Source organism: Cnephaeus nilssonii, assembly GCF_951640355.1.
Source record: "Cnephaeus nilssonii genome assembly, chromosome: 16".
Classification (NCBI taxonomy): Eukaryota; Metazoa; Chordata; class Mammalia; order Chiroptera; family Vespertilionidae; genus Cnephaeus; species Cnephaeus nilssonii.
The window spans coordinates 46,733,589-47,726,124 of NC_137087.1; the positions used below are offsets into that span (position 1 = coordinate 46,733,589).

General features: G+C 42.9%; 6 protein-coding genes across 10 annotated transcripts; 4 read left to right on the forward strand and 2 right to left on the reverse strand.

Annotated features, from left to right (window-relative positions):
• The first annotated feature begins 30,544 nt into the window (after nucleotides 1–30,544).
• Nucleotides 30,545–34,333, forward strand: SFR1 (SWI5 dependent homologous recombination repair protein 1). 4 transcript variants are annotated; one of them, XM_079793419.1, is made up of 4 exons: nucleotides 30,545–30,646; nucleotides 31,435–31,556; nucleotides 32,138–32,545; nucleotides 33,547–34,333. In XM_079793419.1, exons 1-4 carry the CDS (start codon nucleotides 30,634–30,636, stop codon nucleotides 33,736–33,738), a joined length of 735 nt encoding a protein of 244 aa, XP_079649545.1. In that variant the 5' UTR covers nucleotides 30,545–30,633; the 3' UTR covers nucleotides 33,739–34,333. The 4 variants fall into 4 exon arrangements, with proteins under 4 accessions (XP_079649545.1, XP_079649547.1, XP_079649546.1 ...); XM_079793421.1 differs by having other exon boundaries at nucleotides 30,607–31,352; XM_079793420.1 differs by having other exon boundaries at nucleotides 30,631–30,732.
• A 4,125-nt stretch (nucleotides 34,334–38,458) lies between these two features.
• Nucleotides 38,459–126,930, reverse strand: CFAP43 (cilia and flagella associated protein 43; the record flags this gene model as incomplete). Its single annotated transcript, XM_079794031.1, has 38 exons — nucleotides 126,710–126,930; nucleotides 124,472–124,725; nucleotides 119,914–120,010; nucleotides 116,982–117,149; nucleotides 115,534–115,684; nucleotides 108,349–108,508; nucleotides 103,586–103,653; nucleotides 101,317–101,448; nucleotides 96,826–96,942; nucleotides 93,786–93,866; nucleotides 89,212–89,360; nucleotides 86,979–87,082; nucleotides 83,249–83,389; nucleotides 82,287–82,459; nucleotides 81,314–81,463; nucleotides 79,091–79,221; nucleotides 75,725–75,866; nucleotides 73,261–73,362; nucleotides 72,369–72,446; nucleotides 68,442–68,567; nucleotides 64,826–64,930; nucleotides 63,694–63,810; nucleotides 62,121–62,351; nucleotides 60,380–60,586; nucleotides 58,546–58,635; nucleotides 58,170–58,250; nucleotides 57,436–57,561; nucleotides 55,912–56,031; nucleotides 52,572–52,679; nucleotides 50,556–50,642; nucleotides 49,632–49,720; nucleotides 47,771–47,984; nucleotides 46,109–46,221; nucleotides 44,296–44,455; nucleotides 43,238–43,402; nucleotides 40,057–40,137; nucleotides 38,821–38,974; nucleotides 38,459–38,625 (listed from the first exon to the last, which is right to left on the reverse strand). The coding sequence occupies exons 1-38, from the start codon at nucleotides 126,769–126,771 to the stop codon at nucleotides 38,459–38,461; spliced, it is 5,001 nt and encodes a 1,666-aa protein (XP_079650157.1). The 5' UTR covers nucleotides 126,772–126,930.
• Nucleotides 126,931–131,015: 4,085 nt separating this feature from the next.
• Nucleotides 131,016–140,875, forward strand: LOC307112446 (glutathione S-transferase omega-1). The gene is made up of 6 exons (XM_079793168.1): nucleotides 131,016–131,592; nucleotides 131,786–131,894; nucleotides 134,830–135,052; nucleotides 137,539–137,637; nucleotides 139,414–139,520; nucleotides 140,641–140,875. The coding sequence occupies exons 1-6, from the start codon at nucleotides 131,559–131,561 to the stop codon at nucleotides 140,792–140,794; spliced, it is 726 nt and encodes a 241-aa protein (XP_079649294.1). The 5' UTR covers nucleotides 131,016–131,558; the 3' UTR covers nucleotides 140,795–140,875.
• Nucleotides 140,876–145,483: 4,608 nt separating this feature from the next.
• On the forward strand, nucleotides 145,484–288,018 carry CFAP58 (cilia and flagella associated protein 58). Of its 2 annotated transcripts, XM_079793710.1 has the most exons (20): nucleotides 145,484–145,843; nucleotides 145,989–146,211; nucleotides 147,154–147,255; nucleotides 206,458–206,739; nucleotides 209,973–210,121; nucleotides 213,413–213,569; nucleotides 214,762–214,956; nucleotides 217,621–217,758; nucleotides 219,686–219,845; nucleotides 223,903–223,985; nucleotides 225,255–225,446; nucleotides 237,110–237,271; nucleotides 238,226–238,372; nucleotides 244,111–244,251; nucleotides 245,246–245,469; nucleotides 248,596–248,707; nucleotides 251,278–251,382; nucleotides 281,617–281,736; nucleotides 284,022–284,155; nucleotides 287,896–288,018. In XM_079793710.1, exons 1-20 carry the CDS (start codon nucleotides 145,518–145,520, stop codon nucleotides 288,005–288,007), a joined length of 3,264 nt encoding a protein of 1,087 aa, XP_079649836.1. In that variant the 5' UTR covers nucleotides 145,484–145,517; the 3' UTR covers nucleotides 288,008–288,018. The 2 variants fall into 2 exon arrangements, with proteins under 2 accessions (XP_079649836.1, XP_079649837.1); XM_079793711.1 differs by lacking the exons at nucleotides 206,458–206,739; nucleotides 209,973–210,121; nucleotides 213,413–213,569; ... (12 more) ...; nucleotides 284,022–284,155; nucleotides 287,896–288,018 and adding exons at nucleotides 154,471–154,577; nucleotides 156,026–156,654.
• ITPRIP (inositol 1,4,5-trisphosphate receptor interacting protein) lies at nucleotides 158,687–186,843 on the reverse strand. The gene is made up of 2 exons (XM_079793813.1): nucleotides 186,523–186,843; nucleotides 158,687–166,820 (listed from the first exon to the last, which is right to left on the reverse strand). Exon 2 carries the CDS (start codon nucleotides 166,805–166,807, stop codon nucleotides 165,149–165,151), a length of 1,659 nt encoding a protein of 552 aa, XP_079649939.1. The 5' UTR covers nucleotides 166,808–166,820; nucleotides 186,523–186,843; the 3' UTR covers nucleotides 158,687–165,148.
• A 127,599-nt stretch (nucleotides 288,019–415,617) lies between the features above and the next one.
• On the forward strand, nucleotides 415,618–936,749 carry SORCS3 (sortilin related VPS10 domain containing receptor 3; the record flags this gene model as incomplete). The annotated part of the gene is made up of 27 exons (XM_079794297.1): nucleotides 415,618–416,244; nucleotides 583,137–583,204; nucleotides 646,524–646,623; nucleotides 695,437–695,595; nucleotides 753,253–753,326; nucleotides 790,796–790,860; nucleotides 796,876–796,994; nucleotides 828,119–828,208; nucleotides 837,248–837,427; nucleotides 847,081–847,227; nucleotides 848,787–848,889; nucleotides 854,316–854,392; nucleotides 857,571–857,662; nucleotides 866,517–866,624; nucleotides 887,029–887,146; nucleotides 888,111–888,244; nucleotides 900,770–900,883; nucleotides 902,296–902,467; nucleotides 904,963–905,149; nucleotides 911,802–911,935; nucleotides 921,299–921,422; nucleotides 922,780–922,892; nucleotides 927,418–927,549; nucleotides 929,204–929,303; nucleotides 930,268–930,373; nucleotides 935,767–935,927; nucleotides 936,660–936,749. The coding sequence occupies 27 exons, from the start codon at nucleotides 415,618–415,620 to the stop codon at nucleotides 936,722–936,724; spliced, it is 3,669 nt and encodes a 1,222-aa protein (XP_079650423.1). The 3' UTR covers nucleotides 936,725–936,749.
• Between the last annotated feature and the right edge of the window lie 55,787 nt (nucleotides 936,750–992,536).

Consider the following 992,536-nt stretch of genomic DNA (forward strand, 5'->3'; position numbering starts at 1 on the left):
CAGACAGCATGAAATTGGCACAACCCTGCATCATTCATTCACTTATTTATTAATTCATAAATTGAACAAAAATATATTCAATCATGCTTGGAACCAGACATTGAAGTATATGCTGAGAGTTCAGTGGTGAAACATAGACATGTCCTCTGTCATTAGGGATTTCACAGCCTAGTGGAGTAAGATCGGCCTTAAACAATGGAATACTCTATAGGACTGCCATAACAAAAATACTGGTGGCTTAAACAACAGAAATTATTTTTTTTCTCCCAGTTCTGGAGGTGGGAAGTCCAAGATCAAAATGTCAGTGGGTTTGGTTTCTCCTGAGGCCTCTCTCCTTGGCTTGCCGATGGCAATCTTCTTGCTGGGTCCTCACATGGCCTTTTCTCTGTGTGTGTGCACCCCTGGTGTCTCTCTTTATAGATCCTAATAATCTCCTCTTCTTATAAGGACACCAGCCAGATTGGTTAAGGCCCATCTTCACAGCCTCAGTTTAACTCAATTACTTCTTTAAGGGCCATGTCCCCAAACACTGTCACATTCTAAGGTACTGGCGGTTGGGCTTTGATATTTGAATCTGGGGGGACATAATTTACAACAAATTATGTACACAACACATAATTATGTACCAATATACATTCAGAATGTGATAGCTATTATGAAGAAAGCATTATGAATACTATGAGAGAGCAAAAGAGGAGACATAATCTTGAGGAGGGATGTAAGAAAAAGCCCTGCTAAGAAAGTGACATTACTAGTAAACAGATAGATGAAGGTGGAATAGAGATTACACAGGTGAAAGGAGGGATTCTAGAACCTAGACAGGGAAAGGAGTATTTGGGAAGGTTCTGAAGTGGAAGAAGCCTGGTCAGTTTGAGGAACAGTGATGACAATACATTTAAGTGCACCAAGTGAAGGGAGAGTGCTATTGGAAGAGAAGCTGGAGAGAGGCAGGAGCTAGATCACACAGTCTCAAAGGCCATGGTAGGAAGGTGGTTTTGGTATTTGGCAAATGTTCTTAAATTGGCATTTGGGAACAACTCTATATAGGCACTGTATGAATGTTTGGATGATTAAGAAAGAAGAGAGCCTGACCAGTGTGGCTCAGTGGTTGAGCATCAACCTATGAACCAGGAGGTCATGATTCCATTCCCCATCAGGGCACATGCCTTGGTTGCAGGTTTGATCCCCAGTGGGGGCATGCAGGAGGCAGCCAATCAAAGATTCTCTCTCATCATTGATGTTTCTACCTCTCTCCCTTCCTCTCTTAAATCAATAAAAACATATTAAAAAAAAAAAGAAGAGAGATCGGAACTAATGTTTTCTAAAGTCTATTACGTGTCAGACATTTTACATACATTATCTTATTTAATCTCTACAGCGATCCTAAGAGGTATGTATTATTTTTATTTTATAGGTGAGAAAAGTGAAATTCAGAGAAACTGAGTAACCGGGCCAAAGATCTTACATCTAATAAGTGGCTCCAGAGAGGGAAGAGGGACTGGAAAAGGAGCTAAATGATTGATCATGCCTACATGATGAAGCCGCCATAAAAATCCCAACAGTGTGAGGTTCAGAGAACTCCCAGGTTGGTGAATACGTCCACAGACTGGGAGGGTGACACACCCCAACTCCATGAGGCATGAAGCTCCTGTGCTCAGCACCCTTCCAGATCTCACCCTATGTACCTCTTCATCTGGCTGTTCATCTGTATCTTTTATTTTATCCTCTAATAAAGTGGTAAATGTAAGTAAGAGTTCCCCTGAGTTCTGTGAACTGTTTAAGCAAATAATTGAATCCAAGGGGGAGCGGGTTATGGGAACCTCCAACATATAGCCCAATAAGACAGAAGTTGTGGGTAACCTGGGGACCTACCACTTGTGATTGGCATCTAAAGTCTCATGGGACTGAGCCTTTAACCAGAGGGATCTGACACTATTACCACGTAGATAGTGTCTGAAAAGTTAAATGTAGTACACCTAGCTAGTGTCATGGAGAATTGCTTGGTGTCACATTGTGGGAACCCCCAACCCATCATGTCTGGTGTCAGAAGTATTGTGAGTTTGGTAGTAGTGTGAGAGTAAAGAAAGACACAGGAGGAGGACTAGGAGATGTTTTTCTATACAGTGCAGAGACTATATTCCACTTAACCTTTGAACCCTCATTTCCCACTGCCTGTGTATTATTAAGACTTAAGTTTGCCCCCAGCTTGAACTGAAAGGAGACAGGCAATATCAAAACAGAACTGGCTGAGGGCAAATGATAACTTAAATAAGAACTAAAACCATCTGAACAATGGAGATATTTTCAATCAACAGCATTATGGTGTTAGTATACTTTATAGATGATTTTAGATAAAAATCTGTATTAGATGCTGGCAACCATAAACCGATCAATTATTCAATTCATATAACTACTACATAAAACCAACCATTGGAATCAGCATGGCTGTTTTTCTCCTCCTGTTGGATTCCTGTAATAACTAATATTCTAGTATATACTATATGTACTGATTACATTCTATACATATCATATTCTAGTTACTCAAGTTTCATAGTTTATTGTGCTTGGCAAAATTATTTCCAATAAGACATATCTTGGTACATGTGGTGAAAGAAACCTTATGTTCATTCGACATTCATATGTTAAGTTTCTGCCATATCCTGGTACTAGGGAATTGTCTTTTAAATGTTTCAAATTAGCCAGAAAGCAACAAAATTCTTATTAAAATTAAGGAACAGAGTCAGATTTAGGAGAAAGCAATGACTAAGACACCGGAAAGGTGTTTCTTGCTCCATTTGGACCTATGTTTAATGAGTCACATTTGATCAATTTTTGATGGAGCAGCAAGAAAATTTCCTTAAGAGGCAACCAGAAAAATACTCATCCTCCCAAAATTATCTACTGACTTTTAAGTTGGGGAGAAAAGATGTCTGTTTACGTGTAGCCCAGACTGACACCTGGTACCAGACTCTCATTGCTTGCTGAGCACTGTGAGTACAGGTATACCCCATTTCCTGTGGCTGATGAGTTTCTGAAAAACTGGATGTGTAAATCTGGTTTTTGGTGACTAGGGTGGATGTTTTTGTCAAATGACTATTCATTAACCTTTGTGAACACAGAATTTTCTGTATTTGTTTGGTTTAAAGGAATGTACCCTGTAGATGGATTTCTCCCTATTCCGTGACCATCTACTATAAGATTATTATGATAGTGATTTGTTTTTAATCAAATGTTCATCAAAGGATCCTAGAGCTTTGAGACACATTTGCCTTGCACTCCTAAGAGACAATAAGAAGCGAAGTTCACTAAAGGAGAAAATAGTGCTTGCTTTGGCAGGACATACACTAAAATTGGAATAATACAGAAAAGATAAGCATGACCCCTGCATAAGGAAAACATTCAAATTCATAAGCATTTCATTTAAAAAAGGAGGAAACGATTTTATAATTAGTGAGATAATTCCACTATCTACAATAGTTGATTCAGCTTTTTTTGTTGGACAAAAAAAAATAAAATAAAATAAAAAATAAATAAAAAATAAAAAATCACTGATTTTTTTAAAAAAGTTGAATTCCTGTATATTAAAATAAAGAGAATATGATTATTTGTTGCAGGTTGCTACAACATTTCTAAGGCTAGAAGCCCGTATTTCCTCCTAGCTTTCTCTTTGGTTAGCATGTGCTCCTAGATAATAAGCAATTATAACAATAACATATGTCACAGTTATGGAGCATTTGGCTTTTGGAAGGCTGCAGCTGAGAAATAGTACCAAGTCCTGCCCTTCATACATGGGTATAAGGTCTTCATCAGCTTTTCTTGTTTATAATGGTTCTTAAATTGTTTCTGCTGCCTTTATGATAATAACAATGCACTCTGGTTTCCTTTCTTCCATTTCCAATTTCAAATCTATTCATTTATTTATCCATTCAAAACTCATACATATTTGTTGAATGAGTAAACAAATATCCATTGAGGTCTACCATGAACATGACACTGTGTGTATAGATACAATTGAGGATGAAATGTAAAACCTGCCTTCAAGGAATTTTAGGCTTCCTTCCCCCCCCCCCCCCCCCCCCACAAGGAGCCCTTGTCAATACCGCGAGGCCACTCTTTGGCTAAAATCTTCTTTCAAGTGTACTTTTGCTTTGCTAAACTTTCTTTTATAGTTTGAGTCTTGGATCTGAATTCTTTCTTAGCCAGAACTCAAGCACCAAGGTTGCTGAACTGAGATGCAGTCTGACTCCACTGGTCTAACGCCTGCTGCTGTTTCGCTGCCAACATTCCCCACTCCCATTTTGTCCTGTGTTCATTACCTAACGTATTACAAATGTGAGGTTTAAAAAAAAATGGTTTATTTTATGTCTTGAAGAATTTGGATATGAAAACAATAGGATATTAGAATATGTCATCTGTAGGTGATACATTTATTAGTTTAAAACCGCTGTGTGTTTTTTTAACATGCCCTACTAAATTATCTATAATTTGTTTCTAGCAATTTAACATTTATAGTTTAGTTTTGTCATAAGACAGCAAAGAGCCAAAGAAAAATATGTGAAGTGTTAGTCTTACTAGTTGTTACTCTTTTGTAATCAGATAAAAGAAATAATAGTTCTGAGGTAAATCACCCTATCTTGTATGTGCATCTTTCCTAGAGGACAAATCTCAAATATTGCAACAAGTAAAACATGTAATGATTTCTTAATATTCAGTAAAGATGCTGCTGAAGAAAAACAAATCTGTATACTGAACTAGTCTCAAATGAGTTCACAGAGATTACTACTAATATCATCACCATCCATCATTTATGCCACAGGGGTGGTAATAAAAAGGAGTCAGAATAGTTTAAAAAACAACAACTGTCACATGAGGGCATGCAAAACCCACTGCACCTGCTGTCAATCAAAAAGTGGGTATTCCAGCCCAGCTGGTGTGGCTCAGTGGTTGAACATCAAACCATGCACCAGGAAGTCACGGTTGTATTTCTGATCAGGGCACATGCCCGGGTTGCAGGTTTGACCCCCAATGAAAGGTGTGCAGGAGGCAGCTGATCCATGATTCTCTCTCATCATTGATGTTCCTATCTCTCTTTCCCTCTTCCTTCCTCTCTGAAATCAATAAAAACATATTAAAAATCTTTTAAAAGTGGGTATTCCAGAACAGTGAGGTCAAAAAAGAAGAAACATATCTAGCAGAGGGATAAAACACATATGAGGCAACCCCCCCCCCCAAAAAAAAAAAAAAAGAATACAAATCACTAATAATGTGGTTAGTGATAATGGACCTTGGTCTTATAGAAAGGAATTGACCAAGGATTTCCAGAAGTGGGCAGCACATGTTGCTATTGCTGTGGCTCTGTGCACAGCATTCTGTGTAGACTAAGAATGTATTATGTGTTATAGTGGTCATGGTGGTTGCCTTCCAATTCTTCCCTTGGATTCCAAAAGATTCTCTATTGATAGAAGAAATGAAAATCCGTCTGTCTAGCGGGGAAGTCATTTCTAGCCTTATGTTTGGCAATGTTAACCTGCCCACCCAAGCAGTGTTAAGCCTCTCTAAGAACTGGGGCAAACCAAGCTATTTGCCCTTTATTTGCTCAGAAATGACATGGGAAGAATGTCAGAAGCATCAAGAGATGAAAAGTTCAATACTGCTCATAGAAAAAGATGTGCTCTCAAAAGTGAACTATTTAATATAAATAGACAAGTTGTTTAAAATATGTGTAAAGCTTGATCCCTACTCAGGAGCAAGAAAAAACTATTCAACTAAACAGCAGGAAGCCACATGACAGATGGGATTATTACTGGATTTTAATGGTATTTAGCCTAAAGATCTAAAAAGTCTGTCAGGTGATGAGCATTCTCTTGTACTATAGGCCATGATTCAGAAGACAGGTCTGATTCTCACAAAACATGTCAACACAAGGACTATCTTTATTAAGATAAAGACCACACCCTATTATCTGGTTTATGGTTACCATTATTTTCCTCATGGGTATATTGCTAATACATACACTCATGCTGAAAATCCGGTCTTGTGGCCTGACATGTTCATTGACTCAATGTTCCATTAATGATAACTCATCCAAGCATTTCTGAACTATGCTATTCCAGGGATTCCCAGCTTATGTTTTGGAGACCCTGGTGTTTTAGCCATTTGCCAGAATCACATGTAAATCAAATAACTTAAATTCAGTAAAACTTGCCCTTTTTAGTATCCTATGAGTTTTGGCAAATGCATTTAGTCAAATCACCACCACCACTTGCAAGACCTAGAACAGTTTCATCACATCCCCAAATTCCTTTGTCTACCCCCATCTCCAGCCCCTGGCTGTTTTTTATCCCTATAGTTTTGTCTTTTTCTGAATGTCATATAATGGAATTATACAGTAGATAGCCTTTGGAATTTGACTTCTTTGACTTAGCATTTGAGATTCATCCATGTCATTGAGAAATTACCAAAAATTTGCAGACCAAATCTATTCCACTAAAATTCTGTGCACATTTTAGCCATTTTCAATGAAACACGATGGTGATGATGAACTTAAACAGAATAACTCTACTCTTGATGATTTCTACCATCCACTCATTTCTCTTGGGAATAAGAAGTAGGCTCAGCCATTCTACATACTTACAAGGTGATTGAAAGGATAGGATAGTTAGTGTGGCATAATATCAAATGTTTTATAAAGTAATTTTTTGCCACATACATATATGTTATATTTACCAGATTGGGCTCATTTCATATATATTGGGCTCATTTCATATATAGGACAGTCATAGCAGGGAGAGTACCTGAAATGAGATACTGAAATTTAAAAGAAAATATTATCATTTCCAATGACCTCAAATCTTCCACCTCTTTGGCCTATAGCTAGAGACTTAATTAAATTTTTAATGGGCAAAAAATTAGAGTCAATAGGCAGTCCTTCCCTTTTCCCAAAATGAACAAGAAGCAGTTTTATCTCCAATGTAAGTTTTTCATAATAACCCCTTGTAACTTGCAAGAGTATCATAAATAAGTTTCAAGGAGTGATTAATTAATAACATATTACCATAATCTAAAAAACACTTTAATAGGTAATTTTGGAAGAAAGTCAACAATTTGAATTGAAATTAACCCAGACATCACTGAGAAAAAATATCCAAGTTGATGGCAGCCATATTGATTTACTATATATAGAAGCCCACACCAATGTTCAAGGCTTCCTGTTTTCTTAGCGATAACTTGTGGCTAGACAGCAATGTTCTTGGCCCAGGAAAAGCACAAAGGGAGACTTTTCCTTTAAAGGGATTAAAATGTAGCAGGTATGTGACCTTTGGGTTTCCATTTTTGGTTTGTCTGGGTTAACTCAGGTATCTGCGAAAAGACGGGGAGAGTTAAGTTGTGTATGTAAACCTTATTTATTTAATCAGCCTAGGAAGATTTTTTTTTAGGTTAGGAGAGATAGACACTATGGGTGACTGATGGAAGAGTAGAGAGTTTTCTCTGTTGGTCTAACTAATGGGGTTGGGGATAGGGTAGGGATAGAGAGGGAAGGAATTGCCTTTAGTTCTAAGATCTGATAAGTTGATAGTCGAAGAGGATTTCATCACAACAGCTGGGAAGGGTTTCTGAAATAGAAAGCCAGTTTAGTCAGATCTCACAAGGACAGAGATTTACCTGTGTTGCCAGGAAGTTCTTGCAGCCCATCAGGCTGGCAGCTTTATTAAAGCCTGCACGTTCATCCCAGAATACCCCCGGGCTTGTTCTAGGGCCCAGGAAGTGCATGGGCAGGAATGTGAGAGATCACTGGCGATATTTTGCAAATTCACCATAGTGTTAAGACTGACAATAAAGCTAAAAAGTTCAGGCTTCTTGTAACAACTTGGGAAGGAGCCCTTCCAGGTAGTCATGGATTTCCCCTCTCTATCTAGAGATGAAGACTGTTCTGGTTCTGGGAGATCAGCATCCAGTTAGCGAAAGAAGGATACAAATCAGAAAAGCTTACATCCCATGGGTAAGACTGGCTGAAACAATTTGGTATCAATAGAGCTTCAAGAGCCACCCCCAAATTTAATGCCTACAGAGATCACCTTGGCTGATCCACTTAATGAAATTGAGATGCTCACTTCACCCCTTCCCCCTATCTGGGGTACATCTGACCACTTGTTCTTTGTATCTCTTCAGCACATGCCCATTCTTTTACCTCTGCACCTTTAACACATGAGTACACTTGTTTGTTTTCTTAAAGCCCTTGGAGAAATGGGCTGGGTTTTAATCTTTTCATCATATGCCCAACACCATAGTGCCTAGAGTATAGCAGGCATTTAGTGAAACTTCCTCTCTCCCAAGCTCTTGATTCATATTCCCAACTATTACTGTTTACCTCCATCGGCATCCCACTGGCACTTTAAACTCAACATGTTCAAAACCAGACTTGTTTCTCTCCCCACTGTCTCCTCCCCTCAGCCATGCCTCTGGTGCTGTGTTTATCTGTGTGTCTGCAGGGCCTGGGCTGTATCAGGCTCACTGTAAGTATTCAGAAAATATTCAAAGTGGGATGAGAAGAGAAATGAGGAAAAAGAGAACAGAAAAGAAGCATAAGAAAAAAACAGTAAAATGAAGAGGGGAATTATGAAGGCAACAAAGAGAAAAGAGGGAAGAGGAGAGGAGGAAGGTGAGAAAGATATTTTAAATCTCCCCCACCCCCCGAAATCAGGAGGCATGGAATTCACCAAGCGCCCTTGAAAGAAGAGCTAGATCCAGTCAGCAGATGTGCGTCACTGCAGATTTCCCAGGACCAAACCAGAGAGGGTCGGACCTGCATTACCACCATTTGTCCACCATCCAGAACTGAGATATCATGGCTGTTATGTACACATAAAGAACTGTTGGACATACAAATTGGGACTCAAAAGAACTGTTGGCCCAGAAAGAAACTCACTATAGACTGATTCATTTGCCTCTCAGCATAACCATTATTGCTTGTCTCATTTTCGGTTCCTATAAGTGTATTCCTAGTATCACATGAGCTCACTCATCTAGAGGAAAAGATGAACAACATAGACTGAAGAACAATAACAGTATCAATCAGACTGTCAGACCTCAGAGGAAGGTAGGGGAGGGTGGAGATAAGGGAGATAGATCAACCAAAGGACTTGTGTGCTTGCATATGAGCCTAACCAGTGATCACGGACAACAGGGGGGTGGGGGCATGCGTGTGGAGGGGTTTGGGATGGGAATGGGGGGGGGTTTGAGGACAAATATGTGATACCTTAATCAATAAAGTAATTAAAAAAAAAAAAAGAAAGAAGAGCTAGATCACTTTCCCATCTTCTCCACTTCCCTTTAGTGTTGTCTTCACTGCTTCCAGTTTGGGTTGCACTTTCAGTATTTATGTGATGAGAGAAGGGACTTTGCAGCCATTCCCACACATGCAGCTATCAGCATCTGGGCTATTTTCCACTATGAAGCATGTTTCTCTATGACAGTTGGCAAAAATTAGGATTAGACTCCTAATTTTTAAACCTTATAGTTCTGGAGATGAGGTTCTGAAATGCAAATGTAGGGTTGAGGTTCATTTGTTTTTCCCATGGGGAATGAGTCCCAATTTTGCCTTAGGTAGGTAAGGGGACAAGATCTTGCTTGCTCTCCCGGTGCTGGAGTTTTTACAGTCTTGTAACGTATTGTATGTTTTCTTTTTGGGTTCTGTTGCTAGATTATTTTAAGTCAGATGCTCTAATCTCTTTGAGTGATGACATGTCATAACTGTAACCCCAAGACATTTTCAAGTAAAGACAAGATACAGGCACACCTTGATTTTATTTGTGGGAGGTACATTATAGCCCACAGGGAAATGTGTAATGAATATTCCGTCATTTTAAGGGACTTGCTAAAGTCATGCTGCCATCTGGTAGTTTTCAAGGGTGCTTAGATCTATGAAAAGAGTCTTTTCCAGAGAAATTATTTTTTTCAACACTTATTCTAAAAAAGAGGCTTAAAGGACTCCTGTGATTTTTTAAAAAAAATCAGTGAAAGTACCTGCTATTCCTAAGGCAGCTGTCTCACATGCTGTGTATATAAAATCTATGCACCCCAGATGTCTGGCATCCCTGGAAGAGGGTTTTCTATTGGAATGGAAAATTTTACTAAAATATAAATAGGCAAGAGTTTGTGAATAAAGTAGGAGGCAGGTAGTGAAAACTAACAACAGGAGGTCCCTTCCTGCTGAAACCCCTGGCCTAGAGACTTGAAGCATATTCTTTTTTGCAGTCTAGCTTTCTAATATAAATGAATATTGAAAACATAAGGCAGCTTGTCTTCAGGCATGGTACTCACAAGGAAATTAGGCAACAGGATAGGACTCAGTAACCCCCATACAAGTCAAAGGATTATCCTAAAAAATTGGAGTTCACAGGCAAGAGTAATTTTCATGAAAGAAGAACAACACATTCGTTCCTAATAAAACAAATGACATCCACCACACAGCAAATGAAATGAGCACATAGCTCATTTTCAGATAAGTCCCAATTTTCCACAAATTACTAACACCATGGATGAACTCTACACTCTACTACCAGTGTTTATATTTGTGCAGGTGTATTTATCTAAACACATCTGAGAACCTTGCACTTCAAAAAGCAGTTAATGGCATTTGTCAGAGGACAGACTTGGCCTCAGAATGGGGAAGCCTATTGGTATCTTAGAGACCTAAAGGTCACCATGTTTCAGTGATAAGAATGTTATCAGAAAAAAAGAATGTCTATATATTTGCTAATTTTAAAAAAAGATTTATGATCTGGTGGATGAAAATATCTAAATAAGAATAAAGTTGGGTGATAGAGAAAGAAAATATAATTCAGGCTAGTTTGAGAACTCCCATGATCTGAGGAGAAAACATGAATTAGTGAATGTAATGAATTTGCTTCTTCTGTTATAATAACTCAAAGTCAGGTAACATACTACTTTATTGTAGCTGTTGAAGGCACTGTTTCATTGAGTAAGTAATTATTGTCATGATTATAGGTGTTAAAGTTTTAACAATAGGTTTATTTTCTTAGAGCTCTAAATAATTCCCCTCAATATTATTAATATTTTTCCATGAAGAGAAAGTTCATTAAGCCTAGGGTCATTAGATGTCAATTTAATCCTTCTGTTTTGATTTAGTAAAATTAGTATTATAATGAGGATGTTTTCCCATTGATTTTTAGAGAGCGTGGAAGGGTTGTATTTATGTGACAAGTTTTTTTTTGTTGTTTCTAAACACATTTGAGTGTATCTGCTTTTTCTTCTTCCAATATATAATCATTACTCCCAGTATGTTGTTCTTTCCAATGACTAAAAAGTGGCTTTATCTTTAATTCAGTGCTCATAATTACAAATCCAACAAAGTTCATTCTAAGGCTAAAATGCAGTCATTAGATTTCCCCTGTTAGTCCTGAGTGCTTACTAGAAGCCACCACTACCTGCTTCTTCTTTGTGAACTAAGGCAGGTGAGAATAGTTATCTTCCTACCCAGTCATAATATTAGTCATTTCTGAAGGGCTAGCCTGAGGAATGCAGAAGGAGGAGCAGAGAAGAATTCTGCTGTCCAGACCCTCTCCAGGTTGAGTGTGGTCCATATTCACATTTTAGACTGTACTGGGCCTTTTAAGGATGACTGGGCCAAGAGGAAGTACTTGCGCATCCTGTCCTGAACCGTGTGTTGATTCAGAGCGTGACTCAGTGATCCTCAGTGTTGGGGATGAGGGTGAATGGCCCATGGCAAGTTCTTTCTGAAACGCTATAATAGAGTCTTTTACCAGAATGTTGACACATCTAACTACCAAAGACAAGTGAAAGGTAGGCTAACTCTGAAATTTTAGGCCTGGGAAGCCAATTATTTTGCCCAAACACTTGGCCCTAAATCATTTACTTGATGATATTTAACTTAAACCATTGGCTAGTGGCACAAAAAAGAAATTTACATCCTCTCTGGGAAATATCTGCAGTTATAAAGAAGACAAAATCCATCAGCAATGGGAAATAATAATCTTTATGGAAACTGAACTTAAACTAAAAATGAATTTAAGAATCCCATTCAACCTTAATGGTGTATACATGTCTTTATGCATTTGTCAAAACTCATAGACTATACATTACAAAGAATGAACCTTAATGTAAACTATAGACTTTAGTTAATAATAATGTATCAATATTGGCGCACCAATTTTAACACATGAACCACACTAATGATGCAAAATGCTAGTAATATAGGAAACTATGGTTTGTGGGGAGAAGGTGAGAGGGTATATGGGAACTCTTTGTACTTTCTGCTCAATTTTTCTGTAAACCTAAAAGTGCCCTAAAAAATAAAGTCTATTAATAAAATATATTTTAAAATTCAATAATGTAGCCAAAACCGGTTTGGCTCAGTGGATAGAGCGTCGGCCTGCGGACTGAAAGGTCCCAGGTTCGATTCCGGTCAAGGCCATGTACCTTGGTTGCGGGCACATCCCCAGTAGGGGTTGTGCAAGAGGCAGCTGATCGATGTTTCTCTATCATCGATGTTTCTAACTCTCTATCCCTCTCTCTTCCTCTCTGTGAAAAATCAATAAAATATATTTAAAAAAAAATTCAATAATGTAGCTAATCTACATTGCTGCCTCAAAACTCCTGAATTAAAAAAGGAAGCATGCCCAGCCAGTGTGGCTCAGTGGTTTACAGTGATCTAGCATCAGCCTGTGAACCAAGAGGTCACTGGTTAGGTTCCATGACCTAGTTGTGGGCTCAATCCCCAGTGGGGACATGTAGGAGGCAGCCAATTGATGTTTCTATGCCTCTATCCCTCTCCCTCTCTCGAAAAGCAATAAAAACATATTTTTAAAAAAAATGGAGCAAAACTTAAAACATGGAAGAGAAAGTTCTTCATTCATTGGCTGCTTATCTTTTGTTTTTATTGCTTTGTTAGTTAAAAAATACACATACAGAAAGGTATACAGATCATAAATATACAGCTTAATAAATAATCACTAAGTGAATATGTCCATATAACCAACAACTAGGGCAAGAAATAGAACATCACCAGCCCCTCAGAAACAGTACTCAGCAGGAACTTTTAGTAGCATAAATTAATTTTTTTCTGTTTTTTGAAATTTAAAAAAATGGAATTTTAAAGTAATCTTTTGTGTCTGGCTTCTTTTGCTCAACATTGTGTTTATGACATTCATCCTTACTGTTGTGTGTAATTCATTTTTATTGCTGTACAGTTTTCCATTGTGTGACTATATTATGTTTTTTATATATCGTCTGTTGATGGCATTTCAATATTTTTAGACTTTGACTATTATGAAAAAGGCTGCTACAAACATTCTTGTACGTGTTGTTTGTTGAACATGTGCAGAAAATTCCTGTTGGATCTATACCTAGGAATGTACTTTCTGGATAACAGGTATATACATGTTTAGTAACTAATGCCAGATATTCCACAGGAGTTACAACAATTTACATTCCCATTAGCATTGTATAAGAATTTCAGTTGCTCTATATCCACATGAACATTTGGTATGGTCAGTCTTTTTCACTTTTACCGATTTGGTAGCTCTATATTGGTATCTCATTGCAGCTTTAATTTGAATCTCCCTTATCTAATGAGGTTTCCTACCTTTTCATATATTAACTAGAGGCCCAGTGCAAAAAAATCATGTGTGGGTAGGGTCCGTAGGCCTAGCCTGCAATCAGGGCCATCTTCTGCCCGTTAACAAGTCCCCAGTCCTGCCCCGCCACCGCCACCCACCCCGGTTCCCCGTTTGCCATCTGGTGATCTTTCAGAACCTGCAGGCCGGGGGGAGGGGCCAAGAGGTCTGCCTTCCATCCGCTCGCCAGTCCCCAATCCCACCCCGCCACCACCCACCTCGGTTCCCCGTGGTTCCCCATTGGCCATCCAGCGATTGGAGACTGTGGGCTGGGGGGTGGGACCAAGAGGTGGTCAATGCACCTCATAGCGACTGGTCAATCGGTCATTCTGGTCGTTATGGTTGCTGGCCTTTTATTATATAGGATGGCCATTTGGATGCACCCTTTTGTAAAATATTTGTTCAAGTTTCATGACCATTTTAAAATTAGGATTGTTTGTCTTTTTCTTATTCATTTCCTTTATCAGTTGTATGTTGTAAATACCTTCTCTCAGTCTGTGGCACCCATTTCAATGCTCTTAAATTTTATTTTATTTTTTATAAACAGAACATTTAATTGTTTCCTCAATGGTCAGTGTGTTTTATGTCTCATCTAAGAAACCTTCCAAGGTCATGAAGACATTCTCTCCTATAAGTCTCCTAAAGTGTCATTTTTAACCTTTCACATTTGGATCTTCACCTTTTTCAAACTGATTTAATATATATATATATATATTTAGAGAGGAAAGAAGAGGGAGAGAGAGATAGAAACATCAATGATGAGAGAGAATTATCAATTGGCTGCCTCCTGCACACCCCCACACTTGGGATTGAGCTGGTAACCCGGGCATGTGCCCTGACCAGTAATCGAACAGTGACCTCCTGGTTCATAGGTTGACGCTTAACCACTAAACCATGCCTGCCGGGCTCAAATTGATTTTGGTGGATGGTGTGAGTTAGGGGTCATTTCATTTTCCCCATTTGGCTATCCAATTAATCTAGCACCATTTATTAAAAAGATAATTCTTTCCACCATTTCTCTGTATTGACATCTTATCATAAATCAAGTCTCTACCTCTGCATGGGTATGTTTTTTAACTCTGTTCCACTGCATTCATCTATCCTTTTTCCAATTCCATACTATCTAGATATCAAGTTATTTAGTAGACAATGTTGTTCCTTTTTGTTCCTCTTTTTCCACATCTTGGCTGTTCTTGGGCCTTTACATTTCAGTTAAAATTCAGAATCAGCCTGTCACACACACACACACACACACACACACACACACACACTCTCTCTCTCTCTCTCTCTCTCTCTCTCTCTCTCTCTCTCTCTCTCTCTCAAACATCTACTAAGAAAATTTAAAATTGAAATTGCACAAAATCTACATACCAAACTGAGGGAAAGCAACATCTTTAAAATGTAGTTTTCCAATTCATGAGCCCTGTCCATGCCTCCATTTATTTAGATCTATGCTTTCTTGAAATGTTTTATAGTTGTATGTATTTTATAGTTTATATGCTTTACAAATATACAATTTTTATGTTTTAATGTTTATGCTTTATATGCTTTTATGTTTTATGAACACATAGTTTATATGGCCCATATTTTTATAGTTTTCATAGGTTTCTGTATAGAGGTTTTATGTCTCTCATAGGTATTTGATTTTTTTCATTCTATTTAAAATGTCTTTTAAAATTTCATTTTCTATTGGAAGTTTATTTATATATTGACCTTATATGTAGTTATCTTGCTATATTCACATATTATTTTGAGTAATTTATTTATAGATTCTTTTGTATTATCTGTATACTCAATTATGTCATCTGCAGATAGTTTTATTTTTTCTCTCCAGTTCTTATACATTTTTTCTTTTTTTCCTTATTACATTTTGTAATAAGAATTACATCATCATTCAGTACAATAATGATTAGAATTGTTAATAGCAAGCATACATTTTAAAGATAAAGTTTTCAACATTTCACCATTGTATTTATCATAGTTTTTAAAATTAAATCCTCTATTAGATAAAGAAGTTCCTTTTAATTACTAATTTGCTTTTTTACCATAAATTAATGTTGAACTTTATCAAATGCTTTTATCAGTATAGAGAAGAGTTTATGGATGTAAGGATTTGTTTAGGTATATTTAGCAAATATCAGGGCTCACATAGCTATAATAAGAAAGAGTTTCCCAGGAAATTTGCCCCAGAGGGTTGTAAATTCTCCTTTTTTAAAACAAAAGCTAACCATCAAGCTTTCCTTTTAAAGCCAACTGTGGTTGGGTACAGAATCCTTAAGAAGAAAGAGTGCTACTCCTAATTTTTAAAAATTTATTTTTTATTCTTCACCCAAAGATATTTCTCCATTGATTTTTAGAGAGAGTGGAAGAGAGAGGGAAAGACAGAGAAATATCGACGTGAGAGAAACACATCGATTGGTTGCCTCCTGCACGCGCCCTGACCAGGGCCCGGGCCGAGGAGGAGCCTGCAACCAAGGTATGTGCCCTTGACCGGAATCAAACCCTGAACCCTTCGGTCCACAGGCCGATGCTCTATCCACTGAACCTAACCGGTTAGGGCACTATTCCTAATTTTTGTTTGCATGTCAGATTCACTTCACAGCAATAAAGCTAACACTTGAGATAAGCAATTAACAAAAATACAAATAATCACATTTATGATTATAACAGGTCTTTGAATGTGAAACTATATTTGCAAAAATCACACTTGACACATACAGAAGTGTTCATCCAGCCCTCAGCAATAGGGACTACCTGGAAAAAGCTAGACTTGAATCTTCACATTCATGCTATGTTCTTTGAACCAGTTTATTTGTGTCTGGATAATGAGATTTCCAGATCCTTTTCTCCCATGCCTCTGACTAAACATAGAAGACTTACTAGAATAAACATGGATGAAGTAACACTGAGCCACAACATGAGAGGAGGGCTGTCTAAGGTTATTCAGCAGGTTGGCCTCTTGCAATCCTCAGGAATCAGTCATGCCAGTCAACACCTAGAAATATGCTAGACTCAGCTACTTATCAAGAACAAGCAATAGACAAGTTGTTCTGAGCCTGTGAGGATTTCCGAGAAGACGAATCATGATTTAATCATTTGTGTTTTCCAAAATTGAGCAGCTGCCTTGTTAAATTCTTAGCTGTGAACAGCATAGTTCTCTTTTCTTGAGGATGACTGGTATTGAGCATGGGCTAAAGCAGGACATATTTCCTCTACATTTTCTATTTATTCTAACTCCCACTCTTCGGGATATTCCATAGAAAGTAACTCTAGTAGGTATAGATGCACTCACTTATTCAGAGTATATAAAATATGTAACAAGTGTGTAGCAACCAAGGTTTTTTAAATTTTTATTCTGTATTTGTAAGGCAGTCCTCCTCTACTATAAAAGTAGATTAGGAGATGAAGAGTTGGGCATTTTAGTAAAGCCTTAAGCGTGCCCTAATAACTAGGACTCTGATGCTTCAGACAATGGGATACTGACAAAAACAGAACATGTGCTTCTGCAAGTAGTTGAGCGTGAGTATGACCTGATGCTTTTTACAGAACAGCATGAAATAAAGCAATATTTAATTCTGTCATATGAACTAGGAACAATAATATTAGCAAGAAGAGACCAAGCTACATGCTTACAAGTCTTTATAAAAGAAAATCCCTTTTAATAAAACAACTTTTGTTGAGTATTGAATAAATATTTAAAATAAATCAGTTTACTAATGCTTCCTCTTAATATTCATTTGCTACCTATTCATTATGTCATTCATTTGCAGACACTAAACTTTTAAAAAGAGTATATAGAAAAAAATTATAATAGAAAGCATTCTACTTATTTTATTTTTCTTATGAATTTAAAAATTGGTGACTGGCATGACTGACATCTCTGATTGGACCCCCTGAAAAGCCTTTTGTGCAATCGCTGGGAATACAAAGATCAAAGACACAGTCCCTGCTCTCAAATAGCTCCTGGTGATACCTACAGGGTGCTGTGAAAAAGGACAGGCATCTAACTCCAGCTGGAAGACCTGGGAGAGAGAGAGAGAGAGAGAGAGAGAGAGAGAGAGAGAGAGAGAGAGAGAGAGAGAGAGAGAGAGAGAGAGAGAGAGAAAGGAGTATATGGGCTACTAGGTGAGGGAGTGGGAATTTTGACTCTTGATCCTAGTCTGAAGATGGGAGTAGGAATTAGGCAGATGGAGAAGGAGTGTATGTGTTGCACATGCACTTGTGTATCTGTGTTTTCTAGGCAGAAGAAAAGGACAAGATGATAAGGAGAGGAACCTGAATGATGGGAACTGCAAGAACATAATTTGAGAAGGCTTGTATGCGGGGTGTGGGCTGGGAAATGGCACAAGATGAAGTTGGAAAGGTATGTATGAGTGATTTGGTAAAGAATTTGGATTTTATCTTGAAAGTATTGGGTGTCACTGAACAATCTTTAAATCTTTAGAAAAATCATCCTGGCAGCCATGTAGAGAACAGATGGGCGGGGAAATGAGATGGCATAGGGAAAGTGGTGTGCAAGCCTAGAAGCCAGGAGACCAGTCAGGAGGCTCTTGCAGGCAGGCATCCAGCCAGACCTGAGTTCAGGCAGCAGCAGTGATGTTGAAGTGAGAGACAAGACTTATTTAGGCAAATAAAATGAATAAATTGGGCAAAATAAAACACTAATCTTAGCTTTTCAGATAAATAAAACTTATTTACATTTTTATATTCCCTGAAATGATTCAGGTTTCTCTACCTTTTCCAGAGGTTGTACTAATGGTTTATAGCACAGTTAGCATAATTAATGGAATTAGTGTTCTTTTCATGAAGCCCAACATATATTTACTTCTTGATGCACTCATCTGACTTGTTTTCCTGAAGCTGAAGTTAGAGGTTGGTTTCCATGAACCTGCCTTATTTTTACTCCATTCCCTGGCTACACAGACTACAAATTATGCTGTCTCTCACAAGAGGATTGAGTAAGGGGTAGAAAAGATAAACCTGTTAAAACCCATCCCATTGTAAACAAAGCAACTCAAAAGGCACACTTCCAAGAGAGCTGGTCTTTAGTGAATATTTCTGTGATTCTTTGATCCAATGACAGAAGCATCAATAAGATAAGACATGCAGCTCAAAGGTTTAGATTAGATTTGAGGAACAGTTTCTCCCTCAGAAAAGCTGTTCAGTATTGATAGCAGTTATGCCAAAGAATATTCTTCACTAGAGATTTTTTTTTGGGGGGAATGGTGGTAAAATATATAAAAAATTGACCATTTTAACCATTTTAAGTACAATTCTGTAGTATTAAGTACATTCACACTGTTGTACAACCATCACCATACCACCATTCAACTCCAAAACCTTTTTATCATCCCAAACTGAAACTCTGTACCCATTAAGCAAAAACTCTCTTGTCTCCTCTCCCTCCAGTACCTGATAACCACTATTCTACTTTCTATTTCTATGAATTTAACTACTCTACGTACCTCATATAAGTGGATTCAGACAATATTTGTCCTTTTGTGCCTAGCTTATTTCACTAACCATGATGTTGTCAAGGTTCATCCATATTGCAAAATGTATCAGAATTTATACCTTTTTAAGTCTGAATAACATTCCATTTTATTTAAACTAGTGCCCCGGTGCACAGATTCGTGCACATTGAAAGGAAATTAATTAGAAGGTGGCTGTCGGGGTGGGACTGGGTGAGACACGCCCTGGAGCCAACCTCCCACAGTCCCTCCCCAGCTTGCCACACCTGAGGTGGCGCTGTGGCTTGAAGGGCATCTGCAGAGTGAGCAGGGTCCCTCTGGCAGGTAGGGTCCCTTGGCCTGGCCTGCAGGGATAGGGCCGAAACTGGCTCTCCGACATCCCCCGAGGGGTCACGAAGTGAGAGAGGGCACTCTGCAAAGTTGCTGTTGTACAGAGTGTGGAATGCAAACGCAAGTTTGCAATAAGCCAGATACAGGGCCGACAGTGCCCCAGCAACAACATAACCCACGGCCGAAGGTGGAATCATGCGGCCCCACAAGGAATCAGGCTCCCTCCTCTCTGGTTTCGGGGTGAGTCACCCGAGAACCACCGCTGCCAAGTCACTGCTGCTCGGCAGCTCCTGCATTGACCGTCTGCCCCCTGTGGTCAGTGAGCATCATAGCTACCAGTCGGACAGACACTTAGCATATTAGCCTTTTATATATATATAGACAGATACTACATTTTGTTTATCCATGAATCTTTTGATGGATAGTTGGGTTGTTTCCACATTTTGGTTATTGTGAATAATTTAGCTATGAGCATTGGTGTACAAATATCTGTTTGAGTCTCTGATTTCAATTCTTTTGGGTATATATTAAAAAGTGGAATTGCTGGATCATGTGTATTAGGAAAATACCCAGTTTTTCCCCCTGTGTGTCTTTCCTTTACTTTCACACTACTTCTGACATTTCTGTCACCAAATGTGTGGGTTTTCCCCCCTCCCACATCAAGCAATTCTTTGTGACATCAGCTGGGTGGCCTATAATTTAACTCAATTCTGATACTATCTACCTATGTAGCATCAGATCCCACAGGTTAAGGACTCAGTCCCATTAGACTGCCCCACCCCCTATTTTAGACACCAATCACAAGTAGTAGGCCCCCAGGTTACCCACAACTTTTATCCAATTTGGCTTCAAATTGGAGGTTCCCATGACCAGTCTCCCCCCTTGCATTTTATTATGTCCTAGAACAGCTCACAAAACTCCAGGAAACATGTTTACCCGTTTATCAAAGGATATGATAAAGGATAAAGATGAACAGCCAGATGAGGGGATACAGAGGGCATTGAGGTGAATCACCCTCCTAGTACGTGCATGTGTTCACCAACCTGGAAGCTGTCCAATTCCCATACTATTGGGATTTTATGGAGGTTTCCTCAGGTAGGCATGATCAATTATTGACTGTATTTTCAGCCCCTCTCCAGAAAAGGGGTAGGAGAGGGACTCAACATTCCAAGCTTCCAATCATGGCTTGGTCTTCCTGCTAACCAGCTAACATCCAGGAGCCAGAGTCACCTCATTAGAAGCAAAGACACTCTTATCACCCAGAAAATTCCAAGGGATTTAGGAGCTGTGTCAGAAACTGAAGTCAAAGACCAAAATTTGAAATAAGGATGGTCCTAGTGCTTTTATTACCTAGGATTTTACAAGAATTTCAGGAGCACTGTACCAGGAACTGCCCTGGGGTGTCGGGGAGGTAGAGAGGGAATATCCTCTTTATAATAAAAGCCTAGTATGCTAAGTGTCCTACTGTTCAACCATTCAACCAGTTGCTATGATGCGCACTGACCACCAGGGGGCAGACGCTCTGACCAGCAGGTTAGCTTGCTGCTGGGGTCCGGCTGATCGGGGACTGGGCAAGATGGGCCAGATACGCCCTAGAACCCTCCCCGGCTCTGATCATGCAACGGTGGGGTCCCTTGGCCTGGCCTGCACCCTCTTGCAATCTGAGACTCCTCAGGGGATGTCAGAGAGCCGGTTTCAGCTCGATCCTTGCAGGCCAGGCTGAGGGACCCCACTGGTGCATGAATCCGTGCACTGGGCCTCTAGTATATATATCAACACAGGAGCTGCCCCCTGGTGCTCAGTGCACTCCCACAGGGGAAGCGCCGCTCAGCCAGAAGTCAGACGCACAGCTGGCCAGTGCAGTGGCAGTGGCAGGAGCCTCTCCCGCCTCTGTGGCAGCGCTAAGGAGCAGCGAGCTGAGTGGTAAGGAGTAGTGTGCAGGTGGGCGGTAAGGAGCGAGGGATTGTGCACTGGGACGTGGGGATCCCTCAGCCCAGCCTGCGCCCTCTCACAGTCCAGGAGCCCTCGGGGAGTGGGCCTAAGCCGGCAGTCAGACATCCCTCTCATAGTCCGGGACCCCTCACTCCTTACCACCTGCCTGCTCACTGCTCCTTACTGCTCGGCTCACTGCTCCTTAGCATCAAATGTTAATCAAGGCAAGGGCATGGGTTCCAGAAAATGACAGAAAAGTAACCAGAGTAACCAGGGGTGTTTTCTGCAATGGCAAGTGGTGGGAAATAGGACTTAGCCTGAAGTCCTGGGCTCGGGATACTGGGACTCAGGTGATGTGGGAGGGCTGTTACCAGTAAGAGGAAGGGAAAGATCACTGAAGAAAAAAGTCCTCTATGTAACAATCAACGCCCCCCCCCTCCCCCAGGGATGGTGTTAATTGGATCTCTGTTACAATTACCAATGTATCCAATTTGTCTTTGTAAACTCCTAAAAAATATACTTTTATATACTTTTTCCATTTTCAGCACCTAGCACATCTTCCATGGTATCATCATAATGGTTATTTCTATAGGGACTTTTATCTGTAACTCCAACTCTCTGTGAACTAAGTAATGTTGGAAACTGGTAATTTCAGGTGTACCAAAACGTACCAAAACTAAAATCAGAGAAACTCAGAGCTGGAAAAGATTACCTTTCTCTCTACAATTCATAGGTGAGAAAACTGGGACCATAGAACTTAACTGAATCTTCCAAAGGCTAGTTAGCTGTTAGTGGCAGGGTCAGTAAAGAACTCAGTTGCTCTGATTCACTCCTAACCCCTGATGCGGCCACAGTTCCATCAGAATGAATGAATCAGAGAAAAAGAGTTGTAAACATCAATTGTGTCATTTGTATTCACCTAAACTTGTATTCAAACAAAAATCCCAAATAACTTCCCCTATTTAAGCTGACAACCCATGATTATATCATATTTAGTACAGATTTAAGTAACCTCACCTTCACAGTTTGTGACCACAGCCCATTTCATGCCCAATTCACTGCATAGAGCAACGAAAATCAACAAAGAAAATGTTTGGACTGCTAAAGAAAATGTAAGTAAGTAAGGTCTGTGGCTTTACAGCCTTACTCATTTAAAATTTCACCTGCTGTAAATTGTGGCTTCTCTAATTTACAAGATATAATCTGGCTTCACCTGACTATTATAATATTCTGTCCGTCCTATGGAAATACACATGTACCTATAATGCATGTTTACATCTTTATTAATCACTTTACAACTTTATTGCGCACGAATCTGTGTGCCAGTAGCTCTCTGCGGGGCCTGGCCACTCCATCCCCGCTGCCCAGAGGCTGTCCGCGGCCCAGAGGCACATCCGAGGCTGGGTGCGGAACGCTTGCCTCGTCACCATGGCGACGAAGCAAGCATTCCACCAGGCCGCTCACGCTGCCCGCTCTCAGCGGCCGCCCCCCTGGGACTGGGGGACTCTGGCGGTGCTGAGGGGACTGGGCACTGCCATCTTGTGGCTATGGGCGCCACCATCTTTGTGACGGAGTGATGGTTAATTTACATATTACCCTTCTATTAGATAATTTTTGCATTTTCAATCTTTTTTATTCAATTGTATCAAAAGACCTTGATAACATTGAAGTATGCATTTCTCATTAAGGGAAGAAATTATTTTTTCAGAATTTGGCCCCATTAAATATGTTCAGGTTTTGTGGTGTTTGATCTACTATTTGGATATTAAAACCCAGATTAAATCTATAGAATAACTTATAGTATGAAGTAAACAAGCCTAGTAATCAGTAGTCTGTTTTAACAAATAGTGTTTTAAAACACGAGAGTTTTGTTCTGGTTAAGGGCAAGAAATCCTATATAATAAAAGGGTAATATGCAAATTGACCCCAACGATGGAACGACCAGAACGACCGCTCGACCAATCATTATGAGGCACACTGACCACCTCTTGGTCTCTTTCCCCGGCCGGCAGGCTCCCCTCGCCCAATGGTGAATGGGGAACCGGGAATGGGTGGTGGGGGACGCCGATGGCACCAGGCCAAGACCCCTACCCCACAGGTCGTCCCACACACAGAGAGCGACTGTGGCGGGGGCAGGGCCGGCGAGTGGGCAGGAATGGCCGACCTCTTGGTCCCTCCCCCTGGCTGGCAGGCTCCGATTGCCCGATGGTGAACGGGGAACCAGGAGTGGGTGGTGGCAGGGGGCGGGGCCGGCTGTGGGCAGCCAGGGTAGATGGCCCTGATTGCAGGCCAGGCCTAGGAACCGTACCTGCACACGAATTTCATGTGCTGGACCTCTAGTATGTAATAAAGGTGTCACCCTCCCCTACTTCTCCCTCCTCTCTTTCTCTTTCTACCCCACTTTCCTCTCCTCCCCTTCTTCCTCCTCCCCTCATTTCCCTTCCTCCCTCTCCCCCAACAACATTCTTGGCATTGAATTTCAACTCTTGAGGACAGCTTCAGTTATGAATGTGATGGTCCAGGAAAACTTCCTGTAGTCTGCGCTTAAGCAATTACTGATTGGAAGGCGATAGGTTTGCTAATTAGTATTCAAATGTTCAATTTCAGCCTCCTGAGTACTCTCATTAGTCCACATAATTCTTACCTGTGGTCTTTCAAACCTGTGATAACATGCTATTTTCATTGCTCAAAATCAAGTCACTTCAGATAGTGACTCATTGCATCTACTGTTTGATATCCATGAATTTCTTTTTCTTAAATGAATTTTCTTCCTAGAGCTTAACCCGTTCTGAGAATGGAAGAATTCTACGTTGAAGGAAGCAGTTAGTCTGTTTCTGTCAAACTATAAAAATAGAAAGTGTTCATAGCAGACAGGGTTGTATTGGTGGGTAGAAGTGGTTGATTGATTCATCCTGAAAATTAGTGACTGAAAATAAATCGCGATCTCCGTAGGCAATTATTGGAATGAAACAAAGTCAGCTTTAAATACCTTCCAAAGTTGAGGAAAACAGCTCTGAGTGAAAATAATATGTACAGACAAAACTGCTTTTTGAAAAAGGGGAACATCTTGCCAAAGATTCAAACTCATTCCTTTTGGGGCAGTTCAATTGCACAAGCTTTATGCTAATTATTGTTATATTTAAGATTTGGCAGCTTCACAAAAATCTTAAACTTGTACAAACAGGTTCAAAACACCCTAGTTCAGTGGCTCAGAATTAGGCTAGGAAAGCATTTCAGATAATGCCAACCTGTAGTAATGCTTTTGTTTCTTTTTTAAAAACCCATGGGCAGCTTATAATGTATAGTTTCACAAGAATTTGCTTAACAAGTCGTGATTAGTTACCTGCCCTCCAAAACCCAAACCTGTGTACTTTAGTATCATGGGATACTATCTGCCAAATGACAGGCTTTCAAAAGTCTGAGAAGACCATCTTTGAAGGTGAGTGTTATTCCTGCATTTGGTATGAATTCCACTCACAGCAGATCTTCAGCAACATAAAAGCTGAGTTTTCAATATCCAGCATTCATAGAAGGGCATAGATTCACAAGTTATACCAGAGTTTAAGGAAAAGAGTAAACAGTTCAATGGAGATAGACTAAGCCATCATTCCCACGTACTGTGAGTATTGGAAAACAATTAACCTTTTCTTGATTAAAAGATGATAAAAGTAAGCTTAATAAGTGGCTATAAAATAAGGATAATTTGACTCAGAGCCACTTACATCAAATAAAAAATAACTGAGATGATATAGGTACTTGACAGCTGCTATACTAATAATCTGAGTGGCACACAGTGGAAATTTGGGGAGATGGGAGGGTTGGGAAGAATCTGAGATAAAGGTGTATGTACACTGTTGAAAGAAAAGTATTATGTCTTAATCTTGTGTTAACAAAGTCTAAATAGCTGGGTAATCTTGGAAGACTATGTCAGGGTGAATGTAGCTGTGTTCTATGCTTCTTCCTAAGAACCTATTTATGGGAAAGATGTATTTTCACTATAAAAAACAGTGATATCATTTGCCATTATTAAACTTCACACATTATTATTATTATTATTGGTTGCTACAAAAGTGGAGAGCTGGGTAATGTTGATCTCACTGACAAGCTGTGTGATTTAAACACGACAAGGGGGACATGAGCACTAGGCAAAATCTTGAAGGTGGAAGGGAGAGGATCAAGTAAGAGATGCCTTTGCCCAAGCCACCTCCCCCATCTTTGATCATGCCTTTCCATGGATACTACCTGGTGATTCAGATCTGGTGGTCAGGGGCTCTGCATTCAGTGGGTTTGATATAGCTCATAAAGTTCCATGATGAAAATCTAAGACATTTTATGTTACCTTTGGGAGTGGTGGAAAAGGGATTAAGTTTCTATCTAGCTCTCAGATCCTGAACAGGGCCATAAAATTCCTGGTTCTGAACAATTCAGATTTTCTCTACTACTATCTTTCTCTATCATCAAAGTTTGCTAAGTGGTAGAAGAGCAGAAGCAAAAAGATCAAAAGGGTCCTAGCTCATGATAGAATGGTCTCTTAACTCCTTATTTCCTGGTTCCATTGATACCCTTGCTCCCCATCTAAAAAACATCACTGAGAAGAAACCTTTTATACTCTTAAGACTGAAACAAAAGTGAAAGCTCAGGGTAGAAAACTGAGTTGATTTCTTTTTTCTTTTTTTGCTGGCACTTCAAACAGATTTAAATACTGTGAAATTATCTTGGGAATTATCTCTCAAACTTCAGGTAGTTAAAAGTGATTATAAGACATGTTCTGTTGCTTAAGGATTTGCTGACATCTAATGCCTTTTTTCTCCAAATAAATGCACTGATGACATTTCTGAGTTAATAAAGGATCTGAGAAAGACGTGGCCCTGAGCAATACTTTTATTACCATTACTTTTCCACAATCTAACTCATCTGCCATGACCCTCCCACCCACATACACCCTTACCCCCTTCCTCACTGTTATTAATCTAACCTGAATCACTCTATTCTTCTCCAAGAGAACACACCCCAGTAATAGCAGTGAGTCATAGACACTCTACTTCTTTGGTCTCTAATGGACTTGATAAAATGCCAGATGTGAGAGAATAAAAGGAAAGGAACTTTAGGTGAAAAGAGCTCTTTGGGATCTTGTTCAGTATATTACCCTCAGTATTAGTTACCAGACCAATTTTCTAGTTGCCTGGGGGTGGACGGGTTTGTTATCATACTAATACTGTTGACCATTCCCGTATTTCCATGCTCTCAGTAACATCCTACTACTCAGTGTGGCAACCTTTCAGGCATGCCTATAGCTAAGTCAAGGGCTTTTTCATCTTGAGGTTGAAAATAAAATCTTTTCCTTCCTAACTGAGCTAAAGCATACTAGTATTAAACAGTTCACCCCTTTGATAACAGTGTGTTCAATAGTCTCTGCAAGTGAATCATTACACATTATAAATGTTTATATGAGGTCTTTAGGTAATAGAGAAAAGAAAAAGTTTGTCAATTATTCTCAAAGGGAAACTTATGAGAAGACAGAGGACTAAATAAAATGTATCTTCTTTACCAATAGATAGGTCTTTAAGATGATATTTGAATTCATGGCAAGAGAAACCTAGAGGGGAGTTTTTAAAGGCAATTATATACAAATGTCATAAGAAATACTGAAAGTCGATTAAGAGAATTTATATTTTCTTTTGAGTGTTATAAATCTGTATTAGTTTAATTTGTCTTAATAAATACTATAAATCAACTTAATCATGTGCATTCTGCATAATTCCTCACCTAAGTGGATTTAAATCTGGTCTTAAAAATGTATACTTACATTTTTAATTGTTTAAAAAATACCTATACTAGCTATGTCTACATAATACAATTTTCTTTTTCTTTTTGGTCAAACACAGAAAAGTTAATGGAATGGAACTTAGGTCACCCTGAAATTACTGTTAAAAATTTAAAAATAATGCTAAAGCCAAGAATTAAAAAAATTAAATACATCTTCCTAAACAAAATTTTGAATTGTGGCTTAAAAGTGTGTGTGTGTGTGTGTGTGTGTGTGTGTGCGCGTGTGTGTATGGAGAAAGAGAAAGGGGTGGTGGAGAGGGAGACAGCATTCACTATGTTCTTCTTGCTATTAAAAAAGAATAAAAAGCCTCAGAAAAATTTTTTAGGTCTTTGTCATCATCCTACCAACAATAATCACAGAGAAGAATGGAAGGTACATTTTAGCACTCCTTAATGAATAACAAAGTGACTAACGGTAGCCCTGGGTATTGAAGAAATTTAAAAACACAATGAGAAAACCTGCCTTAGGTTGACATTAATTACTATTATCATTGAATTCCATTGCTCAAATTGTTCTCCATGGAAGGGTAAGGAGTCATTGCCTTCTGGCAATATTTTTTCCTGCCTGAAAAGTTTCATAGGAAAATACAGTGTCCCGTGTCAGCACCACCAAACTCCTTAAAGGTCAAAAAATTTGGGGCTCCTAAGGACATGAAAATGTTTGCTAGGCTTTATCTAAAGGTACAGTGAAAACTATAGAGGCTATATCCCAGATCCCCTACACTAAACTGAGAGTGGAATGTATGTTTCCATTTTGGTATGTGATGGGAGTAGGTAAAACACAAACATATATGGGAATATATTTTTATTGATTTCAGAGACGAAGGGAGAGGGAGAGATAGAAACATCAATGATGAGAGAGAACCACTGCCTTCTTCTTACCCCCCGCCCCCACTGGGAATGGAGCTCACAACCCAGCATGGGCCCCGGCCAGAATGGAACCTGGGACCCTCCAGTCTGCAGGCCAACGCTCTAGCCACTGAGCCAAATCAGCAAGGGCTGAAAATAAGTCTTTCTGAGTGCTTACTCTGAAGTTCTTTAAAAATCTGGCCAAAACAATCTCATTTTAATATACCAGTTCACATAATAAGCAAGTCAGAACATTTGCAAGGCAAGATGTTGTTTTCCTTTATGCAGCCAGCAAAAACAGCTCTGAGCTTAGGTTGTAATGATAAAAGGATTTTGGAGCAGCTGACTTGAGGGAATCATAAAAAGGACCCAACCTTATGCCCCAAGGTGTAAAGAATATGCAGAGTCTGCATTGTGCTTCTAGTGTCAGGACAAATCATTCTGCTTTTTTCAGTGTGAGTAACTGATGCCAATGGATGAGTAAAGGGAGAAATAAAAGTGCAGACTGAGACCTGTGGCTTGGTTAGGTGAATAACACCCCTATCACAAAATCATGAGTCCTCACGTTCATTTTCTAAATTCCTTGAGATTAATTTATATCATTTTTGAAAAATTTAGGCGTGGAATACATATTAATTACTGTGGAGGCTCCAAATTTCCTGCTATTTGTGGTTTAAATTGTGAGAGATATCACGGATCACAGCCCCCATTAAAAAAATCTGTGGCCTTTTTTGGAAAGGTAAGTGCAGGGATGAAATACGTGGTGCATTCCTTTAAGTCAATTAGGGAATGATGAATATAGTTGCTATCCTATATAATAAAAGCCTAATATGCAAATTGCACCCCCTCCCCAGGTCCTTCAACTGCTTGCTATGACATGCACTGACCACCAGGGGCCCCACGGAACATGGTGGGGGTCGGTGAGAAGTGGCACTGGCAGCAGTGGAGGGGCTGCCGGCCCCATGGACCCTGACAAGAGCGGGACTGTAGCAGGATGGTGGAGCAGATGAGTGGGCAGCGCCAGGTCCAGGCCTACACTGCACCCTGGCCCGCAGCCGTGCTCACCATATCTCTGCGTGGGGACTCCAGCGCTGTTGACTCAGGCAGAGGGGGCTGCGGGGGGCCCAGGTGCTGCCCAGGGCCCAGAGGTCAGCTGGGACCTACCCTTCCACGCCAGGCGCTGGCGCTTGGATGGCCTGCCAGGCGTAGGGACCACACCCATTCAATGTTTTCCTATAAAGTAACAAACAGACTGCTTCTTAGATACTAGCACTGTTCTCAGGGTCTGTAATGAATTCTCATTTACTCCTCTAATCTAGGTCGATATTATAATCCCATTTTACCCACGAGGAAACCGAGGCACAGAGACACCGCATTACAAAGCACATAAAACAATGGCGCCGCAATTTGAACCCCGGCCATTTGACTCCCACATTTGTCTTGAACCACTGCGGCTGCTTAGGTCTCAGTGAAATCCTCCTGGGTCCTGACCACTTCTAAGCCCGTCGGAAAGGTGTCAGCACGCAGACAGTGTCAGCGCTTAAAAGGGCCATTCCTTCACTAGGGCTGAGAACCGTGGCCCCTGAAAACTCCCACCTTCCTGTGACTGGGAAATGACTCAGCTGTCTTTCCCTACACGCAGTACTCCACCCGCTTTAGTTCACTGGGTTGTTGCCCAGCCACAGGCCATCGCCACACAGGAGACCGCGAGGGTATTCCAGACTAAGGAGGTCGCTGCCCAGGACTCAGCAAGGGCCAGGTCTGCTTCCAACGTGTGCATGAGGCAACAGCATCATCTCATTTAGGGACGCGTTCTGCTTCCTCGGCTGTGCCGCAACAAACGTCCTTGGACGGCCTTTTCCTCTCAGATTTGAAGCCAAACTGAGGAAACCTAAATTTCGAGGTAGATACACCAGAACCTCTGTGACTGGACCGCAAAGGCTAGAAACGCGCTCAGCTGGGTGGATTCTCAACAGGCCGTGAACCCAGCGCTGCTCTTTCGTGGTCTCGGCCTTTGCAGAGTTTACAAGCTGTACATTCCACACACAGACCTCCCTGAGGCTCTCGGTCAAGTCCGAGGAAAGGTCTTTGCTGTGGTGAGCAAGGAGCCCAAACACAAACACAACGAAGCAGGAAGGAAGGTTCTGCACGAAAAGAAGAGGGAGGGAAAGCCGCGAATAAAAGCGCGCTCCGTCGGAATCCGGCCGTGAGCTCCGACGCTCAGCCCGGCCTACCTGACGCCGGCAGAGGCTCGAAGCTGCGCGCGCAGTCCCGCTGCTCCAGGGCGCTGGGCGGAGCAGGACCGCGCGCGCCTGTCAATTTGGCCAATCACGCGTCTCTGCCGCCTCTCCCTTGGCCTCGCCCCGCCCCTCCCCGCCCCGCCCCGCCCCCCTGGTGGAGACTCCTGGCCGCGCGCGCGCAGTGCCGCCGCTCTCGCGAGCTGGGTGAAGCCGAGCTGCGCGGGTCAGTCAATCTGGCCAATCGCGCGCTGTTTCCGCCTCCCGCGAGGCCCTGCCCCTGGAACGCGAGCGCCCCTGGCCGGGGCTGGGCGGGTTTCCATCGCTGTGGGGATGGCGGAGGGAGGTAGCGTCCGCGGCCGCGGGTAGCTGTGTGAAAGCTGAACTGCCTTGGGGGTCCGCTGTGCAGTCGAAAAGCGCTGCCTTTCCGCGGTCAGGGGCCCTCTCTACCGCACCTCGGGCCTGGGGCCTCCAGGGCTCGTGTGGTTCTCTGCAATGGTGGGAGGGAAGGGAGGACTCCTCTGTCACACCCCCCCCCCCCCCCCCCCAGTAAAGTTGATGCCTTTGTTTCGGGAAACAAACAAAGTGGACTCTGCTTTGCAGGGTCTTTTCGCTACTTAAACGGAAATGGTGCAGACAGGCGTAAATTTATTTGCGGTTGTTTTCCTTATCCCTAGGTCCTGGAGGGTCACTGGTTCTAATCGCACAGCCTTTAAGGTTCAGGGTGGTGGGACAGGTCTGATCATGTTCTTTGGGGGCAAGATTTCAGTTATATTTCCTCTCCTTATGAAGCTGTCAGAACGAAATTAAAAGAATTCTTAACTATCCAACGTTGTTCTCCCCATATGGCAGGTTTTGAATATGAAAACAAATGGAGAGTCTTGTTTATTATGAGACGCTAGTTAGTTAATTTGTCATGAAAAAACTAGTAGTCACCATGTGAACCCACACAACCTTATTGAGGAGGGTAAATGGAAAACAACAGCAAAAAGCAGTAATGAATCACAGCTAAGTGCAAGAGGAAGACGCTGGCTTACTTGCTGATGTTACCTGTAATAAACAATTCTTTGATAAAGACAGGATTTATGTGGGGGTTAATTTGATTTCCGTTTTGTGATGATTTTTGTTTTTTAGAAGTAAACCAAGATAACATTTTCAAGATGGAAAGTCCTTCGGACTCAGCTGTGATTTTACCTAGCACACCCCAGGGCTGTGCCAGTCTACCATCTCCCCATACAAGTAGTTCAAGAAAGCAAGTATGAAAATTTAGTTCTTTCCGTGGGCCAGTTCTATGTTTCTAGTGATTGTGGCAGTGGTGGTTTTAAGTCTACTGAAGGTTGTTAATTAACATCATGTGTAGCATTAATAAGTGAATTAAATAATTTTAGATTTTCTAAGATAATGTATTTGACTTTTCTCCACCCCCAAAATTTCATTTTGAGTCAATTATTTAGTTTCAGATCAGGTTATTACAAATTGAAGAAGTTTGAATCTGCAGTGGCATGAAGGTCTTTGGTGGCAGGATCTAGGACTATTCCAAAATTTGTAACTGAAGCACCTAGAGCAGGGTCAGGCATGTGCTAAGTTGCTGAACAAATGTTTGTGATTACTGGAATAAGTGTCTCAACACTGTTGTAGATGAGTGATGACTTTGCTAAAATAAAACTAATGGAGCTTCCAGGAATTAAAGACATTTTGTGATGGTTACTTAAGATATATGGAGACAGAAAGCCATCTAGATAGTGGTGTGTGCCATAGAAATGTACGGTCTTTATTTCTAGTAGATTTATTTACATCAAGAATATTTTTAACATTAATGCTTTTCTGCCTTTTACAGCCTATGAGTGCAACACTTAGAGAACGACTGAGGAAAACTAGATTTTCATTTAATTCCTGTTACAGTGTGGTAAAACGTCTTAAAGTAGAGAATGATGAAAATGATCAGACCTTTCCAGAGGAACCATCATGTTCAACAGAAGAAAACTGTTTGGAATTTCAAGATAATTTTAAGCACATAGACAGTGAATTTGAAGAAAGTTCATATTTGAAAAATACCATCAAGAATATCAATGCATGTGAGTCTAAACCACTTGATACTGGCTCTTGCAGTGATCTCCAAAATGACTTTGATGAGAATCTTCCCCAAAAAGGATTAAATGAAGAAAAGGCAAAATTGGTGAAACAGATTCAGGAGAAAGAAGACCTTCTTAGGAGGCTAAAACTAGTCAAAATGTATAGATCAAAGGTGAGGATAATTTCAGAGTCATTGCATAATTTCTTTTTAAATTGTTAAATTTATTTTTAGGTAAATAGTAGGAAAGTCATTTCAAAAAGAGAAAATTATTTTTAGCGTAAGTATTCAGAAACCTGGTTTCCAACAACTTTTTTTTTTTCAACTTTTAACTCAAATATGTCAGATTTACTAGTAGAGTAGAAGAGGCCTCTAAACACCAGGTTCAACTTTTTAAAAGTCCCACCCTCTGTTTAATAGCAGTTGAAGTTTTTCTAGCATGTAGTAATATTAGAAGTATCAAATGTTATATGTAAGTACAATGAGAATAGAAGTGACAGCTGATAGTGGATGATTTAAAATGTTAAACATGGGCCACAGAGTATAATAAAAAGCATTTTTAGTAGTGATCTTTTATTCCTCCAAATTATTAAAAGTTCCACGCATTTTGTTTGTAAAACAACAACAAATATACTTTAGATTCATCCCAGATAGATTGAATTAAATAGGACTTGGGCACTTGGAAGAGGATAACCTTTATTTACCTGGATCATTCAAATTTCTGCAATTTCTCCTTCCCTAGCAATGTGGAATAAATGATGGAATAGTATATCTTATTTGCTGTCTTGAATTTTTAGGATTTTTCTAAATATAGCTATGAGTTTTATGAGATAATGAATGCTGAAAAATAATTTGAATATTTCATTTTTAAAAGTACAGCTGTAATAGAAACCTATTGTTGCTTTTCTACATAGTTTTGCCCTACTTAATGCTTTGATTTTTCCCTGAGGGTAAAGGGAGGCCCAGAGGTCCCACCAAACAAAATACCCTAGAACTCAAAATTGGAGTGTCATTGTAAAAATAACCCAATTTTTCCCTGGGTAGAAGGCTCATTCATGACCAAATATGTTGGTACCCTTTAAACCTACTCCACTGATTTAACAACTTAAGTAAGTTAAAATATGCCTATCTAGTTATTGCCATACATTTATATGTGTGTTTTTTTCCTGTTTCAGAATGACCTGTCTCAGTTACAGTTGTTAATAAAGAAGTGGAGAAGCTGTAGCCAATTGTTGCTTCATGAGTTGCAGTCAGCTATGTCTGAGGAGAACAAGAAACTCAGCCTTACTCAGTTGATAGATTACTACGGGTTAGATGATAAATTATTACACTACAACAGAAATGAAGAAGAATTTATAGGTGTTTAATTCCTAATTTTTTCTCCAGAATATCTTTGAGGATGACAACTTAAAAAATACTTACACACTTTATTTTATTGATTTTTTTACAGAGAGGAAGAGAGAGGGATAGAGAGTCAGAAACATTGATGAGAGAGAGACATTGATCAGCTGCCTCCTGCACAACCCCCACTGGGGATGTGCCCGCAACCAACGTACGTGCCCTTGACCGGAATCAAACCTGGGACCTTTCAGTCCGCAGGCCGACGCTCTATCCACTGAGCCAAACCGGCCTCAGCTACTTACACATTTTAAAGGGAAGATGTAAACCATTAGGGCTTAAAAGAAGGTATCTTGATTAACATCAATTTAGGGTACTCTGTTAGATAAATATGTAAGTTCTAAAATGAAAATTTAGTATTTTGGATAATCTGTGAAAAAAATTGACATTTAAAGATGTGTGAAAAAATTTAAATCATGTTTTAAAACATAATTTGGGCAGTTTTGCAAGTCAGTTATAATACATTTTTTTGTTTATTATCAAAAGATGTTTTATTTTAAATGTTAAAAAATAGTTCATTCTGGTGAATGATTAAACCTAAACTGGTCTAAAATGCCTGCCTGTCTCCTAAGTTTATGAACCTTGTTTCCATCAATTTACCACATATTCCCATCTGTATGCTCTATTAGGTAATTAAACTCATATGTCCAAAATTATATTCCCATTTCTACAAATTTGTTCCTTGTATTCCTCATCTCATTTAGTGACATGACCATCTATCTCTAACAAAACCACATATCATCTTCTCCTACTTCCAGACATTATGGCCTACAAGGTCTTTTGCATTCATCTCCCTTTCTAGCTTCAGCTGTGAAATAGATGGGAGTGTCTACTTAGTTCACAGTTACGGTACTTCTCAGCCAGAAACCCATCTTCATAGGATTGTGTTTCTGGCTGCCCTGTTGTACAGTGTCATCCTGGCCATGTACAATAACCCAAGCTGGCCCATTCTTGGAGAATTTAGAACTGTGCTCAGGAGAAAGCTCATTTCTTTGTGGCTGAAGCTATTGTATGTAAACTTGGAAGCTGGTGCACTTTCAGTCCTTCCTGGGAGCTTTCTGGATTTCTGCTTTTGGGTCCTTTTAAGGGCAAAAACAGCTTTACTTTTAAAAAACCCAACGAACTTATAAAAAAGTATTTCCCTACTTATAGACGCCCCCCTCCTCTAGGTGCACCCCATTTTCAGCCCAGTTCCTCCCAATGATCTAACAAACGTAATATTTGGCATAGCAGGAGACCCAAGGACTGCTCTTGCATCCATCCTAATTGTTAGTGCTCATGACAGTAAACTCGGTCACCTTCCTCCTACCTATCTTCCCCCCCCCCCCCAATACATAAATTCTCCCATCTTGAAACTGCCATTGTCATTGGCTTCTGAACCAAGAGGACTGGGCTAGGCCTCACATGTGCTTCCCTGGCCCTGGGGAACTGTGCTGTTTTGTGCCAACCAGCCTCCATCAATTGCTGCTCAACCAGAGGGCCTAAATGTAGCAGGGAAAGCGGTTTAGCTGCTGATGGTGCTGGCACTTGACAGCCGCTGCACTGCTAACTTAGCACATCCCCTGGAGTCACTTACGTGTTCATGTTCACTTGGGAGCACTACAGCATCAGTGGGAGTCTGGTCCTAGGAGAATTGGAGAGAGTAGATGGCACAGTAAGGGGCATTTCCAAGGCACTGGCTGGAGGCTGAGGGCTCTAACAGCATAGTGGGTTCTCTAGTAAGAGGGAGTAGGTTATGGAATATGGATCAGACTTATGGGAGAGTTTGGGGCATAGGGATGCCCATGAGGTGGTCCCTTTTTACAAAATCTTTTCTGTTGAATTTCACCTCCATTTAATGTATACATTACAGGCATACCTCAGAGGTATTATAAACGACTCATTTCCAGACCACTGCAATAAAGTGAGTCATGAATTTTTTGGTTTCCCAGTGCAACTTGGCTAACTGGTACAAGTCTAGTTTTTGGCCCATCTCAGCTTTCAATATGTCTTCCTCAATAAGCTTATTCATTTCTAGCTTTATTAGGGTTATTAGTTGACCTAATTTAAATATTCTTGTGTCTCGTCTCAGGGAATAGGGAGGCCCAAGGAAAGGACCAACCAGGCAGTGGAACAGTTAGAACACAGACATTTACCCATTAAATTCACCATCTTATATGGGCATGGTTTGAGGCGCCCCAAAATAATTACAATCGTAACATCAAAGATCACTGGCCACAGTAATGAAAAAAATTTGAAATGTGATACAGAGTCATGAAGTGAGCAAATGCTATTCGAAACATGGCGCCAACAGACTTGCTTGAAGCAGTATTGCCCTAAACCTTAATTTTGTTAATACTCAACCAAGAATATTTTTTCCATTGATTTTTAGACAGTAGAAGGGAGGGGGAGAGACAGAAGAAACATTGACATGAGAGAGACACATCAATTGGTTGCCTCCTGCACATGCCTCAACCAGGGCGGGGCCAGGGATGGAGCTTGCAACTGTGCCCTTGACTGGAATCAAACCCAGTACCCTTCAGTCCCCCGGCTGACGCTCTATTCACTGAGCTAAACCAGCTAGAGCCTGAATAACATTTTTATTCAGAAAAATGAAAGTGAACACTTAGCACTTGCTTTGCGTCAGCTTAAAAAGTATGTTAACTCATTCTAGTATTACAATGATCAACATCACAATTTTTAAGACAAGGAAATTTAAGATCAAGTAGTTATTTAAAAACTAGTTATTTAAAATTAGTGCCTGAGCCAGGATCTGAAACCAGGCAAATCAGTACCAGAGTGCTATGCTTAAAGCCATGCTATGTTTGACCCAGTTCATTACATTGCTTTTAAATAATATAGATAATATTTTAAAGGGCTATAAAATATGAATATAATTGCTGTTAGTTCAGCAGAAGCTGAAAAGAATCAGTACCATGGACAGTATCAAAAGTAGGTTGGGGTGCATGACCCATGTACCCTTCCACAGCCAATCCCCCAAACTGGAGGATACTTCCTCTTGAAAAGTTCTGCTATTAGAATATAGTCGGGGGGGGGGGGGTGGTACGAGGTTCCTGCTAACTTCCACTCTATACATATCTCAAAGCTGTGGCATTCAAGTCAAAAAGCATTGCCAGTCACCCAGGGTGGCTACTAAGAAATAGAAACCACACAGCCTGTTTGGTTTGTTAAGACCTTGGAATTCACAGAGCATTATCCAGTGAAATTTATGGCATTGACTATTAGCAAATGGAGCCTGCAGGCAGTTAATTTAGGTGACATGGAATTTGTATCACCAGTGGGGGGAGGGGGGAGACTAGTACCATATTTTCCAGCGTATAAGATGACTTTTTAACCCAGGAAAATCTTCTATACTCCCAGATGTCTTATACGCCGGAAAATACTGTATATCCATGATTGATTCCAACTGACAGGACAGAGAACTGTCAATCCTATCTTATGTACAAGGTATTTGTATTCTTCACACACTTACCCACACTTGGGTCCATGTTCCCATGCCCCTCCCCACAATCCCCTTGTCAGATAATTTTGAAGGACTTTAGATATAGGAAATGTTACCAATGGCACTTCCCCGATGAATCAGAAAAAAAATGGACTACTTCAGGAGTAATTCTACTACTAAGGGAATTCATAAAAATGTTGGTCATATTATTTCTCTTACCATTCCCATCTAGTATTGATCAGTGTGTGGGTGATCAATTATAGTATTATTCTGGCAATTTCTAAATAAATTTTAAATCTCCTAAATACTTTTTTCTAAATAGGCTTTATAGTAGCTCTCTTGCTTTACCTACACCAGTATACATTGGACATGGCGTAGCAGATTAAAATTAGCAATTAATTCACAAATTGCAGAACAATGAGACATTGACATCACTTGAAGATTGTGGTCAGTGTTCCATATGGTATCATCTTAGAATGCAGCACTCCACTGGCTATAGAAGAGCAAAGCAGTTTCTGACCAATTAATCTCATTATCTCATTCTCATCTGCAGGAACATAGCAATAAACTTTTCATGGAAATAAAATTTTTTTTTCTGTTTGCTAAACAATTGGGTAGGACACAAAATTGAATTCTGTTACAATGAACATAACATGTAGAAGATTACTAGTATGTTATTTACAAAAATATGTCATAATTTATGAATAATTTAGGACTTGATAAAAGTAAATAGTTTACCATGTTCTCATTGCTAGAACAAAGAATAATCTTAAATGTTCTGGCAATTTTTTTTTCTGACTATAGAAGAAATGCTTATTGAGGAAAACTTAGGAAACATAGAAAAGTATAAAAATCACCCATAGTTTCATCATAACTTCAGGTAATTCATAAAATTAGAAATGTCACTTGTGGCTAAAAATAACTTCCTGTTGTATTTAGGACTTTCTATGCTATCACTGTGAAAATAATTTTTGATAAATTTGAAATGAAATAAAATAGCTCTTGAATACTGAGTAAAAATCTTGTTCATTCTTGAAAACAATAATTCATAATATTCTATATATTTATGTATGCATGACAAACATTTTTATAATTATTAAGGCTAAAATTAAATAATTTGCTATTAAACTATGCAACTGAGAAGAGGCTCCACTTAAATTTCCTGATATGAAAGAACAAAAAATCATTTAATCAAATTAAATTATTTTTAAATGATTGATTTGGTCTTGTGTTTCCCACCAGTATTTTTACATTTGAATAAGAGCAGGATATGTTTTCAGCCTTAATCTTTCAACTTCAGCTTGCAGTACTAAAATCTGTTCAGCTTGTTCTTTTGAAATATGTGTTAACTTTTGTTGTTCCATCATGTTTTCATATTGTCCTTTGGCAATTTTTTCAAAAGTCAGTTGAGACCCTATCCCAAAAATGAAGAAGAAAAAAAATTAGTTGGGTTATTTTCTATACTTTCAAATATAATAATAGCATACAGAATCAATTAAAAACGTAGAAGGAATGCTGGTAGCTTTATAACAACTGTACAGATTTCAGGAACACTGGTTACTTTTAAAAAATAAAACCTACAGTTGAGTAAAGACATAAAAAAGCTTACCCATGGCATTAGAGATGTCTTTTCTCTCTGAGACAGCCACCAATTCTTCTTGTAAATTGCAGCTTAGACTATAATTTGCTACATCTTTTTGATTGCTGACCTTTCCCAGTTTCTTTAGTAGTTTTTTACGGTTTTCCACGTTCTTTTTATGGGTCTGAAATTTTTGTTCCCATGAAGATCCACAAAAATAATTTTGAAAAAATATATTTTATAAAGACATTATTCTTAAAATTTATTAGCATCATTAAGATATCATCTGGTCACCATATATTTAGTGCTTAAAATAATGCCTGAACATAGTAGGTACTTAAATTATTTGTTGAAAGAAGGAATTGTACACTACCACATTTTAGAAGATCTTGTATATTCTTAAGAATGAGATAAGATTAAAACATGTAGACTTGAGATTACTTTGTTTTCATTTTCTACTAGAGGCCTGGTGCAAGAAATTTGTGCACAGGAGTGGGGAGTCCCTCAGCCCGGCCTGCACCCTCTTACAATCCGGGACCTCTTGGGGGATGTCCAACTGCTGGTTTAGGCCCAATTTCACAGGGATAGGGCCTAAACCGGCAGTCAGACATCCCTCTTGCAATCCGGGACTGCTGGCTCCTAACTGCTCGCCTGCCTGTCTGCCTGATTGCCCCTAACCCCTCTGTCTGCCTGCCTGATCGCCCCCAACCCCTCTGCCTGCCTGCCTGATTGCCTCCAACTGCTCGCCTGCCTGCCTGCCTCATTGTCCTTAACCACCTCTGCCTGCCTGCCTCATTGCCCCTAACCCCTCTGCCTCAGCCCCTGCCACTGTGGCTTCCTCCGGAAGGACGTCCAGAAGGTCATTCGGCTGTCCAGTCTAATTAGCTTATTATACTTTTATTATTATAGATGTGCTGCACAATCAAAACAGCATTTGTTAGGCAGTTATGAAAAGTACCTTTATAATGCCAAGAAAAGTCTATCAACATTTCTATTATACAAATCATAAACTAATGTGAAACAGAAAATTCATGTACACTCAGATATGTCCCAACGGGTTAATTCTAATATTAAAAGAAGTGCTTCGTTTATCAGACTTGTTATGGTTGCAAAGACACTATTCAAGGACCTCTACTAACATTCTGATATCAGTAAGGGACCTCAATTCTGTTAGGTTTTGTTTGAATTCATGATTTGGAACACTATTACTTTGTTCAAATGATCACGACTGTTGGCATTATAATGATCAATATCTTTGAGACTTACCTTATCTATAACAGCAATAGTTTGCTCCATTATTCCAATCTGAATGGCAACCAGAGTCTCATAGTTTGGTTCACTTAGGTACTTTGAGAGAAGAAAAAAAAACCTCACAATAAACATAAGAACATTTTCCCCTATTTCTTTCAATAGATAACTTTAAGAAGATTATCTTAGTTTTAGAAGTTATTATTTTCATAAAAATTATACATCTAAGTTAAGTCACTCAACTTTTGTGCTATAATATTTACTTGTATTTAGTCACTGAAATGCTCACCTATACACTAATGATTACAAATGCCTAGAGTTGTTTTCTCATTCATTCTTCAAGTCACTAAATATTATCTTATTTGAGTCCCACATTAACTGTGTTCTCGTTATAAACACCGAGGGAAATACAAAGATAAATAACATGACCTACCATTGAGATAAAGAGAACATGCAGACTTGATTAGTTGCCAAGAAATATATAAAATTACTGCAAATTCAAAGATTGAGTTGGGATGTGGTTTCGCTGGACTTGGGGAAATCAAAAGGCTTCATGGAAGATGTGGCATTTAAGCTAGACTTTGAAAAATAGACTTGGAATGTGAAAATAATGAGGAAAGATATTCTAGGGAGAAGAACTGGTAATAAGCAAAGGCACAGAGATAGAATCCTAGATAACAGTAATCAGTTTGGTTTGAGAATACTGACCTATGATAGGATCTTGGAATGAATTTGAAAAGTAAGGTTGAATGATACTGAACATCACCTAAGGATTTCATAATTCATTTGCCAGGTAAGAAGTGGCAGTTGAAATATGTTTGAGCAGAATATGAATATCAACCTGACAGTAGTATATAGTATAGATTAGATAAGAGAAAGAGTCAAGGTCAAGAGACCAGTTAGGAGATTATTATAAAATACCTAGTCTAAATCATTGAAAAGGAAGTTGTGAGCTAGGGTAAAGGCAGTGGGGATAGATAATGAAGGAATACATAAATAAACTAGGCAATACATGGAAGGCAAGGCAAAGAGGGTAATCAAAGATGACTACAACTTTAAGCCTGAGTGAGTGACTAAAAACACACCACAGAAGCAATTTAAGAAGAGTTGCTATTGGGAGGTGTGAAATAAAGAAATAGAGTTTGAGGGAGGTCAGGGCCAGAGAGCTTGGATTGGAATTGGAATTGAACTGGAAACCAGAGAGCTTGGATTAGTCTTTTAAAAGTAATAAATGAACCGGGTCCGGGCGAGGCCCTGGGCCCCTGGATCCGGGTGAGCCTGGCCCCGGGTCCGGGCGAGGCCCTGGGCCCCTGGATCCGGGTGAGCCTGGGTCCCGGGTCCGGGCGAGGCCCTGGGCCCCTGGATCCGGGTGAGCCTGGGTCCCGGGTCCGGGCGAGGCCCTGGGCCCCTGGATCCGGGTGAGCCTGGGTCCCGGGTCCGGGGGAGGCCCTGGGCCCCTGGATCCGGGTGAGCCTGGGTCCCGGGTCCGGGCGAGGCCCTGGGCCCTTGTATCCGGGTGAGCCTGGGTCCCGGGTTCGGGCGAGGCCCTGGGCCCCTGGATCCGGGTGAGCCTGGCCCCGGGTCCGGGGGATGCCCTGGGCCCCTGGATCCGGGTGAGCCTGGGTCCCGGGTCCGGGCGAGGCCCTGGGCCCCTGGATCCGGGTGAGCCTGGCCCTGGGTCCGGGCGAGGCCCTGGGCCCCTGGATCCGAGTGAGCCTGGGTCCCGGGTCCGGGCGAGGCCCTGGGCCCCTGGATCCGGGTGAGCCTGGGCCCCGGGTCCGGGCGAGGCCCTGGGCCCCTGGATCCGGGTGAGCCTGGGCCCCGGGTCCGGGTGAGGCCGTGGGCCCCTGGATCCGGGTGAGCCTGGCCCCGGGTCCGGGTGAGGCCGTGGGCCCCTGGATCCGGGTGAGACTGGGTCCCTGGTCCGGGTGAGGCCGTGGGCCCCTGGATCCGGGTGAGGCCACGCGACCCTGGGTCTGGGAGAGGCCACGCGCCCCTGGGTCCGGGTGAGGCCATGCGCCCCTGGGTCCGGATGAAGCTGAATCCTGGGTCTGGGCGAGGCTGTGTGCCCCTAGATCCGAGTGAGACTGGATCCCGGGTCCGGGTGAGGCCGTGGGCCCCTGGATCCGGGTGAAGCCGTGCCCCTGGATCCGGCCGAGACCAAACCAGAGGGAGTCGGTCCTGCATTACCACCATTTGTCCACCATCCAGAGCTGAGGGGTCAGTGCCGACATGTACTCATAAGGAACTGGTGGACATTGATATTGGGTCTCAAAAGAACTGTTGGACCAGAAAGAAACTCACTACAGACTGATTCGTTTGCCTGTCAGCATAACTATTATTGCTCGTCGCACATTCAATTCTTATAAGTATATCTCTAGTGACACATGATTTCACTCATCTAGGGGAAATGATGAACAACATAGACTGATGAACAAGAACAGAACCAGAAACAAGGAGGCATCGATCGGACTATCGGGCCTCAGAGGGAGGATAGGGGAGGGTGGGGGGAGGGGGGAGAGATCAACCAAAGGTCTTGTGTGCATGCATATGAGCCTAACCAATGCTTAAGTTCAACAGAGGGTTGGGGCATCCATGGGGAGGGGGGTGGGATGGGAATGGGGGGATGAGGACAAATATATGACACCTTAATCAATAAAGAAATTTAAAAAAAAAAAAAAAAAAAAAAAAAAAAAAAATAAAAGTAATAAATGAAGTTAGAAAAACAGAGTCCATCAAAGGAGAGGGCATGGAAAGAAACACAAGCAGAGCTAAGGGCAGAGTCTTAAAAAAATAGGTATATTCAAGAGTTAGAAGCAAAAGAGAAATCAGTAAAAGGGGCAAAGTGGTTTGACATGTTGAAAGCAAAGAAGGAGAAAACGGGGATGATAAAAGCTACAGAAATGGGCAATCAAGAGAGTCAAATGCTATAGAGAGTTGAAGGATGTTGATGACTGGGAAAGTGACCACTGGATTTGACAAGTAGGAAATCCTCAGTGAACTACAAGATAGAGCTGTACAACAGAATGGATCACAAAGAACCCAAGGCAGTAAATGTAAATTACTGGAAGGAAAGACAGATTTTGTAGACACACTATGAAATACTTCTGGCTTCGAATATGCTTTATATCACTGAGGCTTTTTATTAAGAACTGGTTGAATGAAATTAAAATTATATAGTGGGGCAGGGAGAGCTTACCTTTTGACGTTCTCTTGAAAAAAACAGCATCTGAATATCCCAAGCCCTCTGATTTAGATCCTCCATTTCCATCTCCATTTTCTTATGTTCCCACTCAATCTGAAATATTCCTTTGTGGATATCTTTACTTTCCATCATGCTAGCAACTTTCTTATGCCCTTGAGTCTTAAAAAAAAGGTATATTCCGATATTCATATAATATGATTTTGCACAAATAGAGAGTATTTGAAGCTGTATTCTATAATTGGAAAACATGGATCACAGAAATAATTGTGTCTGTTTAAAAATATAGAAAATATTAAAAAATTACTTCTTGGGCAAAATCTGATCCCTATAAAGCATGGTAGTTACTAAACAGAAGGAATTATAGGATAAATTTGAATGATATAGCCGATTTATATGCCAATGCTTAGATAGGCCAATCACCAATCTCCCAATCTGTATGCATTTGTAGCCTGGTTCTCTGACCTGCTTCCTGATGCAATAGATAAATTGTTGAAAACCAAGATTAAGAAAAAGTCTCAAAGGCAGACACATTACATTGAGGGGAACAAATATATTTTTTTTAATGTAGTATGTAACATGTCAAAAACTTTGTAAGCTAGAGAAAATAAACACCTTTGTCATAAAAACGGAAGAATAAAAAGTATCCTATATAATAAAAAGCTAATATGCAAATTGACTGAATAGCGGAATGACCGGTCGCTATGATGTGCACTGACCACCAGGGGGGCAGACGCTCAGTGCACTCCCACAGGGGGAGCTCCACTCAGCCAGAAGCCAGGCTTACGGCTGGCGAGCACAGCAGTGGTGGCAGGAGCCTCTCCCGCATCCACAGCAGCGCTAAGGATGTCCACCAGCCAGCGTAGGCCTGCTCCCCGCAGAGAGCGTGCCTAAGCCATCAGTCGGACATTCCCTGAGGGACTGCAAGAGGGCACAGGCTGGGCTGAGGGACTCTGAGTGCATGAATTTCGTGCACTGGGCCTCTAGTTTAATATAAAATACTAAAAAATAAAAATAGGTAATATGTTGTTTTCTCTTTTAAAAATAATAATTACCCGAATCACGGCATTCAGGTCTTCAATGATGGTCTTGTTGATGAGAATGGCGTCAGCATACTCCAGCAATAACTGGAAATTCTCCAGTTCTACTTGTCCTTGTTTAAGGAGAATTTGGATGGTCAAATTCAACTGGAATTTCACTTTCTCTTCCTGTAATCTAAATTGAAAAAGACTTCAAAGTAAGTAGTTATAATGTATTTATATTTCAAATTTCACCTATTATCTGAGAATATCCAAACTTAAATGTCCTTCAGCTGAAGGAAAACATGCTGGAAATTAATGTGGAAAATATATTCCCAATAATGAGCTTTCCCAGAGGTCTCCATGATACCTCTTCTTATTAATATGGATCACACTTGGGCTGCTCAAAGAATGGTAGGGACAGAAATATATTCATTAAGTTTCACTTTATGATTATAAAAGATTAATATAATTGTGATCATAAGTTGAAGAAAATAGAAATGCTACCAAATAATAAATCTATTGATGTTTTGACTATATATTGACTTCTGATGATATATTAACATGTTTAATCTATCTGCTACTTATCAAATCCATTTCTAGGTAACTCATATTTCTCCTTATAACCTAGATCTTAAAATGACATGTCAATATGGCTGTAAATATAGCCAAAAGTAAAGCAAGGACAAAGCTCTATCCCCACACTCAGCAAAATACAACAAGTTCCCCTAATGAAAAAGATATTAGCTGATTAGGTGACTAAATGGAAAATTCTTAAATATCTGCTTAATTTTCCACACAGTTGTTTGTGTGGCTTGAGCCCAAAATTAGTGATCAGCAAAAACTAATTCTTTGTGTTTTTTTTGTGGAAGGAGATGAAAAAATACTAAAATTTTTCCAAAAGTTACCTATCCTATCTAATAAAAGAGTAATATGCAAATTGACCATCACTCCAACACACAAGATAGCTGCCCCCATGTGGTTAAAGATGGCTATCCCCATGTGGACACAAGATGGCCAGCAGGGGAGGACAGTTGGAAGGGACCAGGCCTGCAAAGGAGGGCAGTTGGGGGCGATCAAGCCTGCAGGGGAGGGCAGTTAGGGGTGACCAGGCCAGCAGAGGAGGGAAGATGGGGGCGACCAGGCCTGAAGGGAAGGGCAGTTGCAGGGGACCCAGGCCTGCAGGGGAGAGCAGTTGGGAGGAACCAGGCCTGCAGGGGAGGGCAGTTAGGGGTGACCAGGCCTGCATGGGAGGGCAATTAGGGGTGACCAGGCCTGCAGGGGAGGGCAGTTAGGGGTGACCAGGCCTGCAGGGGAGGGCAGTTAGGGGCAATCAGGCTGGCAGGGGAGCAGTTAGGCATCAATCAGGCTGGCAGGGGAGTGGTTAGGGGGTGATCAGGCTGGCAGGCAGAAGCGGTTAGGGGCAATCAGGAAGGCAAGCAGCTGGGAGCCAGCAGTCCTGGATTGTGAGAGGGATGTCCGATTGCCTGTTTAGACCCGATCCTATCAGTATTAGGCCTAAATGGGCAGTCGGACATCCCTCGAGGGGTCCCAGATTGGAGAGGGTGCAGGCTGGGCTGAGGGACACACCACCCCATGCATGAATTTCATGCACTGGGCCTCTAGTTTGTTATAAAGCAATGGAACATGTTGGCAAGTTCCATTCTGAAATAAGGTGTGATGTAACAAAATGCACTTTTTCAGAGAAATTATGAAACTCAAGGAGATAGATAAGTCTCTGCCAGCTGTAAGCCAATGAGCAAGGCATTCTTCCCCCAGGATAACAGAAGCTAACTTAGCCCTAGCTTAGACTTTGAATAAATGAACATGAATGAAAGGTTGGATTTACAGAATGAGTTCATGGGACACTTTTTCAATTTCCTCTTGCACCTTCTCATCCTCATCAACTCTCTTCCGGAGGAAAGCCATCATTTCCACTAAACCAGCTGCTTTCTGCTTTACCTGAAGAAACCAAGCCACAAACATCTTAGAACATATGGAGCTTTAGAAACAAAAGCAAACAAAAATTTAAAGAATTGTAGAAAACAGACATCTTTTAACTTTGTTACAAAACCATAACAAACCCATCTTTCTAAGAGATTAATAAAAAATTAAATCCCTGTAATAAGTAATAATACAAGACTTCTAAAACTGCCCTAACTTGTTTGGCTCAGTGGATAGAGCATCGGGCTGCGGACCCAAGGGTCCAGGGTTCGATTCCGGTCAAGGGCATGTACCTTGGTTGCGGGCACATACCCAGTAGGGAGTGTGCAGGAGGCAGCTGATCGATGTTTCTCTCTCATCGATGTTTCTAACTCTCTGACCCTCTCCCTTCCTCTCTGTAAAAAATCAGTAAAATATATTTTAAAAAATATTTCTAAAACTTATATGGTATACCCCATGAATAATTTGAAAAGTATCAAATATTACTCTTGCTGAAAATCAAATATGCAAGCAATAGAATTTTTCTTATATCTTATTTTAACATTTGTTCTCATCACCTTAGGTAAAATGATAAAATCATAGATACTTTATAAAAATAGGCCAACCTGTGGCACTGAATTTAGGGAATTTGGGGGAGGGGAGGAAGGAGGTGGTCAAGAAGCAACAAGAGGAAGGATTCTCTTTCCAATTAAACACACTCTCAACTTTTTACCCTTTGCTACATTTTATATTTTATTGACTTCAGAGAGGAAGGGAGAGGGAGAGAGAGAAACATCAATGATGAGAGACAATCATTGATAGGCTGCTTCCTGCATGCTCCAAACTGGGGATTGAGCCCATAACCCAGGCATATGCCCTGACTGGGAATGGAACTGTGACCTCCTGGTTAATAGGTCAGCGCTCAATCACTGAGCACACTGGCTGGGTTACATTTAAAAAAATATTCTAGCAAAACTATAAAGTTGTTTCTGGTGAAATATAATTCTAATCTATGCAAAAAGAGGTAAGGACTACTCAAGATCAAGGCAGAGAGGAGAAGGGAAGTTATGTTTATAACTGTGGTATCCAAGAGAAATATAATATGAGCCATAAATGCAAGCCACATATGTAATTTTAAATTTTGTAGTAGCCACATTATAAAAAGTGCAATTAAACAGGTAAAATTAATTTTACTAATATATTTTATTTAACACAATATATCCAAAATATTAACATTTCAACCTGTAATAAATATAAAAATATTGAGACATTTACTATTATTTTTTCATTATTTTAAGTTTTCTAAATCTGTCTGTATTTTTCACCTACAGCATGTCTCAATTAGGACTAGCCATATTTATTTCAAGTAAACAATAACTACATGCAGTGTGGGTCTACACAGGTACCTATACTTAGCCCTCAGTAACTATGGTTAATATTTTATTTCATTATTATTCTTATTAATATTACTATACTACCCTAGCAAGAAAACCTAAACAATTAGATTTTTCTGGGAGTACTGACCACCATAACCTATATATTTTATATTAGTGCACTAAATGAAAGGAAATAAAATGTTGTTATATACTTTTTGTTCGTTTTCCACTTTCATTCGTCTGGTCACACAGAAATGATTCCAGACCAAGGGGTCCACGCCTTCTGGCATGTTATTAATATTGTCCAAGTCATCCATGGCTTTCATTAACTGAGCAAGGGCATCTTTATTCAATTTCCCAGATCCTGGTCGTTCTCCAAAAGGCACAAGAGTGGCCGATTCTGAGTGCGTTTTCGGTTTGTGAATCCTGGTATTATCAATAAAAGCCCATCAACCTTTCACATTCTCACACATACAAAAAAAAAAATCAATGTTAAATAATATGATCCTTAGCATAGGTATGACACTGCATGACACTTTCCTTTGGCACTTAAAGTCAGATTATTCCAAAGAGAAAAGCACCCTCTTTGACCTGTTTCCATATTCTCTGGATCCCAGACATGACCTTGGCTAAACTATAGATGTTCCCTAACTGTTGTCAGCACTGGCAAATTTACCTGGATCACAGAATGTCTCCCTTCTTGAAGCAGAGATAAAGAGTGGCCGGGACAAGCAAAATCCATAGGAGTTCATTACCAATGAACCAACTTTACAAGAAATGTTAAATGGTCTTCTTTAAGCAGTAAAGGAAAGGTCATAACCAGAAATAAGAAAATATGAGAATTGAAAAAATACACCCTTCTTGGTATTTTAAGCTGGCAGGTGAAGGCCCAGGAGAAGGGTGGGTGTTCCCTTGTCCTGTGCCATGTCCTCTGCAGGTATCCTTTTTGCAGGTGAGTAGCTTAGACTATGTTTCGATACGTACACAACTCGAGAAGAGCCTCTTTTATCGACATTAATAGATTAGTTTTGTTCCCCTGGGCTGTGGCTGGGAAGGGAGTTCACTATCAAATGCTTTACAACACACCATGACGTGAATATTGTTATTCTGTTTCTCTAGATGAGGGAAGCGAGGCTCTATTGGTTCCAGGTCACAGGACAGATCTGATGGTCAAGTTAGGATTTAAGGCTAATTCTGTTTGGCAATAAAACTTATACTATTCCCACTGCTGCCTCCCAATATATGAGAGCTTTCGCTACTTTCTTCACAAGGCTCATTATAACGCATTACTTTAAAAATAGGGAAATCAAGATATGAAGCATGTTCTAAATTGAGGTCTTCAGGTTGCATGTAACCCATCAAAGGTGAGAGAATGAGTTTGTATCTCAGACACAAATGAGCCTATACCTTTGTGACAAACTCCTGATTTCTAGATTACATTAGAAAATTATGGAAATATGAATTTGTAAAAATTTGGAAATATGCAGGAATGTAATTCTAATGATACTCTCAGTATAAAAATCAAATATTTTAAAACTCTTCTGATAATGGTTATAGTCAAGAATTTGTACTGGCATTTTTTGAACTTTGTCTTAAACACAATCACATGAGATGTTCTGAGAAAAAGTGATTTGTGGTCAAATAAGTTTGGAACACACTGCTTACTCCATTTTTTGTATTTGGAGATCCAAAGGCCAAAAACAAGTCTTGAGAAGTTCTTGTAAAGAAAACTGTTTAACGTTTTTGTTTTTTTAAACCAGTGTTTTCCCCAAACTTATTTTGTCCTGGAAGCCTTTTACATGTAGTTCCAATTAATACCACAAGGGACTCTATGTTTACCTAGGTAACTATTTTTACATAACAAAAAGAAATGATTATTCTTCATTACTAACCTTAAGATATAAGAATAATCTTTTAAAAAACAGAATTATATTAAGACACTTGAACATTTTCACATAAAAGATGTTAGACTGAATATTTCCATCTAATTGTGAGGAAAAGTTGAAATCTGATAACATTCCTATTTATTTAGAGACTTTTCCTCAGAAACATGATAGCAAAGGAGATACAAACCTGGGTCGGCGTTTAAAAAGTTTGTAGAGCATATCCACCTGATGACTGGGGGCTTCAGAAAATTCCTTTTTAAAGCTGCGATCCATAACCTAAGCACAAACAGATCATTGCAGGATTGCAATTGTTTTAGAAACATTTTATTTGTTGGCAATAGAGGGTTATCATCACTTTGATTTTTAAATCCATGAAAACTTAGTTTATAAAGTAGACTTGTTAGGGAGTGACCACTTACTGTACAAGGATTTCTCCAAGATTTATTTTTAATACGAAGCACATCAGTGAATTAAAAATATTATTTCATATAAGAGGTCCTAGAACTGAAGTTTTACAAAAATATTTACCTGTAAAACATGCAAAATCTATTCCATTCCATTCCATTCCATTCCATTCCATTCCATTCCATTCCATCCCATTCCTATTCCATTCTTCTTCTTTTTTCTTTAATTGACTGACTGCCTCCCACATGTGCCCCAACCAGGGCCAGCAGCGAACCCACTACCCTTCAGTCCTTGGGCCTACGCTCTAACAGTTGAGGAACACTGGAAAGGGCTATTTCATCCTTCTTTATATACTTTTCTATCCCATTATTTTCGATTAAAAAACTGCTGACCATAATCTACCAAATTGATATCATAACCAACTAATGGGGCCTGCAACCTGAAGTTTGAAAAGCTCCAAAGTCTAGATGACCTCTCTCATTTTTGTGCAAGAGAAAGCTTAAACCAGAGATGTTTACACACATTTATTTTACACAGTGATTTTCAGAAATATACAAAGGTATAGAATGGAATTAACTCATAACTGGGAATTTTAGTAGGAGAAGGATCTATGAGGAAATTAAATTGTATTCCTTTTAATCTTCTCTTAAGTCCAGGCATCAGCAACTCTACTGCATTGGTAAGTGGGTAAGACTATGGCTCTCACCTTGTCTTCTGCCAGTAAGTTGTCATAGTGCTCCTTGTACAAATCAAGGTCATCTTTAGCTTTCTGGATGGCCTCTGTAGTCTGGCTCTATAATAACATTAGGAATAGCCAGTTGTAACTGAATATTCTTCAGAATAAACAAAAATATTTGAGGTACTAAAAAGAACAAGGAATTTCTAGTACAAGATAAATGTGCCAGTGACATATCCATTGCAGATAACATTTAAAAAATTGTTTTTATTGATTTCAGAGAGAGGAAGGGAGAGGGAGAGAGAGGTAGAAACATCAATGATAAGAGAAAATAATTGATTGGCTGCCTCCTACTGGGGATTGAGCCTGCAACCCAGGCATGTGTCCTGACTGAGAATCTAACCTCAACCTCCTGGTTCATAGGTCAATACTCAACCACTAAGCCACACCAGCTGGGCTGCAGATAACATTTATAGAAAAAGTAAACCAACTGGAGACTTTAAAGAAACAAACATCTAATCACCTGTTTCTGAGGATAGCTAGCTCTGTATGTGCGTGTGGAAGAGACTACAGAGCATGCTACATTCTCGGCAGGGCAGTATGGATGATAAAATCTCACAGGCTTGGGAGTCTCCTAGAGCTGGGTTCTGAGAGACTGAATATACACAGTAAAAGGACAACGGCCAGACGAAATATAAAAATAGAACTCTTACTCTTAACCTCTATAGCAATTGGCCGCAAACTGTCAAGACTTGAAAAATAACTTTTTTAATATTTGTCACCATCTCTAACTTAGGACCAACCAGAGAAAGCCAATATACTCCCCAAACCAATCACATAGGCTGCCGAATTTCTAAATAACTTCCTCTCCCCAACCCCCACCCCATTTCCTCATGCCAATAACATCAGAGTAGAGGGCACCTGAAGCCCTCTCTGTTTTTCATTATAAAACTTTCCCATCCCTCTGCCTGCCTTTGAATGTCTGCCAAACACAAATGATGGTGGCTGGTTCCCTCACTATATCAAGCTCTGAATAAATAGTCTGCTTATTCTCATTTAGATGGTCTTCACTTATTTCCATAGTTCCAGTTCCTGCCATATTATGTACTAGTGGGTGACTTAGGCATGTTACCAGTCTCTCTGAGATGCTCTCCACATCTGTGAGGAACGCCAATACCCTGCAGGGTTGCTATGAGTAGGGTTCTATGTAGAAGGTGCTTTGCATATGCTGCTTAACAGACTCTTAGCAAAGAGTAAGTACATATGTCATATATGATACTTTAAATCATCCATATTCATAACTTATCTTTTATTAATATTACCAATAAAGGCTGACATATTTAGAAAATTATGTGACAAGCATTTTTCTTTCATTGTCTCTTTAATGAAACATATCTATCCATGCTCCTATTTATTAGATAAAGTTTTATAGAATATGACAGCTTTTTAATTCTATAATCTAACCCAATGCTTATATTAGTAAAACGTAGGGTGCCATATGGTCCAGAGAGAACAACATTCCCTAGTGAAGAGCTTGCAAATAGCTTAAAAGGCTGTATGTCTTATCCAAGGCCCCATAGCCAGTCAGTGATTAAAATCAGGTCTTTTCAACCATGAAGCTATATGGCCTCATTTTATAAACCATTCTAGAGGCCCAATGCATGAAATTCATGCAAGAGTAGGCCTTTCTTCCCACAGCTGCCAGCACGGCTTCCCTCTGGCACCTGGGACCCGGGCTTCCCTCGCAGCCCTGCCTTCATCCTGAAGGCTGTCTGGAAGGACGTCCGGTCTAATTAGAATATTATACTTTTATTATTATAGATGTCACATGAAAGGTAAATGGTTCTTTTGACTAAATGACTGCAAATGAAGAATCACGTAACTTTCACCTGACCCTGGAGCAAAGTCCCAGACAGGGCGCCATGGAATGCACACAGCTGAGTAGGAATATGGGAGGAAGGAAGGGTCTAGGCATGTGTGCTCTTGTTACAAAAGGAGCATGTCTATCCAAAAATGCTGTACTCAGGTATCAGATACTATACTTACTTTCTCCTCCTGCTTCTTTAAAAGATAGTTGTTTAGAAATGTTTCTCTGGTGCTTAATTCTTCATCCAACAGCAAAGAAAAGAGAAGGTTACTTATTTTCAATTCCTCCTGTGGAAATATTTAAAAAGGGGAGGGGAGAATGATCAATAGTACTATTTAAGAAAGAATTTTTTATCTGTAATACTTTCAACAATAAAGATTTTAAAGTAATAATAATAAAGGATTATTCTACTTAGGGCCAAAGACTTGGCACTCATCAATCAAGTTTTTGACATAGAAGAAAGATAAATCTTTTCTAAGAAAATGGGGATATAAACTGTTACAATAACTACTCAGTTGTTTTACACTTTTCATCTTTTCAATATAAGGTAAAACATATATACAGAAAAAAATATATCAAACAAACATGGAGTTTAATGTATTATTATTAAGGCAGATACCCTTGTAGTCACTGTCCACTTCAAGAACCAGAACTTTGCCCTTCCATGTGTCCCAGCATAGCCTCCACCCCAATGATAACCACTGTCAGGACTCAGAGTAATCACTTTCTTGTGTTTCCTTAGAGTTTTATTACCCAAGTATGTTTGTCCAAGTACAATAGTATAACTTGTGTATTAAAAAAGGTCACATTTTTAAAGTTTTTTAATACTCCACAGATTCCTTTCCATCCCTTTCTTTTCCTTACATATATCTGTAGTTATCACCTAGTCTACATTTTACCAGTTGTATATTTATGGTGACTTTATCAGGGTCCTTCATCCCATGTATTTCCTGAAAATTGGCAGCTGGATCAGAGGTCTGATGAGACCCATATTTTATCCCTTTGGCAAGACCTGTGGTTGGCAAACTGCGGCTCGCAAGCCACATGCGGCTCTTTGGCCCCTTGAGTGTGGCTCTTCCACAAAATACCACGGCCTGGGCGAGTCTATTTTGAAGAAGTGGCATTAGAAGAAGTTTACGTTTAAAAAATTTGGCTCTCAAAAGAAATTTCAATCGTTGTACTGTTGATATTTGGCTCTGTTGACTAATGAGTTTGCTGACCACTGGGCAAGACTGTAGGAGATACTGTGTTCTTTTAAAAGGAGACATCTAATACCAGTTGTCTTTCTTTTTGTGATGTTATCAGCTATCAATGCTCAATGCTCAGGTCCATTAATCCGTTGAGAGTTGCAAAATGGTAATATTCTATTTCTATTATTCCTTTTTTTAACTTACTAATTGAAATCTATAGTAATAAAAGGGTAACATGCTAATTAGATCGGACATCCTTCTAGACGTCATGCCGGATATCCTTCCTGACAAAGCCGAAGCTGGGGCCGGAGGGAAGCCGGTGCCGGTGCCGGGAGCCGGGGGAAGGAAGGCCTACTCTTGCACGAATTTTCATGCATTGGGCCTTTAGTTATTTTATAAAGAGAGGTTTCTCCTTCTCTGCTTTTTTGTTACAGTACATATAGAAAGGTAGAATAAATACTTGATGCTTTCTCTTTACCAGTTTATTTATATAATGAATTGGTTGTTATCTTCTGAAAGTGAACCATTAGCATTTTTTACTTTTTAAAATATCACAAATTTATAAATTTAAACAAATTTGATGGGTTTCAGTTTGTTGCAATTATTATCATTGTTGAATCTTAAATTGTTCCCTTTAGGAGAGCTTTTAAAGTTGGTTCCTGAGTCCTTTTGATATTACTTAGTAGTCTGTGATAGTTTTCTCATTATCTTGTACGAAAGATATTAAAGCATATCTTTTTAAAATAACAGCTTTAGCCGAAACCGGTTTGGCTCAGTGGATAGAGCGTCGGCCTGCGGACTCAAGGGTCCCAGGTTCGATTCCAGTCAAGGGCATGTACCTTGGTTGCGGGCACATCCCCAGTATGGGGTGTGCATTTCCCATTTCTCTCCACCTCCCCCACCCTGCCTACCTCCCAGAGGCCTCCCTGCCTCACCCCCAAGGCAACTACTAATTAACTTTCTGTCTCTATGGATTTGCCTATTCTGGACATTTCATATAAATGGGATTATTCACTATGTGGTCTTGGGTATATGGTTTCTTTCACTTAGCACGTTTTCAAGGTTCATCCATGTCATAGCATGCACTAACATTCTATTATATGGATAAACCATATTTTATTTACCCATTACAATTGTTGGACATTTGGATTATTTTTACTTTTTGGCCATTATGACTAATGCTGCTCTTATGACTAATGCTGGGATATTCATTTCCAGTCTTCCCCCACCCAACTACCATATAATACACTTCCTTCCTGCCAGGCCAGTCATTGTGTTCTATCTATGGCCATGTCTGCTGAGGAGTGACGCCTCTCCCATGGCTACAGGTCTTGCTGGGCCCTGGTTCCAGCTTCCTTCCCTTGCCTCTTTAGCTGTAGGGATGATACTGGTTTCCCATTGTTTCTAGTCCCTGTGTGTTTCACCATTCCTTGCTGTTTCCCTTGCCTATACCTCAGTAAAGAGTCCATGCATTAAACTCTCTTAAATAAAACCTTTTTTGGTATATTATTCCTGTTGGGCTGCTAAGGATACAGATTGCTTCCTCAAGGTTCCTTTAACTACCCTCATCTTTTTTGGTTGGTCCCCTTGCTTTGGTGAGAAACATCTTCCAGCAGCTCCCTGAAAATGGGTGCATGTAAACTTTTGAGACTTTGCATTTCTCAAAATATTCTTCTTCTTCTCTTACACTCAGTTGATAGCTTGGCAAGGCATAAAATCCAATGTTAGGAATAATTTTCCCTCAGAATTTAAAGGCTCCACTTCTTGGTCTTCTTGCTTCTCTAGTCAATGCATGCTTCATTTATATTCTTACTGCTGAATCAAATTAAGCCAGATTTTTCATTTGATCTTGTGTGCATGTAGATTATTCATTTATTTAACATATACTAGATAAACCCAGCCCTTTGCTAGTTGTTGGAGATACAGGGATGAACAGGACGGACTCATGGAGACAGTGTTGGGAGCATTAAAACGTAACCTCACAAAAACTAAAATTTAGTTGTAATAAATGATTCAAAGCAAAAGAACAAAGTATATAATAGGAAGATCTAATGTAGTTTGAGAAATTGGCTTTTAAGCTGGAACCTGACAGTTAAATAGATATAGGCCAGGATGCAAAGAAGTTGGCAGAGAATATTACTAGTAGAGTTGGGAGGAAGGACAAAAGGCACCACAGGAGGCAGGTGGCACAGATGAGGCTAGAGTGGGAGCCAGGGCCAGAGCCCCCAGGACCTTGGTGCCAGAAGGGATGTTGGTCAATATCCCAGGAACACTGAAAGGACCTGGAAACCCATTTTTTAAAAAGGAATATAAGGAATCTTTTATTTACCTGGTTGACAACCATTTCTGCCTTCACTCTCCTTTCAAAGAGTCTTTTCAAATATTCATCAAAATTCTGTGTGCTTTCTTGAATTGAGTTTTGAAGTTTCTTCAATTCTGCTTCTAAGGACTGAAAGAAAGGAAGTCAACAGCAAAATTAACGTTTAGGGACTTCAAATGCCCTAGGAGGTGGTGTTCACATTTTGCCACAGGGAGAGGCAGGTGGCAGGCAAGTCTTGAGAGGTGTTCTGGGCCCTCCGCCCCCCTTCACTCAGAGGTGTTGTACCTGGATTTGTAGGTTAAATTGTGAGCCTGAGATTTTTGCTTAAAAATATTTTATTGAAAAAAAGAAAGCTAAGAATCACTGATCATTACTAATGATGCAGGTGGCAGTAAGCCTAGTAAAACAGATCACAGCAAATCTTTCCAGAAAGTTCTGACTCTATATAGACTAGAAATTTCCAGGCACACATTCAGCCTGGAAAAAGAAATCTTGATTTTTGTAAAAGACATGAATACATCTTCATAGAATTGTTTATATTTTAAGGAAATAAGAAGTGAATATATATCCTCTCTTATTTTTTGGTATGTTTTATTTTTCTAAGCAGTTCTATATCAGGGAAAAATAGTCCCACCCCCTTTTATTTTTTTAAAATATGTTTTTATTGATTTTTAGAGTACACTATCATACAGTGCAGGACCATGGAGTAAATACCACACTTTATATATATTCCCCAACTCCTTGCAATCTTTACTGCATTCAAAACTACTCATTTTGGCTTTCAGGAAAGCACTATCTTAAGATAAAATGCCAGGGCACTCTTAGAGGACTGCAGTGAATAAAAACAGGACAGGTTAACAATAGGTTCAAAGAAACTGTTCATGAGATACAGCCACTGTAAAGCTGACAAACTGTCCTGCCTCGAATGACGGTATGATTTAATTTCTTCACAGAGGAATACATGTTATTTATCTGGCTGTATACCATCAGCTTTTATATCTCCATTGTAATTGTAAGCAATTTTGACGTGGGAATGTTTCTTCGCAATGGAAGGAGATAAAAGTAGAACTGCATTGCAAAAATCTCAAATTAGAACTGTAAAGTGTGTGCCGCGCTGATGGTGTCCTTCTTCCCTCAGGTCCTTTCCTTGAGATTGAGAGTAAATCAAGCAGGAGGAATACTGAACTCAAATAGCTGTCGACAATACAGAGCAGTGCCTTGAATATACTGTAGTAGCTGTTCATGAAACATTTGAAGAATGATTGGAGAACCAAATGAATTGTAATGACGTGGGAAATGTTGAAATCAGTAAGGACTTAAAAATTTTTTTTAAATACATTCTTTTTGTTTTAAATTGTTCTAACGCTTTAACTTTATATCCACCCACTTCCCTAAATTACCTTCAAAATTGCAGTCGAAACACTATCCTTAAACTACTGACGACAATGAGAAAATCAAGAACACTTAATTTGAAAATATATTAAAACAAAATCCTGGATATGGTAGGATATATGAATTATTTGTACTTCTGACCTTTCTATACTTATCTCTTTCTTCATTTAACTCCTTGACTTTTTTCTCATAGTCTTTGAATTGTTTTCTTTCCTCTTCAGTCCATATAGCATCAGGTTTTGCCATGAAAGCAGGCTGAGGAATCACCTGAAGATAGAAAGGAAAGCATGTACTGGAGCACAAATATACATGTAGCAATACAATACAAGTTCGGGGTTATCGTTCTGTTAAAAGCAAGAGCCCTTTAACACGGTATAGTTCTTTACAGTAGCAAGATAATCACCTGACACTTTGACCGAAATGTAAGAAAAAAAAAAAAGTAACAACTGTTTTTCTGTAACTGAAATGAGGTTGGACAGTTTGTGATGTACCCAGACTCTTAGGTGACAGGTTTGGAGGTGTGTGTTGATATCTTCATAGCTAGAACTACACCTGAGCTCCAGGGACACCTATGTCAGATGTCAAAGGGAATGATCCTCAGGAGGATAACAGGTGCAGCATTATCCCTGCTTTCAGTGAGACCAAAACACTATGGTTGCTTGTTTTTGTTTGTTTGCCCTTTTTGTCAGATTGAAAGGCAAGTCTGTGGTTCCCAATATCTTGTTTGCCTGATGTGGTGTGTTTATAAGGTACTGGAGGTTGTTTACTCGTTGCTGTAGAACTTTAAAGCTCAGGTTCATATAGACAAAATTGGTCAACTGTAAATAGTCCTCATCACCCAATTCCACTTTTGATAAGGATGTCGGAAATCTCACCATTCTCAGAATGTCTTCCTTCTTGACTTCCAGAACTCCTCCCATCATGTCCATCAGGGCTCGATGTCTGGTGCTATTGGCCTGGGAAAGAGCCAGGGTCAGCGAGGGCAGGTAGGTGACCCAGAGATTGGACACTCTGGTGGGACCTCAGGCAGCCTCCCACTCAATGTTAGAATGAAGGCAGTTAGGAAGGGGAGGGTGAACAGTGGCATGGAGGGGAGAGGAGAAGGGGGCCACTGAGATTCCAGTGACTCTGACCATGACAAGTGTGTTATATGTTTCTATAGTAGAGTTCAAGAACAACACTGTTAAACCAAATTAGGAACAGGAATCCATAAAGGAGTGAGGGTCTTAGGTACTGTGCAAAACTGCATACCTGTGACTGAAGCCATTGCTCCATTTTTTGGGCTGCAATCAATTCTGTTTTGGCTTTTTGCCAAGGAGGAATATGTTTTTGAGCTGTAATCTGAAAGAAAAAAATGTATTTTTCTGCTGTTCTTTTTACAAAATTCAACCAAACTTTCTTTCCACACACTAAGAAGAGTTTAGAAGGTATCAAGGGGATAAAGGGTATATCCAGATTTTACAACCAATTTCCTATATTTGGAATGAAGTGAAGGTCTAAAATGAGAGGACTGAAAAAAATAGTTGTTTCTCTATTAGCTCTCTAAATCCATCTCTGTCACTAAAGAAATTAAACAGGGGACCTGATTTAGATGGGAAGCGAAGGGGGTCCAAAGAAGTGCCATCTAAGCCAAATCCTTCAGGATGGAGGTTCTGAAAGGTCAAAGCTTGGGACATTCAAGGAATTGTGAGAATGCAAGTGTGGCCAGAACAGAGCTAGGCAGGGAGAGCAGCTGGAGTGAAGGAGGCCCAGGGTGAGCCATCAGAAAGACTGTGGGTGTTATCCAGAGTGAAATGAGCAGCTACTGCAGGGGTTAAGCAGGGAAGGACAGAATGGTTTTTGTAAGATCACTCTCCTAAATGCAGAAGGGATTAGCATAGGAGAGGAAGCAGTGGGCAGGGTTAATTATGTGCATACAAAGTGAGCCCAGAGCAGCAGTTTTGACGTGGGAATGTTTCTTCGCAATGGAAGGAAATAAAAGTAGAATTGCATTGCAAAAATCTCAAATTTTATATCTCCATTATAATTGTAAGCAATTTTGACGTGAGAGAAGCAGGTTGGGGGTCCTTGTGACTTAAGTCTTGTAGCTAGAGTCTGGCTCTGGAAGAACCGACTCCCTTAAACAAGTACTATAGAGTGTAGAGGGTAAGAGGAAGTACTTGGAAGTATAATGATTGAGTTCAAACCCCAACTCTGTTGCTTACTACCTTTGTAACTGTGAAGTAACTTGTCAAGCTACTTTGCCTCTCTGTGCCTGTTTCCTTTTCTGTAAAATGGAGGTAATATTGGTACCTATTTTATAAGATCTTATAATGATAACTTAGTCTAAATCTATCTAGGGCACTTTGAACAGTGACAGTGTAAGTGTTTGCTGTTACTTCTAAGTGACACTGTTACCTTTTGTCCCAAAGCAATTTAGATCGTTTCATGTGAACAAGGGGTTTTCTTTGAGCATTCTTTAGCATTTTTTACTTTTTAGAAATGAAATGTGGTTGTACTTTGTTGTTGTTGTTTTTTTAAGCCTTTCTTGTTAATCGCCTCTGTGCCACACACCTTTTAAGAAGGCTGTCCAGGAAGCCCCTTTCTTTGGGACCCATGCTGCCCTAACGGCCTACAGAATTCCTGGAGCGCTGTCAGCCTCCCTCCCACAATGGAGCCCAAACTCCTGCTGCACAGGCACTGGACACAAGGTGCACCAAGGAGCCCCCTCCCAGGTAAATCTGGAATTGGGACTAAGAGATTCAGGCTCAGATCAGCTGCTCTCTTCAGTGAGGGAGATACAAAGCAGAAACTTCTGGAAGCTGAAATGCAGAGAGAAGAGGACCAAGAGATGAAGACAGACTCCCAAACTCCCCACCAGACTCCAGTCTGAGGTTCCTGCTTCCTTCTAGACTTGGTGTCCAAATCTCTGAACAACTTGGGACTCATAAAAGAAATCTTCATTATTGCTGAGGCTATGTCAACTTTTTTTGTTACTTATAACTGGGAATGCTGTCACTTCTAGTAGTACAAACAAAATGAGTAAATAAGAGCTTGAGAAACAGTCACGAGAAACAAAAGAAGAGATAATGCAGCTTGCCAATACCTCACTACTTTCCACAACAAGGGTTCTCTCCGGCTTCTCAGAGTCATCAAATTCTGGTAGCCAGACTGATTCTTCCAATTCCAGATCTAAAATAATTTCTTGAATTCTTATATTTCTTTCCTTCACACGTACAATTTCAAACTCTTTTTGTTTATATGCAGCATCAAACTCATTATTGAAAACAGTTTTTACCTTGTAAATGATATCCTGAAATATCAATATGTTACTGAAAACACATCACATTATATCTTTACTGGTAACATAATCCTACAGCTTTACTTTTCCCACAAAATTATTTTAAGTTTCAGCAAATTAATCTTTCTAAAACACTGTTTATATTAAGTCATTTCTTGGTTCATTAACCCACAGTGGTATCCCATATATAGGATGAAGGCAACAACTTATACCACAACCTTCTTCCCAAAATGTAAGTTATAACTCAATATGCTGAAGTGGGGGGTGAATAGTTGGAAGCTCTTTTGTATATATTCTTTAAAAATTATCATAAAACATGCAAAAAGCAGTGTGTATGTGCTTAAATTGGGAAATGTCTTTTCTTTGGAACTGTGTTTGGGGGAGATGTAGTGAGGAAGAGATGGCCTATAGAGGTTATTTGGAATCTACTAGACAAGCACAACCACACACAATATTGATCCCATGTACAGTCAGGTTATTCTCAGGTAAGAAGGGGATGCAAGCTGGCTAGGTGGATCAGCCAATTACTAAGGTGGCAGGTGGGTTCCAATGAATTATTCCCATCTCTGGTAGGGACAATGGATCAATTCAAAGTAGCCTTTATTTTACCATCAGAGTTTATTCTCTATATCTATCCTGTTGAAGATGAAACCATTAAAGCAGGGTGGGAAAATGATCTTAGCAGCTGGCACCAGAATTTATCTTGGGCTAAAAGAACCTTTTTGTAGGAAAATGGTTTAATAAAGCAGCAGAAAAGTGAGACCTTAAATGCATAGTTCAACAGAAACTGGGCAGCAAAAAGAGATAACTAAACAGTTCTTATTATAAATGCACAGGAATTTCAGGGGTTGAAGGAGAAGAGAAATAGGAAAAGAGAGCAGAGTAACATGGCAGGAGGCTAGAACTCAAAGTGTAGACATGGCTGAAGGACTTCCAGGATCAGGAATGGCCAACATTAAATTTCAGACTATTTGCATTGGTGTAATCTCCGTCACTGAATTATCAAAATCCTTCCTGTAGGCATGTACAGATGTGTCCTGAGACTGACTTTTGTTTGGTGGAAAGTAAGCAGTAGGAGCTTAGAGCCTGAGGGATGCTGCACCTTATTCCTGAGCCCCAGAAGTTACGCAAATCTTAGGGAGGAAATTATATTTCCAAGGTTAAGGGGATAGACAAGCAATCACACCTTGATCATACAAGGAGGTCCTAATTGACATCAAGGTTTCCTTGAAGATGGCATTCAAAGATTTCTTTTATTTTTGAACTTATTGAAGATCTAAGTAGAAGAATGATTTGTTTGTGGTGTCAGCCAGTGTAGGTGTTTTTTAGAAAATCTGTTATCACAGAACCCAATCCAAATGGATGAAAGACACGCTTGTACACAGCTTTGCTTAAAGAACGTGGATATTTAAAGAACATCTAAATATTTATCTGTGTATATAAAGACATCACTTGATTGGCATGAGATTTCCATTTTTGAGCCTTTATAAGATACCTCATGAGAATTTTTAGAGATTTTCAGGGATAAAGAAAAAAATTCACCCACTTTTAATAATATAATTTGGTTGATTTTCTCCTCTCTGGAATGAAGTTCCAATTGGCTTGACAACAAAGAGGCATGTATCCCAAAATCAGTACACAGACTGCCAAGCAGGTAATTGGGCAACCTGGTATCTTTTATTGCTATGTCTTCGTCCTCCTCTTCATCCTCCTCTTCATGATGAGGCTTTTTAACCATGGTAATAGCAGACTGAACCTCTATAATTTCCTTCCGTAGCTAAATATAGAAAAAGGTGACATGGAAGTTAATAAGAATTCCCTAAAGGGCAATTTTGTGACAACTTAATTGCTTCAACAATCACTTTAAGATGTTAAATTGTCCCGGCTGATGTAGCTCAGTGATTAAGCGTTGACCTATGAACCAAGTAATCACAATTCAATTTTTAGTCAGAGCATATGTCTAGGTTGTGGGCTGGATCTCTAGAAGGAGGTGTGCAGGAGTCTGCTGATCAGTGGTTCTCTCTCATTTTTTATGTTTCTCTCTCTCCCTCTCCCTACCTCTCTGAAATCAATAAAAATATGTGTTGTTGTGTGTTTTTTTCCAAAGAAGTTAAATTGTCCTGTCAACAACTGAATTTAAAGTGATGGATAGACTTAAAACTGCTGCAGAAGAGGTGAAAGCTTTGGAAACTGATAAACTGTGGGTAAATCAAAAGAGTAGAAATTGTCCTTGCTAGTATGTAATACTTATATTTTGCTGTCAGAATGATAGCTGTTTGTAAATATTCTGAGTCTTTGTTAGAACTTAAGCATTAAAAAATACACCCTTTCTTCATGTTTTACAAAGGAACTTGTTCACATAAAACTGGTGGGTGTAGGTTAAGAAGAATTAAATATACCTTCATTTTATGTTTCAGAAAAATAATGGATGCAAGGTTTTTGCCAAAACAAAATTGCACTAGTGGGGCAAGTGTTTTTGTAGTGGTTTGATAGATTGCTGCTTTGTAAAAAGCTGGAATTGCTTTAGGAAAAAGCATAATTTCATCAAAACAGACACTACTTCATCTTTGATCAATTATCCTAAAATGCAATCCCTAGAGAGATGAGAAGATAAAAAGAGTAGGGCATTTCATTCCCAAATCTCATTTTTTAAAGTATATCCTCACATTTGCTTTTTTATTTTTAAAATATACTTTGATTGATTTCAGAGAGGAAAAGAAAGGGAGAGAGAAACATCAATGATGAGAGAGAATCATTGATGGGCTGTCTCCTGCATGCCCCACACTGGGGATCCAGCCTGTAACCCGGGCATGTGCCCTGACCGGAAATAGAGCTGTGACCTCCTGGTTCATAGGTTGATGCTCAACCACTAAGCCACACTGGCTGGGCTATATCCTCACATTTAAAGGCTAGCCAGTGTTGTGTAGGATGCAGGCTTCTTGATTCTGTAGATTTGATTCCTATATTCATTAGGATACATTCTACAAATTAACAAGGAATGAAAATATAAATACTGACAATACCTATTTATTTTAAATTGTATCCCAACTCAAATCTGTGTGAAGGTTTTGAAATAAAACCTATCACTTATATAAACACACATATATTTAAAATTGTACTTTCAAACACTCTGTTTCAATCTTCTTTAGCTGCAAAACCCTCTTCACTTCTTTCAGCTCTTCTTCCGTGCGTTCTTTCATTGGGAAGTTCTCAACCACATAGGGGATATGAAAGCACTTGTTGGAAAAACACACAAAAGAAATCCATTTTTAGTGTAAGTGTGTGTATCTGGGATGGAGTAGGGGATGTTTCCCCTGACAAAAATTAATTCATAGGTTATCATGCATGAGTGAAATTGAAAATGGAAGCTTCCTTGAAAATAAAGCAATATATTCCATTAGTACTGGCGTAAACTTTGTTTAAAAATACTGTGTTTTGTGAAGGATTTACTTCTGGAGCAGTAGTTCTCAACTAGGAGTGATGTTGCTTGCCCTTTCCCCTCCTCTCCAGCCCCTCAGGGACAACTGGCAATATCTTGAGGCATTTTTGATTTTTACTAATGGGAGTATTGGGGGTCTAGCAGATAGAGGCCAGGGATGTTGCAAAACATCCTACATTCAATCCACAATAAAGAATTATCTAGTCCAAAACTCTGTTTTTGAGGAATATGCAATCACATAAACGTAGTCTGACCATATACTTTATTAACCAAATGGGGTTCGGGGCATAATTAAAAGTGAAGAGGGTGCTGTTAATAGTTACTCTAGGATCACAGGTAGAAACTGGGACTTTGGGTCACCCTACACAAAGAGGGAAATGGGAATCTCAACGAAAAAGCATGAAAAACAGTCCTTTAAAAAATGTGAAGGCAGGCACAGGTAGAAAGGTGAAAAATAGTGTTTTTAATTTTCAGTCTGTGTGGATGGTGAGTGACATTTTGAAACAGACAGATATGAAGACTTGGATGCAGGTAGTGTCATAGAGGAAAGAGATGCTAAGACAAACCTTAAGAGGTGCTAGCTTGGAAGTACACAGGGACTGAGCAGAGAGGGAAGAACGAGACAAGAAAAAGTGACACATCTAGGTAAAATTCAGCACAGAAAGGGCAAGGTATGCTTTGAATGCTTTTTTTATGTATAGATTTTCTTAATGTTCTTTTTTAAAAAAAATTTTCTGCCATGAGACTTTCAATGAAACTTCTCGCTGGCTAAGTTAAGGTGGGCACCTTACAGCTGCAGTTACATCTGTTACCTTCAGAGCCCGACCTTTCACAGCCATTGAATTCCAGCATTCTTCTTTAATAATTTCAGCCAAATAGCTCTTGGCTAGGTTATGCATCTCCACATCTTTTCTTATCTTGAAGAACATAGATGAAGAGAAAGATAAAAATGAAAATGTGGCCTCTTAAAAAATATATATCAGTTGTAAATTCACTAAATGTCAGGGCTGCATATTTAGTAGTGGTGGAGTTGGGTCTTCTTTCCCCAACACAGTGCTGCTGTGCCCCCAGATGCACTGGGTAGACAGCGTGTATTTGGAGACAGAATCAATGCTAGAGTGAGGATGGGAACAGGCACCTAACCCACACTCCCTGCAGAGCAGTCTAGCAGAATGGTCTGGGAGAACCCTGTACCCGAATAGAAAGGGACATTCCAGGCCCGAGTGAAGGCAGGGCCAAGGAGGAAGGGCCTGAAGCCTGGTGGGCAGACTGGCACTTCCTTACTCAGATCCTAGTCATGGGATCTTAGCCAAGTGGCGCTAGCCCTGAAGTCTCAGTTTCTGCAAGTGGGGAAAACAAAAACCTATATTTTTGGATTGTTGCAAAACCAAATAACATTCAGAAAGCCCCTAAATTGGTGCTTATTTGTTATAATAAAAATGGGATCATTTTCAACAGCTTCCTATTGCATTTTTAATTTAAAAAGCGAAATTCTTTACCATGATATACAAGGAATCGATATCTCTCCCACATTCAATGAGGCTCTCTCCCGCCCACTGTGCTACAGCCTGTCTGCCTTTCTCTTCCTGGAATACTCTAAGCCACTTTTGCCTCAGGGCCTTTGTTCTTGCTGCTACCATTGCCCGATATTCTCTCCCCAGAACTTTGCATAGCCAGCTCCCTCTCTTTTTTTAATTCCCAACTGAAATGTCACCCCTTTAAAGTGATCTTCTTTGACTACAGAAGTGGATCTCCCACATCTATCACAGCATCCAGTTTGTTTTAATCACACAATATAGAGAGGTTTGTTTATTTATGGTCTCTCTTCTCCACTAGATTAGCCCCATGTAGGGCGGGACCTGTTTTATTTACTGTACTAGAGGCCCAGTGGGGTCCGTTGGCCTAGCCTGCAGGGATCGGGCCAAAACCGGCTCTCTAACATCCCCCGAGGGGTCCTGGATAGCGAGAGGGCGGTTCTCGGGTGACGCACCCTGGAATGGGGCTCCCTCCTCTATGGTTCTGGGTGTGTCACCTGAGAACCACAGTTGCCAAATCACTGCAGGTTGGCAGCTCCTGTGTTGAGCATCTGCCCCTTGGTGGTCAGTGTGCATCATAGCTACTGGCCAGTCGGCCGGTTGTTTAGGCTTTTATATAGACTAGAGGCCCAGTGCACAAAATTCTTGCACTCAGGGGCGGGGTGGAGATTCCTCAGCCCGGCCTGCACCCTCTCACAATCCAGGACCCCTTGCTCCTTACTGCCTACCTGCTCACTGCTCCTTACCATTTGGCTCACTGCTCTTTAGTGCTGCCGTGGAAGCGGGAGAGGCTCCTGCCACTGCCGCTGCACTCGCCAGCTGTGAGCCTGGCTCTGGCTGAGTGGCGCTCCCTCTGTGGAAGCTCACTGACCACCAGGGGGCAGCTCCTGCATTGAGCATCTGCCCCCTGGTGGTCAGTGCGCGTCATAGCGACCGGTCGTTCTGCCATTTGGTCTATTTGCATATTAGGCTTTTATTATATAGGATTTCCAGCACTTACAATAGTGTTTGGCACAAAATAGGTATTCAATAAGCATTGTGGAATGAATTGATAGATAAACGATAATTCAGGTACATTTTATCTCCTCGAGTCAGTCTGTTGAGGTCCTTTTGATCTTGATTCTGTTATCCAAATAAATTTTCACTTATTCTCAGCATCATGTCCCCCATTTGACAAATCTGCCTCATTTCTACATATTCACCCCAATCCTATATAATAAAGAGGTGATATGCAAATTGACCCTCATGCCCTCGCACAAGATGGGCGCCCCCATGGGGTCAAAGATGACTGCCACAAGATGGCTGGCAAGGGAGGGTAGTTGTGGGCAATCAGGCCAGCGGGGAGGGCAGTTGGGGGCGACCAGGCTGGCAGGGGAGGGCAGTTGGGGGTAACCAAGCTGGCAGGGGAAGGCAGTTAGAGGTGTCTGGGCCTGCAGGGGAGGGCAGTTAGGGGTGACCGGGCTGGCAGGGGAGGGTAGTTAGGGGCAACCGGGTCAGCAGGGGAGGGCAGTTAGGGGCGACTGGGCCGGCAGGGGAAGGCAGTTGGGGGCAATTGGGCCAGCAGGGGAGCAGTTAGGAGTCGATCAGGCTGGCAGGGGAGTGGTTAGGGGGTGATCAGACAGGCAGGTAGGCGAGCGGTTGGGAGCCAGCAGTCTCAGATTGTGAAAGGGATGTCCAACTGCCAGTTTAGGCCTGTACCCTGTGGGATTGGGCCTAAACTGGAAGTTGGACATCCCCCGAGGGGTCCCAGATTGGAGAGGGTGCAGGCTGGGCTGAAGGACATCCCCGCCCCCCCAGTGCATGAATTTCGTGCACCGGGCCTCTAGTCATTAATAAACATGTTTAACCTTTTGCACTCGGATGTCTAGTGTGACTCGACGTGGTTAGCATTAGAATAAAGGAATCGAGAAAAAAGCAAGTGAGTGCAAAGGGTTAATAGGACAGAGTCCTGATACATATCATTGGAAACCTCTCTCTTAGAGACATCAGTCTCTGTTTATGTAATTGTTTAACCAACTATATAATTCACTTGCACGTCCTTGAATCCAGCTATATTTCATTCTCTTGTTAAGAGGGGGAAATGTGTTTACACATGTACACTTAAAAAATCAAATATACCATGAATGTTGAGAAAGAGGTAACTTAAGAACATCCTGTATAAAACACAATTAGGGATTTTACCTAAAATAAAATCAATATGAGTAAACAATGTGATGTGACTGCCACAAAAAGATGCAAAGGCTGAATTAATAGAAGTACAGAATTTTGTAATGTAGAGGTTTCAGTTTATGCTTTTCTCTAAACTGGACAGATAATAATTGGAATTCTTTTGTGAGTGCCAGCCTCAAAAATAATGAAATCAGAGAAAAACTGTGTGATGATGATGAAGCTATTCAAACTACATTATATGATGGTCATAGGAGCTGGGATAATTAGCTGAGACAATAGAAGATACCATGGTAATTACCAATCTTCTCTAACCATTTTCAGAGTGGCCATAGAGTTGATGGTACACAAAGAATAGAAGAATCAGTGAGTATAGGGAGAAAGATTTCAACTCTAATTAAGGGGTTACTCCACAGCGTCCAAAGTTGACATGAAGCAGCTGAGGGGATGTCTAAAAATGTTCAAACTCATGGTGGAAGATGTTTGGTATGGATGTCATAGAAGAGAGACAGACATCAGATGTCTGGCTGGCCTGGATGATCTTATTTCCCCTAACCCCAAAATTCAAAAATTATCTGACTCGTTTCACCCATACACACTAGGTGTGCTTTATTCACATTGTGTGCTGGAAAAGTTTTTGTTTTATTTGCATAATTCTAGAAAAGTTTTCCTTCCTATTTTCTCTCTGCTTCCTTCACTGTAGTGCTTAAATCAGATTTTTCCATACCTCTGCCACTTCTCTCTCACTTTCTTTCTGAAGCCGGTCCAGTTCGTCCAGATCGAGGCCAAATTCCCGTTGCTCTAATTTTGCAACATTATTTTCTGCTTCATTTTCTTCCATCATGTTCAGAACCTGAATTTTAAAATAGGAAAGGATGGTGACAAGTGAATAATTAAATTTTAAAGACACAGTTTTCCAATCCTTAGATAAAAAATTAATGTTCTGTTTATTTAAGTGTAACTACTGGATAAAGAAGTAGGTTATGTGCTTATTGTGATAATTTAAGTTTTAAAGTTCACAATAAAAATTCACAATAAAAACTCTTAGGTAGTAAGGGACAGAAGCTACAGCAAGCATCACACTTAAAAGCTAGTAGCATTCCTGTTAAGGTTAGGAAGAAGACATGCATGTTTCTGATCATGACCACTATTATATTAGAAGACCTTGCCATATGACAAGAAAAAGAAATGAAGTATAAAGATTGATAAAGAAGAGACATGTGATTTTCAGAAGATCTGATAGTATACCTACACAATCCAAGAAAATCAACTGATAAAATAGTAGAACTAAAAAGAGAATTTAGCCCTGACTGGTTTGGCTCAGTAGATAGAGCACTGGCCTGCGAACTGATCAGTTCCAGGTTCAATTCTGATCAAGGGCACATGCCTAGGTTGCAGGAGGTTGCGGGCTCAATCCCCAGTGGGGGCATGTGGGAGGCAGCCAATCAATGATTCTCTCTCACCATTGATGTTTCTATTTCTCCCTCTCTCACTTCCTCTCTGAAATCAATAAAAAAAATATTTTTAAAAAGAGAGAATTCAGCAAGGTTATCAGATGTAAAATTGTAGCATTCATAGATAGCAGTAGTAACCAATTAGAAAATGTAATATAAAAATATTCCATTCACAAAAGCAAAACACACTATAAGATACTTAAAATATAACCTTAATAAGAAAATTATAGTCACTTTTAGACTATAAAACTTCACTAAAGAATATTTTAAAAAATTAAATAGATATATGCTTATATACATTACATTTATATAATGCATATTACATATAAGATTTATATTATAAATGTATATATTATATATATAATTTTACATAACAAATAAATTCCTCCCCAAATCATACTGTGAGCAATATGTTCTTGATCAAAATCAAATCAGAGTTTTTCATGGAACTTGACAAGCTGACTTTAAAATTCAAATGAAAAAGTATGCATAGAATGGAACTCCAAGGACATGTCCCTCTACATACAGAGCAAATAAGTTGCAAAAAAACAAAAGTGTGCATAAAGAAGTCAACATTTTTTTTGTAAAAGAAGAGCAAAGGGAGAATTACTTTCAAGATATAAAAATATTTTATAAAGTTATAACAATCAGAATAGTTTGGAATTAGCTCAGGAAAAGATCAATATTCAATTTCGGAATGGAGAGTCCAGAAACAATCTCATATACCTGGGACTCCAGGGATTAATAGAGGAGGAGTTGCAAATCAGTGGAGAAAGGAGGGTCTATTCAATAAAAAGCACTGATGAAATGGGCTATTTATTTGAAAAAATATGAGGTTAGCTCCACACCTTATACCATTCATGAAAATAAATTACAGGTGAAATGAAGGGTATTAGAAGAAAATATGTGAGACTTTGGAAGCTCTCTTAAAATCAGACACCAAAAACAAAAGCTATAAATAAAATGATCAATACACGTGGGTCATAATTTTTAAATCGTGCATTTAAAAAGGCACATTATAAAAGTTGAAAGAAGACAAAATACTTGTAGTATATTAGGCTGAACCATATAAAACAGCAATTTCATGTGGTTCAATCAAATAATAAGGGCCATCTCTAGATTTCCCCCATGCACACCTCATGCTCTTTTCCTCTTCCTGGGATGAGATCAGGCAAGACAACCTTAGAAGCCCTGTGAGGAAGCTAGCAGGGTCTCCACCAGCCTAGTCTTTGAATGAATGCCTGGAACAGAGCAGCTGCTGACTTGAACACCTACCCAGAACTGGTGTTTGAGAAAGAAACTCTGATCTCCTGCTGATACCACTCAGTGGCTAAACCTAAACAGAAGCTGGAGACAAAGGCCAGCCTCTTGGGGCCCAGAACAGGGTGGAAAAATGTGGAGAGCAAATCTGTACCAGCAAACCAAGAACATCCACCAAACATGTAACTGTGAATTTTCCAAACAGCGGGGATAAAGACAGGATCCTATAAGTCTCCAGAGAGAAAAATCTGGTTACCTACAAAGAACTGGGAATCAGAAAAGTATTGAATTCTCTAAAGCAAAAACTGAAAGCTAGAAAACAATGCAGCAAGTCAAAATTCTGAGGGGGAAATTATTGTACACTTACGCAAATATGAGTGTGAGAGTGGGATAAAGACATTTTAAGAAAAACCAAGTCTCAAAAAATGTAGCTCCCATGTGCCCTTTATCAAGAGCCAACTCTAAGGGGGCGGGTGCCGTCCACATTGCTATTACATTTGAATGGTATGCCAGAAGCACAGCCACATGATAAATCATGTCCACAAGCATGGGACAACACAGCAGTCCTGCATAGGAAGCTATTGGAAGGTGCACAGCAAGAAAACAAAGAGAAATGCATGGGACCCCCAAAACAGGGGCTCCAAATCAGGAGGCAGGTGAGAGGGTTTCCAGGATGATGGACAAGAGAAGTCCCTAGGACAGCAACTGTGTGCCTGATCTAGAGAGCAAGGCGCTTCGACTGGATCTAGAAGATGGAAAGCTCTGCAAGGGAGGCCTCACACACATGCACACAGAGCTCTGACAGCTTGATTTCCTCGGGTACTTTTATTGAGAAGAGGTTCTTTTTCTTAATGTAGCATTTTAAGATAGTTTGAATAGGCATGGCGATCCAAAACAAAGGCAATTATTAATTCCAGGAAAAATAAAGTTGTAAAAAGGGAAATGTAATTATGATATACCATGTGGCTCAACTCTGAAGAATCTATATATATAAAAGCCCACCTACCAGAACGGTGGGACAACCAGAATGACCGGAACGACCGGTAGCTATGACACGCACTGCAGCAGCCAACCAGACTGATCCAGGCTCTGATTGCCCTCAACATCCCAATTGGGGGAGGGCTGGCCGGCCAACCACCTTCGGCCCCTCCCCCGGGCCGGCTCCACTCCTGATTATCCTCCAACACCACGGTTGGGGGTGGGGCTGGCCAGCCAACTGCCTAAAGCCCCTCACCCCTGCTGGCCTGGCCTATGGGCCCCATCGGGGCGGGCCGGCCAGACCCCACCCATGCATGAATTCAGGCACCGGGACTCTAGTATTTACATAATGATAATAGTGTGCACAGTAAGTATGGATTTATATATATGCTGTAGTGATGGGGGTGGAGGGTATAAAAGAACCTAAATATTCATCTACCATACCAGTAAGCACATAGTTATTGTCAAAATAGAAATATTAAGAGATAGCAGTATCAAGAAAACTATTTAGAAAGATGGAGGTAAATATCCAAACAGAAAAATTGAACAACTGAAAACAGCCTTCAGAGTGTAGGAGTCATAGTGAAAAAAAGTAGGGCAGGTGCATTTAACTCATTAATTATTGAAGTAATGAGTTAAATAATTAAAAATAATTAATCTTATTTTTAATTATTTAACTCATTCCTTACTTTGTAAAATTGTAAACTCACAACTTTGATTAAAATAATTATTAAAAAATAAGATAAAATATTTGGAGAAGACAGAGAAGAAAACCACTGTTTATACGTAGTACGGTATGGTAAAATTTCTACCCTGTTGAAGTACTCCAGAAAACTGAGCTTACATACAGGCAAAAAAGAAAATGGGTATAGCTCCTCATGCTGTATTGAACAAAATAAACTTCAAAAAGTGATTTTAGAATGAGGGTCAAATGTATTAGTATATGAAACCACAACACTTACAGTTTTAGCAAGTGCTTTGATTTCTCTTTTTATCTCTTTCCTTTTGTTGGAAAACAGTTTAACCTCCTTTTCGATGGCCTGAAATGGGACAAGTTTATCACTTAAATAGGCAAGCGAAATTATAGAGAGGCATATGATATATATATATACACATACACACACACACACACACACACACACACACACACACACATATATATATATATATATATATATATATATATATATATATATATATTCACACACACAAATACAGATATATACACAGGTACATAGACAGATATGTAATAAATAGCACTTCTCTAGAAACAAAATTTTTAAAGACTAATAATATAAAAGTGTACCCAAAGTAACACTACTGCAATACCTTGCTTAAGTCAACTGCTATTATGTTGACTGAAGCAACATGGTAGTTTCCAGTCAATTATAAGGCCAATGGAAAGAAAGTAATTAAGGAGTAAAAAATTAGAGAATAGCTGGCAAAGGAAAATCAGTGAGACGAGATAAGCGGGCTAAACCCAGACACGAGCTACTACTACCTTTGTCACCATCCCGCACATCTGAAGCCAGGATGTCCCTTTTCCTGTTCTTGGCTCACCCTTCTCTTTCATCACCTGTGCAGCTCCTCTAAACTTCCCTCCATCATAAGGTATCACACTTCATCCTTTGCTTTGGGTTACCTGGGCAGCTTTGTTGGCTTTCATATTAGCGTAAGTATAGTTCTTAAAGCTCATATATCATCTAAAATATCGGGCTGTTTTGGGGGGTGTTTGTTTGCTTTCAGGAAGGTTATAGTATCTCGTTCTACTTGCCAGCAGGTTCTCATAAGAAATAAATCTATTTGGCATACCTACAAAGCATTCTTTCAAACTCTCCCATATTTTATAAATACCTCTTGGCTTTTTCGTTCTAACCAGGAAATTTCCTTCTTAGCAACTTGTTGGATTAATTCATCTTGTGATGAGTGAATGCTTAACTTGACATCCTCATATACCTTAGAAAAAGACAGACATTTCTTAAATTTAAAATTCATCAAGTTCTCTTCCTCCCACCCTACTTAATATAATTATTTTGAATCCCTTTGCACTTGTTGCATTAAAAAAATGCCACAATTTTTGCCTTCCCAACATGCAATGTTTTATTAATTTAATTCCACCAGTCTGTCCTCACATCAGCTACACTTTGCACCAAGAAAGAAGGATCACATGTTCACCAAAACACTCTCTGCTTCTTCATGTTACCGTAGGCCAAATGCTCCTGCCATTCAAGGCCTGCTTCACAATTTGGATTTAGGATCTTAATCTTTTCCTCCTTCTTGAGGCCTTTATATTAAAAAAAAAAATCCCATTGCCCTTCTGCATCATCCATTTCTTTCTTCTACAGAATCTTTCCCAAATGCGCACTGGTATCTCCTGTCCTGGGAAAGCCACTCTCCATTGACCATCACATCCCCCTTCAGCTACCACCCCCCTTCTAGTCTCTTTTTTTGCAGCAAAATGTCTTGAAAGAGTTTGGGATGTGCACTCTCCTGACCCTTCTGTAACCTCACTGTCTGCTCCTTCTCATTCTCCTTTGCCTCCCTAAATTCTTTTCCTGGATCTCTAGAAGATGCTCTGTCCTGGTTCCGTCTGTTTCTTACCATTCACTTTTCCATGACTTTGCCTGTTTTTTTTGTTTTGTTTTGTTTTTGCTTTAAATTCCATCCACATGCCCTTGACTCTCAAATCAACATCTTCAGTGCTGGCCTATTCTCAGAACTCAAGGTTCATCTATCCAATGGCTTACTTGGTATCTCAAGGTTGGCATTAGTAACTGATTTCAGATTCCCTTCTTTCTCCCAGAGAAGCTCCCTGCCCCACAGTCGTCCCCATGTTCACGAATAATATCATCACATGCATAGTTTTTCAAGTAAAAACTACTTCCTCTCGACAACAATCCTCCACGTCCATCCTTGTTACTTGGATCTCTGGCATAGCCTCCTAACTAATCTACTAATTCCACTCTTGTCCCCTACAGAAAACATTCTCCACACAGTGGAAGTAATTATTTCAAAAAAATAAGATCTTGCAAATCCTCTCCTCAGAACACTTCAATAGGTTCTTATTAAATGTCAAATTAAATCTAAACTCTATCTGGTTTACAAAGCCTTTGTTACCAGGCCTTTTCCCAGCTTGAGGACCTCATTTCCTACATTTCTCTCTCTTGTTCCCTTTAGCTGCTCAGGCCTATTTTAGGTCCTCAGACACGTCCAACTCTTCTTCCCCTCGGCCCTGAGGACTTCTGCCCCATCCATGTTGCATGTGGGCACCCTCTTTTTAATTCAGGTCTCAGCTTAAATTCTTCATGGAGAGGCTATTCCAGCCCAACACTATCACACCAAGCCATTTTTATTCACCAAATAGATCTTGTTACTATCTACTTTTCTTATGTATGTGCTTATTTACCCTCTCTGCTCACTCCCAACCCTCAATTAGAATGTAAGCTTCATGAAAGCAGAAACTTTTTCTATGTTGTTCATGCCTATACTCCCCACAGCCCTAGCACATTGAGCATATTGTGCTCAATAAATATTTGTTAAATGATTGAATGAATGAATGTAGTTCTCTGGCCAGATACTTCCTAAATACTGTATGTGACATAAAAGTATAGCAGCGAGACCACTTTGACTAAGCACCAGAATTGGTAGTAAGAATTTTTTTTTCTAGGCAAGCCTGATCTTATACTATGGTTTGAATAAGTTCTGAGGTATATATTTGCCATTGCTTTGAGAAAGGCTGAATATTGTCTCTCAGTCACATTTAGCTCACGCACTTTTTGAGAATCATGGTATACCTGGATAAAAAGGAAATTTACTAAATATCTGCTTAAAGAAAACTATAACTGCAAACTGATAGCTGATTTAAAAAGAAAGTAAGTGTGGATGAAAAGGGATTCTATGAAAAGTAACCTCACAGAGTGCTCTGATCATAAATCCCTAACTGGGCAGATCATGATGGGCAGTTTCCAAAGTCCCCAGGCATATAACTTCTTTAGTAAAAGGTTTATCTTTGCCTTAAGCAAGCCTGGTCCATGGTTTTTGTTATGTCCCAACAGAGGACATAGTCTTGTCTTGTTAACTATCCTATAATCCAATCCCTGCCTTGCTTTTTTTTGCTTTCATATAATCTTCGTTAGCTCCCTCCCTAATTTGTGATGCATAAAAGAAACTGTGAAACTGTCGATTTCTGGAGCATTTGAGATATTGCTTCCTGACAATTGTCAATTTGGCTCCAATAAATCCTACAAAAATTCTTTACAGGTTTGGACATTTCTTAGGTTGACAGAAAGAGAAAAAAAAAACTATACTGTTACTCAACTGTTGGTTCAGATTCTATATCCGTGGACTCCCTTTGTTTCATACTTAAATAAATATTCTCATCATCCATGGTGCTGCTCAGAGAAGTTAAAAGAAGCTGGCAGTATTGAATAATGTCACCTGCTAAGCTTCCTCCAAACCGCCTGTATTAATAAAAAAGAAAACACACAGCCTATAAAACCACAAAAGTCACATTTAGCAGTATTATTTCCAGACACACAACCATTTCCACACAAAGAAATATGTGGACAATTCTCTGAAGTGCCCTGTAGATATCAGGACTCTACTTCTTAGAGGAGAGCCCATTCACAGGCTCTAGGACATGACAAGCCCCTGGACTTATTTGGGTGACCTCTTCACATGCTATCTGCATAGCCTTGCCCTACACGTACTCTGTACTTGCCTTGGTCATGACACAGAAGAGCCACTACTCTGGTTGATCCCTTGGAATGTACTAGGTGCTGCACTGCTTCACATACATAATCACATTCAGTCCTCATAGTCCCCATCCCCGCTGAGGGAAATCTTACTTCCACTCAGTACACAAGCATATCTCAAGACTTTGGAAACAGCAGCATCACCTGGATGATTTATTAAAAGAAATTTCTGGACCTCACCCACAAAGATTCTGATGCCAAAAGTTTGGGTGGGGCCCAAGAACATCTATATGTAAAAGACTAAGCGACCATTATGACCGGAATGATCGGAACGACCAGAACAACTGGAATGACCGGTTGACCAACCACTATGATGCACACTGACCACCAGGGGGCAAATGCTTAACACAGGAACTGCTTCCTGGTGGTCGGTGCACTCCCACAGCGGGAGCGCCACTCAGCCAGAAGCCAGGCTCATGGCTGGCGAGTGCAGTTGCAGGGGCGGGAGCCTCTCCAGCCTCTGCAGCAGCGCTACCGAGCGGCAGGAATCAGGCCAAAACTGGCAGTCCGACATCCCCTGAGGGGTCCCGGATTGTGAGAGGGCATAGGCCAGGCTGAGGGATCCCACTGTGCATGATTCCGTGCACCGGGCCTCTAGTGCATTTATAACAAGCTCACAGGTCCTGCAGGCCCCACCTTGAATAACATCGTTATAGAAGGGCTGTCACCTGTTTGAGGTTACAAGCTAATAAGTCCTGGACTAAGATTTCAAAGTCAACTTTGTTTTGAGTCAAAAGTAATTAACTATGATAGGTGGAAATGTCTTTACTTCCATAAATAGGGCTTAAAGAAAGCTATATTGTTTGCTGTTACCTGAGATGCTATTTGTTCACTGACTATAAAGGATATGTTAGGACATATATAAAATACAAGTTAATTAAGAGTCTAAGTATAAAATGAGCATGATGCTGCAGTATTCAAATTAGTCTTTGAACTAAGTGGCTAACAAAATTGTTATGATATAAAATCTCCACAATATTTAACGTTTTCAAATGTCTCTGTGAAAGGCCATGTTTTATTATTGCTTTGTTCACATGAGGCACTATGAGATATTATTTCTAAGGAAATGAACTGCACACTGACTAGTGATGTCCACTGGAAGATCAAACAAAACAACATTTAAAGTCCAGGCTATCACCTTCTTGCTCTCTGTCCCTGGTCATCATCTGCACGCTTCAGTAGTATTTGTTTATTTAGAATTCTAGGACATCAGAGAAATGGTGGCATGAGAGATCCCCTTGGTCTCTCCCCCTGAAATTACAAGTTAGCCAACTATAATTCAATAAAGAATTCCCTGCTCAATAGAGAGGCATTCCTGAGATACATGTGCATTGAAACATCTAAAGGTAGGCAACCTGGAATAAACAGGGAGATGAGAGGGAGGAAAGCGCAGACAGCCTGCAGAAGTAGCGATGGCTTAGCCTGGGAAGGGGACGAAGCCAGTGGTAGCAGGTGCTTCCTTTGGTCTGGAGGAACAGAATGCTGGTGGTGGTGGTGGGGGGGACAGCCCAGCAGGGTGAAGAATGTGTGAGTTAGCAGATGCTTGATAGAGCCCGGGATTCTACCATGATGCTCTCCACTGTGGGGCCAATGATGGTGTTTCAGACAAACAAATGGAACCACAGAGTCTTGCCCCTTGGACTCCCAAAACTCTCCTCCCATTGCCCTCAAGTCCAGATGAGGAGCATACTATTGCAGTAGAACTATTGCAGTAGAACCCCTATTTCCCTCTGTAAGTGATCCCCAGGTTGGGTACTTGGGGCAGGACCCCACAGAGGTCAGGGGTCACTATTACAGTGAGAGCAAAACAAACCCTACCTGCAAGCAGCATGCCTATACTATCCTAAGGAAGCTGTGGAAGTTCACTAGATCACAGAGCTAAAAAGTCTTGTGAATCAGCGCCATCTATTGGAAAATAGTAGAAAGACCTCTTCAGAGGAGGCTGTTATGGGTCATTAAAATAGACAGATATAAATGTCTAAAGTCTAGAGTCTAGACAAAGAAGAATAGCAAATGCCATGAATAACCACGGTTACAAGGATGACCAGAAAGAAAATTAAAAATCCCCAGAAAGCAAGCTGGAACACATGGAAATACATGATATAAATGACAGAGATTTTAAGAGTGCAGTTCTAGAATTTTAATTTTAGTCTAATCAAAGTCTACTAGTAAATGAATTCATATTGTTTAAGCAAAGTATAATTTGGAAAGTCAGCCTCTTTGTGTGTACACTTACATACATATCTATGTAAGTATTTTTAGGGATAAACAGGAGTTTTTAAAGTATGTATTCTTCAAAATTGTCCTCAATTCTTGTACTCTTCCAACAGGTGTCCTGAAAGAGGACTGATAATCTCATACATATTAACCATGTCTTTTCTTGTCTTTTGATGTTTTGACATTTTGGGCCATGCTTACCCAGAAGGGACTACCCTCCCAGGGCTAGCCAATTCCTGGAGATAGTCAACAACTCACACAGCAGCCCACCTTTCAAATCCAAACCAACTAATCCAGAACCCCACACCCCAACCATCACCTCCACTGGGATTCCACACAGGGCCACTGTTTCCCGGTCCTAATAATCTCAGGGCGAAGTATCAGACAACTAGGAGTCCCTATGCTCCAGAATCCACTGAAATTATCCAAACTAGTCAATCCTAAATCTGTCTGCTCCTTCCCATGGAAACCATAATAAAGGCTCTTGTCCATAGTTTTCCTGCTTCCTCTGCCTCATTACCTACCCTGGTGGTACCCCATGTGGGCCCCCAATAGCATGGCATATTCCCCCACCACCACCCTTGGATTCTGTGAGTATAACTATCTTTTCAATGGCAGTTGTCTCCAGTTATGTTGGTTTTGCTATACCTAAATAAAAACAAAGTCTATTTTAAAACATACCGTGTGAGGTTGCTTACATTTACTGTACGTACCTCCATCTTAGGCAAACAAGGGTGCCATCATCTCTCCCATTCACCAGAATGGTTTGTCCATCCAATGAAATTCTCACTGACTGAATTCCATGCCCCTGGTGAGAATGACTCCGACACCGAACAAGTGTTTCCTTAATAGTTTTAGGAACAAAGTGCAAAAATTACTAACAATTCTATCACATGGTTTTTCTAAGGGGGGGTTACGTGTACTTTGCTTGTTGATAAATATTTTTCTATTGGTTAACAGCGTTTCAGTTGGTATGGAAGTAGCCTCTGGGTAATACAGAGCACTGAAAATCCCCAGTCCAAACACCTTCACCAATACTGAGTCACTCTCCCATTTGTAGTAGTATGGAAGGAGAGGGATTATCATCATCAATTTGTAATAGGAAAATCATACACAGAGAAGTAAATGACTTGCTGAAAGCTATGAAGTTAAGGAAGGGGCCTTGAGCAAGCAGAGGGGCGAATTCACATGGCTTCAAGAATCAGGCAGGTTCCATTTATGTGCAAAGAGGCTGAGTGTGATAAGAGAGGGTGATGGGCACAGTGAAAAAAGTATTACATGCCTGCCCAGCTGGTGTGGCTTAGTGGTTGAGCATCAACACAGGAACCAAGAGGTCGCCAGTTTGATTCCCAGTCAGGGCACATGCTCGGGTTGCAGACTCGATCCCCAGTCGGAGGTATACAGGAGGCAGCTGATCAATGAGTCTTTCTCATCATCATGATGTTTCTATCTCTCCCTCTCCCTGCCTCTCCAAAATCAATTAAAAAAAAGGTTTTTTTTAAAAGAAGGATAACATGCCCCACATGGAGGACGTTAATCAAACCAGTTTAATTAGAACCCAAACACATCACTAATTTGGTACACAGGAGAACAGTTTAAGCCCCTGGACTAAAAACTGGGATTTCTGTGTTATACTGGTTTTCTCAACACTTGATACCTTAAAATTTTTTTTAACTTTTTGAATAGGTACTACATATGGTTCAAAATTTAAAAGACTATAAAATTGCATGCAGTGAACTTTTCATGTCACCATTCCCCAATCACCTCCCAAAGGCAATACCTTCAACAATTCAGACATTTTATGCAAATAAATGTTTATACACTTTTTAAAACATAAATTGTAGTATAATACCTATATTATGCACCTTGCTTTTCCTCCCTAACAGTGTTCCTGGGGTTCTTTCCATATTGTTGCATAAAGCTTTTCTCATTCTGTATTACAGCTGTGTAATATTCCACAATTTACTTATGCATTGTTTATGTACCACCTTTTATTTATCCAGCCCTCTGTTGATGGGCATTAGATTGTTTCACAAGCAATGCTGCCATGGATAATAACCTCATATATTAGGTACTTTACATAAAATAACCCCCCAAACCTTTGACATCTTGCCACATCATGCCACTATCACTTGTCTTGTACATTACAAATCATTTGAATAAGACACAGTGTAACAGAGTTTGCAAATTGTTCATTTAAAAATAATCTCTAAGGGATTTAAGGTTTTTCCTGTATAATAATAACACTTTTGCCCCACTGTGTTCCAAATACGCTTTCTTGCACATGTGAGCAAGAAGAACTGGATGGGCACAACCAGGGCCCAGTTGATCTGGACAAGCAGGCCTGTGTCGTGTGGGTCTCTGCGAAGCTTCAGGTGTGTGGGGTGGAATCACTGACTGCATTACATTATACTGATGACCAGTACAACTTGGTTCCAGCATCACGGAAGAGTCAGGTGGGGGCAGCAGCAACCAGCCCAGAGGCCCTTCAGGACAGGCAGATGGCAACAATAATCCCTAGGTTTGCACAGCAATAATCCCTAGGTTTGCACTGTTGCCAAAACAGTTTTGCATACATCCTCCCACTGGCTCTTGCCAGAATTCGGCTGGTGAGAGCAAGCAAGCCTTCCCTAATATTACAGAGGAGCATCTGAAGCTCAGCGTGTTTCCAAGACACACAACCACGTGGTGGAAGAGCTGGCCTGGCAGTCCTGCCCTGGGCTTTTTCTTTGCAGTTCTTAGTCCCTGGTTGATGTTTCCTCCCTCAGAAACTTAAACCTCGGCACATAAATACACCTAATGTTAAAGTCAATAATACCTTCAGTGGTAACAAGTTAGGCCTCAGTTTAAGAAAGAATTCCAATTCCTTTCCTAAGGGTTTTTGCTCCTTATATGAGATCAAGATATACATCCCATAATTTTTTAAAAGAGATTACCAAAGTGTGAACGTCTCGGATATGCATAGTTCCACATTTAGCTCTTGTTATGAGCCACAATCCATGCCCAGACAGAGAGAGCATTCCAGGTCCATATTGTTTGCTCTGCACTTTTTGGTATGGCTTAAGAATGTAAACACCACGATGTTCCTGCCAATCAAAGAAAATGGTTGCATTATAGGAAAGATCAGGGGAGCAGCATCTTAGGGTTTGCAGTTGTGCATACACAGTCAGATTCAAATGTGCAAACTCGGTCATTGGAAATAAACTGATACAAAGTAGGCATCTGTATTTATATCACATTTTTCATCTTTGTTTGCAAATAAAAGTTCATTTTGACCAACTAAGTCTTTATATGTTAGTTACCAATAAAGATCCCACACTACACTGAGAATATTTCTCATGAATTATATTCATATAACCCCATGCTCAAGTCAAAATAAATTAGTGTTTCACGTACTCCCATCTTCAAGCCTCTGAACACGCTGTGACTTTTGTCTGGAATGCTCTGCTCCTCCACCAATCCTACTTCCTCCCAATCTCAGCAATCCCATTCCCCCAACCCCCAGAAAGATGGTCCACAATATTTTCCCATGTCTCTATTTTGTACAATTTTGCTTAGGATTTAAGTACAAATTTCCACTGAAAATCATCAATTCTGTAGCCCTGGACACCTGTGGGATATATTTTCTAATATTAGATTGTCTTTTTCAAGGCACTAAACTAATAATATGTCATCTGCATATTTATCTGACAAGTATGATATATGTAGCACAAGTGTGAGGTTGCTGCAACATATTTTGATGGATTAACAAGTCGTGCTAATATATGTCTAATTCAAGGAAATTATGTACTATAATTAAGCCATTTGTTAACTGGACTATAATGTGAAAGCATGGGTCAAGTCTAAGTAATACCATGTGTCAATCTTGATTGCTGAGATAAATGATGGCAAGCTTAAGTTTTGGCCTACTTGTTTAGGAAGTTGATAGCAGCAGATGTACGGCACTTCACTACAGAAACCGTATATTATGTGACTTTGGAAGTCCAACACTGCAGAGGACAGGGAGTGCTCTACCTCGTACAGGAACTTATGAATGAATTCATCTCTCATCCTCCCTCTTTCATCAGCAAAGGTTGCAAAAACTGTAAGATTTAAGGAAGAAGAGAGATCACTTGCACCATATATTGATTTTATTTTTTAATTGTTGTGAAAAACTATGAAAAGTGAAATAAAAAAATATAAATGCTCAATTAATAATACAGAGGCTAGTAGGTGGTAAAAATGATTTAAAAACAAATTGGCTCCATTAGAAATACTTGAGTATTAAATAATTAATAGTGAATAAAGTATCTTTTATAAGGCCTTAGTTTCATCAATTAAACAGATATATCAGTCAAAGAAACTCATGATGATCTTTAATTAAAACATGGCTTAATTAAAATATCAACATACTTCGAGGTTTTTAGCTCTCTTATGTTTGCAAAATAGCTACCTAGATATTTGTTACCTAAAACAGAAAGAGTGTCTATTTTATCAGACCTCTGGCCAGAAAGCTTTCTTTAGAATTTCATCAGTGAAAGTAACTCCACAGCACCCTATATGAATTTGATTATGTATATTTAAAATTACAGAAAAAGAGACACCACAAAATGGCAAACCAACTTGACAAAAGTGCCAGTTGATCCTGTTTCTTTTCTCTGGTGATTGGATAGATTCATATGAATGACAAGGCCTAGAAGAAAGTCCACATTTCATATTGATTAGTAGCCTCATTAATTTCACTTTGTAAGATACACAAAAGATGGCCATTGTACTCTTCACGTGTTAAAGGGGGCGGGGTGTAGGGCAGGATGCTAGCAAAAGAAAAGAAAAAAAAAAAGCTATAGCAGGGTCCAGAACAGGACAGACTTGGTTGCTTGGTTTTTCTTTACCTAGTGGTAGTATTTTAGGCAGAGTAAATATTTCCAGCTTGCTTCGTCCTGTCTCTGGAATTGGAGAAAGCACCATCACTTCCACTATATCTGTTTCCAAAAGAGACACTGTGGCTATCTGTAAAATGCCTTTGTCCACCTCTGAAAGAAAAGAGACCAACACCACAAGTGCTCATCGATAAGCTTAAGGAATCTTTTATCTTTCCAAGTAAGATACCACATTATAGAATTGCCTTCACTAAATCTTTAGATCCAAATTTACTAGATATTTAAAATGACCTTTCAACATAGTAGGTGATGAACAGATAATGGAGTCTCCTGATAAGGGGCTCAGCATCTTTCCCAGGCAGGGAGGCCTCCGAGGAATCCTCCAGGCCTACCAAACTCAGAACACCTGCATGCCCTGGCCCCTGGAATGTCCATTCTAGCTGGTATGCCCACTCCCAATATTGGACAAATGCAGCCTTTAGTGTTCTTTGCATCTTAGTCAAGGTATTGAGGGTGCGGTGGAAATATACAGGACTAGTTGTCCTCCAGAAACCTAGATAATCGGACCTCTGCAAGGTTCATGCCTGGGGCCCACCGTGAGTTCTCTCCAGGTCACTCTATGAGGGCTGTTCTGCATGTTCCACCTTCTCAGGTCCCCAATATCAGCCCCTCCCCTCAGGTGTTCAGTGGATGAACTTTCCTCTTAGCAAGGAAGGCTGAGAACATCTGACACAAACATGACCTCAGCTTTCTTATCCAAATCTCACACTGTTCCCATCCTCCCCCTGCATTTCCTGACATTTTTTTGTAGGAACAAAATGTAACCCTTTCCATCTGTGATTTTGAGCTCAGGCCTCTAATAATGTCCTGTTAGACCATGAGCTATCAATTACCTCTCTTTATTTTCTTGTGGTTTTTTTTTATGGTTTCTTCTATTTAGCCCTCAAGACTTCCCTATGCTCAAATCAGGACCTTCCTTCAACCCTATTTCCCCACCAAAATTACCATCCTATTCTCTTTTCAACTGCAAAGTTCTTAAAACAGGAGTTGCCACTTACTGACTTTATTTTCTGATCACCACTCTCTTCCTAACCTCTTTGTCTCTCTACTCTAAAGAAATATCTCTCCCAGGGGTTACCATGACTGGCAGATATATGAGGGTCTCTTCCCAGTCTTCACCCCATGTCTGCCACAGTATGTATATACCCTCACCCAGCCTTCTTCCTTCAAGCTTTGTCTGGAGTGGGTAACTCCCAGTTTTCTTATTACTCTGGCCTGTCCTCAGTTTTCTTCACTGCGTCTTTATCTGTCCACAACTTCAATGGAAACAGTTTTTCCCATCCCATATTCTTTTTGACCAGATTTATTTAAAAATGGAATATTGCCCTAGCTGATTTGGCTCAACATGGGCCTGCGGACTGAAGGGTCCTGGGTTCGATTCCGGTCAAGGGCAGGTACCTAGGTTGCAGGCTCAATCACTAGCCCTGGTCAGGGCACATGTGGGAGGCAACCAATTGATGTGTCTCTCTCTCATTGATGTTTCTCTCTCTCTCCCTCTATCTCCCTCTCTCTCCCCCCTCCCTTCCACTCTCTCTAAAAATCAATAGAAAAATATCCTCGTGTGAGGATTATCAACAACAATAAGAACGGACTATTTAGGCAGAACTTGCATCCACTCTGAGGTCAGCCATAGGTCCTACCACACTCTGTGTCACCTAATTTACATATTAAGGTTACCTGTCTAGCCTTATTAAGCAACTGGGTTTGTTTCTAATCTGTCCTCTTAAGCCATCTCAACAGCTTCTATGATTTCAAGATTAGAATTCTACCATTAACTGAACTAAAAATCTCCATCTCCAAACTTATGTTAAAGATCCCTGAATAAAGAGCTTATTGGTTTCAAATCTACAGAGTTCTTCAGCTCACTCTATTCCTCAACCTCAATAATTTGCTTTTTTCTTGGCTTTTTAGTTCATTTGATAACATCACTAACTTTCACCATGCAGACTAGAAAATTTAGAGTCATTGTTGCTCTTGCCCTTTCTCATATAGTCAAATACCAAGTCTTACCAATCCCATCACCCATAGCTGTTCCCTCCTTTTTTTTTCTTTTAATATGTATTTTTTTATTTCAGAGAGGAAAGGAGAGGGAGAGAGATAGAAACATCAATGATGAGAGGGAACCATTGATCAGCTGCCTCCTGCACACCCCCTACTGGGGATCGAGCCCGCAACCCAGGCATGCGCCCCTGACTGGAATTGAACTCGGGACCCTTCAGTCCGCAGGCCAACGCTCTATCCACTGAGCCAAACCAGCCAGGGCTGTTCCCTCCTTTTTTCTTTCTGTGATTGCTGCCTGGGTATGTATGTGCACGGTGGATAACAGCAGGAGCCCTGAAGCCAGACTTCCTGAGTTTGAGTCCTGACTCCACCACTACTTAGTTGCATGTCTTGGAACAGCACTTACTCTCTCTCTTCTTCAAATGCCTCATCTGTAAATTAGTACTATAATAATAGTCCCTACCTCATAAAAATTGTAAGAATTACATAAACTAACAAGTGCTTAGAACACAGAAATCCCTCAATAAAAGTTGGCTATTGTTATGATTAATATCACTTTATGTCTGGCTACCAGAATAATTGCCTAACATCTTTTTTATTACATTCTCTTGCCTTTCTGTTCTATCCTTCACATTTGTGCCCGAGTCATCCTCTAAAAACTAAGTCAAATCACGCAAGTTCCATCTTGAAAACCTCTGATGATATCGCTTTAACCACAGCAAAATCCAGACTCCTTGGAATGATACTCAAGACCCTTAGTCTTCTTTCAGACTTTATCGCCATAATTATCACCTAGTAAACTTTTCTGCTTACCTATTTATTACACCAGACTTACCACTCCAAGGGCTTTTGCTCCAACTTTCATCTTGAGATGAAATACTAATATGGCCCATCCTCCACACTTTAACCCCTTGGAAAACTGTTCCCCATCCTCTGCACTAACCCCCACTGTTCCCCCCTTTACCTCCACTCATTTCCTCACACCTGGCAGAATTAATTCCTTCTTCCTCTGTGCCTACACAGCACTCTGCTTATTCCTCCTCCACTAAATTGTCTCCTTGGCCTTTCCGTGCCCCACAGGGCCTAGTTCAGCATTTTATACCTTGTAGGTGAATGGATCTTAAAAATATATTCAGGTGAAATAGATATATGTACTTAGTACATAAAGCCAGAGAGAATATAGATTAGTTCTTACTGTTTATCATATAAATGCCATCTTGCCTCTAAATGTGGTTTACTTGGGCATTTAAATAAACATTATTGAAAAAAGCTGGATATCATTTTGCTTAAAGAGGTAACATTAAAGACTCATGTCATAAAACTTTCTTTAAATATATTTATTAAATAGAGGTCAAATATTATTTTTAAAAAATATTTCAGGGATAAACAATCAAACTTCTCTTTGTAATAACATTAGGAATATTTAGCCATTTCATTAATTAATTCATTGATTGATTCAAGAAAATTTCTTTAGTATCAACTATGTACCAAGCAGATACACCAAATACCTCTAAATATGATATAGGAATTCTCCTAAGTAACTTTTAACAGTTATTTAAATGTTTCTCTTTTAGAAAATAAGCCACAAATAATTATTTCACTATAGCCTCATTTTCACCACCTTTAGTTCTTTGGAATAAAGTGACCAATATTTTAAATTAATAAGCATTTGATGTAGTACCTACGAATCCAAAAATCTGAAATGAGCTTGAGGGTTTGGCATTGATAACAAAGATGTGTCCTTCTAATGTCCCAGCTAATAGATACATTCCTCGCTGGTCATAACTGGAAAAGAAGAAATCTGATTTTACTTGTTTCACTAATAAGATGGTAAATATTTATTGGACAACAGCACAGAGATCCATTCAAACCCAGTCATTCTAATGGTCTGTGATTTTCAATATTATCTGACCTTATAAAAGCCAAGCGAGTACGTATAAATGTAATCATTGCATTCTAGGTTAATGCTATTTCCAAATTTCAACACAGTCAGAAAGATTCACTTAAAGGTGGGCAATTATTTCATCACTAGAGGCCCGGTGCACGACATTCGTGCACTGCGGGGGAGGGGGGGTCCCCTCAGCTTGGCCTGCGCCCTCTTGCAATCCGAGACTCCTCAGGGGATGTCGGACTGCCGGCTTGGGTGAGCCTGGCTTCTGGCTGAGCCGTGCTCCCGCTATGGGAATGCACTGACCACTAGGGGGCACCTCCTGCATTGAGCGTCTACCCCCTGGTGATCAGTGCGCTTCATAGTGACAGGTCGTTCTGCCATTCAGTTGATTTGCATATTAGGGTTTTATTATATAGGATAAGTGAATGAAATACAACAACAGAGCTTTCTAGATATTTCAAGTGGAAATAAGCAACTCTGAAATTAGTGATGAGTACATGTCAGTACCCTTCAGAACTAGTACCTGGAAGGAGGAGGAAGGATGTAGTGAAATGGTTCTCCACCTTCATCAAGTTAGAAAAAGTGGGGAAATTACAAATTAGTGTAAGAGAGAAGGTATCTGAGAAAGAAGATGCAACAAAAACATGGCACTGAAGAAAGGGTGTAACTGGAGGGTGGTTACTGAACCTAAATTCCCTCATTTGTGGAATAGGCACAGCATAATACCTTCCTGATTGGTGGGGCGAGGATCACATTCAATAAGCTACAATGTGTGACAGGACACAAATGTCAGTTCTTATTAAAACTACTATTATAAGTTAACAAAATAAATAAATAAGTAATAATAATAGTACATGAGTCCAAACCCAATGTCTCTATGCTGTCTTCTTAAATCTTTCTTCAAAAGTTTTAAAATCATCTAAATGCTCACCAATATATTGTCTTTTAAAAATTATAGTATATTTGTATAATGAAATACTACATAACCGTAAAAAAGAACAAGGAGGGTCTTTTTGTATGGGTAGAGAACATTCTACAAGATACACTATTAAGTGAAGAAGAAGAAGAAGAAGAAGAAGAAGAAGAAGAAGAAGAAGAAGAAGAAGAAGAAGGAGGAGGAGGAGGAGGAGGAGGAGGAGGAGGAGGAGGAGGAGGAGGAAGAGGAGGAGTGGGAGAAGGAGGAGTGGGAGAAGGAGGAGTGGGAGAAGGAGGGGGGGGAGTGGGAGGAGGAGGAGGAGATGGAGAACACTGTATATGGTTTTGCTCCCATTTAGAGAGAGGCAATGACTGGAGCCCCACTGCCTGGGCTCCAATCCCAACATTTGCCATTTACACCTGTGTAATATTAAGCAAGTTATTTAAACTCTTTGTGCTCATCTTCCTCTGCTGTAAAGGGGAGACAATACGAGTAACTCATAAAGTTAACATAATAGAAGTGTCTTGCCATAACCAGTTTGGCTCAGTGGATAGAGCATCAGCCTATGGACTCAAGGGTCCCAGGTTCGATTCCGGTCAAGGTCATGTACCTTGGTTGCAGGCACATTCCCAGTAGGGAGTGTGCAGGAGGCAGCTGATCGATGTTTCTCTCTCATCGATGTTTCTAACTCATCGATGTTTCTAACTCTCTATCCCTCTCCCTTCCTCTCTGTAAAAAATCAATAAAATATATTTTAAAAATAAAAGAAGTGTCTGGCACACTCTAAGTGCTTGATAATTACTTGTGTAAAAAAGAAAGTTTGCATCTTTTTGCTTGCTTATGGATAAAATATCTCTGGAAAGAAGACAAGAGAAATTGAGAAATTGGGAACAGGCTGCCTCCAGAGAGGAGAACTGGGATTCAGGGACAAGGGTAGGACACTTTTCACTACACATCCCTCTGTACTTTTTTAACACTGAACAGGGTCAATATATTAATTTCCAAAACAAAACACTTAAAATTTAAAATGTAAAGGAATTATGGCTCCACTGGAATTCTCAACAGACAGGTCTAACAACGTTGCTTCCAGAAGCAGGAAGTACTTACAGGAGGTGATGAATTTCACTGTCACAAAGATGGACCATGTGAATTTCCTCAGGGGATTCGGTCTCCAGGACATCAATGAAGTGGACAGAGCCATTTACAGTCCCCACTGCCGCAGAGAAGGAGGAGGGAGAACAAGCCAGAACTGTTGTCTGTTTAAATAAACCCCAGATCTTAACTTCATGGTGCAAAAACAAAAAACAAAACAAAACAAAACCCACAAACAAGCACACACACAAAAAAATAAAACAAAAAAACGAACCAGATCTCCTACACATCAGAATTCTACAGTTTATTGGAAAAGCCTGCAGAATTAGAGAAGAGTGACTTGTGTTGTGTGGTATGACAAATTATCTATTCAACATTTCTGAACTAACCAATTGTATAAGTCACAGGAATCTGTACATCTTATTCTTTTATCCTAAACTTAGAATGATAAAAATATAAAGACATTTCTTAAACTTTAAGCAATGGCTTCATTTTCATCCCTAAATGATTATAAAATTACACCAATAATAATTTAAAATAAAATAAGAAATTAAAAATAAATTCCTAGCACCTTTTTGACATTTTTATAGAATGTTAAAGTTTTTTTTTTAATATGTTTTTATGGGAGAGAAACCAAGATGGCGGCATAGGTAAACAGCTGAACTTGCTGCCTCACATAACCACTTCAAAACTACAACTAAAAGACAAAACTGATAACATCCAGAACCACAGGAAGACTGGCTGAGTGGAAATTATACAACTAGAAGGAAAGAGAAAAGCACACTGACACTGGGAGGAGGTGCAGAGGTGTGGAAGTGAAGTGCAGAGGTACGGAGGCACGCACGGAAAGGGGCTGGCAACTGAGTACGCTGTTGTCTTTTTCCATCGGGAGGAAGACACAAGCACCTGACTTCTTGGAACTCCAGTTCTGGGTGAGACTCTGGGGACCCAGACTCACACAGAGAGAAACTGGACTGTCTGGCATCGGGCTGGAACACGAGGGTGGCTTTCTCTCAGAGGTGCTTGCAGTGATCATTGTTCCTGCATAGTGCCGCGGGACACAGAGACCCGGGGGCCTCTTGAGGGCAGGGCTGACAGTCAGCCATTGCTGTTTTCTCTGCCCTGGTGATTCCCTGAGACCCCCACCCACCCAATTACAACCCCACCCAAGCTGTGCACAGAGGCTTTTGCATATGGCCTGGCCTTTGGCAATCTAAAACCTAACATACTGCAACTGGGTCAGAGAGCACCAGAGCCTCCAAAAGAAGGCCCAAGGCTGGACAGCAGCTTGCATTGCTTCACAGGTGGGCCTCATCTGGGCACCTCCAAACCCCAAACAAAGAGGAGGAATCTGCAGATCTCTCAGTAGCTCCTGCTGGGTGTCCTCAGGCAGTGGCTGACTTTGCATCTCCTTGGAGATCCAAGAGCCAGTGTACACAGTGGTCAGAGTGAGACCATCCAGATTACAACTCTTCACATCCATAAGAGACACACTCACTGGGCAGACTCAGTGAGCGCCAAAGCCCCACTGAAACAAGTCTTGCCCCATAAGGGTGTCTCCAGCACAGAAGTTCTCCCATCGTAGACACAGCTGATTCTCACAGCCAATTGGCCTGGAGGTCAATTCCTCCCAGGGATATCAACAACAATCAAGGCTTAACTACAACAAGACTGTGCACACAGCCCACAAAGGGGTGCACCAAGAGTGTCCACCTCAGGTAACTGGGGAGGCTGAGCCACTGGGCCCTATAGGACACCTAGCACACAAAGCCACTCTATCAACACAGGGAAGCAACCAAAATGCGGAGACAAAGAAACAGGTCACAAATGAAAGAAATGGAGGAAAGCAAACTACTGGATATAGAGTTCAAAACCACGGTTATAAGGTTACTCAAGAATCTTCTAGAAACCTCTGAGAAATATAGTGAGACCCTCAAGGATATGAAAAAGGACCAACTAGAAATTAAGCATATACTGACTGAAATAAAGAATAATATACAGAGATCCAACAGCAGACTAGAGTATCTCAAGAATCAAGTCAAAGATTTGAAATACAAAGAAGCAAAAAACACCCAACTGGAAAAGCAAAAAGAGAAAAGAATCCAAAAATATGAAGATAGTGTAAGGAGCCTCTGGGACAACTTTGAGCGTACCAACATTCAATTATTGGGGCGCCAGAAGAAGAGATAGAGCAAGGTACTGAAAATCTATTTGAAGAATTAATGACAGAAAACCTCCCCTACCTGGTGAAAAAAATAGACTTACAAGTCCAGGAAGCACAGAGAACCCCAAACAAAAGGAATCCAGAGGACCACACCAAGACACATCATAATTAAAATGCCAAGAGCAAAAACAAAGAGAGAATATTAAAAGCAGCAAGAGAAAAACAGTTAATTACCTACAAGGAAGTACCCATATGATTGTTAGCTGATTTCTCAGCAGAAACTATGCAGGCCAGAAGGGAGTGGTAAGACATATTCAAAGTGATGAATAGCAAGAACTTACAACCAAGATTACTCTACCCAGCAAAGCTATCATTCAGAATGGAAGGTCAGATAAAGAGCTTCACAGATAAGAAAAAGCTAAAGGAGTTCATCACCACCAAACCAGTATTATATGAAATGCTGAAGGGTATTCTTTAAGAAGAGGAGGAAGAAGAAAAAGGTAAAGGTAAAAATGATGAACAACAAAGTGACAACAAATACATATCTATCAACAAGTGAATCTAAAAATCAAGTGAATAAAAAAATCTGATGAACAGAATAAACTGGTGAATATAATAGAATCAGGGGCATAGAAAGGGAGTGGACTGACAATTCTTGGGGGTAGCGGGTGTGGGGGGTGCGGCAAGAGACTGAACAAAAACCGTACACCTATGGATGAGGACTTGGGGGGGGGGTGTTAGGGCAGGGGTTGGGGTGGGAACTGGGTGGAGGGGAGCTATGGGGGGGGAAGGAACAACTTGAATAATCTGAACAATAAAGATTTATAATAAAAAATATTTTTTAAATATGTATTTTATTGATTTTTTTACAGAGAGGAAGGGAGAGGGATAAAGAGTTAGAAACATCTATGAGAGAGAAACATCGACCAGCTGCCTCCTGCACACCCCCTACTGGGGATGTGCCCGCAACCAAGTTACATGCCCTTGACCGGAATCGATCCTGGGACCCTTGAGTCCGCAGGCCGACGCTCTACCCACTGAGCCAAACCAGTTAGGGCTATAATAAAAAATATTTTAATGGATTTTTTAGATAGTGAGGGAGACAGAGATAGAAATGTCAATGAGAGAGAAACATAGATAGTTGTCTCCTGCACATCCCCCACTAGGGATCAGCCCGCAACCTGAACATGCACCCTGACCGGGAATTGAACCAGCACCTCTTAGTTCATAGGCTGATGCTCAACCACTGATCCACACCAGCCAGGCTAATTTTATTTTTTAATTACAGTTTCCAGTCAACATTATTTTGTATTAGTTTCAGATGTACAGCATAGTGATTGGACAATCATAATTTACAAAGTGGTCCCCCCAATATTTCAAGTATCTACCTTGTACCATATATAGTTATATATATTATTGAATATATTCACTATGCTGTACTTTATTTCCCCGTAACTACTAGACAATTTTGTGATTATCCATTGAGAAACGCTCTCCTATTTTCAGGGTTGAGTGGAATAGATCTGACTCTCATTTCATGGCTGAGCTTAAGCCAATGAGCATTTCGCATCCCCTTGTCCACAGTGATTAGTTCAGGGATATTTAAGATATTAGAAGACATTTACTAAGCCTTCTAAAAAGGGGAAGCTTTAAAAATAAAAAATAAATAAAAAGGAGAAAGTTCTTTTCTCTTCCTCCTCCTACTGTAGTAGGCTCTCTTTCCTGATAGTCTGATGTGGGCTTGGCACCTGTGGCATTTAGGTACCACTAAATGAAGCCTAAGTTAAAACTAAACACATAGTACTCAGACAGAAAAGAAGATTCTTGGTAATACCATTTGAGTTGCTGGATTGAGCCTCAGCTGAGGCCAGACAAGTTCTATATTTTATAGCCTTTTAAACCAAAACCCCTACTTTTTAATTTTTGGTTCAAGCTGCTTACAATGGCAATTTTCTTTCATTTCTAACTTCAATCCCCTTGAGTTTAGATGGGGCCATTTAACTAGTTATGGCCAAGAGGATATTTTATTTCTGAGTAAAAGCACTTAACTGCGAATTCAAGACCCTCTAGCACTCTCTTGCCATGCTATTCGTTGGTGGAGCCTCCATCGGCCTGTCTCCCTGAGAGCCTGTGTGGAGCAGAGACCCTGTCAATCCACAATGAAATTATACCATGAATGAGAGAGAAACCATTAGAATTTCAGAAATAACTGCAATCACAGAAAAACTTTTCCTTTCCTATACACCAATGTAGTACCTCAAGTTCCAACCTTATATACACAAGAATTACTCTAAATATATAAGGTAAAAATGCAATAAGGCATCTTAAACTGTATTGCCACAGACTATTGACAGGTGAATATGCAAAAGTAGATTGGGTTAGAATGCAATATATTTTTAAAAGTCCATTTATAAGGTATACTTACATGGGTGTTTAGAGAAAGCCTGCTGACACAAGTACCATCCTCTATCCACCAAATACAAACTTCCCCTGAATACGTGACTGTCTGCAAAAAAAAATTAAAAATAAAACTCTAAGTGGAAAACAAGACTCTGTTTTGGAAGCATGTTCTAAATGCTTCTCTAGTATGTCTATCACTCTGATTATTTAGTATAAAATTTTATTTTACTTATGTGGATTATAATTACTTCACAATCTCAACATCAATACTTCTGATTTTAACAAACATTAACTACCATTTTTAATATGACTTAACTAACATAATTACTAATTAGGATTAGAAAAGTAAAATACTTTTTATGTGTGACATAATTGAGATAAAATTAAAATTCAGTGGGATTATTGTCTAATGAATAAACCTAGAAATAGAAAATCATACATTATTGATTTAACTAATAGACTTTGTTTTTAAGAGCAATTTTAGGATGACAGAAAATTTGAGCAGAAAGCACAGAGACTTTCCTTCTCCCCCATATACACAATTCCCCTATTGTATTATTGTGTATTAATGTGGTGCATTTGTTACAATTGATGAGCCAATATTGATACATTATTATTGACTAAAGCCCATAGTTTACATTATGGTTCACTATTTGTGTTACACATTCTATGGGTTTTGACAAATGTATAATGACATGTAGCCACCATCACAGGATCATACAGAATAGTTTCACTGCCCTAAAAATCCTCTGCTTCACCTCTTCATCCTTTCCTCCCTCCCTCCCCACTGGACCCCTGGAAACCAATGATCTTTTTCTCTCCATAGTTTTGCTGTTTCCAGAATGTCATATAGAGGGAATCATTCAGCCTTATCAAATTGGCTTCTTTCACTTAGCAATATGCATTTAAGTTTCCTCTATGTTTTTCATAGCTTAATAGCTCATTTCTTTTGAGTGATGAATAATATTCTATTGTATAGATGTACCACAATTTGTATATCCATTCTCCTATTGAAGGACATCTTGGTTGCTTCCTTTGGTATTCTTATTTTTTGTTTCCCCCTGTTGTTTTTGGATTTCCCATGAGATTTCTTAAATAAGGTCTGAGATGTGCATATTTTTCCATTGCAATCGCCCTGGTACTGGCTCCAGCATGGTTTCTACTTCTGGGCATCAGCTCCATAAGCTGTGATTCTCTGTATTTGTCTGTCTGTCTATCTGTCTCTATAATTTTGGGGGCAGAGCTCTTCCCTATGACCTCAATCTGATGGATCTAAGAAGAATTACTGATTTTAAATTCATTCAGCTTTTTTCTTGTTGTGAGGCTCCTTACATGCTGGACTGGAATCCTGGAGTTCATATTGTTCATTTTTACAAATAACTTTTACTTTTTCACAAGATCAAGACTGAAAGCAGCTTAAAGTAACTGCAATGTGGTATGATTTCTGTTTTTTTTATTACTATGGAGTAGGTAACATGAAAATGTGGATCAAGTATCTAAACCCTAAATGTGAAAATCCTGTATGGAATTTTTAATTGAGTTGAAACAAACATATGAATATACATAATGCTTATCAGAGACCACCTGGAGGAAAAATCATATAATCAGAACCTCAAGATTGGAAGAAAATTTAAATGTTAACTATTCCATAATCTATGTATTTTTTACTTGTTAGAACTCCCCAAATCTTAATGGATTTGTTGATAAATCATATGAAAAGTAAAATATGTTTCTTGAGATCAGCAATAGGTAAATAGTTAAAAACCTTGAAAAAAAGTTTCTTTTCTAAATGTAGAGGTTTCTTTTCTAAATGTAGAGGGTGGGCTTTTTCCTAAGTAGATGAAATTTATGTTTTGTGCATGGCAGCTCTTTCATTTTCATCTTCAGATGGTACTGCATCACTTTGAAAGAGGGTAAATACTAATAATTAAACCAGTGTTGATGACTCATTAGTGATAAATCTGTTTCAAGGTCTGGCTTGGAAAGTTTGTATGGTGAATGCAAACAGAATGGCTCCTAAAATTTCTGTTGCTTTGGCAATATAAATTAACTAGTAGCCCGTTTGCACGAAGATTCGTGCAATAGACCTTCATTCACCTGGCTGCCTGCACCAGTTTTCTGCCGGCACCAGGGACCCAGGCCTTGGCTGTGGCCACCGCCTTCTGCCTTTTTCAGGGTCAGGGCTTGGCCCCGGGCGGTGGCCTTGGGCTCAGCGGCACCCAACATCCTTGCTAAGGATCGCAGGAGCCGACCCCCAGTGGTTTCCTGCGATCGGTGCAGGCTGCCCACTGGTGCCCAAGGCCCGGAAAGCCTCGGCCCCTGGGACCCCCGGGAGCGGCGGGAGGGGCCGGGCCACGCCCCCCCAGGTGGCCGATCGACCCCCGGAACCCCCGGGAGGGGCGGGAGGGGCCGGGCCACGCCCCACCTGGTGGCCGATCGGCTCCAGGACCCCCGGGAGGGTCGGGAGGGGCGGGAGGGGCTGGCCACGCCCCCCCGGGTGGCCGATCACCCCCCGGGACCCCCGGGAGGGGCGGGAGAGGCAGGGCCACGCCCCCCCAGGTGGCCGATCAACCCCGGAAGGGGCGGGAGGGGCCCGGACACGCCCCCCGGGGTGCCGATGGGCCCGGCCACGCCCCCCCGGGGTGCCGATGGCCCCAGGCACCCCCGGGAGCGGCGGCATGGGCCCGGCCACGCCCCCCCGGGGTGCCGATCGCCCCAGGCACCCCCGAGTGGCGGCATGGGCCCGGCCACTGAGCACCGCCATCTTGATCTTCTCAACGGCAGATATGCCACCCGGAGTCCCGCCCCCAGCCTCCTGCTAGCCCAATCGTGGGCATAGCGGAGGTGCGGTCAATTTGCATGTTTCTCTATTATAAGGTAAGATATGCTGGAGTCCCAACATGATGATGTCATTCTAACTTGGGAATACATTTGATGATGAAAGTGGTTGGCATTTCTACCACATCTTCAAGAACAATCTCTACCTCCTATTTGCATCAGTTTGCACATAAACTTCCAAAATCTCATCTTAAAATCCTACCGTGATACAATAAAATATTCCTTACCATGCAATATTCATTTCCAGGTGTGATCAAGTCAATTGCTTGAAATTTCCCATCACAAGCCTCTAGGATTTTATCCAAGGTTGGCTCCTCGCCAAAAGTGTAAATATAAATAGATCCCTTTAAATATACCAAAAGAAAAAAAAAAAAGAAAGGCAATTAATGGAATTGTTGTGTGAGCAGTTCAACAAATACGTATTAAATGCCTCCTGTGAGTAAAGCACTAAATGGGACTAGGTGATGGAATATTAGAGATCAACTCCTTAAGGCACTGACCTTGAGAATCTTGAAATCTAGATGCATAATATCTTTATTGATTCACTCATCATAATCAATAAGTGCGACTTTATTCTTTTTTTCAATTCCAGGCATTAGTTTTTTAAGTTATAAAACATAACAAAAAAACATTTTTTCTGACTTAAAAATAATGTCTGTTGTGCACAGGGAGACCTGTACAAAGCCATTTGTGTAAATAATATATTTATCTTAAAGATATATATTTTTAATAGTAAAGGTATATGTAATAAAGTACATAATAACGGTAAAAAAATAAAAATAATGTCTGTTGATGTAGAAAATTTGAGAAATGTGGAAAACTAGAAAAATTGTTATGATGAACTAAATCCTGTCACATACTAGATCATGGTGGACACCAATGAACACTTTTAATAAGCCTTTGTGGAAATTGTGAAGATGTGGCTGAAGCTGTCACTTTATGACTTGTTTACCATTCCCAGCTTCCAAATTCACTTCTAAAAAAAAAAAATCTATCCTGTAAGTTATGCATCTCTGCCAAGTAACTGTAATATGGTATGGTCACTTAACTAGCAATAAGAAGTCTGTTTTCTACTAATCACAAGTTCTTCAAGTTTGAGTTAAACATGAATATTTTTGTTCTTCTTTATATAAAAAAAACAATTCTTTTTTGAGTAGAGTCTAAAATCTGGTAGATATTTACTGATTTTATGTGTCATTAATATTTCAACAAATATTAAATGGGTACACTGTGCCAGACATTGCTCTGCATGCTAGGGCTACATCAGAGGACCACATAGATATAAAGCCTCTGTCCTCAAGCAGCTTACATTCTACTGGGGGATCTGGCCACAGTGTGCTGATCATCACATGGAAGATATAGTCACTATTTCTTACTTATATTATTGCCACATAGACGCCAGCAGTTAGTGTAATTGAAATTCCTTTGAAATAACCTGCTTTTCTCTCTGACTTCTTTTAAGATTTTCTCTTTGCCTTGGTTTTCAACAATTTCACTTTGTTAAGTCTAAGGTGGATATCTTTTTATGTCTCCTGCTTAGGATTCACTGGGCCTCTTGAATCTGTAAATTCATGTCTTTAATCAGTTCTGTAAAATATCTTTTTAAGTATTGCCTCTGTCCCATTCTCTCCTCTCTGGGATTTTAATCAAACATATGTTAGATCTTTTTACTGTATCTTTCATATCTCATACCCTTCCTTCCATATTTCCTACCCTTTTGTGGCTCTGGACTATATTCTGAATAACTTCTGTTTTCCAGTTTATTAATTCTCTCTTTGGCTATGTCCAATTTCTATCAGACATATTCATTTAATTTTTACTTTGTCAGTATATTTTTCTTTTTTTAGAAGTTCTATTTGGGGCTTTCTCCTTTCTGTTATGTTACATTTAAAAAAAATAATTTCATGTTCTAAATATTTTAAGTTTGCCATTTAATTGCTATTTATTAAAACACTAGTGTCCTGATGCATGGATTCATGCACATTGAAAGGAAATTAATTAGAAGAAATATTTTAATATTGCTATTTGCATCTTGCTAATGAAAAGAATATAGGATTCTACAGAGTCTCCTATCTACCTACGCCAGAACTTCTGTGAGGATCAAATGAGATGAGGCACAGGAAAATGCTTCACAAACATTTGGTTAAGTTGTAAAATGTTTGCACCTGGCTATAAAGCAAGTTGGGTTCCTGGGCTGAAGAAACTTGAAGGAGGCTAGTTGCTAGGAAGAGGAAGCCAGGTATTGCTACATGTCATCATTACCCAGCACCCACAGCAACCATTTCCAGGCTGGGCTGGGCTGTGGGCCGCATTTTGCGCCATGGGGTCGTGGCAGTGTTGGCTGCAATTTGGTGGGGTGTCTCTCTGGGGTGGTGGCAGGGCCTGTGTTCTACTTGGGGGAAGCCGAGTGTTGGTTTGTAGGTGCCAGGTCTGTGGTCTAGTTTTTAAACTAGAGTCCCGGTGCACGAAATTTGTGCACTTGGGGGCAGTGGGTCCCTCAGCCTGACCTGAGCCCTCTCGCAGTCTGGGAGCCCTTGGAGGATGTCTGACTGCCAGCTTAGGCCCTTTCCTATGGGGAGCAGGCCTAAGCTGATAGTCGAACATCCTTAGCGCTGCCACGGAGGCAGGAGAGGCTCCTGCCACAGCCACTGCACTTGCCAGCTGTGAACCTGGCTCTGGCTGAGCAGCGCTCCCCCTGTGGGAGTGCACTGACCACCAGGGGGCAGCTCCTGCATTGAGCGTCTGCCCCCTGATGGTCAGTGCGCATAATAGCAACTGGTCATTCCACCATTCAGTCGATTTGCATATTAGCCTTTTATTATATAGGATTATATAGGATGGCCAGTGCACGTCATGGCAGCTCTTGCATTGAGCATCTGCCCCCTGGTGGTCAGTGTGCATCATAGCTACCGGTTGGACAAATGGACACTTACCCTTTTATATATATAGATAGTGAGTACAGTTGTTTTAACTTCTGGTAATTATCAGAAACTGAAGTCTTTCCATATTTAAATTCAAAAAAATTTTTAGGCAGAAAATCATTGCACTACTATGCTTGTAATTCATCTAAAATTGTTGCCTAACAATATAAACTGCTGCTAATCTTGACCTTTGAAGGTCATTCCATTAATTAGGAGTCTTTCTAACAGTATAATTGGACATTTGGTTTTATCCTGCATTTATTCCCCTCTCTTCTCTTATAGAACCCATATTTTCCTTAGAGAACCACTCATGACCCCAATCTCAGTCCATGTTTGGGTGGGTTAACTCTATCCAGGGTCCAAGAGTAGGCCTAGCCAATCAGAGCCTAGAATCCATATGGACATAGTAATTGATACATGGTGAGAGAGGTGACCCAAATTAGTACCAAGAGTCTAGATTCATTTTTTCCATTTGGTATCTTTCCATCAAGGTCAACAAAAAGAACTATAAACTACAGTCATGGACACCACAGGGGTGACTCTGCATGGGAAGGGGACAGCCAAGAGGAAACAGCCAAGAGATGGCAGAGAAACAGGCCAGTGGCTTTATGGGAGCTCCTGGATTCAGGTGAACTTGCCCTTTCAGTTACATGCACAAAAACAAAGTTCCCTTTGCTAGTAAAGCCTTTTCAATTCTTCCTTTTTTATTGGCAACTTAAATGAGTCCTGACTCTGGAGAGTATCATTATGCAGCATACTCTGCCCTTCATTCCTGTCATGCAATCTATAATAATAAAAGCGTAATATACTAATTAGACTGGATGTCCTTCCGGGCAACCTTCCGGACAAAGCCGGGACTGTGAGGGAAGCCCGGGTCCCAGGTGCCTGCCGGTGGCTGGACGGAAGCCTGGGTTCCAGGTGCCAGAGGGAAGCCAGTGCCAGCAGCCAGGGGAAGGAAGGCCTACTCTTGCATGATTTTTGTGCATCGGGCCTCTAGTCCTATATAATAAAAGGGTAATATGCAAATTGACCAGACAGCAGAACAACTGGTTGCTATGACATGCACTGACCACCAGGGGGCAGATGCTCAATGCAGGAGCTGCCCCCTGGTGGTCAGTGCGCTCCCACAGGGGGAGCACCACTCAGCCACAAGCCAGGCTCATGGCTGGCAAGTGCAGTGGTGGTGGCAGAAGCCTCTCTTGCCTCCGCGGCAGGCAGCGCCAAGGATGTCGGACTGACGGCAGGACTAAGCCATCAGTCAGACATCCCCCGAGGGCTCTCGGACTGCGAGAGGGCACAGGCTGGGTTGAGGGACCCCCCCACACCAGTGCACAAATCTTGTGCACTGGCCTCTAGTGATCTACACTAATAAAAGAGAAACATGCAAATTAACTATCACTCTGCTACGCCCACCAGCCAATCAGGAGGGAATATGCAAATTAGAAAGAGAAAGATGGCGGCTGCCCAGCTGCTCCAGGCAGGGCAGGACGCCTGCTATGAGAGGGATGGCGGGGGGTGAAGGGATCTCCAGGAGTGGCACTCTGGCCACAGCGAAGTGAAGACTGCAGACTGTGGCTGGAGCCTGTAGCAAAGACGAAGAAGGCAGACTCTGGCCAGAGTCTGCAGCAAAGGCGGCAGACTCCGGCCGGCGCAAAGGCCTGGGTCCCAGGTGCCAGAGGAAAACTGGTGCTAGAAGCCAAGGGAAGGAAGGCCTATTGCATGAATCTCTTCATGCAACGGGCCTCTAGTATAACAATATCTGAAAACTGCATACTAAGAAATGGCCATCTAGTATACCTTCCCTGTTTGAATCAGCAACATTTTGTAACTGGGAGAAAACATCAGATGCTCCACAGGCTCTTCAACCTGAAGAAAATCTTCTACTTTGTAATTTGCATCTTTAATAGTAAAAGAATAAACAAAGCCATCCTACAGATAAAAAACAATGAGATAAATGAAGAAAAATCAGTTTCAGTCATTGCATAGTATACTTTCATTATCAGACAAGCTAAGACTTATTACCAACTAATGTTTATTTTTGGAATAATCTGTGTTTACATTATCTAGAATGCCCTATCTTCTTACCTTTATTTAAGTAACTTTTTTTGAGTAACATATTTTGTTCAACAGCTTTTATTTTATTTATTTATTTTTATATATTTTTATTGATTTCAGAGAGGGAGGGAGAGGGAGAGATAGAAACATCAATGATGAGAGAGAATCATTGATTGGCTGCCTCCTGCACGCCCCTTACTGAGGATGGAGCCTGCAACCCAGGCATGTGCCCTTAACTGGAATCGAATCTGGGACCCTTCAGTCCACAGGCCGATGCGCTCTATCCACTGAACAAAACCAGCTAGGGCTATCAAGACAACTTTTAACCATGGTTCCTGATCAAGTTTCAATTTTATCTCTTTGGTGATAAATTTTTCAATTACCTAAAATTTTACTGACCTCTCCTTTCTTTGAACTTTTCTAGCATCTATCTTCTTATCATCTCCTTTATTATACAGAAGGCGGGGCAAATGAGGCACAGTTTATTGTGTGGATTGTATATATAACAATCTCCTTACCTCAAAGGACACTAGTCTCAGTGTTCTTTAATCATTGTTATATGTAATTTCTTATCTCCCTAAATGGCCCAAGGATAGGGAGTGTGCTGTTTGTTTCCTTTATATTCTTCCAGTATGCAATAAAAAAGAGTTAGTTGCTTGGTTGATCATGAACAGATTTAGGTAAATTTTACCACTCAAGAGGAATTTGAGTTACTTCTACAATAGTGAAGAGGCTGTCGGCAAATGCATCCATAATTTCTAGATTAGACCCCATTACAATTAAGAATAAGCATTTGTGAGACTGCTGGGTTCATACACTGGGGGAATAGGGGGGAACATACCAGGTGCTTTCATCATTCTCTATCCCTCACCAGAGCAGATGCTCAAATCATTCCTTTAAATTAGTTTTAAGAAAACACTCAATGCAGACTAAATGTAGGAGTGGGGGTAGTCCATTGCAAGTTTGGGGGGAGGGTATTATGAACTGAGTGTAGGTTTATGAGCTTCAGATTGTTTCTCATTGATAGAGCTACATCTCTTACCTTGACAACACTGACTAGCTGCCCTTGGCGTCCTAAAGATGTGATTTGTGGCAGTAGTAGTCTCAGGACCAATAGACCTGAGATTTTAGTGTAGGTCAGCTCCAAACCTGAGCACTGATTACTACAGCATGGAAAAGTAACATGGTCTGACCTTTGTCATATGTACTGAGGCTGAGTGAACTCAGTAAGACATGGTTTCTTCATCAATAATTTCTACTTTATGGGGTTATTGTGAGGAACAATAAGCTAATACAAGCAAGCACTTAGCATGGTGCCTGGCACCAAATAAATGGTGGCTATTAATACTAATTCTACCATGGACAATCCTATATAATAAGAGAGGAATATGCTAATTATCCGTTATGCCCTGAGGTGTAATGACCGAATCACGGATCTGCAGGAGGGTGGGACAGTGAACTATAAGCAGGTGGTGGAGAGGAATAGGAGGGGGCAGGACAGCAAGCTATAAGCGGGGGCAGGGGGAGCTACAGGAGGGTGGGGCAGTGGGTGGAGAGCTACAGGAGGGCGGCAGTGACCTACTGGTGCACGGATTCATGCACAGGGCTACTAGTAATATATAATACAGGTAAACGAAATGGGCACACAGAGGAGGCTAAGCTGAAGCTTTGACAAAAGGTTCCAGCTGTATCTGAAAACATACTTTAAGTGCACAAACAGGAATGGAATTGGGTGATGGATATTAAGTGTTTGGGGGAGGCATGGTTTTTAAAAATTTTATTTTTGCCTATTTGCAATGAGTAGTTCATTATACTGTGATCACTAGTTTTATATATATTTGAAATTCTTCAAAGCAAAAAGTTATATAATAACACCCAAAACGGAAACAACTTCAATTAATAATCACACAGAACCTGCCATCCCAAATTATGGCTCATAATAGTAAATGGCAACAAATGGAAATTATATATTTTCTTGAAAGCAATTAATTTTTAAGAAAAAATACATTACAATTCCAGAAGCAAGCACACCTCCCTTCTGATATGCTATGGTGATTGGACTGATAAGATTTCTTCCTCCTTTTAGAAAAGAAAAACAAGGAAAACAGGTGACACAATTAAAAGTACAATACAGAGTAATGCATCTCATTTGATTTCTTTGGACTATTTATTTCTTTGTAATCCTTTTTTTTTCGGAAAATCAACTTCATATTAGAATATGTACTATGATGTCTCCCAAACTGTGAATAAAAGCTGCTTAGCAATGATTACTGATATAAATCACACAAGTTTTTTTAAGGTCAGTATCATCAGATCTATGTAACTAACATTGTAGAATCATTATTATTACATTATTATATTATTATCACCAAGATGTATACTTAAGATTTATACATTTTATGGTATGTAAACTTATATACTTCAGTAAATAAAGAAGATAAAAAAGGTAAAATGTTCTATAAGAGCATTTGTTATTAATAAGATATTGTCCTTGGATGCTATATACCTAAAATTAATATAATAGTATATTACCGGGTGTTTCTCAGCATCTAAAAGGTTTCAGGAATCTGGAGAAGGGCTGCGAGTAAATTAATAAAGAGACTAGATATGAAATATAAATTTGGAAGGCATTTTGGGGAGCCAGAGGAGACCTAGCTTCAGTAACCAAGTTCTCCGAATCTCTGCACCCAGGGCTCTTTTTTTTCACACATTTTTCCCTATAGCAAAGCAGATATACATATCAAAGGTAAGGTTTGGTAAATAGTAAGATTATCAGGTTGGGGGAACTGCCCTCAGCTGTCTGGCAGCAGGCAATAATATATGCAAATCTTCAGGTTTGGGGAAGTGCTTTTAGCTATTCCAGCAGCAGGTAATATGATTCAGCCCTGCTGAAGCCTCAAGGTTCACTAACCTTTTGATGAACTTCTTGCATTTATGACCTGCTGGAATTTAGCCCCCAGCAGTATGTATTAATTAGACTTCAAAAAATGATATATTGTCCTTGAGGGGAAATAGCAAAAGCATATTACTTGTTATTTAGATAAAACATGAGAACCACAAGATTAAAAATTCAGATGGCATGCATGAAATTATTTGTTTACTGCATACTAGGTACGTGGCCTTATGCCAGATGCTAAAAGGACAATGTCCTTTCCTTCAAGCACTAGTCACCTCCCAGTAGTCTCTTTTTTTCCAATCCAACTGCCACTAGAGTCCTGCTTCTTATGTCTCCTTCCCTGGTCTAGGTGCCTGCTTCTTATAGCCACCTGCTACTAGGATCTTCCTTTCTTGAATGATGGCTAAATTAATCTCCCAAGCACAATTACAGTTGGGGTACCTCCCCATTCAGAAATTTTTTATGTCTGCCTGCCAGCTGACTCCTCCTACCTAATAAAAGAGTAATATGCAAATTGACCCTAAGTCTGCTACACCCTCCAGCCATGCCCACCAGCCACGCCCACCAGCCACGCTCACCAGCCAATCAGGAGTGAATATGCAAATAAACCCCAACCAAGATGGCTGCCGCCACAGAGAGCAGGAGGGAGGCTTGGGTTTCCCCAGCAATAGAGGAAGCCAAGCTTTCCACACACCCTGGGGGGCCCAGGCCTCCACTCAAGAATACAAAGTTTCAATTATAGAAGATAAATCCCAAGAAAAATGGTGGTAGCCACAGAGCTGGAGAGAGCAGGCTAGGGTTGTCCCCGGCAACTGAGGAAGCCAAGCTTTCAACCTGCCCTGGCCGGCCCAGGCCTCCACTTAAGGCTACAAAGTTTCAATTATAGAAGATAAATATATCCCAGATACCAGGGCCTCCGCTTGGGTCGCCAGGGAGCATGGCTGGCCTGCAAACCACCACAGGCCCCTCGCCCAGGCCGCCCCACGCCCCAAGGGAACTCCCACCCTGATCCGGGACACCCTTCAGGGCAAACCAGCTGGCCCCCACCCATGCACCAGGCCTCTATCCTATCTAATAAAAGAGTAATATGCAGATTGACCATGACTCCAACACATAAGATCAAGATAGCTGCCCCCATGTGGTCAAAGATCCTGCCCCCATGTGGACACAAGATGGCCACCACAAGATAGCCAGCAAGGGAGGGCATTTGGGAGGGACCAGGCCTACAAGAGAGGGCAGTTGGGGGCAATCAAGCCTGCAGGGGAGAGCAGTTAGGGGTGACAAGGCCAGCAGAGGAGGGAAGTTGGGGGCAAACAGGCTGGCAGGGGAGCAGTTAGACAGCAATCAGGCTGGCAGGGCAGTGGTTAGGGGGTGATCAGGCTGGCAGGCAGGTGAGCAGTTGGGAGCCAGCAGTCCTGGATTGTGAGAGGGATCCCAGATTGGAGAGGGTGGAAGCTGGAGGCTGGGCTGAGGGACACCCCTCCCCCTGTGCACAAATTTCGTGCACTGGGCCTCTAGTTAAGTATAAACATCTTAGCCTTATGTTCAAGGTCAGATATGGTATATCAGATGACCCACTACCTCTGTGTAAAACTTGATGCTCCAGACAAACTGGACCACTTCTTGTGTCTCCACTACTCCAGGTTTTTGTCTACATAGATACCATTGCCAAAAAGTCCACCTACCCTTTTCTCTGCCTGTGAACCCATCCTTCAAGGGCCATTTCAAGTGCTGCTTTCAAAATAACTTACCTTGGCCTGTTTCCCTGCTCTGAATCCCCACAGCACTTGGTGAAGTTCTCCCTTAGTGAAATCATCCTCATCTACCAGACTGTAATTAACTGACTACTTGTCTTATTCTCTTTACTAAAATAGAAATCACTTGAAAGTAGAGATTATAAGATTATATATTTGCCATCTCTGTCAACTCTGAAGCACCTTGCATAGTATCTTACACATTATAGAGGTTAGATAAATATCTATTTTGAAAGCATTATATTATCCCATGGAAAGTATTAGAAATAGTATACAGGAAGAAAGTATACAATGTACAACTACCATGATTAAGTTCTAAATTGGGTATAACATATTACAAGTGTTTTAGGAGTTTGGAAATGAAAAACCTTTTTTTATAATTGAATTTACAAACACATACAGGTGCTAATTTACTCTGTAGAAATCTCTGGGATTAACTTTTGGAGCCAAAGGATGTTTAAAACACAGTTCCTAACTTCAAAGAGTTGATGACTAGTGGGAAAGACATGCACATGGAACATTGTAATAGCTCACGATGAGGCTCTAAGAAAGCAGTGAATCTGAAGGAAACCCAGACAGGGGCACCTAATTATGCCTGAAGGTTGGGGTGAGGACAGGGAGAGCTCCACAGAGGACAATTTCACCAGGTAGACAAGGAGGAGAAAGACATACTAGACAAGGGTAATGGCAAATAGCAGAAGGCAGAATTTGGGGAGAGCAGAGGAATAATGAGAACTTCTAAAAGTGTCAAGTGGAAATAGGTGATATTGGAAATATAGGCCACAAAAGAGGTTTGCTTTTCAAAGAGCTGTGGGATGGCATTGTGGCTGCGATATTAGAGAGCCAACCAAGCTCGGAGGCCACAGGTGAGAGTAAAAGGAAGAAAGAGGGTCTAGGATAGGAAAGTCAAATCTAATAGTCTCAGTTTTATCAATGACGTGAGTGTCAGAGAGTGGGAGAGGGCGTAGCTGAGGGTCACTGCAGTTGGGGGAAACTTGCTGTAGGAGGTGACGTTTGAGCTGGGAATTGGAGGGTTCAGAGAGTAAAGTGGGAAGGGAATGAGTAGGAGGCATGTCTGCGAAATGATGGGAAGAACTGACTGTTTAGACAGAAGACTTGTACTGGGGAGTAGTGGGAACTAATACTAATGGGGCAGGTAAGATGAGATTGGAGAGAGCGTGAAAGCAAGGTGGAGCAATCCTTGAATTACATGTTAAAAAACAGTCTTTAAGAAAAGCAGTTTGGCAGGGATGAGCTGCCTGGTTTGAGTCAGTTGTTGATTAAAGTCAATTAAGTCAGTCCTAAGGTTGTTGCAAAAATCAAGGTGTGAAATAATAAGAGCAAAAGGAATGGAGAGTGCAATGGACACGTTTGCACTCTACATTCCTTTTGCTCTTATTATTTTATCCCATGGAAAGTATTAGAGAAGCTTGCCCTGGAAAGGTTCCCTTTTCAAAGCGCCTATACCTAGCTACTTCTGTGACCCAGGCCCAAGTCTGGACTGAGCTGACAGGACCAGGAATGGACACCCGATCTAAAGAGAGTAGATCAGGTTCTCTTAGAAATTCTAACCACTTAACAAAGGTAATTTTCAAGATGGTAGTTGAACTAAGCAGACTATTATGGAGAAAGGGTTGAGAGGGTAAAGGTCAGAAAAGAACACATTAGCTTATTAAGCAGAATAGGCATATTATGGAAAAGGATATAGCAAAGTAGCTAACAACCTGGACTCTGAAGTCTTATAGCCTGGGTTTAGGTTTCAGCTCTACAGTTTACTAGTTATGTGAGTTCAGGCATATTTGCTAACCTCTCAATGCCTCCATTTCCTCATCTATATCACGGAGATTAAAATGTATCTCCCTTGTAAAACTGTTCTGAGGATTACATGAATCTGCATTATAGAGTGATAGCAGAATGACTAGAACATGTAACATTTAAGAAACAGTAGCTAGCTAGAAGTTATAGGACTTGGTAACGTAACTAACTACAGGATAAAGGAGGAGAAGGAGTCAAAGATGACTCCAAGAAAGAGAAAAATAGGAAAAAACACACATTCATCTTTAAGTGCAAAAACCATCACCAATGGCTACGCTTCTGGGAATACGAAGCAAAGCAGTTTCTCACCCATTGGTGATATGTCTTCTATCTTCTCAAGCACAGTCACCTTCAGGTTTTCTCCATTAATCACTAAAAGATGACCCTCTTCACTGCCAACGTACAGCTCACTCTGTGGAGTCCAGCAGTGCATAGTTGGGTGAAGCAAAGGATAGAGATCATCTTTGGGCTTCGAAGAAAGATTAGAAACCTTGTGTTAAAACAACAATTATGGCCTAAGAGGCAGAGAAATACCCATCAAATCAATTTCCAAGAGGGAAAAAATGAATATGTACATTCACACCTCCACTGGCCCCACCACTTGCCAAGAGTGAACTCAACTTCCCTTTCTTTCTCTACTTCTCTACATTTTAATTCACTAGGTAATAAAAAGGCATTCTTGTCACCTTCATTTTTCTAGTGGCACTCAAGAGATCTAGTGTCACAGATTTTCGTGCGTTTTGAGTAATAACTTATACACTGTTCCTTGGTAGACTTTTTTGTATCTTGAATCTAAGAGAGTCATGGTCTAACTACAATCACCATTTCTGAGGAAGACTTTCGTCAACTTTTCCTGGAGTGGCTATGGAGAGGTCTCCCTAGATCCTCTGGTTAGTTAGCTTTCATGAGGAATGAAAAGAGTACTCCTTGTCTGATTCTGGTGGCCTCTCAAATGCGGTTCATGAAACATCCTGTGACTTTGCACGGAAAACTCAAAGAAAAATGCACAAAATCTATAAGATGTACCTAGAAAAAAAGCTGGCTTTGGAGACTAAAAATAATATGGGCCAAGGATCTAAGGCAAATTTTTCCTATAAAGGACTACGTAGCGAATATTTTAAGCTTTGTGGACCACATAGTTTTCTGTCACATACACCCCCAGTCCTTTTTTTTTTTTTTTTTTTTTTTTTAGCAACCCTTAAAAAAGTGTAAAAGACATTCTTAGGTTGGGGCCATACGAAAGCACATTACAGTCTGTTGGTTGCTGTCTTAACTAGTAATACCACAGTATTATGCCTCCTGCAGTGTTAAACGCTTGTGTCCAGCAGAGCAGAGGCCACTCCCCCTTTCTGTAAGGGCAGAGCAGGTCTCATTGTAAGCCTGGGACCACCTGCTCTCTTCCTGGAGGTCAAGGTAGTTGTAACAGCTATTTTGGGCATGTCTCTCCCTCCGCCCCAGATTGATTTAAGATTGTGAACTCAGGACAAAATAATATGGCACTCCCTTCTTTTTATTTAAACCAGTCAAATATATGGAGCTTACATTTGTTTGTTTGTTTATTTAATTTGTATTGGGAACATAATGTTAAGTACTATCTGAGCTCTTGGTTATGCTATACTATTTTTAGAATTGCATTAGCTACAACATAATGTCTTTGTTTTCTTGAGGCGTCCGTACACCCATTGGAACAGAAAACATTAATATGCCACTAGCCAAATTATCAGAACTGCTAAATTCCTTGGATGTTACATGCTTATTTCATCCACTTATTCATTCATCTAACAAATATTTATTGGATACTTATTATATTCCAGGCTCTATTCTAGGCACAGGAATGTAGCAGTGAACAAAACATACAATAATTCCTGCCTCCTCATACATCCTGGTGAGGGGAAATAGAGTAAAAATAAGTTAAGGAGATAAATATATAGAATGTTATGTGTTGAACAGTACTTAGAGAAAAATAAAGCAGGGTAAATTGGAATTGGTTCTACAGTTGGGGAATACTTCAAACCATATCGACAGTGATTTTTCTACTCAATATTTTCCAATGTATGCAAGTCACCTTCCTAATACTCAGTTAATTTAATAAAATATTATATACCACTCTTTTAATTTAGTAAAGGTTTGTCGTTTCAAGGTAAAGTACATGTGACACTATTAAAGTAACTATATCTAGTAGATTCTCAACTTATATGTTTGTTGCATAATTGGACAAAGGCATTATGCCAAGTTCTAAGGAATTCTTCTTCTCAATAGGATAATCAACTATTAAAAGAACTAGTATCAACAAATATCAGAATTAGAAAACTGGGCAGGGTATAGTAGAGGGGTGTGTTTAAATATCACAGGTGTATCTATGAGAAAGCAATTGGTTCTTCTTGGTGGACTGAGAGAAGTGTAGAGAGAGAGAATTATCATTTGGGATGGACCTTGAAACATGACTAAGGTAGAAACCACATATAGGAACAATCATCATAATAATTTTGAAAAGGATAGACTGACTTTGATTATATAATTGGTCTTTTTCATGTCCTCATACCCTTAGATTGTTAGAAAATAAAACTTGAATAACAATTTGGCCAACCGGTAGGCCAAACAAAGGGACAAAACCACCCTGGATTAAACTGCTACTAATTAATGACATTTTTTGTGGTGTCTGAGATTTGACTAATTGAAAAGAATTACTCACTGAATCCCATAATGTAATCACCATTATTTAAAAGTTTATTGGGTTGCCGAAACCGGTTTGGCTCAATGGATACATCGTCGGCCTGCGGACTCAAGGGTCCCAGGTTCGATTCCGGTCAAGGGCATGTACCTTGGTTGCGGGCACATCCCCAGTAGGGGGTGTGCAAGAGGCAGCTGATCGATGTTTCTCTCTCATCGATGTTTCTAATTCTCTATCCCTCTCTCTTCCTTTCTGTAAAAAATCAATAAAATATATATATTTTAAAAAGTTTATTGGGTTGACTTAATGACATATAACCTTAGACTATAAATCACAAAAAGACAGACTCTTCCTGGTATTGCAATGGGCCTAAAATCTTAAGAACACATATGTCTGGTTCTCACAACACCAGTGAGTCTGTGCATATGCAACAAAAGGTGAGGACTGAAACTGAATTTTCTGGCCTTGGCATGTTAAACTAATATTATATGTGGCTTTTCTTACTTGAAGATAATCCTGGGCTTGTCTTCCTAATACTTCCTTTCATCAATAAATATGTTCTGTGCCACATAAAAATAAATGTGATATTATATGGATTATGTGAGTAGAAACAATTTTTAATTCTGAAAATTTTGAGAATTGTAAAAGAAAAGGTGCTGATAGTATTTTAAAATATTTGTTGATAACACCAACTCCTTGTGTAGTCTTCTGGAATCATAACTCAAACATTTTGGTCACTTGAAGACCAAACATGAAAATTTTGAGTCCAAGTTAATACTGTTTCAGAAAACGTAACACCTGAATCTGTTTCAGAAAACTTGAGTTTATAAAAGAGATTCCTATTTAGCACCTTTTTAAAAAAGGTAGATGGAAAAAGGAAAGTGGATACTTGCGATTAAACTGACTATTTTGGATCCAATTTCTAGCCAGATAACATCTGCTTTTGATTTCCACCATGCTACTCCTAGGCACCTTTCTAATGCCCTAAATAAGTTGTGTAATGTGACACAGGCCTATTTAAGGGCCTATAATGTGCTTAAGACTCTTATGTAGATCAAGTCATCACTGTATCTTTGCCATTGGTACCCAGGTCACAAGAAATGCCATTCAAAGGAAGGAATAGAATCAAGACATTTGAGATCTATTTTATGCTTTCACTCACTGATTAGAAATTAATGTTTTAGCCATTTTGCTTTATCTATAAAATGAAGAAACATTGAAAAAGTTAATTTCTTAATTAAATACAAAGTATATGGCTTTATTAATATTCCCTGTATGATTTAGAGATGTCAAACTTAAACATTAAATTTCTGTCTTCAGAAAAAGGTTAAAATGCACTGAGTACAAAAGTCCTAGGAAATAAAGATGTCTCTTTAATTTTTTAAAATGGTAACTCCACTTTTAAATATTTAAGGAAGGCATTCCCATAGCATTTTTCAAATGACAAGGACAATTGCCTGAATTTTAAATGTTGTATGTAGTGTTAATCTTGTTGGTGCAAAATATGAAAGACTGAGGGCTCCTGCAGAAAAACAAAAAAAGAAAATATTTGAGAGAGTTGAATATTTGGAGTCCTGGGTATCAAATACTAAACATATCAACATTTTTTTTTAAGTTGTAAACCCTGATGGCTGATTTATTTGTGTTTACTTTGCTGCCCCACTGTGGCTGAGTGTGGTTGTATTTCCAAGGCTAAGATCTGTGCTATTAAAAGGAATTAGTCACTCTCAGTAATGTAAATGAGTGAATAATTGCCGTTCTTTAGAAAAAACACAAAGAGCATACAACGCTTTCTCTTGCTTGTCAGAAATTTTTAAATAAACTACCACATTGAATTATTTTTAACATCCATAGCTTAATTCTCTGCAGTGGTAAAACATTTGGGAACCTCTCTTTTATCCTTGACCTGGAGCTTTAACGCAAGCATTAGCATAATGTAGACCAGAGAGGCTTAGTTTCAAGCTCCTTACCTTCACCTCAAAGACCCTGCCTGTGCTACTCTGCTCCCTGCCTCCCTCCTGAACATCACCTGCACCTCACTCCCCCTCGTGCAAGGGGCTCAGCCCTTGCAGCTGCAGGGGCTACCTTGGCCCTCGCAGCCTCGGCTTCATCTGGAAGGTCGTCCAGAAGTACGTCCAGAAGTTTGTTCGGCTGTCCAGTCTAATTAGCATGTTACGCTTTTATTATTATAGATGCTCCAGCTACTAGTACATTGTCTTTTCTCTGCTCTCCAGACATAATCAATTCTTTTCTTCCCCTAGGACCTTTGTCCATATAGTTCCCTCTTCCTAAACACTCTACCCTGCTTGTAGCATGAGTAATGCCTCCTGGTCCTTAAAGTCTCAGTTTAACTGTCATCTCCCCAAAGGCCTCCCTTGACCAGCATATGTTAATCTTGTCCTCACCTCCATTCTCCATTTTTCCCAAAATAATTAGCACATTTTTCAGTGATTTAATGTCTCTCTTTACTTTTGGTGTTGTTACTCTGTCTTCCTGATAAAATGTAAGCTCCAAGCGGCAGGGATTATTATGCCTGGTTGGTCATCATGTGACCCCATTGCCTAAAACAGTTCCTGCTACATAAGAGGAGCTTGATAAATTTGTTGAATGAATGAATGAGTGTGCAACTGCTGACAAACTCCCTTTTGAAACTTTCTTCCACTGTTTTCCACAGTCTTGCTCTTTCCTGGATTTGCTCCTATTCTGTGGCTTTTCCTTCTCAGACTCACCTTCCTCCTTCCAAATTTTGGCAGTCAGCTTCCTCTCTGGCTCTCTTCCCTGACACCCTCTGTCTCCTTCTTATCACATCCCACCCCTCAGTGCTTCTACTCTGTGAGAATGACTCTGACATCTTACGTCTGCAGCCCTGACTTCTCCCTAACAGTAAGTCACTTTGCTGACTTCTGCCTGGCATCTCTAGCTAGAGTCATTCCCAGCACCCCAAGTTGGTACGTCCAAAATTGAAATCACATCTGGACTCCCAGTGTCAGTTAGCTGTGCCATTATCTTCACCCAGTCTTCATGTCTCATGGGATGATCATCCTACCTTATAATAGAGAAACATGCAAATTGACCGCACCTCCGCTACGCCCACAGCCAATCAGAGCGAACAAGATGGCGGTTAATTTGCATATGCGGGCGCTGAGCGGCCTGGGTCCAGGAAACATCCTCCAGACCCAGGCTGCTCCTAGCCTGTAGGCCCGTGCTTAGGTCCTGAGCGGCAGGGGTCCCAGAACGCCCCCTGGCCACTCAGAGCCTATGGGTGTAGGCGTCAAGCAACCTGGTGGTAGAGCCTATGGGTGTAGGCGCCAAGCAACCCCAGCGGCTTGCAAAGGCTCCTGCCCAAAGCGGCGGTTTGGGGCCACGCCCCCAGCCAGGCGCCCAGGACTGGGGGCTGCCGCTGGCCTCTGGGGTGTGCTGAGACCCTGGCGGCCACTGCTGTGTGCTGCCCGGGGTCCCTGCAAGTCCCGAGCCTGAGACCCATGGTCAGGCTGGCTGCTGGCCTCCCCAAGCCACTTGCAAAGGCTCCTGCACAAAGCGGCGGTTTGGGGCCACGCCCCCAGCCAGGCGCCCAGGACCAGGGGCAGCTGCTGGCCTCCTGGGTTTGCCAAGACCCTGGCGACCACCGCTGCATGCTGCCCAGGGTCCCTGCAAGCCTTGAGCCTGGGGCCCATGGTGGGGCTGGCTGCTGGCCTTGGGGCGTTTGGAGATGGGGATGTTCCCGCCCCGCCCCAGAGGCTTTCCAAGCTCCAGAACCAAGTGGCAGATTGTGTCCATGCCCCAAGCCTAGCGCCCTCCACAGGGGGATGGCTGCTGGCCTCTGGGGTGTGCGGAGACCCCGGCAGCCACCACCGGGTGGCAGGGACACGCCCCTAGCCCAGTGGACACAACCCAGGGGCTGCATGAGCTGCAGAGGATACACCTTTTTAAAAAAAAATTTTATTGATTTTTTTTTTTTTTTTTTTTTACAGAGAAGAGGGGAGAGGGATAGACAGTCAGAAATATCAATGAGAGAGAAACATCCATTAGCTGCCTCCTGCACACTCCCCACTGGGGATATGCCTCCAACGAAGGTACATGCCCTTAACAGGAATCAAACCTGGGACCCTTCAGTCTGCAGGCCCACGGTCTATCCACTGAGCCAAACCATTTTGAGAGTAAATACCTTTTCTGACCACTCATTGGCTAAGCTCCCTGTAGGCCACCAATTGCAGTGTTCTTGGTAATTTGGGTTATAAGAATCCAAGAAGGTAATCTAGGGTTTTTCCACCACACTCTTGAAGGAAAAAATGAAGGTCCCTTGAGGGGTCCCAGATTGGAGAGACTGCAGGCTGGGCTGAGGGACAACACCCCCCCGCTACCCACCCTCCCCACCGTGCACGAATTTCGTGCACCGGGCCTCTAGTCCTATATAATAAAAGGCTAATAAGCAAATAGACCAAACGGCAGAATGACCAGTTGCTATGACGTGCACTGATCACCAGGGGGCAGATGCTCAATGCAGGAACTTCCCCCTGGTGGTCAGTGCACTCCCACGGGGGCAGCGCTGCTCAGCCAGAAGCTGGGCTCACAGCTGGCGAGCCCAGCAGCGTGGCAGGAGCCTCTCCCACCTCCGCGGCAGCACTAAGGACCCCTCGGGGGATGTCCAACTGCTGGCGTAGGCCCAGGGGAAGCGGGCCTAAGCCAGCAGTCGGACATCCCCAAAGGGGTCCTGGACAGTGAGAGGGAGCATGCCGGGTGAGCCCCCCCCCCCCAAAGTGCATGAATGTCATGCATCAGGCCTCTAGTGTGAAGATAAATAGGAAGACATGCCAGGTCATTACCCTGAAAGTTTCAGCCTCTTCGCCTACTAGCCCGGCAATGGCTGATAGTGGGAGGACAGGTCCATAGATAAGATCCTTGGGCAACGATTCAGGGAAAATTATGTCTTTTTCATTAAAATATGACCCGTCTTCCATAGGTAATTTTACCGACCTATGGAAAAAAGAAACATCAGAATAACTTTATTTACTATATTTACATTTCTCTTAAGAAGGCAGTTTTCAAATACTGCAGTTTCAAGGATGTATATGGCCAACATCTCCTTAGTCTTTATTTGGGGGAGTATGGTCAGCTCAGGGGCATCTTGAATCTTTGAACTCTTTTCAACAAAGACACCATTATCATCAACTATCACCAGGACATGAGTCATAGAATTTCTCTCTCTCTTTTTTAATCCTCACCTGAGGATAATTGATTTTAGGAACAGAAGAATGGAGAGTGAGAGAAGCATTGATGAGAGAGAGAAACATTGATTGGTTGCCTCCCATATGCATCCCAAACCAGGGATCAAACCCACAATGTAGGTGTGTCTTGACTGGGAATTGAATTTGCAAACTTTTGGTATATGGGACAACACTCCAACCAACGGAGCCACCTGGCCAGGGCTAGAATTTCTCTTTGACCCAGTTTTATTTAAATAGGTCACTCCCATGATCCACTATATGCAACTACCCTTTTGTTTATAGATAATGTGGCTAAAGATATGATCTATATATAAAATTTCCATATCTAAAAGTTTCTTATTTTTGATATTTCAGTTGGGCATCAAAGTAATAGGAGCAAAAATTCAGAATTGTTCTTTTTATATAATAGGCATGTTTTGAAATAGTAATAGCAAATAAAATTTTGGAAAATTAAACCATGCTGTTTTTAAAAGCTCTAAGAGGACTTGTTATTTAAAAGAAATTGATTGGAAATCAAGTCATAGAGAATCTTTTTGGAATGCAAACAACCACTCCAATGTCATTATATTTGTAGAAAGATGTGATAACTTAAGATGTATGGATAAAGACATTTAATTCATCAAATTGATCCAATCAACATTACATGCATACAAAGTCCACCACTGTATCTATATAATAAAAGCCCAGCGACCTTTACGGTGGAATGACCAGAATGACTGGTTGCTTTGATGCACACTGACCACCAGGAGGCAGCCGCTCAATACAGGAGCTGCCCCCTGGTGGGCAGTGCACTCCCACAGTGGGAGCACTGCTCAGCCAGAAGCCGGACTCAGGTCTGGCGAGCGCAGTGGTGGTGGCGGGAGCCTCTCCTGCCTCTGTGGCAGTGCTAAGGAGCACTGAGCCAAGTGGTAAGGAATGAGCAGGCAGGTGGTTAGGAGTGAGGGGTCCTGAATTGCGAGAGGGTGCAGGCTGGGCTGAGGGACCCCCCTTCCCCGCACAAATTTCATGCATCAGGCCTCTAGTTGTATTACAATGAAGTCTCTCACTTTGCTTTGAGATAATGCTCCTGGTTACTTCTTTCAATGGTCCACACAGTCACTGAACTTGGACTTGACAAGCACAGCTGGCGCCAGTTCATGGGGTTAAAGGTCATCTGGCTCACATCTACACCAGGTTGTGATTTCTTGCACAAAATGACACCTAATTCCCAGTTCCTTAGAGAAAAATTGCGTTTGGTAAAAAAATAATTAATTTGAATTTCATATATTGAGAATATTTATCTAATTATATGAAAACAATTTACATAAATTATGACTTAATTTATTATATAATTTATATAATCTATGGCATTAATATCACATTCATAAAATAATTATAATTATCATTATACTGTACCTGTTAAAGAAAGCAAAATAACTATTTTAAAAAAATATTACTCATATGCAACCAAGTCTATTTCATCTTATTTAATTTGTATTTAACTCATCCAAATCTAGAAAATGGAATATAAATGTAGGTATCTAAATAAATGTAGGTATCTAAATAAGTGTAGGTACCTAAATCTCTATAGTATATACAAATACTGTATGATACTGGGTTTACTGTATACATTGACGCCAATTGATCATTTATTGAGTTTTTTCAATCACAGTACCAGTACTTTAAAATGTATTAATTGGTTTATTCACTTGAGAGGATGTCATAAATGCCTACTGTGAGCAAGGTCCTTTGCTAGATGAAATAAAAAGAAAAAAATTAATGTAAGCTATCCCCCCACATACAGGCAGCCAGCACTCCATTCAGAGTTGTGACTGTGAAACTGGAACTAATATTTATTAAGCTCGATTGGTCTTTTGGCTTCCTCTGCTTTCACCTTCTTCCATCCTCATCCCTAATGTCCTGTCCATCATGTCAACCATTCTATTGCTAGTATTGCTGCTTCCTTGATCTTTAGACTTTCTGCCTCAGATGCCTGGCAAAAAATTGTCAAGCCTGGATGGATACAACTGAAAGCCTGGGGTAGGGAGACATAGGAAGATCATAGGACTATGTGTGTCAGTGACATCATCAATTCCTGGTTACTGCATTCACTGAAGCCTCAATACAACCTTTGATCCTACTATTTCTCTGGTGAGTGCTCTCTCCTATTCTCTAAAGTGGTCGTTTTTAATGTTCTCCATTTTCCTCATAGCCCTCACACCTGGATCTCAGACTTGTAGTGTCCACAATCATGAGACAATAAACTCTGCTGTTTAAGTCACTCAGTTTGTGGTACTTGGTTAATGGCAGCCCCAGCAAACTAATACATCCATCGACAGGTGAGTAGATAAACAAACTGTGGTATACCTATACCATGAAATAGAAAGGAATAAACTATTGATACACATAGCATAAGAGTTTAAAAATAAGACAATTCAAAATAATTATGTTGCATAGAAGATGCCAGACCCCCCGAAAAAGGGTATATAATGTATGACTTTCTGTATATGAAATTCTAGAAAACACAAATGAATCCAGAGTGACAGAAGACATATCAGTGGTGGACTGGGGCCAGGGGGCAGGGCAGTGATGGGGTAAGAGTATATGTGGCAAGGGCCAATAAGGAAGGATCTGAGGGGCACAAAGAAACTTTTGGGGGTGATGGATATACTTATTATCTTGATTATGGTGATGGTTTCATGGGTTTATTCATAAATAAAAACTTATCAAATTGTACGTCTGTATATATACTTTATTATAAGTCAATTATATCTCAATAAAGCTTTTTTTTTTTAAAAAAAAAGAAACTGCAAAACCTAAAATGGCTCACTGAACCTAGATTATTACATCTATACTAGTAGCCCATTTGCAGGAAGAATCCTGCAAGTGGCCCCTGTGGCCGTGTGTGCTGCCGTTGCTACTGCCTTTGTGGCAGCCGCGCCTGCACCCGCGCGCCACTGCTGTCCGCCCTGCTCTGCCCCGCTCTGCCCCGCTCTGCCCCGCTCTGCCCTGCATGGGCTTTCCCTCTGGCAGCCACCTTGCTTTCCGCTTTTCCTCCCTCTTCCTTCTAAGTTGTCTTCAGTCTTCACTCCTCCCTCCCTCAGCGTATGCAAATTAACCGCCATCTTTGTTGGGTAATTTGCATATTCGCCCTGATTGGCTTGTGGGCGTGGCTTTGACTGGTGGGCGTGGCTTGGGTGTAGCAAAGGTGCGGTCAATTTGCATATTACTATTTTATTAGGTAGGATTATAAAAGGCCAGTGGCCATAATGCCGTAACGCCATAACGACCAAACGACCATTCACCAGGAGGTGCACTGATAGGTCCCGTGGCGGTGCGGCAGGTCTGAGTGTCACGCGATTTTGCACACTGGGCCTCTAGTTTTTATATAAGAAATACTAATATGTAAGGAGCATCCTCAATCATTCCTGGAACATTTTGCACTTTCCCTTAATTAGACTCCCCTGAAGGATTTTTTATTAAGGATGGAAGAGTGCCTGCAGTTTTGAATCTGGCCACATGGAACAACCCAGCAAAGACCAGATATATCTTATCCACAGGTAGTCCTGTACAGCAAAACAACCACTTCAAACTGAGCTCTAATATAGAGACCATCTTACTAAGTTCAACATTAGTGGGAAGCAGGCTATTTATTTGTAGAAAAGATGAAAGTTTATGTATTTATAAATGCATTCTTTTTTTGACAAAGGAAATATTATAGCACACTAATAAAAAGAGAACTAGGGTAATTAATTTAACTCTCATTTAGCTTTTGCCCTACCAAATTTCATGCCTAAAAGTAGTAACTAAAATTAAATGTCATGATTAGGACTTTTACTTCTTCTGTTTTTCGTTGTTTCAGATTTTTCATGTATCTGTCCTTTGATAAAATCCAGAAAGATTTTTATAAGTAACCTAATGTAAAAGCATTCGGTAAATTCCTTTAACTAGTCAAATTGAACTCAAATGAAAGGAATTTGGCAGGATGCTGAAACTTACCAGAGAGCCAATTCAAATTCTGGGAGAGAGGAGTAACTAGCCAGGTAGGTGCCACAATAACTGAATGAAAGTAGAGTATAGTCCAGAAGAACATTGCCTAAAATATAAAAAACATTACAGGGACTTAATTATCATATTCTGAGATTAACTACAGTCTATAGTTTATTTCCCTTTTCTAATATATTTCACATATTTCAAACACATTTAGCTTTTGGAATAAGAGATCTCCTGGCTGATTTGTAACATAATGAACAGAAAGTTAAGAGTCAAGTTAAGATCTATTTTTAAAATATATATATTAGCATAAATTAAGACTATTAAATTCACTGTCTCTAGACTTTAATGCACAGCTGAGTATCCTACACCATGTATGACCAAGTGTGATTTGAAATGATTCAAGAACCATAAAATATTCCATAAATATATCAAATATTATCATTAGAAGTTATTCAAGCAACTTTAAATACTTCAGGGAGGTGTAATAATTCTAGCTTACTTTTATATCTCCATACTTTGGGCCATATCCGTAGGCCATATCCTTAGCTTAATATTGTCCAGTTCTTAGAACTACTATATAGACATTTCTTCATATAACTAAAGATTAATTTTATATTCTTTACATTTATTTTAAACTTTTAAAGATGCATTTTTTAAAGAAATACCACTCCAAGCCCCCCCCCCCCCCCCCCCAAAAAAAAGCATGAACAAATACCCTTTGTAATTCTACTGCCAAATTTGGTATATTTCTTTTTGGTATTTTCTTATGTGTTTACTTGTAAAAATCCAGATTTTTCTTTAAATATAACTTTCCTTCTTATAGCTATAAAAATGGGCTAAATATTATACATAGTAATTCATTTTTTAAATTACGATATATAGTGTCACCCCTACTGGCTTATTGTTGTTTACCTTTTATTGAGCTTTTTATAATTAATAATTCTGTAAACATGTGAATTTTAATGTTCACATTAACCAGCCTGTTGCTACGACAGTACTCTTAACTCCTCTGCCCACAAATTTTTGACCATATTTCTGATTATTTTCTTAATAGTGAATTCTACTTCTTGAAGTGGGTTTAACTGAATCAGATAAATTTTTATTTCCCGGAAAGATTGTATCCATTTTTACTCCTACCTTCAACTAAAAGAGTGCTACCAATTTCACTGCACTCTGCCTAGCAGTTATCAGATTGAAAAAAAAAAAAAATGTGGCCCTTACCGGTTTGGCTCAGTGGATAGAGCATCGGCCTGCGGACTGAAGGGTCCCAGGTTCGATTCTGGCCAAGGGCATGTACCTTGGTTGCGGGCACATCCCCAGTAGGGGGTGTGCAGGAGGCAGGTGATTGATGTTTCTAACTCTCTATCCCTCTCTCCCTTCCTCTCTGTAAAAATCAATAAGTTTTTTTTTAAAGTGACCTTGATAAGCAGAAAAATCTCATCTTGAGATGGAACAATTTTTAATGTTTTTGTTTATTTATAGTTTCGTGGTGTAGGCAAATTCCTTTTCCATTATTCTAATGGAATATTTGTCTTTTTTCTTATTGTTTCCTAATGCTATATTTGAAAATTTCATGTATTTCCTAAATATATGAAAATATTTGATCATATTTATTCCTAATATTTCCCTCAGATTATTATTTGCCTTTTGACTTTCCATGGTATTTTATATGTTCCTAAGTTTTAAATTTGCATGTAATTATATATGTCAATCTTTCTATTTTTCCTTAGTGTGGAATGTTCTTTCTCACCCTGGAATCATTTCAATTTTCTACCATATTTTCTTCTACTTTTCAATGGGTTTGTTGTTTCTATTGAACTCTTATTTTCATCTGATACATATTTTGATGTACAATATGAGTACCTAACTTGATACTTCTGTTTAAATAGTTCTTGAAAAACAACTAGTTCCTTAATTCCATTGTTGGATAATCCATACCATTTATTTTTTGTATATGTGGGAGTGTCTTTTATCATATGCTTAGCTTTATATATTCTAGAATCTGTCCCCAGACTTCAGCTCTTTCACTGATCTGGTGATCTCTGCACCAATATCACATCCTTAATTACTGTAGCACCATAATGATTAAGGGCCCTCTGCTTTCCCATCGTTCTCTTTTAAATTATTTCCATTCTGTACTTTTCTTCCAGATGAACTTAGGAACCATTTCATTTAAGTATTCCTGTCTCTTGAAAACATAGGATTAACCTACGAATTACTTTCTGTGAAAATATCAGAAATATCTGTATAATAACCAGGCTTTCCATCCAGAAATGTCTCTATATACTTAAATATTTTAAATCAGTGATTTTTGTAGCTTTCTGTGCTGAGGGCAATCACATTTCTTATTTGAATTATTCCTAAGTATTTAAATCTTCTAATTGCATGGATGTTTATTTTGAAACCAGCATTTTATTGAGCACTTCTTTGTTGGTCTCATTATCTCCTTTCCCATAGCTATAATTTTTCTGTTTTGTGTTTTGTTGCATTGGCTAGAGCAGTGGTCGGCAAACTCATTAGTCAACTGAGCCAAATATCAACAGTACAACGATTGAAATTTCTTTTGAGAGCCAAATTTTTTAAACTTAAACTACATAGGTAGGTACATTGTTATTAACTTAACTAGAGGCCCGTTGTACGAAGATTTGTGCAATAGACCTTTCTTCACCTGGCTGCCGGCACCAGTTTTCCTCCTGCATCGGGGACCCAGGCCTTGGCTCTGGCCACCGCCTTCCACCTTCTTCCAGGGTCGGGGCTTGGACCCTGGCGCTGCCATCCGCGATGGGGACAGCGCCGCCGCCCGGGTCCCTCAGCAATGGGGGGTGGGGCAGCACGTGGGGGCCGCCATCTTTGTTGGGTTAATTTGCATATCGCCCTGATTGGCTGTGGGCGTAGCGAAGGTATGGTCAATTAGCATATTACTCTTTTATTAGGTAGGATTAGGGTACTCCTAAGCTGGCTTTTGCTAAAAACTCAAGGGCCCAAAGAGCCACGGTTTGCCAACCACTGGGCTAGAGCTTCCAGGTTGTTTTAGGCCCTGGCCGGGTAGTCAGTTGGTTAGAGCATCACCCGGATATGTGAAGGTTGTGAGTTTGATCTCCAGTCAGGACATATACAAGAAGCAACCAATGAATGCATAAATAAGTGAAACAACAAACAGATGTCTCAATGTGTGTGTGTGTGTGTGTGTGTGTGTGTGTGAAATTAAAAAAAAAAGTCGTTTTAATCTGTGGGAACACAAATAAAATGTTAAATTATAATGCAGTTCACTGGCTTGACTCAACACTTATTTGACCCAAAAGGCTGCAGATTTAAGACCAGCCGTAAGCTCTCCTGAGATTTCTGTCCATGATGTCCTTCCTAATTGAGGGACTTGTGAAGATGGGCTCCAATAGCTGTGCAGCAGTCTGGTCTGGGTCAGCTATTTCTAAGAATGAGTGAATAATAATTTAAATGGTCCCAGCTGATGTGCTAAGTGGTTAGAGCACACCGCAGGGTGGTGGGTTCAATTCCTGGTCAAGGGCACATACCTGGACACCTGAGTTATAGGGTTGATTCCTGGCCTGGAGGCAACCAATAGATGTGACTCTCACATTGATATTCTCTCTCTCTCCCCTTCCCTTCCTTCCTTCCACTCTCTCTAAAATTCAATGTAAAAAATATCCTCAGGTGAGGATTAAGAACAACAACAACAAATAATAATAATAATAATAATTTAAATGGTAGATAACATTGATTGATATATATATATATGACACATGTCATATATTATATAATGACATATTATATACATACTAGAGGCCCAATGCACAAAAATTTGTGCAAGAGTAGGCCTTCCTTCCCCCAGCTGCCGGCACCGGCTTCCCTCCGGCACCCAGGACCCAGACTTCCCTCCTCCGGCCACTGGCAGGCACCCAGGACCCCAGCCGGCTTCCCCCGGGCCCCAGCTTTGTCAGAAAGGATGTCCGGAAGGTCATTCAGCTGTCTGGTCTAATTACCATACTACCCTTTTATTATTATAGATATAATTTCATTTATTATCACCAGAGTCTTAATAATACTACCATTATCCCCATTTCACAGAAAAGAAAATTGAGGCTCAGAGACTTATCTTTAATACAACATCAATTCACCTGGATTTTCAAAAAACTACCAGAAAAGAAGAAAAAAATGTTCTGAAAAAGGTTTTTGCAAAATGTATTTAGTGCTGTAAATGAGTCTTAGCTCAGTGCTTCTCAAGCATAATGTGCATATGAATCACCTGGGGAATGTTGTTAAAATGCAGATTCTAATTCAGTAAGTCTGGGATGGGAGCAGAGTTTCTGCATTTACAAGTACCCTAGGTGATGACAATGTCGAAGGTAAGCAGACTGTGAGTAGCAAGGCTCTAGCCCAATTAATTAAGTCCTTTGTGATCAGCCTGATTCCTTCTTTAAAAAATGTGTATTATAACAACACCAAAAAAACCTTCCAAAACATGCTTCACTTATCAGAACTAGGTTTGGTTACATCTTATGACAAGGTCCTTCAGTTATGGCAGAGGGAGGGTCTTTCGGGGTACCTTTCAATTTGGTCCTTCTGGCCAATCCAGGAAAGTTGTATATGTAGATGAGAGGTCTTAGCTTCCGGTCAGAAAAAGCCACAACTTCATAAGGAATGTTAGTTGCCACGACGCCCACAATGCCATTCATACACTGGAGTACAGTTTTTTTCTTGGTTTCGATATTAATAAATATTACGAAATTGCCACTGGCGTAGCAAATGGTGCTGTCGTTGACAAAATGAACATTCTGCTTAGGGAATCCTTGCACCCATCTTTAGGGAAAAGATATATCACCATCAGTATAACACATTCCAAACACTTTGTTTTTGACAAAGCAAACAAAAGGTCATCAAAATCTTTGAAACACAGCTACACTCTTTTCACCCCCTTTCTGCCTAAAACAGTATCTAACACGAAAGAACACTTATGCTGGCTGCGAGGCCAGTGTGAGTCCAAGTAGGAGAGAAGTTTAAATGTAGACTTAAAGTTCCATGGGTTCCAAGAGCCTTCTTCAGAGAACTTTTTCAGTGAAGCAAATCCTCTGATCAAACCTGAGGACGTCTCAGAAGGATTTCTGGGGCCTTGTGTACTTGAGAAAAAGAAAAGAAAAGTGAAAACAGCGAGAAAGAGAAACACACACCCCCTTGATTCTAATAGAAAACAGGTTGTATCCTGGGCCTTTCTTTTATAATTAGCTTTGATTTTTAAAAACAATCTTTAAAGAACAACTTGGAATAGGGCAGCCTGCTTTGTGATTGTGAGTGGAGTAGGAAACTTTTTTCTTTACAAAGATGAAGCATGTGTAGCCATATTATAGATCTAAAAATACGGATATAGAAAATAAAGGAATTAAGCCAACATGAATGAAAGGTTAGAACACAAAAGGAACATACTTTTAAAGGAAGGAATGTGTGGTGGGTATATGCTAGAAGTAAGGAGAGTCTGAGATGAGGGGAGATTCCAGTTTTATTTAAATACTAGTAGCCCTGCACACGAATCCGTGCACCTGTAGCTCCCTGCTGCCCTCCAGTAGCTCTCCTGTAGCTCCCCCGCACCCCCCTCATAGTTTGCTGCCCTGCCCCCTCCTGTAGCTCTCTGCCGCCTGCTTGTAGCTCGCTGCCCCACCCTCCTGCTGATCCAAGATCCAATAGTTACCTGGTCGGTTGTTACACTTCACTGCACAATGATCATTTGCATATTACATCTTTATTATATAGGAAGGATTAAGAATATACTTAAAGATAGATGGTGGAGGAGGTAAGAGAAGGACACTAGGTTGGTAAGAAACTTCCAGAGATTGGAGAGAAGAGCCAGGACCAGGGGAGTATGCTGTGTGGAACAGACTGCAAGTAACACTCCAGAATAGTGATTTGCAACTACTGTGCCACAGTGGAAACATGCAATACCTTGGTGAATACACAGTACAGCGTACAGATGATGTGTTGTGAATTCACCTAAAACCTGCTTAATTTTAACCAGTGCCACCCCAATAAATTCGAGAAAACAAAAACCATGCGATCAATACCTGATTATTTAGTCAGGGGCATTAACCTCTTTTCCCTTAGATTGTCAAATTTTTAAAAATGACAACAGCCAACACAATAGCTGTCCCGTGTGAGTGAATCAAAATGAACCCCCCCTTTTTTTTGTCAAATCAGCAAAAGATATAGTTTTTTGGTGTGTCACAGAATTTTAGTAATTAGTTTGTATGCCACGAGATGATAAAGGTTGAAAATCGCTGCTCTAGAATGTGGAAGGAAAGAAATGCCCCCTTTTATCTGTGCAGTGCTTTATGCTTTTCAAAGCCTACTATAAATGCAAATAAATCCAGATAGTGGTTAGGAGTTAGGAGGAAGAGATTGAACGGCCCTAAATTTGGGGAGAAATCGCCAAAGACTACAGGGATAAAATAGGCGCTGTCATTGGGATGGGGAGGTATTTGCGAAGAAAAGTCAGGAGAAAAAGGACCACTGAAGGCAATACTGAGCCAGGAAAGGGTAAACCATCGAGAGGTGGGGAAAATGGATCGGGGTGGGGCAGGGAAAGATAGAAGGAGGTGTGGCCACTGAATACGGGATGGAGAGAAGAGGTCATCCAGGGAGGGGGTCTGCTGGAAGGTGTTGGGGTTCAAGAGAAGAGGTCAAAGTTTCCGGGACAGAGGGTCTAAAGAATGGAAGAAGAGCGTAGGCAAGGGATGTAAGTCAGAGGAAGAGTTTCCGCGAGACCGAAGTCAGTCGGCTGACGGCGATGCCGCACCTCACGGACAGGGACGCGCTGCTGGCGGAGGAGAAGGAGCCCTCCTCTCGGCCTTGCGCCATGGACCGTGTTTCTCAAAGCCAGGCTCGGGGCAGCTAACGCTGGACTCCGGCTCTGGTCTGCAACGGAAACGCTGGACCCCGGCTCTGCTCTGCAACGGAAACGCTGGACCCCGGCTCTGGTCTGCAACGGAAACGCTGGGCCCCGGCTCTGGTCTGCAACGGTTGCTCCGCGGCTCCTGGCTGCCCCGCCGGCGCAGCCTCCACTGTTTGCATCGTCGCCAGGAGACCGTAACCCCTGCGCCCATTGGCTCTGCCCCTTCGGCCTTCTCCTTCTAGAGCCGATCGCATTGGTGAAAGCTCTGCAGTGTATCAGCCAATAGGCGAACGGCAAGCTAAACGAGGGGCGGGACTCTCGGAGTGAGTGCTGGAGTGCCCCCACCAGCCAGGACAAATAATTACAATATTAATAAATATCTATAGCAGAAATTAATATTGAGTGCTGCCGAGCCAGACGTTCCAAGCTCCACGCAGGCATTATTTTATTTAATCCTCAACTCCCCGTCACCCCCATTTTACAGATAAGGAAAGAGAGGATAAGAAAAGTAACTTGCCTGAGGCTACAAAGCGGAGTGGGTTTTAAAGCAAGGTCTAGTGTAAATCTAGAGCTCCAAGCCTTTCATCGCTATGTTACACTTTCAAATGTACCCTCCGCTACTTAAAATAGGCAGAGAGCTTCTGAAAGTAATCTGATCAAAAGGTCTGCAGCTTGTCCTTGCTTCGTCCCTTCCCTTTCAGATAGCCATCTCTCCGGTTCTTTCTCCTTCCTCCCCTCCACTCCTCTCCTTTACCCTGCCCTCTCCTTCTTTAAGTCCCTCCTTCCGGTCTTGCCACCGTCTCTCCAACATTTCATTCATATAGAATGCTTAGCAGATGTGCAATTTGCATTCACCAGTGAAATTATCTCCTCTATGCTGTTTCACCACATTTTCATATCTTGGACCTGTTTCTGCATCAGTATATATAGATCTACTTCATTCCTTTTAACAGTAGTTAGGGTTTTTGTTGTTTTTCTTTTCGAAATCTGTTCCATAAATCACCTCCTGCCCTCCATATAGTATATAGTAAAAACTTAAATTCCACAGGAAGGTTTTCAAATGACAACATTTTTTCTCACCTCATTCTTTCCTACCTGAATTCCATTGTCTAGAGGCCACCTTCCAGCTTAAGAAATGTAATGGAATTAATATCAGGGAAGCGCTTCCCCATACCATTCCCCCTCCCTTTTTCTTTCTTTTTCTTCCCCCAGAGGTAACAACTTTTCTGAATTCTGTTTATTGCTTCTTGCTTTTCAACTCTACCACATATGTATGTGCCATAACCAATATGCTGTTTCATTTTGCATGTTTTTAAAGTTAATATATGCAGTCATATATATTGTTTTTATTACTCAATCTTAGGTTTTTGAGATACATTTATTTTGATAGCTGTAGCTGTAGTTTATTAGTTTTTCATTGTTGGATAGTTGTTCATTATATGAATGTACCACAATTTATTTATCCATTCTACTCTCAATGCACTTTTAATATTCCCCTATATATTTTTTGCTATTCAAGCTCTTTTCTTTATGGACTATTTATACCTGTATAGCTTCTTATTGTGAGGATTATAATAGTTTTTTTTTTTCATTTTATTTCACTCTAGGCCCCATAATACTTTCACTCAATCATTCAGCCAGGATCTTTCCATGGAATCTCTTTTATGAAAGCTATTTCTCCCTACTATGGACTGTCATGGAATGTTAATTTTTAAAGTAACATTCATATTCACAAGGTAAGTGCCCCTAATTTTTAAAAAGATATTTAAAATATAATTAATTAAAATAATAACAGTGAAACACTTCATGTGACTTTCAATATTCCTAACTTACTCTATAAAATACTTTATATATATAAATTATTATATACTAGAGGCCCGATGCACGAAGTTCGTGCAAGGGGCTTGGCCCTCAAAGCCCCGGCTTCATCTGGAAGGTCCTCTGGAAGGTCGTCCGGAAGGTCATCTGGACAGTTGTTCCACTGTTCGGCTGTTTGGTCGATTTGTATATTATGCTTTTATTATTATTGATTAAAGAGAATAAAATTATTCAAGTAATATTCCTGAAAAGTCAAAGAATGTTGTATCAAGTGGGTGTATATTGTCAGGAAAGAGAGATGGTACTTAGAAGGTAGAAAACTATTTCTTATCACTAGGACCTCTAATTCTTTTTTTAAAAAATATTTTTTTATTGATTTCAGAGAGGAAGGGAGAGGGAGAGAGAGATAGAAACATCAATGATGAGAGAATCATTGATCAGCTGCCCCCTGCACGCCTCCTGGATGCCCCCTACTGGGCATGTGCCCTGACTAGGAATCAAACCGTGACTTCCTGGTCATAGATTCATGTTCATCCACTGAGCCACACTGGCCAGCAGGACCTCTAACTCTTAATCTTTAACCAGCAGAATCGGTTGAGATTAGCCCACTCAGGTTAATTATTGACAATTACAGATGCAAAAATATGAAATACTATGTTTTTCCCTGTGGCTAACAGCAATGTGTATCCAGATGTTCACATATTATGCACATAACCACCAAGGACTTGGAGATGATTCTCTAATGCAGAGTGGTGCTAACAGTACAGTTGCTTCCTGGGATGTATATTTCCTTTTCAGTTTATTTATTTGAGGAATTAACATTTTACTTTATTGATGAATTGGATGTTTCAAATCATTAAAATAAAACATTATACACTGTTCATACTAATTAGGGGTCAGGCCATTTCAAGTAAAAGTTCTCAAGATATACCTTGACCTGAAATTTTTAGTTTGGCCAATTAGAGGTGTTAGTCTGACCAAGTTTAAATTTACAGGGTTAATTTGCATAATGCATCAATATGCTAAAAGACCTTCTAAAAAGTTACTTTTCTGGAAAAGAGTTAAGCCACATCCATGCTTTAGCAAAAATGTGGCCAACTTGTTTTCACTGAGTATCAGCAATAATAGCAAGCATTTATTTATTTAACACTTATTCTGTGCCAAGAACTGCTTAAAGTGCTTTCTAATATTCACTAATTTAATCATTCTTCAACTTCTATAAAGGAGCTATTAGGTGTTTGCCACCTTATTTTACAGGTGAGGGAAGTGAAACACAGAAGGAACTTGCCCGTAGTCACACGGTGGTTAATAAGGGGTTACTACAATTACTATGGCTTCATAAAAAATTCATATGTTGAATTACAAACTCATAAATTCTTGTGTTGAAGCTCTAATTCCCAGGACCTCAGAATGTGATCTTATTTGGAAATAGGTTCGTTGCAGTTGTAATTAGTTCAGTTAAGATGAGGTCACATTGGGGTGGGATGGACCCCTAACCCAATATTAAGAGGGGAAATTGGGATACAGGCATGCACACAAGGAGGGTGCCATGTGAAGATGAAGGCATTGATGGGGTGATGCCCTACATTCGGAGAAATGCCAAAGGTTGCCAGCAAACCACCAGAAGCTAGGAGAGGGGCATGGAACACATCGTCTCTCAGAATCTTTAGAAGGAACCCACCCTGCCTTCGCCTTGATACTTCTAGCTTCCACAACTGAGAGAATACATTTCCGTTGTTTAAGCCACTCAGAGTGTGGTACTTTGTTACCCTAACCCTGGCAAACGAATAAATACAGGTCTAGAGTAAGGATCAAACCCCAGCAGGAAGGCTCTGAGATAGGTGTGCTTATCACCTACTCTCTGCTTCTCCCATAATAGAGCTAATCAACATAAAAGCAGACACCACCACCACCCCTTTCGCTTTGCAAATCAATGGCACAGGAGTCACCAGCTCTCAAATCTAGGCAGACAAGTCAAACATTGACTACCCTTTTCCGTGTGCCCTCGACTGGAATCCCTTTTTCCTAAACCCTAAACTAAGAGGGGCTGTTTGAGCAGACGTTCTGACCAGATATTTTTCACAGACCAGTGGGACTGAATTTACTCCACCCACCTGCATGACTCTGAGCCCCACGAGAGCTCCAAAATTCAAATGTTTAATAGATTTTTTGAAAACAGCACCATCTGAGGTTAGTAAGATCCAGATTTGGGCTGTTTCTTTTGGGTTAAAATTAAAAGGCTGTGCCCTGTAGTTACAGGAGGGACAGGGGCCACCCTAGGAGTCGTAGGAAGCTAGTGCTGACAGGAAAAGGAAAAGGCTGTCCAGGCGGCTGGGCGACCTGTCACTGTGCCGTGGAGGGAACCTTTGGTGAGCGAGCCCTGGGCCCAGGCCACAGGCCCTGAAGCTGGGGACGCCTTGGAGCAGCGGGGGAGCTATGACCAGGCCCGTGACATGGAGGAGGAGGGCTTCCCAGCAGGGGCGAGGATGTGTGTGTGTGTGTGTGTGTGTGTGTGTGTGTGTGTGAGCGCGCGCGCGCGCGCGCGCGCGCATCTCAACGTGGGCGCATCCCGTCCCTGGGCCAACACAGTACAGTTAGCACAACCTCCAGGCGCAGGGTTTAAGCACGATCCCCACAAATCCCGGAAGGCCGGCCCTGGGTGGGGCGCCAAGGGTGGGCGTCTGGGCGGCGATTCCCCTGAAGGCGCGGGGCAGCGGCGCGGTCCCCCTGGCAGAGGGTGGGAAGGGGCCCGGCGCGCTCGCTGCGCGTGGGTTCGCTCCGGGCGCCCCGGAAGCGCCGCGCCGGCGGAGCTGGCAGCCCGCCCCCAGTTCGCACTTAGCGGAGAGAGCAAGGGAGACAAGGAGGGCGGGAGCGGCCTGTACTTCCTGAATCGCCTGCAAACCCAGGGCTCGAGCTCAGCCTGCGCTGCGCCACGATGTCCGGAGGGTCAGCCAAGAGCCTGGAGAAGGGTGAGGCCTGGACGCCGCGAGAGGCGGTGATCTTGGCGACCCCCGATGCGGGTCCCGGTGCGGCTGATCCGGAGCCGAACTCTCCCGCAGGGTCTCCACCAGGAGGGGATGGGTCGGGCCCCAGGGGCGGCGGGGGGCTGGGGGTCCCGGCAGCTTTCCAAGCCGTGTAACTGCCTCCGCTTGTCCCCGGCAGGGAGCGCGCCCCCAGGGCCGGTCCCCGAGGGCCTGATCCGCGTCTATAGCATGAGGTTCTGCCCGTTCGCCCAGAGGACGCGCCTCGTCCTGAAGGCCAAGGGAATCCGGTGAGAACCCAGCGGGGGCTGCGGGCTGCGGGAGGCGGGGGTGGGAATCTCGGATAGGGCCCCTGGGGCTTCCTTTACTGCAAATGAAATGAGTATTCTCAGCCTTTTGGGGAGGGCATGGCAAGGTATGGGCCCTCTCCCTGGGGAGGCGGAAATGCCATAGATCCAGCTGTCTAGGACACTCCATTCAGATGAACCTAACCACTTTATGGATTAGAAAGATGGGCTCCGGTTAAGGGAGTGACAGGCGGCGGCTCTTTTAGTTCCGGTAGATCCCCGATTCCTGGTCAGTTGCCCTTGCACTTTCACCAGACTTCTCCATTCATGTCCAGCTTATCTGATACTGTTGGCTGTTATTCTGAGTATATCGTTCCTTACTAAATAGTCGATAGTGAGCCCCAGTACAGAGTTCAGACCTTCACTCTCCTGGCAGGGTGCACAGTTAACTGTACTGTACATATTCCTGTAGGTTGGGTCTTTTGCGAAGCCTCATTGGAACTGACCTGGTTCCTGACATAGGAGTTAGCCACAGGAATTACGCAGATTCGTTTTACTTTTCTCTATCAACACCAGATATCCATTGGCACTACCCCCTTCCAATGGCCTTTGGAATCTGTGGAACCGACAATAGGTACCTATGATGTGGAAGTTTAAAACGTAGCCCCCATTCTTAAGAAATTTTCCATGTATGTGCTTAAGATTTATTAATGAACTAGAGGCCCGATGCATGAAATTCGTGCAAGAGTAGGCCTTCCTTCCCCCGGCTGCCAGCACCGGCTTCCCTCTGGCACCCGGACCTGGGCTTCCCTCACAGCCCTGGCTTCCTCCGGAAGGTCGTCTAGTCTAATTAGCACATTACACTTTTATTATTATAGATTTTAGTCTTGTAGGGGGGAGGATTAGGCAGCAATTCCTTTCCCTAAAAGAAATATAAGATGCATTCTAAATATAAGATGCACCAAAACTATTTATGGATTAGCCCTCACTTCACTAAGATTGGCATCTTATTTGAATGAAATTGATTCTGAACACATAGCAAAATATTCAACATTTAGTAACATTTATCCAAAACACTGTATTTTATCAAAATACTATAATATTTTCTGTATTAGTCAGAATTATTTTATTGCAAGTAAGAGAACTCTAATTCAAATTGGATGGAAAAAGGCATATATCGTACTTATATAATTGAAAAGTCCAAGAGCAAGATGCAGCTGCATTCGGAGCACCAAATCCTTGGTTATGTGCCCTTCTGTAACTCCAGGTTGAAAACAACCCTACCTTACTTACTGGGCATTTTCCAAAGGAAAATTGAAATGATTTTAGTGTAATAGTGTGTGTATGGTGGGGGCGGTGTGTGTGTGAAGATTGGTGACAGCTGCCAGATAGTGCAAACAACAGAGGCCTGCTACATTCATGGGTCAGTTTTGAGTCCCAGGAGACTCATCAGAGAGGTACTAGATTTTTTACCACATGGTATAACCTAACAAAGCATGGTTTTCTTTAAAAGGTGCATCTCCCAACTTGTGACTTGTTGATTCATGATGCCAGGTTACCACCTAATCCGTGTGTTCTGAGAACCTTCTTTATTACAAAAGCCTAGGATCTACCTTCTGTTTTTATAGTATACAGTTTCAGAAGTGTTGATAATTCCTTGGCAAAGGGCTTTATTTTTCTTGCAGTGGCTCATATCTGAGTGTCCAATGTTATCTCAGCACATGAACCTTTTAATGCACACACAGACGTGTTTCATCTGGATATTCCTTTGTTTCCATGGGTGATTACATATTTAAACCCTTAAACTGAGTGCTGTTCTACAAAGGTGTTGGTGTAACCCTAGTTGGTTTGGCTTAGAAGATAGAGCCAAACCAACTAGGGTTACACCAAGGACTGAAGGGTCCCAGGTTCAATGCTGGTCAAGGGTACATACCTCGGGTTGCAGGCTTGATCCTGGCCCTGTTTGGGGCACATGCAGGGGACAACCAATCAATAAGTCTCTTTCACATCGATGTTTCTCTCTCTGTCTCTCCACCTCTCTTCAACTTTCTCTAAAAAAAAAAAAATCAATGGAAAAATATCCTCAGGTGAGGATTAACAACAACAAAATGATGTTGGTGTATGTATATATTAATATGAACAAGACATATAAGATCCTTGCTTTCATGGAGCTTACATTCTAGCTAACTGGCATAATGGGTAAATAAATGACCAAAGTAATTTCAGATACATATCAGTTTAATAAAGAAAGTAAAACAAGATGATCATGTAATGGAGGCTCTCAGCAGCTTCAGAATGGGTGGTCAGGGAGGGCCTCTCTGCACATTTGGTGTTTGACTGGGAAGACAGGCAGAGAAGGCAGAGGGTCAGTAAGTGCAAACGCTCTAAGATGGGAACATGTTTGGCAAATTCAAGGAATATAAGAAAGGCCGATGGGGCCAGATCAAAATGACCAAGGGAAAGTCATGGGAAACAGGTGTGACAAGTAAGCAGGGACCAGATCAAATGTGCCCTGCATGTCATAGAAAGCATTTAGGGTTTATCCTCTTTGTACTGAGTAGCAGTCGGAAGGTTGTAAGCAGGAGAGTGACCTGATCTAGTTTTGTCAACGCTTCACCTGGCCATGTGTGCAGAATGGAGAGTAGGGAGGCCACCGTGGAAGCTTAGAGGCTGGTGGGGGACTGTTGTAGAGGTCCAGGTGGCAGATGATGTTTTGGAAGACATAGCAGAGGTAAAGCTATGATTGAATAAATTCAATATGATTTGGAGGTCTAGCTGACCATTTGACTTGAGGAAGGGGGGCAAGAGGAAAGGAATCAAGGCTGAGTGGACTCCTAAATTTGGGGTCTGATCAGCTAAGTGGATGGTAGGACCAGTGAGGATTTTCAGAAGTACAAACATGTTTCGTTCTCTTCATGGTCTTCTATGTGTCTTTCAGGCACGAAGTCATCAACATCAACCTGAAAAATAAGCCTGAGTGGTTCTTTAAGAAGAATCCCGCTGGTCTGGTGCCAGTTCTGGAAAACAACCAGGGTCAACTGATCTGCGAATCTGCCATCACTTGTGAGTACTTGGATGAAGCATATCCAGAGAAGAAGTTGTTGCCAGCTGACCCCTATGAGAAAGCGTGCCAAAAGATGGTCTTTGAGTTATTTTCTAAGGTGTGTATATAAGAAATTTCAGTTCCTATTTGAAAAACCTTTGTTTTTTAAGCTACATCAGTGGTCATGTATGGTTCAGTAATTTGGAAAAGGAAAACGAAACAGGATTATACTCTTTGCAAGCCCTTTCTTGATCGGTTCCTGTTTACCTCTACAAAGTTATCCCTCTTCTGACACACTATATTCCAGCCATACTGAATGTTTCCGTTTCCCAAACTCACCACCTTATCAACTCTTGCTGGAAGACCCTTCCCCCTTCTCACTTTGCCTGATTTTCTCCAAATCCTCTTTCATGCATCTGCTCAGATACCGCTGCCTTCCAGAAGCTTGTCCAGACCGTGTGAGTGCCCAGTTCTCTGTTCCCACAAGTACTAACATTTCCCTGTTGCTGACTGCCTGCCTTAAAGCCTGTGAGTTGTACCAGGGTGTGAGCTCCTTGAGGGTGAGGGCAGTGTTCCCGTTACTGTTGACTCACTGCAGGTTTGTGATCAGTTCTGCCCCTTCCAAGTTGTTGAACTTGCTAAGTTACTTATTGCTTTACCTCTGTGTCTCAGGTCATTATTTGTTGAATGAGTGTAATTATGTCCTCCTTATAGATAAAATCAGTTAATCTAAAACATGGAGAGCAGAGTCCGACACATGGTAAATCTCAGTGTTAGTTCTTGTTCTAGCCAGTGTCTAGCAGTGAGCTTGTGCTGGCAGTAACTCTCAGCTGACTGAGTAAATGGCAGTCCTGTAGAAGAACTGTATCTTAATTACTATCAATGTTGTAGATTAGTTCAAGCAGTTAGTATTCACAAAGACATGACCGATAGTAGACAACAAGAATAGCAACATCAGGTTATGTCTCTATAATCCTGTTACCTTGTCAATGTATATCAGCATGCACAGAAATATCTTCTCTAGAGAATGAAATGGTTAAAGAAATACTGTGAAAATGGGATGTATAGGGAAGACATATTGCTTAAGGACACAGTGCAAAGGGAAGCCAATGGAGATGGGAGAGGGAGTTGTCTGGCTTAGCAGGATGAGGGGGAAAGAATAGTAGAGATGGCTGCTGTCAAAGATGATGGACAGGGAATAGGGCATTTGCAAGAAAGATGTTGCAGAATAAAAACAACAACAGTAACAAGAGAATCATCATACTGTTTAGAAAGAAAATGAGCTAAAAGCTGGAGATGCCCACTATTACTTTCCTACTCACATCCAGGAAAGAGGTGATCCGAGGTACCATATGACCCCACCATCCTGGCCACACCTCAGCAAACCAGAAATGGCCCCACCTGTACCCCCAGCCCAATCATTTTCTCTCTTAGAAAATTGGAACTGAGACAGACAGTCAAAGTGGGGAAGCTGAGAGAGAGATAGAGATAGAGAGAGAGAGAGAGAGAGAGAGAGACTTGACAAACCAAGACCACATAAAAAATACATTTTGGGGGAAGTGGAAATTAAAAACACTGCAAAGGGAACTGTATGAGGAAAATAATGTGGAACAGATATTTAAGGATAAGAGGAAAGAACAGGCAGGAAATGTGGGTGGAAGGGCTGCCTGCAAACCTTCAGCTCCAATGAGGGCAAGTTGTACTGACGTGGATGGGATTTCAGGGGAGTCTCCTGTGTTTTTATGAGTGCCTGTTTACTTCAACTGGGATGAGTAGACTTCTGTCTTTTGCAATGAGATGATACCAAAGACTGAAGGACTAAAACACACAAACACCTCCACCACAAGCCTTAAAGCGTGTGACACTGCACCTGTCAGGTCTTCAGGTGGTCAGTCCCCTTTGAACAGTCTTCTCATGTCCTCCCCAAGGTAGAAATCAGAAAGGTTCTCTTTCTCAAGTTCCCTTTGCAGCTGGGGACAAGGCCTGGGACGAAGGCTCTCCCTGTCAGATACACACATGGTGGAGTTCAATTCAGAAATGATCAGTGTGAGGAAATGGGTTGGGGTGAGGCACTGGTGCTGCTGGTGAGAGTGACTGGTAGCAGAGCTTCTGGATTTCAGGAGCCATGCTGGTTGCGAGATTACATTCCAGAGCAGAAACGGCTTTGGTGCTAGTGGCATTGGCTAGCTCAGAGTCGCTGCTGGCAGCGGCACAAACTGTAACCTCTAGTTTCAGCTCACAGGTCACAGTGGGTGCTTTCCGCAGGCCAGTTTGGGCATGATTTTGGAATGTTCCAGCTGAGTTCCGAGCCTGTTTGTTCAGCCTCCCAGCAATTCAGTGAGACACTCAGTGTCCGTTACAGATGTTTTTGGCTCAAACTTGCCAAAGTGCGTTCTGTTATTTGCAACTTACAAAATCCTGTTTAATATAGCATCTCTGGCCACAAAACTGTTTTTAAGATCAGTATATGACCTCTGTGAACACAGGAATGGGTGTACCCTTGAAGTTTCTAGAATACTCTGACACTGGGTTCTATCGTGTTTTTATGTGAGGCTGGTATACTTAGTCTCCCACCAATAAACTAGGCCATTATTCTCTGTCTAGGTGCCACCTTTGGTAGGAAGGTTTACGAGAAGCAAAGATAAGGAAGACTGCTCTGGCCTGAAAGAAGAATTTCGCCAAGAATTCAGCAAGCTTGAGGAGGTAATCAATCGTGTCTCTTGGCTTTTATCAGAGTAAATGATACAATACACCTACCCACTTCTTTCTACTCTCTTTTCTTCATATCCTCATTCCCCAGATCACTTTATAGCAATTAGTAATAATACCAAATAAGAAATTTTAATTGATAACAGATTGACATAAGCTGTGTATTTAAGATATAAACCAAAACACCTAAAAATATTTTGTCATGGGCTTTTAAAATGTTTTGTTGCACCGATGTTGAAATAACATAGAAAAAATAAAATTCACTAATATTTTTATAATGTGTCACCTGTTTTCTTTTTTCCCCCATGCTGCTTCCAGTCCCTGTCCATAGATTAAAAAAGAAAAAAAGATTAACATAAATGTAATCTGAGCATAGATACCATTCTGTGTTGTTTTATAATAAACATTTCCCACCACAAAGAGTTTGCCATGAATCATACAGACACTTGGCAAAGCCAGATGTGTTTTACCTCCTTTGGGGGAGAGCTGCCATTTTGGGCCTTTACATTGAGTCTTCCTCTTGGCTTTCAGACATTCCAAATACTTCAGGGAGATTTAAACCATCAGTTTACAATGCAGACTGTTATACAGGCCCTGAAAAAAACTGTAGAAGTTTTATAAAGGGTTAAGTTGATTTGATGTTGATTTATCAAATAATATTCTGAATTCCCCCCTTTGACAAAACCATACTATCAATTCACCTTCTTGAATTTCGAATACATAGCTTATGCTTGGTTTTCAAATAATTTTATTTAATAGTTAATTGTTAAACTAGTTATTCCCAGCATATTTTAAGTAAATTGTCTTATTGAAGATTTATATGCAGAGAAGTACCCAAAACATAAGAGTCCAGCTTGATGAATTTTTACATAGGGAACATAGCCATAGAACCAGCACCCATAGCAAAATACAGAATATTCATTTTCGCTATTTTTTGTTATATAAATGGACTCATATAATATGCACTTTTTTGGGGTCTGGCTTATTTCATACAGTATTAGGTTTGTGAAATTCATCTATGTTGTGTGTAGGTCATTCCTATTTTTTGTAGTTCCAGCATATGGCTGTTTTTTAAAAGATCCTTTTTACTCCTTGTGAGCAGAAAACATTTCCATTTTGGGGCTATTACAATTAGTGCTGCAGTGAACATTCTTTGGTAAATATATGTTCACATTTCCAAGTAGAATGACTGGGTTAAAAGTATGCATGCACTCAGCTTTAGTAGATACTATTAAAACATGGTTGTACCAATTTACATTCCTACACCTTAGCTAACTTTGTCTTGTTCATTTTAGCCATTCTGATGGATGTATAGTGGTATTACATTTTGGTTCTAATTTGCATTTCCCTGATAACTAATGTAGTTGACTACCATTTCAAATGGTTATTGGCCATTTGGACATCCTTTCATTGTGAAGTGTACTAAGTTTTTCCCAAATTTTTTAATAGGTGGTTTGCCTTTTTTCTTGATTCCCAAGAGTTCTTTCTATATTCTGAATACCAGTCCTATGTTGTATTATGAAGATCTTGCACTCTGTTGCTTATTTTGTTTTTCTCCACTTTCCAGTTTATTTTGTTGATCGTTTTGTTTAATCTCAAACTAACAAATAGTAAAGCTTAAACTGATCAAATAGACAAAAAGTGAACTTGGATATGCCAGGGTAAAAGCTGCTGGTCTCACCACTCTACTTAACTCACCTGCATCATCTCTGATGATGAATCTTACTAGATATCCAAATAAGAAGTACTCTTATGCTGTTTAATGTTCAGGTTCTGACCAATAAGAAGACAACCTTCTTTGGTGGCAATTCACTTTCTATGATTGATTACCTCATCTGGCCCTGGTTTGAACGGCTGGAAGCACTGGAATTAAATGAGTAAGACATTTGAATATTTTGTGCATAATTTAGGATAATGATAATTTGAATAGTATATGTTGACTTTTTTCTGAACAAAAATATTTTATACAACTTTTATGAATGGGAAAAGGCAGACAGGAGGTTTGTGGTCATATACCTACATGCACCACTGCTTCTCATCAGGGGGAGTAGGAAGGGGTTCTGTGACATGTGGTAAAATGTCTTAAAAATAATTTACTCCTTCTCTCCTTAATAAAAATCCATAAGGAAGGTTTGGGGAGGAGGAGCTAAGTAAAAAAGGTGAAGGTATTAAGGAGTACAATTGGCAGTTACAAAATAGTCACAGGGATGTAAAATACAGCATAGGAAATATAGTCAGAAATGTTGTAATACCTAGGTATGATGTAAGATGGGTACTAGGCTTATTGGGGGATCACTTTGTATGTTATATAAATGTCTAACCATTATACTATACATCTGAAACTAATATAATATTGAATGTCAACTGTAATTGAAAATTTTTTTTAAATCCATAAGGATGTACATTTTTATAAGGCTGTCATGCAGGATTATATGACTAATGCTACCTCCCAGTTACCAGTAAGATTCCATACTAGTTTGCAAGCTCCATATTTTGAAGTTTGGCAGCCACTTTAGCTTACTCCCTCTTAGAGCTTAGAGTTATTCAGGGTTACTCTCTATATATGTGTATAGTGGAGGGTCTTGCCCTAGTAACATCAAAGATCAGTGATCACAGATCTCCACAACAAATATAAAAATAATGGCAAAAGTTTTAAATATTCTAAGAATTACCAAAATGTGGCATAGAGACACGGAGTCGGACAAATGCTCTTGGGAGAATTGCGCCAATAGACTTGCTCAATGCAGACTTGCTTAATGCAGGTTTGTTGCCACTAACCTTCAGTTTGTAAAAAACACAACATCTGAGAAGCTCAAAAAAAGGAGGCATGCCTTATTCTGTGATTATGTACATCTTAAAGAACTCTTCTTAAAGAACTACTTTAAAAGGTGAGAGGAGAACAAAGTGAAACTGCAGAGTGCTAATGATGACATGTAGACTTTGCAATGCCTTCTTCTTTCATCTAGCTCACACCTTCATTCTTTCCATCTCCCACAGGTGTATAGACCACACTCCAAAACTTAAGCTCTGGATGGCAGCCATGCGGAAAGATCCCACAGTGTCAGCCCTCCTCACTGACGTGAAGACCTTTCAAGGTTTCTTAAATCTCTACCTGCAGAACAGCTTGGAGGCCTGTGACTACGGGCTCTGATGGGGGCAGGAGTCAACAATGAAAATATATCTGATACTTTCATGCACTAATAGGAATAAAAACGTGCTTTTATCTTGACAAGTGCTCTCATGTTTCTTTGGATCGCCTTCTTTGAGTTGACATCATGGCCCAGGGGTGGGGTTTCCTTAAGGCCTTCCTACAGAAATGTAAACACGTTTCCTGCTCCGGATGCTCAAATGACACTAAGGTTTCTATTAGTCTATGCTGAAAAACTCTAAGTCATCCTCTCTACTGAGATCTAGACTTCAATCTAGGTTTCTAACCGCCCATAGAACAGTTCCACTTGGATACCCCGTTGCCATTTCAAGAGATGCCCTTTCAATTTTGTCTTCGAGGTTCTGAATTGAGAATTTTCAATTCCTCATTTTTTTTCCATCATCAACTGAATTTCACTTGCCATTGTCACCCATGAAGACCAGACCTGCTTCACCTCAAAGTCAGGTGACTAGGTGGCCTCCTATTTGATCTCCAATATCCAATCTCTATCCTCTTCAACTCCTTCCTACCAAATCCCAGTTCAGGTGTCCAACATAGAGATAATGTTGTACAACCCATTCAATATGTAAAATCCCTTAATGCGGTATGGAAGGCTGAATGAGTAATAGGTAATATCTCCATTCAGAAATAGTAATGCCATCTTCCATACGCTTCCATAGTCCCATTGGTCTTCTCACTAATGTTTATCATCACATCACCTCCAGGAGAAGAAGGTAGGTTGGAGAGCATCACTTCACTCTATAGATCATTCAACTAGGGTCCCGAGGTTAAAGGAGACCTTAAGATGCTGGCAGAAGTATCTGGAGGACACACCCAGCACCCTGTTCTTACTGTCAGGATTAAGGGGCTGTTGACGGGCAGTCCCCATACAGTCTGGTTTCCTGTACTTAAACGGAAGAGAACTTAGCAGTCTTCGAGGGCTCACTGCTGGGGGTGGGCCGGGTGGGCCACATTTGAAATGAGCGCCCCCCTCCCACCCTATTGTGATGCAAGCGATCTGGGGGCCCCCGCACCCTGCGAGGCAGCTGACAAAGGTTGACTTCACAAAGGGCCTTCGGCCGCCAACGCCCAAGCTCGGGGAGACCCATCTCTGTCCCCATCCGCCTGCCCCACACGCTGGGCCCTGGTCGGCTGCAGGCGGACTTCCGTCGGATGCAGACCCGGGCACTGAAGTGCCACAGAGAGCCACGACCCGGTCACAGACACCCGTGGGCAATCAGGACTTCGGTTCCCGGGAGCCCGTGGCGCAGCCTCCCATTGGCTCGGCTCGGCGCTGCCGGGCTGCAGCGCTTCTGCAGGACTCGAGGGTTTGGCTGGAGCTCTGGGCGCCGGGGCCAGTAGGCGGGTAGGATCTCACTCCGGGGGGCGGGCCCCACCGTCTTACTTCCGGTTCCCTTCCCCACGGGCGGGCAGGTTTCTGGCGGCGTCTCTCCTGTCACCTCCAACCGGGTGGGTGCGTGGGTCTGGCCAGGGTTGCATTGGAAGGGATAAGGGGTTTGTGGTCAATTCTGGAAACAAGTCCTGATTCTATTTCAAACAAGTCTATTTGAAAATAGAGCTGGTTTTCCCCCCCCTCCCTAATCTCATTCTTCAAGCTCGGTGAACAATATCTGAACACCCGGTAATCTTTCATGTAAATTAGGCTTCTGAAGTATTAAGAGGAATGCCAATATCCGAGATAGGTATGAGAAAAAACATTTTTTTTTGAAAACCTGAAAGATGCAAACTCCACTTCTATTCTCAAAACAGAGATTCAATTAAATAGAGTAAATTATGTCTGTGGTGGCATTCTTTTCCTAGAAGGCTTAAGTTACTATTACCCATGACTGAAGATCCCCACATTTTCAAATAGGCCCGATTATATTTCAGGGACCTGGAAACCAATTTGGAGTAGGTTTAATATGGCCTTGTTACCATTTGTTTCTTGCTTGAACGAGTCCGTATAATAGAGGTGTAAACATGATATAATTACATAGAAGGACAGTTTGCAAAGAGGATTTCAAAGAAGTGCCTATTGGGTTTTTAAAGGGAAGTAGGGATAAGCTCAAAGGTCATAATTAAACTCTTTCCAGGGAAACCATAGTGTTCAGTGGTAAGATTAAAAACCACATTACTGAAATGTAGCCTGCAGCATTCAACCATTCAACTGCCATTTAACTGGTAACTGGTGAAATAAATATTCAGTGTTGAGTTCTAATTCTAATATGCTTGGCAAAGCTGAATAGCAGTGCATTTCATATTTATGGATACAAAATTGGAATGCTCTATGCTCTTAAAAATGTGTTCTTATTCACTACTATTAGTCATTAATTTTGAGCTCTTACTATATTGAGGATCACCTATATGATTTCAGTCAATATTCAAAACCCTTCAAGAAGGTACTTTTTCTTTCTCATTTCTCAGATGAGAAGGATGAAGGTCAAAGGGGAAAGAGAGCTTGTCTAAGTGCCAAAGCCAGGGTTTGAGTATAAGTGCCAACGGAGAACCTTGACATAATTTTCCTTCCCTTCCAAGGAAGAATTGTTTTCATTGCTTTGTCTGTTCTCCTCTAACTACACCAAATAGACTTGCATTTTAGAATGTGACTTCCCATACACAGATGTACTTTGAAGAAACAGCATTTACCAACTCTCAGAGTTGGTTTCCTTTAAAAGGTGGCAACAAGGGTAGGGGGATCTTGGAAATAGGTTCTCTCTAGCATAGTGGAAAAGTGGAACCTTTTACTTTGCAAATGGAATCCCCAGTTTGGCCCTTAAAAATTAATTCATTGCCAGTTTCCTCCGGGATGGGCAAACTCAGACCAGAGAGCCAAATCCAGCCCACTGCTGGGTCTTATACAGCATAAGAACTAAGGATGGTTTTTACATTTTTAAATGGTTGAAAAAAATCAAGAGAAGAATCATAATTTATGACATGTGAAAATGATATGAAATTCACCAAGAGTAAACCCTAATGTAAACTATTCACCACTCCGTTTGTCTTTATTGATTAAATTAGTTATAGAATAGTAGTTTTCCTATTACTTTATCTTCCAAAATGCAAAATTGTCAGCATGGCAAGTGAACCAATATCTTTTCCAAAACCAGACTTCTTACTGACACATATGCAATTTCTTTTAAGAGAAAATGTATTAGGACATTTTTGCCATTCCCCAAACTTATAAATCCACAGCAACTTGTCATGTCTCACATGAAATCACTCTGCATGACCCAACAAAAAAATGTTGTTGAGTCACTATTCCAAAGACTTTCAAAGATTCCTATTTAGTAGGGGAAAATGTTAACACTATTAACCAAGAATTTCTGGATAGATTGGAATTCCAAAGGACAAAAGGTGTCCAATCATGAGCTACATAATTAGGTTCTGTCATTTTAATAAAGGATATTTAGATTCAGCTAACAATTGTTGAGCAGCAATTACGTGTTAGATCTTTTCCAGGACTTCCTAGTATATCCTTTCCTCTCCACGCTGTTAGCAGCTTTAGAGGCCAAGACAATGAGTCAGGCTCTGGACTTTTAAAGTTCTTCAACTCTACTAGCTGGTCACTTTGGACAAATAATTTCATTTTCCTGAGGATATTTTCTATTTTGTAAAATAGGAATCATAATCGTTGCCTAACTGAGTAGCTGTGGGAATCAAATAAGGTAATCCATGGAAACCATTTAATCAGAATGAGTGAGGCATAGAATGCCCTTCTTTCCTTCTTTACTTGTCAGCCCTCCAAAATGCATTGGTGAGTAATTCCTATTTCAGCTCAATCCTGTACAATCAAATAAGTTGTCTTTCCATCTGCTGAATTTCAGGATCACCAAGCTTCTTAGGGTCAGAGCAAAGGCCAGCTACCTCCTTGATTTCATGTAGATGGAAGAGCGATCCGAGTGACCCCTATATTGCTGGGCTGTTGACAATGTGTCCTTAGCCATTATAAAGGGTCTTCTCTAAGATTTATGCTGGGGGATGGGGAGAGCTCACCAATTTTTCTTTGCCCCTAGGCACCTTGTTTCGAATTCATTACCAGTTTTTTTCATAGCTTGGGTACAATCTCACAGATAGGGTGGGAACTAGAGCGAGGCCGGTGAGGACACAAAATTTAAGGAGATACTCTCAGGGGCGTGCAAGAGCTCCATACTAACAAGTTTTTCTTCTCATCTGCTATATTATGAAAAAGCTTGCCTTTATTTTTTGTGCTCCTACAGAGAATGTGGCCTATTGTCTTAGAGATGCAGGAGGGAGGGCTTAGAATGGGAAGAAAACCTTAGTGTTACCCGGGTTGATGTTTGTTAAACTCCCTTGAAATACATGCTGGCGTTTAAATGCTCATTCTTGACAGATTCTCAGTGTGGAGAAGGGACCCCACCGAATGCTGTGCCCACGTGTTCAAAGCAGGGGGTCCTTTTCAGGGTTTTCGTTTGTTTTGTTTTGCCCACACTCCTGCTTGGGCTTCCAAGTCTCGGGCGAAGTCTCTCCAGGTTGTTATCCTTCCTAGCTGTGTCCCAGATCGCGTCCCCGCTGCCCCACCAGAGCCCCGTCCCTTAAACCTTGACTTTGGGCAGCAGGGGCGGCGCGCCGAAGCCTGCGGCTGCGGCGGCGGCGGCGAGCCCCAAAGCCGAAGCTTGGAGCGTTGGGGGCTGAGCAGACGCACGATAACCATGGGTGAGGATGCGAGCAGGAGCTTGGGGAAAGGTGAGTCCTCTGGGTCCGCGGGATGGAGACGCTGGGCCTTGGCCCCCAGACAGACCAGCGCGGCGGGGAGGGCCTGGACGGGTTCCTCTGCACAAAAGCCACGTGCAAAAGTGTCCAGTCTGGGGGACTCCGGAGGAGGAGGAGAGTGTGCACAGCCCTCTTGAGGTCACGGGGAGGAGACCGAGCCCCTCTCCCCAGTGGCCTAATCCACCTCTTGGCCCCCCTCACCCGCCCCGCAGGAAGTGTCCCCCCAGGGCCGGTCCCAGAGGGCCTGATCCGAATCTACAGCATGAGGTTCTGTCCCTTTGCGCACAGGACGCGCTTGGTCCTCCTGGCCAAAGGCATCAGGTGAGAGATGGAAGGTCAGTGCCCTGCAGGCACCGGGGGCTGTTGCAAATCTGGAGCTCCCGGGCTTTCCTTCTGCTTTGGAGATGAGTGTCTGCCTGTGTGAGCCTCTCATTTTTGTTGTCTTGTTTTCCCTTTGCTTTTTAAGCCATGAAGTTATCAACATTAACCTGAGAAACAAGCCTGACTGGTACTATACAAAGCACCCTTTTGGCCAAATTCCTGTCCTGGAAAATAGCAGATGTCAGCTGATCTACGAATCTGTGATCGCTTGTGAGTACCTGGATGATGCTTATCCGGGAAGGAAGCTGTATCCCTATGACCCTTACGAGCGAGCTCGCCAAAAGATGCTATTGGAGCTATTCTATAAGGTGTGTTGAATTTTTTAAAAAGCCACTGGCACTCTCTTTTACTTTGTATGTCTTTCCCAAACTTCAATTCATGTTTAAAGCCCAGTCATCGGTGAAATGGTTCTGTTTTGAGACTGCGTGTGCCTTAGGAGAATAACTGGTATGCGATTATAGTAGAGCTATCGCCTCTGATGTTAAAGGTTAAAGGCTTCACTGATAGGTGCTTTCCATGGGAACTAGCAGTCTCCAGAGGTATGATTATGGCAAAGTTTTGACTGTGTGACTTAAGATAGGACTATTGAAAGAGCTGAAAAACTGGTGATGCTTTACAGGGAATATTATTAAGGTTTCAGGTTAAACAATATTGGGGAATAAAGACATTAATGCACGGAAGGGAACTGCTCTTTTTTCAGAGCAAGAGTGCCAGTCCAGAAATGTGGAGATAAAAGGGGGTACCTGCTGATAACAGGGCCGGGGCGGGGGGCAGTGGAGAAACTTTAAGATGGTTCTCTTTGAAATGCAATAAAAACAACTGACATATATTGAGCATGTATGACGTGCCAAGCACTATTCTAACTCCCTTTATAAAGGTTAACTCATGCAACCCTTACAACTGCCCTTGTACCAGGTGGGTACTATTATTGTACCCATTTTTTAGATGAGAACACTGAGGCTTAGAGAGGTTAAGGGCCTGCCTAAGATTGTACAGCATGGAAATAGCCGATCAAGTAAGAAGCACTTGAGAACACTTTTTCAAAGCACCTTGTTTTACCAGGGAGCCATGACAAATGGGATTGCTGGAACCACAGACACCCCTCAGAGTGATACTCCCATTGAGGAGCTGGGATGTGGGCGTTGGCCTGTGAAGCTGGAGGGACAAAGCTTTGGCTGCGCTTTTAGGCAGAGCAGAAGCGTGGAGTTCCCTCCGATTTCTCCACTAAGAAACCTGTGTCCTCTGATTAGGTCCCACATTTGACCAAGGAGTGTCTGGTAGCATTGAGATGCGGGAAAGAATGCTGTGATCTGAAGCTAGCCCTTCGTGAGGAATTCTGCAACCTTGAAGAGGTACAAAAAAGGGGCCCCTCTCCTGGTTAGATCCAATGGAGGAAGCGATGTAGGGTCGTTAACCTGGTCACCCTGACACCTTCTGCTTTCATAGACTTAGTCTTCCTGCCTGACTTTGATAAGTTCAGCTACTCGTCATCTTAACCTGTGCTTTCTCTATTTTAGAATATGTGCTTAGGTCGGATTTCCAGGAATGGCATTACCAGATCAAAGGGCATGAACACTTTACAGGCTGGAGCTATAGGATGCTACATCCTCCCCAAAGAGCAGTATAAGAAAATGCCTTTTGCTCTATCCCCTTTTCACTATTGGGAAACTTCATGTAAAAAGATATGTGCCTGTTTTGAAGAGAAAGAGCCGTTTCTTACTGTTGATATAATGAGTATTTCTTTGATTGCTAGCGAAGTGAGATATTTCCCCCAAAGCATGCCATCTCTTAGTGTTCTTTTTGTGTGAAAATGGTCTGTTAGCCAGCTTGTCTATCAAGGGCTTACTGGTTTTCCTTGCTGATTTGTGAAAGTTCCTTTTAAAGAGTTTCTCATAGGTAAAAGATATTTGCTTGTTTTGAAGACATTTTTGTTTTCTTTTGTTATAACTTTTAATTTGGCTTATCTTTTTCTGTATGCATAGAAATATAACATTAAAAAATATTGTGCCATAATCTTTTCTGTTGTGATTTCTTCCACTGTTTTCATACACAGGAGGTTCTTCTCCCCCCTCGCTGCAGAGTTTCGATCAATATTCATTTATCTTTTCATCCACCATCCATCACTTTAAAGATGTTTGACTTGCCAAGCATTGCTTTGCTAGCTCCAACCCCCTTATTATCTTACAAATAAATTTTGGCAAAAGAATTAAGCCCATTCAAAAAGGATTCCAGAATAGAATTTTCAGGGTGGTCCTTTAATCCCCAAATGTTGGCAAGATGCCTTCTGAATCTTCATAGTGATGAGCAGCAAGATGGGGCATGTTCTACCAGACACTACTTCTAAGGTTTCTTTGTAGAGGACATGTGATTTTAAATATACTCTGTTCTGCACCCTTGGTTTGGGGAATTTACAGGGAATTGGTTCATTGTCATTAGTTCAACTTCAGCTGTATATCGAAATCTTGAGAATCTCCCCTTATCTTTTATGAACTCAAAAGACTTCTGCTCTGGAGTTGAGTACTTTACCTCTGGTTGCTTTCGGATAAGGGTCTGAATTGCTGGTTTGTTGGCAAGCAGCTTTGTGCCTTTTGGGTGTGTGTGTAGGGGGGAGGGAAGGAGCAGAGGTTCTGCTTCTGAAGAACTATTTCCAGCCCTGGCTAGTTTGGCTCAGTGGATAGAGCGTCAGCCTGCGGGCTGAAGGGTCCTGGGTTCGATTCTGGTCAAGGGCACATGCCCAGGTTGTGGGCTCCATCCCCAGTAGGGGTGTGCAAGAGGCAGCTGATCAATGATTCTCTCTCATCATTGATGTTTCTATATCTTTCTCCCTCTCTCTCCCTCCCTCTATGAAATCAATAAAAATATTTTTAAAAAACTATTTCCACCAAGAAAAACTCCTTTTTCCTCCTCCAGCAAGGACATCAGCACCCCCACTGTGAGCCACCACGCTGTACCTGGACCCACTTAGCCATGGTCATATTAATATCCAACGTCATCCTCATTAGAGGCTGGGGGTGCAGGGCAGCAATTACGGAAGCTGAATCCAGGAGTCAAGGGCTGTAGACTGAAGCTTTTTAGAATGCCTGGTTTGAGGAAGTCTCGGATTCTCTTCTCTTTGTGACCTTGTTTGTACACAAAAACCTCACAGAGAAGATTTCTTCCTGTGAACCTCCTGCTGGTGCCAGTCAGTGCGCCTCACCATCGATGGCCACAAGGGGGAGCCCCGCGCGCTTCTTCCTTCCACTTGTGCTCCAGCGCTAACCGCCTTTCCATCCCCCTGGGGGAGCCCGAGAGGTCCTCGATGAGGGGACCTTCCTTCCAGGCTTTTCACCTTCAGGGAGTGGAAATAGTGTTCCCTCGTCAAACTAAATGGTCCCTCGCTCTTCATTTGCATGCCCACTCTTTATCTCTTACCACATCCTTCAAAAGCAAGGGGACCACCCTCTTAGCCATTTTTCAGTGAACTGGAGAACAGAAAGTTTAAAAAATAGATTTTCTATTGTTTCAGAACATCAAATGGTTATCCCCAAAATATCTCATTTCTTAAGCCTGAATTGAAGATGTGTTCGAAGGGCTAGAAGCCAGAGCCTCAGTTTCCTCCCCAGTGTGGCCTCGTGAGGGATGCCTGGGGCCTTGGAAGAACAATGTCTCCTCTAAGCAGGCCATTTTGCCTTGCTTGGTGATGCCAAGGACAATAGCTCTGAAAGTGAGGGATTCCACTGTGAGAGAAGCGATTCAATATTAAGAATGGCCAACATCATTCGATGTGGCAGGCGGGAAACAGAAAGAACTCAAAATAGAGTTTTTAAAAATGACGCTGGATGATTTGGAATACTAAGAGGCAAAGGACATGCCTCCAGAAAAGCAAGAAGAGAAGAGAATTCAGAAAGTAGAAGATAGTGTAAGAAGCCTCTGGGACAACTTCAAGCCTACCAGCATCCGAATTTTTGGGATGCCAGAAGAAGAGAGAGAGCAAGACGCTGAAAACCTATTTGAAGAAATAATGACCGAAAACTTCCCCCACCTGGTGAAAGAAATAGACTTACAAGTCCAGGAAGCGCACAGAACCCCAAACAAAAGGAATCCAAAGAGGACCACACCAAGACACATCATAATTAAAATGCCAAGGGCAAAAGACAAAGAGAGAATCTTACAAGCAGCAAGAGAAAAACAGTTAGTTACTTACAAGGGAACACCCATACAATTATCAGCTGATTTCTCAACAGAAACTAGGCAGGCCAGACGGGAATGGCAAGAAATATTCAAAGTGATGAATAGCAAGAACCTACAACCAAGACTACTCTACCCAGCAAAGTTATCATTCAGAATTGAAGGGCAGATAAAGAGCTTCACAGATAAGAAAAAGCTAAAGGAATTCATCACCACCAAACCAGTATTACATGAAATGCTGAAAGGTATTATTTAAAAGGAAGAAAAAAGTAAAGATAAAAATTATGAACAACAAATACATACCTATCAACAAGTGAATCTAAAAGTCAAGTGAATTAAAAATCTGAAGAACAGAATAGACTGATGAACATAATAGAATCAGGGGCATAGAATGGGAGTGGATTGATAATTCTCAGGGGAAGGGGGTGTCTGTGTGGGGGGTACGGGAAGAGACTGGACAATATCATACACCTATGGATAAGGATAGCGAGGGGGGGAGGTAAGGGCAGAGGGAAGGATGGGAACTGGGAGGCGGGGAGATACGGGGGGGGGGGAGGGGAGGAGAAACAATTGTAATAATCTGAACAATAAAGATTTATTTTAAAAAAAAATGATGCTGGATATTAACATGACCACGGCTAAGTGGGTCCAGGTAGAGCAGCAGCAGCTTCCTATTCTGTTTCTGATGACAAAACACTTAGGAAAGATAAGACACTGGAAATTAAGACTTCCGGTTAGTTTTGCCGCTGACAATCCTAAAAATTGTCGGAGGAGTTCATTGGCTGTAAGCAAGGCACTAGTTTAAACTGAGAACACAGAAGAACTATTTGAGTGAAGTTGCCTGAAGACCTTATCAATGGACTGAAACAGGAAGGAGAGAATTCTGGTAAGCTCTGCAACCATGATGAGTATGTTGGTTGTGTCCCCTCCCTGCAGAGCCCCTGACTCAGAGTGGGGAGAAAGAGCAGGATTGAGAGGGAAGTTCTCCTGGGAAGCGGAGCTGGTCCAATCTGTGGCTGCAGAGCAGGAGAGGCTTTCAGAATATGCTGATTCTAAGCTTTTTGCTGATTCTTAAAGAACAAGCAAAGAGTTCACAAAAGACTGGAAGCTTCTGTGAGTAGAGTCCTCCTGCATTTGAAGTAGAATGATACAAGGATCGACTCTAGTCTGGGAATTAGGAGAATGGTGTTTCTGTCTTAGCTCTGGCACTAACCAGAGGGTCCCTTTACCTCCCTGGGTCTGTTTCCTACCCTGACAGTGAGAGTCTCTTGTGCTTCCACGTGAGAGACAAGACTCAGCTTGCCAGTATGTTTTCCTCTCCATTTCTGTTGCCAGGAAACCCAAGTCCAATTCAAAGCTTTAAGGATCTCTGCAGGACTCCTGGCTTGATATCTTGATACCACTTTCCTTCCTTGTTTTGACCTTCTGTTCTTTTATTTTCCCAGATCTTAGCCTCTTATTATTTTTCATAGTTAGTATTTTATTGCCCACTTCTTTTACACTGCAGCTCTAATCTTGTATGTAATGAGCCTGGTCTAAAAAAATGGCAAAATGATGGTGGGGGGAGGGGAGTCATACCAGATGACTTCCAGTGGCCCTTCCGGTGCCGATGTTCTGTGATTCTAAGGGGAAAAGTTATTTCACATGTTTGAAAATGATCAGGTTTGCATAGAAGGGAGCTCTCCTATTGAGGGTCCTAAGACTTCAATAAATCTCTGAGGAGGGCTGCCCAGTATATTCTCCTACATCACTGGGATGTATCTGTAAAGGAGCTGGCATGTTGTGCAAGTTTACAGGAAGCCAGATATTCTGTTGGGGTTTTTAGATTTGCCCTGTGAGAAATCTGGTGGAGAAATGTCTGTCTGAGGCAGCTGAGGCAAGAACTCTAAGGATCTTGATGTGAGTGGTCCCAAGTCACGCTTGGATTTAAGAAAAGTGCAAAGGAATGTGCATATGTATTTTGGGAATGGGGTAGAAGCTGCCAGAAGATAGTTGATGCCTCACCCATTTCATCTGTATGCTCATTTTGACTTTACTATACAAAGTACCTCGTTAAGACTTGAATTACTTTGTGAGAGCTTATGTACAGGTTGATCATAGCTATAAGATCATAAATATTTAATGGCATATACTCCTACTTTGAGTAAATGAAAAGCTTCAGAAACATATACTAAATAAATATCAATTACTAAGCAGTTATTCATTTTCAAAATATCTTGTTACTTTACCAAAGGACCCATCATGGGTTCCATTAAATGTCTGCATATGATTTCTTCTGACAAGGACTTTCCCAAAAGCACCTCTGCTCTGTAAAGCACAGGAGTTACACAGAAATTCCAGAGTCGATCTGCTTAGATTGGGTTCTTACTTGTGCCATGAAAGCTAGTAATAAGCTGGAGGGATATGTTTCAAAATCAGTGATACAAATTTGGGTAATTATTATTATTATTTTTATTCTTGAACATAAAGAAATCTTGTGACTTTCTGGAATCCATAAAAACAGAACAATTTGTTCCTCTACTCTGTACGTCAGAGCTTATTTATACATGACTGAAAATAGTCTCTGTTTTGAGTTTTTATTGGCCAGATGCTGCTGTTTTAGTACTATCCTGTTAGTGGTTTCTTTGAACAAAGTGACGCCATCTCACATTTTTTTCAGATTTTCAGGACACCAGGAAGGGGGCTTCTCTATGCCATATTGGGAGAGAATGAAGACTTAGACTTAGGGCCACAAGATTTGCTTTCTGCTCTGAGAAGGATGTGGGGACCCCATTGATCCTTTCTGTGAGGGGAGGATTTGCTTTGTGTAGATGTAACCTTCTGAGGTCTCTGTGCTTTGTCATCACAAGAGCTCACTAGCATTGCTGCCATTTTACAGATGAGAAAATTGAGGCTTGGAAGAAGAGGTACATTAAGTTGCCCTGGGTTTCATGTTGAATCAGAGGTGGAGCCCAGCACAGGACCAGGAGGGAGGAGGAAGGAGGAGGAGGAGGAGAGAGAAAGAGAAACATCAATGTGAGAGAGACACATTGATTGTCTGCCTCCCACAAGGGTCCCTATGGAGCTGGAGAATCTGTAACAGAGGTACATGCCTTTGACCGGGAATTGAACCCATGACCCTTCCGTCTGCAGGCTGACACTCTAACCACCGGGCAAAACCAGCTAGAGCAGAACTTATCTTATTAACTACAACCCTACACTACATCATAGAGTCAATAGCTGGTTTAGAATATAAAAAATCAAGCCTGATTGATAAAGATAGGAGTGTGGAAACCTCGATAAAGGGCACAGGAATCTAGATCTATAACTACAGAGGAGAATTTAATTGATTATGAGTTAAACGGGTCAAAGTCATCTGATTAGCTAAGTAATTGACACCATACCTTTCTCTCTGGGAAAACCTGGCCCAACAATAATCTCTGCTAAGTACTTTTGCTTTTTAAATTTTCAAGTGCTTTTATTTGTTTATTTATTTTGACTCTGGCTGTCTGTTAAGAGTTTATCTGCTTTCTATCTGGATTTATTTGTCCCATTTGGGAAAGAGAAATTTTATTTTAATGTAAAAAATTGATAATGTTGAGTGGCCAACAAGTGTGAAGTTCAAAGAACTGAAATAAAAAAGAAAATATGATAAAAAGACAATGGTGGGATTAGAGGGAGTCCATTAAGTAGCACTGCTCTTTCTTGCCCAGCTCAGTGGTTGAGCGTCGACCTATGAACCAGGAGGTCATGATTCAATTCCTGGTCAGGGCACATGCTCGGGTTTCAGGCTTGATCCCCAATAGGGGGCGTGCACGAGGCATATGATCAATGATTTTCTCTCATCATTGATGTTCCTATTTCTCCCTCTCCCTTCCTCTCTGAAATCAATAATTTCTTTTTTTTTTTTTTAAAGAAAGAAAGCAAAAGAGGAAGGCACATGGAGACACAGTATCCCCTTTGTTACAGATAAAGTGAATCCTGGAGAGTGGGAGGTCACAACTGGAACAAATGGGGTTCCGATGTGGCCCTCCTCCATCCCAGTATTGGGCTGCACTGGCCTGACTCAGGGCCTCCCCTCTCTAGGGGCACAGCACCGGGAGGAGCCTGCTCCAGGCTAAGGGAGAGGGGCTGGGCTCCCTCTGCCTGGGTTGTCCTTCCACATTCTCCAATCAGAGGAGCCACACCCTCCCTCCAGGGTTCAAAGGAGGGAGGGGACTGAGTGTGGCCAGGAGTGTTACCCTAAATATGGTGGAGGAAACCTCAGAAAAAGGGAGGAAGCACTTACCTAACAAATCAGAAGGAGAATCAAAGCCTAGGTTCTCCCTCTGTGGGAACTAATTTGATATTTGTATTTAGTGTCTATAACTATGCCAGCAGATCAGCAAATTAACTTGCTTTTGTTCTGTTTAAACTTTTAGATTCTTAGCTATCAGAACACCGTCTTCTTTGGTGGAGACTGTATATCCATGATTGATTACCTCTTTTGGCCCTGGTTTGAGCGGCTGGATGTATATGGAATAGCTGAGTAAGACATTTGACCACGTGGTCATGAATTCCTGGGGTCGGACTGGGCAACAGTGGTTGAAATGGTGTGTGTGCCATTTATCCTCCTTCGGACGAGTTTCACGATGCGTGTGAAATGAAATCAGGTTTTAAACTGTTTCCTTGTTTAAAATGCATCTGTGTTCTTCTGCCACTCTCTGTGGACACAAACTTCCCCCATATTTCTGCTGATAAGACCCTGTGGTACCTCAGAGCTACTGTCCTCACCAGCCCATCCGAACTCAGGCCAGTGGTGCAAGCCGTTGGTGAGTCTTAGTCACCGGGTTTTGGTGACGTGTCTGCTGCTCCCTCAGTGGCCCTGCTCCTGGACCTGCTGAGATAATCCTCCTAAGGATTGTCTAGAAATCCAGTGCCCACCATACACTTTACTCACATCTAGTTCTCTGAGGAATCTTCCCCAGATAAGAATATTTAAACAAACAAACAAACAAACACTGATTTTAAAAGCAATAGATAATTGATGTTAAAACAAACAAATGAAATGGCCACCATGGAAGTGTAGGGATGTTCAAAGTAGAAGAAATTGCCCGGGGTGGGGAGGGGGGGGGCGGGGGAAGGACAGTGTAGGGGCCTTGGGCAGAACATGTGCTTTGTTGTCACAATGCTCGGAGGAGAAGTGCCGGCACCTGCTCTAATCCCAGCCAGTCTCATGGCGGGTGCTGGACAGCATTTGGGAATCCGGTCCTGCCCCGCCAGAGCTGCGTGGGTGCCCCCGTAATGCGTGGGCTTGACTCTACCCAGGAGTCATCTGCACTTCCCCCTTTGGCCGTCTCTGAGCGAAGATCAGATAGAACATACTCAGATATTTTAAACTCTGTCTCAACACAAACATCATGAAAAACCTGTCTCCTCTGGGGACAGAGTATTGAACCACAGATTCCCCACTAACAGGTTGTACTATCATGAACGAGTCACTGGAGATATTCTAGACCTAAACTTCTGATCTTTGAAATAATGGAGCCCAATCAGCTCCATTATTTCAAAGTTTGATGATTGTTTTTACTCTTATTTTTTTTAAAAGTATTTTGGAAACTACTTGTTTTTATTTTTTTCAAACCCACCACTGTAAGATCTGAGAATGACAGAAAAATGTCTCTTTCAGAGAGAGGGTTGTCTTCCTGTTGGTAACCAGCGAGGCATAGGCACCTTATTTCCCCAGAGCGATCAGCCCACAAGTATTTTAACTGTATTGTTAAAATCAGTAGCAACTTACACAATTCAAAAGCGCACACAGGTATTCCAAAAGCAAGGTTTTCCTTCAGTAAGTGACCAAGCTCAGTTGATCATAGGTAACTAAGATGACTCCATTGCCCAAAGAAACCCATATTTTGGTATCTAAAGAGTGACACGTGCCATTTTCCCTGATGCCTTCCTCTTCCGGTGAGCTAACACTTCTTTCCTGTCCTGCAGCTGTGTGAACCACACCCCAGCTCTTCGGCTCTGGATAGAGGCCATGAAGCAGGACCCCACGGTGTGTGCTCTTCTCATAGATAAGAACATTTTCCTGGGCTTCTTGAATCTCTATTTTCAGAACCACCCCGATGCCTTTGACTATGGGCTGAATTGCTGAGCCCCATGGTCCACCCCTTCACCACCCAGAATTCCCAAGCATGTCGTGACACTGTACCAGGAGTTGTTTGGGTGGGTCAATCAATCTCTGTTGTGTTTTTTTTTTCCTTTGAGGTTCCTAATAAACATGGAGACAGAAAAGGTATTCTTTCTGGTAATCACTGTCTGACTCCTCGAGGCCATAGCTTCTCAGGATTGTCTAGAAATCCAGTGCCCCGTGCACATTTTAGGAGCCCGTGTGCGTCCTGGCTCCTTGGCCTTTGGCCCCAGTTTGACCTCCAGATTATTGATGCTGATGTTGATGTTTAAAGCCTACCCATCACTGACATTTGTCACTATAGACTGGCATCCTCCACAACCTCCCTGGTGGGAGGAAAGGTAGAGAGGAAAAGGAAGACGAAAACACTCCAAATCCAAATATTCTCCACTTGGCAAACGAAAGCTGCAGCCCACGTGGGTGAGCATGCGTATCATTGTCATTCACATTTTGGCTGTGGGCCTGGGAGACACCGGGGGTCCCATGACTGAAAGAATTCCAAAGCAGGAAATGAAACACCCGTTATCACCCTGGACTAAAGACGTCAGAATTTTACCAGGGCTGTCGGGGCTCGTGATGGCTCACAGAATGTTCTATAGCCAACATCCTGTCTTAAAAAAATACACACACCCCAAACCCAGTCCCAGGCAAAGGTCACTCGGTTGGATCTGCGTCACACACTCTTTCAATTCATTGCAACAAACACCTCCCGTTGCCTGTTGTGTACCAAACCCTGGGACATGTGCGTGATAAGATGACAAAGGTGACAAAGACATGGGAGCCCCGGATCCCGCCACTCATTTTGGTTGGGGTGTTAGACCTTGTGTTTTGGAGCTGCTAGTCTTGCTGTGGGAATGCTGGTCTCAGTCATATGCTGGCTCAGACCGCTGAAGGTGACAAAGAGAGCAGAAGAATGGCCTGGTGTGCCGGCAGGTGTCTTAGGCGTGGGACAGGCCTGTCCAATGTCATCTTGTCTCAGGGTCTGGGGATCAGCCTGTGATCCTTTTAGCCTAACTTTTCCCCAGCCTCCAGCCAGGCTAAGAGACCAGGCAGCAACGGGAGTGATGTGAATTGTCGATGCCCACAGAGGAACTGTCTGCGGCCCTTGCCTCTGACTCAGCCCAAACCAGCCTCATTTCTCCCCACGTCTCAGCCTGGCCTGGCCATCTGCTGCCTCTGGGTGTATTTTGACTCATGTAAATAGTTACCAGTGTGACTCCGTGCCAGTTGGACAGAAGCAATCCTGCTCAGTGAGGTGGCCTGGTCTGCCATTGCAGGCGCCACATGACAGGGGCCATCTGCTGCACCGTCTTCTCAGGATGGGATGCCCTGTTGCCATGGCACCCAAGCCAATGCAGAGTGACGTCTGTGAGTCACATTTTCCTGGGATCTTTGCTTGGCTTCTGTGGCCTCTCCAAGGACGTGGGGACTGATCGGTCCTTGCAGGTATTAATGCTGTGTGCTGGTGAGTGTTTAGCATGGGACCAAAATTACTGTCAGCGCAACAGATAATGGCATGTCTCTGATGGCCAAAACCAAAGATGTTCTCTGTTGGGGCTCCACATACTCATTTAGGAGGCTCGAAGCACCACGAAATAAAGCATGGAGGAGTGCTTGTGGGAAAGGCTGCAGGCCGGCAGCCCACAGCCCAGTTTGGGATTTGAATGCCTTTCTGCCAGCTGTGCTCTCTGCATTTTGCCAGGGTCACCTACACTGCCTTCCACCTCTCTCTCTCTCTCTCTCTCTCTCTCTCTCTCTCTCTCTCTCTAATGCCACCCATCTGACCCACAAAAGGATCTGAGTTGTTAACCTCTGGATGAAACTAGGATTTAGCCCAGAGAAAAGAGGAAATTAATGTTCCATGAAGAGCTTTTAAAAATAATTTTTTTATTGATTTCTGAGAAGTGATGAGGAGAGAGAGACATCAATGATGGGAGAGAATCATTGATAGGCTGCCTCCTGCATGCCCCTCATGGGGGATCGAGCCCATAACCCGGGCATGTGCCCTGACAGGGAATTGAGCTGTGACCACCTGGTTCATAGATCAACACTCAACCACTGAGCTACACCGGCCGGGCATGAGGAGCTTTTTAAAATACCACTTACTTTACTGGGAGAGGGGCAGAAATGCATCAGGGTAATAAAAATACAATGAAAAGGAATAGGAGGTATTGCTTCTCCTGCCTCAGAGATAACCACTTTTAATAATTGGTATATATCTTATAAAAGCATGTTAAATTTAAGGAATGCAGACGGAAGCTGTACTCTATATCTTGTAGATTGGAAAAAAATATATAGTTTCAACCACAGACAGCATTTGAAAGAGCCTCATTGTCATCTGATCCATGACCAGAGGAGAGTTCTGCACTGGAGCCATCTGGACCGAGCCCAGTTACATCCTGACATGGTGGGGGTAGGACGGAGGTGGCCCGGACAGGTGGCAGTGGTGGTAGGAGAGGGGGGAGGAGATGGTACTAAATGTTACTTGAAATTCCTTCTAAATTTCTCTAATCTCAGACAACAAAGTGTTAGAGTGGATTAACTGAATTACCAGGTATACTAGTAAACCATGAATATCAAGAGGAATGACCACCACCAACCTCCATGGCCCTGAATCTGGCTCTACCTAAGCCTTCTGCTGTCATCTCTCTGGGGTTGGGGGAATATATGAGCTGACTCATATCCTTCACTGGGAGACCTTGGGGCTGACCTGCAGGTTCAAATCCTGGGGGGCTGGTTCAGCACTAACCATAACTTTTGGGAGAGACCCAAGGTCACTGTCAGCCTTTTGGGGTCCAACCACTGTCCCAAGAGACCTTTGGTCTAACATAGCTAGTCCACTCTCCAGGAATAGGTGAGCAATGAGGTGGGGGGCGGAGGGGCTGGGTGAGTCATCTTTGGCCAGCTGGGAAGAGAGGCCCAGGGTTGGCTTGTGATAAGTGGCAGGAAGTGGGTCTTTGCTTTCTATTTTTAGTTTAAATAGTTTCCCTAAAAGAAACCTAAAATATCACTGATTGGCAGGGTTTAAAGAAACAGATGGGATCAAATTTTCCCCATCCTCCTATCCCACCCCTGCCCTGCCAATCTTACCTTGCACTCTGAAGACCTAGCTTTTCCCGTCAAGAAGAGTAGAAATATCTCTGAACCTTTTTGAGTGTTATGTGGTTGCATTTTGTTGGGAGATAATTTGTTGTTGACAGTTTTATTTCCTGGTTTCTTTGTGGGGCTTAGAGGAACACCAAAGCAATGGAAAAATGCATTTCACCTGTAGAGCAGGGGCCCCACATTGCGCAGGAGGCAATAAGCCAGCCCTGGGCTCAGATGAATGGAACACAAGCGTTTGGGGACAGAATGACAATTGTGTTGGACTTTCTTTGTGGGGGTTCTTCACATTTTCCCATGTATAAGGGAGCAAAAGCTATTACAACTCCCTCATGCCATCCGGGGCTCAGAGCCACATCCTTTCACATTCAGTTACCAACACCCTTCATGTTCTCTGACTTATTTTGTGACCATTGGCCTTGTCTTCCCAATAGATCCAGTTTCTTGGGGCCACGGCTCTTGCCGTAAACTTCTGTTCCCCACATGGGGCATGACCCAGGGTAGAACACAAGCTGTATTTGGTTAAAAATGCCTTTTATTCACTCTGGCGTCATGATGATTGAATAAATCCCAGGCAATTGTTTATTTTTATGGTCAAATGCTTGGTGGTGAATCCATACACAGTATGTAGTTGAGTACAGAATACGTATAAAAATTACCAGGAGATGAAGAATCCCTTAAAGCCAGCTTTATGCGCAGTGTTCACTGCAGTGTTGTTTACAATAGAAAAAAAAAAAAAAGGCAGGGGGCACTTAAGTGTTCCTCAGTAGAGGAAGTTGGGTAAATTAGGGACCATCCATATCTACAAGGAGATAGTAAGCAGCTATTTTAAGAAAATGGTAGAGTCAAATGTTCATAAAAGATATCCAAGAAAAGTTAGATGGTATGATGCAATTTATGTAAACAAGAACAAAAGGGATGTATCCATGCACATGATACACACATAGAAAAAAAATTGGAAGTATATACAAGAAGCCTCATCCTGGTTATTGCTGAGGAATGGACTGGAGTCAGGAGTGGGAGCTTTTATGTGTTACATTTTCTGTCAGTGGTTGAAAATTTTTTATCATGACTGCATTGTTTTTTTGTGTTTTTTTAAAAGTTATAAAAACAAGCTATCTTTGGATGGCAATGAGAAAAGTTAACTCTAAAAAGTGCCCCTCCAGGGTGGTAGAGTGGGTCCAGGCAGAGGAAGGTGACGTGGGTGGGGATGAGGCGAGTTGAAGGAGTTGAAGGCACACATTTCCTTTACTGTGTGGTTCTTGGCTCTCTCTGATTGCGGTCTGCTGGCCAAACCAAACAACCTTCCGGCTCCATCCCGGGAGTTGGAGAAGGGACGGAGCTTGAGAATGTTCTGAACCACAGCCTTCAGTGACTGAAGTGAGGACCTCTGGGACTTTCACCGACTGCTGCCACAGCTACCACCAACCCCACTCTGGAAGCCAGCCACGAACCCCCACGGCACTGAACAGCGAGGATCACATAGTTCAGGGCTTCAGTTGCTGTCTCATTCAAAGATCCCCAATAGCTCGCCATTGTATTAAGTCTAAATCTTATTATGAAATGACTTCGTGTATCAAGTTCAAATTTACCTTAGCTTAGCGTTCATGGCTTTCTATGGTCAACCCTACTCAACATTTTAAAACTTACTTGCTATGATTTCTCAGTACATATCAGCACAGATTCCAGCATTGCCTGGGTTCCAATCCTAACTTTGCTTACCACTGTGTGACTTGGACAAGTCACTTAACCCTTCTGTGCCTGTTTCCTCATCTAGGAAAAACAGCACCCACATCATAGGGTTGACATAGGAATTAAATGACTACATGAAGGTACATGGAAGTGTGCCTGGCACACAGTAGCTGCTACTTAAATGTTGCCTAAATCTATTTTGCGTTCCCCGCCTCACTCATGCTCCTGGCTGGTTAGAATGCTTTTCGTGGCCAGTGCTGTCCGTCTTTCAGCAGCTGTATCAGGCAGCACCCTACCATGAGACCTGCCCTAATCCCTCCAGGTTATCAATGGTTCTTGAACTTTCACAATCACCTGGGAACTTGGCAAATGCAAATTCCTGAGTCCGACTCCTAGAGATTCCTCTGAAGTCTGTGGCATGGCCCAGACACCTGCACAGGGGCGATCACCAGGTGGGTAGGGCGGGGCCACCCGGGGGAGGCAGGCCCTACCTGGGCTTGCCCTTCGACTCCACCAGCAGCAGCACCCTGCCATGTTTCTTATGGCGCTTTCACAGGTGAGGATTTGAGCGGCCACCTTACTGTCCTCCCCAGGGCACAGGCTTGGTCCTATTTATTTTTCTCATTCACAATGCCTCATATATCAGGCTCCCAATAAATGCTTGTAGACTATTAATGACCTGCTAGAAAGAAGTGCTCACCAACTTTCCCCCACCATCTCTGCTGCTCTTATTACTGGTGTGAGTGTGGGGCGCTCGTGGGAAGCTGTGGTGTAGCTGATCCCAAGCAGGCCGGTTGGCTTCTCCCAACAGCTCTGTAGGGCAAGCAGGCCACGAGTTTTAACTTTCCATCTGGAAAGGATGTAAAAAGCCATCCTCAACTCGGGATGCATCAGTCATCACTGGAGGGAGCTTTAGAGATAAAGCCTTACATGGATACCATGTAGGTTCAAGGTGGGGTGTGGGCATACGACAAAGCTCTGCAGGTGTTTCTGGTGACCTTGATTATGAACCGAAGAGCTGGTTCCAGGTTCTCAAGCTGGGCTGTGCCTCAGCAAGGCAGAAGCCGGGGCTGAGGTTTTTGCGGATATAGGGCCCTCCCCAACCTAACTAACCTCTGGGCCTTGGGCTGACCCTACTCACTTCAGCCTTATCAAGAGGCTCAGCAAGCCCTAACCGGTTTGGCTCAGTGGATAGAGCCTCGGCCTGTGGACTGAAGGGTCCCAGGTTCGATTCCGGTCAAGGGCATGTACCTTGGTTGTGGGCACATCCCCAGTAGGGGGTGTGCAGGAGGCAGCTGATCCATGTTTCTCTCTCATCGATGTTTCTAACTCTCTATCCCTCTCCCGTCCTCTCTGTAAAAATCAATAAAATATATTTTTCTTTTTAAAAAAAAGAGGCTCGGCAAAATGCAGCCCCGGGGCATTCTGGCCAGCAAGCGAGCAGATGCTGGGTAAAGCCACGAATCCTGGGGAAGGAAAAAGATTCCTCGGCAAGACAGCAGAGCGGTCCTCGTGGGAAGGCCTAAGTGTCCTAAAAGGCTAAAACTCGTCCATCTAAGACAATCTGTCCTTGAAACCCAAAAGCTTCCCATTCCCACATTTTTTTGTACACGTCAAGCTGTGTCAATTAAGGTGTTGGGCTACACTCCACCCTGCAGCCGGCTCCCAAGGCCCTTTCTGGAACTCTGCAGGCTGCCTCAAAGATGGGCTACAAATGTTCTATTTTGCTATTTTTTTCTTTATATATTTTTATTGATTTCAGAAAGGGAGAGGGATAGAGAGATAGAAACATCAGTGATAAGAATCATTAATCAGCTGCCTCCTGTACTACTCTGGATTGAGCTTGCAATGGGGCTTGTGCCCTGACCAGGAATCAAACTGTGACCTTCGGGTTCATAGGTGATGCTCAATCACTGAGCACATGGGCCAGGCTATTTTGCTATTTTTTAAACGTTTCCTGAAAGCACAAGAATTAAAAAAAGAGTGAAAGCTTCTGTTTGTCAATAGGAAATCCACCAAATTCACCCCCTTTTCCAACTCTGCCCTGGGAACCTCACAGATTTCCCGAAGTAAAAAACAAACACTGTGACCAGTTTCTACTCCTTGCAAGAATTTAATTCTTCCATTAATATAAATAAGGCAGCAAGAAACACCAAGAGCCTTGCTGCTTTCTGCTTCAGAAGCTGCTTTGGTGGATAAAAGATCCCCATTTCCCCGCTGAGTTCTGTCTTCTTTGTATAAACAAGGTATTTTTTCTTCTTCAGTGAATTTTCTCTTGGAAGCCAAGGGGAAGCCAAGGGAGTGTCTGGCTTGGCCTTGGCCTCTGGGGGCTGGTTCTTGGTTGGTGGGGTCTCCTCCAAGCACAACAAGATAAAGATGAAGGGGGCGGGGGGAGGCACAGGGTATAATAAATAAGGAAATTCACCCTGATTCTGGAAATGAATCCCAGTAGAATGAGGGGTGTGGGCTATTGTTGGAGACCACGTGGGTAGGTTTGGTCCCAGCCACGGTGGGCCTGGGGAGGGCAGATGCAAGCACTGCTCTGTCTAACTCCAGCTCACGTGGAAGGCTTCCCACAGACTTCAATGCTCCATTGTGGCTGAGCCTCCCCCGCCCCCGCTCAATTAACCCTGTCAGGCAAACTGTCCATCAGGAGCACCCTGAGGCCAGGTGAGAGCGCTCCTGGGGTAGGGACAATATCCTTTCCTCAGTTCGTGGTGAACCCCATACCCCATGGGACTGGGTATGCTGTCTGGGAGGCATAGCCAGCTTTCACCCTGGAGGGAGAACCAGGTGCTGGTGAAGGCACACACATTCTTGCCTCCTCCTTCGCTCCCTGCAAGGGTTAATGAGGCGATGCCAAGAGAGGAAATCCCAAAGGACCAGTGAAGCCACAAGTGGAGGAGGAACGGTGTCCCAACCCTCCTGAACCAGGCCTGCAGACAGAGGCCAGCTCCAACCGCAGGCTCTGGAGCCCGCCACGTGACCGCAGCCCCCAGCAGTGCCGAGGTGGCGTCTCTGAGGCCTGGGGCTGTGCCCGCAGTGCTCTCTGCGTATTTCCCGTCAGCCGAGCCCCTGTTGGATTCTTAGGGTGTCAGTCGTCTGTGCAGCCAGCAAGTCCCACCCAGAAAGGATAATGAGGGGGTCTTGGGCCTGGGAGCTGGGTTTCCACAGCAGCTCCTGCTCCCAGGAGGACTCAGGGCTACGGCATCCTCACCTCTCAGCTCTGCAACTTTCCCTGGACTGGGCATCAGAAGCCAGACTGCAAGCCAGCTCCCAGCACCCCGGGTGCCAGGCTGGCCTTCACGCCAGTCATCCTGTGCCCCTCTTTCTCTAGCAACTTCTACCTTTAGCGCCTGTCCTCCTCCAGCAGCTGTGGGGAGAACGAAGAGGGGTGAGGGACCACTGAACTGGTACCTAGCATGGTTACGCGGTGCCCATGGTGCTTGGGGCACAGCATGCTGGGGAAAGGGGCAGAGAGAAGGGTGTGTACCCTGGATAAGACATGTAGCTGAAAAGTAGCAAAATGAACTTCTTTCTGCCCCCAAGTACCCACTTCTGTGCAACAGAGACATTAGCCACTCGGGGCCTTGCATCTCTACTAGGTCTTTTCGCCAAATAATATAAAAAATGGCAGCCACAGGCCGTACAGGCCGTGGATGGAAGGTGGTGAATTCTCCTATCTGCCCCTACTAGATGCCTGGGGCCAAGGGTTCCTGGAAATAGGGGTGTACAGTCTTAACACAAACCCCATCAGCATATCCTCTGTTGATACTTAAGTAAAGGCTGGATCTGGGATAAAAGAATTACACCCGAAGTGATGCTGCATTATCTCTAACTCCATGTCCATAGAGTGTTCCGTCATCATCTTGGCCATTGGCGATGACCCAAAAGGAAGCTGCAAAGGCTCAGTCCCCAAACCCAGATACCGGCTTCACCAGCAGGCCCCGATGGCATGAAAGCAAACTGGCCTCCAGCTTGGAATTCTATTTCTTCCACAGCACAGGGCCTGTCAGGCGGAGCCATGGCTCCCAACGAAGCCCGCCGTTTTCCCAGGACAGGGCCTGCAGATGCCCCTGGGAGCGTGGACAAGTGGGATGCCCTGCATCTTGGTCCTCGAGGTTCCGGCTGCTCTACAAGACGACAGCCTTTGGGGGCAGGTTAGCGTGGTCTGAGGGGATGTGTAGGGAGTACTCGCTAATGAGCGCTGGGGCGTTCTTGAGCATCTCATAGAAGGAGTCCACAGTCTCCCGGTAGAGGCTTCGCTGCAGGACGAAGGGCCGGAAGAGGTTGAGGGGCTCGGCCCTGCGCACGGCCTCAGGGAGTCCCAGGGTCTCGGGCACCTTGCGGTTGCCGATGAAGAAGTGATGGAGCTTCTTCTCGAGCAGGCTCTTCTCCAGGAAGCAGAGCAGCTCACGGAGACGAGCGTCGAGCTGCCCGGCCTTCCAGTCGGCGGACCGCCGGGAGAGCAGGAGGTGCAGCAGGGCCGTCTTCAGGTGGTAGTTGCCCAGGCCGCTGGGGCCGGTCAGGCGGCGCTGCTTGGACAGCAGGAAGGAGGCGATCTGCAAGCAGCTGAGGTGGCAGGCACCCTCGGGCAGTGCCTTCGATGTCATCCGGAGGAAGTGCCGCTCATAGACAGCAAAGGACAGGAGCCAGTCAGTGCTGGATGCCGGGGTCCCCCCAGAGGGCTCCCTGGGAAGGTGGGAGACAAAGTACAGGTCCGAGTCATCGCACTGGATCACAGGAATCAGGTTGAAGGGCATGAACTTCCCTGAGCGGAACCTGATCTTGAGGGACCCCGGGGTGTCCAGCTGGCCAAAGGCCAGGTCGAACTCATACTTGTGGGCGATGCGGTGCCAGGCTCTGGTGAGGGCCTCCTGGAACCACTTCATGACCTGCATCGTGTCCAGGTATGGGGAACCTCTGGCACACAGTGGGTCTTCCACCTCGCTGATGGGCTGCGCCAAGTTGTTCTTGCCATGGAGGAGACACAGCAGATCTTCCCCAAGCTTTGTCTTGCCACAGATACAGCCCAACGTATCCTCGTCAGCCCGGACCACCTTGATCTGGCCGTAGCCCTGGCGATTTAAGGGCACCGAGTGGCTGGAGCACCAGAGCTCTGGGCGGAAGTGGTAGGGCTCAGGGGGTATGAAGGGCACAAAAAGGTGGCACAGCAGCGGCTTGTCCACCTGCCAGTTCTCGTACATGCTGTCCACGCCAATGAAGTCCTCCACCTCCATGTCCCTGTCCCGGTTGCACAGGCTCCTCAGGGCTTCCAGCAAGTCATCCACAAAGCCTTCCACAAACTCCCGGGTGCGGGCTGCGTCAGCCGTGGCCCCCCGGATGCAGCGCTCATAAAAGTGGTCCAGAGTGGCCTTGTTGGGCAGGATGAGGCCTCGGAGGGGGGCACCATCCAGGCCAGGCAGCTCGTCCTCGTCCCCGCCCAGGCACTCGGGCGAGGGCCCATCCTGGTGGTCCTGCCGCCACACCTCGATCACTAGGAAGAGGATCATGCAGAGGGTGCTCCACAGGTCCCAGGCCGTGCGGCTCTCATTCTGCTGCTGGGCCTCCTCGGCCACCCGCTCCAGGGCCTCCTTCTCGGCTGCCAGCTGCGCCACCTCCTCCTCCAGGCGCAGCTGCTCTAGATGTAGCTTTTCCTCAAGCACCTGCATCTTGCGGATGATCTCCTCCTCGTTCTCGGGGACCGTGGCGTTCTCCCGCGGGAACAGCAGCGGGTGGTTGATGATGGCTGTGACCACCACTAGGCACACCCGGAAGAGCCCCAGCGCCATGGTGGTAGCGTTCCTGGAAACAGAAGGAGACCGACCATCACACCAAGCTTCCCTCCACACCACTTCTTCCCTGGACCCTCCCACCAACCCCTGCCCTGTTGATCGGAGAATGTCCTACAGTCCTCCCTGCACCCCACCCACCAGCTCCTCAGTGTTTCAGTCCAACCTGGAGAACAACCACCCCAGCGTCCCACACCAGCAATCCTGACTGAATAACCCACTGTGATGGACTTCTGTTTGCCCAGACAGCCCTCTTTCTGGTAGCAGCACCCCACTTTCCCTGGGAACCAATTATTTACAACTCAGTCCTTATGACTTGGGTGGGGATAAACACCCCCAGCTCCAGGGGAGCATATAACCAGGCCCAACACTAGCCCCACCCCCACCACGTGATTAGTTCAGGACTGAACATGACTCCATCCGGGTCAATGGGAGACGGAGGTAGGGGGAACAGGATTATGCATGCTGTTGGCTCCTAGCTACCTCAAAGCAAGGTCTGCCTAAAATGCCAACATAGAGGAAAGTGGGCCCCTGGATCCAGCTATGCCTGAAGCCATTGCCTCTGGCTTATAAATCATATAAATCCATAAACTCCCCTTTATGATGAAGTTGGTTTGAGCTGTTTTTCTATCACTTGAAACTCAAATAGTCTTAAATAAGATATCCCCTTCTTCCCCAAATGAATGCTGTGTGGCAATGCATCTTTCCTCAATGCAGTGAAGCCCAGTGCAGTGGTCGGCAAACTCATTAGTCAACAGAGCCAAATATCCACAGAACAACGATTGAAATTTCTTTTGAGAGCCGAAAACCGACTTCCGTGCACGGGCCACGAAGTTTCAATCGCACTGTACGTGCGCGCCCGCACGTGGTATTTTGTGGAAGAGCCACCCACACTCAAGGGGCCAAAGAGCCACATGTGGCTTGCGAGCCGCAGTTTGCCGACCACTGGCCCAGTGGATAAGAGGGCTGGGTTCCAAAGCCAGCCCTGTCATTGATTAGCTGTGTGGTATTGGGCATGTTAACCCACATCTCTGAGCCCGTTTCCTTATTGTACACCAGGGAAGCATAGCACCCAGAGTCATTGCATTGATGGATGTGGTGATCCGTGCAAACGGCACACACAGCACAGTGAATGGTGCACACCATGTTTTCATTGAACAGCTATGCTTCTGAAGCAGTTTTGAGCCCTTATCGTTCCCTACTGCAAACCCTTCTGATCTGGAAGACCCACCCCAAATTTGGGTTTTCCCCAGGACAATCTTGGAGACACACCAGTCATTGGTTTTCCTGCCATGAGTCATCTGAACGTGAAATGGGACGTCTTACTTGAGAAAGGGGATACTCTGTTCCTCCAGGATAAATGAATTTTTAGGTCTCAAGGGACTTTTGGGGAAGGGCTAACCCTTTACCATCATTGCCATTCACACTCTGCAGCTGCAATATCTCCTGGGAGTTTGTGACAAGTGCAAATCTCAGCCACACCCCAGACCTATTGAACCACAATCTGCATTTTAATCCCCGTCCACATTAAAGCCTGAGAAGCATTGTCTTACAGTGTAGGCCTTACATAAGGCCTTCTTTTCTCTCAGCAGAAACCTTGGGAAGTGACAATGGGCCTTTTCCACACTTGCCTGGCCGTCCTTCCTGCCTGAGACCCCAGCTAGGGGAGCAAATGGCCAAATGAGATCCTTGTTGAACAACAGAGAGAATGCAGAGAGCGCCTCCCACCACACCCCTGGTGCCTGCCAACACATGCTGATAGGAGCTTCTTCGCGGTGCCTGAGTCCATTCTCTGATCTTGAATTTGCACCCCGAAAACCACCTGTTTTGGTTCTTACCCTAATGATGCCAAGCAGCAGGTATCTGTCACCAAGTTAAGATCCCTCTGCAATTTCTACTGGCAGTGTCAGGATGTAAATGACCTGAGTTGCTGCCCAGATGTGACTCCACGCTGTACACAGCTGGATGTGTCAGCAGGAAGCAAACGGGTTGTTTCCACTTGAGGAGGAAGTAGAGGACCGGAGAAAGTGGAGGAAGTCACAGTGGAAGGGGGTAGGGGGGCAGTTAGCCAGCTTTTCTTAACCCAGACAAGGAGCAGCTTGTTAGGTAATTGAGATCAGCCCTGGTTTCTACATTAGAGAAACATCAATGGAAGGTTTTGCCAGGTGGTCCAAAGCAAAGCCACGAGACTGACGGATTAGTGTGAATCGAGTTTTAAGGTAAAGAAGTATTAATACTAGAATACCAGGCAGCAGCCAGTTAGGAGATAATCTGAATTCCCCTTTAGTCATACACCTTTGGGCACAGCAGGTCCTGACAAGTCACAGTAATAGCCCTTGGCAACTCCCAACCCAGGAGGTTGGTTTCCAGGTCAACTCAGGGTAGGATGCCACCAACTGGTGAGTGGTGCCATCGCCAAGCCCTGACTAGGAAGTCCTCTCTACCTGAAGCTTCCACAGGGCTCCCTGTGTTGGTGTCTGCAGGAGGATAAAGGGCTATAAGGGTCACCTTGTCCTGGGGCAAGCAAGGTTCAAATCTCCAAACCCACTGGAGCAACTGACTCTGTGTATGAGGGGGTAACAGGAAGGACTCCGGAGGAGACAGACTAGGTTAGCACCCAGCACGTGCACCTACTACATATGTGACCTTGTACAAATCATTCAACTTCCCAGAAACTCAGTCTCTTCATCTATAAAATGGGATATGACGTCTATGGTACAGCCTGATTGAGAGAATTCATATAAAGCACTTAGCAAAATGCTTGGCCCTGAGCAAGTTTTCTTGTGAGAGGGGAGTTGGGATGGGATGGGAAGAGCAGATGAACCTTCCTGCAGGGGTTCACGATGGGAGGATGGGACGGGCCATACAGATGCCCCTCAGGCAGCCCACAATAACACTGTTAAGAGTAGGGATACAAACAAGACCTGGACAGGAGCCTGAGGGCAACAGTGGGAGGAGCCCGGGCGGTAGAAGCAGACAGGCCTGGGCTTGAACCTTGACTCTGCTCGTGGCTGAGTGGTCTTGGGAAGTCACGTGGTTTCTCCGGGGCTCCACTGCAGCAGTCCCTCCTTCACAGGGAGATTGAGTTAATAAGCGAGATAATGCATCTCAAGCGCTTAGCAGATGCCTCGCCAAGGGGAGGCACCTGACAGCATCGTCTCCTCCCCATCTCGGCCTCCATAGGCCTATTTTGTCACTTGTTAAGCGCACCGGCCCTGCCCAAGACCCAGGGCGTGGAGGAATACACGCTCAAAAGTGCTCTGAAAGCACAAACACTGCCTGGGGATTGCTGTTCCTTGGCACACCATTCAGTCCACCCTGCCCCCCAGCAAAGGGGAGAAGCCTTTTGAGCCTTGGATCCTCCGGGAGGTAGAGTTCCCGCTGACTCACTGCTTACTTAAAACATCAACGCCCTCCCAGGGATCAGAGGGGATCCCAGTAGTCATTCTGTTCCTGGTTAACCTCTGCACGGGCTGGCTCTGCCTGCTCAGTGCCTACTAGAGGGGGCTGAGTTTGAAGCCTTTGCTACTTGCCCTCCCCAAACCCAGTCACAGGGAACACTGCCCTGGGGGCCGTGGGGACAAAAATATGAGTGGAGGGAATCTGGGCAGTTAGAATTTTGGAGACTATGGGGACAGGACAAGTAGCTGGGAGCTTCTCACAAAACCACACACACCCACACACACACACACACACCCACTCTCTTCTTCCCAAAGGACCCCTTTCCTCCAATTCAAGGATGTCCACCTCCGCCTTGGCCCAAAGCTCTAACCTTTACTAGTATGAGGCTGCCCCACACATGTGATCTGAGATATCCAGTTGGTGGGTTTGGCTTTGAAAATAAACCTGGGTCACTCGGAGGGCTGGGCCTATCGCTTGCCAGGAAGCCGGCAGGAAGCCTGCTGAGTTCCTCTCCACCCCGGCCCCTGCCCACAGAGCATGGCAGCCCATGCAGGTCACAGCTAAACTTAGCTTGGCAAAGGGCCAGGGTCACGGGGCCGCAGGGGCTGGGGCAGAGGTTTGCAGGTGGTTGGCCAGAACCAGTGATTTACTCAGACTGTTATTCTGAGCCTGGCCAGACCCTGGGGGAGAAATCCAAGGTGGCTTCTCCCTTCCCTGGGGTCCCTCACTCCTCTGTTCCCCCCCAGAGCCCTACAGCACCTCCACCGTAGTTTGATACAGTGAATGCCACTAAGAGTTGTCAGTGACACGCTTCCGTTCATCAAGCCCTTGCTGGGATGAGCTGGGCACTGTACACAGTGACCCTGTAGCTTTCCAAGCAGTGGGTTACCCCTATTCACAGATGAGTTAACCAAAGCCTGAGACGAGGTGCTTTTCCAGCCATACAGCTAGAAAAGGCACAGCTGGCCGAGATCCAGCTGTTGTCTTCCTCTACCTGCACAGCCCAAGCTCTTTCCACGGTGCTAGGTTTACAGAGCACCTACTGTGTGCCAAGGAACACACTGTGTGCTGAGGCTGCAGCATGATCCTTGCCAGTAAAAACACTACAGCCCACATGGGGAAGCAGACAGCCACCCAATGAGTCACAGGACAGAATGAGCAGTGGGGCATAAATGGTGTGTGAGCAATAGGCTACGAAAAGGCAGAAGAAGACAGTTTTATTCCTGTTCATCCGGGACCCTTCCTTGTCTGTAGATCTTCCCTGTGCCCACCTCCTGGGGAGATGTGGGTGTGAAACCCCTCAGCTCCACATCCACTTCCCTGCCTTCTTCCAGATGGAATTCCTACGACAAACTGGGAACAGTGGGAGCTTGTGTCCGACCCCATGATGTGTTCAATATGCCTTCTACCCTAATACGCCCACCTACCCCGACCCAGGGCTGACTGACTCTAGCCTCAACAGTAGGGGTGCCCAGGACCCCTTTCTCAGCGACCCAGCAGTCCCGCTGGACCAGTGGCTCTCAAAATGTGGTTCCCAGCATCACCTGGGAACTTGTTAGAAATGCGAATTGTCCGGTGCAGTCCTAGACTTGCTGATCAGAAATGACAGGGCTGCGCCCAGCACCTGTGTTTGCAAGCCCTCCACGTGGTTTTAATGCCACTCAGGTCTGAGTTCATCCCCTGCCCGAGCAGGGAAGGCCTCCGGGGAGGAGGTGGGCGGGGCTCCGGAGTGTCACTGAAGCCCAGGTTTTGGAGCTCTCTGAGGCTCTGCCCCAGGCCCAGCCTGTCAGATGCCATTAGCTCTGCTAATCACAACAGCAAAGGCAGCCCTGGCCCTGGCCTCACCCTCTGAGCCCAAAGGAGCAGCGGATGCGCTTTCTTACAAAATGGAATAAAGGAGGTGGGTTGAGGGCAGGAGAGCACTTTCCACCCCAGGGGGGTGACTTGGGTCCCTTTCTCACTGCTTAGGTTCTGGGCCCTTGGAGAAAGAAGGGGCCAAGGGCAACCCAAACTGTTGATAAGTTTGGGCTGAAGTCCTACTGTGCGCCTGGCCTTGTGCTGGAGTTTTGCAGTTTGGGGTCAATAAAGCCACAAATTCAAGTGCCAGAAATTAGTTATACTAACCTAAGCCCTATTTCACAGATGAGAAAGCCGAGGCCTAAAGAGGAGATGCATTTGACTCTGAGGGCAGGTGGGTGGAGGGAGAGGTGGTCTAGGGCAGGCTGGACATCACCTGTCAACCTCACAGGGATTCCCACAGACAGAAGTTGTGGAAGTGATGATGTTTTTCATTAACAGCCCACATTTAGGAAGCGAAGTGCTTTGCATGTTTTGTCATTTAATTTTCAGAAGATCAGGTAGTTGCAACATCCTTATCTCATGAAGAGACTGATGGTCAGGGAGGTCCATTGGGTGGCTTCTAAGATTCCCTGTCGGTGGTTTGTCCCCTATCTCCCTGCTCCCCTAGGGCATGTGTGAGCCCTGCCACTGCGCCCCCTCTACCCCCCCCCTCCCCCCCGCCTGATGGCACCGCCCAGTGGCAACCACACAGATCACCCAAGCCAGCTGTCCTCCAAACTCCCCCGGACTTGGAGAAATCGGACTGTGAGAAAGGACAGGTTGAATGCACAGCCCCAGTTTAACCCCGAGTCTGGGTTTGGAGTTTGGGTCCTAGCAGCAGTCCGTCTGAAGCCCTGGTGAGGCTCTCCTGTGGTCTGGCCTATCTGCCTCATCCCCATTCCAAGCTTCTCTCTAGCACAGCCAGGCCCCAGGCTGGGGTAAGGCCAACTTCCCCACTGAGTCCAAGGGCACCATCGTTTGTCACCCTCCTGCTCTTTCCTTGTGTCAGTTCACCCACCAGTGGGTCCCTGCCTCCCACCTACAGCTCCAGGAAGGCCCAGAAGCTGCTGTGCCCTTGTCTCCCCCAGGGCAGCAGGCTCAGGGCTGGGCACAATGCAGGCGCCCAATATGTCAGTGGAAGTTGACTTATCATGAATTTGGGAAGAGACGGTCGGATGTAGGAGTGAGATGTCTCCACAAACTCCTCCCTCTTCGCCTAACTCAGGGCCAGTGGACAGACAGACTCTGCACAGACGAGTTGACAAGAGTAGCTCTGAATACACTGCTGCTCACCATGACTGGCTCCCACCCTTCTAGGGCGGGGGTCCCTGCGGGAGGAGAAAGGCCTGGCAGATTGGCCCACGCCCCAGCAAGGACAAGGCCATAGAGCCACCATTGGAGCATCTCTGGCTGAGGTCTCCTTTCACCTGCACCCCAAATAGGGATGGAGGAGGGAGTTCGGGGTGGCAGAGAGGGGCTGAGCAGCATTGGGAGTGGGGGTGGGGTCCTGGAAGGCCGTAGTAGGCCCTGAGAGGGAGGGGGCAGGCAAAAAAAAGGAAGTGAGGAAATAGGAAGGAAGAGGCCCAGCACAAAATAATTGAGAAAGTGGGTAGAAAGGGTGCAGTTCTGGGCCCCTAGCACCTCCCCTTCTCAGCATCTTTGCAACCCTCCCTGCATCCCTGCAATCACCTTCCACCTCTCCTACTAGGCAGGACCTTAGGCTTGGCCTCCAGCCAGGCTCAACTTCCTCTGACCCGCCACCCTCCTGGCCGGTGCCTACCCGTTGGCCCCAGCAGCCACCCTCAGAATAATCATAACTAGCATTTATAAGGGCTGACTACGTGCCAGGCCTGTGCACAGGGCTTACGGAACTGTCTTCCCCATGGTCTTCCCAGAGACTAGAAACAAAGAGAAAGACACCTTGCCTTAGGGAGCACTTGATAGTACAGACTGTGGTCAGTGGTCCCCAGGACCCGAGAACCAGAGCCCCACTGCCCCTCCCTAACCCAGGGGAGGTCCCAGGCAGACTGAGCAGAGACCTGGGCTCAGGAGGCCCCAGGGGTCAAGACTGGGCCTTGGTGATGGTGGGGGAACAGAATAAGAGAGCAGAGAGGAGAGATGCCCACCCCCGTGCCCAGTCGAGGTGGGCCCACCGGTGAGGCCATGGGAAGGTAGACACTGTGAGGGGAGCGGCCTTCTCACTAAGGCGGGCTCTGCTGGCGCCGCACCTGGCCACACTGGCCAGACTCGCAGAGGGTGCCTGGTCCCCCCGACCAAAGCACTGAGGTTCCTCAAGGCCCACTCTCAGAAGAGGAAGGGGTTTCCAAAAAGTCACCAGGATGGCAATCCCATCCTCTGGACTGGGGTCATGCAGCTGGCCAGTCCAGGCACAGGAAGGACAGCAGCCTGGACTTCCCCGACGTGGGTGGGAGAGCCCACATCCTTCCTGTTCCAAAGGAGGTAGAAGGCAGGGAAGCCATCAATCTCCCAGGAAGGACATGGTGTCCTCCTGTCCAGCCATGCTGACTCCCCACGGCAGAGGCCCTGACCCACGGGACGTCACGGAAAATCAGTGTCTTGGAGCAGAAAGACAGACTGACTGACTAGGCTGGGTTGTGGAAGGGGAAGAGGCTAAGGGATGACAGGGAGGTCTGCAGGTCAAGAGACAAGGCAGGGGCTCCCCGGAGCCCAGTCCCACATCCCCCTTTCTCCTTAGGGCACCTCGAATCCAAGTCACTGTAGTAGGTGGCATGGTGGGCCTCAAAAAGATAAATCTAAAAGCTAATACCCAGACCCTGTGAATTTGATTTTATTTGGAGGAAGGGTCTTTACAGATGTAATTAAATCGAGGATCTTGAGCTGAACTCAGTCTGGATTACCCGGGTAGGCCCTAAATCCAATGACAAGTGTCCTTATAAAGAGACTGAGGAAAAAGACCAAGAGGAAAAGGCAATGGAAGACGGAGGCAGAGGCTGGACGAGGCAAGGAAGGCTTCTTCCTTGTAGCATTTGCAGAGTGTGGTGTAGCAGGTGGCTTGACCTCAGACATCTGGCCTCCAGAACTGTGAGAGGAAACATTTCCGTTGTTTAAAGCCACCTTGTTTGTGGTATTTTATCACAGCAGACCCAGGAGACTAACTCGGTTTCAAAGCTCCATGCACCCCGCTCTCTCCACCTCCAGAACCCAGCCTGGGATGCCACATGAACGGGGCTCCCGGGCCTGGCTAGCATGGACCTGTGGAATCAGCTTCTCTGAGCTGCCCCTTATCCCAGTCACCACATGCAGACTCCCCGGCTCTGGGGGGCTTCCTTCCCCACTTCAGAGGGTCCCTATTTCATCCCAACAGGACTGAGCTTTGAGCCTGATGTTCATGGCCTGACTCCAACCAGCTTCAGGGGACCCCTCAGCTCCTTTCAGCCTGCCCCGGCCACTTCAGATTATCGACTGTCCCCAAACACCTCCCATCCTTCCCCACCATTCCCTGCACCACGCCCACACCTCATGTCTGTGTGCTCAAAACCCTACCCAACGTCCTCACAGCAAGCCTATCTCAGAAACCATTTCCAGGAGCCTTCCTGATCTGCCCCCCACCCCTCACCCACTCCTGAGACAAATCCTTTCTTGAAAGTGACAGAGTGGTGGAGGGAGATGAAGTATTTGTGAAGCCCCCCTGAGTGCAGGCAGCGCCCGGCCACTTGTGTAGGTGTATCTCATCCTTAGCAGCTCTCTCACCTGAGCCGTGTTTCCCAGGCAGGAGCCCCAGGCTCTGAGAGGTTGAGCAACCCCTCGAGGCCACACAAGCAGGAACAGAGCAGAGGAGCTGGAGGCCAGGCCAGGCCTGAGGCTCCAGAAGCAAGGCAGTCTCCTCTTTCGTGACCCCATCCTGCCCTTTCATCAGATGAGCTCCTGAGTTCTGGTCTCATACCTCTGCTGCCTTCCCCGGGCAGGGCCAGGCAGGGCTTGTTTGTCTTGCCATTCCCCAGAGTGCCTGGCAGAGACCAAATGCAGGGCTGCCTGCTCACAGCACGCAGGGCATTTGCAATCCTGGGAACCCTGCAGAAGCTGGGAACGCACCAGTATGCTCACACCCTGCATGCTGGACACACCCACTTTCGAAAGAAAGCCTGCTTCCAGGCTCCATTCTAGGAAGGAGCGTTCCCTACAGCAAGTGTGCTCCGAAGGGCCTCCCTGGACCCCCGATTCCCATCTGAGACTTCTAGACCTGAAATCACAGGGGCGTGCTAACAACTGAACACGGTGCTACGTGGTGAAGCAGCCCTCAGACGTGTCTGGCTTCAGCTTGTATTTCTCAGTTTCCCTGTCGGTGGGCCCCATCTCACCCACAAGAGCACCTGCACATTGGAGGAGGGAACATTAACACCCACCTCAGGGCAGGCATGCCAAGGCACCCCAAACTTGCCCTCTTTCTCCACCCCCACCCACGCCCCCGAGCAGAGCAGCGAATGCTCAGGACCAGCCACACTTTGGCTGCTGGGCAGGGAGGTCAGGGACAGAAACAGGTTCCAGACAACAGCAAACACACGGGCTTGCTGGGGAGGAGACCTGAGGGGGTGGAGCAGGAACCAGAGAGTAATACAAAGGACAACACAGGGGACACAAAGTTCTCCCCTGGACACCCGCTGCCCGCTCTCAGGAAGGGCTGGGGTGGATGGAATTAAACAGACTGCTGGTACCCACAAGCCACCTTCCTTATGGGTGGGAACAAGGAGGGCCCCGCTCAGAAAGACAGCCTGGCCTCTCAGCATGGGGAATGGGCCCCCAGGGATTTTCCACGGCCACAGAAAAGACAGTTCCCCCGCCCACCCTCTCCACCCCAACACCTCTTACTCACGTCCTGGCTTAGGGGGATTCTGGCCCCCCACACCGAGAAATCCTGAGCCGTTTTTCCCTGTGGCTTGGGTGGTACCTGACACAATGCCTGGACCCCAGCTGGGCTGGAGAGAGAGGGAGATGGGTGAGGAGAAAGGGAAGTGCTGTGGGCCTCCCGTGTAGGGGTGCACACACATACATACATAGACACGCACACACACACACACACACTCATGCTCGGAGCTTGCAGAGATCTAAAACCCCTTTCATCTTAATAAAGGGAAACAGCAAGAGACACAAAGGCAAGGGGGAGGCCAAGCCCGTTGTAAAAAACTTAAGAGCTTGTGGTTGGCTTCCTGGCTTGTGTTCCCTGCTGCAGGGACCTGGGGCTGAACACCAGGGCCAGGCATCTGCCTGCCCTCCCACAGCAGGGCCGCACCCAATTCTTGTCCTTCAAGGAAAGCAGGGGCCTTGACCTAAGGCCCGGTACAGGCAGCAAAACGACCCCCAGAATCATCTATGAGCACAGAGACACCCTCCCTGAGAATGACACAAAACAACACTGACCTACAACCACATCGTTTTCCAGCCACAGGGATAATGTGATGGCGAGTGATGCCCACGCTCTGCCCTGGCTTCTGCCGGAGGCGGCACCTGACCCATAGGAGGTGTCCTTGAACCAACGACTGGTCCACAGTGGGGCCGGCAGCGAGCAGCCACCGACACTGCCAAGTTCACCAGGACATACTCCTGCCCCAAGGCCAACCAGAAAGAAACAGCCCAAAGATCTTTAGCTCAGAGGAGCTTATCCCGTTGCGGAGGCTTCCCTATGGTAGCCAAGGGGCCAACTCTGGGATCAGAAGGCCTATGTTTGAATCCCCCAATTAAAGGTATAAGAATAGTACCTACTTATGGCATGAAAGTCCCACGGTAGTGCCCTGGAAAGGACATGATATTGGCTATGGTACTGGTGATAGCGCCAGGTCTCCTTTTAATTTGTTAAATCCCGCAGGGTGCATCTTAGGTACTCCTTTGGGAAGAGGAGGGTCACCAACATCCCTGCAGCAACTCCAGGAGTCTGGGGACATGGCTAAGATGTGCTAATCCATGTTCTCTTTTAAAGGCCTCAGGGGCTGCCACAGAGCTGGAGCAGGAAGCTTGGGACCCGGGAAACTCATAGCTCCCCACTCCAGTCTGGCAGCATCCACTGAAAGTTCCTCCTCTCCCTCTGAGCTCCTAGAAGGACAAACGAGGGCTGGTGACTGCTGCCCGGCATTAAAGGTGCAGGAGTGCCATGCATGCTTGCTGAATGAATGCATGAATGGAGTCAGGACTAAGAAAGAACCTTACTGCCTTGACTTCCAAGAGTAAGAATCCGGAACAGGAGGAGAGTGGGAAGTCCTGGATGAAGTAACTTCTAGTGTTTTTCTCCTGGGAGGCACCAGGAAAGCCAAGTGCCAACAGCGGTCAGTGCCTTGGGAAATGTGAGCAACAGCCCTTCCAGACGCAGCCCTGGAGACAGACCAGAGCCTGGCTGGCCTCCACGTCACTGCAGACTGACTCACCACCACCATTTACCAAGAAAATGCCCCAGGAATGAACCCCAATGCCAGTTTATCTGACCCCCCTGCTGCCTCTCTCCCTGACACCCATGTCCTTGAAATGAAAGGTGAATGGAAGATTGCAGAGTTTGATGAGATTCAGGTAAACGAAGGAGCAGAGAAGCAATCCTAGGCACAGTGACGAGTAAGTCTCCCTTTCCGGAGAAAACCCAACAAGCCGCAAGGCCCTGTCACCCACGGGAGGGTTTCGTAGTATACAGCCACCAACACACCAGATGTAAGCATTGTGCAAAATGCTTTATGTCACAATAAAGCTCTGTAGGAGGTACTGTCCCCACTTCACAGATAAGGAAACTAAGGCACAGAGAGGTGAGGCCACTCATTCAACATCTCAGAGCCAGAATTCAAACCCAGGACTGTCTAATTTTCAAGTCTTCAGTCTCCCCATGTTGCTGCTCAGTGACCTGGCTTGTGTGTGAAACATCAGACATGCCTATGGGCTTTCCTCCCCTGCACTGCTTAGGGAAAGACAGGTGACAATTTAGGTGGGATTTAGGCAGGAAGCAGGGAATGAGACTTAACGGAGAGATAACGGGAGTGTGACCTGGGACATGAAATGGCTTTTCAGCCAAAAGGATGGGGAAGCCCTCTCCACAGTGGATTAGGGAACGGGAGTGAGGGCTCTCCGGGCACTGGGCAGTGGTTTTCGGGGTGGACCATCAGGAAAGTGGCATGGATGCCCTGGGGGCATTCTGGAGCAGCACACAGGGGTATCAGGCATCCCCTGCTCTCCGTCCACACCCTCCAACCCAGGCACACTGTGGTCCTGTCTCCTCAGTGACTCAGGAACAAAGTCTCAGCGAACAAAGGACCCTTTCATGAACTTCAGGCGGGTCCCCTGTCTGCTACTAAGAAGGCTATTGAAACGGGCTCCCAGGAGAACAGTTTGTTATGAGCACGTGGTCTTGCACTAACAAGTAGGGCCAGAATTATGGCAACGCCCTCTTTTGGCTTGATCCAGGCTGATAGGAGACTCTCCTGCATCCACCGCAGGGAAGGCCTGGAGGGAGGAAGGAGTAGCCTAGGATGGCTTCAAGGTGAGCCCTCCTCCCAAGCAGTGAGTGTCCCACTGTGTTATCCACCTGGAAGTGAGTCATTTGAAAATTGTGGGCTTTGTATTTTTTCTAGGGGTTGCCATCTGAAGATCTCAAGTGCTCTGAATATTATCTGATGCTGGCTGCTACTGCCCCCATTAAACAGACAGGGAAATTGTACTCCGTCAGCGAATATCACAGAGCATGTCACAGCAAGAGGGAACCTGGAGTTGGTGATCTCTGCCTGTTGCTTTCTCACCTTTGACACTTAGATTTTGTGAGATTCTGTATGCTACCTTTTCGTTCACTGGGCTAGGGTGTCCAGCAGAGGCCTGAGGTGGCAGAAAGAGTCAAAGGTTATGGGAGGCACAGATCTGGGTTTGAAGCTCTGTGACTCTGGGTAAGTAGGTTGGCCTCTCTCAGCCTGTGTCTTCACCTATAAAGCTGGAATAAGACCTACCTCAAAGGGCTGTTGTGAGGAAGAGAAATAAATATGTGCAAAGCCCCTATGATGGGGCTTGGCTCAGACAGAGTAGGTACTTAATGGATGAAGCCCCCCCCCCCCGCCCCCCGCGCCCCCCCCCCGCCCCGCTTTTTTTAAAGGCTATTCTACTTTTATGAACAAAAGATCATGACAACTGATTTGAGGACCAGATTCCTAAGCATAATTTGCAAGTAATATTCTCTGATAATGATAAAGAATTTTTATTTATAACCCCGAAAAGGCTACATTCATAAAAAAATTAGGATCATTTCTTTAGCCACTGATATGCCAGAAGTCAGGGAAGCTATGTTAGAGCGTCTGAAATTATGGCCAGTTGTGTAAAGCAAAAACTTTAATTGAATACTTTCAAGTTGAAAGACAAGGCAATTCCTGTTCTGAAACCTCTTTAGAGGGAAAACTACCACATCGTCTAGGTTTTTACCTTGCTTTAAGGCAAGGAGTTCTTCCTTTTCTGCAATTTGCATTTGTTGTGTTGGCATTTAACAGCCCTTGCTTAGGAATTTCTACCTTAAGGAGAACAGGAGGCATCACCTTATGAGACCTGGTGGAAACCACAAACCACCAAGCATCAGAATCGCCAAGGGAGTTTACACACAATGCTGTCTGTCCCCAGACTTTCCTTTTGCCAGGACACAGAAGACACCTATGGCCGTCCTCTTTAACACAGGTGTATCTCAGATACCTCCACATGCCTTCATGAGCTACTGGGCAGGAAGGGATTCCAAAGATTTAACTGAACCAACAGGAATTCCAAGGGGCATGCTAGAGCTGGGTAAAAGGTGACCAGTGAGCCCTCGCTTCTATTTCCAACCTCTGGGGCAGTGGATTTGGACATTCCTCCTCTCTGTGTGCGTTCGATCACACAGCTACATGTGGCCACTGAGTCCCTAGCATAGTGCCTTGCCTATCGTAGGTTCACAATACATACTTGCCCAATCAGTGAATGAAGGTTTTCTCTCAGTCAGGCCTCACACACTCCATAGTAAGGACCTAAGCATCCTTGTTTCTCACTTTATTTGGGGGTGAGGGTGAAGAAGAGGAAGCCACAGTTCTGATGTCCCCATCCCTGTGTAGAAGGGAGGCCCAGAAGGCCCTGTATGGAGTCATGCTCTTTGCTCCCTGTCACAGCTCAGAGAAGAAAACAAGACTGCAGCTGTCAGCACTGTGCTCTATTCCCTTGGGCCAAACCCAAGGCCGGAAGACCAGCCCCCAGTTGGCTCACAACCCAAATCTGGGACCTGCAGCCCCTCCCTCTTCTTGCCCATCCTCTGAGAAACACACCTGTGATGTTAGGCCTTCTGTGCTCCTGTTTCTTACAATTAGGGTGGCTGTTTGTTCCTCCTGGTCTACCTTAAGGTGGAGGTGTTGTTGCCTTGGGCAACAGTGATGTCACCTGCAAAGTGCTTCCATTCTGCTGATGTCATGGGGTGGGCCAACCGATTTGAGGGGGGTGTGCTTTCTACTAGAAAACATCACAGGTCTCAAACTGTTGAGGAGGATCCTGTAGACCCTTGGGCACTCCCAAATGACCTTCTTTCTCTCCCAGAAACCTTTCTCACCCTTCTCTCCCATCTGGCTGCCTGTGGCAGGCCAAGCCTCAAACCTGATCTTCCCTCTCCCAGAGTTGGCTGAAAGGTCAGGACGAGCAGCTTTGCCCTCAGTTCTGAACAAACTACACACAAGGGCACTGATGATCTCCTTCTCACCATCTAGGACAGTCTGGGTCCCTGTGACCGTGTCCTTTGCTCAGACCTCAGAGGAGGGAGCAGTGGTACTAATGGGGAAGCTAGGGTCCCAATTTGGCAGAGACTGTAGATTCTCGATTGATCTCTACTGTTTTTAAGAGCTCATATGAGCCAGAGTGTCAGTCTGTGCCAGGCACTGTGCTTAGCTCTTTCCATGCATGCCCTATGCATTTTACTGATGATGAAACCAACGCTAGGAAAAGTCAAGGCAGTTACCTCAACACAGAGAACACCCAACCACTGAGCAGTGGAGCCAGGATGCAACCCAAGTTTGCCCTCCTCCAAAGCCTGCCTGCGTGGCAGCTTACTAAAGATGGGCCACGAGGGGGCCTGGACAGAGATAAGGGAGAGCCCTTTAAATTCAAAGAAGCCAACCAGGATGCCCAGGCGGCTGGGGGAGCTAAAGTAATCACTTGCCTTCGGACTGCCTGACTCCATGCTGACACGGGCTGCCGTGTGGTGGCCAATCCTGGCCCTTCCACTTCCGCCTGCAGCAGTGCAGATTAGGGACCAGGTTCCTTTTTTTGTGGTTGGCTACCTATTGACTCATCCAGGCCACCTGACTGTCCTCTTGATTTGCATATAGCATTTACCCCTGTGGCCTGAAACTCCCACCCTAAATCTGTCCAGTAGTTAAACTTATGCAAATGCAACTTGAGTGGCTGGGAGCTAAAACTTATAATGCACTAAGCAAAATAAATAAAAATTGCTAAATTACAAAAGAGAAAATGGGGAAATTCTACGAGGTAAACACTGACTTTGGGGAACTGACCGAGGAAATGCACACAGCCAGGATGACCGGAGTACTGGTCTACCTGGCAGGCATTTCTCCACTAGTGAGAGGTCTACAGAGGCAAACAAAGCCCCATGCTTTTGGATATCACTGGTCAACGCCCCCCCCGCCCCCCCTCCTCCACCTTGACTCCAGCTTTGTTAAACACAAGCTGCCTTCTAATCTTTGGTTTCCCACGTGGCTTGCTCAGGATGCAGGGAACAGATAGCATCCAGTCTGCATCACAAGGTCTCCTTGCAAATTCATAAACTAGCATTCTGATCTGTATACCCACTTTTGAGAGCTTTCTCAAGGTGACTCAATAGCCCAAGTCCAAACCACTCTGGAAATTGTGGAGATAGGGTTTCTGAGTGGGCACAACTAAGAGCCAGACCCTGGGGCGGGTCTTATGATTCAGGTAAACACTACCCTTATGGGAATTTGCGGGGCTAGCCCTTCCCAGGAGACATTAAGACATCAACAGCCCGGCCGCTGTGGCTCAGGTGTTGAGCATTGAACTATGAATCAGGAGATTGCAGTTCGATCCCCAATGTGGGGCGTGCAGAAGGCAGCCAATCGATGATTCTTTCTCATCATTGATGTTCCTCTTTCTCTCTCTCCCTCTCCCTTCCACTCTGAAATTAATAAAAATATATTTTTTAAAAAGTCATTGAGAATTCCTTTGATGGGGGTGGAGGTGGGGGTGGGGGCGTAGGAAGTTTCAGGACAGCAGCATGTCCCCCCTAGTAACAGCATGTTTAGACACTTCCCACTTTGTTCCATTCCTGGGGGAGTTCTCTGCCTAGGTGAGGGCTCCTATGTAGCTGTGGCCTTTTCCCTCTGTGCCACACCCAAGTGGCACTTACTCATCACCCTCATGCCAGGCCCCAAACTGGATTTGCCACCTCACACCACCCAGTTATTGAGAAGTCATCTGATGCTTGGGGCAGGCCTGCCATCAGTCATCAAGGCCGGGCCTGCCTCTTTCTTTCTGTGCCTTTCTTCTGCCAGATGAGTTTTCTATCTTTTCCTCTGTCTGAGCTGAGAGTGGGTATTTCTTCCCTTGATAAAGAAAAAAAAAGGCAACTGCTCTTCCCTCTTTTCCCCCATAAGAGACCTCAAGCAAATGGTTTTTAAGCTTAACCTGCTTCTTGTGCTGGGAATGCTGCTCAGTGGTTGGGACTCAGCTTCCAGGCTCCTGAACACTTTACTGTGCCTTAGTTTCCTCATCTATAAAATGGGGATAACCATACCTAATGTCATAGGGCTACGGTGAAGTTTAAACAAGTTAATACAGGCCACGTGGTTTTTGTTTTGTTTTTTTTTTTTGGGGGGGGGGGGAAGCCCAGAAAATGTTAAGTCCTTAATGATTGTTGGTTATCAAGGCTGCTGTGTATGGCTGGATAGGTGGTGTACTGCTCAAGAACACCCGACGGGGTGGTGAGGATAGATCCAACTCACGTGCAATTTGCCCAGCTAAGTGCCGAGGCTGTGTCAAGATGAGACTCCTTTCTCTAAATGGCACTAAGGAAACATTTCTCGCCTATAGAGGGAGCACCTTTTTCTAATTCTCACAAAGGACCGAACAGGCTACCAGCAGCCCTGGAGGTTATTCTTATCAGCTCTCAGCATTCTCCTGGCGATGTCCTCCTCCCCAGCAAGACTGGGTTAGAGGGGAGTCCAAGATGGACTGGTCTCAGCCGTACATAAGGTCCTGCGCCTCAGCTCCCCAGCACACCGGGTGCGCTTGCCCCCACCTAGGACACTTCTGGGTTAAAGCCTTCCCCTCAAAGCCCCACAGGCTGCCCTACTACCTCATCCCCATGGAGGGGATTCTCAGCCCCAAACATGGAGTCACAGAGGCTTAACCTCTGAAAGGACACTCTCCTCGATCACTGTCAACGGCCACTCGTCTCTGCTGAGTGATGGGCAGCGCATACCTGCTGAGGAGCTCTGGTCGGCAGGTTCCTTCTGCTTCTGAGTAAGCTCCATTTCCCTGCTTCTCCTAACCAGTGAGTCTCTGAGGCCAGGCAGAACAAGTCTTCTCTCAAGTGAGAATACTTGAGATTCCTAAAGGTCACAGCCCTGAGCCGCCAGGCCTCTTATCCTTAGGGGAACTATGGCCTGTTCATTCCTTTCTCCCTCACAAGCATACCTTCCAGAACCTGCACACCATTCCACCTTCCCCCACGGTGGACATGTACCCATTTGGCAGTGGTATCCTTCAAAAGAAGAGACATTACGGAGGGAGTGTCTGTACTCCAGTGGACTAACTCTACTCTCCTGGGCTCTGTGCCCAGGATGCTTGTCACTGCCTCCCACCAATATGTGCACCCCCTCCATCAGACAGAAAACCGCCCCCCCCCCACCTTCTTTCTCTTTATTGATCCGAGGAGTTCAAGAGGGAAAAATACAAAACTAGGTTCCTCCCAGACAGTACCTTCTCAGATGGACAAGTTTGCCATAAGTCTCTATCCCGAAGTTCCTCCCTGAACTTGCCCTTGGATAAAAAGTCCACCCACATACCCTATTTGTTTTCCTCATGGGCACTGCAGAAGCTGAGAGCCTATTCCTGGAAAGGTGACAAGTTCTGGGATGATGGCATCTGGTTAAATTTCAGATCCTTGTCCCCTGCCGGCTGGAGCTTGAAACTGCTGCATCTTTGACAGTTCTGGAGCTAGAGGATGGCACTCCAGCAAAAACCTTTCCATCCACCCAGGGGGAGAGAGAGCAGAGTCAGTATAACCACTTGATGGTTACCCACAAGTGGAAACCACGAGGTTCAGAATGGCCTGGAGCAGCAGCAGCAGACACAGGGAATTAGCAAACAATGAAAGCCACTTAGGCAGGAGGCTGGAAGGAGGACTCAGAAGCACAGCCTATTATGTTATCAGTGAGGAGGCAGCAATTCGACAGTGTGCCGTGCCATTTACCAGTGTAACCTGGACCAGGGACTTGCACAGGGCACCAATTAGCTTTACCTGGCAGCCTCTCCAAGGCAGAACTGGTTTATGAAAGGAAAGGGCCCTTGATCAAATCCAAAGAGGAACAAGAAAATGGAATACAACTCCGAAGCGGATTGAGATCCCAACGGCCGGGGACCAGGCTCTGCCAAGTACCTGGTGCTCTTCTAGCTTTGAAAGGAGGCTCCTTCTCACACCAGGCAGAGTGGGAAAAGCAACGTGCTATTACTGAGAGTAAAATATTTCCCTTCCTGGGGCAGCATTTTTTTTTTTTTTTAAGAGAAAGACCTTCTCCAATCGGAAGCCCTGCCCCAGAGCTTTCAGGTGTCACAGAAAGGTGGAGACACTGGGAAAAGGTTGGCGATGGGATTGGGATGAAGTTATGGGTGAGGTGGCAGAGACTTTGCAACCCCAAGAGAAAGTTCTGCGCAGCGTGGGGTCTCCTCCACTAACAGTCTCAAAGAGGAAGCGGTGGGGGGGCTTGATCCGGCCCCAGAAACCTCACAGTTTCACTACTCTAAACGGAGAAAGAATAAGCAAGCTTCACTCCTGCTCCCTCCTCCCAGGAGGGGGAAGAAAGCGGGAAGAGAGCTGGCCGGTCTTTCAGCCCCAGGACTCTGCTCAGACGGTGAAAAGTAACGGATCGCCGGGCAGGAGGAACAAAGACGTGGTCCCGCTTCGGGCGCCTGGAAGAGGAGCCGTCCGCCCGCGATGGGGGCTGGAGCCGAGAGTGCAACGCGGGACCCCGCGCAGCGCGAGGAGGAATCGTAAACCGCAGAGGACAATGCGCCCGGGTTGGCTCGGGCGCTGCACAGGGTCTCCAGAGTCAGCCCCTAACCTGGGGACCCTAGGAGACCACCTCGTCCCGCGTGGAGCCCCGGCGCCCCCCGCCCCCAGACGCCATCTCGGCGCAGCTCCGCCTCGGTCCCCGTGGCCATCGCCTCCTCCCACCTTCCACCCACGAGGAGGGCGCAGAGCCTCGCGGCTGCCGGCACGAACTTACCTTTAGCCTCCGTCCCGCTCGCCGTCGCGGGAGGACCGCGCGGGCCCGGCTGCACTCGGGGTCCCCGGGGCCTGGGCGCCGCTCTTTGCTGCGTTTGCAGCGGAGGTCCCGGTGGGCGATTAGACGATCGGGGGCGGAGACACCCCGGCCTGCTCCCGCCTTCGGGCCTCCATCAGCCGCGCTCTAAAGGGCTCGCAGTTACTCATTTCCTGGATGTCACAGAAACTTTTCCTCCTTATAAGAACAAAACACCCGCCTCTACGCTCAGCCGCAGCAGCTCCTTAAGGAGGAGCGCGCGAGTTAGGGACGGCGGGCCCAGGTCCGCCGCGGAGGTCTGTCCATGGACCCCCCCAGGAACTCCAGAGGGGGCGGCAGAACTGGAGGGTGACCAGGAGGGACGGGGTCTGGCCATCAGAGTAAACGGGGGCGAGGGGACGGGGAGTCCGGGAGGACTCCCTTAAAAAATCGGTCCCCGTGGATGCTCACCTACCGTGCGTTTTCCGCCCGCGCATTGTTTGGGAGTTGGATTCCAGGGGCCACCTCTTTTGTCCTCTGGAGGGAAATATAAATACAGAAACAGTGCCGGCCCTTGTCTCCCTTTCGGCTTGAAAGGCTTAAAATAACTCCCCAAATTTCATGATAAACGAAGGCATCTTGCCCTTCTTCCCTAGTAACGAAGCACAAAGGAAAGCGAGGATTTAGAGGCTTTTTATCTGCAGAGGGCGCTTTCGTTTCCAAAGTCTGGTTGCAGTGGTGAAGTTGGTTCGACCTCTGTTTTAGACGCCAGGGAACTGAGGCCAGGAGGGCAGCACCACCCTGGTGGTACTTAGCGGGTTGAAATCCATAACCTATGATCTTCGGGACCTGCCCAGATTCCACAGCCAGCAGAGGTGGCCACGAAGGGCTGAATTAATCCTACGTAAAGTTGCTTTGGGGGAGTCAAACATCAGTGAAGGCAGGTTGGGGATATTAGGAGAAAACCCAAGTGATTATCGCCATTGTTACTCCCCACCCCACCCCCCCACCCCCCAGGGCCCAGACCTCCCTCCGGGGTCTGAATCTCCCTCCCAGGACCCAAACATCCACCCAGGGCTCAGTCAGACCTACATCCGGGTCCCAGACCTTCATGCCAGGGCACAGAAGGCCATCCCGGGGCCCAGTCCTCAAGCCCAGTATCTAGTCCTTTATCGGAGTCCTGACTAACACAGTAGTCCTGACCACCATTCCATGACAACAGGTCCAGCCCTTGACCCTGACCTCCACCTGGGGCCCAGACTGCCCACCAGTGCTCAGACCTCCCTCCCAAGACCCATACTGCCATCCGGGGCTCAGACCTACATCCGGGTCCCAGACCTATATGCCAGAGCCCAGACCTCCCTCGGGGCCGTAATCCATCCCAGGACCCATATCTCCATCCCGTTCTCAGACCTACTTCCGGGTCCCAGACCTAGATCCAGGTCCCAGACTTTCATGCTAGGGCCCAGAAGGCCATCCCGGGGTCCAGACATCAAATAAAGCATCCAGTGCAGTAGTAGGGGCCCAGACCTCCATCCATAGTCCAGACTACCATTCCATGACCCAAAGGTCCAGCCCCTGACCAAGACCTCCACCCGGGCCCACCATTCTGTGACCCAGTGCTCCAGCCCCTGGACAAAGCATCCAGCCCCAGTTCCTGGGGCCCAGACATCCACCAGTAGTGCAGACCACCATACCTTGAAACAGAGGTCAAGCACACGAGCCACACCTCCCCCTAGGGCCCAGACCTCCCTCCGGGGCCTGTACTTCCCTCCGTGGACCCATACCTCCATCCGGGGCTCAGACCTCCATCCGGTTCCCAGACCTTCATGGCCGGGCCCAGAAAGCCATCTCGGGTCCCAGTTCTCAAAACCAGTATCCAGTCCTTTATCGGGGTTCAGACCTCCACAGTAGTCTAGACCACCATTCCATGACCCAAACGTTCAGCCCCTGACCGAGATCTCCACCTGGGGCCCAGACCGCCCTCCAGTGCCCAGTCCTCCCTCCCAGGATTCATACATCCATCCTGGGCTCAGACCTATATCCGGGTCCCAGACCTACATGCCAGGGCCCAGAAGACCATCCTGGGGCCCAGACCTCGAATAAAGCATCCAGTCCAGTAGTGGGAGCCCAGACATCCATCCGTAGTTAAGACCACCATTCCTTAACCCAGAGGGCGAACCCACATGCCAACCCCCCCCCCCCCCCCCCCCCCGTTCCCAGACCTCCCTCCAGGCCCCGAACCTCCCTCCCGAGGACCCATACCACCATCTGGGGCTCAGACCTACATCCGTGTCCCAGACCTTCTTTTAAGGGCCAACAAAGTCATCCTGGGGACCAGTCCTCGAACCCAGTATCCAGTCCTTTATCAGAGTCCAGAACTCCATAGTAGTCTAGACTATTCCATCACCCAAAGGTCCAGCCTCTGACCCAGACTTCCATCAGGGGCCCAAGACACCCTCCAGTGCTCAGAACTCCCTCCCAGAAACCATACCTCCATCTGGGGCTCAGACCTCCATCTGGGTCCCAGACTTTCATGCCAGTGCTCATAAGGCCATTCCGGGGCCCAGACCTTGAATAAAGCATCCAGTCCAGTAGTGGAGGCACAGACCTCCATCTGTAGTTTGGACCACCATTCCTTGACCCAGAGGTCCACCCCAGAAGCCAGACCTCCCCCCAGGACCCAGACCTCCCTCCAGAGCTTAGACCTACATCCAGGTCCCAGACCTTCATGCCAGAGACCAGAGGCCATCCTGGGGCCTAGTCCTCTAACCCAGTGTCGCGTCGTTTATCGGGGTCTACACTTCCACAGTAGTCCTGAACACCATTCCATCCCCTGTTCCAGACCTCCACCAAGGCCCAGACTGCCCTCCAGTGCCCAGTCCTCCGTCCCAGGACCCAAACATCTATCTGGGGCTCAGACCTATAGCTGGGTCCTTGACCTTCATGCCGGGGCCCAGACCTCGAACCCAGTATCTGTCCTTTATTGAGGTCCTGACTTCCACAGTAGTCCAGATCATTCCATGACAAGAGGTCCAGCCCCTGGCCCAGACCTCCACCGGGGCCCAGACCGCCCTCCAGTGCCCAGACCTCCCTCCGGGTCTCGGACCTACATCCGGGTCCCAGTCCTTCATGCCAGGGCCCAGAAGGCCACCCCGGGCCCAGACCTAGAACAGAGCATCCAGTCTAGTAGTGGGGGCCCAGACCTCCATCCCTAGTCCAGACCACCATTCCTTGACCCAGAGGTCGAGCCAGGGCCCCTCCCCCCTCCAGTGCCCAGACCACCCTCCGGGGCCCGAATCTCCCTCCCAGGACCCATACATCCATCCAGGGCTCAGACTTACATCTGGGTCCCCTACCTTCATGTCAGGGCCCTGAAGGCCATCCCAGAGCCTAGTCCTCAAACCCAGTATCCAGTACTTTATCGGGGTCCTGACCTCCACAGTAGTCTAGACCACCATTCCATGACCCAGCGGTCCAGCCCCTGACAGAGACCTCCACCCAGGGCCCAGACTGCCCTCTAGTGCCCAGACCTCTGTCCCAGGACCCAGACCTCCATCTGGGGCTCAGACCTACATTTGGGTCCTGGACCATCATGCCAGGGCCCTGAAGGCCAATCTGGGGCCCAGTCCTCAAACCCAGTATCCAGTCCTTTATCGGGGTCCAGACCTCCACAGTAGTCCTGACCACCATTCCATGACCCAGAGGTCCAGCCCCTGACCCAGACAGGGCGAGAAGGAAAAATTCTAAAAATAGATCCTCTGGCCCTTGCCCTGGGTTACTCTTGTTTTCCAGCTTCTGCTGCTACTTACAGCTCCTTCTGCTGCTACTTACATCAGGCACAGTGATGGAAGTTTTGGGGGGCCTGCGTTTAGGGGTTGGTGGGGGGAGGTGGGAGGAGAGGTAATCTGGGGGAATAGTCTTGAAAGACATGTGTTTTTACAAAATGTCTGCAAGTTGAATGAGTGGGAGAAGGGGACACTAAACTGAGCGTCACTATTCTAACTTGTAATCCTTGGGGTAAGAGTTGAGGGTTATGGATGCTGGAATGCTGAAGTGAGTGCTGGGAGGCTCTGTGGAACTGTCATCAGCAATTTCTAACCGGCTGTGCATAGTTGTTTATATAAGGAACATTGACTAGATTTGTTTTTCTTTTTAAGCTGATGATATCCCTCCGTGTGGTCTCCTTCATTGGCTTCCCTCTGCTCTCAGCATAAGGACCACTGTTCTAACCTGGCACATGAGCCATTCATGAGCTGGCGTCTACTTATCTCCCCAACCTCATATCTCAGTTCATGTTCCACACCAAACTCCTGCACTTCTTGGAACGTGTGCTTCTCAGAACGTGATGCTTGGTTTGTTCCCACCCACCTTGGGTATGCACATGTGCTCTATCTTCTGCCGGCAACCTTCACCCCGCCTCTTCCTCCATCCTGTCACCCTCAATGCACATTAATTCCCCTGCTCCTCCCCTGCCCCCCTCCCCCCCCCCCCGCCCCCCGCATATGTACTCAGTTTTCCAGTCTTCAGGTGTCAGATTGGATGATTTCTGTTTTAGGGAGTCTTCCTTGAACACCCACACCGGGATTAGACACCCCCTCCACCCCCCAAAGCAGTTTCCATAGCACTTTGTGATTGCTCTAGAAAATAAAGACAGGAAAGTACAAAGGATTCTCTTTCTGGGAACATAAGAGGCCAAGAAGTCAGGTAACCTCTGCTTCAAACACAGAAGTGCTGAAAAAAAATCAACATTTGAAAGAAAGAAAGGGGAACTCTCTAGGTATGAGATAGGAGGAGGGACCTCTCAGACACATAGGGTTATCTGCCAGGAATATAAGCCCAAATGGCTAAGGACTGGGAGGTGAATACCCACTCAGGCCTTGTGTTCTAGAAAGGTAGAGATCTGGACCTGAGAACCCTACTTAAATCCGGGACATTGGAAAGACTCTTAGTGACTGGAGGACGGAAAAATACCAAGAATTCTCCCACTGGTCCAAGGCCACAATGAGGAAGTTTGTGGTTTGTCTGGGGCTCTGGATGAATTTTTAAAAATAACTGCTAGCGAAACTGAAACCAGAGTTTGCTTATGCCATTCATGGGTGTGAGGTTCCAGTTTACACGACCCATGTGCTGAGGGAATTCTGAAGTCAACACAGAATATAAAAGCTGGTTCCAGAGTGACCCCTTTGGTCCTGTCAGAAGCAAATGCAAAGTCAGTTGTTTATTCTGCTCTTTCCCAGAATGAAGAACTCCCATGGACGATGAGTTTATAATAAGAAATTATAAACCAAAGTAGGACTACATGAGAGATGGATCAATAAAGAGAAGAATTAGCCCCTTAAGAACTTGAGACAATGGAACAATTTGCAAGAGACAATAGGATAGTTATGTGCAAAATAATTACAGAGTCAAAATGATAGAACATAACACTATGAAAAAAGAATAAGCAAAGTTCAAAAAGCACAAATAAGACATACAGAAATAAATATTTAGTCATTTAGATTTTCAAACCTCAATGGTTGGAATTTTTTTTTCCATTAAGTCAGTAATAACATATCAGCCAAAAATCCAATAGAAATAACTCATTAAAAAAAGGGGGAAAATGAAGAAAGTACTAATCTCATTTAAAAATACTGTTTTAGAAACCTTAAATAAAATATTAACACAGAATCCCAGCAGCACATCAAAAGAATATTACATCATGAATAGATAAAAAAAAAAAAGAAAAATGGAAAGATCATCACCATAGATGCTGAAAAGCCATGAGATAGAATTGGCACTCAAATGTAAATAAACACTTTTGTAGCATGATAAAAATGAGAGATGAAGTTCACTCCCAAAGCCAATATGATGCTTAATGGGGAAATAATAGAAGCCTTCATGTTCAAGTCAGTACAAGATAAAGAATTCTTCTTCTACCCGCCCCCCTTTTTTTAACTTGTCAATTAGGAATGTGTTTGGTTGCAAGTAATAGAATATCTGACTATAATTTTATGTGCCTAGGACTATAAGAGCCTTAAACAATCAGGGCTTTATTTTTAGGTCTGTAGGTGTTTCACCGATTTTGACTCACCAATTAAATATGAGAATGCCTGTTTCTCTAAATCTTTTTCAGCATTGGCTAGTTCCTGATTTTAATTAGTTTGCTTCTTTTATAGGTGAAAAAAAAAAAGATCCCAATGTCTTGATTTGCATTTCTTTAATTATAAGTGAGGCAAAATGGAACATTTTGTTTAATGGAACTTTCCTGTTTGTAAATAGTCAGTCATAAATTCACCTATTTTTCTCTTGGCTTGTTTTTCATGTGGGTTTTCATGATCTTAGGTGCTAGTTATGATTTCAAATTCCACAGTGAGAGGTGAGATTTGATAAACACTGGACCAACCATGGGCAGCAACACACTGTACTTCACCGTCAGGAACATTGGTAATAAAAACAAAAGAACAAACATGGGGACAGATTTCCTGTTCACCCCCAGCTGTGGTTATCCCAGTAAATGGAATAAAATACATGACAATGGGAGAGACAGGAAGCCAGTGTTAGTTATGAAGGGTCTGATGGATGGAAAAAAAGAACATTTTTCTTGATTTGGCCAATTTCTCACCATCAAGAATTCACCTTTGCATGCAATTTTGAGAGATAATAACAAGTTAGCTTACAGGATGTATCATTGGAACAGACTGCTTGGCTGAGACCTCAAAGGTGTCAGTTGAACCGGATGGATGATTTGCCATTGGCTATTTCTTTACTCAAAGTCTGTCCTGGGAACTCCTCCACCTCCTCCAGGCATGTTGGAGCCAGCAGGGCCTTTAGAGATTATTTACCAACATAAATGAAGCCCGGAGAAGTTAGGTCACATATAAAGGTCACCCTTTTGCTTCGAGACAACATAATAATAGCTAAAACTTACACTAGGTACTAGGCATTACTCTAAGCACTTTACAAATAACAACTCATTTAATTATCATCATAACCACATACAGTATGTGTCATTAGCATTCCCATTTAACAGATGAAGAAATGAGGTCTAAAGAGGCTAAGTAATTTACCCAAGGACACACAGCTAGAAAGTGGCAGAGTTAGGATTTAAACCAGAAACTTGGCTCCAGAATCTTGTCCTTAGCTATGATTCTATGTCATGTTCATAGTAAATCCCCTTCAAATGTACAGCACTGAATTTCCCCGCAAATGAGATTACAATAGTTAGAATATTTTTCAAACTGTTTTGAAAGTACATTTTACCTTAGAACCCAATATACTTACACACAAGGGTGTTATAATAGAAAGTTTCTTTAAAAACAATCCTTAGGTTTACTATTTGTGATATACCCTGGAATGTTCCCTCTTTTTCTATTCCATCTCTTACCCTTTTTTGAGAAAAATTACAGGTTACCATATACTGAGTCATGATCTACAGTTTGAAAAAATGCTCCTTTAAATCAACTGTTGCTCATAGCTCTGTTATGACATGACGGCTCTTAGTGGTTTATACATGTTAAGTTTCCATCCACACATCGCTTGGAGTAGGAAAGACGCTCAGATAATTTCTATCAAGCTCATTTCTGGTCAGTAGGTATTTATTGGTCTCCCAGTAGTTAACGTCTAAAGATGAGACACAGGGGCTTTAAAACAAATCACCATGCTGTAATTTTAGGAAAACCTTCATCCATGTATCTAGTCATTCAATAAATATTTGAGCACCTACTATATGGTAGGCATTGTGGAAAACTATGGCCAGTGGGCCAACTCCAGAGCAACACCTGTTTCTGTAAATACAGTTTTACTGGATCACAACCACCCCCAGTCACTTAAGTATGGTCGGTGGCTGCTTTTGTGCTATGATGGCAGAGTGGAGTAGCTGCTACAGAGACCATGTGCCCCAATAAAGCCCAACATATATCTTAATCTGGTCCTATACAGAAAGAGTTTGCAGACTCTGGTATTAGATTCTAAAATATAATGGCATTTTAGATAGGTCTCTGCCATCCTGTAGATTTGAAGTATCCTGCTTAGCTTAAATTGGGTTTCAAGCTCCTTGGGAAGGTGGGGGTTGGGATTTGTTCAGGCTTTATGCTTCCCTCGAATTGCCTCGGAGAACACCTGTTCACAGTAGGAGCTCAGCAGGCATTCTCTGCTGCTGAAATTATTCAGTAGATCTGGCAGCAGATATTGGAAAGAAAGCAACCTATTCCTTTAACATAGCAAAGAGTTTCATTTTATAGATGTCTATCTTTGCTGCAACGAGAAGCAGGGCATCAACTTGAGTATCTACTGTGCATTGGCCCTGTGGGTTTTTAAAAAACAAACTTGGTTGGTTGTCATTTGCATCAGGATGGGAAGAGAAATGAGATAAATGCATTTAATTGTAATTCTTAGTACTTCTGCTTGGGGACCTAGTGTGTACTTGGAGGTGGTTCTGTTCAGCTAAGTTAGAATCTTAAATATTTGTGTTCCAATAGCTTTTAACTTCCCTCAATCACCACTGATTCCCAGGAGTAGTTGCTGTGTGTCTGAGTGTATAAACTAATTTCATCCTTCTTTCTTCTTTCCTTCCTTCCTTCTTTTCTCCAGCAAACTTTCTATTTTATGTGTCTCTTATGTATTAGCACCATAGATATATTACAGAAAACACTGGTCCTTCCAGTCTTTTGGGAAAGACATAGAAATAAACACATGATTAAAATACAGTCTATTGATAGAAGGAGAATTAGGTTTTCTAGCAACACAGAGAGGAGTGCCAAACTGGGAAAGACTTCCTGGAGGAAGCAACAGTGAGCTGAGTCTTGAAAAACTCATTGGATAAAGTAGGACATTTCAGACAAGGGACCTGCATAGGTAAAGTCTAGAGGTATTTGAAAATGTATTTTTTTTTCAGGAGATAGTAGAAATAAAAGCATTGACCCGTGCTCCAAGGGATGGGTGCTCTGATTTTGAAAAAAAAATCTATTTATTAATTAATTTACTTACTTATTCACTCACTTATCCAATTTATTTGTGGTGGGAACAGGTTATGTGGAGCCATTCAGTCTTTTTAACCAATCTGGTTAGCAAGTCACCACTAGTTTTAGGTAGGACATCAAACTGTGACCTTGGCCTCTTGGGCAAGAAGCACCAACTGAAAGAGCTAGCCTAGTCACACTCAAAAGTAATCTGACTGGGAGAAGTGCTGTTGCTGTTAAGCCAATAAAATTCCAGGCAGGTAAGATGACTGGATGGTTGTGACACTGTCGTCTCCTTCTCCTGCAAAACTGATCTGCGGTGGCAGATTGCCGGCTGCTTCATCCTCATGCCTGACCTTTCAGTCTTCCTAATAAATCTGCCCGAGCTTTGTTGCCTCCTCTGGTATCAAGAGGGGAGTTTGTATGAAGGCCCTTTGGGAACCCATGTCAAACGCTCCACACATGTTCTGTTAAGTTACCTCTGCAGCAGGCTGGAAACGGCTCAGATTAAAGAAATAAAATATGGTCCGAACAGTTTTGAAAGCACTAGCCAGCTGGGACTCTGCTCTGTCATCTCAGGTGAGCATGGGGGTCAGCTGATAAATGATAACAATTTTCTGCAGCACGTGGGATTTTAATCTTCCCAACAGACTGGAGGAGAAATGTTAGATATGATGGCCCGAGCAGTTTTCACCAGGTTGTTGGGGGCTGACGATGCAGGTTTTAGATTTCATGGATTCTAAATCCAGAGATGTCACAAGAATGATTCTACAAATAAGACCTATGTTGGTCAAGGCTTTGGGGCTTTATTTTGGAGTGGGGGCAAGTATAAGCAATGGAAAGTCACTTCATCGAGATGAAACAAATAAGGTGACTTTGTTAGGAAGATGCAGATGATCTAGCAGAACCCAAGAAAGCAGGTGTTGCTGGGCCTCCGCAGGCTCTGTAACAAGAAACGGAAGGGGCACCAAGAGCCAAGGAAGCCCCCTGGCCCTCAACTTTCCTTTTCTCTCCTGGGCCTGTGGGTTCCCTCTCCCTGTTCATTTGCTTTATTCTTCCCTCTATGCAGCCTACCTTTCTCTGCCTCTCCTGGGTTTCACATAAACTCAGTTCCAGGCCCCAGCACTGAATGGCTTGCAAGGCTTGGTCCCAACTATAAATCCCCAGGAAAAATAATAGAATTGGCCTTATGTGGGTTAGATGCCCACTCCTGACCCTGCTAGCTATGACCCTGTGGGGCAGGGAGGGCCATCTAGAACATTTTGGCTTTAGGGAGAAAAAACATATTTCTGGGTGGGAGTTACTAGTCTCACTGATAACATCATCCTTACCAGTTTCACTAGAGGATTGTGGGCTGTGTAGGATCCCCCACCATTGCTTCTAGGACCTCTGCGATCCATTAGAGGAGTAACTTCTTTTTAAGGCCCAGTTGCTTTGCATTGCAGGCTGGGGATTTCCATGTAGGTCTGCATATTAGCGTTTCACGTTATGTCCTCCCTGGGTGCTGTTGAAGAGGTGAGTACTGTGTACATAACACTGTTCTTATTAGACGCCCTAGGAGGGTGCTATAGGAGGCACTTATATCCAGGTTTAAAAAAGGGGGTTTGCAGAGGTAGGACAGCTCATGATCACATATTCAATTATTTGGCAGAGTGAGTGAATGTGTTCACGGCTGTCCCTGGTCTCTGAGTTTGCAGCTGCTTCTCTGCTATCCTTCCAAAGCCCCACTATTCACCTACAACCTCTTATCAACATTAGTGCCCACTAGCCCCTGATAGGGACCTCTACCCGCCTCCCCATTGCAGGATTTTTGCATGCTTGCCTTGGTATCTACCCAATGCTGTTTCCCATACTTGGAATTTCTTCTATGTTCTTCCATGTCTATAATTCAAATGTGGCATTTAAGGTCAAGTACAAGAGCTATGTCTACCATGTACCTTTCCCTAATAATGCCACCCTTCACTGGATAGTCCTTATTCAATAGTCATTCACTTAATAGTTACATCCTGAAAGCCGTGATATTATATTAGTTTGCTGGGGCTGCCATAATAAAGAACTACAGACTGGGTAGCTTACACAACAGAAATTTATTTGCTCACAGTTCTGGAGCCTGGAAGTCGAAGATCAAGGTGTTTGGTTTCTCCGGTGGCCTCTCTGCCTGGCTTATAGATGGCCTCTTTCTCGTTGCGTCATTCCTCTGTGTGTGTGCTTCCCTGGTGTCTCTTTGTGTGTCCAAATGTCCTCTTCTTACATCAGTCAGATTGGATTAGGAACCACCCAAATGGCCTCATTTTAACTTAATCACTTCTTTAAAGACCCTATCTCCAAACAGTCACATTCTGATATACTTGGGGCGGGGGGGGGGGGGGGGGGGGTTGGGGGGAGGTGAGGCGGGGGTTAGGGCTTCAACATATGAATATTAGGGGGATGCCATTCAGCCCATAACACCAGTGGAGATGGGGCTGAACAAGACACATGTGATCTTTGTCTTCTTGTTGTTTGACAGCCTGGCAGAGAAGACAGATATTAAACGACCATTTCCATGAATACATAACTAATTACCATTGTGGGATGGTCTAATGGAACACATGGTACTTGAAAAGATAGTCTGGTGTTGGGGGGGGGGCGGGGGGTTGGTCAGGAAAGGCCTCCCTGAGGAAGTGAGATTTGGAGGAAGGATGCATGGGCATCAGCCAGGTGAAGAGGGAGGGCTGAGTATTCTAGACAGAGAGCTCAGCGTTCGTGAATATCAAGTAGTGGGAAAGAACAGGACATATGAGGAATTGAGGAATTGAGCGTGACAAGGAGCGGTAGGAAGGCACCAGGAGGTCAAAGGGGTCAGATTACATTGGATAGTATGTCTTGACATCTTCACTTCAGTGCTTATTACATCCTGCCTTGGACTGTTTTAAAATCTTTTTGTGTGTGGGAAAGATGGCATGCGTGCTTGGCTTCTCCTCATGCTCCTCTAGGGAGGAGATCCTTTCAACTCCTTCATAGCCTGCACAGTGTGCAGCACAGGCCTGGGAACATAGTAGGTGCTCAATAAATAAGTTCAGTGGCTGTAATGAGAAATGAAATTGATAGAAGCACTTTTTATTTGTCTAACTTAGGGGCCAACCCAATCTTGGTGGGTGTGCTATTCCTAGAGGCTCTAAAAGGTGAGGACTTTTGGTACTATGATGCCACCTAGTGTTCCTTTGTATTACAACAGCAAAGGGGAGCAGGTTGGAGAGTTTTTCAGTAATCTGAAAAATCAGAAGCGAAGCATTTTCTCTCATCAGCAAATTTAATTTGTCCAACCACCCATGCTCTCATCTATTCATTCATCCATGTTCATGTCCACATACATATCCTTCCTGTGAGTTGACCATGCCACATTCCTTTCAACCTCCTGTGGTTCCCTGATTTCCCATGCTCGGGTCTTTCTTTCCCCCCCTTATAAGTAATGCTCTCAAGTATCAGTGTCTAGATTTTCTGAGCACCTGTGTGCTCTCTGTTGACATGGCATGTTCTAAACGATACCATCACGTTGTGTCAGAATTGCAGACTTCTCATTCTTCCTTTCCCCCAGTGGAAAGGGAAGTGACTCTGCCTTAGTCACCTCTGTGGTTTTTGTGCCTGCCTGTGCCTGCTATGTAACAGGGACTTAAAAAGAGTGTTTTCTGGATTGGATTACTGTTGCCTCGGCAGGCCACCTGCTTGTGCAATGGTCCTTTAAGAAATAACTAGGAAACCAGAAGACACAGAGCCCCACAATAGTATAAGAAATGGATGGCTAGGTCACTCTGATGGTATGACCCTTTAGGAATGTTATGGAGTCCCTCTAGATCATGGTGGTCCCACAGCTGGCGGTCCCACCCAATGTGTTGTCAGGTTTCCCGTAAACATACAAGTAACCCGAGACCTGATGCCTGCCCAGCTCCACCTCATTTCTATTAGCTTGGCTTACAGTTTGGTTCAGCCTGCTTCTTCAGCTTCATTTGATACCTCTCACATCACCTCCATGTACACGATGCCTCAGCCATATTTTGTTCTGTTTGCCCACCAGATAAGATATCATTGTATAAATGTTAATTTTCCAACATAAATTCATAAATTCAATGATGTTCCAAGTAAAATTTCTCATGAGGAACTTGAACAACATCAAAAAAATTATATGGGATGGTAAAGGTTCATGAACAGCTAATGTAATTTTGACCAAAGAAGTAAGGATGGGGGCCTTGCCCTTTAACAACTAGCTACAAAACCCTGGTACTGACAGAGGAACAAACCAGAGATCTCAGGACAGACCCATGTGTATTTAGGAACCAAGATGTTGAAAAATTGGCTCGCTCCATTGAGAAAAATTAAATCAAATCCTTGTCTCACACATATACAAAGATGAACCCTAGATGGATTAGAGAACTGAATATGAAAAAGTAAAACTATGAAGCTAATAGAAGAAAATGACAGAGAATATCTTGATAACCTTGAAGGTATTTTTAAATCACACTGAAAAAGCATATCCTATATAATAAAAGCCTAATATGCAAATTGTCCCCTCGACCAGGAGTTTGACTGGGAGTTCAACCAGGGGGCAGGGCCGCCAGCCAACTGCCCACGGCCCCTTCCCCCCAATCCCAGGGCTGGCGGCAGCAGGCAGCCGGGGGAAGGGAGGCCCTGGTTGGCAACTGGCAACTGCTAGGGACCCTACCCGTGCATGAATTTTGTGCACTGGGCCTCTAGTAAAAATTAAAAAAGGGCTACAAAATTAAGGATCATTGTTCTACAAAGGACATCACAGACAAAATGTCCAGTCTTTGAAAGCAGATTAATGTCCAGACTTTACAAAGGCCTCTGGCAAATCAAAAAGAGAAAGACCAATAGAAAAACAGGCAAAGGCTATAAATAGACAGTTCACAAAAAGGGAATCCCAAGTGGCTTATGCATACATTTAAAGAAACTAGAGGCCCGGTGCACGAGATTCATGCACTCAGGAGGGTCCCTTAGCCCAGCATGTGCCCTCTAGCAGTCCAGGAGCCCTCGGGGGGGATGTCCGACTGATGGCTTAGGCCCGCTCACCACCCGTGAGCCATGATCCGTGAGCCTGGCTTCTGGCTGAGTGGTGCTCCCGTGTTCTGCCCCCTGGTGGTCAGCGTGCATCATAGCGACCAGTTGTTCCACCATTCGGTCTATTTGCATTTTACCCTTTTATTATATAGGATTATTATATAGGATGCTCAATATCACTAGTAGTTAGAGAAATGCTAATTAAAAACGTGTTGATGCTATTCAATATTGACAGAAATTTTTTAAAAATTGGCTAATTAGACGCGTCAGTATTTATAAGGCACTTAGAATAGTATCTGGCACTTAGTAAACACTATTATGGATTTTTAAATAAGTAACTACCACATGCTGGCAAGGATGGGAGTGGGGGACAGAAACCCTTACACTAGAGTGGAGGGCAGCAATTGTGGTGTGCAATCTAGCAGTACTTGGTGCAGGTAAGTACTCAGGCTTCCATCAAGCTGCTAGACAACTTTGTGGCATTGGAAAATGGAGTTCACCACTGGGCAGGTGAATTTGAAACAGGCATAACTTCTGGGTAGTCAGTCTTCTAGGTTCATGACTTGACTAGGGAACAGAGCTCTTTTGGGAAGAAAAGGAGACATCTTCCTCCAGCAGGGCACATTACAGGGGAGAGAGTAGGGACGGCTTTTCAGCCCCCACTGGCCTCCTGGCTGGGTGTCTCCATGCAGGACAAGTTGCATAAGCGAATGCTATGACCCTGTGCATTCCCTATGACGGTAACAATCCCACTCCTAGGTGTATGTTTCAGAGGAATTTGCACACAGATCTATAAAGGACCACAGACAATCATCGCTGCATGGTTTGTTGGTGGTGTTAGAGATGCGCAGGCAGCCTTGGTGTCCATCACTTGGGAGGTAGAAGTGAAACGTGTGGGTGTCCAATACAGGGTCCTGTGCAGCAATCAGAAGCAACGAACTGGGATGACAACACCAACTGCAACAGGGATAGATCCTGAAAAAGAACGTCGAGTGAAAAAAGTAGAAAATAAGATGACCCCTAAAGTCTGATACCATTATCAAACATTTACAAATGCACGAATAAAAATGGTATACATACTTCAAATTACATAGCCCAGCACAGTAGCATGAATGCCAAAGGGCTGAGGATGAAGGTAGGATGGGGATAAAGGGGGGAAAAGTAGAACTAGAGGGGTCTTGCATGATTCATGAAGAGAGAGAGTGGGGAAGGAGAGAGAGAGGGCGGGATGGGGAGAGAGGGGGTGAGAGAGAGAGAGAGAGAGATCTTGAGAGAAGAGCAGATTTTCATAATGTGGTTCAAATACGTTTTCCCAGGGTGTCTTGAACTCTGCACCCTATTTTTTCTCACACTAGTGACCAAACTCTTTAGAAGGTAGTTTCTCTATCTTCGTTTTTCCTGCCTGTGTTTTAAACACAGTAACTGCTTCCTAAGGGGTGGAATTGACTCGAATTGAGATGATTTCTTGTTCCCCTGACTGAGTCTCTGTCACAGAGGATGGCTGCCGGCCCTTCCCCATCCAGAACCGTCCGGTCCACATTTCCTCATCAGCACTAGTCTTTGGGCTCTGCTCTGCCGGCTCCCGGTCCCTTCCACAGTCCTCTTTCTCCGTTGCCTCCAGCCATTCGCTCTCTCCTTTCTCTTGGCAATTTCTAACTTCTGTGCACACCTTGGGACTCCTCCTGGCTTCTCAGAGGCACCGCCCCCTTACTTCCTTGGCCCCGCCCCATTGAGGAGATTTGCATATTTCTAGGACGCACGTGGCCCCCGTGGGAGCCTCAGGGGCGCCTCCCCCTTCGAAACTCCGCAGCGCCCAGGGAGAGCGTGGCGGTTGCCAGGCGACGGGAGGACGCCACGGCGTCTGCTGGCGCCGCCAGCCCCCGCCCCCCCGCCGGAAATAGAAATAACGTGGCGCGGTTTTAGACGCTGGGGCCAGTGCACAGCCCTTTCCTCAGAGTCCCGCCGGGTTTCTGCGACCTCCACAGCAGCCTCTGGGGCTACCCGCGGAGAGCGTCAGGATGGCCGAGGTCAGGAGTCAGCGCCCCTCTCCGTCGCCTCTCGCTCGACCCCCTTCCCCGCCCTTGCCCCTCTCCTGCTGTCCACTTATCCTCTGTCAGACCCACGGAGTCCAATATTTTCCCCATGAATAGCCTAACCTCACCCCACCCCCCTGTCCCAGTTGGCTCTATCCCCATTACCTCCTGCCCCTCCTTCAATTGGGTGGGTCCCCCTCCTCTCTGTTCTCTCCCCCCCCCCCCCCCAACTATTACATTGGCGCTGTGCTAGGCGCGGTAGGAAATGCACGACAGGCACCCACTCCTACATTTTGAGCCGCAAGAGAGAGACACATAGACATATTGATGTGTCACGGACTGATGGGACCTACAAGAAGGCTTAGGAGATATCTACTGTCACCCCTATTCACTGACCCTTGTATAGGGGTCCTCTCTGATTAGTTCCTGTTGAAACCATGCTCTCCCCCATTTTCCCACTGCTGTGCTAAGGGCCAGGTGTACAGGGAAAACCTGGTCTGCCAATAAATCATTAGGCTGGTGATCAAGTGTTGACATTAATACCATTTACAGGGATGGAGCACAGAGCACACCATGATTCCCTATCAACTGGTCACCTTCTGCGACACATCTTCATTAAGTTCTTCAGCCCATCACCCCTGCCCCGTGTTATCCTTGGCCATTGTGTTATGATCTTGCAGCCTTATTCACTCCCCAACATTGTAGCACACCCCATCTTCAGCCTCACTGATGAGGGGTCATCTCTGCAACCCTTTAAAGACAGCTGTCTGTCCATTAGCACCCTCGTTTATCACTTCGATGGCAGGTCCCTGTCATCACTTGCCATTCATAGTCCCCGTCCACCAAGGCCCTACCAGAATCCTTCGCGGCCCTATCAGAGCTCTCCCCCATTTCACCCATCACATGGTCAGTCCCATTCAGGATCAGCTATAGGATTTGTGGGGCTCAATGAAAAATGAACATTCAGAGCCCCTTGTTAAAATTTATTAAGAATTTCAAGATGAGACAGTAGAGCAGTAAACTGGGGGTTGGGGCCAGTCTGAGCAAGGGGCCCTATGCAACTGCATACGTCTCCCACCCAGGAGGCCAGCCTTGGTCCCAGCTCCTGTCACCACCATCATACTCCCACCCCTCTTGGTTCTCATGTCTCCTCTACACCATTCACATCCCCTCAGCATTCCATGTCCTCCCTGTCTCATCTCCCCTTCTAAACTCCATCTTCCGTGGCCAAGAGTTCCCTCTCCTTATCATACAGTCTCTTTCATACCCTCTATCTTCCTCACTGCCTGGGCTCCATCCCCCCTTGTCTCTCTCATATCCATGCTGCCAGGGCCACATTTCTTTCCCCCACTGCTCACACTTACTCATATTTCTTTTCTTCCCATCTTCTCCTCCCGTTCCTTCGAATCCTCCCTTTTCCTCCTATTACTTGCTTTTGAGTATTTCCTCTGCTCCCCACTAGTCATTGGTTTATTTCACTCTTCTTCATTTTCCATACATTAGCCCCAGATACCAATACGATGAAATAATGATTTCCCAGTCTTCCTTTCCTACCATTATCTCCCCTTATTCTTTTCTATTTTTCTTCTCACTTGATCTCAGCCAACTTTTTCTTACCTCCGCTTTCATAAGTCTTAATTCTCACTCTGGCCTCATTTTTTCATTGGGGCTCTCTTTCCCTTTTCCTTCTCCCCACTAATTGGTATTCCCAGCACCTAGAACAGTGCCTGGCCGATAGTAAACACTCAATAGATAGGTGTTGCATGAAGGAGCAACCCAGTTCCTCTCTGATTAGTTCCTGTTGAAACCATGCTTCCCAAATAGATAGCTTTCTACGCCAACTGGTTGTTGGTCACAGCCAGGAGACAATTTTTGCTTTACTTTTAATAGTATATTTTAACAACAGAAATATGAGCACATCTCTTTTGTTCATCCAAGTTTCTTTAAAACTTTTCTTTCTCCGATATTTTCCTACTCCTGTGCTAAGGACCAGGTGTACAGGGAAAGCCTGGTCTGCCAGTAAATCATTAGGCTGGTGATCAAGTGTTGACATTAATACCATTTACAGGGATGGAGCTGAGAACATTGCCATGATGAATTTTCGTGTGTGCTCATGTTTAGCATCAACAAGGGGAAAGCACACAGCGGCCGCAGCTCCATATTTCCTTAATATGGCTCTTTCCTCCTTTGTGGAATTGCAGTAATCTGCTTTTAGTCAGGAAGAAGACTTCTGTTGAATTTAACATTAGTACTAACATTGTTACATGAAATGTTAGAGATAAGCTCGTAACGCAGAAATCTATTTTAAGATGTGGGCTCTGTTTTGCTTGCATGCCATCTTTAGAAATTAATCAAGGGTACAGATGTTTTTGAAAACCAAAGATATGTAGAGTTGCCTTGGCTTGGAGCTGCATTAGTCTGATCTCTGCCTCTGTCTTCACATGGCACTTTCCTGTGAGTGTCTGTGTCCAGAACCACACCCCATCCACTGTTTTTTATTGAGACATAATTGATATGTAACATTATATTTGTTTTAGGTATACAGTATAATGATTTGATACATGTATATACTGCAAAATGATTACCACAGTAAGTTTGGTTAACATCCATTACCCCACAAAGTTATAATCCACTCACCCTCCTTTTATAAGGATACCTGGGTTAGGATATACCCTCCTCCAGTATAACCTCAACCTAACTAATTATATATGCAATGACTTTTATTTCCAGATAAGGTTAGATTAATAAGTACTGGGGTTAGAGCTTCAACATAACTTTGGGGGGGGGGGCACGATTCAACCCATACACTGGGGAAATAAGAAATCCTATATAACTAACTCCTGGATTCTCATCTAAGTCATAGCCAGACTTGCTTGAATTACATTTGTGTATCTGGGCTGATAGTTTTAAGAACTTGTTCAGATAATCATGGAAAAAGCCCATGAACATTGCACAGGGAGCATTTCAGTATACTTGTGGAGACGACCTAATTTTCTTAAGGGATAAAAATGATGGAATATCTTGTAGGAGACTATTGCATATTTCTTATGGGTTTCACTGTGAGTATGTGTTATTTCATGGTATTTATACCAAAATCTTCCTATGTCTGACCCCAACATGCTGTGGACTCCCTCTACAATCCTGTGGGCAGTAAGAAGTAGGATGAAATGAAAACAGATCAGGGTTGTTTTTTTTTGTTTTTTTAAAAATACATTTTATTGATTTTCCACAGAGAGGAAGGGAGAGGGATAGAGAGTTAGAAACATCGATGAGAGAGAAACATCGATCATCTGCTTCCTGCACACCCCCTACTGGGAATGTGCCCGCAACCAAGGTACATGCCCTTGACCGGAATCGAACCTGGGACCCTTGAGTCCGCAGGCCGACTCTATCCACTGAGCCAAACCGGTTTCGGCAGATCAGGGTTTGGTACAGCTATACAAATTCATCGTAACATCTATAAAAATTGGTTGAGTGCCTACTGTTTGCCAGGCATTGGCTAAGTGTTGAACATGAATTATCATATTTGATCCAATCCATAACAACACCATATGGTAGGAAATATTATATACAGGGGGGTTGGACAAAAGTAGGTTTACAATTGTTATACAAATAAATAGTACAATAATTAATAAATAATAACACGGGAATAAACTCTGTGTTTTGTGTACGTACAAATGTAAACCTACTTTTGCCCGCCCCTGTATATCTTATAGCATCAGGGGATGAACATCATATAGTTTTCCCTTCCCTACAGATAGTCTTAAATGTTCTAATTGTCAGGGCTTTTAATTGGCTTGTCTGAAGGCCTTGTATTCATGGATATTCACAGCAATTTCTGAATAGTCATGGTGTAAATGTTGCAATGCTCATCCCACCCCCACTCTTCTGTACAGGAAAAGAGTGACAAAGCAGTGCTGGAAGAAACTGCATTTGAAGAAATCGAAAGGGATTTTCAGGAGGTTCTGAATGAACTTTTAGGAGACAAAAGTCTGGAGAAATTTAGGGTTGAATATGAGAAGCTTCATGCTGTTATGAAAAAGTCTTATGAAAATGAAAAGCGTCTGATGGCCAAATGCAGAGAACTGAATGCGGAGATTGTGGTTAATTCCGCGAAGGTCGCCACTGCCCTGAAGCTCTCTCAGGATGACCAGACCACCATTGCATCCTTGAAAAAGGTCAGTGATCTTCTAGAGACGAAATCAGTGGAGAGCTGCGTCCTGTATGTAAATTCATCCTGTGTTTAAAACATCATCTTTTCATCATATTGGCAGCTCTGGGCTGGTAGTAAATGAGTTATTAAGGTAAAATTTACATGATTTATGTATTCATTAAGCCTAGGGAATACTGCTCATTTTCAAAGAAAATAATTAGACTGGATGAGTTTTACTGTTCAGAAAATTATGTAAAACTTCACTGGCTTCGTTTCGAAGAAATACTGGGCTAGCCAAAAGAATTAGAGATAAGTAAGAGCAATATTCGGGACCTTAGCATGTCTGTGTCTTGTTTGATACAAGATGAGTAATTAAATATCTCACAATGATAGCTTGTTAAAGATATTTTCATATTCCTACTTTTTTGTTTCTTACTCTTTTAGGAGATATTAGCTTGAAAATACTCAAATAGTAATGTTCATATTTTCTCTTACCATCTCTTTGCTTCTGCCTTGATCCACCCAGTTCCTCATAACAGGGATTTGGTCTGGTTTTGTCTTACACTTTCTTTTCCATCCTGAAGCATGTTGCATTATTTTGAAGGTAAAACATAAATGTTCCATGTTGATTTCAGGGTGATAAGAGGTTAAGGCATCTTAATTTATGATTAAAACCCTAGTGATGAGAAAAAATTCACAGACTTTTAAGAAATTCCCTTGATGTCATGAAATTAAACGTCAGCCACTTCAAATAAATTTCCAAGACTAGTGCCAAATATGACATGTTTTCTTAGAAACAACCTTTTTTGAAGTGTTATTTTCTTCCTATTGTCATTTCCTTCTCTTGCCTGAAAAATCAACATAAAGAAGGCTCCAATTCATTTTATAATGAAAACACACACACTTTTTATTGTAAACTAGAAGCCCGGTGCACGAAATTCGTGCACGGCAGGGGGTTGTCCCTCAGCCCAGCCTGTACCCTCTCCAATCTGGGACTCCTGGAGGGATGTCCGACTGCCCGTTTAGGCCCGATACTGGTGGGATCGGGCCTAAACGGGCAGTTGGACATCCCTCTCACAATCCAGGACTGCTGGCTCCCAACTGCTTGCCGGCCTGCCTTCCTGATTGCCCCTATCCGCTTCTGCCTGCCAGCCTGATCACCCCCTAACCACTCTGCTGCCAGCCTGGTTGATGCTTAACTGCTCCCCTGCCAGCCTGTTTGCCCCCAACTTCCCTCCTCTGCCAGCCTGGTCACCCCTAACTGCCCTCTCCTGCAGGGTTGATCACCTCCAACTGCCCTCCCTTGCAAGCCTGGTCCCTCTCAACTGCCCTCCCTTGCAGGCCGGGTGCCTCCCAACTACCCTCTCCTGCTGGCCATCTTGTGGTGGCCATCTTGTGTCCACATGGGGGCAGGATCTTTGACCACATGGGGGCAGCTATATTGTGTGTTGCAGTGATGATCAATCTGTATATTATTCTTTTATTAGATAGAATAGAGGCCTGGTGCACGGGTGGGGGCCAGCTGGTTTGCCCTGAAGGGTGTCACAGATAAGGGTGGGGGTTCCCTTGGGGTGTGGGGCGGCCTGAGCGAGGGGCCTGTGGTGGTTTGCAGGCCGGCCACGCCCCCTGGCAACCCAAGCAGAGGCCCTGGTATCTGGAATTTATTTTCCTTCTACAATTGAAACTTTGTTGCCTGGAGCGGAGCCAAGCCTGGGGCTCCGGCAGCCATTTCTGTGGCAGTTAATTCACCTTCTACAATTGAAACTTTGTAGCCTTAAGCGGGTGAGCCCTGCCAGGGTGTGTGGAAAGCTTTGCTTCCCCTGTTGCCGCCGGCAACCCTGGCCTGCTCTCTCAAGCTCCATTCTGCCGCCATTTGTTTGAATTTGTTTACCTTCTATAATTGAAACTTTGTAGCTTGAATGGAGGCTTAGGCCTGCAACGGCTATGGAAAGCTTGGCTTCCTCTGTTACCTGGGAAACCTTGCTCTCTGTGGCTGTAGCCATCTTGGATTGGGGTTAATTTGCATACTCGCCCTGATTGGCTGGTGGGCGTGGCTTGGCTGGTGGGCGTGGCTTATGTAGCGGAGTGATGGTTAATTTGCATATTACCATTTTATTAGAGAGGATTTAAAAACTGGAAATGGAAGTCATGAATTGCTTAAAATCTAATTTGTGAAGTTGATTTGGACAAATCTTCGTATAATCATATTTTCATTTAAATATTCTTCATTTGTTTTGCTAAAAATAGTACATATGGTTGCTATAGAAAAACATGTCCCAATAAACTGACACTTTGTTTTAAATCACTGAATTGTAACCCAAGGGCCATCTCTTTCTGTTGTAATAGCATGAATTTATTTAATTAAATTAAATACTTTCTACCACTCATTTTATTCCTTGTCAACATGAAAGTGGAATATTTTTTTACCTTAAGCCAGTAGGTTCTTACCTGTGTAAAGGAGTCACATACCAATGGATGAAATTTTGCAAGAAAATTAAGTGGCAGGGTAAAAATCAAGACTGTTGCAATATTTACTGTGCTTTGTTCATTTATTTGAAGGCTGTAATTCACTTTTAAGTATTTATGTTAATATTCAACCATGCATTTAATAATAGTAAGGAAGCCAAAGCTACATGAGTCATTGCTTTGGGTTTTGTTCTTTCTCTCTAAGCATTTGATGGAAAGGCCTGGGCTTGAGTTTCTGGAAATGGGAATTACCAAGGCTATTGTGTACAATTAGATCACAGCAAAGACCACTTTGCTATGACTTGTTCTAAAGCTCACATGGCCATTAGGAGTTCACTTGGAACCTAAGGACAAAATATATTTTTTAAAATTCAGAATCTATCAGGAGCTTCGCAGTTAGGGCTTAGATCCAAGATCATTCCTTATGTGATAAAGCTTATTTAAAAAATCTGGACTTGGAAAGCACATAAGCTTTCATATCTTAACATTTTTATTAGAAACATCCTCCTATTATAGGCACCCTTGGAGTATGTGAGTTTTGTATCCACACTCACCAACACAAGAAAAAATACCCTTTTCCAATACCCCCTTAAAAACTGGTGTTCAGCATGGATTAGCTCATGTTGAGTAGTCACTCAGTACAAATTTAAAGCACAATGTATACTATATAATCTTCTTTCCCCATAAATGACTACTGGATTGTAGTGGTTTTATTATTCTGTTTACCCAGTTCACCTTGCATCTGCAACCCTATGTTTGATTTTTCTCACTGATGTCCTGTGGCCCATCTAGGAAATTGAAAAGGCCTGGAAGATGGTGGACGCAGCCTATGATAAAGAGCAGAAGGCGAAGGAGACGATTCTTGCCCTGAAAGAGGAAATCGTGAACTTAACCAAACTAGTCGAGCAAGGGTCTGGACTGACAATGGACCAGGATAGCAAGTAGGTCATAGCCTTCTTGATATATGTTGGATTTGCTTTTGTAGAGGACTCCTTCAACAGACAGCCTGCGGTTTGCCAGTGTCACTTTGAACATGATCTAAGACTCTCTTTCTCTTTTTTTTCTGGTTTCCTAGAGATTGTTTTCTGTCTATTGCTATTTTTTTCTTTTTAATATTCCCTTTCTCCCTATACAAAACTCCTAATTTATGGTTATATTAAACTTCTGGGTCTATAAGAATCAGTACTACAGTTTCAAAATGAATGAAGATTTTAGGTTTATTTCTTCCAAACGTGTGTGGAAGGAACTGGCTTCTTTTTGGCTCTAATTTCTAGCTCCTCCCATGTACCCCCCCCCCCCCCACCTCCCCCCAATTAGTGGCATCTTCCAGCTTCTCAGGTTCTTGGCCAGAAAACAGAGTTACTCCTCACACTTGCCACTCCTTCTTCCCTTAAAACTTTGTCTTGTTGATTCAGTCTTTCCCTCCCCACTATCTCCAGTGCTGCTGCCTTGGTTTGGACCTCCCTTCCCCTGCTGGACTTGGCAGTAGACTCCTAGCTGGTTTCCCTGCCTTCAAGGAGACATCTCTCTTCTTTACCATCTGCCACATGCCAGGTTTATGATGCTGAAACATGTACCTGCATGCTTCCATCTCCAGCACAAACACCTTTGAAAATCGATCCATTCCTAAAGGATAAAGCCCAAAATCTTGAATATGTTTTTCTGGGCTCTTCATAGATGTGCCCCGGTTAGGCTGGCTCGACTCATGTCCAGCAACTCCGTGCTTACTTGCCTCCATACCTTTGAACATGTTGTTTTCTATGCCAGGAATGCTTTTTCTTCCCTTCTCCACGCAGTACACAGCTATGCATCCTTCAAGACCCAGCTCAAACACTATCTTAACTTCATGGCCATCAGCATCTCTGTTCCAATTCCCCTCCCACCCCCAGACGCAATGACCAAGCAGAAGAGTCACTGTTTCCATAGGATCTTCATCTACCTCGAGTATGGCACTGATCACATTGAATTGAAATTAGTTGTTGATGTGCTTCTGTACCCATTAGCCTGCGAACCCCTCGACGTAAGACATCTTTACCTTCCCTTCAGGGGTCTAGCCCTGTGCAGGCCATGCAAAACCTTGCATTAATCAGGAATGAACATGCACTTTCTTAGGCATCTTTAACCAAATCTAACTGCCATCTAGATTTCTTATGCTTTCTAGATGCATTTATCCAATGTGGATAGATAATAGTTCTAAGTGTAGGTATTGGGGGAGGGACCAGAAAAACAGAAGATATGGTATCCATCGTATTTAATATTTAATCATATAAACTATTTAATATTTTTTAATTAAAGAAGTCAAGCATAATCAGAGCAGCTACTGAAGAGCAATGTGAGGGAACTGATTCAGTTAGGACCGTGGTTGGCAAACTGCGGCTCGCGAGCCACAGGCGGCTCTTTGGCCCCTTGAGTGTAGCTCTTCCACAAAATACCACGGCCTGGGCGAGTCTATTTTGAAAAAGTGGCGTTAGAAGAAGTTTAAGTTTAAAAAATTTGGCTCTCAAAAGCAATTTCAATCGTCGTACTGTTGACATTTGGCTCTGTTGACTAATGAGTTTGCCGACCACTGAGTTAGGAGGCATTTTAATGAGAAGTGGCACCTGGTTGAGGAGGGAAATTGAAGAAACTGGCCCAGATTTTATCTTCAGTAGTGCACTCAGGTGTAGTTTCTCTCTTCATAGTAGCCATAGGATTTGAGGTTTTGTTTCTGGAGAAGAGTTTCAATGTGGTTTTATGTTATATCAAAGTTGTTGGTAAAAAAAACACATCAAATTATTGTGTTTGGAATAGTCCTTAGATGACTGTCAGCTGCAAGGGCCTCTGCTTTCTCAGCTCCAAAGGGCTGCCTTGCTTTAGTCTAATTCTGTTGCACAAGTCATATCAGACATAGTTTTTCTACTTCCAAAATGCTAATTCTGCAGAAAGTCATGACAAATTATATGTAATGGTTTTTGAAATGTGGAAGTAACTGGTTTACAATTCAAATAAACAAATATTATCACATACTCTCTAAATACTGGCATCATGAATGATTTTCTAAATTTTGTTGTTGGAAGCATTTGATATGTGTTGCATTTCTTTGGGAGAAACTATACTCTGTGGCTGAGTGGATAGAAAAATGGCAATGTGTGTTATTTGCTTGTTTTTGCTTTACTTTAGACTTTATAGCTATAATCATAGACCTCCAGGGAGTATATTAAATCAATAGTTTCCTAAACTCATAACTCCTTAGGGTTAATTACAAGAGTTAACAATAGCAATTATAGTCTTATTGTAACAAATTCAAAATAATACAGAGATATGGATGATCTTTACTTCATCCCCCCAACTCTTCCACCCTAAATTCCACTTTTCAGAGATAAGCTACTAGTTGGTGTCTAAATCCTTATAAAACACACACACACACACACACACACACACACATACACACGCACAGACACTTTTTTAATTTATTTTTTTATTATTTCTAATAAATTTAATCATAAAAATTTTAATCACTATCATATTGAGTACTTATTCATCAGTTGTTTTTTCTTATTTTTTAATTTTATTTTTTATTTAAATTTTTTTTCAAATTTATCTTTATTGTTGAAAGTATTATAGATGTCCCCCTTTTACCCCCACTGACCCCTTCTAGCCTGCCTCCATCTCCCACCCCAGGCCTTCACACTATTATCTGTGTCCATGGGTTATGCATATATGAATATAAGTTATATGATTAATCTCTTCCCACTCACCTAATTTCCCCTGCCTTCCCTGGACACTGTAATTTCTTAAATATAAGAAAAGGGATTACATTATGCATGGTATTATTGGCACTTTTTGAGTTAACAACTCCCAAACAACTCCCATGTCGGCATGAAGATCTTTCCCCTTCACACCTGAATAGTGTTCATCCTTGATCTAGAGCAGCGGTTCTCAATCTGTGGGTCGTGACCCCTTTGGGGGTCGAATGACCCTTTCACAGGGGTCGCCTAAGACCATTGGAAATCACAGACATTTACATTATGATTCATAACAGTAGCAAAATTACAGTTATGAAGTAGCAACAAAAATAATTTTATGGTTGGGGGTCACCACAACATGAGGAACTGTATTAAAGGGTCGCAGCATTAGGAAGGTTGAGAACCACTGACCTGGAGTCTTTCCCATGAAAATGAGCTCAGAGAATGATAAGGAGGCCTCATGAGCAGATGGTTGTTTAGTCTGACTCCTGTGTTCTTCTCTTTTAGTATCCGAGATTTACTGAAGTTCAAAGAAGAAGTGACAAAGGAGCGAGACCAGCTCTTGTCAGAAGTGGTGAAATTACGAGAGTCCTTAGCTCAGACCACTGAACATCAGCAGGAAGCAGAGCGAAGCCGAGACGAGGCAGAGCACACCATCAATCAGGTCAGCTCTGCCAAGGAGGGCGCGATGAAGAACCGTTACCTTCCAGCCTCCCCCTTCCGTTTTGTCCTTCCCCAGCCTCCCTCTCTCACACTCCCCTCCCCCATCCTACGTCGGCATCCACTGTTCTGCTTGTTTCTTTGGTTTGTTCTTGCAGGAGCGGTTCTACTGGAGCCACTCTTCTCAGCATTGTCTGAGAAGCCACTAAGGCAGGGCACTGCTTACAGTTCTGGCCCAAGAAACTGTCCCTGGTGAAGGCCAGGGTGCCCTGCATCTGGAGATGCTGAAAATAGTGCCCTTGATCCTTTTCCATTGTAAGGAAGCCATCCGGCCGGACCCTTCTGAACACTTTTACATTAAGCCAGAAGTCAAATAGATAATACACAAATCCCAACTCTAGGAGAAAAACATGAGACTTTTGATCATGAGATGAGAGAAAGGCCTTTCATAGAATTTGGACACCGTGATAAAGCTCTAGTGCTTTCTTTAGCAATATCCAGTACTCATGTACAAAATGATTTCACATTTAGGGTAGTTGGCTACATTTAATTTAGTTTCCATTGATGGAGAATTGGATGAGCTCCTTCCATGTTTAACTTTTCTAGTTTCTGGCCTTCCATATTTAATTGGATTTTATACCTTCTTTGTGGATTTGTTTCCACCATCAAGATGGATATTTAGTGTCAAGGCTTTGAAAAACAAAACAGAATTTTCTTTTTTTTAAAATGTATTTTTTATTGTTGATAGTATTACATATATTTCCCATTTCCCCATTTTCCCCCCTTCCTCCCAGCTCCCATCCCCTACCCATCCCACTTTTTTTTTTAACTTGTTTTTATTGATTTCATAGAGGAAGGGAGAGGGAGAGAGAGATAGAAACATCAATGATGAGAGAGAATCATTGAATGGCTGCCTCCTGCTGGGGGATTGAGCCTGCAACCTGGGCATGTGCCCTGACCAGGAATCGAACCGTGACCTCCTGGTTCATAGGTTGACGCTCAACCACTGAGGCATGCTGGCTGGGCAAAACAGAATACTCTTGAGATGTTTTTACATTAGGGCTCAAAGATGACTGACCTAGAGGGGAAATGCTACTACAAAGAGACTGCCCTGAGAGAGGGAGACGCTTGGCTGGTTGAGACCTGTTCTGGGGAGGGGTTCATGTCTTTCCTCCCTGTCCTTTCTGTGCCTGTAGTTCCAACAAGAAATCCAGCAACGTCAGAATGAAGCTTTGCGGGAGACTCGGAAGAAGGAAAAACTGGAGAAAGAGCTCAAGCAGATTCAGTCGGACATGGACACCAGGCAGACGGAGATCAGGGCCCTGCAGCAGTATGTGCAGAAGAGCAAGGAGGAGCTGCAGAGGCTGGAGCAGCAGCTGAAGGAGCAGAAGGTGCGTGGGGTGCGGGCTGCACGGGGGTCCTCGCAAAAACAAGAACGGCACCTTGGTTCATGGTTCGTGGGGGCATTTTGTATTTTCTTTGGAAAGCAGCAAATGCCCTTCACTGTAGTTGCTGGTAGTAAGACACTGAGCCCTTTGAATAGCTCTTATAGGTAGATATGTGCTCTCCTTTTTTTTTTTTCCAGCTTCAACAGGTTAATTTCTTTTTAACCTTTAATTTTTAAAAATATATTTTAATTTATTTTTGAGAGAGAGAGGAAGGGAGGGGGCAGAGAGAGAGAGAGAGAAAAAAAAAACCAACAACATAGATGTGAGAGAAAAATATTGATTGGTTGCCTCCTGTTTTCACCTCGACCCAGGATCCAACCCGCAACCCGAGTATGTACCCTGGCCAGGAATCGAACTGGTGACTTTTCAGTGTATAGGACAGCGCTCAACCAACTGAGCCACACTGGCCAGGACAATCTTTTCTTAATGTATAATAACCATGGAAAAGTGTATAAGTCACAAGTATACAGCTTGATCAATTTTCTCCACTTGGTCACCTGCACTCATCCCAAGAAACAGTACTCCAGGTATTCCCCTTATGCCCCCTCCTCGTCACGTTCTCCCCCAGAGGTCACCTCTAGTCCGAATTCTAAGCAGAGATCAGAATTTGCCTGTTTTTGTACTATGAAATGAAATCATACAGGATGTACTTTTTTTTATGTTTATCTTCCTTTTCTCCATATTTTTCTGTGAGATTCATTCATGTTGTTGCCACATAGTTATAGACTTGTGTTGTCCAATATGGTAGCCATTAGCAACATGTGGCTATTTAAATTTGTTTTAAAATTAAATACAATAAGAAATTCAGTTCCTGGGGTTTTACTAGCACCATTTCAGGTGCTCAAGATCCAGATGTGACTAGAAGATACCCTACTGGATAGCACAGGTAGAGAATATTTACATGAGGGAAGGAAGTCCTATTGGACAGAGCTCATAGAGCACTCGCTCTCATAGCTGTATAGTGTTCCATTGTGTGAATATAACATGGTTTATTTTTAACAGGTTTATTTTTAAGGTTCAAGTTTAGGGAAGCATACTCAGTCTTTACGCACTTTAAATAAGGCACTATTTTTTTGGTAACATTTCCCCTGTAATAGTGGTTTAAGGTAACTTAGCAATAATTCTAGTCTGTCATTTCTCATTTCTTAAAGAAGCAGTTCATGTAATTGAAAAAAAGTCATTTATTGAAAATATTTTCTCTGAGGAAGTTTCCAAAGAATTGTCAAGCCATATAGCATTTTTCTATTTAAAAAATAGATATTAGAACACATTTCTTTGTCAGTTGCTTTATTTATTTTATATAGAGCCAGAAATGAAATAGATAATAAACAGTATATAGTATCCTCAAGAAAAATATGAGACTTCTTTGAGCGTGAAATCCGAGAGAATTTTGGACATCATGATAAAAACTATAGTGCTTTGTTTAGCAATATCCAGGACTCCTGTAAAACAGTTTTATTTTTAGCATAGCCAGCTATATCTTATTTAGTCCCTGTTGGTGGGAAATTGGATGGATTCTTTTCATGTTTAACTCTTGCTTACATGAAAGCTTTACTGACCCTTGAACGACATGGGTTTGAACTGCACGGGTCCATTTAGATGCAGATGTTTTCCAATATACAGTTGGCCCTCCTTACCTGCTAGTTTCACATTTGCAGATTCAACAAACCATGGATCAAAAATAGTGTTTCTGATCCGCAGTTAGGACACTGCAGTTGAGAATCCTCAGTTGGAGAGGGCTAACTGTATGCATTGCTTGGTGCCATTTTATATGAAGGACTTGAGCATCCATGATGTTGGTATTCCAGGAGGTCCTGAAACCAATCCCTAGTGGATACTGAGGGACAACTGTAGTTAAGTTTTTTGGGAGTCAAAAGTGACACGTGGATTTTCAATTGTGTGGAGAGGGTGCCTCTAACCCTCATGTTGTTCAAGGTCAGCTAAATACGCGTCTTTCTCTTTCTGTCCTTCAGGCGATTTGATATCCTTCCATCTCCCCAATTTTCTCCCAATAGAAATGGCACCCTAAAATCTAATCCTCTCTTTCTATAAAACCTACAGTCAAGGTGTGTAAGAGGAAAAGCCAGCTGACACTGAAGTCAGCCTGATAGAAACCAGCCCATTGCTGTTCCACGGTTTTGACTTAAGTTGGATTAAAGGGGAATTGTGTTGGTGTTAGTGAATGGTTCTGTTCCAGAAAAGGTAGTAGGCATGTTAATGCAGGATTTGCTTCTCAAGAGGTAGCTTCGGAGCCTCACAGCAGATAAAACTCGTTTGAATCCCTAGCTCATTTGCAATGATTATAGCAATTGTTGTGTATGCGAAGCCTGCCGAATGGTATTAAAATATTTATCCACAACCTGTGAACAAGACTTCCCAGGGCTCTCAGAAAAAAAAAAAAAAAAAGGTCCTCTCTGTGTTATTCATTATAAGGCGTCATTTTCCTCTTCCACTTACCAGTAACATTCATCATTTTTGAGTGCGTTAGAGCTTTCACGGGGATAAAGAACCATTTCTACAAAGACAAAAATAGTGGGGCTTCCTGTGTGGAGACACAGATATTGTAATCAGATAAAAAAATTAACCAGCTCATTCTACCTCTTTCAGATATTGAACGAGAGAGCTGCAAAGGAACTGGAGCAGTTTCAGATGAGAAATGCTAAACTTCAGCAAGAGAACGAACAACACATTTTGGTTTGCGAGCAGCTATCCCAGGAAAACCAGCAGAAGGCATTGGAGCTCAAAGTAACCATCAAGTGACACATCAGTTGCCTAGCACTCCCTCCTTCATTCCCTATATGTTTGCTGTGCGGTCAGAGCTCTTGGTTCTATAACCTGAATTAGCCTTGAAGCATCAGACAGGTGCTAGCCTACCGTGATTGCTTTGTGCCTGGAAGCAGACAGTGTGATAAGTTCCATTCTTACTTATAAAATTGCAAACCTGATTATTGATCATATGATTATGCAAATGCTTTTCAAAGCGAGCTCAGCTGTTCATCTCTGTAACTTAGCCTTGCAAGTCACTGGTTGCTGAGAGCTAGAAACCATTTACACGAGCGAATAGCAAAGAAGTCAGATTGCATTTTATTACTTGTGTGGAGAAGGTAGAATGAGCAGGGCGGGGGATGGACTAATTATATTAGGTGTTTACTTCTAGGATTGTAGAAGCATGATATTCCCTCTGTCCAATGCAAATTTTAAGACAGGTCTCCCTTTCTTCCTCCCTTTCTCCTGAAGAGTGCTTGCAAGTTAAGTTTGGACAATAACTTTATGCTGGGTACATGTGTTATGCCTACATGCTTAATAGAACAGAAAATTCTGAAAACTCTATAAACCCTATTATGTTGTTAGAATATTGGTTATAAAATAAGTGACCAATCAAAAGTAATACTTAAGATTCGAGTAATGAATTACACAATTTCTGTATCACAGGCCCTTCTGAGAATTTAACAAAAGTATATGAACAGGCACACACACACACACACACACACACACACACACACACGTGCACACACACATTGCACATCTTGTATGCAGTCTCAGAGGTCTCCAGGATTTTTCTGAAATCTGACTATAGGGTCTGGATGCATAATTGTTGAATTAGGACACCTTATTATTGCAATTGAAAGGGGATTTAGGTCAGTTAATTTGGACCCTGTAGGACCTGAGGCTGAGGAACATTTAAAACAGTCCAGAATAGTTTGACTCAAAAGCATTCTCTATGAGAATGCTGTAAGTTAAAGCAGAAATGAAATGACTACTTAAGGCAAAATAATATATTAGCCCCTAAGGTGAACTTAAAGTAAAAGTACTTATGCCATTAATTCTCTCTTTTGATAACACGAATAGGGCACCTTGAAAGATGATAGATTTTTGTTAAGGGATCCTGAACCGAGGGCCTTCAACTTCTCCCAATAATCTGAGGATAACCTGCCCACCTAGGTTCAGTCTCTTCAGTGGCAAGACCTGGGGATAATTCCCAACCTTTATTTGCAGAAGTGTCACTGGTTGCTTTCCCAGTAATTTCTAAAAATGACAAAATTTTGAAAAATGAATTTAATTTGAATGTAAAAAAATTTCATAAAACTTGAAGCCCATAGACAAAAATTTGGTGCTTTCCTTTGCTAGACTTATTGTTTTGGTACCTTTGGGCATTATGTAGATTGACCTTTCAATGTTGCCCTGTCCACCTGTCTGAATATACACCCATTGGCTACCATCCTCTGAGGACGGAGGCCCCCTCCTCTCGTGGATATAATTGCACTGCTGTGGCCATGTGGGTCAAACGAGTATTTGAATACTTTATGGCATGTTAATAACCTTCTGAGAGAGATCACTTTGTGAGTCTGTGAAAACCGCTAATCGAATATAGCATCTGTAACACAAAATCCACACATTTATGATACACACAGCTCAGCATTCAGTGGTGCCTCGGGACATCAAGTTTAATCTGTATTTTTATTAATTTTAGCTTATATAGCCACATATTTTATTCAGAGAATAGAGTTTTTCTATTTCCCTCAAAACCAAACAGTGTGTGTTTTGATTTAGTCCAATAGAGTAACTTCACACTGACATAGGAAGAATTTCCTCTTATTGGTTCTGAGTTTACCATCATCCAGTCACCCTTTATTTACCGAATGTCCCCCTGGTTAATTCTCTCTAATTACAGGCCAGAGAGGAAGAAGTTCATCAGATGCGCACTGACATCGGGAAGCTCAACAAAGTCAGGGAGCAAATCCATAAGAAATTACACCAGATTGAAGACCAAAAGGCGGAAGTAGAACAGCACAAGGACACTCTAAAAAATCAGATCTTGGGATTAGAGAGAGGTAAACCAAGGATTATTTTGTGCTTTTAAAAATACATTTATAGACATTTCATTGGTGACTAATGTCATTTGGCAACTCAGGGCTCCATATGTACAAACACAAACCATGCCAAATGAAATCAGCAAAACAACGTTCAAACTGGTGGGTGGGCAATATGGAGGGGACATCATTAGGAATTCCTTAAAAATTCTTCAGCAGACTATCTTGGCACACCATCAATCCAGCCCAAAGTATTGCTCAGTATTTGTTATGGAGTTAGGTTTGGGTTCTACATGACCTTTAGCATTAGTCCCTTTCTCACTGAAGATAGGGGATAAATGAAAATGAATGTCCCCCATCAGCAATATTTGAGGCAATACTGTACCAAGGATCAGTGGGACGAAAGTAAATGGCTTCTAATTTCTTTTCTCTGTTAGTACTTTACCATCTGGCAAACACGTGTTGTACCAGCTCTCCCATTGGCCTGTGGAGGCAAAATTTAAGTGCCATGGAAGGCCATGTAGTACAGAAAAATCACTATGGATACAAACTCTGGAGTCACGTCTGCCTGGGTTTGGATCCCACCTCCACCATATTTAGGTCTTGGGGGATGAAATGAACTAATACACATAAAACATGTGGGGCCAAGTGCTTAGCACATAGTAAGTGCTTACTCAATGTTATCTATTATTATCCAGATATATTACTATGTATATAGTAATAGGACAGACTATGATCTCATTCTGAAAAGAATATAATTGAAAATAGGGGAAACTAGTCAAATTTGGGGTGTCTGAAAAAGCTCTGAACTTGGAGGCAGAGGATTGGGTCTGAATTCCGACTATACCAGAATATGTGAGGCAGGAACACTCTATTCACTCCCAGCGGGCTGCTATGAGTCTTAAATCACCAAAAAACATACATCTAGGTAAAGTCTAACTCTCCAGGTAAGATTATTGGAAACACTAGAGGCCCAGCGTGTGAAATTGCACGGGATCCAGAGTCCCACCCACCGCCACTGCGGAACCCAGAGTCTCTCCCGCCGCCGCCACGGGACCCATCAATGCACCTCCTGGTGACCAGTCGTTTGGTCATTCTGGCACTACGGCCACTGGCCTTTTATATATTAGACTAGTAGCCCATTTGCAGGAAGAATCCTGCAAGTGGCCGCCGCCGCGCCTGCACCTGCGCGCCGCTGCCGCCCGCCCCGCTCCGCCCCACTCCGCCCCGCCCGGGCTTTCCCTCTGGCAGCCACCTTGCTTTCCGCTTTTCCTCCCTCTTCCTTCTAAGTTGTCTTCAGTCTTCACTCCTCCCTCCCTCAGCGTATGCAAATTAACCGCCATCTTTGTTGGGTAATTTGCATACTTGCCCTGATTGGCTGGTGGGCATGGCTTTGGCTGGTGGGTGTGGCTTGGGTGTAGCGAAGGTACGGTCAATTTGCATATTACTATTTTATTAGGTAGGATATGTCATGTGAGCCTTTGAGAAGTGCAGCTATTTTTCCTTCTAAGACATCAGGAAAAAATCTTTTACCTTGACAGTTTCTCCATTCACTTATTCTTTCATTCGATAAATTGGATGCCTACTATGTGCAGGCACTATGCTAGGCATTGGGTGCATGGAGGTCCCTGCCCTCAGCATGCTTACTGTCTAGCACAGTTTAACAATCTAATGTTACAGATAGGAAGGAAAATGGATCCCGAGAGCTTGTTTTGTAACGGGCTTAGTGACTTTAAAAACACTCCTCTATTTAAGTTTCTGTGTTTTTGCTTGCAATAGTTCTAAGCTTTGAAAATAAATTACATATTCAGTGTTGAACCCAACTCTTCATACTGAAATCATGTTTATAGAGGTCTTCACACTCTCTCTTCTTGTTAGTTTATAGATATCGTTAACCATTATTTCTTCTTAGGGATCTCTTCCTTTTGATCTGCTTGATCAAAGAGTGGCATTAGACATAATGGTTAGGAGGATGAACCCTCCATTTATTTGTTTTTTCTATCACAAAAGCCAAGAAATGAACTGAGAAACTGCCAGAACTAATGGGAGTTCAATAGGGTGGCAGGTTATAAAATAAATATATAGATATTTATGGCTTTCTTTCATACAAAGAATCAGTTAGAAAATATGATGGAAAAACCCCCTCTCACAATAGCAACTAAAGTAATAAAATATCTATGAATAAAGTTACCAAGATATCTGCAAGACCTATATATAAAAAGTGCTACAGAATTCTATTGAGAGGTATAAAGGAAGACTTGAAAAATGGAGAGATATACCAAGTTCCTGGATTAGAAAACTTAATGTAATAGTGATATAAATCTGTCTAAATTAATCTGTATATTTAATATGATCCATAAAAATTTCAGTGAGTTATATTGCTGGGTCTTGAAAACGGATTCTAGTGTTCTCCAGAAGAATAAACATGTAACAATAGCCTTGCAGTTCTGGAGAAGAGTGATAAGGGAGCATTTGCCTTGCCAGGTATTTAAGTGTATTATAAAGGTCCAATAATTAAATGATATAGTGAAGATGTCTAACAGATCAATGGAAAAGATTGGAAAGACCACAGAAAGATCCAAAATTTTCATTTAAGGTAAAGGTGTTGTTTCATACAACTGTACAATATGGGCTGGTTATTAAAAAATGGTAGTATGATAACAAGTTACCTTTTGGGGGAAAAAGTTGACACCAAATGTAGAAACTATAAAGCCAAGATTGAGAGATTTAGTGAAATAATAGCTATTTTTTTTAAATGTACCAAAGACAATATGAAGGCAAATTGACCAAAATATTGTCAGTCAGAGTTAGTATCCTTATTATACATACAGAGTTCTTAAAAATTCACAAAAAGGATAAACAATTTATGAGAAAAATGGGCAAAGGTTAAAGTGTGGGCAATTTGAAAAACAAATACAAATAAATAATCATTAAACATGAAAAAGTAGTCAACTTCACTACCAGACAAAGAAATATAAATTAAGCACAGGCATACTGGTTTTAATAATCCATTACATTGTCAAAGATCAAAGAGAATGATAATAACCAGTGGTGGTTTGCATGAGGAATTAAATTGCTATTCAATTTTTTGGAGAGAAATTTGGCAGTAGGATAGAAATGTCTTTTTAAAAAATTCCTTTTGTTTCAGGATTTCTGCTTCTAGAGTAACAAATTAAAAAGAACTTTTACAGGATCATTGCTAAAAATTACAAATAAGTAAATAAAATGGAAGCAATTTAAATGTTAAGAAGGGGAGTTGGCTCAATAAATAACACATTTTCATATAGAGAAATATGCAGTAATTAAAACTGATGTCGATGCACATTTATAATATAGAGAGGCATTTATTTTGTTTGTTAATTGTAAAAGCAAGTTACAAAACAATATGTGTAGCATGATTACTTTGGCATGCATATATATTTATAATGATACACACATATAATTTGCACAGGAAAAAAATCTGCAGACATCAAAATCCTAAACAGATTGCAGTTGATTTGAATTCTTTTCTTTTTGCTTATTGTTATTTCTAGTTTCTCTCTGTGTTTCTAATTACTTGTATAATAAGAAGGATTTAAAAAGAGCAAGGACTTTTGGAGTCAGAGAATCTGAGCTCCCAATCTCAGCCCTGTTACCTCCTAGCTGCAGATCTTTGGTGTATGTAGCTTAATCTCTCTATGCCTCAGTTTCCATCTGTCTAGTGAGACAGGAAAATCTTCCTCAGTTATAATGAAGAGTGTGTCACAGTTAAAAAACAGTCATTTTATAGCTATAGATAAATATATAAAGCAAGTTTTATATCACTTTGGTGTGGGCAGATTCTTTTTATTTTAAAATATGTTTTTATTGCTTTTTAGAGAGAGAGGGAGGGAGAGGGAGAGAGAGAGAGAAACATGGATGAGAGAGAATCATTGACCAGCTGCCTCTTGCACACAACCTGGGCATGTGCCCCGACTGGGAATCGAACCTTATGGTTCAGGGATCGATGCTCAACCACTGAACCACATTGGCCGGGCTGGGCAGATTTCTTTTTAGGTTGACTCCATATTTATCATTATTTTTCTCCCTGGTGATTTAGAGGTGGAGGTGTCAAAGAAACAAGCAGAACTTGATAAGAAAGCAATGGATGAGCTTCTGAGAGAAAGGGACATGTTAAATAAGGTGAGTTGTTACGCTAACACTGGTAAATAAATGCCTTTCTTTAGCTATAATAACTGCCTATAACAGGTTGTATGGGGAAAGGAAACTCTGAGGCAAACAAAAGTAGATTAGAATAAATAATAGTGCTCAATTTTCCTCTAAGCAGCTGTCTGCAGTCCAGCATTTACTGGCTGTGAATTGAAACTGCATTATCACCTATGAACACAAAGGAATTTTGGAGCATTATCATGCAAACTAGCAGGGGATTTCAGAGTGTTTTGTGGATTCTGTTTTTATTGGTGGTGTGTTATTTGGCATCCCAAACTGCCCAAGTCATTCAAAGTATCCGAGTTTAATATCTATGATCTGTAACTTTTGCTAATCTAGAAAGCAGAACTGACTGCTAATAAAATTTTAACTTTGGGTGTTGGGAAAAGGGATGGTGATATGAAAAGTCTCTCACTTTGCCTCCATCTTTTCAGGATTGTTGTAGGTTTTGGGTTTTGTTCTCCGCCCTTCTTTCTCCTACTCTTTGAGCGCAATATGGTCCAAAGCTAAGGGAGGGGTTGGGGGAGCTTGAGGCCTGGAGATCCTTCATTCCAGGCAAGACCCCTACCCTTTTCCTCCTCTTGCCCCTTCCAAAGGATTCCTTCCATTGACAGTCACTCTTAGGAGATTAACTACTTTCAAGGTTTATTGGGTAAACTTTCCTGCTCAAGGATTTCCTTCGAGGAGGAAAAGTGATTGGCCAGGTGCAGAGTGGGGAGGCTGCTTCCTAACAGCCCGATGGCTTTTGGCCAAGACAACTTCATCTCATCCAAGTAGATACAGCCTATGTTTGTTCCTTCTGACTTTTCATGATTTCTTTAAGTTTCCCAGAATTGAACAGTTGTTAATAAAATAGATTACCTGGTAGACTGTTAGGGAATCTCAGGAAATAATAGATTAGATATTATTACATGCATAGCACTCCTTAGGAAAATCATTGAATCTTTTTTTTTTTGCATAATCCTGGAAACTGTTCCTTTATTCTATAAATTTGTACATGCAAACAATATTATTCGATTTAGATTTTTAAATGTATTTTTAACATATAATATTTAGTCCATTTGTATTTTATATACAGTGATATTCTCTATAGCTCTTAATAAGCTCTAGAGAATATGATTGTCTTTACTCATCTCAAAAACAATGCATCTAATTATTTTAGGGTTGAGGCAGGGGGTACATCTAACCACAAATATCCAAACACTTTGAGTAATGGGGATGCTCTGTTGTCCTTATTTTTAGAATATGCTCAAGGCAATCCACGCGACCCAGAAACAGGTAGACTTGGTGAAGCTCCATGAACAAGCCAAGAGGAACTTGGAGGAGGAAATCCAGAACTACAAAGATGAGGCTCAGAAGCAGAGAAAGATCATCTTTCAACTGGAAAAGGACAGAGATCGGTACATCAATGAAGCCAGTGACCTCACCCAAAAGGTAAGCCATTCCTTGATGGTGTGGGTGGAGGGGACACCGTGCATTCTTTCTGATTGTCACATTTCTTTCTTTTTTAAATTTTTTATTTTTCTTAATTGTATTTATTTTTGGTTAATCCTCACCCAAAGATATTTTTCCTATTAATTTTTAGAGACAGTGGAAGGGAGGGAGGGAGAGAGGGAGAAAGAGAAAGAGAGAAACGTCAGTGTGAGAGAGACACATCAATTGGTTGCCTCCCACATGCGCCTGGCCCTGGCACGTTCCCTTGATGAGGAATTGAACCCGTGACTCCTCAGTGTGTGGGCTAACACTCTAACCATTGAGAAACACCAGCCAGGGCTCTAATGGTCACCTTTCTGATCGGCACACTGTTGTAAAGGCGATTTATTCAGATTTCAGCTTGTGGTTTACATGAAGATTTAAGAGGAATGGTGTTGACTGTATAAAAGCTGTCCCAGAGCTGATCCTGGGCCAAACAGTGAAATGGGCAAGGCTTATGTTTCGTGCTCTCGCTTTCCCTTTATGGGCCCCTGTCCTAATTCCCGGGTTCTCCATCTCTCCTGTTGCCCTACTGAGAAAAGCATCTAATTAAATGACCTCAGAGTAAGAGGCGAGTAAATACTGGCATCAGCTAAGTGTGTCACACATTCAAAGAGCATTTTTTATTTTAAAACTATTGCAAACCTAAAACTTCACCAGTGATGGAAATCCTCCCATTGTGTAGCTGAGTTTCAGATTCTACTTCTCCTAAACTGCTTATGAGGGAGAAGGCTCAGGCAGTATCCTTAGGCAGGACTTCAGGGATTTGAATGTTACTTTTAACCAGTCACCCTAGCACATTGCCTGCATTAAGCATGAGTGGTTAAACAGGTATTGTTTTGGTGCATTCACGGATGGCAATGAGCAGTGGTTTCAGGATGGGGGGTGATGTTGGGGAATGAAGAAAAGTTTTAGCTATGAGGCTGAGAAGAGTTCTGGAGAGAAGACTGATTTAATGAGATTGTCCCTCCAGCAAAGTACTGTCTGCTATGATTGCATAGCCCTCTCTTCCATCTCAATGAAATCTGCAGTAAATTCTACAGTGTTTACTGATGCTTTTGCATGTTTAAATTTTGCTTTGGTGTTTTTTGTTTTTTTTTGAGTAGACTATCCAAGATGACAAGGAGGACAGCCAACATTTGAGTCATAAACATACAGAAAGTGGGAAACAAGCTGTATAACTTCTTCCCATTTAGGCCAAATAAATGCTGAGCAGATATTTGCAGAATATAAGTTTAGAGAAGCACAAATGCATATGATCCGTCCAGCTTCCTACCCCTGATTGGGAGCCTTTGGCATTCAGCACATTTCTTTGCTGACTTAATCATCTTAGAAGCTCCCTGGATTGATTTACTGACTCTGAGAGGATTAGTTGTCAGTTCAGGCCTTCATATTCTCTGGCTTGGGCTAGCCCATTGGCCTCGGTATCTGTCAGCGTTAGCTGAATGGTTTACAGCAACAAAGGTCCATTTTTGCTCACATTAGTGGCCTTTGAGGGTCAGCTGCAGCCCTGCTTCTTGTCCTCCTCACTCCAGGCTGGCTCTTTTGGGATGTGCTGGCCTCTTCAGAGGGGAAAGTGTGTAACAGTGGACCTTCAAGGTGCTCTCAGAGCTTCTGCTGGCAAAGGAAGGGCACAGGTCCTGTCCACTCATATTCCATTGGCCAAAGCAAGGCACATGGCAAAGCCTGATCCTACTTCCTGGGCAGGAGGATGACCCTCCTAAAGGAGGGACCCTATATGGTGAGACACTGAATGTATCTGAACCTATAATCCGTTGCAGCCTCTTACTTCTCCTTCCTGGTAATCAGTCTCTCTCCATTCCTGGCTGCCATCACACTATCAGAGCTAACTGCTAAAAATTCCAATGTAGTCTTATAATTATTCCTGGCCCTACCAACCTTCGTTACCTCTGAGCCACCTTGGGCAGTGCTTCCTAACATTTTTTGCATCACAACACTCATAGAAAACAATGCCTACGCCCTATGGCATGTGGAAACAAGGAGGATGAGCCAGGGCTGGAGGGTATTAACCCAAGGATGAGAGCTGCCCAGGTCCCACCTCACCTGGCCATCAGGTGGGTAGAGTGAATCAGGATTTTTGTATATACCTGTCACCCATGCAAGACAGCAATTGGTATGCTCTGACTTAAAAGACAGAGTCCAAGCTCTTTGTTCTCCCTAGAAAATTCTTCTTCCCCTTCCCTGCATGGAAAACTCCTATTCATTCTTCAATACCCAGCTAAAATGTTCATCTCTGGGGCCAAGCCTGCTCGGACTGCCTAGGCAGAGCTAGTTATTTCCTACTTGATGGATTTGTTTATATCTCTGGGAAGGCAGTTATCATCCTCTAGTGTAGTTACTTCCTTGCATATTTGTTTTTCCTACTTTACAGTGAGCTCTTGGGAGCAAGGATTTTATCTCATTTACTGTTTCATTCCAGCATGCTGGTAAATAGTAGGCACCAAAAAAGTGTTTGTTAAAACAAATGGATAGATGATGTGTGATAAAAAGAATGCTGCCACTGATTTTAATATAGGATTATATATTTTTCTGTTTCCTTGCAAAGGAGAGTTATCAGCAAAACTGGTACCAAGTTTTGCTGATAACTGTTTATCACAACTTTTCTGATGTTTAACTGCACAAGATTATACAATGTCTCACCTAAATAATTTAAACAGTGTTTTAAGTCCTTAAAATATATTATCAATTATAATTTTCTTATCTGTTACTTAATCCCTGATAGCATATATCAGTTGCTATAGCAACTTGTGTCCTCTCTGGGCTTCTTATCAAGGACATATATGTCTTTTTTGCTCTTCCTCATATTTTTGTCTCTCTCCCCCACCTCTCTCTCTCTCTGTCTCTCTGTCTCTCTGTCTCTCTCTCTCTCTCTCTCTCTCTCTCTTTCTTTTTCTCACCACACACACACACACACACACACACACACACACACACACACACACCCCTACCCCTTATTTTCTTATTTGCGCAAATAGAAAGTTGCTTTTTTCATGCATTCTATTTATAGGGAGTTGAGGGATAATGTCAGGTGCTGGGGATGATGTCATGAAGCTGATATTTTCATCTACTTGTAGAGTATACACTGTCCAAGTTTATTCTTTTGATCCAGCAATTTCTTTAAAAACGGAATCTGTGGAAACATAAGAAATGCAAAGATTTCTATAAAAGAATATTATTCAAAATAAATTGTGCTACCTGTATTTGATACAGTATTATGTACCATTAAAACCATGTACATTAAATGTTAGAAAAGCATTTAAAAAATGGGAATCATGTTTACAATATGAATCTGATAAAAACACAATGCCAAATTGTACAGGTGGGGCAAAAGTAGGTTTATAATGGTTTGTATGGAAAATAAAAACTTTTGACAGCATCAAACACTAAGGCAGACATAGAGCCTGGTGCTGCAGCAGAAGAAAAGAGAATGGATGAGAATTTTAAAGCCAACAGAGATGACTTGAGAAAATCTATCTGGACCTCAACTCACGGTCCCTTGAATTTGCTTCATAAAAGAGACAACCCGAGAAGAGCTAGAAAGATGCTTCAGAACTCTCCTACCATCTCTTCCCCTACTCAGTGTCTATACTCACCAGGTCATTCCACCTTCCTGCTAGTCAAGTGTTTGTGCCCAGCCAGTCGGACAATTATGACCAATCCAAAGAATGGGGAAGTCAGGGTGGAGCTGGCGGTTGCCCAGTGCATTGTGGGGATGGCAGGGCAGAGAGAATCACCCCTGAAGTGGGACATACTGGGAGTTACAATTGTCCATAGGCTACATCAGCTCAGAGTCATAAGGAATAGGCATTTGGGCCTGGGGCTCCTACAATATCCCTAAATGAAAGGATACTAAAGATTGGGAAGTGGACAGGGCTGTCTGCACATCACTGTATTCCTACCTGTAGTTTGGGAAGTGGATTCTAGCACCATAACTGTGATTCTAAGAGTTGAACCCACCTTAATAGAGCTGCTCCTAGGGTGCAATAAATCCTCCCTTGTCCAAGGATGAATAAGGGAAAAGGCAGCTTAATGGGGTCTATGGAGAAAAGATGCCTTCGAACTAGAGAAAGAGAATGGCCTCAGGAAGCCCCAGGGTAAAAGCCAGGCTCTGAAAATTCCTTTATGGGAAGATATTTAGGTTGAGCCTCTAAAATAGCTGTTTTTGTAAGTGGAAAACAGTGGATGCTCAGAGATTTCCTAAGTTTCAACCTAATAGAAGAAAATTAGTGTCAGGTTTCTTCTAAGGTAAAGAATAGTGTTTGTTTAGCAAAATACCTTGATCCTTGCATTGTTTTGAAAGGCGAGGCCTAAATGAACCAGAGTGAAACAAAGAAAAGTAAGACAAGTAACAAATTGGGGAAAGGAGGGGGTTGTGGTGAGCAGGAAATGTGGAGGAGATTTGAAAGGATGAGACAATACAAACATACAAGAAGTAGGTTGGGCTCTTTTGGAAGGTGGAGGGTGTAGGGGTAGGGAGAGGGAGTGAATATTTGCAGACCCAGAAAGTGATCTACTGCAGTGTTTCAGCACCTTTTAGCCCCAGGGTTTTTCTTCGGCTGCACTCTTAGATTGTACTATTCAGATAAATTGAGAGGCGCCAGGTATGGCCTTGTAGGTTGTGGTCTACCATATGTACTCTTTTTCTCAACTGTTACAAATTCTAGGTAAAACCACTTCTAGTTAATTATTAAATCTGAAGAGAATTTTGCACATCATGCATTTGGCTTACGTTAGGGCCCCTCTCTTTTCATCCTAAACGTTAAACTTCTGCCCTTTGCCTCCCATACATTTTACATGTCCCAAAGCAGTCTTTTACAATGAATCCCTCCTTACAAGTGTCTTAGCTCGCTGCTTGTTTGCCTATACGAGTGTCAAGCAAAGCTATTCTAGACACAGGTTCCAAGAAATGAATAATAATGTGCTCTCAAGGGCTTAGAAGTAAGCGAGGAAAGCAAAAGATAAAAGAAATATTGTTCACTGAATAGGTACTTCATCACGAAATGAAGCTCCTGTTTCTTTGATAGTTATTCCAAGTTTTAGACAGAGCATCTTCAATAGGCTAGAACCCTGGAGAGGAACCTCAATGGGACATCCACAAATTATAAGCTTTTGGTGTTATAATGAAAGAAGTGTATTATGGGTCACTATTTTCCTGCAGAACAGAATTTGATCCATAGAAAAATCAAACTGATTTGTTAAGTATACTGCTAATACAATATGATATCATGTTAGCCTACCATGGTAATCTGTTAGTATTTATTAAGTGATTAGATTATGCTATGCTAGGTACCTATATGGTGGCACAAACACACGTTTTGTTTTTGTTGAAAGTATTACAGATGTTCCCTTTGTTTGTTTTTCCCCATTGACCCCCTCCACCCAGCACCTGCCCCTCCCAGGCCTTCACCACTCTATTGTCTGTGTCCATATATGCATACTAGAGGCCCGGTGCACGAAATTCGTGCATGGGGATGTGTGTCCCTCAGCCCAGCCTGCACTCTCTCGCAGCCTGGGATCCCTCGCTCCTTACCCTCTGCCTGCTCACTCCTTACCGCTCGGCTCGCTGCTCCTTAGCTGCAGGCTCCTTACCACTCGGTTCACTGCTCATTGGCGCTGCTGTGGAGGCGGGAGAGGCTCCTGCCGCTGCACTCGCCAGTTGTGAGTCCGGCTTCTGGCTGAGTGGTGCTCCCCCTGTGGGAGTGCACTGATCACCAGGGGGCAGCTCCTGCATTGAGCGTCTGTCCCTGGTGGTCAGTGCACATCATAGTGACCGGTCATTCTACCATAACAGTCGCTTAGGCTTTTATTATGTAGATAAGTTCCCCGATTAATCACTATCCCCCATCCCCGACCCACACCTTCCCTCTGAAATTCTCAGTCTGTTCCATGACAAATACACATTTTCTCACTCATAATGGTCCTCTGAGGTAGATTTCATTATATCCCTCATTATATAATTCTAGAGGCCAATCATGTGAAGCGGCGCCCCACCTCCCGCTGTGTGAGGAGGCACCTCGTGAGGGGCCGGGACCCGCGCCTAACCCGCGTAGCGCCGGCTGCCTCGTTGTGTCTGCTGGGGTGGGGGCAGGCACTCCTGTGTGTTGTGTCTCTGCTCTGGCCTGCCCCCAGCCCCAGCCTCCCCGTGGCTGCTGGGGCTGGGGGCGGCATGCGGTCCCCTCCCGCCCACCTGTGCATGCAGCTCCTCCTGAGTGGTCCTGATGCAGCCTCCTCCTGAGCGGTCGTGACGCCTGGCTAATTAGCATATTCCGTGTGTGTGTGTGTGTGTGTGTGTGTGTGTGTGTGTGTGTGTGTATAATGTGTTGTTATTAAAAAACCAGAAACATAGATATGCCACTATACGTTTAAGATAGAGGATGAAATAAGAAAGCGAGTAAAAGAAGACTTAACATTTCACCTGCCTGGGCCCCCAGGTTCTTTCCTTCAGAGAGTGAGTTTTTCAGTGTCCTTATGAAGGTAAAGGCATTGTCAGCATTCAGACCATTGACATCAAGTCAGAAAAACTTATTTGAAAAGATTATTGCACTCTTTCATCAAATGCAAGTTAAAGAGTTCCACATTCAGTGACCTACTTCCTTACCCTGCCTTCGTCTATATGATGTTTTGACTACGCTGCAGCTTTCTAGCCTGTGTTATTGATTTTTATCTCAGTCTAATTTCTATTGGCAGGTTGTTTTAGGAGAAAAAGAAAAGGCAGGAGTAGGTTACAAACTGGGACTGCACCCCGATAGTGCACCGTAAGCAGTTTCTGGGCTCCTCTAGAGCGGGCCTGCAAGTGCTGGGAGCTCCATCTCTCTGGCTGTGATAAAACCTTCTATATTTGGGTGTGATTTATCGCATGTGTTGGGTTGAGATATCTAAAGTGTAATCAACTAATTTAGTTCCAGCCCCACAGCTGGCACCCCACATTCTCTGATAAACCATTTTTAATGGGGGGACATTTTGCTGATGAAAGGTTTTGCTCCTACTTAACACCCTGCACGTTTTATGAATTTTCAGGACTGGAACTTCTGTATGACATTGCTTTGAATGATTTCCTAAAAAAAAAAAAAAAAGGTTGGTTCTCAACACACAGAACTAGATGGCTTTGTGAATTGTCTTTCCCCTTAGTTTCAATACTTACTTTTTCATTGTCATTTAACTGAAATGCCTTTGATCTTCTTGGTATCATGATGGGTTCTTATTGCTCCCAGCTTCAAGGATGCAGAAGTGAGATTGTGCATTGTTGTTGCAGAGAGGTGGACCCTGCTAGGTGATGCCCCAAAAGAAATGTGAGTCCTTTCTCTGGAGCATTATTCTGTCTGTGCGAAGGATTATTATAACATCTCTCAGAGTGATTGAAGATTTTTTTTTCTTTTCTCTGATGTGCCTCTTGATATTCCAAATGCTGATCATGCTGTTCAAAGTATCTTCAGTCTATTCATTTCACTGACCCCGAAGAGGGTGATCATGTTCAGAGAAAGGTACATTTTTAAAAAAAATTAAGCAAATAACAGATCTAGTCATGGATACCTTATTCAGGTTTCACATTTATTAGTGGTGGTATCTTGAAAGGCCATCTACTACTCATTTTTAAGGAACCTGAAGATACGGATCAAAGACATTGAGAAGGAAGGGAATTTCTTTTTATTTTAGATCTATTCACATGCCTCTTCCCCAGACCTCCTTGTCGCAGGTCTTCTAATTTTTTAAAAGAAATATATCTTTATTGATTTCAGAGAGGAAGGGAGAGGGAGAGATAGAAGTATCAATGATAAGAGAGAATCATTGATTGGCTGTCTCCTGCACGCCCCCTACTGGGGATCAAGCCCACAATCCAGGAATGTGCCCTTGGCCGGAATCGAACCTGGGACTCTTCAGTCCACAGGCTGACTCTCTAGCCACTGAACCCAATCAGCTAGGGCTAATTTTGTTCTTTCTAGACCTCCAACCAACCTTCTAAGACATCTACTGCTGAGTCTGTATATATTCTTACCTTGGACCATTTTTTCCCCCACACAGTGTTGATAGCAAATAATAATAGTAAAATACTAAAAGCATAAAATTATGTTGTATAACTCTAGACACATACATTTTAAAAAATGTTTAAAATAGTTCTCTAAAAAATGCGTATGTACATCATGGTTTGACCCAAGAAGAAATAGAAAATGTGGAAAGATCAATAACTATGAATGGTACCAAAAAAGTTGAGAGAAAATTAGCTCCAACATTGTCTCCAAGGGCCTAATGATTATAGAGTTGAGTTTCTTCAGACTTTTAAGAATCAGATAATTCCCAGGTGCGTGCGCGCGTGCTTGTGCGCTCTCTCTCTCTCTCTCTCTCTCTCTCTCTCTCTCTCTCTCTCTCTCTATATATATATATATATATATATATATATATATATATATATATATTTGCAAATAAATTTAGAAAAGTGCTATTCATGTACTTTGTATTCTTTGGGGTAATATTGATTGGCATTGCTGTGCTGATATTACCCATGCCTTCTGCAGTGATAATGAATAATGATTCCATGACCAGGAGAGAGCTCGGGGTCCGAGGTTGGAATGATTGAATACGAAGGCAGAGGCAGTTCCCCCAAATTCTGTAAATGCTCAATATTAACTGCTTAGATAAGATGGGTAGGACCATCCTCAGACCCTCATAACATTCTGTGCATATCTCAGTTTACTGGTTGTATCCATTCCCTGATTATCCATGTTATGGTTGAGTCACTCACTAGAGGTGATCTTGAGGGTAGGCAATGAGTCTTCTTCTTCTTTACATCACTAGTGCTTTTACAGTGCTTGCCCTAGATAAGCCCTCAATTACATGTTTATTGATGGGATTAATAAATGAGTAAGTGAATTAATAAGTGAACAGAAAGGGATTCCGTTCATTTTCTGAAACCAGCAGAAACCTTGATTTTAAAATAGAACCAAAAAGAATGGGATTGAGTTAGATCATTTATGAATATGTATGCAGAATCCCAAATGAAATTCTAGCTAACCAAATTCAACAGTACATTAAAAGAATCATCCACTATGACCAAAGAGAGTTTATCCCAAGACCACAAGGAGAGTTTTCTATTAAGGAAACTATTGCTGGCAGTATGGGTCTGTGCAGTGTTACAACCATTTTGGAAAGCAATCTAGCAATATCTATTAAAGTTTAAAAAGATATATTTCTTTTGAGTCAGATATGCCACTCCTGGGGATCCATCCCAGCAGAAGTAAAAGCACAAGTGAAAGAAGTAAAAGGACATATGTACAACACTGTTCATTGCCGCATGGTTCATAGTGGCAAAACAGTGGAAGCCAAGTTAATGGCCCTCAGAAGGGAAGAGCTGAGTATAGGATGGTACACCCACACTATAGGGTTTTATACCAACTTTAAAGAGAATGAATTAGAGCTAGTTCACATGATTTCCACAAAGTATTAATAAATGATAGAAAGCAAGGTGCATAAAAGTATACACTGAGTGGCCAGATTATTATGATCTCTGAAAGCATAATAATCTGGCCACTCAGTGTATATCCTATATAATAAAAGGCTAATATGCAAATTGTCCCCTCGACCAGGAGTTGGACCAGCAGGCAGGCCGGCCAACTGCCCATTTCCCCTCCCCCTGGCCAGGCTGGCCGGACCCCACCCATCCCACCCATGCACGAATTCATGCACCGGGCCTCTAACACACACACACACACACACACACACACACACACACACACATACATGTATATGTATATATACTGAGTGGCCAGATTATTATGTGTTCAGAGATCGTAATAATCTGGCCACTCAGTGTATATAAGAAGACCCCATTTTGCCAAAACATGAAAACAAAACCCCAAAAAGGAAAACAAACAAATTTCTGTATCTGTATATGTACTAGTGGAATACTTGTGAATGACATTACTTCTTTTGACTTTGGTTTCCTTCTTTGACCAGTGGGGTGATGATAATGTCTATTTTATAGGATTTTTGTGAAGATTACATGAGTTACATAGAAAGTACCTGAGAAATATTAGCTATGATGATGATGTTACTGGACTTGAATAGAATATGCAGAATTCAAAGAAAACATGGAAGAACACATACTAGATTGTTAACCTGATTACTTTATCAATGAGGAGCTGATGTGGGTTCAAGAGAGAAGGAAGTTCCAAGTAAATAAGGAAAATAAAATAAATGTATGTTTCACATTTATGCATTTAATTAAAATTATGGCACAAAGAATTGTGTATAAAGAAATAAAATTAAAATACTTGTGAAAGGAATACAAGTATATCAAATCAATAAACCTAATAAGAAAAAATGCTATAAAATAATATTTGCTGAAAAGGCACTTGCTAAAATGTAATACCATCTCTCCTTAATTATAAGTCCAAGAAAACTTTGAAAGGTGTTTATTTAAAGATATAAATTTACACCAGCCATAATTGACTCTGAAGGAAAAATAGAACAACAGGGTTTCTCCAAGTGTATTTTCCAGAATACTAATTCCACCCGTGGAATAAAAGAATTCTGTAGCGCAATGATTTGGGGACATGCTTCTCAGAGGTAGCCCACACCTGAATCAATGAAGATCAGCATGGCAGAAGTCTAAGTACTTTTTGACCTTTAAATTCTAGGTAAAATGCCTCTTTTTTAGAGGAACCTCCCTGGCTGTGTTACTTCAACTACACCCTGTCCTTTTATTCTCTACCACACTGCTCTGTTTATTTCCTTCCATTCTAAACAAGAATTAAGAGAACTTCACTGAAATGCAGTGACATCTTAAGAAATTTCTCCTTATGTGTTTTAGTTCTATGTATTGTTTAGACCAGAGTTCCGTTGATTGAATCACTAACATTTTACTACTTAAGGAATTTCTGAAGAAGTTTGTTTATAAATATCAATTTCTGTGGACATTGCAGCCGAGAGTCATGATTATGTAACTCTCATTGTATGGATTGCTTGCTTGAGAGGTACCGGCTCTCTGTGGAATTTTGTGCCTAAGTTTTCCATACTTGCAAAAAGGAGGCAGTTATTCTCGAATCTTATCTTTCCCAGAAGTGTTTTGTGCAGGATAGAACACATTTTTATGAAGTCCTTTGAGTTTCCCTGATGGAGTGACATTGATGGTGGCATGACAGTGTTGTGATTGCTATCAGTGTTTAAAGGCCACTTTCCTTTCTTGTGTTTAACTACAAAGACTGGAGTGTAGCCAAACAGCTAACTTATCTCTTATCTTTCTGAGCCCTGTGTGTTAAGATCTGTTTAAACCTGAGACTTTTTTTTTCTTTTCTTTTTTGGTAGTTGGGGTAGTCAGGAGAGGTTTTCAAAATTGAAAGGATTTCTTTATTTCCCGCCCCTCCCCTCTTGTGATCACAAAATAACTGTGCTTAGCTCATACTCGAACAGAACTCCAGAGTAGATAAAATGTATGTTTGCCCCTAATCAGTGGGGCTGAATTTCTGTGTTGTACCTCAGTGATTAGAGGCACAGTCCAATTTTTTGATTGCTGGCATTTCTACTAGCTACCCTAGGATAAAAATCTCTGTGTACTGAACTGATAACCACAGATGTGCTGTTTAACCATTTTTGTATTCTTTCTCCTCCAGGTCCTCATGAACATGGAAGACATAAAAGTCCGCGAAATGCAGATTTTTGACTACAAAAAGAAAATCGCTGAATCAGAGACTAAATTAAAACAGCAACAGAACCTGTACGAAGCTGTGAGGTCAGACAGGAATCTGTACAGCAAAAATCTGGTGGAAGCTCAGGTAAAGAATATATTTATCTTTACTAGAGGCCCAGTGCACGGATTCATGCACTGGTGGGGGGCATGGCCTGCGGGGATCGGCAGCTGTGGGAGAGCCGCTCATCTGGTCAGCCGAGCGGCACTCCCATTGTAGGAGAGCACTGACCATCGGGGGGGGCAGCTCCTGCATTGAGTGTCTGCCTCCTGGTGGTCAGTGCGCATCATAGCAACTGTTCAACCAGTCGTTCTCATCATTCCGCTGTTTGGTCACTGGGCTTTTATATATATGTAGATGTTTGGTCACTGGGCTTTTATATATATAGATGTTTGGTCACTGGGCTTTTATATATATAGATACTTTGATTCCTCCCTCCCCATCCTGGGTTCAAAGCAATTTCTGTCATACTAATAGCAGAATTTAGAATAGATCCAAGAAAATAATCTTGTGGAATTCATCTGGAAAAAAAAGATGAATTTTATTCAGAACTCTCAGATTGTTTGAAATGGAAATGACTCAACTTGACTATCTCAGTCCGGCTTTTAATTATTATGTAGCATTGCCATTCTCCTGTTTCTAATTTTTAAAGCTGCTAATAGTTGCTGTGACTCAAAAGGCAGCAGCGTACTCTTGTCATTTAATTGCAGAGCTTTGCTTTGTAATCTTTTCGTTATAATGTTAGTAGTGATTCCAATTCCTCTCTTGTAAAATGAGGAATAAGTGCGTGTGTGTGCGTCTGGCATAGTCATTTTGCATACTTTGTAAATATCTCATGAGAATATATTGAGAGTTCCTGCTATAAAGTACCGTGAGGTTGATGGCACAGCATACGAAGGAATAGCCCCTTCGTAAGTAGTCAGGAGACCACTGTTTTGAGAGGGCCTCCCTTAAAAGTTCTCGAATGTACATTTGAACTTCCATAGGGACCGTGCTGTCAATTTAATTCACTTCCAAACACTTCTCCTTTCATTTTGTTAGGATGAAATAACGGAAATGAAGAAAAAATTAAAGATTATGACCCATCAGGTAGATCAGCTGAAAGAGGAAATCTCTTCCAAAGAGTCAGCGCTTGTGAAGCTACATCTGGAACAGCAACGCATAGAGAAGGAGAAGGAAACATTGAAGGTACAGATCTTACAATGAACGTGATGGACCAATAGTCTCTCTATTCAATGGATGGAGGCAGGCTCTATGCTCACCGAAGGCAACAAGGGGGAGGGAGGACAGCCAAGGTGCCAGGAGGATGAGTTCTACCACCTCCAGGTCAGGCTACCTTACAGGGGTGCTCCCAGGTAAATAAGGACGAGGCCAGTGGAGACGCACAAACACCTGGTTCAGCTATGCTGGCTATCATCACATCAGCAGAAGAGAGCCTAGCAGGTCAGCAGTGCCCAGGAAGTCCTGGAGCTTGCAGGCTTCCCACAATCCCTTTGCACTGACAACCCGGGCTCAGCCCTCCTACTCTCCTCCCTGGGCCTTCTACAAGGCAATGTTGGCAAGACCCTTTGTCCCTCCGCTCCTAATTGCTATTTACGTCACCTGTGCGTGACTTTCTGCCTACAGTATCATTAGCTATTGGGTTCTCACTTGATTTGCCCTCAACTCAGGTTCACAGTTCACCTTACCTCTTTGGATCTAAAAACTTTGCAGCAACTCCTCCAGGGAATTACCTCCGACTTCATATATATATACTAAGACATAGTTTTAAATCTAACTTAGGACATTTTTATGTCTGCTAACATAAATCTATCTTTAAGAATACATACAAAATAATTATACCATTTCAAATTCTTGAACCAAGTATGTTTTACTATACACATTTACTAAACCTAATATATTTTCCTTTTCTTATTCAATCCAATAGATTTCTCTTCTAATCCATTTGACCAACGAATTAAAAAAGGAACTTTTGAGAGGATGATGGCACTTTATTTTGAAAATATACATCCAGAATACTCATGGATGCTTATGAGCCACTTGCAGGAACTATCTGTAACAAACAAGAGAACTGAATACCTTGGTTTCTGCACATAGCTTGCAGAGTATATCAGATTATCTTGAAAATGTGTAATCAGATTTAATACACATATCCTTGTATTGGACAGATTTAATGCCATATATCCTTGATTCCAAGATGCCACCAATTGACATATGCACTCTCAAAATGGGTTTCGTAAACTAATGATAGGTCTTCATGGAACTAGAACTACTACATTACATTAAATTAAGGCACATTTGGTTTGAGAAAGATTAACATGTAAGAAAGGCATCTTTACAAAAAATATGTAATTGATACACTTACCTGTCTGAGACTTTCATCTCCCAACTCTAGCTTATGATAAAAAAATAATACAAGATTCTGCATTAAAATTGATTTATATATATAAAAAATGAATACATTTCTAAAATGTGAAACTTTCCTGCATCTTTGCTCTTACTGTCCTTGTTAAAAAGCTTAGTTTTATAGAAGTTATCTTGTTCCACTCTGAAGCCTGTAGTGGAAATGGGTTTATTTATCATTAAATTATTTAGAATAATCTTATGAACATTGCTTTACCTGTGGCCTCATGGACCCATGTTAGCCAGGCTTCAGTATAACTTGATCTAGTACACTATCTCTTTCCTTTTACAGGATAGCATTGATCCTCATCTCTTCCTTTCCCAAGTAATGCTCTACTAGTATTCAAAAGATTAATTATTAACCCATACTAATGTCCAAGGTGGAACTAACTGCCTTCTACAAATCCTGCTTTAGAATAAGCAATGTCCTATGCAAAAGAGCAATTTTTCCTAGTTCTTTAGCATTTGACTTCGGTTAACATTGGTTTCACTTACGCATTCCATCACTAGGCATCCACCCATATAGCTCCAAAGGAGCATCATAATAAACTAAAACAAAGGTCAATAGGACCCTGGTTTTTGGTCCTAGTCCAGCAGAGCTGGTGCACATGAAAGGTGATTAAAGGGCTTCTGCTCCAGAAAGTCTGCTCTAAATGGGAAATCCTGGGTCTGCATAGCTTTGGGTCATCAGTTATAGTAAGATGATTGCTTTGGACGTACTGTGAAACCATGATACCTTCCCCCCCAGCATTTCCCATTAAGGCAAAAATGAGTAACAGAAAAAGGATGCCAGCTTGATTTATTATTTGAGGTTATCCAAGGGTGACTTGCAGTGGTGCTTCGACTGGGTACTTCTGGCCTATCGTTAAGCCCATTTGACATTCTGTAGAAAAATATGACAGCTCAAATGTTGAGTCTGAGCCTATTGACTTTTTTAGCCTCAAATTTGAATCATATTCCACACACGTCTCTGGATTTCATGCATCTGTAGTTCAAAAACCAAAACCCCGAGGGAAAGGGCAGACTTTCTAGTAACTTTGCTCCAAGAAACATTTAGCTTATTATTGTGAGTTCTGCAAACCTATGTGGGTACATAATCCTTCTGGAAGGCAGGCCCTCTCACCTGTTTGGTAGACCCGGAGATGCCTTTTGACAGGAGAACACAATTTATTACTTCTCCAAGCCAACAGATAAACCATTGCCTGTGATCGGCCATCCCCATTCTCGTTTAACCCCCTCAAAAGAAAAAAATCTTGCTCCTTTTATGTTTCTTTTCCCTTTTAAGTTGCTACCAGGCTCTACTGACTCCTCAGGACACTAGCCATTGTCAGCACATTAGGGTTATGACAGAATGTCAATAGTTCTCGGTAGATGTGGCTGCATCCAGTCTGTCCCAGTCTTGTTTCATCAGCACTGAAGGAGCCAGCTTATCTGGAGTGTCTGCTCTCTAGTCCTAACAAGCCCCTGATTCTGTCTCGTCACCTCCCAATCATCCCACATCATTCTGACAGCACTTTGATTTCTGGCGAAAAATTCAGCGGCAAATTCTCTATGTCCAGAGCTGAGCATCACATTAGTGACTGGCTTCAGGGCACCCCATCCTTTTACTTAGTGGACTCTAGAATGACATAGATGGGGACTGTCAGAAAGAGAAGGAGATGGGAGGAGAGAGGGAGGGAGAGAGAGAGAGGGAGAAAGGGCGGGAGGGATGGAGGGAGGTCTTCATGTGCCCCTATTTATTTGGTTAGATGTAAATGCATGGTTTCTGTGAAGCCCAGTGAATATCAGGATCCCACAATCGTGGTTCTGGAGATATGATTTATGCCTGCAATCAGGTTAGATGGTGAAATTTCCATAAACACCTACTACAAAATGGTATAATTATGGAGGCAGTGACTAAAAAAGTGTGTCCAGCCACCGTATTACAACTTCACACCACTTTGAGAAATGCTGATACCTTGGGCTACACCTACAACATTGCTTGATGGGTGTTTGGGTGCAGAGCAGTTGTTACCAACTTTTCTGGGTGAGACAGCTCAGATTTATAGCTGCTAAATGCATTAGACCATAGGTATTGTGTTGATGTTAACATTTGCTGCCAACACCTAATGCCACATCTTGTTTACAGCCTATAAATTTGTGACATAAGGAGACCATCCAGAATTTTGATATATTATGAAAAAACACACCCAGCAATGCCAAACGCACTAGTGGTTTTATACATTCCAGACAGATACTTCTACACACCACTGATTGCATTTTAATATAACAGGGATTTCATTTTGTTCTGCTGATGGATTCTGATCAGCTCTTGGCACTTAAGAACAGGGAAGCGAATGTTACACATCTGGGAAAATAAAAGTTTTATTAAAGAAAGCATGAGCCAAGCAGGTATTTTATTGCTGTCTTCGCTGTCGCCTTAAATGATTATAGAAATCGAAAGGCTGGTTCTTCAAATGCTTTCCTAACAGGCAATCCCCCAAAGTGGTAAATACTAAACCAGATATTTTCTCAGTAAGTATTTCCTTTTGCTTATCCCTGGACCAGAACGTATTTCATGAGTGAACAAACAAAGTGTCATAAGAGAAGCCCTGGGTTTTATAGTAGCTGACTGCATTTAGTTTGTGACATTACACATTACACATTTGTGGCATCGCACAGTATCTTCTACTGCTTGGATAAGTTTGAAGTATGGAGTTAATGACTCTTGGTCTTCATGGATTAGAGGCAGACCTTAAGAAGAGTTGGGGTGGTTCACAGGCACTTGCAAATATGAGTTTTCTGGCATCCCAGTGAGATTCATGAGTAGGGAGGGTGGGGGTGCCAATATTTCCTCGAAAGAAAATGTTATTACTTTTTCACTGTCATTTGCTGATCTGCAAGCCATTGAAGAGTTAAAACCTTAATATTGCCTTGTGATCTCCTTTGTGATTCTCGGATTGGGTAAAACAGTGCTCTCCTCCCATATGTTTCTTCTTGTGCTCACCTGGTCTGTGATACCACCTGTTTTTCCAATTTGGGCATGGATACCTCTGTGGCTCCCCATTGCCTACACTCTACAGTGTGTGGCCTACAAGGCCCTTCCAGGCTGGTTCAGCTGTTTTACCAGCCTTACCACCTGCTGTTCTCTACCTAACACTCTAAACCAGCCACATGGGATGTTTTGCTGACTGGTGAGTGCACTGGGCACTTTAGAGTTTGCATGTGCCTTTGTTCACACAAGCCTGACTGTAAGCTACTCTCCCCATAAAACATACCCGTCCCCTTTGGGAATATCTTTTACCTGCTAAGGCCCTGATTGGCTATTTCATCTAAACACTAGGCAGAAATAGGAACTTATTCCTGTGTATCCCCATGTCCTTTTTCATACTGTTCATAGCATTTCCACACTGTAGTGTGGTTGGTTATATTCATCATCTCCAATGGATGGAGCAACCCTCATGTCTTACTCTTCTTCTGTATTTGACTTGGATGTATTGTGTGATGATAGCTTTGGGGCCAAAAGATCCAGGTTGGAATCGCAACTCTGCTACTTACTAGATGTGTCACATTGGGTGAGTTAATTTACTTTTCTTTGTCTCTGTAATTGCCTTTGTAAGATGGGAATACGAGTAGCTATGCAAAATACCCAATATCATGCCTAGAATATTGTAGGATTTTGTCGGTCACAAATACACTTGTGGAAATGAAGTGCATGTATTCTTTGATGAGAGGAATTTTCCTTCTGAAACTTAGCAGACCATAACACCCTTTCTCCATCATTCTTATGAGGTCCATGTAACCTAAATAGCTGCAAGATCTGCATTTAGTTCCATGAAGTTTCCCTGACAATCCCAATCCTCTGACTCCCTGTAACATCAAATCACTGTCTTTGGGACAATAACAATATGGAAACATTATTGCCTGGACTTGTTAATATTTGCATAACCCTTATATATCTTATTTTTCATCTAGGTTGAAAGCATCTTAGGAGTAGGATTTATATATCTTTTTATGCATGACATCTCTTCTGTTCCATCAAGATGTTTTATAAGATAGAGAATGGGCTGTTATCTTTATTAATTTAATTTTTGCTTAAAGTGGTCTTTATCTCTGTAGTTGATGTGCTGGTAGTATTAGGACCATTACAGGAGCTGGCACATACAAAGATCCCTCCCCATGCTCATCTCCACATCTTCTCCTGCATTATTCTTTGTGAATTTTCCTCATTTTTAGTTGGTCAGAGAAGTGCTGCTGAATACCAATGAAGACCCTGCTACACACATATAGAAAAATGATGGAAATCCCCCAAGGGTACAACTCATGGAATAAACATGATCACTGTAATGTGCATTGCTGTTTCTTTACAGGCTGTGTGTGTGTGTGTGTGTGTGTAGATTGTTTTGATTGTGAGAGTGATCAAACCATGTTAAAACATCAGAGGAGAGTGTGAGAAGTACACTGTACATCTAATTCTGGACCCTGCAGTCCTGGTTTGTGCTGTTACAGAGTGAAATTTGCCCGTATCTTTCACTGTTTCTCAGGCCGAGCTGCAGAAGCTGAGACAACAAGCCCTGGAGACCAAACACTTCATTGAAAAACAGGAAACTGAAGAGAGGAAACTCTTGCGCATTATTGCCGAGGCTGATGGGGAGAGGCTGAGACAGAAGAAGGAATTAGACCAGGTAGGAACATCTCCTCACCCGACCTACAGACCTCATCAGCAGACACAACTGTTTGATTCAACTCTTCACAAGTCCGCATTCTTCTCTAAGCTCTTCTACTCAGTTTATTGGAAGAACAGTAGCAGAGGCTCATCTTCTCTTGATTAATTATGAAATATTTATTTATTCAAGTCATATCTACAAGTACTTACTACGTGGCAGTCACTCCTCTAGGAACTGGGGATCCATTGACCAATAAGAACATAAGATTCCTGTCTTCAGGGAGCTTAACATTTTAGTGTAATATAATTGCTTGCATATAATTGTAATTAATAATTACATAATATGGGGATTATAAACATATGCTTTCAAAGAACAGGCTGGTTAAAAAAAAGAAATGGCCTGTGTAAGACAGTAAGGAGTGATGCAATGTGGCAAGAGCTAGTCCATGATAAGTCACTCAAATGGAAGCATTTATAAAATAACTAGAGGCCCGGTGCACGAAATTTGTGCACTTGGGGCGGGGGAGGGGGAGGCGTTCCCCAGCCTGGCCTGTGCGCTCTCAGTGCGGGAGCCCTGCGATGGATCTCCTCGCACATGGAGCTGCTGGGACCCCTGCTACTCGCATGCAGCCCTGCCCACCCACATGCGCCTGCTGCGCACGCAGCCTCCTGGTGATGGATTGTTACGGCTTGAGGGCATCACGGCTTGAGGGCGTGATGACCACATAGCCTTTTATTAGTATAGATGGATTGGAAAAAAAAAAAAGACCCAACACCTATGGGCCAAGGATTATTGAATTATTATTATGATGGAATATATGTCGTACTCTTTCTAACAAGATTGCAAGCCCTCATGGGAGGAGCGCAGTGTTGATTGACTAGCAGACCATTTCCAGTACCCCACCCACTGGGGGCAGAGCACATGTGGCCATTGGCTGGGTATTTGTCGACTGAATGAATGCTGAGTGAGACCTTTTGTCCCTTGGTGGCCATGCCCTTCCCTACCTTTCTAGGTCATCGGCGAGAGAGATATCCTCGGGTCACAGCTTGTTCGTCGCAACGATGAGTTGGCTTTGCTCTATGAGAAGATCAAGATCCAACAGTCTGTGCTGAATAAAGGCGAGACCCAGTACAACCAGAGGCTGGAGGACATGAGGATCCTCAAGCTTGAGATCAAGAAGCTTCGCCGGGAAAAGGGGATTCTTGCCAGGAGTGTGGCTAATGTCGAGGAACTCAGGTAACAGGAGACCCCTCTGAACTGTGGGCACAGGAGTCTGTGGGGAGTTCCTGAAATGACCTTGTGTCCTTGTGTTCTTTTTTTTTAAAAAAATGTTTTTATTGCTTTTAGAGAGAGAGGAAGGGAAAAGGATAGAGAGATAGAAACATCAAGAAAGAAACATTGATCGGCTGCCTCCTGCACCCCCCCCCCCCCCATTGGGGATTGAGCCTATAACCAGTGACCATGGAATCCAACCAGTGACCTCTTGGTTCATGGGTCCATGCTCAACCACTGAGCACACCAGCCAGGTGACCTTGTGTTTCTTTTGTTTATCACTGAGGTCTTTATCAAGTTGTACACAATTTTTTATATATTGAAATTATTGGCAAATAATAACTTTTCCATAATTCAGAATCTACATTGTGCCCCTTCTATGTCACACACACACACAAAAATAATTTGTTCCCTTTCAGGGGAATATAAGTGAGTGCAAAAAAGTTTTTTTTAAAACTTTATTTTGGATTTAAAAGAAGAAATTTCAAGTCAAATTACAAATACGAACTAGTTACAATTCAGAAAAAAATTTCCCCCAGTGAGCTCTTTAGACTTTCTTTAATAAGGCAGTACCCAAGAGATGGAACATCAATATTTAAAGTTAATCCTGGTAACATTTGCACATTTTTTCTTGGAATTATATTCAGAATGAAAAGAGGGGGTAAATTTAATTTTATCACTATTTGAAAACTCTGTTTCCTTAGAAGGCGGCCCAATTTTATTTCTCACTCTTGATTTATCTTCTGCAGCTTTCACTTTAGCTTAGTGCGCCTTCTTCTTGCTTTAAATCTTACATTATGTAAGATGTACTTTCCCTTTGGGAAAACATCACCATGTTTTATATAGGCAATTGCAGGAACCAAATAAGAGGTTTGGTGTTTTCTCAGTAACTACCTTTAGTCCCCACAGATTTGTAGATGAACAGTATCCTTGATAACCTTGGAACAAGGACACCATTTGGATTGCCTTCTTAAATTAATCCAATTAGAAAATAGTTTTGATATTTAGATGCAGTGAATATGTTCATGAATAGCAAAGGAAGTTGCCACTACCAAGGATATATCAATACTCTTTTTTTTCTTCTCTAAGATTTGCTAGTATTTCAGATGATAAGAGTAATACAAATTCATTGTAGAAAATGTGGGATGTGCAGAAACAATATAAAGAAGGAATTAGAAAAATTACTCATAACTTTACTACCCAGAGATACATACCATCATTGGCATTTTGGAGACAAATGGATTCATTCTAAGTAGCTATTGAATGATCGCTGAGACCATTTTTATATAGCTTGCCAGCCATGAGTTATTTTTATTATATATACAAAGGACCAAATTCTACCCATTCCTAGTCAGGATTGCTGGTTTGTTGATAATAGATTTTACTTTTATTTTCAGTGGGAAGACAACTTAATAAAGATATTGGAGGCAAGCAGGCATGAATTCTAATCTCAAGCTGTGTGACCTTGGGAAAGTCACTTAACTTCTCTGAGCTTAAGACTTGTAGTTAAAATTAAACATGAAAACAAACAGAATGTGCCTCCCACAGAGTCTAGTAGCTAATGCTCTTGCCCTTCTCTTCTGATGGCACTTTAGAAAATAGAAGTGTTAAAAATATGCTTTTAATTCCAAGCAGCTTGTTCTGAGCTCCCCGTTGAGTGAGCCTTATGCAGTTAATTCTAATGGTTTGCCTTGCTCATGAGGGGAAGTTGTATTATTGGTTTAAATGAAGCAATTAAGTAAAAGAGATGGCTTAGTTTTGGTAATCGGCACACCCACAGCAGACGAGGACAGATAATAATTCCGTATTGTCCATCCTTACGGCCCATTTCAATGCCAGTGCTTGCTTCTCAGCCCCCCCAACAAAGCGACATGTTCAATAGGTTGGTAGCCAGCTCATGGGGTACTGGGGATGCCTGAAGCACATTGGCTACTAACCGGAGATTCCCACAGATTTTAGTTTGAGCCAGAGCTAGTCTTTCAGCCATCTGTACAGTTATGGAATACCAGATAACATCAAACATCACTCCTAACTCGGTGTTTCTCAATCCTGGCTGCATATTAGAAATTGCCACTAGAATTATAAAACTTACAAAATCCGAGCTACATGCAAGACCAAGTAAAGCAGAATCTCTCTGGTGATAAGGGCCAGGCAAAGCATGTTTTCAAACCTCCCCAGGTGATTCTAATGGGCCAGGCTATCATCCGAGCCTCAATATCTTGCAGTCAAGTGCCATACCTTGTGGTGGAATGTAGGTTGTTCTCTTGTTGCTGCTTATAAAGGCATTTAGAAACATTAAAAAGTATATTGAGCTCTAAACGGTTTGGCTCAGTGGATAGAGCATCGGCCTGCTGAATCAAGGGTCCCAGGTTTGATTCTGGTCAAGGGAATGTACCTTGGTTGTGGGCATATCCCCAGTAAGGGGCATGCAGGAGGCAGCTAATTGATGTTTCTCTCTCATCAATGTTTCTGACTCTCTCTCCCTCTCCCTTCCTCTCTGTAAAAAATCAATAAAATATATTTAAAAAAATAAAAAAATAAAAAATAAAAAGTATATTGAGCCCTGGCTGGTTTGGCTCAGTGGATAGAGCATCAGCCTGCAGACTGAAATATTTTGAGTTCAATTTCAGTCAAGGGCACATATCCGGGTTGTAGGCTTGATCCCCAGTGGGGGCATGCAGGAGGCAGCCAATCAATGATTCTCTGTTATCATTGATATTTTTTATCTCCCCCTCTCCCTTCCTCTCTGAAATCAATAAAAAATATTTTTTTGAAAGTATATTGAAATCCTTGTAATTCACCTCCTCCCTGTTCTTTCCAGATAGTTCTAAATTCCTTGGGTGTCCAGAATCATGATTCTGAAGTTTTGGCACTTTTTTTTTTTTTTTTAAGCTAAGGCTGAAGTTTGAGCTCTGCAAGAATCGGTATCCTCTGTGTCTGGCTCCGGTTAGGAGTCTGGTCTCATTGTTCATAGAAGTCTCCTTAATTCCGACTTTTTATATAAGATGTAGCATACATGTAGAACCACATAAAGATATGATTTTCAAATGGGTAGAGAAATCCTTTGCAAATGAAGTGTGCCTTGTTCAGGCAGGAGCTTTTTCACATGCAGAGAGAGTTCATGAAGGAGCGGACACGCTGCCGAGCGCTGGAGGAGGAGCTGGAGAACCCCATGAACGTGCACAGGTGGAGGAAGCTCGAGGTAACCCCTGGCAGAGCCTTCCTCTCACACCCACATCCCTTCTTCCACCCCACACGGCTTCATAACTGAAGCACAACAAGAAGTGTGGTTTTATTGAATGTTATGCAAATTGTTCCCTAAAATGTAAGACTGGATCGAATGTAAATTGAGTTCCCAGAAGAAGAACAGGAGTTCCCAGAAGCAGATGGTTCGCTTGGGGATTGTCTAAACAGCCTTGGACACAGTTCTTTCTGCCTAAAGAAGACTTAGTGGAAGTCGTGAACTGGCTTCAGCAATGGACATTCGTTTTTCTCTTTTTGCCATTTTTTGCTCAAATAGCTATCCTGTGGCTGCCTGTTAGTCTCAGATAGTTCGTTGCCGCTAGTTACATTGGCCCCCAGTGTCTTCAACCAAGTTTCAATTGGTCTTTGCATCTTTTTATTTCATGCAGGAAATAAGACTCTTGTGAAATTGCCTTCTTTTTGAAGGACTAGCATTGTGTTAGCCAAACCTTTTCCCTTAGGACAGTGGTCGGCAAACTCATTAGTCAACAGAGCCAAATATCAACAGTACAACGATTGAAATTTCTTTTGAGAGCCAAATTTTTTAAACTTAAACTTCTTCTAACGCCACTTCTTCAAAATAGACTCGCCCAGGCCGTGGTATTTTGTGGAAGAGCCACACTCAAGGGGCCAAAGAGCCTCATGTGGCTCGCGAGCCGCAGTTTGCCAACCACTGCCTTAGGATCTTGGGAGCACAGACAAAGTCCATTGGTAGGCGATGGATAACAGTGGCATACCTCATTTTATTGCTCTTCACCAGTGTTGATTTTTTTTTTAAACACACTGAAGGCAAACTCGTCCACCAGCAAAAAGATCATGACTTGCTTGCTTTATTTGTGATACACGCTTTATTCTGGAACTGAACCTGCAATATCTCCGAGGTATGCCTGTAAACTTCCTATTTTATTTTATGACTTCCTGATAGATGTTACCACCAGCACCACAGGTAACGGTTGAAACCAGTCTCTGCTTATTCAATAAAAGGTAGCCATATCCTCTCGTTGTACCCAGCAATGTGGGCACCAGTAGGGGCTAATTGAACAATTAGGATGTTGGGAGAGTATGTGTTTTAAGAAAAAGCAGGGCCAGGGTAAAAAACAGCCAAGGTATTTTTGTTTTGTTTTTCATTTTTAGTTTTTCTTCTTAATGAAGAAGGCATTTAGGATAATGCATTATAAATTGTTATATAAACATGAGGCCTGGATTTGAACAACATCCAGTCTTGCCAAGTGAAAGTGTGTGCCAAATGCAGTCTCAGTGTATGGACATCACTCAGCACTGCTTAGTATTTCGTAAGCAAAGCCTGAGTTAATGGAATCTCCTTCTCCCCCACTCTTTTGGACCCTCATTTATTCCTCTTCAAATGCCAAGAGTGGTGTAGTTTACTAAACTAACCGTAATATGGATGTGTAGGGAAGTGGAGCTGAAGATTTAAAATCCATTTACTGTCACATTAGTTTACTCCATGTGTTTGCAAGCAGAGCTTTAAAGTTTCCAATTCCATGTCAATTTCTATTTTAAAAATTAGAAAATAGAGATTGTGGGAGGCAGTTGAAAAGATTTAGCTGTTAGATTAATTCAAAATGTCATTACAGTTGAAAGGGAAGCTTTGGCTCAAAGTCTGGAGGACAGACTATCAATTTATAAGTGTCGATCTTGTTTGCATTGTACACAGATAGCTACTGAAGGTGCATCAAACCTTTACGGATTGATAACACTGTTTGAGAACTGAATGCCATGGTCGTGTTCTGCTGTCAGTTATTAGCAGAAGTCCACATCCTAGAAAGCTTCCCCATCATGGGCTGTAAGGCATCTTCTTGTTGACAGTATCAAAGGAGAACCCTGAGGCTGAATGAATTAGAGAACCCTGTCTCATTCCTATGGGAACAGAGGTGATGATAGGTAGGGGAAACCTCAGAGCATAGTAATTAGAGCCTGGCATATCTGGGCTTGAATCCAGCTCTGACCCGTACGTGTGTGGGTGAATAACTTAATGCTTTGAGTTTCACTTGTCTCCTCTGTAAAAGGGGAAGACTCATGCTATCTCATAGGGCTGTTGTGTGGTTAAAATTGGATAATGGAGGAAAAGCACTTAGCATGGTGTCTGGTTGTGAAAAAGAATCAGGTATCGTGCATAGTAGCTATCATTATTGCTGTTGTTATCAGTAGTAGTAGTTTCCTTGGAGGAACAAACCTATTCACTTTCCATGTATTGGCCAAGCAGAGTCAATAGATAAGACATTAGTCAAACATCAGTCTGTTTTTTTTTTTTCACTTCTTTTTATTTAGGTATTATATGTGTACATATCTTGCCATTGTCCCCCCCACCCCACACCCATACATGCCCTCACCCCCCAGAGTTTTGTGTCCATTATCAGTCTGTTTTGATGACCATCTCATTTGTTACATACCCATCTCTCTGCACTGGGTCTGCAGGTATGTAGTAGATTTCAATAAAACAGTAATTCTTTTGTAAAGGGACCTCAACTGATGGTGTCTCAATGTCTTCTATTTTGTTCCCTTGAACAGGCCAGTGACCCCACTACCTATGAGCTGATAGAGAAAATTCACACCCTGCAGAAGCGTCTCATCAGCAAGACAGAAGAGGTGGTGGAGAAAGAGCTGCTTCTTCAGGTAGCATTTTCCCTTTCTGTTCTCATTGAACAAGCACATTTTCTGAGCACCGCCCCCTCCAGGACTGTGTTTTTTTAGGATTATTTGGCAGGGTTGCATGCCCCATTTTTAACTGTAGATGGCAACAGCGATTCACACACAGAGAACAAACAACCTGATTAATTGGTCGTTTATTCTGCCATCACTGATATTTCAAGAATTCTGGAAAACAAGTTCAAGGCTAGAGTTATTGCACTGGGCAATGCGCGCTCCCTCCTCCACCCCAACTTCTCTACGGTTCTCTTTGTTAGATTCGTTTAAATACTTTTCCTAATATCCTCACATAATGTGCAATGCCATGATTTTGATTTTGAAAATGAGCTTTCACATAAAGCACATTACGTCCTCTTGAAGATTTGTAGGAGTGAAATGGAAAGAAAGATTTCTTTTTGAGGTTTTATGCAGTTAGTTATTTTGGAGCAATCAGGAATGGCACCATCCTTTTAGACTTAGATGTTTGCAAGTACCTGCTGTCATTGCCATCAGCACCATTATCATCATCCTGCCAGATACTGTGCTGGTGGCTTTACCTACTTTGTCTCAATTCCTCCTCGGAGTTCATGAAGGTGGGTGCTGTCATCTCCAATCAATGGGATGAGGAAATTGGGTCCTAGGAGTTTAGTGTGGAGAAGACTGTAAGCTCTGGTGTTAGATGGCCTGGGATGGAATCCTGCCTCTGCCAATTTGTAGTCGGGGGAGGTTAACTTCTCTGCACCTGAGGTTGTTAATATTACGGGATAATAATAGATGTGAAGAGGGATGTTGTGAAGATTGAAAGAGCTTAGCATTATGCTTGGCACATAGTAAGTGTCTAGTAAGTATTAGCAATTATCCTTAATATTTCTAATTCCAGAGCACATAATCTTAACCATTGGGTTTACCATAAGAAAGAATAGGAAATTCTGTATATGAACAAGGGGCATTTTCCGTTTCTCTTTACATTCTACCTTAAAAAGAGGCATCTTCCCTGAAGTTGGATATACAGTAAGTAGCTTTCTAGAGTATTGCTATGCTGAGTGGTCGACAGAGATGTTCCTATCCTCTCATAGATGAACATGATAGTTAAGAGGACCAACTTCAGAGTGAGAACTGGTCTTGAGTCCGCTCCAATTCTTTATGTCATGACTTGGGGAGAATTATATAAAACCTTCAAACCTCAGTTACTTCATCTGTTAAATTGGGATAATAATCCTCAGTTTCGTTATGGGAGGAAGGCACTCTCATCAGAGTCCACTACTTAGAAATCATGTCATAAGAATAACCAATTAGTGCCTGGGTACTGGGGTCCAGCATCCCAGGATTTGAGCTGTGATTCCACCATTGCTGGCCATGAGTCACATGCCCAAGGCCATGATGCTGGTAAGTGGCAGAGTGGGGACTCAAACCAGGCAGTCAGCTCCAGAGCCCATGCTTTCTACCACTTCACCACCCTGCCTCTCCAGTTATTATCACTTTGTTAGATTTAAAAAGAACCAGATTTTGTGTTTTGCCAAACCTCTCTATTATAAGTCTGTTTCATATTTCCTTGACTGCTCTAACTTTATTACTTTCTTCCTTCTGTGTACTTTGGGTTTATTCTGTTCTGTTTCTATTTAATATTGATGCTCAGCTTATTAATGTTCAATCTACCTTTCTAATGTAAGCATTTACAGCTATAAAATGTCCTTTAATTTCTTTAGTTCCTTCCCATATGTTTTAAAAAGTGGTATTTTCTTTTTGCTCTAAATAAGACTTGAGTAACTCTTAAAAAATATTTACTATTTCTCCCATGGTAACCAAAACCCCCCCACAACTTTTAATTTATAAATATATATGTATTTAAGTATTTTTTCTTTTTTAATCTTTATTGTTGAGATTATTACAGATGTCCCTCTTTCCCCCCCCCCCCCCGTTACCCCCCTCCACCCGGTTCCCTCCCCACCCCAGGCCTTTCCACCCTATTGTCTGTGTCCATAGGTAATGCATATATGCATATAAGATCTTTGTTTAATCTCTACCTACGCTGCCATCTTCAAATCTATTTAAGTTATTTTTTATTATTGATTTCTCACTTTTATGCATTGTGGTCTCTAATTCGTTGAGATTTGCTGTGTGATCAACTAAGTGGACAGGTTTTATAGCCGATGCCTGTGAGCTTGAAAAGGATGTGTACTCTCTAAATGTTCAAGAGTCAGGAATCATCAGATAAACCTTGCTCTTTCTTAATTTTTTTGTCTCCTTAATCACAGAAAAAATGTTTGGAGATTGTCTGTTTTTCCTTTTAGTTCTGTCATTTTATTTTGTTTTAAGTACATTTTAGATTATGTTTATAAGGCGAGTAAAAGATGTGTATGGTTTTTATCTCTTCCTGATGAATTGTTTTTTTAATATTATGCAAGAATCCTCCTTAATTCTTAATGCTTTTACTTACAAAACTGCCTTGTATTAATATAGCCCAGGTTTTTTAAACATTCTTTTTCTATAATTTTTATTTAAAATGTTTTAAGAATATTTTTATTGATTTCAGAAAGGAAGGGAGAGGGAGAGAGAGAGAAAGAAACATCAATGATGAGAGAGAATCATCGATTGGCTACCTCCTGCACACCCCAAACTGGGGATCAAACCTGCGACCCAGGCATATTCCCTGACCGGGAATCAAACCCTGACCTCTTGGTTCATAGGTTGATGCTTAACCACTGAGCCACACCGGCTGGGCCAAGATTTTATTTTTAATAATTTTCTTGAGATTCTTTTTCACAAATCTTCGTTGATAGTGTCTTGATCTTATGCTTTATTAATTCCTTTATTTATTCAATTGATTTAAATATTTTATAGTTTTTATTAGATTATTCTATTACTTGGAGGTCTTCCTATTTTTTATTGTGATTGCTGACTTTTATTTGTGATGGACCTTTTCCCTACTATGTTATGATTTTGGATTGTAGACTAGTTTTCAGAAAGACTTTATTTATGGGACTTGGAATGGTCCAGGTTAAAGGTATGTCTTTTCCTTTGGTTCTACAAGGGGCCTAGGAAATATCTCTTGCTTAGGATAATTTTTTTTAGGTTAAGTTCTCACTTTGGGGCTTCCTGGACCACTCAGTAAATGAATATTAGAACCCCAAACTCTTGTGATGGAAGATCCATGGATACAAATTCTCTGAGTAGCCATTGTCCCCCACCCTACCCAGAGCCTAGGAGAGATAGGTTTCTTTATGGTCTTTCTGTCCCAGTGGGTAGATTTCCATCTGTTGTCTCTTTTTGTACTGAGGCTGTAACCCTTTTAAGTCCCCAACTTTATAGGGAGGAGTCTCAGTACTGACTACCCACTCCACACAGGCCCACCACCTCATCTTTTATCCTCTCTTGGCCATTAAAATCCAAGCTCTTTGCTCAGTGAGTCCAGCCACTTGTCCCAATCAGCCCCAAGGGCTAACTGCAATATCTCTGCATGGCTCCAATATACAGTTCACGCTTTGATTTTGACACTTGGAGGATCAAATTACTTGCCATCTCCATTTTGTGATGAAACAGATGTGTCGTTCTATTTAGCATGTCTGATGCTTTGTAGACTGTAGTTTTCAGGTTCCTAGCCTGCCACACTGCCATAAACAGAAATTTCTTGTTTGCTGTAATCGCTAGTTTCCTTATCCACAAAATGGGGAAAATAGTTGTACCTACCTGCAGAATTAAGTATGTTAATTTAGTACACATAAGGTTTGTCACAGTGTTTAGATATCATTAACATGATGATGATGATGATGATGATGATGATGATGATTAATATTACTAATCACCAAGCAGTTTTTTACAGGCCTCAAAAGTTTAATATCCTCCTCACTCCCTTTATTCAAGTCCACGTTTAACCTTTCTCTTGGATGGTTGGGTGGCTTGTACATCCCCAGACACCAAGCCTTGTTATCTTGGTGAAGCCTCAGGTGTCCCAGGGGATTTGACAGTTTCTCATTTTCATCTGTTTTATCCAATTATTAGAGAAGTTCTCTGCACTCGCAACAGAACATTTGCAATTTAGGAAGATTTTTTGGTTGAATTCTTCTGAGTATCAGAACATTTTAAAAATGATCCCCTCATTTCCCAGCAGGAGATCTGATTTACCCCCAGTAGACTGAGAGTTCTTTGAGGAAAATCTGTTGATAATTTCTCTCTCTAACTCCAATGCCTGGTGTAGTACCAGGCACATAGTAAGTGCTCAATAAAGATGGACAGGCTCTGTGCCTGGGCAACTTCGACTCACCCTTTAGGTCTCAGCTTAAATGCTTTTTCCTTAGGGTAGAGAGGTGGGCAAGGGCTCTTTGTAAATGTTCCCATATATTGTCTTTTCTTTTATGCCACTCATCACACTTGTAATGAATGAAATAATTATAATTGTGTGTTTAATTATTCTTTCCTGATAGACCACTCACCAAGGCAGTTCCTGTGTCTGCCTTGGGTCCTTGCACACAGGCAAATATTGGTTTGGTGACTCATTAAATGTTGGAAGAATGCCGGTCCTTCAGTAAGTGATATGTCTCACAGTCGTTTACATTCTGTCTTTGAGCTCTGAGAGGTCACGGAAATGATTCTTCCTGTTGCCTTTGCATTTTTTGTCATTAACTTCTAGCTCTGCAGGAGTCTGGAATTTACTGCGGGTTGGTTTATAGATCTGTAAACGTGATTCAAACTGTCAGCGTCCTTGATGCATGCTGAGGCTCCCAAAGTCCTTCCCTTGCTCGGGGTTAACGTGAAATGGTTCTTGAACTTGACTTGATAGCTTCAGAGGTAAGATGAAGAAGTCTGTATTCTTGCCAGAATTAGAATCTAAGGTGTGGATGGGAAGAGTTTCTTTTCTTTTGCTCACCAGTCTCCTCGCCCTTTGAAGGAAGCAAGGGCAATGCAAGCCTAGCTGAGCTGTGCCTCCTGCTGGCCTCTCCTTTCTGTTTTTGCCCCACTTATTCCTCATCACTTCTGAATCCCTCAGCATTAATGATTTCATGAAAAAAAAAAAAAGCACCTGTAGAATTAAGCAGACATATGTGCAAGAGTAACTGCTGTCTATTACCCAGGAATCATTTCATCATCATCATCACCATTGTCATCAAGATCTGGTTCCAAATAATGGCATAAGGCCTGATAGCATTAGAGTAGGAAGCTCTAACCTCTTGCCAGAGGCACTTAAAACACATGGAGCAATCATAGCAGCTGGGACTTGTTTTTTTTCCAAGTGTTTAAATATGGAGTAGCAAGCTCAAATACACTCTTTCCTCCCTCCCCCCCCCCCACCACCCCCCCCCCCCCCCCCCCCCCCCCCCCGCCAGGGCCAAGCAGGTAACAAGAAAGAACAGAGTAAACTTTGCACATCACGATTATAAATGGCAACTGCCAGGAGTCTCAGAGCCAGAGGCAAAAGAGAGTGGTGGGGACCGCAGCACACTGGGGGCTGTGGTTCCCATCTCTAGGAAGCAGTTAACCCCACCCCAGTGTGGGCCCATGTTACCAAATCTTTAATTTTTCAAGAGTAGCTGGGAATGTGGAGTTTTAAATATTGGCAACTTTAGGAACATTGCACGGGCTTCTCAGAAACACATCTACCAACCACCCTTGAGCCACAGGAGGCTAATTTGCAACATCTAGCTTTAAGCCTGGGGGAGAAAGAGATTTAAAGGAACAGCAGTAGCACAATCAGCTTTACTTGTTCGAATTACTTTTCTTTGATCTAGTCCTTTTGCTATGATTCCTTGCTAGAATACAGAGCACTAGGACAAAAAGGGAAAGAGGAGATGTGGAAGGAGAAGGAGGAGGATGCTGCAGGTGATGTGCGGGGATGGGCAGTCAGAGGTGGAGGAGGCTGAGTTCCTCCCAGGAGGCAAGCATAGAGCAGAGAAGCCTGGAGTATGTTTGGTGGTACAGTGGTGCGTGAGCTTAAGGGAAGATGGACCTTCTTTAGATGTCTTTTCCCCTGCTGCTAATGACTCCGCCTTAGTTTATTTACAAGCCTTTCTAAAACAGAAAAGGACTTCTCTGAATTGTTGAAAAGACCAGGGGTTGCCTCCTGACCCCCCGATGCCCAGGCAGCAGATGTATTGCTGGCACCCGCTCCACTAACAGTTACAGAGTGCTTCCTATGTGCCAGGGCGCCTGGGGCTCCAGAGTGAGTGAGATGGACTTGATCCTGGCCTGGGTGGACCTCCTCGTTCTGCAGTCACAGTGCATTGTGACAAGGGCTGTGATTCCGTACAGATGCTATGGGACTCTGAACGAGACTTTGCAGTGGTCAGGGGTCTCAGTTTGGGTTCCCAAATTGGAGACCAAGACAAGGGCTTGGGTCCTGGTAGTTTGAGAGGTAATGTCAGGAGTGAGGTAGGTGAGGAAAAGCCAGTAAAGAGATAGAGTGGGGGGGGGGGGGGGCGGGGAAAGAGAGAGAGAGAGAGAGAGAGAGAGAGAGAGAGAGAGAGAGAACTGGTCACAGCTGTGAACATATGAATCCCAATGTCACTAGAGTTCCTCTGAGAAGCCGCATTGAAACTGTTGTAAAATTGTCCTGTCAAAGGAAGGGAGGCTGGGACACCTCATTGACTCCCATTCCCTACTGGTTGAAAGTTGCATTGGGCCTTTGGACTGCTTCTGAAGGCAGAGGGTGCTTGACTTGTTTTCACTCCCACCTCTGAGGAAGCCATGGCCTGCAGCAGAAAAGCTGACTCTGCACACCCTTGAGGTGGGAGCTGCCAGCGTGTTCCAGGAACTGATGGCCATCCCGTGTGCCAGGAATTTCAGCTAGAGCTGAAATTTTGAGAGATGAGGTTTCCGATCGGTCCTGAAGACCTCCAACCAGTAGATCCCTTCTTTCAGTCTCTTTCTCACTTAGCTTCTCAGCTGCCTGGTAAATTGCCAGTCCAACTTTAGAAAGAGCAAGGACCACTTTCTCAACCAAGTTCCCATTTGGCCTTGCCCATTCCACCCACCTACTGCCATTGCAGTTGATATCCAGTAACTAGATGACATGATCAGGTCACACTGTGGTTCTATTTAAAAGATGGTGCCCTGGCCCTGGCTGGAGTGGCTCAGAGGATTGGAGTGTGATCCCATGCACTAAAGGGTCTCAGGTTCGATTCCTGGTCCTGGCACATACCTGAGTTTCAGATTCAATCCCTTGCTGGGGCACATAGGCAATGTTTCTCTCTCTCTCCTCCTCCCTTTCTCTGAAGTCAGTGAAAACACATCCTTGAGCAAGGATTAAAGTACAACAACAAAAGATGGAGCCCTGATTTTGTTCTAATCACAGCCATCCTTTATTGAGCACGTCCTGTGTGGCTGGCACTGTGCTTTATCACGCATAGACCTCAGGGGGTGTTGGTTGACACTCAGTGAACAATAGCTCATCAGATGGGGGTGGGGGCATGGAATGACCTGCGATTCACTTGAGGAGGTGGTGCAATTTGGGTAAAAGGACACAAACTTGACTTCATAGAATGTTAGCACTGGATTATCTTGCCCAGAATGTTCATTTTACAGATGAGACCACTGAGGCATTTCCCTTAATATAGACAGTAGTGACATATTTACTCGAGGGTTAATTACTTTGGAGGGTTATGATGCCTGGGAGCACACTGCCTAATGATGAATGACACTTTGACACGACCTAAGTAAGAAACTGCTTTGGTGGAGTTCAGATTTGTGTCCCTTTAGGAAATTGTTGCATGTATTCTCGATTGTTGCTTGTGCCCAGAGGTCCAGGGAATGGACATGTCCCTCAGATAAATAAATAATAAATAAGATGGAAAGCGTTGCTTCCTTGTTGGCCTCTGGGTCCTGCCCTTTCAAGGCGAACTTTCTCTGTAATTTAATTTTGTGACTGACTGAATGCAAGTCTGGTTTACTTAACTGTAAAATGGCTTGAAAGATAAGCAGATTTGGATGGATCTGCTCAAGCTATTAGCTGTGCGGGGGAACAAACCTCATAGAGCACATTTTTAGATACTTCTTTGGTAAGGATCTTCATTTTTCCTGATCTTCTGATTATCTTCCACTTCTGCTTTTTTAAAAAATATATTTTATTGATTTTTTTTTTTTTTTTTACAGAGAGGAAGGGAGAGGGATAGAGAGTTAGAAATGTCAATGAGAGAGAAATATCCATCAGCTGCCTCCTGCACACCCCCTACTGGGGATGTGGCCGCAACCAAGGTACATCCCCTTGACCGAAATCGAACCTGGGACCCTTCAGTCCGCAGGCCGATGCTCTATCCACTGAGCCAAACCGGTTAGGGCTATCTTCCATTTCTTGATCATTTACAGTGTGTGAGACATTGCTCTAAATTATATATATACGATTTATATATATACGATTTTTATATATATGATTTCATATATATATTCAGTATGATATATAATCATATTGAATCATTATCTCAGCCCTATGTGATTAAGAGTTTTTACCTTTCTCCTTTATAGGCAGGAAACATGAGGCACAGAAAGGTTGAGAGATTGCCCCCAAGGCCACACATCTGGCACTTGGTAGACTCATACGTATAACTTCTGCAGTCTGGTTCCAAAGACTCTTCACCATGAGAAACCCATAGTCATTGACTCATTTTGTATGGATCACCTTGGTCATTAGTGGGGAGAATTCTAATTTCTCACTTCATCTAGAGAAGGGGTGGGGAACATCTGGCCATGGGCCGTATAAGGCCCTCGAAATAATTTGATCTGGCCCTGCCAAGGCATTAGGGGTAAGTTAATTAAATATTTGACCAAATATAGTGGGCTAATTTTTAAATTGATGATTTTTTCTTTCTTTATTGATTAAGGAATTACATATGTGTTCTTATCCTCCAATTCCGCCCCCCCCCCCCCATCATGCCCTTACCCCCCTGGTGTCTTTGCCATTGGTTATGCTTATATGCATGCATATAAGTCCTTTGGTTGATCTCTCCCCCTTATCCCCACCCTCCCTTACCTTCCCTCTGAGGTTTGAGCATCTGATCAATGCTTCTCTGTCTCTGGATCTGTTTTTGTTCATTAGTTTATGTTGTTCATTATATTCCACAAATGAGATCATGTGATATTTATCTTTCTCTGACTGACTTATTTCACTTAGCATAATGCTCTCCAGGTCCATCCATGCTGTTGCAAATGGTAGGAATTCCTTCTTTTTTACCGCGGCATAGTATTCCATTGTGTAGATGTACCACAGTTTTTAATCCACTCATCTGCAGATGGGCACTTAGGCTGGTTCCAAATCTTAGCTATTGTAAATTGTGCTGCTATGAACACAAGGGTGCATGTATCCTTTCTGATTGGTGTTTCTAGTTTCTTGGGATATATTCCTAGAAGTGGGATCACTGGGTCAAATGGGAGTTCCATTTTTAGTTTTTTGAGGAAACTCCATACTGTTCTCCACAGTGGCTATACCAGTATGCATTCCCACCAGCAGTGCAAGAGGGTTCCTTTTTCTCCACATCCTCGCCAGCACTTGTCATTTGTTGATTTGTTAATGATAGCCATTCTGACAGGTGTGAGATGGTACCTCATTGTCGTTTTGATTTGCATCTCTCGGATGATTAGTGACTTTGAGCATGTTTTCATATGTTTCTTGGCCTTCCTTATGTCCTCTTTCAAAAAGTATCTATTTAGGTCCGTTGCCCATTTTTTTTATTGGGTTGTTTATCTTCCTTTTGTTAAGTTGTATGAGTTCCCTGTAAATGTTGGAAATTAAACCCTTATCAGAGATAGCATTGGCAAATATGTTCTCCCATGCAGTGGCTCTCTTATTGTTTTGTTGGTGGTTTCTTTTGCTGTGCAGAAGCTTTTTATTTTGATGTAGTCCCATTTCTCTTTAGTTTCCATTGCCCTAGGATCTGTATTGGTGAAGATATTGCTTTGGCATATTATGTTGATAATTTTATTTGGCCCATGAGTGATATTATAAATTTCCAAATGGCCCTTGGCAGAAAAAAGGTTCCCCACCACTGATCTAGATTTGCTACTCAAAGCGTGGTCCTAGGACCAGTGGCGTTAGCATCACCTGAGAGCTTTGCAGAAATGCAGAACCTCAGGACCTTCCCAGGCCTAATAACTCAGAACCTGCATTTTAACAAGATCCTCGGGGGTTCAGGATACGAGTTCAGTCAGAGAAGCACGGGGGCCCTAAAAGATGGTCATCCCTTTCTTTGCTGCAAAGCAAGAGCTGTGGTTCAGGAAGGAACCCCATGATTTCTGGTTACCTGGCATGTGGGCTTGCCTCATTACCCAACCCTCCTACACTTTGGTTTCCTTTTCTGAAATCTGGAGCTCATCATCTCATCGGCACCTTCAGTTGTTGTGAAGATGAAGAGAAAGAACTGCAGAGGATCCTTAGCAGGATGCCAGTTGTCATGAGGATTGGGCAGGGCTCAAAAATATCATTATTTCTGGAAAAAAATCATTATTTCTGGTTTGATAATGTGAGCATGATAACCTCACATTCTGATCCTCAGCTCTTGAACTGCCATGACCGAGATCCAGGAGGAAACTGACAAATGAGAGCATCCAGGGTTGAGGTATGTTTTAGGGCCCCACAAACTCTCTGAGGGTTCTGATGTTAGTATGAAATGTCTAGAATGGCTCTTTGTTAATAGAGACATGAAAATCCTTGATCCTGTTAGACAATAGCCTGGGTGGATTTGGCAGAAGCTGCTGAGTGTTTTGATGAGAGAAGGTATTGTAGTACAGTTCACATTTATTTATGCTGAGTATATGCAGCTGCCCTGTACTAAAGTATTTTGCTTTTACTGTCTCCCCCAGGAAGCCCAGATGAGGTTGATGCTATTATTGTGTCCATTTTACAGACAAGGGAACTGAGGCTTCAAAACAAGGCTTGCCCCAGAGTTTACAGCTAAGAAATGCCAGAGCTCTAGATATAAACCAGGGTTTGGCCCACTCTGGCCCACACCAAGGATGGCATTTATACATATAAATGGTTAGAAAAAAGTCAAAAGAGGAACAATATCTTGTGACATGTAAAAATGACATGAAATTCAAATGTCAGTGTCCACAAATCAAGATTTATTGGCACACAGCCATACTCATTTATTCATGTAGTGTCTATGGCTCCTTTATGCTATAATAAGCAGAGTTGAGTAGTTATGACAGCGACTATATGGCCCCAAAAATCCATAGTAGTTACTATCTGGTCCATTACGGAACAGATTTACTGGGCTGTCATATAAACCTTAGTCATTGGAATCTGGCCTGGAGCCACTCACCCCTATTCTATGGTGCCTCCCAATAAAGCCACTAAACATTCCACTTCCTCGACTACCCCTCTCCCCAAATTCCAAAGGAATTGTTCAATTACTACAAAGCTGCTTTAAGATATGAAAAGCAGAATTCTAATATCATGTCCTAGCTGCTGGTGGGGTAGCCTACACTAAACGTAATTCTTGCCCACTCTATTAGCGGGTAACTAAGTGTCATCCTCCTCAAAGCTGAGCTGAAATTGTTGCAGATGCTCCATCAATAGGGGGCCCGATGGACCGAAAGGCACAGTGTATTCTGAAGCTGTTGACTAGAAGGCCATCCACAGGTTTTTGTTCGGTTCTAAAATCAAGGGGAAGAAAAATGAGAGGAGGAAATACTTTCTGCAGAGTCTTGCTGTTGTCACCAAAGAATATCTAAAGTGTGGGGAATGGTGGAGGAGGCTCCTTCCCCAGCATGCTGCTCCTTGCAGGCTGCTTTTCTGTTCTTCGCATGTCAGGGAGGATGGAAGGAGCAATTGGAGATGGGTTGTTCAAAAAACAGAAAGCAGATGCTGACCACAAACCAAGATGTGTAGACATCCATGTGGCTGGCCCATGGGGGACAATATACCTCTATGCACTTGGTTTGGCTAACACAGCCTTATTGATCCCTCCAAGAGGGTGGGCTCTGAGTCACCTTGCTCATCATCTTTTAGCTCCATACCAACCATTAATGTCTGATGGGCTTTCCATACATTGTATCTCAGTGGTTTCCAAAGGCTGATCTGGGGACTGGGAGAATCTATATGTTCCCAGACATAAATATTCATTGGTCTGTAGTAAAATGAACACAATGACTGCATAGCATAAAACCAATTTTTACTTTTCAGTTTTGGTGACTACTATTTTTTTCTGTTCCTTCTTTCTTTTGGAGATGTAAAATATTTTTGGAAATGGCATTCTCTTATTTTAGTGTGTGCTTTCCTTTCTTTTGTGAAACAATTGGGAAGAGCTCCAGACAATCTCCTATTTGTTGAGAGCATGGATCCTGGAGCTAGATTACTGAAGCTTGAATCTTGGCTCTGCCATTAGCTCTGAAACGCTGGGCAGGTTAATGGTAAGTCAGTTTCCTCATTTGTTAAATGGGAGTAACCGTACCTATCTCAAAAATTGTTGGGGAGATTCTATTAATATTTGGAAAACATTTAGAATAGTCCCTGGCACAGAACACTACATTACATACATTTATATTATCTACTAGAGGCCTGGTGCATGAAATTCGTGCACGGGTAGGGTCCCTAGGCCTGGTCAGTGATCACGGCCGATCGGGGCCTCCCTTACCCAGCTGCCAGCTGCTGGCCAGGGCCTTCCTTCGTTCTGTGCCACCCCCTGGTGGTCAGCGCACGTCATAGTGAGCAATTGTACTCCCAGTCTCCTGGTCGAACTCCTGAGGGGACAATTTGCATAGTAGGCTTTTATATATATGGAAGATTGGTCTTTTTCTTTTTCATGTTAAAACTTAGCAAAAGAAGAAATTAGCAAGACTATGCTGGTGCCTCCAAGATTTTTGAGGAGAATTATTCAGGTCCAAGAAATATAAAATCCAGGAACTATTACTTTATCTCTTCATCTTTGCAACACTCCCATTTAACAGATCAGGAAAAGAAAGATTGGAGATATTTATGGGCCCTCAGGAAATCCCTCTGTCATTGCTGGCAGCCCTAAGAAAAAGGGCAATTGTGCAGGGCTGTCTAGGACTCGGAGCAGGCTTTTAATATGCAGATGTTTTGGTCTTAAAATCATGTTCAGCTTCATTTAAGGCAAATAAGTTTCCCAACCCGTGTCTCTTCACACTTGCCTAGGTATACTTAATGTGTTCAATTATCTCATGCCTTCTCATATTCCCTCTCACTAGTTCTCTATAAATGTGCCAGGAATAACTTCCCATAGTGTTAGGGTCCTGCAAGCATTAAGAATTTCTTAAAAATAGATTGGCTTTGGTAGGCTCAATTAGGCAGATAGAGGTTAAAAACCAGTGTATACCTTCAACCATACTCTATAAACACTTGAATTTCAGCCAACACAAGGAGCTACACAGCTAACTGGTGAGTTTGATTTTGGGTTTGGTTAGGAAGGGTTTTGTTCCTGTTACGTATCTTGAATCAAGTAGTTTTTAAAGGGTCTGTCTTGACTGACTTCCTTCTCCTCACCCTTGTTTTCATCTCAATAGTAAGAGTTAGGGTTGAGGCATTTTAAACTGTCAGAAGTCCAGGAAATAACAGGTCCAATTCCAATGGGTTCATTAACAAGGAACGATAGATAATAACTGTGTAGTAGATATTAAACCTCTTCCCTTTCCTCATGGAAACACCTTCCACACCTAGGAGAAGAAAGGAACCTCTGCCCAACTTTCCGCTATTTTTTCAGCCCCCTCCCAGACTCCTTTTTCCTCTCCACTCCCTTCCCTCAAGACTGAAAGGAAGGGATTGCTAATCTGATTAGCACACAATCACAAGAGACTTCAAATGCACCTTGCTGGTAGCACAGGCCATTATGTGTTAAATAGCTCCTGCCTATGCACTGACCACTCACTTGCTCTGGTCTCTGGATCAGGTCAGCAGGCCAGAGCAAGACCCACCAAGACCACTGTTACCTCTGTACTTCAACTAGGTGGGTAAGCGCCATTGGGTATGCTCTGCCTGGCCATCTGAGATTCAAGAAGAGAGAGTAGATCTCGTGGTCCAGACTTTCCAAGGACTAGAGAAGCCTTTCATGGGGGGAGGTAGGTATCAGGTAGAAAAAAAACCCATAGTGATTAAGAACGCTGACTCTTGAGCCAATCAGCTTTGAGTTCAAGCTCACTCATGGTATCGTGTGACCCTGAGCAAGTTACTTAGCTTTCTGAAGCCTCAGTTCTTAAATTGTAAAATACAGATGAAGTTATTGTATAGATTAAATTAGATCGTCTTTATCAAGCACAGAGCCCAATGCTTGCACTTACTAAGTGTTAGTTGCTACTATCATGGTATTGCATTTTGGATATAGATTTTAGAAAGATCTCCAAAATAGTAGCTTATGAATGGCTTAGTACAGTGGTCAGCAAACTCATTAGTCAACAGAGCCAAATATCAACAGTACAACGATTGAAATTTCTTTTGAGAGCCAAATTTTTTAAACTTAAACTTCTTCTAACGTCACTTCTTCAAAATAGACTCGCTCAGGCCGTGGTATTTTGTGGAAGAGCCACACTCAAGGGCCAAAGAGCCACATGTGGCTCGCGAGCCGCCGTTTGCCGACCGCGGGCTTAGTATAACAACTCAGTATTTCATATGCAAACTCCCTCTCAGGAATAATTGCTAGACCCATCCATCATTAGACAGCTCTCTCTTTCCCTCTATGGTGACTGGTCCATTAATTGGTGTTCTCATGACATAGGTTCTGTGATGACCTCAGTACCAGTTAGCTTTTGCGGTATAACAAACCAGTCCAAAACTTGGTGTCTTAAATCTATAATCATTTATTAGATCATGGTTCTGTTAGTTGGCAATTTAGGCGTGTTTCAGCCATCCAGTTCTTCTGTTGAGCTTGCCTGGACTCATGTTTCTGCCGGCAGCTGGCGGGTTGCTAGGAGCTGGTTTTTCTAGGTGGCGTCTTTCACATGTTCAGTGGATGGTGCTGGCAGTTGGCTGGGGCGAGGGCAGTGACTGAACTACATTTCTCCACCAAGCTAGCCCAGGTTTATTCTTATGACAGACTTAGGATTTCCCAGGAAGAAAGGATAAGCCCCAATGTGCAAACAGTTTTTGAGCCTCCGTTTGTGTCATGCTTGTTAACATCCATTGGCCAAAACAGGTCATGTGGCCAAGCCCAGAGTAAATGTGGGAGAGGATTGTCCAAGATCATGGATACATGTAGCATTATTGCAACAATCTCCTTTCTTTGGTGAGTTTGGGTAGAAATACTTTTGCATTTAAGCATTCAAGTGGTATAAGATTTCCTTTTTTAATCCTTTGTCGGATATGGTATTTTAATATGCTTGGCATCTGGTCCCTATCCTTGGATTTTATTGCTGACATGTTTTTCTTTTCTTTAATCTTTTATTCCCTTTATTTGGGAAATTATAGTTTGCTGTAGGACATAGTTCTTTTTATAAGAGAAACAGCTGTGATGTCATAATTGAGCACATTTCCTTAGGGATATGCATTTGGAGACATAATCCACAGTCCATTTGTTCATTTCTATTTTGGTCTCTGACTTTATATTGAATCAGAGCAAATAAGTGAACCAAAAATGTATTAGTTGATAACTTAATCTTTAAAAATGATATTTACTATTTTCTTTTGATTTCTATTAGGCGAGAGCTCTAATAGGTGAGGGAATGTTAAAAAAGAATTAATTTTCTATCTTTTATAAGGGTGAGTTTGAATTGTTTCACAAAACCAAGTGAGAAAAATACTATGAATTTCCAATATCTCAAACTATTCAATTTTTTAAAAAGTAAGAGTAGTGTTTAAGCACATTTTTTAAAGTAAAAACAAATTGAATTATATGACTAGTAACTGAGGATGGAAATAAATAGATTATTTAGAGTCCGAACAAAACATTTTCAATAAAGAATTTCTCAGTGGAACATTTAGGTTCTTATTGAATCTGTACACAATTACATGTTACTCCCCAAACAAAACAGATTTTCAGTGATAAATGATTTTGGACAGCAGCAGGATTCAATTCAGTTCATTTCAAGATGCAGATTTATTTGTGAAATTAGAAGAAAATAGTTGCCAACAAGAACCTGAGGGAGTCCTATCTATCTTTAGCTGCTCTGTTGGTGTTGCACCCAGAAATATCTCAGAGATGGAGGTGTTTCTTACAAGGATGAGAAAAATTGCAGCTGGAACAGAAATTAATTTGTATTTATAGCCCAAACACCTACATGAATCCTTAATCTGCTTTTTTATGATTTTAGGGGAATTTATAGAATCGTTTAGATTGGAAGAAATCTCCAGTGGGTCATCAAGTTCCCTCTCCTTATAATGGCAGAGCTGATTTTATTACCCTTAAAGCAGTGCTGATAGATGGGTGTCAAGTCGGGCTCATGTTCCATGCATTTAAAAATGTATATTCCCTACTCTGAGTGTATTTAATGTGTGGAGACAGACTGAAAGCTGCCTATATGCCTGGGAGACCTTTTCTGAGTTTCTGACATGCAGTCTCCTCTGGAACAGATGCCAAATATGCAGCATATTAAGCATTATATTGATGCCATCAAATCCAGTTTGCTTTTGGCTTCTGACAATTGGAAACATTCTTCCCAATGTGTATAAGGGACCCAGTGTTCTGTTCTGAAATAATAGAAGATCATTCCCATTTATATCCTTTTGTCCTGCATATCTCTGGAGACCCGCTATCCCCCCAGTTAAGAAAGCCTGCTTGGAAGGCCCGTTATGAACCAAAAGGTATTTTGGGGTATCTCTAATGTCTGCAGAAGTTTGTGAGACACAACTGAATCAACGATGTGGTCCTTACTGGCAAGAGATTTATATTCTATTTGAGAAGATTCCTGCTGTGTATCTGGGAAGAAATGAGACTGGTCTCTATGAGCAGTGTGTGAAAATCCAGATCATTACTTTATGGTTCCACTTACTGAACAATACCCAATTATGCATAATCACATTATGTTGCATACAGACAATAGTGAGTGCCCAATTATGCAGCAGAGATACGGTCTAGGACATATATAATATGCTATTTGTTTAAAACAGCTGGAAGAGCCAAAGGGGTAAGAGCAGGGGAGATGAATGAGAACTGGCTTCTCGAGGACAAAGAAGACGTGATTGGGCTGGACTTGGATGTGTTAAAATGACTCATCCAGCCATCGCCTAAAAATATGTGTTGAAGGATGGGATAGCAGTAGAGAGTGCAGACCTAGTTTTGAGTCCTTGGGCAACTTTGTGACCTTCGGCAAGCAACTCATCCTCTCAGAGCCCCAATGACCTCTGCTGTAAAATGGCAGCAAGAGTAGCAGTACCTGGTTCATAGGGTTCTTGTGGATCAAGTGAGATAACTCATGTAAACTGTCCAGGACAGACAGAGCTAGGCAGGCAGGGTTGTCAGAGCTAACTGCATGTGAAGGTGGTGGTATTGGTATAGGAAAGGCACCATGGAGGCACATGGGTGAAGTAATGGAAAGTTTTCTTGAAGGAGGTACATTTGGAAACAAGTGAAAAGGGTATTTCAAGCTGAGGGAAGATGAGTCAAAGTTCTGAGATTGGGTGCATACATTCGGGATATGGATATGAGGTTAAGTGGCTATTTTATATTGAGGAGAACTTTTGGATATGTCAGTTGGGGACCAATTATATAGTCTTAGAGACCAAGCATAGGCATCAAACTTGCTCCAGTAGACAATGATCTCTAATTGTGATAAAGAACACACTCCCAAGGCTGCAGTCAGGGTCTTTGAATATCTATTGTGTCCAGTCCTGTGATGGGTCCTTTATTTTATGTACTAGAGGCCTGGTGCATGATATTCGTGCACTCGCGGGGTTGGGGGGAGGTTTCCTCAGCCCGGCCTGCGCCCTCTCGCAGTCTGGGAGCCCTTGAGGATGTCCGACTGATGGCGTAGGCCCACTCCCTGTGCCAGTCGGACATCCTTAGCGCTGCCACGGAGGTGGGAGAGGCTCCTACTGCCGCTGTGCTTGCCAGCTGTGAGCCTGGCTTCTGGCTGAGTGGCACTCCCCACCAGAGGGCAGCTCCTGCATTGAGCATCTGCCCGCTGGTGGTCAGTGCACATCATAGCGGCCGGTTGTTCCGCCGTTCAGTCGATTTGCATAGTAGCCTTTTATTATATAGGATTATTTTTAGTCCTCACAATAATTTTAATTATTTATGTATTAAGCCAATTTTACAAATGAAGAAACTGAGGCTCAGAGTGGTTAAGTATTGTGATCAAGTTCACAGAGCTAACTAGTGGCAGATTTGGGGCTCAAACCCATGCATTCTGTGGTAAGAGGTGACTCCCACATTCTAGCCCAGGTTGGTTGACCTTCCAGACCTACATTCTGCAGAATATTAACCAGTCAGGAATGTGACACAGTAAAATTGCTGAGGAGGGAAGACTGAAAGGGACACAGGGGTGGGGTCACCATCTTGGGATAAAAAAGCAGCTAAGAGACAGCTATAATTTGGGCCCAAGTTACTGAGGATATTGGTAAGGGACAGATACTGGGGATGAGGAGAAAGGAATAAATATATGAGAGCTTTAAAAAGACCAACTGTAGGACTTGGGGCGATTGAATATTTATGAAGGTCAAGGGAGAAAAGTCAAAGGTGGCTTTCAGTTTTTCATCCAGGTCAGTGATAACTCCTAGGTTGATGCAGCTGATCCACTGCCTCTGGGCCCACTGACAACATCACAGCCCTCCTCCTGCTCCTCCCCGAATTGCTCCCTCTTCCCCACAACTGTCCAGGCTGAGATTTGGACCATGAGACTCTTTAAACCTTGAACAGAAGGCAAAAAGAAAATAAAACAGGAAAGAAAACCCATGCCACATAAAGGCTGTTACTATCACAGAGAAGCTAGAGGTTCCAGTAATCTTTCTGTTACACACTCTCTCTTCTGCCTCTGCTGGGCATTGGCAGTTAGGGTCAAAGACAGTTTCCCCCCATTATGTGTTCCAGTTGGTTACTGCTGGCATATTGGAAAGCTGTTAATTCTCACATGCTTATTTGTATCCAGTCCATCATAACTTCTCAGTTGATTTTCTGGGATTTCTAGGTATACAATCATATCTTCTCAAAGAAGTGGTTTTCTTCTTCCTTTCCAATAATTATTCCATTTGTTTTTATTTCCTGACTCATCACTTTGTTTATAAAATCAGTTATTTTAAAAAATTTGTTGGAATAATGAAAATGATGTTGGTTTGTTGTTTTCAGCATGTGGAGGAAGGATGGATGGGAATTCAGAGAGGCTAAAGATAGAGTGAATGTACAGGGAGCTGCTGCAGTAGACGCACAATGTTATGATGCTGAGGGAAATTGAAATAGTCACAAAAGAAAATGGACTGGCCTAGTTATTGTGGGACTGGCACAAAAGATCGCTTTCAGGCCTTAAATCCAAAGTCCAATAGTGCAGTTGATAGTTACCAGGAGCTTGACTCTATTGTTAATAGATTTTGAAGTTTATTGCAATCAGTTTACCTGAAAAGAAGTGAGAAGAAAAACATTAATTTGAATTCTCTGTCTATAAACAGTCCCAGGAATATGGATTTAAAAGAATTTAGCAGGTATTTTAATTTTCTTCAATATTGCCATGGTCTGACTCTTAATCTAGCTAGAGGCAAAATATCACATAATAATTACAATTTATAAATACTCTTTCCGGTTGACAAAGCAATTTTACATATATTGTCTGATTTCGTCTTCAACAACTCTGTGAGATAGATGATGATGGAAGTATCTAACATTTGTCTAGCAAGTTACATTTTGCAAAACATTCCCACCTACACTAACTACCTCATTTAATGTTCTCACTCATTGATTTTAACATACACTCAAAAGGTTTATCTAATTGTGATTCTCTAAACAGATTTTCTTTTCTGGTTTTTAAAATGAAATTCTCCACATAAAATGTTCATCCTTTCCTTGTCCAGACACTGAATCTCTCTTCATTTTTCAAAATCCTGTGTATTTAGGACATTATTGTTGCCCCTTCCTCACAAGAGAGAGGTAATGACAGAGGTAGAGTGGAGAGAAGCTGAGCAAGCTAGCCGAAGAAGGGAGGACCAGTCTTATGGCCCCTGGGGACGTGCATGTGGAGGATGGTTGACCAGGAGTCCCCTCAGCAGCACTGAGGGTTATTGAAACTTTAGTGTGGTTTTATCATCTTTGGCTTTTTCCCAAAGAGGAGACAGAAGAGAAGGTGGTTGTGCAAAGATATGTGGAAGATGACATTGTGTGTGCAAACACATGCTCTGCATTCTTATTGTGATGGGCAACTCCTCTCACTTCCTTTGATTTTGGGAGAAGAAAAACGAAAGCTCATTTGGCTGTTTTCAGGGTCCTTCAGTGAAAGGTGTTCATTTTTACAATGGAACTCAGAGGGCAGTCTCACAGGGGCCAGGGGAGGGGAGACTTTCAGGAGGGAAGTAGGTCATCACTGTTGGCATCTACCAACAGAAGCAGAACTGAGGGAAGGATGTGGCCACAGGAAGTCGCCCACTGTTGCATAAAGAAAGCTTACTAATCTTAACATATAAAGAACTTTTTCAAATCAATTGAAAAAGATGATTACCTCAGTGATTAAATTGGTAGAGATATAAGCAAACAATTCACAAAGGAATAATATGTTTGGCTAATACACATAAAAATATGATTAACATTATTGGGAGTCAAAGGAATGAAAATTAAAAGAATATTCTTTTCTGCCTATCAGATTGTCAAAGATGAAAAAGAGAATAATGATACCTCGTGCTAGTAGGGGTAATGGGCACTTTTATATATAGTGGTAAACTTTCTAGAAGAGAGATTGGTAGAGGTCAAACTCAATCAAGTACATATTCCTTGGTCCCAAAAGGGACCCCTTCCTCAGGGTCTGTCTAATTTGTGTAACTTAGACCTCAAGGCCTTTTATACTTGTCTCCTTAAAGTTCAGGAGTAGGGAACCTTTTTTCTGCCAATGGCCACTTGGATATTTATAACATCACTTGGGGCCATTACAAAATTATCAACTTAAAAATTAGCCTGCTATACTTGATCAAACATTTAATTAACTCACCCCTAATGTCTTGGCAAGGCCAGACCAAATGATTTTGTGGGCCTTATATGTCCCGAGGGCTGGATGTTCCCCACCCCTGCCTTAAAGCCTGGTGTCAAGAGTGATGCCAGACAGTGAACTCCCAGCTTCTTCTCATCCAGGGGCCACTGAGGCAGGAAGCATAAGGGAAATTCTAGAGCCATAAATAATTAATTTGGCCTATAATGTGAATGATCCCTTGGGGACTAATAAGAAAAGACAAAAAATTATTTTAATTATTTATAAAATAATAATTATAATAATAGCTAACATTTATTGAGCACATATCATAAGCCTTATAATGAACAAACTCTGACGCAGAAATTCCACATTAGGAATTAATCCAGAGAAAATAAATCACTTGTGTAAAATATGTCATACTGAAGATGCCTATTGTAGTGTTATTTATGCTTTATATAAAATTAAAGATGGATCAATGATGCTTATGTATTGTGAACGGAAGAATATGACTAAATCAACCCAAGGTTAAAATACCCAACAATACTCTGATAACACTAAGGATATAGTTAAATTGAATTTGAAAAGGTCTCCCAACGGAAGAGACTTTGAGTAAGGTCTTGATGGATGAGAAGGTTTGACAAGGGATGGGTGTGGTAGTGGGAGAAGGGCATTCTGGAGAAATAAGTGGCCAGGGAGTGACAGTGACTTATTGGGATGGGCAAATAGGGAATGTGACAGGGAGCAGAGAGAGGACAGAGCTCTGCTCTGAGCCCATCCTGTGATGTCATGGTCCTATTATTGCTTGGAAGCTTCTTAAGATTTAATCACAATATCCACATCACTTGGAGTTATTTCAACTTGAGTATGTAATTCCATCAGAGTATTACTTGTTTTAAAATTTAATTTGGCTTACTCAAAACCATGCTCTATTCCAAAAAATTTTCCAAGTTAGCGAGATTTCCCCTGGGCTGCCTTTCATTGGCCCCATTGCATGCTTTCATAACTTGGTTGTGTAAGGTCCTTTCTTTATGCAGCTATCATTGTCAATATATAGTTACAGAGCTTCTCTGTTCTCTCCTTACCCCTCACTCCCTCTGGTTTGGCTGATGGAGTGGTAGAGAGAAGTTGTTGGGCAATGGACTGAAAGGAGCCAAGGGTGTGCTGGTCCTCTCTTGGAGTTACACTGACCTGGGTTAGAATTCTGAGTGTAATGTATAGGTGTATGATCTTGGGCAAATTACTTAGCCTTGCTGAGCCTCAGTTTCCTCATCTGTGAAATGGAGTTGATGTATGAGGGTTACATGGATAATGTCTAAAAGTGGTTTTCAGAGCTTGTGGTATGTGCTCAATAAATGTTAGCTATTATTATAATTATTATTTTATGAATAATTGGAATAATTATGCTTTTTCCTCTTAGCCCCCAAGAGATCATTCATATTATAGGCCCAATGAATTAGTTATGGTTCTAGAATTTTCCTTATGTTTTCTGCCTCAGTGGCCCTTTAGTGAGAGGAAGCTGGGAGTTCACTGTCTGGCTTGACTCTTGACCCCAGGCTTTAAGGGGAAAAGGAGGCCTAAGTTCAGTAAGTCAGACAGGGCCTGAGGAAGGAGCCCTCTTTAGGACCAAGGAATATGTAATGTACTTGATTGGAGCATGTCCCTAGGCTACCTCTCTCTTGAATTCCAACATTCATGCGGTCTAGTTCAGCCACACCTGAAAAAATTTACCAAAAAAAGAAAGTGTGTGTGTGTGTGTGTGTGTGTGTGTGTGTGTGTGTGTGAGAGAGAGAGAGAGAGAGAGAGAGAGAGAGAGAGAGAGAGAGAGAGTAAAACAAGTCAAAGAAAACTAGGTACATTTGGATACATTTTGTAAAGCTCAAAGCAAAGCAAAGTTAAATAATAGATATATGCTAAAACTATATGAAAAAATCTGGGCAATGATCATGGGATTCGCAATGGTGCTTACCTTGGCTGATCTGTATGTACAGGGATGGGATGGAGAAGGAAGTACAAAGATTCCAGGTATTTGATAATGTCCTATTTCATTTTCTTATTATGCTTTATTGTTATATAAGCTATGTATTCTTTCGTGTGGTTTTGCATAATAATAAAAAAGTTGTATTCTTGAAGTCAGATATGTGAAGGAAGTCAAATTGTACTATTTAATGCTGTTATGTCAAAAACCCCAATCATTCTAACAATTAGTTTTTTTCCACTAAGTAGTACATTATTAAAGTTAAAATGGAAAATTTTAAATGACAAGATAAATAAACTTCTTTTTATAAGTATTAGATCAGTTTTCCAAGGAAAAAAAATCTTACTCAAACTTTTTCTTTACCACGTCTTATGGAAATCAGTTACAGGTTAAGTGTATTGACTTTATTAAATTTGCCTTTTGACCGTGAGGTTATTCTCTAATTTATCAATACAAATGTTATTGTTTCTATTATTTTCACCAAAATCCATCTAAACTATTTCCCTTCCTATGGTCCACCAAATGGATATCATCTCTACCTTTGAATCTACCCATACACCACACACTATTTCTGGCACCTCTTTGGGGGCCTGGCATTACTCTTGTCTTCTTTTATGACTTATTTATTTTTCCTCAACTGAATAGTAAGCTCCTTGAACTCTTAGGCCTTACTTATTTTTCTGTAAAATAGCACCATCATATGCCTGGTACTGGTACCAAATAGAAACTTAGTTGACTTGAATTTTCTAGACCTGTTTTATTGCAGGCTTTGAAAGAATGTACACTATCACTATTTAATTGTGTAAATTCTTCACATATATTAAATTGCCAGGTAAGGTGCAAAGATGAAATAAGTCAACTGTTTTGGTAATGAAGTTCTGGCTAATCTAGATGATTAGATACTTTCTATAGGACTTTACAAACATATATTTGCATTTGAAAATAAAATCCCTTGAAAAATGATCTCTCAGGAAAGTTGTGCTGTTTCTATCAGAATGCACCAGAAGCATTTTTCCTTTTGTTGCAAAAATGGTGAAGGTTAGTGCATGCAAATTTCTCATATGCCTCATAAAATACTTAATCATCTACATCCGAAGCTAAGAACCACTGTGTAACCAAGTAGTTCCCTGCTCATAAGGAACTCAGCTGTGTAATTCTGTTTCATCCCCAAATTCAGCATCTCTTCTCCTCTCCAGGGGGCTCTACCACTTCATGACATTATAAACAAAGTAGGTCCAGAGTTCAGTTTAGCTGACATTTTTGTTATAAAGCTAATAAACAATAAAGTCCCAAAGTATCAGCCATTATTTTTTCCTTTTTTTTAAGTTAGATAGACATGTAATATGTTTACAGAGTTTCTAATTTATTTCCCTACTAATGAAAACAGGCATTTCTAGATAAATTAGGCAGTGTCCCGGAGTTGCCTTTATAGAGAGAGGAAAGCAATTTTGCTTAAGATTTGGAATCTGGCTTTAGTCTTTTGCAAAGAATTATGGATAGGAATGGGGGAATGAAAAAAGGACTAAAACCAAGCAAAGAAGCAAAAATGTTTTGTATTTTTTTTAGGTGTGGCAGAGAATTATGTGTGCAATTCTAATTTCTATATATGAGGAGAAAAGAGTCAACACATTATTTAGTTGAGGACTGTAGTTTGAGTACATCTGCACGTTTTATGAATTAAGAAAGTATTTGAAACCACTCACATTATCAAAAAAGCACTACCAACACTTAAATAAGAGGTCAAGGTTGTGCATCAAGTGATTTTCTGAGTTATATACAACACAGACAATGAAAACATTTAGCTCAAAGTTATGAAATTTATAGTACCAGGGAATTCTACAAGTTCTGCTAACTAGATGATGTCACCCGATGGTCTCATTCAAGTAAAAGTTTCAACATAAATATATCTTACCTCTGTTGATGTGTACTACTGAAATACAATAAATGGGCATAGTTTGCTGACAATATAATTGCAAACAACAGAATAACCGAGCTTCTAGAATGAGCAGAGCATAACAGTAGGTACGAGAGATATATAGAAAGATCCACTGTGGTTCTGAACTTAAAGGCTCATAATGCAATTGGAGAGACGGAGTAGATTCATCAAGATCATAAATGGCATCTGTTGACATTTTGGAAAAGAGATTTTCTGTGCATTCTGTGAAGTAGCCTTTTTCAGAAGCGTTGGTTCTGGGATTGAAAAAAAAATAGTAACTTCATCTTGAACCCCTTGGGTGAGCTAGAGTGAAGACAAGACAGGGTCTCTTTCCTTGGAGTACATGGTATCCAAGCATCTGAGTGGGTGGTGTTCACCCTGGTGGGTGGAGATAAGCACGTATCTTGGACTCGGGAGGAAAGCCGCCTGTTTCACATGGGTTAGCTAGGTCACGGTGATTATTCCCAGAGCTCATCCAAGCAAATTGATGAGTGCAAGGTGAGCAGAACCAATGCGCTGGCATTTGCCAAACACAGATTCAGATTAAAGCAGAATTAATTAGTTCCTCTTAGTCAGTTACTGCCTCGAGTAGGCGAGCTGAGGAAGAAGTGTTGGGTGCACACTGAATGCGAACTACCTTCTGTTTTCAGCTGAAGGTGCAAAGCAAAAGGCAGGGAATATAAACAGACAGTGAATATAAAATTGTAGTTCGGTGGGGAAAGGAGTTCTGTGAGCAATTCAGCTTCTTCCTCTGAGTCGTACCCAGAATAGCACTGACTCTTATTTGTGTAGACTGTTCAGAATGTAGACTTTTGTTGTCAGATAAAATACAAAACCTGCAGTCTGAGTGATTCTGTGAGTTTCCAGGATGGGGTTTGAGACTATCACCATAGCTTCGAAGCTAATGTTATTAATTACTTTCTTACCACTCTACTTAGCTAATATTGACAATGAGCCATACTGTTATCCAGTATAACTTGGTCAAGACCCTTGTAACAAAAGAATCCATAACCATGTGTGGCAGTCTGTCCAAATGAGAGACTGGGACACCTAGGAAGAGAACATCATTTTAAGGATGGACATGGTACAGTTAATGTACGCAAGACATACCCAGCCAAAGAGAAAGCTAGTCTCTTGGTGTTAATAGTCTGGCTTTTCCCCCCTAGCATAGCTGTTCATAAAGTAATTTAAAGAGTGGGGCATGCTACAAAATAATACTGATGTGCGTTATGAATAAACTCTGAATAAATAAATGCCGACCTGGAGCTACAATCTTTTGTTGGTGGGGAAATAATAAACTATTTATGATTTTCTTGTGATGTTTCATTGACATATGGTGCTTCTAAACCAGTGACAAATTAATTGACTTGGTTTAAAAAGAAACGGAGGTGGCTTAATGAAGAAGGACAGGATATGTATTACGAGGCAGCTGGTTCTGCCACTGCCGGCTTATGGAGACAATATACATCGGACAGCAAATGAGTCTCTGTTGCATAAGATAAATTCTCCTTATAATAGAATTGCATGCTTTGTCTCTAAATGGGGTTATTATACACACCATTGCACAATGTTTGAAGAGCTTCGTTGGCCCTTATAGAGGGTTAGGAGAGAAATAAATTGGAAAACAATCGTACTTAAGACCTTCAATCCATCAAACACTCCACATTTATCTAAATTACTAGCACATTCTTCCAAAATACAAGTCTGGATGATACACACAGCTAGAATGTTAATGCTGACCAGCCTCCAAGTCTGTTTTATCAGGTTTTCCGTCGTAAGCGCAGACTAAAATGATGCACGTTGGAGCCTGGCAGTGTATCTCTACCACTGCCCTCCCCTTCCTTTTCCCTCCGCTCTTCATACGTCCACTGTCTTAGTCCCTGAAGTTTCACTTGATATTCTTTCCACCCACCGTGAGCACACAGGCATCACTTATCCTGGGTTATTTAACTCTCAGAACTTTTTTGACTTTGAACACTCAGGCAGGCTTAATGCTAATTGACTCAGTGTCTTCACTTTTCTCCACACTTGTGGGTCCTTACTGTTCAGCCTCTGAGTTATCCTTTAGAAGAAATCCATTTCAATTCCCTTACAGCCTCTAAAAAACCCCCAGGAAGTAATAGAAGATGACAGGATAAGTGGCACCATTGTTCACTCCGTCTATGAAGATTGCGTGTCCTAGGAGAGGACACGGGCAAGACTCATTCAGATGGTGTAGGTCAGGGGAGGTGGGAGCTGCGTCATGCTCTTCCTGCTAAAGCCCTCTGACCTGGCTTTGAACCTGGCTCTCTCCTTCTAGGATATTATCATGTAGCCTTTAGGAATTTTGTAGCTCATAATAATGGTCTAGATTGATCTAGATTGCTTTAGGATTATAACATGTTTTCAAGCCCCAGAGGTGGGGCTTGAAAAGGGACCCTCGAATATCTAATGATGAGGTTTTGACTTGTCGAGGGACTTTGAACACACCATTCATTCCTGTTAAGCTTGGGATTCTCACCTACGAGGTGAGGTAACAGTATTTGCTTCTTCCAGCTTTTCTTCTGTATTTCTTTCCTCCCTCTCTCCCAGAACAATATAAAAGAATTACTCTTGTGAAACATTTGAAGGTTCTTGAGTAAGAGGGTCTTTTTACGATATTATTCTATCCCAAACCAGATTGCTTCCTCCTCCTCCTCATTGTGGGGTTCTTTACTTTTCAAATCTACCAGTATTCTGGTCTAGAGAAAGGTGAGCTGAAAGAAATGGACAAAACAGTCTCACGGGCTTCTCCACATACCTATTACCCTTTCCAGAGGGCATCTTGAAGCCTTGGCAAAAGTGTTATTTTTCCGACAGAGCAGGCATTAAGTGGCTAAGATTATATTGAAAGGTGTGACGGGGTGCTGTACAGCAAAGGGAAGTCACCACTTTGTAATTCAATCTGTTGATATTTTCTTCTTTTGCGTGGGCTTTTGGATTTCCTTGTCATTTCTGGAATTCTTTCTTTTTTAAATCCTCACCCGATGATATACTTTTTATTGATGAGAGAGAGAGAGAGAGAGAGAGAGAGAGAGAGAGAGAGAGAGAACGGGAGAAGGCTATAGAGAAATACCGATCTGTTGCCTCCCATACACGTCCCGGCTAGGGATCGAACCCACAACCTAGGTATGTGCCCTGACTGGGAATCAGTGCACGGAATGACGTTCTAACCAACTGAGTCACACTGGCCAGGGCTGGAATTATTTCTTAAGTGGTGGGTATTGTGTTGCTAAGTGTGTTTCTCCAAAAGCTTATTCCATCCAGCTAATTTTTAGGTTGCATACATTCTTTTGAAAATAGAGCCACATTATTTATAATAAAGTTTCTGTAATTTAGTCAGGGAAAAGAAAAAAAATTAAGACAAATGGTTACTGTGACTAGTTAATGAATTTTCTTTTGCCTGTTTTTTAAAATGACTTTTATGTTCTCTGGCAAAAACAGATTATTTGATGACAATGCTAAGAATACTTAACTCTAGGTAAAAAATCGTTTCCATTTGACTGCATATTTCATTTAATGAGAGGGCTTTTATTTATATTTTGTTCTTTTAACATAATTATCTTAAGAAAATAATATGTACAGAGACAAATGAGTAGATATTAGACACTAGTCTTTATAAATGTTTGTTCAAGTTAGTGCAGTGTAGAGAAAGGAAATCAAGAATTAAAATGCCTTAGAATTAAATCTTTGCTTGTATGTAATATCTTTAGTTCAAGGATCTGAAAACACATTATAAGCAATTAAACTTTAGGGTACAAATGGGATTTCTATATTGTTTATTGGTTAAATTAAGATACCAAATTGGGATTTGTGTTGGGTTCCTAGGAAGTCCTTTCTTTTAAGTCTACAAATTTGCATATCCTAGTTTTCCTGGATTTTATTTTCCTGTTTCCTCAAACCATTTTCAGATCTTTTTCTACCCATGTCATATTTCTTAAAAGACTCATTTTCTTTACTTTCTATTTTTTATTTGTTCTTCAACCTCTGTGACTGTTGCTCCCAACATGCTGAATGAGATCAGTGGTGCTGTCTGAATAGCCCACCCCAAGGCCATTTCAGTCCCTCTGCTGTTTCTTTTCTTTACCCCCTTTGATGTCACTGACCACTCATCATGCCTCCCTTTTTAAACATCTGGGGACGTTCAATTACTCTCCTTTATTTTCTTTCTCTGCATCTGTCTTACTTTCCTACTATATATATGCTGGCTCTCCCCAAAATCTGGTTGTCCTGGCTCATCCTGTGAGCCATCCTGGCTGAGGAATCCACTCTTGTGGCTCTGGCCTGGACCCACCTCTAGCTCCAACTTGCTCCTCAGTGCTCAACTCTGGAACCACATTTTCAACTCCTTTTCTAAATATCTTACAGAGCCCCAAGCTCAACACCCCACTGATTATCAGGAGAGGATAGAGTAACAGTTCCCTTACCCTTTCCCCAATACTCTCTCCTCTCTAGCCTGTCTCCAGTACCATCATCCTCCAGCCCCCACATGTCCCTGTTAGAGACTTTAGTGATGTTTTGGCTCCTTCCTTCCTCACTTGTCTGTAACAAGCCCCACTGATTCTACCTCAGAAATGTCGTCACATCTACCTACCTTCCATCCTAACTGGTTGCCTTGGGTCCAGCTTTTCTTCATCCAGCTTGTACTGGTGCCCTGAGCAGTCTCCTCATTTTGTTCTCTGCTTTGCTGCTGGAGTTATTCCCCTGAAGACAAACCCAGGCATGGCTCATCCTTGGCTTCCACTCGTGTAAAGGATGTGGTCCCAAATACATCCTCTCTAGTCCCAGCCAGTGAGCCCAGCCTGTTCTCTCTGCTTCTCCCTCCTCCTGCCCTGTGCACCCGCTGATCTGGATTCACCACTCCTCTGTCCTCTTATTAAACCTTGGCCTTCACAGCTCTTCTTTTCTCTCTCTGCTTGGGGGACACTCCTACTCATTCTTCACGGGACAATTCAAATGCCATTTATGTGAAATCTCCCCCAGCTCCTGCAACCGGAAGTAGCCACTCCCGGCCTTTACATAAACACTTTGTCCAGCTCTTCCATCACTGCCCTTGTCTCAGTCCTGTGATCATGAGTTGAGGTAGAAAGGGACTCACTTTTCCTTAGCTGCCATATTATTTGTATCCAAATGCTGGGCACATCCTAGCCCTTTGATCAGGGTTGGTTTGATGCATGATTGAGTGAATCTATAGGTGAATGTAATCAGCATGGAGCTGTGACGTAGCTTAGGATGGTCCTGAACCATCCTGACCGTGCTGAAAAGGCACTTTCCTTGTCTTGCCGGGGCTGTTAATCTCCACTGTGGTTATGCTCTACATCAGGAAAAGGAGAAACTGTACGTGGAGCTAAAGCACATCCTGGCCCGGCAGCCCGGGCCCGAGGCTGCGGAGCAGCTGCATATCTACCGCCAGACGCTGCGGGAGAAGACCAAGCAGCTTAAAGTGAGTAGCCTCTGCTCTTTCCTGGCCAGACTCTGGGGAACACACCTGAGCAAGCCTGCTGCCTCAGCTCAAGGAGCTGGTTTCCCAAATGCCATACTCCACCGAGGTCAGCCCTTTTCGCACCCTACTCCCAGGAGGAGCAGGGCAAGCCTCAGAGCTACCCCTCTGCTCCAGGCCCCACAATTCTCCACTTCCCGAAAGAGGGGAGTGAGCAAGTGGGGAGAGAGTCAGGGAGAAGATGATGGCAATGGGATGGAGATTGGGGGTTAGGGTTTGTATGGATGATCTCAAGATGGTTTAGGGCACCTGGATGGTGGGGGAGAACAGAGGAAACGTTACCACCATTGCCCATTGAAGGACATCGCTGTGCCAACGCAGATTTTTGCTCTTCTGTTCCACCTGAAATAAACGCACACGAAGTACCAGCGGCTCCCCAGCCCCCGGGGCCTTGCTTCATGACCTTCTATCAAACAAATGGCCGTGAACGGGAAATAAAACCGTGAGGAATCCTCTTAGCATAAATTCCTTTCTAAATGACATAAGAACTCAATTGGAGAGATAATATTTCACCATAACACATGCCTTTTTAAAAGTTTTCTAGAAAACTATGCTTTCCCAGTATATTTTGAGCCTTTTCTTCTAAGTGAGTACTTCGATATTCTGGGCATGTCAGGGGAGTCTGTTACACACACATGCACAGAAGGTAGCACATGCCAGCTGGATTCTGGCACTTACCTGCGCACTGAGGGTGATAATTATTGCCTTCCTGCCTGCGGTACAATAGATGTCATGCTACTAATATAGTACTGATCCTTTCACAAATAGGACAAAATCGCATCGCTTTAGTTAAAAAAGGCAGATGAAACAGAAGTCTAATTAGAACGTTAATTTTCAACTTACCACTCCAAGTATTCATTTCACATGATCATCCTGAGACATAATTTGAGTTTTGCATGAGGCATAATCTTTTGATTTTTTCATCCCTTTAAATAGTTGAATATTTCAAACAAAATTGAAGCTTGCTTTCTCAGGGATGGGTATAGTAAAGCAAAGCACGTGTCTGTCTTTACACTCCTGTCAGAAAGCCACACTGAGCACCGGATTGCATTTGATGGCTCATAGGAGACTTTGGTCACTTTAACCCTTTATTTCAGGAAATCTGGATTTTTTTTCTCTGAACGAAATGTGACCAATGGTGGAAGAGGCTCAGAGGTGGATGCACTGAGTCTCTTGGCAAGATCTGGACTCTTTTTTTTTTTAAAGGAAATTGCACATTCACAAGGTCTTGGTTTCTAAGACTTTAACTGTTAAGACAGGTTTCATTCCAACATGAAAATCATATCCTTTAGCTCATGATAACATAGTCAGAATCATTCCCCAGCAATTAAGAGGAGAGGGTTCAGAAGCAGATGCACACTCAAAAGAGAAAATTTTAAAGTGCGGAGTGAGAAGAAAAATAAATCCGAGTCTAGTGCATGTCCCTTAGAACAATAGCCTTTCTTTTCTCCCCTTGGTTTTTGTGGGGAGCACCCCTAGCTTTGGCACGCTTTCCACATTCTGTTCCGATGAGGAAATTTCCACTCTTCTTGCCCAGCCTGACATCAGTAGCATCTATTGAACAGCACAATGGGAGAGGCGGACAATCAGGCTTCCTATTACAGCCCTCACGTGCATTAGACTCCCCCATGCCCATGTCATAGCTCCCGGATTCGTAGAGGAAAACGTTTCAGTGCTGGGATAAATCAAGAACCTGTGAATAGTCCCAAAGAATACAATAAAGAGGTGACGGGCATTTAGCAGAAAACACATAAATTGAATTCCTGCTTAGTGGGGTGGTGGCAGGGTGACTTCAGATCTTTTATTTATTCGTATTTTTTACCATAATCCTCAGATGAGTCACACTCCCTAGTGATATCTTTCTTGAATGTCTTCTAAAAAAGGGTTTAAAGGCAATTTTATACTGTGTGTCTGGGAGTTTTTCTGTCTGTCCTCCCAGGATTCCTCGAGACACATCACATCATTCATGTGTGAGCCTGTTGAATGTTGCCTGATAGTTCTCCTTTTCAAGCAGGCGAATGAGGTTTCATTTAGATTTGTGCCTGGATTATGAGTCTGCTGCCCTCAGCCAGATTTTGGCCTGGTAGAAGTGTGCAGGCTAACTGTTAAACTGGTTTTGTACCTCTAGCCCCACTGAGGGAAATGGCAGCAGGTTAAAAAGATTTTTCAGAAAAAGCCTATGTCTAATTGCATGTCTTCTGTTAATGCTGTTTTACTTGCCACGCTAGGTTTTGTCTTCAGAATTGAATATGTATGAATCACAGAGCGAAGAGTATAAGTATGAGCTGGGAAAACTTAGCAATGAACTAATGAATTTAAAGAAGAAATACCTCGCTCAGAAACGTAAAGAGCACCTTCAGAAGTAAGAATCAGACCAGTGTTCTAATTTTGGTGTGCCTATTACCGGCTGATGGGAAAATATTTGGTGTACAAATATTTTGTACACCAAATTTGCAGATTTCACTGGGGTAAACTAAGTCACAGGGTGAACAATTGACAGGTCACTCACTGGGTATGTATCAGAGCAAGATCAGTATCTCAGCCAATACTAAGGCCTCTCCTTAGGACCCTAACAGGGATCCATTAATATCTGCTCACTGGTGGATCTAATGTGGACCACAGGAAAGTGTGATTCCGCCCCCCCCTCCTTTCACTGTTTTCACAATTTGGAAATAATCATGACATAACTACATTTGCAATGATGTTCACAGTCAGCCTTGTACAGCTTATTCACATTGAAAACCACAGGTAATTTTGCCAGTGGGTCTGGCGTCTGGGCTTGGCAAAGCTGTTCTTTCTATAGTACAGCTGTACCACTGTACTGACGAGCAGTTTGTGAATAATTTTCACCTGTGATTTAGATAAACTATCTCTGTGTCTAGCGACTGACTTCAGTAACTGCATTGGGGTATCCATATGAGCTCTCATTCCTCTGGGAGACTAGCATGCAAGTGCCAGTTAGCATTTTGCATTTCAGGATGCCTACATGTCAAGGAGTAAGTCTTCTTTCCTTTGTTATCGTTGGTTGCCTGATGAGGGGGAGAGAGTGAACACACATCAGTAGGTCTGAACCTTGGCTTGGCTGTGTGGCATTACCCAACTCCTCTAGTTCACTGTATTGTGGCTCACATTGTGGGTTGAAAGTCAAGTTAGCGATTTCTCCCACACGGGCATTTCAGGGACATGGTGAAAGAGGGTTTGGATGCATCTGCCTAGGATTCATTAGTGGCAAACAGCTATTCAAAGAAACTGGATGCAAATTCACTTGCCAGTAAAAATTCTACGCTTATAAATGAGAATGTTCTCCTATTCTACATTTCAGTGTCAGTTCCTTGTTAGAATAAAATATGCGAAGAATTATAGCTAATTTAGGCGAGTCTGCCTTAATGTGTGGGTCTAGCAACTCTCTGATTCAGAATCACTGGTGAGACGTGTTAAACAGCAGTCCCCAGTCCCCATTTCCAGATATTAGGATTCAGCAGGCTCTGGACGGGCCTCAGAAATCTGCAGTTCACTAGTAATCACTCCACAGGCAATTTCCACGCATACTGAAGTTTGAGAACCATGGCCATTAATGATGTGAATTGGATGAGTGGAGTGGAAACACTGTAGTTTTCTTTTAGGAAACGAAAAGGCGTGCTTATAAACTGTCCATGTGACTAATTTCCACAGGGGGCAGGTATCTAGCTCAGTGACCTTCAAAGTTTTGTATTGCACGCCCTTCTCAGTAAAACATTTTTGAACTTGCAGCTTCCCAATATATATGTATGCAGTTTTTAAAATAATTTTTTTACCTACAATGTATTTTAATTTACAAATTATGTACAAATAGTATTGTCACACTGTGAGTAATTCTTAGTAAAGTGAGATTATATATATATATATATATATATATATATATATATATATATATATATATACACATACATATATTCCATTATCTTCTTTTCAGTCCCCAGTGGATCATGTCCCTCACCTTCTGGATTTCATGCACTACATTTTGGAGACTGGTGGTATGAATTACCCACCAACAAACCGCTAGCTTGGCTAAATTGTTGATTATCTTTCTAGAGCTGATTACCTCCTCCGGGTTGGCCCTGGGTTTGGCCTACTCTCCTTTGACCTTATTGATCCCCCTCTCCTTTGACCTTATTGATCCCCCTCTTCCAGAGTTTTTTGGACACACAGAGCATGCTGAGTCCATAGAGGGCGTCCCTCTGTGAACTCAGCCTTCCCAACTGCCCATCTACTAGAACTTCAGGGCTCCAGCCGTATGCCACCTGTAGCTATTTAAATCGAAGCGAATGACAATGAAGTAAAATTAAACATTTACTTCCTCAGTTGCCTTAGTTACTTTTCCACTGCTCAGTCGCCACATGGGGCTAGTGGACACTGCCTAGGTACAGAGGTTCTCCATCAGCACGAAAGTCTTATCAGCGCTGCTCTAGCAGTGTCTTTGCCTTTACCTGTCCTCCTCTTGCCCTTACATGCTCGTTACTGGTAGCCACTCTGACCTGGTTGGAGTGTCACCGGTGGTTCCATTTAGTTGGGGACCCGTGTACTGGAGATAGACAGAGAGATGAGTTCAGAGGAGAACTGCAAAACATTATTAAAGGGCCTGAAGGAAAATAAGCCGAGGCAAAATCAAAAGTGCTAGGGTGGTTTAGACTGGAAGGAGAAAGGCTGAAGGGAATTATAAATACATGAAAAAGGGAATATAAAGGAGACATTATTCTCATTAGTCAGCTTAGGCCAAGTCAGAAGCCTTAAGCGTAAGTTCCTTCAAAGAGGAAAAATGGGGTTATTTAAGGCCAGAGGGGGCGGGGAGGGGACGGGGAAGAGGAGAGCTGCCTGCATGTAGCTACAGTCAGGAGGGAGGAAGTTGCCAGAGTGCTGGAAGGAATCCGCTTTGCTGGGTCCACTCAAGGCTAGAGCATTTTGTTCTATTTAGAGAGGAATTTTTTTTTTTATATAATAGTGAAATCAATTCTGCTAAGAGACGGCTGGATTGATGAACCAATCCTCTACAGATTCTTCTCAAGTGGAATAATTTAGAATAATCTCTGTGGATGTTCTCCCCACACATGTACTATATAAAATAACTCATATCATTTTTACCTTTTTTTGTGTTCCCCCCGCCCCCCCCCCAACACCCTTTTTATCATGCTTCGGTCCCAACCTGTACCCCTACCCATCTGCTCCCGATTCCCTTACTCTGGACCCCCCTTCAGGCTGGTCTAGAGTCTGAAGTACCAGTCAGATTATTTTGCAAAATTTGGGTTTATTCCCCTAAGGTAAGTCATTCCTAGTTGCCAGATCTAATTGGTTTTGGTCTTAGTAGTTTGCTTAATTTTTATTTTAAAAAGGGATTCCGGAGTTAATTTTCATAATACCCCTAATTACACAATAGGTAATTTGTGTAAATTTAAGGTACCTCTGTAGGAAACCTGAATATGTGCATGTGTACTAGTATGTGTGGTATGTGTATGTGTGCTATGGGTGTGTGTATTTAAAGGAGCTTTATATAGAAGATACATTGTAGACTTTATGGTAGAAATCCCTTTACTGCTAAATGTACTATCTTATTTATCTTCCCCAGCTTTTCTTGCATCTTAAACTCTTTTTAATAATAATTGCTGCTTGTGTAAAGTTACAGGATAACTTGCTTTTATAAATGTCCAAGTTTGATGAAGATACCTTTGTGCGGTAAATATTTATGTTTGTACTGGTACTTTGGAATATAAAAGTTGATAAGTGATGAATTAATCATTATCATTGAGCCCAGAGAAAGATTCTACTGATCTTTGGAAATAAACCCGTGTTTTATAAAACAGGAAGATGATTACAAATCAGAGAAGCCTTAAGTCCATAGTGCTTGAGTTATAATGAGGTCGTTCGTCTACCCATCAGCATGGAAGATTTAATTGTGTCTTTCCCTAATTCTATGTGTTACCAGCATACACCTAATTAGATCTTAAACAACTACCTTGTCTAAAACTGGAGTTTTAATTAAGCAGTTTTCACCCTATGAACTTAGAGAACGCCAAACTTAAAAGAGGAAAACCATGTTCAGGAGGTTAACTCTCACCTCCTCTCTTACAGACAAAAGGACAAAACACCCATGGATGTCACCATCTCACTGGGCAAACCAACTGGCCCTCGTTTTACTGGGGGTGGATTTCCTCTCAGCAAGTCACCCCAAGTGAAATCCTAACTCGAAGCTGCTGGCTGGGTCCAGTTGAACCGCTCATGACATTTGCTCTGGAACCTTTTGGAGAAGTCTCTTTCAAACCCCCTAGGAATTTACGGAAATCAGTGCTTAGATTACAGGATGGAAAGAAAATGCAGAACTATCATAGTCATGTACATATAAGAGTGATGACATTCTACTCGGTCCACGTGGATAGTAACAGCTTGGAATTATCTCTCTTCAGTTAGGCTGACCCATGGCATGAAGCAGGTCTTTTGTTACGACCACGTTCGTTGGTTGATTTGAAATGCATCACATCTAGACACTCCGTACGCACGAAGTTGTGGGCCTTTATTTCTCTGTTATGAGACATTGGTGCTTTTGAAGGGGTTTTATATTTTAAAAACATTTTTGAAATGCAGTGCATTCTTATTAATAAGAATCTATTTTAATTATTCATTCTTACAATTAAATAATGTTAATCGTTTTCAGAATGATTTCTATGTGGAATTCCTTTTTAGGCCTGGGGTATGAAAATCTATTGCAAAGAGACATAATAAATATTCATCATAAAAAATAAAAAAGAATATTTGTAGAGATTTTGATCTTTACTTTGGCAAAGTAAGTAAGGTTTAGAGGTACTGTGAGAAATGTTTAACTTAAGGATTTGGTTCATTTTCAAGACTGTAAAATGAGGAATTTGGGCTGGTATTCTTCGCAAGGCTCTCCTTTCTAGACCTCACTGTTGGAGAATGGAGTTCCATAGAACAGGGATCTGGCTTCCTACGCTGCCGTCAGCGTTTTGAGCTATTGAATCCATTGTATTTTCTTTTTGTTGAAGTCACAGTTAGATGTACATCATTCAACGTTCCCTCATTAAGAGTGCTCATTCAGTAATATACGAGGACACTCTGGCCATCTCTCTCACAATAACTTGAGTTCTGTAATTTTTAAAAGTTATTGAGGAGTGAGCTCAGGAATGAACAAGGACCGTGCAAGTGGATCATCCATTTGTTTTACAGAACCAAGGTTTTCATTGAGGAGCAGATGGCTAATGACCCAAGATGCTGGATCAGATTATGCGGAGTTGGGACTGTAGAGGCATCTTCTGCATGTTCTGCTGTCGCTCTCAGTTGACACCAGAAGCAGACCCCAGGCAATGATGGCCATGAAAGTGATTTATTATGAAGTGATCTTAGACATCCCAGTAAGAGTAGGGGAGTGGAACTGGGAAGGGAAGGAGAACCCAGCGAGGGTGCAATGCCAAGTCAAGTCCAGCGCTGGGGACTTTGGCCGGATCTTGTAGGGAAGTCTGAAGACAATGTAATCACATCTCAGAGTTGTCCCCATCAGGGAGGAGGGAGCTGGGGTGCTTCTATGCCTCCTGTTGTTAGTCATTGACCAAGGACTGCTCTGAAGGGATCCTTTGGTTCTTCCAGTTTGTGGGCACAGCAGGGTCTGGCAGCCTGGGGGTGGCCTCAGACAGACAAAGGGACCACAGGTGCTGACGGTTGGAAGTGAAAGGGGTTAAGGGCTCGGGGAAATGGGTCTTCCCTTTCTCCCAAATGGTTGCAGAGGGAGAATTATAGAGAGAAATCAACCTCCAGGTAGCTGACCTCTCTGTGGTGAGGTGTGACCATCAGCTGTGGCGAATGGGTATGTTCCCTAGAGAATTCGCTGAGAGCGCTTTAAACCTAAAGAATCACAGTGGGGCCATTTCTATTTTTGAAATTCACTGGTGCTATCTTCCCACAGAGCCAACCATATTCTCTTGAGACAAAAGCTTTTGCAGGTAAGGCAAGGCAGTTATGATAACATGCACGACACTGGAGATTTTCCCATCTGCTCAGGGACTTTTTGAAGGATAGCTATTCCTTCTGAGTCCTTGATAACTATAAAAAGGTCACTTCTCTAGGGAAATGGGGCCTATGATTCTTGATCTATCCCAGTATGGCAAAGACTGGAAATGGATGCTGGGTTCAAATCCTGACTTCAAAACAATGAGTTCTTTTGAGAATTAAATGTGTTAATGCATGTCTAAGCATAGAACAATGTTAGGCACATAGTTGTTGAATCCATATCCGTCATTGTTATGACATAAGAGATACCTAATGTTTTGAAACTAGATAAGAAACATCATTACATAATGCTTTATCATATCAACTATAGAGGTGATTCTAATGCTTATTTAGAGGGTGAATGACACTAACATGTCTGGGTGAAGCAGAATTTGTTCATGAAATTTATAGTTGAATATCTCGCAAAAAATGCCATATGGGGTGCCTCATGAAAACTTCTCCATCCTTATTTTTATTTTTGTTAATATACAGAGCTTCCAGAGGGGAAGACACGAGTGGCCTTGAGCTACCATCTTCTTCTTTCTCTCCATGTAATGGAGCAGGGTAGTCAGCCTCTGCTGATGACAGATGTCCCATGGGCTCTGGGAGCTGACATGGCTGCTCTAGGGGCTCAATATGCTTATTTCAAGTGCAGAAGTAAATTAAGGTTAGAAAAGGTGGAAGATACTGCTGCTGCCTCTCATTTACTGCACATCCTGAGAGCCCAGGGTATTATAAGCAATAACTATTTAGGTGCAGGTGTTACCACTGTGGCCACAGTACAAAAATGAGCTGTTAAAAACACTGAGATTTGCAAATCATTAAGGATAACTGTGATCTCACAGTGGGATGAGGTGCTTTTAAAATTACAAATTTGAGCTGCACTGGAGAGCCACATTAGGAGATTGTACAGTAGCATCATTTTACCCTGGGGTTTTTCAAAGTTTCTTAAAGGACTCATGTTGCTAAACCAGCCGTTGACTCTCTACTGGGCTGCTGGGGAGCTGGTATAGTTTCTCTGTTGATAGAGAGAGACATGATAAAGAGAACTGCCTGGTCATTATTTGCTGATCATAGCTTCTCAGGGACTGCTCTTGTAGCGAGGCTTTTATGGTGCTTACCTCTGAAGAAATTGCTCAGAGCAAAGGTTTGTTGCTGTGATAAGCCAGAGAGACGGTGGTAGTCATGCCAGGAGGAGATGGCAGCAACTTTCCTTGTCAAGAGCTGTAATTTTGCTATAAAACTTTATACAGGGTTGATAATTATCATTTGATTTCTTGGTTTGCTCAGCAAGATTCTGAAGTTTGACCTAGCCTCTGATACCCGTTGGAAAATACTATGTAATGAATTTTGAGCAGTATGGTATTTCAGAGGCTGGACAATTTAAGGAAAGATATTATCTCTCTCTTAAACATAACCAATTATATGGAGATCTAGTTGGAACAGGAGCTGAGGGAGGGCATTTTAAAATATTAAAATGGTAAAATAGTTTAAAAATACATCTCACTATTTTCTTTATAGTACATGGGAAATATTTTTATGGCATCATCCATTTTTAACTTCTAATTCAATGCTGTTTTAGTATACCATTTCTCATATCTATTATTTAAAAGTTCCATTAGGGTTTTGAGACCCATTAAAATTTTATAATAGCATAAGATGTGATATCAACAGGGCACCGTTTTTCTCTATTATAATTAAAAATGTGTTCCCTCCCCCTTATTTTAAAGTACCTGATTAAAAGTATGGATAGACAATTAGAAAATACAGATAAGCAAAGAGAAGAAAGAGGACATCAATAATCCCACCACCTATTGGTAACTATGGTTTTTCTGAGCTAATAGTTGTCTCATTCACATGGGTTAGCTATACCAATTGCTCATACCTACAATTTGTTCTAATTAGTTGGTGCTTATATTATAATCCCCAATTGTTAAATATTTTGAATATCACCTATGCAATGCTACTACTGTTTTATAATTTTGAGGGTATCTTTATGGACATTTAAAATGAGTATATATAGATATATTTCATTTTTAAAAATCAAAGATATTATTTACACATAATGAAAGTATTTTAAGTGTACATTTTGGTAAGTTTTGACAAATTCATATGCCCAAGTAGCCAAAATTATCACACCACCCCCAATGCCCTCATGCCTCTTGGCAGTCAATATTCCCATCCCCCCACACAGCTTAAGCAACGATGGATTTGTTTTTCATCATTATATATTTTTGTTTTTCTTAGAACTTCAGATAAATGGAATCATACACTATGTATTCTTTTGTGCCTGGCTTTTATTTTCATGTAGTTATAATGTTTTTTTGAAATTTACCCATGTTGTTGCATATATCAGTAATTCATTCATTTTTATTGCTGAATAATAATCTGTTATATTGACGTAATACAATTTGTTCATTGACTTACCTGTTGATGGGAAGTCAGGTTGTTTCTAATGTTTAGCTATTAAAGATCAAGTTGTTATGAATGTTCACATAAAGTTATTATGTGGACAGGTATTATCTTTTCTCTTGGGTAAATACTGAGCTATGGAATTGCTGAATTGAAGGGTAAGTGTACATTTAACTTGATAAGAAACTGCAAAGTGTTTTTCTAACTGATTGGACCATTTTACTTTCCTACCAACAATGTGTTTGAGCTCCACTTACTCCAATCTTTGTTAATATTAGGTATTGTCAGTATTTTAAAAGCCACTTTATTTGGACATACAGTGACATTTCATTGTGATTTTAATTTATATTTCCTGATAATTAACAATGTTAAGCTTTTTTTTCATACACTTTGGACATTTATATGTCTTATTTTGTGAAGTGTCTAAATCTTTTGCCCATTTTTAATCTTTTTATTAGATTGTAAAAGTTTTTTGTATATTCTGGATATACATATTTATTACAAATATTTTCACTCAGTCTATGGCTGATTTTTAATTTTCTTAGCAGTATATTTTGAAGAACTGGGCATTTTAAACTTTAATAAGGTCCCATTTATCATTATTTTTCTTGTGTTGTTTGTACTTTTCTTGTCCTAAGTAATTTTTGCCTACTCCGAGACAGTAGTAATTTTTAATGTGTTTTTCTCTAGAAGTTTTAATATAGTTTTAGTTTTTATGTTTAGATTTATGATCCATTTAGAGTTAATTTTTATGTGAGGTATGAGATTAGTGTACAGGTTCAATTTTGTTCCATATGGATAACCAGTAGTTCAGCCTCATTTGCTGAAAAGAGTCATTTTCCTATTGAATTACCTTAGCACATTTGTAGAAAATCAGTTGAATGTATTTGAGTAGTTTCTATTCTGTTCTGTAGTTTTATATTTATCTATCATGATAACAATAACTATATAGTAAGTCTTGAAATTGGATGGCATAAAACCCTCAACTTTTTTCTCCTCTTTAGAATTATTTTTGTTATTCTAGGTCCTCTGAATATCTGTATACAGCTTAAAATCAGCTTGTCAATATCTACAGAAAAGCCTTCTGGGAGTTTGGTTAGAATCGCATTTAATCTATAGATTTGGGGTACATTGTCATTTTAACAATATTGAGACTTTTAATCCATGAACATGGTATGTATGTCCCCACTTACTTAGACCTTTTAAAATTTCTCTCAGCTACTTCTTGTAGTTTTCAGTGTATAAACATTGCATATATTTTGTTAAATTTATGCCTATTTTGCATTTTCTGATGTTATTGTAAATGGTATTTTAAGTATCACTTTTCATTTTTATTAGTATGCTAGAGGCCCAGTGCATGAAATTCATGCATGGGGCGGGGGGGAGGGGAGGGCGGTTCCCCTCAGCCCAGCCTGCACCCTCCCCAATCCGGGACCCTTCAGAGGATGTCCAGCTGCCGCTTTAGGCCTGATCCCAGGGATTGGGTCTAAACCGGCAGTCAGACACCCTCTCACAATCCTGGACCACTGGCTCCTAATTGCTCACCTGCCTGCCTGTCTGGTTGCCCCAACTGCCCCTCCACCGGTCTAGTTGACCCTCACTGTCCCCCTGCCAGCCTAATAACCCCCAACTGTCCCCCCCTGCTGGCTCAGTCACCTCCAACTGCCCCCCTCTGCTGGCCTGATCACCCCTAACTGCCCCCCCCCCCCCGCCAGCCTGGTCACTCCCAACTGCCTCCCCTGCTGACCTGGTTGCCCCCAAGTGGCGCCCCTGCTGGCCTGGTTGCCCCTCATGGCCCCCTGCTGGCCTGGTCGCCCTAAGCAGCCTGCTGTTCAGTCGTTTGGTCGTTCCTCACTAACCCCCCTGCTGACCTGGTCATAGGCAGCCATCTTGTGAGGGCGTGAGGGTTAATTGGCATATTACCTCTTTGTTATATAGGATGGAGATACAATTAATTTTGTAGCTCATGACATTGCTAAATTCATTTGTTTTTCAATTTGTTTTGGAATTACTTAGGATTTTCTGTGATCATAATCATGTTTTCTACAAATAAAGGCAGTCTTTCTTTGTTTCTAATCAGTATGCTTTCTATTATTTGTTTCTTTGTTTGTTCATAATCACCAAACTTGCACTGGTCAGGACTTCTAGTACAATGTTAGATTGAAATGCTGAGAGCAACATCTCTGCCTTCTTCCTGATCTTTGGGCGGTAGGCGTAGGAGTCAGGGGAGTTTGAGTCTCTCATCATGAAGTATGAGGTTAGCTATAGAATTTTCATAGATGCCTTTAGTTAGGTTGAGGAAGCCTGCTTCTATTCATTATTTGCTAGAGATTTTAATCATGTACAGATATGGAATTTTGCCACTGCTTTTTCTGCATAGATAGAAATAATCATATGTGTTTTTCCTCTTAGTGACATGGTGAATTACTTTGATTTTTATTATTTATTTATTGTCTAAAGTTTTACATATGTCTCCTTTTCCCCCCGCTTGACCCCCTCCCCCCCGCCATTCTCACCCTGGACAAGCCCCCACCACCCCAGTGTCTGTGTCCATTAGTTATGCTAATATGCATGCATACAAGTCCTTTGGTTGATCTCTACCCCCCTCTCCCCTGCCATTTGTCTCTGGATCTATTCTTGTTCATCAAATTATGTTGATCATTATATCCCACATATGAATTACTTTGATTTTTAAATATGAAACTAATTTTGCAGTCTTTGGGTAAACCCCACTTGGTAACAACATATTATTTTTATGTATTGAGTTAGATTTGACAATATTTTGTTAAGGACTTTTACAACTATGTTCATGAGGATTATTGGTCTGTACTTTTCTTGTAATGCCTTTGTCTGGTTTTGGTATCAAGTTTCTGCTGGCCTCAAAACTGAGTTGGGAAATGCTCCTCTACCATTTCCTAAAATACTTTGATTATAATTGGAATTATTTCTTCCTTAAATATTTGATATAATTTAGCAGTCTAGTCATCTGAAATTAAAATTTTTCTTATGGGATGGTTTAAATAGATACAGTGCTATTCAGATATTCTGTTTCATCTTGTGCTGCTTTTGATAATTTGGGTCTGTCAAGGAATTTGTGTATTACATATGTGTTGAGTTTAATGACATAAAGTTGTTGAAAATATCCTATTACTATCATTAGCATTGCTAGGATATGGACAGATGTTCCTTATTTCATTCTGGATATTAGTAATCTGAATCATCTCTCCTTTTTTCTTTTGAAAGTCTAGCTAGGAGTTTGTCAGTAAAATTTTATTGATCGTTCCAAAGAACCAGCTTTTTGTTTCATTAATTTTTCTCTACTGCCAGGTTTTTGTTTTTCATTGATTTCTGCCTTAATAGTATTTTTTCCCTGCTACTTACTTTGTATTAAATTTTCTTTTATTTTCTCTTCTACTTATAGCTTCTTAGGTAGTCAGTTGATTTTAGTCTTTTCCTTTATTTTTAATATAGCCTTTAAAGCTATATATTTCCCTCTAAGCTCTGCTTTAATTGCCTCCCACACATTTTACTATGTGGTTTCTCATTATGGTTCAGTTTAACTAGTTTCTACTTGCCCTTTATTACTGTTTCGTTGACTTATGCGCTACTTAGAATCATGTCTTTAAATTTTCAAACATTTATGTGCTTTTCCAGATATCTTTTTGTTACTGATTTTTAATTCAATTCTGCTGTCATCAGAGAACATGTCCCTGTATACCAAGTATGAGGCCTGCCGCCTGCGAGCCGTGAGTTTGACATGCTTGCTGTATACGTTGAATCATTTCACCTTTATTGAGGCTTGTTTTATAGGCCACAATATGGACTATCTTGGTGGTGCATGTTCTGTGTGCACTTAAAAAGAAGATGTATTTTGCTTTCGTTGGGTGGAGTGTTGTTTAAATGTCAATTAGATCAAGGTAGTTGCTAGTGTTACTCAAGTCTTCTAAATTTTTACTGATTTTCTGTCTACTTGTCCTATTAATTATTAAGCATGGAGTATTAAATCTACAAATATGATTGTAGCTTTATCTGTTTATCCTTTTACTGTTATCAGTTTTTGCTGCATGTATTTTGAAGCTTAGAAATTAGTGCATAGACATTAAGATTATGTCTTCTTGATACATGACCCTTTTATGATTATGAAATATCTCGATTCCTGATAATATTGCTTGTCTTAAAGTTGACTTTGTCTTATATTAATATAGTCACTTCAGCTTTAATGTTATTAGTGTTTTCATATTATATCTTTTCATATACTTTTACTTTTAAGCTGTTGGTGTTTTTATATTAAAATTCATCCATTGTAGATATAGTTGGATATTGCTTTTTTTGAAAGTTCAGTATCATAATCTTGCCCTTTTAATTGAAGGGATTAGATCAATTACCCTTCAATTGTAATTATCAATAATACTTCATTTAGGTCTACCATCTATCTGTTTGTTTTCTATTTGTCCCATCCATTCATTGTAATCCTTTTCTAGTCTGCTTCTATACTGAGCTTTTAAAGCTTTATTGAGATATAATTTACAAAATTTTATAAGACATATAGGTATACATTGGGATGATTTGATATATGTATACATTGTGAAAGGACTCCCCCCATTGAGATAATGAACACTTTTTGTGATGGGTAAGTAGAACTTAAATTCTATTCCCAGCAACTTGCAATTATACAAAACGTATATTGTTATCAATTATAGTTACCATGTAATACATTATATCCTTAGACCTTTTCCACCTTACACATGTAAGTTTGTCTTCTTTTACCAACCTCTCCTGTGTTATAATTGTTTTCTGATTTGTATTATTTCTGACTAGAGGCCCGGTGCATGAAAATTCATGCACTGGAGGGGGTTCCCTCAGCCCAGCCTGCCCCCTATCACAGTCTGGGAGCCCTCAGGAGCGGGAGGCTACCCTGCGATCAGGGGAGGGTGACGCCCCATCACACCTCTGCTGCTGCCACTGCTATTAGTGCAAGCCTCGGCCAGCCCTGGTTACTTGAGCCTTGGGCAGCCCTGGGCGGCTGGGCACCCACCATCTGAGGCTTGCCTGCACCTCAGGCTGGCCCTGGGCGGCTGGGAAGCTGACATCTGAGGCTTGCCTGTGCCTTGGGCCGGCCCTGGGGGGCTGAGGGGCCTGGGGGACTTCAGAGGCAGGCGCGTGGAGCGTCTGGGCCTGCCTGGGGGTGGGCCCGGCCTTGCCGTGTACCTGTCTCCGCCCCTCCCCTCCCCCCCGCGGGGCTGAGGGGACTGGGCACTGCCATCTTGTGGCTCTGGGCGCCACCATCTTTGAGGGTGGGGCAGTCAATTAGCATATTCCCTCCTTTTTGGCTGTGGGTGCCACCATTTTTGCAACAGTGTGAGGTTCAATTAGCGTATTCCCTCTTTATTAGATAGGACTAGTGGCCCGATGCACAAATGAAGATTTGTGCAAGAATGGGCCTTCGTTCCTCTGGCTGCCAGCACTGCCTTCGCACTGGCCGGAGCCGCCTTTCTGCCTTCCCAAGCTGCCCAGAGGCCCGGAGCGGCTGGGGTAGTGCGGAACACCTGCGTCTCACCTTGTCCCTGGCCGCTCAGCGCCTGCATATACAAATTAACCCGCCATCATTCTTGGGTTAGTTTGCATACTCATTCCTGATTGGCTGGTGGGCGTCGCGAAGGTACAGTCAATTAGCATGTTACTCTTTTATTAGGTAGATTATAAGACTGCAGTATTCTTATCTTTGTTCCCCTGAATGATTTTTGCTTTATAAAATTTGTCCTTTAAAACAGATTTTTAGGATTTGATTATGATGTGCTTTGGTATGTTTTTTTTTTTTTTAATGTTTATACTGCTTAGGATTCATTGAGATTCTAGACTTATAATTGTTGTAAAATTTGGAAAAAAATTAGCCATTATTTCTTCAAAAAATTTTGTATGCATACCCTCTTTCTGGGATTCCTTTTACTTTTATGTTAGGCAGTTTGATAATATCTTATAGGCATTGATTCCTCTATTTATTTTTAATCTTTTTGTTGTTATTGTTTTGTGATTCACTTTGGAGAGTTTCTGTTGCTATATCTTAGTGTTTTCCTAATATTTCCTTGTGCATTGTTTACTCTGTGATTAAACCTCATTCAGTACATTTTTAAATTTCATGTTATATTTTTCAACTTTAGAAGCTTCATTTGCTTACTTTTTATATATTTCATCTCTCTCCTTTCTATGTTCATGCTTTTCTTTACATCCATGAGCACATTTAGTGCAATTGTTTTGAAATCCTATCTATTATTTACGTCATCTCTGTAATTTATGGTTATTTCTACTGACTGAATATTTCTCCTGGTTTGGGTCACCTTGTTCTACATCTTTGTATATCTGATAATTTTCTATTGGATGCTAGATACGGTAAACATTACACTATTGAGTGTCTAGATTTTGTTGTCTTTCTTTAAAGAGTAAGCAAGTTTGTTTTGGTTGGTAGTTAAGTTGCTTGTGGATTACCTTACAGGCTTATTAAAATTTTTAAACTTATTTTTAGACTTACAGAAAATTTGCAAGAATAGTACAAGGAGTTTATTGATATTCTTCACCCAGATTATCCAGTTGTTTTCGTTTTACTCCATTTGCGTTATTAATTTACCTATTTTTTTTTTTAGCCCATTTAAGAGTAAGTTGTAGAGATGATACCTCTGTCAGCCTAAATACTTCAGAGCATATTTTCTAAAAACAAGGAACTCTGTCACATAACTTCGATAAAATCAACCTCAGAGAATTAATGTTGACATAATAGTGTTTTCTAATCTATAGACTTTATTGATATTTTACAAGTTGTCCTAGTTATGTTGTTTATAGCAAATGTAAAAACCTAACAACTTGTTATATTCAATTGTCTTATCTCTTTAGACCCCTTTAATCTGGGACAGATCTTGAGACTTTATATTTCATGGTATTGAAGATTATTTTTAAACTTAACTCAATTTTGTTTAATATTTGCTCATGGTTACATTTAGGTCATACATGTTTGGCAGGAATATCACAGAAGTGATGCTGAGCTCTCAGTGCATCATATCAGGAGGCAGATGGTAAATCTCATTAAGTGTGATAGGTTGTTTCAGGTGGTATCTTTTATGTTTCTCCATTGCAAATTTACTCTTCATCCATTGTAATCATAAATATCTAGTAGATAAGCAATTTGAGACTTCACCCACTAGTTTTAGCACCATGGTTCTTTCCTGAATCAACAGCAATTACAATATTTTGCCAAATGGTGATTTTCTTACTCTACCACTTCTCTATTTATTAGCTGGCTCATAACTGGTAGGAAGAATGTTTCCTTCTTTCCTCCCTCCCTTCCTTCTTTCTAATATTTATATTTTCTAAGATAGTTGTACCAACAATATAGCTGTAATAAGTATGAGAACTAGAAAGAACAAAAAGCTTCTAGAACCTGAGCCTTTGACAAATCAACTGTTTCCATTAAGATTTCTCATTTAATGATACAATGACAATTGAAAGAACATCCAGTCAACAATGTTTTGATTTTCTACTGTATATAATTTACTATGTTAAGCACTTTAGGAAATGTAAAGGCCTATAAATTTTAGGATTTTTGAGTTTTTCTCCTCTTCACTTCTGAATTCCTTTACATTCTTTTCCCATTTTCTCTTTTATTCTATCAAGCAAAAGAGCATGTCTCTGCTTTCTCTAAGGCTAATTCCTCCATATTTCCCTACAACCCTTTCATGTCTAATGGAATATTGCAAGTAGATGGGATGGCTTAGTGGTTAACAGCACATTGGTTTTGGGACTAGACAGACTTTTAAATTTGAATCCATACCCTTTCAATTACAGATGTTTGATCTCAGGCAACTTAAGTAACATCTCTAGGCGTTGGACTCTTATTTGTGAAATGGGCATAATAACGCACCCATCTGATAGAATTGTTATGAGGATTACAGGAGACCACATGTGATTACTTGCACAGTACCTGGCACATAGTAAGTGCCTCCCCCGCCTCAAATGTCAGCTTTCATTATTATTATCTGATAATCACCTCCTTACTCCTAATAATAGCCAGGAAAGTTTTAAAATGTTTTTAAGTGGTCAAGTGAATGGATAATAAACATTATAAAAACTGTTTAACTGCTGTCTGAATGGATGTGATCAAGAATCCTCCCTGGACTGTGGAGCTGTGTAACTATGTATATGACTCCTTTTTCTTAGAAAACCGCGAGAATGTAACAGTTGCATAAACCTGCCAATAGGAATGTAGAGAAGTAGACTCAGTCCAAATTAGGCAAGCTGCACAGTAACCCCCGTGTAACCAGGCCCCTGACCCTGCCCCCTGACCAATCAATGGGGCCATGAACGTTCCCCCCGCCCACTGCTTTGGACCCCCTTTTTAAGCCTTTGTTCTCCCAAGTCTCCTCTCCTCCCCACCTCACCCCTGCGCCGGTGTGTGTGGTGTGTGTGCGTGTGGGACTGAGCTCAAGCTAGCTTGAATACAGACTCTTTGCTTTTGCATCGGACTCGTTTGGTTCCCTGGTGGTTTTTCTTGGGGACCCCGAATTCTGGGCATAACATTATGTTCTTTAAATATGTATGAGAAGATTAAATGCCTTTTAAAGTATATTGTGCCAATTCTGTCTCTTTCACATAAGTGATCAGTCTTTCTTACACTTAATTTGAGACAATGCCAGGAACTCTTTCCTCCAGTTTCAAAATAACATTGTTCTCTTTTATTTAAAGAAAGACAATTCCTTTTCCTCCTTCCCTTTGTGATGATGTAAGGGAACACAACACATGTGACAATAACAGTAATAGCCACCATCACAAAGGCTTTTGAACACCCTCATGCCCAGGCCATACCCCAGAATCTTTGGGAGAGAGACAACAGGTTCTCAAACTTGGTTGCACGTGGGAATCACTTGGGGAACTTTCAAAAATACTGATATCTGGGTCCTCCTCCCAGAGACTCGGATTTTATTGGACAGGTGTGATGCGAGGAAGGGGATTTTTAAAGCTCTCAGGTGGCAGCCAGCCGGAGAATGGCTGCTTTAACATACAGTAGCACCGCCTTGAAAGAAACCCCTCTTCAGACCCACATGGCCTCACTAGTGAGAGAGAAAGCAGGTTCCTGCGTCACAGAGCTTCATTTTTGGAGGCAAGACTTGAACTGATCCTATCATGCCCCTTATCATAACATTGAGGTTTTCCTCATTCTCACTTTGCTCAAGATGACCCAATCCCCTCTCCCTTCTCTTTTTCATCTCTGGAAAGTCTTAAATAGAAACTCTCCTGTCCTAATCTTATACACTCAACAACATTTGATCCAACTGACTACTTCCTCTTCCTTGAATCACTATCCTGCAGATGCCCTTCAATATGAAACTGATTTTTTTTTTCATGATTAAATTGGAGTTATTTTTTAGGGGAAGACTACCACAGAGGTGACGTGCCCTTTTATCCCTTCGTCTCAGGAGGTACATGATCGCCACATGACATCACAGGTGATGGTCTCCTTTATCGGTTGGTTAAGTTAGTGTTTGCCAGGTTTCTCTAGTATAAAATTACTATTTTTTTTCACTTTTCATTCTTATTTTCTTTGGAAGCAAGTCACTAATTCAAGTGCAACCTCAGCTTGTGAAGGAATGGTAGTAATTAAGTTCCACCAAGGAAAGTATTTTTTATCCCAGTTTTCAGATAAGGAAATTGAGGCTCAGAGAGGTTAAGTGAATTTTCTCAGGCCACACATAGATGTATGACTAATGATATTGGCTAATTATCTAAGTAACTTAGAGCCATCTAACTTGTTTTCATGTGGGCAGTCTTGCATGAGGAATTAGTTTGGTTTGAATAGTTTAAAAAAAGAAAGCTTCCAGGTAAATAAAACTATATGCTCTCAGCAAGAAGACACTTAACATTCTCTGCAGGCGAGTGTGTAGGGCAATAAAAATAAAAAGGCAAATCAAACAACATATGTCATTGTCAGCTAAACCACATGCCTCTAGTGCCAAGGAGAGAAGGTTGTAGAGAAGTAGATTCCAGCTTATGTTCTGTGGTTTGGGTCTGGCTTCCAAATGAGTTTCATTTGGGCTACATGGTGTTTAAAATTATCTTCTGGCTTGGTTGTCAACTTTGAAAAACTGGGACATTTTATGGACAAATTCAGATTTCATGCTTCTCTTGGAAACTGAAAGATCTGGCAGCATTGGATCTTCATCTATGACAATAGTCATGTGGTGCCAGGTCTGCCAATCCTCTCAGATGAGCCACACTGTGGTTCCCCACTGTTCCAAGAGCCTTCCTGGTTTGACTTTTGGCTTTTGTAGCGTCTTATGAAACTGCTGTCTCTAGTTGATTGAGGGACCGTTTAGTTAGAAGGGGAGTTGATGTATTCTCTAGACGAGCCTCTAATGTAAAAAAACCCCACTCAAACCAGTAAAGAATTTTTGTGAGTTTATTTGAGCCAAACTGTCGACAATTGCCGGGAAACAGAATCTCAACATATTTGAATAATGCTCCGGAGAATGGCAGTTTTTCACCTTGTTTTATACATTACAACCAAAGGAGAAGGCATAAATGGGTTACATTAGTGATAGATTGGGGAGGCGGGAGAAAGCAAAGGGGGGGAACCTCTGGGGTAGAATAAAAAGTCAAATGATAGTTAACAGTCAACAATTAACATGATAACAATAATAACAACAATGAAGGAATTTGTGGTGCCCAGGTGCATTTGGTTGCCCTGAGGGGTCGGGGGGGGGGGGGAGTTGCAAGTTACCCTGACATTTCATGTTATCTTAGATGCAAAAAGACAATAGGCTCATTTAAGGTGAAGACTGACATTGTCAGGGAAGATACTGGCCTAGGACATGACTACCCACTATAAATTGCTTTTTAACTAAAAGTTTTTAATTTCATATCATCCTTTGTGGTTACTTCAGGTCTTTTGAGTTTGCAAGGCTGCCACACAGGCCTTTTCTGAGTTATCATGTGGCCCCTTTTTCGTCCACAAGCCCTTGAGAGTGGAACCAGTATCAACAACTCAAGTTGTAGGAGACAGTCTCCAGCAAATGTAAGTACAGCTGTGTGCAGCCTGTCAATGCAAAAGGTTGCCTCAAATATGGTGACCTTCTTTCTACCTGAAGTGTTTAAGCAGAGGGAGAAGATCATGAATGAGGCTTTTCAAGATAGGATTCGTGTCCTAGAGAGAGCCCAGAATTGACAACATTAGAAAAAGCACTCCCAACTCAAATATTATGCAACCCCATTTTTCCTGAAGAAATGAATAAACTTGATGGAATGGTGATTCTACTTAGAAAGAAGTAATTACACTTTATAACTCATTATACAGGGAGGATCACATTAAAGTTCCCAATTTAAAAAAATGAAAAGGAAGCAAAGACTACAGTGAATTGACTCATGAATGTAAGCTACAGGGGAGGGTGTGAATAGACAGATATAAGGAGGAAGGTGGGCCATGGGAGAAGGTAACCGGAAGCTTGTGTTCTGTTTTCGATGCAGAGAGAAAGGGCTGGTTGTGGTGATGAAATGATCCAGTTAAACGAGCAGCATGCTTACACGAAGCAAACAGCATGCCTGGATTTTATTTTCTGATCGAACAGCCTTTGCTTTCTTGTAATAAATGGAAAGCCAGGTGTAGTATAAATTTGTACAACCTCATCTAAACACAGCCTGCTAAAGATGGTATTTTAATCTTTTTTGTTATAGGGCCCCGTGTCCATGGATGGCAGTGTGGTTTTTGGTGTAGGCGGTTAAATACTTGAGTGCTGGCTGTCCAGTGTGTGACCATCAGGGATTATTCCAGCTTTGCCCTGAAATCCAGGGTCAGCTTTTGGCTGCCTTACTTGTGTCACCCCTGTTTATGTTATTACAGAAAGTTAAGTGGTCTGTTATAAGCCTGTTTATGTTTACAGATGTGAAGATTTTACCTCTGGAAGCATTTTGCCTCTGTGGACTCCCTTCATCTATGAAGAGGCCTTGGAAAAATCATTGGACAGTTAACTTGGGACATCCTGTTACCAAATCAAGGCAGGTAAAGCATCCTATCCATTAGATGGGCTTATTATCCTACCTGTGATATAGACGTTGATCTCTTTGGCATCAGCGATGTTTGAGATGAGAAAGGAAGGCTTGCGGCAGTTAATTACATTTTCCTGTACTAATTACCAGGTTAAGTGACAGTTTTGTTCACACCTAGTTGTTTTGGTTAAGGAGAACGAAAAAGAACAATTTTGTGCCATTCTCTGAAAATTTAGAACAGGAATCTTGGCTCTTGTTCTGAACAGATTTCAGATCAAAATAAGAAAAGGAGAGAACTATTCCACTTGTGCTTGGTGGCTTAGCAGAAAAAGAAATTAATGACTTTCATCGTATTTTGGCTCAGACGCCTACCTGAGATATGATTTGAAATGAGTTTCCTCGTCTCAGCTCCCCTTGTCAAAGACCTGGAAATTTGTCAATATCTCCAACAAGAAAGAACATTGCTCAGTGCAACCTGACAAAGGTTCTGCTTTCTTCTCCAAAGAACCCTCACGTCCTCTTAACTTCTACAGATTTTAGCAGGATTTATACTTCATAAACCCAAGTGTGTTTCCAAATCCTCTTGTTATTGTAAGGAAAACAACAGGAAAGCCAGACTCACCATAAGCCAGTCTTGTTTTCTATGAACCTCTAAAGAAAGATTTGTACTTCCCCCAGTACCAGCATTAGAAGAAATATACCCAGTTTGGCCGGCACCTCTCCCAGAGAATAGTATCTGAGAACAGGCCCTGGGGCCATGTAACTTTTCAGGCCTTAATAGGCAGGACTCCTAACTAGCAGAGTGCATTTGTTGCTACCTCTTCTTCTTTTCTTTTCTTTTCTTTTCTTTTCTTTTCTTTTCTTTTCTTTTCTTTTCTTTTTTTTTTTTTTAAAGCAAGCGGCAACTTATGCTTGTGTTTGTCTTTCTGGAATATTGGTGTGTTGTGCCGTTATCTAGCCAGAGACTTTTTTTTTTTTTTTACTCTTTCCTCGTGGGATTTATAACCACAGGGTTTATTTCCTGCTGATGTTTAGTGTTCATTTTAGAATTATGCCCACCTGACACTTCAGGAAATTTCCTCTGAAGAGGTTGTATTTAAGCCAGAGGTGGCCAAGCCTGTCTAGATTCCACTGCTCAGCTGCTACTTTCTGTACATTGGGAAGGAGGACCGGTTAAGTTAAATTGATTTTTCTCTTGTGGAGTTAACTCTACCTTCCATTTTCCTTTCTTGTTGGAGTTTTTCTCACATTGCATTCCTTTTCACTGCCTGCATATTAATATGCAATCAGTGCAGAAAATGCGGCACCTGGACATTGCACAAGCTTATCGCACATGTGGTGCCTATGGGCGTGCACGCTGTGTGCACATACAGGTGCGGTGTTGCTGAGAAGGGTGCATAGGGGCACTGGAAGCTGGTGTGGGATGGAGACAAAGCAAACTTTGGGTAAACTCTGATTCTTCCAATTACTAGATTTATTCATTCCCCACCTTCAAAAACTCATAGGGATGTGGTAAGAGACTGCTTGAAATCATAGGAGAGGGATAGTAAGAAATGTAATGAATAGCAAATGTTAGTTTAGTTGTGATCACTAGTCATGTCCTTGATAAATAGATGCAGAGTCCATGTGAATATTATATATGTAGTTTTGAAGCATAGTAACCTCCATCTTGTGTAAAAACTGCTATTTGAAATTTTAACCCTGCTATTTTGGCTTCTGTAAATGCTTGCTTGCTTAAATAATAGGGAAAATAAGATTACTCCCATTCCAGAGAGGCCATAAACTATACCCCAGACAGAGTTGTCAGTGCTGGTGCCAGGCTAGGCTTTGAGATATGGTCTCACGGGCCTGTCCCAGCACACAGGACTTCTTTTTCAAAAGGTCTGGAAGTCTTGTTCCAAATTTGGAAGACAAAGAGCTGAAAAAAGTATAAATATGGAAGACTTCCACCATGTTGGGGCCCGAATTTGACAGAGACATTCTACTCTGAGCCCGCTAGTGCTAGCGTAGTAATAAAAGACTCCAAATTAATTTGGCTTATTGATCAAGGCATCTTCTGATTTACAATATAACAGTTTGGTATTCAGTCATTTGACAGTTTCACATTGAGAAGCACCAACATCCTTTAAAAGTTGTATTCCTCATTCGATCAGCAATCCTACGTCTTCCAAGATGAGTCTGGGTAGAAAACTTTAAAGTACTTTTGACCAACATATATGTCTGTTTCATACCTGTGTAACAAGAGACTCCGTGAAAAGCACTGTACTATACCAGTGGTTGGCAAACTGTGGCTCGTGAGCCACATGCGGCTCATGAGCCGCGGTTTGCCGCTCTGTTGACTAATGAGTTTGCCGACCACTGTACTATACCAACACACTTTGATCCTACTCAAAATATTAAGATCTAAGTTAAAGCTATATTAAAGGTCTGATAATTTCCACTTTTATTGCCAACATAGACATGACTCTTTATGGAGCCCCTGACCCCAGCTGGAACATTTCTGCCATTGTTCCCAGGAAGGGCACCACCTATCATGTCCAGGGTGAAGGGTCGCTGATTGCATCAAGAGACTATTCCTCCTGTAGGTGATAGAAACGCCCTGGTTTTTTCTTGGTTGCTAATGAGTAATGGCTCTGTTGCCTGCCAGCTGCAAATGTGGCCGGCCTCCCCACAGCTGTAGTGAGAAGGCAAACACTTTCCTCCTCCAGGGTCTTGGATGCCACCCTGAGGTGATGCGGAGAAGGCTGGCTGTTGGGCCAGCACCTTGGGAGCACATTTACATGTCCAAGACTCAGAAAAGACTCGATAAACCAACTGGCTGAGTATTATTCTCAAGGAAAGACACAGCTACTGAGTGTTTAGGATGGTCAGCCTGCTCTCACTTTAGTAGCAAAGTGGACTTGGGAAGCCAGTTACATTCCCCAAAGGGTTACTTGGTGCATATAGAATCAGATTAATGAGATTGAAAGGCTTTTAGCATTATTGTTCCTTTTAAAAATTACACATGCACTACATTTTCATTACAGAAAGATTAGAAAAAATGATATGCAATAAAGAAAAGAAAGGAGCCATATATGTCATTTAGAGATAGCCATTGGTAATATTTTGGTGTGTACCCTCCCATACTTTTTAATGCATCCTTATTGAGTCTTGCAGACTGAAGGGCTTGAGAATAATTCATTCTTCCAGAATCTTAGGGCCCTGTAAGGGCAATTGTTTTTCAGGTTTTATTTTGAGGAGGGGCCAGACGGAGAAAAATTTGTTCCTGTAAAGCTAACACTCTCACTAGGTAAACAAGCTGCCTGGCTGAATGAATGAATGGAAGAGAGGAGGGATGACTAGATGAATGAAATATTTGGAATGAAAATACCTAGTTAACCAGTAGAGTGCATTCTGAAGCTGGATAGCTTTCTTTGGGTGGGCAGGATTTTGTCTGCCAGCATCCTGTCCTTTGGGGGACCGCCTTTTCCCCTACTGGATGTGATCTGGTTAATTATCCAATACTAGAGGCCCAGTGCATGAAATTTGTGCACAGGTAGGGTCCCTAGGCCTGGCCGGCGATCAGGACCGATCTGTGCGGTGACCAGTGGGGCAATTGGGGGGCCCACGCTGGCACCCACCTTGGCCGGCCTGGAGCTGCCCACTCGCCGGCTGGCCCTGCCGCCCTCCGCTGCTGTCACCAGTCGCCTCCCTCTGTGGGGCAATCAGTGGTGTGATGGGGGGCCCCTGCTGGCACCTGCCTGGGGCCTGTGGGCTGGGGGCAGCTCCTGCATTGAGTGTCTGCCCCCTGGTGGTCAGTGCACATCATAGCGACCGGTCATTCCACTGTTCGGTCGATTTGCATATTATTAGGCTTTTATTATATAGGAGGCTATGTGTCCTCTCTCTCCAGACCTCCTAGCCACAGGGTAAGCATGTGACCCAGGCTGAGCAAATCATATTTTTGCAGCCCCTTGGATACAATGATTGGTCCAGGGATAGGCACATGATCCAAACAGAGCTAACCAGAGGTTTTTCCTGAAATTGATATATGAAAAAGTCTCTTTACACTGAGGTAGCTCAATGGGGGAAATGGTCAATAAAGGTCAGCCTGATGAAACAGGAATTTTAGGGGTAAGATAGGACAGGTTTAGGAAATTTTAGAAATGTTGGAAATTAAGGGGACCATGGAGGAAGCACAGGGCTGCAGAGCAGCAGAAGGTATATTTCCACAGAATAGGGAAGCTGAAAAGCTGCAACAGGTACATTTCCATAGAATGAAGGAGCTGGGAACAGCAAAAGGTCTACATTTACAGAAAAAAGAGAAGGAAGCCCTTCATTCAGAGGGAGAAGAAGAAAAGCCCAAAGGGAAGAGAAAAATAATAAGGAGGGGGAAGAGAACCTTACGTCCCATGTGAGGTTCTACCTTTGAGCCCAGGAGTTACTATAGTAACCAGTCTAAGGGAATAGTGACCAATCAGAGGGGATATCAAGGCACCAGGATCTGCAGCCTTTACAAGCCATAGGGAAAAGGAACTCAGTGGGACCCTTTTCCCCCTCCCCACGTGGGAGTCCACTCTGGGGGACTCTTTCCCTCTCCCCATGTGGGAGTCTGTACTGGTTCTTCAATAAATCTCCACCTTTGCTATTCCACTTTCTGTCCGTGGATTCATTCTTTGATTCCAGAGGACAAAGAATCCGGGTTCCAGTCCAAAAATTCCATTTCACTGATGCCTTCTTGCCTGCCACAAGGAGCTTGTCTGAGAGCAGGCAGCGGTAGTGCGGAGATAGACATAGGGAGTGAGGGTGAAGGATGGAGGGAGGAAAAGAGACGAGACAGAGAGAAGTGAGAACATCCTCTCATCAGGCAGTTGACATTGTTTGAGGCCTTGGATCCAGCCATCCTTAAAATTCCCACTTACGTTAGATAACTTTTCTTTCAATCAATTTTTTTAAATTGAGGTAACATTGGCTAATAACATCCTATAAGATTCAAGTGTATAGCATTATGATCCGATATCTGTACTAGTATATACCATAGCTTGCTCCACCACCAAAAGTCTAGTTTCCATCCATCACCATATATTGATTTACTTTGCCCAATTTGGCCCTTCCTTCATCCCCCTTCCTCTCTGGTAACCACCAATCTGTTACCTGTATCTATGAGCAAACTTTTCATTATTGCTTAAACTAACTGAAGTTGGTTTTGGTCAAATATAACCTGGGTCATGTCTTCTTTCCTGTGCTCAGGGTGTAGCTTTCTTCCCTTGGAAACTTCAGCCTCCACCTTTGCATTCACTGTGGTAGTGGGCCGGTCTCTTCCTGGGAAAAACGGAGCCCTGAGCCCCCTCCTGGCGACCAGCATCAGGAGGAACCTGTGACTTCTCTGACAGTGATGGGGTCAGATGGGGAGGGCAGGCCCCGTTTTGATTAATATGCCCATCAAATGGAATTCTGGGACTGACCTCCACTCAGCTCAAGCAACACAAAGATAATTGACCTTTGGAAATTGCCTTTGGCAGTCTTTTTATTATTTTTATAGGAAAGTCCTGCAAACCCATTATATCTCACAATGGGCCTTTTATGGTGCTATTAGTTTAATGCAGCTTTCAGAGAAATTAGTCCTCAGGGAGCCTGAAATTCTAGAAAGGAAAAAAAAAAAAGCCTTTCATGGACTTATTTGACTTCTGGATTAGCAGGAAAGATGATTGGTAGCACGCTATTCCCGTGGTAACTTATGGCATTTTGAGCCATCTGACCAAGGTACCAAATCTCCATTTTGGGCCCTTGATGTCTGCCCCAAGCAAAACGAAAACAAAACAAAACAAAACAAAAAAAAACCCCAAAACATTAAAAAAAGGACAAGGTGGCTCTTTAAAGAATTCAGTCTACCAAGCCGAGAGGGTTTACTCCTCCCTCAGTCTAAGGTTAAAGGAGAATGGGAGTGAGCGAATTGAAATAGCACCTCTGTTTAAATGTCTGGGCTTTTCCAAATGTGAAATTCCAGATGCCTCCCTTGGATCCTCACTTTGACTCCTCCTGCTCTGGCCACAAGTAATTTCAGAGACAGTTCTGGGGCCATTGTCAGGGCGTGAGGCTTGGGTTGTCAGGTAGGTTTGGGTTGAAAGAGAGGAGGTACCATCTCAGTCAGATCACCCTGTCTGGGCCCAGGGATCAAGTTCGTGGGGCCCTGTAGAGCAGAGTGGGGCAGGGAGAGAAGCTCGAAGGCGACCAGAGGACCTTGCAGGCCGCCCTTCCATTGCCTAGGGTCTGATTCTCAGGTTGGTTGGCCAGCTCATCCCTAGGATAGGGAAGGGATAGAGGAGCAGGATTACAAGGGACAGAGGGCCTGTGTGAATTACCAGTTGTAGCTGCTTCCCCATCAGCCTAGCCCTGACCCTTGAAACTCCCAGGCCTGCCTGTCCCTATGTCGTGCAGTCACTAGCCAGGCTGCGCCAGGGATCTCACAGTCCTTCTGTTCCCTTTGTAGCTTGAGGACTTGCACCTTGTCCTTACATTCTTTCCCTCCTCGTTATTGTTTGCTCTGGCTCTGACCGGGTCATATTCCCGGGCACTCCCAATCAGAGCTCTTTTCTGCAGCACCTGAGTGAGACTGTGCCTGTGGGCTTCCTCTGGCTGCAGGAAGAGCTCGCTTAGTGTGAGTATGTGGGGCGGGCTGAAATGCTGGGACTTATCTCACTATTAGCAGCCCTCAACTATTTATGTGAAGGCATTGGTGGGCAAATACCCCAGCTCCCTATCCCCTGGGGGAACAACTCCGAGCCATGTTGCATGAGCCATGTTGCACATAGTCTCCCAGAATTTCCTGGTGCAATCAGCTCCAATGGCCCCAAATAATAATCTTATGAACACACCTTGTATTCACTTCCTTCCTCTCCTTGTGTCAGATCCCCATTTCCCTGTTACTTCTTCTCAGAGCCACCTCCCAAAGAAACCATTCACACTCAGCCTTGTCTCAGAACCTGCTTCTGGGGCTCACACCTAAGACCTCACTCCTGTTTCCGGTCTCTGCCCTGACTCTCACCTGGAATCTAAGGTCTGACCCATGGCTTGTCTGGTGCTGTCAGAGGCTCTTCTTGCTCCGTCCTTGCCTAGAATTGGCAGGACTTCTCAGGTACTTCTGTCTTGGGCTCCTCTGAGCAATGACCTGGCTTGTCTCCCAGGCCCCTCCCTGGCCCATGTGGCTGGTATTCCCGCTGGTATTGGTCCAATCTTTGATGGGAAGGAATGGAATCTCATTTTGAAAGGAGAAGGAATAGAAAGCAAAAAAGAAAGAAAGGAAGAAAAGAGAAAGAAAGGAAGAAAGAAAGAAAGAAAGAAAGGAAGGAAGGAAGGAAGGAAGGAAGGAAGGAAGGAAGGAAGGAAGCCTGAAAGGACCATGTCTCAGGTGTCAAATGTAGGGATGTGTGTCTGGAGAAGGGCCAGGGCCGATGGAGAGCTGTGTTCACCACCCACTGGTGCTGCCCTGCGTTCTTGTATCAGTGTCCAGTCCTACCACTTGAAACGGCCAATGGATTGCCTTTATTGGAAAGTGGGCTGGGACCCCTCTTTTCCTTCTAACCGCTCCCTTTGGAAACAGCACTGTGTCCATTACACGGCAGATAGCTCTGGTTGTAATTTCTGCTTGTGTGACGCTGGGCGAGTTGTTTAATCGTACTACTGCTGAGTGTCCGCATCTGAAAAACGAGACTCAGCCCCTACACCTCATAGGATAGTTGCGAGCAGTAAACAAGAAAGTGTGATGGCGCTTAGCAGAATGCCTGGCACGTAGTAAGCGCTCAGTCATTGCTAGCTGTTGTTGTTAGCCTGGCATGCACTGCCTGGTTTTGTTCAGTATCTTTTGCTATTTTATCTCCTTGAAGACAGGAGGCATGGGGTGGCATCTTCCTCTCGGTATCTATATTACGTGTGAGTATATAGTAAGTGCATAAAATAGATCCACGCGGAGGGACCATCCTAGTGGTCTGATCCTTGCTCTTTCCCTGTTAACCTTTCAGGCATGCCGTAGCTTTGTCCGCTGCAGAGTCTTCTAGTTGTGTAGAGGCCACACGGGTCCTACAGGATTGGTAAAATACCCTCCTAGGCCATGGGCCACCTCTCCCGCGTTCCTAAGGCTGCAGCCCTATTATAATGAAACGTTTCCTTGGCAGCCTCTCTCTGTCACGCTCAAACCTAAAGACAGTGCAGGGTCTGGTCTCCCGGGGAAAGGCCAGGGGTATTTCATGCTCTGAGGTGCAGAAGTCTTCCAGCTGAACAAGCCACTTAAATAACGGTGCTATCTATCCGCCGCTCCCCCGTCGGTGTTCCAGGCAGATAAAGATAAACTAGCCGGGGTAATTGAGGAGATGGAGTGTCGCTGGCAAATGATCTGAGCACAAAGACCGTTTCCAAAGGCAGGCAGAGCGGAGGCTCCGGTCATTTTTCTTAAATCATGTTTGAAGTGGCATAGTCTGCAAACCAATTCAGCAGGAGTGCCTCTCAGAGGGCCCGGGGCCACCTGAACTGTGGAAATAGGAAAGCCCAGCAAAAGGTGGCAGAGAAAGGAAGCTATCCCCCAACTAGTGGGGAGGGGGGCTGGGTGGAATTCCCCCCGGGGAATTCCCACAGCACTGGGTGCCGAGTGTTGAGGTGTAATTATTGGTGAATCCGGCAGAGCTGCCATCTGGGCTTGGCTTGATTCCAGGCCTGGGAAGCGATCGCACAGATCTGGGTGGGATCAGCAGGCTCCCCAGGAGATTTCTTCATTCATGATTTGGTTGGTTTGGGGACATTGAGGCAGTGGGTCCAGGAGCCAGGACTGTTTACTTCCCTTGACTCTCTCTCTACCTGCTAATGAGGGAGGTAATGGGCTCTGAAGGTAAAATGACAACATCTTATGGAACACTTTGCAGCCATTGAAAACCATATTGTAGAAAATGAATGACTTGGGGGAAGTTTCATGATAGATTGCTTAGGGAAAAAAGCAGTCTACAAAACAGCACACAAGTATGCTCCCAGATCTTGTTTAAAAAATGACATATATGCACACATAGGTGCAACGAAAAAGATGAAGAGACAGATAAAATGTTATTAATTTTTTTTAACCTTTCAATCTTTATGTTTTCCAAATTTTCTACAATGGGCATGTATTTCTTTTGTAATGAGCAAAAGAGATATTAAAATCATATCTTACATGTATAAAGTATTTATAGTTTCCAATGTTTCTTATGTACATCCTTTTGTTTGATCTGCATAATAGTTCCGTGAATTAGGTAGAACAAATATTCCCATTTCACGGATGAAGAAACTAAGGCTCAGAGCAAATCAGTGACTTGAATAATGCGTTGCCTGGCTTGTAAATCAGTGAGCCCAGGCTAGAGCCAAAATCTTGTGTGTTTTGGTTTTACTAGTAAAGTTTCCCCCTCCACTGTATATTAGGGATTTTGAGACAAGCCAGTCAGCAGTATCTGCCACTTCATTATTGTGACCCTAACTCATCACTTCTCCAGGAATGCCTACCTTGATCCCCTGGTTGAGACCAGTTCCTTTGTTATAAACTCTCAGAACTGAGTTTATTCTTTTCTATGCTGTTCCATACAATAGCCACGAGCTACCTGTGGCTATTTAAATTTGAATAGAAGATTAAAAAAATTATACCGTATCCACCTCTATCCATCATCACTTAAAGGTCCTGGCAGGGCTGTTCTGGATTGCTTATCTCCCTGATGACTACACATTGATTTGTTCAGTTATTTTTGGAAGCATGTCTGTTTCTGGCAGTAAATTATAAAGTACAAGGATCTGAGGGCAAGGATCTGATTTGCTTCCCTTTGTGCACCAGGCTTCTCAGTCTGGGTCCTCTCACCAAGCTCCCTCCAAATACTCTCTCCTTGTCCCCATCCATCTAGTTGTCCCACCTCTTTTTCTGTTCCTTGTACCGGTATATCCTATTTCCTCTTGCCACCGAGTCCTCACAGTGCCGTTCCCTAATGTCTATGCTCTAAATCACTGAGCTAAAACCTGATGAGAGGTGCTGCATGTCTCAGGTGGGTTGGAGCAAGAAAAAAAAAAAAGATTGAGAACCACTCAGGTTGAGAAGTTGGCACAAAACTTGGAGAATCCCTCCACCTGAGAGGCTCTTGCTCTTGAACTTACATTAGTTGAGGACATGACAGTTACTCATGGAACCATTCAAGAATGTTTCAGAGCAGGACATAGCCAATGCTGCGTTTGGTGGCCCAGAATGTGTGTGAGACCAGGCAGGGTGGACGAACAAGAAGGAGGGGTGAGTGATTTGGGGCAGGCAGCGTGATGGGACCTGAGGACCAAGGTAAAGTTGGTCCAGAATGAGAGTTGGGCAGAAAGGGAGTTAGTTTTTTTGCATGTTCTAGGAAGGGCTTCAGCCAATCACTGTGCTGGATGCCAAGTTCATAATGTGAGCAAACACATCCAGTTCCCGCCCTCTTGGAGTCTGACAAGGGAAATCGACAGCAGTCAGATTATTAGAGAAATGAGCATGTAACACAAAGGGAGAGAAATCATCTAAAGGAAAGGAGCATGTTTCTTTAGGAGCACATAACAAAGGATCTGACCAGGCTGGCTGTGGGTGGGGGAGAGGAATTCAGTAAAAGCCTCCCCAAAGTATCATTTAAGCTGAGATATGGGTGATGAGCTAGAATTAATTGGTTAAAGGCGATGGCCAAAGGATTCCAGGTAGAGGGTTTAGCACATGCAAAGGTCCTGTGTGAGGAAGGAGCATGAGGAATTCTGGGGAGTGAAAGCAGGCCAGCAAGGCTGGAATGCAGAACAAAGCATCTCAGGCTGAGTTGGAGAGAGAGAGATTGGGGGCCAGAACATGCAGGGCCTGAATGGATAGGGACCAAACATCTCACTTTGCTGGGGACAGTCCTAGTTTGCTTCTGTTTTCCTGGCAAATTAGAAAAATGTCCCCTTTTACTCCCAACACTATCTTGGTTTGGATAGCAGAACTTACGCTCACTTTCTTTGGCCTTGTTAAGGATTTCATTCTTATTCTAAAACTAGAGACCCAGTGCACGGAATTCATGCACTTGGGGGCAGGGGATCCCCTTAGCCCGGCCTGCGTCCTCTCACAGTCTGGGAGCCCTTGGGGGATGTCTGACTGAGGAATTAGGCAGACATCCTTAGTGCTGCCGCAGAGGCGGGAGAGGCTCCCGCCACCGCCATTGCGCTTGAGAACCGTGAGCCTGGCTTATGGCTGAGCCGCGCTCCCCCTGTGGGAGTGCACTGACCACCAGGGGGCAGCTCCTGCATTGAGCGCCTGCCCCCTGGTGGTGGTCATTGTGCATCATAGTAACAGATCATTCTGCTGTTCAGTCGATTTGCATATTAGCCTTTTATTATATAGACTATGGGGAGTGACTACAGGGTCTTCAGCAGATGAGGTCCTCCCTTGGCAGAAGCAGATTCAAGTTTCCCAGATAAGCCTCTGGCTGCCGTGAGGAGAAGGCACCATGGGTGGGGTCAAGCAGGCAGGCAGCAAGCCCATTAGGAGATATTGCTACCGTGATGAAGGAGAAGTTGTTTTTCATGCCCAGTGGAGAGGACTATTCCCTTCCTCTCCAACCCACTCCAAGTTCCAGAACTCAGGTTCCAGAACCCATGACTTAGCAGGGTTTAGAGCGCCCTGTGTCTCTTCACCAGGGGACTTTGTGCCATACTGCCTCGGGGTGAGCAGGACCCCGAGTGTGGTTTTCTGAAAGGCCAAGGACCTCATACTGTTCTGGAAAACATTTACATAGGTCTCCCTAAATATCACTCATGGCTGAGAGCTTCTCATGGGGACCATTGTCTAGGGCCAGCTGTAGGGATAGTGTCTTGTCAAGGCTGCTTGATGGAGATTGGTGACATTCTGCTAGTGGACACTCATTTTCCTAGAGCCTGTCTTGGATTTCAGGTGAAGCATTGGAGTTTGCAAGGACTGATCCAAAACCCACTCCTTTGTGGTTGAGCTCGCTTTCTTTCTTTCTCTCTCTGTCATTTTCTCTCTGGAGTGTTTATTTTAAATCTGTGTTAAAGTACCCTTATTGCCCCACCCGCTAGCCTATTAAAACTGCCTGGGCTTCGCTGCTTTTTAAAAGCATCTCAAGTCTTTTCTCTTGCTCGGTAAAATGAAAACAAAATTATTCTAGTGGAACACTTTCTGTTAGATGCAATCTAAGAAAACAGCTTACAGAACTGGGGCTCATTTGGAAGCAGCCGGAGCTTGGAGGGGAGAGAGGGAGATGCAGAGGGAGGGTGAGCAGATAGAGCATCCTAACAGGGTGGGGACAGAGGAGCCAAGGTTGCAAATGCCTCAAGGAGCTGGGGTGGCACCAGCATCAGTCCCAACATGAATTGGTGACCCTTTTAATGTTTTTATTCCCCTGGGTTTAATTTTCTTTTTTTTTTTTTTCAGTCTAGAATTATGCAGCTCTTTAACCAGGAGCCTCTTTCTTCGTCTCCTCTTTTCTCCTACCACCCCATCTCTCCTGCTCTTAATGTTTTTTTCTCTACTTAAGTTTTACTGCTTTCCTGGCCCCAGTCAGGAACTCCACTTTCTCTGACACCCACACGCCATGCATCTTTGGATTGTAAATGAACCATCACAGCAAGAAGCAAAGGTTTCTAGCTTTCTCCCTCTTAATGCTGGGGCTCCAGTGGCTGGGAGTTTTCAGCTCAGCCTACCTCTAATAGGAAATCCAGGGCATGACTAGCTCTGAACCATGACCGGGGCCCCTGGGGTCATCATGCAGCTCTATTCCCAACTGAACCAGACAGTTGCTGACTCTGCAGTTATGACCAATTAGAGCCCCCCAAGTCACAGGGGGGAATTGAAGTCCAGCCAGCTGATGTGGGAGAGAATGAATTTCCACACCCCAGGTGCCAGACTCCCAACCCAGTGCTCTTTTCCTGTTGGGGAAGAAACTGAGTCTGCAGGGGAAAACTGTCCCAGCTTCTTCTTGTGGTCCTATTCTAAGGACTTCACAGAAACCTCTTCATATTCTCTCTCTCTCTCTCTCTCTCTCTCTCTCTCTCTCTCAAAAAAAAAAAAAAAAAAAAAAAGGAATAAATATCCTCGGGTGAGGATAAAAAAACAAACAAACAAACAAAACCCCCCAACCAACGAGCAAAAATACCCCACAGATCAAAATCTATGGTCTCTATAAGAAATCCATTTTCAATATAAAGACACAGATAGATGAAAACTAAATGGGTGGATGAAAATATACCATGCTAACACTATTTAAAAGAAAGCAGGAGTAGTTATACTAATCTCAGGCAGAGCAGATTTCAAACTAAGGAAACGTATTAGGGATAAAGAAAGGTATTACATAGTGATAAAGAAGTCAATTCCCCAAGAAGACATAACAATCCTTAAAATTGCTCTATAGCTTAATAATAGAGCATAAAACTACATGAGGCAAAACTTTTAGAATCACAAAGAGAAATAGATGAATCCACTATCATGGTTGGAGACTTCAACACCCCTCAATCAGAAATGGAAAGATCCAGCCAGCAGAAATCAGTAAGGACCTAGTTGAATTCAATAACATCAACCAACTAGATACAATTGAAATCTATAGATAGCTTAATCCAACAACAGCAGAATACACATTCTTCTCAAGTTCACATAGAACATTCACCAAGACAGACCACATTTTGGGCCATAAAAAAAATTTAAAAGAATAGAAACCATACAATGTCTGTTGTCAGACCACAGTGGCATTAAACTAGAAATCAATAACAGAAAGATAACTGGAAAATCCTAAAGTACACGGAGATTAAATGCTTCTAAACACATGGTCAAAGAAGAAATCTTAAGCTAAAAAATATTTTGAACTAAATGAAAATGAAAGCACAACTTTTTGAAATTTGTGGGATGCAGTGAAAGCAGTACTTAGAGGGAAAGTTGTAGCCATACATGCATGTATTAGAAGAGAAGAAAGATCTAAAATCAATCATCTAAGTTTTCACCTTAAGGAACTAGAAAAAGAAGAATAAATTAAATCCAAAGTAAGCAGAGGTATAAGAATTAGAGCAGAAATCAGTGAAATTGAAAACAGGAAATTAATTTTTAAAAAAGGTCCAAACTCAGAGCTTCAGGAGAGCCTTCTCAAAAAGTCAAAGTAACCTTTTGAACAAAAATTTGAAGTTGCAGAGAGCATCCCCCTGAGGTGGTCAGGCTGTCCTTTTCACTACCCTGGGGAAATGGGACAGGTGGGTGTGGGGGTTGAGCAGGCTGGGCAGGGTTCCACAGCAGGCTCAGGGATAGGTTCAGGCCAGGGGGATCAGGTTTCTCGGGGCATCTGCCCACTCTCCTGGGAGGAGCTTGGAGAAGAAGGATTCCTGCTCAAATACATGCTGTGGGGAACCTTGGTTCTTGGTCGAGAGGGCTGCATGGGCAGGAGGAAAGGGCTAAAGCCCATGATTCTGCTGTATTTCCAGGATTAGCCAAGGGAGCCAAAGCTGGGCCCAATGGGGGCAAGGGCCAAATCTAGCTCTTCGGGCCCAGGAGTTTCTGTAGCTCAGAGCAGGGGTGAGGGGAGAGGATCTCCCACTCTTGATTGTCCCCTATGCCTTTTCACCTGGCACAGGGGTCAGCTCACCTCCTCGGGAGATAGACAGGTGCACTCAAATCCCCCCACCCCCCCACTTTGCCTTTTCTGTGTGACCTCAAGCATGTTCCTCTCCAGGTATCAGTTTTCATCATCTGTAAAATGAAAATAATAACGTAGGGTTGGGGGCTGGGTAAGTGCTTGACCAATGTCAGCCATTATTATTAAACAGTAAACCTCGCCAGGCAGAAACCACGTTCCCTTCCTCTGTTGCTCTCTCTAGGGCAGCTGGGAGCTGCACTGGCTTCCTGGATTGATGGGTGAACAGCATCCATATTTTTGTCTTTAAATCTAAAACATATTCACCCATTTCTGCTCCCTGGTGAGGTCATTCATCAGGCATCTGGTGTCATGGGGAAGATCACAGATTCTAATACCATTTTAATGCTTGGATTAAAAATTTTTTAATTGATTTCAGAGAGAGGAAGGGAGAGGGAGAGATAGATAGAAACATCAATGATGAGAGAGAATCATCGATCGGCTGCCTCCTGCAAGTCCCCCACTGGGGATCGAGCCCATGACCTCCTAGTTCATATGTTGACACTCAACCACTGAGCCATACCAGCCGGGCTAATGCCTGGATTTTAATATCATTAAACTACTCATTAGTTGAGTGACTTTAGGCATATTATTGAATCCCTTTGCACCTCAGTTCCCTCAGAGGTAACAAAGTAACATCCCCCACTTTTAGCCTTCCTGTCAGGAGTAAGGGAATGCACACACTTGAGCTGTAGAGGGTGTCTGGTCTCTGAGATCCTGCTCTTCCCTCCCAAGGACCACGGCGAGTGGGGGCCTAGATGGAAGCTGGACAACAAGGGTCTTTCTTAGGGGCCTGCCCCTGCGGTGGGTCAAGGGTGCAGGCTACAGCCCAGACTCCTAGGAGCAGCCTTGTCTGGGTGCAGGCTCTTGTTGCTCAGACAAAGCCTGGAGGTCCACCCATTGAGGGGCGCAGTGGGTGTTTGCTCAGCTCTCCGGATCCCATCCAGGTGTGAAAGTGGCACAGTTGGTTAATTAAGCTGAAAGCAGCATTAGGGAACCAGGGAGGAAATCAGACATCTGTTCCCACAGATCCTCAACCGGCTCCTTTGTGAGAATGGGCCCCCTCCTCACTGAAGGCCAGTGTGGGGGTCAGAGGGAGGGCAGTTGGCGGGGTTGTGAGCGTGCTCCCCCTCCCACCTCCAGGTGTGCTCTCAGGACTGGCTTTTTATTTAACACTGCCCTTGGTGGAGCCAGTCCCCTTTCTATTTGGAAATAAAGCACAGATCTGATTTTTTTTTTTAACCCAAGGACACAGTTTGCTGCATCCGTCCCCCCCTCCTGCTTCACTTGTTTATTTTTATCATGTAAGGAGAGCTAGTTCCACTGCCCCACCCAGAGGGGAATAAGGCCATGATCTGGATTACTGGGGCTGAGAAACAAAACCAAATGCTAACAAAACTCCTCTGCTTGGCCTCGTGCCTGGGTAACTCAGAGGCAACACCATTCGGCTCTTCTCAGGGACAACTGTTGCAAACCCAGAGGAAGTTCAAAATCAATTGTTTCTTTGGTTTGTAGTGAAGCCAGAGATTGGACCTACATATTCACTAACATTCAGTGTTTTCTGTTCCTGGGGACAGAAAGAGGTGGAGGCAGGGATGGTAACTGACATACATATATTGAACACTTATGAAATACCATTCGGTGAGCAATCAGTGCTAGATCTTCTTATTTGTGTCATTGTACATTAGAAAAACAAATCCTTATGAAGTGCTGATATGTCCCAGTCATTGTCCTAAGTGTCACATCCTCAAACTCAGGTCTCTGACCCCCAAGCCCATGTCATTCTCACACTCCTGGACTGTGCTTCCTATGTCATCTATTTTAAACTAGTTAATTGTCACAGACTCTTATGATGGCTGTTAAACCACCTTCATGTGTAGGCGAGGAAACTAAGGCCCGGGGAGGTGAAATGACTTAGTGAGTTAAGAATACGAGCACCGCGGGGCTCCTGCTTTGTACTAGAGATAGACCAACAATTCACCGAAGAGTCTGAATTAGCATCACTCCTTGAGGGAAGACGTTTGACTGTCATGCTCACTATTGTATCCCTGGTACCTGGGTCAGTTGCCTGGCATGGTAGCCATGTATTGAATGGGTGAATTCCATAGGCTGTTCCTCTGCTAGACTCTGACCTCTGCAGACTAGTCTGTGTAGGGTAACTATCTGTGAATGGGTGAATTCCATAGACTATTCCTTTGCTAGACTATAACCTCCATAGACTAGTCTGTGCCTGCCGGACAGGACTATCTGGGCAGGAAAGCTCTGGGGCCTCCAGAGAGCAGTCTGGACCCTGGTTCCTGCCCCAACACAGGGCAGCCTTTCATTTGATAAAGAGACCCTGAAATAACCCCTATAGTTGGTATAAGTGTGTATAAAATACATATTCTTCTTTTCCAGACCTGCCTATAGTATTTCTTTCTGTTTGGGAGATGTGCAAGGAAAGAAATGAAATAAAGATATGCCAATGAAATAAAGCTCACCCAAGCTTTATGAATTTTAACCTTCAGAAATACTTGGACATCGCTATAATTGAATGTTTCCACCAAGCTCCAGAAAGTATGCGGACACATTTATGAAATTGAAATCAGTTTTTCACAACTGGTCTGCTTCTGTGATGTCCTGAGTCACAACACATCAAAAGAAAGGTACATTATGTGAGATGAAAAGAGATTTTTTTTCCTCTGTATAATCCAGTGTCCGTCACACCTGATCGCTAGGGAAAGGGACAATTTTTGTTTGTTTCAGGATTTTCTTATGTTCTGTTGGTGGCTGGGTGGACATTAGGGGTGACCTATTGCTCTCTGGGCCTGTCCAGTGTCTTTTTCTAGACAGCTGTCTCTTTCTACCTGTCAGGGTACTCTCAGAGCTCACTGGGGAACCTGGGGGGAATACTGAGGGGATTCAATCCTCTTCTAGTCTGAATAGGGAATTCGGCCCTCCCAGCTGTCTTATTGAACGGGAGGTGGATCAGACACAGTTTACACTTCTAGCTCAGTCATGAGCTGGTGAGCTCGAGCTAGTCGTTAAGTCACTATTATTATTTGCACCCGAGAAAGAGATACTGAAATTTAACCCTTACAGTTGCTATTGGGATATATAAAATGCTATGTAATAAAAGGCTAATATGCAAATCGACCGAACGGTGGAACGACCAGTTGGTATGATGTGCACTGACCACCAGGGAGCAGATGCTCAATACAGGAGCTGCCCCCTGGTGGTCAGTGCACTCCCACAGGGGGAGCGCTGCTCAGCCAGAAGCTGGGCTCACAGCTGACGAGTGCAGTGGCGGTGGCGGGAGCCTCTCCCGCCTCCATGGCAGCACTAAGGATGTCCGACTGACGGCTTAGGCCTGCTCCCCATCCCCCAAGGGGTCCCAGACTGAGTAGGGTGCAGGCCGGGCTGAGGGACGCCCCCAAGTGCATGAATTTCGTGCACTGGGCCTCTAGTATACTATATTCTGCTTTTCCACTGATGCATCCTAATTCCAGATGATACTGACCAGGTGCCGTGTGTATGTGCACGTGTGTGTGTATGTGTGTGTGTGTGTGTGTGTGTGTCTGGGAGTGCAGCCCTAATCCAAGAGCTTTTGGCTCTATTTTAAACATTTTGCAGAGCGTGCATTATATCCCATAATATACCCAGGCTTGTTTTGATATCTGGTGATGCTCTCTGCCCCCACAGCTCCAGGATGACGGTGTAGTGTGCACACCCTGCAAAGCCTGGGACTTTTGGCACCTGCTGTCCATTACCAACACCCACCCCTCTTCCGTTTCAAAGGTATGAGCATCCGAGAAAGCGTGAGCACAGTGCCTGGCACTGGGTAAGGCCTCATTAATGTTGCTCAAAAATAATCTCTGGAATAAAGGCCGAAGAGGTCGGCAGGGAAAGGGCTCTTTGGAGAACACCTGTTTGCCCTTCCGCTGCCCCCACCTGCTGCCCTCTGCGTTTCTGTGGTTCCAGCCCCACTGGGGCCCAGGCACTTGCTGCTTCTTGGGTTTGTCAGCATTTCCCCCTTGGATGTCAGACTGACTAATTAGCCTTCCTTGCCTGATGGCTGAAGCCTCAGGGCACTGCCAGGCTAGCATTTTTTCACATGGCATCTGCTGAGGAGAAGCAGGGCTGAGCCCTTGATCCTGTCTTGTCAATGCTGGGCTCTCTGGTGGGTCTTTGTCATATAGGCACATATGAGCTCCTATGTAGGCGGGTGTGTTTACCCCCTGGGCTTAAGGGATGCGAGGTGTGTTATGCTCATGAAGTCTTGGGGCAGATGTCAGGGTTCACTTTATTTGGGTCAAAGGCAGGATCTGGGCTTGGAGAGTCCATGAGGGAACTGGGGAGCGGCATCAGGTAGGGCTAGTTGGGCTTGTCTGGGTCCTAGGTTCACTCTGAGTCTCCAGGTCACAGAGGAACCCTCACATCCATGCATGGAGTGTAGCGAGTCAGGGCCACCTCTGTAGACCTCTGTGCTGGCAGGAGTGCGACCACGCTACCCTGGGCATAGGCATTGGGAGACAGGTCACGGCCAATTCCATGCCCTGGGCATTTCCAACCTCTTGTTTTAGTCTATGGAAAGCCCAGGTGGGTGCGGGGGCTGACCAGCTCTTCCAATCTCTCGAACTCCCTCTCTGACCCACAGAGTTGGCTCCAGCTGCAGTCCCGGCCTCCTTCAGAGCCGTCTTTCCTGGGCAGCTCAATACCTCTACCCTGGCCCTCCCTCTTCTGTCTTTCTCTGCTAATGATTTCTGTAGTTAATGAGGTTTCCCCCACTCTGTCCTCTAATTATACGACTCCAGGGTCAAGTTTAGCAACCATCCAGCTATCTATTTATACGCAGAGGGCTTTTCAGCTCTTCTTCCCCGAGTTCTTCCATGACCCTTTATTTTTTACCGCTGCAGCAAACAAAGTGTGTCTTGGAGAAGAAGCTTATTTCCCTAATAAGGAGCCTCAGTTCGTGAAGAGACGCTAATGTCCAATGTGAATAATTAACAAAAACATGGTTGGGATCCTTGGCCTTAGGACCACGTGTTTGGCAGCTCAGGTAATGCTCATCTGCAGTTATCTAATATTCTGTGGGGTTTTCTTTCGCTATGATAATGGAGCCTAATCATGATGATGCCTGCAAGGAATAATCTCTTCTTGTCAATTATATCGATCACGCAACTCTGCATACCTCAATCTATTTATTAAGTCCTTCTTGAACATCTGTAGAACTCAGTACTGTGCTGTTTGCTATAGGGAAGTGGCTGAGGGAGCTTTAAAAGAATAGATGAGGTTTGAGCCCCACCTTGGGATCTCTGGGCATTCACAGCTATTCACCAGACTGATAGGCAGCCGTGGCTCTGGGAGAAAGGGAAAAAGACTAGCGTTCCTCACTCTCTGAAAGCTCAGGCAGCAGCTGTTTGGTGCCTGCACAGTGCTGGGCACTCTTGCAGGCATTGTCTTACTGCTTTTTCTCTCTACCTTCACTGAATTTCTTAAATTCTAAGCATAGATGTAGATTCTGAGGCTCAAAATCAAAGTGATACAGCCAGGGAGTGGCAGAGCTAGCCTCGAAGCTAAGTCTCTGGCTATGAAACCCTTTGCACGCTCTCAAGCTATGTATGCCAGAGAAAGACACAAGGCTTTGCATAATTAAATGCCCAACACGTGGTTCTGGTTCAGGAGGCATTTAGAAGAGAGAGGGGGAATGAGATTGGAGAATTCAGCCACGGTTTTGCTGAGGAGGGGAAATTAAAGTGGGATGTGACAGATCCCCGTGAGGAGTTTGGAAAGCATTAGCAGATGATCCTTCTTTCATTCCTGGGCAAAATAAGAGCATTTCCCAGATTTGACATATACTTTCATTGTAAACAGATATGTGTTGGAAGAAAGATGGTGGATGGGGTTGACAGTTCACTCTCCAGGCTGGGCCTCCTAGAATTTGTGATCCTCTAGGGGGGTCATTTGCTTCCTGGGCTTTGCAGGTTTAGAACTTCAGCTTTTTCCATTGGCCAGGCATTGAGGTTCTGGGGAACGGATGTGCTGTTCCCAGGGGGATGAGGCATGTAGCAGAGTGCAAATGTGGAAATTTACAACAGAAGGCTTCTCCAGCCACATGCACCTGCAGGGCACATTGCTTCCTGGGAGGTGGGTGGGGTGGGGTGGAGAGCAGTGCTTGACAAGACCTCCATCAGAATATTTCCTGCAGATCCTGGAAGAGGAGCAAAGGGAGCTGGATTTTCACCAGGAACATTGCCTCCCATTCATCCTGAAGATGCTTTTGCTTCATTCAGAAGCATTTGGTATTAGAATCAGACCACCCATTCAGCTGGGCAGGGGTCCCGCCAAGCATTATTTCTTGTGTCTTTCTGCACTCCGTCCAATACATTATGGCAACTTTATCAAAAGAATTTGTAATTAATTAGGTACCACTTATCTCATTGGTACATTTCTATCTCCGTGACGGGGCTTTATTTTTTATTGTGGTAAATATACTTAACAGAATACTTACCATTTTAAGTGTACAATTCTGTGGTATTAAGTACATTCACATTGTTCTACACCATTAGCACCATCCACCTCCAGAACTTTTTATTTTTTAATATATTTTTAAAGTTGATTTTTAGAAAGAGAGGAAAGGAGAGGGATAGAGAGATGGAAACACTGATGAGAGAGAAACATCATCGATTGTCTGCCTCTTGCACGCCCCCTACTGGAGATCAAGCCCGAAACCTGGCAAAAACCCCTGACCTTTGGTTCCTGGGTCGACACTCAACAGCCGGGCCACCTCCAGAACTTTTTAATTTTCCCAAACTGAGACTCTGTACCCATGAAACATTAACTATTCATTTCTTCTGCTCCCAGCTCCTTGCATCCTTAATGGGACACGAGACACCCTAGGAAAGAATTCTCCAAATGCCTATAAGTCTGACCTGGGCTCATGTTTAAATGAAACATCCTAAACCTCCCCTTGATAGATTCTCATTCCACAGGTCTGGAGTGAGGTCTGGGAGCCTGAGTTTCTGTGATGCTGTTACGGCAAGTCTCTGGATCTTAGAGCTCGAGGAGGGTGTTCCCTTGATCCTAGTACACCAAAATTCCCACAGCCCTAAAAGCCCGCCTCCACCTAAAAGTCCTCCTTGACTGACGAGTAATGAAGTACTGAATGCTCCCTGGCCAATGGATTTAGAAGACGCATGATGCCTTTCTCTTCTTCCCAGACACTCCCTGGTTTCTTTCTGGACTGGTGAGGACCACCAAGTTCTGAGCCTGTGGCATGTTTAGTCTTCCTCTCTGCCTCCTTTACAGCCTCTCTGAGGCTCAGTTGTTTTCTTAACAGCCTCTTGAGTGAGGGCTGTGTAGTGAGGGCAGTTTAAGATGATTTATGTATTTCTATTGACTAGAAACTGGGACAGTTGCAGAAAAATCCTGGGTCTTTGTGTGTACGTGTGTGAATATAGATGTTCATATTTACATTTCGGCTATGTTAAGTCAGTGGTTCTCAAAGTGTGGTCCCTGGACCAGCGGCATCAGTATCAATGAGGAGCTTGTAAGAAATGCAAATTCTTGGGCCCCAGTGCCCGACCTACTGACACTCTGGGGTGAGACTCAGTAATCTGTGTTTTAACAAGGCCTCTGAATGATTCTTATGCACAGCAACATGTGAGAACCACTGCTTTAAATACTTTTCCTAATTTAATTCTCACCAAAGTGTTGAGAGACTCCCCAATAAAGAAAAAACAAGGAAACCTGGAGAGGTTAAAGATAAGAGGGTTGCCCGGCCGGTGTGGCTCAGTATTTGAGAGTTGACCTATGAACCAGGAGGTCACAGTTCGATTCCCGGCCAGGGCACATGTTCTGGTTGTAGGCTGGATCCCCAGTGTGGGCATGCAAGAGGCAGCTGATCAACGATTCTCTCTCATCATTGATGTTTCTATTTCTCTCTTCCTTTCTTCCTCGCTGAAATCCATAAAATTATATTTTAAAAGAAAAAAAGATAAGGGGGTTGACTAGGTCTTCTCAAAAATCCCAGTGCCAACTTGTGTAGGGGCACTGGGATCCTGGCGGATAGCAGTCTTGCACACTTCCATGTGTTTCTTGCGCCAGTAGCTAGGGAGAGAGGTCCAGCTGGCCTTTTTAAACACAGATGGAGGAGAAAGACAAAGGGGCCAGAAGAGCATGCAAATGGGAGTAAAGTGCTTGGTGTCCGGGGACCATTTGTGCAAAAAGAGCAGCCAAGAAGCATCTTTCCACACTGTTCCCCTTTGTCCCATAGGAAGCCAGCTTGCCCACCCCAGAGGGGACGGTTGGGTCCTTGGACATCAGCAGCTGGCTGTGCTCTGCAGGAGGGGCAGCTGAGAATCTGGGAAGTGTCATTACTCCGGGTGGGCGTGCTCCGGCAGGGTGGAGGGGAGTGGGAGCACAGAAGGCCGGCTGTGGGCTCCGGGACTGTGCGCAGATTGGCGTTAGTGCCATTTGGTTTCGTCTGCTGCGTCCATGACCCCAGGGAACCACAGTGCTTGCTGCTTGTAAGCCAGCTGTTTATGGCGACTCTGAACAAGCATAAAATCCCTCAATAGCTGTTTCTCTTTATCCTTTAAAGTTTGCTTTGATTAGTGTGAAGTTTGTTCATGGAAAATCAACGTGATTTTTTTGACTCTGGCTCTGGCAGAGAGGCTGCTGGGCACTAGGTTAGTGTCTTACATTTTTCTCCTGGTCCAGCCTGGAGTTTAGACGAATGGTGGTGAATTCATTCAACCAATATTTGGGTTATTGCCGCTGCCAGGCAAGGCTCTAGGTGGGGAGCCTTCAGTGAGCAAACGCCCTCTGCCCTCCTGGAAGCTTACCTTCTAGAGAGGTGTACAGAAATGTTTGTGTTGATTTGTGACAGGTGCTACAAAGTGAAACGGAGTGATATGGTATCAGGTATCTATTACTGCATAGTACAGCCAGCCATTCCTAAACTCAGTGTTTTAAAACAACACCTGTTTAAATTGTTCACAATTCAACACTCAGGGCTGAACTCAGCAGGGTGGGTCTTTTGCTAATCTTGCTGATGGTTGCCTGTGTGGCTACATTTGGCTGGCAGGTTGGAGGTGTATGGGATCAGCTAGGTCAGCTGGATCTCTCTCTCTCTCTCTCTCTCTCTCTCTCTCTCTCTCTCTCTCTCTCTCTCTCTCTCTCTCTCTCCATGTAGTCTCAGAGCCTCTGCCTCTCCATGGGACTTCTCTATGTGCTCTGTCCGGGGGTGGGGGTGGGGGTGGGGGCCCAGGTGTCCGTAAGCACAAAAGTAGAAGCTGCCGGGACTTCTTAAGGCTCAGCGTTACCTCTACCATATTCTGTGGTTAAAACAAGGCATCAGCCCAGCCCAGATTCAATGGGATGAGACCGAGTAGGGCATAAGTACCGGAGGCATGATGGATCAGGACCATCATTTACAGGGCTATCCCAGATATGCTCGACTAGATGATGGGTAGACTGATGAGGTGGGGATGACGATGTTAGGTGGGCTGGTCAGGAATTGAAGGAACAGACTGGGGACATCTTCCTGGACTGCTTCCTGGGTGCTTTTGAAGAACAGACCAAATTGAGCCATTGGCCCTTCACAGGGCATGGACGGGAGTTGGGGGGATGGTCTTCATTTCTGAAAAAAAACAAAAAAAACAAAAACAAAAAACCAAAAAACTTTGTAGCCTCTTGGTGGCACCAGTGTAGTGGCAGCAGCTGTTGGTTTGTTCCTTGGGGAGGAGGTCCCCTATGTGGAAATGTAGAGAATTATTTTCAGATGTTAAGTGTCTGCAAACAGCCCTTGAGTTTTCTTTTTCTTTTTGTAATAATACAGATAGAATCAAGGAGGACTGAACTAGTTTTTTCTCAGAATGCGGTCCACAGGCCAACTGCTCCAGAATCACTGGCGAGCTTGTGAAAAGGCAGGTTCTCAGTCTCAGTCTCAGACAGATTGCTCGGTATCTTTGTGATATGGGCCCCAGAAGTGGGCATTTTAAGATGCTCCTCAAAGATTCACATGTTCATAAGAGCTCAAAGCACTGCCTTAAACCTTTAGTGGCCCCAGATGGAGGGACAAGTGAATTGCTTGGAAATGAAGTACAGAATCATTCTTTGAGGTCCAACTGAAATGTCACCTCCTCTAAGAAGCCTTCCCAATTCCCTTGGGATGAACCTGTTTACATGTGTACGGGGTGCTTATTGTACATCCTTAAGATGACCTAGTTATGCAACCTTTGCTCTTGGTAAACTGAGAGCTACTAATGGTGGGAACATGTTTTATTTAGGTTTCTGTCTCTCGTGCTTAGCGCAGTGCCTGGCACATAGTAGGAAGGGGAAGTGCTTGTAGTGAATGAATAAATGAATGGAGGGAACCCTAAGGAGCACTGTGTCCAATCCACTCCTTGTACAAATTCAGAACTGAATACCTAGGAGGTGAGGTGCTTGGCTCAAGGCCTCAAGGCTAACAGTGCAGAGATGGGACTAGTACCACACTTCTGGACTCCTAGTCCAGTGCTCATTCCTCTCACCCAGGCCAATTTCTTCCTTCAGGTGATAAGCATAGCAGTCTCATTTAGAAATTAAATCCTGAGTGTCCCCACCCTTCTCCCAACTCCGCTGTATGGTATGGAAGGGAAGTCATATGCCATCCAGGTCTTCCTTTGCTATCCCCACTCAGGCAGGGGCAGGAGAACTCCGAGGAGCACCCTCCAACTTTATCAGGACTCTCCTCTCCTCTCCTCCCCTCTCCTCTCCTCTCCTCCCCTCCCCTCCCCTCCCCTCCCCTCCCCTCTCCTCTCCTCCCCTCCCCTCTCCTCCCCTCCCCTCCCCTCCCCTCCCCTCCCCTCCCCTCCCCTCCCCTCCCCTCCCCTCCCCTCCCCTCCCCTCTCCTCCCCTCCCCTCCCCTCTCCTCCCCTCTCCTCTCCTCTCCTCTCCTCTCCTCTCCTCTCCTCTCCTCTCCTCTCCTCTCCTCCTTCCTTCAGTTCACAGCCTGCAAACCCCATTTGGTGGGCATCCACCAGGGCCTCCTCCAAAGAATGTAAATGATGCTTAGGGTGCCTCCCACTTCATTGTGGCCAGCAAAGGGCTCAGGGTGGGATTTGCATATTGCTAATTACAGTTGATTCTAACTTGGGAGAAAATCATTGATCCATTTATAACTTACAGTAATTTGCAAAGCAATTACCTTCTGGCATCTTCTTACTTGCTAAAATGTGTCATTACACTTTTTCTTTTCTTTCTCTCTTTCTTTCTTTCTTTCTTTCTTTCTTTCTTTCTTTCTTTCTCTCTCTCTCTCTCTCTCTCTCTCTCTCTCTCTCTCTCTCTCTCTCTCTTTCTTTCTTTCTTTCTTTCTTTCTTTCTAAATCCTGGAGGGCTGGAACTGAGGCCTAAGAATCTTTAAATCTTATTGGGTGCCCACACATAGTAGGTGTGCAATCAGTCTTTGGCGGAAAGAAGAAATTGGAAATGTCCTTGTGCGGTATTTGCAGTCAATACAGTTGCAGTGGGCAGCTGCTGAATCCCTGACCTTCCTTTCTCCTCTGGTGTGTTGTGTAGAGGTGGTGGGTACAGCCCCAGGAGGCAGGTCACATGTGTTTCTCATTGTGAAACGGGAAGGCTAGCAGTATCTTCCCTTCACCCCCATTTGATATAAAGGTGGAATGAGATGATGTAGGTAGAGTGCCCAGCATGTGGTAGATGTTAAATGAATGTTAGCAATTACCTTTTCTTGGTTCAGAGTTGTTTTTTTATTATTCAGTAGGTGAATTGTCAGTTCCCAGCTGGACACCTATAAGACACACACACAAAAAGGCTCATTGGTGTGGACTAGGGGTGTTGACTGACAGGGATCACAGCAGTTCCTTGTATGCATGGGGGATGGCCCGGATTGGGGGGGGGGCAGCCTCTGCTGACCTGCCCAAAGGAGTCACTTGAGCAGTGGAAAGCAGGCACCCCAGAGGGTGTTCATTTGGGGAACTGCGGGCTAGTGGAAAGAGTGCTGAATTTGGGATTCCAAGAGTCCTGGCTGGAGTCTCTGCACTTACTCTGTGATCTTGGGCATGCCACGCCACATCTCTCTCTGAGCCTCAGAAGGGAGAAAATGGGGATCCGTATGGCAATCTTGGAGCCTGGGCCCGGACTAGGGTAAGGTGAGTCAGGCACTCACCTTGGGTGCAAAATTTAAGCAGGGAGACACCAAAACCTCAGTAACCAGAGAAATAATTTTTAAAGATTTTTTTCATTGACTTTTAGAAAGAGAGGAAGGGAGAAGGAGGAGAAGAGAGCAAGAGCAAGAGCGAGCGAGAGAGCAATACATTGATTGGCTGCCTCCTGCATGCCCCCTACCAGGGATTGAGTCAGAAACCCCAGGCAGGTGCCCTTACTGGGAATTGAATCTGCAACCTTCTGGTGCATAGGATGATGCCCAACCAACTGAGCCACACCGGCCAGGGCAAGAGAAATAATATTTTAATGTAACATTAAAAAATCACAATTAGTGCATCCCATTCTGCTTATGTAGACATGGGCCCATGTGGACAACAGTGAACATAACCCTCATTTGGTTTGCTTTGTCTGAAAATTCACTTTAGAGAGTGGCTCGCAAAGAATAGCTCCCACCGCAGTAGCAACATCATCCGAGAACTTATTAAAAATGAAAATTCTTGGGCTTCATACCAGATGGACTCAGTCAGGAGTGGAGCCCAGGAAATTGCTAGGGAGAGCCCCTTCTTGGAGAACAGAGTCTTCTCTCTCCAGGTCAGGTCAGTATCCCTTCGGCCCCTTTTGGTCTGTAATAAAAAGATCAAGTTTCCAAGGGTTAACAAATGATTTCCTTTTATCCTTCTGGCACCCTGCACACCTCCCTCCGCTCCCATCCCAGTTAGTATGTAGATTTTCTATGGACGGGAAATAGAGCTGTTTCCTTCCAGCTAAGAGCTGTAGTGAGAGAAGGTATCGTGCAAAGGAACGTCTGTGTCTCCAGGCTCAATGCCATGCTCATTGTCTTTAATTTTCTTGTCAGACCAGACAGGTTCAATAGCCTCTCATTCGCCCGCTGCCAGCGTTGCCTTCAGACTCAGCTTGTGCAGTAGTTAAACACCTTCTATTTCTTTGCTGTTGCTCTTTTGTTTCTCTTCTTCTTTAGAGAACCAAGTAAAGAGAAAACATGTTGTTTTTCTCTTTTCCATTTAAGTAAATATCTTTCATTTCTGAAGGCTCCTTGCTCTGGTGGGCTTGCATTCTCACATTAATCCCATCCGCTCTCGATTTATGCATCTTCGGAGAAGGCATTAGAAAACAATCTCTCTGCTTCTTCCATTCCAAGGGAACCCCCAGCTAATCCAGCTAAAAGCCACTTCTGCATAACAATGCAACCCTCCTTTGGTTACACACCTGGCCAGGAGAATGTTTAGCTGTTAAATGCAATTGGTTAATTTGTATTATGCAGGTTTCATTTCTTTTTCTGCTTATAGAGACAGCTCTATCTATCAGCAGTGCTGCCCAATAGATAAATGTTCTCTGTCTGTGCTAACACGGCAGCCACTAGCCATGAACACTTCAAATGTGGCTTGTGCAACAGAAGAACTGGATTTTAAACTTTACTTAATTTTAATTAATTTACATTGACGTGAGAAAAAGCCATATGTGGCTATTGGCCCCCGTTGTGGACAGTGCAGGTCTGGAAACGAGATCACTCCTGATTAGGAGGGAATGACCCTCACATGCTTCTCTGCAGAACCCCTGGACTCCTGGCAAGAGTTTACGCATCTCCATCGGGGAATAGTGAGGTGGTCAGCTTCCCTCATGGCCGCCCAGAACTGCTCCGGACTCCCTCTCCACCAAGGGCCCCCACTGCTGCCAGGTCATTGGCAGCTTCTTCCAGCTCTTAGTGGTCTCTGGGTGCATCTGGCCACTGGGTTCTCAACCACATCTGGAGCGGAGGGTATGTCCCCAGCAGAGGGAGAGCCTGAGCCATAGCTGAGGAGCTCACGGACTAGCAGTTCCAGTCCCTGGAATTGCAAGTTGTTTGAGCTTCTTCCTTAGCTGCTTGGGGCCTGGGGTCCCTCCTCTGGACCACGGGCCCATGGATGAGCTGCATGGAGAGCAATGGACCAAAGCTGCTTTGCCTTCCAGGCCTGAGATTCTGACATAACCAGGGGAGCTGGTATCAGAGACAGGGTCTGACTAGAAACGCAGGCACCACTGAAGTTTGTACAATGCTGGATATTCAATGCAATGTGACGAAAAAGCCTCAAGCTGCAAGGGATGGCAAGGAATCCCAGAGATGAGCAACAGTGGAAGTAGTTGTCTTTCCCAGGCTGGACAGGTAAAGGGAAGAGGTGGTGCTACCAGAGCCCAGGAGTGGGGGCAAGGGTATCACCTGGAAGAAACTGGAGTCATGGGACCGGCATTTCCAAAGGGAGCAGGTGCCAGTTAGGGAAGCATCTGTTGCCATAGATATGTCCTCGGATAGAGAAGGAAGGGGGTACTCTGACTTCTCCCTTCCTCTCATCCTCCAGTCTCCAACTAATGCTGCCCATTGGGCCAGCCCAGCCAGACCAGCTGACCTAGGAAGCTCCTCCAAGGCCAGAGTAGGGGAGGGGTGAGGACGGGCCCAGATTCTCTGTGTGTGTTTAAACTGTGAGCCTCGACTGTTTCCCCAGCACACAGCTCCAGAGGCAAGAACCATGTCCTATTTCCCCTGCTTCCTGCCCCAGACTTGCCCTCCTCCAGTGTCCCTCCCAGTGTACCCGGTTGAGAGCACAGAGAGGGTGCCACTGGTGATGATGGACCAGTCCTCTCAGAGAGGATGCTATAGAGGAGAGTTGAACTTTGGTGGTGGTCATGGTTTAACTGAACTACTTTTTTAAATTGTGAATTATTTTTTTTTAAATTATTAATTAAAATTGTAATTTTACCACAGTTTTAAAAAGCACATAAGATAGAATTTACAATTTTTAAGTTCAGGGGTATTAAGTACATTCACGTTGTTGTGCCACCCATCTCCAGATCTCTCTTCATCTTGCAGAACCCATTCCCCCTCCCCCCACCCTTGGCAACCAGCATCGTGCTTTCTGTCTCTGTGCGTCTGACTCCTCTAGATGCCTGTGAACTGAATTATTTTTGAAGCGACTGCCAATCTGGAGAGTCTGTGATTCAATCTTAAAAGTCTGTATAGTAGATTGTCTCTGCGATTTAAAGCACACAAAAAAGAGCATTTGGGTAGGGTTGCTGTGGCTGGATCTTTCCCTTCAGAAATGAAGGAAAGAAGTTCAGGAAGGCCTGCTGCTGTCGGTGGGCTCCTGCTGGGTGGGGTCCTTCACCTGGCGGGCGTCCCAAGCATTCATTCTGTGGGAGCTTGAGATTGCTGCCTTTTGCATTGGCCGAGGTTATTGGACAAAAGCATGCCAGAGGGACCCGGTGATTCCCCAGAGTTCCAGACACAATTTCTCTTGCCCCACTGGGGAGTAGCAACCCAACTTCCCTTTGGATCAGTCACCTTCCCTGGATCAGTCACCCCATTCCCCTTTTCTGCCTGTTGGTTCTGAGGCATGAAGAGCATAGAATGGACCCATGACTGAGATTTAGGACACACAATTCAATCTATCCCAGGTTGACCTGATTTGAATGTATGCAACATGATTTTTTTTCCCTTCAATTTCTTTTACAGCAGCTTTATTTGTAATAGCCAAGAACTCTGTGGTAGGCAGAATTCTAAGCTAGCCTCAAGATTCTGGTCCCTAGTACACAATGCACCTACTCCCAATGATTCAAACGAGGGGACTTCACTCTGCCAACTAGAAGGAAGTGTAGTACTTGGGGGTGGGCTTTCCCCCAGATGTACCAAAAAAGAATGCAGCCTGACTGACACCTGGATTTCACCTATGACACCCTGAGCAGAGAAAACTGGCCACACTGGGCCTGGACTTCTAAACTACGTAACCAAAAACTAACAAATAGATACTATTTTTCAGCAGCTAAGATGGTAGTAATTTGTTATGCATAAAATGTTTGTTTTTTGATGAATGTAAAAGGCTTTAGCTCAGGACCTGTCATAAAGTAATTTCTCTTTCAGTAGAAAGGGCTGTTGTCTGTTATCTAACTGAATTCATGTATCATCATTACAGGGTAAGCAATTCGGGTCTTACTATAATTAATTATGTCATTAATACAGGATTGGAAAGAATTAAATCTATGAGGAAATTGAGTCCCAGGAAGGAGGGTTGACAAACCTCAAAGCCCCACAGCTTGCTAGTGCCAACGTTGGGACTAGACTCCAGGTGTCCTAACTCTAGTGATATGCCCACACTCCTGGCATTTCAGGAGTTCCTGGAGGGGGCAAGGGGAGGACATCCCTTCATGGGGCTTCTTCTGGAGGCATTAGACAGAGCTGGTAGGCAAGCCGGGGCCTTGGCCTGTCTGGATGGGGAGCCTGGTTGTCTTGGTTCTGTTCCTCAAAGGAGACACCACCATCGGCTGCAGCACCAGGAAGATCTGGGCTCATGTCTGCAGGGGTTGTTGAGAAGAAATTGGATGCTGCTATGGATGGTGCTTTCCTGCCCACAGATTGTCAATGCTACTTATATTTCTACTGATAGCCTGACAATTGAATGCACTTTCTTGCAGGAATGGGTGGAAGCCCAAACAAGGGGTCCTTGAGGGAAATCCTTCAATGCATCTGTTCTCATCTGCTTTACTCAAGGAAATTTCTACACTAGAGCACGGGATCATCCCTATTTCAGGTGACTTTGTGGGAACCAAACTCAGACCCCAGGGAGGGGTGATGGGTGAGTCACTGCTGAGATCTGGGCCCTGGAAGGAGTTGGGGCTTTGAGGGATTAAGCTGGGATTATTTGGAGTAAAAAGACAAAGGCGGGCTGGCTCCCTAGACACTGATCCATCTACATCCTCACTGCAGGATTCTGACTCAGGCAGGGCTGCCCACTCAGTGTCTGAAGAGCCCTGGAATGTTCTAGCTGGACAGGACCTCAGGGATCTATTAGTCCAAACTTCACATCATACAGGAGGGAAACAGGTGAAACAGTCACCAGATGGCAGAGCCAGGCAATGGCATTCATTAGGAGGCAGACAGCATTGGCAGAAATGTTTGGGACATAACACTGAGTTGTTTTTTATATTATTTATTTATATAACATAAGCAAGTGAGAAAACTAATCAGCCTGCCTCACAGGCCTCTGGGTGCCTGGCTAGAATAACAGCCTGTGGAGGAGGAAAGGTCAAGATTCAGATTAAACTTGAAGGGACCAAGAACCTAGAGAAATCTCCCCAGGGTAAGGACATGCTGTCCATGCCTGATGCATCTATGTGTCCATCATCCCTCCCGCTCTTGTTCCCTCTTTCCACCCATCCATCACCCATCCATCATCCATCCATTCATCCATCCATCCATCCATCCATCCATCCATCCATCCATCATCTATCCATCATCCATCCATCCATCCATCCATCCATCATCCATCCATCCATCCATCCATCATCTATCCATCATCCATCCATCCATCCATCCATCCATCCATCCATCCATCATCCATCCATCATCCATCCATCCATCCATCCATCCATCCATCATCTATCCATCATCCATCCATCCATCCATCCATCCATCCATCCATCCATCATCCATCCATCATCCATCCATCCATCCATCCATCCATCCATCCATCCATCCATCATCTATCCATCATCCATCCATCCATCCATCCATCCATCCATCATCCATCCATCATCCATCCATCCATCCATCCATCATCTATCCATCATCCATCCATCCATCCATCCATCATCCATCCATCATCCATCCATCCATCCATCCATCCATCCATCCATCCATCCATCCCCTGTATGTATAGGCAATGGGCAGAGCACATCCTCAGTACACACTGAGCCAGTTCTTAACTGGCCAATCCAGCAGACCGAGTTTTATGACCCACAGCTCCCTTCTGCCTCCATGATCAGCTGGTGAAACACCTCTTGCTTGAGTTCCCACCCTGCACCAGCCCTGTGCCAGATCCCAGAGGGGATCCACAATATGTATAAAGACAGTCATGTCCTCAAGAAACTGTCCTTGTAATTGAGGGACAGCACATTCACTCTGAAAACAGTTTGATGCACTACATGAAAATATTTGATGACATATTTAAAAGTTTGTAGATAGTAAGCAGTACTAGTAGGCAGAGGTAGAGGGGTAGATAGCTCATGTTTTACTGGAGAGGTGAGCTTTGAAAGATTTCACAAAGTGGAATAACTGAGACATATAAAGGGAGAGAAATCATGTGAATTGAGTATCTACTGTGGCTGCCAATATCCCCATTTTACAGATGAAGAAATGGAGGCACACCGAGAGGTTGATAATATGCCTCGTGCCACAGGGAGCTTGTTTGAGCCCAGCTACTCTCAGACTCCAAAGCTCCTGCTCTTTCAACTACTCTGCCTCTCTGGCTGAGGGTGGCTGGGAGGGCACTGCCATTAGCTCTTGTGCAGTTAATTATCTTCTTTTCTCTGCACACTGAGAAGCCTGCCGGCCACGCGCCAGGTGCTAAGTCAACGTTTGTTCCACTGGGAACCGAGTTTCCATTTCTGAGTTGTCTTTGAACGGACTAGTCTCTAACATCCATCCTTTTCCAGCACAGGAGGAAATAGGGTGGGTGGGATATTTTTATTTCTATTTCTATCTGAGAATAAGGTCCTTTAAAGTACAAGACTCTTCCTGATCACAGCTGGGTCCACGGTGGAATCTGTGAAAGCTTTTCTAGGATGTCTGCCATGACACAGGTGCCTGGTTTCATAGGTAGCAAACGGAAGCTTCCAGAAGTTCTTTCACTGGCTGTTGGCATGAGCCCAGCCTTTCTCTTGGTCTGGCTCCTCCTGGCCAAATCCCTTGCAGACTGGGACCTCTAGGAGTTCCTTGTGGTCACAGAGAAGTGGCCCTGCCTGGGGATGCTTTTCTGGGGTCCGATACCCTGGAGACCTGTCCTGGGCTTTCTCTGGCCCCCATGGCAAGCCTGTCTGAGCACAGAAGGGAGCGAGTGCCGCTGTTGTGTGGGTGACTTAAAATAATGAGGCCGTTGTCTTAGCAAGAGGAGACAAATAAATCACTAGGAAGGGTTTTTCACAGGTCAGCAGGTTTGGGACTCAGATACATTAATATGGAAAATTGCTTTTCTTCTGAAGAGGGAGCTTAGGGGTGGGCGGGGTGTGAGGGCTCCGCTTCTTGGTCCGAGCTGCGTTGTTCTTTTCCCAGAGCCCCTCTGTGGGACAAACGGGGTGACAAGGGCTCAGTGCCCACAGCTGCTCTCGAAACCCTAAGTCCATCAAACACCCAACCCAGAGGCCTCCTGCCACCCCTCGCAGCCCCCTGGAGGGGACTTCCTCCGACAGGTTTCTCAGGGTGTCCAGGTGGACTCTCCTCTCTTCCCTGCTCCTTCCCTGTCTCCCCATCTCTCCACCTTTGCTTGGGCTGGTTCCCCCTCTGCTTTGGTGGGTCCATCCTGCCAGCTCACTTCTCTCAGCTCACGTCCTCCTGACAACCCTCAGGGATGTCTCCTTCTGTACGTGTCTATGCCTCCTGCCTTCATCCCTCACTGATGGGCATCCACAGCTGCCTTTGGTAGCTGCCCTGACTTTCAGCTGGTTGGACTTCCTTGAGGAGAGGGGACTTATCGTAATGGTAAGAACATGGGGATTAAACAGTGCTGACTTTGTGCTTTCATGAAAGTCCTCACTTTCTGCCTTGAGGAGGGATCCTGTGGGCACAGAGAGAGGGCTTTAGGTTCCGGAGTTAGACAGCTCTGTCTTTAAATCCACTTTGGGGACTTGAAGAGGGCACTCAGCCTCTCCAAGGTGCCTTTTCCTTCCATAATGGGAATAGCTATAGTGTTTATCTCATCAGGTAATTGTGAGGCCAGAGTGGTTATACCACGCCCACTTTTGAGTGATGCTGTGTTTGTCCTCACAGCTCCATCTGGTGAGTGCCTCCATCCAGGCAAGGGAACTGACCTTAACAACAGCATTTCGCTCTTTTCCTCTCAGGATGGTTCCCTATGCCCTTGTTTTAAAGACTGGGAAATAACAGTTCAGAGACGCAAAGGCACCTGCCCAAGAACACACAGCTAATAAGGGACAGTGCTGGACTCAGACCTGGTTGCCTGGTTCTAGCCTGCCCTGGTTCAGTTTCAGAATCAGAATGGTCTACTCCAGCCCATGAGCCCGCAGGGAGGTGGAGTGGGGTCACTGTGGTCGGCTGGTCCTCAGGCAGGGCTGCAGGGGATGTTAATCTGGCAGCTGAAGATGAAGAGGATTAGATGTGGGGCCACGCTGAGCCCGGGCGTCCTGCCAGAGCTGCCAATACCAAGTTGCGTTTTGTCGTCCGCTCCCTTTGCTTGATTTAATACAACCTTAAATAATCATGGGTCAGGGGGAAGGGGGCTGAGAGAAACAGCCCAGCCAAGATTCTGTGTAACAATCTCATCAAACCTGGCATTTTCCCTTTGCTGTTTGAGAAGCAATTTCTCCTGTGATGTAAACATTTTTTTTTTATGATGATTCCGAGCTGAGTGGCATCAGGAGCTGCTGTTCAGTGCTTCCCTCCAGCTCCCTCTGGTCCTCGAATGGAGGCAGAATAGGGCCTGTAACCATGGCAATTCTCTAATGTTCTTCCACCATAAACCATAAACATAGGGGGAGTCTTCATTATGGCTTCTTCAAGTAGAAAACAGAGCTTTTCCTGACTGGAGTAGGGCAGGGGGGTGGGAAGAGGGGAGGAGAGACCTTAGTTGTTGTTTTTTTCCCCCGTTGAGATGTATTGCCTCAAAATTGGCTCAGTCCAAAGCACGGTTCCAGAAATTAAACAAGACACAGGTAGGGGAAGCCCCTTAAATAATTGTTGAAGGCAGAGAGGGAGGCAGGGAGAGAGTGGTGAGGAGTGTAAAAGATTTGGGGATTCATGAGGAATACTGTTGGGTGGCCAGATGGGCCCACATTATGAAAAGGGTTCAAGTTCTGACCTAATAACAGGCTCATTGGAAGAGAGAGAGGATGTATGGAGGGTCCTAGCTGAAGGCTGGGGTGATGTCTTATCTTCCTTGTATCCTAGTGCTGGGTACTTGGTCCCTGAATAGTCAGCATCAATAAGTGTTGGTGGAAGAAATGAAGGGATGAGATGAGTGGATCAAGTTTACTAACTTCTGGGGGTGGTCCTAATTATATTGAGGATATAAACACAGTGAAATCTATGACTTCTTCCTCCAAAATTGTACTCAGGAAAACACACATTTTATGTGCCATCAGACTTACTAGTGATTTCCTGGCTGCATTAACCTCTACATGCCCTTGAGCATTTGTTAGGTAGGATCACCAGTGAGAGAAGGGTCTGCTATGCTGCCTTGGTTTCCCCAGGATAATTGAGAACAGGTGGCTCTGAAGAGGCAATCATATTTCTAATTTCCAAGGGCTAGGAAGATAATAGGGTTCACCCAGACCCTTTGGAGCCTGGGAGCTTCAAGTGAAATTCCACTCCAGACACCTGCACACAGACAGAGTTCAGATCCTCTTCCATGAAGAGGCGTGGAGTGTGGACCCTGACCCAAAGCCTCTCAGCGTTTCTGTCACATTAGATGCCGTCATATTAGGGCTCTCCTGGCTTCATGTGGTTTTGGTGCTACAACTAGTCCTGCTGATTTCTCACCATCATGAGCCATACTCCTGTCCACACCTGCAAGTGTCTCATCTATTCTTACAGTTTTAAGGACTGACCAATTGGGGGAGCTGAGACCTCTGTCTCATTATCTTTGAGTCCTCAGGCTTAGCAGAGTTTCGGGGTCCAGATATAGGCTTGGATTAGGGGCCCTCTCGAATCCTCTTCAGCACTATCATGCTGGGATTCTAGTACCCTCTGCGTCCTCTGTATCACTGTCCAGCATTATGAAAGCAGTTTACTACAACAAAAAAGACACAATGTTAGACGCCCATCACTGATCTTGGATTTCTTGCTCTTGGCTAGAGAGCTAAGGGTCCTTTTCTTTTCAGCCATCAAAATCATTCTTGTGCCAAGATGTTCCCTCCCCTGCAGGGAATGTGCCAGAATGTGTCACTTCCTCCTGTTCCCAAGCTCTTTGCTTCACATTCAAATGTCACCTCTTTATGGACTCACTTGTTTCCTTTATTGGGTTGTAAATTCCTGGAGGGCAGAGATTGGATCCAATTCAACTTGGCATCCCATAGTGCCTTGCATGTGGAAACGCAGCAAATGTGTGACGCGGTCAGTAGCTGATAGTTCCCTTATTATTAGGGGGTGAGCTTACCCCTTTCTATATCCATGCCCCATGCCAGTGCCATGTCACTTTACAGTTCCTCTCACAAAGGTAGATTTTGTATTCCTGCCCTTTGACCTTGGGTTTGGCCACTGGACATGCTTTGGCTAATGGGATGCTAGTGGACATGCTACAGGCAGAGGCTTGGGATGTGCTGTGCAGTTGACTTGCCTTCCTGTACTTCTTTATATCACCTGACTTTTCCCTGGCGGCCCCCCCTTCCCCCCACTTCCCCTTATAAGGATGAGAAACTCATGGAGCAAAGCTGCCCTAGGCAACCTGCAAAATTATGAGAAACTACATGCCGACTGTTGATGCTACTGGGATTGGGAGGTTGTTTGTAATGTAGCAACAGTTCATCATACAATTGTTAACCTACAGTGTTGACTGGAAAACATAGAAGGCCATGAGATGTGAGTTGTTTTTAAGCAATAACGTGGACATTTTAGGAAGAATGGAACATGAAGAAATGGTTGGTTATTCCCAATATGGAGAACTCAAGGGAAGTGGAGGAGGTGTAAAAATCTCCCCAAACATCTTCCTCTCTAAGCCAAGCCTGTCGCTGTGAAAACCCAAATGATGACGGCTTCTGTGGGAGGAAAAAAAAAAACTGGGCTTCTTTGAAAAGCGGCCCATTTCCCCCATTGTTCCAGAAGGTGTTGTTTCCTGCTGCTGACTTCTGTGAGTAACTCCGCAGCCCAGAATAACGCCTGTGTGCACGCAGGCTGTGGATCTCAGACAAAGCCTGACGTGGATGCCTTTTAGAAAATTGGACTTTTCCATCATTCTGTCATGACGTTCCCTGGCCGGCTCATTGCATTACTGGTGGTATAAGGGCTGGGACACCAGAGGTGAGGAAGCCTAAATTGGGTCCACCCTCGCCTGTGGCTTGAGGAGTTTCACACAATGCACTCTCTTCTAAATCTGGAGATGCCAGAGCATGGTGATAGCCAGACTTCTCACCCACTTCCAATCCACAGCCCTTCTCCGAGGAACTCGAGCCAGCCCATTGCCGGAGAAGGGATTGGGCACAAAAGTCACCTGTAGGGCTTTGTGGTGACCCACAGCTGGGACAGTTGTTTTCACTTATCAAACCTCTACTGACTACCTGCTATGTGCTAGGCATTTCTAGGCATCACAGCAACCCCCTGCTCTCATGGGCATTATGATCCAGAGATAAGACAGACACTGATAAATATTCACATAAATAAGTGTAAATGTGTAACTATGACAGGTTCTATACATGGACCTACACGGGCTATGAGAGCTAATAATAGACGTATTTGACTTTGGGCATCAGAGATGGGAAATGATTTCTGAAGCCATTTAAAAAGTCTGTCTTATCAGGGCCATAGCTACTCCCTATGGAGTCTTTGTGCAAATCAGAAAAAGGCACCCCACCTACCAGGAGCCCTTGTGTGGTGAGCAACCTGCAGGAGTACACAGTGGCCCTGTTCTTCAGCCCCACATCCTTCTGTTCTTTCTTTTTTTCTTAATTGATTTTTTTTATTGATTAAGGTATTACATATGTGTCCATATCCTCCATTGCTCCCCCACCCCACTCCCATACATGCCCTCACTCCCCTGCTGTCTCTGTCCATTGGTTAATTAACTCAGCTATGTTCCCACAGCTTTGGGATGTGGGTCTGGACTTGTCTGCCTGACTGCATGGCCAGGGCTTGTTGAGGAGCTCATGTTAGGTACCTAAGGTGGAATTCTGTTCCAAGTGAAGGGACTAAAGATGAAGTTGTGAGAGCTTGTAGCTTTTCCATTCTAACCATAAATACCTGGCATTCTGATGAGTGGAAAATATTTGTTATGTTACCTGATCTGGGCTATGGCTTGGGAAGACAGACACTGATAAAATATTCACATTAGTAAGTGTAAATGTGTAACTATGACAGTTCTACACACGGGACCTACATGGTTCTGCCCTGCCCAAACTGATGTCGGGAAGGATGGGGTGTTTTTCAAAGCATCAGGTACAGGAGTCTTCAGATCTCTGTTGGTGGTTTCCACAGTAATGTCACTGCCCACCCGATCACTGCTCATCTTGCTGGCACTCAAGGAGGGGGAGGACAGAGGCTTGTAGAGTTCTCAGTAGAGATCTCAGTGTTTGGCTACATCCTCCATCAAGGCCCTGGCCCAACAGGCCTATCCCCAGCCTTCGCAATAGGGTTGTTTCACCCCTGCCTCAGTGGGCCCCACAAAAGGCCAAGTGATTCTTTTTTAAAAAATATGTTTTTATTGATTTTAGAGAAGGAGAGGAAGGGAGAGTGAGGAACATCGACAAGAGAGATACATCAGTCAACTGCCTCCTGCACTCCCTTCCCCCACTGGGGATCAATATTGCCACTAGGGCATGTGCACTGGACTAGGAATGAACCAGAGACCTCTTAGTGCATGGGACACCTCTCAGGGCATAGGACACCTCTCAGGGCATAGGACAACGCGTCTGGTGTGTTTGCGGAATAGCAGGAACGTAGGGAGGCCAGTACTTAGAATGCAGGGGCAGTGATTCTTGACTTGGGGTCTACACCACGTAAACTGAGAGAGGCTTGGGAAGGCAGCACAGAGTGCTGGCTGGGCCCACCTGGAAGACAGAGGACTCGAGCCAAGTCGTCCTTAGTGGTCAGCTTCTGAGGCTTCCTCCTGAGGAATAAGGACAAGGGGACCTACTCCACTGGCTGGCTCTGCCAGGGAGCTGATTAAAGTCCTTGCCTGATTGGGATAGACTGAGTCAACTGTGCCTTCTTTTTTCTCTCCTTCTTGGGTGTCTAGGTTTTTGTCTTCTCTTGGGTCTTGGCTGACTTGGGCCCCTCTCCTGATGAAACATCCACATGATACCCTCTGCTCTATGTGATGCCTCACAGGGAGAAGGCAAAGAACCACAGCAGCCCCAAGTACAAGCATCTTAGATCAGGAGGCTAAAATCATACTTGCAAGCTTGCTCCTTCCATCTCTCATAGTTACAATGAGGTATGGTTGCTGCGCCGGGAAGATGAGGGAGGGGATTGTGGGTGCAGAGGCTGCTTTCACCTACACATGAAACGTTGTATGAGTTTCCAAAGGGGCTGGACTTGTGATAAGGTTAAGCCCGCCCCCTTGATGCCAGCAGCCTCAAAAAGGTCTCCCAGGTTTCAGTCCACCAGACAGGTCTTGCGAGAAGCCGATGCCATAAGCTGGGGGAGTCCAGAGGCATCCCAGGAGGAGGAATGATTCTGTGCAAATCCTAAAACACTGGAGTGAGCGGAAAGAGCTTTCCTGCCTCTAAGTTGAGAGTGGGGACCCGATGGGGGCGGTCAGGAATGCAGCCCAGGAAATGGCCCTGTGTCCTCTGTGTAAATGGACATCAGCCCTGGAGTGCAGGTGGAGAGCTCCGGCGCTGGCATCTCCTGGGGTTGCATCCTTGCTCTATCACTTTCTAGTTGTCTGACCTTGGCATCATTTCATCTTCTGAGCCTGTGCTTCCTCATCTGTCAACTGTGGACAATAGCAGATCCTGAGGGAAGTACATGAGGGAATACACACAGCGGGCTTGGGAACATGGCACGGGTCCTACAAATACTGGTGGTTATCTTAACTGCATTTCCAGGTGAGCGAGTCTCTGGGTATTTGAGTGTGCAGAGAGAGAGGAGGGAGGAGGGGTGGAGGAGGGGTGCTGTGGCAAGCAAGTTAGGAGCCAAAGCATCTTTGCTCCTAAGTATTTATGGAAACAGTCTTTGAATAATTGGAGGCCATTTTTCATTATCATATTTCCCAGAGAAATGACTCCGTAGCTAAAATCTGAGGCACGAAAGGACACTGGATTCCTTTTAGATTGCTTTCTTATAAAACTGCTAGTGAATGCCCCTAACCAGCTCCTCCTTTTGGGAGGTGTGAATGCAAGAGCAATAATCCCACCTTGTTAATTACTTTCTAAAGTGAAAGAGGACAAGAGAGAGGGAGGGGACAGGAGGCCATGGGGGAGGCAAAGGGGAAGGAAGGGGGTTGTGGGAAGGCTCTAGCAGGACCCCTGGCTGGCAGATGTGGGGTCAGCCTGGACAGAGGGGGTCCAGTCTGTGCCGGTCAGGGCTCTGAGGAGCATCTTCCCCTCTGTCCCTGTCCCCACTTGGCTATTTTCTCCCCATTGAGGCCGAGGCCGAGGATATTGAAAAAGGCCAGCCTTTGCTCCACCACTGGGTTACCTTGGGTTAGCCCTGTTCCTGTCTCTGTGCCTCAGTTTCCCTTTCTGAGAAATGAGGCAGGGACTGTGTCTTTTGCAGTGCTGGGCAAATGAGGTAGGAATACCATTCCTATTTTATGGATCAGAAAATTGAGACACAGAGAGGTTAAGTCATTTCCCCAGACCACACAGCATAGCTTTATATTTGTAGACTCTATGCTGTGCTGTTTTATGTGAAGTGAAACAGTAAGAATGTCCACAAATGCACCAACAGTGCCGGGGGAGCTCAGAGGAAGGCGTCCCACATGAGCTCAGGACCCTGGGAAGGCTTTGTGCAAGCGTGCTATTTGAGCTAGAAGGGAGGTAGACTTTTGAGAGCTTGGTATTTGTCCAGAGGGGTGGCTGCAGGGTGGGTGGTCTGGTGGAGGCGTCTGAGGAGCCAGGGCACAGCGATGAGAAAGGGTAGAGGGTACCTGGGGGAACAGGGAGCCATTCAGTATGGCTGGATCAAAGGGTGTGTGGAGAGATGGGGGGCAGAGAAGGCAGAAAAAGTAATTGGGACCAGTCTGGGAAAGATCCCGGATGCCACTGAAGGCCTCCTGGTGGGCTGTGAGTAGGGGCAGAGGGACAATGAGGAAGCCGAAGTGGGCCTGGTCTGCCCCTGTGCTTGTGGTTCATCTGACACTGGGGACAGGGAGGCAGGTCTACTCTGCTGGGTGTGAGTAAAGCAGTTTATTGGGGACAGGGGACAACCCAACTGACTGTAGTCATACTCCTGGGTTACCCCTTGACAAGGCTCGCCACTGCCATGGGGCCCACCAGGTGGCCAGCTGAGGCCACTTATCAGACTGAACACTCACTCCCCTGATAAAATCCGTGATCATCCATTCTTCTCCCCTGCACAGAATTACCCGTCAAGTGATTCCTGTGTTTGCATTGACCAGCAATTTTCAGATATGCCTTATTTAGAGACAGAGCAAGAATGAGAGAAAGGGGAGAGAGAGAGAGAGAGAGAGAGAGAGAGAGAGAGAGAGAGAGAGAGAGAGAGAAGGATGAGGCTGAATATGCAGCATGGAGTGTCTGCGGGAGAGGTCTCGGGAAGGAGGCATGGTGGGGGAGGCAGAGAGCAGCTGAGAGAACATATGAATCCCGTCACTGTAAGTGAAGATTAAATCGTGGAGAGAATGAGGCTTTGCTGGCAGCCACTGGATTAACAGCTTGTAGATTGCAATAATCAGTTTAAAGTTGAGTTTATCACGCATGCAGAGAAACCTGCCTCTTTAAGATGAGCTATGCCACTGTTGCTGCAAATGGTTGAAAGTCAGGAGGGCGATTCCTGCCCCTCGGAGAGGAATCGCCCACTCCTGCAGCAGCAGGCTGGGGGCAGCCATCTGGAGGACAGATCCTGTCTGTTGCTTAAACCCACGAATTGGAATTGATTTGCCCCAAGAAAAGGTCACTGTGACTTCTGGGATAGTGACTGAGAGGAGCGGGCTCAAGACGCACCTGCCATGCCCCTCAGCCAACAGAGTAAAACTCTTCAGTCCTTGCTTGGCCCAGAAGCCTCAGCCTTCCTTAGGGTCTCCTGAGCCCATGTATAGCCCCACTTCCCAAGCTTTTCCCACAGAGGCCTGTCTTCCCTGGACCTACTCACGATCAACAAGCAGGCAACCCCTCCTGCCCTGCCCACCACCTCCTGGCAACAAGAGAGTGAAGGATGTTCTAGACCCAGCTTTAGAACAACCAGGAGGACAAAAGACTGTTTTTCACATTTATAAAGGCCCGCGTGTTACCTTTATGTTATGTTGTGGAGGTCCCATTTAAACTCGCTTAAGCAGAAAAGGGAACTGATGGGCTAATATAAGTGAAGAGGCCAGGGGTAGATTCTGCCTAAAGCTCTCATCCTTGTTTTCACCGGTCCAAACTATTCCCTCTCAACAACTCCAAATGGAATTCAAACTCCTCCACTAGAAGGCCTCTGATGCCCCACTTCCTCCCCAAGTGGGAAGACACCCTCTCTGCTCTGGTGGGGCCCATCACCTTTTCCTTGTGTTATATCATGTGGGTGGTGGTCAGGTGACTCTTACTAGGGTGTAAGTTCCAGACGGTAGATGGTGCATCCAGTTCTCCATGTGTCCAGTTGGCAAGCACCTTGCCCATGGCAACCACACTGTCTGTGGTTTTCCCATCACATTCTTCCACCTAGAGTGGCCAACTCACTGTGCCCCAATGTACTGTGAACTTTCACACTTCTGGGCCATTCATTCATTCATTCATGAATGCATTAAGCATATATTTTTTGAGTGCCTACTAAATGCCGGACTACTCCCCATCCAAGATCCAGGGTTGAGCATATGACCTAGACCTGGCCAATCAGAGCATTCCATTCTCCTAGCCACAGAGATTAGTTGTAGATGGGCAGGTGACACCAGTCACACCATTGAAACTGAAATCTAAGACTTCTGTGGGAAGCAGCATGTACTTTCCTCTGGAGTTGCTTAATAACAGATATCAGCTTGGAGCTTCGAGGGGCCTCCCTGGAGGAGTGAGAATCATGTCCCACCAAGGAAAGCATATCTGAGAGTGAGAGAGCTAGAGATTCTTGGTGATATCCATTGAGCACCTAGATCCAGCCATGCCTGAACTACCCCTGGCCTTTTCACTTACATTAGCCAATCAATTCCCTTTTCTGCTTAAGCCAGTTTAAATGGGACCTCCACAACATAACATAAAGGTAACACACGGGCCTTTATAAATGTGAAAACCAGTCTTTTGTCCTCCTGGTTGTTCTAAAGCTGCGTCTAGAACATCCTTCACTCTCTTGTTGCCAGGAGGTGGTGGGCAGTGGAGGAGGGGTTGTTTGCTTGTCTGCTAACCTCTCTGCCTGTCCCTCAGGCCCTACGTGGGGGAGCCTCCTGCTTTATCTAGGAGCAGGCCTGAGATGGGTCCCCTTTCACATCTCCTGGAGTTCACTGGCTTAATGCTGATGGAATGATGGGCTCTGGATGGTGGAAGGAAGCTGATTTGAGACCACAGCTCATTCTTGCTCAGCTCGGTTAATAATTAGGTGTTAGTATCCACCAGGATTTGAACACGAACAGTTTCTTTTTTGGTATTAGGGTATATATTTTTGTCATGCCTGCTATTGTTTTCATAGTGGGTTTTACTTTGCTTGCCTTCCCTCTTCGGTCCCTTGAGATCCTGAGGTCCCATCATTGCCCCAGGGACTGAGCATGTTCCTGCACTTTTAACAAAGTCTGCAATGGGTGTATTTTTAGTTGGCTTGTTTGCATCTGTTCTCTCCCCGTTGCTCACCTGATTGACACCGCTGGGTGAGAGGCACAGGAGCCTGACTTTGCTAGGGGAGAGATTTGGCTATAGTGGCTGGCTTCACAGCACCCTGCTATTCTGTTCTCCCTGGCCAAGGGCCTGGAGATTTCCACCTCTTTTATTTATTTATTTATTTATTTATTTATTTTTATTTTTTAAATTTCTTTATTGATTAAGGTGTCACATATTTGTCCTCATCCCCCCATTCCCATCCCACACCCCTCCCCACGGATGCCCCAACCCCCTGTTGAACTTAACCATTGGTTAGGCTCATATGCATGCACACAAGACCTTTGGTTGATCTCTCCCCCCTCCCCCCACCCTCCCCTATCCTCCCTCTGAGGCCCGATAGTCCGATCGATGCCTCCTTGTTTCTGGTTCTGTTCTTGTTCATCAGTCTATGTTGTTCATCATTTCCCCTAGATGAGCGAAATCATGTGTCACTAGAGATATACTTATAAGAATTGAATGTGAGACGAGCAATAATAGTTATGCTGACAGGCAAATGAATCAGTCTGTAGTGAGTTTCTTTCTGGACCAACAGTTCTTTTGAGACCCAATATCAATGTCCACCAGTTCCTTATGAGTACATGTCGGCACTGACCCCTCAGCTCTGGATGGTGGACAAATGGTGGTAATGCAGGTCCGACTCCCTCTGGTTTGGTCTCGGCCGGACCCAGGGGCACGGCTTCACCCGGATCCAGGGGCCCACGGCCTCACCCGGACCCGGGACCCAGCCTCACCCGGATCCAGGGGCACACGGCCTCACCCAGACCCAGGATTCAGCTTCACCCGGACCCAGGGGCGCATGGCCTCACCCAGACCCAGGGGCGCGTGGCCTCTCCCGGGCCCGGGACCCAGCCTCACCCGGATCCAGGGGCCCACGACCTCACCCGGACCCGGGACCCAGCCTCACCCGGATCCAGGGGCACACGGCCTCGCCCGGACCCGGGACCCAGCCTCACCCGGATCCAGGGGCACACGGCCTCGCCCAGACCCAGGATTCAGCTTTACCTGGACCCAGGGGCGCATGGCCTCACCCGGACCCAGGAGCGCGTGGCCTCTCCCAGGCCTGGGACCCAGCCTCACCCGGATCCAGGGACACACGGCCTCGCCCGGACCCGGGATCTAGCTTCCCCCGGACCCAGGGGCGCGTGGCCTCTCCCAGGCCCAGGGTCGCGTGGCCACACCCGGGTCCAGGGGCCCACGGCCTCGCCCGGACCTGGGACCCAGCCTCACCCGGATCCAGGGGCACATGGCCTCGCCCAGACCCAGGATTCAGCTTCACCTGGACCCAGGGGCACATGGCCTCACCCGGACCCAGGGGCGTGTGGCCTCTCCCGGGCCTGGGACCCAGCCTCACCCGGATCCAGGGGCACATGGCCTCGCCCGGACCCGGGATCTAGCTTCCCCCGGACCCAGGGGCACGTGGCCTCACCCGGACCCAGGGGTGCGTGGCCTCTCCCAGACCCAGGGTCGCGTGGCCTCACCCGGGTCCAGGGGCCCACGGCCTCACCCGGACCTGGGACCCAGCCTCACCCGGATCCAGGGGCACATGGCCTCGCCCAGACCCAGGATTCAGCTTCACCTGGACCCAGGGGCACATGGCCTCACCCGGACCCAGGGGCGCGTGGCCTCTCCCGGGCCTGGGACCCAGCCTCACCCGGATCCAGGGGCACACAGCCTCGCCCAGACCCAGGATTCAGCTTTACCTGGACCCAGGGGCGCATGGCCTCACCCATACCCAGGGGCGCGTGGCCTCTCCCGGGCCTGGGACCCAGCCTCACCCGGATCCAGGGGCACACGGCCTCGCCTGGACCCGGGATCTAGCTTCTTCCGGACCCAGGGGCACGTGGCCTCTCCCAGACCCAGGGTCGCGTGGCCTCACCCAGATCCAGGGGCCCACAGCCTCGCCCGGACCCAGGACCCAGCCTCACCCGGATCCAGGGGCACACGGCCTCGCCCAGACCCAGGATTCAGCTTCACCTGGACCCAGGGGCGCATGGCCTCACCCGGACCCAGGGGCGCGTGGCCTCTCCCGGGCCTGGGACCCAGCCTCACCCGGATCCAGGGGCACACGGCCTCGCCCGGACCCGGGATCTAGCTTCCCTTGGACACAGGGGCACATGGCCTCACCCGGACTCAGGGGCGCGTGGCCTAGATTTCCACCTCTTTTAGCTCGCCTAGGTTCCTTTGTTCAAATGGCCTGTGAGGAGGTGAGCTGGGCCTGTTCACCACCTTTCCATGGCCAGTGGATAAGAGAAACCAGAGGCATCGCTGTGAGAAAGAACCCTCCCTGCGTTCAGGCCTGACAGTCTGCGGAGACAGGTGTTTCCAGGGTGCACACGTCTGGCGTGGAGAGGCCTCTCCCAGCACAGGCAGCGTGTGGAGAGAGTCCTTGCTCTCTGTTGGAGCGCCCCGGAGCCTGTTGCTAGAGGCAGAGGAGCAAGGAGGCATCCCAGGCTTCGGCAGAAAGCAGATGTCACCCTCACAAGGGGAAGACTGCAGAGAGTTTATAAAGGGACAGACCGTGCACAAGGGAGTGGGCAAGTCAGAGGGAACCAGCAAGGAATGTGCAGCACCTCGGGATGAGTAACAGCAACGAACTGTTACCACACTCGCCCCGCACCTGGGACCTGAACACTCAGCACACCCCGAGAGAGGGATGGCAGCAGCGAGGGATGCCCCACAGCAGCTCTGGGGCTCAGGAGAGAAGCATTCTCCTCCCACCTTTGGTCTCCTGTTGGATCCTCCTGGTCCCAACCTGTAAGGGAGTCCTAGTGACCCAGGCCATGGATGCCAGCCTCCTGGGGGCACGAAGCTAGCTGGAGGGGGAGGAAAAACAGACAATGTGGGAATGCAGGGGGAAGCTGGAGTCTTTGAAGACCCCTTACAGAGCTCCCCAGGGAGACTGTGTGGATGCTACATGGGTGGCAGGAGGGACAGATAATCTGCCAGGCCCCTCCCCATCCCAAGCTTGGTCTTTAGCTTCATGGGGGAAGAGGTGAAGTTGTCTCGGTCTGTGCAAAGACTGACAAAGCTGGACTTTGCACTATTTATAATGCCTGCCAACTCCCACTCAAGGTAAAAAGTAATGCATGCCCATTGCAACAAGCCAAACAACACCGAGCCCTGCAAGGGAAAGCCCCCATACTTCCTCCACCCCCTACCCCAACCCCCAAACCGAGAAAACAAGCATCCATGGTTTGGTGTATAGCCTTTCTTCCTCTCCTCTATGCTCACTCAAACATATTTAAATATTTCTAAAACATCCCAACCAGTATTTTTTTTCTTCAAAAATGGGATCATACAACGTGCATGACCCTGCCATCAATTTTTTTCCACTAAAAAGTGAAATGGATATCTTTTTAGGTCAATCAATACATAGAGCTCCAACTCATCCTTTTTAATCACTTCCTAATAACTGCATTTCATAGTATCCATCTATAAATACTTTGCTGGAAAAATGCACTTCTCTTTCGGTGAGCCAACATAGAGTGCTTGGTGACCTACTGGGTCAAATTACCATAAATCAGACTCCAAGTACTTCCAGTTCAGTTGGGGCTGTGAGACATGGGCGTGGGATGGGAGAACCCACTGTCCCAGGAAGCTGGTCAAAGGCACAGAGGTGGTGCAGACACCAGATGCTTTAGGAAAAGTCTTGTGGGCTGAGAAGTCCTTCTGCAGGGGGAGGAAGGGTGACCTGAGTTTGACCTTGAATGAAGGGAGAGTTACTATTGCTATTTTAAGCATGTGGAACAACACTGATTAGGGACTAATGAAGTTTTATGAGGCTGAGGGTCTGCTAGGGCCACCCTGAGGTGAGATGGCAGTCCCTTGTAAGTGACATGGTTTGGATACACACAGAGATGAGCTAGTGTCGTTGCAAGTTCTTGAAATTGGTTGGTTTTCCTCAAGAAGATTAATTATCCCCCTGGCTCATAATTCTTTCACACTCTTAATTTGTGTAACCAACTATTTTCCTGGAAAGCTCATATGTCAACTCGAGTCTTGTCTGTGTCTAAATGATCACAAGTTTGATGTCAGGCCTGTTTCTGTTAATGAGCTTTGACATGATGCCCACTGGACAGTGAAGACCGCTGGGCCCCACGCATCTGTATCCAATCACAAGGGCATCTCAGCACAGGCCACAGTCAGGTCCCTGCGTAGAAGAGTCCGTTCTCTCTGAGCAGTAGGAGAGCAGCTCGTAAGAGCAGGCTGCTCTCCTGGCCACACAGCGGGTTCACCTGCCCTTGTCCTGGCCTCCCTCCTTTTGTCCCCTTGCCTTGGCCTCCTCCCTTCTTCTGCCTCCCTTCCCAGTATCTCTGATGACATTCTCTCCGCTTCTAAGTGGCCAATCATTCTCTCCAGCTCCCCACTTGTTTCCCCCACTCCCAGGCACTGGGAGATTTTTCTCTATACGTAAGTTTCTGACCACCTCATGGGGACACCACTTCTTAAAGTCCCTGTCTAGGCTCACAACACTTTGATCCCCCTTCAATTTATTTCCCAAGGTCTATAGCTTGAGGACATGCTTCATTTTCACCTCCCCCTACCCTGCTCCCAGAACTCCTAGAACCTACCAGAATTCCTCATCCCCTTACCTTTCTGTTGCTGTTAACTCTGGACTCCTCCAAGTTTGGGGGCATAAAAATTCACCACCTACCTCCAGCACAAAGTTACATTTGATGAACTCTTTGTTCAGAAGACTTGAGCAATCATGACAAATCCTGATGAAGAATGAAAGAGGCAGAACAGAATGCAATCCCCTCCAGATAGGAAAAACTCCCAGTTATGAACCATGAGGGGGAGGCAGATTCTAGTCTTAAAGAGGTGGTGCTGGGAATTGCTTTTCCTCTCACGGTGCAGAGCTGCTGAAATATCTCCCCTCATTATTGGGAACCTATATAAAGCTGGTAAACTTTTATGGCAGGCATATTACAGCTTTACTTCCAAATACTCCCTGCCCCCCTATACTCGGCAGCGCTGAGGGATGGATTTCATATTCAATTTGCTCCTGCCATTCGGGCCTTCTTTGAGCAAGGAGGGCAGTGGGGAATAACTCTGGGAGCACCCAGTTCTCACACAGCCTCATGTGCTCCGGGGCTACCTTAGGGGAAGCAGGACCTCCCTGCTGTTAGCGCCCTGTCCCCTGCACTTGGAGGGAGGGTGTTTTCCTTGGCTAGAGGTGAGGAAGGGGTGGAGATTGCCACTGGGTGATGCTTGCAGAGGGTTCAGGGAGCATCAGCTCAGGGGGCTTGCTTTCCCAAGGGGGACTTAGCCTTCGTGGTAGAGGTGGCCCCAACAGTCCGCAGCTGTAGGAGGACTGCTTGTTGGTAGGGATGACCCAGACAGAGATGCTCCTTCACACTCTCAACCAAAGAAGAATTCCAAGTTCAGGAACAGCGAATCAACCACATCACACATCTGCCTTGAAATTCTTCCTGGGGGGCTTCTTATCCTCTGCTATTGCTTTAAGAGGAGGGTTGGCCCCAGAGCTGGGCCTTATGGTTTTTGTCCTCATTTAATTAATGCTTTAAAATTTTTTATTGATTTCAGAGAGGAATGGAGAGGGAGAGAGAGATAGAAACATCGACAATGAGAGAGAATCATTGATCGGCTGCTTCCTGCACACCCCATACTGAGGATCAAGCCCGCAACCCCGGGCATGGGCCCTGATCGGGGAATCGAACTATGACCTCCTGCTTCATAGGTCGAACCCCTGAGCCACGCCCACCGGACTGTCCTCATTTAATTTAGAAACACCTACCTGCTTGATCTCTGGCTGTGTCTGAAACTCCAGTGCTTCTTAGTGCCTTTTTGTTGAGGCATTGCTCTCTTTAGGTTCCTTTTTAAAGAGCAGATATTCTGTACCTTCAATGGAATATAGACATCTATGAGTTCATGACACATCCATATACATTATTAGATTATCAAATACTTTCTCTCCAGTTTACTGAGAATATATCCTAGGGGTGGTAGGTGTTAAGAGTCAAATGTCAGAGGGCACTGCGTTCTTTGAATCATGAGATGCTGCCTTATACCAGGTCTGGGTGGTGTCCATGGAGGATCTGGGCAACCAGGTCCTCCCTGGGGGCAGCACTTATAGAGCAGGCATGGGGGGAGATGTCTATAGATGGGCTGGAGCCAAAGGCAGATACTAACTGCTCACATTTATCGAATATTAATATGTTCCAGGAACTCACATGTGCATTAGCACATTTAATCCCAAGAGTACCTGTGACACATGTGTTACTCTTATCCCTCTTTTATGGACAGGGCCTAGGGAAATTAAATCACTTGCTCAAGGCCACACAACTAAAGAGTGCCAGAGGCAGGATCCAAACACGGGTAGTGTCACCCCAGAACCCTCTCACTCTCTTTCTCTCTCTCTCTCTCTCTCTCTCTCTCTCTCTCTCTTGCGTAGTTCACAAACATAAGACTGTGAAAGGATAAAAGATTGGAAAATACTTACAACTCTAAGATTCTACTTGAGGTTTCCTCATTCATATAGCAATGCTGATATTTTGCATGGAACATCTCTACTCTCTGCTAAGTATTTCCACGTACATTAACTTTGTGGGGTCCTCTGTGGGGGGACAGGGTCTGCAGACTGGCTGGCCAGGGCCTTTGATTGCTGCTATAAAAGAAGGGGAACATTATGCCCTGGCCGGTGTGGCCCAGTTGGTTGAGTGTTACCCCATGACACTCAGGGTACATGCCCGGGTTGTGGGCTCTATACCAACACAGGGTGTGCATGGGCAGCTGATGGATGTTTCTTTCTACCTCTCCCTTCCTTTCTCTCCAAAATCAATACAAACATATTTTAAAAAAGAAGGGGAACATCATGACTAAGGGAGAACCGACCCTCCCAGAGTCTCATAAAACTTTAGGCAGGGCTCCCACACCCTCTCTTTAAGTCTTATTCTTGGCTTCTCTCCCCTTTGGGTTCAGCCATGAATGTTGGGACCACAGAACCTGGAGAGTTCTCTTCCAGAATAAAGAGGCCCCAGCTGAGTAGCAGCCAGAGCAGACCTGGGTGAGGTTTGGGATTCTAGCTTAAGTTTTCTTTTTTCTTTTTTTTTAAGTCATGGTCTAATCATTTTGAGCACTAGCGTAAGCCCCATTGGGTCAGTTTGGGGTGGTGGTGATGGAGAGGGACTGATTGGAGCGGGATGCCGTGTGTTCACAGGCCTGGCTTCATTGCTTCCTTGTTCATTCCATCACGCATCTATTCATGCAGAAATGTTGTGAGTGGTCATTCTGAGCCTGGTCCTGTGTGGACATGGACAGGGGACCGGGCAGAGCCAAGACACCATCCCTGGCCTTACGGAGCTCCCAAGCCTTTTGGGGAGACAAGGCTGCCATCAGAAACAACTGATCTATATCCAGAGCTAAGGCAGGGAAGAAGGTGGTAGAAAGCTCCCAGAGGTGACTGAAGGACAGCTGTTGGAGAGTGACAGGGACCCTGACTATTTTAAACTCTATCCATCCTCTAAGACTTGGTCTAAACACCTCCTCCTCTTTGAAGCCTTCTGGGATTTTGCCCTTACTAGATCTCTCCCCTTTCTGGGCTCAGACAGCACTTCTGTTCTCTCACACTGCTTAGCATTGTTCTTTGCTTGAGTTTTTCCTTGCATTCCTCATCTGGACGATGGCAGAGCCCACTGTTACTCCCATCTTCTGTCTACCTCTGGCAGTACTTTTCAAAATTCTTTGTGAAGTCATATCATCTGGGGAACTTGTTAAAATGCAGATTTGGCGCCAATGCATCTTCTATGGAGCCCGAGATTCTGCGTGTCTAACAAGGTCCCAGCTGATGCTCATCTTGATGGCCTGTGGACTGTGTTGTGAGTAACAAGGCTCTACACTACAGTATTAGACACAGATGGAGCTTTTCAAGCTAATTTGTTGATTTATTAAATGGTTACTGGGCATGCCACTTCGTTTGTCTGCATTTCTTTTTTTCTTTAAGCCCAAGAGGACATTTTTTGAGGCTTGACAAATGCCAGGCTTCTGTACTACCATTTCCCTTTCCTGCTCCCTTGGCTGACATTGAAGATAGTGTTCTTTCCCACTGAGCGTGGACATGTCCTGTGGAGGAGGATTTTCTCAATATGGTGCCCTAGAGCAGCGGTTGCCAACCTTTTGGACCACTGGTTGCGACCGCTGCCCTAGAGAACTGCTTCTGGTCTAGCACAGTTGGCTTGAGGATGCATCCTGTTTGCTACCCTGGATAAGATGTGCCTTATGGTCTCTTCTGATGGAGTGATTTGGGTTGTGGGGAAGCTGTCCTGGGTGCTGTCCAGAGGTGCTACAGAATGTGGTACCTACCCTGGGGGTAAAGACATTGTCACCTCTGGAGACCCTCATGCTAGAGAAGCCCTCATTCCAGGTCTGGGAAGTTGAGAGGAGAAGCAGGAAGATATAGAACAGGTTCTGGAAGAGAATGATGAAGTCAGGTGTTCTCAATCATGACTGCACATTAGCATCGCTAGAAAGCTGTAACAAACAGTGGTGCCTGGAGCTACTCCAGGATAGTACATGGAAAAATCTCCCAGGTGAAGCTGATGTGCAATCAGGGCTGAGGAACACTGAGCCCATATGGTCATGCTGAGATGTGCCGGGAGCTTGGCTCACCTTCTGTCCTGGGCACAGAGAAGCCGAGCTCTCACCTTCTTCCCCCAACTGGCTGCTCCAGGGCTGGGATAAGGCAAGCTCTTGGAAGTAGCTCCTGTTCAGGGCGCTTTCTGGTTAGAATTGATCCCATCTCGAGAGGCCAAGTCAAAGGGAAAGGATTTGAGAGAAGACAGCAACTCCCAGCTCTTGTTTTGCTTACATTGGATCCATCCTCAAAAAAACGAGGTAAGATACCCCTTCTCAGGCATGAGTCTAGCTTGGGGGAGAACATTATTGTTATTATTGACCCTGTTGATCTAGACTGGCTTTTCTCATTGTCTGAGTTTTGTGGGGGGACCTTTTCTCCTTCCTGGTTGAGGGCTTGGAGAAAGGAAGCAGCCACATTCATATGCATCCTCCCTGGAACCTTAACCTTCAATGTCGCCCTTCTTCTTTCATTTTCCTTCCTGATATGCACACCCTAGCTCTTCCAGCTCCCAATCCTGCAGAGCTCAGCTATTTTGTTCAAATGAATCAAACTGATTCCCAGTAACGTGTGGATGACTGAGCCCTGCTCATACCCCAGGCCTCTGGGGTTTGAAAAGAGGCGGCTTGCTGTCCTAGAATATCTATAGTTTGTGGAATTCCAAGTAATAGATGAAGAGGCTTCAAACCCTTTCCCGGTTGTTATTGGGGGAGATTGGTGGGGCTTTTTAGAGGGGGAAGGCATGGTGTTCATATGTTCTCTTGTGTAGATGTCTCCTGTAATGGTGAGGATAAGGTGTTATTCAAAAACAAGCCAGATACCTGGAGAGGAGCAGTCCATGCCTCCTTCCTTTAAAAAAAAAGGGCAAAGGTGGGATGGGGGGCGGTCTGCTTTAGGCAGCTTAGCATATTTCTAATTATAGTGCCCATTTGTAACCAAGACTTTGGCCTTCCAAGAAGACTTGATTACGACATTCATAATTCATTGGTAGTCAGTCTATTACCGATTCAATGATTTCTTCAGCCAGCGAAGGAATCTTGATCCTTTAAAAACGGATTTTTCACATTAGAATAGCAAAAGCAATTAGTTTTATTTTTAGCTTGGTTAAGCAAGAACTCTAATGAAGCTGAAAGGAGTTTTTTTTCCCCACTTTTTTTCTCTCTCCTATTCTTTTTCCCCCTGGAGGTGCTCTGGGAGAATTCAGTGCAGAAGTTTGCCCCCTGCTGCCCCTGGGACTTTGTGGGGTGCCTCTGGCTGCTTTAGGAAACCTGCAGAATGAGGAGTTTGCGAAGGTGGAGAGTGGTTTTCAGAACTTGGTACTTGGCCTGGTATTTCCCCAGGCCTAGATTCCTACCTCAACTCTTATTGTGAAGGTGGGAGTGGAAATGTGTGTAGGGGGAGCTTGGCAGACTTTGTCCCTAAACCCCACATTATATCTGGAGTTTCTGGCATGAAAAGCTGAGAATAATATACTTGGAATTCAGGGCCCTTGTTGCTACAGTATGGGCTCAGCTTACCATTCCCAGCCTTGTCCTCCCAGCTTCTCTGCACAGACCCTGGCTCCAGCCAGAATGATTGACACCTGGACATCAGTGGGACCGCACACATTTTACATTCACTTTCTCGACCACCTCCAAACCCTGGAGCTCTCTTCCCTCTGAATGCTTGGGGGCCAACTTGTGCCTCTAAGTGTGAACTCCTACGTAGTGTTGGGCACATGCTGTCTTGAACTGGCAGTTGATTATTACCCAGTCAGGTGTATTACCCAGTCAGGTGCCTACAGGATCCAGGGAGGTGGCTTACACAAAGCAATGCTGATTGTAGTGAGAACTGTGGGGACCTGCAGAGCACAGGCTCAGATATAGCCCCTCTCCAAGCACAAAAGGCAGTTTTCATGTTGAGTTTTCGGTCTGCTGTTGTCAGACTTTCTAGTTTTCAAGAGCAGCTAGATATTTAGATTTTGAAATGTAAAGGGTCCTGGTTTTTCATTGTTGGAATGAATTCAATTTTCTTTAAAACTTGTGGGCCCTAAACCCACATCTGTTTTGTTTCCTCAGCTTTAGGCTTTGAGACCAGAACCCACAGACCCCAGCTCAGAACCTCTGTGTTAAGGCATCTTTGAACTCCTGCTGCCTCTTGTATCCTGCTAGGTTTAGAAGAGCCAGGGTCAGCCATGGCTCCATAGTCACACGGGGCCTCAGGGCACAGCCAGCATTAACTGGAAGCCTCCAGACCAGACCTCCTTCCCCTGGTACCACACAAATACAGGGTAGTGGCCTGAGCACCTGGTGTCAGGTTTTGCAGCATTTATACTATTGTCCAATCTCAATGAAAACCAAAAACCGAAAAACAGTTTCCCCTGAAATGAATTAGATCAGGAAAAACAATATAAGACTTCACTCCTGTTGGTTTCTGCAACATTTTTTGTGTGTGAGAAAGATGCTACTGAAATTGATCGCTGAAGAGGCACTGTTGAGCACCTACTGTGTGCCAGGCACTGTGGAAGCCTCATTCTTGCCCCTGGTAGGCCTACAATCACAGGCTCAAGACTGAGCTCCTGGAGCAGGGACTTGGCCACACTCGTTATTGTGTGTGCCAGCCCCCAGCGCATCATAGGGACTTACCTTAAAGACATGGCAGGCCAAGCAAGACAAAATGGAGCAGAGCTTCCAATTAAAATAGTCAAACTGTTTCCTTTTGACGTGAGAATTTTATTTCTCATATGAATCTGATCTTGGCATATCATGGTATCATTTTCTCTTGGGGAGGAGCTGCCCAGTGTGACAGAATATTGTCTTGAACTGATATTGAATAATATGCCATTATTCAAAGTGATGTTGCCTAGAGAACCTGGGATGGGGCCGGGAGGAGGAAGAGCATGTGCAATAATGGCAGAAAACAGGCAAAAAGTCATGGTTAATGCATCCCTTCTCAATCCTCCTCTCCTTTCCCTCTGGTAGTTTATCCTGACTCCCACCCCCTAAGCGATTCCCAGGAAACAGAGCATTGCTGTGTCTCCCAGCTCCAGGCCCTGAAAGATTGCCTGCCAGTCTCAGGGAGAAAGTATACAAATTGGACTCCGGTGGAGGCCAGCTCGGGGTGTTGGATGAGCCTCTGACAGGGGATATGAATCTTGGCTCCAGGTGCCGGTGAAGGATGGCAGGGCTGACAAGCCTGCATCAAACACCCCTCCATTCTGGGGGAGCCATCACTCACCCCTCTGAACTCTGGTGGCACATGCTAATGAGGGCCCAGCTCATATACCATCCCTGTGGGAAGGGAAGGTGGGGTGGGGAGGGGTCAGCCTCCTGGCAGAGGTAAACAGGCAGCCCTCGGTAGAATCATGAAGGAGACAGCCTCTAACTCTGCTGCCCCTCCCTGTTCCTGGTCCCCATTTGTAGGGGCCTTTCTCTTACCTTCCTCTCCTCTGTCTGTTTCACCTTCCCAGGTGTCTATCCTTCCTAGGGGCATGGACCCTTCCTCAACTAACTGAACGTTATTAAGAATTGCATATGTTATTTATTCCTCTTGGTGGCTTTTCTGTTTACATGGAGACCCCAGGCCTAGGACAGATGTTTAACCTAAGGAACAAATGGTTGATTGTCACATTTCTGGCACCTGCTAGGAAATGATCTTGGGAGCCCTTGCGAAAATGGAAATTCCCTTTTAATCAGTGTTTAAGAGCAATGCAGAATGTAAGAGCAATGACTTAAGACTTGAGTTTGAATCCTGTCTTTGACATATAGAAGGTATGTGATCTGAGGCAAATTATGTAATGTTCTGAGACTGCTTCCATTTTATAAAATGGGGTCAACCTCACTGGGTGGCTGTGAGGGTTAAATAGGAGAATGCAGGTAGAGCCCTCAGCACATGGCAGCCTACCTCTCCCACCAAGTGTTTTAGTGCACACCTTTGTCTTTTCCATAAGACTGTGAGCATCTGGGGGCAAATGCCATCTTTTATTCATCTCTGAAAACATTTCCCTTGGAACTGTGAATGTAGTCAATCAATTTGAATGACTAGAATCTGAATAATAAGAGCAACTAATATTTATTAAATGCATACCACATGCTATGCTCGGTTCCACACCCTTCCAACCACCTTGTTGTGTAGGTACCATTATTATGCTTGTGTTGCAGTTGAGGGAATTGTGGCACAGATAGGTTAAGTTACTTACCTGGGGTCCCACTACTGGCAAGTGGTAGAGTTGGAGGTGGGCCCAGCTGGCCTGGATCCTGAGTCTGTGCTCTTCACCACCACCCCATGAAAACATCCCCTCAACATCCTCTTCTCCAATTCCCTTTCTCTCTGAAAGTTTCAAACCAGTAGGAACTTGAGGCTCCCGGAGGGTGAGCCAGCTACTCTATGCCATGCGGCTAATTTCGGAGTGGAGCCAGGGCTGGAGCTGAGCTGGTGGACTGCCAGCCCAGCGCTCCTCGTCGGAGGTGTGCCCTGTCACCCAGCGCGGTGATTAATTGGGAGAGAAGCTGGAGGAGGTTGACATTTTCCTAGCCGCATCTGTGTTTCCTGCCCACACACCGGGCCCTGAATGTCAAAGCCCCCCACACTGCTATGCTGGAGGGAAAGACGGAAGCCCACTCTCTATTATTAAGCAATTAAAAGCATGGGCTGAGCAGATGTGGGACAGTCGCACTCCCCCGACGTATGGGGCAACAAGGTAGCTGGCTGCATCGCACTCACGCTGAGAGACATTTAAGGGACTATATGAAAAATAGCTCCTCTCAGCATTCAGAAAAGGCAGTGCTGAGTGCTGTTAACTCCTCGCCTTTCCAGCTCAACAGCCCAAACAGCAGTGGACAGTGGGAGGAGTGGGGACTCGGGGACGTGGTTATATCATCATCATATCCACAAAAGTGAGGTGGGGTCCGAAAGATTCCTCTGGGTCCTTGAGTCTGTTCTCCAAGCTGATGTGTTCTTAGTCTACTCCCTTAGAATAGCTCAGAACCTCCAAAGTCAAGTTCAAGTCAAGGTTGAACCCAAATCATTTCTACTTTTAATTTCTATCTATAAGGATGAGTCCAAGATTTAATCTATTGTAGAAAAAAACAACACAAGGACTGAGGCTAGTTGGTGCTATGGTCTGAAAGCTTCAAAATTCATCTGTAGCAAACATAATCCCTAGGTGATGATATTAGGAGGTGGGCCTTTAGGAGGTGATTAGGTCATAAGGGCAGAACCCTCACAAATGGGATTAGTGCCCTTATGAGAGAATCGCGAGAAAGCTCCCTTGCTACTTTTCACGACGTGAGTTTACGTCAAGGAGTCAGCGATTTCTAAACCAGGAAGTGGGCTCTCACTAGACACAGAACCTGACCATGAGGACACCCTGATCTCAGACTGCCAGCCTCTAGGCCAGGAGAAATACATTTCTGTTGTTTATAAGCTACCCGGGCGATGGCATTTTTGTTATAGCAGCTCAAACAGATGAAGAGAGTTGGTGGAAGGGCCTCTTTGATGTAAGATCTAAGGCTCCTGCTAGAATCCGACCTCAAGCACCTAGAGGGCTCTACGATTCTTTCCTTCTCTCCTTTTGGATACCTCCACATCTGGTTACTAACTCAGGGTCCCTTTTTATTCCTTTTCAATGTCTCTCACATCAACCTTAACCTTGGCTTTGGGTGTGTGCATGCATCCCACGGGTCCAGACTAAACTGGGGCTCTTGACAAGTCCTGGGATAGGCCTAAGTTCATCAAAGAGGACTCACTCACTGTGTGCTATAGAAGGCAGGACTGGAAGTGAACCATTCCCCATTGCTCCACAGTATCTGACACTCAGAAGGTTTCCCATACAGATTTGTTGAATGAATGAGATGTGACAGGTTAGGGTTTGTTGGAAGTTCTTTCTTTTTTAGCTTCCCACAGTTGATAGTGGCTTGATATCAACTTTACAAATACTACCAAAATATTGAGTATGCCTTGATGATGTGAAAATTATACAGTTTAAGTAGAAAATTACACAGAGCACATCACTGCCATCCAAGATAACGGCAGAGAATGTCAAGTATAAATTGGGGCAGAGTTAGGGTCAGGACAGGGAAGGGGGAATCAATCTTCTGAAATGCTAACAACTGCATGCCTAGGGCCCTGGCGTGCCAGAGAAGAAGATAAGGGTGGTCATGCCGATAGGTGGGAGAGCAAGGACCTCCCCTGTGGGTAGAGAGTTTGACCCATGAGACCAATCATCCAGGGTCCTAGATTAGGATACAACCAAGTTTATGGGAACAAAATTTCAGCAAACTGTCCAAGATACTACATCTTGGAATTGCAGGGAGAGTCCATTATCTGCTGGTCATCCAACTCTGAGCTCAGAAGTCATGTAGAATTTTCCAGTTCTCATTTTGTTTGGGGTGAGTGCTCCCACCTTTGTGACCCCAAAAGAGCTAGACTGATGTGTGTCTTTCCCCCTGCCTCTTTCCAGGTACGTCGAGGTGGGGAGAATAAGAACAACCAACATAACAATTTTTAAAGTATTTTATTTCGAATTGATTTTATATTTACAGAAAAAGTTGCAAAATAGTGCAGGAATTCTCTGTAATTTGTTGGTCTCAAAATAGATTGGGGGGACCCTGCTTCCTGGGGGTAGAAAAATAGGGTGCTAAATTAGAGTTTTAAAATGCAACCTGGTGAGGGAGAAGTGATGCGTCCCCCTGGCAATGCAGAGTCCTGAGCAAGCAGCTGGAGCTGTGGATTCCAGGCCCAGTAACCTCATGTCATTCAGAAACCCTCCCAGTATCCTTCCGTAAAATGGTGATACCCCTTCTCCGCCTCTCCCAAAGGATGGCCTAAGGACCCAATGAGACCACGTAGAGGGCCTTATCGATTCTTCAGGGATGATTCGCACGGAGGACTCTATTATCTCTAAACTTCACTGGGGACCCAGCAAGGTGAGTCACTGGGGATTCCAGGCAAGCCAGAGCCTTGTCTGTACCTTATTTAGCTGTCATCTTCCTGGGAAACCAGGTAGAAGAGAAGAGGAAATGTTCTAGACTTGTACCTCCAACTTTTCCTAGAGGAAGTGACCTTTACAAGAGGCCAAGACAAATTTCATTTGACAGTCCCCCCCGCCCCTCAATCATTTATTATATGTCAGGCAGTATTCTCAATGCTGGCATATCTCAATGAACAGAACAGACTCAAATCTCTGCCCTGTGGAGGTAACATGCTGGGTAGCCGGTGGGTAAGCAAAATACGTAAGTGAATAAGTAAATATTAGAAGATGATGAAATTCCATCTTTGGGTTGATAAAAGTCAAAATAATTTTGGATAAAATCGAGGCTGAGAGGCAGATGATAAGTGGGCTGATTAGAAAATAACAAATCACATGTATTAGGGGCGGGAGAATGGGTGTTGCCAAATGTCTCACCCACTTAAGCTTTCTCATGTTAAGTTTCAAACCAAACTCCTACTTTGTGTAATCAGACAGCACATGTAGCAGTTGAAATGTCATTCCTTGGGACTGGGGACATCTTCCTAAATATTTCCTCTTGGGCCCCTGGCATCTCAGGGGAGGAGATGAAGGAATAAAAACATACAGGAGTAATTCACTCTGGGAATACTAATACTGAGATAGTAACTGAGCGATGGATTGCCCACGTCATTTGGGAACATTTGAATAAACATGAAGAAAGCAGTGGAAAGACACACACTGAACTGTTAATATTGGAACCTGGTGTTTTGGGGAATGCAGTGTTGCAGGGTGGGCAGGTGCTAGGCATTCTTTTTATTTCTTTTTATTTATTTATATTTTTTGCCCCTTAAGGGAGCATCCCCTCAAGGTCCCTGGAAAACTTGTCCTCTAAAAGATGGTTCAGGGTTTTTTAAAATATATTTTTATTGATTTCAGAGAGGAAGGGAGAGGGAGAGTGAGAGAGAAACATCAATGATGAGAGAGAATCATTGATTGGCTGCCTTCTGCATGCCCTCTACTGGGGATCAAGCCCACATGTTTCCTTGACCGGAATCGAACCTAGGACCTTTCAGTCTGCAGGCCGATGCTCAATCCACTGAGCTAAACTGGCTAGGGCTTATTTTTTATTTTTTAAAAATACTTTTTATTGATTTCAGAGAGGAAGGGAGAGGGAGAGAGAGATAGAAACATCAGTGATGAGAGAGAATCATTGATTGGCTGCCTCCTGCACACCCTCCATTGGGGATGGAGCCCACAACCCAGGCATGTGACCTTGACTGGAGTCAAACCCGGGACCCTTCAGCCTGCAGGCTCATGCTCTATCCACTGAGCCAAACCAGGTAGGGCGGCATTCTTTTTATACCTGTCTGTTGTTGGCTTCTAGCAACAAGTGAGTATTGCTTTTGTAGTTGAAGAAAGAAAAATTTAAGGAAACATTTAAATAAACAAAAAGGGTGAATGAAAGGTAAGGAAGTTTATGAGACTCCTTAGTCTCCAAAATGTATGTGTAGCTTTTCTTCAGATTATTCATTCATCCAGGCAAGCACCAGGCGAGTTTTTATGAGTAGGCCTGTGCTAAAGATGATGGCAGTGAGGGCACATAAGGATAAATGAGACTTGATTTCTACTTTCAGTAGCTTTGTTTTTTAGTAAACTTTAAAAATTGGTTTATCTGGCTTATTCTTTCTTTTTAATTGAGGTGAAATTCACACAACACAAAATTAACCATTTTAAAAGTGAGTAATTCAGTGGCATTTAGTACATTTACAATGTTGTGCAACCACCACCTTTAGTTCTAAAATATTCCCATCATCCCCAAAACAAAGCAGTTATTCCTCCCCCTCCCCACCAATGTCCCTCTCCCCTAAGCCCCTGGCCATTACCTTTCTGTTTCTATGGATTTACCTGTTCTGAATATTTCATATAAATGGAATCATACAATATGTAATTTTTTTGTGGCTGGTTTCTGCCCTGTAGCATAATGTTTTTATGTTTCTTCTGGTTGTACTTCATTCAGTTCTTCAGTACTTCATTCCTTCTTATGGCTCAATTTTTAAATCCATTTATCCTGGGGAAAAACATTTGGGGTTTCACCCTTTGGATATTGTGCTGCCTTGAACATGTGTGTACATGTATTTGTTTCAGTGCCTGTTTTTACTTATTTTGGGTATATTCCTTTGAGTTGACTTGCTGGTTCATATTGCAGCTGTATTTAACTTTTTGAAGAACCACCAAACTGTCTTCCACAGCAGCTCAATATTTTACATTTCTACTGGCAATCTACCCTTTCTTCTAACTTTGAGATTAATTTGCTCTTCTTCTTTCTCTAGTTGTTTAATATGCTAAATGAGGTTATTGATATGAGATATTTTTTAATATAAGCTTTTATAGCTATATATTTTCCTCTGAGCACTGCATTAGCAGCATCCAATAAGTTTCGGTAATTTGTCTCTAAGTATTTTCTTATTTCCCTTTTTATGTCTTCTTTGACCCATTGGTTAAAACATGTTGTTTAATTTCCACCTATGTGTAAAATTTTTGTTATTGATTTCTAGCTTTATTCCATTGTGGTTAGAAAACGTATTTTGTATGATATGAATCTTTTAAAATGTACTAAGACTTGTTTTATGGCCTCATATGTGGTTTATCCTTGAGAATTTTTCATGTGTACTTGAGAAAAATGTATATACTTCTAGTGCTGGATGGAGTGTTCTGCACATGTCAGTATAGTTTTGTTCAAGTCTTCTATTCCTTCATGCATTTTATGTCTAGATGTTTTATTCATTACTGAAAATGTTAGTTTGTTTTGAAGTCTCAAACTATTATTGTAGGACATAACGTTGCTTAGCATGCATGTTTATTACTAGTATGTCTTCTTGATGAATTGACTTTATTAATGCATAATGTCCTTTTTTGTCTCTTGTAACAGATTTAGATTTAGATTCTTTTTTTGCTTGATATTAGTACAGCATATCCAATTCTATTTGGTTATTATGTGGATAAAATATGATTTCCCATCTTTTCACATTCAAACTATTTGTGTCTTTAGATCTAAAGTGAGTCTTTTGTAGATAGAATATGGGTGGGGTTTTTTTTCTTAATCAATTTGGTCTCTATCTTTTGATTGGAGATTTTAATCCTTTTACATTTAAAATAATTACTTATAAGAAAGAACTTTTTCTAAGAAAGGACTTACTTTGGTCATTTTGCTATTTTTTTTCTGTATGTCTTATAACTTTATTTTTCCAAATTTCCTTCATTGCTGTCTTTTTTGTGTTTGATTTTTTGTACTGTAATACTTTTATTTCCTTCTTATTTCCTTTTATAAAGGTATTTTCATAGTGATTACTATGGGGATGATGATTAACATTCTACATTTATGACAATGTAGTTAGAATTGATATCAACTTAATTTCAAAAGCATACAAAATCTCTACTCCTATAGAGCTCCATCCTCCCTTATGTTGTTGTCACAAATTAAATTTTAAAGTTCACCGGTTAAATATACTCATAGCATCTTGATCCTATGAGCCTAAGTGGGCAATGATGTATGAGACATAGGATCTTCTTAGTTCTAGAGCCTCCAGTCCTACAACAGATCACTCCCAGGACTCAGTGAAGGCAATATACACTCTTGATGGGGAAGAGGAGAAGGTGATTCTGCCCACCCCTTTCTACCCCGCTATCCCAAGACAATCTTTTTGAGGCATGCATCCCACCTTGTATACAAATCAGGTTTACAAAGGAACAGGATGACCATTATCTGCACGGAGTGCCATGGATAGCCAGAATGCAGCTCTTTACTTCAGCAGCACAGCCATGGTTGCTTCCAGGTTTTGATAAATGTGCATGGAATTTGTACTCTTCCTCGAATGGTGACCACAGTCTGGATGCGCATACCTTCCATGGCCCTGGTGTGGGACTGGCCGAAGGGCGGCAAGGTGCCCTCCAATTTCTGGTAGAATGAGCATCCATCAATAATCACAGCCAAACCTTTGCCAGTGTCTCAGTCAGAAGCACCTCTTTATAGCTGGTCATGAGCCTTTAATATATTACCCTTAAGTCATTTAAAACTGGACCAGCCTGAGCAGCAGTGAATATGCCAATGCAGTTGGGAGCAATTTCGGCGAGCCCAGAGAAATGGCTGAGATGATCTAATAGATCTTGCTTCATCCCTGAAGTCTATCACCCTGCCTCTTTCCTCCTTATTAAACCAAAGCTCCCCACTCACAGGAAATAAAACTGCTACCTGATATTTATATATCTTCAGAGAGTAGTGTGATTCAGAATCCAGAGAGAATGCTTTAAAACTATTTATTGAAAAGGAGACTGTTTCTTGCATGAAATAATCTTATTGGAAAAGTTACCTTATTTCTTCTACTGCACTTGGAAAATCTAGACCATTTGTAAAGCACAGGGCAAAACAGAAATTGATTTTTGTTGGCATGAGGTTGGTATTTTGTACTTTAGTCGGTAGCTTGAAGCTGGTGAGTCATGTGTTGGTTCTGGTGTTTGGAGTGGGGAAGGGTATTCAGACTGACATCATAATAACTATTTCTGACCTTCACTTTGAGCAGAATACTGCAGGAAGTCTTATGTCATCCCAGGTCTCTAGCAATTTGCAACCTTATGATATTTTAAAAATTAGTCTCTTGAATTATAGCAGGCTCCTCACCATGCCATTTATAGATTCTAAAATTCTGAATGGATTTGTAACATCTACAGTCCATACTTGTTCTAACATTCTTGTTCCTCCAAGACCTGATCCAATCTGACTTCACTTCTAACCCCATCGCTTTCCTGCCTCCACAGGGCAAATCCTCTGCTTCCTTCAGCCACTTGTCTGAGCTTCTCCTGACCACCTGTCATGTCCCATCTCCCTGTCTTTAGGTACTTCTCACCAGGTACCTTCTGTCTTATCATGTATCTCAGAAGCAATTTCAAATTTGTTCACATGGTGATTTGATTCCTAAGTGTCTCCCACTAGATTCTGAATTCCATGTGGTTAGGGGGCCATGTCTATTTTTTGTGCCTAGCACACTGTGGACACTTAGTAGGTACTTTGCTGAACAAATAAACACCTACCTTTTTCTTCTCCAAAGTAGTTCTTACAAAGCAGAAACCATCTATTCATCTCTGTCTCCCTGTTCCCCAGGGTGTTTGCCATGTAGAAGCCATCACTGGGTTTTTGAGATGTGGTTGTCTAGGGAAGGATAAAAGGACCATAAGAAAAGAGGGTTGGAAAAGGTCTTTGGTGGATCCTTGGTTTACATGGAGGGAAGAGGAAGAAAAGCCAGAGAGGTTGGAGAATCAGGAGAAAGGTTTTAGAAGCTTAGGAAAGAGTTTCAAGAAAGACATAGAGATCATCAGTGTTAAGTGATACAGAAATGAGAAAAGGCTTCTGGATGCCAATAAGATGGCATGTGGGTGGACCCAAAGGAGGCTGAGCTGGACTGGTTACCAGAGATGAAGAAGAGAGTTAATGGTGGGAAAGTATAGAAATGGCTATAGACCAGGGGTCCTCAATCCCGGCACTGCTGATATTATGGACTGGGCCATTTTGAGTGGTGAGAGGGCTGTCCTGGGCATGGCAGTATATTTATCAGTGTCCCGGCCTCTATATTCATTAGATGCCACTAGCTACCCTCCCCCCACCTCCAGTTGTGACTTCCCAAGCTGTCTTCAGGCATTGCTAAATGCTCCCTGAGAGTAAAGTCACCCCTGGTTGAGAACCACTGCTGTACACCAGCATTTCCCCAAGCTAGTTGGCCGTAGAATGAATTCATTGAGATGCTCCTGGAGAAAAAGGTTTCATGGTCAGACATGGGTGGACCACACTGGGCGAAGTAGGTTCCTTTGCTGCTGGAATGCTCAGAGCCTCAAGATGCTGAGATGCACTGTATCTCTCTTTTACATCGTGAATGACTGGAGTAGACAAGTTTCCTGGGACACTTTATTTATTATTATTATTATTATTTCTAAAATATATTTTTATTGATTTCAGAGAGGAAGAGAGAGAGAGAGAGAGAGAGAGAGAGAGAGAGAGAGAGAGAGAGAGAAATATCACTGATGAGAGAGAATCATTGATCAGCTGCCTCCTGCATGCCTCATACTGGGGATCAAGCCTGCAACCAGGCATGTGCCCTGAGTGTGAATCAAACCATGATCTCCTGGTTCATAGGTTGACACTCAACCACTGAGCCATGCCAGCCGGGCCCTGGAGCACTTTAAAGGACAGTATTATACTGCCTCCCAGGAGTATCCTGGTGAGCATACTTTGGGAGACACTACATACAGTTTTCAGAAAAAGTGACCTAACTTGCCCACTGTTATTCAGGTAGTCAGGGCTGCACCTGGAACTGTCCTTGATCCTTAATCCTAGCTCCTTCCTCTCCATCACCCACTCCAGACTCACAGCCCCTCCCCTTTTAGCCAAGTCTATTTCTTCATTTCTCACTCAGCACAGTCTTTTTTTGAAGCATGGACCAATCCTAAGATGGTTTCCTTTTGCCTCTTTTTTAAGAGCCCGGCATGCTCCAGTTTCCCCACTTGCTATATTTCATTCAGGTTTTCCATGCCCTCCAGTTCACTGGAAGCATTGCCTCACCAAGGCTGGATGGTGCTTAGGAGCGGGCTCCAGTGGAAACGGCCTGGGCTGTGTTTTGACTGCTTCCCTGCGGGGTGGTGCCCTGCACGGGGCGCTGGACGGGGAGCTTGAAGAGAAAGATCTTGGCATATTCTGTGGACCTACCAGCTCAGTTATTCCCTTGCTCTCTCTGTGTAAGTTCTGTAATTCTCTGCCTTTCAAATTCCTCTTCCACCAAAGAAGGGAGTTCGTGTAAGAAATCTGAGACTCCTTCGAGCATGACCTTCTGTTTTCTTTTCTTCACCCTTGAGGGAGCAGGAAAGTCCCCATCAAGGCCTTGATGTTAAGGTTCAAGTGCTTCCAATGAATACAAGAGCCTGAAAAAACCCTGATAGCAGAGGAGGCTCTATCCCCGATTTCTTTCTTTCTGTCTCATGGGTTAGCTTTTTCGTGGAGAATTGCTCATTTGCTAGTTGGGAATTTTATAACAAATATGTACTGAGTATTCTCCCTGTGGCAAGAATGTTTTGAAGATGGAGGGGGACGTGGGTGAGGATGAGGCTCGAGGGTGAGGCAAGGGAAAGGCAAGGCTTTTTAGATAAAATAAACTAGCAAAAGAGAGACAGACTCATGGGGACAGAGGACAGACTGACAGCTGTCAGAGGGGAAGGGGGCTGGGTAAAAAAGGTGAAGGGATTAAGCAAAAATAAATAAAACTTTGTGGACACAGATAACAGTATGGTCATTACTAGAAGGAAGGGAGGTTAGGGGGGAAGTAGAAGGTATAGGGGGAATAAATGGTGCTGGAAGGAGGCTTGACTTGGGGTGGTGAACACACAATATACAGATGATGGGGCATAAAATTGTACACCTGAAACCTATAGAACTCTATTAACCAATGTCACCTCCAATAAATTAAAAAGAAGAGAGAAAGGCATAAGGAAGAAGGGAGGGTTGGCATAGCAGAGCTGATATTTAACGCCAAGATTTCTTCCTGCAAAGCCCACACTCTTACACTTCAAGTTTTATTTATCCTCATTTAATGTATAAGATAAAAAAGGAGTGAATCATTTTATCCAATTTTATCAGAAGAATGCTTTGTGATGTTGATTAGCATTGTAGCAAACTGGCAAAACAAACCCCCAAAGCATGAAAACAACAACAATAAAAAAACACCAGGCTATTTTGCTGCGATCCCAGGGGATGAGCTATCTGAAAGCTCACTCTAAAGGCTGTAACTTATCTTCCATTGTGGACAAAGTTCCTCTAAAGCCTCCGTGCGGGGCACCCCGGGAAAGCAGGCTCAGAGCACCTGCCCGGCTCCCGCTGATGTGCTGGAGATCAATGCCAATCTGCCTTTGTGCCTCTGAGCCAGTGCCTCTCGCTCTCTGGCCGGCTAGCGAGCGCTGCCTGCAGCAAGCCCGAGAACACGGCCTTCTCCCCGTGTGTGCTTCCATCAGACACACAGGGCCGGTCTCACCACGCTCCTGCCCATCAGTGATGGACAGTTGGTATCTGCGCCTGGGGTGGGACTTCTGATCTCAGCTTGGGGCTTGTGGAGCTGGTGTCTGCTGTTCTCACCAGGAGCCCGCGGCAACACGCTCAGACCACTGTTTTGAACTCGGTGTGGAGATGAATCGTGCTCATGTTTATTCTGTGATTTCAAAGGCAGCCACCGAATGTTTAAGAGCACGGAGACATTGCATGAACGAATGATTTGTTGGAGAAGAGATGGACACAGCCATGATTTGCTACCTAGTAGATAGAAGTTATTAATTTTATATGGCTCCGGTGCATAGCTTGAAAAAACTCCTAAAGTGTAGGTAAGATTTGGCAAGTCTCAACTGTGCTCCAAATTTGGGAAGCAGTGTCATATGCTAATGACATTTTTGTGAGAAGATGGTGTCCTTTTCGTTACCAGATTGTCCCTTAAATGAGTTGAAGCCCTGGAGGCCTTAAATTCAAAGCAAGAAATTATAACGCGGCAGATGAAAATCAGGTTCGTGTGCTGTGTTTGAAATATGAGTGGCTGGTGGGAGCCTAATTTGCAATGAGTGCTGGGTTCTGCATGCAGCATCCCCGCAGTTAGTGCCATGAAAAGGAGACCTCACCCTCCTTCACCTTGCCCAGGGCTTGCCCTGCAGGCTGCCTGAGCTGGCAGGGCCACCGCAGAGCCTGTGCTGATGCCATTACACCTGCTGGAACCTGCTCCCGACTTCCTGTCTCTGCCCAATCTGAATGAGGCAGATCTAGCTTGGGGTTCCCTACGCCTCTTGGTCATCAACAAGGAGGTGCCAAAGAGAAGTGAAACCTGGAACTCTTTGCCAGCCCTGGGCTCGAGGTCCTGTCCTCCTTCCTGGCCTAGGTCTATGGGTCTTTGGAAGAAAACATAAAAGCCTGCTTTTGCTTCTTTCATACTTGGTGAGTCTGTGCTCTCTGGGCAAAGGCCACCTTATTCATAGCAGTGGTTCTTAACCCCAGATGCATGTCGCAGAGGCTGGGGGTATTGGGAAAATACTGTGGCCCAGGTCCCAACCCCTAGAAATTTTAATTGGTCTGGGATGGGGCCCAGGTATTGGTGTGTGTGTGTGTGTGTGTGTGTGTGTGTATGTGTGTGTGTGCGCGCGCGCGCTGTGTAGTGTGTTTGTGTGTGTGCACACAAATTTCTGAGATTATTCTAATGTTCAGCCAGAGTTAAGAACTGGTTTGGAGGGAAAAGTTATCCATTTTCACTGTTACAATTAGGCATTTTCTCTAATTAGACTAAGACAATGTGATAGGCAGACAATGCAAAATTAACTGCGCAGAGAGCGGGATTTAAAGACTCCAGGCATTCATGACAAAATTAGCCAGGTACCCTTTTCACTGTTCTCAACTTAAGAGATAAGAAAAAGCTAAGGCCTGCAGGTGACAAGAACAGGGTCCTCAGGGGCTTGGGCTGGACTGGAAAGTAAGCAGCTTCAGAGCTGGGGGCTGTAGATGTTGCAAATATTTCCTCAAAATCAAATTTACTCATTCATTCATTCACTGCCTAGTGGATAGAAATTATTTAATTTTATATGGCTCAGGTGTTACCTAGTAGATAGAAGTCTACAGTTTGGTATCACACATTTTAATAGGCTCTGGGGTGCAAAGATTGGAAACACAATAGGTGAGGGTTAGTTTTCTTAATCATAGAATCTTGGCTTTCACCTGGCAAATTCCAGAACCCAGCATCTGCCCTTGAGTTTCCCCAGAGGAGATAACAGCACCCCTCAGCTCTCCTTTTCACCACTTACAAAGGCTTTTCACTGACATTTTGTCCAGTACATCTCTGTATGACAATGAGTGGCATACGGACACTTCTCTGTCAGACACACATGATCTCAAACACATCCTCACTCCCATCCTGCCTGACTCATTTGGTGATTACAGAAAGTTCGGATGAATAGGCAAAGGTTCAGGGGCTGGAGAAGCATTTTTTAATTTATCAAGAGTGAGCACTAGAAAAAAATGTTTTTTAAGCAGCAAAAATGTAGAGTTGATCTCATGGCAGCTTCACAACACACTATGGTTGGGCAAGAAGTACACCGATCTGACCAAACAGGAATCTGAGACTTAGAGGAGTTGACTGGTAAGCATTTTAATCTGGTTTCCTCCTCCTGTGGGTGGTGGACGTGTATTTCTAGAATTTACTCTTGGAAGTACTTCCCTCTCTAGCTTCAGGTTCCCCTTTGGAGAGTCCCCAGAGCAGCCTTCTCCATCTCCAAAACTGCAGGAAAAGCGAGCATCCCTATGGGCACTTCTCAGCCGGCTAACTAGACATGACCACAAGGGGGCACCAAAGAGTTTCCATTACTTTTGCGGGTGCACTCCTCGGAGTTCTGCTGTGTGGGTAGGCAATTAAAAGAAAATAGTGTGAACTTAGAAGAAGGCACGATGTTGGAAGGTAAAGCAGAGGCATTGCCCCTAATTTTGACTTTGATTGGAGAGGAGGGGAAGGGCTACTGGGTGGGATAAGAGTCTGATCGCTATCACAACCACTGTGAGGCGCCTTGTAAGAATGTTTTAATTTTTCTTCAAGTAGCAAAGGGAGATGGAGACTGAGGTATACGAAGCAGGCACGTTCCATCAGGCCTTCATCGAGTGTGTGAAAGGTAGGGTGAGGATTAGGAGGATCATGTGCATTATGGAAGGGAGTCTGGATTTTATTGCAAGTGTCGTGGGAGTCATCGGAGCCAGAGAGTGGTGTGATGGTTCACATCTGGCTGCTCTGAGAAACACGGTGAAGGGTCAGCATGAACACTGGGGAGGCTGAGACAGAGTCCAGGGACAATAGGGTGGTAATCGGGTGGAGAGAAGCAAATGAACTCTGGATATCTGTGGGAGCTGGGCATGAGATTGTTCTGTTCAGATGCAAAAATTCTGAAAACGGGGTGGGGAGTTTTCTGGGTATAGGCTGGTGAGGGCCTCATTAAACCAGGCTCCACTAAAACCTATCCAATCAATGGATAGGATGCATTCAAGGACTGTCCTGCCTGGCTGGGTTCCTCTTCTGTGGCTGCTGCCTTTTCCCCAGCAGATTCCCTGTCACTCTCCACTCCTGTGGAAGTCTGCTGGCCCCCATCCCTTCATGCATGTGGGGAAGAGATAAGACCCACGTTCCTGGTGGGAGCCCTCTGAGCACTTAGCTAGATTGACCGTCCGTGTCGGTGGACGCAAGGGCAGTTACAGTCTGCCCATCTCGGTGCCTCTCCTGGGGTTGCTGTGGGGACTCTCAGTGGTGCCTTTCCTTTGCCTTATGTGAAACTTGCTGCGGGGCTGCTGGGAAAAACCACAGCCAGAACTTGGACTTTGTGTAGCCTGAGAACATTATAGGACAGTGGTCGGCAAACTCATTAGTCAAAAGAGCCAAATATCAACAGTACAACGATTGAAATTTCTTTTGAGAGCCAAATTTTTTAAACTTAAACTATATAGGTAGGTACATTGTTATTAACTTAATTAGGGTACTCCTAAGCTGGCTTTGCTAAAAATTCAAGGGGCCAAAGAGCCGCATGTGGCTCGCGAGCCGCAGTTTGCCGACCACTGTTGTAGGACATCAGCAAGGAGCTAAGCTTTGGGAAGTTGGAAGCGGAGTTCAAGGTACAATCTGAGTGTAGGGAAGAGGGCCTGGGGCAGAGGTACTGGAGTAGAAAGCAGAGCCACCAGCAGCCTCTGAAGAGGGGGAAAGGCGGGCATGGGCCCTGCAGGCACTTGGGAGGGCTGTCCCCTGCCTCCTCCTATGGTCACCTTGATGCAGGTGGGCTGGAGCCTGCTTCTTTGGGGCACAGCTGGAGAATGAAGCGGGAGCGGAGGCATTCTGCACCTGAAAGATGCTCTGGGGACTCTCAATAGCCCCCCTGCATCCCGTCCAGATATCTGCTGCTCCCAAAATAACGGAGTGCGCACATCACACCACAACAGGCATTTTTCAGGAGAATGCCATCTCTGTTACAGCTAGCGAGGGCCCATTGTGCGCCCAGGATGCAAGGTAGATAAATATTTGGGGGAATGCGTGTGTGGGAGAGATGAGCTGTCAGGGCAAGTGAACATTAGGTGAAATGGATTGTGGGTTTTCTTTCTTTTTTTTTTTTTTTTTGTAGCTTTCTCCAAGCTCAGTAAGGAGATCGCTCCTGGCCTGGGTTTTGTGGTAAGCATCTCCCCAGTGCTATTCATATGCATGGAGTGCCTTCTAATCAGGTCACCTGGGGAAGGGAAGGTGGACACAGACAAGAGAGCAGGTTTCCTGTTTGGGGGAGAGAGTGTGGGACTCCTGCTTTAAAGACTCAAAATCAGCCATCCCAAGCGTTGGACACGGCAGGGGGGTGAAGGGAGTTAGGCAAGCATGTCAGGTCACCTTCTTTAGTATTCAAAGGCCACAAGAGGAGGAGTCAAGAATGTTTGTCGCAGACCATCCCTCTCAGACATTTGGGAGCTACCCTTTTGGAACTTGGCAACTTTCGTGTCTTGGTTATTTATCATTTTTATTGAGGTATAATTCACATACCATAAAATTCACCCACTGTGCAAGTACGATTCAATGAGTTTTAGTAAACGCATAGGTTGGTACAACCGTCGCTGTTGGCCGTGTTAGGGCACTGGTTGTGTTTATTACCCTGTTTCTCTGAGTGATTCGTTTGAATGGTTATTGGAATGGCGTGGGGTGCAGCCAGTCTTGGGAAGAGAGAAATGGAGATGGTGGAGTGGCCTGGACAGGAAGCTTCCTTTGGGAAGAAATGATGACAAGAACCAACAGTTCTTACTGGGTATGTACAATGAGCCAGGGGCCGTGCTAACGTCATCACCTGAAAGACCACATTTGCTTTTAACGCAAACCCAATGACATGGCCAGTCTTATTATTCCCATTTTACAGGTGGAGAAACTGAAGCTTGCAGGGGTAAGCTGAGTTGCTTATAAAAGGTTTCACTGCCAGGAAGTGGCTGAGCTGGGATTTGAACCCATACCTCTCTGCCTGCAGCATTTGCAGGCTCACGCCATTCTCTTAGGGGGCGTTTGAAGACTTTGTTTAGATTATAGACTTCCTGTAAGATGACTTAAAATGTAGCAGATCCTAAGGGCACACTCAGCGCTTTTAATTTTGTGACTCTTAACCAATTTGAGTTTATTAAAATGGAAACCTAGTCTCTACTCCTGATGGACTCTAATTCTCACTCACCCCTGGGCGCACTGTCACTTTGGCTTTGGCACCACCTGGAAAAATAAACAAGCCGCTGGGCTTGTTTGCTCCCCGAGGACCCTGCTCTGACCCCCTCCCCCCGCCCCCCGACACAGCAGAAGGCACCAAACAGTCCGGTGCCTCTTACTGTGCATAGAAATAAAGGAACCCGAAAATCCACTGCCATTGCACAAACAGGCCGCCTGCCACAAAAGCAGAAGCGTTTAATGATGCCACTGTATTTCTTTTTTCCTTTCAAATCCAATCTTTAGATTTGCGGGCCTGAAATCCAGGTGCCACTGTCTTCTGATGGGATGCCAGGGGTTGCAAACGGAATGCTCCACACAGCCTAACACGTGGAATATGATTTCTCTGCCCGGGCATATATGGAAAGAAAGAAAGAAAAACCCAACAACAGCCCTTTTGTTGAGTTTTGAAATGTAAATGTTTGCTAATGCTTTGCCAAGACGGCTTCACTTGGGCTGAGAGCTATGTGTAAAGAAACATTAAAATGCATCATTTGCTCAGGGCGAAAAGTCATCAGCTTGTGATATTAATGCCCTTTAAAAAATAATTTGCTGGCATGAAATCAGAGCATGTCTTGTGCAAAGGATTGGCTCTTGTCAATTTCCTCATGGCTCTGCTGAGTTATAATTGCATGTAGATCTTGCCAAAAATGAAAGAGTTCTTTTTATCTCTCACTTTTTTTTTTATTGGTGGGAAAGAAGTAAGGGGGTTAACTTTGATTTCATCAAGTGCGAAGGGCCCCTGCTCTGCAGCCTGGGATGCTGGAATCTGTGTTCAGCTAGAAGGTCACAGGTTGCTATTTCTGGCTGCTCTCCATCCTCAGCCCCCGGTGGGAGGTGGGGGCATCAATTGTAAGACTGTAGGAGGGTCTTGAGACCAAAAGTCTGACACCTGCTGTTGTGCACACATAGTGTGGCAATCAGCATCCACAGAGGCAATGGAGGTTATTTCAATACAGACAGGGTGAGGAGAGTCTGGGTCCGGCTCCTTTCCTAGGTCTAGGGAGGGGAAGGAACTTCAGAGAATAGTGCAGCCATTAAAAGCTGTTTCTGGCCCAGCCAGCGTGACTCAGTGGTTGAGCATCGACCTATGAACCTGGAGGTCATGGTTGGATTTCCAGCCAGGGCACATGCTTGGGTTGCAGGCTTGATCCCCATTGTGGGGTGTGCAGGAGGCAGCCAATCAATGATTCTCTTTCATTATTGATGTTTCTATCTCTCCCTCCCTTTTCCTCTCTAAAATCTAAAATCAATAATAATAATAATATATATATATATATAAATAAAGCTGTTTCTGGAAGCAGTCGGCTAGGGTCCCAATCTGGATTTGCGCTCTGCTTCTCCAGAGACAGCTGTTTCTGGAAGGAGCCAGGTGGCCAAGTCAGGGAGGTGAGAGAAGCAGAAGGGAGACGGACAATGAAAGCAGCGCTGGCTGGACCAGGGCTCACCCACTTCACAAAGTGGATGTGTTCCACGCAGCCATTTTTGTGATGTTCTCTAGGCCTGGTTTTTCCTGACTCAGAGCCATGGGCAGGCCCAGTGAGGGGTGGGAAGAAGTTAAACATGGCTTGAGGTGAAATGGGGACTCTCTCCCTTTGCTGCTACCTGCCAGCACTCCCGGGGCCAGTGCTGAATTCTTTCTGGTGATGGGTGAGTCTGGGTCATCCTCCTGGTTAGAACTGGTAACCACTCTGGCTGGAGGTAGGGGGGAATGTGCTGGGCCCAAGCATCAGAGACCCATCCCCATTCTCCTGGGAGGAAAAGATAAGTAGAAGCTGGAGACGGTAGTCATGGAGGAGAAGATGAGCAGTGTGACCCTGGGACAGACAGCTCTTTTTTAAAAATATATATTTATTGATTTCAGAGAGGAAGGAAGGAGGAGAGAGAGGTAGAAACATCAATGACGAGAGAGAGTCATTGATCGGCTGCCTTCTACATGCCCCACACTGGGGATCAAGCCCACAACCTGGCATGTGCCCTGACCGGGAATCGAACTGTGACCTCCTGGTTCATAGGTCGATGCTCAACCACTGAGCCACACCGGCCAGGCAGGACAGACAGCTCTTGACAAGAGTGGGCCAGGCTGTGAGCTCCTAGAGGGCCATATATGACTTTCCCTGGGTGTTGGCAGAGTGCCTTGCAGGATGGTTGGATGGATGGACGGACAAATGAATAGTCACAGTTTACAGGGAGCCCAGTCAGTTTTCCAGCTCCTGCTTCTACTCTCAGCACCCTCTTCCCCACCCAGTGTACTCATGCTAACACCTGGCGCTCCAGTCTGCAGGAAATTGCCTATAAATTAAATCCCATGGAGATGTCATGCTGAAGGCACTTCCTTTCTCAAGGGTGTTTGAGTTAAAAAAAAAAAAAAAAGATGGTGAAGAGGGCAATGCTTTCTCCAGATTGGTAATTCTCTAATGCAATTTTCTCTGTTTCTTCAAGATTTTAACTGTGTTCTATAAAACTTTCAGTGAAATCTCTGTCAAGTGAATTTGAGAAACCTTGGAATTATAGCTCCTTCTTGAAGATTTAAAATGCACATCAGCATATGAAAGTCTCTGAAAAGTCTTGTGATTTAAAGTCGAAGTGTTTGATTTTTAAAAACTTTTTAGTCTTATTGAAGTATGGTTCATATATACTATACCTCCCTCATTTTAAGAGTGCAGGTCAACCAATTTTGGTAAACGTATATTCTTAGGCAACTGATAGCACAACCAAGATGTAGGACATTTCCATCAACCCCCAAATTTGCTCTTGGCCCTTGGTGGTTGGTGTTCTTCTCCAACTCTTAACCCTTGGCAACCACTGACTTCCTTCTAAAACAAGAGTGTTGTTGCCTTTTCTAGAATTTCGCATAAATGGAATCCTACAGTAACTAGTCTTTTGTGTCCCCTGGTTTCTTTCCTGAGCAAAATGTTATTTTTAGATTCACTCATGTGTGTGTTGGCAGTTTGTTCCTTTTAATTGCCAAGGGGTGGTCCACTGTATGGATGGGCCACTGTTGGTTAGCCCACCCACCAGCTGATGGACATTTGGGTTATTTCCAGTTTTCGGCGATTTAGAATTGCACTGCTGTGGATATTCATGTACGGGTGCTTGTGTAGACATATATCTTCATTTCTCTTGAAGTGGATCGTCCACCTGGGAGTGGTCGTCTCACTGTATTTGATCCAGGGACACTGAAATGGAACATGTATTAGTGAATGTTCTGAAGCACAGTTTGGGAAACACTGCTCCAGTGCTGGGCCCGTCAACACCATCTAGGCAGCCACCCTGAAGTCTATGGGCAAAGCTGAGATGGCTCGGGCCAGGGCTGTTGCTAGGCAGACATTCAAAAGGGTGAATGGGGTAACCTTGGGTTTGCCAAGGAGAGCTCAGCATGACTCCTGAGTTGGGGATGGTGAATCAGGCTCAGAGATATGGCATCTGCTTCTCATCTAACAGGAAACTCAGACCCTCACTGACCCTCTGGTCACCACATTGGGGAAGCGGTTCTTGCTGGTTCTGAATGAAGAGGGAAAGGGCCCTCAGTAGTTGCTATCACAAATACCATCGTTCTCATCAGCAGATGGTGGAGGAGAGAGGCTAATTGAGAACTCGTGTAGCATATTAAAGAAAAACCAGCCAAAGGAACCCGCAAGGTAAATGATGTCATTATCTGACAAGTGAAGGAAACAGCAGCTGTCCCTGGCGTGGCAGGAACCAGAGCTGGGCTGGCTCTTCGGGCCTGTGGGAAGCAGTCCCCCCAGGAGCGGGAGAACTGACAGCTCAGCACATGCTCCTACTGACCTCACGGAGGAGAGGAACCGTTGGGGAGGGCTGGGCTCCGTCTAGATGGTACATCTTTAATGAGCACCCTGACTTCCTTTTATTTGTTGTTGGACTATCTTAACAGACACTCATGATTTTCCAAGTTTGTTGATCAATTAAATTGGAAAAGGCACGTTGCTTATCCCACCTCATGTCTGTGTGTCTGTGGATGGGGCGCACGATGTGGAAATTGCCTGGGATTTGCTACCTGGGCCACCAGCTTCATAGATGTGGGGGCTGAGCCTGCGGGAGGCACATGCCATTTGCAACCAGAACCAAGGATTTAAAAATTCCTTATCCCCCTTTAGCTCCACAGGCCTCTCAGGCCACACTAACATCTGGAGGACAGGAAAGAGAAAGATGTTGCCTGCAGCCACGTTCCATGGGTATTCTGTGATTTTGTGGAAAGAACAGGAGCTTCTGGAATCAGACCTGGGTTCCAACCCTGGCTCTGTCACTGACCAGCTAAGGCCAGGCCCTTCTCCTGTGACTAAGTCTCCTCATCTGTAAAATGGGGGAACATACCTACTTTAGTGGTGTGGAGAGGAGTGTGAAAGACATGATGTCTTCTGTGGATAAACAAGTTCTTGGTGCATATCAGGTGTATAATAAATAAGGGTTCATAAACCCAACTCCTGGACCCATCCCTATGTGAGCCGGGCAAGAGCAGGGAACAGAGTGCTCTAGGCAGAGGGAACTGCCAGTGCAAAGGATTCTAGGAGGGGATTAACAGGAACAAAAGAAAGGCAGTGTGGGAGGAGCGAGGTGAGAGATGGGAAGGTGCTACAGGATATTTCTGGTGAAGTAGGCAGGGTCAGAATGTAAAGGGCTTTGGAAATGAGGATAAGGATTTTGTGCTTTATTCTTAATGAAATAGGGAATCATTGATTGGCTGCCTCCTGAATGCCCTCCAATGGGGATCAAGTCCACAACCCGGGCATATGCCCTGGCCAGGAATTGAACCGTGACCTCCTGGTTCATAATTCGATACTCAACCACTGAGCTACGCCAGTCAGGCTGTGCTTTATTCTTAGTGAAATAGGGAGCCATCAAATGGCTTTAGCAGAGGAACATCTTCTGACATGTTTTTGAGAGAGCTCTCTGGCTAGAGAATAAAGAATGACTGTGAGGAGGCAATTGTGAATACAGGCTGGCTGGTGGTTGAGGTGATTGCAGAGGTTCAGACGAGAGATGCTGATGGTGTGTGCAGATGGAGGGGTGACTGGCCAGCACACACAGTTCTTTAAACACCCAGGATGGAGAGGTGGGTTAGAGAGACCCCGGGGGCAGGGGAAGGTCTCAGTATTGAAGGCAATGTTTCTCAAACATCTTTTCCCCAACCTCCTCGGAATACTGAGATTAAGGTTGGGGATGAGCTGAAGGTGCTGGAGCTACAGCTATTGCCTATGCGGATTTGGTGGGTGGTTAAATGTTTTGAATATCACCCTGGGGAACAGCTAAAGAATCTTTCTCAGTACAATGCTCCAGGCAGTCATTACCAATTGAGCAAAATTAGTAGTTTAGATAAAATCTATTTACCATTCATGGATTAAGGCCTTGCCTCCCCCAAGGGTCTATACTTGGTTTTGAACTGTGTGATCTGTAAGTGGAAGTGAAACAGGACAATCATTGGGTCCAGGCTGCCTATCACTACTTGAGCCAATTCAGCAGAGACAGGGTTGAATCATATGAGTGTTTATTCCAAAAATGACAGCAGTATAGGAGAGCAGCAGGTCACCCACAAAAATCTGCTCTGCACCCCACCACGAGCCAGTTGCTTATATTGGGTAGAAAGACAAAGATTACATGGGGAAGTAGGCAAAAGGAATAAGAATGGGTATGCAAAATGGGCAGTTTACAAGCAATGCGGGCTGGGGGTTTGCAAAGGCTTGGGGATATGCATAAGGCGGGCGCCTCTGGTTTCTGCAACCAGGTTTTTAATCTTTCCGTGGTAATTGGCTCCAGGATGTGGAAGATGGGCTGCATTTCCAGGTGAGCTCCCAGGTCCTTCTTGCAGCTCACAGCCAGGTTAGATTGTGCTTTCTTTTCTTTTCTTTTCTTTTCTTTTCTTTTCTTTTCTTTTCTTTTCTTTTCTTTTCTTTTCTTTTCTTTTCTTTAAAGAGTGTGCTTTCTTTAATCAGAAAAAAAACCAAAAAAAAAAAAAAACCAATCACAGTTAACAGAGCATGATTAATATTTCTCATAATTATAGCTGGTCCCCAGTATTCTAGTCTTGCCCCTAGCAGGAGAACGAGGCAGGATTGGGCCTCTTATGCTGTAAATTCCAGTACCGGATGGAATTGGGCACTGGAGGCTTCAGATCTTGCTCAGATCTGGGCTGGCTCTGACCCTTGAACCTAAGTTAGGGCAATAAAATATACCCCAGACCCTCAGCACGACCAGGGCTTCCAGCAAGCAGAGGCAGCTCCTTCAGGCCCGCACGTGACCTTGCAACCTCCAACACAGAAGCCGGAGTCACCAGTGGTTTCTCTGCCACACACTTTCAATTTTTTTTTTTGGTAGAAATTAAGATACCTGTGTTGCCCATAGATGGTAAAGTATCTTAGCATCTAAAAAGCATGACTTGTGTCCTTAAAAATACCAAGTAAAACTAATTCTGCCATATTAATATTTTCCCCCCTTTTTCGTGAGTAGTAAAGTACTCCCTAATTTAAAACAAATATGGTCATGCTACCACCAGTGACAACCTGGGCAGGGGTGGAGCTGCTGTGAAGAAGGGCTTTTAGAGGACGGAGGAGAGAGGAAGCCGCAGGAGAGCATCTTTGCAATGAACATCTACATGTGACCTGGATGGTCCAGAAGGAAGAATTTCGTTGCCTCCACTAGTGCTCCTGGGAGTAACGTTTCTCTCCAGAATCTCTTTGCTCCCAATGAAGGACTTTTAGAGTTGCCACATCTCTCATTTCTCCAGTGAGAGCACAGAGGTCCTGTGTAGAGCAAGAACAGAGCGGACTTTTTGTACATCTTTGACAATAAGTACAATATGGAGTCACCGTCAGCCATGAAAGGTGTGTCAAGTGCTATGTCAAGACTGAGGTAATGAGGTGTAACAGGAATGCCCTTGGGAGGGCCCCAGAATGCCCAAAAGCATAAGTCTGGACACTTGGATCTGGACTCCATCTGGATGCTGATATGAGTGGGGCCTGACCACCCAGCACTCGAGCTTGGCTTTCCGCTCCTTGGGACACGTGCTGCCGCTACAGCCACCCGGCTTGAGACGGATCCCACCTCTCCACCTCGGACACTGCCAGTGACAGGACCTCACTCAGCTCACTTCTATCCTGTGAGCTCCCTCTCTCTGTGTGTGACCTGCGTGTGACTCGGCTTAATGGAAAGGGCTCCCCTAGTAAACCTGGCATCGTGGAAAAACACGAAGGTGTGTGAATGATCCTTCCCGGGATGCTTTCTTGCTCTCAACAGGCCCAGAGGAGTTAACTGACTTTTCCAAGATCACACAGCTAGCCCAAGTCAGATGCCGTCTGTAGACCTGACCACACATTTTATTCACCTAAAACAATATGTCAGTGTAATTTATCCACTTATTGGTAGCCCACATTTCCATATAACCTTGTAATGCAGGTCTGGCTGAGGTTGGCTCCTACACTCAAATTTAATACCTTATTTAATACTATTTTGGGGTTTGCTCTTGATACTTCTTGGGTCTGTCTTCATCATCATCAATCTTTTATTGTATCTGTTCTAACAAATCTTCTAAAACCTATTTCCCTACACCCAATAGGCTGTGAAAGTACATCAGTAATTTAATTTTACATAACAATGCTCCCCATGTGGCTGGTGGAACTCTCACCAGCTGTCTTATCCACTTGCTCTCTTTGCTCTTTTTCCTCGGCCTTCTCCCTGCCCTCTGCACCTCTCTCAGCCAATGCGCTGTTCTAGGAAGAAGCTGTGCAGCATTACAGAAACCACAGGGTCCAAATCCTGCAACGACCCGTGTGCCTGTGGACAAGTTCCGGAGCCTCTCTGCGCCAGGGTTACCCCCACTTCTTTCATGGAGAATGAGGCTCAAATGCCTGCACAGCGTTGTCATTTAACAAGTCTCATTTCTTCCCTTGGTTTGGAGGTATCTTCTACCTCTCGACTTAGGTTGTGGTTGGTTACGGGACACACTGTGGTCTTTGGTAGGACTCAGAGTCCTTGAGGTGACTGTTTCCTAATCCTGGGCTCTTCTGTGCCAAGCACAAACTCGAAGGCTCTCCATTGATGCTTGTGGAGAATATCGTAAATCCCTAGATCTGATGTGAGGCAGCTGCTAAATGTCTGTGTTCTCTCCTGCAGGGTCTGGGGCACAGGACTCCGTGGCCTTTCCCCCTTCTCTGTATCCCAGGACCTCTGAGCTCCACAAAGGTGGGGCATCTCTACAAGTTATGACCTCTCTTTGGAAAGTGGCCCCCTGGCAGAGAGAGCTTCTCCCAAGATAGTGTCAGATTCCGGGGAGCAGCTTCAAAGCGGATGCAGAATGAGCTGACTGCTCCTTCCCTTTGGCACAGCCGATGGACAGGGAGTCCCCAAGGAGACACCCCCCTCCCTCGGAAGCTGCCATGATTTTGAGCAGCTGTGAGTGTTTCTTTGCCTTTGGGCAGTGTCTTTATTCCTTTGCAGCAGATTAAATTGTCAAATCCTTGCCCACTCTATGCGCTGTGTGGATTCAGAGGGGGGGTAGTAGAAGAGGTGAGAGAAGCCACAGGAATGGAGATGCGTGATGGGGACCAGGAGTCAGCCCAGAAAGGAGCCATGCCCCCGGCTGTGCTCCCTGCACCTGCTTCCTCAAGGTGCTGCTCATCCTGCCAACAAGCCTCCCTCCTCCTAGAGGCACCTCCAGTGAGCCTGGTGCCTCTCACCAAATGGATCCCAACTCACTTCTTCCTTAAATAATCCACGGGGGCCACATGGTAAGTTCCTTGGGGCTGGGGCCGCATTTCCGTTCTTATCTTCCCCTTGATGCACAAGTGAGAGACGCTGGAGGCATCACAGTTGCTGGTTTAATGAACAATGAGCCTGAGCAGCACCCGGCTGGGCACAGGGAGTGGGTTTGTCCTACCAATGTCAACAATCGCTGGAACATTTCAGGCAGGAAGGCACCGCCTCTGTTCCCCCACAGTGTGTGCGCGTGCGCGTAGGTGCATGTGTGTGTATTCAGGAGTCTGGGCTTCTAAACATGTTCTAAATCCCATTTATAGCATGTTCTGCAGTGGTTTTGTAAGCCCAGAAAAATCCATTTGAGTCCAATATATTCAGATTTCCCTGTTCACTTAGTAATTAGAATATATTACCCTCGCAGATTGCTTGAGCCTCATACTTTCTTGGTTTTTAGCCCTCTCTGAATTTTCTCTGGTCTCTGCCACGGAGGTATTTGGGTCAGCTTGTAAATGCTTTTGCTGTATCTCTCTCCCTAAGCATTTGCAGCAGGTTTTATGGGGCTTGTGAATATGAACTGATTTTCTTTTACACATGTGAGTCGGCCTTATTTTGGTCTAAAGTGGACTTTATGAACCTGCATGGATTAGAATAAACACTGAACCCAGTAATCACTTATCATTTCTATATTTAGTTCATAAATTGCTAGGTTTTGCATGTGTGTGTGTGGACACAGACTATTAAGAAAAAATTAAGTGTGAGCGCTGCTGTTATGAGTAAAATTGCTTGATCTGAGAGGGCGCCTAGGAGAATTCCTAGACAGATGGGGCCTGAGCCATCAGTTGAGAGACTTCATTCTGATCTGAAAGTCACTGTTTTTTAACCTGTAAAATGGGAGAACAATACCTATCCCCCGAAGGTTGTGCAGATCAAAGGATGAGGGAAAGCAAAAGGACCTAGCACTTCTGGAATCTCAGCCTTGAATGGACTTTGAGGGCCTGTAAGGCAAAGGCACTGTCTCCTGCTGTGTACCTGATGGTGCCTAGGAAGCCCTGGGCCAACTAAATAATAACATAATACAGATGTATTACACTGGGTGCAAGTGTCTGCCTGGGTCCTTATCTTACCAGAGTCCTGCCAGAGAAAAGTTCTACCCAAACCATGCTGTCTTGGGTCATCATAAGACTAGAACAGTGAGGTGGAGGACAGGGCTCTCAAGCTCCACTGCTTGGGTTGTGCCTCAGCTCAGGCACTTTAAGATCTGTGTGACCTCGTACATATCACTTAGCTTCTCTGTGCCTCAGCCTCTTCAGTAAGATGGGCATAATAATACGAATACTCTAGCAATAATAAATGTATGTTATTAATACTAGAGGCTTGGTGCATGAGATTTGTGCACTGGGGGAGAGGAGTGTCCCTCAGCCTGGCCTGCACCCTCTCACAGTCTGGGGGGATCAGGCCTAAGCTGGCAGTTAGACATCCCTCTTGCAGTCCGGGGCTCCCTCCCTCCTTACTGCCCATCTGCAGTGGAGGCTCCTGCCACCGTTGCTGCACACGCCAGCTGTGAGCCCGCTTCTGCCTGAGCATTGCTCCCCCTGTGGGAGTGCACTGACCACCAGGGAGCAGCTTCGGCATTGAGCGTCTGCCCCCTGGTGGTCAGTGCTCATCATAGCAACCGGTTGTTTCACCGTTCAGTCAATTTGCATATTATGCTTTTATTATATAGGGTTATATAGGATATGTAAAGTACTTAGTATGCCTAGCACACAGTGTTTGTTATTATCATCATCTCTATTATTGTTATTAGTGGTGAAGTGTGGACTTTAGTGGCAGAGTGATTTTTATTTGAGTCTTGGCTCTGTCGCTCACCTGCTCTTTGACCTTAGATAATCGTTTAATCTTTCTAAGCCATTAGTTCCTTATCTGTTACTTGGTGATGTCTTCTATTTCCTGGGGTTTTTAGAGCACCCAATGAGACAAGGGGTGTAAAGCACTTAGCCTTGTGCCTGTCATAGAGGAAGCACTTAATCAATGTCGTTTTATTATCTTGAGAACTACTCTAAGTGCACACTGTTCATGCAACTATTAGTTAACCCTGTGCTAAGTGTGGACTGGGGCCTGGAATGAAGTTCCTTCCTTCCCTCTGAGGAAGCATGCATATCTCTTCTGTTTCGGAGGGCTATTTACTTCCTCTACCTATAGTGTTCCTATATTAGGACACTAATATTGTACCCAAAATTCTGGAGAAGAGCCTAAGGTAGGTCAGCTTGAATCTCCCAAAGGGTTTTGGCTCCAGGAATTAGAGCTCTGGTGAGGAAACCCCAGCTACAGAGCAGTCACACACCTGGGTCTAATGGAGTATGCAGGCATGGGTACATGTCTGGTGGCCACCCATCCCGCTCTTTGCATGTATGTCTTCCTGACGTTATTGTTCACTGTGCCCTCTGTCACCTTAAAACTGTCCGGGCTATGATCTCACTCATATCTATAATAATAAAAGTGTAATAGGCTAATTAGACTGGATAGCCAAACAACCTTCCGGACGTCATTCTGGACAAAGCTATGGCGGCAGGGGCTGAGGCAGAGGCAGTTAGGGGCAATAAGGCAGGCAGGCGAGCAGTTAAGGGTGATCAGGCAGGCAGGCAGAGTGGATAGGGGCGATGAGGCTGGCAGGCAGAATGGTTAGGGGTGATGAGGCAGGCAGGCGAGTGGTTAGGGGTGATCAGGCAGGCAGGCAGGTGAGTGGTTAGGAGCCAGTGGTCCCAGATTGCAATAGGGATGTCCGACTGTGGGTTTAGGCCCGATCCCACAGTTGGACATCTCCCAAAGGGTCCAGATTGTAAGAGGGTGCAGGCTGGGCTGAGGAACCCCCCCATGCACGAATTTCACCGGGCCTCTAGTATGGGATATAATGATCAACATAATTTGACGAGCAAGAATAGATCCAGAGACAAATGGTAGGGGAGGGGGCAGTTAGAGAGCAACCAAAGGACTTGTATGCATGCATATTAGCATAACCAATGAACACAGACACTAGGGCAGTGGGGGCTTGCCCAGGTTGGGAATGACTGGGGGCGGGGGTGGTCAAGCAAGGAAAAAGAGACATATATAAAACTTTAGACAATAAATAAACAACAACTGTCTGGGCTAGATGTTGCATTCTATGGTTCCCACCCTGGCCGATGTGCTCAGTGGTTAGAGCGCCACCCCACACACCAAAGGGTCACAGGTTCAATACCCAGTCACAGGCACATACTTGGGTTGTAGGTTTGATCCCCAGCCTGGTTGGGGCACCTGTGGGAGGCAATCAATTGATGTGTCTCCCTCACATTCTTTTTCTCTCTTCCTCCCTCTCTCCCTCCCTTCTACTCTCTCTAAAAAAAACAAAGAAATCAATGGAAAAATATTCTCAGGTGAGGATTAATAAAATTTATATAGTTCCACATACTTGATCTACTCAAGAAAAACATACCCCTCCCATCCCTTAGCTCAAAAGAGTATGGTTGGAAGTACTATTTGGCCACATCTGGCATTTGGGAAGGGTGCCTGGCATCTTGTTGGCCCAGGAGAGGGGCCTTCTGTGGTTTTTTCAGGGAGGCCACAGGAAGGAAGAATCATCTTCAGGAAAATCACCCCCTTTTTCAGGTCAGCACACATTATGAGAACTTGGTCATTTTCCTAGATTCTGACAGTGAGTGGCTACTTGCTAGAGGGAGGGCAATGCAGAGTTCCCATAATGTGTGCTGGGATCTTGAAACCGGACAGAGTGAAAGAGGGCAGCCCTTCTCTTCTGGTGCTCCAGGATAAAGCCAAGAGGCCCATCCCTCTGCTACCTGTAACCGTGGCTCAGAGAAGCCAGTGCTAATACAACAGCATCATCAACCACCACAGCACAACTGTTAGCCAAAGACATTGTCTCCCTCCTCTCACAGAACTTTCCTTTCTTTGAGCTGCTTCCAAACATTTCCCTAGGTTATTGAATCTTTTCAGATACCTCTGCCCGGGGGTCCTAATTTGCATCACCATATGGAAATCTCTGTCTTAAACCAGAGGCTCCTCTGAACTGAAAGTGCCTATAGAAATGCACTTACCTGGATCTGAAAGTGGTACAAAGACTGACAGCTTCTCCCCTCCCAATTTTAACCCCCCTTTCCACAAATCCTGGCATCTGCTAAAGGCCCAGTTGTTTTCCAGGGGGGCAAATATGCCTGTCTTTCTCTTCAAGCTGACTGATTGTACATTCCTTTCATCTGCTCCGAGTCTGATTTAAATATGAATCCATAGAACACAAACATCCAGCGCTCAGAAGAATTATAACTTTGTTATATTTTGCCCAATCACAACAGTGGTCTTATCATTCTTCTCTGCTTGGCGGTGTCCTGTCAAAAGACTAAATGACAATGTTTGAAAAGATAGCAACATCAATCACGTGAGAACGACTTATTTTTAATCCACCACACTGAGGCTGTCCTCTAGTTATTTGGGAATATGTATCAAGCCCAAACTTTGAAATTTTGATAATTGGTTCCTTGCAGTTCTATTATTTCTCCCTTTCCTCTGAGTCTGATGTGTGTGGAAAGTTTCCCAAATATGTATTCAGCAAACGAATCCTTGACTCAAAGATAGGTACAGTGAAAGATAACAAAGCCTCTGTTATTCATTCATTTAATGAATATTTATTGAACATCTTCACTGAGTCAGGTACTGTATGAGGTGCTGGGGACACCTTAAAACTGTGATGAACAAGGACAGAGTCTCTTTGCCCTCACAAGCTTACTGGCTAGTGGAGCAGAAGTCAATGAGAGAGCAAATAAAGACATGTAATACATTGTGATAAATGCTGGGAGTGAAACAAGTGGGGTTATTGTGAAAGAAAATCATGGAAGGGAAAGCTCAGGGAGCTTGAGTACCCAACCCAAATATCTCAATTTGCAGAGGAGAAAAGTCAGGGCTGGGCGATTTCCCCCAATCCTGCACAAGTACTTCCTGGCAGACACACAGCCAAGGCCGGTGCTGCCCGTTGGGTGATATGCTGTTAGATCTAGTGGGGATACCTGCATCCTCCTGTGGCGAGTTTTCTGGGAGGATTTGTCTCAAGGATGTATGAACCTATCTATTAATGTATTTCTGGGAAAATGCTGAAAAGCATTCTGGTACTCCCTTTTGGATTGCCAAGTCCACCTGCTGGGGAAGTATGGATTCTTCTCTCTCCTCCCAGATACCTGCTCAGGGTTCTTACAGCGAAACTCAATCCCATAAATTGAGTAGAGGGAGCCCCTAAGCTCTAGACCCAAAGTCTATTAGACCCAATATCCAGGTGTCTCATGCCAAGAGGGAACTGGAGAGAAAACAGGGCCTAAGAGAAAAGGGGGACAGGAGATGGAGAATATAGAAACAAGGGCGGGACCAAGAGAAGAACAAGGAAAACCAGGGTAGCAAGGGGGACATAAAAAGTGTTCCAATTTTCTATTGCTTTGTGATAAACTGTCCCAAAACTCAGTGAGTTAAAAGAACAACTTCTTATTATTGCTCACAAATCTGAGATTGATGGGTTCAGCCAGGTGGTTCTTGCTTGGCCTCCCTCATCTGGTGGCAGTCAGAGGGGTCTTCTGAAAGCTTCTTCACTCACATGTCTGGTGCCTGAGCTGGCCAGACTGGTCTCTCCACATAGCTAGCTTGGGCTTCCTCACAGCATGGTGGTCATCACGTAGGCATGCTTCTTAGAAGGCCACTGGCTTCCCCAGAAGACAGGTAGGTCTCTTAAGGCCTGGGTCTGGAAATTGACATAGTATCACTTCCTCCATATTCTGTCAATCAAAGTAGTCATGAGACCATTCATATTCAAAGGGAGGGGACATAGACTCCCCTCTCTCCATGGGATGAGTGTCAAAGGATTTGTGCTCATCAATAATCTGTCATAAACCCACTGCCCCTTCCATATGAGACCCCTTAATATACGTTATATAAAGAAAGCAAATATGTCTCCATTCAGTTTTTTCTTTACAGGTCACACTTAACAGTTTCTTTAACCTTCAGATCACTCACATCCTTCCCAACCCCCATATGCGTCCAAATGATCAGACTGCCCCTTAAGACATGGCACCCAGGACTTGATTCATTGTCCCAGATATTGCAGCTGATCATTGTCTCTTTTCTGAAAAATATACTATTTATGCAGCCTTAACTGCATTCCTGTTGTTTTTATCAATCATGTTACACTTTTGATCCATACTAAGCTAAAATGACTTTTTTTTTGTTTGTTTTTGTGTTAATCCTCACCTGAGGATATTTCTCCATTGATTTCTAGAGAGAGTAGAAGGGAGGGGGAGAGACACAGAGAGAGAAACATCGATGTGGAAGAGACACATTGATTGGTTGCCTCCCTCATGTGCCCTGTCTGGGCCCAGGGATTGAGCCTGCAACAGAGGTATATGCCCTTGACCAGAATTGAACCTGCGACCCTTCAGTCTATGGGTCGACACTCTATCCACAGAGCCAAACTGGCTAGGGCTAAAATGATTATTTTTATTATAAAAAGTAATTGCAGCCGATACCGGTTTGGCTCAGTGGATAGAGCGTTGGCTTGTGGACTGAAGGGTCCCAGGTTCGATTCCGGTCAAGGGCATGTACCTTGGTTGCGGGCACATCCCCAGTGGGGGGTGTGCAGGAGGCAGCTGATTGATGTTCCTCTCTCATCGATGTTTCTAACTTTTTATCCCTCTCCCTTCCTCTCTGTAAAAAAATCAATAAAATATATTTATAAAAAGTAATTGCAGCAAATGTGTAAAATATGAAACAACACAAAGAGGAAAATAAGATCACCTATATTCTCACCACTGAGAGTTAACCACTGCTACCTTTTGAGTCTTTTCTTTTTTTTTTCCTATTAACATCTGTGTATGTGTGATAATTCTGTAAATTGTTTTTTATCCCTTAAGAAAATGTTATAGGCATTTTCCCCATGTCAGGAAATATCCTTCTACACCATCGTACATAGTGATGGCCTCATATTATCCTTTGTGAAACACTTCATCTTTTCTGGATGAAATGCATTTAAGCAGGTCTTCTCCATCCTGTACTTGTGTAACTGGTTTTGCCTTTTCATTAAAAATCATCTTGTTGCTTTTTAGATAAATTATTGTAGACTCTTATAATCTTTTAAGTCCCAATTTTATCAACAAATCTCTTCTGGGTTTATATGATTTTAAAATCAATAAGTATCTAAATCACTGATAAATCATTTTAAGTAGGATAGAGCTGGTAGCATTCCCTCGGAGGCCATCCTCCAGGTTTCAGCACTCCATTCATCAGTCTTTGGCTCTGATCAATTAATCATCTTAGCGGCACTATCATGTGGCTTGTTTCTCCATTTGAAAACAAAACTTTTGAAACCAGGAAAAAAAAAAAGACTGCCAATCACATTATCATTTGGATACATTATGTTTGTCACATCCCCTTTTATGCTTCTCTTACCATTTAATCGACGAAAGGAGATTGGAGTGGTTTGGTAGAACTTGTGCTTTTTCAACCCATACTGTTGTTCTGGAGAAAAAGAGATTGGTCAAATACTAAAATCCAATTTAAATCCCTTACTATTCATGAATGTACAGGTTGGAACCCTAATCCTATATATTAAAAGGCTAATATGCAAATCCACCGAACGGCAGAATGAACGGTTGCTGTGACGCGCACTGACCACTAGGGGGCAGATGCTCAATGCAGGAGCTGCCCCTGGTGGTCAGTGCGCTCCCACAGGGGGAGTGCTGCTCAGCCAGGAGCCGGGCTCAGGACTGGCGAACTCAGGGGCGGTGGTAGGAGCCTCTCCCACCTCCGTGGGAGCGCTAAGGATGTCTGACTACCGGCTTAGGCCCGCTCCCCCCGGGGCCTAAGCCAGCAGTCAGACATCCCCTGAGGGGTCCTGGACTGTGAGAGGGCACAGGCCAGGCTGAGGGGCCCCCCACCAATGCACGAATGTCATGCACCAGGCCTCTAGTCTAAGATATCCCTCAATTTTGAAATGAAAAATAATTCTCTTTTTCAGACTACATTTTTTGTTATTGTTGTTCCCCCCCTCCCCATATACAATTGGTGGTGAATAAATGGAATTAATTAATTCCTTCAAAAGATATTTAATTGAAAAATGAACGTATTTTTCTAATGTGTTTAAAAACTGTTTATTTTTCCAAGGATTAAATACAACTCATTGGACAGTAAATTGTAAAATCAATTTTTTAAAATCCACATTATTTTCTGATTCCCCCACAGTCCTTCAAAGAGTATCCCCAGTGGCTTGGCATTCGTAAGTGTAAGTCCTATAAGTGCACTTCAATGTGGCTCTGTCGGGAGAAGTGATTTGGATTCATTCAAGGCAGGGATGAGTTTTCTTCTACTCCTCATTTATCTCAGATTTCTGAACCCTGAAAAGACATTTGTTCTCTCCTCTCTGTGTGAAGATAAATTTTCCTGAGATGATGGAGACAAAATAGACGTTGAGTAGTTGTGCTTTCTATCTCCTTTTCCCATTATATCATCTGCTTCACGTAATGGATCCAGTTCTTTCTCTAAACTACCTGAGAGCGTGCTCATCTTGAGACCCTCCACACTGCCTACATAACAAGCACATTTGTTGTAGGTATATTAATCCGAGTTTTAGGTCTGATTGTTGTTACATTTTTTTTAAATAGAGAGATTCTACATGCAAACCCAGATTTCATGCTCTCCCCCGAAAATCCGGTGCTCAGGCACCATTGGCTTCATGTTTGCAGTGCTGTTCCCTGTAGAAGGCAGGGATTTCTGGTTGGCCACAATCCCTACTCCTCCTTCTTGTATTCCTGACCCAGACTTGAGAGTCAATTGTCATTTTAGCATCTTTCAGCTAGCAGGTACCACTCATTTGCACCACCTGCTGGGCCTCTTGGGTATTTAAGTTTCTGACTCTTGGGCTCCCTTTTCTCTGATGTCTTAGTGAGCCAGAGCAGCCCAGCCTAGGCTCATTTCCCCACTTAGCCCTTCTCTTGTTATCCTAGGCCCTTCCTTGTTTCACTGTCCCCAGCTTTAATAAACATCCTCTAAAAAAAAAATTAGGGCTTTTGAAGGGGAGAGGCAGAGGCAGCTGGATGGGAAATAGAGCTGAGATTCTCCAAGCTTCAGGGAGGACTGGTTCTGTGGGTCTTGGGAGGGGAAGAGAACAACCACCCACATTGAGACTGCTGTGAGGTAGCTTGTGGGTGCCTGGGAGACCAGATACCGTGCTATTGTTCATGGTGTTAGAAAATCTCTGATCTCCCCCCTCAAATGACCAGACTAGTTTAGATCAGGATTACCGTGTAATTGTGCATACTGAAGACAAGGAGATTTTCCTCTGAAAATCAAGGACGTACAAGAACCCTGGGTCTTTTAAGGACCACTTAAAGGAAGCGCCACAGGATTACAGAGCTGAATACTCCTCAGAGATGTTGGAGAGAGTTCAGAGCAGAGTATTGATTAAGAGACAAGACATCAGCCATTATATCTTAGCTTTGGGGGAATCTGGCTGTACCCTCACATCTCCCTGTATTGACAGCTGAGCTGAATTTCATTCTCTTATCTGCACGGCTAGGTTTATGGGGTTCACTTATGCGCTATCACCGAGGAGTGCTTTCTCTTTGTTTTGTCATTGTGTGAAGTTACACGCCTGAAATGATCTCCTGACGGTTTTTCAAAGAGCCTCAAGCGCAGAGCTCAGTATTTTTTTTTTTTTTTGGTAACAGCAGATGTTCCAATAGTCTGTCTCCTGTTGCACAAAGTATAAAGGAGATGATGGAACCACGTACTCTGAGTAACCACTGCCATTCCTGTGTGACGTGTAGCAGCTTCCTAAGTGGCCTCCCATATTGCACTTTTCCAGTGCGTTCCATCTACTAGCTTCAGAGTTCTTTTCCAGCTCTGGAGACTGTTCTGGCCATCCCCATTCTTTTACAGTCTATCTCTGTGCCTTTACACCTTCATTTAATGCCTGATCTCTTGGATGTGGCTTTCTAGGCTCTGCCAACATTGTTAGTTTCATCCCTCCACTCACGTGCTCTGTCCAATGTCCTGAATGCTCCCTTCCTTGCTTCTCTACAGGCCTCTGCTCAGCCTGCTCCTTGGGCCTCAGATGCTCTCCTCCATCCTATCTTCAAAGCCCACTTTGAATGCTCTCTCTCTCTCTAAAGTCATTCCTGGTATTTCCAGAGGCATCACAACATTTTGAATCTCTATCTTAGCACTCTGCCCCACCCCCTTGCAAAACTCCTTGAGGGCGAGAGACTGGCATTCTATAAGAGAATTTGGACCAAAAAAATAAAAAATAAAAAAAATGAGGTGAGTCTTCTGAGAGTTCAAGTACAAAATCAACTTAATGGGCCAGAAAAGTCATATATAAAGAGATGATGGGGACGAAATAGACGTTGAGTAGTTGTGTCTCCTATAAAGACAGTTTAAGTAGTCAAAATGACTCCTGGTTCAGATTAAAGCTACCTTTAAAACAACATTTAATAAACTGCAATCTGGGGGTGGGAGAGCTCTGTGCGTATGGGGGAATTCATTGTCTTATATCTCCTCTGCGTGGTTTGCGTCATAAATTCACATCTGCAAGTTTTTGAGGAGTCCTGTAGTAACGAAAGCTTTTTCACTTTGCCAAATCTAGTATTTCTTGAATTTACATGACTCTTTTATTTTTCATAGAACACTATTAATATCCACTGAACCAAAATACAGTAATAACCAGAAGGGAAATTACCTATATTGAAGCTGGAAAAAAGAAACTCAGATGAACAAATGCTATCAGTGTCCATCAAAGGGCCCCTGGAAGGAGTTAGTGACCTGGCCTGAGGTCTGGGCTGTCGGGTCCTGGCAGCTGGTGGGTCCTTTCCAGGGAGATGAACACAAAGGCTCTCTTGACCTGATACCATTGAATTATTTGAGTCAGGCAACTAATTTCCCTTCTCACTCTATGCTTGCTAGACAACCCATTATAGTTTATTTTCCAAAGTAAATTTATTACATGAAGGGAATAATCTGGTCTGAGGATGGGGTGTTTAACCTCCTTGCAAGTCTATTACGATAATAAATTGGCATTCTGGGCTGTACATCAGTCCTCTTTGACCTTGATTAGTGAGAGTCAATCCCTGTGATACTGATTCATTCTCAGTGGGATAAAACAAAATCACATTTCAGAACCTGCAAGGCTCTGAATGATAGCCTAGTTCTGTGGTGAATAACAATGTCAATCCTGGCTTTTATGAAGCACCGTTTCAATTATCTGTTGCTGTGTAACAAATCACCACTTAGTGGCTTACATCAAAAACAATCATTTTATTATTTCCCAGTGTTTCTGTGGATCAGGAATTTGGGAAGACTTAGCTGAACCGCTCTGGCTTGGATTGTGGCTGGACAATGACCAGAACAGCTGGGGGTTGACTGGCAACTCTGTCTTCCATGCAGACTCAGGACCTCTCCTCCAGTTGTCATCTCCATGGGAGGTGCTTAGAGCTTCCTCACAATATGGCATCCCAGGGCTCCAAAAGCAAGACTCTCAATGCATCAGGTGGAAGCCCTATCAGCTTTTCTGATCTTGCCTCAACCATCCCATCCCTTCCAATTCCCTTTATTTGTTACAAGTGAGTCACAGGCCCACCCAGATTCAAAGAAAGGGGGGATAGATGACATTTTGTTGAGAAAATGCCCAGGTTCTGAAGAGCATTGTGGCTTTCTTTGGAAAATGCAACCCATGGCAAACACTTACAATAGTCAATGCCTTTGATAAATCACACACACACCTTCTTCATTCCTCCCAACAAATCCATGAGATAATGCTTATCATGCTTCATTTTTACAGATGATTAAACTGAGGCTCATAAAGGTTAAATAACTTTTCCAGGGACTTAGAGTTGGTTAATTGTATGGTTGGATTTTAAAACCCATGTGCTCCTCCCCCTCCTGATACACTAAAGAAAACGCCACGGGGAGTGTCTGGCAGTCTGCTAGCCAGCCTTCCTAGTGACTCCCACCTCACTGTGTACACTGAGTGTGGTGGGAGATTGTTTCAAAGTGTAGATTAGAATGCAGCCCTCTTGAACCCACCACATTGCTTTACTTGTGGCCTGAGGGTTTTTCCCTCATGGAAACCCTGCCTGCTTCCCACCACCTCTGGTACAAATAACTAGATAGGAGTCACCCCTTTATGAAACCTGAAAACAAAGGCCACAGGTATTTGTTTGTTCAGTTCCCAAGCTGCTTGTTGACCAGATAAAAATGTCTTAGTATGACAGTGTTGGCGCTTTGCTCGGATGTCCTTGGGTCCCTTTTCGTCATGTATGCCCTCCTTCTAATAATCAGCGTCTGGCCTCCTTTTCAAAGACCTGCCCCTGGGCACCTGGAGCTCACGCTCCCCAATCATATGAGAAGATAGAAGGGCCTGGGAACTGATGTCCCCCAATTGGTCCTTAGCTGATGCTGGAAGCTTGGGAGTATGAGGGCTGAACTCCCTGTCCTCTGTTTGGGACAATTCCTAAGGGTATAACTTAAGTAAGAGTAACAAGAGCATTCGTGCATCCAGGATCAGGGTGAAGCTACCCTCCATGCGACTGTTCATAAAATTGCACCTTTTCTTGGCTTCTTCCCCTTCCTTCTCCTATTCCTCACCCCCTCCTTTAACAACCACTCAGGGGCTGCTTCTGGGGAACGTGAGCTAAGACACCGAGGATGGAAAAGGAGAAAGGGGAGGCGCTGGAGGAGCTTCTATAATACAAGCCCTTTCCCTTGCCAAATCAGAGAGCTATAGGGAAGTTGGGCCTTTCTCATGGTCCTTCAGAGAGTAGAGCCTCCCCACAGCCCAATGACAGCAGCTGGCTGGTTCTCTGTCAGCCACAAGCACACTGTTCTGCACCCCTCTCCTCTGCCCTCCACCCAACCTGCATTGTCCCACCCCACTCAATGGGATACCCCCTGGAGTGGGCTTAAAGGAGTGGGGTGATCCAGGGGAAATTTCCCTTAGCACCCTCTCCCTCATACCAAACCAAGGCGGTATTCCATGGAAGCCATTCTAAACCTGCTGCTGAGCTGGGGCAGGGTTGGAACCCAGACTGAACTAAGAATGATTAGAATTATTGAGCTCTGGTCCTGGCTCAGCCCCAGCTAGCTCTGTGACCTGTTTTCTCATCTGCAACATGGTCTCTGAGATCCCTCCAGCTTTAAATACCTGTGTTTTCCATAGGACATGTTCAGTGCTTCCTAAGAGCTTATCCTTTGGTTAGGAAAGATGACACAATTAGAGGGCTATATATGACAGACTCCAGTACAAAGCTGAAATCAGTCCAATTAAGAGGGAAAATGCCTAGAGCAGGAAACAAGCCCGGTGGCTGATTAGAGTGGGAGGATTTCTGTGGGACAGAGTCTTCAGGAACAGGCTGAAGGAAGAATATGAGAAGGGCCTTGGAGGCTGACTACTGCTAGGAAGGGGAAGGGGGGAAGGCACCATACTCTTATGCATGCAGTTGTTACCTGGGTGTGAAATGAGGGCAGAGGCAGGGAGGGCAGAGAATAGAATCTTGGTTAGCATTTAATTGCTATTCTCACTCTATAACACACTCACAACTCTAGTGATAATATGCTAGTTATTTACAGGGCTGTATTTTTATTCTCGCAGGCTTAACACACATCATTGGAAATGTGGCATTCGGAATTGGCTTTTCCGACCCCCTAAATTTTAATTAAAGTAATTATGTTACTGGCAGAAACTGTAATTTATCTTCTCCTTGAGTTTACAAAGAGGAAAAAGCGACTTTAAGCACATTTTCCTTGCATCCTCTTACTGGTTTGTTTCTTTTGGTGATGGAGGTAGGGGGATGTCTTTGGTCTTGGAGGTGGTCCAGGGAACTGTTCCTTGCTGTCTCCTCTCTATAGTTCAGAGGCCCTGTTCTGCGTGTTTGGAATAACTGTGCTATGAAGAGTCTCAAAATGATTTGAGCTGTCATTCAGAAGCAGCATCTCAGCTAAAGGGCAATTTCATCTTCAGGCAAAAACCTTTGGCACAAGACTGTGTGTGTGTGTGTGTGTGTGTGTGTGTGTGTGTGTGTGTGTGTGTGTGTATTTCAGGCATTGGTGGGAATGAGAAACTCGGTGATTTAGATAAAAACTTTCCATGCAATTAACTTCCTCCAGACTAAAGCAGGTGCTGCAGGGAACCACTGGGCCAGTCTGCTTAGTAAATACCCATCCTCGGATGTAGAGCAATTCAATGGAAATAATTATACTGGGTCAATTAAGCAGAACTCAGACCTCCTCCTGCTAGCCTGCTTGAATTGCATATTTCCACGAACCAGGTTTGCTCTGGATTTAAACTGCTTGACCTCCTGCAAAGGGGCCTCTGGGGAAACATTGATTTGCATGCTGGTTGTTGTTGCTGGAGGAGGTGGCCCCCACTTCCCAGGCAAGAACACTTGGGCTGGGCTTCCCAGAGGCCTGGTCTGGAATGTTGGTCCCAACACTTCCCAGCCCTATAACCTTAGGCAAGTTACTTAATTCTCTAAACTTTGGTTTTTTCATTTGACAGGCAGGGATGGTAAGAGGGCCTATATCCCAGTTCATTCATGAGGCTTAGTTGAGAAAATTCTGGTAAAGCTCTGAAAAAAAGGGCCTGAGATATAATAAATCCCCCATAAGCAGTAGCAATTGTTATCATGATGATGATGGGTATCAACAGGAAAAATGGGTATTATACTCATACAACCTATGAGCGCCCAATGGAAAACCTCTACAGAGGGTGGCAGTGAATGCAGGAGCTCATTATGCTCAACTCCAAACATGTAGAATTTAAAGCAACCAATATGTGAGTTTATCAAATGGAATGATTATGGGGTGATGTAAGGGCTGAATAAAAGAAGGTACACCGGAAGTTGATGAATTCTAAACACCGTGGCTGTACTGATCTTTAGTCCATTTGTAGGCCTGTCACAAAGGCTGGGAGGGAAACTGAGACACTAAGCACTGGGGCCCATTGTCATATTGAAAATCCAATGAAATGACATTACTCCTAAAATGATAAAGCAAATCCATAAGAAAATAAATTCAATTGACAAAAATTTAGTTTTTTTTGGCACAATAATGGTATTTATTGAGAGCTTACAATTTGACAGAGGTGTTTTTTAGTGCTTTATGTGGATTCCTTATTTAATCCTTACCGTAACCTGTAAGATTGATGCTATGATTATCTCAATTTTACAGACACATAACCCTTCAGGGACACACATTACAGGTAATGAAAGGTTACCTTCTGCTCAGAAACCCCTGTATAGCCTGGAAGAGGTTAGAGCCACTGAAAAGCTTACATGTGGGTGGGGCTTAAAATCTGGAGAATTTGGATTTAGTTGTATTTGTACATTCACGGAACAACTATATAAGATCTGCTACTTTGTGCCAGGAACTGAGTTTGGTGTTGAAGATATAATGATGCTCACAGATTGGTATGATCAGATTTGGGAAGATGGAGTAGGTGTACTTTTATTTATTCTTCCTACTATGGACAACAACAACCCTTGTTGTTTGGCATTGTATGTGAAACAAACATAAGACTGTGATATGCAGAAAAAGGATGGCAGATTGGGAAGGAAGCTTAGGCCTCGAAGAATGACACAGTGGTAAGTTCCCTGGGCTTTCTTTTTTCCCTGTATCCCAGACTTGGCAGATGAAGAAGGCAACAACCTGGAAATGCCTATTGGTGCAGATAGTAAAAATCCTGCTCTTTTTAGCCAAAGGATTGGGAAAGAGGCATCCTGGCAAGCAGAGAACTTTTAGACAATAACAGCTCTATTCTAGCCAAATACCAGAAAAAACTGGCCTTATCTCCACTTATACCTGCAAAGGCTGAGTGTTGAGCCTAGACTTCCACCCTCCTGAGGCTGTGACAAGGTGCTCCAACCCCCTGACAGAGTAGTGTGAGAAAAGGCCATGGTACGAAACCAAGATTTTTGTCTGTTCTAGGTGGTAATGAGGCTCCCCCATCCTTGCTTATGACATCAGTAGAAGCCACTTTCATCCCCATCCAACAATAATGAGGCATCCCTCCCTCTTCCTGCTGTCAGAGGAGGCCTGGTGGAGTCAGGATGTTCACCTCTGCCCAGTGCTAATGAAGCCACCCTCATGTCCACCCTTTTGTGTCAGTGGAAGGCACATGAAAAGCAGTAGCAAGACACAATCCTACTCACCCCTCCCAGCTAGAATGGTATCAGTGGAGATTTGGTGGGGACAGGGAACTCCAACCTTTGCCCAGCACCACCCCCAGGTGTCAATGAAGGCCAAATAGGGAATGTGGACTTATACACACACCTGGCAGTAACAAGGTGGCACCTGTTCCCCTTCCCCTGCCATGGCTAAAACACAGGTTCAGTGAAGATCTATAGTCTTATACCATAATATTGACAATATCCAGGTTTCAATAAAAAACCATTTATGCTAAGAATCAGGAAATCTAAAATTTAATGTGAAAGTATAATTAATAGGTGCCAGCATTGAGATGACAGAGATGTTAGAATTATCTGATGAAGATTTTAAAGCAGTCATTGTAAAAATAATTCAACAAGCAATTATAAACATTCTGATACAAATGAAAATGTAGGAAGTTTCATCAAAGAAATAGAAGGTCTAAAAAAAAAAGAACCAATGGACATTTTAGAACTGAAATACAACTACAAATAAAAATCTGAAAGGATAGATTTAGCAGCAGAAGTAAGAGGACAGAGGAAAGAATCATTGAACTTGAAGATAGGAGAGTAGAAACTATCCATCTAAACAGCATAGAGAAAATAGACTGGGGAAAAAAAACACACCACAAAACAAAACACAACAACCTAAAGTCTCAGGGGCTTGTGGGAATATAACAAAAGCTCTCTTATATGTCTTGGAACTCACAAAAGGAGAGGAGAGAAAGGATGAGGATAGGAAAATACTCAAAGAGATAATGGTTAAAAACTTCTCAAATTTGGCAAAACACATACCTACATATTCACAAATCTGAGCAAACCACAAACAGAATCTCAAAAAAATCTGCAGCAAGACACATCAGAATCAAACTTCTGAAGACTGAAAACAAAGAAAAATCTTGAAAGCATCAAGAAAGAAATGACTATAGGGACAAAACAATTCAAGTGACAATGGACTTCTCATCAGAAACTATGGAAGTCAAATAGAAGTGACATAATATTTTCCAAGTGCTGAAAGTAAAGAAATGTTAACTGAGAATCCCATTGCCAGTAAAAATATCCTTTACGAATGAAGGGAAAATAAAGACATTCTTAGATGGAGAAAAACTAACAGGATTTGTTATCAGCAGACCCACCCTAAGACTATAGGAAGTACTCTAAAATGAAAGGAAATGATAAAAGAAGAAACTTTGGAATGTCAGGAAGGAAGAACACGGGAAGCAAAACCATGGGAAACTAAAATAGACTTTTCTTCTATTGAGTTTTCTAATTTTTGACTGATTGTTGAAGCACAAATTATAACACTGTCGGATATAGTTTTAAATGTACCTACAGGAAATATGTAAGATAATTGTAAGTAGGGAAGGGTAAAAGGACATAAAGGCAAATAAGATTTCTATACTTAAACTGATAAAAAAAACAACAAGTGAGATATTATGAGTTATATCAATACCTAAAAGAACCATTAAAATCTATACAGAGATACACTAAAAGTGTTATAGATAAATAATAATGGAATTTTTAAGATGTTCAAGTAACCCACAGGGAAATAAGTAAAATCAAACAGAGAAATGAAATACATCGAGAACAAAAAGAAAACAAAAAATAAAATGACAGACTTAACCTCTAATATAGCACTATTATATTAACTGTAAATAGTCTCAATATGTAAAATAAAAGACACAGGTTGGCAGAGTAGATTAATAAACATGACCCAACTATTTGCTTCACATATAGCTATAAAAGGAACGAAAGAATATATCATGAAAACATTAATCAAAAGAAAGCAGGATTAGCTATATTAATAGCAGGAAAAGTAGACTTCAGAGCAAAGAAAATTACCAGAGACAGACATATCATATAATGACAAAGAGGTCAGTCTATCAAGAAGACATAGCAGTCTTAAATGTGCAAGCATCAAACAGTAGAGCGTGAAATATGTGAAGCAAATCCTGATAGATCTAAAAGGAGAAATAGACAAATTCACATTTATAGTCAGAGACTTCAGCACCCCTTTCTGTATAATTGATGGGACAACTAGATAGAAAATCACCAAGGACATAGAATAATTCAACACCACCATCAACCAACAGTATATTTATAAAACACTCCACAGCTGAATATAATTGTTTTCAAATACCCACAGAACATAGGTAAGAGAGATCATATCCTGGGCTATAAAACAAATCTCAACATATTAAAAAAAAAGTGAAATAATAGAGAATTTCTCTTATCACAATTGAATCACATTGGAAATCAATAACAAACAGATAATAGAAAAATCTCCAAATATTTGAAAACAAAAGAACAAACTTCTAAGTAATCCATGGGTCAAAGAGAAAGTCTCAAGAAAAATAAAAACTGAACTGAAATGAAAATAAAACACAACATATCAAAATTTGTGGTATACAGGTAATGCTGAGAGGACAATTTTTAGCACTAAATGCAAATATTAGAGAAGAGGAAAAACTTCAAGACAATAATTTAAGCTTCCAACTTAAGAACCTAAAAAAAAAAAAGGATGTAATAAAGGAAACAGAACTATAAATCAATGAAGCTGAAAACAGAAATGGAGAAACATCACTGAATCAAAGAGCTGTTTCTTTGAAAAGAACAATAAAATTGACAAACTTCCAAAAAAACCAGCAAAATAAAATAGATGTTAGCAATATCAGGAATCGGGATATCACCACCAATTCTGCAGACATAAAAAGACAATAAAGGATCACTACTAACAATTCTACATGCACAATTTTGACAAATTAGACAAAATGGGTTGATGTTTTGAAAAACACCAACTACCACAACTTACCCAATATAAAATGGAAAATTTGAATAGTTCTTAATAAGTATTAAGCAAATTGAATTCATAATTTAAAAATTACTCCCCCAGAGAAATTTCCTGGCTCAGATAGCTTCACTGAAGAATTCTATAAAGTTTAAAGAAGAATTAAACCAATTCTACATAATTTTTTTCCAGAAAGTAGAAGAAGTGGGAATACTTTTCAATTCATTTTATAAGGTTAATGTTATCCTGACACCAAAAACCAGACTGTACAAAAAAAAAGAAAAAACATCCAGATAAATATCATTAATTAATATGGATAAAAAAATCTTTAACAAAATATTAGCAAATGAAATTCAGTGATGTACTAAATGAATTATATGCCATGAGCAAGTGGAGCTTATTGCAGGGATGCAAGACTAGTTTAATATAAGAAAATCAATCCATATTGATAGGTTATAGTGGAAAAATCAATGGATCATATCAATTGATGCAGAAAAACACTTGACAAAATTTAACATTTATTTATGATTAAAAATAATAGGAATAGATAGGAAGTTTCTCTATTTGATAAAGGGCACCTACAAAAAATCCTATAAGTAACATTATACTTAACGGTGAAAAACTAAATGCTTTTTCTTTAAGATCAGAAATAAGGCAAAGATGTCCAATCTTACCACTTTTATTCAACACAGTGCTGAACTTTTAGCCAGAGCAAAAGGCAAGAAGAGAAAATAAAAGGCATACAGATTGGAAAGGAAGAAATGAAACTGTCCCTATTTGGGTATGACATGATTATTTACATAGAAAATCCCAAGGCATCTATGAAAAGAATCCTAGAATAAGTGAGTTCAGCAAGGTCACAAGATACAAGATAAAGATACAAAAATAATTGTATTTCTGCATGCTAGCAGTGAACGCATGGGTACCAAAGTTTAAAAAAATATATATATTTATAATCACCTCCCAAAGAAATACTTAGGTATAAGTCTAACAAAACAGGGATGGGGATTATATGCTAACAACTACAAAATTCTGATAAAAGAATGAATCAAAGGACATAGAAATAATTGAAAAGACATATTGTGTTTATGGACTGGAAGACTCAACGTAGTAAAGAAGTCAGTTCTCTTCAAATGGATGTACAGATTCAATAGAATTCTTATTACAATACCAGCAAGTTTTAAAAAAATAAATATAGTCAAGATTATTCTAAAAGTTATAGCAAAAGGCAAACATTTATATCAAAGTATTAAAATAGCTAAAACAATTTGAAAAAGAGGAAGAAATCAGTCTACCCAATTTCAAGATTTACAATAAAGAAGTCTATGTGGTATCTGCAGGAGAACAGGCATATTGATCAATGAAACAGAATAGAGAATTCAGACACAGACCCACACAAATATGCCCAACTTATTTTTGATGAAGTTACAAAAGCAATTCGGTGGAGGAAAGATAGCTTTTCAACAAATGGTGCTGGAGCAATTGGACATCTATAGCCATGAAAGTGGACTTCAACTTGTCTCACACCTTATACAAAAATTAAGTCAAAACAGATCATGCGCTTAAATGTACATTTTAAATTACAAAACTTAAACAATCATAGGAGAATATCTAGGGCTAAGCAAAATGTATGAATGCCATCAAAAGCATGATCCATAAAGGAAAAATTAATAAATTGGACTTCATCAGAATAAAAATTCTGCTCTGTGAAAGGTCCGGTTAAGAGGATGGAAAGACAAGTGATAGACTGGAAGAAAATATTTTCAAACCACATATCCTGCAAAGACTACTACCTAGAATGTATAAAGGACTCTCAAAAACTTAACAGAAAGCCAAATACATATAATTTGAAAATGGTTCAAAGACATGTAGAGATATTTCACCTAAGAGGATATATGGATGGCAAATAGGACATAAAAGATGTGCAACAACATTAGCCGGGAGGGAAATGCAAATTAAAGCTACAATGAGATTTCATTACATCCCTACTATCATAGTTAAAATAAAAAATATTGATAGCACTAAATGCTGGAGAGAATTCTTGCTTGTGGGAATGTAAAACTGTACAGCCATTCTGGAAAAGTTTGGCAGTTTGTTAAAAAACTATATATGCAACTACCATAGGATCGAGCCATTGTACTCCTGGGCACTTATCCCAGAGAAATGAAAATTTATATCCACAGAAAATCCTGTACATGAATGTTTATGGCAGCTTTACTCATTATAGCCCCAAACTGGAAACAACTCAGATGTCCTTCAACAGGTTAAATAAACTCTGATACGTCAATTCCATGGAATACAACCCAGCAATAAAAAAGAATAATCTTTTGATACACATAACAACCTGAATGAGCTCCAGAGAATAAGGCTGGTTGAGAAAAGCCATTCCGCATAGGTTGTGTTCCCATTTCTATAACATTCTTGAAATGACACAGTGATAGGATGGAGACCAGATTAGTGGTTGCCAGGGGTTAAGGAGAGGTCAGAGATAGGGTGAAGTGGGCGTGGCCATAAAATGGCAACATGGGATCCTCACTGCAAAGGAAAGGTTCTGTAACTTGATTGTTTCAATGTCAGCATCATGGTGATGTAGTACTGTAATTCTGTAAGATGTTATCTTTGGGGGTGGGGTGGGGTGGGGAACTGGGTAAAGGGAACATGGGATCTCTTTGTGTTATTTCTTACAACTACATGTGAATCTCCAATTATCCCAAAATTAAAAGTTTAATTAAAAATAGGTATGATCCCTTTTTCTTATGCGGTTTATAGTATTTTGGAGGAGAGAGGCATTATTTAAATCTCTATTCAAACATGTGAAAATTCAACTATAGTAATGCTTTGAAGAAGAGGTGGAGCACTACTGGCATGACTCAGTGGTTGAGGGTTGACCTATAAACCAAGAGGTCAAGGTTTGATTCCCGGTTAGGGCACATGCCTGGGTTGTGGGCTTGATCCCCAGTGTGGGGAGTGCAGGAGGCATCAGATCAATGATTCTCTGTCATCATTGCTGTTTCTAGCTCTCTCTCCCTCTCCTTTCCTCTCTGAAATCAATAAAAATATTTTTTTTTAAAATGTGTATTTAAAGAAAAAGAATAGATGGATAATTCTAGAACATATAATAGGGTGCATGAGCACATAATTTATTGCTCAAACTGAAACAATTTTGAGTGAAAAGGGGTGCTATTAGTAATTAGGCTGGAAAGTAGAACTAAACTGGGACACGTGGTCACCCTAACAATAGGGGAGGGGTGTCCTGAAGTCAGGTGAGGTTCTCTGAAGGAGGTGATGCTAGACCCAAGTTCTGAAGGAAGATTGAGAGTGAATTAGGCAAACAGGGAGGGGAGGAGCAACGTGGGCAAAGACCCCACCATAGTAGGAGGGAGCCTGGACCTGTGGGAGCAAGGACAGGAGCAAGGACAGGAGCAGGGGCAGGGAAGCAGGTCCTGGGAGCACCCAGGAACCCTCGCCTGGTTTTCTGCAAAAGAAGCCTCATCTGGGCTCCCAGTGACCTCTGTGAGCTCTCCCTCCCTCCTTTCTGGTTGTAATCTACATGTTTGTTTTGAGGCTATATTTAGTTCCCTGCTTTGCTCTCTGCCACACTTGAACAGTTTCCCAAGAACTGCCAGCTCTCCAGATTCTGACTGTGGATGGGTGGAAGGGTCACGGCCCCTGAGTGTGGGAAGGCAGGGCCACACTCACATCCTCGAGACTCCCCACCTCTGGTAGTGGCTAACATGGCCTGGGGCTGTTCTTCAGGGTTTTCCCATCTGACCTTGTCTCTCTTTCTTGCTTCTTTTGTGTGCAAACTTGCTCTTAGGAAACCTGGAACCCTCCCTATTATTAGCTTTGGAGGGTGGGTTTAACTTCTCTGAGCAAGGGGTCTTGATTTGTAAATAGAGATTCTTGGAAGATATGATATGACATGATATGATATGATATGATATGATATGATATGATATGATATGTGTGTGTACAGTTGTTCACAGTCGTAGCGCTCTATGGATTCCCTTCTGCCTCTCAAGCTGCCCCATCTCAGGCTCCTCTGCTTGTCCTTCTGGCCCACGGTCTTACATCAAGGGTCTCAGTTGGATGCTTCCACTTCTCACGCTGTTTTGAAGAGACCACCTTTTCTCTAAGAATGTAGCATTGCTTTTAGGGTCATTAGGGATAAGAGTAAAACAAAAGCCCGTTTTCCTCCAATTCCTCTTTCCCAACTACATCCACCCCTCCTTTTCTTTTGGAGCCATGACCAGGGTGAAATGTCTACAAGTTGCTGATGACTTTCATCAACTTAATGCCTATGTTCTTTCCTGGAAGTTGCTTCTATTGTTGACTTCACTTCTTCCGCTTCAACTTGCTACTTGGAGATAGGCTTGGATTTCACCCACCATGTTTTCTTCCTTTCTAGGGGGTGTTATTTACAGAAAAGGATGTCACCAACTATATCACCAACCTCTTCTCAAATTGCTAGGCATGCTGTGGGAGCCATGTGCCCAATGAATACCAGCTACCAGCATTGTGGGTGGGCCTGGGTGCGAAGACAGGTGGTGAAGCAGAAAAACCACTGGCTTCTGAGCCAGGTAGATGTGAATGTAAAATTTTCGAGGGCTTGTTGTGTGATCTAGGACAGGAAGATAGAATAAACTACCGTGTAAAAGCTTAGCTCTAATATCAAATCTGAATTCAAGCCCCTGGTTCTGTCACTCACAGCTGTACAGTTCAACCTCTTTGAATCAAAGTTTCTTCATCTGTAAAATGGGAACAAGGTGCTGGCCTCCACCAAATGTGAAGGGTGACAACCTTTATAACCAAATTTATCTAGCCTTTATCTGTGGCACACTTTGTTCAACTGCTTTATATCCATGAATTCATTTAATCTTCACTGTGACCCTATTTGGTAAGTATTTTCATTATTCCTGCTTCCAGATGAGGAATGGAAACAAAGAGAGGTTAAGTAATTTGTCCAAGGTCACACAGCTGGTGGTTGGTCTTAATCATTCTTCTAGAATGCTGATGGGTCCTTACCACATATCTGGTCCAGAGTTAGTGCTCAGTACATGTTAATGCTCCTCATTATCATCAACATGATCACACCTGTTATCACTGCTTTACCTGTATATGTTTCGGTTTCTCAATCTATTGATCGGACCAAGAAAACCTATTTTGTCATAATTAAATGAAGCCATGAGCATAGAAGACATAGAGCCTAGCGCAGTGGTCGGCAAACTGCAGCTCGTGAGCCACATGCAGCTCTTTGGCCCCTTGAGTGTGGCTCTTCCACAAAATACCACGTGTGGGCGCGCACGTACAGTGCGATTGAAACTTCGTGGCCCATGTACAGAAGTCTGTTTTCGGCTCTCAAAAGAAATTTCAATCGTTGTACTGTTGATATTTGGCTCTGTTGACTAATGAGTTTGCCGACCACTGGCCTAGCGTAAAGAAAGCCCTTATTAATTGTCAGTTTTTAGGGTTATTAATTTTTCTTGCTCATCCCCTTTTTTCTCTTTCTCTTCTATTTTTCTTCTTAAAGTCTTTGGTGCCTTTGTGAGCAAGATTATTTCTTTATTTTTATTTCTTTATTTTTTATTAATTTCAGAGAGGAAGGGAGAGGGAAAGAGATCAAAATATCAATGATGAGAGAGAATGCCTCCGGCAAGCCCCACACTGGGGATCAAGCCTGCAACCCCGGCAGGTGCCCTGACCTGGAATGGAACCTTGACCTCCTGGTTCATAGGTTGATGCTCAGCCACTGAGCCATGCCGGGCAGGCATGAGCAACATTCTTAATGTTACTCCCTACACCAATGACGACGTGGCAGATGGTTACCTGTGGTAATAGCATCAATTGAAGTGTACATATGCTAAAATGACCAGTTGCCTCAGAATATTATTTATATTTCTTTGTTTCATCTTTTATTGCACATTGATCGGCAGTGAGTGCTGTGCCAGGGATTGGGCCAGGTGCTGAGGATATAAATAGTTTTGAGCAAAGTAGACACTGCTTGCCTTCATGGGCACACAGTGGTAGAAAGACCTCATTTCAGTGGTCTTGTGACTGCTTTTATCTGCATTTCAGGTTTTATTTTCTAATCAGTTGCCTCTGTAGAAATTCAGAGTTGCAATGTGCACTGTTGTTTTGATGTTAATCAATTAATTAATTTCCTATTCAGTTCTGAAAAGCATGTGAAGTGGTTTATCAACAATGCACAGATATAGTAAGACCAAAGAATATCGAACAATACAACACAACATTTAGTAAAAGGGGAGCAGAGGATAAAGATCTTGTTCTGGAGACCGTTTAGAGCAAGTGAACCTAGTGCTTGACGTTCAAGAGAACAGGAAGACAAAATGGAAACACAAAGGTACTTTAAGAAAGCCTTTAAGAAAGGGCAAGCCCAGTTTTTCCTGGATCGAAGTTTTATGCGGAATTTGTCTTTAGGTTCTCATAATAAGGAGTGCTGAACATGTTCTAAAATATGAGAAACAGGCATAATTGAAATGCTTATATGTGCCAGCTCTGGGTGTTGATGGCAAGATATCAGGTTATTAAGGGGTTGGAAGAGTGAGTGTGTGCGTGTATTGTGTGTGCATGTATTTAATGTCAGAAGAACAGTTTCCCAAGGTGTCAGTTCACTGTAATGGTTAAAAAAAAAAAAGCCACCCTGTATGGTGTCCTATTAGTGTAATCTCATGGGTAACTTGTAGCATACAGTTTGCTTTCTCCAGTTGTTTGCGACAGGGAGGAAACCTGGAGGGAAAATACATTCTCAGCGAGGCCTTCTTTGCTCTTCCGGTTGGGACTGGTGAGGGCTAAGGCTAGCTATCAGCCTGCCTTTCCCAGATGAAGAAGACGTTATGCCAGCAAGGCAAAGGGGAGCCCAACCCACCTCTCTCCCTCCCTTTTAAATTCCAAATAGTTACTGTAGAGCTTCCTTATAGCAGGAAGGAAGACAAAGAAATTGGTGATGATGATGGTGGTGGTGATAATGCATATGGTGTCAGGTACTGTGGGATAGTGGGGACAGGTTACATGGAAGAACTGGCATTTAAAACACACCATGTTGGAAATTGTGGCACCGGGTAGATTACAGGCTTAAGGAATACGGTAAGAAAGTCCATGGAAGGGAGGCAGTGCACAGAGGATTGGAGACCATTCTAAGAAATTTGGACGTGTTGGTCATGAAGTATTTTGAGGAGGGCAATTCATGACATAACCTTCTTTACGTTTTAAGAGGCCATTCCTGCCAATAGTATGCAGCTGTGTTGCCTGAAACAATAGCCACTAGTCATGGTCCCGTGTAGACCAAGGGCGATCTTTCCAGATGGGACATGTTTACAAGTGCAGGAAGCGGAGGCTGTTGGGGGCTCTCTGGAAGCCTTTGGGTGGCATTTGTTGGGGATAGAGCTTTGATGAGTCACCTGAAGGCAAATGTCAGATTGTAGAAAGTCCAGGAGAGAGAGGTTGATGAGGAAGGGGAGACTGCGGGTATTGGGGAGAACTCTCAGAGGGGAGAAGAGGTTTGGGACTGGGAGGCTGGGGAGGGAGGGGCAGCACAGAGTTGAGGGTAGGCAGTGTTAGGCAATGGGTGAAGGAGGGAGAGACTGAAGGTAGAAAGAGGAGATGATAATTGATGGAGCAAGGCCTAGAGGATAAGTTGGTGCAGGAGACATGTGAAAATGTACCCCCGAGAGTCTATTATCCATTTTCCCCAAACCAATACTTAATAGCCACATCTCAGCAAGCCCAGGATCTGACCTTTCCACAGGCTCCGTCCGGGTTGGGGTTCCTTTTGATGGGAGAGAGTGAGGGGAGGAGCCCTCAGCCTTGCTCTTGAGAACCACTGCCCTCCTTGGGGGGACTTCAGAGAGCTTTGGGGTTTGGTCCTTCTCTGAGGGCCTGGGGTTTGGAATGATGCACCCTCCTGGGTGTATGAGCCTCCGGTACTGGAAGTCTGCTGGGCAGCCCAGACTCCTTATACTGTGCCACCCACCGCCTCTGCCCAGAGTCCAAGCAGAGAAGCCTGGCATCTTTCCTCAGCCCTCCAGCCCCCGCCGGGCTGCAGCGCAGAGCCTTCCCAGCAGGGGCGCTGGGGATCCGCAGATGGCCGGCTTCCCTCCGGAGTCCGGATCCTGTGCCCACTCAGCCTTCGGCGCAGAACTTTTCTTGGTGCGGCCCACCGCCCCAGGTCTTTGGAAACCCACAGACCTCAGGACCCCGCCTCATTCTGGGCTGGACTTTGCCACCAGCTTGGTTTTCCCGCCCAGCCTCCTCAGCTCCCATTTTCCATTTTAGCTCCAGGTGGAAAGCGAGTTCCATGGAGTGGGGACCCCAGCACCACGGGCTGCCCCCTCCCCAGGCTGCTCAGATTCCCGGGAGCCTCCTCGCCTCCTCCGTTCCTCCCGGCCTCCCCTGGCACACGTTAGAGGCTCTCCTCTCTCCCCTGTCCCTTTGCAGCCGCTATCTTGCCCTCCAGCCTCCACTTCATCAACTCCCTTTCTCTATATTCCCTTCCCTTCCCTTCTTTTACCTTCACTCCATCTTTCCCCTCCCCCCTCCTCCCCGTGTTTCCCTCCCTCTAGCTCCGTTTCAACCGTCACCCACAAAGGAACTCTAGGTGGAATCCCCCAGAGGAAGGGAAGAGCCTGCAGACCATTAAGTTCTCCAAGCCCCCTCCCTAATTCCTGCTCCTTACTCAGAATAACCCTCCCCCAGCTCCGTGCATCCCGGCCCTTTTAACCCCTAAAAATCGGGGAGCTTCTTGGAGGCATCAGCTGAACTGCAAGTCCCGGGGTCTATAAACCACCTGGAGGTTGTCCTAGAATTTAGCTTCCCTCTCCCCCGCCCACTCCAACTCTCCTCCTTCCTACAGGGAAGGGTCCAGCCGCGCTTCTGCAGGGGGCACAGGAGGGCTGAACCCTGTAACTGGCAGCGGACACTGAAAGAACACGGAGCTCGCTCAGAAACGAATCTAGGCGCCACCTCACAGGGTGGGGTTGGTGGGTGGGGGGAGTGGTGGAAAGCCTGGATCCTCTCTGAGCTTCAAAGGGTCTGGACGAGGGTTTCTTTCCAGCTACCGCTGGGGGGTCCCCAGAAGGAGAGCCTAGGAATGGGCTGGCAGCCCCTGATGCCACCGCTGGAGCCTCCCAGTTCTCTCCCCTCGCCTTCTACAGGCTTAAGGAACAACCAGTTTACATCCACGGGTGGCGGGGGACCAGGGGTGCCTTGGGCGCCGGGGGGGGGGGGGCGGGCAGGGAGGAGGGCTATCCTGACCCTCCAGCCTTGCTCTCAGTCTCGCCTTTCTGATGGCTCACAGGCTCCTAAAAATGCAAACGCAGCCCGTGCGTGATCCGTGATCCGAGCCTGCCCACTTCCCCAGCACACTACCCCCGGCCCCGCACCCCATCGCTCACACCCACACGCACACATACGCGTGCAAATGCACACGCACGGAGCCGAGGACCGGCGGCATACCCAGACAGCTCAGCTAAGTCCCCCCACCCAGGGGCGCCCGCCCGCCCGCCTGCCCGCCTCCAGCGCCCCACTCGCCTCACCGCCGCCGCACGCACGCAAGCGCACAGGAGCGCTCCACGCGTCCCCCGCCCAGGCGGGAGGTGCAGGCTGCGAGCGGTGGGGGCCGGGGAGCCGGAGTGGAGTCCCCGGTCCATCCCTCGCTCAGCTTCCTAGTGCTGTCTCCCCACGCGCCAGCTCTGGCTGGGCTCCCCCTTGGCTCCCGATCGGAACAGTTGGCGCTGAAAACACTTTACTCCTCCTCCCTTGAGACCCATTCTGTCCTCCGGGCGTGCCATCTCCCCGCCGCCCCCCCCTCCAAAGGGCCGGAAGAGTAACCCCCTAAAAGCAGCAAGAAGCATCTTCCAACTCTTCACCGGGAGCAGGTTGGAGGCTGGATTTCGGAGAGACTGGATTGGGGTCTGTCACCAGCCCCTTCTGGATCTGGCTTGATTTTCATATTTTAAAAGAGGATTTTCTCCTGAACGTTGAACACTCCTTTTTACAAAATTTCTGTTGGAGCTCGGTGGGGAAGATTTTGGGGATCTTATTTTAAGAGAGAAAAAAAAAGCACCGAAGGGGCGTTGATTAATTTCCCCCGGGTTTGGAATCACCCTCTGGACAAGAGAGCAAGCGATCAAGAGCGAGGAGAGAAGAGTGGAGAGGACCCAGGAGGCGCGCCAGCCCGAGCCACCTCCTTCCCGGCCGCCCCCTCCCCACTCCCCCGACACACACACTCGCTGGCTGGCTCGCTGGCAGACGCACACCCCGCGCACGGACCCGCACCTCGGCAGGCGCCACACACTTCGCGGCCCGAGCCTCGGCTGCCGCAGCGGGATGGAGTTGGCGCGCACGGAGCGCCCCGCAGGTTGGCCCGGGGCGCCCCTTGCCCGGACTGGGCTCCTGCTCCTGTCGACGTGGGTCCTAGCCGGTGCCGAGATCACTTGGGGAGCTACAGGAGGTCCTGGGCGCCCCGCCGCCCCGGTTTCGCGGCACCCGGCTCTGCTGCCTCTCTTGCCGCGGGCAGTGGCAAGCCAGTGGCCGGAGCAACTGGCGACAGCACGGAGAGGCGCCGCGCTCGGGCGCCGGCCCGGACCAGAGCCGATGCCCCAGGCAGCCGGCGGGAGTGGAGGAAATAAGCAGGAAGATGCTGGGGGGCTGTCGCCGGCAGGTGCACGGTGGGGACAGGGCATCCCGGCTCCTAGCCAACCTGGCGGCTCGAGGAGGAGTCGCCGAGCGCAGCCCCCCAGCGCCCTGGAGCTCGGGGACTCCCGGGCCACTGCTTTGTCCGATGGTTCCAAAGGGAGCCGTCCTCTGGCCACGGGGCTCCGGGAGGAGGCGAAGGCTTCGCGGGCTGGGGGCGCGGCGGCCGAAGAGCTCAGGCTGCCCAGCACCTCCTTCGCGCTGACCGGGGATTCGGCCCACAACCAAGCCATGGTGCACTGGTCAGGACACAACAGCAGCGTGAGTACCCGCCGCGGGCAGGGGATCCCACTGTCTCCCCGCAGCAAGGGGGCAGGAACGAGGAACAGATAGTTACTCGAGGGTCGGGGTGGGTAACACCTTGACTTTTAGAGAGAACAGGTTGACCTAGCTCCCCCCACGCCCCCAACAGGTTAGTGGAGTTTGTTGGAAGATGGTGTGTGTGTTTGTTTATTGGTGACCCTAGGATTGGGGCAGCCGGGAGGGGAGGGGAGGATGAAGGAGCTTGAAGATGAGCAGAGGAGGGATCTGTAGTCGATGATCTGTAGTTATGGTGTACTCGGCTTGGAGTTTTCCTGTTGGGCGATTGAATTCGTAGTGAGGACACTGACTGATTTGGGGTGGGAGCCGCTGGACCGACTGACAGAGTCTAGCGACAGCCAGGGGTTCCTTCTCCTTTCCCGTCTCCGATCACTGGGAAGGGAACCCGGGAGATGGAGGCCACTCAGACCCCTTACTCCTGCCCTCCTTAGGGTCTCAGCTCTCAGCTCCCGGCCACTTTCTCCCAGCCCTGGCGGGAAATCGACCCCAGCCTGGCCTCCAGGTGACACTGATCCTCGCCCCCCTCCCCCCCAAACCTGGGCAGCTGCCCTGGAATGCTACAGGAGAGGCAGCAAAAAAGTTTAAATCATGAAGTGAAATTCAGCACCCATTCCCCTCACACATGCACAAGCACACACAAGTCGCTGAGCAAAAAAACAAAAACAAAAAAACTCGCCTGGGCCGAGTGGTCCTGCACTACATGCAGTCCGCTCCCGAGTGGAGATGGGTCCTCTGTGCTTCCAGCACACCTCTCCACCTCTGCTCTGCGGCCAGGTTCCCCGGGAAGCGGCTGTATCGAGAGGTGGCGCCCTCGAGTCCACTCCTGTGGCTCTGAGCTCCGGATCCAGCGCTGGGCTCCGGCCCGTCTGCCCCAGCAGCCGCCGCAGCCCGCAGCAGAGCAGGCCCAGAGGGGTCCCTCCGCACCCAACTCGCCTGCACCCAGCGCGGTGCAGCCAAGCCCAGGCACAGCTGGGAATGGGCTCTCCGGGCGGAGAGGCACGGCCTCCCATGATTTACCCCACTCCCCTCACTTCCGTTGCCCCCCACTTCAGCCAGTCTCACAAAAATCCTTTTCTCTGGCTCTCCCGATGGGATGGGACTCCGGCGTTGGGCAGGAGGATGATGGATGTGTCTGCACAGGCAGCTTGGGGGAACTCACTGGATGGGAAAGCGCCGCCCTCCTCCCTTTGTATGTCTCTTCATGACTGGCATTAAAGATTTCCCTGCGAAAATTTCATCTTATTTTAACGGGCCTGGCTGGGGGTGGCATAGCGGGGGGAGAAGCGAATAACAGGAAAACTAGGAGTCTGCAGAGCGCAGCACGCCGGCAATCCTGAGTACAGATTCCCTGGTTCTTAATGACACACAGCGCTGGTAGCCCAGCCTGGGGAAGGGGTGCTGGGTGGGAAGGACTTGGGCAGTCCACATCCTTGGCAGCCAGCACAGCGCGGCTGCTTATCTGCCCCTAGCGAATACCCCATAGCTTTGGAGTGGGCAGCTGTGGATGTGGGGAGTGGGCAACATGTGCCTTTGCAGGGATGGGTGACTGAAGACTTACAAGTTCCCAGAGGAGTGAGCATGTGTGTGATGTGTGTGTGTGTGTGTGTGTGTGTGTGTGTGTGATGTGTGTGATGTGTGTGTGTGTGTGTGTGATGTGTGTGATGTGTGTGTTGTGTGTGTGTGTGTATTCCTTCCTGGGTGAGGAGGATGGACAGGATATCTTGGAAATAAATGTGTCCTCAGAGGAAGAGGCGATGTCCTCATGTACCTGTGACTTTTTCATGAATTACAGAAACATTAAACTCTTCCTGAAGAGTTTTCTTATACCTCTGCTTTTATTTTAAGGATCTGTGTGTGTGTGTGTGTGTGTGGACACAGCCCTTGAAGATGGGACTTTAGAGAATAGTACTTGCTTTCTGTAAATAGTAGTTAAATGAGCATAGCCTTCTCTGCCCATCTTGTGTGCCCGTGCACAGCAGAGGAAGTGAGGGGGCATGTCTTGCCCAATGTTCCCCAGGGAAATGGCTCTTCAGTTAAAAGAGGGCCAGTGGGGCCAGGGGAGTGGACACGTTGGCCTTGGAGTCTTTAGTAACAGCGATGAGGCTTGGACCATCCACAGACAGTCCCCGAGGGGTTTATTGGTTGTGCTGGTGGCATGTCTCACCGTTTAAGCAAAAGACAAGGTAGCATAGCTGGTGCAGGGACCCCATGGTGCTCTCTTTCTCTGGTCCAGAGAAGGACTGTCTTTTGAGTTCCTGGGCTGGACCTGCCTCTTTTGACCACACTTTGCAGGCAATACCAGTGAGAAAGGCTTTGCTGAGTATCGGTCCGTGATGCTCTGAGGGAATATGGGGAAATATTAACATGAATCTGTCTTGTAGAGACTTTAAAAAAATAACCCCTTGGGAGAGTAATTGGGAAACCAGTTTCTACTACCTTACCCAGTTGGTTTCTCTCTCCCTTCTCCCTGTCCCAAGGGAGTGAAAGAAGGTGCTCTAGATAAAGTCCAGGTGAAGAATGATGGGGTTGATGGACCTTCTGAAAGGTCAAAGTGGAGAGAGATGGCCCCAAGGCAGACAACTTGGGTCCTACGTAAGGCTCTTTTGACATGAAAAGAGAATTCCATCTTCTCTTCTAGCTTCAAAAGTGTTAAACATGTACTGCTCTGGGAAGGCACCAGGCTAACATGTTCTCCTTCCAAGTGCCTTTGGTGGATCTTGTAACTTGACGTGAGTTTCTTTTTAGGGACTTTTCAGTCACCTCATATAACTGGAAATTGAACTCCACTCCGACAGTTTGCAGTCAGGCAGGCAGAGTGGACATGCACGACAAGGACCTCCACCCCACCTCATGTGTCCAGCATGTACAGGGGCTCAGTGGGCAGAAGGATATCCTTGTCCCAGGCTTGGAACATGTATTCACTTTGGTCCCAAGAGTGGTGAGGGATGACCTGGGGGCCAAGGAGGAGGTGCCCAGCAGGCTTGAGCCATAATGCATCAGGAAGGGATGGAGTCTCGGTGTTCCCTCCCCGCCACCTGTCTGGTTCCCCACTGATTGTTCTTGCCCTGCCAGGTGTTCTGGGGGAGAGATAAGTGGACTTGAACTTGGAACCTGAGTGATTTGCCATTCATTCTCTCTGGTTATCTCCAGCTGGGATCCTGGTGGTTAATGGGTTAGAGAATGTTCCACAAACACCCAGAGAGAGCCCAGTCCCCATGGTTTCCAGGGGAACAGAAAACCATCATTCTGCCCTTCTCCCACAAAGGAAGGAAGTCACCCCCCTGCTTGGTCAGTGAGTTGGCAAATGGCCGTGGAGAGTTGTGAAGGCAACAGCCCACGTTCCATGCCCCCTCCTCCCTGGAGTAATCCTTGGTGGGGATTTCCATTCCTGGTATTGAGGTGGCAGTGCTGCCCCTCTTTAGGTGGATCCCCATTCCTTTCCAGCAGCTCGCTCCCAGAGCATGGATTTGCAGACTGCTGCCTCTGCAGCGTATCTGGTCGGAACGACTTGCCAGATAGTTTTCAGTCAATGTGCCCAACACTGCAGCTTGGTGAAGAGAAATGAGAGCTGCTGGCTATTCCAGGTTCCTGTCAGACCACCCTTCCCTGAGCATGCTAGCAGGTGGGCACACACGGATTCTCCCAGTTGGGATTTCATACCCTTCACTAATTCAGCGGAACTGTGCTCTAAAATATTTACTCCTAATGTGCAAAATAGTGACAGATTTGATCCGATTAATTGTATTCCACGCACTGGAGCATCTAATTGTGGCTCCCAAACAGATTTTCCAGATAGCTTTTGGCTGGATTGTCTAGCCTTCATTGTCTGTGCTCACAGTCCCCATGTCATAATTTCTTAATGCATTTTGCCTTCTCAGACGCTTAATAAAGAAACCTGCCACAGAAGCCGTTCTTCGAGGGTCTGCCAAAAAGAATCTGTTTTTAATTAATATTACCGGGGAGCCATCTCAGTGGAGATGTAGCTGGGAAAGGCAGAAAGCACTAATTGCTCCTGGTCACTGTTGGCCTGGGGGAGGGGTTAAGAGGAGAGGGTTGACACAGGCTATTTGTCTGCTCTGTGCTTCCTCTGATGTACGGGTTACAGAGTGTTATTTGCTTCTCAGATCCTGCAGTGATTTCCAAGGTGAGCAGAAGTTGCAAACTCCTTAATTGGGAGGCCTGATCGAATGATTGCAGAAATGTAGTGGTTGGAGCTTGCTTTGGAGTTGACAAGAAAGGAATGCCAGGAAGTGGCTTCTCCAATGGGATTTAAAGGATGGGGGTGGGGGTGGTGGTGGGGGGTTGTGGCTCCAGTAGCAAGAAGGCTCAGGGAGCAGAAGGGAGAACTGCTTTTCCCTGGGGCTGTGTAAATCTACATTGCAATGGGAGGAATTTAGGAACTGGAAGGAGCTGAGAGGTGACGCATAGCCAGACAGGCTGCTATAGGAAGAAGTGCCTGAAGGTCAAGTCTTTATCCAAGGCTAGGTGTACCTGAGGCCTGGTGCTTTGACTCACCTGTTGATCTCCTGCTTCCTTTGGCTCTTGCCTGGCTTGAGACACTTCCTGCATAGGGAAAAATGCCAAAGGATGATTTTTTTCAGCAAGTTTGGGAGGAAAGAGACCTTGTGGAGGAGGAGGTGGAAAGTAGAATGCTAGTGCCTGGTGGGCCACTTTGAGTCATCAGCTCTGGCACTATGGGGTGGATGGAATGTGGCTGACCATCCTTATCCCCCTTTGAACTGGAGGGGGACTGACTTTGTTGGCAGTGAGTAGAGATAAGAGAGCTCCGCCTTACATGGGGTAGGTACTCAGTCACGTTGGACCATGTGGGTCAAGGAGGATAGTCCCACATCTCATTTAACAGAGGCTACAAAGGAATTGGAAATTCTTATCCTTTGGGATATCAATGATTTCTTTCTCAGTCGCTTCTAACTTGACAGCTGTTATCACCAGGAGTATTTCAAGCAGTATGTCCACATTCAAGCTTGAGTACCTTTAGCCTTTAGATTCAAATCCAAAGTCCCTTAGCTTGGCATTCAGGGCCCCTCACTGTGTATATTCTTGGCCTCTTTCTCCAACTTTTATATTTGACTCCTTCACTCTAGCCAACTCTTCATTGTGCCAAGCCTCCTCTGGACTCCAAGCCTCAGCTCTTGAGTTTCCCTCTATTGTTATTCATAGCATTGTTAGAGATTCAAACACAGCACCTCTATGGAACCTTCCTTAGAGGCATTTATTTCCCCCTTTCCTAAGTAGTATAGAATTTATAGACTGCCTTAGCCGCAGGGGTGGGGGGAGGTGGGTGGGCAGCCTAACACCATCTCTTTAAAAAAATTAATTATTGTTTAAAGTATTACATATGTCTCTTTTTCCCCCCATTGACCTCTCCCTGGCCACTCCCACCTCCCAGCACATGCCCTTACCCCCCCTAGTGTCTGTGTCCATTAGTTATGCTTATATGCATGCATACAAGTCCTTTGGTTGATCTCTTACCACCCCCCTCTCCTACCTTCCCTCTGAAGTTTGATGGTCTGTTCAAGGTTTCTCTGTCTTTGATCTATTTTTGTTCATCAGTTTATGTTGTGTATTATATTCCACAAATGAGTGAGATCATGTCATAGTTATCTTTCTCCGACTGGCTTATTTCGCTTAGCATAATGCTCTCCATGTCCATCCATGCTGTTGTGAATTGTAAGAGTCCTTTCTTTTTTTATAGCAGCATAGTATTCCATTGTGTAGATGTACCATAGTTTTTTAATCCACTCATCTGCTGATGGGCACTAACACCGACTCTTAATAGCTTTGAGTTTATACTTATCATTCATGTATGAATTTTAACGTAAGATTTAGAGGCATCTCTATCCCATTTAGTAAGATAGAAATAGGGACTGGTCAGCAGCCTTGGCTTCTTTCTTATGTACTCCAGAGATTAGATAGACTCATATAAGATATTCAACCCTTTGCTAAGTATTTCCTCTGTATGTGCCAGTGGTCTGGGCACAGGGGCTGGTAGGAGTGTGATGGAGGGCGAAGACAAACAAAGACAAGGCAATGTTTGCCTCAGGTCCTTCCAATATGCTTTGGATATGAGACTGCTCTTGTATAAAGCAACACGTGACAACAAGACAGATGCCATGGGGTGATATGTGGTCAATTGTCATGTGACCATTTTAGGCTATGAGTTCAGAGGAGAGAGGATCACTGTGGGAGATACTACAGGTATCCTAGACTCATAGAATGTCAAGGCTGGACATGCACTTGGAAATTGTCTTCATCAAATCACTCCGCACAGAGATGAGGGATATGAGGCTCAGATAGGAACATGGCAGGAACTCCCTACTGGTCTTCCTCTTTGTGTTTCTGTCCTCTACTCACTCCCAGTTTTCTCCTTTCTACTTGGGTTTATAGACCATTTTCCTGACAAGAGTAGTTACACAATTATTTTGCACTCAGGTGAGATATGATGCCCATTTTATAGGTAGGATAGACTGAGGCCTAAGATGAGTATGCATGAAGTTAGTCAGAGAGGCTTAGAAATAGATTCTCCCACCTGTTCCCGGGCTGTGTGCTAGGGTCCCCCTGTCCACCCACCCTGGCCCACCCACCGCGTGGCTGCAGACAATAAATACCAGCTTGTTAATGTTGGACAATCTGTATCTTCGTAACGGTTGTTAATAGGGGCTTCTTGTGAGTCAACTCATTATTTGTGTTAGTGAGCAAATCAAACCTGGTTGCATCATCAGGAACATTTTGCTCATTTATTTTGATCAGTGTAGTTTGGGTTTAATTATTTATAGAAATGCTGTTTTTTATAGTACATTAATGTGCAATAGTAAATTCAAAAAAACTAATGGTGTCTAAGAGCTTAAGGATTGTACGAATAGCTCTCTACTATTAACTCATTGATGGTGAGCAGAGGAAACGATCCCTACTGGGCTGAGATGAGAGAGACCCGGGGCATGGTGGGACCAGCCATGCAGGGCTGTTGGTCAGTATAACTGTGCCCAGTTACTTGTCACACACTGGAAGAGAACCTAGTTTAGGGGAAGAGCTGGAAATAGAGTTAAATAGAATAATCAAGGATCCTATTAGGTTGTGGATTTGGGGTTCTTAAGCCTCGGTATGATGGATGTCTTCTGGTGAATTCATACTTGTGGAGGGTTCTCAGCATGCATGCAGTCCTCTTCAGGATTGATTAGGAACAGACATTTACTAGGGACGTGAAACAAGACCATCTGGTAAACAGAAACATGGGTCCTGGAGCCAGCTGCCTGAGTTCGAAAGCTGCCTCTGTCTTTTTTTTTTTTTTTTAATATGTTTTTATTGACTTTAGAGAGGGAGGAAGGGAGAGGGATAGAGAGACAGAAACATTGATGAGAGAGAAACATCATTGATCAGCTGCCTCCTGCATGCCTCCTACTCAGGATTGAGCCTTCAACCCAGGTATGTGCCCCGACCGGGAATTGAACTGTGACTTCCCGATTCATGGGTCGATGCTCAATCACTGAGCAACACCAGCTGGGCTGCCTCTATTTCTTAATAGCTGTGTGACATCAGTCAAGTTGTCACCCCTTTTAGCTATTTCTTATCTACAAAAACAGGGTGAAGATAATAGTACCTCTCACATTGGGCTGGTGTAAGGATTAAATAAGACACATATAGCAAAGTGCTTAAAAGAAGTGCTTGATCTGAAGTAAGCCCTTCAGATACTTTCAGTTGGTTTAGTTTTTATTTTTATATTGGAAGGGGCTTTCCCTTCATTTTCAGATGGAAACACTGAAGCACAGGAAGGAGGGACTTGCCTAAAGTTTCTCAGTGAGATGCTCATTTCAATGTCGTTGTGATATCTGTCTTCTGTGTGGACCTGAGATACACAGTGAATGAAACTGAGGAATGAATGGCTGGTGCTTCTTGAAACTCATACTCAGAATTTGTAATAGAAATGGTTAGAATCAGATGGTTAGAAACAGGTTAAAGATTAGACTAATTCACAACTAATAAGTTGAGTATTTCCCCAGGATTTCATTGAGTGAAGGCTCGAGAAAGGTATCCAGAAGGATGAATTTTAACATAACATAGCTTCCCTTGGCTTGGGCATCTATGATTATCCTTTATAGTGAATCATAGAAGACTTCTTGAAGAAGTGAAATGTGTAGCTTTAAGAAAATAGGATAACTGGGCTGCTGGGCTGGTTGGTAAGCAGAGCCTATAGTGCCCAAGACTCATCAACGTCAAGGTCATGGGATGGGCCTGATGGTCCAGGTTTGCTTCTCCTCTCAATCTCCTAACTTGGCGTTGTGCCTGATGCAAAATGGGGATATCCATTGCTGGAACTATCTGCAGACTACTTGCTGTCTCTTTTCCAGAATTACCATATTGGCCCAAACCATCAATATCTTGTAGTGATTGACACCCATCAAGTTACAGACTTGAATTCCCTTTTTGTCTGTCTCCTATGCACCAAAAATGGGGCCTGAGATTTGTACACAGACACTGGAGGGACTGTTGTCCTGGGAAATAAAGGAAAATAAGACGAAATAATAGAAGAATGCTGCATGAGAAACTGTCCCAAAAGGAGAGAAGAGCAGCAGCAGCCTGCAGTTACATCATGTGAGGGGTCCTTTGGTGACCCATAGATGAATAATTGATTGAAAACAAAGCAGTTGAGTCCTGAGTGTTGATCATTCAGCCTCTTCCTGCAGAAGCAAGGAAATGGATGCCTTGTACAAATATCCTGCAGTCCATTCAACCCATGGATGACTCAACTATGACTCTAGAAATAAATTCAGCCGGAAGTGATGCTCAGGCTTGCTTCTCCCATCTCTTCTGCATTTTCTGTCTTTGTGCTTCTCACTTTTTTTGTGCATGGTGGTCAGTCAATAGAAGCTTATTGATCTGAATGACATAAACACGTTCTTAAATACTTAAGACTGCCTGAGTGAAGAATGAATGTCTTGGGGTTGAGGAAGTGTCCGGCCTCCTCTGGCTGCCTTCAGGCCTAGGGTCTGCACCCCTAGGACATCACAGTTGTCTGTCACCGGATCTCAGGTCCCACATGCCTGACTCAGTACTCTCAAGGTCTTCTTGGCATCTATGGTGAGGCAGGCACTTTCTTTTCACTGCCAGATGGTTGGAATCAGGTTAAAGATTACGCTGATGTATAAGAAATGGGCTTTTTTCTTTTTAAAATCTGTTCTCAGTGGGAGATGGAGAACAATTACTGAGTTGAACATTTTTTTTTTTTTCAGGGCTTGAAAAGTGGCTCAAGCTGCTATATCCAAACGTGGTTAGACATAGTGGGGGAGCTTATCTATAAGAGTTTTGAGCCCATCAGAAACTTGTTTTCCAGGGTGTAAAGGAAGGGTATCTTTAGACGTGAAAAACTTGATCATATCACTGGGTTTCTTTCAGTGTCATTCATGCTTTGAAAGCAAACTTTTGACTGAAAGGTTTCTGAAAACTCTGAAATGTCTTTTCTGTTATGAGATGGCTCCCAAGCAACAGTGACTTTGAGCAGGTCTCTGAGTCTTAGTTTCATTGTCTGTAAAATGGGGATAATTACTGAGCTCGTAGGGTTGTTTAGAATCTTAGAGATTATTAATACACATAAAAGGTCTAGCGTAGTAGGCTATTCTATTGGTTAAGGATGTTAGTTCTCATTATCTGCCTAGATAGGAAGTGGGGCAGATTGAATTCTAGACATCTGTAGCAGATAAAATGGTAGCCTGCCATATTCCCTTAGCCCTTGACATTTCTCTGCATGTTGGCCTGACTTCTAACCACCAGCACCAGGGCCTGTTTGCCCACTGAAGCTTGATTTGATCACCCAAGGCACAGGCTGGAAGTGTCAGAAATTAATTCCCATCAAGGAGTAGGGAGAAGCCACCTATCAATGACTAGTGGAAGTTGGATAAATACCCAAGTACCCTTATTTCTGAGGCTGATTTTCTACACTATCTTCCAGAGTCTCCAGTGGGATTACACCCCAGTTGCCTATTGTGGTAATTTGCTTGCTTTATTGGAATCCCTTCCCATTTACTCCCTTATCAGTATTTCTTGGGATTGCCTCCCAAATAAACTACTTGACTTGAAGTCTTTCTTTTCAGGATGTATACCAGTATATATCATATCCCTCATAGTAAATGTCTTTATACGTGTGTGTATATATTTATATATGTATCTGTATATGTAAAGAGATTCCTTACTGCAAGGAATTGGCTGACATTGTTAGGGAGGCTGAGAAGTTCACAATCTGTAGTTGGCAAGCTGGAAACTCAATATTGCTGATGGTGTAGTTCTGGTTTGAGTCTGAGTCTGAGGCAGGAGAAGACCAATGCCCCAGCTTGAAGACAGTGATGCAGAAAGGAAGAATTATTTCTTACTCAGCCTTTGTGTTCTAGTTGTCCTTCAATGGATTGGATGAGATCCATCCACATTGGGTAATCTGCTCTACTCAATCTACTGATTCACATACGAATCTCATCCAGAAATAGCCTCATAGACAGACACCCCTGGAATAATGTTGGACCAAATATTTGGGCACCTATGGCCAGGGCCAGACTTTCCCTCATACTTAAAAAAAAATCCTACTTCGGGCCATACCATGGCATGTAGTAGGAATGGAGAGGGAGATGACGTCACTGACCCTGGTTCTGAGAGGGTCCTCCTTTAGCGTGGCACCGTCCAGAAGAAAGGAGCCCAGTCCATGGTTATATTGAGTGGCAGAAACATGGTGTTGAGGCTTTGAGAAGGAGACATACTCCTTCAAATTAGTCTTCACTGTCATTTCTCAGGGCTAAGGAGCCCCACCTTACCCCAAGGCATGCACTTGGTCTTCGCAATACACAGAGGGTCCTTAAAATTTGGACCTCTACCTCCTGGCAGGTAATATCCTGACTAAGAATAGGGTACAATTCCTGTTTTGCTTAGACTTTGTTTTGTCAGGGAGCAGCTGAGCTTACGGTTGGTTCATCAGTGAGGGTCATCATGACAGGCTGGGAAGAATATGAGCCTGAGAGTTGGGATCTCTAGACTTGGGTACATTACAATCTTCAGCAAGTCACCCTTTCTTAGGTGTAGGTGAATAAAGACCCTCCCAGGTGTAGCAGCTTGTATGTATATGAATTAGAGACTTTTAAAAAATGGGTGCATTAGTAAGGAGAGGGTCTTGAATGATGATAAAAAATGTAAAATGCTTCTTTCAAGAATTCATACATTTGTTCTATCCCAAGTATATGTGCATGCATTCATTCATTCTTCTTCTTTTTTTGCTTAGTATGATGCTAACTCCTTTGAATTTTCTGGAATTCAGTTTCTTTATCTACAAAATGAAAGAGTTGCATAAATTGATGCAGGCCCATCTCACCATAAATTAGATGTGATATGAGATCAATCATTTCTTTATGTGTGAAAAGGGGACATTCCTATTTGCTTCCTTTATGTCACAGTTAAATAATGAGATGCTGCACTTGGAAGCAATTTGAAAAGAATGCTTTCAAAGTGGTATAAACTGGGGGTGCTATGAACTCATGGTGTTAATTCACCTTACCTCTCCTTTGTTCCTTCAATAGCTGGAGGTCCTTCCACAACAGATTTGAGACCACGTTACGGCATCCACCTTCTTTTGCCTGCACCCACTTTCCTTAGCACACATCCAAGAATGATGTACAATTTATTTCAAGTCACATCTGATATAATAAAAGTCTCAGATGGCAGTGTAGAATGGATGTTTAAGAAAAACATTTGTTCCAGGACTTGACCTATATTGATTGCTCTGCTTTCTTCCTTTGAGATAATATGAAGTATTGGGGAGCATCTACTATATGACTAGTGATGCAGGATGTGAACAAAGCATATGATACACACTGGACACCCACAAAGCTTGAAGTTGTGTGTGGGAAACGCATATTAGATAAACATTGGCGAGAACAATGTGAGATAATTTAAAATATGTGCCAATTTGAGCATACTTAGGAAATACATTAAATGCAATCAAGATCACAGTGAATGAAGGCTAATAAAATGTTTAAATGTTATGATTGTGTTTATTATTTATAACAAAACCCAGTAGCATGGTAGGAAATAGATCTAATCCTCATGACTAAGCCTGTGTTGCTTGGTGAGGGGTGTTCTGAGCTTGGAGATAAAATTGATTATCTCATGTTCTGATAGTTGGTACGAATTTTGCCATCTTAGTTTGGGCTCATTTTCTTGTAAATTTTTTTGTTTGTTTTGTTTTTGGCCATAGTATTGAGTTATTCTAACTTCTTAATTGTATTATTATTGAATATTCTAATTCATACTGATTCCTTTGTAGGCCGGCTTCCGTGTTGTCATCTCGATATATCTACTCATTCTACTCCTGGGGTAATACCTCTGTTTGTTGGATTCTTTTTTCTTATTGGGGACTGATTTTCATTTTCCTGTGGTACATCCTCAAGTATTCTTTTTCAGAAAGTATGTGGGAATGCTTATTCCAATGTCCTGTTATACATATTGATAGATTCCTTTTAACTCTCAAAAGACCCTGGCTTGGATGATAGATAATATAGTCACCCATTGCTTCAGCAATGATTTTTTTTCATTCTTGGTATGTCTAAAATTTATTTTGCTTTCACATTGGTTTGAAGGTTCATATGTACATAGTAAACTAGGGTCAAAAAAATGTTCCCTTAGACCTTCGAAGTGCTTAGATTATTTGCTGGATTGCATCCTCTGCTGTTTTGGGATTACATGTGCCTCCCCTCCCACTCAGGGACTGATGGGGGTGAGGAAAAGGAGCTTCCCGCTGTGGAACACCCGTGACTTTGTTCATATTAGTGATGTAGAGCCCTTTAAGGAGTCCTGATGTGAGGGGCACTAAACCCTCTACAGAGCAATTTGCTGTAGACACTTATTATCCGAATACCTTTAACACAAAATTCTAAAAAAAGGCAGTTTTAGCTACCTTTTACTTTAAAAATTAAAAATATCTTTTAAAAACATCATCAGTATTCAACAGGTATTTGTGGTGTGCCCTCTATGTGTCAGGCGCTGCTGGGCTCTGAGTATATAATGGTGAGCAGTTCTCTGAAGGGGAAGTTAACGATACTATCAAATACTACCCCCGGGACATTTAATGTGGAGCGGGCAGAGAGGCAGAAGCAGATGAGCTGAGCTCTCAGAGGTGCTTGGGGTCAATGAGGTGAAGAGGAGAGGGCAGAGTGTTCTGGGCACACAGCTTCTGGGGCATGAGGGAGCGGAATATCTAAAAGGGACAGAAAGGACAGGGTGGCTGGAGCAGATGACTTGTGGGCTAGGGGCTGGTGAGAGATGAAGCTAGACAAGCAGGGATGGGTAGGACCAAGCAGGACCTTATAAGCCCAGGGGAAGGAGTTTCTTCTTTATCCTAAGAGCCAAGGGGTAAGCCACTGGAAGGTTTAACATAGGAGAGTGATACCATTCAATTTACATTAAAAAACCACTCTGACCACGCTGTGGTTTGGAGGAGGAACAGGATGGATGCTTGGAGACCACCCTGCTGCTGTAGCTAAAGATGATGGTGGCTGAGGAGGTGGTGGTAGGATTGGGTGGGAAGGAGCCAAGTGAAGAAATATTTAGCAGATGTAGTTGATTGTGTTGGCTCCTTTGTATAATTCTTCACAGCTCCCCATAACTCCCTTTGCTTTCCTAGAGCCTTTTGGGTTTGGCCTTGTGACTTGCTTTGGCCAATAGGAGAGGTGCCAGTTCTAAGCTTAGTTAGCAAGAGGCACTGTGTATCTGTGTTGAGCCTCTGCAGTGGCCATGAGAAAAACACCCAGACTAGCCGACTGCTCCTGTGAGGATAATGAGTGACAAGTCACATGTAGCTACTCTGAGCCTAGATCAGCGGGGCCGAGCCGAGCCATGAGCAGCAGAACTGCCCACCTGAGCCCAGCTGTATCACCCAACCTTCAGCTGCCCTGTACATTTATGAGAATAAATGATTGTTGTGAAAATAAGGGGTTGAGATTTGAGTGGTTTGTTCTGCAGCAAAAGCTAACTGATAGAGTAGGTAAAACCAACAGAACTTGATAGATTGGATGTAGAAGGTTTGTGGGGTCATAACTATGATGTAAAGTGAGGCTCACCTATATTTCAAGGTCATTTGCCTCATCCATGCTCAGGGCTATCCTTAGGTGTGTCTTGTTGGTGGTTTCTTGCCACTTATCTCGCTTTACAATTCATGGCTTCCTTTTCTGGAGCTGAATGAGGTAGGTTGGCTACATGGTCCAAAATAATTTATCTTCAGCTTTTTATTTCTCACTCTTTTCAGCAGCCTAATCGGATTCCAGCAGAGTGTTTGAGCTGAGTGGTCCTCAGGTCCCTCTGTGGGGGGCCTTTAAGCCCTAAGCTCAGTGTATTCCTGTTAAAGTCAATCTCTGTTCTAGCTGTGAAGATGGGATTTCACTTATTGGGGTGAGGGGAGCAATGTGGGGGCAGGGATTTTCTTGGTCTTGACTGATTATTTAAAATACATTAATGCTGATAAAATATTTAGCTTTTAAATAACAAGTTTAATGTAGGGAACCGTGGTTTATTTATTAATGGCAATGGCAGGGAGATTGGTAGGAGTCGTGCTAGAGTGCACTGTTGTGATTTTGCAAAGTATAGTAATTACTGTAATATTTTGTTGAATTATTAATATCTACTATGTCTGCAGGAACATAAGCTTCTGCAGTGGAATTCATTTCAAGATTGCCTCCCTCCCCTTCTGGTTTTGTTTTGTGTTTTCTTTCTTTCTTGTGCGCATATATATTTTTAAAGACATGGAGCAGGGGGACGGAGCTGATTATCTTGTGGGAAACACCATTGTTACACCCTGCAACTGAATATAGGCAGACACAATGAAAAACTGTTGTTCCTGAGGATCCCCTGCCTCAGCCAAGCCTGCTCATAGCACCAGACTGAGGGATGCTGAAGGAATCATGTCTAGGAGAAAAGGTCTTATCAGTGTGCCCTTTTTGGGATCTGGGATGAGGAGAGAGAATAGTATATATTATACATGTGAGGGTAATATGCCTTTAAGCAGAGCCGATCTTACCTGCAGATGGAGTTGGCAGGTGTTGGGGTATATGAACTGAAACAGTACCAGCCTCTTTATTAATAGTTTTAACAACTATGACTTAGTGTCTATTATGTACTCAAATGAGTTCCAATGTGGATGATGATGATGATGATGGCGATGATGGCTTAGATGTTATATGAATGGGCTCATTCTGCAATATGACTCTAGATCCAAGCACAAGTACATGTGGGATCATTCCTTTTGGTTGTGGTTAAATGGAAATGGGAATATAAGCCTTCATATCACCATGTACCGACTTTATGAAATGGCCCAAAGTCAGTCAACATCTGAGACTCAAGTTTCCTCATCTGTGCAATAGTTGCAAGGATCAAAATGAAGTTATGTATTTGAAAGGGCATTATAAACTCTAAAGTTACAGACATGTGTAAGGGAATGTTATTGTTATTAAATTATAGTAGGACTTGCTCAGGCTTGTGGTGTGATTCTGTGGGGCATCTGAGAGGATTCTCTGCTCAATTACTTTTTGGCCAGAAACTTCACAATTGGGGAGTCGAGATCCTCTTAAAATAGAAGTAATTTTAGAGCTGGAAAGAACGTGTAGTGATCTAACCACATCCTTTTTTAGATGTGGACGTTATGGCCAGGAGATCTGTGGAGTGCCCAAATTCACCGAGATAGTGAAGGCACCCACCCCACTGTCCATCTCCCGGACTTCCAGTCCAGTGCTCTTTCTTGCCACACCCTGATGCTCTTCAGTTTTCCATTAAGTTCTACGCAGGCTAGGGCATTTTTCCAAGTAGGGATCCTTGGGCAGAATGAAGACATTAGATGACTTATGGGATGACATAGGGGATGGGATGCTTTAGGAATCTTAGCTCTACCACTGACTGGCTGTGTGATTTTGGGCAAGTTACTCTCTGAAACCCAATTCTCTCCTTTATAAATCAGGATTATAATTCCTATTTTGTACAGCTCTTGTGAGGAGTAAGCGAGCTTGAAAGGCTTGGCAATGTGCCTGTCCTGTGGTAGAAAATACTTGACAGTGGGTAGGAAATGATTATAAGGTGATAAGAAGTTCTGATGATTACCCTGGTCTGCCTCATAGTAGGTCTGCTCCAGTGAGTCACTTCTCCCCACCCCCCACTGTGAGAGTGGGTGTTTTTAGGGGAGGGGGAAGCTGCCCCTTCCAACACTGTTATTTCCCTCCCCCAGGGTTGGGTGCATTTCCTGCAGAGGAAAACCCTGAGCTGTGGGAAGACAGCCCTGTGGTGGACACAGGGATGAGCCACCAGTTACCAATGGCCTTCCCTTTCTCTTCAGTCTCAGACAGGGACAGCTCTAGCCCCATTTTAATTTGCCCTAAAGGGGATGGGGATGGCAGAAGGGTGGGGATGGTGGTCTTCAAAGAATAGCAGGGGACTCCGGAGATGAGACAAAGGAAATGGCTTGCATCTAAAAGCTGCATGGCTCTGTGTCGTATGGGGCTTCTCTTCTTGATTTAAGTTACCAAGGAGGTTCCCTGCAAATTGGTTTCAGTTTATTTTTTATTTTTTTTATTAGCAAGTTTATCCTGCTTCTAAGTCCATCCTGAGTCTCTTGTGAGTTGGGTAGGACTCAGTGTGAATTTACAGCAAATAAAGCAGGGCCACCTATGCGTGAACACTTGGGTAGAGGATGGAATTCCCAGGGACAGAAGGAAATCTGAAACACCCCAGAGCCTGTATCTCCTCTCAGGCAGGGGGACTGGGTGAAATGTTTGCTGAAAGCAAAATAAGAGAAGAGAGGGATGCAGGGAAGCGTGTTCAGTTCCCCTTTCTGGCTCTTATCCTCCCCTGTGCCCAGTAATATCCACTTCTTTTTTCTTTTGTTAATATATTTTTATTGATTTCAGAGAGGAAAGGAGAAGGAGAGAGATAGAAATATAACAATGAGAGATAATCATTGATTGGCTGCCTCCTGCATGCCCCACTCTGGGGATTGAGCCTGCAACCTGGGCATGTGCCCTGACTGGTAATCGAACCATGATCTCCTGGTTCATAGGTCAATGCTCAACCACTGAGTCAGGTCAGCTAGACCCAGTAACTTCCACTTATATTGCTCTCCTTGCTCTGGAAAAAATGTCTAATATTAGTCTTTTGCTCCTTCCATTCCTTTTCCTGAGGCCTTTGATTTTTATTTTATTTTATTTTCCAGTCTTAATTGAGTTATAATCAACAACAATTGTATATACTTAAGTTGTTCAGTGTGATTTTTTGATATATGTATACATTGTGAAATGATTACCACAATCAAGTTAATAAATGTAATCATCACCACACACAGAAATGATTTTATTGCTTGTGAGAACATTTAAGAGCTACTCTATTAGCCAATTTCAAGTATACAATACACTATTATTAACTATAGTCACCATGCTGTACCTTAGGTCTCTAGAAGTTATTCATCTTGCAAAACAAACTTTGTATTCTTTGACTAACATCTCCCCACCTCCGAGCCCCTGACAATCCACTCCCTGCTTCTATGAGTCCAATTTTTGAGTTTCCACATATATGTGAGATCATGCAGGATTAGTCTTTCTGTGCCTGCCTAATTTTACTTGGCATAATGTCCTTCTGGTTCATCCATATTGTCATAACAGGATTTCCTTATTTTTTTTTAATACTAGTATATTTTTACTGATTTCAGAGAAGAAGGTAGAGGGAGAGAGAGATGGAAACATCAATGATAAGAGAGAATTACTGATCAGCTGCCTCCTGCATGCCCCCTACTGGGGATGGAGCCCGAAACTGGGGCATGTGCCCTGACCAGGAATAGAACTGTGACCTCCTAGTTTGTAGGTCAACACTCAACCACTGAGTCACACCATCTGGGCTGATATATTTCCTTTAGCAATATACCCTGAATTGTAATTGCTGGTTCATTCAGTAGTTCTATTTTAAAATTTTGGAGGAATCTCTGTACTTATTTTCATAATGGCTATACCATTTTACATTCCCAGCAACAATACAAAAAAGTTCCCTTTTCTCCAGGTCCTCACCATCATTTATTATCTTTTGTCTTTTTGGTAATAGCCATTCTAACAGGTGTGAGGTGATATCTCATCATGGTTTTGATTTGCATTTTCCCGATGATTAGTGATGTTGAACATTTTTTTCCTATATCTGTTGGCCATTTATGTGTCTTTTTTAGAAACATGCATTCTAAGTTTGCTCTCCTAATGGTGAATAGAAATTGTCCACCTCCACTGGGGATGGTTTGGAAAGGTATTTTAGGGATGGGGGTCTCCTGAAATCATAGCCTGTGCCATTTGTCTAACTTTTCCGCCTTCAGGACTGGCATCTGGGGGAGGGAGGCCACTCCCAGGAGGTGAGAGAATAGGGCTCTGAACAAAGCCTGGCTTCTGTTTCTGTGAAATGCTGCAAATGGTGGATTTTCTTTGGTTAAAGAGAAGAGAAATTGGGGAGAGTGCTATTCTCTTTTTTCCCCTTAAATTTTATTTATGTATTTGTTATAACAATTTCCATCTGAACCATTTTTAGGTGGCATTGGTTATATTCACACTGTTGTCCAATCATCACCGCTATCTGTTTCCAAAGATTTTTCATTGCCCAAACAGAAGCTCTGTAACTACTAAACCATGACTTCCCATTGCTTTGTTCCTCAAACAGCTGAATTCCCTTCTTCAGTGTCTGAGCAGGTATCGGGACTTTTAGTTTGTTCCTCTCTTCTGCCTTCTATCCTACCCTACTACTTTCTCCCTCTTAGCCATTCCTCTCACTATAGGGGCTCATGGAGTTGGAATGAGGTGAAGGCTCGTAATATTAAGAGCTGAAAAATGGACATTTCTACCCCCTTCAAGTGCCATGTTATTCATTTATAAAGATTGTCACACTTTCTGGTACCCAGAGATACATACCTCTCTCCACAGCCCCCAGCTTATTCTCTCAAAGCATGGGTGGGTTATGCCAAATCATTGACAAGCTGGCCACCCACATCTAAGATGGTTTTGAACTTGTGATTTTATCTCAGCTACGCATTTTATATATAGGAGACGTGTTTATGTATACCTGAGATCGTAAAGAAGCACATTCCATAGGTGAATTATCTCCTATATTCATTATTATCAGTCATTAAAAGTAGTGAATGATGATGAACTATGCAGTTAGGATTTGGGCACATCTGAACCAATTCAGATTTGATCTTGGTCTTCTGGGAACATGAAATCTAACATAAGCACATGTAGACAAAAGAATGGAAATATCAAACCGATATTAGAACCAAAAATGAAGCCTTTGTGGATGGGCTTTAACATTTATCAAGGGCCTACTATGTGCCAGGTACCAGTCTTGGGTGCTTCACATGTGTCACCCCATTTCTCCCTCACAGCAACCTGTGAGTTGGGGTTATTATGATCTCTAACTTACAGATGAGGAAACTGTGATGAAGAGAGGTCACATAGATTGCCAAGGTCACACAGCTAACAAGCTGCAGAGCAGGCAACAAAATAGAGGAACATGTCTTTTGAAGATGGAAATCATTGAGTCTACTTTTGTATTGACAGAGAAATCGGGAAATTATAGAGTTTGGGAGAGGGGTAGGCTGAGTGAACCAGCATGAACAGGTGGGTAAAGGCGAAGAGATCAACTTTTATTTCGTTCTAGAATGAGATAATTTTGTGATAATAACAGACATTGAGGGCATTCTTATCATGTACCAGATGCTGAGCTGTAACCTTTGCAGTAGCATCTCATTCAACCCTCATCATCCCGAAGTATCTGTTATCATGAGCCTCATTGTAAAGATGAGTAAGCAAAGGCACAGGGGAGTTAAATACCTGGCCCAGGTCACATAGGTGGTAAGCAACTGAGCCACAAGTCCCCTTATACGCTGAGCCACAGAGCCTCGCGTGGCCCTCTTCTCCATCATGGAGAGCAAGGCCTGGGAAGGGAGAGGGTCAACCACTGATCCCACCAGGACTCAGGTGTATTTTCAACTCCTGGGCCTTTTCTAAAAACCTCCACCGAGCATTTGTACTTAACTTGTAGTGTTTCCAGGCCAGGAGCAGGATGAATAAAAGCTTGGAGGTGAGAAGCAACAGGGTGTTTTGGGGAACCCAGAGAGACGGGGATGAGGTGAGACTAGATTAGGGAGGCTTTGCAGGTCCTGCTCCCAGACTTGCTTATTTATTTCTGTTCGCAATGGGCAACCGTTAGTAATTCTGAGCGAGGGAGAGATGGAATTAGCAGTGGCATCAATTGTTCTCAAAACATCATACAACCCATTCTCCCTACTTGGAGGGAGGGAAAACAGAGGCTCAGAGAGGTGCAGAGGCTTGCCCGGAGGCTCCCAGCCAATTGTTACTGGCAGCAAACCCAGATGCCCACACCACTGCTGTCTCCCCTTCCCAGAGAGCAGGCTCTGGCCCCTGCTGGCCGGCCTCCTGCCTGCTCCCTCCTCTCACTGTGCGCTCTGTGCAGCAGCGCCCTCTCCATCATTAGCGCAACCAGTGGGGTTCTGCTGTAATTAAAGGAAACTAAGGGGAGGAAGCAAAGCAGAGAAAGGGGAAAAAGCAACCACCAACAAAACGTCAGATTTCCCACACAAACGCCCTAACAACGGCCGTCTATCGGCTTTCATGGGAACCTGCTTGTTTTAAATACAGCAAAGGGAAACCCCGTGCGATGGTGTGGGAAAGCAGGTTATTAAGTTCCCTACAGGCTGCCAGAGTGAGGACTTACTCCTTTTCTTGCCCTTTCTACCCCGCAGGGCAAAACTGATCAAACATGGGAGTTGAAAGAGACCTTGAATATCTTTAGCTCAACTTCTCTGCCAAGGCAAGACTCCCTCCGTCACCTACGCCTCCCAAGGTAGCATCTCTGACACATTGTTACCTGGCTCCCCCTCTCCCCAGCTCCCTAAAATTGCTGGACCAAAGCTCAAGCAGGCGAGGAAGGCACTTTAGCCAGCAAGAAACTGACCACTCAGGCCTATTGTCATTTATGGCACTGACTCCGGAGATGTCTAATTAATTCACTTATCCAGTTAGCCCCTTGCTCTCCAAAATGCCTTTTCTTGGTTGCTGAGCAACTTGGATAGACTTTTGACATGTGTATGCAGCTGGTGAATGAACCAGTAGTGTTTTCCTTTACCCTGGCCAATCCCCCCCCCCCCCCCCATTCCTCTTACTCCAATGCACCAGTAATGAAGATCATCTCCACCAATCTCCAGCCTTCTCACCTTCCCCGGGCCTCTGGATGTACTTGCTGCCGCCTTAACACATTTCTGCAGGTAATTTTTATGCCGGGCATTTGTCATGGACAAGGAGAGTGACAGAATGTACAGGCACATCGAGACCTGCTTGCAAAGTAATGGGATTAGCCCCGCTCAGGCAAGACATGGGAAGCGCTTTGGAGCTTTGCTGGTGCCGGGGGCCTGGCCAAGGAAGGTTAGGCTCCCAGGTGTTTGGGAAGGGGGGCAGGCTCTCTCTGGGTGACACGGGATTAACAAGGGCAGCTCAGCTAGACAGTCCCATTTGTCTTTGCAGTCTGCCCTTCGCTGGGAGTTGTCATCCATCCCCAGCCTGGAGTGTCCTGAAATAAACAGGAAGGGGGATTTTACAGGAGACTGGAAGGGACAATATCAAGCCAGGAGGGCAGCCAAGTGCCCTGCGACATCATCCTTGAAGTATAGCATGCTCCTGTTTCAGGATGTGAAAATGCCATGCACTGCTCCGGTGGGTTAGGAGCTAGAACTGGACTGGAGCCCAAACCTCCACCCTTCTCTGGTTTCATAGATGAGACAATTGGACTCCAGGAGGGGATACAGCTTGCTCAGTGTCTCACAGCCAGAGTTTGGGTCTCTAGAGTGTCAGGCTGCCTTATTTGACTCTACTGCTCCTCCTTGATCTTATTTAAGGATCGTGGTCCATGAAATTAGTGCCTCAAGTCACCAAAACATACTTGTCGAAATCACCTTTTATTTTGGAAGAGTTGAGGCTGGCAGTGGGGATTTGCAGACAATGAGGATTTTGGCTTCTCTCTCACCATTCACCTTGGCACACATGTACTGCAGATGCTAGGAACATGTGCTCCAGCCAAGTAGCTATTTAAAAAAATATTTTTATTGATTTCAGAGAAGAAGGGAGAGGGGGAGAGAGATAGAAACATCAATGATGAGAGAGACTCATTGATAGGCTGCCTCCTGCACACCCCTCATTGATAGGCTGCCTCCTGCACACCCCAGGCTGCCAGCCCGCAACCCCGGCATGTACCCTGACCAAGAATCGAACTGTGACTTCTTGGTTCATAGGTTGATCAGCTCAACCACTGAGCAACACCAGCTGGGCCGGGTATTCAATATGAACAAGGAATGGTCCCTGTCCTAAGAGAGCCACACTGCAGTGGAGGAGCTGGATAGTAAAGGAGGAGGGCCTCCTTCCAGACACATCCACAGGCGAGGATCTGGGCCATCTGACCTGGGCCCAGATCTTATGGTCGAGGGGGGTTGTGAGGATAGGATGGGGGGGGGGCATTCTTGACCAAAGGGCAGCATGGGCCGAGGCCAGGAGGCCTGAGAGACTGTGACATGTTTGGGGTCTGGCGAGTGACCTAGAGATGGAGCCTGCAGGCCATTTGGCTTTCCTCTGACACATGGTGGATGGCTGGGTGCTGCCCATACTGACATCCAGAAAACAGTGCCTCCTGCTCTCTGGAATAGTAAGTGGCCTTTATCTCCATGCATGTGTGGGCATGGAAAAGCATATTTCAGGTCTCCTGCATGGAAATGGCTTCCCTTTGAAGTTAGTTCGTGAATAATGATGAAGGTCATAAAAATATATGCACACCGCACACATACTTAGCTACTACTGTGGACCCAACTTGCCAGGCACAGAGCATTCAGGAAAACCAGCTGCCCAGAGAAAGAGAGAGGGAAGCACTGGTTCTCAGAGTCTCCTGTGGGACCGAGGGAAACGTTTTATTGAGGAGGACCCATTCCTTGGCACTCACTACAAGGGATGGTCAGACAGTGGTAACCCCGACCAGGCCTTTCCCATGCAACCCGTGCGTCTCTGCTTCCAAGCTTTGCCTGCAGGCTCTCCTTCCTCCAGCGTGCAGCCAAACTTCCCTGGTGTCAGGCACTCCTTTTCCAAGGCCCGGGTTTTTAGAGAACTCAGAGATGGCAGACAGCATTATGGGATTTCTTTAGTATAAAATCTCCTCTGGGAATGTTCTTAACAAGGTGGTTTGCGTTCCCCTAGGATTTCAGCTGGGGGTGGCTGCTATTTCTCTGGTAGGACTTGTTCCTGTAAAATGCATGCTGGGCTGAAAATCACAATGGTCTGTCTTTGGAGCAATCAGACGCGCATGGCAATCTAAGGCTCTGGTAAGGGAGAGCCCGTGGCTTTTTCTTCTAGAAATATGGGCTGCGGTGGATGAAGCCACTGTTGGCTTGGGTCTTTCTAGACCAGAAGGTGGAGTGTCCTGTGGTCACTGCCTCTTGTTGGTTTCTTTGATTTCCTTTGCCGATAAACGATCTTTGTCTTGGGGAGGTCTGTTAAATCCAGTCTTTTCCAAATGGGGCTGCTAGTGCATGGAGGAGATTGTAACTTTCTCTCCCTCTGGTGGTCCCTTGCCATCCCTTGGGTGATTCGGTTTCCCATTTTCTGGTATGTGCCCACAGGATTTGTCTTCCACCCCCCGCTTTTATAAGGAGGCAGGGTGCATCTGGTGCCAGATATCATTCAACCCTGTAACAATCCACCCTTTATGACATCACTGCTCATCACCATGGAAACATGTCCCGAGTCACAGAGACTGGATTGTGGCATCATAGCATCAGGCAGGAGGAGGGGGAGAGGAGAGGAGAGGATTGAAACTGCCCGGAGGCATGAAATTCCAATAAACCAGCATGGAATGGCAAGGATGTAGGATTTTTCTGTTTGGATCCCTGAATGGAGAGTTTTAACTGTGGGTAGCCAGAATAAACCTCATCTGGGAAAAGGAGGAAGAGCTGTTAATGGAATGTGGACCCTGGACTTTTGTTCTTGCTCAGTATTAGGGGAAACAGAATAATTCTACTGAGAGCTATTCTGTATTTTATATGCATTTCTCATTTCATTTTCACAAAATCTCCATGAACTATTGGATCAGAGAGGTTCAGTAACCTGCCTAAGGTTACACAGCTCATAAGGCAGAGCTGAGAACTGAGATCAGAAGATATAGTCTGTGCTCTCATGTGGCTTGCAGCTGTGTGTGTGTCTGTAACAATGATCTAGGAAATAAAATATAAGTAGTTAAAATTGTGGTAGATATGAAGAGAATAAACATGGTTGTATTGGAAAGTGAGTGGGAACTGACTTATGTTCATATATTATTATATTTGGGACATGTCTCGGCATTTAGTAGCTGTGCACTTAAATATGAAAAGCACTGTACCTGCTGGAACTGGACTGCTGAACCCACCAACTGTTACCCCCTTCCCCAGTTACTTTTCTCTGCCTGTGTCCCCACCTTCCTGCACCCCACTTCTCCATTTGTCTGCTCCCTTTTCCTGTAACCTCTCTCTCAGCCTTTCTCCCTTGATCCCATTTATTCCTACCAATCCCCCACCTTCTCTTTCTCTAGACCATAAACTCCTTAAGAGAGAGAAGACACTCTTCTCTGTTATAAAACATCCTTGGTTTACCTAAAGATTAGGCTAGAGAATCTGCTGCAAAAATAAATGAGCAGTGGCCCTTTTAATAGGAAAAAAAATGGCTAGATTTGCATGGTTAAAAAATATTCTCAAAAAAAAATATTCTCTTACATACTAAGCAAATTGTGGCTGATAAATGAACAAGCAACAGATGAACTTTCAAAGGGATGCCCCCCACCAATGAAATGGCCAATCATGTTTAGTTCAACAGCTTGTTTGCTTTGCTGTTCGCATGTTCATGTTGATTGTGACTTCATGTGATCTAGCCACATTTTCTCTTAGGAAAATCGGTCCTGGCCTATAAGATGGCATCAGTTAGATTAGTACTTTGCAGGGTGCTAAGAACTGTGGGTGCTTTGCCATGGATCACCTCTGGGTGCTACTGTCCTGGTGTCCCATCTGGGCAATAGATGGTTCTAAGGGAGCCCTTTTGCGACACCTTGCTGAGCTTTCAGGGGTATTTGCTGCTTGAGTTCAGGCCTTCATTGCACCCCTAGTACTTAGATTGGACAGGTCTCTGGTCTCCAAAGTCCAGGCTACTCATCTCACCTAGGCACCTTACTGGTTAGAGCTACTATACTTTCCTGTGAGAGATGTGTGTGTGTGTGTGTGTGTGTGTGTGTGTGTGTGTGTAATTATTAAACCATATTAGATACATTTATAACCCAAGCTTGTTCTTTTTAGGACCTAGAGTATCTCAATCTTGACTGTTACCAGGGGGCCCTTCTGGACCTGCTTTATTGATTCTATCAGAACCATTATGACTGGCACATACAGAACTGCTAAGTGGCATTTAAAAAAGTGATCCATGAGGAGTCATAGGATGAATTAATATCACAGGCTCGGGAGTGAGATAGACATGGTTTCAGATTCTGCTTGGGCCTCTTAGCTAAGTGATCTTGGGCAATTGTGTTTTCCATGTGTAAATGTTTTCATTTAAAAATGGGGCATGAGTCTTAGGACCTACTTCATGGTGCAGATGTTCAAATTCAGTGAGATGTGCCTGCAGAGTCTTATCACGATGTCTTCCTGAACAGAGTTTTATTGTTTGAACATTCACATTCAGGCCTATAATCCACCTGGAATTTCTTTTTTGATGTGCTAAGTGTCTGATATGAGGAAGGGGGTCAAATTCATTTTCTTTTTTCACATAAAACTCCAAATGACCCAGCATCATTTTTTGAAAGAGTATCAATATTACAGATTAGATGTCTTTACTTGTGTATGTCAGTTTGTGAATTCTCTATTTTGTTCCATTGTCCCTTTTTCTCTCTCTCCTAACATCAATGCTGCACTGTCTTAATACTATAGTTTATAATCAATCTTATTATTTGGTTATTTGTCAACTTCTTGTGCTTTCTTCATGATTGTTTTGGCTCATGGCTCTTTGCATTCCCATGTACATTTTAGAATCAACTTGCTAATTTCCACACACACACACACACACACACACACACACACACACTCAAGCCTGCTAGGATTTTTGGCTGAGACTAAATTTATCAATTGATCAATTTGAGGAAAATTGACATTATTTGGTTTCCCTTAATTTCTTTCAGCAACATTCCATGATTTTGAGTAGAAAGGTCTTGGAAATCTTTCAGTAGATTTATTTGCAGAAATGTGATATTTTTTGATGCTATTTTAAATGGGAATTAAAAAAAGTGTATTTTCTAATTGTCTGATAATATATTTAGTATTATATTTATATTCTTTTGGATTTTCTTTACATACCACCATATCATCTGTGATTAACGAAAGGGTGCTTTGTGTCTTTTCTTTATACCTTTTATTTCATTTTATTGCCTTTTTGCACAGGTTATGACCTCCTCACAGTATTGAATAGAAATGGTGATAGTAGACATCTTTCTCTTGTTCTTGAGTTCAGAGGGAGTGCATTCAATATTTCACAGTGAATCATCATGTTTGTTGTAGGTGGCTATAGATACCTTTTAGCAGGTTAGGGATAAAAGTCTCTTTTTCAAGTCTAACATTTGATGATTATCTCTGAATGGAAGAAAGTAAAAGCTAATATATAAAAGGTAATAATGATGCTAACACAAGTAAGAATAAGAGAGGCAAGAGAGAGAATAAGAAGATAAAGAAGTCTGCTAAAATGGAGAGTTAAAAAAAATTTTATTGGATGCCCCTATGATTCAGGCACTGGGAGAACCCCGTGATAGTGGGAGGCTGGGGAGAACCCAGGTCAGCTGGGAACCTGGGTCTTATTTTTCAATTGCACACTGAGGGAGAATTGTAAGGAAGCGAGCAGCTATTGCAAAATCCCCCCTCAGGCCTAGGGCATCCGGTCTTATGTGTGTGTCTCCATATCTTTCTTTCTTAGCTTCTCTTTCTCATTCTCTATGTCAGCCTTGATCTTTGTCTTGAACTCCATCCAGCTCAATCTCATTCTCTCTCTAGTGGGGAATGGTGGTGTGTGCCTTCTCTCCTTTTCCATCTAGATCTCACGAGGCTCCTCTGCTCTGTTAGCTGTTATTTTATTCAGCGTTTGAGATGCCCATTACACAATGCCCATTGTCCTGGGGACACTCATCAGATCGCAGTGGCTGGGGCGTGAGTTCAAAGACATGGCCATCACCTCCTTGGCATCTCAGTGTCAGTTCTCTGCGAACAATGGCCACCCAGCAGTCCCTGTGCACACGGAGTAACAGAGCTGAGCACGGGAAGGCGTCCACCTCCCTCCTGACCCCAGACAACACAACCTTTTCTGGAGACAAGCTGAGCTTATTGTGGCTGAGACCTGGGCCTCGGCGCCGACCTTAAGCGTGTCTGCAAGCCGCGCTGCTGCGGTGCAGCCTGAGCTCCCTGCAGCGGGCCCCCGCTCTCCTGTTGGTTTTGCTTTTCCTCTTGCAAAGTCTATCCTCAGGCTATTGTTTGGTTTTCTAGTCCTGACTGAATGAGGATGCTTCCATTTAAAGTGAAAACAATATAAAACAACCACCGAAAAGCACTGAAGAAGAACTGGAATAAAGAGTTTATAAAAATTCTTTGAAAGATGAATGCAAATGGGCTTTGCAGTGTTTTAATATATTCGCGATTTCCCCCCCTAACACTAGCCAGTCTTTCAGAACCTGGTGCATTTGTTCCATGGCAGAAAAGTTTGTTGAGGAAGAGGCTGAGGTTTGGGCTGAGATGCTGCTGCCTGAGGGCTCCTGAGCCATCATCTTCATGATTAAAACACTACCTGCTGGTCCCCAGGGGTGGCCATCTGAGGGGTTGATGTTGGGGGTGAGGTGTGCTGGGAATGAGGCCATTGTCTGCCATTGTCCTGTTGTGCTGTCCAGTCAATAACCTTCGTCCCACCCCAGGACTGTAGCCAGTGTCCTGACACTGGCCAGTTGTCTCTGAGTAGGACCTTCTGGAGAACATGTGGATGACTCAGACCCAGCCATTCCCCATCCCTAGAAACAAAGTGTGTGTATGTATGTGCTTAGCAAGGAGGATCATGGGAAGTGCTTCCATATCTGAGGTTTTCTAATTGTTTCTCTCTTATTCAACATTGTAAAGCAAGATGGATGGTGGATCACCGGACATTTGTTTAAAGCAGCAGGCGCTCTAACTTTCTAGGAACATGCTAGTAGAGATAGAATTGCTATCAGTGGCAGATACACAGGTGCATGGTCTTAAAACAGAAAAGTGTGAGGCTGGGAAAATTAAAGTTCTTTACTGGCATAGACCCCTTGAGTGCACTTGAATAACAATAAGGAAGCACCTGGGCATTTCACACTCTGCCCTCAGGTAGTTGAGTTCAGGACAGTGCTGTGGTGACAATGGCCTGAGACTTCAGGAATAGCAAACTCTGACAGTGAAGTGACTCCCATTACTTGTGGTTGGCTGGTTGGGTGGACTAGACCTAGTCCACGCAAGTGACATTCAGAGGTGCAGAGTTCAGCGCCGCAAAGGCAGCTTTTAAATGAGTCATCCATGTAAAGCACTTGGGTGTACCTGGTGCAAGGGAAGTACTCCATCAATACACGCGAATTGATCATTATTGCTGCAAAAGAGGTGAAGGTAAACACCATCAGGGCCTGGTAACCAAGTCCCTAGAGTCAGGTATTGGGGGTAGGAGCATCATTTAGGATGAAAGAGAGTGTTCAGTGCTGGAGAGTGAGGGGGACCCATGTGACATCTTGTTTTGAAGTGTTTTACCTGCTTCTTTGATACCTCTGCTGAGGTTAACGTAGTGGGGATGGGCTGAGGAATTGCTGCTTTCAGGGTTAGCTTCCTGAAGGCAGGGACCACATCTATCCCAGCAGTCCCTGGCTGGTAGCATGGGCTCAAATATGTTATTGAAAGAATAGAATGAGTGATGTGCTAAAAAATGACCAACAGTGAGCTGTGCTGCCCCAAAGTTAATAGTGTCCTGTCCACCTGCAAGGCCCTGCTCTGCCCTACCTCCTTCTTGCCCCCCACCCACCGGGGCCACATCTGCAGTGTTGCTTTCAAGTCGGAGGCCCAAGGCAGATGAGAGCATCATTCCCCAAAAGCGATGGGGCAGGGAAGGATCTTGGAACCCTTTTGTAAAATAGCTGTTAAAAATATTAGTCTTGTTCAGCCTGCAGAAGAGAAGACGTGGGGGACAGAAGCTCTAAATATTTGAAGGGAGTCTGTGCAGAAGGTTAAGAATTGTTCTCGTAGCCCCAGGGGCTAACAGTTAGGTTGGAGATGAGATTGCCAGGAGGCTGATCTTCTGGCTCCCTGAGGAGGAACGCTGCCCGGGGGAGAAGTGGTTCACTCAGTCTTGGGGATCTTTGCAGTGGTTGTCAAATCCTGTGTGGAGGATTTTGGAATCTAATGAGATGAGAACTGGGTTTTCTTGCTTGTGCAGAGAGAAGTAAATGTTGTTGGGTTGGTCCTTTTGGACCAATTAGGTTTGGTGAGAACCTTGTCAATCTTGAAGGAGAAATGGAGGGACTCACCGTTTATTGAACACTTATTATATATCAGGGCCAGATGCTTTCTTTACATGAGTTATTGGGACACCTTCAGGTGAGTAATTGAGAAGGAGACAAAGGCAGGCAGGGAGAGTAATTTGGCCCAGGGTCACATTTTCCCTTTTCAATCATCTTCTGGAACCCTGTCAATTGCGTTCTTTTTTTTTTATATACCCAAACCCACTATTCATTTAAATAAAGGCTTGTTCCTCTCCGCCCCCCCCCCCCCCCCGCCCCCAGCTAGAAGAGGTCTGCTTGCTTCAAACACTTTTAGAAGTTTCTTCATGTCTTGGCTGGCCTTCTAAGCATGTTCTTTTCTTTTCTTTTCTTTTCTTTTCTCTTTTCTTTTCTTTTCTTTTCTTTTCTTTTCTTTTCTTTTCTTTTCTTTTCTTTTCTTTTCTTTTCTTTTCTTTTCTTTTCTTTTCTTTTCTTTTCTTTTCTTTTCTTTTCTTTTCTTTTCTTTTCTTTTCTTTTCTTTTCTTTTCTTTTCTTTTCTTTTCTTTTCTTTTCTTTTCTTTTCTTTTCTTTTCTTTTCTTTTCTTTTCTTTTCTTTTCTTTTCTTTTCTTTTCTTTTCTTTTCTTTTCTTTTCTTTTCTTTTCTTTTCTTTTCTTTTCTTTTCTTTTCTTTTCTTTTCTTTTCTTTTCTTTTCTTTTCTTTTCTTTTCTTTTCTTTTCTTTTCTTTTCTTTTCTTTTCTTTTCTTTTCTTTTCTTTTCTTTTCTTTTCTTTTCTTTTCTTTTCTTTTCTTTTCTTTTCTTTTCTTTTCTTTTCTTTTCTTTTCTTTTCTTTTCTTTTCTTTTCTTTTCTTTTCTTTTCTTTTCTTTTCTTTTCTTTTCTTTTCTTTTCTTTTCTTTTCTTTTCTTTTCTTTTCTTTTCTTTTCTTTTCTTTTCTTTTCTTTTCTTTTCTTTTCTTTTCTTTTCTTTTCTTTTCTTTTCTTTTCTTTTCTTTTCTTTTCTTTTCTTTTCTTTTCTTTTCTTTTCTTTTCTTTTCTTTTCTTTCTTTTTTTGGCCTTGTCAGCCAAACCTTCCCTTTCCTGCAAAGTCTTTGCCCAGGGCTCTTGATCACAGTGTCCCATTTCTCTTCCTTCCCTTTGGTGGAGAATTCCAGAATGTCTTCTGTTGACCTTCTTTTAATTGCTAATATTCCATTTTATACAGCCCAGGGTGATAAATATTAATGAATAGCACAATGCATCAGGGTCCAACACTTGAAGCTATTGTGTTTTTTTTAATTACACTGAAACATGGAATTAAATGCAATAAAAGGAAAAAGAGGGAACATATGTATGCATCTATTTCAGTTCGGCTATGGGACTGCATGGGAGGCAAATAGGAAATGCTGACCTGATGTTGTGATGTTCCATCTCAAAGTTTCTAAAGGATACACCTAAAACATCTGGACCTGGCTGGGTTTATTCATTCATTCACTCATACCTTCATTCATTAATTCACTCAGAACACATTTACTGATTGCTACCATGAGCCCTCACAGTGCCTCTCAGTGGGATACAAATACACTAGAACAGGGACTTCCAGGAGCTCACAGTCTGGTTCTGGAAGAGCCAGGTGCACGAATTAACCTTGCCAAGACTTGCATGGTATGTGTAGGTGACACATGAGATATAGCATTCCCAGAGGAGCAGAGAGTAATTGTCCAGGGTGGTAAATGACATGTCATGGAGGTGGTGGCTCGCCATCTTCAGTTTACTGGTCTTGCCTTCAGTGCTTCCTTTCTCAGCCCAGCGAGTCTCATCTCTGGGCATGTCCCAGAAGGGGGTGGGCACCAGTCTTCCCCCAGAGGGGCTGTCTGGGGCTCTGGAGTCAGTCTGCTTGGGTGCAGATCCCAGCTCTGGCACTTATCATGGGTGACTATGACCTTGGTGAGTCATTTAACCTCCTTCAGCCTCAGCTTCCTTCTCTGTACAATGGGGCTCATCACAGAGCCAACTAGTGTAAGGGCTACACTAGTTAATCTGATGCACGGGAAGCTCCCAGAACAGTGCCTGGCACACGTGATGTGCTGAACTGGGGGCATGTCAGCTGCTATTGCTATTTGCTGTGAGGCATTGGCCATGCATTCCATCAATTCCCGGGGCTGCTTTACTGCTGCCCACTCCTGGTTTCTCTAAAGGGCTTCTGTGATGATTTTCTCCCTGAGGAGGCAGGCAAACCTCAGGGGAGCATTGTCAAGTTCCTACCAAAGAGAGGCAAAGGCAGGGCCTTACAAAACACTTCCCAGAACACCTGGGAGCTCAGCTAGAGCAGGAGGCCCGGGTGGGGGGACCTTGGGGAACAGAGAGTGGGAGGGGCAGCATGAGGGGAACATCACAAACTTCACTGTGAAATCTCCACCGCAGATCCCGTCTCTAGGGAGGAATATGGGCTTGGTGTAACACGGGCTGCACACCGTGGGTCGTATTTCCCTGCTTTCAGATGGGAAAGGGGAGTTATTTGTTTCTAGTGCCCACATGGGGACTTTCTCCAGGCAAACAAACCCCCTTTCTGGAGAGGTGGTTTCTTTTTACAGCCGAGAGAGGCAGGAGCCCCAGGAAGCTCACCCTCACCAGAGGGTTCCCAGCACCTTGGCCCCCCTGGTTCCGGAGGCCCATCTCCATCATCCTCTCCAGCCCTGATTGCAGTGTGGGGCTGGGACAGAGTCCTGGATCCCAGCCCTCCCACTGAAGACCTCCCAGTGGGCCTTTTTTGCATCATTCTGTTCAGTAGCTGTTTTAAGTCAGAAGTAAAGGCGGTGTGAAGAGGCTGTGGGCAGGAAGAAAAGGTATGGGGTCTTCGTTTAGGGGGATAACACATCAGGTTGGTTTTGTTTCCTAGGCCTTGGATTAAACTCGAGCTCTGTATGGCTTTTAATTAATCACCAGCTCTCTCCCAGCCTGGTTTCTTCATCCATCACAAGGGGCTTGATCAGAGAGTCAGACTCCTTACTGTGACCCTCAAGGCCTCTGGATTGGCCCTTGTCACTCCTGCTTGCTCCCCTGGCTCACTTGATCCTGCTACACTGGCCTCTCTGTTCCCCAACATACTGGCAAACCTTCTGCCTCAGGACCTTTGCACTGACTCTGCCCTCTCTCTGGAATGCTCTGCCCCCAGCTCACTTCATGGTTCATCCTCTTGCCTCCTTCTGGTTTGTACTGAAAATTACTTTCTCAGGGAGGCCTGCCCTTACCACCCAATCTAAAATTGTTCACCTCCCCTCAAATTCACCTTCTTTCCCCACTCAGGTTTTCCTCTTGGTAAACTATGCCACATAGTATATATTTTACTAATTCATCTTGGTTATGATCTGTCCCCCCATGAGAAGGCAAGCTCCATGAACACAGAGATTTGTCTGTTTTGTTTCCAGCCCCCACATAGTACAGCCAGGGAGTATAATGCAGGGGGAGAAACGGGTGGTAGAAACACTGTGATTGCAAGCGGTCAGGCTCTCCTTTATCTCCTGCGCTGTGAAAGAAATGGCCTCTCCAGAAAGCAGTTTGTTTACTTGGAAAAAAATCCCGGTGCTGTTTCTGTTTGGTGGCTAATAGGTATTTGCTGAATGAAGGAATACAAGGCCAGGCCTGGGGCTGCACGGCTTGGACTCCTCCACTTACCAGCTCTGGGAGGTCAGGCAGTTCCTCAGCCACACTGACCTCATTTCCTTTCCTGTGAAGAGGAGAGAGTGCTGCATGTAACTACCTTGTAGTGTTGCTGTTGGGGGGAGGGAGAACGGGGTACATTCAAGTCTGAAGAATGCCTGAAACTTATAAGTGCTCAGCAGGTTAGCTATTATTTCAGAAAGTACTTCCAGCTCTAACATTCTAGTTCCAGGCAGGGGATGCTCCCTGCATGGAACTTGGGTCAAGCCCTCAAGAAATGAGTCCTGTAGGCACTGATTTGGTTAATGCATCCTGCCTCCCTTGGTGCCTCAAGGAGGGCAGGGCTGCCAGACAGATTGCACAGTTGAAATGTCACTCAATGTTCCTTAAAGTTGCTAATGTCTTTGGAGAATGGGCATCCAGTAATGCCGGTGTGTGTTTCTCAGAATCTAGAAGGGCTCAGGAATCTGGAGAAGGCGCTGTGTGTAAATTAATCAAGAGTACAGAGATGAAACAATTTTGGAAGGCATTTTGGGGATCCAGAGAAAACTTAGCTAAAGGAACCAAGTTCCCTGTCTCTCTGGACCCCTTGCTTTTTATTAACACAAACTAGAGGCCCGGTGCATGAAATTCGTGCACAGGGGTGTGTGTCCCTCAGCCCAGCCTGCACCCTCTCCAATCCAGGACTGCTGGCTCCCAACTGCTTGCCTGCCTGCCTTCCTGATTGCCCCTAACCGCTTCTGCCTGCCAGCCTGATCACCCCCTAACCACTCCCCTGCTAGCCTGATTGATGTCTAACTGCTCCCCTGCCAGCCTGATTGATGTCTAACTGCTCCCCTGCCAGCCTGTTTGCCCCTAACTTACCCCCCCCTGCAGGCCTGGTCACCCCCAACTGCTCTCCTCTGCAGGCCTGGGTCCCCCCCAATTGCCCTTCCCTGCAGGCCCAGTCGCCCCCAACTTCCCTCCTCTGCAGGCCTGGTCACCCCTAACTACCCTCCCCTGCAGGCTTGATCGCCCCCAACTGCCCTCTCTTGCAGGCCTGGTCCCTCCCAACTGCCCTCCCCTGCTGGCCATCTTGTGGCGGCCATCTTGTGTCCACATGGGGCAGCCATCTTGTGTGTTGGAGTGATGGTCAATTTGCATATTACTCTTTTATTAGATAGGATTGTCCTAAAGCAAGGTAGATATATATATGTCAAAGGCCAGCGTTTGGTATACAGAATCCATTGTCAGATTGGGGGAAACTGCCTTCGGCTGTTCAGGTATTTGGCCAGCAGGAGGCAATAACATGTAGATTGAAATGCCCTCAGCTGTCTGGCAGCAAGCAATCATTTATGCTTCCTTTTCAGGTTTGGGGAAATGACCTCAGCCATTTCCAGATGATTCAGCCCTGCTGACATGCTGGAATTAGCTTTCAGCAATCCAGGCAGAAGAGAAATATTCCAAAATGATGCCTGGGTTAGGAAACTTGGATGCCCTGGGTTAGGTACCTGGGTTAGGTACCCTGGGGGAGGCTGGGTGGAAGGATCTGGCTCTGGGCCCTGTAGCAAAGCCTGGAGCTACGCTTGGGACAGGTGCATGCAGTTTCCTGCTCCCAAGTCTAGCTCAGTCCTGGCCCAGGATCATATGTAGTAATTCAGACTCTCCCGGACATCAGCCAAAATGGGGGTCACTAGCTTTCAGCTAGGCTGGGGACTCTGCCTGCCTAGGGCATCTAAGCAGGTTTTGCCCAGGTCTTTCCAGAGTTCAGAGGAAAGCCCTGAATGCCCCAGTGCTAGCAACAGGGACCCTCATTCTGCCGCATCCCCTGCAATGGGCCATTCAAATCAAGGTGACATTGGTGCCAGATTGTGATGAGTCCAAAAAGTCTGAGAAGACTTGGAAATGGAAGGCCTTTTTCTTTGGGTGCAGTGCTCAACAGGAAGTTTGAGTGTGAGCCTGTGTTTGCCCCTTGGCCATAGGGACAGGATGTGCTTCTCAGGGCCAGAATGTCCGGGACTCTCAGTGCCTCTGATTCAGAAAAAGCAGATGCTTGGAAATGAGTCCCAGCTGCCCGAGCACTGCTGGTCTGCATGCGTGCTCATTTATGGAGAGATGGGAAAGACGCGGCTGGCCAAGACTGATGTGGTGAGTCAGTGAAGCTTCCAGCATGGTGTGTGTGTGTGTGTGTGTGTGTGTGTGTGTGTGTGTGTGTGTGTGTTTGCCTTTAGCATGAAGTCCTGAATGTGGGAGGAATAGAAATGGGAGAGAAAGGGGTTTTTACCCTTTTGCCTTGATGCTGTAGGGATGGCTCATCATATGTCGGGGGTAATTTTTAGTGCTGGCTGGTGTTTATCACCTGAACCTCATGTCAGCCAGAGTTCAAGTTGGAGAGGAATGGGAAAGTCAGTTGTCTAGGAGTGGTGATGTTGGGCAGAGTGGTTTAGAAGTGAGAGCTGAGCAACACCAATGGCTGGCAAGACCGGGATTGTGCCGAGGCTGCCATAACAAATACCATAGACCAGTGGCTTAAACAACAGGAAATTATTTCACACAGTTATGGAGACCAGAAGTCCAAGTTCAAGGTGCCAGCAGGGTTGGGGTCTGGTGAGAGCTCTTTCCTGGGGTTGCCTCTGTCTTGCTGTGGCCTTTCTTCTGAGCATGCGAGTGGAGAGACAAGAGAGGAAGCAAGCTTTTTGATGTCTCTTCTTATAAGGGCACTAGTTTCATCATGAGCCCCCACCCCTGCATCTCCATCTAAATATCTTCCAAAGGCCTCATGTCCAAATACAAGGCTTGGCATCCCTGCTCCCATCACACTCACTGGGAGGTTAGGACTTCAACATTTGAATTGGGGGCCACCATTCAGTCCCACAGCAGGGTCCCACCCACCAGAGTCATGACCAGTCTTACCGTGTGGATAAATGAGTTATTCAACAGAAAGAACACAGTGCCAGGTATTTATCTAGGAAATACCCAATAACCGTTAACATTGATTAACAGAGAGATGGACGGTACATGGATAATGGACGTGCAATGAGAGAAGCTCTAAAAGAGGCCTGGACTGAGCACTGGGAGAGCCCAGAGGAGGCACAGCCTGCGTGTGCAAGGCAGAGAGAAAGGGTGCTGCACTGGGTCCAAGGATGAGCCCACTGGTCACCCCTGACACCTGGGGTGAGGTCATGGGTGTGGGCCTCCAGCCTGCTCTTCCTCCCCAGCCAAGAGGGAGAGGCAGCAGCTGCCAGGGTCACTGGCAGGGAGCACCCTGGCTCTTCCAGATCCCTGTCACATCCAGCAGTGCTCCCCCAATTTACTGTATTTCCTCAGCCTTCTGAGTTCAACTCTGGCTCACTTTCCCCACCTTATAGATCCCTGTAGATGCCTGGAAATAAGCACGACTCTATGTAATATTTTTCAGCAGGGGGCACATTAGCTTTGGGGGCAGGCGAGGCATTCTTTCTGGTGCCCAATAGTCATGTGCATTACAGGACTTGGCATCTCCTTCCCCCACCCAGTCAATGTCACTGGTATTCTCCCTCCCCCTTTCACATGTTTTTAGGGGTCGGCACTGCCCCAGTGAGACCCACTGGAGTGGAAGTGGGCTAGTTTCTGCTTTCCCCCTGGTGGGTTTCTTTGCTGACTTTCCTTCCTCTTTGGGGCTGGCTGACCCCCTCCTGCCTGACGCTCCTGTCTGCCCTTTATTCCTGGGGGCAGTGAGGTCCTTCAGCCCTGGGTGGGAGGGAGGAAGTGAATGCACAGGATGTCTCTTGAGGGGCATGGTCTCTGGTTTGTCTTGCAGACCCTACTTGTTAGCTTCTCTGTGGTGAGAGGAGGTCAGGGAGGAGGGCGCCAACTTCTCTCCAGAAGTGAGGCTCTGAGCAGGGGTCTGGCTCTCCCAGAGGCAAATAGAAGCTCTTTAGGAGGGCTTTCCAAGGTTCAGTTTTTTGGGGTGGCATTTGCGGGGGGGGGGAGGTGCAGCAGGAGCAGTGGTGACTAGCTTGGGGCTGCGGGTGGGAGCGCAGCACATGGTGAAAGGAGCTGCCAACTGCTACAGACTCAGACGTCATTCTTACTCACCCCATGCACCAGTCCCCTGGATAAATAAAGTGACAAGTAGCTGATTGTCGTGAGCTCTGGAACACCCACACTCAGTAAACTGCAGAGATGAATAGCTGGGGTCCCATAGGCCATGTCTATTCTGGTGTAACAAGCCCAGAAAGTCCAGGGACCTCGGAAGGAGCCAGATGAATTAAAAATATCACACAGCTCTTCCTTCTTCCTTATGTTTCCCTGCCTTGCTTCCTCTCTCCTCACCCTTTCCTGGGGATCCTGTTCCCACCTCTTCCTCCCCTCTCCTTGTCTCTAAAATCTGTTACTGGAAATGAAGGAAAAGACCCAGGCTCCTGGGAGGAGCCCCACATAGTCAGTGGTCTCTCTCAGAACTACAAATCCACCCCTCTCAGGCTCTCCACCTACCCACCCACCTACCTACCCACCCACCTGTTCATCCATCCATCCATCCATCCATCCATCCATCCATCCATCCATCCATCCATCCACTCACCCAATCCATTCATCCATCAATTCATCCACCCATCCCTCCCTCCCTCCCTACCTCCTTCTTTCCCTCCCTCTCTTTCCCTTCCTTCCCTCCCTCCCTCCACCAAGACAGCCTGCCCTTCCCAGCTGGACAGCAACCTCCCTCAGTCAGAGCACATGATTCAGACTTTTCCAAAATCACCCAACCAGTCTGGCCTGGGGAACGAGATACAACATGAGATGCTTAGGAGCTCTATGGGTCCCTTAGCTCTGTCAGCTGCCTCCAGGTAGGGAGTGGCTGGGTGAATGGGAAACCCCTTTCCTGATACCAGATGCTCACCAGTATCTGAGTTTTCTTTAATGGTAACAACATCTTTATTCTCTAATATGAGACCACCCCAAGTTCAAATGTCTGGGAGAAGTCACTCCAACCATAAATGCACACTAAGGTGTAAATGGCTGATGTAAACGTCTCCCCCGAAGGTGGCTATTCAGTGGAGCAGAGGCCAGGGAGAGCCCTGGTGGGTGGGTACCACACGGGAGTAAGGCGTGGCAGGGGAAGCCCTTCATAATTCTGGGCCAGTGGTTTCCAATTGAAAGGCAATAATTTGAACATAAGAACTCTTTGGCTCACACTGGTATCTCTGGATCTACTAGGTATCTCAAGAGGGTGGTGGGGGGCTTAGGGCTAGAGGGTTCCAACCTCAGCTCCCACTTCCTAGGTGTGGGCCCTCAAACAGGTTCTACGTCTCAGCTTCTTCAACTGTACACGGGGGTGGGGATCACAATGCTGATCGCATAGGGTTGTTGTGAGGTTTGATGAAGTAAGGCATGCGCTGCACTCTGCACCGCCCCTGCCATGTACCAGTTCAAAATGTTAGTTATCATACATCTTTGTCATTATCATCCCATCACCTGTAGCTTCCCGAGAGGAATTTGATGCAAAGGGAGAGAGATTTGTATGTCTGAATCATCAATCATGGCATTGCCAGAGTTAGCAATGAAAATACAGTACAAATGCATTTGTTATTTCTCTGGAATTCAAATTTAACAGGTATTTTATCTGGGAACTCTAATCATGGAGCCTCTCAGAAGCTGGGTCCAGATCTCCTTCCCCATCATGGTCCCAATGAGGACAGTCACTGAAGTGGTCAGGGAGGACGTGGGGCCCAGTAGCCTGTGGAGGCTGGGGCAGGAGGGTGTTGGGGTGAGGGGAGCTGTCAGCGCAGAGGCTGTGTGTGGGGGGACTGGGGGCATGAAGACAGCCCACAGATGCTGCGTGCTTGGTGGATGCAGAGGGCGTGTGAATCAGAGCGCGTAGACTCCTGTGCCTGCCAGCAGGCAGTGGGCAGAGAGAGTAGCAGCGTGTGTGGAGACACACATCCCTCAGTTCTCAGTGGCAGAGCACAGCAGTGGGGACCACTTCTGTTTTCTTCTTGAAAGAAATAGCCAGTGGAGCTCAGGGCTTCCCCACCCCATTGGGTGTGGAGAGCAGCCTTGACCCCCATTTTCTCCTGTTCCTGCTCTCCCCGCCCCCCCAATTTCTTCCCCTCCCCTTCCATCTCCTTCTCTCTCTTCTCTTTTCCTTCCTCTCTCTTGAATCCCCTCCACCCCAGCCTTTAGGAGAGAGTCGGTGTGGGTGGGATTCTGATGCATCCTTGGTTACCTGCTGTTGCACACCCTCTGGCTCTGCCTCTCCACCTGCTGACTCTGGGAACCACCCCAGCTCTTGGCAGCATGGCCCACATCCCTGCAACAGGGAAACTCCCCAGGGCAGGCTCTGTGTGACCTGTGGAAGATGAGCCCCATCCCCTCCAGGTGGGCACCCATGTCTGGGAAGCGAGGAGGTGTCATGCAGAGGTGAGGCAAGTTGTGAGTGTAGCTGGGGGTGGCCTGCTATTCAGTTAACGTTCTATGGTTCCACCTCTTTAGGGGACTTGATGATTCTTGTTTCACCTTCCATCACTCCTCTCCCCTCACCTGAAGTGCCAGGTGAATTGGAGGTATTTGTAGTCCTAAGAAAGTCTATGCTAATGATGGGCAACCTTTTGAGCTTGGTGTGTCAAACTTCACCAAAAAACTGAGCATAACTCGGGTAGTGTGTCACTTTGAGGAAAAAACTAACTCCAAGACTCTAGTCGCAAATGTTGCATCCTCAGGAGCAGCAAATGTTTCATCCTCGGCATGCGGCTGCGTGTCATCAGAAATGGCTACACGCGTGTCATAGGTTCGCCATCACTGGTCTATGCTAACCATGCCTCTGTGTTTCTCCTGCCTGGGCAAGATCCACTTACTCTCCAAGATTTAACTCAGGTACCTCCTCCTCTGAGAAGTCCTCCTGACCAGCCCCTGGCCACTTGCCCTGCAGGACTCTTTCTCCATGGTCTGCTCACTTTGTCCATGTTGCTAATGTGAAGCCCCTGTTATCTTCTGAAATTGTGTTTGTTTACATAACTGTCTCTTCATCCAGATTGGAAGCTCCCCAACTTATGTCTTTTAACCATTCCTGCCTCAGGGCCTTTGCACATGCTGTTGGCTCTTTATAAACACACTCATTCTCTCACGGTTTGTGAGACTGACCCCATATCATCCTTTATATCTCAGGTTAAATGTCACTTCATCTCACCCCAAGATAATTATTTTATTTATTACAACACCCCGTTTTCTCTTACAGTGGTTTATTTCAACTTGAAATTTATTTATCTTTTGTCTGTATTCCCTACTGGATGATAAAACCTATCCCCGGGGGCAATGCCCGTTGGCCGGGTCATCATTCTATCCTCACCACATAGCCCAAGTGTCATTTGCTGAGGGCTGGAGAGTGAGGTATGGGGAGCAGAAACCACGAAGGCCTGGAGAAAAGGAATTTCAGAGCAGGACTCCTTAGATGTGGTTACCTGAGAAGAAGGGATCTGGGGACTGATTTCTCTGTAAACTGTAGTGCCCCATCTCATCTGTGTCTACATTAGTTAAATTTGGAGCAGATCCCTCCATTGTGTGGCATCATCCATTTCTCCCTTTTTACATGTCTCAGTGTTCATGTATGTTCCTTTGGAATTCCTTACTTTGGTTGCTATCTAGCCAACAGGAGGTTTTTTTTTTTTTGTTTTTTTTTTCGTTCTGAACATGTGGAGGGCTTCGATGAAGAGCAGCTGAAGTGCCTGGGTCAGCTCTGGGTTTGGGCACACGCAGGGGCTGCAGTGCCTTCATCCTTTGCCAGCAGGTGGGAGAGTCCCTTACAAACACATGTGGTCCTGGGTGGCAGCACACACCAAGGCCTGTCCTAGCTGGTGAAGCCTTTCCCTGGATCCTGAGTCTCCTTGGGACAGGGGAACAGGGTGTAGATTTGAGGATTCAGTCCTCGGTACCCTGCTGTCTGCCACTAAGAGGGTCTTAGTCATGAACCATTCCAGGGAGAAGCCCCGAGGGATGATATGTTCAAATCACAGGGTTGGGGTAGGACAGGAGCCCAGGTCTCATGTCACCTCAGCTTTACCCTCATCAAGCTGAACCCTCATGTAATGCAGGGTGTTGATTCAGAGATGTGGGGTTCTGTGTAGCACGACTTTTATATTTATTTTCATGTACGAAGATAAGCCTTTCTTCTTTCACGCTCCCTCCCTCCTCCTGTTCATCATCCTGAGAACACTGAGTTGAGGACGGTAAGGGATTGGGTTCCAGGGTCGTGGGTGACCGTGATCCAAATAGGTCCTGCTGACCCCTGGCTGCACCTCTGGGGACCAGGCAAGACTGTGCTGAGGGCTCCCTCTGTTAGCAATGCCCCGATTGGTGGTTTCTTCATGAAACAGAGCTCCCCCGTGCGTCCAGGGCACTTGGTTTTGCAGATACAGATTTAAAAAGGCTGTTTCTATGTATTTAAGCTCTTGACGGGTCAGCTAGAAAACTCCTCCTCAAACTGCTTTGGTTCAGGTGTGTAACTGTGGCTGGCCCTGACCACTGTGTCCTTTAGGACAGTGTCCAGGGTGCCGGGCTTGGCCAGCATCCCGAGGGCAGCTTGCCCCTCAGTGCTGCTGCCCTCCTGGCATGCTGTAGGGGAGAGAGAAGGAAGGGAGGCAAGGCTTCCATGGTAACAAGGCTGGAGAGAACTCGCGCCATGGTGCCATAGAAACCAAAGGGAAGAATTGCATCCACATAATGACAGGGGACCCTGGGAACTATCAGCAACCAGCCTGTGGCCTCGTAGGATGGAGGTGGTGGCGAGAGGAGAGTGAAAACCACTAGTGCGAGGCTTAGAAGAAGTTGTTTTGTGTGGGTTTGGAAACTAAAAAAAAAAAAAGAAAAAAAAATCTTAAAGATGGAGGAACAGAGAAGGCTCTGCCAGATAAGTACCAATAAAAGAGATTAAAACCAGACCTGGTTTCCCATCCCATCTTCTAGGAAGCGCTCCCTGCATTGCCTCCCTCCCCACTTGTGCCACTTCCTTTTCCTCTTCTTTGTCTGGTCTGAAGCATTGGGCCCTGGCTTTGGGGACAGCCTCTTCCTGTTTTTCCTCCTCTAGCTTGTAACACTGTTTTCCTCTGGTCCTTTTACGCACTTGAGGCTTGACGTAGATGCTCCAATAGCAATCATGGCTTCTCCATCTTCCACCATGTATGTCCTCACTGCATGGCTTATGATGTTGCCTTTTGGCCGATGGTGTCCATTTGGCTGATTCAGCGGACTGTGCTGTGTGTTGGATTTCTCTTTTATACCCGAACCCACCCACCCACTCCAGGCAAGGGCCTGGTTTTTTACCCTGTGGCGTGGACACTGCGGATGTTTGTGAGTTGATCAGGACTTGATTTGGGGTCAGGTGACTGGGAACAACCTTTTAGCAACCTGGCGGTCTCTTTGACTTGGGACTGTCTCAACATGGATCTGAGAAAGGATTTGGGCCTTTATTCTCGTTCCTCATCAGCTGGGGAAGGGCAGGGCCCATGGAGGATATGAAGGCCTTGGGGACAAAGAGCAGAGGGAAGGATCGATGGCAGCAGGCGGCTTTGTGGCTACAGCAACGGAGAGAAAAAGGCTTGACATTGGCCTTCTAGCCATAGGTCTGGATTATAGGAGCCTCAGTGGTCAAGGGCAGCTTTAGGTGCAAAGGCTCTTTGAAGCCTTTGGGCACAAGAAGAGTTGAGCTTTCTGTGTGTACACAGTGAACTCCTGTGAAGTTGGACCATGGCTTCTCTGTGCCCCAGGGCACCTGCCCAAGCATGGGCACCTATATTTGTTGAATGAGCCATCATCCTTGCCCTTGTCAAGCTTGCAAAATATCCAAGAAAATGCAACAAACCCCAGGGCCATTGATAGACTACACATTTTCAAGTGTCCAATAGGGGTTTGCTGACCACTGCGTGAATATTTGGGATGTAGGAAGGTGGGAGTTGAAGACGGCGGAAGTTCTATAAAAGGTCATGGTAAGAAAGGTTGGTGATCTAGGCTGTGAAGCAAAGCATGTCTGTGTCTCAGGGGACCTCACACTTTGGTTGAATCATAATCATCTGGAAATCATCTTTAAATATGTAGCTTCTGAGGCTCCACCCCACAGTTCTGATTCAGCAGTCCTAGAAATCTGCTTTTTTTCCTATGTTTAACAAGCCATGCAGGTGATTTTGATGGAGGTCAGCTAGGGACCACACACTTAGAAACACTGGTCTACCCCACGGGCCTTCCTCATACAGTGAAACCTCTCTGAGCTACATATGCCTCCAGGCTTACTATTCTTAGGGTATTCACACCAGTAAGACAGCCTCCGAGGGGCAGGCAGACCCAGGAACCTTGCCTTCCCCATCATTCCTTCTTTAGCCTTAACTTGTGAAGCCAGGAGGCAAAGGCAGGTTGGCTGAGCTCCAGTGCCTGGAGTGGGAGGCGATGATGCCCTCACTGGGTGTGTGAGGTTCGCACACAGGCGGTGCTGGTGAGCTGCTGTCATTCCAGCCGGCCACCACCGGAGCTGTGAAATGCAAGAGAGGATAGAGAATTTCGGGGGAGGACTTGCCATTTTGGGGAGGTGTCTCTAAAGATAGGAAAGCAAAGCCATTTATAAGCCAGCGCACTTTGCAGAAAGTTCAGAAAAACTCCACCCTTATGTCGCACTTTCTTTCATTCTGACTTTTCCTGCTACAGTTGGTAATTGGGAGGATGTTGAGGATTATAATGGCCCTGACAGTAATAACCGAGAACTCACATTTATTAAGTGCTCACTCTGCACATGTACAGTGCTAAGCACTTAATGTTTATTATCTCATTTAATCTCCACAATGGCCCCATGAGGTCTAATGCATCATCGCTCTCCATTTAACAATGGAGGAAACTGAGGTTTCAAGAATTACTTGCCCAGTGATTTACAGCTAGTAATGGATGGATATGAGAATTGATGCCAGTCCCCATATTTTCAAGGAGGAGATTCTTTTAGTTCCCTTCCTTCTTTCCTTTCTCTTCTTCTCTTCTTCTAGGTGCCAAAATGTGCTTTCCTCTCTCATCCAGTTTATCCTGTGTAACTTCTGTTTTGATAGTTTAGTATAGGACATGGCAAGTGGGAATGGAATTGAATAAATGGATTTTTGAAAGCACCCATTTGAGACCAAACCTCCTTCAGTATAAGTAGGGTGAGCAATAGGGCCGTGATTATCCGTGTGGTGGTTAGTAAAGCCCGTCCCCTGTGTCTGTGATAGATGTCTTCTGCTTGATAGATCCCTTTTAACATCTGATTCAAGAGGTCTTTTCTCCCCTTCCTCTTGGTGGACACATGGATGTTCTTATCAGCATAAAAGTCCAGATTTTAGGGGGAAGATGCAGAACTGGAGACTACCCTTCTCTGAAACAGGTGTCTCCAGTGGGTCCTGGTTTGGGGAGGCAGCATGGCATTTTGGAAGTTGTGGTTCAATTCCTGCCTCTCATCTTACCTGGGACTAGTTACTTAATGTCTCTCAGTTGCTGTTCCTCATTTCTGGAGCATGCGTGGTAGCATAGTGAATGCGGTGGATGCTGTCTTCCTCCCTCTTCTGGATGAGTCTTCATTCCCTCAGCTGCTGGGAGTGAAATTGCCCTCAGCATAAGAGAGCTGCCTGGCCCAAGGTCATGCCCACTCCCTGGGGGCAAGCTGTGTCACTGTCAAAAGCGTAATGGCCTGGCCATGTTGAATTAAGGCAGGATAACTCCAGAGCTCCTCTGGATGGGCTGAGGCCTCTCTTGTGTCTGCATCACCCCTCTGCCTTCATCTGTCTCTGCCCAGTCCTGTAGCCTTTACTTCCCCACAGGTGTTTATAGTGAACCTCTTCTCCCCCCAAAAGAAATCCTTGCATGTAAATCTCTGTGTCAGAGTCCCGGAGAGCCACCCAAGACACTTCATTTGCAGTGTTTTCTGATATTTAAATGAGATCATTGATACGAGTGTTAGTGCTTGAAAACAGGTTCTTCATAAATGTAGCTTTTGTTTTATTGGCTTTAAAAGTTCATAAGACTCATAGCTATATAATTTCAAGCCTCTTTTCGACATCTTGGGAAAATATTGAATGTGCAGTCATGATCAGGGCCCAAGAAATTTCAGCGAAAGTAGGAATTCTTTGGAGCTTGGAAGGAAGCCCTCCTATTGATTCCTGTCAAACTTCATTATAAGAAGCGGTTTTGGGACACTCAGATCAGCTTAGTGTGATGAAATTTTGTCATGGTGATTAAAAAAATATTTTTAACCAGAAATCATGTGCTCTCTGAAGCATATCCCCAAAGACATTCTCACTTTTAGGAAGTGCTTGAACAAACTCAATCTTTTAGTGAGGATTTAATGAGAAAAAGAAGTATACATTCAGTAGGGGGAAGAGGGAATGTGTTATCATTCATACCTGCTCTTTTAATTTTCCAAATGTGTGTCCCTAAGCGAGTATTTGTGGTTTCTTATTACTGGAGCAGTAGGAGCTTAGTTGATGGTTACCTTCATGGTTAGAATACTCGAGGCACCAATGAGGAAAGAAGAACTAGTATAACACTAAAAATAATTGAGATATAATTGACTTACAACATCATATTAGTTTCAGATGTACAATATAATGATTCAATCTTTGTATATAAGGTGAAAGGACCACCACACCAAGTCTAGCTAATATCTATCACTGTACAGAGTTAGAAAGTTTTGTATGCCATTTAAAAGTAACATTGTTTGTAGTGGTTATAACAGAAATAGAAAAAGAATGGAAGAAATTTCTACATTACTGAGATGTATGACATAGAATGTGGAAAGCCCTTCTTTGGCCCTGCCTCTCAACACAAATTCCATCCGTTAGAGGTCACCACTATCACAACTGCAGTACATGTCTCCCTCAGCTTTTCTACACATGTATGATCATATGCATACTGGTTAATAATGATGTATATGTGTATATATGTGTGTATATATGTATGCGTATATACACACATATATACAATGTGTATATATTTAAAATAAATGAGATCCTATCATGCTACTGTATAACTTGTTTTCCCCCAATCCCCTGCCACTTACTCTAATTGGACATCTTTCCAGATTTGTATATATAAATGTACTTCATTCTTTTCAAAACAGTTTTTTATTCGTTTAGAGAGAGGTGGGCGGGGGGGGGGGGAGAGAAAGAGAGAGAGAGGAATTGAACCTGCCGCCTTTTGGTGTATGGAGTGATGCTCTAACCAACTGAGCCACACTGGCCAGTGCCTTACTTCATTCTTTTAAATATTTGCACATAAACTCCATTGAATGGCTGCATGAAAATCTATTTGAGACGACTATCATTAGTGGCTATCCAGGTTATTACCAGATTTTCAATGTAGTAAACAAAGCTTCAGTGAATATCCTTGCTCATATACTCATTATGCCACTTAAACATATCTAACAGGTAGGTCATGGTTCGATTCCTGGTCGGGGGGTATGCCTGTTTTGCAGGCTCGATCCCTGGTGGGGGTGCATGTAAGGGGCAGCCAATCAATGATTCTATCTCATCATTAATGTTTCTATATCTTTCTCCCTTTCCCTTCCTCTCTGAAATCAATAAAAATGTTTTTAAAAAATAGGTGCTGAATCAATAATGGTTGGATTGCCTTGAAGGCTAGGTGCAGCTTGGTGAGAAATTAAAGGGCATAGCTCTCTTTAGCACACAGCCAGGCACTGATTTTTTCAGGAGAGGCTGACTGATATATATATATATATATATATATATATATATATATATATATATATATATATATATATATATATATATATATAAAAGGCTAAGTGACTGACTATACGTCCATCTGATCATCCGACCGACCAACCGCCAGTACATATATCACACACTGGCAATTTAAAAATAAACATTGACTCGCGCATGCACGATACATATAAAGCTCTCGCTGGTGTCAATCACACGTGTTTTGATCTGTCATTGTCGATTGTGAATTTAATTGTTTTTGTTGACATTCTGAAGCTGAAAGAAAGTGGCGTTGTCGACAGAATATGTCTGAAGACCAACTATTGGCACAACATACCTCTGAAGCTGGAAGAAGCCGGCATCCCCATCTGACACTGGCCTCCCATTTAAATTAATTTGAAGACAGTTTCCTGTGATGACAGCATTTGCGATGACTATTAATAAATCACAAGGACAAACTCTAGACAGACTAGGAATATTCCTACCTGAACCTGTTTTCGGACATGGTCAGTTATATGTTGCTTTCTCTCGAGTTGGAAGAGCATGTGATGTTAAAGTTAAGTTGTAAATACTTCATCACAAGGGAAATTAGTCAAGCACTTTGAAGGTGTTTTTACTCTTAATGTGGTATACAGGGAGATATTAGAATAAGCTTAATCAATTTATCAGTCATTGTTTTTATCAATGTTGTTCTTATATCATGTTTTTGTTGTTTTTTATATCATGTCTTTGTTGTTGTTATAATCATGTTATTGTTTATCAATCAATTTATATATTACTAGAGGCCTGATGCACAAAATTTGTGCAAGAGTAGTCCTTCCTTGCCCGGCTGCCAGCACCGGCTTCCCTCTGGCACCCAGGACCCAGGCTTCCCTCTGGCCGCCAGCACCTGGGACCCAGGCTTCCCTCATAGAGGGATACCCCGCCCACCTGCCATAGCCCGGTGGTTGGTGGCCTGGGCCTCCCCCTGTGAAGCGATCATGGGGCGATGGCTGGGCCCCTGAACAATTGCATTGTACCCGCCTTGGCTGGCCTGGCACCAGTGGGTGTCATAGCATGGTCCCAGATGGTCGTCTGGATGGTCATTCCGCTGTTTGGCCATTCTGTCAATTTGCATATTATGCTTTTATCATATAGGATTTTTATATACATTTTACTAATTTTCTTTCATCTCTGACAATTATATTATAGAGAAAGGCTGAATAGCAATATTAAAATATTTCTTCTAATTAATTTACTTTCAATGTGCACAATTTCATGCACCGGGCCATACGTCCGTCCAGCTGTCTGACTGACTGACAGTCCAGTACATATGATGTGCACTGGCAATTTAAAAATAAATGTTGACTTGCAGATGCATGGTACGTATAAAGCTCTTTCTGGCGCCAATCACATATGTGTGTTTCGATCTATCATTGTCGATCGTGAATTTGGTTGTTTTTTTCTTTTTACATTTTTATTATCGAGAAAGGGCAAATAGTGATATTAAAATATTTCTTCTAATTAATTTCCTTTCAATGTGCATGAATCTGTGTACCAGGCTATTAGTTAATGTATATATTTGGACAAGAAAAGAGTCTGGTGCACTAGAGTCCTTGGTGAAAGTTTATTTTGGCCTAATTATCTAGGTCTTGGTCTTGCTGGTCACTCTTTTTGTATGTCATGAGAACATTTCCTGAGAGTGGGCTTTGCCTGTTTGCTGATGCTAAAATAAGTCATGTCTTCTTCCTTTGTAGGTTTAGGGTATGAGCTTTGATCTGTGAATTTGAGGATGATCACAGGTGGTCACCAAAGCCAATTAAAATGTTCACAGGTGTCTCAGGTCTTACACGACAGGGGAGGGGCTATTAAAAGAGAACAGGTGTCACCCAATGCTGAGCCTCTAACATGTAAATAAGCATCTGAAATGATCTCCTATGAACAGTTAATTTAAAAATGCATCCAGAACACACTCTGTGCCATAGTAGTTGATCTATAGCCTCAATAATGCATCTAAGTGAAGGGTGTAGTGTGATGGTACACATTAATGGTCCTGCCTGTGGTTTAATTCCATCACACAGGAAGGAGTCCAAGCAGGTCCAGTCCACCCGATGCTGCCTGCTCCCATGCTGCATTATTGAAAGGTGACTTTTTATGTTTTTTTGAACTGCATTACCTCAAGTTTAGAGGATGAGTTTCTTTATGAGGACCATTAATTTGAGCAGTTCTTTCCAGGAAACCACACACCATGCAAGTGCTTGCAGCACTCGCATTTTCCTTCATTTCCTTTGCACAACACTGTCATGGAGCGGGGCAGACATGAGTAGACCCATTTTACAGATGTAGACCCTGAGGGTCAGAGTTTAGGGATTGATGCATGATCACACTGGACCAATGACAGAACCAGGACCTAAGCCCCAGAATTCCTGTTTTATAGCCATCGGAGTCTCCTTCTGCAAGTAACAACCCATTGCACACAAGTTGAGGGCACACAGACTATGTGCACCTACATACACCACGTTGAGCATAAGATGAATTCAATATGTGCAAATTCCTAGGTGAGGGTTTTAAGAGTTTTGTTTTGCTTTTGCTACTTAGCATCTCTTTCACTACCACGTTCATGCTTCAGTCTATTGCTGACCATTCTCTTTAGCACAGGCACACATGCACAGGCATGTGGATCAGGTCCCACAAATTAAACATAAAACCATTTAGGAAGAAAAGAGCAGTGATTTCATTATAAGGATACCTAATTAGGCCCTTCATAGAAAAAATGACTATTGAATGCTCACCCTGTGTAACGCTGGGCTGGACATGAGGAAGGAGAACAAGCTGTACAAAGAATTGTACTTACCCCAACGAGCTTGCAATATAGTCGAGGAGATGAGAAGCCAACACAGGGAAGCGTGTAATCAGTTGCCCATCATGAGCCACGGAAGCCTTCCTTTCCCCAAGATTTTGAAGAAAGTAAGGTCACTATGGGCTGAAGGCATCAGGAAAGCCCACAGGTTCCTGTATTCTTACAACAGGAGGGTCTTAGAGGCTAGGTACCACTTGGATAAAGGGAATGGGAATAGGAAGAATATTCTAGAACCCTGTAAGCGCCAGGAGTTGGAGGTTCAGTAAGGGAATTCTAGGTAGTCACAAGCAGAATGATCCATCATGTTGCTTCTGATCACGTCTTTCTGATATGGGAGTTTGCAATATCAGTTTAAAGATTTTTTAAGAGTTTGGGGACAGAGTACTAAAACTTTATACTAGTAATTAGAAAAAAGAGATTAAAAATATCAGGAAATCCTTGATTGTCAGAAAATAATAGGAGTTAATAGATTTTTAAAATATACATGATTTTAAAAGATGGATGATTTACTGTTACTCATTAGGTTAATTGCATCTGGATGCTATGTAAGCTTTATTCTAGATGAAATATATTCCGAGGTACTTACAAATTATTTTCTCACTCAGCTCTAAACAAAAATGCAATAAATACCCATCGAAGAGGCAGTGAATAAATGGCACAGAATGGAGTCAAAGCACTGCCCCAGGCTGTACTTCAGATGCATGAGCATTTGGGCAGATGTCGAGCTGTGATTTTAGGGGTGAGATGATTTGCCCTGGGCCACCCACCTTCTGTCCCTTGATCACTTCATGAAGGTAGATGAGATGGCTTGAGATGTGTATGCACAGCATTGGTCAGGAAGCTTTGGGTGACAGGCAAGTGACAGAAACTAAATTCAAATGGGTTTACGTTGAAACGTTTAACCAAAGTAAAAAAGTTAACCAAAACTTTACTAAGAAGTTCGAAATGGATGTGGCTTCAGTGGTGGCTGGATCTAGGGACTCAGTGCAGCCAAGAGTCCTTCTTTTCCTTTCTCCATGTCCAACTCTGCTTTCCTGCTTGTCAGCTTCATTTTCCAGTCAGTGCTCTTCATGTGTGGGAATGATGGAAACTTAGACCTTGTATTGACCAAAAAAGAGTCTGTCTCTCTTCTCACCCTCTTACTCTTTTATATATTTTTAAAATTTTTCTCTATTGTTGAAGTATTACAGATGTCCTCTTTGTTCCCCCCCCCCCCCCCCACTGACACCCTCCACTCCGCCCCTGCCCCTCCTAGGCCTTTACCACAATATTATTGTCTATGTCCATGGGCTATGCATATATGCATGTAAATTCCTCTATTAATCTCCCCCCTCCCCACCTGCCTTCCCTCTGAAGTTCTGTCCCTGAAAAAGTTATCCCTAATTGGCTCAGGTGGCCACCCCACCTCTGGACCAATTGCTGGTCAGCTCGAGGAGGCGGAACTCTCTGATTGACAGCCTCTTTAGAATAAAATGCAGTGGGGAGGAGCAGTTTTCAAAATGCCATGATGTGGCCAGGACAGAGAGGGTTAAAGACCTGAGAAAGAGGGGCAGGGGGAGGGGGGAGAGAGAGAGAGAGAGAGGAGAGAGAGAGAGAGAGAGAGAGAGAGAGAGAGAGAGAGAGAGAGAGAGAGAGAGGAGAAGTGAGGAGACAAGAGAGAGGAGAGAGGCTCAGATCAAGGTGATACCAATTGATGCTGTCTGTCCTCTAGGGCTCAATGGTTCTATGGCCGTAGGTGCTCTCTGCTCCATATAGCCAGCCCCATGCCTATAATAAAAGCAGGGACTTCACCTCAGCCTGGACAGCAACAATAGATGCGGATATCAGAGATAGGGACCTATTGGATCTTGAAGGCAACCAACCAAAGCTGTCTAAAGCTGGAACAAGTGACTTGACCTAGAGAAGTTGTTTATACCGACAGAAAGCAATAATTGCTTAGCCTTCAGAGGATGAAAATGTTGAAGCTCTTCTTTTATAATTACCAGAATTTAATTCACCGTTTTCCATCTTGCATTGCCATACTTGAAATAAAGCTCTTGTAGGAGACGATTTAATAAGGCATTTACCTTTGGATCCCTGACTTTTGTTTTACTGTGCCACATTCACATATACCGAGTTCCACCTCCATGGAAAGTACTCTGGGCTTGACGAACATATATGTATAATGACGTTTAGCATTTACCTGTCAGGGTTTCTTGAAAAGCTCACAGAAAACACACGCTATCTTGTACATCCTTTCCAAATCACTGGTTTGGAGGAGAGGGATAGGGGATAGGAAGTGGATATAATTTTCTCTCTTTGGTAGATATAGGAAAGTAAGACATGGGGAGAAGGTTAAGATATTTGCAGGGGAATATCAGTGGCAAAGCTTAAAAACAGAAATGGCACTCTTAATTTGAAATCAGCTTTCCTAACAATTGGTCTTCGTCTTTCTTGATTCTAATGTACTATTTCTTTTCTAAAGAGTAGCACTTTAAACATTCACTTTCTCTGGAACATCCATTCAAATCCATTGGTGAGCCCACAGGATAATAGCCCAGAAATCATTTAATGAGATCTGGACCATTTTACAAGGCATGCTGAGTTTCCATTTATTGTTGCACTGCATTCAATGTGCACTTCTCTGATTTTTCTTTTTAAATAGAGGTGTTTTTTTTTAAGTTTGTTTTTTATAGCCCTTCCACTGATTGCTAATCCCAAATGCAGTGGTAATGGAGGGAGTAGATATCTGTTTCAAGGGTTCAGGTAACAGTAGATATTATTGACAAAAGGCTTCTAAACAGGTATCACGAATGGAGGTAGTTGGTTTTCTGAAATTTTTGGTATTGTACAGAAAACTATCCTTCCAGCTCTTTGAACACCAGTAGTACTTTGTTTCATTTCTGCTGCTACTATTGATGATGCTCATGTTGTTACTTAGGGAGTCTACACCAGGAATTGGCAATTTTTTTCTGTAAAGGGCCAGATAGCAAATAGTTTTCATTTTTTGAACCATAGGGTGGACTGCTTGACTCTTCTGTTGTAGTGAGAAAGCTGCCATACACTATAGGTACATGAATGGGTGAGCCTATGTGCCCATAAATCTTTATTTACAACAACCAGATGGCGGGCCAGGATTGGCCCATGGACCCTTGGTGCACAGTCTCCTGGAGTTTCCACGGGCTCCTCTGCCTGTGTACAGCTGAAACGCACTGTGTCATCACCATGTGTCTGCAGCCTTCATTCTGCTCTTTTTCCTTTTCCATGCAGAACTCTGTTAAAGGATTCAGTGGTGTTTCTAAAAGCCCCATTTCCAATATCTTCAATTGCATCTTAAGATCTGTGGACCTTGGATGGGACTTGGGGGTCTGATTTTAGCTCTGGAGAAGCAAGGACCAGAAAGGTTTTCCTCTTCCAGTGCTGGGGTTCAGGTATATGGTCTAGTAAAATGGCTCTAGACCAATATTGGTAGAGTCCTGGTCTGAGGGATCCTGAGCAAACTCCTTAACCTCTCAGAATCTATCCTCTACTGCAAGCATGTCAAACTCAAAGGCTAAAACAGGCCAAATAAATGAGGCATGTGGCCCGCGGGCCACGAGTTTGACATGCTTGCTCTACTGTAAGACTATCCCCTTTGCTTACCCAACAGCACTGTTGTAAGGAGTATCCATTCATTCAGTTTCTCTTTATTTATCCCCTGCCATAGCTTTTGCTAGGCATTGGGGACATATTGGTGAACAAAATGATTACCAAGCTAACCTTCAAATTAATATTAAGGAAGAGGGAACTTAAAATTGATTATATAAGGATTTAGATTTTCCTAACCCTTTAAAACTAAGATTATCCCAAAGGCCAAGGGATCTTTTGGTCTCTTTATTTAGAAGCTTCACTCTCAAGAAAGCCAATGGGATGGTGGTTTAGATAAAATGATAAGCGTTGGGGATTGGGGCAGGGAAATAATAAAAACAAAATGTTTAAGAGTGGTGGTTGGAGCTGTTTTCTACAAAAGTTTACTTCTGAAAGAAATCAGAGATTTTTCAACTCCATCTGGGCTCCAAACCTTAGGAGATTACCATTAACTAGTCAAGGGTAAAAATAAGAGTGTAGGAGGATTCATTTTGAAATGTTGTCAGCAACCAGCTGGAAAAAATAGCAGCTACTGTGATTACTAGGAAATTTCTTGGATGGTGTAGAGGTATATCATGCAATCTAATCTCTCATCTATTTCAGTGGCATTTGAGTGGTTGGATAATCACTTCAGTTTAGAAGGAAACAGCAAGAAGAAGGTGGGAAATAACGGTTATTTTTTCAACTCCGGGTCCTTTGGTCTAGGGTGAGTTTGTTGACCATCATATCTGATAGCCTATCCCTCTTTCACTTCTGTGATATTTACTGAGAAATAACTCTGTGCTTTGCATTGGGTTGGAAACAGTAGGTGGGTAGGAAAGGGGGTATATGCCCAAGCAGAGGCAGACCTGGCTCTAGCCTTTGGTGGACTGGCTTTCTGGAGAGTGCATGGGAAAAGGAATTGTAAAGTGTGATGGATCAGCTTCTCTCTAGAGCAACAGGAATGTGTGCCCCAAGAATGCAGCTTCTAGTAAGGTGCCTGGCAAACACAAGTGTGCAAGTCATTGTGGAAAGAATCAAATTTGCTGGAGTTTAGTATTTCAGCCATGCCAAGTCTCTCAGGGATCCACAATTTACCATGTGCCTTTATAGATGCTGCTCTGTGCTTGGAATACGCCCCTCGCCCCACTTTGCTTTGCTAGCTCTTTCTTCACTTCCTCCTTTTCTTCCTCCTCCTCCTTCTTCTTGTTCTTCTGTTTCTTCTAGGCTCTACACACACGTTTCTTCTCCCTGAGTTTCTTCCTTTTCCCCTCCTTGCCCCTCATAATCCTGGTTCAGATGCTCCCCTTTCCCCCTTCTCCCTCCATCCTACAGTCCACATGCCTCTATGATAGCCCATGATTCTGGATTGTGGTTGTTTGTATCTTATAATGGAGACCAGACGCCAATAATTCAAAAATTTATCTGAAACTTGGGGGAATCTTAAAAATACTACATGTATACACTAAACATATTATTTTAACTTAAAAGTGAGAAATGTGTGTTTATTTACTCATTTTCTGATATAGTCTTTTCTGTGCTTTTTTATTTGATGAGAGTTCTAGGTAATCTTTCTTATTTAAATCATACCTGTAATACATAATCTATAATTTCCAGTTCCTGATTTTTAAAAAAATATATATTTTTTATTGATTTTAGAGAGGAAGGGAGAGAGAGATAGAAACATCAGTGATGAGAGGGAATCATTGAGTGGCTGCCTCCTGCAGGTCCCTTACTGGGGATCAAGCCTGCAACCTGGGCACGTGCCTTTGACGGGAATCGAACCTGAGACCCTTCAGTCTGCAGGTTGATGTTCTATCCACTGAGCCAAATTGGCGAGGGCCCTGATTTTTTAAAAATTCTCACCTGAGGGTATGTTTTCCATTGATTATAGAGAGAGGGAGAGAAACATCGATTGGCAGCCTCCTATATGTGCCCTGACCAGGGATCAAACCCAAAACCTGAGTATGTGCCCTGGCTGGGAATTGCACCTGCAACCCTTTGGTACATGGGATGATGTTCCAACCAACTGAGCAACAATGGCCAGGGCAAGTTCCTGATTTTTTGTTTTGTTTTGTTATGGAATGAGAAAACACTGAAAAGGCAATTTAAAGGTTCTTGACTCTTCCCCACACCCAGTATTTTATACTTTTCCTGTTCACACCTAACTCAACTGCATTATTTAGTGACTCACCTTTATCACCTTTTTGGCAAAACATTCAAATAAACTTTTATAGAAACATGGATTTTTAAACTCATTTTCTGTAGATTTTACATACTACTTAATTAAATAATATGATTATCATAATAGGTATGACAACTTACGTAAGTTTTGAGAACACACACAATTAGCCCTTGAGAACATGGAGCTCAGCTTGTGGGAGAAGCAATGCTTGGGTGCATGAGAGTGGAATAACATGTGATTAAGTTGCTAGGAATTGCATGAGGGGTGCATCAGAAGCAATGCAGAACATCAGTTTATCTAGCACCATGTTCGGCAAACTGCGGCTCGCGAGCCACATGCGGCTCTTTGGCCCCTTGAGTGTGGCTCTTCCACAAAATACCTCGGCCTGGGCGAGTCTATTTAGAAGACGTGGCATTAGAAGAGTTTAAGTTTAAAAAAAATTGGCTCTCAAAAGAAATTTCAATCATTGTACTGTTGATATTTGGCTCTGTTGACTAATGAGTTTGCTGACCACTGATCTAGCACATCAGTAAGCAAAGTTCAGTTTAGGAATAATAGACTTGATTGAGCTACTCCAATGTCTAAGTAGGTGTTCAGTACTTTGTTAAATAGATGCGTGAGCAATCCAGAAAGTGAGGGAGGGAACTTTTGGGGATCTGACTTTTCCAGGACCACCAGTATTTCCAACTCATAATTGGCCATCTCCTCTATCTGTAGGGATGCTGGGCCCAAATCAAAAGACTGGAACTTTCCTCACTGTGAAATGAGACTGTGAAGAGAAATCTCTCTCCAATGAACAGGGCACAGATTCCTGGATGAGGCTGCCAGCTGGCTCCCCAAACCCCTACCCCACCTACTAACACAGCTGCTTTCTTGCTGATGAGAAAAGTATAAAACGTCTCCTTTGCTCCCAGGAGACCCTCCCTGCTATTACTTCGTATCTCAGCCCCTTCTGTGTAGGCTCTGAAACCTGTGAAATGTTCAGGGACCAGAGAGATATACCACTGAAGGAAGCCATTTTTATTAAAATTCTAAATGTGTAAACCCTGATAATGAATGTGATGCATGGAATGTCAGCTGGCGGGGGAGTCCATGTGCATCAGGGCCCCGCTTCTGGTGTGGCCCCACTTCCCTGTAGGTCACTTTCCCTTTCCTGTAAGGAGATACTGACATGAAACTTACAGATATATGGGTGACATCTATATGTATGTAAATGCATTTTATTTATATATATGCACACACACGTGTTTACATATATATTTATGTGTATATGCTATAGAACATTTATATAAAATGATTTTCCCCCCCAAACATGGAACAGATCTCTGTGGGCACATGAAGATTGCTATGGATGTAGGCTCAGACATTGCAAACTAGAGATTATGGAGAGATTAAAGCTTTTTTTTTTTTTTGAGTTGCATGAAGTGGGAATCAGAAACAATGGAGAATATCAATTAATCTAGCATATCAGTAAGCAAAGTTCAATTTAGGGATAATAGACTTGATTGAGCTACCCCAGCGATTTCAGAGGGAGAGAGAGATAGAAACATCAATGATGGGAGAGAATCATCTATTGGCTGCCTCCTGCATGTCCCCTCCTGGGGATTGAGCCCACAACCTGGGCATGTACTCTGAGTGGGAATGGAACTGTGACTTCCTGGTTCACGGGTCATGATCAACCACTGAGCCATACTGGCAGGGTGAGGCTAAAGCTTTTCATGTGTGTGAGGAGGAGTGGTTAAAATGAATGAGTTGTAATGAGTTGATAGAAGCAAGATCTGTGTGAGCCATGACTTAGAGCTTGGGCTTTTCAATGAAATGAAACATGTGAGGTTGGATCCAGGAAGAAAAAACACACGTGATAATGCATTGGCTAAGAGCAGATATTCTAGTTTCAGATACTTCTGGGTTCAGGTCCAGCCTCAGCTGCTTACCAGCTATGTGTCTAGGTAGCTTACTTATCACTTTGTGTTTTTAGTCTATAAAAAAAGAGAGTAATAGGACTGCCTTCACAGAGCTGGTTAGATTTTTATATGGAAAGGAACTCATACAGTGCCTGCTACATTGTCAAACACTTAAAAATATGGTATTCTGATCACTTGTGTCTGGGACAGCACAATGATGTCCTGCTATGGGGATACTCTATTGGGCTGCTTGGGGTTAGGAGACCGTCATTGAATCAGATTCTGGTTAGCACAGTGTGGTTCCAAGTGCCGTGCTAGGTCCTTGGAGGTGGGGGATCCAAGAAGTAGATTTCAAGATTGGCACAATATACGTTTAAAAAATACATAATTTTATTGAATTCAGAGAATAAGGGAGAGGGAGAGAGAGATAGAAACATCAATGATAAGAGAGAATCACTGATCAGTTGCCTCCTGCACACCCTTCACTGGGGATCGAGCCCACCACCCGGGCATGTGCCCTGACTGGGAATCAAACCGTGACCTCCTGGTTCATAGGCCAACACTCAACCACAGAGCCACACCAGCTGGGTGGCATGATATACGTTTGCACTATAATAGGAGAGGGGCCTGATATCCACAGAGGAGGTCAGAGTCACATTCAGAGAAAATGTATAAATGAGTGTCACTGAGGAGCTCTTATCCCATGTAGGTGTCAAGATATCTTGGGCAGTTTATTTCCTCGGTTTTTAAGCACTGAGATTCTTAACACTCAGGGGCTGAGGCTTGGCAAAGATGTAGCTGCTTCATCTATTTCAGAAACCAGAATAGAATGCCTGTGGCTTTTCTTCCCCCTCCCTGAGCCAACCCAAGCCTGCTTTGCTTTATCCCTTATATTGGGAAGGATTTGCCTATGACAGTCCTGAGACCTAATGTCAGATGGGCTGGGATGCAGTTCTTTTATTATTGAGAAGGTGGGGACTTTACAGGTGAGAGGAGTTGAGATGAATGAGTTTGCACCGCATTTATAGACGCTCAATGCAATATCTCCCAAGGTATAAATAGAACTATGGAGTGTTGACAAAGGGGCTGGTTCTCTGTAACTGTGAAAAACCCTGCAATTATTCCTGGAACTATACTCATTGTTTATCTGCATCTGAATTTTAATAAACTGGGCTCTTGCCGCTTATTCATGAATTTTCAAATGGAAATATATCTCCCATTATTATCCCCTTCTTGTGAGTCAGGCCCCATCTTGCAAATTTGCAGCTGAGTAACTAGACAGAACATTAGCAGCAATTAGATAATTGGTGCCCTGGATAAACCCACCCACAGCTGTGAATGAATATGGGCCGCGCCACTGTCACCTGGTGCAGCCTTCCTAATGACACTGCAGGCCACCACAGCCTGGTAATGCAGCACAGACATTTACCAGCTCATGTCCTGGCTCGCCTTCCTCTCGAGAGACCCACAGTAGCAAAGGAAGAGAGGTTCCCTGTCATCTCTGAGAGTCCAATGAATGCTGTTAGGCTAGAGACTTTGGTAAGAAAGGGAGAGAAAGTCCATTCATCAATACTTAACGGATGGCTAAAGTGCTTATGATAACTTGTCTGGTGCTACAGCCAGCAAAATTTCATGCTTGGATTCTGGGCTGGGGAGAAAGGGAGTTGGTCTTACATTCTGTTTTTCTATAAATCCCCCCATACTTGCTGGCTTTGGGCTGTCCACTTTTTTTCCTAACCTTTATCATCAGTGTTTTTGGCCTCTGACATTGACTTGGGTTTCCTTGTAAGCAGCCATATTTTACTGTCTCTGTCCTTGGGATTATATTTCTCCCAGGCTGAATAGGATGCCTTTTCCAGCTCATTCTTTATTCCTGTCCCTTAGGCCAGTGGCTGGCAAACTGCGGCTCGCGAGCCACATGCGGCTCTTTGGCCCCTTGAGTGTGGCTCTTCCCCAAAATACCACGGCCTGGGCGAGTCTATTTTGAAGAAGTGGCGTTAGAAGAAGTTTAAGTTTAAAAAATTTGGCTCTCAAAAGAAATTTCAATCGTTGTACTGTTGATATTTGGCTCTGTTGACTAATGAATTTGCCGACCACTGCCTTAGGCAATCACATAACCTTTTTGAGGCATCAAAGTTGTGTTTTTTTTTAAATTGCTAGTGACTGCAGGGAAGCAGTAATATTACAAAAGGGAAAGTTGCTTTGCCCATCCCATAATATCATGATGGAGGCTCATTAGCGTGCAGTGCAGCTCACCCCCCCCTCCTCCTCTGGCCTGCCTGGTCTTATCTGTCTCCTTTCTTTGGGTTTGAGAGCAGTGCTGTCTAGGCCTCCAGTTTCTCCCTCTCCTTCCCTGGGGGAGGGCTCCTGGATGCTTTCCTCACTCATTTTCTTTACTTTTAAAAAATTGCGTACATTTTCTGTGTGTTTGGAAGGAGGTGGATGGAGTGGGAGTTGGAACCAGCAGGGTAGCTGGGAGATTTGGGTTGGGTTTCTGGATCTGTGAATGAGTCACATGGAACTCATTCATCTCCTGGGAAGCATTCCAGGCCACCTCACTGCATCCTTGCTTAGAACAGAAATGCCACATGGATGTTGAACAGAAGGCTGGTGAGGAAAGCTCCCGAAGTAGCAGCCTGGAGAGGTTCCTAGCTAGTCCCACTCTGTGCGTTGACATGTACCAGCCCCGCCCCCCTTTACAAACGTGGGATACCTTATGTTTTATGTTTATTATTGGCATTGTTATTTTTTACATTTTTCATATTTGACATCATCTATAATAATAAAAGTGTAATATGCTAATTAGACCAGATGTACTTCTGGATGACCTTCTGGACGAAGCCGAGGCTGCAAGGGAAGCCCGGGTCCTGGGTGCCAGAGGGAAGCTGGTGCTGGCAGCCGGGGGAAGGAAGACCTACTCTTGCACGAATTTCATGCATTGGGCCTCTAGTTAATAGTAAAAGTATATTTCACATGTTGCTCACCTACTCTGCTTATGTACAATTATATGTTATTTCAAGATTAATTTTATTATCCTTATGTTACAGAGGAGGAACTCAAGGTTCAGAGAAGTCAGTAAATAGCCCAAGGTCACACAGCTAGTAAGTGGTGGGGTTGGAATCAAACCCCAGGCTTGTCTAATTGCAAACAAAGCCCATATTCTCAAACACTGTGCTAAATGGTAGGACTCAAGTCATTTGGGGATATAATTAACATCTAAGTTCTTCTCTGCTTGAAAGAGGAATGTTAACTGTATAGCATGCATTTTAGGTCCTTAAATCATTTGTCTACTTTGGGAAATACATAACAAAAACCACAGACACAAGCAGGGTTTCTTTCTTTCTTTCTTATTTACTTACTTATTTATTTTTTTTACCTTTGCTGAATTTTCCCTTTCAGCTAGAAACTGGTTTTCCCAATACTCCTCTCTTGGTTCTCACTGCTGCCAACGCATTAGATGTATCAACCACCTGAAACTGGGCTGCAGGGGTAGAATTTATTTGCAGACATTTTAATTTCCCTGGTGATAAGCAAATTAATTTTGTTGCAACTCTAACCTTCTAATTGAATGATAGAATATCACTGAGTGTGTTTTCCAAATAAAAGGCAAAGTCTTACCTTCCCTCAGAAAGCATGGAGCTGAGATCTGGGTTTGCAGTTTCCCTTTGCCCTACAGCTCAGCCCAGCCCAGCCCATCCTCCGGGGCTTAAGAAAAATCATTTTGGCTATCCACTTTATTTTAAACGTTTATCATCAGAGTTTTTGGCCTGAGAAAAGTCTACTCTGGCAGTCACCTCTCCTGGGGGAAGAACTTTGCTTCATCTATCCATTTATCCAATATTTCTAGAGTGCCTACTACGTATGTATCAGACACTGTTCTAGGCTCAGTAGTGAACTAAACAGGCTGTTCCTTTGGGGAGGAGACAGATGGTAAATGAATGAATGAATGTCTCATAAAAATCCTATGAAGAAGAGCAAAACAGGATATGATGGATACAGAATGTTGGGGGAGCTGTTGTAGAGGGCCTCTCGGGGGAGGTGATATTGGAGTAAAGCCTGAGTGATGTGAGGAAGGCATTGTAACCAGAGGGAACGGTAGATCCTAAGGTTTATGCTCATCTTCAGACCCAATCACCCTACCCCCACCCTATTCAGAGCAATGAATTGACCTCAACTGAGGTCCAACTGACTAGGGATCTGTGGGATATTTCTCTACCTTCTCCTTAGCTCATGGCATCATGTGAGCTGTAGGGTTTTGGGGTCGATATTCTTTATCAAATTGAGGAATTGCTCCTCTATTTCTAGTTTGTTGAGAGTTTTTGTCATGAATGGGTATTGGAATTTGTCAAATGCCTTTTCCACATTGATTGACATGATCATGTGATTTTTCCTTTTTAGTCTACTAATGTGGTGGCTTACATTGATTGGTTTTTGAATACTGAACCAGTCTTGCACACCTGGAATAAATCCCATGATTTCTTTATAAAAGCTGGACTTCCCTTTGTTGTTATGTGTGGCTAAAGGTTACTGTATTGGGCAATGTAGGTCTGGAGGATTCACTATCCATCTCCAAAATCCCTATTCTCTTATTTCTTCATGGATCAGCATTCCCTGTTCTTTCTTGCCCTTTGTACTTGAGTGTCTAGTGCACATGTGCTCAGGTGTGGATTGGGTTAATTCAGGTCTTTGGGTTTTGTCAGTGTAATTGAATGTAATCTGAGGATGGGACTATATCCCTTTACGTCTGTATTCCTTGACTCAGACCCTGGGAGAACTTGACTTAGGGGGAGGCTGTGGAGAATGGATGGTGGATGCAACACAGAGAAAGACATTATTAGGTATCACTGTCTGATCTGAGGCTAAATCGCTTCACCTCTCCATTTCTCTGTTTCCTTCCCCTTTAAATGGGGACAGTTGGGTCATTTATACCTGCCTCCAGGATTGCTGTGAGGATAAAGGAACTCTGGATGGAAGGACATTTGAAAAGGTAAAATATTACACACATGTAAGGCAGGGTTTTTATTATTTAAAAATGATTGAAATCAGCTGGGTCCTCTCCTGTCTTGTAGGCAGCAAGAAACCATGGGATTTATACTCCTATTTTAACTGGAGTTGTGTGTTTGTCTATGTGTTGGGGTGAAGGAACAAATGGATTTGGGTTTTTAAGGTTTCAGGGCTGGGGGAACCATGGCTGAAAAAAAGATCTCTCCCTCCACGTGCATGCGAGCATGTCAGAGAGCTAATCCACCAATTGAGCTTTCTGCTCAGAGGTCTATAAAGTAAACAAGCCTGGCATTTAAAGCCATCAGAGGCACATGTACCTTACTTACTCAGTGTTCAGTGGCTCCGAATTCCAGGAACTCCCTACATTGTGTCACCATCCTGTGCTTAGGAGAGCGCCTCCCCCTGGAGAGACTGAGAAACATCTGGTCTTGCCCTCTCTGGAGTGCTTGGGCCTCGCATTTCTTCATTACTAGAAAGCAGAGGTCCGCTCAGCCTGCGGGCCTTATAAGCCCGTGGGCCGTATAAAGACCCGTGAAATCATTTGGTCTGGTCCTGCCAAAGCATTAGGGGTGAGTTAATTAAACATTTGACTAAATATAGAGGAGGGACACCTCTCTGGGATCTCTCCTTGTTCCTTCCCTCTTCTTCTGGTTTGCCAGGTATGGTACTGGCAGAGTATTGTTCCAAAATTGCTCCTCCTCTGAAATCTCTGTTGTCACTGGGTTAAATCTATTCCCTCTGGCCAGACTTCAGAGTCATCTACACTTTGATTTCTGTTTACATTTCCTCAGAGAGGGCTGCCTTCCTTCCAGGGCACAAGCTTTTCCTGATCCACTCTTAGGTCTTAATGCCTTTGCTCTTTCTTATTCAGAGAGCACCTCCCAGCGTGGGTGACCAGTAGTCTGTCTCAGTTCACTGGGGATTCCTGGGAGGCAGGGTTTTCAGTGCTCAAACTGGGAAAGTCCTGGGTCAACCAGAATGAGTTGGTTACCCACCTCCAACACCATCTCTACCTATTAAAATGTCATCCATTTTCAGGGTCCCGCTCAATTTCCTATTGTGCCTCTGAGCTCTAGCACTCATGGTCCATTCATAAAGCTACAAGAATAATCTGTTTCCTGTACTCACAACTGTGAACCTGCTTTTGCCCACCCTGTATGTTGCTTATAAACCCCCTACCCAGATATAACTACATCAATATTATTTGGATCTCCCTGCAATATCTTCCCCCTTCTTTCCATTTATCTATCTAATCATCTATCTGTCTATATATGTTTTAAAAAATACTTGGATTTATAGTACATTTTATTTTACAACCTGTTATTTCCTGTAATAATATAGCATCAACATTTAATCATGCAATGAAATATTCTGTTATAATTCTTATCCTTATTTATCATCTACCTACCAATCTATAGATGTATCTAAAATCTATATCTATCTCTCTGTTATTCCATTTGTTGCTGTACCACTAGTTTTTTTTTAAATAAAACATTTCCTGATTCTTATACACTTAGGTTTGATGCAGAAATTTTGCTCTTGTGGCTCTATCTCTTTACCATCCCTGATTATTTTTTTAAGATTAATTCTTAGAGGTGAAATTTCTCAGCCAAAGGCTTCTGAGTGGTTTTAAAAGTCAGGTGTGGCTTATAGTTTGCAGGTTACCTCTGATAGAGGATCTCAGCATTGGCCATGACCTTGCACTTCTAGTGCTGTTCTAAGACTTGAGCAGTGGGGGTTTGAGGAGAATGCGTCCCATTTCAATGCTGAAAAACTCAGGCAAGGCTGAGAATTCACTCTGTTTACTGTGGATCTGGATTCCAGGAGTCTGTGTGTGCCTGAAAAAATAATAGGCAGACAGGTGAAGCCAGGAAAGGGTTTGGAAACCAGGTTAGGGCAGTGTGAGGGGTCAGACTGAGTCAAATTAGGTCAAAGACTCTTGAATTTGGGGATGTATTACACTAAAACTAGGACCTCTATACTGCCATAAATTCTGCCTCAGACATCTGTCCTCCCAGAGAGCAAGGATTAATTTCTGTAACGGGGCTTTCCTGGGATGCATGGGGTCAAAAAGCATCTCAATATAAGCTCTGAAAAACCCTCATATGTGGCTGACCTCTCTAGCTCCAGCTTGTCTAAGTTTAGCAAGTGATGGTGGAAGTCCAGGTTCACAGGGTGGCTAGCCCTGCAGGTCACAAGCCAGGGGTGAACCAGTGGGTGACAAGCCCTGGTGACCAGATTAGAACTCTATCTGTCTTAAATGATCCTGACAATCACAACCCAGGTTAGATGTCAAACTTTGGTGTAATATAATATTGCTAGCAATATTTGAGGAAATTATTGCAGAGTGGGCATGTTCTAGAAGGTTGGAGACAGGCAGTTATTCCTATTTTCAAACTAGTGTGTATGAGTTAGTTTATAGGTTCATGAGCTGGTTTCAATCCTGGGCAAGCTTCTAAAATAGAGTACTTAAAAGATGGTTTGTGCAATCTTGGAAAAGCAAGCAGTGATCATTTGGAATCATCATGTGCTACACAAGAAATAAGACTTGATCGGCTGACCTCATTCCCTTCTTTGTGGTAGGCATGTATATCCTCATTTCAGCAGGATGTTGGAAAAGCCTTGAAGGATAACCTTGGGCTCAAGGCAAAGGGCTTTGGGCTGGGTCAGTTATTCATGGGATATGCCCAGAGTGCTTTTTGATGAAGCATTCTTAAGCCAGAGACAAGTTTCCAGAACTACAAGGTTCTATTCTCAACTCTGTGTTGTTCACATTTCCTTCAATCTATGACAAAGGAAGAAATATGAAGGTGACACGAAGATGGGAGAGATATTGGATATGTGGGATGAAAGAATTCAGATCCAAAATGATTCCTTCAGGCTTGAAAAAACAAACGTAATTTATCAAAATGATGGTGAATGGGGTCATATGTTAGGTTTTATCCATGTATTAAAAAGGTAAAAATGCCCAGCCAGTGTGGCTCAGTAGTTGAGTGTTAACCTATGAATCAGGAGGTTACGGTTCGATTCCTGGTCAGGGTATATGCTTGGGTTGTGGGCTTGATCTCCAGTGTGGGGCATGCAGGAGGCAGCCAATTAATGATTCTCTTTCATTATTGATGTTTCTCTTTCCCCCTTTCCCTTCCTCTCTGCAATCAATAAAAAATCCTTTAAAAAAGTAAAACAAATGTATACATGCAGAATGGCGATATTTAGCTTATTCATATTTCAGAAGATATGAAGTGTCAAGTTCAGTTCATGTCAGGTTGCGTGAATGGAACTCTATAGAACCTGTGACGACGCTGGAGAAAGTCCTTTCCCTTGGCCCTGGATCTATTACACCTGGATGAAGGGACCCATTCTGGGCACTTTGTGAGAGAGAAAACAGAAGGCAGACAGTGTGCCAGAGGAGAAAGAACATGGTGACTTCCCAATCTGCCAGTGACAGGCTCAGTCTTCCTTGGGGAACGTACTCCTCTTTCTGAGCCTCGGTTTCCTCATCAGTAATATGGGACAAGGACTAGTTACCTGATCACATTTTCTGAGGATTATATAGGCCTTGTTCAGACTTGGTATTTAGCAAACTTAGGGTTTATTTTTGTCCCCACTAATAAGGGAGTGAATCAGATTCTAAGAAGAGTTGGGGTTCATGTTAGTAAAGATTTGCAGTCTGGAGAAGAGTAGACTTTGAAGCATATGAGACAGATGTGTTCTATCTGCCACTGTGCTGAGTGATTACTTGGATTATCTCATTTGCCCTTCTGGATCGCCCTGTGAAGTAGGTGCTATTTTTGTTGGCATTTCATCTATCAGGAAATAGACTCAGGAGAGATGTGTTTAGTTCAAGGCTCTGTAGCGGTTTCCCTATCTACACGACCATGTTGCATGTCTTGCACTCTACAGTATTGAAAATTGTCAGCGTGCTATGGGGAAACATTAGTGGCAAATGGAAGGATCCATCTGGATTGGGCACCAGAAGAGTCTTGTGTCCAAAAAATGCTGAAAAAACAAAGAATGGTGGGTCCAGGTTTTCCCTGGCACCCTGTGGATGACCTGAGGCCAAGTGGTCAAGGTTAAGTTGGAAGTGGAGTGTATTTATCCAGGTGGGAAGGGCAGGGACTGGGTGGGCTTTGACTGTGTGAGTGAATGCCTTCCTAAAGGCAGCCAGAAGCTGTATTGCTATCTGGTCTCACACCTTCCCTGGCTTCTGCTGAGCTGACTTCCCGGTCAGGAGGCCTGAAGGGACCTTTGAGAAATGCCATAACCCTCATACGTTCACATCTGTGGCAGATAGCTACTTCTCTGGGATGGAACTTAACAGATGACCCATGGGCATACCTTCGAGACTTTTGCAAAAGGTTTTCTTGGGTCCCAGCCAGAGACAGAGATGCAAATTGATGTGTCTCCTTAGTCTGCATCTTCATTGACTGAGTTATGCTCCTTTGGGGAGAAAGAGCAGGACTTAGAGTCTAACTCTAAATCATCTCCCTCCCAGGAGTCATTGCTTGCGATTTCCAGAACAGCCTGCCTCATCCCTGGCCCTTCTTCCACTCTGATACTGGGAGTCTCCATTTCCCTGTCACCGTTCATCCACACTGCAGGCTCTAGGACTGGGCTCCCGGTGTTCCTCCCACTGTGATGTCCATTATGCCCTCTGTATTTTTCCAAATCTTACTCTGGGGTCTTCTACCCTCCAGAGATCTGCCCAGGTTATTAAGGCCATACAGACCTACTGAACTATGAGTATCCTAAGGGCAGAGACATTGATCCCTGTGTCTAGAATATGTCCAGTACTCTGAAGATGCTCGGGAGATACTGTTAAATAAATGAATGAGAAAAAATGAAGGGATGAACAACAGTTGTCGCTGGGGGGCCCTTCAGTATTCCCTGGTTTGCTCACGTGGGTGATTTATGGGTGCCGCGTCTAAGCTATGGGCACAGAACTCAGAGATCTGGATTAAAATATCAGCCCTTCCACTATTTAGGGCACATTAAATACTCTAAACTTCAGTTTCTTCCACACTGGGGGATATATCTCATAGGGCTATTGGGAGGAGTCTTCAATGAGATTATGGACATAATACTCTTACTAGTCACACGTGTTCAAGAAATCCTAGCTAGCTCTAGTGTCTCTGTCAGGAGGGCAGGACACCCCTTCTATTACCACTGCTGATTTGCTGTCTAACTGGCTCTTAGTAAATCCATCTTGAGTGCTTATTGGGTAAGAACCCCAGGATACCTATACAAAGAAGGCAAGAAAGGACTCAGCAAGGGGCCTGACATGTTTATAATAAAACATGATATTGTTTTGCTTTTTAAAAAATATGTTTTGTTGATTTTAGAAAGAGGAGGGAGAGGGAGAAATAGAAACATCAATGATGGAGAGAATCATTGATTGGTTGCCTTCTGCATTGCCTTCTGCATGCCTCCTTCTGGGGATCCAGCCCCCAACCCAGGCATGTGCCCTCACCAGGAACTGAACCGGTGACCTCTTGGTTCCTGGATTGATGCTGAATGGCTGAGCCACACCAGCCAGGCTGATATTGTTTTGCTTTAACAGAATTGCGTTAGCTCAGAGACATAATAGCAGAACTTGTGGGTACAAAGAGAGAAATAGAGAAACATGAGGTCAGGGCCATTGTTACATCAGCGTTCTCGGATGTCTGCGGACACGATGTTCCTAAACTGTGGCACTTGTATTTGAAAGGCAAGTCTCTCCAGGACGGCACTGCATTTAACAATCATGATAGATGCTAGCTAGAGAGGAACACTCAGAACGAGGCTCTGCTGGGGGAAGTTAAAAATGCCAAATGCCAAGTGCCTTTGCTGCCTCCCAAAGCGGGGGGAGGGTGTCACATTGCTAGAAAGGTGAATTCCAGTCTTAACTTGGACCAGCCTCTGCTTTTGCACACCTGCTGCTGCCGCTGCTGTTTAGAAGCCTTTATCTTGGGCTAAAATGTGCATCCTGTGGAGCAGAGGCATCTCACCACCTCCCTGAAAGGAAACAGCCATGCTAACAAGCAGAACTGGCCAGGGGGCAGGGCCTCCGAGGTGCTTGGCCATCCAGAGGGGCTGTTGAGCTGGGGAGATTTGTTAGGTATGGAGTACTTAGGTGGGTATAGATGGACTGAGCAGCAAACAGTGGAGGAGGGAGCCCCAGAACCCGAGTGGGCAAGTCAGGCCAGAACTAGCCTGCAGCAAACAGGTTTTATGTATAATTTCATGCACACGCACATAAAATCACAGCAGTGGGAGCACTGCCTCCTCTCCCTCCTCTTCCTAATATACATAATCAGCAATGGATTCAATTTCCCCACAAGAACTGCCGTGGATTGTCATGGGCATCTGCAAAAGAATAATAACAACCCTTGAACCTGCAGAATGCTTTATGCTCTGAAAATGCTCTGGAGGCCATGAGCTCCTCTATGCTCCCAGGAGGCCTGAGAGGTGGGAAGGGCAGGCATCGCTCTCCCCTCAGCTGAGATGCAGAGGGCTGAGGGACCTGTACAAGGCCACCAAACAGACCCAAAAGCATTGGACCTGATGCCCACCCTAAGTTCTATAATTTGCTCATTCATTCATTCACCAAATATTAGGGCACATATTTTTGTGTCTGGCAATGAGTTCGCTTTAGGAAATACAATTCTAATAGCTCATGTGTTGAAATAAAGCAGCTTTGTGATTGTTTCCTCCCCCATTTCCCTTGGGAAGGACCAGGTTTGGTGCTTTGCTGTAATGTTCAAAGATTTTATTTTGTATTTCCTCAATCCCTGTTTTGTGGTAGGGGAGGAAGAGGTGAGCTCCCTGTTGAGCAAGGTTATCAACCGAGCCCCATTTACACTGGACTGGGCTTATGGTGTTCCCCTAATGATGTGTTTAGATGCATGCCTAACCCCAGACAGATTATTAGGTTCTTAAGGTTTCTTATCTTAGCAACCTGAATTCATGGTCCCCAACACAAGAGTAGGCACTCAGCATATGATAATTGAATTGAGTTGGAGTGGAGATACTACTATTTGTTAAGTTGTTCATGTCTCTGCACATGCATGTGCATATATGCAGCTGTGTGTGAGTATGTATGTGTTGGTTTAATCTCACATGTGAAAAAAAAGTCTACTTTTGTGGTTTGTTTTCCGGGATGCTAGAAAGATCTCTGCCTGAAAGTATATCCCATTTCCTAGTCAGATGTGCAATGGCTATTCTTACCCTTAGAAATGTACTTCTTTTTTACTGTAAGGACGAATGTCTGTAGTCCTGTAAACTTTAGTATGAATTAGTCAGTGGACTTTCCTTTTAGCTCTAGGAGAAATGACCATAGTGAGAGGTAGCCTGGACCCCCTAGAGGAAAAAGGAGACAAAGGAGGGGAAAGGACAGAGAATGTGGAGAAAGCTCCCTCATCAAAGACAAACTTCTTTTGTAACTCAGCTGACAGCTGAGGGTTTTCCCATCTTCCCCAGTAGATTGGAAAAGCTCCACGGCAGAGTGTGTGCACAGAAGCCATGTGTATAGGACCTCAGGAAGGGCGATTGCCCAATCTCTGGGTCTCAACTGTGGGCACTAGGGTAGGGGGGTCATTAGTCATTGCATCTGGTCCTGCTGTCAGCCATGGCCTGGCTTCTTCTGGACCTGGAGTTGAAACAACTGAGACCTGGGTGTCATCTCTAGTTTGACCCCAGGAGATGTCTATTCCTAAGCTTATTTGATGCTGATCAGAAATTCCTTGTCCTAAGGGCTTAGTGATTAAGGAAGTGGTCCTGCAAGGGAGATGGAGGCAGGTGAGTCAGGATGCTGGATGAGGCCAGTTTGAATAGAAAGGAAAGAAAGGAGAAAAGGTTATACTAAAATAAAATTTCTAGGCGATTACGCTAACCACGCTTAGGTTTGATCTCAACTTGGGCACTTTCTAGCTTCATGGCCTTGACCAAATGATTTAATCTCTCTGACCACCAGAGATTAAAAACAAAACAAAACCCAACAAACACTGACCTCCTATATGTGACAGGAGTATTAAATGAGATGACATGTATACATACTAACTTATTATTAGTATGTCTGGCTTCATACTAACTTATTATTAGTATGTCTGGCAAGTTAGGTTTGTCTTCCTTTCAAATTATTCTTTTTGTAGTTAACAAAAGGATCTACTCTTCAAGGTCCCAGGTTTAGAAATTCTTTTCCTATGATGAGAGGAGTTCAAGAGTCTGTGAAGAACATCAGGAAAGAGAAGGGCTCCCAGAGGGGGCTGTTCTGGGCAGTGGGCTTTCACATGGCTCTCCTGTCCGGTGAAGGTCAGTAAGTCAGCGGACAGGGACGGGGTTGCTCTATGGAGCCTATGCCCCTGCATTGTTCTTGGCACTTACACCAGCCATTGAGGGCGCTCAAAATATCAGCGTAGGAAATAGTTTTATAGTTATTATCTGGGATTCAGGAACCTCCAGGTGGCTTTTGAGAGCTGCCCCCCAAGTGCAGCCAGAGGTGTGTCCTCAGCTGCTCACTTTCTGGACTTTCATGGTTATTTCTGGCTGGAGCCAGAGCTGAGGTGTTCACAGCTCTCCTGGTCTGGTTTCTCACCAACCCCTTTGTTTCTCTGGGAGAGAAAGAAGCTTGCTCCTCAGTCTCCTCTGCCCCACCCTCTGGGTTCAAGGAAGCTGGCCCTTGTGATTGTAAATTACCCACAGAAAAGACCAAGCCCCTGGCTCCCTTCCTGGCTGAAGCTTCTAGATCAGCAGTGATAGCGGAAATTAATGGAAGCTGCTGCTGAGCTGCTGGCCTGCTGGTGGCCGCTGAGATGAAAAGGCAGCTTTGGGGATGAGCATTCCGATAAGGATTTCTGTTTGGGGGACAGTTATTACACATGCCAGGGGCTCCAGCTGGGCCTCAGGTTTCTTGGAACTCATTCTGATTGTCTCATTAATAACTAATTGTCTTTTCTTTCAAAATGTAACTCTTTCCCTCTTATCTGACCACGCCTCTCCGCCAGAAAAAAAATATAGCCCTCCAGACGCAATACAATAGTAGCTCAAAGTGAAGCCAAATGCATCTCTCTCTCTTTTCTTCTTCCTAATAGCAGAATGAGGCTTGGTTGAACTCATTTTCCCTTTCATCTCGGTTCATCCCCTTGGGCTGGTGTTAAACAGCTGTCATACTTGGACTGCCCAGGAATCCACTTATGGAACAAACCAGCCAGCGTTCTTAATAGTCCTTACAATTCTCAAATGCTTGAATTCCAGGGCCTGAGGCCTGTGAGTGTCATTGCTGAGCGTGGCCAGTCACTTAGCCCCAGCCAGACCTTCTTGTCAATGGATTGGATGGGGCTCACAAGGTGTGATGGTTGGGCTCTGACTTCAAGCATGCAAGGAGGGAAAGGAATAAGACCACAGGAGAGATGGTGAGCTTGTTACAAAAAAAGCCATTTCTTGTTCCTATGCAAGGGACATTTTCTTCTTAATGTTCCAATGTCTTCTCGAGAGAAATAAACACTAAGTAGAAAGGACACACTCTGGGGGGTGGGGGGAGGGATTTGGACATGTGTGTACCCAAAATCAGGGTATGTCATGGCTTATCACACGTGTGTTTTGTTGCATGTGAAGGCTATGTTTTCATAGGTCCAAGAATTTTAGAGAGCTCAGTGATACTTCGTGATTCTGTCAAGATTTGGGAATATATTTTAAATTGACACTGATGAATTTAACATTTATGGTTTGGGATATTTTTGTCGGCATCCCCAAGCTATAGCATTTTTGTAATTTTTATGACTTTGTTAATTTTGCAGTTTATTCCATTAAATAGTTATTCTCTGTTTAGGGAATGAGTCCTGAAGGTGGTTTCCCTGTACTCTTTGCAAATTAACTTTTTCTTTTCTTTTCCTTTCAATGTGTTTTCACCTCTGATTCCTCCACTGACTTTTTCAATTGGAAACTTAATTCAGACTTAATCTGTCATCTTTCTTGCTTGGTGTTTGGACTTCTACTTGTGATGACTTGTGTTTTGTTCTCTATTCACCTACACATTATGATATTGTACACTGACCCAAGCCAGGCACTTCAGAAACAGGCACTTGATTAATCTCCAAGCAGCAGTTCACGGATGCAGCCTCTTATAAACATCTGATAATCTCAGAACTTGGGAATATATGGGCCAGTAGTTTTCTCCCACTTGTTCTTGCTCTATGGATAGACTTTGCATGTCTTCTTGAGGGGACTGGGGCCAAACTGCAATATTTGTAGCTTCCTTGTGGCAGCTCTTCATGGGTTCCATGCTCTTACTGTCTGCTGGGCTCCAGGTAGAAGAGTGAGCAAAGGCTTGGAGGCAGACACATTTGTGTGTACTTAGATGAAAACCATCAAAGTCATTGATAAAAGAAGTGGCTTTTAGGTCATAGTCCAGGAATAGCTTCACTTTTTGAAAATTTGCATTCACATGGAGAGCAGTCCACAGTCCAGAAATTGACAGCAACTTCACATCTTCCCCTGAGACTCAAGCCCCAGAACCTAAGGTCTGGAGACACAGAGGGAGGTCCTTGACAGTATACAGATTCCCTGCAAACACCCCCAGCTTATTCAGCAGACTCTCCCACATCTCCCTTCTAATAGTGGCAGCCAGAGTGAAGTGAAGGGAACCCAAGACACACACTATAGAGAGGAATGTCTCAGGGCTGTCTGGTGGACCCTGCTGACCATTCACACATATGACATTTTACAAGTTATTAGAAAATATAAAATGAGAGCAAGCCATTGGCCATGGCTGGATGCAGACTCTCATATGCTTTGAACTTCAGTAGCCAGCATTCCGAGGATAATGTCAGCTTTCATCTCAGCCACCAGCCACCGCAGGGCCATGTTGACCTGTTCCTCTGTGTCTCAGAGTTGTGAAAACACTGGGACTAATAAAAAGACCATCTTGCTTCCCTCTCCCCAAAGCCCTGAGACAGGTGAAGCAGAAGGTGTGTTTGCAGAATAGTCAACAGGGGTCTTCAACAGAGTTCAGGCAATTGGAGTCAATCTTTTCTGAGGTTTTCTGTCACAATCACATAGAAGTTCACTATCCTAGGGTGAATTCTCAGGTCTCTGTTTATTATTGGCTTCAATTCTCCAATAGGTTGGCCAAATTGCCCAGTGCCAGGTTTCCCTGAATTTGCTTCTTCTGAGAGAACTGAGAGCACTCTGGGCAGATGAAAAGCCTTTTAAAAAGGCAAAGCATCTTGAAGTTGTCCCTACAACAGGGCAGGTCAGTGCTTTCTGGAGTTCAGCCATAGATGCTCTTCAATTGAGGCATTCTCCTCAGGCATCTGACCCTGAAGGCTTCCAGTGCATCTGGAAGGATCTCGAAGTACTGCTGTCCTTTTGTTGGGACAGGTAAGATCACCATTTCCTCCTAATCCTGCCATACCCATTTCTCTCCTGTGGTTGTATTTCCATTGAAATGACTATCCAAAGAAAACAGGGCATTTACCCACCTATGCAGTGTAGGGATGTGGGAAGCCTCAAGCCAGGGAGATGGAGTTGCCTATCACCAACCAGGAGTTTCCTGTGTTAGCCACATTTTCTTCTGCCCTCTGTCCTTGATGGGGAACAAGTGGATCCCTAGTCATATTACAGAAAGCCTCTTTATACAGACAAAGTCAGCCTCTGAGATACCAAAAAGAAATAGTTATCAGCTGAGAAGGCAGAGTAAGGGTTGAGTAAAGGAGGAAGGGATGCTCCGCATGAAGAAAGAGATGAGGGCAGAATGAGGGCAGCCTATGACTCTGGGTGATCCACACACAGGGCCAGGACATTCTTGGATATAAGGACAGAAAACAAAAGTGGCTGAACACGCTCATCATTTCACATAATTCTTGAAGTTCAAGTAGGTGGGGCAAGAGCATTGTCGAGGACTTCTTTAAAAGGTGAGTCTGTTTGATGTGAGAAAAAATGGCACATTTTGTAAGAATAGAGGAAACAGAAGGGACACCTGCATTGAGAGTCATCCTAGCATCCACCGATTTCATCATGCATTTCTGTTTTGCAGGCTATGCAACATCAATACAATCTCCTTTCTCTTGTACCTTATTCTGGTGGTTAATTTTCCAAGGTTCCTTCTTTGATCACTTTCTTTCTATTTCAAGAGCTACTTTTGGCCATTATTTTAGAATAGATCTGCTCACTATAAACTTTCTTAGCATTCTTTCATTTGAGAATGTTTTGATTTGCTCTGTCATCCATGAAGGACATTTTTTCTGGATATAGAATTCTGAGTTGACAGTTCTTTTCTTTCAGCACTTGAAGCATGTTGTGCCACTTCCTTTGTGTGTTCCTCATGTCTGATGAGAAATTTGCTGTTATTCAAATTGTTTTTTCCATGTAGGTACTGCGTTATTTCTCTTTTGCAACTTTCTAGATTTTTTCTTTGTCTTTAGTTTTCAGAAGTTTGATTGTGATGTGTCTTGGCATGGGTTTCTTTGGGTTTCTCCTGTTTGGGGTTTGATAAACTTTCTGAATCTCTGAATCTTTAAGTTTGTGCCTTTTAGAAAAATTGTTATTTTTTGTGATTAAAATTATTTTTAATAAAAAAAGTCAATGATTATAAAGGACATGTTAATCCTCCCTGCCCCACATGCATACACACTGCTATACAATAGTAGTACTCGGGTATATTTTTCCCCACCCTGCAATTTTTTGAGGTGCAATTGGTATGCAAAACTGCACATAATTAATGCATACTATTTGGTGAGTTTGGACATATGTATATACTCATGGTACACCACTACAATCCAGGTAAATATAACTATCACCTCCGAAAGTTTCCTGTGCCCCATTTTTTTGTGTGTGTGATAAGAACACTTAACATGAGATTTATCCTCTCTACAAACTTTTTAAAGTCCACAACATCTTATTATTAATAGGCTCTGTGTTGTACAGCATATCTCTGGAATGTAGTCCTCTTATATAACTATAACTTTATACCCATTGAACAACTCTCCATATTCCTTTTCCCCATTCCCTGGTCACCACCATTTTATTGCCTACTTTATGTTTGACTATTTTAGATGCCTCATGTCAGAGGAATCATGCAGTGTCAGTCCTGTGACTGACTGACTTTACTTAGCACAATGTCTTCCAAGCCCATTCATGTTGCTACAAATGGTGAGATTTCCTTCTTTTTAAAAAGAAATATATTTTTTATTGATTTCATAGAGGAAAGGAGAGGGCGAGAGAGATAGAAACATCAATGATGAGAGAGAATCATTGATTGGCTGCCACCTGCATGCCCCCCACTGGGGATCAAGCCTGTAATTCCAGCATGTGCCCTTGACTGGAATCGAACCCGGGACCCTTCAGTCCACAGGCCTACGCTCTATCCACTGAGCCAAACCAGCTAGGGTGATTTCCTTCTTTTTAAAGACTGAATAATCCTACCTAATAAAAGACAAATATGCAAATTGACCGCACCTTCGCTATGCCCAAGCCACGCCCACCAACCAATCAGGATGAGTATGCAAATTATCCCAACAAAGATGGCGGCTAATTTGCATATCAAGACAGCATAGAAAGAAGCCAAGAGCTGCAGAAGGAAGCAAAGCTGCGGAGAAACAAGCAAGCTGGGGGGAGGAGAAGGGAGGAGCGGAGGCGGGGCCGGGGGCGAAGGAAGGAGAGCGGGGCGGGCTGGCGGAGAAGGTGGGCCGGTGGACAAGGGAGGAGCAGAGGCGGGGCTGGGGGAGAAGGAAGGAGAGCGGGGCGGGCTGGCGGAGAAGGCGGGCCGGGGGACAAGGGAGGAGCGGAGGCGGGGCCGAGGGAGAAGGGAGGAGAGCGGGGAGGGCTGGCGGAGAAGGCGGGCCGGGGGACAAGGGAGGAGAGCAGGCAGGGCGGGGTAGAGTGCAGCAGGAAACCCTATTGCAGGATTTTTCCTGCAACGGGAACGCTAATATATATATATATATATATCACATTTTCTTTATCCATTCATCTGCCATTGGAATTATCTCCATATCTTGGCTATTGTGAATGATGCTGTGATGAGTATGGGAGAGCAGATTCCTCTTTGAGATTCTGATTTTAATTCTCTTGGATATATACCCAGAAATAGAATTGTTAGATTATATGGTAGTCCTACTTTAATTTTTTAAGGAACCTCCATACTGTTTTTCTTTATAGTGGCTGTACCATTTTACATTCCCACCAGTAGTGTACAAGGGTTCTGATTTCTTCACAATCTTGCCAACACTTACCTTTGATTTTTATTTAGTTATTTGTATTAAAAATCCACCATATGCTAATAACTCTTGGGAATGGAAAAGTCTTCTTTATTCACATGATCTCTCCACTCAAGGGGTCTCTCATGGTCTGGTGTGGGAGGTTAGGCTTAATGCTTAAATGGTACAGTTGAAGGCAAGATGGGAGAAATTCTGTGAGCTGCTCTCACTTTGTGTTAGGATAAGGGGGTTTAGGGGCTGGGTGCCCTATAACAGTGCCCAAGAAGTTCTCTATAATTTGGTATTATTGAGAGTGGGCTCTCAGGACAGCCTGTATACTGAGTTCTTTTTCCCGGGGAGGGGATGAGTTTGTTTTGAGCCATCCACACACTCTCCTAAGCTCCTTTGTGACAGGAGCTTGCTTCCTTAGGATAGGGGCTGGGGCACGGGAAATCTTCCCAGTCTGGTCAGTCTGGGACATGGAGGCTTGGGAGAGAGGTTAGGGACAGGAAAATGAAAAGCACCCTTTTATTCAGGCGTAATTTTAAAGGCTAGGATTCAATAAAAAGAGTTTAGAATGGGTTTCCCTAAACTTTTATTCATTAACAATGATCATGATTGTGATAATTATGCTAATGATAACAGTAGAATAAACTCTAATTGTGATGCCGACTCTTAGAAGCTTGATGGGCCTGCACATGGTGTCTGGCAGGGGGCTGATGGAGCCGCCGTCTCACTCCAGGGCTCTCCCCTTGCCTAGACATCACGTTATGCTCTAAACCCAATCCTAAGGCAATCTCTTAAGAAAACAAACAAAACCCAAGCCAAAAAGCTAAACACAAATAGATTGTCAGAGATAGCTTTGCTCTGCCTTCCCTCCCCTCCCTACTCTTGGACCCCTTAACAAGCTGGGACTGCTTGGGTGATATTTACACCAGTACCTCCTATTGAATGAAAGTCATAGCTTTTAATAGTAAGCTCTCTATTAATAATGGTAATAATGGTGATTCTTGTTAATGATCATAATGCTATATTTTATTAAAATGTAAACCATCTGCTGAGAATAATGAAGAGTTTGCTTTTGCTTATATGATTCTCACAACAGTTATGAGAAACGTATTATTATCTCCACTCTTGCAAATGAAGGACCTGAAGGGAGAGACATTGTGGGACTTGCCTAATAAGGGGCAAAGCCGGATTGGAAGCCAGGTCTGTCTGATTCCAAAGCCCAGGATTTAACCCCTAAACCTCATTTTCTCCCACATGAATGGGTTTGCAGAAGAATCTAGACTCTGCCACCACCTCCAAAATGCACCACGAACTGAGAAGTGGAGGACAAACAGAATCTTCTTGTAATTTCCCTTTGCCTCTTGCCTCTCTGCAGGCTGTTGGTTGAGCGTTCCATGCCTGGGACCAATTTTAACATTTTGCACTCGGATGTCGAGTGTGACTCGACACGGTTAGCATTAGAATAAAGGAATTGAGAAAAAAAGCAAGCGAGTGCAAAGGGTTAAGCCTGTGCTGCCCAAGACGTGAGTGGTGTATTAAAACTGAAGACTTGTTGTTCACTTCACAGGCGTTAATCAATGGCAAATTAGAACAGAATTGATATATGCCTATGACATGCACATTAATTCCAAATGTGTTTATCGTAATTAGTGCTATTACAATGAATACCCAAGGAATCAGGGAGTGATTAGATACACTTAGTATTTGTTATGGTTTGTTTAAAAAAGTTAAACATAAGATTAGTTGAGATCTGAGGAGTGATGTTTCATTTATATGGTGAACATGGCTGTGAGCCTTGGATTTTGCGATTGGGAGGTTTCAAGGGAATTTCCCATGCAAGATGTGACAGGGAACTTAGTTAATGAGACTATCCTCGATTAACAACGTGCTTTTTCCTTTTTAATCATTTGTATCTCACAGCTGTTCCCTATTGTCAGGCCTATATTAAAAAGCCTACCAACTCAGGAAGATGAAAATGAAGGCGATAGAAAAGTAGATTCTAACATAACTAAAAGGACTGGAATATACTTTTAAAAGATACATGCTGCATTAGCCAAGGGGTGGGCTATTCCTATTTATTGACATCTACTATATTCTGACTCTTTGATTTATGTGATCCTCATTGAATCCTCAGAATGACTGTGAGGCAAGTTTTAGGATGAAAATACTGAGGCTCAGAGAAGTTGACTTGCTCAGAGTTACACATGTGCTGGGTGGAGATGCAGGGATTTGACCCTGGGTCTGTGTGAGTTCAAATCCATGCTTGCTCCACTGAGTGGTGTAGTTCCTCCGCAAATGGCAGACTTCCCTGGTCTGCACTCCTTATCTGGCTGGCCACCTCCAAGTTGGGTAGAGTTGGTCATAAAAAAGACAGGAGGAAAGAGAATGGTTGGTTTAGGACAAACCCAACTGTGCCACTGGAACAGGTGTTCAGAGTGTTTGTATTACCATGACTTTTTTTCCTCCCAAAGGTTGGGCTTTTGAAGAAGAAATAAGTCATATTGGGGAGCCTATTCAACAAATACTTATTGAGCACCTACAATCTTCCCAGTCCTAGTAAGACAGATGGACAGCCCAATAGATTATATTCTAGGGGTGTAAACAGATACACAGGTATTTCCAAAGTGCTCTGAAAAGCACAAATAGATTATATTCTAGGGGTGTAAACAGATACACAGATATTTCCAAAGCGCTCTGAAAAGCCTATGATGGATACTTGAGGTTCCTGGAGAATCAAGTGCAGGGGAGGGGGCGTGTGCAACCCTAACCTGTGGTTTGTTAGGGAGGCAAGAAATGCTTCCCATATGTGGTGTGTAGGTTAACTCTTGAAGATTATCGATTACCTGTTCATTACAAGATGCTGTGTTACACTCTGTGCACACATCCTGCAACCCCAGGAATTCATGTTCTACAAGAGGGGCACCACTGGGACTGTTCTCAGTGCCCAGCACTGGGACTGGTGTGTTAGAGGCTCCAGTAAACGTCTGTTGAATGAATGAACAAGACAACTCTCACAAGATATTTTCTTCTTTCTGCCTTCCCACTTCTGCACTGAATATGCCAGCATCTGCAGGAACGCCATGAGTTTTACAGGATGCCCAACTGTATGTTGTTTGAAGCCTGGCTCTGCTGCTTGCTAAGCCGTGAAACCTTGGGGAAATACTTCACCTCTCAGTCCCTGGGACTATTAGTAGCTTCGTGTCACAGGGTTGTAATGAGGCTTGAGTTAATGCATGTAAAAGTGCTAAGAGCTGTAGCTAGCGTATAGTAAGCACTCAGTCGGTGCTGGCTCTTAAGTTTTTCATGAAGCCTTGATTAACCTCAGAAAAATATTTCTGTTGGCAAATCCTGACTTTTCTCTGAATCCCTGGGGTCTGATTCAAATTATAATCTATTATGGATCTTGATACTTTTGATGACATGATTTCATAACCTCATTCCTAAAGGACTTTACTGAGTTCCATTCAGTCTTTTCTAACAAATAATAAACTATTAAATTTTGTTTTGGTTTTTGTATTGGTCAAAGCATGTGAAGCCATGGGTAGGGTTAGGGTGATAAAACCAATATTCTTTTCCCATTAAATTTTCTCAGTGTTCAGTGTTTATTTATTTATTTATTTATTTTAAATTAAAGACAACAGAAACCAGTTGGATTTTATTTAAGCAAGAAAAGATACTTTAGTACAATAGGCATTTCAGGTAACATACTTGCCTCAAGCAAGGGTGGGGACCAGGGAAAATCCAAGGCCTCAGGGACACGAATTTATAGAACATTCTTCCAGATCTTCACCAACAGTGTAACTAGATTATTCCCAGATCCCCTGAAGAGGCAATCCAGTTTTCCCAGCTGTGCCCATATGTTCACCATTAAACCAATCTGCTGTGGCCAGGGCTCAGGAGAGGCTCATAAAGCAAAAACATGACTGAGGAGGCCACCACTTTGTGTGAGCCAAGCAATTCCCAGGGACAGGAGACCTGGGAATGCAACATATCTACTGTAGTTAATTTCTGTGTAGCCTGGGGAATTATGAATTTATTTCTTGTTTTCCAACTCTGAGGATATCACTGTTCAGTCAAGCATGGTTATTGAGAACTTACCAAGTATCTCACTCTGTACAGGTATGGTGTGTGTGGGGTGTGTGTGTGGGGTGTGTGTGTGTGTGTGTGTGTGTGTGTGACACAAAGCATAGTTCAGGGACTATGTCCTTTAGGGGGTTATAGTGCAAGGCCAGAGCCAGAATAAGGGATGGCTTTATCAATTTGAAATGATTATGAATTCTGCATCAGCTATTTTTCTAGTGATTTTTCTCCTAAGCTATTTATAGCTACCTCATATTTCATGCTACTTAAGAATTGGGGCATCTTTGGCCCAAGTGTTCAATATTAAAGGTGGGTTTTAAATTGGAACATAGAAAATACTGTAGAGGTTAGTGAGTGCTTATTATATGTCAATAACTGTACAAATTCATTATTTCCTCTTTCTCATGGAATTCTCCCAGCCCTTAAGCAGTAGGCACTAGGGTTACCCATGTCTTACAAATGAGGGAGATGAGGCCTTAAAAGAGGAGGTAAGTATCTCAGTATTATACATCTAGTGTGTGTGAACAAAAGCATTTGAATTCAACTTTGCTAAACACAAAGCCAACACTCTTCACTACTGTAATATCCTAGCTTTTACTTTTTATAGTATTTAGTAAATTATTTTGCTTATTTTTTCACATTTTTAATATTTTCTATTTTCTTTCTTTGATTTGCACATGGAAAGATTTTCATTTCTAAAATCATAATCTTATTGGTAATTCCTGAACCCTCATTGTTTCATTATAGATCCCTTGCAAAACAATGGAATTGAATGTTGCTCTTTGAGAATCAACAAATGATAAAAGTTAAATTATTAAATTCCTCTAACTTGATTAACATCAGATACAAATTTTAAGCAATATGTTTGAAAATATGTTCAAAAGCAAAGGTGTGTGTAATATAAATTAGTGGGTAGCATTGACCTAAAAATAGTTTGGAAAAATGTTTTTAGAATGTTTTATGGTTTTTAAAAGAATCCCAAGGTTAAGAATGAGGTATTTGTAAGTATTGGAACAGGATATCAAGGAAGGTCCTGTAGAGTGACAGATAACAGAGAGAAAGCAGAACACTCAGTTCCCACTTTGATTTTAATTTTGTCTTCTGTGTCAAGAAAAATTATTCATGGACTCAACAGTGTAGAATGAACATGTGTAAATGGACATGGATAAATGAGGAAAACCACAAGGTATATAAAGAGACTTATAGAAAATCATATTGATTTATGTAATTTCAAGTCTTCTATCATAGAAAACTTTATGCCAGGGCTCTGAAAGATATTACTTTGGAGATCACTGTTCAAGACTCTGAGGAACCTCAAGAATGAGAGAGAGATGATGGCTGTCACAACTCAGATCGGTAAGCTTAACAATGACCCTGGAAACAATTTTAGAAGGGGATATTAAATTAATCAGAAGGAGGTAATGATCACTTGGATGTTGAGGGTTTGATGCAAGCAATTCATGGTAGCATTTCTTCCTTCTTATGTAAGACTCACTAATCCAGCAGGTGGGGGAAAAAACACACACATACAAGCAGAAAAGATCTCAGCAATATATCTGAGCAACTTACTTGTGATATATTTGTGATCAGTATGGATATGTATTTGTATGAAAGGGAAACTGGATAGATTAATAACTGGTCAAACGAACATTCTCAAAGGATACTGACCCATGGTTGAAAGTTAATGTGGTGATAGTTTCCCCATAGCCAGCTATAAGGTGCTGTCCTTGGTCCTGCCCTCCAGTTTGCCTCAGAGAGGCAGGCATCATTGCCCTCAGGTTGAGCAAGATATTAATGCAAAGTCATCCAATGTGCACATAACACAAAAACAGGAGGGAAAGTGAATACTAAGACAAAAACAGGATATAAAAATGATATTTATAGACTAGAGATCTGGGCCAAGTCTAACAGAACAAAATGTAGTAAGGATAAATGTAAAGTTCTACAAATCCCAAAATTAAATGACACAAAATTGGATGAAGGAGATGTTTCAGGGAATTAGTAGAATGAGTAAAATATGATATTGCTTGGGAAACAGTAAGCTCAAGGTTCACTGTGAGTCAACGCTGAAATAATAAGCCCCAAACACTCAGGGAACCTTAATCTATGTTAATAGATGTATAGTCTGGCTTAAGAATGGGGATGATTTCTTTATACTCTGCACTTTTTTAGTTTGAAATTTTTTTTTCTGTTTTGGTAGATGCATAGCTTGGTATGGACAAATTGGAAGACATGTAGGAGAGGGAGAACCTGATGACAAACCATGTCATATTGCAATGTTTGAAGAAACGGGGGGTTAGTCATATGAAAAGGTAAAGAGAATGCAAAGAAGAGACATGATAGCAGTAATTAGATACAGAGGATTATCTATGCAAGATATATGAAGTACAAGAGATATTAGGATTGCTTAATATGGTATCAAATTATAGAACTGGTGCTGATCTGTAACAGCCACAGGGAGACAAATTTGGGTTTAAAATAATGAATACATTCCTAATAGGAACTCTTAGTTATGAAATGAATTTTCTTGGGAGATATTGAAGTTTCTATTATGGGAAGTTAATTGTAGGCTGGAAGATGACGTAGGGTGACTCTCAGGGGATGTTCCTGTAGATTACTGGTGTATCTTGCAAAGAAGAGACTCTAAACATTTGAGTGGGTTTCAGAAAGTTATTGTGCACATCAAAATAATTTTATATACAAAAATATATACAAACTTGAACAGCTGATAGCTCAATTTTGAAAATGAACTGTATTTTCATAAACACTGCCTTTATAATTATTCAAAGTGTGTGTATACATTTTTGGAAAACATCCTTTATTTTTCATATATCTTGAATGCCTATAGACAGCTGTTTGTCTTTGGCTATTTAACTGCCTTAGAAAGAGTTTGCTGGTGAAATTCAGTGATGGCTTTAAGAAAGAAAAAACTTCATGAAAACAGGGTCTTTGGTTCCAAAAATAATTTATTAAATGATTCCTAGCAATTAACCACTCAAGTAGGAGTATGTCTACTCTGTTGACTGACATTATTTTAATTAAATGTTGTTCCAGGCTAGGTATCTTTTAAGAATCTGGCATTGATTTTAGATAACCATGAGGAATCTATCCAAATAGGATTTGCTTGGGTCTCCCCCACAGAAAAAGGTTTAGCGCATCTTCTAATATTTTAAATTAAGAGTGAGGAATCTATTTGATGGATGGAACCAGGGCTACCTTCTCTGCTTGAGAAAGGTTAAATGATATTTCCCAGCAAATTGTATTGCCAAGAAACAGAACGAGAACAGTGATCCAAAGTACATTCATTTAGAGTGATTGGACCAGATTATATCAAGAGGAGAACTTATATGCTGAGATCCTATATGAGTTTCCATTATGGTTGGCTTCTAAAAGAGGCAGTGAATACTAAAATGTGTGTAAAAAGCAAGAACAAAGCTGCCTAGCCAGCTTGGATAGTGTATAGAGCAATGGCCCAAGGACTGAAGGGTTTCGGGTTTGATTCCGGTCAAGGGTATGTACCTTAAGTGTAGGCTTGATCCCTAGGGCCAAGTGCAGGAGGCAACCAATCAATGTGTCTCTCTCACATAGATGTTTCTCTCTCTCTGTCTCTCCCCCTCCCTTTCACTCTCTCTAAAAATCAATTGAAAAATATCCTTGGGTGAGGATTAACTATAACTACAACAAAAGCAAGAACAGAAAGAATGCAAGTATTTGTTAATAGCAACACTTAGCTTTAATCAAGAATCCATTTCCTAATATTATATGAGTGATTAACTGATAATAGAAGTGTAAGAAGGACCCTAATGTGTGACTTTGTTGATGGTTTTTCCTTCTGTTCTCTCTAAATGTGGTTTTAAAAGACACTTTCATTACTCTACAGAAGACTTTTCAAAGGACTTACTCATCCATGATCTTATTTTCTGGTATGACATTGTCCTTGGGGTTTATGTTAAAGGCACCATGTCACGAATGAGGCAGCATTATCATGACATTCTTCAGAAATCAATGACCAAAAAGTCAAAGGCTGGCTTGTAGCTATGGAATTCTGTACTATCATTCTGGTGATTATATTTTCAGAAACACCAAATACACTTTTTTGTTAATTGAGAATTTATGTATACAAAATGAATACATAATCATAATTACCTCATAAAATAGAGCCTTGATTCAATAGCCCTAATGTGATTTGGTGAAATCTGGTCCGCACCAGAGAGTCTGGGAGGTGAGCGCTCAGGGGGTCTAGAGTGGGCAGTTTCTATTTCCTAAAATCCTATCATGTGACAGGCCCTGTACTACTAGTTTTGCAAGTGTTATGTGCTTAAATCAAATCCCTACAACAGCTTTCTGAGGAAGCTATTCTTATCGGAGGTTAACTAACTTGCCCCAGTTTACAGTCAATAGAGCTGAGATTTCCACCTACACCTGTCTGATCAAGAAAACATGCTGTTTATATGACACGGTGTTTCCATTTGTTTACCAGTCTGCCATATGGGCTGGCTACATATGAATCATCTGGGTCCTGGTTAAAAATCAGATCCTCAGACTCCATTCAAGACCACCTGAGTCAGAATTCTTCAGCTATTGTTAGCCAGCTCTCCAGATGATTTGCATGTGTGTCCAGGTTTGGGCCATGGGCATTATTGCCTGTGCATTATTGCCTGCCTCAGACAGTAGCCCTGCAGTGGGAAGGGCTTTTACTGTGCACTTGTACCTATAAGCAAATGTTAGTGATAGAGTCCAAAAGAGTGGGGCTCAAAGATGGAGGGCTCAAAGACTTCATCTCTTGATGCTTCTGGTTTTAAGTACTGTCAAGGGAGAAGTCAAGAGAGACACTGAAAAATAGCTAGTCTTCCCTGGGCATGGTGGCTGAGAGCGATGTTTGGGCTTATGGCCTTTCCTTTTATGCTAGGACATGGAAATGTACCCAGACAAGGATTTCCAGTTGGCCTGCTTGTGGTTTGGGATATTCATCGAGGAATGAAAACTGGTTACAGAGATCAGTCTCTGCTGGGGCCCTACCAGTGTGAGCCCGGACCTCCATGCCCATGTATCAGCATCTTGTTTATTAGCATCGAGAAAGATTTATTCCACTCAGTAGAGAATGGCAATTTGAACCACAGAATTTTACCTTATTCTTGCCAGCTTATTTACTCCTTTTCTCCTTTCCCCCAAGCAGTAAAAAATCCAGGAGTCAGGCTGGGTTAGAGGGGGATGCCAAAGAAAAAAATTAAATTATAAAAGGTGCTTTGAAATAACCTGGCTAATCTTAGCAGAGATCTGTGGCTAATGCATTTTCAGTAAACTCATTCTGGTTGGCTAAAAAATAGTATCATGTATCTGTGTGTGTTAGTGTGTAATAGGGAAGAGAAAAGCCAGCTAGAGGACAGATTCATCTGGAATTATTGACCAACAATTGATTGAAACTTGACTGATCATATGGCCCATTCATTCACACATTCATACATTTATGCTACAAGGAGATATATTGACCACTTGCTATATATATGAGAATTGTCCATATGTAAATTTTCTAGAGAAGAGAACTTGGGACCCACCATTTAAGGAATTTAAAATTTAGATCAATGATATGATTGCATGAGAGTTAAGTAAGGTCCTAAAAGTTGAACAAGAAATATCATAGGAGACAAACTAAGTGTTACAGGAAGGAAGTGGCTAAGTAGTTAAGGAAAGCCTGGATAAAAAGAAACCTCCTAAAGAATTTGGGATTCAACTTGTAACTTGAGTTTCAAAGATGAATTATATTTACATGGAAGTGAGGTCATTTTGGGTGGGGATAATGGTGTGAGCAAAAATCTAGAAGAAGAGGTATGCTGGGGGCTTTTGCCAGTTGTCAAGCCAGCCACGTTGTGTTCATGGGGAACATGTGAGTGAGTAGAGAGATATGAGGAGAAATGCCCTGGGCCACATTACTTTAAAGTGACAGCCAGGACCTTATGGGTCTTTTGAGCTGATAAGATTAATTAGCTGGGACTCTGGGGTATTGTGGCTGTGCTATAAGAGGGAATGGAGCTCCCATCCCTTTTCTAGTCTTTCTGCCAGGCTGCTTCTTAAACCCAGGGAGCCTTTGTTTCTGTTCTCCTCATTTAGTGGCCTGAATCTGCCTCCACGGTGCTCCAGATTGACTCCAGAATGGTACTCCTTTGCCTTTTCTCTGTCATCACAGTTGTCACATGGAGTCATAATGATCTGTGTTCTTGCCTGTCTTCTATATAACTTTTAAGTACCATTACTTACACAAAGCTGGCAAATAATATGCACCCAGTTAGTGTATGGGGACTGAATGGTGATATGTCATTGTTGCCTGCTACATGTAGGACACCAGCCAACGTGGTTAGCTGTGCTATAAAATTGTTAGGTTATTATATGGTTCCTCATCAGTGTGGTTAGAGGAAGTCAATTTCATTCTGAGACTCACAATACTATTATTGGAGTTAGGTAATCAATGGACAGCAGATAAAAGGTTCAATGCTGGACAGATATTTACTAAGGATCAACTTCTGTGCTAAATCTTATGGAGGTATGTCAAAGACTAACATATTGAATAATATAGGAGCTCTGTCTTTCAGAAACACACAGCGTATTGGACAGATGAGATTCCCATACATGAAACAGAAATTAACAAAACAATGTCTGGATAAGCCATGTAACCAGCCTGGGACTTGGTTTATCATTATCTATCAAGTTGGATGGATTATGTCTAAGTACCCTTTGAGCCTGAAATTGATGGAGGGCTCAAAGACTTCAGCAGGGGTAAATAACTGTGAAGGGGAGGTAATGCTGATTCAGCAACAGGGTTTCTTGGTAGGGTAAGGTGGAACGTGGAAGTACCAGGCAGGGTGTGAATGGGAGAGGAGAAAGCACTCGGAGCATGCAGAATGGAGCTTGCCTATGGAGTTGGATTGGAACTCACATGACATTATCCTCTGAGAGTGATCAGGCTGATGCTTCCAGGACAAATCCCTTATGAGCTTAAACACCTCCCTGCACAAGCTCCTGGCGGTGCACTGGCTGGGATCCTGGATGGTTGTGTTCCGTTCTGGTGCACAGGGAAGTCTTCTTGACTTTCAGATGAGTGCTTTCTGGGACTGAATGCTAAGGACTTGACCTCCTAACGGTTCCACCTGCTTTCAGGACCCCCTGAGACAGTCCCCTGGCTTCTCCTGAAGCTGCAAGGTCTGTATCCATGTTTAAGTTCAACTATTATCCTCAGCCCTGTAACCCACTCTGACACTGAGGAGCTGCCGTTGTCCAAGTGAAGGTACTTTAGCCCAATTACAGCTCATGAAAGTTTGTGCCTGCTCTGCCCAGGGGGTTCTGCCAGAGGCCCACCCCTGACCCAAATGGTCTGTCCCCACATTATGTGGCACCACAGCCCAATTACAAGTGACCAGGGCAGCAGCCCACTTAATTTTATGCAGTGAACACCTAACCCTTGTTTTTTTTGGCAAAGCGAAGGCATTGGCCTTTTGGCCTCTGCTGATCTGGTCGGCACTTACCCAGTTATTAAATGAAATAATTGCCATTGGCTCCTGTCCTCAGTGCATCCCAATTCTCACTGTAGGCTGATCTTCGTCTCATTTGCAAAGCTCTCCTGTACAGGCCTGGGGATGCTTGTCGTTCAGACAGCAGGCAGGTGCAGCGGCAGAGCTGGCCCTGTGGACCACTTCCTCAGGCTGCTTCGCTCTCAGAGATGGTGACGTGAGTTTGGCCCTCTCGTTTGCACATCAGCACCAGATCTTCTGCCCGTGTTATCGGTGTTCCAGTTTGTTTGGAGGGCTGGGGCTTTATTGTAAAAGGAATAGGTTTTCCTCTTGCTTTTTCTGAGCTGGATAATGCTTTGTAGTGGTGGTTTGAAATGCAATTTCGGGGCGTAAACTTTCTCTCCCCATTTCTTTCTCTTTCCCTTTCTCTCTTTTGAGTTCTCATTTCTGAAGCGATTCTTCTTCTTAAACTCTGACTTACACGCTTAAAGGGAGGCATTTTTATTTTCTCTGCAGGTCTCACTGCAAGGATGTGTGCTTGATTCCTCCACCTGCAGTATCTCCCCCCACCACTCCTGTGCCCCCATCCCCCGCTGCCTTGGTGCTGATAGCGGTTGTCTGAAGCACAAAGGGAAAGTTAAGATTGAAGGTTGTCCTTTTTTATTGCATTCTTGGCTGGAGCTTCTCAACCCTTTGCGGGAATGATCTCACATGGAAACAGGAGAATTCTCAGCCCCAGAAATAATTGCTTCTCAGAGTAGATTGTTTGGCACCTCAATGCTGATGAATGGATTTAGACTAAGCCCCAGCAACTGATACAGGTCCTGGTTGGGGAGAAAAGGTCTGAGATCTGTGTTTTGAGGCAAAGAACATTCTGGCAGGAACTGTGCACATATGTATTTAGAAGTCTAATTAGGCCCTTGGTGTGTTTACACTGCTTGGTTGCAGTGGCTACGGTATCATTTAATTTTAACTTTTTCTAGAGGACAATGATCTTTAACCCAAATTCATGCCTGGTCTTTTTTTTTTTTTTTTTTTGAGGGGGTTTTTAACTACAATGAGGGTTACTAAATCTTATCCTTATGAATATGGATTCATCCATTTATTCTTTTCTTTGTTCAGCTATTAATGAATGTTATCAAGTGCCTATCCCATGTGAAGTGTACTCCTCTGTAAAGAATCGGAGACCACGAGAGCAAGAAGGGTCCATAGCTGCCATTGTCCGGCCTCTCATTTTGCCAATGAAGACACTCTGTCTTCATCTCCTCGTTTGTCCTAGTCTCTCTCCGGGGTCCCAGCTCTGGGATCTCTCATTGCCTGTATGCTCTGGGCCACACCACTTTAAAGTGACAGCAGGGACCTTATGGTCTTTTGAGCTGATAAGATGATTTAGCTGGGACTCTGGAGTTTTGTGGCTCCGCTGTAAGTGGGAATGGAGCTCTCATCCCTTTTCTAGACCTTCTCCCAGGCTGCATCTCAAACCCAGGGGGCCTGTTGTTTCTCTTCTCCCCACATAGTGGCCTGACAAGGCTAATCTGCCTCCACAGTGCTCCAGGTCGAGCCCAGACATGTCTTTGCCCTGCAGAAGCAGAGCGTGCAAGGCAAACTGCTTTCCATTCTGATGCTCTCTTATGGGTTGACTTGCGTCCCCACAAGATTCATATGTTCAAGACCTAGCCCCAGGACCTCAGAAGGTGACCTTATTTGCAAATAGGGTCATTGCAGGTGTGAATGGTTAACATGAGATCACACTGGAATATGGAATAAGGTGGGCCCCTAATCCAATATGACTGGTGTCCTTATTAAAGGAAAATTTGGACACAGACCGATACAGAGAGAGGATGCCATGTGGAGATAAAAACAGAGATCAGAGTGATGCATCTACAAGGCAAGACGCACCAAAGATTGCCAGCAAACCACCAGATCTAGGGGAGGGGCATGGAGTGGAGTCTCTCTCACAGACTGCAGAAAGGAACCAACCTTGTCCACACCTTGGTCTTGGACTTCTAGCTCCCAGAACTATGATATAAAAAAATGTCTGTTGTTTAAGCCACCCACTGAGTGGTACTTTGTTACAGCAGCCCTAGCAAACTAACACAGGCTCCAGACACCAAGTGTTTGAGAGTGCTCTCTGGGAATTGCTAAGGGGGAGGGGGCGGAAACAGTCATCCAGGGCAGGAAGGGAGATGATGGTGGGCGGCTCTGTCTCTCTCACTGCCATTCCAACTCTGCAGGGGATTGCTGGAAAATATTTAAGTCATTAGGCTGAGATTTTCTGTAGGAGTTATATTTTCCTTTTTCTTTAGTTTCTGTAGGGGTTATTTTAATACATTTTTTGGGTATATTTATTATATGTGGTCTTTTATCTGGAATACCTGATTTTTTTCTTGCCAACGCGCTAACATCGTTGTTTGAGCTCCAGCTCAGATGGTACCTCCTTGAGATTTCTGTTGCTACTCCCAGGCTTGGGTAGGTGATTTTTGCTCTTCTTTCCAATAATGTGGTGCTACTTTGTCAATTCAGCAGGTGCTGCCTGGAGGGCCTGCCACTGCTGGGCTCTGTCCTGGACGGTGCTGGGCTGCCGGCCGACACAGAGGAGATCCTTGTGCTCCGGGAACATATACAGAAGTGGGGCATGTGGATGATAAGCATGTGAGCGGACAGAATAATGTTAGATCCTGAGGGTTCCATGAAGAAAACAAAATCATGTGCTAGAAGAGGCAGGGGCAGCTGGAGATAGGCAGGCAGGCCAGGAAGGCTTCTCAGAAAGGGTGGTAGTTAGCTGAGACCTGAATGAATGGAAACAGTCATGCAACGATCTGTAGGAAGAGAGTCCCAGGAGAGGGGAGAGCAAAGTGCAAAGGCCAGAGTGGTTGAGGAATGGTGACTGAGCAGGAGAGTGGGGGTGGGGCTGGCAAGGTGAGCAGGAGTGGGATTATGCAAGCTTTGTCTCCTGGCCAGGCTGAGCTCACCCAAAAAGGGATTCCATAGCCTTCGTCAGCACAGCACCTAACACACGGTCAGTGCTTAATGCACATAAATATGCTGAACAGATAACCATAAACGCTGTGTGTGCACGTGTTAATGAAAAGTCAGTAAGCAATAACACATTTATCTAAGGACCACTTCTTGGGCAAACTCTGCTAACTGGGATGCAGCAAGAGGCAATAAATAAATATGGTTCAGAGACGCCAAGGAAAGGTGGCTCAAGGTTATACAATTTACTTAGCAAAAACTGCCAGTGGTCCTTGTGTAAAGCCTATTCACTCTCTTTTTACATACTATTATCATGATGTTGGTTGTTAAATTTGCCAATATCTATCGAATTTAGAGCAACACATTATAATTGGGGAGCAAGAGGGGGTGGAGATTCAACACTAGAGGCAGACACCTGATGTGAGTATGTTGTGATGGTAGACACACCAGCAACAAGAAGGAAGATAGGTGAGAAGCAAAAGCAGAACTAAGAATCCAGAAAGCTCATCAGTGTGAGGGTATTAACTCAAGGACAAACAGCCCTAAGCGTCACGAGAAGCTGAGGCACTGTATATTAGAGTGCAGTAAAAATAAGGCTATTGACAATGAGGATTCTGAAATAATACAAAAAAAGGTTACATTTTGCTCCATGTACTTTGTCTAAGGAAACAGAAAAGTAGGTACCAATCTAGAATAATTTCCATTTGAAATTGTTAAAATTCAAAAACAAATCCGGTGCTTAAGGCTAAGCTTCATTTATCTGGAGGATGTACGTCTGTGGAATTCGACTTCCTTGAATGATGCCAAATAAATGAGAATGTGATTGTTTAGCCCTTTGATCATCCAAAGCCTCAGTACAAGTGGTAGATGATTTCCTGTGACCTCCCAATCAGAGCAAGGAATCATTATTTCTGTGGTTTTTTTTCCCCCCCTCTCTAAGAGCCAGGTACAAAATGACGAACAAACAATGACATTATTACAGTGGCACTTTAATGGGTGTGCAGGGAACTCAAAAGTCAGCAGAGGCTCTGCATGAAATATTCATGGGTAATTTTCTTTTTCTCTCCTCTTTTCTCTCTAGACACAGGAGCGAAAAAGCATCCAAGCCACACATTGAATATAGGAAGCATGTAGAAATGGCGGCTGTTGGCCTACCTTTAACCTTCTGGGGGAGGGATGGACAGGACCCAGAATGGATATTGACAATTCCATCTCCCCTTGGGAATTAAAGGTTACTGAAGATGCAGATTTCCCCCCAAAGGCTTCTGAGAAAAGGTGGATGGGATCAAACCGATTGGTGTCATTGGAAGGAGAAAATGGGGGCTAATGAGTTGGTCTAGAGTGAAGCTCAGAGATTGCCTGTGAGCTGCTGACTTGGTGCAATGCCAGGAGGTCTCTGGGAAGTACTGGTAGGGTTGAGGTGGTTTTGCTATGGCCTGCTTTTATCTTAATAATCCGTACAGAAAGTCTGGCTGATATAGAGGCCTACACTACATAGATGTACTTTTCTCTGGAAATCCATTGTATGAAATTCTAAACTTCTAAACCAAATTTTCATAGAAACACTCTTCTACACCAAGAATCCTTCTCTGGAGCATGTTTAGTCCTCTCACTGTGCCGAGGCCTTTTCCCCTGTCCAACCTCCAAACATGTACTTCCATTTTCTCCCAGACAGATGACCTCCTTTCTATACAGGTCCTATTCCCATCTCTGTCTCCACCACCTCCATGAAGTCCTCCCTGTCCACTCCAGCCCCGTGGGATTTCTGCTGCTTCTCATCGTCCCCGGTTCTTGCTGCTTGACTGTTCATTTGGTGCTTGTCACATCTGCCCTCTATTCAGTGGTGTGCTGATAAATGTTTAATAACGGGTTCTCTAGGGAGGGGAGGAGCCCTGACTTGTAGCACTTGACAGTTTCTGTAGCTTAAATACTCCTTCAGTGGCTCATTTCAAGCTGATGATGTGATGTCACTGAATGTGGAGTTGAGAAGTGATGTGCACATTGGTTTTCTCCAGCTGATACCAATGGGTTCACACACACCACTGCATGTGCTGCCCAGGACTCTTGCATATCTATCTTACCTCCTCAATGAAACTGGAAGGTTCAGAGGTGCTCAACTCTGACTTTATATTAGAAACATCTGGGAAACCTATGGAAAATACCAGGGCCCAGGCTCTGTCCCCAGACATTCTGACTCAGTTGGTGATGGGAAGGAACCAGGCATCAGTATTTTTAAAAGCTTCCCAGGTAGTTCAAATATAGGAATATGCAGCCCGAGTGAGAACAACTGCCCCGGATGCAGGGAGGGTATTTTATGTCAGTTCTTCTCAAAGTATGAGCCCTGGACCAGCAGTGTCACTATCACTCTGAGACTTGTTAGAAATGCTAAGTTTTGATCCACACCCCAGAACTACCGGATGGGAAACTCAGTTGTGGGGGTAAGACCAGCAGTCTGTGGTTTAGTAAGCCTTCCAGGTGATTCTGAGGCATGCTCAATTTGAGAACCACTGTCTTAAGTCTTCTGCATCCTTATCAGAACTAAAGACAGTCATAGGCACACAGCTGTGCCCAATCAACACTTGTCGATTAAAATCTATCAAGGAGTATGTTTTCATGAGCTAAGCTATTTTTTCCTCTTTGTGAAAGGATTTAGTGCAGAGTACCTTAAAATAGAGATTTCTTCTTGTACCCTGAATCATGTGTTTCACAAAGATTCAAAGATCTAGCATCCAGTATTCACCCAGCTCTGCAGAAACACACATAGAAAACAAAGAGCAGTAGAATGCATTCATTTGTTCATCTGACAAATACGTATTGATGGCTGGGAGCCTCATGCAAAGTATAATGAGATTTACTTTTATTCATTTGTTAATCAAATATGTATTGACTGGCCAGGAACCTCAGACTAGGCATGAATAATTTGTTATTATTATAAATTGTTGTCATAATTTGTTGTTATTATGTTTACTAGGTTTATTATTGTTATGATGATGGCCAATCAGCATCTGCTTCGGTGCTTGTTACATTACTTAGAAGCTGGGTGATCTTTTGGCAGAAACTTAACCCCTTTATACTTTACCTTTTAAAATACTTAATAATATTTACAGAGTTTTTGGCTTTAACTAACACAGGATATCTATCAAAAAACATAAAAGCATCATTAATGATGAAAATAGAGATACAGTCTCATTATAATCAGAGCAAAAGTAAGAATACCTTTTAGTATTTCTATTTTCAACAGGTAGTTAGAGCCGAGTTTCTCAAATTTTAATGTGCCTGTGAGTCACCTGGGGATCCTGTTACCGTGCAGATTCTGAGAGGTCTGAGGTGGGCCTGCCACCGCATTTTTGCCCGTTTCTAGGTGATGCTGCTGATTTATAGACCACACGCTGAGTAGCATGGCTCTGAGGTTCTGGCTGATGCAATAAAGTAGGAAAAAGAAAGGAAGGACATGAGAATGGCAAAGGAAATTACTTGCAAAGATGATTGCCTATTTAGAAAATGTACAAGCTAGTAAACCTAACAAGAATCTTATGTATGATGTATTACAAGGTGCCTAGCTGCCTGGTGAGAGAGTTGTGAGGGTCAAGTGATACTAATTTGTAAATCATAAGGTATTCTAGAAGTTTAAGCTAAAAAGCAATGAATTATTAGTTTCTCAAAGCACAGTTAATTGCACTGCATTTCCCAGCCTATTGTAATGCCATGATTCCCTGCATCCCCCAGAAACCTTAACCAACATTCACCCTGCAGACCCTAGGAATATATTTTTCACTCATTTCCTGTGTCCTAATCCATTCTCCAAGTAAATGACTCAATACTTTAAGAAGCAGGGGGCTTCTTACCCTACACTTGTCAGCATCATGAAAGAAGAGTTGGCAAATAGATTTTATCTAGTATTAAGTTCTGATTAATTGGCAGGGCTTCCTGGAGTCTAAATGCTGAGCATGCTACCGGACCTGAAGGCAGGAGTTCAGTGATCGATTATTGATGTCTGCCTTGGACAGAAGACAGGAAAAGTGGTGGGCTAATTTCTAGAGCCAGACTGACTTAGGTTTGAATCTCCACCAAGCATCAGAGACTCAGCCATAAATTCTTCTCATGAAGCTCTGGGACCTCTTTGTAGGACTGTGGCAGCTGTTCAACCTCACCTTTCTTTCCTTCTGGTACTATGGAGCCTAGTCTTTTCTCTCTCTCTCAGCCACACATCCTCTGTCCCCTGTGAGTTCTCTCTTCATAGATCTGAACAAAGAGGAGGGCAGTCTCTCCAGCTCCACTCTTCCTCATCAACCCCATTGCATTAGGGGCTCAACTCCTAATCATTCTGTGGAAAGAGATGAATACCAAATTGAAGAAGTTAAGAGGTCTATGTACCCTTACAAAGTTATATAGACATAGAATTGGTCTCTAGTTTCTAGAGGTCAGAAGAATTTTAAAACCTCTATCTTCTTATCTATAAAATTGGGGATACTGATTTTCATATCTCAGGTTGCTGAGAGATTTAATGATATATAATATACATGAGAATATCCAACCTAGTGGCTGGTGCACAGCAGACATTCAGTAAGTGTTGGTGTTTTTTCTTTCAGCTGACCCCCTGCACACCATGCACACTTTTCCAATGACATTGGCGCAGGGTGGGGTTGTGACCTGACTTTGCATAGAGTCTAGCTGATCTTCATGCGTGCTGTTGGATGGGAAGAAAGACAGGCAGTTATTTTATTTAACTAAACATTCCAAGGCTCTTCTCTGTGCATTGGAGATATTAACTCATTTAATTTTTGTAATAACATTGGGAATTAGATACCTTTTCACAGATGAGGAAACAGTGACTGAGAAATTAAATACATTGCCCAAGATCACCCAGGGAGCCTGGCTGCAGTCTCTGCTTTCAGCCATTGCACCATACTGCCTCAGCTAGACCTGGAGGGGGAGACATCCTGATATCCACAGCCACTAAGCTGCCTTTTTAGGCCAGAGATGTTAGAGATTGCCTTTATTTCCTGGAGAATTTCTGATCTGGAATTTCCAGAAACAGTGCTTCTCCTCTACTCTGGTGTTATTCTGCTGGTTTCAGGAGAAACAACCCAGGGGACAGTCAAGATAGGAGTGACACTAAGTCTGGGACAGACTCAATGAAGCTGTAAAATCAGATCAGAGGGTAAGGCTGTGGTCTAACCACTGTGGTGTCCATGAGAGGACTGAGTGGGCCAGGAGAGTGCTGGTGGACTGGATGCATTTACCAGATCTCCTCCTGGGGCCAGTGCTGGAGCCTCACCCTGACACCCATGTGTTGAGTGGTGAGAAGAGGATTGTGGGAGGTGAATCATGTGGCATCTTTCCATACCTCTGTCCTAGCACAGACACTCACAGTGCTTGTTTACTTGTCTGTGTCCCGGGTGAGCAATGTGGGAGGAGTAGGGACTGTGTCTTCTTGTCCACTCTTGTATTTCAAGCACTGGCGCAGTACTGGGCATGCAGTTGGTTAAGTGAGCTGTGAATGAATGACTTATTATAGAAAGGGCCCTTTGTACTGCTGTCTGTTGGGGGAGGCTCTCTTCCTTCATAGTGGCATGTTGGGCATTCACCTTGGCTTTCTCTTGCTATTGCCTTGCCTTTTGGGGGCCAGAGATGTTAGACTATAAAGGAGACAGGATTTGGGGAAATGGTAGGTGGAAGGAAGAGCAGATGCCATTCACTGGGTGCAAAAATGTGTGGGGTTTTAGTACATAAAGAATATAACTCTCCATTGTAATTTCAGTTGTTTGCCTGAAAATGGCTACTTATTTTCTGTAGCCTCCCCAAAAGTGCATATTGACTTTCTGTGACATGTTCTCCCATTATTTTCTTGACCATAAGTGCCTACTGGGAACGATTTAACGTAAATATTACTCGTACTCCAGTATCATGGGTAAGACCCATTATTCCCTAGGTAATGATTGTTAGGTTTCTAGTTTTCCTGCGGTTAGAGGAAGGATGCAAAAAGTGCCTATCTCTGAGATTCAGATTCCTTCAATATTTTTGGTGACTTAGGTCCCCAAGTCATCCTTGCCCCTGATTAAATGTGGTTGTTACTCTCAATATCTTATTTTCCCAGCTTAATTGTAAGCTTTTTGAGAGCTAGTTCTGGGACTTGTTCAGCTGATGATTTACATAAATGAAAATGCACAGTAAATGCTTGCTGAGCTGGTGGGCAGTGTTTGTATACTTAATCTGTGCTGGAGAAGCTGAGAAAATGACCTTTCCAAGAGGGTAGCAAGGTCTGCTTTCTGAACCACTGAGTTAATGAAAATCTCTAGGGAACGCTGGGATCTCTAGCCTGCATGCTTGATGAAACTCCACTTGAAGGAACAGATAAAACCCTCCCTTCCAGGCCTGTAGAAATGACACCTTTTTGTAATCCCATCTCCAGAGGAGTTGATGGGGGCAAGCTTTTAGGTTCTACTCTGAAAGTTGTGTCTCTGCTTCTCTTTAGAATTGTGCCCTTATCCTCCTCCTTTTTAGTTCGTATTATTTACAAATCTATTAGAGCTTGGCTGTAGTATGAAAGATGGACAATAGGTGTCATTCTTAAAATCATTTTACTACAGGTTAATGGCGGATGTTGGGCGCCATTTAACACCGGGGTTCTTGATCTGGCATCTAGAAGGGTTCAGCAATCTGGAGAAGGGGCTGTGCATAAATTAAATAAGAGTCCAGAGAGACAACATAATTTTGAAAGGCATTTTTTCTAGGGGGGGGGGGGGGGGGGCAGAGGAGCTTGGCTAAAGAAACCAAGTTCTCCTTGTCTCAGGACCCCTTGCTTTTTATTAACACAATTTGTCCTAAGGCAAGGTGGAGATATACACATCAAAGGGTAGGGTTTCCTCTACAGAGTCCATTGTCAGATTGGAAGAATTACCTCTGGCTGTTCAGGTGTTTGGCCAGGAAGAGGCAATAACATGTAGATTAAGATGCCCTGAGCTGTCTGGCAGCAAGCAATCATCCTTTTCAGGTTTGGGGAAATGCCTTTAGCCATTCCCAGCAGGCAATAACATATGTGACTCAGCCCTTGTTGAGTCCCCAAGTTCCATCAACCTTTCGATGAAACTCTTGCAATTATGACATGCTGGAACTGGCTTCTGGCACAGGTGAAGCTCTACATTCCAGGACAGGACAGATTCAGGGATCAAGACTGAGGGGTTGACCTAGACCAGTGATGGCGAACCTCTGACACGCGTGTCAGCACTAAATATTTAGTTTTTGGTTTATTAAATACAATTATATATAACAATTATACACTTACGTTATTTAAACTGTAAATATCGCGAAATAATGTTTTTTCCTCAAAGTGACACACTACCCGAGTTATGCTCAGTTTTTTGGCGAAGTTTGACACACCAAGCTCAAAAGGTTGCCCATCACTGACCTAGACAAAGCAGAATTAACTCTTGGGCTAAATGTTTCCTGAAAACACACACACACACACACACACACACACACACACACACACACACACACAAACCCTCTACATATATTCTCCTTGACCTGGGTTAGAACTGTTCAAGTAGAGTTTCTCAAGGTGTGCCTCAGCACTACCTGCCTTCCTTGTCATAATTCTGGTTTCCTGAGCTCCAAAGTAGATGCACAGAATCAGAGTGTGTAGGAAAGAGGTGCCATGAATCTGCTATTTTACATGTTTCCCGGATGGTTCTATGTGCACCAAACTGGGAGGGTTATTTAACGTTGGCACCCTCTTCTTCAGGCTGAGATAATTAGGCACATTGGATTGGAGTTCAGTATTGAGGAAGAGGAGAATAGGGAGTTTTGGGGAAATCTGAGAGTTTGTTATATTAAAAAAATAAAACGAGTGCTCTACTTTTTCTATCTGTATATTGTATTTTATAACACAAATATTTTATTTTAAAAAGTTATTTATTAATTTGAGAGAGAGAGAGAGAGAGAGAGAGAGAGAGAGAGAGAGAGAGAGGAACATCGAATCGAATTGTTGTTCCACTTATTTGTGCATTCATCAGTTGATTCTTCTATGTGTCCTGATCAGGATAGAACCCACAGCCTTGGACTATTGAGACAATGCTCTTACCAACTGTGCTACCTGGCCAGGGCTTCAACCAATATTAAAAGAGAAGTTCTGCTTGAGATAGGACCAGGGAAAGAAGGAGGAGGACTGAAAGCTCTTGATATATAGGAAAGAAAGTAAACACCACATTATGCTAGTCTAATTTTTTGTTCTCCTTGACAGCGGGGCATCCATGACCACCAGACAGAGCACCTGTAATAAGCCACCGAGTTGCTTGCAGGCGATGGTGAGGTTGTGTTATCTGTGGTGCTTTTTAGTCATTCAGTGCTTGTCTAGCTCCTGCTGATGGAGAATTTGCTATTCAGAAGCTTCACAAGTCAGGGGTCACCCCTCGCCCCCTCCAACTCAATTTTCTATGCAGGAAGCATCTGCTCCTCTGCCTAATTAGAGGTGCTCCTCTCCCCAATGACACTGGGGTGACCTGACGTGGAGGCACAATGCAAGCAAGTGCACAGAGCGTGTGGACAAGTGTGTAAAGACCTGGGCATGGGGGGAGGTCAGGGGCGAGGGCAGCTCGTGGAGTCCCGCAGATAGAATCCCAATGGCTTGGGTGGCTAGCTCAGCCAGGAGCATCCTCCGCAGAGGAGTGACACCGGGCTTCACCTTGTTATTCCTTGCTGCTGTGTCTCCTCCTTCCCATCCCACTGTCTTCCCAGCCTCCCACCGCTCCCGTTTTTATGAGGGACCGAAGAGAGGCTCAAAGAACTGCCAGTTCCCTTGCACTTAAGGAAGTAGATCCATCCTGTGGTGTTAGAACAGTGGTTCTCAACCTTCCTAATGCCGCGACCCTTTAATACAGTTCCTCATGTTGTGGCGACCCCCAACCATAAAATTATTTTCTTTGCTACTTCATAACTGTAATTTTGCTACTGTTATGAATCGTAATGTAAATATCTGTGTTTTCTGATGGTCTAATTAGGCGACCCTGCTAGCGGTTCTCAACCTGTGGGTCACGACCCACAGGTTGAGAACCGCTGCTGTAGAGCCTAAGACCATCGGAAAACACAGATGTTTACATTACGATTCATAACAGTAGCAAAATTACAGTTATGAAGTAGCAAAGAAAATAATTTTATGGTTGGGGGTCACCACAACATGAGGAACTGTATGAAAGGGTCGCGGCATTAGGAAGGTTGAGAACCACTGTGTTAGAAGAATGTGGCTTCACCAGGAATGAGGGAATCACCGGCTGTGGGCTCCTTCCACGCCACAGGGAAGAACACAGAGAGTGGGAGGAATGACACATCCCCAGGGGGCTGTAGCAGGCGGCAGGTTGCGGGGGGGGGGGGGGTCCTTGTCAGCTGATAGCCAGAGGGAGAGCCAGGATGAGGTCACTTCACAGACTCTGGCTCAGGAGGCTGCTCTGGGCACTGTGCCCACAGGGGTGCTGCCAGCCGTTTCTATTTCTGGAAGCAGTTTTAGAACGTAAGTATCTGGTGAGAGATTTGGAGTGCCGCAGTGGGCATTCCTTCCCGTTGGAGCGAGGCCAGCCCCCCTCCTTGCTCTGGGGAGTGTGTCCAGGTGTGCTGAGATGCCTGCTAAGGAGCTGGGGCCCAGTGCAAAACTCAGCGGCAGACGGAAGAGTTTGGCAGGCGTTGCTGGGGTCCCGTGCTGGTAGATGTCTTCAATATAACTTGTTACAGCTAAGGAAAGTCTGCCAGGAATTGGGGGGCAGCCTCCAGGAGGTCAGAGTCAGAGGGGCATTTAGCTGCCCAGGTCTCATTTGGGGGTGAGCACAAACTCGGAGGCAGATTTCCGCCTCCCTCCTCGGGCATGACCTAGGGTGATTCGGCTCCTTATCTGTAAAATAGGGTTTGGGCTTGGTGAGCCCTAAGTTCTGGCCTGCTCTTATGAGTTACAAGCTTTAATCAGGTGACTCTTCTCTTGGGGGGCCACTTGGGATAATGATTATGACAATATAAATGTCACCAATCAGGATAATATTGTCACAACAGTATTAGCTGCCCAATGGTGGAGCAGGCTACCTTACGAGGTGATGAGCTCCTTGTCATTGGAGATATTCATGCAGCAAAGAATACTTTTCAGTGACTTCACTATAATTTCATCAGAATCACCTAATTATTTAAAAAGTATGTTCTCAGACCCTCTCCCCCAGAAACTCCAATTTGGTGGGCTTAGGATGGGGAGATTTGTCTGAGCAATGGGTCCAGACACGTGGTGCTGTAGAGGGGACAGATGCTCTGGGGAAACCCTGTACACTGTACCCTTGGTTAGAAGATCACAAAGTGCAGGAGCCAGATAGAGGTTCTGAGAAATCGATAGAGAAGGAATCAGTTTGATTCTGATTAGCTCAGTGTGTTTTCAGAGTTGAGCGTGGCATTTGGCACTTAGTTGGATAAGAGGAGAGGGGATGGGGACATTTACTATGAAGCTACCAAAGCTGTTCTGTGGAACTCTGTGGGATGCTGCTTCTGTGGATTTACTGTATTTCACGGGGGTGGGATTGGGGGTGGGATCTGTGATAGCACTGTCCAATGGGATGGGAGCCTCGTGTGAAATTTAAAATGTCCTCATAACCACATTTAAAAAAAATAAGAGAAAATAGGTGAACTTATTTTTAATAATTTATTTTAGCCCTAGCTGTTTTGGCTCAGTGGATAGTCAGCCTACAGACTTATGGGTCTTGAGTTCGATTCCGGTCCAGGGCACATACCTGGAGCCCCGTGGTTGATGTGTTTCTCTTACATCGATGTTCCTCTCTTGTCTCTCCCCCTTTCCTTCCACTCTCTCTAAAAATTAATGGAAAAATATCGGGTGAGGATTAACAAAAAAAAATTTATTTTGGTTAACCTAGTATATCCAAAATATTGTTATTTCAACATGTAACCAATATCAAATTATGAATGTGATATTTTGCATTCTTGTTTTCTCATCTGCACCTTGAAAACCTGGTACGGACTTTATGCTTGTATCCCCCCTCAGTAGGGACTGGCCACAATCAAGTGCTGAGTGGCCACAGGCTGCTGGTGGGCACCATATTGGACAGTGCGGATCTATGAGATCTTTTTTACTCACCCCGTAGTCCAAAGATCAGCAGCATCAGCATCACCTGGGAGCTCCAGAGAAATGCAGACCTCAGACCACAGACCCCTGGTCTACTGAATTGGAGTTTGCATTTAGCACTATCTCAGGGAATTCTGTGCACCTTAAACTTGAGAAGCTGTGTCAGATGACCTCTCTTCCAATTTCAAGATTTCCTGTTTCTCAAATTCTCTGTGGGTGCAGTTCGCTAATAAGTACTGTTGATGTGAGAAATAGGGGGATCCGTGTGCAAACGTGGATGCGCTTGCCTTATGCAATAGTCACCTGGCCTCTGACCCTATAAAGGGGCCTTGGGATCCCTGAGTGGGGGACAGACACACCGCACTTTAATGAATTGTTGTGGTTTGAATCTTGGTGCTGTGGGGTGTCTCATAGGGAGACCTAACCTCAGACAAAGCTTCCATAAAGAAGCAAGGTTTAGGATGAGAATTGATGGGGTAGGTGTCTAAACACTGGAACAGCATGTGTGAGAGACCTGAGGTTTCCAGAAGGAGGTCATGAGACTGGAGAGGTGGCAGGGGTCAAATCCTACAGGGCCCCATTCAGCATGTCATTCTCTCATTGTGCGTGTGTTCTTTTGTTAATCCTCACCCGAGGATATTTTTTCTATTGATTTTTTTAGAAAGAGTAGAAGGGAGGGGGAGAGACAGAGAGAGAGAAACATCAATGCGAGGGAGACACATCTATTGGTTGCCTCCCGCATGCACCCTGACCAGGGGCCAGGTATCGAGCCTGCAACTGAGGTGCATGCCCTTGACCAGAGTTGAACCCGTGACCCTTCAGTCTGAGGTCTGACATTCTAACCACTGAGCAAAACTGGCTCGAGCCCAACATATCATTCTCTTGCATTGCATCATGGGCATCACTCTGTCCTGGTCCTCCTAATTAGGCTGTGGGCTCCTTCAAGGCTGAGGCTGCACCCAGAGACCTCTGACTCCTCCCCAGCTGTAGTGGTGTGCTGGGGCCTAGTGCCTTTGAGAGCTGACTGATGCATTTTCAGGAATTTTGTGAGCTGGTTAATGCACCTGGATTGCTTAAAATTGGCCATGATAATATTTACGCTATGGAAATTGGTGAATGCTATAAATCTGGGGTCCTGTATTTTTCTCCTCGGTGAGCAGGTATTTACTCACTTACCAGCACACCCCTGCCGACTGACACAGTGCTGGGCAAGCGGCAGGAGGCAGTAGAGGGGAGAAGAAGGGACTTAGAGTTGGGAACAGATACGAACTGGGTGTGGCTGGTCAAGTTACTTAGCTTCTCTGAACTCCAGTTTTCTCATTTATCAAATGGGGATATTGAGACGGATTTGGGAGGATGGGTATGAGAAATAAGTGATAAGAGCTGTTGAAGCTGGAGCCCCCAGCTCAGGTCAGACAAACCAGACCGGCCTGGTTTCCTCCACCTCTCAATTCGGTGAACGCACTCAAGAACTGGAAAGGTCTACCATCTGTTCCCTTTGAACTGTTTGTGGTTGTAGTTTTACATTTTATCGTATGCAATATAACACTCTATTGTATTTAATTTCCCAAGCCATCTCCCATCCTCTTGGAAGAAGGCGGGCTATATGCCCTTTTGCAAAGCACAAAGGCCATACATAATGGTTGCTCATTTACAATCACCCAGCCCCTCCACTAGCCCCTCTTCCCACCCCTTATCTCACAGCTCTCAGTGAGAGAGAAGCCTTTACTTTTTAAAAAAATTGTTGACATTATTACAGATGTCCCCTTTCCCCCCCTTTCCCACCTCCACCCAGCCCCTCACCCCCGCCTTCACCACACTGTTGTCTGTGTCCATGGGCTATGCATATATGTTCTTTGGCTAATTCTTCACCTTCTTTCCTTCAGTCCTCCCCACTTGCCTTCCCTCTGACATGTCAGTCTATTCCATGTAACAGAGGGTCCCAGCCCTTCTCTGTGACAGCAGGAGCAGAGCTGTTATCCCTGGGGCTCCCTGAAATGTATGACTCAATTCTGTGATGCTGCCTTGTTAACCCCGTGCCTCGGAGGGTGTGGCTGGGCAGAGCCCCTTCTGCTGTCCGTGCTGGTATCCCCAGGAAAATGGAAGGCGGTGCTGCCCCTCCCAGGGTGTGTGTTGACTATTTGAGGGTAACATTTCTGACGGTGGAGCAAACGGGGCGGGAAATGGCTTTTGCGGGTGATTCAATGCTGAGATGACGTGGCAGCTTCTGACTGTGGCCATGAGTCCCAATTACCTGGCAAGGAAGAGAGATTGGTCCAAGAGTCAGGTCTGTGAGCCTTGGTCCCGAGGGCAGGGGGCAGCAAGGAATGACACCCAGGACATGTAGGACTGGGAGAACACGGAGGGAACAAGGAGGGTCCATCATGGATTCTGGTCCTGACATTGCTGCAACTTGATGTGCGACCTCGAGCAAGTCATTTCCCATATGTGCCTTCGGGTACCTCTCTGCAGAAGGACGGGCTTGGACTAAATGGTCTCCAGGGTCCCTCTCGGCACTGAGATTCTATGATTTTATGAACTTCACCAACAAGCAGAGATCTTCTTATTTAGGCTTGTTTTATGTTCTAATTCCCAAGGACATATTTCTAATGGATCGTACTCCAGAGACTCTAATTATTTCTTGTTAGTCGAGAATAATTTTAACAAGCAGCAGTAAGCTATGAGGAGTCTGCTATGTGTGTGTGTTCAATTTAAGAGTGTTCTGGGAATTCAGCTTAACTCAACAGGCGTTTACCGAGTGTCTGCTCTTGAGAGGAAGTATGGCCCATTGGAAGCAACATAGGATTCTGAGTTGAGAACCTGGGTTTCAGTCTGTGATTTGCTATTTGTTAGCTGTGGCTTTGGAATTTTAAGTAAGTTCAGAGTTACTTAAACTCTCAGAGTCTCAATTTTTCCACCTATAAAATAGAGTTCCTGCCCTGGCCTGTTTGGCTCAGTGGACAGAGCATTGGCCTGCGGACTGAAGGGTTGCGGGTTCGATTCCCGGTCAAGGGCACATGCTCGGGTTGCGGGCTTGGTCCCCAGTGGGGGGTTGTACTGATCGGTGATTCCCTGTCATCATTGATGTTTCTAGCTCTCTCTCCCTCTCCCTTCCTCTTTGAAATCAATAAAAATATATTAAAAAAATAGAGTTCCTCCTAAAAAAATAGAGGAACACATGAGAGAATGTATCTAGAGCACCTAGCACACGGCCTGAGGCATGGACATGCTGGATAAATGTCCTTCCTTTCCCTGTTGGGCTGCAAGTCTTGATTAGGTGTCAGGAATATAAGGACACATGTAAGTCAGGGGGTTCCTGCCTGTAAGACATCCACGAGCGTCAGGCAGGCAGACACCCACCCAGTCTGTGATGAGGCATACACCAGCACTTGAGACAAGGATGCAGTGCCTGGGGGCATGGAGATGTTCAGCTCGTAGAGTCATGAACCGGCAAGCCAGTGGCCAGTGTGTGCCCGGTGACCATTAGGAAATGAAAACGGTGCAGCTGGGGCCAGTTCTGTAAAGACAGAATGAGGGACATCATTGCTGCTCAGGCTTGGGCATGGCATGGCCCTTAGACTTTCTCCCTCTTGGCAGCAGCAGCTTGGAGTCTTCCAGACAGAACGGCACTGGCACTTACGCATCCATGTGGAGGGGTGGTGTGGAGTCTCCAGATAAGAAGAAACAGCCCCCTGAGGCCAAGAACGCTGACTTAGCTGGGAGACAAGGTCTGCTCATTGACCAGCAAGGAGCTAGAGGCTGATCTGTGGTTGCTTCTGACTGGGATAAGTGCATAATAATGTCACACTTTTCCTCCTGTCCTTCCCTCCCCTTCCTTTCATTAAACAAGCAGCTAGTGAAGACTGGTGGCTGTCCAAGTGCTAAGGATCTTGGAGTGAATGAACTTGATACTTGCTTCTGGAAGATCCCAGTCTGATTGGGGAGACAGACACAGCAACAAGTATGCTTAGCAAAGTGGGATGGACATGGGGACGGAATGCGGGGGCCAGGCAGGGTACAAGGTAAGAATCTACCTGGATGGGAGGGGCATGTGATTGCACCAAGACATAGAAAGAAGGGGTTCAGGTTCATAGTGGGCGGGGCGGGTTTCTGGAGGAAGGGATCTCAGCACTATTTACCAAACCATCCTTCAGGCCATGGCACTCTGACATGCCGTGGTGTTGTCTAGCACTCCCCAGGGTTGGGGAATTCTTATGTCTACTTTGAGTTCTTCCTGCCAGGCCAGCTCGATGTTGCCAGACATTGCAAGGGTAGCTGGAGTTTGGCACGAAGCCCTCGTCTGAAAGTCAATTGCATTTGCCTTTTGAAAATGGGACAAGACATTTATGCTTAATAGTTGGGTATTTTTGTTGTTGACTTTTTTGAAACATTTTTTTTTCCAGGTCACACTCTGCTAGAGAAATAAGATTAATTTGAAATGGAATTAACTGTCTGCTCTGTGCAGAACAAGCTTGCCAAATAATTACACTGCATATAGTTTGCAAGGAAGGTTGTCTTTTTATCTTTTTTTAAAGGGCAGGCCAGAATACAAACATGCCCCATGCCTGCCTCTGAGACCCAGTCTGTTCTCGAGTCTTCACCCGGGATCGCTGCGTCAGCTCAGCCTTCTCTGAGAGCCTGGGTCAGGCAAAATTATAATCATCTTACATCGCGGAGCTCAGAGAACCTTTCTGTACCATCTTTGCTGAAGGTATCAGCTTTAATAAAAATAAAAGTACCTGGGCTTATTCAGCAGCAGGAAATAAAAAATAGAAAAGCCGCACAAAGCCTTGCATAGTTCCTCTTTGTTATATGGCAACAGAGAGAGAGAGACCTACAAGGGGGAGAGAGATTCTTGTAGAGTGAGCGGGGGAAGCAATGGGGTGTTGGAGAGTAGAGACTTTTTGGCGAGTTGCCCATGCCCAGGCACAGTGGAGCTGTGGCTTTGCAGATGTCTGTGGCTGCGCCCTCTTCTGGAAGCCCAGGGACAGCTGCTCCTCTGTCCCTGCTTCTTAGGGTGAGCAAGGGTGACTCACCTCTGAGGAACTTAGAACTCAAGACAACCCTCGCGATAGTCTTGCTCAACATGTTCATTTCGTGAATGAGGAAACTGAGACCCAGACAAGGGGAATCCAGCAGCTGCTCTCTGCGGCCAGACCAGTGCGTGGGAGGCATGGGAGTCTCTGGCTGAGCTCAAGGAGCGGCTCCCCAGTTACACACTGAGCCGATGGGCGGGCGAGTGGGGTGCTAAACTTAGCAAAGACCGGACGCTTCTGCAGGCAGTGATTTTGCTTTCATAACCTGTTCTTTCTGATCCCCATCTCAGTGGTTTTCAACCGGGGGCAAGTTTGCCTTCCAGGGGGCATTCAGAAATGTAACCGGGGGCAGAATGCTACTGGCATCTAGTGGGTAGAGGCCAAGGATGCTGCTATCTATCCTATAATGTACAGCCAAAAATTGTTCAGCCCCATCCCTCAATAGTGCTGCTGTTGAGAAACTCTGTATCTGATTTTATGTGAGTGTGTGTGGGGGCGTGGGGGGCTGTATTTAAAAGAGAGGAGAGTTTAATGTGGCTGTAGGAAGGATCCTGATAGCATGTTGGGGTGAATCAGGCTCCTGTTTTATAACCTTGCCCAAGCATCCAAATTATACATCTAGCTTGTGAAGGAAGATATATTCCCATATCCCACTTTATATGCTGCATCAGAATCTCTGGGGGTGAGTCCAGGAATGTGCATTGCAATTGTGCTCCAAAGCAGCGGCCACCAACCGGTGGTCCGCAGACCACTGGTGGTCCGTGAGGTCCAAAAGGTTGGCGACCGCTGCTCCAAAGGGAAGTCTGCCATGGAGCCCGTTTTGGTAAATAATGGATTAACTAGCAGTGCTGGTGGAACATTTGTCATTTGTTCATTCAGATAAATCTGGACATTGGCCTCAGCTCTGCCATTTGTCAACTAGGTGACCTTGGACAAGTCACATATTCCCTGAGCCTGTGTTATCTCATCTTCAAAAGAAGGGCAGCCACATCCATCTCTTGGTTTGCAGGGAGCATAAAATGCGGCCGCCTGCATCAAAGCTCCCATCAGATGCGCCTGCCGTGTCTGATAACGCCGAGGCCTGAGGTCATCAACCACTCACATTCCAGGCACCATGTGAAATGCTCTGATAGTATTTTTTCTACTTAGTTTCTCAACAGCCTTGTGTTATAGCTGGGGCATATTCTGGTCACTCTGGCTGTGGTAGGCTGAATAATGGCCCCCCACATTGTTCATATCCTAATCTCTGGAACCTTGTGAATGTCACCCTACATGGCACAAGCAACTTTGGAGATATGATTAAGTTAAGGCTCTTGTGATAGGGAGAGGATCCTGGGTTATCTTGGCGTGATGATATGATCACAAAGGTCCTTACCATGATGGGGAGACAAGGGATGAGAGGAAGTAGGAGATGTGACAGTGGAAGCCAGAGGTTGGAGTGATTCAAGGAAGAGGCCGTGGGCCAAGGAATGCCGCCGGCTTCTGGAAGCTACAATAGGCAGGAAAGTGCATGCTCCCCGAGAGCCTCCAGTCGGAGCCAACCCTGATGATACCTTGACGTTAGCCTTTGAGACCCACTTGGACTCCTGACTTTCAGAACCGTAAGTGCATACATTTGTGTTGTTTTTAAGTCACCAAGTCGTGGTCACTTGTTAGAGCAGCCACAGGGAACAAACACACTTACAATATCCAGTCTCATATCCAGAAAGTCTGAGTGGTAAAAGGGAGGTTAGACATCCATTGTCTGAGTAGTTAGTGGACACACACACACACACACACACACACACACACACCTTCAAAGGCTGGGAGAATTCATGGCAGGGAGCAAATGGGAACTTTGTGAGGAAAAGTTGAGAGTGAGGATTCTTCCCAATTGCTCCTGTTAATCCCGGGAACTACTCGGAGGGATGGGAAGGCTGCTCTTCTCCAGCCAGTGTCTTCAGTTGGTTATTCAGGATGATTGTTCCAGAATTTAGGTGTAATTGCAGTCTGGTCCCGGGATGAGGTGAGTGTAGCATTCACCTACTCCGCCACCATCTCAGATCTCTTCCAGCCAAAGCCTGGTATCTAGAAAATGCTTCGCTCTTGCCCAGTGATCCACCAACCCCTTGGATTTTAGCCTTCGGTCTGGTCTCCTGCCCTCTGCCTCCTTTCCCAGCTGGCACCATGGCTCCTGCTGTGGCTTACATGTTCGGGACCCCATCTCATGCCTGATTACAGAGGATGGTAGGCGAGGCCCCTCTTCATTTCCTGTCTTTGCCACTTTGCAAGTCTCCATTCTCCCAGCTGCACCCTGCACTACCCCGCATCAATTGATGAGGGCGGTGTAAGTGCTGACTATCATGGTTATTAGAAGTGTGAATTATTTAAGGAGGCGTGCACATCTTTCACCTGTCAGTCATCAGAGGGAGGCTTGATGGGCATCTTAACCTTAAGCACATTGCTGTATTGTTGGTGGGAAGGAGGGAGAGGGAGGGGGGAGGGCAGGGGGGTGGAGGCGGAGGTGGGGATGGTACAGGGAATTGAATTGTCTGTGTGGCAATGGAAGATTGGGAAGAGGTGCCCCGAGGAAAGAGACAGATAAAAAAAAAGCTGAGTGTAATTTGATAGAGTATTTTTGGCTCCAAGACACTGAATTGGAAATGTAGGAGAGCTCACATGTCACACATTCAGAGGCATCTGTGAGCATATGGACCAATATGATCACAATAATTATAATACTAATAAATATTTTCTCGTGGTGACTTGTGGAGGTCACCCTGAAATGAGAACATGAGGGGAAGACAGGAGGAAAGGGAAGTTATTAATAACCCTCAGAGTTTGTGCACCCTTTCCCACACGGAACCCTCTGCACTCAGCTTCCTTGCCCAGACTCTGATGACAGAAGAGCCTGCTTGGTCTAGCGTCATGAGCCTTGGGTAGCTCTCTTGTTTCCAGGGGGACTGTTTTCTTGAAGGCGAGGGCCAGTTCTGGTTCTGGTCCCTGTTGGATCTGGAGGGGCTTCTGTTCTGAAAGGAAATTTTCTTTCCGTGGGGGTAAGAGGTTTGAAATTGCATCTCTGGGTGAGATGGGAGATATCTTTTCTAGGATATGCTGAACTCAGGCTCTGAAACCAATTCCCTTTACAGGGAGGCCAGGTAATTACAGTGGCCAGCTGAGATGGGCACCAATCAAGAGTCACCTGCATCCTTTGTGAACCATCAAACATTTGAGGAGTGTCTGCTGAATGATCCTCATGTTATAGGGAGACAGAACTGTCAGATAGGACCTCTCCTCAGGAGCTCACTGTTTTCTTAGGGAGAGAATGAAACACACAGGTACTAGCTATGGAATATTATCATTACTATTACCAATACTGCTAGAAAAATATCATTTTCTAATATCAGAGAGCAATATAATGATGAGATCCTTATATAGCTTTATCAGTGGTACATACTACTCTCAGTAGCAATGAATGAAGAGCAATGCTGTACCAATATAGGTATGTTTTGGATAGAAAATGAGTATCACTGGAGATTAGAGATGGTAGAAAACTGTAAGCAGTTATATATCTAATCTCTACAGAATGTTTTATAGCTCATGTCTACCTTTATATCTCATTGGATCTTCATAATAGTCAACTGCATTGGAGGCGATTTTGCTCTCCAGAGAAGTTAAGTAGCTTGCTTATATCACACAGCTGGTAAGTGTAAGAGCTGGGGTTCGAACCCCTTGTGATGCCAAGGTCAGGACTTGTTCATGGATCGGCTGCCTCCTGCACGCCCGCTACTGGGATTGAGCTTGCAACCCCTTGACTGGGAATCTAACCAGGGACCTCTCATTCATGGGTTGACATTCAACCACTGAGGCACACTGGCTGGGCTCAGTGCTTTTGTTTCAAAGCCCTTTCACATCAGTCATCTGCTTGGATCCTCACAGAGAGGGAGTATGTGAGGTAGCGTTGGGTTTGTTCTGGGCATTTCAGAGGCCGTGGCTTGTTGGAGAACATGGCTATGAGCCACACACTAGCTTATGTGTTAGGAGGGCATGGCGACTCCTGGAGAGAAAACACAAAATTCACACATGTATACACACACCCCCACAAGAGAAAAAGAAGAAAAACACACACAGCAAACAGAAAACAATAATAGAAAGTTGCAGCTAAAAAGAGCACTTGTCTGTGTCACTATTTCTCCCTAAGTGCCAGTATACATTCCAGAGAGACCAAGGCAGGTGATGGGTGGGGTTCATCTGGTGCCCCGTTTCCTCCTGTTGCTCATCGGGCCCAGATGGGCATATATACTTGGGCTGGTTTTTGGTGTCAGGGTGGATCTTCCTGTTCCTTTCCCTGGATCCGTAAGGTCCACCCCATGCCTCTGCCTTCAATCACATTCTGGAGTCTCCTTCAGATTAAGGAATTGAGGTGGACTCAAATGGAGCTAAGGAGCTTCACTGACAGGGCTGCTTTTGTTTTGACGTGTAGCGTGGGGTGCATGTGTCCCCACAGACACGCTCGCCAGCACGCCTGGGCTGGGCTTTCCCTCCACCTCACTAATCTGGTGCACGGATCTGCCACCCTGTGCCTGGATCATTTGGATTACCAGTTCCGAGGCAGCTTTATTATTTTAAACCCCACTTATGATATTTCCTGTGACTGGCAGGCACTGTCGTATTTATGCTTGGTACACATGGAGCCTGGAGCTGTTGACTTGGCTTAGGCATGTGTCACCTGGTTGCTGTCTCTCGTCACTCACTCACACTGAGCCCATTGTTCATTCCAGCTGGCCAGCTTCTGCAGAGAGAAGGCAGGAGGTGGGAGCCAGAAGGCATGGGCAGGGTCGCCCTTTGGGGCTGTGTTGCTTCTCTGGAGCCCGCTGCCCTGAGCATCCTGTCCCTAAAAACAGGGAGGACCCCATGGTGCTAGTGAGACTTTCAGAAGAGACTGGGAAGGTGTCCAGTTCATCTTTCTCTTCCGTGCAGTAGCCACAACTTACAAATGATCAGTGGCCTGTTCTTTGTTGCAGAAGTGAGGCGGTAACTCCAGTCCAAGGCGACTCAGTCTATGCAGGGTTACCACACGCTTCCTTATGTTTAGTCAGCAGCTGGAGAGATGGGAAGAGCACTGGGCGAAGAGTTAGGCACAAGGCTGGGTTCTTCTGACTCTCTTGCCAGGCTAGTCATCAACTCTCTCTAGGTTTCAGTTTTCTCTGCCTGTGAAATGTGGGGGGAGAGGGAGAACAGGGTTTCAAATGGTTCTCTGAGAAGCTCGGGCTTTCTGGAAAGTTCCTCCCAGGGGCTGCAAAAGAGGCTGGGGTAGAGGTTAAAGGTTGGGTGGGACTTCATCCATACCAAATGATAATAGTTAGGATTTTGTGTGTTAGGTGTTGGGATTTGAATATATGACTTTTATAAATAAACAAGTTTCAAAAACAATAGGATACTTCAAGGTCCTTTCCAGTTCTAATTTCTTATGATCTTTGAAATCTGTAGAAGTTACAATGCAGTAAATATAATTGAATGATACTATCTTAAATTCATTTTACATAGAATAACTCTAACCTCTCTCACAAGACAGACTTTCTGCCCTGCCGGCAAGGCTCAGTGGTTGAGTGTTGACCTATGAACCAGGAGGTCACGGTTTGATTCTTGGTCAGGGTACACGCCTGGGTTGGGGGCTCAATCTTCAGTAGGCAGCCGATCAATGATGCTTCTCTCTCTCTCTTCCTCTCCCTTCCTCTCTGAATTCAATAAAAGTATATTAAAAAAAAAAAAGACAGCCTTCCTGCTACCTCCCACTTATCTAAAGTCCGTAGACAGGTTGTGAATGTCATATTGTAGCCAGGGCCGTTCTGGCCAGAGAGGTGAATTCTGCCCATTCTTCAGAGCCTGGTTTGGGTGTTCTTTCCTCACTTTCTTGCCTGAGTTACTCTTTCCTGCTCTAAGTGTCCCTGTGCTTTCCCGCTCCCCACAGACCCTCGACGTGGCCAGCCCTCACCCTGAGGAAGTTCTCTGATAACCTTACCCTGGATGAAGTGCTAGCTGATGGTGATCTGGACTTTTAATATCTTCCAAAATAGTTGGGACTTTTGAAGCCTGAAAGTCTAAACCTGGTTGCAGAACAATCTCCGGTGATGAAGTCGGAGGTCCTCTGATAACCTGTGTGGCAGGAGGTTGTGTGTCCATGGGCTGCATCCCCCGGCTTCTCTATCTCTTCCTCCCAGTGTTTGCTTTAGAGATATATTTCCAATTTGCCTTACAGAAGTGTTTCCAAAAGTCAATCCCTTGGAATACTGTTCCTAAATGCTCCGAGATAAAAGGATTCTGCAGCCAGATGCCTGTGGGAGAATGCTGGGTATTATGTTTCCCTCTTAGAGATTCACTGTGCACCCTGATCCATTTCAGACTCAGAGAAATCCATCAGGGGAGAGTCCTGTTTATCATTGTTTAATCTAGTGTTCCCCAAATGATTTGACCATAGCATTCTATTTTCCTCTAAGTAACATTTCACATCTCTCAGAGCGGGTGTTTCCTGGGACACGGGTGGGAGATGCTAGAGCAGTGGTCCTCATCAAAGATGATTTTGCTCTCCAGGGGACATTTGACAAAGTCTGGAGACATTTTTGGTTCTCACCACTTGAGGGAGTGTTCCTGGCATCAGGGGATGCTGCTACGCATCCTAAGTGCACAGGGCAGTTCACACAACAGAATTATCCGGACCCAGATGTCTGCAGTGCTGAGGTTGAGAAACCCTGTTCAAGAGATAGGCAAGGACGGGGGTCAGTTTAAATGCAGTGCAAGGCCCTGCAAAGCCAGCTAGTCAAGCCAGGCCTTTTATGATGAGGAATGCTTTCCGGACAGTGCTGCCCGAGATGCACCCAGGTGATATTTCCCCGAACGCCAGCATAGCAGATCCAAAGCTGAGCACTCCTTGGCGCTCAAAGGCAGCGCCCAGCTCCCTGGGACTCCCATGAGGGCAGGGATGACAGGCCCTTCTCACAGCATGGTGTCTGGATCAGGGCTGACACGGTGTCTCAATTCCTTCTTGTCCTCCCTCCCAGAATCAAGCCGCTTAGCCCCACTACAGGAAGAGACTGTTTCCCCAGCTTGCACGTTGTGTTTTACTTTTTAAATCTTGCTCCAAGCCCCGTTTTTTCTTTTTCTTGGGCTGACAGGGCTTGGCTGCTCCTTGCGGAGATGTGGACGTGGTGGGGAACAACAGGCTTGCTGTCAAGCACAGGAGCGTTCCGGGGACTGGGATTCTTGAAGTCCTGGTGATTTATCTGTTTCCATAAAGCAGAGCAATGATGCTTGTTGGTCACCAGAGCTCACACCTGCAGCCTCCCCCCATCACCCCCTGCTCAGCCTGCTCCAAATCTGGGAGTCAGAGGAGATGGTTCCAGTCCAGGTTTTCTGAACATGGAGCTGTTGGGGACCTTAGCTCTCTTTGAGAATCTGATGGAAATAATGGAACTTCTTGCAGATAAAACCATACACACAGCTTTGCATGTGATTCGAGGTGGTGCATGGACCTGTGTGTTCATGAACTCAGAATTTCTCGTACCTCAATGATGGGACACTCCATGGAGACTGTGGATGGTTTTGTGACTGTGTATTGAGCAGCATCCTTGGGGCATACAAGGGAAGGAGCCACCTCATTCCCTGGCCTCAGAGAACTGCTCTTCTTGGGGAATGATAATTGAACACAGTAAGTTAGTAACTGCTTGTGTTTTAGCTCATTCATTCATGCATGCATGCATTCATTCAGCACACATTCATTGAGTTTCTATATGTCAAGTGCAGTGTTAACCACTGGGGAGACAGTCTTCCTTCTCAATAATACAGGATATAGGAATTAAAAGAAAGCCAAAAAAAAAAAAAAGAAATTTGAATCCTGAAGATAAGGCTGAAAGGAGTGGCTTCAAGTTCAGGTGCAGAGCATGAGCTGAGTGAGAGTAGCTGTAGCCATTTGGGGCCAGGGCATCTCCTCTATGGTCAGTGGCTTCCCAGGTATAAAATCTGCCTGTGGGGATTGAGGAATTGTACAGCATCAGGCAGGGTCTGCTTTGGTGCCTGCCATCTTGCCCTGGACTCAAGCTTGGTCTGAGAAGCACTTTAAGAAAAGTTCCAGAACCTTCCAGTGTCCCAAGACAGCACTGCCCATTTCCCCTTTTCAATGTCCTCTGCAGAGCTGGGGCCACTTGGTGGGTGTCCTGTAGTTGTTATAGGAAAGGAACAGAGGACACAGAGAGATCCACCTGGGAGTTTTGGGACTTGGATCCCCAGTTGGAATCCACAGCCCCTTCATATTTTGCTGAAGGAGGAGGACATGAGGCAGGGCGGGGTGGGGGAACAGAGTGGAATCAAGTTCTTGGTTCATTGCTGAGCCTGATAGGGGATAAGGCTGACTTTTCTGATCACATATCCTTATTGATGGGCTCGCTGATGAAGTCTCTGTAGAGGGAGAACTTGGCAGAACAATGAACACCTTTGCAATGCATCATGTCAATGCCATGCTTACCTCTGTTTGGCCTGCCTCATTTGGGCTCCATAATGAATCATAATGAATCCAATAAAACAACTAGACTGCTTCTGGCTAGGATACATGCTTTCGTCAGCCTGGGAAGAGGTCGAGCTGGGCTGTTTGAGCTGGTGAGTGCTTTGAGCTCAGCTACAATCCAGCCTCACCATTGGATGCTCTTTCATGGGATGGGTCCATAGAATTTGTGTCTGGATGAGGTTGTGATGTTCTCACCTGAAGAGGGACAGGGAAGTTCATAGTAGCTGGATTCAAAAGAGAAAATCACTTTTCCATAATTGGTACCTTTTCATTCTTTTTTTTTTAAATGCCCACCACTACTACTCCAGCTCTGAATCCCCAGCGAACTGCAGTGTAGGGAAAAAGACCACACAGACATTGCAGTTGTAAGCAGGTAATGAGAACCAGATACAAGCAGCCAGCTCTCTGCCTTGAGAATGGGGGTTACAATTACAGATTTATATAGCTCCATTTTCTGCTTTCAGTATAGCCTGTCGACATCTCAAGCTGAGAGCCCATCGCTGTGGTCTGGGCAGCCTCCTGCCCGCTCCTGTGTCAGGAGAGATTTATTATTCTTATAGACTCTGCTCATATCAAGTCCCTCAAGATGGGCCTACGGAGGGCGGATTTGATTTTATTTCATTTTGCTGAGAACCACGGCTAGCAGAGACGTTTATTCTGTCTCTCAGAGTAGGCTCCTGAATCTAGGTGAAGAAGGTAGAGAAATTGAATCAGGCAGAGGCTGCGTTGAAAGAAAACGAAAATGGAGCCAAAAGGCCATTTATTGCCACATGGTGGGAACAGCAGATTGGAACAATAACCGAAATGCCTGTCAGTTGGGAACTGGTTGACTCAATTATGGCCCATCCATAAAACAGAATATTACGCAGCTGTTAAAAGGAGTGAGGGAGATTTATTTCCACTGATAAAGACTGAGCACCAGCCTGAAGTGGAATGAGAAAAAAGAAGGGCGATGCAAGGTGTATAGCATGCTTCCGTTTATATAAACGTCCTACTGATCTATAACTGCGTACCTTGCATCTACAAGGGTGATCTTGATACTAGTATTTGTAATAGTATTTGCCACTAGGGGCAGACTTGATTGAGGGATGGAGAGGTGGGAAAGCTTTAAGTAAAAAACCCTCTGTGCTTCTGGATTATTATTATTATTATTATTTTACTCTGCTTGCATTACTTTCTCAAAAATCACTTACACCCGAAAAATGAATTTCAAAATTGCATAATGCCTAGCAGGGTTTGCTTTCAGAAGGGTGAGTAAATTGTGGTTTGAATGTGACTAACCGAAGCTACCCAGAAATGAAAAGTTGTCTCCAGGAACTCCCATTATAGTGCAGAATTTATCATTGCTAATGAGAAGTCAGAACTAGAACCTGTCAGGTGAGGTACGATTTTACCTTCATTTATGGGGATGAATTGAGTACATTATGGTCCACATAAATTGCATTTATACCACACTGATTTATCATGTGCCATCTGTTAAAGCTTGGACATCCCTCCTAATGACATCATTGTTTCGACCACCCAGGCTCCCTGCCTCACCTATGATGTCTTGTTATTCTTCAGCACGGTTGGGGTGGTCAGTCTGTTTCTCTGGTGGTTCTTAGAATTACTTTTCTGTGAATCAGGGGTCGAGAGGGAGCAGAAGTGTTTGGAGTGGCCATGTGGAAGGCAGTAAAAGTGTTGAGGCCTTTGGCAACCAGAGTGGCATGCCCCTCTTGGAACCAATCAAATTCTGCGTGAAAAACCCCCCTGCAGGTTATAGTTGTTCAAGATCCAGAATTCCACAGCCCCTTTCCTGAACCTTTCTCTGATGTCCTATTTCCCTCCTCCAGTAATGCTCGGCCCTGCACATTTGATAGAAGCTTTGATAGTCAGAGAGCATCCTCCTGGTTATGGGGGAAAGTTGACCAGATGGCCAGGAGGTAGCCTGACTCGGTATCTCTGCACATTCTGCTCCAGGTTATTGAAAAGGCATCTCATCTTTTCTTCTGGACATCAGATTCCTGGAGGGTGAGAACTTGTTCACTTCCTTACTCAGGGCAGAGATTAGCATATCTTTCCCTGGGCCGTACTTCAAAAATCCAGGTCATGCAGGATGTTACTAGGTTATAGCATTGTATCTGGGAAGTTCTCTCCTCAGAGTGTATTTCTGTGGCAGGAAAGGTAAAAGCTGGAACAGAATTCCTAAGGAAGTTAAATAAATAAATGGAATCATTCTTAGTACAATGTGTATGCAGAATAAGGACTTGAGAAGCATAAGAGGAACTTGGTTGCCCTTTGAAAGTTTAGCTATAAGTAGAGTCAAGTACTTTAGTCTTATTCTGAGCCCTCTGCGGCCACCATATAAATAGTATCTGTATCTATGACTTTAGGGACGATGTTTCCCATGTCTGGCTTGCTCTGGCTAGTAGGGATCTTGGCTGTCCCAATGCCAAACTTCATCAGATAATTCAGGACTTTCTCCCTCATCCTGTCCCTTCTTAATGGTTTGGCATGATTCAGGGGATCCTGTGCCAGGGCTGCCATATCTCTCCTCGGTAACTCACCCATATAGGAACGTCTTTCCCAGAACAGAGAGCGTGAGCCCATCCAGGCTCCATATAACAGTGCTTCTCTCCCCTGCAGAGGCACCAGTGTGCAGGCTGCACCCGAGTGCTCTCCACAGTGCTAAATAACACAATGCAGCAGACAGCGGTCCCTATAAATTACTGAACACTGGCCTGAAAAGACAATGTAGGGTGCATAAATCCAACTGTTTAGCCAGAAGCCCATTAACTTAAGGCAGACACAAACCACTTCCTGGTAGGAGTTTGCAGTGGATGGGGAAGTAGGAAAAGGGGGAACAAAAATAGCTACAATGGAAAGAAGGTCAGAGAAAAAGAAAAGAAACAAGAGATCTTTTTCAAGATGGTAGGAGAGAAATCTTATGGTCCTGAGTTGAAATCCCCAGGTAGACTGATTATCATTGGAAGGTTCCCTTATTTCCACTGTTGGATTAGCCCTTCCCTATCTCTGCAGTTCAATAATTTACCCATCTAATGGCTCATATGCCACCTCCTCCTGAAGCCTTTCCTGATGTTTCAGATGAAAACAACTTTCACTCTTAGGATTTAACTCTGTTTTGTTGCTCATGCTCTCTTAGTGCTGTGCTGACTTTCTACCTTTTACGATGGTTATTTGTATCCTTGATTTCCCATGTGAACCCCACTTCCTGCGGCCCTCCCCTCAATGTATAAAGTCTGCAAAGACAGAGATTATGACTTGGTAATTGGCAATTTAGGAACTATTTTAGTGAATGTTGATTATAAAACATTCCCAGTGTTAGTGGGGGATACTTAGATGAGCAAAATATGGCCTTCAGACTAATGACATTTACCTTTGGCAAAATCATATATGGTTCTTTGCATAATATATGTGCTATCTCTATCGAATAAATGAAGTTCAACCCTCTCTTTTCTGCTCAAGAATGAGGAAATTGAGGTCCATGGCTACTACCTGACCTTCACTCCTAGTTTGCATAAAGGCAGAAATTCAGGCAACTCTTTTCTTGCTCTATTCATAATCTACAAACAGTGCCATTCATTCTCTTGGCCAGTTGTCTCATGGATGAATAAGTAGGCCTGGGAGATCCTGGAAACAGCCCTGACCAACAGCTGGGAATACAACTTCCAGAGTGCACTGAGAGCTAAAGAAAGAACACACAGGAGCTCGCCAAAGCAAGGCCAGTGGAGTGGTGGGTATATCTGAGAAAGGCTAAAAAAGGATTTCATGAACTCAAGAGAAGGCCTCTGGTGGAGTGAGAGGGCTGGGCCTGGGGCAGGCAGATCCCAGGCTCTGATGACTTGTGAAGTCAATGATATTTATCACTTCCTCTTTAACTGGTCAACTTGCAGGTGTTAGTAGACTCGTGGAAGCAATATGGACTCAGAGCCCTGCAGAAAAAAATATATCTTTCCCAACTTAGCTTAAATCAGTCCCTTGTCAAACTTGAAAAACAGCCTTTCCTTTTCTTGGTTGCTATGCAGGTTAAGTTAGAGCAGGAAGATAACTCACGAAGCCATCTGATCCAGCCCTGCCTTTATGCCAGTAAAATATTGTCGCTATTTAACAGAAGACCTAAAAAACACTCAGGGGAGTGAAAGGGTCTAAAACCACACAGGAGGGATCTCTAGCTGATGGTGGCCCAGTTGTGATCAGTGGTGTGTAGAGTGGTTTTTAGTGAACTTTTTTTTTCTGATTAGGATTTGGTAGAAGGAAGCATTTAGTTCAGCTGAAAGCCAGACTCTTCAGGGACTGACTCTAAGGCCATCCCTTCCACCCTCAGCTTGGAACACAGAAGTGCTGGTGTCTACAGGCTTTGCACTCTGGTGGCTGCGCTTGGATGACACAGAAAGACTTAAGCAGGGGGGGGGGGGTTCCCCATGCTGCCTTGAGATGGTCTGAAGCTGGAGCAACCACAGGCACCCAAGGCCAGGGTATCTCCTTAGTCCTTCTCTCTTTATTCATAGCAGATGTGTTTTTCTGCTGATACCTAATGGATCATCCAGAGTTCTCTGCAACTCTGGGAAAATTGGAGCTCTTTCCAAATTGGGATTCTGTAGGGGGCTATGGTCAGAGCAGATATTTATATTTTCCATACCTCTTTTTATAACCAAATCAGTGATTAAGATCTATTTCTTAGACCAGAGTTGTTATATTTCTGTTTTGGAATCAAATCAGAAAGAAGGGAGGGGAATAGATTGGTAGCATCGCTATAGAGGGAAGCTTGGACCAGTGTCTACATTCTCTGAAAAGAGAAGCTCATGTTTTGGGGGTGATTCTGGTCTGAATTAAAAACTTAGGCTAGTGAAGACCTGGAAGTGGGGAGGGGAGGGGCTGGGAGGATGTGAGTAAAGAAGGGGGGGGGATGGGAGATATCTATAATACTATCAACAATAATAATATTTTTAAAATATATTTTTATTGATTTCAGAGAGGAAGGGAGAGAGAGATACAAACATCAATGATGACAGAGAATCATTGATTGGCTGCCTCCTGCACAGTCCATACTAGGGATCAAGCCTACAACCTGGGCATGTGCCCTGACTGGGAATCAAGCCACGATCTCCTGGTTCATAGGTCAGTGCTCAACCATTGAGTCACGCCAGCCAGGCAAAACATATATAAAAAAACCCCAACGAACCAAAAAACTCAGAGGCCAAGGAAAGTCAGAGTTATCCTAAAACATAACCTATCCTGTTAGAGGTTTCTAGGCAACAGCACTTGATGGGAAGAAAATGGAGAAAGTGAGACTGGACTTCCACACAAAGGCAGCTTTGCTGCTATGAGGCTCGTCCTCCTGTGACACGTGCTTGGCTCCTCTTTTTGACTGCTTCCCATTCTGCTTTGCTTCACTAGGTAAGCATGTTAACGACTTTAGAAGACCATTTGGTCCTTGAAGGCAATGAGTATTTTATTCCCCTTGGATTACACACAGTGTTTGTGCTGTTCTGGTTGTTAGAAGAAATGCAGTAAACATTTCTCCTTGTGGTCTTTGCAACATTTCCTGCTTGGAAAGTGAACGTCTAGGTATTCTTAGTATCAAGGTGGCTACAGTTCTTCTTCATAATCATTATTTCCTTCCAAAGATTATTCAAAAGTAGCCTTCTTCATGGAACTCGAATGATTCTGATTCATGTTGCCCTACCATCTAAATCCCTACGTTTTTGTAGATTTTGCATTATCCTTTCTCATCCCTTCCTCCAGCCTCGGGTGGACTGTGGGTTCCTTGGGTTTTCCACAGTGGCTATGTCTCTGCTTTGGGACTGAGCGGTTTTTGGGTTATTGATTTTCCAATTTTATCCTTTATAAGGGATAAGTTTCAGTGCATCAATATCTTGGTTGTTGGAACTTCTGTGTGTGTGTAAAAGATACATTCTGACATATATGTGTGTGTGTGTGTGTGTGTATTCCAGCTCATTGCTTATGTATGTTATATATAATTACTTATGTAAAATTATATATGAATTATATATGAATATTATACACATACGTTATCTCATGTTAATCCTCACAACAAACCTGGGCTATGCATTATTATTTTTATTTCTGAGAAAAAAAGAGATTCTTATCACTTTAGAAGTGAGTTATTTTGAATGTCAGATAACATAATCTCATCTCATATGGATTATTTATTTTTAACCTGGAGTGGCTGAGTAGGAAGTTGAACTATGTACAGCAAACACAGACTCTACAATTAGGGTAATTACAATAATGAGTCTGCACTCTTGCTCTCTCCCAAGGTCATACAGCCTGTAATCTGGGAACCTGTAATTCAGTCTCAGGCCTGCCTGATTCACATGCTTCCAGTTCTTCCTGGTGAAAGGACATAGTGATAGGAGGCTGTGTTTAGAAATTTGGATTCTGCACCAACAGTGACCATTGAAAACTTGATTGGGAGCTAAGTGCGAGATGACATTATGGGTTAACAGGGTAATGTTGCTAGGAGGTTGGGGCAAGGGTGGGAAGTTGTGAGAAGAATGAGGGATCAGTTAAAGTACATGGTATTATAGTATCCCAGGTAAAATGTGGTACAAATCTGGACTGGAATTGTGGCAATACGGAGGATGTGATAACCAGTTATTACTGCAAAGGTAGAGTTGTTAGGACTTGGTAGTGATTAAGTGAGTTTGGAGAACAATCAGGTCAGGAACATAGCTTTCAGGTTTCTCTTATGGGTGTCAGGAAGGGCGGTGATGCCATTAACCAAGACAAATACACACAGAGGAATGGGGGTTTTATGTAGCAGATGAGAGGAAGGAAAATGTGTATGATATATGATTGACACATGATTGAAGTACCAGTCATTTGAAAGGTTTGAGTTTTCCAGGAGGTAGTTGGGTTTATAGGACCCAAAGATCAGGGAGGAGCCCTGGATGGGAGAGAGAACCTTTTGATCCATTGTCACTTAGGTGGTAAGAAAGCTGTCAGAGTGGGTTAAATCTCTCAGGAATTTAATGTGGAAAAAGAAGGAGGGCTGAAGGTGGAACCTGGCAACAGCCACAATGGAAGGGGCAGAGCGAGGCATATCAGCAACGACAAAGCCAAAGGAGACGCCGGCAGAGTTTTAGGAGTGCAAGGTCTGCTCCCTTTCCTCGCCTCAGTGTCCAGGCGAGAGAAAAGTCAGATGCAGCTGCTTTATGCTTGGAAGCATCCACTGAAGAGTTCCAAGATCGCCTTATCTGGATCATTCATCCTTGAATTTCTGGAACAGCCATGACTCAAAACACTTTGTTCTGTTGTCAGGCTTCATGCCCATATTTTTTGTCGGATTTCGTGTCCAGGGTTTTGGTTTGGAAAATGCCATATACTTAGTGTTCATCAGCTCTCCGGAGTGAAGCATGAGGTATTTCCCAGTACGCCTGTTTTCCTTCAAGGGTCGATGGCTGAGGCATTTTTTATCCTGAAGCCAAAGTGATAAAGAGCCAAGTGGCTGCTGTAGATGGGAAAGACAAATGGTGGCAAAGGGAGTTCTGGGGCTCAGAACAGATGCCTGGGGTATGGGGTGGAGAGTCCTTCAGGAACCCAGAGGAGAAGTAGCTACAGGAATCCAAGGGAAATGGACCAAAAGAGCCTTTATCAAAAGGATTTAGACAAAAGATCAAGATAACAAGGTAGATTGTGTGTGTGTGTGTGTGTGTGTATGTATGCAATTGATTAATTATTATCCAGCATAGTTGAAGAGGAAGAGATTTAGAAGGTAACTTCAATAGGTAATGCATACCTACCTACCTTCTTCCAGGACAAGAAGACTGGTGGGGTAACAAGTAGATTCAGGAGGGACCACGTTGGAGTTGCACTCTTGGCTAAACACGTTGTCCCTCTGAATGTCATAGTCTAACACTCACATAGGGCTTGTTGCGGATGAGGAGCCTCCTTCTCTCTACCCTAAAGAGGACCCTAGTCGGTCTTGGTGAGGGGGATGGAGATGAGTAAGACAAACCGCACTGGGGATGATCTCTGAGGACATTATTCTCAGGCATATCAGACTCTGTCCCCCCTTTTCATAACAAATGTTTTGAAACACTCACTTTATAATACTGAAATGAAATTCAGAGAAAATGTAGCTTGCCTACACACATAATTAAAATCAACAGAATGCCATAACTCTGATACAAAGGATATATAAATAGAGATTAACTTATAACAAAATGTTTGTATTTTAATAAATGGTCAGGTATGACTACACTAGAAGGTATAATGAAGCTGTCAGATGCTTGCTGCTATACATAGCATCATCAGGAGTAGGACAGCTACAGAAGCAGCCTGAGGCAGGTGTGTGGTATCGGCAATTCCAACACTATAAATGGTGTTGCCATTTAGTATGTGATTTAAAAAAATGGCAAATACTTTTTTTGTGTGTGAAAAAGTTCTTTAAAAAACAAATGGAACTCTTTCCTTATCCTACATGGTTCTTGTATATCTAGAAAATTTTGTCTATTACTATGAGACAAAAGTATTTTCTGCTTATATGTAAAACGAATTTAGGTTCTAGGCTTGGTTGACAAACGGGCTCTTCCCTACAAGAATGTCTGGTGGCTCTTTCAAGCTGTATGAGATGGGAGATGATTTTTCTCTGTCCACTAAATCTAGTATTGTCTCATCTCACCAAATTTTCAAAATGCCTTCTAAGGGCCAATAGCCCTCCTGTTCATAACCCATACAAAGTGTCCAAAAAACATGCATATAAAAAAAAAAAAAAGACTCGGTGGAGGCCAGAAAAGACCAGTTCTACTGGCAACCTAAGAGCTCCAGTTAGCCACTGGAACAATTCTTGGTACCTTCAAGGAGCTGTCCCTGGTGCTGCTTAGACTTTGGTACTAGCTAATTTGATTCCCACAGATTAGACACATTTCAAGTCCTACCTGCCACCATGCCTCTCTTTGAGCCTGGCTCCCTGAGCCAAGGCTCTGCTCACCAACTTTAGCTTTCTCCATAATGTGAGTTTTGTGCCCAATAGCCAGACCAGCAGCCAGGCCTCCTTGCCCTGCTTTGGATTGAGAACCACCCTGAGCAGTGGTGTGGCTTTGGCTTAACCTTCTTGTTTGGACCCAAAGGAGGAAAGGACCACAATTGCTAAGATGTTTTATAGAAAAGTCCTCGAGGAGGGGTTCCAGGAGTTGTCTCCCTTTTAGCTGGGGGAACCATAGTTGTTTGCTGTATTTCGTAAGTTCTGAGGTTTACGTAGTGTTTTTTTTTTTTTTTTGAGTGTGTGTGTGTGTGTTTGTGTGTGTGTGTGTGTGAGAAAAGCTGGTCAATACTATACCTTTTGTATACAAAGCTCTTAACAGTATTTTCCAATGTGTGAGACCTGTAGGAATGCCTCTAGCACATGGGTGTGGTGGTAAGTAACATTGGTTCATTTGGTGAGAGAATTGATCCTTTTTCAGTTTGCTTTCAATCCTTTCAGGGTATCAAGGGGGAAATCTAGGTTTGGGGCTAGTGTGTATTTAACACCTTCCTAACACTTGTTAATCTTCTAGTTTAATAAAGAAAAAGCCAGCTTCAGGCTCAGAGCCCACAGCAGGGAATGGTACTGACTAGACTTTAATGACCTTATTTTTTTCTGCTTTAAAATTATCACAATTACTCTGCATTCAAGGCAGGTAATACTGATTTTGCTTTTTACCAATTTTTCTTTCAAAATAAATTAATTTTAGTAAAAGGAAGAACCAATTTAAAGAAATACATTAAACTTAGTGTAGGTGTTACACAGATGTAGTTGCTAGAAGGTGGTGCAGAAAGAATGGAAGTTTAGGGAACATTGCCATTTTGCATCATTCAAGGGGCAGGTGCCGGGGTATACTGGTAAAACAAGCTCTGGGGCAGAGGCAGGCCACATTTGCAGGGTATTGGCTCGTTGTCAGTTCATTAAATTATTGGTTTCTTGCACAGACTCACTCCAGATTATTTACTATTCTTGTTGCCGTCTTTGTCCCTGGATGGAAAGCAGCATGTTAATGCCTCATATAATCGGTGATGGATGGCCCCAGCCTGTCAGGCTCTGACACTCTGAGTGTTTAGTAATTTCATTATCTGCCCATTTCTCTACTCTTTGCAGCCTAGCGCTTATGACAAGGTGGCATTCATCCCTAATGACATGGGATGGGCTGGGATTCCCAAGAATCATTCTGCATTTATGAGGAGTGAAATTCTTTGAAAGAAGCCATTTTTTTTAATTCCCCTCCCTCCCCAGTTTAGAACAAAGCAAAAAGCCAGACCGAGAATATTTGCTGCTATAAACATAGAAAGAAAACAATAAGTAGCCTAAGTAAGATGTCTGTAAAATGAAACCTTTGTGACTAGTGACAGTTGCTTTTAGGTAGATGTTTTCTAACTCAAAGTGAAGTTAAAAGTTTTTTTTTTCAAGTATGATTAAAGAAAAACAAACATTGATGTAGATTGGATGCCCACCAATTAACTAAAATAATAGGAGTGACATTTGCATAGGTTTGCTAAGGCAACCTAGGCCAATTTTGCTGCTCTGAAAAGGGGAGCACAATCTTCAATAAGAATCAAGGTAATCTTTCAAAAGTTGAGAGACAATCCATAAGTGTGCTGAGTACTTACTTATTGGCTGCAATTATTTGACCAACTGATATGTGTTACATGCATTTGCTTCACCTACTCTTTAAAAAATTCTTTTTATTTCAGAGAGAGGAAGGGAGAGGGAGAGAAGGATAGAAACATCAGTGATGAGAAAGAATCATCAATTGGCTGTCTCCGACAAAGCCCCCCTCCCCCTACTGGGGGATCAAGCCTGCAATCTGGGCAAATGGCCTGATAGGGACTTGTACCCTGACCTTCTGGTTCATGGGTTGATGCCCAACCACTGAGCAACACCAGCCGGGCTGTTTCACCTACTCTTAACAGAAAATTGTAGCTTCAGAGAAGTTAAGTCAATTGCCCAAAGCCACACAGCAGGCAAGGTGGGGCTGGAATTTGAATTTTACATCTCTAGCTAATGTCATTCATATCAAATCCATGCTTTTGGGACTTAGCTACCTTCTTCTTCAGAAAGTCTTTCTAGCCTGGGTGGAAGTATTCCCTCATGCCCCCCCCCTTTTTTTTAATTGCAAAACTCTCCCAGAGATTGAAAAAAAATCATCTTGGATATTTGACAAAAAGAAAAAGAAAAAAATACACATATGCAGGTTCCTGGGCTCCAACCCAGATGTCCTGACTCAGCATTTCTGAGGGTGAGGCCTGATCATCTGTCTAGCAAGCCCAGCAGGTGAGTTCAGTCAGTGGGAAAGATTGGGAAACAGGGCATAAATCTCAGAGGGTAACCCCAGGGGCGATATTAAAAATATGTAATCAAGTCAGTCCCTGGGTTCTGCCCAATCAGAAAGGATCTGGCTGTCACTGGAGCAGGATTCCAGAGGTTCTCTCAGTGCCAAGCCTTAGCTCTTTGGCACAGGCCACGAGAAAGGCAGGGAGGCCTAGACAGCAGGTCTGGCAGTACTTGAGGGGTGTTGGGACACATGGGAGCTTGCATAATAGTATTATACTAAAGGGCCTACAAGTATGTCAATATTTTAGCTGCTGTGGCTATACCAGGTGAGTATCAGCCGTTGTAACCCTTATGTGAGAAATTGCAAGCTAGTGGTAAAGACCTTTTTTTTTTTTTAATAAGTGCCATGTTTTTCCAAACCTTGAATTATCTGCATGAGAACCACAGGGAAGCTCTTTAGAAAAATGCAACTTTGATACCACTACACGCCTCTTAGAATGGCAATAATCTAAAACACGGACAACAACAAATGCTGGCGAGGGTGTGGAAAAACAGAAACTCTATTGCTGCTGGGAACGCAAAATGGTACACTTGGAAGTTAATTTGGCAGTTTCCTTAAAAACCAAAATAAACATATTCTCACCATATATCCATCAATCACCCTCCTTGGTATTTAACCAAATGTGTTGAAAACATATGCCACACAAAATTCCTGTGCCTGGATGTTTATAGCAGCTTTATTCGTCATTGGTAAAACTCAGAAGCAACCAAGATGTCCTTTAGTAGGTGAATGGATAAACAACCCATGGTATATCCAGACAATGGAATAGTATTTAACTTTAAAAAGAAATGAGCTACCAAGCTGTGAAAAGACATGGAAGAACCTCACATGCATATTTCTAAGTGAAATAAACCAACCTGAAAAGACTACATTGTGTGTGATTCAAACTATATGACATTCTGGAAAAGACAAAAGTATGGAGACAGTGAAAAGTTCAGTGGTTGCCATGGCTTGGGGGATGTAATAGGCGGAGTACAGAGGATGTTTAGGGCAGTGAGAGGATTCTGTAAGATACTATCATGGTGGATACGTGTCATTATACTTTGTTGAAGCCCACTGAATGTACGACACCAAAGCGAATGTCAAATATGAGCTTTCGGGTTAGACCAAGTCAGACCCTGGATGCACCTGAGCTTATACATTTTCTCTCTCCCTCCTGGTTCCCCTGGTGGCTGGGAGAGTCCTCCCCTTATGCCACTAGTTTCAAAAAGCACTTCAGTTGTCCAGCTGGTGTGGCTCAGTGGTTGAATGTCAACCTATGAACCAGGAGGTCACGGTTTGATTCCTGGTCAAGGCACATGTCCTTGCCGTGCAGTGCAAATGGAATCTTTGAGGGTAAGATACGAATCTGTTGCAAACATAATTTTTACATCTTAGGACTTTCATCTGGGCATGTACGTTTTGAAGCAGAGCCTGAAAGGAGGAACTCAAACATCTAGGGATGCATTTATTTCTAACACCAAAATTATTCGTGAATTTACAGATATGTAAAGGCGTATGGTGTCATTGTAGTGTGCAGCAAGGGCAAGCTTCAGATCTCGTTAAAAAATTCAAAAGTTTTACCACTTCTGAAAGTCTTAAGTTTAAACACTGATAAGAATAGAACTTACAATGATTTTGAAAGATCCTGGCTTCTTTGATGCTAAAATGGGAATTGTATTCTCTGAGATGTATTTCCCATTGCCAGCTCACTAAGCAATTGCTCACATTATCTCTTTTCTTTTTATTATATTTTAAGACATTTAAAATATTTTGGTGAGTCATTCTTCATGGTAATTAGGTGTAGTGATTAGAATAGCTTTTATATTCCGAGGCATTAAGTTTCTCTTAAACACCTCAACATCATCATTCTCAGTAATGACCTAGTATTTAACAAAGGTTTCACAGAGAATCTGGAGCCCTGAAGCCAAGAACTAGTGAGCCTGTCAGGTGATGGGCATGGAGGACCTAAAATCTCCTTATTCTGGATATACTGGACAATGGAATGATCCAACATGAGAAAATAGAAGAGCCCAAACACTGAAAAATTAGCCACAATGGGGATTGACTGTGTGGAGTTTATACACAGTTGTTTTGAAATAATTCTTGGAATTGGGGTAGCACTTTTCAGGCTGAGCTGATCAATCTCTCTGGGATTTAAAGAATAAGATACTAGGCTGTGGTTTCCCCCAGGAAACAATGGGCTTATTCTGGGAATAGCCGCGAAGTAGTGCTGGGAGCATGGAGAATATGTAGGACCGTGAAATCCTCCTTCTAGCTCTGAGGCCCAAATGGAGCAAAAGCAAAGAGAGGAAGGGACTCCATGCTGTCATAGTCTGGTCCATGGATCTAGTTGGGACCTACTGAGCATCTACAGAACCCCTTTCCTTCAAAAACAGATTCTGTTACCTTCCAAAACTAAGAATAAATTCTGAAGGTCAAAGAGGTTACTATTCTGGTGTTGTGTCCAAAAGGTATGTGCTTAGAAAAGATCTTGGGAGGGAGACACCAAATTGAGTTTTTCCCACTATTTCTCTTTCCCTCCTATACACCTGATTAGTTAGGACACAGGGTGTCTGTTACCATGATAGCCAGAGCACCGAGGCTCCAACAAGATGGAAATTTCTTCCCCTCCCACGTCCAGGTGCAGGTGTGTGGTCCAGGGAGGGGAAGTGGCTCTGCTCCACAAGGTCATCCAGAGACCCAGGTTTCTTCCATCTTGTTGCTCCACTAGCCTCTAAGTTTGTCCCTTCCACATGGATGAAGCTAGGCATTGTCACCTCCATGCTTCTTTTTATAGAATTGACTCCACATTTGCATATATCATGTCCACTTATGTTCCAATGGCAAAAATCTGAGTCTTTTGATCACTTCTACTTGCAAAGGAAGCTGGGAAATGAAATGTTTAGCTGGATAGAGACTGAAATTAGGTGAGTGGGGTTCCAGTTCTAAAGGGAAGAAGGTGTGTGTGTGTAATAGCGTTGGTAGTCTTTGTCACAGGACCTATCCCTTATTAAGTCAGTGGCCCCTCATTCTGCTGTTAGATCCCTTAGGGTTCCTCAGATTCCGCCTGTAGGGAATGGAGATTCTATGGGGCTGAACATTTAGGCTCCAAACCTTAACTCATGTAGCTCACCTAAATTTTACTTGTCATTTTATTTGTCTTATGCATTGGGTTTCCACATCAGTTTCCTTTAAAGAAAGATTTCCTGGGCTAAAATATTTTTGAAAACTACTGCTGTAAGCACTTTCTATAATCCTCTGTATTTCCCATCACTGGCACTTTTTTTTCCTTCTACCTTATCACCTCTCTCCATTTCTGGGTGTCTCTTGGTTGCTGTTTATAAGGAAAGCGCTTAATGTTCCTGTGTGAGTCCCAGGCTCATTCACTCACTGCAGCTCTGACTGCAGGTGAATGATCCCATGTTTGCTTCTGGATTCTCATGAAAGACGGTGTTATTTTCCTGATTCTTTTCTCCTCCAGCTCTTCCTTGGAGGGCCCTTTGCCTCCTCCAGGGTTCAAGATCTTTCTCCTTGACTAAATTTACTGCTGCCTCAGAGATCTTCTCTTCCCCATGGAACCCTGTTTCACAATCCAGGGTAAGAGCAGTTGAGTCATTGGGATGCCATTCAACCCTGAGGAATTCATTTGAGATGTCAGTCTCCATGTACCTCCATTTAGTTCATTGCCTTATTGGGGTGAAGGGTGATGTTAGTATAGAGGTGGTAGATTGAAACTGCTTAATGCTTTTCAGTTCCCACAGCCTTTTGCATGGAGCATCTCCTTTGATTCTAACAAGTGCACTGATTACTCTCACGCTCTAACCTCCTCATGGTTTTCCGCTTCGGTTTGTGGTCCAGGGCTACTGTCTTCACACCCCCACTCTTTACCCTCCCACTAAGCTTGCCCTTCCTCCTGTTCCTTTTGCCATTTATCGCCCCCCTCTTGTTCATGAGTAAGTCTCAGTTCTTTATTTTTAAATCATAATCTCAGTTCCCCTGCTATCTTTGTACAGATTACCTCAGTCTGCATTATAAGGCTTACAGAAAGAAGTGGGAAAAAGTTATGAACATTTTCAGATTAATATTTGGCCACTTTGTAACTTTCTGTAAATTAAGTCAAGCTATGCTTAGCTTCCAGATGAGGAAACTGAGGCACAAAGAAGTCAAGTATCTTTCCTAAGATCACACAGCTAGTAATCAGTAGAGGTAGGATTCTAAACAGGATATTCATGAATAGCTGTCCATTCAAGATCATCCTGCTAGCTGAACTTTTTGTCTCCTCTGAGTTAATTTCTTGTGTGCCCAGAGGGTAAGTCTAGGCATGGAGAGGTTGGGAGTCTAGTTACAGGTGATGTTCTAGGATTGTGGAGTGTGGCCTCAAGAACAGCAGCATCCAATCTGTATGTGACTAACGATGCTGTAAGCTCTAGAACCCTCTGCAGTTGGGGCAAAACTGGAATTATCAGGCTGGTATCACAGTAAATCAAAACACCTGTTGTGGAAAGCCATCTGCAGATTGTACCCAAAGCTTTACAACATTGATCTTGGCCTTGGACTAAGTATTACCACACCTTGGACTTTTAAAATATATCTTTATATATATTTAAACATTATTAGAAGCCAAGTGCATGAAATTCATGCACTCGAAAGGGTCTCTCAGCCTGGCCTTTGCCCTTTCACAGTCCGAGAGCCCTCAGGGGATGTCTAGGAGTGGGCCTAAGCCATCAGTGGGACATCCTTAGCACTGTTGTGGAGGTGGGAGAGGCTCTCACCACCACCACCGCTGCGCTCACCATCCTTGAGCCCGGCTTCTGACTGAGTAGCACTCCCCCTGTGGGAATGCACTGACCACCAGGGGCAGCCCCTGCATTGAATGTCTGCCCCCTGGTGGTCAGTGCATGTCATAGCAAGAGCTTGAGCAGCCTTAGCATATCATTAGCATATCACACTTTGATTGGTTGAACTGACAACCGGATGACTGGACATTTAGCATATTAGACTTTTATTATATAGGATATACCGTATTTTCCACCGTATAAGACCTCCAACTTTTGGGAAGATTTTCCTGGGTTAAAAAGTCATCTTATACGCCGGAAAATATGGTATATTGATTTCAGAGAGGAAGGGAGAGGGAGAGAGAAGGAAGAAGGAGAGAGATAGAAACATTAATGATGAGAGAGAATCATTGATTGGCTGCCTCCTGCATGCCCCTCACTGGGGATTGAGCCCACAACTCTGGCATATGCCCTTGACTGAAATTGAACTGGGGACCTTTCAGTCTGCAGACCAATGCTCTATCCACTGAGCCAAACCAGCTAGGGCACCACACCTTGGAATTTATCCTAAGCACTTGTGCAAAAATGAAAAGATGGTACCTGCATGAAAAAACCCCCCAACACATTTTAAAAAAGAAGGCATAATGAGATATGTTTTCTGATCACAATAATAATCATTATGAAGACCTTATGGAAAAATAGGAATACACTCATGATAAGTTGGGTGTAAATAACTAAGGTATATGTATGTACTTGATCACATCTATGCAAAGGTCTAAGTTTTATCCAACCAGAAAGGAATCATAAAGATAGGAACAGTGTAAGAGGTGAGGTGATTATAGATGACCTATTTTTTTTCTTCCCCAAATTGTCTTTGGTGTTCTATGGTTTTCATAATGAAAGAATTTAGAAGAGAACTGAACGGTGTTCACTAAAGCAGGATTTGCTCTAAGCTATTGAGACTAGTTTAGGTCTCTCTTGCCACTTTGGTTAATGAAAAATGCTGGAAAGCTCCCAGGAGCTTTGGGGGAAGAGCCACGTTCCATAGAGCTCACAGCCCCAACCAACTTTTTCTTCTTGCATTCCGAAGGCTTCTGGGAAAATCTCGTAGGATGTGCACCACATGTGGCACTTTTAAACACGTCTGGACTGGTGCTCTTAAGAAACTCTCTCTTCCTAATAATTTGTTCATTAAGTTCACTGTACAGTGTGTGTGTGTGTGTGTGTGTGTGTGTGTGTGTGTGTGTGTGTTTCAGTCTCAGCTGGGAGATAATGCAGGACAAATTCTTTTCTTGGGTGCCTTGGTTCATGAAGAGGATTTAGGGAATTTATGAGCATCCTGATGTGGAGTGGGAAAGTTTCTGTTAAGTGTATGTTTCTGTGTGGAGAGCATCCATCACCCAATCATTTTCTCTAAGAGCTCTCTGAGCCTCTAAATTTAAGAGACCTGAGCTAAAGGCATCAGGGCCAGGAAAAAAGAGATAACAAGACTAGAGAAGAGGAGATGAGTGGCCTTCTAAAAGTTTAGGAGGCACATGCTTGGAACATCTCAGGTTGTTGGTTGTGGGGAAGCAGCGTCTACCTTCCAAGTGCTTCTCCATCCTTTTCTCTTTATTTTTTCCTTGAACTTGAGGTGGATTTTTATAGTTGAACTTTCTGAGTATGAGGGTGACAGCTCAGAAGTTAAAATCATTCCCTGGCTTCCAACACTTGCTGCTCTCCCGGCTGGTAACAGATGGATTTATAGCTATTATTCAATGGAATATGATGCATGAGGAGGTCGTCCTCACACCAGAGAAAAAGGCCTCATAATTTACCTTCACATCTGGGTTTGAGTGAGTGCCAGGAGGCTGACGCTGCCATGGTGTGAAATGGATTCCCAGGAAGGGGTATGGCTCAGTTGTCTGACCTTTACAGCATATTTAAATACATATTATGGTGTTCATGGTGGTAAATACTAGTAATATAGCTAAGGTTATGCACCGAAGAGAGCCGAGTGAAACATTTGCAGTAAAGCTGTGGGCTGCCCCGGCGGGGGACAGACACTTGGCTTTGAACTGGAATTAGGAATCTGGGTAGGGGAGTGACAGCAAATATTTTCCACATGGGTGCCAGTTACTTTAGTGCTGAAAGAGCTAAGGCTCCCGAAGAAGATTCTGGTTCTGTTGATTCAGGGCACATTCTGCTTTTGTGAGGCGGGGGAGGATGTAATAGTACCTCTTCATTTATTTATCCATTCACTAAGCATTTATTTGGCACATACTGTGTGCTGAGCACTATTTTATGTGCTGGGGTGTATAGACATTGCCTGTGTCTTCAACTAGCTAACAGTAAAATAAGGATGGATATAAATGAATGTTATAATAATGTGCAATTCAGTAGGAGCATGTATAGAGCACCAAGATAGCATAAAAGGGGACCGATTATAGAGAGTGTGTTAACTCTTTATAGAAGGCTCAAGGAAAGGGGAAAATATGGAGGTAAAAATATGACTTGTGTTTTGAAGGATGGATAGGAGTTCGCCTATAATGGGTAGATGGGAAGGACATTCCAGATAAAATAAAAAGCTTGTGCAAGGGCCTGGAGGCAAGAGAGAGAATGAGGCATTGGGTGAAGGCAGTTTACTATTGCCTCCATGTCAATGAGATGCTGGAACTGTTAGTAGATAACATTGGGGCCAATCATAAATGGGTACTATGTGCCATTTTATTACAGAAAATAAATGAACATGGACTGAGTGCTTACTTTGTACCAGATCTTCTATTGAGCACTTTAGGCGTGTTACCTTATTTAATGTACACAATGACTCTGTAAAGTAGGTACCAGCATTATCTCCATTTTACAGTCCAGGAACCAGAGGCTCAGAGAGGTGAAGTGACTTGTCAAAGGTCACACAGCAGAAGTGGATTGCTGGTAACTTGGAGAAGTGTTAATGATAAAGACCAAGAGGAATAAATGGACTTGAGAACTATTTAGGTGGTAATTTGACAGAACTTGATGCATTGAATAAAGGAAAATGTAGGGGAGGACAAGGGAGGATTTGAGGAACATTTCTAGATTTTTGTCATATGCAGTGAGAAGGATAATCATGTCATTCACAAAACACTAGAGGTCCTGAGAGAGAGAACATGAGTTTACTTTTAAGTCTGCTGAGTTTTAAGATATGTACACATATAATACCTTAATAAAAAATTGAAAAAAAAAATAAGTCTGCTGAGTTTTAGATACCTTTGCGATATACAGATTTAAAAGCTGAAATAAAAGATCATTTGCCATTTACCTCTCCAAATTTAGTGGCTTAAAAAAAACCACATATTTGGTTTAGGGTTCTGAGAGTCAGGAATTTGGTCTGAGCTCAGCTGGTTGGCTGTTCTGGTCTTAGCTGGGCTTCCTCCTGCATCTGCTGTCACACACATGTCAGTTGGGTGGCTCTGCCTCTGCAGGGTGGCTGCCACATGTCCCATCCCACAGCCTAACCCAGGATTGTTTTGCTGGTGGTTAGGTGGGGTTCTAAAACAACAGGTAGGAAACATTGGGTAGGTGATATCTGGAATTTCAGGTGGGTAGGTGATGTCTGGAGGCCTGGATCCAGTATCACATTCCATGGGGCAAAGCAAGTCAAGAACTAGCACAGACTCCAAGGCTGGGGTATCTGACTCTTGAGGGAAGAAGCTGCAAGTCACACCTGGAAAGGGATGTAGGGACAGAGGTGTGTGGCAGTTGGGGCCATTGCTGTGGGCAGTTGGCCCCATGTGTTCTCCAAGAAAGCAGGATGACATTATGGTTTCAGAACACATCTTTACTCCTCCATCTCCTAGCTCCTACTCATGTCTTGCCCATCTTCCTTGAACAAGCATTACTTGGTGGTTGTGTGGGCTCGCCACTCTGCCAGTTGCTGCGGCTACAGAAATGAGTAGAGCGTGGTCCCAGCACCGCGGTTAAGGAAAATCATGTAGCTGTTAGTGGTGAAGGTGAACCTAGTCTGCATGCCCCAGACTGTACCCAGTATCCTTTACCTGACCTTCTCCTGATGTAACTGTCACTGAGCCTCAGCCCCTGGGACACAGCTGCTTCCTGTAGGTGTGCAGGAAATGTGTCACCCACAGTGGGATGGGCTATTTCTGAACATGCTTCAGACAGAAAGCACGTTCTCTCTAAGCAGAGACATATGCCAGCTTGAATGTTAAAATTTAACCACCACTGAATCATCTGGAGATGAAATGAAGGTTATGAGATTTTTAAAGCAGAAATAAAGGCCTTTCAACTGTATTTTTATAACTTTTTTTCTGATTATAAGATACATAGGAATATCTATTGTCAGAAATTAGAAAATCTGAAAATATATAAGGAGGGAAATAAAAACCACCTATCATTCACTGATGATCATGTCAACACACTTGGACATTTATTTTGTTGAAAGGTTAATATTTTGTATAAACTTTTTTTTGTTTAACATTGTCATTATACAGAATATACATATATATTTTCAAACACTTGTTAGTATTTTTTACTGTTTTATAGATTGCATTTGACACTTAACATAATTTTACTTTTAATTAATTAAATGGAAGTACCACAATTTAATTAACCATTTCTCTGTTGTTGGGTATTTATGCTGTTTTGGTAGTTTGCTGTTATAAGTAACTAGAGGTCCGGTGCACAAATTCATGCACCAGTAGGGTCCCTCGGCCTGGCCTGCGGGATCAGGCTGAAAACGGCTCTCCGACATCCCCCACAGGGTCCCGGATTGCGAGAGGGCACAGGCCAGGCCGAGGGGCTGTGGGAGGGCTCCAGGGCATGTCTGGCCCATCTCACTCAGTCCTGATCAGCCAGATGCCAGCAGCAAGCTAACCTACCAGTCGGAGTGTCTGCCCCTGGTGGTCAGTGCATGTTATAGCAAGCGGTTGATCAGCCTTAGCATATCATTAGCATATTACGCTTAGATTGGTTGAAAGGACAACAGGACACTAGCATATTAGGCTTTTATTATATAGGATGCTATTCTGTCCTCTCTGGTATTGAAGCCATGGTGGGCATCTGATTTTTTTTTTTGGATATAGTCTGAGAAGTGAGAATTCTGGGCCAGAGGAAATAAATATTTTGAAAAAGATTTCTGATAGATATTGGGAAATTGTTTTTCAGAAAGGCCGTATAGTGGTTGCAATCTCACCCTCTACATTTTCTTTGACTCAAAAACTATCTGGGTGGCTGTTGTGGAAACTTTTCAGCAAGCATTTGTTTGTTCATTCCTTCATTCAGTGATTCACTTATTTATGCAGTAAACAATCATAGAGAGATAAAGTACCTAGGGAGAAATACAGATTTCACCTCTAAGACAGGTGGTTACACAACTTTATGCATTTGTCAAAACTCATAGAACTGTACACCCAAAAGAGTCAATTTTATTCCATGTCGATTTTAAAAATAGAATTTAAAAAATTATGAAGACATGCCCCTAGTCCCAAGGAACTTAAAAAATCCCATTTAAGAGAGATGACATACAGTAATTATAACATAAGACAACATGTTAAAATAACGTATATACGGAAGGAAAACTATTAGCACATTTGTACGCTAGGAACTGGGTCAGACATTTTCTGCCTTCATTCATTTGTTCATTTCCTGGGAATATTAAGGTGAAAAGCCAGAGTGCTTGCTGTCAAAGAGATCCCAGCATCATGGGAGTCAGACCTGCATACGATTACCATGGGCATGGCAATTATTGTAACAGATGCAATGAGAGCAGAGAGAGCCTGCAGGGGGGGTTGAGGCTGGCTTCTAAGATGAGAGGGAGTTTGATAGGAGACATGAAGGGAAAATCGAGCTTTGCCCTGTGAACTCCTCACAATGGAAAGGGAGGGCCTCCTATTTAGTCTACGGAGGAAGAAACTGAGGCTTACAGGGGGTAAGTGACTTGCCTAAAGTCACCCAGCCCAACAAGGGCAGAGGCACAAATTCCACCTAGAACTGTGTTCTGGGTCCCAGTCACTAGATTCTTTGAGAGGGACTGAAATTTAGGACGAACCTACAGAATGGAGTGGAGTTAGAGGTGGGATGATTGAAGGGCAGTGTCTGCTGGGAAGAGGCTTGGACGTGGGAGTTGAGTAGGAGACTAGAGATTCATTTAGGGAAGCAGTGCAGGGAGGTGATGGGGAAGACAGATATCAGAGGGCCTTACATTCTAAACTAAGGGCCACGAACCTTAGTTGACAGGTGGAGAAGAGATTGATATTTGGGAACAAGGAAGTTGCCAGTGAAGAGGTTCATATCAGAAGAGAATAATTCAGCAGCATCCTCAAGGATTAGAGGAGGGGGGTGGATGGAGCCTCTTTGGCCTTCACAGAACTGACCTGCCTCCAAAGGAAACAGATACATATAGTGTAAGGAAGCTTGTGCATCATAGCCCAAAGATCGAGCCCCATCTAGTTGGGCACCTCCTTAGTTATTCCAGGATTTTGTTTGCTAGAGCAGTTTTTATGAATTCAGTCAAAATCACAGCTAGATATTGTTGTATTATTTCACTTAAAAGAGCAAATAAACAAAACCTCCTCCACTCAAATATTATTTCCTTTCTATTTTCTACTCCCAGCATGCAATTCCAAAAATGAAAAGCTTTGCTTCTTAAATAATAACAAGACACAACATTGAAATACTCCAGTGAGTGATGGGGTGGTCCTAGTACATAAGGTTGGGAAAGTCTGGGACCTAGGAGTCCCGGCCCCCAACAGAGGTCCTCCAGGTGGGAACCGATTTCTCTCTCAAGGTGGTCCAGGTGGAGCTCAGGCTGTGGTGGGGCTGGGTGAGGAGATGATAGGGCAACCCTCCAGTGCTCCCCAGAATTTCAGCTGGGAAAGGTGAGTATGCTGAGCCTCCAAAAGGATAACCAGGGTAGTATCTGGGGGAAGTGTGGGCCAGTGTCACCTCCACTCCCTTGTTGATGGGGTGTCCTTGGTGGGTGGAGGTTTCTGATTTGTTTTTAAGCAGCAGAAGGAAGGGCCTTTCTTTTCAATAGTATCATGGTTTTCTCCCACCTCTGACTCCAAGACACTGACCCTTTGTCTTTGGCTCCAGCATCATCCTTAGGACAGTTTTCTTTCTCCATGTCCTGCAAGGCCCCTGCCTGCTTCACCACCTCCCTAACGTCATCTCACAATTATCTGCCGCCCTGCCCTCCAGCCTCGCTGACTTACTTTTAGCTTCTTAAATGTGCCAAGGTCTTTTTAGCTGTAGGGCCTTCACCACTACTGTCCCCTGTGAGCGCAATGCTTTTCCATCTGCTCTTCTCACGATCTGCTCACCACTTAGAAAGGGCATTTCTGACCTCCAGATGTGAAAGATGGCCCCTTTACTGTTCTCTAATTCAGAGACATTCATTGCAATTTCTTGGTCTAGGTTACAAGTCTCATCCCTACTCCTGGATTTCATGCTCCATGAGGACATGGACAGCATATTTTGTGTATTAATATTTATTAATATACAAACTCCGCTCAGTGGCTGGAACATAGAAGGGGCTTCATGTGAGCATGTTACACATCCCTGGAGCAGGGAGGCTTTCCTCTCTTTGAGGTTGGCGACATTGGTCTCTCCTATATCCCTGGGCTGTCTTCCTGGCTGGAACTGATGGTTCCCAATGAGAAGATTCCACTGAAGATGCTCTGGGCTGACAAGAATGACATGAAAGAAAAAGAATCCATCTCTGCCATGAAACAGAATTAGTAACCAGGACAACAATGTTTTCATGGGTTTGTTAAGAAAAATATATGATCATTTTCTTCTTGCATTGTTGTGAATATTCTGGAAATTCTAAACGCTGTTTCTTTAGGTAGGAAAAAAAAATTCTCTCACTGACAAATTCTGTTTGGGAGAGTCTTTTCTTCTTTCTTTCTTTGGTTTCTATGAGTAATTTAGGAAAAGTCATGCACCCACCCCCCACTCTATTTCAGAATAACTTTGCAACTTAGCAAGTAGAAATTGGTATGTGATCTTTCTCTTAATCACATAACACTCCACAAGAATATCTCATCTGAATAGCTTCCAAATCACTAGTCACTCACTGCAGTGGGAGTCCTGGGGTTTTGAGTCTCCAGGCACGCGGGGGGAGTGAAATCCACTCTCCTTTGACGTTGGAGATAGTGTTCAGATAGCTGCCTCTCTGCCTCCCTCTCTCCCTGCCAGCGGTGACGTGCCATGGTCTTTTCTGTGTTCCTTCTCTCCTATCTTCCTGCCCTCCCTTCCGTTCAAGGACACACTCCACCCTAAGTAACTGAGCAACTCTCCTCAATCCAGGCTTTCAGCGACTCCCTGCCCCTTACTCAAGCCCTGGGTTTGAGATCTACTTGCTTCTCTTGGTCATCATGCCTTCGCCTTTGAGCTGTTGCTTTGGCCTGAAATTCTGCTCCCTTCCTACCCTTCCACTAACTCCTCCTCTCCATATGGCAACCTTTTAAATATATATATATTTCAATCCTCACCCGATGATATGTTTTTATTGATTTCAGAGAGAGAGGAAGGAGAAGGTTTAGAGAGAGAGAGAGAAAGAGAGAGAGAGAGACATTGATATGAGAGAGCAACATTAATGGGTTGCCTCTTGTATGCACTCTGACCAGGGATTGAACCTACAATCTGGGTATGTGCCCTGACCAGGAATCAATCCCACAACCCTTTGGTGCACGGGACAATGCTCCATCCAAATGAATCACACTGGCCAGTGCTGGAAAACTCTTATTCATACTTCAGGATTCAACTCAGGTATCACTCTTCTTCCTGGAAGTCCACCCTGGTAGCCCACCTCTGTTCCCTGATAGTGCCTCAGGCTAACCTCCATCAAGGACACTCTCTTTACCTTATTATTGAGTGTTCATGTATCTAACTCACGAAATGTGAAATATACTGGGGAAGGGGCAGGCCAGGTATAATTTATCTTTCTCACTAGGACTTACTGAATACTACTTAATGGATATGGAGAGCCTTTTATTTGCTTTAAGACCTTTGCCAAAATAAAACACAATTCATTTATTTGCCACAGCTCCCATTTTAAGCCTCCCAGCATTATTATATCTTGTAAATATAGTTGATAATGATGATTCTTCCTTTTCTAATTCTCTTCATCATCACATCCTAATTGAGCCCCACTCTGTATTAATGAGAACTTCATAGATGCTCTCTGCGGATAGACTTGGAAGAAGAGGGAAAATACAATTCTTACTCTCAAAAAGCTTGCATTCTGCAGGGTGAGGCAGGAAAGACAAAGGTCTTAACAGAAGAGGGATGTGTCGGCTCAACCACAGGGTTAATAATAGCTAAGCCTGGTAGTGAGGAGCAGCTCAGAAGTCAGTCACTGGGGATGTGGGAACAAAACATTCTTAGACACATTGAAATATACATAAATAAAGATTTGAAGTTGAGATACAAAGGAGATTCATCATACCATAAATACTTGTTTGCAAATATTTTCTTGGTGGTCACTTATGGCCACAGGTAAAAGGGAATATACTTGTAATCCCACAGTTCCATATTAAATACTATCGACACCAATTTTTTTAAGGTAGACCTCAATACATAAAACAAAAGCAAGTTTTCATTATGCATATAACTTTATAGGATATGACCTCATTAATATGAAACACTGGTTTATCAATGAGTATACATATTTACACGTAGCTATATTAAGCATGAGCATACATTTTGCTCTAATTTGTAACTTATGTATGTGTCTACATTTCCCCCTGAATTCCTACAGACTCTGCCGTTTCAGTTTTCAATTTGTAGTAACAACATGGAATCCGTCATAGAATATGCTATTAATTGCTTGAATATGTTCATGCTTTTGGATATTTAGATGGTTTGTTTGCTTTTTTTCCCCTCTGAGGGATGGCAATGTTATGAACATTTCCATACAAATAGCCTTTTTCTTTTTTACTTTTGAATGATTTCCTTGGAATGTAAGTATATTACCCAAAGTGGAATTAGCAGGTTAATGGGCATAAATAGCTTTGTCATTCTGCCAGCACGCTCCCTGGCAGGCCTGCGCCAGCAAACAGTGTTCCCAGGAGGGGAAGAGGATACCCGTGTCTTTAGAATATCTGTACACTTCATCAAGCCCAAATTAATTTTCACTAATTCAAATGGCACCCCAGCATTTCAGAAATGAAGGCATTTGCTTTTCTTTTCTTCATGTATAAACTACCTGTTCTTTCAGGCATCTCTGCCTATAAGCACAGCTTCGGGTCTTAGACTGACAAATATATCCTTCTTACATCAGGAAAAACAGATCTGAGCTTCATCACTTGGCTAATTGTTTTTCTTGAATTTGTCCTGTACCTTCCAGTCTATTTCCACATCACCCAAATACACCTGTCGCAGGTCCACCTGGGTGCAGGGAGTTTGTGAGCTTAGTAGATTCTTAGCTGTGCTTGTGGGACTGGCTTCTGCTCAAGTCACCTTCCAGACCCACTAGAAGCTTTTAAAAACCACTGTGTGTTGAGGAAAGAGCAAGGGCTTTGAGGTTCAGCCTGGACTTGATCCCCAGCTCTGCGCTGTGTGACCTGTGGAGTTTTCTTAGCCTCTCTGAGCCTGAGCTTCCTCACCTGGATGCCAGGGAGAACAAAACCCAGCTGGAGGGTCATTTTCAATGTTAAATTGGTGCCGTTTAGAGTTGTCTCTCTCTGCTTTCCACCTCCTGTTACTTACCTCCCACCCTTCTTTTCTACTCTACCTTTTAAGAGAAATGGAACCTCTGGAGCTAATTCTAATGCCAGCTAACATGGCACAACTTCTTCCTATGAGTTCTTGATTGACTGTTTTCTTCTTTATTCCTTATGGCAGCCCGAGGAGGTCAGTGTGCCTGTGACAGAGGCAGAAAGGGAGGCTCTGGGGGTTAAATAACTTGCCCAAGGGCGCTTGGGAAGTGGTGGTGCTGGGATCTGAACCCAGGGCTGTTTGCTTTCAGGATGTGCGCTTTAACTAGGATACATTTAGTCTCTATGGGGTTTCTTTTCTGTTGAATGGCACATACACCAGGAGCTCATTGTTGCTTTGCTCTTGCGTTCATACGTCCAACAAGTATCTGTTCTAGTCCCTGATCCAGGTGCTGGAATGCAGTCGTGTATATATAGTACTGAGGGGCTTACCTCCCACTCCAGACCGACTGTGGGAGAGCCTGGGAGGTTGGGCACTGGCCAGTGTTCTGAGAACTCCATCCTCCTCAGCATGCGTGTGTGTGTGTGTGTGTGTGTGTGTGTGTGGTGTGGTGTGGGCTGTCTGTGCAGGCTTTGGCTGTCTGGTGGAGGCACACTCTACGACGTGGGTCCACCTTGCAGCAAAATAATGTATTGTCAGTGGTGGCTTGTAGGCCCCCAGTGCCTGCATCAGGCCATACCGGATTGCTGATGGGACAGGTTTCACCCTCGGTTGGGGCCTTGTTCGTGTTCCACCTTGTGCGGCTCATGCTGGGTGCATTTGAGGCTGCTGGAGAACTTGAGTGGTGCCCATATGTAAAAAGGAAGCTGGACTCTTGCTGGACCATGGATCTCAGTGCATACAGGCCCTTAAAGTGTGCAATTCCTCCTCCTCCTTCAGGCTGGCTGGGAATAAACATTCGGGAGTCATTAGCTTTGGTGTGGCTCCCATCACCTTAGCCCTACTCCCACATATCCAGCACTCATCCTTCTTCCAGATATTAATTTCCTGAGGGAATGCTCATGTAGTTCCTGCCTGACTTGAGTCACTGGAATTCTGGAAACAATCCCAGCTTTCCAAGAGGTGGTTATGCCATCTGACCTCCTCTGGAGGCTCCCAGGGATGGTTCAGGTCTGCGGAGGACAGAGCCCTTGAGACAACCTGCAGCCCCAGCGCCGTTATTGCGAGGGAGCCGCCTCCGGGTACAGTCAGCCCCAGGAACCCAGCTGCCGGGGTTTGGAGGGAGGCTGAGCCTTCAGCCCAGGCACTCCAGATTTCACTTTGCCCAGCAGTGTGTGTCCATTCCCCTCAAGTTCAGAGAAGTTTGCTATTTCTGAAACATGGAACTAGGTGCTACCTTAGCCCCAAGCACTTTCTCCTGATGCTTGTCCCCTCGGCAAGCACTCTTACCTGCATGGAACGTGATTATACTGCACCTCGAAGTTGGAAACACTTACTGAGCATGCTGTGTATTAGACCTGGCTAAGCAGGAGCTGTGTGTCAAAGGGAGAATAAGGCCAGTCAATTTCCTTTCCAGTAAATGAAGTGAAACTACTATTTATTGGACTCCTAAGTTGGGCCGCTCAAGCATGCTATTTCGAGTTAGCAATTGAAATAGTCCTATTGTTGCATGGGCCTGCCCTCTGAACCCTGCCGGGGAGGTAGCCTGGAAAAAGAAACAGGGTGGAGTGTGACTCCAAATGTGGGGGTGGAAGCTGGGTGTCAGGAGAATGGAGAGGCAGGGGGAACTACATATAGAAGAAGTGTCCCGGTCCTCAGTCCCAAAGAGGTGAGGTTGTTCACACAACCTCAAGTTCACACTACAAGTCTGCAACTAGACTTGTAGTTTTGTGAATCTTCCTTGATCACTGTCCTTAGAATAAAGAGTTGGCTTGAGGTTGAGTCTGTGGTTCTGTTTTGAGGATTTTGTTGGGTTTATTTTGCACTTAGCCTGGGGAGGTCCCAGGGGAGGTTCTAGTGTGTACCAGGCTGCCACGGGAACTTCAGGGATGCTGAAATTGCTGAGTTAATTGACACCTTAATCAGGAAGGAGGCAGAATATAAAACATTGGGAGCGAACAGCCAGATTTTTTTAAAGAGGAAGAATATTTAGGTGCTGCCATTTATGTATTATGTATTGTGGGACTTTGCTCAGTTACTTAATCTCTCAAAGACTCTGTTTCATCCCTGAAAGAAATGGGAATAATGATAGTCACATTTCATGGGATTATTGTGAAGTTTAAATGAGATAATGGGTTTAAATGTGGACTTCTATTCCTACTACCATTATTATTGATTGAAATTTACCAACTGGCTACTATTTATCCTATACATGTTTACTTATTAACAGATGCTTATAAGCATCTATTATGTATCAGGTAAGGTTATGTTTGTTTATTTGTAACAAAGATGAAGAGGCTCAAAACTTGCTCTCACATCCCATAGTATAGTAAGAAGGTAAAATATGAATATCACAATGCAATGAGAATTGTTATACTGTTAGGATGCGTCGAGAGTCATATAGAAAAAGTGATAGAAACTGTCTGGAGGATTAGGGTAGGCTTTGTGGAGGAGGTAACTTTGAGCCTTAAAGGATGAGAGGAGTACTTCAAGTATAACAGTTAAGAGCATGAATAGGCTGGAACAAAAAGGAGGATTTATTGGCTAATTTTACATGAAAGACTAGAGGTTAATAGCTTCAGGTCAGGTTGATCCAGCAACTCAAGTGATATCACCAAGGACTTAGATTCCTTTAGTTTTCCTACTCTGCCTTGTGCAGTGTTGGCTACATTTTCAGGTTCTACATTGTGATTCTCCAGCCACGTTAGGCTCTCTCTTTAGGATAGGCATTAAGGAACTCACATCTTTATTCCATTTTATTGAGAAGAAGCGGATCTCCTGTGTTCCTTGAGGAACAAAGAAGATGCTTCTCTTTCCCAGAGGCCCCAACAAGTCTTATCCAGAGTCTCATTGGATCTAGTTGAGCAACATGTTTTTTTCCTGAACCAGTCATTGTGCCATGGGAGTGGATGATTTAGGACAATAGAGCCTGCCCTCAAGCTGAGGATAGGTCGATGTCATCATCAATTCCACATGGCTCATCACAAGGAGAAGTGGTTCCTCAAAGGGGCACTGTGCACAGGATAAGAAGGCATGGATCCTGGGCAGCACGAAGAACCTAGCTCTCCACTACATCAGCAATGGAGATGTAGGGTCTGTATTTTAGGTGAGAAAATAGCAGGGGGCTGATGTGACGGTTGAGTGCCTGCAATGTGGCTAGTGAGGCTGAGGAATTGAATTATTAATTTTTCTTATTTAAATAACCATGTGTAGCTAATGACAATGGCATTGGAGAATACAGCTCTAGACTCTAGAGAGGGCTTTCTAAGAATATTGAGTGAGTGGGGAAGAGGAGAGAGAGAGAAAGAGAGATTGATTAAGAATACCTTGGTTTTGGTGAGAATTGAAAGAAGTCATTCAAATAGTTTCTCTGTGATTTGGTTGAGTAAGCCAGAAAGTAGGACCCCACATTGAAAAGCCAGTGACAGGACATGAGAATAGAGACCAAGGTAAGGGATAGGTTGAAAAGGACTTTATACCTTATACCTTGCCTTTCACTTTTGATTTTACTCTACAGTCAATAGAGAGTCATTGAAGATTTTGAGGAATGATATGAGCATATTTGGATATGAGGAAGACAACCTGGCACCTTGTAGAACAGAGCTTGTGTGACTAGATGCAGGAAGACCAATTAGGCGACAGATGCAATAAGGTCCATGAGAGAGGAGGAGAATTTTTATTTATTTATTTATTTATTTATTTATTTATTTATTTATTTATTTATTTTGAGGATGAGAATTTAAACTTGGGAAGGAGTGGTGAGGATGCACAGAAGGGTGAGGTAAAATCAGGGGCAGAATAACAGGATGGGTTTGCATATGGTATGAGGAGGATTCCTGGATATTTAGCTTTGACACTGCATGGATGGTTGGGTCCTCTTTGAGATGCAGCATTCCAAAAAGGGTGGGGGTGGAGGTGTGAGGGGTGATGAACACTCTTTTGGGCATGTATGATATAACATACATGTGGGAAGATGTCTGATAGATTCTTAATATGTTTTCTCCAATTTATATTCTATCTATGGAGATGAGGTCTACATAAATTATCAGAAAGAAATTCCACATGCATAATCCCTGTAAACCTTAAATGTTGCATGTGTTTGATGAATGGTGTTTCAGGTATATTTTCAGCATAAAAAACCACCCCAAAACTAGTGGTGCAAAAGAAAAACACTCTATTATGTTCATGGATTCTGTAGGCCAAGGATTTTGACTGGGTGCCATTATACAATGTGTGGGTGGGGTCAGGGGACGTTAGACCTGCTATTGAATGTGTTTAGTGGACACCTACAAGGAAGCCATTTGTCTTGACATTGCTGTATCCCATGATGTTCCCCTGAGATGTGGCAGCAGCAGGAATTGATCAGGCTTGTCAAAATGCAAAGCCATTTCTCTATATTTTCCTCATGGCTTTCTGTTCTATTCTGGAGTGAGAGGAGCCACCACACTATGGAATCATAAGGGTCAAACGTCCTTCAGTTAGTGCAGTAAGTACCCTTGTTAGCACAGAAATCACATTAAGTAAGACATTTGCCTACTTACCTGTTTTCCTCCTGTTAGATTGAAAGTCTCTGGAGAGAAGATCTATGTTTAACTCACTCTAGCTTCTGGAGCAGAGTCAAGTGCACAGTAGATGCTCAGTACAAGATTATTTGACTACAATAACCTTGAATTAAGGTGAAATGGAAGCAGTGCTGTACACCTGGGCATTTTTATGCCACCTTAGTCTAGAGTGAGGTACAAACTTGTTTCTGCTCATTAAAAAAAAATTCCTTCTCTTTGTCTCAGAACTTGAACAGCTCCTCTGTGCCCCTCATTCCTCCAGTACAGGAATCTGATCCGTCTCCAGTTCCTGTTTCTGCCTCTGACAGTCCCTGTCTCAGAACCGAGGCTTTAATTACGATGCACACCTTGTCGACTTCACATTGTGGAGGGAGATGGTTTGGTCCAGGGTCGACACACAGGCAGGACTGCCAGATCCCTGTCCCCTTTTTCTTGGCAGGTCTCCCTGGCCTGGTCTCCTTTGCTAGAGCCAAGATATCTGAGAGACTGATTTTTTTTTTTTTTTTTACAGAGACATTTTGCAAAAGATACATTTTTCAGGACCCTGGCCATGGATTCTTAGCAAAAGGAAGGACAAGGAGATATGATCAAATGTGTGCTGGCGAATCAATACAAATAAATTATGTGTTCTTTGTTATTATGTCTTAGGTTACACGGGAGAGGGCTCTTAAATCATCCACCATCAGCCCCGGGAGTTTCTGCTCCTTTCCAAGGAGTTATATGGAGACAAAAGCCAGGCTTGTGTTATTTTAGGCAATCCAGATAACTTTCCGCTGGAAATATTGGTGTGGCTGCGAGAGGAATGCTGCCCACTGCAAAAGACTGGAGGGGAGCAATTCTTCTCTGGGTCTGGCACGGCCCTGATTACACCCTAAATATTTTCCACCTCTAATGTCTGGGATTTATGAGCATGCTTTTGCTTGAATGGATGGTCCTTTTCCTGTGATATATGGTACAGACCTCTGGAGTTCTGATCAAGAGCTTGAACAGATTAAAATCTATATCCCCTCCCCACTTCCCACCACAGAAATGGGGCAGCGCTTCATCTGTCATGTTTTGGGATGTGGCTGTCATGGCCCATTTCTCTGCCGTTCTGGTCCAGACCTAGAACAAAGCCAGTTCATGAAAAACATGGGAATCTGGGCAATTCACAAGTGAGCTCCAGGCAAGCAGTTTGTGAAAGGAGCCCAAGAGGTGACCAGACCTGTGAGTGAGGACAAGAAATGTTCATCTTGGGAAGGAGATTCTCAGAAGCTGAGGCAGTCAGGCTGGTAGTGACAAACACATCCATCAGTCCTCTAGGCCCGTGGTCAGCAAACTGCAGCTCGCAAGCCACATGCGGCTCTTTGGTCCCTTCAGTGTGGCTCTTCCACAAAATACCATGGTCTAAGTGAGTCTATTTTGAAGAAGTGGCATTAGAAGAAGTTTAAGTTTAAATAATTTGACTCTCAAAAGAAATTTCAATCGTTGTACTGTTGATATTTGGCTCTGTTGACTAATGAGTTTGCCGACCACTGCTCTAGGCAGATGGGCAAGAGAAAGATGGGGCAGAGGGACAGCTTTTCCCATGAGCACATTTCCATGAAAGGGAGGATGTACAGATTCAGGGAAATAAGTTGGAAACTCATCCAACCAACCAGGGGCATGCAATGAGGGTTAGGACATGGAAACATAAGATGGTTCTCCTGTAAGTGTTAGAGCTGATTTCAAGCCCAGGCCTGGGAAATACAATGAAGCACACTAACTTCCTGAAAATCTTGGGGATATTTTTGACCCCGTTCTTTCCTATGATGCCCCATTTGTGATTTTTAGTACCAACTTTCATAGTTTTTCCCTTCTTTCCTTTCCCGCGGCCATAGCCTCAATTCAGACCTCTTATTTCTTATGTTTGCAATATCCTTCTCCCAAGTCTCCCTGCTCTTCATCTTCACTGATCCACCCTTCATACTCCAGATCAGCGGTCACCAACTGGTGGTCCACAGACCACTGGTGGCCCGTGAGGTCCGAAAGGTTGGTGACCACTGCTCCAGATAGTTTTGTTTCCAAAATGCAGGTGCCAGTGGATCATTCACTGCTGAAGCACATTAGACACCTCCGTGCTATTTACTGAGTACAGATGAAACTCTTTAACCTGCTGTGGTAGGCAGAGTAGTGGCTCCCAAAGATGCCCAAGCCCTAATTCCTGGAACCTGTGAATAGGTTACATGGCAAAGGGGAATTAAGATAGTAGACGGCTGAGTTTAAGATAAAGTGATTATCAGGGTGGAACCAATGTAATCAGAAGGATCCTTAAATGGGGAAGAGGGATGCAGAAGTCTGAGTCAGACTGATGTGATGTGAGGTAGACTCAACCAGCCACTGGCTTTGAAGATGGAAGGTGGCCCCGGGCCATGGAATGCATACAGGCTCCAGAAGCTGGAAGAGGCAAGGAGACAGATTCTCCCCTAGAGCCTCCACAAGGGAGGTAGGGATACAGCCCTGTGACACCTTGATTTTAGCCAACGACAGTCATTTGGGCTTGTAGTCTCCAAGACTGTAAGATAATACATTTGTGTCGTTTTAAGCCACTACATGTGTAGTAATCTATTACAGCGACAATAGGAAGTTTGCACAGCTGGTATCTAAAACCATCATCATCTGACCCCAGTCTAGGTCTCCATCTCCTTCTCCAGGCACCTGAAGCTCTAGACTCAACAAACCAGGCCCTGGTCCTGGCACATGACAGACAATTTCAGCCTAGTTGTGTTTTCTCATGTTGCTTCCTTCGCCTGAAAAGCCCTTTGCCTTCTTCACCTACTAAAATTAGCCAGATCAAATATTGTCTCTTGTAAAAATTTTTATGGAGGATAATCCTATCCTTTACCCCAGTTTAGAAATCACTCATTTGCATTAATTGTCAACCTTGTGGGGTTACTGTGTGACTCACATGAGACAATAGGTGGAATGTCTCCAGCCAATTTGGTGTCAGACCAATCCTTACTTCCAATGTAGTTGTACAGACGTATAACTTTCTTCTTGCACTACAAATGCCTTAGGTCATGAACTTTGTGTCTCTCATTCCTCCATCTTCTACAGTATTTAGCATGGAGTGTTGCCCACGAGAGAGACTTTGTACTAATTTGTAGGGTTGAATAGGAACGCTTGAGATAAATGCCATGGATTGGGTGATAGGTTATTTGCTTCATACTTGTGTACAGGGATCTGGGATGTGCTGGGCATTGTCCCAGGTATGAAGATATCATAACAAATAAGACAGATGTGTTTACCATGAGACATCTTACAATGTAGCCATGTCTCTGCTCTTGATTTCACTTGAAGCACTCCAGCTGGTAGCTACTTCCAGTCTGGGGAATTGCTGATGCCCAGAAAATCCACTGGGGTCAGAAGCTAAAATGGCTTAGCTGAGAGCTCTTTTAGCTCTTGAGACAGAAGTGGGAATGATGCCCCTGACAGGAGTGGCAGAAGGAAGGGGAGTGTGCGTGCCTGCAGGCAGGACCAGCAGAGACAGATCCTGAAATGGAAAAAGACAAGTGGGTTGGATCATACCAGGAAAAATGGACTTGATGGACCTGTGATCTTTCCATTGCCAAGGCTGTCAATGCATGTCCACAGAAAGCAAACACCAGGGATTGCTCAGGGCTTTTATCTCCCTATCAGTGAGAGGTTGCCTAGAGAGGTTGCTCTTTGTTTTGTGAACTTGAAGTTGTCAACACTAAAGAAGTGACATGCTCCCTCTTGGCATTTTACTACTCGGGGGCAAATGACCTGGTTTGCTCAGAGACTGGGGATAGAAGGGACCGAATATATACTGAGGGTTTACTACTGGCCTGGCAGAAGATACCTCACAACAGTCCAATGAAGGGAAGGATATTGGCTTAATTTTCCAGATGAGGATACTGAGGCTCCATAGGGTAAGTCCTTAGCTCAAGGTCACACCGAGAGTAAGTTGGAGAGCCTGGATTCCACAGAAAGTTGGTCTGGCTTAGAACTTCCGCTCTTTTCCCAAGGAGACAGATTGCTTATGTTTCCTCTGGGCTGATGATTACCTCTGGAAGCTTCACTGTAGTACCTTTGGAGCCACCATTTCATCTTTCATCCACTCACATCTGTTTCTGCCCTTCCTTGGCTTCCACCACAGGGTGGTGGTTGGATGGAAGGAGAGATGGACATGTAGAATGGTACAAGCTCAGACTCCTTTTGGAGCTAATTAACCTTAGTTCTGTTTAGCTGTCATCAAGGGCTACAGATGTCATCATGTCAACATGGTAGGGTATTCTGTGGTCATTTGGCCCCACCCCTGTTACTGGGCTGCATGCTACCTAAGTCATTTCCATGAGAAGGCTGTCTCATTTTCAAAGTCCTTTAGGGAATGAGAGTGAATGGATTTTTAATTCATTTTTAATGGCTTGTTACACAAAACTTAGAACAACCCCCCCACTATTCAACAGACATTTTTCACAAGCTCCTTGTTTCAACCACACTATATTTTCATTGCCTTGATCTATCACTTGCCTTATTCAGCTCCCAAATTCTGCAAAGTACTTCCTTAACATTGGCCCAATTTTAAATAATGATGACTATACTTATTAATTTCTCTATCTCTTATTCCTTCCTTGGATCATGCAAGGATGGATGAACCTGTGGTTGGTGATGATTCCTACCTCTCTCTAGCTACATGACCTGGAAAGTTTTCTCATTTTGACAATATGGAAAATACTATCTTTCTTTCACCATGGTCATACCCTTTATCTATGTAACTAGGGGCCCAGTGCACGAATTCATGCACCTTGAAAGGAACTGTGGGCCGTGAGACTGTGGTGGGCACAGGGGCAGGTTTCGGCCCATCCTCTGTGTCCCCGCCAGGCCCCTCCTGCTGCGGCCCTCTGGTCCCCTGTCTGCTGGCAGCCCTGTTCCCGCTGCTGCTGCTCCCATGCACTAATGGCACTGGCCTGGCTCATACCTGCTGATGGCATGGAGCGATTAGGGTCAGCACCAGCAGCAGGTGTGAGCAGTGGCTGCTGACCCAATCACCCCTCAGGTGCAGGGGGAGGTGGAGAAGCCCTGAGGGGCGATCAGGGCCGGTAGCTGCTGCTCGCACCCACTGATGGCGCTGAGTGATTGGGGCCGGCGCTGGGCATCGGCAGCAGATGAAAGCAGTGGCTCCAGTAGCGGGTGCGAGCAGGGCCAGTGCCGGCAGCAGGTGTGAGTGCCAGGTGGAACCGCAGCACACAGGAGCAAAGAATTTTCAGTAACCACCAGAGGCTCACTCCGATGACAGTGACTGGTGCCCCACCTTGGTCTGGCACTCCTGCTCACCTGCTCTCCCATCCCGCCATGTTCAACGTGCGCCCCCTGGTGACCGGTTGTTTTGTTGTTCGTCTATTTGCATATTAGGGTTTTATATATATAGATGAGAAGAGAGCATGGTGCTAGGCACTGAGTAGGTGCTCAACATATGTTAATATCTCCACCTCTGTACTTTATGTATTTGTTCTGTTGTTGTCTAAGCTACTCTGCTCTATTGAGTCATGCTTTTTAAAATAATATTTTTATTGATTTCAGAGAGGAAGGGAGAGGGAGAGAGAGATAGAAACATCAATGATGAGAGAGAATCATTGATTGGCTGCCTCCTATTCTCCTTCTACTGGGGATTGAGCCCACAACCCAGGCATGTCCCCTTGACTGGAATTGAACCCGGGACCCTTCAGTCCACAGGCCAATGCTTTATCCACTGAGCCAAACTAGCTAGGGCTGGAGTCATGGTTTTGTATGTGTGTCTAATGTTTAATTACCTACATTCCATCAGGTATAAGTATATACCTTTGTCCTCTCTAAAAGTCCTTAGAGAATTAAAAATACTTTAAAACTTAGTACAGTCACATTTTAGAAGGGTGCTTTCACCAGCTTCCCTCCTTACCCTCTTGTGTTTTCCGTTGTGTGTCCTTTCTTTTGCCCTCTTGTGAACATTCTTGAGGTTCTTTTATAAGCCACTTTGAATTCTCCCTTCTGGAGAGAATTGGCAGTCTAGCTTAGCTAAGAAAAAGACAACCTTGAAGAAGTTTGTGGAATACTCCAGAAAGAAGAGGGCTGGGAATTTCCACTTTCTCCTTATCTCTTAGACTTGTCATCCTCTATGAAGACGTCTCGGTCACCCCAGCTCAGACTCATCTTCTCCTTTGAATGCCTATGATGACACTTTCAATTCAATGAATGAGTTATATCTCTTTTGGTTAATAGGCACCATGCCAGGGAAGAGCATAATAATACTCTCATAGTATAATGATGAGAAAAACAAGGTCCCTGTCCCGAAGGAGCACATAGCCTAATGGTGGAGATACATATACGAATAGAAAATTAAATTTAACCTGGTGGGTAGCATACTTGGAAGTATGTGCAACAAATTATGGCAATATGGATTAAAGGGGAATCAATTCTGTCTTGGAGGACAGGTGAGACACCAGAGTGTTGATGATTTTATGATGGGCCTTGAAGAACGGGGAGGAGGTGCTCAGGTGGAGAGTAGGAGATAAGCTTCCTGAAGACAGCGCTTGTGCAAAAGTGTGGGAATATGGAACAGGGAGAAAAATGGGTATTGCGGTGTGGCTGGAATTTAGGTGTCATTTTGGGAAAAACAGCTGTAGGAGAGGGTTAAAATGCCAATTGGGGCCAGGTTGAGGAAGACCTTTTATGGTGTGATGAAGTTGATCTTAAAAAACAGCATGAAGCCACTAGAGATTATTTGTCAGTAGGTAACAAGATTTAGCCTCTGCTTTAGAAAGGTCATTGTGGTGTAAGGATGGAAGAGAGGTGAAGAGGAGAAATTCAGTAAACGGGTTATTCTGAAGGCCTTTTCAGTCATCAGCAGCTAAATCCAATGGTCCGTTCTTAATCTTTCTTGTATATGAATTGACAGCATGTCATACAGCTGAGTACCTCTTCCACCTTGAAACACTTTCTTTACGTGGCTTCTAGACACACACTCTCCTGGATCTCTTCTAATTTCAAAGACCATTCTGTATCACTGAAGTTCTCTGATTTAAGGTATCTCTAAGAGAAGACACTTAAGGCAGGAGTTGATGACAAGAGCACTGGAAAGGCTGGAGGAGTAAGAAAGACAAAGGCAAAGTAGAAACCATTACATCTTGCACTGGTAGAGAAGAAAAACAGTTCAAGAGGCCAAGGGTCGCCAAGGTGGTGGTGCTCAGTGGTTGAGCCTCAGGTCATGATTGGATTCCTGGTCAGGGCACATGCCTGGGTTGTAGGCTCGATCCCCAGTAGGGGGTGTGCAGGAGGCAGCCGATCAATGATTTGTCTCTTATCATTGATGTTTCTCTCTCCCTTTCCTTTTCCCTTCCCCTCTCTGAAATCAATAAAAGAGGTCAAGGGTCTCTGCCACCTGGATTCCCACTGTGTGTACTGAGCTCAGTAAGCAGCCATTCAAGAGCCTGCACTTCCTGTCATTGAGACCTCGAACAACTGCTGCTGCTGCCACTAACTCTGTTGCGCCATTCAGTTGTCATCAGAAAACAGAAGTTGGAGACAGTAGCCTTTCCCCTTTCCACCATTCCCCACAACTACCCGCCCCCCCCCCCCCCCCTCATTGGCAGAATCAAATTAAAAGCCATATGACAGGAGAGTCTTAGAAATAGGGTCCTGGTTACCTACAATACATAGGTAGGAAAGTGGGCCAGGAGTAAATGCACATAACAATCACCCCTTTAGCTCTTTGAGCATCCATTTCCATCCCCTATTCATAAGTAACCCCTTCTTTTGCTGTTGGTTCAGTGGTAGCATGAAAAGCTCAAAATAGCTGGGTATTAGTTTCAGCTTCCAGTTCAATGGAAAGGTGTTTTGTCTCCTGGTGACAATTTTCTCCTTAGGAACCAAGATTTCTCTTTCAACAGAGCCAAAGGATGCGGGGACAGGAAGAAAATATCCTGTAATGGCTTATTGGGTGTAATAAGGGGAGGACCACTCCTACTTTTGCTCCTTTCCTCTCAGACCTTTATATTTTGACCAAATATAGGATGGGCAAGAGTAGGTTTACAGTTGAGAGTATGTGAAATAGTTTATTCCTATATTATTATTTATTTATTATCGTATTATTTTTCATGTGAACAACTGTAAACCTACTTTTGCACCACCCTGTATTGGTTGCATCCACACCCTGGAGGACAACACCACAACCTCAGAGTGTTGGCTATCAGCTAGTCCTGCCATTGAGTCTTGGAAAGTCCATTCAACCACTGGCTCAGGCTAGATGCTTTTGGGTGATGAAGTCTGTGGTTAGGCCAGTGAATTCCATGGACCTGCCCGTGACTGCACTTCATTTGCTGTGAAATGAGTTCCCTTTGTTAGAAGTAATGCTGCATGGGATACCATGACAGTGAATAAAGCCTTCTGAAATGGGAAGATTTTGATTCTGGCATAATCACTGCAGGCAGAAAAGCAATCCCAATGGGAAGGAATTATTCCCCCTATGTGATGGCAGGGGCGCAATGTAATCAACATGCAACCAGGTGCCCTAACGGGGTCTCAGTGCTGGTTTCTGATGTTGGCAGGTTGGGAACTCAGCAGTGATAATACCCGCACTAGCCTTGGTGAGGGGAAGTCCATGTCAAGTCAAGGCAAAGCCTCCATCTCTGCCACAAGTGGCCACTTCAGATCAATTACAGTGGCATCCGGGGAAAGAGGCTTACTGGCCTCCACACAAGGCCATCTCGTTCCTTCTGATCGTTGAAAGTCTCTTCTGTAGTAAATACCATTCAGTGAGTACCCCCTGTGCCAATGTTGAGATGTCTAAACACATACTGGTTTCCCTTCCTGGATTCTCTGATCTCTGAATGCTGGCATGCCCTAGCTTTCTGTCCTCACATCCCTATCCACACTTCACCTCCTGGTGATCTGTCCTAGTCTCATGTCTTTAAATACCACCTAATCACTGACAACTCCCAAGTTGATATTTTTAGCCTAGACTTTCTTCCCTGAACTCTAGACTCATTTATCCAGCTGACTGTTCACCTTCTCCCTTTGACTTCTCAAACTTAGAGTCCAAAGCTAAGCTTCTAATCTTCCTTCCACACCTCCTTCTCCTATAGTCTTCACCTTATAAAGTGGTGGCTCGGTGCTTCCAAATGCTTAGTCCCGAGCTCTGAGGGTTATTCTTGACTGTTCTCTTTCATTCACACCCCGTATCTACTTTGTCAGTAAATCTTCTTGTCTTTACCTTCAAAACATATTCACATCATGCCCTTTTTTCCTGTCCACTGCTGTTGCTCTGGTCTAACCCACCCGATGTTTCACCTGGATGATTAAAACAGGATCCTGTCCTAGCTGGTTTGGCTCAGTGAATAGAACGTCGGCCTGTGGACTGAAGGGTCCCAGGTTCTATTCCAGTCAAGGGCACATGCCCAGGTTGCAGGCTCAATGCCCAGTAGGGGGTGTGCAACAGGCAGCCAATCAATGATTCTCTCTCATCATTGATGTTTCTATCTCTACCTCTCCCTTCCTCTCTGAAATCAATAAAAAGTATTAAAAACAAAACAAAACAAAAAACAGGATCCTAATTCACTGTTGTCCCCTTACTACCTTTCTCAACACAGCAATCAGGGTGATCCAGTTAAAACTAAGTTCTACTATTAAAATCCTCCAGCAACTTCCCATCTCAAGAGCCAGAGTCTTTACATGGTTCACAAGTTCAAACAAGATCTAAGCCTCCCAATATGTCCCTGACCTCATCTCTCCCTTCTCAGCTCCAGCCTCCTTGCTGTTTCTTTCTTATTTTGTTGTTTTTAAATATATTTTTATTGATTTCAGAGAGGAAGGGAAAGGGAATCAATGATGAGAGAGAATCATTGATTGGCTGCCTCCTGCACACCCCCTACTGGGGATTGAGCCCACAACCTGGGCTTGTGCCCTTGACCAGAATCAAACCTTCAGTCCACAGGCTGACACTCTATCCATTGAGCCAAACTGGCTAGGGCCCTTGCTATTTCTTGAACATGCCAGACACACTCCTGCCTCGGGATCATTGCATTTACTGCTTCCTCTGCTTGTCTCATATATTACCCAGATACACATGATTTAATCTCTCACCTCACTCAGGATTTTGTGAGGACTTTCTTCAGTTCCTTATTTACTGCTGTAGCTTGCATATCCCTGACCGCCCCTGTACATTAGCACGTATTCTTCTCCTTCTGTTTACACCCCCACAATAGCACTTACCATCATCTGAATACTGAGCTATTTACCTACTTATCTCCCCTCCAGAATGTATGTTTTATGAGGGCCAAGAAGCTGGAAGCCTTCCATACATTTCTGATTAGTGAGTAAATGGAAAAATCACGAGGACCTGAAATTGAATGATACAGTGGACAGCTACACGTTTCAGAAACTCAGGGTTGATCTTGTTGTGGGTGGGATAAGGGAGGAATCCAGGGATATGCTGAGGTTTTATCTTGACCCAGAGTTGATGATATGCCCTTTAAAAAACCTTGGAAGGGGCAACAGATTTGCAAAATTCTGTGCATGATATAAGACAAAGCAGGTATCTCTTATACTATTTCCTTGTCCTCTCAACTAGATTGTAAGCTCACGGTGAGCAGGGAGCACCGTTTATGTTATTCTGAATTTGGCACACACCCAGCAAAGTTCTGGATACTGGGGATCATTTGGGTTGTGCACTACAAGCAATGAATTTCTGTCCCTGAGGGAATGCTCTGGAGCGGGGAGGAGGGCCCCGTAATTCAGATTCTACTGAGACTGAAAAATAAACTCTTGTAGGCAATTCCTGAGGAGTATGACTTAGCATCCTTATGTTAGCATTGACAACTACTTCTGGTAAAGAAAGCCACTGTCCCTACTCCAATTGGCTGGACGCAAAGAACTGTCAGGTAGGGGCAGGAATAAGGTGGTAGGAGGTGAGGAGGAACTGGAGGGGGACATGCAAAGAACCCCATGGATTCAAAGGCACCAAGATTTCATGGAGGTTTAATGAACTAAAGTAGTGTTTCTTCAGAGTAAAATTTTATGGGCATTAAAGGCCCTCACTTCACTGAATGTGCTCATGGGTGAGAGTGTCCTAGTGATTTATGAGTTTGCAGATTATACATTATCCTGTCAGAGGATGAATCCCTCAGGCCTCCTGCTTTCCCTCTGAAGCTGAGTGCAAGAGCCAGTGAACACCCCTGTCTCATCTGCAGCCTCCTGTGTTGCCATGGGGTCTACTTTTTATTTATTTATTTGTTTGTTTGTTTGTTTATTTATTTAAACACTAGGGGCCCAGTGCATGAATTCGTGTACCTTGAAAGGAATTGTGGGCCACGAGGCTGCGGTGGGCACAGGGGTGGGTATCGGCCCATCCTCTGTGCCCCCGCCAGGCCCCTCCTGCCATGGCCCCTGACCTCCTGTCTGCTGGCAGCCCAGCTCCCACCACCTCCGCTCCCATTCACTGATGGTGCCGGCCCTGCTCGCACCTGCTGAGGGTGCAGAGCGATTGGGGCTGCCGCCAGCAGTGGGTGTGAGCAGGGCCGGTTCTGTCAGAAGGTATGAGTGGTGGCTGCTGCCCCGATTGCCCTTCAGGAGCAGGGGGAGGTGGAGAAGCCCTCAGGGGTGATCAGGGCAGGCAGCTGTGGCTCACACCCGCTGCCACTGCTGAGCGATTGGGGATGGCACTGGGCCTGGCAGCAGGTACAAGCGGTGGCTCCGGCGCCTGCAGTGGGTGCAAGTGGGGCCAGCACTGACAGCAGGTACGAGCACCTGGTAGGACCGCGGCGCATGGGAGCAAAGAATTTTCAGTAACTCAGAATTTTCAGAGGCTTGCCCTGATGACAGTGACCGGTGCCCCACCTTGGTCTGGCACCCCTGCTCAACTGCTCTACCATCCCACTGTGGCCGACGCCTGCCATGTTCCTCATGCACCCCCTGGTGGTCAGTGCATATCATAGCAACTGGTTGTTCAGTTGTTCCGCCATTTGGTCTATTTGCATATTAGGGTTTTATATATATAGATATTTTTATTGCTCTCAGAGAGGAAGGGAGAGGGGGAGAGAGAGAGAAACATCAATGATGAGAATCATTGATGGGCTTCCTCTTCCACACCCCCTTTTGGGGATCGAGCCTGCAACCCAAGCATGTGCCCTGACTGGGAATCGAACTGTGACCTCCTGGTTCATAGGTCAATGCTCAACCCCTGAACCACACTGGCTGGGGATGATGGGTACTTTTTAGACAGAGCTTCTCAACTCTAGCCTCTTTCCCTCTCACCAAAAGAGGATTACAGGGAACCCTTGTCTCCTGAAGAATAATTATCATACTAATAACTCATATTTGCACAGTACAGCTCACAAAGCAGGTCAGCTTCCTTTATTTGATTTGAATCAACAGCTCTGTGAGGTTGGCAGGGGGAGGTGTATCATTATCCAGATTAGGAAATTGGAGCAGATTCTGACAATGTAAGCTGCTCAGGCTCGCACAGTAGATGTGGTAAGACTGAGTTTAGAGTGCAGCCCCCTCACAGCAAGTGCTCTCTTTTCCCTCAGGCTGCCACACGGGTCCCATCCAGAAGGCTCACAGATGGACCCGATGGGATAAGTGATTAGAGACACAGGGAGAATTAGGAGCATTCCCAGGTGGAATAGGGACTGAACCGTCTATGCAGTTCTGAGTGTGGGTACCTCCTCTCACTTAGGAAAGAATACAAAAAGCTCCTTTACCCCCAAATATCACTCATCCTAACCTTGCCGGGCACTTGAACCCCTTTCAAATGCAGGGAATCCTGGAAGGCAGCTGGTTCAGGAACACTACACATGTCATGAGGACAGGAGCCATTTCTCTTTTGCTCCTTTATCACCAGAATCTTATGCTGTGTGGGAATAAGGCAGAAATAGATAAATGAAATAGGCGGAAATCTTACCTTATAATAGAGAAACATGCAAATTGACCGCACCTCCACTATGCCCACGATTGGGCCAGCAGGAGGCTGGGGGCGGGACTCCGGGTGGCATATCCCCCGTTGAGAAGATCAAGATGGCGGTGCCCAGTGGCCGGGCCCATGCCACTGCTCCCGGGGGTGCCTGGGGCGATCAGCACCCCGGGGGGCATTTCCGGGCCCATCGGCACCCCGGGGGGGCGTGGCCGTGCCCATCCCGCCCCTCCCGCCGCACCCGGGGGTCCCAGGGGCGGAGGCTTTCCGGGCCTTGGGCACCAGTGGGGAGCCTGCACTGATCGCAGGAAACCACTGGGTGTCGGCTCCTGTGATCGGTGGCAGGGACGCTGGGGGCGGCGAGCCCAAGGCCAGGAAAGCCTGGGGCGGAGGCTTTCCCGGCCTTGGGCACCAGTGGGCAGCCTTCATGGATCGCAGGAAACCACTGGGGGTCGGCTCCTGCGATCCTTAGCAAGGATGTTGGGTGCTGCCGAGCCCAAGGCCACCGCCCCGGGCCAAGCCCTGACCCTGAAAAAGGCAGAAGGCGGTGGCCACAGCCAAGGCCTGGGTCCCTGGTGCCGGCAGAAAACTGGTGCAGGCAGCCAGGTGAATGAAGGTCTATTGCACGAATTTTCGTGCAAACGGGCTACTAGTGAGATATAAAGACATTAGCTACTGGCACCATGTGTCTAAAGATCGGGCAGTTAGTAGAAGGCTGGCCTGAGATCTGGGGGCAGCAGGAGATACTAGGTGTCTGGGGACAAGACAGTTGGAAGTGGTGGTCAACACAGACAGTACCAGTTGATTTTGTAAGAGGCCAGCCAAGCCCTTTTTTGTTACCTTCTTATACTAGTCCCTTAATATATGTTATTTATTATATATAATGTATGTACTATATATACATAGCAAATCTCTTATTATAATATAGTCCCTCATCGTCACCACCCTCTTTATTCTTATAAAACTTTTTATTAGTTGACGGACCACACGTGGGCTTTCTCCATTCATTCTGCATGATTCCATTGTTCTTTTTCCCTTCTTTCCCAGGGCAGAAAGGAAGAAGAAAGGAAAAGAGGGAGGGAGGGAGGGAGGGAGGGAGAGAGAGAGAGAGAGAGAGAGCGAGAGAGAGAGAGAGAGAGAAAGAGAAAGGAGGGAGGGTTGCTTCCATTTTTGTATATCAAAATTCTTACTATGCTCCAAGTCCCAGATCATATACTCTCTCCTTCATGAAGACTTTGCTGATCACATTTTCTCAATTTAATTGCTTCCTCTTCTCAACTCCTATAGCAAGTTATCTGTATGTCTCTCATACCTTTATCATCTCATCTCTTCTTTTATTGCCACATGTTTATAATTCACTCAGTGGACCTTGTATAGGACCTGCCATGTGTCAGGTGTTGTGCTAGGTATTGGGGGTGCAGAGAACTGATTTCTAACCTAAAAGAGGTTACAATCTAACAGACAAGGTAGACATATGAAGTCTCTTTAACCCACTGTGTTAAAGGCTGTAAGATATGTGTGAACAGAGTGTTTGTTATTCTAGAGAAGTTGTCAAATGGCAATTTAAAGTTATGTGTGTATATATGTATAACTATGTATATGTACATCTACACTAATAAAAGAGTAAGAGGCAAATTGGCCATACCTTCGTGACACCCACCAGCCAATCAGGAGTGAATATGCAAATTAACCCAACAAAGCCACTCCGGGCCTCTGGGCAGCGTGGGAAGGCGGAAAGGCGCCTCTGGGCCAGAGCGAAGGCAGTGCCAGCAGCCAGGGGAAGGAAGGCCCATTCTTGCACAAATCTTCATGCATCGGGCCTCTAGTATTATCATAAATATATACAAGATTTTCTAGCTATATTTGTCTATACACTCACATATATAGCTAGGAACTTTTCTACTACCCTGTGTGTGTGTGTGTGTGTGTGTGTGTCTGTATGTACATGGCTTCTATTAAGAGATGAGATAAGCCAGGATTGTAGCCAGTTAGGTAAAAAAGTTACCGTATTTTCCGGCGTATAAGATGACTTTTTAACCCAGGAAAATCTTCTATATGCCCAGTCGTCTTATACGCTGGAAAATACGGTACTTATTTGACCATTTATTTCACAAACCTGGGTCTCCCAACAATTTGTCTAGTTCTTTTCTTATTACACATCTGTTTCCTATTTTTTTCCTCCAAGAACCAAGAAATCAAAAGTTATTTTCACCTATGGGCTTTGAGCCCTGGCCCTCTCCCTGATTTCTAATTCACATAAGAGTGCTCCATAACTATTTGTGGAATCCATGAACGAGTGATAAACTCCTGGAGGGCAAGGATATGTATTTATTCTCCCTGTATTCCTATTCATTGCCTTGTGCACAAAAAGCCCACTTAAACATTCCCTGAATGGAGAAGCATTGCATTAGAGTACAACAGGCATGGTGGAGTCATATAGCTTGGGTGGTAATGCTGGCTCTGTTTTCTTCTTGTTGGTACCATTGGGGCAATTTGCTTAGCTCTCAGAACTCAGTTTCTTCATCTGTAAAATGGGGATATTATATAACACCTGCTCAGTCTCAAAAATTTGTGAGGATGGAGAAGCATCCAGCATAGTATTTAGCACATAGTAGGGGTTCAATTAATGCTTTCTCCCTGCTGCTTCTTTGAATTTGAGTGTTCACTCTCCTCTGGGAACCTCTGTTGGAGGAGAGTTAAGTCAGGCTTTCTTATGGGTTCTCCACCATGCTCAGCCACTGGTGATTCCCAAGGCACACTCCCATTTTCTCTTTCTATTCTGACTACCTTCCCAGCAGCCTGAGGCTTGTTAGGTGGGCTTACTGCCAGTATTTTTAGCTTTCCTCCCTGAGTGGTGAGAGAAGCCAGAGGTTGGCAAGCTTTCTTTTGTTCTTGGTTTTGTTTGCTTGACACTGAATGTCTAAAGGCTAAGGATTACATTATCAACTCTTCATAGCTTCATTATTGTTTGTCTATGCTGGCTCCCGGGGAAAGGTAGCTTCTAGCCCCCCATTCTCAGTGTTGGGACCTTTCCTCTGGGCAATGCTGCGGTGACATTGCTGAGACATCCTCCTCATACATCCGCCTGCCTTCTTTGTTAGGTTAAACTCATTGCAGAAGGAGGGGTGCTTTTCTATATCAGGGCCTCAGCAGGTGGGAGGGTGGTGTCATTGAGGCACAGGCTTGGGACAGGAATCAGGATGTGCAGGAGTATTTCTCAAAGAGGGGTCCTCCAGTTGCCACAGGAAGATTTCTGGACACTACCCAGACCCATCAAGTCAAACTTGCCAGGAGTGGGGCCAGCGGATCCGCATCACTGCTCCCCAGTGACTATTAGGCTCCACTCTACTCATGGAGTGGGAATAATGTCCTGGGCACTTGGTCAAGGTCACACATTATTGGGACTTCAACCTGAGTCACTTCTTCTCTCTGTGTCTCAGTTTCCTCATCTGTAAAATGAAGGCAGTAGACTAAATTCCTACCACCCCTTTCTGAAGACTATGATTTACTGCCAAAGCACCATTATCTTTCATTGACTCAAAAAGTGGTTATTTATAGGAACCTTTGACATACTGAGCCTGTCTGTTAGGGAGGGCAGAAGTACGAACCATGAACCCTACCACAAATTGTTAAAAGTCTATGAGATGGTAACTGATGGGATAGCTAGGCCTGATGGGATATCTAGGCACTATTAAGATAGTGCTTAACTTAGTAGCAAATTATGCTCTCTCTTTCTCAGAAGAGAGAACTTTGATGGCTGGGATAGTCTTGGGAGGCTGCCTGAAGAAGGTGGATTTCGAGCTATTTCCTGTACAACAGGCAGGCTGTGCAGGTGGTAGTAAGAGGACTGGGCACACGCAATGATGTGATGATAGAGCACGACAGAGAGAAAGCAGAGTAGTAAGAATGAATTTAGCATATTTGCAGCCCCTTGAGAAACTTGGATTGCTAAAGCAGGGGACAGTGTCTTGAGAATTGTGGAAAAGTGGTTGGAGGAATGTCTGTGGGCCAGTGCCTGAGTTTCATCATTTAGCGGGGAAGAGGGGATCCAGTAAAGATTCCTAATCAAGAGGCATAATTGAAACTATCTCCCATGAAAGCAGAAATAATCTTCATAGAGGTTGGGAAGGGTGTGTTTGTCTGGATCCTCCAAGAATGGACACCAAGATGAGATTAGATACACAGAAACATATTAGGGCCAGAGGATATGGAGGGAAGGAAGGAAAGGGAGAGTCTCTTGCTCCCAACATTCCCTGGATTTACTCCATCATTGTACTTACTACGTGGTGTCATAAAAATCTGTTTATGCATTGGGCCCAAGCCTTGGGTAAGGAGACTGATAGAATGAGAACGGCTCTGGGTCTGTACAAGGGTTTTGCAGACCCAGTCATTTAGCAGCTTTAGTAATAAAGTAGCACTCTTACCCCCAACGTCTCTTTCTTATCTCTGCTGTGACTTGGCACTTTTTGGAGATTGTTTCATGTCCCTGCAGGCCTGATGTTGGGAGAAAAATGTTCTGATTTTCACCTGCAGGGCTCTAGAGTAGTGTTCCAACCTATTCCTAGCAGAGCACAGTTTTGAGTTTGTTTGTCCAGAATTTCAGATGGCTTGCATATAGCCACCTGTGCTTAAAAAAACAAAACATATATTAATTTCAGATAGGAAGGTAGAGGGAGAGATGGAAACATCAATGATGAGAGAGAATAATAGATTGATTACCTCTTGCTTGCCCCACACTGGGGATTGAGCTCACAACCCGGGCATGTGCCCTGATTGGGAATTGAACCATGATCTTCTGGTTCATAGGTCAATGCTCAACCACTGAGCCATGCAGGCTGGGCCCACCTGTGCTTTTACATACTGACTGAGTATGACTTTGTAGGAAAAATAAAAGGGAGAAATCTATTTGTATGTGTGTGTGTGTGTGTGTGTGTGTGTGTATTAATTCTACAAAACAGGACTTACCTGGCACATTGTTAAGCATCTGGTTGGGAAGGGGGTGGATAAGTCCCTTGTCTTCAGTAGCCCCTGATTTTAATAAATGAAGAAACTCATTGTGAATGTGAGAGGCTAGGACCATGGAGTGACTGTGGAGAGCAGCTCTGTGCATGGGATTCACACTCCTTGCTGTTGTGCTCTGCTAATAGGACAGGTGGCTTAGCAGAGTCTACTGTTCTACAAAGAGCCATGCCAATGATGTCTCTCTTGGCTTGGCCGTTTCTTGCCAATCCACCACTTCCCAGCACAGCACTCGGTCAGAGAGGAGGCCTATGAGCCCTCTAGTAATGGCCCCGCAGAAAAGTTGAATGTCCTAAACCAACTTTGCCATGGACTCTCTGTGACCTGTAATGGGTCACATCCTTGCCTCTAATTTTTTTCTTAGTTTACATAAAAGAAATGGAAATGGAGCTGACCGGCCCCATGGGGTGCTGGATGAGAGTAAATATCAAAGTGAGTGTTTTGTCGTCAGTTAAATGCCATAAACATGTTCAATATAATGGCTGATTATTTTTCTTTAATCGTAAATAGCTACCTAGAATGGGAAGGCCCCATCTTGGTAGCAGAAATTCATTATCTCAGAAAGTGTTTAATGGCTGCTGTGCAAATGAACTGGAGGAAGTTAAATTGTGGAATGGGATGGAGCTGAGAAAAGTGAAATGAGTTGTGCATTAAATTTAGATAAACACAATTATGTGTAACTGGATTATGACGCGTGCAGGCAGACGCTGTATATTAGGCACCTGCGTTTTGATTAAAATCGATTCAGGTGCAAGCGCTTAGCATTTTTGCAGGTACGGAGTTGTGCCTGAGCCACTGTCCAGGTTCATGAGGGGAAGGCAGGGAGATGTCTTATATCCAAGTCTCCAGGAGGAGAAGAGTAAAGGGCATAGGAGCAGACCCACCAGCCGAGACCATTTCAACACGGGCTTTGTGATTTCAACTGGAGTCAGGAAAGTGTCCTGGAGCTCAGTGGGGTCCATTGACCTGCGTACTCCATGGTGGGGACAGATGCTGCTTGGTAGGTGGCGGGTGGCATCAGGGAATATTGGGGACTGGACCTACCTGCCATAGAAATATTTATGGTCCTAGAGATGGAAACACAAAATCTCTTTGAACCCGTGTGGGCAGTACGGGGCCCAGTTCCTTCTACCTTTTGAGCCCAAGTCTGCAAGTCAGAGTCATCTCCAGATCAAAAGCAGCCCATCCTCTGATCCCCGGGGTGGCCATGCCAGTGAGCAGAGCCAGCCAGCTATACCTGACCTTGAAGGAGGACAGCTGTGGAGAAACAACTGTCAATTCCCAGTGAATTCCTGTTAGCATGTTTTTATTTCAAGTGCAAAACATCTTCAGGATTAAAATGAATGCTACCCGTTCTGGGGATGCATTAAATGAACATGTTTTCCCCCTTGCTTGATCCTATAATAACCCATCAACTAAATGGATAGCTACTAAGCTGTCCTCTGGGTGATTTGAGATGCAGTGCATATTGTTATACAAACTAACATAAGATTCCATTTTCTCCCCCTTTTGTTCCTCTCCTCTGCCCTCCTCCTCACCCCCCTTGCAGGTCATACTTATCCTGACGAAGCTTTATGACTTCAACCTGGGGAGCGTGACTGAGAGTTCACTTTGGAGGTAAGTGGCTCAGAGATTCTTAAGGAGCCACTTGGCTGGGCTCACGTGAGAAATGCCAGCTGAGGGGCTGGGAAGCCTGTTTGAAAGGAGCAGAAGGCGGGGGGGGGGTCCTCCTCCTGAAGCCCCCTTTAATGGCCCCGATGGCCCGCACCTGTGGATTGCCTTAGCACTCTGCTTATTTCTTTCGGGGCTGGTCACATGTTCTCCTGGGCAGGGTTGTTGCTTCTGTGTTCTGCAGTGTCTCATGTTTCCAGGTGAACACAGGTGTTGTTGGAGGGATGGGCGAGCGTGCCTGACAAGGAGAGACCGTGGGAAGGGATCTGTTGTAGGAGGGATACTTGTCCTGGTGCGACTGTTTTCAGTCCTTTGCGTCTGGGAGGTGCTGTTGTTTTTGAGAAGCCTGCATTTAGGAGAATAGACCCACATGGGAATCAGGTCTGTGCGGGGACTTTCACGGTCCCTAGCTTTTGTGGGCTCCTTCCTCTAGACAATAATATTAAAAGACATATCTTATGAGTGCATTGGTATGACAAACTTTTTTTCAGCCTAAAATTGCATTTTTTTTTTTGTTTTGACTTTAAAAGGACAAAAGCATTTGTGCCCTAGGCTCGGTGCCCATAGTGGGTGGTGGGTAATCCAGCCCTGATGGGATGCTGTGGCACCAGGACAGGAAGAAGGTGGATGTGGGTGGGGTAGCACAGACAGGGCTTGCATGCAGCCATGAACCCAGGAGTTTCTCTGGATTGGGGACGCCTGCACACTTAGCCTTCCACAGACCTCCTCCCATGCACACTCTGCTCACAGCCACACTGCCTGCCACACAGGATGACAGCAAGTTTCATCAGCCACTGTGAGTCCGCATTTCACGCTCCACACTTATTCTATCCATGGTACTCAAGAGGCCGTGTATGTGTCCGGGTACTTTGTCCTTTGTAGATACTGGGGAGGATGCTGTCACAAAAGGCCTTTCACTTGCCTGTGTCTTCATCTCAGAGCCCTGTCCTGAGGGATTCATGGGGTCTGCAGCAGAGGCGTCTGGGCCGTGAGTGTCTGCACACCTTGCTGCTGCTTCAGGTGACTTGTTTGTTTGCAGAGGACTAGCCAGGGCCTCTCTCCCAGGGAAGGGGAGCAGTCACAGCAACTATTAAATATTTAGGGGTTAATTGCTCCTATTGATTGAGGCCTGCCTCCATTTGCACAGAATGTCCAAAACCTAATTTTGCTGCTCATTGAAAATTGGCAGAGGTATAAGTAACCAGGGGCTTGTAATATATGACAGCATGCCTATTTCCACTCACGCGGGACTCCCAGAGGATTAGAGCCTCAGACACCTTCCTAGCAGGTCCAATCTAATTGATACTGTGCTGACCCCTGAAGCCTGACCCCCGTACTGTCTGCTTGGTGCAAATAACAAAGCAAGCCACACGTGGTGGGGCCTGTTAGGGATTTGAAAAGCTGGGGGATATTGTGGGCTTTCCCTTTGGATAAATGCTATATAAGAATGTACTTTAAAATGTTTTTTTTTAATTGATTTTTTTTAGAGAGAGAGGAAGGGAAAGGAATAGAAACATTGATGGAAAAGAAACATCATGGATCAGCTGCCTCCCCCGCCCCCCGCCCCAATTGGGGATTGAGCCTGAAACACTGGCATGTGCCCTGACCAGGAATTGAACCAGTAGCCTCCTGGTTCACGGGAAAATGCTCAATCACTGAGCCACACTGGCTGGGCTAAGAATATACTTTAAAAAAAATTTGATTTTAGAGAGAGAGAGGAAGGGAGAGAGAGAAACACTACTTGTTGTTCCACTTATTAATGCATTCATTGGTTGATTCTTGTATGTTCCCTGACCAGGATTGAACCTGCAACCTTGGTGTATCAGGATAATGCTCTAACTCAGTGGTCGGCAAACTCATTAGTCAACAGAGCCAAATATCAACAGTACAATGATTGAAATTTCTTTTGAGAGCCAAATTTTTTAAACTTAAACTTCTTCTAACGCCACTTCTTCAAAATAGACTCGCCCAGGCCGTGGTATTTTGTGGAAGAGCCACACTCAAGGGGCCAGAGAGCCGCATGTGGCTTGCGAGCCGCAGTTTGCCGACCACTGCCTAACCAACTGTGCACTTGGCCCCGGCTAGGAACGTATTTATGTATTGTGTTTCAGAAGGTTCATGGTTCTGATAAAGCCCAGCTTAGGAACCTGGATAGAGTATGATTGAGGGAAGAAACTGCTTCTCAACTTTGTGGGAATTTTACAAATTGCTGGGGCCTCTTCTAACTAACTAAATATATATATATATATATATATATATATATATATATATATATATATATATATATATATATATATATATATATATTCAGAGAGGAAGGGAGAGGGAGAGAGAGATGGAAACATCAGCTATGAGAATCATCCATTGGCTGCTTCCTGCATGCCCCATACTAGGGATCGAGCCTACAACCTGGGCATGTGCCCCGACTGGAATCGAACCTCCTGGTTCATAGGTCGATGCTCAACCACTGAGCAACACTGGCCAGGCCTCTTCTATTTTTTACTGTCTTCCCTGCTCAGCTCCTAAAGAGAGTGTCTCCCACTCTCTTTTCTATACTGAAGATGATGTATTTTAGTTAGAGCCTAGAGCACTATGATCTTCCTTAGTAACACAGTGTGCAGAGAAAAGAAACTAAATAAAACATGCACCCATTCGGATGCATGACTTGGCCCAGTGTGCTTAACCAAGTTGGAATTGAATTTGGTGATTCTTCAATCTTCTGTGTAACAGAGAAGCCTGGAGCAGTAGCTGTCATGACAAGATGACACTCCCTGGCAGGTTACAGTGTGATATAATTATTTGCCTCATTGGATTAATAATTCAGAGATCATCTACCTCTAAATAGACAAGACTGTTTAAAAGCATCGGCGATGTGGCAGTATCTTGTGCCCTGTGACCCTCTTTCCGGAACTCCTTGGTGCTATTATCTTATATGAGAGGTGATTCAAATTTTTTTCTCCACCAACAGAAGGATGGCTGCATAGATCGGCCATTAGCACAACCGTCTGTTGGCATCTCTTAGTCAAATAACATTTTACATGTAGGATTTCAAGCTTAGAGAATTTGTGAGGTTAGGGACTGACTTTTTAAAAAGAGCAAGGGTTTCACTTTCAGCCCATAGTGTGTCAAGCTTGGGGGCTGCCCAGCAGTCAAGGGTGATATTGGGCCCCAACTCTATTGGATTTGAAGTAAGCCTGACTTGAGGAGGAGTGGTGAGTCAGGGTCAGGAGGGTCAGCATCCATCAGTTTCTTTCTCAGCAAAGTATTTAAGTGAAGGGTCTGGGACGGATGGCCTGGGTTCAAGTTCTCGCTTTTCCACTTAGCCACAGAGTGACCTTGAGTAAGTTTCTTCACCTCTCTATGCCTCCATTTTCTTATCTGTAACAATGAGGATAATACAAGCGTCGACCTCATAGAGTGGTTATGATATTTCAATGACACGAACTGTGTGAATTTCCTAGGAAAGTGCCTGGCATACAGTGCTATGCATAGGACATACTCAGAAGAATTAGTCATCATGATGTAATCCGCCTGTAATAGATCAGCTTCTCCATGCTAGTTCCTTCTAATTTGTTCCTTTACAACAAACTTGAAGCTATCTTGTTCTGTCCTGTACAATAAAACATAGGAGTTGGTTTATCACTGGCCCCATTTTACAGGTGAAAATATTGAGCACTTCAGAGATTAAATGACTTGCCTCATGTCATACAGCTAATAAGTTGGTGGGGGGTGGGGGGCAAGGCTAAGGTTATAAGTCTGAGAGTAGGGGCTCCCTAATCTTGGACTCTTTACATAGTATCACGTGTCCTCTTAAATAGAAATTCTGGAGCTGGATATAGATAACCCTTTACTTCTCGTCTCCCCCATTCCCACTGAAAATAGGCCCGTATTACCTGATGTGCAGGCATCATGGACTCAAAGGCTGGGCCATGTTCGCCCTCATTTCTGTGAAAACAGCATGTGGCATAGGCTTTGTTGCCATCTTCATGCTCCTCTGCACACACAGGTGTATACCTCTGCCTCATTTGTTGACATTCACGGTCCTCAATTTGGGAGCAAGAATGTCACTTATCTCTGGAAGTGGGAACTATGATAAGGCCAATTATTCCATTGCCTGAGGTGTTTGAGTCTTTAGTTTTGAACATAAATCACAGTTGGGATTTATGTTTCTGACTGGCAAATCGCTTCTGGGACTCAGTCCTATATGTCTTAACCACTGACACTTGGACTGATAAGCACATTACTCTTCCTCAAAATAAATTGTTTAAGGAACTAATTCCTGGAGAGAGATGAGCTAGCAAGCAATTGTCCAGATTCCATCTGTCCATCCCAAGCGCTACTCTCTAACAAAGGTCCCAGGGTAGTCAGTTTATGATCAGGAATTTTCCTGTGGATTTCCTGTTGGATTAGGGATCCTCCTAGAGCTGGATGCCTTAGCATTTGTGGAGGCATAAGAAGAACAGGAATCTTTTGCAATGGATGGTCTCCCTCTATTCCTATTTCACCTCAGTTCTTCTCTTTCCTCCTCCTCTCCGTTTCTTTCACTCCCAGCCTAGCAGCATGGAAGACATTCTTCTCTTGATGAGCAACCAGGATTGGCCATTCCTCTGTATGCCTGGCCTCAGGGCCTGCAGAGCAAGGGCCTCCTGGTCAGGGTTTGTATGGATTGTACCACTTCCCAGGCACATCCTCCTACACACTTTCCCTGAGCCTCCTCTGCTCGCAGCTAATGGTACATTCCTACAGTGTGCAGTGATTTGTTCCTAGCCTGGGAACGTCTCAAGAGCAGGGGACATGTGCCTTTCTGATTTCCAGATCTACAAAGCCTATCCCTTGGGCGACACTAAATAAAGGCTTGGACAACTGAGCTGACATTCCGATAGCCCCAAACCAATCCCAGCCCAGGCCCGCCTTGCCCTGTCGCTTTCTCTGTATTGAGTTGTCTCATCCTCCTGCCACTGGGGAGTCCTGTGACTTTTCATCTGCTTTGCAAGCTGTTGTCTGGATCATTTATTTCCTCCCCTAATTGTTCTGTCAGTGACCTTTCTGAGGATGCTGGTTTGTTTTTTTCTAAATAGGAATTGGAGACCTTTTGGATTTATTAATTTTTTGTTTGCCAAGAAAACCCTGATAATAATTGCTAAGACTTCCCAGAAGTTATTAGTTTACAAATTTTAATGACACTCATGATTTATTTATGTGCTTCCCTCCCTCTCCAGCTGCTCACCCCAATTCCTTGGTGGAATTCCTGCTGAATCTGAGTGAATTAATGGAAACAAAACAGCAGATTGGAATGACATTTTTTTTTTTTGGCTAGGCTGTTAATTAAAAGCTTTCCATCCTATTCGTTAGTCTCTTCATATGTGAGGTTCTGAAGGCTGGGCTGGTACAGGCTGTGAAATCCTCCCTCTAGAATGGGGGCCTTCTATTTGCTTTCAGTGCTAATAAATCTGGCGTAGATTCCTGAATGGGTCAGTGAGCATTCAATTGAACAGATATTAATCGAGCATCCATATGTAAGCAGTCCTGCGCTCTCTGCTGGGGATGCAGAATAAGCATGTCCTGATTACTATCCTCAAGGTAGGTTTCGTTTGGCTGACATTAGATTAATGTACATAGGAAACCACATCAGACATATGCAAAGTACATATGCAGTGCATTCTGTGAGGAGTGGCCCTACTATGGAAATGCTTATATATTTTTTTTATTATCACGGCACCTCATTCTACAAAGGATGCAAAGTAATTTTAGTAATGAACAGAGGACTGATCAATGTGCACACATTGTTTTGCTGTTTAACATAAAACATCTTCTTTTCCCATTAGGATGGGAAACTCCTAAAAGGAAACGCGGTCTCGCATATTAGTAGTTTCCGTAGATCTCAGAAACACCTGGTAACAGATGGGACATAGTATGTGTAGTGGTTAAAGCAGTGGGTTCCGGATTAAATAGTCTGGGTGGGAATCTCAGGTCTATTGCTTGCTAGCTGTCCCACCTTGAGCAAGGTTTTCGTTTGTCCAAGCCCCGTGTACTTATCCATATAATGAGATGACAATGAGACCTATCTCACAGAAGCTTCTCGGGGGTTCAGTGAGATGATGCATGGAATGCAAAATGCCTGCAATCTAGTCATCACTTAATAATTAGTATTTGTCGTAGGCCTATATCCTCCTAGCCCAGCAGCTTCCACCAGACTCTGGATCATAACAGTGCTGATACCTTTAGGAGGGTGGGTGCAAAACACATCTAGAATCTGAAGCACATAATGCCTGGAAATGATGCATTTCTATGGAAAGAACACTAGAGGCTTCTCCTTGAGACATTATCTGTGCTTGGCAAAAGGGAAACATTAATATATCTCTTGGTTTTCCCACACCAAATGAAGATAATGATGATTTTGGCTACAGATGCAAAGCACAATCCGATTTAACTTCTCCTAATATAGTGCTGAGTTAACTCCTTCGTTACTGGTGATTTTATTTTTAATGCAACTATTAGGGGATCTAAGACCATTGAAGAGTTTTGTTACCTCTCAAGTAATTAACATGGAAGGCAGGGTGGGGTCATGGATGGTTCTGCAACTTGGCATATCCTAAGAATTGCTTTTGGAATGTGTTAAAAAACGTAGATTTTTAAGGTTGGGTGTTAGGATGTATAATCTTAAAAGCTCCCTGGTGGATTCTTATCTTCAGGTGGGATTGGGAACCACAGAGTTCAGAGGCAACTTGGGTTCTAAGCCCATCTCAATTACTAATGAATAGGCTTACTCCTGCCATTCTTCTATTTCCTCATAAAAAATTAGATTAAATGTTCTCTCAAGTCTCTTTCGACTCCAAATCCACAGACTCTACCAACTCGGGAAGTCAAACAGGAAGCATGTGCATTAGAATTTAGGGTGCCCAATGGATAACAGCCCCACTCCTGACCACAGCCAACCTCCCTAAAAATCAGTGTCAGCAACATGGACACATCTGACAAGGTGCTGTTCACTGATTGATGGTGGTCGGTAGCAGGTGTTAGCCAGAATACCTGTCCAAACTACTTAATTTAAAGTTATTAAAGATAGGGAACATCACTCAATCTATGAAAGTCTTTGTTCTCAAAAATAGAATGAGAAAGGAATTTGTCCTAGGCATCTTCCTTTGCTGGAGAAGAGAGAAATGAGGATGCCGGAGAAGCACATCTGGATTACAGATCTGATGCTTTCCTATTTATTACGGGAAAGGGAGTTCTTTTTATGACTTAGTCCTTTTCTTCCACTAGGGAGGCCCCAGACATGTATCCATTTTGATTTTTGCCCAGTGGATGAGAGAATATAACACTCTTGTGGGGATCATTTCTGTTGATTATTTTATGTCGTCTTTCCTCCAAATGCAGTGCCATTTTATCACAATCATAAATTACCCCACCATGTGGAGAAAGGGTTTGAAATCCTGCCTCCCCCTTTCCACAGCCCGAGCTCCCTCTCATTTGCACAGCAGTAGATTCATTAGCCTCCTAATGAAGTTAATAAGTCAATAGGATCAGACAGTCTTTCTAAAATAACACTTATAAATGGATGCATTTTCCTACCCTCTAAGGTAAGCCTTAATTTATTTTCCTGCCAGACGTCCATGTGTGTAAAACTATGCTAGGTGAGCCGTTGGAGTGTGGTTTGACGCCAAGAAGAAAAAAGAAAAAAAAAAGGAAAATTTTTATTTCACCCAGAGCCTATCTATTTCCAAGTTTATAGGAGAGTAGAGTTTTACACACTCCATCCCTGCTTATATATATAACGACTATAAAGATTAGGTAGTCGAGCTTTCATAGTTACTTTCTCATCATTTGGTGGCCAATTACCTTATTGGACATACTAGTAGACTGTAAATGCCTTTAGGAGGCTTCTGGCAACTTCCCTGCAAAGACCACTGACCTAGACATTATTGGAGGAGCAATAAACTGGTAAAAGGCCTCTTCCCTCTGTCATATGTCTGGGAGGCTCTTTGTAGGAGTCACTGAACTAAAAAAAGGAAGCATTTTACATCTTGCTGTGGCTTCTAACTGTTTTCTACCCAAGTAAAAGCTAAAGTCAAGTCTTGCCCTAGCTGGTTTGGCTCAGTGGGTAGCGTGTCGGCCTGCGGACTGAAGGGTCCCTGGTTTGATTCTGGTCAAGGGTATGTGCTTTGGTGGCGGGCTCCAGCCCTGTTTGGGGTATGTGCGGGAGGCAACCAATTGATGTATCTCTATCACATAGATGCGTCTCTGCCCTCCCTTCCACTCTCTCTAAAATATCAATGGAAAAATATTCTCAGGTGAGGATTAACAACAACAAAAAGCTAAAGTCAAGTCTTAAAACGCAATCCATAGTTTACCTTTTACAAGCTTCCCCTTGCATTGATACTAATGTCTTAAATGGGTATCATACTTGTAGTCATTGTCCACATGAACACATGCCCACCTCATATTTCTGGGAGGAGTGTAAGTCTTGTATAATTGAATATTCCATTTTACAGGTGGATAAACTAAGGTTTTGAGTGGGTTGATGGTCAGTGATTTCAGATCTGTGACCCAGATCTAGGTTTCCTGATTCTCAGCAACCCTATGCTCGTGCTATTACATTACTAATCCTCTTTCCTGGCCTCTCAAGCTTGGCAACTATTCATAGTTCATGACATCTCTGTCTAAGGAGCTACTTTGGGGACTAGGAATCAGTTTCATTGGTATCTGTCCACATGATTTTTAAAATATATATATTTATTTCAGAGGGAAAGGGAAAAGGAGAGTGAGATAGAAACATCAATGATGAAAGAAAATCATTGATGGGCTGCCTCCTGCATGCCCCACACTGGGGATTGAGCCTACAACCTGGGCATGTGCCCTTGACTGGAATCGAACCTGGGACGCTTCAGTCCGCAGGCTGACTCTCTATCCTCTGAGCCAAACCAGCTAGGGCAGTCGGTGTGATTTTTAGTTCTGGTAGACCATGAGAATCTGCTAGGAAATATAAGAAAAGCCAGTTTCCTGGGCCTTATTCCAAATCTACTGAATCAATTTCTGGGGTCAAGATCTAGGAACTTAGAGCTTTAAAGAACTCCTCACTTGATTCTGATGTAAGCACTGATCTAAGAGACTTCATGGCATCTCTGTTTCTGAAAGGTCCATGAAAACTTGTTTTGGGGAATCTTGCCCTCAGCACAGCACCTTTTCCTTTTACCCCATTTGCTTCTGGCTGGCTCAGAACGACAAAAAATTCATTCATGCGAAAATCCATAGTTGCGCCCTTATCTTTATGAATGACAACCATAAAGGTTAATAATTGGAATGAACTCTGCAACTTACTAATTAGTTCACATTCTGTCAGCATCAGGCTTCTTTAATTGGGCAATTAACATTGATTTTAGAGACTGGTGACACAAGAGAGTGGTTATAAGTGCTATTCTCCATGGAGCTGTGCTTGAGACAAACCCTATGAAGGTGTCATGGCTGTTGGGAATCTAGGCTCCTGGGCAATCAGAGAACATAACTAATGCAGAATGGTTTCCAGGTGACGTTGGGAGGCTTTATAGTCATAATTTTTGGTTACAACCAGCAAAAATCACACTAACATAGGCAAGATATATGATTTGTTGGAAGGATACTGCAATGGCTTAACATTTGGAGAAAAAGATAATGACTAAACTAGAGGACTGACACAATCTTAGGCCTCTCCAGGGACCATGGAGAGGGATGTCGTGGCTCGTATGCCATTGCATGCAACTACCTTCTCTATGACTTAAATTCCTGAGAGAGAACTGAAGGGACTATTAGAGTTAAGTAGTCAAAGCTTTAACTGTGTTTAGGGATGAGAATTTCCTGGCCTCGGCTGGCTTCCTTGTTTGTTCATTCCTCTGCAGAGGGAGACTGGATCCACCAGAGAAACCTAGGACTGGGCTCTGGGAATTCCCGACCAGTATCCTTCACAGATATCACAAGTCTTCTCATGTATTCTTAGGTAAAGGTGACTTATACTTAAAATATGCAAATTTTTAATGAACATCCCTTTACTTGTACTGTTGATTTAAAAGATTGTCATTTATTACATGTCGGGATGTGCTAGAAGGTTTACTCATAAACATATCACTTACAACAACCTTGAAAGGACTTTATCCTACCTGCGGTGCTGACAGCCAGCAGATAATGGGGATTAAGTTTGATCTTCGGTCTGTAAACTTCCAAGTCCTTGCTTGTTGCACTTGTCCATGCTGCCTCCCCAGATAGTTTTAAATCCAGGGTTGGGTAGTGAGCACTTTCTCAATCCATAGAAGGTCCTGATGATTATTTGATTATTTTCTCTTTATCTTTTCATATCTATTATAGGTTTTCCTTTGTGGTTACCATGAGGTTTGCATAGAAAATATTTATAACAGTCTATTTTAAGCTGATAACAACTTCAATTTAAAATCTCTATACTTTTACTCTTTGCCCCTATACTTTGTCATTGATGTAAGAACTACTTCTAAATATATATTATTTATGTGTTAGCAACCTTTATGCTTAAAATTATTTAAATACTTTTGTCTTTTAACTCTTATGCTTGGCTTAAAAATGATGTATATATTACCACTACAGCATTGCATTATTCTGTATTTGTCTATAAATTTACCCTTACCAGTGAGATTTATACTTTCATACTTATGACATATTTATATTGAGGCTTTCAGTACATGAACATTGTACACATCTTCATTTATTTAAGTCTTAGAATTTTTTCATCAGCATTTTGTAATTTTTACTATATAAAAGCAGTACATGTTTCGCTAAGTGTGTACTTAAGTATTTCATTTCCTTTGGAATGATTATATATGGTATTGTGTTCTAAATTACAGTTTTCACAAGATCATTGTTAATGAATAGAAACAGAAATGTGCTTATTTTTTTTTGTGTATTAACCTTGTATCTGGCGACCTTGGTCAACTCATTTGGTGTTTGCTTTTGAATACTTACTCTGGACTCAGTGCTGTGCTAGATGCCTTCTATGCATCATGGAACAGAGTGAAGTTCCCCAATGAGGTCAATTTATTTAATGAGACTGGCTATGTGTGATAACGCTGCTAAGCACTGTGGACCATGCAAGGATATAGATGAGATTTTCCATTTTTAGGAACCTGGGGAAGTGGGGAGGGATTACATAGAGAGGGGGGAGGGAAAGAATGAGGGAAAAAAGGGAGGGAGAAAAAGGGAAGGGAGGGAAGGAGAAATAGAATACAAACCTTGCACATTATGTTACAGTATAAAATAAATATCATAGAAAGGCCTTGATTGGTAATGTGAGGGAATGGGCATGCTAGATAAATTGTTAGATTAAAATCCAGGAGGAGAGAATGACCAGGAGAAGTTTGGAGAATTATTGAGAGGCCTATGGAGTTGAAATGTGAATGTAGTAGAGGGAAGGTGGCCATGGAGGAGGCTGGACAGGAAGTGAAAATCACATTGGGGAAGACTTTGATGCCCGATTGAGCAATTAAAAAACTTTTCTGTGGGGTAGAGAGGAAAGAGCAAAGGTTTGTGAACAGCAATTCTAAAACAATAACTATGTTTTAGAAAGATATATTTAGAAAGAGTGATTTAGTGTGGGGAACAATTGTAGGGGGCGGGGTGTCAGTTATGAGACTACCATGACATTCTTATTGTTTTTCCTCTCATCCATCCATCCATACATACATACATCCATCTATCCATCTGTCAACCCATCCATCTATGTGTTTGTGTGCTTATCTATCTTCCTACCCTTATAGAATGTACAAGTATCTGAAGTTTAATGGGCCAGGAATGAGGAAGACAGGAAGCCTAAGGTCAAGGCCCCCTTGTTTGAGGGAAACCAGAAACTTCCTTCTAAATCTCTAGGCTTTCAGGGGTCTAAACATGAATTCTATACCATTGGAGTTAAGGTGTGATGACTGGGTCATGGAGTCAGATGGTGAGGGGTCATTAGGGACCATGCTTCATTGGCTTACTATATTCAGACAAAGGTTAGACTGTAGCATTCTGAAAGCTTGGGTGAGAGGATAAAGGGAGTGGCTTGCCTTATTAGCTTATTTTCTCTTCATTCTTCAACATGTGCTCGATGTCAAAATATGGGAGGCAGGACAGTAACATTGCAGGCTGAGGAATTTGGAATTGGATCTAATTCGGATTTGCTTTGAAACTTTGGTACCTTATATGGGCATTCTTTAAATGCATCTGGCTGGATTCCTTCAGACTTGAAAATTGAGATAGTATACAAGATTTTGTTTAGCCAACAAGGAAGAAACAATGAGTTTTTTAAAGCTTTTTAAGTTTTTAAAAATCCTTTTTGAATATTTAAATTTTTATGGAATAATTTTACTAATAAAAGTAATTTTCCAAAGCTTGAAAATGAAGAGTACTATAAAAATAATAGCCACCATCTTTAATTGGTTTTAAATTATTTTTAAGTTTCAGCATATGTGCACCAATACATTTTAACCTATATATTTTACATAATTGAAATTCTCTTCTATAACTCATTTTGTTTATTTTCATATAGCCTTTGACTAAGCATTTTTCAATGTTATTCAAAATGTTTCACAAACATAATTTTAAAGTTTACATAATAGCCTTGTATTGCTGTTCTGTAATTTACTTAACTATCTTTGTTCCTTTATTTTTGGAGATTTAGACTGTTTTACAGTTTTTCACCATTTAAAAAATGTATTGAACATCTAGATATATAAGTTTTATTTGGTCTGCATCTTAGATTATTTCCTTAGGACAGACTCTAGAGGAGAAATTTGAAGACTTTTACTATACATTTTCAAGTTGGTTATGAGAAAGGTGCGTTTCTGAAACTCCTTGCTGGGATAAAAACTTCTGATTTTAAAAGATTTAGAAAGTTGACACAGTTTGTGGTATATGTATATGTGTGTGTGGTTTATGCATATTACAGATATCTATTTACATGCTTTAGGGTCATTAGTATGCCTACAATTTTATTAAATTATTGGATAAGACTTGGGCAATGAGGCCCTTGAAAATGATGTGTCCCCAGACTCCATGAAGAACATGCATGTCGTCGAAACCGGTTTGGCTCAGTGGATAGCACGTCGGTCTGCGGACTGGAAGGTCCCGGGTTCGATTCCGGTCGAAGGCATGTACATTGGTTGCGGGCACATCCCCGGTAGGGGGCGTGCAGGAGGCAGCTGGTCGATGTTTCTCTCTCATCGATGTTTCTAGCTCTCTATCCCTCTCCCTTTCTCTCTGTGAAAAACCAATAAAATATATTTAAAAAAAAAAAAAAAAGAACATGCATGTCTCCAGCTAACTGAGAATATCCAGGCCCATCTGAATGGATAACATGAGAACAATAGCAGTCACATCAGTGATAACAGTTGATCAGATTGTGTGCCAGGTACTGATTAAAGTGTTTTACATCTGCCTAACCCAGCCTGATAGTAAACCAGTTAGGGAATACTGCTGCCATCTACATTTTGTAGCTGAGGAATCTGAGGACAGTTGTTTTAAATAGTTTGTGTTTTACTTTGGGCACAATGGGAGACAATTAAAAGGCTTTAAGCAGGGGCATGAAATTTTGAAAGACTTATTAGTATTGAACTTTAATTTTTTTATCACTCATTTTGTATTTTTGTGAATGGGACATTTCCCAGCCCCATTTGATTGTCTACTTGCAATTCCTCATGTGTTTTCTTTTAATGCATTTTGTATGTTTATCTACTGGTGACCTGCTTTCCTTATCATTTTGTACATGTTTTTAAAATAGAACATGCAAACTAAAAGCATTGTTGAATCTGATGCCAATATCTCCCTCATTCTGTTTTATCCTGTTATCATAGTTCATTTTCATAAAGGAGTTTTACATTTTGTAACTAATCAAATCTGTTCATCTTTATTTAGAAAAACCACATTCCTTCTTAGTTTTATTTGTTAAGATTGAAAAACTCTCACCTTTTTAATTCGTTTTTACGCAGCAGCAAATCCATCTCTTAGATGGGAAATGCGTGATAAAAATTGTTGAATAAGCTGTGGCATTCATTTGTGAGAACATCTGCTTGTTTTTGCGATCAATTATCAAATCCTCCCGCAAACCATACAAAGTAGGTACTATTATACTTTCCTTTTTGCAGATGGGGAAACTGCGATTTTAATAAAATGAATAATCTGATGAAGTGTACACAGGTGGATTTGGCCTCTTAACCCGACTGGGAAGACTGATGACTTACTCATAACCAAGGAATTACTCAACTGGAAGCTCTGTGTGGTGTCTTGGGTGGCCTCCACCCACCACTCCAGAGCTGGAAATTTTTGCAGATGGAAAATAGGAAGTTCCCAGCAGAGAAAATGCTTCCGCAGGGCTGCCCTAGCCAGGTTTCTGCCTCATTTCCCAACAGCCCTGTCTTTATTTATGTTCCTTCTCATCCTGGACTTCTCTCCTCCTTCTTACTTTTAGGACCTATGTTCTACTTTCTTCCAGAGTCTTCCTAGAGCATCCTAGCCCAGCACCCCCTCTCTTTTCTCTTTTGAGTCCCTGAGAATCTGCTTTTCTACCCCCTCATCTGCTCCTTGATCTTGCCATGGGTGGCTTCTTGAGATCACACACAACATTTCACTGCATGTGTTGGGCATTGTATGTGCTCAATAAATGGCTTTTGGGTAGACAGAGGAGCAGGACCTACCTGAATCTCCTTCACCTTGATATTGGGAGTCTGCGGAAGTCTGGCTGGGTCCAACAGCCTCAGGTCCTGCAGGAACTCCAAGTGCCAGGCAGCCACCTACGGACACGTGGTTCTTGGTGCCTCTTGTGCCCCTGTGACCAGCTTTGCAGTGGCTGTGTTTTCTGCTCTGTAGTGTGTCCTCTGTCACAGTTAGGTGGTATAGGGTGGGATGAATGGGTATTTTGGAAGGACGGCATATGTTGGAAGCCAGCCAGCCGATAACTGAGAATGGCACACAGAGAATGCCAGTTGTCAAAATTCAGTGGCTGTTTTGAGGCAGTTGCCAGCTTGTTTATCAGGGGTGACAAAAGGAACATTTCCAAGAGATTGGGGATAAGTTGGGGCAATATGTACTTGGGGGCAGTTATCATAACATCAGCATATATTGAATGGCACTGTGCGCTAGGAATAGGTACTTTTCAATATTATCGATAATCTAAATATCCTGATGGCAAGATGTTTAGAGAGGTCCTGGGTATAGTAGGATCTGAGCGGGATGCTACATGGGTGGGGGAATGGTGCATGGCTTTCTGGCTTTTCTCTCTTGCCCAGAGATGTCATCAATTGTTACATATTTATGAAAACCTTAAGATTGAAAAAAACACACACTTTAAATATTTTCTTTTGCTAGGAATCCATAGGAGTGTGCGTGTGTGTGTGTGTGTGTGTGTGTGTGTGTGTGTGTGAGAGAGAGAGAGAGAGAGAGAGAGAGAGAGAGAGAGAGAGAGAGAGAGTTTAGTGTTGCTGCAGCTACAGCCCCATGGCCTCCCTGGGATCACTAGATGAAGGTAGTCACAGAGGGACCTGTTCAGCCTGGACATCTCAGGAATCTCAGGAAACCTCATTGATACCAAAGCCGCAATCAGTTCTTTCTGGGTTCAGCTCACTCCAGTTGCCAGTGCCTATGGAGTGGTGCCTTGTATTGGGCTTCAGAAACTGTCCTTAAGGATCTAACTGGGTGATACTCTCTTCCTTTCATGCCTCTTCCTGTACAGTGATGGGTGGTGACAGCCAATGACTGCTGGACCAGGGTTCTCCCACATCTCTGCATCAGAGATTTTGCTGGTTATGTCATTCTCCTCGTTGTCCACTATTAAAGCATTAGTGATACGGTGAATGCACCACGTTTATATAGATCCATAAGAGTGAATAGTGGGGTGACAATGCATGTACCCCCAAATCTCCAAAGGCAGAATGGTGTTCTTTCAGGCTCTTTAGAACAAACCAAGCTTTTCCCTGTCTGGGGACTTCATATCTATCTGGAATATTCTCCTTCCTACTTCCCTTTTCCACCTGCCCCCAATCACATTTTTTCACAAGTTTAGTTCTTTTTTCTCTTTTATTTCTTCCATCTAGGCATCTCTTCTCCAGAAAGGTATTACCTGGCCATCCTATCTAAGAGAGGTTTCCAGGCTGGTCCATGTCTCAGCCTCCAACAGTACTAACTGTTGTATAACAAACAGTCATTTCATTTCACATCTCACATAGGAGCTATTTCTTTTTTTCATTACTGTTCCATCTTCCCAGCTAAACATAGACTCACTGAGAGCAGGGGTCATGTTTGTCTCATAGAACACACTTTCCCACCAGCAAGCACTGTGCTTGGCACGTGATGGGAGCCACGTGGTACAAGGGAAGAAGGAAGAAAGGGAGAGAGGGAAGGAGGCAGGCAGGCAGGGATCCACAGACAGAAGCAGAGCAGGCAGGTAGACATGAGCTTTCCAATGCCCTGCATGGCAACTCTTGACTAAACCCTGCAGGTCCCTTCCCTTAGTCAGTCCTCCTACATTGCTGATATTTCGTGCTAGGAGAAATATATATCGACAAGCCTTCCCTCCAGGCTGCAGAGGAAAGTGAGGCTCAGAGAAGGAAATGACTTGGCCAGGGCAAGGGTTTGAACCAAAGCTGAACCAGCACACTTTCAGCTAGAGAGGCGGGCATCCCTGGAAGATCCTGGGAGTCCAGTCTTTAGGGCTTTGTGACTGAACCCTTTGCTTTTTAGAGGAACAATGGAAGAAGTGGGCCACTTAAGACATGAAGGCCAGCAAATGTTGTGATTTCACCCCAGAGAAGGCTGCGAGCCTGTAAAAACCTTTCTCCCAGAGGGACCTTAAAAGAACATAGCGCTTTTCTTTCCCCTGAAGTGGAGCTATAAGCCGAGCACAATGCTCCTGACAATGACAGTCAGGCTCTGCCTCGGAACAGACTCGGGGTGGAAAAGGTTCATCGTTTGCCTTCTTTGTGGGGCAGTGCACCCACAGAGGCTGGCTGACTGCTGTGCTTCTGACGGTGGTCACAAGTCTGTATGGGAGGGCCATGTGTGGGGATCAGACAGTAGTTCTCTGTTCACTTCCCACATTCATCAGCTCGTGGTTGGCGCCTCATATGTATTATCCTTGAAATTTGAGAAGAAAATACACCGAAAACACAGCTAAATCAGTGAACAGTGAGTTAGGAAAAATTTGAGAAGAAAATACACCGAAAAAGGTCTAATAAGGAAAAGGGACACCATTGTTCTGGTTCTCTTTGAAAAAATGAGCTGAAGTCTGATTTGATGTTCGGAGTCGGGTACTTGAGGCGCAGCAGTCTGCACAAGAAGAAATAGGCACTGAGTAAGGCGAGGGAGATAGGGGTTTATGTAGCAGAAGTTAATGACTAGCATGGTGGAAAATTAGCGTGATGCATATGGAAAATATGGAAAAAATACATGTATTTCTGAAAAACAAATTGTCTAATTATGTTGACTGTTCTTTAAGGATAGACTTATTGGATTTATTGATCTAGGAATTATTCAAGCTAGCCAGAGTTGGGAACATTTAGTCAGGGCCATCAGTAATTATTATGTTTATACCTGAGTCCTTGAAGTTAAATCGATCCGGGTGCTTTGTTAGGCCCTGGGAAAGAGTAATTTTGGTGCTTACAGAAACCTGAGTTTGAACATTGATGCCTCAGTTACTCACTGTGAAAACATGGAGAGATTATGTAACCTCTTTAATCCTTACATTAATGTTCTCAACTGGAAAATGGGAACACAATTTACTTCAGAAGGTTAATGTGGGCATTAATCAACATAATCTTGAAGTGCATGTTATATGTTGGTGTTCACTTCTACTTTATCTCTCAATGATTTGGGAAAGGTGGCCCCAAACACTTGAGGAACTCATATTTTCTGGATCAACATTTCCCAACTTTCCCCTCCCCTAAATCTCTTTTGGAGTATCTCAATTTTGAACGTGTCCATGACACTGTTTTATTTTTGTTCTGTGTACTTTAATATGAGTAGGAAGAGTTAGGGTTTAAGAGGGTTTGTTGGGTTGTCTAGAGTCACTGGACACCATTATCATAAGAGCTTTTGCATCCTTGTTTTATGCCCATTCAGCACCTGATTTCCTGGAAGCCTACTATGTGCGAGACACCCAGTGAGGCAATAGGAAAATAGGGACGAAGGGTGAGGGGGAGGGGAGGATGAGGAAGATACATCACATTCCTCTGCCCATGAAGTAGACAGAATAATGAAGACAACAGGTAGTAGAAAGGCACACAATGAACTAGGTGATAACTCAATATGGTGAGTGCCACAGGGAGGTGTGATAGGCACCAGGTGGGCATGAGAGAGAAGTGAGGGGTCAAGGGGTGATCTTACCTAGGAGTAGGGCTGGGACTAGGGTGAGGCAAGTCAGGCAGGTGAGGTGCCGAGGGTGCAATACTTAAGGAGGCACTTAGTCTTAGGGTCCTACAAGGGCCTCCTTAAATTTTGAGTCCTAAAAAAACGTGCTTGCATATTTGTGCTTGTCCCCAGCCCTGCCTTGGAGGTGACATTTGAGCTGGGACCTAAAAGATGATGAGGAGCTAGAACTTGAAAGAGCTGCCTGTTCATCAATTGTGTTTGCTGTGGTTCATTTCAGTGTGGTGCCAAGATGTCCATGTAAATCCTCTAATTGCCAAAATTGACCCATCAGTGTTAAATACCTTTTTTAACTGGGTCATTTTCTTCCTTTTACACAGCCATCAAATGCAGCCCTAATGAGGGGTGGAATTCATCTAGTTTTACAACCCTGAGCTTCTCTGTCCTCATTAGCATGCCAGGATCTGGCTCTGGGTGGTTCTTAGCAACAGGTGTCCCATCCTTGCTTTGTATGTTCATAAACAGTTGTTTGCTTTTTTAAATTGCTGATGAGCCTCGTGGTTCAGCCCTGGTGGTTCCATCCTTTTTCTTCTTTGCTCTGATTTCAGAATGCGATAGGGGTTTGTTCTCTGACTGAGGGGGAATATCTTGGCTCTCTTCTTGGGCAAACATTCATAAATAACATGTGCAACTGTGACCATTAATTAAAAGCACACCAATGACATTAGTACATCGTTGAGAAATGCTACATCGCAGAGTTCCAAAATTACAAGCAAAGTTCTACCTCCTGAGTGATGTATTATGTATTGCTCTTTCTAATGTGGTCCAGAGGGGCACTTTCCCGAAAGAATCTCTCACAATTGCCAAGCTGTGTTCTTGTGGGACTGACCACCTCTCACACTTCATGTAGTTTGCAAGGATCGCTCACACGAGTCTTTCACTTTAGATAGAGGCCTCCATAGTCTAGCTGGTCCATAGCCGTGCCATCCAGGCCAGGCTTTGCCCAGCCATCCAGGGATATTTCCCCCCACTCTGCTTTCCTGTTGGCGTCTCTCAGATGGACACCTCTAGGCACTGCCACCACCCACCTCTTCTCAAACCCAAAGCAGAACACACCATTCACCATGTTTAAATTTTCTGGATTAAATGTTGGGACAGTGTTGGATTAACAGGAAGTATGATCACTGCCCATATTGTGTAGTGCTGACAGTCTGGGTTCTCTTGTTGGCCCCATTATTATTGGCTGTGAATCATTTACTGTTACTGTATCTCGATATCCTCGCCTGCAGAATGGGCATATGAGGCTGTTGTGTGGAACAAATGAGTTGATACATAGAAAGTCTTAGAACATTGCCTGACATATAAGAGCTCTAGTAATATCCTTGATTGTTGTCATTATTATTACTATTATTGTTATTTCTATTATTATATTACAAAGTTGATGCATATTCTTTTATTTTATTTTATTTTTTCTAATGCCATTTATCCCCTCTATGTCCTCTTCCACCTCCACTCACACCCTTTCCCCTTCCAGGACCACACTGTTGTCCATGTCCATGTCCATATCCATGATGATGCATATTCTACTAAGTGTCAACAGTTATTAAAGAATGATGCAATTTAACCCTATTTCTACCTTGCCGATGAAACATAAACAAGAGCACACAATTAATTTTTTTCTCATCATTGTCCCTATGCACTGGAACTGTTCTTCTTGGCCAATCTAAATCCTTGAGAAAGAGAAACAGTGAGCCACCTTAGTCAGTGGCAATGAATGGGAGTCATTCATTCATTCATTCATTCTTCCACAAGCACTTCCCTGTGCCAGGCCCCATGCCAGCCCCTTGATGAAACTGATAATTGCTAGATTCCATTGTTTTTTTTTTTTTTGCACAATCATGATATTTATTTTTAATTACTTTATTGATTAAGGTATCACATATTTGTCCTCAACCCCTCCCCACAATTCCCATCCCAAACCCCTCCACACGCATGCCCCCACCCCCCTGTTGTCCGTGATCACTGGTTAGGCTCATATGCAAGCACACAAGTCCTTTGGTTGATCTTTCTCCCTTATCCCCACCCTCCCCTACCTTCCCTCTGAGGTCTGACAGTCTGATCAATTCTGTTCTTGTTCTTCAGTCTATGTTGTTCATCTTTTCCCCTAGATGAGTGAGCTCATGTGATACTAGGAATACACTTATAGGAACCAAAAATGAGACAAGCAATAATGGTTATGTTGAGAGGCAAATGAATCAGTCTATAGTGAGTTTCTTTCTGGGCCAACAGTTCTTTTGAGTCCCAATTTCTATGTCCAACAGTTCTTTATGTGTACACAACAACAATGATATTTCAGTTCTGGATGGTGGACAAATGGTGGTAATGCAGGTCCGACCCTCTCTGGTTTGGTCCTGGGCAATCTGCAGTGACGCACATCTGCTGACTGCTAGTATGGCAAGGCATCGTCAGCGTCTTCCATCTCTGGACTGTTTCTCTTCTGTCTTCATGGCTGGAGCACTCCTATCAATTCCTCTCTGTTGCAGGAGTCCACATGGTCTCGGAGTTGTTTTCTGAAAATATACAAACATATTCTCGACCAAAAGTTAATAAAGAAATCTTTTCTATAAATTTGACTTGTGATCCTTTTTCATTTTTTGCCCCAACGATTTTCATTTGGCTTGTTTTGACACCATGTATGTTTTACCTGGGTGTCTTGCTGTTAGCATTACAAATGAAAGTTAATTTTCTAAAGTAAAAATTTTTTAGATGTAATTTATTTACAGGATATTTTTCCTTACATGATATTCTTCTACTATCCCCCCTTTTTTGGTTTAAATATTAGGAGGCTTTTGGAAATTTTATGCTGTAATCTTGATAGCTTTTAAATTTTACTCTTTGCACTAAAATGTGACTGCTTTAGGTTCATTATATGTTACCCAATTTTACCAATAAAAATTTTAGTTAACACTTTAGGAACAGCTTTTTTTGTCCAGTACAATTGATTTTTCTGGAATATTCGCTTATTTTGATTGGCCAATTTAAATTAGTCTGAAAACTTGACTACTATTTTACTGTCAAATTTAATACTCTAACAACCATCTTATTTTACCCTTCCATTGATATTTTTGTTCTTGTTAAAAACTATTATGTTACTTCAAAAAAAGGTAACACCTAAAACTGCCATCAGCTCCTGGTACCTCAGTGTGCGGGGAGGTTTTGAGAAAGACATTTGACAGGGATTCTGGGAAAATGGTGAGGCCTGAAGACAGCACAGCAGTGAGAGCAGAAATCACAGTGGGTGAACCAGCCTTACATTGTTCATGGGTGGCCTGTGGGCTTGAGAATATGAATAGACAGAGAAGAAATGAGCCAGTGTTGGCCAGAGGAGTGAGAGGATAAAGGGATAGTCATGTCTATTGAGCGATTACTCTGGGCCATGCTCTGAAAATTCACATGGAGTAGCTTTTCAAATTTTCACAACAATCCAACAATCCAATGATCCCCATTTTGCAGATGAAAAAATGGAGGCTCAGAGAAGATTACACAATGAGCTCTATTATGAATTAGATTTTGAAGGATGGCTAGGATTTCATTATGCAAAGGGATAGGAGGGAACCTTCCAAGAAGGGAGAAGGAACGGCATGAAGTCTATCTATGGGGTCCCCTTAGGTAAACAAGGGGTGCAAACCAATTTTCTGAGTCCTGCTCATCACTGCTGCAGTGTCCTCATTAGAGTTCTGCTACTTTAGAAACGGGATGCTCTGTTCTTAGCCCTACTATGCACAGCAGCTCTGGGCCTTTGACACTCCAGGTACACCCTCAAATGCAAATTGCCAGAAAGATAAATGAGAATTGGCAGCTGTATTTAATTATGCAGCCTTCTGCAATGTGTCTACAACAGACACTTTCCTTACGGGGAGAGTAATTATTCTTGGCGCGCCTCTCTGAGTGAGATTATGCTTCGGTAATTGGTTTTGAATCCTCGATTCATTTTTATTTGAGCCGCCTTGCTGGAATCCTTTCTATCAATGTTTGTGAGCTGAGGCCGAGGTGCTTTTCCCCAGAGACCCAGCTTACAGGACTTCTTGCTTCTGCTTCCTGTGGGGTCAGGGCAGGGAGTTCCTGGGGCCGTGGGCAGACGCTGGGTTGCGAGACATACTTGCTTAGCATTCGCAGTCCTGTTGAGAGGTCTTTATTTTACCCCTCTGTCTCGCATCCCTGATTATAGTCTGAACTGCTTGGACCACAGTTGTACTTGAAGCAAGGATAGGACCTCTGCTCTGTCCCCCACTCTCAGACGGCTCTGTTCACTCTGATGGCTTGATTCAAAAATGCAGCCAAGCACTTGCTTACTTGGATGAATAAAACACACAAAATTTACACTGCTCCCTAGTCACCCCAATCCTATTGCAAGTCTCTCTACCAGTAATATGAATATAGTAATAACTGCCTCCAGAAACTGGCAAGATACTGTGAGGAAAGCATGTGATAATAGGCAAAGTGCTTTGGAATTACACCTTAAATTATAAAAGACAGGCATTGTCACCAGCCTGGCCTGGACTTCAGCAGTGATTCCCACTGACCTGTGGCACGCTGGTTTCCTTTCTGAACTTCAGCCTTATTGTCAGGAAAACGAGAGGTTGTGTCTGATGATATTCCCAATTAAATATTTTTGATACTCTATTTGCATGCTGGGGTCTTTGGCCTGGGCACAAAATTAGAGGACTCATTCACAAATGGAACGTGTATCATCTTTACCTGGTCACGACAGGCCACGGTTCTGCTAAAATGAGGTTTCTGGTTACAGCCTCCAGGGACCCTGGTCCAGTAAGTGAGGGACTGAGCCTAGGGACCCTCATATTTTTGCAAACATCCCAAGGAATTCTGATGCAGTTAGACCACAAGCCCTGCACTGGGGGAAAAATAAATAACAAAGGAGAGTGAAGGAGATAGCTGATTGCACTGGCACCTTCTTTGGGGGTGTCTCGTTTCTGACAGGTGTCCTTTCTTCAGCTCCATCTCCTCCCATGTGCCTCGTGCACTTGTCTAAATGTGCGCACGCACACCCCCTCCCATGCACCATTACAAACAATATGGCTTGAAAAGTTTGTTTTCTGGAAAGCACAATATGCTGCAGTCTTGGCAGAAGGAAAATTGTGTTATGTGCTGAGAGCATCGCCATTTGCCATGAGTGAAAGCTTATGGTTAGAAGGACTGATATTCCATTTGCAGAATATGATTTATTATTACGTGCGCTCACACAGACACGCAGACGCCCAGGCACTTGCCTCTTGCCTGTGCTCCCCCCACTCAACAGATGTGTTAAGAAAAGAGCAAAGGAAGATCTAACGAATGCTTGCCCTCTCGGTGGCAGAGAGCAGGGGTGCCAATGTGTCAGTTATTTTCACGAGAAGAGCTTTTGCTTCCTGTTTTGGAAACTAGCAGAAGATAGAAACATAGCAAGGGCCTCTGATGCAGAACTTCAGTGAGGGGTGTGGAATGTGGATTTCCTTGTCCTGGACCCACTTTCCTCGGTCAGGTAGGACCTCTGGCTTTTGTTTTTTGCTCTTCCTTAGTTGCTGGTCAGACTTTTCTCTTCGGGGAACCCATTCATTCTTAAGTGGGGTTGACAACCTCCACTCACTCCAGAGTGCTTGCTCCCTGCAATGTGTAGGTTCTTGAGCATCAGGGCCCAGTTCTGAGGACAAGCAGAGGCAGCCCCTGACTTTAGCAGAAGAAAGTACTGTTCTAGCTCTCTCTTCCGGGGGAAAGCATGCATGAAAGATAATTCCCTCCTCCTCTTTTACGGTGGAAACAATTGCCTTTCAGGGGGTGGAGCCCCAGCATTCTCTTTTGGATGCAGTCATATGATCACCGTTTGCAGATGTGCAATCTCTCATTTTTATTATAATTGTGGCATAGCTTTAATTTGCATGGCATAATGCACTTAATCCATAATTATAAAATATGCAGCTAGCCTTTGGCCTCATTCTGCTCTGCCACCACGGAGGCAGCTTGGTGTTTTCATTAATTTAACTTTATACAAGCTAACAGATTGCCATAAAGGAAAACAGAATTTCTCAACCCGTTCCGCTAATAGCTGTGCTTCGGCCCTGTGGTATGTGTTGAGCAATAACTACCTCTCTCCAGCTCTACTTGCAGTTTTTAATTGAATCTATCCTGTGGATATCATGTTGGAACTATTCATCTGCTCCACTAAGTCTTCCGATATTAAACAAGTTCTTCCAGGTTATTATTGTAATACAAATACTGTTAGACAGTTGATTTGCATTAAAAATTTACTGCCATGGAGAGGCTTACAGAGTGAAGGGAGCTTATCCTGAACAAGGCCAAGCAAGGAGATCACATTAATAGGGGTGAGGATGTAGAGCGCTTATCTTGTCTGCTCCCTTTACACCCCCCTTTTTTGTTTGAGTGAGAGGATTTGCTCATGCTGACAAATTTTGAGAAATGACAAGATGCCAGGCATCTTCAGATAGTTCTTGGTTTGGATTTCCATATCTGCCATTCAGATCTGCCACCAAGAGGCACAGATATTCAGCTGGGTTTCTCTTTTACCTCCATTTCCCCTTTGCTATCTTGTCTCCAGCACACACTGCTGTTCGGGTTGACATTAGGAATATGAGCCACTGGAAGCTCTGCTAACTGTTATAAGAAACATTTCATATGCTGGTCTCTCTCTAATGTTTGTCACCGATACTTCCTGGCTTTTGCAGACTGACTAGATCACCAAAGGTTCAGGACATCAAAACTATGGGGCTTCTGAAAACTCCTAAGCGGTAGTGTTCTTAATGAATGGAAGCCAACCTTATGTGCAATTGGGATAGGTGAGATTAGGAATGGCTACTGTGGTTTGCAACTTCATGAAGGTGTCACATGGATGGCAACTATTATCCAATCCTGTTGTTCCTTGAGGTTGTAGTACCTAGTCTCAAGTATACCTCGCCATATTCCTTAACCAGGTCCCTGGTTTATAACTCTCTTCATCATCGTAACCTTTAGTATTCTCCAGGATGACTTTGCTATCCACACTAGAAAGATGTCTTTAATACCCTGATCTCATAGCCTTCAGCTCTCTTCTTCAATCAACTATCAGCATCACCAAATCTTCTCACCATTATTGGCACTGTCTTACTTGAATATAATAACTTGAATTGTAAAATTCCCCTCTCTGGTCACATTCTCTTATTTCTCCCAATTCCTCACACTTTTATGCCTGCTGAATTTCTGTCTTTGAGTGTGCAATGTCTTCCATTTTTTCAACTTCTCCCTAGCTTCAAGTCCTCAAGTCACATGTCATGTCTTCCTTAGAAAAACTGTAGCTTCTTCAAAGACAGAAATTGAGCTTTCTATATACACAGTGGTTTGCTTGGAATAAATGCTCAGTAAATGTTTGCCAATTGATAGATCTTTTTCAAGTCAAGAGTATGTGATCAATCTAGAAGAAAATTACACCTTGACTTCTATTTTGGGACATGCATTGGATCAAGAATGCCACCTTGGTGCATATACTATTATTTGTACTTTGGTTTCACAATAGTGGTTTATATGAATAGTTGGTCTTGAGTTCAAGTCCTGTCTCTGTCATTAAGTGGCCGTGTGACTTTGGGCAAGTTACTTCACTTCAATTTTCTCATCTGAAAAACTGGGCATAATAATAGGGTCCACCTTATTAAGTAACTGCTAATTGCATTAATTAATGTTTATAAAGTGGTTAACATAGTTCCTGGAACTTAGTAAACTCTTAAAAATGATAATTATTATTACTGCAACTTATTGACCTGCTAAATTTTCAAACCAGTGTTTGCTTAAGATGAACCTCTGAAATTTCAGCTTCATCTCTGAAGCATCAGAGACGTTTGAGTCTATAAATTATGGCCGAGACCCACCTGTGCTCATGAAATTCCTAGTTATTGCTGCTGGTTTTCCCACATGCATGAAAATATTTGATGGCCTCATGGGCTCAGTGGTGAATATTAGAAATGTTTCTAAATTGTACAACCTGCATGCCTGTCTGAGTGAATAAGTGCTGAGCTGATGGTCAATGCAAAGCTTCACAATAGACACCATTATGAGTGTTTTGTAATCTCTAGGCACCATGACAGTGGCAGAAAAGCCTTAGAATGGCTAAATCAACTCACATGGTAAAAGAAAGTGGCTGTTTTTCACATAACACTGCCAAACATAAGCTCACAGGCAGCTAACGTTTATTGGGAGTTTTGAACCGTGTCTTTTCTCTTTAGTTAATATTAACTCTATATATGTCAAGGGCAAATGCCAATAAGGAGCTAATCATATTTCTCACCTTGGAATGGTGATTAGACCTGACATTTCTTGAGAAAAACAGCAAAGCCTGCTGACAAAGGGGGGCTGTGACTTCAACTGTTGTAAGTCACTGAGTGTAGTAAACATTCCTGAAATGGATTCTGTTCTAAGGATTGTAATCATCCCCTATTGTAGCCAGTTTGTCTTGGATAGCTGTAACATCACATGTTAATGACTTGCTTTGATTTTTCTGGCTATTGGAGGATGGTGCTTATGTTCATTCTGTTATCCTTTATTTTTGGGTCTCTGCCTTTTCTTTTAGCTACTAACAAAGCAAGTCATATTCCAAAATATTTTATAGTTATGCACCCTTCAAATTGATCTGTAGAAGCATATGTTTCCAGGGGCACCATACCAAAGACCCTGAAAGACCTGGTCATTTGAGAAAATAGTAATTCCTCAATTTAATATGAAAGAAAGAGCCCAAGTTGGAGGTCAGGAATCTTGCATAGAGCCTCTCGTGGCTCTGACCCTTGTTGACTGTAGAATGGAAGGGTTACCTCATCCACATGCCGCACAACTCTGCTCAGTGGTCCAATGCTGGCATGTGTGTGCACACTTTGGCCCGGTCCAGGTCTACCTGTTTTAATCATAACATCTACTGGACCCCAGTAACTATAACCCCTGCTTCAGCTATTCCACCCATCACTACCCAGCATGCCCTGTCATTTCCCCTACTGTCTTTCCTTATATGTCTTTCTCCTGTTTCTTTCTTTGCCTATTATACTTTTTTCATATTTCAATGCCTGAGTTCTTTCTAACCCACACTGATCTATGTGACCTTGGGCAATTTTCTTTACCCTTTAGGATCTGTATCTTCATCTGTAAAATGGAGGAAGTTATATCCTACTCTTAATGAAGATTCAATAAGTCAGTAGTCAATGTAAAGGTATTTTACCCAGAAAGATGTTTGATAATTATAATTTCCCACTACTATTAATTTAGCTTATCATCATTTATTCCTTCTCCATAGTATGTGTAGGGACCTGGACTGGGCACTGGGGATAAACAAGTTAGTCACTGGCTGCACTCACAAGGGTCTCAGAATTAAAGAAAGATGCACACACATAATTTCAAGGCCAGGCCTTGTACAGAGATGCCATGTGAAGGACAGAAAATAGACTAAGAGAATAGAGGAAGGCAAATTATACAGGGTGATAAGAAGAATGTTATTGAGAAAGAATCAGATATCACATAGGGTGCCTTTGCGGTATTGTCTACAATTTCCCAAAAGTTTCAAAATGTATAGAGATTGTGTCTTTAGCATTTTGACTTTGAAAGTCTCTATGTTATAAAATTTGTTTTCTTAAGCAATCATTTTGGTAATACCATATGTATTTGGTAATATATGTATATATATATTACTTATTTGTACATCCATATCTTACCAATTTCCAGAAAGGATTTCAGGTGGCCTGATGGTATATTGACTGTCATTTCAGTGCATATGTTGAATCCAGCTTTTGGAAATATACACAGATTCTTCAATTGCATATTCATGAAATTCTTTCGTCTTTTTTTATTGAGCTCAGGGACAAGGGTAAATCTGGGTGATGCCTAGGGGCAGGAGAGATTCAACAGGTCAAATCCTTCTCCCCAGGGCATGAGCTGTGCTGTAGTCACATCCCTGTCGGTTCATCTCTACTTTTAACTAATTATATATTGCCTCCCCAGCGGGCTGTGTGTTCCTGAAAGGGCAGCAAACCGACATTTCCTTCTCCTTACATTCCTTATAGCTCAAGCTCATTATTGGATACTTAATGACATGTACAGCCTAAATGAACTTATGACTGAAATAAAATGTGATGGGGGTTTCAAAAGACCTTTGAGACCAACCAACACAGCCTTCCTCTTATTCCTATTGCAGCACAGAGCGAAGGTATCAGACAGTCAAGTTTCTATCTTCCTTCCCTGAACCCTCCTTCCTTCACGGGCCTCCCGCTCTCCCTGCTGCTGCGTGCTCTGCCTTTCCTGTCCTCTGTCAAAATCTGCCAGCCACTGGGGACTCTCAAGTGTGATTGAATTTTTCATGTGGTTCGCTTTTAACTGATACATGCCTTTGATGCCTAATTACAGGATAAATGATTTTACTTGGAGTGAAAATAATTGTCAGAACAGATGGGAGAAGCATTCTTGAGTCAGGGTTTTTTTTTTTTTTTTTTTAGTACCTGAACATCCTATCACCTGGGCTGCTACCTCCTCCACCAATGCTTCTGGCAATACCTCCCCTTCCTCCATGGTGGTAGGGGGCATTCTTACAAAACATTCTAGCACATTCTCCAACCTTCTGGTAGAAATCCTGCTTCCCCCTCGGCCTGGCTCCCTGCTTTGCTCTCTAATCCTATAATTCAGATTAGCAGGGAAGTGACTCATATGGATGGGGTCATTTCTGAGCAGATCCCCCATCCTGGGCTCTTAATTTTCAGTGGGGTATGCCGTGATGTGAGCCACAATTGGATCTCACAACCACATGTTTGTCACTCTGCAGACAGGGGAGAAAGAGCTTCATATTTCACAATTCCTGAGATCATTCTATGACTCTGACTTGCTAAAATATATGATCTCTGTTGTCTGAGAGATAATGCCTTGAAGTTGAAACCGTGATTATTTATTTGCTCCAACGTCAGCATCATTTATACAGCCAAGTATGAAAAGAGAGTTACACTCCTCGATAACATCACTAAACCCATATTTAATACAGATTTAAAAGGACAGATGCTAGTTTATTGGTCCCGCTGATCATTACAAACACACAGAGTTTTAGCAGCTGTATGATAGTTATGTGCAGAGTACAAAAGAGATATGAACATGGGTGAGTGCATGCAGATGGTAGTTTAATCTCCTGAAATATTTCTACGAATCAATTACTGTAACACTGTGGTGTGCCGTTGTCCCCTTTAAACCCAAATGACCAGCCTGTTTGTGAACTCCAGCTTCATGCTTTCCTTGCGGAAAGAAGTGGGGTAGAAACATGTTAGCAATGCATAGAGCAATGCTTTGTAATCAGAATATTAACATTTTGATTGAATTGATGGAGCATTTAAATGGAAATATTCAATTGCAAAGGGCAAGCTTGGGAGGGAACCTACAGCATGCAGACAGAATCGGAGCCTTCTTTTCCTGATTAAAGAGAATTCTTTTAATAGTAAGAAAAAAGTAACAGAGTAAAGAACTTCATCTTAAGAATGGAAGGGTGGGCAGTGTTCGCTTTGCAATTGCTTCTATTTAAATGCAGATAAGTACACACATTGGCAGTTACAAAGGCAGCAGCTCCGATCTGCTGATTGAAGAAATGTATAATAGTTTCATCAAAAATCAAGCAGAGAAGCAGAGCAGAGAGACCATGGAATGCAGTGTGTCACCAGACTTGGATGTTAGTGCCACCTCCCTTCCTAACTAGCCAATGAGCCGTGGTCAAGCCACCTACTTGTCTGGGCTGTTTCTCTTGCTTATAAAATGGGAGCAACTTTTTACCTTAAGGAATTCCCATGACTCACGTGGACCACATGGGATAAAAGCTCTCTGCACCTTCAGCAGCAGGCAGGCATCTCTATTTCCTTGGGAAAAATGTGAATCCCCAAATGGGATCTAAAGCCAGAGGTAAGGAGCTGCTTAGTGGATGCAGGAAGTAATTCAGCAGGTAGATTCTGCTTTGAAAATTGTGGATTGTGCTGTGGAGGGTTTTAACAGAACACGATCATTGATCAGTAGCCCAGTTTTGAGAGTAGAAGATCTGAATTTCTTTTGCAAGAAATTGTGGGTGAGATCCGCCTGGTTTACGTTGTACCTCTGCTTTGTTCTCAGTCTTACTGCTTATGCAATGCCTATCCTGGGGCAGGGGAACAAGGGGGTGACAGAAGTAGGTTTACAGTTGTGAGGACACAAAACACAGAGTTTATTCTTGTGTTATTGTTTATTACTTATTGTGCTATTTTCCATACAAACAGTTGTAGAGCTACTGTTGCCCCACACTATATTTATTATAAAGGTGGTTCCCAAGTCACCTTTGTTGTTTTGGTCTGGCTTTGACGTATGTCCAGAAGGGTGACTATCTCCTGGATCAAAAGAAACCTCCCAGCTCAGACACTCTCCCAGCAGAACTTAGTGTTTGGGATGAGACAGGAAAAATGACAATCTGAGCATCCGCTGTGAAGCAAGGATCCTGAGAATGCTTAAGGTTGCAAAGGGAAATTCTGATAAATATGGTCTCATCGTTTGTGCTGGGAAAGGAGCATGCCCCCTAGAACTGTGGAATTCTACAGAATCAGTTTATAAATGAAGAAACCAAGGCCCCCTGAGGAGCAGCACAACGGGAAACATGTTCACAGACGTGACCCAACATTCCTATTTAGGGTAGAAGCATCCAGGTGGCCGCTCCGCTCCCTGTAAAATACAATCTGGTTCTTCTGTTTCCTTGGACAACCTTCCAATTTAGTGCTGCCCAGCCCCGTCTTATCACTGCCTGTAATAGCTGCCTATTTCAATCTTCCCATCCACTGCTCCCTTCCAGCCCCAGCGTGGGATGAGAGAACCTTTGTAGATATCACAAAGGCTAGTGAACATTTGGTCTAGAAAAAAGAATGCTAATTCACCATTTCATTGTCATACAATGCTTCCCCTCTTGACCCCTCTCTTCCACTTCCAAGAGAATGCTGCCGCTTGCTTTCCAGTGAAGTAGAGAAGAAAGCGTCCTGGTCCTCAGAAGACCAACATCACAGAATCCCAGGGAGGAAGGGCACACATTTTCAGGTTACAGGTGGCTGTTCCATGTGCTTGGTTAGTTCTCAGCAGGCAGGGTAGGAGCTTCATTTTCCCCCATCAGAGCAGAGCAGTCGGGGTGTGGACGTATCCTGGATCTCATCCAAGCTGGTTGCCACAAGGTCTGGGGAGCCCAGGACTCTCTGCCTTGGGGTGACTGGGTTTGACAGCAGAGGCAGGGAGGGAGTCTACGGGAAAGAGCTACCTAATTAATCACACGCTATCAGAGCCCGTCGGCAGGAAGAGTCTTAACAACACCCTCAGTAATGTTAAAAACCAGCTTGCTATGACTTCATTTTCTTAGAGACACATGATTGATCTGGCTATTGGTGGATGGAGACACTGCGGCTTCTTTCCATAGACAGCGTCATTAGATGAGAAGATTAAGTGCCTTGTGCAAAGACTCCGCGAAGACTGTGAGTGATTCACCAGCAATGAAGGGAAACTAAGAAAATTCTGAAATATGTATTTTTAAAGGCAAAATCTTAGACTTACCTCATTTATTAGCATCATAAAAAGCTTATTGGAGAGTCTGAGCTAAGAAAAATGGCTCCTTTGGGTCAGGTCTTTCAGGGGGTGCTGCACAGAGCAGTCAATGGGGCTGGTATCTATGGGAACATCTAATTTCTTATTGGTGATCATACTCTGTGCTTCTTGTAAGCATTTCTAGATTCTGAAAGGAGCTGGGGGGTTTACTTGGAGCCTCTTAAATGTTAGGAAGCCAGATCGGGGCAACTTAAGTTCTTTTCCTCCGAGCAGGCTGGAGGTGATTCGTTAGAGTGGTCTCTGAGGCTGATACTCCACCTCCCAAGCTTTCGGGACTTCTGAAAGAAGGCATGGCACCTCTCCTGAAGGAACCAGTAACGCCTTCAGTTATTTATGTGTGAGAGTGGCAGGGGGACCAGCCTCTCTACTTTTAAGTTCCTGCTGTCCAGTTGTGGATAATGCCTAACACCATCTATATATATAAAAGCCTAAGAGACCATTACGACCGAACGACCGGAACAACTGGTCGACCAGTCACTATGATGTGCACTGACCACTAGCGGGCAGATGCTCAATGTAGGAGCTGCCCCCTGGTGGTCAGCGCACTCCCACAGCCAATCTCCCATGGCCCCTCCCCCAACTGGCCAGACAACCTCCCGCAGTCCTCCCCCACTGCTGGCCAGTCCCCCCGATAGGCCCCGATTGGGGAGCCGGCTGGCCAATTTCCCAGGGTCCCTTCCCCCACCGGCCAGCCCCCTGATAGGCCTCGATTGCCGGCCAGGCTGAGGGACCACACCCATGCATAAATTTGTGCACCGGGCCTCTAGTTGAACTATAAAAGGCATAGCCCTAGGCCCTTACTATTGAGTATTGGATTGTGTAAAATGAGATAGTACATGTAAAGTACCTAAAACAAGTTTTGGCTCAAGTAAACACTCAACGAAGTGTAGTTATTATTATGATTCAAATATGTATAAACTTAAAGTCAAGGATTACAGTATTGGGTATACAGAGGAGAACAAGTGAGTGAAGCAGGGATGATAATAAGGGCTGGGGAACTATGGTTAACAGGAGCATTTATATCCCCTCTCAAGTCATTCAAGTTCAAATTTTTACATACTTCTTGGCAGGCCAAGTCAAACATATCCAGGAGGAATTAGCCCATAGTTTCCAGTTTACAACCGTATAACTGATGGAGACATTAGAGAAGAGAAGCATGCTTTGATCCATTCATTTATTCCTCAAACATGGAGGGGCTACCACCTGCTGGGTTACCATGGAGGACTTAAAAAGACAAGATCTAACCAGTTATATTAAAAAATACAGCATGTAGGATCTGTGATATAAAAATCAATATGCTCTAGAGAGACCATTATATATGATACTGGAAAGTTCAAAGAGAAGATAGGTTAGTGTACTTTGGATGCTAGGTTCAGGAAGTAGTCAGGAGACTTTGGGGAGCTGTTGAAAGTTTTGAGTGGGGGTTTGAGGATTAAAAATAGAAGTTTGGAAGAATAATCAGATTGTACTGTATGAGGTGTATGTAAAAGAAGGTCTTAGAAAAAGGGGGGGCCAGGATATACACAGAAGGCGACCTTTTTGGGAGGTAATATGGAAATATTGGGTGTAAGGAAAAGAAGACTTTTCAAAATGAAGTATTGATCCAATAGGCAGCAATTTGGGTGAAAAAGAAGGGGCCCATCAGCAATCTCTCCATAATCTGGTCTTATGTACCTTTCTAGATTTCCCTTTTTCCACTTGCCTCCTGACAGGCTTTGCTACCAATCACAGTAGATCTAACCTAGTTACTCTGCCCAGAGCATCCCTTGCATTTATTGCTTCTAGATTGTTTTTCTCATATCACTTCTTCTGCTTCATTGACATAGGCAGTCGGCAAATTGTGGGTGGACTAATAGTAAATTTCCAAGTCAGTATTTTAACAGAGTTCCCAAGAATCCACCACGTGGCAGGCCTCATGCCAGTGGCTGGGGGTATAGGGAAGAGGCTGATCTTGGTCCTAAAGCCAGGCTGATGCAAGGGAGACTGCACTGCTCCCCTGAGCAGGGAGCATCGTCTCCCTGTCCTCTTATGGATGCTCATAGACACAGCTAAGTGGACCACTGACTACTATGTCTATAGTGTCTCTTTACTGAACACCCCCGAGTCACAAGTCTTGCGTTTATCAGGGTCATGTCAACAAAGCCCTCAAGGACAGCAGATTTCCGCTTTTGCTGCCAGGGAGACTTAGATTTCTGAAGGCATACACACTTGTGTTTCAAGTGCACTGAAAGCAATTTAAAGATGTTTAAAACATTCCCTTTTATTCCAGAGACCTTGCTGTGCAGGTGGTCCTTGTGGTAATATGGTCTTAAGCACTCAGCAGGACTTTTAAAGAATATCTTTATGTACTTTAATTTTGTTAGGATTAGAAAAATGTTTGTGGTTATCGTCTTTTAAAATGCCTGTAGGGTATTAAGGATTAGGAGAAAAAAAGACTCTTTCTCAAATACAAAATGCATAACCAAAAATTATATATTTTTTGTTTTGTTCTACTTTTCTCCCATTCCCAGTGGCATCTTAATTATATGAGGTGTATGACATAAAGCAGATGGCTACATCGAACTAGCCAGAATATGCCCAGGATGGATAGCCCATTATCCTGGGAGAGCTTTGGATGTACCTTGGTATTAATCAAACTTTTTAGGATTTCTACTTTTTTTTTATTAGTTCCAAGAGTTTCTCTTAGCTTACATGATCTGAAGCTGAATGGCAAATGCAAAAATGTCAGGCAGAATCAAAAGAGAAAGAAGAGAGAACATTGTTATATTTATTCTCTGTGACAGGTGATTAGGTGACGCTCCAAGTAAAGCAAGAACCTTGAAGCCAGAGAGACATTTTAGCCATTCCTCCCATTTAACAGTTTGGGAAACGGAGGGGCCAGAACTATCAGGCAGTGGTCTCACAGATACCTGGCTAGACAGTAGCTGTGCCATGACTACAATTTATATCTCTTGCCTCCATGTTCCAAAGTCTTTAAACATGTCTTTAATCTTCCTTTTCTAGTAAGAGTAACTTAATTCCTAGTTTCCTACAATGGAGTGGAAATGGAGGCTTTTATTTGGGGGATTTTGATACATAATGATTGGTCCTCCCTTAATGGAAGCAGCAAAATCTATTTGGATCCTGTTATTTTTATCAGTGGTTTAAAAATCCTTATTCAAGTGCTGCTTCTGTCTTTGTGGTGTTCCTGGAAATTGAATCTGAATAGCATTGTCACAAGGATAATTGGTGAAATTCATTCAATTTTTTTTATGGACTTAATTTTTTATAGATTTACAATTGTTCAGAATTTACAATTTACATATTCAGATACACAGAACATGTCCTAATACCATATATGTAATAAATTGCATATATTTATATATAATATGCATACAATAAGGCATACAATACACAAAATATTACATTCAGAGTGGGTTAAAAGTAGGTTTGCAGTTGTGAGTACAAGGAACACAGAGTTTAGTCTTATTTATGAGTTATTGTATTATTTTCTATATGAACAGCTGTAAACTTTGCCCAACCCTGTATGTGGAGGCCTGTGTGCATATATTTTTTCCATAAACACAGGTTTGAAATTAGGATCTTTCTTCAGGTGAGAGTCCAAGACAGTCACTAGGTATCAACAGAAAATGGCATACAGACAGAACCTATTTGTCATTATGCATTTTATTTAAATTAATATGTACAATTTGTGGGATAGTGGAGAAAATATTTATCCCTAGACTTTCTGAATAAAATGTTTATGCTTTTGCCCTAGCTGGTTTGGTTCAGTGGATAGAGTATCAGCCTGCAGACTGAAGGGTCTCGGGTCCTATTCTGGTCAAGGGCACATCCCCGGGTTTCGGGGCCCAATCCCCAGTAGGGGGCATGCAGGAGGCAGTTGTTCAATGATTCTCTCTCATCATTGATGTTTCTATCTCTCTCTCTTCCTCTCCCTTCCTCTCTGAAATCAATAAAAATATATTTAAAAATAACAAAATGTTTATGCTTTTATCTATGGTGACAGCTTCAGGCTGGCTTAGAGGTTTATTTTTCTTTCACAGTTTACTCATCATCTTCTTGGTCCAACATGTTAAGTCATGTGATTGGAACACATGCAGGTTATTCACTTTCCTACCTAAGGGCTCGGTTGCAGGGCACGTTGATGAGAACATTTTCCAAAAGGAATATTTCGCTGGGAGTTTCTGAGTAATTCCAGTGATACAATTTTTTTTTTCATTCAGCAAATCATTTAGTGACTACCTCAGAGAACATATATCTAATTAACATGTACACTTTTTTTCTCCTACTTCTTGAACATATGGAATAAACTTATAGTCACAGTTTTAATGTTTCTCTTCACTAATTCTATCACTTGTGTCATTGCCGAGATGATTTTGAACACAATTTCTCAACAGTGGATATTGACATCTCAGATTGGCCAATGTTTTGTTGTGGAGGGATTTCCTGTGCATTGCAAGATATGTAGCAGATTCCGTCTTCCACCCATCAGATTCCAGTAGCATCTTCAGTCACAACAAGTAGAAATTTCTCCATACACTGACTAATGCTTCCAGGTAGAAGGAGGTGGAAAAAATCACATCTAGTTGAAAACTAGTAGTTTAGATTTATTTATTTCTTTTTCCATTATGGGTGTTCTTTTAAAAAAAAATGTTTTTATTGGCTTTTAGAGAGAGAGGAAGGGAGAGGGAGAGAGAGATAGAAACATCAATGATGAGAGAGAAACATTGACTGGCTGTCCCCCACCAGGGATTGAGTCCACAACCTGAGCTTGTGCTGTGACTGGGAATCAAACCAGGGACCTCTTGGTTCATGGGTCAACGCTCAACCACTGAGCCTCATTGGCTTGGCTGGGTTTGTTTATTGCTTTTGTCATGCCAAATAATTGTTTTTCTTTGCTGCAAATATTATGATTTTTATCTTCGTGGGTACTTTTTAATTCCTACAAATATTGTTGAGCTGTGTTCTGGGACACAATTAAGTAACTCGGAAATGGTTGAATTCTTTCAGGTTTTGATTTTAAGTTTTATAAATGGGGATCACAACATCATTTTGTTTAGGACTAGTCTTGACCCCACTCCTGAAGCAGAATCTTTCTGAAGTATTCTACCTTATATTTCAAGACGTATGAGGGTTGGCACTCTGGGTGATGGGAACTCTAACTATTATTAACCCCGTGTGAGCTTCTGGGATTATTCCCTGTAATCCTTTCAGGTGGTTCTTTCTCCAACGTTGGGTAGTTACTTTACGTGCACGAACTGGTAAGTACTTAGCTGAAAATCTGAGGGATCCTCTGCATATATCTAGACTTCTCTCTATTTATGTAGCTGTCTTTACTCCAGTATTACTTATTGCAATCTCTAGCCAACTTTGGCTGCCCAGACTGCCCCTCCTCTCCAACCCCCTCTAAGTGTTCAATTCAGGGAGACCACTGGCTTCACTAAATTTCTTTTCTCTGCATGTGATCTGGAAACTGTGCATGGTCTGGGGCAATTGTAAGGCTTACCTCATTTGCTTTCTATCTCTCAGGGATCATTGTTCATCATGGTCTGATGTCCCATTACATGAAAAGCACTGTTCTATATATTTTAGTTATTTACTAGAGGCCCAGTGCACGAAATCATGTGCGGGTAGGGTCCCTAGGCCTAGTCTGCGATCAGGGCCATCTTCCACCCGCTTGCCAGTCAGTCCCCAGTCCCATCCCACCACCGACACCCAGCCCAGTTTGCCATGGTTCCCTGTTCACCATCTCGCGATCGAAGCCTGTGGGCAGGGGGATGGGGGAGGAGGGACCAAGAGGTCTGCCTTATTCTGCTCGCCAGTCCCCAGTCCCACCCCACTGCCACCCACCCTGGTTCCCCGTGGTTCCCCATTGGCCATCCATCGATCAGAGCCTGTAGGTTGTGGGGAGGGACCGAGAGGTGGTCAATGCACCTCATAGCAACTGCTTGATTGGTCATTCTGGTTGTTACGCCATTATGGTTTTATTATATAGGATTTTATTTTTTTCATGGGAGGGAAGGTAGATTCAGTCCCTGTTACTCTTTCACATCCTAAATCAGAAGTACTTATAACTTATTTTATACCTGATAAAACTGAGATCAAAGAGGTGAATACTTGCCTAATATTTACTTAACTAGTTTAGTGGTCAAAGAGGTAAATGGTTGCCTAAGATTAACTTAACTAGTTTAGTGGCAGAGCTGGTTTTGGACCCCAGATATTTTCCTTTTATATCTGTGCTCTCTCAGTCACACCACACTCTGAAACTGCCACCTCCAAAGGTAATGATTTGCATCTTCAAAGAAAATAGTTAAATCACAGAGTGAAGCTCATGGAATCCCTGAACTTCTCTGATCCTTATTTGTTAAACACACTTTTCTAAATAATAACATACAAATAAACTCTGTTTCGTGTACTCACAACTGTAAGCCTGCTTTTGCCCCAACTTATAATTGATTAGCTCAGTGCTGTGTTTAGGGAGATGCATCGGACCTAGCTGGCATTAGGTGTTATTTTGACTGAGGTTGTAAAATGAAATTCTTACCCAACCAAGACCAATAAAAATGTCTCCAGCATGACTGACTATTCTGTTTCATGCATATTAGTTCTGACTATAAGTTTCTACAGGCAAAGATAGTGGCCATGGTTGAAAAATATATCTGTCAGTGCTTGAGACATAGAAGGGAATCAAGTTCCTTCCTCCCACTCTGTGTCCTCTCAGTGTGAAACATGATGCAGCCCACATAGTGTCTTCTGATTACATGCCTCTGTCTCCCTGCTCACTCTACTCCAGCCTGACTGTCTTTCTGGTCAACCTCTCCCCTGCCTCGGGACATTTTCACTGAAGTGCTCTTTAGTTCACGCTCTGCATGCCTCTTTTCTCCAGGTCCAGCCTAAACGGCATCCCCTCTTTGAAGACCATTGCCCTCTACCAGTCTCTGTCATAGTCCCTCTTCATTTCACTGAGTGTGCCTCATAATTTCAGCTTTTAATTTATTTACTTATTAGCATACAAGCTCATTGTTTTTCTTTGACTTTATATTGTGAGCTTCATGGAGCTGGGATATGGTTTGCTTTACCCCTTGTGGAGTGGTTAATTTGGACCCCAAGGACAATAGGAAGGTATATGGTTTACACTTGTTAGAATTTATTTATAAAATAATATCATAAATGAAAGGCTGATAGGGATACTTAGTAGGCATTTGTGGGGCCGAGTCTCCAAGGGCAATGAGTCAGTCTCCTGGGTATCAGCATGTACAAAACATAACCTCCTTCTGGGTAAAGAGTGACTAATAACAATAGTCTCTTCCCCAGACCCTACAATGTCTGCCTGATGCTTTGAAGATCAGAACAAGGTAGGACACGGTTCACTTGAGTTTGACTCCATTTGCAGTGTGATTTCCTGGTTTGGGAACTCTATCAATGGTAGTACCGGTATTTTGAATGCCTCTGGCATGTGACAAACATTTTATCCTCTTGTCCCCTTTTCTGCCTTGTCTGATTTTTGGTCCCCCAATCCTCTGGTTGTGAGACCTTTGACCGGTGATTCTGTAGACTCTGTTTCTATGTATTAGGGCTCATTTCCTTGTAGGTTCCTGAGACTCCTTGCCATACCTGTTGTGCACGTTGAACTGAAGCCAGTGGTGTCAATGGCAGGATGAGTAGCTCCTTGCTTTTCCAATTATTTTATTCTCAGGCAAGTCCTGTCCCACTTGCCCAGCCTTCTGCTTTACTCATTCTAAGAAGAACCCCAGTTGTCTTCTGTGGCAGATTTAGGCTTGTCTCCAGCACCTGTTCCCCCCTCCCTTTCTGCAACACTCCTAACTGACAAATTCATTTCATTGTTTAGCTACGTCTACCCTCGTGGGTAAATTACTTCTCAATGGCTCCACCAGGTCCTTCTGTTTTATTCAGACCTTTTTCAGGGTCTCGTTCTTAATGATCCCAGATGCTCAGTGACTGGACTTCCTCCCTGTTTTTTGTCACAAACTTTGGTGTAATCTCTTTTTTCCTTTCCACCCTTCGCTTTCTTATCGTTGCTTTACACACTTGTAACTGTCAAATCAGTTCAGTTTTATAAGCCCATGGGTCCTCTCAACTTCAGCATTTCTTCCAAATAGCCATAGAGGGGGAAAAATCCCCTATTTTTTTAAGTGTTCTTAAGCCACTAACCATTTCACCATCAAGCAATTACTGAGATTCAACTGTATGCAGCCCCCTGGGTTGGGGTGAGCATGGTAATGGTGAGCACAGACTGGGTATTGAATACCAGCATTAGATTTTAAAGTGAATATGGAACCATGAAAGTTCTGGAACTGGAAAATGACTTTATGCTTATAGCTCTGCTTTAGGAAGGTAGATTTGATACCACTGTGAACCCTAGCCCGAGGAAGAAGATGGCCAGAGGCAGGGAGGCAGGGCCACAAGTGAGGGGAGTATTACAGCTGCCCAGGTAGCTGGTCAGACAGGCCTTTGTCCTAAACTTGGAGGGATGGAGGGAGGGAGAGAGAAAGAGAGAGAGAGAGAGAGAGAGAGAGAGAGAGAGAGAGAGAGGCGCCAGTGCGAGGGATTTTTCTGAGGTACAGCTAACAGTACTTGGCAGCGATTCAAGGTGAGGGAGAGGAGAATAGTCATGAGGATTGTAATGTTTCAGAGCTGGGAGAGTTGGAGGGTATGGGGATGGAAGAGGAGAAAGAGGGTGGAAGGAGGGGAGGAGAAATAGGTACAGAAGTGTTATGGTTGGAGAAGTGGTGAGCTCAGTTTTAGCATCCAGGGTTGCAATTGTAATGGTTCATTGCACAGCGTTTGGAAATGTGGGACTAGAACTCACGGGAGAGGATGGAGTGAGATAGGTTTTGGGGGTCATCCAAATAAAAGTGGGAGATGGCCCAGAGGAGCGGTCCCATGCATAGTAAAAGGCAGCTAACACTGCAGGCAGCTGGTATGGGACCCAGTGTGGTATGGACAGGCCCTGTGGGCTGTGAATGCTTAGGTAGGTAGATGGAGCACCATTGACAGCAGTTCTCAGGGAGGACTTTCTCAGAGGTCCTCTGCCCCTACCCATCCCTCCTGTCATTTTCATTTATTTATTTTTCAACCTTTTCTATCTCTTTCCATATCTGGGCACTATTTTCATTTGTATTAATATTCTTCAACTTCAGTGGTTTCCTTTCTTTTCGTTTGTCCTTAGGCTGAAGGGGAGGGAGGGTACAGTGCAGAGGAATAAAAACACTCGGTGAAAACTGAGCCTTGTTCCTTAAAGGAATGAGGGCCAGCCTCTCTGAGGAACACACTGGGCAGCAGAGATAAAATCAGAAATTACTACCCATTTTCCACTAACACCAAGAAGGAAATCATTAAATCAAAGTGTTGTAGAGACCTGTGTGCACTTTGCCTCCTTGAAAACCCTCTTGTACTGCGTGTCCTCTTGTCCAGAAAACCAGTTGCTCCATCATCTCTCTGCCCTCACTCTCCTTTCCTGCCTCTTTCTCTGGGTCTGGGTCTCACTTGTGTGCTTAACTAGAGAAATGGGTTGGGCTTCCTCAGCTGGTCTCACCAGCTCTTCTCCTTCTCAGGACGCTGAGTTGCGGCTTCGCTGGCAAGGCAAGGGCTCCCTCTGCTCTCTGCATGCGTGTCTCCATGCCTGTACATGCTGACACACATGTCAGAGGAAGAGTGTGGGATGCTCTCTCTGCCTGCTAGCATTGCCAGGGCCATTGAATTAAGCAGGCAATTTCCTCTCACTTTGTCTCTCTGTAAATTTAACCAAGCATATGGTATGAGGAGAGTTCTTGGATTATAAATAAACAACACTGCTCATAAATCTCAGTGTTTTTGTTTTTCCCTCCAATGGGAATAAATAGAAGCCATAGATTTGTAACTTCAGAAAATGTGTTGGAGAAGAAGATACTATCTCTCTCTATGTATATAAATATTTTTTCCCATTTCTCATCATGCAGAGTCTTTTGGTACTGAGAGCCATCTATCTGGCTGCGTTCCATTCATTTTTTATTGCTGCCATTTTCCAACCTGGAAGGAAACTGTTGCTTTAGGCAACATGAGGCTAGCTACACAGGCCTGGCCATATTGCGCTGGCCAGATGGGCTTGATGCATCTTTTCCCCTGCTGGATATGTGAGCTCCTCTCTTTACAGGACACATGCCTCCTCACTGGTCTTGTGGCAAAGGAAGTGAAAGTGTGGATGCTTCCCACTCTTTTCTGGAACAAGCCCAGCTTGGGTATTATGCATGTCGGTCCATAGGGTAAGCTGCAGCTTGTTTACTCTTAAACTGCAGGTCTTTCTTTTTAAGGCATGAAGATTCATGACATTTGGCTGTCCTTTTGTTTGCTTTCCTACAACTAAAGCTGCAGTGAATCAGATGGGCATGCCAACCGCCAAGGACAAGTGCCAGGAAAGTGTTCTGGGACTGGGGTAGTTCAGGCAAGGGTCAGCTCAAAGAAGGCAAGCTCAGAGCATGAGCTGGATGTTTGTGCTGCTAGATCAGCAAGAGGTAATGGACATTTATAGTGGGGAGGGATCAAGTAGGTAGTGTCAGAGGGCAAGGGTCAGCAGAGTATGACCCATAGGCCAAATCCAGGCTCCCTGATGTTTTTGTTTAGCCTGTGAGCTAAGAACAGCTTTCACATTTTTAAATGATGGCACCTTAAAAATAAGAGGATTCAAATTTTAGTGTCCAAAATTAAGTGATAATTGTAGTTTTGCTTTGCGTTTCCCCAATGAGTAGTGATTTTAAACATCTTTTTAATGTACCTGTTGGTCATTTGTATGTCTTCTTGGGCAAAATACCTATTCAGGTCCTTTGCCAATCTTTTTACTTAGATTGCTTTTTGCTATTGATTTGTATGTGTTCCTTATATATTTTGGCTATAAACCCCTTAACAGATATGTGATTTACAAGTATTTTCTCCCAATACACAGGTTGCTTTTTGTATTTTGTTGATGGTTTTCTTTGCTGTATGGATGCTTTATAGTTTGATGTAGTCCTACTCATTTTTTGTGTGTCTTTGCTTTTGGTGTAAAATCTAAACTATCATTGTTTAAAACATTGTCAAAGAACTTGCCTCTCTATTTTCCACTAGGAATTTATGTTTTCAAGTTTTAATCCATTTGAGTTGACTTTTATGTTTGCAGGGATCCAGTTTTACCCTTTTGTATGTGGTTATCCAATTTTCCTAGTACCACTAATGAAGGAGACTATTTTTTCCTCTATTATATATTATTGACTTCTTTGAAAAGAATTAATTGACCATCTATACATGGGCTGATTTCTGGACTCTCTATTTTGTTCTATTAATACATGTGTCTGTTTTTATGCCAATACCAGACTGTTTTGATTACTATAATTTTTTGGTATAATTTAAAATAATAAAGTATAATGAGTCCAGCTTTATTTTTCTTTCTTAAGATTGCTTTGGCTATTTGGGGTCTTTTGTAGTTCTGTATGAATTTTAGGTTTTTAAAATATTCTTATGTAAAATGCTATTGGAATTTTGGTAGTGATTGCATTGAATCTATAGATCATGTTGGGTAGTATGGACATTTTAACAATATTAATTCTTCTAATCCAGGAAACCACAATATTTATTTGTGTCTTCTTCAATGTCTTTTATTATTGTCATATTTTTTAGTTTACAGGACTTTCACCTCCTAGGTTATATTTATTCCTAAGTATTTTATTCTTTTTGATCCAGTATTAAATGGAATTATTTCTTTATTTCTGTTTCTGATAGTTCATTGTTGGTGTATAGAAGCACAACTGATTTTTTTATATAACTTTTTCATCCTACATTTTACTTAATTTATTCTAACAGTTTTGTTTTTGGTGGAATCTGTAGGGTTTTCTATATATAATATCATATAATCTGAAAACAGATAATTTTACTTTTATTCCAATTTAGATGCCTTTTATTTCTCTATCTTGTCTCATATCTCTGGCTGGGACTTCCAATATTATATTGAATGAATGGTGAGAGTGGGAAATCCTTGTCTTGTTCCTGGTTTTAGAGGAAAATTTTTCAACTTTTCATCATTGAGAAATCATCAGCAACATCATTAGCTGCGAGCTTGTCATCTATGGACTTCATTATGTTGAATTATATTCCTTCTACAATTTGTTGAGAGTTTTTTAAAATTAAATTTATTGGAGTGACATTGGTTAATAAAATTTTATAGGTTCCAAGTGTACAATTCTATGATACATCATCTGTATATTGCATTGTGTGCCCACCATCCAAAGTCAAATCTCCTGGAAAGGATATTGAACGAACCTATTTTTTTTTTTAAATCTTGGGGGGAGGGAGGGAGGAAAAAATACTTATCTTAATATAAAGTTCTCAACACATGGTTTGCTTGTTTTCCTTTTATTGTAGTATTTTGACCATCTAAAATAGTGTTAGGCTTGGCAAATGAGTAGGTAATCAACAATTTTATTCCTGTTCTTTTTGTTGGGTAGGATGTGTTTCTGCATATCTCAAGTGAGCTCAGAATCTCCTTGGGAGCAAGAAATCATTAGCTGGTCAGTCTTTTATGTATGAGACAAAAATACTAATTTCAATATTCTGAAGCCTCAGAAGTATGTTGCTATGGTAAAGACTGACTTGATAGCCACTAAACCTGTTTCATCTTGATCCAGGACAAACAACTGAACTGCATTCTGTCATGGAGATATAGCTATCTGACTGAATTCTGTTCCCTGTAACAGGCTGGAAGTGGTGGATGCCACATCTATACCTGGTCAAAACACTTCTTGCATCATTGGCCATACTCACTTATTTACCCATCATCAATAGTATTGAGAATTCCTAAGATCTAGAGAAGGGATGGGGAATGTCCAGTTCACGAGCCATATAAGGCTGATAAAATCATTTGGTCTGTCCCTGCCAAGCATTAGGGGTGAGTTAATTAAATGTTTAACCAAATATAGCAGGCTAATTTTTAAGTTGATAATTTTGTATGGCCTGCAAATGATGTTATAAATATCCAAATGGCCCTTGGCAGAGAAAAGGTTCCCCATCCCTGATCTAGAGGCTAGCAGAGCTCTATAAAAGACCTGGGCCCTGACTGGTTTGGCTCAGTGGATAGAGCATCGGCCGGCGGACTGAAGGGTCCCAGGTTCAATTTCAGTCAAGGGCATGAACCTTGGTTGCGGGCACATCCCCAGTAGGGGGTGTGCAGGAGGCAGCTGATCGATGTTTCTCTCTCATTGATGTTTCTAACTCTCTATCCCTCTCCCTTCCTCTCTGTAAAAAACTCAATAAAATATATTTAAAATAAAATACCTGTGCCTTCAAATCACTGCATAGATCAGAGCCCCTTGCAAGACCCTCACCTTGCTGGTTCACATTGGACTATGATGTGAGTGACAGTGTTATGTCACTGAAAGGTTGGTGGCATTTGCTATTTCTCTTAGCTACCTCAATGCACACAATCTCTAAATGCATATACAGTTGTTCTACTCCTACATATACTTTGTTCTCTGACCAGAATGTGTATTTACTATTCCCAAGATCTGCTGTGGTTTTCCCAGCATCTAGCCTAGTGCCCTTTACATCATAGGCACTCAATAAACATCTGTTGATTGATTTCTGTGTCAAAGAATGAAACAGCAACTTCCTATAAAATGCAAGTGTGTTTTATGTTAGAGCTGATATTTCAGAGCAAATGTGCATTTGGGTGTGACTTTCTACCACAGGATTCAGTATACAGCTTTTACACAGAGAGTTCAGCTTACCTGGAACATTAAAACTAACATTAAATTTACACAAACCCTTTCTGGGAGATTCCTGTCATGTAAAAGGAAAATACCGCCCTATAGAGCCCTAAACATGTTAGAAGAGCAGATAGGCTCCATCCAGGAGAGAGGGTTCCAGGACAGGATATATGAACTGGCAGTGAATGTCACAGGCCCCAAGAATTAAATGGAGCCTCCATGCCAGGATTTTCCCATCCATATTTAAGTGCTTAAAATAGAAAGAGCTTATCTTCACCACATTTTCAGAAAGCCTCACCTAACTTTTCTTTCAGGCTCTTGCACCTCTGATGAATTGCATGGCCGATTCTGAAAGCCCAGTAAAGGACAACTACTTAGCTTTCCGTTGTTTACACAAAGGAGGTCAGGAAATAGAGGGAAGGTGAATTACCCTCCTGGACTGAGGTTGTGCTGGGACAGAGAACTGTGCTTGCCCAAGTTGTTTTCTTTCATCCGTCACATATGTTGGATATCCTGCCATCTTCTTAATGCTAGCATCCTATATAATAAAAGCCCAATATGCAAATTGACCAATTGGTGGGATGACTGGTCACTGTGATGTGCACTGACCACCGGGGGGCAGACGCTCAATGCAAGAGCTGCCCCCAGCCTGCAGGCCCCAGACCAGCCAGAGCTGCCCCCAGCCTGCAGGCCCCAGACCAGCCAGAGCTGCCCTCAGCCTGCAGGCCCCAGACCAGCCAAGGTAGGTGACAGCAGGGACCCCCTGATCACCCTGCCAGTCGCCCCACAGATCGGCCTTGACTGCCAGCCAGGACTAGGGATCCTATCCGTGCGTGAATTTTGTGCACTGGGCCTCTAGTTCATAATAATAATAGAAGGTGTTTGTTGAGTGTTACGTGCCAAGCCAGAGACCAACATTCCCTTACCCATTGCTGCTACAAGAGAAGTGGGGACCTCTATAGAAAGTGGTCACCACTTTCCCACATCTGGCCAATAACTGGCTGGTATGGGGCACAAAAGCCTGGCCCCCTGCCTTATGGTAGAATGTGTCAAGTCAATGGTAAGAGTTATGCACACAGCTCCTCTGTGGATCAGGCTTTACCTGGAACCACCTCCTTGCTTGTCTGCTGGTCCTTTTCTATCTTTCTTCCCTCTCTTCTGTTAGATTTTGCCTAAGAGCATTCCCTCAATAATTTTTGAGCTTCCAAATAACAGACTCAGTCTCTGATTGTAGGAAACACAGCCTGGGATGTTTTTCTTTGATCACAAACTCAATTTATAGTCTGTTCCAGAGATGTTGGTTCCACTCTTGTTTCTGTCAATGGTAACACTATTCTCTTAGTCACTCAGGCTTGGAATCCTTAAATTATCTTTACCTGATTCTTCTTCTCTGTCTCTGCCCAATGTCCAATAAACAGATTATGCTGCTTCTCTGTGTCCCTCTTTCATTTTTTAATAACCCACTGTCTCATCAGGTTAGTGATATGGATTCCTAAGAAGTCTTTCTACCTTCAAGAGAATATGCTTCACAAATCCATCATACAACATCACCAACAGATTAATCTTTACAAACAGGCTTCTATCATGTCTCTAACCTGTTCAAGAACCTTTGGGGCCTCATGGCTTGTAAGATAAGGTCCAAGCTCTTTAGCATATAGTCAACAAAACTAAACTTATCCCCTCTAATGACTGTGTAAGAACATTTCTTTCAGGCCTGGCCCATCTCCTAAAAATCTTCTGAAAATATTTTTATGTTTAAGGTTCCATACTCTTTGTCTTCCTTTTGCCTCCTAATACTCTACCTTTTCTTTAAAGCTTACCTCTTTGGTGGAGTCTTATTTCCTTTTTTTCTGAGCTCCTCTAGCACTCATGGCATTGTCTTCTTCTTCATCATCATCATCATCATCATCATCATCATCATATTAATTATGGTTATCATTTATTAAGATATGTAATATGCCTGGCATTGTGATAAATGCTATATGTACACTTCATCATTGAGTTGTCATTGAATTTTTCATTGAGTTTTCAAACCTTCAAACCTGTGAGATACATAGTTTATATAACTTTAACTATATTATAGATGAGAAAACGAAAGTTCAAAGTGATTAATTGACCTACCTAAGATCATATAGTTAGTGGAGGGTGTGGAGCCAAGCCTTGAAACCAACATGTCTCCAACTCCAAAGCTTAGGCATCTAACCCCTCTGCTATCCTATTGTATTTGATCCAGTTGCTTCTTACTCATTTATTCTTTATTCATTTATTTATTAAAAATCATGATTGAGTGCCAGGAAACGAACACTAGGGACTCAGTAGGGTCTTGTCTTCACATATTTTTATCTAATTGTGTTCTTGAGCCCCTTTTTAATCCCCACTTCCCTCCTCAAGCTTCTCCCTCTCCTCTACTCTCTCTCTCTCTAGGAAAGGACTATATCACTTGTGTGCTATGTCATTTTGCCCAGCATTTCCTGGTGGTCCAGTTGTTAGGTTTAAAATGACATGTTTTATCCTTTGGCCTTCAGGCTCAGTCATGCCCTTCTTTCTAGTTATTCAATGAAAGATAGTATTGTTCCCAATGATTCTTTCTGACACTATACCCATAGGTGCCTAGATTAAGTGATCCATAGGCTGGTAGACCTTTGAGAAGCTGAACATTTATTCCTGGGTCATGCCCTGGCTCAGGCAATTTGCAGAACCTCAGTGGCCCTTGGTGATGGCAGATTTGCTTCCTTAGATCTACAGTTTGGAAGCAACTGGAAGACATTTGGAGCTTGATCAGATGCACAGAAGGTTGGCAATGGCAGGGACTTTGGAGATCATTAATTTTAACCTTATTTTACAGAGGAAGAGAGTAATCAGACTGGGAAACATTGTTTTGGTTGTAAACAAGGAATGTCTATAACAAGGTTTTGGAAACCCAATAGACCAGAATTTACAGGCTTGCTGAATGCTTAACTTTGAGCCACTGGAGACAATCAATAGCATCACGTTGCTGCCAGTGTTTGGTAATGGGCTGAGACACTCTGTTCCCAACCAGGCAACTGGCTCTTCTCAGCACTCAACTTGCTTAATTGAGCACTACCTTTCCTGCAGGGACATGGGTCTGAGGAATGTCTGTGTATGTTGTGGGAGGACTTGTTTTTAGAGCCAAGGCCCCGACAGGCTCTCAACATGGATGGAAAATGAATGTCTTTTGATAAAAACAACTATCCTCTCTTCCCAGTGTTATTTTTGGTCTGGGCTTCTGTAGCCTTTGTGTTCCCCAAACCCTAGACCTAGGTGTGTGGGATAAAACAACTTTCTGTTCAAGAGATTGTTCAGCCAAAACCGGTTTGGCTCAGTGGATAGAGCGTCGGCCTGCGGACTGAAAGGTCCCAGGTTCGATTCCGGTCAAGGGCATGTACCTTGGTTGCGGGCACATCCCCAGTAGGGGGTGTGCAGGGGGCAGTTGATCGATGTTTTTCTCTCATCGATGTTTCTAACTCTCTATCCCTCTCCCTTCCTCTCTATAAAAAAATCAATAAAATATATTTAAAAAAAAGAGATTGTTCAGACTATAGGAAGTATCTCTCTTCATTTCATAAAGTCATTCTTGTTTTCCAGAGGGGAAGTAGAGAATGGTGGTAAGATGGCCTTAGGAAGGAATGAAAATATATCAAAGAACTAAGCTGCTTCTTTTACTGTGCTTTATACAGATTTTCTCACTGGGTTCTCCCAACAACCTTGCCTGGTGGCAATTACTAGATCTATACCAGAAATGGGGAAACATGCTGCTGATTAGTGGGAAAGGAAGAATTCTAGCTTGATTTAGACTCTAAACACATTCCTTTTTAATATCTACCATGCCTCCTAGTTTCGGGAAATGCCTTTGGAGATCCCCTGAAAGGATGAGCCAATGAAACCCTTTCCTTGTAATATGCTGTGAAGCAGATGCACAGTTACCACTGCTTAAGGAAACAGCCAATCATTGACGTTGAGCAGATGGGATTTGGGATCAGCTGACCTGGGCTCCAGCTCCAGCACTGTTACTTAATGTCTCTGAGTCTCTCTTTCCTCGTTTTTATGACAAAGAGAAAATACCTATATCAAAGGTCATTGTGAGAATTAAATGAAATATTTCAAGAGAAAGTATTTTGTAGAGAGTGTTATGCCTATGTCATTTACCTAAATGCCACACTGATTCAGGATGACACTCTTCTGAAAAATCAAGTACTGAGCCCAAATATTTGCCAAAGGCTTGATCCCTGACCTCAAGAAGCTTATAGTTCATGTGGGGACAAGAGACTATGAAAATCAAAGGTATAGGCAAATTGTGCTGCACTGTAAAGGGAATAGAGAATCAGAGAAAGGAAGGGTTACCGGAGGGCAGGGTAGATGAGAAAGCTTCACACCGAAGGCTAGAGTTAAACTTTACAGGATTTGAAGAAAAAGAATGAGGGGAGATCTGTGAGACACCCATACATTTTAATTAAACACACACACACACACACACACACACACACACACACACACACCACAAAACACAAAATTCTTTTTGTAAGTTTGGGATCCTGTAGTTGGCTTAGAGCAACAGTTCTCAATGTGAGGTCCTGGGACCCTTAGGGCATGTTCAGGACCCTTTCAGGGGATTAGTGAAGTAAAAACTATTTTCTAATAAATAATAAAATGTTATTTCCCCTTTCTAATTATCATTTTCTCAAGAGTGCACAGTGGAGTTTTCTAGAAGCTAAATGACTCATGTTGTCATAACAGATTAAATGTAGAAATAGATGAGACTCCAACAGTCTTTATTAAAGACTTAATAAAAAAAGTAAAAGAATGCCACCACTCTTCCTCACTAAACTTTTTGTTTTGGAAACTGTAGCTTTTTGCATAGAGTTATGTTATTTATGTGTAATTGTTTTAAAATGAATTAATAGTTGTTATAAAATTTTATCCAATGTAATTTCTAATACATTACATATTGACAGATACAGCATAGGGATTAAGTCTCTTAGGGTTCTCAATGATTTTTAAAAATAGGAAGGAGTCCTCCATCACATAAGTTTGGGAACTCCTGTTAAAGATGTGGTATTCTGCTGTGAAGATATAGTTAATGTCTCACATATTTTTATAATGTTTTCATGCAAGGTCTATGGCCTTTGAGTATCTTAGAACACCCATGTCTAGAAACTTCAAAATGATAAAGCCCAATGTTAGCAAGTCTTCATGGATACTGGGACTCTCCTATATTGTTAGCAGGAGTAACCAGAAATTTATGTAGGACAGTTTATAACAAGAGTCTTCATGACAATTTTTTTACCCTGTGAACTAATAATTGCACTTACGTGAATTTATTATAAGGAAACAAATAAATACACATACAAATATTTATGTATAAGTATGCACACTAATGATATTGATATTTAATGTAAAAATTTGGCCAGGAAAAGAGTTAAACTAAATTATAGTATATTTGTGTGTGTGTATATATATATATATTTATAAATATATACACACACACACATACACACACACACACACATACACACACACACAAAATGTATATACAACATTGGAATGTTGTAAGGCTTCTTAAGTGATTTTTAAAAGAATATTTACCAACATGGGGAAATGCTTAAATATTATGTTAAGTGAAAAAGCAAAACACCAACCTGTACACAAAGAATGACTCCAAATTTTGTAAATACACACATGCACACAGATTAGAGAAACAACATCGAAATATTAACTGAGTTTCTAGTTGATGTCTATGTTATACATTATCTTTTTATGTATTTTATAATATTTCTACCATAAATAAACATTCAGCACGTTTATCTTTTCAAAGACCCTAGAGTGTGGTGTTCAGTTTAGCTAAGGTTCTGGTGTTCAAGTGGGTGTTGCCTCAGATCTCAGTGGGGTGTTTCTCCTATGGCCACAGTGATGGTTTCAAGAATTCACTATGACTTGAGAATAAACCCAATGAATAGGTGATTTCTTTTTCCTACTTAGCCTTTCAAAAGAAAGCTTTAGAGAAGTGGGGTTGGTTTTCATGCCCTGCAGCTCTAGGCTCTTGTCAAGAGCTTTGGAGTGGATAACATGGGGTCCAACAGGACAGTTGTCTAAATGATGTGCAACTGGCCCTGTGCAGGGAGCATGGTAGTCAGTAGGTTTCTTTTAAAGAAAGATAAATGGGAATTCGGGCTTCAGGGCTCATCAGGAGATGGGGTGACTATGGTATAAGAGCCTCAAATAGGAGAACTGCAGTTCACTCCTTGGTATCTGGGGATTTCCTCTTTTTCTCTGGGTTGAGAGATGTCAGGTATTGGAAGAGTTTAGTGTTCTTCCTCCCAGAATGACCAGTAGGATCACCGATATAACCAGCACCATGGGAAAGAACATCGACTTTGTTGTTAGTCTCTCACAGCCAAGCATTTTCACCATCAGAAGAGAATCTGTCTGAATGTGTCTATTTCAGTCTCTGGGACACATTTGCTCGGTCTGAGTACATCCCCTCCCTGGCATTATCCAGCATGCTGTAAGCGTTAAAAGAGACAACCACGGGAGTCCCATGACCTCAGAGGACTTATTCTGTCTGGACAAAGAAGCCTCGTGCACATATAGCTAAATGATGACATAAAGCAACAGCAGAAGAGAATTGATGTATCTCCACAGAGAGCAGGCACAAAGCTCCCGAGAGTGACACAGGTGCTGAGTGCTAGGACAGCAGAGGCAGGGAGATGAGAGCCTCATGGAGGGGGATGGCTGCAAAAGAAGATGCTCTCTTCTCTCCAGGGTGGGGGATGCCCGCCCACTAATTGACAAAATAATTAAGGAATGCATTGAGTGCCTACCTCCTACAAGGTATTGGATTTATCCCCCAGAAGAAAAGATTGACAAATGAATGGGTGCATCTGATTTAGCTTCTCTCTGTTAGACAGGTGGTCCGAAGGTGCTCCAGCAGTTCACATTTCTCTGTAAGGCAGCTAACCACTTTATCCTGGGCTTTCCGGATGTGCACAAACAGACATAATTGCATGCATGTCAGAGGGACCCAACCAGCTGCATGTAATTTTAAAGGGAAATAGTGAACACCCACTCCCCAGGCAAAGATGCCTTGCTAAAACTGTCCAGAACCTTCTAATTCGTGCCTCATTATTTTTTTTTCCTGGGGAAAACTCAGGGAAAAAAAGTTGAGTTTGTTTTCCCCAGACTTTAATTTGCAAATGTTGGCCACCTGCTGGAGGCTATCTCTGATTATGCGGAGCAACCCCTCCATCTTCCTGTGTGTTTTTTGGTGGTTTACTGCTGATATGGTGGAAATGAGATGGCATTCCCTCGTTAACTATAGCTCAGCTGCTATTTGCCCAGAAACGTATGGGGACCATTTCTCCTCCAGTGATTACTTTATTGTTCTACTATGGGGTCTCCCAACAACTGACAGTGAACTCCATGATATTGGGGCTATTTAAGCTTCACAGTAATCCCATGAAGGCAATATTTATATCCCCCCTGAGCAGATATGAAACTCGAGACTTAATGTAATTAGCCTGAGGTTCCACAGGCTGGATTTGAAGCAAAATCTGCTTGACTCTGAAATGAATCCTCTTATGATTATGTTGGGCTGCCTTTTGAATGCAAGTACTTATCTATAATAGAGTTCCTCTACCGACGTGTTAATTTACTGATCTGCATTGTAACTGCTCAGTGACAATTCACTTTATTCCTATTAGTTTTAACTACAGGAGTGATACATGGATACGTTTTTCTTTCAAAACAGTGCAAGACTACAAATAAACTCCAGTCCCTAGAGCCACCCCACCCCACCTCAGTCTCCTACCCAGAGGTGACTTCTATTACCAGTTATTTGTGTATTTCCTCTAGAATTTTTGTAAAATGCATTTGTGTGCACACATATAAACATAATGGAAAGATATTGTTTTGTTTTGTCTGGGTTTGTATATTTAATATATTATTCTTCAGTAGCCCTTTTCATTTAGTAATATGTTTTAGAGATGTTTCCAAGTCAATAACCTTGACATCTGTATTTTTTAAGGCTGCTATATATAGTGTGTGTGTGTGTGTGTGTATGTGTGTGTGTGTGTGTGTGTGTGTGTAGAATACACTATATTTTATTCAGCCTTTTCCCTGATGATTGCCATTCCATTGTTCATATGAGCAAAGGTGCCATGAATGGTGGGCTGTCACATCTTCTTGGGGATCTGCTCTTGCTTTCTTTTTCTCTGGAGGGCTTCTCTCCTCCCCTCACCTATATGACAAAGACAGGTCTCTTGGCTGATAAGATTGAGATCTTTCTTTTAAAAAAAATATTTTATTGGTTTTTTAAAGAGAGGAAGGGAGAGGGATAGAAAGTTAGAAACATCGATGAGAGAGAAACATCGATCAGCTGCCTCCTGCACACCCCCCACTGGGGATGTGCCGCAATCAAGGTACATGCCCTTGACTGTAATCGAACCTGGGACCCTTCAGTCCACAGGCCGATGCTCTATCCAATCAGCCAAACCGGTCAGGGCTCTTCTTGGCATCTTAAATCCTCAGAATAACAACCCTGCAACCCTATTGTCTGAACTGGGATTCTTCAGGTAGAACAGAAGTGTTGTAACAGTGAGAAAGACCCAGGAGCTGAACTTTTGGCCAACCTTACCCACCTCAACCTTCCCTCCTAGATCTGTGCTGGGAATTCTGCTGCTGTTGGGTCTACATTTGATCTGCTATGAACCATGCATTTTGCACGATCTGGTTTTCAGAGTCAGCTAAACTCTAATTCTCTGCATTTGGAACCCAGTGATGGCTTTCATTCAAAGAGCTGGGGCAGGAGGGCACAGGGATGAACCAATTATCCTATATCATTGCGCCTCTCATCGTGAGACTACCAGTGGTCAGCAAACTGCAGCTCGCGAGCCACATGTGGCTCTTTGGCCCCTTGAGTGTGGCTCTTCCACAAATACCACGGCCTGGGCGAGTCTATTTTGAAGAAGTGGCGTTAGAAGAAGTTTAAGTTTAAAAAAAATTTGGCTCTCAAAAGAAATTTCAATCGTTGTACTGTTGATATTTGGCTCTGTTGACGAATGAGTTTGCTGACCACTGCAGCTGAGGAGTCCAATAACATGAAGAGGTCACTGAGATCTTCGTGAGCCCCTGCCTTAGCATCAGCCTGCCTATGTTGTTTTTTCGTTTGTTTGTTTTTGTTTTTGGAAGCAGAATGTGGGACCATAACCCACTGGAGAATGGAGCTATTTAAATTACTTGCTTTTGGCTTGAGGTCTGAAATTAGTTATCTGGCTTGTTATTTGTGGTCAGGCTGGGCTTCTGCCATTGAAAAGATACACATTAATGTGGCTTTGGGCATTGGCCCGAAGATGAGGAGTGGAACAGGCCAGAGGGGAGCATGCATGAATGGTTTTCCCAGTTCAATCATAAAGACTCTCTGGGCAGCCATGGGTCTGGAGTTGTGCTTATGACCTTGACCTTGGAATCGATGGTGGTTCACCACACACTGGAGCCCCTAATTGCCTATGGGCTTTGATTGTTGACTATCAGTGGAACGCACTCAGGGGGAATGGCTGATGGATGTTTCCCAAGCCTGGCACTGGGAAGCATGGTTCTGTCTTTTGATTGCCAGTCAGCTGGGCCATATTGTACTTTCATGGGAAGCAGTTGCCAAAGATTCTTTAATGATTCATTGGGTATCAATGTGCATCACCCCCTGTTAAGGTTAAGGAGTCTAAATCAAGGAACAGAAAACAAGGTGATTGCCCTACAGTCTGTGCTGTTCATAAAAATGACAGCCATGAGCATTTTGTCAGATGCTAGACCAGGCATCTTACTGCACTTCTCTTACCACTTCACTATTGTCTGGGCTGAGGGTCGGAGAAGTGGCGCTCACCTCTACTTCTCATTGTCTTTGCACTGCTCCAGTCTTCCCTGTTTTCTCTATTGAGAGCTGCACTCTGCAACTTCAGAGATTCAAAACATATTTCATTTGTTATTTTACTAAAAAAAGATATTTTATTGATTTTAGAGAGGAAGGGAGAGGAAGAGAGATAGAAACATCAATGATGAGAGCTGCCTCCTGCATGCCCCTTGCTGGAGATCGAGCCCTCATCCTGGGCACGTGCCCTGACCAGGAATAGAACTGTGACCTCTTGCTTCATAGGTCAACGCTCAACCACTGAGGCACACTGGCTGAGCTGTTACTTTATTTTTAAGGAACTTTTAGCAATTGCTGGAAAGAGGAAAAAGCGCATATGCATATTCAGAGCATAAATGGGGAACTCCAAGGTGCTGTTGGTGTAAAGTAGAGGAGGATGTGGGCTGAAGTTGTAGGAAACATCTCCACAATGGAATTAGTACTGAAACTGGGAGTCAAACAGGAGGAAGTCCTGATAGTTACCTTGGAGACTTTAAATGCCAGGCCTCCAGCAGGCATTTTGACCTGATACTGCAGCTAGGCAGGGAGGCGTGAGTTAGGGCACCAGTGACCCTGGCAGGAATATCAGTAAATTGTCATAGAGAGGGAATCTGAGTGGGATGCCTGGGTGAATGGTGGAGATAGTAGTAACTGATGTTGCAGTCACATAGGGCAGTGGCCATAAAGTTATGCACCTGCTGCTTGAGTAAATACTGTTTGTATATCACAGCCACACCCATCATTTACATATTGCTTTTGGCTTATTTTTTTTTTGAGCTACAGGAGCAGAGTAGTTGTGTCATAGATTGATATAATCTAAAGTATTTAATATCCATCCTTTTTTCTTTTCTTTAATCCTTACCTGAGGATACTTTTCCATGGATTTTTAGAGAGAGTGGAAGGGAAGTGGAGAGGCAGGGAGAGAGAAACATTGATGTTCGAGAGACACATTGTTTATTTGCCTTCCACAGGGCTGGTGACTGAGCCCGCAACCGAGGTATGCGCCCTTGACGGGAATGGAACTTGGGACCCTTAAGTCTGTGAGCTGATGCTCTATCCACTGATCCAAACCAGCTAGGGCATATCTGTCCCTGTTAAAGAAAAAAGTTTGCTAATCTGAGAAAGAGTTACTCATAATTATCCAGAAAGGGACAGCCAAGCCCGATGCCTGACACAGGGAAGATGTCATAATAGATAATAGGTAAATGTTAAGAAATGAGCAAACCAAAAATTGCTAATAGGAAAAGGACTGTCATGACTGTGGTTGTTTGCCAGTTTTAGATCATATCACCTAAAAGGGCGTCCATTGAGAAGATGAGAGACTGATGAGAGAATGAGTGAGTAAAATACTGGTAATTTCCTAGTTTTTCTCTCAGGGCAAGAGCTGGAGGAGGGGCTGAGGGGCCAGGTGGTAAAGGAGGAGAAGGCACTGGCTGGATGAGGAGAGTGGTGTGCCCTCCCTAACCCTGAACATCTGGTGGCCCGCTGAGAGCTGGAAGAGGGTTCCGGAGTCCTCTCACCTCTGGCAGGAATGGGCATTGGGAACGGGGCGTGGAGCCTCAGCTCAGCTCTACTGGGAAGCCGACTTGGCTGTGTTGGCTGGAAGGTTTTCTTTTTTGTTCTTTTACTTTAAAAATAGCAGCACATATGCTTGTTGCCACAGCCTCTCCTCCAGAAGCTCACGGGAGGAGTGGGAGCTTGCTGGGTGGATAAAAGTATGATGTATTCATAACTCAACTCTGGAAGTTGTCATTGAGAGAGTGGCTGTGGGGACTGACCAGGGTTATGGCCGATTAGGCTGGGGTGGTCCTCCCAGAATGTACTGCCTACACGCCAAAGCTCATCTGAAGCCTGTCAGGAAGGGACAAACGCTCCTGAATAGTTGAAGGGCTCAGACCAGCAGTCGGGGGCCTGGCAGAGACACCCTGGGAGGTTGCCAGTCATCATCAGGTAGCTGGAGAGTAGTGTGATCTGGGAGGGCCAACTAGAAGGTTGTTGGGCAGGCAGAGGAGCCACAGAGCAGGTGACCTGCAGAGATGCAAATGGGAAAACCAGGGACAGTGCTAAGCAGGCCAAGATTCGGGGCCCAGGCTGCTGTCTGGGTTCAGATACTCTGGGTGGAATTCAGGACTCTGGAAAGAGGGATCCTAGGTCAAGATCACCCAAGAGTGATAGACTTAGGCCCTGGGAATAAAAGCCCTCTGTTTGGAAACTAAGGGAATATCCCTCTGAAGGTCCAGCCTCCTTGGAGAGAATGTAGTCAATAACCAGCAAAGTAGAAGTTATACATAGAGTACGAAGCAGTAATATCTTCCCAGAAAAACTTTTTCTTCACAAATGCACAAGCATCCATGTACAAGATGAATAGACAGTGGTTTATTCATAAGCTGCACTGCTCTACAGCAGTTTAAATGAATGAATTATGGCTGTGTCAACGTGGATACATCCCCAGACTGAATTTGGGCAAAACAAGCTAGCCTCAGAACATATACTGTGTAAGATAAGATTTATGTAAATGTAAAAATTCACAAAGGTTGTTTATGAAGACAAATAGTTGTTAAATCTAGTAGTGGGTATATGATGGACATCTCATTATGCTTTTTGGTGTGCTGGACATAACTTATAAAAACAAACAAACAGAAAGACCTGGCTGGCATGGCTCAGTGGTTGAGCATTGGACCTATGAACCAGGAGGCCATAGTTCAATTCCCGGTTAGGGCATATATCCCGGTTTCTGGCTCCATCCTGAGTGTGGAGCATGCAGGAGGCACCCAATCAGTGATTCTCTCTCATTGATTTTTCTATCTCTCTCTTCCTCTCCCTTTCTCTTTGAAATCAATAAAAATATATTTAAAAAATAAAAAATAAATTAAAAAAGACAGAAAGAGCTAGGTGCACACACACATGCACACATGTACACACATGCACACACACACACACACACACACACACACACAGAGCAATGGAGTGACCTGCTGGAATCAGAGTAACCTGAGCCAAGGCACAGAGGCTGGAAGCCCAGTGGCCGTGTGCACATCTTACCAGCTGTCTCCCAGGTTAGCTGTGTGCCCTGAGCAATTCACATGGTAACTGGCATGGTCCCAGGCCCATGGTGAGTGGTCAATGCATGTGTGTGAGGGTTCCAGTTTTCTGGACATTTCTGAACATGTTAGCCTAGTGTACAAATTTCAGAGGCTAGCTTTAAATTTGGGAAGATGAGACTGTTTCCTGTACCAGTAAGTGACCCCCTGGCAGATGTCTGGAGTCACAAGGTGGAGGATGGTCTGCTTTCTTATAAAAGTGAGTTCTGCACGCACAGCTCTCTGGCAACGGGGCTGAGGCCTCTTTGCCTGCTCCCCTCCCCCCACCCCCCCCCCCCACAAGGCAAAGGGGCCTGCAGAACTCTGTGGTCAGCGCGCTGTGCAGAGTTCATGCCTAAAAGGACAGGGTGCAGGTCACCTTTGCTCCCATGAGTTCACCTGCTCCTTCAGGTGTCTTCAGTGAATGAGACTTGTTTCTGTCAGCCTGACTGAGCAGAAACTGCCCGGGGTTATGGAGAAAACTGAAATGGGGAGTATCCTTTGTTGGGAAGTCTCTACTCTCAGCAGCCACTTTTGGAAAACAGTGAAGTCAGATTAATCTGTTGTGCATCTTGTAGAAAGAGAAACTATGCATGGTACTGAACATACTACCTTTGATGCTCTTTTCTTTGGATTCTGGAAGGAAATGTGTTGTGACACAGTCATGCGGGGAACCCTGAGAATTTGGCTCTTATAAATAAGATGTTATATATAGTATGAGGAAAAGTTGGTTGCTGGAAAACAGCTTAGTACTGTGTTGGTGGGATAATAACCTCGACCATGCCTCAGGTGATGTCTGATCACTCCTAGCTTCTCTTCAGCAAAGATCCTGTCAGTATAAAATTGAGAAGCAATTCATGTTTTATTTGGATTAATAAAGTATGCTTCTATACTGAAAGCCTCTAGAGATTGTAGGTCTGTCTCCTCCCCTATCTGGGTAGGATGGGAGCTCAGGGTGATTGGTTATTTAACCTTAAAGTTGGTCTGAGTGAACTATATAGACCCTTCCCTGACACCTTCTAAGGTCTGGGAAGGAGCTTTATGGTTATCTGAGTTAAACCTCTGTGTTGAAGATGGAATTGAGCTTAACAAAGATCCTCTTCTTGACCAAACTCTAGTCAGGATCCTCTGAGCTCTTTTCAAACAGACCCTGTCCTTGGGTATGTCCTCAAGAGCCCAGTTTTAGCAAAATTCTTGCTAAGTCAATTTAGCCAGAATCCCCTGAGATATGGGGACCCTCCATATTTCATCATGATCAATATCTGACCAAGTTTCTCAACCTCTACCATGCCTCAGGTGATGTCAGATCACTCCTAGCTTCTCTTCAGCAAAGATCCTGTCAGATAAGTTTAGCAAACAATTACCCCACCCTCTTAGGTTCATTTGCTGATCCCACCCTTCTCTTTGGTTGCAAGTTTCTGATTTCTTTGTTGTATTTGGAGTTGAACCCAATCTCTCCTACTGCAAACCCCATTGCAGTAGTCCCTATACCTACTGCAATAGTCCTGACTGAAGTGTGTCTTACCATTTTAACAAGTGTCAGAATAAATATTTTCTTTCATAGGCTAAGAGAATTGCTTTGTCCAGGATACCACCTTGAGAATTGGCTAAGAGAATTGCTTTGTCCAGGATACCACCTTGAGTACATTTCAGAATCACTTCTAGATTCTAGATTTCCAGACTTGGGTTCAATGTTCTTTCCCCCACCATAATGTCTTTATGTCTTCAGAAGTATAAAATCGAGAAGCAATTCATGTTTTATTTGGATTAATAAAGTATGCTTCTATACTGAAAGCCTCTAGAGATTGTAGGTCTGTCGCCTCCCCTATCTGGGTAGGATGGGAGCTCAGGGTGATTGGTTATTTAACCTTAAAGTTGGTCTGAGTGAACTATATAGACCATTCCCTGGCACCAGGATCCACTAGACATTACTGTCTATGCCAGTTGTGCAGCATCCAAAGGGCCAGGTATGTTTTCTAGGTGTGGCTATGTGTTGAGTGGTTCCTAGACATTAGCATTTGGTCAATGAGGTTTGTACAAGCTCATTCACTCATTCATTCATTCATTCATTCATTCATTTATGTTTGTAAATAAAGACAAAGAAAAACAACACAAAATTAGTATACTCATCATTTACTTTATACTGGGCATGGTGTAAGACATTTGGGCTCTTAGAAGAAACTGCTATTGCCCTTAGGGAGTTTGAGTCAAGAAAGAGGTCCCAGAATAAAATTGGTATGACCCAAATAGTAGGATAAAGGCTAAAATTGAAATATGTACAAGTTGGTCTGAAAACACAAAGGAAATTGTGATTAACTTGTTGGAAGGAGGGTCATATTGGAGTTGAGTGTTAAAGGTTGGAGAGAAATTTACCAAGTAGAAGAAAAATGGCATGGGTAGTTTTGCAAAGGGAATGATGTGTGCAGAAATGGAGAGGAATAAAAATGCAAGACATTCAGGAAAGTTTAATAAGGATGGAAAGAAAGGGGCAGAGTAGAAAGTGGCTGGAAATAACTCTAGTAAGGGAAATTGCAGCCAGATTTTACAAGACTAAGCTTGGAAGATACAACTTCATAGTAGGCAGGCATTAAGTAATTACGGGTGGGGAGTGAGGTGAACAGATCTGGGTGGTTGCCAATAGTTCATCATCCCATGACACCATGGAGGATGGTGGGAGGGGGAGAAGTTTGTAAGAAGAGCATCCAGTTGGAAGACTGTGGCAAAACGATGATGCCTGAGCCACAGCATTGGCACGAGGATGAAAAGACCAGGGGTCTAGGTTATTTAGGAGATAGAATCATTAAGACTGGGAGACTGAGCTGGGTTCAAGAGATAAAGGCAAAGGGAAAAATTGAGAGTTCTTCCCAGTGCCTAAGGTAGCCCAGAGACAGAAGATAAGAAGTGAGTTTTTTGGGGGGCTGATTATTAAAGTTAGAAGAACCAACGACCATATGGAGCCAGCAGCCCAGGGAAAGATTTGAGATATTGGTGTTTATGTATTCAGTAAACAAGCTCAGTGTGCCTGATGTATAAGGCCTGGTTCTGGAAAGGAGAAGTGAATGTCCTTTAAAGAACTTTTTCACTTTTTAACAATTTATTATACTTACACCCTTTAGGAGGTTTCCCAGAGAGCTGCAGATCTGGGAATGAAACAGAGTTTGCTATGCCCAAAGTTCACCTTCTTCCCCTTTGCCATAGTGTTCTCTGAGGTTCCTTGTCCCTGAGGACCTTACACTGTGCTCAGGGGGCAGAACATAAAGAAACTGCTCATGACAATATTGAAGGGTGGAAAAGAGGCATGCAGGGCGCCATGGGGGCCTACTGGATAAGGCATTAGCTCTGGAGCAGAGGAGAGATGAGTGGCCAATGGGAAGAGGGCTAGTGAAGCCTTCGCTGAGGTGAGGGTGGGTATGTAAGCTGGGTCTGGGGACATGGAATTGGGCAGGTTGGAGGAGGGTGGGGATAATTCTTAAAGATCATCACCATTTGGCTACTAAGTTTATAAAGGTAATCTGTGGTCCAGGGCAAGCGCAGATTAGAGTTAGAAGGTGGGCGAAGGCTCAAGGAAAAGGCCAGGGCAGGTAGTAACTAGGGGGATCAGCACACAGCCAGAGTCTGAAACTGAGATCGGAGGCAGAATGAAGGCTCCCATGAGGTCCGTTGACCAGAGAGACAACAAACTAGCTTCCGTGACTCAAGTGGAGCAAGTTTTGGCCCAGGAAGGCGATGGCAGGAGAGGGAGTGAGAACCTGATGATACTGGTGGTTTGAAAAGGAGGAGGCATGTGTGGAGTGAGGTTGGGGAAGGAGGTGAAAGGTGGCAGGTAAGTTGGCTACTTGAATCTGTTTGGCACCTGCTGTCTGTCCTCCACCTTGGAAAGGTGAGATGGATGGGAGGGAGCCTAGGAGTTGGCCTGCCTTTGTTCTATGCTTTGATATAAGGTCAGAGTAGCCAGCAGGATAACTGGGGTGATGAACTATTGGCAAGCAGATCAGCGTTGCTGGCATTTCACCCTGACACACCGTTGCTCCTACATGAAGCATCAAAGTCTCTGCTTGGTGTGGCCTGGTCTGGCTATGGGCCCACTAGCTCTTGGGTAGGGCACATCCTGCCTCTTCGAGGGTCCCCTTGCTTCAAGCTCAGTGAAGGGGGTGTGAAGTTGGTTGCACCCATGGCCTCAGGTAATAGTCTGGCCTCCCTCCTGGCACAGTCCCTGCTGTTGAGAACCAAGCTCCATGCAGAGAAACAGAGGCATCTGAGGGCTGAGCTCTGGGGACAGGTCCTCTCCTGCAGTGACTCTCACTGCACATCTGCTCAGAGGGCAGAAAAGTAGGTCCTGAGGAGGGCCAGGAGCAAAGGCGAGCCAGCTTAGGGAGCAAGCAGACGCATTAGACTAATTGCTCTTCTAAAATTAATGGGGCCTTTTATCTCAGAAAAGCACTTTGAAGCACTCATGTGATTTGGGAACAAAGGTGTTGTCCCAGGAGAGCCTGGCTCCCCGTTAAACACAAACCCCCATCTGGTAAAACAATCTTTGCCTTTCTTTCTCTTACCTGCAGGTCCACGAATTATGGCACCACCTATGAAAAGCTGAATGACAAAGTGGGCTTGAAGACTGTCCTCAGTTACCTCTACGTCAATCCCACAAACAAAAGGAAGGTAAGAGGAGGGGTCGGTGGGTCCTGGGCACTCCCTGGCGGGCAGCAAGGCTGCCTAGGCCTGTGAGTAATGAAAAAACACTAGGCATGGAATTGCTTAGACAGGGCCTGTTTTATACGCTAAGGACATTGAAGAAGTTTGTAATTCTAACAATAGTCTTGATAGTAGCAGCAATAATAATAATAATAACAACAACAATAATAAAACCATATGACCAGGTAAGGGGTTCCTCTGTGCCTAAGATGGTGCTCAGTGTCTTACTTATGTATCTCATGTATCTTCACAGTGAATCCATGGGGTAGAAAGGATCATTGTCCCCATTGTACAGATGAAGAAACTGGAGCTCAGAGAGATGAAGTAACTTTCTAGCTTGAAGTTAGACAATGTTAAGTAACAGATCTAGGATTTCAGAATGGGTCTGCCTGACTCCGGAGCTGAGTCCTTCTTTAGCCCCACTCTTGCTGGAATATTTTCAGAAAGTGTTCCTGCCGAGGGAAGGGTAGGCAGCTCCTGGATTTGTCATCTTGATCTGGAGCTGCTTCTGAGGCCTGGAATGAACTCACAGAAGGTCGGACTTGAGTCATGCAGACTTATTGGGAGGAGGGGGCCTGGATTCTATGGAACTAGGGGCAGTTTTAGAACGTGAATGCTGTCCAGTATATTAGCTTTGGGGAGAAGTTATCTATCGTCAGCTAGGAGGGCACTGCTGTTTAGAAGCTTAGGCAGCCTGGCCACCATAAACACACCAGGAATATACTAGAAAAGGCTATGTCAGTGTTTCTTAAAGGTCAGAAAAGGCACTCCCAAGCTCTCCTCCTGAACACTGGTTTGCAGTCCCCAGTGGTTTGCAAACCCTCTCTTTAGCAAGGAAAACTCAGGGGTGAGTGGCAGCCCATTGTGCAGATGTCCCTGATCTGTGATTCCGATTCCTGGAATCCAGGCGATGACTTAGAACGATGCTTGTTTATGCTGCTTAGCGCACAGCAGCTTTGACTGAAATCCTTAGCATCACACCTCTCAGCCCCACCCCTTCTCCTCACCACCACCTGGATGTCCTGCATATCCCCAAAGGGAGGAAGCAGAATTGGTGGCTCCTGGGCCAGTGTTGGGGATGGATGCCCAAAGGTCCAGCTTGCTCCAGGGGTCCCCAGATCTGAGACTGTACCCACCATCAAGTTCCCAAATTCTGATAATTGGGATGGCTGTTTAGGCACCTGTTACCGCTTTTAGCTGAGTGGTTTCTCTTTTCTCTGTCCCAAAGCATTGTCTTTTTTATTTTTTTCAGTATTGTTTGAATTATTACATGTCAGAGTTGGAAGGGATCATAGATTTCACCTATACGAGCAGTTCTCAATCGGTTTTGAATTTCAACTCTTGCGAAATTGTTTAACACTCTAGACCTCCTTTCTAGAAACAGGCCTCTGCACACAAAATTTGAAACCAATTTTTGGGGGTTTGTGAACAGCTCTGATCCCAACATGAACCACAAATATTCATGGAGTCTTAGTTGAGACTCTTTCATCTACACCAACAGCCTCATCTAACAGATGAAAAATATGGAAGCCAAAATAGCCCATAGAGCCAGGTAAGAAAAAGAGCCAGGTTTGAACCCAGCAGTCTCAGTCCCCAGTCCAGATTTCAGACCACACTTTGTATCTTTTCTTCCTCTATGATCACAGCCTAGGGTTTCAAAATTGATGATGTAGTTCTGACATGGAAGCTTGAGGCAATTGCTTCATGACCTTGATTTAAAACTTGGTGCCGTGTCCATGGTGAACACAAGATAAAACTTGACTGAATGGAGTCAGCGATGACTTATTTTAATTCTTTCTCTTCCCTTCTCCCTCCATGGAGAAGGAAGCAGGGCCACAGAGGACAAATGTCCCACTCAGGCCACTCAGCTGGTTATGGGTTGAGTTGGCCGTTGGTCTCATGACTTCCTGTGACTTGGGGTAGGATGGAATCACAGAGGGTGTATGTACTTTGGGAGAAGCAAGAAGTGGGTGTTTGACACATGGCAGTTTCCTTTCAATGCTTATCTCTGACCTGTGACTGGATCACAACAGATTTTCTTATATTTCCATGTAGATGACAGATCATCTGTCTTCATGAGGATTTCCTCATGTGGTATATGAAAGGGTCACACCTGCTTTCGTCCTTTTGATAGTCATCTGGCTATCTGTTTACCAGGTGTTTCCTGGTAAACTCCTGCAACGTCTCTTTTGGTCTTTGCTGTTTTTCTCTACTCCTGACTGCTTTAACTCCCCTTAGCACAGCCCAGAGATGCTTAGAAGTGCAAGGCATGAGGGTCAGGTTAAGGCAGATGTTGAGGGTAGTGAGGAACGTAGCTGAGGCTTGGAGAGCACGGGTGCAGAAATGCCACCTCCATTCTTCTTCGTAGAGCGAACATCCAGACCATGCGCACTCTGGACAGTTTCTTCCAGGAACTATTGCCCAGTTAAAAGTCGGGCCTATTTTGTCTGTTTTCTCTTAGAAGCACCACCAAAGCACAGTTAACTCCAACCTAACAGGCACTACCACTGAGAAAGTTATAGCAGAGACATTTTCTTCATTCAGCTTGGAGAAAGACAAATGACAGGCTAATGCCATGGCTTTATTGTTTTCAAATGACAATAGAAATTAATTTCATAAGCAGACTGTGATCCTGAAGTGCTTTCTGAAGTACCCAAGGAAAGATGCAATTAGATGCTCTTTCATTTTATTGTTCACTGTTTTTTATTGTATTCTGAGCCTGTAGTTACTGACGATGCACAAATATTCTACATGGTGACTTTCTCTTAACCAGAATATTCAGTTTGCTAGAACTTCCTTTCTCTAGCTACTTGGGCAGAATGCCAGTTAGATATAAATGAAAAGACTCTTATTTGTTTCTTTAGTGGTCTAGTGCTGTGATTCATTATGACCTTGTAATGCAACTTTAAAAAAGTGTCTTCTTAGTTATGTCTTGATGTTTAAACCGGTGGTTATTTGGATTCTCAGCTCAGCTTGAATTATGCAGCAGTCTTTTGATTCTCTCAGCACCAAGATTATCTGTGGCCTTCCATGTTCGTCAGCCAGCTAACAGTGGTACTCTCCAGCAGATTTTTCAGTAAATCTTGTGGAAACACTTGCTTTTCACCTAATGAGTTATTTATTTAACAGATGGCTATTCCTTCCCTTGGAGTCTGTGAGTATAGCAGAGATCTGTTGCTCCTAGCAAAATAGTAAATTGTGCTTGTATTTATATATTTGTTTCTGGAGCTGATTGTTGATTTTCCAGCTACCCAAAATCTCTGACTGCACACAGCTGATAAGCCCGTAGGTTAAAAGGAGAGATGCTAACATGTGTACGTCTCTTTCTATCAGTAATAATCTTAACATTAATTGAGCACCTCCTATACGAAACTTTCTTTTAGGAGCTTAATTTATACAATCTCCAATCCTCCCAGCCACTTTAGAAAGCCCACAAAATGAAGAAATAGACTCTAATAACACTGTGTAACGGGTGGGTCTGCAGCAGCCTCCCCATTGGTTTTATTTAGGGGACAAATTTGTCAAGATACATCCAGTGATGCTGGATTCCCTTAAAGACATTGAGATTTGGATTAGTAATATCTACTAGGCTTTCTCTAAGTGACAGTAAATTGCTATAAAGTGCTGGGATCTGTTCTCGCTGATGTTGTTCTAACTATCCTACGATAGTTTTAGTAATTTTGGCCTGCCCAGGCTGTGTTTGATGTGAACTTCTCTATCCCTCACTGTTCGCTTTTCTCCAACCGCTGGCCGGTTAGCTGACCACCTGGATGATGTCTGAACTTGGCACGTTGAACACAAGGGGCAGTTGTGTTTGTTCTAGAATGAGGTGTGTGTGAGGCACGCCTCTGGGAGAAGGGGCTCTGCTACGGTGGGGTCTGAGCTCCTTCCCCTTGCAGGAGAGAAACATCCCTGGGCCTCTAGACCTCATTAGTGTTAGTGGACTCTTGTCCTCAGGCCCATGCAGAATGGCACATGCCACGGTCGAGCCTGCACTCAACAGAGCTGTGCTTTGTGCCAACAGGCTGAAGGCTTTGTCCCAAAAGAGAGGGCTGTGGCTCCTAGGGGTGTCTATCTGAAAACAAATCTTTGCATGGATAGGGAAATACAGGCATGTTATGGCTTAATTGCTCTGGCTCGGAAGAGGCTGCCACCTGCAGATTTGGAAACAGTGTTTGGGAAATGGTAGAGAGCATAGAAAGGTCGGACTTGCAGGGAATGTGACCACATGACTGCAGGGTAGAGGTGTGTGCGCCTCTGTGCATGTGGGTGGGAGGAGGACTGCGAGGTCTGACATCAGAATAGGGTAATGACTTCTTTTTCTTGAGCTCCTAATAAGTTCCAGGCACTGGGCTAAGTTCATTTCCACACTTTATTCAAGTTTCACTACTAATCCTCTGAGCCTGGTAGTTTTATCCCCATTTGATGGGTGAGAAAACCGAGGCTCAGGCAGGTGAGCCTCTTGCTTTCTGTGAAGTAGCTGGTAAGAGAGGGTCCAGGATGCCCATTCACCTTTGTCAGACCACAAGGGTCATGCCCTCTACTCTGATCTCAGACAGGTGGGCTGTCCCTGCCACAGGTTGAGTGTAGTCATCACTCTGTTAGTCGTAACTTTGTTGCCTGGGGTTTTCTGCCCATTAGTGTGAGAGGATTACAATTTCTTGGAGAGGGAGGGGAGTGTTAGATCCTCCTTTCCTAATTGATTTACCAGTGAGAAGGATAATTACTTCCAGGCTACCCTGCAGAAATACAGTGGGGATTACTAGTCAGATTTCTCTGATGCGCAAACCGCCTCTGCCAAGCTGTTAAAGAGGCATTGTGTGTGTGGTTGGAGGTTGGTTGTTCCTGTCATTCTCCTAATACAGCAGCGTAACCCTGAGGTCCCTTTGACATCTACACAAAACAAAACACAGACTGTTAAACTGTTGGGCTCCTGCTTTCCTTGGCCATGTCTATGGAGATTATTAGGGGGTCAGGGGAAGTAAGCTCTAGGGTAGTACACGTCACTTCACAGGTATTAAAATCTTTTATACTAAAGCAAAGCAAAGCCAAAAAATGTGGAAAGATAATTTTAGGCTGTTAAGCAATCTATTCAATATCTAATGTCTAACTGAGCAAAGTATCTTAGAGGCAGGTTTCTGCTTTCAGAAATGTGTAATATACCTGGGTGATAATATTAGTTTCTGTTTTCAAATGTAATAAGTGTCTATAATATTAATGATGATGATAAGGAAGTATTTTTGAGCACTTATAATATACCAAAATTATGCTAAATGTTTTATATGAAATAACTCATTTAAGATGTCAACAATCAGTGGTACTGTTATTATTCTATTTACAAATGATGAGTTTGGCACCTAGAGGTCAGTGACCTGCTTACATTTGGCTGCTGATGGCCACTAACCTTGGTCTCATGTGCTCATCTAACTCACTTTTGCTCATATTTAATTCTTAGACTCACTGCACATTGGAGCTAAAAGGGCCTTAGAGACTGTACAGGCTCTCATTGAACAGAAGAGGCCACTTGGGGACTGGTCCCAGGTCACAGAGCCATTTGCAGCTGGAGCTAGAACTAGTCTATGGGACTCCTAACATTCTTTGCCAAGCCCATGGGCTGCTGACAGCTGGAACACTCAGATTGATGGGGAACCCTGACTGGGTATACTGTAGTGGTGAATGCGAGTAGGGAACAGTTGGGGATATGTACTCCCCACCCGTCTCACTGAATGTGTGTTATAAGGTTTATGTCAACATCCATAGCTTCTCGGTTCTCTGGTCTCAGAGCCCCAAGGATACTGCATTTGGAATTCCAATTCAAATGAATCTGGATGAGAAATGGAGCACCTGGAATCCTAACTGCCTGTGCGTGTTGGAAGCACAGAGGGGTAGAGTAGCATGCCCATGGCCAAATAGCCACCAGAGAAGCCAGAGGCTGGGTTCCCTGGGGAAGAGATGGCCAGGAAGGATTTGGGATTTTTAGTTTAGGCTTTCTCTTAATTAGTTGCAGGGCACTGGGAAAGTCATTTTGATTCCCTGGGCCTCTGTTTCTCAATCTGTAAAATGGAGATACAAGATCATTTACCTATCTGGGCCTTTTGGAAGCAATGTTAGGATAGGATGAGAAATATAATTGCTTTGGAGGAAATAAACTCCAGAAAAGGGGTGGAGGGCGGAGATTGTGATTACTTCGATGGAGCTAGCGTCATGGTGACAGACCGGAAGCCAGGCTCCCTGGCTGTGCCCTAGTGCTTACCGCTTGGGCTGTCTGCTTCTTGGTTTCCTTGGGGAGGATGCAGCTCCCAGAACCCAGGATTTTTAAGAGCCTCATATTCTGTCCTCTCTAGGAGGCACACTGTCACATTTTTCCCAGTCTTTTCTCTGCCTCTTAAAACCAAATCTGCTGTTTTTCTGGGAGAGATTGATTATTTTGCTGATGGAGAAAAATGGTCCAATCCTTCTTAATTCACCACCACCTTGTTTTCTTGGCTCATAAAGTAACAGTTACCAGGCGGCTAGAGCAGTGTCTCAGGGGATGCATGGAGGGGGAGATGTATGAGAGGAAGGGGTGGAAAAAGGAAAATAACAGAATTTGGGTCAAAACCCCCTCATTTACTGATTCCGAGTCCAAACTTTTTTCTTCTTGGTATGTCCAGAAAGAGAACCCAAAATCAGAGTAACAGAGCACTAAGAAGGCAGGGGAGAGGTGGATCAATGAGGGGAAAGACACTGGTTTGCAAATCTCCACCTGCCTTTGCAAGTATGACCCAGCGATGGAGTGGACATGAAGTGTGGTTCAATTCAAACTAACCACTTAAAGGAAAAGGCTTCTAGAGTGGTTCTTGGAAATTCAGTCTTTAGTCACAAAGTCCCTTCCTCAGCAAATATATGTATGTGGTTCCCCATATAAATTACCGCAGTGTGCTCTAGCCAAGAATTTATTTAAAGGCTCATTAAAATGATTACTAGTTTTTTTCTTTTGCATTTTAGTTGGAAACGGGAAGAATATAAACCTATAGCTTGGCTTCTCTCCAAAGTGCCCTTTGGGGTTTGCATTGAGTATATCATATTTAAAAAAAAAAATAAAAGTATGATTTGCAGTAAAGATTATTCAGGCTTTTAAAAGGAATAATAAAAATTAGCCACTTACTGCACTTCTTAGTGGCTTATGGCCTAACTTATTTTTTTAATTTGATTTTTATTGGTTTTTGGTTTTATGTGTATGTGTGTGTCCATGTGCATCTGTGTATATAGAAGATGTTCAACAAAAAGCATTATGAAAACCCCAGAGTTAGGAAATAATAAAAAAAAACCCCTGTTCCTCTTCTGGGCTCACTCTGGTGTGCAATGTCCAAGGATGTAAAGGAAGCCTGCATTTCTGGGTGGTCCCATGAGATACCGGCTCTGCTTGGCTGCCTGGCTCACCCCAGAAACCTTGGTTGAACACCATAGCTGCTCAGTAAGGCTCTGAGGAGGACTTGCCATTCAGGGGGGTTGGCAGCCCAAGATACAGGCTAAGGCAGAGCCAGTAACAGGAGCAGAAAGACAAGAACACAACCCAAAGGAGAGGGCTTTGAACTGCAGCATGAGAGCGTCGGGCTGGGCAAGGGAAAATGACATCCTTACGAACATTGATGGGGCTTTTAATCCGGGCCTCGATGACCAGTGAGATGGTGGGAATTTTACACTTTGACGACCTTCAGAAAGGAGGACAATGCACCCCAGTCTGAAAGAGTTAATACAGCACCACGCTTGAAGAAATGACATCCTGTGGCATAATCAGAGCCGGTGAGAGGTAGAGGCAGGGGTCGGGCTGACTTTGGAAGAAAGCTTGGGATTTGGAGGAGGGAAGTGGGCCAATCCGATGTGGGAGTGTGCGTGTGGAGGTTTTAATTTATGCGTCATTAAGTGAAATAGAAGCACACTAGGGTAAGCAGGTGTAAATCAGGAGGGAGATGGGACACTAGATAGTGCAGCCTCCCAAAAGCTCAGCGATGGAGTTAGGACTCAGCACGGAAGGCCTCTGAGCAGGGTCGGTGGCATGAGAGTTGCGTATAAGACAGGCTGACAGGAGCCTCTTGGAGCGGTGAGGTGCCTGTGTTAAGCATCCCTTTCCACCTCTCTCCTGCCCCGTCCTCACTAGACCCTCTGGGAGTCTTTTCTGAGCATCACAGGCAGAGTGATTTTAGCAAAGAGTGTGGGGAGGCAGGGCAATGTGTTCTTGCTAATGTTCCGTGACACAGTTATATAGAAATGGACCTCGCTGCCTCAGAGGTGACAAAACCCACCACCACCACCACCACCACCACCAGTGAAATAAATGACTTTATTTATTTATTTTTTTATTCCTGGGTGAGCTCAACCAAGCAGAGATTGCTATTGGCATGAACGCCTTGGCCCTGCCCGTCCCCCCACGTTCTGCCCAAGGTCAGAATGACAGGCATCAGTGCTCCGCGCGCACACTGCTGGTGAGCCTGTCCGGGTAATGAGGGGTGAGCATTCTGGGATCCCCGGGCCTGCCAAATGGCTCGGGTCGGATTTGGAGCATGTGCGTCCCAGCGTCCGCTCATTGGGGTCTGAGCCAGCGGTGCAGAGGGAGACACTGACTTTGTGACAAATGGAGGCCTGGCTTGGTGCTGGCAGCCCCGTGCACAGGGCCTCCGGGAGCCCATGCAGACAGCCAGCCCAGTCTTTCCTCAGCAGGAGTCTAAGTCAGAGAGGTGGCTCCCGCAGTCTCATGATGACCCAACAGGGAAAGGAGGTGAGGGGGAAGAGAGGGTGATGGAGGTGTGAGAAAACACATGGGGATCTCTTCTCCAGGGAGAGGAAGGCTCTTCCTAGCGCCTTCCAGGGGGGGCCCAGCCCGGTGACCTCATGTGGAGGGAAGAGCTTCACAGCACAGCCGGTGCCTCACTAGCGGTTTGACCTGGACTATGTTATTGAACTTCTCTAAGTCTTACTCTCCTCATTGGTATATGGGGCTCCAATAGTATTTTAATAACTAATTTAAGGATTAAATGACAATGTATATGGAGTGCACAGAGTAGATGCTCAACAATGTGACTTTGTCCCCTCCCCTATTTAAATGAGCCTCTCCTGGCTTCCCCTCTGCTCAAGGATGCCACCCAGAACCCAGGATGCCGTAGCTGACTTTCTATCCCGGGAAATGGGATCTGTCTCTCTCAAACTAGTATTAGGCAAAGGACTTGCAACTTCCAAAGCAAAGAAGTGCACCCTCTGCATGGAGTCTATTTCTCTCTGTCCAGCCACCTGCTCATGCTCCTTCTCTTCTCACGGATCCATCGATTGCTTCTATCTCACTTAATTATGCATAAATTAAACATGAGAGGTGCCCGCCCTGAGCAGTGTGTGCAAAGCAAGTTTCTGCCCATTATTGGCCAAGCTCCAAGAGGCAGAGAGAGCTGGGGGCACAGGGATTCATATCCAGGTCCCTTGGCTTCCGAGCCCCACACAGCTTCCCCAGCATGGCACCCCCGTCTGTGAACCCATTAGCTTTCTCCACACCACACGTTTGCTGTCTTTTTGCTGTGTGGGGGGCACCGTGCCTGGCCCAGGGCCTGTTTGCCACACTGACAGACGTTGTATTTAAGTGGAGCTTTCACGTGGGAGTCAGCGCTAGGAGAGGACCCGGTGGCCCAAGACCTCAGCAGCTGCAGCTATGACAACAGCTGCTGATTAGACATCAAGACCAGGTTCTGGTTCTGGCTTGGATTTTACAATGAAAAAAAGTGCTAACATTTACTGTGCACTTACTGTGTGTGGTGCTAAGGGTTTTACAGGAACATTTTTCTCACATACAAATATATAAAGTAAGTGCTGTTATGATCCCCACTGCAAAGGAAAGGAGAAGGGGGAGAAAGAGAGTGACTGAGCCCCTCAAAGGAGTGGTGGTGGTGGGGGGGGCACACACTGAGACAGAAAGATGAAGTTGTCCCAGCTGGGGAGTGGCCAAGCCAGGTTTTGAACCCAGATTGTCCAAGTTCAAAACATAAGCTCTTAGTATGGTGTCTTATTGGCCTCCCTTTGCTTAGCTGGGCACGGTGACCTTCCAGAATCTCTCTTTGCATATCTAAAGAAGGATTGTGGCTACTCAGAGCACCTTGTGTCCTTCCAGCCCAACAGGACCACGGGCCCAAGCTGGGAGTTATGAAACCCGTTTTCTGCCAGGGAGAAGTCAGGGTGGTACAGGGTTGCTGAGTTTTCTTAAATACAGGACAGACACTAGACTGGGGTGGACGGGGGCAGGAAATAGCCTGGGGAAATGCCTTAGCATTCAATAATTTAAGAGCAAGCAGCAGGGTTGAGCTGTGGCATTCCCACTCGTGGGCCCCCACTAGGAAGCACCTGTCTGGGTTGGGGGTGAAGGGGGAGTCTCTTTCTACTTGGGCAAGAAGCCACTTAATGCAGATCTTGGCACTCCATCTCAGCAGTTGGTGGCTTGGGCACATTCTTACATATTTTTAAATTTCTCTCTCTCTCTCTTTTTTTGTCTGTGTTATCAGGATAATACTAGTACCCACTTCATAGGCTGATAGGAAGACTACATGAGAAATATTTCCAAATGCATAGCCAGTGACTGACACATGGTGCTCAGTAAATGATGTTTATTGTTACTTTTATCATTGTCCCAACCTCAGGACAACTGCTCCATTAAAGAGGGGGTCGGCCCATAGTGGATCCGCCCATTGATTAAGGGCACTCAGCCCGGCTGGGCACTCATGGCTCTTGCCCAGGCAAAGGGTGACCTATTTGGAGATGCGTGGAGCTGGTAGGGGACTGGAAGGTGGTCTGGCTCAAGTCTCTCATTAAACTGATGAAGAAACTGAGTCCCAGTGGGGGGGGGAATCTCACTTATTGAAGGTCACATAGCCACCTAATGGCCAAACTAGGGTTTTAGAAATCAGATTTCTGTCTCCAAGCCCAGTGTTCTTCCTATGAAATTGCACAGAAAGACCATGCATGGTACAGGCAGACCTGGGCAGACAGGCAGCTAAGGTGAACACTGACAGGGGCTTGCTGTCTCTGTCCAGTAATCCCCGAGTTTCCAGGCGATCTGAAGGGGCCAGGTTCATCTTTCAGACCAGGATGACTGGTGGGAAACCTGGGAAGGGCATGTGGCCATGGATAATGTCCCCAAGGCCACGTTGGACCCAGAGCAGCCAAAGGCAGCACGATCTTCTAATTGTAGAGGAGAGTCTGAGTTAAGACTGAACAAGGAGAGAAAAGGTCTACATTGAGCTGGCATCCAAAGAGTGAGAAAAGGCCCCAAACAGAAAGATTAGCCAGCAGGGAAGACAGCAGACAGTCAGGCCATGGACTAAAAGGCAGACCTGGGCATGAGTTTCCAGACCGAGACTGAGGTTATTGGCAGCACATTTTGATTGGGTACCTTTCGCTTGCTGGGGGGATGGTAACAGGAGAGGCACTTGAGTGATTAAAGCAGTCAGCGGGCCAGGCGAGGACAGTCACTTAAGAAGAGCAGCAGAGATAGGATGCAATTATCCAAAGTGGTCTTTGGCCTGAACCTCCAATCTTCAGTCATCCTGAGGAAGGCAGTGACAGCACATATATGCAGCGGAGATTTCCCGACTCCACTCTGGACCTCCCAGAGGAGTGAGCTGAGGTCAGAGCAGAAGCTTAGCATGCAGGTTAGCTCCGGAAAGGCGGCTTGGGATGCTGAACTGCTGGCTTCCTGGTCTCAACCACCCCGCCTTGATCCCAAATCACAGAGCATCGGCATAGGATAGCTCAGAGGGGACCAGCCTGGCAGGCACGAGGCATTTCTCAGAGAAGATTCCCTCAGCATTAGTAGCTCCTTGACGTGGCTGTCTGGAGACCATGTCTTGCCACAGCTGGCCCCTAAGCCAATTGTAAATGGTTGTAAGTACTCCGAGCCCATCTCTTCCTTCAGCAGCTATGAAGATTGTTTCTCTTCAGTCATCCAGCTGCTTGCATATGAACTCATGCTTGCTGCGTTTACCCTGAAGTCTTAGGGCCTGTTTTCCTTGGAAGTGAGGGAGAAGGAAGTGGTGAGGAAATGGGCCATTGCTCCAGCCATCCTCTCAAAAATGATACAGCAGTCCCCCCTTATCTGCAGTGCATATCTTCCAAGACCCCAGTGGATGCCTGAAACCGCAGATAGTTACCGAACCCTATATATGCTATGTTTTTGCCTATTATACATTCCTCTGATAGAGTTTAACTTACAAATTATGCACAATAAGAGATTAATAACAATAACTAATAATCAAATAGAATTATAAGAGTATCATATAATAAAAAGAATGTGAATGTACTATCTTTTTCTTTCTAAAATATCTTATTGTTCTGTGCTCACCCTTCTTGTGATGATGTGAGATAATACAGTGACTACATGGTGAGATGAAGTGATGTGAATGAGACATTATTAAGTAAAATTAAGGTGACTGGACACAAGCTCTGAGATATCACAGGAGTTGATTTGATAACCAGGACAGCTACTTAGTGATTAACAGGCAGGTAGCATATGGATACACTGGATTTATATCCCAGGTGGGACAGAGCAAGTGGGACAGTGTGAGGTTTCTTCACGTTACCTAGAAGAGTTTGTAATTTAAAACTTATGAGTTATTTATTTCTGGAATTTTCCATTTAATATTTTTGGATCTCGGTAGACCATGGGTAACTAAGACATCAAAAAGCAAAACCATAGATAAGGTGGGGAATTACAGTATAGTCAGAACTTTTCATTTATTTTCAGGAATCACAACTTGGGTCATGCAAATCCTACTCAGAAACTTTCAAAAGCTCCCCGGTATCCAGGGGAGAGTATATATGTGTGGTACAGCAAGTGGTTCTGACCAGACTTCTTTATGCCCTGCTCAATAGCATCAATTCTATGATCTTGGGCACATTTTACATGCTCCAAATCTCAGGCCAATTCTATAAATGGAAATTATAATACCTGCCTATATCTTCTGGGATGCTTTGGCTCTATAACGTGCAGGTGCAGAAAACTCTGCCTTAACTGGCTGAAGAATTCATCATTTCACATGATGAAGTCTAAAGGTAGAGTAATTCTGCCCTAGGCGGTTTTTCTCAGTGGGTAGAGCATTGGCCTGCAGACCAAAGAGTCCTGGGTTCAATTTCGGTCAAGGGCATGAACCTCTGTTGCAGGCTCCTTCCTGGCCCAGGCCCTGGTTGAGGCTCATGCAGGAGGCAAGCAATTGATGTGTTTCTCTGACATCGATATTTCTGTCTTTCCTTCTCTCTTCCACTCTCATTAAGAATCAATGGGAAAATATTCTCAGGTGAGGATAAAAAGGAAGGAAGGAAGGAAGGAAGGAAGGAAGGAAGGAAGGAAGGAAGGAAGGAAGGAAGAAATGTAGAGTAGTTCCCCATTGTTAAAAATTCATTGGTTCCATGACATCATCATATCATTGAGGAGCAGTTTCTTTCTGTGTTTTTGTGGTGTTTTTTTTTTTTTTTGCCATATAGAGAGTTGGTCTTTGTCCTCAGGCTGTTTCCTCATGATGGATAACAACAGGTTGCAGAGTTTCTAATATCACATCCAGTCATGAAAACGTTGAAAGAAGAATAGGACACAACATGCTTTCAGAATGAGGGTACTGTTTCCAGAATTGCACAGCTCCCAGCATTTTATTCCAAGTGCACATCCTTGCTGGGGCTGGGAAGACCAGGGAAGCTGAATGGGGCCCTGCCTCCTCCAAGTTCATGGCCGAACATGGGTTCTGTTAAAAAGGAAGAAGGAAAGGCATGGAGAGATGTTGTCTAGGCAACCAACAATATCTGCCACATTGCCTCATGGAGCTCTTTCTGAAGATGGTGGTATATAGGCTGAGTTGGCAAAGGTTGGTGATAAGCTATGTAAATCACGTGAATATAAACATTTTTCCTGTTCACCATCATTCCTGTCTTTATGTTTTGGCTCTCACTGATATGTGTCCACTTCACCTACCAAAGTCTAATTTCTCTTTCAAAGGTCAGCTTAAATCTTTCTTCCTCCATGAAGTTTTCCCTGCCATCCCAGTATTTCACCCCTTTTTTACCCTACCTCATAGCACTTCTGCCTCCAATCTCTGAAACACTGTAGCTGGACTATGGGATTAACTGCACCAGGTAACCTGAGGAAACTTGGAGAATATTGACTTGCAGACCCCACTTACGCCTGGAGATTCTAATTCAATAGCTCTGGAGAAGGTTTGGGATACATATTAGACAAAAAAAAAAAGATAATAAAAAAATGCTCCCAGGCATTCCTGATGGATAGCCAGGTTTAGAAGTGTTTTCTAGAACTTAACATCTGGGCTTCATCACCCACTGCAAAGATAGTGGATAACTTTTCAAGTTCTTTTCCTGGTTGGATAGCAAGGACCATATGTCACATATTTTGTGTCCCTGGGTGTTGCTTAACACACAGTCCGGGCACATGTATGCTATCAAGTCTTAAAGTGATTGTGTTTTCGTTGAGTCTTTTGAGTGTAAGGATTTAGAAACTTTTTCCCAGACTTTTTCTAGAGGTGTGGATAAATGTGCTCATTTACCCTAATATTCTAAGGCTTACAACCAAAAGAGGTTTGCTGGTTTGTTCCTCGGCTGGTTTCTGCCAAAGAGATAGACGATCTGCCTCCTCATGCTCTGCTCCAGGCTTGCTGCCCAGTGTTTCTATCCTCCTTTTAAAATTATAACCAATTTAGAAGATCCGACTGTGGTTTCCTTTAAGATTGCAGAGGCGGAAGGAGTCAAAATTGACTTAACATTATCTCTGAAAACAGCCAAGGGGTGCTTTTTGCACAGCTTCCTTTTACCAGTAATGATCAGAGTAGCAAGTTACTGCAGTTTTTGTTGGAGGCGCAGGGAGCTGATGGGAACACCGAGCAGCAGAATAGTCATCTGGTCCGTGGACATGCCCCAAATGACTGTGGTGCCTGTTGGCTTGTTTTGGGCTCTGAGTAGGATTGTGGAGGAATAGTAAGTAATAGCCCATAACTTGCTTAATGTGCGCTGGGGTCAGGGCTGAGTCTTTAATCCTTAAAATAGCCCCGTAACCCTGTGAGTTAGGCACTCACTTACCTCCATTTTGCAGCTGTGAAGACTGAGGCCAAGAGAGATTGAGAAATTTGTGTCACTGAGAAGCTAATGACTTAAATTTTAAACTCGAGTTTGATTGACTCGATTCCATACTCTGACCCACTCACTCTAGTGGAGTTCTAGAACACATGCACCAGTGCCTTCAAAGTCAATTTTATTGATTCTCAATTCTGGCTGCCCTTCAGGATTCCTCAAGGAGCTATAAAACCTACCCACGTCCAGGCCTCACCTAAGGGAGTGTTTAAATGATCTAGGGTGGGGCTCTGGCTTTACTAACTTGTAAAGCTTTCTAGATGACCCCAACGTGCTCCCGGCATCAAGAACCACTGGTCTAGTTGGCGTGAAGAAAAATTCATTCATCCATTGACTATTTTAGAGTGTGTCTTTGCTTTCATGGAGGCATACCCAGGAGGGTGGTATGTGCTATGGGTCACAGAGGAAGGAGGTGCTGATTCTACCAGTGAAGGCCAGGAGACTCAGAATGAATTAATATTTAAGCTGAGTCAACACATTGTTGGTAGGTTTTACTGAGGACTAATGGTGGTGATGGGTGAGGGAGTGTTTTCTGGGCAGAGGAAATAACATGTGTGATGGCATAGACATGTAAAAGAGTAAGGTACGTATGTTTAGGAAGCCTCAACTGACAGTGGGGTGAAAGCACACGTGAGGAGATGGCAGAGGAGGAAAGAGGTGATAAAGGGCCATGTGAGGAAAAGTCTCCTGTTCTGGGCTAGGAAGGTGTTTTTTTGTTTTGTTGTTGGTTTGTTTTTCTTAAGAGAATAAGGAGTCATTGGATCAGATCTGTGTCTTAGAAAGATCACTTGGGGAACAGGGTAGAAGATGGTGAGGTTGACAAGAGAGAGTCCAGTATGACATTGCCACATAAAAGCAGAAAAGGTCAGAAGTCATCTGAATGCCCAACCATGAGAAATGCATTAGTAAATTAAAATACATTAGTTTGATGGAATACTATGTAGTAATTAAATCTTATATTTGTTGATATGAAAAGCAATTCATTATATGTAAGTAAAAAGGCAAAAACAGTGGCTGGCATAATGCTCTAGGCAAGTGATATGAGGGCGTGGTGGAAGGATGGTGAAGAGGGGATAGCTTTGAGAAGTGCTAGAGATTAGAGAGTGGAACCAACTCAACTTAGTGCTTGACTCTGAAGGAATACGATAGAAGATTTTAGGATAATTCTCAGGATTTCAATTGTATGACTGGGTAAATGAGTGGGGGTTAGGGATATTAATAAGACATGGATGGATATGAGAGAGAGAGAGAGAGAGAGAGAGAGAGAGAGAGAGAGAGAGAAAGCTTTGGGCAAAAGATGATTCATTTAGTTGGGGCATGTTAAGTTTGACACTATGGAATATCCAGGTAAAAAGGTTTTTAGGCAGTTGGATTTATGGGTCTCTATCCTTAGGAGACAGGCTTATGCTTAAGAGCACACCTAAGTCTTGGCAAACAGATAAATTCAACAATAAAGTCTGTTTTCAATTTTTGTTATTGAACATAGGATCAAGTGTAAATAAACCCAGCCCACCATTAGTTCAGCAAACATCTATTGGAAACATTTATTACTCTGTGTTCAGAAGGATGCCAGGCACTGGGATCCCCAAGCCCAATCAGACTTGATCTCTGTTCAAGGAAACATATTGTAATAGAGATATGTATGGAGTGCTTGGTAACTCAGAAGAGGGGAGAGATTAATTCTACCAGGAGTGGTCACATTTGACTAGGCCTTAAAAGATGAGTTAGAGTTTGCCAAGTGGATCAATGTGTTTTATGTATTGCGGTTGCCGCTGAATCTCCCTTTAGAAATTAAGCATATTTCAAAAAAGTGGGTATTAATTTGAATGTCAGGGAACTGAATATTAAAATCCATTTGAAGAGTCTACTCTAAAATTCAAGAATTTCCTTTCTGAGACTATAACTAACACTGAATATGTTTCATAAGCCAGCTTACATTCTCAAGCTGGCTGAAAGCTCTTATCACTTTGATTTGTCACGAGGCAAAGCAACATGGACTATCGGAGTCAAGGTGGATGGTGCCTGCAATGGCTTTTCCTTCAGGCCGTACTAGCCAAGCCCAGATAGGGTCTTGGAAGGATAACCCTTCCCCAGGTCCAGGCAGATGCCCCCTTTCCCAGAGCTGCTTAAATGGGAAGGAGTGGATCAGTGCCAGCTCACCTCCAGGCGGCTAGTGAAGGTCACTCAGCAAAGCGGTGGCAGGATCCCACTGCTGTCTGCACCTCGCCACTCTATTGGGCACTTCCAAATGCTGCGTCCCCATGTGTTTGGCTGCTCTTCTTTGGCAGCGCTTGTGTGTACTTTTACCTTTAATTACAAGGCACAGCAGCGAGTATTGGTTGGCATTCGGGCGCCAGTGGGATGGAAGCCAGCCAAGTGGTAGACGCTTGACCTGTGGAAAGATGACTGATGGGCAGAGTTTGGACTCCAGCCTTCCCCTTTGATTTTGCTGCAGTTTTATGTGCTTTCTGCACTTCCGGGGCTCACTGTGCATGGGAGCCCATTCAACCTCAGCTTCCCTCTTTCTCTGTTGTGGTCAGTGCCTTACATTTTTGACTGGGAAATAAATATAGTGCGGAGACTCAACCTCAAACTGATAGGGCTCTCAGCAGTTGGCAGGTGCATTTATAACCTGAGACTGGGTTGTGCGTTGACATCTTCCAATTGAATGGCCTTTATTGGTCAGGAAGGAGTGTTTTGGGGGGGAGAAGTGTTATGTGAGATCATTTGCTTTTAGGCAGTTGCCTGCACTGCTCAGAATCGGCCAGTGACTGCCCGTTGCCTTCTGGATTCAGGCCAAACTCCAAAGCAGGCCTTTAAATCTACTCCATAAACTGCAGCAGGCATTTGTCTCACTTGTATTCTCCTACCTTAGAGGGCTCAGACACTGTGTTTCCCATTGGCTCCCATGGCAGCTCTTGTGCTTATGAGCTCATTAGGGTCTCCTTCCCATTCTTTCTTCACTTGTTTAAATTCTAACCATCTTCAGGGCCCTCTGCAGAAGTCATCATCTCCAAAAGACCTTCCCCGATTAGCTTGTTTACTGTTTGCTCCCACATTGACTGGCATTTCCACTCTGTGTGTTATCTTTTAATGTTCCTCTCTCTAGAAATATGAAGAGCTCTTTTTTGAGCAGGCACTGAGTTTTCCCCATTCTTGTGCCCATTGTACTGGTAGTGCCTGGCGCAAGGCCTTGCATGCTCTCAGAGCACAACCTTCTTGTTGCTGCCTTGGACGGAGCCAGGATGCAGGTGTTGAAGGCCGTTCCAGGGAAGCTGGATCCCAGCCACCTGTTGATGGTTCTCAGCGTTTCCCTGGGTAAAGCCTGTGGATGGCTAACTACTGAAGAGGGCTTTTGCTTCAGCTTCTATCCCAGCTTCCCAGATCTGCTTTCCTGGCCCAGATAGCACCTGAGCTTGGCTGTTCCTCCTGGACTCACCTTCTATATTCAGCATTCTGCTGGCCTCTGCTGTCATTGCAATAGGACTAATGGCTTCCAGCTGTCATAGCTTATAGTCTTCCTGCAGCATCCTCTGCCAGAGCCTCATACCTTCTCTGGAAGGAGAGAGTAAGGGGGGCATTTATGGTGGAATTGATTGCTTCCTCCTTGGTACTTTCACAGCATTCTGTTTATCTCCTGTCCTGGCATGCATCTCCCTGCAGCTCAGCCATTTATGTCTGTCTCCCCTGTTAAACATTGAATGCCCTATGGCTAGAACCATGCATTCTCTGGCTGGGCTTATGGGTACCTAACACAGTGCTTGGCACTGGGTTGTCATTCATTTCAACTAAGCTGAAATCAATAAGCAGTCGTGAAGGGTCCTAGAAAGTGTCCAATCAAAGTAGGTGAGCCATATGTACTCCATATTATATTTTTGAAGCTACTCTGCTCCACATTTTTAAGAGTGTCCCCATGGGGCTTGACACTCAGGAACACTGGAAGTTTAGGGGCCATTTTGGGTCTTCTGGGTGGAAGTACCACTGGGGAAGAAGGAGGCCAAGTCAGGCCCAACTGGGAAGGCTCTGTAAAGTGACTGCTCTCACCCAAAACCTACTCAACAAGAGGATTTCCTGGTATGTTTTCTCACTGACCCTGTTCCAAAAAGACAAAAGAGATTTGGTCATGGATGTCTCTTGCTCCATAACACTCATCAGGTAAAGAACAAGTCAAACTTTAAAAAAATATATTTTTTTCTTATTGAAACATGAAAAAAGAAATTGAGAGATTGAGTCCTTAATCACTAGACTTCTATTTAATATCAGTTATTCTTTCTGGTTCTCTCCACCTTGTGTCACATAAGAAATTTGGATTTTACACAACCCGGGGAGAATGGGAACACCTGTGACCTCATTTGGTGATTGTCTTCACTACACTTGGCCCTGGACAAGTGTCTGTCTGGCTCATTTGGAGATGGCTGACTCTGAAGGGGTCTTGTCTTCCTCTGTGATGAACTGGGCTGTGCACACCTTCTATAGGGTTCTCAAGGTCATGGATTCTACTCACAGTCACACCCATTTAAATTTCTGCCACTTTAATGCTGCGTATCAGACTCAGAGTACAACCCTTCCTACTGCTATAGAATATAATTTTAAGGGTTGGATCTGTTCTTTTCAACCAGAGCACCAAACTTTGATGATCTGGCTAACTTCCCTGGGCTGGTCTAGATCTGGGAGAAGAAAGCAAAGATGATTTTAACAGTGGTTTCCAAATACAAGCATCTCTCTCTTCTTGCTCTGGCTCTGAAACAAAGCAACAAAAAATGTGTGAAGTCCCCACTGGGCCAAAAGAGAGTCCAATCCTTGGAAACATAGACCTGGCTGTCTGCTTGGACGGTTTTATGTGGGGAATTGGGACTTAGCTTTTGTTTCAGCCTCATGAGTCTGGAGCATTGAAAAAGAAGATACAATTTTATGTCTTAATAGGTTATCCTGCTCAGTTAAATTCTCAATAAATCACCCTGCTATAAGGGCAGGGATTGTCTTATTTTTTTCTAATGATAAAAACATCCTGTATTCATCAGGGAGGCAATGCAGAGATAGGATAAGGGTTAAGGAGATCTGACTAAAAGATCAGGACTGTGGAAGGAGAAATATGGATGGAATTTGACCAATTTGTTGCTGCATTTTCCAAAGACTTCCAGAAGTTAAATACCATAGTTAACTAGAGAAACTGTTGAAATATTTTGGAATACAGGAAATTTTATTTTATTTTTAATTAATTAATTAATTGATTGATTGATTTCAGAGAGGAAAGGAGAGGGAGAGAGATGGACACATCGATGATAAGAGAATCATGGATTGGCTGCCTCTTGCACTGCTTCTACTGGGGATCGAACCTGCAACCAGGGCATGTGCCCTGACCAAGAATTGAACCTGTGACTTCCTGGTTCATAGGTCAGTGCTCAACCACTGAGCCACTCTGGCTGGGCTGGAATAGAGGAAATTTTAAAAGTCCAGTATCTATTGGAGAAAATGGATCTGTGATTCAAATGTTTCCTACCAAGAAGTCATCAGGCCCAGATGGCCTCATCAGTAAGTTCTTCCAATGGTAGGGAAAATATAACATGTATATTAGAGAAGTTCTTCAGAGAATAGAAATAGGGGAAGTATTTCCAACTCATTATGATGGTAGCATAACTGTGGTACCAAAATATGAGAATGACATTAAAAGAAATAAAAAATTACAGATTGATTCCACTCCTTAACATACATGCAAAAATCCTTCACAAAACTGCCCTGGCTGGTATTGCTCAGTTGGTTGGGTGTTGTCCCATGCACTGAGAGGTTGCAGGTTTGATTCTGGGTTGCGGCACATGCCCAGGTTTTGGGCTTGATACCCAATAGGGGGCATGCAGGAGGCAGCTGATCAATGTTATGCTGTCACACAGATGTTTCTCTCTTCCCTCTTTCTTCCTCTCTCTCTAAAAATCAATAAAAAATTATTTTAAAAAAGAACCTTAACAAAACAATAGCTAATACCAGCCCTCAAAATATAAAAAGGATAACATATCACAACCAAGTTGGGTTTATTTCAGGAATGCAAGATGACCTTAAAAATCAAATGTATCACCACAATTACATAATAAAGGAGAATATTATATGATAATCTCAACTGATGCAAAACAAAATATTTGCTGACATTCAACACCCATTCCTGATAATAACTCATAGCCATCTAGATAAAAATTGAACTTCCTTAATCTGAATATATATATATATATATATATATATATATATATATATATGCTACAGCAAACATCACACTTAATGGTAAATTTTTGAATGTCCTCTCCTAAGATTGAAAATTGGATAAGGATGCCCACTCCTCACCTCTTTTATTCAGCATTATAAAGAAATTTCTTGCCAGTGTAAAAGGCAGGAAAGAAAGAAAATGTATAAAGATTGGAGACAAAGAAATGATAAGATTATTGTCAATGTGGAAAATTCAAGAGCCTCTACACAAACTGGCAAGGTTACTGAATATAATGTCAATAGATATAAAAATATTTCTGTATGATGGAAACAAGCAAATAGAAAATAAAATACAAAAATGTTCTATTTGTAATAACATCAAGTAATATGTGTTAAATATGTAGGTACGATAATGTAATCAATACAGTAATAAACGATGAGCAAGGCCTCTGTACAAAAGACACAAAATATTGCTGAGAGAAGTTAAAGAAGCCTAACTAAATGGAGAGAAAACCTTATTATGGCTAAAATAACGTAATGATGTAAATGTGTTAATTCTCTCTCAAACTCATCTATTAATTCCAAACAGTTCCAATAAAAATCCCAGTGGAGGATTTCTGTGGAATTTGACAAGGTAATTCTAAAATTTATAGAAAAAATGTTAAGTACCAAAAATATATAAGACACTCTTAAGAAAGTAAGTTGGATAAATTATACTATCACATTAACACTTTGTTAAAGCTACAGTAATTAAAACAGAATAGTATTAGCACAAAGATGAAAAAATAAATGAGAATAGAACCCAGAATAGAACATATATGTGACATTGAAATGTAGTGATAAAAAGGTTATATTTTAGTAAATGTAGCTTGGTTTATTGATTATCTAATTTAAAAAAGATTCTTGGCTCCTGTCTCATTCTTTACACAAAAACCATGCCTGATAGATTACAGATATAAATGTAGAAGTTAAAACCATAAACCTTCCCAATAAAAACATGAGAGATTACCTTTATGGTTTCTGGGTAGGCAAAGATTTCTTACATAGGCCACAGAAACTTTCAACCAGACAGGAAATACTGATAAATTGAAATTAATGGAATGAATAGTTTTTATATGCTTATATTCAAAATAAGGCTTCTGTTAAACAAAAGCATTATAAAAGGAAAGCCAATTAATAAGCGAGGTGTTTGTAATACATATATCTGAAAAAGGACTCATATTCAGAGTATATAAAGAACTCCTACAAATCATTAAGAGAAAGAACAATGACTCAATGGAAAAATGGACAAAAGACTGAACTGACGTTTCACCAAAGAAGACATCTAAATGTCCCATAAAACTTGCTCATCAGTCATCAGGAAATATAAAATAAAGTCATCATGAAGTCCCTTTATAAAAACAACATATTAGCTAAAACACAAAAGATCAACAACACTAGTATTGGCAGGTTGCAAATCACCTGGAACTTTCATACTCTGCTGAAAGGGATGTAAATAGTTACAGTCACTTTGATAAATGCAGCATCTACTAAGGATGAACATACACATAGCCTATGACCCATCAATTCTACCTTTAGATGTATATTGGACAGAAATGCATGCATACATGCACCACACGACATGTAGAAGAATGTTCATAGCAATAAAAGCCACAATGTGGAACCATCCCAAATGTCCACTAACAGTCAAATGGACCGATAAATTATGGATTATTTATACAATGGGATACCACACGATAAAGAAGAGAAAGAACGAGTCACTGCTATAAGCAAGCAACAAGATGGGTCCATCTTATAGAATGTGGTGCCATACATGTGAGACAAGAAAGAATGCACAGTGTATAGTTCTGTTGATTTAACATCTACAAAGAGTGAAAACTAATGAATGTTAATAAAAGAAAGGATAGGGGTTACTTTTGGGAGAGAAGGGACACAGGTGGGTTTCTGAGGTGCTGCTAATGTTCTTTGTGTCAGGAGTGAATATACAGGCACACTCATGAAAATTCATCAAGCAGTTCTATCCTTGTGCATGCTGACTCCAATACATTGTTTATATGAAATTATTTTGTCATTAAGGAGGCACCTTGATTCAAAAGGGGAGCCATGGCTATTCTGTTCAGTAGCACACACGTTTTTCACAAAATTAATCACACACACACACACACACACACACACACACACACACACACACCAAAAAGTATGTTTGCCTCATGTGGTGCATTCTCTTTAGACAGGTAAGTATATCCTCAGTCACACTGGGAAGCTTGGGGTGGCATAGTCAACCCTCCAGGGTGCTGTGGGAATGGTATTTGACACAAGTGGTTGTCATTTTGAGACCATTTGGAGTGGTTTTTTAGAGCCCCCACGTTGGCTTCAGGCAGACTTGAGTTCTAGGCTCTTCAACCTGTAAACGGTGTTATTTTGAGTGAATGGTCGAGTTTGGAAAACTTCAGTGTCTTTATTTGTAAAATGAGAATGAGTTTAATACTTAGCTGGGCTGGGGGTGAGGGGGCGGGTTAGAAGAGGTCAAGGGGGGGGGGAAGGGGACATATGTAATACTTTCAACAATAAAAATTTAAAAATATATTTTTTAAAAAGAGTACTTATCCTCTGTGGCTGGGTTGGGGAACCTTTTTTTCTTCCAAAGGCCATTTGGATGTTTATAACATCATTCACAGGCCATACAAAATTATCAACTTAAAAATTAGCCTGCTATATTTGGTCAAACATGTAATTAACTCACCCCTAATGCCTTGGCAGAGCCAGACCAAATGATTTTGTGGGCATTATACGGCCTGAGGGCTGCACCTTCTCCACCTCTGCTCTAGGGTGTTGTTGAGTATCAAATGAGATAATCCACAGTAACTGCTCCGTTAATGACAGGTTTCGTTGTGGTGAAAGCCATAGGGCTGAGGAGGGAGCATGGGGTTGTTTACACATGTCTGTAGGGGGCCCAGAATACAGTCAGGAATATAGGACTCCTTGCTTCTTCTTCTCTCTGCTCTCTCTCTCATTTGGCCCCCCTCTTCACCCTCCTCCTCTCCTGTCTTCACTGTGCCTCAGGGGATTCCAGCCCCATTGCTCCCTGCCTGGCTCATGTGGTCTCTCTCTATCCACATGGTGTGTGTGGTTATAACGGAGCTAACCTGTTTTCTCTTTAGCAGCAGAAACCAAAAGTGTCTGACAAGTGCCTTGTGTGCTCAGACCATCGCAGGGGCTTTGATGTGGAGGCAGGGCACTCATCACGCTTTGTAAAGGCTGGGACCCAGCTCCAGCTTTGCCATGAAGTCGCCTGCAGTTGGTGGCCTTGCAGTTGGAATACAAGACGAGCAGTCCTGTATTCCACGGTTTCAAAAGAAGCCAGAAGTTCCGCTTCCACTGGCAGAGAAAGTTCGCACGTCCTAGGGTCACAGCTCTGCACTTCTGCTCGCCTCCCACCCTCCTCCCCGTGGGTACAGCCTTAACTGAGACATTCTCCTCTCTCCTCTCCTTCTGCACGAGAACCAATTGCATGTGGCTCGAGGGAGCAAAGGCATCAGAGCATGCTTCTCTTTATGTGGAGCTAATGGTGTTGTTTCCTTGGCAGGATTTCCGAGTCTTGGGAAATCAGAGCTCTCACTCCCTCTGAGCTCAGACTGTTCCTTTGGTGGGAGGCTCTGGGAAGGCACATGTGGCAGGGATGGGGACAGCAGGGAACAGCAAGAAGCCCAACTGACCTCTGGGAGTGACATGTCTTTTGCTCACATATGAGAAGCCGCTCTGCTTCTCCCTCCAGGAGGGAAAATGCGGCTGAGCCAGGAAGGACTCTGTTGGAGAGGTGCCCTTTGACAAAAGAACGTTCTATGGCAGGGGTTGGCAGTGAGATCCATGCCTGCTGTATTTTATGCAGATTAGAGAAGCATTTCACCTTCTCTGTGGGTACCATTAAAAAATCACACACTCCAGCTGGGACAGAGGGAGGCTCAGGAAATGCCAGGATTTAGAGAGAAGACCCTCATTCTATTTTTCTCTTGCGGGGGGGGGGGGGGGGGAGGAAGTCAGTGGGTCAGTGAATCCAGAGCACCCAGGCTCTCCCACCACAGGGATGCTGTCTTCGTGGACAGAGAGGTCCACCCGTGCTGCAGAAATACCTCAGCCCTACCAGAGCTCGGAGACAGGCAGTGCTTACCAGCGCCCACTTCCTGCCCCAACACTAGACTTGATGGTTTTTAAAGACTTTGGGCATAAGCATTCTGAAAACAAAACTATTTGTCTGGACACTTTTTTATCATTATAAACATGAGTGAGAGTGTTTAAAGGACTTTTTACAGAAGAGGATCCCAGTGGGAATAAGAATAGGCTTGGCAATGAGGAACGAGTAACACATGTGCAACCTTCATGCTCTTCCCAACTGTATGTTGCCCACCACCTCTCTGATGGATGCATCATACTGATCCCTCCCTGGCCCTGTCTTGAGTGCCCAGGGGTCCTGCTTACCTTCGAGGAGGTGGTAGCTGTGCCCTATGTCAGCTGTTTAAGTCCATCTACAGGGTTCTTCTGTGTCTGGTAGAAGTTGCAAAAATAGCATGCAAGGCACAGAAATGAGGGCTTTACCAAGTTAGTAATTACCCATACATTCTGATGGGGGTGCATCATGCAAGATGGAAAAATCAATATCAAGGAGCTGGAAAGCCAGCTTCAGGCATCACATAGGCATTCAACTGGGCATAAAAACTGTCAAGGTGGGTGGGGATACTAGTAGAGGTGATTATAAGAAACTAGAGGCCAGATGCACAAAATTCGTGCAAGAGTAGGCCTTCCTTCTCCAGCTGCTGGCACCGGCTTCCCTCTGGAACCTGGGACCCGGGCTTCCCTCCAGCTGCCAGCAGGCATCCAGACCCGGGCTTCCCTTGCAGCCCCAGCTTCGTCAGGAAGGTCATCTGGAAGGTCGTCAGGAAGGCTGTCCGGTCTAGTTAGCATATTAACACTTTTTTTATTATAGACTAGAGGCCCAGTGCACGAATTCGTGCACGGAGGGGGGTTGTCCCTCAGCCCAGCCTGTACCCTCTCCAATATGGGACCCCTCGAGGGATGTCCGACTGCCCAAACTGCTTCTGCCTGCCAGCCTGATCACCCCCTAACCACTCTGCTGCCACCCTGTTTGCCCCCAACTTCCCTCCTCTGCCGGCCTGGTCACCCCTAACTGCCTTCTCCTGCAGAGTTGATCACCTCCTACTGCCCTCCTTTGCAGGCCTGGTCCCTCTCAACTGCCCTCCCTTGCAGGCCGGGTGCCTCCCAACTGCCCTCTCCTGCTGGCCATCTTGTGGTGGCCATCTTGTGTCCACATGGGGGCAGGATCTTTGACCACATGGGGGCAGCTATATTGTGTGTTGCAGTGATGATCAATCTGCATATTACTCTTTTATTAGATAGGATGGAGGCCTGGTACAGGGGTGGGGGCCAGCTGGTTTGCCCTGAAGGGTGTCCCGGATCAGGTGGGGGTTCCCTTGGGGCGTGGGGCGGCCTGAGCGAGGGGCCTGTGGTGGTTTGCAGGCTGGCCATGCCCCCTGGCAACCCAAGCGGAGGCCCTGGTATCTGGAATTTATTTTCCTTCTACAATTGAAACTTTGTAGCCTGGAGCGGAGCCAAGCCTGGGGCTCCCTCCGAGGCTGGCAGCCATTTCTGTTGGGGTTATAATTGAAACTTTGTTGCCTTAAGCGGGTGGGCCCGGCCAGGGTGTGTGGAAAGCTTTGCTTCCCCTGTTGCCGGCAGCAACCCTGGCCTGCTCTCTCAAGCTCCATTCTGCCACCATTTGTTTGAATTTGTTTACCTTCTATAATTGAAACTTTGTAGCTTGAGTGGAGGCTTAGGCCTGGCAAGGGCAGGCGGAAACCTTGGCTTCCTCTGTTACCTAGGAAACCTTGCTCTCTGTGGCTGTAGCCATCTTGGTTTGGGTTAATTTGCATACTCGCTCTGATTGGATGGTGGGCGTGGCTTGTGGGTGTGTCGGAGGTATGGTCAATTTGCATATTTGTCTATTATTAGATAGGATGGGCAAGACCGGCAATGTGGAGGTGAGTGGAATGGGATAAAGAACCTACGAACATGAGAGAAGTGTTCCAGCTGGGAAATAAGTTGGCATGTGAATTAATTTATCCGGCATCTTCATGGGGCCAGACCTGGGGACATAGTAGCTGTACCAGCCCACCTGCTTCATGTTGTTGACTTTCCAGGTTGATGTACTAGTATAAGCTCCTTCCTCGTTTTTGTTGACCTTGCTATGTGTCCAAAGGAAGAGTCCTAAATGAAAGGAACCAGAAAGTAAACCAATAATCAGATTTCCCGCCTCTTAGGGGTTATCCAATGGGGCCTATAACTCCAAATCCAGGCTCTGGTTATTCACAGTGAAGTCTCTACAGGAAGTATTTTATTATGCGCCACAGTTCTCCTGGTTGCAATTGCTACCACCCTCATTCCTCCCAGCCATCCACTAAATATTACTTACTTTGCCAAGGAATGTGAATTCATGCTAATAATACCACCAGCTAATTTAAGCTCATTTGTTGCTGAAAAGACCGCCACCCAGGATATAAAGGGGAAAGGTGCTTTGATTAGTGACCGCTTGGGGTTATGCACCCCTCCAGGTCTCCATGGTGTGAATAACCAGGTATTGACAGGAGAAAGCCCAGTTTATTTTTGTATTGCATGTTTCAAAAACATCAATAGGTCCCTTTAGTGCATAATCCCCGCCCCCTTTCAGAGGCAGAGAATGGAGAGCTGGCTGTATTTAAAATTGCTATGTTCCCTTCGTCTTTCAATTGCTGTGTTTTCCACAGATTCTATGTTTGTGTTTGGGCATCGGTGGGGGAGAGACACGGTGGTGGAAAGAGCTTTTTCTGCTTGTTTGCCATCGGGGAAGCAGAATAGTTTTGGAAGTAGCTCAAGTCAGATTTTAGTTTGAATTGGCAGTTCAAGAGAATGATAGATGAGCTGAATTATTTTTCTCAGAGAGTGAAACACTAACAGAGAGGACATTCTCTGAGGGGTTCAAAGTATGCCGTGTTAAGAGAAGAAGTTAAATATGACTTCTATTCTTTAGGAAATGTGATGCTGTCTCTTGGAACCCCTTGCGGCGTTTCATATAATATATTCTGTTTTCCTTACACAGAGATATATAATAAAGAGAATCTTAGAGCAAGAATCTGGCTTAGTCTAGGTTTTGGAAGTTTATTCATTGTGGCTTTTTGAATAGAAGCAAGTGCATGTTCAAATTCATGTTACCTGTAAGAAAACCCACTATAGATACATTTTGAATTATAAAATATGCAGGCTTTGAGTTTCTATGTGGACGGAGGAGGAAGGGGTAGGGGAAATAGTGAATTTATTGGTCAGTTCCTTGGCGTATTTCACTGTTCATTTGCAGATCATTAGCTACTTGGCGGAGAACTGAGGGGAGAGAAACTTTAAATTGCACATTGAATATCAATTTGAAGTGAAACGGTAATGAGTCAGTGGAGGAATACGATTCGATTTACACAAGTTCAATTTGTGTGCAGGATTTGTTTAAGCTGCACCAGCCCACCTGTACAGATGTCAGTGAGGCACAGAAAGTATCCATCTAAGATGCAGAGGTAGGAGCCACGACAATAAGAGATAAGTGGAGGTTGAGCCAAAATAATGTGTAGCAGCAGAGAAAGCAAGACTCCTCTGAGTTTTCCTACCTTTACACCCCTGTTCCCCTCCTTGCAACACCCTTCTGCCTTATTCCTTATTAATCTTCAAAATGTTACTCTCTGAAATAAAGCCATGTATGATTACTGCCCAAACCAATGAGATACTGTATCTTTTTTTATTGTCTGAAGTTTTACATATGTCTCCTTTTTCCCCAATTGACCCCACCCCCTCGCCCCTAGCCATTCCCACCCCAGGCAAGCCTCCACCACCCCAGTGTTTGTGTCCATTGGTTATGCTAATATGCACGCATACAAGTCCTTTGGTTGCTCTTTAACCGCCCCCCCCCCCTACCATACTGTATCTTGACTTTTTTGACCAAGTAAAAGCTAATTTTAGGACAATAGACAATAGTATGTTTTGGGGTTTAGAAACACTGGATTTTAGTTCCTGCAACATCACCTACGAGTGGTCTGACCTTGGGTTATGTTTGAAAACTGGTTAATAGAGACTCCTAACTCCTACTGTCTTTGTGAGGGTTAAATGAAGAACTGTGTGTAAAAAAATCTTAGCATACAGCTTGGCACATAGCAAGAGCAAGGAATATTAGCCATCATAATTGCAATTATGATTTTAAGGCTATTTTTATAGATCTGGTTTAGTTACAAAAATGTTTTATAAATTGGCTTTGGAGAAAACTTGATGGAAATTTCCATTTGAATAACAGGGCTAGTCCATGGGAATTGGGGGAAGGCACCGCTAACTCTGCTTCGGATGGGGAAAATGCTGTCTTGGGTAAAAAATTGGAGGCGGGGGGAGAGGTTCATGTGTTCACCCCAGAAATCAGAATCAGCATTTCCAGATCCTATAGCATGGGTTTTGAACGTTCTACCAAGCTTTCCAGGATTCTTAATTCCATTAAAGTAGAAACTCACAAACATATATGTGAATGCTGCTCTCCAGGTGACCTCATAACTTAAAGGCTGGGTGATTAATAGCAACGATTTCAGCAAAGCAGGGTTATAACTGCATCTATGTTGAATGCTTTTTTTGGAGAAAGTCGACTTGTTTTTAACCGCACCACACTTACTGAGTCAGAATCCGAATTTTAATAATCACCACACCTGCTGAGTCAGAATCCGAATTTTAATAAGATCTTTGGTGATTCATGAGCATCTTCAAGTTTAAAATGTACTAAACAATACCTTTTCTCCCCTTAGTCTTATTTTTTAAAGATATTTTTATTGATTTCAGAGAGGAAAGGAGAGAGATAGAAACATCAATGACGAGAGAGAAGCATTGATCGGCTGCCTCCTGCACGCCCCACACTGGGGATCGAGCCCACAACCTGGGTATGTGCTCTGACTGGTAATCGAACCATGATCTCTTGTTTCATGGGTCGATGCTCCACCACTGAGCCACCTCAACTGGGCTCCGCTTAGCCTTAAATTGGGCCTGCCTAGTCTACATGGCCAGGGCCCTTTGAGCCTGCATTCCCCCGTGGTGCAGGAACAAATGCTGAGGGTCCTTCTGTTGTCCACCTTGTGATTAAGTTGAGAGCTGTGCTCACTCTTTTCCAACCAGAGTCAGGTTTCCCTCCCAGGTGCTTGCCTCTACAGCCTAATTGCATGCACACACTGACACCGCACACTTGCATTTGCTTCCCCTTGAGGTCACTGTGAGCTGGACACCACCGCCGGAGAGTAGTTAGAGTTGTGTGAACATGTTGTGAATTAGTAGTGATGGCGACTCTTGCCTATTAGTGTGGAAAGAGAATGGCTAATTCCAGCTCATTTCTATTCTAGAAACTAAATGCAGACTCTGAAAGCAGCAGCTCATTGCTGCACAGTTGATACCAATTGCTTTCCAACCACGTTATGCGTAAATAGGTGGTTTTTAGAAATCCTAAAATGTAGGTTTCTTAGGAGGTAAGCCACACACCTTCTGGGGCTTGGTGTGGAGTTAGTGAAGGTGCCCAGGGGTATCTGGGGACCCCACTTCTGATGGAGTAGTGGGGAATCGAGGTTATTCAGAGAAGGATACTTAGTAACACATGGTGTCCTGATTCTCTGGTAATTAGTTCTGTCCCCAGTGCCCCGTCATTCTCTCCTTCAGTCCCTCATTTCCCATTGAGTCCAAGGAGGCTGAACCCTGTGATGAAGGCTGAGTCTGCTTTTCACACTCCATTTTCCTTAGCAGGAGTCCTCCAAGTCCTTTGTGGCCGTCCTTGATGAGGGGCTGTCAGACCATAGCAGTTCACTTCCGTTCTGCAGGGGGCTGGAGAATGGTTTTCTTGTGGCAACACTCTAATGAGGTGGAGGTCACACTGTGTATACAGTAGAATCATCTTGGTGATGGTTGATAGGCACATCCAGGACTCTGTTCCCTGAGTCAGAAATTCCAATCTAGTCTGTCTGAGGTAGGACTCAGGGAGATGGAACATTTAAGAAGCATTTCATATGGGTTTTTTTCAAGGTGCCACGATTGGCTAATTATTATATCATCAATAACTGTGGAATTTTAAGAAGATGGCTGAGTCTCTGACATGCCCTCAACTGTATATGAAGATAATTGCGATGGATAGTCTTGCTCTATAATCATTTTCTCAGAGTTAGTTAATTATTACTTCACTCAGACATGTCTATCAACACCTTCAATGTCCCAGATATTAATAAAGATAAGAAAGATAAATCAGACACAGTCACTGTTCTCAGAGATGTCGCAGTCTGCCAAGGACACAAACATACAGAGCAATGAATGGTGCTAGGCATACTAGTGGGTATAATAGCAACAGGACACAGGACCCCCCAAGGATCCAGAGTTGGGAAGACAGGCATAAAGTTCCCATTGTGTTCTGATAGCTCTCTCTATAGGTTCTATAGGGATGGCTACAGCAAGGGGAGACCGAGAATCTTGGGCAACTCTTGGTCTTATAGGAAGGCGAAGGTTGTCCTAAAATGTCCAGTCTGATGGAGAAGATAGATCCAAATATTTAAGTAACTGGTTTTCCTCTGACTCATATGGGTTTTGGTCTCAAAAAAGAAAAAAAAAACACCTGTTAAGAAAACTCATGCTGCCAAGGGGAATCTCAAAAGGGCTACTGGGTATTTGTGTGATTTCTAGGAAATGTGGTGGTCCTGTTCTTTTTTTTTTTTAAATGTTTTTATTGATTTTAGAGAGAGAGGAAGGGAGAAGGATAGAGAGATAGCAACATTGACATCAATCAGCTGCCTCCTGCACATCCTCTGCTGGGGATCCAGCCTGCAACCTGGGCATGTGCCCTGACTGGGATTGAACTGGGGACCTCTTGGTTCATGGGTTGATGCTCAACCACTGAGCCACACTGGCTGGGCATGGTGGTCCTGTTCTTAAAAGTTTAGAAGAGATGTGATTCACTCCATTGCTTGGAGTTTTGAAGGCTATCTGTCCACTGTTCATTATCCAATAATAAATATCATCGTGAAAGTCACCTTTAACACTTAAATGTTGCTGGGACTTCATGCGATTGAACTGAATGGACTGACATGGTATTAAAAAGTCATATGGGTGAGCTTTTATAACCCATGCTCCATAAAGCTGCATAAAGCAAGCACCTGCACACTACCCTTTAAAGTGAGAGCATTCGAGCATGACATTTAGACATGAAGGAGCCTTTGATTGTTAATTAAACCTGTTGGCAATGTTAATTTTTAAGAAATAGAAGAGGAGGCTTGAGGCAATTAGAAGAGGATTTGTTCCTGGGAAGATAGGACACCTAGAACTGTCACTTACATAAACAGGACACGTGGATTCTTCAGAGGCTGTAGCCCAAGCTGGACCTGGGATCCCAGGAGGAAAGCAGACCTGTAACAAGGTTCACTAACCAGTAGTTGGCTGTGGGTTTAGTGCAGCTTTCTGACTATCCTTACAGTGGCGTTTGTGGTAAGTGTTTAGATCCACTGTATTCTTATTATCTTCCATTAAGCAGAGGGTTTATTTGGAGACTAGTCACTTTACAAGCTAGATGGGAATTAGTTTTGTGCTTACTAGTATTTTTAGCTTAATATCTTCATCTTCATTTTGCTTGGCAAGCGAGAGAGAGGCTGGAGCCAATGAGTGCTGGCCACAGCTCTCTTATGTTATTTTTTTATTGAGATATAATTCACATAACATAAAATTAACCACTTTAAAGTGAACAATTCAGTGGCATTAAATATATTCACAATATTGTACAACCACTACCTCTATCCAGTTCAAAAACATTTTCATCACTCCTCCAAAACCTATAATCATTAAGAAGTCACTTCCTATCCCTCCACCCAACCCCTACCCTCTGGAAACCACCAATTTGCATTCTGTCTCTATGGATTTACCCATTCTGGATATTTCATATAAATGGAGTTGTAGAACATGTGACCTTTTGCAACCGGCTTCTTTCATTTAGCTTGTTTTTGAAGTTCATCCATTTTGTAGCATATATGCATGCTCCATTACTTTCTATGGCTGAATACTGTTCCATTTGCACAAAATATGCCTTGCTTCCACCCTGTCACTGGGGTTCTCCCCAACTCCTGGGAGCATTTCAGATAATTCTGATCATTCTTGACCATATGACTTGCTTTGTCCCATGAATGCAGTGAGCACAGGTGACTGCCCCTGTGAACAGAACCCCGATGAGCCATCTCGAGGCTCTGCCATGACTCCTTTCCTCGTCCAGAGGTTCTGCAGGGATGGCAGGGGCCGCTCCTTCAGGCTGGGCTCATGAATGCAGGCGGCATGGGCAGGGCAGTGGGTCTTATGAGCTTCCTCTGAAAGATACTAAATTGAACTCTGGGAGAAGGGGTGATGAAAAAAATGGAGAAAAATCTCCCTGGCACTAGGGACTTACAGTTGTGCTGTAATTTAATCAGTAAATAAAAGTAGCTGTGAGCTCTACAAAGCGCTGCAGAGTGGAGAGGGTGGAATACATGGAACTTTCTCAAAGGACTCTGGGTCTGGCTTAAAGGAGAGCTAGGATTCAGACGTGCAGAGGATGAAGAAGAGCATCTAGGAAGCGGAGTGGCCTCAGCAGTAGCTTCAAGGTGGGGAAGCAGGATGTTTGGGGAACAGTGAGTTGAGTGATTATTTTCAAGAGCATAGGCACTTGGGGAACACAGGGTTGGAAAGCTCAACTGGAGCCAGCGAGTGAAGGACCGTGACCTCCAGCTGGGGAGTTGGTCTCTGTAATCTGACATTATATCCCAAGCAGGGCACAGTAATGGATGGCTGTCCCACCGCTCTTTCTTGTGCTTTGAGGATTGGACCCATCCTTTTGCAACAGTGGTTACCAATCTTGCCATTTTTATCTGTACTTTCTACATCTCAGTCTGGGTGACCCCTCCTTCTTCTTCCACAAACTGACTCTCTGCGTTTGCCCTCATCTCAGTTGAGAATAACTCTTCTCAGATGCCATGGGGAGCAGAAGGGGAAGAAAGGCCCTGATATTTGCTGAAAACCAAGAGGTTTCCAAACATTTACTTGTCTTTCTCCTCTAAACCCTCTGTGGTGGTGTGGGAGTGCAATTCCTCTCCTGATTTTACAGCTGAGAAAAACGAAAGCTTTGAAGCCAAGGAGCTAACAGATGGGCTACTAAATGGAGGTGGGGTTTGAAACTTGTCTTGCTCGTCTTTATACCCTCACGTCCATCCTAGAATCCAGCACATGGAGTCTCGGTGAGTGAAGGTGAGCGATTGACCACATGGCTACATGCAAAAGCAAGGTCTGCTGATGCCCAATCTAAAGGTGATGAGATTTTGGAAGATGGGGGTTTACTCCAGGCCACTCGTTACCACCACAGACACTAAAACACCCTGGAGCTGTGGTGAGTGTGGACAGGGACTAAGGTGCCACAGCTCTGGTTGAAGTGAGGGGTGTGGACTCTGTGAGGGTCCTGAGTGGAGCTGGCTCAGCTAAGGGCATCTTCCCATTTGCCTCTTGTCCTGCTTCTCTGCTCAGACTGCTGGGTGCAGGGAAGTCTGTAGGCTGATCCTCCTCAAGTTCATTGTCAAGGACGTGTTCTGGCCCTTGGCTATGGGATTAGAGTTTTTTGAAAACCCTAACTTTTCTAGGGGGAAACGTGAAGAAAGCAAGGTGAAATGTAATTTCCTCTTTAATATAGACGGTCATTTAATCTAATATTATAGGAAATGATTAGATCTTAAAAACCTATACATTACATTTGACAAGTCTGGTGCACTCTGCTTTCCCCGCGGGCAGTTTCACAGGGCAAGCACTGCCTGGGAGAGGAGCCCTGGGAATGCACTTTGTTTATTGGCTCTTAATGAGAAGCCATTCATCTAAATCACCGCGGGGGTGGAGCCTTTGCAGAGCTGGGGGATCAGAAGTGACAGTTGTACCTTTTGACAAATGTGCTGCTCCATCCTACCAACAACAAGTTTGTGATGGTGTGTGGGGTGTCGGTTCCTTCCTTTACACACTCAGAGCAGACCCTGGGGCAAAATGGAAAACTGCCACCTTTGAGTACCTCCATCCCTCACCCCTCTGTCTTTCGTCTCCTGCCTCTTCCCACTCCCCACCCCCAGACTGAGGCAGCTGGGGCTCCCCATTATGCTGTTACTAGAAAGCCTCTTCTCCGTTTATAACTGTTATTGTGACGCTCTCATCCCTGCCTGAATGGGGACCGCCTGGCACAAGATGAGGGGTCATTACAGAGAATACCTGCCTGGCAGAATTGCCACCTCTCCTCCTCCTCCCCTCCCCTCTGCTTCACATTGAGAAAGTAACACCATGCAACCAGAACACCCTAAAAACCCAACAGGAAAAAAGTCACGCACATATGGCCTTTTCTTTGGGGATAATGGGGTTACTTTTTAAAAATATATATTTTATTGATTTTTTACAGAGAGGAAGGGAGAGGGATAGAGAGTTAGAAACATCGATGAGAGGGAAACATTGATCAGCTGCCTCCTGCACACCCCCTACTGGGGATGTGCCCGCAACCAAGGTACATGCCCTTGACTGGAATTGAACCTGGGACCCTTCAGTCTGCAGGCCGACCCTTTATCCACTGAGCCAAACCGGTTAGGACGGGGGTTACTTTTACAGCTGAAGGAATGAAACCAAAGGGGGAGATTGGTGACTAGGACAGGACAAGAAACACCTGCACAAAGACCTGCCTTGGTTTGTACTCACCCGTCATTCTCTTGCTGTGTCCTCTCTCTCTCCTTTGCTATGTCACCAACATAGACCATAGCAGGAAGAATAAAGCACTCAATTGCGGAGGTAAATTTCTGACACTAAGCCCAGTTTTAACAGTTGGTAATCAGCTGTGACCTCCCCTAAGTCACTCAGTTCTGGCTCTGGTGGCTCTTTGCCTATGGAAGGGGACCTGGTAGGTAGAATAACGGCCTCCCAGAGGTGTTCTAATCCCAAGAATCTGTGAATATGTTAATTTACATGGCAAGGGGCTATTAGAGGTCTAGAGGGAATGAAGGTTGTTCATTGGCTAACATTAAAATAATCCAGGCGCGCCATTTTCATTCCAAGGGTCCTTAGAATGATGGGAAAGGGGGGAAGCAGAGTCAGAGGGATGTGACCTGAGAAAGACGGGACAGGCCATTGTTGGTTTTGAAGATGCAAAGGGGCCAGGAGCCAAGGAATAGGGCAGGCTCTAGAAGTAGAAAAAGCACCAGAAACGAGATTCTCCCCTAGAGCCTTCAGGAAAATAATGCAGCCCTGCAGACACCTTGATTTCAGCCCACTGAGACGCATTTTGGGCTTCTGACATCCAGAGCTGTAAGACAATAACATTATGTGTATGTTGTTTTAAGCCATTGAACTTGTGTTCATTTGTTTTCACCAACATGAAACAAAGACAGTGTGTAATCACACCTGCCCTACTTTCCCCAAGGAGCAGAGTGAGGATATAGGACTTGGCAAACTATGCAATACAATTCAATTCACCTGGAGGTGAAGGTATGAAGCGCAGGTGTCTTGAGCTGGGGGTAGAAAGCACAGACCAAGGGCCTGCACAAAATGCCAGGGTCTGCCCCACTCTTTGCACGGTTTATTCCTTTTCATTTTTTACTCTCTCTGGGAGCTAAGCATCTCTGCCCTGGGGGGAAAGGAATCAGTGCATCAGTGCTCTCATTTCCTCTCCTTGGGATAGTTCCTGTGCTGGCGAAATGATGTTGGTACAACCAGTTATTACAGCTTGGCTTTTCTGTGGACCAAAGGGCTCTCCTCAGGAAATTGCCATGCTCCTTGTTTGTTGTTGTTTGTGTTTTTATTTGTTAATCCTCACCCAAGGATATTTTTTTGTTCCATTGCTTTTTAGAGAGTGGAAGGAAGGGAGGGAGGAGGAGAGAGAGAGAAACATCAATGTGAGAGAGGTACATCGATTGGTTGCCTCCCACACACACCCTGACCAGGGCTGGGGATGGTACCTGCAACTCAGTACGTGCCTTTGAGTAGGAATCGAACCTCCAACCCTCTGGTGCATGGGCCGGAATATAGGCTGACACTCTAACCACTGAGCCACAATGACCAGGGCACCATGCTCCTTGTTGATCATGTCTAGCACTTAGCTCTATGGGAGCCCATCCCTGCCTCTCAGAAGTGGGAGCTGTGACTGGGGTGGAGGAGTTGAGTTTAACCCATGTTCACATGACCATCATTCTTACTGGACAAGCGGGTGTTCCCAGAGTGTAGTGACCTTGCTACTAATGCCCGTGAAGCTCCAGCTGCATAGTCTCTTCCTGTTAGACCAGGACAAGCATATTTCCAAGCTTATTTACTCCCTTGTTTGCTTGCCTCATGATGACCTCAAGCTTGTTTTGCCTCTCCTAACTCAGTAATCCTTCCCAAATATTGAAGTTTAGGTCCCTGAAAATTAGCTAGGTTGACACATAATGCAATATACAGATGGTGTAACACAGAACGGTACACTTGAAACCTATATAATCTTATTAACCATGGCCACCCCGATACATTTAATTAACAACAACAACAAAAAATTCCCTAGGTTGAAGGCTTCTCATATGAAGAATTTAAGGTTCAAAGGGAAAATAGAATTAGCAGATAAACTTCTGAAAGCCTTGTCCCCCAATTAATTTCCGTTGACCATCTCTTGGGCACCAGGATCTTTTCAGGACCTTCCTTCCACGCAGCATCAGCAAGATGTTTATAAATTAGGTTTGTTGTGCAGTAGATAATCTGTGTGCTGGTAAGCAGTTTTCCTTTATCTCCTCATGTGGTCACTGCCTTTCTGGTTTTAGGATTTGAAGGCAGTGCCTCTTAACTCTGAGGTTTCACTGGGGTCCCCGATGTGCGCAGTAGCAACTTGGGTGCCTGAAAGAGCAAACACCTGGGATGATCTTGAGTCAACGGATTTGATATTTCTCAAAACCTTTCCCAACACACCTGGTTAGTATCAGGGCCCATGACAACATTGTACCAAAGCCCACGCCTTCCACCCACCTAACCTGTGTCTCAGCACCCCCCATCTGTGTCCTGAGTACATGTCTGGGTTCACGTTGTTCTTTAGTGCTCCTGTGGAGAAAGACAAAGCAAAAAGACCGAAGTCCTGAACTCAAACCACCACAATATGTCAGCAATAATTCAACAAAAGAAATGAAAATTACTTCCAACCCAATTCTGTAGACTTCATTTATTTTCTTTTAAATACGGCACTTTTTCCCCCTTCTCTCCTAGGGCTAGACTTGCTTTGTAAAAATATTGGAAATAAACATCTTGCTAAAAATAATATGGCCTTCAATTTATTAAGTTTGAACGTATTAGACTTTCACAAAAGAGAACTGGAGGAGGCAGAGGGGCCACTGCCCTAGGTGACAATGACCACCTGTGGGGCAGGTGACGTCTGAGCTACCAATGGGCTGTGCTTCACATAGGGTTCTGCTAACTGCTCTTCCTGAGATGAAACTAGTTTCTCTGCCCAGGGCAGTGGTAAGCCACAAATCCAACTCACTGATCATTTGGACAAGCAAACCTACATACCCTTGAGTGACCTTCACTCAGCCTAGCAGCCGATGTTTATGAAGCAAAGAAGATAAGAGGATGTGATGTCACTGAAATTCTCTTCCTTTAAGGAACTTGATATCCCGGTGGCAAAGTGAGATGAAGACAAGTGAAACAGAATATAACCAATATTTACCCATTTTCAAAGATGTTAAACATTTTAGAATCATATCGTCTCACATCATATTCAATTTGTGATAACAAATGTGCTGATGAAAGGCAGAGATTGTTCTGCTGGATCGTCGAGGAGACTTCCTGGAAGGGAGAGCATTTCCATGTCCTTGAAGGAGGGTGTAGCTGGGGAGATGCTGGACTTTTCTGGGTGGGGCAGGAGCTTTGTCACAGATCAGAATGTTAGGCATAGTGATTTGAAAAAAACTTTTAGGGGATGCTTGACAAGAGCATATGGTTGTGTTTTAGAGGTCAAGCCTGAGAGCAACATGGGACCCCCAACTGAAGTGCCAGGCTTGGTTTCTGTGCCAGGTAGAGGGCACTAGAGTTTCTTGTGGAAGGGAAATGCCATGATCAGAGCTGGGCTGGGGGAGATCTATCCCATGTAGTGTATGAGGGGAGGGAGCCCACAAAGTTTAGAGCATGGGGGGGCAGGATGCCAGAGATTTCTACTCCACGGGGGAGGACCATAATACCACTTTCTGAGTTTGGAGATGCTCTTGCTGTTGTCTGCATTAAGGTCCCCTCACCACCCTTCCTTTATGCGACACCTGTCCTGCTTTCAGAGTAGTGCTCACAATGCAGTTTTTATTCAACTTCTCAGTTTTTCCAAAGCAGGCAACAGGTTAGCATAACCTTTCTGGGTTCTCAAAAGAGTTAATGGGAAAGTGTGTCTGTAGAGAGAGAGAACATAAATATTGTTATAAAGGTAATATCTGCTCATTGCACATTTGTAGAATATGTGGGAAATAATAGAAAAATGTAAAGATAATAACAAAATTTCTCATGATCTTGCCACATAGTAACCACTTCTGTTAGCAGGGAGTAAGTTTATTTATGTAAATATAGACAAAACATAAACCATTTTAACAAAATTGAGATGCTGCTTTTTGTGTTTTAGCCTGCTTTTTATGCACAGTTTAAACATATGATTATTTTTCATATGTCATACAGCTATTTGAATTCAGACTTAATGGATGCATAATATTCCATTGAATGGAGGTAGCCTGCTTTTATTTAATCATTCTATTAGATGTTTGTTATTTTCCAATTTTTTATTATTATAAATAACACTGAGATGAACATATTGGTGGATAAACCTTTTATCGGGTCCCTGATGGTTTCTTTGGACAAATTCCTAGAAGAGAATTGCAGGGTCAAAAGTATAAATATTTATAAGATTCTTGTTCCATATTGCCATCTTGCTTTCCAGAACAGTCATGCCAATTCCTCCTCGCAGCAGGACTGTCTGCACACTGCACGCCACTGCCTTTGCATTGCTCACCACCATCCTCTACGTTGCTAAACTCAACAGCCAATTCTCAGTGTTTACCCGACTTAACTGTCAGTTGCATTTGACACATTGGACACTCTCTTCCTTGATATGCTTTCTTTCCTCGATTTTAAGGTTTCGAGGGCACTGCAGTGTCTGGGTTGTCCTTCTCACACTCTTTCCCGGGTCCCTCCTCGTCACTTTGAAACTTAAACAGTGCGCTCAGTTCTCCAGACTCTTTTCTCTCTATGGCTGCTGTCTTGGTGATCTGCAGATTCACGTCTTTAAATGCTTTTCTGCACTGATGTGTTCTGAGTTCCTGTCTGCAGGTGAGCCCGCTCTCCTGAAAATAGGCTTAGTGCATCTATCGCCTGTCTACTTAACATTCCCTTTTGGATGTCTAATGGGCACCTGGCCTTTTAAAAAACCAAATTCCATATTTTTAAAGCACCAGCCTGCTCCTGCCAAGGGCTTTCCTATCTCCTAAATGCTAATTCTGTTTTCCCAGTTGTTCAGGCAAAAAACCCATTAGATAATTTGAGATATTTCCAATTTTTAATTATGATAAGTGACACTGAGATGAATGTATGGGAAAAAAATTTTAATGGATCTCCTCACTTTCTTCGACCCCCACATCTCATCTGTAAGTGGACCCTTTTGACTGTTGCTTTAAATACAACCAGAAATAGACCCATTTCAGTATCTGGGCACTTCAACTTAGCTCGGGCCATCATCCGCTCCCATCTGGATCCTACCAGTAGCCTCCAGCTAATCTCTCTGATTCTGTCCCTCTATTCCCCACCTCCCACATGCTCTGTTCAACAAGAGTGGCAGCCAGAGTGAAAGGATCAACATGCAAGCCATAGCCTATCAGTGCCTCACTCAAAGCCCAAGGCTTTCCACATCACATGGGATAAAGCCTGGGTGCTTACCTCACCCCTCATCCCCTGACCCCATTCATAACACTCTACTCTGTTCTAGCTCACCTGACTCCGACATTTCTTCCAAAGGCTGACTTCTCATGAGGCCTTTCCTGAACTCCAGGACCCTTTTCTTCTTGCAGAACTAAAAGTCTATACTCATTAATGGACAACTCCTCATTCCCCTTTCCCTCAGTCCCTGGCAACCATCATTCTACTTTCGGTCCCTATGAATTTGACTCTAGTTACCACATACTAGTATAAGTGGAAATTATATAGTATTTTGTTTTGTAACTGCTTATTTCATTTACCCTGATGTCCTTATTTCACCCATGTTGTAGCATGTGACCAAATTTCCTTACTTTTAAAGACTGAATAATTTCCCTTGTATATATATATCACCTTTGTTTATCTAGTCCTCCATCAAAATGGGCAATTGGTTGCTCCCATCTTTTGGTTATTCACTATTATGAATGTGGGTGGGTGTACAGATATCTCTTTGAGGCCCTGCTTTCAATTTTTTTTGGCATATATCCAGAAAAAATGCTGGAGCATATGCAATTTTATTTTTAATTTTTTGAGGAACCACATATTGTTTTCCTTAGTATCTGCACTATTTTACATTCCTACCAGCAGCACACTAGGGTTCCAATTTCCCAAAATCCTTGCCAACACTTATTATATTCTCTGCTTTTACATCTCATTTGGTATGAGGTGGTATCTCATTTGTGGTTTTGATTTGTATTTCCCTTATGATTAATATATTAAACATATTTTATGTGCTTTTTAGCCATTTACATTTTTAAGAAAAATATACATTAAAGTCGTTTGCCCATTTAAAAATATTTTTGTTGTTTTTGTATCATTTAATGTTTTTTGATTGGCTTCAATGATTGTTGCTTTATTGGTGATGCTTATGTTAAATTATGAAGGACAAGTAGATATAATGGGTTGGGGTGGAAAGGTGAGGAGTCTAAATCTGGCAAAGAGAATAGCATGTATTAATGGCAGTAGGTGAAAGAAGCATGCATGTGAGCATAAATATGTATCAATGTCCTATCTGTACATATAATGCATATGTAATTTACATATTTTTTCCATTGTAGTATGTCTATGTATATATATGGTGACAAAGCTTCTCAACAGCAGCACTATTGACATTTTGTGTTGGATAATTCTTTGTCCTATGCACTGTAATGTGTTTAGCAGCATCTCTGGCATCTACCCAGTAGATGCCAATAACTCCCCCTCTTCCCCAATTAAAATGGAACAATTTAAATGTCTACATACATTGCTAAATGTCCTCTGGAGGCAATTCCTCTCCTCACACCAATGGAGAATCATTACTAGAGGACATGTTAGATAAATAGATAGATAGATGGTGTGTGTGTATGTGGGGGATGGGTACTAATATATTCTTATATTGTGATTTAAATGCTTTTTATATAACAGGCTCAACTTGTGTTCTAGTTGAATAAGTCAATATTCAACAACGTGTCAATTATGCCAATAGGTTTAAGGATCAGCCTAAAGAATATCTCTCTTATATTCTTTGTGAGCTTGTATTGATATTATTGCTATTTCTTGTTGAGTACAACTGTGCTAAGAGTCTCCCATTAAGACTCAATTACACAGTAAACTATAGTATTTCTCTTTCTTTGTTCAGAAGAAGTATACTAACTACTATTCTGAGACTGTTTTCAAAGCATTGGACTAGAATTTGTTTCCTTGGTATTGCTGGGATCTCTAGCAGAGTGAGGGATTGAGAAACCTTTAGTCACCCTTGTTTTATAAATCACACACAGGAGAAAAAAGAGGGTGAGTATTGAATAAAGTAACATATTCATCAATGATATTGTATGACTCGCCAGCAGCAAGAGAGGGTATGTTCTGGAAAGATTTCTGGGAAGGATTTTGACATTTCCAATACTAATTTTCACTGGTTTAGACACAAATAAGCTTACAGGCTTTTGAAGTTGTAAGCTGACTTAGCACATCTCCCTGCCTGATTCCTGACCTCCACGTGTGTCCTTTGTAATTTGCAGCACACCATTAAAATTAGGGCCACTATTGTCCAGTCAGTGTGTCTCACTGGTTGAGTGTCAACCTATGAACCAGGAGGTCTCAGTTCTATTTCTGGTCAGGACACATGCCTGGGTTGTGGGCTCAGTCCCCTGTGGGGGGGGCGGGGGCGGGTAATGCAAGAGACAGCCAATCAATGATTCTCTTTCATAATTAATGTTTCTATCTCTCTCTCCCTCTCCCTTCCTCTCTGAAATCAATAAAAAATACATTAAAATAAAGAAAGTGGGGAGAAATCCTTAAAACATTCTAATATGGCTTTAAAAAAAACTAGGGTCACTATTATTCAACTTTCCTAGGAATTTCCTGCAAAAGCATTGCAAGTAAATAAAAACATGGTATTGCACCATCCTTACATTGGTAAACTCTAAAACTTGTCCATCTACAATGTGTGTTACGGCAGTTAATGTATAATGAATGGCCAAATACAGAGAATGCTTGTATGAGGTCCTCACTCCTAAGGCGTGATGTGTTTAGTTGCTTCCTAGGTTGGACCTTTCCTTTGAAGAGATGAGAGTGGTCATTTCAAAGTGGCAATTGTATTTAGAAAATTGACACAATTACTAATGACTGGTGTTCATTTTGGCAGCATTGATATTTGCTAGTAGAGTGTATTTTTCTTAAATTATTACCAGGGCTGTAAAATATATGCAAAATAAATACAGTTTTTTTCTCCCTCATCCTTCCATTTATTTTTAATTGTGGTTAAAAAAGTCACATAATATGCAATCTACCCCCTTGTCAAGCTCTTCCAATTGTACAGTACAGTGTTGTTAACAATAAGGACAATACTGTACAGCCAATCTCTCGAACTTCAGCATTTTGCATGATTGAAGCTTCTTGTTACATAACACAAATTCAACTGAATAAATTGTGAAGGTACAGTTGGCTGTATTAAGTGATTCATGAATTGAGCAGCATCCTATCTGGCAAGTAGAAAGTTTTTCAAAGACAGAGAGGGGATGGACAAAGGAAATTATGAGCAATGAATGTGCTTTTTTATGCAAGGTCAGCCTCCTAAGGGAACCAGAAGGGGTGTGTCAGGGGAATCACCTCCTATTGCTGCCCAGGAAATTCCTGGTTGGCTGGTTAAAGGTCACATTCCTGGGGAGGTTGAAGCTATAATTGGGATAGGTATTAGGTCTTAGTTTTCTGACATAGGGCCTTAACACAAGTGACTCTGTTTTGGGCCTCTTGTCCCTTTTTAAATAATACTCATTGAACAACAACTTCCCTTTTCCCTCACCACCCATCTCTTTCGTTTTAATCCCCAAAGCTCAGGAATGATGGGAGTCAAGGGGGAGGCAAATAATCCCCAAATTGCTTCTATTCGTCTCCCACCTGCTGGGCATTGCTTCTGACTGTAGTTGTACTGTTATCCTGGGTGATTGAAACATAAAGTTTAATGTTTGTTTAGGAGTTGTGGGCCTGTGCTAAGCTCTTTTAATCAGTATTTCATTTAATTATCTCCACAGCATTGTGAGTTAGATACAATTATTAACTGCTTTTTTCAATAGATGAAATAACAGATTGAGAAAATTGAATAATATCCTTAAGTTTACACATAAAATAGCTGACTGAGATTTGACCTCAAGGCACCTGCCCCCAGAGTCTATACCACTGGATAATTCTGCTAACCCATATTAGAAATACTCCTCTCCCAATACATGCACATACTGACTGCAGTTCTTATGTCAGGAATAGCTGGATAAAGGACCAAAGCAAAATGAAGGAAAAGAGAAAAAAATGAAACAGAAACTTCCAGTGGGAACTCTTTCCTGTTCATATTGTCAAAACCATGTAAGTGCCGAACTCACAGGCATCACCAGAGGGTTTCTATCCATATTCCTGTAATTACAATGAAAAGGCAAGGGCTGTGCATTCCTTTGTTTCTGTAGAAACAAGTGGTCATAACATTAACACGGGTCACACAACTACTTCAGGAATTCAGTCCACAGACATTTAATTTGGGCACAATTTTTAAAAAATTCAATTTGAAATATTCTAAGAAAAGGTGGGCATTTCTCATTTCAGCACAGTCCTCCCCAATCCTTGTCTGGTTTGATCTGCTTCACTCACTATTTACCTGCTTTGCCCTCTTAGGCATTTGTGTTCAAAATCCCTGCTTAACAAACAACAGAACAATGGGTAGCCATGGGATGGTTTTCTTTATATGTATGGTATATTCATATGCAGCACACACACTTTATCTTGAGACAACTTCTGAGGAGGCATTTACTCCCTTATTGTATTTCTGTTAATATTGTGGTCTCTTCCTTCTCCTTCTTTCCTTTTTGAGCACTGACATTACAAGTTTTTTTATTCCTATTATTTAATTATTTGTCTCCTCTTGGTCAGTGGTAGATATGTGTCAGAGAAGGAAAGAGGCTTTCTTTCAGCTGCTTAAAAAAAGCTTTATTGTTGAAAGTGTTACATATGTCTCTTTTCCCCCCCATTGACCTCTTCTAGCCCATCTCACCCCCCACCCCCACCCCCACCCCAGGAGTTCATCACCCTATTTTCTGTCAGCTGCTTTTTTTTCCTTCGGTGTGGATTTCTTATTAAAAAATATATTTTTATTGATTTCAGAAAGTAACGGAGAAGGAGCGATAGAAACATCAATGATGAGAGATAATCATTGATTGGCTGCCTCCTGCGCGTCCCACCTAAGGGATGGAGCCCATAACCCGAGTATGTGCCCTAACCTGGAATCGAACCGTGACCTCCTGGTTCATAGGTCAATGCTCAGCCACTGAGCCATGCCACCTGGGCTGTTGTGGATTTCTTAGAGATGCTTAAATAAAAAATGAAAACTTCTTCTCTGACTTCTGTCCTTTGGGAAAGATATGGTTTTGAGGTCCAGTGAAGTGTTAGTGTGCATGCGAGGAGGTGGTAGTATGTGAGTTGATTAGAGGAGGTCAGAGTCAAGTTGCTTTTCTCCTCTGAGCCTCACTTTCCAAAAGGCAAGTGATGATATTTCACATGATTCACACTCAGTTTTGATAAAAGATCCAGTAAAGTGCCCAACATTTTGGAAAACCAGCACATGTAAGATTGCCATTCCCCTTCCTTTTAATCCTCTCAGAAATGAGGATTGTATACAGACACTGCCAGTGATATCAAAGTATATAAAAGGATTTCTGATGAGAATGTCAGGGAAAGGTTGCAATAAAAATGTACTCTTGCTAATAACAGCTCCCTAAAACCCCCACACAATGTCTATATGCCTTGCATATAAACTCACTTCCGTGTGTGCGCTCGCACATCTATGCTGCATCTGTGTCTGTGTAAGGCTGTGTGCACACATGGATGCGCTATTTGTGTGCAGATTGCTGTGTTTTGTATGCAAGTGTGTGCACAGGAAGAAACAGGGCTGGAGGAAGAGGATACATTGCAGTAGCTACTTGCTGGTAACTCTTATTCAGTGTGTTGTAACTCATGGCAAATAAAATAAAGTTTGTTTATGACGTTGGTCTTATCTCCTAATTAAAATCATGGGCTCGCAGCTTCTTTATACCTGCATAAAAGAAGCAGTGTAATTTCTCTGCACCAGGGGGAAAATTATTTTATTGCCTGTTAGGGAACCCATCAGTACACAGTGTGAAGCAAGCAAGGGCCCTTACGCAAGCCTCATTCTCAGCAAGTAGATCTGTCCTCTCATACTCTGCAAGGAACATGAATCTATACTCTGAGGTTTCCTCAAGGGCTGCAGGGGTGCAGTTCCCAGTTGTCCTACCCCATCACAGTGCCAAAGGAGGAGAGAGTTAGTCTATCTCTGAATAGACGAACTTTCATCTGGGAACTTTTCCCCTCCATCAGCAGTTTTCAACCAGTGTGCCGCAGCACACTGGTGTGCCGCAGAATTTTTAAAAATGTAAGACCTGACTATTGAGTCAGGGCCACTGGCCTCTTTTCCCTGAGATTGTCAAATAAAAAAAAAATGACAGCAGCCAACATAACAATAGCTGTCCAGTATGAATAAATCAAAATTATACCTATTTTTTTTTAGATCAGCAGAAAATATATTTTAGTAATTACTTTATGTGTGCTACAAGATGAAAAAGGTTGGAAATCCCTGCCCTAGATTATTCACACACGACTGGAAACAAGTTACATAATGCATCCATTTCTTTAAAATTTGCTGATAGCTAGTAATAACTTATTTCAATAAAGCCAAAGCAAATATTTGAGAGAAAGAAAGTAAGCTGGTCTTGGAAACTGTAAAGAAATAAAAGAAAAACAAACAAAAATGAATTTTAGCAGTTAAAGGGACTGAGTTTGTTCTAAAGCTTACTTTATTATATGAATATATGCTATGCTAACATTTGAACAATCATGCTATTCAATAGTTTTATTTTATGAGGTATGGAATTGTTTTTGGCTTTATTCTGTACTTTGGGCCCCGTGATTCAGACCATGTATAGAAGTATCTCCAAAAATTTAGGCTCACAGGTCCAAGATAGCAGGGTCGCCTAAGACTATCAGAAAACACAGATATTTACATTACGATTCATAACAGTAGCAAAATTACAGTTATGAATAACAGATATTTACATTACGATTCATAACAGTAGCAAAATTACAGTAGCAACGAAAATAATTTTATGGTTGGGAGTCACCACAACACGAAGAACTGTATGAAAGGGTCGCGACATTAGAAAGGTTGAGAACCACTGCTCTAAAGTTTCACTCACTTTCCAAGGTGACACGATATGAAGAGGGGGTGTTGAGATTTGAGCATGTCTTCTCTGATGTCAAAGCCTATCCTTCTGTCCATTTGTCTTGGGGATGACAGACCTCTTGAGCAGCAGGTTTCGCCTCAAGGTCCTTTGGGGATATGTGCTTTGGAAAATACTGAGAACAAGGGATCATGAAATCACTTAAATCAATGGAATCACTAAAATAATTCAGACAGAAGAAAACAAGCAGTGAGATTATAGGGGATCCTCTTCATGAGTAAAAAAACAATAAAAGAAATAGTTTGATGAGGAGTGACATGGAGAATTGAGCAGGAAGAGGTGTGAGAGAGGTGGGATGGCCCCAATGTGAGGGACAGAGGACCACAAGAATATGTTCCCAGTACTTAAAAAATAGAGACATCAAAAAATGAAGCTTCATTTGCATGCAAGCCTAACCTTGCACAATATTTCAGCTCAATTCAGCAATGAAGGACTAAGTCAGGGAGAAAAATACCAATATTTTAGATTTTATATAGATCCCAGATGGCTCTTTCTGTGCGGTGATATACAAGTACAGATGACGTTATATTTATGCTTTAATTTCTTGTATTTATTCTCTCCCACTAACTCTATATTTTCTCCTCTCCTCTTTGTTTAGATCATGCTTCTCAGTGATCCTGAAATGGAGAGCAGCATATTGATCAGCTCAGATGAAGGGGCGACCTATCAGAAATACCGGCTCACCTTCTACATCCAGAGTCTGCTCTTCCATCCCAAGCAAGAGGACTGGGTGCTGGCCTACAGTCTGGACCAAAAGGTGAACAAATACTGTTTTCATTCACATCTTGTCACCCAGGTTCCACTCGTTGAAAAGCACTTGTTTATTCCATCCAAATTTTGGAAGGGACTCTGGCATTTCATTATTCCAAGCAAGTTGATTTTGTCTTCAGCAACTAACTTTCCTATCTACTCTCAAGTATCAAAATATGTGGAAGTTATCTTTTATTTATTGGCAATGATCTTTATTATTTCACAGGTCCAAGACAGTTTTCTATATAACTTTATTCATTTGACCTTTAAAACAACCTTGTGAAATAACTAGGAAATGTGTATTCATAATAATTGTATATTGACTGTAGTACACACAGGTCTTCAGATGCACCCAGCTAGTAACTGGAGGAGCCAGGATTTGAAAGTACATTTACTCACCTTTATAGCACCATACCTTAGCACAGGGCCTGGTACTTAATAAGTACTCAGTATTTGATAATAATATCAAGTGGCTGAATTAGTGGATGAATGTATAAATGCTATGGGAACAAACCCTCTATAGTTGATCAATCTATACTTAAGAAAATGGACTTTAGATGATTCCTCTTCATATATCCTGCCATCTCTAGAACCTTAGTACCATAATTGATGTCAATATATTGTGTAATAATGTTGTGGAATCAATTAATGAAAGGAAATAGAAAATTCCAAGCACTGTCTTGCATAGAGAGATCCACAGAATAACCTTGGTTGAAATAGCTTCTTCTCTTTGTTCTCTTTTAAATCCTGAAATAGTTGCTGATTCAGTATATATTAGAATATGTAGTTGTAAATGTGAGTGTGTGGTGAATGAGTGTGTGTGTGTATACATGTGTGATGTCAGCACCTTTAAACAATAATTTCAACATAACCTTTATCTCTCTCATTCATGGAGCTTCGAGGTGGGCATCAGGTGCTTAATGCAATCCCTTAAGGACACCCACATGACATTTGCAGAGCAAAAGCCATTGCAAATACATTTCTTTCATGGCATCAAGTGGATATTGTATGAAAGACTTAGCCAAATGTCAGATACTCTGTGAGTTTAGATGCTTAATATATTCAGGAATTTTGAAGCTATGTTGAAATAAAAAGAAATTACTTAGATGTTGTTAAATGGCTAGATGGTAATTTAGAAGAAGCTCAGAACTCCCAAACCATGTTTTTTATTTATATGCTGACAAGCTAGATTAGAGGCAACAGACATCTCATGCCAAGAGGCTGATGAACCAAGTACAATGTGTCTTGTGTGTATCTAGATGGAGTATCGTTTCTCTCCATCACTGCAGCACGGAGAACATTCCGGGCATTGCTCAGAAAGTATCTACCCTTGTGGACAAAATGCATTCAAAACACTTTCAGGCTTGGTGGCTGCTTCTTCACTTAGTAAAAATATTTGGAAATGTGGCCATGTTGTTGATGGATGTTCCTAGCCACACTGCACATTTCTGGATGGGTTGTCCCTTAGGTACTCTTTCTTGTTGGCATCTTTTGTGTAAAGTGGCTGACTATTCTTCAGGCCCATAAAGTTTCTAAGCAGTGCCCTGCCATTCTTTTAAATAAATGGTGTGAAGAGGCAGATGATGCCTCTGGAAATATTTGCAGAGATGACATAAAACACCCAGATCCAGTCATCCAAGTTTCAGGAGAGTTTTTCTTTATTTTGGGGTAATTTATCGGTTTAGAGTCAAGGAGAGTGATGCTGTACAGCAGCAAATGAAGATGTAAGGGTGGTTAAGATTGATGTACAATTGTCTTGTTTCAGACGGGAGCCTTCTCTGATGTGCATGCACTGAGGCAGCTGGTTGCTTCTAGAGGAAATGAAAAGTGCTAGTGGGAAGGAACCAGCAGCATCAGAGGGAGGTGTTTGTGTTTCCATTTTTGTGCCTTTGATGCAGTGCATCAGCAATTTCTTTAGAATCGGTAAGGCTGTCTCATTCTGTTGTATGTATTACAAAAGACCTAATTGAATGATATTTTAAACAGGCCATATCCAATTGCTTCATCTTCCAAATTGCTACCCTGAACCTGCAGGAGACTTGGCAGGAGACTTGGCAGGAGATCTCACTTGGTAAAAACACTGCTGGAGAAACTAAGGAAATACCTTCTGGATAGAACAGAATTGTATCTAGAAGTTGGGAGATGCACATAGTGTTGTGTTAGTTAAGGCGCCTCATAGCAACTTTGGAGTCAACTGGGAAACATGGCTACCTTACCCTGGTCAAGGACAGGGTGTGGGTTAAGGTCCAAGCCTTTCAGCTTTCAAAGCTGCAAAGGGGTGGGCAGGTAGGGTGCAAATGCACCTTGCACTTGACCCTGTAGGAGGGCCATGCCTCTTCGGTTCTGATGTGTCCCAATATAGCAATGTCCTTTCTGTTTTCTGCTCAGATTGACTTGGGCTTTTGACCAAGTCCTTCCATTCTGGCCATCCTACAAGAGTCCCAATTCCTTCTAATTTCTGTGCCAGATCTTGCATTTTAATAAAAGGACCCAGTACTTAGTAAAGACAAAAGGTTGTTTCTTGGGTATAAGAATCTTTGGAGCCAGGCTGGCATGGCTTAGTGGTTGAGCATTGATCTATGAACCAGGAAGTCACGGTTCAAGTCCAGGTCAGGGCACATGCCCTGATTATAGACTTGGTCCTCAGTGTGTGTGTGTGTGTGCGTGTGTGGGGGGGGGGTATGCAAGAGGCAGCCAATCAGTGATCAATGATTCTCATCATTAATGTTTCTCTCTCTCTCTCTCTCTCTCTCTCTCTTTCTCTCTCACTCTCTCTCTCTCTTCCTCTCTGAAATAATATAGATATATACTGAGTGGCCAGATTATTATGATCTCTGAATGCATAATAATCTGGCCACTCAGTGTATATACTATATAATAAAAGGCTAATATGCAAATTGTCCCCTCGACCAGGAGTTCGACCAGAAGGCCGGCCAGCCAACCGTGCATGTCCCCTCCCCCTGGCCAGGCTGGCTGGACCCCACCCATGCACGAATTCATGCACCGGGCCTCTAATATATAGTATATACACTGAGTGGCCAGATTATTATGATTTCTGAACGCATAATAATCTGGCCACTCAGTGTGTATATATTGTTTTAAAGGAATCTTTGGAGATGCTTTATAAGAATTTCTGTGATTAAAAACAACCAGCAAAAGTAATAGGTTACAGTTGACCAAATTGGAAATAAAAGAAATAAAAACGCTCCTGCCCTCCCCACTTCTCCCCTCCCCTCTCTCCTCTCTTCCCTTTCCTCCTCTCACCACAGTTCTAGAATATCTTTTGAGGGATGACTGTTTACAAGTTATTTAAGAGGCAGGATTCTTTTTTTTTGTTTTCATCAGGCTATTTCCTCATTGATGACTGACACAGCTTACCTTGTACTGTTTTAGATTAGCTGGAGGGCTCAATAATCTTACTAAAACTGAGAATTTTTGAAAGATTTTGATATAGGTTTTGAGAACATTGAAATCCTCTAAATAGATAGGTGCTGCTCTCATTGTAGACAGCCAATGTTTAAACACCCCTCATTTTGACAAAAGACTCAAATGTATTTTTTTTAATGCACACGTGCTCATGTATTCACAGATGCATACACCCTGGCACAGGGGACTTCTACCAGAGATGGGGGACTGCAAATAACTATATTTCTGCATGAGAGGTGGGATTGCAAAGCTCTTTCTTATCATTTATCTTCTTGGCAAAATGCAACTTTAACCAATACAGCTGGCTTTGGAGATCAGAGATGGGATTTCAGATTCTATTGTTTTTCAGACTCTTCTGGGCTAGACTGATGTGGCATTGCCAATAATTTCAATGTAAAATACATTTTCTAAAACACTAGTGCATTAATAATAGGTTACTGTTACAGTCATTGGAGAGAGGTGGCTGTGCAGCTATGGTCTTTTTTTGTGTTTGTTATCACCAGCTATCAGTCAAGTTCAAAACCAGCTGAGGGATTGACTAGCTGGTTAAGAAGCTGATGCAATTTTAGACATGGTCACTGGAAAGACAGGGTCAGCTGTGGAGGAGATGACGGTGGCTCCATTCGGGCTTTGCTGCTTGGGTCCCACCTGGGGCTACCACATCACACACGTGCAGAGCATGGGGGAATTAGAGTGTCTGGAGTGCAGAGGGCTTGAAAATTCTAAAGGAAGTTTAAACCTGTACTTCTAGAATGCTGAATGAAAATGAAGCTGTTCCTTTAATTTAAATTCTCATATAAACCCTCCGATTAGAAATGTAATTGTATTCAGAGCCTCCAGGATTAGCAGGTGATGATAACTTTCTGCGGTAGCCATTGGCAGAAGCAGGCGTCATGTCTCCCCACCTGATGGGGATAAAAGCTGTTGGGGATTAACTAGGGATGACAGTGGTTTTTAAGCTTATCCTGCATGGAATACGTGTAGGACTGAAGGGCACTTTTTATTTAAAGAAAAACGAAAAACATTGCATTTTCATTAGATCCTCTCCCATGCCTGTAAAAACCAATTGCATATTATTTAAGAGAAAAACAATCCACAGCCCCCCCCCCCCTCACCTGTGACAAGCTGACACTGCTCTTACACATTTCATCAGTACAGTTGGATGTGCTATCTCCATCACCATAAAAACACCAGTTTCCATGAGGCCACTTTCCTGTAGGTGAAAACAAAATCAATGGTCCAAGAATGGCTCTGTTCTTTATTAAGAAGGTGGAGCAACCTCTGTGTTATTCAAATATTCTTATTAATATATTTGAGCTGAGTTCTGAATAAAATAACTGGTTTAATGAATGCTATTTTTAAATATATATTTTTATTGATTTTAGAGAGGAAGGGAGAGGGAGAGAGAAATAGGAACATCAATGACGAGAGAGAATCATTGATTGGCTGCCTCCTGCATGACCCCCACTGGGGATTGAACCCACAACCCAGGCATGTGCCCTGATAAGGAATTGAACCATGACTTCCTGGTTCATAGGTTGAACCTCAACCACGGAGCCACGATGGCTGGGCTAATGTATACTATTTAGTTGCATCCGATGAGGGTGGTGTGGAAAGGATCTCCACCCATGTCAACACTGCTCATGAGAACATTTGCTCAAGGGAACAACCTTAAGGAAAATTGTGCATTTGGTGGCCTTTGTCTTGTAAGCCTGCTCTTTCTGTCACATCTCAGACTTTCTGTTCTCTTCTTCTATCTTCTAGGTGTCCATTTTGGTAACGTGGCACATTTCTTTTAGGGGACAGGGCAATTGCTAAAAGAATGGAAGATGTAGCATATATGTATACATGTATATACGTATATGTGTATTAAGAAGGGTACTCAGGTACCTTGATCCAACAACATCTTTCTTAAAGCAGCTAAGCTCTAATACATTCAGCCATGGCAGTGTTTTGGTGACGGAGTTGATTGCAACTACTGCTTCCGATGTTCTCCCACCTGCTTCCTGTACAGAGTGACCTTGTCTTCATGCATGCCCCATCCTTTGTGCTCACACTGCTGCCATGTGCCCCTAACTGACCCTCTGCCTGATTCTGACCTTGGGTTTCCAGGTAGACTCAGGAATTCTTCTGCTTGGTTCTTCCTTTGACAGCTTTATTGGTTCTTGATCTTATCTGTCTGACCTGAACATACCTTCTATCCTCCCTCCAGTCTCTGCCTTCATCTTGACCACTCACCCTGGTGTGATAGCACCAGAGAAACATAAACATAGATGTGAGAGAAACGCATCAATTGGTTCCCTTCATCAAGTGCACCGACCAGATCTGGGGAGTGAACCTGCAACCCAGGTACATGCCCTTGACTGGGAATGGAACCTGAGGCCCTCCAGTGTGCAGGCCAACTCTCCAACCACTGAGAACACTGGCTAGGTCAGCACCTGGCCTTTAAGCAGGGGTCAGTTTTTAAATCTTTTAAATTAGAGTGTAATATATATGTAGGAAAGGGCACATTTCATGAGCTCAACGAATTTTTATAAACTGAGTGCATATATGAAACCAGCACCTAATAAAGAAGCACATATTACAGGCACCCCAGAACACCCTTTGTGCATTTCGCTAGTAATTATCTTCCACACCCAGTGGGGCAAGTTGGTCAGGTCATTATTAATGCCAGTGGTTGATGACTAGTTAAACTAGTGAAGGATTAGAGACAAGATGAATCCCTTGGAAGAAAGGTTGGAAGATAGCAAGTGAGGTAAGTGACAGAGAAGAATTTTTAAAAATCTAAACATTAGAAGGTTAGACTAAAGCAAAAGTAAACATTAATGAATGTTGAAAAAGCAAAATGAACTCAGAGAATTCATAAAGAAACTTTCAAAATATGCTCATGTCAAACTAATTGAACAGGCTTCAATTTTAAAAATTGTTCTACTTTCTGTGAAATAAGGAAAATACCCAATGCTGGGAAAGCTGTGGTGAAATTCATATTCTGAAATAGCACTGATGGTTGTGCAAATAGGTTTTCCTTCCTGGAAAACATCTTGGCAGTGGGTATCAGAAGACATACTTGTCCTCATAACTTTGATTCATTGGTTCAGTTACTCCACTTCTGGGACAAAACCAATGGGAGAATACCACAATGCTTTTGGCACAATGATGTTTGTCCAAGTTTTTCATCATAGGAAAAACTGGAGAGAAACTCAGTGAATTCCCAACATAAGGGCCTTTAAATCATTGTACATACATTTGTGAAAATATTCTGTAGCCATTGAAATGATAGTCATGGTGATTGTGTAGCAACATGGATGCATATTAATACCTGTTTAATACATAAGCGTGGGCAAAAGTAGGCATATAGTTGTGAGGTCATGAAACCCAGAGTTTATTCTTTTATTATTTACTAATTATTGAATTATTTTCTGTATAAACAACTATAAACCTACTTTTGCCGCAACCTGTATATATCTCATATTACATACCTAATATATATAAATTCATATGTAATACATCCTAATATATAAAGAGCCAGGGCCCGTCATGACCTAAAAGTCCAGATGGATGACTGAACACCAGGCTAGGGTCCCGGCCAGTGCAGCGGAAGTCAGTCCTGGGTCCTGGCGGCATGGTGGGAGTCAGTCCTGGGTCCCGGCCACCCGCAGCCCAGCAGCGAGAGGGAGCTGTGGGAACAGAGCCTTGCTGCCATCAGACTGGCCTCTGGATCCCTCCCACTGCCCACAGGCTCTGGGGAACCAGAGCCATGCTGCAATGGAACTGGACCCTACCTGAGGGGTTCCCGATTGTGAGAGTGTGCAGGCTGAGCTGAGAGACCTCCTCCCCCACCCCCTCCCCCGAGTGCACGAATTTTCGTGCACCAGGCCTCTAGTATTAAATAAAGCAGTACTCTTTGAATATAGATATACAAAATATAAGATAAAGGAAGAAAGGAAGCAAGGAGGAAAGAGAACATTTTTAAAAAGGAACAAAAAAATATTCCCAAATATTATCTGGGTTCTCTGATAAAATGATGGTATTAGGTTTATGGATTTTTTCCATACCATTTGTTTTCCAAATTTTTTATTCTTTCATTAGGTTATTTTATAATTAAAAAATTCTGAAAAGTAATCTACCTTGAAAAGCTTATGTTCTCTCCTAATTATAAGGCAATGCTCTTAAAAAAGGTTTTAGGTGTTAGTAGCATCAGTTTAAGTAAAATCATTTCAAATTATTATTTAAATACCTTTTCAAGAGGCAATGTGGCATAGAGGAAAATTTCTCTGAAATGAGGATACATTGAGCCTGAGGTTTCTCTTTTCTTCAACTTTGCTTCCCACTACAATCCCTTCTGAACTGTGAAACTCTAGGAATTATTTTTTTCTCCCAACAAAAAGCATACTCTGGTTGGATTTAACTTCAATCTATATTATTTACAACTCAGCTATCGATATGGATTTTATTATTTAGAATAACACACTATAGATACATGTTAAGGAAGTGATTTATTCTGGTAGATTTAAGATGGATTTTGCAGCTATATCCCAAAATCGAATTAGTATTTAGTTATTTGATTTGACAGCGATATGAAAATGGATACTCTGGAGCCAAGGGGTGTAGACATATGCAGGGAATCAAGGTTTGCGCCAAGTAACTCTTCCATCATGTAGTTACACATTGTTGGACATGCAAGTGCTTCTCAGAAATGAATATATATGTCTTTAAGTATATCCTGGGAATGGGCACTCACAGGTGCTTTTATGTACATTATTACATTGGGTTTTCCCAGGAATCTGCAAGGTGGATATTATCTTTCCAAGTTACAGATGAGCATAGGACTCTTGAAGGTGATGCTAACTTGCTCAAGGTCACATAGCCAGTGAGGGTCCCAGTCTGCTGTCTCTACTAGGCCTGGCTGAGGTCCCCCCTTTCCTTGAGGACCACTGTACCTCACTCTCCCTAGGAGATCAACAGACTTTCTACCACCTCCTGGCAGAATTCCTCATGGGGCCCTTTATACTGAACCTCAATCCCAGAGAGCACTCTAATATTCCCAAATATTATCTAGGTTCTATGGTAAAATGATGGTATTTTTAGCATAGCCAGCCATGAAAAGACCAGACTTTCAGATGAATGCCCAGGACATTCTTCTGTCACATCCCTCAACGGTTGGCACTTTCCAGGTGGGACTTTGAGGAGGGAAGTCATCAAACATCTTACTATTGGATGATAGGCCATAGGACATTTTAAAAAAGAAACAACAAAAAATTCCTGCTTCAGACAGAAAATAAACAACAAGGCAGTTGTATTTTTTTTTAAACAGGTTTTGTCTTCTTTTGCTCACCTTTCCCATTGCTTTGTTCCAATATTCGGTTGATATACAGAGTAAACCAAAGTGTTTGCCATTTAAATAGGTAATACTGTGATCTGAAGTTTTTTTTTTTTTTAAGGAAGCTTAAGGAGACAACATCTTTAATATGGTAATGAAGACAGAAGTTGAAATCACTTAACTTCATTTACAAATCATGAATATGTATTATGCTTTAAATGAAAAGAAGGGCTAAAACAGATATAGTGTTTGATCAATTTGCTAAAGAGAAGACAATTTGTCAAGATTCCCTCCCCCCAAAAAAACTCAAGCAATATGCAAATGTAGGAAAATCAGACCCCCATGTAAATTCCATGGCATGATGAATATTTTTATAATTCTAATTAGTACCAGTCATTTAGTCTAGCAATTTTCCCCAATCTAGCCAATTTGAAATTAAAATAGATGCCTTGATTACAAAACTCATTAGCAAAGAAGCACCCTTCTCACTAACCAGTTCACTTAAAATGCACAAACTGAATGAAGTGTGGAACACTCGTATCGTCAATTGGCATAAGTGAAGTGAGTCTTAATTGGAAGCATTGTGAAGTATTTGTTTTGTTGCATGTTTCATTGCAGTATAATATATGATTCATTAAATGGAACAAAAGCAACTTTTAAATGGTTTAATTAAGCAGAGTTGGTGCACTTGGTAATTTTTATGAAGTCAAATGTCACAATTGTTTGCATTTGAAGTACTGATGGGTATTAATGTCAGAAAGACGAAGTCTGACTCTGCATTTATCACTCTAGTTATGAGGAGAGTGGCAGGTTTAATGTGAGAGGAGAAAATTAAATTATAGAATATTGACTTCTTTCTTTAAAGTACCCACATGCATATTGTCCTCGTGCATTTGGACATGGAAATTCCAGAACTGCCTGATTTATGACTGGGAAGACAGGGAAAAGCCTAAGGATTAAGCCTGAAATGGAAGGAGAAAACAGTTGGAATTTTTCTCTTTGTAATTTATTTTTAATTTTCCCTTTTAATCAAGGGAGGAAGTGGTGGGTGGAGAGAAACTCTATCCAATATATTTTCATCTACTCAAAAGAGCAATAGAGATGGTAGCAGCGCAGAGTAAAGTTCTGTCTAAGCCAAATGTGGTGGGAGTGGGAGAGGAGGGAGAAATTGGCTCCAGACCTGGGAATGCTGGAAATGGGACTCCACAGAAGTCCTGAATCAAAGCCAGATAGCAAGGAGTTCAAGGCTGGGTTTTCTGTAGAAGAGTCTGCAGAAATGAGTTGCCATAACGGCAGTTCTATAGGCATCAGGCACTGTTTCATCCATGTTTATTTTCAGTGTAATCCAGATGTCTGCTTTTACCTCGTAGTCATGGACTATTTCAACCCTACATCAATGACAATGCAAAACTCATCCATGTTGCTGATTTTCTGAGGAATCTAATTTTAACAGACACTGTTGATGTCCTGCCCATATCCATTCAGTGTTTCACTGTAGTATGCTCCCACTGATTTCTGGTTGCTAGGATTTGCATTTCTTTGCTGGAGGGCTTTCTCTAAACCCTATAGAGGCTACTTCACTCCTCTGCACAGCACACTGAAGAAGGGCCATGGAATTAACATGTGGGATCAGCCCTAAGCCAATGACCAACAGGATTTGGTGGATAGACACCCTGGTTCCCTTGCTTCTCATGTGGGACAAGTCTGAGAATTTCCCAGTGGGATTAAGCTCTAGTTACCCACATTGTTAGCTGGCTTTGTAATATTCCATATACTGACTGCCTTCCATTGCCTGGGTCCTGTCTCTTCTGTTATACCATCTCTCAACTAAACTACTTAATTCTTGTCTCAGTGTCTGCTCCTGGGGGAACTCTAACCAACTATGCCAAGCATTTTGTGATTTAGGTGGTGGTAGCTGAAACTGTATGGGGTCAAGGACAGGGATCACAGCACTTGGGTTTCTACCCAGGAAGTCCCCATTGATATTTCTGTGTTCCTATCTGTCCTGGGCCATGCCACCCTCTGATTTTCCTCACCATTGTAAGCTGACTAAAGCCCTCTCCCTGAAAGATGTCCACCTCCAAATCCCCAGAGCCTGTGAAGATGTTTTCCCACAGGGAAGAGGGACTTGGCAGATGTGATTCAGTTAAGGCTCTTGAGGTGGGAAGAGTATCCTTGAGGTGGGATACCCAGGCATACATAACGTAATCACAGGGCTACAGAAAGAGAGGGAGGCAGAACAGGAAAAGTCAAAACAAGGAGACGTGCCATTGGAAACAGAGGTTGGAGTGATGCTCTTTGGATATGGGGGCAGGAGGTTTGGACTGCAGGTGTTCTCTGGAGGCTGAAGAAGGCAAGGAAATGGATTCTCCTCTGGAGCCTCCAGAAGGATTGCAGCTCTGTTGATACCTTGATTTTTACCCCATGCAAATGATTTTGGACCTCTGACTTCCATGACTGTAAGGTAATAAATTTGTGTAAGCCACTAATTTGTGGTAATTTGTTATAACAGTAATGGGAAACTAAGACATTCACTGACCCTCTCCCCAGCTTCAATGGATCTACTGCTCCACAACAGCCAAAATCCTGCACTTGTCTGCACCTGCTTCTTACATGCCCGGGCATCCATAGACCCGGACACAGGCCATCAGGGTTGGACTTTTGACTTCTCTTTGCACTGATCTATGCAGTTCTGACATAAGAAGAGTCCCTCCTGATAGGAATTCTGGTGGGAAAAAATGTTTGTCATCTTGTCACATATTACGTTAGTTTGCTAAGCCTGCTGTAACAAAGTACCATAGGCTGGTTGGCTTAAACAACACAAATGTAAGGTCTCAGAGTTCTGAAAGCTAGGAGTCTGAGATTAAGGTGTCGGCAGGGTTGATTTCTCCTGAGGCCTCTCTCCTTGGCTTCTAGATGGCTATCTTTTCCCTGAATCTTTACATGGTTTTCCCTCTGTGCATCTGTGTCCTGATTTCCTCCACTTATACGGGTACCAGTCCTTAAGAATACTGCATTAGGGCCAACCCAGATAACTTCATCTTAACTTAATGATCTCTTCATATACTCTTTCTCCAAACTCAGTCACATTCTGAGTTACTGGGGATTAGAACTTCAACATATGGATTTGGAGGGCACATAATTCAGCCCTTAATATATATATGCATGTCAAAGGTGCTGAGTGATGAAAATCCTGTTCTTTGTGTCTCTCCTGCCCTGTGTGAGGAGGGAGTAGGAGTATCTTCCTCCTGTATAGTCTGAGGCACTCCTGAGGCACATGGTGCAGAACCAACTACTAGGCAGGATTTACAATGGGGGTGGGAGGTAAGGAAGTGAGGGTGGGGCCAATCCCTAAGATGGAAACCATATCCCATGAGAGGCCCTGAGACTGGTCAGTAAGGTTTGGAACTGGTCTTTGGCCTTGACCCTGAGTAAGGTTGGGAAATCATGGCAGACACAAGAGAAAAGAGGGTGCCAGGGCCATAGAGTCCACTGGGAAGAACTCTCAGGGAAGAGTCTGAAAGAAATCTCAGGTGGAAACTTATTTTGAAGAATTAAGGCTATTTGCTTGTAGAAGTGAGATTGGTTTGGTTTGGTGCTATATGTTTGTTCTCTCTTTGCATTTGAAAGTGTCAGTAGATCTCAGATGTGCCAGAAGGAACAGAAAGAGGTTTGGCTGAACTGAATATATGACAACTCTTAAAATTTGTCATTGGCCTCCCCATAGCTTGGAGGATAAAGTTTGCTCAGCACATAGCTTGTCTAACTTTCTACCCCTGTTCTCAAGCACTCCCTTCACTCATTTGACAGGGAATGCATTCTCCTTCTTACTACCGAATGCCTTCTTAGCACATACTCTTCCCTCTGGGAGTCCTTTGTTCCTTCTCCATCTAGCTAGTCCTGTTTATCTTTCAAACCTCAATGCAAGTATGACTTTCTAGAGAAAGCTTTCCCTACACAATCTTATCTATGGAAACAGAACTAAACTTACCAAGATTTTGAAAAAAAATCTAGAAAGAAGCGATTTGCATGTTCATATACTGAAAAGCTTTTTATTTTATGGTGTTATATTTTATATATACTCTAGTGGCCCAGTGCACAAAATTCATGCATGGGAGGGGGGTGTCCCTCAGCCGACCTGCATCCTCTCCAATCTGGGACCCCTTGGGGAACATCCCTCTCGCAATCTGGGACCACTGGCTCCTAACCACTCACCTGCCTGCCTGCCTGATCGCCCCTAACCACTCTGCCTGCTGGCCTACTCACCGCCAACTAACCCCCCTGCCAGCCTGATTGCCTCCAACTGTCCCCCCTCCAGCCTGCTCACCCTCAACTATCCCTCCCGCGCAGGCCTGATTGCCCCCAACTGCCTCCCCTGTCAGACTGCTTGCCCCCAACTGCTCCCCCTGCCGGCCTGCTTGCTCCCAACTGTCCTCCCCTCCTGGCCTGATCACCCCTAACCACCTCTGCCTTGGCCCCGCCACCATGGCTTTGTCCGGAATGATGTCTGGAAGGTCTCCCGGTCTAATTAGCATATTACCCTTTTATTAATATAGATTAGGGTGGAGGAACCAAAATTTTTCTCATTGTCTAGGACATCCAAAGATCTTAAATCGCCCATGGACAAGAGATAAAGAGGACCTAAATTAAGGTAATAGTTGCAGGGTTGAAAAGAAAGGGGAGAAATTATAGAGTGTAGAAGCGGACTTTGTGACTACATAGAAGTCACAGGAAGGAAGGCTGCCTGATAGCTGCAACCATGACAAGAGCCCAGAGTACACCACCCCTCTACTAACCTGATTGCTTGCAAAGATTTATAAGGCCAAGGACTGGCCCACAGTGTGTTTCTTTGCTGACAAAGGAGATGCTTGTTTCTTAAAAGTACTGAGTGAGAGAGGGGATCTCTGGTGGGCGCTGCCACCAAGCTGTCCATAGAAGGGATAGTGACTTTCCTTTGTGGTTGCTTTTTCTTTTAGTTGCTTTTCTGACATTTTGGCCCTGCTTCCCTTGGCTGCTCTGAGCACTGCTCTAATTACCGATTGTTATTGAAATTGCTTTTAAAAATGGAGACTTTTTAATTTGAAGCACTTGGTAAAGATACCAGAAGTGATCATCTAGAGTAGACACTTTATAATAAGCAGCTAGGGAATGAGTGAGAGAAAAAAGATGTATTAATTCTCCTTTCTTCAAATACTACTGTCGTACTAATATTGGGTTTGCATTTTTTATAATTAAGATGCTGAAAGGTGGCTGAGGAATCAGTCTGCTCTCTCCTGCATCCGTCAGTCATGGATGGATTCTGGAATGTTCTAACAGTGGCTCCAGCCCCCGAAGGGAGCTTTCAGGTTTCACTAGTAGATCATGACTCATGATATAATCTGTCTCCCTTAGGCTTCTATAATTTCTTTTCCTTTTTTGATGCTCAAAATGCCAGTTTAATAACCAGGTACAAAGCTGATATTATTCATTTAATCTTTATTACAGGTATCACAGCTTAATCATTAAAGATAACTGAAAACTTTGCAATAACATAACTTTTTTTCTCCCATGTAACTTACTAACAGATATTAGAGTCTAACATATTCTAACAAAGATTCATGTTATAAAATATTGAATTATTTTCTCAAATGAATATTGATACAGTGAATGGGGGAAAATGAAGAAAAGAAGCACAGAGAGCAAAGCCCACTTCTTACCTTTTAGTATATGTCATGAGAAGTATCAACAGTCTGCTTTTTATTGCCCAGATACCAGGTCAAGGATATTATATTCAACAAATATTACTGACCATTTATAATGTACCAGCACCTAGAGGTGCAATAATTGAGGGTATTGATGCTACCTCTGCTGTCTGAGGAAGAGAAACATTGGCCAAATACGTGATTGATGTCTTTTGTGAGAAGTGCTACAACATACAAATTATAGTTGTTTATGACAGTATATATTAGGGAGAAGGTCTGGTCTAGCTTAAAAAATGGTTGATATAATTACTATATTAGAGAGTTGATATATCCTCATGTAGTTAAGCATTTTTAAGTGCTCACAGATATTATTTAAAATAAAATTAAGGTCAGTCTATGAGTTGTCTTTAGATTTTTATAAACAATGTTTTTGAAGTATAACTGATATTCAATAACCATATGAATTAAAGTACAAACTTGGTAAGTTTTGACATGTATCTACCAATGCAGTCATAACTATAGTCAAGAGAATGAGCGTATCTGTCAACACCTCCCCACAAGTTTCCTTGTGCTCCTTTGTAATTCCTTTCTCTCACCCTTCTTCATCTACCCCCACCCATCTGCCCCCTGGTGGTCAGTGCACATCATAGCAACCACTTGACTGGTCGCTTAGGCTTTTATATATATAGATAGCCAAGATCTGGAAACAGCCCAAGTGACCATCAGTAGATGAGTGGTTAAAAAAGATGTGGTTCATTTTCACAATGCAATACTACATGGCTATAAAAAAGAAGGAACTCTTACCCTTTGTGACAGTATGGATGGACCTGGAGAGTATCATGCAAAGCCAAATAAATCAGTCAGAGAAAGACAAATACCATATGATCTCATTTGCATGTGGACTCTAATGAATAAAATAAACTGATGAACAAAATAGGACCAGAGGCATGGATACATGGAACAGACAGACAGATCTCAGAGGGGAGGGGAATGGGGGTATTGGAAGAGATATATGCACATATGCATAGCTCATGGACACAGACAATAGTGTAGTGAAGGTCGGGGAGGGGAGTGCAGGGGCTGGGTGGAGTGTGGCAAAGGTAAATAAAATAGGGGACATCTGTAATAGTGTCGACAAGAAAAAAAATCAATTCTAAGTGGGGCAATTACTTGACTCTAACACCTATCTATTATAATCTTAGGAAACAGCCCTTTATGGATGCTTCCTATTCTTGGGAGAAGGAGACAGTACATCAGGGATTGGCATGAGGGAGATGTATATGCGTGCTTTGTTTTCTGGAGACTGTTCCTTGGGGATAATCTCTACAGGAGTTAAAATCTGGGCACACAGTTTAGCATTTAATTATCTTTTCCAGTGTCTGTTTCATGTGTACATCTTGGCTGTGTAAGCAAGACCCCAATTTCCTCATGCCAGAGCCTACTTTTCCATTCTGAAAACCTTTACTGAGGATGTGAAAGATTTAAATAATTATATACAGCACTTGTGTGGCTATAATGATCAATCAGATTCAGACCTTCCCTGAAGTAGTTCAGTCATGTGGAGGAAAAAGTAAGGCACCCTTAGTCACATATGGTGTCTTTGGCACCTTAGGAACCAGCTGCTTTCTGAGACCACCAGCAGGGAAGGGTCTTTGATGAATATTGGGGGAGAAGTGAGCTGAACCTTAGAGGATGAGGGGTATTCACCAAAGAAAGGAAACTACTTACTAGGTGCCTAATACATACTTGGCAACAGGTCAGTTACTAAAAAAATGCTTAGTTAAGGAGAATATATATTTTAGAGGACCTCTCATAGTTAATACCAGCTGAAAGTGGACCTTTTTGAGGAACATAGTAGTAGGTTTTGGAAAGAGAATTGGACTTGGACTCAAAAGGCATAGATTTAACCCCATGTTTCTCTTGTTCCCAGATATGTTACCTGGAGTAGATGGCTTAACCTCTCTGAACCGGCTCCATTTTCTGTAGAATGAGGATATTGCTTTTTCTGAAGAATGAGAATCATGGCATTTTGTGATAATCCTATGGGAGAAGATATAGAGATATGCTAAATTTCTTTTCATTGTTAAATCTCTGCTTGGAATAAACCTGTCAGCCAGCCCCACTGCCGAGTAGATAACACCAATTTTCATGAGATTTGGTCTCTGAACTGGCTGAGCTAATCAGATTCCCTTCACTTTCAGGGCAGTTATTTATTTATTTTTAAAACCTCTTCTTCTTTTGCTACTTTGAATTGTAACTCTTCTAAGACTTCAGGGGGTATTTCCCCTTGGGTGAAGTTATCTGTCAAGATGCTTTGAACCTCCAGTCTCCTTAATACCCAGATGTCCAGACTCAGAACTAGAAAGGCCAGAGGTCTGAGGCAAAGGATGCTGGCTAGGTAACAGTGGGCTGACAGGACCATATGTCATTGAGGACAATTTCTCAGCAGAAACTCATGAGCAGTTGATTAAAATGGAGCATGAAGTCCTGAGACTGGGCTGTCTTTACTCATTAAATCACAACTTGGGGTTCTGATTGTATTTGCAATTCATCAGGGTCCATGTTCTCTAATTACCGAGTTGAAGACAGCAATGCTCAGATTATTCAGACTTTTCTCTTTATCATGGAAATATACACAGAGGAGAGAGGTTATGACAGTGTGTGAACTATGACATTGTTAGCATTTCAATTGTGCCAGCATCAGTTGGTGGTGTTCTTTGGATTGTTTGTGTGTATGCATGCATGCATACTCTGTTATAAAACTGGAAAAGGGGAGAGAAAACAAACATGCTATTATCATTTATTTAATCAAACTCATCTTTGTTTTTATTAATAAGTCTAGGTGTGGAATCCTTATTATATAATTTTATTGGTAAATATTTTTGTAGTTGTTTTTGCTGATGTTTTTAACTTCATCTCTACTTTTTATTTCCTTAATTCTTACAGAATCTTGGAGCTGGACACGTCTTTAGTTCCACTTCCAAACCCTTTGTATATTAGCTCTTACCAGCCACCACATAGCTTCTGTGTATACATGTCCAGTTTTAGGGAGCTCAATCCTTCAAAGCAACCAATTCTGATTTTGTAGGATTATGATCACTGGCTAAGACCTTACACATAAAAATAAAATCTTCCTGTTTTAGTCTGCCCATTGGAAATGTTTTCTTTTGATCACTGTGCCTCATTCAAAACAGTTCGTTTTCTGAAATCCACAACAAGTGTCCCCGACTCCTTATGAACACCCTTCAAGTAGGTGGCATGGGTTTAGTATTTGTATCACTCTTGACCATTCCAAGATGAACATTTCTTGCTCCACAAGATAATTTCTGAAAACTTGAACTACAGCCCTACTGTGTAGAGGGGAAACTGGAGGGTTCATGCCCCCGTGGTCCGACCATTGGCTTTTTAAGCACACACAGAAAGTTTGGGAGAATGTTTTATGCTCCTAAACTTTGAGGTGAAGTCATGGACTTAGCCTATTCCGGTCCACAAGTGGAGCTGGAGATTTCTTAGTGGCTCCTTGCTTTTCCCCATTAGTTCCTTCTCTCATACTTCATTTTACCACATGGCCACTCTCTTGTGGTACCAGATGAATTACCTTTCCTTGGGCTGCCTGCCCCTTGCTTGGTCTCAGTTTGTCCATTATCGCCTCTGATTTTTTGAAATCTTTTTCCCCTCTATTGGTGAATGAACCAATATGGTGGTCACATAAAGTACAGTCTTCGTAAAGCTCAGCTCTTGTAATGCACTCACCTGCTGGCTGACTGACTGACTGGCTGAATGAAATACAACAAAACCAAAAAATAAAAGTCCCAAATCAATAGAGACAAAGGACAGACTCTTGAAATGAATAATTAGGAAATAGAAGACAAGAGATTGGGAAATAGGAACTACCAAATATCTTATATATACTACACATTGTGCTAAGATTTTTCTTTATGCAAATGTTATTATTTTAGCCTCTTTCTGTCTTATTCATTAATTTAATCAATTTCTGCCCTCGCACTGGTGTGTGTGTTTGTGTGTAGTTATGTGTGTGTTTTAAGTGTTAACTCATCTCTACCTGGACTTGTTTAGTTTGCTTTATTACAGAGTGCCCTGGATTGGGATTCTTTTGTTTCCACTTGAGCCGTAGGAATATCAATGAACATGGACAGATTTATATATTTTTATCTATTGTAGATTTCTGCCTCATGTAGGTTGTGTGAATTCAAACTCCAGATCCATAGCCTGGGGTACTGTTTTCTCTTGGGTGATTATTCCACCTCCCAACCCCCTATCCCAGGCTCTGATCTGAAGACAGTTTGTTGCTATTTGCCCAGATAGTGGCTAACATATTTCAAGGCTCCATGTATCTGATAACACTTCAAACATTATATATGGGCTATTTCCAGCTATTTACCTTGTAGGGCACAGGACAAAACTGTTTTCCTTGTATAGATGTTAGAACCTACCCCTTGCTTCCCAGAGCCTATATTTGCTTCACAAACATCATGGAACACGATTGAGTCAGCTCCTGCTTACCACTTTGGTTTTAAGTTCTTAGTTTGATTTTGACATGCAGGGATTTACTGTCAAGCTCTGAAATTATTTAAGATTTTAATTTGTATTTATTTATCATGTCAAAGTGTTTGTTGGGAGATATGTCCTTTCTATATCTCCTATATAATCTTCAAACTAACCCTACGAGGTAGGTTTCATTACCTTGATCTTCTGGATGATATCAAGCTTCAGGATGGTTAGGTATGTTTTTAGAGGTCACACAGACCGTAAGTGGCAGAACAGAGATGTACAGCAGCCGGCAAAGGAGTCAAAGGAGAATATTGCTAAAAGCAGGAAAACAAAACAAAACCAGGAATGAGAAATGCCATGGAATTTAGGAAAGGAAATGGCTCAAAGTTTGGACAAGAATCAAATGCTGTTAGAGGGGTAAGGACTGAGACAATCATTGGGTTTAGCACTTTTTACTAAAGAGAATCACCTTGTTCCCCTTGTGAGTGGAAAATAGCAAAATTAAAGGAGTGTGTGGGGAGAAGGAGCCCTTAGCTCTTGCTCTCCTTACCTTGGACACTCACTCTCCTTCTCTGCTTTAGTTTCCTCATCTGTAACATGTGGGAGTTAAAAGAGAATGTCCCAGGACTCTGTTTTCTTTTTCAAATTCTCTGATTCGATGATAAATGGGGGCTAATTTGCATTGCACGATTTGAAGTCATGTATAAATATTAGCTTATGCAACTGGTTAATCACTCAATGTCAGATAAATGTGCAGAGCAAGGTGTTTAATATGTTTACATAAACCGTACAAACCACTTTGTCATTAATTGTGCTTACCCAGCGTCCTAGTATGAGTGTGTCCAGGCAGGGCAAGTGGTAAGAACGCCTGGCCCCCAACTTTTCATTCTGACCAGGCTCTGATTTCTGCTGCAGGCTCGCTCTGCGCACTTGGGAACTGGGCTTTGGAAAGTGTTTATGCAAACAGTGCAGCCCTCAGAAGTGGAGGCGCATGAGGCATTATCACCATCTTCTGACAGGCTGAGTTCCTCATGGGCACCTCATTTTTCATCCAGTCAGGGGAAAGATGGGAATTACCACTAGTTTACATCTGGATGTCAAACCATTTCTTAAATTTTTTATCCTCTCTTTAAAGTCTTACCCCAGGAGATCCTGGACAATTTCAGGGCAGTTATGGGAAATTTCTCAGGTGTGATAGATTCTCTGGGTTTTTATTCCATTGATTTTTATGGAATTGGATGGCTATAAAATTCGAGCAGAAACAGTACAGCGGTCTGCCTGAGAACCTGGACTGCACAGGAAGCCAGGAGGGGTTGGGGCCAGAGCAGGACAGTGCCCAGAAGGGATGCACTGTGACCTTGAAGTCAGAGGCCAGGCTTGAAGGACAGGGTTGGCTCAAGCTAGAATTCCAATGAGAACTGAGTGAAAGGACTTTTTAGAGGGATGTGCAGGGTTAAGGGAACCAACACTGCATGGCAAGGTATCCAGAAATTAGCAGCAGTAGAAAGTTGTTAGAACTTGGGTTTCCAAGCACTGCATGAATTCCTGGGGGGAACTGAAGCAGCAGAGTGTGTGTTTGGGGGGCTGGTCAACAGCCCCTATTAGAGAAATGGGCCCAGGTGGACAGGAAGAAAATGGGGGAAGTGGAAAGAGGAAGCCTAACCTCTCTTCTCACCTGCCAGACTCTTGCAGGTGCCTTTTTATTTTATCTGAATCTACCCAGAGGGTAAAGGCAAGCAAGCCAGGTGGACCAATGCAGTTCATATGGGTAAGCCCTATAGGGTCAGAGAACAGGCCAGAGAGGAGCTGAAATTGGAGTGAGGACAAATGGAGACTATTCAGCCTACACAGATGTGAACAGCTGCGTGGCATGAGTGATGTAAGGGGTGGGGAGTGGAGAGAGGTAGGGGAGTGCATTGGGAATGTGAGGTTTGAAGTTATCAAGTCTCCTTTCTTCCACTATTTTTAATCAGCCACTTTCTAAGCAGGCCAGTGCCAGATGCTTCCTAGACTATTACTATGTAGAGGCAAAACTGAGTATGGAAATGATATCTGCTTTGAATTAGATAGACTTGGGTTTTCTTTTCTATCCTGGTATAGTTGCTTGTTAGCAAGGTGGCCTTTGAGCAGTTATTCAACTTTCTCAACCTCAGGTGTTTTTTTTGGTGTGTGTTTTTTTTTTAATCTATACAGTGGGGTTCATTCAACAAGCATCAGTGTTGCTATTAAGTTGAAGTTAGACAATGACATGGTCAACCCAGCCCAGGGTCTAGTGATTATTCTTGTATTGACTCAACAAATGCACCCTGAGATGAAAGGAATTAGAGCCCTTGTGTTCAGGTAGCCAATAGTCTAGTTAAAGGTGGATATTCATTGTGCGTACATGTAAACAAACATGGAATGATCCAAATTGCCATGCATAATTATATTCATACAGAGATAGACCTGGATTCATGATCAAAGTATCAAGAAGGTAAAGACCAATGTGATATGACAAGCGAGGGACAGTTTATTTGGGGACTGTGGAGGTCCTCTCTGAGCAAAGCCCGTGAACAGTGTTCAGCAGGGGGAGGGGAGGTCCTAATTGGAGTAGTATTCTATGGAAGATGGAACACTGTGCTCCTTTTTCTCTTCTCCCTCGGTAGGCGCTCCTTCTCAGAAACCATGCACGATTCTGCCTCATCTTTGTGATCTCTCCAAATATTCAAGAGCCCTTGGACCTCTTCCAATCTCTGCCCCCACTCCTTCCTTTTATAATCTCATCAGGCCACTGTTTTAAAATACCATTTATATGTCCTAATTATTAGCCTTGATCTCTCTTCTATACCCCAGACTTCTTCATCTCTAACTGCCTACTTGACATCTCAACATAGATGTCTCATAAATATGCCAGCTATTTCATTCTAAAATTAAACACCTTGTTTCTATTCATTCCCCTTCGTACTTTTGCTCTTCTCATAGTTTCATTCTTCCAGTTTTTCAGGACATATACTTTGGAGTCTTGGCTCTTCTCTTTGTTTCACACTCTACCATCATCCCCTAAGCAAATTGTCCTGGTTCTATTTTAAAATACATCTAGAATCCCAGATCTCCCTATTCCCTCTCCCGCTGCTCCCATCTGGTCAATGCCGCCATCATACCTACCTCACATGGGTTATTGTAACAACCTCTCTCGCCCTTGTCCACTTACCATTGATTCTCTATAAAGCAGCCAAAATGATCTACTAAAATGTAAGTATTAAGTTATCCTTGTGCAAAGATCTCCTATAGATCCCATCTTGCTCAGAGTTAAACTTTGTCTCTTCCATGGCTCACAAGATCATGTTTATCTTCCCCTGTTGCCTGCACTTACCTCACTTTCCACCACTCTGCACTCACTCACTGCCCCCCCGCCCCTCAGGCTTGCTTGCTGTCCCCCCAGTTGCTAACACAGTCCTGGTTGCTAAACACGGTCCCATCTCAGTCTTCTTCTCTTGCACTGTGTTTGTGATGCAGACTATTCACTTGACAGGAGGTCTCAATTGATGGTTTCTGCTAAAATCACATCTTTTTAGAAATGCCTTCCTCAGCCACACCATGTGAAATGCAACTTCTTTCTGACCCTCGATGGGCCCCAGTTATCCTGTTTGACTTTTCTTAATAAGTTGCCACAAGCAACTTCTTGTGTGGCATGTTGATTACCCCCGCCAGAATTCAAGCTCTAGGAAGGCAGAGACATGGTCTGTTTTGTCCAGGGATGCATCTTCAGTATCTCAGTCAAAGCCTGATTTAGGACTGGTGCTTTAGACTTACCTGTTGACCAACTGGATGTGTGAGGATGAGAAAATCCTGGCTCCAAATCCTCACTTTAGTGAAGACTCATCCTTGAAAGCTCATTCCCCAAGGAAGGAAGGGGAGTTACCCCAGTCTAGCATCAGTGGCTCCTTTTCATTTTGAGGTCCTAAGCAGTGGCTGGGCTTTTTAACTGGTTGGTCAATTAATATTTATTAGGAATCTCTACAGCCCCGTGTTGGGTGTTCTGAGGAATAAAGAGAAATCCTATCTAATAAAAGAGAAACATGCAAATTGACCGTACCTTCGCTATGCCCACAAGCAACACCCACCAGCCAATCAGGCGAGTATTCAAATTAACGCAACCAAGATGGCGGTTAATTTGCATATCCAGGCCAGAGCGAAGACTGAAGACAGCGTAAAGAAGCCAAGCACTGCAGAAGGGAGCAAAACTGTGGAGAAGCAAGCAAGCGGGGCAGGGGAGGAGAGAGGGAAGCAGGTGGGGCGGGGAGAAGGGAGGGAAGCAGGTGGGGCGGGGAGAAGGGAGGGAAGCAGGTGGGGTGGCCATCACAGCAGGAAGCCCCATTGCAGGAATCTTCCTGCAACCTGCAATGGGCCTCTAGAATGTAATAAGAACTGATTTCAGTTCTCAAGGGTCTTTGTAGTTTGGTTGAGGTGAAACACACACACACACACACACACACACACACACACACACACACACCACAGCAGTAATTAGTAACATTAATCCCAGTAATATTAATAGCTATGTTCTAGGTAATGTATTAAAACCTTACATTCAAAACCTTATTTCATTTTTATGACACTTTGAGAAAAGTATCATCATTATCCCTATCCATGCTACATCCTACTTCAAAGAAAGAAATAAACAGATGAGGAAATGGAGGCCTACACAGCATAAGTAACTTTTCCAAGGTGAGTGAGTACAAGTTTGTGAGGATGGGGGCAAGGAGGGAAGCAGCAGATGCTGGATTAAAAACCACCTGCCTGCATTTTGGGGCCATTTTCTAGACCATGTTTTCCAAACCAAATCCAATCAGAGCACAAGATCAGTTCATGAAATGCCAGTTGTTGGATGCTTAATCATTGCTTGTGTATTTGTAGGAGTGCTCATTGGGTACCAGGCATGGTGCTTTGTGTTGGACATAAAAGGATGGACAACCCCAGTCATGGACCTTGTCCTCAAAGAGCTCAGAAGGTAGAAGGACATAGACTGAGATCAGGATAGCAGCTGGACATTCAGAGTATGGCGATCTCATTTCAGGGAGGAAGTCCCTCTGGGCCGGGATGACTGGCTATGTCAACAGAAGGAGGGATTTAAGGTTGGCCTCCAAGATGAGAAAAGCAATTGTGCAGCTGGAGAGGATAGAGGAAGAAAAGATAGGAATCACCGGCAAAACATGCTTCTGGTTGCATAGTTTGGTTTTTGTTTAGCAAATTTTCACTCAGCTTCAGTATCTCTGGAAAGTTTTTTTTTTTTTATCTCTACCAGGCTGTCTTAGATCCCTTCCAATGGTTGCACAGACACATGTCCGTCTTAGCATCTGCCACTTTATATTATATCCACCCCTTTCTGTCTAGACTGTGAGGAACAGTGGAGAAGACACCTGCTTTCTTCTGTGAATCCCTAGTGCCCAGAGCATAGTAAATACCCAGCAATCAGTTCACTGCATTCCACTGATGTCTAGGAGAAATTCCCCATGAATGGGATTTCCTTCTTCTGGTCAACAGTCCCCGATAACGGAAATGTATTAAAACCTGGCTGAACTTGAAGGCTGTAAGATCATTTTGGAAGCACCTATCCCTCTGATGTGGCTGTAAGCTCTTACTTGGTACCTGAGCAATAGTTCTTGTTGCATTTGAGGGATCAGAATAGGCTGGAGGTGAGATTCTTCAGGGCTAGGGTGTATGGAGCATGCTGTCCATCCCATTGAATGTTGCTGATGGAACAATGGAGAGTAGTTTTGAGAAAGTGGGATTAAGTCAAGTTTTGCATACGCAGTGTTTTCTTCTCTTTTTTTCCCCCTTTAACTCTAGGGGGAGCTATGAACATAGACACATGCTTTATATTCTCCAATCTAACACATATCCATTGAGGACTACTGTATACCAGATATGTACTAAGTGCTTCTGTGTACTTTTTATCCCACAATAACCTATTGAGTTGGTTCTGCCATTTCTTTAAACTTGGAAATTGAAGAGTTAAAAACAGGGCATAGAGAAGTATGTGATTAACTCTGCACTGAGAAGTAGTAAATGCCAGAGTCCAAATGACAAATACATTTTATTAGGAAAATCTGAAAAAGGAAGCAGAGCTTTAATTGTGCAAGGAGAAATTCAAGAAGCAGAGGAACCTATGATACATGTGAATTGGAGCTTCCTATGCTCCTAGCAGTAAACAATCAATGCTGAGGGACATCCCAGAGATGAATCTGCCCTTGAGAAGCTCACAGTCCAGGTGGGGAGAAAACATTTCCAGGAGGTATCATTTCAGCCCAAGAGAAGAACAAAAGGATGGATCTTCCTCATGAAAAGGCAGTGGGATGAAATATCAGCGCGAAATGTAGAGATGTATGCTGTTGGCAAGGCCTGGCAGAGATCAGGGGGGAATGAAAACAGTTGATGTATTGGAGTTATTGATTAATGATTAATTTTGTAAGTCTGGTATTTTTATGATGGCATTTATGTTGCTCAGTTAGTTTGAGGAAAAGTAACAGGAGAGATACCAAAGAAAAGGCTAGCTGTGCTTCATGATGTAACAGGGCGCTGGCTGGGAAGGAAACTAACCAGCCTTTCAGGTGGTCATTAAATGAAACCCTTTATCCTCTGCTGTGGTGGGGAGAGCCTGGGACTCGGAGTCAGGGCTGTGGAGTCAGTGCCTCTCTGCTGCTTTCTGTGCAACGTGAGTCCATCATTCATCTTCTGAGTCTTAGTTCCTAAGTCAGTATGGGAGGTAATACTTCACAAGCCTCTTAAAAGGAGTCTACGAAGACACATAAACACGCTTTGTAAACCCTAAGTCACATATGAATGGCAGAGACTTAATAATTCTTTCCTAGGCCACCTTTTAAAAATATATATATTTCTTATTGGTTTCAGAGAGGAAGGGAGAGGGAGAGAGAGAGAGAAACATCAATGATGAGAGAGAATCATTAATTGGCTGCCTCCTGCATACCCCACTGGTGATGGAGCCCAGGCATGTGCCCCGAACAGGAATCAAACCATGACGTTCTACCATCCCCCTGCCTGGTTCTGTGTTTCTTCTAGAGGTGAAAGCTGCAATCTGGGCTAGATAACAAGACAAAGCCAAACAAGGTATTATAAATCAAAATGTTTCCTTTTTCAGAATAGTCCTATTCAAATTGATAGAGGACATCTCATAACACTCAGCCACTAATCAAATTCACCCTGAAGATTATCTACCTCTTAGAAGCTCAAAAGATCAGGGAACTGCAGCTTTAAGTTGCACTGTAGCTAATATGTGAGTTTCCACTGCATTGCCCCAACTACTCTTGCATTCAATAAACATGAGGAATTGCACTGTAATAGCAACCAATGCACCCAGACACACACTTTAATTAAAGGAATACATCACGCAATAAAATGCATTTAAATGAAAAATCTTTCCATTGGAAACATGCTTTCTATTTTTTCTTTCTTTCTATGGTACTTTTCTAATGTTTAAACACTTCTAAGAGAACAGGAAGGGTAGGCTAGGGTCAAGGTAAGATTCTCCAGGGAGATGTTGGGAGTTATGGCTGACTTAGCCCAGAGAGGGTATTAAGTAAACCTCATATAGTGACAACTGGTACAAACAGCATGTAGTGTGACCACACAGTCCGTGGGATAGGTGAATGGAACTGGTGCATGCCTGAGATGCTCTTAGAGGATTTCTCAGGCTCAGAGAAGGGGTAATGGCAGGAGAAAGGGGAAGGACAAGCTAGAGAAAATGAACACACTTCAGAGTTGACATTGCACTTTGTGAAAATCTAGTCTGACTGTTGTACACAAGGCTGACTAATGTGGTCCTTTGAATAGGAAACTGAGCTAAAGAGACATTTGCCTCTCGCTGTCCCTATGATGTTTTTTTTTTTCTTAGTAACCTTATTGAAAAACTATTTATGTATAATACACTGCATTCACATAAAGTCCATAGTTCAATGAGTTTTGGCAGTTGTAAGCTTCTGTAAAACCTTCACCAAGATATAGGACATTTCTGTTCTGCCATAGATTTGCCATGCCCCTTGGCAGTCCATCCCTCCTTCCATCTCTGGCCCAGGCCAACACTGCTCTGCTTTTTACCACTATAGGTTGGAATCATCCTATCCTAATGGAATTCTCCAATACATACTCGTTTTGTGTGCCTGGCTTCTTCCCTCTAGGTTGTTGAGCATATCAATAGGTTTTTTCCTTTCTATTGGTTATGGTGTTTTAAGATGAACACAATTCTTATCTTTATTACATAGCTATTACTGCTGGTTCTGATACATGGAGAACTCTCTATGTGTATCTGAACCAAGGTCATTTGTCAACACATTTTAGGTGTATGGGGTCTGCTCTGGTGACCAGCAATGGTGATCAGCATTTCCAAGTCCAGCTTGCACAGTGAGAGATTGAGGCAGGCTTCTCCCTCTTCCCCCTTTTTTCTTCAAATTTTCCTTCCTCTTTCCATCAGTATGTGATTGTACATTGACTGTGCTTCAGGTGCTGTCCCAGGAGCCTGGATACAATAAGAATAAAAAAAATAATTAAAAATCTGGACACAAATCCCTCCCATTCTGAAGCTTGTCATGTCTAGCAACTTAAAAAAATCATAATATTATTGTTAGAACACTTATTGTTGGTCTTACATAATTGGCCAGCTATTATACTTGATTTAACAGTAACACATATTGTTAGTTGGCCATAAGTGCTGTAAGGAAAATAACACAAGGAAGGGAACAGGGACAGCCAGGATGGGAGAGCTGGACTCAGCGTGGCCAGGGAAGGGGTCATCCAGGCAGTGGTATGTGAGAGAACCAGGGTCTAGCAGAGGCTCCAAGCAGTACTGTGCGTCTCCAGTGTCACATTCATATCTGGAACATGATCTCTTGAAGGTGGGCAGGCTTTTAATGGCACAGAAGGAAGAAGCATCATGACACCCATTCTCCACTTTCCCAAGACTGTTGCCTCCCTAGAGCTCAGTATTCTTAAACACTTTATTTGGATTCTCTATGGCGTCTGACTCTGGTCTGAACTTAGAAAAGGATGTGGAGAAACTGGAGGAGCTTAAAAGATACGTGCATGTTCAAAGTGAAGGAAAACTGTGCTTAGGAAGAAATCCAGATGGACTTTTGGACATTGGAGGGTTTGGTGAGAGCTTGCCATTTTCTTTTCCTAATGAATTCTTTCAATGTATAATGTTGAATGACTTAATGGTGACGATTCTAAAGGAGTATGAAATTAAGTGGAGGTGGGGATGGGTGAATAGATTTGATAGATTGGAAAGGAGATAAGCAGGCCCATTCCCATTAAATAGTAACCCGATAAACTTCTAGTCCTTCCCCCTAATAGACCTAGAAAGACATTTTGGTTTTTATTTATATCCTTTCCCTCTTGTCTTCAAGCATTTTAATGCCAGCAATTCTCTCCCTCTTTTCCTCTCTCAATACACACACACACACACACACACACACACACACACACACACACATCTACAAGGTTGACTTTCAAGGTTCACCAGTCAAGTGTACAATTAAACTAACCTATTGGGATCCTACTCTCCCAAGAGAAAAAACAAAACAAAAACTGGACTAGAGGTCAGGTAAGTACTATGAGGATGTTGCATGTTGAGGCATTCTCATGAGTTGTTTGTTTCAAAGTATCCAGAGAGCTATGACAGTTGATTACAATCTTGAAGTTTGGAGTCAGACAGGCCCAGGGTAAAGTTCTGACTTTACCCATAGTCATATTCCTATTAAATGATATTATGTAAAAATATTAGAATGCACTCACTTCATAATGTGAAGATTTAATGAGATAAACTGAATTCAGCAGTGCTTGAAAAAGGGAATGTATTATGATTGAGTTTGGTTTATTTCTAGAATGCAACATCATTTACTATTAGAAAAATCTAAAAATGAAATTCACTATGTTAAAGGTTTTAGGAGAAAAACTATATTAACATCTCAGTTGACTCATACGAATTCTTGAATGGAATTCAACACTCATAAGTGATTTACAATACAAAAACAAGAAAACAAAAATTTTCAGCACACTAGGGGGAGATGAGTGCTTCTTTAACCTGATAAAGATTATCAAACAAAATATACAGCAAGTGTTATTTTAATTGTAAAATATTAGAAGCATTTCTTTTAAAATTAGGAGTAAGACAAGGATACCCACAAATGTAGCTTTGAATCAGCATTGCACTGGCAGTCTTAACCATCATAATAAGGTAAAAAAAGGAAAGAAAAAAGTCATTCTCTCTAGATAATATGATTCTCTACATATAAGGCTCTAAAGAAACTGTAGACAAATTATTAAACTTAATAAAGCTTAGCAAAATCAAATGGATTTTTATCCCCCAGTAATAATGAGTTAGAAACATAATTAAAAATATAATTTGCATGGGATAACTTGTTCTTCTAGCCTACAAGATTAAAGTTGTGCAAGAAACTTTATGGAGAAAACTTTATTAAAAGTAATTGAAGGAAACCTAACTAAATACATACATATACCAGGTATACTTACTAAAAGCCTGAATAGCCTAAAAACATCAGTTCTCTTCCAGTTGCTGTTTCAATACAATTCAATCAATATAGACATACAAGTGCCTGAAGGAGCTTATCCAGCTGATTTTCTAATGCATAAAAGACATCAAAAGGCCCATAAATAAGCCAGACTACCTAAAGAGGAATGATGTGTGTGCTGTTGGACTGGGGGAGAGAACATATCAGATATCAAAAGTTATAGGTTTGCTAGAGGCCCAGTGCATGAATTCGTGCACCTCGGCCTGGCCTGTGGGATCGGGCCAAACCGGTTCTCCAACATTCCCCGAGGGGTCCCAGATTGTGAGAGGATGCAGGCCAGGCCAAGGGACCCCACTGGTGCATGATCAGGACTGGGGTGGGATGCGGGAGGTTGGCCAGCCAGAGAGGGACCACAGGAGGGCTTCAGGGCAGGTCTGGCCCATCTCACTCAGTCCCGATCGGCCAGACCCCAGCAGCAAGCTAACCTACTGGTTGGAATGTCTGCCCCAGCGTCTGCCCCCTGGTGGTCAGAGCATGTCATAGCAACTGGTCGACTGATCAACTGTCTGCCCCCTGGTGGTCAGTGCACATCATAGCGGGCGATTGAGCAGCCTTAGCATGTCATTAGCATATTACGCTTTGATTGGTTGAATGGCTGACCAGTAAACCGGACACAGCATATTAGGCATGGGAAAACTGAAAAGTGGTACAGAATGGAGAGCCCAGAAAAGATCCATGTGAAGCATGTATGGCAGCTTGATATAGCAGAGTTGGCTTAGCAGAGCAGTGGGCAGAGGATGTACTACTTAATTATTATGCTGGGACAATTGTTTATGCATAGGGAAGAGATGCACTTGGGGCTAAACTTCTTAACATACACAACTATCCCAAATGGATTTAGGACTTAAATGTGAAATAAAAATATTAATCTTTATGAAGAAAATTTTGGAGACTATTTTACAACTTATGATAGGAAGGCATTTCTTTATTGAGAAACAAAAATTGCTAACCATAAAATGAATAAATTCAAGTTATAGTCATTAGAGTTCATAATTATGAAGCATAGTTGTTCACTAAAAGGAACCAAAAATGATATGTGAAAATGTAAGCCACAAATTGGAGAAGATATTTGCAAACACACATCTCTCTCACAGAAAAATGATCTATTTTCTAAAAGGAAATATTACAAATGTATAAGCAAAACATGGACAAGTTAACAAAATATTTGTTAAGATAAATGAAAAGGCATAATACTTAAGAGGAAGTACTAATGGGAAATAAACATAGAAAAAATGCCTCATTAGTAATCAGCATGATGCAAATTAAGACAATAATGATATACCATTTAATACCCACCACACTGGCAAAATTAAAATATGTTGTAGTTTCAAGCATGAGCAAGTTGATGTTCAGTAGAAATGGAATCCTAGTACATCCTGGGTGACAGCTTAAATTTGAACAGCCAGTTTGGAAAACAAGCTCTTGGTATCTTCAACATCAACTAAATTCAAAATTTTCCATGGAACAATCTATTCTTAGGTTTAAGGGGGCATTTTTTCCAGGAGACCAATGGGGACATGTTTATACATAATTTTGTGTTATAGAAAAAAGCTGAAGTCACCCAGTATCCAATGACTGGATGAATAAATTGTGTTACATTGACACAGTGGAATATTATTCAGCCATGAAAATCACCCAACTAAAACCGCATTGAACAATGTGGATGGATTTTGGAAAAACAATCCTGGATGGATAAAACCCTATCCAAGTCAGCTTTATACAGTGTGTGATGCCATTTTTATAAATTTAAAGCCAAGTCAGCTTTATAATGTGTGATGCCATTTTTATAAATTTCAGAAGTAAGCAGTGCCTAGCAATATTGTGTTTAGAATTATTTTTAAAAGCAAGGCGACAATAAAACTCCAGTTCTGGCGAGTACTCACCTTATGGGTTCAGAGGGAACACACGATTCACTTTAATGAAAAAAGTGAGGTTCCGCTTCCTATCTATTGTTGATAGGACCACAGGGGCTTGTTACCTTGTGCTTTCTCCCTTACCTTTAGGTTGCACATGGCATATTACAAATATCACATGCATATTTTATAAAAATAAACTATTACACGATTTTTAAAACACTGCAACATAGCACCAAAGAAACTGTAGAGCTAAAAGGACAGCATCGTGTCCGCAGTCTAATTGCTGAATAACAAAATAAATGGCTGTCACTTGGAACTATAACTCTTGTTTCCAGGGCTGGTCACTTTTTTGTGTTCCCTTTTATGATAAACTAGAGGCCCAGTGCACAAATTCATGCACTGATCTGGCCAGCTGGAGGGGAGGGGATGCGGGAGGTTGGCTGGCTGGCCCTGCCCCTCATCAGGGTTGGGGGGGGGCAATTGGGGAGTGGGGCCGGCTTGGGTGAGGGCCCCCCCGAGCGGTTGGTGGGCCGCTCGCCCCCTGGTCGAACTCTAGTCGAACTCCCGGTCAAGGGGACAATTTTCACATTACCCTTTTATTATATAGGATTGTTATCATAAAAGATGAAGGCTGCCAAGGGCTCTGAAGGTGGACCCTGGCTGCAGTCAGAGCTGCTCCTCTCTGCCTTTGCAATTTCTTGGCGTCCCCGGAAAAAGTTGCTTATCTCTCCATTCAGTGTGTCTGTGGGGAATGGATGGCCAGCCCGCTCACAAAATAAATGTTATTTTGAGTTGCAGGGGAAAATAGAAGTTTCCTAAAACAACACATACAATATTATTAATCTTAAAAACTGCCTCAAGGGGAAGGATGTGTTTAAACTGATTTGACTCTTGGAATCAGGAGAGCAGGGTTCTCATTTGGAGGACAGGGCTTTTAACTACTTTGATGCAGTGCAAGGGACTCCATATGTCTCATTTAAAGATTAAGTTTTCCTTGTTCTCTCATGCTAGTAATATTTTTCCCTGCTACTCTGGGTAATTATCAAGGCAATTTGTGGCTGTAATGAAGGGGGATTTTTTGAGGCAGCCATTTGCTGCTTTTGCAGGTCTCTGCAGGAAATAGTTGTACTATTAGGGTGTGTGTATTAGGGGCAGGTGGGGGTAGTGGAGTCACCCAAGAAGGCAGTTGTCGTGGCCATGATAGAAAGGCCCTACTGCCCTCGCCGGTTTGGCTCAGTGGATAGAGCATCAGCCCGTGGACTAAAGGGTCCCGGGTTCGATTTTGGTCAAGGGTACGTGCCTTAGATGCAAGCTCTCGGGCGGGAGGCAACCAATCAAATCGATGTGAGAGATGTGTCTCGCTCACATTGATGTTTCTCTCTCTCTGTCTCTTCCCCTCCCTTCCACTCTTTTTAAAAATCAATGGGAAAAGTATCCTCAGGTGAGGATTAACAACAACCAAAGAAAGGCCCTACCTTAGCTGAGGAGTCCTGTTTAACTGATTCACAGGACTCCGAAAGGCAGTCAAGAACTAGGAAGGTCATTTTCCACTTCCATCCGGAATCAGAAAAGTGCAGGGTCCTCTTTGTAGATTCAGGGATAAAAAAGAGGATCAATTCACCAGAAAGTCTGGTAGCATCAGCCAGACAACAGGAGGTTGCAAGGTGTTTTGATGCAGAGGTTAAAGCATGGACTGTTAGCTTACACAGTCCAGTCTCAAAACAGAAAAGGGAAAGCCGTGAGGGGCTTTATGGATTTTATTATTACGATTGCTTTGGAAAGCAGAACTACAGAGATAGAAAACGTGGGCAGTTCTAGCACATAGAATGTTTCTCAGTAAATACGGCACTGGAACAACCACAGTCCTCCTGGAATTCATTTGCTGGACTAGGAAGGATCCTTCTCGATTAGGCCCCACTCTATGCCTCCTTAATTGTGTTCACTCTTTCGTTGAGCCTCATCATGCAACTGTTTCCTACATGAAATCACAAGGTTCCTGATGAGCAGGAGGTGCACCGAGACCATTTTGTAATAGTCCCTGAAATGCCCAATAAAAACTTCATTAGCCAAAGCACGATGAACCAATCCCCAAGAACTGGCCTCTTGCACGGAGTGTTCACAGGCTGATCCAGCCCACAGAACACAGGCCTCTCTCTGGACTTGGTTTCTATGTGATGCAGTGTTATGTGTGCTTATATACTGGGCAGAATAAAGAATATTTTGGTTGAAAGTGACAAAAATCTTATCTCAACCTGGCATACGCAAAGGGGATTTAGGGATTAAGGTAGTTGTGAATTCCAAGGAAGACATGGCTTTGGGCGTGGTTGACTGAACAAGTTGACACCTGCCAAGCAGTGCTCTCCTTTCCTGCATCTTACAGCTCCTCTTTCTCCTGACATTGTCCTTGACCTCAGGAAACTCTCCCCTCAGAGTGGCAAGGTGACTATTAGAAAACTCCAGGCCTCTGTCAGTCTCTCCATACCCCCTGGGAAAAGAGGGCTCCTTTATCAGGAAATCTTAAAATTGGCCCCGATGGCTTCTGATTGTGCCCCTTTGCCAGCCCTAAACCAAGCACCGAGGCCTCTGTGCTTGGCTGAGGCCTGGACAACATGCTGACCTGCATACCAGGGTGAGAGCAGGGGACGGTGAATCTCCTGAACTACTAAGTGGGGAGGAGTGGTCTCAGCAAAGTTCAGTGTTACTAGAAGATTTAGAAATGAACACAGAACAGGAAAGCAACCAACATCAGAAAAAGATGTTTTATGTTGTGTTAAATTAAGACATGCTTTCACATTTTTCTCAGCTAAATTTTAGGATTATTGCAAGGGAGGCTGTTTTCCTTTTTATTTTTTTCTCTCCTAACTTTTGAAACAGAATGTACAGTAACGATTCAATACAGACTCAACACGATTGCATTGAATTGCTCCCCCAGTGGAGTCGAAGAAGGCATAATTGCTCATCCATATTCTCCCTTGACTAAGTATAGTGACATACTCTAAAGTCAGTGTTTCTCTCTCTCAAGCTCGTGTTCATTGGGGCACTGAGGAAATATTGAAAATCTTGCACATTCTCTGCCAAACTCTAACCTGATATATATATATATATATATATATATATATATATATATATATATATATATAATGTTTTGTTTTCCCTAGTTCTATCCTGATATATATATATATATATATATATATATATATATATATATATATATATATAATGTTTTGTTTTCCCTAGTTCTATCAGTGACCCAACCATACTTCTTGTCACTTAACCTGGGACACCCCTCTCTTGTCACTCAGGTTGAATCATGTCTTGATATCCTGTCACTATCTCCACCTCTTTTCCAGTCCCAGTGTTGCCTCCTCCGTGTTTGTCTTTATTTTACACTTGGGATCTCTTCCTTCTAAGCCTCCTAAGTCCTGGTACCAAGTTAAAAAGTTTATATAGAATGGCACAGGTGATCATTCTTCAGAGTCATCTCTACTCTTTTCTCATTTGCAAAGATGATAAAAATGAAGAGATGTAGAGATAACTGCTTAACATCATGAGGTCTGTTTGTGGAATTCTATGCGATGTAGTATGCCATTCTCACCCAGAGCAACCACCTGTTCTCCTTTGCTCATACTTCAAGTTAGCATTTGAAGCTTCCAGTCTAGATCCCTCCTACCATTTCCACTTCTCATCTTTGTGTGCTTCATGTTCTAGACACATTTGGGTTGTTTTCTGTCCTGGAAACATTTGTTGCTTTGCCTCTTTCCTTCCCTTCTTTTTCCTCTTCCATCCACATGCTAATGGACTTCCATGACCAGATGCCACTTATCCATGAAGCTTCCTTCAGTTGTCCAACAAAGAGTGATCACACTCCCTCTGAGGCTTGGAATTACTTATTTCATCTGATGTTAAGAGTGCTGTTTATCATGTGTATGCTATGCATCATATTTTATGTTAAACACTCTACCTTGCTTGATGATGCATACTTCCTCTCTGTACATAAAAACCATACTGGGGCAGATCTGTCTTATCATTTTGCTACTCTTCTAGCACCCAGAATAATACCCTGTACACAGAAGACCATTAATAGGCATTTGCTGATTGTGTTAATCAATGGAAAAAAAAGGAATGCAGTTATTGCTGAATTAAAGATGTACTTGATGCAGGAACCTATTTTTTCAGACTAACATGGCAGATGATGTTTCTGTTCCATTATTAGAAGAGTACTGGTTATCATACAAATGTATCCCCTTTTTTCCCTCTCTGAATTTTGCAGGAGCACTAACTGCTTACATTTGATTTTTTAAGGCTTTAGAGTGCTTATGCTTTATGACTTCACTTATTCAAGTGACTTGCCGGAGCCCAGGTTTGCCCTCTCTGGGAAATCCAGTGTCTTTTCTCCAAGCCCTTGTTGCCATGGTTTCCTTGCTGCATCAGGGAGCTTCCACTTGGTTATTGGCACCCAAGGTGCTGCCCATACTTACCTATCACTGGATATCCAGGACATGGGATTTGTTCTTTATGAAGAGAGAGTCTTTTAAGGCAAGGGCTTCATAAATATTGGCCATTTAAGATGGTTTCTTTCAAACAAAGTTGTGAAATTTTCAATGGCTTCCCCTTGCTGTCAAGATAAACTTCAAGCTTGTGAGCATAGAATTGAGCCTTTCCAACCATTTGTGTCATAGATACATTGCTGTCTGATTCTCTGGGAAAACCCTAAGCCACAGGTTTATCTCAGATGCACATTAGAAACTAGAAAAATGAATGAATCAGAAAGGTTTTAGACTGCAGTAAATTGGCATGCATATCCCCTGTCTAAAGATGTTCAAACTCAAATTTAAAAACACATAAACTTAAAGAAAATAAAAATGGATAAACCAAAGCAACTCCCCTTTAAAAACACAGGGACAAATAACAAAAGCTAGATTAAAATCACAAGGTTAAGACCCTTGTATATTCATGCATAAAGCATCTGATTGACTTGACCTTCACCATGGCCCTCATCCTCCTATGCTGTCCTGTCACTGTATCATTATTTATAGATGTCAGTTTTCCCTTCCTGAAGGGCTACCAGCTCACAAATTCCCCAGTTAGAAAGGATATTTCTTCCTTGTCTGAGTTTTCATGACACTAATCATCTGCACCTCCCCTGCCCTGTCACAGTGTCTAACAATGTAGTAATTATTGCACCATCACCACCCACCCCCGGGAGGTCATACACTGCTAATGTGCAGAGCATGTACCTTAGATATCCACCTGCCCAGGGTGCACTGGACAAAACCTTGTCATTGCTAGATTCTCAGATACCATTCTTTGGTGCTTTATCTATGAGCATATATGTATACTAAAATGGAATTAACCAATCAATTGAATAAACATATATTCTGTGCTGTTTTACAGAGTTCAATCACTGTTTTTCCCTCCTGAACTCTGACATATTCCCATTTTAACAATGAATAATTCTAATAACTAGTAATTATAATAATGTCCTCTGACGTGGGGTAATTTTGGTTGGCTCACTTGACATATCTATAAACATGCACTAGATAATATAAAATGCATCTTTGTGGTTTTGCCCTTGTAAGTATTTGGAAGAATCAAGCTTTTGTTTGACTGTTTTTTTCCCCTGGTGTTCCTGGTCGGCTTTAGAAATTACAGAGGAGAAAATTAGGACAGACATTTTACAATTTTGTAAGATATTAATTCTAACCCTATTTTTCCAAGCTACTAGATTCAGCAAGCAAGCTAACACACACACACACACACACACACACACACACACACACACACACACACAATTTGTTTACAAAAAGACCTAGGAAAAACTTAAAATGTATATTGCTAAGTGAAAGAAATGAATCTGAAAAGGCTACATATAATGTACTAGAGGCCCAGTGCATGAAATTTGTGCACTGGTAGGGTCCCTAGCAGCTGCTGGCTGCTGGCTGCTGGGTGGGCCAGGGCCTCCCTCCCTTCCCCCAGCCAGCCCCAGCCCCTGGTCAAACTCCCAGACAACTCCTGGTCTAGGGGACAATTTGCATACTACGCTTTATTATATAGGATGATTCCAGCTATCTAACTATATGCTATTCTGGTAAAGACAAAGCTCTGGAGATAGTAAAGTCATCAGTGGTAGCCAGGGGATGGGAGGAGCAAAGAAGATTTTTGGGACAGTGAAAATGTTCTGTATGATACCACAATGGTGGATGCATATCATTATACATTTATTAAAATCCATAGAGTGTACACAAAGAGTAAACCCTAATGTAAACTATGGACTTTAGTTAAGAATGTATCAATATTGGCTCATCAAGTAGAACAGATGTACCACAGTAATGCAAGATGCTAATGATGGTGGGGAGGTGAGAGATATGTGGGAACTCTCCACCTGTACTTCCCACTCATTTTTCTGTAAACCTAAAACTGTTCAAAAAAATTAAAGTCTATTAATTTTTTAAAATCTTAATTTAAATAGTTAAGATAGTACAATATAGCCCAATGTCAAAAGATGACCTCTAAGAATTTTAAAAAAATATATTTTTATTGATTTTGGAGAGAAAGGGAGAGGGAGCTGGAAACATCAATGATGAGAATCACTGATAGGCTGTCTCCTGCATGCTCCACACAAGAGATAGAGCCTGCAACCCAGGCATATGCCCTGACCAGGAATCCAACCATGATCTCCTGGTTCATAGGTAGACGCTCAACCATTTGGACATAGTGGGATGTTGGAGAAAGGGCATTACAAGTATCATTATGGTGAAGTGGATTGAAAGTAGACTTGGGAAGCCAGAAATGACAGTTACTTCCTCTGAACACTTTTTCCAAACATTGTGCTCTTAAAACAATAATATCCAAAGTGCCACAATGGTCATTAAGTCTGCTATAAAAAGACTTTAAAGAGACAGGATAAAAAAAGTTTGGGATGTCTGCTGGGAGGTAGTCCAAGACTGTGGTTTTTCATATGCTTCCTCTTCTACCAACCAGAGGCACAAATTAAGGTGCCCTCTGTCCTCACCCCCAGGCTATTCCCACACACTCTCCTGTCTAGTGAAGCACTGTTTTGGATTTCTCACCAGTCTCAACTCAACAGAATCAAAGGGAAACCAAAGCTGATAGATAAATGGGTCTATTAGTTTTTATTTCAGTTACTGGTTTCATGTGTTTTATTACTCCGAGTAAACCAAAGCTGGAAATAGAAATGCACATGCAGATTTATTGTTGAATCTCTCCATTCCTGTCTGCTGGCTGCCTTGTGGGAAATTGCTTGGCCCAATACCGTGGCTGCCTCTAAGCTCCCAGCCAGAAGAAAGCAAGCAGAGTTCCCCATATTGGTTGGAGAGAAGAGAGTGCTGGTGGTGGGCCCACCTTTCTGAGTTAAGCAAACAGCTTCTGGTCTTCTGCTTTTTGGCACTGATGGATTGAGTCATTGTTTTTGGCACTGTAGCCTTTTGTGTGTGTGTGTGTGTGTGTGCCCGGGGCTGTGGGCAGAAGGCTGTTTGAGTCAGAGGCTGTGTACCGTGCCATCTTGGCAATTCTGTATTTTCAGCATTTTGTCAATGCAAGGAGCAAGAGAAACTGTAATTGAGGCTGCCTTCCTATAAATCATGCCACAGAGAGTGAGCACATCCAAATGATGTGCCCAATAGGAACTTTTGTCCTTTGCCTGGGGACAGTGTGTGTGGGGGTGGGAGGGGGAGGGTTGGAAATCAGTCTGAGGCATCTCTCGTTGTGGAGCACTGCAGTGAAGAAGCAATGGAAAATACATTTTAAGTTTCTGCAAAAGTATGAACTCTGGACAGGGACAGAATCGGGGAAGACAAATAGCAGGAGATTATTAAACTAAAATGTCCAGTTGGAATTGGGAGGCCAACTCACAGGCAGAGTAGTTCCAACATGCTTTCCCCCAGCAGGCACGGAGTTGGTGAGGCCCCATTGCAAAGAGGATCCACCTGCCCTTTCCCAGTCTAGTTATTTCATCTTTGTAATCAGACTCTGTCGTGGAAAAACTGTTGGAGTATAGCGTTCTTTCTGCAGGAACGGGCAAGTCAAAATGGAAAACAAAATGGCAGAAGGGGACATCTGTATCTACGCATGGCTCACACTCCATAGGTGATAGGCAGTAACACAAAACTAAACTCTGGTGTGAGGACATTGGGTAGCCCCTGTGTAATTTTATGGGCGATATTTCTGGGTTTTCCCCAAAGGGTTGTGCATTCTTTTCTTGTAGCCAGTGATGGAGCTGAGAAGGCATTTAACTGCTGTCTTTCATTGTGCTTTGCATATGAAATGCCAACATGGGAGGGTTATGGGGCCACTTTACAGTCAGACAAAGATGGAAGCCCATCTCAGGGTTATTGGCTTCAGAGGGGACTCCAGCCTTGACCGCATGGGACCCTCCCAGCCCTGAAATGCAAAGTTTGCATGAAACAGGGATGGAATAGGGGCAGGAGCAATGGAGGAGAGATTAGGTCTTTGCCTGACCCTCACCTTCGCTGTTCTTTGCCTGAAGGAATATGACTTCTGCATTGTCTGCACAGGGGAGCTTCAACACCCCCAATTCCCACTCATTTTTCTTCAAAACAGCCACTGGAATGGAGTTTCTACTCCAGGCATTTATCTAGAGGTCATCAAGGAGTGTGCAGGAGCTTCCCACTTAAGAATGAAAGGGCGGCTCTTTCTGAATGTGAACTTTCAGACAGAATGTGTAAGGAAACAGGGCATATGTGCCTGGTAAGGACCATTCTTTGCTATTGTAGGGTCGGGGACCTCTGCTTTGGGAGTGCAATGATTTTATAGTTTTTATATTGTCTTTGTTGATGTCCCTCTTGGATTTCTGAAGTAAATTCTTTTTGAAAATGCTGACCTATAACTGCAGTACTGAGGGGGCTAAGGGAAAGAATTGTGTTTTATGTTTCAGTTTCATCTCTGCCAGCACTGGGGCCAGAGAGAAAGGTAAAAATAAACTCAGAGGGAAAGTATCCTGCCCTCAACAGGGATTTTGCTCAAGAGAGCTATCCGCCCTCCCTTCTCCCCGCTTGGCCTTACTCAAACCTTGGAGGACTGTGTGTTTTGTTTATTTGTGGAGGCGATTCCCTTGGCTGAGGGCTTTTCGTTTTGTTGGCGTTGCTCCCTAAGAGATGCTCTTGGTGACACTTGAAAAGCAACAAGCACATGTATCGATAGGTTCAGCGGGGAATGAATGAGTGTGGGATGCCATCTGATCTGATCCCTGTGCGCTGTCCTCTGAGCAAGGAGACATTTATGTGGCACTTAGCGTTATGGTGGCTATTGGCCTGCCCAGGTAGATTTCTCATAAGCCTTTTCCCAAGGAGATTCTAGCAGCAATTGAATCATCAGCGGAACTACCTAAGCTGAAAGCTCCTCAAAGCCTGCTTCGGAGACCAGGAAAATCATCCTTTCTCGGGTCTTTCTTTGGAGAAATTGGAGTTTCTACAGATTAGGGTTTTTGGATCTCACACCAGTGTTCTTTCTGTGCAGACCTGGGCACTGCTTGACATTCTTTGACTTTAGAACCTGTTTGAAAATTTAAAAATAATCACTTGTTTACTTGTTAGTTTCCCCCATTAGATTTCAAGCTCCTCTGGAGAGTTTTGTTTTTGCCTTAGCCTTATACTTAGCAGAGTACACAAGGGGTATTATATAAATATTTTATGAGTTTCTATGACTTCATTATAATTTTCTTTCTTCTCTGTCTTTCTGTCTCTGTCTGTGAGACACTCTCTCTCACACACAAACACACATATAAAGCATATAAAGAAGAGTAAGTTAATTCATGCCACCAACTCATGAAAACTTCACACACTCATTCCTTTCCAGATTTGAATTGCAGTAGATGACACCCCCAAATCTTAGAGGGGTCTTTATCTCAAAACCAATTCCAATAGAGCAGCAAATCTTGTCACTTATACCTTCAAAGTATATCCTGAATATGATCAATTCTCTCATCTTCTTCCTCTACTCAGTGGACTGAGTCCAACATCTTAGAGTTCTGCGTAAGCCCTCATGCACTCTCAGACCTAACAGCCATTCCAGTACCAAATCTTACTGGTGTTGCCTCCAAAATGTTTTGCAAATCCCTCCACCATCCCAACTCCACCACTTGCCTGCCAGATCAAGCCACCACCCCCTTCCCTGGACCACCTCAGTGATCTCTTCTCTATTCTCAGCTTTTCCCTTTGGGTGCCACATGTGCTGCTCTCCACAGAGCAGATTTAAGACTTAAATTGGCCTGTGACTGCCTTCTCAAACCCCTCTGTACATGTCCATCAGGCAGAGAAGGAAGCCCAAGGTCCTATCTGGGGCAGACCTGCCTTTTACATGATGTCATCATTGATGCCTCATCTCCCTCCGTCCCACTGCTCCAGCGACTTTGGTCTGGAGTGGCGTGCTCCTCTAATGCGCCACCCAGGCTGCCATTCTGCTCTTTGCTGTTCTCCTCTCCCATCCCAGGTCACTCTCCTTTGGATGTTCCCCTCACCCGATCTTTGATTTCATTCATGTTTCTGCTCAAATGTTAACTATTCAAAGAGGTCTTCTTTGGCTGCCTTCATAAAACAGGACCACTAGTCATGTTCTATCCCCTTATCCTGCTTTGATCTCTTTTAAGTTATCTCTGTATGATATTATACAGTCACCCTCATTATTGGCAGGTTCCATATTTGAGAATTTACCTACTTGCTAAGATATACTTGCCAGCACTCAAAATATGTGTGTGGTCATCCATGGACATGAAAGAGTGGCAAAACATTTGAGTTGGCCGAATTTCTCAACATGTTCTCAGCTGAGGCTTAACAAAGTGACTGCCTGCTTTCTTGTTTCAGTTCTCATACTATAAGAAATTGTCCTTTTCATGGCCTATTCTATGCCATATTTTTTATAGTTTTGGGTAGTTTTCTTTTGGTGGATTCACTGTTAAAAATTGCCCCCAAGTACAGGGCCCGGGGGCTGTCTAGAGTCCTAAGGGCCAGAAGGCTGTGACATGCCTGAGGTAGTAAATGCATGCATTAGCTAAGCTGCCTTCAGACATGAGTTATAGTGCTACTAGCCTGGAGGCCAATGTCAATGAATTAACAATATATATTAAATAAGGTGTCTTTAAAAAGAAACACACCTAAAACAAGGTTGTGTATTGATTTTTTGATGAAAATACAGGTGTTTGCAAAAATAGGTTTACAGTTGTGAGTACTTGAAACAGTTTATTCTTGTAATGTTCATTTATTAATTATTGTATTATTTCCCACTAGAGGCCCGGTGCATGACATTCATGCACGGGGGCGGCGCGGGGGGGGGGGGGGGTGTTTCCTCAGCCCGGCCTGTGCCCTGTCGCAGTCTGGGACCCCTCGGGGGACATACCCCGAGAGGTCCTTAGTGCTGCTGCGGAGGCGAGAGAGGCTCCTGCCACCGCTCCTGTGCTGGCCAGCCGTGAGCCAGGCTTCTGGCTGAGCTGCACTCCCCCTGTGGGAGCACAGTGACCACCAGGAGGCAGCTCCTGCATTGAGCATCTCCCCCCTGGTGGTCAGTGTGTGTCATAGTGACCAGTTGTTCTGCTGTTCAGTTTATTTGCATATTAGCCTTTTATTATATAGAATATGAGCAACTATAAACCTACTTTTGCCTACCCTGTGTTATGACCCCAGACCCACAGGAACCTAACCTTGCATTTCCACTAGGAGCAAGGTTTTGTATTTGCTACATCATGTTTGCCCTGACTCTGAAGACCATTACTACTATGAATAATGAGAATCAACTGTAAATAAATGCACACACACATTTGTTTTTTTATTTATGAATATATAAATATCTATTTGTTTATTGCTCATTTTCCCCACTACCATGTAAACTCCATGAAGTCAGGAATCTGCAAATGGTGTTTTCTGGCATCTTGTTCTCAGCTGTATCCTTAGCACCTAGAATCATACCTGGGTAATGGAAGGTGCTCACTAAATTACCAATTGAGCACAAAGATGAAATACATTAGTAAAATATAGTTAAGAATGACTCAAGAAAAAAAATCTGACAAAATAATTATTTCACTCTGTTAGATATTTTAATTTTATTAGACATTATGCTATTCCTAATCTCACCAAAGCTCTTAAGGGGGGTTCTTAGAAACCCACCTCCATCCCCACCCCTTGTAGTGGCCTGCCCAAGTTCACATTACAGTCTGGCTCAGAAGTACCATGTTTCCTGTTTCCATGTTGTGAATCCTGGCTGTGTGGTTATTGAGTACATGAGCATGGAATCAGACAGCCTCGTTGGCATCTGACCTACATAATTACTTGGTGTTTTCGGTCAAGTGACTTAGTCCTTTCCAGATCTTGTTTTTCATTCCATAGAATGCAGATAATAGAATGATAATGGATTTCTCTACAGGGTAGTTGTAGGGACTAAATGAGAGAATGCACACTGTTTAACTTAGTTCCTGACACTTAGTAAGTACTTGTTAGACATCTTTTTCTTCTTATATACTTTGAGCTTCTGTTGTTGGAAAAAGGGATATAAAACGAAGCCAACAGCACTCAGGATAAAACTCCTGTCAGGCCCCCTTAACTGGTATTAGAGATCAGTGCATAAGAGTGCGGTGGACTCTTTCTGTGAAGGACTGGGTAGTAAATATGTTAGGTTTTGCCAGTCATATATTCTCTGTTGAAACAACTCAACTCTGAATGAGTATGGCTATATTCCAGTCAATATTTCTTTGCAAAAATAGGTGGATAAAAAAAATAAGTGGATCATAAATTTTCAACTTCCACTTTCACCAATCAGTATTCAATCCTATCTGCACATTAGAATCGCCTGGGGAGCTTTAAAAATACCTATGCCCAGGTAGTCTATTCCGAAAGATTCTGATTTAATATTTCTGAGATGGGGCCCAGGCATCAGTATCGTTGAAAACTCCCAGACAGTTTTAATGAAGAGATTAGAGCCACTGATTTATATTGGTAGAGCCATGAACAGAAGACCCTCAAAGCAGTTGCTGCCTTCTAACCTCCACCCCAGATCCCTGCTCACCCCGTTTTAGAACCCAAGGATCAGCCCCATTTGAGAGCTTTAGGCAGGGCTGTCCAGACTTCAGTAAGTCTCTTTTGCTTAATGCACAGACCATAACACTTTGTATCTAGAGGGAAGTCTAATTATCAGTGTAATAAATGCATTGTACTTTCAGGGAACACAGTCCAGCTGTTACTGTGCTTTTTAGCTGAAGCTATGCTTTTTGCTATTTAATTGAGCTCCAGCACTGGCAGTTGGTCAGAATGTTTTTGAATGGAAACAGTCTGCCCATTTCCTTTGTCAAGGCCATGGCTGGATGAAGCTAGGAGTGGGTTCACATGAGTCAAAAGGTGTCAGACATAGGTCAAATCGCTTTTCTCTAACGGGCCCTAGAACAAGCTTGTGGTGCTCCTATCTCTAATGAACTCCAAATATGCAGCTGGACGTTGTCTACCTGTGATGGAAGGGAGGTTTACTAAAGACAGGGGAGTGAGCTTAGTCATAAATGTCTAGCTTCCCTAAAAATTGTCTAGAACAGAGTTTCTCAATATGTGGTCCCTTAGCATTTATATCTACATTAGAATAATCTAACTCGTTAAAATACAGATTTCTGGGCTCAACTGTTGACCCCTGAATGAGAATTTTGGAGGAGTCCTTGGAATGTACATTTTAAACTGGTGTCATGATAACTTTGAAATTTGAGAGCCATTCTTTTGGAGAAAGCCATTCATCATATTTATATAAGAAGACTGAGATAAACTCTTAATCAAAACAGCCCAGTTAGGTCACTGATAGAGCTAAGACTCGAGTCCATGTATCAGCTAGCTAATGCTGTGTAACCAACTCTTCCTAAACTTAGAGGCTTAAAATAGTAAACATTCATTATTGATTATAACTCTGTGGGTTAGTTGGGTGGTACTTCTGGTCTCATCTAGATTTATTTATGAGTCTGTAAACAGTTGTAGTTGATTGCGCAGCTGTGCTGATCTTAGCTGGGCTTTTTCTTATGGTTAGAGCTCAGCTGGCTGTATCCTAGTCAGAGATGACCTCCATTGGGATACCTGGATTCTTTTCTATGTGCTTTTTCACCCTCCATCAGGTTTGTTTACCTGGGGGTGACAGCATTTCAAAGGATTAGAAGTGCCTAAGGTTTCTTAGGAGCTACACTCAGAGCTGAAACATTTATTTCCACTGTGTTCTGATGCCAAAACAAGGAAGAAAGACAACCTCAATTCAAGATGTGAGGAAATAAATTCTTGCTTTTGAAAGGAGGAGCTGGAAATCCCTTTACAAAGGCAGTAGATACAGGGAAGCTAAATGAATCTGCCAAAGCCTACCACACAGGGTCATGGACCTTTCTCACAACATTTCAGAGCCTTTAAAAAAAGTTTATTTGCCAGCTTTTCCCATGTTAGGGAGCATCGATGGTGACTATTCCCTTGGATTCTATTCCTAGGATTATTCCTCTTGAATGAAGAATCCAAAATCGCAAGGGGCCTAGGGACTCATTGGTTTAAATCCCGACTGACAATTCAATTTGTTCGACAGGATCACCTTGATCAAATGCTCACCCATCTATCTCCCTGGAGAACTTGCTGCCATGTAAGGCAGCTTCTTCCCGCCTCAGGGGGTTCTTTTCATTAGAATGGTATTTCATCTATCAAGCCGACATTTACTCTATATTTGATCTTTTGGACCTACCTTTGCCTTTTGATGTAGCCCAGAGAAAAGCCTCATTGTCCTTCCACAATGTTTTTCCATATTTTAAAACAGTTATAAACCTCTTTGTTCATTGGTCAGTTTCTTATGTGCCCCAAATCCCAAGTTTCTACAACTTTTCATATAGGTCATAGTTTGGGCTCTCTCACAATTCAGGCCATTGTCTTGAAAACCTTTATTTTCAATGGCAGCTAGGTGTGTTAGGATGAGCACTGATTTTGGAATCAGATGTTCTGGAATTGGCCTTGCGATCTTGAGCAAGCTCATAAAGTCCATGGGGCCTCCGCGTTTTCTTCCAGGAAGTGTGGACAGAAAAAACCATCAAACAGTGCTTCTTTTGTGATAATTAAACCAGACAACATATACACAAATTAATGTCCAGGAAAATGCTTCATAATTAGTCCCCCCCCATTTTTTTTTCTTATTTCACTGAAAGAATAGTCTGTAATATACACACTACTTTTTCTTTAATATCTTGAGTTTGAATGAACTCATATTTCCTGGCCATATGTTAATACTACAATGATAAGTATATTTCAAAGTTCACCTGGAGATACGTTTCAAATGGTGTTTCATATGCTGGAGAGAGTAAAGCCTTCATTTCTTTGAATTTAAACCAGGTGTTATTATTATTATTTTTTTAATATTTAGAAATAGTAACTTAAATAAATGACCTAAAAGTGAGAGATTTAAGGTCTCTCCTGTTTTACTAGTAGATTCAGGCCTTTGGAAAAGAAAAACAGATATGAACTTGGAAAAGAGTTAAAAACAAATTGGACACAGTGAAAAGTCCAGGATAGTACTATGCAATGAAGTGGATGTTAATAATATGTTGTGATGTTAAACCAAACCATTAAGGTGAGAGAAAACGCAGGTGAAGTGGGGGGTGATGGTGGATCAGAATAAATAAAGTCAGCTCACAAAGGAATACCAACATTTATGTTTAGAGGGTATTGCTTAATATGAGATGTTTCTGAATAGTAATGTATAAAACTGAATAGAATCTGATTGCTATGGAAAATGGTCAAGAGAATAGGACTATGGAGACAAAAGAATGGATTTTGGTAAATACTATGTAAATTGTAAGATTATTTTATGTGACTGTTAGCTCAGAAAAATGCTCTTCAATATAAAAGAGGATAAAATGAATTGTGAAAATGATTTCTAAATACAAGTGCTAGATAAATTCAAGGTGCAGTGTTATTCATGTATATCATACCCAAATGAGCCATTATTCCTGAGGTTATATTAACTTGTGTTTCTTTTAAAATCAAGCAGTTAACAAAAAAGAGCTCTGTGCAGTAAAAAAAGAGCATTGAGGTAGAAGTCTGGACCCTGGGTTTGAATTCCTGCTCTACTACTAACTGGCTGTGTGACATTAGGCAAGTCACTTGGGTTCTCTGAGCCTTAGATTCCCCATGTACGGAAGAATGGTCCTGATGATCTCTAAGGCCACTGCCAGCTATAAAAGTGTATTATTCTCTATTTCTATTTTGTCAGGGAGCCCAGTGGCAATGTCTGTGAGGGGGCATCAATATTTCAGATGGGATTCCTCTTATCTAGGAGCCTCTAATCTATTTAAAGAGATTACCTGAAGTTTATTTGTTGTTTGTTCTTTGATTTAAAAAAATATATATATATGTTTTTTATTGATTTCAGAGAGGAAGGGAGAGGGAAAGAGAGATAGAAACATCAATGATGAGAGAGAATCATTGATTGGCTGCCTCCAGCACACCCCCACTGGGGATCGAGCCTACAACCTGGGCATGTCCCCTGATCGGGAATCGAACCATGACCTACCTCCTGGTTCATAGGCCAATGCTCAACCACTGAGCCATGCAAACTGGGCTGAAGTTTTGAAGCATAAGTGTATGAATGAATTGATCAATATTTGGATGAGTTAAATAAAAACAATTCAAAAGCTTATAAGAGAAACCTGTTGTTAGAACCTGGTTGGGCACTGGGTGCTAAATATGAGACAAGAGGTACTATTTGTAGGATACTCTTTCCTTCTCACCAACTTCTTATGGTAAAGAGTTTTATGAATTTTCTTTTAAGCATAGTTCTTTAGTCTTCCTGTTGTAATCTTGCTTCTTTTGTCCAAGTGTGGCAAAGGATGGCTTCAGAAAGGAGATGATTTAAACTAATATTGAAAGTAGAGTAGAATTAGATAAATTTGAAAAGAGAGGGGGTCCTTCAGGTGGAAGGAATAGAATTCTGAAAATTTGAAGAGCAATATTTATGTATTCATTCAGCAGATTTTTATTGAGCAACTATTCTCCTGTACCTGGCACTGTGTTAAGCATCTGGGACTATTTAAAGTCTTGATCCCCACTACCTAGAATTAAAGACAGACATAGATCATATCATTACATAAGCATATAATTTCATACTTTGATGAATGTTCTGAAATAAGAGAATGGAGAGCCATGGGAGCAGATAATAGGTGGACCTATTGCTATGTGGGGCAGGAGGGGACCAACGATGGTTTCCCTTAGGAAATGTTATTTCTGCTGATACCTGACATATGAGTGGGAGTTCAGTACATGAATAGAAAGAGGCAGAAGTACAGAGACAAAGAGGGAGTTTTAGGTAAAGGAGATACAATGTGCAAAAACCCTGAGAATGGCTAAAGTTCATGGCATGTTTGAGAAGGTCAGTGTGAAATGAGCATGGTGTCACCCCGTTGACAGAGTGTAGGCATCGGTATCATTATGAGCCTTTTGCTACATGCACATTTGGAGGAAAGCACTCTGTACTGTGGGGTGGGCATTGGGGAATATGGGGACAAGCATCAGCTGTGCTTTGTTCTCAAATGGGCCTTGAGAGTCACCAGCACCTCTAGTAGGGAGTAGAACACTGACTTGGGAGACAGGAGGCTTTGGCTATCTAAATACACTTGTAGCCTCTGAAACAGGAGGTATACTCAGGCAAAATAGGGTTACTATGTTAGCGGACAGGATCTAATGCAACCGCTTTCTTGCAAGTATGGCATCACCAAAACCTCATTTCCCTTGACTTTGTTCCTTATAACTAAGAAGACTTAACTGAAGACCCTGCTCATAGGGTGTCTCCCAATATCAAGCCCAGGATTCCAATTGTCATAGGCATCAAGAAATGAACACAACTCCACTTGTAATCACCCTGTACAAAACACACTGGAGAGAGTTAAATGTGTCACCCCATCATTAATACCCCAGTTCCTAATTATGTGTCAGGCATTCTGGGTGTCACTTGCCCCTCTTCTTCAAACTGGGGCTCAAAAACACACCTTGGGGACAGTGGTGAATAAAAAGTATGAGAGATATGTAGTGTCTTTAAAGAGGGTCCACTTCACTTGAAGATTTATCTTTTATTCTAAGCACAGATATAGTGAAGTCTATAAAATATCCATGGAATTTTATAGGAAGAACTAGAGAATTAAAAATATGTGCCCTTATGTCAGCCTGCTTATGATCAAATCCCCAGATTCCTTTGGCTGTTGAAGATGTTTTGATGAAAAATTTTAAGAAGCCCTGAGTCTCAAACAATGTTTGAAACTGTTTATAGGATATCTTGTGCCTTTTAAACCAACTTCTTATAGTCATGAGTCTTATAAATTTACTTTTAAAAAATAGTCCTTGCCTGGCTAGCTTGGCTCAATGATTGAGCATCTACCTATCAGCCAGAAGGTTTCGGTTCGATTCCCGATCAGAGCACATGCCCAGGTTGTGGGCTCGATTCCCACTATGGGGCACGCAGGAGGCAGCCGATCAATGATTCTCTCTCATCATTGATGTTTCTATCTCTCTCTCCCTCTCCCTTCCTCTCTGAAATAAAAATTAAAAAGTAGTTCTTGTTTTCTTGGTGTTGAAATCCTGCCTCTTAGGTTTCAAGGGAGGGAGTTTATAAATTTAAAAAACAACTATGTCTTCCTTCCTACACTCATCTGCTGTCACAGCCTTCACTCTCCCGTCCATCTTTAAGTCTTTATTTTATCCTCACACCCACATGAAGTTGTTTCCTTCTCTTCCTCTTTTTAAAAAAAGCATATTTTTAAAGATTTTGTAGAGGAGGGGAGAGGGAGAGAGAGATAGAAACACAAATGTTGAGAGAGAATCATCGTTCGGCTGCCTCCTGCACACCCCCAACTGGGGATTGAGCCTAAAACCAGAGCATGTGCCCTGATCATAATCGAACTGTGACCTCTTGGTTCATAGGTAGACATTCAACTGCTGAGCCATGCTGGCTGGACACCTTCTCTTCCTCTTGAATCATTTGGATCCTTCTCCATCTCTGCTCATTCTCCTTTCAGATGTGGTGATTAGACCAATGTTCACTGAACCAGGGCCAAGTAAATTGTACTTTTGTAGGAGAATGAGATAATGTTTCTGTTTTATTTCCAACATCTTCCCTAATGACCAGAATTTTTCACTTTTGTTAGCTGCAGTGTGTTGGGGGAACTTATCCTTCAGGCCAGTTTCTACTCATTCATTATGACTCAGCTCATGGGCCAGCACCCACCCATGGGCCAGCACCCACTGACCACTTCTTTAGTATATTTAAATTTTTTAACCAAAATTTAAAAATATGTAGACTTCCCATACAAAATTAGATATTTCAGGTTCTTTTGGAAAAGTATAGATCCTGATCACACTGGCTCTCCTGTTCATAAGAGGTCTTTGGATTCCCTGTTTTTCCCCAGCATTCGGATGAAATGTCTTCTGCAGAGAATTAACTCACTTACATGTGTTTTTCTTAGATCTGAAAGGAAAGTGAAACATTTGTTGAACTCTATGAAAAGCAGGAAAACAAAGATAGCCAAGTGTTTCAATATAGATGGGGAAAATCTTCTTGGGTAATCAACTCCATTTTCTTAATGTTTTAAATGCTAGCAAAATGAACTGGTTAAAATATGGTAGTATTTTTCTTACAAGTCTTTCATATATTCACACTATGGATTTGAGATCAATCATTTGAGTTTTTGATCTCCATTAGAATGTAAGGCACCAGAGACTTTTTGTCTGTTTGGTTCCCTGATGTACCCTAAACCCATAGAACAGTTCTTACTTCTTAATAGACATTTGATCAATATTTGTTGAATGAAGAGATGAATTGATATAAGCCATCCTGGGAGTGATAAACCTCTATGGCTAGGAATCTTCCAAAAGGGAAGAAAAAATGGTGACTTATACAAAAGAATGGCATGACTAGGTGAATGTATATATTTTTAAATAAATATTTTTATGGTTTAGATGTCTTTTATCTTCCAGGGGCAAAGGAAAATGGTTGCTGAGGACAGAAGTTCTTATGTACCCAGAGTTTAGAGGGACATTGGGTGCGGTTATCCCCACCAGCTATCCAGAGATGGATTTCTTGGAGAATGTCTGAGGAAGGAACTAGAGGCACTTGTTACAATGGACTCTTTGCTGCTGTGTGACCCTGGTTTCTCTCCAACTACCACAAATGCTGCCCCAGCCCAAGGGATTCTCCCTGAAGCCCTACAGAGCTCAGCCAAGCCTGCCCACCTGCCCTGTGGCTACCAAGGTGTAGAGCCCTTTTTATTTTGAGCAGAAATTAGCCTAATTTTATTTGAAAGACAAAATTCTCGTGACCACAATTCAGCATAATGCTACCTAAACTCCATAGGTTTTGAGGGGAAAAAATTAGGACAGTTATGCATTAAGTTTGAACTTGCCTAGAGGGAAAAGCTTTTATATAAAAGAGTTTCTAACCATCCTTCCCTCCACATGGGAGATCTGCTGGCTCTAGGGAATCTGACTGGAGCACCAAAAACCGCCATAAAAATGTATATTTTGTTGCCTTTCCTGAGTATGTCTGGTTGCCACCATATGGTTATTTATTCTTAAAAAAATATCCTTAGGGATTGCAGTAAAAATGCATACAACAGGGAAATACTGGCAAACGAGAGTTTGGATTTTAACCACAGATTCAAGAACCTGCCCTAAACCAGACTTCTGGGCTGACCACTAAATGATAAGGTGTGGAGACAACAAAACAGCAGAAATGTGGCAAGTTTTGCCACGATTACTCCTGGTGGTTGGTGTGAGATGCCCGTTCCAGTTTCCTACAGCTGCTGTAACAATATGCCACCAACTGGGTGACCTTGCACATTAGAAATTTGTTGTCCCACAGTTCAGGAGGCTGGAAGTCCAAAATCAATGTGTTGGGCAAGATCATGCTCCCTCTAAAACCTATAGGGGAGTTCTTTACTTGTTCCTTTTGGTGACTTTTCAGCAGTCTTTGACATCCCTTGGCTGTTAGACACATCACTACAATCCTCTATCTTTGCATGGCCTTCTCTCTGTGTGCCTTCACACTGTCTTCCCTCTGTGGCTGTCTGTCTCCGTGACCAATTTTTTTTTTCCTTATGAGGGTAGCAGTTGTTTTGGATTAGGGCTCACCCTGACCTCATTGTAACCTGATTTTCAAATAAGGTTGCCTTCTGAGATACTGAGTTCAGGGATTCAACATATATTTTTCAAGGGGACACGATTCAACCTACAACCTCGCAATGCAATCATATTATTTTTCGCACTTAAGCTTTTCAGATACAATTTGTTCTTCCTGTGGAATATTATTACATTGATTAAATTGCCTCTTTAGTTCTTCAGCTATCAGATGCTTTTCCCTGGCAGGCTGATGTAATTAGGGAACTAATAACTGAATCAATAAGGAAAAGAGCGTGTTCTTTCATATTTTCCAGCTGTTCCGATGATTCATTTAGAGCTCTGTGCATGTTGCTACTGAAGACGTGCTTGTTAAGAGATATGAGACCGTGGCATATAGTAGAAGGGGGGAAGGAGAGGATCTGGATAGCTCTGTGGTAAAGGTCAAGATTGATGTCGTGCAGGGAGGGGCGTCATGACGCGGGATATGAAGGACAACTTGGTCTTGTATATGTAACTTTACATAAGCAAGAACTGTTTTAAAAGATATTTATTGTTGGGAAATTCACTTTGTTTTAATGTTGCATACAGCACATTGGTTTGAGGCCATGCGGGACTATATAAACGTGAGCCAATACCCTGCCTGTCCAAGGACAGATTCACTACTATTTGTGATAATCTCTGTGAAATACCATTTTATGAAAAATCCCATTTTGCCTTGTCTAATTCCAATCCCCTTCAAGAAAAAATTAGAATTTTACTTCTTGGGTCTTTAAAAGGTGGTTTTAGAGATAAATATAATGTGTATATTAAGAAGTTATTATAAATGTGTAAGTTTAAAAACTTGGGTTTCATAATATATTCTATTTTTTATAAAATTTAACAATAAATTATAAAATTACATAATCATATAATTTATCCTAAAATAAATTATATATTATGAACATTTTCATATAATTAAATATTCTTCTAATACTTATTATTGAATGGTTGCCTATGTGCTTTATTTCTATTTGAGTGGTAGAGCTTTAATTTTTCAATTATTAAAGTAATACATATTCACAATGATTTTAAAAATCTAGATAACCAAAAGAAGAAAGTACCAATTGCCCACAAGCTCACCATTACAGAGATAACTGGTATTAATATTATGGTGTATATTGCATGGCGGTGTAGTTGTCTGAATTCATGTCTTTTACTCTTCTTGGCATTTTAAACCTTTGTAAGCCCAGCACTTAGTTTGGTGTTTTAAGCATAGCAGGTAATTGATATACTTTTACTGAATGAATGAATGAATAAATGAATGAATGAATGAATGAAGAAATGGATGAACACATGCACAAATGGAGAGGCTGCAAAGATCCAGCTCCTGGTAGAATAAAATTTGTTTCAGAGTCAGCAACTTACTAGATTGAGAGACAAAGCAGCTAACCCAAGGCCCTTAATGAATAGGAGCCTGCTCTTTCTGCTCATCTGAATCCGCCTCTAGGCAGAGAATTCAATTTAATTTTTCTCCCATCAGTCAAACTGAAGAGCTGAAAAAGCAAAACCAGAGACAGGGGAGGCAGGAGGTGGAACAGGCTTGGATGAGGAGATCAGCAGCTGATCTCTTGTTCTTTCTCTGTCAGGAAGAGCCCAAGATGAGAGGAGCACTAGCAGGAGCTGGGGTAGGGGGCATCCTGCCACTACCAGAATCCTCTTAATGGAGGGACTGACCATTTCCCTGGAAAATTGAGACTCCCACATGGTCAGTGTGACTCTCCTGGTTTACCCGTGGCCTGTGTATATACTTCTCAGTGGGATGCTCTGGTCCTAACCAACCTGTCCTTCCTCCTAAACCACCCCAATGTAAATATACATAAAGATAGATATAGAAACATCCACAAATAGATGGAATGACAGTTGGATAGAAAGAGAGACAGATTAATGGACTGGCAGACAGACAACCTCTACGTCCTTTTGGCCAGTAGCACTCATCTCTAACTTCCTTCCTCTGAAAACCTTCCCCACAAGCCAAGCTCAATACCTTAGGCATATTGACACCTTTGCTCTCATTGTCTCCTTTACCCAGTACAATCTCTATTCACCTTTTCTCCTTTCTATACCACTTGTCTCCAAAGCCTAACACAGGAAATATTTCTCTCGGAAGCCTCATTGTTCAATTTCTAACTCTGTTAATCTTGCCCATTTCTCAGCTTCTATATCTTTAGCCTTAGCCCCATTTCCCTCCTTTATGTGATGTACCTGTATGTATGTTTTGATTGTCAGCAGTTATCCTTTTTGCTGCTTAAAGAATTGGATGTGGTTCTGTGTGCTCTGTAATATAATGGTATAGAGCTAGTATTGTTGTATTCATTGAGCTGGTAAATAAAGAAAGGGACTCAGAGTGATGGGGATGAGGGCTACTGACATTTCCCATCTGCTGAGTCAGGCACCTATAGTAGTTAGGACTTACTCATGGAGTGAAGGCCCAATTTGAATAAATACGATGAGAGCTGAGAGTTGGTATAGAGTTGGTGTGGTATAGTATAAACTTTGCATCAGCTAAATCAGTATAGATGTCCTAGTTTTTCATATAGTTGCTGCAGTCATTTTGTAGACCAAGTCTACAAATTAGTCTATAAACGGGAATGCAAATATATTTTCTTAACTACCTTTTTGGCTAATTTAAGTATCAAAAGATAATATGGCCTGACCAGCATGGCTCAGTGGTTGAGCATCAACCTATGAACCGGGAGGTCACGGTTTGATTCCTGGTCAGGGCACATGCCCGGGTTGCAGGGTTGATCCCCAGGAGGGGAAGTTCAGGAGCTGCCAGTCATTGATTCACTCCCATTATGGTTGTTTATATCTCTCTTTCCCTCTCCCTTCCTCTCTGAAATCAATAAAAATATATTTTTAAAAATACAGTATGCATAACAATTTTACTCTCTCAAACATATACATCTGTCATTTACTGGACAAAAAGAGACTTTATATGTAGTTCATAATGCCATTATTCAATAAATATTTGCTGAATTAAATTGAAACAGGTCCAGAATTTTCCAGGCCCCTCAAAGCATTTTTTAAACTACCAGATATTCATGCAAAAAATGATTTCTATATGGGCTGTATGACTATGGCCTCAGAACTGAACAGACAGCCCAGTTACCTGTGTGTGTTGTGCTGGGCAGCACATCCTTGTAGGTGAGCAGCTACTGGGGATGCAATTGCAGGAATGTTCTTCACCTAACCCCATTTCTGTAAACTTGAGGGCCACTCACTTTGGCCTTTTTTCTATTTCTCTACCTATAAAAGTTCAGGGGGGGAAGCATAAATATGGTGAAATTTTCATTATAATCTATATACCATGATTACATGGAAGGAGGCATGCTCTAGGCATCAGAAAACTTAAATCCTAGTTCTTTGACCAAAACTTAACTTCTCCAAGATTGAGTTTGCTTAACTGTGAAAGAGATTTGTATGTTCACCAGTTAGGTGCCAGGCATTGTATAAGATGAATAAGGCATGACCCCTGCACCTCTTTGACTCATAGTCTAGTAGGAGGAGAGGCTCGCCAACCATAAATGGCTTAGTGTGAACAGCTTCCTAGAGGCAGATAGCAAAAATAGCAGTGATTGTGGAGTGAGTGGTTAACTCAGCCTGGGTTGATCAAAAATTGCTTGAGAACAGGAGTTTAAGTTACTAAACTTAACTTACAGCTCCATGGACTTTGGGAGACTGTCCTTCCTTTCTTTCTGTGTCTTTTTAAGGCTCAATTATATGTGACAGAGCAATGTTATTGAACTATTATTATTATTACCATTGTTTATTATTATTATTATTATTATTATTATTATCAGACTCAGATATTGTACTGTCAGACATTCAATTGAAAATAAATCCCACTCTATGTCTCTTATAGGGATGTTGGCCTTCCCCTTATGTATTACAAAGGGGTCAAATTCTACATCCATAAAATAAGTGATGGTGGAATCTGACTGTATTAGCCATGCAGAGGGTTCTTTTTGATTTTTCCAAAGTTCTGGGGCTCTTCTGGAATTTTTTCTTATTCTCCAAGTTGCTTTCCATCCCTACCTGCCTGTTTTAATTATTGATTTTTGCAACAGAATATAAAAATATAGACAAATCTGAAAGATGTAACCATATATATTAGCCTGTGATTAGTGCTCAGTGGAAACACGAGATGAGTATAGTAAACTGAGAAGGAAGAAAGATGAGTGGACCGCAGTGGTCAGAGCAGGAAGTCACACTTGTGCTGGCCCTGCATGGATGGCTAATCTTCCATTAGGCACAAGAGAGGCCTTATCTTTGCCATCTTGCAAAGACATAGGAGTATAAATAAGCCTGGTATCGTTAGTGGCATTGGGGGTCCAGTTCATTTAGACCAGTGGTTGGCAAGCTCATTAGTCAACAGTGCCAAATATCAACAGTACAATGATTGAAATTTCTTTTGAGAGCCGAAAACCAACTTCTGCGCATGGACCACAAAGTTTCAATCGCACTGTATGTGCGCGCCCGCACATGGCATTTTGTGGAAGAGCCACACTCAAGGGGCCAAAGAGCTGCATGTGGCTTGTGAGCCACAGTTTGCCGACCACTGATTTAGACTATATATAGGAGCAGTAAGAGATGAAACTGAGAGCCCACTATTTTGCATATAATATTAGCTCAGATCCCATCTGATGAGCATTTTCACGTAGGTGTCCCATTTTCTCTCTGAGCACAGAGCCTACCTCTTCTTTATCTTGATATCCCCCAGAGTGCCTTACACATAGGAGTTGTCCCATACATACTTTTGAAATAAATGTGGCTGACTTATTTTAGACAAAGCTGAAGACTTTCATGGACTCTGAGGAAAAGAGAAGATATAATTTTACTAAAGATTTTACCCCCTAAAAGAGAGAATGATGGATGGCATCAGACATGGATTTATACTCAGCTCACAAGCATCAGTCAATTGGATATATATTAAGCACCTACTTGTGCTGATAGGCATGATGATAAGCATAGCACAGTCATATATTTTTATCTGGATAAATCAGATGCCTGCTTGGGTGTGTTAGGCACTCTGGTGTGTTGGAATGTTCTTCTCCAGGGGGAAGACCCAGGTATTCATGTGGAAAGTGTGCCTTGATGCTCATGCTCTCCTCACTTCATTGTTTTGCAGCTCTACAGCTCCATGGACTTCGGGAGACGTTGGCAACTCATGCATGAACGCATCACCCCCAACAGGTTTTACTGGTAAGCCCCGTCCGCAGACTCACCCTCTTGGGTAAAGGATTGTCAGACAGCATAGCACTCTGAACAATTCCTGGACACATTCATCACTTGAAGGCACATGTGTTCTAGCCCTTTGCTATTCAAAGTGTGTTTCCTGGACCAGCAACTCAGCATCACCTGGGAAGTTGTTGGACATGCAGAATCTCAGGCAAGACTTACTGATCAGGAGCATATAACATCTTCCCAGGTGATTTAATGTGCACTTTAAGTTGGAGAAGCACTGGCTAGAGAGTTCCATGAGAAGGTCATGGCCAGATGCTCTTAGCTATGTACCAATCTCCCTTCTTTTTGAAAAAAAAAGAAAAAGGAAAGAAATATTTTATGAACCTATTCTAAAAGGCAGTATTTCTTGAAATGTATTCTGAAGAACACTAGTTACACAAAATGCTTCTCTTTTCATCAGTCTTTCTGTGTTAGAATAACTTTAAGTACTGATGATCCAACTCTACCCTCCTAAAGACTCAGGATTCTGGTTTGGGTGTTGAACTCTGGGGAAGCCCAGTGAAGAAGCCTGCCGAACTTGAAGTTGCTTATTTCTATGCTTATTTCACTACAGAACTTTTACCTCATGTCACACCAGATAAATCCTTAGAACAACTTCTGGGGAGCACATTTTGCAAAAAGCTTTTATAGGCATGAATGCATGTTCCACATGGAGCATGAGCCCTGCCCCTAATCAGAAAGTGTTTCTATTTATCAGTGTTGCTTTATGCATCCATACTACAGTATTTTTGCCTTCGTTGTCACAAGGTGAAGTTGGTTTGGTATAATTTTGCCTCTTCCTCGTCCTTGCTCTAAAGTGAAATGCTTTTTACTTGTATCTTGCTTTTATTTCAGTGGAGGTGAAAGTGAAAGAAATAGAGATTAGGGAACATGTACTAAAACATATGGTATGCTTAATTATATGCTTAATATAAAGCTAAACTAAATTCACACGGTTTGAAAGTGGTCCCTACTCCATGTCTCTTTTGAATACCTTAGCTTAATTACCTTAAAAAGTCAGAATATGGCCACTTATGGCCTGCCCAAGAGAGGGTTGGGTGTGGTGTCTGTGTGGCAGGGAGGTGGTGGTGTTGAGTACCTTGTACATATACACACCTACACCAATGTCTTTGGAAGGAATGGCTTCACCTGATGCTGTCTATACCCACAAAAGTATGCTCTGAATTAAAAAATAATTTCCGAGCATCCTGTAAACACCAACTGTGTTTTATACACACAGTTCAGAGTTCTGGGAGAGAAAAGGAAACTGGATTATAGCTCTTGATTCAATGCCCCGACTATCCTTAGTTATTTTGTCCTTTCAGACCAACTAGTATTTGGTCTGTAACTATTGTTTTTTTAATTTCTTTATTGATTAAGGTATCACATATTTGTCCTTTATTTGGTCTGTACCGGACCTATTAAGATTTCTCAATAGACATGGCAGAAACAGGGAATACTTGTTTCTCTGATATTCCAGCTGTAGAACCAGAGACTTCTGCTCAATCTGGACAGTGTCTCAGTGGCAGTGTGCTGTCACTCACATCCCCATGAACAAACTCTTTTTGTTTGTTTGTTTTGTTTTGTTAATACTCACCCAAGGATATTTTTTCATTGATTTTTAGAGAGAGTAAAAGGGAGAAGGAGAGACAGAGAGAAACATTCATGTGAGAGACACATTGATTGGTTGCCTCCTGCATGCACCCCGACCAGGGCCAGGATGGAACCTGCAACCAAGGTATGGGCCCTTGATTGGAATGGAACCCCGGACCCTTCAGTCCAAGGGCCAAGATTCTATCCACTGAGTCAAACCAAGTAGGGCATGAATGAACTCTTGACATGGTAAGGCAGTCAGCTAACTAGGAAGTCATGTTGCTGGAGAAGGAAAGTACAATAAGCTGGATAAGCCTTGTCATTGTTTCTGAAGGAAATTAAAGTAAGTAGAGGAGGGGCTATGCTTTCCTATCTTTGCAAAGAGCAAGAAGAGACTCTTCCAGCTGCTGCCACCCTCCCCCTTCCTTTGTGCAGCAGAAGGAATAAATCCCTAGGTCCTGATAATTGTGTTTCATCTCTCCTCTACTCTGAGCCACTTTCATATATGTCCCATGGGGAAATATAAAAGTTAGTGCCCGTGCTGGCTAGCCAAGTGGTAGCTGAAGATTCAATTTCTGTAATTATCGCTTCTTTGTTTCTGATGTGTAATTGCCGTGATTATTCTTTTAGATGTCTAGAAGGGAGTTGCAAAGAAGCATTCCATCACACAACACAGCAAGTCTTCCTGAAACTCCTTGCTCTGTATCTGTTTCTCTAAAATCCTGATCATCATGTTAGTTATTTCTCATTTTTCCCTTCTCTTTCCATGGGCTCTTGGTCACAGAGGTTTATTGTCCACTGATCATCCCTTCCAGAGCCCCTCTATACTTTAGTCTCTTCCCTCTTTACCTCCCCATCTACGACTTTCAGCAAATCAATGTATTACCCCTTAGGCGAATATCCCTTAAAACATCAAGGAGGGACAATTGGTAATAGGGTTTAATACTTTTGGTGTAATCACCACTAGAAGGGGAATAATTACATTAAAATATATACATTTTGAGTGTTTTAGTGCCTATCATTAAATATATTAACAAAGTTGTAAATATCAGTCTATTTATAGTGATATTTACTTCCTCCTTGTGGTAGGTAGCCTCCAACATGGCCCCTAATGATCTCTGGCTTCTGGAAGCAATGCCATTGTGTCATCCTCTCCCTTAAGGTTTCGGCTGAATTTAGTGACTTGCTTCTAGTGAATAGCATGGGGTATAGGTGATGAGATGTCACTTCAGACAGTGTATCCTTTTTTTGCTTGTTTGGTCAAAGCAAACTGTCATGTTTTGAGTTGCCCTATGGAGAGGCCCATGTGGCAAGAAACTGAGGGAGGTCTCCAGCCAATAGTAAGTGAGGCACTGAGGATCTCAGCTCAAAGCTTAGTTCCATTTAGGAACAACTGAGTCTTGCTGACAATCATGTGAGCAAGCTTGGCAGTAGATCCTTCTGCAATCAGGCCTGCAGATAAGACAGCAGCCCTGGCAAACACATTGTCTCAAGTCTTGTGAGAGACCTTGAGGCAGAGATACCCAATTGGGTCATGCCCAGATTCCTGACACATACAAACAGTGAGATAATAAATATTTGTTGTTTTGAACTGCTAAGTTTGATGGTAATTTATCACACAGAAATAGACAACCAATACACCTCTCCCTGATCATTATTTTTGCTTGTTTATTTTTGAACATAAGGTAACTGCTTCTGTCATGGATCACTTCCCCCATTTTCCCTTTACTGGTATCAACCCCCAGGTGTTGACCTTTGCTAATTGTTTGGGCCTACCTTTTCAGTAGCGAAATATCATGATGTCCTGAGTTTCTTGGCATTTTGATGCTCAGGTTCTATGGGCTTTAATGGTTGAGTAACATATCTATCTCTAAGCCTTATCTTCTGTCTAAATGAAGCTAATTTAATATACTGACATTGTCTGACCTTATTCTATTCTATTCTGTTCTGTTCTATTTGTATTCTACATTTTGATGGCAGGATGGCGTTTTCTGAGAATACTGTTAATTCTGAATGTGTGTGTGTGTGTGTGTGTGTGTGTGTGTGTGTGTGTGTCTATGTATATATGTGTGTGTGCATAACCATATAGAGAAGTGCTAATTTCTCTTAAAACACAAACATCCCTTGTGTCTGGGTCCTAGAGTTAGCCATCTCATCCTGGTAGCAGCTGTGGGTGTAGAGGATGTAGGGCAGAGCTGCAGAGCTGCAAATGGGGAATGATTACCTTGAGATAAAGTGGTTGGAGTGAACCCTCTTGTATCTTTACCTCAATTTAAACTCTATAGATATCACCTGCTCTTAAATACATTGTATGTTTTGCTGAAAAAGGGGGCTCTGTCTATTCAGCCAGAACTCATTTAGACCTTAGACTAAGGCTTCTGAAGAGCCACGTGCCAAGTCATCCTTAGGCTATTAATGCATTATCCACGACAGAGACAGAGTTAAGGAATAGGCAGAATGGCTGGAGATTGCTTCCTGGAAAATCAAGGCCTTTTCAAACAAAGTTAACATTATGGGCTGAAATTTTGAAGCTGCCTCTAAATGTGCATCTACAATTTTGCAAGCACAGTCATTTGCAATCTCAAGTAATAGGATTTAGGCATCGACCTGATATAAGGGATCAGATTTAGAGGTCCTTTGCAAACCAGGGTATGCCACAAATAATATTTAATTCAGCTCTCCCTTGCATTTTTAAAATGGTGAAGCAATTTAAAAATACATTACATTCAAAATAATACATGCAAGGTCAAGAGGGGAGATGTGAAAGCTCAGCTTGCAAGCAGAAAGCGGTTTCTCCTTTGCTGGTGGGGGCTGCTCATGCCGTACGTCTGGTTGCATTTTGGTCTTGGAAGAGCTGTCTTAATACTAAGAGTAAAATGCAATGCTCAGAATTTACACACGGTAAGTCTTCCAGTGCACTGAGGAAGTCAGAATGCTCACCTTCTCTTTGGATGCTATCAAGATGTGCTGGACTCATGTGATAATTACGTTTAACACATCAGGTCTGTGAGAGAGGAGAAATCAGGAGATATATGTAAGCTATGTACCTAATGACTTCTTTACTATGAGAAGAAGGGGCCATATTTGACTCTGCCTTGGGAAATCTGAAAAGATTGGTGTGTATTAAACACGGATTTAAAGATCCACTCACCTAATTCATGCAACAGAAATTCCTAGATGGAAATGGGAACACGGTTCTATTCTTCCTTTTCCCTGACTTTTTGTGAGTGTCTCCAGAATTAGAGACACATGCTTTTTAAATGCTTTTTCTATTTGGATGGTTATGTGAAGAACACAAGATTGATCCCTGCAGCTCAGAGATAGTTGACTCTCATTGATGATAAACTTTCTGAGGGGAGCAAATTTAATTGTTCTCACAGTGAATGAGATTTATAAACTTGTTTTAAACATTTAAGAAAATGCATAAAAATAAAAATAAAATAATGATCTATAATTTCGCTGCTCAGAAAACACCACTTAAAAATTTAAGTACCTTTTTCTATACTTTTCTCCCATCACAATATAGTATATTTGTAAACATTAAATTTTTTATCACAGCCCAGATCATGCTGTTAATAAAATTTTGTAGTCTTAAAAAATAATATTGAACATATTTTATTGATTTCAGAGAGGAATGGAGAGGGATAGAGAGATATAAACATCAGTGATGAGAGAGAATCATTAATCAGCTGCCTCCTGCACACCCCACACTGAGAATTCAGCCTGCAACCCAGGCATAAGGCCTGACTGAGAATTGAACCATGACCTCCTGGTTCATAGGTTGATGCTCAACCACTGAGCCAACGCCAGCAGGGCTAAACTTGAACATATTTTATGCCATCCTCTATACTCTCTAAACATAATTTAAAACTTGCAGTTACTTGCATTGTATTCTAATCGGTGGATATACAATAATTGAATAACTGTCATCATTTAACATTGATCTTGCTTCTAAAATTTTACTGTTAAAGCATTGGAATGTTGTTATGAAAACCTTAAGTAATTGTTTGGTCAAGGTCTGATTATTATAACTTTTGAGGGTAGACTACCAAAACAATATGTCTATAAGTATTGTCATGCTAAATTGTTCTCCAGAAAGTTTATACCAGTTTCCACTTCAACTATTAAGATACCATTTCACTATATCTCATATAAATTCAATTTAAAAAGTAATCTAATTTCATATGCAAAAATGGATCTCCCTTGTTTTAATTTGCATTTCTTATCAGATCAGTGAGTTTAGACATGTTTTCATATATTTATTAGCCATTGTATTTCTTTTATGTGACCATCTGTTTTTGCTCCTTTTTTAGTATGCACTCTTCATATGGTCTCTAATTTTTTTTCAATATTGTCCCCAGTTTGTTCTTTGGATTTTAATTACCTTATGATTTTTAACATACTTTTTAGTTTAAAAAATTGATGAAATCTTTTTACTTTTGTCCTTACAACTTTTCTGTTACTTGATGTTCAGATAGTACCCTCAACCTATAATCATGTAAATATTATTGCAAGTTTTCTCATTTATAATGCTGCTTTATTAACTATACAGCTATACTATGGATACTATTTATATTATATATATATATATATATATATATATATATATATATATATATATATATATATTAGTCAATCATATCAGGCATAAAAATACTGTGCTTTCTCCTACGTTATGCTTCAGAAAACCTCACACCATTATTTCATTATAATTATATCATCATTTAATTAGTAATTTCATCCATACTGATGGATATTTTTAGAATTTATGGGATTTCTATTTACTATTTCTAGTAAAATGAAATCCTGTGAACATGTCCCCACTTAATTCTGTGCCCATATTTTTTATTGTTTCATTTGATGGTTTCCCGTAGGGGAAACTGGTCATAAGTTGGGTACTCTTGAGGTAGGTGGCCTTTTTCAGCTTCTATTCTAATGGATTGGCCAGTCCTGTGTGCTGAGCTGGACTGCACTGTGTTTAATTATTGTTTATAACACAACATAGTGTCCAGCTGGGCAAATCTCCTTCCTGTAAACCATAACAAAATAAAACAAAAATAAATAACCAGTTTCCTTGTCAAAATATTCTTGGCTTTCCATACTCATCCATTCATCCAAATGAATTTGGAATCACTTTGTCATGTTCCCAAGTCTCCCAATTCCCCTACCCGATAAAGCAACTATTGATCAGAATTGCAGCAAAGCTATACATTCATTTGGAGAGAATGGAATCTTTTTCAATACCCAGTTTTATTTTTGACTATATGGGTTGTCTTTCCTTTCCTTCCACTCCTGTGTGTTCCTTGGTGAAGTTGTATAGTTTTCTTCATATAATCCCTATACAGTTTCAAATAATATTATTTCTAGAAATGTCCACCTTTGGTGCTATTTTAAATAAAAATATGTTGCACACAGCGTCCTTCTTCAGCCTGGTATGACTGAACTGGGTAGCCATGAGGTGTAGCTGTAATTTGCCTGTATGAGCACATAGTTAGCACCCTAAGATTCTTTACCTTATAAAGAAAACATATTTTATAAACTTCAAGTGATTGGAGAGTGTGATGTGGCTAGTGTGGTTTGGGGACCTAAATAGGAGGAGAGCTCTCCCCTTTATAGCTGTGTGACCTTGGGCAATTGTTTTTATCTCTGTCCCTGATCCCCACCAACAATCAGAAAGGACAACAACTGGTATTCCATGCCATTGCCTCCTGGCTGAATGTCAGTCTTCTCAGCCTGGCACATAGTAAGCACTTAAAAGATATTAGATATAAAATTAATAATGAAACAACTTATAAATGAGAGGATCATTGGACAAGATGACCATCCTCCTGAATTTGGTGGCAAATAGCTCTTTGCATCTCACTAAAGCAAGGTTTGGTAGGTCTGAATATTTTTCCCCTCCACAATCAAATCCCATTGCCCAAAAGTCAGTGTTTATATTTCTGATGTATTTTTCCAACTATCAGCACATGTCTTAGTATTATAGTTATTAAAACTATTTTAGAGAAAATTATTTCTGGCTTGATGCTAATAAAATTAAATACAATTCCTAAGACAATAAACTAAATACTGTGTTGTATCAGATCACGTGTGCTTTAACAGATGTGATGCAAATGTTGAGACAAATCCATGAGGATTGCTGAGGGACCACGGCCAGAACTGAAAAACACCAAAAGAGTATTAGGGGATGTTCTATGATTTCTCAGGGGATGGAGGGTTCAAGTTAGCCTGGTAAGCCCATCACAGCCTTCCTAGAGGAGAATTGGAGAATCTTTAAAAGTGGATTGAATTGGCGAGGAAGAAAGGGAGACAGGTAATCCCGCGAAGGCGGAATAATTGGAAAAAAGCCCAGGTCATGGTCTGTTTGGAGAGAAGTGAATAGATCTGCTAGAATGGGATTCTCAGCTTCAGCATTTTTGACATTATTTTGGCTAGATCATTATCCTGTGCATGGTATGAGCTTTAGCTGGATCCCTGGTCTCTGCTCCATACATGCCCACAGCACCCACTAAGTTGTGCAAATGTCTTCAGATATTGCCAAATGTTCTGTGAGGGGCAGAATAGCCTCCCATCCCCTGCCATTGAGAACCATCATGCTAGAATAATAGGATTTGCATTGAGAGACAGGAGGGAATAAAAGTAGGGACACACACTAGATTTAGATTGTAAAAGGGGGGCCTTTTGTAAAAGTGGTTTAGACTTGTCTCTCTGGGTGATGGAGGGCATTCATCTTTTGTGCAAGGAAATTACATGATGGTCATGTTTCATGATTTATTGACATTGGCACTTTCCTTGAGATGTTCAAGTGCATTTATGTGTAACTTTTTGTCAATAGATAAATTACTGATTTTTCTCATCACAGATGCAAATCTTTTTTTCCATTGAATTTGCTTTAGAGAAAGTAGAGGAAGGGAGAGAGAGAGGAATACAGAGATAGGGAGACACATTGGTGTGAGAGATGCACATCGATTGGTTACCTCCCACACTTGCCCTGACTGGGCTGGGAATGAAATCTGAAGCCCAGGTACATGCCCTTGACCAGGAATCAAACTTGAGACCCTTTGATGAGAAGGCCCATGCTCTAACAACAAAATAACACCGGCCAGGGCACAGATACAAATCTTTTAAAGCATCCTGATCCCAATTTCTATTCTCCAATGAAAATTTTTAAACCAGTATATACCTAATATATGTTTTTTAAACTGACACGTTTTTGTTTATACTTTAATTGATACAACATTAAAGGATTTTATTAAACTAAGGACTTAATCATTTTAGCACAACACCTTTTATTCTTTCTTGCTCTTTTCTAATTTTTGTAGACATAAAAGTCACTTCTCTCTAAATTATAATTATATTATGTCCCCATTTTATGCCTTCTTTGTTTTATTTTTACCTACTCTAAATCATATTCTTTATGTGTCATAAAGATCATTTTAAAGGTGGCAGGATATTCCACTCTCATTTATACTAAAGAATTATGAAAAAGTTATAGAATGGGAAGAACCCTGAAAGTTGATGATCTGGTCTAGAGATTTCTCCAGCAGTGCTCTTGGAAGCTCTGGGTGCAGGGGGGGATTTGGGTTCTGATAAATTGCCCCAGTGACCACCTGGTGCTTAGTGATCAGGTCCTTGGCCCTCCCATTTTTGCTTCAGCCAGAACTACTAAGCTTCTTAATTAGTTTTATATATTAGGATTCTGTAGAACATCACTTTTGAAGATAGAAGGCCATTTATGAAAAAAAGAAACAAAAATATTTACAAAATCATTGATCTAGACTGTTGTTTTTTTCCTCAGTTTCTACTGGTATTACAGTTTTCAGTTTATCTTTCCTCAATGATTACACCACTCTGAAATGTCCAACACCAGTGTAGACAGTGCTTGAATGGTTCATTCAAGTCTTTGCCAAACTCCCTAAGCCAAAATCATGCCATATTCACATGGACATCGTTTTGGCAATTTATGTGCTAATTAAGGGAACCAGGTATAAGAGAGGATGTAAAGCTATGGTGATTGGATTGGAAAAAATGGACCCTTTTATTTGTTTGGTGGTAAATGGTACTGAGGATCAATTAGTCACACTCTGGTGTTTTTATTGTTGTTGTTTGTTTGTTTGTTTGTTTTTTTCTCAATGGATGCCTGCAACAGGAAATTCTTTTAGGAAGCTAGGTTTTTCAGCTGTTACATATTGCTCTTCAAAGATAACAGTTTTCCTCTTGCATAGATGCTTTGTGTATATTTGAATCTAGCAACTGGCATTTGCTACCACCAATTATGGGACAATATTCTGATTTAAGAATGCATGGTTATTCTCTGTAAAGCCCTGCAAATCAGGACACATTCTTCCCCTTTAGTCACCCTACTCACCTGCTCTTTGGAAAGGCAGCCTGGATGATGGATTAGTAGCATGGCCCGCCCCTTCACATCTCCCTGCTGGCCAGCCCTGTCATAGTCAGACACTCTTCAACCTTTTTCCTAACTGTGTGGAGAAGAAGCTATCAAGTAATTTGGGTAGAACTGTGCACAATGCAGGCTGAGAGAGAGCGCCCCTGGGTGATTTCTGCTCTGCCCACTCAGCATTTTGAATGAATTTGCAGAGACTAAAGCTTTGAAAAGGTCAAACCTTGGAACCAGTCTGATTTGTAAAAGGCACCAAAGTAAGCAATAATTGCCAAGGAGCCAGGACAAAAGCACTGGGGGGTTTAAGTTGGGATAGCTCTGCACTTGTCCCGCTGAAGCTGGGAATGAGAGGTCCAAGGTCCTGCTTCATACATTTTTTAGCATCATTGTCCTCCTTTTCAACAAGTGTCATTAAAAGAAGTGACAGTGAAATAGAACAAAGGGAGTTGGGTTTTATGACTCTACTTTTGTGGAACATGAATTACCTAATTGGGGAACTATACCTTCTTTCTCTTTTCTCCTTTCTTTTTTCTTTTCTCCTTTCTTTTCCCTTTCCTTTCCTTTCCTTTCCTTTCCTTTCCTTTCCTTTCCTTTCCTTTCCTTTCCTTTCCTTTCCTTTCCTTTCCTTTCATTTCCTTTTCATTCTTCTTCTTTTTTAAAATGCGATATTTGTTAGGATTTCCCAAGAGCTGATATAAATTCAATAAATTAAGTGGAGAAAATCCGTGACCCACCTGGAACTAATATAACATAATACTGAATGTCAACTGAAAAACAAACCAACCAACCATGTACCACTGAATGTAAAAAGAAACAATGCAAAAACAATGACAAAAAAGCATTTATTATTCATTTTTCCCCAATCCACTGGTGAAATATAGTGGTTCCTTTTGCTTAGAAAAAAAATCTGTGACCTTGAGAGATTGAGGAAGAGGCAGGGCTTCTGGCTGCTAGTTCTACTTCTGCCACTGGAATAATGGCCAGGCATTGGGGTGTCTCTGGCTTTCTATGTATTTATTTGCAGAATTGAAGGGCTTACCAGCAGGTCTTGGAAGTTTGATCCAATGCTTTCATCCCAAGGGTCCACAATCCTTTTGTAGCCTGAGTGTTGATTTCCAGCATTAGGTGGTGGCAGGAGAGGAAATCCTATTCTCTCCTCTGATGGGGGAGAATTTTGTTTCTCAGATGATGGTCAAGGGAGAACCTGCAGTGGGTTGAGCTGAGCTTGTTAAAAATGCAGATTCTTTATCTGAATCTCTAGACCTGGGCATCAGGTCTTTCCATTCTAACATTCTCCCAGCAATTCCTTTGCCCATTAAGTTTCAGAAACCAGAGGAGGTGGTTAGGCAGGTGTGAAAACCAGGGGGGCAAATCAGTAGGGTACCAATTATTATGCTTTGAGTGGCATAGACTGGAACCCCTTACCAAAACCTTCTCCTTTCTCTGCAGTATCTGAAATCCATAGTTAAAATCAGTGATGACATTGCAATGGAAGAAGATATTGCCACCTCCAGGAATCTTTTGAAAATGCATAGAATCCAGGAAAAATGAGATAATATATATTTAAGTGTGCTTTGAAATCTCTAAGACACTATTAAAATATTTTGAAAAGTTGTATAGGTGCTAGTTATTATGAAAACAATACCTCTAGTTTTTTATGAACACTGTAACATGAATGAGATTATTGATTTTATCAATGCTTATTTAGATGTGCTTATTGAAAAATTCCATTCCAGAGATGGCTTTGAGTCTCTTCTCTGTGAACAGTCTATACATACAAAGACAAGAGGTGTGGGTTGTTGTTACAATTCTTAACTCTTTCTTAAGTAATTTAGACTTGTTGTCATATAACTCCGGGTGCTTTTTGACTATATATGCAGTAGTTACTTCCTCAACCCCTTGACTGTCAGATCATGCATGTGACTTACTTTCTTTAAGTTTAGCAGATGTGACCCAAGCAGAAGCTTTTAAATGCCTGTCCGGTTGGGTGTGCCTCTGTCACCTTTGGCTTCCCATGGTAGCTGTGTCACTTCACCCCAGACTCCATAATGAACATATGACGCATGCCTAAACCCACACCTTGGTGAGGAGCCAAGCTCCACCTAATCATAGCTTGGAGCAGACTGCCCATGAAGCTCAACCTAGACAAGCCAATGCCCAGCTGGTTCTTATAGATGTTTGAGCAAATTAAATAACTGTTGTTGTGAGCCACTGAATTTTGGGATGGTCCATTGTGCAGCAAAAGCTAACGGATACAGTCAGACAAAGAAGAGTCGAGACAAATGGACATATGTCTGATACAAAGGAGGGCGAAGTGCCACAAGAGAGGTACAGCCTGAGATAGAGTGACCAGGGGAGGCGGCTTCCATAAGACCTTAGGGAGGAGGTGGCATCTGAGAGGAAACTTAAAAGATGCGCTTGATTGCAACAGGCAGAGCTTCTGGGTGTCATGGTGAGCATTTCAGGCAGAGGAAGGAGCAGTGGGAGAGCCTCAAAAGTGTGAGAACATGGGCTGTGTTAGAAAATTGTTAATAGTTCAAGCTGTCATGAAGTTCAAGTTCTGTGCTTATGGGAGAAGAGACGCTGATAAGGCTGGAAGTAAGATTGAAGTGGTAACTTAGAGGTTTTAAATGCCAGTGTGAAGATTTTGCAGCTAATATGGTACACCCTTGAAGGGTTCTTCGCAGGGCCAGGCATGCTCAGGACTGGCCTTCAGGAAGGTCATTCTTGCAGTGGGATGAAGGGCAAATGATAGAAGGAAGAGCTGGGGACCAGGTGGCCTATTAAAAGGCTATTCCTTGGGGCAATGAGTACTGGAAAGAAGAGATGGAACTCCAGGAAATTCTAGAAAATGTGCTTTGCAATTAAAAATGAAAATGAACATCTTGAAGAACAGGAAACAAATCCAAATCCTTCTGCCATCCTAGAGTGTTGTTTTCTATCTCTTTTATATCTAAAACCTCAAATTCCACTTGGAAATCAATCAACAGGTTATAGTGACCACAGATTCATAGATTTTACAAATAAATGTTTAATGAGTGTTTAAATTCAGTGTATTATTTACCCACTTCCTGGAAAGCCATGCTCTGGGCTTAGATATAATTTCCCCCAGGGTAACAAGGATCTCAACAAATGTTCCCTGAGTAGCTTGGCAGTTGTTTGTTTGTTTTTGGGGGGTGGACATTGTATGCAGTGTCCTCTTGGGAAGTACACTGAGTGCAGGAGGTTTATTGGGAGCTCCCAGGAATAGCATCTGCTTTGAGAGGTAAGGGATGTGGCACGGGCAGGGCAGAGGATGGGTGCAATGTGGTTGTGGCAGCTGATCCCATGGGAGCTGTGTGACTGGGATGGGCCTTCAGAGATGCCCCGCCTTGAACTAAAGGATTGGGCCTTCATCCTGCACATGGACCAGCTATAAGATGTGGGCTGCCCTGGGGAAGGGGTGGGACTTGGTGAGGTGCTTGCCACCAGCTGTGTTTGAGCATGCTCAGTGAGAGACTCACTGAGAGTCATCAGGTGTCCATACTTCCAAGCCTGCGAGTGAATGTCTGGTGCAGAGTGGGTCAGGCAGCACACCACTGTAGTCACCACTGGATTCCCCATTTGTCTCCTTGTGCCTAAGAGGAAGATGGATTTTGGTAATAATAGCAATAAAGAACAGTGCAATAATAAGTAAATGGCAATGATAATATTAAGTTATTGAGGGCTTATGCTATGTCAAGCAATGTGCTGGATCCCTGGCATCCATTATTGCAATTATCTTTCTGACCAGTGTGCATTGAGAACAATGTGGTGTCCAGTGTGTGGGGTTGCCTGCAGACTGCCTGGGCTTGAATCACGGTTGTACTCCTTATTAAGCTGTGTAACCGGGGCACCCAGGGCCTCAGTTTCTTCATGTAATTAACAACAGTAGTTGTTTCCATAGGGTTGTGGCAAGTGTTATGGGAACTAGGAAATAGTGGAGCTGGTTTTCCTGAGTTCAAAGGCCATATTGTCACGTTTAATTTTTGGTGTTTGTGGGAAGGTGGGTCAGAGAAGACTGCCATGATAAGGACCCTGGTCAGCTAGAGACTGTTAGGTGTTTGGGGTGAGAGTCAGGGGTAAAAGCACAGTGAAAGAGAGAATCGTGCTAAGCAGAGGCGTGCAGAAGACTGGAAAGCTCAGAGTCAACCAAGGGCTAACCTGGTCATAAAAAGAATGAAACCTGGGGAGTCTACACTCATTTTATTGTACTGAACACCACCCTTGGAGGTTTGACTGAGAAAGATCCCTGCATGTTAACTTTTCTCAATGCCATAGATGATGTCTATCAAGATGCTTCCATTCAGCCCCAGAACAGCGCCAGGCTCCTTCAGACACTTTTTGGTGGAAAAGGTTTCTTTTAGGCTCAGAAACCTGCCCTGGTTATAAATAGAGGCTCCTCACCCCATGTGTGATTGCTGGGCTGGAAAGGGGGTGGGTTCAGGGAGAAGCAGCAGCAGGGGGAGGTGACCACAGAGAAACTCACTGTTGTATGTCATTAATCACTAATTGCTGAATGATTTTATTATATGGCAGCTATAAAATATCACTTGAGGTTTTACAGCCAGTTCTGGCTTTAAGAAAACAATTCCTTATGTCAAAGTGACTATTAAATTAAGTGATTCCGTATTAAACATCCGATGGGCTCCAGATGATTTATGGGGCTGTGCGATGAATAAGAACCTTTTCCTTCCGGCTGCTCTGAGGATACCAGCAGCCATTTCTGGAACAGCTGTGGACTTTGGGAACTCAAGAGAGACACGCTGGTTCCTAAGAGACCCCTAGTTGCTTAGAGCTAGAAGGAAGTCTTGAGAAAATAGACCAAGCACCCTCATCTTACAAATAAGGAAACTGAGGCTCAGAGAGGTAACATGCTCGACCCTAATCACCTTGTAGACAGTGCTGCAGTGACTAGTAACTATGTATTTTTCTCATTGTTCCCAGCTGTCTTTTTTATTTTAATTTCTTTATTGATTAAGGTATCACATATTTGTCCTCATCCCCCCATTCCCATCCCAAACCCCTCCCCACGCATGCCCCCACCCCCCTGTAGTCCATGATCACTGGTTCCCAGCTGTCTTTACTATCCCCATTTTGTAAATGACAAAGCGAGTCTTAGCAAACTCTTTTTTGTAGGTTAGCTCAAACACAACCACTTCTAAGATAAGGCTCAATGCCTTTTAATGACACCTATTTGCATGTGTTGTCCTGAATTTACTTTTATGTGTTCTAGGTGGTACAGACCCAGAAAATGACCTGCAACTAAATTGTTTTGCCCTTACAGTGTATTTCCACTGAAGGATTCATTCAGTTTCACACTTGGAGCTCTGTGAAACCACCCAATATATACCAGCCACAGTCCTTTCCTTCAGAGAGCTTATCATGCAGCCTGGGGACCTGATCATATGGTGTCTGATGCCTGAGTGTTCATCTGTGTGATCCAGATAATTTGTGCCATAGGAAACCGGAGGTTAATGTAGGTCTCAGAGGTGGTGAGACCCAGCAAAGCCGGATGAGGGAGGGTGGGATATGTCAGCTGGAGCACAGCAGGAGCTAGAGATTCAGAGACAGGAATATACGTGATGCTTGGAGATGCTGAGCAGTAGGGCTTTCTGGAGCACACTAGAGAAGCCTTGGCCAGGCAGGATGTGATCTGATTATAAAGGGCTTAAAACCCAGGCAGAGGAGTTGAAAATCCCAAGCTCATGTTGTCTTAATGTTTATTCTTGCTGACTTTTCTCATTAACTGATCATGTGCACTCATCTCTCCCTAACTAGATTACAAACTCTTTCTAGGCAAAAATCCTGCTAGATTATCTCTAAATACATCACCTCACACAGTATTAGATATATGAATAATTACAGGGAGGAAGGAAGGAAGGGAGGGAGGAAGGAAGGAAGGAAGGGAGGGAGGGAGGGAGGGAGGGAGGGAGGGAGGGAGGAAGGAAGGAAGGAAGGAAGGAAGGAAGGAAGGAAGGAAGGAAGGAAGGAAGGAGGGAGGGAAGGGAGTTAGGAGAGGAAGGGAGAAGAGGGGACTGTCCTGCCTGCTGTGTTGACAAAGGGCCACATGAAAAAAGTCTGGAGAAGACGCAAGGCTTGAGGAGCTGAGCTTCCCTGGAGAAAATTTAGAAAGCAGCCAGTAGCTTGTGGCTCAGCTCTATGGCCATCCTAGTGGCCTCACAGTGGCAGCCCTGGGTGTGCTGCTGGCTCCCACAGTTCCTGCAGGTGGCCCCAGAGTGCCACCCTAGCATTATCTATTCACTCAATTAATTCTTTCAACAAACATCTGTTGAACATCTATTAGGAGCCAGGCACTGCAGGAGGCACCAGGATATAATGGAAGGCAAAACAGATATGGTCTCTTTCTCCTTAGCACTTATATAGTCCAGCAGGGAAAACAGATGATGATCAAACAATTAAAGATGTAATTGCTAACTGTGATAAAAAGCAATAAAGGACAATTAAAGGTTGTCATGTAAGTGTAAAACAGAGGGACTCAGCATAATCTGGGAGTTTTAAAGGCCTGCCTTAATAGTGTAAGTATAACAAGGAACCTAACCCAGTCAGCTATATGCATATACTTAGCAAAACTAAAATATGTAGGGTCCAAGTAATGAGAAGTCTTCCTGTGGGAGTTCATCTGTCTTAATCTATACATGAGTGAGTCTGAGGAGGTTCAGTAAGTTGTGGATGACATCAGTAGTTCTGCTTCTAACCTAACTCTCCTACAAAATCATGTGTTTGAGGTTAATTGCCTCCTCCCTGTGCATTTCATCTTCTTTAACTGAAGAATGAGAGTTTATGTTAGCATCGTTGCTCAAAGTATAATCCAGGGTCCAGTGGTGGTCCATAAACTGCTACTGGTCTGTGAAGAAGTAAGTATAGATAAGTATGTCTACTGAGAATCTTTAGAAACTTGTAAAACAATTTATCATTCAGTGATATGTTTCTTGCATTGACAAAAATATGAGCCTACAATAGTTAGGGAATATATATTCCTCCCAAGTCTGAGAACCCTTCCAGTCCTAAGAGCTTTTGATGCTATTGAAATGGGATAGAAACTTCCAGATCAGTGCTTTAAAATGCCCAAGGTGAGAGCTAGAGTCTGGAGTTGATTAATTATGAATGAAAAGTTCTCCTTCAGCATGCGTCTCTGAGACATTAGCCAGGCCAACTCTAATGTGTGAAGAGAACACAAGCATCATGATGTCATTGGAGTCAGAAGATGGTATCTAAGAAGACAGGCTCAGCATGGCCTCAGCTGTCAATGTACCTGATCTGCAGGCCAAAGTTGAACACACCACATCTATCTCAGAGCATCTTCATAAAAGGTTAGAAGACAAAAAGAAGAAATACCCAATAAACTCGAGTGACCCAATATATATATATATTTGATGTTCATTCTTTCTTAGTCCATTTCACTCCCATCAAATTGCTCCAAAGCTACTTTGATTTATAAATGGAATTTAGGAAGTGAGTAGTGTGAAATATAAGCAATTTGAACTTTGAAAAGCAGCTCCCATGAAGCAGAGTAAAGTCACTTAAAGGATTTCTATTTCCCAAGTTCCTAGAAACAATGACTTACGGTGTCTGTTTCACTGCCTGTATGGATGGTCCTCTGGGTCAACACTGTGCTTTATAAGAAGCTAATACTCAGAAAGGGATTTTAAAAATTAATATTCATTCATGGCCTCATCTGGTGGGACAATCCACACTGACATTTGATGACCATGTTGCACAAAAGACCTGCATTCATATTAAGCAGCAACCCCTCTCTCAGTACCATCTCCACAAAAATCTTTCCCTGTGAACATCAGTTCCTTGGCTATATCCTATTCAGTGTTCACAGTAGGAGTGTCTATTTTAGACACGTGGTCTTGCTAGGAAACTCCACTTGAGGAGGTGGAGATGCACAGGAGGAGAAGGATCTAGAGTTAGAGGTTGAAGAAGCTGCAGATAAATGACTGACTGGCTGGGGCTACCACCTCATTGCGCCCAGAGGTTACTTTTTCCTTGCCAGGAGTAGGGCTGGTGTGGGGTGGTGGATTTGCCACATCATACTGGATAATTACATCCAGAGACCTAATTGGATTTATCATTGTCTCCAATAATTTGGTAAGCACCCACTGTGAAAGCAGCCTGAAGAAAGAGAATCATCATTATTTGATTAGCCACACAGCCCTTGCTTTTGTGCAGTGTTTTCTCCCCAAATGAGCGCCCCTTCTGTTCCTTATGTGGGCTCAATCAAATCTTCCCCACTCACCTTAGCTCCCTCCCCGCTTCCCTGCCCCTTACAACCTACAACATGGAAATGCACTACTTTTCCTTGCTCCTCTCTACCCAAAATTTTGTTCCCCCTTATTTCTCTGTTGTGTTGGAAGACTAGCTGTACCTTTCTAGTGAACTTAGATTCCCATTTTAAAATCTTGTCTCTGCCTACCTTTCAAGAGCTGTGCTTCATCACTTACTTTCTAGGTCCAGTATCTTCAAACTCTATTTCATTCCATTACAAATCAAACAAACAAACTAAACAACAACCCTGGCCAGTATGGCTTAGTTGGTTGGAACTTCATTCCATGCACTGGATGGTCCATGGACTAGATTCTCCATCAGGGCACATATCTAGGTTGCAGGTTTTATCTCCATTTGGGGCCCCTATGGGAGGAAACCAATCAATGTGTCTCATATTTCTCTCTCACATTGATGTTTCTCTCTCTTGCCGCTCCCCCTCTCCCTCCTTTCTTTTTCCCTCTATAAAAAAAAAAGATTAAAAAAGTCATAAACTCTCTTCCATCCTGAAAAGAAAAGAAAAAAATAAAACAAAACCTATCTTTCCACTCAAGTGTCTTGCCTACTTGCCTCCTTTTCTTCATTGTGAAATGTTATGAAGTTATTTATAATGAACGGACTTCCTCACCTTCAGACCACCTTTAAACCCACTCAATCTGCTCTCTCCAACACTACTCCCTGGATAGCGACCACCAGGGATCTCCTAGTACCAAACCTTGTGCTCTGTCTTCATTCTTAATTCTTCATTCTACTGGACTTCAGCAGATGTTCTCACTGCTGTCTACTTCTTTCTAGAGTTTTTGTCCTTCATGGACCACGGTGATTTTCCTGTTTTCCCTTCTATCTTCTTGACTATGCCTGTGCTGCATCCCTCATTGACTATCTTTTATTTGGGTCCCCTTATTTATATGTCAGTTTTTCCAGAATGTTCTCATCATTGTCTTGTTTGCTTTTAAAAATATCCTTTTTTTTTCTCCCTAGAAAAGCATACCCATTAACATCACTACTGTTACTCCTATAAGGAACACCAAGTCCTTTTCCTACTCTACTCTCTCTGGAATTACAGACACACACTTCCCATGTCCCAAGAGGCATCTTTTCCCCAATATTGCTTAGATACTGCTGGATAGCTCTACTGTGATAGTTCTCAGTTACCTCAAAGCCCAAACGATCCAAAACAGGGCGCATTGCCATTCCATCAACTCACAAAAACTACATCTCCTATTTCCCCCAACTCGCTTAAATTATCCCTCCTTCTCTCTTGGGTTATCCCATCATCCATCTACTAGTCTGATCTAGAAATATCAAATCACTCTGGACTCCCTTCCTCCATTCTTTCAGTCATCCCCACCTACTTGATCACCATGCCAAGTTCATGACACCTGCAAGTTCATGATCACCATGCCAAGTTCATGACACCTCTTTCCCAACTGCATCTTTTTGTTCCTACTGGCCCTTCCTTTAACCAGGTCTGCATCATCTGTTGACTGGACCAGCTTCCTCTCTGCCTTGTCTGCATTCGGTTTTGCCACAGCTTGAGTCAATCCTTTATATCATCTTGGAGTTTTCCTAAAAAGCAGATAGTGATGTGGTCCTTCAGTTAAAAGCTGGTGTTGAAGTCAAGAGAGAGCTATAAGAGAAGTTTAAATAAAACTGTAATGACACACCGATGAGTCATGATTACTTATGAAGTGTGTCACACATATTTTGTGACCAATAATAAAGAACTGAGGTTGATGAGTTATCTCTCCTCCACTTTTTTTTTTGTATCTTTAAGTTTGAGGCAATTCAAGGTTGTCAGTAAAATTATGTCATTTTTCCATACTTGCATTCCTAAATGAACAAAAATCAATGGAATCACAGCCAATGTGCCCCTAGCCTTTTCTGTCTCCCTTACAGACCATAGTAATCTGCCTTTTTGGAAAACCATAAGAGATGTAGTGGATGCAAATAATTGCTGTGCAGGATTTTACTAACGATTATTTGAGATTTTCTCAAAATCCTACTTGATAGTTTCTTATGCGAATAGTATCTACCATACTTTAATCAGGGAATCAAGATTGATAAAAACTAGACTACAGGTTAAATTCCAAACCCTTTAGCAAGGCATAGAGTGCCTTCTCACCAGCTACTATAAACATTTTTCCAAACTATCCATCATCTACTGATCCTCATCTCCCGCCCATACCCGAGCAAGCATGTCAAACTCGTGGCCCGCGGGCTGCATGCCTCGTTTATTTGGCCTGTGTTAGCCTTTGAGTTTGACATGCTTGCCCTAGAGCCATCACTCTTCTGCACACATGCCATGAGATTGTTACTTGCAAGTTTTCAATCCCTTTGCCAGGACGATGGAGGCGGGGCATGTAATTTCAGGCAATCAATTTACTACTTACTATCTTCTAAAGCTCTGATGAAAAGTTACCTTCCTATTTTTTTCTTTTTAATCCTCATCCAAGGATATTTTTCCATTGATTTTTTAGAGAGAGTGGGAGAGAGGGTAAGATAGAGAGAAATATGGATGTGAGAGAAACACATTGATGGGTTGCCTCCTGCATGCACCCCAACCAGGGCCTAGGCCTGCAACTGAGGTACAACCCTTGATCGAATCAAACCCAGGACGCTTCAGTCCACGAGCCTATGCTCTATTGATTGAGCCAAACCAGCTAGGGCTGTTACCTTACTTTTGCAACCACCTGAACCCTCTCTTATACATTTTCAGAGTTAAGAGAATGTTTCCTAAAACAGGCATATTGGTTCCTCCATGAGAAGCTCTAATATTTCCACATTTTCTAAGCTTCAGTGCTGATTATAATAATGTCTACCTCACAGAGTTACTGTGGAGTGTCTGTCAGGTAATTAACCATGCCCGGGGGGTTCTTCAGACCTCCCCAGCATTTAGATTGGTTAATATATGCAACCCTATCAGGCAGAACATGGTAAGGCCACACTCAGCGGGGGTCAACCTCACTTCACATCTCTCCAAAGCATCTACACTGCGGAGGAAATTAATTTTCAGTGAGTTAGATGCTGTCCCAAGGTAATTCTCAGTGATACTTTCCAGCAGGGAGGCTTTGAAATGCCATTGCTCTCCTAATTAATACGTTGTTCTGTGCTGCACCCATCGGCAGATGGATTTATCCTCGTGTGGGACTTGACAGAGGTCGGACATCATCCCTCTCCATGTGTCCTTGCGCGCTCCCGGCAAGCTGGCCTCTTTCCTCTCCTTCTTTCCCAGCCCTCCCCGCCCCACCCTGCCTCCTGGTGCTGCCAGATCCTTAGCTCACTGGCTGAAAGGAATTATGATATCAGGCTGGAGTTTTGAGGCTTGGAAAGACTCCGCTCTCTGTTTAAATCTCATTTCTGACCGGAATCATTAAGCCTTCCCATCATCAAACATGCCACGTTTATTTCTTCCAAACAATGGAGGATGGAGAAATTGGACTCTTCCCAGCCTTCCCTCTGGCCCTTCGACTCACTCCTTTTGAAATTTCTTGAAATGTTATTCGGGCTAACAGGATGGTCATTTATCACTATCATCAGCATCTTGCCTTTCATGTCATCGTTAGGCCTATTTCACAGGTGAGGGAACTGAGGCTGAGCATGGTATGTAAGCAGTCCAAGCTCACACAATTTAACTCAGAGCCAGGATCCAACAGGAGCTTATTTCAAGGCCATTTTAACCACAATTTTATGCCACCTCTATGTGTCAGGTGGCTGTCTCCTTCAAGGCTATTTTCAGAGTCAGCATCAAGCAGATTTCTGGATCGCATAGACCTGAATCATAAATACCTGCTATCTTCAGAGACGGGTGAAGTCTAAAGTCCTTTGTCGAAGAGCCACCTCTGGGCAGTGATGGAGGTTTTTCATATCACCTCTTTCCATGGACTCACGGTCCCCAGCCCTTTGAGAACCCTGTACTGGATGGAGACAGCTCCTAGTTCCTTCACCAACCACAGGACCCTCCCTTGACAGATAAATAGGATGATCTCAGTAAAGCTGACAAGATGTTTCCATGTTTGTTAAACAAGAACCATTTGTTTTCCTCAGGAGCATCTGTTGAATAAACAAGATATCGGATGTGCCATTTGCTCATTGGAAATTAACAAACCCTTTAAAAATGGCAATTTGTCAGGAGTTATATGAGGCAGAATTCATTCCCAGCAAGTGAACAAATTGAAACCTCCTCCCCAGATTTCCTAGAATTCCCCCAGAGCGGTTGTGCAGAAAAAGTGGTTAAAATTTGCCATCATTAAGGGAAATGTGCAGAAAATGATGAGGGAGAGCAGCAGTGTCCTGTTAGGGCAATGGAAGGATCCTGTCCAGGACGATGGGTGCGAGCCATTCCCCTTCTGGGTGGTGTTTCCAGGTGAAGGGTGCAGGTCTCCTGGATGGGAGGCAACTTTTTCTTCTTCTGTGCTGTCTCCCGGCAGCATTTGGTAAAGCTGTCTTCAGATATCATTGTTCCTATACATGGCTTCCCGTGGGGAGAGTTTAACTTACTATAGGAATAAAGGAGAGAAGGAAACTAATAAAAGAAATGAAAAGGCTGTCGCTTCTCTTGGGGGATGCAGCAGTTACGAGGGCACTGGCTAAAGTGAAGTTTGGGTATCATTTTTCCCATGAAACACAAGAGCTTCGGAGTATTGGCCCATTTGGACTTATCCTCGAATGAGTGCAGTGTGCGGGCACCAGGTGGCCTGAGCATAATGGGCAGCGAGTGATAGCTGGCATTTACTATGTGCAGGCACCTTGCTAAGCAGAATAGAATACTAGTGCTGTTTAGTTATATGCCCACAAATTTCTATTGTTACTCCCATCTACTGATGAGGAAACCAAGTCTTAGCAAAAGGTAGAAATGGGATTTAAACCCATACAGTTTGAGAGCAGGTGGACTTGCATTACTTTAGATAATCTTTGAAGAGGCAAGATCCCTGGGACCCTAGGTCTGAGGACAGATGGGGAGGCTCTGAACCCGTGAGCCCTTCCCTGGGCAGAAGCACAAATATATCAAGCAAGATGTTACTTCGATTCCTGGGAAGTACTGGCTGGCTTGAGGTTGATAATGCTCTTCTATCTGGGTCATAATTCAAATTCTTTATTTAGAAGGAGTTTGCAGAAGGGAGGGGTGATGAGCAGGGTGAATCCTCAGGCTTCATATAGTGGGTCCCTGTGGGCTCTAGTTAGAAGCTAAGGAATGAGCTGACTCTGGGCTCAGAGCAACTTGCTGCCTCATCTCCTCCACATTAGCCCTCGTAGCAATTGATCTTGTAAACCTTCTGAATCAGAGAAATTAAAAATGAAAAAGGGCCTATTAAGTGATGTTGCCCCAGCCCTGGTCTAGGCGGAATGATTCCCAGGAGGGGATTCCAGAGTGTCTGGTTCAGTTTAATTTTAATTGTCCCAGAGGGTCTGGCTCCTTGCTCTTCCCCTGGGCAGTCCTTCTCTGGGCTGATGGCTGCAGGTGTGAGTAACATCGCAGAGGATGCTGCTGCTCTGAATGCACATATTTATCTTGGAATCAGTTTTCTAGGGCTTGAGGTTTTTCTCATGTTGCCTCTGCAATTTGCTGGGGCTAGGATGAATCTTTTTTTTTGGGGGGGACGGTAGATTAAACATCTCTACCTGGAATAGGATCTGGCAATTATTTTATCTGTTTCTCCTTTTAGCCAGGAGGTGTGCCTACAGCTGATCTATGCAGATAAAATGCGGGAATGGGGGCTTATGACAGTAGTAGGGGTCAAAGACTGATCCATTGAGACCAGAAACACGAATGGCTAACATGTGTTGAGTATTCAGAAACCTATGCTAGGCGTGTCATGCTATGTTTTTTAATTTTTTCTTTATTGATTAAGGTATTACATATGTGTCCTTATCCCCCCATTGCCTCCCTACTCTCCCCCTTACTCATGCCCTCACCCCCCTGGTGTCTGTGTTCATTGGCTAGGCTTATATGCATGCATACAAGTCCTTTGGTTGATCTCTCCCCCTTACCTCCACCCTCCCCTACCTTTCCTCTGAGGATTGAGCATCTGATTGATGCTTCTCTTATCTATGGATCTGTTTTTGTTCATCAGTTTGTGTTGTTTTTATTATATTACATAAATGAGTGAGATTATGCGATATTTATCTTTCTCTGACTGGCTTATTTCACTTAGCATAATGCTCTCCAGTTCCATCCATGCTGTTGCAAATGGTAGGAATTCCTTCTTTTTTACCGCAGCATAGTATTCCATTGTGCAGATATAACACAGTTTTTTAATCCACTCATCTGCTTATGGGCACTTAGGCTGTTTCCAAATCTTAGCTATGGTAAATTGTGCTGCTATGAACATAGGGGTGTAGGATTTATCCCGGGGATGCAAGGATGGTACAATATCCACAAATCAATAAATGTGATACATCACATAAATAAATTGAGAGATAAAAATCACATAGTCATATCAATTAATATAGTAAAAGTATTTGACAAAATCCAACACCCTTTCTTGATAAAAACCCTCAGCAAAATGGGTATAGAGGGATCATACCTCAACAAAATAAAAGCCTTATATGGCAAACCTACAGCCAACATCATACTCAAAGGAGTACCATGCTATTGTCTGGTGTAATTCTTACAACGACACTTTGAGGTATGTTCTTATTTCCTTTTCAGAGATGAGGATTCTGAGTCTCAGAGAGGTCAGGTGCATGTCAGGGTCACTTAGCTGGTGGGTGGTGGGGCTGGGATTTGAACTAACATCTCTCTGAGTTGCACTGTACATGTTTTACCCCCTATACTTTGTCACTGTGTTGTAGTAAAATGTACTGAACAAGGCTGATGTGAGAAGGAGGAAGAGGTAAGAAAGGACCAGTGCTGAATTTGAATTGAAAATGTCAGATGGATCCTCAGATCAGCCAGGTTTCTTATCACGAATTCAGAACTTTGCAGCTTGTGCCAGGATCTCTCTGTGCAGATCCTAGACACGGAGATCTTGGGGGTGTTTGCATGTCTGTGTGCACTTAGACTGTAATCCCCTCCAGGCTTAGGCAAAGCAAATATTCATGTATCTTCTGCTTAGAGAATAATGCTGGGCAGAACGTATTCAATGACTGGTATATGCATAGTAAGTCTTCACTTAACATCGTCCATGGGTTCTGTGATTTATAGCAAAATGACAGATAATGAAATACATTTGACCATAGGCTAATTGATAAACACAAGAGTGAAGTTCACAATCAATATGATAATGAAATGACATTGAACAAAACAATGTTATGTGAGGATCTGCTGCATAACTGGTTCACGTTGGTTTGCCCTGCTGACCCTCCCAAGATGTCTTCACTTAATAGAAAAGGGGGTCTTTTCACTGACTCAATGAGCTCCCTTTGGCTGCTGTTGGCTAAGGGCCTGGGCACACCCATGGGCTTCTGGTGGTTGATCTTACATCCCAGAATATTATCCAGGAAGGGCAGGCCTAAGTGGATGACTATCTTGGGTCCTGGGGCAGGAGGGTGAGAAGCATGAGGCCACTGAATATAGGAGTCAGAGAGAAAATATTGAAAGGGGTGCTGGCGTCAGGGATGGGAGCTGTCATCAGAGAAGAGGTATCTGTATCACGATTTGTCCCCCACGTTGTCCCTAAGGAATTGTTTGAAGGAATAGGAAACCATACACTTTTATTTCTTTCCCTCAATGCCCTGCGTTTTCAGGACATAAATTGATCTATGTGGTTTCACTCTCTGGGATCCATGAAGTGAAGGGAAGCTCTGTGGATGTTATGGAAATATTTGAATTCTCCCTATTTTTCGTTGCTGCCTTGGGAATCTTGAGCAAGTCACTTATATTCTCAGGACTTCCATCACTGCATTTTCAATTTCTGGGTGATACATGAATTGTAGGCTTCTTCTTAGGGTTATATGCTATGAAGAAATAAGGTGACTGGCACCGAGCAGCTGGTTGACACACGTTGGTCATTTTCTCACCTTCCTCCCTCCCTCTCCATGGTGCCTCACAGGACGTGCGCCAGGCTGAGTCCATCTGACCTGGGTTCGAATCCAAAAGCTGTCACTTTTGTGGTGGTGACTTCCTCAAGCCACTTAGCTCCTCTGAGCCTATAGCTCCTTGTTCGTGAGACAGACAAAAACTGTACCTCCTATGTAGGAGTTTTGATCATTTGTTCAATAGCATAATGGAGTGCCAGCTTTGTGTTGGGAAGTGGAGTTACTGTAATGGGTGAGGCAAGAAAGGGCCCCTCCCTTCAAGAAAGTTATAATCTACAGGGGAGGCAGGTATTAGTCTAAGAATTACATTAATTATATGAGTATTCAATAAGGTCACACGCATGCCCCAGCTGGTTTAGCTCAGTGAATAGAGCGTAGGCCTGCGGAACGAAGGGTCATGGCTTCAGTTCTGGTCAAGGGCACGTACCTTGGTTGTAGTTTCCCGGCCGGGGCTCATGCAGGAGGCAACAAAATGGATGTGTTTCTCTCACATTAATATTTCTCTCTGTCTTTCCCTCTCTTGTATACTCTCTAAAAAATTTTTTTTAAAAATCAATGGAAAAATATCCTTGGGTGAGGATTAAAATAATAATAATAATGCCGCACACACAAAGCATTATGTCACAGGGTGTAGCCCACCATAAGAAAGTGCACACGTATTAGATATACACTATCCTTGGGGACCATCTTCTCCATGGGGTCTCCATGAGATTATCACCTAGTCCCTCACACATTTGCCTATTGCCTGCCCTACCCACTTATGCACATGGACTCATAAAGCAGATGCCCTTTTCCCACCTACTCCCTTAAACCCCAGATAGGGCTGGAAAGCTGTGATGAGCCTTTCCTGTGACATGGGCTGTCTGCATAGACCCTGGGCAATATGTCCACACGATATAATACACTAGAATGTCTGCTCCTAACAGTTCCAAAGCAAAGACTAGGAAATTCTGATTTTATTCTCTTTAGCGCTAAGAAACAATTAAAAATCTTACCACAGTAATTGGCAACATCTATTAACTTGATGAGAATTGCCGGAGGAGGCACATTTCCTCCCCCCACCCCCTTCTGCACATTATTAGTCTATAAATACACCTGGTCTCTCTCTCTTCCCTCTCTAAAACTTCCACAAAACATCCTCCCAAGCTGTCTCCTTAATGCCCTCTGCCTTTTTTTAATTAACTCTCTGAATTCCTCCAGCACTTCAGTCGGTACCACATGATCTTGCATCTAATTACATGTGGCCTTGTGGCTTATCTGAGAGGCAGCCGTGGAAACCGGAGCCCCGAGAGCTCGGAGCTCAGAGTCAGCGGAGCCCGGCAGAAGCCCCAGCTCTGCTGGATGATCCTTAGTGATCTCTGTGACCTGAGTTTGGTCATCTGTGGAAAGGGAACAATGATACCTACCTCCCAAGAGTCACACAATAAAGTTAGACCATGATATGAAAGTCCTCTGTACACATAGCCCATAGTTTGAAAGACACTGATCTACTAGTCAATGGTCCTTTTACTTTGCCTGGAGAACCTGAATGCTGAAGGGACAGGAGCTGATCCAGAAGTCATGAGAAGGCCCTGGGGATGGCTGAGCAACTTTTGGGGGAGGGTATTGGTAATGACTCTCTGGTTGCAAGAAACAGTAAATAACTTGAGCTAGCGTAATTAGAGTGGGGGAGAGAATAATTCTGGAGAAGACATGCATTTAGATCTCAGAAAGGACCCTATCCCTGAATCTCACAGAGTATTCACTTTCTGTCTCTTATTTTTGCTTCTCTCTTGTTTCTGGCAGAAGAGTTAAAGGTGCTCCAAGTCTCATGCTACAGTTTCTCAAACCAGTCCTAAAGTCTGGGGAACAAATAGTGTTGACCCAGCTTGACTTGGGATTCTAGCCCTGGTCTAATGTGCTTCAGACAAGGGACAGGACCATGTAGTACTGACATGGCCATGGGGGTCTGTACCTACAGGTCTGTGGATCTAGAGGAGCCAGCAGTTGATAGAGGCAGGGGATTGTGATTTGGGCAGAAAGCTCCCAAGATACCCACTAGAGAAGTCATGTGCTTTTGAACTGAATGAGATCCCTGAGTTTTTGCTGCCTTAGCATTTTCATAGGATGATCACATTTGTCAAGCAAATCACAGCTGACTGTGTGTTTGACAGATCCAACATTGCTTGGAGGATAAATGGAGAAAACAGAGGCATAACAATGTAAAATGAAGACTTTGTTCACTTAATTGCCTAGAGATTAATTAAATGAATGAAATCTGTTTCACCATAATATAGAGCTGTTTTCAACATTTATCTTAAACATACTGCTGGGGTTATTAGTATTCTCACTTGTGTATTTATTCATCTAATCAACAGATATTTAATAAATGTAGAGCAAGGCACAGTGCTAGGCACTAGTGTAAAACATAATTCAATCAGATCTAGAGCCTGTCTTTAATACTAGTCTAATCAAGAATGAGAAATATTTCAGGTGGATGGGTAAGACGGACGATATTTGAATACAGGCTCTAGCTCTTTCTTACTCTGGTTATGCAATTTGTTATCTCAAAATTTCCATTTTCTCATTTAAAAAACAAAACAAAACACAAGATACTGCCTATCTCAAAAGTTGTTTTAAGGATTAAGTGAGATAATATATTAAATTGATAGCAAAGATTTTGGTACATTAGGTACTCAATAAATATAGTTGCACTTTAGATAATGTGAGCACTTAATATAGTAAGCATGATAAAGTGCCAAGTGTTAATACATGGCTCTCTGTCTTCAAAATTTTTTACATGCATTTATATAGTTCATTTAGTTTTCATAAAAACAATAAGAAGGGTGCTTTTATTATCTCCTTATTGTGCCTATGAGAAGATTGAGGCTTAGAGAGGTTCAGTGAATCGCCTGTGATCCCACAGTTAGTGAGTGATGGACCTGAGATGCTAACTCAGAGAGTCTGATTCCAGAATTCATACTCTGAACTACCCTGCAAGTACATAAAAAGGAAAGGCTATTTTAGTTTGAGATTATGGAGGTTGTGTTTCAGGCTCTAATGAGTGATTCTCAACTCTGACCACACATTCTTATCACCCGGGAGCATCTAAAAGCTATTGATTGCTGGACTAGACTCTGAGCTAGAGATCCTCAGAATGTGATCCCTGACTATCTTGATCATATCATCTATGTATTTGCTAAGATTACAAATTCTTTGGCCCTCTAAACCCCCTCTTCTCCCAATTAGAAACTTTGAGAGTGGAGTTCAGCATCTGTGTTTTAACAAGGAGATTTGGGTGCTACTAAAATGTGAGAAGATTGTTGCTCCGGACGGATTAAACCAGGATTTCTGAGAGTAGGGCCTGTGCATTGATATTCAATGTTTTTAGAAAGTTTCCCAAGGGAGTATAATAGTCAGTTTGGGTCAGGAGCTTTCATGGAAAGTAGGTATTGAGCTGAGCCATAACCAGGGAATATGCAGGGTGGGGCAGAAGAAATATTGCAGGTAGGGAGACAACCTGAGCAAAGACATAAAGCGGGGGGAGGGGCTGATATTTGTGTGTGAAGTGGATAAATATTTTGAGATTATTTTGTAATGTAAGTGTCTAGCTAATCAGTTCATAACGTATTTGTACATTGACCTTATCTATGTTTTACCCTTGATACTGCCTCATGCTTATGCCAAGGTCCAGTTTTCTTATTGCTGGGAAAGGTTTCCTTATGGGATTCACATCCACAAGGAGAGAAAGCACAGTTTAGCCCCACCTCTTCTTCGTGGCAGTAAGTATGTCCTGAAGAACATGGGCTGAGGTTCAAATTGGATTCTAGGGCCATGCAGCACAAACTAGGTGTGTGTCTTTGGATAACTGTGTGACGCTCAGTTTTCTGATCTATGAAATGAAGAGGTTGGCGAGATCAGAATGTTTCAAAGGCCGCTGCATCCAGCTCCTCGGGCACTACTGTGTGTGGCTGAGCCATTAAGGGTTCCTGATAACTTCCCTGTGACTTAATTTATCGTAGGACTTGGAGACTGTGTTTGAACAGAGCACCCAGTTGCTAAAAATAAACTTGAAAGCCACTTGACCTTTTTCAGGTACTTCCATCAGTAACATCCGCACTTTCCGCAGCAACATCTGTGAGTGGATGGTTCTAGGAGCTGGTTTCAGTGTCTCCCTGGAGGTTTGGCTCTGGCTCCTTATTTTTTGTTGTTTCCCGTGTCCTTGGTCCTGGCTCAGAAGGCAGAAGGCAAAATTATTTTCTAATTTTGGAGAATAATCACCACCCTTCGTCTCAGTTTCACATGATTCTTATGCACTGATGTTGGGCTTATTAACTGTTATAAATACCTCCCCTCCGCTCCCCCCGTTTGCAGCACCAGTTGAGCGAGTGCGCATGATAAACACTGCCTGGTGCACAGGTAGGAAAATGAGATCTCTTCTGAGCATAAGGAAGGTTTGTCTTTGAGACCCACGGGTGAGCTCAAGGCTTACACGGGGCCTTATGAAGTTTGTCTGAGTAGATGAAAGTGTTATAATCATTCATTCTACAAATATTTGTTGATAATCTATCATATGCTAAGCACTGTGATGGCAATGTTGACATAAAGATCCAGCAAAAGCCCGTGAGGTCAAAGATTATATATCCCACAGGTAAAAGAAAAAAAAAAAGGCAATTGCAATCCAGTATACTGATTATGATATTGGTGAGGAGAACAGAACATTATATTAACACTTATCAAGAGTTGGTTCTGGATTTATGATGTGTAATCAGCATGGAGGGGCGGGGGATGTGCCTAAACTGAGCTTCACAGTAGCTGGAACTTTCTGTGTCCAGTGCCTAGAAGAATGCTATAATTATTAAGATTCAACAAATGCAGAACTGAGGTCTGAGAGAGGGAAGAAGGCAGGCGGGAAAGCAGATGAGTCTATCTGTTCTTCAAATGAATAATAATAATAGCTCAAATATAATAATGCTTTCTGCCAGGCACTGTTCTAAGAGTTTACTACTTAGTTCATTTAATCCCCATAACATTATGAAGTAGGTATTATGATATTCCTATTTACAGATGTGTAAACTAAACAATTATTGATATTTATGTTCAAAATGTGAAAGGAGTTTGCACAAAGGGGGGTCATCCTGCTTCCCTTCTTGAGAAAGAATGGAAAGATCCACTGGAAAAGACTGGTTTTCCCTAATTACATTTGGTTTTAGAAAAACTTTATGACAAGAGAATTCACCATTGAGGAATTTTTAAATATTCACAGTGGCTTTCATAGATTCATACCCATTCTTGATATACTTTAACTCTATTTTTGTTCAGTTATTCTGTTTTATGGTTAATTGAAACCAAGAATGCAACATATCCAAACAAAGGCACTGCTTTTCATTTTGCATTAGAAATAATGCATAAAGTTACAATTTTTTAAATTTAGTGCTTTCTAGAAACTTTCTGGAAGTTTCCTTCCATCTAACTTCAATAGGATACTTGCAAATTTAGCTTTACTTTGTTGCAGACATTAAGCACAGGGAGCTTGATTCATCTCATGGCTGATTCAGTGCTGGATACTGTTGCTGGCCCTGCCGTCCAATTTGGCACCACTTAGGTCCTGGAAATGAGAAGGGACTTGGATGCTTGCTATGGAAAGGGTGTCAGTGGCAAATATTAACCTACCTGGCCTTTCTGAGCAGGCATGCCTCTCGTCGCCTACCTGTACTCATGGGAGTCTCCTGGTTCCTCTTACCCGTGTCTCAGCTCATTCCGGTCTCTTAGACCTAAAGAAGAGTTAAACCCTTGCCCTAACCGATTTGGCTCAGTGTATAGAGCATCAGCCTGCGGACTCCAGGGTCCCAGGTTCGATTCTGGTCAAGGGCATGTAGCTTGGTTGCGGGCACATACCCAGTAGGGAGTGTGCAGGAGGCAGCTGATCGATGTTTCTCTCTCATCGATGTTTCTAACTCTCTATCCCTCTCCCTTCCTCTCTGTAAAAATAATCAATAAAATATATTACAAAAAGGAGTTAAACCCAAACCCCAAGTTTCCTTTTCTCAACTGTGTTTATTTTTTTGAGGCTTCTTCAAAAATCTCCATTCATTATTGCCCTCCTATTGGCCCAACCATATTTTTCTATTCCCAACATTTTTTCTTTCTATCTGATTATCACCAATATGAGTCATTCATTCTCAGTTCATTTATTTTAGAACCAAAATTTTCAGAGATATTGAACAGGTATACAGAATGCATTTATATTTCCTAAAAGGACTTACATGGTGGGCGGGGGGAGAGGAGGCAATGGGACATGATGGTTATGATCCTTGCCTCTGGGAGGAATGACTGGGTTCAAACCCCATCCCTCCTCTCACTAGCCAGGAGAGGCAGCTTTCTGGGAGGTTAAACTCTGGCTCAAAGCCACCTGCCTTGTTTGAGCCTTAATTTTGCTGCTTTTTAGCTGTATGACTTTCAACAATTGCTTAAGCTCTCAATGCTTAATTGTGCCCTTTTAAAATATGGAAAAAAGAATGATTCTTACTTATAATATTGATGTGAGGGTTGAATTAGATTAGCATTTACATTTGAAACTGGCTGACACAACACACTCAATATCTATGAATTATTATTATCATGTAAGTTTAATTTCTCTTATTATCTCCCATTTTATTAAGGATGAAAATTACATGAATGGTACCTTCCTTAAAGTCTCATTTGGAGGGTTAATTAAGAAAGTACTTATCAAACAATAAACACACTGACTGACATGTGAATGGTCTCAACACCCATTAGCATTTATCGTTATTACCATATGCACTTTTCCAAACATTTCTACACACTTATCTCTTACAACTTATATTTCATTGCTTTCTGTATCTGTGTGCACCTTTTCTTACATTAGATTTTTAGAATGGGAACTTGTTGGGGATTTAACATTAGGGACATGATTGATTCTACTTGATGCATATCAGACAGTGTCCTGGTGAGATGTGTGGTCCAGAATAGCAGTAGTCAGCAGTGTTACGAGTGGGTGAGGAAGGGAGAAATCACTGCATGCTTATCTGTCCTGCCTTGCTACTACAGAAGGCGCAGAGTCCAGGCATCCAATAAATGTGTCCAGCTAAGATAGTAGTTCTCATCTGGGGTCAATTTTGCCCCTAGGGGATGGTTAGCAATGTCTGGAGACAGTTTGATTATCAGAACCACAGGGATACTCTTATCCCTATTATCTGATCTGTCAGTGTGCCTAATATTGAGCTGTGTGTGGTAGTAAATATTGAGAAAAGATAATGAGTCTCTGATGAGTAGTATATTAATAAGACTGATTCTATTCTATTTAAACAAATAAATATACACACACCCTCACAAACAAAGGTAAGCTATAGTCTTAGGTGATAAACAGTGGGAAAATTGGAGCTACAAAAGATCCCAACTAGCTAAACAATACTGAAAAGGAAGAACAAGATTGGCAGTACCATGTTCCATGATTTCAAAGTGTGCTACAAACTATAGGAATCAAAGCAGCCTGGTACTGGCACAAAAACAGACACATAGATCAATGGAACAGAATAGAGAGCCTAGAAATAAACCCATGCTTATACGGTCAATTAATCTATGACCAAAAGGGCAATAATACACAATGGGTAAAAGACAGTCTCTTTAATAAATGGTGTTACAAATACTAGACAGACACATAAAAATAAGGGACATTAGACTACTTTCTTATATCATATACAAAAATAATCTCAAGTGGATTAAAGACTTGAATGTAAGACCTGGAACCATGAAACTCTTATATTAAAACATAGGGCAGTGAATTCTAATGTCAGTCTTGGCAGTATTATTTTGGATATGACTACCTGGGCAAATGCAACAAAAGCAAAAATAAACAAAAGGGACTACATCAAACTAAAAAGCTTTTGTATAGTGAAGAAAACCATCAGCAAAATGAATAGGCAATCTACTGAATGGAAAAAGATATTTGGAAATTATATCTTTAATAAGGGATTAATATCCAAACATATAAATAACTCCTACAATTCAACATCAAAACACAATCTAATAAAAATAAATGGGCAGAGGACCTGAATAGACATTTAAAGAAGACATACAGATGGCGAACAGACAAATAAAAGATGCTCAACATCACTAATCATCAAAGAAATGCAAATCAAAACCACAATGTGATATTACCTCACACACATCAGAATGACTATTGTCAAAAAGGCAACAAACAAGTGCTTGTGAGGATGTGGAGGAAAGGGAACCCTCATGTACTGTTGATGGGATTGTAAACTAGTGCAACACTATGGAAGATATGTGGAAGGTTCTCAAAAAATTAAAAATAGAACTACTGTAGGACCCAAAAATTCCACTTCTGAGTATTTATTCAAAGATCAAAAACAATCATTTGAAAATACATATGCACCCCTATGACCATTGCAGCACTGTTTAAAATAGTCAAGATATAGAAGCAACCTAGGTGTCCAACAATACGTAGGTTTTAGGTGGATGGAAGGAAGTGAGCAATCCTGGAGAAGGGAACAGTTTTAGTGCTTATTTTATTGGTGGTGTTTATCTTGTTTTAAGCAGCTAAGAGGCAAGGACTTTTCTTCTTTTGTTATAGAGCATAGTACTTGATCATCACAGCAAAGTTTTGCCATTATGATTTCAATTGGTACATGCTACCCTACCATTGACCTTGGGAGAAGATAGAAAAATAATACCCAAGACACTTCTAATCCTGAGAATACCAACTTATTTATAAAGAAACAGGGAGGCTGTGGGACAGAAAAGATGCCCATGTAGTCTCTTATGGTGCCTGCCCTCTGCCCTCTGTGTGTCCGGTCTCAATTGAGTGTCACACTGAAATTTTGGCATCAGCATAGATAGATTGGGCTGTTTATTAATTCAATAGCACCTAACATATACTAGTTACATAGGGGCCAAGGATTTAAAGTTAAACCGAGAGAATCCTACTTCTTTAAAGTTTACATCCAAGTAGGGAAGACAACGAAGTGCAATTATGTGAGTGATGCCATTGAGCCATACACAACATTGGTTCTCAAACTGGGCTGTGCATGGAAATCACCTGGGAGATTTAAAAAATAGTGATGCTTTCATCTTATCTGCAAATATCTTGACTTCATAGGTCTTGGGAGGGGCCCAGGCATCGTGTTATTTCAAAGCTTCCTCCTTGGCTGTCATGAGCAGCCAGGTTTGGGGACCACCAAGGTGCGGAGGATAAAGCAGTGGGATGAGAGATGGAAGGGCTGCTGGAGGGGTGATGCCGCATGATCTTGAAGGAAGGGTGAGAGGCAGCTGGAGGAGAAAGGGGGCAAGGGATGGTTAGATAGAAAGGACATTGCAAGCAAAAGAGAGAAGAGGTGAGAAGGACAGGAACAGCTCTTGACTGAGAAGTCAGTTAGTCTCTCTAATTCTGGCCTAGTCCCTGTGTCACCTTAGATAAACATCAATTTCTGTGTTTCAGTTTCCCATTCCTTCACATATAACTAATGATACCTGCTGTCTTTATCTTATGTGTTTACCCTTGGGATCAAATGAGGTGAGGCAAAATGAAAAGTTTATTAATGATCATTGGGAAAAAAATAAGGCATTAGAGTAAGACACCATTTATTCAACTTTTTTTTGAAAAAGAGGTCTTTTATATGAATGAATTTGTTAAGTAAGTGAAGTTTAACCATTTAAAACCTAATTATTTTATTTTAACAAAAATTATTTCATTTTTCCAAACATACATCACTTGTAACCCTAGTCTCCTAAACAGAGTACACTGGTACCATTATCCCCTGGCTTTCTGTTTTCTGTGCCTTCAGTCGCTCAGCATAGATTTTAGATACTGATGCTATCGTACAGTAATGACCTTAGGGCCATTAAGAAGTGTAGAGATTTATGGTGTGGAAGACTGGGTTTTGAAATCTTAGGTCTGTTTTTCATAGGTTTCTATTTCTCTTTCTAGGTATCAGCTATTGATTTTCACCATTTACTAGTAAAATAATGTTGTATTGATTTTTAGAGAGAGAGGAAGGGAGAAGGCTAGAGAGATAAGAAACACCTATGAAAGAGAAACATCATCAGTTGGCTGCTTCCTGCTTGCCACCTACTGGGGATCAAGCCCGACAACCCAGGCAAATTCCCTGACTGGGAATTGAACTGTGACCTCTTGGTTCCTGGGTCGACGCTCAATCACTGAGCCACACAGGCCGGACTGATTCTCACCATTTTAAATTCCATGTTTTCTTTCTAACTTGCTGCCTCTTACCTGTTAAGGACTGAAAAACCAGGAAACCAGTCTCAGAATGATATTTAAAATAAGAGTACATAGACTCTGAGTAAGAGCTTGGCAGAGAGAGTGGATTATGTGATTTCCTTAGTCATGAGTGCTTTAATGTCTGTGTTGCCTTTTTTTAGCGGGTTTTCTGAGTCTTGCACTCTGGCCAGGATATGTCATGCAGGAGACCCTGACTGGGCTTTACCTGTGGAAGGTGAGGCCCGGGAGGAAGAGTCTGTAAGGACTCTCATCCTTCCTTCTCCTGGCTATTGGCAATAGACCTGTAAGGTTTCCCTCTCTGATCATCAGGAGAATTTTTTCCCTGTCAGGCCAGATTTGGAATGTTTGTCACCAAACACTTACTGTTTGCACGGCAGGAGGAAGGGAGGCAGATCGGATCTCTCAGGAGGGCAAGAGTGCCTTGAAGCAAACAGCCAGGGCTGAGGCTAATCCGCCTCCCTCAGGGGACAGAACGGGAAGGGAATAGCGCATCTCTGTGGGAGGGCAGAGGAGGAGGGTGTGGTGGAAGCCATCAGGTGTGGAAAGATGGGGGACATGGAAGACAGTGGGGGAGAAACAACCTCTTAGTAGGTGCGAGGTGGTGAAAAAGGGTCAGGACAGAGATTTAGACCAGCATTTACTTTGGATTCTGTACTCTTTGATGTTTTTTGAGAGTCGCCAAGCCTCTCCAGGACAACACTCTAGGACTCATGGGTTGTGACCATTACAGGTGGCAGCTACTAGAGGCAGTGGCTGGGGCCCACCAGTGGCCTTGTTCTGTGGGTCCCGATGGTGCAGGACAGGGCCTCCTGAGAAAAATGGCATTCCCAGTAATCGCCCTGAGTGCTTCCCGTGTGTCCTCTGCCATCCTGTGGTCACTGAGCTTCTGTCTCCTTCCTTCCCCAGGTCGGTGGCCGGATTGGATAAGGAGGCGGACCTGGTGCACATGGAGGTGCGGACCACGGATGGATGTGAGTGCTGCCTCCACCAGGCTAGGACCAGGCAGATCTGCCTGCAGCTCTCTCTCCTGCCCCAATTTGCATTTTAATGGCCTGGGAAGACGAAAAGCCCTGAGCTCCATTGCTGCCACATCCATCCTTATTTCCCTGAGTGGGAGAGAGTCCTCTGGTCCCAGGGGAGACGTTCCATTGAAATAAACCCTCAGGAATGGATCTTCGGGGGACGTGAGTTCACGTGATGAATTTTGAGGCTCCTGTTAGTCATTTTTGGCATCCCCAGTGCAATGCGAACGGGGATGTCCATAGCTCATCATGGCATTTTTTTCATTCACTGGGGTTATTGCAGGGGTTGCCAGCTTTAAAAAACAAATCCTTTCTATACTCAGGCTTACCCACAGAAGTAACTGGGCAATTACTCGCAAAACTTTTTATTTATTCATTCCACAAATATTTAGGGATGGCCTACTAGGTGCCAGGCATTGTTCTCAGCCCTGGGGATAGAGGGGAGCACAAGACCTATATATTTCCCTGAAAACAGCAGAGAAACCCCAAGGTTTTGAACACATGACCCCCTTTGCACAGTTTGCATCTATGTACATCTTACACAGTTTGGACCGATGAAGTATCATTTTGCAGCATTTAAGCATTTTATTCTTCCCAAAGTTGATCATATTTATAGGGCTCTTCCCTATTCAAGAAAAATATAAAATCAACTTAAACAAAAATATGTAAAATACATGGAAAATATACTATGTATGAAATATTTAAACTGCACGAAATAGAATTAGTATGTCTTAGGTCAAATAGAGCCAAATAATATATGAAAATGGTGGTGACCTAAGAATGCAGCCTGCTGGTGAGTTGGGGTCCTGGGTTCTGCCACCCATTAGCACTGAGACCAGGGGACCCCCTTCTCTCTAAACTCTGTTTTCTGACTTCTTCTGTTATCTGAGATTACTCACCCATGCCCTGCCCACTGCACAGGGCTAGGGGTTGACCAAATGGAGCGAATGTTATAGAAATTAGAAAATGTTGAACGAGTCTGTTTGAACGTGGCTGCGAGTGCTGGAATATCATTCAGAATACATGAAGGAAAAATGCATGTGTTGTGTGCAAACATGTGTTTTTTGAGGCCAAGCACAGATGCATGCCAGAAACATGCATTTTGGGTAATATATTTTATTTGCTTTGTTTTTAAAGAGTTAGAAAGCAATCAGCACTGCTCTGTGTCTGGCGCTGTGCCAAGTACTTTATTTTTCTTTCTCTGAAGCAGGCAGGGATGAGGGATGATCCACACTCTTTAACATTTTTTTAATAAAAGAACTGTTTAAGATTTAGGGAGATAATGTCATGTAGTCAAATTCACTGATCATAAGGGTGGCTAAACATATTACTTGACTATTACTGTTGAGAAAAAAAAACACTGGAGGAAGAGTTTGATGGAAGGATCTGAAGGAACATAGTGGGGCAGCAGGAGGAAAGCAGACAATAAATCTCAGATGACCCACAAGTCAGTTTTCCAAACAACTCTGCCTTGGTCTTGCTTCCCATGTCAATCCCTTAAAGACGCATAGGTGACCTATGGTTGTTGTAGTGTTTCAGGGCTGGAAGAAACTGTAGGGCTGTCTGATCTCCTACTTGGTGTAGTAATACCTTCTCCCCAAGCCTCTGCTGTGTGTCCTCAGGTTCCAGGAGCTCAGGCTTAAAACATACCCTTGGCTACTGCTGGACAGCTCCTATGTTTTCTTTGTTTTGTTTTGTTTCTTTTGTATTTTTTTTTTTTAATAAGGTAATTTCTTACATTAAGCTTATACTTGTTTTCTGAAAGTTTAAGAATTATGGTCCAGATTTGGAAGAAACGTATGGTGCAGGAGTGCTGTGAAATTTTATGAGATTAAAATGCAATGCACTAGAAGAGTTTCTGGCTTATTATCAAGAATTTAAAAAGTAGACAGAAATATACCAGGGATAAATGCCATGTACCACACTTAGGTTAAATTATAATATATATTAATTATGCTCCATATTCTGGGTTTTTTAAATCAGTTTTTCAATAGTTAAAATAATCTTCTTTAGTCAATTGGTTCTAACCCACCTTTACTTAGAAAATGCACATAACATCACTACATTAGCCTAATGACATATGTGACACTTTTTGTTTTCCTTTCTTACACTCACACATCCCCACACATTTTTATCTTTTGATCATCACAAAAAGGCACAAAGTGTATTTTATTTCCCTTTTTTTGTTTCTTTCTTTTCTCAATCCTCACCTGAGGATATGTTTGATTTTAGAGATAGAGGAAGGGAGAAAGAGGGAAACATTGATGTGAGAAACATTGATCTGTTGCCTCTAATACTCAGCCTGACGGGGGATCAAACCCACCACCTCAGTGTGTGCCCTGAGTGGGAATAGAACCTGCAACCTTTTGGTGCACAGGAAGAGGCGCCAACCAACTAAGATACCCATCCAGGGTGCTGTGATTTCTAAATGTCTATAACCCTGCTAGCTGCACCACACCATGTACCACTTAGAAGGCACAGACACTAGAATTCTCCTGCATAATAGGAAGGAATGGAAGCTACCTTTTTTTGTTTGTTTGTTTGTTGATTTTGTTTTGAGTATTAGGTGCTGTATTAGGCCTTTGCAGTAATGTCAATGTCCATTTTTTGCACTATGCCTACCAACAGGTTAGTCCCCCTCCCTGGTCAAGGAAAAGCAAATTTATGGAAGCTAAATAAGTTTTCAGAGCTTCTTGGAATCTGTTTTTTCTGATTTGCATTTGAGAGTTTACATTCCTATTTAAAGTAAATAGCTCCTGGGTATTTCTCTAAAGGAAGACCTGAAGAGCTGAATTTACTTTTGTGCACAATTTTATTCCTCTTTTTCAATTTTTGACAATATGTATATTACCCAAAGAGATTGACATAGAAGGAATCAGGAAAATATTTGTCTATGAGGTGACAAGAGACAAGACATTTAGAATACTTTGAATATTTAGTAATCTCAAAAGCAAAACACAATCACTAGTCACAATATAATTCAACATAAAAATTTCTAGGCTTTTAATGCAATTCAATTCTGTTTAACCAGTGTTTACAGAGGCTTTGTAAAGTCAGCCCGAGGATAGAAACAAAGATTGCTAAGACTCTCTGCCCGTTTCTAAGGAGATGACGCTTTGGGGAAGGCTTGGCCGAGTGAGAAATGCTGGACTTTATGGTGAAACTTGTTGATGCAGATAGATGAAAAGCTTGCCCTGCTGGAGAAAGTTAGAAGCTGCCTCCCCAGGCTCTGCAAAACTAGCAGAAATGCAAACCCCTAGGAGATGAAGAAGGCTGAGGATGATGGATTGTCTCCTTCATTCTCTCTCTCCACATCCCCCAGGTCATACTCTAACACAGACCCCAGAGCATGTTCACTTGTGAATATCCCATTCCCAATATTGGTTTGAGGTTCTTCTGAGGACAGGGACCTGTCTTACGTTCTCTGCTTTCTAGAACTTCAGGGTGGGTGGGTAGGGAGGGGGTGAAACTTCTCTATACACCTTGAGCCAATACAAAAAGAATGAACCTTTCAGTCCAAGGCCACCCTAGGAGACCCTTGGTCCATCTGCAAGGTGAGAGGGCATGGAGGCTGGACTCACTAGGGAGATGTTACCACCCTCCCTACAGATCATCTACAGTAGCAGGGCCAGATATTTTTAAAGTCATCGAACAGATCTCTCCGTTCACAGTGCAGGGAGCAAAGCCTTGGCCTTCCAGTTTTTGTAAGTGGAGCAGTGGTCGCACCAGGTCTTAGAAATACATTAGAAAGACATTTGACATTTAGAAATTCATTAATCTTGAAGGTGATGTGACTTTCAGACATTTGGGAAGTCACTCTCTGGTTTTCCCACAGGGGTATGCAAATGAGATCTTCATCCAATCTGGTCTTTCTAGTTTCTCATTTGAGGATTTTTTTAAAAGGAGAGGAGAGAAAATGGAAGTTCAGAAATAACATTAATCAAAGTCCACATGTAATTATAGAGTGCCTTCCAGGAGCTTTGCCTGCCTAACACTCCGTGCGCAGTTTCCACACCCTTTTTCAGGAATTCCCTTCTCACATAGCACACTTCTCCGTCAGGCTAAACACAGAACTGCCTTCGCTTTCAGGGGTTCCTTGATTATTCTAGTTCAGACACCCTTTCATTCTTGTCTGCACACCCATCACCCTTAAAGAAAGTAAACAGTGATGTACGTTTGGAATATGATTTTACTAGTAGGATCTGTAATATCATGTTCTTTTAATTTTCTACAATAAAATAAAACATCGCTTATGCCTTGGCATGTGCCTCTCAGTGGTTACAGCATCGGCCATCACACCCAAGGGTCAATTTTTGGTCAAGGGCATGTACCTGGGTTGCAGGTTCGATCCCCGGCCCCTATCTGGGACCATACAGGAGGCAATCAATCCATGTGTCCTCTCACATCAATGTATCTCTCTCTCTCTCTCTCTCTCTCTCTCTCTCTCTCTCTTTCCTCTTCCACTCTCTCTAAAATTCAGTGGAAAAAATATCTTTGGGTGAGGATTAACAACAAAAAATTGAATGTAAGAAAGATTCTGAGTGTTACATCCCCTCCTTCTTTCTTCATAGTAAAAAAAAGATCTAACATGTATTGATCTTTTTAAATTTATCCAACAATATAGTGAGCATTTTTTATACATAATCATATAACCCAATGGCAATCCTCCAAGGCAAATATTAATTTGTGTGAACCTCCCAGATGAAAATCACTGCTGCTTCTTAGCCAAGGGCAATGAGCAAGTAGCAAGTCCAGGATTCAAACTCAGGGCATCTAGCTCCAGAGGTGTTGCTCTCATATCCTCCAGAGAACAGGGCTGATTCCATCTCATCAGACATTTGCTGTTATTAAAAAACCAATAAAAAGACCACGGTTGTTGGAAGCCTATTTTGGGATTTTAGGTTATATGATAAATATCTTTCATTTTCATCATGGAATTTTATATGACTACATCCACGCTCATTTGGAGATAATGTCCAAAGACTAAATTTGACACCTTTTGCAAACTCAGGCTTGAGCTCACCTTTGACACCCAAAGTCCCCTGTGATTCTCAGTCACTTCCATCTGGGGGCCAGGTCTGCCTGATAATTTATTCTTTCCAAGCCCCCACTTTGGGTTCTCACCATGCAGTGGGTACCATAGCATTTATTTACATGTCTCTGTGTTTTGAAAAATAAAACCATTAAGATTTCTAATGCGTGAGCCAGCTAAAGACTATAAGGTCCCTGAATTTTTTTGTGGATTTTAGGAACTCATTTTAGGGCTACTTCTTTCCTGTTAAATTGGACTTTTTGCACCCAGCTGGGCATTGGCAAGCAGGGGGAGAGTCCACAAGTGGGATGAGTTTGGCCACCTGCCATGAGCCAAGGTTTAGGTAGGTATTGACTTTGCTTGGGGTGGCCTTGAATACACTTGATTCTTTTTTCAAAGTGTCCAAATGTGAGAGTGAATTGTAAATAGACAGGGGAAAATGTGCCTGTGGGCAGAGGGATAAGCAGGTGGCCTCCTGAGTGTACCTTTGATTACCAGTGTAGGGAGCTTTCTGAGATACTGGCTGTTGAGAAAGAAGCAGGTTATCATGTCAACCCTCATGGTTTTTGTTACATGTATTTACTGCAGCTTTTCACTAAGTTTTCGGTGCTTTATTCTAAGAGCAAATTAGAATTGCTGTTGTAAGATGTACATTTAAAATTCTGATAGATATTTCACATTTGTTCTTCCAAAAAGCTATACCACTTTACTCTTTTGCCAGAAAAATATAGGACTCTTTCTCTACTCCCTTGCCTGAACTATATTTTATGATTTAAAAAAAATGATTACAAATGTTGTGGACAAGTAAATGATATCTCAGTGCTGTTTTAAATGGCATCACTGACTTCCCATGAGGTCGAGCTCCATGGGCTGAGGAGAACTTTGCTTACCATTCCCCTGTATCTAAATGTCGTTCTGCCCTCCCATTTCAGATGCTCACTACCTCACCTGCAGGATCCAGGAATGTGCCGAGACCACCCGCAGTGGGCCTTTTGCTCGCTCCATTGACATCAGCTCCCTGGTCGTCCAGGATGAATACATCTTCATTCAGGTGAGTCCAGAAAGCCCTATCACCGGTAGGAGAGGATGTGTAGGTGAAGTCAGCTGCTTCCTACGAAAATGAGGATGGCTTTCTTGAGGGGTGCTGCCCCTCCTTTGCTTTGATGACCTGCCCCCCTAGGGAGAGCCCAGACTTCTGGTGAATGATGATGGCATTATGGGCCAGTATCATCTACAGGGAACTTTAGTGGCCTATTCAATTCCTCAGTTGGGTTGCTGTTTAATGATACCAAAAGGGGTCTAATGAGAGTTGACTTTAGTTCATCAAAGCCACATTCTATTTCTGTCCAAAGTGACTTATCTAACTTGGGAATGAGAATTTCCAAGAAATTAAGTATCTCTAGAATTTTTATTCTGGAAAAATCTAGAACACCCTAAATCATCCCTCCTCTTTTCAGTACCGACTACCCCTTCTAATGCCGAGTCCAAAATCTGTCACTCTAGGAACTCTGACTCAGAGGTAACCTAGCTGGGACTCTAGGCAGGCAAGGGAAGTCTTGAATTAGGTTTTGAGTTTCAGGAAGAAGGCACAAAATAGATCAAAAATGAGAAGAAAAAAAACATCGTGCTCCACTGAGTGAATTTTCTCTCTTTCTCTCTCTCTCTCTGACAAACACTTGGCACAGACTGTTTGTTTTAGGAACCTTGAACTTTGGAATCTCCCTGAGTTAGGGGTTGTTAATTAAATCTTAGCAGATTTATTTATCTCCTTTCCAAATTGCATTTTATACCCTCTGAGGATAAGGACCATATTTTATACACACAACTTACTCCTCATCATTGGCCCTAGAAAGATGCCTTTGTAAATCAGGGGTACTGGATGACTACTTGTTGAATTGATGGATTATGTATGTAGAAGTTACTTATTTTTGCAAATTAGATGCATGGATTTTCAAGGTCTAGTAAAATACAGGAAATGTAGCCAGCCGTACTCCAAAACTAGGTTGAAAGAGGTAGTAAAAGAGAGGTCTTTGTGGCTTACAAAATCACTGTTTCTCAGCTTAATTAAAAGGCAGATTCTCAGGCAATTTTTCCTAAATTTTGGGAGGTCATTGGCACTATCATTCCTTTATTCACAAGTATTTACTGAACATATATAATGCAAAATAGACAGTTCTACACATTATTCTTGATGCTCTCAAGTTTTCCGCCCTTGGCCAGCTTCTCCTTGCATCCAGTACTCATGGTTTTGAGTACCATCTCCATGTTCTGATGACTCTCAAGTCAATGAGACTCTAACATGTACTGCAGATCTATATGTCGAATAGCCATCTCAACATCTCAACCTGGATATTCCACAGATAAAATCAAATCAACATGACCCCCTTGAATCTGACACATTTGTGACACTACCTTTGACCAGGCTATTCAAGATAGAAACCTGGGAAGTCAGTGTATGTCACCAAATTAAATGAAGCCACAGCCTCTGCTAATATCACCCATTTTATTTTTTTAAGTGCTTCCTTTTATTCCATTCCCATTGTTATGGTCTTGATTTAAGACTTTGTTATCACCTCTCATTTTTTTTTTTTAACGTAGAAGCACAGGAATGATTTATGAAGTTACCAATCTGATTGGACTTTTCTTAATGCTAATACTGCATATAATGATGAACGTGGCAGAATTGTTTCTGGGAAACATCACTTCGAATTTAAAATGTTCAGATTTCTTTGTTTCATTTTTCCTTGTATTGCATAAAGTTTTCTGCAATTCTGCAGACAGATATCCAGATTTTTTTTCTATTTTGAAATATATTTTTATTATATTGGAAACCAATAGCCATTTTTTCTTTTATCAGCTTCAAATTTTATTTTGTTTGAAAGAGATATGTTTCCATTTTCAATAAAGTTTTATTGCTTGCCTACTATATTTCCAAACCCTTGTTCCAGATGTTTGGATTAAAATAAACACAATAAAATCCCTTCATTAGTAGCATATACATTTTAGTGGGAGACAGGAAAATATGTATATGATATATACATCCATATATGTACATCTATATATAGGGTGTCTAAACCTTACAGCTTATAGTTTAACTGATGTTTCTTTCTTTTCAGATTTAACCCATTGCAATTAATAGTCATTCATAGTGGGTGTACATTTTTGGGGACACCCTATATATGCATCTATATGAGGGAGAGTGGTTAAGAACTTGTAGCTGGAGACTGACATTTATTTTAACCTTGGCTTGCCACACTTAGCTGCAAGACCTTGAGCTGTGCCTCATTTGACTCACCTACATAAAGAGGATAATTACAGCTCTCACTTCATGGGTCGATGGGAGGATTAGATGTGTTAATTATACCTGTAAAGCACCAAAACAGTGTTATATAAGTGCTGCTCTCTATCTTTCTATCTAACCTGAATGATCATCTGTTTATTTGTCTATAAAATATATCAGGTGATGAAAATGCTGTGGATAAAAATAAATGAGGGACTATGAATTTTGGGCGTCTGTGGGTATTACGATTTTATATGGGACTAGAGGCCCGGTGCACAAATTCGTGCACAAGTGGGGTCCCTTGGTGTGGCCTGCGGAGATCGGGCCCCAGCTCGTGCCCCCAGACTTGCAGTCCTGCAGCCCTGCCTGGCACACTGCCTTGGCCTGGCGCAACCAACTCACCTGCTCCATCCTGCCTGCAGGGTGATTGATTAGGGAGCTGGGCAGTGGCCTACCCCCCACTGCCACTGCTGGTCACTGTCTGTGGCCCCCAATCACACCTGCCTTGGCCTGGCATCGCCCGTTCACTTGCTCCACCATCCCGCCACTGTCCCGCTCTTGTTGTGGCCCATCGGTGCTGGCAGCACTTCCACTGCCACTGCTGCCAGCACTGCATTGCTGATGCCCACTATGTTCCACACAATGCCCTGGTGGTCAGCGCACATCATAGTGAGTGGTCAAACTCCTGGTCTCCTGGTAGAACTCCCTGTCGAATGACCGCCTGAGGGGACAATTTGCATATTAGGCTTTTATTATATAGGATGACCTGGGAAGGCCTGATTGGGTGGTGAACAAGGGAGAGGGTGGCAGCAGTAAGCAGTCATGGGGGGATATGGAGCCAGGTGTGTTCAGTCCTGAGTTCCTTTATGCCCCCCTTTGAGATTTGGTGTGAGTAGGTAGAGATTTGAGACTGAATTTAGAAGTAAGAGTGGAGGGAAGTCGGGGCTAAGGATATCAATTAGAAGGGTGTCAGCATATTGATGATATATTTGAACCACAAAATTGAAGTCACCAAAGGAGCAAGTATCTAGAGAGAAGAGAGATAATCCAAAGACTGGGCCACAGGGCACTCTAATATTTAGAGTTCATGGATGAGAAGAAAGTAGGAAATGGGACATAGAAGGAGAGTTTAGAAATAACATCAGAAAGTCATAAGGTGGTAGATTCCACAGGGCCTTGAGACTGGTTTAAGGCATTTTTTTTAAAAAAAAATTTATTATGAACGAGATGAAAAGCAGGGAAATAGCAATGTCTCAAATAATGCAAAAGGCCAATAATCCTGAGAAAACATTGATCATCAAATAAACACAGATTGCATGCTACGTTTTACAACTATGACTGAACAAAATAATATCAGTAGATGGCAGATAAAAACTACGCGTACATCCATATCAATGTAAGTCAGTTGGTTGTCATTATTTAATTAAAAAGTCCTTTCCTTCTCTTAGGTGAGTTTGGCCATTTGCATTGATTGATCTGAGAGAGCTGTCTTAGTTCTGAGTGTATATGAGTAGTTTTTAGTTATAATTAAAAAAAAATACTCTTTATGTGGTATCTTTTTCTTCTTTTCCACCTATGGGATTCTTTGGTAATTTGAATATCTGTTCTATCTACTTAGCTGTATGAATATAACTTTATATAACATCGTAAATCTTCTATTATTGGATGTCTATTGATTTCCTCTAGTGAGCAATGATAAAATTCGTGTATTTCCATTAATTTCTTTTCCTTCCCTCTTGCGTTAATTCTTCCACCCCTAAATTTTGCTTGATTATATTATCTTCTAATATTTGCTTTTCTACTTTGTTATATAATTCTGTTGTACTTAAATATTTTATGAGGCACTGAAAAAAGGGGAGGAAATAACATGTGTTTATGACCCACAATCTATGCTCTATCCAACTCTTCTTTAATTAAATTATCTAGAACATTTATATTCCACTCTGAACCATCATTACTGTATCTATTTTGATTTTAGTTTTATAGGTAAATGTCTACAATGGTGACCATAAGTGCTTTTATATACTATCAGTGTGTATTTTGAGTTGGATATACTGTATCAATTCTCTCCCCTGAAATGTCTCATTCAATTGATTATATTTCCCCTATTATAGTGTACATTCAATATTACTTTATATTAGTTTCAGGTGTACAGTATAGTGGTTAGACAATCATATACTTTATGAATTGATCACTCCCCCTCCCCATATTTCCAGTTCCTACCTGGAACCATATTTACTTATTACAATATTATTGACTATATTCCCTGTGCTGTACTTTACATCCTTATGACTATTTTGTAATTACCAATTAGTACTTCTTAATCCCTTCACCTTTTTCACCCAGCCTGCCAACTCCTCACCCCTTGGGCAGCCATCAGTCTGTTCCTTGCAACTGTGAGTCTCTTTCTGCATTGCTTGTTCATTTATTTTGCTCTTTAGAGAAATCATAAATCAAATCCTATGGTATTTGTCTTTCTCTGTCGGATTTATTTCACTTAGCAAAATTTTCTCTATCCATGCTGTTGCAAATGGTAAGATTTCATTCTTTTTTATGGCCAAGTAATATTCCATTGTACAGATGTACCACACTTTTGTTTTTTTATCCACTTGTCTATTGATGGCCACTTGGGTTGCTTCCATATCTTCCTTACTTTTTAATTTCTCAGAAGTTTCTGTGATTTATATTTTGAAATGTAGACTTTATTTCTGTTTCATTGTTTTGACTTCCTCCCTTCAGGACACTGAGGGTGTGTACAGTAGACAGGGAAGATAAAGGAAGGCCATCATTTTTTCCTTCTAATGTGTTTTAATTCCCAGAACAAAATTAGATTTTAAAAAAACAACAGTCTTACCCAGGTTATCCTTGAATGAGTCTCAGTATCCAGACTCCTCTTTGCCCATTTTCTCACTATTGTTTAACTTCTTGCCTGAGTTTCGCCATGTTTAATTTATCACTTTTTGTCATCTAAACATATCTCTCCCAAGCTCTTGTATTTCTGCTTTGAACTCTTTTGTGGAGGTGAGCTCATCAAATGGTTTGTCAGTCATCGCCCTATGGTCACAGTTTTCATTTGCTCCCTGGAAGCATTTTTTGGCCTATATCTGCTATTTGTTTCTCCTGTCCCTTTTCCTCCATCATTTGTCTATATTATCTTATAATTCTTGTGCTGTTTTCTTGTATTGCTATGTTCTTATTAACCATTTCATTTTTTAATGTCATGAGCTCTTCCTGGATGGACTGTTTGAGGGGGTTCTTCTTGGTGATGGATCAGAACTCTGTTTCAGCTTAACGAGAATCCTCCTTGGTTCTCAGTGGGGTTCCAAATAACCCTAGAGGTTTGTCTCTGAGTAGGTTCTTCCCATAAGATAGAACCGCTAATGTAAGGTTCTTTATTCAGCCTTGTCTCTCTAACTTCTCCTTGTTCCCAGTCAGTCCCAGCAATACTCCCACTGCCAATTCCTGGCCACATTACCTTGGTTCCAAATAACAGATTGCTAGTTTTGCTCCTTGGGAAATATCATCTTTGGAGAACTCTGTTTTTCTATCTTTACGTAAGATTTGTGGCTGTAGGCATTTTTTTGCCCTGGTGCCTGTTTATATACCCTGTTTGTCCTTCACTGCGTTTGGCTTCCTTTCCATATATATTGTGTTTCAGGGTTACATTTTCATTACGTATAGACTTTGCATTTTTCTTTCTTGTTTTTCTAGTTGCTCCAGGGTGATTTATTTAAAAGAAGGGGGAAAGCATCATTATTACTTGGCTATTTAAAACCATTTATAAAACCTCATCATGCATTTTCTGAAATGTTGCAACAGCTTGCTAACTGATTTCCCTGCTCCCAGATAGCACCCCCCCCCCAAATCCATTAACAACACTACTTCCAAAGTAATTTATTTAAAATGAAAATCAATGTTCCTGACTTCGGAGGCTGCTCATCACCTATAGGTTAAAATCCAATTTCCTTAACATTGCCTACAAGCTCCTCTGTGATCTGAATCCTACCTACTCCATCAGCCTCATGTGGATTCCTTCCCTGCCACTGTTCTCATATACTTTCCTTGTTATATTTTACACTTCAATAAAAGTAAACTTTTAAAATTTCCATGTATGCACTATGGTTTGTTTGTTTGTTTGTTTTTCCTAATATTCATTCCCTGCATTTTTTTTTTCTCTGTTCGGAATGTCCCTTTACCAGGCAAACTCATTCTTTAAGAGGCAATGCCTCCTCTAGGAAATCATGGCCGGGATTGGACCTTTGCTGACCACTTATCCATTAGCAACTCCCCAGCCAGGTCTGTAGACTTTAAGAAGAACAGGACTAGGTCTTATTCATCATTGTTTCCCTGCACTTAGCATACTGACTGGTACTCAATGAATGTGTGTTGAACTGAACTGAGCTGAGAAGATAAGATGCCTCTTTATTCTCAGGGAGTGTAGTTAGCTGTCTTTTTAAAGCAAGGGAATCTTTTTTTCTCCAACTAATAATATAAGACAGCGCAGGGTAATTGGTAATTGCTCACTGCCTAGGAAAGGGCCATATGTGGAATGTCTCTGCATGTTGATAAAACTGCCGTCCAGGAATGATCCATTATGTTATTTAGTGTCTTCTTTATATTCATTCATTTAAATATATTAAAATGCATTCAGCCCCCATGGTGGGAAACACGGACAATGAAACGATTATAATGCACCATGAAGGGCGCTGCCTCAGCGGGAAGCACATGTTGCTCTTGGAGCTGGAGGAAGAGCTCTGCACCTGCGCTGGGAGGAGGGTCAGCACAGGCTTCCTGCCGGGGGCACTGTGAGTACCAGCTTCATAGGTAAAGGAGGAAGGGCATCTTAGGTGGCCGGAAAGGCATGGTGATGCTAAGGAAGCAAGAGAACCTAATGCACCAAGACCTCTCTGTCTAAGGACAATTGTAGTTGTGAGGGGAGAGGGGAGGGGGCATGGAGTGGCAGGAAAATAAATTAGAAAATTGTCCTGGAGAGGTGAACTTTTTCTACTCCCTTTAATTAAATCTCAGCCACGTTGTGTTTCTCTCTCTATAGTTGCTAGAAAACTCAGAACTAATTTTTTGTCTCAATTGTAGCAGCCTTCTTGCTGTAGCCTTTAGGGCTTATTATTCTTCCTTTCTCCTCTACCGCTGGCCATTTTTTAATGCTTTGGCTGATTTCTTTTAATATGTTTTGTTTGCCTGTTGCTTTTTAAAAAGTATTGGAGCCATCTCAAATAGATTCTGAAATTAGTATGAGTGTTGAATCTTTCTTGGCGGGTATGAGTTTTGAAAATTGATATGGATTTCAGGAAAGGCTTTCTGGAGAAGGTAAGAGTTGCACTGCGGTGATTACTATCTACCCCTCAAGCAAGGCAAGGACTAGAATTCCTCATTCTGTTCATTGGAATAAAGCTGTCTCTAAAGGTTTTTGTCAGAGCAGAAAACCCTCACACCAACAGTAGTTTCTCCTCCAGGGTTTAAACCACAGATTTGTATCTGAACACAGTATCAGGGCATCAGAGTAGGTATATTCTACAGACTGTGCAAGAAATGTACGAAAGAATGACCTTGGGGGGAAAAGTGGTAGTGCTGCCAGGCTTGTGTCCAGCCCAGCCTTCTGGGTGATGCCTCCAGGGAGCACCCTTAAGACAGAGCTGACGCTGAGGGTTAGGCATTCCACTGAAAGCCACTTGCTGCCCTCCACAGATTGCATTCAAAGGGGAGCCTTGGAGAGGCAGATTATCTTCTTCTGTAGCTACAATTTGAGCAGCTAAAGAACAGTGGGGTGGGCATAAGGGGCTTTGGAGGATTTGGCTTGTCACAATGTTAAGGGACGTATGCACTTAAATTTTCCAACTTTTTAAAGTCTGGATGTATTTTGTTTGAGTGCCACCAGAGATGTACACTTCTAAGGGGAAAAAACAAAACAAAAACTTCACAGAAAATGAGACCAGTCAGACTGTCCCCTTACTCTTTACTACTCTGTGTGCCAAATGTGTCTTTTGGCCATTAAAAAAAATTAAATTTATGGGGTGACATTGGTTAATAAAATTATATAGGTTTCAAGTGTACAAGTCCATGATTCATCATCTGTATACTACATTGTGTATTTATTACCCAAAGTCAAATCTTCTGTCACCATGTAACTGACCCCCTTTACCCTTTACTACTCCCCTCCAACTCCACTTCCCTCTGGTAATTACCATACTATTGTCTGTGTCTATGAGTTTTTGTTCGTTTATTTATTCAGTTGTTGCTTTCAGTTTTATATTCCGCATATGAATGAAGTCATATGGTTCTTAACTTTTTTTCTGTCTCACTTATTTCACTTAGCCTGATATTCTCAAGATCCATCCATGTTGTTGCAAATGGAAGTATTTCATCTCTTCTTATGGCTGAGTAGTATTTCATTGTATATATGTACTGCATCTTTATCCAGTCATCTATGGAGGGACACGGTGGTTGTTTTCATGTCTTGGCCACCATGAATAATGCTGCAATGAACATAGGGGTGCATATATCTTTGAAAATAAATGTTTTTGGGTTGATACCCAGAAGAGAAATTGCTGGATTATATGGTAAATCTATTCTTATTCTTTTGAGGAACCACATTGAATCTTAGGGGACTTGCCTCAGGAATAACCAAACTATGGAAGAGGGAATCTCACAGGGTGGGACTCTGAGACTCTTGGCCTCTACTAAAATAGAGTCTCTCTGCTTTTGTTTGCTCTGTAGATCAGGGTTCTTAATACTTTTTCATTTTTTATTACTGCTGCTAAGTAATGTTTGCAAACCACTGATGTTTTGCAGCACTGCTGGCTCCATGGGTCAAGGGTTAGTCTTCTTTTGTGTGTAAACAACTGAACCACTAGCAATTCAGGCGACATCTAGGCCCATATCCTTCCTTGAATATTAATTAATGTGATGTGTGTATTTAAGACATACTTATTTACCCATGAGTGAATCATTATATACAAATTATATGCATTAGAGAGTGCAGATTAAATAGCCAAGAGCCTAGGTAACCTCTTCATAATTAACTTCCCATTATATTCATTTTCCATTACGAAAAACCACCCTCTCTCATTTGCCCTCTAAAGGAAAGCTCCCATGCCCAGTCATAATTTCTTCTTTCTACACATGATGTGATTATTTCTGAGCCTGTATCTTCTAGTAGTATATGGAAGGTCCATATACTACTCACACTGCTCCTATAACTTGGGGAGACCCTAGGGGTTCTGCCTCACCTTTTATTTTTCTATTGACAAACAGGTAAAGGTAGTCATCCTGATGGGTTTGCTTGAGGGCACCCAGTGTTTGATGTCCTGATGTGGGGGAAGCTGAGCTGGAGATGGACAGGAAGCTGTGACATTTGTTCATCCGTCAATGACTTTTCTGTGCAGGGGGCCCAGGGCCTGGGATTTCCTGGTGGAATCAAAAGGAGCTAATCCTTCCCAGAAGAGCCCTTGTTTTAATGGGAAAGAGTCTGCCTGAAATGTCTCCGTTCCACATGGATAAACGAGAAATTGGCTTTCCTCTCTGGGGCAGGGGGAGAGAGAGATAAGTTTGTTTCTGTGTTCTGAGCTAAACTGGTTGGAAATCTTGTCTTTTCTCCCATGAAATAGCTTTTCTAGTGATTATTCTGGACAATATAGCTCAGCAGTCATAGCGTTAAATCCCCTCAGTGATACCATTCATACCCTGCCCATTAGGGAGCGTGATGATGACACAAGAAAGAGCCTTAGTAAGCAGTAGCAAGAGATTTGTGTGTCTACTGAAGCCCGGTCCCACCGTCTTTTCATGGCACAAGAGGAGATGTGGCCTTCAATAGGATCAGGATTCATTCACTCAGTATAAGTTCCATTGTACATGCAATTGTATGTATGGCACTGATTTATCTTCAGAGATATAAACTACAAAAGCAGAAAAAACAGATTGATAATAAAGAACAAATAAAGTAATCCAGAGGTGTGGAGAGAGCAAAACATTTTAATGGGGGAAGGCTCCCAGTTCTGTCAAATCCTTCTCTACATCCACAGCTAGACCAAACACTATGTAGACCCAATTGATTGCCACTTTTGACTCCAACTTCTAGTCTTGTTGTGTGGCTATACTCAGAAGCAAAGCCCCTTATTAACAAGGCATTCTGAGTGGGGAGCAATGGCATGCATGAGAGTGGTTCTAGAATAATTCTAGTACAACAGTGAAGCCAGGCTGTACTTTGTATATAGATTATTCTTGGTTTTTAAGAGTTTTGGATATAAACATAGAAAAATAACACTGCTGTAAAGGGTTGGTTGATGTTATAGGGGTAATAGCAGTTAATAAGTACTAGTAAACAATTAACAGATATTTGCCAGGTGCCATGGAGCATAGCAGGGGTGGAAGGCATTGTCCCTGCCCTCAAGCAGTTTAGGATTCAAGTAGATAGTGGTCCACTGTGGGCAACACAACCTTGAACTTGGAGGCCTGGGTTGTAATCAGGGATCTGCCATGTGCCAGCAAAGGAATACTGGGCCAGTCACTGGGACTCTCAAAACACTAATTTTCTCATCTCTGTACAATGGACTCATGCTACCTGCCCTGCCTAAACTGGAAGGTTGTTGTGAGGATCAAGGGAGATAATAATGGCTTTAAAGTGCTTCGAAAAACTACACAGCCCTATAAAATTCAAGAATCAGAAGACTAATTCACATGCAAAAATCAACCTCATGATTCTGTGTATGTGTGTTCTCTCTTTTTTTAAAATATATTTTTAATATTTTTATAGATTTCTGAGAGGAAGGGAGAGGGAGATAAAAATATCAATGATAAGAGAGAATCATTGGTTGGCTGCCTCCTGAACGCCCCCCACTGGGGATCGAGTCCACAACCCAGGCATGTCCCCTTGACCTGAATCAAACCCGGGACATTTCAGTCTGCAGACCGACACTCTATCCACTGAGCCAAACTGGCTAGGGCTGCATGTTCTCTTTTAAGGGTTTTTATAAGCCTAAATCTTTTTTCCAATTTAATTTTTAATAATTTATAGATTCAACTATGCATTCACATGTGTGCATGATAAAATCCTCCCACATATCTTTGCTAGTGCTGGTTATCAAAGAACCCAACTGCTAATGATATGTATGTAACTGTAGATACTCCCAGGTTTAATTATCTTTCAAGACTCTTGAGAACCTTCTTGTAGCATCTTGGCCTCTAACTCACCTGGGTTTTGATACTTCATTTAAGATCCTGCTTTATGCAGCAATGTGGGAGGTAGGGAAGCCTCTATGGCATGGCCATTGTATCCCTGATAAATTGTTATCTTTCTAAACAAAAAAAGCCCCGAGGCAGAAATTAATAGAGTGTAATTATTCAAAGAAAACCTATTTGGCAGTATTTTAAATGATGTTAATTTGGTCTTAATGGGAGAGATTTTGAATGTTAAATAAATAGCAATTTCATCATTAGGGACACATTTACAACACAGGAGTTTAAAGGAAAATGAAAGCGTTTCAGAGACAATCTTCAAAAGAAATCCAATAAAGACATCTTCAGGTTTCTTGAGCACTTTCAGAATCTTAAAAGTGTTTACAAAAGCCAGCACTAATGGACATTCTTTAAATAGCATGTAGCTGGGATGGGTCTCCTCTACATGTAGTGACTTTATTAGCTTGTTGTAAAAGTTGCTGTTAGTATATGAAATACTTGCATGAATAAATGCAAATTAGTGATGTTTAGTTGACCTTTGTGTTCAGCATTGCATATGTCCCATCACACATCCTTCTGGATCAGAAACCAGCTGTGCACAGAGGTGGCCTGCTATTACCTTGCCTCAGCTGCGCTATGTGTCTCTTGCTTTTTTGTTCTGGAGCTGGTTTCTCCCCAAGTAGGATGCTCAGGAAAGACCCCTTAGCCATTCTTGGGCAGGTGCAAACCTTCAAGTGGAAAGTGTTAAGACCTTTTTGGACAACTTGACCAATAGGAGCCAGGAGCCATTGGTAAGTATCCCTCTCTTCCTGAGTTTGAGCTTCATTCTCTATGAATCTTCATAGGGTCCTCAGTGGGACTGAGCACCAGTGGCTTTCCCTCCCTCTTTGAATCCTACTTCCTAGTTCTGCCACTCCTGTTCCCTGTGGTCATTTCTCAAAAACAAATGAACAAAGATTACCCCCCCCCAAAAAAAAAAACACACAACACCCTATATTTTGGGGGAACCCAACTCAAGGCAAACTTGAAAGATTCTCAAATTTATTGAGTTCCTACTGCATACCCAGTTTATAGTTAGAGTGAATTATGCAAGGAAAGTATAACCAGCTTCATCCCCATATAAAACTTCTCATTCTAAACACCCAACCCCGACCTCTCTAATCTCTCAGAGACTTGGCTTTATTGATTACCCTACTTTCCCCTATATCTTTATCTTATTTATCCCCATTTCAGGCTTTATATTGGTTTTTAAGTAATTTTAAATACCTACCACCCTTAAATTAAAACTTTCTCGGAACCCCACTCTCTTCTCTGTAAACACCCCCTCTTTCATTCACAACCGAATTCTTGAGAGCTGTCTCTATTCATTAGTCAGTTTTCGCATTCCTTCTCTCTAACCCACTTGAGACTGACTTCTGCCTCTGCCACTCCACTGAAATTACCTTTGCCAGATTCATCATAGGGAACTTAGAGTTATATCCCGAATACGCCTCTCAATAATTAACTCAGTTGACCTGTCTGCAGCATTTGAATCTCTTGATTGCAGCTTCTTTCCTGAAGTACTCTCTCCCCTTGGCTTCTTCGATAATGTGCAGTCCAGTCTCAGAATTGTCTTCTCCCACACAGGTGCCTCTTCCTCCACCCACCTTTTAAATATGGGTTGGTGTCAGAGCCCTTCCGGTTCCTTTTCTCTGCATGTACTTACTACCCTCTCTCTCTGAGTAATCCCATCCCAGCCATTCTCACAGCAGAGCATCAATTACTACCCTGATGCCGATGATTCCCCAGTGTCTCCTGCTGAGACAGAGCCTCCAGGGAAGGGCTTCTTACTTATAGGATCACCATCCTTTAGTCATGGCGATCTCTTTATTCCATTCAGAATTTTGCTGTGCACCTTTCTCATTCATGATTAAGATTTATTTCTTTCCCAGAGATCTGCTGAGGCTCCATGGGAGTTACAATACTTGTTTCTTACCAGGCAAAAGAGCCAGGTTGTTTTCCCTTAATCTCAGAGACTTGTTCTGTACTTTGCTCCACATTATAATGTAAGTATTTGCCTTTCTGGTAGTGCATGGATGGCATGTGGCTGGTTTGGGGGTGTCAAATTGTTTTCATTTTGTGTATCGCCTCTGAGGGATTGGTACTCGCTGCATTACCAAAGGCGGTGCTATGGTGGTTCAGTAGGAGAGACCTGTGTTGTTAATTAGTGGTGTCTCCAAGGGCACGAGAAGGAAGAGGGGTGGCATGGAGGCTGTGCAGTGCCTTTTACAGCGTGGGTGGCACTCATCGTGTTTAATTATTCACAAGCCTCATATGGTTAGAAGGTGGGTTGTTGTCTGGGGGGCCGCAAGCGTTTCTATATTCAGCTCAAAGGAGTGAGGTCAGCTACACAACTCTGTCTTTTCCACTGTCTGGAAAACTGTAATTTCCTGTTTTCAAGGCGGTGATTCTTCAGAATGTTCCTTCCACCTAGCCACACCATCAGTTTTTACCCACCCATCAGCAAACTGGCAGAATAGTTGGAAACAGACCTGACATTTATTCAGTGTCAAATTTATGTCTGGCATATGTGCATTTAATTTAATTTAATTCTACTTTAAGTGTCACAGGATCTTGGCATGATAGATGTTATTATTTTTCCATGGGGGAACCAAATTTCAGAGATGTTTAGAGAGTCACCCTTTGTCATCTAGCTCGGTAAATCAAGATATGACCTCAGGCCTGCCTGGATTCATAAAGGATGACAAAAGAGGCAGTGATAAATTTCTCATTTTATTTTCCCAGTCTGAAGATCTTCACATTAGCACAGAATAGCTGGTGTTCCCAGAAACTTTTCCAGATGACTGTAGAAGAGAAACAGGCAGAGATTGGACCCATCCTTGTAGATATAAGGGCAGGAAAGCTTCATTCCACTTCTTGTTCAGTGGACTGTTTGGCTGGGTCTGTTTCAGTTTTGTTCCAGATCAGAAACTTTCTGCATCATCAACCAAAGAAGGGCTTCTTGGGATTTGGTACAATGTAACCACACCTGCACCTCTGAGACTTGTCCCTCTGCTACACTCGGAGGATTCTTCAGACACTCTTCCCTAGGAAGCCATGGGGATGGATTGGCAGTGGTTAGTTATCACTACCATCTCTAGCTCTATTCTTCACCATCCTTTCCCACTTGCTTTGTACCTCTTGCCATGCATTATCCAATTTCTATGATGCTTTTGGGGGCCCAGCTGCTCTTGAGTCCCTATTCAGGGGGCACAGGAGTTGTTGAATCATGGCCCAGCAAGGTTTACCCATCATTCTCCCCTCCCATGTCCCAGCAAGTCCCCGACACTCACTCTGCTAAGCCCAGCTCCCTGGAGGATCCATTTTCTGGGGCCATCTCCTATTAAAGATAATTATACTGTTGTAAAACAACAGTGCTGATAATGAAGGCAGCTGGGCTGCTGACTGAGAAGTTGACTATTAAGTTCAGTTCTCTCCCCATTACCGTTCTAACTAGGATATATATCTATTTATTTCAGAGGTCCAGCTTTTAAAGATTTTAATCACGCTGCCTTTAACTCCATAGCTAGCTAAGAGGGTAAGCAAATATTTTGGATTTCTGCAAGCAGCTTTGAAGAATCTTGACTATGAGAGCCCTCATGGTCAGGCAGAACAAGTTCTTGTTGGAATTTAATAGTGCCAGAGCCGGTGGCTAATCTATTGACTTGATTTGAGTGAGTACCTACTAGGTACCCAGAGCTGTGATAGATTCTGTCTGAGACAGAAATATTGATGGATTGATTCATGCATTCATTTAATAACCATTAATTGAACACTTAATATACTCCTGTCACTGTTTTAGATGAAGGAGATATAACGGCAAACAACACTGACAAAGTGGCTTTTTGTCATTGTGTTTTCAGTCTAAATGAGAGGTAGGACTTTATGCCTGACACACTCCATGAACCATGCTCAGAAGCACTTACAAAAGTACAAGGCTCCTTCCCAGAGTGAGGGAGATCTGTGATGTGATCAGAGTCACTCTCCTGGAGAAGGCAGGGCTCAAGCTGTTTCTCAAAGCAGAGAGCTGAGTTGAGGTGTTCAACTTTAGGACTAACCAGGACTCTAAGGAAAAGAGACCTTTCGGTGGCAGGAAACAATATGACAAGATGGGGTGGGGAGGGCAGCCTTCCTGGTCTCCCCATTAACTCATTCTGTGACCTTGGGCTAGATCACCTTTCCTCTCTGGGACTCAAGTTTCCTTATCACAAAATGAAAGGATTGCATCAAAGAAGAGCTTTTAAACCTTTTGTTGTTGGTGTTTTTAGCAGGGGAGTTGCTTTTCAGGCAATATTGTCCAAGGAATTCCAATATATAATATACAAGTGAACTGGATCTAGTTTTAAACTGTATCAGAACCATCAGCCACCCAGCCTCTTGTGGACACCCCTAAAGCATCGCTATAGAAGTCTAGAACTCCATAGAACCCACTGGGATGGCAGTGGGCCATATGACTCCAGAAATTCCCTTCAAATGCAGAAATTCCAAAAGTCTGCTCACTCTACACAACACTCCATGTAGTAAGACTATTATGCAGAAATATTTCCCAGTGTATTTCTCCAGTGTCAGAATTAAAAAAAAAAGATATTTGGGGCATAGTTAATTTGTCAAGAGAGTTGCTGAATCATTCTTTCCTTCATTCCATGCACATCCACTGAGGGCACAGTATGGAGACAATGCAGAAAATAATAAGACAGTTATAATCCCTGGAGATCATGCAGCATATTAGAAATGAATATGCAAATAAGAATGACAGAGATCCCTGCCATAGGAGGGTTTATAGTCTAGTGAGAGAGAAATATAACACATAAGCAAAGAATAAACAAAAAATAATTGCGTACTGTGATAAATCTATCAAGAAATAAAAATGTAATTCTGAGAGACAATAATAGCAGGGAGGGTATCTCATTCATTAATTTATTCCACCAGTCCCTCAATGAATACTTCTGGAGGTACAATTATCCACAGACAATCCTCTTCTTATGGAAGCTTATGATTTGAAATATTCTCATCTCTGATCATTATTAGGAAGCAAAAGTTTAAAAAAACCATAAAAGCATACATTAAGAGAAAATGTGTGTGTGTGTGTGTGTGTGTGTGTGTGTGTGTGTGTGTGTGTGTGTGTAAAATAGCCACAAACTTTGCTTTTGAGACTGGGACATATGGAGTGATTTCTGGACAGGCAGACATACATGCGCACTCTTCCTCTCCCTTCCTAAACTGGGAGTCAGAGGTCTGAACAGAAATCAATGGCGGCAATTTATTTTTAACTTCTTCCTCCTTAGCCAGGATTGATTTTTGTCCTGGTGATCAATGGCACAGAGAATAGCTCTGTGGCCCACGCAGCTGTTCAAGTGCTTGGTCTGGCCAGGCCCACATCTATCGAACAGAGAACATTAGAAGCTGATTATGAAAGTAATAGAATGAAGATGTTTAAAGGATGGGCTGATTACTCCTGCCTTCCTGGTGAGGCATGACTGCAGGGCCGGACTGCTGCATGGAGACTCAGTAGACCACAGGGCAGGCTTAGTGACAGGACAGGGGCCGTCCCCAGTGGGTGGAACCTAGCGCGGCGGCAGGGGAGAAGGGAGGTATGGGAATGAGCTTCTTGTTTGCCAACTGACTTCCACCCTCCCGTCCTTTGTAGCTCTCTCTTTTCTCTCCCTTTTATTTCATCTTTACTACACCAACTACTATTCAATTTGGAACTGCAAGGGAAACATCTGTTGAATAAAAATAAAATAAAGAAGTTGATTGGCTTTTCCCTCTCTAGGCTTCTTGGGCTTTAAAATTGCTGTATTCTTTAATCTCCACTTTCTCTTCCTTGTTCCTTGTTTTTTTCTAATTCAGTTTGTGTGTAATGGGAACATGAATTTAACCCCTCCCACCCTCCCCCTCTAGCTTTGTAGCTTCTTAAGACCAGGCAAGATGGCTTAGACTTTCTTCTCTGAAAAAATGTTTCTGGAACTTCACACCTTATAAAAACCCACAGTGGTGCCTGGCCAGCATGGCTCAGTGGTTGAGCATCCACCTATGAACCAGGAGATCACGGTTCAATTCCTGGTCAGGGCACATACATGCCCAGGTTGCTGACTCCATCCCCAGTAGGGGGTGTACAGGAGGCAGCCAATTGATGATTCTCTCTCATTGTTGATGTTTCTATCTCCCTCTCCCTTTCTCTTCCTCTTTCTGAAATCAATAAAAAAATTAGAAAATGTGCAGTGGGAATAAATGCAGTCAGAACAGAGGGTCTGCCATCCCCAAGGCCTGCTGTCTGATTTCTCCAGCATAAACGCCTGCAGTTTGCCTGTCTGCCTCAGGTAGCGATGGCTTCCAGATTGCAGTATGGAGAAGTAATCAGTGCTCTTAATATGACTGTGTTTATTATTTCACTGTGCACAGTAATTGCTTCTTCGGGGCTCTGTGTTCAGTGTGGGAGGGAAGATGTTGAAGTGCTAGTTTCCTTAGTCCCTGTGAAATATCTGAGATGAGTCCTTAGGAAGTGAATTGAACAGAAGTTTTCTGTAGATAGTTCTCAGCATTTTCTTAATCAAGTTTTGTGCCCAGCCTTCTTCTATGATTTTTACCTCTTAGTTAATTTTCTTACTGAGTAATCTGTAGTTCTTGGAGAATCAATTACATGTAACAGTAATGGCTCTGACTTATTGAGTGTTTAGTGAGAGCTAAGCTTATTATGAATGCATTTCATCTTTATGGCATCCTTTGAGCTAAGTACTAGTCTTAAACTTTGTTTTATAAAAAAAAAAAAAAAAAGGCACAGAGAGGATAAGTCATTTTCCCAAGGCCACACAGCCAGTCTGGAGTGGAGCAGAGGTTTGACCGAGGGCCTCCTTTCTTTCTTTTTTTTTAAAAATATATTTTATTGACTTTTTACAGAGAGGAAGGGAGAGAGATAGAGTTAGAAACATCGATGAGAGCGAAACATCCATCAGCTGCCTCCTGCACACCCCCCACTGGGGATGTGCCCGCAACCAAGGTACGTGCCCTTGACCGGAATCGAACCTGGGACCTTTCAGTCCGCAGGCCAACGCTCTATCCATTGAGCCAAACCGGTTTTGGCCGAGGGCCTCCTTTCTTAGCCACTACACTTGTTCCACTTTTTAAGTGAGAGTCACACTAACACTTTTTTTATTTGCCGGAAGTAGATTAGGTCAAGGAGTGTGTAAGAGGCAGTAAGTAGAAATGCGAAGCTTTAACACAAAGTAGCTGTGTAAACCATGTTTGTGGAGTTGTTGACCACAAAAGAAACTGGCAGCATAGGATCTTTGGATAGAGGAGTTTTAAGAAGGCCTTCCCATTGAGGAAGCTGGGACCCGGGAAGGGAAGAGATGAGGAACATAGCAGATGTGACCTTTTTTGGGTCCCTGCTTTGAATCAGGCATGTATTGGACCTTGTGTTGTGAGTGTGCCCATGGAACTGTTGTAAGATGAAACTGAGGTCTGGAAGCAGTTAAATGCTTTTCCCAAAGACCCATAATCGCCAACAGGGGAGGGAGTTTTGGATTCCATGTCTAGGCTTACATTCCAGAGCTCTTAGTGAATTTTTACAACAAATAGCTAAATGAATAATCCCAAAGGTACCAACAGACAAAATTTTTAGTAACCCAGCTGTAACTCTTGGCCATTTTCTTGAAGCAGAACTGCATTCCTGATAGACCTTTATCAAAAGTATCAAGAAAAATGAAGCACAGTGTTTATGTCAGATGCTGCACAGCAATAACACTTAGTAAAACCTATACATGCCCACTTTTTTTGTCATTCCCCCAAAGCACCTCTTCTGGACCCAACAACCAGGGACCCTCCTCTTGGATCTCTCTTCCTACAATCTCTCCAGCTACTGACCATCTTTTTCTTCTTTCAAGATCCATATCTATCTTATCCCAACTTTTTCACTCCATCTCTCCCTTTGTTATTTGAGCAGTTCAGCCATTCCCTGGTTTCTCTAGTCTTCCAACCTCAAATTCATCATCCCAGTTATCAAACAATATCCTTCAATATGAGAACCTAATCTTTTCCCAAGGCAGTGGGAGTGTAAATAACACCTGTTTATATACTACATGTTATGGTGTGTGTGTGTGTGTGTGTGTGTGTGTGTGTGTGTGTGTGTGTGTGAGAGAGAGAGAGAGAGAGAGAGAGAGAGAGAGAGAGAGAGAGAGTGTGTGTGTTTGTGTCTGCACCCATATTTACATGTGCTTATTATGCATGTCACACTGTGGGGGGTGATATAGAAGAGTGGTTATGCCTGAATATCTGGTGTTAGACAAACATGTGTTGAAATTCCAGCTAGGTCTCTGCCATCTCCATATCTTAGTTGTATCATCTGTAAATTGGAGCTAGGATGAGTGTGGGCTCTACCATGCCTAGGCTGATTTTATTTCGATTCTGGAAGGAACATGAAAATAAGTTGAATAAACTATTCTGGTTCTGAAGAGAGGATTTCTCTATTTGATAGCACCTAGGCTTTTCTCTGCGCAGGTACCATAGTATTATCACTGATTATATGTGGTCATGTGTGCATCTTATATGTTAGGCTTGTGTTTATAAAGAAATGAACTCCATGAGGTCATGCCTCCCTGACTTCCATGCTACCTGACACAGCCTGGGCACAAAGTGCAGAGCAGGGACTTGCTGATGGACTGGTAAATGTAACACATCCTAGAATTGGGGCCAGTATCCATAATGACACGTCTAAACATGATTAATGTCCCAGGAATGATGTGGATTTGGCCAGACGTTTATTTATTTATTTTTCAGACTTTTAATTAACATGTGAAGTCAGCAGTGGGTGGGAAAGAACATCTTGTAATCTGCTTCCCTGTTTCCCACAGGAAAGAACACGCTCTAATCGCCCTTGCTTTTCCATGTTGTGTTGTTGCCAACTACTCAAAGGCATAATTGATGTAAAATCATGACCCATTTGTAAAAATCCATGCAATTATCTCCACTTTGTGCTTTTCTGATCTCGACTTAGCCAACACAGACTGAAGCTGGCTGGCAATGTGAATGGAGACTGGGGTTTTGAGTCAGAAGTTCTGAGGTTGAATGTGAACCTCACCTTTTAGTAAAAAAGTGAACTGAAGTGGTCTGCCTGGGCCTCTGCCCCTTAATTCTAAAATTGGGATGTAATTGGACCTCTCTTGCAGGGTTATGCTCTGACCAAATGAGATTAAGTCCAGTAATGAAAACTAATGGCATAGAGTAGATACTCTATAAATATTAGTTGTTATGATATGGATGCTGGGTACTAAGAGAGGAAACCCAACTGGGAAATGGGTGTGGTGAGGCTTCATCAAAGAGAGCTTTTGACACAAGCCACTGTGAAAGTCATTGATGCTGGAGCCTTCTAGTGACCTGGGCCTGGATGAATCCCTCCAGGTAAATGTTCCTAAATTAGTCACTCTTTGGAAAGGCTCTGCAGTAGACACTTTTGGCTTGTTCAGGGTTGCACAGTGTAGTGGGCATTGGCAGGATTTAAAGACCCAAGTTCAAAACCAGGCTCTGCCACTTGGGATCTGAGTGACCTTATGCATGTCAGTTAATGTAGTATAAACAGGGCTGCTTTAATGATGGTATCATCCCTACATGTCACTGTGCACGAGAGCAGATAATGCATACTGAGTGGTGAGCATGGAGCTTGGCTCTCCCACAGCGATGCTTCAGCTGATGCAGGACAGGAGAGGCGGGACCCAGGATGTGCAATGGGGAAGCTCTGAGAAGTAGCACTTGGCCTTTCACAAATATTCCTGGCTCTCTAGGGGAGGTGGCAGTGTTTTCTCAGAAACAGCTTGAAAGATAGTTTAAATCCATCCACTGCTGTCCCCAATTCACTCATGAGGCAGGCAAAGCCCATGTTTGTAAAGCTGTGCTGTAATAATATCTAGGAGCCTATCCATATCTCCAAGGCCTCCTGAAAATCCCATGTCCCAAAGAAGCATTCCTGCTTCCCAAGAAAATTAGTGATTTTGTTTGCTTTGCCCTTTTAAGATATTTAAAATATCTTGAACATATCGATAAAATGAATTATTCTCCAAGCAGCGCTGTGTACCTGCCATGCATCCCGTGTGACTGAAGACACTTCTATTCTATTGCTCTACCCATCCCGGTTCTGCTAGTTCTGAGATATTCATTATTCTGTATTGTCTCTACCCTTCCAGTCTGTGGTAGCTGTAGCCTTCCTGGAAAATGTCAGTGCCCCACACAATCAATGGGCATAGGTAGATCACCAGCTTGATTTCTGTTTTATGGCTGCTGTAAACGATTATAAAAAACTGGGTGGCATATAAACAACAGACTCATTTCTCATAGTTCTGGAGGCTGGCAAGTTTAAGATTAAGGCACTGGCAGATTTGGTGTCTTGTAAGGACCCACATCTTGATCCATAGTTAGTTGTATCCTCAGGTGATGGAAGAGCAAATGAGGTTCTCAAGGGCTGTGATATCATGTGTGATGGCTCCATCTCCATGACCTGATCACCTCCCCAGCGCCTCACCTCCAAATACCATCACATTGGAGGTTAAGTGTTAACATATGAATTGGTGGGGCCAGGGGAACAAAATTCAGTCTATTGCAATTTGTCGATGAAAATACTTCCAAAATTGTTAGGTTCCTAGACACATATCACAGATTATTTTTAACATCCTAATCATTATATTTGTAGACCACTGTGGTTAAATGAAAGCATTTTATTACCTCATCTCATTTACTTCTCAGTAAGAGAAGGGTAGTTATTACACATTCCATTTTTATAGAAAAATAACCCTGAAACTCCTAGAGGTTCATTACAATGACTAAAATCACATGTCTGATAATTGATTGAGCCAAAATAAAAACACAGATATTGCAGATACTGGGACCTTTTATCTTCTTTCTTCCTCTCCTTTCCTTTTTTCTATAATATCCTTCTCCTTTCATAAAATCTCCTTTGCTTTTATGAAATTCTGGGATATTATAGAAAAGGCAGAGGCTGGTGTCTGGCTTGGGAAGATTTCAGTCAATTAATTGACCTCATAACGTCCACTTGTATAAAGGAAATAGGCTATGTGATATCTCGAGTCAAAGATAAAAGCTTATATACTTGTGGGAATACTTTATAAGCTAGACTCCTAATAATATCTTGTCTAGCTTCTTCTCAGTTCCATCTTTTACTAACTTATATTAAACTCAGTCTGAAAGCAAAGGGTCCATTTTGTCAGAGTAAAGGGGAAGGAAGTGTTTTGATAGTAAATTTTAAAAATTTGTTTAGGATTTCCATGGGTAGTGAAGCTCTGGCATCCTGAATCTGGAACACTCAAAGTGGACTGTCTAGATTTTAACATTTTATCTGTTACTAGAGGCCTGGTGCACAAAATTTGTGCACTCCAGGGGGAGTCCCTCAGCCCGGCCTGCGCCTTCTTGCAGTCCAGGACCCCTTGGGGATTGGGCCTAAGCCAGCAGTCAGATATTCCTCTCACAGTCTGGGGCTCTCATAGTCTGGGACCCCTCACTCCTTATTGCCCACCTGCAGCAGAGGCAGGAAAGGCTCCTGCCACCACCGCTGCGCTCGCCAGCTGTTAGCCTGACTTCTGGCTGAGTGGCGCTCCCCCTGTAGGAGCACACTGACCACCAGGGGCAGCTCCTGCATTGAGTGTCTGCCCCCTGGTGGTCAGTGAATGTCATAGAGACTGGTCGTTCTGCCGTTCGGTCTATTTGCATATTAGGGTTTTATTATATAGGCTTATATTAACTGGGGGTATCCAGATGTTCCAAAATTTTGTATTTCAGGATGAAAAATTAAATCCATATTTGTTCTTTTTTATTTCTGCACTCTACCTTTATACTATCAACACCTCAAACAACAACAACAACAAATAAAATAAAACAAAAACACCTAGGAGAGAAAAACACAAAGAACTTCCAAGGGTTAGGTGGGCATCTCAAGAACATCTTCTCCTTCCCCAATCATAAAAGCCAAAGCACTAAGATGAGGCTTACAGCCATTAGTGGTTAAATCTCTGGCAAATTCACTTTGGCTTGGTGGTTTCCATAGGTGGTCTTCTTCATGAAGTCATCCTTGTTGAGGGCAACAAGAATTTTAATCCTCTTTCCCTACTCAGTTCTGACCAGGTGGCCTATGTAGCTATCCCATTACTTCCCTGAGCATCCAGGTTGCATATATAAGCCATCATCATGGTCAGTCGCCATAGAACCTCCAAGGTGTTGGATTGATATAGGCATTTGTACCTCTAGTTCAGCAGGAGCACTTAGTATGTTCAATGTTCAGGGCTAAAGCTATTTACATGCTATATTGTATTTGACCCTCATGATAACATGTCCATAGGTAGTATTAATATTTCCACTTTCCAGAAGAAATTAGGAAGATTGAATTACCTGTCCAAAGTCACCAACCCAAGTGGCAGAAGCAGGATTCAAATACAGTTCTGAAATCCCAACCAACGATGCTTACAAACCAGAGGAAAATATCAGACTCTTGGAGAGTATATAACTGGAAACTTATCAAGTCCAAGCCCCTTATTGTATTTGAAGAAACAGACTCAGTGAATGAGGCATACTGATTCTTCATCTAGTGCTGCTGTGGTCTAGACACACAGTCTTTGTCCCATGCTTTTCTAACTCACCACCTTTTCTCGGCCTTACCAGCATTTCCAATAGGCAGCAATGCTTCAAGAAGTTTCCTGGTAGGGCTGGTGAAGGTGGCAGTAGAGTTATAAGTGAATTTTGGCCAATGAGTGTGTTGGCAAGCTCAGTACATGTCTTCCCTATAACACCTCTCCCCCCCCCACACACACACATACACATGGAGAAAGCGATAGAGAGGGACAGAGAGAGACAGAAGCAGAGAGAGAGACAAAGAGACAGAGACAGAGAGAGACAGAGAAAGAGACAGGGAGAGAGTGAGTCCAGGTCTACAACATCAACTATCTTATCTCAAATCTATTATTGGTGATGCTCTTTTGGGATTATTATGTTAGGCCCCTGATAACACATTTTTATGTGCAAATCTGTTTCAAAGGAGGTTTGGCCTCAGTGTGAGTGTTGTGTTAGGTACCAGACTCACTCTTTCTAGATAAAACTACTTATCATATTAATACCATAGAGTCTTTCCTACATAAAATGAGCAAACACCGGTGTGACAAACACTAAAACTCAAGACCAAACAGTCTAGCACAGGAGATGGCTGATAGGTTGTCTTACTGGTTCTAATGCTATGCCAGCCACAGTTTTGATTCAGACACTTAATGTGGCACCTTAGCAAAGCATTATGGGAAAATGAGCTTGAGCCGGCAGAGGTTACATAACCCATCATGCAGAAGTTCCCTCGGTCATCCTGACACAGCAACACCCTGGTGAGACCTATGGCTATGTATTGACTCTTGTGGCCCCACATTCAGAAGCCTGTTTCTTTGTTCTTGAGAAAAGAAGTATTATCTTTGAAGGAATTATGGAGGTGGAAAGAAAGAGAAAGACCTAACAATGTCAAGATTTATTTTAAATAATCTGAATAGAATTAATGAGCAAAGAAATTGGAAAAGTTAATTGTGGATCATAACAACTTGGCTGTTCCCTTTTGTTTCTTTCCTGAGGAGGAATCAGTGCAGAGGCTGTGAGCAGTAACTAGCGTGAGCCGGCACAGGTAGCCATTTCTGTGGGCTGAGACCGATTATTCACATTATAGTGGACCCAGCAAGGTGCTCTAACTGGAAAAGCTTCTAAATGTCATTTTCTATGAAGGCAACAGCCAGATTTATTTCCATTATAGTCCCTCTTATTCTCAGATTCCAAAGCAGTACCATTCACTCCTGTGCAACAATAGAACATTGATTTCTCAAGGCTAAGAAATTGATATGAACTCCACATAGAAATATCTGCCCTGCTGATAGGCATCTTATCTGGGAAATTGGAAGTTGAGTGACATGGGATCCATTCCCCTCCTCAGAGAGGGACCAGCATAAGAAGCTTGGTAGTCAGATAAGCCTGGGTTCAAATTCCAGCTTCACCATTTATTTGTGGTGACTTTTCAAAGACTTTGAAGGCTAGTATGCATACAGGAACAGCACTTGGCATATAATAAATACTCAGAAATGTTATGTTGTGAATATTTTTGCCTTGTAAGGTACTAATAATGTTATACAATAATATCAATAGTGTTAATTATTATCATAGGTATAAATAATTGTCATGAATATAAAGCATCCATCACATAAATGATACTAAAATTGTTAGTTTTTGATTTTTTTTGCAGATTACTTATGCCCATTTATAAATTCTAGTTTTTGTGTATTTATGACAGGAATAGGCCCAATCTGACTCAAAGCCCTCTGGTTCCAATATTTTTGGGTGGCAGATTTCTCTTTCTCCTCCAAGGCAAGCCATCATCCAGAGGCAAGATAGAAATGAAAAAATAAGGATATGCCAGGTTACACTTGGTTATGGCAAGAATGGGAGCAAGTCAGAAGAGACAGATGTGTTTAATGGCCAATGCACTTGTCCAAAGGAATCATTTTCACTGGCCAGGAGCCCAATTAAACCTGTAAAATGGAAATGCAGAAAATCAGATTAACGAGCCAGTCATTAGCGAGGAAAAGACCCAGCTAATTCTGTGTTTAGCATGATGGATGGGCCCAGAGCAAATAATTGGATGACATTCATCAAATGTAAAATAAAAGGTGTCACTGAAAGGGAAAGTGGTAATAATCTCTGGGATTTACAATGCCAGCAAATTTGCTTGTAAGGAAGAGAAAAGTTCATCAAAATAGATTAATAGTCACTAAACTTTATTCCTTCCTTGTGCGGTTGCCAGAGAGCCATGCAAAGAACAGAGAGGCAGTGGATGCCTTAGCCTGGTATCATCCCAACCTTGTGAGGACTCTGCTCCAAAGGGAAGGTGCTAGGGCTTCAATCTGGAGATAAATAAGTTCCTGTGACCATCTCGGGACTGGGCAGGAAGGGAGAGGTCTTCTCTCCATCGTGGTTTAGCTACTAAATACTGGAGGAAGTCAAACTCCAAGTCTTTCTAGTCAAGCAGGTTAATCACAATTCATTTTTCAGTTAGTCAATAAGTATTGACCCCTGCCCTGCACCTGACATTTGGGGGATACGCTCATTTACAGTTAAGGGTCCAGGTGAGGCCAACGTCATATACTGGCCATGACAATGAAAGTCTATGTGATGTTGAGCAAATTAGTGGATCTCTCTCAGCCTCAGTTTTCTGAGCTATAAAGTAGAAGTACAATCCATAACTATAACTCTATATATTTTTACATATAGTATGTATGTCCATAATATTTAATACATAACATATGTTTACGAGATATGGTTTATAAACTGCTTATCGTAGCATCTTTCAAGTAATAAGCTTTTACTGCATGGCAGTTATTATTACTACTAGAGGTCCGGTGCACGAAATTCGTGCACTGGGGGGAGGTGTGTCCCTCAGCCCAACCTGCACCCTCTCCAATCTGGACCCCTTGGGAGATATCTGACTGCCTGTTTAGGAAGTCAGACATCCCTTTCATAATTCGGGACTGCTGGCTCCCAACTGCTTGCCTGACTGCCTGATTGCCCCTAACCACTCCCCTGCCAGCCCGATCATCCCCAACTGCCCTCCTCTGACAGTTCAGTCACCCCCAAATGCCCTCCCCTGCATATTCCCTCTTTATTAGATAGGGTTTTTTCTTTAACATATTGGACAGTGTACCTGCTGTGGTCTTGACAAACCAGTAAAAATGTAAACCCAAACTAAAGGTGTCATAAAATAAACTCCTTAAGCAGGAATTTCATGAGACCTTTGAAAGGTGATATCATGTGGTTGTTGGGCATATATTTGAATAAGTAGAAGGTTTATAGGTGATTTAACACTTTTTCATATTTTCTAAAAGTTTCCTTTTCTTTTATAAACAACAGACATGTAATCAACTGTCCATCTTTCCCTCCAAAAATTATTTTGAAAGGGCAAAGTCAATTGGAGCCAAGTCTGTTAAGTAATGTAGGTGTCAAGATGGAAGCCTTTTTCACATAGAGGTCTACTAACACTGTACTTATCCATTTTCCCACAAACTTTTGGCCCATTTTTTCCCTTCTGCTAGAAATACTCCTTCCAAGATGCCTTTCTCCTCTTAATAATCTCAATCCTCTCTACCTATGAAAGTTCTACTGGGCCCTTTGAGGTTTGGCCAAGTCTTTGTGGCCCTCTCCCCATCCTTGCAGCCAGATCTGCTTGCTCCTTCCTCAGTGTTCCCACAGTGCCGTGGACACAGCTCCAGCACAGTCCACACATGCAACATATTGTCACCATTTCCTGGGAACATCCTGTCCTATTCTCTTCCCTTTATAGGGGAATCAAGCTGGAGTTTTGCAGGTTGGGAAGAAGCTGGCAGCGGCTGAAAGCAGAATGTGCCTAGAGGGCCGCAGACGCCTCCCAGCCAACAGGCCTACCGCCCGGGTCATGGCTGGGAGTGGATCGCTTAGGAGAGGCGTGCCCACAGCCCTGGCCACAGCTGGAAGCGGAACATGCTGAGAGGGGCGCAGGCATTTCCCAGCCGACAGGCCTACGGCCAGGGCCACAGCTGGGAGCAAATCGCAGGAGTAGATCATGCTGAGAGGGGCGCAGGCAACTCCCAAGCGACCAGCCTTGGCCCTGGCGGCTGCTGAAATTGGAGCATGCGGAGAGGGGCATGGCTGCCTCCCAGGCCCACAGCCATGGCCGTGGCTGAAAGCTGAACACACCGAGAGGCGTGCAGGCGCCTCCCAGCCAACAGGCCTAAGGTCCGGGTCACGGCTGGGAGTGGATCGCTTGGGAGAGGCGCGCCCACAGCCCTGGCCACAGCTGGAAGCGGAACACACTGAGAGGGGCGCAGGCATCTCCCAGCCGACAGGCCTATGGCCAGGGCCACAGCTGGGAGCAGATCGCAGGAGCGGATAGCGCTGAGAGGGGCGCAGGCACCTCCCAGGAGACCAGACTCTGCCCTGGAGGCTGCTGAAATTGGAGCATGCATAGAGGGGCGCCGCTACCTCCCAGGCCCACAGCCCTGGCCTCGGCTGGAAGCAAAACGCGCTGAGAGGAGCACGGGTGCCTCCCAGCTGACAGGCCTACAGCCCTGACCACAGCTGGGAGTGGATCGTGCCTGGGAGGTGCAGCTGCCTCCCAGGCCCACAGCAATGGCCGCAGCTAAAAGCAGAATGTGCGGAGAGGGGCGCAGGTGCCTCCCAGCCAACAGGCCTAAGGCCCGGGCCACAGCTGGGAGCGGATCGCACCACAGCCCTGGCCTCTGCTGGAAGCAAAACGCGCTGAGAGGGGCATGGGCGCCTCCCAGCTGACAGGCCTACAGCCCTGGCCATGGCTGGGAGCAGAACATGCTGAGAGGGGTGCAGGCACCTCCCAGCTGACAGGCCAACGACCTGGGTCACTGCTGGGAGCTATCGCGCCGGAGGGCGTGGCCGCCTCGCAGGCCCACAGGCCGGGGCTGGAAGCCAATCCCGGGAGGGGGATTGGGGGCACGCGGGAGCCTCCCAGGTGGACGGCCAGGGCTGTGGCTGGGAGCAGATTGCGCCAGGGATGCACAGGCTGAGGCTAGTAGCAGATCTTTGCGGGGGTGTGGCCACTTCCCAGGCCTATAGCCTGGGCCGCGCTGCCGGCAGCTCTCCCTGGGATTGGGGGTCTCCGGTGGGCCTGAGAAGACTGGGCGCCGCCATCTTGTGTCTATGGTCGCCGCCATTTTGTCGCGGAGTGATGGTTAATTTTCATATTACTCTATTATTAGATAGGATTACTCTTTTATTACCTAGGTTTGGGGTTGGCAGATATGTTCTCATGTGTTGGTTTTATAATTTAAAGTAACACCAAATTAAACCACTAATAAGTAAATATAGTAAGTAAATAAGACCATACAAGGACTAATGGTGACTGTTCAGAACCAAGGATTATATTTTAATCTGTGTCTGTGTGGTTGAGATTTATTTTAAAAAGAAAAAACAAAAAAGACTTCCTAGCAACTCATTGATCTTAATATATTAATACCCCTTCTCTAAGCCAATGAGCAACAATACAGTTTCAGAACAGATGTCTTATTTAAAAAAAAAAAAAAAGTCCCGAAGTACAAGACATAAATGATTCTAATTAGAAAATAGAGATGTAAGGATAGCAGGGAACATCAGGGAGAAAACCAGTCTCTGCTCTTGGTTCACAGCCGAGTCTTTGCACCAAGTTTTCACGAGGTTCTGCCTTCACACTGACTCCAACATCTGCTCTACCTGGCAGCGTATGGTACCTGATTTGCGGGTTTCCAATCTGTGCAGAGCCAGGCGGAGCCATGGGAGGTGCCCCCTCTCAGAGTGAGAAGCGATGGGTGGATTTCAATAGAGATGTTCCACCCCTCCTGCTCTTAGCAGCTGCTGTGGAAGGGCGCCAGGTTGGGACCAGAGTAGGAGGACTGGCCTGTCGCCAGCAAGTGCTTGGGCCTTAATGAGAGCAGAGCATGTGGCTCCAGTAATTACCTCCTCAGCACAGCAGCCTGGTGGCTATTGTCATCCTACTATTTTCTCTGAACAGGCCATGTTATCTTCTCTTGGGAATATTAATTTCCCCTGAGTTAGGGTGACTGGGCCAAGAGCAGCCATCTGCAGAGCTGTGCCATGTAGGCAGGACTTTTAACCAAGCCCAGGCCAGAGGTTCGTTTCTTGGAGTGGTTTCCAGGTTCCTCTAAGATTCCATATTTTCCCAAGTGAGGTCACGACACCAGAACACGACCCCCCAGCCATGACAGCAGAATTGGGACTCAAACCCCAGATTTCTGACTTTTAAATCCAGAGTGTTTTCTCTAACTTTTGATGCCTTTAAATAACTTGCTCAAGGAGAGTCCATAAATATCTGCTTACTGACTTAATTTGTAAATATAAAGGAAAAGCAATGTGCTCAGATCAGAAGTGAAATTAATTTCAAAGTTATAAGTACTTTAAGCAGTACTTATTTAGATCAAGAAAAAAATTCCTTTGGCCATCACATCATGGTCACAATGGATTAAACATTGGTTTTTTTTTTTTAAGAATAAATAAATCATGGGTACAGCCCACATCAATAGCCTCTCTGTTCTCAGCTGAAAACATTTATTAGGTGTGTACATGTGCAGAGCACAGTGACCAAATACACAGTCCCTGCTCTCACAGAAAGTGCCGTCCACGGGGAACACTGTTGTCATCGCCCACTTATTCTCTAAGGGCCATGACATGGGAGCAGCTCAGGGTGGCGTGGGATTGGAGGTTAAAAACCAGCAAGGGCCCAACCGGCATGACTCAGTGGTTGAGCATCGACCTATGAACCAGGCGGTCATGGTTTGATTCCCAGTCAGGGCACATGCCCGGATTGCAGGCTTCATCCCCAGTGTGTGTGTGTGTGGGAGGGGGTTGGGGGTGAGGGTGCAGGAGGGAGCCAATCAATGATTCTCTCTCATCATTGATGTTTCTATCTCTCTCTCCCTCTTTCTTCTTCTCTGAAATAATAATAACAATAATAATAATAAAAGAACCAGCAAGGGATAGTCTCTAAAAGGTTGTCACAAACCACTGTGACTACGGATGGAGAGGCTAATACCTCCCAATTTGTGCCATGATCTGTGCCCCATCTGACCTCTCTGTGTTTCCCCATGACCCAGGTAACAACTGGAGGAAGAGCCAGCTACTACGTGTCCTATCGAAGAGAGGCCTTCGCTCAGATAAAGCTGCCCAAGTACTCGCTGCCGAAGGTACATACCTCCTGATGTTCTGGGTCCTGCCAGACACAGCCGCAGGGAGAGGCTGCCTTGTTGGGCTCTGGGAGGTTAGATCCCTGCGTGGGAACCATCTGTCATTCAGCCTGACTTAGTCCTGTGGGATTTGGCCTCTTCAAAGGTTGTTGAACCTGGGTTCTGCGTTCTCCTCTCAGCAGGGTACACAGGCAGAAGTTTTGATTTGCTGACTCAAATATCCCACATAACTTTGGGTCATTCCCCAAGAGGGATGGTGAACGGAGCACTAGCTTTGGGATCCCTTCTGAGGATCCCTTTCTTTAGTAAGGGCCTTACTGCCAAATAGAAGGATGGGCTCAGAATAGTCTAGGCAGGGGCACAGATGCTATAAGTGTGAGCGCATAAAGTTTGCATAGGTGAGTCCCCTGGTTTTCTTGCTTCACCCTACATTTTAATGCTAAATATAAATGCACTGCCTATGATTCCACTCCCTTCTGCCACTATGAGTAATGAGAAAATAATAGTTTACTATAATTTTAATAACAACTGATGGCATGGCAATTCCTCTGTTGTAAATTATAAAACTTAACTCCATGAACCCCATTTCCTGTGAACACTGGCTTTTGGGAGAAGATGGATTTTAGAACCTCCGTGTGAACATGGACAGGACATAATTGCATCACCTAATGAGGCTACAAAGAAGCAAAGTCTCATGTCAAATACAATGTTACAAAGAACTGGGTTTCTAAACTGGTGCTAAGAAACATATTATGAGTACAGAGGTATGAGGGATTATAGAATAAGAAGGTAGGTAATTGTCTACCCTCTTATTGTTTCTATGCACTCATTTATTCATGTATGCATATATCAATCCATTCATCCATGTGTTCCTTCTTTTATTCAGCCATTGAACTATTCTTTCTAACATTTAAGTTTTTCCTCTGTGCCAGGCACTGAACTAAGGTCTATGAATAGAGTAGTGAATAAGACAAAGCAGACCCTGTCTTCATGGAGCTTATATTCTGGTAGAGAAGAGAGACACTGAACAAATAATTGTAGGTATAGAGGGTGTTATAAGTATAGAAGCTCAAGGGTCATTGTGGCATAAGAGTAGGAGCTAAATAAATATGAGTAGTGAGGGCAAGTTTCCTAAAGAAACTGATGTTTAAGCTGATTAAAAAATAAGGAGTTAACTGTGCAATCAAGTGTTGAGGAATATAATAGAAAATACATGCACAGGCCCTATTTTAAGAGAGAGAGAGTATAGGCCCAGCTGGTGTGTTCAGTGGTTGATCATCAATTCATGAACCCGGAGGTCACAATTTGATTCCTGGCCATCAGGCTACATGCCTGGGTTTCGGGCTCAATCCCCAGTGGGGGCCATGCAGGAGGCATCTGATTGATGATTCTCTCTCATCATTGATATTTCTATATTTCTCTCCCTCTCTTGGAAATCAATAAAACATAAAAATATTTAAAAATAAATAAAATAGGGAGTTAGTATGATTTATTCAACAAACTGAAACCATGTTGAGTGACTGGATTATAGAGACTCAGATGAGAGGCTGATGAGGTGGGCAAGGGCCACATTCAATAGTCTCAGAGACCATGGGAATCAATTTCTCATTTTCTCTACCTTCTTTGTGATTGGCTTTTATAGGACCACTGTCTATTTTTGTGGTTGCATGATGTACCCCTCAGATATTCTAAACCCAAGCAGGAAAGAGGCGTGCCTGCCTAGAGAATTGAGGACAGGGATGCTCATAATTATGCTCTTTCCAAAGGAGAAGGATCCCTCATAGGAACCAGATGATTTCCCTATATGGTCCTAAAAAAAGAGTTTCAGGAACTTTCCAAACCATCATCCAATGTAGGGCCTATTTTGTCTGTGTATGGTTGCCTATTTTATGTATTTTTAACCTTCTCAGGATAAACGAACAGCTCTCTGCCCTGGGCAGTGTGGTTGCAGGTGGGGACAAATTAACCCTGGAATTGATCACAATCCTAGAACACTCCATTAATGATTAGCAAACGCATGACCATTTACTGTGGTGGAGACCCATCCGTGCAGCCCCTTATGTAGAACTTCATCCAGAGCAGCTTCTCATTAATATCAGGGTGGCTTTGAAAATAGCTGGATGGTTATTGATCCCCTTTATTAGCTGACATTGCCCCAGATTTTTTCTAAGAGGTGAAGACAGAGGGGATGGAGGGAGATTGGTTCTTCCCATTGTTTACAAATAGAAGTGGCTTTCAAGCAAGTTGCTCCCTTGCATGGAGTCCTGAGGCTGTGGCTGGGCCTCCTTGAAAACAAGAACAGAACAGCTCCCTTCACTACTGCCCTCACCTCTCCTCCCAGCCTGCCTGTTCACACTTGCTTGCCTGGGGCAGTCCTGGCTTTGGAGTGCTTTGCAGAGAATAAAATGAATGCCGTTAATAATAAGCAGCACTCTTAGGAGTAGCAACCTCATGCCCAGTCCTCCAAACCCAGTCCCTGGCATCAGGTTGTCATCTCAGCCCAACAGGCATGAGAAGCACAACAGAGGGTGGGGAAGAAGATGAAGGGGAGTCACGGTGGCTTCGGGAAAATATGACAGAGCTTTATGAGCAGAAACCCTGAGCTCTCATTCCAGTTCTGTAGTGTACTCATCCACAAAGCCAGGTCTTCTCATCTGTGAAATGGGCATCGCTATACTATCTGACAAAGTTGTGAGAATTCAACAAATGGCTCATTGTTGGTAAAGTGGAAAGTGCTGGGCAACTCTAAGCAATGATTGTGATCCAAGGGGAAATACAGTAGATGCTTTTGACCTGCGTGGAGATCTGTGTACCTTGTTGGGTCACGCCCAAGCCTGTTCTTGGAGTTAGGGGTGCTTGAAGCCCTCACTTTACCACTCTGACTGTAATATACCACCCTTTGTCTCTTAGATGCTGAGTTTATTATTAACTTGTTACACTTATAGTCATTTCTACAAGAGAAAATTTTGATTTGATGTCTGTTTGTATGTGGGACTCAGTTTATTGTTAGTGGCAATATTGACCTTTAACTGAATCCTATGGTTTTAGAAAACAGCAATAGTTAAGAAAGCCCCCACCCTTTTGTGTTCTTGGACATGACTTACTACAAAGATCTCCCCTTCCCCAATGCCTTGATAAGATGCTGGTGTCCCCGAGTTTACTTTTGACCACACCCAATTCCTACTCTTTGTGTCATAAATGATTAGCTGAACTGCTTGTCCCTATTAACCAATCTGTACCAAATGCGTGCTAATTTGACTTTGCCAACTTACATTCAGCTTTTCTTCTTCCCTCAAGCCCCTAAACTTTGACCCACTCTTGAGCATATGTGAGCAATGGGAGCTTATGCAAGCATTGGGACTCAGAACAACCCCTCTTAACAGCCACCCCCGAAAATTAAAGATTCTAAGGAGAACAATTTTCTGTCTCACCTCACTCCTCACACCCAGTTTTGGTAGCCTTGATGTACTTCTCCTTGTAAAAGTAATTCTTTTTAAAAAATATATATTTTTATTGATTTCAGTGAGGAAGGGAGAGGAAGAGAGAGATAGAAACATCAATGATTAGAGAGAATCATTGATCGGCTGCTTCCTGCATACCCTACACTAGGGACCAAGCCCACAATCCAGGCATGTGCCCTGACCAGGGATTGAACTGTGACCTCCTGGTTCCTAGGTCGATGCTCAACCACTGAACCATGCTGGCTGGGCTAAAAGTAACTCATTTCTGCCTTCACTCTGAGATGCTTACAGATGTTATGGTCATAGTGTTGCAATAGTCCTTTGCAATAAAGTCTCCTTTTATCTTAGTCTGGGTATGCTTCCATGTGACAGTAGAGTACAGTTAATTGTGTTTTGAATAATAAGAGAGAAGAGAGGGAAAAATGGTTGAGAAAATTTATTACAATTATAATGGCAATGATATTAACCTTTTCCTTAATTTCCTCAGGAAAATTTTTCTTAATTTTTACATTTCCCCAAATGCTGATTTATCCTTCTTTGCTGTGTCACAGCCACACTTCTTCGAGAGTTATTCTAGTTCTTACCTCTTTTCTCACTTGCTCTTCACTCTTCAACTCATGGCCGGTTGCCTCTGCTCCCCCACCTCCATCCCACTATTTCACCAAAAACCTTTTAGCCATTGCTACCAGTGACTGCCTATGGGCTATATCCCCCCCCCCCCAAATGTAGCTCTTTGTCTTTTGATACCTCTCTGTATAATTGGACAATGTTGAGGGGTGATTCATACTTGATACTTCTCCCTTTGCTCTTACTTACTTCTGATTTCCTTTCCTGGATCCCCTTCCCCTTGCCACCCTTTAAATGCCGATGCTTCTGAATTCTTTTTTTACATTCTGCATGGTTCCCATGCGACCTCATTGCTTTTCTTCTTGTTGGTGACTCCTATGTCCACAGCCTCAGTCCATATCTCTCCACTGACCTCTGGACTGTAACTCCAACTGCCTATTCAGAGTACATCCCCTTAATGGTTTCATTTAACAACTCCTCAACTGAGCTCAGAGTCTCTACCCTGTATCCCTTATATCTCATTCTTCTCCCATGTTTACTTACTCCATTTATTCATCCAGTAAGCTTTTGTTAGATGTCTGCCATGTGCTAGATGCTCTGATAAGCACTAGAAATAAAGTGATAAATAAGAGAAGCATAGTTTCTGACCTCTGGGAGTTTATAATCTAACTAGAGGCCTGATGCATAAAAGTCGTGCAAGAGTAGGCCTTCCTTCCCCCAGCTGCCAGCACCTGCTTTCCTCTGGCACCCAGGACCCGGGCTTCCCTCGCAGCCCCAGCTTCATCCAGAAGGTCATCTGGAAGGACAAGGGACATCCGGTCTAATTAGCATATTATGCTTTTATTATTATAGATGAGAGAGACAGATATCAAACAAATAATTACACAAATAATATTTAATTATTTAATTATCATTTTAATGACTAAAATTTAGGGGATTTTGTAAGTCATATATCTGAGATATTAAAGATATGTCCTTCTCCCTTACCCCCTATAGATTCTACCTCTTTAATATCTCACTGATCCATTTCTTATGGTTATAGAAAACCTACCCCTGAGATCAGACCCTTGTGTATTACTACCTAAATTATTGCTATGACATTTTAAGCCTTTCTCCCTGCCCCACTTTAATCCACTCTTTAATCCACTGGGTTCTCAATGCATATGACCATGCAATGAAGCTCATCTTCTCCAACTCAATCTCTCTTCATTCATCAACTCTAATTGTTTCTTTCTCCTGCAAAATAATTGTGATAGATTTGTCTTTTCTTCTGGGTAAACTTAGGGGCACTATATAGAACGCCTTATGATGTGGCCACTCTACATTCACTGTCCCCAAAAGAAAACTGCTTTCAAGCTATTCCAAGTTCCACACATTTTCTTGAATGCACTGCCCTTCCTCCCACCTATATAAGCCTTTCTACTCCTGTCACCATTTTCAGTACCTCTGTTGAAGCACTTATAAGTTCATGGAAGGCCACAAGAGCATGTGATGTTCCCCTGGGTGGGCATCTTCCTGAGGTTAGGGTCTACATTTTGTTCCTCTCTGTTTTTATATTATAGTATTTGACATATAGCATATGCTTAATAACATATGTATTCCTATATGAAGTTATGTTAGGCCCAGATTATTAAAAACAATAATTCTGTAACAAGGAAATATTTTTACTATTTTCTCCTAGGAAGTCACAGGTTTTCAAAAAGCAACTGTGATTCTCCCCAATTATTCTTTTTGGAGGGTATAGGGGGACTGTTATTTATAACTAGAGGCCTGGTGCATGAAAATTCATGCACTGGAGGGGGGGTCCCTCTGCCCAGCCTGCCCCCTCTCAGTCTGGGAGTCATCAGGGGTGGGAGGTGACCCAGCGATCAGGGGAAGGCTATGCCCCCATCACACCTCTGCTACTGCCACTGCCGACAGTGCAAGCTTTGGCTGGCCCTGGTTACCTGAGCCTCAGGCGGCCCTGGGCAGCTGGGAAGCCAGGCAGCCACCATCCAAGGCTTGCCTATGCCTCAGGTGAGCCCTGGGCAGCTGGGCAGCTGACAGCCGAGGCTTGCCTGCGCCTTGGGCCAGCCCTGGGCAGCTAGGGGGCTGAGGGGACTGGGGGACTCCAGAGGCAGATGCGCTGCAAGGCCCTGGCAGGACTGAGGGGACTGGGCACTGCCAACTTGTGGCTGTGAGCACCACCATCTTTGAGGGCGGGGCAGTCAATTAGCATATTCCTTCCTTATTGGCTGTGGGTGCCGCCATCTTTGCAATGGTGTGAGGGTCAATTAGCATATTCACTCTTTATTAGATAGGATTATTTTACTATGAAGGCGATATATACTTTGGAGTTAGATTAGAGTAGCAGAATTCAAGAAATAAACATTATTATTCTTCAAATCCCTATTCGACCAAATTTAACTAACAGGAATTTTCTTTTTTCCTGAAGACTTACTCCCCAGGTTATTATTGGTTAATTTTTATTCAACCATAAGACCTATTAGAAGAGACAACACAGCCTTCAGAGCTTTTCAGAGAATAGTTCCCCAGATTGTATGCACCAGAACCATCTGGGGGGCATATTAAATGGCAGAATCTAAGGCTTTTCACCAGACATACTGAATCAGAACCCCAGGCAGTGAAACTCATGAGCCCACCTGCTATTAAGATCTCCAGGTCATGTTGATGCACATTGAAGTTATATCCCCACTGATAATGGATTTAGCTTCTTGATTAGGGTAGTCTCAAGTTTAAATCTTAGTAATGTCATTTATTAGCTAAGTGGCTTTGGTCAATTAATGATTTCTCAAGCAGGCATCTCAGAATCCTACATACTAAAAAGCAGTCTTTCACCCCTGAGCCTGCAGTACCTGTTCACCAGATAACACAGTCCCAACACAGGTCTAAGGTAAGATGCACTCACAGCAAATCTGGCTGCCTCTAATCCTGACTGTGCCTCAGTGTTTTGAGTTGTTGTTTTTTTCCCACCTCTTTTTTATTAGTTTAGTCTAAAATAATTTAGCTAATTCATTTTTATAACCAAAACATCTGGGAAAAGCCAGGAATTTCTATTGCATTTTTAACAGGGTAAGTGAATTTAATCTGTATTTCCTGCAGCTGCTGTTTCCCCTCCTTCTGGGTTCTTGGGCTTTCATTCCACACCAACATGACGTGATGTCATCACATGGTTTTTAAGAATAAGCCTCATTACCATTTTCAAGCAGTTCATTACCTTAGTCAAGGTAACCTAGGGCGTTCAAGGCCAGAGTCCAGGATGCGACAGAGAATCTCCAATGCACAGATGTGGAACTTGCTTTCTCACTTTCCCCGCCTCCCACATGTCCAAATCAAATAAGCTTGCTCCTTCTGAAATCATCCAAATCAAATGAGCCTGCTCCTTTTGAAATCATCTCGATGGAGCTCTCCATGGTTCTGACATTCTAGACAGTGCTGCCTCCCTTTATTGTTGAAACCATTTCTGGGAAAGGTTGGCCAAATAAGGTAAGAGGTAGATTCAGCCTGATTATCTGCTTCCTGTCAACTGCAATTGCTTGTGCTCCTATTACCAGTGCTTTCCACCATAGTGACAAGGGCACCTCTCCTGCTTTCTCCGGATGTTATTACTCGTTGCCATACACATCTGTATAGTTATGCATTTTTTAACTACTCCCATTTTTCAAATGTTTATCCTTGTCACCATTGCCTCTTGACGATGTAAGTTCCTTAAGTAAGGACTTGAGTTTATGATACCCTTTGTACAGTGCCTAGACACATATGCAAACTGGCTTTTATAAACTGCTTTGGATTCTGAACTCATAGATTTGGTTTTAGAAATGACCCACTCCAATAATGCAAACTAAAGTAACTTCAGAGACCAGAAAGTAGCAGATCATAAGAAAAGTTAGATATATGGGACTGAGAGTCCTATGACTCCACCTCAAAGACTACATTTTCAAGTATTGCAAATAGACTGTGGTCAAACCAAACCCTCGTGATTTATATTTATTTTATGGGTCCTTGGTTTGCAACTTCTAATCTAGAGGCTATATATCTAAATGGTCAGAAGCTAACAATTAGGTTAGAGTCATACCACTGAGATTCAAAACATGGTTCTGTCACTTACTAGCTATTCAATATGAAGTACATTTGCAAAGTTCTATTTCCTTAGTTTAGTCCTCAATAAAATGGGAATAATTACACTACATCCATTATAGACTTATTTGGATTTGTAATTAAAATAATACATTAAGATAACTTAGAACACTGCCAAATGGTAGCTCTTTTTATTGGTAGCCCAGCCTCTTCACTTTTTGGTAAGAAAATTGAAGCTCTTGGAGACTGACATATTCATCAGTCTTACAGCAGAACTTATATTATGACTGAGAACACGTTGAGTATCTTTTCCTCCCTATCAATGATTTTCAAACATTATTTTATTAACAGCAGAACCCCCTTCACCTTTTATTCCTAGAATATTACACAGAGCTTTAGTATAAAGCAGATTTGAGTGGTTCTGCTCTGGTTGAAACAGGCCTGGAAGTCCAGAGTCCCACCCATTGGCCATGTCTCCCTGCCACTCTTCTTGCAATCCCCATGTCTCTGAAGATTCCAAAGAAAGGTGTGAAAACCATTACCCTGAAATATTTGAAAACGTAAGTGGAGATCTAAAGAAGGGATAGGCCTATCTTCTGGCATGTGTGAGTTTTTTCTTTCAAGGTTTTTTGTCTCTGTTAGTACAACACTACCTTTCAGATATAAAAACAAAAAATGAATGTGGATGAATCCCTTGAAGCCATGGAAAATGATACCCACCAAAGCCCCTTATGCCCATCTTGCTGTCACTTAACAAGGAACAGAAATCATGAAGCTCATAATTTATAGCCTTGGTCCGACACAGAATTGTTTAACATTGCCTATAAATCAAGCTTTTTCTCAACCATTTCGTACGTCATGGTAATTATTCTGGGTCTCCGTGGGCAGGGAGATATGAGATCTGCTGCCTTACAGGCCTTCCATCTTCTTACAGGACATGCACATCATCAGTACCGATGAGAACCAAGTGTTTGCTGCGGTCCAAGAATGGAACCAGAATGACACATACAACCTCTATATCTCAGACACGCGTGGGATTTACTTCACCCTGGCCATGGAGAACATTAAGAGCAGCCGAGGTCTAATGGGAAACATCATTATTGAATTGTATGAGGTATGTAGCCAAGATTATCCCACACCTAGATCTGCCTCTCTTTTTTCATGACTTGTAATGGTATAAACACAAGCAAGTGGGTCAGAGAGCCCTAGGTGAGATCTCAGCTCTACCACTTAGCAATTGTGTGACTTGGGAAAGGTCTTCACTTCTCTGTGCCTCAGTTCCCTCACCTGTAAAATGGAGATAAAATATTTATCTCATGAGATTATTGTGAGAATGAGAGGTAATGTTTGTGAAGCATCTAGTGTGGGGGTTGGCTCAGTGAGCCTTCAATAAATGTTATCTAAAGTCAATGTTCTTATAGGTATGAGTATAATTACAAGTCAGAAATAAGGGTACTTGGCCTATGTGATCTCTTAAGTAAATTTTTCAACTCTCTGCTTCTTCTTATGAACTCTGGGTGGAGGAAAAAATGTTATTTGTATGCTTTAAATTATTTATAAAATCAAAATATTTTAGTTTTGTGGAGATTAAACATCAGCTGTATTGCTTTTAAAAGTTTTATGGACACATTTTATAGGAAACTAAAAGCAAACATCAGTGATGGATGTGAAGGTTCCCCTAAAATGCCACCAAATGCCAACATCTGTACATAAAGAATTGGCCTTGACTTACATTGAGCTTTTTCTTGTTTTAATATATGATTACTTTTATTGAGTGTGCACTTATATTGTTTTTTTAAATGTCATCACTAGTTAAAGAATAATTTATCTAGGAAACCAAATGACTCCATATAGGAACTATATTAAACAACTAATTGTTTCAGTGACTCTAACGATGTAGTGCTTTTTTAAACCTCTAGTGACAAGTGTGTCCTTTGACAGTCCTGGCCACAGTGACGGTACTTGATTGACCACCTCAGTATGATGCATTGATTTGAGCAAAGAAAGTGTGTGTGATTATCCAACATTCACCAGTTACTGGTGGTCAAACCCACATAGCTTTGCTGGTTGAATTCATCTATTCATGAAAGGTCAAGTTGTGTGTTGTGGGTGGTAGGATCAGATGGTCTGGATGAGCTGCTCCCTTGTGAGGTGTTTGCTTTGAGGACTGGTAGAGGCTTTCAGAACAGAGGGGTTAGCGCATGGGCTTCTGCTTTATAGTGGGCTCTTATGCCAAAGATCCAGCATCTCTGCACTGGTATGTAAGTTGGCTACTCAGTCACTGAAAGTGATGGTAACATAGAAGGTTCCAATTCTTTTATTAGGGTGGGAGGATGATTACACAAACAAATGAGGTGAATGGAAGTACATTTTCAAAAGGAGATAAGTGAATGGCATTGATTATAAAACAAAATCAGTAGAAATATCCTGATTTCTTAAAGAGGTAGATGAAATGCTAAAATAATTCTCTTAACAATAAGACTTATTTGGAAAAATGGCCCAGATAACTCCCTAGAGTTACAAAAACTGGTAAAGATGACTAAAGAGTATATATGGTTTGGGAGGCTTCCATTTCTATGCCTGTAATCAGTCCAGGAAGAAGAAACATACCTTTGTTATTGGGCAATCAGTCACAGCTTGTGGGAAGGTTTAGATGGATTTTCACAGTACTGAGGCCACTCCAACAGTTCCTGTTTGCACAAGGGAGGCTATAAAGATAAGAGAATTATCCATGCTCCTGTGGCCAGAACCAAGAGGATGGTAGACATTGCTGCAGATGGCATTTCAGTCTCTGACCCTATTGATAATGGTGAGTGAATTTGTGACTGTGCTGTTTCTTTCCTATGGGATCCTGAAAGCTCCTTGGTCATTTAGAACAGCGAGAAACTCTCACCTGAAGTGGAACATGAATCAAAATGAAGAATATACCTAGATCCATGTAATTTGTTTTCTTCTTGCTGAAGTCCGTCATGCATTTTTGGTCTTGTTGTGGGAAGGGAATGCATGGAGTCATTGCATCTACAGAGAAACATGATATATCAAGAAAGGCAGCTTCTTTAACACCAGAACTGTTGAGCTGGTTCTCCATTCAATTTTATCAGGTTTTATTGTGCCCCCACTTTGTGTGCAAGTTCACGAGTGAGATAGGAAAGATGATGGCTGTTACCATCATGGAGGTTGAAATCTAGTTTGGTGGGCTTTGAGGAGGTCAACAAACAAGTTCCCTTTTTACTTGCCAAGATTGGAACCAACTGAGACAGTGACAGAGGAGGAGACAAATGGAGATCAAACATCACCAACTTTGAAAAGTTTGGTAGGAGGAAGTGGGCTTGCTAACACTGTACTCTAGAACTGCACCTATCCATCCAGTAATAGGCAGAAATAGTAAATTAAAAAATCTCCTGTGTGGAAACCTGTTTCTATAACACCATTACCCTGAGGTACAGAAGATATGATTTTTGCAGGTAGATCCCCAAAATAGTGGATGTGGGGATGAGCTGTACACGCCCAGTTCTTTTTCTCAGCATTAACAATCATTATCAGATGTCTTTCCTGGGGAGGAAGAAGTGAAGAAGTGAAAGGCATGAGCCAAGAATTGGATGGAGGGTATAGATGTGTAAGATTATGAGCTAACCAACCTCACTGAATAGAAGTGATGCTTCTCAGGTACAAGAATGAGTGTTGGATAAATAATTGGAGTTAAGATTCTAGAAGGAATTTAGTACCAAGGGAATAAACTGGATCCTGACACCATCTAGACAATGAACAGCATACTGAAGGTTTTTAAAGGGCGATGCTGTTTTGCACCTGGAGATACATTCTGTGATTTGGAGATAAAGCTCAATTTAATTGGTCTCCAGGGGTTATTAGACTTTAACCTTCTTCACTGGAGATTCTCCTAGAAACTGAGATTGTTATTTTCTGGACTCTGAATGCCCTTGAGTAATGCACCTGGGAAGACTAGTAAACTTCCACATTCAATTCAGCTAAATTAATCAACTTTCACGGTGTGTACTCTGTTTGATGAGATGAGGCTGGTACATGAAACTGACAATCTACTGGAAAGATATGTATTAGGATAGTTAATGATCATAGTTTAACGTATTTTGTTGCTCTTTTTATTTTATTTTTTCCTTTTTATTGAAATTATTGGGGTGACACTAGTTAACAAAAGTATAAAGATTTCAGGTTCACAATTCCACAACACATCATTTGTACACTGTCTTGTGTGTTCACCATTTCAAGTCAAGTATCCTTCCATCACCATTTATCCCCTATACCCTCCCTAATTTCCCTCCTCTCTCCCCGCTGGCAATCACCACACTGTTGTCTGTGTCCATGAGGTTTTTCTCTCTGTCTTCTGTTTTTCTTTTTTGCTTAATCCCTCCACCTCACCACTATCCAGTCCCCCACCTCCAACAGCTGTCAGTCTCCCCTCTATCTTTGAGTCTATTTTGCATGTTAATTCATTTCGTTAATTAGATTCCACATGTGAATGAAATCATATGGCACTTGTCTTTCTCTGACTGACTTATTTCACCAATATAATGCTCTCTAGGTCCATTCATGCTTTTGCAAAGGGTAAGACTTTCATTAAAGTTATAATTTCCCATGTTGTGGGGTCACTATAAAGGAAGGTTAATGCTAACAAGGAATTTGGGGAGACTTGTAGATGAGTTGGCTTGAAGGAGGAATTTTGGAGCTTGAGAGAAAGACATGCCTGGTGGAGTCCCAGCATGAGAAGAGAACCAGGTCTATTTTTACAGAATGTTGAGTGGCCTTGGGGAATAGTAGGGATAACAATTGCAAATATGCCACTTTAAAACTTGACGGAAGACCTGGGCATTTATTCTGTGGGCTAGTATTTCTCTCTTCTTCCCCTATAAGCTACATACCTAGTGGATGATGTTTGCACGCATGATGTAGTCTCCTATTTCAAGTTAGTGTGTAACTTTATATGATAATGTAACAGGATACTGCACCTGTATTCCCTTGTCTGAAATGTTAGAGATGCTTTTAGGTACCACAGATGTGAGGTGGCTTGGGCTGACCATGGCCACTTAAAACTACTGACCTTTCAAGCCTCTTCCTAACACTGGAAAGAGGACGAAGAAAGCCAGAACTTATTTGAGATTTCACTTTGCAGGTCTTGGTGCTGAGAGACCTTGGTGACCAATGGGGATCAAGCCCACTAAACTCACTAAAACCTAATAAGGCAGATGCATTATTGTTTTCTGGTCTGTTGTAGCAGCCTACTGCTGTACAGAGTCTCTTGCTTGTTCTCTCTTTAATCTTTGCCTCAAAGTACAATATTGTCATAGATGTAATTACATAATCAGGGGAGAAAATAATTATTGAAGGCCAAATAATAATCAATCTCTTCTTTAAGCCCATTCTACCAAAACAAGGCTAGTGTTGACCGTGAACATAGTCCATTTTGTGTGCTCACCATTATTCTTATGACACTCATTTATTCACATCCCTGACTATAAACTATATTTATTTTTAGTTGTTCTCCACTGATAGATCAAGAGACAAATATTCTCTTCAACACCCTTAGTTATATTATGGAAACATTCTCTGAGCTGCCCGTCTGATGGATTTTCTTCAATACTTTCCTGAATATTAAGCATCTAACTTGTAACTCCTTATAATAACAACAAGAGCATACCAGGCAATGCCTTAGACTGGTGTTGTTGAATAAATATATAATGTGAGCTACACATGCACTTCTAAATTTTCTACTACCCACATAAAAAAATGTAAAATGAAACAGGTGAAATTAATTATAGTGTTATATTTTATTTAATCAAAATATCCAAAATATTATCATCTTAGTATATGTTTGATATGAAAAATTGCTGAGATACTTTATATTTTTCCATACTAAATCTACACATCTCAATTTACATGCTAAATTTTTAGCAGAAATCCTTGATCAGTATTTACATTCCCTAAAATTTACAGTAGAAAAAAGTAAATTCACACCCCAAAGTTATTCCAAACATACTTAAAAGTTTGCCAACCTAAATCTGGCACCAGTGTGCAAATTGGTTAAAAGTAAATAAAATTATAAATCAGTTTCTTGGTCCCACTGGCCACATTTCAAGTGCTCAACAGCCAGTGGCTATGGTATTGTACTGTGTAACCCTAATCGGCTTCTAACCTTTTCTTATATATCTATTGCAGCATCCCTTTGTGGGAGGTGTCATTCCCCATTGTGCTTTGTTAGAGTACAGAGATACGGACAATTTAGTAACATGGCTCAGACCACACAGCTTGTAAATTGTGGCACACTGTGTTTAAACAAACTCATGTTTATGTGACTAGAAAGCCCAGGCTCTTCCCACTATGTATTTTTTCCACATTAATTTTTTTAACTGAGGTATACTTTACATACTGTAAAATTTATTCTTTGTGGTATACAGTTCTGTCAGTTATGACAGGGCTATACAGTTGTGTAACTACCACCACAATCAAAATATAGAATAGTTCTGCCCTAGCTGGGTTTGCTCAATGATTAGAGTGTTGGCCTATGGACTGTAGGTTTGTGGGTTTGATTCTGGTAAATAGCATGCACCTCAATTGCAGGCTTGATCCCTGGCCTGAGTTGGAGCACATGCCGGGGGCGACCAATCCATGTGTCTCTCCCACATTGATGTTTCTCTCTCTCTGTCCTCCCTCTCCCTTCCACTCTCTCTAAAAAAAATCAGTGGGAAAAATATCCTTTGGTGAAGATTAATAAGAACAACAATTATATATATATATATATATATATATATATATATATATATATATACACACACACACACACACACACACACACACACACCCTATATAATAAAGATGTAATATGCAAATGGTCATTGCACCATGAAGCGTAATGACCGACCACGTAACTACCGGATCATGGATCAGCAGGATGGTGGGGTAGCGAGCTACAAGCGGGCAGTGGAGAGCTACAGGAGGGGGCAGGGCAGCAAGCAATGAGGGGGGGGGAGGTCGGGGAGATGGTGGGTGGGGGGAGCTACAGGAGGGTGTGGCAGTGGGTGGAGAGCTACTGGAGGGCAGCAGCGAGCTACTGGTGAGCTACTGGTGCACGGATTCGTGCGCAGGGCTACTAATATATATATGCCTAAGCAACCATTACTACCAGATGACCAGATGACTGGCCAGTAGCTATGATGTGCATTGACCACCAGGGGGCATATGCTCAATGCAGGAGCTGCCCCTGGTGGTCAGTGTGCTCCCACAGCCAACCTTCCATGGCCGGCCAACCTCCCGTGTTCCCTCCCCCTGGCCGGCCAGATTGGGACAGGGCGAGACAGCCTCAATCAGCCAGGAGGGACCCCACCCATGCACAAATTCCTGCACCGGGCCTTGTCTTATGAATGGGATTAGGCAGTAGGTATCCTTTTGAGTCTGGCTTTTCTCAGTTAGAATGAGATTTACCCATGTTGTTAAGGAGGAATAGATGTCCCTTTTTATTGCTGAGTAGTATTCCATTGTTTGGGTGTATCATAGTTTGTTTATTCATTCACCAGTCTGAGGGCATTTAAGTTGTTTCCAGTTGTGCTTGATTATGAATAAAACTTCTATGAGTAGTCACATGAGCATGAGTTTTTATTTCTCATGGGTAAATACCTAGGAGTAGGATTGATAGGTTGAATGATTTATGTTTATAAAAGGCCACCAAATTATTTGGAAAGTGGCAGTATCATTTTGCATCTTTACCAACACTTGGTATTATCAACTCTGCTTGAGTGTGTGTGTGTGTGTGTGTGTGTGTGTGTGTGTGTGTACAAGCCTGTGTTTAGCTATTCTAAGAGGAGCATAGTGCTACCGCATTGTGGGTTTAATTTGAAATTCTTCATGACAAATTGTTGGATGGATACAGTGCAACTTTCTGAGGCATCCTTAGTGTTCTGGTCTCTTTGCCCATCTTATTGATGTTTTCTTGTCCATAATGGTTGCCTTCCACCCTCTGTTTTATCATGATCTTAGGTGACCCCATTTGGGCCAGATGGACAGCTTCTTATAGCCTCCACAGGGACATTTTTCCAAACTGACCTTCATAGGATTCTCACCACAGGATTGACTCTAGGGACAGCCCAAAGCAGACCATGGTAATTGCTTTTCTCAGCAGAGCCCTGGCTTTCTTGCCCTGAGGGCCCAAGGCGGTGAGTGACAGATGACCATGCCACCTGGACTCAATGCTCTGCCAAGGGGCCACTGTTAGTTTCCCTTTCTAATTCAAGTTGATTCCCAGAGGAAAAGTGGGCCATGCAGTCCTGACACCTTGTACTGCCCTCTTCATTGGGGACCACCGCCAGTTGGTACCCTTCTCCTTGAACTGCTGGGGCCAACAGCAGCAGCCAGGCTTCTGATTTCAAACAACAGTAGGAAGAAGCATGTTTAAGGCATATGTCAAGTACCTCCTTGGATGGAGATGAGTTAAAATGTGAATCTCATTATCTAATTCATTTACAGTGTGTATAGTGTGGGTATGTTGTGTTTTATGATTTATATGTACCTATACATGTACACATACATGCATATATGAGTCTATTAGGCTGCAACATAAATATATTTTATTCTTGGATTGCATTAAATTTTTTGGAAATCTATTGGGCTTAGGTACACAAAAGAAAAGTGACCTTCAAAACTATATTCCACTTATATGTGATATGGAGCAAGAAGTAGTCAGTAATAATGTAAGGGCTTTGACCAATCCAAATACAAAGGGGAAGTGTCCTGGTTCCCTCAGACAAGAGTGAGAGTTGTGTGGCATTAGGTGCATCTGCAAGAGAAAGGCCTTCAGAGCTACAGATGGGTTCCCTGGAGCTCTTAAAGCCCCCTTCCTATACCTTCTCAGTATCCATTCTCCTGATTTTGCTCTCAGGATGTGTGGGAAACACAGCACACACCCATCCAAGTGGTATAGCTCTCAGTGGAAAATTATGGTAGTGGCCATTCCACTTGCCAAACATGCTCATTCAGAAGAACACAAGAGGTGGATGAATGGCTCATAATTTCTGCTGTAAAGCATCCCACTGGAGGCAAGGGAGGGAGTGACAGGAGCCTCACAGGAATAGACTTGGGAGTCTGACTCTGTATTCTTTTGGGAAGTGGAGAGCAAGGTGCTATGTACATGGTGCAGGGGCGCCAGCTGGCTCGGGGAAGAGAGTCTTCAGAATCATTATCTGGTGGTCCATAGAAAATACCAAAAGGCAGAAAGCCCTAAAGAAACTCAGATTGAGTTCTCAGTGAGGAATAATTGGCCATCGGAGTTAAGAAAAACACCTTTGCAGCTGGTGTTAAAGAGTGAGATGTTCTGAGGGCCTCAGGCTCCAGGATGAGCGATGCCAGCCTTCCTGAAATGGCACTGACTTTAAGCAGCAAGGGTACCTCTGGGGAAGGGCAGAACCCTGCTTCCACTGCCCCTCCCCCCAGCTTGGCTTCTCTCCTTACTCACCCTCTGGGAATCTAATTAATTCCCCTGGTGGTGTTCTGTTCTCTTTCTGACATTCTTTGTCCATTTTTTGGTTTGTTTTTATTGGGGTTGGCATCTTCTTCAAGGCCAGTCAGGTTAATAAAAAAAAAGATTAAAAACAAATAAAAAGACTTCTTATTTCATCAAATAAATTATGCCATTAAAAAAATAAAATAATTCCACTTTTGTGCAATTCTTTCCCACTGGCGTTCTCTCAGAACTGCAATAAATCTGTTAACCATGATTCTTAAAGAATGGGGGATACATACAATTAACATTTTGAGACTCTATTACCCAGAAAACCTGCCATTAAACCTTTTGTTTATATATACTTAAGCTCTTTGAATTATCTTTTAGCTTTGGAACATGCTGGGATTGTAAGGGAAGTTAAGATAATCTTTTTTTTTTATAGGATGTTGTCAATATAAATAGCTGTCCTCATTGCCCAGAACATAATAGACATAGTAGGAATAAAAATTTGAGTGAATCTGTCCTTACTCCAGGACCCTTCTAGATCATAAATCTTTTAATCCTCTAGCTCCTTGTTTTCTGGTGATGCTCTTCTCCTTTCAAAATATTATGGGTGCACAAATCCAATAATTGGGAATTCTGGCAAGAGAGCTCTGTATTACCTCATGTATCCATTGCCAGCCAACCGGGAGAAAACAGGAAGAGTAGGGCAGATTCTGCCTGTTTCAAAGTGACCGCTGGCTCAGACCCAAAGATGATATGGGGGTTATCCATAGTCACACACTGAGCTAGTGGCACAGCCAGGGATAGGTTCCAGGTGGCCACACTGGGTCATCTCTCCAAAGCATATCTACCTCACTACTAATTGGGACACCTCAACTTCCATCATTAAGGAGTATGCCTGATGCCTTTAAAACCTGTTTAACAGCTCCCCTCCAAGTGCCCCCCCTCACCAGCAGGAGGGGGTTAAGTCCTGCAGTTGTTATCAAGAGCTTCCACCTCAGTGGGAATGCAACAAGTTAGGGATTGGGCCCTAGGGAACAAAGTGCAGAGACATGTAAAGTGGGAAAAAGCAGGTGGGTAAGAGAGGAATAGGACATGTGTGTTGGCAGGTGGAGGGCGTGGAGATGAACTTAAACTTCTTTCGAGGCCACATGGCGTATGGCATGTCTCACCATGTTCTTCCTGTCATCTTTTGTACCTCCAACATCACATGGAAAAGGCTGGGGCTTCTCTCTGAGCTCCTCCAAGACTGTAGGCATTTTGGCCCAACATCGTTCTCCATCTCTCACCCTTTTTCCTAGGTAGCAGGTATCAAAGGGATATTCCTGGCCAACAAGAAGGTGGATGAGCAGGTGAAGACGTACATCACTTACAACAAGGGCAGGGATTGGCGCCTACTGCAAGCTCCAGACGTGGACCTGAGAGGAAGCCCGGTACACTGCCTGCTGGTCAGTCACCCAGTCTCATGTGAGGTCCACGGGGAAGGCTGGTTACCCGGGGAATCTGCCCCAGGGGCTGTTTCCATCTGGGTGCCCTGGGAACTTGGCCAGTGATGGGCAGGGATTTCCTATGACACCCAGGTGTTGATCTGTGCACGCAGACTGCCATGCTGCTTGAGTGGAAAGTTCAGTTGAACATCAGAGGCTTTTACTGAGAAAATACTATATGATCTAATTCTTAGTAAGATGAAGAAATGTATAAAAGAAAGTGCCTGTGTTCCAGGGTCCCAGACAGCTCAGTAAAGGCAACACACCTTTATCTGAAGCTGATATGATACAGTTTGATAAGGGTTTGGTGGAGGTCAAGGTAAGCAAAGTCCAGGAAAGGTCAGGCTGCTATGTCCACCTGGAGAAAAAAATCTACCAGGATTCCTAGGGTTCCAGCTGTATGGGATGCTGCGGTAGGAGTTATGGAGGTCAGGATGTGTAGGATGCTATTTTCTGCCCTCAGGTGCTACAACTCTAGGTGGGGAGGGAAGACAGATAATTAACAGTGATATTCACCACCCTCAGTGCCATCTTAAAGAGGACCTGTGTGAGAATTCACCTAAGGCCCCAGAAATGGTTATGTTTCTCCTTAGCAAAAAAGTTCCTTTTGCCACTTATTTAAAAGGTTTATTATCCACTTAATCATATTGTAGACATTATTTTGAAAACTAGAGATATAATGGTAACCCGGGCAAACATGGACTTTCCCCTTTTGTAGTATCTGTCCAACTCCATTTTTTTTTGCTTGGGGGTACTAGGAAGTTCAAAGACAATGCTTACCTATCTCTAAAAACTGGTCACAGCAAGACCCTCCCAAAACAAACAAACAAAAACCTTATTCATAGCTTCATGGTATTTCCTTAACCTAATTTTCTACTTTTTGCAATTTTGTCATTTTCATATTTCTTTTTATTTTGTAAATATAATACATCCCTATAAATACTCTTAAAATATACCCAAATAGGGGCAAATAACTAAATGAATAATGAACACAAACATGTGTTTTAGATAATGACTTCAAATCTTTGAAGTAAAAGTCAGTGAAATTATAAGCAAGAACCAAATACATAAAGACAGAAACAGGGATTGTCTGGTTGAAGAAGAGGGACAGGACCTGAGACTTATCTCACTCAGCTCCCCGTTTTCACCCTTCCCAGCGGGATCTCTCAGAGGAGCAGAGTGTGATGGTCAGCATCAGACGTGGGAAAAGGCCATTACCATCCTGGGAAAGACATGGTCAGGGAGGCTTCAGTGAGCCAACCATGAACTGGATCTTGATGGATGGGATGGGGTGAGGAAGAGAGGGGGCAGCATAAAGGGTGATGGGAGCGGGGCCAGGTTCTCAGGGCAGCTTCTGATGTGAATGTATTGGCGATCTCAGGTAAAGATGACTTCTTCCCAAACCTAAGTGTGTGACTCAATCCAATCCTTGCTGTTACTGGAAACCTAAGATCTGGTGAGGCAGGGGTGTCTGTCAGGAGCTTCCTGGAATAAAGATCTTTCCTTCTTTTTCCTCTTAGCCCTTCTGTTCCTTACACCTGCACTTGCAGACCTCTGAGAATCCATATTCCTCTGGAAGGATCTCCAGCAAGGCGACAGCTCCAGGACTTGTGGTGGCTACAGGTAAGGAAGACATTCCCTGGGCATCTTCCTCACTGGGAGCTGCTGGATATCTTTATAACCTCTGGATTCATTTGAGCATCAGATGGAAACTACTAGGATGCGCACTCTCCCCAGGAAGTAGGCAGGATACCTGGATCCCCAAGCTCATTCTCATAACCCAGGAGAAAAACTCCACATGCTTGTAACTTCTAGGCTAGTGTGACATCCACAGTCACAGAGCAGTCCCGTGTGCTTAGCAAGTAGCCAGAGTTCCTCTCAAAATAAACTGACTGGTCAGAGAGGTTATTTGTAACTAGAGGCCCGTTGCATGAAGATTTGTGCAATAGGCCTTCCTTCCCCTGGCTGCCGGCAACAGTTTTCCTCTGGCACCCGGGACCCAGGCCTTCGCTTCCTCCTCTTCAGTCTTCAGTCTTCAGTCTTCGCTTGGGCCAGAGCCTTCAGTCTTCACTCCCCACCTGTGTATGCAAATTAACCCTCCATCTTTGTTGGGTTAATTTGCATACTCACTCCTGATTGGCTGGTGGGTGTCGTGGAGGTACAGTCAATTTGAATCTTTTTTATTAGTGTAGATAGGGAATTCTCACTTGAAGAAAATGTGACCTTTGAACTTCCTAGTTCAAATGCAAGTTGGGCTAGTTCTCCCTTTACAGGGAGGATTCTTCAGGAAGGGTTTCACCCCAGAGCTCTTTTTAATCCTAAGGTCTCTGGTATATGTAAAGGTTTGTTTACACACGATTAATCACTTGGCTGAGAGCCTGGGGAAGAGGGAGGAAAACTTAAGGTTGCATTGTTAGAACCACTGTCCTCTGAACATCAATCAGAAATGAGGATAAAGAAACTCCGAAATGAAAATGAAAGTCTCTGGGGGAAGGTGCTCTGATTAGCATGCCTTTGATTTACATACACCTTTTCAGGAATACATTGATGGCATAAAGCAAGGCAGGCTTCTAATCTTAGGAGCTAGAGCTCTGGTGGTGGGCAGCTCTTTACTAATGAAAGCAGATAAACTCACAGTGACTTTCTGAGATGGCACATTCTGTTCTTTCCCATCAACCCGAAGCTCCATCCCTACACTTACTGCTCTCCTAGACAAGGCTTCAATGCCCAAACCTCCAACTGTGTGAACTTTAAATGCCACCAGTGCCCAAACTCTCTAATCAGACTGACAACTAGCGTCGCCTTCTGGCATTTCAGTCAACTTCTCTCAACCTCATAAGGTGGGGACCCACCACGTTTAACACCACTGGCCTCAGAGAGCTCAGGACAGTGAGAGATGAGGGAAGGCTCTGTTGCCATTCTCCTGGCTTAGGAAGTGATGGCCACACTCTGTAATGCATGGAGGTATCCCTCCCAACTCTGGGACTGCTATACTCTCTGTCTCACTCAAGGTCTGCAGGAGGGTTTGGACACGAGTAGAAGCAACACTGGGAAACTATAATCCCTAATAAAAGTTAATGTTATTTAAATGTGTAGCCAGACTCTGTTCTGTGTGGCTTCCCTACCCTGAGCTTGAATGTTTTCATTGGCAAAGTGGGAATAATAGCAGTGCCATAATAGAATTGAATAGGAGTAAATGAAGCCCTTGATTTAAAGTGCTCAGAACAGTGCCTAGGACATATTGAATCCTGGATACATGTTACCTATTATCATCATTAATATTCCAGAAGTTAAAACCACTGTTTTTGCAACAGAAGAGGATGATTTCCTCATCTCCTTTCATAGAATCCATAAAGTAATCATACAGATTTGTATACACGGAATGAAGGAGTAATACCTGTTAGCCCTATTGTCCTGCTTTGCAGGCTGAGCTCTGACCATTGTTAGCCTGTGAATGTGGCTTAGTTCTTTAACCCCTGGGCTTTGCTTTTCTCATCTATAAAACAGGGATGTTTTCTATCCTGTGATGGCATTTAAGAATTAGAGATAGAAGAGTATGTCTACAAGACCCAGCAAAGTGCTCAGAGCATAGTGGTAGTTGTTATTACTTGTGACCAACATGGGCCTCTAAATTAGTCTAATGCTAGGGCTTTATAAATGAGTAAGCCTGCAGACATTAAAGATTTGGTTGTTATTTTTATCCATAGATATATATCAGAATTGACTAACGTATTTTGCTCTTCCATTTTTAACTCTTGTAACTTTCCATGGCTTTTTGCCGGACTGTGGGATATTGGAGGGATATAACATAGCTGACAAGATCTTGATGAAGGCGACCTAGATCACTGACATGACTCCTCATACCCAGCTTCTCCTTATCCTGCTTGCTAACTCTCCCTCCCAAGTAATTTGCTATAAAAATAATTATGAAGTTAGCCAAGGGTTTCTTCGGTGGCCTGCATGGAGCCTGTCTCTCCAGGGCCCTTTCCTCCATCCGAGCATTTCTCCTGCTTTCAAGTGTTAGTGACCCGGGGCTCTCTCCCCGCCACTCCTACTACTCACTGCCTCTTCCCATCACTCACTGAGATGTGGTCTCAGGGAAGCTGCATACCCCGAAGAAAGTATGCCCCAGGATTCATCTCTAATTTCTCTTGAGACCATCAGAAGACAGGTGGAATTCCAGTCTAGAGAGTTTGGCAATTGCTTTTAGCAAGCAGAAACACTAGAGTTCTTACCATTGTGGTTTCAAGCTAGTACTCGAGACCTCACATCCTCACCGTGGCTTGCAGTGTGCAAAGTACTTTCCTGGCCTTTGTTACACAAGGACCCTATGGTGTAGAGAAGGCTATTACTCTTCTCAATTACTGTTGAAGAGAGTGAGGACAAGGGGGAAGAAGTGGTGTGCCCACGCCCACATTCCCTCTGGCTCCAAGACTAGTCTGTCAAGTAACCATTCAGCCAGACCTAGCCCAAGCCCCTTCACCTACCAGCTCCACAGTACCGGGGGCTCCCTGCCATGCCTCCTATAAACTCTGAATGTTCAAACCCTAGTGTTGTCTCTCCGAGGAGGCACTTTCCCTCCCTGCAGTGGTTTGTAAACTCTGCTTCCTCCTTCTCTGAGCTCTAAATTGCTTGGGGGAGGCATCATGATGGTGAGAGAAGCATCTCTAACTCCAGAGACTCCAAAATATCATCTATCTATCTATCTATCTATCTATCTATCTATCTATCTATCTATCTTTCACCTTTCTTTCCCAAGTTTTTAAGGAATAGAAAAAGGTAACCCTGGAGGAACTGGGGAGTAAACAAGTTGTTTAGAGCTGCCAGAACGTACGGTGGCAAACCTCCATGAATTGGCAGCTATGCTATTGGTGAGAGAAGCTCCCTGTTCTCCATCTCACACCTCCTTCCTCCCACCTGCCACACCACTTAAGTGGGGAACAGTGACACCTCCCAACCTGGCCAATGGCTGGCCGCTGTGATAACCTTTTCACGTCCATTCTAACCAGTGAGACCCATTATTCAAATCTTCCTTCTCTGACACCATAACCCAGACTCTTCCTGTCAGAGATTTCCCATGGGACCACTTAGGGACTGAACCTGCTCAAATATAAGATCACCCTGGAAACACTCTCTGTGTCCCTCCAGCTGGGAATTGACTTTTTGGTCCCTGGGATCAGCAGCATTTCTTTCAGGGTTCCTTTCAATTGGCAGAAGATAGTTCCAAAAACAGACTTTATTTTAGCCTTGGATTCTCACCACTGCAAAGACTCCACAATCAATTTTATTTGAGCTTTGAAAGAGAGGCTGAGGATGTTGGCAGAACAAGTTTTGGAAGAGGGTAAGAGGTGATGAGACATATCCTAAAAGCCCATGACAGAGATGGCAGATTCTGACTCTCTCTCTCTCTCTCTCTTCTTTCTCTCTCCCACTCTACTACTCTCTCCCCCCTCCTATTCTCTCCCCCTCTTTCTCCCTCTATCCCACCCACCCTTGGAAGACATTGCTAACCAATCACCACACTCTATTCTGTTTACATCAAATATGACTTCAGAATCCTATTAATTCTATGATCTAGGCAACCATTGCCAAGCAAACCATTCTCTGCCCCATCCTTCTTATCATCTGTATCTTCCAAAACCTGTATCTGGAGAATGGGATTCCAAATTCAGGATAGATATCCCAAGAGCTGCCTGCCATGCCCCCCCACCCCCAATTACAGTTGCACCTCCTGCCTGAGCCCTGAGCCCTGAGCCCTAGGGTTATTTTTGGAAGCCTGAGAGTCAAAACAACTGGTCTAGCTGTGTGCTCCTGATGCTGACGGGAGCTTGACAAGCTGGAGTCTGACTTTAATTTCTTATTTTGAAACATTAAATGTCAGAAACTCAATTAACATTTTCATTATTGCATTTTTATTGTGTTCTTATTTAGGCTACAGATGTGTGGGAGCCAACATTCCCTTCCTGCTTTTTTAAAAGAAAAAACATCAGTCAAAATGATACATTCTTACATGTTTAGGGTACTTTCCTGGTTCTTAATACCTCCCCAAATGCACATCAGCCTTGGAACACGATTCAATCATGTATCTACTCATTCATTCATTCATTCATTCCACAATTAATATTGAGCAACTAACTACTACATTTGGGACACTATTTTAAGCTCTGTGGAGGATGGAGTGTCCATTGGGGACACTTGGAAAATACAAATATACTAGAACATCACCATCATTTTCTTTTATAATAAATATAACCACAAAGTGATGAAGTATAAGAGGAAGAAAAAGAAGGTGAGAGAAAAAGAAAGAAGGGATAGAGGCAGTAAGTGTGGTCAGTCTAGGCATGGTGACTGCTTTACCCGCCATGCTTGATGGTCATGGTCTGCTAAATATAGTTGTCTTATTCTGAGCACTCTATAATTTAGGATACATCATCTATGCTATTGGTTCAGCTGCCTGTCACTCCAAGAGACATGTTGACAAGTTAAAGTAGAAAACACATATACAGGCCCACATATGGATACACACACACACACACACACACACACACATAAACACATACACACACACACACATATCTTTCTGATTATATATATGGAGGAAGGTGTTCTTGGCCCAGCTACTTAATAAATGTCTACTCTTCCACTCTTTGCCACCTTCAGGGAATACCTGTTGAGACAATTTTTAAGAAATTATTAGTGTACAGCAAGCATGTCAAACTTGTGGTCGAGGCATGCAGCCTGCCGGCTGCAGTTTGACATGCTTGGTATACAGGATGAATAGTTCAAGAGATCCAAACTAATTAGTATTCAGCCTTTGAGAGTTTACCATTTAAAGACTTATTCCTGTCACATTGTTTACTTTTTTCTCATATTGGGTTTATCTTCCTGTTGGGTTTTTGATATGACACCAAGAAAGAAAGTATACTAATAAACCTAAATATCACTTGGAAAACCTTTACTCACTCTTCCCCTCTCCCCTCTCCCCTAACGCCAAGCCCTCATAATCTGTCAACTGCCTGACTCTTTCAAATACTCTGCTTATGTTTCAGGCAACATTGGCCCGGAGCTCTCATATACTGATATCAGTGTGTTCATCTCTTCTGATGGGGGCAACACGTGGAGACAGGTAACTGGGAGATTTGGGGACAGGGAAGAGGCATTTTGGGCAATCTCTGCCAAACTATCACCTTCCTATAGATTTTCAGGTTCATTTGGACTTTGTGGTTGCAAAGAAATGGAAACAGCTGTTCAGTTTGGTCAATTGGGCCAGCAGATTAGATGGTCAATGGGGTCAAATGGGAAGGCCACTGGGCAGGGAATAGGAGGAACTGGAATTTTCTCAATTCCTTCATTCTTTTATCCAGCAATATGATTGGAACAGTCACTAGATGTGATGTACTATGCTGGTTGCTAGGGATGCAACCAATAAAATGTTTCTATCATTAATGTGCCATGGAATCTTCTTGGCAAAGAGGTCTCTTCACCTTTCTGTTTGTTTCTTTACCTGCAAGGTGAAGGGGATAGACTATTAAACCAGCAAAGCCATGGAAGTCTGTGGTTAAGTATTGTGTAGGTCCAGCCATAAGTGAGTGTAAAAAGCTTCATAGATACATGGATACATGAAAAAATAATTCAGTTGTACAAACATTTGGAGCAGTGCTGTCCAATATAACTTCAGCAGTGATAGAAATGTTCTGTATCTGTGCTGTCCCATGTGGTTACTGAGCACTTGAAATGTGGCGAGTGTGATAGAGAAACTGAATTTTGAATTTTGTTTTAATCAATCTAAATTCGAATAGTCTCATGCGGCTACTCTATTGGACAACACAGATTTATGCCATGTCAACTAGGTGTCAAGTACAAAACCGAGAAAGCAGTTGAATATTTCAGATTTCTTTTCTCAAGGAGCTCAGAATTACGTAGAGGAAATGAGCTCATACCTAACTAAAGCTTAGGGTGATGTTTCAGTGGCATTGTTAGCACATAGAGGAAGAAAAGGAACCTGGGGAAACTGGGAAAGACTTTATAAGATGAGCTGACATTTTACTAAGTCTTAAACGTAAGAAGAATTCTACCTGGGAAGGAAATGGGAAGAGCATAGGATATCTTTTCTTAAAAATATTTGTTTTAAATTTCTTTATTGATTACAGTGTTACATATGTGTCCTTATTTCCCCCATTACCCCCCCTATCCCTCCCTCCTCATGCCCTCACCCCCCTGTTGTCTGTGTCCATTGGTTAGGCTTATATGCATGCATACAAGTCCTTTGGTTGATTTCTCCCCCTTACCCCACCCTCCCCCTACCTTCCCTCTGAGGTTTAATGGTCTGATCAATATTTCTCTGTGTCTGGATCTATTTTTTTTCATCAGTTTATGTTGTTCATTATATTCCATAAATGAGTGAGATCATGTGATATTTATCTTTCTCTGCCTGGCTTATTTCACTTAGCATAATGCTCTCTCATGCTATTTAAAAAAAAATAATTTCAGAGAGGAAGTGAGAGGGAGAGAGAGGGAAGCATCAGTGATGAGAGAGAATCATTGATAAGCTGCCTCCTGCACACCCCACACTGGGGATTGAGCCTGCAACCCAGGCATATGCCCTGACTAGGAATCGAACCATGACCTCCTGGTTCATAGGTGACACTGAGCCATGCCAGCCAGGAGGATTATATTAATGATAGTGAAGTCACCATATGAAATCTAGTTGGATAAGTTCTTGTTTTGAACCCTTAGTAAAGATTATCATCACTGTCACCAACATCATCACCACCACCCCCATTGCCACCACTGTTACCACTACCATTGTCCAAAAATTTTACCAAGGACCTACTAGACACAACCAAGTAGTTCAAAGCATACAACAAGGCCATAATCAGGTGAATAATGAACAGACACATAAATGAAAACATACCTTCAAAATATAAGATAACCTATTATAAGTACCCAATGAGGATAAAAGCTGTGATGCAAACTCTTCTAGTATAGAAACTCCAAAAACACAAGCCATTGACCCTCCAAATGAAGGAATAGCTCACTCACCCAAGTGGTAACTGCAACAGTCTGCCCTTGTGCTGTCGCTACTTTGACATTCTTTCCTCTTTCCCAGGTTCAGAGTTTTTGTTTATATCTGAAATATAAATGATTCTTCCTTATGTTCTTTGTGCATTAAAATTCACTATTAGTATGGACATTTTTCTTTCCTTAAAACCCAAATATGGGAATGAAAACCAATTGAGGTTTGTCCTGAGAATCCACTTTTTCTTTTCCCTATAGTGTTTCCTGGGCCATATGTATAAGAGGCTCATTCCTCCTAGTACCTCCCTTCTGAATCTGCCTATTCCTCCTTACATCTTCTGGTACTTCTCACTTAACTCACCTCCCAACCTCTCCATCCAGGCTACAAGAAGCATCATTAGTGCTTAAAAGTTAAAGGAATTCCCCAATTCCACTTTTCTCTGGAAGATTTCCAGTAGGAGGTTGATTCTCTGCTGGAGAGATGTGGTTTTTTCCCCCATTTCAGGTTGGGGATTTGAAAGTCATATATACCAGAAGCATTGCGAAATGTGGGATTAGGTTAAAAAATCTCTTAACTAAGAGCCTTGCATTATAGCAGATGCATAGTAAATGCCTATGTAGATGGATGGATCATGGAATGAGTGAACGAATGGATGGATAAATAGGTGATAGAAAATGGATAAATCAAATAATGAATTACTTTAGGTCCCCAGGAGTAAGATGTTTCCATGAGCATTTATTTTAAAGATCCCTAAGCACCAAACTTAGGTCTTTATCCATCTTGCAGGGAAACCTAGGAGGTGGTGGCTAAGTGTAAGAACTCAGTCATCATAATTTCTAAAGAAAAGTATTTTATCTTCCTAGATAATTATAAACAGCACTATAAGACACAGAGCACTTATAAATTAGCCAACATCTGCATAGTTGAGGAGGAAGAGAGAACTGAATAGTAACCTACTGAAATAAAGATGGGGAAGCTTTTTGAGTCATATTTTCCTTAGGAATATCCAGTGGAGCATGCATGGTGTTGCCTCCTTTTCTTGTAGCACACTGGCTCACAGTGCTAGTGGAAAGAGCCATCGGAAAGCCATTTCCTTAGTCTAGGGAGAGTTATTAGTTCTCTGCAAGCCCATTTCCTCACCTGTTAAACGGGGTTGATAGTACGTGCCAAATTGCCTGAGAGGGTTGTTGGAAGAAGAAACAATATATGTGAAAAACTTGTAAACGGTGAAGCACTGTGCAAATGTAAGGTATTGCTATGATTGTTATTGTTGTTGTTGTTCCAGATCTTTGATGAAGAGTACAATGTCTGGTTCCTAGACTGGGGTGGCGCCCTCGTGGCCATGAAACACACACCTCTGCCAGTCAGGCATTTGTGGTAAGAACAGCTCCCTACCTTGTTCATGAGCAGGAAGGATTGGAACAAATTACTCTGCATGGTTTTGTGCCCATTCACCCATTTCCTCAATCATGTATTCATCCATCCATCTACTTAATATACATTACATCCTCTAACTCTTAGGTGGTAGTAGTAGTAAGCCAGATAATTTAGGTGGGGAAATATGATGTATAGAGTGGGATGGTAGGAATAGGCGCTCGGAAAAGGCAAAAAAGAGCAGGAATGACTTCTGAGTTCAAACAGACAAGATTAAGAATCCAAAATATGTGAGATGGAAATTGCTTCAAGAAGAATGTTAGTGCATGTAGCAAATACTAAGTTCAGATCTAGATAATTTGGGTTTGAGATGTCTATAAATATTCAAGCAGAGATGATCATTCGCTGTCAGATTTATGCATCTGAAAATCAGGCCGGAGGTCTGGGCTAACACTCTAGATTTGGAGTTGTTTAGCCATTAGTTGGTAGGTAAAGCCATGGAGGTGGGGTCAGTTTCTCAGGAGAATGGATACAACAAGGAGAGACCAAGGACTCCTATGGAACACTGTTGAACACTAACGTGCAGAGCGGAAGAAGAAATTATTGAACAGACTAAGAAGAAATAGCCAAAAAAGATAAAAACCCAGAAGAAATATTCTTCAACATGCTGAAAGAAGAGGTGATCAATAGCTCTAAGTTTTATAATCAGATATATCAGTTATGGAGTAAAAAACTATCTAGGATTACGGAATATAAGATATCATTGGTGATCTGTGTCAGTACATTCAAGAGAGGTGGAGATAAAAGGTAGATCGCAATAGATTTATGAATGAATGAATTAATGAATGAATGAATGATAAGCAATGGGGTAACAGAGTGTAGATAATTCTTTTTAAGAAAGTATATTATGGAAGTTGAGATACATACATACACACACAGTGAGGACAAATAGCTGAGTGAGGATATATTATGATGATGATGATGCTGTTAATGATGATGATGCTGTTGTTTGCTTTTGTTTGGGGAAGGGGTTTGGTAAGTCTCATGTGTGTTTATATCCTGAAGGGAAAGAATTTCAAGTGCAGCTAAGTGAACATATGAGCGTGAATATTTGGTGGTAGAGAGTATGTTATCTAGAGTGCAGTTGGGATCAGGTTACTGATGAGCTGGAAGGTGGACTCTGGCTTAAATACCAGGCCCATGATTTGTAGAGTAAGAGTTTTTAGAGACTTTTACTGAGAAGTATTAGATTGTAATTAGGAAACAGCATAGGATCCCCAGATGCCAAATCTAAGTGTTAGCCACCTTGGCAAGGGTTTAAGAAGGTTTCTCTCCATCTAGCCATTTATTAAGTTAAACCATATGAAATTGCCATTTTTGTAAGTCAAAATGGAGAAATATTATCAATTTCTTAGAGCTCAGCCCAGCATGAAGTAAAATGATTACACCTACCACTATATCTTCTTAGAGAGAGATTATGACAATACATTTTAAACTGATACATGGAGCCATTTGCAAAAAAAAAATGCTCTACCAACTCAAGAATGAGCTTGTAAAAGTTCCCAGTATAATTGTTTATCATCCTTTTACTGCTGATCGTATACTTTTTGGGTAGTATCAGAGGAGTGGAAATAGGTGGTTTTAATAATAGTCAGCAATTACTGAAGGATTATTACATTCCTGACTCTGTCCTAAAACTTTACATGAATTATCTGAGTTACTTCTGGAAACAACCCTATGTATTGGGTACTCTTTTTATCACATATTTATAGTGGCATTGAAATGCAGACATATTAAATACCTTGCTCAAGGCTACACAGTTAGTACTGGCAGCAGTAAGTTGGGTCTCTGTAAGGATGCTCTTCTGTTTTAATCACTAATTTCCCAGATACTTTAATGAGTACACAGAGGCTTGTCACATGGCCCTGCCTTCTGGAAGATGATAGTCAAAGAGTTTTGATAGTGCACATATCACCACAAATCAAAGCAATGCCTGCTAAAGGGTGTTGGATGTATATATTGCTGGAATCCTGAAGGAGTCTGATATGAAAGGGGATTTCATGAAGCAGGTAGCATGAGGGCTGATCCTTAAAAAAAGGATGCTGGGAGTAGGAAGAATGATGGGAGGCAAGTTAAAGGAAGGGAAAACTTGACCAAAGCCAGGAATTCAGAAAATGTTGGGAGTGTTCAGAAGACTCTATTCTGTAGGAACCAAGAATGGAAGTAAGTAAGTAAGGTTGGATAGGACTATGAAGAGCTTAAATGCCAGTTTAAGGGGTTCCATGTTGAACCTGTAGGTAATTTCCTCCCACTATGAAGACTTATCTCTCCTGTGGAGGAGAGAGCTCTCTCTATTTTGGCTGAGTAGGACGTGTACTTTCAGAGACAACAGCTTGACTATTAAAACAAGTTTGTTTGTTTGTTAACCCAGAAAAGCAATGTTTCTCAGCCCCTATCATGATGTTTTAAGAACCTGCATCTAAATCTCAGTTAGAGAATTGATAAGTGTTCCCTGGACAGATATAGATGGACAGATTTTGTCCACTTAAGTCCTAGGAGAAGAGGGTGGCAACCCCATCTTACACTTGAGCATCACCCTCCTGCTCTTCTCCATCATTATAGTAGGAACCTAGGATTTACATAATGGTGGGTTTGTAGAGCCTTTTGCACAAACGTTTTCTTGTTTTAAGGGAATAAGAAGTTTGTGGTGGTGTTGTCCTGTTGTTTCCTTTTGGTGATAGAAGAGGAGAAGATATTTGGCCTGAAAGAAGAGTATGGAGCAGATGAACTAGAAAGAGTTTGGGCTTTGTCGAATCTTAACATCCTCACATCTGACCCTGCAGTCTGTTCTGCAACAGTTTCTCCAGGGACCTGATCATTTTCAGATGGAGTACTTTTCTGGAAATTTCTGGAAGGAAACCATCTTAAGTTGGGAAAATTATTTAATATTCTCTCAGGGATATGTAAGTAGGATCAAATCATGCCTTTCAAGTCATCAATACTAAGTTTGAGTTTCCTTTTATTCTGTGATGTATCTCTTCTGTTAGGTGAAAAATATTTATAAAGCTCAATAAAAATAAACCGCATTCCCATTGAATTACCTCTTGTAATAATAATGATAGTACCACTCTCCAATTGTTTGCCTACTCCAACTTACACAGGATAAAAAATGATTTTTCAAACTAAGCTTTTGAGATAGGATTTTCTTCATATAAAGGACATTGACACTGTCATTTGTCATAAATGCTACAAATGTTTCCCTGAACTTGGACACCACCCATGATTTCTGCTTGCTTGCTTATCTATGAATGTCTTTCTGAAAGCATGCCTGCAGTTGTTAAATGCCAGCTATTGTTTTAGAAAACAACCACTAATAACTAATTCAGGAATTCTCCTTTGAACTTCCATTTCAAATGCTAAGTGAATGTTTTATAAGGGCTTGACCATATCATTATCATCAATGTTTCCTTAAGAAATTCTTGACTGATTTTTGTCTCCTGCTTATGAATTGCAAGCTTGAGAAACTCCAACTCATTTTCTTCATTACCAGTAGTTTCTAATTAAGTCACAACCTTCAAGATAAACACATAGCTCACTTTTAGTGGAAGAAAGGTTAAGTAATTAGTTCATTGTTATTTTCTATTGTATGTCTCAGACTGATGTCATTTTATATACAGCTGTATATATATTTGCATAGGAAAAAGACACCAGCCTCCCCACCCTCACACAAAGGTATTATGGCTCTCAAATTTAATAATAGCTACATTGCCTTTTAGAGAAAATTGGTGTCATAATTGTAAAATGGGAGAAACTTTAGCTAAGTTAACAAGGCATGCTGCTTCCCATAAATTGAAATGATAGGGAGCTAGATATGCATGAAGACAAAACAGCATACAAATGAACCCATCTATTTGTGACCAGGTACATTTAGATGTACATTCAAAACCTAAGTGGTATTTCAAGTTAGCCTTCCATCCAGCATTACCTTTGTATGTTAGAAGCATTAGGGTGAAGTGAACAATGGAGTCCCATGGCTTCAGTGCTCTAATGAAAACTCACAATAGACAGAACTACTAATCGGCAGGTAGACCGGGATCCTATCGTTCCCTTAGCTCTGACAAGCTGTCAGTGTCTCCTTTCAATGGGTTGTTCTTGGAAACTGAAAGTGAAACATCACCTGGCCTTTTTTGTTCCTTTGTTCTTCTATAAATGGTTGTGAGCACCAGCTTTTTGTTCAGAGAAACACTCACAGGAAAACAATAGTTTCACCGAATATGTGTCTCTTTGAAGGGAAAGGCATCTGCTATTCTGAAGACCTTCCCAGTGGCTAAAATGCCAGCACCTCATGCATTGCAATAAAATAAAATAAAATAGAACAATACACCTCATGGAAGGGAGGGACATTGATTTGCAATGACCATTATAACTCTATTTCTGTGCTAGACACTTCTGGGGAGGGCTCTGGTTGTTCCTGGAAGATTCTGTTCTGTTTTAGTGGAAGTTATCTCTATATCATAAAGTCATAGAATGGTCTTAGAAGACACGTAGTCTACTTTCACAAACCCAGCATTGCAAATATCTCTGTGACATCTAAGAGGCTCTGTCTACTTCACCAGGATGCCATGGTGCTGACCAACATGCAATACCCAAGACAAAGAGTTCCCATCTCATGAAAGATTGTTTTTGTGCTGAGCAATAATGAGCCTACTTGTAACTTCTCTCCATCAGTCCTTGTTCTGCTGGACAGATCTATGCAGAATGTTTGCTCCAGAATTGCATGTGATTATTAGACTTGGGGAAAGGACCACAGTTGGAAAGGACCTCAAGAGATTTCTTTGTCCAGTCTTTACAAGTTCTGGAGAATAATCAGATATGCAGTTCAAGAGATATACATTTTTAATTTATTCCTCACATATTCATTGAGCATATACCATTTATCCACCATTAGTGTAAGGTTGGGATATACCAATGAACAAAACAAAATTTTGGAGAGCTTATATTCTTGTATAAAAATATTTTACTCTGATCTTTAGAAGAATTATGAGAATGGAAATCTTTTCTCCCTTATTCCATCTGTATTTTTAATTAATATTTTATGCATTTATTAACTATATTTTTTCAAGTTTTATTCAGAGAAATTATGCATTTTCAGTAGTCAACAGATATGATTGTTTTTGTTTAACTATTTGGAAGATTTCTACTAAAAATATTATAAGGCAATTGTAATTTATTTAGCTCTATTATTCTCTTCCCTAAGCTATCTTCAAGTCATACAACCTGTTTCTAGAACAACCTGCTTTTTACCTTTAATCACGTTGATTTTCAGTCAGTTTTCTACAGTGATTGAAACTGAACATAGTATTTAGGAACTGGTAGAAGGATAATTTATTTTATTATGCATGCTATCTGTCTGTGAACACATGCTAGACTCAGTGGCTTGATTACCTCTCACCATAGTGACATTTATGGGTAGTATTTACCTTGAAACTGATAATGACCCTGGTTTGTTTAGCTTGAGTTTATCATTAGTAACTATTTTTCTTTCTCCAACTATGGGCCTTTTTAAAAAATAAAAGTAAGTATCGTGCTTTAATTTGGTCTTACTTATAAGTGACTTGTAAATCGACATTCCCAGCTTTGATCACTCCCCAGAAATGCGGATCCATCCATCCAAAGGCCTCCTTGACAGGGTCACAACTTGGAAGCCCAAAAAGCATTTAAATCCTGATGTTGACCAAACAGAAACAAACAAATGGAAAAAAAGCTTTGCTTCTCTTTCTCTTTCCATTTCCCCATCTCAGTTGCTTCACCCTCCAAATTCACATTGTCTATTATTTCTTTCTTCTGCACAGGCAATCATATACATTCTATCACCAAATCCTATTTATTTCACCTCTAAAATATCCTAAGTCTTTCCATCTCATTCTATCTCTACTGTTATAACCTTTGTCCAAACCTCCCCTCTGACTTGGTCTCTGGCTATTGCCAAACCTCCCCCCAATTTATGTTCTTACATCCACTTTGGCCTGAGCCACTTTGGCCTGACAGTCCACTCACCACACACACACACACACACACACACACACATACACGCAGAAAGTTATATTTTAAAGTTTAAATCAAATCATATTTTTCCCATTTCAACTGGCAAAAAGGACCTTCTGGTCTGGCCCAGCCCTATTGTTTTGACTCCATTGCCTTCTGCTAATTTCCTTTCCCATTAATCTACAATCACTGATCATTTTTCAGTTCCTCCCACACAGCAACTTCATTTCACATTAGATATTCCCTCTGGAATGGCTCTCACCTTGATCTTTGCACAGCTAGTTCCTTATTATCATTCAGATCTCTGTTTAAATGTCACCCCCTCAGAGAGGACTTTCTTAAATTTCCAATACAAAGTAGCTATTCCATCACTCTCCATCACATCACTCTATTTTAATTGTCTTCATGACACTTTTCTCTAACTCATATTTTTGTATCCATTTATCTGCATATTGTTTGTCTCCTCAAACTAGAATTTAAGTCCTACTGAAGCTAGGGCCCCCCTTTCTTGTTCACTGCTATATCCCCAGAACAGAGGGCACTGCCAGAGCTGCCACATTAGGCATCAATAAATATTTGATAAATGAATTTCATTTTATTTGGATTTGATAGTCCTGTCTTGCTACTATTTAGAGGCCAATTATAACTTTCCTCCTGTCTCTCTGAGTATTGGCAATCCTACCAATTTCACCAGGGGACCTAATAAGGAATTTCTAATTTCTTTGTCTTGGCCATTAATGAGCTATTGAACTGAGGAGGAAAAGGTGCATCTCACGGGGATACTATTCAATATAGTTACTTCAGACCATTTAAAAACTCCAAATCACAAAAACGAATCTCTGTCACAAGTGGCAAGTCAGACAAATTTCTGATACTCAAGAGATTAAATTTTTTGATGTTGTATTTTTGGAAGTTTCCTTAGGAGTTTTGCTTTGTTTTTAATAATTAGTCAAGCATTAGGAATTATTCATCTTAGAAAGTTTTTTTTTTAATGTCAAGGCATACAGTGATAAATTAGGAATCCATTAAACTTCTATGAACAACTGTCTACTTTTTGTTTCTGGAAATAGACCTAGGTACATGATAATTACAAAAATTGTCTGAGAGGTCAATTATTCTAATGGGTCAAGAGATTGACCTTCTAATTCTTTTTAATCAATATATTGGGGAAGAGAGGATAAGACAGTGGGGGAGAGAAAGAGATGGAGAGGCTGAGAGAATCAAAGAAGTAAATAAATAGAGAGCAGACTGAGTAGATTGACCAGCAATGGGAAGAGACTCACACATCCAATTCACCGATGCCAGTATAAGTAAATGCTTGAAAAAAAAAATGCTTGGGTGGATTAGAAGAGTGCTCTCAATCATTCCTTATTTTTTTAATTCATGTACTCATTTAACATTTATATAGTGCCACGTGCCATTTTTTTTTTTTTTTTTTTTTGCTAAGTACTAGAAATGCAAAAACGAATGGCATGGTCTTTGACCTCAAAAATCTCTTGGTTCAGTGTGGAAGTCAGACATGTTTTTTGATAATATATATGTAATATCAGGAAAGAGGCACTGTAATAAAGATATGTAGCTGGAGTTAAGGGGTCATTCCGTGAAAATGACATGCATGAACCCTCTGAACTCTCAAGATTATAATGTTGAATGAGAGATTCAAGATAAGTGAAGAAGCCATCAATCAGGGCTATGATAGAAGAAGGCATGGGTCTTATAGTAAAATAGTCTCTACATTTGAACTCAGAGAATCCTGTGTTGTGGAGTCAGAGAACAATTAAAAATTAACCTGGCCAAGCCCTGGCTGGTGTGGCTCAGTTGGTTGGGTGTCATCCTGTGCACCAGAAGGTTGCTGGTTGGATTCCCAGTCAAGGGTACATGCCAAGGTTAAGGGCTGGATCCCCAATAAGGGGCATGTAGGGGGAAGCCAGTTGATATTACACTCTCACATCAGTGTTTCTCTCTCTTTCTCCCTCTCCCTTCCTCTTTCTCTCTCTAAACATCAATAAACTATTCTTTAAAAAATATTAACCTGGCCAAGAAGGATCACAGAGAATAAAGGATGTCAGGAAAAGCTTTCCAGAGGAGATAGTCTTTGGACTGTGTCCTCTGGTTAAGTCAAGACAGGCAGGTACTTGATAATTCCAAGAAAGGGAAGGAAACAAGTACTCAGAATTGCTTAAGTCCTTAGCAGCATTCCTTAAAGATTTTCTGATGTGGTATCCACAAAGGCCAGACCTTCCTCTTACCATTGGAGGAAAGAAGGCACAGTGCTGCCCAGAACATCTCAGACACTCAATACTCATCCATAAAAGCCCCTTAAAATGGCATCAGGGAGGGAAAATGATCTTGACATCCATTCTGAACAAATAGGAAATTGCTTTTTTTAAGGGATGACCTGAAAGACACACCCCTCCTCCTCCTATTTGGGTACATTCGGCACTACTCAATTTATCTGTATCAAAAACTCCAAGGGCTGAATTGATTGTGCAGTAAATTGAACCTCGGGTTCCATTCTGAGTGCTTGAAACGTGACGCTCCATGCACTAAGCTCCCTTGCTTAGGTTGTGTTTTCTATTCTAATATGTTGAAATATCTCTGCAGCCCTGGTGTTGTCTCTGCCTGGGCCAGGAAATGCAGTTTTGATCAAATCTCATAATAATATGGAGAGATGTTGAAGATTATTCCCTATTGATAATCCAAACTGCCAGACAGCGAGATGCGGGGGAGAATTTAATAACCTGAAAAATTGTTGCAGAAGAGTGTGATTTTATTTTCAGCTGTCTCTTTCATGTACTTGTTTCTGACCCAGGGTGAGTTTTGACGAGGGCCACTCCTGGGACAAGTATGGCTTCACTCCGGTTCCTCTCTTTGTCGACGGGGCTCTGGTGGAGGCTGGAGTGGAGACCCAGATCATGACGTGAGTACTTCTTTTGCTTTTGGTCTAAAGGAACCCAGAGGCCTGGGTTCTACTCTAACCCACCAAGGCCATGGTTTTTCCCAGGGAACCCTATACCAAAGCATTTCAATCTCTGAGCTGATGTTTTCTCATCTGGAAAATAGAAATATTTATGCTTGTACATAAATATTTCTGATCAACAGACCAGAGGAGAGAAGCTAGGTTACTCATTGAAATGTTAAGATTTCTAACAGAATTTAAAATAGTATTGTAACAGTTTTCCATTCATCCAAAACCCAAACAAACAGAAATTTTATGTCTTTACATCTGTTTCTCTTTCCAAAACATTCCAGTAAGATACTAGGGACAGGGACAAGAAGAATTAAAACAGCCAACACACTGAAAACATGGCATATTTTAAGAGAAACTCCTATAGTCTGTCACATTCACACTCACACACTCTCACACACTCACTCATACACACTCACGCTTACAGTTGTTTTTGTTCCACTTTAGATTAATTTGTTGTCAAAATTTGTCTACATTCCTTTACAATGTGAATAGATGGTGGGATATAGATCTTAAAGTTGTAAAAAGTCATGAATTACTTTCTGAATATTAAAGAAAATAATAACGGTATTTTTTTCTAAAAGTATATCAAATTTAAATCCCTAAAAAGTTGACTGCCTATGTGTGTTTGTGTGCATGTATGTACGTAAAGGATATGGGAAAATAGTTATGGTGATCCTACACCAGCTGGTACCACCTCCTGAACTCCTATAATGCCAATCAGACTCTATGACTAAGCTGTCAAATCACTTCACTAAGAGTTAACAATATTGGATGCAAGTTTATCTGTACAAACCATAAGCAGTACTTAATGCTTAGAGTCTAAAGCTACATCATTTGATGGACACACAACAATATATAATGTAAGTATGAGTTGAGTTCTAGGTATTTGAAGGCAATAACATAATGTAATTTTTTTCTAAAATACAAATAATCAGTAAATATATAGATATATGTACTAGTATAGTGGTTATATATACAAGTGTGTATGTATAGACATATTTATTTAATGTATAAACATGTAATATGCTAATTGACCATCACACCCTCACAAAGATGGCGGTGCCTACAGCCAATAAGGAGGGAATATGCTAATTGACTGTCACACCCTGGGCACCACCATCTTGTGGCTGTGGGCGCCACCATCTTTGAGGGTGTGATGGTCAGTTAGCATATTGCATGTTTATACATTAAATAAATGTGATATAAAAATATCATGTTACCCAAAATACTCTGCCAAGAGATTAGACAGTGTTCATGTGAATTCCAGGAAGTGGATGGAATATTAGGAAAACCACCGTCTTTTTTAAGAAGGATCTCTGACCATGAGCTGACACTTCCAAAATATTTCCCATCCTTCACTTAATCACTAGATATAAAAAGAAAACCTTCATCTTTTCTAGGACTTTATTTGATGTGGATATCAAAGAGTTTAAGTATTGAGCTCTAAATTCTGTAAGGCAAGGTACATATATCCAGGAAGGTTGTGCAGCCTGCTTCAATTTATCAAGGCAGATGTAACTGCTCATCATATCCAAATCTTAATTGTCCCAGCATCTTGGGCAGTGAAGATGTACATGGTCCTACAATCTGGCATTCCCTGTTTCTGTACCAGAGAGACATGCTGGTCTTCCTTTCATCTGGGCTTCTCCTCACCTTAAAATGTGATTTTTTCCTACATTCTCTTCTACGAGGCCTATTGAACTCATTGCATGCTCTTCTTGGGCATCACTTTGAACAATATCACATGGATTCTAATTTCTACATGACCTGGCATTCCCTAACAAATTTAAGGCCACAGTTTAAACTCTCTGTTCATCCAATCTTTAATGTTAATATTTTTTTCCCTCAGATTCAGATAGAGTTTAACTGGTCACATGGATGTGAGAGAGATTGACCTCAGGGCCAAACCATTTACTGAAAAGACTAGATAGCACTTCTATTTCCCTTTCCTCCTACTAAAACTCCGTAAGAGTGTGGCTGAGTTTCTGCCCCCACTTCTACCTTGCTTATTGCAATATTTTAAATGCTAGTAAGTAGACAAGGAGCTAGAATAGTGCATAATTTTCTTATAAGACAGAAAAGGATTTGTCCTTTCATGAAATGAAGATGAGTTTGGCAGCAGTCATCTACCCAAGTATAAATAATTCAGGCTCCCTGTTTTTGACTTTTTATTAAATTCAACATTTTTCTAGTGTGAAAATGACACAAGTTTTTCCAGGGCTCTTCACATAGCCAGAGGGTGAGCTCTTAAAAGGGTTGTCAAGAGGCAATTTCTGCTTCTGTCCTAGATTTGAAAAGGATTTTAAAATCAAGTGGCCCACTAGGTAGGGCTGACCAGTGCTGTTTCTTTGTGTAATGACAATGGCAAGAATGAAAGCAGGAGTTCAAAAACTTTTATATATTTCTTAGGAACTACGAGGACAGGGAGACCATTTGGGGATAAAATGCTTAACCTTGCAATTTCACCAAAACCTAATACTGATGTAGGCTATGCTTCTATATCCTTCCCTTCTCTGCTAACTCTGACTCTATAGCTTAGCTGTAGTCAAGGGAAAAAAAAGGTTTTACTGATGTATCTTGTTAACTTCATTGGATTTAAATGTTAAACAGTTTGTGATGGTTTTTATGTGTAAACTTGACTGGGCCACGTTGTGCCTAAACATTTGGTCAAACATTATTCTGGGTGTTTCTGTGAAGGTGGTTTTGGATACCATTGCCATGTAAATGAATAAACTAAGTAAAGCAGATTGCTCTCCCTAATGTGGGTGGGCCTCATCCAATCAGGTGAAGGCTTGACTAGAACAAAATCCTGTTCCTTCATTGAGCAAAAGAGACTTCCTCCTGCCTGGTGCTTTCACACTGGAACATGGTTTATTCTTGCCTTTGGACTCCAACTGAAACACTTGCTGTTCCTGGGTCTCAAGCCTGCCAGCTTGCAGACTGGAACTCAACCACTGCTCTCCTGGGTGTTTAGCTTGCCCACCCACCCTAAAGATCTTGGAACTACACACACACACATACACACACACACACAGACACACACACATCCTACTTATTCTGTTTCTCTGGAGAACGCTAATATACACTTTATTTATTCAAAAACATTTAATAAGATCCAAATATGTTTTAGATTCTCTTGAGGGATATAAAAAAGGGAGATACAATTCTCTCTACTTTTATGGACCTCTCAGGCCAATGTGTTGTAGGGAGTGGGGATACTTTAATCATCAAGGAACCCTAGTTATATAACCAGGGAGTGAACAGAGGCAAATGAAGACTTTTCACATACAAAAGGTGACAATGAGTTGGTCTGAAAGTTTAAGTAGTAGTTCACCAGTGGAAAACTGACTAAAGGCAATGTAAGCTTGAAGAAAGCACAAATTTTTAGCAGTTTGTTGAGTACTGTCACCTGGATACCTATCAGGAGGTTTGGCACAGAACAGGATATCAGTAATTATTTTTGGAGAGAGTGAATTATTTCAAGGCAAAGGACAGAACACATACAAAGGAAGGAACCACAAAAGAGCATGCTTGGGTGTAAAGAGTTGAGATTATGAAGGGATTTAGTTTACTTTAAGAATTTGACCTGCATCCAGACTGATATTCTCCAAATTGAAAATATGGTAACACCACTCTTATTCTAAAAACTTATGGAGATATTTCCACTTCCTTTAGGATAAAATCTAAACTCATTGAATGGCCTAACCCCATACCTACACTGGCCCATGTCTAGGATCTTATTTCTGACTTCCATTCCTTGCTCCAGTGGTGCCTTCCTGCCCCAGGGCCTTTGCTTGTGGATCTGCCTGGAAAGTGCTTTTCCTCCCACGTGCACAACCAAACTTCTAAATATCTTTCAAGTCTTATTTTAAGTATCATTTTTTTCTAACACTCCTTCCTTTAACGCACCAGATGAGTTTTGGTCCCCATGCTATATGCTTTCCAAGCCCTATAAATGTCTACCTAGATAACAGCTTAGACAATAAATATTAGGAAAAATGGCATTGTTTATTTAGTATGGTCCCCCTCCACCTTGATCCACCCTTACTACAGACCCACAAACACACATGTGTATGCATGGACAAACACACACACACACACACACACACACACACACACACACACACAACTTTAAGTCCCCATGAGAAAGAATCTTTGGGTATCTTGTTCATTGAGTGCCATGTGTTTATCAGTTTTGTGCTAGCACTGAGGATTTAACAGTATATATTTATTGAATGAATAAATGAACGAATGAGTGAATGAATTAATCGGTGCAAGGTATGGTCCTTAATAATTTTACCAGTGTTTTGATTGTTGTGGCTTCTATGGCCCATGGCTTTCACATTTTAGGACATTGCCTGTAGATTTCTAGAGATTCTGAAGGGCTGTGATCAGAATGCAGTAGTTGCAAGTTATGGGGGCTGGAGGCTGGGTAGCCATCTGAGCGGTCTGTGTCTGTGTGCAGAGGTGTGTGTAGGGGGTGAGAAAGCAACGGGGTGGGATGGCATGTGGGTACAAAGGGCGGCTATAGAATGAGGACCCTCCTGGGAATGATTTCTGATTTCCTCCAGCTTCCAGTCCTCCCGAAGGCCCCTGCTCAGGGGTATGAAATCTAACACTGCAGCTCTGCAGGGGAATCTGTGTGGGAGAAACAGTTCCCAGCTTGCAGGCTTGGGGTTTGCTTACTTTTATTGCTCCTTTTCTTGCTGTCTTTTCAAATGTTATTATTTCAACATTTCCCTGGTAACCTTGACAGGAACCATCTAGTCTAGCCTAATTCACAGTGAAATGTGACCATTCTTATTACTTACTGTGGAGGACAGGGCTGGTTGATTGACAAGCCAGAGGGCCTATTGCCATTGTAAGCGGCGACCCTCCAGCTGATGAGATGCCTGTGGCTATTAGAGCCCGGAGATTCTTTGGTCCACTCTTTCTTGAAAGGTTTGCCCCCAGATTAGCACTTGAAGGAAATCTCTGTGTTGCTGGGCTCAGATGTGGAGTCAGATGGGGAAACAGATTTCCTGCATGCTCAAAGCTACATTTGAAATTCTTTCTTGATATGAAATGTTGGAAGCAGCTGGCTGTGATTTAGCTGATCTTTTACAGAGGCCGGGGGAGAACGTAGCCGCCTCCCAGAAAAGAAGAAATCCCCCAAAGGAGAGGCACAGCTTTCCTGGAAGAAAGGGCAGAGGCACTGCTTCCCAGGAGCGAGCAGCCGCTCACTTGTGTCTGTTCAGCACCTGCTTTTGGTCAGGTGTCTGGTTGGGCACTTTCTCAGAGCTGATTTCACTGAAATCTCCCAACAAGCTGCCATGTGAATTTCAAACTTCGGGCTCGGAGCTGAAATTTAAGGAAAGGTGCTAGAATTCTCCAGGGTGTGTTCAGTCCCTTAAGGGCCATGTGTGGGGAGAGGGGCAGGCTGTTAGTACTCACTAAGTACTGATGAGTGTTCACGGTGCTGCTAGACACCACGTCACAGCAACCCATACAAACCAACGTTTGGAGGGATATGACACATGTGCAAGAATTATAGGACAATTAAATGGTAAGGGATGGCCCAAATTGTAGTTGTCATTGGATATCTAAGAAGTGATTGAAGACAGAGCAGTACAAAGACTTCTTGGCTTTGTGGGGAGGAAGGAGAGAGGCACATTCCAGGGGGGGCAGCAATGTCAGCAAATGTGAGCAGTGGGATGCTGCCTGGTCTGCACAGGAGAGAGTGTGATGTGGGAAGCACTAGGGATGCTTTCAGCAGACTGTCTAGGGCTGATTGCCTTGCTAACTCCCTGCGTAAATCCAGTCTCACTGGCTTATATCTCTGATCCATTGTTCCACCAGCAGAACTGTAGCCAAAGTGAAGGTGGGGGAGAGAACCTTTTGCCTAGGAAATTATGCAAACCCCAAAGCTGCAGAGGTTTAAAGGGAAAAAGAAACAGCAAAAACCTTCTTTCCACCTAAGAACCCGTGGCAACATGCTTAGCAGGGAACATGCTTTTGAAGGCAGGCTTAGCACAACGTGGAGCCCCGGCCCCGAGCTTAAATGCATTGTTTAGCCTCCAGTAACTGCATTCAATGAAGTCATTGGAAATGAACCAGGGCTGCTTCCATTGATCTGTTTTCCCATTCTCTGTTGTTTGCTGGAAGAGCCTGACCTGCCTTTGCCCAAAGTAAGTGATTCGAGAAATCGGCAAATCCAGTGGAACTCCCAAGTTGTTACCTCTCGGGTTGGCTGCTGGATTCACATCCCTCAGGGTGTCATCAGACTTGCCATCCACTCAGAGGCCCACTGTCATTGGTGCCAAGGAACACAGAAGCCGGCTGTGTGCCTGCATAGGGGCTTTTGGATGACACTGGGATGTACTGGAGGCTGGCAGTGACCTGGGAGGGAAAGGCTTATTTTGACCAATGGGTTGCTGAGTGGGGATAGAGTGGTGGCTTAGGACATGAGTTTTGGAGGTTGATGCTCCAGGAAAAGCATTCATGTTGCCACTTAGCTATGCATGTGAACTTAGGTGCTTTACTTACCTTCTGTCTGAGCTCACGTTTTTTTCACCTGGGTGTGAGGATTAAGTTCCATAGTCTCCATCCAGGGATATTAGACAGGTGTGTAGTCTCCCTAGTCTGATGATTAAGAAATGGGCTTACAGCTCTTTTAACTTTTCTTGCCACAGGGTCTTTGTTATGCCTCCTGACTCTTGCAATGTAGTGTGAGAGCTGCAATAGGCTATACATAATGAGTGGGCATCAACTTGTAGACGCTGAAATTTAAATTACTCACCATTTTCACATGTCATGGAATATTGTTCTTCATGTGCTTCCTCCCATCCTCCATACAGCCCGCATTTAAAATGCAAAAGCCATTGTTCGCTTTTAGGCCACTCAAAACAGGTAGCAGACAGATTTGTCCCATGGGCTGTAATTTGCAGACGCTGAACAACAGTGCACCTGGAGCTTCATCCATTGTGAATATGTTACAAATATCATTGACATTTTTGGCAGTTTCTACAAACTTCCCCTACCCAGAAACTACTTCTCCCCTTGCGCCCTCGTATGAAGTATTGGAAAGACAGATCATTTGGAATGGCTTAAAAGTGTTCTCATATCTGAGGCAGAACCCATAGACAAGTGTCACCTCTTTCAGGAAGCCCTCCACTATTCATCCAGCTCCTCCTCGTTTACTTTTATTGAACTCTTATCTTATGCCTCAGGGTTTGGCTCACAGCTATATTTAATTTGCTTTTTTTTTATATTGAGGCAAACTTTGCAAAGTCAGAAACATCTGGCAACGTTGAGCACAAATGCCCATCATCCACCAGCCTGCTAGAGCTGCATGGTAGCTGCCCACTTGGGATCAGATGTGCTGTTTCTTGCCCCACCTCTTACCCGATGTGCATGCATCTCACTCACTGTCCATTTAAGTTGTCCTCCTGGCTCCTGTAAGATTTTGAATGTGTGATACTTAATATAAATTCGACATCCACACTTTTATACATTTGCGTTTCTTACAGTTCCTCTGAAGGTTTTAAAAATACAGTTAAGTACAAAGAATAATGTCACAAGCATCTTTGTACCAACTACCTAGAATGAATAAATATTAGCACACTGTCACTTGGGCTTCAGATTTTTAGGAGAAATAAGCAGGGCATCCCAGGTAGAGTTAGTCCTCTAGGGACTGCCCATTTCTAGACCTTTTATCCTTACATCCTACATAAATCAATGGGTGCCATGAATTCGAGGTATATTCTTCTAATACATGTGTGGATACATTTCATGCATATCTACTTATTCATAGAAATATACGTGACATTGCTGTGAGTGTCTTATAAATGTATAATGTAGCTAAATGCTATCATTCTCCTGCATGCTTCTGTCACTCAATATTATTGATCTTGGGGTATATCCATCTGGTCCAGATATTGTCAATGCCACATGGAATTCTGTCATGAAACGAATATGCACAATTTATTTCCCATTCTCCTATCAATGGTTTGGCATTACTACAAACAGTATTGTCCTATCTTTGTACAAGAACCTCCAGGAATATAAGTTCTCTGAGCTACATACCTACAAGTGGAATTGCTGGGGATTTGGGGATTTGGGATTTTGGAGTTTCCTAATTGTTTTGCATATTGGTCATCTTTGCAGTTAGAGCATGAGGTCTGATTTAGTCTGTAAGGATTCCCCAAGTGCAACTGTCTTAATCCCTCATCTCCCACAGCATGGGATGTGAGGCTGTGCATAAGGGATGCTCAGCAGACACATGTTGAGTGAGTGATGCTATTGGACTGGACTGCAACTATTTAAAGGGAAGGGATGCATTTTACACTTTTCCTGATGTGTTTAGCTCTTGGTTCGGGATTTGACACAAAGTAGGAGACTGAGCAATATAATGAGGTAGGAAAACCAGGTGTCCTTCCTGTGGCTACTCTCTCAGAGTTCTTTTAACTGATTTCCTCCTCTCCTAAATGCCACCCTGAATATCCATTTTGCCCTCTTGTTTCTATCTCTTAGGGTCTCCTTTATCACCCAACTCATCTCTCACAGGTTCACAGACCACAGTTTCTAACCCTCTGTTATGGACTTGAAGCTTTCAAACCCATTCGCAGAGCTTATTAAGTTTGTAGAAAAGAATCAAAGTTGTTCAGGCGTAGGATGATTTATTTAATTTTTAAAAGTCAGCTTTCTTTCTCTCGCCTGTTCAGTTCCAATGCCTTTCAGTCCCCTCTCCTCCTCTTCTCCGGTGCCTTTTCCTCCCTGCCTCATTCCACCATCTCACCGATCATCATATCATGTAACTAACACAGGCTCTGCTTGCAGGGTTCCTTGCTATTGATCCCCTGCCTCTTTCTATTAAGGTCTAGCTCATGTCTCACTTTGGCTCAATGCAGTTCCCCTCTAGCTGCTGACCTCCTTTACCACTAAGCCCATCTGCACCCTAATGGGAAAACAATCGGACGGCATGGATGCACACCAGTAGCCAGGAATGTGGCCTGGATTTCTGGAGACCTACAACTGCTGGCCGCTGATGGCTAACCTTTGAATTAACATCTGTCCTCAGCAGCTTCTTCCGTGGGAGCAGAAAGGAGGGCTTATGGAAGGAAGAGGCAAGAGGAGGCGTGGGAAGCCTTTCTGAGAGAACTGGACTTTCAAAGAAATGTTTTAAAAAGGACTCAGGGGTCCACCTCTCAAGTTCCTCCTCTCAAAAACATTATTCTATCTTTATTCAACAGTATGTATTGAGTGTCTGCTACAAGGTAGGCACGATCCTAAGTGTACTAAGAGCAGAACTCTGGCACGAACAAGATCTCTGCTGATGGGATGTTTATGTTATAAAGCCTCTTCCTCTTCTTATAGGAGGAATATCAGTTTTGTATGAGGCTCATTTCAGTTCTAGTGTGCATGACATCTGCTCTATAATCCAGCTCTGAGGCTTTTAAAAAAATATACTTTTATTGATTTCAGAGAGGAAGGAAGAGGGAGAGAGAGATAGAAACATCAATGATGAGAGAGAATCATTAATCAACTTCCTTCTGCACGCCCCCTACTGGGGATAAAGCCCACAACCCAGGAATATGCCCTTGACCGAAACTGAACCCAGGGCCCATCAGTCCACAGGCTGACTCTCTGTCCACTGAGCCAAACAGGGAAGATACTACCATAAACCTCAGAGTTTCTCTAAGTTCCAAAGATTCGAACCCTGGCTGTAGCTTCAGATTGTTGTTTGCCTTGTCTGAGAAAGAACAGTGCTTTCAATGAATAGAAGGGAATATCACAGAATATTATAAGTGGTTACCTCCAAGGGGTTTTCAATTTTCTCATGTATAGATTTTTTAAGTTTTCAAAATTTTTATAATGAGAATGCATTTTTTATAATGAGAAAAGAGAAACCATTTATCAAAATGTACACATGAAAAAAAAAAGTATCACCCAGTTAATGAAATAGAGGGACTGCGTCCCAGGGGGTGATTGTGTGGGTCACACTTACATACTTTGAGGTTGTCACCTAAAGGAAAGGAGAGTCTTGCCTACCCACCATCCCTTCCCGAGCTCCGAGTGAATTAATACTAAATCACCGCGAATAAATGGGCTACTGGAACCCAATCCAAGAATGGAAAATGGACACAAGTCCCACTCAAAGAATAAAAATTAAGAAAATTGCTAGGTAGCGGCTTCTGATGAAGCAGTGCTCTAACTAATTTCTTCAAGGTCATCTGGTTAATTTATGCCGCATTTAGAAGTTATTGTGTATTTTAAAAATTAATGAAAGATTTAATTATAGCAAGGTTGCCCATGACCTTTTGTGGAATGACTTCATCATAAATCTGCAGGCATTTCAGAACTGTTTTCTGGGTTTCTAATAATTTGCTCTCAAATTAATGACATGCAGCCCGTGAAAGGAGTTGAGGCTGAGGGAAAGGATTGAGTTGAGACATGCCGTTTCCTAGCAATGGCTAATTCTGAGTCCTGAATGGAGGTGGTGTAGAAGATGGTGTGTGACTCACCGGAATCCACAGCAGATTTAACTGTTTACTTAGAGGAATGAGAAATAAATCCGGTGTGTCAATGGAGGAGATTGCATGTGGCCAGACCAAGTGATTGCAGAGCATTTGATTCGGGGCACATTTATCTACATGCCAATATGGAGGTAACATCTGGACCAATGGGAGAATTCATTTTCTGCCCTGACACTCGCAGGGGTTCTCCCTCATTCATAAATTGAAGGTCTTGCTTGCCCTCCAGCTTGCTGGCCACCAGGAAAGCCCAGCTTAGACTCCATCATCCTCGTATATATATGGGCGCAATGAGAACAGCTAAGCTGTCCCTGGGGGTGGGGAGTGGGGTGCAGGATCATTTCTCCAGGGACCAGGATACGTCATCGTCTATGTTATTCTGATAATTCATCTGATCCTATAGAGTCAGGGAGGAAGGAAAAGAACTGAGGAGGAAGAATGATCATGGAGGGCATAACAGAGAAGTTAGCATTTAAAAATTGAAATTAAAAAGAATAAATCAAGAATATAGAATTACCTCAAAACCTATAGTGTTGTGGTTACATAATACAAAAACCTATAAACAAAACACAAGGAGAAAATGGAAGATTTGCATTATCTTAGGGAAATACTCTGATAACCTTTAAAGTCTAGAGAACTAGACTTTCATGGGAATATTTTAAAAAGGACTCAGGGGAATACTAATAGAACAAGCAGTTGAAAAGTAGTATGATTTTTGGATTTGAATACTATTAGCAAGCTTTACTTAGAAGGCTTTTATATAAACTTCATCATCAGGGAGGGCAATAAGGGGAAGGGATAGGTCCTGAGGCAGGTCCATCACAATACAACATTATCCTAGTTGAATTCATTCAGATGTCCCCACACAAGTCAGTCTGCAGGGAAACCCTCCTGTTTTACTGTCTAGGCACTTTTTTTTATCTTATTTGGCACATTTCTAGTGGCTTCCTAGTAATGAATCCTCTCCTTTTTCTCTCTGAGAGATGTGGTCAACCACTGTCTCCTTGAAACTCATCTCAGCTTTGATACCTATTTGATAAAAGTTGGTATAATTAGAGATGGAAAAAAGAACCAGATTACTATGCAGAAGAGAATCAGCTGACCCAGAATTGCTCTCTGGTAAAGAGAAAAAACATCTTTACAGAGCCTACTCCTATAATTACATTTAGTGTGGCATTGTTTCCACCTAAATTATAGCAATTATATACTAAGATCCCTTTTGAAATCATTTAATTAATGAGTAGGTAACCCTCTGTGTGTGTGGAATTCTAATGAAATCTTTTATTTTTACAAACCAGCTTCCTCCCTCAAATTAATTACTCCCCTCCCCACAAGGCTAACTGAGGTCTGGATGGTGGACTAAGGAAGCTGTATTATTTAGAGTCCCAGCAAATCACAGTTGTTTGTGGAAAGCCTAGCACAATCTAAGATAACCAGGAAAAGTGAAGATGCTGCTATTTTCTCCCTGATATTGTTTTTGTCCTTCTGAACCCCAAAGGACACACAGCTAGGCCACATTCTATGGCCCAGAAATAAGGGCAGATAAAGCTATTACCCCAATTTTGGAAGAAGTAAATGATTTGATAGATTAATTCCATCCATTAATCAACCCAGAACTATTTATTGAGCATCTGTTATATGAAAGAAGTTCCAGTGGAGACAAAGATGAATGACTCTAGATAAATCCTTTCTGTATGGGGTCACTAGGAGATAGATAGCTTGTACACCTGGAGGTAGACATAGCAATTGAAAGAAAATAAACTCTTGAAAATTGTCTTGAAAGGGCTGTGTTTTGTCTAGACTATTTCTGCATCCCATCTGTTGAGTATATATGTCACGAATTAAAAATCATCTTCTGTAAGGAAGTTTGAAAGATGAAATTATTTGCTCAAGGTCAGCTAGCTAATTTAGTGGCAGATGAAGAGTAGGAAAATATAAGTCTATATCCTTGCCTAGCACTCTTGCTATCATGCCCAGACAATCTGTATGTTAAAAGTTAAACAACAGCACATAGGTCCAAGATGATACTCTGTGGCCAGGTTCACACTAGCACTGGATGAGTTAAGAGAGAGAGAGAGAGGGAGAGAGAGAGAGAGAGAGAGAGAGAGAGACTGACTCTGAGACTCTTAGGTTTATAGAGTACAAGAAGATGAATCTTCAGTAGAGCCAAAATATCTCATGAAAAAAAATCTAGGTTGCAAGGTAAAAAGAAAAAGAAAACCAGAAATAATAAATTTTAATTGATTTTTTCTAAAAATCAATATAGTGAGAAATGGCTTAGAGAATTCATTTATTTTGTCCTGTGATTGGGAGAAACTTCTTCAGGGACAAAAAAGGGTAGGCTACCTGTTTACAGACTGTCATCTCTATTTATGTATGAGGTATGTGCTTTCTCCACTGTTCTAGATGTCACACACACACACACACACACACTTGCACATGCGCAACAAAGAAATCCCTGAGTTTGAAGTTAGTGTGTTGCAAAAAGCATTTAGAACCAAACTTATTGAAAGCCCTAGCTGAGCAGGGCCTTGGGTTGAGTCCATGGAGTTTCCAATAATAAGAATGATGGTGATGGTAATGAACATTTGTTGTCCATTGAGATTCTCAAGATTTTCTCATACATTATTTCACATTATACAGATTTGATTATGTTGGCAAAATTACAGAGGTGGGCCCTGGCCTGGTGGCTCAGTTGGTTGGAATGTCAACCTGTAGACCAAATGGTTGCAGATTTGATCCCCAGTTGGGGCATGTACAGGAGGCAACCAATTGATGCTTCTCTCTCACATCGATGTTTCTCTCCCTCTGTCTCTCTCTAAAATCAATTTTAAAAACATATCCTTGGGTAAGGATAAAAAAAAATACAGGGGTGGGCAAAAGTATGTTTACATAATACAATAATTAATGAATAATAATGTAAAAATAAATTGTGTGTTCCTTCTACTCACAACTGTAAATCGACTTTTGCCTACCTGTATACTTACACATTGAGATAAGAAGAGGGACTAGGAATGCATTTCTGAAGGAAGAGTTCAAAATTGTGTGTAGGTTTGCTTGGTTTTGTTTGTTTTGTAACTGCAAGGAAATGGGACTATGGATGAAAGTGGATTTGACTATGTTAGGAATTGCCTTGTTCCATGGATGATCAATAATAATCAGTTAGCCACTTTTGGTCAAGCAACTACTATTGAAAGGATCTAGGAAGTACAAAGAAATACAAAAATCTTTCTCAGCCTTAGGAGCTTTCTAATTGGTTGACAAAAATTTGACTAATGAAACAAGAACATTAAGAAATCACTGCCCAGCAAGTGTGATTCAGTAGATTGAGCATCATCTCATGTTCCAATAGGTCACCCATTTGATTCCTGGTCAGGGCACATGCCTGAGTTGTGGGCTCAATCCACATTAGGGGGGAGCAGTATTTCCCAAAGGGTTGTTCTGGCACCAGCAATATCAGCATTACCTGGGGACTTAGAATTATGAATAATCAGGCACCTAAAATGCTATTCTGAAAATCTGAGGGATGGTAAAACTTAAATTTCACAAACCTTCTAGGTGATTCTCATGCAGACAGTGGGGAACCTCTAGGCTAGAGATAACACGAGCATTTGTGCTTCTGAGGAAATAGATCTCAGTGTTGTCAGAACAGTCACAGAAGACTTTCTGAAAGAGATAGCACCTAACTTGGGGATCACATTATCCTATTAGAGACTAGAGGCTTGGTGTACAAAATTCATGCATGTTGTGTGTGTCCCTCAGCCCAGCCTGCACCCTCTCCAATCTGGGACACCTCGAGGGATTCCGATTGCCAGGTAGGATCGGGCCTAAATAGGCATTGGAAATCCCTCTCACAATCCAGGACTGCTGAGGGACTAGGGATGCATTTCTGAATGCATGCCTGCTGTCCTGATTGACCCTAACCACTTCTGCCTGCCAGCCTGATCACCCCCTAACCACTCCCCTGACAGCTTGATTGATGCCTAACTTCTCCCCTGCCAGCCTATTTGCCCCTACCTACCCTCCCTTGCAGGCCTGGTCACCCCTAACTTCCCTCCCCTGCAGGCCTGGTCACCCCTAACTGCCCTGCCCTGCAGGCCTGGTACCCCCCAACTGCCCTTCCCTGCAGGCCTGGTCACCCCCAATTTCCCTCCACTGCCGGCCTGGTCACCCCTAACTGCCCTCCCCTGCTGGCCTTATCGCCCACAACTGCCCTCCCTTGCAGACCTGGTCCCTCCCAACTGCCCTCCCCTGCTGGCCATCTTGTGGTGGCCATCTTGTGTCCACATGGGTCAGTCATCTTTGACCACATGGGAGCAGCCATCTTGTGTGTTGGAGTGATGGTCAATTTGCATATAATTCTTTTATTAGATAGGAGGATTAGATAGGATAGAGGCCTGGTGCATGGGTGGGGGCCAGCTGGTTTGCCCTAAAGGGTGTCCCAGATCAGGGTGAGGGTTCCCTTGGGGTGTGGGGTGGCCTGGGTGAGGGGTCTGTGGTGGTTTGCAGGCTGGCCACGCCCCCCAGCGACCCAAGCAGAGGCCCTGGTATCTGGGATTTATTTATCTTCTATAATTAAAACTTTGTAGCCTTAAGCAGAGGCCAAGGCAGACCAGGGCAGGCAGAAAGCTTGGCTTCCTCCATTGCCAGGGAAACCCAAGCCTCCTGCTCTCTTTGTGGCTGCAGCCATCTTTGTGGGGTTAATTTGCATACTCGCTCCTGATTGGTTGTTGGGCGTGGCTTGTTGGGTGCAGTGGAGGTACGGTCAATTTGCATATTACTCTTTTATTAGATAGGATATCCCATGTCTTTGGTTTCTTTGCCCTGCACATTTTTTTGGTTTTCATATTCATTTGATGTGAGCCACCTCCGCAAGGGTATTACAAGTGGGGTGAGTTCCACTAACTTTACAGGAACATTTTCATAGGATGAGAAACTTTTATATGGGAATTTTTTTTTTTAATTAGAAAATGGGCTTTCTCTTTTCCTAATCCAGAATTAAGTGGACCTTGTCGATATTTATCACCCCAAAGTGATAGACAAGGGTTCCTATGATGGTCATCGTAATTTCTTTGCCGAGTGCTCACTTCCACAGATCCTGGCATGAATTTCAACTTCTGTTCTCAGGATAGTTATGAAAAGGAATGAGAAATGTTTGACTTTAAATTAGTCCTTATTTTATCTCCTGCTTAGTTTGCTATGTTTGTCATTTTCTCAGCTTCCATGACCTCTAATCAGAAGAGAAATGGATAGAGACAGTATTGAGCAGAGTTAGGGAAGCCAGATCTATGCAAAAGAGAGACCCTGTGTCAGAGTCACTTATGCCCCACAGGAGGGGCCCCATAATAAACTTTTTCTTTCAAGAACTAATAATGGGTGGAAATAGGGAAAGTACATTAATGTCTGAAAGTTGCTAAGGGTTTTTATCCCACTGATCTTAGTTGGGTCCAATGAGAAAATGAACAAAACTGATAGACCTAACATCAAATGTTTAACATTTTTCATCTGGCATGTTGCAGAGACCACATGGCAAGGAGATTAGCATACTCCTAAGTGAAAATATTAGTGTGTCAATTTATAGTTTGGGGAAGGACCTGGGATGCACAATGTAAGAAAATCTGGGATAGAAGCCAAAGAAATATAGATGAAAATAATGCACCTGCCAAGATAACAGAAGAGAAGAACCTGCATTAGTCCACAAGTCCTGACTGGGGACCGATTTCTGTGTTCAGTCCTGAAATGAGCACTCTGAGATCATAAACAGATCATGAACATCCTTAGAGGCTCAGGGGGGTCAATTAGGCTATGCACCTGAATGATGCTTATATTCTCTGCAACAAGAGCTCTGGGAGATGGTTAAGCCTGAACTTGAAGTTCTAAGCTTACTAATGCTTGAGCATTCCTTTCCTCTCTGGACTAACTTTATCTATTAGAAAGATTTGTCATATTTTTTTAAACTTTTACCCTTTCATGTTTTGTTATTTTTTAATACTAAAGAGATCTCCCTAGAATGGCTACTTATTGGACTTCTCACTCCTACCCCTTCCTCAGTTATCTCCAGATAAACCAGCCATAGTTTTTATATCACTTCTAGATAGATAGATAGATAGATAGATAGATAGATAGATAGATAGATGATAGATGAAAAGTGGTCTCAAATTATATAGCCATCAGTATTAATTTCTTGAGGTTTCTGTAACAAATTTCCATAAATTGTGTGGATAAAAGAATGGCAATATATTCTCTCACAATTCCGGAGGCCAGAGTCCAAGGTTAAATTGACAGCAGGGCTGCACTCACTCTAGTGTACTAGGGTTCATTTGTTCTATGCTATTACATTTTCTGTTGGCTCCAGCTGTTTCTTGACTTGTGACCTCAGAAATCTAATCTTCGCCTTTGTCTAAACATGGCCTTCTCCTCTCTCCATGTATCTCTTCTTTGTATATTTTTAATAAAATTTATTGGGGTGACATTGGCTAATAAGATTATAAAGTTTCAAGTATACAGTCTATAATATATCATCTGTATATCACACTGTGTGTTCACTTCCTTCACCATATATTTGATCCCCTTTGCCCTTTACTAATTCATTCCCACCTCCCTTTCCCTCTGGTAATCACGATACTGTTGTCCGTGTCTATGAGTTTTGTTTGTTCATTTATTGCTTTCAGTTTTATATGTGAGTGAAATCATATGGCTTTTGACTTTTTCCAACCTGACTTATTTTGCTTAGCATGATATTCTTAAGATCCATCTAAGTTGTTGCAAATGACAGTATTTCATCTTTTCTTATGGCTGAGTAGTATTGCATATTATGTATGTACCTCATCTTCTTTATCCAATTAACTGTTGAGGGACACTTTGTTTTCATGTCTCAGCCACAGTGCATAATGCTACAATGAATATATATATATATCTTTACAAATAAATTTTTCAAGTATTTTAGGTAGATACCCAGAAGAGGGGTTGCTGGGTCATATTGGACTTCAGGCTAATCCTGATAATCCAGGATAAATTCAACTGGAGATCTTTAACTTGTAAATCAAAGACCTTTTTCCAATAAGGTCTCATTCAAGGTTACAGTTCAGATCTCTTAGGGAGCCACTATTCATTTCAGTACACAATCTTGATCACTCTCCTTTTCAGTGGTTCTTAAACATTGGGAAGAACCGTGAATCCCTTTGAAAATCTGATAAAATATATGTACTTTCTATATAAACACATATGCCAATGAACACATATTTTTACTTAATATTTCAAGAGATTCAAACTCCACTATTATCACCAAAGTTTATAAGTTTACTGCACATTGAGGTATGTAGTTTAGATCATTCTTGAATGATGACATCTAAAACTAACTACAAATTTTCTCTGTGATCTAGTGTAATGTAGCATAGACCAGGATATTTCCACTTTTGCTCTAGATAATATACATAATTTTGTATTAATTAATGCATTCTCAGGTCACCTTAAATATTTTGGTCTCTCTGAAGTGTGTACTTATATTAATCTCATTATATATGAAAACTCTTAAGCTTTCATTATTATTATTATTGTTATTATTTTTTAAGCTGAGTTTCACTGAGCCCCATTTCGTCTATATAATACTTATGTAGTTGACAAAGGGAAGACTTGACATTTCATCCTGTTGTGTCACATACTATTAAATTCAGCCTGTCTCTCATTCTGTCAAGACCTTTTTGGGTTCTGATTCTGCCATCAAGTATATTGACTGTTTCTTCCAGCTTTGTGTCATCAGAAAATGTGATTTCCAATGATGACCATTATTTTCATGTCTTCAAGTCATTAATAAAAATGAAGAACAAGAAAGAGCAGATAGCAGAACCTTGCAGCTGACTACTCACACCCTTCCTCATGGTTGATTTTAATGCCTTAATTAGGTACTGTTCAGCCACATAATTTTACTAGCACCTGGCTCATAGTTTTTCATCTTTTTTTTTTTCAAGAGTTCTGTGGTAGACCATGTCAGGTGCCTTGCTGATAGGTAAATCATACGCCTCATATTTCCCTCTTCTGTCTGTCTAGAAATCCTTTCATAGGAAGGGATGGAATTAATCTGACACGATGTAGTTTATGATCCATGAAATAACTGTAAACTATTTGGAGTAGGCAGAATGTTTGATTTAACATCACTGATAACCTGCTACTCAGAGTACTCCAATCAGGGATGACTTACAGGAGAGGTGGCATTTGAATATGGCAGGAATGGATAGGCTGGATAGAGAGGGAAGAGACATTCATCAAAGTCTCCTCCCACTGTTGTCTTTTTTCCAATGAGCTTTCAACTTAACTCTCCTCTCTTCAAACAAGTACACACTTTTGATGAGTTAACTGTTTTGTTAAAATTTAGAATGGACTGACTCATGATCTCTCCATGAAATGAATGAGAGCTAATAAGGTGAAAATACCTTAGTTGAGACTTGACATGAATGTATTGGATTCGAAGACCACTGAATACAGCAAGAATCTAAGAGAACCGAGAGAACCAGGGAAGATACTTCAATTAAGTTTGCTCTGCTCCACACAATATGGGCCACACAACCCAGGATATTTAGCCCCATGGCTTCCATTGCCCAGGGCTGAGCTAAGACTCATACAAAGACCATACAGTTTTACTAAAGGAGAGACCCTCAGTCTCCCCATCTAAGTCTGTTTAATTTTTTTTTAGACAAAGCTCTAAAACTTTTATTTAATATTGAACCATTAGAACATTAAAAGTCATTTCTTAAAGTGTATTTTAAATTGTATGATCTAAATTGTATGATCTAAATAGCAATTCTATTTCTTTCCCTATTTTACAATCTCAATCAGCTCCTACCCTTCCCAAAGCATTCTTGTGTTTCAGGTGACAGAAGTAAATGCCCCTTGAGGAGAGTTAGTCTCTCAGTGTCACTATCAGAATACCTGAACTTGGGGAGATAAAAATCCAGGGCTGGGAGCATGAGTAAGTCTTAATGAAATGGAAGCCATCCAATTCCTTGAAAGATTTCAGTTGATTTAAGTTCCTGGCATATTGGTCTCCCCTTTACATCACTGTGATGGATGTCTTGCATTGTAATTACAAGATATGCCACCTGAGTGGAGTATGGATGATCAATCTATTTTTCTAGAAATGATTGATTATTCATATTTATAGGGCTATCAACTGCTGAGCTTTGAAAAGGTCAGTATGGATTATCTACGCATATGGTGTACTATTTTACTATACATAAATATGAGTTTCTTTTATGACACTCCTGTGATTTTTCAAAGAAGGGGGGAGGAGGGTAGTATTCACATAAATTAAGCAATGGGAATTTCAAATACATATTCTTACACTCAGTTGAAATTTTGGAATTGGCAGGGTCATACTTTTGATTAGCTAACCCACCTCCCACCCAGCATACACAGACATAATCTACTTTACAGATGAGGAAACAGTCCTTGGCAGTGGACATCAGTAAAGAAAATAACATTGCTTGGAATTAAAGACATACAAGGCTGAATGTGAAAATATGACCAACAGTTCTATCTTGGTGGAGAATTTTGGACTTTGAATTTTTCCTTCTCTGTCCTTTTCTATATTTTAATTCTTTACTATAAAGCATAGATATTACTTTTGCAATTAAAAAATGATTGGTTTCTTAAGCCTACTGTGAATGCATTTTGCTGATTTTGTGTATACAGTAGACTTCTACTCAATGGTCTTCAAAAAACATACTTTGAAAGAACCAGTGAAATCTAGTCTGCAATTCAGTCTTCTATCCCCCCAATCTTTGTGCATTAGTGACTGACTTCGAGGCTTTCTCTGTTTGTCTTTCCCATCCCTCCCCTAAACACAGAGTTTTTGGCCACTTCAGCCTTCGCTCTGAGTGGCAGTTGGTGAAAGTGGACTACAAATCTATCTTCAGCCGGCGCTGCACCAAGGAAGACTACCAGACCTGGCACCTGCTCAATCAGGTACACCAACAGGAAGAAGAGCTACTAAAAGCCCTGTCATTCATATCTGGCCCTTTCTATTTGGAGTGGGGCTTCTGAGGATAATGGTGGATTTAGGGGAAGGGGTGAAGCTCATATATTCAGGTTCAGTAGAGTTAGATGGTATTGGGGACAATTTTGCATTCTGGGATCCTGATCTACTCATTGAAGTCACTGTGATGGGGGGCAGTGATAACCTGGGTTTTTAGCTCTACCCATAGAGAAATAAGCTCAGACAGGTAGGAGACTGACCCTCCGTAGGTTCAATCATTATACCGCCCCGTTGGGGGGAGGAGCATTTCTCAGGCTAGCTTGGAGTAAGGGCCCAAGAGCATTGGGAACAGGACCACTAAGAAAGGGTGAGGGGTGGGAGTGGAGGTCTTACCAATAGCAGAAGTTTATTGATACACAGCATAGTCAGGCATCTGTATTCTCCGGAACCATTGGATCCTTGTAATTTGCACTGACTTCTCCCGTTCTTTTTGCCCTTGACTAGGAATAAAGACTTGGGCAAGGTTGTTTATCATAGAGAGGGATCTTCAGGTCAACTTCAGTTTTACTCTGAAGAGGATGTGAAAAATATGCCAGAAGTAGAATCCTTTCCACTAGAGTTTCTGCTGGAATCTATTGGGCAATTGTGGTGTCAGTGAGGATGGTGGGAGGCTTTGAATTCCCTATGGAGATGGAGGAGAAACAGGATGGAGTAAACATCACTGGCCCAGTTGGGAGGAGGGGTAGTGATAGGCCAGCCTTGCATAGTTTTCCTTTTGTATGATAGTAAAAGAGCAGCCCTTTTATCCTGAAACTCCCAAACCGTTACTGGGAATGAGATTGCTACCGAGTGCCGAAAAGAGAATGAGAAGCCTAATGCTTCCTGTTGAGAAGCTGTTTTACTTCATCTTCTTTGTGTGTTTCTGCCTCTCTCACTATGGACTTTCTTTCTAAGGGGGAACCTTGTGTCATGGGAGAAAGGAAAATATTCAAGAAACGCAAGCCAGGAGCTCAGTGTGCCCTGGGCCGAGACTCCTCGGGGACGGTGGTCTCAGAACCCTGTGTCTGTGCCGACTGGGACTTTGAGTGGTGAGTCCCTTGGCCTCTCAATGCCATTTTCAACAAGATGTTCACTTGTTTGCGGGGAGAGAAGGAAGATGAGTTAGGGGAGGAACTACTGGCCTGTACGCCCATCTACCCCAGTTCCTGGGCCAGATGGGAAGTTTGCATCTCTGGAAGAGGGACAGAAGGAGGCATTTTCACAGAGAAGCATGTCCAAGGGGACTTCTCATCTGCAGGGAGCAGCTGTTTGGAAAGTACCAGAGAGGTTGGGCTGGGCACTGACAGAGTGCAGAGAGCTACCGCCTTGGACAGTAACCTTCAGACAAGTTTGCTCAAATTGCCCTCTTCCGCTTGAACTCTCATCATCATTTCTGTCTTTCCTCCCTCCACTGACAACCCCAAAGGACAATGTGAAACCTAACCTATTAGACTCACACATTTCCAAATGTTTACCTTCAGCTCTGGCCTCCTTCTCCTCTAGCATGCAGACATTTGTGTTCATCCATCTGCTCAACATCCATCTCCCCTTATATTTATATGTGGCCAAAGCAGAACTCTTCCTGAACTATCACTGTTGGGAACAGTTTTTCAATTCATCTTGAATCCCCACCCCAGTCCAGTATTTCCAGCCTCAATAAAGCACACAGACATCCATTCAGTTACTTAAGTCAAAATCCCAGGAGAGCTTGATTTTTCCCTTTGTCTCACCCAAACATCTGCAAGTCCTTGCAAGCCTCTACTTCCAAAATACCTTCTAACTCAAAGCACCTTTACCCGTGTCTTCTGCTGAGTGAATTCTTCAGTCTACTAATTCCTTCTCTGTTTTCATCCATGCACCCTAAACTCTATCCTCCTTGCAGCAAGCATATTATACTTTAAAAACCAAAATCAGATCTTACCACTCCTGTGCTGAGAACAGCTTCTCTTCACCCTTAAAATATAATCCAATGTTTTTCCTTGGCTTGCTTCGTTGTATGTAATTTGGCCTGCTATTATCATTGTGCCTTAATTTTTTACTATTCTTCCCTTGTTTACTGTTTTGTAGTCACACTACCATCTCTTGTACCTGAATTAATCCAGGCTTATTTCTACCAGAAGAAATAGCATGTACATGGATATCTTCCAAATTTCAACATGGTTGGCATCTTTGGGTCACTAATATCTCAGGAAAATTATCATCTCCTCAGAAATGCCTTTTGAAGCCATATGATCTTACCTACACCTGGGCACTCTCTAGAACATCAGCATGATTATTGTCTTCTTAGTATTAATTTCCATTTGGAGTGATCATACTTTGTGATGGCTTTATCTTCCCCAGTAGAATGTAAGTGCCATGAGTGTAGGAGTTTTAGAGTTTCTTCATTGTTGCACCCTCAGTGCCTAGGTGAGTGATATAAGCAGTAAATAGTAGGACCATGTTTCTGAATGCTGTTCATTTTAGGAGTCAAAACCTTCCCATTTCTGGGAATGGGCAAGTATTACTCTGATCCAAGCTGGATGAATTCTTCCTTCACATCACAGTCAAAAGCTAAAGTTCAGTTTAGATGTTTTATTAAGCCATCCCATATTAAAAGACAAAGCTAAGGTCTCAGGTCTGAGCCTATAAACATGGAAGGGGCAAGACAATGACAATTGCACTGGAGCTTTTCTGGTGTTAAATAACAGACCTAAGTTCAATTGGGCGCAGAATGGCTGCCCCTGCACAGCCAGCAGCTTCATCCCTATTTCATCCTATTTCATCCAACCTGTTTCTTAACAGTGATTTGTACTGAAAGCCATAGTTGTTTTCAAGTGTAACTATGGCTGTAACTAGTAACTGTAAGCCAGACAGATGACTTTGACTGCTTCCTACCTTCTCTTCATTCCTGAATGTATGCCTTAGAAAGCTTAAAGGGGAATAAATGGTGATGGAAGGAGACGTGACTTAGGGTGGTGAACACACGATACAATATATAGATGATGTATTATAGATTTGTAAACCTGAAACCAACATAATTTTATTAACCAATGTCACCTTGATACATTTAATAAATAGGAAAAAAAAGAAAGCTTGACTTTAGTAGAATCGTTCAAATGGATTGTGCTAAATGGAATTTACATTTGAATGGCAATGTTTTATCTGTGGCAATTTTGATCCTTTGGAAACAAAATATATTTTCACACTTGGGAAGAATGATTTTCAATTATTAATTACAATTCAGCAAAAAATAGTCATAGCAATGTATACAGTAGGTCACTCCGAATTATTGCACATGACATATTGATGTCAACCTAAATATTTAGAATATGAGTATCAGGCTTCTTTGTGTCCTTCTGCAGGCTGACTCCATGCAGCCTCACTGTCTTTGCATATGCCCTACTTCATTTTCGCCTGTGTCTCTCTGAGCTGTATTAGTCCATCACCCATCGTTGGCAAAACTCACAATTGAGAAAGAGTAAGAATTGTAACATGAATATTTTTTTTTCCTTCAGCAATTACATTAACATTTACTATTCTGAAAAAAAAAATCACAACTCTGGTATTTATAGTTTTTGACCTTAGGAAAAAATATCTTAATCTCTTTGATTTCACCTCCTCAGCTGTAAAGTACAAATACAGAACATGGATCTCATTGGATCCTAGGGAGAAATAAATGAATTAATATACATCATTAATGTGGAAAAGGCATTTATCCTAATGGTGTAGGCATCCATATGGTATCTGTTGCTGCTGCCGCTGTTAATATTGTACCCCAGGGTTAAGTGGTCCCCATGGTATTTTTAACAAGTAAACCAGAGCTTATACATTCAAATAAGCACTATCTTCAAAATTGTACCTTTGGGTGTTATCCATTTATTCCAATATTGGTGACATCACTTAAAATAGTTTTGAACCCTTTTTTGGAACTGTTCTCAGAATGCATCTATAAGTAAAGTAGCAGGTGGCCAGGGGTTGGGGGTGTTCTGTGATTCTCATGTTTGCATTGGTAGAGGGACCACTTGGATCCAACACCCTGTAATGTCAGCATCATTAGTATGACATTTTATGAAGAAAATGAATTATCTGGAATGTAAGTTACTTGACCAAGGTCTTGTAACTAGGAGATAAAGAGCTGGGTTCAAATGCAAGTCTAGCTATATCCCATGCTCTCTCTTCTACATCATGCTATTTCTCAAGAAATCTAGCAAGTCTGCATTATTTTAGATTGATTTCATGTTTCAGAATAAATAGGATCCCCAAGTTTAGTTATTCTAAAATTAAAACTCATCTTCAAATGACCTAGGTTATCTGCTGTTGATGAGGTTCAACATAGAATGTTCCATTAACTCTAAAACAGTTATGAATGAAGTATATTTCATCACTGTTACTGGAATTGTAATAGGTTTATGGTATTCAAGAAGACTTTATAGAATTTGGGGATGGGGGATAGGTAAGGTATTCTATGTTTGTCTTTCTATAGCCAATCATACCTCATATTAAAAAGAAGATAGAAGAACCAGTGTGAGTTAGGAGAAGCAGACACACAAGCCTGGATGCCAAGTGACTGGTCAGAATCTGAGAAAAATAGCAAAGGAATTGCATAGCCTAAAAAGTATTTTTGTACTATTTTTTAGTATGGAATAAACAGTTTGATTTCTGAAATTGCTGTTTTTTATAGTGATTTTTTTGATAATGGGACTGAGTGTTTTAAATTGTCTTTTTGTTTTTAAGTCAACTTCAATAAGCATAGTTATCAGTTAAAAATATAGTTTCTCCATCAAATATAGTTTTTTTTTAATGTTTATATTGGAAAGTAGTTTATAGCAACAGTTTCATAGCCTTGTCACCTTCTCAATGGTCTTTCCTACCAGGAAGTTTTATTAACTAAGGAATCTGAAACTCCTAGCTCAGTTAGGATAAGCAACAGTCAAGCATATTCCACCTAGTTATTTCCCTGAGCCAAATCAGGTCTTAGCCATTCAATTGGTCTAAGCAACTTTCAGGTCTCAGAGAAAGCAGGAAGAGGGTGTAACCTACTTTGTTCAGAAGGTCTGGGGTGTAGACTGGGCAGGGTGATCAAATATCTTGGTAGAAATGTTTAGGAGTGCAACCTAAATGCACAGAGGCAGGGCATTATCCACCTGTATCCCTCCTCTGCTCAAAGAGAGAAGGTTTTAAAGAGTCTCAGAAGTGTTTATTTGTGGGCTACCATTGACTTTCAACCTCCATCCAGAGCAGGGTTTATTCGTGCATGAATTTTGCATGAATAATAATGTTTCTACTTAATAGCCTTATAAATTGCCAGCCTCATGTTTACCACAGAGAGCCACCTCCACTCTGTCACTGGTGAGGAGCCAGGAGCAAATCCTAAGACTTAAATTTGTCAGAGACTAGCATGTAGTCAGAAGAGTAACATAAAGGGCTAGCTCTTAGGGATGAGTTGCCCTCTGAGAGACCCAAATACTCTTGGTCAATGAGAAACCAGTTGGACTGGTTTCACCTAGAAGGTTCTACCTAGAAGGTCATTTTTCCTACTCACTCAGCCAACCATTTACTCAGCAATAACTCTTGCTGAGCACCTACTATGTACCAAGTTCTTTAGATGGATTATGTTGATTTCAACCAACTGCTAGAAGTTGGCTATTACAGGTATTTTATTGATGAAGAAATGGAGACACAGAGAGGTTAAGTAACTTACTAAAAATAATAATGTTATGATTCTAGAGTCCTAAGTTTTAGTATGTTTTATTTTTATTATTTATTTATTTATTTATTGTCACTGAAAAGAACTTTATTTTTTTAAATAATTAATATTTATTTATTTATTTTATATAAATCTTTATTGTTCACATTATTACAGTTGTTTCTCCCATAGCTCCCCTCCACCCGGTTCCCACCCCTCCCTCTGCCCTTACCTCCCTCCCTCACTGTCCTTATCCATAGGTGTATGATTTTTGTCCAGTCTCTTCCCATACCCCCCACACAGACACCCCTTTCCCCCTGAGAATTATCAATCCACTCCCATTCTCTGCCCCTGATTCTATTATATTCACCAGTTTATTCTGTTTCTCAGATTTTTAATTCACTTGAGTTTTAGATTCACTTGTTGATAGATATGTATTTGTTGTTCATAATTTTTATCTTTACTTTTTTCTTCTTTTTCCTTTTTTTAGAGAATACCTTTCAGCTTTTCATACAATACTGTTTTGGTGGTGATGAACTCCTTTAGCTTTTTCTTATCTTTGAAGCTCTTTATCTGCCCTTCAATTCTGAATGATAACTTTGCTGGGTAGAGTAATCTTGGTTGTAGGTTCTTGCTATTCATCACTTTGAATATTTCTTGCCACTCCCGTCTGGCCTGCATAGTTTCTGTTGAGAAATCAGCTGACAGTCGTATGGGTGCTCCCTTGTAGGTAACTTACTGTTTTTCTCTTGCTGCTTGTAAGATTTTCTCTTTGTCTTTTGCCCTTGGCATTTTAATTATGATGTGTCTTGGTGTGGTCCTCTTCGGATTTCTTTTGTTTGGGGTTCTGTGAGCTTCCTGGACTTGTAAGTCTATTTCTTTCACCAAGTGGGGGAAGTTTTCAGTCATTATTTCTTCAAATATGCTTTCAGTGTCTTGCTCTCTCTCTTCTTCTGGCACCCCCATAATTCTGATGTTGGTACGCTTGAATTTGTCCCAGAGGCTTCTTGCACTATCTTCAACTTTCTGTATTCTCTTCTCTTCTTGCTTCTCCAGAGGAGTGTCCTTTGCCTCTTTGTATTCTAAATCTTTGACTTGATTCTTGCATTCCTCTAGTCTGCTGTTGGGTCTCTGTATAATATTTTTTATTTCAGTCAGTGTATGTTTAATTTCTAGTTGGTCCTTTTTCATATCATCGAGGGTCTCGCTCATATCCTCAAAGGTCTCGTTAAATTTATTGGCCTTTTCTAGAAAATTCTTGAAAAACCTTATAACTGTGGTTTTGAACTCTATGTCCAGTCATTTGTTCTCCTCCATTTCTTTCGTTTGTGAGCTGTTTCCTTGTCTCCTCATTTTCTCTGCTTCCCTGAGTTGGTAGGGTAGCTTTGTGTGCTAGGTGTCCTATATGGTTCAATGGGTCAACTTCCCAGTTACCTGAGGTGGACACTCTTGGTGCACCCCTTTGTGGACTGTGGTACAGCCTTGTTGTAGTTAAGTCTTGATTGTTGTTGGTGTCACTGGGAGGTATTGACCTCCAGGCCAATTGATTTTGAGGACCTGCTGTGTCTATAACGGAAGAATTGCTGTACTGGAGACTCGTTTATTGGGCAGGACTTGTTCCAGTAAGGCTTTGGTGCTCACTGAGTCTGCCTCTTGAATGTGTCCCTTATGAGAATAGTTGAAATCTGGTGTCGTCTCACACAGACCACTAGATACACTAGTTACTGGATCGCCAATGGGGTGCAGGTCAGCTACTGTCTGAAGCCACCCAGCAGGAGCTACAGCAAGAACTACAGTTTTCTCCTCTTTGCATGGGATTAGGCGGTTTTGGAGCAGTATGACTGGAGCTGCAGTTTATTTGGTTAAGCTGCCACAGGGCAGGCCATTTATATGCAAAAGCCGCTGTGTAGAGCCTGGGCGGGTTTGTAGAATGTGCGGGGTGGGGTGGGATCTTAGGGTGTCACTAGGCTAGGGCGTGGCAAACAGCGATGGCTGCCAGCCAGCCTTCTCTGCTTTTCCATATTTCCAAGTCCCTGTGTCCCGCGCTCCAGCACAGTAAACACTGATTGCTGGGTGCACCTCTGCAAAAAAGTCACCCTTACTTTCCGACCCGATGGCCCACAGTCCAGCTTCTCCCCGTACACATCTAGGTCCCTCGCGAGTGCCCAGGGACTGGATTTCAGAGTGATTGGGAGCTTGTCTCCCTTGGGGTTGAAAAAAAGCCACGCGCCCAGTCGCCTGCCACCAGCCCAATTCGCATGCCTCCATACCTCAGCTTTTCATCGTTTGTGCTCCTTTCACTTTCCTTATAGTTGTAAAACTTCCACTCAGCCAGCTTTCCCGTGGTTCTGGGTGGTAGATTTTTTGTCTTTTAGTTGTAGTTTTGAAATTGTTGTGCGAGGTGGCAGTTTAGTTGTTTACCTATGCCGCCATCTTGGTTTCTCCTTAGTATGTTTTAGTGTCTATCCTTTTCAGTAGGTTCCAGATCCACAGAGGTAGTTTATAAAATGCTAATATAGAAGATAAAGCAGAAGATATTTGAGGTGTTACAGCATATAAATCAGATGTGTCTGAAATCCATTCAACCTTTAGTGTTCTGCATATAGAGTATAATCAAGCATATTTTTTAATAGATAAGACATTATTGAAAAGTAAAAAAATGTATAAACCAGAGTTGTTGAACTCAAAGAAGGCATAACAGCAAATAATAAACAGCATAGTTAGGTGCTGAATTTTATGGCACAGGTCAGTGTTGCCCAATAGAATAGCCACTAGTCACATGTGTTTATTCATATTAAAGTTAAAGTAAACATTCAGTACTTCACTTGCACTAGCCATATTTCAAGTGCTCCATTGTGACGTGTGGCCATGGCTACCATAGATATAAAGCAGTCCCGTTATTGCAGAAAGTACTAGAAAAGGTCAGAATAGAGAGTTCACTGAGGACTGGAATAATGATGGAAGGCTTCCTGCAGGAGGTGGTGATGGAGCTGTGTAGACTTCCTGCTGAGAAAGTACAAGGAAAATGGGCAGCACTTTAGGGAAACCAGGTATATGAGAGTGTTCTTGATGACTAGAGAAATAAGGGCAGATGAGAGCATGGGATTGAATTAGCAGAAATATGTGAGGCATGATTGTTGGTTTTTTCAAGCAGTTTTTGTAATTATCTTTATGGTTGTATTTAGGCTTATGCCTTAGCTAAATGATAACGATGTTCTTATCCCATTGTTTTTGTTGAGGTTGTTTCTGTTTGTTGACTGTTCACTCTGCGCCTACCAGAAAACCTCTCTCTGCTTAATCCCAAACCCACATGCTGTGTTGTCTCCTAAAATAGGACAGAAGCACCTGTGGGACATTGATCTTGGAATCTCAAGTGCCAAATGGAAAAATTGAGAACCTGGGGGTTCGTGAGGCTAGGAGGGGCTGTGCATGGTGAGAGTAGCACAGCCCCTGAGCTGGGCCAGCAGATGACTTCTTGGCTGGCTCCAAGAGACTGAGAATGTCATTCCTGAGAACCAAGCAGCCCTCTACTGATGATGAAATGGGTGCCCCTGGGATTGTACTAATGCTGAACCAGGGGTCCAGAGTCTCAATTATCACCTCTGTCTGCCATTGTCAGTTATGGATGATCTCCAACAAGTCATTTCTCCTCTCTTTACTCCTCCTTCCTAATCTGCCAACGGAGGGGATTGGACTCAGGGAATACAAGTGTCCCTTCCTGTTCTGAAATGCAGAGGCTTTTTGGTTTCTGAAGCTGTCATTTCTTCTTTAGATTGTCTAAGGCTCCTCCCTGGATCTCTGGATGAGATTTGGACATACAGGTTCCTAGAAATGGACACATTTCCCCCTAAACTTTTAAAGAAGTTCTAAACCCTCTAAAGAAAGACACAGAGGTGACATTTCTTGAAGGAAACTGCTTGTGTGTTTGCAGAAGCTGTGGCAGCATACTTCCCTGAGGCAAATCAAACTTTCCGGCACATTCACTCCAAACTTCACAATTCAACAGATAAACACCTTTTCCCCAGGAAGCTGGAGCAGCCACTGAAACTGCTTGTTTGTCTAAATTATGTGAACTCCAGAGCTGGGATGGAGGTGGGGCAGTATGAGAGATTTTAATATACATTTAGCAGAAGTTAATGAAGAAGTCCACAGCTTGGGGGCAACCAGGGATGTTTCCATTAATGTTATTAAGTATTAATGAGCTTCTTTTTCTCTTTGGGGCAAAGAAGCATGCCTGATGCCCTCTTTTTAATTACTATATGGCTAACAGGTCACAGAGCTGAACAGAACTGCTAAAGATGGTTGCATTCAGCAAAGAGCATTAAGGCATTTCTCTCCCTCCCAAAGCTGCTTAGGAGAGCACCCTTTCTTCCAAAATTACTAAACTTCTTAAGGTTAGCAGGACATTTAACAGATTCATCTCATAGAGCAATGGGGGAATTTTCTAGAAGGGATGCAGACACACAGCACTCTAAATGTTTCTACAGATAAACAATGCTTAGAAATCAGATGTCCAGTGTATGCTGGTAAATATTTAACCTCCAGCTCTTTGGGAACAAATAAATAAAGAATCCCTAATTAGTAGCCTTTGCTGATTGTTATAAATATTCCCACCATGGCCAATTTCAAGCCACCAACATGATGTCAGTGATTGCAGACTTTGGGAGAGATGTGTAGCATTAGATAGTATATCTAGTATATAAGTACCTAGATGTAAATAACCTCAAGAGCATAAGTAATATAATAATCTATATATCTAAAAGGCTAAGCCACCGGCCGACTGGCCAATTGGCTGGTAGGTATGACCCAGCCACCTTCTAATTAATTTCCTTTCAATGTGCATGAATCTATGCACAGGGCCTCTAGTATATAATAACATTTTATATGCTATATATTATCTATATATATAAAAGCCTAAGCGACTGTCTGACCATTTGACCATTAACTGGTAGCTATGACAAGCACTGACCACCAGGGGGCAGGTGCTCAATGCACAGGCATGGAAACATGGAACAGACTGATGAATCTTAGATGGAAGAGGGGAGGAGGGAGGGCAGCAAGAGATTAACCAAAGATTTTATATGCATACTAGAGGCCCGGTGCATGGATCCATGCACTGGTGGTGTCCCTCAGCCTGACCTGTGGGGATTGGGCCGAAACTAGCAGTCCGATATCCCCCAAGGGGTCCAGGATTGCGAGAGGGTGCAGGCCAGGCCAAGGGACCCCACCGGCACATCAATCCTTGCACCAGGCCGCTAGTATAGTGGTTGGCAAACTCATTAGTCAAAAGAGCCAAATATCAACAGTACAACGATTGAAATTTCTTTTGAGAGCCGAAAACCGACTTCTGCGCATGGGCCACAAAGTTTCAATCGCACTGTATGTGCGCGCCCACTCGTGGTATTTTGTGGAAGAGCCACACTCAAGGGGCCAAAGAGCTGCATGTGCCTCGTGAGCCACAGTTTGCCGACCACTGCTCTAGTATAATAATAATACAATGCAGTAAGGTAACGAGGAATTTCTGTGTTTTGAATATTTATTTCCTTTTAAATATAACATTAAAATAAAATTTTATATTATTTAATTTTTAATAATGACTGATTACTAGCCCTTAAATAGCTTGAAAAAGTTCTGAAATTTTAAGATGGCTCCCAGGAACTGTTATAAGCTGGTGCAACACTGAGTCCCTTTGAGTCAACTCTCAGGCTGGGAGATCCCCAATCCTTGATCAGGAGGCATGGCAGAAGATACGCTTGACAGATGTGCCCATTTCTCCTTTTCTTTCTTAATGTGGTCATATCAAAGCTGGTCTTGAGTTCTATATTTCCACATAGCAACTTGTAAGGACTCTAGCTAATGCTCACTCCACAGGCATCTGTTGAGTACTTGGGATATTCTCTGTGGTACACATTGGAAAATTAACTGTGGGCTCACAATCTCTCAGCAGAGACCAAATACAATGGCATAATTTAGTGCAATCCTTTTTCAATGTAATTGAAGTATCCATTCACCCAGTAAATATTGTTCAATACATTCAATGTCATAGGTTCCATTCTAGACTCACACTGACAAACAAAACCAACTGAGGTCTCTGCTCTTTTATGGCCTCAATGTTTCCAACATGCTGTGGCTACAGAAATTTTGAATAGGAATCATGGATGGTCTCATCTGCCCTATATATTGAGGAAAGATCTGTAGGAAAGTGACAAATACAGAAAAGGGTAGAGTACTTCAAGACCAGGGCACAATACATACAAAGACAAAGAGGGTTGAAAAGATGGCTTGAGGGTCAGATGGAGTTTGTTGTGGAGGAAGGTGGTAAGAACATAGAGTGGTGTCAAACTGGGGAGATAATTCATATAATCTCATTAATCAGTTGTTACTTCTAAACTATACTGCTTCATCCTGTATTATACTGTGTTCTACTTCATACTTGTTATTCTGTTCTTTCATTGGATTTGAGGCATGTTATATGCCTATCTTCAAAAGACTGAAAACCCCTTAAGGAGAGGGATTGTTGTACTTCTTCCAGAGGACAGGGCACATATTGAGTGATAAAGAATGTGGAATTAAAGTTTTATTCCTATCTCCCTTTCATTCCTATTTCAGTTACACATATAGATAATTGGCCTCTAACTTCATTGGATTTTAATTAAACCTTGGATCAAAGAATATGGGAACAGAAGAAGAAAAGAGGGGTGGGTCCAGAGAGAATGATTTTTCTTGCTGTTTTATGTTTTATTAACACTTGGATCAATAGTCAAATGTCCAGGTTGTTCTGATCAATGTGTGGCTTTCAGGAAATCCTCGGCTGCTTAACTCAGAAGCATGAATTTTCCTGCCAAATAAAGTCACCCTCAAAGACCTCTGGTTGGTTATAAGCAGTGATACTTTATTGTTCTTTTTCTACCCTGACAATTACTTATCTGGGAGCCTATGAAACTCTAAGAAGTAAGGAAATATCATTTAAATTTCAGATAGGGCCCTCCTCTCCATTTACTTTCTCATTTTCAAATGGGAAGGAAAGGAGAAAGGAATCATACTTGACTTTGTGTGTGTGTGTGTGTATGTCTTTGTTTGTTTGTTGAGAAAGGAAGGGAGAGAGAGACAGAGACCGAGAAACATGGATGTGAGAGCAATACATCATCGATCAGCTGTCTCCCTCATGTCCTGCACCAGGGATGGGACCTACAACCCAGGCATGTGCCCTGACCTGGAATCAAACCTGCAACCTTTAGGTGTGTGGGAGGACACCCATCCAACTGAGCCACACAGGCCAGGGCTCTTTCTTGGTTTTGTTATGGCTAGGCTTTAATGAAAACATGACCAAGAACTACATAGTTTTTGTTGTTGTTATTGTTTAGGACAAAAGGGGACCTATGTTACATGTAGTTGGAAAATTTTTTAATGTACATATCTGAATGCAAATGTATATATGTGCTTGAGAGAGAATTGGCAGGGAAAAAGAAAATAAAATCTGGAAATTTGGAAGAATACCTGTGGGATATAACACAGAAATGAACCTTGACCTTTAAAGCCATTTTCTTGGTTGTCATCTAATTATTTGAGTAATCCCACTGTGACCCAAAGCATGCTTTTAAGCATATAGCATCCTTCACACTCACCCCAAGCCAGTGCCCCTGCCACATATGTAGTTTCATACTTTTTGAACCTAGAATCCACATTTGATAATCCACTATTTTTTCTCGACATAGGACTCCATAACACTTGGGATTATTTCTAAATCTAAAAATTTATTCTCCAAGTATGAAATATTTGCCCTCACTGGGAGTATTTGAAAGAACGTGTTGCAGAGTTTTGGGTGCACATAGGGATGTATTTCTGTTTGTGTGTGTATTTTAAACATTTTTGCATCTACACCACTATGCAATATTCATTTTGTGGACAGTGACTATGGCTATGAGAGACATGGAGAGAGCCAGTGTGTCCCAGCTTTCTGGTACAATCCAGCATCTCCATCAAAGGACTGCAGCCTTGGTCAAAGCTACCTTAACAGCACTGGGTAAGTAAAACAACCGAAGGAATTCCACTCACTGTTTTTGTGTTTCTCTAAGTTGGGATGAAAGGGAGCATCACTGTTGAAGCAGGATGGGATGTAGATAGAGTTTGTTTATATGGTTTCTGGGGAAGCCTGAGGAGTTCTTCAGCTGAGAGTAGCTTTTAGGGAACACCAGAAGAGATTTCTGATTACCTAGTTTCAATACCTTTTGCCATTTGACAGACCGTAGCTATTGTTTTGATCAGGTTTTCTCTTCTAGAAATATTGTGATTCCATCTGAGACAATAACTACATACACCATTTGCCCAATATCTTCATGAGATCTCTGGATGGAAAGTATGGCTAGGAGTTCAGCAATTGCGGGGGAGGGAGAAATATCAGATATAATAGAGGACTGATATATAGAAGAGTTTGGTTTCATCTGCTTTCAAAGCCACCAGAAGAAGGCAATATGGATGGCTTGATTAGTTACTCCTGATATCCAGGGTGAAAGAGGACATAATGTGATGGTGATGGTGGTGATGATGATGATGATAGTGGGGGTCCATTTATTTTATGTGATTTTCCCAGAATGTTGCTTTAATGCATTTAGAGATAACGATGTGCCTAGGAACAAGTCCGTCATGTAGGTCAGGGCTCTGGGCACTCTCTCAGCTTGACTTCAGGTGCTGAGGTCTGTGGTCAAGAGAGATGACATGGCATCACGATACACAAACTTGACCTTGTCCTAGAAGGTCACAGTCCTTGTGGGAAGTCTTCCCATGCTCACTTATCTGAAATAATTTTACCTTGATTGGGCTGAATAGGAGTTTCAAACTTGTGCTTCTCATCTGGTATTTGTGGTAAGAAATGAAATATTAGCAAAGAGAAAATATTCTATAAAATATCCCAGTGGCTCCAGAGTAAGAACTGTTAGGTGTTAAGCTATGGAATGATGCCCTGGTGGTGGAGGGGAGACAGGATGAGATGAGGCTTCCTTATTAATCAGAGGTAGAAGTTTCATCTTCTAGCTGCTTTCTGGTACAGGGGGAACTGGGGGTGGCCTCGGGCAACTAGAAACAAGTCTCTCCCTCACAGAGATCAGCACCTGCTCTTTCTGCTTCCATAGTCCAATGGGTCTGCCTCCTCCTGTCTTGTGTGTGAGTCAGACATTGATTTTTCTTGGCTGCTTTAGACACTGATCTGATCTGTGGCTCACCAGGTAGGATCGATAATAATGTTTAAAGAGCTACTCTTCCTGAGATGGAGGGATAGCGGCTCCTCAGCATTTATTTAGCTTCCTAAATGGCCGTCTTCTTTGAGGCTCTGTTTTGAGGAGTAGCTGTGCGCAATGTCTGTCTTGCTCTCTTGCACTCCTTCTAACACAGACGCACACAACACAAACCACACCACTGACAATTGCCAATGCTCCTTAGGTACCGGCGGATTGTGTCCAACAACTGCACAGATGGGCTAAGGGAGAAGTACACCGCCAAGGCCCAGGTGTGCCCTGGAAAAGCCCCTCGGGGCCTCCATGTGGTGACGACAGATGGACGCCTGGTGGCAGAGCAGGGGCACAATGCGACCTTCATCATCCTCATGGAGGAGGTAGGTGCTGGCCAGGGTCTCTGAGGTCAGAACTCATAAGCAGACCATTCCCTGTTCTCTGAAAGGAAAGAGGAAAAATATTCAGGGCCCTGTATGAAACTCAATGCAGCCCTGGCCAGTTTGCTCAGTGGTTAGAGTATCAGTCCTTGAACCAAATGGTCTCGGGTTTGATTAGGATCAAGGGCACGTACCTGGGTTGCAGGTTCAATCCCCGCTCAAGTCGGGGACACCTTCAGGAGGCAACCAATCAATGTGTCTCTTTCACATGATGTTAAAAAAAAAAAAAAGAAAAGAAAGGAAGTCAATGCCAAGAAGCTGAGATTTCTGGGAGAAGATAGAAGGACCAAAAGAGGGCTTGGGTGTTTAGAGACCTCCTTCCCTTCATCCAGCCACAGGGACTCACACTGCAGTCTTGCTGCTTGTCTCTTGCAGAGCAGATCTGATATATGCTCTGGGGTTCCTCTTTAGGCTCTGCTTTGCTGAAGGAGTGTTTATCACCATAAGACCATACACTATAAACTTCGCCAGAAGAAGGGAATTCAAATTTTATTTGTTGCCTTCAGGAGCATCTTTTGCTTCATTGTAACCCTTTACCCACCCCCCACCCCTAATTAAAAAGCCTATGGGGCTTTCAAATGGACTCCACAGTATGAGTATGAGGGTAGTGGCGGATTATTAAAATCCGTTCAACTTATCTTTATGAAAAATGTCATATTGGTTGCTTTTCCATCAACTAGCTGCTCCATTAGTTCATTTTTAATGTCTTCTGTAATGTGGGCAGTAAAATCAGACTAAGTTCATTCATTCCAGGATGGAAATAGCTCTGCTCCCTGCTTCCTGCTCCCTATATGAGCTATTTCATCTCTTCTCAAACCTGGTTGGTTTTCAGGCACTCCTGGCTGAGATGGTGGGGCAAGAAGGCTTGCCTGATTTACAAAGCCCTCTGAATTTATATGCAAATTGCCTTGTGCTCTTGAGATCTTGGAAAGAGACCAAAGCAGGTCAGGACTTTTGTGTTTTTCCGGAAGTGTGAATACTTTAGAAACCTTTAAAGTCAGGCCCACACTGGACAGGATGGTGAAGGTTCCTTATCCTGGCTGACAGACTCTTCAGCAGTCACCCACACTGGGTGCTTGAATTAAAAAACTTACAGATTCAGAAGAGGTCATTATCACATTCTCACTAGGGAGTTTCCAGGACCAGAGCTATAAAACCTTCTCTTGAATGGATGTGAAGAGCCACGATCTTATCCATTTGAATTGCATCCAGTTCATTTCCACTTTAATTTATATTCATAAACTCAAAGGTAGTTGACATTGTATGTGGGGCAAGGGAGCACCTATCAATATTTTACTCACATCTGAGTTGCTATGGGGGAAGAGACAGAAAGTGAAAGTATGATGGATGCACACTCACTGGATGGAAGGATTGGCTCATAATTCTGAAATGATGCATTTCTCTTTCCATCCCATCAACCATCTTTGTAAATGAAAAGAGATCCAGTTGTTTTTCATCTATTATTCTTGTTTTGTGGTCAGGTTCGATTGCATTTATCCAGAATGTTGGTCTAATATGGAGAGGGAGGGAAAAGGAAGGATGGGGTTTAGCATTGGCCCTTAAGAAGCTGAGCATTGGTTTGGGGGCTTGGGGTGGTAAAGATCCACTCACCTGACCCATTGGTATCACATTACCAGACAGCACCCAGAAGACTCTTGGCCTTTTCAGAGGCAGAGGTATCTGTGAACTGGGAGGGCCAGAAAATGCTTCAGGGAAGAAGGGGTTTAGTTAGGTTTAGGGACATCCAAGGTCAACAGAGCACAGATGTAATCTTGGCTAGTGTGCAGTGCTAATCTACAGAATGGAAATAAATCATCTTACCTCATACAGTTATTTTGAAGGCGGTATTATATAATCTGTGCTAAATGATTAGCATAATGCTCAGACCATAATAATAAATACTAAAAATATGAACAATTATAATTATAGGATGGTGGTTGAGAACATTAGCATTGATACTAGACTGCCTGGGTTTAAAACCTGGCTCTACCACTACCAGCTGCAATACATTTGTAAAATGTAGTGCATTCTACAATATAGAGTTGTGAGGAAATTAAATGTTTGAAATGGGAAAGAAACTGTTATCTGTTATTATTATTGCTATTGGTATTATCATGCCACAGGAAAAGAATAATGAAACCATGTGTGAGGTAGCCAGAGTTGCATAGAGTCTCTATCTTCTCTGTTACTGCCAGTGTCACACTAACCCAGCCTGACCGAGCTCAGGCAGACAGGAACAACAGGTCCATGGTGCTTGCCCACAGTGCCTAGTGGATCTCAGATAGGAGTCTGTTGATTGTGTTGAGAGTGTTTCAGCCCCCCTGGGGGAGACTTTAGGTTTTCAGAGGGTGATGATGAAGACACAGGCGAAGTATCTGAGATTAAGTCAAGCTGGACCATGTGATTGAGCTCAAGCCAATTGCTGTTCCTTCTTGCAGGGCGATCTCCAACGGACAAACATCCAGCTTGACTTTGGGGATGGGATTGCGGTATCCTATGCTAACTTCAGCCCCATTGAGGATGGCATCAAGCACGTATACAAGAGTGCAGGGATCTTCCAGGTGACGGCCTATGCAGAGAACAACCTGGGCTCGGATACAGCTGTCCTCTTCCTGCACGTGGTTTGTAAGTAGCATGAGCCCTCCCCTTTCTTGCTTTCCTCCGTTGACAACTCCCTCTGTTCCAAACTTCTGGGATTCAGAGCTGAGACAGGATCTGGTGTGACTACTACCCTAAATGATGGCCCAAGTCAAAAGATTGATATGTGTGTTCATCTGTGTTTCAGTTTTCTAATACTGAAGTAGATTGATTATTTTGAAAGTTTGGATAATGTATGACCAATTGGCCCCTCATTTTCAGCTCCACTTTGTTCTGATGCAATGTGCACACGCAGACACACATTGAGGAGAAAGTCCCTTCCCTTTGTTATCTGTGTTGGAAGAACCAAAGAATAGTTTAGAAAACACATGTTTAGATTTTTTTAATGTAGTACTGAACACGCAGAAGATCTTGATTCTTACATCTAAGGGCACTGGAAGTTCATTCCTGTTGCAAAGCATTCTAAGAACTCTCTAACGTGTTTCTGCTGTCCAAGAATGTATTTTACTGCTGTTGGCTGTTGCTTGGCCCAAACCAATGCAATAGCTGAGTTCCAAATATTTTGTTTGTACTGGATTCATTTTGTGTATTTGCTATCCTGAGACTTGACTCATGTAAACTGAAACAAATATTATGTTTTTAGAATGTCGGGTCGAGGAAATGTTATGGGGCTGGTATTAGTTTCATAAGTCTCTATCAGTGCTTCTCATGGGTCTAAGGACGCCTATGGTTTTTACTTACACTCCTCACAGTGTTTTTGGAGTAATATGCTGCATGTGGTGAAAATGACACGTTTTATAAAAGTCTAAGTGAATACAAGGAGCACCTTTCCTAGCAACAACTCAGTGATGATATAAATGCCACTATATAAACAAACTGCACTTAAGAGGCCCCTGGCAAACAGCAAGCTAGCAGGTCTCCGAACATTCTAATCACAATAGAAGAACAGGGACCAGCAGTAATGGGGAAACTGTGTGGGAGGAGGAGGAGACCTGGATTGTAGCTCAGTTATATTCCTAAAGATGACAGGCTACACAGCCATGAGATAAATTATTTCATCTCTTAGTCTTCTGAACTCCCAATTTTTTAAAGTCTTTATTTATTGATTTGAGAGAGAGAGAGAAACATCAATTTGTTGTTCTGCTTATTTATGCATTCATTGGTTGCTTGCTATATGTGTCCTGGCCAGAAATCGAACCTGCAGCCTTGGTGTATTGGGACGACACTCTGACCAACTGAGCTACCTAGCCAGGGCTGAACTCCAATTTTAAAATGGCTTAATTCTAACTGGTGCCTTGTTTCACAGGGCTCTTTTAATAGCAAATAGAAAACACAAATTAAACATCCATTCACTAATTTATTCAATAAATATTTATTGAGTTCTTAATTTTTGCAAGGCACTCTGGTAGGAACTGGGGTGGCAACAATACAGATATGGCCCTGCCCTTACAGAATTTACAACTGGCGGGGGTGGGGTGGGGGGGCTCTGCTAGGAATGGGCCATCAATGGCCCAAGTGGTGATAACCACACTACACCAACTATAATCAGAAGCAAAGCACAAGGTCAGAAACGCAGGCAGGTGGTGTGCAGTCTGTTCATGAGCCCAGGGTTCAGAGCAAGAGAAACCTACATTTGAATTCTTATTATATCCCTTTGTTAAATGTCTAATATCAGTCAACTTTCTTGGTCTTTTCAAACCTCTGATTCCTCATCTTTAATACTTAAATTATAGGGAGGCTGTAAAATCAATTGGATTATGTGTGTGTCAGGGATCCCCAAGACCACCCCAGGTTTGCCAATTCCATAGAAGGATTCACAGCCTCAGCTTATAGTCATACTCATGACTATAATTTATTACAGTGAAAGGAGACAAAACAAGATCATCAAAGAGAAAAGGCTCATAGAACAGAGTCTGGAGGAAACAAGACACAGGTTTCCAAGAGCCCTCTCCCCATGAAGTCACACAGGACATGCTTAATTCCTCTAGCAATGAGTTGTAGCAATGTGTGTGAAGGGCTGTCTACCAGAGAAGCTCATTGGAAACTCAGTGTCCATGAGTTTTATTGGGTTCTGATCAAATAGGCATCCTTTGCCTAGCATAGACCAAAAGTCGAGACTCCCAGAGGAAAGCAGGTGTTCAGAATAAACCATATTGTTGGCAAAACAATCTAGACACTCTTGTCAGTTAACTGTTGACTGGAAACACCCCCAGGTCCAAGTTCCCAGATGCTAGTCAAGGACCAGTCTTACACACAGATCTTTTGAAAGATGGCAATTTCAGGTCTGTTAACACATTTCTGCACAGTGTGCAAAATGCTACTTAGCACCCAGCTTGGCACATGATAAATGGAACATGTGATAGTAATTAGATTTGACCTTTGAAAAACACAGGGATTAAGATGGCAACCCACTGTGTAGTCAAAAATCCCTATATAACTTTTGACTCCCCAAAATCTTAACTATTAATAGCCTAATGTTGACCAGAAGCCTTAAGGTAACATAAAAAATTGATTAACACATATTTTGCATGTTATAGGTACTATATACTGCATTCTTACAATAAAAAGTAAGAGAAAACAAAATGTTATTAAGAAAATCATAAGGAAAATACATTTTTTCAGTACTGTATATATTTATTGAAAAAATTATGTATGAATGTGTCTGTACACTTAAGTCTTTAATCCATTTTGAGTTTATTTTTGTGTATCATATAAAAAGGTGGTCTAATTTCCTTTTTTTTTTTTGGCATGTATCTGTCCAATTTTCCCAACACCAATTTTGAATAGACTATCTTTACCCCATTGTATGCTCTTGCCTCCCTTGTCAAATATTAATTGACCATAAATGTGTGGATTTAATTCTGGGCTCTCTATTCTGTTCCATTGATCTATATGTCTATTTTATGCCAGTACCATGCTGTTTTTATTACTATGGCCTTATAGTATAGTTTGATATCAGGTATCATGATTCTTCCAATTTTGTTCTTCTTTCTCAAGATTATTGTTGTCTAGTGTGGTTCCATATACATTTTTTGGAACATTTGTTCTAGGTCTGTGAAATACACCATTGGCATCATTGTAGGAACTGTGTTGAATCTATAGATTGCTTTGGGTAGTTGGGCAATTTAATGGTCTAAATTCTTCCCATCTCTGAACAGAGTATATGCTTCCACTTATTTGTATCTTCTTCAACTTCTTTTTTCTAGACTCATAGATACAGAGAATAGACTAGCAGCTGTCATAGGGAAGACATGTCATGGGGGACTGGGTGAAAAAGGTTAAGGGATTAAGCAAAGAAAAAGAAAAAACAACCTCATAGACACAGACAATAGTATGGTGATTACCAGAGGGAAAGAAGGTGGGGAAAATAGAAGAGAGTAAAGGGGGAATAAATGGTGATGGAAGGAGACTTGACTTGGAGTGGTGAACTTACAATACAATATACAGATGGTGTATTATAGAATTGTACACCTGAAACCTATATAATTTTATTATCAATTTCACCCCAATAAATTCAATAAAATTTGTAAATGGACCCATATAGTTCAAAACCATGTTGTTCAAGGGTCAACTGCACTAAGTTCTTCTTATTAACTCTCTGCCCAACACTTCTCTGCATTTAAAAATGAAGACAAAGAAAAAAATTACTTTAATCCAAGGACCTGCCCCACCCATATTGCTAATTATGGCAAGAATGGGCCTTGACTGCAGCGGGCAAGACTGATGTGTCTTAGTGGCAAAAACACACAACATCAAGGAACAAGTTTATACTGTGGGTTATGTGCATGAAGGAGGAAATGTTCCTTGAAACTTTTATCGTGCTCATAATTCCCTCCAAATCAATCATGGCTGCATTTACCAGACAGTTATTATAGTGGAAACTGCTGTTGGCCTCACCTTGGGCCATTAGCTAACAAAAGTAGTTGTTAGCTGCCCATAATAACCAATCTCGCACAGATTATTAGATTTTTATCAAAAAGAGCCCTATTTGACAGTGACAGTTTTAGGTGTGTGCCATGCTCTCTCCTGAATCCCTTCAGCTCTCTTCTCCCTGTTCTGTGGTCTGTCCCTAGGTTGAAGCCTGAAGCTTCTGGTCCAGGCTCTTTGCACCAAATAGCTACTCTCTGTTGTTGTTACTTGATATTATATTTACTTAAATGTGAAGCTGGAATAAATGGGACCATATTTGATGGTGTTGTAATTCATGGGAGCCTCATCCCTGTTGTGTTTGTGTGAGATTAGGGAGCAGATCTCCTTTTGTTTCCTTGGGCATCAAAGTCTCCTGGCAACATAAGCCTTGACCCCTGAGTGAGAGCAGGCTGACAAGAATATATAGGGCTACAAGTCATAGTGACCTCATCCCTTCACTGTGAAAAAGTCCAGGGTTCCCATGAACTGGCCAGGGAAAAGGGCTTCAGGCCATTCTCCCTTGAGAACATGAGAATTGAGGGTCCAGGGGAAGAATGAGCAGTCTGCATTTGGGCATGGAGAAAGACAGAGGAGTTAGTGTAAGAAACAGATCTCTCACTTCTCTCCTTGGACATGAGCTGGCCAGGGACTCTTCCCACTGCCTCATTCTCTTCCCCATTCATCAGTAAAATACAAACAACAAAAAGAGATATATCAGGTAAAATCCTAAAAAATGAGTGAAAGTAGCCAGTGTTTTCTCACACCGTGTGTTTTTTATTCTAACCGACAATGAAACCATAAAACATAATTGAACAGACTTCCTTATTGAAAATAATTAAACCTTTAGCCAAAGGTGTATCTGAAGTGACAAAGTTCAAATTATTTGCTGGAAGAAATCTTGATGTGCCATACATCTGGGGTCAGGTCAGAGAGCTGTAGGCAGAGAGTATGTTCAGGGTGTAAATACAGAGATTCTTGAAAACTTGTTGACTGTTCAGGAGGGTATAGTCTGGACCAGCGATCACCAACTGGTGGTCTGTGGACCACTGGTGGTCCATGAGGTCCAAAAGGTTGGCAACCGCTGGTTTAAGGAAACCTTTGGAACAGCAGTCGCCAACCTCTGGTCTGCGGACCACTGGTGGTCCATGAGGTCCGAAAGCTTGGCGACCACTGGACTCTGGACAATGGCAAACAGACCTGGTTGTTCTTATCACCCAAACATCAGTCCATGTCCAAACACCTTTTCCCCCAATGTCAATTTATCTACAACACAAAATGTGCCCAGTGAGACACAGAAGACTTCCCAGTGTCTTCAGAGGGAAATCTATCCAAAGATTCACAGAGACAGGGGTGCCAAGGTGGTCATCGTGGTGGGCATAGGAATAGTGCCAACCTATAATCTACTACATGGTACTTTAACGGCCATACATTGCCTTCATATATTCTTATTTCTATAAGGAAGGCAGGGCAAATATTGTCTTATTTTTAGGACAGAGTAATGGTCTATGTAGGTCAAAACTCTACACAGAGGCACTAATCACATAGCTACATTTGAACCAGAGCAGAAATAGGAAGTATCCATCTGTTTTTATGTCATTTTTTTCCATTTAAACTGGCCTGTCTCCAATAGCAAAGGCTAGGTGGCCGGAAAAGTGTCCCACCTATGGGAAACACTAAGGTCCCCAGGCTACAGATGTCCTTGCTGCAGCTGTGACCTTTAGTCATTTTCACTAATCAAACTATGGCAGTGGAAACTGGGAAAAGGTGCCCTTAGTGTGAACAGGTAATTGGAAGATTTTAATTGGATTTGATTCAGTAGGAAGGATATAAGGAAGGAAAAGGAGGAGGAAGGAAGAAAGGAAAGGAAAGAGAATAAGATAAAGGAAGAAAGGAAGGTAAGAAGGGATGGGGAGAGAGAAGAAGGGGTGAAGGTGGAGGAGAAAATCCCAAAGACAGTTAAATAGCATATCTACCCCACAGATGCAACACTAGCATGTTAACATTTTACATTAACATTTTTGCTCATTTTTGGGGGGGAAATGAATTTAATTAAAATCCTCATTCATTATGCACAAAGTGTGTTCCTGTATGTTCTCTTACTTTAGAACTTGATTCTGCTTATCTCAGTTTTCTGAGGGGGAAAAGAAATGTTTGGTCAACTTTTTCCAAACAGCTTTTTCTTCTTATTATTTGGGAGCCTGGCCTTTGTTTCTCCTTCAGTCTAGGGAGATGGGCTTTTTCCATTTTGTTAAACAGCCTGGTGGGCTTCTGAGTGACACCCACTGAGTATTGTGGATAACAGGCACAATGGCTCCTGGTTGAAGAGAAGGAACCAATTAACAATTGAGGATAATGGGGGAGCCCTCTATACAATGCATTGACCCTGAATCACTATACAGGCTACTGGTCAGAGGTGAAACTGACTGCTGTTTTTCTTCCTGTCTACTGGCTCAGTGTCTAGTAAACTAGCTTTGTCCTTGGATTGGCGTTTCATAAGCATTTTTGGTTTGGCTCATCAGATGTAAATTAAGTTCAAATGTCACTCAAACAATCTAAGCCTGATTTGATTTTCCTATTTGAGGCAGTTCTTCATTTCAAGTACGCACACACACACACACACACACACACCTCAACATGTGTGAGTTTGTGATCCTTGTTTTCTTATAGGTGAAGGTGATAATGGTTAAGAATAAAAATCTGGGAGTGTCATAACATTTGTCTGTTTATTTTAGGAATTTAAACACTGACATGGTTTTCCTTGTTCCTTTAGGTCCCGTGGAGCATGTTCACCTCCGAGTCCCATTTGTCGCCATAAGAAATAAGGAGGTCAACATCAGTGCAGTCGTGTGGCCCAGTCAGCTGGGGACTCTTACCTACTTCTGGTGGTTTGGCAATAGCACAAAGGTTCGGCCCTTTCTGCCTTGTGTCTGATGCGATCTATACTGAGCGCTCCTGGCTCCAGCTGCTGGGTTGATGTCAGGGACACTGGGGATGTGGGCACGAGGATGTACTTTCTGAAGCTGTGAGTCCGCATAATTGAATATGACATAACTCTCTAGTTCATTATAGCAAGGAAAGTTCAAATAACCCTAAGGACGAAAGAGTACTTTGAGAAACTACATAAATCTGGTTGTTCTTGCTCCTGTGATCAATATTTCTAAAGCTTCCTTTGCTCCACGTGTTTTAATCCTGGCCTTTCCACTAGCTATATAATATCTCTGAGATCAAGTAATCCCATTTGGAAAACGCGAATTAGATATTTAAATGTAAGGCTGTGAAGAGCAAATGGGGCAGTGCATGCAAGAATCCTTATCAAGACCTTCTAGGTGTTCTCTGAAGGCCAGGGTTCTTCTTAGGCATGGCACTGGTGTCGCCAAGTCACAAAGAAAGGCACTCAAGGGGACTTTGCAGCTACTCCCTTCTCCCAATCCCTAGTAGTGGTGACAGTTATATAAAAAAGAACCACACGTGTATAACAGAATCTGGGAGCAATTAGGCTGAGGGTCCCACAGTTTAGGAACTTACTGTTCTTCTCTGTTCATGTTCTGTCTGCAGTTTCCTTTTTGATGTGATTGGCATTGCTCATCTTAGGTCTCTACCTTTAGTTTTTAAATAATTTAAAAAAGCTATTCTATCAGACTTGGAAATATCTAAGAAAAGGGCTAATACATATTCCTTTGCTGGTGTAGTAATTCCTCTAAAACATGAATGGGGCAATGCTGTTTTTGTTTGCCAGTTTCAAGATGACCAAGGAGAACTTCAGCCCCTACCTGACAGGAGTCAGAGGGCCCCGGATTAGGATCCAGCACTGCTACATGCTGGCTGTGTGAGTTTGGTCCAGATATTTGACCTACAAGCTAATTCACTCAACTGCAGATTGGAAATAATAATACCTGTGTTATTTTGATTGTTGTGCAAACTAAGTAAGAGAATGTGTGTCTCCCTGGCACACACTAAGTATTCACGAAATGGATGCTTTTTAGTTTGTCCTATAAACTGGGAGTTAGGATGGCTTGATAAAAGATAGAACTAGATTCAGGGCCCTTTTTCTCTTTGCATTATTTGTGCTGTATTTTCTTAGCCTAGGCTACGGATGTTGTGCAGTTCTGGGATTATTACTCATAGGCAGTGGGTAGGGAGGTTAGTTTATAAGATCCCCGCTTAGTACAATAGAGAAATGCAGCTCCCTGTGTGAGATGAGCACTCCAGGGTCGAACAGCTGGTTGATTGTAGAGTCAGACCTAAAACCCTGGTCTCCTAACTCCCACCTACCACATACCGCCCCCTCCCCTAGCCACAGGATGCTTTAGCTGCATCACTCCATTCCATAGATGTTACAGACCCTACAATCCTACCTCAAATGCCAGCAGTCATGCAGGGTGAAGGAAAAATAAAACATCACTTGGGCAAAGAAAGTGAGAGTGAGAAGAATTTTAAGTTCATTTCTCCTGTGATGGTGTGAGGTTTTGGCTGTCAAGCCAGGGAATTTTTTTTTTCTGTTACTGCTCATTTACTGATGATTTTTACCAAGAAACTGCTGTGTTCGAGGGGTGCAGTTCTTGGTCATTATCAACACAGTGATTTACTCAGCAGGCTACAAGGAACCAAACACAAGGTGTTTCTCTACAGCACCATTTTTTTCTTCAAGTGCTGATTCTAAGACCTGAGATACCAGACAGTGTCGAATACATATTTGATAAATAAACAGAAAAGTGGACAAAGGGATTGGAGAGCCTAGTTTCAATTTCTCTAACAATTATCTATGTTAGCTTGAACAAATCACCTGTCTCATTGTTTGCTTGTTTTCTCTAAAGCGAGGATACTGATAAGTAATCCATGAACATCGAGTTATTATTTGAAGTATCTATCTATCTAATCTATATAACACCATATTATGAGAGGGACATTGTTAAATTACAGAAAGACATTATAGTTGTTTTTTTTTTTAAATTTATGGTTATGTGAGGCATTTCTTTGGTTAGGAATTATTCAACTATAAATGTGTGCATGAAGTGCTGCCCAAATACTGAGCTCTCCAAGGTCTTACTAGTTTATTTTTGTTCCCAAAGAATCAAGAGAATTCTAATACATAAGAGGCCTTAGAATAGCATAGTTTTGAAATAAGACAAAAGTGGGTTGGAGTCCAGACTCAGATTCTTGGCTGTCCACCTTCAGTTAAATCTTATCATTTCTTGGGACCTCAGCTTATTGATGGCAGTGTCAGAGTTAATTGTGGTAGTAACTTTCCCCTAATATTGCTTTGTGGGTCAAGAAAGGCATGTAGAGCTCTTAGAACACACCTAATCACATGTAAATGCCAGTCACTGTTGGGTGTGCTCATCATTTGCATCAATAGCCTCTCCATCTCAGGAACAAATCTGACTTGGTTCCACGGATTTCCCTCTCACCTCCAAGAACGACTATGCAGTCCATTTGAAAGAGATACATTTTCAGTGCTTTTCCTAGCACCATGCCATAAACACATCAAGGTGGCCACAGTATCCAACAATTAATCCAATGAGCACCATCTTTGGCTGACAAATAGTGAGTGTCTTTGGTGTTGTGGTGAGTGCTCTGATTTTAGAGCCATTCCATCCCCTTTGACTAGCAAACTGATCTTTAAAAGGAGCTAATCCTAATTTTAAGTCTTTATTCCTAAAACTGCTTTGCATTAGTCCTTTCATACATACTATTTTATTTATTAGAACATCTCTGATAAGAGAGTAATCCCATTTTACAGAGAAAATAGGCTAATACTCTTGGAAGGCAGTTTCATGTGTGTGTGTTGTGACTAGGTGAATTAAACAGGTTGAATTAAATCATCACTCAATAACAATCAGATAACACCCACTCCTTTATATCTAGCCTTGTGCTTGGTGCCCTTAAGAATAAAAGAACCCACATAGCATTGCCTCTGCCTTCTAGGAAATTACATTCCACACAGAAGGCAGGATGAACATACATGCAATGGTTGGTGGGCAAACGTGGGATGTAAGTAAATAGAAGAAAGCAAGCATTCCAGAAATCCTAATATAGGCTCATATACAAACTTATCAGCGAAAGATGTGGAATTGAATCAGTAGCTCTATGGCTCTTTTTCAAGAGCATATATTTTGTGTTACATGTTTTGAGGAATGTAAGGCGGTGTAGATTACAATTGTTGCCTCTAAGAAATATAATCTGTAGTTGAGGATATGAGGTTCACATCTCAGAACAGGTACTCTAAGGTAATAGATATTATAAATACTGTGAGGTAATTAGATACTACAGATAAGGCACTACACTAAAGAGTGTAATATTCCTGGCACAGTCCAGCAGCCTAGGAGGTGATGGACACAGCATTTGCTGGTTATGGAATGAGTCCTGTGTGAAGTTGGTCCTAAGCAGGCATTACAGGAGCAGCAGAACTGAGGCAGTGAGGAGGGAAAGGGATTTGCATGTAAAGGCTTTGGGCATGGCTGTATTCCGTGTGGACAGATTCAGACAACTCACAGGATACATGTATGCAGAAACCAGAGAATGAAAGGAAAGGTGGGAAGGCTAGATAACACGTGGCTTTGAATAACATAAATGAATGCTTTTTATTTTGTCATAGAAACTCAAATTTAGGATAGAATAATGGAAGCTAGAATTAGGTTCATGGACAGTGATACTTTAGACACTGAGATACTTTTAAAGAGTTTTGAGCCTGTATGTGTTGTGTGTGTGTATGTATGTGTGTGTGTGTATGTGTGTGTATTTGAGGACTTTTTTTCCCCAAATATAAATTTTCACATTAACACCATAGTCACAGATAATAATCTACACATACTATTTTGCCTTATTCCTTCCTGTTTTTGTATGTATTTTAGATATTTTACATAATCCTCATCATAGGATACCCAAATTACATATTCTGCCTTTTACACTTTATATAATAAGCACTTTTCGCTCATTACTATGTAATCAGCTGAAGGCTTTAAGTATATTTATTGCATAGCCTGTTCAATTTTGGAAGGCCGTTTTCATCAAGGTATACATTTAAATTGTGCCAGTCACATAATATTTAATATTAACTTGACTTAGTGTGTCTGGCAAACTGGTATAGGCTGCATCCAAAGATTTCCCTGAAGTTTCCTGTTTCATTGGTCCAGTGGAAATCTTGTAACTAAGTAGTCATTCAGAGCTTTGTCGATTTCTTGCGGGGCCCAGTGGGTAATAGGAGACCTGTCTCGCATGAGGGATTCTCTGTGGGAAGGGATGTAGTCCACAGCCTGGGCAGGACATGAGGTATTATTCTAAGCAGCCTCGCAGTGGGCTGGCCCTGCAGCTTGGACAAAGCACAGAGATAGAGAAGTCAATCGCCTTCTGGCCGCCTGTTGGATTTGTGAGGCTCTGAAAGGCCAATTTGCTGGGATTAACAGAGGTCTGGCTTAATAAATGCATCTGCTTGCCTAATAGATTTCGTAAATGAACCTTAAATACTTGATTTAATTTAACATTGGGCACTAGCTATCAGTGGCCCACAAGGAACTCAAGGATCCTGTTGCGTGTTCCAGCCTTTCAAGGAAGGTGATAGCAGCCGTGATACCATAACAGCTGATGGAAAACAAAAGCAATTTGGAAAACAAAATTAGCTCCTGCCATTTCCCCAGCACAGGAGCCTGTGGCCTGCCACACTGCGTGCTGCCTTGAGCACAGTCTGTTTGCTGTGGCGCAGGGCCCTGTGGGATGGGGGGGAGGGGGGGATGCCATTCTCCTTCCCACTTCAGATGACATTTCCTTGTCCTGCTGCCCTGTGTCCTTGCTTGACCCCCTGGATCTCCTAGGGAAGCAGCTAGATGGGGGAAAGATCAGATCTGCTGGGGTAAGAGGAATTTCAGTCCCCTCAGAAAGGGAGGGCATACCAACCACCTGAGTCTAAGATAAGAAGAGCGTGCAGAGACAGGAGAGAGGGCCATGCAGACCACCAAGAGCTGAAGGAGATGGCATGGAGGGAGCGATGGCTCCCTGAAGACCCAACAACTTTTACGGGAGAAAAAAATCCTGGTGGGAGAGATGGGAAGAGATGAGAGATCGCTGAGGGCAGTCACCAAAACGGAAGGGTGATGTAATACAGTCCTGGTCAGAGAGAGTAATTCATGGAATCAAGAAAAATGAAAACACATTGATTATTCTTTTTTGTTTCTTTCCCAATGTTTTATTATTAAAATCTTCAAATATACACTGAAGTTGAAATAATTTTATAGTGAACATCTATATACCCACCACCTGTAGTCTACCATTAGCATTTACTATGCTTGTTTTATCCTATGTCTATTGATATGTGCATCTCTCTATCCATCTATTAATTAATACTAATTTTTGATCCATCTCAAAGTTAACTGCAGACACTTATATACTTTGTCCTAAATGCATTAGCTTGCAAGTCATTAACAACTAGAAGCCCGGTGCACGAAATTCGTGCACGGCAGGGGGTTGTCCCTCAGCCCAGCCTGTATCCTCTCCAATCTGGGACTCCTGGAGGGATGTCCGACTGCCCGTTTAGGCCCGATCCTGTTGGGATCGGGCCTAAACGGGCAGTCGGACATCCCTCTCACAATCCAGGACTGCTGGCTCCCAACTGCTTGCCTGCCTGCCTTCCTGATTGCCCCTAACCGCTTCTGCCTGCCAGCCTGATCACCCCCTAACCACTCCGCTGCCAGCCTGGTTGATGCTTAACTGCTCCCCTGCCAGCCTGTTTGCCCCTAACTTCCCTTCTCTGCTAGCCTGGTCACCCCTAACTGCCCTCTCCTGCAGGGTTGATCACCTCCAACTGCCCTCCCTTGCAAGCCTGGTCCCTCTCAACTGCCCTCCCTTGCAGGCCGGGTGCCTCCCAACTGTCCTCCCCTGCTGGCCATCTTGTGGTGGCCATCTTGTGTCCACATGGGGGCAGGATCTTTGACCACATGGGGGCAGCTATATTGTGTGTTGCAGTGATGATCAATCTGTATATTACTCTTTTATTAAATAGGATAGAGGCCTGGTGCACGGGTGGGGGCCAGCTGGTTTTCCCTGAAGGGTGTCACAGATAAGGGTGGGGGTTCCCTTGGGGTGTGGGGCGGCCTGAGCGAGGGGCCTGTGATGGTTTGCAGGCCGGCCACGCCCCCTGGCAACCCAAGGGGAGGCCCTGGTATCTGGAATTTATTTTCCTTCTACAATTGAAACTTGGTAGCCTGGAGGGGAGCCAAGCCTGGGGCTCTGGCAGCCATTTCTGTGGCAGTTAATTCACCTTCTACAATTGAAACTTTGTAGCCTTAAGCGGGTGGGCCCGGCCAGGGTGTGCGGAAAGCTTTGCTTCCCCTGTTGCCGCCGGCAACCCTGGCCTGCTCTCTCAAGCTCCATTCTGCCGCCATTTGTTTGAATTTGTTTACCTTCTATAATGGAAACTTTGTAGCTTGAGTGGAGGCTTAGGCCTGCAATGGCTATGGAAAGCTTGGCTTGCTCTGTTACCTGGGAAACCTTGTTCTCTGTGGCTGTAGCCATCTTGGATTGGGGTTAATTTGCATACTCACCCTGATTGGTTGGTGGGCGTGGCTTGGCTAATGGGCGTGGTTTATGTAGCAGAGTGATGGTTAATTTGCATATTACCATTTTATTAGAGAGGATAATTCGATGTTCATTTACCCCCTCCACATAGAGGTATAAAATGTACCAATAATTAAATGCATACATTTGAAGAATATACTTCCTGAGCTCTGACAAAGGCATTACCTATAATCAAAACTTCTATCAAGATATGAAGTATTTCTATCACTCCCAAAAGCTCTCTCATGCTTTTTCTCAGTCAACTCCCACTCCCAGTGCCCACAACCACCACTATTTTTTTTAAAATCACAGATTAGATTTGCTGGTTCTAGAACTTCATATAAATGATTCCATGAATATGAATTATTTTATAATAGGGGTGGGCAAAAGTAGGTTAATTTTTGAAAGAATGCAAAACACAGCATTTATTATTTTATTATTTATTCTTGTGTTCTATATTTTATATATGAACAACTGTAAACTTACCTTTGCTCACCCCTGTGTATGGTTTCTTTCACTTCTTATGGTTTTGAGATTCATGTATATTATTACGTACATCAAAACTTGTTCTTTTATGTTCAAGTCTAATATGCTTTGGCTTCTTTATTTATTTTTCTATTGATAAATTCTCCTAAGCTGTTTTTAGTTTTGGGTTGTTATAAATATACTGCTATGAACATTTTGTTTGTTTCTTCACATATTTTCTTTTATCTTTCTTTATCTTTATTGTTGAGAGTATTACATATACTTTCCCTCTCTTTTCCCCCATTGTGCCCTTCCACCCAATTCTCACCCCACCCCAGACTTTTACCACCCTATTGTATTTTCTTTTATCATGATTAAATTTCCAAGACTGAGATTTCTAAGTCATAAAATGTAAAATAATACTTTAGAAATAATTATTCCAATTTCTTGTAAAACAACTTTTTCTAAGGTGATGAAGCAGTTGAAGGTACTCTGGCAAATGAAACCCGATGGGTTGCCCAGTAGGAAGTAGAAAGTGTATTTAAAGCCATTTTGATGCTGAATGAGTCCTCACAGTTTTTCTAAACCAAGCCCTTCATTTAACAGATAAAAACTAAGGACCAGAATGGGAACAAACTTCACCCTAGGTCATTCATTAAAATAGCCAGAGATTAATATCTCTGTTCTTGTTTTGGGACAGGCAGTGACCTGTTTTTCCCTTGTTCTGCCACCATGGTTGACATTGCTATGCTGAGCCCAACTTGACTTCAGCTTCCTTTACAACACAGGACACTAAACAGCCACTATTGGCCCATTGAAGAAGAAGTACTTCATAGAACCTACTTTTGCCTAAATTGTTGTTTAATTCATAAGGCCACACCCTGGTGTGTATCATCATAGAGCCATAAGCATGGGAAGAATGCTTGAACTCTAGGCTTTACTCTTAGTTAAAGGAAATAATATATCCCTTTCCATATTCAACTTTTCTCTTTCATTGAGCAAATAAGGAAGAAAGAGTGTCCAAAATTTAGAGCAACATCTTTAATCCTTCCAAACTCCAGCTATCATCCTGGTCATAAAATGGATCTATGGAATTTTAAAGCAGAACAAATCAAATTATTATTTCAGAGGCCCAGCTGAAAATTCTGAGCTAGGAAGGAATCCCAGTCTTGCAGCAGGGATGCCCTCTGAAAGCTGCATCTCTGAGCCTCTGCAGGTCCTGGCCCACAGACCCAAGCCATGTTCAGTTAAGATGCATAGGTTTGCCGTGTGAGCACTGGCAGACAACCACTCCCTTCAAGGGCAGCTCTCTGCACCCCCAACATTATTATTCTCTATCCCAATGTTGTCCTGGCACAGAGAGGAGAGGGAGTCTGCTCACCTCAGCTTGTCATATCTCTTTTGAGCTGCCTTTGAGAAGCCTCCTCCTGCTTCTTACCTTGCACACACCGGAGGACTTGACAGGGCGTGGACCTCAGCATGGCCACTGAATAGTGACTCTTTAATCTTAAGATCTTCATTCTCTTCTCCCCAATAAGCATCTGATTTTATCAAGATCCAAATTTGTAAGGGGAAAATGCTATTCTGTTTCTTTTTTTATCCTAGGCAAATCCCCATCTGTTGTGAGAAGGAAGATAAAACAGAAAAAGAACAAAAGGATTTAAAACGTGGTCACAGATATATATGTGTATATGTTTTCTGCCTATTAAAATATTGAAATGGCTTGCAGTGAAAAGCACAGATATAATAAAATAAAAAGCCAGTAGTATGACTTGGCATCCAACTTACAGATATGGAAGATGGTGTGCTAAAGGCAGGTGATACAGAAGTTATTAAAATGCAGTCACTTCTCTGAATAGTCTAGAGTTCATGGAAAACAGAATGAAGATACAAGTGACATGGAATATTGAAGAAGAGGAATGATCACCTATTTCCAAAGCCAATAGGAATAGGTTACAGAAGTCACTTTTCCTTTGTCCCAGGGGAAGGAATAGAATGACAAGCAAAATCCAGGGTGTCGAGTTGTATCTCCATCTCTCAGGAGTACAGTGCATTTAGACTTTATAAATACTATTCTTGGATACTGGATATAAGATATAATCACAGTTTGAGGAAGCTGTGTAATTTTCTTTTTTCCATTCTTAAGTTAGGATCCCCTGGGATATGTGAATGCTATGCAAATTTGTCTGAGATTTACAGGAAGGAGGAAATCTCATATCCCACAGAGGATTAAATTGGTCTTTCTGTTCCTTTTAGCCCCTCATCACCTTGGACAGCAGCATTTCCTTCACATTCCTTGCAGAGGGAACCAACACCATCACTGTTCAGGTGGCCGCTGGGAACGCCCTCATCCAGGACACAAAAGACATCGCAGTTCATGGTAAGCCCTGAAAATAGTCATTGTGATTCCTCCTCTTACCCAGCCAATCCACCCTAGTGACAATTGCTGAATGCTTTGGAAATTCACCAGGACATGGGAAAGTGATGTATGTCATCAAGGGGCATCCAAACCTTTTTCCTACCTTGTTCCTGAATAAATTCAGGGCACAGACAGGAATCTGTTGTCTTCTGGGATGTGTGTGCATCACAACCTAATGGTCTCATTAGAGAGAGACTTATCAGAAGTTGAAATGAAACATAGCTGGAAAAACTGTCAGGAAACCATCTAGATCTGGGGTCCTGTTGAGGTATCTACAATACACATACAGCACCCACTTTTTGTGAGGATTGGGACCAGTGATTTCAAAATGGGAGGTGTCATCTTATGGTCCCTGCCCTTGAAGAGCTCAGAGTTCAGGTACTGAGATGAGCTACATACAATCTATGTGTTATTGTTGCTTTATTGGTAGAGATTCTAACATCATTGGCTGCAAAGACTGAACATAAGGCCAAGAATATAAGGTTGAAGAAAGGCAGAAGAGTGGTAAATGAGACTATTATCCAGTTCTCGATCCTGGAGAACCATTCTTAATTTTTAAATTTATTTTAAGTAAAATTGTGCTTTTACCACAATCCCACACAACCTCCCTCAAGCCCCTAAAAACAGTCACTATCCCAAAGTTTTTATAGAAAGTTGTACTAGCTCCTCTGGCCTTTCTTATATCTCTTCCAAACTCGATGCTCAGGCTCTCTCACTGGGCACCAAGAAGATTTTTAAAATTAAAAAAAAATTATTTAAGTGTAAATATAATATAGAAGAGTATACATCATAATTGTTTTAGCTTCATGAATTACCACAAAGTGAACAAAGCCTTGTACTCACTAACCAGGTAAAGAAGTTGAACATTACCTACACCCTAGATCCAGGGTATCAACTTACTTTCTAGCCCCTGGAGGCAGTGCTAGCAGGATGGACAAAGGAAATGAAGGAAGAGCACAATATTCTATCCTTATTAAGCCCAACTTAATGCTTTCTTGCTGGCTCTGCATGATAACACCTACAGTAGCGAAAGTCTTCTCCTGAGGTTTTATACTTACGTTTCATTTCAGGTAATATTGTTTTACAAGAAGGGCTTAAGATCTTAGGAACTAAGGAAAAATGGTGGGAGCACAAATCTACTTCCAGTCATCAAATCCCACACTCTTTCAGAGACCAAGAAACAGGCTAGAATGAAGGAATTATAGTTGAGGCTACATGAAAGAGCAGATGGTTTCTCTATAGCATGGTGATTTGGAGTCTCCCCACTTATCAAACCCTCTCTTGGCCTCACTCACTCACACACTCTCTCTCCTTGCAGAATACTTCCAGTCCCAGCTGTTATCATTCTCTCCTAACCTGGATTACCACAACCCTGACATTCCAGAGTGGAGACAAGATATTGGCAATGTCATCAAGAGAGCTCTGGTTAAAGTAAGTTGGCTTTATATTTGCTGGAATCTTTATGAATAAAGAGCCAGATGGTTTCCTCCATAATACATTTTCGTGGGTTAAAACCTCCCATTTTATAATTTGATTAGAATTTTCTGTAAAATGAAAGAGGGGAAAACATGGAAGGGGATAAGGAATGATGACGGGGTGGAGGTGAAGAGAGAGAGAGAGAGAGAGAGAGAGAGAGAGAGAGAGAGAGAGAGAGAGAGATTCTTGAAGATGGAGATTGGCCCCATATTTATCCCAAGTTTTTTCTAATATAGGAGCTTGATCCCTTTTATGAAATAATGAGGACCACTCATTGAGTCTACACTACTATCATTCACTTGACTGGCTTTTTGTCTCGCCCCGCCCCCCCAGGGATTTTCTTAATCAAACACCTGGACTCCAAGACCACTGTTAGCAATTGGAAGGCTACAGGCCGCGAAATAGAGCGTGCCAGTAGATTTTATAGAGTTAACCAAAGTCAGATTTGCCTTAGAGAATGTTGAAAGGGTTTTATGAACCCTTTGCTCAGAACGAAGTACTAGAATAAAATGAATAAAACATGGTCAGTTCTAACATGCAACTAGTTCTATGGTAGAGGCATACCAGCATATCAAAGAGCATGGGAAGAAGTGAGATTCACTTTATTCAGAAAAGTGCAGGCTTAGCACATATTGGTGATTCAATAAATACTTAGGAACTATCAGAATGGTCTTTGGAGAATATTTTAAAGGATAAGTAGTAGTCAACAATGGATGCTATCTTTCAGGAAGAATGAACAGCATGTGCGAAGCTGTGGACTACTGAAAGAGCACAGTGCCTTTGAAAATGGCAGAGTTAGTGTAGCCAGTCTTTAGGTTTTAAGGGCAAGTGTGGCTAATGTTGAGCTAGGATGGGTAAGTCAGTTTGTGAAGAGTCTGAGAAGCTAGAAGTGGTTTGAAGTGCCCTTATACCAGTAGGCACTGGCAAGTGTGAAATGTGTTGTTTTTTATTTTAGTGAAAAATCCCGACTATAGAATTACATTTCAAATATCCATCCTGGTGGCAATACAGAGGATGGTGGGAAGTGAATAGAGTGGGGGAGAGATTTCACAAAAGATGAGCAGTTATAAGACTACCACAGTTATCCTAGTCAGAGATAATAAAATCCTGAAGAGGAAAGATTCAATGTTTATTTGGGACATTGAACAATAGAATTGGTGGCCAATTCTAACATGTAGTGTGGATGAGAAGAAAGAGGGAAAATCTTTTTGATTAGAAGGGTAGGTAAGAGATGGCCTTGCCGTTAATCAAGTTGGGGACTATGTAGGAGAAGTATACTGGGGGGGCAATAATGATTTGATCTTCCATACAAGTTTGGAGGACATGAGAAACAATTGGGTTAAGATAACCAGGAGAGCTGAAAATACATATCTTAAGATCAAGCAGAAGTACAGCTTGAGGTAGAGATGTGGGAGCTGAGGCTCTGGAGGTCCATAACCCCCTCACCCCCCTCATAGGAGGAGTGGGGGCTGGGCAGGCATGAATGTTGATGCCTCTCAAGACAGAGGAGAAAGCTCCAGGGACAGATAAGGAGAAGGAGCTCACAGAAATGAAGATGAGTAAGTAAAAGAGAACAATATACGAGCATTCCTGCAGGGAGTTGTTCAGAGGATGAACTTCACCTCAAATCTTTTTACAAAGAGATTGTTCATAGAAAGGGATGAAAATGAGGCTGTTCCTGGATGCCTTTGACTGTGCAACTTCCAGAATTTTGTTGTATTTTGTATGACTGTATTTATTAAAAACATACAAGCTTATAATCCATAACTTGGTAATTATAATAATAATCTTAACCCTATATAATAGAAGGCTAATATGCAAATTAACCAAATGGCAGAACAACCGGTTGCTATGACGTACACTGATCACCAGGGGGCAGATGTTCATTGTAGGAGCTGCCCCCTGGTGGTCAGTGCACTCCCACAGGGGGAACACTGCTCAGCCAGAAGCCCTGAGCCAGGCTCACAGCTGGTGAATGCAGCAGTAGTGGCAGGAGCCTCTCCTGACTTCGCGGCAGTGCTAAGGATGTCCGACTGACATGGCCCGTGGGGAGCAGGCCTAAGCCATGTCAGTCATGGGGAGTGGGCCTAAGCCATGTCAGTTGGGCATCCCCTGAGGGCTCCCAGACTGTGAGAGGGCGCAGGCAGGCCAGGCTGAGGAAACCTTCCCCCTAGTGCTCGAATTTTGTGCACCGGGCCTCTAGTAAATAATAAACAGCCATGCCAGCTGATCCCTCAGTCTTAAATATCACAAAACAAATTACTCATATGTCTGTTTGGATGAGGTTAACTGACCTTAGACACATAGCTCCAAGGTCCCTCCAGGGTCACTAACTGACTGATGCTCCCTAAGACCATAGTTCCCTAGGACAAAGGGTCCCAGCAGCCACGGCACGTACAGGCTCAGCCACTTTACTCCATTGGGTGAATCTCTGCATTTTGTCCTCAGTCCAGTCCCTGGAGAGTTGTTTCCTCTGACTGGTTAGGATAAGACCTTCTTGCTCCATGTCCTTTGTTACCTAGGCTTCCAGCTGCTCAGGGTCACGCCTTCCAGCAGGACATGAGGCCTCTGGCAAAGCCCACTCAGGTCCCAAGGGGATGCCTCGCTTCTTGGTGGATATTTTAGGCCTCTGACTGCTGCTTATTACTTCTCCTCAGGTTGACCCTCTCACTCTTTGTTGTCACATTTCTGAGAGTTAATTCCAATCTCTACCCCTTGTTCTGGTGCTCATCAAATGGGCAACAACTAACCCCTCCAATTCCGTTCAACCCAGCAACTATTGATTGAGTCTCTACTCTCTCGGGCATTTTTCAAACGAATGGGGTGTCCACAAAGCACCCCAAGAATGTCTCGACAAACGTACAATATGAAGCGACCAGAGAAAAGACCGTACAGGTGGATGCACTCACCTGTCACAGTGGACATGATCTGAGTCCCAGCGTCGTGGTGGGTTGGTGTTCTGGAAAGGGTTGGGACCAGAGACTGACATGGAGGAGAACACTTCCTGCAGAGCTAGTCAGGGGAGGAGGTGGGTATTTCCACCAAAACGAAAACTATATTGTCATATTTAGATTGGCACTAGAAGAAGTGTTGTTCTGTATAAAAGACATTTAGGAGAGAATAGTCAATCCTCTTTACAGGGGGAAAACTCAGAGTTTTGTTTTCTTTAAGAAATTGCTTTCAGACGGAAGCTTACTTTTAAGTTTGTATCATAAAGCAACATAATCCTTTTCCCAAACACTCAAGAAATAGAAAAATTAACTCATCATCTCAACATCTTACCATAACATTTAGTGTTTTGTTTTGCTTTTTAATTCCTCTACATTTATATTTTTATAGAGTTGTAACCAAAGAAATAGAAGGAAACAGATTAGAATGCAGCTAGCATAAGTGTTTCTCCGTGTTGGCTCGGTACTAATTATCATCTTAATGGTAGAGTAACACTCTAACAGGTTGACGATATCATTTATTTCCTTAATTTTTTTCAAATGTTTTTGCTTTTTTCTACTTATTTGCTATTATAAAGTTATGAGTGTTTCTTTCTTCTCATGCCCCTTTTTTCCTATATTTGAGATCATTTCTTTAGGACAAACACCCCAAGTTACAGTTATTGAATGAAGGGTATGAAAATTTTTATGGCCTCCAAGTAAGTCTTTGGAAAACCAAATTGGCGCAATATGTATCAATTTTTAGTGCTGCCAGCAACAAATGAGGGGACCTCTTAATTGAAGCCTCACCAATATTAGCTAGTCTAAGTTAATAAAAAATCCCGCTTTCGTAAGTGAAAATCAGTGCTGCTTTGCTTTTTTTCTTTCATTTGCATTTCCCATGTTTGTTTATAACTTCTTATTCCTCATTTGCAGCCAGTCTGTTCATGTTTTAGCCAGAGCTCTGTACGTGCAGAAAAACAGAAACTGTGGGGAGAGTTTTTGCAAATGTTCCTAGCAAACAATACTTTGAAAATCACTTATGATAGTATTTTAGCTTCAGTAAAAATGTAAGTAAGAGCAGAAAAGGTAGTGAAACTAAGCACTTCTAGGAGACCATGGAAAGAAAGCTTGGAGTCTATTGGAACCTGGGCCTGAAGTGCTGCGTTTAAAAAACATATAGAAGTCTTATAGCTCTGGCCAGGCTTCTCAGTTGGTTGGAGCTTCGTTCCGTACATCAAAAGGTTGGGGGTTCAATTCCAGATCAGGGTATATACCTAGGTTTTGGGTTCAGTTTCCATTTGGGGCACGAATGGGAGGCAGCCGATCAATGTTTCTCTCATGCACCAATGTTTCTCTCTCTCTCTCTCTCTCTCTCTCTCCCCCCCCCCATCTTCTCTCTCTAAATATCAATAAAAACATATCCTCAGGTAAGGATTAAATATTTTTCAAAAAATGCACATATATAAGCCTTGTATCTGTGCATATTCTGCTCCTTGTTGTTGACTTGGGGAAGGCTAGGACCTCACTCTTTGGTCTACGCATCCTTGCAGGTAACCAGTGTCCCGGAAGACCAGATCCTGGTTGCTGTGTTCCCTGGCCTCCCAACTTCAGCAGAGCTCTTTATCCTCCCCCCGAAGAACTTGACGGAGAGGCGGAAAGGCAATGAAGAGGACCTGGAACAAGTAAGCAAAAGCCAACTTGGCTACAACACTTGCCTGTACCTCACATTCTAAGGGGACCCAAAGTTAATTTCAGCCATAAAGTGAGACAAGGTCTCTCCCATTGGCCTGTCAGCCTGTCACTATTTCGCCAGTACTCAGAGCTTTGAAGAATAATCAACATAGATGCACATAGGCTGGAGCAGTCAGTATCATGCCTTCCAACAGTTGCCAGTCCTTCAACTTGCTAATATCTCCCACCCAATGACTTGTCCCAGAGGAGAGGGATGTGGGTAAGAAAGAGAGGAATTTGAGTTTCTCTATTTCTTGTCTTTCAAAATCCTGGTCATCTAAGTTCTGCTTCTAGGGGGACAGGAACTGCTTTGAACATGTTTCTTTGGAGAGAGATGGATTGCCTCAGCTGGCTTTGACTAAGGAATCAGCATTTCCCAATGAGACTGTGATTTACTGTCCTTACCAGAGGGGCATATAGTTCCTGTGATCTGCTCACGGGCCAGGAAATAAAGGAGTTGGCCAGTCCATGCTTCTCCCTCTCACTCCTGTTCCATGGGGGTCTTGGTATCTGTGCTCTGCTCCACCTTCCCTGCCTCCCCAGATGCTAAGTCAAAGGTGAAAATAAGTGAGAATGAGGCTGCTAAAAATTGGCATGAGTCAAACACATTTGCTCCCATAGGAGGTAATCATTGTATAGACATCTTCCAGGTCCTTCTGCTACTCACCTGGCCATCACCCCATCCCCACATCTATCCTCAGTCCTTCTCAAGCAGCATAGATGTCATCGCAGTCATTTCTCTGGGAAATAAAATTGATCCTTGCATTTCAGGGTTGCATAGTTAACTGGGCCAAAAATAAATTCAGCTTATGCATACATCACTTTTATAAGACCTCTTTATTCTGAAATAGCAAGTGGCATGTGTGAATTATATTTGGAAGCTACACTATCCATCCATTTAGATAAATAGGTAATTACAGTGACGAATAGCAGCTGTGGTATTAAGGCGCGTACGGCGAGATAAGTGTTAGGGACAGCAGCCTAAGTCTGCTTCGGCTTCGATGTGGGAATTACGGAGTGATTAAATCGATGTTATGTGTTCTGAGACTTGCTGGGGAGAAGTAAAGAGGAAAAATTATCCCATAAAAAGGAGGCAGCTTCTGCTTTGATGTTTGCCTCGCATTGTCTCTAAGGAAGAAAACAGCACAGAGGAGTGGGCTGGGGTATACATGTCTGCTTTAATCCTGGCAGGGACCTCTCTACCCTGTGTATTGCTTGATCAGATTAAAGAACTAATGATGGGTTGACTTTCTTTCATTGGACCCCACCAGTGGTTTTTCTATGGTAAGTGAAAAGGCATGAATAAAAGAGCACTGAACTACGAGGTGAATGAAACATCAATGTCTATTATCAATTTGAATCTGCTAGGAGACTTTGGACACAGCTTTCTGTCTCACCAACCTCTCCAGTCTAAGCGAATGGTACCAACTACTGTTTTGGCTGCACAGGGCTCCAAGAGACCCAAATTGATAAAGATGTCCCAAGAGCCTGTCCACTGATTGAACATGGTCATTTTCCTGCCTATGCACCCTGGTTTCTTCCTCCATGAGGGAGCATTGTCACATGTCACACCTTCCCATGAAACCTCTCTCTTTTTTCCCCTAGATCGTGGAGATGCTGTTTAATGCTCTAAACCAAAACTTGGTCCAGTTTGAACTAAAGCCAGGGGTTCAAGTCATTGTGTATGTCACACAGCTGACATTAGGTGAGTGCCTGTTGGGATTCAGGGGGAAGTGGGTATCCTGGAGAGAAGAGGGAGGAGACAGTCAGCAAATACTTCTCCATAAATGCCTGGAAAATGGCTTTGTGGCAGGGCTCTTTTGCATGGTGAAGATTAAGAAAGATTAATTACATCTTTCTCAAGGCTTGCTGTTGAGGTGGCAAGAAGACTTTCTTAGAAGTGTCCTTGCTATTGAATCCCTGGATCTTGGAGAAAACCTACAATTTCTTTGGGCCTTGAATTTTTTAAAAATTTGAAACATTCGGGATTACATTAGGCAGTCCTCAGACTCTCTAAATTTCTGGGATTTTTGGATTCTATGAATATTCATTGGGAGGCCAGATGAAATTACTTTAAAACTCCCTTCTATTTAAAGTGTAGAAGTTTAAGTTGAAACAGGGATCAACTCTAGTTCGTCGATTTGTAAGAGTAATAAAAGGAGGCATGCTCCTTTGGGCAACCCCTGCTGGATCTCTGGGAGAGCCTAGTTGCTAAATGTCCCTTATCACTGTAAGAGTTTTCAGATGTGGAGATTCCAGATGTGCTCATCCAGCAATGTTTCACCAGAACAGTGTAAAAGAAGAGACGGAAACATTGCAGCCATGTTTAATCCAAAGTTCCCAATGAGCCAATTGTAATCGTGTTAACGGACACTCGGCTAAGAGATAGGACTTTCACATCCTCCTTCTACTCCCCTTAACCGAACACACATTGCTCAGTTTATACCAAGAGCAGCAAACCTCTCCCAGAAGAGCAGAGGTGTTTACTTTCCTGAAGAAGCTGTGATGGGGGATACAATTTGTCATTGAAACCAGGGATCCTGTGCCCAGATAGTGTGCAGGGCAACTGGAGACTGGATATACAGATGGAACCCACCTGGCCTCCTTTCTCCAAGGGGTACTCACTTTCCAGCTAATAGCTTCCAAGTGAGCATGTTCTTCCCTCCTAGCTCCATTGGTGGACTCCAGTGCTGGGCGCAGCAGCTCAGCCATGCTCATGCTCTTGTCGGTGGTGTTTGTTGGTCTGGCGGTGTTTTTGATCTACAAGTTTAAAAGGTATGTGCTAGTATCCCTCAATTTTACTCTTGGGGCTAGATTCATGGCAGTTGATTCTTCCTATAACTAATATTCCTGAACTCATCCCAACTATGTGATATTAATTCTCCTTGAAGCTCTATTTGGGAATGGGGAAAAGTAGGAATGGTTGAGGGTCAGGGAATAAATAAGTTTAAAAATCTGAACTCTATCTAATTTATAACTATATTGAGTTAGGGAATGGAGGGGTAGTCTAGGAAATCAATTTATTTCCTTCAAAAGAAGTGGAAGGAGTTACCAAACATCACCTAAAATTTTCTAAAATAAAGTCTCAAATATTCAGGATATCTTTTTTCTACAAGTTAACAACCATTCAGGGTGGATAAGTAGAGAAAAATTCAGCTAAAGTCTTGTATGCAAAAGTACAAGAGTGTGCGTGTGTGTGTGTGTGTGTGCGCGCACACACACACACACATTTTCTTATCTTGTGCAATAGCTATATAGTATCTCTATTTAAATTGGCATAATGAAAATATTTAACCTCAAAATATCCCCATTCCTCCTTTCCGGTGTCTAAAGGGAAATTGATAAAAAACAAACTATACATGTATTCACAAATTATTTTTGAAGGCCACAGAAGAGTGATATAATAGGATACTTATTAAAAACATGAAATTAAAATCAATAATTCTTTACCATTATTTAGATAATGTAATATTTCTACCATGAGGTGGACTAGTTAAGAGTGTGAACTCTGAAATAAGACAGATCCAATTTTAACTTTTGATGATATTTGTAACCTGGGACAATTAGATTTTCTCTCTAAGCTATTTTAGTTTTTTCATCTATAAAAAAAGTGTATAACACTTTATAGACTTGCCATATGGTTCAACTGTAAATATCTATACCGGGTACATACTAAATAATCAACAAATCTAAGTTATTATAAATAACAAGGAACATGCCTTTCACAGGTGCCTTCTGTGTCACAAACTGGCACCTAGTAGGCTCACAAAAAATACCACTATTATAGAAATGTACTTCATAGGAATATCATCAGATGAGGTTTGAAAGCATACTTGGTCCTGTGTTTCCAGGTACTGAACACAATGATTTTAGATTTTGGAAGAGATCAGTGGTAAAGGTGCTTCAGTCTACCCCTTCCCCATAATATATATAGAGGGAGAGAGAGATAGAAACATCAATGATCAGAGAGAATCATTGGCTGCCTTCTGCACGCCCCCACTGGGGATCGAGCCTACAACCTGGGCATGTGCCCTAGACTGGAATTGAACCCAGACCCTTTGGTCCGCAACTGACGCTCTATCCACTGAGCCAAACCAGCTAGGGCTCCCCAGCTCCCTTCAGCACTCCTCTCATGTATATCTCAGGCTTTACAATATCAGTTTTACTCAATATCCATCTCAGCATTAGCCAAAACAGTAGGAAGCCTTCAACACCACCAGAAAGGCAGAGTGAGATTCCCCTTACTACTCAATTTATAGAACAGTATGTGAGTTCATGTCCAGTAGGGGGAAGACATATCAGCCCACCTTCCATATTCTCTTTGAAAATGGGAGAAAATCTTTAATATTGCAAATAGAGAGAGCAAAGATTCAACATAGAAACAGTCTAGTCAAGGCAATGCCCATTTATGGATGTACTCAGTTACATGCAAAGCACACTTTCGTTCATCCAAGGATTTGGTGGTTGCTTGGGCTTGAAGATCAACTATGCTACATTTGTTCTTCTGGCCCCTAGAACCCCATCATAGCTGAGGCCAAGGGCCAATAGAAGTCCCGCAGAGAAGTATTTGTGTCAGATACTTATCCTATGACTTAGAAAGTTTTCTGTTTTCTTATAAATGCTGCTAAACTCCCTAGACAGCCAACTCATTACTGTAGGCATCTCTAAATGTGTACACTTCAATACTCAGATCTATGCCAGGGAGTGCCATCTCTGAATTATTCCCTTTATAGTCCTCAGATAGCAACCAACCCTTTCTATGCCCCAGTGAATCGTGCAGCCAAAGCTACATTTAACAAACAAACTGGATAAACAGCAGAGGCAGCTAAGAGTTACCAATCAGCAGTTAATTTTTTTCTTTTTTTTAGCCACCTTTTCTAGAAGTTTTCCTCCCAATGTTCAAGCCTTTGGTGGAGGTCTTGTTGGATCTTGTTTTATTTCTTTGGTTTCCTTTCCTCCTTATCACCTGGAACTCCAGTGATGGTTCTATGGAGGGTCAGGTTCTTACCCCGGAGTTCCAGAGTCTCCTTTGCTTCTTGCATTATTTGAACTTTCCCACAGAGCTTTCTGCAGTGATGAAAATGCTCCATAATCTGTCCAACACAGTCATCACTAATATCATCGAGGAACTGAATTTTAAATTTTATTTAACTTTAGTTAATTTAAATTTAAATAGCTACACCTGCTTAGTCGACACTTGGATAACACAAAGTCGAGAAAGGGCAATTCTGTTTTTGTTTCTAGATCCCTGGCCATGCTGAGTTTTCAGACCCAAAACTTTCTCCCTCTAACCACCAGCATGAACTCATTAAACCATGCATTCATTCAACAAACATCCATTGAGTGACTACTGTGTGCCAGGCACTGAATCACCATCTCAGGATCCCAAGTTCTCCCTTAACAGGGGAAGGAGAATAGAGTTACCGTGAGTAACTCTACCCATGCTACCTTTGAGTAAATATCACCCTGTCTCTCATATTTGATCTTATTCTTGTATAGAAGTGATATTATCTGATGTCTTAAGGAATATAATTAAAAATCATTATGAGATGACTTTTATTTCCTGAAAACTGCCTAGGAAGACCTCCTTTCCATAGTATAGATTCTTATTTTTTCTGATTATACAACAAAACTTTTGTGCTTTTATATTTATTTCAGTACTTTTTTTTTTCAGTAAGGCTTTCATCATAGTCTGAAGCCTACTTCACTTTCTCTAAATTTTCTCCCAGGTGCTCATAACTACTTATCATAGTTGGAACAAACAAATAAAAACAAGTGTTTTAGAGGTCACTTGGGGTGATCCATTTTACTGGTCTTATTAAAATGTATATGAATGAGTAGCCCAAGAGATGCTTCTAAACCTACTTCCCATGTTTCTTCTCTGTTGAGTTTAGTTTTGACTTAGGTTCTGAACACTCCTACAAGTGGCTGTGTTAAGAAATGAAAACTAATTTAGCAATTTTTTGAATGCTGAACATAATAACAAAATTCATTTCCTTCCAACCATCTATTAAAAATGTTGAAAAAATCTGTTTTTAGAGACTGAAATAAAGTGGGCAAACTTTCTAAGGGCAAATTTATTCAAATTCTCACAGATATTAGGAGAGCAGGAAAGGGTGGGGGTGAAGTTATATAGGCTTGTATGATCCGAAATGGTTTTTCTGCCCTCAGCACCTAAATAAATATTACAGTTGATCCCAATGCTCATGAGTAATATGTACTTTTATGATTAAAGGGAATCTAAGTCACTAGGCTGCAGTTCTATTTAGATGAGAAAGTAGGGGCCAGCATGAGTTTTTAATTGGACACATTTAGAGAGCCTGAGGTTCGCTGTCTCACATAATTCGTTCAGTCACGGTTCTTGTAAATTATGTTTAACTGGTTCAGACCAGTATGAGTCAGGAGGACATTTCCCTTAATTATGGAAAGCAACCATTAAGGACATGAAAATTGAATGTAAAGGAAAGGTAGAAACTACCCATGTTTTAAACTTATCTTTTGGATCTTTCCTTCTTAACTAGCTATAGAAATGCCTTATTAAGTATTCCTACACTCTATATCCACTAGGGATTGGAGTGGGGAGGAGAATGTAGAAGTTTGAAAATATTACTGGTTGGTGCCAGGACGACAGAGTGACACTCCTTTAGAAAGGCACAGAATGTTCTGGATTGGGGTGGATGCCAGATGTCTCAAGTTTTGATAACATCTGTGCCAATAATCAGCTTCATGAAATGTCTGTACAACAGTCCAATTTCCTCCTCATTTAATGAGGTAGAGAGATTTATTCTAGATGTAGTATTCTAAGATTTTTTTAATGTCATCATTTTGTCTGAGAACATAATATGAAAATAGAAAATAGAAAGAGCCCAGGATTTGAGGTCATTTATTTATTTATTCAACAAATTCTTATTGAATGTAAACCATGTGCCAAGTACTGTGCTAAGTTAAGTATATAGCAGTAAAGATAAAAACACAGACTCTATGGACATTGGGTTTTTAGTCTAGTTAGAAAGACAGAAAACAAGTCAACAAGCATTGCCTGTTACATCACCCTAAACCAACACCCTATTCATTTATTTCATAGACACTGTCTCATTACATATTTATAGGAGGAAAGGTTGGGTGGTCAGGAGAGACCACTTGGTAATGACATGGAGGCCCAGTTCTGAAAGACAGTTTCATGAGAAGAGTAGAAGGAGGTGTGTTGCAGACAGAGGGAAAAGTTGCTTCAAAGTCCCCAAGATGGGGATGAGTTTGATGTATTAGAGTTTTACAACTTGAAGTTTAGGTCTCAGACCAGTGGCATCAGCCTCCCCTGTGAGCATGGCAGAAATGCAGAATTTCAGCCCATCCTGTCCGGACTTATAGAGTCACAAATGGTTTGAGAAGCACTGGATTATAGGAATTCAAAGGAGGCTACAGAAGCTGGAGCACAGTGGGTCAGGAGATAATAGATGGGGTCAGGAGATGATTCCTTTGGGATTTTCACTGAAATCTGCCAGCTCCTCTAACCTCAAGCCTGCCTGCCTTGTAAACCCACTACTTCTGTGTCTTTTGAAGGAAGTTATTTAGCTTCTTTTCATCTTTTCTTTAATCCTCTTTACAATCCTAAAAGGAAGCTATTGTTATTCCTATTGAACAGATGAGGAAACTGGGAAGTACGTAAGGTACTTAGCTTATGAATAGTGTTCTTAATAGAATAGCAATGGCTATATGTCCTTTATTTTGTAGCTTTTCATAAAGGAGACCAATGTGAATTGATTAAACTGATGCAACCTTAGGAAAACATGTCTTTTTATTCTGATACAACCTTATGAGTCCCAAAGTCCAGCTCCTTTAAATACATAATAATGGATAAATGTTTTAAGGCTTTTAATGCAATAGCGGATGGACGGCATTGCCCTTCTGTTTACACCTGCTTGGTTTTTACTGCAGAAGAAGGTGCATTCCTCAGGGAGTTCTGTGGCTTACACGTCCCCTGGGCATCTGGGTCTCTGGCCTAATGTCTCTTGGCCTCATGACCCCAGTGTCTAGGTGAGCAGCCCCTTTCCCTGACATGGGCCTGTCTTATTAAATAGCTTCTTCCCCCTGCTTATCACCAAGGGGTTCCAAATATCTACTTTCACATGCCCTGTGATCATAATGTTATTTTGCTCCTGTCCATGTAGGAAAATCCCCTGGATTAACATCTATGCTCAAGTTCAACATGACAAGGAGCAGGAGATGATTGGGTCAGTGAGCCAAAGTGAAAACGCCCCCAAAATCACTCTCAGTGACTTCACCGAGCCTGAGGAACTGCTGGACAAAGAGCTGGACACCCGGGTCATAGGTATGTGTGCTGTGTCCTGTCCTCTAAACACTAGGTCAGCCAACCCACTTGGCCTGCTCTTCAGATAGTACTAGAACTGGCTACAATGACATAAACACATTTGAAATTTTTCCCACCACCTCTGGCCCATATGAAATTGGCAGAATTTTAAAAGTAGATCAAGAGTAAGGAAGAGATGAGATCAACTATCCATCACTGTTGGACTTTTTCTTCTATAGAGCAAAAGCATTAAATGTCCTAATTAATCATCACACATGTAGGCTCTTGCATCAGATGGTCCTGGGCCCATTTTCTCGCTCAGCCAATCCTCTTGGTCTACCATTCTATTTGCTCTATGACTTCCCTGTGCTTCATGTTCCTCATCTGTGACATGGGAATAATAGTACCTACCTTCTGAGATTGTTGTGATAATGGAATGATATTACATTATTAGCACAATGCCTGCCACATAGTAAGTGTTCAGTACATGTTGACTATCACTATAGTTATTAGTAGAGTATAAGATGGCAAGGTATTGCTTCTACCGTGTGTGTTGGTGTGGGAGATGGCAAACATTAAATGTGGAAGACATAAGCCAGAGAGCTGATAGGATAGAATATCTAGGTGCCCTATGAAATAATACATATTAAGCACCTATTCAAGGTGGCTTGGTATTGAGCAGGAAATAAAACAAAGACTCCTGCCCTGATGAAATTTACATCCTTCTCTCTCTCTGTCTTCTCTTCCCTGCAGGAGGCATTGCCACCATTGCAAACAGCGAAAGCACAAAGGAGATTCCCAACTGCACTAGTGTTTAACAGCAACAAGCCACGTGGTCAACCATCTTTCTGACTTTTTATTTTTTATTATTACTATTATTATGGGAAAAATTAAAATGTCTTTTTTACCCTTTGTTTACCAAGGGCCCCTTCATAAATACCAGGCAGATGCTTAGCTTTGGGAGGCAAAGATATTCTTATCTGATTGAAATGAGATAAAAAAGAATAAATGGCTATATTTGTGCTATGGGCAAAGTACGTATCTTCCCATGGCCTTCTTGCTTTATTCTGCAAGGACTCTCTTTTCCCTTGTGGGTCTCTCTATCTTGTTATTGTTAAAGTTGGGTTGGCTTTTCATTAATCTCCCATCCCCCCAAATCACCAACAAACCCCCCACCAGCACACTTCCCTAAAAGGTAAACCATTTCCCAGTTAGATGTGCAGGAGGTTAGTTGGTGGGGTGTGGACATAACTGCAAGAAGCGTGCACACTTTTGTGAAAGAGGCCCTGCCTCGTGCATGTCAATAGTGAGGCTACCGATGGCTTATTGTATATAATTACAATGTAAATAGCTTTTTATTTCCTGAGAAATAATTTAATGTTTAGTAAAAAAGAAAACAGAAAAAAGAAAGACGCGTGTGTTGGCTTATGCACTCACCCTCAGAGCTGACCAACCCCCAGGCCTAGTTGATGTGTTGGGTTCTGGATGCTCTCCAGTTGTCTGTCACAATTAACTCTTGCATCTCTGTGTCCATGCCATAGCCGGTTTCTACTTATGTACATAAGGGGGGTGGGGGGCTTCTTTGGGACAATTGGTAAAGGAAGGACTATATAGTAACATCGTAGAACATGGAGTCTTATTGTTCCATCAGTGACATGGAAGAAGTTGCAAGATGAAGCCCACTAGAGACTTCAGACTGAGATCCAGATGGGCGTACAAGGGTTCCCTCCAAAAGGACAACATTGAGGATATCAGCCTGAGAACATGCTCTTCTCTAAGGAAGCCAGGCAATGGATGTGAACATGACAATGATACTGCTTTCTGGTTGGATTCCAAAGAAATGTATAATGTTTATGGGGAATTATGGGGCTGTTCTTTAGCTAAAGATAGTCCTCTGGGCAGTAGGTGAAGCCCAGTGAGTGCCTCTTGGCATGGGAGGAGTTAGAGAGGTTGGGAGGGAGGTGGTATTTGTGGAATCATGAGTCCATGCAAATCCGGTGGGTCAAATAGGGGTCTAGTCTTTAATGATATTAGTCAAAGATGATTTTAGCAAAGCTGTGCTATTTGCTTGTCAGATATACACACCTTCCTTAAAGTCAAATGTCTGCCTTCAGTTCCCTTAAGGTAGTTCTTGCCTCTGGAGTGAGTGGCTTCCAAGGCCAGCGTTCTCTTTTCCAGCAGCCCAGCCCTTTCACACATGTATACATGTCAGTTGTTTTCAGTAGGGTCACTTTAAGCCATGCTGTAAGCATTTTTATTTTATTTTATGTTTTCTTTTCAGGCTCAGCCTGTGCACACTGTTTTAGAAAATGATATACTGTATATATATATGGGAGGAAAGGCTGAATTTTTACCTGTTGATATTTGTAGGATGTTGTTCACATTTCTCTCTATGAGACCCTGAGAGAAAGCGATTCACAGAAATCTGACTGACTGCAGCTTACATCAGGATTAGGTGTATTTCTCAAGATCGTGCTTTTTTGTTTCAAGGGTTAAATGGGGCAGACAATTGCAATACTTGTACTACACACTGGAATACAAATGCATGAGTCATATCTATATATACAGTATATGTACATATACTGTTCTTGGTTTTATTGTTCCATTTGAATATTTCTACTGTATAAAAAAAAAGACAGTGGTTTTGAAATTGTTGAAAAATAAATGTATTTTTGTACATCAAAGCTACATATCTGTCTGAGATTTCTTTGGGCAGTTTTCTTTATCTATTGTATCAGCCAAACTATTGCTGCAATAATTCTACATGGTAAAAAAGAAATCTAGTAGCTTATAAGAACAGATATTTATGCTCTGCTCTCAAGTCTTAAGGTTGGCTGTGGTTTGGCTGAGCTCAGTCGCGACTGACCGAGCTCTCCTGAGCTGGCTTGGATGCAGGCTTCAGTCACTTCAGGTCTGCTCAATGAGTTGTCATCATTCTGAGACCAGCAGCTCCCCGGGGTATGTTTTATTTCATGGTGAATTACAGAATTCCAAGTGAGACCAGCAGAATGCTCTATGTTCTAACATCTTGGCTCAAAATGGTCACTCTATTTACCTGTCACCTACTTTCCACTGACTAAAGAAAACTACATGGCCATGGCCACAATCAATGGTCCAGGGAAATAGACTCTGCCTACCGTGGTGTAAGCCACTCCTAAGTTACATGACAAATGGTGTGGATTTATAATTCCAGTTGACAGAGGGCATGGAAAATTGATAATAATAGTTTAATCTACTGATTCACTTTTTATGACCTCTCATTTTCTATGAGCTCTTATTAGATGAACTATTTGAATCAGTATACAAGGTTCCCATCCCAATGTTTGTGGCCAGGATTTCTGAGCAGATGTCTGGGTATCTATATGGACTTTGAGTCTGACCCCAGGTCCCAGTGAGTGGTAAAGGTGTAGTGCCAACTCATGTCTTGAAGATTTCAGCAGAGAAAATAAAAACAGGAGAGGAAATCAATAAGACATATCTTCTTCCCCCCTGATCCTGCTTTTGTATGCTGGTTTCTGTTTATTTGTTTTGTTTTGTGTGTTTTTTATTTTATTTTTTTTATTTAGGAGCATGTTGTTTGATGCATCACAACAGTAATGAATCTCTTGCCCAGCGCTGAGTAGGAATTTGGGAGGGTAAGTGAGTGACTCGTCTCCACATTAAGTAATAAAGAAACGTGAGCTAAGTATCTAGAATAAGAGCTATAAGTTGGATGTTTTAGGATTTATAGTGTTGAAAATATGTGATAAATTTCCATGGATCAAAGATAACCAAGAAACCAGAATGATTTGTTCAATCATTTGCTTCCATATTTTAGATACTCACTAGCTATTCAGGAATCATATGTTCTGAACTCAAATTGAAGATGTAGGATTGAACAAAGGTAGGCTCTTTTTTATTTTGCAATGGATTTAAAGTTATTCTTAGTATAACTTTTCTTTAGTTTACTTTTTAACAACTATGCTTCCTCAAATATTGAGAAGTTACTTTATAATACTTTTGAAAGAAGTAACAGTGGGTTTTTTACAGTCTCACTAGTGGTTCACACTTAAAGTGCCTGCAAATCTTGAAGGGATTTTTTAATGGTCTTGAGCTTCCCAAATAAAGTAAAATGTCTAATATTCTTGTCCCAAGTCAAAGGTACATTCTCTAAATGTATTGTTTTTTGCTTTCCAATGGTATCTGAGTTCTTACCATGTTAAATTTATGTCAGATTGATAAAATTGCTCTACCAGGTTAAAAGGGACAAAAAAAGACATAAAGTAGTAAAACAATAGGAGATCATTGGTTCATTCGGCTGAGTCATGCTAAGAATATAGCCTCCGTATCCACCAGCAGCACAGTTATCTCAGATTTCTCAGTACTAGACGGGCAAAGGCTGATGGCAGAGGGTGTGCTTGACTTGCACTTGCTTCTATGTTGGGTTTCTCATGAGCAGTGAGGACATGCTTTGCTTCAGAATTGTCTTCTCTAAGGCAATCCTAGAACTTAGGAGTAAGCCCTCAGAAGCATTCCGCGGCAGGAGCCCAGCTATCAGCACCATAGGCAGGTTCTCCGAGGATTCTCATGTGCACTGATGTTTGAGAAGAACTGCTCTATCTGCCACAAAATAGTTCAGGAAGCGTTACTGGGGAAAGTCACCTGCCCTGGCTTCTGTTACCATGATACACAGCATCTTAATTTACAGAAGTGAGAACCGCTTCCAAATTTATTCATTTCCTTCTGGGCAACAGCTGCAACTCTGAGAGAGTGACTTAATTGAGTTATCGGAAACAAAAACACACTGCGAATAAGGTGGTGATGGATTGGGCCTAGGAAAGAATATTAAGCCAGGAATTAGGAGATCTTGACTTTCAGCAAGTCATCTGGACCACAATTTCCTGGTTTGTAAAAGGAATACACTTTATGGCCTGCCTCACTGGCTAGCTTTGCTTTTCAGAGATTACTGAGAGATGACTAGGATGAGCAGTACATACGAGAACCCTCTCCTTCTATAGAGGAATATACTGAGACTCAGAGAGGAAAGTGACTTCCCGGAAGTTGCACAGAAAATTAATGCAGAGCTGAAGCTGGAATCCAAGTCTTCTTTCTGCCACACAGCTCCCTAACAAGTGCAAAGCTGATTAAACTGCAGATAATTGAGCATCAGTAGGGAGCCCAATGGCTATGCCAATATGGCTCCCGTTTATAATGTCCAGAAAGGTTGACATTCTAACTTGCCAAGTGTGCTTATTATTCGGTGGCTTACAGCCCTCTATATGCTGCTGCCCTGTGGACACACTTGTTTAGCAGCCCATGGCTTGAATTGAAGTGAGTCTACTCAATAGACAGCCACCAGGCCCCAGTTTCACATGCTGTCATGAGTGGTTGGCCTTATTCAGAAGGAAGAAGGCCAGAGAGCAAACATAGGCAACGGGGAAGCCTCATCCTGACACACACACCGGATCCCGCCAAATTCTCTTGTCTGCTCCAATGGTCCTGCCAAAGGAGACCAGATGTAGTCCAAGGACTGCCTTTCAAAGCACCATGGCATCATGATGTCCCTGAAACTTACAGTAGTTACCATGCACAGTCACTGAGTGCCCTTTAGAATAGGAGAGCCTGGCCAGAGTTCAATTCAATCAGAGTCAGAGAATCTCAATAAAACTTGGATCCATTACTTTTAATTAGATGAGGCCCAGAGGGGTACAATACCATAATCAGGGCCCAGTTTCCCTAGCTGTAAATTGACAATAAGGGCATCTATCTCACAGGGTTGGATCTCAGATGAAATGAGATAATTTGAGTAAAAACACACAGTGACTAGGGCTTGACTAATACTGAATAGAATCTGAGGGGTTCTAGTTTTGACATGGTGGATCCTTTTCCTCTGCCCGCCCCTCATGCTCCCCACCCACAGCCTCAAGTTGTAAAAATGATCGGAACCATCTCCCACCTAGGGCTGTATTCCCAGGGAAAGAATTCAGAATTACCTGGGGTGACATACCATCTCCCCCAGCTCCCCTTCAGACGGAAGATAATTTTGCTTAAAACTCACTATTAACACATTGATTCCAAAATGTACTGCTGCTTTTAGTGTGTGTGTGTGTGTGTGTGTAGTATTTTTAATACAACTGATTTAATTTTCCTTGAACCATTTGGAAGGGATAAGGAATGGATGCTTCTAATCAGGGCTGCCAAAAATGCCTCATAAAATTAGACTGGAGGCTCTCAGGTTCTGAAACAGGTTCACTTTTGCCAAATGCGGTGCAGCCTGGAGGTAGCCATGCTACAGGGACAAAAACGCCTTGGCCTTGTTTCTTGGTGGGTTTGGGCTCCAGTATTTAGAACTTGTTTCTTGGTGGGTTTGGGCTCCAGTATTTAGAACTTGTTTCTTGGTGACTCTTCCTTCTCATACAATGCTCTTGTGATGATGGGTGCAGTTTCAGGTCCTGGGGTCCCTCAGAGCCTCTCTGAGGGTCATTGACCTGAGCTCCTCATCTTCACCCATTGAAATGTTCAGATGAAACAGTTATTTGTAAGTCTAGAATGTTTATAGATCCGGAGGTACCAAGGACATGGTTTCTTGCCTTCAATTCTGGTCACAGCTTCAGGAGAGCCCCTTCAGAGCGTGAGCACAGGATGTAGATTCTTTTCTAATGTCAGGAAAGACAGGGAAATAGATCATGACAGGCACGTGTGCCATCTGTCACTGCAGCTGAGTCTCTGGGGAAGGGCGCTGTTTGCAGCTATTACAAATGAACCAGATAAAGCGGGGCCTTCAGTAATTTGCTCTTGAGAAAGCATGTGGTCTGGTCCCTGAGGGACAGAGACTTCCTCAGCTGAAACGTCTGTGTTCAAAGTGTCCCCGTGTGCTGAAGGCTGTTGGGCTCCAGGGATCTCTCCCTCCCAAGAAAGCCCTGCGTCTCCTCCCTGGAGCCTCTCCCACAGCTCTTCTTAGGATGCAGAGTCTTTTGTTGCTTATTCTCCCTTGCAAAGGGTTATTGCTGTCACTCTTCCAAGAACTGGCTGCTGTTAACGTTGTGTACCAGCATGGTGGACAGGGAGAGAGAGGAGGCTATGCAGACGCAACAGAGGCAGCGCAGAATTGTTTCTCTTGTCATTAATCTGCCTTTCTCAGTTTCTAGATAAAATCACCTGGGAAGCACATGACTGTCTCCATAAATAACACCCCCGGTCCTTGGAGCCCCTGAATGGTTTTCTTGCACTGACCTTCCAAAATCTTATGGTTCAATTAGAGAATTTCTGGGCTTCTCCCATTGGCAGCTGGGACATTCTGAGGGAGGAGTGCCAAGGGAAGAAGAGAGGAGAGATGAGCCTAGAGAACTAAAGCTGATTTTTGTTCATTGCAAAGCTCTACTTGATACATTCTCATTTCAACCTGTCAGTTGCAGATTCTCTTCTGTGAGGGGAAAATGCAGATGCTCCCAGATTTCTAATCTATTTATAATGGTAACAAGACAACTCCAGGCAGCATGTACGCATCATGAGCTAATCATGCTATGATATGCCTCGTGCCTCCTAATTAATGGCATGGTGGTTGCCTACCGATCAACTTGGAGCCTCAACCAGCATTGGGACTGGGGGGAGTAGGGGAGAAAGAGCTCTGAGCCCAGTGGAGCTCAGATCTTGGCAGACTTTCCAACAGTAGGTGGACTTCACACCTTGCCTTGATATGCATCTGTTTTAAAGAGGCAGCCACCACTTCCATGGGTGCCAATAGGAACATGGCAGGTCTCTAAACCCATCTCCTTTCTGTCTAGGAGCTCTCCATAGCAATGTGCTGATCTTCCAAACCCTCTTGGCTTAATGATTTATACCTTGCGAGTGGCAACATGTAGAAGAAAAATAAATTAAATGTGCATCTGTATCTGATCAGGAGGTAAGATCCCTTTCATTAACTCATTTGTTCAAAAATGTTTATTGAAAACTTGCTCTCTGCTAGGCTCTGTTCTGGGAATATATCAATGACCAAAACACACTTCCTTTGGGTGACCATATCTTTTTTTTTTTTTTTTAATCCCAACTGGTACACAGTTGGAGCACTATTAATAATTACTCTGGCAATAAAGAAATTAAAATAAATAAATAAATAAACAAACAAACAAACAATTACTCTGGGGGGGGGGGGGGAAGCATGGCACTGGGCTGTCTCACGCAAACCAGAATGTCTTCTCACCCTAACCTAAAATTCAGAGGGAGCCTAACGTCAAAGATGTGTCCATGTTCCATTTACCCTTGAACTGTTTTTTTTTTCCTTTTAGATCCTGACCTATGGAGGGAAATCCAAATCTCTGGGTACAACAACTGTTTATGGAGATCCCCGATCAGCCCTGGAGTCCTTGGGATGCCTCTCATTGGAGTGGTGAACCCCTACATTGTCAAGGTCAGTGTGCATAGCTCTATATGTTTTTTTAAATGATATTTAAAATATAGCAGTTAATAAAAAATAAACACTGAGCCTGGCTAATTCAAACAAATAGGAATTTGTGGGAAGGCTAGTGGGAGGCCATGGACTCAACTCAAATCTGGAGAACACAGCTTGGAAAGAGGCAGGAAGGACTACTTCTTTGGAGGCATGAGAATCAGGAAGCCCGGGACTGTTTCCCTGGCAGGTGACATTTTACACAGGGTCTCCTCTGGAGTGAATGAACTTCAATTGCCTCTTTTATCCCCATTTTACTGAAGATTCAAAAGTCCAGATACATTTCCTAATTGGGGAAGTTTAGGTCGCATACTCACTGTGTCAGTTTTATAGGCTAAATGGTATCCCCTCAACTTATATTGAAGCCCTAACCTCCAGCATCTCAGAATGTGACTGTATTCAGAAATAAGGCCTTTGAAAGGTAATTAAGTTAGAATAAGTCTATTAGGGTGGGTCCTAATCCAATCAGACTGTTGTCCTTATGAAAAGAAATTAGGACACAGATAGGTACAGAGGCAAGACCATGTGTAGACATGGAAGAAGATGGTCATCTGTAAGTCAAGAAGAGAGGCCTCAGAAGAAATCAACCCTGCTGACACCTTGATCTCTGACTTCTAGTCTCCAGAACTCCATAATGCATTTCTGTTGTTGGCACTTGTCATAACAGCCTTGGAAAATTAAAGCCACCTGATTTGTGACACTTGTCATAACAGCCTTGGAAAACTAAAGAGTGAAGTAAACTATGTAGGGCAAGCATGTAGGGGAATAAACCTATGAGTATTGCCCTGGCTTTTGAAGTGGGAGTGGAGGCATTTGAATGTACTATTCCTCTTAGACTGAATATACTAGGAGAAAAGCTATCCCTCCATCACCACCCAAGGCAATAAGTGAGTGGTTATGGAGGCCCAATGGGTGCTAGACAGAGAATGAATGTCCATTACAGTCACCTTTCAAGGAGTTAGTAAAACCACTATTCTTTCAATATGTATTGAGCATAGACTAAGAAACTAACTACCCGGTGCGGTGTGAGGTGCTGGGATTTCAGATATACTATGCAACCCCTTTTCTGGCAGAACTTAAAATTTAAAGAACATTCTTGTAAGTATTTATTCAATTTTCTACAACACTTTTTAGGGAAACAAAGTGTTTTGATAATTTAGAGAGACTGACAGGGATAATTCTCCACCCCCCAGAAGAAAGGGTGGTGGTAAAATTTAACAGTTATCAAAGGAAATTACATTTACACTAGGCACTAAAAATGTTAGAATTTGCTCACAGTTTTTTGGTTTTTTTCTCACATTTGGAATCTTCCTTTCCCTTCTCTTTCTGGCAAAGTGATAGAGCTCTGAATGTGCAGGAAGTAGTAGAACTGGAGGATGAATGGGGATGAGGGAATGGCAGGAAATGGGCTAGAAAGACAACTATGAAATAAATAAAATATCAGGGATTTGGATTTATAACATTGTTGATCATCTGATCTGCACATAAGTTTATATTTTCTATAATATTCCAAGTTTTTATAGTAAGTATGTATTCACTTCATAATTTAAAACAATAAAGAAGAAAGTAAAAGTCACATCAAATGTCCATAATGGTGTTCCAGAGCGAGTGGGTTTCCCGGTATTTCATTAGAGTCTTTTTAATAAACTTTTAAAAAGCATAATGAGATTGTTCTGCAATCCTGATTATTAAGCATCGTTAAAATAGGAACATTCAGAGGTCAAAGATGCACAATAATTTCAAAAGAGACTCGGGGAAGCATAATACCTGCTAGAGGATGGTTTATAGGTCTTCATAAGTGGAAAAAGAAGCTATAATTACTCAGGTACTTCACAATGAGTATTAAAGATACAGGAAACCATTACTCAAGATTCTTGGCAAAGCAAATGGCTTTTATGTTGCTCTTTGTGACTCCTTTGTCTTATTCCTTTCACAAAAGTAGACAAACTTTCTCGTGTAGCAATTTTGCTGGCAACATACATCCATAAGTGATTTGCTGTTGTTAACGAAGGTTGGATCAGAACAACACCAATTAAGGTTTTAAGTGGTTATCAAACATGGCAGGCGGTTCTGCATGGAGTGTGAGGTGAAGAACTTAGCTGGAGGCAGGCATTGCCTGGTGTTGGAAGGTATTTTAAGCAGGAGGAAACTTGGGCCAAATTTCTTCCCTGAGCTTTGGCACCCACCCAACTCTGATACAGGGCGATGGGTAGAGGCTCAGAATTGGAACTCTGGAAGCCACGGGCCTGAATGAGAGACATTGGGTGGTAGGGTTCAAACTAACCCCCCAATTTTGGAAAGTATTCTGCTCTCTAAACAACTTTCCATTTACACTATATGCTATTACAAGTGTTTATCTTTGTATTATGCAACCCTTCTTTTTCAAATGAAGTCCTCCCACTCTTAGCTTTCAGATGACTTCTCAGCACAGACTCACCTAGGGCAGTGGTCGGCCAACCGTGGCTCATGAGCCACATGTGGCTCTTTGGCCCCTTGAGTGGGGCTATTCACAAAATACCATGGACTGGGCGAGTCTGTTTTGAAGAAGTGGCGTTAGTAGAAGTTTAAGTTTAAAAAATTTGGCTCTCAAAAGAAATTTCAATCCTTGTACTGTTGATACTTGGCTCTGTTGACTAATGAGTTTGCCGACCACTGCCCTAAACTTAAACTTCTTCTAACGCCACTTCTTCAAAATAGACTCGCCCAGGCCGTGGTATTTTGTGGAAGAGCCACACTCGAGGGGCCCAAGAGCCGCATGTGGCTCGCGAGCCGCAGTTTGCCCACCACGGGACTAGGGCATTGCCTGCACCTTTCGAGGTGGAAGCATGATGTGGCCATAAGGATTTAGCCCTTTAAGAACTATAGATCTGACTTCACTGCCAGCTTCTGCCTTTATTAGCTTTGTGGTGCTGAGTAAGTCTCTAATCTCCCCATGCCTCAGTTTTCTCTTTTGTTGTTTTGAAGAATACAATAATAAATATAAATGATATAATAGGTGTGGCATAAATGAGCATCCCTTTTGCCTGTGCCCCCCTTCCCTCTGCACTTTGCTAGGACACCTGTATGGCAGAACCCAAGAGAGTCCTTGCAGGACAGAAGCACAGGAAGGCTCAGACCCCTAAGGGGGTTCCTTGCCCCCCTCAGCCTCATGGGCCTCAGGGGCCCTCTTCCAACCAACCAATCAACCCAGCACTGCCTCCCTCCCTTTGTGCAGGAAGCAATGAAACAAATTTAGAACAGAGCCCCTCAACCAACCCCACCAACCCATGAATGTTTACACCTGTTCTTTTGTTGAGTCTCAGTGAAGCGCCAAGATACCGATAATTTTTAGAGGCAAAATGAGGTCTGGGACAGTGTAGGAGATAAGTGGCCAGCCTCAGACATGGCTGGTGGGCTGTCGTGGGATAAATGGCACATTTCTAAATGTCTCCAGCTGAACGTCTCCTTTTCATTATAACAGATCCGAGACCAAGCTAGGTCCTTCCCACAGCCTGTCATTAACTTTGTTATTATGGTTATTATCAGCTATGTGCCAATTTCCCTGCATCTTCTAGGATCTTTAGATGATAACATGCTGAGATTATTTTCCTCTCCTTCTTTCTCCTGTCCTCTCCCCTCCCCTGCCCCTTCCTCTTTCCTCCTCCCTCCCCCTACTCCTCCTTCCTCCTGCCCCAAAGGCCAATATTTCTTTTCTTTCCTCCTCCCAAATTGTTTTCCTTATAAGGATGGCAATGACAGGGATGGGATTGTAGCAGGATGTGGGTTCTCTTGACAGAGGGAAGGGAATAGCAATATTTGTATATTATTCACCATCCTCCCAGTTTTTCATCAGAAGTTTCATTTTTCACTAAAGTCTTTTTCTTATCTGAAAGCCACTGACATGAATATATATTGTGAAGTGAAAAAGATTGAATTACTCTTAGATGGCTCCTGCTAAGATTCATGAAGGCTCAAAGCCCCAGCTAGTCCCTGGGTGTCCCAAGCCATGGCATTTTACGTTGTTTTGTTTTCTTTCTTTCTCAGCGAACACATGCCAACCGGGTTTGTCTTTTCAATGTGATATGTGAATGATGGAAAATACACTCTGTGTTGCTTGATAAAGACCTTTGCCAACGGACAGCAGCTGTGTCATGTGAGCATCTTTCCCAGGGGCCTGGAGATCTGGTTGAGCCAGGTTTAAAGGGATTTTTTTTTTTTTTTTTGACAGTGATGCTGACCCATGAGCTGAGGGCAGAGGCTTCTGTGTATATGGTCTGTGGCCCAGGGAGACTATGGAACACCCACATTTCAATGCAAATTACAATGCTGGTCGGTGGGCTTGTTCCCTGATAGCTGGGGTCCCTGGGCCAGGGCAGCCTGGTGGTTCTACCCACACTGCTGTTATGGAGAGGGTCTCCAAGGAGCATCACTAACAGGTGGTTAGTGTCCCATATGTTATGACAAATGATCACACACAAGGTGGCTTGAAACAATAGAAAATTGCTCTCTTATCGTCTAGGGCCAGAAGTCCAAAATCAAGGCATGGGCAGAGTTGGTTCTTTCCGGGAAGACCCTGAGGAGGAATCTGTTCCCTGCCTCTCTCCTAGATCCTGGTGGCTGCCGGTATCTTACTTTTCTCATCTGTTACCAGGAGGGTGGCAAGAGACAGCAATGCCAAAAAAAGAACCCAGAACTTGAAGTCAGATGTCCTAGATTCTAGTTCCAACTTTTCTCGTGTTATCTGGCTTACTTAGGCTAGCAGTTCAGTCTATCTGGGCACATTCCCTGCTCTGTAAAATGTGCATTGTGTAATAATGAAGACCACAAAAGTAGAACTGGGTCTTACCTGTGATCTCTGGCTAGTGACTTTGTCAAGTGACTTAACATCACTTAGACTTAGTTTCATTTTATTTTAAAATGCAAATAATAATATAGGTACTTCATGGTACTGATTGAGGATTGTATGAGACAATCACTCCTATTTATCGAATGCTCATCTGGATGCCTTTGATTTGTGTTGTTCATGTGACTTGATTTGGGGCTCTCAATGAAGAAAAATGTTTGACTTTTATAAAGTAGAAGTTGGTACTGAAAGGAAATTGTGTCTGCCTTGCATATCTTATCAAGTCATTGTATGTATCAAATGAAATAACTCATTCTGTAATGAATTTAATATACAGGCTCGGAGCTGCCACAACAATGAGCTGAGTATGAAGGCAATTTCCTGGCTTCTCCCTACACCTGTATTTGCATATCTTTGATTGCATTTCTTTGAGTGCACCCAAACCAGCATCTGTGTTAGCTGCTAATGTCTCTCAGCTGCTCCTCCCCAGAGAGATCCCTACTCTCCTGGAAGTAACACCCCAACCCCACACCTTATGAGACAAGTCTGTGTATAATGTATGCTCTAGACCCCCCCTGTGGATCAAGTCCAAACTAAACTTAACCTGAAACTGCTTCCTTGCTCAACTCTTCCTCCCATTTCATACTTTTTTCTTTTGAATCCTCTCTTCATAAATTGCACACGCCAAATCTCTGTCTCAGTGTCTGCTTCTAGGAAACCCAACCTGAGGCACCATCCCATGGGGGTCAGATCACAAAACAGGACACTCCAAACCCTGTGACTCAAAGTGTCGTTACAGATATAAGATATGTAGGACAACTATGCCATCCTCATCCTCAATATAATATCTCAAGGAGCAGGAAAATCAGCTCCCCTAACCATCTCCAAACACAAATAGCTGAGTATCACAGTTCAAGTCTCCAGCAGTGAGCCAGAGCATATTACTTCTGGAAGATGAAAAGCAGTGTGTGTGTGTGTGTGTGTGTGTGTGTGTGTGTGTGTGAGTGTGTGTGTGTAGACAATGAGATACACAACAGGCTGGACCCTCCCCACCCCCAAGGCTAGAGGACCATGGCCTGTCACAGAAACAGGCCTTAGATGGCAGGCAGTTCTCTCTCCACCGGGAATTTTCTTCTGTGGCTGCTAAGAACCTCAAACTCAATAGTTATTATTATCATCCACACACAAGTTGAGCTTTCTTGAAAGTGATTGTTTAGTGGAAACCTGTGGTGTGTGAATGGAAGGCTGATGCATTTTCTCTCTCCCTACCTCTGGTCAACACTAAATGAATACTTTAAAAGGCTGTCCTGTTTCCCTCCAAATGACTGGAGAACTGCTTCATGACTCTCCTCTGTGTTTTCATCACTACACAGGGGCCTTGTCTGGCAGGAGGGGATATAAGCTACAACTTGTGAGATTTTCTTGCTAATTAAAACTTTTCAACATCTCTGTTTGCTAAAGAAATCCCTGCCATATTACCTTGTTCAATTACTGCTAATTAAGTAGGACCAGCTCATCATTCCCAACAAGCATTCCAATAATTACTGTATATTTCTATTTTTTTGTTTCAATATGTCACACACACACGCACACACACACATATTTCTGTGTGTGTATGGAAGACATCTGGGATCTTAATGTTATAAGGAAATTGAATACTCAAAGATTATTTTTTTTTGTAAGAGGAAATTATTTATTAAGTGATTCCTAGAAGAAATGGCTCTTGGAAGTGAAGAAGCTAATGGTAACTTGCCTGGGGCATGGAAGGGGAGGGGCAAAGAAAAAGCAAGGTTGTGCTCCTGGGAGGGAGAGCCCCATTATCTTTTATTTAATTATAAATCTAGCCTATTCTAGGTGGTTCTTTGCAACTGTTCTTCCTAATGGCAATGGCTCCTCTAAAGATGATAGGTGAATCCATAACTTAGATATTGACTGCCTTGCTATTACCAAATGTATGTGTTTGCTTGGGTATCACGTCTTCTGTGTGATACCTTCTGCAAGGTGTAATAATGAAGACAGGGAAAATAGAACTGGGTCTTACCTCTGACCTCTGGCTGCTAACTTTGGCAAGTGACTTGACATCATTAAGCTTTAGTTTATTTTCATCTCGAAATGCAAGTAATAATCGTAGGCAGTTCATGATGCTGATTGAGGATTATCTGAGATAATCACTCCCATTTATCAAATGCTCATCTGGGTGGCTTTGATGTGTATTATTCTTGTGACTTGATTTGGGGCTCTCACTGAAGAAAAATATGTTTGAGTTTTATAGGAATTAGCCAAGCCAAATTGACATATTCCTTTTTGTATAACCAAGAGGTAGTGTTCAGATTATGGCTTTGTAGAAGAGAGAAACCAACCAGCCTGTCAAGTGGACTAGATATTGTCTGAAGTAATGAACCAATGTTTATAAACACAATAAGCTGCAAGTATCCCGTGCTCAGGCACTTGAGTACAAGCTCCCCTCGGTTTGCTTGTAGAAAATCAGGCTGTCCTTTAAAAAAGGGCAGAAATTCTCTACTCCAAAATTGTGACTTCAGCCGCTATTTTTAATTTTCCTCTTCTGCCTTTTCCAATGAATTCTTAGCACAGAGGTGTGTTTTTTTCTGTTTCCCACTCTGAAGATTATGCTTTATTATGTGTGTGTCTGGTATAGAGTAAGAGCTTACTTAGTAATAGATGTTTGCTGAGGGCATAGAGTTGGAATCATGAAAAGCGAGTGTGTTGGATAACAGCCGTGTCTATGTTAATTATGGCCCATTTGTTAGCATGAATTGTGATCTTGAGTAAATTGTCTTTGGATTTGACTTTCTTCTTGGTTTCTGACTTTCCAACTGTTTCAGTTCTTAGGAGGCTCCTTGGTAACCTTACTGTCTCTCAGGAAGCACATGGTCTCTCATCTCTGATTTCCTTTCCCTCCCTCCCTGTCTTTATTTTTACTGCTCTCCCAGCCCTTGCTCCTGCAAAGGGAAGGATTCAAGCACAGTTTTAGAGGAAAATTTTGGAGGTAGGGAATCTGATTATTGTAGCTTGTCTTTTTGAGCCAGCAAGTCACTGTCTCTGTTTAGATTTTGAAATGACCATCTTTGAGTAGCTATCCATCCCCAGCCCCATTAGCTGAAACCTGGATAGAGGAATATCATGGTACAGAGCTTGGGCATCCTGCTCAGTTGCATATAAATCAGGCAACTTCTCTGGGATGGGGATGGGATGGTTACTGACTGACAGGCAATACAAGTCTCCTACTCTTCTCTTCTTCCTCCTCTCCCTCAAGCCTCCTGCATCTTTTATGAGTTAAAAATGAGCAGAGAAAATATTCTCTCTTGGAGCATATGTTCATGATAAGAGTGGGGTACTCCCTAAGCATGAAATTTAGATTACCTTCTGAGCAGAACATTAAAGAAAAAAATCAACATGCGGGGAATAAAATTAGCCATCTGTAGGAAAACTATCCTAAATGATAAGCAGTTGAATTTCCAGGCTTAATGATTTGGGTGTCAGGAATCTCAGGAGAGTTTGGTTGCTTAGCAGAGCTAAAGCTGTGGCCTTCTTCAACCCCGTGAAGAAGACGTGTGCTAACAGAAGGGTATTTCCTGCATGAAGGAAGAAAAAGAAATGGGGATCTAAGAGGTGAGGATTAGAATAAGAATGTACAGCTCTCCTCAGTCCAGAAAGCAGGGGGAACCCCATCATCAGACATGAGCTCTCAGGTTCTATATCCTTGCTATCTCCACTTCAATCCCCACCTACTTTCCACTTTTGTGCGTCTGACTTCATTTCCCATTCCTCTTTGAAAATGCTTTGTCTAAGTTTATCAACAATTCATCTTAACCGAGCCACCAAAATTATGGGACACTTTCTAATCTTCAGACAATAGCTTAAAAGGATGGACAAAGAAAAGTGGAGCACTGCCTTCTGGAAATGACACTTTCCCTTGTGAAACTCCTTCCTGACACTTCAAGCCTGGTGCGCCTTTCTTGCTTTGCTCATTGCCTGATCATTGGTTATTATTTTTTAAGCTCTTTCCTCAGTCTTCTCCTTTTATCACTCTCCCCTAGTTTAGTGTATCTATCCTAAGGCTGTTACTATTATCAGAATTCTAATAATCTCTAAACTTAACTATAGGCTTTAGAATCTAAGGGAGTCCGAGTCTTTCTCCTGGTCTTCACATCCTGGCCTCTGCCCCTCTAGCCTACCATGGGCCAGTAAATCTTTAACCATGGGCCTTCATGGGGACAGAGATGAGGGGCTCTGATCCGAAGGTTGCCAATTTCCATGACATAAATATATTGACTATGGTTGATGTTGACCACCAACTCAACATCAGCCAACTCACAAAACAAGTGAAAATTTAACAATTGGCTCTCGAGAGTTGGTGTGAGGCAGCCCCAGCACACCATGGCTTCTTCTGGAAATGTCCTCTTGGTTAAACTATAGACCAGTGGTCGGCAAACCGCGGCTCGAGAGCCACATGAGGCTCTTTGGCCCCTTGAATGTTCTAATGTCACTTCTTCAAAATAGACTCGCCCAGGGCGAAAACCGACTTCTGCACATGGGCCACGAAGTTTCAATCGCACTGTATGTGCATGCCCGCACGTGGTATTTTGTGGAAGAGCCACACTCAAGGGGCCAAAGAGCCGCATGTGGCTCGTGAGCCACAGTTTGCCGACCACTGCCATAGACTATTGAAACTCGCACAGTCAAAGCTGAGCATCTCATGGCTTTTGTGAGTGTTTTCCTCCCAACTAGCAATCTAATTCATCAGAACTGACAATGTCATCCCCATGAGAAGAGGGACCTTACTAATCACATTTACTGTCTTCTCTGCAGCACCTAGAATTCTGCCAGCACTTATACACAATAAATACTTGTGGAATGGATGAGGTGCTTTGCTCAATATTCCAGGCAGTTTTCTGGTCCTATTTAGCCTTATAAATAAGAAGTTAGAATTCTTATTTATATATCAGATTCCTGTGAATTTAGCAAATTAGTTTTTGACGATGGACAAATTGAGTTCTGAGCCTGAAAGCTAAAACACAAAACTGGACTGAGGAAATTTGGCAACGGCCCGTGCAGCCAGGTGTCACCTACTGTTATAATTCTCTATAAATGTGCCAGAGATAATAGTGTGAACATATTTGCTGAGGTGCTAAGAATAAGGAAACATCAGCATATTAAAATCACTTCAAACATGCTGGGTAATCTACTGAGAGTGGAAAGTGCATGGGTTTGAGATAATCCTAACTCTGTGTTCAAATTCCAGATTGAACAAGTGTTAAACTGGTGACCTTGGGTGAATTGTTTAACCTTTGTTTTGTTAACTTTTAAGTACTTATAATATCTAACTTGCATTGTGAGGAAAGGAAATGATGTATGCAATACAGCTGGTGCTTAATAGTGGGTTCACAAAAGATAGTTTATAATATTATTGACATAAAGAGTAGAGCATTGCTCTGGTTTATAGAAAACCTAGATTTTGGTATTGATTCCTACCAGGAATGCACAAGTGATCTGTACACAATAGGTATCCATGAACCATTTGTTGAATAAATGAGTGAATGAGTGAATAACTAGAAAATTAGGTACCGAGAGGTTAAAAGAAATGCTTACTTTTCATACTCAAGTTGCAATGAAATGCTTTTTCTGGAGAATAAGGATTGTCAAGAAGATATATTGAGGCTAACAGGAATGATGTCCTTTGAGGACCCTTAAGTGAGATACCTGCTGATCCTGCTGCTAGTGACATAGACTAAATCCTCTTTTAGTTCCCAAACTGGCACGGATGCTGTTAGTGGAAGAAGGGTCACAGCCCCTTTAGCTGGCAGTTATCTGGGCAATGGCTATAGCACACTGCAGAGGGATGGAGGCTGGTTTGTATTGCTATGCTTGTGGGCACGTCTATCTGGAGGAGACAGATTCTCCCTGGCACTGCAATTCCTAGATTCTTGCTCTGCCATCAGCTATGTCTTCATGAGAACCCTGAGCTGGAACTAGCCCTGGGAAGGCCTCTAAGTGGGCCCAGGAATAAACAAAAAAAATTCAAACTATATGATTAGAACAATTTCCTTTTTTCGTAGATGTAATGAAGTCATTTTGCTATTCTTGGGATGGCTAGAAAATTCCTCAGGGCATGTTCTTTATCTTAAAAAAGAGAGTCTCTGAGATTTGTCTGTAGCTTATCCCATTGGCCACAACTAAAAAACCCAAAGCAATGCTTGGTAACAGCAGGACCCAGATATAATGTCTTTAGGTTTCTAAGGATTGAATTCTAAACCTAAGAAACCATTATAGCCTCGCATGGCCCAGTGTTTGCGAACTTAGTGACTTGGTGGCTTATGACAGGTCCATGAAGGCAGTTGGCCACCGCAAAGCACTTCTTTAGAAGGTAAATGTCCTCAAATAAGCAATAGAGATAAGACAGAGATGGAAAATGCACCCTTTTCCCACCTGCCTTATAGGTAACCCAAATTGGGTCATTCTGTGACAGAATTCTAATTATTGTAGAGTATCCTTCTGACTTTTATGATAAGCATGACACCTGAGAATTTAAACTATGGGACCATCACCAAGCCTTTCTGGCTGGAAGATGTGCTTTGTGGGCCATGTAATTGTTTAAACTACTTTATGGAGACATAGTTGAAGTAACTAACTGCACATATTTCAAGTGTTCAATCTGATATGTTTTGACCTGTATATACATATGAAACCATCATCACAATTAAGGTAATAAGTATTTCCATCACCTAAAACTATTCTCATGCTGGTTTATTATCTATTTGTCCCTCTGCCCCCAGGTGACCACTGACCTGCTTTCTGTCACTATGGATTTGTTTGCATTTTTTGTCTGACTTTTGGCACTTATCATTATGATTTTTGAGATTAAACCATTTTGTTGTACATATCAGTAGATTGTTTCTTTTTATTGCTGAGTGTATTCTATTCTAGAGACATGTCGTTATCTTGAAAAATATATCCATTCAACTGTCAATAGACATTTGGATATTGTTTATGTTCCCTCAGTTTTGACTATCACAAACAAATCTGCCTTGCCTATTTGTGTACAAGTCTATGTGAACATATGTTTTCAGTTGTTCTGAGTAAATTTTTAAGAATGGAAAAACAGTCACATGGTAGCTTTCTGTTATCTTTTTAAGAAACTGTCAGATCATTTTCAAATGTGTGTTTTTATTTTATTATTTATTTATTTATTTATTTGTTTATTTATTTATTTATTTATTTTGCTTTCCTACCTGTAATGTATAAAAATTATGAAAATTTTACTTGTGCTATGATCTCCAACTCTTGGTATGGCTAGTCTTTAAATTGTAGCCATTCTAAAGTATATTAAAAAAATATCTCACTGTGTGTTTAATTTGAATCTTAATGACTAGTTATGTTGAACATGTTTGCATGGTATTATTGGGGCATTTATATATCTTCCTTTGTGAACTATCTGTTCAAACTTTTGTCCAACTTGAAAACTGGGAGTTCTCTATATATTCTTCGTTTATGTGTTGCAACTATTTTCTCCCAGTCTGAGGCTTGCCTTTTCATTTTAACAGTGTCTGTGTTCATTTTTTTATTACTGTGTAACAAATTACCATAAACAGAGTGGCTTTAAAAGCACCCATTTATTATCTGACAGTTCTGTACATCATAAGCTTGGCACAGTGTGGCTGGATTCTCTGCTTAGGGTCTCAAGAGGACAACATCAAGGTGTTGGCTTCTTTCTAGAGGCTCTGGGGAAGAATCTGCTTCTAAACTTATTGAAATTGTCAGCATTTAGTTCCTTGTGGTTATAGGACTGAGGTCCCTATTTCCTTGACATGAAGTCTCCTCCATCTTCTTCTACCCAGTAATGTTAAATTATTCTTGTGGTTCACATCTCTACAGCATTTCCTTCTGCCTTCCTTTTCAGCTTTTAAAGACTCATGTGATTAGATTGGTTCTACCTAGAAATCTAGGAAAGTCTACCTATTTTAAGGTCAATTGATTACTAACCTAATTTAGGAATTACAAAGTGTCTTTTGTCATACAAGGTAACATATTTACAATTTTCCTAGTAATTTGGCAATAGGATCTTTTCTTTTTTTTTTTTTTTTTGGGGGGGGGGGGGTTGGGTCACAATTCTGTTTCCTACAGTGTCTTTTGAAGGATAAAGGATGTTATTTTTGATGAATTCCAATCTGTTCTTTTGTGTTCTTAGAAATATTTGCCTACCTCAAAGTTGAAACATTTTGTCCTATGTTTTCTGCTATAAGTTTTACAGATTTTATTTTATATTTAGGCTATAACTCATTTCAAGTTAGCTTTTGCATATGATGTGAAATAAGTCAATCCCCCTGGTCAGACCCCCCTATATAGATATGCAGTTGATCTAGTACCCGTTGCTGAAAAAACTTCCCTTTTCCTCTTGATTTGGATTGTTTATTTGCTTATTATTAATTGTGCTAGCTCTTTATATGTATGCTGGTTATAGTTGTTTTTCAAATATTTTTCTTCAAGTTTATGGTTTATATTTTAATTTTTTTCACAGTATCTTTCTAGAGATTCAATTTTAATTTTGATAAAATATATTACATCTATTTTTTCTCTTGCTGTTTATACTCTTCGTGTTTTTCTAAGAAATCTTTACCTAACACAAGGTAATGCAGATTTTCTTCTGTTATTGTGAAATGTTTTCTAGCTTTGGGTTTTATAGTTAATCCTATAATTCACCTTGAATTAAATTTTATATTAGTGTGAGCTATTGACTTAATTTTCTTTCTTTTCTTTTTGTATGAATATCAAATTACTTCAGCATCATTTGTTGAAAAGATTATCATTTCTTGGTTGAACTGTCTTAGTCCCTTGGTTAAAAATCAGTTGACTATACATTTGTGGATCTGTTTCTGGACTCTTTCATTCTTTTAATCTATATCTTTTTTAAAAAAGAGTATATTTTATTGATTTTTTACAGAGAGGAAGGGAGAGGCATAGAGAGGAGGGAGCCCAATTCTGGGGTGCGTCACCTGAGAACCATCCTCTCACAATCTGGGCCCCCTTGGGGGATGTCAGAGAGCCAGTTTTGGCCTGATCCCTGCAGTCCAGGCCGAGGGACCCCACTGGTGCACGAATTCATGCACTGGGCCTATAGTAGCTTTATAATAGTCTTGAAACTAGATAGAGTGACACTTTCAACTTTGTCTTTTAAAAAATAATTGTTTGGGCTATTTTAGTTCCTTTGCTTTTCTATTTAAATTTTAGCAAGTTCAAATCTACATGACTTGAATTACATCAAATCTATTTATTAATAGTGAAAGAATTGTAATCTTACCAATATTAACTTTCTAATGTGCTATATCTGATTTTTTACATAATGTTTATTTGTTTCAATAATGATTTATAGTTTTTAGAATAAAATACTAAATAAATTTGGCATATTTTTACCTAAAATATTCATGTGTTTGTGCTTTTTTAAATACTATTATTTATTTATTTATTTATTTATCCTCACTCAAATATATTTTTCCATTGATTTTTAGAGAGAGTAGAAGAGCGAGGGAAGGACAGAGAGAAACATCGATGTGAGAGAAACACATTGATTGGTTGCCTCTTGCACAAGCCCTGTCCAGGGTCCCAGCCAGGGAGGAGCCTGCAACTGAGGTACCTGCCCTTGACCGGAATTGAACCTGCTGGCCAACACTCTATCCACTGAGCCAAACTGGCTAGGGCAAGTAGTACTGTTTTTAAATTTTAATTCCTAATTGGTTTTGTTGTGTTTTTGTGTATTTTTTTTTTTTTTTGCCAGCATACATATATGTAGCTTTTGTATCAGTTCTTTGGGGCCCCCTCTGAGCATAGCTCCTTCTTCAACTCTGCTACACCACATGTAAATTCCACCCATCTCAGCTTCCCCAGGCTATGATCTTTGCGTCCTGAACTGAAAAGGACTGCCAAGGCCCACTTTGACTCCAGCTTTCTTTGCCATGTCAGGAAATTATCTCCAGGCTGGGCAATTGTGGGCCTCACATTTTCAGTTTCTCTTCTCTCAGGGATCACAGTGCTGAAAGAATATTTCCTCATTTATTTTGTCCGGTCTTACAGATATTAATGGTTTGAGAACTATCTCAGACCAGTCACTTAATCATGGCTGGAAGTAGATGTTTCTCCCATACTTTATTTAATCAGGCAACTATTAACAAATATTTATGTTCTTTTCTATCTTATTTTTACCCATAGTGTTGCAGTGAAGGTCTTACAAGCATGTCATGCTGCATGTATGTGAGTTGGGCTCTAAGAGAAATACATAAGAGTGGACTTGGGAAGGAGCACCTTAACATTTTTATGAGATATTGACAAGTTTTTGTGCCCATTTGTAACTCCCCAGTCTCATGAGTGGGCACCCATTTCACAGCTCACCACAGCAGTTCATGAGTCTTTGCTTCATGATAGCCTAATGGCCAAGTGCTTTGTTCACAGAAAAGGAAATACATATGAGTCACCAACATTTGAAAAAATGATTGATCTCACTCATAATTAGCCATTCACAACCTCTAAAGATACCATTTCTCACATATCAGATTAGTAATGTCATGTGAAGCTTTCTTTTAAAAAGCAACTCTGCATATCTATATATATAAAAGCCTAAGTGACCAAATGACTGGTTGACCAGTCGCTATGATGCTCACTGACCACCAGGGGGCAGACACTCAATGCAGGAGCTGCCCCTTGGTGGTCAGTGCGCTCCCACAGCCAACCTCCTGTGGCTGGCCAACCTCCCATGATCCCTCCCCCCAGCTGGCTCATCGGCCCCGATCAGGACTGAGCAAGATGACCCAGATTGACTCGAATCACCAGCCAGCCTGAGGGACCCCACCTGTGCACAAATTCGTGCACCGGGCCTCTAGTATAGATAGATAGATAGATAGATAGATAGATAGATAGATAGATAGATAGATACAAATAGATATTTAGATATATAGATAAAGATATAGTAAGAATAAGCCAAAAAAAAACAACAAAAAACGATGGAAGCTAAGTCTGGGCAGATTGAGGGGCTGGCAGTCTCATTTTCCCCTGCCACTTGCTGCTGTGAGTTATTTGAGAGGAACACTAACTGCAGCCAGAGGACCCCTCAAGCCTCTATGCTTGCTGCCAAACTTGGCTACCCACTTGGTATGGTTGTCCCTTGCTGCATTCCAAGAACTGACTTGTGTCTCTGGCATTGCCAAGCAAAAAGGACGGATTGCCTGAATTGCCTCCACCAACACAAAATCTGCAGAGTGAAAACAGAGCCAAGTCCTGGGCCAAATTCTCAGCACACTTCTTAATTACCCCATTAAATCTTCTGCAGGGCTGTGGTGAACTTGCTCTGTTCCTGGCAGCCGACTGCTAGGAGGAAGAAATCTTTTGGGGATTTAGAAACTGAGTCTTATTTTGGAAAAAGAAGGTTGGATTCTTTCCACCCACTGGTTTTCAAATTCCCTTTTTGCATTAGACATGTTAAGCTCAGGAGAACACAGTTAAATTTAAACTGAGATTTTGCAATGTAGGCAGTCTTTAAACTATATCCTAAGTATAGATAATACATTGCCAACTATCTCTATTTAGAGTGTTCCAAAATATATTTTTACATATTAATATATAGCTTTTCTTCCTGAGGCCTTCAGTGAAAGTCTCTTGTCTCATTGAAACTCAGGAACCAAGACTAGACATTCCAGATTCGGGAGATTGGTGATTACGTGCACACAAACTTGAGTCATTGTGTCTGCATTTGAATCCCAAAGCTATTCATCATGGGTATAGAAGCCTGGGCAATTATTTAACCTTCTCTGCCCAAGTTTGTTGTTGATGTATAAAGTAGGAATAATAATATATCTTATATAATTGTGCTTAAATTATTTGATTCATGCTGAATGTCAGTAATAACATTTGTTGGACAGTATTGTCATTACTTTTGTGATTACTGTTTATTCTTTGGTAACCATGAGTGGAGGCACTTTGGAGAATGTTTCCAAGAACAGAAGGAGAATGGCTGCTTATAGATTCATTAGCAAATTAGCCAAACATTTTGAATTGTAACTATATCCTCAGCATTTGGCTAGCCTATGACCCTCAGCTTTGTGGAGTCGGCAGTCTATTTAAAATTCAATGAAGGTCCAATGAAAGGAGGAAAGTATGAGAAAAATTGTCAGTTACTGTTGTTATTGTTAATAGTTAACAATTCAAGAACTGCACTTTTCAACCCATCAACAAACAAGCCAAGATTCTATATGTGATGAAGTCAGACTTCCATTGCTTTACTTTCCTTGCACTTTTGCAATGCACTCATAATTGCTTTTGTTAGGAATTAAAAGGGTAAGGCTTAACTTGTATCACTGACATGGTCCTCCTCCAATCTATCCTGCTGTTCAGCCTGACAGATTAATCCTCTTAAAGTTCATCTCTGATCTTGTCAATCCACACCGAACACCTTTAAAAATGTAGCAATGGCCATGTGACCAAATTCAAACTTTTTAGCATACATTTTACATTTGTCCTGCTCTATTCTTTCTCATCATGCTCATCCATCCCTCTCCTATATTAAACCAAACTGCTCACTATTCCCCTGATAAGGCTCCTGTCAAGTGCCATGAACCTTATTTTGGATGAAGTTATTTTGTTCCCATCTGAAGTCTCATAGCTCTTTGTGCCTTTCTTATATTAGAAGTGACATTTGAAATATAAATGTCACCATCTATTTTCCTGAATGACTATATCTACAGACACATGCACCATATGAAAATGCATACATGTAATACAATTATCCAAATACATTATAGCCTAATGGCCAAGTGCTTTGTTTCTGGAGTTAGACAGTTCTTGGCTTATGTCCTCTTTCTGCCACCTATTAGTAATGTGACCTTGGACTGCAGTGCTCTAGTTCCATGAGCTGCAAAGCCCTCTGGGATTGTTGGGAGCTGTCAATAAGAAGATGCATGTGAAGCCCTCATATCATACATAGTACCTGGTATGTAGTGATAACTCTGACTCTCCTCTGAAATGCTCTTAACTCTTTGCAACAAGATCAACATGGCAATTTTATATCTGCAGAATATACACAGGGAATGTGCTTTAAAATTTTTGAGGAGTGAAAGAATGAGTATAATTGATTTCTGATATTGTATGCTCCAGACTGGTGTGGGATATCATTATAGAGCAGTTGGGACACTTGAGTTTAATCTTCAAGACTGAGAAGGACATGAAGAGTTAGGAAAAGGTAAGAATAACACAGGCAGTGTGTTTGTGCTTAAGGAAGAGAAGATTTAGAAGACTGGGATGGTCTTGCATCTTAGACTGTGACACGGCCAAACAGAGCAAACTGCACATTATTCAATCATGAAATACTCTTCTGCTGCATTCTCAGGGAAATAAAGAAACAAGGGACACCCGCAGTAGTTCCAGTTTAGACATTTCTCAATGAAAATGTGAATCTAGTTGGAAAAAAATGCTTTGCCCTTTTGCAAAAATATCTTCATTGTAGTGAAGTCAGAAACCTTGCACTTCACCAAGGATTTCTAGGTTGTGAGTCAAATCTTTGTAGAGAAAGATGTGGAGTAAAGAAGATGGAATCCTGGACTTGGTGGCCATCAATGAGTGGCCCATCACTCATCACCTGGAGACTTTTTAGCAAATCTCCTACCTCTACTTTAAGTTCAGGAGCAAAATAGAAAGAATAATTTAACCTACTTCCACAGCAAATCTTTTGAATATTCTAGGTATAAATGCACTTGGAAAAATTAAAACTATTTGCAATTTTATTTGAAATGGTAGCTCACTGGGTACTGTATCATTTAGAGGGCAGAAACGGGGATTATTGTGACTAGGACCGCTTACAGATGCCAATGCTGAGAAAATACCAGCTTCTGCTGTTTCCAAATGTACTTTAGGGCAATGTTAAAGCTACGAGGTTGGTATTGAGTCTGTTCCTGTGTCTATATGTTTAGTGGTAGAGGTTGTTTTCTGTTTTTGTTTGTTTTTGTTTTAAAACTCAGCTATCTTTGCAAGTATCACTGACAAGAATGCTATTAAAATGGTCAGTGTGGTGGAGTAAAGTTGCCCATAATTCTTTCACATTCTTCTCATTGAAAGTTGGACCTATTTTCCCTCCCCTTGAATCTGGGGTGGTTTGTTACTGCTTTGACCAAGAAAGTAGAATTAAAGTGACATTGTGCCTTTTCCATGTCCAGCCTTTCAGAGAACTGGCACCTTCTGTCTCAGGTTTTTGAAGTACTGAGTCTCCAGGCAATAGTTTGACTACCCTGCTGGAGAGACCAATAAAGAGGTCCAGAGACTAAATGGAGAGGGAGTCAGCTGAGCCCTGGCTTTATTCTGATCTGATAAGGCACTGGGCCTGTAAATAAACTTTCTTGGACCTCCAGAGCAGTCCATCCCAGATGAATGCTACAAAGTGACCCTAGTCAATATGACAGGGAGAGGAAGAATTTTCCAATTGAGCTATCGCCAAATTCCTGATCAACAAAATGATGAGATGTAATAGTATGATGGTTTTCAACCATTCAGTTTGGGGATGTTTTTTTTTTTTTTAATGCAGTCTATTTTCATGAGCAAGGTGCATGCATAGAAAATCATATGGAAACACTGGGGAAATGATGGACAAAAAGAGTTTGACGCCTTTGCAGTATCTGCAAGTATTAATGCGGAACCATCAACGAAAAGTTCATTGATGCAGTTTGAAGTGACATGTTCGCTTCATTAGTACTGAAGATCACTACAAATGGTAAAAGAGGCAGTATGTATAATTTTAACTTCAACCAATGCCTGTTTCTGATAATAATTTTCTTATTAAATGTAAACAGGATATATTGTAGTGTAAGGAACATATTATTGCCCAGATTTCACTTGGAGGTGAAGGCAGGTGCAGAACTCTTTAAAAATGCTTAATAATAAATGCTTGCCATCTTTACCATAACTTGCACCTCCGAAGCTGAGCACATCTTAATTAATTAAGCCTGCGAATGCCTCTGTGATGATAAAAAGAGGAATAACAAGGAATCATTTCACCCACTGCTGAAACGTAGTCACCTCTTGGGTTGAACACAACAGCTGCTTAGCAGCTGTAAGGGAATCCTAAACTAGCATTCTGGGCAGCCACGCTAAGGAGGATAACATATCTGATGGAAATTGCAAAGGAAATTTGAGCAGACAGGATGCAATTACCTGAGTTGGAGCCCAGCCAGCTCACGGGGGCTAAGTGGCAAGCAACTGGCGCTGGAGAGCCTGCCTCCTGCATATTTCACGGATTACTGGGGAAGTGCCGCGCCCTGTGTGGACAATAATCTGAGGCTATGTCAGTCTGTGATCCTGAACCTGCATTACATCCCCCTTAAACACGCCTCCTTCTAGGACGACACGGTCATTCTGTTAAATCTGCTTGGGAACAGAGGCGCACATGGACCTGAAACTTGAACATGGACAGCCAAGATGAAGCAATTTGATGTTAACTCTTCAAACTCATCCTCTTAACACAGTTCAAGGCACAGACTTTTAGCATCTGAAAAACAGAAAAGAAAACGTCACAAGTACATGCATGAAACTCATGTGTTCTACATAGATATACTTACAAATATATTATGACTATTTTAGTAGGCCAGAAGTATATGACATAAGCAGTATTTCAATTTAAATTCAAGAGGCATTGTGGCTTGCATTTTCCTTTAAAGATTTGAAGAAAGACGGAAGACATAGTAACTAAATCATTCTGTGGGATACTGGGTACATGATGTACTCTATCTACCTATCTGAAAAACAAGAGTTTTAGATAACATATATCTCTTATACCTAAAAAAACCTGCTCATGCTAGAATTCTGTAAATCTATGAATTTAAAAGCAATTGCTGGCTTTTCTCTTAAGTGAAGCAATTCATTTTCTGAAAGCATGTTTAACAACATCAGTGAACTCTAATAAGTTTGCTTAAAGATAATACACTATTTTTAAAATGTAAAAAACAAGGTTCCTATGCCACCATCAGAGTATTGGGGTTATGGAAATCTGTACTTGATCTTCCTATATAGTTTGCCTAATACTCTATAATGAAAGACCCCCACTAAGGGCTTAGAGGAAGTGTTGATAAGAAAACAGACAGGAGACTGGAATTAAAGGATCATCCTACTTAGTAAAGGGAAAAAATCATCTGTACAAAAATTTGCAATAAAATAATCTTAAAACCTGACACTTCTCTTTCTTCCCACAAAAGATATATGGTATAAAAAAGGCTACACTGTATCTACTCAGCGTTCTCACATAAAGTCTGTAGGCACTTTTGCACTTGTCTACTCAAAGTGTGGCTCAGACCTGCGGCAATGGCATCGCATGGAGAATTTCGACCTACAGAGTCGGAATCTGCATTTTAACAGGGTCCCAGGTGATACACAATCACATCAAAGTTGGAGACACTGTTTAGCATATTACATTTTTGAGGAGCCCTACGTCTATATAAATGATATAAATGATTTGGCCTTTTCTTCACTCACTGTCTGTCTTCAAATATTATAACAGATCCAGACCTAAACATACAATGGGATATTATTTTCTCCAATGATGTGCACTTGAGATTTTCAAGAATTTTTATACTTTGCTTTTGCCAAGGAAATATTGAAATAATTTTGTTGTATTTGGTTCCTCAGGGTCTTATGCTTAAGAGGGAATTCAAACTGTAAATAGTATTTTGGGAACCAACGACGCAATAAATCAAAGACTTGCCTTCAGTTTCTCAACCACAGCAATTATTTCCCCGATGCTAAAGGATTTACAACGTTTGTGATACATCGCCAAAGTATGTGGCTCTATTGTGAGCTGCAATTTTACATCAACTTATTCCATTTAACTTAGTAATATCCATTTATAGCTCCGTTTATAATACATTATCTACTTAAGAGTAATAAAATGTCCTTTTGTTAATAAAATGTCTGTAATTTAGTCTTGTTACTGCATCATATTAGCCTCATTATTCAAAGTTAGCGAGGCTTTACCCATATGTCATGGTTGCTGATATTAGCCGAATGGTGTGAACCGTACCAATACTGAATCTGAGATTTGGAACCTGTTTAGAGACCTCACTGTTAAGCGGTGTGCAAAGCATCCTCCTTTAAGTCCCAGAGGACCTGAATAGTTTCGGAATCTCGGGTTGAGAGTATGGAGTGAGTCTGATTTAGACTGTTCTTTGGGGTCTTTGCATCAACGTTCACTTGAAGCATGGTTTCTACAGCCAAGAAGTTTGAAACTCACTCATTCTTGTCCAGTTTCTCATCCACTGTGCACACCCCTCGGTGAGGAGAGACAGTGCCTAATTCAACATGTGCTGCCACAACCCTGAAGGTTTCAGAGTTAAGATAATCCTTAACTTAAGCCCTCCGTGCTATCTCTGTACTGTCCATCATATCTCAGTCACCTAGGAGAGCAACCACAAAGGGTCCTTGGCTCACTCTTTGCTTGCCATGCATTAAGAAATAATAGCTGTCCAGCTTGTCCTGGTTACTATATCCTCCGAAGACATAGCCTGGTTCAATGCAATCATGTTCCCTATCCCTGTCCCTCACAACAGCCTAAACTATTCATGGCCAGATCCCACCTCTTCAAACTAATGTCTGTAGTTACTAATTAGTGCTGATTTGACACAAAACTTTCCATTGAGCCCTGGATCTATGATCTATTAGCTGTAAGCTACCTTTTCCATGTCCCTGTCTCTAAGCTTTCTCTTCCCTGTCTTGCCCTAACAGAAATCTGGGTGTCTCTTTACAAATAATAGTCTCCTCTAGAGAATAGTCTCCTGAAGGCATTGCATTTACCCTGAGAACCTCAGAGCATGCAGATAGCCACCTATAAAACACTCCTTTATTTCTCCTTCATAACACTGCGTCTGTGTATTTCATGCCATCAGATCTCATTACATATCCCACTGCAATTGCCTGACTCCTTCATTCATTGATAACTCAATGCCTGGCTCATTGTCTGATCTTCCACCTCTTCTCCTGAGACCAATAGTAATGATTTCAATGTAGATTTCCTCTTGGTTATTTGACCTTCAGTAACAACCTCCTTCCACTCTTGCCCTCCAGAGAACCTTCTGAAATAAGTTATATCATGTCACTTCCTTGTTTAAAATTCTCCAATGACATTTCATTGCATATAGAATAAAAGGAAATTCTTACAACCTCATGATGCAAAGGTTTCTAGACTGATAAATCCCTATACAATCTGGCTTCTGCCTAACTCTCTTTTTACTTTGCATTCTACCCATGAATCTCAGCCACATTGGCCTTCTTTTTGTTGCTCTAATATGTCAAGCTTATTTCTGCCTTTAACCCCAAAAAGTTATACCCTTAGTTCTTCACAGGCCTGATCCCTCTTGTCAATATCTCAGTTTAAATGTCACCTTCTCAGTGCCCCCCTGCAGCTATGCCTGATTTAAAATACAATAACTCACTTTATTATATCATCCTGTTTTTAATTTCTGAACAGCTAATAATACTTTTTATTGGGGGGGGGGTTGTTATTTGTCTTTTCTCATTAGCACATCAGTTTCATGTTGAGTCTTCTTTGTCTTACAATAATCCCCACTGCCCAGGACTGGGGTCAGCACATTGTAGTTGCTAATAAACATTTTTTGAAAAATTAGTAAATGACATTCTTCTTCAGCAATGTATCCACAAAGCCAAGTTGTGCCAATCCTTGGCCTACTTCCTTTCAGACCTATTCAACCTATTGAACATTTTTTCTTGGCTGTCATGCAGGTAGTGTTTGCTATGGATTATTAACTTCAGAAATGAACTTACTCCGGCCTCTGGGATAGAACACACCACATACCTCCTTTTCTCCTTTTTTTCCCTGTAGCCTAGGAATGGTAATGATTTTTGCTATGCTAAAATAAAATGTGGATGTCCCCCACTGCTTATTCTCTCTCTCTCTCTCTCTCTCTCTCTCTCTCTCTCTCTCTCTCTCTCTCTCTCCTTTTGTTTTGTTTTAGTTTTTCCATAGCCTTTGTCACCAATTGTCTCTATTAAATTAAAATTAAGTTCTAAACACATATAGTGGTTTGTTTGTTTTTCTTGATAGGACCCTATCAGATATACAAGGATAATAAGATTTTATAAACTCATTATGTTTCCAGACATGGTTTTCATTTTAGTTTATTGAATCATATTAGGTTATTGAATCACTATAAGTAAAACTTTACTTTAGTGCACATATAAGTGTAATGAAATTTTGAGATTATAAAGAGTGTTACAGATACAGAGATGATTAATTCTGATTTATATTTTTAATAAACCCCATTATGGTCAAATTGTAGAAGAAGGAAGGGATGCCAGAATACCAAGGCAAGAAAAATATTTTCACTTAGAGAAACAGAGAGAGAGAGAGAGAGAGAGAGAGAGAGAGAGAGAGGAGATCCTTAGAGAACAGCAATTTTTAAAGTGTGGCTAGTAGACCTGTGGGGGTCAACAAGATCTCAAAACTATCTTTATAACATCATTAAGACATTATTAGCTTTTTTCACTGTGTTGAGATTTGTACTCTTGGTGCAAAAGCAATCGTGGATAAAATTATTAGCACTTAATACTAGTCAAGATGGTGACATGGACTTGTACTAGCAATCATGATGTTTTCCTATTAATCATGATATTTCCCCCTGCTGTACAATTATAGTAAAACTAGTAGCCCGTTGCAGGAAGATTCCTGCAATAGAGCTTCCTGCTGCACTCTCCCTGGCCCCGCCTGCTTTCCTCCCTTCTTCCCCAGCCCCGTCCGCTTCCCTTCCTTCTCTGCCACCTGGCTTGCTTGCTTCTCCACAGCTTCGCTCCCTTCTGCAGCACTTGGCTTCTTTCTACGCTGTCTTGATATGCAAATTAACTGCCACCTTGGTTGGGTTAATTTGCATATTTGTCCTGATTGGCTGGTGGGCGTGGCTTGGGCATAGCAAAGGTCCAGTCAATTTGCATATTACTCTTTTAATCGGTAGGAAAGTGATGGGAGGGAGGCTTAGTTAAAAATTTTCTTGATAAAGCAGAAAAATATTAAATGTATTAAATCGCAAACCTTTAGTGCATTAGTTTTTTATCTTCACCCAAGGATATTTTTCCATTGATTTTTGGAGAGATTGTAAGAGAGAGAGAGAGATAAAGAGAAATATCCATGTGAGAGAAACACATTGATTGTTTGCCTCCTGCACGAGCTCTGATCAGGGCCTGGGCCAGAGATGAGCCTGCAACTGAGGTGTGCACTTGACCAGAATTGAACCCAGGACCCTTTGGTCCGAAGGCCAATTCGGTCTACAGTGCTCTATTCACTGAGCCTAACCAGTTAGGGCTAGTGCATTAGGTTTAAATATTCACTAAGCATATCCATCAGAAGTGCTGTGGGTGCTCCTTAGAAATACATACGTACAACCATTTGAGTTGCAAGCTGAACTAGCCACTTTTTTTATAGAACAGTTTTTACTTGAAAGAAGAACTGGCAGACAAAACTAGTTTATTCAGCTTAAGTATTTGGCAGGTATCTTTTGAAAACGAAATGTTGCATGTCACAGGACAACAACTGACAATATTTGTTATCAATGAAAAATTTTAAGAAAATTGACATTTGGAAAACTTGTTTAACCCACCCTGGATCTTGACTGATTAACAACATTTAAAAACATTTCTGATGAGATCAGTGGTGATATTAATGATGATTGTGATTTGTTTGATATTTTACAATGAAATGTGTCAATATTTGAAATATCTGCATAACCCAGTGAACCAATACTTTCCATGCAAAGGTATAAAAATAGCTACCCAAATGCAATAGACACTAGTCAATTTTTATGTAATAGAGTAGTAAAAAAGCGTCAGATTCCATATTGTAATTGATATTTAGGTAGTAAGTTTCTTGTCACTGATGGTATTCAAGAATAAATGGGAATGCAACAGAACAGTGTCCTAAAGAGGTGGATCAAAGTTCCCAATCTCACATAGCAATTTGATAGTCTAGTTGGGATTGCCATACAGACTTCCTAATTTTTGACCCCCTGTACTTCCTACTAAACAAAATTGCCATAATTTTCTTTAAATTAGTGAAACTATTTTATTATCCAGACTACCTCATACCATAGACTTGTTTGAAAATGCAATAACTGTGTATAAAATTTTAGGTGCTAAAATGCCAGCATAATATATTTTAAAAATTGCATGCTGTTTTATAGATTTGTATATCTGTCAGGGCAAGTCGTGCTCACTGATATAAAGTAGCATCTATGCATTGATTTTTAAAAATACCAGAATAGCCAATCTCCCCTGCCATGTTCTATCAGTAGTGTAAAATAGTGTCATACAAAATATTATTTTAAACTTAAAGATTCATGATCCACGTGTTTTTGTCCCCTAAAGGTGTCATGTTTAAAAGAACAGTATAACACAACAAAATTAATCATAAGTGTTTTCATTTTTCTAACTTATAATTTTATGAAGGTGAATCATAGTCCTACTAATGTCTCTGAAAACTCCCTATTTTACATTTTACTTTTCTTCTACTGAATCACTCTCCAAAAAAAACAACTCTCCTGCCTTTTTGCCTAATTTTCTACCACAAATATCCCAAAGATTTATCTGATACAGCAGAGCTCTCTTTCATGGGGTATAATTACACAAAAAAAATTACAACTAAGTGGGCCAAATTACCTAATTTGGGAATGGAAAAAGGCGTGAAGCATCATAAATTATATTTAATTTTTTTTCTCATCACAGGTATAATCAGTTTCATTAAGCTTATGTTGGCCATTCAAGGCTAGTAGCACCTGGCTCTCTATGATACCCCCGCCCCAGTAATTCAGCATGTTGAACAGGCTCTGGATGGGGACTGGGTGAGAGCAGGCTGCCTAAGAAAACCAACTTATATTCAAATTCACAAACATCTAGAAATAATGACATTGGAGACTCTCATCAAAAGTTTGCAGCATTTGAGGCATCTTTCTCTTTCCTCTCTTCTTCACTCATTAAATCACCAGGACTTTACAGTATTGCACACTAGAGAAGTCTAAATTCATTCCATGATACTACCTATAGTGGATGCCTTGAGTAGCTGTGTCTACTTCCCAGTCAGTGGTGGATATGGGGTCCTCTGTATTTCCAACCCAATCTTCTGAGGGCCACTACACAAGCCCTTGCTCCCTAGATAGGTGGATGCTAGGAGCAGTCTCTGGCAGGAATTCAGTGCTTCACAAAATACAAGTAGTGTTATCATCTGCTTCCTGTTTTGCTTTAAGTGGCCTCTTAATTTTTGTTTCTATTCTTGTGACCTCTTTTTGATTTATTAGCATATGCTTATCATAATCCCCAGAGGCAAGTGCAGATGATTGCTTAGAAATGCAACTGTTTAAATTCCAAAAGGATGCAAGTTAACAACAGTCAAGAGCCTAATTAAGCCCTTGGCTCTTGTCTGCTCTGAACTCTGTAAATGCTCTAAGGTGACCACCCATCCTGGTTTACCCAGAACTGGGCAGGGCAGGGTAGGATGGGGGGTGTTGTTGCAAGGGTGAGGGGCTTTCTCTGATAAAACTGAGATAAGCTCAGGCAGACTGGAATGGCGAGTCACCATGTAATTGACTGCAGTTATCATGAAGGAGCTAGGCTAAAGCTGGTCCTGCACCACCATTCATGTTCCTGAAAAGGGGCGGCTGCTTTTTAAAAATGTCCCCGCTCTGCTTCCTACTCTGACACAGTCCCTGTGGACCAGACGAGCTCTATACTTTTTGTTTCTTTAATGATTTTGTGTGTTTTTAAAATATATTTTTTATTGTTGATAGTATTACTATCAATACTATTACTATAGTATTGTTGATAGAAGCAGTCTATTCTTTTAACTGTTGGGCCTGAAATAGGGTGTTCCTGCTCTTTGCTTATTGATCCTTTAAGATTTACCATGTAGATTCTTATTCACACAGCAAGACCCAGGAGAGAAAAAATGCACGTTAGCTAGTAGCACCAACTACAGTAAGTCTTCAGTTACTGTCATCCAAGGGTTCTGTGACTTGAAGCAAAATCACCAATAACAAAACCAGTGTCATCATAGGCTAATTGATGTCAACAAAAGTTGAGTTGCTATGGCATCTCACCATCATTATAACAAAATGATGCTGAACGAAGCAATGTTACTAGAGGACCGACTGTAGCCCAGGGAATCACAGTCCACTCTGTGAAATGCAGGTTATTATAGAGAACATGCTGGAAGTCTCAGGGAGGTGTGAGCCCAGCAGACCAAAGAGCTTTAATTCATGCAGTCCTTGCAATAACTCTCAGAGGTGGGTGCTACTAGCATCCCCATTCCATGGACATGTGTGTGTTTAGATGCACTTTCCATTATTCCCCATCCTGCTGGAATACTTGGGAGTGAAGTATGGTAGTAGAAACTGCTGTTTGGGTTCTGTACTTATTTGTTTGATAAAACAATAGAAAGTTATTTTGATTTTCTGAACTTATGTATGCTATCCCAATACTCCAATGATGATGGTTTGAATGTCCCATTGATTATGATCTCACTGGTCATCGAAGCACATTCTTCTGGGACCCAGGAAAGATCAATTATCATAAATTGTCTCAGTAGCTACAGATAAATGAGTTTCGGTTGACTCAGTGGTCCCAGAATCAGAAGAGCACAAATCATCCTAAATTGCCTCAGTAGCTACAGATAGTGCATTCCTGTTGACTCAGTGATCCCAGAATCTGGACAGCACAGTTATTCTAAATTGCCCCAGTGGTCCCAGATAATGTGTTTCTGTCGATTCAGTGATTCGTAGATACTTTAGATAACTAACATGTTCAGTTTCACTTCTGTAAAAGCTTTGCACGAAACAGGTTCCTCATTCCAGACCCAAAGATGTAATCGATACCTTTGTGATATTCTGCCAATATAAGCCAGATGTGGCAAGCTGTTCTGGGCTGCGAGATTTGGAGCTTTAGCCCCTTGTATGCCACCAGCCTTTAATAAATGACTCCATAATTCGACTTTTTGAGGGGTCCTTTGTAAGATGGGGGTTACACTACAACAGGTGTCCAACCTATGTGAATGGTATCCCTTCTTTCTAGCTTTTGCTTCAGTTCTACTGACAGGGAGCAGGAGATTGTAGGAAAGAATGAGAGTGAAGTTGGGGTCCTTATTCTCAAGCTCCCTTATTTTGAGGTCTCCCCTGGATGAATGCATCTCTGAACTGAAGCCTGTTTCAGCCCACCAGCCCTCTCCACACAGCTCTCCCTCTTCTGTGGGTTCCAACATTCTCCCTCCTTTATCCTCTTCAGCCTTGGGGAATAATGGCTCCTGTCACTACTGGAACAGGAATTTTAGGGAAATATAGCCAGGTTTAGGGAATTTTTAGAATTGGGGTCCATGGACAAAAACAGGGCTACAGATTGGGAGAAGGTACATCTCCATAACCCAAGGAAGCCAGGTGCAGGGAGCAGCAACAGTTGCATTTACATAAGACAAGGGAGCTGGAAGTAGCCAAAAAGGTCTATATTTACAAAATGAAGAAGGAAGAAAGCCCAGAAGGAAAAGAAGAACAATGAGGGAGGAGGGCATCACATGTCCCATGTGGTGTTTGACCTTTGAGTTCAGGATTTGCTATAGTGTCCAAATCAAAAAGGGGGATAGTGGCCAATCAGAGGGGATATCTGGACACAGGGACTTGCAGCCTTTATAAACTGTGGAAGAAAAGCGGGGTGGGACCCTTTCCCCCTCCCCACGTGGGAGTCCATTCTGTGGGACTCTTTCCCTCCCCGCCACGTGGGAGTCTGTACTTGTTCTTCAATAAATCTTCACCTTTGCTATACTACCTTCTGTCCGTGGATTCATTCTTTGACTCTGGTGGACAAAGAATCCAGGTTCCAGTCCAAAAATTCCGTATCACTATTACTTGCTGGGAATACCAGATCTTTCTTGTGGTTTTCAGGAACCTGCCCACACCTTTGTAAAAAATCCCTTTACTAAACTCTCCTCAAATTCCCCAGACTTTTTCCTAGCAGTGCACTGACAAATATATGTTATATTGCTCTGTAAAATCAGTAATTACTTGATTTTGAACTAGGTTTAACTCATCTCTTATAGACTAAACTCTGCTCTGACAGACTTTGTAAAAAGAAACTTTAACATTTCTGGGGATTTTATTAGACCCCACCTATATGTAAATGCTATGCCAATGAGCAATTCATATAGAATAATGGAAAGTGTTGGGCTTTGGAAGCAGATAAACCTGAATTTCAACCCCAGACACATCTACAGTAGGAAAGGGAAAGATATTTCATGTAATTAAACTTTGCTGCAAAAAAGAAGGGGCATAGAGAGTTTAAATTACTTTCATAACTGAAAACATTGTAATGTTATAATAACTATGGTGCCAAAAGGGTACTAGAATTATCAGGAGGAGGGATCACTTGGTAAATTATATAATTGTCTAACCATTTTATTAGTCTTTACATGTGAAACTAACATAAAATAACTAGAGGCCTGGTGCATGAAAATTCATGCACTGGAGGGGGTGTCCCTCAGCACGGCCTGCCCCCTCTCACAATCCAGGAGTCCTCAGGGGTAGGAGGCAACCCAGCGATCAGGGGAAGGCGATGCCCTATCACACCTCTGCTGCTGCCACTGCTGGCAGCGCAAGCCTCGGCCGGCCCTGGTTACCTGTGCCTCGGGCGGCCCTGGGCGGCTGGGCAGCTGCCATCTGAGGCTTGCCTGCACCTTGGGCCGGCCCTGGGAGGCTGGGGGGCTGAGGGGACTGAGGGACTCCGGAGGCAGGTGCCCCGGTGGGGCTGAGGGAACTGGGTGCCGCCTCTTGTGGCTGTGGGCACCACCATCTTTGAGGGTGGGGCAATCAATTAGCATATTCCCTCCTTATTGGCTGTGGGTGCTACCATCTTTGAGATGGCATGAGGGTCAATTAGCATATTCCCTCTTTATTAGATAGGATGTTGAATATCAATTATAATGGAAAATTTTCCCAAAAAAATATTGTGATGTTAACAGAGTATCCATCTCAATGCCTTGGGCGAGGAGGGGCTCAAGAGATATTCTTTACTCTTTTCTTGTCCTAAACTTTTATTCTTGGATTTCTTAGCAGGCTACTATGCCATAATTGTATCCCAATTGAATTTTCACTACCGCTCGCTAGTTTGAGTCCCCGTATTTCCCATCTGAAAGCAAAGTCTGATCCTTGTGCTATGCATGTAGTAGTTACTCAAGCACCTTTTGCTGAATAAATAAATAAGTGAATTTTGGGGCAAGGTTTCTGACCATGATCTAGATTTTAAAAGCTTTCAAAGGATTCTTCTATTTCAGAAGAGGCTGTTTTCAAAAAAGTTCACAGATATGTACTCCTCAACTTACTCCCCACTCCCATTTGAACATCCCCACGATAACCATGGATGGAGGGAGAAAACAAAGTACTATATTCTTTTGTTTACAAAATCGTTATGTGAAATACATATTTCTTTACCTGCTGATATATTTCTACAAACCACTATTTCATAGACAAACCAGGCTAGGGATTGATAATAAAGAATGAGACAGACAGATAGGGATTTGGGGGTCATGTCATTTTGAAACCAAAATGTGGGGGGTATGAGTCAGAGTTCGTTGTCTCACGTAATGGAAGAATGAAGTCAAGGACCAAAACAGTTAGTGAGAGCAAAGTTTATTGAGAGAATTCAGTCCTGGAAAAAGTGCAGCTGGGGTTGCAGGAGCAGGCCAGTGTCCAAAGCTTCCTTTCCATGTTAGAGTCAGGCGTTAAAGTATATTTGTCCACTTGCCCATGTGTAGAGTCCCACATGGCCATAAGCCACATGGGCGCAGGGGAGCATGCCTCATGCCATCAACCCGAGAATCTAGTGCTGCTGGGGAGAGAGAAGAGAGGAAGTGCACACACTTTTTTGTATATATGCTTGCTAGTTCCTGGTTGGTCCTTTCAAAGAATTCAGTCTTGTTAACATTCTTGTGATTGGTTTATTTGCCTCACTGCCTTGTGATGGGTTATCTGCACGTTTCCTGTCTTAGTAACAGCCATACATTTTTAAAGTTAGCTTTTCTTGCTCAGTTGGGTTGTCTTAGTAACTTCTGCCAGCTGGGTTGCCTGGTTCTATCTTTCCTCCCTGTTGTTCTGCCCCTATGTACCTAGTTTCCTTCTGTCTCTTCAATCTGGGGTGGCCCCCTTCTTTCTGTCCATCCTCTTGCCTGAGAAAAGCCTATGAAAGATTCCAATTTCATGGTGAAACTGTCTCATCTGATGGTTGTCAGTGCTGCTGCTGCTGAAACCTTCAAAAGCCTTGGCCTTTCCCCAGCTATCATCATAAATGGAGATTGTACATCTTGTCCCTTTTACATAGATTAAATTCATTCAAGAACCAGAGGCTGCTCACTCCTGATTTATTTTCTTCATAAGCCTCTCTCCCCCAACTTGGATTGTTATAAAGCCAAACTGAATTAAAGAGTATATCATGCTGAAAAAAATTAAAAAGTCACTTGTGGGTGAATTAGTGCATCACTTTTTTTCTGTGTGAATATTGGATTTGTGGGCAATAAAAGTCTAAGAAAAAATATCTCCCAGTTTACTTACAGTTTGTTGTTAGTATGTGAGCTGAATATGCCCTCCCTGAGTATCAGTTTTCCTCTTTAGAAAATACAGAATTTGCTTTTGATGGTGCATTGTCCTCCAGTCCCATTTGGAGAGTGTATGATTCTTGGAGATTCTGCCCTGAATGAATTGTTAGAGGGCCATAAAAGCAGCATAATAATGGCTCCCCTACCAACTGGCGCTGAAGATTAAAAGAACCTCAGCAGTAGTTTTCCTTGAAAATGTTAACCATTTAAAATAACCACTCTTGGGAGGAGAGTTATGTGGCTATGCGATTAAAGGCTGGAGGAAAGAAATGAGACCCCCTGGGAATAGGAAACTGCTCTCTGCAAAAGGAAACCGATGGTGGTTACCATGCTGTGATCCTCTCTCCCAAGGCACTCCCTGAGTGTTGAGAAGGAACCAGGATATTTAAGGAACCCTCTCCTTGTTCTTTCAGACTCCTTCTCTGCCCCCACCTCTAAGCACCTCACACTGGAGTTTCTACTGAGAGACTTAATGGTGCTGCAAGCTGGTGGCATCTGACATCCAAAGGTCCCGCTGAAGATGTATTTCCAAATCCTTTACGACCTTAGGGAGTGGTGTGTAATTGTTGCTATAAAGTAAGGCACAGCAGTAACCTTGGGGATTTGAAATCACTACAGGAAATTGAAGAGTAAATTCCTCTTAATAAAACAGTGCACAGCAAGATGTCGAAGAGCAAGAAATTAACTCATGGGGCAGTTGTGGCTTAGGAGGGAAGAGAGACCTTCGCTGCCAGAACTCATCCAAGTAGGCCTGGGATACTTTTTCCACCACCAAGCCCCTGCTATGTTCCATAAGTGGCCTATGACATTGTGGATGAAGCATTTTGAAAATGAAATGACTCCTCTGGCTTAAGGAGCAGGGGCAGCAAGCTGGGGGGACTAGTCTTTGAGAAGAAGAGTCTAATCTAGGATGTTTCTCTGTGACTTGGTCTTTGATGTTGAGGTCTCAGGTCATATCCTGCCAGCCTCAATTTCCCCAGAACTAAGTCCAGCATTAGAGTGCAGGGTAACTCTCCTTTTCCCCCGGCACCTGGAGAGAAAGATGATGTCTGCTGTGCTAAACCTATAACATCTCCAGGAGAGAAGATATGGAAAGCGCTGGCAGGGAGGCACTCCATCAATACAAATTACAATATGGGTGTAATAGCCCTGCTGTGGGAAGCACTTCGTATGTGTCCTGTTAGTCTTGAGCGTAGACAACCTGTGGAGACAAAAGGAGGTGAAAACACCACTCAAGCAGATATTGCCCTGAAAGGACTTGGATGTGAGGTTGTGCTGGAGGCACGGTAACACTTGATGCGTTATGGCTAAAGACCCAACCCAGCAAAGGCCAATATTAGCTGGAGTTGGTGAGAGCCAATACTTTTCGGGGTCTGCCACACTCTTGATTATTCTAGTGACTTGTGATTCCTCATGTCATTACTCACTATCCAGACCACATGTATCTCCAGCCCGACATATTGTTAGAGTCTGCCAATTTCTGCCCTTGAGCAAATCTCTTTTCCTAGCCCTGGAGTCCCTTGCCCTCCCGACCCCCCCCCCCCAACCCCTTGGTTTCTGCTTTATTAGAAGAAACACGGGGTTGGCTATTAGCACATAGTCCCTGGACACTAACCCAGATATGGCTGTCCCAGTTCTGCTACGTACAAGCACGTTACTTAATGTCCCCCAGCCTCCATCGTCTCATCTTTAAAATGGGAAAAGGGATTGCTAAGATATGTTAAATGAGACCAAGGATGTAAAGCAATTGACAGAGTGGCTGGTATATCATAAGAGCAATACATTTTTATGTACAATTATTTGTGTTGCCGGGTACCTATTTGTACTGACTTCTGATTTGCTTTTTGAAGCTTTTTCTAAAAACTGTCACCTACTCTGCGCTCGCTCTCTCTCTCTCTCTCTCTCTCTCTCTCTCTCTCTTTTTCTCCCTCTCCCTCTCTCTCATTTTATCAAGAAAGCCCTTAACTCTGACTGAAGTTACTGAAATTTCTAGATCTCTGCTTTCCCAGCTGTAAAATGGAGACTAATAATAATTGTTATTAAAGGAACAAAATAGTTCCTTTCCTCTGTTCAGTGGCCTTATCAGCGCTCCACACCACAACCTCTTGACTTGATGCCATGTCTCCTCTTCCAGGAGAGACCACACGCTGAAGACAGCTGTCGACAACCCTGAATCTTTTTGTAAATTAAGTTTGTTGGGGTGACATCAGTTAGTAAAATTATATAGGCTTTAAGTGTACAATTCTATAATACATCATATTGCATTGTGTATTTATGACCCATAGTCAAGTCTTCTTTCATCACCATATAACCCCCCCTCCCGCCTTTCCCTCGGTAACCACAATACTGTTATCTGTGTCTATGAGTTTTTATTTGTCTTGTTTGCTCATCTATTGTGTTCAGTTCAACCACCCTGAATATTATCTGCTGTTTCAAACAACCAATTTTTATTTAATCATTTACTTTTGTGTGTTTTTTTAAGCTGTTGTCTTTATTTTTTAAAAATAAACTTTTTATTGTTTTCCCCCTTTTACCCCCATCCTTCCAGCCCCCTCTCCCCATGTCTTCACTATCCTATTGCCCATGTCCATGGGCTATGCATATAAGTATATAAGTTCTTTGGTTTATCTCTACTCATGCCCCCAACCCCACCAAGGCATGTCAGTCTGTTCCATGCCTCCATGCTTCAGGTCTAATTTTGTTGGTCAATTCATTCTGCTTATTAGATTCCAAAAATAAGTGGGATCGTGTGATATTTGTCTTTCTCAGATTGGCTTATTTCACTTAGCATAATATTTTCCAGGTCCATCCTTGCTGTCCCAAAGGATAAGAGATCCCTCTTTTTACAGCTGCATAGTATTCCATCGTGTAAATATCCCACAGCTTTCTTTTTTTTCAGTCATTTCAGTTTTAATGTTTCTTCACATGAAATTATTTCCACACTTCTAGCATCCTGGCTTCTCTCCTCTAATTGACATGATTGGTCTATATATAACCTCACGATAAGGTGCCCAAACCAGGTGGAATACCTATTTCCATAAAGGTAAGTTCAGATAAAGCAACACCGCCTCTTATCTCCTTTGTTTTTATCCCTCCCCCCCCCCAAATTTTACACATCTCAGAGTGAAGCACAGATCACCTTAAGTATGTTACAGGTCATCATACACCGTTGCCTCATATCAAATATCCTATCCACAAAATCCCTATTTGGAAATGTTAAGTACCATCTTCCCAGTTCTCTGTATTTATGTAGTTGATACCCTGAACTGAAAAGGCAATTCTTCACTTTTATTGACATTAAATTTCAGGTTATTAGAGGCAGACCCTCATTTCAGTTGATAGGGATTTTTGTGAATGCTGATTTTATCCATCGATTTGCTCCTCCCTTTAGCATTGTTCACCCACAATTGTGATGATTGCTCCCTTTTCATGCATTTACCTAGGTCCACTGACAAAATATTTCAGAAAGGGTCAAGGACAGCGCCCTGGGCCTTGCTAATACAAACCTTCATCTGGTTGATCATAAAAAAAAATAATAATTAATATATATATATATATATATATATATATATATATATATATATCCTATTTGGGTCTGTTTGTTCAAGCAGTTATCAGTCTACCTCATTGTCTTACATCTTGCCACTCCCTCTCCATCCTGGGCCTCAATTATGACATGAGACAACTTGTCGCAACCCCTGCTGGCTCTCGACACAACACATCCACTGGGTTTCCCTAAGGCAGTGGTTGGCAAACCGCGGCTTGCGAGCCACATGCGTCTCTTTGGCCCCTTGAGTGTGGCTCTTCCACAAAATACCACGTGCGGGCGCGCATGTACAGTGTGATTGAAACTTCGTGGCCCATGCGCAGAAGTCAGTTTTTGGCCTGGGCGAGTCTATTTTGAAGAAGTGGTTCTAAAACCAAGCCACACTCAAGGGGCCAAAGAGCCTCATGTGGCTCGCAAGCCGCGGTTTGCCGACCACTGCCCTAAGGCAAGCATGTCAAACTCACGGCCTTTGAGCTGCATGCCTCGTTTATTTGGCCTGTTAGCCTTTGAGTTTGACATGCTTGCCCTGAGGAGTAAGTGATCCATGGTTGTTATAAACTTGAGCACTGGAGTCAGCTAGACTTGTGTTCCATTCAGCACCCACTGTTCCCTGGCTATGTGACTGTGGGCAGGTTGCATAAGTACTCTGCCCAAAATTCATAAATGAAGAGACTGAAGTGGAAGGAAAGGAGCTATCTTACAAGGCTAGTACGATGTCTGTGTGGCTAAAATATGATAAAGTATATCAAGTGCTTATGAGAAACCACTTGTAGATAATAAGGACTCAATAAATGTTAGCTCTTTTACATCTATAAACATTAGGACTCCAATAAAGAGGATGAAAGGGAAAATGAGATTAACCTGACCAGTGTATGCTGCTTTCTGCTGCACTTAATTCTGTGACTTAATTCTAACAGCTGTGTTCCTTTCCATCATAGCCCTGATCTCTCTGTGTTAATCACACATGAATTACTATAATTATTTCATTTCAATGGTCTCCCTTATTGAACCGGAAGCTCCAGGAGGACCCCATGCATGTCAGCTTGTGCTCAGCACTGAACCTCCAAGTACCCTGTACGGTGGCAGGCAGGTGCTCCACACACGTCTGTTAAACAAATGATCTCCATGTGATTTGTACTGAAGGTCACTGAGGTACAGAAGAGAATCAGCACGTGGGAGGATTAATTCCCCCACCACATGAGCCCCACCACGTGGCTCTGTGCCCAACAGCTGGTTCTGATTAAAGAATAGTTAAGGGAATCGATTTTACTGCTGTTTTGAAGAGCCTGTCTGAGGAGCTCATTGCATCACACTGTGGCTTTTCCTAGAGACAGAGATGAATATGGATGTTCACCAACACCAGAGAGAGATTGGAAAGAGCAAGTCTGAACCCGATGCTGGTCCAGAATTAGGGCAGATGGTCAGTGCGGGAAGACCGGGGCGAGCAGATGCAAAAGTAGATGGAGACACTGAGTTAAGGAGCAGAAGATGTGAACAGTGTGCAGGCGCCGGGCCTCTTATGCACGCAGGAGGAGGTAGCACCACAGGGGACCAGGCATCTAGTGTCTGAATGAGCTTTGGACTGACAGGAGAGTCACTTCCAGACCCCACAACTTCCTCCATCTGGGTGACCTTGTGCAAGTCACTTGGCCCCTATTGACTTGTGTTTCCTAATCTACACACTTAGGGAAATAATACAAGCCTCCAGAATAGTCAAACAAATCAAAGTATTATCACTGAATGAAATCACTGAAGGGCTAATGGTGCGGCCAGGGTCCTTGTACAGTGCTTATTTGCATTTATTAAAAATAAAAGGGATTATTCTAGTAGGAAATTTAATGCCCCTGGGATGAAACCACACACCAAGCCAAAACTGGAGATAGGTATGGATTGAAAACTAGTATATAGCTAGCCCCATCAGAAATACAGAGAAGCAGAATTATGGAAAGTTAATATTGAAACCATCTGCCCGGCCAGTATGGCTCAGTGGTTGAGTATTGACCTATAGACCAGGAGGTCATGGTTTGATTCCTGGTCAGGGCACATGCTTGGGTTGTGGGCTCAATCCCCAGTGTGGGGTGTGCAGGAGGCAGCCGATCAATGATTCTCTCTCATCATTGATGTTGTTATCTCTCGCTCCCTCTCCCTTACTCTCTGAAATCAATAAGAAATATATTTTTTTTAAAAAAGAAAACTATCTTAAAAGACTATTTAGTTATTTTTTCCCCAAAATTGGCTTATCACAACAATCTTGAGGTTAAAAACACAAATTCCAGACTCCCACTGAAGAACAATGAAGGCGTAATCGCCAGGGCTGAGGCCTAGATATCGGCATTGACAAGAGCACTGGGTGATTCTTGTGAATACTGCATAGTTAGTTCAACCCTTGCTGATTATTCCAATCTCTTTAAGCTCTCACTACTCCAAGAGTGATCCTTAAACCGGCAGCATCAACATCACCTGGGAGTGTTAGACCCTGGAACCACAGGTCCCACCTGACTCACTGCATGGAAAGGCAGTTTAACGGAGTCCAGGTGATTCTTGTGCGGGATACATTCTGAGAGGCGCCAGCTTCAGTCGTCCTCACCTATTCTGGGACGCAGTCAGTGGCAGGAAATCTCTCTACCGGGAAAGCTTTTCTACCTCTTGGTGCTTTTATTTAAAATATGAGAGCCGCTACCTTCCCTGCAGAGCCAACAGCAGTGAGAACGTTTAGGATCTGAGCCCCAGCTTGCAACACAGACTGGTAAGTGCAGGACGCCTATTGGACGTCAGCCTTCATTCGCTTTATATTACTCCTCAGAATTAACAAAAAAAAAGGATGTGTTTTGTGCTTCCTGGGTTTTGTATGTTTTAAAAATTGTGGTAAAAACCATATGTAAATTCACCATCTTAATCACTGAAGTGTAGAGCAGAGTAGTGTTAACTGTATTCACCCTGCTGTGGAACAGATCTCCAGAACTTTCCCATCCTGCAAAACTGAAATATTATGCTCCGTGAAAAGCAACCCCCGGTTTCCCTTCCCCACTGCAGCCCTGTTTTTGAAAAAGAATAAGCTGTCTTGTGAGAGGGTCTATGAGGAGGCCACCTGGCAATGAACTACAGGGGCCTCCAGAGAAATGAAGCCCTGCTCACACCTTGATTGTGAGACCCTGTATTGTATGTTGTGTGTCATTTAAAACCACCGAGCGTACGGTAATTTGTTATGCTGACATAGAAATCAAATGCATCTTTGAAGGAATGCTTGGAAATTGTAGAAATAAATAGCCCATTCCCCATCAACTTCATCTGATGATTTCATTATGTTGTTACCATGATGTGGTTATTTAAATAGCTATTCTACATTTTTAGTTGCCAATTTTCAGAGTGTGGAATTGGTATACCAGTAACCTCCAATGGTAGAAAATGATTTTTTTCCCTTTGTTATTATGGAAAATAAAAAAAAAACTCGTGGGTTTTTATGTACTAAATATGCTGTGTGTAATGCAGTCACTCTTTTTGTTCCGCGTGGCTTTTGAAACATCATGTCGTTCATTTAGATCAGTGGTCGGCAAACTGCGGCTCACGAGCCACGGTTTGCCGCTCTGTTGACTAATAAGTTTGCCGACCACTGACTTAGATAATACTGTACCTGGAAGAAATAGAGTTTGTTCACTTTAGTTGTAAATGCAGCCACAGGTCTTGGACTCATTGGCCCTTCCTGGGAAAGATAATGCATGTTTTCTGTTATTTAGAAACCGCAAGATTCGGGGCTCCATTTGACCATGCAGACCTCCTCCAAATGCAGACAGACCTTTACCAGATCTAAGATATGAATCTGGCTATTGTGTATTTGTTAATGCAATTCTTACTTTAGGGGAAACTTGGGAAAACTTGCAGTTAGAGCAATTTTGTTGATCAGGAGTTCTTTGAAGAAAGTGCTTCTTATAGCAAAAACTCCCCCACCTAGTTTCATAAAGCATTATTTCACTTTAAAACACACAATAAGAAGTTGAGAGCTGGTTCCTGAAGCACTAAACTTCCCAGCGTTTTCTTCTCTCCTTCTGGGTCTTAGTCCTTCCCTGTGTGAGTGTGGGTGAATGTTGTCTGGTGTGTCACCCTTGCACTTCTTAAAATACTGTCCTCCTGAAGCGCACTCCCCCTTACTCGTTCATGAAATTGATGAACCACTAGTCCTTGGGGCTCTGCCTGAGTAACTTTCTTGGCTGGAAAGGGAGGAACTCTGGATTTCCCTGGGAAGGGTAAAAGTTGGCATTTGCAAGTAGAATAGAAAACATCATGAAACATTAATGGTCAAAATGTAATAAGCAGTTTTGCGCCAAACTCAATTACGGTGTGTCTTGGGAAGCAAGCCTATCCTTAAACTAAGAAAATGTTCACTTCTGGTTTCAGTGACAGTAGAATATAAACTCAAATGCTGAGAAGAGAGAAGGCTGTTCCAAAGGGACCCGAGATATGCTTCTAGAAGAGGGAAAAATATGTACTGTGATTGCAAAATGTAAAGCCGTTGAGAAAATGAAAAAGGTTTCTGTGGAGTTCGAGAGATTTGTATTTGTTTTCTTAAATGAAAGAAGGCTTGGGGACCCAAAATAGTTCAGTAATGCTTTCACTACTGATTAATGCATCTAAGAGAGAGTGAAAACGGTAGAGATGGTTTTAGAAATACTCTTGGGCTGTGATCTAAGGCAGTGGTCGGCAAACTCATTAGCCAACAGAGCCAAATATCAACAGTACAACGATTGAAATTTCTTTTGAGAGCCAAATTTTTTAAACTTAAACTTCTTCTAATGCCACTTCTTCAAAATAGACTCGCCCAGACCATGGTATTTTGTGGAAGAGCCACACTCAAGGGGCCAAAGAGCCGCATGTGGCTCGCGAGCCGCAGTTTGCCAACCATGGATCTAGGGGATCTGAGTTCTAGCTTTGGTTTCCTATCTCCAGTTTTGTGTTCTTATCTTTATAAAACCATTATCTTTTATTCTCACTGTTCATTTTCATAAGCCCACATGAAAATTATTTTGCTACATCTATCGAAATGGCAGAGCAAACACTTAGAATAGAATAATAGAGTATTAGAACTAAAAGAGTTCTAGTAAACACACGAGCTAAACATGTGGTCCTATTGGTGTTTAATAAAAGATGCGTGAAGCAGGCCAAGTTTATTTTCATAGTGGTGACTCCCATTCTATTACTTCATTGCCTACATGTACACATGGAACTGAATTCTTTATTTACACAAAGACTTATGCTCTCTCCAACTTTTCCTGAAACATATAATCATTCAGTCCTTCTTCTAAACTAAATGGCACTGGCCTGTAATCTCAGTGTCTATGAGAAAACAGAGGCAAGAGACTATGATGAATATATAACACAGGAACACTCAATGGGGAAGCCTCTTTGCAACTCAGCAAAGTTTGCATAGGATTAGGCATCTCTTCAATTTTTAAGATAAAGCTAGAAACTTCAAGATGAATTTAAAAATGCCAGATTTTTCAATGTCAATGAATTTCAGTTTTTAAAGACACTGAATAGGCTAATACTGTACAAGCTGGATCTATCCAAGGGCAACTAACCAGCAATGTGATGTAGCTTATTGGTCATTTTCCCATCTTGGATACGTAAATGGCCTAACGCTACTTAACCATAAAACCTGGAGCAGCACTTTCTTCTCTAAAACTCTCTGTGTAGAGCACATGCAAATACAAATGTGCCCTCAGAAGGAACAATGGGAGATGTATTCCCCCAGGAACTCTAAATCTCACTCTATGATTTGTTCCTCTGTATCTTTGTTCTGAGAGATAATTTGGTCAATCATGAAGCAAAGCTTTTATTCAGTTTTTAAACTTTAATGTTGGTTAAAAAATTGTAATGCATCTTAAAGGCATGTATTATGGTGGTAAATATTTAAAGTTTCATAAATCCGCCATGACAGAAATCCCCAAGTCATGAAAATGGAGAGCAAACAAAATGTGCACCCCTTCCTTCTAGGAGGATCTAAGAAAGGACAATTTTCTCTCCAAATCCTTCTATCCCCTTTACCTTAGTTGAAGACACCTGATTTTTCTAGGAAGAAATAATCTTGGATGTTTATAGGAGGCTTTCAGTCATCATAAATTCTCCAGAATCTCTGGATTTTTCATGATGACACATATTAGGTGAAGGGTCTCAAATATAGTTCCTGGGAAAGATTGATCATTATCAATTCTTTTCCCTTGTCCTTTTCATCTGGCCCCAAAGACAAAACAACCTTTCTGCCTCTTCCCAACATACTGAGCTGTATATAATTTATAGTTTTCTTCCATTCAGATCTTGGCTTAAATTAAAATTTACAAAACTATGTACATGTAACATAAAATATATAACATATATTCCATATAATTTATACATTTATATAGGCCATATGTAAATATATAAAAATATTTTTTATATATTCTTGTAGTCAATGTCAGTGGGTCTTTTTAGCATGCTGGGTTTTTATTAAATGATCAAGTAATTTTTCAAGTATCCACATGCATTGTGGTGCTGTGGGGTACACTAAAGAAAGAGATATTCCTTTATGGCTTATGGATTCATCATACATGGTTCCGTACCAACTTAGAATCTTCCTGGAAGGTAGTATAATTAGAAAACACAAGCCAAGATAATCCAGTTGTATAAGGTAACTTTAGAGGTACCTACACTTATGGAAACCATCTTTTTTGGAGAATAGTCTCACCATACACGTCCACCCTATCTACTGTCAGGGACAGCCACATATATGGGTCATGTGTGACTATCTGACTCAAGGTAAAAACAAAATTTGTTCCCTTGGACTTTTGAAGTGTGCCTGCTTCAAATGCAGTTGTATATACTTGGGGTCTGTGAGACATCATCCCCCACCATGGGCCTAGAGGAGAATGGAGAAAATGAAGCAGGCATGCAGGGAGGAGCAGAGACCAGAGATCCAAGAATGAGGCTCAGAGGCCTCAGTCCTGGTTTCTGAGCTCTCTCCCATTCCTGTGCTTTGTGTCTTAAATATATAAGCACACAAATCTCATTATTAGGCTGCACGTCTTTGAAATTAGTTCTTTGTTTGCAACCAAAAATACATTAAGCAGGAAGTACACATTAAATTTTATTTTTAGGCCATAAAGACTATAAAAGGTGGTGTGGGGATTCATGACTAGATAAAAAAGTCTTTAGGACCTTGGCCTTTAAAATTAAAATAGAGATTCATTTGTTCAAAAAGAGTGAAAAGAAGCTGGGAAAGAAAATACCATCAATCCAACATTTCCACAGCAATTTGTGGCTAACAAGAAGCTCTCCTGAAGTCTTCATTCTAACCCTGAGTTCAGAATAATTATTCTCAGGACATGAAGAATAGCAAGGCTCAAGGATGTTAAGTGACTCCCATTACATCATAGTTGCCTCTATACAGGGTCTCTCTCTCTCTCTCTCTCTCTCTCTCTCTCTCTCTCTCTCTCTCACACACACACACACACACACACACACACACACACATGATCAGTGTACACTAGGCCAATGTATTGGAACTCTGGATAGTTGTGTATTTTGTTGCTTTTCTTGGGTGGGGAGGTAAGATGATTCTCCAGGCTTATCTATTTTTAAGGCAATAACTAAATAAGATTGAAAAATGTAGAAGTTTGTGTCTTCAATTATTTGGTACAAAGTTTTATGTGCAGAAAGAAGGTCTTATGATCACAAAAAGATAGGAAAACATACAAGACACCATAGGGTAAGTGGTAAGTAAGCAATGGATTTGGAGAATGATAAACTTACCCTACTCCAGACACAGATATATCCTTCAGTGCACACAATTATAAGTGTAAATTCAGGTCTGCCCAGCAAATGTCTTCCAGTGGTATAGCCTGTCTATTGCATGTGCTTAATCTCCCTTTATGTCAAGGTGGCCAGTGAATGTTTATATTTGCTGGGAAACCAAATGTTTAATCATTTACTTACCTTGTTTTTGTGAGGAACAAATACACACATGTGTGCATGACAGAATGAGAATGGACCTTTCTGCCAATGTGACTTTGACTCTGGGAATCCGTGTGGAATTCTTCTGTTTGGATGCATGGACTTCATGTGTTTCAATCAGCCATTCATTCAATTATCTGAAAACAAGAGAAGAATGTGGGAAGCGTCTGGCTATGTGTGACCAGTGTAGAATGTACTGTAGGTACTTAAGTATTCAGTGAGAGGGGGTTTGATTTAAAAGTATGTCTGTGGAGTGTGTCCATGAGTGTGCACGTGAGTGCACATGCTTTGAAACATAGCTAATTCATAGAGTTTAAGAGGCTGGGATTATGGGAGATACAAAGTAATGTTTAGGATAATGCCTGAGGATCTTATCAGAGGGCTAGAGATGGCTAAGAAAGTGAATGGGTCAGAGAAGGAGAACAACTCCACTTCCTGAGCAAACATAGAAAATTCTCTGCCATGGTTGAGAGTCTGCATTGGAAACTTGTTTCTTTGAGGACATTTTTTCTGAAACCAAACTCTCTACATATTTAAAGCTGAGAGATTAATGGGCTCTGGAAAATAAAGTTAAATGAGACTTTTTAAAAAGCATAATATATAAGGGTTCCATTAGACATAATCACACAGCCTGACAATAAAGCATGTCTCAGTCAGAATTATTCTCTTCCCCATAGGCCTGTGGCACTTTGCACTTATGTTATGAAACCCAACACAATGTGCAGTATTTTATAAATAGAGAGGGAACTGGTATTTGTCACAAGACTATGATGTGCCACATACTTTCTTTTAAATTCTTCATAAAAGAGGATATCTAGAATCTTAGACTAATTTTTCTTGTTTTATAGAGAAAACAATTGAGGTGTGGGAGGTTAAATAATGCCTTAATTAGTAAGTTTCCATGTCAAGATTTGAACTCAGATTTTTCCATTTCCTTCTTTATGGTTTGGCCTATGCATGAGCATCTAGAGAAAAGCAAGTCAGATCTTTCTCAGCTTAAAAGACCTGCTGTGTCACATAGCTGCTCAATAAAGTCTTATTAATTGAGTAGTGAACACATGGCAACTGGGTGTGTCATTTTGCAAGCTGAAGACCCATCTAATAACCCTTAGAAGCTTTATTCAAATTGTAATGCAGCATGTACTTCAGATTAGGATTGGCTCCATTTTTCAGACAGAAAAATTCCTGAAAGTGCACGAGAAAAATAGTGACTGAGAATGTCTCAATCTTTACATCAAGAATGGACTTGCCTTATAGAGAAATATAATAGATATTCTGCTTCCTAGATATTTTGATGAGTTCTGAAATGTCTGTGTCAAATTCCATTAGACCCTTTAATATGACCCTAACACCAGAGGCATGCCTACAGTTCCCACTATTGAAGCTAATGCCTTGTGTAAAATTATCTAAACACTTCAATTAAATTGTTTATCTGTACCAGACATAAAACATAATGCTCCATTTTTGCAGAATGCATATATACATACAAATCAAAAAAATAATTTACCCTAAAGAAGATCCAGGGATCAAGGGAATTCTACTTGCAGATTTGGAAGGGAGAGAAAGGAGAGAAAGGGTTAGACACCAAAGAGTCTTGCCAATGTCATCATATTGCCCAAGACTGGTTCTGAATTAGAAGCACATTCACCATGTCTGAATGATGTGATTAAGTAGAATCTAAATCAATGTGACTTTAAAAAAAAAAATGGTGTTCTTTTCTTCCTATATAATATTATTAGAGTGCTAGACCTGGAAACTCTCCAGGGCCAGGCCTGCTGGGTTCCTGAGTCATCTGTGCACAACAGAAATAAAACGTTGGTAGTTAATAAAGGACAGGGGCTCTAATACTATATAATAAAAGCCCAGTGACCGAATGACCAGAACTACCAGAATGATCAGTCGACCAGTCGCTAGGATGCACACTGACCACCAGGGGGCAGACGCTCAACACAGGAGTTACCCCCTGATGGTCGCTGTGCCCCCACAGTGGAAGCACTGCTTGGCTGACCAGGATGAATGGCTGCTCCCACAGCAGGAGCTGCCACTCAAAGGGCGGGTCCACAGCCACTGGGCTGACTGGGATGAGCAGCGCTCCCACAGTGGGCCAATCCCCACAGGCCACACACCCCCCACCAGTGCATGAATCCTGTGCACTGGGCATCGAGTGTTTCAATATTCAGCGAAGTCTGCTTATCACCTGATGTTCTAGCAAAGGTCTTAGCAATGGAAAATTTTGAAAAAATTGTGGGGGAGTAAAGAGGAAGAGTTAAGATAATTCCTGACTTAGAGAACTATAAAGTGTAATCTAATTATGATAAGGCACTGTGTGTGTGTGTATAAAAGAGAGAGAGAGAGAGGGAGAGGGAGAGAGAATGATGAGAATGAATGAGGAGAGTAGAAAATATTGGGGCAGTGCTTTAAAGTTACAAAGATTTTTCACATTTCTTCCTTGTACTTTCATAAGAACTTCAAGAGAAAAATATTGTCATGGTGGAAAACTAGACCCAGAGAAGTTATGTTGCCTCAAGACAAATGGCTAGAAAGTGACAACCTGAAATAAACTTTACCTCCCAAGTCCACATCTCATGTTTGCAGGTGGGTTATGCTCTCTGCTGCATAGGAATATGGAATATAGAACATCCTGAAATTTAGGTGCTGAGTTGGGTCAGTTGGGATATAGCAAGGACTGGAGCAATGGATGACTTTCTGGGAAACGTGAGGTTTGAGGTGACCTGTGCAGGAATTGGGAAGGGAATGGCTGTGAGTGTGGTTTTGCAATGAGACTACCTGAATGTGAACTTGGCAAGTTAACTCGTTTTCCTACAGATTTCCCGTCTGTACGATAAGGATGGCTAGAGTGAGCATATATGAGTTAAACTTATAAAGTGTCTACAATAGTTCCTGACAATGGTACACACTCAATAAATGAGTGTTAATATTGAAGGGGAGAGTGGGTTCCAGAAGGAAAGTGTTTGCTTATCCCCACACCCAGTCATTGGTATTTCTAGGGCAGTGGTCGGCAAACTGTGGCTCGCGAGCCATATGTGGCTCTTTGGCCCCAGTGTTGAACGCCACTTCTTCAAAATAGACTTGCCCAGGCCAAAAACCGACTTCTGCACATGGGCCACAAAGTTTCAATCACACTGTACGTGCGCACCCACACGTGGTATTTTGTGGAAGAGCCACACTCAAGGGGCCAAAGAGCCGCATGTGGCTCGCAAGCCACGGTTTGCGGACTACTGTTCTAGGGTGTCCCCATGAAGGCTAGACAGACTTTGCTTATGGTACTTAGAATAAAGGACCTAGTTGAGGTTCTGCTGGGAAATCACAGAACAATGCAGATAAGGCTGTCACCGCCTGAACACACCCATCAATCTCAGCATCACTAAAAGTGAGAGGGATGTGATATGCCTCCTGGTGTGATGAACTCACTCAAAAACACACAGCAACACCTGTGATACATTCAGCCAAACTTGCTTCACCAGAATCTAATGAAGCCTTTAGGATGAATTTACAGTCTATAGTCCACTTGGCAAACACATGATAGAGGGAAAGGTCGAGAACACTATGAGGAAATTATTAGCCAAATTTAAAATATGGAACTTTCTCCAAGACCATTAACCCTATTCATTCAGAATATTAAAAATGTGAAGAAAAGGGAAGGAAAGGAAAAGCGGGACTTTTCTGAATTAAAAGGGACTGAAAGGAGATTTAAGAGACAAAACAACCAAATGCAATGATGGACATCTGCTTTACATACCAATCAAACAAACGGCTGGTAAGAAGACATCTGGTGGGCAATCATGGACAGCAATAGGTGTTATATGGTATTTTTAAAACACGGCTAATGCCATTAGGCTTGAAAATTTTCTGTAGGTATATAATAATATCTTTCTTTTTAGAAAAAGGGAGCCTCAAATAAAACTTTTTTTTTTTACTTGAGACTTCATTGATAAAAGTAAAATTGAGTGACACTGGATTTGAGAAGCAAGTGGAAGTATTTAAAGTAGGCTTCCTCTCTTCTTCCCTCAAGACCCCAAAGGAGCCCCACTGAGTATCCTGGGCCTTTATAGAAGCAGGCATCATATCTGTGACCTCATTTTATCTGAGCATCTTAAATGTTTTACCTACAGAGAGGAGCTTATCTCAGTGTGGGAGCCAGAAGAAAGATGAAGAAAATAAGAGAAAGATCAAT

Bases quoted from the DNA above. Each gene is read 5' to 3' on its own strand.
- SFR1 (XM_079793419.1), top strand. The intron at 31,557-32,137 runs GTATGAAAATTT...TGCCTTTTACAG, and splicing joins CAAGTAGTTCAAGAAAGCAA to CCTATGAGTGCAACACTTAG. The intron at 32,546-33,546 runs GTGAGGATAATT...TTCCTGTTTCAG, and splicing joins TCAAAATGTATAGATCAAAG to AATGACCTGTCTCAGTTACA.
- LOC307112446 (XM_079793168.1), top strand. From the start codon at position 131,559: ATGTCCGGAGGGTCAGCCAAGAGCCTGGAGAAGG. The intron at 135,053-137,538 runs GTGTGTATATAA...TTCTCTGTCTAG, and splicing joins TCTTTGAGTTATTTTCTAAG to GTGCCACCTTTGGTAGGAAG. The intron at 137,638-139,413 runs GTAATCAATCGT...TTTAATGTTCAG, and splicing joins AATTCAGCAAGCTTGAGGAG to GTTCTGACCAATAAGAAGAC.
- CFAP58 (XM_079793710.1), top strand. From the start codon at position 145,518: ATGGAGACGCTGGGCCTTGGCCCCCAGACAGACCAGCGCGGCGGGGAG. The intron at 210,122-213,412 runs GTAGGTCATAGC...CTTCTCTTTTAG, and splicing joins ACAATGGACCAGGATAGCAA to TATCCGAGATTTACTGAAGT. The intron at 217,759-219,685 runs GTAACCATCAAG...CTCTAATTACAG, and splicing joins AGAAGGCATTGGAGCTCAAA to GCCAGAGAGGAAGAAGTTCA.
- ITPRIP (XM_079793813.1), bottom strand. From the start codon at position 166,807: ATGGCGCTGGGGCTCTTCCGGGTGTGCCTAGTGGTGGTCACAGCCATC.